General features: G+C 33.4%; 17 protein-coding genes, 3 long non-coding RNA genes and 1 other non-coding gene across 42 annotated transcripts; 13 read left to right on the top strand and 8 right to left on the bottom strand.

Annotated features, from left to right (window-relative positions):
- The first annotated feature begins 7,444 nt into the window (after window positions 1-7,444).
- LOC126851548 (neuronal acetylcholine receptor subunit alpha-7-like) lies at window positions 7,445-175,142 on the top strand. 2 transcript variants are annotated; one of them, XM_050595635.1, is made up of 12 exons: window positions 7,445-8,618; window positions 58,876-59,018; window positions 120,760-120,804; window positions 138,260-138,369; window positions 162,200-162,380; window positions 164,763-164,838; window positions 166,604-166,798; window positions 169,037-169,123; window positions 169,740-169,849; window positions 170,836-170,944; window positions 171,056-171,465; window positions 171,784-175,142. In XM_050595635.1, the coding sequence occupies exons 1-12, from the start codon at window positions 8,570-8,572 to the stop codon at window positions 171,949-171,951; spliced, it is 1,683 nt and encodes a 560-aa protein (XP_050451592.1). In that variant the 5' UTR covers window positions 7,445-8,569; the 3' UTR covers window positions 171,952-175,142. The 2 variants fall into 2 exon arrangements, with proteins under 2 accessions (XP_050451592.1, XP_050451593.1); XM_050595636.1 differs by lacking the exon at window positions 58,876-59,018.
- Window positions 175,143-182,057: 6,915 nt separating this feature from the next.
- On the bottom strand, window positions 182,058-189,057 carry LOC126851553 (acetylcholine receptor subunit beta-like 1). Of its 2 annotated transcripts, XM_050595643.1 has the most exons (7): window positions 188,933-189,057; window positions 188,542-188,678; window positions 187,730-187,884; window positions 187,073-187,411; window positions 186,534-186,911; window positions 186,013-186,343; window positions 182,058-185,859 (listed from the first exon to the last, which is right to left on the bottom strand). In XM_050595643.1, exons 1-7 carry the CDS (start codon window positions 188,988-188,990, stop codon window positions 185,695-185,697), a joined length of 1,563 nt encoding a protein of 520 aa, XP_050451600.1. In that variant the 5' UTR covers window positions 188,991-189,057; the 3' UTR covers window positions 182,058-185,694. The 2 variants fall into 2 exon arrangements, with proteins under 2 accessions (XP_050451600.1, XP_050451601.1); XM_050595644.1 differs by lacking the exons at window positions 188,542-188,678; window positions 188,933-189,057 and adding an exon at window positions 187,993-188,058.
- LOC126851596 (uncharacterized) lies at window positions 188,198-198,920 on the top strand. 2 transcript variants are annotated; one of them, XR_007687719.1, is made up of 4 exons: window positions 188,198-188,292; window positions 188,483-188,684; window positions 197,768-197,978; window positions 198,625-198,920. It is a non-coding gene; the product is annotated as an uncharacterized LOC126851596 (long non-coding RNA). The 2 variants fall into 2 exon arrangements; XR_007687718.1 differs by lacking the exons at window positions 197,768-197,978; window positions 198,625-198,920 and adding an exon at window positions 188,905-189,020.
- A 5,020-nt stretch (window positions 198,921-203,940) lies between these two features.
- On the top strand, window positions 203,941-409,432 carry LOC126851536 (furin-like protease 1). Of its 4 annotated transcripts, none has more exons than XR_007687693.1 (13): window positions 203,941-204,263; window positions 210,008-211,919; window positions 360,635-360,853; window positions 361,336-361,464; window positions 362,510-362,675; window positions 363,511-363,683; window positions 368,954-369,371; window positions 369,731-369,848; window positions 370,765-370,846; window positions 371,483-371,693; window positions 378,542-378,823; window positions 395,655-396,789; window positions 409,418-409,432. XR_007687693.1 is itself a non-coding variant. In XM_050595619.1 (13 exons), exons 2-13 carry the CDS (start codon window positions 211,686-211,688, stop codon window positions 396,104-396,106), a joined length of 3,216 nt encoding a protein of 1,071 aa, XP_050451576.1. In that variant the 5' UTR covers window positions 203,941-204,263; window positions 210,008-211,685; the 3' UTR covers window positions 396,107-397,224. The 4 variants fall into 4 exon arrangements, 3 of the variants coding, with proteins under 3 accessions (XP_050451576.1, XP_050451575.1, XP_050451574.1); XM_050595619.1 differs by lacking the exon at window positions 409,418-409,432 and adding an exon at window positions 373,515-374,246 and having other exon boundaries at window positions 395,655-397,224; XM_050595618.1 differs by lacking the exon at window positions 409,418-409,432 and having other exon boundaries at window positions 395,655-397,224.
- Window positions 409,433-415,854: 6,422 nt separating this feature from the next.
- LOC126851567 (lachesin-like) lies at window positions 415,855-548,515 on the top strand. Of its 8 annotated transcripts, XR_007687704.1 has the most exons (13): window positions 415,956-416,274; window positions 500,161-500,252; window positions 508,731-508,837; window positions 511,433-511,618; window positions 519,575-519,658; window positions 523,263-523,386; window positions 525,808-525,945; window positions 526,049-526,171; window positions 528,320-528,490; window positions 530,535-530,960; window positions 531,370-531,494; window positions 538,827-538,892; window positions 548,081-548,515. XR_007687704.1 is itself a non-coding variant. In XM_050595664.1 (11 exons), exons 3-11 carry the CDS (start codon window positions 500,183-500,185, stop codon window positions 530,834-530,836), a joined length of 1,305 nt encoding a protein of 434 aa, XP_050451621.1. In that variant the 5' UTR covers window positions 415,855-415,882; window positions 416,166-416,274; window positions 500,161-500,182; the 3' UTR covers window positions 530,837-536,722. The 8 variants fall into 8 exon arrangements, 4 of the variants coding, with proteins under 4 accessions (XP_050451621.1, XP_050451622.1, XP_050451624.1 ...); XR_007687701.1 differs by having other exon boundaries at window positions 530,535-531,494; window positions 548,081-548,514; XM_050595664.1 differs by lacking the exons at window positions 538,827-538,892; window positions 548,081-548,515 and adding an exon at window positions 415,855-415,882 and having other exon boundaries at window positions 416,166-416,274; window positions 530,535-536,722.
- Window positions 433,198-716,081, bottom strand: LOC126851595 (uncharacterized). The gene is made up of 5 exons (XR_007687717.1): window positions 715,714-716,081; window positions 715,196-715,266; window positions 646,838-646,873; window positions 593,639-593,747; window positions 433,198-433,609 (listed from the first exon to the last, which is right to left on the bottom strand). It is a non-coding gene; the product is annotated as an uncharacterized LOC126851595 (long non-coding RNA).
- On the top strand, window positions 584,448-866,271 carry LOC126851581 (zwei Ig domain protein zig-8). Its single transcript, XM_050595691.1, has 6 exons — window positions 584,448-585,361; window positions 647,107-647,273; window positions 736,853-737,063; window positions 829,281-829,500; window positions 834,836-834,933; window positions 863,827-866,271. Exons 1-6 carry the CDS (start codon window positions 585,286-585,288, stop codon window positions 863,928-863,930), a joined length of 876 nt encoding a protein of 291 aa, XP_050451648.1. The 5' UTR covers window positions 584,448-585,285; the 3' UTR covers window positions 863,931-866,271.
- LOC126851593 (uncharacterized) lies at window positions 753,234-827,004 on the top strand. Its single transcript, XR_007687716.1, has 3 exons — window positions 753,234-753,354; window positions 753,869-754,346; window positions 826,872-827,004. It is a non-coding gene; the product is annotated as an uncharacterized LOC126851593 (long non-coding RNA).
- A 21,892-nt stretch (window positions 866,272-888,163) lies between the features above and the next one.
- LOC126851569 (maternal protein exuperantia) lies at window positions 888,164-895,352 on the top strand. Of its 2 annotated transcripts, none has more exons than XM_050595669.1 (6): window positions 888,164-888,329; window positions 891,915-892,213; window positions 892,531-892,809; window positions 893,145-893,337; window positions 893,699-893,841; window positions 894,081-895,352. In XM_050595669.1, exons 2-6 carry the CDS (start codon window positions 891,932-891,934, stop codon window positions 894,417-894,419), a joined length of 1,236 nt encoding a protein of 411 aa, XP_050451626.1. In that variant the 5' UTR covers window positions 888,164-888,329; window positions 891,915-891,931; the 3' UTR covers window positions 894,420-895,352. The 2 variants fall into 2 exon arrangements, with proteins under 2 accessions (XP_050451626.1, XP_050451627.1); XM_050595670.1 differs by lacking the exon at window positions 888,164-888,329 and adding an exon at window positions 890,006-890,244.
- Window positions 895,353-903,527: 8,175 nt separating this feature from the next.
- Window positions 903,528-915,077, top strand: LOC126851566 (uncharacterized). 2 transcript variants are annotated; one of them, XM_050595662.1, is made up of 6 exons: window positions 903,528-903,738; window positions 911,374-911,631; window positions 912,090-912,226; window positions 912,649-913,108; window positions 913,314-913,500; window positions 914,074-915,077. In XM_050595662.1, exons 1-6 carry the CDS (start codon window positions 903,706-903,708, stop codon window positions 914,313-914,315), a joined length of 1,317 nt encoding a protein of 438 aa, XP_050451619.1. In that variant the 5' UTR covers window positions 903,528-903,705; the 3' UTR covers window positions 914,316-915,077. The 2 variants fall into 2 exon arrangements, with proteins under 2 accessions (XP_050451619.1, XP_050451620.1); XM_050595663.1 differs by having other exon boundaries at window positions 903,529-903,738; window positions 912,664-913,108.
- Window positions 915,078-916,043: 966 nt separating this feature from the next.
- LOC126851576 (ethanolamine-phosphate cytidylyltransferase) lies at window positions 916,044-923,847 on the bottom strand. Of its 2 annotated transcripts, none has more exons than XM_050595684.1 (6): window positions 923,562-923,844; window positions 921,820-921,957; window positions 920,600-920,779; window positions 920,048-920,474; window positions 919,346-919,566; window positions 916,044-918,272 (listed from the first exon to the last, which is right to left on the bottom strand). In XM_050595684.1, the coding sequence occupies exons 1-6, from the start codon at window positions 923,606-923,608 to the stop codon at window positions 918,176-918,178; spliced, it is 1,110 nt and encodes a 369-aa protein (XP_050451641.1). In that variant the 5' UTR covers window positions 923,609-923,844; the 3' UTR covers window positions 916,044-918,175. The 2 variants fall into 2 exon arrangements, with proteins under 2 accessions (XP_050451641.1, XP_050451642.1); XM_050595685.1 differs by lacking the exon at window positions 916,044-918,272 and adding an exon at window positions 918,482-918,580 and having other exon boundaries at window positions 923,562-923,847.
- Window positions 923,848-925,675: 1,828 nt separating this feature from the next.
- LOC126851543 (uncharacterized) lies at window positions 925,676-931,075 on the bottom strand. The gene is made up of 8 exons (XM_050595629.1): window positions 930,980-931,075; window positions 930,697-930,812; window positions 929,289-930,493; window positions 928,949-929,008; window positions 926,761-926,991; window positions 926,441-926,617; window positions 926,152-926,320; window positions 925,676-926,006 (listed from the first exon to the last, which is right to left on the bottom strand). Coding segments are annotated over exons 2-7 (1,824 nt in total). The 5' UTR covers window positions 930,699-930,812; window positions 930,980-931,075; the 3' UTR covers window positions 925,676-926,006; window positions 926,152-926,171.
- A 489-nt stretch (window positions 931,076-931,564) lies between these two features.
- LOC126851676 (uncharacterized) lies at window positions 931,565-938,518 on the bottom strand. Its single transcript, XM_050595869.1, has 7 exons — window positions 938,153-938,518; window positions 937,099-937,356; window positions 936,787-937,024; window positions 936,271-936,551; window positions 935,682-936,175; window positions 933,874-934,116; window positions 931,565-933,606 (listed from the first exon to the last, which is right to left on the bottom strand). Coding segments are annotated over exons 1-7 (1,848 nt in total). The 5' UTR covers window positions 938,155-938,518; the 3' UTR covers window positions 931,565-933,274.
- Window positions 938,519-939,045: 527 nt separating this feature from the next.
- On the top strand, window positions 939,046-941,814 carry LOC126851681 (ubiquinone biosynthesis protein COQ4 homolog, mitochondrial). Its single transcript, XM_050595874.1, has 4 exons — window positions 939,046-939,194; window positions 940,804-941,141; window positions 941,227-941,450; window positions 941,542-941,814. Exons 1-4 carry the CDS (start codon window positions 939,164-939,166, stop codon window positions 941,690-941,692), a joined length of 744 nt encoding a protein of 247 aa, XP_050451831.1. The 5' UTR covers window positions 939,046-939,163; the 3' UTR covers window positions 941,693-941,814.
- On the top strand, window positions 939,187-940,763 carry LOC126851678 (UDP-sugar transporter UST74c). Its single transcript, XM_050595871.1, has one exon. It carries the CDS (start codon window positions 939,296-939,298, stop codon window positions 940,274-940,276), a length of 981 nt encoding a protein of 326 aa, XP_050451828.1. The 5' UTR covers window positions 939,187-939,295; the 3' UTR covers window positions 940,277-940,763.
- Window positions 941,815-941,877: 63 nt separating the features above from the next.
- On the bottom strand, window positions 941,878-949,191 carry LOC126851675 (uncharacterized). 3 transcript variants are annotated; one of them, XM_050595865.1, is made up of 15 exons: window positions 948,929-949,191; window positions 948,410-948,725; window positions 947,821-947,926; window positions 947,519-947,744; window positions 947,293-947,440; window positions 946,701-946,996; window positions 946,380-946,629; window positions 945,613-946,296; window positions 945,016-945,155; window positions 944,759-944,917; window positions 944,420-944,529; window positions 944,186-944,353; window positions 944,014-944,106; window positions 943,795-943,936; window positions 941,878-943,679 (listed from the first exon to the last, which is right to left on the bottom strand). In XM_050595865.1, the coding sequence occupies exons 2-15, from the start codon at window positions 948,486-948,488 to the stop codon at window positions 943,377-943,379; spliced, it is 2,904 nt and encodes a 967-aa protein (XP_050451822.1). In that variant the 5' UTR covers window positions 948,489-948,725; window positions 948,929-949,191; the 3' UTR covers window positions 941,878-943,376. The 3 variants fall into 3 exon arrangements, with proteins under 3 accessions (XP_050451822.1, XP_050451823.1, XP_050451824.1); XM_050595866.1 differs by lacking the exon at window positions 948,929-949,191 and having other exon boundaries at window positions 948,410-948,917; XM_050595867.1 differs by lacking the exons at window positions 941,878-943,679; window positions 943,795-943,936; window positions 944,014-944,106 and having other exon boundaries at window positions 944,127-944,353.
- Window positions 949,192-949,661: 470 nt separating this feature from the next.
- Window positions 949,662-951,427, bottom strand: LOC126851677 (exopolyphosphatase PRUNE1). The gene is made up of 6 exons (XM_050595870.1): window positions 951,191-951,427; window positions 950,868-951,109; window positions 950,530-950,801; window positions 950,231-950,472; window positions 949,991-950,149; window positions 949,662-949,906 (listed from the first exon to the last, which is right to left on the bottom strand). Exons 1-6 carry the CDS (start codon window positions 951,242-951,244, stop codon window positions 949,727-949,729), a joined length of 1,149 nt encoding a protein of 382 aa, XP_050451827.1. The 5' UTR covers window positions 951,245-951,427; the 3' UTR covers window positions 949,662-949,726.
- Window positions 951,428-951,787: 360 nt separating this feature from the next.
- Window positions 951,788-954,065, top strand: LOC126851679 (methionine aminopeptidase 1D, mitochondrial). Its single transcript, XM_050595872.1, has 6 exons — window positions 951,788-952,033; window positions 952,309-952,572; window positions 952,863-953,054; window positions 953,165-953,315; window positions 953,445-953,555; window positions 953,740-954,065. Exons 1-6 carry the CDS (start codon window positions 951,980-951,982, stop codon window positions 953,928-953,930), a joined length of 963 nt encoding a protein of 320 aa, XP_050451829.1. The 5' UTR covers window positions 951,788-951,979; the 3' UTR covers window positions 953,931-954,065.
- Window positions 954,066-954,202: 137 nt separating this feature from the next.
- Window positions 954,203-955,605, bottom strand: LOC126851680 (proteasome subunit beta type-4). Its single transcript, XM_050595873.1, has 5 exons — window positions 955,460-955,605; window positions 955,003-955,209; window positions 954,697-954,843; window positions 954,417-954,615; window positions 954,203-954,340 (listed from the first exon to the last, which is right to left on the bottom strand). Exons 1-5 carry the CDS (start codon window positions 955,573-955,575, stop codon window positions 954,254-954,256), a joined length of 756 nt encoding a protein of 251 aa, XP_050451830.1. The 5' UTR covers window positions 955,576-955,605; the 3' UTR covers window positions 954,203-954,253.
- Window positions 955,606-956,681: 1,076 nt separating this feature from the next.
- LOC126851820 (5S ribosomal RNA) lies at window positions 956,682-956,801 on the top strand. Its single transcript, XR_007687736.1, has one exon. It is a non-coding gene; the product is annotated as a 5S ribosomal RNA (ribosomal RNA).
- Window positions 956,802-957,398: 597 nt separating this feature from the next.
- Window positions 957,399-961,037, top strand: LOC126851704 (ester hydrolase C11orf54 homolog). 4 transcript variants are annotated; one of them, XM_050595937.1, is made up of 7 exons: window positions 957,399-957,545; window positions 958,072-958,451; window positions 958,525-958,623; window positions 958,699-958,871; window positions 959,101-959,365; window positions 959,464-959,666; window positions 960,634-961,037. In XM_050595937.1, exons 2-7 carry the CDS (start codon window positions 958,076-958,078, stop codon window positions 960,766-960,768), a joined length of 1,251 nt encoding a protein of 416 aa, XP_050451894.1. In that variant the 5' UTR covers window positions 957,399-957,545; window positions 958,072-958,075; the 3' UTR covers window positions 960,769-961,037. The 4 variants fall into 4 exon arrangements, with proteins under 4 accessions (XP_050451894.1, XP_050451895.1, XP_050451893.1 ...); XM_050595938.1 differs by having other exon boundaries at window positions 958,684-958,871; window positions 960,644-961,037; XM_050595936.1 differs by having other exon boundaries at window positions 958,684-958,871.
- The last annotated feature ends 20,281 nt before the right edge of the window (window positions 961,038-981,318 follow it).

The following is a 981,318-nucleotide window of genomic DNA, read 5'->3' as shown; positions in this document are numbered from 1 at the left end:
TTTCTATTTGTTGTGTGAAAATCAAAAAGATACGATAAATTAAGAAGTTCAAGCAAAAACATTAATAATCTTACATCTTATAATTTTGATTATAAATTTCACACATAGAGAAAGATTCTATAATTAATTTTAATTATTTTAGTCTTAACATGGTCTAAATAATTAAATATTAAAGTTATCACAGAAATAATTAATTATAAGTATGATATAAAAAAAAGCATCCGACAAAGAACTATGTCGGAAATATGTCAAAAACAAATTTTTAGACAAAGCCATCTGTGATTTGTCCAACAAAACTAAAAATTTCAGTATAATTATTCGATATAACAAAGTACGATCAAATTTCTCGCGCTAACGAACATCGCGAGTTTTCCAAGTTATTATGTCTCGTGCTTACTTACGGTGGAAGATGATATCGTTTTCGATACGGCTGGCACTTGCAAGAGGGTTGTTTATGTCAAAAATACGAGTACCCGCTCCATTACTTTGCTGATAAATGCTAACACGTATCGTATCGCATAATAAATGTTTCTGCTGGTGCCCATAAATTTTGGATAATTCTCCGACCCTCTTATTCAAACGATAAAGAATCGTTCCAAGTATTGCTCGCGATTAGTTTCTTCTTTCCCTTTAATCTTCTTTCGATCATAACAACCCTAGAAGTTACATGACATTAACTTTGATCTTATCGTGATGGCCGAAATTTCGCCAGAGATTATATATTTAAAAAAAGCTAAAAATTTTAATTCTTCCAAAAGTTAAATTAAAAAAAAACTGCATATTATAAAAATAGCATGATTATTGTAGTAAATAATTGTTATTATATGTAAATGTTACTCTCATTTGTTTTTAAATTTATCTTAAATTTTCTGAGATTTCGGCGCTTTCTAGATGCAATGTTGTTGCAATTATATGCGATGTTGCATCGTTGAAATGCTAAATAGTGACCATGTAAATGTACGCTAATTAAGCTCGAATATTGTTCAGCACGAACATTGTTCGATGAATTTAATATTCACCTTGTATCGTTATTCCGCTTGATGGATTAATTACTGACAGCTCGTTGAGTGCCTGATAATGCGTAAAATCTTACGCAATTCTTTCTAGTGTATTTACTGTCGCAGTACGGGGCGTAAAAATCTGCAACGCAATTATTAATTGATTATTAATGTGACAAATAATAATCAACTTATCTCATAATAATTTATTGCGCAATAATTAATGTTTATTGAATAGTAGGATAAGGGAGAGCAGAGAATATATATTGTATTAATAATGCTTTAAATGGTATGCAATTTTATGCATAGGTCATAAAAGCTTATAAACATGTACACTATTAAAATTTTGCTTTCATATAATAGCTTTAATTAAATTCAATATCAGAAACTGTCGATTGTGAAATTCGCATAATAAACACAATACTGAGATAAATTTTTAGATTTTTGCTGAGATATCGTAATTAATATATAATTATTGCTGATGTGCGCGTACCTAATGATAAATTTATGAATCTTGATTGCTTCATGATGTTAATAACCTTTAATGAAATTGGCATTGAGCATATCGCTCGGAATTTAACGTTGACGACAGCCATCAAAGCCGTTGCGAAACCTTTTAGGCCACGTTATTAAATTACGCCGACTTGACCCACATTCCACGTGCGCGTCTTTTCTTTTTTACTTAAAGCCTGCCTACAAAACGTCCCGACGATGTTCGGTAGTGACTTTTAAGTGCGGCACCTTGCCGCGACGTTCGGTCTCAAACTTCTGAAAAACGGGGGGAGAACCGACTTCGGTAAAGTCGATCGACGGGACGAAGTAAAAACCGACAGTGACCCGATTTCCGGCGTTTTCCAGCGCAAGTTGGAGGTGACTTGAGAGGAAATTGGGCACCGACTTCAATTTAAGATTTATTAATATGCAAACACGAAACTCACTCGCGGCGTCAAACAAGAAGCTGATTTCCAGAGAATAGCTTGACTTCAAAATAAGCCATTGTTTAGTCAACGTTGTTTACCGAAATTGCACCATCCAATCTTGTTTTGAGGGAAAGTTTTAAGCTCAAGGGCTCAATTTCATCGCGCATGGAAATACATGTTAATTATCGGCAAGTCCGAGATAAAGCTCGTCCTTTGATGGCTCTGTAACTTCTGTCTTGAGAAGGTCTACGTCTACGTTCGCGTCATCGAGCGAGCGTCTTTCTTGAAGAGAAAGATGCGATTAATTGAATCGCGCGCATCACGAAGTAATTGCGGAAATGGGAGTTCCTTCCGGCCAAGCTCCGGTGGCGAGCATAGTGCGACGGATTGTTAAAACAAATGCTTTGTAGTGGGCGCGAGATAATTCCATTAATTGGACTCGGAGGTAGAAAGAGAGTGCAGGTGCGCAAATAGAATCTCGGCGTCGAGGTGAACGCGAATCTCGGTCCTTCTGTTTGCACAATCGCGCGCGAATTCAATGCCTACAAAGAAAAGGACCGATTATTTATTTAGCATCGAAGAGTTCGTTGTCGATGCGATGACAAAAACTCAAAATAGCGACGGCAATGGAGAAGAAAGAAGCTGCGTTTGTGGTCGGGTAATGAGATTGTTGCGTCACATTCTCGCTTTATTCGGGGAAAATCTTCTTAGCAATATCGATTAAAATCACACCGAAATTTTCGGATAACACAACATCAAAATGATAGTTTATATTGGCAGTATATTATGCGAGAACGAGCTATCCCTGTGAAGTAACGCGATAAAGTTCATTGAAATTTAGAAAATCAGTGAGGTAACTTTGATAACTTTAATATTATAAAACATCAACTCTCTTACTACGTCAGCAAGCAATTATTAAATAGTCTTGATTGATTAAACTGGTGATTCTCAAAACTTTGCAATCCTCTCAAATGATAAATGACTCTTCTTCCGCGGTTTCATCTCTTTCGTCATTCTTTTCACCCTGCCTTAAATGTAATTATCAATTTTATCGAAATTGAGATTGTGTGGAAAATAGATAATCTATTACTTTTTTATAATAAAAAAAAATCTCTTTTTATTAAACTGGCTATACCACGAATCTCTAATTGCACAGTTAATTAATAGAATCGATTACATTCATGTTTAAAAATTTTAAACTTCTGAACAAAGAAAGGAATATTTCTAATTATCGAAAACTTAGAAATTTGAAATATTTAATACGTTTTTATTATCCGTTTCTCTCTTTCGCATTAATATTTTTAATACGGTATTTAGCTAAAAGGGACAAATGAGAAACCCTTTATCCGCTTACTGCAAATCCTTCAAACGTACACGCTTCGTAGTTCATGAGAAGTTGACTACGCGTAGTAATTTATCATCTGTCTGCAGGTGATCTTGTACTCTCGAATTCATCAAGCATGTAAAATGTCTTCTCATTTACGGAAATACTAATGTAATAATTCACGCAAATTCGATGCAATAATTCTCTCGAATTTACATGACATATCTTTTATGCGTTAAATATTATTATAATAAGTGCACACAAATATTCGACAATGCATGCAAAATGTTTTATTTATTCGAATTTTAATAGAGACAAGCTCTAAAAAGATCTCAATCGAATTTTTGTGGATTTATATAATCTAATTAAAAAAAATATCGAATATCATTTTACGATCGTTACTTTAATTTATCGATTCAGAAAAATAAATTTCTAGTCGCAACGCAAGAGGGATTATTAGTAATTAATGTGGTCGCTAGTTTCGCTGATCTTGTCCGTTAATTGATTTAAATGATTTCTGCGTCGATGCATAATTATTAAGGTTAAAAGTGTTTCAAATTTACCGAATATCATCTACGTCGCTAGTGAAGATGACAAATCGCCGGAGAACCAACATGATTCGTGAGATATGATACCTGCGTGCAGGTATCTCAATCCTTGATATCGTATTTGAGTTAATTAGCGTTTCATCGCGATGCAAATCCTGCGTGTCTCTCATGTCTCAAGTGAGACGGAATGAGTAATATTCAGGTAATAGCGACTGATCGATAATATTAATAATGTCGTGCCAATAATCGCCGATCGCTTACAGACGGGATAGCAAAGAAACAATGTCAGAATGTTGGTCGATGACGTTACCGAACCGTGTAACTTATCGGAATAACGTAGAATAGCCGCTGTAAATTACGCCGTTTTCTCGAATATTGTACAAATATTTCTATAATAAAAAAAAAATGTAAAATATTTATCACATCTATTTCCATCATTAAAATACTAATAGAGTTTGTATAAGTATTTTGTATAAAAAGATCTTCTCTGACTTTATTTAAAAATGCGCTAATTTGTCTGATTAAATATAATTTATTCTACTTTCAAAGCGAGATATTTTGATATTATATAAATCTCAAGTTTCTTTTTTTTGGATATCGATTAGTTTGTCTTACACTTACTAGCAAAATTAAGAAACAATGTAATTATTGGAAGAATATGTTTAATATATTTTCTATATTTATTCGTGTATATGCAATTAATTGCATCAGTTATAAGGAATATATAATTCTCTTATTAAAATACGTATCTCTCAGTAAAATACATATATATTACTTGCACTATCAATTGCATGTATAATCAATTACGTACAACACGTGAATAAATAGACATAAAATATATTTAATAATTGATAATTATTTTCTTATTTTGTTTCTTTATTATTACAGTAAGTATATGACAATCTATTATCTATATTTTTGATTGACGATAAATCCTATATATTTGTAAAATGTGTAAATGCTTGTTTCTAAATTTTTTAAAGCCCGACACCACACACACACACATCGTAAATACCGAGGAACGTCGATGAACAATTATGACTCTAAGCACGTAGTTGAATCGCATGAAATATTCCATTCGACTCGGCGCCAAATAGGAGTGGAAACAAGAAGACTGCGAGAAAAGCGGAAAAGTTATGTTGTTTTTTGCAGTCGATTGCAAACTAGGAGACGTCAAGCTCACATTGGTTATTCTTCGCGATTGGACGGCGTCAAATAACTTGGATCGAGAAGTGTAAAGGACCGTTGAGGCGGAAACGCAACAGACAATCAGAAGCGGAAACGCGAGGAGATGTCGAAGAACGTTGCAGCATCGTGGCAGAAACTGCTCGAGAAACGTTGTAACTTTGACGCAAGCAGAGTGTATAAACTTGCGACTATTATCAACGAGCGTAGAAATCGCAAAGGCAAAACTCTGGATGCCAGTAATGTAAAGTGTAAATACGATGCGCTCAACGTGTTTACGAGTTATCAACGTCAAAATATTATAGAATTGGATTTCTACGAAAGAATTCTATGTAGACAACGTTTTATCATCTGACAGTTACATAATACTTAGATCGATAATAGTTAGTAATGGCATTTATATGAAGATTTTTTTATTATTATTTTTTTATTGCATTAAATTTCAATCGTAGCTTCTTTAATCATACATTTAAATATCGAATAATTTTTGAGTTGTAAATGATAAGAAAAGATTTCCTTTGCAAATTAACATCTTTTTGATACAATTACTAGCAAAAGTTCTTATTGTCCAATTTCGAAAATAATTTTTTTGAAATGTTAATTTAATGTTAAACATCTTTAAAAGTTGTATTATATAATAATTTTCCTTGAGATGTTCTCTAAGAAAAAAATCTGCATAAAATTTCGCTATTTAAATTAAAAATTGTTGTACGATAATCTTTATCAAAAGCGAAGGCGCACGATCGTATCAAACGTAGATTGACTTATCGGGAATGCGGTCGTGTATGACCATGCGATTCGATGCATCGGGATATCGTCGCAGTACGACCATCGTCATCATTGTCGCGTAATACGCGAGTATGTGAGGGACGCAACGCGGAAAAGCGGAGCGTAACATCGAGACGGAGAAAAGGCAGCACAAAGGAGAATCGGGCCATCGGAGCGTTAACCCTCGTCCGAGCAACCCCCTTTTCTAACTAGAAGAAAAAACGAGAGCTTCTCTCTCTCTTTGTCGCTGGGATATTTTTTTACTTGTTTCATAAAAATCACCAGAGCAAACGAAGATTGAAATATTTCGCGGAGATCAATATGTAAACTATTTTTTTTTTAAATGTAGAGAGTAGACGACATCTACATAACAGTTACGCTGTTTTTTTTAAATCTAGGGAGAAAAACAATTTAAAAATAAAAATAAAATCTGTCTTACATTCTTATTATATTCTTATATTATTATAGTACCGTGTTATGTATATTGTCCAGATAAAAAACTTAATCAAATTTTTTTTTAATACGATACTAATTTTCTTTCTGTTATTTACGACAGCATTTTGGCGCGCTTCGTGACATAGACATATTGCATCATGCGGTCGGTTGCATATCGCATAACTTGGCACGCGCGTGACGCGTCATCTTCCCAGCGGCCAATTTTATTTTTCCTCTGCATCTGAAAATACCAATCTAGTCATTTTCTTTACAAACACCATCTATGAATGAAATACAGTCCGAATCACTCTACTTCGTTTCGCTCTGATATCAAAATATTGATGATCGCGGTTCTGAACATATCTGACGGCAGCTTAGTTGTTTCATTTCGACGTTACTTTTGTTTCATTCAAAGGAGAAAAAGAGAACATTCCGGGGGTCGATCCGGACAGGAGAGGCCGGACGGTATCCTCCCGCATACGGCCCTCTGTTGACTGAACTGACTTAAGTCAACGCCGCCCACAGTCTGGCACGCGGCCTCCAGTACGCGCCAAGACGAAGAGGGATATATGCGCGAGAAAACGGGAAATATGGGGGACGTCATCGGGGGACGTGGATCCCCGAGCGACGAAGACGGGAGAGACGGTGAGATGAAGTGCGAGATGACGAGACTGGATAATAATGTGCGACGATGACGGAACGAGCGGAACTGCGAGAGAGAGACACGCGGCGGAGCGAATGGTGGCGAGGGGTTCAAGTGTAAGGATACCGAGGCATGCGCCGTTCTATCATATTGATCTCGCCATAGTAACGATTCTCTTCTCCAACGATGTTGGGATGCACTATAGCCCCGGGAGGAAGAGGGATGTCGGAGAGCGAGGAGTCATGCGGGAGGAGATCGGCAGGAGAGGGAACAAGAGAGGGGAAAAAGGGGAGGCAGGTCGTACCGCATGGTGTACCACGCCACCCCACGATGCGCGGATGTGGGCCGCTGAGGGTTGAACGCGAGCGAGAACGCGAGGCGAGGCGAGGCACCGGTGGGACGAAGAGAAGTCGTTGAGGGTGCCGTGGGGGAAGAAGGTAATATATGACAAGAACAAGAACGAGTTGGAGAGGTGAAGAGAAAGAGGTGGAGAAACAGAGGGAGAGAGGAGAGAGAGGAAGGAATGAGAGACGAGATGAGAGGATCGAAGATGAAGAGCAGGATCGAGATAGAAGACGATGGAAGGACAGAGAGAGAGAGAGAGAGAGAGAGAGAGAGAGAGAGAGAGAGAGTGACAAAGATATCACGAGCAACGAAGAGAACCGAAGGTGGTGAACGGTGGCGGTTAGCTACTACAGAGCTAGCGCCAAAGCGGGTTGAAGCGGCGGTACTGCGCGGCGTTGCAGCCAAATGAATCTTAGTCCAGCGTTGGTCGCCGGCGAGGGCGCATCTGGCAAAGCACCCCTGCCGGGAGAGAGTGATAGAGTAGCCCCACGATTGAGATTTAAAAGGGCAGCTCGCGTTACACGCGCCTCTCCGTAACGGACGAGAAAGCTCGAAGGGATGTTCTCGCAATTTTGGCGATCGCACGCGTTCCGGGAACCACATTATCAAAGGTGAACCCCCGTCGTTCACCCTGACCCGATGCTGCGCCAGTTGTTATACCGAATGAACGCGGGAAGCTCGACGAGCGGAACGAATCCATGATCGGACTGCGGATGCGTCCCTGAGCCTGTTTTGTACGTACACGCATACATACGCATACGCACCCATACACATAGTAATCATATATGCGAGATCCGCGAGATCAGCCTCCCCCGTAATACCAGTTGCGATCGCGACGACCAGCTGGTGCCGTTGACGTGACTGAAACTCAACCGAGTCGCTCGTGTGACCGATATCGTATGTTGTCGGGAGACTAAAGGAAAACTCGGCAATATAAACGGGATCCGCGCGGACGAAGCCAAGAGATGTCCGCGCTGCCCGACGATGCCGCGTTGTGGTGCGGATTGTCTGAACCATAGTGCGCACGGATTTTATCCTCCGGTACGGGATAGCAGCGGACTACTACCGCACCGGGACATCTCTGCGTGGAGGCGATCACGTGCCCTCGACGGAGCATCTAGGATAATGCACCTGGCGAGCCCGGTGCAGATGCAACCGGGCGAGCCTTGAGGATTCAGAACGATCGCTCGGTTTTTATCGTGCCGAGCGAACCGCCGGTGACAGCTGATCATCCAAGGGATTCAGATTGAGGTTCGTTCTCGCTCGACGCAATTCGGCAGCCACGTGCGAGGGCGAACGACGGTGGCGGAAAAGAAGGTGGAGAAAATCGTCAACGTGGAGGTGGTGTTCCAAGTGATCCTCGAGAAAGGTGCAGCCTCGCTCCGGATACTCCGCGAGTAAACATGAGACGCTCGTGGACGCTCGTCGCGGCGATAGCCCTGGCAGCATCCGGTGAGTGATTTTCAATTTCAGGAGAATATCTCAACCGTTGGTCCGACGACGTCCCTCACATAAATCTTAGTCGCGACGCGAACATCGTCCACCGGTTCTCTCGTTATCTGATCCTTTTTTTTCTAGCCAAAAAAGGGAGAAATTACTCTTCGAATTTCACAGTGTGTGTTTTACTCCCATCCACGTCCCTTCCACAAGTGTCCGTCGACGTCATTACGCATCCCGTTGCTCCGGGCTTCTGTCTCTCTTTCTTTCAGATACTGCAAACACATGATAAAATCATGAAATAATGTTTCCGTTATATCCAAGATGTTTCTTAATTATAATTGCAATCTCTTCTTTCTCAGCATCGTGTAATTAAAATCGAATAGTTGATTATTTCGAACAGTAACCAGTGGCGCCGACACTCCTCTTACGTGGCTGATGATGTCATAGTGACGATTTCGTTTCTCTCTCTTTCTCTTTCTCTGTTACGAATTCTCGTATCATAATATGTAATAATATTGATGTATGATGACATGCGATCGAGAATGTCACATCGATATTCAAACTCGTATCGAAGAATTTCAGTTTCTAACGTACAACAACTTTGCTTAGCAATTTTGTTATGCTGCTTTTCTAAAACTTTATGAATCTTTATTATATATATAAATATATGAAAAATTGGCCAACTTGTCGAGAAATGTGAAACTCTTTAAATTTGCAAACTACGAGTTGGATCTCGCAGGAACGTTTGTTGCTATTAATCATATCTCCTCGACATTGCAAACGTCAAATTTTGTTTCCGGAATTCGCACGAGGCTTCTTGTCGTAAACAAATAAATTTCTTCGAGTTTGTTTGAAGATATTGCAACCAGTAAGTTTCGCTCAGACAGGTATGCTTGTCAATTCTTCATCTCTCTTTTGAGACATCTCTTGAGAAATCTCTTTAGCATTGTTGTTCGGATTACGAGTGCGATTCCCTCTAGCTAGGTAAACTTCCCACAAAACTTCCTCGTTTGCTGTTCAGGTTGCGTGGGAGTTTCTATTTCGCAAAAATTTTCGTCGAATTTATATCCGAGCGTCGTCCGCAAAAAGCGCTGCCTGGCGCTAAAATTTCTTCAAGGTTGCCGTTCGGATTATAAGGAGGAGGTCGAATTTCGCTTTCGCGAGCGTGAGGATGCTCGTCACACGCGATCCTTCATCTCTTCAACGTCGCTCTCTTGCTTCCGAGATCGGTGCGAGCTCGTTTCGAGCTTTGAATGGAGCAGGCAGATGTAGAGCGCCGCAATCCCGGGAGGAGGTTTAGGGCGGAAGGGTGGCAGAGATGGAGAGGAAGAGAAGAGGGAAGGACGCGGCATTTCAATATTGACGTCAACCCGCGCGACGCTTCCAGAGCGTCGCGATGTCTCGTACCTCGTTAGCGGCACGTTGATGCCACCAGCTGGGAATCGAAAATGTGCGCGTATGCCGCCAAATCAGCGTTGCGTAAATATTTGCGCGCTGCACAGATAGCATTTTTTTATTGTCGGCTTATTTTGCGTCGACCCCAATTGACGCGTAATCGCATGTCGTCTTGTCCCTTTACGTCGTCTTCCTTTCCGCATTTCCGAGAAAAGCGATGGAAAAATAAAGATCGTTATCCGTTGCAAGAGGTTCATCCATTGATTGGTAGAGATATAAAAATTGTTATTTCTTAGAATGCGTTTATCTCCTCATTGATTACCACGAATGTAAAGTTTGCAGAATTAAGAAAACAGATTTTTTTTTAATCTGTCGTAACGATTGATATAACCCAGATATTATAAAAAATTCTCCTAAAAGTAATGAAAAGTTTATTTTTTATCTCTCTTTTCTTTATACAATCTTAATATATAATTTTTTTAGGATACTTCTAGGATGTATTTCTAAATGAAAATGACTCAAAATTAAATTATCGTGTGTATTTATGTGTGTGAATTTCTCTTTAAACACATTATAAAACGGTGATCGTATTCCGAGCTGGCGGCTTTAAAAATATTATTGTGGAAACTAAGCATTTAGTTCAGCAACTGTCCATTTAAAAACGGCTTTGAATTCCTTTCAGTTTTAAATGTATTATGACCGCTCATCAGAAGCGTTTGTAATAAATTTAAGCAAATTCCATTTGATGCTAACGCATCAGGAATGCCTCTTGCATGTTAATTAATTAAAATGTCCCCGTTAAAAATAATGTCTCAATTCAATTATGTCTCGATTGCGTTGCATTTCCATGAATATTTCCACGCTCGCAAACAACACGAAAATTCCATTATGAACGTCTGATCTGTATTGACTGAAATCGAATGGAAACATTACGCTGCAGTCGCGGCATGTCAAAAGCTATTTCGATTCGCGCTACCAAATTGTGCATGTTAGTCCCGTGTAAAATGTAAATTAGTAAGTTACCTATCTCGTCCATGCGTGTAGGGAGATGCTTTCTGCCATGACGTATCGTGTTGATTAATTAGCATTCCACCGCAGTTGTCGGCCGCGGTGCATCCGGTGCCGTTGCAGACGTCGCCAATCGGAATGGAAAATGATTGCAAAAATCGTAGTCATCCCACGCTGCAAGAAAGCACGGCGAGTGTTCTTCTCCAAATGATTAATGCGAGTTTTCGTCTAGTCGAATCCAATCGATCGTTCCTCGAGAGAAATCTCTGGCTATAAAATGACACATCCGTATACGTGACATGAAAAGTTTTCTAGAGAAAATAAATAGAAACTTTGTCGATTAATAATAAAATATCAATTAGATAATTAATAATCTTCCTTCTCGTCGTTTTTCATCTGTTTTCTATAGAATATATATATTTATATTTTTTGAAGAAAATTATACTAATTTCTCTCAATATTTCTTTTTGAAGAATAAATATTTTAATGTATTTTTATTTTTATTTTATTTGGTATCGTATAATCCATCAAAAATGCGGATTAGGAGATTCCACGTTTGATTAATTACAATCCTACGTGTTATCCTATGTGCTCGTTTATTTTTGTCCTTTCGGCGAATAGTTACACCTACTGAAACTTGAGAAAATTGCTGACGTGTCCACCTACGCAGCATCAAATCGTGCGTTCGTAGTAATCGGCTATAGTGAACGAAGAAAGAGAGAGAGATAGCATAAAAGACTTTGATCAAAATTTTTCTTCGAGCTTTCTTATAAATCTTTTGACGAGACAATATTTTTACAACTGTCACTAATCATCTCCATAATATTCTCATTTAGCGAGATTATTACCATTTCGCTCAAAGCAGGACTTTGAAAAGATGGTTTCTTAATGAAAAACTACTGGCTACCAAAGGATTAATTTCATACAAAGTATTTGTGGATCAATGTAGTTCCTTTTAAACTGAATGCTGCGCAAGCAATTAAAGAAGATCGCATTTAAAGAAAATGTTGCGGACACGATACATTATGCAATTTTTGGATGGTCAAAGAGTCAACATTAATCATTCGCGAATTCAATATACGCAAGACAGTGTTATGTCTTTGTTAGTATTCCATTTATGTCATATCCGAATTGCGAGTCTGTCTTTAAAGAAAAATGAGAAAAATTAATTAAAACTACTCTATCTTTTTACTAGCAATAATATTTTCACTTTGTCATAATCTGTTATTATTATACCGATCACGTCACGTCACTAAGATAGGGATTATTAAGTAAAGACAGAGTGATATCCTAAAAGTTCGGTTAACTCTGTTATTTTTAACTTTAAAAAAGTTTACCGGTAATTCTCCAAGATTTTTGTGTAATCCGCTTTAAGAACCTCTGTGGGAGAAACCATGCTGTTGCTTGAAAATTTCAGACATTTTCAAAAGTCCGTTCAAGGAAAATCCCTGCGGAGAGATTCACTTCGCTTGACGAATCTCAACATTTTCTTGAAGAAGTTTCTCTTAAAAAGTTGCGTATCTCAAAACGATGTTGCTCGTAACATTCTTTCATCTCATTCGAAGCATAGTCGCATTTCACGAGTATATCTCGGATATACTTGAAGAATACTTTCAAAGGAGATAAAGATTTCTTCAAATAAAATTAAATGTAAAAGATATTCGGAGAACTATTTTTATATTGTAGTATTTTACATATTTTCTCAATAAAAAAAAAAAAAAATGAAATTTTATTACTTCTTTGTGCATGTGCGTAGGTGAAACATGTGCGACTACTGTAAAAAATAACGAAGACAACTGACATTTGTCATACACATCATACACATACTAAATTTTTCTAAAACTGATAAAGTTATTCTCAAAATAACCGGTGGACATACGTTCGCGTCGCAAATTATTTTACCCTTATTCCTTTTTCTCTTATCTATATCCCTTTCTCTGTTCCTTCCTATCTTACTCTTATAAGACTTACGTATATATCTTAAATGCTCTCTATAAAAGAGAGATATTTACACTATATCTCATATGTCTTATAAAATTATGCTAATCATAGAAAATATTCTTTTCAATTGGTTTAACCTATTTTGTGCCATACTTCCGGTATATTGGAGATAACAGGATTATAATATTTCTCAAGAGAATAAATAAGATTATGGTATTTCAAAAGTAGAATATATTGTAGTATCGAATATGCATTAATAGAAAAAAATGTGATAAAGATACTTCCTATCTCCTCACCGTTATAATATTTATCAAATGAATTTCTACAATATATTTCTAGAAAGTTAAGTAAGATTGAAAAAATTTCTATAAGCAGATATATGTTGACTGAAAAAAATGCTTTATTAAAAATTAAAAATTAAGAATTGAAACTGCATGATAGGTTTATGTAATTTCTTCTTCATAAATACAAGTTTTTCATGTTTATCAAATTAATAATTGTTAAATTTGTTTAGTGAACTTCTAAAATGCTAGAAGTTACTATGAATGAGTTTTGAATACAATTTCAGCAACACATATTTTAATAAAGCATTTCCAACAAATGTTTATTGGACACTTTTTCCACTTACTCGATATTCTCTTTCAATACAAACTCTTAACCGTATATTTCATAAACGCATTGTATATTTAAATGATATCATCTATATCGTTCTTCAGAAAAATTTGTCAAAAATCTCTCTTTACCACGAAAATGAAAAGAGTGCGACTCACTGCGCTTTGCGCGACGTCTGATCGCAGATTTACGTGTCGTTCGCCACATCGCCTCGCGTCATGCTGCGCCTCCAGACGAATCTAGAGATGCTTGAGATTGACAAAAGTTTTATATTTTTTACTTACTCAATATCAATTATATCGATACTAATCAATATCTCATAATCCTATTTTTGATAAATATATCAATATCACTAGATTCACTGCTTGATATTCTATTTCTAATATCAAGGGAAATATTTAAATATTACGATTAAATAAATACAAAATAATCAGAATTATCTGCTAAGTATCGATATTACCATACCGTTTAGGTAGCGTAAAGCATCCCTAGACGTCCCATGCTGTAAGGTGCACGCAAATACGGGGGCATGCGAACATGTGGGCGTACAGTGCTGGAGAGTATCGACCATGCGTAGCGTGGAAGCCGCGAGGAAGAGGACACTGCACGCTCGCACGCACTCGTACATCCATGCATTCGCACGTCCGCGTCGCAGAGGCGTCCGCTAACAAAAAAAACAAAAACAAAAAAATAACTGGTCATCTCCCTCCAAAATCCTCAATTATACAGAATAGCGAGACTATATAAACGCGTGAAACAATGTAACATCGGTACTTGGAATCTCATAGAATTTCGTCTTTTCGAGATATTTGGCAGATTAAGAAAATAATTGCGTCCCGATGAGGAATCCGATACGTTTAGTTTGCCTCATAAAATATTGCAAGTAAAAGATATCTTTTGTTAGAAAAAATAATTGATGTAAACTAAATATGTGCAAATTAAATTTTCGATTTATTTATTAAAGCGCGTTTATAGGTTCAATCCCTATTTGTAGTATTATAATATAATGTCGGATGATAATTACTTACATTATTTATATTAATTGTTTATAGGCTGTTAATCATGATAATAACATCGGCTAAATTATAATGCGCTACTATTTAGTTTCGATAAATATGAAAATCAACAATTCCAAGTATTATATATATATATATATATATATATATATATATATATATATATACACTAATATTTATTAAATAAAATTACACTTTAAATGATTATTAAATATAAGCATAATTTCTACAAATCGCATTGTGAAATTTTTCATATTGATGAGATATAAAAATGTTCTACATATTATTTAATGACAAAATAGTATATGTGCTTTATGGCGATATCGAAAATAAGTTTCGAGAGATTAGGATACACAAATTTAACTGGCGCAAATCGGCAACTGCAGTTTTGGTTGTCTCTCGAATATTGAACCGGAAAAGAGAGTCTCCGACGAAATCAGTCGCTTAAATATTACATACCCCGTTTTACTCCCATATAAAAAGTCGTCGAGTCCGAGTGAGAGAACCTGCAATGACGAGACGCAAAAAGTTTGCGCAAAGTTTCGCGATGGAGATGGCCAGTTCCCAAACACAGAGCGGACAATTCCTTTCTCCCCCTCTGTCTCCTTCATCTTTCCGCTCCGTGATATACCTTCGAGTGTGTTTCTGTCTCTCTATTCCTCTCTTCCCCTTTGTCTCTTTGTCTCTCTACATCTGTCTTTCTCTTTCTCTCTTTCTCCCCCTCCCCCTTTCTCTCTTGATGAACTGCATGAGCGGACGCGCGATCGTGTACGTCTAAAACGAAAACTGTGCCAAACGCTACCCCGACGAAATTAGCCCCTAGCTACTTGAGACGCTTTACGAGCCTGCCCGTCGCAGTTTGCGACGAAAACGCGTGTGCCTGGTTGTCAATAATGCACACGCCTAAACTTCGCTTCTTTTCTCGTTTTCTCTTTCTTTCTGTCTCACTTTGTCTCTCGGGTTAGATGATGCCTGCGAGCGAGAGAAAGGCACAAATTTCATTAGGGGGTCGAACCAAGTGTAGTAATTACTTTTGGCCCCCCGCACTGGAATCACGATGAAACGTTTATTGCTGATAAAGAATATGAAAATGTATGGTCGAGGGTCAAATGGCCAAGGATCTTTGAATGAATAAACAAAAGGGTCAAAGGTCTAAGGGCTACAAGGAATGAACTATAATGAAATGGAATCCAATAATAATTAAGTTGTAGTTCTAAGAAATTCTTGATGCACAATAAATATTAAGGCAATTAATTTAAAAATTACGAAAAATTGAAAATATTAAATGAGAGCGTTTTATCATTGCGAAATGTGTTCACGTATCTCTGCTTGCTGTAAAGTTTCATATAGTAAACTTTAAGTAATTTCAAATGTCTGCTATACGTGCGCTTTTACTACTAGTTTCTCGGGTCTGACACGGAGTTTATGCTACTCGCAATGATGTAAAATAAAATATTACATGTAATAAACCTTTCGAGATGAAATAAAATTGCAACGTGGCAAGAGGGAATTTTGCGCGACACAAGAGATGATAAGTTTTTAGGAGTTATTTTTAACAATAATTCATATGTTTTTAGTTGATAGAAGTGCTCGGCATTTTTACCGCAGGTTGAAACATTTTCGTAATTTCCTCTATTTGAAATTAAAATTTAATGTTAAATATTTAAATATAAATAATGTAAAAAATTTTTAACTCTTTTATTTTTATACTTAAAAAAACACTTATACTAGATTCAATCTATTTTGAAGGAAGATATCAAAAATTGACCAAGCTACTGACTAAACTATATTAAGATAGACACTGGCTAAGTTTTACATATAATAAAATCTCTATAATAAATGACGTATTATCCAAATTCAATTAGTGGTCAATAATATCTCTATTCTTAAAAAATATTTAAATTTTTACGCCCTTTGTCTACTCTTCTGAAAAATGAAATATTACTACTTTCTCCCCTTATATACGATGATATATTCACTAGAAGTCACGACTTCGCGGCAAGTAACACTGAGAAACTTGGCTCACCTTAACTGCGAATCTCATTTGCTGTGCAATGGGACCATATAGACCGTCATTATCATATTATACGAGCACATCCCGCGCTCGTTCTGCAATACATAACCAACCCCCAACGGAAGACACGCCGCCGCTAAATTCGAGAAAACAAGTCGTTCGATGATAGTTGCTGCCATCTTCGCGCCTCGATGTCGTTTAATTCTCAAGTTCAAGCAATGCATTGTTAGTTCTTGTGTGTATACGCACTTTCGATTTGTGTCATCATTTTCTGCTTTTTAACTTTTTTATCCGGAATGCCCTACATTAGCGCGCATCGAGCGTTGTTCAGATAAAATTACTCTAAATAAATGTTCAGATATTTTACCTTTCATATATTTAAAGACAGCGATTATTTTTAAATAAAATTATTGATTTATTCTTACAATGCGATTTATTTTTATAATCCAGAAGAAAAGGTTATCATTTATTATTTTAGTAGGAACAATTAAATAAAGAATTATTTTGAAAATTGTTAATGCTTTTTTTTTATACGGCATATACAATTCCTTCTTTTCAAATTATTTATGAAACATATACGTTGTAGAAATAATTAATTATCTTAAATAATAAATATCCGAATCTACCGTGTGAATTTGCAATTTTTATTTCTCTCTTATCTCCCTCGCTCTTTCTCACTTTCTGTCTTTCCAAGTATTGGCATTGTCGCAGAGAATGTCTCGCGGCTTTTATCGGCTTTGGATTAACAATGTTCTAAACTATTTCAAGCGACGCAACATAGCGGCTTGCTATTGTGTCTCACCGCGTACTGCGACCTCGATCCTCATCTGCCAGTAGAATCGTTAGAACTTCGCCGCTAATAACGATACTCTTGCCGTTGTTGCCGTCTCGCAGAAACGATATAGTCATCTCGATATCAAGGAGATCACGGATCGCTTGGACGAACGAGCGAAACTCTCGAAAGATATATAAAGTTACATTTGTTAAGTTTCTACTGCGCGAAAAATTTACTTGTTAGAAGAATAATGTAGTAACTATATTAACATATATATTTCAATAAAAGATAAATTTTTACTTGTTTTCTTAGAAAAATTCTAAGAAAAATAATGCTGTCGAAATTAATACAAGCCGTTAGATAGTGTGTATAAAGTACTTATAATACATCTCTCGTAGTATTTATATTATTCTCCGCAGCGATATTAACTTCTCTCTTGGTTTTCATTCCGGTCCTCGTCAGTTTAAAGTTTGCCAACTGGTTGTATAAAACTTCGGTCTCTCTCATTTATTGTACGGTACACAATTCTCACTTCACTGTTTTCAATGATCACGTATCAAGTTATTGTTTATCGGGTTTGTTATATGAAGAGCGACATAAATACTACGTGAGATGTGCCATAAATATTGTACTATAGCATCTATGTCTAATGACTCGTATCAGCCTTGACATCTGACTTCTTGGATACTATATATATTTTGAATTTATTTATAAAATAAAAATCTCTCTCTAATAATAATACAATATATAATAAATTGACATGTAAGTTTATCCTAATTAGGAACTATATGTAGTATCGCACCCATAATTAATAGACAGCAATCAATTGGTTACATTTCCTCTCGGTATTCATATGCCAGATAGAATAATTATGATCACACAACAAAGCTTCAATGTTCAGTGTTAACCGAATATTTCAATGAAAATTGATTTTCACCGCAAATTTGGAGGTTCTTTTTGAAATTGGTCGTAATAGAAACCACACATTATTCCACAACTTCCATTAATCCATTACTTCCAGTAATCAGCCCAGTAATCAGACATTGTTATACGACGTTGTCGTATGACGGTTACCGTAATAACCGCTTGATTGGACTTGCCTCGAGACGGCAACGGTCGAGGCTTTCACTTTAAATCGCGTGCCAACGACTTTGACTAGATAATTGTGTACGTCGTGCTTCCTAAATGGTATGTATCGCGAGTTACAGTAAACACGATGGGAGGGCTTAGCGTAGAAACGACTTCAGTGTTTGCGGCAAGCAATCTTGGTGGGCAAATTAGTGCCCGAGTTAATTATCTCTCGCGATCAAACTGTTAGAGAGGACCAAAGGGCGCTGCTCCTTTTGCGCGATTATTTATGCCACCGGCAGAGATTAAATGGCATTGCAGATTAGATTACTTGTAGTGAAGATACAGTATGTTACTTGTTCTAAAATGATTTCCACACATTTGTTCAAAGTGATATATAAAACAATATAATTACAATATATATAAAATTTTATATTTTGAAATCATATATTTAAAAATCAACAAATGTAAACATTTATATGCAGTAACTTCGAAAAACATTTACTAATAACTTTAAAATATTATTTTTTTTTTTTTTATAAACAGAAAATGTATTATATTTGTAATCATATATATTCATTGTTTAAGATTAATATTTTTTCATAATAAATATATATTATAACTTCATTGTAATATAAAATTTATCTTAAGTTGTCCGAGAACAAGAATATGTAATTGACCGATATATATTTTTCTTAAAGTTATTATTAAAGTTAGAATATTTGTACTTTAAAACAATGAAATAATACATGTTTTTCTTTTTCTCTTTTTTTGAAGTATGCTATTACAAGAGAATTAATTGATCAAGTCAGACCACTGTCTTAATAAAGCTATCTTAATCTTTCATATTCCAACGATCCGATGATAAGAATACTTCAATACTAATAGTATAATAATTTTATAAGAACTTTTAAACATTATAAGTCCATATAAAGCTGCAATCAATCCTTTGATTGTCTAACAACGCGAACAAAAATAAGTATCAGACAATTCTGTTAAACAATTCTAGGTCGAACGTCTCTTAATAATCTACATCACCTTGTGTCTTCATTTACTGCAAGAAAAGTGCTTCTCGACAATGCAAGATCTGTATTATTCATATGAATGGCCATGATTTGCTGATAATAGCAATATCATGAATTATCTCTTAATTTGTACTTGAAGTCTCGACGTTCTCGTCCTTTCAAAAATTTTAAAGAATATTTCTTTGTCATGTTAGTTTACTACAGTTCGTTAAAATTTTTTGAATTATGATATAAAAATTTTTTTAACATTTCTATTGGAGAGTATTTTTTTAATAATTGCATGAAAATTGTCATTATATATATATAACTTACAACCTAAGATTTTACTAGTGAAATGTATTCGGTTACTCATTTTACTCTAAACGGGATCGCCAAATTATCCGTCGTTCGGACGACAGGTCTTCCCGTTTCCGAAGCATTCGCCGAAGTTTCACGTGGTAACCGGTAATGGGAAGCAATATAAGCAAACAGTTAGTTTCGGCGAGTTTTGGAAGAGGCTTTATCGTTGTTCAGGTGCAACAGCTTGCAATCTAACGTCATTCGGTTTGAAGTAGTCGTTCTGTAAATGGGTGTGAGACATGGATACGATTAGATAGACATACATATAGCTACGTATAATTTTCTCTTTTTTTCTCTCTCTCTCATTTTCACCATCCTTTTGTTACACACGTAAAAGTGACGATATGCTGGCGTTGCGGTATTTATCCATCGATTGTCACACACCATCATTTCACTCCTCGCTTCCCTCGTTATTATTGACATTTTTGCGCCTTCCCGCTAGTACGAATTAAATACTTAATATAACGGTTAAATATTTTATAGAAAAAGTAAAGAAGCTCGAATAATGTATAACTGATTTACGATGAATTTAGAATTTTGACAAAATTTTGAAAGATATTTTTATCGCTCTTCCAACATCCAAATTTGATTTTTCATCACAATTTGTATGATTTACATATCGCGTATTGGAGTCAAGCTCAAAAATCGACCATTTAACTCTTTAAATGTTACAAGGAAATCCCTGAGCGATCCAAGGTAACTCAACTCTTTTTCTCAAATATCTTCTTTTGTATTACTAATGAAGCGCATAATGAGACACAAGACGCTATTCTCGGTGACTCTCATTTTATTACAATAAGCGAAGCAAATTGTCATTAATCTCCTGAAAGTATTAAGTAAAAGAAGATAAAAAAAAGAACAAGTGATATATACACGTTATCTAGATATCTTTTATAGCGCCATAGATCGATGAACGATCACTGCTCTTCCCAAACACTAAATAATAAGTAATTTATTTAAGATTAATGAGTCTATACTTGATTCTTATCAGCCGTATCTTTCGCTTACTATTGATAAACGGCGTGAGATAAGTGAATGGATGCATGCGGGGATTGGAGAGGTAGTTGGAAACAGGGGGATGAAACGAGAACGGCGAGAGTGGACAACCATGGGACGCCGTTCATCGACCGCCGAGCTCATACGAGAATTTAATTGTCAGCCATACGAAAGCGAACCGGTTATCGATTCTACGCTAATGTCTCTCTCTATCAAGTGAAACCGCCGAGTGGTTTGCACGTGTTGCGCCTGCATCCCTCCAGCTGCCGCCCTCTGCAATGCTTTCTCTCTCTCTCTCTCTCTCTCTGTCTCTTTTTTCCTCTCTCTTTCTCCTACCTGCTTTGCACTCTCTCGCTTTCCCTCGCGTGCGCACTTCTTCCCCTTGCTTCTCTTTTTATCGGTTCTTCAAATTAAAATGCATCCTGGCATATTTAAGTTAATGCATTTATCCCGATTCTCATGTGCAGTCGGCGTACGAAGCGATAAATTTATCTATACCAATTATTTCGTGCATGTGGAATTTTTCTATATAATGCCATTTCTACCAGATCAAATATTAATGGCATAAATGGCAGTAGAATTAATGATGAATTTCGAGTTGATTTTGTTTGTAACGAATATGACGGGAAAGATTATTTGTCATTAAATTCAATTTTAGTTTTAAGATATTTCTAAAATAAACAATTAAACTTTCGTTACACAAATGATTATACTTGAAATTAAATATAGAATAATGTTGTAATTTTTATTTATTATTTCTAATTTATTATTATTATGGCAAAAAGATTTTATATGCGCCGTCTTATTATTATGGCAATGTCAATTTTATTTGGAATAATCAAAATATAAATTAGTATAACAACATTCATATATATATCTTGTGATGTTCTCTTTAATAATAAAATATAAATTTTTGTTCTTCAATTTCATATAAATTAGCCATATTGTTTATTCGTATCTTATCGTGTGTATCGCGTTGACGGTAATTTCACGCTGTTTATATAACCAAGGTGTAGTGGGTAGCTTAGTGCTCTTAAGGGATCTGTCTCTCCCCGAGTACACAATAACGTTCTCTCTATATTTATCTATATATATCTCCATTTCTCCATTTATCTCTCTTCTTTCCTGCTCTTGATATTATAATTTTTTAAACGATCATAAAAGAAGATACTTAAGTTTTTTGGATAAATATTTATCATTTGTAATTAAACAAAACGCTTATGTAATATATTATTAAAAGACAACCGTCATTTCTTTTCTAAATATCTAAATTATTAGATCTCGATATCTGAAAATAGATTCTTATACAAATTTAACTTCGAATTATTCGATTTTTTAATTCTAATTCTTTAATTCTTATTGTTAGTTTCTCTTTTAATCCGTGTATCTTTCGTTGAATATTACAGACTTAGAGTTATGAATATTCAGATAATCTTCGATTTCAATACAAACTGTATACTTATTCATAAACTTTTATTAATGATGTATATATATATATATATATATATATATATATATATATATATATATATATTTTCGCCAATTTTCGCCAATTTTCGAAACATTTCGGAACTGGAAGCGCAGATTGATTATCGATTTTATATTACGAATTATCGCTCGTTACACAATATGTATATTTTTCGACAGAGACGGGGAGAGATTATAAAGATTATTATAAAATTTTTTTTTAAAACCTAATAACTCGACGAACGATATTATGTAAAGTGATTTTAATCTTCGTTTTTTTCGTACCATCTACCCGCTGAATATATATCTCTCTTTCATCGTTAGTAGGAAAAAAAGTAATGCGCGAAGAATGAGGTCATCGCGGAATTCGAAAAAAGCTTACTACAGCACTGTACCGATAAAATGCAACCATTTCTCCCGCCTCTCATTTAGCGCTGTCCGATAACTTCTATATCGAAGAAACGCATTATATAAGACCCACGACAATGAATATAATGATATGCGTGATATAAAGGGCGATTTGCAGTGGAATTTGGTTAATAGAACTAGAAGTTCCAGTTAAGTTTGTTGTACTGAAACCTTTTGCCATTCGAATTATTTATGTCAATTTAAAGTATCTCTACTTTGGACGATCAGAAGAGAACTGTAAAATTTTTTCTGCACCTTTTGTAAGATAAGCAATTCTTTCTGACAGAGTTTGAAGCTCTGCTTGTTAGATAACTTTCTATGAGTTAAGGAATTATTATCTCTAGAATCGATTTATTTTAACTTTTCTATAAGTTAAAACAAAATTAAAGATGTTAAAAAATACATAAAAGAGATAATAATCATTATTTGTCAGTTAACATGTCAGAAAAAATTAAATAGATCAATTCTGATGCGATGACAAAAAATGGCGAAAATATAAAATAAATTAAAAATATATATAAAGAGATTTATCTCACACATCACTTTGTAATCATCAATAGCGTAGACCGACTCTAATTCCGGCGTTCCTGGAGTCGCCTTGACGAGGTCGTGCGGCGAGAGTCACAGCTGCATTCGCAGCCGCAACGGAGGCAGGAGCATTCCGCTTTGCCCGGGCGTGAATGCGACTGCAATCCGCGTGTCTGTCTATCTGTTTGAGCGCACGATGCCCGCGGTGCCGCGAACGATCGATTCGCGTGACGGCAGCGGAGTCCGTCTTCGGGAACGAGAGCGCGCGACTCGCCGGCTGCAGCGGCAGCAGCCGGGGAGTCAGCGACCCTTGACACTCTTGGAGACAGAAGCGACGAGGCAAGTTTTATACGCCCTCGCGCGCTGCCCTTTTCCTTCTCATTGCCCGTCGTTTCAGCGCGGTGCGCGAAGGCCGCGCATCATCGATCTATCCGCATCTGCGAGACCGCGAAAACAGTTTGTCTTCTCTTCCTTTCTCTTTCTCTCCCTTTTCCTATAAAATGCAATTTTACGAATTGTCGAAACTTCATCTATTTCTATACCTATTTCTATTCCGCGTTAAAAGGCATGAAAAAGATTTCGCATTTTTACTAATACTTGTTTTGTTTGTAGAAAATATTCTATATCACTTCTCGATGCACTACAACTCTATATTGCTTGAATTAGTTGTAAATTTGCAATCTGCGGCCATCCATGCTTTACTTTTATTGCTTTTCTAACAAGTCTATTGTGAATTCTTACTCTACTTCAAAAATTCTAACTTTATTTAATTCTTAATTTTGTTATATCTTTAATAAATCATTATATCTTTCAATTTGAAAATAATCTAAGATAAATCTCTTAGACATTTTTATATTCGACATTTTTAACATTTTTAGCTTTGATACATGTAGATTAAGATGTATATATCAGATACAACTTGTTAATATTATTTTTATGTATATTTCATTTTGTAAAAGCAATGGAAAAGCAATTTTTAAACGGCGGATTTTGCGGCGGAAATTAATCTTTCTTCTTGATAATATTCTTCTTCGACAAAGTTTCTCCAATCTTAAATTTTTTAAATCTATTTTTTAACTTTCTCAATTTATTTTTCAAATAACTCTAGTTGAGATTTATCATTATTTAATTCACGATATCAGAATTTCATACTTAAATTTTTGATGATACGAAATAACGCGTTTCAATCTATAAAATTTATTGTTAGATACAACAATTGGCTAGACTAATAGTAAAAACATTTTGATCTTTACATTTTTAAAAACATTTTTAAAAAAGCTTTAATTTCATAATTATTTCTCATTACAAAATTGATGGTGAAAAAATATTATGATTAAAACCTCGATGTCAGGAAAAATAAATTGGTGTTTTATTGATGCCCGTGAAATCTATTGTACTGAAAGATAAAAATTGGCTGGACTAACGTAAAAACGTTTTGATCTTAGCCATTACATCGCGTTGTGATTGAAATGGAAAAATCACATTCTTCGTCCATCTCGAGATATATGAAAAGCAAACTCAATTGATCGTAATAATCGGACAGAAAAGAAAATTGGTTTGTCACATTCGAAAAGATGTAAATAAATAAAAGCAAATTTGAATGCCATTGCTTTTTTAAATTAGATTTATGATAACATTTTATATAAATACTGAATGTTAAAATTTCATGTTTGATAACCAAGAAGTAATGAATCGTCAATGATTAATCGTTTCGATATGTGATAAATATGTATTTATGTAGAATCCATATAATTCGCTACAACATTTTATAAGTTGCTATCGCACGCGATTTATTTTACAAAATATTTCAAATAAATATACAAAACAAATGAGAAATAATTGTTAACAGAAAGCAATATGCAATGAAATGTTGCTCGATTATATCTCAATGATCATATCATCTCAACAATCATATCACATGTGATATGATGCGATTAACCGTGTGATTAAATGTTCATTCAAAATATCCATCGTAGATATAACAAGAATATGTTTGTAAAGCTTACAGTAAAAATTAAATTTTACGTCACAAAAAATTTGGCGTATTAAAGCGAAAAAAGAACTTATATTCTCGAAAGCTGTAATAGAAAAATTTTTGCTGTAGTTTAATTAATCATATAAGCGCTGTATTATTATATTATATTATCGCATAATCTCTCTATATATGATACTTCAACATCAGAGAGTTTTTCCTACACTTCTTATCAAGTTAAACGTAGCCAAATTGCAATTTCATAATGCACTTCGCGTAAACATCGGACAACATTTTGCTTAGTAATTTCGATAAAAGCCGAGTAATTTTCTGATGCATGAGACGCCGAGAAGGTCGTTGACCGAATGGAGCTGTTTTTCCGGCGGAGTCTTTTAAAGACGTCATATGAATCGATCCGTTGCATTTTGATGCATTTGAAACTACAAACGTTGTCAGTCAGTAGAAATAATAAACGCATGACTCAAGAACTGAATACGAAAAATATAGAAACAAATCTTATAGTTTTCAATTTTATTCGATATCATTAGGAATGCTTATTTTGTATCTTACTGTGCGTGTGCATTTGCAGTAGCAGGTTGCAGTATTTTTATTTTGAAATAAAAAAAGCCCAAAAAATTTATTTAAATCTATACATGCAAAGAATTTTTTTAATATTACCACGAAATAAAATAAATAGATAATATAAATTCGAAAAATTTAAGATTCTTCTTCTTAACATGCCGTTTTTATATATTGCATAATATTATATTTAGAATGATTCATACATATATATATACATAAAAAAATTATTGATTTATAACAATGATTTTTCTTACAACATAGAGAAATCCCTGAAGAAATATAACCCACTAAAAAAATTCATGTTTTAGAATTTTTATTTAAATATTTTACATACTGAAGCGTTTATATTTTATATACTACATCCGCCCTGACTTTAGAGCGGAGTTCTTCCCTTAGACCCATATTTCCTTTCAAAATCCGAAACCGATTCACGGGTCGTCAGGATAGAAACTTGTTCAGTGGCCCTTTTAAAGGAGCTTTGTATTCACGGCTGAACACCGGCCAGCACTAAAGGGCCGACGCGATGTCCATCGCGTTACGAGTGGACGACATTACGTTCGTTCACACAATTTATTGCTATCATGTAGAGAGGATACGTGATTGGAAAGGTCGCAAGAGCGAAAGGTCTATATAGACTAGCTTCTTTAAAGGCGAACGACTCTCAAGCTCCTTGCGAGCCGTTCGATGAGAAAATAAACCTCCCGTAACGAGGTCGGATTAAACATCGAACGTAAATCTAGATTTCAAACCGTGTTCCTCTGGAAAATTCACGTTAATCTCACATCTTACAATGGAGACAAATTTTTCTTCCATTTCTCATGGTATATCAGTAAATCCCAAAACTATTACTCTTGATTAAAGTTGAAGTTTAATTATAAGGATCAATCAACGATTTAATACGCATTTAATACGCACAAGCTTTCATTTGCAAACTTATTCTGTAAAATGTGTGTCACATCTTTGTAAATCACTGACAGATATATGACAGATATTTTGTTTTTATTTGCTTATTACATGTTAATTATATATAAACAAATTTTATAATTTTTGTTATAGAAAAAATGTATCGCGTACAAAATTAAAAAAAATATGATCAAAATAAATATTAAAAATGTATAAAATTACGGAAAAAAGGCAATATTTAATTAAATTTTTATTACAGTATTGATGCTTTGTTAAATTAATGTTCACACACTATGCATAATATTATTAGAACGACGAAACAATCATCAGTCTAATTTGCCACATTTAGTCAACGCACGTTTCTCGCGCAGGTATTTGTCTTACGAGATAATTTACCTTCCTAAAAACTCGTTACAAGATACATCTCAACTTGTCATTACCGGCACTGCACTAATTGAATTCAAATTAAAGCAGCAGCGTTCTCGTGTTATTTTAACGCTCTAAAGACTCAAGAAGACGTTGTCGTTTCTCCTAGACCGCATCGATCCGCTCGTCTTTTAGGAACTTGAATGACAGCCTTTAAAAATTAAGGACTCGATGTGGGCTTAGCGCAAATATATTTCTTTTCTCACGTCAACCCTCTTCGCGGCTCCAATTCGACCCCTCGACAAAGTGAACGAGACCCGATGGCTAAGATAATTTATACCAATAGGGGCGCTATTTATCGCGAGAGCCAAATTGTAAAAGCACAATAGTCGCTGAACGCACACTTGACGTAAAATATGGCTGGAAACGTGGAATGAGAGAGGCAAACAGCTGCGCTAAATAAGCACGCGCGTGCGTCATCAACTCATAATGAATTTAAATATGATATTTAATTTAAAATTCAAATAATATATAGTTTCAAAGAATCTTAATAAATTTTAATAAATTAATAAATATATTTATACATTTTTTGATGAAATGTGTTTGACTGTGAATTTGAATTGTTAGTATAATAAAATTTATAATATATCGTGTAAAGTATATATAAATATATATATCTTTCTCTCTCTCTCTCTCTCTCTCTCTCTCTCTAGTTTCCCGCATTTCTCTTTATCTGCACCACTTTCCCCCTCTTCCTTATCATAATTTAATGTTACCTAGCAATACATTTTTGTTAATAATTTAAATCTAAGAAATGCATCTTCTTCAAGGTATGTATATTAATTGGAGAATGATGTGCATGTTTCAGTATTTTCGAAACATTATTCATATAAAAGCCGTTTTTAAGATAACGGATTCAATTAACTTATCAAGCATATGACATCTTTAAGCGTATCTCTCCAGTATCTTATGCAGCTAAGGTTGTGTCTTCTAACGACCACAGAATGTCGTGATGTATTAACTTAATGTGCTTCCGGTTATGACGTGGTCTCTACGTTAATGTCTTATATACCAAGTGTCCTGTCTGACGCATGATTCCAACGCAAGTTGCGGGTTACTTTGAGTGACAGGTGTTATGTTGCCGTACGTAAGTCGGCTTTAACTAATTATACTGAATTAAAGCGGTAAGTTAGTTCGGAGTTTGGATATCTACAACTATGTGGCGCGTCAAAACTACTTCTATACTACTGATAGTAGAGAAAGATACGTTTGGGAGTGCGTTCTAATTTTGTGCGTAAAAGAAAATTCTTGCAAAAAATAAAGAATGGAGATGGAGCTATAGCTTTGCAGCTAAACGACATATGTTCCTAAAGTGACTTTACTAAGCTACTAGTTAAAGGGCCAATATTTTCCGAGCGAGAGCCCTCATCGCGCGAAGCGCGAGCGCTCCGTGTTCTTATTCTTAAATTTAGTCCTAGTCCCTAGCCGCTGAATGACGGCGACAAAAGAACCTGCCATCCTTGAAGGTGGTCGATCGAGCGTGAGACGCGAAGAGACTGAACCCTTTCCCTGCCGGGAAAGCTATCCCTCCTCTCGGCGCTTATCGGATAACTATAAGTTTCAGCCAGATCAAAGCACTTAACTCCCCTCGACGCGGTTTTCACCTTTCCGATAGCCATACGTGAGCATAATAGCAATTCGCCGTGAAAGCAAGACTGTTTGAAGGAAAAGTTTGGCATATAATGCACGCAGGCACAGATTTACGTACGCAACCGATGCATTACGCAGCTACACGCCATTACATCTCGCCTTTTTGTCGCGGCGATGCGTTAACGTAGTGACATGTGCTTCATTTGACATATATAGTGCACATGATATACAGTGCATGATCAAATAATAAAAGTTTGAATATTAGAAGAAAGAATTTATTAGGTTTTTAATGTAAAATTTTGATATCCATGTTTTATACAATATCTTTTGTTTCGAATTTATCCGCTGCTTTTTGATTACAAATTACAATGTCAGTATCAATGGAGCAAATAAATATGGAGCAATAAATTATATACAATGTTCGGTAATATTGGGGTGCTTTTCATGGATATTTTTATAGTTTATGACTACAATATCTGTTGCCAGAAAACGTTTGTGGGATAAGATATCTGGAAGAATTCTTGTGGAAATACTTCGTTGTATAAATCATTTTTATCTGTCATATATAAAAAGGCGGCCTAGACATTTCTTGATTCATCTTGGGATCCTTTCATTAGATCGGAGCACATTTGGAGTGAATGTCAGGACAACAAACCCGCGATAACACGATACATTCTGTATAAGCGTTACGTACATTATATGCCGGCGGATAGACGAATTTTCGCGATGTTTCTCATAAGAGTCGACAGCATGTATATTTTTCGGACACACAAATGTCCTATTCTTTTCACAGCGAGTTTATTCTCGGAATGGCAACTATTTTTCGTAAACACATTCCTCGAGAGATCACAAAATACGAATACATCTTGCGAGAAAGCATAACGGACTCTTCTTTTCAAATGGATATCGTTTTCCTTCTTTCGTTTCGAAACCTATGATGACAAGTCTTCCTCAAAATTGGATTTGTCCAAGACATTATTAAACATCAATAACAATGTGACAATAATATTTTCAGAGACAAAGCAAAAATTTCGATACGATATTTTATAGAAGAATTATTTCTCGCATTTGCTTTTAAAAAATAGAATATCTCATTAAGATTTATATTAATATTGGAAAATATTGTGTTATAAAAAATTTCATTATTTTTCATTAATATAATAATATATATTTATCATTAATATAATTTATTTAATAATTTATAATTTAATTAATAATATAATAACATAAAACAAGATAACGCTCGGTTTTACGATATACAATCCATAAGGAAGCTGAAACATTTATATGTATCTTTAACTTTATTTTTCTTATTCGTAAAAAAAATATATTATTTACGCGTTAACATGTTAAGATTAATGTATACATGTATAACATGTATAGATTGCGTGTTTTAAGATCAGAACTCAAGGGAAAAATGGCAAACCATTTCTATCGTAAATGCTCATAAATCTCCATATATTGTAAAGTGCCGTTCGTGGTAGGCAATGATACCTCATTGATACCTTTGGGAATCTACGAAATTTAATTCTCTTGACAAACTGTTTAGATTATCCCTTCTACGATTTGAGCGTTGATAGACGATGCTATAGATTTTTCCAATTGCTTCGATGATAGCTACCACTTTCGGATTTCGAATCGAGAGATTGCAAATCGAGAGATTGCATACATCAAACAATATCTATAGACTAATTATCTTTTCAACTGTTGACTCAACTTTCTTTCGATAAATTATATCGTCGGTCTTATGAAAAAGTTTGCTAACATTTTGTAAATAATAAGAAAGAAAGAGAGAGAGAGAGAGAGAAAAACTGACTTGGAATTTAACTGTTTTACATATAATGACATTTTCTTTAAGACTATATATAATGTATAACTTTTTATTCTATTTCTAATTTATTTTATTTTTATATATTTTGTAATTTCATTTATATATATGTTATTAAATCTTGTTATTTTGTTGTTTAATTGATGATTAATGTCTTGTAGTGCAAATGATATCTTTGATGTTTGGTTTGTAGAATAGATCACTATTGTCGGATTAATTATCTCAGGAGTTTCTCATAGTGAATTTCGGGTTTCATATATCGAGCTCAGTAAGCTCAGTAAGAGGAAGCTAAATAAACTATCTAATGAAATATCTGATGCATTCTGCTGATATTGGCATTAAAATTATCGCGAGATTAAACCAAACTCTTTCCCCTGCAAACTTTCTTATTCGTTCTTATTCGTCGTCGCATTAGGCCTATATTTCTTCTATTGCCGAAATGGCGAAATGTCGCAGTGTCTTTTTTTTTTGCGCGATCAGCGATCGACGATCACTCGCGCCCTTTTGGTCGCATAATGTCGGCAATTTATAGGGTTCAACGGTGGTCGCGCGTTCAGAAAGCTATTCTAAGGGACAAGACAAGGGTGGAATAAGCGAAAGCGACACTCATGTGCTACGTGACAGGAGTTTGCAATCAATTCCACTAATATGGCAGATAGCAGCGTCGAGAGGTGACATTAGTCGTTGCTTTAGTTTGCCCATTATAACTTCTTTGTCACTCATCAATTTACTGATTTGCACATATTGTATTTTAAATCTTTTAAGATCATTTGTAAATCTAAATCAAGAAAAAAATTTTGTATTTTGACCTTTCGCTATTTACTTCATTAAGTAATTTTTAATTTATTATGTTATATTTAAACTATTTTTCTATTGCATATATATAATCTTATGTAGTTAATTAATTTATTATAGTAGTTAAATAAATTTAAAACATAAGGCATTCCATCGCTGAGAAATTATCGAATCAATAATTAAGAATCAATACTAAAAATATTCAACATTTTGGAAGAACAAATTATCGAGATGACTTGATTATATAAAAGACATTAATATTATCTCTATATTGCACATCTCTGTATTATCAATATTTTGTAGGCGAATCGATAATACTGACACTTTTTTATTCTATATATCGAGACGTTTCAACACATACTCGACTACGTTTCACTCGACTCGTTCTGTATGTCTGGCCTTCGGCTACTAAAAACAGGCACGCCGTGCACCAGCGAGAAACGGGGATGGCGCGATGTTGATATCTGCATTTCTCCGTTCGACAGTGCCGGCCACGAAGTCCGTCTTTGTCAGAGAGAGGCATTGATGTGTCTGTTACCGCCGTGATGAGGTAACTGAGAGAGTTTGCGCGCAACTTTGCAACCCCGTTACATCGCGCACACCGAATGGCCTCGTTTGCGACAGCGTTATAAATCGCTACGATTTTCAAGTCGGTCAATTCGCAGCGAAAAAGAATACCTGTATTCATATCGCGTTTCGACTATCCTTTTTAGGTTTTTCTTCTTTTTTTTTGTATTTTATTATTGTCTAATTCTCGAAAATGTGTGTATATATATATATATATATATATATATATAGATTGATTGATTAAACTTTATTATTAAATATTATTATTAATAAATGAAAATTAAGGGATATTTTTTTTACTTATTATATAATAATTTTGAAATAATTAACCAATTTTTATTCTTTTTCTAATAACCTGCTTGCCTCGAAACTATCAATGTTCTCACGTTTTCTTCTTCATATTAAGCTCTTCTTCATTGCGTACGAAAAGATATTCCCTTTTATATCCTTACATTGAGCTCTTTCTCGCTCCCTCTTTTACCGTGAAGAAAGATTCTTACGCTTTTATCCTTGCGCCGTACTTTTTCCATAGGGAAGAGGGAAGATTTTCATGCTTTTATCCTTATGACGTATCCTTCTTTCTCGAGCGAGAAGTAAGGATCCTCACGCTTTTACCTGAACGTCAAAGCCTTCTTTAGCGCGAAGGTAATGTTCGCGTTGGTGTGTGCATGGGGAAACGCAGGAGGAAGGAGAGAGAAACCGGAAGAGCGGGAAAGAAAAGACTTTGGCACAGTTTTCCATGCCGACGTGACCTACTGGACTATCGATTTGTCGCGTGGCGGTTTTTGGCGACTGGCAATGATGTGCTTGATTTTGAAACCGAACGTCTCTTCCCGTTATGGTGTTTCTGTCTCATATTGAAAAAAAAAAGGAGCAGAAACCTGTCGGGGAATAAACGTGGAAGAGGATAGAAAAGGATGATTGAAGGCCGATATTTTTCCGCCCGTTCGTCTTATATTGTTTGCGATACTTTCACGCTCTTTCTCTCTTTTTCTCTCGCTCTGTTTCTCTTTGCCTCTGTGTTGTCGTTCTTCTCGTGTGTTTCTTCCGTCTTCCTGTCTCGTCTCTCTTTCTCGCTCGGCTGTCATCACTTCTTTTTATCTCCTATCTTCCCGCCACTTGTTAGCGCCTTATAGTTATATCTGATCTCTCGACGATTCTTCTATGATTTATTTGATCGCGATGACTGTCATTGATGGATTCCGACTGATTTCTGATCTATTCCGATTCGATGACTTTGATCGATTCCTGATATTCTTCTGATGATTTCTGATGATCCTGATTTTCTACGTGTCACTTTCTGCGATATTTTTGTGCCTATTTTTCATCCTCTCTAGCTGGTCTATCTTTTTTTCCAAGAGCACGATCCTTTTCTCGACATTGCTCGAGGCTCGCGCATTGTTTCGCGATATTCGCGTCCCATGGTTGCGCGAAACAAAGGGCTGATAATGCTGCTACAGCAGCAACAGCCGCGTCCTACCCTTCTTACCTTCGACCTGACGCGTCCTCCGACGTTCCAAAGTTTCTTCCACATATGAATATCCGAAATCGGGTATTGATTTTATTTTATGGCTAGATTGATAATTTTCTTTCCTTTTATCTAATAACTAAAAAAAACATTCTCGTATAGCTACAAATCTCTCTATCCTCTGTCGTGTATTCAACTTTTTGTATTTATAAATCTCTCGTTTGATTTATATTTTATATAATTCGAATTGATTAAATTCCAACAGCTTTCACATAGCTTTATTTTTCATACAGATGCAATTAACAGATATGTAAATCTGGAATGCAGACAGTTATATTTACGTTACCTTTCTTTCTCGGTATTCTTACAAATAAACGATAGCTGACATGCTGTTGGATATAAATATATAGGAGTTAGAAGACGCGAAACGGAAAATACAAATTCAATTTCCCGAGCCAACGCACATACGAAGAATTTCTGAAAATTACCGGACGGAAAACTCACTTTATATGGAAGTGCGGTTTCTTACATGATGTTCCGGTTATGTTGTACAAGCCCGAAAGTGGAGCAGGCAAAAGTCTCGAAAATGATTTGATCTAATGCAACAATGCGGAAGACGCAACGACGTGAGACGCATCGGATCTGTCGACGTCGACGAGAGTTGAGAAATGGAGGCACGAGAAAGGGGACTTGTATTTTCCGCGTTACCTCTCGCATTCTTGTACGTGCTTTGCTTTAAATCAAACGATATCTAGGCACGGAAAAAATTGTTTGACCTAGTGCCAGAATTTTTTCATAACATATAACGTATCCGAGGAAAAAGATGTTTGCAAGAAAAAAAAAAAAAAACATCTAGCTTAACATAGTAATTTCAGGTAGAATTTTCGACATTGACGTGCTAGATACATATCCTACTTTTATTCATGTTGTGAACATCGATATGTTATATACAAATATAAAATGAGTAAAATATTTTGCTTTATAAAAGTGAATATTAGAGATAATTTTTTTTTATGTTACACATCACTCGCTGCTTCCAATGCTAAATAAAATTTAGAAACATTTAATCAGTTTTTTTTTTTTTGCATTTTTTGTGCTCGGCAATATAGGATAAATGTCGCTTTAAAAAATCGTTGAAAAATTAAAAAGATTTATATATTTTTAAACTTTGCTTCTATATATCTGTTATGAAATAGTGTTTTGCGTGAAAAGTAAAAAATCTACGCGAAACTTATATCTTGTTTTGTGTCCAAAATACCGGGTTATGATTAACTTTATTATAATTAACATTGAAATCTAAATCGTCCCTAATTCAATTTTATTTTTTACTTTATTTGTATAAATAAAAAAAAATAAGTGCAAAAATTGTGTTTTGCATCATTTTAAATAAAAAATATTTTTTGAAGAATACTTGCATTCAAAAATAATTTACAGATTTAATGCGTGAAAGGTGTAATCGCTCGGTTTCTTTTAATGGGAGATCAAGGTTCGTTAGACCCAAAATCAAATTATTTTTAATTAGTAACATCATTTACCAGAGACTGTCTGAAAGGATCTTTAATTAAGTGCCTGAAAGCTGCGGTTAAAAGTACTTTTAATAAAAAGATTTGAATTTTCGCATGAATCATCGTTTGAGGTAACTCAAGAATTATACTAATTTTAGAGTCACGTAGCCCGAAATAATTGCAAAATTCATTTACGTTCTTTCTTCCCCGTCGATTTAAAAATCATATTTTATGTATATTAGTAATGTAAATATGAATTCTAAAATATAAATACAAAATCTCTCAAGTGAATAAAACAATTTGTTAATTATTTGTTTTCGTTGAATGCAATAATTTTCTTTTATTCTCAATTTTTCAATATTTTAGAATGATTTTGTTGATAGAGATAATTAAAAAGACTAGTAGAAATATTAATATAATTTTATCCTTGAATTTTCCTGTATGTATTGAAATATTTTAATTATGATTTTTTATGCTCTTTTAAATAAACCATCAAAATAATCTTTGGATCAATAAAAGGAAACTATTCATTGTTGAATTATTTTAAGCTTTGGTTTAAATCTCGTGTTTAATACAATATGGATTTGCTAAATTTTTTTTTATTAAGCATGCGCATTTGCACGTCTATTTTTTAAATATAATATGTAAATTTCTATATGTGTCGAAATATATGTTTTTAAAATAAATAAACAATTTAAAAAAATATAGATTCCAAATTGCACGAAAAATACGTTTCTTCAACTTATGTTTATTTATTTTAGAAATAGTTTACATATGAGACAGAATCTTTTCAAAGATCAACTTGGAATGCTATTTGCTTTTACCGTAATTTCCTGGCGAATGTATCCTGCCGAGAGTATGAGAGACACTGTATTTATATTTGGTTATATATTTGGTTGTGCGAGGGTGCGAGGGTTAAGAAGAAGATGGAGAAAAAGCAAAACGTACAAAAAGAAAAAAGCCATCGTGGCTTTTCGAGATTGTTGCGGTCATTGAGACGGGGTCGCGAGTTGAAATCGACAAGAGAAAATCGATTTGTGCGGATGCAACGACGCGAAAGAAACGACGAAGTGAAACGTACCGTACTCGCTCCTTTCCGCCCCTCCCGGCACCCTTTCCTCTGGAGCTTTACAACTCCAGGAGGCAAGACTGACTGCAATGCTACATTTCTGAAATTGAAGCCGATACAATTATGCGTTCGATTCGATGGCGTGGTTTGTCCTCTTCGTGCATAAACCCGACAAATAATATTGTTTAATATCCGAGAATATGCACGTGCTTTATAATAACCATTGTTTTTCATGTTTTATTCACGTTATATAAATCTTTTTCATTAAAAATGCGTAATAGAAATATGAAACACAAACAGCATTTTACAATTTTGTAATAAATAACTGAGAATATATACGCAATTTTTTGAATATTTATAAATATATAATTTATATATCTCTCAGCTGCTAAGAAAACTCTCATTTCATTCATTTTGTAAATTTTAAATTAAATAGATACTTATAATATTAAAAAAATGATAACTATACTTGTAATAATGACTGTATTTTTTTCATAATACAAAACATTATCAACGCATTTAATTTTGTTTAAGATTAATTAATTAATTTAAAAATTCAAAGATAATCGTCAAAATCAAGCAAAACAATTTTTTTTTTGTTATGAAATCTAGATCATTTAGATATTGAAACAAAACACATTACAAATATATATCTATATTATTTTTATCGGAAATTCATACTCGGATTAATAGCATAAACAGCTTTTTCCCTCGACCGTTTATCCTGTTTTTGAAGGACTTGAGCCAAAATCTTTACCGCGAAACCTTTACTATGTGGTTGCGAAGTCTCGCAACCGCTGCAATGGATGTGCTGCAGAAAAACGTAACATTATATTCCTTTGTATTCGCGTGTTTATCTCGTCATGCATCGCTGAGAGATTTGTCTGGGACCGACCCAGATTCGCTCGCGAACTTTGAGCTTCCCTTCGTCGGATCTCCGGACTACTCTAACGTGATGATAGAACACAGATCGATAGAGCAGCCTGCATTCTTGAAGAGATTGTGGTAGTTAAATGTATATTTTTAGCTAAAGATGTATAATGTACCAATAGAGATACAAATGACCAAATTAATTAACATTTCCTCTAACGCAGCAGACTCTCTTGATATCTTGTAAAAAATCAAAGATTTAATAAATTATAACACGAGCCTCTTCACTTAAATATTTAATATTTTTAATCATCTTAAGGAGATTATTAATTCTATCTTACGAAGTTAATTAATATGCTGCTATTATTAAAAATAAAAACGTTTTTATAACAATATTTTAATAAAAATATTTTCAATACCTTTTTAAAGGTAATTATCTATTTTTGAAATATACATAATTACTTCAGGCAAAGAAGAGAAAGTATGCAATTAAGAATCATCAATATTCTTTTTATAGCTAAAAGAATTTTCTGTGCGGCAGTAATAAAGGCGACAGTTAATTTCCTCTCCTTAAGGCGAAAGATAACTTCCTTTTCTTTTTGCATCGCGACGCAAAAGTGACACAACGCTTACATGAAGCTTATCGAGAGACTGATTTCACAGCCCGAGAAAGTATGGTGACTGTCTCGAAACCTCTTTCCCCCTGAGAGAATAAGAAAAAAACGCGTTTCTGTATCTTTTATCTCGTCACAGATCTGCGAAAGATTTGTCTCTTCGGGCGACCTAAATCCGCGCATACGACGAGATTCCCGGTTATTTCTATTCGTTTTATTTCTTTGCATTTTTTATCTGCTTGTCCAATCAGAGGAGAATGATCTGACCCATGATAAAGAACGCAATCTAATCGATGGTATTAAACTTAATCTTGGAGAATTGCACGATTAAGGATTATAAGATTAAGGATTATAAAAATTATAGATACCATCGTATAAATAAAAATAATCAATGCAATAAAATCCTATTAATTGTGTGTGACGTATATAATTATGTAAACTTCAGTACGTGAATCTTTGATTCATTTGAAAAAAAGTTTTTCCTTTCAAATCAAAGATAAAGCTTTTAAATCAAGTATTTGTGATAATATTAATTTTTAATTATTGTAGATTTAAACGTTAACTGTTAATTGTTAATCGTGTTTTTCAAATTTTATTTTATAAAGAAAAGAAATCTCCAATCAAATATGTATATATATTTTTAAAAAACTTTAAACTAAATATTTTTCAAAAACTAGCAAAAACTAGAGATTACACGCCTGATTAGAAGCTTCAACATAACTTCATATTTTTTGATAAGAGCTGATGGAGGTCTGTCTTAAATTCGAAACAATCAGGTGATCGTCGCAAAGTTTACCGAGAATATCTGCGAGCGATGTGAGTAAACTTTGAATTATCGTAACGGTGAATCTCTTGAAATTGATAGAAATATGAAGGACAAATATCATGTTCATGAAAGAACATCTTTCTCTTGATTTTTACTTCAAAGCGAAGATCATTCAAGAATATCTTTGTCTCAAACCTAAATTTCGAACGACCAAGCCGAGAGCTAAATCTTTTCGATTTCTTTATCGTTTCCGTTTAATTTAGACACGCATACGGCGTTGTAAGTTAGCGAAAATTGGTGGCGGTTGGCTTACCCAGTAATAGCGTGTAACAGCGGGGATTAAAGTTACCCGCAATTTCGGGAAACCGGATTTCAATTTACGTACAATAAAACAAACCCGGATTATCCTGAAATAATGCTAATTTCTAACCGAGCAAATCGGCAAGAACTTTTCCCCTCTCCAATTATTCCCTCCCAATTTTGAAAGTAATCTTTTGTACAATTAAGAATTTACGTCAATTAAAAAGTTAATTTTTTTCCGTCCTCTTTGATCCATATGATTCCATCTGATTTAATCACGCATACGATAGAAACAGATAATTATATTTACAATATACGATAATCTAATCAATTAATTTGAGTTAGTTATATCTTTTGTAAATACTAGTATATCTTTACTAAAATTATTTCCGTGAAGTGATGAAAAAAATTGTCATTTCGCGTGTTGGCGCATCAATCTATATTTTAGAAGCGGGGTCATCGCTTTACGCGTGCGTTAATGGATTACAGCCACATAATGTGATTCTCGTTAAATTCATTAGCAATTATTACATTGTATCAATATGTATAATAATAAAATAGAGTATCCGTAATCGCACGTGTGTACAGCTATTATGCTAATGATTATAATCGGAATTGTAGGTGCGCTTGTTTACAAGAGTATATATAATCATGATTTGATATCTAAAAAAAATTTCATTTTCATCAAATTCTAAAATATGAGTAAGACGAGAGTATCACTTCTTATGTGATAATATTAATGTTTTAATAATAAGTAAATTTAATTACATAAAAACGCGCTAATGAAAAAGCATTTTATTTTTAAAATTTGCGTGAAGCTTCAGCGTTAAATATTTTTGTTGCATATAATGGAGATAAAGTTGAATCGGAAAATATTTTTAAAAACGTTTTAATATCTGGAAAAATAATTCACATGTTTTACTTTGATTGTATTTGCTTATTAATTATTGTTCTTCGATGTTATTTAATAATTCTAAAATTCTTTAATGGTTCAATGACTCATATAATGGCTTACTTGATGAAGTTTAATAAAGTTTAATTGATATAAAATTCACAATAAATTTCAAAAATAAATTTAATTATAACCAATATTAAAGGAAACAGGAAGAAACGAATATACTATATGTAGGTATATGTAGGTATATTCGATATCGTTATATGAATACCAATTGCAGATGTAATCATGTAATTGATTGCAGTCTCACTGATCAACCAACCGACTAAATTAACGACAAATCACATAAACTCTCTCTGCTGGCATCTCTTAGGGAAATCTAAGATGTAATGACTATCTATATCATGATGTAAGGATCATATTAATTTAAATTTGTTTACAGTTCATTGATTTATGTAAAATTTAAATATTAACTATTTTTCGAATATTTTAAAAGCAATAAATCTTAAAATTAGTAGAATATTGCTTAAAATATGTGTACATAAAGGTGTTTAGTTTGCGTGATTTACGATCGTTTTATGACGACATGTATACGTTTGCATATCACAAATGAAGAAAAAGTACGTCGCGATTGGGGACACAAAAGGGTTAAATCCATGCGAACAACATGTTCTGCAACATACTGGGAACATGGAGAGCCTGCTATATATCACAGTCTGAGTCGCGGCGCACCGGAAGTAGCGAGAGAGCCCACTGTGCAACTTTGGGCATTAATGTCGGGCGCAGTCCGGGCAATCCGTTTACATTTCGCACGCCACCCGGCCACTTCGCCGGTACTTTTTCACAAGAAAACGACGAACACGACAGAAAACTGCGGAAGGATAACGGATCTTGTCCGAACTACCATCCGTTCGTGCCACTTCGACGTTGGCGGAGAGTAAACGTCGCGACGGCACTCCGAAGTCCAAATGAAAAAGTACTTCGCAGGACTGTGCGGACCACAGATTTATGAATATTAAACGATCCAAGATGAGACAAATTATTATTTCGATAAAAATTAATATATAATTAATCTTGTCTCTAAAAAAGCAAAGTATAAACAAATGCATATTTATAAAAATCAAATGTGTCGTTAGTATTTTTTGAACTCCAAGAAAAATATTAACAATTATTTAGAATAACGATCAATCTGACGTTAAAAAATTTTTTTTGTTTTAAATTTTATGAAATTAAAAGAAAAGGGAATATTCTTGATTTCGAAAACTATGGGTTGCAAATACTTGAAACCATTGTTTTCAGCATTAATTTAGACTTTGGAGAAAAAATATTTTCCAGGCCAAAATTATCAAACGTCCCTCCCATCATCAACCAATGTCAATCGCGCTATTAATCATCTGCGTTCGGCCGGCCGACACGGCGTCTCGTCGGTCCTGCTTTGTTTCAACGATAAAAAACGATATTTTTCTCGGACAGCTTAATAATCTCACTGCGCCAAAAGCCGCAAATGTTTGCCGACGAAACGTTAGCGACAAGCGATATTGCTGCGCCTGTGAATTTAGCGAAACGTCGGATCGACTATTTTTTCTCCCGAACGTACAACAATCGTCATAAATGTTTATATAAAAGATTTACTTAAATTTTACAGAGAATTTTTTTTTTGTATTGAATGTTTTTAAACGTATCGTTTTTTACGGAAAAAAAAAAAGAAAAAAACATTTGGACAGTTCGAATATTTCGGGTTCGTTATTTTCGTATTCACTATTGTGAGCCCGTGACAGGAGAAGCCTCTATCTGTTAAAGTGAAGACATTTATAACGTTCTGTTATACATATGAAGCGTGAAGATCGCCGAATCGATTTACCACGACGCGACGGTCGGTGACTGTTTCGGAGCGCGCAGTAAAATATGATATTAACGTCTACGTTATATCCTCAGAGCTGTTTCTTACAGCAGCACACGTGTCGAGGCTCTTGCCGTGACATGTTAAGCCGCACGGAGCGAGCGATCGGGAAAGATCATAAATCATTAACCAATCCGATTAGCACCAGAATTGCTGTAACGGTGGGACTAGAAAATATTACGTTGCCTTAAAATATTATCGTCCTTTCACTAAATTGACCGTGTCCGGAAGGTGTAATTTTCCCAGGAAATAGGAAAACCCGTTAATATTTTAATTGAAAACACGCTTTTGTCGCAGAATTGGATTGGAGCAAGATAATTATTATTAGGAAGTAGTTAACGCATTTACAAAGTTGAGAAAAGAGATATATATTATTTAGATACCCATTTTATGGTATTATTAATATAATGTAAACAATTAAAAATATATATATAGAGAATTCTCTTTTTTTTATTTTTTAAATAAATTTTGAAAATTCTCGATTTGATGAAAATCAAAGCATTTAATCGCATCGGAGTGAGGAGGGATATAAAATGTTTTATTCCAAATCTATAACTGCGTATTTTTGGATTTTTCTTAAAAAATAAATTTTTACAAAAGAAAAATTTATTCTTCGCATGAAAATGAAAAAGTGACCATTAATATAATAAATAGGTTTTGTAACTTTTGGAGCATTGAAAATTTAATTCCTACTTGTGATATTTAGCATACGCCAAGAGATATGATTTCGAAACACTGATAAATCGTAGATAAGGTAAGCGAAAAATCCGACGCATTAAACGAATTCTGTAGCTGCACGAAGGACATAAACTTTTTACGATATAAACAGCAAGGGAACACGAAGACCGAAGAACGCGGAGAATGCAGGTCGGTGGAAGATGCCATATAAGCATATATTCCTGTTTCGGAGAGATACTTCCGCCATTTTGCCGGAATATTCCGCTTTCCAGGATGTAACCTTAACGTGCATCTACTTTTGCATACTTGTAAAACTAACGTAATATCGCTGTAGATAATGTATTTTGAAGAAATAATGGATTTTTATGATCTTGAAGGAATAATGGACTTTTATGATAATCGAAAGACGAGAAGTGGTGTACAGGATCATATAAGAGATCAAACTTATTTTAAGCAAGGCTTTCTTGACGAGTTTTGAGACAATTTTTTCTTTATCAAGAGTTTTTTTTTGTCTTGAATTATGCAGCATTAAATTATACATTCAAATAATTTAAATATAAATGTCGATAAAAAGTTGAATTGAACGACGGAGAAGTGTACTGATAACAAGATGCAAACGATATAGAACAACTATTGAGAAATTATTGACAAGAATGGGAAATAGATTTAGTAATATAAATAAATTTGATCGCTGGTGAAATTTCCTTGGAGAAAAATTTAAATTTGAATTGCACTTTGATTTGAGACGTGAATAAATTACATTTAAAATAAGATCCTTCTATGATAATATCGCAAATCGGAATCCTAATAATTTATCATTTTACAATTGTATGGAAGAGCTTAAAATAAATAAAAGATATTTTTGTCATAAAAATCCACCATTCCTTTAAGTCTCTCGTCAAGTTACAGCGCCAAAATATGTTATCTATTTCTTTATTAAGTTTCGGACATTAAAAGTATTTATAGGATCGTCATTTACGATATCAGTTCTATCTTGATATTGAATTGAGGTTAAGATACCGCCGGGAATAATGGTCCTGCGGATTATAAATTGTAAACGGACACCGAATTCGAAAATAAAATACCGAAGCGAAAGGAGTAGTGTCGCTCGATGATAGGTGCAGATATGGTTAATCTCTTCAAGTACAATTCTTTTTTCACAAATGCAAATTAAATAAGATAAATTATCTCTCATTTTTAAATTAATTAATTTTATATTAGATGAATATCAGATTTTACAGCAATAGATTGTCGAAAAAAATTATTTTGTAAAAAGAATTTCATTTTTGTTGTATGCAATTTTTTGAAGATACTAAATATATTTATATGAATATATATGGTCATTGTTCTTGAAGAAATTAATAAAATTATAGTATTATTTGTACTCTATCTATATTTATGGCATGCGGCAAACCTAGAGAAAATAGTTTTAAATATCACAATCTCGATTTAAAGCCACAAATTTATTTTCCTTATATTTCAATTAAAGAGAGATTCAAGTGGTACTTATGTAGTCTATTACGGCAAAGAAATAAGTGGAATTAAAGTATAGGATCAAGTGTAACTACCTATTATCGCAGGGAAAAAATCGAAGAAAATATTCGAGATCTTTTATTTCGCTCTTGCGAGTAACTTCTTATTTTTTCAGTGATGTTATTACTATTTTTTTATCAAGAGCTTGCTGGTTACTCATAAAACATAAATTATTTCAGTAATATATTTAAAAAATTATATATATATATATATATATATATATATATATATATAATCTAGAGGCATTTTAAAAAAATTTTGAAATATATTAAATTTTTATAAATATGTAAATTATAATTTTCTCTTGAAGCAAAAGACAAAATTATCTTTCATAAGATATATCGTCAAGCTTAAGATAATAAATTTACAGAATTAAATTAGCAAAACATAGAAAGTACAAATGTTTAAATATATTAAAATGTTAAAATTTATAACTGTTTATATAAAAATTTAGATATTCAAGTTTAGTTACTCACTACGTCTTAACATAGAGATACATGTTTGCGAAGAGTGTTTCTTGCAGATGGTACACAACTTAAAGAAAGTAACTTCGCCAGATGGCTGTTAAGTTGGTGGTCACATATTTCAAGTTTTCTCTTTAGAAATCACAAGTTTGTCCTGTATCTATGTATTGTTGCCGGACAGCAGGAAACACTCCCTGTATCACTTAGATGTAAGTGATACAGAACTCATTTATATTGTGAAAATACAATTTTAGTTAATCTCCAAAACTAAGTAAAAGAGACAATTATAGGAAATGCATCGTCTATTTCTGACAATTGTAGGCACAAAAACAGATTGAATACGACGTAGAAGGAATAATCTTTTGAAATAATCCAACAAAATTTTGAGCAGTATATTATGGAGCCTCTATAGATACCGCATAAAATATTTATTAACAAATTAACACGGTCTATCAAGACGATCAACTATAGAGGATTATAATCTAAGATATTGCATATAGTAAGTCCTGTAACTTTACTGTGAAAGTATTAATATTATTAACCAAAATCTTCTTATCGATCAAAATTTAAAGATTCTCCTTCATCGAATGCAGTAAACAATTTATGGTTTCCTATCAACCACAATGTAGTGACGGTTATTGATTTAGTATGCCGCGTAATCAATATCTCGGATTATGGCGGTAATTATAGTGCAAGTTTATGTCCCGGCGAAGGTTCACGTAGGAAATCACGTCTATGCAGCAGCTGTTACGCTTCGGATGTGATTACTTTAATAAGAAAGCAAAACAATATTCAGCAAGCACAAGATGCTTTAAAAAAAAAGAAAAAGAAACAAAATAAAAATAGATCGATCGCTTGTGCGAATCAACGTGTTTGTTGAAGGATAGAATAGAGAGACTTCTGTCTCTCTGTTTTTAAAAAAGAAATTTTAAGGAATGATATTTAATGTCGCGATATTTTTGAAACGCAAAAAATTAATACGTTATATAAATATTTCTACTGTAAGAGAGTGTCGTATTGTATCGTTGTCTTTACACGTGGCGTCACCGTGTGACATAATTAACAGCTTTCTGTAACGTTACGATGGAGAAGCGATGGGAAAAAAAATTTATCAACCTTTGATGGGTTTATTTTTACTTGTAATGCGCAGCAGCTTTCTCCGCGATATTCTTTTTCCTCAAAGCAATATTACCGTCTAATCGAGCGTGCATACGCCAAGTCTTCCGTAATGTACATGTGTACTACTCGCGAAGGCGGCACGTGATATAATCTCGGAAGTCTCAGACAAATAATATTTTTCTAGCGTTTGTTTAGAATCCTTAATCATTGTTCGTAGCGTTAGATATTGCGTTGTTTATGTTTCAAAGTATCGATCACAACGATAAATTGTACATTAATTAATTCCGTTATTACTGAAAATTTATTTCTCATGCACGAATGTTTATATCGACACGAGTAATCGAATTTGTTTGATGGATTAATCATTATATAGAATATATTTTCTAATTCTATTCTCAAATTACGTTGTATCGAGATCATATTACATTGCAAAATTTGAAAAACAGTAAATGTGATAAATTTTGAAACTTTTTTTTAACTTGCAAAACACACGTGTTATAAAATTCTTCGCATTTATATCTTGTAATGTAGGAAAATAACTAGCTGATGTGTGTATATCCTTAAAATATACATTTTTTGGTTAAAGTGAGTTTAACATTTTTTCGAATATTTGGCATCTCTTAGTTAAAACGAGTTTAAAATTTTTTCGAAGATTTGGCACATTTCCATGAAATTTCTGGATGCTCATCGGCAATGAATAGAATAGCGACTTTCTCTGCGTTTTTACACGGCGATCTTCTCTCTCGCTGCGAAGTACTGCGCAACCCCTCGCTTCTTATTTGCAAAAAATATCTAGTGCAACTATTTATAGAGCTACGTGCTATTACTCGTGGTTACGTAGGGCGATATCGCAGCCACGTTTACGGTATCGCAGCGGGATGTAACCGTGCATGTAATGGAACGTAACATAGAAGCAGGATACATACGTTGCATGATTCAATCTTGTTTCCGGAATTAAACTGCGCGTCCCCGTTTTACGCCCGTACCGTCTTCTCGTGCGAAAAGTTTCCATTTTTGACCGGCCATGTGTTGATCGTTGTGGCAAATTGTCTCTTGTAATATGCTAAAAAGTTTTTTTTTGCAAGAGAACGCACGTTGGAAAATTAGCGGGTCTTGCTAACTATCTATACGCTTCTGTTTTTATAATCATCCCATATTTTTTAATAAAGGTATCGAGCTGTAATACAATAATTTTATTTATCATGTAATATTTATCACGTAATATATATTAATATTATTAATAAAATTAATGTATCATTAATTTCTACATATTATACTCTGAACCTTCGAGGAGAGAAATTCGGAGAAATATCTTTTGTCAAAATTTACAGAAGCTTGTCACTTGCAAATTATTAACTATAATATCGATACGCAATCATATTGGATCGAGCACATTATTGTTTTTCGCGTAGTTGCAATTCCATTGCATCCGCCACGCTAGTAATTGGAGCATTAAATTTTTTTAGGACATATATACAACAACGTACAGAGTGCGGCACGTGCCGTTAGTTTTTTTTTTATTATAGCTCATTACAGCTCATTACAGCGTTTTTCTCTCGAGTATTATCGATATAAGAAACACTTTTCTGTACTGTTCGTGGGATGTAAACGTAAATAGAATGAAGGGACCCGAATACAGCCTTCTTTTTATAAAAGTTGAGCGTATAAACAGTACAAACCTGTTAGAAATAAATAAAATTAAAATATTGATTTTTTCTTATATTAAATCATTAAAAATTAATTCGTTAAACTTTGCAGTCATACAGTTCGATTAATCTAGGATCGATTTAAAAATCTTATTTAAAACTTATTTAAAAATCATTACTTTATATGTATGTTACTAGTGATAAATAGAACATTAACTGTGTGCCAATTAAACGTGCTTTGCTTTCCTGATTTATTAACGACACTTTAAATATTCAAAAATGTTTTTGAATTAAGCCGCGAACAAAGTTTTGTCAACCTATCGTTAACTATGATCAATGCTTGCTATAGTGCCGCTGAAAGGATAAACTTATCATTAATGGCAGAATTCTAAAGTAATATTCGTGCCCCCGCAGCTGAAGCCCGAGCTACTGAAAAGCAGATGATTTATTGCCAAAGATAGACATATATCCGGAAATCATTATGAAGTGAAATTTTAGGGTTACTTAAAATCGGTCGATAAAATATTTGATCGTTTTTTTATTACGTACCGAGACGTCGATTAAATGAATATAACTTACGCTGATTGAAACGTCACGTCAGTCCAGAATTCACAATGTATTCATAAAACGCACAGAAAAATAAAGCTAATGCTTGATATAAATAGAATTTCATTTTTCAAGAATAATTCAAATATTGTGATACGACAAAATAAAGCTGTATGGAATGGTAAATTGTATTACATTAAATGATATCAATATTCATGCACTCGCAAATAAATTAAGTTGCGGAGAATCCCAGAAGATCCCAGAATCCTTTTGGTAGATCTGGAAATTGTTTTTGCGTGGAATGTTCTAAGAACATAAGTGAGCTTTGTCGTAAAAATTTAGGAATCCTTTATGGTCTTCAAGAGCCATGTAGATGCAGATACAATGCTGCTATTACTATTATACTATCGCGCGTGATAAAACGCACGCGTATTGTAATAAAATCGAATCCCTCGATTGTATCTTCCGCCGTTGATTCAATTCGATTCCTTTCAAGTGTCGTGAGAAGATTGTCTTCTCCATTCGAGTCAAATACAACGCGAATATTACCCCGTAGTCGCTGCAAATGGATACCTTTTCGATTACATCGAAACTGGCGAAAATGCAATGGTTTTCCGCAATATGCGAAATTTCATTCACAGTCGTGGCATTAAATTAGATAATTATAATTCTTCCTTTACGGCAAAATTAAATAAATATCTGTGTAAAAGCTATTTCTATTATAAAATATGATCAGTCGTAATTTGCGTGGAATTCGATTTCCACGAATGTAAAATAGTATGATATTATATAGAAGCAAAACTGTGACATTCACTAATAAATTGAATTATGAGTGCAATCTTATTTTATATTTCATTGCGTATTATATTTTTTTGTTAGATAATGTATTTTGCAAAATTAATATTTTTAATTAAATTTGGCAATAAAATAATTCAGACAATTTATCAAAAAGTGTACATACAAAAATTGTTCTCATTTTGCGCATATCTTATTGTTAAAAAAGCAGAGAACGTGAGTTTTATTTATTTTAATGCTCAATTTTAATTCTCATCTTAAATATTAGCATTTGCTCTCGAAATTAGTTAGCACACGTTCGTCCAGGGAAAATAATTCACGTGCGCTTTACCAGAATTCCCGGAAGCCTGGAATTCTCGATGGAATCGCTGAACTCGTTAAAAATCAATTACCGGTGGACGGCAACCGGAAACTGATCAAGTACGACCAGCGCTCATAATTGCAGATGGTAATTTTGTCAAGTATGGCATATAATACCCGTAGCGATGAATAAACGGCCGTTTCGGCCGGTTTATTTAACGGCTAGATACCTATCGCAAACGGTGGCGCGCCGCTGGTCTATTTAATGTATAAATCCTGCGGGATTTTCAGGACGAAGGTCTCCGGAGTCGCTCTTCAGATCGTCACGTGTCACTGAAGACGTAAATTGCGTTTATGCTCTGGACAAGATAAGCTCGAGTTATTGAATTATTAACGGCATGACCTGTACTTTCCTCACTGGACACTGTGATGATTTTATTAAAGCAGACGCGTCAAAAAAAAAAATTAATTAATTAATTAATTAATTAAAAAAAAAACGAGTTAATGTCTGATTAATTAATTATTGTATAATATTTACATAATGACCAGAAGCAAATAAAAAAAAGAGTAAAAAATTCAAAGACAGAATAATACAAAATTATTTTTGAATTTTTGTGTTTACGTAAAATTAATGATGCAGAGCTAAGAATTATTGTGTATATTTCTTTTTGTCATATTTCTTTTTGTCACATTTCTCTGTCTTTTAGTGTTTTTTTTCTTTTTTTTTTTTAAATTTATTTCTTTCGCGGACCTGACACAATAAACGCAAAATATACGACTCGCCATTATGTTAAGAATAATGCGCCATCCTCTGCCTGTTTCATTAGCTGCTACCTGCAGAGTCGCGCCCCATGCACGACAATCGAAACTATCAGCCCGGAAGTAATTAAACGGCAATGAAGCCGATTGGTTTCTGATCGCAAACCACTCTTGCAAACACTACGTTAACGAGAACGGAATTAATTTAGTATAAACGTATACTTTTCTAGCTCAGAAAAATGGACAAAGTAATAAAAAATTAATTTTAAAAAATTCAAATATATTTTTATCAATTACGTAATTAATAATAGACACTTTTTTTATACATTAATGAAAATTGAATTTAGAGCTAACGTGTGACATTCTTTGTAACAAAGACAAATTTGAATGTGAAATAATGAGACGCAATAAAAAAAAAAATAATAATATGCATATCTTATATTTGTGTGGCGTGATAGAAAATTGTAACGTTTCTTGTCGCGATTGTATTGCGCGGTCGTAGTTTTATGATTATATTCATCACGCTTTACGTCTTTTGCTGCGCAATGAACAACGTTACAATTATGAGTTGTTGAACTCGTGTGGATAATCGCACAAAAGCAAACCGCGAAGAAGAATTTGCATATCATAAAATTTGCAAAATTCATAACAAATGTCGCTTTCTCATTATTTTATCTTTGTTTATCTTTTCCCGCTTGATTCATTACAAACAGTTTATCATGCAAGAGGAAATAAAATTATTCGCATAAATTAATATAGGTGAAAGAGAATAGATTTACATACCTTTCAACGTTAAGCTTATTTAAAGTTTATTTAAAATGTTTTGCAATTTTTGCAAAGCTGAAAATGAATTATTTAAAATGCAATATATCTCCTCAAGTTAATTCAAATTAAATCACACCGTTTTCGTATATGAATGAAACTCGTTAATTAAAAAGCTCGAGTTTGATTAGATGGAACTGCCTGATGAATCTTGCTATACATAATATTTAATTCGATGATGGGAATATTTGTAATGAATGTTTCCATTGATTAATTTGAAATTACTAGAACTCGATTTGCTAGAATAAAAGTTCAAAAGAGATATCGAATGGTTCATAAAGATTCGATAGATAGATAGATAGAGCGTATTAATTAAAATCAAAAGAGCATGTGCGAGTGAGCGTCAAGTTGTAATTATAATTGGCCTCATCGATAGGTGACGCGTCGCTTGTAATTAAAACAAGGTACTGTCTGCTTGGATTTGTTTAATTGCAGAGCTCTCTTTCTACACGATTGAAATCAAATTAGTCATTAATTGCTCCATCAAATTCGAAATCTCGCGGAAGTCGCACGATGAATCAAATGTTTATCTAGCGTTTATGATTCCGATGAAATAATCATGAATTTTTGTGAATAAAACGCAAAACAAAAATTGGGAGTATATGATTTATACTCCCTTATATATATATTTTCAACATTATTTCTTTTCTTAAAGTAAAGAAAAGAAATAATGTTAAAAAATATTTATGTTTTATTATTAATAAAAATTTTCATATTTCGTATTATAATCCAATTAAATTAAATTAATAAAAAAAGATAATACAATCAATTTATTCCAAACAAAATAAATTAAATTATTTAAATAAGATAATTTTTCACAAATCAAATATTCCAAAATGCTACCAAAAAATTAAATTAAATTACTCATTGTTGACCAGAATAATTTTTCACGAAAAAGTATATATAATTTTAAGTATTTTTATACATATTATATACATTTATTGTTTATTGCAAATAAAGATCTTTAATATTTTCCTAAAATTGCATTTAATTAAATGTTAAATATATTTTTCCAATACATTTTTTTATTTAAAAAATTGTAAAATATTAACACAATTGTTAGCGTACAAGAATATATTAGCCTAGCTGTTTCTCTCCTTCTTTCACCTTTTTACCATTCTCTTTCTCAGATTTCTAATTAAATCCTATGTCAGAACATCATTATTGTCACATTTTCTTAGACGTAATGAGCTTAGGAATCTCAGCAAATTTGCGTCTTAGTTTCTAAGTGAACTACTTCTCCACTTACTTATTCACATCTTGGCGTAAGTCACCTGATTCTAGCCACCTGAGGCCGATAGCTAGAAATCTACTTTGGAGAACATTCACGTTCTTTAGACGCGGTCTCGTCGTCGAGAAGTGAACTCGATCGTAACACACGATCGATGTAAAGATTCCAGCTAGCTGGCAAGAATTCCGTACACGAACCACGAACTTAGTTGAAAAAGTATCCTGAAGTGCCTATGCTTACTCTCTATAGGAAGTTAATCTACGGAGGGTTTCAACTATCATGAAAAAGACTCTCGAGTCAAATCTATCTGTGTCATCTCTCCCACAAATACTTTCAGCTTGAATATCGAGATCTTGTAAAAAAAAAAAAATTAAAATCTTGAGAAGCTTATGATTAAGCTTAAGCTTAATGATTTTAACCATGATAATTGCAATAAGACGCTTTTGCGAACAGTAAACAATTCATTATTTCCGTCAAGTCTTCAAATTACTAGTCCAGTCGGTTCTTTTTTGATTGTATATATAATATTACAATTCGCGTTCAAGAATGCAAATCTCGAAATGCAACTCTCGAAAGACAACTCTCGGAATACGGAGTCAACAACGCGCAGAGTGTGAAAAGTTTTTAATCGATTTTGGTCGCGCGGACGTGACTTCCGCTCGGCAACGGAGCTTGCGGATTCACAACCAGTTTAAGTGCACTGGAAAGAGAAATTGACAGTTCGTGCGGAGGCTTTGCGAGCGATTGCATTATGGGAGATTTCTTTTAAGTCCATAGCTCTTGTCTAAAAAAATTACATTATTATTTCGTAAAATATAAATAATTCTGTCTTAATATTGTTTCCGCAGGAAAAACTGTAATTATTTTTTTTTTCTATTTGCGTTAATTAATCTTACAAAAATGAAAGAAAAATCTGTAAAAATTTTGTCAAAGTTTAATCAATTTAATTTAACATAAAAAATTTAAGAACATCATTTACCGGGTAAAAATGTAAAGATTTAAATACTCTCGCAATTAGAGAAATTTTATTATTTTATTTCCGTGTTTAATCAACCAAGGAGAGAGCATCACTTAATGCACTTAATCAGTTAACAATACGTTAACAATACGGGCATTAAACTAGTAGATAAATTCGCCATGCGTACTATCACGATTAAAAAGAAATAATCAAGTCAATTAGTAATCGGTAACAAAATACGCGGCGTTGTGTCACGTAACAAGCCTTCATTACAAGTATATGACACGTTCGTTCGATGACGACACGTGTTGATCTGTGATTAAGCAGACGCGTCGAAAACATAGGTTTCGCGAGGGGAAATACACTGGTCGAAATTCAATTATTATAGGCTCATTATAGACGTTCGCGAGAGAGTAATGAGATGCTAATGCAATTGCGCCAGCTCGTCCGGCGAATTCGAATCGGTGATTGTGATTTATTAAACGAATCGACCGCAATCGCGACAATTAAGTGTACAACTGGACGATGCGATTAATCGAGATCTAGCTGACGCATCCGAAAAACCAAGCTATTATAATTGTTATCGAATCTTTCCGGTATTAACTCTCGATAAGCGATGTTCAGTCGCCGGATTTAAAGCTGTGATGTCGTCGCAAGCTTATTATTCGAATACTAAACTTTGTTTTATTCAACAAATAAATTTTGAAAATATATATTTATTTCTTTTATAAACAAAAATAAATTATACAAATTACTTTTTTGAAAATATCGTGAAATCCTTCTAAATGCGGGGCTTATGTTACAATTTATTTAATTAATAGATGAACTTACGGTATTGGCGACGCAATGTTTGTTGATGTCTCTAGTCAAAATTATACATTGTTGAGCATCATAGCGCTTATTTAAAACGTTAGTGAAATATCAAACAAACTTTAGAAATAAGTTCTCCAGAGCAAAAAGACTTATCAAGACTTGTTATATCAATATATGTTAGCAAACTTTTAGTTTTCCAAGTGCAATTCAATAACAGATCGCCCTATTCACTTAACATTATTTACGCAAGATTCGATGTAGGACAACCGTTCACGGCAATATCGGTTATCTCTTTTAATCCTGTAAAACCATTCGCAATTGCATTGTATTCTTTTGGTACGATAAATCCATACTTGTAGTTTGTTCAAGAATTTCAACATTTTATACTTCTTTTTAGCGCTTTCGACCAGGTAGAAAATTAAATATTAGAATAATGATTATATTTCTAATTATTATATAAAACAGTAAAAGAAATATTCTTTTAATATTGAAAATAGTATCAAAAACTTTTTTATTAGATTGGAAATTGAAAGATATTTTAGATCGCTCATTATAATCAAACCGAAGAGGACCTCTCTCATCTTGTAATTCTGTTTATAACGGAATAGTTATTCGCATAAACGCAACATCTGCCTCGCTGTATAACCGTTTGTGACGTTTACTATAACGACCATAATCTATGTCGGTCGACGCAGCTGGACGCCCAACGTCGAGTACGTTCTCGATGGCAAATTTGCGTGTGAATTAACCGCAAAATCAGGCCCAAATGTCGAGGTAAACTCTACCAGACACGAGCACTCGTGTTGTACGAGATCACCAACAGTCGTCATAAGATCGATTTGCATTGACCATTATCTGCCGCGATCGTAATGCACGATCAGCCACCGTGATATTTCAATTATTCGGCGTATTCTCGGCAATATTTGTCGAGATCGCATTCACGAAGTCCCATATTCCGCAGTTCGTGTAAATATCGCATATGCATCCTACATACACGGTATATATAATATCAAAAGATATCAAGAAATTAGATTTATTAAAAAATTAATTATATTTTTTTATAGCCAAATCATCTTTATTTAGAATTCATATCTTTTCATATTTTTTAAAAAATGTTTCTTATTAAATATCTCGATGCGCGTTTATGACAGCGCATCACTTACTATGCAGTTATGCAACATTAACAAAAATATCACACAACATACTCGTGTTCAATAAAAGTATCATATAATACATCTATCGCAAAATGCGACGAGAGTCTAACGAGGAAAAAATTCTTTGGCAATTTCATGATATTTTACTGCTCGCCGTCTTATCAGAAGATTTTATGGCAATATAGATTTATGGCAAAAATCCGGCATGAATAAAGTATAGACATAGATGTTTTATAGCTTCAGATTTATCTCATGTACCATGACGATGTCTCCTCTTATCGACAAGAATAAAAGTCAATATTTCAAAAATTCGTCAAACTGTCAATCGCGTTTAACTACGTAAAATAACAAAAAAAGGCAATTTGTTTTGCAAAACGTTAAAAATTGATACGTGTTCGACTTTCGATTGGTATTGGCTGATAATTTGCAGCAGCACGCAAACAATGCAATGTACGTTATAAACTCGTAATATTTAGCTTAAAATGTGACGCTTTTCAAAATTTTTGAAAATTCATTACTGTTGTTCGATTGTGTTGTCATTTTGTCAATAATATATTGTAAAGATTTTTGCATGAGCTTTCATTTCTATCATTCGTATCATTCATATCTATCAATTATACGGCATAATATATAATATGTCATGTACAATGAAGCGCTCGATGAGCAAATGTAAAATTTTTACTTATAAATGATGCCGCGTGCGTCCGGTGAAGAAATATTCCCGAATCTATTTTTCAAATCTTCCATCTGGTCTAATCCTGGCAAGATTTGCGACGTAATCTTTATTTATACCTCGAAGAATACTGAGCCCTGCGCACTTACCACAATTCAAATCTCAATAAGAATTACATGAAAGTCGGCCATAAGAACTTTCAGTTCCCATACACGCAGGGATGTTATTAATGTCCTTTGTGTGAATTCCCGCGAACTTTTGCGTAGGATTTCATCGGCGAAAGCGTCCGCATAAATCTCTTTCAAATGAAAATAATACATAATCATTTGTTCAACTGTTTGCACGCATATATAATCTCGTTTATAATCTCGTTTCTTATAATTAATAAATATTTTGTTTAATTATATATTAATATATTAATTCTATCATACTTGTTAAAATTTGTTGTAAAAATTTTCTGTTGTAAAATAATAAAAAGTCTTTGGAATATAAATCATATTAAAATTATTGAAAAAAATAAATTTATAAATATTTGTTATAATTTTACTTTTATAAAAAGATATCAAAATCTTTGATATTAATGATAGACAGACGGAAAGTTTTACTTTCTCTTCTTTCATCTGCAGTCAAATAGAAAATGAGAATGTTTAATTTATTAAATTCTTTCTTTGTCGATTCATTCGCGCATTATACATATTTATCGATAAAAAAATCCTTAAGGATTATCTTTGCTGGTTAAAATTAATTTTCCTTGGAATAAAAAAAATATCATACGATGTTCAGGCGCGTCAGCGATTCTTTTCTTCGTTTCGTGCACGGTCGGCGTTATAAAACCGCCTGATCTTCCGCGAAGAAAGGGGAATAAAATGCACTGCAGAACCGTAATCGCGGAATTCCGTGTGAATGGCCGTGTATATGAAACTTAAAACTCCTACTCTACCGGAAGATAAAATGTTATCGTTAAGCCACAGCTTCAACGCGAAACTCGGAATGTCCGGATGTTTTTATACCGGCGATTAGAGTATGCTAGAATGTCTCCTATTTAAAACTTTCAAGATTTAATGTTTCGTATTTTTAAGAATAAGCCCTAAACCAGTTTAGTGATTGAGCATCTTACCATACTTTGTATGGAAATTTTTCCTTTAATAGACAAGCTAGGAAATTGCGTTTATATGTAAAGAATTTGAAGAAAATTCTAAGATATATTTATATAAAAATTATTCTCTGTACGCTTTTCTCATTATATTGCGAATTAGATAATTAATATAATACCTAAATGCAAATAATTAACGAAAAATATTATTTTCTAACTCGATTGATACAAAATAATCGCGACGTGTCCATGAAGTCTTAAAATCGCATTTATCCCGCTTTTCTCTTTCTTTAACATTCATGGATTCAATTACCCATCGGGTATTTCCCAAGGATGCTGTATGTCTAAGAATTTTACAATTTGGCTTACGTTGTGGCGTGGTTTTCTTTACATATACGATAGAAATGGATGCCGCGTGGATAACGAGAATTTCTTGAATGCGTCAGAAAGAAACTGGCACGTGCATTTTTTATCATTCTGCGCAAAGATGCCGCGACGAGATGCCGCTAGTCACGAGGAAATGTACTCGTATCTAATACTTTGTAAAATTTAAATGTACTAGTAAAAATAGCTTGCCAAACAGATTGTTATTTACTAAAATATATTGAATTTTAGTTTGATCGTTTATTACACAATTTTTTTAGTTTTCAAAATATTATATTATCTTATCCTTTATCAAATTATAAAATAAATTTTATAAAGTCACTGTACAATAAGAGGGAAAAAGAGAAAAAGGGAGAGAGGAAGAGAGAGCAAAATTATTAATTGGCAAAATATTATAGTCTAATATGACACACACTATATTATATAATTATGACGCGAAAAGTTAGTTTTCTTTTATTATTACTGCGATATTTCACAGATTATATTAATATTGTAAGAGAAGTGCTTGAAACGCGATTATTATCACAGCATTATTGCGCTCTTTGTAAAAGAATTTATGCAGCAGGGATGTTCTTGCTTTAATTACACATATTTTTTCTTTACTCCGTAGATTCGCCACACGCCGCGTAAATCCGTATTGTTGCACCTTTGTTTCGACTTTCGTGGGCGGGCGACAATGTAAATGCGTATACGTAATGCAAATTTCGCTCGTCCTCTAACGGAAACGCAAATGCTAACGACACAAAGTGCAACAAGCCCGAATTTTACAGTTGTCGATGGGATTTTAGCGACAAAAACAAGACTTTGCATTAACTACATTACTTCTCGTTATTCGTACGAAGAGCATTGCGAGTATTATGTTCTACCTTTTTGTCTATATCAGAAGTCGAATAAGAAAAAATTCTTTCTTTTTTTTTAATCAAGATGTTAGTAGTTATCAATTAAAAAAAAAATAAAATAAAAATATTTGATTCAATTTGAAGTCGTTATTGTTTAATAATTTTATTTTATCTCGAGATAAAATTTTATTATATCTCGAGATGTGTTTAAAAATTGGTTATTGAATTAAGTTATTAATAATTACAAACTTGACAAAAAAAAAAAGATTAAATAAAATCAGGAAAATATATATAACGTACGTTCAACGTGTATGTGTTCTCTACTAATAAAAATAAATAAATAAATAAATAAATAAATTTTATATTGCAAACAATTATGTAATATCATTAAAGATTTAAATGTAAATATTTTGATATTCCAGTCTCCGGCTTGGATTGTGATTGATGAAAGATACTTGTTCGGCTTTAAGCTAGTTAAACTTTACGGTATCTTTACTTCTTGAGATGTCGATAAGTGTCGATAAACTCTCGGTCGCGATATGAAACTTTAGTCCAAGTAGCAGATCTTCGATGTACATCGATGTAGCTATTTACAAGGCCAAATACTTCGATAATCTGTGCTTAATCCATTGAATACGCTCGGTCTGATATGTATTATTTATTAGAGCGCGAATTCCTAGCGTCGCATCTAAATTGCTAAAACTTATATTTTTATATCGCCTCTTTGGCATACGTGTATTTTTGAGACGACAATAATAAAAAGATTTTATTTCTCCTCTGAATATAAATTTAAATATAAATATTTCACCAATGTATTAATAAAAAGATTAAATAAAAATATATAAATAAAAAGATTGTATATAAATAAAAATTTTGTAAATGCTCTCTATAAAGATAATTATGTATTAAGAATGTCAAGTTTATTTAAGTATGTAATAAACACGTTAAGCTGTAAAAACTTTAAATTTATTAGTACTACAATTATTTGAAACTTACTAAACTTTATGAATCATAAATTTTCGCGTACTTTAACTGAACAAAGCGTTTCGTTATTCGTAACCTAATGGGATACATAAGAGAGGAAAGAAGAGAAGCAGACAGAAAAGAAGAAAGAGAGAGAAAATGTTAAAATTAAAGGTAAACAAAAAAGACAGAGAAAAGGAAAAGAATAGACAGACAAAGAAGAAAAGCCTCTAATAAAAAAAAAGCGATAGGGTAGTGTAAAGGAAGAAAGACAAAGGAGTGATTTATTCAAGAAAGATAAACTGCAGGTCGTAATGGTAGGAAACAAGCGAGAAAGGGGGAAGAAGACAGAGATTTACAGAGGAAAAGAGATAGACAGTAAGTGAGAAAAAAATAACGAAAGAGGAGGAGGAATAAAAAAAATAGAGACGAGAATTGGGAGGCAGAAAGAGAGAGAGAGAGAGAGAGAGAGAGAGAGAGAGAGAGAGTATTCGCGAAGTTGTGTATTCGCGAAAAGTAGTCCAGAACTTTCGGGGTGGTTACAGTAGCGACGGGGATGGGTAGATACTAAATAGCTAGGGGGTAGATCTGCGCTCGCAATCCTAAGAAGAACTCTGCTCGGACACTGGCAGAAAAATAGAGAAAAAAAAGAGAAAGAGAGAGAGAGAGAGAAAGAGAGACAAAAAGATAGAGAGAGAGAGAGAGACGATTATTAATCATTCCTACATTTTCCCGTTCCCATTTCTTGCGTTTTTTTATCCCGAAGCGAGGCGATGCGACGTCGGCGACAAGGACGAGGTGATCGTTGCGATTGATTACGCGCAACTTCTCACTGACTACTGATTGTGATTGGGCAGGGCTGGTAAGTGGCGGTTTACACGAGAAGCGGCTGCTGAACGATCTGCTGGACTCGTACAACGTGCTGGAGCGGCCGGTGGGCAACGAGTCCGAACCCCTAGTGCTGAGCTTTGGCCTCACGCTCATGCAAATAATCGACGTCGTAAGTGTCCAACATTTTCTTCAACATTATTCATTCGGCATCAGATCGATTTTCCGTCGAATCGTTCGACGCGTTCAATTTTCCGCGTCATCATACATCATTATTCATAATATATTATAAAATCTTTATATTTTTGTTTTATTATTTATATACGCAACTTACTACACTTCTATGCTTCATTTTAATCATATGAGAATGTATAAAATAATATCTTGTATATTCTTTAAATATCTGTTGTATTTTTATATTATCTGGAATTTTTTTCCTTCTCTTTCCTTCCGGAAAAATCATTCCAGGTTTTTTCGAGCACAATTAGATTGTAATGGTCATTTTCACTAATCGGGTAATAATCAGCCTTTGTCTGATTATTAACAGCGATTAATCCGATTAGTTAAATACTTTCGTGTGATGATCAATATCAGTCTTCGAAATTTTAAAAAGTGTCAAATATAATCAGAATTAATGACTAATAACGAATTATTTTAACGAGCATATTTTATCATATTATACTACGCAAATTGCGTGATTTATTAATATTAATCACAAAAATTTATCGTGTTTAGATAGATATATTAACATATATGTATAACATATAAATATGTTTTGTCAACGTAATATGAATATAAGTATATTAGAAATCTTGAATAATTGTGTGATAATAATATTTCCAGCATGTTAAAATAATAAAGCGCGGTTAGTTAACGATTTTAACAATACAGTTCATGATTTTTGTTATAAAAATAATTATATAATAAAATTTTATTACTTTTTACAATTCATTATACTCGCTCTAGATTAAAAGTTACTAAATTTATTCATCACATTGCTTTACATATGTGAAGAACTTTATTAATATCACTCTATGCTTTATTAATATCACTTTCGCTTTATTAATATCAATTGAAGAATTTAAAAGGAGATAGAAAAGGAATTTATTTCTTTACTTATTTGCGCGATACTTTATCTACGATTTCGTACATTCTACTGTACATTTTTTATAAGCAATGCATGTTTATGACAAAATTGACGTTAAAGCAAATCAAGCACTCACCGCATTGCTGCGATTTGTAGACGAGCATAATAAATAGCGTACAGACCGGCGAATTCCAAAGTTTCGGCCTCTTCGGTCGTACATGAATCGCGTGCACCGATCAAAGTCACAGATCGACACTCAAGTTTCGCTTAGTTTCGCCGACACGTTATAAATCAGGATAATAGTCGAGATCGTCTTCAGAAAATTGCTAATCTCAATTGCTGCACGCGAGCTTTTCATTACTTTTATTAAAGCACATTTCTATAATCAATTAAAAAAAAATGTAATTTCTTACGTACATTAAATGACGTGCAAAGTGATAAACTATTTTAATTGTATATATGTATAAAAAAAATTTGCAGAAGAGCATATTTTAAAATTGAAAAATCAGAAAATCAACTACAAATTAATTTAAAGATTCAGGTCAGAGTATATACACATATATGTAATAAAAGTGTTGAGATATTTTTTTACTGATTCTTGCCATTAAAAATATAATTTAAAAAATTAAATAAATATATATATATATAAATTTTCTTGATATTTATAAAATTATTTTTTAATGACAAGAACCATCATCTGAACGCTTTTATTAATTATATTAATATTTTTAATATTATGTTATGTTAATTTTTTTTTAATGAAATTTAGATTTATTGCAATTGTTAGTTTTCAGGTAGTTATAGGAGAGCTATTTTTAACACTCGTAAATCCTTATCATTTTTCTCTCTATTTCCGCGGTTCGCGTCGATTCGGTGGCAGGGGTCAAACGGCGGTGGTGAAGCACGACTTCCCCAAAGAAACAACGACCGAATCCTCTTCTCGTATGCGCGAAACAGGAAGCTTTTAATTTCCGAAATCCGTATAGTCGGCTGGCGCCACGGCGGCTAGCCTCGCTGCATCCCCGGCTACCCCGTTTCAATCGAGAAAGGCAATATCGCCAGCTTCGCGATACACGCATGCACCCCGAATATAAATAGCGTGCTAACGTACACGAGCGTATACGTTGTATGCACTATACGCGTCTCTTGCGCCGCCGTTTATCTTCGACGTTGCACGCTGCAATTTTCGACGCAACGCCGGGGGATGCGCGATAAACTACCGAGAAGGATATCGAGTGGCAAGGGATGCGGCATTGTGATCGTATTAGAATCTAATAATAATGTTTCGGCGCGAACATATTGAGAGAGACGATATCGCTAATTTATTTCTGAAAAATTCTAAACGTTATTTTCACGACGGGAAAAGATATACTTTTGAAGAAAATTTTTTTTTATATTTATCTAATATATTATGCGATTATTTTTCGATAAAATAATTATAGTGTACTATCCACTTTCTTATCAACTTATCTATGTATGTTTTTCCTCTACATTATAAATTATAAATATAAAATTTCACAGTAACAAGAAATTTTATTTGAAATTGTCGCACGTTTGTACAGGCGCAGAGTGCATGACGCAGTGATTATTAAAATATGTTATATCTCTATATGGTTTAAAAGATATTCACATCGTGGAATACAAATCAGCTTATGTACGCATACTTGTGTATACATATCTCTATATGTATATGTACTGTATCTAGATCGCGTATCGTTGCAACTACGTTACTGCATCTGCACTCACCTATGTGTCATTACCTTATCGCTTCTGCGTATTTCGGATATATTTCGCGTATTATTGCACGTTTGTCGCGAGTATCTGTAAAGCCCAGTTAAATAAAAAGTGCATGAGTACCAATTTATTTCGTTGCTACTTATTTGCAAAGTCACTTTACACGCTGAAGGAGATAAATATTCGTATTCGTATGTAATAAATTATTTTACATTTGTTTGTAAAATATAAAACTATCTTAAGATTACCGTAATTATCACAAATAGCAGAAGAAAGCAGCAGAAAGCATTTTTTATTTTTTGACTATTTTTGACTATTTTTTAAGTATTTTAATAATCAAGCCTTAAATTAAAATTCTGTTAAAAAATACGATTGGCCGATTGCAATTCCGTAGCTAAACTTATGAAGACTTGTAGAAGTATTTATTTTGTACGAGACACGTGTGTTTAATGTGTAAAAAATATATGTGTTTAAAATTGTCTGGTCATTTATTTAGATTAGTGTATCTAAAAAAGAAACTTATTATTTTTTTTTTTATAAAAATCCTTTAGATCCTGCATGCACTGTGATAATGTATATACTTTATCTTTATTTTCAAACAATCAATAAGAAATTTTTAATGTCATCGCACACTGAATTAATTGGCGGAAATTTACTATAATTGTAGAGAGTTGACGTGGCATGCAATATTGTATCTCATTTTTTTTTTCTAATACGACAAGTAAGAAAAAGCGCTACAATCTATTTTTTTTTTTCATAAAGATTCAGACATATCTTATACGCACATTACTGGATATAAAAGCATCATCGATAAATAAGTAAATGCCAAAATCGTACGTTACAATTCCATATGTAATTCTCGTTATTGAGATATCGTTCATTGAAATTATCTTCAGACGAATATCGATAAAATCGGTTTTATGCAAAAATATTAATAATAATATTTCTCTTTTATACCCAATTTAAATTTACGCTAAATATATATTCTATATTTTATATTTTGAGTAAATTTTGATAAATGGACGATTTTCACATGCAAAATTGTTTTATTTAAAAAAATAAAATTTATCTTATTTTAATCAAGAAACTATTTTTGTAAATTAATTTAGTAAATTTAGTTTTTTGTAGATTATTTATCACTTTATGTCAAATTTTTTAAACCTACTTTACACAACTTTATGCGATAAATTATTATAATTAAAGAGAGAAAATTATTTATAAATTTATTACAGAAATACATTTTGCCTTGTATGAAGTAATTCTTTTCAACAAAATTAAGGGAAATTAATTACTCATTCGGAGTACTCCTTTTCATGGTGCTCGCACAGCCATGGCGCACAAAATCGTGAACAATTTCGCTCCCAGAACCGATACGCCTGCTCAGAACTAAGTTTCAATAGTGTTCTGCAGTGGAATAGTACTTAGTCTGGAGATTAGCCGAGTTTCAGTGCTCACTTGCAATGGCAATCGACTATCTCGTTTCTTCGACCGTGAGTGTGCATGTGCGTCGGTTCCAGTGCACCGACCGACCGACCGACCGACCGACCGACCGACGTTTCTCCACCGACGAAGGGGAAGGAAATTCGTAGCGTTATCGTCAATGTGCGCAATATATTTCGACACACATTCCCTTAGGGCTGCTAAGCCTTATCTTGCGATGAGTTTGTCTTGTAGATAAGTGTAGCTTAACAAATCGGCTCTGAGGGAATGTATACTACCTTAGCTGTGAAAATAACTAGCTTTCGCAGATTCGTGTCGAGAGTCACGCAAGCATCGTAATTTATTGTTAGGCCATATTGCAAATTTTATCACTCCTGGTGTTTGGCTTTAGTTACGTGTTTATGGGATAATAATGCTTATGAAATTGCGAACGACATACTAAGATAAATACGGATTGATTTGCATCTTTTTTTTTTTACTGAAAACTATATTTCTTATTTAAAATTAACAATGAGACAAAAAACCTTATGGAATATCAAAAGAAGCCATTTCCTATTTTTTAATTGACGACATTAAATCTTTTCGTAACTAAAACTCGAATTTGAAAATTGTATCAAAGTTCATTTGAAATTTAATAAAGCATAAAGTCTTATCCTGTTATATCCATTTCTCTGCTCTAATTTTTGCAATCATTTCAATCTCGAAAACTATTGATATCTCGATATTTATTTATCTAAATTTATCTATATTTTTATTTTACTTTATTTAAATTTATTTATATTTTTATTTTGCTTTTAAAACTAAATAACAAATTTGCATTTAACAAAGCTTGCATTTACATTTTACAGATATAGTTATGTTATAATTGTGAATATAATGGTAAAATTATATAAAAATTCCTATACTGTTATAAGAGAATTTGCTTTTCTGTATGCAAATATATATTTGGTGTAACTCGCGTTTAATAAAAAAAAATAATGAAAAAAAATTGTTTTCTAGATTATATTTTCCATAAATATAAAATTAAGCAATCAATCTTTTCCACTTTTTTTTTCTTCCAAGTTTTGCCAATAATGAATCGCGTTCTTTTTTCATCACGAGCTGTTCTTTACATTCTAAGCCGGAGCTTAAATAACCAATTGCAATTGCGGAATCGATAATAACTCAAAGTCTTAGTGGAATCGAATTGGAAATAAAGGTGAAATAAGAATGACTTTCGCAACATATATAGGCGCATTTCTGAAACGATACAATTGATTTCTTTTTTTTTTTTATCCCTTCCATTATTGCGAATTTTACTTTAGTATAATGACACGGAAATCTCATATCTTTTTTATTGAATTGGCGAAGAGATTCATTTCTAATAATAGACTCAGAATTATACACAGCATTTTCTTTTGCAAACAAACGATAAATGTGCAATTTTGCGGGAATTTATTAACATAACTAGAAGTAATATATTGATATTAAGAAAATAACATCTTGAATGCAAAATACATGACAGGATTAAATTGCTTTGCATATTTCAATCTTGTACGAAATAATATACGTATTTCGATTATTCCGCGAACTTTGTCAGCTGTAAATCGCATATTTTTTTTTCAGAGAAAAAATTATATCTTGTAACTACTAAAATTAATATGTAGGTTATTTTTCTCGAAGATATAATCTTTTCTTATCCGTCATAATTACATTTGTTGAATAACGAAAGCATCTCACGTAAAATTACGCGCATACGTTAAACATACATGATTCACGATGCATCGTTACGACAGATCCAGATTCCGTGCCACGTCCTCGCATTAATACCCCGTGCATTTACGTCATCCACACTCGGTAACCGACAATTTCTTCACTTTCCGGAAAGCTTCTGAAATACTGCCGCATCGGTTATACTTTGCGAAGCGATTCTCGAAACGGCGGTGATCTAAATTATAGCTTTTCTCGTGCGCGGAACACATCGAAGAAATTACACAAATTACGCTCCATTGGTTCGTGCGTTCTCAAGAAATTTTATTCTGGCCATGTATCCAGTTTCCCATAGTTCCTTTTAGCATCTCCTTTTCGTCGTTTGATTAAAATTTTTAATTAAACAGATATGTATCAATGATTATATAGCAAAGGATTGCGATATTAAAACTTTTAAGATTTGTTTTATTTCTAATCAGATTGTGATACTTTCGTCATTTATGGCTTTATTTTTCAATGCAAAATACATATTATTATTCAATTTTATATCAAGCTGCAAAATGTTTTATTTAGTTTGTTATTTGTGATTGGAAAGCTTAACACAATACTGTGTGCAAGTGTAATCGTCTAAAAATTCAGAACACCGTATCATGTATCCTGCGTTTTATTATGCAGTATTATTTATGGGCGCGCGATTTATCGATTCCTCCCCCTCTCAAAGCGTATGCGATAAATTTTTGGCAAACGCAAAAATTGTTTCGCCCGATAATCTAGATTGATTTTCGCGTGACCTTTAACCCGCTTCCATCTGTGGTCCTACATTATGAATGCTTTGCAATTTCGCATCACACATGCTAAACAAACATAAAATAATATATCAACGAGTATATTTACTCTTTCTGAATTCAGTAGAAAATCAAAGCAAAATATATATATATATATATATATATATATATAACATCTTTATTTTAATGAGAAAGATAAATAATTGCAATTTTATGATTTCAGATTCTAAGTTAACATGTCAAATTTACTGTCTCCATTTATATGTTGAATTTTTATCTATATAAAAGAAATATCTTTAAATAACAAAATTCTATCTATATTTTGTTCGCTGTTACACTTATTAAAGGTTATAGGTACAATTAGATCGTAATTTTAGATGCATTAAAATTATTATTTGCATTTCTATTTAACATGTTTAATAGTTCTAAAAACACCATTATAGAATTATATTATTTTCAAAACAAGAATAACGTAAAATAAATTACAAAAATTTGTAATCTATAAGGTGTTTTCAACCATTAAATGGCCATATTTGAAATATAAATTTAGGATCTGAAAACAAAAATAATTTTTCTCTGGAAAAGATAATTTTTTTTGACCATTTAATCCGGGAGCACAATTGTATAACAATTTCGAAAATATCGTAATAAAATAGCATAAAATACGTGCTAGGAATAATAATTTATTTGAAGATTTAAGCATAAAAAGCGCAAGTTTTGTTGTTTCTGATGCGCGCACTGGTTCTCAAATAGATAGGTATTAGATTCTCATGAATTATTCACGAAGTAAGACAAAAATAATAACGCAGAGAGGGAAAAAAAGAAACACAACTCCAATTCACGGAGACATAAATCATCTCCCTTCTATTTGAATAATTAAAAAAATATCATCATAGCTTAATCATAGCTCGAGCGTATTAAATTAATAAACTTATATGATTGCTCTTACAAAGCAAAGTTTAATGTAATTTTGTGCGTGGCATAAAACTTATACTCGGATTAATATAACAGTTCCTAAATATTGTTGCAATCGTTTTGTCTCCTGATATTTTAACATATCGATACAGTATTCAAAAATCGATATAAAGATTTCTTGTTAGTTGAATAAAGTTATTCATACTGATTTATCGAATTCCTTATCGTAATTCGAATGGTTGTTGAAACTGCTTAATTAAAATAATTTTCAAAGTCCATCACGAGATCCTGCGGCATAGTTTATCAAAGTTAAAGCATTTTCCAACATCCATTTTCTGTCAGAAAACTTCTTCTTGCTTCCGTGGAATTTCGAAGTTAGGGACAAAAATGAGATTCTGTAATTAATGTCAGAAATGGAGTGATAGTCTTTCAACTCTTGTGCCCTTTACACTTAGCGTATATGCTTTTTTAATGTGTAGAAAAAGTATTTTACTAATATAATATATATTATATATGTATATATATTTATTTCTACAGTTTTGAGAAAGTTTAATATGAAAAGAAACAGAAATTTAAAAAAATAGCATATTTTAAGCATGGTAAGTGGAAAATATTTAAATGAATTTATGTGTTCGATATTATAATTTCTTTATCGTTAAATTTCTAAAACAATTGTGTAATAAATGTGTGTAATAAATTTATTTCTAATTATGGCCACAGCTACGGAAAATATCAAGACAAATAAACCGATATTACGTTAATTATTCAAGCTAAATAACTTGGCACCCCAAGTAGAAAGCTTAAGTAGTTAAAGCCAGTCTGACCGGTCGGTTTAGAGAAATTCGAGGGATTTTAAGGAAGAAGGGTTATATTCCCAAAGGCAGCAGGGTTAAAACCTCGGTGAAATAGGCTGTGAAAGTGCCTGCCAAAAGAGGGTTTCGCGATCTGTAAATCCTTGGTTTAGCCGGAACGTGCTAAACGCGATTGGCCAAAAGTAAGAGCGAGTGGCTCGATGAAATTTGCATAGTGGATGCAGATTTGCATGCGCATTGTATAATCTTTTTACAAATAACGCAAGATATAACATAGATGATTTAAATATTCCGGATGATAAATATAAGGCGCGTAAAAGCTCTTGTAAAAATTTTCGATTAATTACAACTGTGTTGAGATAAATCTTACATGTAATTCTATTTTTATTTATAAAATATCCTTAAGATATTCTAAATTATCATTTCAAAAAATTATATTATTTTTACAAATTTCGTCAAAGAATTCTCGTACATTAAACGTTGAGTTGATTGTTTACTCTGAAAAATGTAAATTTTATAATTTACATTATCCATGAATATATTTTTTAAAGTAAGACGGTATCGTTTCGAATAAATTCGAATAAATTAGAATCGCTGCGTTCTAAATGCGATTCAAAATTTTTCTTACGGTTTTCGTTCATTTCCATCACTCTGCCATCGTCTGCCATAAAATCCGATGGAAGTGCGCTCTCTCTCTCTCTCGGCGAGTGCGCGTGCCGCAATTCAATTTCGCATACAGCGTGATGCAATTCGCAAGTGGAAGAAAGCTGGCTAATGGGACCGGGGTGACAACGACGACGACGATGACGACGACGGCATGGAAGGAAGCCGCGGGCTTTCCGCCGACTCCCGCATTCAATTCGCTTCGTCGTCGTATCCGTAGTAATGGCGAATGACGCATAGCGTCAAAGATGCGCCGGAGGCCGTAAACTGGATCTGTTATATTTGACGGGAAAATACGCGGCATTTGTACGAGTTCTGAACCATATTACAGTTCACTATAGCAGGTCACGTACCGCGAAAAGTTTCCCGTGCTCGTCGTTGTACGTTGAATTAACTGTCCGCGTGCCATAATTCATCACTATCACGCAACATCGTCAAACCATCGCAAACAAGATAAATGAATGGTTAATGTAGGGATACGCTATTATCGCATCACGACAGGTCGCGCGTGTGCGATTTATCATATTGTATTGTAAATAATAGCGACAAAATTAACGATTAGCAGCTCTTCTTCCCTCTTATTCATTAATATTTATTCTTTAATTGATTAATACGCACTTTGATTTTTTTTTATCGGGTGTTATATAAACGATCCGTTTACCAGCAGGTGGTGTAAAATTTCCCAAAAATGCGAATCGTTCCGGAAAAAACAGGCCGCGTGATATCATGTAAAGTGTAGAATATCACACATATCGATGATATACTCTTTTTGTAGAATGCATTATTTGAATCGGTGTTAAATGATTGTGAATGAACTCTGATTGCAAATATAAATTATTTTATATTATTTCTTCCTTATTTTTTTTTCTAAAAAAACGATTACAATAATGTTTACTCATTTATTAATACTTATAATATGACGTAACATGAAACGTGAGTTTGCGTGAGATAATAATGACGCGTTCTTATTTTTAGTCACGCGAAAGTAATAAATGAGTTTATTCATCAAGACCGTTACGCAGCTCTTATTTCCTTGATGATGATCTCGTTTCTTACTCGCCTTTAATATGTACATTTTGCGGCGAATAGAATAATGGAAAAGAAACTGAAAATCTCTAATAAAAAATACATATTTATAATGAGATATAATATCTATTAAATATATCTAAATTTTTATTATTTTTATAATAATTATTATCATATATTTTTTTTTAAATCCATTATTCTCCTAAATTTTCTTTTCTTTATATAATTAAAATATGTATTTAAAATAATAAATTATCATTAATAATTGCCGTCACGCACATTAAAATACTCCTATAATAAATAAAAATAATATTTTCAAAAATTTAATTTCTCATATTTGAATGGAAAAATAAATATGCGCAAATTGAACGAAATTATGCAAGAAGTCGTTTAATATGCCATGTCACGTACTGGAACAGATTTTCTTCAGCTGTCAGAAGTTCAGTTTAAATATTCCTGTGAATGGCAAATATATTCAACTTTTTAGGGGCATGAAAAATTATATAACGAGAGCTTAAATACTTCGAGACTTTAGAAGAAAAATGCATGTATTGTAAAATAGTAATCCGTTTAGTATTATTAAATATATGTATTATAAAATAATTACCTGGCAATTGTGTGTATATATGTGTGAGCATGTGTGTGTGCAACATTGCATTATATATAGAAAATTTATTACATAATAAAGTAAAATATTTGATGGCATCTGATTAATATGCATAATAATATTTTAATTATCTTAGCTTCACAATGAGAAATGTAATTACTACAAAATGTAAATTATTAACAATTTTAACAACTGATGACGCTAATTCAAATTAAATAAAGATTTTAATTATCTGAATATTTATATATACCAAAATAATTCTCTGTTTTTATGCTAATAAACATATCTGATTTCTAAATAAAGCTGCTCTAATAATAAGAAAAACAGATAGGAAGGGATACCAGACATATCGCTACATTAGAAAAAAAAAAAGATCATCTTTTGTGATTGGAAATTTCGAAAGTTGTAGTGTCGGAAATTGAAACGGTGCACAAATCATTGTCTGTTTGTACAGAGACGAATCGTCAACTATGTTAGAGTTATAACATATCCGTACGTGCGCTACTAGATGATATTGCTTTTACTAAAATGAAACTGCTGATCGCGTCACGATTTCTCCGTGGAAAATGATGAAACATCCACGAACACTTATTCAATCTTTTCGAGAGCTGTTCGATAACAGCTGTAGCGTACCTGTACTCAGTATTAAGTGAAGAATTTTCACAGCTATAATATCCATCTTTAATCAATTTTATCATTGCATTCGAGTGATACTTTTTCGATAAAAAAGAAAGGAATTAATAAAATTAAATTAAAGTAAGAAATAAAATTAAAATAAAACAATTTATGCATATAGCTTTAACGAGAAAACTGCCAATGCCTGACGCTAGCGGAATTAGCGTCTCAAGAATTAATCTAACAACTTGTAATCTAACTCCTGTACTGTTTTGCGAAATTGCGAAGTATTAAAGTGACAAATTGACGGCGCGACATTGTTCTCTCTTCGCATTCGGTAAAGTCGGTCTGTTCGCAACTCGTTTATATTATTCGTTATGATATAAATTAGCTCGCGAACGGAAAGAAATCCCAAAACTTCATTCGCCCGCTCCGAGGGTCGCGCACGTGCTCTGTATGTATCATGGCTTTTCCACTGCGACGGCAGCAGCTTATTCCGTTTCAGAAGGGGTCGTGAACGTGTGACCCGCAGCCGTCGCATGAAATCCATTCTTCGGCGGATATGAGAAAACGAGCCCTCTCCAAATGTCTGCCAATATGGCCTCATGTGCAGGAATAAAAAGCGAGGATTATTAATCGTCTGGCGTGCAGAGAAAAATGCGAGCAAAAATACGGAATCTTAGATTCCCTTTCAATCGTCACCTTTGAATCGTTTCACGTCATCTTTGAATAATAGTACAAATAGCTTGGTACTAACAAAAAATTAATATACAGAAAAGGAAATGTACAATTTGTTGCGCAATTTCTAGTTAAAAATTATAAAACTTATTTTCTGCAAATATTTCTTACCGAGTATCTTTTCTCTTTTGATGGTATACAAGAAGTGATTGAATGTCAAGGAAATTACATGTGGTTTCTATTTCTGACTCTGATCTTCGACAATTGCTCTCGATAAATTCTTCGGAGAAAGTTTCCGCATTTATAGGCAAGATAAAAAAAGAAAGACAGAGAGAGAGAAAGAGAATTTACTTCTGTAAATCACTTCTCCTCTTAGAAGATGAAGTTTACGTTCTTTTGTATAACAGCAGCTTTTGAAGCTGCACGTTTTGAACTCGCTGAGAAAAACGATTTTATAACTATATCTCTAAAAATCTTCCCTTTTGAATCCCGAGGGACTTTTATTCGAGAACATCCTTTCGATTATAAATAAACTTCAATTGATATAATAGATTTTAAGTGACAACATGCAAATATTTTTAAAAATTATTATCAAAAAATTATATTTATATAAAATCTATATTTAGCTATATTTAAAACGCTATGTTTATAAACTACATATTAAATAGAAAGCATTCTAAAAATTTACATGCAAACTTTAACTCAATAGTTATAAGTTTTATGCAAACATTTCCCATTTAATTTTCCTACAAAGAAAATTTGTGGGATTTAATCACTATGAATTTGCATAATATTAAATGTAAAAGGATTTTAGCGAATGTTATCTCAGAAGCTTAATGAATGCGAACTCTAAATTAATTTTTGGTAAACTTTCTGCGTAAAAATTTAAACAGGATATAATTATCAAGTTACTTACCAACGAATATTAGATGATAGTAGAGTAATACTGACTTTAATGATCTGAAAGTTTTTTCTGAGAAAACTTTATTTTAGCTTTTAACATCTTCAAAAATACTATTACACAGGAAGAAGCTGTATTTCCCAAGTCACAATATTATTGAGCAAGCTCAATAAAAATAAAATTTTTATTATTAATTTATTAAATTTAAAGTGAATTAATAATTAAAAGTTATATTATACAAATTTGATCATTAAGATTAAAGATATTATTAGAGGGAAATGCAAAAGAATCGACAGCATTTGATATCGATTGGATGAATATACTCGTCTCACAAATATTTATTCTAACACAATAAACGAATCTATCATGATTTCCGCGATCCAAGCTCGCGATCGTAGAGCCATTTGCGGTTTTATCGACTGACCGATGCACGTGATATGTTGCAACCTGTTGCTTTTGACGGACAATCTTGAGCCTCCGCTATTCGGTGTCTTCTCAATCATTTAAATTAATTATACAAGAGAAGAGAGAAAATTTTCAAATTTATATGTAAAATTTAATTAAAACGCTTTCCTTTTCTATAATAAATTATTTAGAATGAATAAATTTAAGAAAACTCAATAATTTAATTAATCTCACAAATCCGTCTTTAATGCAATAACATAATTATTCACAATTTCTATTCTTTTTATTTTCTCAAAAAGAGATTGCATATGCATTGTAAATATTTATACGTTTATTTAAACATATATTTAAACATCAATATATAATTTTATAAAAATTTTATGATAATATTACTTTTAATAGTGAAAATTATTAAACGTCCTATTAGACTAAAAACAAGTCATGCGGCAAGAAATATGTATATAAATTGATTATTGATTAGTGATTATGTGAAATGCACGTATTATTTCTTAGATAAACATTTCAATTTTTCAACGTTTTTCAATTAATTATTCAGCAATGGTAGTGCTAATTAGCGCAATCAGTGACGTAATACTACAGAAAGTGAATTCAATTTCATCCTTGTTAAGCCGAAGTTATATCGCTACGTGAAAAATCGGTCGTCCGTTTATCAATTTTGCGAGCTGAACAATGCACATTAGTTTCCGAGTTCGCCGAGTGTACTGTTTGTACGCGCGTGCATAATTATCGTGCCGCGAATCTTCTGGCTGCAGTAAAGTTACGCGTTTCACCCCGTTACGCCGCAGTTTCTGCATTGAAGTCCGCAGTACGCGTTGTACTGTGAGCCACGACAAAAGAATGCACGTCTCTCAAAAATTACTCTCATCTATCTCGAATAGAAAAAAATCTCGCAATTATTACATTACAATTTAATCTAAAAATTCTGAAAGTGTAATAATTTTGTAGGAAAGATAATTTTGTAAGAGAAAAAAAAAGGGAAAGGTGCGCGCACTACGTGAGAATTTATGCCACGTTACGTTCTGGGTTAGTACATATTTCGCGTACGCGAGATACATGCGAGTTTCTTTCTCCAAAGATATGTGCCGTCAGCGGGTATCGAGCAGAGATTTCCCCGCGGAGCCTCATACGTTGTTCTCGCGGCACACCCTTCTTCCCCATGCAAATTTCATCGCGTGCCCATGACACGCCGTGTACTTTATCACGCGCCAAAAAGACGCGCGATGATAAATTTCTAACTGCGCGAAATGGACAAACAATTTATATTGCTAGCAATACGTGTATTGCTCTAGCTAAGCGATCAAAGAATGTATGTGACATATGTCATAACATTGACAAAACCATGAAAATTTCGTAGAATGTTCTATTATTTCTTCTGGATATCTGCAAAACCTGAGTACAATTCTCTTAACAGTTTGGAAATTATTTAAGATTAAAGTTAGTATTGATTCTTATGAAAAATCGCCTATCGTAGTTTTTTTTTTATTTCTTGCAGTTGATTTCAGGAGATATTCAAAAATTGTCATCAATTAGAAAAAATATTAATTACAATTATTTCCTTTTACAGACATTAAAAGACATTAAAAACCATATTATTTTGTGACATTTTAATTCTTTTTATAATCCGGATTTACTTATTTGATTTTTTAAACAGTATAAGCATAATAATTTTTTTTTTTTAATTTTGACAGTTTTTTGCTATTGTACAGACAAAATATCCTTAATGGATTGAAGAGAAATTACTTTTTAAACTTGTCTACGATGTAAATATTATAGATTTCAAAACTGGCGCGATCGGAAGCGCTGCGCAAAAATGACTTATTTAAGAGAAAAGTATACTCGTCAAAAATTTATAGAACTTTTAAAGTTTCATCATTGGAAGAAGCGAAGATTGTTGTCAATAATTTATTACAAATTTCAAAGCTATTGGGTCAGATTGGAAAAGTATTCAAGTATTTTCCTTCAGATAGGATTACATTTTAATGAATCATATTTGACATACCATTTTTTATAAGAAATTTTGTGACAAATTTCTCTTTTTTGATTTCCGTTAAAATTATTTGTTCAAAATATTTGAAGAGATGTTATTATAATCAAAGAATCATTTACTATCCGCTATGAAAATATTCAAACCCTGCAATTATAATACTTTTCATATTATCAAAATATTTCTTCACTTTTATAGATTATTAAAATCATGCGTAATTACGAGGAATGCATACAGACGTACACATTTTAGAATTGATACTGAACTGTGATCAAGATCGCCAGTTCGTCGAATCGCCCTTACACACGAACAAGAGAACAGCTATCAATCAGTGCAATCATCGAAATGGCGGCGGCCAGTGAGATCAATCGCCACTGTCGATGAAACAACTCCGCACTACGTTACGACCCTCTCAATTCCACTTAGCCTTCACTATCGCGTTGCAATCGATTCGAGCGCAGCTTCCGTTCACATATAGAAGTGCATCCGCCATCGCCGTGCGAGCGTAAAATGCGTGTCGTTGAAGTCGACGATACACACAAAAATGTGAGCATCGGAAACATTTTTTGCGCCTTTTATTTTTTTCTATATACTTTCTCTCTTTATTGTTAAATAAAAGTGTTTGTAGAAAAATTGCACGTAACGTAAAAAATAAAATTGCCGGAAAAAATATTTTCTTAAAAGTAATAAATAAATATACTATATATTTTCTTTTTGCTATTCATTATTATACCACGTTTCGACGTAACTTGTTCAGTTTAGTGATCGCCGCGCATGCAATCAAATCACGCTTGACTTGCGCTTATACATATATTGGACAGCATCTACCATTCTCGTGCGAGAAATGTGTGTCATTAAAGTCGACAGCGATCGACGCGAAAACACGTTTTATCGAAAGCATTCCAGTGTAATCGAACCAAATTATGCAATGAGTGGGCTGATACGCATTTAACAGTTTTTTGGATATCAAATTATTTGGCGTATTTATCAAAAATAATACAATACTGCAACCCAATTTACACAAATAAGCATAATTTGAATAATAATGCTGCGCGTTAAAATAAACAGCCCAATCGTATCAAAATAATTGCTTTAATTTCTTTTTTTAATCGGTTAAAAATTAGAATTTAATATCGTGTCTTATTGACTATATTTTTTAATTATTACAAATTTTTTATAATTTGCAAATTGAAAATTACACATTTGGAGATATTTGGACAAAATTAATTTACGCGAAAATCAAACTAAAATGAGACTAAAAATAGAGATTTTTTAAAAGAGAAAAATGTATCTTCATAAAAAAAAAGCAGAAGTTGCGTCGTCCATATGACAGCGAGTTTATCTCGTATCCTCGTTAGTAAACTTAAAAACGGCGAGCGAAATAGGTTTCGAGTTACTGAATTTAAAGGGTTAAACGTTGACAGTTGTAATTTCAGCAACATTGATATTTTTACGGATTTTTTTTCCCGAAGCGATTTGCGGTGAAAATAACGGACGTCGCTGTTGTCGTCCTACTTTTGTTGTTGCATGCAGCGTTATTGCCGCAGCTTCGTCCGCTACGAATCGCTGTCATCCTATATTACATACCTTTCGATATCGCTGTAACCCAACGGTTCGACCAAATGTGGTCCACTCGTCCCGTTACGACACGTGACAATAGACGTTTTCCTCTCGTTTATATCCTTTTTTATTATTTCTAGAGTAACTTTTTCATTTCTGCGTCACACCGTTGCCAAGTGTGACCGACCATTATACGACCTTCTTACCGCAAAAAATTGTCGAAAGTTCTTTATACGTACTAACATCTTACGAAAACGTGACCGCAACAAACTGTACAAATCACAATTAGTCGCATTTTAGATTTTTAGTAGAAAATTAAAAAAAAAAAAAATTTGAAAAACGAGGTCGCACGTGCCGTGAAATCACGAGTAGGTGAAATTATTGCTTTCCGTTCACTGATAGACTTTCTATAATCTCGCGCAATTAATTGCAAAAGTCGATGCACGTTCAAGAAGATTACAAGGCGTTAGAAATGATGAAAAAGAGCTTCTGTAAGTTGCGATGACATAACAATCGTCTTCAGCACAAATATTTGGAACGTCGACGTGCAAATTATCCACACGTGCAATTAAAAGACGCCTATCTTAATCAATAAAACACGCGTAAAATTGAAAAGATGTTAGTGTAAAACAATCGGTCATCATCCATTAATGTGCATTGATCGTCGTTCGCGTATCAATGAATTTCGCAAAAGTTGTGACAGTTCTATTTTGTTGGCGGAAGATTAATAATTAGGCACAACGTATCGATCGGTGAATATGACATAGTTAAAGAGTTAAAGAGACAGGGCTCGACTGGCAATTAAGTGACACACAAAGGATCGAACTTTTTTATTTCTACAAAGTTTCGATCCTTTTTTTTCGCAATGACAGTGGATTATCTGATATTGTTTAAAAAAATTAAAAACAATTGTCGATAAACGGGGATTGAAAAATAGCATCCTGATCGATATATATAATGGCAGGAATGTTATAATAACAAATGCATATTGTTTCCAATCTTTTCCAATATTGAGTTGAAAGTATTATTCTATATCTTAATGTGCTCCATTTTAAGTAAAAATAAAATATGTAATAAAACAGATGTTTAATATTTCTAACTCTCGTTCTTGAGATAAAAGAAGAAGTTTTAATTTATTAAAATCTACAAAAATGTGATTTTTCCAATCTTACCAGAAATCATGTAAAAAAATTAAGTATGTAAAAAAATCCTATATTTTTAATTTTATAAGTACAATGAATATATGTACATGTACAACTCTCTGTTTTGCATATTATTGCATAACATTATATAATTAGACGCGAGTACCATTTATAAGTTGATTTAATATCGAAGAGTTATCTTCAAAATATTTTAGTGTCGCGATATCATCGAGATTTATTATTCCGCCGCTATCGTTACCGACTTTCATGCGCCAGTATTCTTGACTCTAACTTCAAAATTGCACTTGCAGTTGCGCTTCTCTGAAATTATACATTCGCTTGGCGCGATTGTTTGACTTCGCCCTACAGTCTGTTTATTCTTCTAAAACTCAACATCGTCCACGCTGTGTCCGCTATCAAATACAAATACTATGAACTCCCTCTTGAACAATGATGAATATCTGGTAAACACGTGTCAGCGGGAAGTACTTTGCGCACGGTCGTCTTTGTACCACGTGACCTTCGTGAAATACATTATTTCGCTTTTCCTTTGTACATGCTAAAATTAATGATACTATTAAAGTGTAGTAGCAAGCATGTAAATGCGCTCTACTGCCGCGCGTAATGAGCTGCAGCCGCAAAATACGCTTTTTGTGACTATATTTTTGCTTTCAACATACGCTCACACGACAATGGTAACATACTGTTTAATCGTTTAATAAATCAATTAAATCTCAATTCTTTACAGCAAAAAGGAACTCGCTAATCGGTTATATATCTGATTGAACAGATTTCCACTGCGTTTTGTAGTTGGTTTTTTTTTTGCTAATGACGCGAGTGATCGTTCGTAGCATCGAAAATCATTTCCAATACATGTGTTATTGGAGGAAATACACAATTACAATACATAATATATCTTCATTAATATAGTTTTTCTGTGTTAAGATATATGTATAAGAATATAATGTGTAACAAATATATAAAATATCTAAATATAAGAATCCATTGATCGTAAGATCTCTTAAATTCTATAAAAAATGTGAATAAATATACAAACAAAAATAAACTATATTAGAGATAAATTATAATTAAGAAGCATCGTTTATATTATTTTATTCCGGGCTGTATCCCCCCCACCTTTCCCGTGCGTTAAAGCATCCTACTGTAAAGGATCGATAGTATACACGTCGCAGCCATGATCAAACACGACCATTTAGGTGGCCATTAACCCGATTTTCGCGCTACGTTTCGCTACTCATTTCTGGTAGACAATGCCAGAATGTTTTCCGGATAATCATTGCAGGTGAAGAAAACCGGTCACAATTTACCTGCCATGTGTATGTGTGTGTGTGTGCGTTATCATGCACCGCAATGGCGCCATAAAAGCGATCTGGTTAACGTTTATCTAACAATCGGCTTATTTGTAGACGTAGAAAGAACAGTCTCTTCTGCTCGTAGAATTCTAGTCTTCTTCTACTCCTTCCAAATTTTTCCGAAAAAACTAATTTTCTACATACTCGAATAAGAATTAAAAGAGCATAGAATACTTAAAACAGGTAGCTGCAGCGTTATAATGCAACAATAAAATTACTAAATGTCTTGTAGACAAATTCAAATTATATATGCATTTTAATTTTCTGTGACAATAAATTATACGCATTGTAATAAAAAAAAAGAAAATAATTTATAAAAAATTTCAATATTTAGTATTGGCCATTATAACTTGTAAACATTTATAAATAATTAAAGTTTTAACAAAAAGAGAAAATTCTGTTGCAAGCAATAATTTTAAAATTTTAAATTATATTATATTATTTTAATAAATTTAATTTATTAAAATTAATGAAAAATTATTTTTGAATTATAATTTTTTTAAATTGAAAAACTTTTAATATGTAAAGAGAAAGACAAAACCTACGAGAACTGCCTTTCATTCAATATGTTTTTCGCAATTCTCTGTAAACGCTTACAAATTAATGACTGCTACTATAATTATCGTAAAAAGTTGTGTTTTGAGGTTGATATTTCGCGAATTTAACCGTGCTACACTATCCGACAATTTATCCAGGAAATTCAAAAGTTTCCTACCCAACATTTAATCCGGTTGTGCGAGTACGTTGCTCCCGTTAAATATCGGTTAAAAGTTGACAATAGTTTTGTCGTTTATTTGCTTTATCAATTTAAACAGAACTCAATGTTTTTGGCAACTACCCGAAAGAATTAAATTGTTCCTGGATATATATATATATATATATATATATATATATATATATATATATATATATGTTATTGATTATTGTATATTCTTCTTTTCTAATTCTTTCTAATTCTATTTAAAACTTGAACGAAGCACGTGGTTTCCGCAATTTTAAGTCCGTTTTCGATTTATATCAAATACTGCAGTTTGCAATAAACTGCAATACACAATAATAATATTTGCTAATTTTATAGTATTAATTGATAAATAAAAAGCAGAAATGTTTTAATTAGATAACTGGAATTAATGATCACGTACAAAGAAGTAAAATAATTTACATCTCTAAAAGTTAGACAACTTGCAATCTTCAGCGACATTCTTTTCTAAAAGTATTTTTTATGTATATCTATTTTGTAAAAGTTAATTTTGCAAAAATGTATTAATAACATACGATGCAAACTTTGAGCTAAATAAATTTTTTAATTGAATTTATTCCATTTGCTGTTCATTTTGATTAGTTGCAAATCTCTCATACATATTTTATAACGACAAACTTTGCCATAATTACAAGAATTTTTGCAGATTACTTAAGCATTGTTTAACCGCAATATCGCGGTTATCATCGACAAATTGCAGTGTACACTTTTTTTTATCTCACAATTATCATGTTCTACTATCTTATAAAGCCGGTGGAATATATAGGTATAAGAATAACCTGTGATTCTTGACGAAAGCATAAAAAAATCTTCGCGCTCGCGTACATAAACGAAACTATAAAATAGTTTATAACCCGTCAAAATTGCGTCGGGACGTGCATATACATATATATCTCCACCGGCTACCATAATCCATCCGGCCACGAGCGAGCGTGGGTTGTTCCTCGGAGATTAGGACCACCTCATCCAAACTAACTCCCTATGGATCGATACTTTCTTCATTTACTTTAATCCGCGAGAGAGAGCAAGAGTAGGACAGAAAAATTAAATTTCATCCTGTCATTCGTTTTTCTATATCAAGCTATTAACTCGATGGTAACTGCTTTATATTGATTCGCTTAATCAAACTGTCTAGAGCAAACTAAAAATGTGCAGAATAATAGACAAATACAGATCTAGCACTGTCATAAGAAATTCATCGCATTCATATTTATGTTTCAGTTATCAATCAGTTTTCCATAAACGATATATTATTGAAAGTAAAAAAAATAAAATTAAATATGTGATATTTAAAATATGTCAATATTATATGGAGAATAATACTTAAACTAAAAATTTTGTTGAAGTATATAAAAAGCCATTTTTTGAAATTAACAGTAAAAATTAAAATAATTTTGTTAAAAGTCTCTTATATAATTAATTGCTAATTACTCGAAAATGATAGATACTTCGACATTCCGTTAAGCGAAAATCAATTCCACGAATTGGCAAAAAATCTGTTATTATAATAATAAAATGTGCAGTAAAGATGGAATGTATATTAATTTTGTAAATAAGACATATGCGCAAAAAAAAAAAGAAAAAACAGAATCACGACAATCACGTAAAGAGCTAGGAGATTAACAGGCTGCGTAGATGCGTTATGGGAAATGCGATGTGGGGATACGTCGTAGTCAGAATTTAAAGTTAAAGTGGATTTACGCTTTTAGGACGCTAAAATGGAATTCTACATAATTCTATTTCCCCGGGAAGGGACGTCAAGTTTCATTTGTCACAATTCGTGCACTTTTTCTAACAAGCAAACTTTCGCTTTGCGAAAGTTTTTGGCGAGGAACACGGTCGTCGTGGGATTCTCGCAATTATGCGCGCCAAGCGGCAAAATCGTAATCGTCAAGTGCGATTTACTGAATAGACGAGTATTTGCGGAATCTAATTCATTGAGTTTAACATTTTTTAAAAACATTTATCGACCATTTAAGCGTGATGCAATAGCCTTTTTATTAATATAACGAATTACAGCAATGGACGTATCTACATCAATATTGATGCAACGCAAAAATAAAAGCGTTTTAATTAAATTTAATTAAATTTTTATACGTTCATAAATATTGCGTAACGTTAATTTATTAAAAGTCAAGAAAGATATCAACATTTCAATAAAAACTTCGAAGAAATTGAAAAAGTTACATTATCTGTTAAAATAACGAGCACAGTTTTTTTCTGTGTCAAGTTTAATTAATTAAATACATTTATTTAACGTGCCAACGATTGTTTTTTATCTTATTTGTTTGGAGAAACAATCGTGCGAGGCTTTATTGTGTCACGCTACACGATTCGTGTAACCATGTGGACTAGTACGCAACATTCTATGACCTACATAGACCGAGCTGTAAAACCTTTTTATGGACTCTTGAAACCCGTAGGTCTCTCACCTAGTCGTTGCTATAGCGCGCTCTGCGAAACATTTATGAACTTTCGGAATCGTACACAGTGTTCTTCAAGCGTTCCGCCCTTTCGCTTTTCGAGGAGCGAGATTATATTCCTACAAACGATAATAGTTATCTGTTAAATTGAAATCATATAATGCACGATATGTGATTTTATTGCTGCAATTAGTCAATTCTAGCGTGTAATCTAGGTTGAAAGGTGCTTAGTTGAGTGTTTTGCATGAATAATAATATATCTAAATTTGCATGTATTTATCTCATCTAGATTTTATCGAATTTAATGGCGATAATATTAAATATAAATCATTAAATCTTATCGCGTTTAATCAATCTGATAGAAAGTAACATATAATGCGTTTTTCCCTGATGTTTCCTACTTTCTATTTGTGCGAAACAATTTTATTCATATGTAGGCTATCAAAAATTTAACGGAATAAATGCGTTGATAATAAATTTGTTAAATTTATATCCTCATTAGAATGATGTTGGCAATTTAGGGATGAAAGGGTTAAACAAACAGAGCTCACCTACTCTACATGGACGTCTACAAAAACTTAATCTTGCTGCATGATTTATTTTAAACATTTTAAACGTTCTTCCGCAATGAAGGACATATATATATATACGCATGTCCAACAATTATTAAAAACTTTGTGACAGGAGCGGGCAAATTTGATAATTGTTTATTTTAGAGTAAAAAATTAGAGAATTTATTTTATAATAATTTTATTTTTATATATTAATCTCGTAAACTACACCAAGATCAAATAGCACAATATGATATTTTGTTTGTGATTATTTATAGATAAGCAGTTTATCTATAAATACAAAAATAATATATGTAATATAATATTATATAGAAAATAAATCAATAATAGATTGAAATACAAAACACGGAGTATTAATCATTTATTTATTAACTATCTAATTTTGAAGTATATAAGCGCATGTTACACGTGTAAGCATTTTGCCAGAAAGGGAAAATAAATTAAAAATCGTTTAGCATAATAATGAAAGGGAAAACGTAACAAACATATTTTGACATAAACTAATTTTGATGTATAAACGAAAGACTAAAAGCGTCTAGTCGGCGAAAAACAAGAGAGATTGCATATTGCAGAATACATTAGTAAGTTTACATATAGTTATAATGCGATGCACGCGTCGTAAACAGTTCATGGCTATGACGCGACGACGTCAAAGAATTAAGATTAAGCATTTTCTGTCCGACGAGGTGGAAAAAAGTGTAAAACCAGAACGAAGTTCTCGTGTTGGCGTAAGGCGCGACATGTGAGCCTATAAAAATCCACCCCCCGCGTGTCAACGAGAGTAACCGGCGATCTCTCACGTGCGCATTCACGACAATGCGGATTCCGCGAATCGCGATCGTACACGGTAACGTGTTCTCCGTGGCTTTGAATCACTTCTACGACTCGACAATGCGAGCAGAATTGGAAATGCCAAATCCGCCTGTTTCCCTCGACGATATATATATATATATATATATATATATATATATATATATGTATATGGCGCATATGTACGACCCCCGTTGTATGTTTACATGAACATGCCGTATAAGCATACTTATAGGGTGATCGACTTAATACCGTTAAAAGTGTTGTTTTGATAATATTTTCATTTGACGTGTGACCTCTTCGGAATGATTGAATTTTCATCACAATTTTAGCGTCGAGTGTTACATTGACTCGTGGTGTAGAAATTTTACCTCCAATTTATACATTCATGTATAGTTCTTTGCCATGTTCATTGCAAGCAAAAACTTACGATCAGAAACCGGAATTTTGAATCACATATGTGGCAAAAAGACTGATGAAAGTGTGAAATGGCGTGATGTTCAAGAGATCGAAATCAAACCGACCACCTTGTGTATTTGTTAATATACCCGTAATATACCAATGGATATCTCAATCGACGGGGCGGGTTTGACGTTTCGGATAGCGAGGTCGTGAGGTATATCTTGCTGCGAGATCTGGACCAAGCGAGGATCCGTTCTCGATGCGAGTAATTAGTAGGGAGTATCCATAATACACTCACACACACACACACACACGCGTTGATTTATTCGAAATAATCCAAATTATGGACTCAGGGTTGGCATTAATAACACGTAAGAATGCATTAAATCGAAGGCGTAAAAATCTGAGTACAAGAAGCGTTTTGTTATGACATAACGCAGATTATTTTATGGAGGTCTTAATTACGTTTCACGTTTTAAATTAAATAATTTTTGAGATTTGTCTTTATAGGAGAAAAACGGATATGCAGAGCTTTGCAAGTCAAGTGTACTTTTCCTTGAGATAGAAAAATGTGCATCTACAATTGATAACTCTCTCTTAATCCGATTGCACATTTTAAATTTAACAAAAAAAAAAAAATACAACTACGAAATATTTTGATGTATGATAATTAATCTAACATTAATAATTATCCACGAATGCGTATCCATATATGAATACTTTATATACATTTATGAGAATAGATGGTAGCTTAAAGCCGATAATGTGACAAAAGTATATTATATGCATATGTGGATTTCGGACATAGAATACTATTTAGAGAATTTGATGAAATCGATACTGCAGCACGAATAAGCGGTGAGATGAACAGACGTCATGTGCATGCATATTCACATGCACTTTCATTCACGCCGCAAAATATGTGCAGCTGCGTGCACGGGCGTGCGGAATATGCGATCTCAAATTGAATCTATTCAAGCTTTGATATAAAAAGTGACGCATTTATTCGGCGCTATCTTGAATCAGTAAATCGATTGCGCTTGCTATACTCTATATATTGCACGTTACGCGGATATACGAGATAGGAACAATTATACGATCATCCATCAGCGCGGATACGGCGAGAAAAATAGAGATTATCAATGAAATTACTCTATGAAGAATTGCCGGAAAAAGCTGAGAAAATGAACGTACACGTGAATGAGATAGAGACGTTCGGTTTGACGTTATTTTAACGATGTTGCAAGATTTGTGAAAACGTACAAAAGGAACCTTTTCGTCCGCAAAACGTTACGATTACGGGTGAGAAAATCGGACAATTCCTACATTTCTCACAGAAATGCGGGCGTGTAAACATACAAACACACGCGTACAAAAACATTCTTTTTACTGAGCGTTCTATTACACACGATTAATCCCAAAGATTCAACGGTGCTTCTTATCGTCATTTTTCTATAGTAATTTTTTCCTAATAACCGTAAAAAGAGCGATATTAATATCAACTCGATATTAATGTATTTTTTTTCCCACAGATATTTTCCATCATTTATTATATTCTACATATAATAAATGAAAAAAAATATCTGTCAAAATGATATTAACGTCGCTCTTTTGACGATTATTTGACGTAAAAATTGTAATTTCACGTGACATGTGATAATATGGTTATCCAATAAGTTTATGGACAAATTATTTTTGACAGTTATTTGAATATTTGCTTTTATTATAATTTTAATAATTCATAAAAAAACATATATATGATATATATCATTTCTTTTAAATTTTACTTTATAATTTATACTTATAAATTAATATAACTCTAAAATTCATAAATTAATAAATATAAATATTTTTTTTTTATTTGAATATAATGATTGAATAATTTTTTTCATTATCAGGCACAATAATTAATGTCGATTCAAATTTTGCACTGTATAATAAAAAATCGTATTCGCTTCAATAGGAAATCCGGTGCATATTTTACATCTTGCAAATGCACATAGGTGTACAATATTTTGCATTCACGAATTTCAACGCTCACTATTATTATAATTTTAGTGGACTCGTTGCGTTCTACGAGTGAGAACATTGTTGTACGGTAAAAGCTTTCAAGTTCTTGACTATGCTCGCCAGTAAAAATCGATTCCTACATTTACGCGATACTAACAATAAGTGATAAGTTTTTTTCCATTTGGATAGAAACGTATAGAATCGTATAAAATCATAGACGTTCCACAATATTTAAGTCAGTAAAATGCGTTGTAAAAATATTCACTGATTTATCTGAATATATTATAAATGTAAATTGTAGACAAATGTATATGTTATTGTTTGGAATTATATAATAAACCAAATCATTAGTAATTCTCGAAACATTGCAGGCATGAAAATATATGTTGTACTTTAAAGACGTGCCTATTTCAAAGATATCTGCACCATATATACATTTCTCTTTAGAAATTCTCTCTAGATTGTTTTCACCACTTTATTTGCATTCGATCATTAAACGGATTTAAATAAGATGGCAACGTTTAACGAGCGTGGATGGCTCAATGCCTTTGCTCGGAATTACTGAAGTTGCTGTCTCGGATCCTGACTGCTTTTCCCATTCAAGAAATATCGTTACTGTTTAATGATCCTTACTAAAATCTTATGTTCTATGTTTCTTCACATTGCAAGTTATCAACACTTCTTAAAGATTTAATAACATGACTTTGTTGACAGTTGGAATGTTCAATGGAATTCTTAGTAATCCAAATCAAAATTTTTCTCGTATTTTCGATCTTAATATTTTTACGTTTATGAATTTTGGAAAATTTTTATACCTCAATTTATATAATTAAGTATTTTAAGTATTTTAAATAAGCAATAAATAAACACTTTTTTAGATAGAGATTAAAAAAGAGAGAGCTTTTCATAAAATTATAAATTAAATAATTTTTCTTTCAAGAGAGAGCGATTTGACTCGAAGTATTTATTAAAGATATTAAATATTAGATTTAAAAGCAGAAATATTTCGATCCATGACGGGTAGCTTAGCAAATCAATTTTTTCATTAAAACAACAAGAATCTGCATATAAATTAGTCGCAGAGATTAATATGCCGGTTATATCAAAGTTCGGATATGCTAAAGCATTGTGCAAAAGTTTAAATGCGCCTGCGAACGCATGTTATTACAGGGAATTTCGCTGAGCAAACGTGCGTCTCAGAGGTCCCAGTTTATTCCGTTAACCTGCAGTTCAAATGTCACGATGACGCATGTGCACGGCAGTATGCACGATTAATTGATGTCCTCAAGCGATCACGAGCCGCCCGAAGGAGATATCCTCCGTCGTCGGCTTTCGTCCCCGAAATCCGAAGTAGGTCACGAGAAAATTGATGGCGGTGTGTGATAGACGATGAAAAATAGACCTTGTTCGAAATTAATCGTACCCCTCCAGCCGAGATGTAACTCGACGTTCTTACGAAAAATTTTCTCGAGACATTAATGGCGTTTTAATACTTCAGGCTATATCTTGATTTATGTTTATAATTAATATATGATATCTATATATGAGATCGCACCGGCGATACGATTCGATCTGAAGATAAGTGATAAATTCTCGCGCATTAATTAAAATGAACGATATCATTTGTCCCGAAAAAATTATACAAACCGCTGATACAATGAATTTTGCAATAAATGATGTGTCAATATATTAATTGCATACATTAATTACATATTATATTTCTGACATCTTCATTAAGGAATAAAATAGAAAATTGCGACATTTTCTCGGATACTCGTTCGATTAATTACAAAACTCATTGAAATGACGATGTAATGAAAAAATGCTGTATGCAATTGAAAATTCGCTACACTTTTAACGAGCTCTACATGTGGCTATCTCAACGAATCTCGCTACTCCAGGCTTCGCCCTTTTTTTTTTTTGCAGCATGTTTCGCTCCAGTTTATTAAAAAATGAAAAAGTTAAAAAAAAAAAAACATACCCGTGTGGAGTTTTCCCTCTAGGGAACACAGCGGAAGTCCGGTGCTTGCGAGAGATTTCAGATCGCTTTCCGATAACCCGCGCGCGCGCGCGCGACCAGGCCGGTCACGTCGGCAGATTTAAGACGCCGATAATCGCTCGCGTCCGACTGCCGGTCGGACGATAAATCGATCGCGGCTCGTAAATCCCGCGCGACAAGGGTAAGTTTCGCTGCCGCGATTTACTGCGCCGCGTCGGCGAATTCTACGTCCGTCGAAGTTTTCGTTTATACGCAGAATTAAATTCGCATCACGACATCCGCGCGACTTTTTCGTCGTATGCGCGCGCGCGGGCACGAATTCCTTTCGGTCTGTGAACATTTGCGAAGTCGTCTACTTCTATCGATCCTTTTTTTTTTTCGAGCGAACGACGCGCGCGATAACAGATGGTCATCGTTTCTTGTAGCTTGACGTTCCGCGAATCCGTAATTGCGGATATACATAACGCGAATAGGTAGATAGATACCGGAGTCCTATTCGATTCAAATTACCGCAAGGCGGGCGACGCGGTATTCGATATTTCTGCAGAAGCATCCGGTAACATACTGTTCGAATGCTTATCTTGCTTCGTTTCATTCTAGCAATTAAGCATTAATGATATCTTAGCCACGGCATCTGACGGTTTAATAGCGTTTTATTTAAACTTCTTTTTATAAAAATTGATTTGCATTAATTATGTACATATATTTGTTCTAATCAATTGAAAACAAAGAATTACAATAAATTATAAACTATAAATTATAAATTATATTATTGATTGTGTAAAAAAATATATGTATATAATTAATATAAGAAAATAAATGATACTTTTTAATCTTATATTAAAATTGCTGTAAAACATGCATAAAATTTATAAATTGATTTATTCCAATAAATTGCTTTTTAATGATTATGATCTATGAACATTTATTTAAAATTATTATTCACGAGAAATAACAATCATGAATAAAAAAATTAGTGATATAAATATTCTTTTTACAAATTTTCTTAAGACAGTATAGTAATATAAAAATATACATTATTTTAAGAAAAAAAATCTTTGACAGGTACTCAATGTAAGCCTGCCACGTAATGTTCTAAGGGAAGTTTTGAGGTTTCAGTGGTACTGTTATTTACGAGCCTCTTAGGGCAAAGTGGCTGCTATAGGGTACAAAAAGTCATTAAAGTTTTAGCGGAATTTCGCTGCAGTTTTGTTACAGTATATATATATATATATATATATATATATATATATATATATATATATATATAGCGTATGTATATAATATTATTATTAATATTATTTAATAAAAAGTAATATTTCTCTCCTCACATCAGGTGATTGTATGTTAACAATATTCATCTACGTGCTATTATTTTTATTCTACATTTTCGACTGTATTTAATTTAATTTATACATATACGATAGGATCGTATTGTTAGTTTTATCATTCAACGAAAAATGTCCAAATGCAAAATCTGTTTCTGTGGGATTAAAATTTGCATATCGCTTTAAAGCTCTATCCCGCCAAAATTGAGCGACCACTACGGGCCGAAGCAAAGATTAACGTTAAATTTCCCAGCTGAATAATGGCGGGCTCACCGCTTGCGGCCGTGATTTTCTGCCGTGTAAGCGTTGCTCGTGCGATATTTTCCGCGGGATTTTTCTACGGCAGCGGTTTTTCCCAATTTCAATAAAACGATAGATACAGATTCGAATATTTGTAAGTTAACGCAGCCAAGATGTTGCGGTAAAATATTCAACGAATTCCGCGTTACATGCGCGTTTCTAGATCTTTACACGGAGAAAATTCGAATTCTTCCTTATATTTTAATTCTAGTCAACAGTAGAATGCTAAAATATCTCGTGTCAAATATTTTGAGCTCAATAAGACGCCTTGCCTGAATTCAATTTAATCAACGATTTGTTGATTAAAAAGTCTTTGATGATCTTTGTTTCCATTATTGGATTCTTTATAATAATATTCAATTTTTGTCTATTTAAGATTATTATGAATTATTGACTTTCACTGATTTTATCTTATAAAAAAAATCTTATTATTAATTTCTGATTATTTTTTTTAACATTTGTACTATTATAGTACACAGTAATGTATTTTGAAAGAAAAATTACGTGAATAACATTTATATATAAATTTTAAATCAATTTCATTCAATTATAAGATTTATATGAATAAATATTACTAAATTTTTATAACTGCAAATAAAAGTAAAATATAGTTATATCTGCCATAAAAAAGATTTGATTGTTATTATAAATAAATTATTCTATCTTGTTCCGATGTATAAAATTTATATTCTACATTCATTGTAACAAACTTTAAATATTGTTAATAATTTAAATGTTGTTAATAAATCTAATATTCAAATTAAATTTTAGAAATTACATTAACTAATTGTCAAATCAAAAATGCATTAAACAACTTAATATAAGCAGCACATTGTGAAAATTGCCATTGACTGAAATAAAGTGGAATAATCAGTGTTAATCCATGCTGACAATGAGTGTGCGAAATATATTTTGTCTATTATGATCTTTAACCATACTAAACGTTGCATTTTGTGATAATTGTGCAAAACGAATGCATTATATACGCCATTATATACGCCAAGTTTCTACAAATATAAATCTAGATATTCCAGCAATTAACCTTTTATTTCTAGATATAAACGAAACAATTTGCAAAAGCGAAAATACACTATAAATGATCCTTTATCATTCTTTAAATCCACTTGTAGTAAATTATCTTTTTTAATCGTAATTAAAAAATATTTCATATACTGTATATTTCAATCGCGATAAAATTATTATAATTGTGACAAATACTTTGAGCAGTTGCATTCGACGAGTTTTTCTCTATTTTCAAGTCGTTTATCTACCTTGCAATATTTTAGAAAAAATGAAGATTATTTAAGCAAAATAGAAAAGGAAATATTATGGGAAGACTAAATATGAAAGACTGAGCTTATGTGTTAACAAAGCAAAAAATCCCAAGAATGGCAGAGTGGTGTTCTTAAATTCAAGTGAGCTTTATTGTTACTGAAAGAGCAGAATATAAATGTAGCTTTTACATACAAACTAATTCATGACATACGATTCTATATCGCATTTTTTTAAGTATCTCTACAAGACTGATTTGATTTAAAGATTATTATCCATTCTCTCATGAATAGCAGCTATAGAATTTATTATTTGCAATAATAAAAATAATTAAATATATTATTATCAACATTTATATGAAATTCATTGTCTTTGAAATTGAATTCAATAAAGGTTTTCTCGTTAGTTTTATCTGAATTGATCGGAGAATTCGTCGATTAGAAGTCTCGAACAACAAAATAAAAATGTTTGTTCCCATCCATTCTTTCATTCTTCTTCGAGGATGAAAGACGCGAGGGAAAACAGCAGCCGCGTGTCGAAAGAATGGAAAAACTCGAGGATTAGTTATACCTTCTCGACTCTAGCGCGTTTCTTAGCGCGATGCCTCGGACACCTGCTCGTTAACCCGGAGAGACTGGAAAAAGGTTACAAAAGGACTGTAAGAGGAGGGAACGAGGGGGTCGTCCTGGAAAAATCCCCGGCGTGTAATTACTCCCCCGACTTCTTATTACTCGCCGAGTCCTCCCCGCAGGGCTGTTCTCGCGTTCTCGTCTCGTCTCTCTCTCTCTCATCCTTCTCTTCTCCTCTTCGTTCATAGCCTCCTCCTCTCCTACCCCTCTCTTTTCTTCGTCTATGTGACGATCTATCGTCGACTGCAAGTGCAAGTCGCGATTCGCCAGGGATTCATTTAACGACGATAATGGTACGCGTCTGGCCTGTCACGGATTATAACTACTTGCGCGTCAAAATAAGTATTCAGAACGAAGCAAGCAGCGTGTAATGGTTTTAGCCTTCGAGCCGTTTATATTTAGATAGGTTATATTGGGAATAGCGGAATATTTTATGCTGGGATTCACAATAATTTTCTCATTAAAAATCTAAAGAATAAAATAAAGTGTTGCGGTTTCTATAGAAAAAAGAGATCAAATGTTGTATTTTTGATAGAGCTCATTTCAAAAGTCTTTATTCCGCAATAAACTCGAAATAATTCCAGGAATCATCCACTTCAACAGCTGTACTGTTTTCTGCTAATCTGTGTAATTTAGCTTGCGCTGAAACGCAATCCACTTTACCATAGATTTTAATTAATCCACCTAAAATTTGCAATGTGTAACATATTTTAAACGTGTAATTTTTTTCCAAAAATAAAATTATATACCTGATTATACTATTATTTGTCTATTATTTTTTATATAGCCATATATATATTAAAACGATTATTTAATAAAAATAATAAAAACAATTAAATAAATTTAAGTTTAATTGCTTTGCTTTTCCCTGTTATTATTAAAATAACATATGAACTAAACAGCATTTAAAAAATTAAATATATAATATTAAACTGCTGAAAAATACAATTATATGTCAATAATAATATTTCTATCAAAAAATTTAATTACCTACATTACTTAGCGGGATAATTTTTAATAAAATAATTGAATTATCAACAGTAAATCTTATGCTTTCACTTCGGCAAGCATGAATAGATGTAAGAGGTGAGATAAGATGACGGCAGAATTTCTGTTGTATAATTGATCTCGAACTCTTATTACTCAGCGCTCGCATTCTCCCAACGGATCTGTCAGCGCTTTTCCGTTTCGTTCTCAAGATAAGAACATATATCATAAAATGATAAGAACACATATCGCGGTAGATGTAGCAAGATTACTCGAGAAAAGCGTCCAATCTCGTCGCTTGTATTCTTTTACATTCTTACATTCTTTTCAATTTTCCTTAATACTTGCACACTTTTTACATGTTAATCTTTAACTTGAATCTTACGAAATACGACAGTCTGCGCAAAATCCATTCCGATTCAAAAATAATCTGTTTTGTGATATACAACGGTAATTGTTAAAGAAATACTTTGCGAGAGATGCAATTATCGAATCATATAATTAATAAGAATAAGAGAATTCTGGTAGCATTCAATTGTTGAAATTAATCCTTTCTTAGAAAACTGAGAATTCCTTTATTGTTTTATCCTCTTCCTCAACTTTAATAAGTAATAGAAGCTTATAAAAAGTTTTTTTAATTAAAGAAAGATTTTTGAATCTCATATGCAAAAATACGATTTTTCACACGTTGATTTAAGCGCAATCCTTCGCGGCCCCAGCTACCCAACAAAAGCTCCAATATCGTATTGTAATATAACATTTCAACGGAAGAAGAAGAAGAAAACAGCTTTTCCGGATATTCAAATCAGAACAATGGAAATTTTATTCGCGATCGGCAACCAACGGCAAGCCGCGTAATGTCGGCACATATTGCGTGCATCGTGAAATTAAATTTTTAATCGAGCTTTTGCACCGCGTTCGAGCTTATCTTTCCGATTCGCTGCCGAGATTACTTCCGCATTCGCTTCGAAACACTCGCAGATAGAAAAGCACTAAACAATTGTACCTTTACTTGTTTGCAACTTCAAGAATCTGTATCAATAATGGATGAATGATGTGATAGAGGGAAGGATTTCTTTCATAAAAAATATAAATGTAATACCATTATAAATTATTCTAGTGTAATATGCGACGGATTAAAATTTCCTTATCATTTCGATAGAATGCAGTTAAAAATCGTCACGATAACAGAATATATTGTTTCTTTGAATAATACATGTAATTCTTTTGCAAAGAAAAATAATTTTCTGCCTTGTAACCAGATACAGATGGATTGGATATACGAATTCGAATGAAACATTCGACTCGCAATCGTCTTACGTCACGTACAACAGTCCATCGCGGAAGACTAAACTGTCCTCACGAAATATATTTCCTCGCAAAAGGCGCCGCTCACACAACATATGTGCTCGTAAAAAAAAGTAGTCTCATGATCTAAAAACTTCGCATCGTGAAATATATCTCTGCCAACCTAACGCCCGCAAATATGGCGTAAGAGTTTCTCGGATGTAAATATTACATGTGGGTTCACATTTTGTGCTTAAGTATATTCCCCATATGTCCACTTTAAAGTTTGAGCAGTTCGGATAAATCAGAATTCCTGATATTACTGATTTGTAATCAAATTTTCCATAAATCTTTCTCTTTCTTTCGCGATTTAAAAAAAGAAATTCTATATTAAAATTTTACTAAAAATTAATTTTTTTAGTTATCTAAGAGAGAGAGAGAGAGAGAGAGAGAGAGAGAGAGATTCTCATTTCCTTTATTACTTTTTTTAAATTTTGTAAAATATTTTATAATATATAATATATCATATATTCCCGATAAGATAAAGTTTTAATTATCACTAAGCATAATTATCTATCATAATTTTTCAGTGTGCAGCATTAAATGACTTAATAGTCAAATTAAATTTACGTTAATTTTAAATTAAAGGAGAAAATCTCTTGGCGTTTATTTTGTCGTATAGTAAGACGATACTCTCTTTAACCTTGTACAATGTGCGAGAGAAATATCCTATCTAAATATTTTCTTAACAGCTACGGTTACACGGGCACGCAAATTCCTCTCTGCGGATTATTTTACCTGTAAGTTAGTCTATTTAACAATTTTAGTTGAACGTAACTTATACACTATAAATCACTATAGTTGTCTTGACCAGATAAATCACTTCGAAGACAAGAGGGCATCGAAGGAAGAGTTTCGCCGCAGTTCGGCTGAAAAAAGCCCAGCAATGCGATTCAACCTCATTTATTTCTTCTTCGCCGTCGACTTTTCAATTTTAACTCCATGCTTCTTTGTTCTTTGATTGTTCATGTATGATAGTACCTCTACTCCTTTGCTTTCCCTTATACGTCGACCTACTGCGCGAGACAGAAGGAGAAAAATGGTAAAAGGGCAAGCAACGAGCAAAGGAAAAGACGAACTTGACACGCCTTCCACGTTTTTCCGCTGATACTCTGTACAAAAGAAAAGCTATTTCGCGCACATTTTCCATTCCAAGAATTTCAATTACATACAAAATAATGTGCTTGTAAACTTTTTTTTTAGAGATTAAAAAAATAAGATTCCTCAATGTTGGAAATTCTATTCTTTTAAAACTTCCAAAAATTTATGTGCAAAAAATTAAATTTAGTTAAAATTAAATCTTGGTATCTAGTCTCATTTGTCAAGGTAAAAGTGTTCCTTTTTCCTTCTCTTTATAGTTATTCGTATTATATTTGATGATTCGTTTTTGCTGTGTCCATTATTGGAACAATGCTAGTTTCTTGCATCATGCTGTTCGCAGGACAAGTCTCGGCAAGGACGCTGGTAAATTGTGTTTGTTACGGCGGAAACCGGTAAAAACGTGTGACGAGACTGCGGTGAAATGAAATTTCGCTAGAGGATACCAGCTGTGCCAACCGGTGAGATAATGGCGGTTGGCAATGCAATACTCAACAGCTATTCGATTTACACTATACTTTTACTTATCTAATGGAATCGGGGACGATTTCTTTAGAATTGTAACAATGCAAGCAGCGCATTCACAGCGTATTGAATGTACTTGAAAAGATCCGCATATAAATGTATGCGTGTATGCATATAAAATAATATACGTGTCTTATACGTTTTTATATAAAAGTAAGAATGTTCATCTAATATATTTCAACAATTGATGGGTAATATTTCTTATAAAAAATTGTTTAAATTTTCTCTTTATCAAAATTTAATTGAATATTATACTTTTTATAGTTCAATGTTTAACTTTAAATATTTTAATGTGCTTCAAGTTAAAAATTGTAAAGAAAAATTTATTTAATATTAGTTAAAGAATAAAAATATATTATTTATATAAATTTACACATTCTGAAAATATTTAATTTTAAAGAATTTCTTTTCTTTTAAAGCTTGAGAAATTGCAAAATTTGACAACAAGTTTAAAAACTATTTTTCTATGTAACTCTCGATATTATTTTACGTATGCCAACTGCAGCTATTATTGCAAATATAACGCGATGAAAACATCTTTAATATTTTTGCCATAATACAATGAGAATTGCAAACCTTGACCAGTTCTAAATTCAATTTCATGTTCCGAGAGAACATCGTTCTCGAGAAAAACATGTATCACGTTTTTCCCTCGCAAATCTCATTCCCCAACTTGCCCGTGCGCTTTTCAGTCACTTCGCAATTAAAACAGCTTAAGTTAAGACAGCTACATTCCGCGGTTACACCGCGAAAGTGAGAGCGGAAGTGCAGCAACCCGCACGTTTGTGAAACATTCTTAATCATTCTTAGATCGCTTCTATCTACGAAATCTCGCGTGCACTGTAAACTTAATCACGATGCCGGTCGCGCAGTCCCCGAGTTATTTCGAGCGGCTCGAGTGAAAGTAATCGCGATGTGCTCCGGCGCGGCTGAGTAATTCGCGACTGTACTACTTGTATCGAATGCGCGCTCGGTTACTTTGATCTGTATTTTCACTGTGCACACATTTAACTCGAAACCGAACTGTGGCTGTGTGTAATTCTGACTTTTATTTAACCGTAATACACATCCCAAGATATTCTCGTATCTCTCACTATGGTGTTATTGCTTCGAACGACGCGCCAAGTGTGCCAACGCGCAGCAAATTTTGCTAAATGTGTCACGAAACTTTACAGTATCGTATAGTCAGAGACAAAGAAACATTTACACATAACTAAATTTTATTTAAAAGAAATTTTTCATTTACACGAGATGTGTAGAGAAAAAGAAGATTTAATTGTTTTGGACAGAGTATATTCTTTTTTTATTGTATTTATATTTCAAATTTCCATATATAAATCTATATCCAATATCTGTAATAACTTGATTGGAAATTTAAATGGGGATTTGATTTATGCATTTCATCGCATCAAAACTTGCGTATACCAAACGTATTTCAAATCTCTTCTTAATTGTACCGCTCGAATCAACTATACAAGTTTGTTAACTATAATATAGACATACCCAACCAAAGTTGCTCAAACAGCAAAGTCTTGACAGCGCATTACATATCTCGAAATTTCGGATTGCTTCCGAGTAGTGACAGCTGGTTCATAGTTGCTTCTTCCAGTACACTGAAGCCGATGTTTTACGTTGTTTACAAAAAGTAACTAATCAAAAGGCCGCAAATTTTATCGTCGCACTCGCCGTGTTCCCGACTACGTCCGTTTGCATGTTTCATTAAGCTATTAATTGGCCTGTAACAATGGACTATTAAGTTTATCCAACCACGATCGTATCGATTCTGTCGATACTATCCGATATTCTGTTATGTTGCACGTTGCAAATCTACGGATTTACATCAAAGAAATTAATTATGCACGCTAAGTCGTTCTACATGTATGAGGCACATTACGTGGAAACACAATTATACAAACACATCTTGATTTAATACTTTACTTGAACAAATCGGCAATATAATCTCTTTTCGAGTGTCCTAAAATTCAACGGTGATTATTATTCCGATGCTGCTACAATCGCGGTCGAAAATAAATTGCAAGTGAAAGTAGGTATCAATTAAGGATTCAAGTGCATCATTTCTCCCTTTCTGTTTCATGATATTTGTTATGAGGTCACGTCAATCCATGAGGGACAAAATTTGTACATGTACCCCTTTAATGTTGACATAACACCCACGATGTGCCAAGCTATCTTCCTGACGCCCACTCAGTGAGCGCTCTCTCTTTCTTTTCTCGCCGCAAATTTTCAATCGCGCCGCCGTAAATATCGAGATGCACGGCCTCTAACACATTTATTATTGCTGATCTAAACGAGAACCAATGCGTCGTGTTAACTGATGCACGTGTTGCGCGACCGATATTGATTTTCCGCGAGATTCGAAATCGGTGCGGTTTTAATCGCGAAATTGCAAATATCACATCGCTCCTCGATAAAACTCTGCTGTTCGAAAGATCGATTAATTATATCATAAATTGGCTTTTATTCAAAAAAATATTTTGTCCGACGTTTCAGCTTTCTATGTATTTTACTTTATAAACCTCCATTGACGAAAGATTTCTGCAGAATTCTTCAGTTTATGTATTAAAATTAATCAACAACATAATATTTAAATTTTCAAAATATTAAATGTGTTTTTAATACATCGTTTATGTATTAATATGTAAATAAGATAAATGTTATTTTAATTAATAATTCTAACATCAGAGGGAACTTATTGTTTATAATATAAATAATAAAATATTATAGAAATTCTTAAATTAAATTTGGTCTAAAATATTTAAAATATTGCAATATTATAATCTATATATAAATTCTTTAGGAAATAAATGGAACGTCGCAAACTGGCGCTTCTCGAACTAATCTAATTTTCAGGGACTTTGTACTCAAAGTACAGCGCTCATCCTGGTTCAATCTCTTTTTCCTCTAATTTCATCGACACGCGATTTCCTTTCCACGATGATACTAATGCAATTTGCACGTTTTATAGCCACGAGACAGATAAAATGTTTATGGACACCCCGTAGTTATTGAATTATCCTACACGCCAATGTGGAATCGAGATGTTGCAAAGAGAGATGCAGTATTGAAATATTATCGATCGTCGTATCTCTCGTTGCTCGTAATTGAATTCGAGTATCGAGCTTGTAGTTGAGAAACCAGTTTTGCGAGAACGTAATTGTGAATGAGCATAGATAATAAACGGACATTTCTCGCATCGGCGATCGCGCAGCGCGGATGAAGAATTCGTGTGTTTCATTGCCTTATTTTAATGACGGGTTGATACGATTCTTCGCTATCTCTACAAATTAAACTGTTGTATTGGCTCGTATAAATCAAGCACACGCGTTACACGCGCATGAAAAATGAACCACGATTTGTCAATCCATTTCACACGCATTTATATTGCATGCGATATTTTGCCAGATTTTTTTCAGGGCTCTTTTTTGTCTGTCAATTTCTTGAATTCTTTATTAGATATGTTGTTAAAAAAAGTCGTTAGATATCATAATCAATCGAAAAATTATTAGAAAAGTTGGAAAAGTGATAATCAAATTGATATGTTACACTCTATTATAATCCATTCGATGCGTTATCAACACTATTTCTACTATTGGGATTGAAATTTCTAACTCACCGCTTAAGATCTTCCGTTACTTTCCGTCTTCAATGATACATTAGCACGCCGTTATACAGGGTACTTCAAGCGTATCAGAGATCAACAACGCGGACGTGTTTCCTTTCGGCTTGGATGTAGACGCAACCCTCATATACCACATTGCACAGCCACCCTCGCCTTTCCCCTTCTATCCTCCAAACTCCCGTTGGTTCACGCGATCGAATCGGAATTGAAACCCTACCCCTTTTATACTACGATAGAGAGAACCGCCATCACTTGGCGAACCAATCGGCGTGTGGCTCTTTTCAACTCCAAAGCAAATAAAAAGCATGCGGACAGAGGACGGATAAGGTAAGGCGAGGGAGAGAAAAAAGGAAATAAAAAAATTAAATAAAATATTCGGAAAGGAGCTTTCCTCAGCAATTTACTCCGCTAAGAATTTTTCGCGAATGCGTCATGGCAGTTGTAATGTAAATATTAAGCACAGACAAGCTTTTCGGGGCTGAATGTTTGAGAGATGAAAAATAGGATAAGTCTAAATATTTGACAAAGCCTTAAATAATCGTCAAAATTATATTGAAGCTGTGATTCATAAATTTTATGTAAATATCAATAGTGAAGATCAAACGATTATTAAATGAAAAAATTGGCAAATAAGAGCCAAGGCGCGGAAATTACAAAGTGTGCAAACACTTTTTTTTAAATTAATTACAAAATATTAAATTTCAATAGCAAATATATATTAAATACGTAATATATATTAATAAATACATAAAATATTTAATTAAAGAAAAATTCAAATCTCTAATTATCTCACCTCGACTCTTATCTGCTAATTTTTTCACTTAGTAATCGTGATTATAATTTTGAGTCTATTTCTTTTATTATAGAACAAACTACATATAATACTCGATAGGACAGTATAGATGATTGTATATTATAAATTGAGAAAGAATCTAACAATAAGTGCCGAGAGAAGGAAGGGAGAGAGAGAGAGAGAAAGAGAGAAAGAGAGAGAGATAAAAAAGATAAGGAAAAGGAGGAGAGAATTATATTTAAATAAAGTAACTAGAGAATCTTTTTTCCGTGATGCTTCTCGACATTGTAATTGTAACGCTTTTCTCACGGATTAGAAGCCCATTAAGCTAAGTAATAAAATTGTGTAGAGGATCATGGAACGTGCGGTAGAATGAGATTCTTGTTTAAGTTGCTCGTCATACTTACAGCACATGCCATACTCATCGAGTAAAGTAAAGAATATTTACATAGCGGCGTATTTACAAATTCCTATAAGTCTCATGTAATTTTAAAAATTTCTATGCAGGTAAGAGAGAAAACTAGGAAAAAAAAACCTCGACTATTAATGGCCTAATAAGTATAAAATGATAATCATGTTCAATATCACATAGAGTATGATAAACTATATTTATCGTTAACGTTTTTAACGATAGTAAAAAAAATATATATAAAAAAAGTTCGAGTTTATTTTTGGTTTTTTTCTATTACGTTTTTTACTTTGAGTGTAAAGCGCTTTTATAAATATATACTTATGGTTTACCGTAAAATAAATTACACGAGCATCTTTGCGAAAAACCATTTGAATTTGCTGACACAATCTCAAAATATTCTAAATATTATTCTTATTATTAATAATATTCTTATTAATAATTATTTCTTGTTAATAATTTTCTATAAAATATACAGAAAAAGAACTAAAGATACAGATTCTGAAAATATATATATATCAGTTTATATTTTATTAATATTTAATTGTGTGTGCAATTTCTATGCATTTTTTTTCAGATTGCTATTATAAACAAAGTTCTAAGATTTCTCTATTGTCTAACACTTGCAAATGTTTCAGTTATACAATACATACGTACTAATTATAAGATCTTAATGCTTGAAGTGATTTTACAAGAATAATCGCTTCTATCGTGCTTTGTGATGCGCAAAGCGCCTAAAATACGTTTTACATACTTTAGCAAGTCACTAGTTATGTTTGATTGTACTCAGCAGTTAGATATTATCTTTATTATTTATTTTCTCGAACGTGATGCTACCGTCAGTATATACAATTAGCAGTTATACCGGGCAACTCATTTTGGGGAACAGGATCTGTATCAAGCTAAGCTTACACGGTCTGACTATACGGCTTATTTCACTACTTGTTATGCAAGCAAAACGCATTCTCAAATCCGACGAAAATTAGATCAGCTCTAAAGGCGCAGAATTAAGGAGCTGGAAAGTTAACGCTTTGCATCTTCCGCCTTCTTCCTTGTAAACACAAGCTAACTTTGGATTAAACAAACTTGAATTAGACATAATGAGTCAAGTGGAATGTTTTCCAAAATGATAATGCTCACAAAACTGGAAAGGGTATATAGAAAATTTATTATATAATTTGTGTAAGCACATAAAGTAGCTTATTAAAACACCGGTAGAGGAAACATGATATGACACAAGCATTTTAATCGAATTTCCACAACTTGTTACATGCAACTTTCGTGATAATTAACGTTAGTAAAGTAAAATCCTTCACGGGTGAAACCTCTGCATAAATTCGCCAAGCCTGGAAATTTATATGTACGATAATTGTACAAAACGTAAAAAACAACGTATTTTTCTAACAAGCCAGGAAGGAACATTCAGGATTACGTCGCGTTTTAGAAGATAAAGGCGCCATTTTTATGAGTTTGCTGTTCCCTTATATATAGATGCAAATAGTGGGCGTGATCTAATACTTGGCTATTTATACTCCTTTACGAGAATATTGTAAAAAAAATAAAATATATTATTTTTTCATCAAATCCTTGATGATAAAAAAGAAAATTTATGACGCTTATATAATTTTCATTGTACTTATTATTCTATATTCTATATTCTATATTGTGTAAATTTATCGTCAAATCACAATTTTTTTAATTTTTATTTTTTTATCATATTAATCTATTCAATCTTTGTAAGTTGTGTTCTGCATGTTAAATTTCTTTATAATTTATACAAGCAATCTTATAAAAAAAAATTACAGATTTGTCATTTCAAATATTATTAATTCTGGAATTATTTCACGTAATGCTCGACTATAAAAACACGTCATTTTTTCTGTCATTTCAAGTATCAGAAGGTCTTGGCCTATCTCTGTGTGACACGTACGAGTACTCAGAATTGCGAACTTTTAATTAGCATCCCGAAACGAGCCAAAGAACAAGGAATACGAAGAAAGGCAGAAAGATTGCAAATAGAAAAACTTGTTCGTTTAACAGAAATCACGTTCACGGCTCGTTTACGGTGAGAAATGCGTCTTCTTTTCTTCTATTATCCGACTTTTTTTCGTGAGCGACCATATCATAATGTGACGCGTCCAACTGCATCTTCGCGAACGATATTTCCGCATCGCCTCACTTTGCAAGAGTTGACGCAAAATCGCAAAAACACTCTGTCTAACATGCAAAAATAATTTCGCGGTTCGCGTGGTTTATGATAGAATTTACGCCGCTCGTTGTTTGCAGGGAAATACATCGAGGAGAGAGAGAGAGAGAAAGAGACTGCACATTCAAAAAGATTTCAAAATTAAATCGTATAAATGAGGATAAGAAGTTAAAATAAAAATATTTGCTTATTCAAGAAAATGAAAAATATAGAAAATGTAGAATAGGATAAAATATAATGTTTCCCAAATTGTAATAAAATCTAATTCTCAAGATTTATCATGTTTATGTGGAAGAAAAATTTATATCGCAGAGAACAAGAGTCGATAACTTTACTGCTTATGCAAGCGAAATACTTGTCTGATTGTTCGATGAAGAACAACTCACTGATAGATATTTCGGCTTCACCGTAATAAACGGGTTGCCAAAGTTATCCGACTTAGCAGCTGCACCTATCTGAATTTGCGGACGTCGCGGAGGCGATGACATTGATTGACATATAGTTCTCGCTTCCGCTAAGTTAGGAAGTCTATCTGCGCAGAAACCTAGGACATGATGTGCATGACGTAGTCTAAATCAATCTCAAATTGATTTTTTTTTTTTAACGGAGAGTTAAGGATTTCTATAGTTTTATTACAAATTTTATAAAATTTAAATATCCGTGTAAATAATGATTAAATTTGAATTTCAAAAAAATATTTGAAAATAATTCTATGATATTTTTAATTTTCATATCTTTTAAATAATTATATAAAATAATTATATAAAATATATATTAAATAATGGAAAATCTCAAATTCTTTTAGATGCACTATATATGAAATATAATTTCTAAAATAGATAAAAACTGATATTTTTTTCACTATTTAATTTAGCAAAAAAAATGAGTTTATAAAAATTTTAAAATCTTTAGTCATATATAATTTCGCATATCATTATTTTATCACCATTATTATCATACTTTTACGATTTAAAAGAGATCATATATCTCCATTAGAAAGTTGAGAAAGAAAGTTGCCGTTATATTTTTTCATCTTCTTACGATAAATTTATATTGTCGCGTTTATTCAACCTTATTAAACTATACTATGCGAGTTTGAGCAGTATGATTTATATTAATAGCAGTTGCGCGGTTGCACAAGCGTCTTAAAGTCTTCTTTAGGAGAGGCCCTTGGGTCCCTCTACGCGATGGCATTGCGAAGATGTAAACGGAATTTATTTCGCCGCCAAGCCTGAACTCAAGTGGCGAAACCACCAATCGGATTCTCGTGTCTAACCGGAAGTTACACTTGTTCTCGACCGTGGGTCGCGTTCGCTCTCGTTCTCCTATCTCTCCACCCTTTTGCGTTCTTACCTCTGTTTGCCATCCCTTTATTCCGCGCGATTTTGCCTAGCACCTGTGGAATTTTAATTGTTCTCAATGACCCCAAGTTGGCATATTCAATCTGATATTCTAATTTTATTAGACCGCGTAAAAAAAGAAATTTTCAATTAAAGACTATAAAAAAATATATTATTTATATTACAGGAAATAAAGTTTATCTTTTATCTCAAAAAATAAATTTTTAAATTTGAAAATTACATTTGATATTAACATATGAAAATAACAAAATTTGAAAATAACATTTGAATTTCTCGGTAAAAGAAAATTGTTAAAATTTATCATAGCTCCTTAATGCTTTCAAATATAAATTAAATTTCGCTGTTCTATAGGCAAGATAACTTGTTCCAATTTTATCGGATCCCTCTCGTATAGATTAAATTTATTTTCGTGGCTTCTTACGGTACTCTTGTTGTTATATCAAGTAACCTGTATAATATAAAATATATATTATACACAGTCACGAAACTTCTACGATATTTTGTAGGTATACAAATGCACTGCCATTATTATTCCTACCATGGTCGACAACAGAAATTTCCATTCTCGCTACTTAAATATGGCTGACTGGTCCGTATTTTCAGTAAATAAATTTCTCTTGCGATAAGGCAATTTAATAATCACGACAATAATTTCAGTGATAGCAAATTGATCATTTCCAATATAGTATTCGCGACACGAATGTTTACGAAGTTTTTCAAATATCCAAAAGCCAATTTTTAACAAGTCTTTTCATTTTGCGGGTCTTAGACAAGAGATGAATGTTAATTTTTGGTCGAAGCTTTTCGGCGCGAGATAAACGAAATTGCCGTAGCAATTTCCTTGGAGCAACGTAAAAGCTTTGTAACAGAGCCAGGAGTTCGGAACATTCTTTTCTATTGGAGCTGCGGAATGTTAAATGTCGAATTCCGAATGGCGCAATAATGTCGCGCCACGTGGCATATCACACTTTGGTATCATCGAAGAGATTCTCTTGATACTTGATTTAAATATAATTACCATTTCCAATGTAGTTCGGTTTCCTGATATTTTTCTGGAAATTTTATTCCACGTTTGTAACTTTATTTTGAAACGTGGTTGAAATATTTTCACTGAAATATTTGAATTAATATTGATTTATTATAGATATTCGATTATTTTCTTATTACGTTTACTTTTATAATATAATATCAAATGATATACATACAAATCATTTCACAGAGATTACTGTGAATTTTACTTATTATTCTTTAAGCAATGTGTGTCTAAAATTCTAAATTTATGATAATTCTAAATTTAATTCATTTCTTTCGCTTCAAACGGCTATATTTTACGTAGATAGCGTTTTCAAGTATTCCACAAGATTTAACCTCGCGAGCTTAAATCAGAATCAGTTGCCGACGACGCGCTTGAGTTACATCTTCGGCAAAGCGAATTTCCAGACCGCCGAATAATTTTGTTTTTCCGACGAATAATCGGGAGGATTGCCGGCAATTCTCATAACCAAATAAAATCGAAGTGAGCAACGCAAAATATTTTGTTGCTCGTAGAACAACTCATAAATTATTTAACTGCAATTATACATATCATTCATGTTAAATCAATACAAAAGTTTATTCCAACGAATTAGATGTTTGAATAATAATAATACCCTCTCGAAGTATACAGAGAATATATCAAAGTTGCATTTGTTGATTTTTAAACTTGAATTAAACAACTTTAAATTTTAAGGTTAAATATTTCGTGGTTAAAAAAACACATGAGTGCCATTTTATAATTAATCTAAATAATGAAGAAAATACTATTGATGATTCTGTCCTTTGTTTGCACACGTACGCATGCAAACGTGAGACCAATGCTGAGTTAAGTTGAGATGTGCACGTAGAGGCCACGTGTGTAAACGCTAAGGATTTAATAAATGACGTGAGCATTATTCGAGCGATATTATAGCTATTTACGATATCGCGTTTCAATAGCGCGAGGAGCTAATACTCATCGCTACGTTTTCTAGAAGAGATACGTAGCAAAAAATTAAAAGGGGTATCGAGAAGTCGACCTCTTTCATCCGTTAAATCCCACAGCTCTCGAGTCGCGTAACGCAATATTAAAAAGTATCCGAGTCGAAGATATTTCTCTATACCTTCTCGGGCGTTGAAAGGCGCATAATCCTGGGATTTACATGAAAATCGTCAGATCTCGAGATCTCTATATCCGCTGGTTCCATCGCCGCGATAAATAACACGTGCGAAAAACGAAAGGAGAACTACGCGCGACGAGACTAACTTTGGTTTATTTCGCTTGGAAATCGCGTCACTTTTATGCCGAACGAGAGGAAAAAACGCACGCGTGTGATACTCGGTGAACGAAATACGCTTACTTCCTCTCCCTCCCTGCCGAGCGAAATTGCTGGATTTGCTGAGTCTTAATTAAAGCAGACTGATGAAAAGACACAATGTGGATGAGCTTTTGTCATTGCTGTCCTTTCGTGCGTTGCTTTAATTATTCTAACTACATAAAAGCATCTTTAAAACATTAAATGTTATGTAGGGACTTTGGAGTTAAAATCAAGTTAACGTAAATAAAGTTGAACATTGCTAAAAGTAATATCGGATTAATTAAAAATCCTCTAAAATAAAACTATATATATATGTTATAATCTTGGAATATAACAATTGTGGTTTTAATTTTGATGGATCTCGACGGATAAAGGCTACAGTACAACATTTAAAAAATAATCTTTATCTTAAATCCATTAAATGTTTCCAGTTAACGATTGTTGATATTGAGTTTGTATCCGTATTGAAGCGCGACCAATCACAAAACCACAATACAATGTTTGTAACTGCCGTTTATTGACGGTCGTTAATATACGCAACTGACGTAACACTTGCATATACCAGCGATATCCCGTTCCGATACCGCGTGGGACCGCCGGAATTAATCCATCTGTCGGATGTCGCGCTAATTCTCACCGGGGGTACTTTGACAGTCTGCTCTAAAACGTCTGCCAATCTGATTGAATTAGAAATTAGCGTTGCTTACTTACGACATAATTAAGAGTGCGTCCCTTCCATTCGAAAGTTTACTATCGGCACGCGTCAATTTAATGTCGCACCTTGATCACGTTACAATTCAAATGATTTATAATTGCAATCTCGTATAATGTTAATATTATACAACTAAATATCTACAATAATAAATTTTTAAATCATTATTCAAATAAATTTTAAATAAGACTATTAGATTTTTTTAGTTTAAAAAAATAGTAGAGCATTCCACATGTATATTATATTATATCTAGAGTAGGGAAAATCGGCTAGTAAAATGCAGTAATTGACTTTAAGGTAAAAGTCTTCAAGTTACAGTACTTCACATTTGAACCCGCCAATTAATTAGGGCGACTTGCGTTCTTTTCGTGTTTCTCAAGTTTCCTTCGCGGCAATGGTTTGAATAATTGAGTGGCTAACTTTGGCCAATGCTAATCTAGATCCCATCGATAGTGACCCGTGTGTCGGAACCCTCGGCATTATTCCATTCGGTGATAGAGTCTCTCATCGACAAAGTTACAACAAAGTTTACCAAGTCAATGCCAATTAAAAAGCGTACTCTACCGAGAATACAATGGAGACCTGCCGATTGGTTCGACGATGGAAAATAAGATTAATTGGTGAGCCAGGGAAGGAACAAAATATCGGAACCGATTAATTACTGAAAAAGTTCGCACCCCGATACTTGGTGACTCGAATATAAACCCGCCGCTGTAATAGATTGTGTACACACGCGAAAGGAGTTCATGCCGATATTCCGATCTACTGAAATCTCTCGTTTGCCCCTTTTTTTCGATCGACTTGCCTTAATTGAGCCAGACAGTGCTTACTCGCTCCGTGCGAATTTGCTTCCAGAATTTACATTCGATACGTTCCGCAGTAAATTGAATTTACCCTCGAAATGAATAAAATTCAGAAATCTGGGAAAGTGAAAATTTTCACTTCCATCGTTCCATTTAATGAAAAAGGTTACAGAAGCGTAGCCTAAATTATATGTCAGACAATGTAAGATTTTTTACGATTGTTAATTTCAACATCAGTTTCAAACTAGCAGTAAACAAGAAAAAAACTAGAATCCGGAATATATAGAATAATCCATGCGTATCTCGAATTAAAATAATGTAAACTGTCGTTGTCTTGAATATTTTCATATGGACATGACATTGTAAAACATTTTTTAATGTTTAAGATGTCGAAAGAAACTAACAGACTGGAAATATAAATTCGTTATTACGATACGCCGCTCGAAAAAAAAGTTGTTTCTTTAAAAAAAAAAAAAATCTGAAAAACTATAAACGCGTTATGTGTCTTGAAAATTGATTAAAGAGACAATGTTATTTAAAGTTATCCAATCCCTAATTATTAATAAAATAATATTAAAATTGTGAAATAATTAGAAGCAAAAGATAAATTTTTTAATTTTATATTTTTTGTAAGAGAAAAAAAATATAATTTTTGAAGAATATCTATTATTATCAAATCAACAAATGTTGGTTTTTATTCATTTCTCGACATTACTATTGTACTAATGTTACATATGATAATATCCTATATTTAATTATACATTTTATGATATTAATATCGCGATATCACATCCTGTCAATGCTGTGCAATTATATTCAGTATCTAATTACCTTGCAACGCCATCGACACACGACACGTATATCAGATTGTACAACACGAGGATTTATTTCATACAAATATTGAATTCTATATTGCGGCGGCATCAATTTGTATTGCTTTAATGAACGATTCAAGCATGATCTTACAGTATTAATTAGCGACTGCGCTTTCAGACAGAGTAGTTTACAGGCGATCTAATTTAGGCGATAGCCAAACTCTTTTTTTATATCTCAGTCAAACTAAACCATCGAAAGCTTTCGTCGAAAGTTGGATGTGGATAAGAAACCTTTTCCCGATAGACATGATAAATTGCAAGAGCGATGTTGCTAAGTTTCCACCGTGATAGGATTAAATAAAAAAAGGCAACATCGTTAAGCCGTAAAGTATCGTTCTACAAGCAAGAAGAAATGAATATTGGAAAGCGAAAGTGGGATAAGTCGGTATTTTTACTATTCTAACTTATGACTCTCATAACATAGTAAAATGTATCATCCATCATATGCGACATACTATTTCTTACATCTAAATACAATAGCAATGTACTGAAACAAGAATTCTTCGTAATATTTCACTCGTTTCTCAATATTCGAGGTGGAAATATATGATAACATTTCAAAAATTAATAAATGAATAAACCCCTGACTTCCTGACAATCATTATTAATAACAAAATTCTTTCATAGAAATTAAGCGATTATTTAAAATATTTTTTTTACTCTTTGAGAAAATTTTTACTTTCGATAATAGTTTTGATAAGAGCTATGATAATCACACGATTAATATTGACTCTTTGATCTTGCAGCTTTAAATAAAACAACTTTAAATCGTAAATTGTAAAATGTCAATAACATGTTACAAAATAATTTTTATAGACAAGCTCTCTACTCTTGATGTTTTTGACAGGAATTTTTTCGTGGCAATTATTTTGGACAACTTTTCTAAGCGGATTTGAGAGTGATCTCTTCAATGCATGCATGTTCACTTGATATCAAATTAAAATTATTGGAAAGAGGGAACACTCGTATCTCTTGTCGGTTACCTGACCGTCTGTTCTATTTGACGTTTTAGCAATCAACGAATGACCTTTCGGATGTAATGAAAGCCGGTTTCCCCTGCAAATTCTCCAATAAAACGTTTTACTCTTGTGCGCAAGTATCGTTTATCGAAAAAATAGTATGTTTCATGCATATCTCGCCCACTTACACAGGATGCCAAAAAAACATATGTACAGTAATAGCAGCATTTCCTTCACAAGGGTGCTTGGAACATACTTCTTTTACGTTGATCTATCGTTATATTTCATCCCGTTAATTCATCCCTTATATTCAATATATCAATATTTAGATTTTCCATTTACATTTTATAAAGTAAAAGCTTTGTTAATTATTCAGATAAAATTTTAGCGATTAATTAATTTCTTGGTAATATAAATAGATGATTTTAATTATCAAAAAGTATGTAATTAAATATAATTTCAATAGAAAATTTAAATAAATGTTAAAAGATTGCCATTGATTTATATCTTAGCTTGAAATTGATTGGCAACTATCGATTAAATATAGAATCAAAGACTAAAATTGCTAAAAATAACAGTCGAACCATTATGATTTATTTGGTCGAAGCAATGTGCGTTATTTCAACACATTACAGCCCACTCAGCATTTAATTGCGCGTTTGTGTGTGACGTATAACGAGCTCCGATTGCGTATTCGTAATCAGACTATAGAATTTTGCCCTTTTTAATTAATGTACCATTTTGATTGTTTCCATTAAGTGTGTGTGTGTGTGTGTGCGTGATCTTTTCCTCATTACTGTTGATAAATATATGTGCTCAAAAAGATTCCAATATTTTTACTATTTTAATAAAAGTGTTTAATAACATCACTATAATGTAGCAATTTTTCAAATTAATAAAAATGTAATACAATGTATAGAAAGTTCGATATGCCTAATCTATCTTTTACTCCAGTTTTCTCTAATCTTTCTGTTCAGCATGTATCCATTTGCAATATCGTTATCGACGCTCTCTTGGACATTTCCGATCAGTCCGTTTAACTTCGACGCATCCGTTCGATTACATTGTTACAACAATCGACAGGTGACCTTTTCATTGCAATAGAGGTCATTCGAGGGTTCGTGATTCCACGAAACATAGCCGAGATGCAAATTGGCCACGTGACATTATGGCATTCCCCAAATGTCTGTAACACGTTATGGCATTGCTCCGTCACATACATGCACATAACATCCTACGTCCCTCTCCTCTTCCCATCTCGATCTGCCGAACAATGCGCTCAGTCCAATGATGAGCTTTCGGAGAACGCTTTCCATGCATCATACTCAGGGATGTGAATTCGCCAGCATGCTTTCGTGCAAGTTTTCCATCCATACGATACATACATGCTATACATGTGTGCGTATTCTGTAATCTAGGAAATGCAAATGTCAACCGTATCAATGCCACATGATAGCCTCTCCCGACGGTGATTAAGATAACTAAATGTTTGAGTAGAAAATAATAGTGATGTATAACGATGATATATGACCACTTTCATTTATACTAATCCATTCAGTAACAAGTTTATATTTGAATTATACACATATTGTATTAAAACAATTATATTTCACAACACACACAACAAAATAAATTTTGAGATTTTTTATCAATTACAAACAAAAGGATTAAAGAAATTAATTTTTAAAATTCAATTTTATTAAATGAGCAATATATATAAAAAATAGAATTAAATTAAAAAATTCAAAACTTACATAATTAAATATATCTGTAATAGAAATACTATTTTTTGTATGAAAATATTATTTTCAAAGTTTCCAACATTAATATTTAAATAATTGAAACATCCTATCTTTTTGTTTAAATAATTTTTCATATTGATTTCTACATAATTTTTCTTTTTTTTTTTTTTTTGAAAATAACTATTTTTATTAAGATATTAAATATGTTAAATCTATTGATGTATACGTCAAAGGAGAGTAATACATTAAATTTTATTATCTAAATAAGTCATTATCAAAAATAAGTCTTTTGAGATTTTATTTATACGGATTATTTAAAACACAAAATATCTATCATTCTCTAAGTCTGACAAACAAATATTTGTGCATCATATTATTGCGTATCTATATCTCCCAGAATTACGAAATTCTAACTAACTATTCGTCTTCCGTCGAATACAAATGAGTCACGGGACTCGCATATAAATTCCCAGAAACAATTTATTTAATGGGAAATTTAATGCGCTTTATGCTGCTGCTCGATTTGTTTAAACTTTCTGAAGAATATGTATCTCTCGGTAAGAGATTGCGTGCGAGCGCGATTCAGTGGATAGTTTGAAATGCTGTAAGGATGTACAGCAAAATAATATCCCCGGAGACGATTTCGTTACACCGTATCTACATCTGCATGTAGTATAACTCGTCGGTAATGCATCATCGCGCGAAGGACGAATTTGCGATTCATGTTTCCGCTGGGATAGTCGAGAATTCGAACACGCAATTCCTTGCCAAGTTGTTTGAAAGGCTTCGCCATCGGAAGACCTACCTTGATTTGGAAATTACTTGGATTCTGATCGCGCGTCTGTGTATTTTTAAATAAATCTAGCGTTCTGAGAGTGCACCATTAATATCTAACATCGAGCCGATTATTGTGTTCCATTCTAGAATACAGCAGTGACAGTATGAATGTAAACATTATAATATGTAAACAAGTATATGAAATATATAATATATATATTATATTTTTTTTTAATTTTAATTAAAAATATAAAATAATACAATTATTCATATTTTATACATATTTTTTCATATTATACATATTTATAAGTTACACAAATTTTTATAACATTTTTTAACATAAAATATATATTACAACATATTAAAATATTTTATTATTATATTTTATTATAATATTTAATGTTATTGTAATTTATTTTTTTTTAATTTTTCTGAGAATAAATTTAAGTTGGATATTATTTTTCTTTAATGTCCAAACAATCCCTATAGCCCTAACAAACAATCCTACTTGCTGACTGAACCAGTAGAAATCCGAGATTTTAAGAACGTATCCCTAATCGAGTGCCCTAACCGCGTGCTCTAATCGCGTTCCGTAATCGTACCTCTTGCTACGCATTTTGATCAGTATGATCGTTATATCCATTCTTGGGGCCAGTTGAACCTACCTTTCGTTGTTCCTGACCACTTTCTGGATCGATCTCAAATAATCTCCATAAATCGAAAAAGGAGATATGTACTCTTTTTATCGCCGGTTATTTATTATTGTTGACAAAGAAGCGCAAGACTTTTCTTGCTCATAAGAAGATAAACACTTTCTTTTGCCGAGTAATTATTGTCATCGGCAGATGAGCGTGAATATTTCACGCTCGATGATGATCGTTCGTTAGATGTTCATTTTAACATAACTTTATTTTAACTGAGACAAAACCAAATTATCAATCGAAATTTTGATTAAAAAATTATGATAAATTGTGATAAATATGTAAAGTTAATTAAAATTTATATATTAGTACATAATTACTTAATAATATAATAATGCATATATATAATATATAATATTAATTTATATAATAAGATATAATAATATATAATTTATAATAAAATAAGATTAATTTACACACTAGTTATGCCATTTGTATCATATAATAATTAATTTAATTGATTAATCATTTGGTCTCTCAGTTAAACTAAAGTTTAAGAACAAAGTCTATAAACAAATTCTACAATATGGATGAGCTGTAAGAAATTAGGGTAAAATCGCCGCGCATTATAAAAATAAATTACCATGACATTAATTGATAAAATTATTATCATTCTTTATTTAGCAAATCAGATAAAATCTACAAATTAAAAAAAAAAAATGTTTTCTACAATCTTCCTTCTTTAATTCAGACTTTAATTTATTTATGCAATAGATGCAATGCATATTAAAAAAACTTATTAAAAGTTATTCAACTTAATCTGTGTAAGCTCATCCATTTAAAAGTAACGGATTTATTACAATCTATAATCTATAATCTCTACATCTACAAACTCTACGAATCCGTTACTTTAAAATTAAATAAAAGTTTGTCACTCACCGGCACTGATGCGCAACAGCGGAGATTTGGTCTTGAGGCTACGTTGTCTGCAACGCACAAATATAAAATCCAAATTATAGCAACTCTTTAAATAATTAATATTTCAAAAAATTATTATTGTACTCATCGATTTTCATATTCGATGCGTATAATAATAAAAAGGTATATAAATATGGAATAATTTTATAAATTCTAAAAAAAGAAAACTATTTTTTTTTAATAAAAACTTTTATAGTTTGAGTTTTAAACTATTCAAATAATGATCGAATCGAATTAATGCATGTACAGAATTTCTAATAATTTATATAAAAATAATAATACTCACCCTTGGGTTGCTCCGCCGGTGTAGGATGCCTCTCCTAGGCCTCCTCCTCCTCTCAGGTTGTTAGAATCGCTGCGTTGATCTGTAACATATAAATAGGAGATGCAAATTGTAGTAAAATTATTAATTAAAAATTAAAATAATTAATATGTCAAAAAATTTATTGTAAGTATTGAATTTTATATGCAATGCATATAATATTAAACAGATTAATAAAACAATTTTATAAATTTTGAAAAAAGACACTAATAATTTCATATAAAGACTATAATTTAAAAATGGAAACTTTTACAAGATTGTGCTTTTATATAAAAATCTTTTCCGTTTCTAATTCTCTCTTGTTTCAATTATATAAAAAAAATCAAATTATGTAATTAGGTAGTCAATTTAAATTGTATGTAATTAATATACAAATAATAATTTACTTACTACAGAATTGCTCCACTGATGTCCGATGCCTCTCCTAGGCCTCCTCCTCCTCTCAGGTAGATTCACACGCGCGATACTTTAAACGGCACACCCGCACTTTTATTAAAAAATACTTCCGCACTCTTGTACGCGCGATACTATGAGCGGCACTTCCGCACTTTCGAATTTCGGTACGATCGAACCCCGTTTCGCGACGCGACGCGAAAACCGTCCGCGACACGTTGACGGAACCGACGCCGCGATAAGCCGTCCGCGGCACGTTGACAGCACTAACGATACGACGAGCCGTCCGCGGCACGATGACAGCGACGACGGCGTTGGGTGCTTGGTTTCCCCTTCTCAGTAAACCTTTAGAGACCTTAAGGCCCTTAAGGCACCGTCCAGGTACTATGCCCTCCCACCACGCCAAGGTTACACCCTAGGAGGGTATTATACGTATATAATTTTGTAATATATATATATATATATATATATATATATATATCATATTACAAAATTATATATGTATAACGTGAGATTATTTGAGAATAAGAAATGTAGATAAAAATTATTAAACAAATTTTGTTAACAATTTTCAACTTTTATCGTTTTGATTTCGAATAAATAAATTGCGTGAAATATTTATTTCGGTATATGTTGTTAAAGAAATAATTATTGCCCGTATAGATCGCAACAACATAAAAATTTATTTTTTTAAAGATTCCTGTGTGTCATTACGATTAAAATAAAACTTGGAATATATAAAATATATTTGGAATTAATTGTTAATTGTAATAATAATAACGATTTTTATTCCGATACTCTTCGCGACCGCGTTTAGGAATAGAATCTAAGAATATACGAAGCGTTTTGTACCACTACATTACTGTTCAAGTGTCGCCGTACGAATGATAAAAAGACTATAACATGTAAACAATAGAGAAACTATGTTATTATTGTTATAGAAAAGTCGTTGCCGAAATATTTTACGTATTATCATATTATACGCGAATATTAAAGTATATAAAAAGTATGTTTTAAATTATAATTAATTTTATTTAAATGATTTAAATGATTGATATATCACTTTTCATTATGTTATTTGCTCGATTTTGTGATTTGATTGTTTCACAATCTTAATCCAAATCATATTTACATGCCGTTCAAAGTCGAATGATAAAGAATCGCAAATATACCTGAATTTAAATATTTAAAAAAAATAATTATTGCTTATAAGAATCGCAACAAAACAATAATTTATAATTTTGATTCATGTTACTTTGATTCTTGATTAAATGTGTATATATACACCACGCGAAATATGCGCGTCGAGACTTATCATAGCGATATAATTACATTTAATTATAATATTAAGTCATAATTATTACTTAAGACATGTAAAAGATAACTAATTATTAATCTTATCAAATTATTTCCCGATACTTGTCGCGATCGCGTTTAGGAATGATATTTAACGGAGCGTCTCGCACGACTACTTTCCTGCTCGAGTGTCGTCGCTTGAATGATAACAAAGTCGAGGTACGTAAATAAAGAGCGCCAATGTTTACGTCGCCAAGGCCGAACATATATTTCATATATATATATATATGTTAACAATACCATGTTATTGATAATTCGCTGGCAAAATATTTTACGTATCATGACATATACATATATTGTACATATACATACGAAAAATATTAAATTTTAAATTAATTTTAAATATTTTATTTAGAGTTCTGGGTAGCATTTCACGAGATATAAAAAAAATTTTTAACATTTTTATCGCAAAAGATATCGCAATTTTTTTATTATTTTCGTCTATTATTATTTATAAAACCTAAATTTTGTAATGTTTTATATAATATTAACATACATACACACACGAGTATAACATTCTTATAATGCGCTGTGCAGCTCTCATTAAGATATCTACTTTTAAAAAGGCATATTAAATCGATACTAACAATATTGTTATCTCTTTTTCGTAATGCTGATTATCTCGACGATGCACTGAACATTACTTTATATCAATAAAAGCTTATCATAATTGAACATTTGATAGTTTAAATATTAAGTGTAGGTGTGTAATTTTTAATAGTGCGCGTTTATAGTATTCTATTGATACAAAAATGGAGCAAAATATTTCTTGTCTGCATTAATTTAATTTTATACAAGAGAGAAAGTTCGTGTAAAATTTTCATAAACTAGAGAACTCAACTTTGTTTGCATAAAGCTACATAAATATCCCATTGCGAAACTTTATCCGGCGCAATATTGCGCTATATTCCATGCCATATAATGCTGTTCGTCATAACTTATTTGCTTCTATACTTCTTTTCTCTCTCTCTTTCTATTTTTCTTTTCTCTCTCTCTCTCTCTTTCTTTGTCTTCTTTGTCTCTTTTTTGGTAAAAAGATTTTAAAATTGTTCATTTTGCTTTTCTCATCCATGCAAAGAGTTCGAATTTATAGTTGTAACTTTTATGAATTCTTTAGCACTTCAACGTATTTAAAAATAACATGAAATTGTCCTACGTGAGTGTGTTGGCTTAGCAGCTTTTTAATATTTTACTGCAGTTAGAGTGATCGTTAATATTTCTAGTACACTTGGCTTAAAACCACTGACCCGAAAAGAATATCCACCATATTCTTTGATCTATGCATACACAGATTCGCGTGATAATTTTATTTATTTCGTCATAAAGGTTTCTGCGCTTTTTCGTCGATGAAGCTGTCGAATGTTCTCCATGTACGAGTAAAAAATCATCGAGATAGCATTTGGGTCTGATCTGTCAAGATAATAACATTTTTTAAATTATTTTGATGCATTCCTAAAATGCATTCCTTTAAAATGTCAATTCAATTTCATCATCGATCCGCGATTAATGGCTACGTTAATTTTTCATCTAGATATAATAATCGAGGTCAAGACGGTTTTAGTGCAAGTATCATCGGATAAGATAGATGCACGTGTCGAGTGGAGATACTGAGAGATACCTTGCTTGTAGATACAATCGAGCTTGTGGACGGTTGATTGAAGACCGCAATAGTCTGCGGCGGTGTTCAGTTTGTCGGAACAGCCTCTGAACATTCTCTTTGGTCACATAAAATCTGTACAATCGCGGTTAAGCCGCGATATCGCAAGCGAGCCTTCAAACGACCCTCGGAATAGTTTCCTAATCAGTATCCGGAATGTCTGCAATGGTTTTGATTAGCGGATTATAAACGCTATCGAATTAAATGTTTTATAAAATTATTAAAATCTGAAAGTATCATATTATTATTATGAGATACATACACTATGATCGGAAAATTGAACAAAAAGTTAATGGTTTATTAGAGTGATCAGTCATTAATTAAATGTCATTCATTTATTCGACTTTCTTTGAAATAATCTGCGTTAAAAAGCAAAATAAAATGATAAAAGATAAATACGGCGCGCGAGTTTTTTGGCTGTTTTGTTCCTAACATTCCGACCTATCCTAGTGAGCGTTACATTGCGGTAGAGTACTTTTTCCTTGTGCTCTTTTCTCTCTCTTTCTCGTTTAACTGCATGGTGGACGACAGCTTGTTAAATCTCCAAATATTTGCCCCAGGCTGCTCGAAAATTCTGGCTGAGGATTCGAGGCCCAGAAAAACAGAGTATGTTGGAACAGATCCAGGCGATAGCATGCTGCGAGATTCGACAGTCGAGAGAAACGAAGTACCATTACTTTTGGCACTTCAAAGAATAAAAATTTCGCTGAATCGAAAATTTGATTACTGTTACACTTCATAAATCAGAAATAGAACTCTTATTTAGTTTCTTGTTCTATGTATTTATGTTTTTCTTATTTTAAATTTATTTAAACTCTCATTTTTTTATATTAAAATTTTTTATATTAAATTTTTATAATTTAAGATATTTTATTATAAATATATATATATTTAAAATTAAAAATTAAGATTCAAAATTATAATATAATTAATTAAAAAATAACTTGAAGTTTACGCTAATGAAAAAAATTGACTGCAAGTGTAATAAGAGAAATGTTAGTTTAAAAATTGTTTATACATTCTGTAAAATCTCTTAATTCTATACTGCAGTTAAATTAGCAAAACAGAATTGTCTGATGACGCGCAGCTATGGTCCCATTAACCTACAAGATCGACGGATCTTTAGAGAACTCGGCTGGCAATGAAAAGTTTCAACGAGACGTTAAATTATGCAAGAGAATGCGGCAAAATAATGACCGTGTGGATTAACCTCGACCTTAGATGGGGATTTTGAGCGGTAATTTTTGAAAGGGGCGAGGTTAAACGATAAGATCCAATTATCGAGAAACAGTTTATCTCGCGGACACGAGCGAAAGGATAAGCCGACGGAAAATTCAGAGCTCACTTTTCTCTGTGGAATGGACCGGGACTCCGAAAACATCCGATATACGTCGCGAGAGAAGAAAAGCTGATTGTTAACTTCGTTGATGTACGACCGGTTTGGAAAATCGAGCTATCGAGATGGGAGTAATTATAGGATTGTCGGTGATAAGCGTGTGAATAGAATAATGTCTATATTTCTCTTGTATTTTACTTTCGAAAAGTCAGATAAGATTCTTTATCGTATTATTACGCAGATGTTGTGTAATTATTATATTAAGATACTTTTTAATTCTTTGTGTATAATACAAAGTGAAGGAAATTACCCTATATATATTTTAGTTTCTACAGTTACAAAATACTTATTGATTAATTTTTCCAATACTGAATTGGTTTGAAAATCGTTTTTTCTTTAACGTGATGTAAAATTCATATTATAGTACAACATGATATATTATTTCCTTGTTCCTACCGGCACTTCTCCCTTGCGTACTTTCCGGATACAAAGATCGATATCCATGTCGCGTATTGCTGTACGTTTCGAAGATATATCGAAGCTCATCTTCGTGGATGCGAGCCTCTCTTGGGACACCGGAATGCAGCTTCTCGGGGGGTGAGCATTCCTCCTGTAAGACGCGCTTGTAATCAGGATAAGAATGCGGTTTGAACACGAAACCCGAAAGCTAATGCCTTACGTGACGGGACTGACAATGCGCAAAACGAACGAACGAAACCGGAAAATTCCTATTGCGACAGTAGTAAAAATGGCAACAATATTGTTAACTAAGCGTTACATCAGAGACAGTTTCATCTTGTATGTCAAGAAGTCGCGAGGATCGTTGCATACATTCACTCATCGCACATTTGTCTTGGAATATTCCTCTTGACATACCAATACGATATAAAACAATGCGGCTTCTGCCACCCCTATGAAGCATTATATCTTGTTTTCGATACTTTCTCAAAGTTTTTATATTCCTTATTTTTCATAAACTCGTGTGTTATTTTTGTGAAGGACTAAAATGCAAACATGACAAATTCTAGATAATGTTTCTTAAATATTTTATTAGAAAAAATCAATTTGCCATTATATATTGCAATGGAATTTTAGATATAGATTTTTTAATAACTTTCTACAGTAATTTACTACATAATTAGTAATCGATTTTTTAAAAAATTTCATATAATATACAAAATAAAAAAAGATCATTCAATATTTATATGATAGGACACACCGAGAAGAAGATACTCTGTCTAAATCTTTATCTCGATATTTATATATCTACATACCGGTTTTTTTACAACACTGTATATATCATGATTTTTATAATATAAATTATAAGAACTTTTATTTTTTTTTATATTTGATACACTTTGTTATTTTCAATGTTCGATAAAATAAGCTTATATAGAAATTATTTCTGTTTACATGTTTGTATTTTAAAAGACGTATTGAATTTTTGAATTCACTAATTGAGCATGTTTGTAATTGGTTATGATGTAATCAAATTTTTAGTTTCCAGTAATGAACGTTGGTTGAAAAAAATCTACGTTTTCATAAAAGTTGACCGCTTTAATTGGTATACAAAAATTGATAAAAGCCAACAGAATAGAATTATCCCAATTTTGACTGTAGTATTAATTAAAGCTTAAAATCATCACACTTGTGTAATGCATCTGAAGAGATTTTCCAAAAAATATTGCAAGTATTATTTCCGTGGTGACGAAATTTTGGTGAAAATAAATTTTTTTAATTTGTAAATAGCATTATCTTTACATAAAAGTAAATAAGTTTAACATAATAATAATAATTATAAATTAAATTGCAATATAAAATATTATACTTAACATAAAATAATCATATTAAAAATATATTGTAAAGATGTAAATTGTTTGTAACATTTAAAAATACCGTCTTATTGCAATATTTTTTCAAGGATTCTTTCCCTTGTTTCTTTTAAAATAATACAAATTTTTAAGTAAAAAAATTCCAACGAGAAAAACAAGATATATTTATCATGTGCATGTGCAACATTGCATAATTTATAATGTTGCTCGGCCATCTTTTGCCATCCGTTCTCTAACACCTAAAAAAGCTCGCAAGCTCTCGAAAATTTATTTTACTAAATTTGTAATTGTTGAAAAATGCGCAAATAATTTACTTCGTCAACAGCAATTAATTAAAAAACTTGTACTTACAATGGCGCTTTGTGCGCATTTTATTATGCAAACCTGCAGACACTCTGCAATGACAATCGTTCTTAAGCTTTGTTAAATGCGTATACGCTTTTTTAATTACGATTTAAAACTGCAAAATGAGTTACATTTCTAACACGTTAATTCGTCTTGCGTCGCACGAATGTCAAACACGTTTGTGTCTATTTTTACAAATACTGTTAACTGCAATTTAAAATGTTAAATGCAATATTACAAATTTACTTTTCAAAGTGTATACGATATTTCTGCAGAATAATCTAGATTTACTTTTATTTATCTTTCATTCATTATTCCATCTAGTTTCTAAATTGTAGAAGTTTAAAACTTTGTTTATTAAATATTAAATATTAAATGTATTTTACTATATTTTATAAATATTGAACAATTATGTAGTATCGTTAAATGCTATCCTTTGACAAATTATAAATAATTTTCATTCAAACATTAAAAACATGTTTTACATGCGAAAACAATTATATAATGTATTTTTAAATTGATTAATATTTGATCATTCTTACAGGACGAGAAGAATCAGTTGCTCATCACGAATCTTTGGCTTAAACTGGTAAGTCTCTCTTGATCTACTCAAAGTTTCCAATTCGTGAAAAATAAAATAAATCACAACTTGTTTCAAATTGATTGTTGCCAATTACACGAACGGCATGATACTCTTTGAAACTATTTGAGTTATTTTTTAACAAATCTTCACTGTTCTATTAATTGGATGTCAATCTTGATTGATCTAAAGTTGTTTCGAGTGTATTTGAGAGTGATCCAATTACCACGTTACACATCGTCCAGTTTTATCCGACGTTTCAGATCGTTCTCGCGAAATATTTGCGTCACGTAAAGCAGATAGTTATCGGTGCAAAAAGATGGAGAACAAAAAAATATGATATACTGATGTACTCTATTTACATATTATGATCGCATTTTACTTGTGCAATGCTTATCAGATTTTATCATTTTATCAGTTTTAAAAGTCGATATGTACATAGATATACCACTGTTATTGTTTTATCAATATAAAAGTATTAATCTTTTATAATTTAAAACCCATTATACAAAAAAATTTTGTTTTGTCGTTTCTAAATTGATTATATCATGCATTTGCAACTTTATCATCGGTACATTTCGAAATGTATGAAAAGCGCAGCGACATCAGATCGGATTTTCATCGGCACTATTAATAGGGTAGCCGCAACAGGTTACTTTTTCAAGAAGCGACGATGCGCCCTTATTAAGACTGCGACAGTATTTTCTTCTAGCGGGTTTCGATACGCTTACAGGGGTTTAAAAGCGATTGTCGTTGCTTTTTTTCGAGGTTTATTTAACGGCTTGGATAAATTCTGCGTGAGTTCATGCGCATAGCAATGACCTAAATTCAAACATTGTCGAATTATACGGATGACCATTTTTTTGACTGCTGATTGACGAATCGCACCGCGTTCGACGCGTGACGTTCTTCGGCGCAATTGACAGTACAAACGATAATATCAAGGGTGAAAATCGTTATTATTGGCAGCTAATTTTGCCTAGATTTTAAATTTTTGCAACTACAAGTTAATATTCCAGATTCGTTCGACGAAAGAAATTTTATTATGTGTATCTTGCTGCAATCGCGTTGTCATTTTTAATACTTTATTAGATTCTATACTATATTTTTCTTAGTAACTAACTTGTTTGAATTGTGAAACTATTTCGCATTGTGACATTTGATAAGTTAATTCGATAACATTTGCAATTTCGAAAGTACTATCATACCGAAGATATAGAAACGTCAGCTTTCATCTCTCGCTATTTAATCTTTCCTCTGTGTCTCATGACGGCCAATGCATACGGAAGTAACACGCAGCTGCATTTGACTCATAAAACCGATACGTTTCGCAAATATAAATCATGTATGTAGATATCCAAGAAGCATTCGCGACATCCGCGAGTATCGATATGATGTTATATGTAACGTCGCTATCAAATGCACTTGTGTCGAATGGAAGAAAAGAAATTAAACCCGTGTTTCACGAAGAAGGGCATACATGTTCAAAATGGAAAAATGTATCTTCCTTTAAGATACAGTTAAACATATTTTATCTGCCATAGAAATAACAGAGATCAATGAGAAATATATTTATTTCTTAAAAAATATGATAATTTGTGAAATAATAACTTTTGGATAACCAATGTGTTATATGCATATAATATCAAAATTTAACTTGCAATTAAGTTAATTCAATGTCAATAACTAATGCATGATATTAGCATAGCCTGCGTCAATATTGTAAATACATTTGATATTTGTAATTATAACCGCTAGAAATCAATTTAACCCTTGCGGATTGATCATTAAATCACATTCAGCAAGTAATATTCCATTTCCAGATCTATGTCACAAGTAATGTAACTGATTTATCTTACGCAATTTATACTTAACCATTATCTTTTGTCCTGTATAAATTAAAAAAATATAAGGTTAAAAAGTGTCTTTTATATACGCTAGAAACTCTTCAATATTATTCTCAATATTCGCGTTTGATCATAAAGCAATTCTGTTTCAATTCTCATCGTATCGGTATTGAATATACCGACGCGTTTTACTAATATTTGGTTTGCAAACTGAACAATGAATTAATTTGAAAGAAATAATCGATTTTTGCGAGTGGGAAGTTGTAAATAAAAATCACGATACGTTCATAAAAAATCAAGAGAGAAAGAGAGTATGATATATTCAATTTATCCTTTCATATTAATCCTTTCATTTTTATAAATTGATATCGGTATTGATTTACAATTCCGGCAAATAGCTACCTAATACTCGTATATTACTGAATTGATATAAATTATTACCGACCAGCTGTTTATAATACGCCGACTATAACTGTCGATGTATTTTTATATCGAGCGCATCTCACTTCCTCTTAAATTAAATACACCGAAATGATTGATGCTAAAATTTATGTAAAAAGTGGAGCGAAATTTGCTCGCGCCGGAGAAACACAACGCGATTCGACGAAACTGGCGTGACGACGAAACGAGACGAGGCGGCGCTGCATAAAGTTTCGTTACTTCGGTTCCATCGTCTCTATGCACCGGGATGAAAGAAGGGAATGCATTTACATAATTTTCGCTGATGGAACAGGGAATGCAACTAGCGCGATGATACCGCAAGCCGTCGACGATAGCACGTGCGAAGTACATGTGCGAGCGAGCGCAAAACGTATACCGGGTGTCTCGTAATCTGCACGTACGCGCGCGACTGTCTCTAGATGTTTGGCAATTTCTTTCAATGGATGGGCGATGGTTGCGCGGAACCGGTGAAATGGCTGCCCAGGGATTCTGTAGACTATCGGGTAATGGAGATACCGTGTTCGGATCATTTAGGTGTCTTCCTCTGAACGATATAGTGTATTTCGGAAGGCGAGCCCGCTATATGTAACCGTTGAATTATACGCGGGATCTTTTCCGGATTCGAGAGATCTTTTCTTTTATTTTCGTGTGTGTTTCTCTCTCTACCGAGTTATTTTAAAATTACTTCAATAATAGTTTATGAATTTGTTCATGTTGTTAGAAGATGTTTCCTTGATCGCGCCTTTTAAAAACTTATCGGGCGGTTTTTACATTACGGATATATAAAAAAATTCCTTGTACATGTTTCTTGTCAGACAGGTTTCGCGAGTTTCATTACCGCAGAGGCGATAAATTTCATAGAGCAAAAATAACATATAGATACGTGTATGGGAAAGTTTCCGAACAGTGGTGTGCTTCACTACGTGCTAAGGGTGGAAACCAGCGCAACTCTTGTGCGACATAAAATATAAAACTACACGCCAAGGACGATGTATTACGTATAAGTGCATCAGTATGTGAATTACGCCTGAGACGTGACTAAAACGATTTTTCATAGACGTTAGGACGCTTGTAAAAAATGATCAGCTTTTGAAACAATCTTAATTAAAAAACTTGGTAATATTTTAAAATAAACAGTCTCAACATAGATTTGTATCTAAACTTTTTAAATATATTTTAATTCGTTACTGATGAAGATTTAAAAAAAATCATTTTCCTATAATTTCAAAAGATTTCTGAGCCTTATTAATGTTATGTACATTTTTCTCAAGACGTTTGTTATTCATTTTCAATTTATTCGTATTATTGACGAAATGATATCGGCAAATCTTCTAACGCTTTTTCAAGTTGAACCTCCTGATGCTAAGATGTGTCACAACAATCGGCAATATTTTACATTTTGCGCGATTTGCAATTGATTTTTTTTTAAGTCGGAAAAAGAAACAAATAAGTTTTCGATTAAAGTGCGATTTAACTATATCTAAATTATAAATAATTTAACCTGTACATTTATCAGATAAAGTATCTTAATTAAGTGCATTAAATTACAATACTTTCTTGCGTGCGTTAATTATTCAAATAGAGAATTCTTAATTTAAAACACCACTATTTCTCCGTTAAATTTAATTGCTCAATTAACTGTGTAATAAAAAATAAAGCAATCTTATCTGATATTAATTTCATGCCAATTTAATTTTCAACGTTTCCTCGATACCGTACTCCTTATCTTTTTTTCCTTGCCGCAGGCAAGGATCCATTTATGAGGGAGTTCAATATCGTTATGAAAACCTAGAAAGAAAGCAGTAATATATGTAAAAGCGTCGATACACCGATCTCTTTCAATATAACTCTCGCATACTGATTAGGAATAATTTTTTTGTTACCATGTAAATACAGCTGTCAAGCCAACAATCACGGAAAATTACCATATTTCTATTGAAATACTGAATCGCTAAGCATCTCCTGCATGCGGAGAAAGTTCTGCATATCTAAAAAAATGCCAATACCATTTAAATTGTTTCAATTGGCATTTTATGAACAACCGTCACGTATCGACATACTTTCAATTCCGCCACTATCTTAATCAATATCATGCCATATCCCCACAGAATTAATTGCAGCGCTCGCAGCATCAGGGGCGCCGCTTTAATTGCGCTTTTTCTCCGCGTTCCTTCATATCGGCAGGAAAAGATAGCTTGATATTAAAAGGTACGCGTCTATTATTGAATCATTAATTAGGTCACTGCAAAATTCATAAATGCCGAATATTTTCATTCGTCATTCAGAGCTTAAAAATTCACAGAAACCTAATCGTATCTTAATTTGAGAATTTAAGAATTATGATTAAATTGAATTAAATGAAATTAATTTAATTAAATTTATCAAAATAATTATATTAATTTTTTTCTGTTTATACATTTTCTCTTAAAAATTAAAAAAAAAAATTTGACAATTTTCGATTTTCTAACAAGGCCGAAAATAATATTAATGTTTAACTTATGATAATGTATTTGAAAAGCGCTATCCACTTATATAAAATAAGTAGGCAGTGATATTTGTTTTCTAATGTTTTATTAATATTTATCCAAAACTTTCCAAATTTTAAATTTTGAGTTGGTTTGGTACACAAATTTCCCGAGAGATGTATAAATCTCCGCTAAATGTGAAAATCTTAAACTCGGCTTTATGTATTCCTTTTGCTTTGTACTACGGAGAATAACTATAACAGAATTTTCGCCTAAGGGAATTAAGACTAAATAAAGAGATCAGAGATATAAACCCCGGAAAGTTTAATGGTTAAACTGTCTTTTAAATGAAAGATTAAAGCTTCTTTATCAATTTTGTACTTTTCGCGGCTCTTTAGAATTCTAAAACATTCAAGTTTATTTGCTAAAAAATCCATTTTGAAAAAATCTCTAATTTGCGACAGAACTTAGGATATAAAAAATAATTTCCTTTATAATTTTATATAACGTATAAAATACAAAAAAAAAAAAAAAAATTAAAAATTTAGAAGGTGCAATAATTCTATCAGAATAATACATTGTTCCCATATATTCAACAACTTTCGGTAATTTGATGTATTTTTTATTTGATATTGGCCAAAATAATCTAATAAAAATGCTGAATTATTTAACAAAACATTTAAAAATTATTTATTCATTAACGTATCTACATACAATTAAGCACATGTTTCTCAATTTTCTCCAAAATATCTATTCTTTGCTTTATCTTCTCAAAACACAAAAGTATATAAATTACAGGATAAACGTCATTTCTCTCGTCATTCAGCAGCAATTAGCTATTCTTTCGTCGACGAGATCGCGCTTTTGACGGAGACATTTCTATGTTTGGACAATGGACGTGCATACGTTTCCTCAAATTCCTGTACAAAACCAGGAAATGACGCTTCTCCGTCATAAGCTCTGAGCACACTGAAACGAGCGGAATATTTGCCGAAGTCGGCGAGTATACGCCCAGCTATAATGTTTCGGCTATCCTATATCCCACGCGAACAATTTCAATTATCTTTTGTGCGGAATTTGCGAGTAACAATCTGAGGAAGTCTCTCGAAAAAAGCGTTTTAAACAGAAATATACTCTCTAAAAAGAGCTAACAATTTTGAAATTAAAACGTTAAAAATAGCGATCTTGCTCTTTTTATGATAACGCATTGCATTCAATTAAAATATTTTTCGATACTGCTATTTTAATCTTGTACTTTTAGATATAAAAACGATCATTATATGTTATCGTGACAAAAATTGTGAAAATACGCAATAAATCTTTCCGGTTGATTTTTTGAGAGAATGTATCTCGAAAATATTCTCTCTCGTAAATATTTTTCTGAAAGATGTACGCGCGATTAAGGATAAATTAGCCAACTTTTTCAAGAGTTATGTTACTTCTTCGAAAGATTCTTGTTAAAAGCTCGCAAGCAACGGTACACTTTATGTGTTATGAATTATTTAGATTCTACGTGGTTGAATAAATTAGATCTGCAGCGATGTAGTCGCTCGTACATATTTTCTGAATCTATTTAAAAGTGCCTAAGTATTTAAATGTACAAAAAAAAAAAAAAATATTTAAAGCAAAATTTATAAATTATTATCTATTTTATAAATCAAGCATAAACGATATCATAGAAGATAATATTATAAACGGTGATCCCAATTTATAAAATATTGATATTTTTGTAAGACTGAATAAGAATATCTTATTTGAACTAGATTTCAACTACTATTAATAACGAAATCTTGTAATTAACAATTTTTTTGAAGCAATAATTAATTACAATTATGTTTCTATCTTTATTTACTCTTCTCATTATTTTCTACATTACTTCATAACGAGATAGATCGATGAAATAAAGAAACTGCGTTTTACGCAATATCAAAAGCAATTCATTAAAGATAGCAAGAAAAATAAAATTCTTTCTTATCCCTGAAAGCTTTCTTATACCGTGCTAATGAACTGAAAGGATTAAAAAAAAAAAGATGCGAGCGATTCAAAATACGAATCTGCTAATAAAATATAATTAGTCTTGAAAATATGTTTTCGAGAAAGATGAAAATGCAAGTCCGGAAAGCCGCTTTTAGCCAAGCTGCTATATTTTTCTCTAAATTAATGGAATGAAATTAATAGCTTTTTAATTTCCGCCAACGTAAGTTTTCATTTATTATGTTTTGTAGAGTTGAATTGAGATAAAATTTCGATTTGTTCGCAATATCGGAAAAATTCGTGGTCTAAATTCGAGAAATCGGAATCGATTAATATTATTGCGTTAGAGTGTCGCGAATATACGCGAAATCAATTTTGTTATACGCCCATCCAATAATTATTGAAACGAAAATCGTCACACTAACTCGTTGAATGTTGACACGGACACAAATCTAAACTTTACAATGTCAAAATATATGCATGCAAAATTGACACGTACACGTCATGTAGATGACACGGGACAGAAACGTTGATTATAACGTTATCGCCGTGGTCACAATTACATGCCGGGTTACTATCACGGATTCAACTCGCATGTCCGCTGGGACAAGAAAAGGCTCCTTACACGAGGGGTACATTTTCCGATAAATCCAGATCGTTTGAGTAATCGAGGGTGCATTAACTCGCCCTCGCCGAAAATTGAGTTACTGCATTAGCTGCTGGTACCTCTCTGATCAAAGGACATCAATGTGTTATAAACTGTGGGTGTAAAATCTCCATAGCTTTGGCGCAAACTCAACATTGTCACGCCGCGTGACGAATATCCGAGGTTCATAGGGCATCTTTTGATTATCCTGACGTACCGAAATCAGCGATATCTCGTGTATTTGTATACTTCACTTGTATGCGCCAACAGATAAATAAGAAGGGAGTCTTCATACGAGCGGAAATGTTGGAGAGGCCGAGAAAGAATGGCATTTAGGTGTCGTTCTAGAATTACAGGAAAGAGGAATTCAGGTGGTCCTCAAACCTCACTTGATTTCCAAGGCCGGAGGCCAAATAGGACAGTCGATCCACTCGATTCGAGCAAATTCCGCAGCCATTCGTCAAGGTCTAGCTCTTGACAGGCTGTAAACTCGGAGCGCGAAGTGCTCCATCTTCACGTGCCAAGCTCGATTTCACTTTGGCGTACTTTATATTGGCCTCGAGTTATTCAGCACTTTTATGAGTCTCCATTTCTTTTCTCTCGTTTGCGTCTTTCGCTTTTTACTTGCGCGCGCGCGCTTCTGTATGTGAAATTCGTGAATGTACAATGTTATAAGTCTTTTCCTCGACGCGCATCTACAAGACGAGTCGTTCATCTTAATTGCTCTGAATACCTGCCTCGTTGTTTGCATGCGATCGAAGCTTTTTTGCAGGCATACTCGATGCGGGCCCGCGCACGTAAAAAGGATCTAATAAAGTTTCTTCTTTGTTAGTGCTCTGATGGTAGGAGTTATGCGAGAGACGCAGGTACTTTGACGAGTTTTACAGCTTAGTTATGTAAAAACGATGAGTGTGTGTGTTATGAAACTTCAAAGGATATTAATTCCAGTTTGTCGTAATTAAAATTTAATAATATAACAATTAGAAAAAATCACTTTAAATTCGATAAATAAATAATATTATATAATTTATGTTAACAATTTTTATTTTTATACAAGTTGAATAAATAATTATATATATAAATGAAAGAAATAAAACAATACGTTAAAAATACTTTCCTAACATTTGTGAATGATTATTTTTTCCTACTTTACATGATTTTCTAAAAATTTATACACGTATTCAAAAATATGTATTTATTCTGTCCAACATAAAAAATGACAGATCTCTTTAAAGAAAAATATGGCCTAATCATTTTTATATTAAATTATAATAAAAATTTTTAGAATAACAAATAACGCATTCTTATCATCATTTTCTTATTATATTAACTCAAGTTATTAAATATTTAATTTTTACAAATCAATCACACTGTACGTTCAAGAAAGAAAAATAAAAAAATTTGACGACTGTCATGACACGCTATTATAAGATAAAAATCCTGCAGGAAACTGCGCGACCCAATTTCATTCGTTTCTCTGATCGCGATTAATGAGTATATCCTATTCACTCTGTGCATCAATACACGTTATACGCTAAGGCGAATGGAGTATTTACTATTGAGGTAAATATACGATACGTGCGCTGCGAATGTGATTAAGACGCTGCCGCGATAGCGCAATTTTCGAGCCCTGCACGTTACCTTCGTAAATACACTTTTCTGTTTGCTGGCCTAATCTACCGCAGAGTTGCACGATTCGCAACTGCGAATGCGGCGAGTTTGCTGACGCTGCGAATTTCGAGGAAATGACGAAAAGGATTAACGCTGAAGAGAGTCCGCATGCAGAAGGGAAAAAATCGCATACGTGAGATCCTTACAATAGGTTACTTGGGGAAATTTTAATTTGAATTACTGTGTCTCTATCTTTTTATTTTTTTTTTGAAAGGGATTTTCCTGTAGCTTTTATCTCGTCATCACTTCTTTTCGTCGCGCAGCTTTGCTTCCCATTTTTCACCCCGCGTTCTTCATGTTCTTAACAACAATAAAACGACTTTTCCGTACGAGTTTAATTAAGCCGCAATGAAAGGCGCGAACGCAACGGTCGACATTCCGAGTATTAAAATTAAAGTAGAGCCTCGATGCCTCTTAATTATCTGCGACTTTTTAGCTCGTCGAATTACAGAAATTGCCGCGCGCCATAATAACGGCGGCAACAATTAAAAGCTGTCCAGCCTTAAACGGAGATAAACGCGATCGGACGCACGTTCCTTAAACGTAAATAATAGCTGACTAACAATTTCTTCGCGTAATTAATTAGCGACGTTTAATGAAACTTTGTAACTTCAGCTCCTGTAACGCGAAGCGTTTTATTAACGCTGCATAAGATATTATACTGTTACTATATTATTTATCGAACAAGCTTGATGATCATGTGATAAATGAGTAGCATTAACGTCATTGTTGTAAATACTATTGAAAAATGTCTGTCCAAGTTATAGGCTAATGAAAAAAGAAAATGAAGGTTCTCCCTTATGCGTTTGTCATATATACAGTTTCACTATTTTTTACTGTTTTATGTGCCTTACCTCACCCTTATTTGCATCTCATTGCATATTTTTAAAACATATATTATCTGCTTATTATATTTTTCTCATCTCAAAATCAATACTCTACTATATTGCTTTCAATAATATTTTTATTAAACATAAATTTTTGTGTTTTTAAATTTAATTTATTTATCTTTAGTGTTGATTTTAGTATTAATCTTTAGTGTTATTGATTTTTTTTCTAAATATATTTTCATTTATAATTATATATTGATAAAAAAACTGAGTAAAATTATGAAATTTAACTATTTTAATTACATGTTTATGAAAAGATATCAAAATGCAGAACACAGAAAATATATTTATATTATTTTTGTGAATAAATACCATTAAGTAAAACATTAAAAACAATAAATATACATATAAATGTGAATATGACTACATTATATATCTACGAATCTATATAATAAAATATAAAAATAATGAAAAGAGGAAATATATAAATTTTCTAAATTAATATAACTTGTAAAAGTAATTTAATTTATTACTATGTAATATTTGACACACAATTTTTTAACTTTCTATGACTTGAAAAATATATGTTAAATTTTCTTCGTCAGACCTTATAATGATAATACACTTGTACTTTTTTATAGACTCGCTATTCTACTTTTGGTATATAATCTAATCTGTGAAGTATCTTGAGCATTGTCAGATCTCGTAATACACTCTATTCTTCCGGTTTTTTTTTTTTTTTTTCGAAGATAGAATTGAGGTAACATTAGAAAGATAATTGAGGTCGAACTATGGTACGGCGAGAGATTATGTGCTCGAGGGAGTGAACTTGGCGTTTCGTTTGTCAAGCGCGGCTTGAATTTCAGCGTCTCGTTAAATTAAATCCACATCCGAGGGGCTCTCGATAGGCATCAGATAAAAGAGTCTCCATCTTCCTGGGGGCAACTTATGCCGAAATAGTCGTATCGTGATAAATTGTCATTGGCTACAACAACTATCAACCGGTGGCGAAAATATGACACTAAAACGACCCTCTTATTCTTCCCGTCCTCGGGGCACAACTTCGTCTTGATCTAACAATTATAATTTCGAGCATCAAGCTATTTATGTGTGTGTGTGTGTTCAATCATGATTAAATATATAAATATATCTTCCACGCGAAAGGTATATTTAAATATATTATATACACAATTTCTAATTTATTAGAAATGTGTTGGATATAGCGTCAACAGTATGTTTGTTATGTTCTCTATATGCTAGTTTATAATGTACATGACATCTATAATGTATATGTACATCTCTGCCGGATGTATGTAGAGTATATAGCTGAGTGCAAAACAAGCAAATTAAAAAAAAGTATATATAAAGAGCTGAAATGGAAGTTCCGCAAAGAATAAGCCGGCACTGCATTTCTTCAAAGAGCTCTTCTTCTTCTCAAGCTCTTACTACTAATGCATCTTCTCGAGATACGTTGTATTGCCTTATTCGCTAGCGATCTAAAACGCTGTCAGCTACAACGCAACAAGAGCTTGTTACAATCTTTTTGATAAAAGTGTCACGATGCGTGAATACCATATATAGTGCAGTTTACGCATCGCGACAACTTCGTATCGTAAACTAACGCTCTCTTCCATCATCCTTTGCTGTTCACTTTTTTTTATAAGCTTCAGAAGGCGCTGTAATTGCGTCTTTCATGAAAAGAATGAAGACTTACTATTAGTTGCAAACCCAACAATCCGTTTTCCTTTTAAAAACATAACAAAGCGAGATTAATTTAATTTAATGAAATAAAATTCGCTAAATTGCATTTTATATTTATTTTGTCATTGTAAATAATTTAATTAAAATTTTGTCAATAATGTTAGATATTCTTCAAAATTGTATTAATAATATTAAAATAGTTCGTCTCAATTTTGATTGTATCAAAAACCGATTATTTTTTGCTGAATTTGAAGTCAATTATAAAAAAATCTTTTTGCTGCAATTGTTTAATATTAAATATTTTTTTTTATATGGCACTAATTTATTTTAATTTCTAACACATGGGACATATAATATATACATTTTTTTTTATTTATCTACACTAACTTTCGTATTAAATATATTTTTTATAGCAATTTTGTGATATTTATTGAGAATTATTTCGTTATCTTTCAGAAATCTATTTCTGCAGTATAAATCGCGTTAGTAACATTAAAAGACAGATTGTCGTGATTTGATTTACAATGCACGTAGACACTTTAAGAGGTTTCTAATCGGATAGCAATGCGGTCATTAACTTTATTAACATCTTGCGAAAGTGATGTAATTCGGAACGATTGCGGTTTCGAGCACTACTAGAATTGTATTTTCCCAATAATCTACACAAAGTTTTAATATTTCTCATTAATAAAAGCAGTACCATAATATAGTACCATAATTCCTTATAATATCATTAATAAAATATTAAATTTATTCTTTCTTTCTTATATATTTTTATAAAATATTTTTATAAGATTGTTTTTTAAACTGAAAAAAACAAAAATAAACTTTGTGTATACACTATGAGTTGGTTTTTGTTTGCGAAAAATGATGTTAATATTTTTGAAGCAATAAAGCAATTAAAACAAATGTTTATTTAAAGTTTTACAAAGATGCAAATTTTAATCAGTTAGATTAAAATCAGAACACGATAGTTTTACTAAATATTTGTTATAAAAAGAAGTGACTGCAAATTTCAGAATGTATAGTGATTGTAAAAAGAGACTGATATTCAATGCAGCTTCTTCTACTTCCTCTTAATCTTAATTCGCGGCGGTTTCATTGAATAATCTCGTCTCACGAAAAAGTTTATTACTTTTTCAGTCGGTCGTTCGTTACTTTAATCGACAACTTTACCGAAGGGAAAGTGGCAGCGGAAAGAGAGATCGCCGACGAGCGGCGCCATAGATCGGCTTTCTCGTGACAACCACCAAAGTACCCCATCCCCTTATCTAGTTCCTGATTTTATGCGATAAAATGGCGATCGAGATTCCGGGAATCTGAGCAGCGACGGTAATCAAAATTATTCGAATTCCCGATTTGCGAGTTTAAAACATGAATGCCTCGTCCCCTAATTCTTCGTTTCGTGAAAATCGTTCGGCTGAAAAAAAAAGTGGATTCCTAGAGAAAGGAATTCACGATTGGCTGGTGATTCGATTAAGCTTCCTCATTTGTCTCGATTTTCCGGCGAAATGTCTCGCGCGATAATGTCTCGCTGTGTTTCATTTCGTGGGTGGCGGCATATATCCTCCAAATACGTAATTGTCGTTATAGAAAGTATGGCCGTTAGTATTTTATACTTGATTTTTACAGCATCGCCTGCTGGAACGTTCCTTCTAAGACAGAGCGTGGTTGTCTCGAGCAAATGGACTGGTAATGGATGTGAACTCATAAAAGGCATTTTCTTTAAACTCATAAAACGTATTTATATGTTTGCGTTTCCTGAGTAAGGACAGAAGTCGCTCCGATATAAAATAATCCGTGAGAAAGAAAATAAATTTTTGTACGAGTGAAATATGTTATGACATACAGAGCAGCCTGTATATAAACATACAATCTCCATATTTTAATATTGTTTTCTGATAAATAAATTATTTACACACATATAATAAATAAGGCATTCTCTAAATTATTGGCAAAACAAAATTGGCAAACATAATTTCTATGTTGCTCTAAGAGTATAGTATTATTTATAATTATGTGGGAAACAAAATGTATTAATAATTAATTTTGTTTTTATTTTTTTTTAAATTTCTTTTAAATTTGCAATAATAATAAAAGCAATGTTAAAAACGTTTAATAAAATTTAAAATATAAAAATTTATAATAAAATATAAGTAGTTGCGGGAAAATAAATAATGAATTCTCCAATCGCAACATAGGAATTAATAATGCCAAAGATAATATGGATATATATTTCAAATTTATGAATATCCCACATCATACAGTTGCAAGAATTATAGTACATGCAGGAATATTGGCCACGTTTTCTCAATGAAGTTATGCTAACTAAGACCGGATTAGACATGCAAATCATTGAACTACATGAGAGTTTCCACTTTTCGCTCGATGCATAATTATCGTGTAGAGAAACGCACGCTTGATAGATATATTCTCTCTCTTGACTTTAATGAAATATAAATTGTGTTTTACATAGAGCGCTATATATTTTATCTCATTCTTTCAAATATTAATATTATTTAATTATTAAATAAAAATTAACTAAGAAAAGTTTTCTAATCCTTAACAAGTTTGGAAAAAAGATATTTTATGAAAATTATTGCGTTCCTTGTATTTCTCTGCCCTTTTGCCTCATTTTTTAAACTTGATATATAACAATTTTATCCGCTCTACTGCTTCCTCTATACTTGCCGGTCGCCGTAATAGGATAAACAGCGGAATAGTAAGATGAAAACGCTGCTTGCAATGCCGTTAAGTTTTATGATTTTCCGTCGTTACCATCGTCGCGTTTTATAGTCATCTTTTACTGAGCCACTTCTATTTCAGAAAGCGCGGTTTAACGGATCAGCCACAAATCGGCCACAAATCAGTTCTTTTACGAAAGCTAAACAATTAGATCTACTTAAACATTATTACGTACAATTATTCTCCTAGAATCCTTTCTCTTATATCGCAAGAATCAAGAGATTAAAACATAATACAATAAAATTTCAAAAATAATAAAAATATATAGCAAGCAAATAAATTACGGATACGTAGCAATAGTATGAATATTTTTATCTAAAAAAAAACAATAAATCAAAGAATTCTCTTTTCCCGGTAAAAAATACCGTCTTAGAAAATAGGTCGCGTTTCTAAAGGCGCGACTTGTAAATGGCATTCATCTCGAAAGCCGTTCTGCTCGGAATCCACGTGACTCGCAAAATTGCACTTCGCAATGGAATTCCATTCCATTCCGATCCTGTGACTTTTATCCTATATATCCGGTTACTTTTGCATCCGGCTCATCGGCTTGTGCATCACCGGAGAGATTTTTCAGTAGCGTTCGTAAAGCGAGCGTGCGAAACGAGATTGTCGGTATTTGTCTCCTCCGTGGAAGGCGGATCATTGCTCGCGTTCGAGAATCTCGCTTTTCATAGAATGGAACGATAAGGAAGCGATATCGCGTGTAAAAAGGCGCAACCGAGGCGGGGTCGGATTGCTCTTGGCCCCGAGAAAACGCCAACAAAGCTTTGTCCTGCGATCAACAAGATGGCTTTTTGCAAACGAAGGATTTACCTTCGATAGCTACCGCCGATGACTCAATTAGTTTTTTCTTTCCGCAAAAAATAAGAGCATACTGAGATAAGAAAATAATAGAGGCATGCTTTTCATGGATATGATATGAACAGAATTTTCACTGAACATCAATTAGAACTCTAAAGAGTTTTTGGACAAACAAATCAAGATTTAACATACTAAATAATTTTTCTCATCGAAAGGTTTTTGAAGAATATATAATGTACATATATATTTAATTTATTTTAAACATCAGTTGTTAAAGCAATATAAAACTGACAAATCGCAATATGAATATTAAGAAAAAAAGTTTCTTGTATATGAAAGTAATCTAAGAGATTTCTTGTATTAATGGTTGGATTATGGCGGCAATTAATAGCGTCAGCTTTCTGCTTACGTGCAAGATGATTATACAACAATAATTACCTACGCATGGCGGCTCCACAAACCACCGCGCGGCGCTGAATAACGCGCGCCATTGTTAATTATCTCGCAGCGCACTCCATCAGCAGCTAATCAATCAGGTTCAGTGACTAATCGGCACGAATACGACAGTCGGAACAACGGAATTTAAAGTTGCTAGATATTCAAGTTTAAGCTTGTTATCAAAAACGTCTTAACAATTTTGTTAGAAAATCTTTTAGGAAATCATAAAAAAAAAACTTTTTCTTATATTTTTCTTAATGTGACATTATGGTTATAATTATCAAGTCAGTCCGTAAAATCTTATTTATTTGATATGAGAAGAGAGAGACAGTATATTTAATATAATTTGAACCACTAATATATGTATATAACTTTCGACATAGACGTAAAAAATAAAAGATTGCCAAAAAGATTAATAGCAATAATATTAATATAATAAAAAAATATAAATAAGTATATTATATATAAGCATATTTATAATCATATGAATTGATTTAATATGAGTGAAAAGCCTAATGAGTTTGGATAAGAAAAATATATAACTTCGACCTTGTCATGTTCTTTTTCATGACTTTGTTACACGACCGGAATAATTTTCTTCACAAAATCCGCTTAAAAATATATGCGCAGCGATCTGCTATTACTATTACATTGGATCGATTCTTGTCTATTTCATTTTTGTTCTGCCAAAGAAGGACTACAGATCCAACGCGAAGAGTTCCTGAACCACTGAAATATTTCCAAGTTTCTAAATCGCTTCGGAAGAGTCATGAAAACTTGCAAGGAAAGTTTGGAAAATGTTCTCAAAAAGTACGAGAAAAGTATTAGCGAGCACGTAGCAGCGTAATACTCAGTGTCCAAACTAAATGCACTATCTCTGCTACGATAGTCTTTTGCATAAAATTTCAGAAGCATACTTTGATAGACTAATATTGTATGTAGTATTAAACTGCTAAAATTCTAACTAAAATTTATGTCGCGTAAAATTATTGGCAGATATTAGACTTTACTATCATAAAAGATAATGATAAAAGATTGCGTTAGAAGCTTTCAACGTTAATTTTACTAATTCATTCTTTCTCTCTTCTGCAATAAAAGCTAACATTATTAAAAATTTACGTGCAAAATTACGGACTCAAAGAAATCAAACAAATGGTGAAAGATACTGAAAGTAATTTATTGAATTTGTTTGCCCAAAGGTGCGCTTTGTTTATTACAAAAGCAAAAGGACAGGACTTTCCTCGCAAAGTTGCACGTTTGTAAATTCCCCGAACGAGAATTAAATTGAAATGCTGTAGTGTTTACTTGACATATACGATGTAGTCTAAAATATTTGCGAGAAAAGCGAAGGTCAGCACTTGCTCGTTTTAAAAATCGATAACGTCAACATTACTTTAAAAAGAACGCAGTGAGTGAATTGAACGTGATTTCGATATATATATAAATCGGTGTTCTCTATTGCTTAAGTGAAACATTAATTTTGTTCAAAAATGCTTTAATCAAATTGTCAAATCCAATCAATAAAAAGATATTTCTTATAGAGAACTATAATATTTATTACACCCAATATATCTTAGATATATTTCTTGTTGGCATTTTCTAAAATTTTTTGCATCTTTTTATATAAAACCGAATCTAAAGCAAACAAACAAATACAAGCGTTCACAAATTATATTAATAAATCAGAATTATTAAATTAATAATTTTACAAAAAATTATTTTATATAAAAGTTTAAAAAAAAAGTTATTCTAAAAATATAAAAAAAATAATTAATGGATTTTTAAGCTCATGTTTATTTGCTTGATTTGGGAATTAAGATGCTTGCTCTTTTTTTTGTGTTTATCTTTTCACTAACCATCGCAATCTCTTATGTATAGTTGTGCATAACTTTCGTTCAATTACAGGAATGGAATGACGTGAATATGAGATGGAATGTCTCGGATTACGGAGGCGTGCGAGATCTTAGAATCCCGCCGCATCGGCTATGGAAACCCGATGTCCTTATGTATAACAGGTAATGTAAAAAACTATATTTTTCTATTCACACACGCGTATTCATATCTTCTGTCTCTCTGCATCTCAAATAATGTATTTTTGAAATAAGAACAGACATATTTTTAAAATAAAAATTTGCATTATTTGAATATATAACATCTTTCTACAAGTTTAGTCTACATTCTGAAAAATTCTTGTGTCAGAATATTACTTTAAAATATAAAAGATGACAGTTATTATATATTTGTTATATATTTGCAAAAATCAGAAATATGGGAAATCAAAAACTCAGAAATATTGCGCTATTATATTCATATAATTATCATGTACTTTGTATTCTCAATTAAATCTTACGTGAAACTGTAGTAATAATGTTCTCTACAAAATTATATATATATATATATATATGCTTTATACCGCTATATGCCGAAATCGCACGTATCGATTATATAGCATGTTTCACATAGTTGTCCTTGCACAGTTGTAACCACATAATATAATATTAAACTGCGCTCGGGCTCGACGTGGAATAGTAATATACGGCCCCGATTGCACGATGAGTTAATCGATTAATCAGTTTATGGTAATTTATTTAAAAAAGCAGACCTCTTTAAAACACACAATATGCAGTTTAAAACGTAACGCAATTATTGTGAAAAAAAAAAAAGAAAATAAAATATTATTATTCTTTTCAAACGTATATAATAACTTAAGCAATTTCATACAAAATCATAATTTAATTTTTGTTCTGTTAAACTTTAATATAAAATACATATTAATATTTACCTTGTATAATAGTATTACAATATAAGAAAGATGATACATTTATTTTTATGAGAGTTATAATGTTCTGCTAATTTTATGAGTATTTACTCGTTTTAACACAATTTTATCGCGATTTAAGAATTTTTGGTATAGTTATAGAATTTTTGTTCATAGTTAATGTAATCTCTAATAAATTAGAAGAATAAAAAAACTTACATGATACACGCAACCATAAAATAAAATTAAAAATTTTGTATTAATAGTAGTAATTTTTTTTTAACTAAAAACGTATTTATTTTTTTATGATAGAGACAGAAAGAAAGAAGAAGAGAGTGTGTATCACTATTCTGTATTTATTTTTCAATAAACATGTCGTCACGATGTACGTTAATTAGGTAAGCGTGAAGGGTTATAGTCACATGATAACACTATCATCGTTATACCGTTTTTCATTATTTTGTATGCAATCTATTCACGAGAGCGGCGTGCATTGTATGCGTGCATGCGTGAGAAAGTTTATAAACGCACCATCATATACAACGTATCACATAGTTGCGTTTATGTGCCTTACCAACGTCAACGTGCGGCCATAGAATGTACTGCAGGTCGTTGGGTCAGTTACAAAGACACGGCTTACGCTCGAAGTGAGTTGCAAATTGATCGATAAAACAATGTCGTTGAATTATTTTAGAGCGAGCCTCGGCATGTTTTCTCACAGTGCGAATTTGCTCGCTATGAATTATTTACACGCCGGATGAGGAGAATTTTCGCCATTTAATTTTCGCTCTTTGCCTTCACTGACAGAGAGATAATGAAAGCTTCCATTAAAAAACTTCACTCGACAAAAAGTAAATGGAGAAAATACAAAATATAATCATTTCACTATATGTATTTCACTGTTCTCTATTTTGTTTGTTTAAATTGCAATCGGCTCAACACTGTATACTACATATTTTTTATTCGTTATAAATTCGTTGATTGTGTCGCACTTTAAAAATATTATTAACGAAAATATTTTAGTATAACTATACTAAAAAATATTCTACAATTCATGTACACTTTCTTTCGATTTTAGATTCGGCGTAGTTGTTTGGTTGTATAGAAAAAAAATGCTGTTTTAATAAAAAATTCTTTTTTAATTGGTCACAGTTATTTTTCATAACTTTTTCATTGTCAATATCAGATATTTTGTACCAAATTTTAGTGACACGATACAATTTTCGTTAAAGTTTAAAATTAAAGTTTAAAAACTACAGAGTATATAAAATTTCATTATTTGCAGTGACCTAATTTTGATCAAAACCATATGAGTTTGATGTGAGATGAGCGCATGATGCATCCTCGGTTGCAATGAACGAAGTCGAGTATGTGAACTCTTTTTATATACACACCGCAGAGCGTGTGTTTTGTCGGGCATGCACCCGTAGTCATAATCGGTCTCCGTCGCATCGACGCCGCCTTTATGCGATGCATCCGACGTTATTATGTAGCACAGACACCACGTAATATACATATAACAGCGGCCTGAAAGAGGGGGGGCTTCGCGGGGGGTCAATCGCAAAGATGGTGCACACGCTTAAGGACTGATCGATCACTTAACTGCTTTGTCGCTCCGTCACGGCGCAATTCTCTCGTGTTCCACTTTTCATCCAGATTTCCACGTGCATACCGCCGAGGCAATTTTATCGTGCATATTCCGCATATAAGGTGTTTCCATACATAGGCAAATCATCATTTTTTTTATTTCGCTTCTAACATCTATGACTTCGAAAAAAACGTACGATAGGTTTAGAACATTATATATCATTCCGAATTAACTAAAGAACGGAGTTTAATTCAATGGAAAAAAAAAAATGTGTATAATAATCGTATATTCTTTTTTTGACAAAGCGACATTGATACCGTACGTCGCGCGTTGAGTAATTTAAATTTTATTTACAAAAGATGCAGTAAAATAATTTACTAAATAAATATTGAATTGTGACAAGATGTCAATATTAGATCATATGGTGCTTCGCATGATGTGAACTTGCCGTTATATTCGAACGAGTCTGAGATGTCGCTAATTAGTAAACAGCCCTCACCAGTAGCATTGTCGCACATCAAGTTTCGAAAGCGCGATGGTAAATTTCGAAGAATGATTTACGCGAAAGCTCTAATTGAATACTAAGTTTGTTTATATAATGAACGTTCGTTATATATTTCTCGCGTTTTCTCTTATTAACTTCTAGCCACGTCGCTAAATATAATGCGATAAGTTATTACCCGATACATAATATAAGAAAAACGAGACGCATTCCCTTCAAATGGATTCATCCAGGATGATCATCATGAATGCACCGCGTAAATTCGTTTTAAATTATTGGAGGTAAATGCAACGTGCAATGGATAAAGTAGAGCGCTGGACCAACTGGGTCACGCGCATTAAAAACAAAGCCACCGCCACCATTTAAAGAGAATCAGGGAAAGTATCTCCGCCCCAACGGGATAATACATTGTCGGAAAACGCTTGCGGCCACACCATTGTCTTTAAGTAGGTAATGCATCGGGTGTCCGTTGCCATCGTCGTCGTATTTGTCGAATTAAAACTTCGCCTTGCGATGCATTAGTAGAAACGAATGGCTGGCAAACTTGCCGGCGAAGTAAAACGTTTAATGGTAAAATCTTTACGCGGTCGTCGAGCAAAAACTTTGTCCGTCGATTTGCGACTTTGATTGCCCGACTCTGACTTTCGTTTTTATCGAATTAATCGCACAATGTAAGACTGATTCAATGATAAAGATATCTATTAGTTCTTCGTGATAGCTGACACGTGAATCAATTTAACGCGACTTAAGAATCTATTAACGCGCGTAAAATAAGTCACAGTTACGATAAAGCGAATTTAATAAATTAAATTTTCAAAATTCCTAAATTTTTATCCGGCTATATCAATTATTGTTTTTTATTTGATCTTTTTGAAAACTATAGCCTTTATACTCATGACGGATGACATGAAAAGACATGAAAAAGAAAAGAAAGGCAATCTAAATTTCTTATTTAAATATTTTAAAGCGTTTGAATATCTTCGCATGGCAGTCGGAATTTCAACAAAAAATCTCTTGATTTTTATCCGCGGGACATCAAGTATATCCCACAGGCGGTGCATCAAAAATTGTGCACATTCACATTTTTCCGCATTCAGTTCACGCTCCACGCGTTCGATTATTCATTCAAACCATTCGATGCTTTTGGACTATTTTGCTTTCCTGATCCTATATTTCGTTTATCTTGTTGACGATGACCCCAATGAATGCCGTGTCACACGTTATCTTTTCATCAAGTATCGTCCACAAAAAAGACCAGCAACTATCGCAAAATGAAATTTTGCCTTTCTTTAAGCTTACCTCGACTTTACTTTACTAAACCTTTAAATTTATTTGCAAGAACTTGATACGTAATAATGTCGCTGTTAGTGCGGAAACTTGCAAAATCTAAATTACGCAGTAGTGTAATTACATTGTACAAATTTTAATGTTATAGTCATATACAATAAAATTTCTGTTTTAGAACATTATTATTATAATATTTTACCGTCCAAAAATATGTGTAAATCAGAAAATTAAACAACAACTTTGAGAATTACTTTTCTTTACATTGTTGAAAAAGATATCTCTACACTATACAAGAAAATAGCCCTAATTCTTGTGTCATTTTAACCGTCAGTTATCTCGATATTACTTAAAGCAAAAACAATTTGTCTGCAGTGACAGCTTTCGATGCTTTTGCAGTTCCTTTTACAAGCTGTCGCCAAGAAGAAGAGTAGACCGTTGTTTGATATTACGCTTACTTACTCGTCCGTCAATCCATCAAACCGGCAATTTTTCATGAATCACTCGGTGCACGGTGAAGGATGGCGGCAAAAATTCATTTCGCGGCGAATGGCCCGAGCGAAAACGCGCGTGCGGCTGATGATTTTTTTTTTCAGAAAACTGCCATAAACGAAAACAACGAACCAGGTGAATTTCCAACAAAACAGGCAAGGTTTTGTATAGAAAAATATAACGAATCTCTCGGTTGCATATCAATTGTGATAAATGCGCGCGTTTATTTTCCGGGAATATCTGTCGAGATGTCAAAAGTATATTCCTTCGACGACGCGAAATATGATATTGGTGACGCGTTTATTGCTATGTTTAAAATTTAAAGCGATAAAATTATAAAGAATCTTAGCTAATAATAAATATGTAAACCGACAATTTTTTTATAAATGATGAGAATTTATATGATTTTCTTTTAATTTTATCCTATTTGCAAATCAAAACTAGTATAAGTAAAATATTTATAAGCAAAATTTATAAAAATCAATTATAAAAGAATAAGACAATTAATAATATATAAATATATAATGTGACTAAAATATTGGCATGATAAGCAAATGAAAAATAAGAAAATGAAAAGAAACATTGTCAATAACAATGCCATATCATGATGTCACATTAATCCACAATCCACAAACTAAAAAGAACGCGAATGTGCATGAAACAATAAATCATAAAACATTGTACGACAATGAGTTAATCCTTTGAATAACGGGAACGTGGATTTTGCAGTGGTGCATAAACGCGAATGAAAGCGTATCGGTTTGCACGCTGCAAGGTACGCTTCAACAACTTACAAAAATTAAGTTGTTTTTGCAAACAATGTTTTGCTAGAGTTGACATTTTTAAATAAACGCAGCACTTAAGTGTTGCGCTGGCAACGCAAAAGAATCTGACGCGATTCGCTCCAGAAAAGCTGCCATGTCAGTGTAAATATTTCACGCATTCAACATTAAAAAAATGAGATTAATTTTTCCTACTATTTAGATTATAATACTGTTACATATATATAGTTTACATTATAATTTTATTAAGAGAAAGAAACATGAATATAATTATAAAAAGTGGTAAACCATATAAATAAAAAATTTTTGTAATTCATATATTCCGAATAAATCCGATTCTCTTACAGTTTCAGAAATGAAAAATTTATTAGATTCGTATTTCTATAATTTTTGCGACAATCAAAGCTAAAAAAAGCCTATATTTTCAAAAATAAATTTAAATATGTTACAGCAATTGCGAAATCAGCAAAAAAAGTCATTTTTTCTAAGATATTATTTTTGCGCGAATATTCGTGCGTTACATTAACATCAAATATATTCGCGAAAGATTTTACAGCTCATAACGACCGACGTCATTCAAATAATTTTATGGGCCGAATGCTCACGGGATAATGCGTTTCGCTTTTTAAAAGCGATGATTTACAATCGCTTTATATTCATTAATCGTGATCCCTAGCATCTGGAGTATATCTAACGTTTTGCGCGAATACAACCATACTTTATGCTTCCACCCGGGATCAAAGGAAAGACGAATAGTTTAGTAGACATATTACTTCCCGATGCGATCGTCGTGAATTAATATTTCAGGCAAACGCATACTCTCTCGTTTCCGTACGACGTCGATAACTTCGGGGCAAACTCATACGCATCATTCGCGTATCGTATAAGTTCACGTGCAAGTGTAAATCATTCGTGTTATCCGCGAGAGAGAACGCAATGCTCGCAACGACACTTCTCTTAAGGAAAAATTGCATGATAATGATATGGCATGATATTACGAGCGAATTGGAAACATTTTAGACGATGTTGTAGCATTGAAAAGAGATTGAAGACGCGCGTATTCATTGTCAAACAATATCGAGAAATTATCTTGAAATAATTTTTTCGACATGTTTCACATTTGCTACATTAAATTCACCCGCGATAATCTTAAAGTTCTGAAGTAATGCAGTAATATACTGCATTCTGGAAGTGAAAGTCGTCAAAGGACGATCTGAGGGACTGAATGTTGACCGCGATGGAACGTCTGTTTCTTAGTGCACTTACCAGAACCTCGTCGACTATGAGTGGGAACAGACTATTCTGCTGGCTGAGGATAAAAAAGAGTCTGCCTCGCTGTTCAAAAACACCAAGAAAAATGTTTATTTCTTTCAGCCTTGAGATTATGATATATCATAGAATACGCAAAGACGGAAGAGAGAAAACAGGATTCCTTTATAAAAATTTTATGACCCTCGTGCAACCGACTATCCATTCCTGTCATAACCGACTGTTCGCATATATATATATATATGTGTGTGGATATATATATATATAATATACAAAATATTCCTTTCAAATATGCATATGATATATATATATATATATATATATATATATATATATATATATTACAAAAATATTCCTTTCCAAATATACATATATATATATATATATATATATATATATATATATATATATATATATAGTGTATGTATGTATGTATGTATATATATTTGAAAAATAAAAAAAAGGAATATTTTTGTAATATTCTTAGACAATTTAATCGATTTTGAATAAATTTATTTACAATATTTCAATTAAATTATACAATATTTTTTAAATTTATTTTTTAGTAAATTAGTTTAAATTATTAACGTAAATTCATGCAACTCATACACAGAACGCATAATTTTGAAAGCATGACTGTAAAAATATAATTTCTCATATAATTCTTTATTACGATAAGCATAAGCTCAATTAATTGTGTGTAATGTTTCACATAAATTGATAAAAAAAAAAACTTTTTTCACATACTTGAAAATAAAAGCGAAATAACGGAACACCGGCTGACGTTTGTCGGATGAATGTGCATGCGAAAAAGCAATTTTCGACCATTTTCCGGACGGGAATAAGCCGTGATGAGACTGATTCGGATCGCTAGTCGGAGCAGTGGAACAAACGATCCTAAGTATATTAAACGCATTTCGTTCGTTTCGATACGATACTAGGATCGCCGATAATCGAATCTCTTCTCGTTTGCGCAATTTTCTGCTTTCCGCCAATTCGCATCCTTTCAATTAGATGTTAATGGCCAAGTTATCGAAATTATCCTTCCCTAAATTGCGATAATATCATGCAGAGAGGTGTGTACGCATGCAAATGTTCACAAGAAATATTGACTCGCCGTTATTGTTATGTAGTGTTGCATTACATTGTTAAAAAAAAATAATAGTATATAAGTATCATAAATAAATGATTCTTTTTATTATAAATATAAATCTTTCTGTTTAATGTATATAAATTTTATTTATCCGTTATATTTATAATAAGAAATAAATATGAAATTTGCAATTGGATGTATGATTCTGTAAAAATAATTTAGCTTTCTTTTCCAAAAGACTATTTTTGTTCATTTCTTTTATTATTTTCGAGACCCAGATTCATTTTAATAACGTAATGGCATGAAGACACTAATAGAAACTCAATATTGCAGTTAATTGCATTAAATTTAATAAACCACCGCATCGATGCATATACACGTATATAAGTCGATCATCAATGACCCGCGCCAAGATTCACTGCCACACAAGCAACCGCCAGGATTGGTAGGCAAACGCGAGGTCGTCCGCAATTTCAGACCACCGTCACAGGACACGGCAACGAGAGAAGTGTGTAGAGGAATAGTTGCTCAGAGAAGGATAGGAGGATGCATGCGCATATAAAGGAGATATCTGATTAATATGGCATAAATATCGTTTGAGGCGAGGAAACGAGAGATGATGGAGAATAAAGGGATGCAGATATAGGCATATCGATAGATAGTGAGAAATTGTATAAGAGGAGAAGGAGAGGGCGACATTTCGCGGCGCTTAATGCATGACAAAATGAGTTTACCGGCCGCGAAGGGATGGCAACGGGATTAGTATAGTAGAGCACACATATAATGAAGAGTTTGGTAGAATGGATGTGCACGAGGGGTCAGAAGGGTGGTTGCGAACGAGGCCGAGAGAGGGGTGAAGGGGGTTCGACTGCATAGGGGACTTGGAGTGGCGCCAAAGGCAATATGTATTAGCTATCGCGTATTTTGAAATTCAAGCCAAAGCAGATTAAACGCTATAGCGATCCCGTAACCAGTCCGTCAATCGTCCCTCACCCGCTAGTCTTTTACCCCGCCAAGCTTTCCTCTCTGTGCACCCTTTGTATCCTAAATCGCTCATGTCATGTTCTTCCATACAGAATGAATGTCAATTCGATATGCCTAAGCTTTTATGGCATTTCGGTCCATGAATACGCTCCGGAATGCGGTCGCATTTCAGTTGCGGATAATGTGCGCGTAAATTCGTCGAATTGGCCTGATTGAATGGGCCGTATTAGAGATTAATTATCGAAGCAATTGAAATTATTGTCTCTTATAACATTCGTAGAAGGTTGCCGAAAATGCGGATTACAAATTCCACAACTCAATATGTGTAGTTTGAGTGGCAAAATTATGAAGCAATGATGGTACACAATGGTGGATATATTTTGTAAAATTTTTTTAGCTTTTTATAAAATAAATTATGAAAATAAAATTAATTGATCATAAATATTTCTGGATTTTATAAAAGTGTTGTTATTAAAGCTTAATTAAAGTATTGTTATTTAATTTTTTTTAATCTAGTCTTTTTTTATATCTAGTTTTTATAACAGCTTATCATTATAAACTTTAGCACAATCGTATCAATATTCATTATATACATTTTAAGAAAAATCAATTTTATATCCCTCGAAAAATCTAATTCATAAGAGTAATAGCACAATTTTAATAATGATCTTAAAATATTTTTAATGTATCTAATATTTTGATATCTTTAATATATATCTTGATAATTAAAGCATGTGTAATTCAAAAAAATGTATGTACTATTTAAATATTTATACGAAAAAGCAAGGTGTAGATACTTTTTATCAGTTCGTAGAACTAGAAAATTAATGGACTTCATTATACATGGATTCCATGGATTTGCAGAATTAACGCTTTCCCCTATTCTGTTCTTTAATGAATATCACACAATTATTCAATCTCGAAGTTTCTTAATTAAGTTGAAAGTCCATCTAAGACTTTAGAATTAAGTGGGTTATAGAAATTCGTAAAATTTTACTACTTTGACAAATAAAAAAAAAAAAAGATAATAATGTAAAAATGCAAAAAAAAAAATTGTTTGAATTTCCTACAAACAAAATATTTTATAAATTTATTTTTCCATATTTGTGATAATTGCAATTCTAAATCCATAAAAAACAAAAAAGTTACTCTTCGAGAAACAAAAATAAATTAAATATTATACAATTAATGTTTGAAAATTTTGCATTACAAAATTTCTTTGTTTATATCGATATTATTTAATTTTAGTTACTTTTATTTATATAATCGATTATTAAAAAAATAATTAATTTAATATCATAAAATTATTAATTAAAAAGTTAATAAAGTTAGAATAAATTTGATGCTAATAGTAATCAGTTTCTTTCAATTTCAATTATTCATTTATGCTCTGCCAAGCAAATATCTTTGTTCAGCGTCAATGAGAATGCTTCAACGAGACTGTCCACAATGCTGCATTACCAAGACTCGCGATTAAACCAACGAGCATACCGACGTCTTTCATGATATTTCAATTATCTAACCCGCCCAAGTGCGGTTATCTATTCGCATAAAGGAAGGGTGAGGTTACAGTTGTTCTATCACAGTCGACTATTATAACCAGATCAATTTGCTCAAACGTAATAGTTGCATTTCAAGCAATTAACGCGACTCTAGTTTCTCTCTTCTACAAAGCTTGATTTGGCTAAGAAACAATATAACAGAAATATCGCTAATAGCATTCACCACATTTAATCTTTATAATATCTTTTTAATATCCCTTTAAAATTTTTAAATATAAATAAATCCAAAATTTAACTACTAGTTACCTACGAAATTAAATTAAAAAATGATAAATTAATCATGATCTTGAGTAACAAGGTATTAATAAAAATATGCTTCTATGCATATGATGCTGGATTAACACATTTGCTTTCTATTCCAAAAGCATATTTGTTAAAGCATATTGTTGAAGCATATTTTCTGTTTATTCTTTACACTAATTTGCAATGTTGGCAGAAGTCCTTTTGATATTTATAATATATCAAAATATTTAAAAAATCACGCGGTAATATATCGTAGTACAATATATTACATTAGCATATCTACTAACAGCAAACGCTTTAAAACAAGCTTCTGTAACGAACAATCGATCAATTATATAAAAAGATTTTCACGATTCTACTATCATCAAAAAACGCATCTTTTGTCAAACAGAATGCGACCGACTATCTGTGCCGATTTTCGTCATTTTGGTCACTAGTTATTGGGTTCTAAATCAATTTAGTCGAACCGTTTGATTTACTAGTAATTACATATTGGGAGAACAGATCGCGCTTCCAGAACGGTCGACAATATATTGGCGGCAACTCGTACCCGAAAGTCCGATTCGCCAATATGCAATTTCGAGTGCAACTGCTACCTCTCATTCCCTCCATTCTGTCTCCCCTCCTTTGTGTTTCTCACAAAATCCACCCGCCTATCTCGCTTTCCCTCATTCTATTTGACGAATATTAAGTGGTTTTCGGGTCTCGCAAGCGCGAACAGTATCGGAGATACCATGGATACAATCGAGTAGCTAGAATTTATTCTGCATGCAAGATGAATGCGATAGATATATGATTCGCGATAAATTATAGCGCAAGAATGACAACGAGGTTGATGCAGGATAGATGTATTCAACACGATTTCGCTTTCGCCGCCAGTATTTTTGTCATACGTGACGAGTAGTTCAATTTTTTTAATTCAATTTTGTACATGAGATGTTCGAAAAGAATAATAACAATATAAGTACAGAGATCAGAAGATATTAGTCTTTTAATAATCATGTGCATCTACTTATCTACACATACATTTCATCATCTTAGAGTCTTTTAACATTTAAACATTGATAATAAATTTTAAATTATAATAGTAGAATAGAATGTAATTAAAAATTTTTAACCACATCTTTTTTTAATATTTGTTTTTCTTAAATGTATTAATAAAAACCCTGCAATTTAAGTCATGAATAATATATCTCCTAACAATAATTAATTTTTTATGGTTAATTGCATATGAAATTTATATATGTATCAATTTTTTTCAAAGATAATATAAAACATTTTTATATTATAAAAATTATATTATAAAAATTGTACTTACGTAAACATTTCTGGAGAATCGTTCTGTCATTTTTATCACATCTCTATTGCTTCATTCATATAATCAATTTTTATATCAATTTTTTCCATTTTCTTTTTATATACATTTTTGTGGCTATATAATTTTGTACATTTAATATTAATTAATATATTAAAATGTTTTTTATAAATGTTGAATTTTGAATAATACTTATATGAAAGATTATATTTAAAAAAAGAAAAGTATGAAGAAGAATCATTTTTTAATAAATTTAAAATGTTCTTTGATCAATATTAAATATTTTATAAGTCAAATACTTTTCATGTTTTAAAATAAATTTTAAAATTTCTAATTTGTGAATAAAATTAATTAATTATTTTCAATCAATATTAATTTGAAACCGCAATTAATATTTCTTTAAGATATATTGAATGATAACAATAAGATGTAACAAAATGATGATGTATCGAATCATAAATCAATTTTATCACTGATGCCTAAAAAAAATGACGTGAGATCCAAAATCAAAAACTTTCCGTGCGATTAATATTGTTGTCAACATGAATTTTTCATGTTATTGATATGTTTTTACAAATTATTTATCTCTATAAATATCTAGTTATAATATTTTATCAAAATTATCTTTAATGTAATATTTATATTAGACATTATTTCAATAAATTTTCAATATCTGACATGTAACTGATAAATAAACTTTGACTAATCTATAAACTTAAACTAATAAAAAATATTTTTTTATTTTGCTAAATGTTTTCTAGATCTCGCGTCAATTAATTTTGCTTCAAATATATAAAGTCAAGTTGATAATAAATATGGATAAGCTATGAAAAATTAGGGTAAAATTGTTGCACATTGTAAGAATAAATTTATTATAATTAATAATAATTAACAATTTTTTAAAAAACAAATTAATTTTTAATGAAATAAGTAAAAATATATTATGCAAATTGAAATATTTTTTCTTTTATAAATATTTTGACATATTTGTATGTATACTGACAACCATATTTAAATATATTATTTTGTATGTAATAATTTATAAAATTTAACCCTGAAAACAATTTTATATAGGGAGTTAAGGGAATATAACTTTTTAGTTTAATTTTATTATTTTTAATTTAAAAGGAAAAAAAATACTTAATTATTAACTATTTTTTTTTGTATCACGTTTTTCATATTTATTAATTTTATTTTATTTCATTCATTATAATCATAAACTCTATTCTGATCTTTATTCTGATCTGCATTGTCCATAAATACTATAAAGAATTTATTATAAATTTATTATTATTCATTATAAAAAAAAATAAAAACTCTCTTGAGATATATTCTATAAAAGTGTTTTATTGCTTATAATCACATGTATTGATACTCTTTTTTTTTATATTTTATTATTTATCTAAGCATTAAGCAATAATTTCAAAAATTTAATTGATTATAAATTTTATATTTTCAATAAAATAATTAAACAATGTAATTAATTAAAAATTTTCAATTAAAATTGTTTAAATAATATTAATATAGTCTTATAGTATATGTTCCTGAAATTCTTGCGCCATATCTTGATAAAAAATATATGTAGACAAATATATATATATATATAGACATGTAATTCTGCAGATATATATTCCAGGGTTAAATTTTAGCGCTAATCTGTCTTAGCTTATCCATTTTAAGACAATAGATCTGTATGATATGATATTATAGTTCTCTCTTATTATGTTATTATGTTATTCATTCTGATATATTTTATAATATATGTATAAATATTTCATATGTAAATTTGATATATATATATAATTTTCTCAGAGATCCATTATCTTAGATTAATAAATATAATTAGGTACTCACCAATATGATGCGCAGCAGCTTATATAGTTGTGGTGGGAAAGTTGATCTGTAAAATATAAATATATTCAATTATAACAACATCAAAAATAATTAATATTTCAGAAGATCATTGCACGTATCGAATTTTCTACTTGTTATGTATGTGTGCACTATATATATATATATATATTTAGAAAAAAATTATAATTTAAAAATATTTCATATATATATATTATTGTATTACTCAATAATGTGTAAAAAATTACGCATGGATTGTGTTATGCGACCATCACGGAGGCAAACAATTATAGTTCAGCAAGAAATACATAAATAATAAATTACCATTAATTATATTTTTTCTCCGCCACAGCTCGATGCTTTTCTGGCCTCCTCTTTTCCTCCTGCCCCTTTATTGCTCTGCTCCTTCGTAGCACTCGTAAAAGCACGTTAATTATTGTCACGACGAACGCGCGATACTTTAATCGGCACTCCCGATATTATTTACATACGCGACGCGCATTTTATTATACTGCGACGAAAGAATAACGCGAAATACATTCGCACGATTCGTGAAAACGTACGTTACGTCTCGCGAATTAGCGGGAAATGATAAATCTCGAGCGGAAGGAACGCGCGGCCAACTTCACACGCGCACGTCATCACCCCGCGGCGCCGCTACACCTGTTGCTACTACGTACACTTTCTCGATTTTGACTAATAAATAATATATGCCCACTACCTATTATTGCATTCAAAACTATAAAGATATATTTAAATTTAATAATTGAAGAAACATCCATCCCTAATATGATAAAAATATAGTCTTGCCTATTATCGCGCGATAGACATTGCCCGACAAAATCTCTTTCCACCTAATCGCTGACATACAAATATTAGATTTATGTATCGCGCAATTAATATTATATACGCGACTGTACATATACTAATCATACGATGCTGTTCGCCTCGAAATCCATTCTTTTCGTACGCGAGTTATACTGCTATTGACCATAAATGAATGTCGGCAATTACGTGCGATATGATATATCATTATTGAACGCAGGAGTTCATAATTACGCATCTTAAGACGCTTATTGTAAGAAACGATCGTATCTCGCATCTCGTGATACTTCTCGCGAGCACGTCTCGAAAGGTTATGACGACACACGGAGCGCGGCTCGCGTCTCTGTCTATTGTCTACGTTTGTCTACTCTACCTTCGCCGCACGAATGACGTCACAGTGATGGAATGTAAACAGTAGCGCGCAACACGTCGCAAAAAAACGCGCGCTCGGTGGCACTAACATAAACTTCGTCACCACAAAATATTTTGCGTGCTATCATTATTAATGTATTGCGAATATACAGAGTGTAAAAATTAAACAGTTAAAACTTCTATTTTCTATCATGTAGTATTATAAAACGAAACGTCATAGAGAAAAATAATATTAACAAAAGATGTTTATTTTTAAGTCCTCTATTTTCTTTCATAGTTTATCGGTCTATTTTTTTATACCTTGTATGTAAAAGAATAGACTCCCCCGAGACAAACGGCGTCATCTAATAAGTACATATAGTTGCAATTACACATAAATTTATACTTTAATTTATTGTGTTATACACAAGTAACTTGTGTCGCGCCGCGAATATTTGCTTACTTTTAAATTTAAATTAATTTTTATAAGGGGCTACTTTCATACGTGTGCTTATTTTATCTCGTTAACGTCTAAGATAACGATTAATTCCATTCGATTAAGAGCGTTATCAATGCCTAATGAAAGTTGCTTGAATTACTTGAATTATTTCAATGAGTCTGTTGCAATAGATATAAATGAATAAATAAATAAATAAATAAATAAAAATATATATATATATATATGTGTGTGTGTGTGTGTGTGTGTGTGTGTGTGTGTGTGTGTGTGTGTGTGTAACTCTGTGTGTGTGTGTGTGTGTGTGTGTGTAATGTGTGTGGGTGTGTATGTGTGTATATAGGTATCTTTTGCCTCTATATTTAAACTGATTTATGTGTCATCCAGATTTTTTTTTAGTTCTATAACTAAATTTATGCATTCAAAAATGGGTCATAATAAGAAGCTCGGTAAAAATCGATAAATTTTTCGCAAGTGGGTTAAATACTTTATGCTTTATTAGAGCACTCTTGTGGTTTTCGTCATTGCGCCCTTCTCGACGGTACGCATTATGCGCAATATGCAATTATATGCCTTTGCTGCGAACGTAACTGCATAACTACCACCGAGATTAAAGTGCTCATCAAGAGATATATCTTGTCACAATTGCAGTACGTGCTATGTATGTAGGTTGATGAGATCTTTACGTAATAAAATTTTTTTTTAAATGCAGAGTATTATCATGAAACATCAACATTTTTAAGAATTTTACATACATTATATTTAAGAAAGAGAATTGTTAATTCGAATTAGCGTTACATGAAAAACTAAAATTTACAAATAGTCAATATAAATTATTGAGATTTTATTATTTCGCGTTCTACACAAAGTAGTTCTTTTTAACATAGATCAAATCTTTGATATAAAAATCGAGCAAATAATTAAAAATTGACGTTTCTATCGATGCCAATAATAATCGTGGAAAACCATAATATCATTCACAATGTACAATTCGGTTTACGATACAAAACAGAAACTGGGGATTGTGGTAATTGCGATATTGAAAATAGGTTGTTTCCGATAGTCTGACAAGAGTTATTCTATATTAATCTGTCGGGAAATGCAATTGGCAATCCATTGGTTTGGCTTTGATTAAGTTTAATGGCATAGAATAAGCCGTGGTCTTGTTCATATCAAGAGAAAATAAACACTTCTCGAATATATATAATATAAAATTATTCTTCAAGATTATATATACATATTTATATAAAAAAGGTATATATATATATATATATATATATATATATATGTATATATTAATAAAATATAATATTATAAAATATATAATGTTAAATAAGAGTAAAATTATTAAAAGTTAATTTTTACAAAAGAGTAACATGAGCTAGTATGGTATCTCAGGAAATTTCTCGCTGAAATGTAAAAAAAACGCTGCTGCTATATTACTGATTATTTAAACTTTATAACACGCTACTGAAAGCCTGAATGTAGATCTCATTAAACATTAAACGATAACTATATTTCTTTTACATTTAATTATGCATTAAATACGCAAAGACATATTATATAGGTCTTGTCCACGCTATTTTTACATTTATTCTTTTATATTTTCATGAAAGACATCATTTTTCGAGAGGAAGTAATTTGAATATATGTATAATCCGAAGTCATTTCTTACCTTGAAACGTCGTCGGAATCTCGGTCACGAAATGATCCTGTGAATATCTTTGCAAACTATCTTGATAAGAAAGACTCTGCCAAATGTCAGGCAATAACGGGATAACGCGATTATATCCGCGAAGGTAATATCGTACGAGTGAGTCTCGAATCGACAATGGCTTCATCGTCACCAGACGAAACGACGGTTTAATTCAGAATGCCGCATCGCGGGATGATAATTGCTGCAATTATGGAAGATTTTTAATTATTATCGCCGGAACGCCAATAAATATATCAAGTAAAACTACGAGAATGATAAAGCGCAGCAAAAGCATAATGAAACGTTTGTTGAATACAAAAATCGGGAATTTTTTAGAATCTCTGGCGACAGAGTTGTCATCATGCAGAACATATGTTCGAGCAACCATAAATTTTCCCTATTAATTTCTCGTAATTGATGATTGCAAATACATCGACAATGATAATCAACGGTTGGTTCTTGTTTGACTATTAGTATGATTTGTCTCGTTAGTGAATATTACTATAATTCACGAATTATGTCGATATTTCGAATTATTTAGATTTGGGCAAAACGTGATTTTTACATAAGTCATTAATAGTGTATTAATAACATGTCGGCACATTTTGATCACAAACATCCATCAAATTGCGATGTGTTGGTAACAAAACCATATGATAATCAACTGTTCGTCTGCTTTTTGCAAAACGTTTTTAATAATTGAAAATTAATTTAATAATACAATATACATTCTAGAGATAATTTGCAATCATTAATTTTATTTTGTAATAATTGAAAAATTATTTTCAATAGTCATTCTTCACTTTATTCTATTTTTATCAGATCTCTTCATGTAATTTACACACATTGATAAAGAATATTAAAAAATATATGTGTACGAATAATAAAGTGCAGAAAATAATGGTGTGTATAAATAATGATAAATGAGATCTAAAATTAAATTTGTATGGTTTAAGTCTTTCTGTTCTAAAAACTTTTAATCAACTCATAGAACAAAAAAATTTGCAAATTCTATCGAAATATAAATTCCGTAACACTGTAATACACATGAGGTATTAAATGTAGAATCGGGAAGATTGAGCGTATGAGTGAGCGGAACGAGGATAACGCTTGCATTGCAAAATCAATATGCCCGCGTGGTCTTTTACCTCACACACTCATTTATTACTCTCTTGTTTGCCGCATCTCGTGAGCGCGCACGTTAAACGAACGTTCGCACAAAGTAACGTAAATGGCCGATCAATTTTTCTGTTTCTCAACATTTTTCTGCACGTATATTTTTCATGCAGAAATAAAAATAATAAAACTGTATGATAACGCGATGCAAAAAAAAAGCCGGAAGATAATAACCGTGGCTGTTTACGTAAGCTTTATAATGAATCTTCTTATAGGCTGATGATATTCGGCTAAAATAATTATATTGTTTCTCAATTTAATGCACGTGATAAATCTTTATTATTTTGTTTTTATAATATAAAAAAATGTAAATATAAATAAGAATTTTTTATAGTACTAGAGAGATTACATATTTAAATTATAAGTAGTAATTGATTCGATAAGATTTGTGACAATAAATTGCAATATGTTACATCATAAGTAGTTATCGATCCGTTATCGATAATGAAAATTTAAGCAAAAATTCATATGCGCGTCCAGTGCGTTCTTTAATTAATGCGATTTATTTAGCGGCAAAAACGAAACGAAAGACGAAACATCCTTCGTTATCGATGACGATGGCAGTGGTGATGGGTGTGGCACTGGATACTGCGCTGGATGCACTCGAGATGATTTTGCGGGGTAGTGAGTACGAGACGAGTGGTATAGAGGATGGATTCGAAAAGAATGAAATAACGGATTGGGTTGCGGCCAACTGGCCGTGTTCCAACCAATCCTTCGTCGCTCGGACGCGACTGAGACTATATTATGTATACCATTCAACCGCCTTATATTCGTAGAATTGCCCCGTTGCATCCCATTCAAAATCATATTTCTCCGTGAGATTGCGAGCAACTAGGGGGAGCGAAAAGGGAATAAGGTGTGTATGAATGAGCATGAGTCGATCCGAACGAGAGCCTCGTGACGTATTACATCGAGCGTTTGTAGATGAGAAATTATGTTCGCTCCAATTGGATACAATTACGCGCACGAGAAAGCTTTGATGGCATATTTTGTAACTTCAATGCTAGAATTGAGTATCTCTTAAACCGTGAATTTGCTTTTGCCGCAGCGATTCAAGTCAAGAATCATGTCTCAAGATGTATAGAATGCACGATGAAACTTTTTCTCAATAATGTATAGGTGCGTAGACTTCTCTTACAACCTTTACAATTCACAAATAATATTCCCGAAGTTATATACTCTTGCATCTCGGGATATTCGCGAACTTTCAAATGTTAAAAATACAATAATATTCCTCGAACTTTAACGCCATTCAACAGTTAGTACAACTTTTGCACTGATTCAATACTTTATTGCCGCATTCTCGAATACATATATTCATAATCGCACGTCTAAGCGATTTTCATTTATGATTATGCTTTCTCTTCAGGCGGTGTCTCCCAAAGGAGCGATTAAGAAACAAAAAGAATAAGGGATGATGGTATATATATTTCAGTGTGGGTGTGAATCGATTCGTAGGAACTTTCATTTCGGACCATTTCATTAAGAATTCCAGAATGGTACTCGGGACATTGCTATCGCGATAATGGGTTCATCCTTACGATAAGTAATATGGCGCACGTGAGAGTAATGAGTGAACTCGATGTAAACGAAGGGAATTCGATAAGTTGATATTGTTGTGAAAAATTATATCAATTATATAATTTGAGGGAATTTACATTGTATATATACATTTCTATAAATTTATGTACATTTCTATAATTAGATATAAACGGCAGCTTTTTTTATTTATCTTTTATTGTGATTTATAAGATTATTGTATAAAACAATTGCACAAATATATAAATCAACAATTAATTATCAAACAAAATATTTACAATTGCAATTTTTAATGTGTGATTGTCATATTAATTAATTGTATGTGTGTGCTTCTTTTGTGACATTTAATTGTCATTATTATTTAATTAATTTTGTTAAAATTAAAAAAAAAAGAAATTTGAGAGTTTCAGTGGCAACAGAATTATATAATTCTATACAAAACATACATACAAATATTAACATTGTTAAATAAATGGATTAGATAAATAGTCACTCGCCGGGAATAAAATTATCAAATAATTAATATTAAATTGCAAACTCTAAAAAATTAGGGATTAATTGGTAGTGAGTGTAATAATAAAATGTAAATAAATGTAATAATAAAAAAATAGAAAATAAAAATAATTAATATAAAAGTTGTTACAAAGAGATGAAAGTTTTTAGAATTATAATTAAATATGCTTTCTCGTTGAAAGTCATATTACTCATTGATTCTATTCCCGCGGGAGAGACTGGGATGGGATATAGTAACTCTTCGAGAATGAACGACTCACCTCGATTCGTGGAAATCTCGTGACGATTTCATTAAGTATTCGAGAGGGAGAACCTGAGGTTACCTCTTCTCATTATTAAGTGGAGCACATCCGGAATTGTCAGAGAATATAATCAAAGCGCTTATAAAATCTTTCCTGTAATATTATAGAAAACAGCGTTGTCATTTTATTTTTAAATTACGGTATATATAACAATTATTCCGTGTGTTGTAGTTATAAAATTCTTTACTAAACACAAATCAGTTTTGTATGTGTGCCTCTTCAAAACTTTTAGATAGATAAAAAACTTTTTGGTAGATATGAAATCTAGTATTTAATAGTACTTTTAAATTAAATATGGCAATTACATTTGCTATTTTTCCAGATAAAAGATGACAACCAGGTGAAATTTCACCAAGTGAAAATGTAATCTAGTTTAGAAGAATCTTAAATTAAAATCTCACAGTGTGCTTATTCTCACAATATTTGCACTGTCACGCGAAATAAATAATAAACTCACGAAGAATTTGCGACGCACACGATTTTAATAACTCAAAGGCGAAATAGTTGTTTTATTTTTATTATTATTCTCTTGGGCTCTTTAAGCTTCGGTTCATTCTAAGATTACATAAAAATAATGCAATGCCAACAAAATGCGATAATGCTAAAAGGCGCAATATACCCTCAGAAATTCCGCAAGCGAACTTTCCTTAGATCTTTCTCGTTATCACACAAGGCACGCACTCAAGGTAAAATACTCTATTTTGTAGAACGTAACGCGGTTTGAGTGCACGACCTATCCTACAAGTATTTTCTCGCCAATGCGAGCTCGTATACGTCTGATTAAATAAAGAAAACCGAATATACCTCGAGTATTATTAAAAAAACTAGGTCTACAGTATAATAGAATTTTTCTGTTTTGAAGAGGGAGGGGAGAGAGGATCGGTATTCTATGATTTTATTATTACATTTTTTAATATCAAACTAATTGTCTAAGATGAATTTTGTGGTCAACGATTTTAAGAGCAAAAATAACCTTATACTCGTTGATAAGATTTAATTAAAAGTCAATAAATCAAAGTAAATTAATTTGGAATTTTATTATTAATTGTTATATTAATTTAAATATTTGCTTGAATAAACAGCTACTACATTATTCTAATTAACACTTTGTATGCAGTAAAATCTCATTTGCTCGCATTATTAAATGTGCAAAAAGTCAGCCATATATGAAGTTGTTAAGAAATTTAAAATTTTTGGATGACTCCAAATTTACGAAGTAATAACAATAAGAATAAAGCGGCATATGATGAAAACAAAATGTAATTAAACTATTTAATCTCATGTATTCTTTGCGATTTGCTCTAGTAATGAAGACGATTAAATATTTTTTTTTATAGTGTAAACATAAAAAAAAATCAATTCTTCGAGGAAAGCTGCAAATATAAATATCGCGTCAATTGGCGTCCGAGTGTATAGGAAAAGTTGGCGTTTGTCTTGTTAGTTAAGGCAAATGGAACGTAATCGAAAGGGGTGTAGAACAAGTAAAGTGGGACGTCAAAGGCCTAGGGTACATTCGTCCATAATTAGCTTCTGCTAGTCTATTCGAGTCTACTTTAACGTGACGCCCGCTTGGAAGTTTAATCGTTCTAAGTTGCGGTAAATTCGAGGAGAGAAAGTACGAGAATTTATTTTTAATAAACATCTTAAGTAAGTATACAATAATGGAATCGAAGAAAAAATACTTTCCTTTGATAAGAAGATTTCTGTGATATATTCTTCCCTGTATTTTCCTGTGATTAGCTAAGAGAATTTATATATATATCTTGTTTATAAACAAATAACATGTATAAATTAATCTAATTACTTTTATAAAGAAAATATTAAGTATTTTTACATCAGCAACGTATAAAATATTTAAAATGTACATTATCATAATTTATTCAAAACTATATTTGCATATTCAATCTTGCAATTGTGGGATAACATGAAAACTCATCCCTAAGTTTTTGTACGAGATACTGAATTTTCTGTAAGAATTCTCTTCCACAATCTAAATTTTGAAGGATATTCTACAAAAGTAATGTTTGCTCCTTCGCAGTAATTTATTTTACGGCACGAGATGTCAGAATATATTGCACACTTAAACGCCACTCCACAGTTACGATGGCTCATTTTTACAGCGATTATTTATTATCAACATATTTTCTGAGTCGTGAATGTCGTGAAATTCCAGAGCAATTAATCATCGATAGCACAACATTTAATGAACCTAGATTGATATGTCAACATTTATAAATACAATTTTATATTAATAAATGTTATAAATTTATCTTCATTGAGAAAGTTTATTTGAATTTTTTGCAATTTGCAAAGTTATATTCATAGTTAAGATAATCATTATTTCTTTACAATAATTTTTATTTACTATTTTATTTATTATGATATTTGTAAAATTATACTTTTTGTATTTTAATAAACTAAAATTGATTATATAAATTTAGAAATATATTGTTATTTTTACACACATTAATTTTGTGAATAGACGTTAAAACATGCAAGAATAAATTCATTGCATTATATATTAATTATAAAAGAGTAGATAGTCGTTGCTTCCCTCCGTAAGGGTGAGCAGCATTAGGGACAACTGAATTATCTCTAAATTATTGCAGAGAAGGGATAAACCGACGGGTTCACTTCAGGGACATCAGTGCTCTGATATTAGGTTTTATGTTTACATGTTCTGTAATATTGTTTAGTCTCTTGGGTAAGGAAAGACAAATGTTTCACACGTGTCTAGGAATTATCTTAATCACGAAAAATGCGTTTGACATAACAAAATTAAATAAAGCACTATTGTAGATAGTGCCATTGCAATGTAACAAGATCACTTTAATAATAAAAGGGGAGAGGACTTTTCTATAAAATAAATAATAAAGGTAACAGAAAAAAATATTAAACAAGAAAGAGAATTTATATTCAAAAAATATAATAATTATAACAAAAAACATATTTTTTTTGTGATAGTCTGTTTTAGTGAGTTACATTTTTTAATATAAAAGAGTTATAATAAAATAATTATATTGTATACTTTTTATAAAACTTTTTATAAAACTTTTTATAAAACTTTTTATAAAATTTATATGTATCAATAATTAAATATCACATTCAGTTTTTTTTTCCTTAATAAAGCGAACATTTAAGCTTTTTGAAAATTTATAAATTGATTTAATTAGTTTTTATCTTTGCCGTATCGGATCTGTCGATTAAATTAATCTACTACATTTTATCATAAAAAAATTAACGTGAATCATTGTTCCTTACAGCGCCGACGAGGGCTTCGACGGCACTTATCCCACGAACGTCGTCGTAAAGAACAATGGAACCTGCTCATACATACCGCCCGGTATATTCAAGAGCACTTGCAAGATAGACATTACCTGGTTTCCTTTTGATGATCAGCGCTGCGAGATGAAATTCGGCTCCTGGACGTACGACGGCTTTCAGGTGAGCATAAGGGATAGACATTACCGGAATTGGGTCAGCCAATCGTCGTTTCCTGATACGTTCGCTCGACATTGACATCGAACTTACGAATTTTCCAATCTGTCGAAAGCACGTCGGCACTTCTCTCGTCGAAACGTCTCGGGACGCGGAAATAATTTAAAGCAACGGCATCGAAGAGTTTGATTAGCGTCTGAGAGCGGGCGAAAGAGGGAAAGAGAAGGAGAAGAGAGAATCTTCGCTGTTTGCCAATACGAGATTCGCTCGCGAAAATTCCATGAAATTCCTGAAGAACGGAGCGGACTTTGAGTAGAGTACTCCAATCGCGTAACGACGGCAAATTTTCCGACGCAAGTCGAGTTAGCGTTTAGCGTTCTTGAAATTGCGTCCGTTTATCTCAACTGCATTGGTTGATTATTTATTTGGATCGAAAGTATGATATACTTCTCTCTACATAGAGTGATAAATTTATAAAGAAAGATAGAAAGAAAGAGAGAGTGTTTAATAATAAATAATTTTTTCTACAATATAATTAAACGATGAAGCCAACTCATATCTTTTGCTTGATATTTTTGTTTTAGAAAAATAATTATCTCAATTTTATCTTATCTTAGTATCGATAAAAAAATATTGATATGATAAAAATTTTTCCACTTTTATATTCCATTAATTTCTTTTATCGTAACTTTTTGTGGGAACACCAAAATGCACGCATGTTTTGAAACATTTTCTGGAAAATGCTGAAAAAACATAGTATTCTTGATTCCTATATGCGTTCTAGAAATGCCGAGATGGGCATAAAATGCACTCTGCATTTCGTCGAAACATCACCAACGGCGTAGGCAGCCATTTCAGGGAATTGCAGGAAATTTGTGAATCGTGGAGGATGCGTTTAGATGACAATGAATGTGAGAATAATATTCAAAATTTTCACAACTTTTATTCTTATAATTCAATACTTTAAAGAAGAATCTCTTTTAATGTTTCTAAATTTTAAATAAATATTATATTATAACATTGCAAATAAATTTTATAAAAAATGGAAAAATTTATATTATATTTTAAATATTTAAATCATTTCTATATAAAAAATATAAAATTAAAACAAATTAATAAATAAAATGTAAATAATTTAATAACCAATTAACAATAAATATTTAAGCATTAATAATTTATAACATTACCTTTTGTATAAAAATAAAAAATGTATAAAATATTTTGATATGTCGATACTATATTTTTCATAAAGGAAATAAATATTATATCAAAATTGGTAATAAAATCTCTCTTATTCTCTTTCTTTTTCTTTTTTTGTCTTCTTTGTATTAAAAAATATCAATACAATTGCTGCATGATGATATTATCTTATTATGATAATTATATAATAGCCTTATAATGACAAAGATATAAGACCGATTTCTTGTGATAACATGCGTTTCTACCATACGACTAATGCACGCGGCGAGTTTAATTGTCGAGCGTGCGCGCAACTTCGGAATAATTACAATTCAAGATGCGAATTACACCGGTGCCGGGCAATTCGAAAACGGTCGGAGGTTCATTAAGAAAGACAATAAGCGGAACGTAATTGAAGCACGACGCAAAAGCAAAAGGGAGACAGCAAAATGCGCCACGATTTTCCCGACTTTGGTTCAATCAATTGAATACGAAATGCAAAGCACACTTTTCGATTTAATCGTCCATTCTTACTTAACAATTCGCACCCAGATATTAATTTGCCGTGGATTGTGCGCCGAAACGTCAAACGAAAAAAAAAAAACTTCGCATCGATATTCAAAAGGGCAAAAATTGTGAGAAGCTGCGAGAGCCATATTGGCCATATTGGCCTATGTAAATATGCATGAATTCATATGAGTTACATCAACAAAACTGTACAAAGTCGACTATATGAAGTCTCAAAAATCTGATAGAGCGTTTATCATAGAAAATAATAATATTAGTTAAATATATTATATATATTTTTATTCTGCATCTCTCTTTCTCTTTCTCTCTTAATATATTAATTTTTTTAATATATTGATTATATGCACTTGATGCAAATAAATAAGAATATTTTCAAATATTTTTAGAAATAAGTTGTAATGTTTAATTAAAAAATATTTCAGGATGGTTCAATCATGGTTAATATTTATAATATGAATTAATTTTAAAGTTCTCTGCAAATATTCGCAGAGCACAATTCTTGTTTGTTTTAAAAAATTTCAAGATGTTTCGCTTAAAAGTTTCTCTAAAAAGTAAGTTGCCGTATCTCAGTATCATTCTACAAAAGAGATTTTTCCGTCGCTCTACAAACAAAACAGTCATCTTACATGCGATGCGGTTGCAATAAGTTTTCTCTAATCGACCGTCATAAATTGTCGCCAGTTGGATCTGCAGCTGCAGGACGAGACCGGGGGTGACATCAGCAGTTTCATCACTAACGGCGAGTGGGATTTGTTAGGTGAGTTTTTACAGTCCTTATCGAAGGGGACCGTTGCCACGCCCGGATAGTTTGCACCGAAAGTGATTCCCGGCCGATTAGCAATTCTAAAGTCTTGCACGGCCACGGGCGGATGATCAATCGTTTCGCAAATCGGAAACGGTATTGATCCTCGCTTTGTCCCTGTCAAAATTGCCTGTATCTGGGTCAAACAGGAGGGAAGGGGGAGAAGAGAAGACACGGCACGGCTCCCTTCGCGCGCGCCCTGAGTTTAGTGTTTTCGTTAGCAAACACACATCGGGCGATCGGTAAAGTGTCGGAATGATGACGAAGTCTCACTTGAAAAGCGAATACTAGCTTGTCACAATTGTTGAATAATGATTTGAGAATTTATTAAAAGCCAAGATTTAAATTATGGTTTTTCACTCGCAGATATTTTTTATAGCATTTTCCATTATGAACATTTATTTATTTTATAATAATATATATTAGGTACATAAATAGATATGCATACACACAATTATTAGCATAAATCTATTTACGCGAAATTGCTGCCTAAATCCGCAAATTACGTAATTAATAAAATATTCTTTTGTATTAAATTTTATTCTAAATTTTATTAATAAAATTTGTAAAATTAATTTCTGCATATATAAAAAATCAACTTGCGCTTAAATCGATAGCCCACATGTAGTAGTTCGATCACAATTATACAATCTGAAAAATAAATTTAATTTTTGGAATCCGCTTTCAATGGACATCTGATATCTCTGCAAAATTTAAAACTTGCGAGGCTATATTTTCTAGTGCAATTTCATAAAATAACACAATGATTAATTTTGATTAATAGCGTGGAATGTACATAATAAAGCTTCATGTTGGAATTGCAGCACGAAAGTAGAAACATCTGGCTTATATTTTTCAAGAAGAAAACAATATAATTATGATGCATTGTTCAAAATTGCTATCGATAATTTCGTTGTGGATAAATTCAAGAAACGCGCGTAGCATCTTCATCATTTAATATAAGAGCAAGAACCTTTACTTCCCGTATCTTGTGTATTTTTCGAAAAATTGTACGATGCATTACGCGTGGGAATAGCGTAGGTCGACGTACACGTGTAATGTATGTGCCCAAGTTAAGAGACTCGCGGTAGAAATGTATCTTAAATAACTGCGGCTGCAGGAGAGCGTACTGTTTTGTACCCGGAGGAATAGCTGAGATAGAATCGTCCGTTTTTCTCTGCCCTGTTGCACAGGATAATTCAAGGGAATAGAGTACAGAGGCATTTTTCGCTTCCGGCAATCTTTTGTTACGCTCGATAGCGCATTTCGTTTTATTGACAGTATCGATTATTTCTACATGTGTGCGCGACGTCATAAGTAAGCGCTAGTAGATTGAATATATATTCGAAAATTTTAATTTTGAATAAAAAAATTTCAAGTGTATATATTCGCTATCGAGAGCTATTCACGAAACGGTGAAAAAATCACTCGCTCGAAACGTCAATTGAATATTGATATGTATTAATTTCTCAATTTTGAAGTGATATCCATTTCTCAATTCTGAAGTGCAAACTTTTCTTTCAATGTTTGATAATATATAAAATTTAATATGTATGATGTTTATACATTTTTATATAAAAAAAAAAAGCATAGAAAAAAGATTATTGCATTTCTCGATAGCTTTAATTTTTGGCTTGCGCTTTTTCACGATTAAAAGTTATATTAAGACAAAAAAATAATATGCTGATATAATATTAATTGCCATTTCTATTTTGCTTAGGGGTACCTGGTAAGAGAAATGAAATCTATTACAATTGCTGCCCGGAACCGTACATAGACATCACTTTCGTCGTCATCATCAGAAGACGCACACTATACTACTTTTTCAACCTGATCGTGCCGTGCGTTCTAATTGCCAGCATGGCCGTCCTCGGGTTCACCCTGCCGCCCGATTCCGGCGAGAAACTCTCCCTCGGCAAGTTTCAACTCGATGCAAAACTCCAACTGCTCCCTTCCCAATAGTTCGTAAATTCGAGCTCTCGCGATTAGGCACGTCCCTGTTTGTTAAGAACATCAGACATTTACGCGATTAGGTCCGACCTACTTCCGGCGGATTCATCCGAAAGTCGCGCCGGGAAGAAACTATTTTGCAACGCGTCGTCGCGAATTTCTTCCGCAATCAAATACCGCGGGGACTTTATCGAGTTTCGACGTGGAAATGAGAACTGATAAAAATTCTGTATATACTAGACGAAAACTTGGTTCGTTCTGTCCAAGCTTTACGAATACAATTTCACATCATTGCGCAATTCAATAAAGAACGATCGAAGGTATGAATTCCATCTCAAATTGAGATAAATATTTGTATGAGATTCACATTCCTGTAATATTAATATTATTTATACGTGCAATTTTATATCTTTTATGGCATGTTTGCAGAAAAGAATATTAATTCTCTCCGGACAAGTTTTTTCACACATAAAAAATTTATCAAATTTTCTGTTTCTTATTAAATATAAAAATTAGTTAATTTTTATGTAAATAATTTATAAATTTACATTTATATTTGTATGTTTTTCTTCAGTATGTTTGATTGAATTTTTGAACAATTTTCTCTTTTCTTGAAAAGTAACTGTTTAAATCAAAATGAAAAATTTGTAGTGACAAGTAAGCAATTGATGATGATTAATTTGACAGGGAATTTTTTCCCAGAAAAATATAATAACGTAGCTTTCATTGCTGACTTGCACAAGACATTTAATAAAGTGATTGCAGACTTTCTCTTGCACGCGTAATCGTTATGTTCTTATAGCTGTAGGAGCACAGAAAACGATTACGTTAGCGCTATCCATGACACAATTTATTTCATTGTTATCTCGTAAGCGTGGTAGTCCTGGAATTCACCGAGAAGCCGGATGCTCGGTAGAAATTTTGCCTCCTACAGCTCGAATCCGCTCAGCTGCATAATTTCGATTCCTTGCCCGCCTCGCCTCGCACTACCGTGTAAACGCTCCCGTGATTAGAGTCATGCGCCGGAGTTTGCTAAGCGCATCGGGCGTTTACGCGATTAGATTTCGCTTCGATCCCGATTGAAACGGCGTCCCGGCGCGTCAACTTCAGCGTGCCTTCTATTCAGAACGTCGAGCTTCTTCGAGCGTGCAAGCGCGTTACCGTGAATCTTCGACGAATTCGGAAGCGATCGCGACAATCGCCGTCGTCGACGCGGAGATACGGCGATAATAGAATGACAATGTCGAGCAATTGCAATCGTCTCCGTCGCGAGTTCCTCCGAAGCTCATAGCTATTCATAGATCGAGATATGATAATAACGTTTCTCCACAACAATATCGCTCCATAGTGATCGCCTTAACATTTATAAGTATAACGACACATGAGCCAACTTTATTTCAATAAATTTTTTCTTAGAATTGATTATTAATTAATTTAAAAATTAAATTAAAAATTAAATATATATACATATATAATTTTGCATTAGTCTACACATTATCTTAACGGTCTCAATGTAATGCAAATCATTGGGTATAATAAAAGGAATGAAAACATTTTATTCTAAAAGAAAGAAGCAAGAAAAGAAAACAATATTCTTTAATCGTAATTGATCTTTGCGTCTCTGAGGGATTTGAGAACACCTTTCAACGAGTTACATCGCGAGCTTCGAAAAAACTCGAGTAACATCTGATATTTAAATGAAGCACCTGCCGCGACGTTTTGAAAGTCTAAATAATTTGAAAGCGCCTCTTAACGCTGTGGCGGCTCGCGAATAAGTGCCGAGTTCAAAGCTCGAACACAGTGACGGATTAAGATAGACTGTAGATCCTTTCCTATGCAAATTATCTGCAAAGGTTTTTATTTAAAATGTTAATTAAAATTAAAAAAACCATCAAAATATTACACTATTTATTTTTAATTTACATTATTTTTTACGTCACAAAATTTCTATTAATTATATTAATTCCTCAAGGAATTAAATAGAAATATAAGAAATATTTTTGCGACTGTCTGTCACTACGTTCGAGACGACGGGATTCGGAGACACCATATATCGCCTTAAGATGTGAATCGAAGCGCCTTCAACATGGGGTTGTTACGCATTGAAGGCTCTTCGAGCATTCAAGGGCCGAGGGTTAATCTCGCTTGGCCACCTCTTCGAAGCACTCGATAATTAATCGAAGCCAACGAACCTCTTTTGTAGGAGTAACCATCCTCTTGTCCCTCACTGTGTTCCTGAATATGGTTGCCGAGACAATGCCGGCGACGTCTGACGCTGTGCCACTTTTAGGTGAGCTCGATTTAATTGATTTTCAATATGATTAATTTTTCAATATGAGAAAGCAGAGCATGATTGATCACCTATATCACGAACCATTCGAGTGGAAAATGATAGGGGAAAAAAAAAACGAAGGGTTTTATCTTTTGCACTCTTCTGAGATATATTCTCCCATTATGAAACACTTGAGGCAAGAAGACATGCAACTGAGTTTTATTAACATATTATTGAAATAAATATTATATGCTTTTCTAATTATTATATATGTACACTTCATAATTTATAATTATAAAATAATTTAATAATTGTATAATTACTCTTTCTATAAAATGATATTATTATTATCTATAATATTCATATACATAGTATTTATATCTCATAAATCATAATTATTTTTGAGTGAGAATGTAATTTATATTTATTTGATATGCAGAGAAAAATCTGAACTTAACGCTTACATTTAGTTAAGGCTTAAAAAAAGATATAAATCATGTTAAAATATATCAACTAACAAATTTTCAAATTTTAATTGGATGATATTTTATATTATATTTATTTCTCGCTTGTTAATTTAGATCATTTTCAAATCATATTCTTATACTTTATTATTACTTTTTATATTTTTTAGGAACGTACTTCAATTGCATCATGTTTATGGTAGCCAGCAGCGTGGTCAGCACGATTCTCATCTTAAACTATCATCATCGGAATGCTGACTCTCATGAAATGTCTGAATGGGTAATTTACTTTGATCGATATCAAAGCACATAACACGTAATACTGCTGCCGTTACGACTTAATTTGTTTGTATTGAAAATATGAGAAGTATCGCGAGCTTAATTAACAACAAATTAATCTATAATTTTCCGTTATTATTTAAAAAAAAATATAGGTAGAGTTTGTTTAAAATATTCTAAGTTTACAAGTACACAGTTAATCAAGGATCACATAAATTAGAGGCAACAAAATTAATAATTGAATGAAGATAATGGGACGAAACAAATAACAGACTTTATTGTTATAAAATTAATCGGATAAATTAATTTATATCAATATAACTTGTCAATATAAAATCGATAGCCAACAATAACTTACATGAAATATTATTAAAGGTCTCTGCTTTACTCGTTTGTTTAAATTATTTGATTTATCTGTGTAGGGTTTTTAATTATTGCTAGATTTAATTAATATTATTTATTCCCTGGACTTATGTCTCTGAAATGTATTTACCAAACAATTTGTTAATGTTATTTTCATTCGGCACACAACAAAAATAATTTTGTTAAAGCTCAATATTTTAATTCGTTACCAATACTATATAACTTTCGCATATATCGGCAGATAATTATGATTTAATTAAAATACAACGAATGCCGCCACCGAGACCAGAGCATCGCTCTCTTTTCATTGCGGATAAATTGGGAATTTTATAGGCGAATAATTAAGGACCATTCCGCCGAATGCGCGCCGCAATATAAATCACGTTGCAAAATTATCGAATTTCTCATCGGACGTCATTTTAATTAAGATGTAAATTTTGAAGATTGATTATTTGCGCGATTATATTTCCGCAAGCAGAAAGTATACGGGCACGCAAGTTATTTTAAATTAGTCAACGCAGCTTTCTTAGCGAATTTATGCGATTTTGAAAATTTGATCACATTATAATAATCAATAAACAATTACGCATATTGGATTATATCGTTAATTGAAATTCATTACAGATTAGAGTAGTCTTCTTATACTGGCTGCCTTGTATACTCCGTATGTCGAGGCCAGGGCAAGACGAAGAGAAGGAAATACAAAAATCTCAGAAGCCATCTCCGGTTACGGGTAAGATCATCTTAAAAATAGAAATATATATATATATATATATATTTTTTTAAATAAAAACTTGTTAATTAAATTTAAACAATTTTAACGATTTTTCTCTGAATGTGACAGGTGCGAGCAAGTCATATGGCGATCTGGAGCTCCACCAGAGGAGTAGTAAGTCTCTGTTAGCGAACGTCCTGGACCTGGACGACAATGCGTTGGCGTCTCACAATAATCTGCTGAACAACGTGTATAGCACGCCCGGGCCGCACCACGCGCACGCGATGGGCCACGGTCACAGTCACATACACACGACGCCCCATCATCATCACAGCCACGCACCCACGACACCGCACCATCAGCACGCGGCGCCGCTGCCGCACTCATCGTATCCCATGACACCAGGTCACCAGATCTCGCATACACCGCACCATCACCCACATCCGCAAGACGCGTCAGGGCCGCAGGTCGAAACGATCCTTCAGAATGCGTGCTTTTGCGCTCGTTACGAGCTTGTGTTAATCCTGAAGGAGATTAAGGTAACAAATATAATTTCTTTGGTTCTAAAAATTTTTTTGAAATTATTTAATTATTTTATTCTACGGTCCAAAGATTGTAAATTTATAGTCACAAGATGGATAAAATTCAATGTTTTTAAAACCAGAACCAAACATCTCAATCTCTCTAAACTCTTCAAAAAAATTCAAAATTCTGAAAATATCAATAAGTTTATAGATCCAAGCCCAAAAACTCTAAGCAACTCGACCCAAATATCTAAAGTTTGAAACAGCCAAGAATTAAAAAGATCAATGCTAGACGATGACATTTTCAAGAAAACAAGAAATCTCTTGTTTCAGATAATAACGAATCAGCTAAAGACCGAGGATGAGAACACGAAGATCACGAACGATTGGAAGTTTGCGGCGATGGTGATCGATAGGATGTGCCTAATCATTTTTACTCTGTTCACCATCATCGCTACCATCACCGTCCTACTATCGGCGCCGCACATTATCGTCACGTGATTCAGATGTGTCAGTCTGCCGCCGGTGGTTCCGGGGCTGACGAGGATCTCGCCGACGGACATCTTCGCGCCAGCGAAGCACCCGCCCTTCCCGTTAACCGGGTTCTGCCGGATCGGCCACGAGGGTGCTCGCCTCCGGGTTCGCATGCCGCTTCGTTTCGGAGACCTGCGCGTTAGGAAGAAAGCAATACGGGGAGTAACTTCGTTTCTTTATGATATATATACTAATACCAGTAAAAATGAAAATAATAACGCTATCGATAATGAGAATAACGATAATAGTATTAATAATAATTACGTAATAGTAACGGTAAAAAACTTTATCGTATATAATTATCCCACGAGGACGCCTTAGCGAAACACGTTGACACACCGTTTTCAAGACAGCGCGAGCTCGCGCGCGCGCAAGAGCAAAGGGACATGTACACGGGGACACGCGGAGAGTACGAGACACACGTACGCGAAGACATGTACATTGGTTTGTTACACGCATCCCTGAGAGCAGTCGAACAAAGTAGCCGAGAATACGCCTTGAATAGCTGAAATGGTACATTTTTTTCTCGAACGAGAAATTAAAACGATTAGTTCTATACGGAATTAATAAACTACGTTTTCACCGGGATAAAAACGTAATCGGTTGAATCGAGACGAGTCTGTCCTCCGCGACTACTACTTAGGGATGTACCACACATACACATACATAAATATGTACGTAACATCATACGAGCGACGATACGCACGGAAGCGTGATTTGCCAATGAGTTAAAAATACTTTGACGCGGCCCAAGGTTAATACGATGTAGAAATCTCCGAATGTATACAAACATCAGTATTGTTAGCATTAGGAGGCTCTTGTAGCGGAGATGACAATTGAAATGAATTTGTGAAGACTTAAATTTGAGTTTCTCGAAAAACTTTGGATAAAGTAATAAATCCTGAATAATATATACAATTATTTAAAATAAATAAGAAGTATATATAAATTGGTGTATGTTCGAAAATGGTAATATGCTAAAAGAAAGATTTGATATAAAATCAAAGTTTTAAAATATTTAATTTTGAAATTCTTGAAAATATGTAAGCAACAGAAAATTGATTCGGATATTACTATATGCAAATTGACATTGGTTCTCGTTTAGGATGAGATGCGAAGAGAGGCGCTTGAAAATACAGGTGACGATCACCAATTCTTTTGAGCTGTATAAAACTAAATGAAACAAAAAAGAAAACAATAATAAAAAAAAAAGGGAAACGGAACGAAGGAGAAAAAGGGATGGGCTTTAGAGATAAAACGCACACGCATACACTCTCAGAATACACATGATGAACTGCCAAGGTGATTCAAATAATGCCAGTGAATTTTCTTATCCGTATCATTAGTATGTAAAAATCGACGACGACTTAATAAACGGGGGATTTGTACTACGATTTAAAAGCGGCGGTCATATAACATAAATACTCTCTCAGGGAGGAAGGAGAGAGAAGAGAGAAAAAAAATTCGAAGGACACTGTGGAAGGATGTAGAAAGCGGGCGCGGGAGAAAAAAAGCGAAGGACGATTGTGTGGTTGTTCGATAATTTTTGCTTGAATTGATTCAGTGTTTCGAGCGCAACGCACTTTCTTTCCCTAGTGTCCGCAAAACGCGTGCGAATTGTTTGTATCATCGATCTGCATTCTCGTCGCACATTTAATGCTGATATCTTGGATCAAGAATTTCATGTGCACCTAAATGTTAAATAGCCGTATTTAATGTTTAACATGCTTTTATATCTAGTCCTACGTTTCGAGAATTAAACAACCGTCGAGTTGTTTGACAAAATATTCTCGAGTTTTAAATTTGAAAAAACAAGACGAGTACATTTACCGTTGAATGTGCATTGAGAAAGTGGATCATTATCTCTCGCATTATACGTAGATAAAACGCAGACTTAACGCGGACACGCTTACACTTTCTGATATACAGTAAATAGAAACAGTAATGTATCTTTTTGTCTGACGTGCATCAATCTTTCTCTTCCCTATAAGAATTCCATTACAAGGATCATTATCGTGGAAGTAATGTACCTTCTTTCTGACATCGAAAAACCGTTTAAGAACGCAAAAGTTAAAAATAGAAATTTTATTTCTCTTATGTTAGAGAAGAAATGTGATTTCAACGTCCCTCATTTTGTCACCGCATCTTTAAAAAGATTGCAGCGCATTTTCGCTGATAAACATTAAGTATCGCGCGAATGCAAAAATTGAAAAACTATTCTCATAAAACATATATCAATATCGCAATGTTAAATATTACGATGGAGGTGTTGGTTTGCGACAAATATTTCTTTCATCCGCAAGAAACAATAGAGAAGCATGACTTTACTTTCAAGTGCATTTAAAAAGTTAACACGCGTCGCGTTCTCTATTAATTTACAAGCCGCTCGAGAGTTGTGGTAGAAAATCGCGGAAGTGACGAAGTCGATTAGTCACGATAGGAAAAGGAAAAAGCAACGTGAGATGGCGACCGATAAAGAAAGGAAGTTGCTCTTGCTCACGGACAGACACGTAGGCGGACGCCGTCTCGACGAGACATCGGGGAGACGAACTCAAGTCGTATTGTACATTTTTCAGCTATCGGCACTGGATACGCGACAACCAATCACGTTATCTTTTAAATATGTACTATTAAAGGTTATTAAAATAACGAACTGTTGTTGATCATGTTGCGTTGCGGGCAGGATTACGCGTAGAAGTACGATAAAAATTATAAAACGGTGTGTTTTGATCTTTAGCGCGCGAACGATTAAAAAATAAAAAAATATAAACAGAATAACGTCGAATTGTATTGTATTAAACTCATAAAAGAGGTAGAGAGTACATTACATTACATAGACAAGAGAAACGCGGTTAATCACTATAAGTTTATCACTGTAATCACTAAGTTTATCACTATAATCACTAACAAGAAATCAAAGAAATAATTCGCCAAAAAAAGATGCATAATTCGAGACATCGACATTTTAATGCCGGAAGAGTCATCCTATATGCGATGAAAATTAACATGCGGTTTAATATCAGCCTTTCATTAATTTGACAACATAACAAAAATTAAAATAATCTAATCAAATATTACAATTTAAATAAAAAACATTTATTTTTAATCTACGGAATGTCTTTGTGTGTTCTTTTTAAAGAAGGATGTAAAATGGAGGATTTTGGACGCCCTGATAATTTTTGTCGCTGCAGGAATACGTCCGGCCCCATCGTTCCTTTTTACGTGCGTTTGCTGTAGTTCAAGTTGGTGGAAAGATGATTAACATTGCCGATTTATTGCAATTAAAGGCACGTAGAAAAATGTGCCAGTCAGTTTTTTTTTTTCTTTTTTTTACAAAGTAGAAAGATGTGGCTAAAAACTTCATATGCCGTTCTGTCTAATTACTTCTTTTTTTTAAATGACGATTATCTTTAAGATCGCAACGTAAAGGCTGTTTCTTATTAATAAATTTTTTCATATTTATTATTAGTAAGATGCGTGTGCGTTCTTAAAATATTGCCACACATTATTTCAAGTCACTCAGTACACTCAGTTAAAGAGGAGTAATTTTATTGCTATCGCGTCGAAAGTAGGACTTTCTAATTAAGCCTTCGCTTGTTCGCTGTAAATCTGCGAATTTAACCGCAATTGTTATACGCAAAAAAATAATACGCGTATCAGACCGATATTAATTACACTGGCACTGCGATTAATTACATCGCAAGTGCAAAATTAATCTAGAAGCAGCGATATACATGGATTACGAGTCCTAGAATATTACGGGTATCAAAAAGTCGTGTTAGCGAAGCAAACGCGTGATTTTAATGTATAATCAAGATTTAACGATTAGATAGTAAAAAAAAAAGAATAATACGTTTTACCACAATACGCGATATTGTACGACGATACTTGTTCTACAATTATACTTGTAAATGTGTATTATCACATATCGTAATGAGATTTACGTCGAAGACAGAAAATTGCTCACTGTAATTCGTCGCTAACGACTGCTGATTTATTTTCCTATAAATTAATAAGCGCACCGCGAGCGACGGTAGAAACAACCGGTTTTTCCCTTTACGCGGAAGTAGTTAGAAGACTTTGACGATAAAAAATATAGGTAAAAACGAAACAACGCAAGATTTCCGGTATCGTGGAATGGTGCAACTTTGTATCAAGAAAGAATAAGATTTCGAATCTATTACACAATAACGAATAAATAACAGAGATTAAAACTGAAGCTTGTGGCTAAGTTGTATAAATCTGATATAATATGCCAGATTCTCTGAAACCTTTCTTCATGATGCCGTGATGCATTGTTGTTCAGTTTTATGGCATACAAAATTCAGACCGCGAAACGATTACATTGTTATATAATATAATGGGCTTCTTTCCGCGATTTCCGCGACGAGGAATCGAAGGAAGAACTATTGCCATCGATGATCTTTCTTGGTGAAAGAGATTCTCAGGAATCAGCAAATTCTCGAACTTCACAAATTCGTGTAAAAGTATAAAAGTGGATTTTAAAATTCAGGCGAAACGTGACACACTTTGCGCGAAAAGTTTCCACCTCCTTGAACTCGATATAGACAGTTTTCCGAAGATAATGCAGCAAACGTACTCAGGCATGGTGTGAGCCGCCTATGCTTTAGTAGGCGGGAATAATGGATGGTTATAAGTCTGAAAAATTTACTATTTATTCGATGAGATAGATTAAATTAAAGGAATATTATTTGTACAATTTACTATTACCTTTTTTTAACTTTTACAAAGTAGAATTTTTCAATTTTAAAAATTTTAATTAGCCTTCATTATTTCATGTCATAATTGATAAGTTAATATATACAAATGTATGTAAATGTATGTTTTTATATAAATAATTGCGTGACGCAATTAATTCTTGCACGCAAATTTAATATTTCTTTAATAACTTTAAGTTTTTTTTTTATTCTAAATTTGGAGTTACAAGGAATAACTAGAAAAATATTTCTCTTTTTCTTGAAGAAAGATAAAAAATTCTATAAAATGTATCAATTATTTTTAGACTTGTACACAACTATTTTTCCTCAAATTAATTTATAAAACTCAACGAGAGCAGCAGTAAATAAGGAAATTTCCGTACAAATTGACCATTTTAAGTAAACGACTGAATAAGAGACGACTGAATAAAAGAAAAGACGGTAGAGTATGAGAAAAAAAATGAATAAGATAAGCGGCATTAACGTGACTTGCGCCTTTAAAATCGACAACTTAATACGCGCGGGGCTGTTATATATAAATTGTAATCTTGTAAAAAAAAAAAGAATATTAATAATGATAACGAGTTAACGTTAACGATAAACGATAACGATAAATGATAATATTACTATTATTCATAATAACAATAATAATATTAAAACGTATTAGCTATGAGACTCTTTGCCTGTACGAAATGTTGAAATCTCCTTTCTACACAATTAATATACGATTAAGTCGATTTCCGCGAGTCGAATCGTTCTCGATTAATGTAGTTGCGGCGGACAGAAAGATAAAAAAAAAAAGAAATTGAATAAATATGTGAGTTAACTAAACAAAGATTAATAGACTCATAGGATATTGTAGTAATGCAGATGTACAGGGTGATGCGACAAAAAAGAAAATCCGACAGTGCGACGTGAGCGATTTTCTGAACGTCTCGTCCATCAATTAATGTGAAAGACAAGGAATAATCGCAATAAAATCGAAAACAAATCGGAAAAAGTATCAAAAATATATGTTAGAGATTTTAAAATTACTAATCCAATCCGGAAATTACAAATAGTGAGTTTTGTTTCATCGAACCGACGTGACACTCCCGTCGTGACGTGAAAATTAACCCGTTATACCCAAACGTAAATTTTTCTTCAATTTAGAATAAAGAGCCATACACAATAATCTATATAATTTTTTTTTCTTACATACGGGTTATAACGAGTTAAATCATATGCGAGTTTCGTAGCACTTCTTCTTCACTTGACACCTATATTAATTACTCGAGCGTTTTAAAGACTTACCTAAGGACTTACTACGATAGAGATAATTACGATTGCTCATCGATTATGCCTGTCGTTTAAGTGTCAAGACAATCCCCTGATGACTCCAAGCGGCTGACGACGAAAACTATACTTCTCGATATATTGTATATAATACTACCTCTAATTAACACGAGAGATTAATTCGACGGAGGCATATATATGTATGTATGTATGTATATATATATATATATATATATATATATATATATATATTATCTGTCGTGTGTAATTTATTGTAAGGTCTATTATACTATAGCATGCCAAAGTCTTCCGCCATTAGTCGCCTAGTATAGCTGAGGAGTTTTCTCGGTTGCGAAACTCTCGCGAGATCATCATCGTAAATTGCGCTCGCGTGAATTGATCCAGTTTGCGCTAATATCGTTCAAGGGGATATAATTAACGTTCTGGAGAATGCTCGCGAAAGTCGTTGCAACTGCTCATTCAGCTGTTCAGCGTTAGTAGCTCGCTGTGATGTAAGTAGACGAAGCTCTAGCGACAAATTTTACGCTCGTAGATCTGACACTGAAACTAGCCGCACGACGGGAAGTGAAAGGCGACGAAATGAGACGAAACCACCACACAGGATTTTCCTTGTCCGTATATTCCGAGAAATCGATCGTATAATGTTATTCTACAAGTAAATGCATGTATTTGCATTTTACATAAACATGTCACAATCGCGATCCTGTAACTTTTTCAAAGTGAAACACTAAACTTGCGTGTAATTAAAAGGAAAAATTTAAAATAAAATTATATATTGGCTTACGATCACATAATCAATATTTTAAATTTTAAACCTTAACGTATTTCATGATTCACTTGATCTTGAGCGATAATGATCGGATCAATCATAATGTTTTTCAAATGTGCAAAGTTTTGGGCTGACTTTGACAGTGTGAATTTTTCATAATAAATGATTCACACGCATGCTTTTGATGAAGAGAGAAGGAAAAGTGATAATAGCAAACATTATTTTTATTAATCTACATCACAGAGAATGAAGTGTCAAAGTTGTCAAAGAAAACAAAAACATAATTACGCTTCTTGTTTTTTAAAGAAGCCACACACTTTGGATTGGTGGAGACGTTCAAAAAATCGATGATCCCTTGCCTGTTTTATTAGACCGCTCTTTATATATACACATGTATTATATATATACGCGATAGAGATTTAATTATATCGACGACACATAGCGTGTAAATCGTTGCTCGCGCTCAGCCCCGTTGTTAAATTAAGCGAAACGAGATATCGTCCGCGTAGGATTTCGCTGCTCGTTACATTGCGTCGTTCTGCTCATCGTCGATCATCGCGTGAAATCCTTGCAGGAAATCTCTCTGCAAAAAAAAAAAATTGACAGGTCATGAAAGCAACGGTTGCCGTAAAAACCAAAAATTAAATGTTACATAATAATTATAATTATAAATAATGTAAATATTTTGCAAAAGTCTTACGAAAATAATACAAATATCAAAGCGCGAGAGATTTTTGAATTGGGTGAAATACACAACGATCGACTACAAAAAGAATTATTCCGATACTCTTTCGAGTGTCAAAAAAGGTTCACGCGTCCAATCACCAGTTAATGGAAATATTGTTGATGGAAAACGATTGTACGGAGAGATGTAGAGGATATTTCCGCTATGAAACTACACGATCTACGTATTACGTTTGATGGCTTGTGGAACCATCACGATAGTATTGAAAAAGCAAAACGATGCTTCTCGTGCAATCATACGCAGCAACGCAGATTTCGAGTGTCACGTTATCATCGTCGTATCGTTTTGCCGGCGGGATTCGGGGCAAGGTTTTGTGTGTAAATTCCACTGTGCCATTGTTTGTACAGATGATCAATTGCCCAGTTTGATCGATCGATTAGCGCGAGCGAGCGAAAGCGCGGAAACAAGGGAAAAAAAAAAGACAAGTATTTAAGATAGGCTCGTGCTCGTATCTTTTTTCACGACGATGGCGAGTTAATAAAATAGATTAGGTGAAGCGTAAGTTCAAGTGCCAAATTTGTAGCTAATCCTTAAAGCGTAAACGAGCGCACTGCGAAGCGAACGTGCTACGCGATAGGGTTGAATAGGAATGTAATTAACGAGAAAGATCATAAGGCGGCGCGGAAATCGCGTGTAATTGAATCGATTATGAATTAATCCGTTACGAGGGGATCGGGGAGAGTCTGCGAAATTACTCCGCCATTTGTTATAAATTTGTTATAGTTAAATGTCCTGTCGATTTAATTTCGCTATTGCATTAAGTTTAATAATTTATATTTCTCAGAACAAAATTAAATAATTGTATTAATGACATTATTAATTATTCTCTATGTCAAAATTAAATTTTATTTAAGCAAAAAGAATGATATAACGTCGATTACATCTTTACATGTTAAAATAAAGTATACATGACATTCCTCCCTTCGGTCAGATCGACATTAAAACATATAATGTACTAACAAAGGTATTCATCTTGTCTATCTTAAATTTCTTATATGCTTTATTCAAAACGCAGAATGTTAGTGCCAAGTAATTATAAAATTTATTGCACGAGACAATAGAGAGAGAGAGAGAGAGAGAGAGAACAAATTCTTGAGTTCGATTCGAGCGAATATACATATTTTGCGTCAGAATTCCGCAGTAAAAGAAAGACGCACATAAGAATGTATTTATAAAAAAACAGATAAGAGGTAAACACGTCACAGCCAAATGAATTTAAAAATGAATTTTTACACAAGTAAAGCTCAGTTATTTCCAGGCAATACTCGTTTCCTTCCGTACTGGATCCTCGTTCGGCTAATTTACCACGCGCGACTCCATAAGAAGCTACATTGTCTTATCAAAAAAAGAAAAAAAAAAAAAAGAAAAAAAAAGTTAAAAATATTCGCGCTGGATGATTAGCGAAATAGCGAGGAAGAAAAATAATCATCAAAAATTACCGCAAAAGAAATAATGATAATGATAACAAACAAATAAATAAATAAAAGCGAAACTATTAAAAAAAAAATCACATGTACCACTAAACATAAACTATATATATTTAAACTATTGATTGCTAAAGTCGTATTCGTAATAATGAATAAAAAGAAATGATTAATAATCGATTAACTGAATATTAAAAGCTAGCCTGTAATCAATAGCGACGTAGTTATACTCTGACAGTAATTATAGGGGTGATTCAGAGGTAGTCTATTAGCAGTTAGGGTCGAACTTTATCGAGATCACTTTCTCTCTAAACTAACGATGAAGAAAGAAGGAGTTATACCTAATTATCTCTGAATGCTAACCTATTGAATTTAACAGAACGTAAAAAGCGTGCTGATGCGATTTCAGAAAACCGATTATATATAGAACGCGATCTAACTCTCTTCGTTATCTACCTACACCTATATCTTTATTCCCTATGTACTTAAAAAAAAAAAAAAAATGCCACGTATTGTCCACCGTTACAATCAATCATTAAGATCGACAATGGTGTGCGTTATCAATTGAGAATACGAAGGAAAGTGTAAAAAAGACGCGAGAATGTATGAAATGAGTTACCATGTTTTCGTAGACCCTGGTGGGACGATGCAATTGAACTGAACTCACCCGATCTCACTTGACTTTTAATTATGCCTCTGAACAACAGCCTGGTCCGATAATAGTAAATCTATATACCACGGAGGAGATATAAGAGAGCGTGAATAAAAATTTGTTATATTTCTACGCTGGGCTCCTTTTCGAGGCAACGTTGATCGATATGAGAATCCCTGTTAACTGGTGAGCACTGTAATCGCCGCATTGTAATATTATTAACATTATTACGTTATTATGAAATTGTTGAAATAAATGAAATGAAAATAAACGTCTTCCATTCTCTCTTCTTTTCAGTTTCTTTCGGCCATGCACAAACATCTCATTTATCGGAACATCTCATTATAAAGGACTCTCATTGGCAACTCAAGAAAGCAATATTACTTTTTATATTTTATTTATGTAGAATATATGAAGAGTTGAGGTTGAGAATGAAATAATATTTTTATAATATATTAGTCAAGGCACATGAAGGTATGAAATTCGATGATTTTATTGATGTGTTATTTCATTATAAAAAGGACTACTTAATTATTACGTTAAAATTCTTTTTTACCTACCAATATAGAGTAATGAATGAATATATAGTCACTATTATTTATCATGCATAATAAAGTACAAACTTGGTAGATTCAACAATAACGGTTTCTCGTTTGATGCGCAGAAGTAAACTATAATATATATTTGCTGATGCGGTGATCATCCATTTTGCAGATAAGAAACGCATATACTCTGGCTAAAATGTACATTTTTTTTACTGTTATTGTTTATATTAAATTACGTTCAATAAATTAGATAAAACTCATCAGAAAACGTGAAAAAGCTGAAATAAATACACAGGGCGTGGTCTCTAAAAATTTTAATTATTGTATTTCTTTTGAGGAAGACACGTCATGCGCTATCAGTAATCAACGCATTGCAACACAGAGACAAATTATTCTCGTTACATCAATTATGGATCTACAGTAATTTTTCTTTAATGAATTATACCACAAAGAAAATTTGCTTATAGAAATGAAATTTGTAAATAAAATAAAATTCGTGACTGTTAATAACTTATCAAAATTAAACAAAAAATTTATATTATAAATTTTGAAAATTACATAAGGTTGTATATATTCCTCTCTTTCCTTTTCTTCTACAATTCGCTATAACCGACCTAAAGAATTATAATTAAGAATGATTTCTTTTTTGTTCTACATCAACTATTGCTATTATTATCAAGCATCTTTGAGCAAATAAACTCATTTTACTTGAACAAATATAACAATCAATTTAGACAGACATAAATACTTTTGAAAACTATCACAACTACAACATTAAATTTCATCAAATAGGATAAAATATTTATATAAATACAATAACTACTTATCATACATATAAAAAAAAATTTGTGAAACTGATTAATTAACAATTGAAAATCTTGACATAATCGAATGAATCGTCATGTATGAGTTTTGCAAGGAAAATTGATAAAACTTATAAATTTGCAAATATCTATACGTTGAGAGATGTGATAAAAAATTACAATTACACAAAATTATAAATGAATATAAAGAGAACTACATTTTTTTCGGTCGTTTCACTACTTACATATAAATCCTCATTATTCGACAATGCAACTTTTCTCTCAACTAAATGTTCTATTAAAGAACACGACCGTTTGACAGTCTCTCTGTACAATATACGCAATACAATACGATATAAGTATGAGTATAATGTTCTATTAACGCACGATAATTTTACATTCTTATGTTGAACGTAGAATTTGCGTTTCTTCTAATGCGCATTTATATTATAGCGCAAATACATTGGCTCATCCCGCATTTAACTAAACATATCTGTCTAGATAACTAAACGTTATCTATTTTTGCTTTATTTATTTATTTCATATATTACGACAAAACTTTTTATTAAATTCTATTACATAGCATATAAGTTAGTTATGATCATAAAAACTATCCATTTTACTTTTATGTTTGTAAAGTAACAACAATAAAATTGATAAAAATATTTGGGCATGAAAAGAAACTTAAACAATAAAAAACATGTATATATTATGTTTATATATTCTACACAATGTATTCAATAATAACTATTGAAATAACTCCATAACAATAAATATGTTTGAATTATTTTAGTTTTAATTTCAGGAAGGCCAATTTTTCAGTCATAACACATTCTGAAAATGTAATTTCTATTTAAAATGAACAAAAATGCAAACAATTTCATTATGAATAGATTTGTTTTATCATTCCAGTCAAAAAAATTCTGCTTAATTATACCTTGACTTGTATTGGTCTTCCATTGCGCTCTAAACTCATCGCGTGTAGACACGAAAAAAAATCCCTTCATAATTTATATCAGTCTAATGAACAAACTTTCATGCTCGCATGAAATTTGTCATTAGAAACTCGTCAGTGCAAATATTTGACGAGCATGTTGAAGTCGTCGCAATTCTATCAATACAACACGACGACGAGTATCAAATGTGAGCTCAGCTAAATTACAATGTGGCAACGATGATTTGCATTATTATCAAAATTATTTCAAATCTATATCTAAGCCATTGTCGCAACATTGATTCCGCATATTTATTCGCACATGAATGCGCATTGTTTCGACCTTATTTTACAAGGAGATTTTTAACTTTGACATTTGAGACTTTTTTGATCGATACTGGTCGAAATTGATCGCCAAAATTGCGATCAAGAAATCAAATAAAGGACCGTTTTCTCATCGCACATTTAATACTAAATTTGTTAATGTTACATATTACGTACATATATTAAACATGCATACTTTCGACAACTCAGATTAAAAAACAAAAAAAAAATGTACATTTAATAGATAGATCCATTAATAATTTATGATAAAACTACAACCATAAAAAAATACGCAAAAATTTTACATAATTTTTAATGTTAAACGTGAATTCCTTATAAATTTGAATTATTTTATAATATAAATAATATTTTTTGTTATATGTATATTTGCTACCTATTGAATTATTTGTATTCTAATTAAGAGATATGGATATAGTTGCCTAAACATGTATTTGTGCGTATCATTGTTATATTAATATTATAATAATCTTGCCAAAAATTCATTAATTAATTTTGCATTTTTCTAGTTATGGATATTATATAATACTACATAAGCGGATTTCATCGTTTAACATTAAGTGTGTTACGTGGTAGTTGGTACTGAAGGCGCAAACATGATATTTCCAATGAGATATTTATATTATATTATTAATTTCATAATCAACAGGTAGAACTATATATCTGTTACAAACTAATAAAATATTATCCTTAAATAATTAAAAGTCAAATTCTTTTTAACCAAAATTTATCCAATATAAAATACATCATTATTAAGATAATTTACGCCATATATATCTCTCTTTCCTTGAAACAAAATTTCTAAATTATTTTAAGAAATAGAATTACTAATTTAAAGACCAATTGAATATTAAATAGAAATATCTCTTTAGTTAAATATACGATGTCATCTCATAAAAATTAAAAAATCAGCAAATAATTTTTATATGTAATATATAACGTCCTCAAGAATTTTGGAAATATTATTTCCTCCGATAAAATAAGAGACGAAAACCATTCGGTTTGGTTGCTTCGCAAATCTTTCGTCTAAGCACGTCGCGTTAGAGCTATCGGAAGTTAATGGCATTGGGGGAAGACAACAATCGCAGAGGCAGCCTGGATTAACGCTAATGGAATTATTATTTACGTAATGTATGCCATTTCGATTGCCCGCACAAACTTTGCAACTGAGAACGTTTGCAAGTAAAAAATTTCATTAATTTTAAACAACAAAAAAATATACACACATGCAATGGCAGCAGATTGAGTTGAAACTTTCATTAAATAAATTTGTACTTTGCATAAGATTTGATAGAAATCTGTATAAAAAATAATTACTTGTGTGTTGAATAACTGCTTGAGTTGTAAACGTTATATGTTTACAACTGTCATGGCAAACTTATTCACATGACGTTGAAATCGATTTTGAAAAGGACGAAATGAGAACGGCCATTAACGATGGCACATTATTTATAATTGCGATTCATTAAGATAAATCAGATTTTATTTTCCGCGATAAATTTCTATAATACGATCCTGGTCTACGTACTCGAAAATGTGAGGAGCGTCCATTAGGATTCCGACGGTACCTGCGGTCGTCACTATAAAGAAGATATAAAGTTGCAGTCGATCGATCACCATTGCAACGTATTTCCAATCTTCCCTTGTCTACAAAAAAGAGATGTCGCAGAAAAGAAAGTTTTAACTACGTAAATCTAAAATTTCTTTCATTTTATGCACATAGCTTGAATACATAAAATGTATAGCCAAGTTTCTTATTTAATGTTTATTGAAAGAGATGAAAAATTGAGAGATCCTCACCTGTATATACAAGTCCTCGTTCCTGAGATGCTCCGCTATAAATTCCACGGCCTCGGTGGCCTTGCTGGCTTCCGGGCTGAGCAACACGGAGTCCGAGCTTTCGGATCCTCTTCTGTCCCCCATGCCCTCCCCTCCTCCAGCACCGCTGGAGCTGCTCGTGGTGTGGTGTACCTTACGATTAATCTTACAATTCGGATGATGCAGATCGGATAGCTCCATCACCTCCATCTTCGATTTGGCCAAAGAAGCTGGCAGGTGTTTCGGCACCTCGGTCGGGCTTCCGGAATATGTGGAAGCTGGCAGTGTTACATTCGGTATTTCCATCATCCATCTGATAAAATAATATTCGTTTGTTCGAGTAAATTAATTATGTTTATATCACATATATTTTTATTGCACTTCTATGTCCAATTAATTTTATCTCATTAATAATCATTAATTTTATACTTTTAATTGACATACAATTTTTAAATATAGTTATATTCTTTGTAAATAATATATTTTTTTAAATGATCTCTCACCTCAATCGTGTTTTCTTTGGCCGCCTCATGAACAGAATTGTTGGCAGATATTTAAGGAAGATCTTGCGTATGAGCTGAGGCATTCTGTGGGTCCTCGGTCCGCGAAAGTTCCAGTTGATAATGATAACAGTTACAAGGATACTGACGGTATTCATAATAAATGTGAAGAGCAAATATTTGGCTATTAGCGGCAGTACAAGAGAAGTAGGCGGTAGAATTTTGCTGACTAATAGAAGAAACACAACCAGAGATAAAAGAATGCTGATACCCAAAGTGACCTTCTCGCCAGCTTCCGCAGGAAGATAGAAGACGAGTACGCAAAGGAAAGAGATTAGAACTGTTGGCAGTATCAAGTTTACTGTGTAAAAGAGAGTCTTCCTGCAAAAATAATATAAACATTTTATGATTTCAGATATGTGTGGCTAATTTTCTTTTTTTAAATTAAAATCTTGAAATATAATTATAATAATGCGAGCGTGTCAAAATATTTATTATATATAGAAATTAAAGCAATATTGAAGAGAAAAAATCGAGAATACCTGCGGATAATTATGTAAAAAGTGATGTCCGTCTCCGTGGGAAAATCACCTTGATAAGTATTAAGATACGCCGGGACGCTGATGATGTCCCATGTGCCGCTTTTCCAATAATCGGACAGATCGACGAAATTCTTATCATTGTAAAGCGCGAGAGAGACTTGATCGCCGTTGAAGGTCCACGAACCAAATTTCATAATGCATGTCTGTTGATCGAAGGGAAAATATGTGACATCGATCGTGCACGAGCTTTGGTAAATCGCTGGCGGCACCCAGAGCACCTCGCCGTTCGGATATATTAACACGTTACTCTTGTAACGAACCTCATAGTTGCCATCAGCACTATAAACAAAATAAATATAATTAAATGAAAAACAAATTTTATTTAGTAAATAACATTTGATTATTTCATTGTCAAGATATCTTTTGATAAAACAAATGCAAATATTTAATTGTTTATATATATATATATATATATATATATATATATATATATAATTTTCATCTCATTTAAAAAATAATTTATTTCTCTACAATTTTTGTTTCCGATTACTTTTTGTTCAAAATTAAATTTTCTATAAAATCTCAAAGTCTGGCCGGAGTTTGGGCCCACCTTATATTTTTCTTTTAATAAAGCATGCAAATAAATTTCTTGCATACTTATTGAATAACACTATATCCGGTTTCCACACTTTGTCGGGTGGTAATCTCAGGACGCCGATTCCGCCGTAATCTGCTTCATCCCATTGCAATTGATAATCCATCCATACAAATCTTAACCATACGTTCGATTTCATGATCTGGTTCTTTTCGTTCTAAAAAATTTAAAAAATTTATGTAAAAATATTTAAAGTATTTTTTAAGAACAATAATTTTATATAATTATTTATATAATTTAACATTTTAATAATATAAAAATGCACCCAAGTAATCTTTCCGTAATCAGCAAACACAAATTAGAATTTGATCATGACTTCGATTGGTCGCGCCTGATATTCTATATATTGAAAAACATGTAAGAAAGAGAGAAATAGCTGAAATGTTTTTTATTAAAAAATTTGACAACACTATTAACTCTCAAAAAGACACAGAGAATTTAAACAACATATACGACAGATTAATAAAGGTCGTTTAGTCGTTCTCAGTATCCCAAACATAGTGGTTGACACAATTTCAGTTTGACATTTCGATTTTTCTCTTTCTACTTTTTAACTATAACGCAGGTAAATAACTCTATTTATTTTATTTGTAACGTGACTATCATTATTTATAATATTGTTATTTTAATTCACTTGATAAGGACCTAAACTATATGGTCGAAACGTCGTGATAGAACAATCAAACAATAAATTGCCAGTTTGGTCGTATAAACACTCGTCTATTATATAATTTAATTTTTTTTTTTTTTTGTAGAACATGCAATTAATATTATTTTTCAATCGCGTGAAGAAGAAACAACAATATAATCTCACCACATTGATCAGCTGCACAAAGGCGAGGCCGAACCTCACGTGTACCTTCTCCGTCATATTTTGCACTGGTCGGATGAGTTTATTGTACCCTCTGAATAAATCTCGCACCAATCTCTCCTCATCTTCGGAGCACAGACCTGCAAGTAAAACAATTAACGTAATTAACGAAAATGATCGTGATTTGATGAACGAGGCTCTGAATCGCGTGAAAAAAATCGTATAAAATTAAAAACCCGCACGCCGCTTTATTTCGCTATTATCGCACACTTCACTTCTTTCGTTCTCTTATCATGTCAGGAAGTTTACACATCCAAGCATTCCTGCACTTCTCTTAATGCGCGCAAGCTTTCCCTCAAATTTCAGTTCGTCACCCCGGAAACGGCACACTTACCGACGCACAAAATCGCCGAGATCAGGAATAACCGCGCGAGACGCAAGCAGAAATACATTTTGGGCGGGTTCGTTGTGGGGTTGATTGTGGTCCCACCCGAACGCGCCGCGAGCACAACCGCCGCCACCACCGTCGACACGGATCGATATAGAAGCGCAGACGCTGGCCAATAATTGCATTTCCTTCCTTGCAACCCGACACACCGAACCTACCCTCGACAAGCGATTGCGACTCTCGTCATCGCGCACCCTCTCACAATCTCTGAAGATTCATTGTCGAAGATACCGTCGAAATTACCGTAACTTTATTCGGCAAAAAGGGATGTTACCAGGGGAACGTGAAGAAACGCCACCGACTATAGCAAAATTTTCAACACCGAAATAAATTGTGCTACCTGAGGGGTTGGCAACTAAGGGTGGTTGGCCGCTCTCGATGTAGATACGCTGCTTTACCGAGGGATTCTGGACAAGCCGTGGAAGATAGAGTTGCATAGAGGGGAATAAGCGAATCCCGTATGAATTTTTTGAGTAGCTACTAAATAGAGTTCACAAAAAAATAAAAATTTAAATCAAATAAAAATTTTTAGAAAAGGAAAAAATATCCTTTGAATTTATTATATACAATTATATAAGCAGTATAATTGAGTATATATACAATTGTAATATATATACAATTTGAGAATTTATTTGGAAAGTAGTCATTGAACTCATTTTATTTATGTGTAAGAATTATTATTATGCGATAATTACATTCTCTAATATTTATTTTAATATTTTTCTTGTCATCCGGGATTTGTATCAAGAATAAATTTAATTAAAGCATTATCAGCAATTTGCGTATTTCGAATTAAAAAATTGGTAAAAAATTAATTTACATATCAAATAACCAAACGCATTATACGCAGACGTCTCTTATGATTCAATGAAGTAATTATTGAAATCTCTTACATTCTACATTGCATATAAACCTTCGACCCGTATAGTTCGAAACTCGCTGTGTGTAGGGAAAGCTATGCCAAAGTTGTATATAATTATAGATTATTTTGAAACGCTTCCCAACTTTCCGGTGACATATAGGCCGCGTTGCAGCGAAATGGCAATATATTACGCACAAGTTGCAAATTGTTTGGAAAACACCCACACATTCAAAATTTTCCTTACATATTATTCCTCATTATTATGTCACCGCAAATTCAACGCGATAACTATCGTATAACAGACGAGTGTGCATAATTACGTATTATCGCGAAATATAATATTGTCAGTATTTTCTGCGAGAAATTTAAACGCCCTGCGCCGCAGAGTTTTCCAAATTGAATTTTAAATTTATCATCATTTACATTTCTATTAACTCGTTATCCATGCATTACATTTTCATAAAACACTATAATAGGATAGCACCTGATGCATTTAAAAAGTGTAATAATTTTATAATAGCAGTAAAAAAAATATTAAACAAAATCTAAAATAATTTATTAATATTTTGTCAAGCTTATCAAAAATTTCGTACAATTTTTTATATTTATTTTTATGGAAATCTTTACCTTTATTTTTATATATTTGTTTTATATATATTATTTTAAAAATATTATGATAAACAATAATTAATTATAATACGTTGCAATTTCTCATCTAAAAATTTATAAACTGTTAGTAGTAAATAAGCGTTTTGCAAATCATTTCAGTATTGGTTGTCAGCATTGTGCCAATTAAGTTTGACCGGAATGTAATATCATTCTGTGGTAATGTTGCTATTAACACAACATTGCTAAGATGTGACAATGCTGTACACAATTGAGTAGTGTTTCGAAGGTAATACTACTGGTCCAGTATGTTAGCATTGGCCGATATTAGCTCGCAATAGTTTAGTTGTAGACGCAGTAATAAGATTATATACATTTCTCTCAAGATTCTGCTATTTGCAACGTGTCGAGTTATAAAATATTACAAAATTCTTATGTAAAATTTTAGTGCAATGTACATTAATATATTATCGTTATCAAATATTTTTAGTATTTCACTACAATAATATTTTAGCTTAGACTTAGCCGTAATTTATTCTAAAATGCAATTTCAAATTTCAATTAAAATTGCAATTTTAATTATTAGAAAGAAATGAATTATTATCAGATCGGTACTTAAAGAGTCTTGAATTCATTTAACAATATTGACAATTTCTCGGCGAGTTTTTATAGCGCAAAAATATTATAAAAAATTTCAACAACTGCAGGCGGATCTAAGTCACATCAGAAGCAATCAACGGCTTGGTTGATCAGGAAACAATAAACTCGGGAAACTCCGAATGGTCGAGATCGGATAATAATCGGCGCGCTTTGTAAAATAACAACGAGCTAGATTCGCAGTGTGCATCGCGCCTTGCACACAGGAAACAAAGCCGTCGTGCCGTCGCTTGTATGCACGGACTGGTCCAGCTCTGCGAAGCTGCATACGCGCATCAACCACCCATGTATGCATTGATACGCGTTATTGTTTGATTAAGCGCCATCCGTGTGTGAGGCAACTGCATCGAAGCAAGGCGGTTCATGTATGATGAAGCGCAAAACTTGCTCCGTACTGCAACGAAACTGCAATCCTCGTCTGCTTTTCATCGACAACTTTTTCGCGAAAAATATTTGCAGTCGCGGATACAATCCGCTTTCTGCGGTTGTGCATGCGTTTGTCGCCTTCGGAGAGAACTCTTCGAAGACTATAGTGTTTCGAACAAGCGTCTGCGACAAAACGAATTTTCAAACTCCACTCAATTATTTGCGTTTCATTTTATTTAACTGGTCGAATATATAAATTGCTAGCCCTCAATTTAAGAAATTACTCTTTGATCAAAATAAAAAACACTAGAAAAAAAAATATTTAATACAAAGTATATTTGTGTATATAACTTAAATTATATATTTTAATAAGAATTATTAATTAATATATATTTTTTATAATTGTCACATATTAACAAGAGTAATACGATGTTAATTTAAAGAAATTATAAACATCTATCATTTTTAATTGCACGTTTGAAAAATAAAATAGAAAATAATTGTTAGTGTAAATAATCCGTTAGCCGCGAGAAAATTACATCTACTTTAATTCTTTAATTAAACTGCTGGAAACACAAAGCGAGATACCCAAGCATTTATCTATATTTAAAAAAACTTAATCTTCTTTAAAGGATCATTACCGTACATTATCAAAGAGCCACTTTTCGGTATTAGCAACTTGGTTTTTTAACGAACACACATAATCACGCGCGGACGAATATTCTTTTCGGTCATGCATTTAAAACGACCACAGTCGCCGGCTGAAAGCCATTTGCTCGTCCACAGAAATAAAGTAAAAATTTTTTTCCACTGTATGTTTGTGTAATCCATTCGCATAAAGGCACGAGTTTTTCAGTGCGTGCGATTTTACAAAATCCCTTGCTTGCCGCTCATTGCGCAACCATGAAAATTTAGTGGCAATAAAACGTGTCGGGTTTTATCACTCATAATACAGAAAAATGCATAACTTACAGACGCGTCGAGATAGCCGTAAAAAACAAGTTACTTTTATATTAAGGCGCCGCGGATAAAGCAAGGCGTTTTTATGCGATGGAATCGATGAAATTACGATAAAATCATTTGGGTGGGTATGTAAATCGATAAATTCAAATTCTATTATAAAAAATTATGGAAATTTTTTAATGCTGTATTTTTTATGTAAACTTGTAAATATTCTAATTAAATATTATCAAGCAAATTGATATATATATATATATGTAAGGCTCTTTCATTGAAAAATTGATTTTAATTTAAGTGATCGAATATAATATATAAATATTATATTTGATCACTATTATTATAAGTGTCAATAATGTGCCTTTTTAGAGAAAGATAATATATCATACAAATTTATAATTAACATTCAAAATTATAGAAAAAAAATTAATATAAATACTTTTCTATAATTTAAAAAAAAATATATTTTAAACTTATAAATATTTTGTAATTTTTAAATCTTAAAAATTAAAAAAATAAAACACGATTAATTTTAATTGATAATACAAAAAAGATAGATAAAATCAATTATACATTTATATTATATATATGTTATTATATATATATCATACAAAAAATTTTGATATATGTAGGTCAACCTTTACATCCTGGAAATCAATTTCCATATTCAAGAAAGTGTACATAATAATGAAAACTAGAATTTTGTGAAAAATCGTACTCATTTTGAAGAGACAAAAAAGACTTCAATGAAACTAATTAACGCTTCTTTTATCAAGTTTGCATTCGTCCATTACCATTGTAGTATTCTTAAGTACTTAAATATGCTCTTCTATAAAACTAATTACATTTGACAATTCATGTGTAATTGATTTTTTATCACAATTCGCGAAGAAGGTCGCATTGTTACAAATTGCAATCAGCGTCGCGTAAAACCTTTGCTTTGTTTGATAAAATATGTTCAGATGAGGCTGACAAAATCAAAATTACGCCGCTATGCGAATCTTTGTTTAATCACTTTTCTAAAATATAAGACTCGTATATATTTTAAAGCTCTTTCTTCTATTTACACAAAGAGAAAAAATAAATTCAAAGAAATTTTAAAAGTTTATTTATATGCAAAATGTGACAAATTTTGCAATTGAAGAAGTAAGTCATCGTAAATTACTTTTAAAATTCTGAAATTCTGGAACAATATTAAAAATGATGACAATATCTTTTTTTTAATATTCAATATAGATATGTCATCTTTCGGGCAAATCTATTTTTCTGAACTGCATTTTTGAAATTATTGAAAATATTAGAAAATTTACGAAAATTATAATTTTTAAAAAATGTAACTTCATGCACCATTTTTTTTTTTTTTTTTCTAACTGTGGAGTTATAGTTTAACGGGTATTCTACGCTTAAAGATCGAAATTTCATCAAAATTTTATCCTGTAATGCAGAAAGAATCTTGATAGCGGCGTTAAATTTACGAAATTCGAGAGAATTACAAGTATCAAACGAGCAACGAGGTTATCAGGTTAGCGTCAATCTCCACGTAAATCGCAGACAAATGACCACTTCAGCATATGTCCGGACGACCTCTTTGTCTTCCTGGATATCGTTCGCCTATCGATCCTATGCCGGTCAATATCTGGACGTTCTCAATTAACCGCCAAGCAACCGATCCAGTGTTCCCGTGGCAAACGCCTTAATCCTTCCTCATCCAGCTAGACAAGTACATTGGCTTGTCGGTTGATCAAACCGATTCTATTAATCGGCTCTAATAAACTCAGATGCGGATTAAAACTTTCAACAAAGCAGCACAAGTCTCGGCCGCTGTTGGACGCATCAGTGATCTGTTAAATCTTATTTATATTAACAATCTAATCTTTTCTAAACAAAAATATCTCTTTTATCATTTACTTATCTCTTAAAAATCAAATAAGATTTACATTTTTTTATTTTGCTAATTTAATTACAATAAAAAATTACAATAAAAAAACAAATCTTATTTGCCATATATTTAAAACATATATAATTTTATACGAACTATAATTTCCTTATTGAGCAAAAAAATAAAATTATCTAGCAATATTGTTTAATTGATCATTTAATTGATCGTTTATTTATTCTCTATTCATAATTAAGAAGAATATATTAAAATGTCGGAAACTATTTAATGCATTAATGTCAAATACACATGAATAGCTTGTAATCGTGTAATCTATAAAGCTAAAACCTGCACTCTATTATAATTCAATAGTGTATACGAATGTAAAATAACCACTATCGAAACAACTGACAAAGCATTCCATTGATCTCGACGGTAATGTCGATCCGATAATTCGAATTGGTGGCGTGTCATTCGCAATCATTAATCAATTGCAGCGAACGATCGCAAGCTTTGCGCTGCGGACAACGATCGATTTGGCGATGGCGTAACTTGCTACACCATTAGATAAATCGTCTATTGGACAAATAATACTGCAAAAGAACAAACTAATTCAATTTCAGTATTTGACGCACCTCTCAGCATTCCTTCATATTTGTTCGAGTTGAAATCGAACTTTAAACATGCGCAATATGCCACATTGATATGACATAGTTAAGTATTTACATATATGTAGTAATAGTCAACAGATCGTCGAGAATATACAAAAATCTCGCGGTTTGCCACAAAATTTCAACACCGTATGTGAAGAATTGCGTCAAATTTCCGTGAGCGCGACATGACGATACCAAATCGAGATTGACAATACACTAGTGCAGACACACGATGCTGCTCTTTGAGATCGATTCTATGTCATGCGAGCTGTCTAGTTAAAGTGAATACATTGCATCTGTCTACATGTGTTTGCTAGTCTATCAATATTCGCCTTAAAATAAGAATGACACATTCATCTTTTTATCAAATCACTTGTAACGATATTTATTGATTACTCTTGTTCTATATTCTTTTCTCCGAATATATATATATATATATATATATATATATATATATATATATTATTTAAGAAATATATTTATATACGATACTTGTAGTATATACCTGAAATTCAAAAGTTCAAACAATTTTTATATAAAGTTAAAATAACTAATAAATGCTCTAACTTTTATATAAATGACATTTTCTAAAAGAAAAGATATTATATCAAGAGAAATATCTCTCCAACGTTAAGGTAAAAACGTTTGTTTACGGAAAAAATGTGGCATGAATAGATGTGGGGTCGCAGAAATGACAATGGGGTCACTAACAACCCCTATTAAGGGTTGCCCACATAGAAAGCGAATGCTTATTTATGTATTGCTCATTTAGCATAAATTTAAACAGGCGCGGTCTGAACACATTGAAATATCCTAACTCGAGTCTTTCATTTTTTGCAGCAAACTCCATTATTAAATCGAGTATCTGCTTTTTACGTTGCTTAATCAGAAACAAAGAAGCTTTTATGCGCAAAATTTAAGCAACTTAACTTTTATCTCGTCAGCGAGAATTCTATTTCAAGTTTTCTTTGTTGTTACTTTACAACAATTACATAATTGCATTATGTAACATTGATAGGTAATTGATAAATGATAAATTAATTAATTATTAATCACGGCGACGAGGTGAAATATCAAGAATATATGTACTGATATCGAGTCAAATTTATATTATATAAAAACGCACACTAGATCGATCATAAAAATTTCTCACGGTCTCTACGAAACAGTTGTCACTACTTCCCCTGCAAATCGATCGCCTTTAAAAGAGAGTCACCCCTGTTTGTGTTTGCCTACGGCAGTCGACAGTAAGTCGCGTTTTCCACTTTGTTGTCGATAATTCGCCGTTTCGTTTAGCGCAGTTAATACCGGCGCATTCGTTAATGCCTCTTCCGCGACGACTTACGAATCTGCGCAGCTGCGCTAATTGTTGCGGTACTAATCAGCTTAACTAGTCGAGTAGGCAGGTGGACGGCCACACACATGCTTCCTAAATGCATTAACGTAACACACAGGAAGGCCCACCAACTGAGCGATTTCCTATCGATTTTCGGAATATCTCGCTGTCGCACTATTGTGATACGAAACCGCATCTCTCCGACAGAGTAATAGAATTTTGTCTAATAATCAAATAATTGGACTTTTGATATAAGAGTATTTAAATAGAATAATCTTTAATCTTTCTCGCCGCATGAAACGTTTCTCTATAATCTTTTTAATAATATTTCTTTTTCTTTGTTTAATTTAAATTAATTTTTTTTCCTAATAAAAACATTTATGTTTTTTCATTCAGTTCACGCTAGTATAAGCATTTATAGTTTATGCAAATAACTATTGATTGAAAATGAGAAATTTTTTTTAATAATATAAAATCAAAGAGCAAAATGACTAATATAATATAATACTAATATATATCATATTTTTATTAGTGGTTTATGAGAATACTGAAATTTTTTTAGAAGAGTTTATGAGAATCACATTTTATATATCACATTGCATAAACATAGATAAGATTAATATGCATTTTATAATCAAAAATATTATGTGCTATTAGAATATTAATATTACAATAAATAATCAAATATTTGATGTCTATATTAATATCAATATTTTGTTTATATTAACACACAATGCCGTTGGTTTGCGCGGTTAGTTTATCAGCTAGAGGAGATGACTGATTGTCGATTTATAATCTTGCTTTAGTTATTTGATATTATTTGTGGTTATAATTTTAGTCAATCCATTTAGTCGATCCACATATAATAATTATTTTATATTCATTTCTACATATGTATATGTTGTCAGCAAATCTCTCCATATTCATTAACAATAATTATTTTATACAGAATATAATGGATGTAAAATAATTAAATACTGAAAATTACTTATATACATACTTATATAATATTATTTATAAAATAAATAAATACATTTGTTTAGAAAGCTATCTTTTTATATAAATAATTCTATCATATATATATAGATAAATGTGTAATAATTTGGTCAGTTTTTGCTCTAACTTAGAATTTCATGATGCATTATCATTTCAGTATTTGTTCAAGTGACATCACCAACTGGCTGTAACAATGGAATGAATAGCAACATAAGTTAGCAACAAAGAAAGATTAAACAAGAGTAAAGATAAGACCTGAAAAATAAAATTCATTTGCTCGCTTATTTTGTTTTTGTCATTTAAATTATTGAGACAAATTTTTATAACTTTTGTAATAACTTGTGTGATATTTTTATGCAATTATACTCTTTAGCGACAAGCAAATTTCATTGGCAAAATCCAATTATTATTATAACGATCTATCGATTTGATCATTCATTCGTAATAGCCGCATTAATTTGGTATGTTTCAGGGCACCGCGTAATTATCGAATTTCTGGATTAGCTGCTCAGCGAGATATAATCGTCAAAGGGCGTTCAAATGACAGCGGCAGTATCGGTGAAAATGACAGAGACGTGTCACGACAACGACGATCTACGGAAGGGCGAAAGAGGGTGCACGTGTAAGAACTGTAATTGATGGCGTCCTGTTTTGACAGGAACTACGTTACACGGAGGATTTAGGTACGATCTTGTTCTGCTCTGAAATCCCATCTTCCTTCCCCGATTGTCTGAGTAGCTGATGAACAATACCTGTGAACATATACGCGTCGTCTTTAATATTCTCATTGTTGATTGTGTTTGATATAATTTAATTCTAACTTAATGTATTATTTATTTAGATTTGCATTAATTAATATAATACTCAAATATTAAATAAAAAATATTATTTACATATTATTACATATTACATATTATATAATAACAGATTCTGTCATTATTCGTTTAGAGATAAAATCGAGCGTCTGTGGAGTGAGTCCGACTTATGCAGAAATTTTTTTAATCAATTTTTAACCAGTTGGTAATCTAAATATTTTTAAAAAAACTTCTGTTTATAACATGTTAACACATGTTTTGTAAGGCAAGCTTTAACCAACGCAAATTAATAGGCAAATAAGTATATATCTGGCTTGTTTAGTTAAATTTTTTGCGAATTAAGTTTTCGTCTCATTTCCCAATAAATTCGCCTTATCATTTTTCACTCGGCCATCAGAAATGACTGACAGAGATTAATGAAATCGTGTGAAATGCTGAGGGAGATAAGACTGGTGAAGACGAATCTCCATTCTGCAACTTCTGTTTCATCTCACAATCAATCTTTTTTTTTTAGTTGCTAATAAATCGGTCGTACTTATCATCAACTCATCCACGAGAATCACGAGTATTTAAGTATGTTTAGGACAGTACAAATAAATGATCGAACACATGTTACGTTAGAGCTCAGATCGTATAAATCAAAATCACGTTCATGTAAAAATTTTGTGGCTTCGCGAAAACACAGTTTTTTTCAAACTTGTATACTATCTAATCAAGTATTGCATGTGCACATGATCGATAAAATTTGAAAGCTGCATGTGTACTTCTCGCAATAAAGATTACAAAATAAAGGTTACAAAAATAAGAGAAAACGAGATTTATTTAAAACTAAGGCACATTGTTTAAATAAGTAATAGTAAAAGTTTCAGCATTATTTGCGTTTCTCGTGCATCCTGGAATGTCGTTTTAATTAAAAGTGCTGAAAACTTTCTGTCTACAATATGTCTACATTGTTTAAATTTACTTCATCGTTCAAGTATTACGATTTCAACAATGAAAAAATACATTAATAATAGTCATTTCCGTTATAATAAATCGTTACAATAAATCAAACATATAAGAACAATCTAAAAATTGTATTTTAAGATAGCTAAGAGAGAAAGTTTATTATGACAACAAATTATTGATAAAAAGCCCTCGCAACATTTTGACGGTAATGAAATCTCTGGAAACTTGAGCATCGGATAAAAGAAAAAATCAAATTGTAATTACGAAATACGGATCGGCACAGCTGCGTTTACAATAACGACGGGAAATATCGAATTAATCGAGACTTCTGTCAGATGTAATTGGAGCGCGTTTAGCTGCGAGCAGACGCTCCGTGGATTTCCCTTGCAATGCTTTATTTTATACGCGATTCATTATGCAACATTTTCTCGGTACCAGGCTTTGAAGAAAGGATAGAAAAAAATAGAGATCGAATGAGATATCCAGTTGATTAAGCTGGAACTAGCGCATGGATCTTCTATTGATAAAATAGATGCATTGTTCATATGAATTTCTTCATTCGCGACATTGATAGATTTATTAAATATAATTGTTAAATATACGCATAATCTATAGTATGTGTTTAAGTTTGCATAAAAAGTATTACGTATCTTGCGTATTATTTTATTCATGAAGAATGTCACTCAAGAATAATAATTGAATCGTCTGTGGAATAGAAAAAAAAAAAAAAATACGGCACGTACAAGATTTCGCACTTTAGGTATCAATTATTCATGTAAATGGCTACAAATATTAAAGGTTTAACCGGTGATTTTGGCAAAATGTAAATTATACGTCCATTATCATTTTCTATATAAATTCTCTCGTCTATTAATTGCCAAATGACAGTTTGATAATTATTTCGTAATTTAACTTTAATGATGTCATAAAAAATGTAAATGCTATTATGCATTATACTATATATCGCATTTAGATTGACATATTTAAATATCTGCGTTATTTTGAATAAAAAAAATTAACACTATAATTTATTTATACAATATTGTTCTAACAATAAATGTCTGTTTTATATCAAAAATATTATATACATAAATTTTTTTCATTATTTAATATTTTTAAAATCTTCATAATTATTATTAAAGTTTTTTTTTGTCAGAAACCTTAGTGATGAAGAAAAAAATTTTCTTCTACACGTTCCTATACGGTAACAAGACCATAAAGAGCTGAAATATGTCGGAGGATCGGCGTCGTTTGATTTGCGGAGCGCAGGATGCGCGCTTAGAAAAGGGCCGATAACGAGAATCCGTATAATATCCGATCTATCGGATATCCGTGTGTTCGCCGATAACGACGATGCTAGTGGTACTCTTTTACGTGACGGCGTTTTTGTCAGTGGCATTGTGAAACGAATTTAAGGACTGAACTACCCAATCGAAGATGACCCCAAAAGAAATCGCATAGTTAGCCGTGAAAAAATGATAAAGAGGAAAGATAAGGTGGATTTTCGGTCGAACAGAAATAAGCATCGAAAAGAGAATGAAATCTTGGGGGGAATAAGATCCCTGTCGTACATTTTAGGAAAATTGTTCTATCTCAAGCATTTGATAGATTTGTTTTCGAAGCTCCCCTTACCATACATATACAACTGATTTTGAGGAATGAAAGTTTCCTTATTGGCAAAAGTATAAAGTGGAACAAATATAAATATACAGTAAGATGCAATTTTAGTCGTAAACCTCGTAATAATTCATTGTAGTTTAAAAATATCTGATCTAGATTGACATCTTATTTTATACGATACTTATATAATATGAATATACATATGATACACACTGCAATCATGTTTTTTTTCTGACAATGTAATAAATAGTGCAAATTTATTTAAAAGGTTGTCAGGGTATATATATATAAAATATTTAAATAAAATTAATTTATAATTTGTATGAATTTTTTATGTTTTTTGTCCAAATAATCTTTAATTTTATGATAGACTAAATATTTATAAATAACATATAAATTTGTATTAAAAAACAAATACTTATTTATTACAAATTCGGTGAACAATCGCAAAGACGTAAGATTACTTTTTCTATTTCTTATTTTCATCGATTAAATTGAACTGGATGATGTGCGAGACACACCTACAGCAAGCGTATATATATATATATATATATATGTAGATACAGATCCAGAAGGAGCTATCTGCAGCTTAGAAGAAAAGAGAAAGAAAGAACGAAGGGTGTAACTTCCCATTCCTTCCATCGGAATGCACGCTTTGTGGTGTTCAGCATTCGCATTCGTTGCCTCCTTGTCGCACGATTACCTTTGCGGAGAAGGAAAACGATATGAATCAGGGTCGCAAAAGTACCGAAGAGGAAGGCATACTAGACGCGTGACTGGAAAAATGCGGAGAGGAAGAGAAAGAGATAAATGATTTGTTAGATGATCAACGGAAGAGGAAGTTATGTCATTAAATTTTTTCTTCTATCATTTTTTCTATTGTCAACGGTTATTCTCAAAAAAATCACGTCACTTTGGACCACCCTATACATATATACATGTGCGTGGAGAGGGAACAAGTAGAAGAAGAAGGAAAAGAGCGAGATGAAACGTGGAAGGGATATCGTACCGCAACTATCAGGGCCGATCAAAAGCCTGTCGGTGCCCTTGTATTTCAGTAATGGAATTCGATACACTTTCCTTCGCACGTGAATATAAATGTAAAATAGTGTCTGATTTTGTGACGATGATTAGATAGCTATTTATCTCAGCCTGATTGAAGGGGAATAGATTCGCTGGAATAGATTAAACATATGGAAGTTTATGTACTTGAAAGGAAAGCTAAAGAAAAGAAAAAATAAATTCGTATTAAAATTCGCAAGAATGTCCAAAAATTCTATTAAAAACTTTGTATGATTAAAAAAGAGATTAAATAAAGTCAAATATATCAAGATTAAAATAAAAAAAAATCTTTTTAAATGAATTTGTTGCACTGACATATAAATAATAAAATCAATATCTATTTCAATATAAATAAACTTTATTTTGCATTTTAATACAATATTCTCGAATATATTGAAAAATCATTTAGATATTCAAATTAGTAAATTGTTTTTGCAACTGCATGTGATGCGCTTAATCTTCGCATTATCGACATCATCATGGACATTTGAGTTAGCTATTAGATATAGACTTTGACTAAAAACAATGAAGCCAGCGCATGTCAAACAAAACATAATGGCATAATCGAGATATTTGCATAATCTCGCTTCCAGGTGTCGAGTAAATGTTTTCGTCATTGAATTAGGTAACATTAATACTTAGTAGGTTAATGATAGTAACGTCAACTTTGACCCTGTTCCAAAATTCACCGTGAAAGTTTCCAACTCTTGCATACCCTTCCTTATTCAATTATTCATGAAATTAATATCATCGCGAATAATAAATATCAGAGATTATAGTTGAGTACATTAAGTACGGATTTATGGATTTACACGTACGAGAATTGAAATAAATTATTTCTTAAAAAAAAAATGTAAATTTTGATTGTCTCTATTATTCAAAGTATATAATTCCGCATTAGTAGATACATTTTTAATAACATAACTAAATATTAATTTCTAAAATTCACCTCAAATTAAGATAATTGAATCCGCTGACAAATTTCAAGATAACATATATGTATATATAAATATATATTTATATAAATATATATTTTTTCACTTAGATTGTTCATAATGTGAGACGTTAAAATATTTATATTCTGTTATAATAATAATAATTTTTTTTGTAAGTGGACATTCAATGAGAGACATATTTCAAGGTTTGACGATATCAAGATATATTTTATAGACAAATAAATTTAACTGACCGCTCCAATATATCTTGTAACGTGATCTGTTACACATATATCTTTATTTGCATTTTGCCGGAGAATTTGCGTGACATTACAGTGGTATAATTATTCCAATAAAGAAATCGCGCTTTTCGATAAAAGATATGGACACGATGGAAAATAAAAAGGGAAATATATTGAATAAAAACATTCGGTCGCATATCCCGATATTAAAACTCGCCATTTACTCGCCGGAGCTCTGACCTACATATCTTCATTTGTATTTTTGCATCGGTCGGTCAGTGAAATTATATTTTTTGCAGCTTTAAAGTCGTTTTGGAAAAACGCGCGCGAGAAAAACTTTAAGTGTCGAGAAAACCATGCGCGTAATAAAAAATAGAAAAAAGTTAAAAGACAGTTGTAAAGTATAAAAAATAAATAAAAAAATACTAGAGATCAAGTCTGCAAAGAAAATCAACGTGTGAGGAAAATTGGAGCCATGGGTCTGATGTTGCCGTTATTCCGACACTGGCATCCGCCACGTTCACTCGCTCATTCTCTCACTCGCTTTCTCGCTCGTGCTTTTACCTGACGAACGAGAGAAAGAAAGACTGTACGCGGTATACGTTGAAGGGAGAGATCCATATAAAATGGAGAGAGATAGAAGATAGAGACAGAGAGAAAGAGATAGAAGCCGAGGTAGACGAAAGAGAGATCAGAGGAGATCGCGACTAGATTCAGAGGAAACCCGAGAGAAAGAGAGAGAGAGTTTGACAGAGACCAAAGCTATCCCGCATAACGCCAGAGACGGGGAAAGATACAGCGGGGGTGTTTCGAACTATCGTGATAGTGGATGGTGGGGATGGACCACGGCGGATCGAGTTGTCGGCGCGAGATGGTCCACGGGAAGGGAGAGCAAGAGAGGGGAGAAGCGCGAACGCGAGTGAGAGCGAGAGAGAGGGTGGAACGGAGTGGGGGAAGCGGCGCGGAACAGTCGGACCGATCCAACCGTCTACCGTCTACCGTTCAGTCATCCGTGCTCCGTCGTCGAGGTGACGTTGCGGCCGGACGTTCGCTCGGTGTGGTTATTCGCGCGCGACGACGAGGACGACGCCGACGACGTCGACAATATCGTCGCGTCTTACAGCGTCTACACGCAGTGAGTGACGGAACGAGACGAAACAAAACGCGACGAACCGCGATATTCGCGCGAACTTTCGGCCGCGGGTTTAGACAGCTAAGGTGTAGCGGTCGCGCGTACATTTCTCTTTTCGCTGCACATCCTCTCTTCTTCCGCGTTCCTTGCCGACGAGACGTCAACCACAACAAGGAATCTTTGGCCGGAGGCGATTTCTACGGGGACGCGAACGGTAAGTAAACATTTATTTAGTTATAACACAAAGGGCGAGCGAGTCTTGTTGCGTCGATCGGCCGGGAGCTATCACGTGATTCTTCCATTGCTAACTTTGTGAGGCGCGCGACGCGCGATACCGTTAGGCAGCCTCTCTTCGTGGCCGTGACGCTGATTTCAAAGACGATCGCGAAGGTTTCTCGTTATGCTTTATAATCCCAGCTTCATGTAGAAAATCAGTTATTTCTCCGAGAAAGGAAGTGTTTATATATGAGTTGCTATGTATGTATGTATTGTTATGTGTCCATTTCGGAATGTGAAGGTCAAATGCTCGCGTTATCGCGTGGGAATCGATCCATATAAGGATTGTTTACGTCGTCTCGCGCTCGTCTCGTACAGCGTCACGTGATGTTTCGGAATCACGGGACGCAACGTCACGTGTGCGTCGACCGTCGTGCGAAAGATAAGGCATCTATTTCGTGTGGGTGGATACATATGTACTGTCCCGCATGTACGCATACATATTCTTTATTTCGCCTCTTTAAAGTTGATCGTTCACGATATATGTTCCCCCTTTCTTTCGTTTGTGCTTCAGCTTGTGCAAGTTTATATAAGTTTTAAAGAAATAATTCTGTTCTATTAATTTTCTATAACATGTTCGAGTTAAAATTTGGAACATTAAAATTGCTCGTGATTTTTAAAGAAAATAATAAATAATAAGATAAAATAGAATATTTTTTTCTTTTTAAGAAAAAGAGAACATTTCCTCTCTTACTCTTTTATTTATTTTTGATATTATTTTTAAAATGTTATACTTTTTATCTTATTTTTATATTTAAATCTTTTTGAAAAAATTTAGAGATTTTTGTAATCAGCGATTACAAATAACAGAAACAAAAAAATGCGAAAGTAAGCAAGGTAGAAATAAAGAACAGTTACAAATATTTCAGTGCATAGTATATTTTATTATGTGCTGTGTCAATATTAATATATTATAAACAACAATATACTCTTTTTACTACAGAAAGCAAAAATACGAATCGCAAGAATAATGAATATGTAAATACGGAAAGAGAAAAAAAAAATGATTTTTAAGAAAATAATTAAAACTTACAATTGTAATGTTAATATTTTCAATAATGTCGGCATTTTCAATAGTACCGATATTCTGACACATGTATATGTATAAGCGACGCTTTATTTTTACATTTCTAATTTTTCAAATATTGCTTTAAAATTTTTTATTTTTTTTTTCAATCAACTTATTATTTTTCTGCAGATTTTTTATTTTTCTCTGAATGTGCGAGAGCACACTACACAAAAGTTTAACAGCTTAAATCTCATATTTCCCGAGCATTGGCGTATCAACCATGTTCCAATTAAACGTTCGTTTATTCAAAAAAAAAATATCCATTTCTCCTGAGGGAGAAGCGCAACCATCCTCGAATTTCATGGAGCGATGTTTATTTGCAACGCGATGTTTACTGATCGCGGAAGCGCCGGTACACGCTGTACGGGAGAATAAATAAATTTGCCCGCAAAAAGCGGGCACATGTCAATCTCTTTATTGCGGTCGCGTGTGTATTTTTCGGGATTCACGATATGCACGATCGAGAAAGTAAGTTTCGTTCGATTGCATTTGCCGAGGTTGAACGTTTCCGATCACCCCCGCACAGATCGCGACCCTTCCCCTTGCGATTGTCCACGTCCATGGACATCGCGCTAATAATACCGAATGTTTCATAAATCAATCACGTAGCAAAATGAATTTAAAGATGATACTTTTTCAAAGGAACAAGTGCCTTTGATATTAAATATCTCATAATTAAATTGTAAATTTAATTTTTCTCAAAATAAAACTCAAAATTATTGAAAAAAAAATTTATCGGTTTTTTTTTAAATCGTATATTAAAACTTTATTCGAAAATTAAATTAAATTTAATTTAATTCAAAACATTCAAATTAACTCTATAATTTTTTGATTTAAATTTTTTTTACGTGAAAGTTTGTTCCCGAAAAAACTTTTAAAGTTTCTGTTTTACGCGGACATCGCGGAACATGCCGTAAATTCGGCTTTCTATCCTAACAAGGGAATTGAATCAGGTTTTTGCTTACTCTTGGCTCTTACATTTTTCGTTACTATGAGCACTACGCTCTCGTACGAAAGTATCGCAGTCTCTGACCCCTGTCGCTTCCTGTTAGAAGAACGGCCTTGGCATCGGTCGCTTTCAACAGGATTGTTCCACCTATCGCGTTTTATTTTCATCAGATTTTATACTGAATCTAATAATAAATTTCAAATTAATGTGTCTGTTCTGTGTATTTTTCGAGATGATTCGCTTCGATTATAGATAATAATAATTAATCGAGACAATAGTGCGAGCAATATTCTATTGACACAAGTATATTCCTGACTGTTTTAAAGTGTACAAATGAGAATACAAGACAGCATTCGTCTCATACTATCCAATGACGTTGCATTTTTATAATCGAGATACATTATTGATGTACGAAGTTACGCACTGGGAACAATATCGTTTGTGATAGAACGGCCGTTTCACTTTACGATACGAAACTGTTTCGTGTAATATTGCATTGAGATGCATGTCAGCGATATCGCCTTGTTTCGAGAACTAAAATCTGTAACGAGATATGGCAGTTTCCTCCTACAACGAAGGCGGATTCATCTCGATGCTTTTCTGTTAACAAAGCATAACAAATATATATTCATGAAAAATAGATACATTTGTATTTGTCTCTCCATATTGTAGAAATTTTCTCAAAAGTATTCGTATATTATTTGTTTCACACGATGGAGTATCTTTTTTACGGCTCATATAATTCGTATAATCAGCATATCATTTTTCGAATTATCCCATTTGTCGACATTATTTTTGACACGCATCCATCCGATTTTCGTTTTTATTAACGTAGCAGCTCGTAACATGTATTTATTACTATGTCACGCCGAGCGTGGAATATAAAATAATGTTATTACAATTTTCATAAAAAGTAAAATAAAGGCGGAGAGATATTAGTATTATCGAATTTCGAAATAATGTAAAAAAGTGAATTTTGTATATTTTATTTCTGCTAAAAATTTATCAGAATCATTGCGATAATTATTTCCCGTTATTTATCCTTTTATATAATATGCGAGATAAATTGGATTGTAATTTCCACGGATTGAATTTTTAATACGGTAGATCCAATCGAAATTAACAAAGTGAGAGAACAAAGCATTAAGAGCGCAGGATATACAAACATATCGCTTTTCCTAAATACATATTTATAACTTTAAACTGGGAAATTCATGAGATGTATCGCTCCGGTTTTTCTTTGAAACCAGACATTCACTTTTTGAATCGCATACTCTATTTCTTTATAATTTTCTATTACTTTACATAACTAAATAATAAATAGATCTCTAACGTTCTATTAAATCCACATATACGTATATGTACATTTAATTAAAATATTAAACACAATCAAAAATTACAGGCATAAATAATTTACTGTAAATTTGTATGTCTCATTGTGAATATAAAATCATCATTTTCATAAAATAATAATATATACATAATAATAAATTATTAAATGAAAATAATATTTTATTTATAGTTATAAATGATATCTATCTGATTTAACAGATTATTGTTAATAACATTTTTATGTAATTGAGAAATTAATTATATTTACAAATAAATTTTTAACTAAAATATATGATTAATGCATTAATTAAAAAAAAATATATATTTTGTTTAGGAGATAACCAGTAATTCCTATGAATTTATCGATTAACTTTGTCAACATTATTTGTCACTCAAAATTTTATCGAAATTAAATTTTTAATATTTAATGAGTAAACTTCAAATAAAATCTCGTTAAAGTAAAGTTCTCATCCATTCGTCCTTATCGATTTTTTTGATTGCTTCGTTGAAATAAAAGCACCGTGAGTCATTAGCTTCCGAGACCGAGCCGACAGGTAGAATTGATGTATCTTGCGGTATTTAAGATAGATTCTTGGAGATCGTTTTCTAGCGTGAAGGTGATTATTATGTACCTAATACCGAAAGACCCGGCAGCTTCTCGTCCGCCACACTAAAGTCACAAGATCGAATCTGTTCTTGTCGGAGATAATATTCTTTCTTTCCATAACGGGGCTTATATCTAAGCGACTTGATTGACCCTCCGTTGTCTCCTCCGTCCAGCTTTTCTCGAATGGCAGTTTTGCCCTCTTTTATCTCAAAATTAAAAAGAGGGCCATTGCTGTCGTCTCGTCTGGTTGGTCGGTCGCACCGGCTATAAAGAGGATGAAATGACAAAGAGAAGCCCGACACAAAGTGCGAGAGGATTGTGAAAGAAGGGATGGTGTCAGGGACGAGGAAAGAGGAGACGGAGAGGGGATAGTTGGATATAGAATGCGAGTTGGCTTAAATTTAATTCACTTCTCTAGCAACCCTTTTCTATTCTCTTTATCACGCGAGCGACTGCCATGGCGGGGACGAAGGGGAAAGAGGAAATGAGGTTGGTGGAAGACCAACTCGCGAATGCAATTTCCTCGGGGCACGAGCTGGATATTCCTGCGGGTTGCGCGACCGACCGTCCGTTCGGATCGACTAATGTCGAGACCTTTTTCCGGAAACTGACTCGCCCGGAAAGTCCTTTGAACGTGACGATAATACGGACCTGCGAATATCTCATTTTACTACTGGAGATTTATCGCGAACGCGCTAATAGTGTAGTAGACTTTAGATATTGAGTATAAATTATACATTTATAATTATAAATAAATTATAAATTTTCGAGTGACAGTTTTTAATTATGTGTTGAAAAAAAATGAATTTATATTATTCGATTGAATCTGCATTCATAAGTGGGAGATGATCAAATTCAAAAATTATAACGAGTTACATAAGAACTTTGTATACGAATTCATGATGGATTAAGTCGATGATACGTGACATTAATAATTAATCTCATTAAGAATCACGTAATAACGATGCACTTGTTTGCGACCGCGATATCGTTCTTCTCGACCTAACTAAGATTGTTGAGATTGTTGCTATGTAAAAAGTTAACTCTCAATGATTTATAACGGAAAATCGGGTCACGTTATTTAGGGCGAATGCAATTTTAATCATGTATGAGGTAAAATTATTCCGCGAAGCAGTAATTGCTGTAAATCGATGTGGATTTGTCAGGCCATCTCTTTTTTTTCCACGAGAATGCTGACTAGGCCGAATATTTCTTAGACGTGACAATAATGCAAAGTGCTTGATAATGTGACGCATCGTTAAAAACGAAGGATGGATATTACGAAACGCAGAGAGATGCATACGATAACGATTTTTTATTTTTTTTTTTTTATTTTTAGTTTTCATGTAGAAAATTGTGTATCCATATACATGTGTCAGATTTTTAAACTGTGGATTTTAAACTGTGCCTTGAAACTAATTTTCCCTCGATCGATCATAAAAGTTTTCCTTTGACAGTTAGAATTAATATAAAAATTCATAAATCAAAAACTGACCAACTCAGGCTTTTGGCAAACACGGAGTATACTATATAGTGTATCAAAACTTACTTCGAAATTAATTATCGTGATTATGGTCAGATACTTTTCGGATACATTAGATACTAGTTTAATCTTCGATTACTCAATTTCGTAAGTCGCATAAGATATAAAACAAAAAAAAAATCAATCGAAAAAGTTTTATCGGAAACTTCTAACTAATCAATTTTCGTCGACATTGTTTGCAGCTCGAGATCGATTCTAAAACAGATATCTCAGTCAGACCTTGGCGGGATACCTCATCATTCGTCTCCTGCGGTGTGCCCAAGAGAGCGATGCGGCGCTCGATGACGTGATCGACCTCTCGGTCAGCTACGCGCCGTGACCTCTTTCGTGGCTGGCCATTCACTTGGTTCTTCGTGGTCGAAACGTCGTCGGATTCAAGTCGAAAAGCGGAAAAAAAGCGTTAAAGGAATAAAATTGAAGACCTCGTTTTTTTTTTAATTAAAGGGTGAAGAAAAAAAGTTATTCAAAAAAAAGATATATCTCACGAAGTATCGACTCATTAATGTTCAAAATTCAAGAAGATGTGCGAGAAAATATCGAGAACATGAAGACATTTTTGCAACGACGAATCGTACATTTGACGAAAAGAAGGACGAGCGATTGAGATGCGCGGGAAAAGAATCATTCGACCAAATGTCTTGCTGACATCCGACGAAAAAGAGATGGGAGAAGAAATTTTGAAGGCATGATAGACACGAGAAGAACGAAACGCTGACGACGGGAAGAATCGGACGACGTCGGCGAAAAATTTTACGTCCGCACGATTTTTTTGTTCCTCGAGTACTCGAGAAAAAACGAGCGAAGAGACGATCGAGAAATACAAAGTACCTAGATGCACGTTCCAAATTGAAGATACCGAAATACGGAGATGAAAGTCTTTATCGGACGCATGGGACTATGAAAGTCGTCGGACAAAAATCGAAACGCGAACTTTGCGAGATCTTATCAAGCGCAAGAATCAGGAAGAGCAACCTGAGATCTGACTTAAACCAAGTAAGTGATATCGAAACATCTTGCAAGAGAAGGCGATGATAAATCTCTGCGGCTCACCTTGAAACGGCCGCGCGTGCATTTCAACGCGCAGTTGTCGCTGAACAAGGTCACGTTGGATGTCCGCGTGGCGTGGATATCCGATAATCAGGAAGGTCGTTCGTGATCGTCACCGCAGTGACCGTGCGCGACGGCGGATATCTCTGCTCGCGCTCGCGACGTTATCATCGTCTCGTCGTTTTCCTCATCCCCGCCGCGGCCACATGACTTGACGATCGCCCCCTTCTCCTCCCGCTGCTGCTCCCCGTTGATCGAAGGCGGTGGCGGCGGTGGCGGCGACGAAGACGACGACGAAGACGTCACAACGACGTCGACGTAGACGATAGCGCGACTAAAAGTCAACGGCTTGCAACGCAACGCGACGACGGCGACGGTTCTTAAAACGAGTGACACGCATTGCCGGCGATTCAGTCAGTCGCCGGCATTCGGTCCGCAAGTGTGAGACGTTCGCGAGTGTGTGTGTGTGTGTGTGTGTATGCGGGCGCCTGTGTGTGCGTGGTCGCGTCTTCCTGGATCGCACGTGTATGCGGGGATTCCTTTACTCAGAAAAAACGGCCGAGAGAAATCAAGAAGGAAAAAGGAAAAGGGGGGCACACGTTAGTCTCGTGTTAGGGCTGTAAATTCTTCTTTACTTTCGTTTTGAGGTAATAGTGGTGCGTCGTAACGACCGTAGTGTTATTTGTGGTGGTGGCGCGTTGTTACCGTTGTGTCGCTGTTACTTCGGTAATCCGTGGAAGCGGTGGCGACGGTGGCGGTGGTGTTGGCGGTGGAGATATATATATATATATATATATACATATATAGTGGTGGATGATAGTGGCGGCCCGCGGAGCCGGCGAAACTGGAGCAGCCGGTGGCGATCGTCGGTGTAGCGGAGGTGCTATCATGTGCACGCGGCGGATTCTCGGACTGGCGGTCGTGGCCCTGTTGACTTTCGGCGGTCCAGCACGCGCATATACCAACCAGTGGGCCGCTCACGTCAACGGAGGAGAAGAGGTGGCCAGGCGGGTCGCCGAGGACTACGGCTTTCGCTATTTGGGCAAGGTCAGTGTCGCGAATCCAGTGTCCCGCTGACAGGATTCTGGATTTGTCTTTTTTTTTTTTTTAGTAATTTTCGCAATCGTACGTTTCTAGCGAAGCGCACGGTTGCGAAAAAAAAATCTTGTTTCGCATGCATCAAGCGAGCATGATCGCATCTTTGTTTGCCTGTTCCACAACTGTCTCTAATAATAAAATCGAATAATATCGTTTAATTAATCTATCGTGACGAAACGATAAAATCATGAGGTTGAATTATTGGTAAATAATTGATTATTAAACGAGATAAATTGATTCAAAAACATTTTGATTTACACAAGAGTCCTTTTTTTTAAGTTGAATAAAAATTAATTTTGAATAAAATAATTTACGAACTAAATTAATATACTACAATTAAGTATACTATATAATCATATAGTACAATGAGTATTTATTAATTGATTCGTTGAAAGTCAAAATGTTGCGAGACCGTGAAATGCACACGGATAATATCATTGAGAAGGTGAATTATACAACGCACTCTCGAAATGAGACAGAAGATTTAATGGCACGTTCTTCCGGCAACAATCAAATAAACGATCTACGCCATTTAGTTTCTTACTCGATTAATATACAACATTGATGTTAAAATGGAGATTTATTTACTTAACATTATCACTTACAGTAAATTTGAATGCAAATTCAAATTAGAGAATTCAATTCTCTAGAGAAGGTACAATAATTCGATATCGTGATGAGAGAAATGCTTTTATAATTTAATTAAATTATATTTCAATCATTCGCGAGAGTTGAGAAGTGTGAAGATTAATAGAAGTATCAAAAATTGATACTTTCTCATAAATTGGATATGCAAATTAATATTTAAAGAAGAAGTGCTGTACGGTAAAGCGATTAGATATCCAATTAACGATTGGCCCGAAGACATTTCAGCTAATTGTTTGTCAATATTAATTTCATTTTTAATAATCTGATATCTGATAAAATAATATCTGATAAAAAAATGTAATCTTTGTCGGAAATTATTTTTGCACGATCTTTATATTTTGATAATTTTATTTGAAAATTATTTGCAATATTTCGAGAAATTTTTCCGCTTCTCCGCTTTCGTAACATACAACTCAAAGAAAACTTCCGTACCGCGCGATTACATTTGAAATTGGCAAAGAGTTAAATTCAATACCTTTTCAACCAATCTCGTATGAGATTTATCTGTATTCTGTGCACGCTGGATTAAATAGTATAAACCTGATAAAACTCTGTTTTAAATAGTATAAACCTGATAAAACTGAAATTCTCATGGAACTCTATCTCATTCGGTTACGCTCATCGATACGGTTCTCGTTCCAAATGAATGCGACAGGCATCGAGTCCCATCAGTTTTGCGATCAACAATTGAATTCATTAATATCTATTTTTTTTTTGAGAAAATTTTTAATGGCATTAAAATTTTTGAATCGAAAAAAAGCGCGATTGATTTCGAAATAAACATTGACATACATCGTTGTCATATTTTTCGTGTCTTTTGCAATCACAATGGAAATATTTCCTGTTGCTTACTCATGCTGTTTCGTCATATTTTTTTACCACAAACATGCTATCATATATGTATTCATACAAAGTATTATCTTGATTCGCTATATAGTAATTCTCGGAGATTGTAATTTGTTTGAAAAATATATATATATATATATATATATATATATATATATATATATATATATTATGTAGAGAGATTCGTAGAGAGATTCGCGATATTTTTAGATTTTTATTACATCTTCATCATAAAGCAGGCTCGACCTCGTTTTATTACTCAATCAAAAGTCAGCACGAAATGCACAAAAAGCATATGATTCGCTTGGTTCATTTTCAAATAATCTTTTTTTTTTAATATGTTTTAAATATTAAAAAATCTACAAATATGTAATATGAAATTTTTTGTTACATTTCGAGTTTTTAAAATGTGTTTTTAGAATGAAATTACAATATTAGATCCATAGAGTCTGTTATAAAATTCTTGTTACACTCGGAATCAAAACAAACTATAATAATATTCAGAAATTTTCCATAGACAATACAATAGACGTTAGAATCACGCTGTTTATCAGATAACAGTTAAAGATAACAATTAAATCTTGGTTATAACTGACTCTCCACTAGAGAAAAACAGCTGATTGCATACGCTGACGTAAGCAGCGGTGACGTGCACCTCTGTCTCGGTGACCGTGAAGGAAGGCCGTGATGTAGATTCCGCTGTCGAAGCCGGAAATTGTAATCTCCGCGACAATCTCCTTTCTGCCTAAATAGCTTCGCGATAGAGAATCGAACTCGCTATCTCTTCAGTTTCCACATCGGTTCTTCTTCAACCAAGTCCAATCGATGGACTTCAATTTAGAAAGTCGCGTACAACCCTCTGCCGAAATATCGTCGATGAAATATCGTGCTGGCGATAAGACAAACCAGAATATCGAAAGGCAGAAAGTTTTCGTACGGAAGTTTTTCGATTCCTTTAATACACGCTTTAAATCACGTTTATGTAATTTTATTTTGATTTTTATTAACCTCGGCATTCAATGATTTTATCTTGGGGATGAAACCGGTTATGCCATTCTCTGCAGCTTGGAGAAGTAGAATAAACACATATATCTCTTCGTTCTCTCTATAATCTATATAATAGTATATGCGAAGAATATATTTTGAATTAATTATTTGAATCAACAAGTTATTTAAGACGTGAACAAAATTAATAGATTGTCGAGTATCAGATTAAAATAATACAATGCGATATTATTAAAATGTGAATTTATTTTATATACGTTAATTAAGCAACACTTGTCTCATCTTAATATAATTAATTTTAATTATTATTAATACTTAAAAATTTGGATCTGAAATTACTTAATAATTATTTTTAATTGTTGCATAGTTTTTCTAAAAATTAACATTGTATCCGCAGATACATTGTAGATTCTGCGTTTATTTGTTATGGCATTTGTTGTGGAAGCACGATAAAGCTCGGCTTGTAATTAATACATATTGATATTGATGATTTTTAAGATGAATAATAGCAGGATGTAGCAAATAAGGGGAGATAAGCGCACGCCGTCGACAAAGATGCATTTCCGTTCACGTTATGGTCTGCGGAAAATCCACATTATTTGAATAGCTCGTTCGCAGAACTGTTTTCTTCTATTCTTTTTTTCCATTACGCTAACATATGTACGAGGTGGATGACGCGATACTGCATCGACGGACACTCATCACACGTAAATCATATTCGCGCAGAGCTTTGCTATAACATAAAATCACGTTCGCGGTCGCGAACGCGATAAATAGTTTTATAACAAGGGTGGGGGAACAACTTCACGAATATGCAATACGTTAGTCGCATTAATCTCTTTTGCGTAATGAACGCACGGGTTTTTCGTGTGTCAGCTGTTCCGTTACGTTATGTGTCTCGAGCAATCTCGAATGTTTGCCGATTTTATTTTGCAAACGGTTAAAATCACTTACGAAACGACCGACGATCGCGAATGCGTTTATGAATGTCACGATAATAGGAAGAGTATACATATTGGATATTCCGGTACTGTATATTATATCGACTTCTCGTTGCGTTTCGTGAACTTTGCAATTTTCCTCGAAAAAATTACACATTTAACATTTGCTAAATGTTTTTCAAGATAAAAGCAGTAACACGTGTCGCTGATTATGCAAGATATACGTTAAGTATCTGTAAACAGAATGATTGTGAAAACATAATAATATTGAAAAATGTTACTTAATTGCGTATATTTTGTTTTATGTATACAGATTATCATGTGTATGATTGACTTTTATCTACTTTTTGTTTAATTAATCTATTAAATTGAATTTTTTTATAAACATATATATATTTTAATTTGATATAATCACAATAATTATGTTGTCATTCGTGTTTTAGAATTCTATTGATTTATTAATGTAAAAACATGACGCATAAGGAAATTTATATTGAACTGTGCTTCTAAGAAAATTTAATCTATAGATAATATTATTTTAAATACACATTTTTTTTTTAATGCAGTTTGTTAAAATTTTTTATAATTGCAGTTCCTTATAACAGCAAGGTCAGTCCTTGAAAATATTGCAATATTCATTATCGTGCAAGTTTGCATAAATGTATATTGCATTTATCATCAAATATATGACACATATTACGTATGCGGTTAACGGATGTTAAAGTCGATAACAAATTGTTATTGGGAATACCGTGTTTCCATTTGAGTTTGAGAAATTATTAAAAAGATAATTGTGTATACGGGTAATACCCGTAGATATTTATTCATGCATGATCTTGCTATCTGATTTCAAAAAAAAAAAAAATTCTTATTTACGCTTTTTACTTCATTAGTTCAATGCTATTACTGTGCTATTTTAATTAATTCAAACTTTCAAAAATTTATGTATATGAGTATCAACCACGATGAATGTCAAGAATTTGATGTAATTTAGATTATTTATTATCAGTCAAGATTAATCATTTAAAATTTGACGTTCGATGTTTGCACAAATGTGACCAACTTCTTGAACGACCAAACCGTGCGATCACAATCCGGCTTGACGATGTATAATATCAGAGTTAAATCGAAATAGAAAATCGGCGGTAGATAAGATCGATGGAATGATAAGAGATAGACTACGGGAATGAGTCGGTCGCGAAGAGATTCGTTTCGATGATAAGAATAATTGAGCGACCATACAAAGATTCGCCTTCGATTCGCTTCGCTTTTCAGATTTCTCCTGGATTTATCTTCGTTTACTGTCGTATGAGGTCAAGGACCTCTCGCGAAATGAATCTCTTTTCCGAGCGAAGTCGGATAATAAAATAAAAGTGACTTTTTTATATTACGGAACTGCTTTTTTTTTATCTTGGGAGAACTCGCCAATTTTTTTTTTTTTTTGCGGGTGAAACTTTTAATCGGCTGTTTTTGGGCGAGAGCTTATTTCGTCGGACTTTCGCTGAATTTTACTTAGCGACGGCAAGATTTTATTCTTCAAGTTTGCCGAACAAGCCGTTTTTTTTTAAAGGGCATCGTCGTTCTTGGCACTTTGAGCATACGTGAAGTCTTGAGAATATCCGAAACAATTACTCGGATCTCTTTGTCGACTTTCTTACTTTTCTTTTGCGTCTATACGCGCGGAAGCATTCCATTTTCATTCGGCTTTGTTGGAAATCCAATCAAAGCAAAATATATGACACAAAGCGAATTATATAGAACAAAGCAAAGTATAATTGCGAGAGAAAACTAATAATTATTTCTGATGAAAAGTAATTTTATTGAATTAGTGATTCAGCTTAATTCAGGATTTCTTATTACTCGTGACATCTAGTATATAAGAATAAAGCATGATATCAATATAATTAGATATTGAATTGATATCTGACAGGCGAAATCTCGAATAGGAAAGTTTGTGATATTTTTCTAATCTATATATTTTTACAAAGCATCAATTATGTATATATATTTTTTAATTAATTATATTATTTTTGGAAATGTTTTCTTTTCTTATTATAAGCAATAATCGGAAAAAGAAAAATTTATTTACATCTCATTAAATTTAAACATATCCATGTTAAGCGGCGTAGCGATAACTCGTAAATGCTATTGAAAAAGTCTCGTATGGCATATATCATGGTTAGTTGAACCCCATTTTACGCAGACTGCATTTAGCCTGATAGACGAGCTGTACTCATCGGTTTTCGTATAAGCGTGATACGTGATACCCGAAATTCCGGCGGACAGTAACTGTCCGGGACTTTAAAAGTAGTTAAAACTTGTCCGACAAGAAAATACGAGCCGTTAAACAGATCCGCTCGTTGAAATCGCTGCGGCGTATCTATATACGGTTATGTATGCTCATTTTATCCGCGATGAATGCATTATTACGCCGTCATTTAATTTATTGCTGTCACAATGACCTCGAGTCGCGCAGAATCGTCATCACGGCGGCTTTATCACCTCGGATTTTAAATACAAATCGATGTTGTACACTTTAATGGCGATATCGGTTGGCGTTTCTCAAATGTCCATGTGAGTGGAGTTTATCTTCGTGCATCGAGGCCAAAGAAACTGCAGACAATGTAACATTTAGTAAAACCGGTTCTAACGAAACGCGAAAATCGCCGATGATTTCGTGTTTCGTCATTATCGATCGACCGCGACGAGAGGATTATGGATTTTTTTGTAGCGATTTGGCGCAATTACTAAACTTGAAACGGGTATATTCTACAGCCTTCTATGTGATGAGATTTTATTAGATTTTATTTTTATATTTTAAAAGACTTGTAAAATTGCTCGGAAAAATTTGATGTATGTATCTAATTATATGTATTTCAAATGCTGCTATAGAGGAGTAGAAAAAATATAGAAATATGCTATACTTTTCGAGATATGGGTTACGATAGGGTTATTACCCTATAGATGGGTTACCTTAAAAGAATCATTTTAAAAAAGAGAGAGGTATAATGCTGCGCACTTACGGTCATAATGGAAGAATGCATTTCCTATTAAATGAATGCTCCAGACGTATATGGTTTTAGAATATTCTGCGAATCGGTGAAAATGCGCAAGCGCAAAAGAGCATCGGGTTCTCGTATTTGCAAGTCGCCTGCACCCTTGCCATTTGGAGAGTAAAGGGGTGACTATACCGCATTAAGTGAACGAACACTCGAGCGAAGATAAACGCGGCCTTTGTCTCTTACGAGTTCTCATGCTACCTCAAGATCAAACGATAGAATGAATGTGCAAAAAATCGTAATAGGTTTTTATCATTGTGCGATAAAGAAAAAGAGGTACGTTTGAAATTTGCGGTTGTGCACAAATTTCTAATTCAACTCTAATTTTTGCACTGATATGTTTTGAGAAATGTCATTTTTTACTGTATTCTCTTAATATTCTCTTAATATCGAAAAAAAGGAATTTAATTATTTTGCTCGCTTAATACAAGTTAACCAAGGAAAAAGATTTTTTGAAATTCATATTGCAAAGTAAGTTAATAACTCGAATTAATGATACACAGAATCTTGTTTCCGATTTTTTGTTTTTTATCGAGTTTATATAACTGACACTACATATATGTATATTATAAAATACAATAACAGTATCATATGATTTCTTTATTTGACAACTGCTGCGTTTACTTATTAGAATCAATAGAATGTGTGTGCGTGAATTGATTCTATTGGTTTTTCTTAACTAATGTTTGAATAATGATTAGAAAAAAGACGAGTCGACAAATAGATAGACCCGATTCGTTGTTTTTCTCTTTGTGTAATGTCTGGACGATATATCTGCTTATTAGAGACTCGTTTCATAGCTATCAACCAAATTTTTCATTACATATTGAACGCTTTGTTATATTTTTATTCATTAATTATATATTATTTTGATTGCTAATAATCTATTTCTTGAAACGCGTGCGAATAATCTATTTCTATAAAATTTTTGCAAAATAGATTTTGAAAATAAATCAGTTCTAAATTTGTGATGTAATTTGCAATTGAAAAAAATATATGATGATTTTCAATACGATGTATAATAACTTTTTTGCCGTAATTAAAATTTCTTGAAATAGAAAGGAAGCAAAATAATTTCAGAACACTCACGCAACATCATGTACTTTTCATAAAATATGACACTCGATAAACAGTTCTAAATTTATCCAATCTACTTTTCTCTTATATCTGAAGTATGAAGCACGAGAATTTTATCTTATCACTGATTTTGCCCTATATATGTCTCATCGAGCTGAAATTACTCAATTCATCAGGAAAAAATTGTATCCGCGCGCTTCTAAAAATCGATTTTTCCTTTAACGCAAAATCAAGTTTTATTATCGCTTGACACTCTGGCTATAAGTAATTTTCTCTTTCATCGATCTCTCTTTTGTTTAATAACAATATTCGGCCAATAAGATGATCAGGAGCAATAATTTTTGACGCGTTAATTAGCTGCGTGGAGTAATTGCATCGCATTTTTTCGACATTTCTGGTACTTTACGATATATAAAATAGAAAATGTCGTGTTTTACAGATTTTTTTTTTTTTTTATATGGACATGCCATAAATAAATCAATAAACCGAGAGAGTAAATTTTTTATAAGGTTTGTGCGCTTAATCTTATTTTGCGCTGCGTGTCGAGAGATGATCGTAAATTTCGCCGCCATCGGAAGTGAAACTTTGATGATAAAATTTTGTTTTAGCGATCTGTCATACTGTTTAACATAACGTGTTTAGCGTTTCGTTAATCTATCACGACTTTATCATTTTTGATTCTTATAATTTATGAATCTTTATGAAATGTCTCATCGATTAAAATAGATAGCGAAAGTGAAACAGTTTTGTATAAATTAATTTAAAAAATTCTGCGCCACATGATTTTTCTTTTAGTTTGTTGAAATTCGTCAAGTAAAGGGGAATGTCAGATGTCTTTTAAAAAATATAAAAAAAGAGGAAAAAGGTACAATTTTGTTGTCGTTTATTGAAATCGAAGATTGATATATTTAATGAACGTGTCGCTTGACGGCGTTCGACGCCTTTTTTCTCGAGTGTCTGTCGATGTCGAGATGTCAATGGCCACGCACCCCACCGAGATCGTCCACCCATCGCAGACATTGAGAAGCAACGAATCGTTAAAGCATGTCTGCCGGTAGAAATGGCGGGGTTCTAGCTCGTGGAAGATCTTTCAGTCTAGACATTATCGAAGAGAGAACAACGCGTGAGAAATTCAAGTAGCTAGAAAGGGACGGCATGATGGAAGAGAAGATGTGAACGAAAGAGAAAGGAAAAGAGAAAGAAGAGCGCGAACGAGAGGAAAAGATAGCGGATTGACCAGTTAAAATTTTCCAACTTTTTCGAATTCTTTTGCTCTTTCTCTCTCTTCTTCTGCATTTCTTGATCTTTTTACGACTTTTTACGCGACTTTGAAGTGTGCCTCTGGAAATGCAAGAGTTTTCATTAGATTCAAAAATCGAGTCTTTCATACCTCTAATGACAATGGGAAATTTCTTTTCTATGGATATTTTTTAGCTTCTGTAAAAGCATTTAAATCAGAAAAATAATTTTTTTTTTTCAAGATAAGATCTTACCATGGCAAGACTTAAAAGCACACTAAATAAAATATATCCAGAAGCAAGTGCGCAAATGTATAATTTTTAGATCAAAGAAATAGAAGAAAAATTTACATTTTCTTAAGATTTTGTAAAAATAATAACAACGTGCAATACTTCTCACTATACACGTCGTGAAGAATCTTTCCGAGATGACAAACTCCTCAAGTTTGAGCACGTCGTTCATTTTCCGTCGGCTTTTCTTTTCAAACAATGTCATCTCTCGCCATTATTATATTCTCGCGTGGAATCTCGATCGGTCGGCCAATCGCACGCCCTTTATCGATCACCGTCGATGGAACGTAAAGCGGTCCTCAACACCAGGCACCACGACACAATGGCCATCGCCTTTGGAAGTGCGCGAGTTACCGCACTTAAAGGCTAGATGCATTTCCGACCGACATGTCGAAGTGCGCTGATCGTTGAATCGAGTGTGTGTCAAAGTGTGTTAGAGCCGGGTGCGTCCAGATGCCAATTTAGAACCTGGTTTAAATTGAGTCTAATAGATGTAGAGTAAAGTAAAATACTTTTTATGATTTTTTATCAATAATCTGGATTTTTTTGATATAAATGATAGGTAGGATTTATCAAAAAGTTTGGGGCGCTAAGCATTTTTTAATAAGCAAGAATAATTTATAACGCAATGTGCACTGTAAATTTTTTAAATTTATTAAAATTATATGGACATGTTTTATTTTTATTATTACTTTAAATTAGCTCTAACTTTTTTAGTATATTTTGGTATATTTTTTTATGTAAGTGTGTGCGCACATACAGAGAGAAACGAATATACATATATAAAAAATTTTAATTGATAGCTTTGCGAAAATCTTAAATGAAGTATTTAGGTTCGTTATAATAGATGCAATATCGAGTACAGACGTAAACTAATGTAGATTGTGGTTTAGATAAATTCCACAAACTTGCGCAAAATTGTTCAGTGACGATTATATCTTGTCTCATATTGTATATATTATAATGGTTGACATTGATACATCGCATTGGGGCAAAGCATCATTGTGGTTAGCATTGCGGATCAGCCTTGCACTTGCGAGTAATTTTGCAATTGAGAATCATGCAGAGAACCGCACGAGGATGTGCGTCACTTGAATTGCGCCCGACGTACTTGCGGATGCAGATTTTGCTGGGGTATATTATGTAGATTCCAAGATATATATATATATATATATCGAGGTACTTTTCGATGTTTCGATTTCGATATTGACTGTCAGTGTTGTGGCATCAATTTTGCTACGAGTACGAGCTCACGTAAATTGCATCCTTCGTATACGAGCGCGGTGTAGAGTTTTCCTCTTCATCCAATATCGTAAATATATACATCTCGACGTTAGCGTCACTCTTTGAAATGGATTCTAAGCGCGTCATCAATATTGCATACTGTGTTTCTAGGAAAAATGACATTAGTAGAACTCGAAATTTTTGTTTTTTTATATTCAAATATTAATAATGCTGGTTAAATTTGCTTTGAATTAATGAAAAGACATTAAGAGTTAGTTATAACATTCTTTTCAACTTTTCCGCGTTTGTCTGTAGAAAATATTTTGTAATTAATAATGAGCAAAAGAATTTATATGATTAGAGATGTTTTCGTTGATAGAGTGTGCTTGTATTTACATAATTAGTTGCTTTATCAGAAGTGTTATTGTCATCATTATTTTATTGAATGCATTTGCAGCTATATTTCTACTTGATTTTACACTGTATTTAATTTCACATATTGTAAACTTACAATACTTATTGTACAATTTTATTATATTATCTTATTGCATAGGAAATTATGATTTTACAATATTATTAGAAAAAACATTAACTATATAATATTATTATTATTGAGTTTAATCTTGTGTGTATTTTAATAAAATTATTTTTTTAGTGATCGCGTCTTAATAATAAATTAAATATTATTATTTTGATATGCTCGATATTACACCATTCGAAAGTACATTAGCATCGATTATATTACTGGAACGATATAAATAATTAATAATTCATTTTTACAGAAGTACGTTGATATGTATACAAATACAAATCATATTACGAATTATTTTTGTTGAATCTAGAAAAAGAAGGCAAAAGAAAGAGATATCGAATTTATATTTTTTTTATTTGAATGGTGTGAATATTCTGAAGTTATTCAGCGCTTGTGATTCAGTCGTAAAACAAGATACGAGTTGCGCATTACAATTTATGGTACAATGAACTCTTATTCATTCGCGCCGTTTAATTTTCTCTGCGTAATGCGACCATGCTCGATCTTTCATCAAAATTTAAAGCTCGCGAGTTCTTCCGAGAAAGCTGCGTTCAGTTGTCTTGCCTTAATTGGGAGCCTTTTCAATTCTGCTCAATCTCTCCCTTAATCTCTCCCCTGATGTCTCCTTGACGACAATTTTCGTGGAAAATAAGCGCGCTCAAGCCGGACCAGTCCGTCTCGCGTCTGCGAGAGGAGAATTGAGTAATCGGCCTCATTGATCCGGCTCTCCTCGGTGCAATGACTCTTTGTGGTTGCGACATGCGCGCGCGCTAAATAGTATGCGTGTATACCTATATTTGTGTGCCGAGCACACACGGCACGATTCGCAAAAACTCGGGTCGAAATAAATTTTGTAGAAACTTCAGTAAGAGAGTGTGCGTCATATAGACGAGGATAGAAGCAAAACTTTTTCTTTTTTTCCTTATTCTTAATAAAATTAAGAAAATATCATATATATATATATATATATATATATATATATATATATATATGCACATAAATTAAAATTTTGTTCATTTTTTAAAATTGAGTTAGAAATAGGAACTGCTATTTTTTGCTACATGCTTTTATTAGGATGCTGCTAGGATGCTAGAGAATATAACAGAAATTTTTATATTTTTCAAATTATATTACTAAAAATAACACGAAATTATTTTATTATTATAATACAGCTGGATTTGAATTAGAAAGGATAAAATTTGAAAAAAAGAGATAAAAAAGTGTTGGGCTTATGAAAAGGTGGAGATGGAATGAAATTCACAGAGCTTATAAGAAATATTCTTGAGGGATTTTGCTGTCACTTCGTGCCTGTTTTAAGATTATGTACATAAACACAGTAGGTATGTATGCGCACACACACGCCTATGTATGTGATTTGTTGCAAAATTATATTTATTTAATTATCTTCTTTATTAGAGATCATTATTGCATTGATCTGTGTTTTGAGTGTTTGTAAAATGCAATTATAGTTGTCCAAAGAATATCATTCTGAATTTTGATTTATGTAGAATCATACATAATATGGAAAGGAACCATTTCAATCTTCCATCGGTTAATATTTCACGGCCACAGTGAATGAATTTTACTGTATTAATGAATTATCCGGGAAAGAGACAGAGAAAAAGGGCGCCATTAATCATTTAAATTGCCGCTCCCTTTAATCCGCCCGCAGACGTTCGCCCGCGACAAAAATATAATCGGTCTGAGTTACGAGCATAATGCATTCCATCGCGAGTAATCGTTTGACCTTCCTCTTATAATTCATTACGTCATATTTCAGACCTCACATATGTATATACCTTATACATAAGACAATCTCCGCTCTTACGTAGAATAATCTTACTTTTTTATCAAATTTCGAGCAAGTCCCTTGCTCGTTATATTCTTCGTATTTTATTAACGATCTGAAAAAAATAATCATGTGAGGTAAACAATATTCGATTCAATTGTGATGCATTCGAGCTGTAAAATGAGTTATGAATTGCACATGTTTTTTTATTTCTTACTAATAAACTTTTAAAACATTATTAATTATATTATTGATGGCTGTAATATTATTATATAAAAACGTGAATAAATTATATACAAAATGTGTGGAGATATGATTTCTGCATTAAAACAGCATAATTATATAAAATATTAAATGTTTAAATTTAATACGTATAATTTTAAATATTAAAAAGTCCATTATTATATATTTATTTATTATTATATACTAATATTGAATTTCAAAAATTGATTAATAAAATACACGTTAAATGAATTTTTGTTAAAAATTTAATTTGTAAGTTCATAAAGCTCATAAATATTTTGTACTTTTTTTTTAAAAGAACAATGGTAATTCCAAGGCAGCCTTTAGAAGCTATTAAAGAATTAAAAATTTGGTGCAATTTCTTCAACGAATAAACGGAATTTTGTCGTTACAATGACAGTACGATTAAGACATTTTTGAGTGACAAGGTGTCGAGCGTTTTTTTCCCACGACTTTAATGTCTCGCTGATCTACATAATGCAGGCGGCCGGCCGCGCCATAATTCAGAGAGGTTGGAGAGCGCGTTTATCGACGAAACTGAGGGAGATTCAGGGATGGACGCCTTCAATTACTCAATGCGGTACTCTCGACGCAACGGATCTTCACGGCGGTCTGAAAAGAGCTATCTTTTATCCTTCTCTCTAAGCTACATTATGTTCCTCTACCATTCTCCATCGTCATCGCACGATATCCCTCTTTCCTTTATCCTGACCCTATACGGCGATTATGTCGAAATATGCGGCTTAAGCTGCACGTAGGGCAAACCTCGTAATTACTGGATAACGAAAATAATCGGAGAACGAAATTTTTTTATATTCTCTTTCTTTTGAAAGATTAGAATCTTTTTTGGATTTTCTCCGAATTATATCTTCTTATAATAAATTTTGGTCAAAGATCATATATATATATGTATATATATAGAATTTTTCTTTCTGTTATGCAATATTTGAGTCATAATTATTCTCTTATTCTCTAATTTGCAAAATTTTGACGGACAACACATTTATAAATATTTTTAAATGCAAGATGAGCAAGTTACTCTTGCAAAGTTACTATATGTATAAGTGATAAATAATAACAATAAAAAATTAACAATATACAGTTGCATAGATTATGAATTTTCGTCGGTTTTCTCAAGAAAAGATATTTAATCTTATAATCAGAGAAGATAAAATCGAATTAAGATTAAATTCTATGTAATGTAGAAAATCACGCTAACTTCACATAAACACACTTATTTTCATTCTAAATTTCCATTACTTTGTTCAATATTAACGATGAACGTCCGCACAACAATTTGAAATTTTCTATGCTAGGATTGCGGTGTATTTTTTTATTTTTCTTCTCTTTGTGCATTTATGTCCGCATTCACGCGGCATCGACGCGGCGACGATGAAAATCCTCTTCTAGTTATCAATCTGCGAAATCTTCTTTTCGAATATTTCGTTGGGATAGACGACACCTGTTCGGAATAAATTTCGAGTGCACGCAGTGCAGTCAATGTCGCGATTTTACTTGCGCGAAGCGGTCGAGCGTGTCTTCATTAATCACGCAATGCTAGATTATAATTATCATGCCGTAGACTTTGGCGGAGATATTTCGAGTTGTTGCAATAATTGTACATGTCATGTTTCTATCTATATACCATTTTCTTAGAGTACGTGAATCGTAATAAGATTATTCTGACATTCTATGAAAAAATTGATATTATAATTGAAATATTTCTATTTTTAATTCTAATATTACTTTTTTACTATAACAAACAATAACGATGTTATAACAGATTAAAAGGATACGTTAGAATTACATTGGAGAACGTGAGCATACATATGTGCACGATGCGAATTACGTCGGATTATCTCTTCTCGAGGGGAAATAATTGCTCTTCGCGAGCCTTCTCTTGCCGGCAGATTAGAACGAATGATTAGCCTTTCCATGAGGCACCTGCTACAACCGATTATGCGTACTATAGAGCATGCACCGCTGTTATCTTTGATCGCGAGGATTTAAATTCATATCGATCTAATTGTGCAACTAAAATTTAGTTAAACTCATCGGGCTAATGGTTGAAAGGATATAATGAATCTTGATTGACATAATTTATGATGTAGCTTAACGAATCTATAACAGAAAATTAAATGCTTGTAAAATATCATTTGAATGTTTTTTTAGTTAATTATATAGGAAGTATTTTAATTAATAGTTTTTTATTTTTTTAAAAACGAATAAATTATATATCGAATGTTAAATAGGAACATTAAACACTATTAATAACTTAATTAACAACTTAATATTAAAACAGACAAATCGGCTACGCAAATTAATCTGAATTATTCTCGTTTTGCGTGCATCACAGCGCTTGATATTGATGTTATATTATCTTGATTTTATGATATATTATTAGAACTTTCTCTTACTATGACTTTCAAGGGGCCTTTTAAAAATCATAGTATTTCTGTCTTTCTTATCTTATTGTCTCTAATTATTAACTGGCACGATAATGGTACGAGTGATTTTCTCTCAGCTATGATAATGAAACGTACTTTCTCAAATACGCGAGGCGTCGTCGGTTTAGGACTTTATACCGTGCATACTCGTTGTTACAGCACTTGGTGCAGCAGCAGCAGCACCGGCGCGGTCGCGTAATTATCCGGGCTCAGCCGTTCGCTCGCCACGGTTACGTGCATTCGAGAGACCCTAGTGCTACGGCGAGCCCGCGGTAGAAATAACAGCACCGGTTTCCGTAACCGGCACATAGTTACGTAGCTACGAGAAACAAGTCCGGAGGACCCTTCCTCGTTACGGTCGTCGAAACGAAACGCTCACGAACGATCCATGGTGGGGCGACGAACGAACGAGATTAAAGTGTCATCGCGAATCTTATAATTACATAAATCTTTTTTTTTTTCTCTCCACCAAACTCACGCGGAATGTATGCGAAATTGCGAGAAACCGATGTGGAGAGATGACAGATATATCGCGTTCCTCTGTAATTCATGATTTTCCGCGATGAAGTTTTTGAGCTTCGGAAGCTACGAAGACGCACGAATATTTTATTTGATGCCGCGATTGTGTCTGCGCTGATAAAATACATCGACTTTTCTACATTTAATCATGTCAGAATTATTTTTTGAAACGTATCAGAAACTCGAACTTTTTTTAAAAAAAAGTTAAAATTCTCTCTATTATTTATATCGAAATTCTAAAAGTGGGATACTATCGCAGAGATGATATCTTGATATCGATACATTTTTTTTGCTTTTTTTGTATTCTATTCCCGAATTCGCGATGTACTTTAATAAAAAATAAAAGATTCGAGAAGAGAAATTGGCAGGGCGCTTTATTATTGCTTTCCGCCGTGATTTCCGCACGCTGAGCGTGCATAATCCAATGGGCACACTCGACACGATGTATTTATAAATGGTACACAAACCTAGAATGAGAGATAGAGTAGGTCGAAAGAGAGAAAGAGCGAATGGGAAAGAGTGGGAGAAAAAAGCGAGAAGAGAAAGAAAGGATCGGCGGAGGGCTTTTACGGAGGGATCAGAGCAGGCAAGCGACGACGGAATAATAGCGAAACCATGATGTAAGAATACACCAGGTGTAGCAAAGCGCATAATAGCGGCATGATAAAGGGATCTGTCGCAAATGCACGCGCGACACATTCTTCTCAAGCTTTGAAAAATGTTACGTTGCATTCGCACGACGAATGGTAACGTTGCAAAATTTATTTTACTTCCTTTGTATACATGTTTCCTTTCCGGAAGTATTTAACGTCGCACGTTTTTACGCTGTTATTACCGCTGTTACGAAAAAACGTAAATAAATTGAAAAAAGTCTCTTTGCAACACTTAATTCAGACAGTATATATTACCTGATTATATATATATATATATATATATATATATATATATATATATATATATTGCTGCATATGATGAGGGAAACGTGATCATTAGAACCGCCCTAGAACATAATAAATGTCCTCTCTTTATCTTTCAGGTAGAATTAAATTTCCAAAGTTTGCAGCGTGGAGCGCAGGTGAGACAGTATTGAACTTGACTTATGTTAAGCGACTTTCGGTAGTCGATTGAAGTACTTTGACGTAAATGTATAATCGGGATTAATTACATAGTCGCTGCTGCGTAGCGTTGAGAAATGCGTTTAAGACAACAAGAAAAATTTGAATAAATATGAAAAAATGCTAAAAAATTGATCTTTATAACAAACATTAAATATATTATTTTTGTTAATACATATTATTATAGCGAATTAATAAGTAAGTTAATATCCTATGAAAAGAAAATATTTAATAATAATGTCTCTAACTTCTTAAGCAAATATTCCTTAATTACCATGAATATGAAAACATGATTGAAGATGCTAAAGTTTTTAATTTCGAGTACCAAGTATCCTCACTATAATCTTTCGTTCTAGAAACGTAATGTAGATTCAGTGATCGATAGTATTTCACGTTTGACGTACCAAGAGGGACGCATAGAAATCCGTTAAAGTGGATAGTAGAGAAATCAAGCGAGAGGATAATTCATGTTAAAGCGACGTGAATTCTATCGTAACGAGGGGCCCCAATTTCATAATTATACCGTGCTTAGTTTTATCGTCGTGTCGTTCCACTTTAATATCATAAACTATTATGCCCGGCCCTCGTTAATCTACTCGACTTCGCTATCTTTGCCTTCAATCTTCGCGACACGCCGTCGTCTGATACATAAACTAGCGTTTAAAAGGCCAATTTTTATTTGACGAATTATTAATACAGCCGAATGAATAATAACAATGTTTGCTAATAAATAATAACAAATGAAAAGATTTGCGTTTATTTAATAAAAATTTTAGCATCACACAAAAAAAAAATTTCCGCGCATGATGAATAAAACTGACAGTTTTTCCGGCTTTGATATATGAAAAATTTCAATTTAAATTGTGATGTGTATTGTTAACATTTTCGTGTCGTAACACGTTTTTTTCGCCTATTTATGCAGTTGCGGAATTGTGCATGCGGTAATCTTCAGCGGCGCGTTTACTACGCAAATGTAAATATCAGCGTAAAAAAAATTCGTTCCGCTGAATGTGTTTTTTTATTTATGTACACCCCTTGTTCCAAATTCTAACGCATTTAAATATATCAGAGAAAAAAATTTATCCGCATTTAATCTTTTTCTCTCGTTGAATGTTGATTATGACCACTAGGTATGCCACAGCTGTATCACAGAATATTTATAATAAAAGATACATTTATGTGATGCTTGTAGCAATAATTTTTATCGTAAAGAATAATTTTTTTCTTTGATAAAAATGACGATATATGAATTTTTTAACAGTTGACGAAGATAAAAATTGCTTCAAACGCGCACATATCATGAATAGAAAAATATTATATCTTATTTATCGACTATCTTTAGATGGACTTTACAGTAAATATCACACACAATAGTATTCTGAAAGATTTGTGGGAGTGAAGTATAGTTGCCTAAGATATTTAATGTAAAAATTTGAAAAAACACAGAAGAATATAACATTAAAGTAAATTTTGATAAAGAGAAGATTTTATTTTTTATTATTTAATGGGAAATATTGTTCGTCGGATGTGATTATTTCAAACACCTTGTAATCAAAGGTCATGCCGCGGGCACCGAGGTGTTCGTATTTATGCTGAACTTTCCAGACACTCTAGACACATTCGTGACGAGATCGGCTGGCGAGAGGAGCGATCGTTGGAGCGAAAGAGGTAGCGAACGCGCGGTTGAGCACGACAGAAATAGTAGAGTCGGAACGTGAATAGGCAACGAGGACGGAGCGAAAGCGATACGTAGACACGACGAGAATGTAGGAACGACGGTGAAAAGGAGAGATGAAAAGAGAGGGAAAGATATGTAGTCAAGTGCAGGTGTCGAGCTTTTGATGAGACGTGTCCGAGATACGCGCGACGTCTATAAAAACTGAGTTGATTTGGATTGAATTTGATGCATTTCTCTCTACCATTTACCAACTCCCTCCGCTGTCTCTTTCATTTTCTTTCATTCTCTATCTTTCATCTCGAAATAAACTTGCTCATATATATATATATATATATATATATATATATATATATATATATATATATATATATATATATATCTTTCTTCGTGTCTGTCTTCCCTTTGTTCTTGTCATTACGTCGTTATACACGTGTGTCTATCAAGCGTGACATCACGTGTGTCATCAATTTTGTAATTTCATGAGCAAACACAAGAGAATTTTTAGACTCGCATACACTGAACTTTATCACAAAATTGTTATAGATCGAATTGATAAGATTTACGTTTTTTTAAAAAATAATCGTGGAAAAAACCTGTTCTTAACACTGAAAAAGTGGTAGCGGTGGTTTCCATTAGCGAATAAATTTGTTTTGTAGCTCGAAGGGATTTCGCACTGTTTTGACTTGCCTTTTACTGGCTTTTACGACTTCCACTTTTAACAGGAACCGCGGATGGTCTACGTCGCAGTATAAACACACGGATGTGTTTTCGTGTGAAATTTAGTGTGAAGTTTCAATTTTGCCGCACCTTTTTTTCGAACTTTATCGTTTTTTCTTGATTTATTAACAGAAAATTTTTTGCATTGAACAAATTATTGATTTGCATAACGAGTATATTAATTATCTCAATTTTCATTTATTTAAATTTCTACCTCATTGTCGTTTGAAATTTGTCACTCAGAGTGTTGATCTTTGATGTTACTCGTCGTTTTATCACATTCGAAGGATCGTTAATTAGTTTATCCATCATATCCAAGAAGTTTCCTAATAATTTGTATAGACAAGGTGACAGATGTCAAGAGTTAATTCACCTCTTTTCAAGATAATGAGATCTCGTGCTCTTCTTCGTTCCCAATGTTTATTCAACCCTTATCACTCCATCCCTCACTCACCACATGGAACTCATCGAGTAAACATGTTAATCGGATCTTCCTCCAGCCGAGTAACTTCCTGGTTCAATCTCTCTTCAAATTCCCCAGATACACACTAGTTCGGCTTAATTCGGTCCTTTCCATTATTGTCCCGTCCAATCGAAAATAATACGAAACCAAGCTCTAATAAAAATTATTTCAATTTTTGATATGTGTTGAAAATGAGGCACACAATTTACATATATTGTTAGGTCTATTGTCAAATAGAGAGTTTTATTTAATTTTCATAAAATATAATTATTTAATATTTTTAATAAGTTAAAACCTTTAAAAACTAAATAAATATAGATTCTTTTTCTAGGTTAATTTGTGAATTATTATCATGCAATTTTTCTATCTCTGAATTAATCAAACTTATGTCGATAAATGATATCGTTTTGTTTTTGAATGTAAAATAATTTGTAATGATTCTAAACGAACGCGTCGGGAAGAGAAGTTCAGAAATTAAAAAAAATCTACTCTAGTTTCTTCCATATCTTTATGAATAAAAATAGTCATATGGCAGCAATGTAAAGATACATGGACGGTTATAAATTTCAACGAATTTTTTTAGTCTGCCTTTCTGTGTTCATAATTCCAACTTTATACGCGTATCTTCTCGCGATCTATGACGCAGATTCGCTTTGAATCCGGAAAATGGCTTTGGTCAAATCGCCAATCCTATTTTGAGTATGCACGATAACTCTGTCGCGAAAAATCTGAGACTATAGTACGAACTAAAATTATGGCGATCTTACTTGGTGATGTAGCACGAGTTTAATGTGTTCGGAAAGAATTATCTTACGAGCCGCGAGCAAATCGCATAGGAATACGAAGTGCTCATACGTGCGCCGGCAAGATTCTTGGGCATTATCTCACGAAAACGAATTCGTTCTTGGATGTTTGTTCACCGGGATTCGACGTCCTTACAATCATTACTTTTGTCTTGTTTTACTAATTTACTGCTAGATAAAAATATCGAAGGATAATAGAATTACGTAAAAACGATTGAATATAAAAAACTTAAAATTCGGGCATATATATATATATAACAAGATCTTATTCTCTAAACAATTAATTTTCACTTGTTTTAGTTAATTTTCAGTAAATTGTACATCAATAGAATTTTAATTTGAAATTTAGAAAATAGGATTTAACAGCGATATTTAAAAAGAGATTATACATATTTTATCAAGCTTTTATTTTAAGAGAATATTATTTTTGAATTTACTAATAATTATTCTTAAAATTATTTTTTAATACTCTTAAAATTCTAGTGAAATATATTATTTTCGAAATATTTTGTGCAAACGTAGCGTGCTTCTGATTTTTTTCGATTTTAATCGAAGCTTTAATTCGATGCGTTTGCCAACAGCTTTATTTAGGAATGAAATGTCGCGGTTACACAATGGAACGCGAAATATCTGCGAAAATTACAGCGGTGACTGGTGACTTGCACACACGTGCACTGGTATTCGATGAGTCGCAGAATGATATTTTTCGTGCGCGAATACAGAAGAATCCTATTTCTCGCGCGCTTGCCACTGAGGCGTGACTTGTTTGTAGAAAAGTTGGAAATATAACGACAAAGTTATCACACGATACGGTAGAAGTTCTAATGAATCTAGGGGAAGAACCACTCGTACTCGGACGAAATTGCCTTCCTCTTAACAATCCGACCACTGGATAACAAGACGGCATATTAGAATGTAAATTTACTCGGAAGTTTTTATGATTGTAATTTATGAGCGAGTAATTTTCGGCGGAATCCGAAAGAAAATAAGTTGCTGCTAAGGATACCTCAAGGATGCTTAATCAAGAGCGATTTGATCTTCGGGACTGAAGAGAAATAAAGAGATAATAAAAAGTATAGTACAATTTATTAAAGATTAAAATTTATCAATATATATATTATTATTAATTGTTGCAAACATTACTTATATTTGTCTTTTTATTTTTGTTAATATAAATTATAGTAAATATTATCGTAGAAAATTTTCTCTAAAATCAATAGAATTTATTATTTTATTACACTTAATTTTTGTTCTCTTAGGAATTCATAAATTAAAAGTTTGAAACTTTGTCTTTCTTATAGAAAGAGAATCGTGATATTTTTTATTTAAAAATTGAGATATTAAATCTTTTGCTACATAGACTTGGAAATGATGCACATAGTGAAAAAGTGCGTAATAAGATTGCTCTTGATTTGATATCGAAAAAGATGAGAGAAAAATTTGATGGCTAGCTTTTAATGGTATTTTTTATGACTTTTATTCTGGCCAAATAACGCGTGACCATTACGCCAAGTGGTTTCGTGTAGCAAGAGTTATGGTACAATGTTCGACAATTAGATTGGGCTTGCCAGGGTACTCGTTCGGTGTGCCCGAGGGGAACGATCGAAGGGATCTATGTTCGTGACTGAGGATGCGTGATCTGTGTTAGAACGCATCGATGCTGTTTCTCCGTTCGCCTGCTCACTATTTTATGCTCCTGTTAGAAAATCCTGGGACAGTCGTTAATAATGAAATATCTGCTCTTATTCGATTGCCCTCTCAATGCTACCGTAATTCGAGTACTTTCTATAAATTACTGTGCTCTCTTGCTGGGTACATCTGAGTTGGCAAATCCGATAATGCTTGCTTAATTTTTTCCTTTTGCGTTTTTTCTTGTAAGAATGATACTATTCTAACGTAAAATTGAATACGGACTTCTTTTTATTGTAATGAATATAAAATTACGAAAGAAACGCTATAAGCTTTTGCTTAATCCTCTCTTTTTATTAATCTTTAAGCGCATTTTGTTCTGTATATTTTATAAATTGCATATGAAGATTTTCTTTTAATAAATAATTAATTTTTTTTACAGAAAAAAAGGACAAATTAATATACGCTTAGATATTTTTAAAAATCTATCTAGATCTATTAAAAATGTAGCGATTTTGGCATTTTTACTTAAATAAATAATAAATTAGTTTTTAATAAAAAAAAATGAGGGATAATATTTTGTAGTTGTTTATAATAATAATTTCATTTGTAATTAAAGAACCATAAAGAATATATTTTGAAAGATGGTAAAAATACTTAATCGTAGGAAACATAAACTAAGTAGTGCCATAATATTGTGTAATATCATTAAATCTTTATGATTTTCGAAAAATCGCGAACAATATTATAAAAATACTTCTTATCCCGAAAAGAGGATTCTTTGAATAGTCGCAGATTGATTCGCTCTACAAATCTTTAGTTCGGTCTGAAAATTCTTCGTAATGCGCGTGTAATCTGGCGAGAGAAATCGATTTCTCGGCCGTCAAAACAATTATTTTCGTGGACGGGCGTGGCGTGCGAAAGATCTTCCTTGTCATGGTATACCGAGGAATAGTTTTCCTTGACGCAAGGAAAAGAATAGATAAAAAAATTTGAAAGCTTCAACGAAAATATGCCTTAAGAGGAGTCGGCTTCGAGAAAAATTTCCGTCCATCTCCGGGATGCGCGTGAAATTCTGTGGATACATGGACATAAGGATGGAGATGTACGTTCGTGAATACGGTTATGTAGGCAAAATAATGCTTTCCGTATCGCGCAAAGAATTACGAGTTACATTTTATGGCAGGGATCTGAGTTGAATGAGAAATAGACAGAGCGGAGACCGCAAAGTAAGTTCTCTCCGAAAAATGACAAGCTAAAGAGTTTATACTGCGTAACATATTATAATTATGTATTTTTATTGTATAGTTTTTATAAAATTAAAAAGAAAATCCATGTTTTATTTTATTTTGCAAATATATCATGTAATTGTCATTATAACGCTTTATTTTATTTATTCATATACATGTTCAAAGTTACAAAAATGAATGATTTTAGAATATGTAATGCAAATATATATATATATATATATTTTTATCCATTTTTATTTCTGTTTATAAACGAAAATTTCTTTAGAAAAGAATTTGGCATCGTGGATTAAGCGAATCTGCATATTTCTTGTACGAAATTTTTTATTTATTATTTCGCCAAATATCGAATAATCCGACTCGGTGCCAAGTGGTTTTCGGGAAACAGGAGTGTGGAAAAAATTAAAATTATACGTGTTTGGTTCATGCGTCGTGACATTCAATTCAATCTATTTATTCACGCGCCGCAAGCCTGGGAGACATTACATTCGCGAGCAAGACGTCTCGCATTTCGATACATGCTTTACGAGGATCCCGGAGCGCACGAACGAAATGCATTCGGATGCGACACGTTGGGATGCACGCGGGATATACGGGCGCGTCTCTAGAGATGGGTGGAAAGACGCGCCAGTTTCGCGAAATAATATTCGCGGTCTGTGTCTAAAACGTAACTTGCGTTCTACAGTGTGATTTATGGTGCGGTGGACTTTATGGTATTATGTAATAAACACGCTGTCAAAATAAGCAACGGCGATCGTATGACAATGAGTACAGACAAAGATACCGACTCATACAGAGGATCGACCTACCGCGATTACTTCTAACTATAGACGTGTTGTGTGCGGCCGCGTCTGAAAATAAATGGTGAATGACACATTTTTGAGGACACAGTTAAGTCGTCTGTTACGAAGTTGAAACAGCTGACGTTATCCGTCATCTTTTCGCAAAGACATATGATCTATTCGCATTATTATCTATATCTATAATACGTGTCCATACATATATTATGGAACATTAAATATTAGCACTCGCACAGTTTATCAATTTTATGCAGTCAATAATACAATATACATATACAGATAAATAAAATATTATTTCTTTTAGAAGAGATAATCGATATAGTTTTTTTATATTCTAATTTTTCGCATTTTATATTTTTTAATGTTCATTCATCTTATCTTAATAACGGGATAAGATATATGCGCATTTAAAAAAATAAGTGAATGTTACGTTAGAATGACGTAAAAGTTTGGGATATAATTTTTATGGTCTTATAAAAATTTTTCTCCGAGATAATTTAATCGTTAAAAGACGCGTTAAAAGTCGAGGGAATATGAAGATATGCGGCGGGGTCTTCTCTCTCTTCGATTCGCGCGAATGCCAGGAGAGTTTACGACGTTAACGATGCAATGAGAGAAGAAGAGAAAGAAAGAGAGAACCATTCGTGGATGAGGCGGCGTGTGATTTGTGCTGGAATGCGTCGATGGGTTCCCGAATGTTGGCGAGGGAAAGAATGATATTTTCTGCCGGTCGGAGAATCGTACAATATTTCGTTGGAAAATTGTCGGAAAATGTCGAGAGCGTGCTAAACGATCATTCCGCCGTGATTTATACACTGAAAATAACACACTCGAAGGGATCGTATATTTTTCTCAAATATTTAGTTGCCGTTACTGAATGAAATAGCACAGTGCGGCTTTCTCAATTTTCTGCGTGCATACGACTTTGGATCGTTAAAGCCGATAAATTTAAAAATTAAGCAAAAGATTAAATTTTAAATCAGCGAACTCTTTACGTATACTTTTATGTAAAAGTGTACAAATGTTTAGATATGAAATTGTGCAAAACGAAGACAGATAATAGAATACGAGGTGAGCTAAAACTTATTCCAATAATATCGATTTTAAGACAAAACTGTGTATTACAGTGAATAAACGTCGAAAGTAACAGAGGAAAAGCGACTTTAGATTGTTAAATCTATATTTTATCCTTACTAAAAATAATATTATATTGGATTTGGTTTTTTTCATTTCTGAAGAGGGTAAATTTATCGGTATTTTTCGTGCTGGAGATTCTGAACGACGGAAAGTATATTTACGTTTCCGTTTCGATTGCGGTAATGCATTACCATGATTTAATTCTAGAGAAAGAGACAATTTTTTCAACGAGGCGAAAAACTCGGTATTTTTTGCAAGAGGCAAGATACCTTGCAACGATACGAATATTATCATCGCAATACAATGACAAATTGGATTTGTATCAACGACGACTTTGGTCTTTAGGATTTACTCGCGATCGCAGTATCTGGGTGTTCTCTCGTGAATAAATGATGACGAGTCTCATACGCCTCAAAGGGTCGACGTACTCTGTGCTACTATTTATCTGATTGTATGCAACATGTAACGAGGTCACCAAGCTTTGGTATAATAGCAGACTTATGACTCGCAGCATGGAATAACGATATAGTTCAGTTTTATTGACCATATCATACAAATACGGGAGAATGAAACATAACAGTTTGAATATTGAATACACAATCTTTTCATATTTATTAATCGATAAAAAACCAAATCATACAATAAATTTTTTATTTTTGGAAAATATACGGCAAAACTTTTACATATTTTTTTACGATGAATTATTTTCGATGTATTATTGTGTTATCATATTTTACATTTCAATTTATATGTTTTGTCAAATTATATTTAAAAATCATACGAAAATTATACTAAAAATCAAACGTAATACATAATTAATTTTAGAAACTTTTTATTATTATATTAAGCGCAAATAAAAAAAAGCATATAATGAGGATATGAATATAGCAAATGTATTGATTCTGAAATAAATTTATCGATGATTCGATAAGAATTAATAAACTACCATTTATCAGTGCCTTGCATCCATCAATTCAGCCCCGTTCCATTTTGCCAATACCGTGCGAACGGAATCAGCGGAAAGAAATAGTCCATCGTGCTTCGTCGGATTTCCACTCGGAGAAAATAGCATCTGCGGTCCTTCTGGACGTGACACGCTTAATAGAATTTAGTTCGTTCGTCTCTGTGAAACGGAACCTGTAGGAATCTTGTCGTCGACTTCACCATCCGCGGCGATGTAGCCGTTTATCGAACATCATTCTCACGACGCCCTTGAGAGTGGATTTTTTCGCAAATGGACCCTGTGTCATCGGTCGCACTTTGTCCAATTCCGGCGAATTTCGATAAATTGATTCGGTTTTATACGAGCGGCACGCGAGAGAAATTGAACTGACTGATAGGCCTAATACATACGAGATCATCGCGATTATCTCTGTTCCCATTATTCCTTTAATGTCATGTATATCGAATATTTTCTCAAATAGAGATACTTGATGACAAATTACAACAAATAATGATTTTAATGGCGAGGCACGAATAACCGTCGTATTCAAATAGAGAAAATTAGAAGAATCGCGAGAAATTAGAGTAATTTAGTAAAAAGACATTGCATGTTTTAATTAATTTAAAAAAAAATTTATTTTGAATAAGATTTAATATCGTCGAAATATTTAATATTGGAGTTTAACAAAAGTTGCAGCAAATAATGCTTTCCCACAAAGTTTTAGCCAAATTCAAATTTAAATCAAATTTAAATATCATGAGAATTGGTTTTATCAGATCTAGTTATTTTGAGTAATGTTAAAAGATCGTGACCATATGCAACGCGGCGCGTATGCTTTCGTCATCATTGATGTATTAATAGCGTCGTTTGTCAAGTTTAGCCCAGTCGCGGGATTCCCGTTTCTAGTCCGTTGGTCAGCAAATGGCAAACTAAACCGAGTTACTAAATATACTTTTGACGGAGGACAAGAGAATAAATAGACAATTCGAATTGTTATTAAGACTGCGACTAATATTATTTAGAAACATATAATCTACGCACAATTATTATAATGAATAAAAACTTTCTTCATGTCAGAGAGAATTTTTAAATATATTTTAAAAATATTATTTTTAAAATGCAGTGGAGAAACATTTTCTGTTAAATATGCTTCAACTATATATATATATATATATATATATATATATATATATATATATATATATATATAGGTCGCGCGGTTGATTAAAATATGTGGCATAAAAGGTATATACTTTTGATACTCTTTTTTTTTTTTTAATTTGATGTTAACATGCACTGAGAAAAAGAAGTTGTTGATTTGACTAAATGTGTTCAACCGATTATGATTTTTTTAATTGAAATATTTAAGTATTCAAGTCAAATACGTCATGTTAAATTTAATATCGTCGTTTTTAATTTAAATACTTAAATATTTCAATTAAAGAAATAATAATCAGTTGGACGCATTTAGTCAAATCAATAACTTTTTTTTCTCAATGTGGCAGTAGACTAATTTAAGCACATGGAACGTCTGCAAACTAGAATTGTGTCAAACAGTGCCGCTACTTCTTGGCATCTTCGTACAGTCTCGCATGTGGTCAGCTGTTTGCTAACTTTGGCTACCACTCACCCTATACTAATTTGTGGGTCTGCGGTACGCCGCATTGTGGAGTGTTTTGCCTCATTCCGATAGACAAATACGCACATTGCGCGACGCTCAAGTAGGTTGATTCGATTGCCGGTCAGATTAATTATATATCTTAACATTCGAAAAAGTCGACGGCTATTATTTTTTTAAGAACAAAAAGAGAGCATGAAAGAGTATTTAAAGTAAGTAACTTTTTTATTATATTTTTACCGTTTTATGAAAAATAAGGCAATAATATTGTAGAGCTGGTATATTATAATATTTGTTTCTGACTTCAACTATCTTTATGGTCTATCTGCAATGTATTTGTCTATCTTGCAATAAAACGTATAGAAACAGAAATAATATCAGATATTATATACAATATAAGAAATATAATATTCCATTATATTACATGCATATTTATTCAGTTTTAAATAGATTATCATTAAATTTATACTCTCAAATGTAATTATTGATTAATGATTCTTACAAAATCCGCTCTTATTCAATTGCGATATTGTATGGATATTTATTTTATTATATAAATTAAATTTTATATTTTTATATTGCATTTCAAAATAAATGTTTTATTCTTTATGGAAATTATATACAATACCATAGAATAAACTTGGAATGAAACACCGCATTCAAAATCCACGCAATATCAACGCTAATTAAATTATTGCGCAAATAAAATTTTTATTTATAAACACTATAGTAACTTGTCTTTAATCTATCTTTAATTACCATGTTACTTATACAATTGAAAAATAATCTTATTTTTTACTTTTCTAGTACATCGTAAATAAAATTTATAGAAATAAAAATAGCATTATTAAGTTGCCAATCCGATCAAATAAAATATTGAAAATAGATTATATAAATACTTCTTTCTTTGGAACTCGCATTAAGAAGATTTAAGATAGAAAAGCAGAAAGATCGTTAAAAGAAATGATGTTTATTTAATATCGCATATGCGGAAGAATCGCAATTATTTAAAATTATGCAAATTGACTAGCGGATCCTTAGTTGTCACACGAGTCGGATACATTTTGTATACAAGCGACCCTGTGTCAACCACGCGCGTCTAGTGAGAATGAAAAAGCCATCTCCAACACGGATTAAATATCATATCTCTGCTTTCACAGCTTTTTCGCGTCTCTTGCGCGAACGCGACGTCTCGCGGGCGTCACGAGTTCCCATTTTAAACGGGGAACAGAGCGAATGACAGCGGAAATATCGTGTTTTATACAGACGCCGTTGTCGGAGCTTTACAATCGCGCAAAGTGCCTAGGGGATGTAAAAGACAAATTGCGTAACGAGAAAGCCGGATGGGGATTGCGAAATGCGACGATCCGCTTTCTCGCCGGTCTAAATTCGCTCGCGCAAATATATTCTGTATTACGGAGCAAGAGAAGTACACGACGATTAGCAAGAAGGAGCAGCAGAATGTATAGCATTTTTTCGACAATGCAAAGGGCAAAAACTCTTTTAATTAAATGGATTTTATATGAATAGAATTGCGAATGTGTTTTTTATGAAAAATCGTTAATTATTTTAAAATATTTATTTCTTTTAAGCTGCATGCAAATTAAAAATGTAAAGTAAAAAAGGCGAAGAGAAAATTTATTTCTGCTTAAAATAGTTTAAGTAATTGCTAAATTCTTTTGCATCGTAGAAATCGCACTTGACGCGCAATTAAAATAATTACATCCATAACGATCTAATATCTTGAACAATAGTTAAAAATAATAATAATGTTTGAATAGATTCATTAAGCCTAAATTAATTGCGATTTTTTTTCAGTATGAAGAATAAAATATCCACATTTATTGTTTTGCATGTATTGAATTTGTTTTATTAAACTTTCAAACTTTCATAATATAGATATGTATATTATTTTTCATGTAAGTTTATAATCTTGTTATATATATACAACTATATATTTTAAACATATTTAAATATATTTATATCTAGAATATTTTTAAATTTTTTATATGCTTGTAATATAAAGTATAAAAAGATATCGGCAATTAGATAAATATTCAATGATTCCATGAGCTCAAACGCCTAATTTTCTTTCAAGTTTAAATTAGAAGATTTTTAGATAGTTGTTGAACTTTCAAAGTTTTATATTAGTTTACTTCCCTATATATGGGATGCAGGCAGACTAACAATAAGAGATTCTTGATTTGTCACGTTTCTCGTAAAAGTTCGCGTTTCTTTTCAAAGCGACACAGTTTTGGAAGACCTGATTTAGTTACCAATAACTTGAATCGATCGGTTGAAAGGCGAAATCTATCCCCTATCTCACAATCAAGTGGATCTATTCTACGATCGATGTTTGCCGCCGGTCGAAGCATAACTGGACCGAAAGTACCGCATGTGCCTCGCTGATTTGATCTTGCTTACATATATTCATAAAGGACACAAAGGCGCAAATACATTTATTCATAAAGCTGCGAAGTGCATTTGTATATCTTCTTTCTTGATAAGCAGGATCGGATCAAGTTGTTTTATCGCGTTCAGATAATTTTATAAAAAGATATGAGCAAGTTTATCATAATTCTTATAAAAATATTTATCTTTTTTATATAATTAATACATAATATATATGCTTTAGTATTTAAATATTTAATATGACTGTAGATGAAAAACATTCTAAAATGGTGCAAAGTGTATACGTATTCTGAAAAAAAAGAAAATCTTAATTTAATTAGAAATATTTAAAAATAATATGTAATTAATATCGATTTTCAATATTGTTTTATAAATGTATAAATTGATGTATAATTTCAATTTTTATAATTTTATGAATACATTGGAAAATAAGTAAGAATAGTTTATTATAATAAGTGTAAAAATAATAAAAGAATATAACGAAAGATTTTATAACAAAAGAATGCCACGAAAGATGTAGAGTTGCAATATATTATTATATTATGAAAAAGTTAGAGAAACGGAAAACAAATATAATTTTTTATATTTTTTTTACATTAAAATCAATTACATTTTGCTATTATTAATCCAATCTTATGTCAGAAAATCTCGAAGCGCTCGGCTATGGAACAAACAAGGAAATTCTCGGTCCGTTGAATACGATGACAGTTGCAAAAAAATAAAAAAAGAAAAGAAAAAATAGGGAAGCAGAGAAATAAGTACGCAAACATACGTGTTTTGTATGCAAACGACATGGTCGGTTTCGCGTCATGCGTTTCGCGAATGCGAGCAGAGTGCTTGAAAAATGTTTTTTCTTCTTTTGAGGGGAAGCGATGTTTTGACGAACCAACCAAATGAGAGAATCCGACAATTTTAATTGGCACGAAATTTATATCATTCTTCACATTTTTAACGAAAGCGAAATTCAATTTTCTATACGAGACAATTCTAATGTACCTTCGTAATCCGAAATCTGAATCACTGTATAATATATATATAAACATTTCAAAGTTCTTCCACAATACGCTATAGATTCAAAATATAAATTCATGTTTTATATGTAATTTAATGCCTCTGTATATATCACATTTTTACGGATCTATAATTTTCTTTTCGATCTGTATAGCTCGATATTTCTTTAGCTCATAAAATATCGAATGCAAATAATAGGAAATTGGATTTCGGATCGTGAAAGCTTGCGAGCGCGTAGAAGTGTATGAGTCAGGAGTCGCCATAAAACCAGAATGACTCGCGTCAGCCGGCGGGGAGACGGTTCTCTCTTACTCATGCATTATGTAACCTGCTGGATTTCGACATCCAATCACAGGGTCGTGTCACGGTCCATACGCTTATATGATTATAAGTTAATCTTTGAATTGTAGATTTTTTTCATTGTGCACCGTAGAGATAACTTGCTTCTTCATTTTTTCGTTAGTAAATAATTTAGAGAAAGATAGAGAAAGCGAAAAAGGAAGTTGAAAGGTGCAACTTGATTTTCATACTATTTTTAATAATACTTGATTTACTTATAGTAAATAACAAATATATAACAAATTCTTGAGACAAAGCTTATTTGAAATTTAAAAATTAATTAAATAAAATTATATTAAACATAACTTTATTGTGTTATAATATATGCAATATTTAACTATAAAATATTTTTAAGTTAAATAATATATTTTACAATGAGTTTCCAATTAAAAATACTATAAAAGCATTGCAAGGATATAATTGATTTATGTCACGTGACGCGATTATGCGCTTCGTAATTTCATAAGCCACGTTTGTCTCCGAACAATGTTTCTTTTAATCGAATGCTGCTGCAAGGAAATAATGTGCAATCAGCTGTTCACGACACGTCGGTCGGCGTAATAAACGATTTGCTCTTCCGTTTCAATTTGATACGGAATTGAGCGTGTCTCACAATACAACGGGAATTACGCGAGAAACAAGAAAAAAAATAACGCGCAAACAAAGATATTGCCACGGACGTCATTTTGAGAATTGCTTATTATTTTGTTCTGTGCACATTCAGATGCAAATATATCAAAAATGCTTGTAAAAAAAAGGAATTTTTTCAAGATTGCTTTGATCTCCATTGTCATCTAGAGTTCCTCGAAATTTGCATAAAAGTATAAATTTTTTGGAGATTATTTATACAAAATAGTTTATAAATATAACTTTATAAAAATTAATTAATCAAGAAAAGAAACTGAAGAATATTATATATATTATCTACAAATTTATATAACTATTGTATAAATATCGCGTATGCTTAGATGAGAAAAAAAATAAATATCAAAAGAGAAGGAATAATTAGATGAATTTTTAGATGAACATTTGCAATTTGACGTGTAAACTATTTGGTGTACAAAGCAATAGCATATAAGTTATATAATAATTTATGATATAAAATAAATTTATAAGCATCTCAGAATAAATCGCGAGTAAATAATCGAAATAATAACAATTTTTAACTTTTATAGATTAAATGTCTTTAATGTTGAAGTCTTTATTCATATTATTTGCAAGTTTTTTTAAAAACACTCTGTTCAAGCGCAAATTATATTTTTGTTATTAAATTGAGTAGCAATTTTTTTTCGCATTTTCGTTTCAATTGCAAGTTACTTTTTCGACTGCCTCGCTTACTTTGTTTCAGACTCGTACTGTTGAACTAGGTACTTTATATAGCAGTGTTATTTTAGTTTTCTCATTTACCAGACTGCAAAAGGATCCACCGTTGGAAATTGACTTCACCGCGAAAGTAAAGAACTTTAGTGTATCCGCTAATTTATTTTTGTTAGCGGATAAGCTGTGATTAAATTTAGGATAGTTACTTGGAAAACGATGCGCGTTTTATGTCTTTCAACTACTCTCTTTTCGCGTAAACATTGCGTAAAATACCATAACAGTTATTAGAAAGAATAAATATACGTATTGTAATTAATTACTTTTTTTGTTTAGATTAATGATATTAATACTCTTTTTGCGCTAATATTTTTCTTATCGTGAACACATACTCTTTGTTATGTTATATTAATGTTAACTCTTAAAGACACATTATAACTTCCACGGGCTTAGTTGTTTATTTTATATGATGCTGCAAACGTTATCAATTTTGTGCCGCGTAAAGTACGTTTTGCAAGAGATACAATAAGTAGATGCAATAAGAAAAGCTAACGTTACATTTAGCGTATAAACGAGATACTTATGTGAGAGATAGTAAAGAGCCATGAGAAAGGAAAGACGTATTTGCATGGATCGTCGCATAATGTTGCACACACATTCGCATAATCCGAAACGACGCAAAAAAGCTCGTAATACGCGACGTGTAGATGCATTTCCATGTTCGATGAACTTTTTGCTAGACGCGCTCGAGAAATGGCCAGCCAGAGACGGTCAGACACAAGCTTCGCTTTTTATGCACGATTCATGTTGCCGATCGCCTCTTATCAAGCACGATATCCCGCCAGTAGAACAAATTGCCATCTTGTACCGCACTTGGTATTTGCTAAACGTGAGCAAAGCCGTATAATCACCGCTAGTCTTTCCTACAATTATGGGACGAGTCTTTCCTACGAGTCAATCCTCCACTGCAAGCCGCGGCAAGATTGATAAATCTGGGTGACGTAATTATTATCTCTTGAGATTACTTCGTTTCTAATAAATAAATGGTGTGGCAATTTGCGTTAATTAATTGTACAAAAAAAAAAATTAATTGTATATGTCTTTTTAATGAATTTATTATATCGATATATATATTTAGATAGAGTGATTGCGAATGCGAGAACTTTTTTTTTGAAATCCCGCAAAGACGGTTCGAACTGTCCCGATGCATTGTAATTTTCTCATAATGTGCCGCGAACACATTATAATTTCTCTTTTTGGCGAGCGAGGCCGGGTGCGCGAGTTGAATTATGCAATGTTTGCTCTCGTGTTTACGCGTCGCGCAATGCGCTTTGCTCTACGACGCTAACTAACATGTTAAGCTATCGGGAATCGACTAAAGCGCACACGCGTTGCAGCCCAGCGCAAAGCGTCCATTTATTACGCTGATCGATCCGATAAATACAGTTTACACTTTCGCAGACCTATACCGCGATGTAACTGCTTGGAAAGAGAGGTATCCAATCGGATCGCTCCCGTTTTTCAACCGTTATCCTATCAAGGTCGTCCAGATCTCGAAACGATCCTGCGCTTCCGACATGTTGCGAGCGCGAGCGGAAAGTCAGTTACAATCGTGATAATGTCATGATAGTTCGCTCGAACAAGTATCGACAAATTTCATCGACGATTTCAGTATATGAATTTTTGATTCGAAAGTGAATTTTCAAAGCGAAGTTTGGTACAGCGCAGTTTTAAAACGCGCATTCCATGATTAATTTTTCGTGCGAATGTGAAAATGCGACGCGGAGTTTTAGGGACAATGCTTTTTATGCACGTTGATTCCCGGATGCGAAAACAACGCGAAAATTATTCCGTTGGGACTAATTTTACGGTCACCGCGCGTAAAACATTCGCGTGTGAAGGAAGTACAATTTAAACATTGCCTGTGTGCGGGAATGTGCATCACGACGTGCACCGTGCGTGAGGAAAAATATCGCCGGCTCTTTGCGCTCTTTTCGTCTGCGAATTTTTCGGTTAACTCTTTCCCGCCATCAACTGGAAATATTGTAATTGGAAAGACCGTAAAATGACGTAAACATCACAATTAGTACGCGAATGACTTTTACACGCCGAATTCGATTTTACATTCACGCGATTATCACAGATTCTCTCCTCGCGACCTACCATCATATCATTTTTTGATTAACTTTTTGCAGTCCATTAAAAGACTCGTGGTATGAAAGTTTACGGTCCTATCGGCCATTAAAGCCAAATTTTATCGTACCGCTATAAATTCTCGTTTACGGGCGTGAAAAGAACGATTTTCTTTGGGAAGGTGACCTGATATCCCTGCCTGCGCGGAGCATTGTGCTTATTTCATTAGGCGGAAGTATCGATCGATTGGGTTCGAATATATCGGTGTGATGTGTCTCGTGATGGAAACGATGGGCTTTTGGTTTAGTTCTGAACGACAGTGGAATACCTATCGGATTATCTGTGCAGCTATTAAAAAAGGGAAACTGCTGCACATGGCAGTTAGTCGTGCAATATGACGAAATGAAAAAAAAGCTTTTCATTTTCTCTATACTTTATCGAATTTATATGAAAGTTGGATATAAAAGTTAAAATTTCTACAAAAATGAATTTTTTCCAGAAGTAAAAATTAAAAAGATATTAAATAAAACGTAAAAATGATAAGAAGAAAACGGATAATTTATATATGTATTTCTGTAAGAACCTTGATTAATTTTTTTTAAATAACTTTGAGAAACCATGACAAATATTATAAATTTCGTGAAAATTAATAATTTTGATTCGCAAGAATAACAAACTGAAAAAGATCGATAAGACCTATTTGATATCATAACACATTATTGGGCTGATAATGCATGTTACGATTAGAAATTTTCCAGACGTATTGCATTATCCAGGGAGAAATGATTGCTTTTCACCTTCGGAGAAAATCAGGAAAGAGGAGCAACTATGCTCATGTTCGAGGCTGAAAGCCGTATTTAAGCGTATTTAAGTAGAGGCCTCTCACTCTTTCTTTCTCTCTTCGGTTTCCCTTCTTTCTTTCTCTCGACTTAAACAATGAATGGGTCGATTGATCAAATGAATAGTTTTCGGCGTCAAGCAATATCGTCGTCCAACACTGCTTGAGCACGTATCGCCGAATATTTACCCGATTTGATCTGCGGAAGAACTGTAATCACGTTGATATCGAGTTGTCGGGCATTCTATTTCGCGCACGCTTCTTCATTGTCGTGAGAAGTATCGAAGTCACTTCCGCGCTTCTTCAATTGCACTTTTGCAGCGCGAACTTTTGCAATCGTTCCTTTTCTAGTTAAAACGACGAGGATATAAAAAAGATGCTGTCATGTATATAGCGTAGTATTTTCTTTTTATACTCGCGAAGTAATACTTGCGATTCTAAAATCTACTAAAATAGTATAATCTACTTTTACGTAAAGAATAAATTTTGAAAATTAAGCGTACTTCAAATAAAAATTCAAATTATTTTTACATAATAAAGTAATATGCGCGATATAAATTGCAATCGTTTATATTTTTAATATTGAGTACATATATTTCATTATTAGTCTCATACATATTAAGATTACATCTTTCTATCGCGAAATTCTGTTTCTCTCTTTTTTTTTTCAACATTATATATAAATTTATAATAAATAATTTGCTATTATCTAATATTAAAAATATTACGTTTTTTTTTTTTTTTCAAGAAATATTCTAATGTACGCTCGATAATTAATTTAAGATCATTCATGCATATTATTCACTCTTGAAATAAATTTGAATATTTAAATGTACGCTGCAAACGTTGAACCATTAGAATGCGAAATTGATTGTGAAATAAATATATTGCGTATTTATCAACTCTTTTATTCAATCAACAAGTTTGAAAAGACGATTAATTATTGCATTTTACGCAGTAAATTCCCCTGAAATCGCTGACATGCATGAATCTCTTGATGCTGACTTCACTGATTTCACAACACACAATAACGTACATAATGGAATTGAAAAACGCGCAGAAAATATGTTTTGCTGTATTTTGCATTTTGTCACACCAATAATGGCCGGAGGGAGAGTTCATTTTCGATTGGCGATAATCGTGACTCAACTGTCGATGCATTCGCCGTGATCGCGCCGGTATCCGCCCTCGATTTTGGATTTCACCGGCGTGAAATTTATGGCGCATCCGGTACTTCGATGCATTTTCCACGAATGTCGGAGATAAATTGCGCGCGAGTTTGCCGCTCGTAGAGGAAGGAAGGATTTAGGGGGAAGGGGGGTGAGAATTATGAGGCGAAAGGGTTAGAAGACGACGTGTGCGCGCAACTAGAAAGGGTTGCATCGTATGAAATAACAAACAGACGCGTCTCTAAGTCTAGCGGCAACGGATGGACGAGATTAATCGGTTCGCGTGCAAATTTATGGTGGTGCAGCTTTTTAATGCACGAGAAAAATGAGTTTGATGAGGGGCGTGCGTGAGAGGGACGATTAACGGAGAGAAAGGACGGAAATATGAAGGTACAAATTGCTAGAAATGAAGATTTATTGCACGATTTGTTATTATTTGTAAGATGTTCAAAAAAATGCGGAGAAAAACAATTTATAAAAGTTGTTGTACGATTTAGCTATAATTTTTTGAGTGAGAGACACGTTGTTGCAACATACAACTGTAATAAAATAATTTAAGTAATTTAATTGCTTTTTAATTTTTTTTTTTTTTTTTGTAAAAGAATATAATAAGAGATTAGATTTGTATTTTAATAACGATATGATTAGCATCGAAGTTATCATTATCACTAGGACATGTAAATGAAGGTGGAAGAAGCAGGCTCGCGTGTTTTTGAAAGAGCACACAATTTTTCGACGATGTGCTTCGCATATGAACATGTCGGCGAAAATATTTGTCGAAGACCGGCTGTCTGAATATTTCCGCAAGAAATATGTAGACGAGCCGCGTAGGCGGAAAGGGGGGGGAGGTTTGAAAGGAGGAGGATCGCATTAGATGAGGTTTTTCGCGGCGGCAAGTCAAAGCTTGAATGCACATATTGGCGCGCCAGCTTTAAGCAGCTCGCAAATATTTTTCGTAGTCAGACGAATTCATATTCGGACATTACTACGAGCTGATCGGTCAACTTTTCATCACACTGCGCTGCAGCGTGCTTCATACACTTGATGTAGAATACCAAATTCATAACTTTGGAATAGTTAGTATGATTCAGAATTAAAGTTGTTGCATGCATTATTAATTAACGTTCACGTTATCACGAACACTGACGAATGTTTTTATGGCTTTTCTTATGTAATGTTTCCTTCCGTTTTTCTTTTCGACATTATCAGTATAAAAGCGAAGTTCGAGGTTACTTTCAACCTCGACTACTTCATCTTGAGAACTCTGAGAAAAGCAAACAGGTATTTTTCGCGCTCCAATATTTTCTACAGAAATTTTTCCTTTACTGATTTTATCAAAATAAACACTTACACTTTCTCTAATGACAATTGCGCGAATGCAGAAGATTTTATACCGCAAAGAGTTCACAAAGATTTTAATGAATAGATAATCTATTTGAGTTATATTAAAGAGAAGAAAATAGGAAATGTCGAATTATAATGACATCGAAATAATTTATGGAATCAGTATGGACAAGTAGTTTTACAGCTTCGTAACATGCTAATGGCATGATCATTTATTATAGCATGGCATTATTTCGCAAATAAGGTCATCAAATAGATTCCATTTTGCCGTGATTTTACCATGACAGCTAATATATATGAGTAATGAATATTCAAATTTCGATAATTCCCATAATACGTCAAGATAATGTTGTCTGCTGCTATACAATATTGACAATATACAAATAGCAGCTCTATAGTTTTTTATATCCATAACTTTAACTTTTAATAAGAAAATAAACAATATTTTGCTTGTGTATATAAAGCTATTTCTTTAAAATTGCATTTTAGAACGTATCTTTTTTTCGGCGCTATGCGATCGGTAGACAATTATTGATGTTATCTAACTTTGAAAATCAAAAAAATTTTGCCGCGAGCAGAGTTAAAACGTGAACGATCCAATTTCACAAAATCTCTCTTGAATAAGTTAAGACCAATATTTTCCGCGCTCACTGTGCAAAATTCAACATTTGCGGAGAATTTTTTGAAAAATCTAATTCGGCAACAGTCCAAACAAGCTATCGTCGTGATGGTATTTCGCTGCGTTGTATTTGATGTATATGTATATTCGTAAATGCGTAAACGCAATATTTGCAGACTATGGGAAAAAAACGCGACGCTTTCGCAGCGCACAGCAGCTAATTGCGAAAAAAGCGCGAGGATCGAAAGTCGGAGGGGGGGTTGCGTTCTCGTATTTTCCGCGTTATCCGGTTTTCGCGTGTTTTCTCCTGTCGCGTGACGCACACATGGAAATTCGAATGCACGCTCTGCGGATGAGAATTGTTGGAAAAGCCATTTACATGTGCGAATTTTATCGCACCTCGTAACCCTTCTCTGCACTTGGCTTTGACGTCGTGTTTTTTTCTTTTTTTTGCCCCCCCCCCCCACCACCTTTTTTTTTATTTGCCCCGATTTCACCTCGGAGAAGAACGTTTGGCGACAAACGTAGCCGATGGATTATTAATAAAAATATTTTGCTTCAATGTTTTTTGATGTAAATATTAGTTGCAAGTAAACAAATATTAATCTTTGCGTTTTTACATTTGTTTATTTTTATTTTGTTGTTATATTATTTTATATTGTTGTATTATATTATTCGCGAATCTTAAATTTTGTAAATTGTTTTATTTTGAAAAGTGATTCTTTGCGGATCAATCGAGTAAATGGGGTAAATGAGGAAATACAATATTTTTCAGCAATAAGGGATAATATTATTCATTAATTATCATAAACAATGGTTATACAATAATGTATATAATTAATAAGTAGGAATAATTATTATATTGATTATTTTAAAATATTGCGTAATCACGTTTAATTATTTCACGATTGAGAGATACTGTATTTTGTACATTTCCTTAATAAAATATGTGAAAATTGATAATTAATGCAAAATATTTTTATTAATGGCAGTCAATTAAACCTATTGAATGATTTAATTTCTTGCATGCATTATTTAATTGTGCAAGAAACAAAACGGAAAAGATTAATTCATATGATGCAATTTATTTTTAATTATTTATATTATATCAAACTTTGAATATATATTGTTTGCATTTTTTTGTTTTGAAAAAATTTTATATTAAACATCATCTTTATTCATAATTTTTACATTTGTAATCTTAAAATTATTTCTTCTCATATAAGTATATATCTATTTACAATTTATTTAGATTTAAGTTTGTTGAAAAAATTATATATAACTGTAGAATAGATTTTTTTAAATTGTCGAATATATTCTTTTTTGTGCATTTTCAAAAGTTAACTTATTACAGTTTTTTTAACTTTATATTAAATAACTATGTAATCACAGTCGACAAATTTCTAGTTGATATATTTAATCAGTACTTTATTAAATTAGAATTATGGTATAATTAGCAGGCAATCCCTGCTTCAACTTTCAATTAACTTATTATTATGGACGCTCTCAGGCGCATGATTAAAACGAGCATAAATCTACAAAAGCCGAAAGGTGCTTTTATTAAAAGCCTCGTATCCGTTGAAATTAAGTGTTAAGTGCAGAAAGAAGTTCACCGGGGTTGACGAGTTAAACGAATGGAAATTAGCTCTTTAGACGAAGTAATTAATTAAGCTTTGTATATATCGGCCGTAGAAGCCGCTTAATGACGCCTTTCAATCGGAAGAGCCGATTAAATAAAATGCTGCTTTGGGAACGTCAAAGACCGTGCTTGTTAAACTCGTATCGAGCCAGCAATCACATTAAATATTAGGTGCAAAGCGCTTGTAGATCATTTAAAAGTATTTAAAGTGGATTTACCGCATATTAAATTAATTTCCCAAACATTTTGAAGCATAGAAATAATACTCATTGTATTATAAATTTACATAATAACTAAAATACATCTATAAGAAAGAGATAATATTAAAATTAATCAATTCTTTTTTCACTTTTATTACTTATGAATTAAAGATGCAATCATGACAATAGCATCTCTTAGATTATTATTTAAAAGTTTTTTATTTGTTGATGTGTATGCATAATTTTGTATGGTCTTATCGTATCAAGATCTTCAACTGGGCGCGGTTATTAGTTGCACGTGTCTTCGACAACAAACGTATGTGTGCGCGAATAATCGAGCCGGGATAATGCAATTATCGCGATGCTACGCGAGAATATATACATTCTAGTGGCATCGTGCCGTTAATGATGGTTCATCGTTTCGCAAATGTGCTGCAATATTTTTAAAGGGCGCGCGTAGGAGGTCGATTGTACGATACAACGTAGTCCGCGCTGAATGCATACTGCATTATGTCGACATGCACAAACAGACTGATGTCACGGCGACTAAACCTCCAGTGCTTTGCAGCGTATTACATTTATACACGCAGAGAGTTGAGATAATTTCCCCCAAGAATTTAGGAAACTCTTCCGGGGTTCCTTGATTTCCGTGCATTCTTCCGATAATATCGTATAACTATGTAGAGATTTTACGATATTGTAGAGGAAAATATTTCGTGCAACTAGTGATCGGAGAACACGTTCCGAAAATTGATTGATGAGATTCTAGAAACTTGCAAGATTCTTGCGGAAAAAAAAAAATCTGTTTTGTCGAATCATTATTCTGAAAATATATAAACTGAAAAAAAATTTACATAATTATGTATCAGAATTGTTTGAGGATTAAGGATTATCGTCGCATTATCGGATATTGCGGGGATATAAATGGAAATTGTATTCCGCGATATTATATCCTCGCGATAAGCAATTTATCTTTCGTTGCTTGGTTCAAGGATTATCATCGTATTATCGTTGAGTCGGGATTTGTCGCGCGTTGACTACCTCAATTTTCGACGCTTCTTTCAAACATAATTCTCCCCTCCCTCCCTCCCTCCCTTTCCTGTAACATAAATCAATATAGCATAATGAATATTTCGCGTCGGATGCGTGTCCACGGTATTATAACTTTCAATTGACGTCAGGCCGCGTTACCGTAAACGTGCGCGTCGTCATTTCAGCAGTAAATCCTACGTGTCGTGTGTCCTAAAAGCCAAATCACATTACGGCGGTGGATCGTGATGACATCGACCCAGGCTCTGATTACTCGGCAAAAATTTCCGCGTTCTACAACAAATATAAATATGAGTTATATTAGTAAAATAAATCCATTATTACGTTGACAATTTCAGCGCCATTTGGTTCGCGTCATATTAAATAATCGGATTATTATCGTTTACATTTTTACATTTAGTCCATTTAATTCGTACAGAATATACGCGTATATCCTTTCGATATCGATATTGATATTACCATATTACGTTATATAATACTTCTCCATTTTTTAAAAGAAAGAAATCAATTTCTCAATATCGTTTACTGTTATTGAAAATAACACAATCTTATCCTTTTTATGTATTTTTAATAATTCTAAATGTGCCAATTATTTAAAAATTAAAATTAATTAAAAATAAATCTTTAGTTTAATAGTTATTCTTTCTTTTTATCTGTCATATTTTTTCTTTTTGGCAGTGGTACTTTTTTAAATATTCACGTCGATGTTGCGTAGGATTTTTATAAATTTAGCTTTTTTTTAAATAAAAAACTGCGAAATCTTTATTAGCTTGCAAAGATTTAGCGCTTTATGAAAAGACTACAACATTGATAACAATATACATATTTATGTATCTCAATGTAATAGTTGTACAGTTTATGTTAGTGTACACTTGAGGATACAACTTCATTTTCATCACGAGTCTATATATATATATATATATATATTTGTACAGAGTGTAGGCTCGAACGTACATACGTACATCTATGGAAAGGCCATCTACGTAGCGACGCGAATTCCTGTCGTAAAGCCTGGCTAAATTACGTGGCCTTGCGATTAATGGCCGATAACGATATCCGAATTCCACGGCAGTTCCGACAACTCGACGCGTACGTATCACCGTTAGATAACTCGCGTGACCGCCTTCTGTCATGCTCAGCACGAGCACATAACATGGGGGGAGACTGATGTCTCTTTAAAGACCGAGGATGCCGTAATTACGACATGCCAATGTCTATAGTTTGTCGTCACAATAGAACGTACATGCTTGCCGCATTTGTTTGCGGGATAACCATTGAAAAGTTAAAGTTTCGGATGAATGAAGATTCATTAAAACGTATCATTAAAGATAAATGTAATTGGCAATTGGCAATTTGTACTTGCTTTCAACAAAACTTATAACCAATTTTTAATATAAATGATAGAAAATAAAGATTTTTTTGAAAGAAAGAAGTTTGATGTGCGAAAAGCGATAATAATATATCATTTTATATTTAATTAAAATTTGAAACAGATTTAAGGATTGAATAATGGCTTTTTATATTTTTATTAAAAAAAAAAAGATTGAAGAGTTTATAAATAAAAGATTATTTTTGGATTATGTTACATATTTATTGACAATTTTATGATGATAAATATAAAATTATAAAATTTCTTTCGAAAGTTATTACGAATAAAAGTGGGATTTTTTAATCATTCCAATATTCTTTTTGCGATCAATGTGCCATCATCACTATTACAAATGAAGATTATGTATTGACTGCATTTACAATGTGCAGTCCGGATTATGGGGATAAAGACTTATATTAAATGTATCGGTGTATACCCAATGTCATTATGGATCCATCACGGTTCACGTATGCACTGGCCCGTATATTACACCATTACAAAACTGGCCGTGCAATCGGAGATAAATCCGAGATAATGGCGTAACGTGCATGGTGGCGAATATTCGTGCTATATCAGCAGTTGTTGCCAGGTTCTCCATACCTACCCTCTTGATATCCGTCGACGGTTAACGAAACTTCATGTCTGATACGTGCATCGTAAACATGAATTTCTGATATGTATTTTTTTACCAATTATGATGCCACACAAATATTACAATTTAATATTATCATAATGTGTTTACATTTTTAATAATTTTTTATAGCAAATTTAATTTAATTCTTTATTAATTTTGTGATAATGTGTGAAAATATAATAAAATTAAAATTTCGATAAACATTAGTGTTTTTGTTAATTAAGATTTTCATATATATAGTTAAACATTTATAATTTTCATGACATTTTGATTAATTGAGTAATATTGATTTTGGACATAAATAGTAAAAGAAAATTATTTTTTGTTAAAATAAAACTTTGACATAATTTAGATTTATAATACAAGATATACTACTTAATCTCATCTTGAGTAATGGAATACAGTTGTCGAAGATCAAGGTAATAATTAAATTAAAGAATAATATAATTGAATTATATATGGATATCTATTATACTATATAATATATAGATATTTGTATCGCTAGCGGCTTCATATGCGTATATCAATCTTCTCTTATCAACTAATATTGTTCGACGATGTAATTTAATGTCATTATGAAGTTATCTCGCGCGATGAAAATTTAATCAAAGACTAAGACATACATGCTATATTGAACGAAGCCACCCCTTTGTTAGTAATATGATTATGTCATGTGCTTAAGCATGTGAGTAACTCTAACTCGATTCTACAATAAATATATTTCCTTTAATAATAAAATTGCACGCATGTAGAATAATGCATGCTATAGAAATAATTTAATCTTGATTTCAGATATATGTTGTAACGAGTGCAGTTAATGCTTATGTGCGACATTAATTCAAGCTGTTGCTTTAAATGTATTATACGATTTTAACTCGGTTTTCATATATAATAATTAGAGATTTGAAAGATAGAGGCGATCACGCATTTAAAAAATGATTAAGAGTTAAAAGGATAGTCTTATAAAAATATGAAAAAAGATTCTTCTTGGAGAATTGATGAAAATAATCTTTAGGGAAAATTTTTTATTGAACAATAATTATTAAATCTTGTAGTGTTGTAAACAGCTGGCTTTTTCATCCTTACACGATTAATACGTCGACGTTAATCGACTTCATCAAGCGCGCAACAAGGTTAAATTTAATGCTACTTTAACAGCTATTGTTACGTTTTGGCCGCTAATGGAATATTTTACACTGGAAACAAGGAATATTACAGATTATCGCATATTAATCTCGTTAAATCACGTTCGTTACACAAGGTAAATAATCTCGCCGCAGAATTCTGGTTACGGTTAATTCAAACTAAACATTAATTTGAATTAGTCGGTAAATTGTGGCGCAAATTGTTCTTGCACCTCGAGAAATTGAACAAAAATATCTTCCGTTATTTTCTTTTTTTTACCTATCCGTAATGCATGTTTTTATGCAGCCTTTTAAACGTTATTAGTTGCAATTAGATGTTTTTTTCCTTGTATCTTAATTCGAGTTTTATGTGTATAATAGTCACGTCATGTGCAGCATCTTATAGTGTTTATTGCACTTTATATCAACGTCAGCTGATATTGTTCATCCTATCAGTTCGCGGAATAACGAAGTCATCAACAAGTGATTGTAGTGTCAGAAAGACAGCAAAATAGAAAAGCAGAGAGGAGGATTTAATTTTTTTATTAATGTTTATTAAACAACGGACATTTTGCAAAAAAAAAAAAAAAGTTTTAGTTTTTCAATTTTAAAACATATGCCTTATTAAAAAATGTTAAAATGTTTCGATTTTTATGCAAAAATCCACTATATGATCTAGGATTTACTAAATTCTAAAAATATTTACGTGCATTAAAAGTTTTGAAATTTTTGAAGTTTAGCATCCATCTATCCGTCAATAAGCTTTAGTTAATTGATCAATCCAGGAATATAATTGCGAAAATGGAGAAATCTAATTATAACTTCCGCGCTTCAATCATCGTTATATTCATTGTTATATTCTAGTCGAGGCTTCGACTGCTTTTTGACGAGATTCGATTATTCGCGAAGAATCGATTGCAATTAGCATAAATAGAGTTACGTGATCTTTGGTTAGAGAGTGGAATATTTTGGATGTGCATATTTTCTCTATATCGTACTAAACGGACATTTAAGCGTTGTGTAATAACACTCTGACAAGAGAGCGGGGTGCGTGAAAGTACTGGAAACAAGTTTATTTATCATTCGCATAAACCGGTTCGCCTATCATCCGCCCTTCCCCAAAAAATCCATCAGAAACTCGCCGACGCGATGTAATCGTGCCAATTAGCATCTCGTTATCCTCACGTCCACCGGCTTCATTTCGTCGAGTAAAAAAATGACCGGTCCATAAAGAAAAAGGCGGCGACCATGTTTTTGCTTATCCGACGCTTTTCGATGCTCTCGTGTGATTAAAAGAGAAAGCCGCCTATAATGCGAAATAGTGCATTGCGTGCTCAAATGTCAGTACAATGCTGCTACTTTTTTTTTCTTTTCATCGAGCTTTATGATGGCGATGCTGGTTCTAAACAGAATTTCGCAATAATTATTGCATTAACAAAACATATAGTACATACAATAATTAGTTGTATTATATTATTATTGCATCTATAATAAAAACGAAAAGAGAATAAATTATAAACGAGGTCATATATAATTAGATGAGTTATTACTATAAATTGATGGATGTTATTTAAATATATTTATCTGACATGAGTGTATTTATTTAAGCAAAATCAATCTCTATCAATCTCTCTTTGTCGATTTAATTTTTTTTTTAATTTTTAAATTAATTATGTGTAAATTAATTAATAGCATGAAACTATAATATCTTTTTGCTTATTATATATGCATATTATAGTTTACTTTCAATGGCAATTCACAAAGTTTGTATATTTATATCATGTAAACTGAAGAAATTCGTGAAAGAGGCGAATGATGTGTGTGCATACCGTCGCTGCTTCTTGATTACATCGAGCGATTATGCTTTTAGAATAGCTCGTTAATTAAAAATTCGCCGCGAGCTGTCGGATGATCGCAAAAGTCTCGCTAAGATAAACTTATATTAATTAAATAGTTCAATGTAGAAAGATTCGTAAATGTACGTATAGAGCTGTTTTTCTGTTAAATATATTTTTAGATATTTTGTAATATATTTAATAAATGGAAAACATTATTATATTGTGTGATCGTATCTTTTGAGAAATAAAAAATTACTATAATTGGTCACATTCAATCAAATTAATTTAAATAATGTCGAGTTGACAATAATTTATCATTTTCCTAATTAATGGATTTGTCTGATTTTATATATTTATGCTGTAGTAACTTTATTATTAAATTATTTTTTGTCTCCAAAAATTAATTGTTTAAAAAGTTAAAATAAAATTTTTAATATTTTTTTTTGTAAAACTATTAAATTTGAATTAAGAAAATGCAGATGTGAAATAATAAGTTTTAAGAGTATTAGCAAACTATAGCAAAAAATTTTATTATGAATTAAAGCAGTAACTTATTCTTATATTGAGAAAACATAAAACAGATTCAGATTTTTAAAGATTTATATTTAACATAATTTCGAGGTTATTATATTTTAATTTATTGTTTTAGATTCGATTTTTTTATAAAAATGCGGAATGTGTGTGTGTCTATATACATGTATGTAAATATATATTAATTAATTTATAAAAATATTGTTTTCTCTTCTTGAGCAAAATTTTAATGAAAAAATTAATTGCGATTAATTCTGTTTATGCAATTGGCGATTGTCGACAATATTTGACGAACTTGATTCGATGCGCGATGTTTTAATGAATTCTGTAATGTCATACCACTGGAAATTCACGAGATTGAATTTTCGAGGTGAGTGGCTTCGCGTAAAATGTAGGCGGAATACCATCGCATTAATATACACGGAGTACTCCACTTACACATATAACAACACGGGACACCTAAATATCTTCGTCGGTTGCGAAGAAATCCTTTAATTAAAATTTGTTTGCAGACAAAAACACGTAATATAAGGACATGTATATGTAAATGAAACAGTGACTTGGAAAATATCAGCAATTTCATTGTTGTTATTTTAAACGAACCCGTTATTATTATTTTTTTTTTAACCTCAAGATTTTATTTATATATTCAACACACGCGCAATTATCATTCGATACACGTGCATACTTGCTATACATTACATGTACAGGCTGCTTGAATTGAATCGATCGTCAATATCTTCTAGTAACTGAATTATGCAGCCGATTTTTTTGACAGTCAAATGAGACGTATCAGTGAGAGAAGAATGTGGATAATTAATTATAAAGCTGCCTGATCGTTTATTAACGTAATTACCATTTCATTGTTAATTTCCTATGTAAAATATCGGTCGTCGCATAAGAAAGTACAGCAACCGTCGTTAATCACACCTTATCTTGCTGTTCCTGATGCAGACGGTTTCATCAGGGTTAATGCATTCGTACTGATAAACTGCTAAGGCACGCCCTACCGTACGTTATCGACTGCGGTGCAAATATAGGAGTGTAGTGGCGAAGGTGCATACCGCGGACGCAGTTTCTTGCTCGACGGTATTAATTTCGGTCGCTTTTACAATTCACACTAACGCATATTAAGATAACAAATTTAATTTTATTAAATTTAATTTAATAAAAAGAAAATTGATGAAATTCAAAAAACAGGGATAGATATCGCGATCAATTTTGAAAGCAGAAACTGTAAATAGACTTTTTTATCACTCTCACGTATTTCAGCGAATTAAATTTTTTATTATATATAAGCTTTCAACATAAAGTATTGATTACAAACATATTTCATGCATATGAAAACTTTATTCGGCGATGAACTAATTTATTGAAAAATAAATTTTGCAAAAAAAAAACATGTTTTTATTAAATGCATATGGCCAACATTTAATATATACACGTTAAAAGCTTATATTAAAAACTTTGAACGCCACGGACTGCTGCCGAGTCGGATTTAATTTTTTATTTCAAATATTGTGTCTAACATTTCTATTCATAAATTCTACAGTACGTCTCTCTACACGTATGTATATTAATATGAAAAATAAATTACAATATTAAGTTCTCTAAAATTTTTTTAATATCATCATAGCCGTTCGTTGATGCAATTAATTAATTATTTGCAGTATGAAAATATTGTGGGATGCAATATTTATTTTCATTATGAAACATTCGTTTCTACGGAAAAATATTCGTATAAATCTTTTGCAGCCGTGAAGATGAACGCGCAAATAGTTGCCATCGATATATTGCATACATGTAATGTAGGAATAAAGAAAAGCTTTATATCAATATGTTCATGATAACGCTATACCTTCACCGTTAGCACAAATATCTGTAGCTTACGAAATGCTCTTAAAAGTAGTACTGGATATTTGCTTGCTCTGCCATATTGCTCTCGTTGAACGTGTTCGCCTTTAGTCCCGGATACTACTGACGTCTTTCGTATCCTGATAACACAAGCGCCGTTATCAGAATTATTATATTGTGGATATACTTGCACAAAAATACGCAAAAATTTCTTTCCCGCGACGATGCTGCGCGTCAAAGGCAAAAGAATAAATTATAATTTTTTTAAATATTAAATGTTAATATTAATAGAAATTGAATTTTTTTTTAAATTTTTATTCTCTTTAAACTTTTGTCGATAATAATAATATCTATCCGAGAATGATGTGTGTGTTATTTTTGTTGTATGTTGTGTATATTGTATATTGTAAGTTTAATCTAGGCAATACGAGATCATTATATGTAAATTATTGCGTAAATTCAGCACGTGTGCTTCCTGTTTAAGCAGAATTTCCAAAATTATTGTTTCCTGCTGCACATGCATGGTCGCGACTATATTACTCGAATATCAAACGTGGCCGCTTTCAGTAGCAAGGATATTACGAGCACCTTCGTCGTTGCATCGGATTGCTTGGCACTGTTCTTGCGTATAATATAATCGCGAATATACGAGACATGTGGAACGAAACTATCATGCTTTCGCATAAACAATTACTCTTAATCAAGAGTATGTGCGCAAATGACAAACACGCGGAAGAAATTTCGTAACGAAAGCTATGTCAATTATTAATGACTATTAAATCAACACTAAATATATGCGCAGATTATCCTTGATAAGGGACTATAAAGACAAATGAATCAATTTTTTCATCTTTTTATATTGTAAGATCTGCCTTGTGTAAAATTTTATGATTAGCAACTTACACGAGCGAATAATTTTTTATATGCCGATAATTTCTGATTATTATTTTAACATTAGCTTGTAAAATAGCCGACAACGTATTGGCTTAGACTGACTTTTTATCATATGACTATCGATTATTCACACTGTCCAAGTATAATTTCGATTCTCCCTTTACGCGAAACTTGAGTATATCGTAAGTTAGGCGGACTACCGCAAGATCACCGTGCACTCGACTTAACAAAGACAATGTACTACTTAGCTATCTCCGCGTCGTTTAATTCTAGTTAGGCAACAGACTCATACCCGCGTGTTCCTTCTGGATTAGGGAGGTTCCCCGTAATTGCAATACATCGTTATAGTTGTCGCACGAAATGGGCTATATCCCTGTTTCCGTAAGCCCGCCGAAGATTCGCGAAATTGAAATTCTTGCGAGCGAGCGAGAGGAGCTTCGTGGAAATTAAGAACGTCCATTAATTTCTTCTTAAGGTTATTACCCTTCGAATAGGAGAGCTTAAATCAGTGGATTTAGTCACTAAATCGAGCGTTTATATTTCCGTTCTATATTTTCACAATTAGATATGATAATTATTTAATGTCGTTTTTGCTTGATTTGAAACAAACATATTACGAATAAAATCACATTCACATCAGACGACATTTAATTCTAAATATGACTTTTTGATAGAATGGAGAATATAAATTAATATAAAGGAATTAATAGTAATTACGATAATAGTTATGATATATATATATATATATATATATATATATATATATATTGATTATTATATCATAATATTAAATTTTAACTTAAATAATACAATAATTAACTGCAATTAATAGTAAATTAAACCACATTTAAATTAATTATGCATTGTAATATAATATATATTGTTTTCAACAGGCTAATTTATATATAATATATAATATAATTTATATATAATAATAATTTATAATAATAATAATTTATATATAATATATTTATATATTATATATAATATTTATATTATATATAATATATTTATATATTATATATAATATATACACACACACACACACTCACGACATAATCTTTTTGTGATCCTACATTGGAATCGTAATCACATAATCCATCATTCATAATCTTTTTCATAATATCGTAGTCATGCATGTGCATAGAAATCGCGTTTTATTCGATAGATATTGACATCGCTATCGCAGAGATATTGTAATTTGTTTGTAATATTGCGAGTGACACGGAATAGAAATGTCGAGGCGAACGAGAGAGACGGTCGTTGACAGGCCGTCGACACGTCAAGAAATTGTTCTGAAGACTTTGTAGAAGGCAAATGAGAAAAGCTGATCTCTCCTTCCAGTCAGTCAAGTTGAATTCTCATTCTCCATACGTAATACGATATTTAATCGGATCGGATAACATAAGCAAACGGAAATACAAGATGTGAAGTTTCCGCTATTACGTCGCTCTGAATCATGCTGACGTAAAATTTACAATGAAATCGAATTCGAAACGTGATGCGAGGAAGCAAATGAAAGAAGTTTCTTGTGACTCCTATTACATATAACTATACATATATATGTAATTTTATATGTGCGGGTTTTAAATCTTTTACGTCTCCTGTTATCATCCTGTGATCATCGCGTTTCTGATCCTTCCTTCAACAATATATTTTCTCGTATACTTTTGAATATATTTGGCATGGAAATTAATTTAGCTGCGGCATATTAAAATCACCATTTATCACTATGAGTTAAATTACGACGTATCTAGTAAATATTAGAGAGAAATGAGGAGGAAGAGATATGTTTTTGTCGATGTGGAATGTTTGCGGTGTGTTTTACGAGGCGTGCGTTGTTTTCGACGCGCGTAATACTCTTTCCGCTACGGCAACATATTGTCGACGATAAGTTTCAATATGCGAACGTAGAAACGCATATCGGTGATAGGACGAGTTTCAATAGTGATAAACCGTGGAGGAGTGAAGAAGCTGCGATCGAGTAGAAAACCAATAATCGTCCCGAATCTCGCGCCATAAATATTTTCATCCGCTACGCGTATCCGTTGCCACACGCGCGTCTTGCGTACGCACAATGCGCGATTCCGCATCTGCATAATAATGCGTCTTCGCAACATGTCGGAATACGCATTTCGCACGTATATGCATAATGCACACTTGACATCTAAAATAATACAAGGTGTCTTTAATTTTGATCGAAAAATATTGTGTTGATTCCTAGATTAATTAATTTTTTCTTGAAATCTTTTCTATTTATTTAATATTAATATACTTAATAACTGTCAAACTACTGATTTTTTATAGGACTTTAAATAAGGATTGTTTTTAAAAATATATTATCTTTTATGCGCTTATTTTACGAAAATTTAGTCTAATTTTATTTGTGATGTGTATGAAAAATGGTCTAATAAACGCTCGACGAGATGATATAAACTACGCGACACAAAATACGCGAAATTTCATCCCGGAAGACATACGCTTTTAAATGTATCTTGGATAGTCGCGAATTGTTCCACTGGCGGTCTGTATGAAAAATTTACTAAATTCCGCAGTTCGCCGGACGAGAGCTCCTACAAACAGCAGCACTGGCAGTGTATGAGTTTCTGAAAAGAGAAGGATTCTCCGTTTTCATTAAAGTGTCGTGTACACAGTTGGTCTTTTTCGGTCGACATCTCCGCGTTATGGATAATTATCCACCAAGTGAGAGAAATATAAAATGTTTAAAAGTATTTATTTTCTTTATAAATAAAAACTTGTATCGTAAATTTTTTGAGTACAATTTTTAAAATAATTTTTTTTTTCTTGTGTCAATATAAAAGATAGATTTTCTTTTTTAACATTTTTTGCGGATGAAAATTACAAAGGGGGAATGTAATAAAAATATCTTAATTTAAATATTAATAGAAAAAAAATTCTATTATATCAATTCGCTCGTTGCGTGAATGTTTGCACATTAGTTATTCCGATTTCAATATACGGCGATGAAGATCAGGGAAATAGCTATCCGCCGGTAGTGCAACAATACAAATTTCAATTACTCGCGTCATGCTGTTCCGGTTGTGATTAAGTGAGATGTACAAGTAACTGGAAGGACGGCTGGCTCGCACGTCGAGCACTGCGGAGTCTGAGCTTTGTTCCCGAGTGCATAGCCGAGCTCGTTCCATGAACCAATTACAGTCTCGCAACTATATCATAATAATTGAGACAGACACCCGCGATGAGATCGCGATCGAGCACTTGATTTCTGGGTCAAGTTGAACCGCGGTTTAGTTCGCGCGATGCGAAAATGCGTGAAGGAGGTTTGTGCTTGTAATCAGTATTATTAAAGTAATTACAGAATAGACGTAACAATACAAATTACTATAAGTAGAAATTTTCCGATCGAGAAATAAACCATTCATATATTTTCTCGGATATTTTTTCGCATTTTTGAATGGAAATATAAGCGCACATAACAATGAGAAACGATTGCACACTCGTTGATAATAACATTTCAGGAAAGTTTCACCTTGATTTCAATTTACAAAATGCAAGTACGACGTGTCATTGCACTCTCGAAATTATCGCTATCGCCATGCAACGCGTTGCAAATGCAAGACAGCAAAGTCTGATATCGTCGCAGCGACGAGTGTCGCGTTCTCGAGTGCCAGGTGAAAATTGCATAGATAATATAAGTATCGCATGAATGGCGGCGGTAAATTTGTTCCCTTCTCTCGTATGATACGCGCGGAGAGAAAGGCGGCAACCCGTCCATCTCCGGCTGCGAAGCGTCGCACGAAACTCGCGCTCTATCGCGTTCAATATATTTGCTACGCCGACAATGAAAATTTCTTTTACTACGAAACATTTTTATCCTTTTTGAGTTATGGCTTGAACAAGCTGCTCCGAATTCATGCGTTACGTTGAAGAAAGAAAAGTGATAAAAGAAAGCTTAGTTTTTGTAAATTAATATTTATAATTGTTATCGTTTCCAATGCGATTTTTATAAAGGAAAAGATTTTCTAGGAGTATCTTATTTTCCATGTGGTTATTTTATTTTCTTGATTTTTAATTTTCGTCTTAATTTTTTATGTGAAAATATTTGAAATAATGCATTGTAAAGAGAAATAAATGTTAAAAGTTATAAAAAACAATAAGATAGAAAAATGTTTATATTGTAACGTAGAAACTATGATAAAATAGCAAAATGAAAAAACATTTTTTATTTCTCTTGGATTATAGGTTTAATTACTATTCTAACTATATATGTACCCGGTGCATGAAGCGTTTAACATAAATTCGAAAAAACACGCACCACAAAGCGAATTGTCGTGGGAAACGAGACGTGACCTAGTTTCCTGTTGTGTTGTCGCACGGCTAACATCGCGAGCATGTCGAACGGGACCGCATGTATTTCTCCATGTGTAGTCGTATGCTTGTCGTTGCTTTTGCTTTCCCAAAATTTCTTCTCTGTTGACATGATCATTGTATCACGATCATAATCTCAAACTTGATTGCTGTGATTCAAACATAGGATAGGAAGAATTTCATGTACGTATTAAACGTCATGGAAAAAGGAATATTTCTTTTAATTTTCGATGCTTGACACGTAAAACAAGTTGCAAGAAAATTTTGTTCCCAAATCGTCGGGATTACTGGATAAGAAAATTCTTCTCCCCCTTATCCATACTTTACCTCGCAACACGCTGCACTATGTCGTGCAGGTCGGGCTCGAGAAATTTGCCATTGTACCACTTTCTCTTCTTTTTTATTTATTTTTTTTTTTTTTTTCTTTTTGTGTCGGGTTCATTGCGGCGGAAGTTTAAAATAAATGTCCGACTATACGGATGTGCCGGCAATTAAGGGAACATTCTGCTGCAGGAGCGTGGAAATTACGGTAGATGTCTTTTTTTCCCTCCTTTCTTTTTATGCGAGCAAGCCTGCTGGCGACGTTTATCGACGCAGTCGCAGTCGGAAAATGAATCCTTAGCATTGTTTATGAGTTTCTCACCTTAATGGAAAATTAATGCGTGATAGAAATAATGTTGAAAAATGTGTATTGTGTTGCGAGCAATTTCGTCGTTTAACAACAGATTAATACGTCAATTACAGAACAGACTTTTTAAATTACTACAAAAGATTTTTTTCCTTATTTTACAATAATTTCGTAATTATATTTTCTCCTTTACTTACATAAAGATTAAGCAGGAAAATGATGTTTTACTTCTCTTTCTCTCACAGTCTTCTTTATGCCACATCTTCAATTACTATCTCGTTCCTGTGTAATAACGGTAGGAAACGGCTACATCTCCAACAATGTGGAATTACGTGGTAGTGCATTTTTCAGTATATGGTACGCGATTACGAATATCTCGCAGGCGCAATGACCTTAATGCACCTCCCATGCAAACGATCGTCGATCTTATTTTTTGCATTCTTAATATCGACATTCTTCGGGTTTATTATTACTTTCCTGAGCAGGAGTTTAAAAATTATTGTCTTAAAAATTATGAAACATTACGAGTATCTTTAAATTCTCTGTAATATGGGGAGTTTAATCGAAATTTAATTTAAATATATCTGGAAAAAAGATTATTTCTTTTTTAAACTGTCTGCTCAATATCATATTATACTTTTATATTCATATTATACTTTTTACTAGTAATAATAGCAGTCAGGATCTAATTAATTACTTGAATTATTAAGAAGTTAATATCTTGTAAAATTGGTCATTTTAAAACTAAATTAAAATAGAATAGATAAATTAAAATAGAATGATAATTAATAACAATATAGTAATTTTTTTGAGAAATAAATGTTATTATATTTTAATTTTTTATATATCGGAGAGAAACCATAATCTTTATTTTTTTTTTATTTTCGGACAATTTTCAAATTTTTTTTATGTACGTCATAGATATTTTTTATTTTATTCTACACGCTCAATTTCCAGAGTTTTTAGTCTGTTTGAGAGACGTATTGACTGTTCGTATTGATACATTCGTCGAATAGAATTGTGCACAATAAAGTATATACAACATGTGTAAATAAAATAAAAATTCGATCAGCAGTACACGCACATGTGTTACGTAAATCGCCCCGCAAATGTTATAATTGCACAAACCCGGATACAATACCGGTTAGAATCGAAGCAATTAAACATGCTCTATCACGATAACCAGGCCTCATGTAAATGCATAAATGCATTCAATCAGATTCAATGGCAGAATTTGCACTTAGAGTCTAATGCGTCAAAGAAAATTCGATATAATACATCATTTAACATAAAACATGCTAGATATATAATATTTATATATGATCGATATATAATATATTTATATATTGTGATCAATATAATAATATCAAAATAATATGTATTTTAAATGTAAAAAATATTTAATTTGAAAATATTGAAAAGATTATCTTATCAATTTATTCGATATATATGAGCAATTATTCAGCTAACTTTTCAAATTTATTTTTTTTTATATGCGCATATTTTCCTATTTTTACTCTTTTATTATTATATAAAGTACTTGTATCTCATATTTTGAGACAAGCAAATGGATAACAAGTTATATTTGTTTTTTAAACTGAAAAATGATCATTAAATTCGAAGAATGATTGACGTCAATTTGCATTAAACAAATATAATATATAGAGAATATACAGAGAATATAAGCATGGAAAATTTACTCTGGCGCAATCGTATTCATTATTGGGTGCCAAATTTCAAATTGATTGTCCGTTTCAGTGCATTCTATGAATGTGGTAGCGTTCGAACGAGTCGGATCATATTACAAGCGCCGGATAATGTTTGCAGTAATCATAATCCGGATAATTGTAGTATGGCAGATTTAACGATCTACAGCTTCCGCATGATTCGTTCCGCACCCACAGTGCAGTTGACAAGTCAGAATCTAGTATCTCTCTTTCTCTCTTCAGTTTCCATCTTACTTATAATAAAATGACCTTCGTGTCTATCTTGAGCGATCAGCTGTCTGTTGCGTTTCCTTTTCACTAACCGGTTTTTCTGCGATTAAGTTCAAGAAAGATATCGATTTGTTACATAAGAAAAAAAAAAAACCGACAATCACAACTGCGAAACTGACATATTTTAATCGAAAATATCATGAGTATTTTTTCAGAAATTGATTTTTCAATTGAAAAATGATTTAAATATAATGTTGTTATATTTTATTAAGCAGAAAAGGAGTAATTTTTTTTATATAAATATATTATAATTTCTTTTATTTAATTGTGGTTTCTAGAAAATTAATTATTTACCTTGCTATATTTCACAAGTTTTACGCTTGTAATATTTCTGAGAAAATTTCTTTATATATTCTAGAATCTTTTTACTCAATTTACGATATTGACATTCAAAGCGGTAATGGAATAACCAATATTATTTTGTGACTTAAAAATATAAAAATCGAACAATGCTTGTTCGATTCTAAATATATAACAATTTCTTTTTTTGGTTTTAAACAGAAGATGACAATTTTAATTTTGAATTTTTCAAATTGTTATTTTTATTTTATTTCATATATCATATTTTTTACAAGCTATGTAAGTACATAAAATGTCCTCCCTTTTCCTCTTCCCAAATAGCTCAAATAATTTGTTAAACTATTATTACACGATATAAATGTGCCAATAAAAATTACTTTGAATTAAACAATTAAATTAAATATAATTAACAAAAAAAAAATTAATTTAAATTTATCAAGCAATACACATATAATCCCGACAGGAAAGGCGATGAAACATAAAGTAGCCTATTTTTACTTACATATTTATAGACTTTCTTATTCGCTGGCTTATATAATTCGCTCCATTGACATATCATCACAAGAAATAGTCTACTTTCATCCATTAAAGAACTGAATAACATACAATAAATCAATTCGTTCGCGGAGCATAACCGTGACTTATTTGTGTTTCAGGTAAGAATATATTCGTCGAGAGGAAATATGTTCACTGTTCCGTTAGATAATCGAAATGCAGCCACGTAGTTGAAGACGGGTAAGTTAACTGAAATTAATGATCGAAGTTTAAAGTGTTCCATATGATAGTTATATTGCTTATGTCTCGCGGTAATGTAACATACCAGCCTGCCAAGGCGAATACCATTATCTTGTTGACTTAAGTTAACCTTAAGTCGCGTACATGCCTAGTACACATCGCGTGATATCTTTTTATCTGTAATAATTATAACGAGTTTTTTCTTCAAAAAAATTTTCCATTAAAGCACAGTCTCTCTTTTCATCAATCTGAAATATCTTGATAACGCTTTCAATTTCGACATGACATTATCAATGAGATCCATAAAATTATTAATAAAATGATTAATGGAAAAAGATTTTAATGTACATTCTACATTATATTTTAATTTATTTTACGGCATATAATTGGTCTGGATATATGCATCGTTTACTTTAATTCGGTATTTTTCATGTATGTGTGTGTATGAAGCTGGCGTATCATATCATGGAATCTCATAAATAATTATTATTTCTAGTTTTATTTTCGCAATAATTTTATAGTTCTTGATAGTTTAAATAAATAATTTTGGCCGTTAAATTAAAGTAAATGTTTCAAGACGAACTAAGACGTTAACTTTATGTAACATTTCATTTTGTCCTACGAGATCTTCCTTTAATCATATTTTTCGTCAGATTGTCAAAGAGTTATAATTTAAAAGTTTTCAGGAAATGATAGCCCCCAGCTTCATACACATCTATTTTTAAATCTGAACTGAAATGACGATTTACTTTTGCGAATATCGATGCTTGTTAGCAGAAATTGAATCTTAGAAAGTTAACAATGTAGGGCGCGCTTGTTCGATTTTTCTCATTTTGAATACAGTACATTTCCGTGCGTTAGTTCGATGAAAAAGCAGGTGTATGTCCAATGAAGTGAATGCCGTCCAATGACATGAATGTTGGAAACCACTCTGGCAAGCGACGATAAATAAACTTGTTTACTTATGTACCTCCGGGATAAGTATCGAGAAATCATAGACCTGTCGATATCGACGTGCGACACGCAGCAACACGATAGAATGCGGTAACACCAAATGAAATCGATAGACTGGAAATGGGGCAGATATACGCATCTGCGTCCGTAAATACGCCGCAGACGCAAATGCAAGAATAAAATGTGCGAAATCATTCTCGATTCGATCTACTGCAGTTATTCCCTCGCGATATAATCAGGGAAATCAGTATCACGCTCGCAGTGCGTAGAAAATTAATTGCTATTCACATAAGTATACATAGCGTTAAGTGCTGTGTAATTATACAGGGAAGAGTCATGAATGATCCTTCACGCTCTCGTACTTTCACACCTTTCATATTTTCATGATATGAAAATGGACTCTGTATGAATTATTCTTATTCTCAGTTAGCAGAAAGATTGAGTAACATTACACAATTCTCTCGTTTTTAGAATATTTTGAAATTTTTTTCTACTTGCACTTTTTTTTTTTTTATATATATATATATAAGAATGGCTGATAAATTTTGAAGAAAATATCTTTGATACATGATTGATATCTTAGAGTAGCATTATCTTTCCTTCTTAAATTCTGAAATGTAGTGTCCATTTGAGGAACGCGTTGTATTCCACCTGCCGTGAAATATATACATTTGTTCATCGTTTTACCGGAAAATGTCATGTTTTTCCAACGTTTGCCCGGCGATAACTCGACCGCATGATTAGTCGATCAAATGCATTTCCGATTTCGAATGTTATTCGTATCATTCTGCGTTCTCCGGATTTATAAATCTGTGCTCGCGGTATTGTATCGCGAACGTTGAATCAGTCATACATAAGAGAATTTTTCGTAACGGACAATGTCAGATCGTTTTCGTCGTGCACTTTGAAAAGTCATTTCGATGCACTCTCTATCGCGTCTTTCAAATTTCGATCAGGATAAGAACTTTTCCAGCATTTCCCGCGCTTCTTGCCGAAGAGACTTCAAAGAAAGTCTTTAATTATTTTCCGACTGTTTAATCTTGCGAAAAATTGATTTTTAAAATCTTATTTAAATTTAAAAAAATTTTTTTAATAATAATTAAAATATAATATAATAGTATTATAAAAATATACTCGCGTATTTATTTATTTATTTTTTATTCTTACGTACTTTACACATACTCCTTTTTTTATTATATTAATAAATCTCAAAATTTACTACAGACATATCAGATATTATTCATTGCGCTAACAATAACATTCATGAATAAAAATCACGACTACAAATCGAGGCATCTTTATTCAATAAACGATATGAATAAAGTCGCATATCGATCGCGTAGCAAATCCTTTGAGCTTTAGGCGAGAGCGGATTCGCCTGCTTATCAGAACATTGCATAATTACCGCGGATAATCGTAATCCAGAGATAAAAGCTTAAGTACGACAAACACGTAGTAGAAAATATTGAGGGCGCCGGTATAGCAGGGATTTCAAGGCTAATTAGCGAAAATCATTATCCCACACGGATTGAGCCAAACGCAAACATGATGGTTATTCAACCGTTTAATCACCTCCCTCAATGAGGGCAGCTTTTCACCTGTGAGATTCGCTTAACCGCTTTGCATAGACATAAACACGTTTTTTCGTACATGAAGTGATTCGAAAATATTGTTTTCCAACATTTTTAAATAATATCTTTTTTAAATATAAATTATAATAAAACGTGCTTGTCTGATTTATTCTGACATAAAAAAAACAGCACGAATAATTCTTGTTAAACTATTTTTAACATATATATACAACGATTTTATCGCGGTTATGAAATTAACATAAAACTCAGATATTTGCTTCGCGTATGCATTACGTAATATTTTTTTCAAACAGCTTAAAATGCAAATTGATGCATCTTCTTTGTTACGCAAATGTTTTAATTAGTAAACACTTAGCTATTTTAATTGATGGGGAGGTGTGAAAAAATTATTGCAGAAAAATATTTCCTCGAAACAATTGACGTAAGAGGCTCGGGATCGATGGCGAAAGGATACGGAAACACCAACGCACGTCTCGCTGCACACGTGCTTGACTGCGCAGCCGGATATATCCTTGACCGTTAACCGTGACGAGATATCCTGTCATTATTAATTCAATCAACTATCTAATTTAATCTGACATTTGCGGTTGTCACGCTGATTTATATAACAATAACAATTAATATAATTTTAATTAACAAAACTTGGCAGTTTTATCTGATCTTTTGGTTTTATCGGAAGGAGTTCGCAAAATTTCCACAAAATAATAATTATTATTGATAATTATCATTATGTAGAGAAAGAGAAAAAGACGAATATTGATGCTAAACATTAATTCGTCTTATATCGTTATCAAGATTAAACTGATTAAAAGGAAAACTTTTATTATAAAAAGAGAACAATGAGGAAAAGAGTCAAAGAAAATATAGTGAAAGGAACTTTCTAAATGTGAGTGTAAGGAACGCGGGAACAATAATTAATCACGGTCGGTGTGATTACGTGTTGAAGCAACGAAGGAACAAAACGAAAACTATTTCGGGAAATGCACGATCAACGTTGGTATCTTGAGAAGATGTATAAAATTAATTACAATGTAGTAACGTAAAAAATTTCAACGCGCGAGAGACGTTATTATATTAAAAGCATGTGATACAGGTGACAGTGTGTGTGTAGTGGCATATTCTATATTAAAGGTAATATGTTTTACAAAATTACGTCAGAATAACGTCACTTTTGTTTCATGATTGAAAAATGAGGTTTCTATATACAAGACATCATACATGCGGATATGTGTGTGTGTTGTGTGTGTGTGAGGATGCGGTGAACGTTCGATTTTTCCACGTTAATGGCTCTTTATACCTTCACAATAGTGTATATATTGTATAAGCCTATGTATTGTAACATGGCCCAACATGTTGTATCGCAATTTTTGAAAATTTTATTTGATATATTATTTTGCGTAAAGCTGTCATTTATTCTTAAAAATAAAAAAATATTTCTGAAAATTATAAATGCAATTATGAAGCATTATAAATGAAAACGAAAGAGGTAATAAAATGTTGACATATTAATGAGGAGGAAAAATAGTATTTAGATTAATTATTCTTCATATGTCGGAAATTAGAGAAAGTGATAAATATATATTATAATGAGAGAACGAAGATAATAATATCCTTCAAAACCGTCTAGCGATTAATATTGGATGTGGCGTGCATATGACATGTATTGGACGTCTGTGCGAGAAAGTTCAATGCGGAAACGCAACGGATGTAATGTTTATATGGATCAGAGATATGGCACAAATAGATAAACAAGATTGTCTCTTCATCACTTGTAAACCCAGCGTTGTTGAATTATCGACAACGCGCCGGGAAGGAAAGGAAGACGAGTAGGCGAGAGATATTCGCTCTCACAGAGGCAGATTTATTTTCTCGCGAGCGGCGGGCAGGAAGTGGCATACATTTCATGAATATTAAATCTTATACCTTCGGTCTCGGCAAAGCGCCGCGGCAAATTTTGAAGCCTTCATTAAAATTTCAGATTCTCTCGTGTACATTTAAACGTAATGACAAACAGTCGCGGTTTATTACTAATACGCGACTCTTTGTTTTTCGCAAAAATTTGCAGTTGAAACCCGCGGCGATTTTATTGCATGAGTACATGTGACTCGCGAATCTGTTTTGAATTATAAAAACTAACAAAACATTAAGAATATTTAAATTATAAGAAAGATCCACGATATTCCGAAAAAAAAAAAACACACTTAGAAATTATTAAACGAGGAATGATTTATAGAACGCGCATCACTTTGATTAGAGAAAGCTAACTCGCTAGCTAGCTGGCGCAAATTTTATTGCGAATTTATTGTTGATAGCATAATTATTTATGATATTAAAAATAAATTCATGACATCAATTTATAATCATAATTACTCATGACATTATATCGAATTAACTTTCTCTAATCAAAGTAATATACCTTCTATAAATCGTTCCTCATTTAATTGTGTCAAAGTGTGTGTTTTTGAAATATCTCGTGACTTCTTCCAATATCTTTAGTTTTTTTTTATTTCAATGAGAGAAGACTTCGATATATACGACAGAGTGTTCTGTTATCTCTAATCTTAATCTTTTTGTTAGTTCAGTACTTTAATTAAATGAGAAAAGAGATTGATGTATAAACGTGAAATTCAGTCATGTGTGAAGGTGATATAAAAACATGAAATTCTTTGCAATGAAACGATGAACAACTGGTTAACTTATGCCTCGTGCTTGGGCGATACATCATTTGGACGTTTATTGAACACAGTGATGGATCGCCAGTCTTTGAATTGTATATTTACACGCGATAAATAATATAAATAAATTAACGGTTACAAGAAGATTGCGACTCTTACTTCATTTATTCTTTACGAATTCGAGAGAAAAAATCATAGTCTATGAGACTGATTTTTTCTATAAATTTTAATATTGCAAAAAAATTGCTTTTTTCAACTAGAATCCATTATCAATTGCAATATATAATATTGTTTTTAAAGAATTTTTTGATCTTTCTTTATTATAAAGGACAATGCAATTTTATCTGTATATCAGTAAAATGAAGTAAATTTAAATATAACGTTCATTTTGAATACAAGTTTATATACAATGCATTTTAAACAATATATAAATTTTAATAATACAATAAACGAATTATTTTTGTACATTGGTTCTTTCACATTGCTTTAAAGTGAACGGATCGCTTTAAAATGGTTTTCTGCGACGAATATTTTCCACCGATCAAATTTTATAACGGCATTGTAAAGAAAACGCTTCGTGGAAAAATAGCTTGAACGAGCTTACTGGTTTTCTACAAGATTTTCTCTCGCATAAAATCGCTGAATTAGTCAAAGAATATTTGCGCGAAATAAATTTCTCTCCGGAGCTTGCCATGCAAAATCATTGCAGCGAATAATCTCAATGATCTTCAAATTTGCTATCGACCGTATTCACATGCGAATGGTATTCGGTGTTGTTGCATTTATTCAATCAATTGGAACATATCTCCCTCAATTACGACTCTAGCCGATGCCGTCGTTTTGTCCAGCACGTTTCCATAACGCATCCATCAAATAGCGCAAAGCAAATTCAACGAAATTGAGTTTCTCTCTAATTACGCCTGACCGCCTCCGATGCCTCCGATTTCGTCAAAAGGTACGATGGGTAATTGATTTATAGAATAAATAAAAATATACTTGTACTCTCTTTTTTTTTTATGCAGGAATTTATATATTAATCTCTATACAATGCGCTAAAAGATACTGATATGCGAATAAAAACTCTGTTTGCATCGTTCTTTAAAAGAAGATCGAAAAATTCCTCGAAAACACCTTTCCCTATCTAATATCTTCTACAACCATAACTACGTCCGCGCTCAAACGTGTGCTATTTGCTTTGCATTCTGGCGCACTCGTCTATAACTGCAAATACGCTTCCTCCTGACGTCACGGTGTTTATTCGGGTCGTCAGGACGTCGCGTCCAAGCACTAATTGCGATCGCACTGATGGATCGTGCTCGCAACTGCGGATCTGTGTGAAGGAATATACGCTGATTTTAATTCCCGATAAATCCGTGTGTTGACCAGGTTGACCGCGTTTACCGGCAACGATTTTAATCTTTGCAAATTACTGCAGAATAGATGAATGCTTTGTTTAATTCACGAATGTTTGTGAGATAAGAGAATGTGCTTTATATTAAAAATTTATATTTTTTCCTAGCGATTTTTATTAATGTGTAGAAATTACTACCTTCTTCTGTTAGCTTTGTATTTTTATAAGAAAGTTTGTATTTATATAAGAAAGAAAACCTTATATATATTTAATCCTTCTATATATTATCTATTTAATAATTGGAAAAAAAAATAATTTTTACATTAGTCTTTATCGCGGGTCATTTATTTAAGGAATACAAATTACGTGTGTTGGGATTATTCGCGTACACAAATTTCAAGAGCTCTCCGTTTTTACATATATTTATATGTAAAAAAGTTTTTTTTAAAAATAAGCAATGTAATTAAAATGTGATGAGCGAAAATACGCACGGTTCGGTGAACTAAAAAGAATGTTGAAATGCGACAAATTACGGGGAACATTTGCAACAGCCAGGAAAATATATATGCGAGCTCGATGAAGGTTGAAGAAAATTGCCATTTCACAGCACGCGTAAGTCGGAGGGCTTTAAAGGAATATTTTGAAAACTAAATGATACGTACCATGTGTGTTGACGATGTACGCTATTACGGCATATTCTTTGCTACTTCACGTTTCCTCAACGTGGACGTGCTTCTTATTTTACACGCGAAGTGTAACCACAAAGAAAAATATAAATATCTTTGTATATAATAAGTCTTATATACAATAGTGTCAGTGGATACTTTGACATCGCGACACTTTTCCGACAAGCTTATGCTGTCGCAAGTTCTCTCGTCTCCTCGACTTAATTATACGCGAAATCTAGACCCTTTGTGCTTGATACTGTAATGATAATGCCGCCGTCCATGCCACTAGGGAGTTCGTCACGACGCTAACTAAGAATTATGTAAATCGTTCCACAGTACTCCATCGCTGCCGCCTCTCTTGCTAGATTGCTCAATCTCGAAACGCAAAATCGGTCGCAGTTAACGATTGACAATCACGCTTCACGAGCTATCTCGCGTTTACGAGCGTCTCTGTCCCTCGAGATCCAGGCTCTATCCGTGTCGGGCCCGTCTCCTTTCACAATCGTGATGTATAATGCCTGATCGATAAAGGCAATCGAAAGGACGAAACGGTTAGACGACTCAAATTACGGATATATATCATCGAGAATTACGACTTTGAATATAAAGATAAAATATTCGTGCAAATAAATGCCAAGGAAAACAGACTTTTTCTGTGTTCATGATTATTTAAAATGCCAGTCGATTTTAATTATCGCAATTATAAACATAATTAGATGAGAATGGATGCGTAGAATTAGAGCTGTATGGCATAATCTGTGATATTAAGGATCTCGTCGCTGAGAATGTATAAAGCAAAGAATGGTGAGAATATACATGTGTCTAAAATTAATATATGCGAAAGAAATCGGTGATTTTCTGGCTTATTTATTATTGGCTGATTAATTAGTCGTTGTTTATTCATGTTGCATTCTCTTTAAATATAAGGAAAGAATCGAGAAAATACTTGACACTTTAATAACAATTACAGAATTGCTCGATTTCTCTTTCTCTTCGGCAAACTAGGCTGCCAGTCTTTAATATTACACAACGTAGCTTTCAACTCGCCACGTTCCCATTGTTATGCCTGATTATCGATCATTGGAGCAATTGAAAATTTTAGACGGCTGCGACTCGACAACCAATATAATCGATCGCCAATCGAATAATATGACAAAATGGAGTTTCGCAAACTACTTTGCCGTTCATGTTAATGAGATTGTCGTAGAAACAATTTAGTTATCGTTTATTGTGATCTAGCAATGCTTTCGAAGATATTTGGTTGACAAATATAATTTAAAACTGCATTATTTTATTAATAAATGAACATTAAATGATTATAAGCGCAATATCACACAATAAACAATGTATGTAATTGTCCACAACACAAGGTATAAATTTTCATATTTAAATGATTAATCTGGAATTAATGTTATCTTTCTTCAACGACATCGACAGCGTTGATGCCACGGCGCTAATTATACTCTAATTGATTTCCGATAAAAGATCCATTCGCGGGTGCTATAGTTCGTAACAAATGATGTCTAATGCAGCGGATAAATTCGGAAATCACGGGAGGATTCGGCAAATCATCAATCACAGCTCGTCCGTCTCTTTCCTCAAAATGATGCGATTCTTCGCGATTCCGGTCGGATTCCTGGAGTGGCGCGAAAGAATTCGCTCAGGAAGATCGTCGATTCGATATCCGAAATTCGTCGCGTGCCTCAGTGTCCTCGATGCCGTCGATCAACTCGAAAGCAGAGCAGCCATGATATCGAGGCACGAAGGAATCTCGAGGAATCGATAAACGTTCGCGCGACAGGCGGGGCCGCTTTGTCGCCCGGACGCAAAAATAAATATTTCAACGCGTTGCAAAGCAGACACAATTTTCTCGCTGCGCACTTACGTTAACATTTATTGGACGCTCGGCACAATCGTGGGGCTGTACCCCGTGAACGATGGTGGATTTTGTGTTGAAGATATTTCATTCACTATCGGCGGCATTCGCGCTGTGTAACCGATTCCGATTGTGATAAAAATTTCTCTTTCTCAACAGACAAAAATAAATTCTTGATTTTCCGGATTGACGACCTAAGATAGCCTTTCAAATCGAGGATTCCGCAGACGTCTTCATGGATTTTCGAAATTCTACAAGAATTTCCAAATCCATGGAATCTTAGCACCATAAGTCATATTATTCGACGTGGATGTCTTTCGTTCTCTGCTTATTCGCTATCACATATATTCTTAGTGTTTCACTTACAGATTACAGATTCTTAATTTTGAAGAATTCCTTTGTGTTCGCACACACACCCACACACACACACACACACACACACACACACACGCGCGCGCCCGCGCGCACATATACAACTTCGGATTTGATATTACAAATATTATTTTTGGTTGATGATTCTATAGAATTTAATCAGTTTTATGTGCTTTTATAAATCGAATTGCTGTCGTGTTATTGCCGTTGTATCAATCTGCATATTTATTGTTATTTTGTGGATTGATGGAATAATTTGTCGTACATTGTTACAAGATAATGAGCGACATAATCGATAATTTTCTTTTTATTATTATCCGGAAATTTGCCTAAGTTTCGTAGCTTTAATAGAGTGTTTGTTAGCTAAAAATGTGTTCGTTTATCTAAAAATTCTTTTTTCATCAAATAAATATATTTTTTTTTTTTGCGTAATATACTTGTCGGCTATCTTTCTATATGTAGTTTTTTATTTAATTTATTGCGCTAAACGTCTTTAGTGAATTTTATTTTGAGTATAAATGTATATATCAAATTTAATCTATGATATGTTCGATTTAAATACCGCTGTACATAGTCATGATCCTATTTTCTCACAAAGTTGCGAAAGGATTTGTGAGATGAAAATTCATTTTTTACATTTAAAACAGAGAGTTCTGCAGAAAAACAAAGAATTTATATTTACTAAACTGAAAACCGTTGAAAAAACGTACAGCTTTCAGCAAAATTAAAAATGAGCAATGCACATAAAGAATTTAAAAAACAGAACAGAGTAAAGAGTAAAAAAAATATTATTCACTCGTAAATTATTATTTGAGAACTTGAAATATCAAGTATATTTTTATCACGATTTTTCTAATGAATAAAGATCGAAAACTCAACGGAATACTCTCTCGTAATCTCGTAAAGCGGACCGCTAATTTCGGCAGTGACTTTACGGCGGACTTTTATACATCAGTTGTGAGATATCATTCCGCGTAAGAGCCAATTTATGTCGTCTTCTTTGCCAAGAACGCAAAACGACGAAACGAGATGAGATACGAATGCGCAGTAAAATAACCGATCTCAGCATAATGACACAGAATCTAAAAGATCTCTAGTGTTTCGCGATGTTTTCCGAGCAAGGAAAGTAGTTATTATAGGAGCACTGCTTTTTATCAGAACGTAACATATTACCAGAAACTGGGTCCGCAATGATTGTTAATGCCGCTAAATGAGAATAATTAATGACTCCTTCGCGTTTCACCGCGAGTTTGCTCGTTAAACGCTGACGCGCGTATTACATTTTGTATAACGACTCGCGCGCGTGCGAGAGAAATGCTTGAGCATATTTGCGGAATTTACGAATTAAAAACAGCTATCGTGATTATATGTTATTAATGTACTTTTCTGACGGTGCAAAATTTATTATGTCTGATAAAATTACATTTGAAATTTTAATTGCTTGTCGATAATTTATTTATTATGTGTCGAGTAATTACTACCGCGATATAATATTCGTGCCTCATATATATTATGTGCAAAGTTAAAAAAATTATATAACCGCACTCGTGCAAGCATAATTTAACATAAGATTTTTTGATTTTTATAAAAAAAAATTGTAAGAAAAAATTAATAACATTTTTACTAAATTTACATAATACAGATTTAATTTACGAGTAAGAAAAAGTGTTAAATTATCAGAGTACAAGATTCAATGCTGTTAATTCAGCTTTGCCAAATCGTAATTAATCCGTTTAATTCGATAAAAGAACCGAGTTCAAGTAATTTGCATTAATGAAACGTCTTGCCTCTATCTCCATTATTTCGTATCCGATTTAATTGAATTGAAAGTAATTATATTAATTGATGCGATAGTCGCGTTCCGAAAAACTGGTCGTTGTCTGAGAAATTTTTTGACACGAGGTTTGCATATTTTCTGGTGGTTTTATATCGCGTTCTAGGAGAGAATACGTCGGACAATCGAGCGATTATCATTCCGCTTCCGGGTTTTCGGACGTAGATGATTAAGTCGAATGGTTAAATTGGGCGAATCATAATGTTGGGAGTTGCCGCATCTGATTGCGCCGGTTAATTATCTGTACTATACGCTATTAGACAAGGATTTGAAGCTACTCGACGTCGCTTACGACGAGAATTTCAAACAAAGAGGGAGAAGCTCAGTTCAATATTGTGTTTGATATAATTCTTTTTTTTAATAAATATGATTTTGTTGCCTTTTAATGTAATCAATATTTTTTTTGTATTTAATTGATATATGGGTCTAAATATATTTTTATATTTTTAAAAAATTTGCATAAGATGATCGATTATATTCGGAATGCATTGCATTGCGAAATCTATGCTGGTGCATCGCAATCGCCTCTCTCTTATTTCGCGTTTTTCTACACCACCGTCATTATTTATGCATTCTCGCGAGAGGATCGACGATCTCCGGCAATTCGCACGGACGGCCCCATCGACGAACGTCGTGTCACGAATTCCTGGATATCGCGATGTTGGTCAACAGCAGTAACGCGACGCTGTCGACATATCTCAACCCGAAATAGGAATGTCGAGGGAATCGATAAACTCGCTCTCCCGCGATATGTAGGCTGCTGCACCGCGTCTCCTCTCCCTTTCGCATTCTTTCTGCAAGTCCACGCAATTTTGCGACGTTCGTATATATAGAAGACGTGAAAGGGTGAATGCGTTTGTTCCATCGCGAGAAATGTAGATTGCAAATGCAAAACAATATACGTATTAAAACACGGAGAATTTTTTAATGGAAAAATGTTCTGCCATTTCACATACACACGTTGTGTGAGTTAAAACACAGAAGAACTAATATTCGAAAAAAAATTGATAACGACTATATAATTCAGAAGAAATAGATAATTTATTTTTTAAATGATAAAATAAATATTATAAAGCGAAATATTTCTTTATTGCATTCGAATTATTCGAGTATGTGTCTCTGTTCACAAATACACATATTGCAAATTTCGTGTTTCGTCATCATTGGCGTAATCTATTGAATGCTTAATAAGAATCGCCTCTTACTTGAGCCTCGTGGCCATTATACGCCAATATGAATATGCTATATCTTTGTATGCAAACACGACTGGTTAATAGGAATCAAACAGCCAGAGGCTTCGTCCTGACCTGGCCTGGACTTCTCATCGCATTCGTGACAGTAACATTCCGGATGCGATATTTAAAATGCGTCCTGCGAATCACGGAAAACTGTTATGCGTGGCAAAGGAAGCGGTGGGCGAGATCAATCGGCCGTTCTTCGCACAAAAGAATGCACAAGTATCCACCTTTATTATTCTGTCGTCACTGTCGTCGCTGTATCTCGCGTTGTTGAACATCTCGAAACACATTTTTATATCCGCCGAATGGAACTAGCTTACATCTATCATCCGTTATATTGTAACACAAAATTTATTATATCCCCGACATATTTTCGGTTTCCGGCAGTCGCGTAATAAAATCTTGGAGAATAATTTATACGGCCTTACGTATTTATTTCAACTACGCGAATATTATCTTTTGAAATTCTTTTTACTCTTATTTATAGCAAAGCATAAATCACAAAGAGCATCAGAAAGTAATTTTTTGTAGCAAGCTCTTTCGTTTTTCAGATTAATTAACTTTGCTTTGAGAAATGAAAATGAACATTATATCATATCATATTTAAATAACAGTACGAGAAAGTATAATGATGTTTTTGATTAAAGAATAGATTGGCACTCGTGATTTCTAGCTAATTAAATATCGTAAAAAATTGGTCTTAACAAACAATATAGGAGACGACAAGTTTAGAGACGACATTAAAATTCAGATAAAAAGAGAGGTTCATATCCCCGAGGGATGCAAAGAGAACTACGAAATTGATCCTTCTCACGACACAAAAGAATGCAAAATTCGACGATGGCTATTCACTAGTTTAATATTACAGAGACCGCTTGAAGAGAGAGGAAAAAATCGCACGTGGAACATGGCCTACTTACTTTATTTTCGATTCTTTTTTTTTTTTTTTTAATCTTTTCAAACTATAATTATACACATACAAAAAAAAAAAATAATGTCAATATACATTTTAATTTTTTTAGCGTTATATTTTGCAATATCAAAGTCAGTGAAAATATATTTCGAAATTTATATTTTATTCAATAAATATATTAATATTCAAGAAATAAAAATTTTATGATACATGGAAACACGGTAAGAGGAATTTGATCGAAGTTGGAGCTAAGTATATGTATATTACTTGCGAAATATACTTACGTTAGTAGAGGATGATAAAGAATAATAAGTTTGTGATCTTAATCCCTATTGCAGTTATTATCTTGCCTTCGCTGCCTTTTCGTGCGTTGATAATATTCTCGTAACAGTATTAGCGACATCCGATTCTTGATAAAATAATTATTAATCAGAGATTGTTTGCTGCTTATGTTGTTACCTTTATGATTATATTAGTCGCGCGCTCGCAGCAATTCACATGAGAATTTCGACCTACTTTACAAACTACGACGGGTTATTGAATCTTTAATAGAATCGGTAACTTCGAAAACGCAATGTTGTATATAGCATGCTTGCAATGTGTAAGCATTTGTGTAAGCATTTGTTCAATGATAAATGCATTGATGACCAACGATTGTGTTGCGAATTCATATTTACGAATTCATTGTTAAACGCGAATTATATTGCAAAATAATAAAATTAAATAATGTTTATTGATTCTTTCTCGGACACACATAACATTTGTTTTACATAAAACAAACATTTTTGTTGAAAATATATTTTTGTTTTGGTGAAATCTCAAGTATCAAAGTTAGTAGAGGAAAGCCAAAAATAGCGCCGAGAGGGTACAGGAAACACTCGAAAATTCGATGGCCGTTTACAGCACGAAAATACGATAAACCGTTCGGGAGAAACGATACACGTGGAATTGCTTCTCGATACGAACGATTGCCTTTCGTGTACCTTCATGTTATTGAAGACGATGAAACAGTCTCAAAACACTCTATATTACGACGCTTATCATATCATAATTTTGTTAGATACATCTTGATTTTTTTTTAAGCGTGATTCTTTTTTGCTTTTTTTCCTAAATTATTTTCTCACAGCGAAAAGAATTATTGGCGAGAAGTACTTTTTACGAATCTTTTGTGAAAATTTTACTTTTAAAAAAGATTAATTGCCTTTATTGTAATACTCGATTTTTATAAGGAATTATTATTACGTTTTATAGAATTCTGAGAAGCTTATAATTTTTCCTTTCTGAAACATATTTGAGTCAATAGTAAACATAAATCAGGCAGAAAAATTTTATTGTATTTTTGAGACACGAAACCGCGATAAACTTAACTTAAAAGTGGTTGAGTTTCAAGAAGTTGTACCTCCACACGGGACACCCATCTCGCTTTCGTCTCGCTAATCTTGTATGCCAAGTGTAACGAGTTTCGCGTCCTATCGCGAGCTTGCGAGCTTACGGAGCTTACCATAGCTTTCTTGCGCAATGTACAACGCTTTCTCGTGCTTGCGCCTTTTCCACCTATTTCTTCGTTTTTTTTTTTTTTCCGTTTACACTTTCATGTTTACTTCCGTTGTGTCGACGGTATCGTACATGGAAACAATAAAATTTCGAGCCTCGTGCCGTTCAATATTTGATAACGCGGCATGACGTGAATATTTTATCGTGCTTTCTTTGATGAGTGAAAATTGAGCGAATGCGATGCATAAAACAACTTTAGTCTGTCCATTATGCCTTTAAATGCTGTACGAATATACATAACTTATGTTCTGATACTTTTTTTTTGCGTTTTGCACGTGTAATGTAACAATATCTTTAATTAAATAGGCGAGATACAAGGTTCTCTCTCTTTCCTCCCCCCCCCTCTCTCTCTCTCTTGTCTTGTCTTGTTTATATTTGTAATTTTGCTATCATCGGCATTTTAATATCCTTGCTCTTCTCGCATCTTGCTCTTATCAATATCGCTTATAAATTTTGTTTAGATTTTATGATGACAGTTTTATGTATCATATGATATCAACGAGAGAAGAAGCAATATTGCGCGCGCAAACAAATAACTGGGAATCACAGAGATCACCGAAGGATTAATAAAACCTGATTGAAGAGAAAGAGGAATGGTGATACTTTATGATAGAGATCTTTTTGAATCGCATCTAAACATTTGGCTGCCTCGTGCCTTAATAAGACTCGTTTAGAGCAACGAGGATGGTATAGTGACTCGTATCGTGATAAAGTATTCGCTGTATGTCACACTATGTATACAGATTGATCAGTGGGCGTGCTGCTCGTAAAGATCTTCCGTTTAGTGTCACATGACGTTTAGCAACAGTGTAAATTAATTGCGTTGATAAGCACGTAATTATATATGTGTAACATACATCTCGCGTTAACGCGCTGCATTACTCTGCTGGATGTAGAGTTCATGTTAAGTGTGCTTCATTACTGTATTACTGTCGTTAAAAGTTTTTTCTTATTGAATATTTTTTTATTTCTCTTAATAAAATCTTGATTTTTCCCCCTTACATTGCATCCAAATAGGATAGAAATTTTCTGCTCTTTTTTACATTCGTGCGTTTCATTATACATATAATTAAATTTTGCAGATTTATTTTGAATAAATTCTAGTACTGATTAAACTGCTATTTTATTTTAACAAATTTCCAAGACTATTTCCGAACGAATTATTGAATTATGATCTTAATTTATAACTGTTTAACGCGTGCAATATCCTCGGTCGTACTTTATCAGACAAATATATTTGCAAATTCATCATTCTTTAAAAGCCCTTGTTATTTGAAATTAGATATCTTCGACACGTAGATGATTGACGTCTATTTGGGGTGTGTCGAGACAACAATATATTGCTTTATATATTAGGCCTAGCACACGAGATAGATTGAGGAGATTCATCATTTGAGATACGTCACTGATCATGTCTCGTCTAGAATCGCTAATGGATCCGCGATTTATTCACGACATACCTTCACAACGGTCTTCTTTCGGTCGAGACAAATCACCGTGATTTGTAAGTGGCACTGTTACATGGTGTTCTTAATGGATCGTACGATTGCTTCGTAAAGTAGACGGTGATAGATCTCGAATTGACGAAGTATATTCGAACGGCATGATACACAGACACATTTAATGCAACAGCGATAAGAAAGACGATCAATTTTCTCTTGAAAGAAGTAGCACAAATTCAAAATTTTATCTAAGACAATTTTATTAGAATTATTATTTATGAGAGTTAAAATACAATAGATAAATTTTTGAGATTTGTTTAATGTTATATATATATATATATATATATATATATATATATATATATATATATATATACACCATTAAACGCAATTTTGCTTTCATCATTGCATTACGTAATACATTGCGAATTTTTATTAGTATTTTTAAATTAAATATAAATTGTGCGAGCTTGCATCAAGTGAAGCTTAACGTTTTAATTGGTCGCAACGATTCTCTATAACGAGGCGCGCTTTTTATTATACGTCGACACGGCGTGGATCTAGCAATTCGTGTACGAGTTGTCTGATAACGGATATTTAAATGCAGTGCGGTGATACACGGGCGTCACGTGTATTCGCCACCATCGCCGTAATTACAGGGTGAGCTTCAACAACGCTTCCCTCAGACCGGCAATCTTGTAATTTTCACAACAGCGTGACAATATCCTGTTACGTCGCCCGTGCAATAAACGCCGTCTATCCCGAGTTACTCGTTAGTAGTCGATGCGAAATTACGTCCGTGATAATAGATCGATGAAAGTTTCTCAAAACCAATCACGAATACTTCTCCGTTTTCTCTTTTCGTCAGTTGTTGATTGATGTTTCACTTAATTTGCGATCGCTTTATTAGTTGCACTAAATGAAAAATTTTTATCGATTAATGGATATTACACGGAGATAATTTCTTTATTAAATTTTTAACTTATAATATATGTAGTCTTTCTCTTTGACATTTCATCTTTTCCAAAATCTTGTCACAAAATATACTAAAATTTGTTTTAATCTTTTTTCTGCAAAGTGATTCAGAATAATGTCAATATGTTTATTCCATCACACAAAACGAACGTTCTGTTATTAGTATACTTTGCGATACAAATCTCACATCATATATTTTTTGCGTTAAATGTGAGCAGTTATTGTTTACGAGGTAACAGTTCTCCAAGCAGCTCGGCTACTTATGAGACACCAAACACTTGCAAAGTGCTTAAGGTAATTTGCCCGGGTACTCGTCGTGAAATATCGTTCAACTCAGTGTGGAAGTCTACCGCAGTTTAGGACAAATGATTTCCTCCATTCTCTCTGGAAGATAGGAATATGTCCGGACATCGAATTAAGATTACTTTATTTAATGTTTTAATTAATGTTATTAATATAAATAACAAGAGTGTGTTGTATTATGAGAACATCAGACGCCCAAATTCTGGAAATGATTAATTACATATTTTTTTTTATCTTATTAAAGTGATCATAAAAATTCAATAAATAAGATACATAGCGTATCTTGGCAACTAATTGCAACATAAGTAGCAAGTGTTAGAATTGCAAAGACGATATTAGAAAACGAGGCAGATATCGAGATTTCTACTTCCGATAAATTTCATCGAAAAATCGCGACCGGGATTTTCCTCATCGAGTCGATCCACTTCACTCTTATCTAGTTGAAATTTTCGTGAAGCGGGTCGCGATGTTTCGCGGCAATACGAGCCGGATCGAACGTTGTTCCCCGGGAGTATGCTGGCACACCGCCCAGAAACATATTATGTCCCCGTTCGTCGAGGGGTTGCGACCGAAACTGGCGGGGATGCTCCAGAACTGAGGCTGGAGCTGCGAAATCTTTCGTAATTCTAAGGTCGACTGCTTTTTGACCGGCTAGACGCGTCAGTGCAGCGGTAGCTTCTTCGAAACTATTTTTGCAGAGCGAATAATCGGACAATTTCGCAAATATTGTGTGAACATTACATTGCCAAAGATCGTGATCATACTTTCATACATTTTCGACCCTTCAATTGACTTTTTTAACGCGCGAAAATTTTTGGAAAAAATAAATTTATATAAATCTACATCTAAATCTTGATGAGATTTTATAATTTTGAAATGGAATATTTTTAATGTGAATTTCTTTGTGAGGATAGCTACTAAAATAATTATTTACATAAAAATAATATTGACTTGATGGACAATAATTTCTATTCTCAAATCTGACAATATTGAATTTTCCGCCGTTTAAACGCTACGCTATTGCGCGCTATTTGGAAGGATTGACCATCTACTTCGTAGAGAAACCGAAATCAATACTGTGGTTGGTGGTGGAACCGTGCTCAATCCGCCGGATACCCAAAATCTTGGACGAGATGACGATAGTTTCGCTTAGCTAAGTCGTGTATCGATTCAATCTTTAGTAGACAAACTTATCTAGTTATTCGCCAATCGTCGCATAGTTCCTTAAAAGTATCGTAAATTTCATCTAGAAATATATCAATTGCATATCAATATTAATGTTAAAATGTCGGAATATTAATGTTAAAATGTCATCCCTCATTACTTTTTATTACCAAAGATTTACAGATAATGATAAAATTAATTTTTCTTGAGAAACGACGAGTGTCTAATTACAATGATCCGTTATGATAACGTTGAATTTCTTGTCGCAACGAGAATAACAGGACATAATTACGTACAAAACTTTTGTCTCTCTTTTATTTGATGAGAATAAATGAGAATTGTAGCGGGACAACCAAATTCTTGAATTAAACAATTTGCATTAATTATATGACTTTGACGAGCACAATGAGAAATTAAGCTTTCGTAAATTAATATATGAGATTAATTATCATTCATGTTATCCAACGAGCGAATTAAAATAACTCGAGTCTTATTACCTTTTATTTTATATCTGTTTTTAGAAAATTCTCTAATATTGTGATTTCCGACAAATCCATAAATACGTATATCTTTAGTAAGAACGGAAATTTTTTGGAGTGATTGTGATATGATATTTCGTACACTTTCGTATACAATCTTTCAATGACAAACACTGAAGGAATAGCACAGCTGATGCTATAAATATATATGTATATCTATCAATATGCCATATTGCTATATAAATCAATCCCGTGAGTGTCTCATAAATAAATCGAGAAATCCAAGCTGCGCGCATCACGATAATGCGGTTGGATGTCTCTTTCGCGATGCATTCGACACTTGAAAGCAACTCGGCGCGCACGTGTATCGCAGCATCCGCGTCAGGTATCTACGTGAGCAATCGATACCGGGTGTTCGTAAAAAAATGGCCATCATGACAATGCGAGCGAATATATTTTATATTTCACAATATATCAAACATTGCGGCTTGATTATAGCTAACTTATACGATGTACTTTTAATTAAATTATTTTGATCATGTCATGCCATCTCGGATGAATCATCTAAAGCGATAAAACTATACTATAGATATAGATGATGTTTTTACATAAATGATTTTATGAATTAAAAAAGATAGTTATTCTTCTATTTATTTTAGGCGATTATAAATTGAAATAAATTAAATTAAAATGTGCATATGATATTATGAGTTGTTATATATTAATTTTACATAATATTGACTTACAATTAATTGCGTAAATTAATTTTGCAAGTATGAATTTAATAATTTTGAAACAAGATCAGTTTCTTATTCATATCTACGTGCGCTTCTCCCAGTTTGAAATTTTCATAAAGTTACGAAAAGCCGTATTTGCGTCTAATTTTCTTCATTAACGATCAATTTTCTCTAAAAGTTAAGAAACCTACAAGAGTTTATATTATTTATCTCATATATCTACCCTTATTCCCTTACTTAATTCGCTTCTCTGATAGTACATTTGAACATAAAACGCTTTATCCAGTGCATTTACCCTCAGATGACTCATTCGAGATGACGGCGGTCATCTCGAGTGAACTGTATAAATTCGTCTTTAATCACACAGAAGCGAAATACGCGCGTTCGTGCTCTCATCAATTCACGTCGAAGCAGCGTCATATCGCCGTTCCGATTTGCGGCTTGCCTCTCAATGCCGAGTACTCATCGGGATCGACGTGGCGCAAAAAGGACCTCGGCGTCGAATCGCGCCATATCGACGTGACAGCCCGGCATGACGCCTATCGAAGAGTTTCGGAGCTGGACGACTTTCGAAAAATTACCGGTTGACACGCGAACGTGGAGTGTTATGTTCGTGTGTAAAATTGTGTAAATAATCGATTAGTCAAATCCGTGATATGTATAGCATGTTAATCGTTGATCAAATACATCGGTTTTTCCTCGGCGAAAGATTGACGGAGAGCTTGAAAAATTTCTGCAATTTAAATCTCTTGGTAATTGCATCGAATTAAGTTTCCATTAAAATGCAGTGTACCTTAAATTCATTTATAAGCGAAATTCTCAATTTAAAAATTTTACGTTGTATATTTTTAAAAATTATACAAGATTCTTAAATTTTTTTTTTAAACGAAGGGATGTTATGCGCAGGATATTAATCTTTTGCTATCTTGTATATTTATAATCATACAAATATTATATATTGATAAAAATAATTTATTAACCTGGAAAAATTCTGTGAATTTTCGCAAATATTTGTTTCCTTTGCGTGACGACTCATCTCAACGATGACGATTTTTATTTCGGGCCGGATTCGCATTGCTATTTCAATTTTGCAGACTGCCACTCAGCGCTGCCCTCGTTAGGTTTCGGCGAGAGTAATGGGACGTGGAGTAAATTGCACGTCTGACGTGAGTCGTCGCATTAGGCCAGCTGCATCCAGACTGCATCCAAGCAGCAGCGACAGCGAAAGAGAAACTCCTCACTGATAGTTTCGCGCTTGCACGTTTAGATGTACGTCAGCTGAAATTCGTTACTAAGACCGATATTTCAGTCTTGTAGAGATTAAAGCAGTTGAATGTACTTGATCGTGGATAGATTTCTTTGCTCATAATATTTCAATTAAATTATTAAAACGTTAATTATAAAATTCTATTTATATACATATGTATAAGGAATTATTTTCATCTACTAAAGGGCTATTTTTGTTTAGTGCGAGTAATTTTTATTACGTATACTGCGTAAAACTCGCGTGAATTTTTAATAGATTAGTCTAATAGATTTTATTTTTCATTTTTCTTACGTTTCTAAGAAAATATTTCATGATTGATTCGACATTAACACTTTTCCAGGATGTAAGTTTTCGTTCGACGTTTACAGCGGTGTCATTTGAACTTGCCGAATGTAGTTACGCGGCCTAGAAGAGGCGGCTAACTTTTTCCGGGATTATCTTTGAAATTGCAATAAGTACTCCGAACGCCGTGGCGATAAAAACTTGCGATTTCTTACCTGCCGTACAGGGGAAGATAACATTATAGGAGTTGGAGAGTCAATGGAGGAAGCTTAGTTCGCAAACGCGTTATCCTTCCGCAAATGGTTCCTTGTTAGGATCGAAGGGCGGCGGGGAAGGGAGGGAGGAGAGAGGAGGAGGAGGAGGAAGGAAAGTATAATAGGAGACACTATTTCCTATTAAAGTTATACAGAATGCTAGCGTGGCACGCCGGAAAGTTCGCCGGCCGTAATTGTAACGACTTGCCGCTGTAATAACCCGCTTCTGCTCAACGCAATTTACGCCTTAACTGCGACCCCGCGCATTATTATGCGGCTAGATATATTCGCTTGAGAGATTAGTTTCCGTTAGCCTGGTCGCTATCAGTGGTTACGAGCGACGCGCTTGGTCGCGTTATCGGAGAACCGCAGATAAGGGCGACATAAAAGTTTCAATTTTCCCACGACTCTGATTTCTCGTCGTTTCGCGCACATCATCGCGATCATTTTACCGCCTTACATTGCTGCAGCGTCGAGAATGAAATTGGCAATTTGCATGCGGATGCTAGATCTGTCTTATTATATTTCTCCCTAGATGCTCTGCTATTACAAACATCCATGTGCTGTTTAAATATGAAGATTCTCGATTTTTCCGTTCATCTAAGTTTACTTTCAAGATACAAGAATTTTTGAATCATAAAGTCTGTAAGAATAAAAATCTTGATAATGCAATATTTATTTTAGAATATATCTTGAAGCACTATATTTTCTTAAATTTTTCTTGAAAATAGATTGATTTGAATGTATTTTTCTTCTGCAAGAATTTTAACGGTAAAATCTAGATACACGGTCAAACATTCTAGGAATATTCTATGAAGATATATACATGTATGTATATATGTAGATATATCTTCCCGCTCGCGAAGAAGATATATATGCATAAGAACATACGCATATATACACACGAAAAAGAAAGAGACTGAGATGCATGGTTAAATTATTGTAACATTCGTTTTTTTTTTCTTGTTTTTCTTTAACCTTTTTTTTACAAAAATTCGCTCATATACGCTCATTCGGCATAATAACTATTCGAATAAGCAGATAAACGAGAAGATTTCGCACTAAGTTCGAAAATTCCACATCAAACGCAGGGTTTGTATTCTCCTACAATCGTATTCGTAAATATTTTTTTCTAATACAAATACTTCGATAACATAAGCCGATTTTGTCAGAGAAACGAGAGGAGCTTTACCGTAAAATCAGATACTCGCGGAAATAATTGGAAAATGTAAAGTGATTATCGAAAAATGCAAAACGCGCTTCCATGTATTAACGTCATTTAGATTCCGTGTTTTTTCGATTCCTTTGATTTTTATTATGCCACATGATAACAAATAAAGATTCTTATAGAGCTGATTATGCATTTTACGTGATCGGAATTAATTTTCAAGAAGACTTGTAGAATTTAATATATTCAATATATATATGCACGAATTGATGTGATAAAATTCAGTGAAAATTATGACGATAATTCCTCCTTCCTCTTACACCTAGTTATATAAATAAAAATTAGAGAAAAGCGAAAATAAATTGATTTTATTATGCATTATGCATTATGCAAAACGAAGTCTTGTAAACGCGAGAAACGCGTTTATAGATTGCCAATGCTATCGTCGATGTAAATGAACTGGACCGAGAGCATGTTATGATCGTTAATCCTTTGAAGGCTCCTTTTGTGCGCCTCAAACGCGCAGTTCTGCACATAAATAAACCCAGTATTGAATATGCCAAAGCCGACCTGAATGATGCCTGACGCGCCACAAGCGAGTGGAGCTGCAGTCGGAGAGGCGACCAGCTGAGAGAATCATGTGTTACAGTTTAAATGCCCTGCAGATATGTGCCGGCAAATAATACTGGAAACGAGAGAGGGATACTTTCTGTTACGAGCGAACATCGACCATGGTGAAAAGTTGAAGAATAATATTTCGGGAAATTTGATATTCGCATAAATAAATCGTGCTCTTTCTTGCGCGAATACATGTTTCCCAGAAGCTTTCGGCGACATATGTTTGCGGTGTATATTATGAAAAACAATCGCTTCGCATGCTGCACTTCTTCGTTCGACATGATGTTTTGTAGATATTCAGTCAATATTGTAAGCAAAATGTATCCATGTTAAAAGTATTCAGAGCCGAAAGCGTACCGCGAAACGTATAAATACGTCGCTATGAAAAGTATTGCAGTTTTTAATACCAATGCACGCTCTGCTTAAATATCGACGATAGTTGAAAAAATAATTAAATATGAGAGTTTTTCTGAACTAAACTTCTACAATATATAATTAAATAATAAAAACCTTATTCTCGTATGAATCATATTTTACTTTTTTCAGTATTATAATTTGAGATTCTATTATCCAGATATTTAAGTTTGATTATTAAAAAGTTGGAAATAAATAATTTTTCCTTTACGTGAAAGGAAAAAGTCCAATGATGCAGATGTAAACAAAGCATAGTTTTTATAATTAATATCGGTGTTCTGGAGCACGCAATTACGGCGAAATCGAAGTTATGCCGCGTTCTTTTCGAAAGCATAGCCCGATACCTTTCATCAAACAATGCCAGCTGAAGGAAATTATGCAGGAACGGAAAACCACTCTCGAGGTCGACCATGCGCGACCTCGTAGTTAATTCGTCGTTTTTATCGATGTCGTAAAACGCGATCGGCTGTATAGCGATTTCCGCGAGCTCAAGCTCTTGCACTATTTCTTCTTTCTCTTCCGGCCGATAATTCGTCGGCGTCATAAAGGAAACGCGAAGTTAAGGATCGCCAGTTTTTCGGGTTTTTCGTGAAGGGTGCAAGTTTATTTTTATTTATTATCTTTTTTCTTTTACGTAACGAATATTTTAAAGTATTTTCGTGAATTTCTATTTTCATATAATACATTTTTAAAATACAATAGTCTATTTTTAACACAATTTGCACAATAAATATAAACGTGACACATTTATATTTACGTGAGTTGTACGGCAAAGAACATCTATGTCGCGGAAACCAAAAACGACGTCAGAAAAGAAAGGCAATGGTGGTGATGAAACGATACGAGCTCGAAAAGGAGGGTGGATGACGACGGATCTTTTACAGTTCACAGCAGACGAGCACGCGTCGTTGTAAAAGACCGCGAACCGAAAAGGCGGAACGGTGTCAAGTGATAGCGAAGTTTGCCGCGACTTAATACGTAGTGCAATTGCGCGTTTGCGATTTATGGATTCTAAACTCATATTTGGAAGTCGTAAATCAAAGAGAGATTGCGATTAGAACGAGCTAAATTGTAATTCTACGAGTCAGCGTTTAAACAAAGAAATTCTCGTGCAAGAACTCTCCGCATTTCGTACGGTTTTTAAGATCATATTAAATGATTCTTTAACACATTATTATTTTTTATTTTTATACTATAATATATTATATTTTTCTCTTCTGTATTACTGGTTGTAATATTTTATTATCTTATAGAAACAGAGAGAAACAGTGAGACACGTTACAATTATAAATAGTAAAATTATTAATAGTAAAGCATAGATCGTGCGTAATTATTTGGCATTTTTCTTTTTTTTATAAACTATTTTTTTATTGATATAATAATTATTAGTATCGATCTGATCATTTTCACAAAAAGATGTAACATACGCATACACGCTCTTTATCTTTCTTTTTTTACCGGAGAATATAAAATGCTTGAGATGAAAGAAAAATAAGTAGCTGAGAGTAGGATTTATGTACCAGGTTTCAGGTTAACCTCTGGATCAATTGGACACCACGCTCTTTATAGCGCGAGTATTATTTGATGCATTGTACGACGAGAAATTCGCCTCGAAATCCATAAATCTGGAACGTGTGTGCTTCGCACGAACACCATTAGACATTCCGCACAAATGCGCGCTCGCTATAGTCTTCCTCTTTTCAAGTTACGATACTTAACCTTTGGAAGAAGCTTTTTCAAATATAAAAAAAAAGTTTTTTTAACTCAGTACATTTTATTTGATAAAAAACTTGTTTTTACACTTGCGTTTACAATAGAATAAAAGAGGAGTAGTGAAAGGGAATAAAAATTTTGATATTTTTTTATAGTAGAATAATTAATTTGTGAAAGTATAAAATTGATTTATGTTTCAAAATATTTTTTATAGTCCATTTTGGACAAAATTTAAATGTCGCATTCACATTTATTATTCTCTTTGCGCGCAAAAATATCGAGAATGTTATTTGAATAATTTAATACAGAATCAAATAAATGTACGTTTTCAAGTTAATTGATAAGACTGGATAGAGCTTTAATTTGCAACGCACCGTAATTACCATCTCTAATCGTGGATTTGACCCTAATTTGTTCACGAGCGCTCATCCAGAGGAGATTTGGACGGGAAGTCGGTAGTAACTTTCAGCTCGCACATTCGAAATCGGTTCTCTGCGTCGTATTTTCCTCTGCGAGATATAACTCGGGCCCTTCGGATCTCGCTGCCGCGCATAAAATCCACTTTGAATAGGGTGCTACGGTAGGATGGCCTTCTGGGGGAAACTGGAGAGAAATATTTCCGAAATGGTAAACGAAGGTACAATTCGGCGAGAGGGAAACGAGATGGATGAGAACGAGAGAAAAATAATGGAGAGAAACGCGCGTGAACCTGGCGGCTGCGATAGTTGTTCGTGACAGACCATAGGATCTGTCAGATGAACGATGTTTCTGTTTGTTTTTAATTTTATTTCTGAGATATCGAGTTTTGTTTTTCAAATTTTTTAAAAATCATTTTAAGATGTCTTCTGACAAGTGATGAAGATTGATTTTGTCTTATTCAACGCTTGTCTTATTAATCGCAAAAAAAAAGAACAAAAAAAAGGATAAAATTTTGAATTATTACGATTAAAAGATTGATTATTGTGGCTATTGTTTATAATATTTCAATAACAAAGATATATATCAAAATAAAAATAAAAATAATTTTTATCTTCCCAATTTTAAGTTCTTAAAACTGACCAATTTCTTTTATCACATAGAGCTGGCTTAGTACATTATTATCACAAATTAGAAAATTTATATAAACGTAAAAAAATGACAAAAGATGAAATCTTTTTAAGAAGAATTATGTGCAAACGAACAGAGAATATGAGATAAAATAAATCTGCAATGAGAAAAAGCAAGAAGACCCGGAAAGGAAGCCGAGGAAAATGGTACTCATTCTTTTGCGGGTTCGTGCCAATCCGCGATCATTTTCCAGTTGATCGACATCTTTTCCACCGTTTTCCTTCCGACCTTTCTTCGAGAAGAGAGGCATGGACCGAAAGATTCTCTTTTCATGACTTTCCATTAAGTGCCTTTTACATTTGTTGTTACTCCCGCAATCTTTTATGGGAAATGTATCGGATAAAAACTTCTCGTTTAATTTGATTTTCAGTGATTTTTATTTTGGCAACAATTTATTTTTAATCATCACGATGTCTCATTGATAAGTCTCGAGAAAAAATAAGATAGCTTTTAATTATATGATATTATGCGAAAGAAGACCCCAAATTTTGCGTAATTAGAATTCATATAGAATCTGTATATTTGTATCATTAAAATATAAATATATATATGGGAAAGAAATATTGTGTGTGTGCAGATAGAAAAACAATTGGTATGATTGTATAATATTCTCGTAAATATTATTGTTTTTCTTTATTCTAATTTATTTTGTTTTTGATAGATTTTAAGATGTACAATCATGGAATTTTGCATATGAATTACTTGGTATGTGATAGTATTGTGATAGTTTCCCAGTTTTATAGTTTGTTCCAATTCCTAGATTTCTTCTATTTTTGTGAAACGTGGGATGAAATTTGAAGGAAAGCCATAATATATGACATTTTACTTTCTCATCGTGACACCGTGAGTTATTGATAACATAACTCGTATTTCTGCACAAATCTGCCAAAGTTTAATCGAATATAAAAGATATTAAAAATTATTAAATTATTGATCTAAGTGATTTGTAAAATTTTTAAACGATTGACTTGCTACTATTAATCAAATTATTATGATAAATCAACCTTGTACATTCTTGAATTTTATATAAATTATTCGCAAGTCATAGATCTTGCGGCGAACAAATCAAGCCCTTTCTAAATTCATTTTCTTCTGAAATTGAATTTGCTTTTGAAAGCGATGTATTTCCAAGACGTTTTATCGAACGGGAATGCTCGCAACGGCAGAGTGGTTTCCGTAGTTCCTTCTTGCGAGAAATATCCCAGCGGCGAGTCGCAAAGTATCCATTCGATTTGAATAGGGATTGGCAAGTAGCGATAAAAAAATATCAGTAATATAAAATAAAAATCTGATACCTCGATAGTATTTCGTTTGGGCCGTAATTTTCCACTAGCTGAAGAATAAAAATTTTTATCGCGGTAATAGGGAGGACTGGAGAGAGACAAGTAAAGAGGGAAAAAGAGATATGAATGTGTGATCAAGCTGGTTTTATAAATCTGCCGCGAATATTTCGCGTAATATAGTACGATATCCAACTGCAACTCTTGCGATTTGGGAAAAATTCGAATAGCAAGTCCTGAGAGAATTTTCTTTAGAGACGAGCGAAGTAATGATGTTGAAAACGTCCGTGAAACGATTTTTCATTTGCATTTTGATTTTTTTCTGGTTGTACGATTTGTAAAACTTATCTTTTATCACATGTCATTATATATTAAAGAATATAAATTAATTTAGTAATTATGGGTCGAGAAAACTTATGTCAAATTTGATAGATATCTGAACGCAACCACTGAAATGAATACAAATTGATGTCGCATGCCAGCAATCGCGGAAAATAAAAGTCGCTATCGCGAAACGCTGAATTCATTAAATTTCCGCATGAGCGATTAGAGACTACTTGGATATTGGCAAACGAGAACACCGGTAACGTATAATCTAAAGCGATTTACGATAAAGCTGTATTTCGAGTGGAGTAGAAAATAATGCTGTTACATGCTAGATGGATGAAATTAGTTGGTAAAACTTTATCGCAGATCATTGATTGCACAATATATTATGTAGTTTAATCAATAGAAATATTCAGAGAGTCTCCATTTTTTCGTTTGCAATATTATCTATCTCTGATGTATCTCGAGATATTTCAAATTAAATTCTAAGTGCGGTTTATAATTTTAATTTGGAGCTAATGATAATAAAATATTTAAACTTAACAATTACAAAGAGATTATTGAAAAATTATTTTGATTTTACATTTATTAAATAACTTTTTTTACACTCTGAGTAGTTTGATCATATTTAACTTCTTACATTATTGATGAAAAAATCGAGATTTTTTGATACGAAATTTAACATTAAAAAAAATGTAATACATATATGGATTACATAAGCATACACACCTGAGTGAATTAATTCTCTTGCGAATCTGTAATATCGTGCGAAATGGCATTTGATATCGAAGTGTTTCGCAAAAGAAATTACGAGAGAAGAGAGTACGCGAGCTGTTTAAAGGTTACTAGAAATATTATGTAGACATTACTTAGATAATTTATGCGAAAAAACACAAAGCGAAGCAGTAAGTCTGTAAATCTGCTATTTACTCTGTAATATCACCCTGTATTTTATTCAAAAAATTATCGCATATTTTTTTAATCATGAAATATTAGATATGTATACAATTTCTAGATTATAAAATTCTCCATAAATTAATCTTTAGGCATTACGAACATATCTGAGAAATTTATTTTATCTTTAATTTTATGGATTTTAATAAAATTTTCAAGAGGCAATACATCGTAAGCGTATAACAGAGAATGGAAAAAAAGTACAAAAGAAATTTTTCACCTGAGCATTTTGCTCATAGTGCGAACATTCGCGGATAGAAATTGCAATTTCACCGTGCGAATGTGATCGATAGACTTGCACTAGTGCAACAGCACCGATGCACGAAAACGACGGTGAATAAAAGGATACAGGCTGCTCGCGAGTTATATCTCGTAAGGTAACTGAAGTTACCTGCCCGTCCAAGCTGGATCAACAGGTAGCTCTTATCAGGAGCGTATTACCAAGAGGAGAATAGCGTGACGTATCTTATAGGTTTAAAGTAGCAGATTTGATCGGTGTAGAAACGCTCGTTAAATTTATGTTTTACTTATTCTTAGATCGCTTCATCTGTATATTTTTACAATAATATCGTTCTTAAATATTATGAGAAGCTATAATTATGAGGCATTAAAATGTTAGGTATCTTTATAGAAGTTTTTAACAGATCATTATAAAGTCAGATTATATTTATTTAGGCGATATAAAAAAATGATGATTTCGATTTTTTCAAAATATTAAATTTATATAACATATTTAATATTTCTTAATATTATTATAAAATATATTTATTACGTTGTAGAAAAAATAATAATTTAATTTTTCTGCTGCATTGTAATCCAATTTTGATAAAATTTTTTCTCTGGCACATGAATTGAGGCTGACAAGCCTTTCTAACAATCTATACTGGATGTTCTGGTGTTTGTGTGCTGAGTGGCTTTTAGCGGCGTCCGGCGCGAAATGACCACTAAATCGACTTGTAGCTTGTAGCCGAAAATAGGAAAGGTGAGGTGCTTTACCAATTTTCTCCGGCGTTTGTCCGGAGCTCAATATCGCAGCCATGCAGCTTCGCGAAAGTAATCCCAAGAGCAGCTGGCGTTCAACAGCTGCTCTTTATGAACACGGATATCAAATTGGAGTCCCCCTGTATCGAAAGATACGGTTTTATATGACGCTTCATTCATGAACCGTATCGCGAGATATTCTTGCTTTTCGATATTCGTGTCGGTGGAAACTTTTCTCTCGCCGGAAAGGAAATTTCAATTCAAATCGTTGTATCGAACACACATCCGGTGAAAAGACTATCCTGCCGCGGATGCGTTGTCGCACCTGTGCGTAAGTTTGCTATATTTCTCTATATTTTTTTTTTTAAAGTGCAGCTAATCAAATGCAATACTGTCCGAAATATTTAAAAATACTGTTTCAAGACATTTTAAATAAATTTTTCCGATGAATCATATTATGTATAAACACAAACAATTAGAGATTTCTTAATAAAAGCTTTAATTGTTGCGTCTACCGATTGGAACATCATGTATCGTCACTCGTTGGAATGCATTAAATTGCATTCTGTTCTCTCTGTTATCTTGGACAGCTACGTCATGAATTAGAGGTTTCGATACGTCATGTCTGGCGATATTACGTACCGCGTAATAGCGGTGGATGCTGCAAATCAATCTCGCGTGATTTGTACATTTAACCAATGCCACTGACTTTTCTATCCATTTCGGCGTATCATAACGCGCGAATCTCGGCCCGCATTATCTCGCGGACTAGTAGAAGGGATTGTCAAAAAAATATTTGGATAAAAATGCAATATCAATTTAATATTTCATGACGTTTCATGATAACATAATAACAAAAGAGATCTTTTTCAAAATTTGAAATATTGTGTAGCGAATTGGAAAAACAATCTGCGGTAACAATTTTATATGCAGTTGTGTTTAAAAATTGTTCCCTTCCATGCATTTTGTGTGATTACTGACTTTTCAATATTAAATCTCGATAACATATTTTGTTTTTTTCGCGTATAAAATTTTATTAAACATTTAAAAGACTTTGGAAAATCATTGATACAAATATTTACACAGATAGAATTTTTGATAAATATTTCAGAAAGTCGACATATTTTTATAATAAAATGTCGTGCATGAATTAATGTTGAGTATCGTTATTTAAACATTATATATATTTTGATGATGAAACAGCGATCAAATCATTTCTCTGAGGCGGTATGTTTATCGTTAAAAAATATCATATTCGAGATATTAATTTTTGTCAGGAAATAGTCTGCTCTCTAATACTTCGTCTCTCTCTTTCTCTCTCTCTCTCTGTCTCTCATGCAACCGACCTGTACAGAACTCGGCCTTAAACGGACGATTCATCATTCTGATATTCCCGCGCTCCTTCGACCTGTGATTTATCGTTCCGCAAAGCGCGGGATGTTCACCGCTGCGAAGTTCTGAATTATTGTTGCCATGTCGGCGCATCGCGATGTATCGCCCTTTTTCTAAGATGCACTTGCGACGGAAAACTCGTGCATCTGCAAAGCGAATGATAGTATCCAACGAGAATTTTTAATACCTTTCCGATATATGTTTCCGCGTTGTCGTATCCAAAATAGATTAAAGATTCAGTTTCTTTTCGTTTTATCAATGTGTTATACATGCATATATGTATATATATTAAAAAAAAAAAAAAAATTGTATAACTGGATATCTGTAAATATGTTTTCCAGCGCCATTTAACATTACGAGAGATATATTAAAAATAAAAAAGAAATAAAAATATATGTACATATATTAAAAACTGAACAGTGATGCACGCAATCATTTTCCAATGCTTTTGACTGTGATTCATCTAACGAGGCAAATATTTGCAGCACACGAACGTGCAATTTGCGACAATTATCTCTGGCAGCGAGGCGTTCAATATTCGCGAATTACACCGCTTTTAAGCCGTTTTATTTATATAAAAGTTACTTCGACCGTCGATCTGACCGTCGAGATTTTACTATATAATGTTTATAAGAAAAAAAGAAAGAGAGAGAGAGAGAGAGAGAGAGAGAGAGAGAGAGAGAGAAAGAGGAACACACAGAACAAAGTATAGCCGGCGGGTATATCTTCGTATGCTTTTAAGTGTCGAGACGAACGCGTTTAATGAGCGTTAACTCGCATCGCCGGTTTCTCACTGCCCCGTGATAATTTTCGAGCTTCGCCCTAGCGAACTGCCAGCTATCCATTAGCGTTCCGACTTAATTAATAATCTTGCCGTAGCACTTGCGCATTTCTGTCGTCATTCGTTATCGTTTTGTTGTCACGCGAGAAACGGCATCAGGATATATATTCGCAGAAGAAGGAAATTATTTTGCGACGAAACTCTCGTCGTTTCGTGAACAATGCGGATATAATATAATAATTGATCCGCGTTTGAATCGCAAAAAAAATTGTATCATCGTTATTCGTATCCAATCAAAGCGCCGCGATGCTTTTGGAAAAGCAATTAAGCAGAAAGTGGTTAATAATTGTTATTACAGCCGTTGCATGAAGTGTGCATTGATCCTACATTATAATAATTGCTTTGTACGGTGTCGCATTTGCAGTAACATTGCATTATATTATGCTGTTATTGCGATGTTTATGATACAGACCGCTCAACGGATTTAACGATCACAAACTCGAGTTGCATGTTGCATTCGGCGCGATGCGATCTGACAATTTTCGAATCGCATCATGCCTAACTACTCTCGCGGTTAAGTTTCACTGTCCCTCTGTAGCTTAAGTTAATTAATTATCTCGTTGTTTGGCGCGTTTCTCTCGCACGACGCCATCTCGTTTCGTGGCTTTAAATAATGTATGCAACTGGACTTTGCGCCGTCTTGCATAATCGCGAGATAACGATACATCGGGCGCGGTTAATTAAGCATTTCGGCTTACCGTGGAATTAAGCGTTTACGGGTTGAGCATCGCTGCTTAACTCGATTTCGTGCGACGAATTATGCGTCACCGTGGTTACCGTATCCTTTTAAGCCCTCCAGTCTTAGCAATATACACACTATGTCATTTTCCGTCTTGCAATTTATCTCCTTATTCGGACACATAATTTTGTTAATGGCTTTAAATCTTAAGATAAACTTGCCATATTCTTTTGTCATTTTTTAAATTTTATTACATTTAATTTAAACTTTTGCTATTTAGAAATTCATTTATTTGATTTTTTATATGATCAGAGGAACTTAGAAAGCTATAGTTATTTTCTCGCTTCTTTAAGAACGCAAACTTGCATTTATTATTTTTCTTCTCGAGAGCAAGCCAAAAGAGCGATCGCGTGATCGTATGGCTTCGATGGAATTTACTAGGTGCAGCTTTGAGATGGCTCGCGGTCGTTTCTCTTTTCATTTCTCTCTCTCTCCTAGATCGGTATAAAATGATTTTCAATGCGCTACGTCAGATATACACCATGATGCTTTAGATCTATCACATTGGAACATCGCTCGAATTTAGATTCCATTATCTAAGTAAAAAAAAAAAAATAAACGAAACGTATATTTCATAGTTGTAGAAAAATACGGTATGTGAACGGACCTAGTATTTCTTCGCAACGCGTAACGAATTGCACGTACCGAAGAAAAGGCGAGGATTTAACCGCGAATGTAGTATTTATCGTTTAATTAAATCTCCCGGCTTAAACTAGTTTCCGTATCGCTTCATCTGCATCCAGAAGTTACATCCGAGACAAATTACGAACGAGAAAAGCGACAGAAGGCTCTTTTTTATCAATCTCGTTTCAGTCATCTTATCTTTATGCATGAATTTCTTTCATATTTTTTTCTGCAACATTTTGTAGATAGATTTATATCTTTTATAAATTTTATTTATAAGCATGTGACAGAAAGAAACTAATTTTCATATATATTTTAATAATTAATTAAATTTTTAAAAGAGAGATTAAACACTTATATTTATTTTTGCAGAACATGAAATTTTTATAAAAATACATATTATCTAGATTTAAATGAACTATTAAATTGACATATTTCTTTATTTTATGTGAATGCTATAATCATTACGTAAACATGACTAGTATGTAATTTAGATAGGTTAGCATTCACTAATGCAATCATTCTCGGTGAAATGAATTCTAATCTAGTTTGCTCAGAAAATTAACTCTAACTCAGTTTTCAAGTTTTGACAATTAAATTTGACAGCAGTAAGTTTAGGCATCATCGATTAGTAACGTCTTGCTATCATGGGCGTACAATTACGTAATCAGTTGATTGGTGCAAAGTGTAGAACATGCAATCCACTTTAATTTGTTTAACGATCGATTGATTATTGATTTGTTTGTCGAAATAATAGAATAGTAAACTTAATGATAAAATTTATCAAAACTGCAATATACAATATTGTCTAATCGAGAATTATAATTATGAACTATTTGACAGCAACAATTTGAATTGATTTTTTTGACGAAGATAAGACAAGATCAGCAATTAGAAGAATATTAATGGTGAAAATATTTAGAAATATTAAAACATAAAAATACTTTTAATATAAAAAGAATGTAATTAAAATATAATTTTAAGTTTTATGATATTTTTATACGATCCGCAAATATTATATCGAGATACTAAGTCAAGATTATTTAGAGAAAATCATGTAAACTGCAATTCAGCGTATTAAGAAGAATGAACTCAATCGTACTTCTGCTTTCTTCTTACGGTCATGATTTATCATACAACTCGATCGAGTTCTTAGAGAGAACCTACAACGCAAAACATTCGAGGAACAGCGAATGCTTGGAGTTGATATCGACAAAGCGATGTCTTTCATTGGAGCAATAAAAACTTCCAAACGAACGTACATGTGGCTTTCGATTTATCGGATTTCGATGGACACAATCTTTCCTTTGTAACAATTGACATTTCTTTTCAAACGGCTCACTTACCTGCTCAGATTTCTTTACGCTTTAAGATAAAATTTGTTCTGTCTTCAAAAGAAACTGCTCATAACATATACAATAATAACGTGTATGCCTATATTAAAGTTTTTGTAAACTGTACGTCACTTTTCATTCAAGTTTTACAAATATCAACATGAACATTTTGAAATATTTTCTCGCAATACGCTTTTCAACCTTGTACCTTTTCCGAGGGGGCTTTTGACATAAAAAAAAATTAAGTGTAAAAGGGTGGAAGGGTCGGGGATCACGAAAGAAGGCAAGGTTCATACGATGCTGTCCGATCGCGTCACCCTTTTGAGAAAGGTAGGATGCGTCTAAAGGATCGGGAAAATCTAAGATTGGCTGGTCCAGACACCATCATTCGCGTAGAGTTCCTCAACCCCAGGTTTCGGTCAATATTTTTCCGTCTGACGAATCAACGCCTATTACTTAAATTGCAGATATATTTTAACTCAAAAATAAAAAAAAAATTGTGTTCTTACTGCTTTAATACTAACATAAGAATTATCTCAACTTTTTTATTTTTTGTATTTTATTTTTTATTTATTTTATTGTATTTTATTTTATTTTTTAATATATAAAAACTACGTTGTTTGTTTCTTTAATTAAAAATAACTACAAATGGCGAAAATCAATCAGAAACCGTAAAATATTAAAAAGTATATATTGTGAGCGAATGAATTAATATCAAATATAGAATTTTACAGTAATGTATGAAACCTAATATAATTAATAAGATTTCTTTAAACAATTAAGGAGACGTACACAAGCATGAAAATATTGGAAAAAGCTGTCACGTGGTATTTGTCGTAGAGATGTCCGACATGTTTGCCATGAACATCTGTAACGTTTCGAGATTGGGGAAGTCGTTCCCTCCTGAAATCGTTATAGGGAATTCTTTGTGTCTTTGTGTGTTTCCGCCGATCGATATTCGCATCTCGCGTGAGACGACGCCTACGCTTCTCACTTTTACAACACACATATACTTGTAAAAAGATAATTTTCCCTGTTCGTTAAAATATTCATTTGATTTTACCGCGCGTGCGGTATATTATCTTTAATAAAATATAACAAGTATAAATCAAAAATATAAAATTAGAAAATTAATTGTTCTCGCCGATATTACCAATCGAATAATGTCACTTTAATCGCACATTTTTTTCGCGAAGCCGAGCACGTAATGCTCGCACATAGTGTGAAAATAATCTTTGTGTTAATTTAATTCGCTGAGATATTCCTTCAAGCGTAAACCTAACTGCGCGAGACACTGATATTCGGAGCGTTTTGATATTAGGGGAAACCCAAAATTTCTGCTTATTTGCGCAGGCATAATACAGTGCGGAAGGGAGAACGTACCCTCGATGGGAACATGTAAGCTACGTGCGTGGTACGTACGCGTGACCAGAATCATATTAATTAAATTCATTATGATCCGTTCTGTACCGTGTACTGCCCATGTAAATTGAGGTACGCATTGTTTACTTTAAAAGTGCTGTAAATTGCATTTCGAAATATCACGGTTAATTAATAGCTAGTAATAATTATAAGAAAATTGGGAGAAGAAAATTAATGTACGAAGATTAATATATTAATTAATTTAATATTAAAAATATAATAAGAATTTTTTATATACATTTCTCTCAGAAGTTAGAAAGGAGAAAATATCTAAAAGATCTTATATATTATTTAAAGACTAGATTTTATAAATTGTAAATCTTTTATTATGTGCTGTAGAAGATCACTTAAGTTGATGAAAGCTAAATTCGAAAAGTAGAGGAAAAATTTACTACAAGAGTAAAGTTAACACTTTTAACATCTATTTAACATCTATTAAAATATTAAAATAGATGGTAGGACAAATTTTTTTTTAAAGATTTTTATCTTTGTAGTACAGATGAATATTTTCTCTCTCTTTCTCTCTCTCTCTCTCTCTCTCTCTCTCTTTGTTTTCTGTGACACTCTAATTAATGTAACATTAAAATTCCCGATCTTATCGCACTAAATGCACTTATGCTATACTTACAGCCATAGGCAAAGAGATGTTCTCCATTGTTTTTCGATCGATACATAATGTTGCTTAAGCGCGCAATATTATTTAAGGAACGCTGTCACGTGAGATGTTCTTCCTAAAGCGCTGTCTAAGTCTTTGCTATATAAAGGCCGCTTTCATATACCTGTTATTTAAGATTACTCCCAGAGGCCTGCCTCACAATTTATGAAACTCATAATGGGCTCCCCTAGGCGTTACCTGCCAACGTATAATGATTACGCTAGTGCCCGTGACGGCGAAATAGGAACTCGGCGTTACATTTAATGACTTCCCTGCCTTATTAAATCCGACTGATGCGGTCGAACTTGTAAAACGAGCCGCGATTCGTATGACTTGGATCATTTATAATAGAGGATGTTGTATACAAGACGAACTGAGAGATAGATCTATTACATATATTTTAATATTAAAAAAAAAAAATTTATTATTTTAAATTTTCATGCGAAATTAATTTTTTCGCACAATCATTGCATTAAAGTCGACGCTAAGATCAATTTCGAGTCAGACAGAAATTGGTCGAAGCCATTCCTTAGTCATTCCTTTACGCGATGATTAAGAACATTTCGTATCTTATAAGGAATCTCATAAAGCATTTTCCATTTTATCCGGATACTTCTCTTGTACTTGCCTTTGCTGCTGTATTTCTTGCACAAAGGAAAGCGCGTTTCGGATGAAAAGAAGTCTCGCAATCCTCATCGCTCGCCCTTGACGTATCGCCCCGACATTACCACTTTATTGTTCAATAATTCGCGAACGAAAGGCCATTGTTTCGCCCGCGAATTACCATCGAAATCGCGGCTGTTCCGCCCGATGCCCATTGTGTGTGCTCGAAAGAAAAACAAAAAATTGCGACAGACGCGCATTATATATGTATCGACGCGGACAAAGGGGTGGCGAAATATTTCGCCGAAATTCGCGCATTTACTTTGCGATGAAAAGCTCGGGCGAATCGAACGCGGCTTTCGACTTTTTATTCTCTCGACGTTCGATCCTCGACCTACACTCTAACTTTTGCTCGCAACCTTGCTCCAGGTCCGAAATAAATCGGCTTTGCAACAATCGATATAGGTACACATCTCACTTGCGCATTGCTTAGTATCGGCGCGCGCGGTAATTTACGGTCACAATGGTTACCGCCCGGCAGGCGAATCGAACCACAACGCCACAACGCACCGCAAATTTACGCGTTACAAGTGCTCTCTATGTTCATACACCGGCTATTACTAGAAGTATCAATAGAGCGAATCGTTCTATCACATAGAATATTAGCTTAACTACGTGCTTTTCGAAATGTTTTTGGGAGGAAGAAAATTATTATATGTTTGATCAGAAATTCTCATGAAGTTTAACTTTATATAACAATCCGTAAAACATATTAAATAATTAATACATATAAAATAGATAAGAAGATTTTATTTAATTAAAAGTAATTTTTTTTCTATTACGTTTGAATTTAAAATATTTTAATCAAGACAATTAAAAATAAAGCAATTATGAAAAATGACGGCGTATATAAATCATGGAGAATTTTTTAAAATTATTTAAACATCATTGTAGAATCGAAGAAGACTCTAAGAAGACGCGTGGTTTAAAAGCCGTTGATATTTTGATAGAGAATCCGATAATCTACATTGGACGCATTAAACGAAGCTAAACTAAATCGAAGCGTTTTAGGATGTCTTTGACAAAAACGTTACAAGAAGTTGGTCATTTGAATTTTTTGCCGTATGTCATTTAGGGATCGCGGAAGGAGGCAATCGGTTTGGTGTTCTGCGACGCATTAATTGATATATTACGATTTTATTGCGCAATAATTTGCGGACAAAAGGCGTTCCTTTAGTTCTCGACAAGAAAATGTCGAGAGAGAAAGGAAGAACATCACTTCCTTTTCATGAAATCTATTTTCATGGAGCACTCTTGGCTCAATTCATTAATGATCGCGTATATCGTCCAAGCGGAGAGCAATGTACGAGGCAATCCCGTAAATCGAGAATAGTGAAGTGTTGCCTTTGGCCAGCCTCGGGGACGCCATTATCTCTCCTACGATAATCCCTTGTCACGCTGTTAAACGTGCGGCGCAGTTTTGCCGCTTTTCCCATCATTTGTCTTGTTTCTTATTCTTCTTTGGCAAAACTGGTTTTGATATGAAAGTGCATTGCTTGAAAACATTTAATTCTATATATATATATATATATATATATATATATATATATATATATATATATTGCTATATGCTGTTAATGTGCCAAACAATATATATGTGGCAGGGAAATATAATAGTAAAATGTAGAATAATTAATTTTTTAATGTTATGATGAAATATAATATTATAATTATTTTCTCTCTATTTATAATTATTTATACTATAATTAATTAATTATTATATGTACATATAGGAGAATTTATGGAATATGTAGTATATTTAGTACATAGGTGGATCGATTATTCCTTTGATGAATCATGTATACATCCGAACAACAGAGTAGTAACAATCGCGCCACTATACTGATCATTAATTTATAATAAATGTAATAATTGCTAATAAACAAAATCAATTACAATATTGATTCTAGCAAAGTAAAGGAGTGACATAATTAATGATCGCACAATAGCATTGCACACAATTGAATTATGGAACAAATGACAATAAAATAATTTTTATTAATAAACATGCATTCCGCTCATTCGATGATCTCATGGAATAATAGTACTTACGAATATATTGCCGTTGATACTAGAGTAATAACGTGTCGCTTTTTGCGAAATTTTTTTTAAATTTCTTTCCTTTCTTTTCCTAAATGATGCTATAATTATGTTACATTTTTAATGAAAAAAAAAAACTGCGAGATAATCTCTCACTAATTGCTTAAAAATCTTCGATAGTAAGATTATTTAAAAAAAAAAAAAAATTGGTTATTAAATTATGGAAACACTAATGATAATATCTAACTCGGTAATATTTATATTATTTGTCTATTATTATCATATATTTTCATTATTTTATTTAAAAATTGTGTACATTACAAATACAATCGGGAACCTAAATTGTAATTCAGTGCATGTCTACGAATTGCAACAATATGGAAGGATTTTAAAATTCTATGCATGTCGCAAGTGAAGAAATAGTGTGTTCATGATTGAAGTACACTTGGAGTGCAAGGGTTAAAGGAGGAGAGATTCATCGGACCTTTCGTAGTTCTTTTCCAATATAAGGTGTTTCTTTGGAAAGAAAGAAAAGCGAAAGCTCGAGGGCACTCCATTCACGTGCCGTACGTGTCATTAATACTGAGAGGCACGAAAAATCTCACTAGACTCTCTGACGGCCAGACGAACACATTTCGTGCAGCGAATTTTGCGGCGAAGAAAGTGTCGGGAAGCGATGCATTTAGCGCGGAAACTTAATTTGCGGAAACTTGGGACGCGTCCCAGCGAGATACGACCTTTAATTCTCTTTTACCTTTCTGCGGTACTCGCCGCTTCGTCGGAGCAAGCCAGTTGAACGCCAGAACCGTGATGAGAGTCGAAACAAAAACGGAACACAGTTGTCTTTATTTCAAGTGCAGCTGCACAGCGCTCGCGCTGAGAGCCGCAAATCTCTTAAGGGAGTAGAATTATTAATTGCGAATAGTTAGCTAGTTAAACTCTAGTTGCTAGCCGCTGTGGTTGCGCGGACAGGCAAATAATACACAATATATGATTTTTACACCTCGAATTTACTGCGCAAATTAATTAATAAATTTAAATCGATCAATTTACTTGATGATTTACCTGATTATACAAAGCACAATTTTCACTATTTATTAAATTTTTTTTTTTTTTTTTACGAAAAATTATATTTTATTTATTTTTATATTATAATAATTTTTCAAGTTATCTATTTTATAGTATCTTTTTGTACTTGCATTACTATGTACACGACGTTACAATTTATTACTTTTACAATTTATTTGTACAATGAACGGATGCTTGGAATTAATACTAATTATCCTTCTTTCAAAGAAACCTCTGACATGAGTAAAAACAATAGAAATGTAATTTGTAGTTTCGTAAAACTTCAACAAGGAGAATTCTTACGGAATACCGCGGTTACATCGAAGTTCTGGTTGTCGAGTTGCGTCGAAGTGCGACTTTGTCAACTTTCGATGTAGTCGCGTGTGACAGTTCACACAGAAACGGTACAGAGAATCAAGTTTGCGAGAAGAGCACATCTATACACATCTCACATCCACGGAAGCTAACTTTGCGCACAAAATGCGAATGCCGACAGCGAGCTGGAAATGGATATGCGTTCCACGTAGAAAATGCAAGTACTTGGATAGATAGGTAAAGTCTGGCAAGTTTGCAACACGAGGTAGCCGATTTCCGCTGTTCCGGAAGTCACTGCCGCGATCATATATCGAGCGAGAGCGTGTATACATCGCCAATAACAAGCCTCGAGCTAGGATAGAGATAGAGTAAAGATTCGCGATTCTCGTCTTTCGCAAATGAAGTATCACGACGTTATTTCTAAACATTTTGTATATTTCCTCAGAAATTAATATATATTTCTCCCCTTGTATATTATCGGATTTATAAATGCGGATTTTTTTTTTTATGAGAGAAATTCAATTTATATATAAATATAAAGTAACAGTAAAAAATTTCAACATGTACAAGCAGGGGATAAATCCAAAAGTACGGGATAAAAAAAAAAGATGAACTAATTGTAAGAGATTTTGTCGAGATTCTAAGCGAATAATCGATTTTGTTTTGTGCAATATAAATTTACTTTGAGATTCAAAAAAATATCAATGATATACATATAGCCATAATCACTTGAAAAATAATTGTTTTTACTTGAGAACAGATGATTAAATCTGTTATTGCGACAACTGAAAAATGCACTATTTTTAGATGTGATAAAATGATTTTTGCTTTAAAAAACGCAAAATATATTTGATAATATTAATAATAAAATTTGATTTTATTTATGTATTTATTTATTTATTTAAGTGCACTCTTTTCTATAATGTTTTCTGCAGATTTCAACAGAGCTATTGCACTGCGACGGATTAATTGCCTTTTCAACCCCAATAATACGTATAACGCGATATTAAAGACGTCATTCAAACTGAGGGATCGCCAACATTCATTGTTCTTTCGAGGAGCTCATTGGGAGCACGTACTTGAACCAAATTAATGTCGGCTCTTCCACTATTTCATGTCGGCTTGTACTGATTAATTCCTACAAACTTCAGTATTTCTCAAATTAATTCAGAATATCTCACACAGATATTATTAAATCTAATTCTTTGAAACAAAGTTAATTATTTGAGGCAATAAATTATTTTATAAATTAAACGCATTTTGCTTTGAAAAAAGCTCTAAAAATTAAATCTGATAAATAAAAGTAAACTTTTCTTATAAAATATATATTTATATATTTAGTTATTTGATTTTTCAAGGCAATTATAAAATGTACAAGAAATATTGTGCGCACATAAAATTAGTAACATGTGCGTCCTTCACCATAACACGGGAGTGTTGTTGTTTTTACTATCCTAGAAGTACATGTTTTTGCAAACATAAAATCAAAGATCATTCGCCACATTTGTCGCGAAACCTTTAATCGAACAAACCAACAGGTTATCGCGAATAGAGATACTCTCGGCAATTATCAACCGATAGCCTGAACTCCCGCGCGTAATTGCGTCTGACACTCGGTACACTTGCTCTACTTACTACCGAAGTTTCAACGGCACAGACGTTCAGTGCAGCGTATCGTTGTCACGTACAAACAAATTAAAATGCGTACAATAATCAAAATGAAAAGTCGCCCATACACAAATCCAGATACTTTAATATCGCTGTTTATTAACGCAATTTGTTCATTTAAATGTATTTCTTTATATAAAGTTGGACGAATCTTTTTATTTTTCTTATATTTATCTAATTTATCTATTCATAATGGCGACTATAATTAACACAATACATATATACACATTATTATATATATTATTTATTTTTATAAATATCAAAGAAAATTTGATTTATAATATTAAAAAACACGAATTTTGTATATCTTTTTATCAACTCTCTTATAAGAAAATTTTATAGAATTTTAACTAATGCGTTCTATTTTCATGATACTATATGTCAAAATGTTTGGTATATTGATCAGGCTGTAATCAAATTGTTTGAACAAATCATTATTTTTATGATACCGTTATAACGAGAAAAAAGCTGGAATTAAATTAATATATCTGCAATAACTCGATTCGTTAACTGCATCAAATGCTATTAAAATCAAAAGCCATACGTAGACAGCTGAAGGAAAAAAACGCGATAGAAATTGAATCGAGAATCATAATTAAACTAATTAAAAAGTACAAAAATGCGTTGAATTTAAAAGAATTGACTTATTGATTTATATTAAAATTTCATATATTTTTAGTAGCTTCATTAATGCAGATGAGGAAAAACTTTTAGAGAATTTTTCATATAGCAAGCTGAGATGCGCGCGATTAAATTTCGTTAACATTAATTATATTCTGTCAATATATATATATATATATATATATATATATATATATATATAGAAGCTTTTAGTATTATTGAACGTGTTCATATTATCGAGATATCGACCGCGCCATTATATAGCGCGTTCATTAAATATCAGACTTTAGCAGCGAAATCATCCTCCTGATCTAATTCGGAACGGACTCTTTCTTCATCTAGTACTTATCGAGTGCTCGTTACGGAGATAATGCGATATTAAAAACCGGGTCTTATGAGACACCCCGTATACAATGTCTTCAATGCGCTTATAACGCGATCGATATTAAAGCGTCGCGCAGTAAAGTTAACGAGCTATCGTAGCAATTTGCCTACATTATTTAAAATTAACAAGATATCGTGCAAATCACAGGAAGAATTTTATTTTATTTTAGAAAACATTGTTGGTAACTTGGCGAGATATAAAGCTATGATACAAAATCTTTTTCTATTATATTATCCCTTATTATGTATTGAAATTGAATATCGAATTTTATCCAAATTTTAATTAATCATATATTTGTCGTACCAATATTCTCTGCATCTTGGACACGCGTTATACGAACATCTTTCAAGTTTATTTTGTCCACTCTACGCAAAGACAAGCAAACAAGTGACAAAATATGACATATCGCGCAGACCACAAGATGTAACGCTATTCGAATGAAAAATTGCTCGTCGTCGTCATAAATCATCAGACGTCAAAGTTTAATTTGTTATAGAAACGCTCTATTTGATATCTTAGCATCCCGTCAATATGATTAAATATGGATAACGGTATATAATTGTATCTGTGCTAAGCACAATAAAATGACATATGATTTAACAGATATTACATAGCATTTTTGATTCTGTCAGAAATTTCATAAAATGTTTTGATATTATTTTAAAATACAGCCATGAATAAAATTAGAGAAAAATAAGTGAAAACTTATACTTTTTCTGCTACATAAAACTTCTGCTCCGAGAATTTATACATTAAAAAATATTTGTCCTAACATAAGCTGCTGCTTCTCGAAGAGAATTAAAATTAAATATTCCAGCACACATCCGATATCATCAACAAGCTTCAAGATACTATTAATTTGATAGAGAAGAGTCTCGTATAATAAAATGGAAAAAGTTGCGGCCGTGATAAAGTTTTGAACTATCAAAGTAAATTTTTCCAAGGACTTCTTGGGTGATCTTACAAATTAGCACACTAATATATGTTGTGCGAGGATTTTTTTAATAATTATGAACAATTTTTCATTGTTTTAATACCTCTTCTTTTCTTGCTTTTTTAAAAATTTATTTTAATTTAATATTTTTGTTTCGCATTTTGAACAATATAAGAAAGCATTATATAAAAAAAATATATACATTTTTTATTATTTATTGATACTTATATATGCTAATAATAAATATAACATAAAAGTGTAACAAAAAAACTACTTCTTTGTTAGAGAAAATTTGGTAAAAAAATTATGGGAAAAAGAAGTAGCTATTCCCACTACTAAATCATTTCGCTTAGACAAATTTTTGGGATAAAAGTAACCTTCTCAAACGCCATTACGATGATTTCCTTGCTCACTTCCGTAATCCCAATATTTTATATTACGGCTGTGAGTTGAAGAAGGATGATTGATGTTATGATTAACCTAGCGGAATTTATTAGATTTGTCCTTAATTTAGACCGCACATAAAGGGAGAAAAGATCCCTAAAGAAATATATTTCTGGTAGAGAAAAAACGTAAAATATATATATATATATATATATATATATATATATATATATATATATATATATACACATACATACATACATACGTAAAATACATAGATATATATGTGCGAAAATACTTGTTAAAGTATGAAACGTCATAATTTTTACAGATAAATAACAACAATAATTAATAATAAGCTCGAGACGTTTAGAACGTTAAAGCTACAGAAATGTTCAATTGTGTAAATTTAAATTATAAGACAGTGCTGCAGCTTTTGCTAATATATTCAGGAAAAATAAAAAACGGGAAAAATATCGAAGTATTTATTAGAGCAATAAAGTTGACAAAAATGTAATAAAATGTTAGAAAAATTCTTAAACGTGAGTTGTAACTTTCGAGTGGCATTCCCTCAAAGGGGTAATTTTAACGTTGTCCAGGGAGTCCAAATTATTCAAAAAGTAGAAAATGATAGAAAGTTCTACAATTAAGAGTTATAATTAAAGAGGTGAGTTTGTAATTTTCATTCATAGAAATCAGGTGAAATATTTGGAGAGGATTTTATACTTTGCCATCATTTATTTTAATTATCGTGATGTTATAAATTCGAATTGAACTATATCATACTCGAGAATAATTATCGATGGTTCAATTATCGGCTTAGTTACGGTAATTAAAAATTGAGCACTTTGTCGATCGCTCTTGACTTGCAATAAATGAATCGCTTGAGAAAAGAACAAATTGTAATCGAAGACTTGGAAGAGGAACTAAATGCTAGAAATAGAAAAATGAATAATTAATAGCTAAGTTTAATAGAAATACATAATTAATATCTGAAAAAATATATTCAAAAAAGATTTTATTTCTCTCAATATTACTATGTTGACATACAATTTGAACTTTATCAAATCTCGTCTGAATTATCTTACAAGAAAATACAAGTTTTATCAAATAAATGAACAAACATATATCCATTCACACAAATAGCACAAGCGATTCTGTTTTCTGGCCTTCTTTCCCATTTGGTGAAATTAACGAAAAGGCGGAATAAGGAAGCATAGAGATGGAAGAAGGTCGGAAGGGCACCCTTCGTATTTTTATTACTGTCAGACCCCTGCTAACGTTACGAGTTGGGATATCCACACCCTAGCATTCATTCCACTGCAAATTTGCCCTGTGACGTATCGTAACGGGCGGTATACGAACAATGGAGATACGCCAAATGGAAGCAAGCATCCGACGAAGATGGTGTTGACGGGTTCGGCTTTTACTTCTGCATGGCTTGTAACACAACCGCGCGGCGATTGTTGCACGTGTGTATCCGCCATGTGGCACCTCTCCCTTTGTCAGAGAGATCGCGTTTAATTTTCGCGCAATTTGATACGCCGCTTCGTAAACGTAATGCGACACAGTGTGATAGCAATACGATTTAATGCACGGTATAACGCTATCGATTAATCGAAATATAAAGAAATATAAAGAGTTTTTCTTTATTTAATAATTTTTTGAATTGTTAAAATTTATATAATAGTTTTGATTTATTTCTAACTTGCGAAATTAATTAAATTTGTAAATAATGTGCATTGTAAATATTTATTATATTTTGCAATTTCGTACATTTAGAAAATACGGAATAAAATTGAAATCTCTGCAAATTAGTATATATTTACAGATATATCACATATTTATATCGTCGCGTACAGAGAAATTGCACGTTCTTTGACATATAAAGTGCATTAATGCAGCATATGTTCTTCAAACAAAATATTAAATTATTGGTTGCGCAAATATTAATTTCGCATTATATTAAATTATACCGTTAAGAGATTGCGAAAGAAATTTGTAAATAATTAGTAATTCAGGGAAGAATCAATATGAGTTATATATTTATAGAGACTGGTTGATGCTATTGAATAACGCGGTCTCTGCGATGCGTTGCAGTAACAAAATTTCGACGTTGGCGTTATTGCTTTCGGATAGGCGGGTAATATAGCGTCATGACTGTGCGCGAAATGGGAGTCCCGTGTCAAAGTTTGTTTGAGTTGGAATCCTGTGAAATTTCGTGGGGCAAAATTAACGGAACGTATCCTGTGGTGTGGTATCATTTTGTGAAAGATCAATCTACAATTTTGTCAACGAGACCTTCCATGATTACGCCCTCCATGATTATTAATAATAAAATCATATATGTATATAAATATAATAAATATGATATATTCGAATATATTGAACGTAGATTTTTTTATAAATAAATGATGAATTACGTCTCAATATTGTAAAGAGAAAATTATAATAAAAAATATTTTATAACAAAATAATATATTTTTAATATTTAATAAAAAAAAGAACATTAGGATGATTTATTCGTTTATATCAACGAAACATGATCTTATATACTGTTATTTCGATTAATACAGTTTTTAATTAATATTGTCTACAAGGATATAAATAAAATGAAATTATTGCGATAAAAATCTCTTATAGTAGATTTACGTAAAGATTGAAAGGAGTGAGAAAAATATTGTCGACATTATGTTTAATTATTAATTTAATACGCAAATAATTTTGTTAATTTTAATCTTGTCATTTGGTTACCTAACACAATTGTTCTGATCTATTCATAGAAATTTTGCGGTCATCGCACGTTATTTGTGGTCATTGCAAATAGCAGACGTTCTGTTTAACAAATAAACTGACAATCTGATTATCTCGGTTTGATTAAATCAACGAACTACATCTGCGTCCGCGTAAATTCACGGCGACGCATCTGGCGTTTTCAATTCACCTCATTTCGCGAGGGACGATTATCGCCTACGCCTGTTCTGAATCGGAGATTTCGTTTACCTTTGAACGATATTATTTGTTTAGCCAGGATTGTGCGGCTAATTACTCGCGCGTGCATTACATTATCGCGCTCGGATGCTAATCGAAGGACAGCGGAGCACAAAGATCGGTTCGACTCGTCCGTACACGTGCATCAGCGTCGTTATGGAAATGAGTCGCGCGACTAATCACAATCATTGCCAATGGCTGCGACATCGACGACTGTTAATCAGTCAAACGCGGACACCGAACAGTTTGCGCGGGACGCTAATGAGAACGTAATAACTCGTACGCAAATCCCGAAATTATCTATTCCATAAATTGTGGCATGTGAGTTTCTACTTAGCTGCCATGCTGCTTCGCTCATTATTATTTATTAATTCGAGCGTAATCGCTTGATATCATTTCGAAGTCAATCTGTCCGCGAAACATAATCATATTCTTCCAAATCGACGTGTATGCTTACTTAATACCGGTTTGTATGCGGAGCAAATTTATTTGGACTTTACCATATTGCTTTTGAGCAAAATGTTATATTATGAATTACATTATGAATTAAATGGCAAACAAGTTTGTTTGTGCGATTGATTGATATTGCAACTTCTAACTAGAAATGTGCGTGATAATTTTGCATAATACATAATCAGCATAATAATGAAAACAGCATAAACTACATTCAGTATTTCATAACAGCATATATTAATTATTTGATTTTATTTTATCATAACTTTTCACTTTTCTTCGTGATATGCAATTAAAATTTATTCTAGAGTAAAATACGCGTTAATAAAAGTCTTTTAATGTCGCGAATATATTATTGAATTGAAAAATAACCAAAAGCATAAAAATAATTTTTCATATTTTGCATTGACGAATATAAATAGAGGACTAAATATATAGTATTATAAAATATACGCGCAAAATATTCCATGGGGACGACGCCCTTTTCAAACGCGATGCGAATAAAATCGGTGGAGGTCTTTTCGTCCCCATAAATATTCAAAGCAGGATAATATTTGCCCGAGCACGTTTAATGTAAAGTGCAGGTAAACATGCAGCTTTTGTAAAACAATAACGTTTGATCATGAATCGTCAGTGCACCATCGCTGCGAGGGGAAATTCAGGCCTCCTTTAAAAAAATGTAAAATTGGAAGTAGAGAAAAAATATGTCAGCGTATTTAAAAAACCGGCGTATTTTAAAAAGATATTTATCTTGAGGATCGAAGCGCAGAGTGCTCTGGCTTTTGCAGTCATTAAAAGGCGCTTGTTGAATATTGAATGAACATATATTACGCATCGCCGCATCACAGCATTGATGATTTAATTGATGCAACAACTGATTGCATACTGAAAGCTCAAGAATTAAAAAAGAATGCAAAAAGAATATTAGTGTGTTTAATTCAAATTTATTTTTTTTTTTTGTCGCGGACAAATATATGCCGCGGCAAGTTAATTGTAACCAAAAATACATCGTGATGAAGTCTAGTATGTAAAATAAATTGTTTTTCGCGCAAAAGGAGAAAATTCTAGAAATATCAATTTATCGCAATAGATTTTCGGTAATATTGAAATACTGACATTTAACCGATAACAGACAAGATATTACGACTGAATCGATCAATTTTATAAAAATTTGATATTTTATTTCAGAATTTTTTTTTTATAAATGTCATTTAAAATAACATGCAATAATAATGCACTAGTTAGAGTCTTCATCATTGTATTTGAAATACATGATTATAAAAGAATAATATTTTTTTTTAATTTAACCATACTTTAACAAATATCCAAAATCATTATCGAACATTTATCTTTTATTTGATACAGCACTCGACGTATTTTCTAAGATTCTATTTTCTTTTATGTTGCAGGTGGGTTTTGAATCTTATAGGTAATGTGAAGAATATGTTACCCGAATCGTCAAGAAGTAAGTGGGATAAAAAACTTCTGGCAGTCAAACTTGTCTTTTATGTTGCAAGTATTCGATTTACGTAACTGGAATTCGCAGATGAAATCTTTGCAACGATCTCCGAATTTTCAACTAGAAAAAAAAACGATGCAATTAAAAAAGTGGAATGATTTATTTATTAATTCCATCGAAAAACATCCTAATACGAAACGGCTCCTATTTTTCAAGAACGTTATATAATTTATCGAAAAGAGAGATAATTTAAAATAATTTTTAAGCAAAAAACAAGAAAAACGACTAAATTATTTATAGAGATCGTTTAAGGCTTATTATCGGTACATTTAATGAAAAATTAATTGTCGATTATGCGCGTAATAAACGATCCTTTTTTTATCTTGTATGAAAATTTTGGCTGTTACGCGCAGAGTTGAATTTTTACATGCATTTTTATTTTAGTTTAAGTGGACTTTGTGTAATGTCACCAATTCTGCGCACGTGCTTAAAATTGTAAACTGCAATTTGCTATCCAAAATGTAAGCCACACCAAGTGTGACTAACCGAGCTTATCAAAAACACGTATCCATTTTATGTAAACACGTATCACTATTTTATTTTATGCTCCCATAAATAATAATTTAGGAAATTTTTAAATAATGAGATATAATTAATGCATTTGTTACGAACAATTTTATAATAAAATTAATATTTTTTATGTATACAAAAATCTTTTTAAATATTTAAATATTATGTAAATATTAAATATTATGTTATTTACGATTACTTTATGAAAAATTGTCGTTGCAACAGTATCGTTAAATATTTGTGCCAAATAAAAGAAGATGCATTGAAAAAGCTAAAGCTTTCTAGAAAGTCAGTTTTCACAGTTATCAGAAATATACTTTTGCATCCATTTGTTTTAAAAAACTATTTGTTTTCCCTGAAGTAGACGTAACGCGCAATATACTCTTGCTCGGCACCATTTATGAAATTATATTAAGACAGTTATATAGTAGCATCGCGCAAATAAATGGCGATTTCTAACAATACCGCGGTCGTTCTCAGGGTGTAAATGAAACCGCATGAGGGTGGTTATTTCGACCTGCTACTAGAAACTCTGTCTCCTCTCTCGCGGCAATACGTTTAGTTGCAAATTGCAATGAAGCTTGTTATCATGAAAATACATGGCTAAATACATTACGCAATACACTCTTTCGTAAAATATATGCTTTATGTTATATTTATATTGTTTTTATTTAATTTAGAATTCTCTCAAGACACATTTTAATGGAATGAGAGATATAAAGTCTTATTATCTAATTTGCAATTTTAAAAGCACAATTTTTCAGCACATGCAAATTTTTATAATTATATAAGATTTTATAATTCAGAAATATCGATAGCTCAGTAGTTGTTCAGATAATTCTTGATCCGTTTTTTTCTTCGAAAAAAGGAATTGCACCCTATGATAAAAAAACCCGTAAATAGGAGCAATCACTGGGTATGTCTTTTCGCATTATTCAAAGTGAAGACTGTACTTTATCAAGGGCATTGAAAAATCTCGCGTTTCGTATCGCTATCTTAGCGATACCGTGTTTAGAGTGTAAATAGATCATTGGGGTGCGAGAACGAAAGTAAATGCCGACGTTGAGCAATATCGGGAGGAAACGACGATTGCCGGCTCGCGCTCTCCGACATACACCCTCGCTCTCGTAAATTCTAGGCTGGTTTTACGGCCGCGTGTTTACGGTGTTCGGCACGAACAAAGAACCCGGCGACGACGACGGCGCGATGGCAGCAGCGTTGCGCTTTGCACGGCTCCATAAAGCATTGTCAGCGGCAAGATCCCGGTCTTGACTAAAGTGAATATGTCGCTGACAAGGATGTACGGTCGTTTTATAGTCGATGAAGGCGACGAACGGGATCCACCACATGCTAGTCACGGACTTTACGCTCGATTTTTCATCGCGGCCTGCACTTGAATTATAGTTGCTTACCGACATGTCGTAGTCAGCTTGTTTACCTTGCTAGTCGAGCGCGGAGATGCAAATTAAAAAGTGGATGCGAACCTTAACTGAAATAAAGCTTGACGAAGAAATATTAGCGTAGTTTTTTTTTAATATATTCTCACACACAATGGAGCTGCACGCTAGCCCTCTGTTGATTTCAACAATTTCTATTTTTTATCTTTCTCGCTTCTTTTATTCATATCCATGAATTAACAGCGCGTACTGTTCCACGAAGGTACGTTCCTTGTAAATTTTCGATGAACCGCGTCTAAGCTCAGGCAGTTTCTGAGGGATTTCGATGCTGTACACCAGATTGCATTTTTCATGCGCTCTAGAATACATGTAGGTGCGGGAGCCGTGCGTCAGGGTTGACAAGTGGTTCTTGCGCACTGTCTGTCACGTGGAGGTGTGTCCGGGACGTCGTTCTAAGAGAAAGGGCGACACTTTACATGGAACGGCCACCGTACTCGGAAAGGAAAGACACTTTGCTCGTCTTGTCTCGCAAGTGTGACAAGAGCCGTGTCAAACGCCCTTCTCAATTCCGTCTACGTCGAAGCGAAAACGTTGTTCCTCGGTTAAAACTCGACGGAAAGTTTATTCAATTTACCGTTCCGTGTTCGACACATCTTCGCTCTTAGTTCGTCAACGTATATTTTTTTTTTTTTTTTTTTAACAATTCCCCTAATGTGCGTTATTAGACGAGCGAGACGATGACAAACTTTTATTTCTTGGCCGTTCGATGTTTTATAAAGTCAAGATTCTCTATTGTATTGTTTATTGTAGGAACGAGAACGTAATAATACGAGAACTTATGAGGATACCCAACAGCCCGATGCGGAACAAAAGGTGAATTTTTCAGTTAGTTTCAACTTTAATACAGACTTGGACATTATTTCTGGAGAAGTTTAATTTCAGACCCCGAGTTGCCAAGCTCTTTAATTTTGTAAGAATAATCGATTGCGAAAATTCCTTCGTACTTACGAAAGACAATCTATATGTCACTACGGAGAGGCAGATCTTTATTCCCTGTAGGATTAATGTATACTCCGTTTATAAAAGTTGCGACCGCAGCATTGAATCTCAGCGGAATATTAATACTTTGCAAGTCCAAAACATGTCGAAATAGATTTTTGTATAATTCAACATCGTTATTTTCAACTGTTTACAAAACATTAAACTTTGACGCGCGTATATTATATCATGTATCAATTATTAGGAATAATCGCATCATGCGGAACATCTACAATCTGTTAAAAGTAAATGGATTAAAGAACTAATTTCATTATAAACCGACGTGACCAGCATTCGCGTTAAATTCGATTCGCGTCGCTGCAATTATCGCAAATTTCATAATCTGGATAATCGCGTATCGATAACTTGAACTCTGTTGCACGGTTCTGCAAGCGTTGTGTCCGCTTCGTTTCAACATACATAGTTGACCGGTGTTTTAACGCAGGTGAAGCGATATCGAAACATGCATGTATCACCCGAGCGATGTTGCAACGACTACGATCTCCGAAATCGCTTACCTTGTGAATTCGCTTGTCGCTCGGTACATACAGTTATGTAGTTGCTCAACATATTTTCAAAAAAAAAAGTTATAGGAGGGAAGAAAAAAATGATCAGTCGATTTGTTACCATTCGCGCGAGTCGAAATCCCGTTTCATTCAATTGGCACTGCGAGCGAGCTGAATCTGATGGAACGTTCGCGGGAATGAAATCTGATTCTACGTGAGCGACATTTTTGCAGACCAGGCAAATGACGTCCCACGAATATCTACACAATCTCGTTCCGGAAGATTTAAGATTGATTTTGAATGCGTCAATGAATCTCTCATTGATAGAACATGCACGACTCTTGGGATATTCAGCGTAACAACTTTAAGTTCCGATTTGCCGCCCGTATAATTGCGGATCTAGAATTTGCAATTTAAATGCACATATCTTGCTGCATCTCTCGTTCTACTACTTGTTCGTCACATAAATCATTTATTATGTCAATCATAAATAATTGAAATTTGTCGCTTATGTCTCTGACAAATCAACTTCTTCGTTTTAAATGCTTAAAAGATGAGTGTAATTATTTTTAACTTTTAAGAGAAAGGGAGAGGAATATTTTTAAATCATAATTTCTAACTTATAAATGACAAAAATATCAACTTCCATTTATTTTTTCTTTTAAGAGAGAAAAAAAGGAAATGTTCTGTTTTCCATTTTATTCGTATCCTATCGTTCTCTCGGTCTCTTCTTTTGTGTCAGTTTCTTTCGAGGACGGTGGCATCCCTTATCAACTTTTCCACAGCGTTGGCGAGAATGATAACCGAGATCGACTTTTTAATTACCTATCTTTGCGCTCCAGTTTCGTACTTTTCGTGAAATTTCCTTCTCACGGTGCCACCGGGAACATTGTCAGATTCTTATTGTCACCAACAATAAATCTCACGACTGTCATGGCATAGAATTTTTCGGGAAATCCTCAAAATCTCATTACTCCATCTCTTTTGTTCCGATCCGCGTGTTCGATCGGATCTCATTCTCGATTCTGAAGAACGGCTGCAGAGATATTCGACAAACACATTTCGTATAGAAAGAGATTTTTGTCTCGTTTCTTTCGATAATCGTGTGATATCATAAAAAATAATCTAATAAAGTGTGACTAATATTCTTTTAAATGACATATAAAATTATAATAAAACAATTGTTCGTATGTCTTTATATCTTAGTTACATTTATTACAACAAAAGCCAGAAATTTGCTTATAAATGTAATCAAGAAATAAAAAAATTGAGAAAAATTGTTTTGCCACTAATTTCCATTGTGAAAATGACAGTAATAGAAGCTGAAACAAAAAAAGGTAAGTGTTGATACAAATGATAAGAAAATTATCCTTCGCAGTGAAATTTATTCACGTATCAAAACCTATCTCGCGCGATGATAATTGCGATTTACCGCGAATACGAGCGATAATATTGAATGCCATTAGTTTCAGTGCAAAATGTATTCGCGTTAATCGATGAAAAAGGTCGGCGGCGAGACCGTTGCACGATAGTTGCTAATGCTATCACTTTACTGGATAAACGATAGATTGTTAACAAGCGTGCTAGTCCAATATTATTGCAGCATTTTCTCAAAATTCTGCACTCGTCGGTACTTCATTTGCATGTTACATAAATTTCTCGTCAAATTAATTCCTCGCATAAAAAGCGACTCTCGTACATTTTTCTTTAACATGAGATTAACTCTGATTTTTAAATTACGGCTTATACATAAGGCTCTATATGATTTATTTGTAATATTATAATCGAGAGGGAATTATAAATACATGCACAATTAATTTTTATTAATTTTTGCATGTTGCAAAAAAATATAGGTAGAAAGATATTTATTGATTCATCTAATCGCGCATCGGCGAAGAAAACAATGTGGCATATGCATGAAACTATGGGAACTTGCATACCGCGGAAATGATATGCGGACGCCACTTTTTTTCACCTGTGACACTTTCTACGATATCACCAGCAATACCGGGCAAACCATAATCGATTTTATATTAACGCCATGCGTCGCGTTCTAGATCTTAACGATTACCATGCCTCTCTGTGCACAATTTACATAATTTTCGAAATATAACAGCTTTTGCGCGAAACGAGCACATGCCTTTTATGCAAATTATTAAAGACGCATCAACTTTTGGATCTTATTTAAAGAAATATGCATAATTTAGTAGTAATATCAAATTATAATCACGTCCCATAAATAAATTGCTAGCTAACATAAATTATTATGTAATAAGCACACACAATTATAGAATTAGCATTTTAATACTATTATTAAATTAAATTAATTACATTTCTCTCTCAATGTGAGTTTAACTAGTTAAAATTTTACGAACTTATTATTTGCGTCGATACGCAAAATGTAGTCTGTGAAGGCAGTTATAGTATCCCATATTACGATATGATATCTTAATGGCAAGCTTATTTTATAATTTTTTTATAATTATAACGTATTTTTTTACATAATTATGACTAAAATAATGCATGCGTTGTTTTATAACATATAGAAAATTAGAAAATAAGCCTGCAGATGGCTCGTCTGCCACGTAAAACAAGCTTTTGCGAAAAAGATCATTTTGCTAGTATGCTGATCTTTTAGCGACGTGATCGTGCAAGAAGGACATTACGCGGCGCATTTATCCCATCTCCGTTCTTTCCCATACCTGCCGCGGGGGAAATTATTCTAAGTGCTGACCTAAGTGTTTTGCTTAAGTGAATCACTTGGACCTACAAACATGCCGTGAACGATGAAAAATTCCGTACAGGATATTATGCAAATTGTGTGTCTACGTGGAAGAGGCGTTGTGTCGTTAAGTTCAAGTATGACGCTCGACATCGATTTGGCACGAAAATCGATTATGGCACTCGTTGGAGCTTTTGTACACGATGCCACGAAAAGGAAACTATCTGCATATCATTCTTCATGAAACATTTTTCTGTGAAATGTTGAATTAAATATGAAAACTAAAATTGCAGTTTTGTATTTATTTAGGAATTCTTGGCAAATATTTTCAAGTTAGTTTCTCATAGTTTTTTTGTTCCTCTCATTAAAAAAATTTTGCAAAATATTATTTTTAAATAAATTATACTAAATGTTGATGGAAAATAATTTCGATTAATCTGTTATTTGTGATTGTAAATTGATAGAACGCGAATAATACTTACTGAATTCTTCTGAATAATTCCTCTCAATGCAATTATATTCATGTCTTACTATCATCGGGATGCTCGTATCTCTTTGTGTAATCAATTTTCACTGTTTTAAGTTAGCCAGCAAAAGCAGTGGCTAAATCGGGTTAAATGCTGAGTGACATTGACGAATTAAAGGCTATTGCCGCTGGCAATCAGATAATCCTAACAAAGCTGGTTCCGACTTTTACTTAATGCTACATACTCCCCACGTTTCGCTTTAATGAAACTAAGCGGAAATAAAATAGTCAAGATAATATCAGATAACATATAATAATAAGATTAAAGTATTTAAAATTATAATGCTTAGAGTTTTTGAGTTTTAATTATTATATTATAATTAATTATATATTTGATATTTTGCTCGAGAATTCAAATTTTTATGATTCAAATTCTTAGACTTAAAAAAAATTATAAAAATTTTTGGAATTGCAACTTTTAGAATATCTGAAATTGCGATTAAAATATTATTTTATTTCATTTTTTATCGTTAATTAGGTTCTCGTGATTCGTCTATTTTTCGAAAGCACTTTTTTTTCTCTCTCTTATTAGTTTTGAGATTTTTTAATTTCCCGATTTGATTTCTCAAGAGGGAATCACAGATTGATCGCGCGAAAGATAATTATATACTGTCAGAATATGAGTGTGTGTATACTTGTTCAAAAAAACAAGTTTTTTTTTTTTATCACTTTTTAATAGATTTTATTAAGATCTTATTACAGATTATATTTTATTTCTTTAGATTAATTTATTATTTCATTTGCACATACATTGATTTTAATTTGTTATTTTAATCTATCCCAATGTAAACATTTTCATTCTTCAAAATACATCTACTTGCTTGTTTGTTCGCTCTTGCGCTCGTCGGTTCACCCATACGCCCAGTTACAATGCAATTGTTTTAAATCCCGACGGAGTTAGTAATACATACAGTGCTGCTATATTAAAATAATCGATTGTTTCGTTCTATCCTGCATTGGCAGTCCAAAACGATACCCACGAGTTACATCGGCCGATTTCCCAATTAATCCTAGAAGCTGATTTAACGGGTGTACATTTGTTACTGGCATTAGGCGCGCTCATTATTTATTGCGGTTCGATAAATTCTACCACGGTAGCGGGTGTTTAATTTTACACGCGTCCGAGAGCAATAATTAGAGGATGAAAAAGCCCCTATAGACGATCATTCGTGCATATTATCGGAAACTGATAAGCCACCGAAGAATTCCAAAATACGAGCAATATTTTATTGAGTTGCAATAATGCCATTATCGAGAAATTAATTCTGCAAGCTAGCAGTTTTATAGTTACAATTTAAATCGCACTTGTGGGACTCGCACTTAATCTACAATTTTACCTATATTTTTAAAGATATTTTAAATTTGTGCATTATTTTTATTTGATCTGCTAAGAATATATTAAAGCGAATTAAAATTTAACGATAACCATAAAGTTATACGTCTTCAAATTTGAACGTTATTTTGCTTTTACTGTTTACGTGTTAGTCACATTGATAATAAAATTATCAGAATAATGAAATCGATTTATTCATTCTGTCAGTTCAAATATAATTTATGATCTTATGCCCGATATAAATTATGCTGCGAAAGCAACTCGATTATCTCGATAATTAGAATGTAATAGTATCGTAATGCATCGGAAATGTACCTCACGATTAATTAATGTGTTATTAAATCGCAATGTTCAATAATTTACGATCATGCCACGTGATGATACGTAAAATGTAATGTATGTATGCATTGGGTGTAAAAGTATCATACATATTAATAATTGCATTTGTTATTAACAATCTTCAGATTTGAAAGTTTGAAAGTAGTAATAATAATATACCAATTAATTTTTTTTAAAAACGATTTCGGAGAGAAACGACTCACTATTTTTTAAAATTACTAATAAAATATTATTTTTATTGTTTTTTTCACGAAAATGCCAATAATTATATTTTTCTGCTTCTATTTTAGAACTTCTTCTATCTTAAATTTCTTAATCGTTGATGCGTAACATTGATGTAACTGAATATATATTTATAATATTGTATAATCGTGTATTGTGACATTGTCGTCATGAGACTACGACGCAGGAATAGACTGAATCCATCCATGCGAGACGCGACTTGGAATTTCGCCAGCTTTCGCTAGGGATTTCGCAGCTCCAAATTCACACATTTACCGATTCTTATTCGCGACTTCCCTATGCGACATCCTTTGCGGAATTTCTACTCCTTCGACGACAAATAGGGACGTCCGATGTCGGGCATTGCTTATATGCCACAGGGATTTCCCTTGGAAATTGCAACGTGAATAATTCGTCGCAATATGCGGCGTTCGCCGCGCTAGCAGCTTCTGAAATATTTCTATCAAGCGGCATCTTATTCGTGCCGCTCTTAAGGTTCCCGAAGATCCTTGATTTGTAAACTCCTGTGCGTAAGTTGCGATGATATCAAGCATCAATTATTTGCGCGAAGAAATTTTCGAGAGAAAATTATTTCCGTTTTATGCGAGTTTAATTTATACGATGTATAATATGATGCAATGTATTTATTGAATTATCTAAATATATATGAGGATTTTATTATACACAATATAGAGATCGTGGAAATATTTGTAAAATGTAAACTTTCTTTCTCTTTCTCTCTGGAAGATTATTTATAATAGAAAATTGAGTTAAATAAGAACTTTTAATCGATATTAATTAATTTATATTTTACAATTGAATGGCTACTTTATAATTTTAATTAATATGAAATATAATAATATATATAGCGATTATCATAATATTTGTGATGGTTATTAAATGATATCGCATAGTAATAATTAAACGCTTGGAAATATTCAGAAATGATTCGGATTACAACCGCGTTCAGCACCTCGTTATGCACCATCGGTCACAGAAAAATACGTGAAAACTTGCCAAATAGAAATAATTATTTTTCTGTGAATACCAAAGAATGCTGAGCTTTTGTCCGACTGTTAACTGATAAATTTTTTTTCCACACAGTTATTTCTCGAGTTGCAGTCTTTATTTCTATGAACATGATAGTATCATAAGAAATCGTAAAAAGACCCGTTATATAATAAAGAAGTTTCAAGAAAGAGAGGCAATGTTATCTATATAAACTTTTGCTAAGAAAGAGTGCGCTTTTGAATGTGTCAAAGAACTCGTGGATTAACGAAAAGCACACAGCTTGTTTATACAAGCATCTCCTTTCGAATCGCCGCTTTCGTTTCTCTTTGACGGGATTAAAATCGCGCGCGGGAGAAAACTTTCATTTTAACTTATGTTAAAGCGCACCAAAGTTCCGCAATAAGAACCTTATCGGTTGAAGGAGGCGCGATTCGCTAACTTTTCGCCGTGCGAAAAATGCCTTTGCATATATCGTTCTCGTTGTGCGTGCGTATATATGTATGAGAACAGGATCTTTGGGATGGCGGAAGTCATGCTGGACATTGTGTCCTACCGGAAATGTCGTCTTGCTCTGCTATCCGGTCTGCGGACCGGAATCGAGCTTCGAATGTTAGCTCTTCCTGTCGCGAATTTATCATCCCGGATTCCTAAATACCCAGAAGGATTTCCCGTCGTTCCCTTTCGATTCACGATAATACGAGTCACCGTGTAGCCTTGGATGAATGGGATTAAGTCGGTTCTCACGTAAATTCACGGAAGATCGAGGCATTCTATCGACGACGTGATTTATTTAAAAGAAGACAATGCGAAGTTCAATCCGGATGATACAAACACGACGATAAAATATTGTATAATATTATCGGCGTGTAAATATTTATCGTTGAAATTAGTATAACGGTAAATCCGTATCGTTATTATATATTTAACAATAAATATTATTTGATATTAAATATTTGTATTATATCATATATATAATTTAGATTGAATATTTACAATTTTTATCCAGAGTACATTTATTATAAAATAAATAAATGAAAAGTGTAATAAAGGCAAAAAAGCGAACACATTATTACGCAATAACATTAGTTTTTTTTTTATATATTAAAGAAAAAGAAAAAGTCAAGGTTTTGCAAGGAAACCTTGCGACGTTGATATTAAATATGTAGATAAAAATGCTATATGGGGATAACGCAACATCACTCGGCAGAATGGAAGTCGGAAATCCGTGGATAGAGTCCACTGCGAGCAATCTCCATTTCCTCCGACTCAGCTATGACCAGTTTCTCCTTCTTCTCGGTCAATTCCGGCAGAGGACCTATGAGGGACATTTGCAGATCCTTCGCAAGCGAGGGTGGTTCCCAAGGAGCGCAAGGATCTACTGTGACGGGACGTACTTTTCTCGCTTTTTCCGCCGCGAGAAAACTCTTCGGCATGCTCGTGACCTCCTTGTCCCTCACATCTTTTTCCGTTTCCCTTGACGTGTCTCGAGATTTTTTCGCAACCGTAGCGCTGTGCGAAATATTGTGATTAAATTATCGGAAAAATTTGGATCTACGGATATTCTTGAAATGATGAGGAAATCACGCGATATATACTATAAAAACTTTTGAAATCTCGAGTTGTTTTATTCTCATTCAAATATATTGACTTGAGTCTACTATGATCCGAAATTGTCATCAAATCAATATAATAATAATAGATAATGATAGATAATAGAATAATAATAGATAATAGAAATGAATTTTGTATAAACTTTTCCTACACTTGAAATCTCATTAGGTTTATACGAAAGGTTATACGAAATAAAAAAATAATATTTTTTAAAATAAAATGAGATAAGAAAAAACTCTCGGGACATTCAACGAAGAAATGGAATTCTGTAAATGAAATTATGTAGTCAAATCGATCGAAGCTCAATTCCGAAAAATTTAGCATTGGAACTAACTGGCAAGTTTTCTTGGTGGGTTTTCTTATTTTTATTCTTGCTCTACTAATTTCTTGAATTTCTCTTTTAGCTTTCTTCATGTCTTCCATCATGATAGCTAGTTCTTCAGGCGTCTCCTTCATCATCTCTTGAGAAATTCTTTCTTTGTCGTATTTTTTAATTAACTCCTTGCACTTATGAATGCGCATCAGTTGTGTCCAGGACTTTCTGCTCTTCTGTCTTCTGATTTTTTCCTTACGTTCTATCGACGTCCTTGATTCAACATCGGCTTCATCCCATTTTTCATCTTCGATTGCTCGATCTGTGGACCTAACATAAGCGATTCAATATGTGCTTTTTTGGATTTTAGAGTTGAAAGAGACTCGATAGTAGGATCGAAATTTAAGTTGAAATTATCGGATTTTTGATGACGTCAAGAAATTTCAAAAGCCATTAACATTCTGTCGACATTAAATATATGAAGCGTTAATGTTAATTTTTTTGTCAAAAATAAAATATAATTAAAAAATATTTTTTTATATTATTATTAAATAAATATGAAATTAATAAAGGATCCTTAATATAATATTTATCAGAAAATTATTAAGATTTTGACATCATATGTATTAAACGCAATTCAGTTGTAGATAAAAATAAAAGAATCTACTAATTGTAAGAAAAAATTGAGATATTTTGTATATGAATCGATTATAGTGGAATTTTAGCACACGTTAAAGATTTTTTTCAATACTTTTTAAAAATACGCTTATACCTAATTCTTCTTAATTTTCTCAACCTAGTCTTGCGACAACAAATGTCGGGTTTGCAAATGCCCATTTTGCATGGCCTTGGCAATCTGAAGACGGCAAGCTTCGGTCGTTTCTTTAACTTCTTTCTACGTTTTCGCTTGCTAATTTTCTTTACAGGAGATTCCATGATCGCTAACGCAGACAAGGCTTCTTCCGCTATTACCTCCTTTTGTTCAATGTCTGGCACTATTTCCGTCGCGGAAATCTCGGCGATCTCAATCTTTCTTAGGGTTTTCTCCCGATCTTCCTTAGATATTTTCTTAGTCGTTTTTGTCTCGATCTCTTTTGCTTCACGTACCGCATGCGCATTTTTATTCATTTTTCGAGTGGTAATTTTCTTTACCGATCGTGCTTTTATGACTGCGAATTCTGAATCTTCATCCTCTATATATTTCTGTTTTTCCTACGGATTGCGAACAAATGATGAAATAATAAAGCAATAAATAGAAATTTGATTATTTGTTAATAATAATTTTTTAATAAAAGGCCGTAAGGAAAATGTTTATAAATAACAATTGATTTAATAGATATTGAATTAATTACTTGAGAAGAGGGAATAATATTATTATAATATATATAATTTTTAGTGTAAAAAATTAATAATAGATTTCACAGAATAAAATTTTTACAAAAAGCAAAATTTTTGAACAATCAATATTATACCTTCTTGACAATTTCGAAAAATTTGTCTTCAACTTCCTGAAGTTCGGGGAATTCATCCTTAAGTTTTCTTTTTGATATAATTCTACTCTTCTCTCGAGCATTTTTTTTATTCTGCATCTTTCGTTTATTGTGATCGTTTGGTCGTTTATACTTCTTTCTATTTTTTAGATCCGTCAACATGACATCTGATGCTTCTTCTAAGGCAACCCTCGCTAATTTTATTTCTTTTAACCGCGTCTCTATTGCCTTCACGAAATGAGAACATCTCTCCAGGTACTGGCATCAAATTCGGAAAAGTCTGATGAACATTGCGTTTATGCCTTTCGTAGCTAATGTATTTTATAGAATTTTGATTATAATACCTATTTTAATAATTATATATATATATATATATATATATATATATATATATATATATATTAATCTCGTTATATTTTTGTTTTACAAATAATATCGTCATGTGACAACATTATATTTCATAATATCATTACTGATTTTGTCTTTGATTCAATATCTATCTAGCATGTATTGCTTGTTTCATTTCTCGCAAATTGATATTACATATTTTCGAAGAGACAAACTGTCCATCACTCACCGACGCGAGATCGTTCCTTTCGTTTTTATCGAACGAATATAATGCTTCCGTCGACTCAACAAGGTAAACATTGCCAGCGGAATTTCCGACGGCCAGTAAAGCTCCTGTTTCGTGTGCTGCGACTGCAGTTAATTTTTCTTCGCAAAGTTTCACTGTCAAGATTGGCTCGCGCAGACCTATCAGAAGATCCCATACAGTCAGCACACCGATACGTGTCGCCACATAAAATAATGAATGTCTTGTTTTGTTCCAGCAACCACAGACGGGATCCTCTATTATGAATCTAAGAATTAATAATTGTGTAATAAGAATTTCAGGTTCCTCGGTTATCGATTGATTAATTTACCATACTAATTGACATATAATTCTAATACACGTTGATTTTATTTATTTAAACTCTCCAAGGAATCAATTAGAGAAATAAACATAATAATGCATAAAAAAATTTAGAAAGATAATTTTAGTCTAGAACGATTATTTTCAACACATTATATTCTTCAAGATGCAGCATTAATTTATAGAACAGAAATATATTGGCATATATCGTAGCGTCTTTTTCATGAAAGTTCTTGTATCAAAGTTCTGAAGACGCTATTTTTGTAATTTAGATATTTTTTCCGATCGTTTTGTCTCAAATAAAATAAAAATACCTCGTCGATACAAGACTGCCATCTTTGGTATCCTCCGCCCAGATGTTAGCCGTGCAGTCGCCGACTGTCAAAAAGATCTTCGGATTGAAAGTACTACGATCGACGGAAAGAACTGGACCATAATGGGCGTTGAACCTGAGAGCTAGTTTTTCGGCTGGAGTTTTCGCCTTTTTCGAACCGCTGATCACGATACCGTTCTCTAGCCCAAACATGAATTTCGTAGCCACACTGGGTTCGTAGTCAGCTGACGCGACACCGATCGCCCGATCTATATTCGGCTCGTTTGGCATTTGAAGATCGAACAAAAGAATTTCGGTTGGTTTTCGCAACTGTCTGGTGTCCCACCACATGGCACTGCCGTCCGAAGAGCCTGAGAAGAACTCCGTATTGCTCTTAGTGGCGATCCACTTTACTACTGTCGCGAAATCCCTTTGAAAAGAAAGAATTATGCACCGAGCATGTATGTCTCATAAATTAATAATACGATTATGTGAACAGGAAGCTTTAAATTATTCTTTGTGCCCTTTAAGGACAATTAAATTATTTTATTTTAGTATTAAAAGAAAAATTACGCGCGACATGATGAACGTTGCGTAAAAATGAAATGAAACTTAATTGAGGTCGGAAACTCGCGACAGAGACAACATTTTATTCATTCATCATCTTGTCGCGCATGACCGCAAACTCGAAACGTATTTTCGGCCAGACGAAGGACAGAGCCCTCCGAGTACTGAATTATGAAATACAAAGTTCCCACATTGCGCACGGCCAGGCATGTTCGTGTTGAGATTACCTATGACTGAATTGACGATGAGACATTTGGACCGGAGAAGTACCCGTTCTGATGTCCCAGCTACAAACTTGACCTGACATTAGGCCGCTAACAAGTACGGAAGGATCCCGAGGATTAAACTCGTTGACTACAGTGGCGGACGAAGCCTCCAGTGCCATCCAGGGCTTATTAGGATTGACTGTAGAATGTTTTTTATAAAATTAATTTCGTAACGTCATCGATCATTGACATGATGTTTCGTGCAAATATGTAAAAAAATACATCGTGTTATTTTGGAAACGTTAAAGTATTATACTTGCGTAATATTTCAAAATGTTTAAAATAAAAATGTCATTTCGAGCCATTAGAGACGTAACGTTGAATATAATACAATTGCACTCCATTTTTAATATACTATAGGCATATAACATTGTTCGATTTATTTTTGAATCCTGTTTGCTTAGTATTTTATTAATTATAAACATAAAAAAGATAATCCTATAAAATTCTTAACATATGGAAAAAACATTGCATTTTTTTTTATATATTTTAATAGATCAGTAACAATGCCTTGCTGTTTGATCGATCAACTTCTATTGAGAGTTGTGGTAGTTGTATAGAGAGAATTGACTAGGACGGCGTCGCGCATTTAATTGGATAAAATCGAATTTCACGTGGCATTTTCCACTCTAAAACCTTAGTATCGGAATGCATCTGTTTTTCGTACAAAAGGCATGTTATAAAACGTATCCAGCAACTTATTTCTACTGAATAATAATATTATACTGTACTTTAATTTATCTCATATTGTATCGACAAGATATATATTTCTCTGTTAAAAAATTTGTCATTTTTTAATAAAATAATTTTCGAAATTCTATAAATTATATTACAAAAATAATTAGACAAATGACCGAAAAAAGTATTTCTATAAATTCGAAAAAAAGTGTTTTTTTTTTTTTTTAAAGACAAGATCATTTATTACGAAAACTTTCTTGCTCGCTATAAAAATTACTAAAAACGTTAATACGGATTTAGAGCGGAAACTTATCGCGGACGTTGTGGAACCCTGATTAAACGCGGCGTTTAAATGTAATCAGGATTTTTCCGCGCTTTTTCCACTTACCAATCTGCCAGATATACGCAATGTTACTGAAATCTGGCTCGGTTCCAAAAGAGCAATACGAGACTACCATTTTACTACCAGTGTCTGGCGACCAAGAAATATTGTTGACTGCTCGTATCGGCGTTTGCGGATCCTCGTATACGTTCACTGTTCTGAAATAAAATCCTGAGCTGCCATTTATCTTTAATATAATTTAAAAATGTCAAACTCTTGCATATTATCGTTATGATAATATGAAACAAAAATATGAGATTGTAGTATATCGAAAATAGTATGTATTGTCTATAAGGTGTGTGTGCGGTGATAAACTTTATAATATATTATATTAATTCTGCAATATTAATATAGTATTCGATGAATATATTATTATGGAATAATCCAATTTATATTGGGTGTTAAATTTTCTGTATTATATTTCCATTTCTGTTTTTAATTCATGCTTCAACTCTGAACTATTAAAAATCTTGTATTAAATTTAAATACTATATTATATTTTATATATGCCTGTGCGTGTATTTAAATGTACTTTTTTCTAGCTTTTAAAATCTTATTCACTGCTTCTATTCGCGTAAATAACTAAATAGTTCAGAGTTCGCAATTTTCACGCGCAGAAAATGGTCAGTTTAAAAGGGAGGAAAGTAAATTTAGCGGCAGGATGCATAATTCACGTTCGCTACGACTCCGGAATTCGGACATATGTTCAGATACCTTCGGACTCAAGCCGGGTTTAAATTTTAAATCTTTTGATGGGCGAACCAACGTAGTCGTTCTTGTCCTCCCCGAATATATACATTTTAAAATTGTCCATCTGGGATCACAAGGGCGCGCGAGCATGCTGCTGATATCGTATGATAATAAAAACGATTCTCTCCCCTTTAACTAAAGACGATTGAATTCTCTGATATTCATCGTTTCACAACCACGATATTTCGCCAAAAATTTTTCAACATGAATATTTCAGATTTCTCACTGCATAATTCACTTTTGTACTAATAGTTTTGATTCGTATTTGCCCCGAGTACATACATAATCTCTATATAAAGTTCACTTATGATAGATAATATACGGCGAAATTATAGATTTTTACTTAAGACTACGGGGTTTCACTAATTCTGTAGGAATCATATCGTCAAAGTAGTGCTGGTATATGTTAAGTGCGCCATTCTGAAGGACATTGTGTTCCATTTCCTGCGGCAAAGAAAACGTGATGACAGAAAAGAAAATGTGATTATCGTATTTTCTTGAAAGGAAGATGACATTGTATCAATCGCGTATTTAATTGATCGAGAAAATTATTCCTCCATCCACGATTTTGATTAAATCAATTTTTCAAGATATTTTTATCGGTGGAGAATAAAAATTTACGATAATTCAGTCAATATACTTGGAATAATTTGCGCAATCTCGGTGCCCATTCTTCGTCCTTCTCGACTCGTCTACGGAATCTCGCCGTAGCTTCCTCGTCCTTCGGATTGATTTCCTTCGGCCAACCACCCTCGAAGTGAAACATTCCGCTGCTCTTTGTCTGGGCTCCGACAGTCTGAGCCTGGAATTCCAGAGGAATGATTGCTGAAACGTTAGCATAGAATTCCATGGCGTTGATCGCCGGATCCTAAGCTTAGAGTTTAGATAGTTTTTATCTCAATTTTATCTACGTTTTATATGTAATTGTATACGATATAATAGAACAATATAATATTAAATTCAGATATTTGTTGAATGTGATTTGTTGGCGGTGATTACATTTCCATCGTTTCTATACGCCCTCATTTCGATGATAAAAATAAAAATAAATAAAAATATGAAACGTAAATTAATTTGTAAACCGCTACCACCGAGAGATGTATAGAGATGATTGTTTTGCAAAAAAAAGACTCGATTTATCCGATACGAGAAAATAAAAAATAAATAAAAGTGTACCACTCCCATTGATAAATATAAATATTAAATTAAATTATACTAAATTATATTAAATTAAATATAATTAAATTAAAGTATTTACGATTTTAATATAATTATTACTATTTATACTTTTTTCTTTATATTATAGAATATATTAAATAAGTCTCATAGAGGCCGCTCTACCGTTAATAAATTTATTTTAAATTTACGAGATGGAGAGTTTTAGAATGTCACACAAACGTTTTGATACATAAAATATGAGATGTAAAATTGTTATTGCTTTTCAAGTGATGTTGAATGACTGCCTTCGACATGTGCTGTCTCGTTATAAAACAAGTAAAAAAAAAAAATGGCTACGCACGTGAAATTCACGTGAGGTATCATCTTTTCACGTTGAAATTTCGTAGAAAGTTGCACGCATCAGACAGCGGACTCTGTGAGATGCGCAGATGCTGCGCCGTCAGGCGCGTCAGCCTGACGCCAGTTTTACCGCAAGTTGCGTCTAGTTCCGTTAAAGTAAAACGCAGCTGATTTTTGAATACATTAGTGGAGTTCTCGAACTATGGCTGCGGCAAGCTGCAGTTCGTTCCTCCTTTACATCGAATCTGACATTATAATACTAGAACCGTTGTTGCCTAACTTAAACTTATATAATCTTGTAAAGATAAGCGAATAATTGTAGTCCTGAAATCTTTTTCATCTGTATATTTGATGTAAGAGTCTATTATATTTATAATATACATATTTTTCCAAAAATATATTAATATATTTTATTATCTAGTCCATTTGTATTTTATATTATACGTATTTTTCAAAAAAATTATATTTATACGTATTTTTCAAAAAATTATATTTATATATATTTTTCAAAAAATACAGACTTTACCATCAGACAATGCCGAGTTATGATTTATCATAAATGGGGTGCATTTTTTATTATCTATACTAATTGCATATTTCATAATTTTAACCTCGTGCAACGCAAACTGTTTGGTGTGTTGCATGCCGACGTGGCAGTGAGTTCTCGTAATGTAATTGGCCATAGCAGTGAGATCTGGCTTAACGTCCACGTCCACGTTTGGGCCGTATATATCGAAGATGCACTGCTTGCCAAACTCGGCGCGTGTTTTCAGGAAAACCTGCTTGATCTCCATTATGTTGTATTCAACTGCTGGAACGAACTAAACCGACGACTTTGACTCGTGCTCGCGAAGCTTTCGAAAAGAATAAATCGACGTTTAAAATGCGAAGAATCGACGGATCTTCCGAAAGAGTCTCACACATGTATATTCTATTCTTGCATTTATTTCACACGTGAAGTTGCACACGATCGCTTTTTTTTTTTGATCGCGATACAATTGATATTTATTGTTTCCTTTCTCAACATTAGTTTGTATCTTGGGAAGCAGTTAAAAAAAAATAAAATTCTGTTATATATAAAATTTTTAAATGTGAGTTTTATTTTATTTTGATAACTCGGATTCACATTGTAACTTGACATCTTATTCGCTAATTTTAATTTCATAAATTTTATTTAATTTTGAAATTCTGTTGTTCAAAAATTATCTTTCTAAATTATAATATTTTTTTAATGTAAAGATACAATACGTTATGTAAAAATGTTTTTTTTTTCCTAAATTATAACTTAATTATAATTATCTTTATTATTAAACATTGAGAAAAATTGTTTCTTTCAAATAAAACACGAAGCAATCTAGAAGCGAAAGAAACATTGAAATTTTTACATCTTCATCCATCACGCTTTCGTTCAGCTGTAAAACTTGCTTAATTCGATTTATATGAATCTCTCGTTTCGACCAAGATTGGACGAACGGTAAGGATTGCAATCAAGATTTCTGCTTTCTTTTTTAATACTTGGTACGTCGGGAATGCTGATATAACCATTTCATCTTAACGATTCGATCGTTCCGTACTTTAACTAAGTTGTGCATCCAACATCATGCTTGTCACGTCTTTTTATCTGACTCGTGGAATCAAAACAATTTAATAATTTCACATAAAAATAATCATCTTAGAATTTTTATCATCTCTGGGAGTTGTTTTAATTCTAATAATTTTATTCAATTATTTTTCTTATGAAATCTGTTTGATGAAAAAGATTTCTATTTTCTTTCGTCAGTTTCTTTTTTTTTTCCCTAGAATACTCTGAAAAATTGATTTATCTATTTCATATATCGGTTTTCAAACATTGGAAAAAAATATGAGTTGGCGAAATTGAACATTGATCGGTTCGCTGAAAAAGAATTCCGAAACCAAACTAGAAAATCATAAAAAAAATGTTTACCGCGTGATGCGACCAAAAGCAATAATCTCTTTTTTTTATATTGGGTAATAAACATAAATACTATGGGGAGATTTATGTACATATATAATAATTTATTTCTATATATTTTTTTATTTTCTATATAGTAACATGAAATTTATATATTATACAGATAATATTACATGTATGTATATTTATAATAATGCGTAATAACTGATTAAAAATTAGTAAATATTTTATTAAGAAATAAATTAAAGAATTATAAGATTAATGAGTAGAGAATTTTTTTTTGTTATCCAAGGAAAATAAATTATTTGGATCAATCGAATCCTCAATATCGTCGACTGCGTAGAAATTTTGTTAGACATAATAGTCACGCTATCATTTAACATTTGAAAGAGCCTTGTTTTCCCGATATTCTTCAGCATTTCTTTTCATTCCAGTATTCTCTCTCTGCACATTGTAATCTCCGATCTCGGTTCGAAGAATTCAATGAACTACGGTGCTCTCATCAGCTAATAGCCGCGGCATCGATTTGTTAGATTCCACAGACCACGTTCGGCCAACAATCGTCAGCGTAGGCGAAGATTCGTGTTGTTTTTGGTTTCATGCACCGTATCACTGACATCGATACAATCTACAAACTAGCATACGTGAATCCGGCCGACTGTTTAAAAATTGTACATCTTCCGGCATAGTTACTTCAAATAATGGAATAGCATGATATCGCAACATAGAACACTCATAAAATTTTCTAATGTTTTTTCTTGCAAATCATATTTATTATAAAAGATCTCTAACATATATTGTAAAGAGCGAAATGTGTTTTATTAACTGAGAGAATTATATAAAAATATTATTTCAGTATCACATATCGATACGAAGCTCACGTTTATCCCTTTTAGAAGATTTCCTCAATTTGTTTTATTACTACGATAATTTCACAAATGGAGTATAGTTTCAACACGGACTATAGATCGACGAATTGCAATACGAAAGACTCGATAGTTACGATACATTTCTCGGATGTTTTATCGATTTGCTAATCCGCGCTACACCTGTAGTTTTTCAGCGGGATTTGCCGAGCAAATAAAGAATCCAAACGAGACCCGGCTAACCGATTGCGAAACTAGGCCAGTTGCAGAATTCTTCGCCGTCGACGCTTTTAATCTCTTAAAGCCTGCACATGCATAATGAGACATGAAACTTGGTTTATTGCCAAAAAGTCATTTTCTTGTTGGTGAAAGAAGCAAGGATTTAAAAGCGGCAAATAAATTAAAATATATGTATATTATATTTGACACGAAAAGTCGAAACATTTAGCTATTTTTAGCTAAAAAAATATTCTCGGCGATCAACAAGTTTTTTTTTTGGATACAATTGAATATTTGATAAATTCACTTATTGGATTCCTCTCCGCAAAGTATTGTCGTCATGGACGATGTTTTCCGGTTGAAATGTTCTTTTGCGAGCCGAGCTTGCTCCGTGCGAACCTTTTCAATCAGGTCGTGCGGATTTTCCATACGAATGCAAGTTTTCCCGTAATACACACATGATTGACGGAAAAGTATAGGGAACGTCTCTCATGACTCTTCCATGAGCGCGGTACGCCATCCATTTGCTCTTCGCTCAACTTTCCATCTTTACCTCTTCACTCCGAACTTTCTTTTCCTATAGTCGAACCGGAGGATCGAATCTTGCGAATTTGCCGAATTCGCACGGAATGCATATTCGAGATTTCTGTCCTGTTTCTCACGCTTAAACGTCTCATGCTTTCCGCGATCTTGGCATTGATTAATATCTTTGTTAATTTTGTATCGTCACGTAAGAGAATGTTTTATTGCATGTAACTTTCTTTTTCATCTTGATTAAAGCTTTTTTGATTTTGTGCTTAAAAATTAATTAAAGGAGTTAATGCTTACAAATAGATTTATTTCAAGTAAAATACATAAAGAGTATTTAAGTATATATCTGTCGGATAAATGCGCGGAGAATGAAGATTTAACATTTCAAACCGTTTGCGAGAGAGAAATGGAGATTATAAAACAACTCGTTTTCTTGTCGTCCGTTTTCCACTCACGTATCGTAAAGTGAGAATGCGCCTCTAGGAACGTGGTCGGCGACCCGGGACGATTTCCATAGTTTAATTTATATTGGCTTAATCCGCCGGCGTTTCAGATGCGCCGCAAACTTTGCCCCGGGACGCTTCTCGCGAATTAAGCGGCGAGAGCGCGGAGCTTGAATTTTTAAATCCCGTTCCCCTGCTTCAGCCTTTTTTTTTTTCTTCGCGCGAAGGAGAGAAAGCGTCGGGTCTTATTTCCAATTCCACGAGATTTATCCCAAAGTCTCTGGGACGCGCGAATTACACGCCCGAGGCCCCGCGATCCCCTATTCTACACATCTGCCTCTCTCGTGCTAACGCTTCGCGCGAGATCGATTAATCGGACGGCAACTTTAATGGCATGCCCTTTGATCCTCGCGGTAATTTCGGCAATTTACCGTCTTAAGTTGCGATCCCTCTGTGCTTCTACAAAATCGATTCTATCGAACTGCCGGAGGAGAATTTCAACGGAAGGAGCAATCTTCTCGCATAATATTCTTCCGCTTCGCGCGATCGCACCATTAGAGATATTTCGCTTTCACAATTTGTTCTTTAAAAACTTTTAACTCCTCGCTGAGACTTTGATCTTTCGATTTTCTTAACAGCCGTACGTATATACGCGAGTACTCTTTGTTTCGTTTAATAATATTCAGTTTATTTAATTCGTTCCTTTTAAACGCGAAGTAGTACCGCATCAAAAGTCTTGCAATTCTATTCAAATATGAAGTGGCTTTTTTCAGAAACTTCTTAAAGATCATTCTATGTTTTTCCGCAGAGTTTTAACGAAATGCACAATTTCATAATTTTTCTTTATCAAGATCTTGATAAAGATATACTTTATGGAATACTTAAACTAAATTATTGCTTCGAGAAAATATTGAGTACATTTTTTGAACTTTTAAGGACGTATATTAAGACATGTATATATTTACTAGAAATTAATTAATCAATTATAGATTTTGATTGGCATAATCGAATATTAAATTATTAATTACCAACTTGCGTTACAACAATATCATTACTATACATTATCGTTACGCTCTTCATTGATTTATATCGTTGAATGCATTTCTCTCTCTCTCTCTCGGGTGCACTTTTCGAGATAGGAATCGAGCTTTCGATTCGTCTTTCTTTTTCTTCGCGTTTACGATATCTTGTCCTCACTCTCGCTTCCAGGCTTCCATTTCGAGCTCGTTTTAGCGAGCTGCCGAAAATCCGATCTTTCCTCTCGTGCTTTTCGTAGAGGCGACTCGACGTCGCTGCTTCGGAATTTCTCCTTTTTCCCTTTTGGCTTCGCGTGCACGACTGCGGTCACTCGGGAATGCCAGAAGTCACGTTTCCCAGACGCAATTCTCTCCTCTCTGCTAAACACGCACTTTCCCTCTGGCTTCCTCTACTTCGTTCGTGAGTACGTCCGCCAGCAATTCGTCCTTCTTCGGCAGAAAATCTTCTCTTCTAAACTGTGCCGGCAACTTCCGTTCAAGATCAACTTATGCTACCATGGGATGATGTATTGCGAAAATTTCTTCTTCTTTGAGGCGAATTTGATTAGTAATTTCGCCTTTTGCATTTTTGAAATGTAGAAAGCAGACGTTGAAAATGACGGTGCGTGCGAGTAAGTAAAAATGAAAAATTTATACAATGGGAATGATTTTTCCAAAGATACGTTCTACAAACTTTCCCACATAAATTACTAATTTATATTTTACGTATATTATTAATTCATATTTAACATGCTTACGTATACATATCGATGTAATAAGAGTTTTATAATCTTTATTTTAATTAAAATACAATCTCTCACATAATCTTTATTTCACAGATTAATCCAGTTATATCTAATAATGAAAATGAAATTGCATGTATAAATTAATAATTGCGCGTATCAATTTCGCGCTCAATTTTCTCAACTTGCACGGTTTCAATTTCATTGTAATGTAAATTAATACAGCAATATGTATTATAAAGATAATTGCGAACAAACAACCCTAGAAAGAAGCAATGACATTTCTCTCACAATTTCCAACGAAATATATTAAATGGCTTTAATTTACGAAATAGCAATTGCAACGGACGCAGTGACACGTTTTATTTTCTTCAGTTAGATGAAACATTACATTATTCCCTGTGAGGCCAATTACGTTATATGCTTCAATGCACCCTCGATGAGTCTAAAACGTCCGGTGGGACGACAACGAACGGTCCCTGCTTTAATACTCCAATCTAACGCCAGGCTGATTTCATCCTCTCCAATTTTGTTTTATCACCATCGTTGATCTTACCCTTATCTCGTTTATATATTCGATCTGAACTTAATCCTTTCGACTCTCTCTCTCTCTCTCTCTCTCTCTCTCTCTCTCTCTCTCTCGATAGAAACAGTCGCTTTCAACTTGTAGTTGAAACCCATTTCTGTTATTGTATCAGAAAAATCGTATCTATTCGTGAATTATATTATTCTTTTTTTATAAAGAAAATCGAATTTGGATCTATAAATATTTATCAGAAATTTAAATGAATTAAAGAAATAAGAGAATTATTGCTCACTATGTTTAAACGAATAGATTCCAAATTAAAAACATCAATTTGAAAATTTGTTAAATAAATTTATTAAATAAAAGTTATATTATATGATATTGTCATATTTGTGCCGGAAAAAACGAAATATATTTGGTCAATGACGGTAAGCAAATGTGATTTTTCAAGAAAAATACATTTTTATTGCAGCTAGCGAGATATTGCGCGTCATAGTTGCAAGACGACAGGATCATAATGTATCTTTAATAGTACATAACAAATGATAGTTTAATGGTGCATGGCTGGTCTCACAGTTGCACAGCATCCGATTTAAGAAATGAATTCTATAGTGACACAGAGATGTGACAGATGCACGAGTTGTTGTTTGATAAAATCTTCTTGTCGACAATCTTTGCATAAAGGGATTCGTGAGAAATTGAGGGGAAAATATTATTAAAACGAGCCACTTATTTATTTATTTGTCATATTTGTCACGTTTTTTTCATCAATCTTTCGCCAATCCATACAGCGAAATATATGACAGCTTGTACAATAAATTCTCCTGTGATCGATTCATGCGCGAGCTTTCTTTCGTTACACATTTCATTAAGAAATGCTGTGCGCGTCGAACCGCAATATATGGCGTATCCAATTAAATGCCAACGCGTCGATAACAGCTAAAAGGGAACAGCAACGAGATAGAGAGATTGACGAGTTTAGCACATTAATTTAACGCAGTTTCGGCATACGCAGACATATGTAACACGCTTTGAAGCCGCAATCGCGACAGCGACGCTCTTAATTAAGCTGTCCGATTATGTCGCGCCATGGAGACCGTTTCTCCTGCGTCGTCGGGTCGGAGCGAGACGCGATGTCGATGAGGGACAAGCGGGAAGGCGGACGAGTCAGAACAATGAACGTTTATCAATGTTTCCAGCCGACGTGACGCTTTCACGTGGTTATGACCATGGTTTTCCACTGAAATGTTTTTTTGCGAAATTATCTTCTTTCTTTCGCGTTTTTCCGCTCCGCGACGCTATCAATCTGTGCGACTATGATATCTCTCGCACCAACATTGTCATTGTCGGTGCTCAAACGTGAACAAAATTACTGTAATGCTGCCGTTGCAGTTCGAGTAAAATTGCGCGACCTAGGAAGCACAGTGCTATCGAATCACACTCAACTTCGACGAACGAACATCTCTCGCTTCACGTGATGTTCCGAGTGCGTCGCACCGAAGATGGAAAACTATATTTATGGACTTTTTACGTTTTATGGACTTCACGGGATATTTTTCATTTTGTAGTCAAAAACCGAAGCTTACGTTTTCTATGTCCGAGCAACAAATTTTTCGGTTGCAGATAACGCAAACCTTACTCAAAATCTTATGCTACGATGTTTCTTTGCCGAACTTTTCAATTTCACGATTGCCGCTTTTACTTTTGTAATTGTTCTCTCTTTTTTGTTAATTTCCATTTTTGCAATCAAGAGTCTCATCGGAGATTTGAGCTTTTATCTCTCGATCTTTTTGTTCCAATAGGTCTGTTCTTGCGCGATTTCTTCCCCTGTCTTTGCCAATTCACGTGAAAGCCTTCTTTGTACGACGTTTTGTAAATGAGACTGACCAGGTCCTTTTTTATAACTTACATTAAAAAAAAAATATCGAACGCGAATTTCTCATAAGAATTTCGACAGCATAATACATTTACGGATATCATTATTAATATTTTTTTTTAAAGAGACTTTATAAATACTATTTATAAATAAAACAAATAATAACGATTACTTATATGTATATAAATTTATGCTCTAATGCTGTTTCAGTAGAATAATAAAAGATTAAACAAAAGCAGAATACGTTATTCTTTCAGCCCATCAAATGAAAGTGCTATAACAACAATCATTAATTTTTCAGTGACATAAAAATACGCGTTTTAAACGGCACAAAAGAGGATCTTGCACTGATACTTGTACTGAAAAGTACTCTTTTCTTTTTTTTTCGAATACTTGGATTTTTCTTTACCCTCTTTTCTGCTTGAAAAAACGCCGTCTCTGATTCCACCAGATTTTCGAAGAATGCACCATTTTTCCCGATTTTTCTCCGAGATCTTTTTCTGAGTTGCTTGCCCTTTTTCTTAACTTGCTTTATCTTTGTTTTTGTTTTTTTTCCTCTATTGCCTCCCTTTTTATATCTATTCTTTGACACGAATGTATTTGCTGCAAAATTTTCAGGAACTCTCGCTTGTATCAGGCGTATTTCCTTCAATCATAGTCTTCTTAAAACGATTTGGAATACTACAATAAAGGACGAAGTTGCCTTTCAGCTTCGCTCAGCGTAAAGCGACAAAATTGAAATACACGATCGGATTCAAATAGGATGAAAAGGCGGAAAATTCAGTCATTTGACTCATGTCAAAGAAAATATATAAGTAAAAAGAATCTGTATTAATACGCTTTTTAGATCAATGCGAAAGTTAAATTTAAATCGTTCTTGAAAGATGCTATATTTTACCATGTTGTTGCGGCTTTCAATAGCACTGTTAAATGCATTCACGACAATAAACAAGGTTTGTCTTATCGGTTTTCGTATTTGACGGTGTGTACTCTTAAGAGTATTCTATTAAATATATAAATATTATCATTGCGACTGGCCAATCTCGTGAGACACAATAGCCGTGAGACACTCATTGCAAACGCGAAACGTGACAAGTCCATGTCGGTCAGAATATCATATCCCTTTAGCAAACCCGTCATATTTGTGTAACGAACACCACCGAATACCTGGATCTGCTCCAACAGGGACCGCTTAGATCAGCACGTTTGCTGCGCGAACAAAATTTCATCCCTTATTTCCTCGATCTTTATTGGCTTCGCGAAATGATAACAACATTAATCGTGAAACTACATGCTCGGCAAAAATGACAAAGGAAAGCTTTCACATCGATAAGCAAGACATTAGTCGGGAAAATCCATGAGATATATCTCTCTGTTCGAATGCGAACGATCGATTCGCTTTGTTTCGTGTAAAATATAACTACTCTACTCTATCATTTGTGCGCGTTTACTATTTATCAGCTGATTTACATGATACATAGTAACATAATGTTAATATATGTATGTATTGTTCATAGCAAATTTTTATTACAGATCAAAATCGTTGCATGTTGAAATAAAAAAACTTTACAATCATGTAATCTGAATGACTTTAAAAAAATTTATTATCTCGTGAAATTAATCGGTTTAATTCGATTTATTCAACGAATCTAACTATATGGCGATCAAACTCTACTTCCTCTATCATCGATTTTCGCTTCATCATTATCCATGTCCGCCAGAAATCTGTAGCCTATGGTCGGCTATCGACGCCGATTGCTTCGACGTTTGCTCAGAGTGGATCGTCCACATCAATCACCAGCTCTTCAGTCGGTTGCCTCTTGATATCCCATCACTTGATCGCACTGTCTGTAGACGCCGAGAAGAACTCCGTATTGGTCTTGGAAGTTATCCAGAGCGTCTGGTTCGCTGAAATTTTTTTTGCGCGTCGTCGGAGGAAATGGGGAAAAGAAGCGTTAGTGTGACGGAGATTACAATTTGGCAGCGAAACGGGAGGTTCTTTGGGAAACGTTTTACCGCGACGACGACAGCATAAATTGCGACCGCGTTTACAAAACGCAAGATTGGTGGCGATCCGAATCCCACAATTATTTCTCCATGGAAAGCCTGCGTCGTTTAATTGGCATGTTTCGGATAATTAATGCAGCGGCGGAGTGAATAACCCGCGTAACTTCTCGATTTAAATAAAGCGCAGCTGTTTTGTTGTTCATATTTCTTTTATTTTATCTTAGTCACAACAAAAAGTAGAGATAATGAGGCAATTAACAATCGCGCGTAATAATTGTCAATGTGTAGTAAATTTAGTGATATAATTATTAAATAATTATGATTACTAATTTAATAATAAAATATAAATTCAATCAAAATTATTATTAATGCGCGGCGCGAAGAAAAGTATAAAAGAAGAAGAGTTATTAAAATTATTCAAACATGAAATTATTCGAGCAATAACATTAAATTCTAATTATACGTAAACTTGAGCAAGAAAAATACGCGTAATAGCTTCTAGCTTCACGCTAAAGTGTTCGAGTGTCGCTAATCGGTATTAACACGTTCTCGTCGATACGTCATATACACCACAGACTGTATTAATCCGGGTATTAGAAACTACCGTTTGCGCGGCTTTGCGGCATTTCGCTCGGAGGATATTTGCGAGTCCGGAAGCCATACATCAAAGTCAAGCACGTCCAAGTTCTGGTCAATAATCTCGGCGGATGGGTGCAAGTCCCGCGGAACTTCCCGTTCGCAGATATACCTATAGATACCTGTGGCTAAACCGACGATGGGACATTTGCACTGGCCTATTCCCAATCCGGATGTCCCAGTTGCACGCTTGGCCAGACATCAGGTCGCTAATCAGCATCGGTGGATCGCGCGGATTAAAATCGGTTATCATTAAAGGCAACGTTGATCTCAGACACATAGCGATGAGTTTGAATTCTCGGCAAAAAGATAAGATTATTTTATTGAGTACAATTTTTGCCCGGAAATATGATGCACGATATCGTAAATAATTGATCACACAAATTAATTATTTTTATCCAAGTTTTAGAGTGTTTGAAATATGTGTTTAAAAGTATAGAAAAATTAAACTTTACTTATACTTTTTTCTCTTTACGATAGAGTTAAAATTGGCTTAGAATTATTTAAAAGTTGACGGCAGTCAAACGTTTCTTTCTTTACTTCTAAATGTTTTGATAATGTTATCTTTTTTTATTCGAAAAAATTATGTGCGTTGTAAAAGAGCTTATTTAAAACTGTTATGCTTTAAATATATATATATATATATATATATATATATATATATATATATATATATATATATATATTTAAAAGCATAACAGTTTTAAATAAGCTCTTCTATAACGCACATAATTCACTCGAATAAAAATATGATAACATCATCAAAACATTTAGAAATATATGAAATATTATCATAATAATATTTCCAAGAGTTATATATATATATATATATAATATATATATATATATATATATATTATATATATATATATATATATTTATATAACTCTTGGAAATATTTTTGGCGATGGTTTTTCATATTTTTTTTTTTTTTTCAATATTTGAGATTTTCGCTAGCCATGAAAAATTTTACGGCTTCCCCATATTACGCTACCAGAAATCACGTTACCAGAAATGCGTTCGGCTTTATGGACGGTTGTTTTTGTCATGTGATATGTTTCTGTCAATAACAAATACACGGCATAAACAACACGTGTGCGAACCGACGTCTGGTTTTAGATATAAAGATTCATGTCAGTGAGACACATTTCAAATATTATGAAGGATTTTGAAACGACCAATCGATTTCCGCGATCAGAACCAGGACGGGCGAGTGACAGGTCGCGTTTGACGACGACACGATGAAACATGCTTCCGATACATTGTAAAAACGTGTCATATTCGACATCCTAAAAAAATTCTTTTTCGCGCTAAATATTGCATTAGTGTGCATAAAAAAATTCAATAAAATTCAGAAAAACAAGATTAAAAAATATTACAGTAAAATACAGCAAAAAAGAAATAGAATTAATTTGATAATTAATTGTAAGATAATTAAAAAAAATAATAATTTAAAAATTTTTCTTTCTTAGATTATAAAACGGATTCACGGATTTTTCCAGTTCCATTAATTCGTCGATATATCATTAAATTTCTATATACTGAGAAGTATTAAATAATATAAAGAAGTATTTTGTTATATTTTTTTATAAAAAAACTAAATTTTTAGATAAATCTCTATTTCGTAATTGCTAAAGTTTTATCAGTTATAATATTTTATTGATGGTAAAACAATTATTGCTTGTATTGATGTGACATGCAGTAATAAGAATTCACATTGAATAGTTTCATCTCGAATTCCATGAAACAGTAGCAGGTGGTCAATCGATTCTGTGCACCGGACGACCGTATGACAGATGATTGACTGGTCTTACGATGAGCTGCGGATCGACGTACATCCGTTTGAAGTTCTGAAAAAAATAAAAATTCGTTAAAATTCATATCTCTTCTCTTTTTATTCCCAGAAACACAAGGATGAAAGTAATTTGCTCAATTTTACATTTCGATGTCTCTTTTTTGCCACAAGACTCTCCGCGAAGCGATTAATCGTAACGATCTGCATGTTCTTTGTTAGATTTGTTTGATACGAAAGTAAGATAATATTCCAACATTGTTTCGTAGAGTAAAGTTGAAAAACTTTTTTTCTGTTACGTTAAATAACGACATTAAAACACAAGTTTTCGATTTTTATCCGATTTCTTTTTTATTTCTCTTATTTTTCTATTTTTCAAATGTTTTTCTAACCAATTTCAATTAGAAAAAAAAATTTTTTTACTGTCACTATTTCTTAAAAAAAATTTCAATATTTTTATTTACGTGCATTCACGTTAAGCTAAGAAATCAACTAATACTTCTCTCCATAGACTCGAATGCTAAGGTATTGAACATGGCGATATTTAGAAACTTCCTTAATATGCACGTAGAAGAAAAGCGGATCAATTCGCTCTCGCGAGAATCGATATATAAGCCTTTATATAAGCGCCAGGCACCTGCAAGACGCGCAACACGTGTTTGAACGCTTGAAGAAAAAGGCGGAGAAAACTCGCGTTAAACAAGCGTTGAAAGACGAAAAGCCGACGAGATAAGAGCTTTTCCGTGAGCTTTCCCGACAGCATCGTCGTCTAGCGAGACAACGCATCGATTTATGGATGCGCCGTCCCGTAAATAAGTTACCAGGTCTCATGCAAAATACGCGGCAATGTGGAATAGTGAAGCGACAAAGCTCACTTAGATGGATTCTAAGTATTACAAAATTGCAGATAAATTTTTTATCACAGAAGCTTTTGCGTATGAAAGGGAGAGATTATCGGGATATTTTTTTCTTTTTCACGTTTTGAGAGATGCGCAGAAATGGCATCTTCGAATTTATGAGAGACTTATCCTTTATCAGTCTCTACATACAAGAACATGTTACGAGCAGCACCCGTTTCAGCAAAGATACCTACGCGTCCTATGATAATTTCGTACGTGACCGCGATTTGCCAAGAGAGATTTAACTCGTCCGAATAAGCGCGCGTCCGAACACGTTAAAGCGAGACTTTGAATATTCCTGAGATATCGGCGATAGAGAGATTTGCAGTTTAATGCACGACGGCCGGTTAGAAAAACGAACGATCGAGCTTGCGTTTTATAAACATAAATTTTGAACTTTAAGTATACATACAAAGAAGAGTCAAAAATCGAAAAATCGTTAATATTATTCTCGTCTGTGCGTATTTAATTCTAATATCTCCATCTCTCACATTAAACATACAATTAATTAAATATTCTTATAAATTTTTATATTCTTAGAAAATTCTACATAGTTAAGAAATCCTGTTATTTGACAAATAAATAATGTTATATATATATATATTATTCGATATATAGAGATGCACCTTAACAAAAGGAGATTAGGATCAGATATATTTCATAATAGATATTTCAAAGCGACTCACGTCGGTGAGTTTCTTCATCCTCAACGCCCAATTCTCATCCTTCTCAACGCGTCGACAAAATCTCAGCACGGCTTTCTCGTCCTTCATGTTTATCTTCTTAGGTCACCCTCCGAATGTAATATGCCTTTCTCCTTTTTTTCTTTGTCGGTGATTTGCATCTGACGCGGGAGGAAGGAGAAAAAAATTCGTATCACGAACGATGCGCAAATGATGAAGTTATAAAAGCAAACTTATCTATATGTCTTTCTCTCAAGAGTCTTTTTATTACGGATGTAAAATCTAATGACTTGTTCAACGCATTCTCGAGACGCCCATAAGAATCGTGTCGCGACGTTAAAGCGGTCTACTTAAAGAAGAGATACGTGCACTTGCGTTGTTAATTCATATTTTCATCATGGCACCGGCGACTTACATGTTATGTAAACGTGCAAATCCCTATTTGTTACGGAGTTGTCTCATAAACAATTTACGTGTTTCAACATAAACCGGATTTATGTCGCGGCACGTGTTATCAAAAGCGTGCTCATAAATATCGATCGTTATATAATATTTATGCGAGATTAAATCTGTTAGATTTAATTTTTCTTTTCTTTTTGTAACAAAAGACACGTGGATCCGCGACAAATGTAATACAGCGTGGAACAATATTATATTCGAATTAAACTTTATAATTTTTTTAAATATAAAAGATATATTAGAAAGGCTCAAATGTAACTCGTGTCGCATTTCTATACACCTGTTAATACTTATTAAATACTGCACATTTAAAACCGCTGCAGAATTAATTCGATGCAACTATTTCCATAATCTCATTGTCAGTTTTCTTCCAAATTCTTCGATACAGAAACTCATTAGCGTTTTTCCATGTTTAATTCACGATCAATAATCAATGATGATGCGTTTTAGAAGCACGTAGCATGATATTACGAATTAACAATATTAGCAAACAGGATGACACGAAAAAATTCTACAATTTTCACTTAAAGATTAATAAACTAATAAATTAATAATTCTTAAAAATTTTAATATCTTTCAACTTTTTGATCATAAAGAAAAAGATTTATTTTTTTTTAATTATACTTGGGGCAAACTATTTCTCCGTTGATTATAAAAAAAAGTTACACGTATTAAGACAAAAGATTGAGGCTGCATTGTTTTGGACTTGTAATGATTTTTTTACTTTGTAAAATCCCCCGACTTATATCCCCCTACGTCACAATAGCAATGACTCAGGTGGATGCAGAATTCCGACTCCGGAGGGATATTCTCCTGCATAGGATCGATCTCCTCGAAGAAGAATTGCTTACCGAACTGCGACCTTGGCTTGATATATGCGTACTGAATCAGCATTATTGGAAACCGTTCTCCGAGCTATGTAAAACGGCAAAACGATGGCAAGCACGAGGCATTTCCGTTCAATTATTTAGGGGATGGGCGAAAGAAATTGGCGCACGTGCACGTCTCACCTAACCGCCGATACTTTTCACGCACGAGCGCCTCGACATCGATCGAGATACGCGATACGCTCGATATAGCATGAAGGGCCATTAAGGCAATGTTCAGCTTGTGAAACACGCGAACGAATCATGGCGTGATACAAGAATATCGGATGTAACAGCTTAATAGTCATATCAAGCGATCATGATTGTGTCCATTAGATTGCAATTTGATAGGAAAGATCAGATCAGATGTCACACGCGTTTTCTTATTAAATTTGGATGCTATACAAATTTTATTAATAAAAAAATATCTTTAAAAAATCAAATTACAACACTTAAACACAGTGAAAATAAGAACATTTAAATGAAGTTCATAACTTTATTCTTTGATAACGGATATAACTAAAATTCTTATAAAAAGATGACTCAGTACCAAACTTGCACAAGCGAATAGAAAATGTCTCTTATTTTTCAAAATAAAAAAGTAGGTCACTCGAGTTCGTAAAGCTGCTCGGTGTACACTTTACATGAGAAGAATGTAATAGAACTCGAAGAAAAAAATTGACGTAATTTATAGCAAAACGCTCTGTTTCCATGATGCATTCCCTTTGTACATCGGATATTCGATTGCCCGTCAATTTGCCGCGCTGGATGCACTCTGTGGAATTGTTAGATGGAATCGCGCGAGCGCGCGCTCTCGCTATCGCGCCGCGCCGGGCCATCGCGATGACATTATCCCTTCGCCGAGGGCACTCACAATTCCTGCGGTCCGCAATCCGGTGTTCGCCAATCAACGCTTTCGCGCCACTCAATAAATCGGATGATGGGCCGTCGCCGCCGCCAAGCGCGCAGCGCTTCTAATGAATCAGATTCGATGTGGAGCCAGCGGCATTGTGTGATCGATTATTACGACACGAATCTGGAACTTGGCGCGCGATATCACAATGCCGGATTCAATTTGCGAATCGCTAATGGCCGGACGAGTTCGGTTCGTCGAAGTTTTAAGAAATTGGAGCTGCGTTCGATATACATTGAAGTAGCACGTTCAGCTATTAGCGTCGAATCTAAATGTGAATTTAATTGCGTGGAAAACGATGACGATGTTCTGAAATAATAATTCTTTGCCGATTAAATTATTAATAATTTTATAAGGTTTTTAATTTTGCGCAGATTTTATCTTTTCACTGCGAAATTTTTCAATCCTACTGCAATTTACATCATAGAAAAAGAGCATCAAATAATCTGTTCATTGTTTGATGGTTATCATCTAGATAAAATATTATTATTTATTATTTACAAATATATTTCCTAGGTGTGTAAAAATTTGTAAAAAATGTCTTCTATTCAACTGACATTTCTCTCTTTCTTTTTCTATACAAAATCTATTCGGTGCTTCTCACAAGCGACTTAATTAAAAGCTACGCCCTATATACGCAATAATATATTGTCAAATCTGACAATATCACTACTATTCAGGAATGCTGAATACAAATTCAAGATTCACGAGATTGGCGCAACCGCGGCAGTTTGCGCGCGAACACAAACTAATGACAATATTATTCAGCTGTGAGTTACCGAACGGAATTCGCCAATCAATGCCCTCGTATGAGTTCTCAAATCGGATAATCCCGGAGACTGAGCCACTCGTAATGAATCTGATCGATTGAATCGGGTGGAGGAGGGAGAGAGGGGGGGAGGGGGTGTGGAGGACAGAGGGGGGGGGGGAAGGGGCATCCGCATACGAGGACACATATCGAAGATGAACCCGAAGCGCGCAGCTAAAGCAATTTAGCCGCGGATTCCAAACCGCATGGCAGCGGCATCGCGAATGGAAAGTTTGGAATGGGATTCGCAGGACCTCACAGTTCTCTGAATTTTGGCGGCAATTAAGACCGATGTTCAATGAACGATCCCCAGACGGCGGAGAGAGAAGTTGCGAGAGAGATTGGAAATTAGTTTGGCCAGATGGGATGAGATGATAGGAACGATGTATTGTCACACTTACGTTGTAATGCGCGGCAATTTCACAAATCGGACACATTTGAAGCAGGCACGTAACGTAGCATACACTCACATAAATTGCAATATCGATAAAATTCCTCCCGTTGCGTACTTCAGTCGCTCAGATAGAATTGCACGCATTATATCTAAATTTCCAATATATTTATAACATTACCAAAATTATTTTAATAAATCCAAATGAATTATTTTTAGATTGTGAATAAATCATTCTTGCTTGTTTTTTATTAATTTCATCAATGGGTTCATTGATCTATATCTAGCGATCTATATCTACATTGTATTTGATAACATTTTAATGACACCTCTGGAATATAACCTCGAACTTAATAAGTACAAAAAATCGACGATTGAAAAGCATTGGCGAAAATAACATCAAAATACAATTCTGCGAAGTCCACTCTGAAATTTTCAATGAGAAATGTGGGCAACTTTCTGGCGCAAGGTAAACTCTTATTGATGACGTTAACTTATTCCGAGGAAAATACTTATAAATTTACTATTAAGCTTATAAACTATTCAAAGAGCGTAGAAATTTAACTTGGGTAGTTTATATAAAAAAGAGAGTACAGAGTGCTTTCCGATTCGCACGATACTCGTATTTATTAAGAAATCTAACAAATTTGCCGGGGCGGGCAAACTTTTGGCGAAAGCAAATTTAAATATTGCGAATGCGCTGGAAATTTTATATCTCTTTCCGTAAATAATACGGTCTTCTCATCCAGGTGTCCACAAAGACGATCTCGGCGCCGCATTCGTTTAAAAGGGCGAGAGTACTGCCGAGAGTACGAGAGGAGTACGAGAATTCTATCAAAGAAGAATCTCGTTCGTTTCAATGCAGGAGTGAGATTTGCGAGATGAATAGCTTGCTTCCGACATTTTTATCAAATGAAAAATTACGAATAATTCGCATATTAAATCAGCCTCTGAAGATTACGGCAAGATCGTTACATATCGCTTCAAATTCTATCATTTTCCTTAAAGATTCTACTTTTGGAAGGAGCGATTCCGTAACACGTGATTCGCTATTTTTGCAATATAATATTGACCGGGAGAAAATTAGGCCACTTAAACGACGGCTAAGTACACAGTCCAGCTGTGAAAAAGATAATGTTTCGAAAAAATCTCGAGGATGCATCGAGGATCATCGACAATCCGCAGAAATTTGCGCGAAAAAGACGCGCGAAAAGTGTGAAAACAACAATTGTCATCAAATATCTGCGAAAACTCACCGAAAGTCTTGCAGCGATTTATTGGCTTATCAAGAATACTATCGATCGATTGAATCCAGCTGTCCAATCTACTCCGACAAACCTCTACCATATAACGATTGGCGAGCATGCGTTCCGGCGAAATGTGATTCCCCTAAACGAACTATAATATCGTGTGAGAGCTGGATATGCGGAAAATTGGCAACGGAAAGAAAGATTTTTCACAAATGCAAACCAAAGTCGTGCACTTATCCAAATACTCGCAACAAAGTAATAAAGTTAGATATACCACGAGATTATAATGATGGATCGGAAGAAATGACAACAGACGAGCTGAAACGAATCAGGGCATTTCATTCTGTACGACAATGTTCTGAAACAGAACCTTCATTTTCCGAAAGAACATGTACATGTGAGAAAAAAACATCTCCCATGAAAAGTAAAATGTTAAAACCATGTTGTTCTGTGTCAGATACTGACGAGCAGATGAAATCCGATCCTCCGCCATCGAGATATCAACATTGCAGCGAGAATCCGCCATCTTGCAATAATTGCTCAAGCAAGACAATTTGTGCATCCACTGCCACGCCATCTCTTCAAGATAAGGACTGCAATAAAAATGAATGCGACAAGACAGACGCCAGGGAAATAACGCCGAAGAGTGAATCGGAAAAGCATATATCGCGTTGTGTGACCTCCTTTGAAGATAAATGCGCCGCTTCTTTGACACTTCCTGTGTTAGTTAGCAGAAAGAAGCCAAGAGCCGTCCAGCAATTTCCGCTGACGAAGAGCGGTCATTGTTACGTCGAGAAACAGGAAAAAGATTTCACTACGTTAGACGTCAGCGATTGCACTCCCAGCATAGCGAGCTTCAAGTATCAGTTGAGCAAGTGTCCTGCCGTCAAGGAGATACAGAGTATCGACGTCAATCACGAGTCGTCCGATACTGACGTAGTTGAGCAACCGAAGCAAGAAGCTGCTTTGTTCGACTGTGAGAAAATCAAAAGACAGGAATCGCGGCCACAGGTTAAAGAGGAAGAAAAGAGAAAGAGATTCAAGTCGTCTAACGGATGGTCCCGACAGAGATACAAAATTCGCTTAAAAATATTCCAGAAGGGAAATGGACATCTCGATCCTTGTCTTCCGCGGATCGTCGAGCTGATACAACCGCGCGACGGCAAAACGCCATCGATCCTGTTCGAACTCGATGCCGAAGACGGACTTTCTCCGCGATTGAAGAGTTCGTGCTGTTCGCCCGATTATTGTCCATCTAAGTGGCCAGTTTCCGAGAGCAAAAATTATTTGACAAAGATGAATGAGAGCAAAACGGTTTGCGGCCACTACCCCAAAAAGCATCTTTACAAAAAGCAACACTGAGCATCTTTAGAAGATCACTTTACTGTTTCGAATTTAACATAAATGGATTCAGACGACATTGACTTTATGCATGTCTAAAACTTGCATTATTCACACACATTTTATATTTCATCTACAAATAAAAATTATAATATGATACATATTTGCAAAGCATCGGGAAAATAATTTTAGATTTAAATATATAATCTTAATAAATATTATTTTTGTAAATATTTTTTTCAATTTATACAATTTTCAGTAAATATAATATCGAAAAAATAATACATTGATTAATACTTACTTTGATAGTTTTCTCTGGACAAGCATTTAATTCCGCTAAAAGGACGAGAATGTTGAGATTCTCTGCAACATTTCCAGAGTACCCGTTCAATTTATTCTGCCTTATTTATATTAATAAGAAACAGCATAACAGCTTCTTCGTAAGTGAAATGTATAGTCGACATCCAAAAGCGCAGGAAGGGAGGCGTGGAAATGAAAAAATGCAACTCGGGTAGCCCGAGACGGCTGCAAAAGAGGTCCGCTCGTAACAGCTGGCCTCCAACTTTTCACGTTTATCATTATCTCACCCTCTCGTCGTACACCCTTATTTTTGTACCCGGTGGAACAAACTTGCGCATCAAACGCTGTTGTTTTATGACCGGTATACATTTTCATTTCTGTCGGAGGATGATATATCTCGCAGCCCTAATAAACGCGACTCAGGATTTAGCAAGCATTTATCTTGTCTGTATCGGAAATAATAAGGAAAAAAATAAAAAAGGTAAAGTGGCGTTAATCCAATTTTGATAATTAATACAGAATCTGTCCAAACGAAAATTTGATTTATATATTTTTAATAATTTTTTTTCTCCTATGTTCATCTAAGTGAGCTTGTAATATACACAAGAAAATCGATACATTGCCCTAATGATTCCAAAATTGCTACCTATTTAGCTATTCGCGTTCGTTTTTCTTCTCGTCATTGAAATTGCGCACAATTAAGGAACAATTAAGGTAAAATAGCGAACAAACGATTGCTACCGGTAATATTCACGATCATTAACTTCTAAGTGAATGCCAATGAACAATCGGCTCCTGTCCGGTCGCTTTGTCTAACTGATTCGAAATAATGAAAATCGCAATGATGTTTTCACGGTATTCATACAGAACAATTCGCATTGTTACAGATAAACGATGATTGGTTCCACATGGAGCATCGATCCGTGCCAAAGAGATCGATAGGGCCGCATCTCGAAGTGCATCAGAGGCTAATGAAAGACAACAGAGTACATCGAGCGGAGCAGCAGCGGGTGAAAAAGCGTGAGAAAAGAGATCTTATAATCAAACGTCCGTCCAATATATTATCCATGCTAAATGACGAAAGGTGGCCTCAAATGTGGTATCTGGTAAGCGATTTTACAATCACAAGAGCACGTTATTCTATATATGTTATTCTATAAGATGTTCTGTTGCATAGATAAATAAATATACATAGATATAATTTTACATAATTATTAAAAATATAATTTGAAAAATTTAGGAAGTAATGTATATTTTTGTAACATTTAATTTTATAATTTATGTATGGCAAAAAATGCGTATGAATAATATTTTCAAATTGAAAGGCTTACGTTTAACTTACGATTAGCCATAATGGCATTCTATTACTATTATCGATAAATATAAAAGAATCTATATTTACATGCATTTTATTATATATTTTTTTTCAAAAGAATTATATAAGGCGATCAACGGAAATAATCCAAAATAATCCAACTCGATCAATATCGGTTCAGAAAAAGTGTTGACATTTGTATCGTAGATGGAGATCCACGCTGTCGGCCGAAAGTGATATGTCGAAAATATTGGATAATTTTTTTTTTTTTAGAATAGAGGGAAGGGACTGGACATGAACGTGCAGGGTGCTTGGGCCGAGGGAATTACTGGAAATGGAGTTGTAGTCACAATTCTCGATGATGGATTAGAGAAAGATCATCCAGATCTTTTTAAAAATTATGTGAGTATTTTAGCGTATCTATTAATATTTTTTTATTAAAAATTTCTTCTTGATTTGGGTAAAACCTATTACCAGAACAAAATAGATGACCCGAGCACTTATTAAAAGGTGATGTGTTTGTTATATGTAGTTGCATTTTATACTCAGCATTTATTTGTACAATAATGCAAAGTGAAAATAATTTATATTTGAATGAATCGCATTTCGTAATTTTTTATGGATGTTATAGTAATTTTTTTATATTGGGGCTTTCTCTTTGATTGATTAAATTAACACGAATATGCAAAAATGCAAGCGCTTAATACTTGTCTAATATCACGGAATGTACGTCAGTCCAATGCATTTTATATTTGCCGAGGCAAGAAAGAGAAATATGAAAAAGATTCCGGTGAAGGCTACACAATAGAGTGTGGCAGATGAAGGCGTATCGCGGATGCACAGCAAACATCGGTTACATCAGAGTACAAACATGGGATATGCATGTTATATGACGAGTAATTATTGATTCGCGGATGATTACATTGAATGAGAGATATCTGCACACGCAATAGAAAATGAATCGCATTAATCAACCAGTAGCTGCTGCTTTGATTACGCGGATTTGCGTATATATTCCTTCGCACTTATATTTCTCATTACGCAGTACACAGATATATACACACAGGCAAACGTGTTTGTATTAAAAAAAATTTTTGAAAATATTTACAATTAAATATATCTGAAATGTCTTACATAAAGAGTCTTACATAAAATAAAAATAATTTTTTATTTTCTTATTATAAATATTTTTTTTTCCTACAAATCTAATTTTTTAATATAAATTTCTTCTAAAATTTTTCTGTGCAAGCAACTTGCTATACATATATTACATGTATTTTTATCGTTACTTGTTCTCGTTATGATCGTTTCATCTCAGGTAAATCTTTTATCTGTCCGCGAGTCTTGTTTTTTTAAGTCAAAGTGTAAACGCAATAATACAAACGAGATTCATCATGAAATGCATGAATTTTAATTAACGTCGCTGTCGTCGTCGCTTTTGTTGCAGGATCCGCAAGCGAGTTACGACGTCAACAGTCACGACGAGGACCCGATGCCAAGGTACGACCTGGTAGATAGCAATCGACACGGCACCAGATGCGCCGGAGAGGTCGCAGCCACTGCCAACAATTCTCTTTGTGCCGTAGGTGTTGCTTTTGGAGCTGGCGTAGGCGGTGAGTATCCTAAAAGCATTACTTAACATTCATAATCATGTGTACTGAGAATTAAAAGGACTTTTTGTCATTACATAGAATTTCTTACATATGTGTAGCTTAAGATGTGTTGAATGGAGTTTTTTATTTTAACAACTACAATGTTTAGGATTGCATTGCACGAATAAACTATAAAAGTTTAATTGTTATTTTATATAAATTTCATTATAATATCATATTTTGAGATTAGAGAATACAATATCGACAAATTTAGAGAGAGAGAGAGAGGGAGAGAGAGAGAGAAAGCGATAAAAAAAGCAAATATTTAAATGTTGATTCATCAGAAAAATAACATATTATTTCAACAGAGCAATTATTGTATTTAAATCTCGCATTTTTATTTCCAATTAGCAATAGCGAAGTTGGTGTTGAAATTCGCGCTACTGCGAGCGACGTGTGTCTGTAATATGCGAAATTGATATTGCGAGACGGCATCATTTTCGAATTAGGATCGGGATTGGCAATAGTCTGTTATGTATTACGTCTGTTACATTCAGGACTGATCTAAATCGATACGCGATACCCAATTCCGATCTTGTAAATTGGAGCCTCCGTTCCACGAGCCGCGGGAATTGTACGAGATAATTAACACAAACATGAAATGCATGCAGTTTAATCATGTGATGGAAGACTCTTGATACATATATATATATATATATATATATATATATATATATATATATTGAATATTACATATAATAGATAATATACATAAAATCCGTTCTTTATGTAAAAGAGCCAATATGTCATTGAATTGTCATATAATGTTGACTTTTCATTCTACTTTTGTGTACAGGTGTTCGAATGTTAGACGGCGACGTGACGGATGCCGTTGAAGCAAGATCCTTGAGCCTAAATCCTCAACACATCGATATTTATAGCGCGTCATGGGGACCGGATGACGACGGCAAAACTGTGGATGGTCCCGGTGAACTTGCCACCAGAGCTTTCATCGAGGGAATTACTAAAGTGAGTTTTCGCCATTGGAAATTCTATTATTTTTTTATAGATTTATTTTAGCTGCCAATAAATTAAATCCAAGAGTTTTTTCTAAATTAATTATTTTTGAATACAGCTCTATTGTAGCTTTAATGTTTTGAAATTTGAAATCTTGAAATTAAAATACGAAATAAAATTCGAACAAAATGGATTGTGTATCTGGTATTAACTTTTGACATCCGAGTAAACGATATTTCTTGTAAGAAAAATAATTTTATTCGCGAAAAATTCATTCAAAATATATGGGAGTATCTTGTAAATTATTCCAATATTATTTAAACTCTATTTGCCTAATCGAAAAATCAAGATTACTTTTAATAACAATCTTAATTAACGTATCTTCTTCGTTATTAATTGCCACATCTTTTACGTCTTTGACGACCTGAAAATAAGTATGCCGTGTACGTTTCTCTCGGAGCTTCAAACTTCGATGTAATAGCGTAATCCACTTAGGACTGCAATTTTCTTCGCTATAATTTCCCACGTTATGACAAGGTAAATGCAATTAGCTGCAAGATATCCCTGTACGAAACGGAAGCTTCTAGGCTGCTTCAAGACGCTTCCTTGACTCTCAAACGTCAGGCTGCAGGGAATTTTCCAGCTTGCTATTACAACGCTTGTGTTCTGTTAATGCGTTGCATACAAAAACATCGATTATAAAACTCAAATCAAATATTTGAACTCTTGAAACCTCTCTTCTATCAATTATTAACATAAAGATAAAAATTTGAGAATTTTTAATTGAAAATTTTAATCGAAGATTCTTAAAAAGAAGAAAAAGAAATAAAAAATTTGGGAGATAAATGTAAATGCGAAAATAATAAATACCGATCAAAATTGTCTAATACGACATTGCGGTACTGAAATGCCGAAGCGAGAAACTATTCGCACGTAACTGGAGATCATTACGTTCCAATCTTCCATGATTTTTCTACGAATCGAAATTCCTCTACAATTACTCTCATCGGTTGAAATCTTTGTTCGAAAGTAAAAAAAAGAAATTTAACAGCTCTCGTGATTGGAGTTAACCAACTGCCGAGTTCAATTATCGTCCTTCTAATTTCTTATATCTCGCGCCAAAGGAATACGTTTAACTTGTTAATGGTTTTCTTTGTAAAACTGAACAAGCGGGAGAAGAAGTTACTTTAAGTACTGTAAGCTCCGCTATTATTTCTTCAAAATTCGTTCAATGAACGTAAATATTTGTTTTGCAATTGTAAGATAATTATAAGCATTCATTTACAATAACTTTACTACATCTCCTCGATATATATTTCTCATCTATATTTTTTCTTAAATATATTATCAATAAATATATTTTATCAATAAAATGTCAAACTTTTTTTATAAATAATCAAACTAGGTAATTAATATTATAAATAAGTTACATAGAGAGAGAAATGTAACATATTTTAAAAACAAAAATTCTCGTCCAACTTTTTAATATCGATTATCATAGCGTTGTAAAAATGTAGATAATATTATTGCACATACAGAGATACACAGGCAAATATTTAATTACTCTTCTTCGCATCTCGTTACGAGAAGGAAAAATTCATTTGTTCGTTATTAACGCGATTCGTATGTTTGTATCCGAATAACCGCATCGCAGAAATGAAATTCGCACAAATGTATCACGCGCAGAAGCATTCTCCGACATCTTCCGAGTTTCAGTGGCGACAATGGCCATTGTCATCTCGATGTATACGCCTCGTGTAGAAGCGGCGGCTCTTCGATCGCGGCATCTCTTTATCGCGATCCTAAAACGGTGAACTTTAGCATTGAGAGAAGCTCTACTTCAAGTAACGATCATTAAAGTGCAGACATCTAGCATTAAAGACGAGCCATCAAGAACTGTTGAGAAACTTTGGTAAAGATCCTCGGTACTGTTCATTTCTGTTATCCGTGTGAACCGAGTGACCTATTTTGCGATAGCCGGCGTAGTTGCCAGTAATTCGAAATACGGAAGGTTCTAATTAGCTTTTTTATAATTAAATGCTATTTCACACTGCAAAACTTTTTTTTTAAATAACTTTGTACAGTAATTGCTTTAAAATGTCATTAATCTTACTTATTCAGTCATTAACTTGTTCAAATCACATGAATAGTCAGTGCTGGCTCATTAGAGTTTCTAATAAATTGGTAACTTGATAACTACATGCAATAAGAGAAAGAAGATAAAAGAAAAGAAAAAAATAAATATAATGTTATGTTAATAATATCCTCTGCATTATCACTTGATCGATCACACGTTGTCTTCCGCAAACGATTGACTTCTTTCGACGACGGCGTCGCAAGCGTCGACAGAATCGTCGACGGAACGATGACAGACGTAATTCAATTAGCAACGACGACGAACTCCTCCAGCTAGACCCGGTTTAATAGACTCGCTCTCGGCGAGAGGTCAGCCTTCAGAAAGTTTCTAATTGGGTGCTTTTAAGCGACTGGCCGACTCGAGCCGCGTTAGAACGTATTACCATTTTAAACTTACTGTCGGCAACGGCGACGGCGACGGCGATGGCGACGTAGCCGTAAAATATATGCAAATGTCAATATGGTCAATGCAAAACTAGTTGAAATATATGGCAGCTGGCGAAGCATATCGAGGAAATGGTCACATAGATGCTCTCACCAGAATTTATAAAAGAACGTAATAGTAAAGTGACAAGCGGTGAATTGCTAATGCATAAATTTGCGTTTGTTTACTGTAAAAGATGACGAAAATTGTGGCAGAAAAAGCAAACAAAAAGATATAAAATATATAAATAGGAAATTATATTAACGGAAAAAAAAATATATATATATATATTTAAAATTATATTTATTATATATATTAATTAAAAACTATTAAAAAAAAATTTTCCTGAATAACAGTTTAAAATTTTTTTTAAAAACTGATGCATATAAAAAACAAACTTAAAATAACATTATAAAACTTTTATGAAACCATAAAACTTTAAAGCAAATCAGTGAAATAATTATAGCTTTTCCATATATTATAATAACCCATGAATGTTTCTACATGTTATAAAAGTTCCTATAACCGATGAGCATTCATAAAATGGGATCAACGAGTAATGAAATGAGCAATGCTTCAGATTCTTTCCCGGCAGCAATATTAAACATCTGTGATATTAAATAGCTGTCATTCCGTCAAGATTGCTTTCGTGATTTTTTTTTAGATATTCCATGCAATAAGATACAATGTCGATATTTGTATTTTCAAGAATCGATTTTTATTATGCACGAGCTAAACTTTTTGAAGTTAGAACCGAGATTATAACAAAGAATTGATGTTACGCTGATCTTCACATAAAATGTTTTCTTTATATTTTTTTTAAATAAAATTTTTGTTATTAAATTAGGGAGATCGAAATTTAAAAAATATGTTTTTTAATCTAATAATTTAATATTGAATGTAGCGCTTAGAATTGAAATTATTAAAACAATTAATAAATTTGCGGGATATTATCCTATTAATATAATTTTTTAATTTAGCTGCTTCTTTTATAATAAATATTTTAATATTTAATGAATATTTATTCTCTAAGGATTATACAATAATATGTCTTTTCTATATTTTAAAGAAAGTGATAAGTTTACGTTATATTATTTAATATTATATATTATGATTCAAGCAGCTAAAATACAAATCGTACTGATTATGTCAAGTTACATTATCCTAGCAGCAGTTTGATTTCGCGCACAGTAGCTATTTAGTACAGCTATAATTTCCTTTGTAACTGTACCAGATTATATACGATCTTATATTCGACACACAGATGATTGCATTCTCTCTAGGGCTTGTTAACAGGTTCGATAATATCACCCTTGGGGGCCAATGTAACTACCACCGTAACTAACTATAGGATTCATACGCAGCCGATAGATGTTCAGACAAAAACATGTGTGCGATATAGTTCACATCAAGTTGAATTAATTCTTATACATTTTAATTTCTTATATATATATATATATATATATATATATATATATATATTATTATACAATTATTAATGGTATATAATAATATTTATATTTAAAGAAAGAAATTTTTTTGAATGAAAGAAAAAATATTCTTAAAAAATATAAATTTATTGTAAAATATAAGATATAATGTAATATTACAGTTAATTAATACTGATTATATAAATTGCGTCTAAGATGTCCGATGCAGCCAAGTCAATGCCTTATCACTTTTCGATTAAATAGCTTTTCTGATCAAAGGCTCAAGCACTATATTACTGAATTAGTTAACCTAGGGTCTCAAAGAGAGTTCAGAGTTCGTGGTCACGCCTACACGTTACCTAAGCATACAGTGTCTGGTCTTATCACGAGATAGCCGGACCAGCGGCACCTCCAGTCTCAATATCCAGAGAGCACCTGTAATCTTAGAGTAAAATTGGACGATATATATTCCAAAATATTTGTAAGGGAAAAATTTGCAGTTTAATAACAAAATTTACATACGATGTGATAACGTCAGTTAATTTTTATTTAATTAAAGAATATTTATCGAGAAAGAGTTTGTGTGTGCCTATCATTATTAATATTTTTTATACAATTATTGTCTTTGTATCAGTGATTAATTCATTCGCTAACTTCTCGAAAAAATTCTTTTCAAAGTGCTATACAAATTGTCCTTAATATTTTGATGAAGATCAGAAATTTAATTTTCAAAATTCCCGTTTTAATCTTTGAACAAGAGCACATATATGTATATAGTGTTAGAAAATTCCTCGTTAGTTTCGAGCTTGAGACAATTTCGTCTCAAGAAAATTTCTTGTTACGAGCTTGAGACAATTTTGTCTTGACCTTATGAAGACTATTAGCGCTAAACATCCAATCTCATCGACTTCTTAATAACGATTTCGTTCCGAATCATACACTGTATGGCTACAGGCGCAGAGAAAACGACTTTAACATGCAAAGTGTCTTAAACTTCTAAAGCACCTTAAGCGTTCCGAGCATCTCAGATTCAAATACTAGTAAAAAAAATTCGATCACATCTAAAGTACTCAAAGTGGTAAACTTGTCAGATTCACTTTAGCTCGCAGCATTGAATACATCCGTTAAATACTGCTTTTTCAATTCCGCGGTTTGAAATTACCTGACTGTTTTTTTTAAACATTTTCATAAAGATCTAAATATTACGCAAAAATCAAGTTATTAAGTTTGATATTATATTATAGTACATAGTTTATTTTGCACTGATTAAAAAGCCTTTGATCAATCGTTAGGGACGCAGTGGTAAGGGGTCAATCTTCGTGTGGGCATCCGGAAACGGTGGTCGAGATCATGATAATTGCAACTGTGACGGCTACACCAACAGCATTTGGACTCTGTCCATCAGTAGCGCGACTGAGAACGGTCTTGTACCCTGGTACAGCGAGGCGTGCTCATCCACTCTCGCTACCACTTACAGTTCGGGCTCTACTGGCGAGAAACAGGTCGTCACTACAGATTTGCATCATCATTGTACGAGCAGCCACACGGGCACGTCCGCATCGGCACCATTGGCGGCCGGTATTTGCGCCCTCGCTTTAGAAGCGAACAGAGATCTCACCTGGAGGGATATGCAACACATCGTAGTCAGAACTGCCAAACCTGCGAATCTGCAGGCACCTGATTGGGTGGTTAATGGTGTCGGTAGAAACGGTGAGTACTCGCTGATTTCTCGACGAAGAAAGAATTTTTCAAGACTTTAAAGAATTGACATGAAAAAACAAAAAAACTTTTTAAATTATTAGTAAAGTTGATGTGATAACACATTAAGTGAATTAAATCATCATATCAATTTTTTTTTTTTTAAGAAATAAGTTTTAAATAATAATTTAAAGAAATTTAGAAATATTGTAATTGATAAACATTTCCTATTCAAATACTTTTTAATATATTTATAATCAACCTATTTAATAAATCGATAATTAAATGCAGTGATTCAGATATATTTACTTAATACAATTAATTGAAATAAAAAATTGTTTAACAATGTCGGGGCATTTTATGTCTGACAGTGAGCCATAGCTTCGGTTACGGGCTGATGGACGCCACTGCCATGGTACGCTTAGCGAGAAGATGGAGAACCGTTCCGGAGCAACACAAATGCGAAGTTTCAGCGCCACACACAGGCAGGTAAGTGCTCTTAAATTGGGTTGTTAAATAAATGAAAGCAATTTCAAAATCAGTGTATCTTATTCCAAGTATCGATTACGTTAATAAAGAAGAAAAAAGATATATGACAAGTACAGAGAATCGTCGACCTTGAGAAAAATATTCAAAAATGTTGAGAATCGAAATTTGATTCGACTGTACAGATAATTATCTATCCTAAATGAGCAAACATGCTTCTCGTAGATTACAAATTTGTTCGAGCATGTTGGCTATTGTCAAATGGGTTTTATCCGCCTGAAATAGCACGTCTGAATCACGTGTAATACACCACTTGTACTGTTGAGGGTTATAACAAGTGAGGACAGATAGCATTTTGCTTTAAATGTATACAATCTATATAATTTATAACTTGGAGTTAAGCTTCTCTAAAACAATTAAGCATGAAAATCTCTTGTATTCAATTATATGTAAAATAATTTGTTTCATAGTAATTAATTATAAGTAATTAATTATTCTAACACTATCTAATATTCATTTATATTTTAAAATAATGTTAAAATAAAAGTCGTTGTTTGAAAAACAAATATTATACTATTTATGATTATCTTAGAATTTTTTAATTATTTAATTTATATACAATTATGTACAATTTTTTATTTGTAAAATAATGTAAATAATATAATTTTAATATAAATTTAATTTTGACATATCAAGAATAAAAACGGTTTTTTTCTATTTAATTTACTGTTTTGATTGAAATAATTTCGCGTTATTGCTAAAAAGGGCATTCGGAAAGAGACATAAATAACACTTGACCAAATTAATCGATGATTTAAAATCAGCAATAGTGTATCTATAAAAATGTATTCATGTAAAAATATACTTGCAAAGAATTTTGTGCGCGAGCTACTTGACCCAAATTTTGTCTACTTTCTAGGACAATACCGCCAAAGAGCCAATTGGTTCTCGACTTACATGTCAAGGAGTGCAGCGGTGTTAATTTTCTCGAGCATGTGCAGGTAAGTTGAGCGTCATTCACAGGTGACATCACTAATTAGCGAATTTCGTGTCGGCCATGAAGCACAACCACGAATAATAATTTTAAGAACAATGTTTTTTCAATTGACGTTGAATTGATAGAATTTTTTATTTTTCTTTCGAAAAATCGGGTTTTTTTTTTCATCACTGAATGTATACTATTATTTTACACCATCTATAGAAGAGATAAACTGTAATATGTCTAATAATCATTTCATTACACAATAGTTACTTTGTTGCACAAATTAATTTATGATATTATTAATTACTGTATCTACCGGTGAAGCGTAATTATTGGACCGTGCTTAAATCCGTTATTAAAGAAACTAAAATGTGATATTAAAGAGATTAAATTAATTAAGTTAATTGCTATTATAAAATTATTAGTTACACAGTGCAAAATCATCTCTCTAAACTCTACATTTTTTTTTTTTTGCTTAATTAGCAGAATTAGATATATACTTTAAATTAATAATGAAATATTGTAACACCAATTTGAAAATTTATCAATTTTAGTTTATGTCTAGCAATATATGCGTAACGAATTATAAGTGCTAGTAATACATACGAAAATATACTTCAGTTATAATAATGGCACAATGAAACGCTTATTACAGGCGAAAGTATCGCTGATGGCAGCGAGACGAGGAGATCTTCAGATACAGCTAACATCTCCTCAGGGCACGAAGAGCACTCTTCTCGCCAAGAGACCGCACGACGTTTCGAAGGCCGGCTTTAGCCAATGGCCATTCATGTCGGTGCACACATGGGGAGAGAGACCTCATGGAACTTGGAAATTAGAAATTCACAATGAGGGTCGATATCTCGGTAAGTTAATCACACCATATTTTATTTTATTGAAAGATGTTTGATTAACGATGACGAGTGATTTAATACGCGATATTAGTTAATATAATGATTTGAAGTTATCTATGTCTTTAATGTATTGGTTTTTATTGCTATTAATTAAGATTAATTAATCAAACACTAAGCATATTAAAATTAGTTAATTAAACTATTTATTGTGAGAACTAATACTTTGAAAAATTATTTATTTGATAAAGTTGAAAAAATAAGTAAATAATTACAGTTATTTTTAGCATTAAAAGAGTTACTCTATAAAATCAAAATCTTTTTATCTCACCTCCACAGTTTCTCTAATTTGTATAAAAGTCTTGAAATTTGATTGCTTTTAATTAATTAGATTTATGCAATTTTCCAATACATGAAAATGTCGTTTACAATATTCATCAAAATATCAAGTTACAGTTTTTCTAGATATATAGAAAAAGACTCTTTTTATTAAATGAATTAAAGAGCATTAATATAGATTCCACTGATTTGTATCAATTGTAAAAAAATCTTTCAATTATTATTTAAAATATATGGGTTATCGCCAGATTTATATGAAAAATTATACATTCGCGCGAAGCATAATCTTAGATTAGAATGTCAAAGACGAGTATCTTGGAGATTACATCGGCATTAGACTCAGCCACCAGAGATGCCATTCGCTGATCTAAATTTCAAATAGAATTTCACCTTGTTCGCCGTAACAATAGTTTCCAAGTGTCCAAGCAGTGCCGTCATAAGGTCACGGTTACCGAGTTCTCTGTCAGTTGCAGTCTGCCGGTCGGAAGTGCCGACAAGAAATCAGCTGATATTGACGCTGATGTAGCAACTCTCACATCCAAACGAATAAAATGCGCGTAAAAGAAATCTATTTTTTTAACGCACAATCGTGAAATCTTTTTTCCCACAATTATAGAGATAAATCGCGTCACAAAGGATTAATCCATTCATACGCGTGATATCAGGTTGAAATAGCTTCTACATACCTAGCATTGCATGCACATTCTGCAATGCAATGCCGAGTCGGTCGGCGGGATCCACGGTATTCTCGTAGTTCGTGTCTAGGACGCCACGGGGAGGGCTCTTACGTAAGCCCTATACGCGCACGCGATTACCTAAGAAGGTGCATTATCCTCGGAGGGAGATAATTGCCGGTTTCGAGCACACAGCAGAACCCTACTGCGAAAGCACTTCTGCTTCACCCTTAACGGCAGATAGCAGAGAGGAGCTTCGCCGCAGCCGATCTCGAGTAAGGTACAAGCGTTAAAACCACTTCGAACTGCTTTCTCGTTGGCTAATCAAGGCCGATGGCTACATAAATTTCCTTATGCGGCCCTGAAGCTATATAGCATAGAGCTATGAAGCGCATCCATTATTGTGTAACGACGTGAATTGTGTTTCGAGGAATTAGAGGACCGCGGGATATTTCCGTCGCTCTTAAACCATTTCATTGTTTATTTTACTATCAAGCAAATACTCCGTGGACGTATCTCGCCATCGCTCGTAAATGCGACGTGCTTATGGACGAAAAAGATCTCCACAGAATCCCTGGTGATACTACCTTAGCTTTCTCTTTAAGACGCTGAGGAACGCGTAATCTCGTTTCGAGTTATTATTCGTTTGACGATGGATGTTTGACTAATGTGTAATTTATTAATTTTTTTGATGGTTTTGTCCGATACCTTCGCCTATAATTATTTAACGCCAGCGAGCATCGCATTACTTACATTTTTATCTCCCTTTTAATCGTTACGTCCGCTTTCTTTCCGCTGCATTCTCGGACGCATTCCGGATCAGGACGCGCTACTCTGCACGAATGGGCGCTGATCTTCTACGGTACTGCGACGCTGCCCGATCGGACCGAGTACGCTCTTTACAATCCGGCTGGCATGAGCATGCCTAGACGGCCGTTGGTGAAACCGCGCGAGACCGCTTTCTCCAAGAACCAGAACGTTCCGACGAAGGGCAAGCAGGCGCAGCACAAGTCTGATAAATCCGGCAGTCTGAGCCCGCCTTTCGTGGTGAACGCGCAGATTCAGTCTCAAAGGAAGGGCAAAGCTCGTGGTCAGCATAAGAACGGCAAGTCAGCCAACCGACCAAGCCCCAAGCCCACGGCTCAGACCTTGCGAGGCCTCACCGGACTCAACAGAGGGCCTAATAACGTGATCGGGGACGTGCGTTTGATCACATCGAGACCGCGCGGTAGAAGTACACCGAGCCCGATTACCAGCACGATGACTCAAGCCGTCGCGACGACAAAAATGCAGACCACGACAACGAATAGGCATAAGATAGTCGATCTGGCGACTGCTTCGCCCCTTCAGAGAGGTCTGATCTTGTTGGAGCCGCCAGCGAAAGCGGCCACTAACAAGGTCCCGGCGGTATTTCAGCAGTATCCCAAGATCCAACAACTATATCCAGTTTATGGCGGAGCTCGAGGAGTTGGTCAACAACATGCTACCAGGGCCAAAGGACTCGATTTGTTACAGGATGAGCAGTTCGATCCGAGGAATCTACAGCTGGACAAGGGTACTTAAATGTCTTCAAAGAAGAGCCGGCGAGATGCGCCGGTTGTTTAACGATGACGGTCGGAAGCTAGATTTATTATATTTACGCATAAATCGCTTGTAATGATTTAGTAGATTTTACGTTTAAATGACGTAAGTTTTGAATTCAAAAAATTAGACATGAATATGTTACATAATTACAATGTGATAATTTGTATCGAGAAACGCAAAGTTGATGAAACATTTTTATAAAGAAAAAAAAAATATATATATATATATATAACGTCGTGTACACAGATAATCGCAAACATGCACAGTGAGTAATGATGGCAATCTATATACGCTATTGTTACCCAGGGCGATATTTCGTAGGACAACAAAGAGAATCGTTTCACAGCTTCCGATCGTTTCGCATTCGCTTCCACGTGTCCGCCCGCACTACTATACCAAGTGCAGAAAGTAGAGATGCAGTATCGCGCAAAAGCCGAAGATTAAACGGATCCGTTGAAATTTGGTTTTCATATTCTACCTTTTGTTGGAGTTCTCTTTCACTGATTGCGATTGTTTCATGTGATCACCGTTATTTTTGTCTGTACACGAGCATATTATCTATTGTTATTAATATGTTGCACTTTAGACAAGCTTATTTCGTGTTATCCACGTTATTCTATCTTGAGTTCAGAATGTTCCACGTGGAGTAATGCCTCTGCATGTTTTACAAAGTATGACGAGAATTCTATTTCTTATGTAATTTATTCCTCTTTATCTGAAAATAAAAGAATTCTCGATGTTTTTTACAATATTCAATATTTAATTTGATGAAACGCGCGGATTACTTTACGCGGAATATTTTGTATGTGTGCTCAAATTTTTTTTCTGTAGCTCGCTTAGATATATTATAGATAATTATAAGTTGAAATTTTATTGTTGTTATTTAATTTTCATTATATATTAGATAATTTAAAATAATATTGTTTGTGCTGTGGAAATTATTAAATATTTTATTTATTGTTTGATCAACAACATTTGAAGATGTATTGATTTATGATTTAAAAAAAACACATTGCACTTTGAGACATTTTATTTCTAATTATTATGAATGAAAATCTGTATATTGTACATTTGCATGATTTTGATGTGCACGAATAAAAAATAAATCTCAATACTCTTTCATTAAAATTTATCTTATCTGCGTTTATATTTTGTTTTACGTATTTGATAATACGTATTTAATGTTCACGTGTCAATAAAAAAATTGTCAATTTTCTGTGTAATTACTATAAAAATTATTAATCATTTGATATATTGTTTTTTTCTTTAATGTAAGTTATTTGTCATTGAATTTGTCATTCGTTAAATTTCTGGAAAGCCTCTTCTCTTGTCAGCAGGGTATGTATAAAGAGAGATTTTGCATAGTTTTACACTATTTTTTGTGTTAAACATTTTCTTTTCGTGTTGCCTTTTCCTGCTATAATTAAAGTTTCTTACTAAAGTGATAGGTCGATAATAGGAAAACTTATCGAGTACGGTAACACGCGCTATGTCCTTCAATCAAAACTTCCAATGATTTGATTATCGATGAGTTGCCTTGAGCGTATCCATGTGCGTTGATTATCTAATGCATTGCTCGCATATATCGTCGTATATCTATTATCTTTGTAGTATAAATCTCATTGTCTTTCGGAGAATATTGCGGCTTTTGCATGTTTATCTTCCATAAAATAATAAGCGGATATTTTTAGATACACTGTTTAGAATTTTATTTATTTATATTTAATTCTCATGTGTCATATCTAGTTTTTATGTCATCAAAAAAGTAGAATATTCAAGAAAAATTACATTATACGGCTAATATTTTTTTTCTTTATTAGATGTGTTTTAGCGTTTAATCCATCTTATTTTTTAATATAATTTATTTCAAAAAATACTTATCTACATAGATGATAGTAATAATTTACTTGAAAATCGTCTTTTCCGCAAAGAGCAGCGATTTAGCGAAAATTACTCTCACAATAATGTTCGTCATTAAGCATCGCGCTCATTATCTCCTTTCAAAATTCTCAAATTTTAGATCATCGTGTAACCGCAAATCGTTCAAAATTCAGTGCAATGCGACGAATGGTAGTGGAAATCGCTAATGCTATGAAATGGAAAAGCCGACGCGATTGGACGAAATCATTGGAGATCGAGCAGCTTTCTCGTTCATCATTATTGCTAAATAATTTTTGTCGTGATTGGAAATTTTTTTACTCGCTTAATGTAATAATTTTCGCTCTCAAGACATTATTATCATTTCTCTCTAATATGCGCACGTTAACGACTCTTTGAGCACGATGCTCTTACGTCCTATTATTTTACGGGTAGCCGGTTACGCTGTCACGACTTTAGACATTATTCTTCCCCTTGCACGTCTTTCCTCAGTCTTAGCTCAGTTCTCTCAACTTGATCATAAGTTTTTTTTTCTCGATATTTCCTTTAAAATGACAACCTTCCAATCATCGCGACGCTTGACACTTTACAACCGTCTTGCGCCCCGTGTAGTAGGGGTACTTTAACGACGACTTTATAACAGCCGGTAGTTTACGTCCGGTCGGCGAATAAAAAATAGCACACACGAGAGTAGTCTCGTCACGAGTCAACGACAAATTGAATTTGTTTTTTTGCCGCTTTGATTCCTGCTCGCTCATACGCAATCGTCGCTCGTCTCTACTTGCGAAATTCAATTTCTCCCATGAAGTGATTTTATTTGAAACCGTATATACGTTTTTAGTTCTTTTTTTTTTCTATATTGTTAATAAGATAAATAAGATAATAATGTTAACACAGTTTATACAAAAATTAATCTATTCAAAAGAGTTATATTTTATTTAGTCTTTGAATAAAATGATAAATAATGGATATAAGAATAATTAATTTTTGCTGTCTGAAAAAAATGTTTTTATTTTATAATAAATTCCTCGAATTTATTTTCTGATTGATATGCAAATTGATGCGGCTTATTACAAACTAACTGACTGACATGAGTAATTTTATATCAACTTTTAATGACTAGTCGAGAAGACAGGAGATTTAAAATTAGCTTTCATTTAGTTATGTCTTGCCCGCAGCGCGCGATGAAAACGTACAGGTGTATCTTAGCTGACGTAAAAATGATAATCGTCCACGAGTTCTTACCGTCTTCTCATTGCAAAGCTCTTTGCATTTTAATTTCGACGTATATATTTCATTGCGTAAATATGCACGGACAGTCATCCCTGATTACTCGGTTATTTTTAACTCTTATTTAATCAAGACTCGCAACTTCTCTTCTCTCTCTTTTTCTTTCTCTCTCTTTGTTCCCACGAGCAAACTTAGGACAAAATTTTCCCCACGGCATCATAACGTTTTATTAATTTCCCGATGGCATCGTCGATGTTCTCTTTCGCTATCTTGCTAGTGTTTTGTCTATCTAATGAAACCTTCAATTTTACTGCGCCTTCACCTGTGCGAGACTCGATACCTTACGTTCTATTTGCAGACAAGGTCGCGAAAAAAATTGGCGAGAAAGTGAAAAACACATCTTTCGAGTGATATACAGATATATGGATAAAGAATTGATGTAAAATGAAAATCATTTACCGAATGGAATAATAATTGTGTTCCCTGATTATTTATGAATGAATTTAGTTTCGTGAAATTCGTACTCGTTACTTGAAAAATTAGGCGTGTGATCTTTGTTGAATATTTTTTATTTTATTGTACGAAAATAATACGTTTAAATCCTACTCTTCAGAATGTCGTCTATGGAAATGGTTATGAGATTTAAATGCGTAAAGCTTGCATTTCCATTCTCTGAAACCGCAGTACGTATCATGTGAAATCCATTACGGTTGATTGCAATCGTGTCTGCATGTGTGTATTTAACGTAAAAATAATAGAAGGTAGTTATTATTTCAGCATTGCTACATGATAAATGCTATTTTTAGTCAAAGAAAAGACTTTCAGTTTAGTATCTTTAAAGCTTGCATTTTTTTTACTTCTTACCGTCTTTCTAGCCGCACATATATGTATATACACTTATGTTTTTCGTTGAACACTATGATTGCTTTAAGAATACTATAAACAAAAGATAATGTTCATATATTATTTTACAGAAAGAAGAATGTTGTAGATGAAGCAATAAATTAATTTCTTGTAAATACACATATATTTTTTTTTTTGTTTCTGATTTGAGCTGTGTAATTGGATCACTTTACGCACAATCTTTTGAACGTGATTCGTACTCATTAATAATTATCATCTTTAATATTGCCAATGTAGCCACCGATGTTGTTTCAGATACACTAGAGGAGTGGAAGATGGTGTTCTTCGGCACGGAGACCTCGGTGGAGTTAGACGACGAGCTGGACAAGGACAAGCCGTTGCCGGCGGTGGTTCACCAGGACGTGATCCAGAACAATGCAGCCCCGAACAATGTCCGGCACAACGCCGTGGACACTGAGGGCGATCCGTGGACAGGCAGCCAGCAGGTGGACCGGGTCTCTCATCCGGAGGTGCAGAAGCCGACGACGGAGAACCAGACGAGCGGCTGCGCTGCTCTCGAGGGCAGCAGGTGCCTAGGTGGGTGCCTCATACTACTTCTTCTAGCCTACCTGACCGGCGTGCCCGACTGGCGGGAGCTGATCACCAGCTGGCCAGCCTCGACGGACAGTCGGAGCGAGTCGGGCGCGGAACCGGACCGGCTGCTGATCGCGGCGACGAATAGCGTTGTTTCGACGACGATGACGTCGTGGACCAGCGGCGTGCCAATGCAGCGCGTCTCGACGGCGATAAATCGATTGCCGGGAGCATGCCGATGTTCATGATAATAACGGGTCGTATTCGGTCCTCGCGATCCGATCCTGTGACTCGAGTCGAGTCACCGAGGAGACTCGCGATAGCAACCGTCGATGACGTGTGCCTGATGCGTTCTTGTGATCCGTGTGACTTTAATGTACTTGTGATGCGTGTACGTGCGAGGGAAAGGTGTCGCGCGAAGGTGGAAGGCAAGGGGGAACAAAGGGAAAAACTCTCTCATTCCTCCTTTCCCGGTGCTATTATCTTGAGGAGAGATCCGGGAGATTCTCAATATTGGATTGTCGTCCGTCCTCTATTGTCCTGCGTTAAAAGCGAGGGATGCATGTTAGATGGACATTGAGTTCGATGATCCTATTGACACCCCATTGTAGCATTCCTCTCGTCGGCAGCATGATTTCTTCGCTGACGCGCATCACTAGGTTTGGCTTTCCGAATTCATTTATGTCATGCGAAAAAGTGTATGAGTCTTTTCTGGTTGACACGATACATCCCGGAGGCTTGTGCCGTGACAACACTTTATTAGAGAGAAACATCGATGCAGCGGCTTCGATTGAGCGAAATTTGTCGCGGGAGGAGGGGGGGGAGGGACTCTCAATAAAGTTATAAAACAGAAAATGCGCGATTCTATTTTCAGGTATATGATAAACTCTCGATTTTCCGTCGAACGAATTTGTTTCTAAGTTTTGAATTTTGATATTTCTTCCAAATTAGACTTTATTAAAGGGATTATATTTTTTATTTTTCATCGTATATATGTTTCATCATATTTTTAGGCAAAGTACGTAATAATCGTGTCTCAGAAAAATTTCAACAAAACTATTGGACAAAAGAAATCTGCAGGAAACTTTATGCAAGACGAAATTGTTGACATAAAATCTCACGGGAAATTCAATGTTACAAGTTTGCTCGATGGACGCGAGGTAATATGATTTTTTGCATGTTATTCGACTTGTTAACGTCGTTTCTTATGCTATCTTTCGTGGCGAACTTTTCCTTAAAATAATGCAATATTTCTTTGGTTGCGAGACAAGCAAGATAAATGCAGCAGATTCTACAAAAAGCAGCTAAAAATAAATAAACAATATTTAATATTGCAATAATGATATGAAAATCGAGAATTCATCATTTTTTTCAAACACCTTTCTGGCTCTGTAACAGTCACAGCAGTTGCAGCCGTAACTCTATGGATGCGCTTGTAAATATATGCAAAACGTATTTATTATACTTCGCGGAGTTACGCGCAATCTTCCGAAAAGTTTTGAGAGCATTGGCACTTTCGTGGCATTTTCTTCTTCCACGTTGAACGGAGCAGAAATGGGTAAACGAGACCAATGCTCTGATAAATACCTTGTGAAACTGCTTGATTTTTCACATGATAATTTGGCAGTAGCTGCAAGACCATTATATCTGATTCTTCAACCGTGTTCGCATTTCTATTCGACATGTTCAGACAAATGACATTGTCATTTTACTTTTAATCACATTAATGTTTATCACATTGATGTTAAAGATTAATTTGAATGAAACTATTTTTATTCTCGTCTCATACTAATTGTATTTATTAAGTTTAATTAAGCATTAAGTTTTTTGAAAGAATGAGAATTATTTTTTAATTTTTTCGAAGGCTATCGAAGAATATCGAGAAAAAGAAATAAACTTGCGCGAAACTTGATATATATAATGCGACATGTATGAATGTGATATGTATTATATGCCCAATTCTGCTCGGTATTTCGGTCAAAGCCGACTATACGTGACAATGTTTCCGTTTCGCATATGTGACTCTCCACATGAAGCTTTTGTACGAGACAAAAAAAGTGACAGGGAATCATCGCGCAACTGCCATTAGCGAGACCTGGCGCGTCCGGCCTCGCATTCTGTCTCTCCTGGAAAAATCGCCTCGCGTAACTTGTAGTACACCCGATATAGCTGCAATTCACATCGTCGAGTTTGATCGACGAAATGCCTCTAACGTGTTCCAGGGAGGCGGAGGGAGACATTTTTCTCTCGCCTCTCTCTTCTTCCACTTCTTTTTTTTATCTTTCCCTCTCTCTCTCTCTCTCTCTCTCTCTCTCTCTCTCTCTCTCTCTCCATCTCTCTCTCTCTCTCTCTCTCTCTCTCTCTCTCTCTCTCTCTCTCTTCTACACACGTTTATATACATGATAATACACAATCTTTCTCCTCTCTTTCTCTCTCTTTCTTTCTCGTTTAACTTTTCTGTCTTCATTTCCTCGTGTGTCAATCCATGTTCCTTTTCCAACAACATCTTCAACATCCGACTACCAGCTTTATCACACATTCTGTTCTGAACCTTCCTCCATGCTTCATAAGCACTCCGCGTCCCTCCAAGAGAGTATTCGGTAAGTAAGCTATCAGCACTGCCGAAACTAGAAGCTACAGGGAGGTTCTCCGGCTACCTATGTAAACAGTTGGGAACGGAGTACAAGAGGCCGCGTGTGGATTTTGGGCGCACCCGGTTAAACCCCGAGTTTTATTAAGACAACCGTGTCTCTAGAAATTTTTACATTGAAGAGTAATACGGTTTCTTCCTAATTACGAAATAATATTTATGCACATGGCAGACAGTTTTTTTTTATCATTTTTAATATAAAATGTAAATTTCGAGAAAAAAATATAAAATTTTGCAAACATTTTCGACAGTAAACAATGAAAAGCAATCAATGAAACATTCTAGTTTATTACTCTCTCTCTTTCTCTCTCTCCCTCTCTCTCTCTCTCTCTCTCTTTCTCTCTTTTTCTCTTTCTCTGTTGGAACATGTAAAACTTTTTTTACATATATAAAAATTATACTACATACGCGCGCAAAAAAAAATATCTAACTTTTCATGCTTCCTTTTTTTTTTGGAAAAAGTTGGGTCATCGGCACAGTGTCGCTCATTCGTAATTCACATTCGGCCTCGAAGATTACAATTATATCAAATTTTCGACACAAACTTGCTCAAAACGTTGTTAACTATAATAATGAAAAACCACGTGCGTGTTGATCCGCAAGCGTTTGTAGGTAATTAATCGATACGCTCATAGTGCTTAGCTAACTCGACGGCGATAAGAATACCGCGACGTTAAACGACCGATATTTTCTGAACAATTTTTAGACACCATCGTTTTGCTCAGAAGAATGTCGATAGACATCGGCAGATACGCTCTATTGCGAGCTTAAAGCTGATCGCACGCGCTTTGTAGGAATTTCGATTGCGAGGATAAACGGGAAACTCGATGAGAAAGCTGAAGCTTCGCGGCGAATTGACGGAGCGATTTTTCTTTATCGTGAAACGATCGTCAACGAGTTATCGAGTCGGAAAGAAGTTTTCACCAGTGAGAATGCGAGGATTTATTTCTAGTATTTACGATTTATATCGTTGCACAGAAATCCAATCATGTTTCCTCTCGAAAGTCGCAGGCCACAAATCAGAAGTTGCAAAATCTGCGCACGACAGGAGAATCGAATCACAATCAATATAATGTTACTTATACTACGATATATCAGATGGTGACTTAAAAAAATATAAACGCGATTGAAACATGCGCTGATTTTAATCAACGTCGATATAAAGTTTCAAAGAAAACATTGATTAATGACAAAATTATATATAAGTTCTCTCTTACCTTGCTATTTCTTCATCGAGAAAGCATATTAAAATATATCAATTAAATCAATAAATTAGATTCTCTCTACTAATATTTTTAAAGTTTACATACGATCTCAATTTGATTAACATTTTGCAAAAATTGCATATGACGATTCGATCGATATCGTTCCATATGAAACTTTCGTGACGCATCGAAATTATGAAAGCCGAACAACCGTCCGAAAAAGAGAATATCGAATGGTTGCGAAATTAAATTGACGTTACAGTCGCAATACTAAATGTCTCTTTCGGAGTGGCGTTCTGCAAATGAAACATTTGTGATTTTTCGAGATGCACTGGTACTCTAACGGATGGCTTTCGAATGCAATCGCGCGCGCAAAAAAAAAGAAATAGCGAAAATACTCTCGAATGTATTAATTCCAGGAGATTCGATAATATTATCTCGGACGAGAGATGTAAAAATCGGTCAAATGCTTTTATATCGTGTAAACTCAATTTCGAAATTGATGCCTATCACACAGATTTATTTTATTTATATATGATTATATGACTATATGTATAAGAGAATTAAAATTTTCGTTTAGTAATAATTCGAAACTGTAGCATAATCAGTAATGAAACAATTTCCTGTTTTAAAATTTAATAATATATAATTATTATTCAACTTTTCACCTATATAAACCAAAAAACATTGTTACTTTGAGCTTAAAAGAAGAATGTTATTTTTCTCTGTTTTATAGTATATGTGTTTCTATAGTGTTTCAGAAATAATTATGGCGCTTTCTAATTTTTACATTTTATACTTAAATCGATGCATTATTAGAGTGTACTTTCCTATACATTACACATTATATCAATATCAACACATGTTAAAATTTTTCAGCCTATCTTTAACGCTATTCTATAGCCCTCACATGTTAGCAATTTTTGATCGAACTTTATTATTTATTGTGGAAAAGTTAGGCGAAAATTAATCACTGCCAAAAAGAATATTACGATTCCAATTGATGGATGAAATTAGTGAGGAATATCGGATCGTTTCGAAATCATGTTACATTACGACGACGACTGAATCTTCGTTCCTTAGAAAGTAGAACGTGCCAAGTGCGATTCTAGTACAATATTTCTCAGTGGAGGGAAATATAAAGAAAAGATATTTAATATTTTCCAGTTTCTCTTTTTCTACTCGTATCGAGAGAAACAGAGTTGCGACTACACAGTCAGTTTTTTTTTTCTTTTTTATAGAAATTGTACGGTGTACATTTTTATATGAATGGATAAGATCTTTTTGCTGGTGATCGATATAAGGGAGAGAATCCAAATTTTATAGTGGGAGAACGGGAAATCGTGTTTACCGCCGATACGATTTTCAGGGGTCTCTTTTATACTTTATGCAAGCTCTTTCGATTCTTTGCATGCCCGCGGGTGCAGGAAAGATCCAAAATTTGCACAGAGAATCGGATATATACATATTTTATTCCTCGATATCGCGCTTTCTATATTTTTTTAGGCTTTTTATATGGCATCCAAATTTTATATGGCATCCCTGATAGTATTTCGAATCAAAGATTTACGTATAAATGAGACAAATTTCTATAATTTAAATACTAAAATTTTAAATATTAAAATACCATTTATCATTTTTCATTACATTATTTTAATTTTATCAAATTGATATAAAGCTTTTTTTTATGTCTAAAAAATGTCTCGTGTTTCTTTTAAGCGGTCAATGCTGTTTAAAACTAGTTTCACTAGATCTTCATTCGTGAAGATTCCCTTTAATCAAAGATTCGTTTCTTGCGAAGTAAGATGGAGGAAAAACGTATCATGGGAAATATTGAGAGAGAATTCTCTGATGTCGTTTGAAGCGGCGCAAGGCAGACTGAGGTAGGATGAAAATTCAAAGGTGGGTTGATTCGTAGACGAAGATTCTCTGAATTTCATTTCTGATCAAAAGAGCAGCTCGGTCAGCATTTTATGAAACGTCCCGTTCGCGAGAAAATAATTTTAATGACCGCACGAAGGAAATAGAAAATCTGACAGGAGAAATATCTACTGTAATCTTCATTTTACGCTCGCGGACTGATAACGAGATATAATTTGACAAATCCATAACATTAGCTGACTTTATCATTGAAATTATCTTCATAATTATAAGAATTTAATTTTTGCGGCCTTAAACGATAAGTAAGAATCCGCAAAATTAAGTTTTTACATCAAGTTTGAAATTGAATTTTTACACGAGTTAAATCCTTTTAATTACAAAATAAAACAATATATATATATACGATGTGTTTTGAATTAAATATTAAGTAAAAATATTTAATTTTCAAAGCAATGAATTAGAATTTTTATAATTTGTTTTAGGATAAATGCGTTTATCTTTTTTATAGATCTTAATCTTTTGAGATATATTTTGTTTTAATATTTTTAATATTGGAGAAAATCGATAAGCAAATAAGTTTTTCGATTGAGGCCAACAGAGGATTTCCGCGTATTTTAAATTGTATGTATATATGCGTGAGATTGTGATTCGATTTCCGAATATTCGGTACGTCAATCATCCTATATGTTCATTCACATCCGCTTCTGCTATTTTTTTCATACTATTTTTGTTTTTATTTTCAATTTTATTACAAATAATATTGTACATCAAGTGTGATAAATAATAAGCACATACATTATCTCTTTCTACTAATTTCCTTTGTATTATTTTGCATTGTTCACTAATTTTTTAATTACTTACATTATTTTCAATCTCTCTATGTTTTTTACTTCAAAAATGGTTCCTTCATAATCATAAGAATCCGCTCTTAATTCTTTCATTAGTCACGATCGTTTTGTATAAATTGTATATTATTAGAAAATATATTAGCATACAAGCTTAAATATGAACATACATTGAATATGCTATCGAAAAAAACTTATATCGATAACATATTTATATATTCGTTCATATGGATAATATGACATGTATTGCAGTTGTATTAGTTTGTTACACGTTGTGATTCTATTATTACATTTCATATCATTATAAGCGGATGTTGCGTATTTGTCACCGATGCTGTAATTATTATCATCCTCAAACAGAATGTCAAACTGTTCACGCACATATCATTTTAATCCAATTGCTGGATACTGTTCTGTGAAATTAGCGTACGCTTATGAAGTTTGTTTCTCATAATCATCATATTTCGATATTTAATTTAGGAAACGTTATACGCAGGATGGTCTATGAAAAACTTATTTTTGATTTTTAAATAAAGTAACAAAACTTTTAATTTTTTTTTTTTGAGTTATTAAATATTGGCTCATACATAAATACATGAAAAAGGAATATTTTTAAAATATATTAAATATATTAAATATATAAAATGACATAATATGTATATATAAATCTGCACCAGAAAAAAAAAGATAATAATTTTAAAGATACATAATAGTTGTCAAATATATAAAATTATATAATTATTTTAATTTAAACTTTAAACACATTTTTCCATGGACCAACCTGTATTTCTATAAATAATCAAAAATAAGTTGATAAGGGAAATGCCGTTATCATTGGGGCGTCTCAATAATCTTTTTAATTAGTGAATTTAAGGTGCAAATTAATTAGTCAATATATTTATACGTATTGTGACTTATAAATGTACTTAGATAGATAATCTTTGTTCTCTCATAAAAAGCAAAAAAATAAATTATATTTTTTTCAGCTGGTACACAATTAGCCAGCAAAATTCGAGGTATATATATATATATAATATTAAGTTATCAAAGATCAGGTTTATACTTTTTTCAATTAATATAATTAATCCTCTCCACAGCGATGCAAAATTTGCATAGCATTTGTCGATATCTGTGAGAAATTTGTGGCAGTCTTTAATTAAATTGTACTTATGCATCCTGATAGATTAAGCGAAACATTCGCGGGTATCTATAATTAAAAGCGAATATGTTTTCATAGATGCATTTTTCGCGCTGTATATGCATCTAATACGCATCTAATTCTAATATGTCATTTGGTACTTAAACCAAAATGAGTTGCATTGTTCGCATAATTTGCACAATTCATTCAGATTAATCATTAATAATTTACGTTGTTTTTTTCTTTGTCACCCTCTTTTCTTTATCATACAAAAAATAAATGCAGCAATAGAAAGAGGTGAGAATATTAATCCTAATGTATTGACTCTTCGAGGATCGCGTCGAGCTTCGTAAGGTTCTTTGCGAGCGAAAAAAAATCGCGGAACGCTGCGTGATTCTTATTATTATCTCGCGGAACTTGCACCGTAACTTGAGAATACATTAACCGCGATTTTTCGATTAATCCGCGAAGTGATACCTGTCAAAAAACCCGGATGGCGTAATGAAGTTTCTCCCACGTTGGGAATAAAATAATAAAAAAAGGAACGAGCAAGTCGATTAAAAAGTGACTCTTCATGACAAATCTTCGCCGTGTAAAATCTCGTTTCTATTTAAGAAGTAAAGATGAAAGTTCTATCGAGAGTCGACGAACAGTTCTAGATTACAAGAAAAAAATGGAAAGAGAGAGAGAGAGAGAGAGAGAGAGAGAGAGAGAGAGAGAGAGAGAGAGAGAGAGAGAGAGAGAGAGAGAGAGAGAGATAATTTTATTATATGCTTTAAAATGAGATCCCCTAAGAGAACAAGAAAGAAATATAAAGATCGAGAATGCAAAATGAAATGAAAGGGAGAAAGAGAGAGAGAGAGAGAGAGAGAGAGAGAGAGAGAGAGAGAGAGAGAGAGCGAGAATATGTGTGTGTGAGTGTATGTGTGAAAGAGAATGAAATAGAATACGAGAGAAAAAATGAAATTACGAAAAACGAAAGTACAGACCGATTATCTATATGTATAGCGAATTTCAGTTTTAAGAATAAGAGTCAATTATATTAATCAATGTGAAGGGGTGTCGGTTTTCGAGAAAAAAAAAAAAAAAAAAAAACATTGATATAAACGTGGATACTACAGGTAGTACAAGGAACTTTGGATGTGTATTTCGATTCAGGTGTGACGTATCTTCCAAAATGTACAATACCCGCGACATCGCGTCGGGACAGCACCAGTTTTCCGGTAATAACGAGAATATTGAATTTTCGTTGAAATTTTATATGAGAGTTTTGGTGATATTTATTACGCGAGTGCTGATGATATTATTATTGGATTCTGTTTTGTTGTAGCGTTTATTTTAATAGATCGATACCAAATAAATTGGCAAGAAAATTCTCGTGTTTTCTATCATCTATATATCTTTCTTATTATCTATATATTATCACACATAAAACGTAATATAATGATTTAATATATATTTGATGTTTCTCGCACACAATCTTACCAAAAGAAGATACTAGAGTTATTTCTGTATATCTGTACTTCTGTACTTTCTTTTCGACGTTCTATGAATTTTGCATGGAAGCATTTCGTACTTAATTTAATTTAGCTTGCGCAAAAAATGTGTCCGTGCAAGCTTGAAATTCGTATTGCGAGAAAATTAACTTTTCAAAATGAAATTCGGTCAAATCGTTTAGATGAGCAATTACGGACGAGTCGACGTTTAACATTCGATGCTGTGCGCCATCGATTTCACGTGGTACAATCGCGACAATAATTCACATTATACGACACAACGTGCTTCTCTCACAGAATCATTGTGTGAACGTCGATTAAGAAAATGTCTAAATCGAATTTTTATTATTGAAAGAATTTGGGAAACTTTTAATGAATTTTCTGCAATTATTTTCATATTTTATTTTTAATTCAAATATTATATCAGTCGAAACTCTAATTTCCGAAAAGACGTTTCATAAATCACAGTGATGATTTTACTCATTTTTTTAAATCCATTTTAAAAATTTATTTCCGTCTTAGGAAAAGGATTCTTTTCTTCATTAATCTTAATCCGAAATGTCAAAGAACTTTTCAGCTGCCCTTCTTCGTACTTAACACAAATTAGATTATTTTATAAATAATATATAGAATAAGAATTGTGCAAGTGGTGAAGACAAAATGCTTTCTCTAAAAATTTACATTCATTACTCATCTAAATAAAATTTCGTAAGATACTCTTTATTCTTCTCTTTATATTCATACTTGTATGTGTAATATTCGTATGTGATAAGTCAATACGACATGCAATGCACAAAATGCAATATGCATATTTATTATTTAAATGTATATATATATCTAAACTATCGTTATTTAAATTATATCTAAATTACCACAATCACAAATGCAAGATCTCAGATCTATTTAATCGAAAATATTCAGTCAAACCGGATGCCTGGCGCTATCTCGCCGTAATTGTCTGCCATATTGTTAATATATCTATTGTAAATGTTTGTATGTATTGTAAAATGTATCTTGCTTGGAGAGGTGACATATCTTAAGTTATAGAGTTTCCGAGAGGAGAGAAAAAATGTGCGAGTTGCGATTGCGCATTTCGCGCCACGTTCACGTTCGCGTACTCGTCCCTTTCCATTCGTTTCCGACTTTCGGCTTTTACTCTTTCCTTTGCCACTATGATTTACCGTTGAAAAAAATGTAATCCCAGATTTCATGTCGAAGAAACCCGATATCGCGAGGAAAGGACGAGGCGGGAGGAGGCGCGATCCGTATGGGGCGCGAATGCCTCTGCTATATACATTTATGTACACATATACATAATATATTGTATAAGCAATGGCAAAACTACTACGAGTCATTATATGCGACATTAAAATTTGTATATCATGAACGAATTAAAAGAGGAGAAGCTCCTGAAATTATCTTGTGGACGTTATTAATCCACGGCTGATATCCGACGATCTGATATACCAGAGGCGGATGAATCGGAAAATGAATTGCGTCTGGATTAGAAATTTGAATTCACCAGAAAATGAAAATTAATCATAGTAATGCGCTTTGAATTTACACACAATTGAAGATTATACCGATAAATCCGCTAAATACGGTCGTGCTATTTAATCGTCGCGTAATGAAAAATGATCACTTATTTAATAAATTTATGTACGAATGTGACGTGACTCCTTTATCCGCTTATCCTTAATTTTAAATACGATTCATACTCTTTGATCCTACCCGTCCGCCATTAATCTACTAATCTGCAATTCATAATCTAATTAATGCTCTAACATAATTGACGCTGTAATCTCGAGGGTGAAGGTATGTGTCAACTAAAGCATGCTTCTTAAATAACGTGATATAATAAGTAAAAGTTTGATTGCATGGCTTATCTTAATTCCGTGATTATCATCTAATAGAATTCTTAGCTCTTATATTTCTACAGTTATATTGTGAAAAATTACGAGTAAATATTTATATGAATGTTCTAAAAACATAGTTCATTAAAACCGAAATAATTTGTCTTTTAACAAATCAGAATTATTATAAAACTATCTATGTTAAAATTATTTATGGATAAAAATAAGAAATGCATAAAAAATAGTTTTTGGCTCGTTATCTCAGAACAAATCCGAGCGACGATAGTAAGATTAATACGAGCCTTTAGGCATTAATTGAAGATTGAATTGAAATTAGTATCTACAGAAATTGTTATGGAAAGTGAGAGATATACTACGAAAAGTGTACAAGTATTTTATAACTCGTACACCAATGCCCAAAAACTCACGTTATTTTTGCCATCGTTGCCGAGATTTATAGATCTTTTGCAATTTGTCTTACAAATCATACATCATAATTATTTTTCATTTTAATGTTGCGAATGTAATATACATATAACATAATGTGAAGAAAATATAATTGGATTATTTTTTTTTTTTTACTTTTAATGCATAATTTTCTTTATTAACAAAATGAAAATTTAAGCGGAATCTATATTTATCACGTTATATATACCTAAATTATCGATTTTAGTTCGTATTTTATAGTGCGATGTGGGATATTAATTTCTCTTTGATGAATTTTTCTTTAAAAATCGTGAGATTAAAAATTTAATAAATATGTTGATTAAAGTTGGTATTTTATTAATGCTTCTAAATTGCGTCTATCAAAGATAAATTACATGAATATTATTTAAAGCTGCTGATTATTTATAAAGACATTTATTTCTTATTAATTTCTATCTGATTAAATGTTAATTCATTACTGAATATTTAAGCAAATATTTGATCTTTCAAAAATAACAATGCATGACAAATGAACTCTTCTGAATGTGCATTAAATTTGAAATGCATGCAATTGTATACAATCTAGCCGTAATTGGCCTGTTCTTTCACACGAAAGAAAAAGTCACAACAAAAAAAAAAAGGAAAAAAGAGAACTTGCAATAATAAACGAGAAACGTCACGTTGAATAAGTAAAAATATGTTAGAAATGTTATATAAGAGCCAACACCGGTGAAGTTTAATTTAATTTTGCTACATACACAAGTACTATCGCTCTCTCACTTCTTATGAATAATTCAATAAACCTTTAACTAGTCAACTCCGAAAATTACTATACGACTTCAATTTATGTTATTTTAGCACGTATGTATGAATTCCTGTAATTAAATCATGAATATTTTGATTTCGATCGGTGTATAGATGCATTCCAGAAATTGTTAATGAAATGTCACACGGTTAACAATCGCGCATAAGATGTTATATGAATTATTAAATAACAATAAATGGAAATCGCATAGAAAAATATATTTAAACAATTAAATCCTAAAAATACTAATTAAGCGTTTCAAAATTGTGTTTACTTTATTTAGACATTCTCGAGATAAATGATTTCTATTGAACGCTTTTGAAATGTTGCATCACGATGTTTCATTCAAAACATGACTGTTGTTTGTACAGCATATGCATGCACTCTGCAAGTGTATTTGTATTGCACTTACCAGCGATCTCAAAGCGTCTTCTAATTCACTTTCGACTGTTCCACATTCAAGTATATTTGCACCATGAAAACAGAGTTTTTCGACTCTTCACTCTTTCTTGTTAAAATAAATAATAAAAATATGTGTGTATATTTGCTGACTTTTGTAATTCACAGTTTATCCGCTGAAACTAATTTTCTCGCTACGACCTTTTCCAGTTCAACAAATCTTTATATTCTGATGTTGGGAAGATATAACACAAAAATTACTAAGAATGCATATTATTTGTTTTATAGAAAGAATATAGTCTTTTTATTTTTATTTATGTACATCTTTTGTTATATATATTCAGATCATATGATCTTTATCAAAATATTATTTGTCAAAAACGCAGTTTAATGTTATATTTTTCATCTTTTCCTTTAATTGAATTATTATTTTGTCTTGAGGTTGAAACAAATATGGAGAACATTGAAATAACATTAGAACAGATATTAGCTGTTATCGCGATCATATTGGGGACAGTGATTAATCCACCACGCATTAATAACTTTTAGGGATTTGATGATTAATCAATGCAAACACCTCCTAGTCGAATATTACTGATTTCTAGTATATTATGGAGAACTCATTAACACTATGAATCAGTTTGATCGGGTTATTCGAGCATTAAGTCGATTATTACTGATCTACTCTCTCCATTTCAATATTCTTGTTTACGTGCCACTAACAATTCTATTTCGATAATTCCGTTAAAGTCTCATGCGAGAGACGAATATGTAATTTTTTTTGCAAGTTCCATCTGTATCAGTACTATTGAGAAGGAGATAGAATTGATATTTATTAAATATAATAAACTTAACTATTTAAATAATTTGTTATTAATTATAACTTAATTTTTTCTTAATTCGAAGCAAATTTTTTAATTTTTTTTTTTTGCTTTAATGAAAGAAAAAATTATATGTCGATGTGTCAATTGGATGTTCTTTAAAATCGCGTTTTCTAAAATATCCTGTGTGGACAACATAATTGAAAAAAGCGAGGAAAGCTTCCTTGATCCAAAGACGTCAGACGGAAATCGAGTTATTTGTGAAATATGAACGGAGAGATACAAATCGTTTCGACCTTGTCACGCGTATGTCGCTTCATCCCTTTATATCCCATAGCAGGTTCAGAAAACGTATCTAGGTACTTGGGCTCTCCGTGGGGGCGAGAGTGCCGGACGCGGACTTTCTCAGACCAGCCATCAACCATCACCAACTACACATCCACATATCCACAATTGCACACAAAAACAAAAATAAACAGCCCTATCCCTGATCGCTTCACCAGCACGGTGAGTCTTACTTCTTCTTCATTCTATATTACATCCTCTATTTTAATCCTTTGCTACGATTCACTACTCTCGAAAGTACTGAATGCTTGAGCAATCAAAATTTGTTTCCTTAATTGCACATTCTAATTTATCCGTGATTTCTACATTGAATGTCTCGATGAGGATTTATGCTCTTTTGGATTTTTTTTCTTTACTTGATAATTTCTTGACGCAAGAGTTTAATCCGAAGCGTCATTAATGAATTGTTAATGCTGATAAGGAATTTGGACAAGTTAAAATTAATAATTGGATATTAAATTTTTAATGAGTTTTTGCTTCCAAAAATTTAATTTAAGAGTTAATATTACAAAAAACTAATTGATATTAATAATTAGATTGAGAAAATTATATTGATAATAAATATTGCTACTTACTATGTCTATATTTTTCACATTTTACATTATATAAATTATCAATGGATGAATAAGCTTTTTGAGTAATATTTATGATATTTAACATTGCTAATGAATTTAATTAAGTGAAGCTTTACTATTTAACGACAACAATTAATTATCGGAAAGTTATTAAGCAAAATGTAATTCGGAATTTGCCGCAAAATTCTCGAGAAATAGATATTCTCTCAGGTTTCATGTACTTTGACGAGAGGTAGTCTCTGCTTTCTTATTTGCTAACGCTGCTTTCTCTACTCTTATCTCTGCATGCTTCGCCTTTGCTTTCGTTGCATTCTCACACTTATTATTCTGCTATCAGTTATTAATAGCTAAATTATGCTTATTATAAGTAATATTGTACTGATGCAATCATTGTTGTCCAATAAGAAACGATTTTGTTCCATCGGTATTTCTTATATGATCGATAGTATAATCATTCAAAATATTGACGGTAATATTAATCATACGAGGATTTTTATACACGTCGTGCTCTACTTTCGTCTTACAAATATAAAATGATAAATATGTAGTGATGGCGCATGATTAAATCGTCGATATTATAAATATTTGTCGTATATTAAAGAAGATAAGTCGCTATTTTATTTTTAAAAATAATTATCAATAATTTTAATTTTAATTTTAATTCTCAAGACAGAATAATATAAAAAAAAAATATTTTTTTTTATTCATTACATTTTTTTTATATGAGCAAGCAATTAATGTATAATGCACAATTTGATAAAAATTGAAAAAAATGGTGTTCTCCTTTTTTATTTAGTTATTTTTTATTACGCATATTTTATAGAAAAAATTATGAAATTATAAAGGTAGCCACACAGAGAGAAAAAGAAATTTTATGAATTGATATAAAATATAACGCGCGCGTGTTTACCGGATCTTTCGGATTTATCGTTATTTTTCATGTTTTATTTTGTACAGAGTAATGAGTATTATTTCATTACAAACAAAACTCTGTATATAATGCATGAGTAAACATTGACAAATGACGGTATAAAATTGATTTATTAATATATTATTTATTGTAATTTATTATATATATATATATATATATATATATATATATATATATAATATTATATATATAATACATATCTATATATTATATTATATGTATGTAGATAAAACGGAAATTTCATAGACTTGTCATATTGTCACATAAAAACTGCACATGCAAATGTAACGTAATAGCGTTTTATTTGTTTGATATATTGTGCGTTCAGATAAATATTATTTTATGTTATGTTTAGTATAATTATATTTAAGTACAGCATGGCTCACATGTGCTTTTGCATGCTTTGCAAGTTTTGAAAATTGTAATGTTATAGGCTTCGCTAAATCGACATTTTGCATTATCAATTTGAAGATTAACTTGTTTTCTTAAATTTTTGTTTCAATTGTAAAACGAACTAATGTTATTTTTTAAACACTTATGTTTTTTAAGCTATAGATGCGAGCATATTATAGGCCTGGGTGAATTAGTGGCAAATTTATTATTTCAAATAAATGAATTTTTTAATCAATAGATATTTATATTCAATTAATCAGTTATAGAAAAAAAATATCCGAGAATCATGATTGATGAATTTTTCATGTAATAATGGTTTTGGGTATTTTATCCGCAAATAGAAAATATATTATTAGCGTAAAACAAATTCTGTATAAAAAGCAGAGTCAATTTTTGTAACGAATAATTTCATTTTTATATTCATGTGAATTCATTTTTATGTGAATTCAGTATTAAAATAACATTGAATTTATATTTTAATACGAATTTGATATGAGTTGGACAAGCAATAATTACTTTACACATTAATAAATTTCATAAAATAATCGACATTTGCCAAGGCCTAATCCGCATATACTATAATTAATCTTATCATCTTAAATCGATATATCGTTTACCTTATTTTAAGATATTTTATTATATACATATTTATATATTTTTACGTTATACGAACTCACACTGAAATACACATAATTATGCGTTATGTGATTATGTATTTATTCACATCTGAACGGTTTAACGGTACTCATTAAATTTATTAAAGTAAAACTATTTGTTTAACAATCGAAAAAAATTAATTACTGTCATAATTTTAATCTATTTTAATTAATAAAAGAAGCAATGATTATTTTTGATGAGAAAGATGGCTTTCCACTTATCTGAATTACATAAATATGATTTCTTTTTATACAATGCCATGCACATTTATCACGATGACATGTAATCGACTCGCAAGCACAACACAGTATAATGCATCACACCGCAATAACAACAACAGCAACTACACAACAACACAATACAAGCTCGACTGGACAAAGACGAAGAGCGTCAATGGTATATCTAATTTTTCAGTGTGCAAACCGGGTTGGTACCACAGCGACGGCAGCTGCTTGCGACAGTGTCCGTCCGGGACTTTCGCGATCCGGGATGACGACGAATCCGATGTATTCTGCACCGCATGCCATTATTCGTGCCTGTCGTGCAAAGGGCCTAGCGACGCTGATTGCGTCACTTGCCATGTGGACTCGGTACTCACATGGAGCAACGGAAGGGCACTGTGCGTGCTGAGCGGCCTTACCTGGAAGATGCAATCCACGGAATGGTTCTACAGGATGACCATAGTGTTCCTGATCAACTTGGCTCTCATGATTGTCATTATCATTTATCTCGTGCTCGCCTGGTGCATCCGCAAACGCAAATCCGTCCACATGTATAGCAAGGTGTCTTATTCCGGTAACGGCAAGGTTCATGCAGACACAGAGCGATTGCAAAGCGAAAACACTTATATCTCTGACAGCGAATAAGTCTCAATGATAATGAAAAGTATGTTCGAAAGGAAGCTGTAATATGCCTGTAAATATTCTGAAGATATTTTAGAAATACATTGAGAATCTTTTGAAAATAGAAATATTTTTTGTTTGAGAATATTATTGAAAATATATATATTTTACAAATTTTTTTAAATATCTTCTGCGAACAAAAAAATTTGAAAATGATTTGAAAATATTTTCTAAAAATATGTCTTGTGAGAATGTATTGTGAGATTGCCTTTGAAAAGGCGTCTGATAATTTCATAAGGCTGTCAAAACATAAATGTTCTATAGAACATGCGGCTGCGATAAAAGGTCCACAATAAATTATGCAATTTATATATGTATGCTAAATATAACTAATTTTATCCGATTAAAAATCCAAATATAAAATTAAAAGGAATATTTAAAAAATTTTTCCCGGAAAATGCTTTTATTTAATTAAAAATGTGTTTTTGTAGTTGTATTTTGTGTTTTTTATAATTGTATGTACAAATTGAGTCTCAATTCATCATCAACTTTAGAAGTTATACTACGCTTTTTCAAGTGTAGGAATGCTCCTTTGTAGTAACACTTTGTAAGAGACGTCTGGAACGTAAAGCATTAATGGTGCCGATAGTTTCCTTTGAAGCAATCGCTTCGTTGCGATGCCAGTATTGTAGCAGTGGTTCGCGATGGTGGACCGTTTATCGATCGCTATTGGACTAATGCGAAGTAATGTCTCTTGGAACCAGTGAGTGATTTTATGCGATCTCGTAAGTCTTAAATACCCGTGCAGACATTTATTGTACGATTAAGAGTGAGAAGTGACTATTTTGGATCGTGGTATATCCATCACGATTACGAGTAATTTTATTATTAGATACTGAATTAATCGCGAATATTATAAGTTAGTTTATGTATTAAAAGATTATATAACTAAAAAAATTTTAATAAATTGGAAGCTTACATAAAATAAAATAAGAAGAAACATATACAACATTCCTAAATATTCAAATGCATAGAAAAACAGAATAACATTTTATTTATTATCTACAAATTTGCAAATGATCGAGTTTCTAAGTTGATGAATAATGCAACACGATTTAATCAACAAAGCTATATATATATATATATATATATATATATATATATATATATATATAAATGTAATGCATATCATATACTAATCCGGAAGAGAAATCAATAAGATTTATTAATCAAAAGCCACAATAATAACATAATACTTTCATTACTTAAATAAAACTAGATAAAGAGTATTTTTTTTGTAAGCAATTTACCTCAGTAAATGTGATACGTATTAATATGAATTATGTATACATAAATCATAACTACTATCGCCTGCAATAATTATCCATAATTGTTACCAATAATCACGATGTACATTGTTCTTGTTAACGTTGACCACTTAATAAAGAAAAATGAAAAGTAATAATGAGACTGCACATCGTCATTGTTTTCATTATCAATCCCAAAAAGATTATTAAAATCTTTATAAAGAGAGAAATATCAAATCGTAAAAATTTATTTTCATATTTTCAAAGCTCTTTTTCTACTTTTATTTCCTTTATTTTTTATATTTATAAAGCTGTAATCTCATTGACAGTAATGTAATGTATTTATGTGATATAACATTTTTAATTTAAAGCATTTATAATGATAAATAATGTGAAGCATGAAGAATTAATGATATACTTTTTTTCTTCTAATTTACAGTTTAACGTTGGGCTGTCAGTGAATATCCACGAGGCCAGTATCCAATGCCAAAGTATAGAAATTAGGGGTGACGGATTCGGTGACAAATATAGTACGAGAATATATATAGACATATAAAAATAATAAAAATAAACGATCAACCAAAATCAAATAATTTAATTTTTCTTTGGAATTTTTTTCTTGAATTTAATTTTAAGCATATTTATATGTCACACGCACCATGGAGCACAAAAGCAAAATTATCATTGCGGACTGAGTTGCGAAAATAATGAATCCGCACTGCGACTAAAAGTCGATCGTAACGAGAGCATTCTCGTCGCAATCAGCAACTGGCTGCTTATTTGAATCAGTGGATTTATCTGGTACAATTGATAGATGGGCTTTCTACATATATAGACAAAATAGCATGCTGATTGTTTCCAATTAATATTCGCACTTTGAGCTTGTATCCTTGTTATTGAATTATGAAATGGGGATTTGTTGCCATCGGGTAAGTATATACATTTATGCCGACATATATAGATCGATATCAATATAAAGCGAGATAGAATCGCAGTGAATTATTAAATAATTTATTTCTATTTGTTATTAATTCTTTGTTTACAAAGAATGTATCTTTTTTTCAAAAATTGTAATGGTGATATATTAAATGTATAGATTAAAAACTAAAAATATATTATTATTTTATTTTATATTATATTATTATTTTATATTGATATAAATTTAAAATATATTGATATATATTATAAAATATATTGGCTATTATAAAGTATAAAACGATATACCATATTAATATATTTGTCTACAATATATAAGAAAATCAAATGCAATGCGACAAATGGCGCGCGTAGTTTATATGTATGCCTGTGAAAAGTTGTGCCTCGATCAATATTCAATAACGTAACAAATATCATGCTTCGCTATTGGATTTCAAACGACGTGTCAAATGTACATGATTTTAATATGAAATGTGTAAAAGTTTATTACGAATAGAAGATACACATATCAGGTATAAATTTCACAAAATGTGAAATTTGCTATGCCGCTTTATAATATATTCAGTTATAAATTTAATTGTTCATAATTCAAGTTACATTAAAAAAAAAAAATCAGTTCTCACTCAATTTATTTTTATATAATATTGTCTATCGCGGGATTTCGACGATGGAGATCAGCGCATCGCGAACGGATTCTGGCTGTCGTGAGCTTGAAATTTAAAAAAGAGCTGTCGAAATAACAAATACAATCTCTGTGTGATGACAGCCTTTCCACATATTTTTGCAAACTTTAAAAAAAAAGTGTGTTACAATTTTTTCATTCTTCAAAAGCAGTAATATTAAGCTTACATTGAACATAATAAAATGTACAATTATTAAATAGTGATAATGTCTTATTAATCACAAAACTTTTTTTTTTTTAACAATTTTAATGCGCTTCATGATACTTTATCGCGTTTTAAGCAATTTAATTCGGATGGAAATTGTCAGAAATTAATCATTAATTTTTTGCTATGTCTGATAATTAAAACTTATTAAGAGCGCGCCTGTCGTAAAAATGACATCTCGCGATATTATGATACCTTCGCGATATTCCATTCGCCACCGAGTGGACATAATTCATGAATCATAATTTTACGTGTACTCAAACCACACATTTACAACATGGGAAAACCGACATTGCAGCCGCTGCTCTCACGGCTAATAAAATTCTTCGCTACGCTACCTAAAGCACGCAAAGAGCGAACTGCTGTTGCATCTAGACGAACACCGCTGTTCTTACCAGATGAGGGCATAAAACAAACGGGTTTATGTGGCGCGGCGTCAAAGTCCGTGTTATCTTGGAAACGCGAATATCCAGCATCCCACAACATCTTTCCCCGATGATCCTACTTGCATCACGATGATCCTTCTAACTAATACAAGACAGAATTGCGGCGAGAACATCACCGAAGAAAATCCAGAGATCAACAGCGACCTTCTTCTCAGTCATTATAGTATGTATATTGCATAAGATTATTTGAATTATAATCAAGTTACTTATTTTTAATTTGTATTAATTAAATATAAGCTTTCTCTTCCTTTTATTGCTTAACAATTATAACGCAATTAGAATTTATATAATTTATAGTATTTGTATATAAAATTTATATCGTTAACGCGAGAACATTAAATTTTTTCACAAAAGAAATATTTGTTTATAAATAAATCTTTCTTTAATTAAGAATTCTTTTCTGTTTACTAATTTATTTTGGGAAAATTAATTACCCGCGGACAGAAAGAACCGTAGTGCTTCCAAGCAATTGCAACTGTCACGTAACGGTGTGATGTAACTTATTTCTCTCTTTCTCTCTCCTTCTTTCTTCCTCTTTTCGTGAAAAGATTTGCCACCGATAACTCCTTTTTATTCCATCCTCCTCGACGTGAAATAAAAAGGAAGCAATCGTCTAAGGATACATAGGCGGTTGGCAAAGGACCAAATTCTTGCCATCGTTCCGAGACGCCAGGAAGCATGCACGCGTGCATGTGCACGCGACAGCGATGGTATATAATTCTTGGCGAAACCGTAAGAAACGAAAATGTTCCGTATTTCATTTTCTATTAGTTATGAAAAAAGGATTTTTGCTCAATTTAATGATATTCTACGTGATCTCTTAAATTTTTTCTTTCTATTTTTAGACTCAAACTAAGAGCTATTCCTTGTATTTAAAGAAAAGTGGCAGAGTAAATGCGAGACTTTATTGAATCGTGATTAAAAAAGTAGTACACATCTTACACTTATAATTAGTTATTGTAAAATTATAAAATTATAAAAATATTTATTGATTTTATATAATTATCTAAGTATATTGTATAGCAGAGAGATACTTTACAATAATTAATCAATTGTAATAATGCTTTATCAAATGTAATAGTACTCCGACAATTTAACCCATACAGCGTTTTCTCGCGGATCATACTTAACTTATGGCAAAAAGAAAACTCACTCTTCTTCTTTTTATTCGCCAACGTCTTTACTTCCTGAGTTAACAAATACGTGTACGTTGTACGTTATAATAGCTGTCCAAAAGAACTATAACCATCGATTGAACATTAATCATTGATAAGATTTCTTAAATGTCGCTACCGGTAATAAATGTCGTTCCGTTTATCTACTTTCCTTCCTTTCATACCGTCTGGTCCATAAAACTTATCCGTTATGGTTAACAGCATCGTATTTCATCCTTGATACATGCAAACACAGACAGTTTCGTGCAAAGGACCGCACGATAAATTGCAGAATTATTTATGACACGTAAGCGGAAATTTGAAGGCAAATCGATCTGCATGAAATTAAGTCGGATTGAGATATTAAAAAGAATGTCCACTATAATATAAATAAGATTGAATAACAAAAGATCTTGTTTATTGCAAAATCTATGTTTATCAAATTTTTACCGATAAATTAATAATTATTTTCCATTTGCTTTAAATTAATCAATGATAAAATTAATAATAAAATGATCTGTCTAATTTCAATATTTTATTATTTAATTTACGAAATAATTTCTCTACAAGTAATAAATCTTATTTAAATATAATTTAGCAATATGATAAAATCTCATCTGACCTTATTGTGTCTTTTTTTTCTAAGACAGATCGTATATAAGCGAATAAAAAATCTGATTAAAATAAACAAATAAATTTCCCTACCACTTTAGACCCAGATTTTTTATTCGCTGATATTGATAAAAAAATAAAAAAAACTAATAGTAGCTATTAAATTGTACTACATTTTACATCTCGAAAATTGCCTCTGTATACGATCTGTTCAATCAACACATTTGCAATATATGACAAGATTGAAAATGAACAATTTCGAGATATGAAACTTTAATGTAAAAAAATTGTTTAAAATTACATATCTCCCGCGAATTCAAAAATTATTTCTTTAATTGTGTTTTTTAAACATAAATGATTTTATTGACAAACTATATGATATAGTGAATTTCATATAAAATTTTTTCTAAAATATTCATGTTAACAAGATCCTAACAAGTCGGATTTTAAGCATAGTCTTTTACACGTACATAATCTCTTATAATATATGCAAAACGCGACAGATTAATCCTTTCTTTCGGAAAATAAAATAATGTAATTCAAAAAGTAATGTTATAATTTAAAAAGCAACGCGTTTATAAAAAATTGCCGAAATTAAAAAAAAAACGGCATTTATTTTAAGAATGAAAAATTTTACATGGATCCGTTTATTTTACCCCTTTATCTTATATAGATTTTTTTTTAGGTGCCCTTTGCGTAAAAACGCGAAAACATATAAATTGTTTATGTCTTTATTATTTAGATCTTTTGATCACCAATGGTCACTTAGCGTAGATAATCCATTCTTCAGACCAGATTGGACCTACCTTTCGTTGATCTTGGTCACTTCAAGCTGGCTACTTTTAGCCAGAAATAAAACAGTTTCGATCTCTGTCAAAGGTCAATAAAGGAGAAAAACTCCTTTCATTGCCGGCTAATTAATTTTGCATTTTACACTCATTGACGGTTAGGACCGTTCGTTGAACGTTGCCTTCATATAACTTTGCTTTAACTGATACACAATGTCAAGTCAAATTAAAAAAAGGCAAGTCAATTAAAAATTATGATTGACTGAAATTTTCATAATATATAATATTACTAATAATAAAATTTATAATAAAATAAAATAAATTAAATATTCACTTATACATTTTTTATATTTTTATTTTATAATATCATTTATTTATCTCTTTAAACATAATTTGATCAATTAATAATTTAAATTTGTATCAGTCAAAACAAAGTTTTATAATATGCTATACTACATAGATGAATGGACTATGAAATATTAAAATAAAAGTAACGTGCGTTACAAAAATGAATTATTATATACAATATTAATAAAATTAGGCATATTCTTCATTAAATAAAATATTTAATACATAATTGATTATGGAATGATAAAAAATGAATTGATAAAGAATTAAAACCTTTTTCTATATTTCTTTATTTATTATTTCTATATTTCTTTCTTTCTTTTAACTTTCATTTGCAACATGCTTTAATGCAAATTGTTTGTATTAAAAAAAAAAAGTCAAATGTTATGATCTCATTTATTCTAGTCCATCCATTTTAAGGTAATGGATTTATCTACAATCTACAAACTATGATCTACATCTACAATCTATAAATCCGTTACCTTAAAATTAAATAAAATTTTGTCACTCACCGACACTGATGCGCAACAGCGGAGATTTGGTCTTGAGGCTACGTTGTCTGCAACACGCAAATATAAAATCCAAATTATAGCAACGCTTAAAATAATTAATATTTCAAGAAATTATTATTGTACGCACCAAATTTTATATTCGATACATATAATAATAATAAGAAAGTATATAAATATGAAATAATTTTATAAATTCTAAAAAAGAAAACTATTATTTTTAAATAAAAACTTTTATAGTATGAGTCTTGTTTAAACTATTCAAATATCAATGCATGTACAGGGTTATTTATAATAATTAATATATAATATAAATTAATATATAATATAATTAATATACAAATAATAATACTCACTCTTGGGTTGCTCCGCCGGTGCAGGATGCCTCTCCTAGGCCTCCTCCTCCTCTCAGATTGGTTCACACGCGCGATACTTTAAACGGCACCACTACTTTATTACTCGAGCGTCGCTATATGAATGATAATAAAACTGTAAATCGTAACACTTTGACAATAGCGCGCTAATGTTTACACCGTCAAGACCGAACACCATGTTATTGACATTTCGCTACCGAATATTTTGTGTACTATGACGTACATATAAGTGGAATAATAAATTATGCAAATATTTTAAATTATAAATCAATTATTTATTAAACGCATAATGTATTATGAAGCTTATCGTTATGTTAATTACTTTGACCTGTTATCCGACTATTTTATTATGTGTTCTCAATCCGAATCATATTTAAATTAAAAAGCCAAAACAAAAAAGCCGCACAAAATATAATTAAACTTTAAATATTTTTAAAGAAATAATCATTGCTTATAAAAAAGAAGAAAATCGCGATAAACCAATAATTTATATTTATCTGATTCCTGTGTCTTCTTGATTATATGTGTTTATATTACGCACGAAATACGCGCCTCAAGATTTATCATTGCGATATAATAATATATTATTTAAGATGTTATGTAAAAGATAATTAATATTTATTATATCAAATTGTTTTTCGAGATTTGTCACAATCGTATTTAGAAAAGAAATTTGACGAAGAACTCGCGCACTACTACTTTACTGCTCGAGTGTCGCCGTGCGAATGATAACACATAAAGAAAGGAATTTGAGCCCAAAATCTCACCCCACTATAGTTCTATTCAAGTATCTCCGAATGAATAATAACAAGGCCATGATACGTAAACAATAGCGCGCCAATGTTTACATCGCCAAGGCCGAATACAATGCTATTGATAATTCATTGCCGAAATATTTTCCGTACTATGACGTATATACAAACGGAATATTAAATTATACATGTACTTTCAATTATAAGTCAATTATTAAATTAACAATTGATATATCACGCAGCTTATCGTTAATTACTCGAACCTGCGATTCGACTATTTTATTGCGCGTTCTCAATTCGAATCATGTTTAAACCATAGCGTAGCGCGCGTTTATAATATTTCAGAATAAGCTAAAAATGTATATAATCATGTGTTTATATTAGTAAGATAAAATATCTGTACGCGTACTTTCATTTCTGACTATTTCTCGAATATCGAATAAAATCAGATTTACAAAATGGGCCGATTGAAATAATATTAAAAATTTTTAATTTTGTTTTGAGCACTTGTGTATCATTGACCGCGAATGAAAAACAATTTGTTCACATTGAAAGCGGATTCCATTCAGTCGATCATCAATGAGAATTTTAAATCGATTTACAGAGTAGGAAGTATTCTTCATAATGCAAACTCATCAGGTAAGCATGAATGAATTTCGAACATTATTATATAACCCGATTTGGATTTTGCTTTGTGCATTTTTAACATGATCACTCGTCTCGATTTACATTTGTAGAATCTGTCGATTGGATTGAAATAATCCTTTAGCGTATAAAAGAGCACGGAAATCCTTTTAATGCAACATTACATATAAAACACATATCGAATAATGATTATATTAATTTATAATTTATAGATATATAATAGCACATTTTGTTCTGTTATTATGTGTATATATATATATATAATTTTATAGGTGTTGCAAGTGAATTATTTTAATTCTGTTTAATTCAATCAATTCACTCAACCATTGTATATTGTTCAATACATAGTTTATAATTGTTCAAAATTATAATTAATTATTATAATTATATATAATTTATTTAAATATTTATTTTAATATCTTTTTAGTAATAAATATTTATATAAGAAATCATATAAAATTTTATAATACGTGTGTGAATAGTATCTTCGTTATATTGAATCATAGAATTTTAATGTTCTTTTTAACATTGCGAAGTAATAATATTATATTGCGCCAATTTGATAAATAATTTAATATATATTAAGATATATTTATATGTTTAAAAATAAAGGTAGATGTGATGCTGGTATTTGCAGAATTTCTGTCCTGAAAGACAATTTGCAGAGCTTTATTAAAACTCGGAATTAAAATCAATTAAATTTATTAAATTTATTTAATTAAATTTTTATACTGTTATGTAAAAAGATTGATGTGCTGCATTCTTTTTGCAATGTCTAGTGTTACATGAATTTCAATATTATTTCGCAAATGATGCAGTCAGATAAAAAATATAAAGCCGTGTGTTCACTGCTGAGAGTAATAGGATGCTTTTAATATTTACTGGATGAGCTCGTAAGCGGTGAGCAAACTCTACTCGTTCAACATTCTGTTATGTGAAAGAGCAATTTGATGTCACGTGTGAGATCAAAGAGCACAAGCGTGTCCATAATGTTGCGGTTAAATGTGGGATTATCAAACTTCAAGATTTTATAGATATTTGAAACTCTCTCGGCTTTGAAATCATTTTACAATTATGCGAAAAACAACATAATATTGTAAAACAATTAAGTGCAATTAAGTACAAAAAAGACGACTACAGTATAGAATTTTTAAAAATAAATCTTAATCTAATTCTTTAACATAATAAATAATATTGTAATTATATGAATGTAAAGCCAAAAATTATGTAGTAATAAGAAGTCTTTCACTCTCTCTTTCTCTTTCTACTTTAAAATTTATATTTTATGTATGTTTATTATCGAGCATGATATGAGCTGTTTGCGTATCTCTTGATCATTGTGCATCATATGAAGTAATGTAAATAACCGCTTCACAAGAGCTGAAAGACCTAGATTATATCTACGATTAATCTCGACACAGTTGACTTCGTTGGCAGATGAAAAGCGTGTAATAAGTAAACAGGACGCGCATATCTCTTTAAATTAGTTCTCTACGGATACAGAACGGTGGATCTCTACGTTAGTCGACAGGAATTTAGATATTGCCGTGACTAGTGGAAGTCCAGTTACGAGGATGGGATGGACAGGCGGTAATGGAACAATAGGAGATGCGCAAGGGCATGGAATGGATTATTCGGGTATTTGCATTTGAGGTATTCGTTGAATACGACCGAATAATCGTGCACTTTCGCGCACTTGACCGCGTAAGAGAGCACTCAATGATACACTTCTCTTCTATTGCAATCTTTTCATTGAAATACTACTGCGTTTAGACTCGAAACAATTTAAAGATATCGATTGCGATACGAGATGTTTTAATATTAAGGATGACTTCAAATTTGTATTAATCTAAAAAAAGCAATTAATTCAATTAATTGGCACAATTTTTATAGCCAATTTGTTGTTTATAAATTTTTTTTTATGTATCAAAAAGAACAGAAGCTTAATAATTCTATTTCTGTTAACAAAATATTGTAGATATTATTTAAGATCAATTGCCGAGTAAATTAATCGGAGTTTGATAGAAGTGTTCTTAAAAAAAGTGCATCGTTATCAGTATTATTATTTCGTGTAACAATCGATATTTCTAAATCATTTTAATAGCAACAATGATACAAGCCATGCGAAAAAAAGCTATAGTAAAGAAATTGATAAATAAAAAACTTAATAATAAAAATCGACAAAGAGAGAGAAATAGAGTTATAATACAGATAATAATCTCGTCTAATTCGAAAAATTGCCAGATTTGGTTTACGATAATTATACTCATATTATTTCAATTATATCTTGTAAACAATAGCAGCACTTTTTCATAATCGTTGAAAAGATGCTGCAACGATACATATTCCAGACATATGCGCAACATATATGTAGAAATAGAATCCAGTAGAAGCTGGGCGGAAACTAATACTTTATCCTTGTCGTTTATGTACCATCCTTGTTGTCGGGCTATGGTAAAGGTTTTTCATATCGATCTGGCGTTTTCCCCAATATTCTCGAAACAGTAGAGGGTGAGAATCATGGGGGATGTCGGAACGGACGTCGGGATCGACGTATGGTAACGCTGAGTTATTCAATAGGACGTAGCTCGTTTCGAGACGGTTCCCGCGAGACTCGTATCGTTTCATCTCGATCCCGTGGGCACGAACCACTATATGCCATTGTGACCCTAGAACGTATTTTGCGAATTTCATGCGTATGTACGTACTTGACGAAAGACCGACCGATCCCCGTCGTTACTTTTTCAAGAAGAATAATAGAGCGCGTATTTTCTCATCTGTATAAAAATCTTTGTCCAAAAAAAACGAACAAATTAAAAAAAAATATATCTAAATCATAAAACTCTTAAATATTATGTTTAATTAGATTTATTTTGTTATGGAGAATATTACATACAAAATTTTTCGCAAAATAATTGAAAATTTTAAATTGTAAAAATATGAAAATATTTTTCTTAAGAACAAAAAGATATGAAATATTTTTTTAAAATAATAACATTTTGTATATAAGTGTGTTTTAAAAGAGATATATTGATATAAAAGTAGAATACTGTAGGATTAAATTGGAAAAATTATTGTTTTTTATTACGGTAAAATAAAAGTGATACTTCAATATTCTTCGACGATAAATATTTTTAAATCGATAAAATTGATTTGTTTATTTCAAAATAATTTGATGACATGTCCCATCTATTATACATAGTATGCGATAAATAGTTAATTTATTACCTCAATTTTGACGAAAGCCTTCTATATCAATACGAAGCATCGCTCAACGCAAATGGCTTAGAAAGCCAGTCAATCAATCATTCGAGTTCTCGCATTACACTGCAAAAGCAAAATTCCTTCGCCAACCGCTTAACTCTCGGCTGTAACCCCAACGAGGAATGAGGAAATTTACGCCACCACGGCAATCACTCAATGTACAACAGTTTGACATTTCTAGTTTTACAGTTAAGCTCTTCTCTCTTCTCTGTTGCATATATTTCACATTTCGCATGAAATTCTTTAAAACTCGAATAGGAAATATTAATATTAGTGACAGCATCACTTCAAGAATAAAAATCTCTTACTATGCAAAATCGGTTAGCGTGGAAGGACTTTTTTGACTGTATCTCGTTCCACTTCCGAAAGCGAACAAGCGAACAAACATTCCACACGAATGCCGATGTTGAATTTTCGTCGGCCACGGAATCCCTCTTTCTTCTCAGTGACCATTTCTTTTGAAAGATAACGACTTTGTCGAAGGAACAACAAAAGAGGAAAGCAGCCGATGCAAAATCCACTATTCTTAAATCGAAATTTTGATCGCACACAATGAATAAGAATATAAGAGATCGCTCGATAAAATTCTTTCATTATTCTTCGTATGTAACTATTATCGAAAATAACTAGTAGATAATTTATTTTTTCTTTTTTGATATAACAATGCAAGAAAAAATTCTGAAAAAACTTTTTTATTATTTTTCATTCTCCTTATTCTTGTTTTATAAGGAACTTCCCACATAATATAATTCTCTTCATTTTAAGCCGCAATTTCCGCAAATTACTAATATTCTTCATTTTTCACATTAAATGTGAATTATGTGAATCTTTGAAATAAATTTACAGATCTCATTTACAAATATCTCTCTCTCTCTCTCTCTCCCTCTCTCTTGCTCTTCCCCATTTTTTCTTGTTAAGATAAAAGCTTGTAAACAATTAGACTTTACTATCCTGGATACTTAAAAACATCTGTTAAGTTGAAATTAAGCTCAAGAAATATCTTTAAGAAGATATTAGTAACAAGTATTCTCCAGTAATAATTACAAAAGATATAATGATGAGATTGAAAAGTTACGAACAATAAATGTATTATTATCACTTCTCTTAATCGGATAATCAGCTTGAAAATGTTTTCAAGCTGGCAACAATTAATAGCGCTTAAACTTTTACGCCACTGTTTCCACGGAAACATCTGTGACGTAATTAGTCTGAACGATACCGCGATAACTTTTGCAGCTTTTGATAGCGAGTAAATGGCAGACGATGTTCTCGAAAGTTACCTATAATTGCATCGATATTTCTCGGGTTGACAGATTTAAAGATCGCTAGTGAAAAGTAAAACACTGGTACTTTTTTATTTTTTTTTTCCCCTGGTTTATTTATTTATTTTTTTCATTGCAATCAGTTAAATGTTTCAACTCATCATGGTCAAGCCAATTGCATGGTATTGTGGAAAACATTTTTGTTGAAAATACATAACAGTTCTTCGCGCTATCGTATTTTTTATCGATTTGTCTATCAACTTTTATCACGTGTTCTTATCTGACATGCCATTAGAAAAATTAAAAAAACATTATTGCTATTTAAAATTATTCGAAAAAACATTAATAGCAAATTCGATTCGATGCAACACTAGGCGCACATTAAAAACTGTCGTATACAAATTTGCAATAGCATAAGTAACTAAAACAGTAAGATAAATAATTAATATTATGAATTATTATTATCGTTATTTTTTTTGTATACCAATAATAATTTTTCGTATAATATTAATTATCTTATATACTGTTTTAATTACATATGCTATTAATTATGTATGCTATACTGTGTAGCTAAATTCGCTATAAGTAATGCGATTAAAAAAAAAATAATTTTGGTTAAATTAAATGTATTATTGAATATACATCATCGCGAATATTATACACTAAATCCGATTGTCACTTTTTGCACGATTATATAATGCATTTCTCGGAGAATAACAGTGGAGAATATATGGTGAACGCCGCAAATAGCATGAGATGTTCCTCGTTTAAGCATTATCAATAATTTGATCACACGCGCGATATTTTGACCAAACATATAACAAGATAAAGAAGATTCCGGTCGTTTATCAGCGCAAGAATATCATTCGCGGGCAATTCGCACGGACTTGGCTATCGTCGCACGAGCCATTTGATAATTTTCCACCTCGTTAGTTAACGTAACCGGTTAGTTACCGTTCTCCACTTGCTCGGACGTGAAATACGATTCGCGCGCGCGGCAGTAGTCGCTGTCAGCCTTGTCGTATGCATTAATGAATTTAAGCGGTCAACAGAGTGCATCGCATATGTTTTAATAATTCTGAAGGTTTTTAAACTCGACTCTCCTAAAGAGAAAGCGCGGATTCGCTAATTAGCAATTTCAGTAATGGCAACGCAGTTCAAAGTTTAGCGTAAAAAAAAGCAAGTTGTCAGCCAGTCTGATGCCCGATGACGCTTCTTTTATATCGCAAATAATCCGATTTTTTACTGTAATTTTGTAAAATAAAACATTTTCTTTAATATTTAATGTATAAATTGATACGATAAATTAATCAATTACTTATTTATTAAGAGGAATACATTTTTGAGATGTTTTATCTTATATCTTAATATTCATTATGACAGAAGTTTATTTCAATATGTGAATAAATTGCAAATTTTAATTTATTAATGTTGACGAATTTAACTAATTATTTTATTTTAAAAAAACAAAAATGAAATATAGAAATTTCCTGTAAAAATTTAATATTTGAGAAAAATTATTTTTCTTCGAGAAAATTTATTGTTGCGTGTGTCGACGAAGAGTTTCAATGTACATCGCATGCCTGGACTCACTGTCAGTCTTCCAGGTTCGCGTTTTGAATCCTGATAAGATCAAATTGTGTCTCCCTTCCATATATACTAACCGTCGTCCCGCAAATAAATGTTATCTGCGGCTGTAAAATTTAGTTGAGTGGAATATAAAGCATAAAACGAAGTTGCGATAAGCCAATATCTCTCCTCACGACCCGTTACATTTACGAGTGCTTTACGAAGTTATCCGCTCCGGCATTTCTTTCGCGAGAACGCCTAAACAAAATCCGCCGAGACGCGTGACTGGAATCGTTCGCGATAATATTCGAGAAAAAGTGCGCGACTGCATTGATGTATGCAACTGCATTTCTTCCGAGCGTACTATGTCTGTTCGCAGGTAAAATTTCTTTCACAAGTTAAGCGTCACTTTACCGTTCCAAACGCGAATCATTCTTCCTGATATAATCACATACAAACATTTATTCATAAATTTGCATCATTTGATATGCTATCAGTTTTTCTTATTAGGTATTTTCGAATTTTGTATCTTAAATATTATTGATCGTTTTTTCTTCTCTGGATATTTTTAAATTACTTCTTTATCACAAGGCTTCCTTTATTATAAGATCAACTCCGTAACTACAGGAATTTTCCTAACGAACACTGTTATTTGCTTTTATCAATTATCTCGGTGTGAATAGCTGACTACTATATATCCACTGACTAATTATCAAGTTTACTAAAGCAAAGTCATTGCCCTCAGTATGCTTATAATCCTCAAAGTGCTGATTACTACGATCCACTTCGTATAATACAAAGTTAGCCGTGGATGCAAAATTAGGTCCATTATATCACCCTTGTAAGAAGTGATGTATAAAACAAGACTACAAGTATGTAAATTTGCTAAAGATTACGAAATTATCTCCATAATATAAAATAAACCCGATATTCAATCTCATACTTGATTATCTATTACTATAATTAAAATTACTCAATTATATTATTTAAAATTATTTTAAAATTAATTTATTTAGAAATTAAGCTTTGCAAATGTATAATAAATATATAAAAATTATCTTTATAATTAATTCAAATAATCTTAATTGTTAAAATAATCTTAATACTGAAACACATATATTGAAAAAACGCGATCAATGATATACTCAACTCGACAGACGAAACGTCGTGGAGATACCCGTCGTAGGTGATATCGACAAACTATCGTATATCGCTTTACATTGCATAGTGCATTGGCGATACAATATTATATCGGCATCGCGTAAAGACCAGACTGAAAGTGCGATCGACCAGCTGCGTGCAATAAAACTTATCACCGTGGAATTGTAGTTTGGATTTAAGCGATTACTTGGCAAATAAAGTCAGAAAAGCTCCAACGGGGTGTGCGTATTCGTGTATGTGTGCACGCACACGCTACGCCTTGGAGAGAGATTCTTATTCATCCCTGATCCTGGTATCCGTTACTTTATTACTTTCATCTAGGTGTGCAGTGGCCCTGCTTTTAAACTCCATTAAATTCTACCATTCCGGGATAATAGCGTTTCGTTTTGAGAAAAATATTTACGCCGATACTTTACCGGACTAATACAAAACGCGCTGGTTTCATTCGTGAATCGATACTTGCATTCATTGTGAAGATAACGAAACGATATTACGAGCCGCTTAATGTTTAATCGTCGCCAAGGCGTTGGACATTTATTTTCATTATATTTTCCCGTAAATATATTTTACGCATATATCTGTGAAAAATTTATTCACTCTTTTGGTGAGATATAAGTATACCCGCAAACTTCGCATACGCTTCATTCAGAGACGATCCGCCCAGTCCCAATTTACAGTCACAACATGATTTACTGCTTTTATATTCAATTCGAACTTTAGCGATTTATTTTTTGCAATATATAATCGATAAAACATTAATGAAAACACAAAATGGGCGACTCTAAGGAAGACTATTGACCAAGCAAACCTATATTTAACAAATTTTTATATTTTACAATTTACAAAGTTTATTTCCTAATTATAATAACATGAATATTTAAATATTGACAGCTTTTTACCTTATTTATTTCCTGTGTTATTAACGGCATGGTAAAGAAATAAATTTTTATTAAATCTAAATAAGTAAGATTTTTTGATACTTACCATGTAGTGAAAACATATAAATAATAATTATTAATAAAAGCATTTAAATGAAAAAATAGAGATATTACAAAATTATACATTTTATTATGCATGAAAAGATATTTACTGCAAAATTTTAAATAATATTAAAATATACGTCTGGAAAGATATATGAGCGACAACAGATTCTGAGAGATCGTATTCTGCCGCGCATTTTAACATGCAAGAAATAGCCCTACTTTTGTTATAGCAAAGAGAAAGTTGGAAAGCTCCAGCAATTTATTTGAAGCATTCTGGAGATTGGTCGATTGATTTCCAGCGAGTGATTTACATCTGAGAGGAACTTACCTCGGCTGCGAATGAAAAAGTCTGAACCTTTCAATTCACCGAGTCGAGAAATCTTTCGAAAGGCAATCAGCGCCGCACAAACATTATCGCGCAGCTCAAGCTACAGGGCTCAAAGCGTTGGCGCAAGAGGAGATATTCTGGATGAATGAGACGCTCGACCGAACCCCGCGGAAATTACTTTACTGTCTACGGAAAAAAAGAGGAAAAGGCGAAGATTGCAGCAGAAGATGCCGCAATAAAATATTCGAAAATATAGCGAGTTAAATTAAATCTGATGTTATTGAAAGAAACGGATATCAAAGTTGTAAAAATGTGAAATGCGTAAACTATTTGCTATATTTAGAAAATAGAATTTATTATTATTCAATGAAAAAAATATCCTGCAAATATCGTAGCGGGTTATTGTAGAGAAATATGAAGATATTGTAGATTTGACAAGCGAACAAGGAGATAATTTCCCGATAGATTTTACCTAAAGACGTTCTATAACGCGGCTTATCCAACTAGTCGAAGACATGTCTACCTATGTAATTAACAGTTTGACACAATCTCACGCATATCGATCGGCATAAATCAGAGCGACTGAGAGAATCTCACTGTCAAGAATACGTCTGATAATTAGGAGAGTATATATATTTAGGTAAGTGACTATTCATCGTTAGCTACTTTCGAAGTGAAGTACTGTCAAGCTCGTCGTAGAAATAATATGTTAATACGCAGACGTTTAAAAACTGAATCCCATTTGTTTGCAAAAACATCGATAGAAGAAGTGAGTCACGATTATTTTAATGCTGAGAGAGAGAGAGAGAGAGAGAGAGAGAGAGAGAGAGAGAAGCAAGTCTGTAGATAGATATATTAGTTCTTGGCTAACTCTTGGAATTGCAGATTTTTCTACTCTTCGATCATAAATTTCTTTTATGTAAAAATAAAAAACTGTGGAACACATTTAATATCTTTATCTAAAAGGTAAAAAGAAATAAGTCCAAAAGCTGTCAATTTTAAAATATTTATATCACTGTATATATGTGTATATATAATTAGAAAAGTTTTTTAAATTATAGAATATAAAAATTCAGTAAAATAAAAGTTTGATTAGATAATTAAGTTCGATAAATTTATGCATCAAGATATGAATATATTAATATTTTCAAAATATCCCGCACACAGAGATAAAATTCGTTAATAGAATAATTTAATCGAATATATTATTAATGTAATATTTCATGTCGATAAAACAATAATCCTAACGTGCAATGGACCCGCGATCATACGTAGCGGCTTGCCGATGGCAACATGAATGTAACACGTCGAGTTGATAAAGTTGTTATTTCTACCTAGTATAACCAGTTTGTTGGGCGTTGTGATTCTGGTGTAACCAACTATCGCACCGCAATTATACGAATCAATAATTTCAACGTGAGCGACCGCATGAACCGTATAACTTTGACATCCTACCGGAAATTGTATAGCAAGTCTGTAACTGAAGTAATGCTAAACTGTCCGTATGGACTCTCCTCTTCTTTCGCTATACAATTAAATTGAAAAAGTTTCCGATAAATTTAATCGTGATATGACGATTACTTTTAATTTCTAACATTAAAAGTGATGGATAAAAAAGAAAATTACTATAAATTGTTACTAATAATTGATTCTGTATTTATTTCTATTTTCGAGATATTTCAATTTCGTATTAGATTTTCAATATATTTTGGCTACTTTTTTTTCCATTCTTTAAGAATTAAAAATGAAAAATCTCAAAATTTGATATAGGTGACATGACTAAATTTTTTAATTGAGACGTTAATAGAAAATTGATATTTAGTTCCTTTTATTTAAATTTAATCACACAAAAAATGCATTTATTGCGTCATCTATAGAGTATTCAAGTGTGCTTTTCAAAAATATCTGTTTTCACTATTGCTACTGTGTTGAAACTTTGCAGAATAACGGTATACAGGCATGAGTAATGCAATATCGCTGTGGCAACGTTCGCTTTTATTAAACATGACGCGTATTAAATAAAAATCCGATAAAATTTCACAAAAATTCTGGTCACAAGATCGAATATCATGCACTATAGTAATTTATATTTAAAATTTGTGCAAAAGTACTTTATACAAAGAGCTGCAAACATGCTACAAACTTTGATAATCATTTATGTATATTTATAAGTTATTAATGTATATCGGAATATAATTGCGCTTCAATATTAAGCTTGCTTCATAGCGCGTTGAGTAATTTTCTATTTCTAAATTTTTATAATATACATCTAAATTATACATACAATACTTCACGTATTATAGTATATCTTCGTAACGAATTTTCAATAACATGATAAGCCTTGGCAATGTCACAGATATAATAAATATTATACATCTACGGATGACGTATGGCGCGCTGTTGTTTACATATCACGATCTTGTTATCATTTGTATGGTGACACTCGAGCAGTGAAGTAGTGATGTGAAACGCTTCGTACATTGTCGAATTCTTTTCTAAACGCGATCGCAATCATTTTATATAGATATATATTATATATATGTATATATACATAACAATGCTAGATATATTACATTAAAGCATTAAAAAGATACAATAAATTAATGTATTGCAGAAATAATTACTGCTCTAATATTGTAATAACACACGATAATTTATAATTCTTATTACATATTTCGGTTTTTCGAAGGATCAAATTGCGTAATATATCTATTTTGTTATAAATTTAGTTTTGTTATAAAGCGTCAAATCTTTGTAGATCGAAGTTAAAAGTTCTAGATTTGTTATTTAATTTTTTTAAACCGTAATTGGTTTTTCATTTTTAAACAAAAGAGTAGGAGTAAATCACCAGATCGAGATTTTTGGAGGTAAGTGTTTACAATATTATTAAAAATTTGCAATTTAGATATAACTGATTTATATTAATATATTGAATGATTAATTGTTATTAAAAAATTGGATCGATGATGGGTCCATGCATGGCAGATAATAGATGGATAACATAATGTAAGCGTATATAGTTATTTGAATATAGTTTTTGTTGTACAAAAATTATCTAATATTTAAATATCAGAAATAGATATTTCTGTTTATATCAGAGAGTTGTTTATTCGTAGCATTAAATGTTACAAAAGTCATATAATCTAACGAGGAAATATTACGAGAAGATAAATATTAATTAGTAACACGCTCCATGATGTTTGTTTTGCGCCTTTTCGTGGCGCGTTTAACAACCGGACGTCTCAAAGGAAAATAATAACAACGTGAAAATCGAAACGGAAGTTTCTATGGAACACCTCACACAAATTAAATTTTGGATCATTCTCGTTCGTGATTTTTTAAGATTTTCGTGCAACCGACTAACAAGCGTATTACGCTTCTGAATGAAATTTTTAATAACTATATACATTGAACAACAGAAAATATTTTGAACGTCTGATGCCACAGCACGGGTTTAAAATATTATATATAAATCAAGACGAATATTTGTATGTGTGTGTATAAATTATAAAATTATGTAGAAATATTATTTAACTTACCGATAAAATTATGTATGCGATAAAATTATACTCGCCTAACTTATTATACGATCTCATTATATTTAGGCTCAATTATTAATTCTCAACGCATCATTTACCGAGCAATTGAACCAATTCAGTCTTCCACGTAATTACGTTAATTCGCAATTCATAAAAGACTCTGAATTAGTTAGATCTACTATTCTCTTTTCTATATTTTTGCTGTCGGAATTAGAGAATTAGTATATTATTGACTTAACTGTATGTTTTTATAATGAGAAGAAATAAGCTTTAAATATATTAATTATGGATTTTCTGTAAAATTTCCTAACAATTATTATTATTATTAACAATGTTTCGCGAATTGTTTTGCTCATTTTTACAAATGCAATTTTTAAAAGGGAAAGGCTAATGATTGTTGCAGAATACATTTGAAAAATATAAAATTTAGAGATATAAATACGCGACGATACCGAGCAGTTAACAACTTGTTCTAATTGACACAAATTTCATGACTTCAAATTGAAGTTTCAAACAAGCGAATTGTACTAACACTTACCTATTTACTCTGAAATTCGGAAATCTACAATTACAAACTTCTGAAATCCTTCGTTGAATTTCAGCGACATTCTTAGCATTCAATAAAGTTAGAAGACATTCATTCATTCATTCAACATTAATAATACTTATCTTTTTTTCATCATCATTTTAACAAAATTTTAATTCTTTTCATCTTCAATAATATAAAAATATTTGTTAACCGTCTATCTTGGGTTTTTTTTATACCTTTATATAAAAAAGGAATAAATCAATAGATTAATCGCTAACCGTCCACTTTTGCCGAGCATTCCATCCATATAGAAGAAAATTTTCAAAATTATATACGTACGCGTACATACATTTATGTGTTCGTAGAAATATTATATTATCACGCTCTATATTGAGAATACAATTTGCATACATTTTATTAATAATATTACTTGGACAATTCAGTAATATATGCTATATATATATGTATTTGGCTTTATATTTGGGTACAATTTTCAAATTGCACAAAAAATTGCCTGAAATTAGAAACATTCATATACATTCGCCAACTTGTCGAGATAATTATCTCCCTATTTCTCATAGATTATTGTTCTCTTGTATATGAAAGAGGATTACCTCTCAATAGCTCGATGACAGAATCAGCACGAGGTTCGGTCCTTATCTGTCTCTTGTAATTGAAGCTATAATGTAGGTCAGAGACTCTAATAATATTAGCTACGTACATACATAAGCAACACAAATACACACATCGCGCACATAAATGCGTGGAGTATGTGCAGTATGTAAAACGTGACAATACGTGAGATTTCTATGCGCGCATAAATGAATATATGTACGTGCACTCTTTTGTGTACAGGTGGTAAGGGACATATATACATATCCATACACATGCAAAATTTTATAAAAGCATGCCCTCAAGGGTTCATTGCGAGTGTACTGGCATAACCAATTCTCTTGCATTCTTTGCAATTCTCGTCACGCTTGTCGCCGAGCATTTTCATGTTGCGCCGTTAAAAAAAAGAAGAATTATTCAATTTTTTGAACGTCGCACTTTTCTTTCTCGTCCTTGCAAAATGTTAAGTGTGCGCAAGAGGATTATTTAATTTCTCAAACAAAAACGAAAAAGACTTCATTTACGGTGACATTATATATCTTGGTAACTAAGCTTCAAATTAAAACATTCTGTTAAATCCAAGATAATTTAAATTTATTTGATAAACAAAATTATATGTTATCTATTTTCACTTTTAAGTTGTCGAAACTTTTTGCGTCCATGATAAATATATATAACATTTTTATATGACACTTTATTAATCTTAGAAATTACGATGTGTATGTTAATCGTTTTAAAAAAATTTTAATTAAAAAAAAATATGAGCATCTAATATATTATATTATATAAAGTCCAGCATTAATAATAAAACAATGTTTTACATTTTGATGATTACGTATATGCGAAAAGTTTTGACACTTTATTTTCACCCATATCATACTGCAATTGATTAAATATATAATGTTTAAAGAATGATGTTTTGTATCACCAACAAATTGGCAACGAAAAGCACGCTATTAGAGCTAGTGCCTTTAATTAATTGCATACTAGGAGAGATGAAGGCGTACGTATTAATTGGAGAAATACGGCGAGGCAATGAATCGAGACTCTATCGAGCCTAACCTGATGAAACAAGGATAATTATCTGGCTCGATAATGGCAAGCAGAATATACGCCTGCATTCACTGTAACAGTGTCACGTCAAAAGCCTCTGTAATTCGACTTGAATAATGACGCTACATGCCATTGTACGTTGCTTTGTCATATGTAATTGCAACCGCTAATATCGATGATTACAACATCGCGCTTTATAAATTCCTGTATTTAGTAGCAAAAGGACATTACAAGTATAATTATCCTCATATATACAATCTACTTTACTTGCTCGAGAATTTGAATAATCCTTTCCACTTAAATATCGCAAGAGAGAGAAATAAAGATAGATGATATGCTTGAAAAAGATATTCTTATTGATAAAAATAATATAAAATATTAAATAATATGAAATTTGTATGTGTATATATGCGTGTGATATAAAATATTAAATTTTTTTATATGTAAAACGTATTAAACATTAAACTTTAATGTTCAAAGATATTAATAATAAATATTCTTTTTCTATTTAAAGCATTATAATCATATCTATTAATTAAAAATTATATTTCGTAATAAAATATTGCGCCATTACGATCGAAGATTACAAGCACGAAAATATTCAAATGCATTTATGCATTATCAGTTTGATTTAAAAGGATTACCAGTCTATTTCTGTGTTCATGTAACGCGTACGTTTACAAGAAAGAAACGTTTTCTTGCGGAATATCGCAGAAAATGCCCTTAAATGGCGCTATAGAAAACTAATTATTATAATTATATTTTATATATGAGCATCTCTCCCGATTTACAAAATGCAAGTCCAATAAGGTACTATAACGTTAAAAATATTGTGTAGCAAATGGCCAATTTTGTTCTTGTATCATTGGAAATTTCCTATATTAATATACAATGTGTCTCGTCCCCCATATTATGCGCCACGCGTCGATAAATGGACCCCCGCGTTCGAATTTAGGGGTGTCGAATTTAGGGTTTGTCCCGACATTAAATAGGGGTTGAAGCAACGCAACTAGAACTGATCTTTGTAAGCGCGGCCAATGATCGCGTTGCGGGAATACATATATTCCATTACGAGGGTGACAATACACAACGTAACGAATTGTGAATATTAATCTTGTCGACGGCTCGAATATGGACATATTGCATTTACATGTAAGTGACACGCAAAGTATTGTAAATGCAATAACCGTGCAGTCATTGTGAATATTATTAATTGGATACTCGTGAATATATTCGCTTATATTCGTTTTTTGCTTTGTGAATTTATATGTCTCAATAAAGCTGCAAGCTTGATAGGAAATCCCGTAGTAATAGGACATCCTGTATACATAGTTTGAGGCGCAAATAACTCGCGGCAACGTTTATAGACTAAGTCTGTACCTGCCAGTTACAATTTCAGGAAATGTTCGGCAACCAATCACGCTTTATGCCCTTCGGTCTACCCGTATAACGTTAGTACTTACCTCTCGTTTACAAGAAATTTCCTCCGAAATTTCCTCCGTAGTACCTTTCTCCAAGGCATGTCGTGATTCGTACTCTGCGACGGAGTTGAATTAGTGCCACTTATATACACGTCTAATTAATGAAAATTAAACACGCCTGTGGTACATGGTCAGTCACTACAGTACTCGCGTACATCATAAATAATCGTGATTATATCTCAAAAGATCTATATCAGATAATTTCGTATGAATCGCAAAAAATATATACGACAAGCTAATATCCATTATATAAAATGTATTTGATGAATATATTTAGTTTGAAAGAATTATTACAAGTTTTAATTTAAAATAATATAATTGTTCGCAAAATTTATTTAATGACATAAGAAAAAATTGCTTTTAATTTTAATTTTGAAAACTAAATCAATACTATAACGATTAATTTAAAAATAATTAGGATATAAATTGTATTTAGGAATATAAATAAATCTATAAAAATTAAAAAAATGTTATAAGGGCATGCTAAAAATGTGAGAATGAATAATCGAGGAAATTAAATCTGAGATTAGAATTGAAACTTGCACTATATATGTTTAGTGGCACGCGACATCAATTCCTGATCTTGGTCATCCCCGGCAGAATCGAATTATCGTTTAGTCGTAATCGAAACACAGAAATGGGGGAAGTAGAGAAGGGTGTCCATGGCGATAATTAATTCCGTGTCGTTGACATATGGTACTCGCGAGGGCAGTATTTCAAATTACCATACCGTGCGAGCTATATCGTTCGGAACGGCGTATGGCTGTGACCTGTCGCTGCCAGACAAGGCGTTTAATTGACTGAGTTAATCCGGACTAAACAGTAATTAAAACTGCAGACCCCATCTTCACCGTCCTCGTTACTGCGCGATTAGCGTCGCTCCTTGTCTTCATAACGGCTAATGAAGAATGTTTCTCTATTCTTAATCATGAATAATAGGCTGGAGATAATCTCTTTATCATAGAAATTATTTTCCCAAGATATTATTTTTCAAAGGCCGCTTCAAATGATCTATAATTCAAGATAGTATTCTATTTATATTTTATGTATTGCATATTCTCCCTCCTATCTCTTATTGTATATACATTCTAATATGTATTTCATATATATTTATTTTGTCTTTTGTGTATGTATATATATATATATATATATGTATATATATATATATATATATGTATATATATTATCTGATATATAGAATTATAAATAAAATTCAGTTTCAATTTTTATCGCGAATTATAGATCGTCCAAAATGAATTTAAAGACTATTTTTGACAGATATTTATTTCGATATATCATACAAATGACGTAACAATGGAATTGAGACGTATACCGTGTGTGTATGTATGTGTGTGTGTGAGTGTATATATATGTATATATGAACTAGCAATACATTTGATCAATTACAAATGTAACTATCTTTATAATAACAAACTTAATAATGAATATAATGAAAAATATAATATTTAATAATTATTCTATTTGTTTTTACAAGGTTATATCAAAATATTTTTGCGTTGAATATGTTTAATTCATCGTATTGGATAGTAATTTTGTAACTCGTTCTTAATAATAAATGATGTTTAAAAATATATTATTTAATATTTAATATTTATAAATCAAGCTTGATATACTCATGAAATGATATATAAAAATGATCCATATAGAGTTAGAATGTATCTAAAAAATATAGACAAATATTTCAAAAATGTCAATAGTGAACGTTTAGCAAGGTAGTATGATTTATGAAATTATCTATCTCTTTATTGGAAAACAATTAGAGATAAATCGAGGTAAATAAAACATAATATAATACAAATGCATCTCAATAGCCTCAATTTGCGGGCGCGCACGTGTGAATAGTTACATTATGATCAAATACCCAGAAAAGTCATTTATATTAACATTATATTCTCATCATATAATGGAGAGCTGTATATCGATCACGCGATTTATCTCGTAGAATATCTTTACACGCTTACGATTTGCATATTGCGCAATATAACAGATGTCCGCAATTAACGCCTATTTGTAATCGACTCGATAAGAGATTCTATAAATAAGCTAATTTTTTTCCTCATTGTTTTATTACGCGGAAACATTTTTGAAAAAACATTGTAAATCAGGCGAACCGCAATGGTTATCGTCGATATTATTTTACGTGCTGCGTTTCCTTTTCTCCCATATAAGAAAATTGTAATAATATTCTATCGTATCCGCGCTATTTTGATAATAAAGCAAGTAACAAAGCGAAAAAAACATGTGATCTAAAAATAATTTACTCATCTACAAATCTATTTTGTAAAAAACTTTATCATTAAGAACATTTAATTACTAATTATGTGATTCAATTTTTAATTTCTTCATATGCAAAATTAGAATCTTTTATGATAGTTACCTTTACCTTAGAATCGCCTCTGCATTAAATGAAATGCTAAAAGATAGAGATATGTATTTTTTTTTTAAATTAATGAATCAAATAATGTGTTTTTATAAAATTATAAAATTAATCTTTTGCTTACAACTCTTTCTTATTCTCTAATTATGTAATTAGATTATTGTTGAATGGAAATTAATACATCAAAGTGCAACAACGGTGTTAAAGATGTATATTTCTTTTCCGGATTAGTTAGATACGCTGCTCCTGAAGTCGCAAAAAACAAGTGCGCCTTCATGCTTAAAGGGAATGCAATTTCGCCGTCACGTTCGTCCGCGATTGTTTCGCGAAGGAAACTTCGTGCTTGAAAGAGCGGATAATTGGCTTGAACCATCGCCGAAGCAGACTGCGCGCGGTCGGAATTTCTCGTCGAATCCCTCTCCTAAAGTTGCAGATGCTCGATTACATAGGTCTATCGTACAAGGAATTTTAATCAAGCAGAGAAAGATCGCGTTACATGTACTAATATTTTATTTTTAATGCGATTTCGCGTCGATAAATAAAATCGCAAGTTTCGATGGATCAAATCCTTTAACTTATTTTTCTTGTAAAAAATTGGAAAGTTTATTTGAATAAAAAAAAAAAAAAAAAATTATTAAATTGTTAGGCACACACAGAACATTATGAAAATAATATAATAAAAAGTTTTCAACACTTTTTTTTTTCTGCTAATAATGTCTACATCAATACTTGCATATTACTAAAAATAAAATAAAATATCAATTTTATTTTACATTGAAAATATTCCGTTATTGTTATATTGAAATAACTTGCTAAGTGTATTGACGAGAAATATTCGCGATATCAATTCTTTCGCCCGTATTCAAATAAATGATGCAATTCCACACGGATATTTCGATCGAAAATCGAATCGCACGTTCATACAAGCGGTGTAATCATCGCACTAACGATGTAAAAGCGAAATATCGTGGAAAGAAGCGCGTTCGGTGAAATAGGATTCCGAGCCTCGATTAACGCTTGTGCCGTACTCATAAGTAACGTGCGTTGATTACGCTCTGTGCGTTAATTATATATGTACATGCGAGCACACGTGTCCTGCTCAAACTGCGCGTTCGTTGGAATGCAATATGTATTACTCGCCAATTTTCCACGTGCTCGAAATAAATCAGTGTCAATGAGCAAACTTATACTGTTTGACGATCGAATAAAAATACATTTTTTTAATATAAAGAACGTATAAAAATTACATCATACATTGGTTATTATAGAAAAGTTATGTAAAATATAGATTACATATAAAAATTATTTTTTAGATATATATATTTTTTAGTTGTCTCAAAAATTTTCGATTTTCTATAATCAATACAATAAAGAGAAAAAAAGAAATGAAAATGTTTTAAAAAAATTAAGATTAATAATGTCTCTAAAATAATAATGATTGTACTAAATATAATTATTGATATTATAATAAATTCATCATTTATTTGTACAAAATTATAATTCATCTAATTGTAAAAAAAAAAAAAAATAAAAGAAACATTTTTAATATAAAATGTAATGAAAAAGAGCTCTTGCTCTAGCTCACTTAATTTTATTTTATGTTTATGATAAAAGTAATATCCTGCACAAGAAAAGTCTGTCTTTACATATGCATATGTTTCAACACTGATTTTGATTTCTTGCGTAAAGTGCGCGTCAAAGAATTCAACTAAGGTTGCCACTTGGAAAAGCTTCCTGGCGCAACGATGCGTTGCAGAGAGCACCGGAAAAGGTGTTGGAAAAGAGGGTATGACGTTCACGGGAAAATGACGAGGAGAAAGTAAGGCCAAAGAGGGGGATGAGAATCCGGAGATAAAAGAGACGCGGCGCGAGATGTTGAAAACTGAGTCGGCGAGATTGGATGCAGTTGCATATTAATCTCGCTGTAGGAGATTTGCGATAAAGTCAGAGAACCTCCGACTTATTTATTTGTATCTCTGCATGGGAGAGGGATTACTTGAGATGTACATTAGATAGTCCTGAGATTCAATTTGCGGACGATGGATTTTACGCGGATTAAACCGGGAGTATATATATTATTGTGCCTCGCGTAAAATTATTCTCGCTAAATATATTTTAATTCGGAAATCTTAGTTTGATTAAAGGTATACATCGATAGAAAATATTAATACAAAAATCTACATATGTATATTTAAAACCTCTATAATATAAATACACATTTGTGTAACTTAATACACATGTCAATTCTGTTTTATTTATTTCAATTTTTCTCTTGGAAATATGCCGTTGAATACGAGGCAACATAAAATGACAATATAACTGCGGCATAAAAAAAAAAAAAAACAAAAATTACATTTATACATACATTTATATTCAACAACCTTAGACAAATAATTTTATATACATTTGACAATATTATAAAATTAATATCGGGAAAATGTTATACAATAGAATTTGGATTTGCAATGTCTGAGCAACATATTACATTACAATTAGAAACGTCCGAGCGAGCTTCATGCGACCTCTTAACCCGAGGGAGTTAAGAGAAAGGTGCTGTGCCGGAGAATGACGCATGAATAACCGCGTAAAGTTGTACATCTCGCGCGATGGCGGAGACGTTACACTTCGTGTGAAAGTTTCACAGGGGAAATCCGTGTGGCATTAACGGCGGAAACGCGCTGTTTAATCTCTCGCCGTATCGGGGCGCAAAAGCGTGCAGTAGCGCGTTTTGGAATTGTCACCGGTTGACCGAATACGATTCTTCGTGGTCCAACGGCGCCAATTCAGTTATCCATATAACGGCAAACGCATCAGCTTGTATTTCCGCAAAATGCTCGTTGCGGTTTAACGTCGCATATTTAACACCGTAAAGATACATTTGCGGAGCATCTGCGGCTCGTGCAAGAGAATTATTAAAGAATGTTTCTCGCACTGTGTTTTTCGTGTTAAAACATTTTTTTTATTGACAGAAAACGATCGAGAATAAGATATTATTAAAAACACAAAGTATAGAAACTTCTTCGAAGATTAATTAATTAAAACGATCGCTCATTTTTACTCGTTTATGCCAAGTCAATCGATATCTCAATTCTCGTAAAAAAAGAGGGTCGTCAAAGAATACAAACGTCAGAATATTCTACAGATTAAAAGAGAGTCAATTTTTTTTTTTATTTATTTTTCGTTATTCTTTGCCGTTTTTACAATTGTCAATTGCGACGTATATTTTTTGCCCTTTCGTCCGAAAAGAACGTTATTGTAAGGTTGAAGAGGGAGTTCCGGCGCGTTGCCACGCTTGCGAAATCCTCGCGCGGATATCGTTGCGATGCAGCTTTCCGCGGTGCGAGGCCGCGGATTTGCGGATCGCGACAAATCCGGTATTTTCTCCGGGCCGTCTCCGTGTCCCCGTATATATCATTCACCGCGAGCAAAAATCCCCGCGCTTTATAGAATAACGTTTCAAGCGCGGCGCGCGATACTCGTGCGACGCGAATTTATACCACGATAAATAAGCTTGCGCGAGCGAGAATCCGCGATAGAGCTCCTCTTGGCAGATACTCTAATCGCGTATGCGACGCTCACTGTAAGCTCTTATCGTTATGCTGCAAACTGCGAGAGGGAGACCGTTGGTCGATGAATTGTGGAAGATGTTCTCCGGGACAGCTGTAAACGCGCACGATGCACACAAATGTGATTTTTATTATAAACTTGACAATACAATTCTTTTATATGATTCGTTAATTTTTATTGTAAGCTAAAATGTATAATTTAAGATTTGTAAAATGAAACAGGTGATTACTAATGAAGTACTTCAAATATGCATTCTTTATAAAATTATAATGTTGTGTTATTTAATTTATCATGATTCGCTCTATTTTTGCGGTCAAAACTACGCTAGTTAATAAATATCCAAATTCGAAAAAGTTTTAAAAATATTTGCAAAAATTAAAAATAGAAATTATGGCAAAATTTGATTAAAGATTTCTCAATCGTAAAATCGTAATTGGATCGTTTTGTAGCTTTTATTTTTTTACATCGCTTTTACTAAGACATCTTTGACAGATGATTTCATTATCACGATACTGAGAATCGCTTTCCAAAAAAGAACTTTTCACCGTTTATTTATAAATCTTCGAGTAAACAGCAATTCGGTGGTGAAGATGCTGCGGCATACAACGATATCCAACAATGGATCAAATTCAAATCGTTTTAGAGTCCTACTGTACATGTCACAACAGTCAGTATTTCGTTTCCGGAACGCGCAAAATCAATTTCCGACGCGTAAATAGAACTGCCGTCTGCCGGTGAACTCTATTGTAAAACGGATGCGTATGCGTGTGGCTTTAATGCATGACACTTTGATGTCAGCAGTAACTCGAATCGCCAAGTTCACCGAACGAATAATGATCATCATCGAAAACTCATAACAATAATCATCACCTACAAAAGTCTAATCTTTTTTTCACAAATGATATAAAAAACAGGATATAATAAATTATACATTAAAAATAATTTAGGACATACACCAGAAAATTATTAATGACCGAATAATATATATCGCTCATCCCGCAGCTAATTTTAAGATAAAATAAATGAATTTTATCATCATATGTGGTATGTTTATTTACACGGGGAATGCAAGAAATCTCGAAGATTTCGAAAAATAATTACGCCGTGCCAATATAAATCTCGCTAACAATTTATTAAGTGGAAGATCTATCGAATCGAGCGATGTGTCAAGAACGTAATTCCTTCTTTACTAAGATGATAAATGAAATCGAAAATCAAGACGGCAATCGCAAACATTTATCACTTCTAAGCCTGAAATTCAAACATTCATTTATCAGCGATATCTGATACTGTACTTTCAAGCAAGATTTGGTCAAAAGAATAATAATATCTATTATTTATTACGTGAATAATTGTTCACACACAATTCATTATTTTTACAAAACTTCCAAGCATTCCAATATTCATTTATACGACATTTATATTTTACAATATTTTATATGCGACAAATCGTGATAGATATACATCAATTAGCAATGTAAATAAATAGTCGGTGAGTTAACAGAATTTAAAAAAAGCTTACCTCTACATTCTATAAACGTAGAGACTTTATTTCAGTTTTATTTTAATACAAACGTCAATCGAACATCCTGAGAGATTCCAGAGCAATAATAAAATAAATTACAATCACGATAGAATATTTATTTATTTGAATAAATTGAAATATAAATATATATATTTAAGTTTCTACAAACGTAATCACATAGAACAATCTATCGTAAAAATTAAAACATTGAAAAACTTGATCATATTTTAGAGTATTGCTTTTAATATATCTTTCTTGTGTAGAGGAAAGAAACATACAAAACTAGATAATTTTTTTTTTATATTATTTTCTGTGTTCCTTAGTATACTTCTTCAATATTTTTCAAACATTGAAAATTCTAAGATACTTAGTATGTCCGATTGCGGCAATTTTCCCGATCAAAATATGAACGCTCAATCCTGCATGAACCCTCAGGTACATTTTTGCTACATCGCGCATTCCATAACCAGAGATATGCAGCCCCAGTGAATATATGGGCCGCAAGCTCGCTCGCTTTTTTGTGCATTTTGTTATCCGCGAGCATACGACAAAGGTACAGCATAACCGACTGACTACAAAGATTAGTTGCGGACTGTGTGCAATGTTCTCGCGATGGCGTTTGACGAGATCAAAGCCGTTCCACCGCGAAAACAATGTCCTCGGCATTTTCAGTTTGTCAAACTAACATATATATAAGGTATAAAAAAAAAAATATAAAAAATATCACTCGGAAAAATTTTCTGCAATTAGAATTAATTTTTCAAATGTATCGTATGTATTTAAAGACATAAAATAAGAACTCGGAGATTAATTATGAGGTCTATAAAATGATATATATTTTTTGCGCATATAACATAGGAACTAATATAATATAATAAATTCGTTATATTGAATTTCGTACGAAATCTAGAATCAAACGAATAAAGATGCAAATTATAAAATTCATCCATGTATTTCCGGCGAATTTTTTTATATATCCAATGCTCGCATTCACTGATATTGTCTATAATCGATTGCTTTTCGTTTCTATCTCGATAAAATTTATATAATAAATTTTCTGCTTACCGAATAACGGTCGTTGTCAAACACAGCATTATTGTGTTTCATCGGCGCGTCCTGTTTACCCCGACGAAAAAATGTCGATAGGCCTGTGTGACAATTAAAATCCTCAAATAGTCAATATACATATATGGGCGTATGCAAGAGAACCGCTCATGTCGGCGCCTTCGGTGCGTCGTTTTATACATGGGAAGGTTGGAGTTTTCTGACATTCATCGGAATCCTTATAGTTCTGACCTTTTTACTTCTATTCTACTATTATTATATATACGTATGTAAATTAATAACTGTGTAAAGCCGATTTATTGAATATTGTTTCCTGAAAATTCTATCGCGATTAATTAATAAACGATGCACAGATTGAAAATGCATCGGAGGTTATACGATTCATATTTGTGTGTTTGTAACGACATCATAATTATAGTTATCGCTTTATATTTGTGATGTAAATAAAACTAGATAAATTTTATACAGAAATAATATTTTATGATCTATAAATAAATGACGAATATATGCGTTGAAATATTATTTAATAATGTAGTTGTAATTTGAGAAAAATTATATTTTTTTTTTCAGATTTTTCTACTTTTTTAAAATAAATTGATTAGAAATTAATTATTTGTTTAAATTTCTCGTTGAAAAATGTTTAAATTGAATGAATCAACTGCTAAGAACATTTATATTAGATCCAACTTGTAAAACGTATGATAACTATAAAATAATACACTTTAAAAGCGTAATATTTTGCAAAAGCTTTACAAATTTACAAACATTTAATATGTTATAAGTAGTAGAAATTAAAAATCATTTATTTTTAAGTACATAGTGTGTGATAATAATAATCGCGTGAAACTTTTCAGCATCCCTCGTTATAATGGTATCGCAGAATTAAATCAAACTTATGAAGAAGTGCGAAAAGACTAAGTAAATCAGAGTTCTTAAAGCAATTGAGCAATTACCATAATGAAGAAATTATTCAAGAAAATCTTCAACTTCTCGTTAACGTAAGCAGCAATTGAATTATGATCAACATAATATTCTCAAACGCAAAACATACATTTACAAAAAAATTAATATACAATTAAAAAAATAAATGTAAAAGAGATGTATATTAAAAAATAATATATGGACATATATCTTAAATAATTTACTTAAATCGAGAAAAAATACCGACTTATTTTAATATAAGTTTATTAAAATCATAAAAAAAATTCTATATCATCATTTATTTACAATTAAAAAAAGATAAAAAAATAGATGCATCTCTTATTTACTTAAAAGCAAGAATTCTACTTTTCCAGAATTACACTTAAAAATTATTAACGGCAGAGTTATTTAAAAATTAATGAATCGGCGCGATTCGTTTTCATTATTTGTGCAATCATTACTATTCTTATTAAGTAGCAAGTAGACACATTTAAAAATTTCGGAAAAAAGACATTCGAAAAATAATGAAACAATACAATAGCTTGTAATAGAGAAGTTTCTTGGAAATAGGATCACTCTTTAGTAAACTAACAAGCGTGGAAGCGCGTAAAGTAAATCCAAGCTTCGAATGCAGACGTGGCAATGGGTTGATATAACTGCCGAGTAAACGAAACTTCAATTTACGTTAGGATTAAACATTAACCGCTTAAGGTGGCAGGAAATCTTATGCTTTCTCATACTGTGCACCCCGAGTATGCCGGCACCATTTCTCCGTGGCTTAAGACCGTCTCAGAGTCCGTTTCGTGTATTTTGGTCTCTAGGATTTCCGGATATGCACGAAGACATATAAATCCGGATCAAGGTTTCTATTTAAAAGGATAATGGAAAATATATATATATCTAAAATCTGTTATGGAAAATGCACATATGTGTATGGTGTGTGTATGAGAGATGAAATATTAATAAATTTAAAAGAAATATTATTTCGTTGACAAAAAATCAAATTGAACCTTTGAGTATATGAATGATACAAGAGTGTGATCACTTTTCATGTGACCAATTTGTGAATTAAAATAGACATCAATTAAAATTAACTTAATTAAATTGTTTATTAACTCATGTATAATTTCTTTTCAATTAAAATTATCAAAAATATGTATAAAAATATGTGTTATATTTATAGTATCATTTTTTATTAATTATGTGTAGTGAGTTTAAAAAATATAACAATTTTCATATAATTTGCTGCTATGAAATGTAAATTATTGTATTTCTCTCTCTATATCTCTCTCTATATCTATCTCAAATGCAACATCTGTACGTAACGAGCAATTTAATTTCATTTGTTCTATTATAATTGATTTAATTACATATTAATGTTTGCATGTCACATGCAAACAACACTATTCTATTTAGTTTTATTAATTGCTTGCATTCGTGATTACATGCAAAATTTAATTACGTCTATTTACAAACATTGCTAACTATTTTTATTAAAACTATTAAAATTATTAAAAACATTTGATATCAGATTATTGTAAAATTGAAACTAAATGACTGGCACGGTCATTCGTTGTTATCAATATTTTATGAAGACATGTCTAAAATATCAATCTCTTTAGTATAACATTTTTTTTAAAGATAAAATCATATAATATATTAATCATATAGTGCGTTAATAGAAATAATTTTTTTATTAATATTCCTTTTAAAGAAGGTACAGCTTAAAGCAAAATGAAAACTTAAAGCGATTCTAAAGCATCTTTCATCGTAAAAAGGAACAGGTTAACTATATAACTTTGTCTCCTTCTTTCAATTAAAAAGATTTAAAAGAAGTAACTGAAAATTTCTTGTTTTAGAGGAAAGGAAAATCCTTTTAATAATATCTCGAATTACATAAAGAGAGTTTCTTTTGAATATCAAAAAGTTACGGAAAAAGTTAGCATACACTCAAATTTATATTAAAAAAGAATCGGCCATCAGAGCTGGTCAAAGAATTTTATACTCAGGAAAAATTAGTGTGAGTTTTGCGCCGATATGAAACTATCATCAGATTTCCGCTAGAAAAATAATAATATTACTGAGTAATAAATATCCTGCAAAGAGTTACCACATACCTGGGATATATCGATCCTAATTTCTATTCACGCAGTTCGCAATATCTTCGCTAACCAGAAATTCATAACGAACGACCGTTAGATGATGGCGACCACGTACTTGATTACTCCAGGCGCGTATACATTTGCAGCGGCCGCGATTTATGGTTGCGCTTCCGGCGCGGCCGGAAACGGACGGGGAACGCGCCGTTGGGCGATGTTGCGCAGTGTGGAACGGAGACGTGGGGCTTCCGACGAGAATGAATTATTCGGTTGCCGGCTATCTTTCGTGGTCGACGCGAAACAGATACAATCCTTCAAGGAAGAAAACCGGTCGAGAATCGACGACAGACGCGAAAAGGCGAACGAAATGAAGAACCGCAAGCAACCACGCTCGTTTTATCGCGCTGTATAGCTTCTCCATCGAGGATTTATGGTACGATTCTACGCGTTGCTGCTGATTCATGCAATTTTTTTTTTTCCCCTTCAAAAACGATGTAGTCGCTGACACACACACACACACACACACATATATTGCAATCATTCTATATTATATTTTTGGACAGTAGCAGATACATTGTGTGCATTTTTCCATTGTTTACTCTTTATGGAAAATTAAAAATAATCTAAAAAAAGTGATTGACAGAAAATTTTATTATCAGAGGAATATAAAAATAATATAAAACCTAATTTTGCTATTAAATTAACAATTTTATTTTTTTGTTTTATTTTTTTCATACACGAGTTACACTAAAGATGGAATAATTGGTTACATTGGTTACACTAAAGATGAATTAATTATAATTTTATTATATTTTAACGCTGAAACATTTGCTATTTTATAATTATACAATTATATATTACAATTATATAATTATAAAATTTTACAAATATTATATATCTTCCTGATTTATTTATTCGTTTAAATATGTTCAATGCATATACCTTAATTATATAATAATTTTGTAAAATTTTGACAAACTATATTATTTTTCTTCACATGCACATACAAAGAGATATTTAATATTCTAAATAAAAATATATTCAATGTTACGCGTAAAATTAAATCATGAACAATAAAATTTCACGTTATTGTTACATTATTATTTTACTCAAAATTTATCAAATATTGTTAAAATACGCGAATGAAACAAATTCTGCAAGCCACTGCCCGATGTCGCAAGTATTCTAGCAGCTCTTCTCTTGTATTACCATCTGTTGGAACATTTTATATCGAAATATTCCAGCAACTGCATTTTGAACTTTCATCGATGGTAGATACTATTAAACTGTTGAGATTACACGTACCAACGATGATCGGTCATGTCAACTCTTCTGTTTTTGAATTTATAGAATGCGCATAATAAATACCAAAATTTGTCTGCAGCTGCAAGTCTTGTAATATCTCGTTGATATCTGAAACAGAAATATTTTATCGATTGTTAGCAAAAGCACAGATATCAACAGTCAATATTATGCAAATGGAGTATTTAATATCATTTTTGTGTTATCAATACCTAACTATATTATCTTATGATGAAAATTTTTGATATGTCTAAAGAAAATTTTAATGTTATTCAAATCATAAAGTCGAATATTTTAATTGAGATATGTGAGTGTCATGAATTTATGATATCATTTATGTATCAACAATCAATAGAAAATAATAGTCTAAGACGAATAAATTAATAATTAAATAAGTATAAATAGTAAATTATTATAAGTAATATTACTTGTTGATTTACATTTATATATTTACAATGGTACAACATCAAATATATAGATTGTTTCTGAATAAGTGAGAATAAATATTACCTAATATTATATAAGCGTTCATCTTTCACTTATTGTATTCTACATTATTGACAAGTGATAGAAGCTATCAAAAAAAATAAATTTTCGCTTTATAAAGTTTTATTTAAAGTCTCCCTTTTCTTTTTTAAATCATCGTCTATTTTTCATCGATTTAAAGCGATTTAAAGCAACTTTACGTCGGGGAGGATTAAGACGATCCCTAAAAATCTCTCTATTGAACTAAAATCATGATAAGGTTTAAAAGACGAAATATTCATCCTTTTTCATAAAGGATTTTAAATTCTTTCATCGACATCGCCAAAATTCGAGAGTGGCGTTAAGATGCAGAACAATTCATGACTTGCACCTTATAGGAACATCAGGGAACGTTTTGATGAATGACAGGAAGTCAAAGAGAACTGAAAGGGGAAAGAGAATTCTATTCAGCGATTAATTGTTACGCCATTACAGCTTGAGTCATCAAGCGGCCTCTCCGCGTGACTCTCTCAATAAGTTAAATTGAGTGTGAATAATATTCGGAGCTGTGGGTCCCTTCCCGTCGAGAATTCGCACCTTAATTCGTCTCTTTTCCTCGTTTAGACTACCGCATTCTCCAACACGATATCCCAGAGTCTCTGCTTTCTTTCCTGACGATTTTTAATTGATCGTTAAAAGAGCTTTAATTCATTTCGCCGATTATTTCGTGAATAAAGTCGATTTCTCTTAATTTTAGTTTTTCTCAATTTTATACGTTATTACAAGATATCGATCGATTTCATCCGCGAATCAAATGTGATAGCATCATGATACGATGATAACGTTCTTATTTATTTAGATAATATAAATATAAATTAAAAAAAAATATATATATATAAATTATAAGTATAAATATAAATACAATATAAATACAAAAAAATTTCTCTTGCATATTAAATATTGCAGTCGTAACTATTATTTTTTTGGATTAAAGTGCAATCTTAAGCATTCGTAAAAATGACGTTATGCCATGGGTTTTTAATGTAACGGCATACCAAGAATTCCGTATTCATTGCAAGCACGCTCATTTTAATTAATTGTTGAAAGAGAATTTTAATTTACTCGCGTGTTAAATATTTCAAGAATGAAATAGCTCCTCGTCTCCGATCTTATATAAGAAAGTTTTTCAAATTATTCTTACTCTCGTAAGATTATCATTTAATAAAGATGTCGCTGTATTCTCGAAAACTGTATAAATATTCCGTAATATAAAATAAATGATATCGCTTTATTTGTAAGATTCTCTCATCGACGTAATTAGCATCACTTAATGAAGGCTGCAAGATGATGTTATTTTAATTGCGAAGGTAAAGCAGACAGGTGATAACGGTTCCTGTCTTTCAATGAGAGTAATTAAGAAAATTGCATCAATTTCTCAAGAGTTCAAACACGCAACTATCTTAGAAAACGATGCTATGTCTCGAACGATGATATTTATTCGTCAAAAGCGAATTACTATTTTCATTTTCTTGGACTTGCTAATTAAGTGATTGTTATTTCTCGTTTTTACGCAATAAAATATATTATTACTGTAATTTTATTGCTCTGCAAGAATATATATCGCATACGCAGCAAAATACTCTGGGTAATTAATTATAATAGTGTAACGTAACAGAAATTTTCATAATGTACTATTTTCCATAATAATTGTTATTCGAGCTTTGTAAATTAAGAAAGAGATAAAAAGAGCTAATTAAATCGAAATATATTCAGGATGAATACAATTCGTAAGATGTTAACAATCCGTTACATCGGCGTTAATCTACAGTATAGGATTCGTCTTGGAATCAGGAACAGCAAGTTTCCCACATTAATTAATTAACCGGCGTTCTAATCGAACTTCGTTGTTTAGTAAACCGCGACTTCCAGCATCGTTTACGATTTCAGTGATCACGTTTTATTGTACATAGTCTATATATCTTTCTATGTCTGCTTTTGTAGAAGCAAAGATAGAGACGGATTACTCACGAGATTGTTCAAATATTTATTTATAGCGATTATTCTCGATGCAAGCAATTTCTTTTCGATAATCGATATCTTTGTACGAAGAATTTCTGCGCGAATAAAAAGAAATCGACGAATTGAATATCGAAGAATTGAAAAAAAAAAAAACAATGATTTAAATGACGTGTTCTTTTTTAACAAAAAAATTGTGGAATAAAAAATGTATACTACGAATAAAATTAATGGTGGACAATCGCGTCCATAATTCCCAGCACGGTCAATTAAAAATGCCGGGCTCGTTTATTATCTTACTTATTATTACGAGCACTGCTTTATTTCTCCGGCCGCGAAATTTCTATTGCTTTATCCGGCTCGTCTCTTGCCCCGGGGCAGATATTATTCTTATATCCTCATGGTTTCAATGTTACTCCTGGGGAACCATCTCTCTCACGAGGTATGCACGCTGTATGCAAACCTATGTATTATTTCAGTATTCCATACTGCGCGATATTGTGTCAAAAACGAGTGAATCTTTAATATGCCGCGTCGTAAATCTCGCATTCCGTTTCGTCTACATCTCATACCCCGCGAAGCCGTTTATACGTTATGCGTTATTTACACCTACAACATCATAGTGCTCTTTCAATAGTGCTCCTTAACAACGTTTCTTCAAATTATATAAGTCTATCGGCGTGCCGTCGCTAAACCAAGAAAAATAAAATTTATCTTTATTATATCTTTCTTCAAATCATCATTATATTTTTGATGTTAGATAAAATCTTGCAGTGTCAATATTATAATTATGTATTATTCTATATGTATCTTGTATATATATATATATATATATATATATATATATATATATATATATATATATATCTGTAATAAATCTTACTTTTTTTACTATCTAAAATTTTTGAATTTTTACAACGAAAATCACAATAAATTTAATATTCTGTAGTATTTATATGAAGCAACGTAAAGTAAAAGAATCAATATGGAAAATTCTATTTTCGAGAGTAAAAATCTTTAACGCAGTCTCATTATCAATTCTTTATTTACTCGATATTTTTGATACAAAAGTTCGTTATTGAAATTTAAAATTTCAAATGATAAATCTAAAGATTCGCTATAAAATTATAACTTGATTAAATAGATAAATAAAAAGTGTCACAGATCTCAATAATGTAATTAGAGCAAAACGTCATTTTTCGATTAGAAAGATCGTCGTTTATAAAACGTATCTCAATTAAAAAAAAAAAAAAATGCAAAATTTTCACGACGCCCTTCAAAATATATGCTGTAAAATTCGCAAATTAATCGCACGACTTGCATTCATATCGAATCAACTCCAATCGCGATGTCTCATGCATTATTTTATGTATATCCTCTTGTTGATGTCTCTTCTTTTTTTCGCGCAAGAACAACAACGTAAACAACGCGAGCATCATTCCGCGCGTGTACCGTGCGACTCATAAGTATCGCGTCGAAAATGACTGAATCCGTCGGGGATTTGTTTTCCATCGCATCGCGTGTAAAGGATACGGATGCTCGAAGGCAATACATGCCACGACAGAGGTATCCGTACACTGGTCCCATCCATCTGATCGAGATCCCGCAATCCTTTGATCCTATTCGGATTCAAAGTTCGTAGGCTAGGAGCACTACGAGCACGTGAGATCGACAAGTTGGGGAAAGTATTGAACTTGCTATCGGGATTTTTATCATTTCATCGACTATATGTATGCGCAAATATTGTCATGTGCACTGAGGTGTGTTTCATCTTGATATTGAATTATATATCAAAAGATATATAAAAAAATCTTTAATATATACTATATCTTCAAATTATGTTTGCAAATTTAGTATGCGTGTGTGTGTTAAACTATATAATTTTATCATTATAATATGCGAGTTACGATTGAAAAAATTAATAAAAATATTTAATAATATAAATTATTATTAATTTAATGTTATGTTATTATATATCTAGTAAAATGAGATAATTATTATTTAAGATCAGGTATACATACATTGTACATATATATATATATATATATATATATACACATACATTGTTTTTTATTCTTTAAATTCTCTTGCTTGCTTGGTGACGTCAATTCTCAGTCAATGCTTCAAGTAAAGAATTTTTCTGAGAAGTAAATATTAAAAATACGACGACATTCATTTCTATTCTTGCGGCAGCATAGACTCGTGGAATCTTGTCGAAACTTATCGCAATCTCGAGGAGCGAATACTATGGCCCGACAGCTACCACCTGCTACTCCCACAATATTATTCTCGTAAAATTTTTATCAGAAGTACGTCGAACACCGTGGCCCACTATCGCTTGAACGCGTGTTGCACTTAAAAGCTTTAGGAAATATATATAATATATAATGGCAATATCTGAAGTCTGTGATACGATATTAATCTTTTAGCAAGATCGCGGCTCGCTCTCGCGCGTGTTGATATATTTTGATATTAATATACAATAACTTGGTCAAGAACTTCGCAGAGTTGTGTGTGCAGATCTCGTTTGTCCGAGAATCTCAGTCGCCGTGTAATTCAGGAACGAAACTTTGTATCTTGAAAGTATTACAATATGATTATGGATTACACTGAAAGTATGTAAAACTAGGCTTTTCGCCATACTTTAATTAACAATAAATTTTTTTTAATACGTATACATATGTATGAAAATTATACACACTTATTTACATGATAAACACGCGAAACACGCTGTCAAGTTGTTTTCAGAAGATAAGTAATAACAAAGTTTCACATCAAATTTAATTATGTTACATTTTTGTAAAAGATTTCTAAAATATTATTATCTTATTATTTACTTTTATTTTACAACAAATTATTTCTATTTTAACCATCGCGTTACATTTAATATTTTAATATAAAATAATTATATAAGTAGTGGCATTTCGCGAATGCATTATGAATTAATAAATTTAAAGCTTTTTTAATCGCGAGATTTGTTGATCATGTGTGTCACACATCATTTGAAAAATGTCGAATTCACATGTGATAAATAAATATACAAGACCGGAACTCAAACGAGAACTTCTCCGAAATAGAATTTTCTAGCACGACGGCTCGGAGAGACGCGAATATTTCTGTACGTACGCAGAGTTCAAATTATCCTAAAATTACACCAGTCCTCGTCCGTATATTTTGCGTCGCTCTCCCTCTCACGCATCACGTTGATTACACTTTATGTGCATCTCTCGCGATCATAATGCATGTTGCATTACGAGGGCATTTAGTGTATCTCCAAATTGTCTGTGAAGTCAAAGATCGCGCAGTAATTATAATTGCAACTGCATTTTAAAAAAACCTCTCGCACGGGGCTCTGCTTTGTTAGACCTATTAGAGGTTGTACATTATTAAATTTATTTTATTTACAGCATATAACACAAAGCATTGCGTCTTGCAAATAATATCGCGACCAAAAATTTTAATTCTTTGTCAAAAACTTTGTGTGTAACAAAATGATAAGGTATATAGGCCGAGATATAATTTAAAGCCGGCAATTGTTGAAATAATATTCACAAGTTGAAGAAGCAACTGAAAAACTTGATATATAAATTAAAAGTTTTTTTTACTTTATCTCTTTGTCATTTATAATAAATATCGATACTTAGTAAACGTCATATATACACGTTGTTATATCCATTTTTTATTACTTTACTTTATAAAATATGTATATAAAATCATTTTAATAATAGGGTGGTGACAAGTCCCTACGTTATTATACTTACCGGAAGGTCTACTAAAAAAAGACTCGCATGTTATTATTTAGTTATATTGTCGCTATTGTACCAATTTTTTACGACATTAGTTAGTGCCGAAGCATGTTGGCTTGTCCGCAGGATAATATTAATGACCCTTCATAAAGACCGCGATAATGAATCACAGCGATGGAGGTGGTTCGTCGACGTTATACAAGGAGGGAGATGGCTAAGACTTTGAGCATAATTTGCGATATTTTTTGCATCACCATTCACAATCGCGCATCGATGTAAATTTTTCGTTTACGTTGTTTTCTTGTTCTACTATCAAATACCGGTCATTTTTTAACACAAATAACTAAGTAAAAAAATTGCATTCGCGGACAAGAGATAAACGCCTCGTATAGTAGATGTATGTTTTTGACATAAAAATCGCGTCTTCTAAATACATTTTGTCTTTCCTCAGATTGTCACGAGGAACGTCATTGAAGCTCCTATTAGTGTCCTCGTAATTTCTCACAAATATTTCCGAATCAACGATTTTCAGCTCCTATTGCTGGACGGGTACGTGCTTATTCCTCTTTTGAATCCATCTGTCGTCCGCAGTTTCCCCCATTTTTAATTGAATTTTTTCTCCCACGAGGGAAGTAATTTATCCTTTTTATCTCCGAGCAAAATCGCGGATTCCAATTGAAAGAAAGTTGAACTAGTGTCTTCCCCAGATGACCGGCCGGTCACCAGGGGTGCTCCGAAATACGATAAGGTTAATACCTCAAAATCATTATCGGGCTCGACTGTTTAATGGTGTGCAAAAAGCGGGCTCTCATATCTATGTGACATGCGCATAAAGCTGCTTTAATCATAGATTAATTTTCGATATAGTATCACTTTTCAATATATAATTGAATATTTAATGTTGTCTATATTAAATTAACATTACAATAATTCCAAATGTCATAAATATAATCAACAATCTATAAAAAGTCAAGTTAAATCTAATTCTCTCGATTATTGTCTTCAAAAATAAATTTTATTTTATTAATTTCTTTATTTCAAAATATTTTCTTCCGAGAACATTATCTGAAATGTAAATTTTTATTCCATTTTAATCTCCGGAGTTAAAAGTTCTATTGTTTTTCATTCAAAACTATTGTAAAAGCGCATATCGATTACTTATTCCAAAAATATGGTCATCTAAGGAAAGAAACATTTTTGTGGGTGAAGTGCACAAACGATTTTTTGCAATTCGGCACGAGTTTGCGGCAGTTCAGTTACTAAAAACGAAAAGGAAATCGCGAATGGACTCGCGCGTCGGATGAAAAATGAGCCGCTGAACAATACGAAATCGGCAAAATGAATTAAACGCGCGCGGGGGAGCTTTTTTTCACGGACAATGGCCGCGTTTCCACGACGACGTCCGCGAGGAATTAGGGCGAAAAAGAGTAAAAAGTAGTCACAGAGATGGTTATCTACTGCTAATAAACCATACGTATCATTATTGCGGATGATTTGACTTAATCATTGAAGATTTAAACACAAATTTCTTTCCTTATAGGATGAAACTTGCACATGTACATAATGTATAAAAAGAGATAAAATATATTATGCGCAAATATCGTATAAAATTATTCATGTACTCTTGTTACTTTAACTACCTAAATAGTTTATTTAATTTAAATAAAATATATATATATATATATATATATATATATATATATATATATATATATATATTTGATAAAATCTTTAATTTCTTAATAAATTTTTTGGCACGCGATATACTTAATAATCTTTAATCTTTTAATGAATCTTTTGGGTGACTCAACTTATTGTACTTTACCTAAGGCATTCAAGTCCTAAGCCCATCACATGTAAATATAACACATGGGGAAATCCATCTCGGCGCGTTAGTTACAGTGAGGAGATTGAAGGAGTTGAGAAAGTACAATGAAAATCGCGTGAGAAGGCAAAGAGGAAAAAATGATAACGGAGAATGAAATACGCGGAGACGAGATGCAATAAAGCGGTAAAACAAAACGGGGAAAGAAGAGCTGCAAAGAGGAGAGAAACAGAAAATAAAAACGAAAGGTAATGAGAATTAGATTGAGAGGGAAGTCACGAATGTGTGGTGGAGAGAACCGAGAGAGAGAGAGAGAGAGGGAGAGAGGGAGAGGTAATAACGATATGAGACCGGAATGAGATTTGACGAAATAAGAGAGGAAAATAACAAAGCGAAGGCGTGCGGCGAAAGCAGATAGGAATTAAGAAATATCATATTCACAAGAGAACAGTGGAAAGAACGATAAGGGGATAAAGCGAGAAAAATGAGTAGCGCGAATAAACGTATCCGCGCATATGTATGCAGGTGTCTCTAGAAAGGATAACAAAAGAGTCGAGGATATGTAATGAGAGTAAGAGAGCGACACGGCGAAGCCATTGCCTACGGGATACTATAAAAGCGACACAGCGACGGGAAGTAGAAGGAAAATCGGTAAAATTACGCAAGCAGAGATCGAGGGGAAAATGATAAAGGTGAAGCAAAGTTCGTAAAAGTGGAGGTGGAGGAAAGCGCGCGGAAGAGTTGTTTACTTTTGAGACACAAAGAAGCGACAATGTTAAGCGATGAAAGGAAATGAAGATATAAGAGGAAGCTAACAACTTTTCTCTTTTTATTTTTAGCTCTTACTATGCTAATGGCGTTTTTTAATCGCCTAAAGAGAATATGTTTCCCTACACATCTTGCACAATGTATGAATATTGATTTTATCACAATTATATATCCACCCATTACTAGTATACTTTCACGTACGGTAATTAAATATGTAATGAAATGGAAGAGCGTATTGCGCTACGATGTATAGAACAGAAAGGATTAATGAATATATCTTAGATTATACTGTCAACCATGGTTAACTAGCCGGAACACTCATTTTCCGTGATAAACAGAGAGAGAGAGAAATTAATTTAATTAAAAATGAATGATGATGTAATCATATCGTTGTAACCAGTTTTTAATAAAAGAATTTTTAATAAAAGAATATATATATATATATACACTAAATTTGTTCTAATGTTAAAATAATTTAATTTTAGAATAATAAAATATTGTTATACATTCATGATTTGTACATAAACGTTGTACACAAATATATATAAGGATTATTTTTTCTCGCTTGTGCCGAAACTTTAAAATTAAACTTTAATTAAAATATTTTTTTATCATTTATATGTGACAACATAATGAAATTCTCTGGTTTACAGAGAGATAAGCCTATTGTCAAATCAGTCTTTTCTTTCAAATCGTATTATCTTTTTGTTGAAAGTTATTCGCATTCTAACAACGTTCCATCCCGTGACTTGAAAATGACAACCATATTATCCGTATATTGCGAACATACGGGGCGGCGGGCAATGATAGAGCAAAATGACGAGGGAGATCGCTCCATTATGCGGACATGCTTGCGATGTGTTCGACAGAGACATTCCGTACGATAGAGGGAAGCGGCTGAGTCCTTGTAAAGATATTAGGTGGCGGGTTCGGGCGAGCACGGAAACCCCATCAGCCCGATGCTCGTAAATTTTCTCGGGGAGAACCGCCGAAACTCTACGCGGGTGAGGCCTACATAAGAATATACTGCAGCCCGAGTTGCTTTCAATCCGCGACAAGACTTCCTTCCCTTGACTGCTCAATCCCACGCTCTTACGCCCCTTCGCAGTCTTGTCTTCTTGCAAATAGAAGTAAATGCAGATGACACCCTCTCTAGGGAGGAGCGTATGTCAGTGATTTAACTCCCTCATACATTACTCAACTCTCTCATCTGTCGCGTAGATTATATGTAACATAATTCATCCAATATAATAAATAAAATATAAATAGAAAGAAAATTTTATACATTAAGATAATATGTCTAAATCAATATATGTACACAGTAAAATATTATATTATAAAAAAGAGGAGATATATGTATGTGTATGAATGTGCAGTGACTATAATAAATTAATGAATAAATCGCTACTGAAGATTTCTATCGTTTCTCAGATTTTTCTATATTAGATATTTTCTTAAACGCAACTTTTGCATTTTATATTATCTTTATCTTCAATTTTACTAAGGTATTCTGCATTAACGAGACATCCAATACTGATACAAAGTCTACAAGATATCCGGTTGCTCGATATTCAGTCGTATATACTTTCTTTGGCTCTGAGTACGTAAAAATTATACTTCCGCGAAGTTTCGTGTTAACGGTCCTTCAGATCGAAACTTTTCTCGCCGCTCGCGGCAATGTTCGATAAATCTTCTTCTGGTGGATTCGTAATTTTTCTCTAATGTATAGGGTGCGTAAAGTACATTGCAACTTTCTTTAATTCAAATCGGTTGATTAATTCAGAAGGAACAATCTCGTAATTTCAATGACATTTGCCAACATTGCCAATATTGTAATATGTACAACAGTAAAACTGTATTGAAAATGTAAAATTAAATTCTTACACTAAAATAAATTAAAGAATAGGTTTATAAAATTTATAAAAAAAAACTCTCTTCTTTAATTTCTTATCACTAAAAAGCCACTGCTGCCTTGGAAAAAAATCGATCTTGAATTGAATTGATCAAAGAATTTGTAGATGAAAGGGAATGTAGTGAACTTAGGTCACTCTATATACACAGACGAACATGCGCATACACTTAAACGTACGCATTCAGAGACCTTTAAGATTTTCTCCGGAAAAGTTAGCGACTCGTCGCAAAAAGATCGCCGCGAATACATGCTCTTGCACTTTTTCGCAAAAAGATTGCTGCGCGAGTGTTGAAACATTCACAGACGCATTGTATAGACGCAAGTATCTCTCGCTCGCGTTTTATTTTCATCGATAAATTGTCACATTATCATCCATATGAACAGATTAATGTAAAAGAATCGTTATCCATTTCGTTTCGCTATATATTTGTTTCTCGTTATAAAATTATAAATACATTGTACAATTTATTAAAAATATATTAAAAAATAATGCAGTGATATAAATAAGCAAATAAAAAAATTCATTCCTCTCTTTAAATCAACGATCGTGAGGCATATAATTTTATAGATAATTATGTTATTTTATTGATGAATTATGTCAATAAAGTACTATTTAGTGACTTTGAGCGTTGCCAATTTGTTCATGTATGTTATCATCAATACTATATATTCTAATGATAGCAGCTGGCCTAATGTAGCCAAATGCCTATGCATTTGCGAACTTAGTCACCATCAATATTGATGGTGGTAAATAAACCCGAGCAAAGTACTGATGTCCAATGCCAATAAGTATTTAAATATACATATGTGTGTATGTATTTAATTATATTAAATATTTAATGAGTTGTTTCTTTCTGTGCAATTTAACATATGTTGTATATGTTATATGTATCGATGTATATGTGATATATGTATATTATATATCTTACGAAATATTTTCGTCAGTCAAAAAGACTGTCGCATAAAGAGTTTCATTTCTTAATATCATATATCATATGATAAAACTGAGCCTTAAAAATCAAAAGGCCATATTGTTATTACGATTCGAATCAGTAGTGTACGCGCAGAAACGAAAAGAAGACAAAGCTACAGGAACAAATTCAAAGTCGATATCGAGTTCCTTCTGTCTTCCAGCCTGAATAACATGCATTAGCCTTTCGCGAGATTAGAGAGAAGTTCGAGAGAGCCTAGAGGATGAGAGGGAGGAAAAAAGGTAGAGGAAGAAGTAAAAGGAAGAAAAGGCAGACACGAGCTGCCGGGAGAAAAAGAATCCGGAGCGGAGGGGCTCCGCGCGGGACGGAAGGACAGTACGGATTAGCATATTATTTACGCGCGACATCCCTCAGTCACAGAGAGGCGAGGGTCCGAGAACAGAGTCGGCTAAACTTTAAATCTCCTGCCCGAATAATACCTCCTCCGTGCTCCGTGGCCACTCGGCGCGTCTCACCTCATTAAAGCGCGAGATGCCCGGGAATTCCCCGTCCGTTCGAACGCCCCGCCACCCACCCCTCTGTCCACCGTTTTCCCGAGGGGTACACTGGGACACGTATACGAACTCCTGGGCCACGCGACGTTACGCAAGAAAGTCGCGCGTTCATTCCGAGTCTAATTTATCGCGGCAATATCGTGGTGAATGCATTATAGCGCGACGGTGTACGTGGCAGTCGCGGTGTTACGTGTCCGATAGGTGAGCGGAGCACTTGATATGGGGAACAGGAAACTCGCGGGAATGAAGGGGAGAGAGGGAATAGGGACCAAGGAATTAACGTTTCGCCTATGCCTAACGAGGTAAATAGGATTATATCATGCGATATCGATTGCTCGATAGTTACACTACGGATGCTGCTGTGTGCAATGTGATCTCTAACATGGCGAGGTGGACAAATGCAATAGTGCAAAGGATTGCGATAACGAGCGCTAGTCATCTCTATCAAAAATAATTTTTTCTACGAAAGAATCTTTTCTTTTCACGATGTGTTCTTCGAGTAATTCAGAGTCAATTTTTTTTAAATATATTTTCATATAGTTTTACAGGCTTATAAATCGTGAATATGGAAATAGAATCTCTCTTCACAAATTAAGTTTAATTTATTAATTAAAAATTCATTAATTAAAAAATATAAATAGATAGTATATATATTGTTTTAACTGCTTTCACTTTGAAATCTTTATTTATACTCTTAAATATAATGACGACGTTTGAAATTCACAGTTATACATTCAAGAGGAATATATATGCGCACACTCGCAATCTCTTTGCTTAATTTAATTTAATTGAATTTAATTTATCTCTAAGTAATTTCGACCGAAATAGAATGTCTTTATAGAAACGTTTCATATTACTACGAAACTGCTGATTTAATTCTCAACAGAGAAAATTAGGTGAGAAATTGAAGAGCGTATGGTAGCTTTATTACTGTAAAATGCAAACGTATAAAGCGTATTAAGATAAAATAACACGCGCAAATAATTTCAAATCGTTCATTTCCATCTTCTATCTTCGTTACCCAGTACAAAAGTTGTATTAAACCAATTCTTTATTTAGTAATAAATAGACAATTAATGCATAACACTCTCAGCAAATTATATTTCCAGCGACACATTGTAGTTATTGAGAGCATAAACCCTATAAGGTATTTACAGCGTATCAATTTAAAATGACAAGGTTCAATACTTTTAACTGCGTTAAAGCATCGCTTGACAAAGACACTGCTCAGAAAGCTATCAAAATCAAGAGACGATCTAAAAAATTTTTAAATATTTCATCACAAAGAGAAAGAGACGCTATGCTTGAAGAGACAATTTATCGCTGTTCTGAAACTTCTTGCCAACAGGCCAACCCTAGTGGCCTGTAGCGAAAAAGCCTCTCCGCGATGCAAGCTTAACTCCCACATTAGGCGTCACCATGTCACGAATACACGTGCGCTCCTAATTAATCTGGAACAGATCCCTCGGCGAACTGCAATCATATTAATCGACATCGCCCTCCGCCCCGAAACTTGAGCATCGCGACGCACACACTTTATATTTAGCCGCTAAATTACGGTAAACAATTACGATCTAATACACGGCCGGTGATCAAGCAATTATTATAAAAGCTCAGTCGCTATCAATCACCACTGATAACGCCCGATATCTGACATCCCATTTCGAAAGGTCGAGCCACGCCTATATCGGACCGCTCGCTATTTATCTTGCAAAAAAGAAAATTATTGTAATTATCATCGGATGATAAGCTCTGATATATATTTTTGGAAGTGAGGAACGAACGACGAAGTTAGAGCTATAGCTTCACGTATTCGACGCATTTCTGGTTGCTTGGAATCTCGATTACAGCTTCCCACATTGAGGTCGATAATTAAATTACTTTGCAAGTTTTAATTTATAAAAACTTGGCAAAACTGTATGACGTGAGCAACATTTTTAATAAAATGTTGAATGAGTTGAATAATGATTAATTTGCTATAAATTGGAGCTAGTGAAGTTATTTAAGAATCTGAAATTATTTTAACGTTTTTTTTTATTCTTTAGTTTACTCTTGTATAATATTATTCTTTCTTCTACAGAGAGATATATTAGAAATTACTTAACAAAATATTCAAATATTATTATTATATATAATTAAAGAAAAATATGTGTATGGATATATGAAGATTATTGAGTAAAGGGAGAGACATACGCGTTATAAATGGTAAATGCAATTCAAATAGTTATTATTTCGCTGTATGTTTCACAAATCCTCTGTAAAATACATTTCCAATATTCATATTTTTCAGGATTTTGAATTTTTGCAAGGTATTTCGCGCAAGTCGCGCTTCTAAATGTGTGTTATAAATATCTTGAACAGTGTCATAAATATTCAGAAAGAGAATCTGAAAAATCAGCAGAATCCACGTTGACACTTTATCGGTATAACAATTTACGATTAAATCAATTAGATAAATAGGGTAATGCGCATTGACGAACGATATTTTTACATCTCCCAATCATTAATAGTTAATAGTTTTAAGTTCACGAGAAAAATTGGAATTATTAAAAGCACAACTTCGATCACGAGACCTGTTGATAGGTGACCTATATACGTACATATGTATACTCGTATATACTAGGCGTTTTTGATAAATTGCTTCACCTTTAGTAAATGTATTTTAGATGAGCATCTAAACTGATCATATCTAATAATAATAAGATCAGCATTGGAAAAGATTGTAATTAAATCTTCTTCTCTCTTTGGAGCATTTAAAATATCTTACATTTTGTGAAAATAAAAATATTCTCCAATTCTTCTATAAAAAAAAAATTTATTTTATTAAATTCGGGTTTCCAAATTTTCAAATATTAATTGAACCGCAAAGAGTTTAAAATTATTTTTATTCATTATGAAAAATATTCTTTAAAATTTCATTGTTTTATGAGTGTTTAAAGAGGGGATGTGTGATCGCGATACCCGCTTTGTAGCAATTTTGCGAAATTGAAAACCTGAACATGAACAAAAAGAGACGAAATGTAGACCGTTGCAAATTTGCCAAACTTTCGTCCTCGTTGCGACAGAGTCACATATGCTCGCTATTGTTTCATTACTGAAATTACACGTTGGCGATCACGTCACGATTGCTTCGCTTTAATATCGTGGCTTAATATTCAAAGCTCGCATCGCGATAAACTTGCGCAGGTCATCATCTCGCAGGCAGATAGGTCGAAATGGTATTTATGCCCCCGTGCTATCTCGTCGAGACAATATTTTCACCTTCTTCGCGTTTTATTCTGCCCCATTGGGTAATGGAACATATTTCGAAACGCGATGTCTCGCGGATAATTCCAGGTGGAAATGCTGAACCGAGCACTTTTTTTGAAACTGGTAGTTTTATTTACGCCATTTTTATGCTGTTTTGGAGGCAGCGCATCCCAATGCACCAGTTCCATCTTATTCGAAATATGTTGTTCCATCTTATTTCTCACGACTGCGAGGTCGATTACCTCAAGACAGACGACACTTTTAGAATCCGTAGAACTTTTATTATTTTTAATAATATTCATTTTATTTTTCATTTGTACATTATAATCTGAAATTAGTTTCATGTTTGCATTACGTAATTTCAACGCAGTTTTATTCCGTGAGAAATGTGTTTTTTGACTCACAATAATGTAATAAGTTGACAACTTGAAAGATTTAAAAAAGAAGTACGTAAAGAGAACAAGATACTTAGTTAAAAAAATTTAAAAATAATAATTTTATAATCGCTCTTGAAAGAAGTTAAATGATATAAATTGTGATAATAAATTTGTCGAGTTTATAACACAGTTGTTTCATCTATACATTAAATTATCAATTTATTATACGCTAATAAAAGCAAGACACGTAAAAATTAATCAGAAATTTTATCTGGTCTTCAACGCTATTTTATTGTTAATATCTCAAAGTTACGTATTAACTATTTATTTCGATATTGAACAAAATTCGAAATCCGGTATCGAAAATCCACCGAAAAGTTTTGGAAAGCAAGTGAATTTTGTCGAAATGCCGATCGCGTGAGTGGCCGGTTTAAGCGGGAATCGTGCCGATACAAGCGCATGTATATTCGAGCATCAAAGAGAGGATTCGGGAACGAATCGAGTCGACTTTATATAGTCGACATATCTCTATTGCATGAAACTTTTAACGGAAGCTGCGCGCGGTGACAATGAATTTTCGATGCCGGAAGAAATGCGGTATAAAAGTGATCCGTTTTAGCGTTTCCAGAAGATCCTCAACGAAGATATCGCCCGCGTTAAGAATAGCTCTGTAATTTATGTTATGCTGTGGTCGGCGCGGGTTCAACGTATCGAAATAATAAACAGAAAGTGATAAGATAGGAGAAGAGACGCATAAAAAGAAAACATGGATGAGAAAATTATAGTTAGCATTTTCAAACAAAAGTAATCAAATTAGTTTAGTTCTCGAGTTATATATTATTCCGGCGACTGAATACTAATTTATCATGGCGCGTGTCTTTCTTCTTATTTATTTATAATAGAAAATTTGATGCAAAATATAATTAAATACAAATTTTTTTCAATATACAATATGTCACAATTTAAAAAATTTTTTTAAAGAGCTATTTTATAATAATTTCGCTTAAAAAGTTTTGAATAAAAATAATTTATTGTGTTGAAAATATAGACACGTAGCTGAAGATTTTTCAACTTGCATGATTGTAAGTTAAAAATTGATTTTTGTAATACATGAGAATATATTAAATTAATCATTTAATTGCGTGCATTATTTTTGCGAAATTAGCTACATTCTAAAAAATATTTTTGCATTATTAAGAAGATCAATATTTTTTTATATCTTTTTGGAACAACGTGGTGTGTGTATGTGTGGTGACTTACATTACATTAGAATCATTAGATAATCCATCTTAGACCAGAATACGTTTAAAATCAATTATTAAAAATCTACCGTGTATGTTAACGATAATTCAAAGAATTTAACAAATAATAAAAAAAAATTGTAGTCGATATGTCAACTAGCTATGGTAACAAGAAAATCATTTTATCCCACCTCACGCGATGCATCGTAATTCGCGAGTAAATTGAAATCGAGACGGCCCTCCTTCGGTTACGGAGATACGTGAAAGTCGGACGCACCTGTAATTCCTAAAAGGACGAAAAGAAACGTACCTTCGCTTCCATTCTTCTCATCTGTCTAATACGCGAAATCATTCGATCGAAGAGTAAGAGTCGTTCGATTCAACGCTGGCCGTTATCGACCAGCATTGAATCATCTGGCGAAACCACTAGATCGCGATAATTCGCAGGTAACCACGGTGGATCGGGTCATCGGGATAGAGAGACAGCGGGAACGTCATCGTCGCGTCGTAAGAATGGAGGTGGATGGAGGATATGGCTCACTCCACTTTGGTCTCCTCTAGGAGAGCTCGTAAAGATAAGCCACCGCCCTAGTATCCGTCGAACACGATGGGAAACGTACACAGGTACGTGCGCACACAGAGACGAATACAGGAATACGTGCACGCACGAGAAGGACGCGGATCGCAGGTCCTTGTCCACCCCTTCGGTCCTCCATTGGGATTTTCTCTGAAGGTGTAAAATGTATCCTAATTCACAGAATATATAAGGTGCTTCGAAGTAACAGTCGGCTCGTGCGTGCAATTCGTACTCTACGAGTGAATAGGAAAACATGTGTTTTGGGATTCGCAAATTCTATCATTCGCGTTTTTAAAACAAATATTTAAATGTAAAACATTCCCCGCATTGTGTCTGATTCGCGTATAAAATTTTAAAATAAATTTTAATAAAAATCAAGACGACTATATGCGTATATTTTTTAAATATCGAAATTTAAGTCAAACAATTGTGCGAATCCATCTCTCCGAGAATTTGAATTAAAGAATAATTGCTCAAGTTTTTCAAATTATTTAGACGCGTCAATTAAAAAAAAAAAAAAAAATCCAAGTAACAATAGAAAAAAAAGTGTTATTTTCTAGTAACTATATAGTTGCCTGATAAAGGAAATATTTTGAACAAAGTTTGCCGATATCGCCTTTGAAGTTTTCATAATGATATGTATATCAATTCCCGTGCGATTCGGAATCCACCATAAACTGTAGATTCTAAGGCAATGACTATAGCACTCCCTCGTGGTTCGAAATGCATCTTACACAGCATGAGCCGGGTCGATGACTGTAGCGATCCGAGATACAAATACAATACAATACGAACCATCTCGGAGCGCTCAGGGACGTAGATATGTCGTACGATGTCGGTACAATATTCGTGTATGTACTGTAAAGAGTAAAGAGCCCTTCACTGTCCTTCTATTTTTGATGAAATCGGTTGAATAAAATTTCCTACGCTACTCAGACTCGATCGACGAATTGCATCATCTATGAAAATTTTCAACATTCGCAGCAAATTGGTTTAATAGAAAAGCACATGCATTTTCTATAAAAAGTGTAACCGCTTTTAGAAATGCACGCTTTATTAGACAAAGTATTGGTATTTACAATTATAATAAAAAATGACATGTCAAATATCAAGAAGTGACATGTTATTAACATTTAAATTTCATAACTTCTTATTCGAAGACAATAATATTTTTTCCAAATATAGCTATTAGCCAGCTGTTTATCGTGATAATTAAATGTGATCAATAAATGCATTCCAGAAAAATATAAGTTTACACAAGTCGTTTCTGACATATGTAGCTCGTATCGTGCGCGCGTCTCGTGCATTTATTTATTTAAGACTTTCTGACCAAGCAACACTAGATGTGGCAATTTGGAGGAACGATTTCCGACATAAAAGACGAACAGACAAATATGTGCACATGTACTTTCATACAGTATCATATAAATCAACGGATTTAATCCTCGTGTGTTTCTTTTCTCGTATTGAAATTTATATATATTGCATATCAGATTCTCAGTGTTTACTTATTTACGATAGAAGTAAATTTCCATTTTGAGAAAGAAGCGATAAACAAAACTACATTCATGTAGAATACATACTGTCCGTCTTCAAGTATGCGGGTGTATACTTTAGTTTGAGTTACTTTTATTTTCTCTAGAATCCGTGCAAAATCGTCTGACGCACGGATCTTTCTTTATTTAATATTTTAAATCCCACGTGTGTGACACGACGCGCCCAAACGTTTCGGGATACTGTTCTTATTTCGGCAGAATAATAAAGTAGAGTCCTACTTGATATTTATTTAATGATATTTAGAGGTAGGCTAAGAATACCGGTCTCTCACATATATATATAAATAGATATACATATAGATAGATATACAACTTCAAATAGATATTTCTTCTATCTCTCATATTCCTTTTCTTCAAATTATTCCAACGGCTTCTTTCGGTCATCCTTTAGAAGAATCTTGCTCAACCTTTACACGTAATACGAAGGCGAAAACAAGATGGTTTGATACGCCATCATGCCGACGACGTATATCCTTCTCGAGGGATCTCGAGGGTCTCGATACGCGCGTGTGATAAATAAATCTGCTTATTGACTCTTCCCGCGACACTCACTTACTTTCTTCCTCCTTCGTGTCTCACGCCTCCTCCGCAATCTCCGGCTTTAAGGCGGTTGCACGTTTTGTAAAATGTGGTAAAAATTTGTGAGACAACATTATCTTTAAACAGCATAAAACCCAAATTCAACACCATTAGACTATTTGGATCAGTTTAATTTTTATTTAATTATTCTTCATATGAAGAGAGAAATGGCTTACAATAATTAATTTTGATACAAACAATTGAAAAATTCTAGAAGAAATAATTTATATATTTCCTAATCTTTTATAAGTGAAGGCCTTTTTTCAATGAGAAATTAATAATTTATAACGTGTCAGTTTGTTGATTTATTAAAATTTTATCAGGCTATTTAAATTAATTATTATGAGCAAGAATGAATCTTGGAACGATAATATGTCAAAATTGCATTTTGTCAAAGCTTTGGGTATCCAAACTGACACAGTACATTTCATGAATAATTTTATTTATCAAACTTCTTAAAATATTTGTTGCGCGCGTCATATTTGCTTACAAGTTTAGCCTAGTCTAAAGTTTTACGACGACGAATCAAGACATTTTCGAGATACTTAAAATATTTCGAATTTGTAAAATTAAAAGCGGAGACACTTCAAACTTCCTTATCGATTACTTTCTCGAGATACATCCTTGTAATTCCGACCTAAACAATTTAATGCGGATGCGCGTGAAATATCCGATATTTTCTGTTGAAAGAAACAAAGTTGTAGTGCATTTATGTATTATTCTCTTTTCATCGGTTATAATTTAAATTAAAATTGAGAAAAAAATTTTATCTCTTTATTCTTCCGTCTCTTTTTCTCCTTATATTTCCATGCGACAACGACAAAAAAAAATTGCCTTTAAAAGATTAATTTTTACTTCCCATATTGTCGCATTGATCGAAGTATCGACGAAATATTATACGAAAATGACCGATATATCATAGTTTTTCCACTGGTTTTCAAGCCGAATATAATTACTGTTTTCACGATCCTTGTACAATTATTACTATCCATACGCGTTTCCTCTCTTTTAGTTGACTGGAGTTTTAGTTGAGAATAGATTTCCGTATTACCATTTCCATGAATGAAAATCGGCGTACGCCTCATATAATGTTACATTTAAAATTCTCAAAATCATGAGTTTTGTTGGATCAAATTTGGAAAAATGATTATGATAAAAAAATTCACAATGTAAAATTTTAGTTTTAGGAGATTACAAAGAGTTATCGATAACATGATGCTGACAGAATTCTCATAATATATAAATGCACATATCTAACTGCCTAATCAAGAATCGATGTAACTTTTCCACATAATTATGTTGAGTTATAATAGATAAGTCAATAAAAATGTAGAGACCGATATAGTAGAGACAGTATTTTCTCGTGCACATATGCGGAGGAAACGAGTTTCTCATTTGCACGTTATATCGGTATAAAATTCTTCTCATCGTTACAATATTAACACGAGCATTAACAGCAGCATGTCCTTTCAGAATGAATTGGACATTGACGACTTTTATTTTCTGTTTGCATATATACTGACACTTACATTTTAATTTCTATCATCTTTTATGGAAAACTCATCGTTACATATACGATGAGTTAATTTTTTCCCCCAAAGAATACTTTCGAATAGGAATCTTTGAATCTGGTTAAGAATGTATTATGAAATTAGAGATCATATTTGAATGAAAATTGAATGGAAATCACGTTTTCTTTTGTTAAAAAAAAGTCGATTTAACTAGTTAAAAATTCCGTAGATAATGAGAAAAGCGAGAAATACGATCCTGTCTATCTTATTTACATTTCGTTAAATTGTTAGTTTAAATCCTTCGTTCATTTACAACATTTCAACTTGCTTTTTGTACTTAGGAATATTTTTCCTGCAGCACAATAAATTTCTCGCTTCCTCCGTTTCTCTCTCTCTCTCTCTTTCTCTCGCTGTTTTTTCGCCAGATCGTTATACGAAACGCAGAAGACCGCGTTTATCTTTCGCGTCGGTGACGACCGCGTTAAACTCGCGTCCCTGAGAGCTTGTATAAACATGCGAGAGGAACAAGATATCAAGCAGGATATACGTCGCGCTTTTCCCACCCTCAAATAGCAGTCAACGAGTAAACTTCAAACGTATCGCCGGCCGTTAGAAGCGGATGAAATTGTCTTGCACGGTCGTGAGCCGATTAGGTCTCGCCTTCTCGCGATGGCAAATGTTATCTATTTAATTTCCTTTTCTCGAGCCAGAGACGAGTCATATCCCTGTCCCGGCGGCTTGTTCGTGCCTTCCTCTTTTCCTCAAAAAAAGGTCGCGACGGATATTTTCACACTTCCGTTCAATCACCGTCGTTCGCGATCTCGTGAGAAAATTGGACACCGTGGTTGGTATCGCGCAAAATTTGCAAAAAGCATGATTATTTTAAATATGCTCAATAATATCATGATCAAGTATATGTACAATTTTGGCAATGGCATTTTTTTACTTGAAATAAAGTGTTTCGGAAGAAAAGATTCTTAGATAATTGTTTAATATTTGTTTTCTGTACAGATGATTGAGTTTGCTGTAGTTAATAAAGACTGACAGGTTTCTCGATATTTGCTTATGAAAACGTATGATAAAATCGATTTAATCGGTCGGTTGATATTCCACGAGCATATGCGCGCTCCTCGACATGCACACATATATAGTAGTTTCCGATATTCATTTTGCAAAGATGCAGATCAGGCGCTATTGGCGCTCTGCCGGAACATTCAATTTTTGCAAGAGGATCGCTGAGCGGTTTTCTTTCTCCCTTGAATATATCCGTTCTTTACTTGAACAAAAATTTAGGAGACTTCCATACACTTGATTTATTTGAAAAACATAAATTTTTTTTTAGTTTTCTTTTAATAAATTGTCGTCGATCTCGATACAAACTTTTGAGTTTTTAATAATTTTCTGCAATATTTATTTTGCATGTTTCTATACGAAAATATTTATAATACCATCACGAATATTATGAACGTTCGTATCGATATATGTCAATCTTTATTTGAATATGACTGATAATTTTGGTAAAAAATAATATTAATCTCTTTTTGTATTTTTCCTATATTCAATTACATAATATATTAAAAATGTAGAAATATTATATTTTTTCTATATTCAAATTGATTAAATAGAAATTAAGTATACGATTTTTATATTTGGAAACGATAATTTGTTTCTTAGCAATCTAAAGTAAAGGAATCAAATAAAATATCAAATCAAATCGAGATACGAGGTTAATAATGTAATGTCATCATGTCCATCAAGTATTACGCTCATAAAAATATGATTTTGCAATAATCGAGAAAAGTCTCTTTTTTCATATATCAAGTATTTTATTTTATCCAAAAATAAAGAAAATAATTCAAATAAAAAATGTTAAAACTGAAATAAGAAATATTAAACTTTTATAATCTGGTATATAAAACTTCTTGTAAAACTAATCTACAAAACTTTTATATATAATCTTATAAAACTTTATAATCTTATAAAAAATAAAATAAAATTTTTTATATCACAAAAAAAAACCAAACACATATTAAAAAAAATGTCTGAATATCGGACTATAATTGGATTATATTATTAGTATTTCGAAATACATCTACTCTAAAATGATACTTTGTTGAATGTAATCGAATGTTTCGATATATGGCAGCATATTAATATAGGGCATTCGCAAAGAAGCACGCGGTAAATTGCGATTTACTTTACAGCTAGGAGGGTGATACCGAGCGGAATGTAATACGACGTCCGAGTCACTATTGTGATAAGTTAATCACGAGTCGGAGAGTGCGGAATTCCAAGGGTAAATTTTCCAGCAAGTATGAAAGTGCCGCTGAATGCGAGCACGGGTATGTTTACCCTCAGAGTTTGCGACTTGATAATACGCCATTGGCTTGTTATAACGGCGAGCCGACATGCGTCACGATGCTCCAAGAAGCGTCCCGTTGCAATAAGATAGCTGCAACTTTACGAGCTACGGATTTGCGAAGCTATTCTTAGCTGCAAACAATGGGCGGAGAATTCGGTCGAAAAGTAATTTCTAACTTTCAATTAAATTAAATGACAAATTTAATTGGTACCAATTTAATGTTGCAATAAATGTCAAAATTAAATGATTACATGAAGAAAGAAAAATAATGGTGTGAGTAGTATTTAATTCATAATACTTTATGGTTTTCATTGATAATAAAATCATATAAAAAGATTTTAGAACATCTTTTTTTAATTTACTGAAGCATTAAAATATATGTATTAATTAAATCTATTAAATTAAAAAAAAAAGGATTAAAAACTATCAAAAATTCTTCAAATGTAACCAAATAATAAAGTTTTGAAGTGCGAGTGACAGGTGTTTTTCGCAATGGTCAGAGAGTGAAGAGTTACCGGGCACGTTCAATCGATTGTTCTTTGACGTTCCCGAGAAGATCGCTAAGCTGAGCTATCTTTTGAAATTAGTTTCTTCCTTCGCGTTGGTTTCAACGTAATCGTGGATATTATTTTCCCGGGCAGTTCGGAATATTATTTAAATTGGAATTACTTTTCTCATTATAACCCAGTCAAGGAGAAAATCTTCTTTCCCGTGACTTTACTTTTACGATTCTCGCCTTGAGAGAAAAAGTTTATCCGCGACAAGTGACAACGCGATGGCGGTCTTTCCGTTCTTCAGCAGGTCTCCTATTTTGCTTGCCATCAATAAACATTGCTTTATCATTACTGCCGATAGATATTGTAATCCGGATGTACACTCAAGCTCTATGACATCAGTAATAATAATAAATGTACAAACACATCAACCTCTAAACATTAAAACATTAAAACAGCATTTGCAACAATTTCGGAATAAATAACATGAGGAACGAATTGGTATCTTTTTTAATTTTATTTTTGAGAAAAATTATGAGTAGAAGAGAAATTGTATTTAAAAATTTATTTATGGCCCTAATAAAAAAAAAAACTTTGACACACATACGTATCACGATTTATTTAAAATACTTAATTAAATTAAATGTAAATATCGACTGCATTTTGTAATTTTTTAAAATATTTAAACGCGAGTTATTTTGCTGCAAATATTGTAATGGAGATATTACATTTCAGTAATTTTTTTGCTTATTGTTAAAGTACAATGCATAAAAATATTAGCATCAGAATAGTCTGACTCTGAGAGTAATGCGTATATCATTGTAACTATTCTATATGTAGCTTATATTATAACTATATATTTTGCATAAATTTGAAAAGCATGACATATTGATGATCGAATTTTGACGTTGCGTTGATACATTTATGCGCGATATCAAGAGAAGCTTACTCGACAATAATATATACATAATACAATGAATAATTATAAGCGTACAAAGGATAAGAGGAAATAGGAAATAGAATTGCATATAACATAACGTCAGTAACAATTAAAAGACGGTTGACGCGTATCTATGTTATTGTTATCGATATCGGTCACCCTTCTTGGTTGATGACGATGCATTATTTACTCCGTACGTCAAATCGATGCGAGTTACGTCGCAACGCGAATACTGTTTTGCGGCCTTTCTTGACCAGCCTCTCTACTTTTTGCCGCAAGTTGATTTATGAAGCGACGTCAGCAGCGAAAACCAACGCGCCGCTTGTTACAAGCACGCGTGCATCGACGCATTAATGTACGCGGGGAGGGAGGGATGTGTAAATGTATGCACATATCACGATGTAACACGGTGCATTGCATTTCTTGAATGCTCGATCAAAGACAACACACGAGAAGTTAATGTAGCAAATTAACCCTCGACCACACAAAATAATATGACCTACTTTCCGATAAGAGATAGTACATGCGCGATTCCACTTATCAATATAAATTCAATTAAATATCTGACAGAGACGTTGTCAATTTTTAATTTATTCCTAAATTTTGACTTTCGAGAGAATTTTTTTTTTTATTTTAATAATACATTATTATAAATTAGTGAAGTGTTATGCCCTTTCGATAATTTCTCTACACCTGCAACATTCGCGGTAATCGCATTCTGATATTGATGAATGCGACACGTCGGCCATATGTGCGAGGATGATCATTATAATTCTGTTAAACGGCGATAAATGACAATCGTGTTAAGTGACGCTGACTCTATTTTAATAATTGTCATATATAGTACATATATCGAGCACTGAATACCATTATTTCCGATTGCTCGTTTGTCAGATAAAATGTCAAAAACGTACTAACCAAAAAAATCAATTATAACAGAATCAATTTAACAGTTATAACTAAATTATCGCGCATTACTATCGAAAATAATTATGTCATCGTTTCTCATTTTATTGGCATAAAACTTTCGTCTGTGTTTCGAGTTTGGAAAAAAACTGCGAAGAAAAACGTGCAATTCGCATCAGGATAGAATTACTGCATCAGGATAGAATTACTGCATTTTTTTTTTAATTTGTCCTTTTATCCAGAACTATTGAATATTGTAATAAAAAATTTTATGATTTGGCTATTCAGGGATTCAAATTTTCTTTAAAAAAAAATATAAAAGTTTTTGTATTAATAATTACGGTTTGAATATTATTATGCATTGAATATAACATTAATAAATATATTATTTTCCAGTTTATTCTTTTTAATTGCAAATAAATTTTTGCTTTTGTAGAGATAAAGAGAGAGAGAGAGAGAGAGAGAGGCAATTTGCTTTGAAATTATACTGGATGCAACAATCTCTCTCTTATATTGATCTGTTTTACTGTATAAATTTAATTGGCGATATACTTCAATTTCGTATGATTATGGTTGACGGGATTCTTCGTTTAATTAATATCGGGAAATTATTAATTAAACATAGCGAAGATATGGTGCCAAGGCAATGCGGAGAGTTAATCACGGATAACAAGGTCGACCTGAGAAGATGGAAGAAAGGAATAAGCCGGATTATACTGCCGTACCGAAGATGGCAGTTTCTTAATTATTGAATCTACGTATATATATATATATATATATATATATATATATATATATATATATATAAAGCATGTATAAAATGTATACAGAATTTCATAAAAGAGTTCGCACAAAGAAATATTCTTTATAAGTTTAAAAAATCTAGACTTTAATATTTCTGAAATTTAAATAGATAAAATATTCCCTAATTATTTAATTTTCGAAATTTAATATATTCTCAGTTCTAAGCAGGAATCTTTCTAATGTATTTCTAATGTAATTGAAATACTTCACATATTTATTCTCACTTTTCTCTATATATATAACAAATGTTTTAATATCTCAAAAGTAATATCCATAATAAAAAATTAAATTAATATGCTATTTAATTAGGGCTTGTTATTTTTTCAATAAACATTTTTTTTTTTCAATTAACAACTAAAGTAGTTAATATCTCAAAATTCAAAATTTTAATCTTTGTTCAAATTAGAGAGATCCTGGATTTTTTATTTAGAGCTAGCGATCAATCTTGATGTTACAAAAATATTATAGTTCTCGTATCCTAAAACGGAAGTAGTTTTCCTTTTGGAAATGGAGCGTGTCGTTCACGGTTTTACGACACCGTGAGGAATCGGGTTAACGTCTGACGCAATGCTCTCCGTGTTCCGATAGGATTTGTTTCGCATCAAGGGATGGAGCAAGCAACCGAAATTTATATTGTGATGTAAAAAAGACGTTTTATTTTGCCAGACGAGAATCAGCGGATCTTTAATAATTATTTCTTGCCCCTGTGATTAGTTAATGAAGGAAGAAGGATTCTCTAGGAAGGTATTAAGAAAGTAAAATATTTTCTCTATAAATTTTTGACTACATCACATTTGCATACTTCAGGGAATAACTGATCTGTTTATTATCGCTTTATCGCGTAACTTCCATATAAATTAGAATATATTTAAAGCGCTACAATAGAGAGAGAGAGAGAAAGAAAGAAAGGGAGCCAAATAGCGGCGATTACTTAATTTCTGCCAAGTAAAACAAAAAGTTTTGTAACGAAGCAGGTCTTGAAAATTTTTAACTATTACTGTAATGAAGTTACTGCAACGAAGCCGCGGGGTCGAGTGTATCGGATAGCTTACATGCTTCCAATAACAACGAACTTTCGTTTCTGTGAGGCGCGGTAAAGCAGAAGTAATGGGTCCCGGAGGACTTCTTAAGGTAGCTTAAGGTTTATCACAGTCAAGTGAATATTTAACAACTTCCCAGGGAAAAAGCTTCTCAAAGTGTACGGTGCGCAAGCTGCAACGAAGGATTCCGATTTGCTGCCGTTACCTAATGCATTTTTTAATGCACCGAATTACGTTATATCTATATGTGCTGTTCTTCAATAATTCCGCAAGATGTATTCTTCTCTTGATGGATCATATATTAGAAATGTTTCATAGAAAAATGAAATACGTATATATAATACATTGTTACTTACAGTACCAATAACTGTAAAATTATACAAGCAAGATAATACGAGTCCTTCGTTTTATTCTTTTTTTAGTTGTCTCATTTATCCCCATTTTTCTATTGATATACGTGTATATTTTTAAAAGAGAAAAAGAAACAATATAACACGTCAATATTATTAGTAATAATCATTATCTGATTCAATTTACATTACTGATCATATATTTAAAGACAATTATATGTGAATTTAAAAGACATCGAGACATTTATCCGTAAACGTAAGAAGGGAAGATGAGACACGGAGCCGTGCTTGGGCGAGAAATCATGGCGAGAGCCGGAATCAGTTCTTCCTCCCGAGCGGAGTCGAACCCGCTCCGATAACCGGTAATGTTTCCTCTAATTTTTTGAACGCAAGCGGAAGAACGGTCCCCAGAGATAACGCGGTCGGTCGGTCGGTCGGTCGGTCGAAATATGACATACGCGACACGTCCTACGGCTTCCACCAGCAACGCCAGCCGCCTCCCCGGTATAAGAACTCGCAAGATAGTTGGCCGCGCTCGCTCGCTCGGTCGCGGGCGCCGGCTCAATGTACCAGAGGAAATCGCTGACTTATGGCTGCGCCAGGGAGTCATACCTTTTTTCATAAACCCCCAGTCAACCCCAACCTCGCGACTCTTTTACATTGTACCCAGATTTCAGCGATTAATTTTCCCCATTGTGCCGTGGCGCGTCTCTCGGCAGCCAACCTTCCTCCTCCTCCTCCTCCTCCTCCTCCTTCTGCTTCTGCTATCTCATCCTCCCTCTCGCTTTTCCACCATCCTCTCGCTTCTCTTTCCTCTACTGCCTTCCTGCAACCGCAGCCCCATTCCATCCTTCACCGACATATCCCATCGCCTCTTCACAGTCGCTCCCAGACCGCGGTCCGCATTGTCATTGGCAAACAGATCTCAATGGCGGTATTAAAAGTATCCGCTCTAATGGAACCCGTTATATTCGGCCCAACGAAAATTCTGCGCTGAGAAAGAAATCGGTCGTGGAGCGACTCGACTCGACTCGGCTCGGCTCGGCTCGGCTTGACTCGACTCGACGGAATGCAGAAAGCGAAGATTTTTGCCTGCGCAAGAGTAATTGAACGTCATTGCGTTAAGCGCCTACTTTTCGGAGGCCGAAGAGAGAAGTTAAAATATTTAGCGACTACTTGACCGTAATGAGTCTTAGAAGAAGCGAGCTTTCCACCACTTGTAGTAGGGGCATTGTGTTATTTCGCAACAACTCATTCATTGATAGTCCTTCGCCACATCTTCAACATTACTCGCTTATTTTCGACAAAGAAAGAAGGTCTCATCCCCGCCTCTAGCAATTCTTCCTTCTCCTGAGGGATTTTCTCTACATCTTTTCTCTACAGTTCCTAACTTTTTCGAGGCATTAAAACGATCCAGATATATAAAACTAAACTAGAACAGAACGCGCTTGCTCCCTTTCTCATTCTCATTGTCAAAAAAAAAAAAGGCGAGCAACTTGAAAAGTGTGCCGCGTCTGGATGCTGCAACAGTCGGTCATATCTCAACGGGGAACATTTACAGTGTCTCGCGAAGTATTATTTCGATGCGCGCGACTGGCTAGTACACTACGCGTGACATTTATATTTTATATAAAACGCAAGCTATATTATTATACGTATACGTTTGTACATATACTAACATACACATGTACGTAGAATGCGCACAGGCAGAAAAACGCGTATATACATTATATACATATAGCGCGAAAACGGACACGGGCGATTATGGCGGCTTATCGCCGCGGGGTGCAATACCGAGGTGTTCCATGACCGTAACCATTGTTTCCGCCCTCTTCGTCCTAGAGAACGCCTGGGCTATTGTTTAGATTTTTTTGCGGTGATCGCGATGACCGCAATGCACGACGAGGACCCTCTCGACATGGTTTGTGACGCGCGACGAATAAAAAGTGTGGATCCAGTCAACCCGCTTCTATCAGATGAGATCAAAAGTCTCTGTGTATTTTCCAACAGCAAAAACCTCTCCCGAACAATTCAAGATATCTACCTTTACATTATTTTAAATTGGATTTTCCGCATATATTTTTTTAATACACGATTTTATAAAAAAAAAAAAAAACAGAAAAATTGAAAATGTTTGGACAAAGTAAAGTTGTGAAAGTTAAAATCCTCTTCTTCACAATAAATCAGAAATTTTTATTCAATTCTACAATTTTAAAAACATAAATATAAAATGATAAATAAAAGTTTTATTGTTATCTAAGTATTATTTTTAGGTACATCTCAAGTTAATTATAAATGAAATTTTTGATAAAATATAGCCCTCAATTTATAAGTGACGTTAATAATATGCGTTAATTATATAATAGCGTTATTTTTTTATCTTTCTGTGTTTATATCTCACGCTCACGTGTTAATGTTATTAAAACTAAATTAATGCTAAAACAAAATTTTGCTAAAAATAAGCATTATGGACAATCTTTTCAAATGACAGTAATTTGACGTATTGATGAAAAATAACCGCTATTGAAATGATATGCAAAGAGAAACTTGTAAACCAAACGATCCATCAGTAACCTTATCGTTATTCTTGCTTTTTCGATCTCTAGTTTTTCTGATGTAAAGATAATGTTCACATATATAGGAATATATAATAATACACTAATATAGTAATCCTTTATAAAAATGATAAATATTATATAATACAAATTTATCTGTAAAATATGTGAACATATTTTTATGGACAATAGATAAAAAAACCGTAGCCGCATAAAAATCCGCAGCGAATAAATTAACGGCGAGAATGGCGAACGCATTACGACATTATTAATTGATTGACACGCGATATTTCAATTAAGAGTACTAGACGTGGCCGTAGAAATCCGCGCCGAATAAAACGTGAAACGGCAACCCTGAAATATACATAAACGGACCATTTATGTAGATTTTTCGGCGTGACAGCTATTTAATGTCGATCTCTCATCAGAGATTTTGTAAAAAACACGATGATTGTTCCAAAGGCATTTTTGATCTTCTGCAATTCTCTCTGTGTCGACAACCTTTCCGATGTTCTAATTTATTTTCTGCCTTGCATCTCTCGCAGATTCTATTTAATTAGCGTATCGACAAAACGACATGCGCGGAAAACAATAATTTTGTTAAAAAAAAAAAATTTGCAAGATTTTTTTCTGCCATGGTTATTAGGTAATAATCGGACGAAACGATAAATAGTGTAATTGCTCTCGAAATTCCTCGTGTTCCTTGCTATGCACCATTACAATCGATATTCCGTCCGCGTGTAGATACGGGAGTAACGCGCTATAAAACCGGAAGATCTCGTCGAGATTGAGATCGTAATATTGCCGGCGGTTGCGCTGTGCTGTATAGTCGGTAACACGGGATTTACATACTCGCTAGCGGAGCGTGCTGCATGTAAACATTCGTCGTAATCCGATATTTTCGTCTGCCGTTAATCCGCGAATAAACCTTCTTAAGCGGTGCTTATGTTCGAATGTATACATAAATCTTGCTTAATAATTAAGTATCATACTATATACAAGAAGACACACTATAATTGTCAAATCTTAAAAAGTATATCAAATCTTAAATTGTGAAAAACAACATCATATTTTATTACGTTATCAATATTAGCTCATTTCTCATATCTTTCATAGAAAAATTTATACTTCGCAAAAGATTTGTAATTCTGTATCTTCTCGCAATATGCGGTAAGAGATGGATTTATCGCGAGCTTTACAATCAATCGCCTCCAGCTATCGCATCTTATCTCATTGTCAGTTAATAACAGTAGCAAACTACGTAATATATAATTCATACGGTTCTCTACAAGTAACATTGCGTATCAATTAGAGCATAACTCGGTTGGTCGCATGTACCGGTAGTTTGTTAATTAGACGAAACAATCCTTCTTACACATCGGCTCAAATCCTCGGAGCTCCGGGAATGTCCCTTAACTCACCCCGACGCAGCCGGAGGCTCTTATGCAAACCGCAGAGTCCGAGCTGCTTCGCAGGAGTCGACGGCAGCTTGTTATGGCCATTTGCCTCCCCATTTAAGAGGATGCACCGAAAATTGTCGTAAACCCCAAAATGACGGTGTTGCTATATCCCGGGGAACGACGACTCGAATCTCGCGTGTCCGTATACAACATGCTGCGTCCGCAATAAAACAAATCCTCGAAATTACGCGCGAGACGACAAAGAACCAGTACAGGTTTCCCCGGAGAATTGTACACGGTAGTAGTAATAGATGAGAGTGAGCAGACGTGAAACGCGCGAGATCTGGATACTAGCTACAATGTTTTATTAAAAAAACAAAAAAAATTTCTAATTTATTATAATCTGTGTGATGAGTTAATGTTCCGAAATGAACGATAAACAAAAAGTTAAAATAAGAAAAAAGTACATCAGACACATTGTTTCTAAAGTGTCATTCGCATTATCTCTTATTATTTCACTGATATTTATAAAAGTTGCATAAATAAAAATATTTATTTTTGCATTCCTTTGAAAGACAAGAAAAGATTCAATTAAAAAGTAATTACGCAGGGTTGTTGAACGCATCTTCAATTTCATATCTCCGTCAATGAAATGTGATGAAGGAGAAACGAAAAATTCCTTGGCCTGTGAATAAAATTTCCAAAATTCTCAACGTCGTTTATCCGCGAGAAAAATGTTATATCGCAAATAAATTATGAGAGCAGAAAGGGAAACTTGATTGCACAATCGGTCGCATCCGCCGTGTAATAAAGGTAAAGTTTCAAGGGAAAAAGTTGTGCCGGTAAGGTGAAGTTTTTATACCGTCCCGGTTGTGTAATATCGGCTGTTATAATTACGCGTTGCCGCTTTCAAAGGAGCCGTTTAACAATTAATTACGACTATTAAGTATTATTTCCTGAATCTTGTTATCTACATCTATACCGTGTTTAACGAGGAAAGTCTAAAGGGGAGACTATAATTTACGAGCATCGTTTCGTGAAACTTTGACGAACTCTATCAAGAGAATCAATATATTTTTGTCTTCTTCTTTCGAAATGTTAAAATAATAATAAAAACAATTTCAGCAATCTGTACAGATATTTTTCGTGCATTGTGAACAATATATTAAAATATCAAGAGCAAGATGACATATTCTTAAAGTTTTATAATACGAAGCGATAAAGAGAGAATCAAGTTTTTCATCAAAGAACAACACCTGGTGTTTTTTCCCCTTCGTGTTTATATACAAAGAAGCGTAATGCACTTTACAAACATTCATATACCATAATATATGCATAAATTCCATATACTGACTGTGTCAGACCTTATATTAAGTCGAAATTAAATTTTTAAAAATTTATATAAACATTATTTTTCTTCATAATTTTTATCACATTTTTCAATATATAATAAAAACATATAAAGCGGAAATTAATTTTTTAAATTAAAATTTTATTGAAAAAGTTTACTTAAAGTAAAAATATCATTTAAAAAATGCTATTCACAAAAATGCTTATCAAATGCTATTTTATTTGCATCAGATATAGTAATATTAGTCATATCAATATTTATTATTTGTATCTTTAAATAAAGAATCCGAAGCATTTATGAATCGAATCGAGACAATATTTAAAGTTATATTTAAATATGAGATCAATTTGTGAATGTATAAAATGGACTGTACAAATTCATCTATTTTCACCTGAGTATTTCAATTATTGAAAATTGTCACTTATAACAATGACAGCAACATAATAATGTAAGTCTGTTTCTTATTCGCATCTAAGACTTAATTAACTGAACTCATTGAAAAATATATAATTGAACATAATAGCTACTAAAGTAGACTATAGCTACTAAAATATAATCCAATAAAAATAAAAATAAAAATATGCATTTATAAAAATTTATAAAAATTTATAAAAATTTTCGCGAATAATTAAAAACAAATCTGCTATAATGATATTCCTGTACGGATATGTCGAAAAAGAAGAATAAATGATGGTTCAAAAAATAAAATGTCGAAAAGGTGGAGTGAGAAAAGAAAGAGAAGAATCTTTGGTGGGAACTTAAAATTCTCCGAGATAATATTTCGATGATATGCCGAACGGCGTCACAGCTGCGACGCACGAGTAAAGGTTCCCGCTCTCCCGACATCATACAAGATTGTTAAAGCTCAGACCGGCCGAAGGCGGAGGTGGCGACCGAGAATAGAAGACGACGCGGAGAAAGGAGTAAGGGAGGAAACGGCTAGTGAAACAGCTGGCACATACTGGCGACAGCCCGCCTGTCACTAACTCAACCTGGATACACACGCGCCACGTGCGCCAGATACAAACTTCATTGATGTTGGACGAAAAGAACGAGTGAGACTTCCGTTGTGTCGCGAGTTCCCTTGCCCAGAAGACGAGACTCCTTGATCCGCGGACAACTGAACGATTCGCCTGTCGAACTGAAAGCTCCAATTAACGATAATTGAATAAGATCTCTCCATTTCTAAGTCACTGACGAGACTGTCGTGACTAATTATAAGTGACTAATTACAGTGCTAACAGGATTAAAGCTGTTTTTACTTTTCTATCTGAATTATATATGCACAGCAAAGCAAATTTTTTTAAATGATTTTATCACTGCGCTAAGAGGCATCATTAATTATTCCTGCTAATAAAGCGCATACGCGATTAATAATTTCTTAAGCAAGATTAACATCGGTAAGGCTCTGTCACGTTTTTGCTCAGAAACGCAATCTTTCGTTGATAATATCTTGTTTGCAATGGGAAATAAAATAAGTTTGACAATCGATAGTGTTATCAGTGATATATTAACGAGATCTCAGATCAATACTACCAAAAATAAAACATCGAAACAACGAAGCAAAGGTACCGATACTATTGCATGACCCTTACTATCTCTGTCTTACTGGGATCTATCACGGTCGTCTTGTAATTTAATCTATTTCGCTATTATATAGAATAGTAGAAAGGACGTAGAAATCGATGGGTATCGTCCACAGTCGTCGTCGATCCACCGAAACTCGATTTCGCGGTTCGCAGCGAAATAAAGCTCTGGACATGTCCATCACGTGGGTCGTTCGCAAGTGGTAACACTCTTCCTTCAATTTCGCGCGTGTCTATCTTTTTTTTTTCCCTCGCAACCTCCGAGAGGAAGCGTCAACAACGGTTGCACATAGGTGCAAAGACATAGTCGGACGAATTATCGTCATTTTCCATCATTTATCGCGTTCGCCATTTGCCGCCCAAAGACTTGTAAAATACATTAAAAAAAAAAACAAAAAAAAAATAGAAAGGTTGGCTGTATAAATGCTGCGTATGTATACATCGACCACGTGGACTTACCATAGACTATGTATCAGCTGCGCGCTCTATGAAATCGCTGGCATCTGTGAAACACGCATCATTTGACGATGAAAGATTCGTAGTTTCGTTAATCAGATTGATAAAGATTTAAGTATATCAAAAAAAAAGAAAAAAAATAATACATATTAATAATAATGATAAATTTTCGTTTCTTGAAGAAATTTTTTTTGTGCATATTTGACCATCCTCCGTTTTAATATCAGGTTTGAGGCGACGAGAATTATGAGATGCATACCATACATATTTTAGTTCATAATTTAATATCTGCATTTTTGTCACTTTATTTCTATAGACTGTAGACGATGTTCGCGCTTATTAAAATAATGTACTCTTCAATAAGACTACACACAATAAGACTACTACTGTTGTGCATAGTTTTTATAATTCATTGAAATATATTATATTATTTATGTAAAATATATTGTATTTTCAAACCTCAAAATCGCATATCTTTAAAAATATTAACAAAAAAACAATATTATAGAAATAAGTTTTCATTTAAAAAAGTGAATTTTAAACAATGTTTCCATTTAATATTTTTTAAATGCAATTAATTATAAATTTATATATACATATATCAGTATATATAAACTCCACAATCGCAATTTTTAAAAAATGTAGTACTGTACAATTAAAAGAGATTTAATTATCTGTCGCGAGAATTCACAGTTACTCGTGACTATTTAATATCCCATTGTTATGTAAACTAATTAAAACCTTGTCACGTTAAGGAAGGAGCATGCGCAAAGTAGCGATATTAATTTCCTCAGCCTGCATGTTTTTGTAGCAAAATTAAAAGTCGCGAGGCATGACTTCATAATATTATACAAGAAGAAATTCAAAGGTCTAAAAGAGAGATTAATTCGATACTCTGGAATCTGAGAGCAATCTTAGAACTTGACGGATGAATCAAGTTTTACATTAAAAATTCGCTCGCTGAGTCAGTGTATTTTTAGTTATTCATCCACTTCATATAAATTTTTATCTCGGTGTAATATATTCTTCTAGATACAAAGAAGATTATTTCCACGTTCAATTGTTATACTCGCTTCGAATTTCGAGCGATTTTGTAACTTTAGTACGATTTTATTCTCCCAATTCCTATTCATCTATCTTTACTATAATATTTTCTTTCTCTGAGTATATCGCGACACTCAGACGAAAAGACAATGGTTGTTTTTGTTCCGAGTAGTGCCGAGCTCATCCACCATCCAATAATCGAACGTAACGGAACAAGTCTCTTCGTTCCCGATCTCTCGTCCATGGGATGCATTTTTCTTAGAACTTTCCCATCTCTCGTGCGGTCGTGCTTTGCGAATTTCCGTAGCCGCGCGGACAGCATACTTCCACACCGTTCCCTTGGAGAATCCACACATAGAACAACCATACGCGGACATGTACACAGAAGTTATTTAGGGTAACATCAAAGAAACTTTCTAGCGAGGTCAGTGTCGCTTAACTCGTTGCGACGAGGCTGCATAGAAGCGCTCTCGTTGCTGATAATTACTATAGTCCGCAGTTTTGAGGCATTGCATTGCATCACGTATTGCTATGCGCGAACTCGATTGGGAGCAAATGGAGTTTCGTCTCGAGGTGTGTCAAATCAACCGCCCGCGGTTTCCATTCTGTACCTCATTTTTTTTTTGCACCGTTTACTGCGCCGATTAATTCGTTCCGATGGATTTTGCCTCAAACATGAAAAAATTGATGGAATTTATCTGCGAACAGCTTACCGTTTATTTATGCTATATTATTTTTTATGAACGATTGAGAAGGAGAGAGACATTCCTCTCTTCATGCTTCTGTTTTAAAATTTATTCTGATCTGTGACCGTAATAATTTTCAATCGCTTTGAAAGCTTTTCTAGAAGAATAAATTTTGAATCAATTTTTTTTGCTCATGTCAATTTTATTAAAACCTAAATTTTAAGCATAAAAAAGTTTAGTAACTACGTCTTCAATTCAAGTTGTGGTATAATAAAAAATTCACTCTACGTTAAATAATAAAATTAATTTATGTAAATTTAACGGCGGTATGTAAATGTAGCAATAAGTAATGTGCGTCCGAACAAAATGTAAATTGCTAGGAAAATATTTCTGACGGAAAGAAGAAGCATATGGAGAATTTCGTCGCGTATTTTCCGATATCGCGCAGTACGTTTTGCATAATCACATAATCCAGTGCCGCGATCATAGTGTCGTAATTTATCCGTGGCCATTATTATCCACAGCGACCCGAGGTATCAAGAGAATGATAATTTAATTTACTGCCAATTCTCTGTTTCATACCTCTGCGTCGTTTGGAATCGAGAGACAAAATACTGGCGTCATGCTGAAAAGCGACGTTTACATTTGTGCGAATCCTTTGCAATATACATATATTGATTAAGATTATTTGTATTATATTAGATTAGATTAGATTATTAGGTAAAAATAAATCGCAACATATTCGTACAAACTTAAATTCGTACAAATAAACAAATAAATTGGAAAATAACAACGCAAATAAATTGGAAAATATCATCGCGTTGCATCATATTCTATTCTTGCAACTTACACTTTAACGATATTTCGGAATTAATTCGCGATCCAGCTCTCTATACACAGAATACGCGCTGCACATTCGGATAATTACACATACGAAACAATGGCGGCGAACGAAGCATGCCGCAGTATCGAGACAAGTTAATTAGGTTGCTGTTGGTACCTAACTCGTCTAATAACATGCAAACCGTCTCTCTCCCACGTCATCCATCAAAAACGTAATACTCACTACTATTTCGCGAAATATTATATTTATCGGAGGCTCGTTTATGGAGGCTTTAATGCGACGATTTTTGTTTATGTAGTGATTTACTATTTTTGAAATCTATGTGTGCACACATGTAAATTAATTTATGGTTCTCATATACAAAGATGGAAAATATTAATCTTTTCTTATTTTTATAATCTCTAAAAATCATGAAAAGAGAAAGAGAGTAATATACATTAAGGCAACCTAAATAAATATTTCCATACATCCTATAATATATTTGTGAAAAGTTTTAACAAACTGTTGAGACAAAGTAGTTTCATGAATAAAGTTTCAATCAAATTTTATCCCGCACACATTTAATCTTGTATAAGCTTTGATAGATTTTTAATTTTCTCTGTCTTATTCTTTTTTACAACGCTGTAAATTCAAGAGTTGCAAAAACTTTTCTCTGTTTCTTTTTATACTTATTTTTTTTTTGTTTTTATTTATATATTTCACTACAATTCTGTAAATACAAATATAGAAGATTGTTACATGCTTATTAAAAATACTAATATTAAAAATTTATTTATAGACTCCGACAAAGTGAAACTCATTCATTTAAATATCCCGTACATGAATGCGACTAAATTCTTGCAGCAGTCCATATAGGTAGATTTACTATAATAAATCTTTCATAGAGTAATGACGAATTACATTTGAGAACATCAATATTAATTAATTTCTTTGCATGCAAAAGCCATCATGGCCAAGCTTTGAAAATGTAGCATACAAATCCATAATGATATATAATTGATATGTTAAAGCACTTGTAATAGGATTTAGCCGATAGAATAGTAGGCATATAGTTAACTATATAGTTAACTATGCTTTTGTACAATTGATATATGTATAAACTTTTTAATCTCTTATAGCAAATGTTGAATATAATTAAGATAATTATTATAATTATTATAATAATATAATTATAATATAATAATTAATTTTCTTCTCTGTATGTTTATTCTATTGTATAATCCTTCATTATATTGAGATAAAATAGTAATTTTTGGTAATCTGAATTTAAAAAATTTTCAATACCCTATTTCCGTGTTTCATATTTAGAATTTAATAAATTTTATTCTATTTCTTGCCGCGTATATAATTTGTGTATATAATACAGACTTCAAGAGCTTCGAAAAATATCAGGCATTGCATTCAATAATTTAAAACGGATAGATATGATAATACGCGTAAGTATATTTCCGTAATAATAGTATGTGCATACCAATAGCGATTTGCAGAGATGTCGTTTCCTATAACAGATGAAACGGACAACACACTATAAATAGCTATTATTTATTAATTATAAAATACCGGAATAATCGCTCAATTTGACCATCATCGTACTCGAGAGAGATTATTAATATCAAATTCGTATAGTTTATTAGGAATTTATGATTGCGATGCGCGGTCATAATTTGCCGCCTATTTCGTAATTATCACCGCAAAGCAGTTATAATTTCCCGGAGTCTCCAATCGTGAAATATTGGCGAATAAAATTGAAAGCTATTTAATTCATTCCGATGGTAAATGTATTTATGTGCTCTCTCCTGAGATTTAGAAGATTTAATACACAAGCAAGAGTTACCAAAGTAAGAGAAAAAGTGATATTCTTTATCGAGATCGAATTTATTTTCATGATTATTTTTGAGACGCAGAAAAGTAATTGTATGAAACGAAACGACGGATAGCGTAATAATTTCAATAATCGAATCTATTCATTTGCATCAGCGTGACGAATAAGCGGACCAACACGTTTGCATATTTTCTTGAGATAAAAATCTCCTTGCGTTTTAAGGATAATCGTTAAGGAAAATCAAATTCTTTCAGTAGCAATTTTTTCCGGTCTTCATCAAGCCCATGGTAATGGTATGGGACACTTCATGAGTTTCTTCATGTAGCTGTTTCTTTATGAAATGTATCCTTAAAGAGTGGATCGACTTCTCCTCTCCGCCACTTTTCCTGCTTTCGAAGAAAATATATCCTTGATAGCACGACCGTCTATCTTAATTCTCAGACGACAATGACACAGTCCTTAACTATGCGCTAACGCGATTACAACTTTCTGTATAATCAGAGTTTCTCGAAAGAAGGGTACATATAACCGGGCCTGCGTCTACAACTAGTCCGGACAAGGACGAGATATCTTCAAGGCGCGTGGCTCTTTTAGATGAGCCTCTTTCTATTTTTTGCGCGTTTGTGGATTTTTGGGACGAGCCAATTTGGCTTTGTTTCATTTTTCATTTAGCCTTCCTCTTATCCCTTCGCCGCGAACTCATTTTTCACTTAACCCGTCTCCCGATCTATATCCGATCCACGAGCTAAGGGAAGGCGATTTTCACCAGCAAGCGCGGGTTCTCGTTTTTTTATAGATCACGTACGTTAACCTGTCGAACGCCCTTAAATAATAGTAGAGTTAATTTCGATTTCGCAAAAAAAATATGGTGAACGGGCGGTGTGTATATACGGGCCTCTCTCTCTCTTCCTCTATCAAAAAATTATAGGATTTTTTATATTTATTTCTTTCTCTTAGCAACTCATAGTCTTCACATTTTACGCGCGTTCACCGTGATTTTCTTTTAATATATTATACAAAACCTATATATATATATATATATATATATATATATATATATATATATATATATATGTTGTGTTTTTCGTGAAATCACAAATATATAATACTAATCGCAAATATATTAAAACATGTTTTAAAATACTAAGATACTATCCTATTCATCGGCACAATTCAAATGAGATAATGACTTGGAAGGTATAAGGCTTGTCTCGTAAAGTAGTGATAAATTCAACGGGTATCGCGAATGTGCGTGCGATGCTCGGGAGGAAATGTAACGCCGTTGCCGTCGCATCCTCGAATGAGAGGATGCCTTTGATACCTTTGCCCTACCATCACGGTAATCATGGAAACGTACCAAATCTCGCTATCCAATAGTAGAAGATACCGGAGAACAATGCTCTCAGCATCACAGCGATAAAGGTCGATTCAATTATCGTACTGGAGACCTTTGCTCGTTGCACTCCGCATCTACTTTTGTGCTAAGGATCCAGTTTATTTCTTAGATTGGTCACGGGCTATTGTCCTGATCGAATAAGCGGAAAATGTGGGCAACGATGTGATACTGATTAAATAAAATTAGTTGAGTTCCAGAATTGACCGATATATCGAAAATGAGTGCGCGATAATAATAATTTTGCGTTGTGAAATGCTGGCATTAATTGCATATTTCTAAAATAATGTTTCTATTAAATTAATTATTACGACAGAATTTAGAATCTAACACTTTCAATGTTTCATTGTGTTACTCCTAATAATAATAATAATAATAATATCTATATTCAGATAAAGTCGAATCTTTCTATTCTTCTTAATGACAGTATATTGAGGTGTCTAATCACAGGATAGTTTAACAACGAAAAACAGTAAAATTTCTGATGCATTAAAATTCTACGATACATGACAAAAACTAAATTACTAAATTTAGCAGACTTTAGTAGAAAATCAACATTTTGAATTCAAGTATGCGCTAAAATGATGACAAATGATGATCTATCATCAAACTATGACTAAGTGGAAATTAGCCTCAAATTCATCAATTATTCGTCAAAATCCGCCGCTCATTTAAATGACGAATAGACATCGTTTAATGTTCTAAAAATAATGCTATTTTTATAAGTTTAATGTATGTGAAAAAGAAGGAATTATAAATATATTCGATAAATAGAAATCTGCAAGCTATAAACAAATTACTTCACGTACAAATTGCTCGTCAACAAACTGCTGCTGAAGATAAAGTTAAGTCATTATTCGTAGACATCGAGAAGCAAAACGGTGCATTGAAGTAATTCCTCAATTGTCAGAGGCCGGGAAGCTTTCCAAACTTTTCGTTGTTGTTGACTCTTTAACCGGAAAAGTTTTCTTTTGTTGCTCTTAATCTTTATATATATATATATATATATATATATATATATATATATATAAGCAATAAATTCCTAAATTTTCCTCTTAATAAATTTTAAATTAAATTATTATGCAAATAAACATAAAATTTCTCCGCAATATATTTCCGAATGACAACATAAAGACGGGTTAAAAGATTAGATTTTGTTTTTTAATTCTTTATTCAGGATATATAAATATATTTCTCTCCATTGTTGCGTCGTATCGTGGCATCATTATTCACTTCATCCTTTATTCGCCTTTCAACAAACTGTACTGTAAAGCACAGTGATATCAATCGAACAAAAATTAAAAAGTTCCTCCAGAAAGTTAATATCAACGTCGCGTCTTTTGCCAACGAATAATAAAAGCCGCGCTCATCGATCAACAAAAACGCATACAAACTTTTTCGGAACCTCGAAAGATCTCGATAACAGCGCCGCACGAACGGCCAAGGGCGAAGTCGATAATGCATTCTGATCCAAAAGCCATGGCTTGAAATGCTAACGATACCGCAATAAAATGGGACTATCAATAGTCTCTTTTCGATACAAAGTATGGTATGGATATTTCGATCGTGATATTAAAATCGATTCAAGAGTTGGAATTGACTAACATTTCAATATCTGTATAATTTTAGGTGACGAAAATAATATTGTTAGTAAATTATATTTCTCAGTAAATTATCAATAAGCTTCGATATTTTTCTTCCGTTAAAAGTTAATTTTCTTATCAATAAATTTATCGCGCAAATTAATAAAATCCCTACAAAATTAAATAATAGATTCACTTTACAAATTACATTTGTATGAAAAATTGCCTTCTAATTTAGATTATCTGTCTAGAATAAAAATATATATAAAAATTACTTTATATATAAATATTTACGTATTATTGTTCTATGTTTTTTACGAATTGTTCATCGTGCGCATCGTGCGAGCGTTTGTGGATTGTGATGCGCAAGTTTCTGCCTGTCACGCGGAAATGCAGATTGCCTCCTTCGTTCGTCCTGGTTTGCGAGACCGGTGCAAATTACCAGAGCTTTTTATCCTTTGAAACAGCGCACATCCGCGCGGCGTGGCGCCTTTGCGATTAAATCAGAGGCTTGGCCGTGCCTCCTATAGCCTCTCCCTCTTGCTTTTCCCAAAGTCGCTTTCCCGCCCGTATCGCGCTCGCGCTTCGCGGCGAGCTTGCGCGGCGCCTCGTCCCGCACCGGGAGATCTCCTCCGCGGAGGAGGATCATCAGGGTTCCGATCAGTTTACCGGCGTCCCTCAATCCGTGCGGTCGCGTTCGGTATTCGAGTCCGGTCCGCTGAATCACGTGCATCCTCGACGAAGGGAATAGGCGATGTCGGCATTACCGTTCCTCGAGCGTGTCACTGCGGTGTCATCGTCGTTTTCCCGAGATGTGTGAAAGTCCTCCAGGATTACCGCTGCAGGTTTGCGAATCTATTTTCATTTATACCGATCGCACTCAAGCGAGTGTCGCGGGGGGAAAAGAATTAATTTTCATGGCAAACGTGCTTCGAAATTTTTCAAAATTGAAATAATAAACTCGCCTATCTTTATATAATAACGATATTAAAAAATCCACACCTTCTGGCATTGCACGTTTTCTTGAATTAATGTGTGTGTAGCAGAATTTTAAATCAATTAAAATCGTGTTTTTTATATTTAAACAATAAAGAAATTTCACATTTTTAAGCTAATCTTTAGTAATTGCGCTACAATTTGTTGAATTTTAATCCAGTTGTAATCGTAGTAATTTTTTTATCTTCTTGTAAGAAAAATAAATTGCTTTCTACGCAATGGTGATAAAAATTTTCGCATCTTTGAACAGTTCATGAAACGTGCAAAAGTTTTGAAAGGTTAGCATCAGAGTTACGTGAATTTTCATTCAGATCAGCTGCGGTGATGTTTGATCTCATCCCGTGAGAAAGGCACTTTTCATGCGAATGGCGTCAAGAATTTCGCTTCGTGGAACAACCCTTTGGGATCAACGCGTTGCGGGCTAGCGAATTTTAATTCCGAATAGTTACACCGAGGTCTGTGCTCTTGTAACGAGACAAAGTTACTTTTGAATATGTGTTGGAGAATTTGCATACTCGTGTTGAAGTTCTTCAGGATGAAATTCGAAAACATTATTTGAAATTAATAACACTAATATTGTTTTTATACATTAAAAAGTTCATTTTTTGTACAAATTTGTATATATAAAATAGATTTACAAAAGTTTTTTAAAATTTATCAATTTTTTATTTATAATTATAAAATTGTCAGTGTTTATCTTATTGCTAACGAGACGAAATATTTTTTAAGCAAATAGAATTCTCAAACAGTTTTTGACACATGCAAAAATTTTTTTATGAAATTGTTGTAATAAGTTTAATCATTTATATTAATAATATATATTTAATAATTTAAATTCGATTAAAATTTGTTTCTGTTATGCTGAAAGATAAAAGGTAAAGTTATATCGGAATTATAATAAAGTTTTGACTGGAGCTCTCGATATATCCAACAAAAAGGATGCTCGCCGCAGCTTGCAAAAGAAGTCGATATACTTAATTTATTGCCGGAAACGTATATTACTTCGCAATGATTAATGCAAATCAAATGCGGTTATCGATTCGTCGATATGAGAAAGGCCCCAGAGATCCGCAAACGCTTTTTATTAATCCACGTCTCGCGACTGCGGAACGACTTCGGTTCGCGCCAGTTCCCATAATATCGCTCACATTGCGGCAAGAAACAAATTAATTTCGCCGGCGCGAGGCGTGGAGAACCAGGCTAGTTGCTGTAAGTTTTTAATGAAAGTTTCGATTTTCGGGCGTTGAGCATCATCGAAAAGTTCCCGCACAGTTGAAACACGACAACTTTGTACATATATACATCTTGACATATCTTTCCCTCTATTTATTTGTTTCATTTCTTAGCGACCTTTCTTACGATTAAACTTGAGTCTCAGATTTTAGAAATCTTTTGTGACGAAGAAGCAATATCGATTATAAAATATGAAATCACTTTTTCTACTACTGTCACTTGCAAAGGCATCCAAATCGTGTCGCGATTCTTTAAAAGAAAAATTTAACCGAAGAGAGATTCATGCGATTGATTTAGTTCCTCGGTCACTAAAATGCATGAGTGATCTCTTATGAGCAAAAAATTTCTGCGAGAATAATTGGATTGATACTTGAGCGAGATATTCATCGTTATCTTTTTTAATTGAGACATTGGCAACATACACATGCAACCGTGGCACATGCTCGCCTTACGTTTTTTATGCAAAGCGCAGTTTGACAGCGCACTCGACCACGTGCGCTTACGATAAAAAGAAAAAGAAAGAGATACGCTATTTATTCTACAATTCATCGCATCACATATTTAGTTAATAACAAATGGCAACCGATCCGTCCTCTCCTTTCTCGTGTTATCGAATCGGCAATCGTATCCGATTTGCATAAATTGCTACAAATGGTGTGTGTATGTCATGGAGGAAACGTTAAGTTCGTCGCGATGGGTTGCCCGTATTAGCGACATTTAATCGCCGATGTCGAGCGGGGAAACAAACCAGGGCAATTACCGGCGATCTTTGTACCGACATGCAAGCAGCGAAGCGATATTCTCCAATGAATATTCCACAAGTGTTCCGAGTGTTCCACAATCGATTTCAAATTGCTTCGGTTATTGAAAGCAAGGCAAACCGATAACTCACCGAAATCACAGTCGAAAAAAAAAAAAATGAATATTAAAAAAGAAGAAACAGAACTATATTTTCATACTCGTGATAATAGAGAGAAAAATCTGAAAAATGAAATCTAGGTCAAAAATTACTGCATCGTGCCTATTGCATCTCTGAAAAATAATTTATTATTTGACGCGACGTTTCTCACGTACCAATGTCTCTGAACGACTTCCATCGCTTTCGATGGAACGCTTCGCATATTCTCGTGTGCATCGACCATTTTCTTTGACGGCGGAAAATCAATTTTCAATCGTTCGCGTTCGAGTCACTTGACATTTAATGGACTGCATATTCGCGGACTGATCCACGAGAGATTAACTCGTCGCCGGAAGTGCGTACGAATTAGCGACAAGCCGATCGTAGCCTTTCATATACATATACGCACACGTACATACACACAGAAGATTCGACGATAAAATCTACAAGCGCAAATTATGCGCCGTGCGAGTAATCTCCGATTTGTCTTATCGTAATTCCGTTCTTTTTCCTTACGGCTTAACACGTCCGCTTAATACTTTATTACCCGTTTAATAGGTGTAGATTATTGGCGGATATATATTTGAAACGCGCAATTTTATCAACTGCAAATTATTAGCCGCGCACATAAAAAAGCCGTCGCGATTTACGATCAATTTCGCTTATTCATTTTCAATGTGTGTCGAGAATTCGACACGAAATAATTTATTTCTCATGGAATTTATTTGTGAGAAGAAATAATGGAAACAGCGAGGCATGAAAATTACGTACTTTGTGCCTATTCGCGAGATCATTATTAACATAATAGCCGTGAAATGCAATGATGCGGGAAGTTTTAACAGATATTCTTTATCAGGATGATTGTCGGAACTGAAATGCGCAAATATTTGGATAGGTAGAAACTAAGTTCTTCTACATCTATTCTATTCGGGTACTTCATGTAACGTGGATAATGGTGTTTCTTCAGTATACATTGTTATCAGCTGACTATAAACTTTGTTAGAAAAATCTACGGTCAAGTTAACCCGGGTCAATTAACCTTCAACATTTAAATTTAACACTGGTAATTTAAAGCACTATAAATATTTACCCTGTTTCTCAAGATGAGAAAAAAAGAGATATGTCACATTATCGTCGTCCCGTTCCCTTCAACAACTTCATTAATCCTGAAATATTTAAATACGAATATAGCTAACAATAGTATTAAGACGCTTTCCGCATAATATAATCCGCGAAAACAGCATCCTACCATTTCCCGGATTACGGTAATGGAAAATATTTATTTTCTTACAACGCAGTTTCATTTTTAATCATATCTGAAATTGCCGGACAAAAATGCTCCGTGCGGTCGTTTTCTTCATATTTCCGGTAGCAACCGTGCACAGTCATAAGAAATTGTTTATGGAAAAGATTCTTTTGCACGACAGAATCTACAGAAAGAGAAAGAGAAACAGATAGAAAGAAAGAGGGTACATTTCCACAACGCTGCAATTTCTCGGTCTCGGTGTAATAGAGCATCTGATCTAACATAGAAAGATACACCTCTTAAATGATGCAAACGGCGAAAAAATCGTTCAAAGCGATCATTAGCGCGCATGTACTTATGCTGTATTACGAAGCTGTTAATAACTCTCTGCGAGTGCACGTTTGTAACGAGACGAGGAGCTTTCGCCTCTCGTAAAACGAAAATTGATTACCCTTGAAGCACTTCCGGTTCATCGGCGCCGGTGCGTTTCTGCGCGTCCGATGCCAGATACGCTTATTTTTCTCAAGATAGCGCTTTGAGAGTCGTTCATGCCGTCGTAGAAGGTATCTTTCATTTGAAAATTCTTTTTCGCGCCATCATTTATCGCGACTATTGTTTCTCCGTAGATGACGATCGGATCACGTCTTTCTTCTACTCCTTGTCAAGGATTCAAGACGCAGTCCTCCGTCCCTCTTTTTTTTTTTTACAGATATATATCAGATATATATCAAGCACTTCTTCGAGGTGCGACTCGAGTTTTTGAGCGACTCTGGAGCGCTGAGGGTGCACATTAAGCCGCTAATGATGCCAGTGGGTCAGTAATCAAATTTAACGATTTCGAATCGCTGAGGTTTCCGTCGCGAAACGAAAGTTCTGATTACACGGAAAAAAATAGTTTTATGTTTAATCTTGCAAAGATCACAGAAATTGAATCAATTGTTACTGATTTGCATAAATTGCGCTGATCAATTTCTCAAAGAAAAATAATTCTCTTCAATCTTACATCCATCCATATCATTATTATCATTATTAGATTTTTTCGATTAGGATGTGCTTCTAGAAATTAAGTTTATATAATATAATTTTTTAATTCTTGTGATTAATGTCTCTTCTATTTTCTTTTCATAACAAATTTTTTGTAAAAAGAATGATGTAGCCAATATTGCAATTGATATCTTTATTGCAATGCATATTGAAATGCAGGAAATTATCTAACAATATTAATTTAATTTTATTATAAACGTGATATCTGTTTTCGTAATAATTGATTCAATTATATGCTATACCAAAATCTTCTGAAAACAGATAGATAATTACGATAATTTTAAATGCTTGCTAGAATATTTATGATAAATATTTTTTTTTAAATTAAATTTTGAATTGTCTCTACTTCATCCAAGTTGTCTACAATTTGAAGCGGGAAATTGAGAGGATAAGAGTCGAACGAATACCGTCAAATTTTAACAATGTACGTGCTAATAATTACAAATTCTATATATTCTCGCAGTTCTATGTTGATTCTCGTTACGAAATATATGTAATAAATTTTTACATTCATGCGAATAAACCGTTTAAATGGAGTGCATCCACAATGTTAACATTCTATCTATGTATTTGTACTTATCGCAATCATGAAATGTGAAATCGTGTAATTAAGAGTTCGTGATGTCGATTAATTGGTTCAGCCAATCGAGTTAAACGTCGAGGCATCGTAATTTAAAATTACTCTCCGTTTTTATTGGCAACGTTGCTTTGCAAAAGACGAAAGCTAATTAATAACGCTTAATAAACTGATATAATTATTACGATGTATGATCTGCTGATTCTTTTCACTTTAAAATGCTTAAATTCTCGTTATTACATTGAATGGAACATTGCTGTTGAGATAATTTGTGAGCTAAATTTATTGTCAGCAAATCTTCAATGCATTACCTAACATTTTTGACATCTCTATAAAAATATAGAATATATCTGTAACAATAATTTTGACATAATTCGCGGAATAATCGCAGAAAAATTCATGGATCCTAGAAAATGCGCGTGCACGTGTTTGCGGTTTTTCCATCGTTTGTTTTCGATCTAGTAAATAAGGAATTGATCTCTTCCTTTTTGCCTGTGCGACCCATCACACCCGACAAAGTTAAATTGCGTTGCGGTTTTCGGCTTTCCCACGTGAGAACGAAAACATCGGTGTAACACATAGGCAAATATAGGAAACAATCAAACAGAAAGCGTACTGACAGAATTCTCATTTTTTCAAACCGCAAATGACACGTATCGTAATGTGTCCATATGACTGATTAAATTAATATATTTTAGTCACCGATACACATGTGTTATTTTCTAGTAAGATTAGATAATAACGGTTCGCCTTTAGAAAATAATCAAGTATGTGTATTTTTGTCGATTCTCTCTCGAATAATACGTGACGAGCTCAAGAAATGACCGAAGGTAGCAGAAGCGCATGTTCGTACGCTGAATAATGTATCTCGTTACCGATACACGTCGATAGAGCGCTCTGAAACAGATCGTCTCCATGTGGCACGCAAATGCATCTTCTTGCGTAATAACGCGTCGATAAAGGCATGTTCAATAGTGTGTTTCGCTCAGCTTGCACAATGCTTGTTTAGCATCATCGTTCACAAGATCTTCTCTTACTGTTTGCATAATAACTAGAACTGATTGTACATTACAGTCACACTATTTACAATCAATTAAAATTGCGATTTGGAAACAGTTCAATGATAGTTTCTAAAAATACGACACAAGGCTATTTGCGCAAATTTTGATTGTCAAATTATAAAATCTAATTTCCAAAAAAAAATATAATTTAAAATTTGATGGCAATGTCTTTTCTCTCTTTTAAAATTCGAATAGTAATATGATTTATGATGATTGATTAATTACGAACGTCATATCAATAATTTCAAATATAATTGAAAATCAATATGATAATATATCTAATTACAAAAGCCAATCGCGAGAATGCAAATGAGTTTCATAACTTTATAAAATACTTAATGTGTTCAATGTTATGTCTCGCTCTGTTGGCCATGTGAAAAAAAAAAAGATTCAAGAAGAAAAAATAACTTGACCAAAATATACGTAGCTTGTATTTTATTATCAAACCATCGCTCTTCAAATATTTTTTTTTTTTTTTTTCTGAAAATCCATCCAGGCAGTTTTACGCACTACAGTGACAAGCAAACAAATAAACAGGTCGGGACTTATTTTTGTTTTGGTAAATAACTACTAAAAAAAAGTATACTTTGAACTAACAATACAAACAAATCCTACGCAACGATAATATTTTGTAAATTCACAACAAGTTCAGTCAGCGAGTTTTTTTTACGGCCGCTGCGAATGTGCCGAAGGATGTTATTTCGTTTTTCAACGACGGCGCGGTGGATATATAGAGCCGCGCGGCAACTTCCGCGTGCCGAAAAACTTCGGGATTTATTCATTACACCTGCGTTGTTACCATCATACTCGCGTCACATACGTCTCCGTGAGATACGAACGCGCCTTGCCTCGTTCAAGCACTTTCGACCATGAAAACATTTTTCTACTACATTAAATGGTAGGAATGCGTACTAGTGCATGAAGGCGTATATCCCCCCGACGTATTTCTCGCTCCGTTATATATTTAAAAAAACAGTAGCATGAACTTTATTCTTTCTTCTTGTTACGCAACGGAATCTTTCACTTTTCCGTATAATTAACAATAGTCATCGTGTTTCAAGAATAACGATAAATTCGTAAAATTAAAGTATATGTATATGTATTTTGTCAAAATGCAGACGATAAAAAATCGTGCATTTTGTATAATTTATTTAGCGAATTTAATTACAAATACATATTGTCGTTTGAATAGTGGTGGAAATAGCGAATTGGTAAATTTTCCCGCGGAAAATCTCGCGCTATATTATAAGTATCGCTTCAAAGGGCAAAATATTCTCAGTCGTCGCCGAATATGTTAAATATTTCTTTGAGTCGACAGGGAAATAGATATCCGCAGCTTCAACTACAGCAAGTTGCACGTAAATGAAACGCATATCTCAGAACAAAGATTTTCCGCGGTCGCTTTTGTAATATAGATATTTGTTCCTTGATACATTGCAGCTTCTAGCATGTTATACATCGAAAATATACAGATGCGAGGAACGTATCAGATTTTCATCGTATATGTATATGTATATCCAGTTTAGAGAAATCATTACAAGAGAAGATGTGTATGTATGTTTTGTTCGTTAGGCTAAATTTAGCTTGAATTTTATTGTTTAATAATTTTCCTCAAAAAAAAAAAAAAATAATCACATTCTATATTTTGTGTAATAAACTAAAATAAAAATTATCTGATATTATTCTGACACGGAAAACAATTATTGAAATTATCAAGAAACTGTATGTCCGAATGCAAAAAAATATTAATTTGACAAATACATAACCATAATTAATGTAAGTGTATTTTTTACTGCAACATGGAGAACACAAATATACGCGCGTGTTATATCGGGAAAGAACTTTGTCAGTGATGTACGCTCAATAACAGAAAGCAAGGACGGCAATAACTTACAAAAATATACGCTCGCGTAGTACATTTGTACCGGGTGAGACGAGAATTAAAAGAGGCAACGCGCACGCGGCGTGACGAGCACCGGTGGGCGCTGCTGCACCTAAGAGCCTCGTCGTCATCCTCGTCCCTCCTCCGGTTTCGGGAGAATTGATAACATAAATATCGTGGCGGACAGTGGCCGCAATTTATGGGCATTGTAATGACCCTTAATGTGCATGAGTAGTTTGGCTACAAAGCCCTCATAACTCTTACGCGGAGCAAACGTTGCTAATTTTCTTGCGCCCGCCGTTTAGGCTGTGTCTTGTGCTAACTCAACCTCTCACCCTCATCCCCGACCGTCCTACCGCTCGCGAGCTCCGACTTCCGTAAAAACGTAAATTACAGCCGGGCTAGGCGAGATCATCGTATTCCATTCTTATCTCAGACTCCGAACGTCCCGCGCGAGATGATTCATGTGCGTTTTCCAAAGTCCCGATCTCTGTGATTTTAATCCGCCGTCGTATATTCCCACCAATGTCGCGACCGATGTTCCAAGTCACGAAGAGGGACGATCCGTTTTTAGATAATTTATAAACGATATTCAGCCGTAATAATTCTTAATAATCTTCTACTACTAAACAATTTTAATAAGTTAAAATTTTTGAAACGACAAGAAGATAAGATAAAGGTATAAAACTGAATAAAGTGTATCTTTTATCAAAGAAGCTTATGATTGTATTTTATCGGAATAAAGAAGCTCAGGTGAGAAATATTTTCTCCTTATTATTGCATTTAAATATATATAGACTACTATATATCATCGAGTCTATTATATTATTAGGTTAAAACTTAATAGTGATATTATTATGATAAGACATAATATGTCGCACATGTAAGATTAGTTGAAAATTACGTTAGTCGATAAAAAATTATTAATAAATCGCATAATGATTTTATAAAAAGCAGAGAGTTCTATTGCCTAAATGCACATTTTATCGCATTAAATAAATTTTTTAAAAACATTCATCTACAAAAATCATCTATAAATTTGTAGAGAAAATGAGAAAATATTTTATAACATTTGCGACTCAATTCAAACACCTTCATCTAAATTGATTAATTTTTGCTATTTTTTATATAATTAATAAATATTAATTTCCTTGAATTTTAATTACACGTCAATACGCAATATTTGTTTCAAATAAATATTTTAGCAATCTCAGAAGAATTGGCACAATAATTTAATTATCTTGATACTGTCTTCAATTATAATAAATTGTTATATGTATGTATATAATTATGCTTACCACAAAGTTACGTCCTTTTGCCGTAAAATATTATAACGTGTGTATTATCGACATCTCTCAGTTTGCAAAAATAAATAACATTTATATAAAATATAATTTAAATAATTCTTACGTTAAGTACTAAGATTGAGTAACTTCATGCTAACGTATTGACATTAAATATTCACGTTACAAATGTTTATATTTATCTCCTTTTCTTAAAAGACGTTTTTGTGTTATTGTTTAAATAATTATCCAAATTGTTGCTCAAATAATCATCGTAATAATTATTCGTAGTAATTATTATTAGCTATATAATGTCAGTCTCAAAACTTTCAACTTACATTTTAATGAAATTATCTATAATCTATTTTATTTTATCCAATTTTATCTTTGATATCGGAATTTGCATTACGACGAACTCAACTCAATTGCCGGTTATACGATTCACGATGAGGCACCGAAAGCAATAGAACTAATGCAAGAGCTGCTTTTTCGCGCAATTGTCTGTCTAATCCAGAATTAAATAACGGAGCGTTGAATTAGCCTGATCCTTTTAAAGTTAGATTGATGAAAGACACGAGCAGAATTAAACAGCCTCTCGCTCAAGTGCTCCTGAAACATACGATGGGAATAAAATACTGTGGACTCGCGGATTGAATGTTCAATGTTCAATTCTCCATTTCGCTTTGTCTTTAATTCTCAAAGATATGCTTACATTTAAACGTTTATGCCACGATAATGATAGTTATGTTTCTCTCTCTCCTCTCTCATTTGGCACCATTTTTTAAATATTTATTTTATTTTATAAAAAATGAAATTTATATTTGATCTCAGTAAATAAAATTTGCTTTAGTGTATTACTTGCTACCTAAATGAAATTATCAAATAAGAACAATTTTACATGCATTTTTGATGATAGCAAAATTATAGACATCACTAGCTTTAATATTTTCATATTTCCAAGTTATTACAGTCTTAACATTTTAGCATTCATCTTTAATCTTATAAATAATTATGTAATTAAATCAAAATCTGGTAATGCATGTATATATATACATGGTAGAATATCTTTTAATTGCATTGACAGATAGATATTATCCATTTTAATTTTTTTTTTCTATTCCACTCAATCGCAATTATATGCGCATCTATTACGCATATAATTACATAAGATAAAGTTACGTTCCATTCTCGTGCATTATTTTAGCAAAGGAAACTCTCTCTTGTAACTAAACAAACAGGATGGATGATGAAAACCCATGATGCTATAACACGAAACTTCACTCGACCGAGAATATCGGTCGAATATTTTAACAGCGATGAATGTTATTTGAATCGTTATATCCTTTAAAATATGCGGTTACAAAGATTTTTTCGCAGGTTGGCTACAATTATAAAATTTTCAAAAAATCGAATATAAAAATCAATTTTGATTCAACATTCGTCGGCCGGCAATAAAATTTGATGAGTCTCTGCCATCTCATAAATATTTTCGAAAGTATCTCCCTCTAAAAAAATACTCATATCTTATTAAAAAAATATCACGTAATGATTAGAAAATAGAAGTACTCTTGGAAGTCATCACAGATGTTTCTGGTTCTTTTCATAGATGTCCCTTTCCAAATTGCGTGTATCTAAATCGAGATTATCGACTTAATAATCGCAACTCTCGAAGTGAAATACAAAATATAATAAACAGCATGGCCTAGACGCGAACTTTGCAAGAAAAAGTTGTGAGACCTTAAGGCTCTTATCGGGCGCTAAGGAATATCAAGCTTTTTGCTAAGCTTCCCCCCGCTTTTATCGCGAGTTATAAACTTTCGCTCAAGAAGGCGACGCTATAGTGGAATCATTTCACCCCTGTGTGTAATAGATCGCTACAACTGTGTTAAAGAAATCTTGCGTATGAGAAATATATTTTTTTTCATCAATGCTGATGGCAAGGATAGAACTTGAATGTCTTGCTGCATGATTTTTGATAAATGATTCTTTTAACAATTAATATAAAAAGAAACAAGATTTGTTGAAAAAAATTACAAATTAAAATAAAATACAAAAGTACAACAACAATTATATTTTTATTTTTTATCAAGTCAGGCATAAGGTTTATATCAAATTAAAAAAATTATATTTTTATTCTGAAATTTTTATTATAATAGAAAATGCATAAATATAGAGTAAATAATGTACTTAATAGATTTATTGACCAAAATTTATTCATTTTAACAATATTATATTCTCTGTCTTATTGTTCTTGTTTCTTAAAATATTACGTTTAAAATATCATTTCTTGAAATATAAAAGCTTAAAAAAAAATAAAATGCGAAATTTAAATCGATAATCGAGTTTTACAAGAACCTTTCGATTTTTATCTTATGTGACATAATGATGAACGATGATGAGTAATATAAAAGTAGTCGAAGGAGATATTACCGGCTGTTACGATCCCTATTTATCTCTGCAAGTAATTTCAGAGAATCTCCACACGCGTAGCGCAAGACATGTATTTTCAGTTTATGTATCGAAGTCGGTAAAATATAACTTGCAGCTTTTATAAAGCATTCACCATAAATCTTTGAGAAATTTTTCACCACCTGCAATACTGCGTAATATTATGTGTACTTTATATAAACCATAATAATATGAGCGCATGCATAATTTGTATGCATATACACTTTTAAGATATCGAAAGATTATATTATCTTTTATTATCTAAGGAGTCTCAATAAATTTTAAGATTTTAAGATCTTAAAGATTCTAAGATATATTTATTATAATGGAAAATAAAAGTCCTTTAGGTCGTTATTGTTACACGATGTGTGATCATAAAAGCGCAGGCAAGATCGAGTGCGTCCCATAATGTAAAATTGTTAAATTCCCCATAATTTATAGTCGACGGAACTGTATTTGCATAATCTCTATAAACGCAAAATGATTGTTGGAATCACAATTCACACCATTTTATGGAGAGAAATGGTCGTAATATATTTTTTTCCGAGGATAGAGCAGTTCCACACGGTTGCAGCCTCGACCAGACTTGTTTTTACTAAGTTTTTGAAAACGCGCACTTCTTACTTGTTTAAGTACGATAAGTGGAATTATTCAGCTTCATATGCCAGAAAAATTTCAACGTAACTTATCACAGTGGTTCGCTCATATTTAAATACCTATTTAAATTAAATTTCTACGTGTAAACATTTAAATAGCAAAAATATAATAAGCGATATATAAAGAGATAATCAAACATTTTATTTAAAAAATTGATATAATAATTTAAATAAAAAATAAATTTATGTTCGAAATAATAGGATCGGAGGATTGCAATAAATATGAAAAACTGTTAAACTTTATCAAATAGAGATGACTTATTACTCAGTTTTTATAAAATATTTTGTTCACACATTAAAATATAAAATTTATTTGTTAAAAAAAGAAATCTTTTCATAAAAACTCATAAAATAATTTTTAAAAAATTTCCTTCAATTATCCATCGCACGATCATATTGACATATGATTGATAATTAAAAGACTTAACTTTCGCGTTTACTTCAAAGCTGGGAAATGGGAAAGTTGAATTGTGCGTATCGTTGCCGTAGGTAAGGAATTCTTTGGAGATTTATAGAGAGAAAGAGAGAGAGAGAGAGAGAGAGAGAGAGAGAAAGAGAGAGAAAGACAGGGGAACTCTTTTTTATCTCTCTCTTTCTCTGTGCTCTGACTTCGACGTGAGCCAAATCTATAGAGGCGCATCGGCGTCGGCGACGGTACGGGGGCAACGAGAACTTAAGGAAGGGAATATACCCGACGTGCCAGAATATATCGTCGGCTAGATCTCTCACCCTGTACTCTGATTTATTTTACGCCGGCGAGAGCGGCAGCACCCGCCTACAATTTCGAAAAGTCAGCAGAGTACCGCGTGTCGTGTGTACACCGCGTGTACGGGATTTCAGAAATTTAAGAGTCTTCAGGCTCGTCTGCTCGCTCCAGTTCTTCCATTGATCGTCGTCTTACAAATGAATGTGTCCTGTTCGGAAAGGTATCTAAGCCATCTTTTTTTATTAGATATGAGACGTAAAAAGAAGATTCAATACAATTGTACAATAAGGCCGAGTTTATGATTTTTGTTCTACGATATTAAAAACTTCCAATACAATCATGTGCTTTTCCATTAACAAAATGCTTTCTGCTCGAAATAATAGAAATTTGCATTTAAATCTTTTACAAAAGGATCGTCTGTAGTACAAGTCGCAAATCTGCGCAAAAATAAAACCTACGTTATAACAGCTAAAATTTGATAATGCGCTTCAGCGAAACGTTTTCGCTCGTGATTTTATCTCGTCTGTAATTGCAGCTCAGTTAGTGAGCGAATTTTTCATGCCAGCGCATATGAATTTTAATACGCATTGTACGACCATTAAATAACATCGAAATTTAATTAGAGTTCAGCATCGACGTTTCTATTGTTAAGTTAAAAGACAAAAAAATTATCTTCTAGATCCACCCGCAAACTCTGTGAAAAAATTATATAATTTCTTACGAGCTCTCGTGACGTGAAAGAGTCGTGAAAGATAGATTAGTCGTCCGTTGAAATATAACACGAGCTTAAATTTAGAAATAGGACAATTTGAAGGCGGTCAATCGACATAACGACTTACGGTTCGTGGAAAACGATTCCTGTCGTTCGTAACCCAACGAGGATCAATGATCCTCGAGGTTGAACGCGGCCTGTTTTAAACGAGAAGCTTAATTCGTGCTAATTTTCTGCTCGGCGAAATATTTCAATGACATTACCAAGCAACAAAGCAACACATTCAAATTTTTAGTAACTTTATGCTCTTTTCAATACTCATACAATTGTAGTAAATATTTTAAATTCGTTCTTCTTGAATTATAATTTAATATGAAACGTTTCTATTATCTCTAAATTTTAACTATATATTTCTTCATAAAAAAAAGATTATTTTCTCTTTCGCTTATATGGCGATTTTGTCATCTTTTTTTTATCATAATATATTCATAGCACGCAATTCGTTTTTAAATCTAAGCAATATCGTTCGAAATGTTTTCGGTATATTGTTCATGGAACAAAAAAGGAGATCCGGAAAAAAGAGATGGAGGTGCAATAGGATGCCTCTCTATAGCGACGATATATTTCTTGAATTATAAGGACGCGATAGCGGAAGCATGAAGAAGGTGGCGAGTCTACCACGAACAGCCGACACATGTGTGAAAGAAGAGGGCGGGAAGTCTTGAAAACTTTCCGAGATCGAACACGACTTCTTCGAGAAGCGAAGCCCTGCTCCATTATGGGACTACGAGCTTTTCTCCCTCTCCTCCTTTTCCCTCCCGTTTGTTTTTGCGATATATCCGTCGCGAATTTCGTCCTCCCCTCTACCCTTACACTTTCGACCCCAAAATTTCACTGAGAAAAAAATCGTCTTCAAATTTATCAGGAAATCGTGAGATCGCGGTGCGCTATTTTTTAAGCACCCCATTTGCTGCGTACGCGATTAGGCTTCTATTCAATCTACCAAAACGAAAAGCCATTACGAGTTTTTCTCGAACGAGTTTAAACCGGGTGAGGTCCAACCGGTTTCTGTAATTTTCTGTACTGCATCAATCAATCCATCATTATACTCGGAATATAATAATATTCCAAACTCCCGAGAGGAGAGGGTAAAGAGCGGAAAAGGGGACCGGGGATCATTAGTCAGAAACGTCAAAGACAAGGCGACTGTTTCATGGATAGAGCGCCGTACGGCCCTTTGTACGATTTATTTTCAACAGTGGGAGTTATTATCCCGCGAACATTAAAGCCACATTTTTCAGTCGCGCGCGATTTTACGCTTTTAAATGGCAAATTTGGACAGCGGACGTAGTGCGTCATATTACAAAGACGTAGCCGGAAATTAATTCTGGCCAATATAAAAGTTTCATTTTGATGCACTCTATTTATGCTATATATTTTTATTTATTTATTATTATGCAAAAGTATTTAAATAGAGTGCATCTAAATATATCTCAACTTTAACGTCACTTTTAATATAATTACTTGAACTATTTTAGAGTTTATTTTTCTGTAACTAAAACGTTGAAGAAACAATAGAATTATATATAGTTGAAAGTGGACATTTTTTTTTTAAATAATTATCTATAAACTTTGTAATCATCATAATAATTTTTAAACTGATCAGAGAGGTAATTTAGAAACGTTAAGATAATCGTCATGAATGCGGTCCTACATGAATCCGACATGTTAATGAAAGAGGAACATTATGGCAGGACGTTGTCGAGCACATTCACATTTGCATAGAACAATCGATAAAGTCTTTTTCTTACAGGCAGTGCAAGTACGCGATTGTTATTCAGGGATGTAAATGCAAAGTAATGAATCCTGGCAAAACGTACGTATGCGAACTGCGTGGATAAACATATTTAAAACTATAATATCAAGCTGCTTTGCATCGAGAAGAGTAATTTTGCATGCTATTTAATCACTTAATTATAAATTCCCGACGCACGATTCATCGTAAAATACAAGACTCTCTCTAAACATAAATTTTCCATATTTCTGTATCGCTCGTAGTTTCAATAAATGCGAATTCAAGAATGGAAGTTCCGGCAAACATAAAGGGCCACGTACAGACATCGTACAAAGTAATATCTGTTACCATCAAGATATCGAAGATTGCCAATATCAGGATAAGCGATATCAATATGGATTTAGACGGAGTTTCGCGAGTCATATTTTCCCGACATACGTTTCTTTTGCCCGGCCGACGAAGCTTTATAACTCTTTGCACTTTCGCGATGTACTAACCCCGACGACGACGATGCCATTAAGCGGGATGACCGCGCTTTACCACGCTAAAATTCTAGTGCGATGCTGTATACAAGTATACGTTTCATGCAAGCCGAGAGAATATTTATCGGCAACCGGACTCCGGTTTTTCTTCATATCTCCTCCATCTATTTTATTTATCTCGAAAAGAGATACGATCTCATATTTTCAGCAATGTATTTTCTTGTACGTCAATCTTTTTTTTAATTACGCTTACTTAGTATTAATCAAAAGTCTCAATCTTTAGAAGAAACATCGAATAGCAAAGAGAGCGTGATTCTTTGCTATTCAAAGAGCATTTGCTATTCGAGAACGCTCCATCTACATACATCTTGGACTTGCATACATATGCGCAGTTATATCTACCCGGACTTGACTCGAGGAAGGCTAATCTTCAGTTACAAGCGGGGGCGATTATCCGCAACGTGTTATCGCAGCGGCGCTGCCGGTCGTTACTACCGTCATAGAAAAGATAAAAACTGGGGAAAAGATAAAAATTGAGTCATCGGGATCGGAATCTCCGCATATTGTGCGTACCATCGAGTGCTGAAAAGTGCTGTTTTCCAGAGGAAGCGAGAAACGCGAGCGACAGAGAAGAGACAGAGGGTGGCGGAAAACATTGAGACCCATCGTCGCAACTGGGCGAACTTGAAGACACGAGGGGATTATATCCCGCCCATCCTTTATCAACGCCAAGAGCGTCTACTGCTATGATACTAGTCCTTTCGTTGTAATATCACGGACGATATTCGTTGCTCTTTTTATCATGGCTTTTCGCCACGGCAGCGGAGCGGAGGTCGAAACGAGCCGCTCGCCCTCTCTCGAAAGCAGTAACTGATAATAGGAGCGAAAGGAGGAGGGCTCCTACCATCGTCATATTCGTTACCCGAATCTTCATTCATCTTTCCCCGCGTCTCGCCTCGGGTAGAAGCAAGACACGTGGCGATGACCCGAACACAGGGGGATGCATAAGATAACGTTTAATTCTCTACCGAAAGATGGAGGGGGATAATACCTGCCTACTGTACAGAAATATAATATTATACCTGTCGGCATAAAACTTCTCCAAAATATTGAGAATTTATATAAAACGATATAAGATATGTAGAATATTATACGAGAAAAACACAAGAAATATATTTTTTTGGCCTGAAAAAAGTAAATGGATTATGAAACAAATAAATAACATTTTTTTTAATCACTTTCAAATAAATTTTGTTATACATATAAATATATATATATATATATATATATATATATATATATATATATGATATTAAAATTTTTATGTAATATTTAAAAAATAATATGTATATTCTTATAAATATACATATTTTTTATACTTTCTCAGAATAGAAACATTAAAGGCAACTTTTACATTTTTAATTAAAAAAGTAAAGCAAGAGTAGCAATTAATAGCGATTTCAAACAAACAACCATAGGTTCTCTCAGATTAATTCTTGGCATACAAACAGGTTAATTAATTACTTTTGACGAGGCTGAGTTTGATCGCTGTTTATTCACGGTCTGTTAAGTGAAATGGAAGGTTCGTATAGCTGTTCTCCATTCTCTCGCGAAAGAATCGAATTAGGAAACATTGTTGCTCCAATTTTTCGCATTATATATTGAATCGGGAGAGAGAGAGAGATGCACAGAAAATGAAAGATCTTTTCGGGGGAACTTTGCTAAAACGAATGCAGTTATTCGACGGGCTCTTTTCTTCATTAGAAAAAGAAAACTTTCTATCGAGCGAGAGAAACGGCAACAGAAACGATTTCCCTTCCCGCCGTTACGACGACGATGAAAGGCGCTTACGGACAAATTGCGATCACAGAGCTTCACGCGATACGCCGACGAGATGGCGATCAAATTAATCCATCACTCGGATTACTTAGTCACATGACAAAACGCGGTCAGGGCTTACAAAATTCCGATTAATCCTTTGCTGCAACGGAAAGTTTGAAATCCTGTGCTCATTCTATGAATAACATCATATTCCAGCTCTTTTCATTATCGTATTTTTTTATGCTATAATTTTACAAATATTTATACATTTTATTTACTTTTATTATTTTATATTTTCCGATAGTTACTAATAACTGCAGCAGCTGTAAAAAGTTGAGAAAGTAAAAGAGATAAAAATCACTCTTATTTTACTTAAGAGAAAGGATATTTTAAAATGATATAAAAAACTAGAATTGTTTAAATTTGATTGCATATCAAATTTAAGTCAGTTCTTTAGAGGCAATCATTTACGAATAGCCATGTATATGAATATTTAGCGCGAAACCAGACAAAGTGCTAATGAATTCTAAACGTATGGATGATCATTAATGAATGTGCGGAATCGGCCACGCAAATTTTTTCAAATGAACACACGTGGCTCGATAATATCAGCGTACTGGAAATTTCATTTTACATTCGACAAGAGAGAGGAGAGAGGATGAAATTTGAATGCAGATTAGTTTCTTGTACAAGTGCACGCTGCTCCAGCAACAGGCAAGAATTACAATCGCCATAATGCACGCGTTGTAAAAACCATTTGCTCATATCCGTATGTGGTTATATTCTATATGACGTCACTTTACATACGTAGATTGCATTAAAAGCGGCGGCGCGCGATACGCGCCAGCGATTTTTTTTTTATGTATACATTATGATGCATACAGCCGGCACTTGTCGGGAATAATTCAATTTCTGCGTAACAAGATTCCCGTGCGAAAGACCATTTTGCGGTGTTGCGTAGGGGCGTCAACAAGCCTCGCGCACCAGACGCTTACGGATAATTAGATGAAAAGATAATCAGGTAGAGCCCGAATATTTATCGCAACAAGATGTTCTTTACTACGAATTGCAACGGAGATGCTTTCGAATTATGGATGCATTTTATCATGCGACTGCGGCATGATTTAATTCCCAGCTATGTGCATCTAAAAGTTTCGCAATTAGGAAGATCTGAATTTTATGCGTTTAAATGAACTCATTAGAAGGAAACTTTCGTGAGAGCCGGAGAATTTTAGATTAAATTTGAAATTGTTATATCGTGAAATATTCATACTGTATATTAATCTTCGGTGCGTCATTTTCTTCGGTGACTTCTGTTTGTTTGCGAACATAATTTTATCGCAGACATAATTCAAATATTTCAAATAAACATATGCTTTTAAGAATATTCCAATTGCCATGGTATTAAACCATTGCGTTAAATCTGTTTTATGTATCTACGAATATACGGTTGTAATACGATAAAAATAATTTTTTATGTTTTGTTTGTTTCTTCGGTTACAAATATGATAATAATCGCGGAGTTTACTCGAAATTGTCACTTGCCCGATAAATGTTACAATAGCTTAACTGTAAATTATTGAACTCAGGTGTACACGATTCGGCTTAGCTCCGCGCTTCTGACTACTAATCACGGATTGTAACCACTGCGAGGTTACTCTAATACTTCCGAATAATTTGCGATTGGCCGAATGTATCGGTCTTCGTATCTTCGTTACATTATCCGCTACTATCAGCTGTTTCTCGCGAAATATTCTCCTTGTTTATAGATGATATGTAACGAGTATGCAAAAATATGACAAATATTATTTGTGATACAGCGCAATGACGATCGCAGCTTTTGTTCACATATTGCATATTTCAAATTCGATGTAAATAAAACAAGTATTTTGTTATCACAATACCGACCAAGTTGAAGAAAGGTGAGCTGAGGAAAGGAAGGAGGACGAAAGAGTTTCAATTGAAAATTTGCGCAAAATGCACAAAGACGTAACGTAAGACAAAGGGACGCGTCTTCGCGCATTCTTGGTTTTGAATTGTCGTCCTAAACCCCGTGTAAAACAATGCCCCTTGTCTGGGGCACGGGGCGCGACTGTCTATTCCGTCGGAGAAGAAGTGTCTTGTATACGTCTAATTACTCGATAGTATTGTTTACGCGGGGCTCGTCGTTTGCCAGTCGCCTTTTCGTTGCCGGTCTCTTGTTAGTCGAAATCCAAACTCGATATTACTCCGTCCTGTGTATCGAGTAAACGACGGAATCCGCTTTGAATAAAGTCACGTCGCCCGTGGTATATGAGCATGGCGTAGCGTTGGCTTCTCGCGACCTGTAACTGCCTGCTGTAACTGCATGGTATAAAATAGGGTAAGCCGCGGTTATTTCTATCGTCCGCAACGGAACGTAAGGACAGCACCAATAACAATATTTCAATGTAAATTATTATTCTGCAAAAGAACGTTCCCATTTAATTCTGCTTGTACATCACGAGTTGCAAAATTCCTTCCTTTTTCACTAATATATTTTATATTTCATAAATTTTGCATTTGCCAAATTTTTCTAAACGATTCCTTAAGAATTATGCACTTTTGCCACAATTGTTTGCGCTACCGAAACATTGAATACTTTCACGTGTATTTCATAACACGCCCGTGTGAGAGTTGCAAATTCCGCGAGAGGGAGAGAGAAAGACAGAAAGGAGTTTGGACATTTCGCCAACTTTGCACTGCGCCGAGTGTCAAGTTTTATCGCCTCGCCTTTTCGCTCATCACATTCGAAACTTATTTGGCCGCTGCACCGCTATTGCTCATTGCAGTCAAGCGGAAAAGCTTGCTCTGGTCGCAAACTTGATTCCGCTTCCTGTCGCGCGGGCACGCGCCCACATGATGGATATACTTTGCTGCGTGTGCGAGATGATGCAGTGGGGAGGGGGGCGATAAATGTACCTAACTTCCGCCATTTTCCGTCGTAGAGTTGTCACGGGCAAACTTTCGCCCGACGATTCCCGCTTTCGAGCGCAACAGCGTGGACACTCGATTTTGCATTAGGATCTTTGCTAGCGATCAAGCGCCTATATATAGCGCCTTATATGCTTGTATTTAAAAAATAGAATAGAAGGGAGTAAAGTTTAACGTTATAAATTTTTTTATTATTTCTATTAAGTTTTCTTTTCTTATTATTTTTATTAAGCTTAACATTATTAATTTTTATTATTTTATATCGTTAAATTAAGAACATAATATAAAATAATAAGTGTACGACACATATAAAAATCGCGCCGTAATTGTGCAATAATTATATGAAAATTATTTAAATAATACACAACATAATTGTTACATAATTTGTTCGGTCCTGAAAATGAAAGTAAATGGATGAGCGTCATCGTTGTTATTGTAAATGTAACGGCAAGAAGATCGATATGAATGTCACATCAGTTTAATATTATGATTCGAAGTGTCTAACAAGTCTGCTAGCTGCATTGCGCTTCGTAATGGAGTTATCAGTGTGCTGCTGCATAAGAGAAACTTGCCTGATTGGCATTTAACGCTCGCGCCAGGCTTGATCGTCAAAGGTGATGTTATTGCCACGTTAAATTTTCCTGTGCACATATTTAAATTTGCAATTTTTACTTCAATGCGATTTAATTCAAGTCGCGCCCCTTATTGCATAATCTCATTGCACGCGAAGCTGTTTCATGATAAATTTTATTACTTGATATCAAGTTAGATAATAAATATTTATATATTACAAAAGCTTCTCAAAACGTTTAGAATACTTTTCTAATAAGAATCTTTAGAGATTGAGAGAAGGATTTAAAGATATAATTTTTAAATATAAATTTAATCTCTCTCTCTCTCTCTCTCTCTCTCTCTCTTTCGTTAAATAAAAAAAGTTGGATACCAAAGATTATTTTGCTTCTTGCGCATGTTTGTAGCGTGTAGTTCCTACACGTTCTTCTGTGCGGTTCTCAGTTTTTCTTTCTTTATTTCTTACTTGATGCTTGATGTAATATCGCGGAAACGAATAAGTCCCCATTACTTCAATATAACCGGAAGTACGGCGGACGTGCGTTTTGATCTGTACGCAAAGTCTAGATGAAAGGATAAGGAATATCCCCGTGGAATATCGTCACAGAAGCTGACACGACTTTAATGTTTCCAGTATAATATATTCTCCTACGTTTCGTGTCTATTTTATTATTTTTATTTTTACCTCACAACCGCGCGCGCAAATGTTAGGAATCAACAACGTAAAAAATTACTAACACGCACGATTCCATGCTCAGAATCTGTCGATTGTTTATTATTGATAATCAAGCTGTTATTTGTCATTCGTAATACGTAATTTAAGTAAAATTGATCAATGATAGAGAGAAAGAGAAAGAAATGATAGTCCATTATTTCGTAAATGTAACCATGTTCGTTATTCAATAACTTTTGATCTTTCTTTGTAATTGCGTTTATTTGATTTTCAGCATTGAATACGCGGATACAATAGATTCGTTTAATTACACACACGCATTCATTAATAATTTATATGAATCATCAAAAGGATATGTGAAAATTATACCTGTAATTAACTGATATGACGCGTTCAATTACTCGCGATTCTCATTAAATAATATTTTTGCTCACGCTTTATGTATTTAATATTTTATTAATTATTCACGTGACAGAATTAGGTTACTTCTTCTATTAAAAATAATAATTTTTGCATAAATCAATTTTTGTGAATGAATGCACGATACACGTGCAAGAAGATTATAATTTAGAAATATAATATACATATGACAAATTAAAATATATGAATCGCGATGGTTATGTGTGAAAATAAAATTTAAAAAATATAAATTAAAGATTACTTGCTTCGAAATACATTATGCAATAATTATTTCATGTTCCAGCTGGGTCCATGATTGTGGCAAAATGGTGGATCGGCAAAAGGCACTTCTGATGGTGTTATTGGCGCTCCTGATTTATCCGAACGATATCTTTGGTAAGTACCATCTTTGTCATTTCATTGCAACCTGAACGAATACAAGGGCAAGCAAAAAAAAAAAGAAAAAAAAATTTCCACTAATTAAGTATATCCCCCAAAATTCACCAGAACAGATCGAAAAGCGATTTCGGGAAAACAAGATTAATCTAACGAAATCCCTTAACGGATTTCGTCTCTCCCCTCTCCCTACTCCCACCCTTTTCCCACTTTTCCAAGCTGATCCCGTGATATTAGAATCCCGACGAGAGTAGATGCCTATCGCATCACGCGAACGCGTTCGCAGATTTCGAGGGCCACCGAACCCGATGAATATGAGAGCCGTGAGATATATATCGCACTGTGTACGGGCAATTTTGCAACTAAGCCGCTCACTGTGTACACGACCACCTGTAAATACAATACCGGGACTAATCCGCTTTTGAAACGCACACTTGCATGGCGCGACATACGGCGATATTGGCCTTGCGACCTCTTCCACTACGATGAGATATTACTTTTCCTGAATACCAACGGATGTTCCGGGTAAAATGAACATTCGTAGAGTTTCGTTAAAACACGCACATTATTGCTCATTCCATTGTATTCATTTATTCGCGTAAAAATAAAAATAAATTATATTTTTACTTTATTTTTATATAAAAAAATACGCGTAATATAATATATCCAAATAAATAAATAAATAATATATATATATATATATATATATATATATATATATATATATATATGAGATAGGAATGATTTTCTTCTCTAGCATATATTTTATAAAAAAAACTCTACGCGACAATATTTAATACTGAAAATTAAAAATTTCCGCGGATTAAGCTTTAAGAGTGCAAATAGATTTTTAGATCATTTCAAGTGAAATTTATTTCAGGAACAAAAATAAAGCAATTATAAATGAAAATGCATCAGAGCAGGATTTTATTTAAGTTTGAATATCGATAATAGCAGCTAATTAATAAACCGATAAATATCGGGGGATTATTTCAGATATCATATTAATCATCTATTGTATTAATTCCTTCATATTATTATATGTATTAATTAATTATTGCGCAAACATATTTATACACATATGTATACTGTCACACAAACGTTAATAATTTTCGAATTAGTAATAACTAGAGAAAAAAATATTTTAACGCATTATAATAATAATAAAAGAAAAACAAAAACACAAAGAAAATAAAGTCAAACATAATTTATTTTTTATCTTAAAGAAACTAAATGATGAATGAATGGGTAATATAGAGCTAAATGGAATGTTCAGCCATATAAGCAGATTTCCGTGAGAGAAAAAAAAAATAAAAGATTATAATTTTAATAAAGATTACAGATATCGCTTAGGACAAGCGAATGACGATAGAAAGAGGAGAGAAGGAAAGTGGGTAGACTACAAAGAAAGATATTATATAGTCTGACGTAGACAAGAAAATTTTGCAAACTATCAAGGTTTCATCGCTTTCTTCAGTCGCGCATTCGCATGATAATTTCCACCCGAGCGAAACGTCTTCATAACAGATGAATGACATTTGATTACCGACGTCACTCAATTTCAGCCGATCTCTCTGCTCGCATTCTCTCAACGAGTAAATAAGATTTTCTAGAAGAAAACTCTAGCGCGCCTGGATATTCTGGACATTCTGCGAATTCATTTCTCGCAAACAAACAAGCACTATGATACCTGTATCCGATACGCATTCCCTTAACAACTCCGGCATTCTTCCGTTTTATCGCCAATTTGCACTGCGAAAGCAAAAATCTATTATTTAAAAAATTATTTTATTTTCGTATAGAAACATAATAAATAATACATATAGTATATCTTATAAATACATTTATTAAAAGCAAAATAGATAATTATATCTTGTTTTAACATTGATAATTTGATACAAAAATTTTATAAACGTCGCTGATATTCTGATACGTATAAAAAAGTAATTGTAGAACAACTATAAATATAAATAATTTAGAAGCAATAATAATTATGAACTAGACAAAGGGTCCATCGGCAAATGTGCATTGAATGATGGTAATGCTGAAAGGGATAAATAAAGAGCAAGATGTGTAGAAGCATAGAAAGATAGTATCTGGCTAATCGAGAATTTCCGTTTATCAGTCGCTTAATGAACGGCGAATGGAAAAAGGGTGGCCATTCAGAGGCAAGCAAACGAAAGAATAAATTGAGTTAAATTAAACGAGACCTTCTTTTGTGTGATTTTTCTCGAGGCAAACGACATCATTGATGAAGCGATACCGCGATGCAAATTCTTGGCTCTATTTAGAAATGTCTCATTTAATCTAAGATATGCTATTTTCATTAAATGCAGCATGTCTCCAATCAAATTTTCGACGTCTCTCTTCGCTTTCTTTGCAATAAAAATTTGCTCAAAAGAATCTCATTAAAATCATTATTTTAATGCACTTATCATATCGTTCTACAATCTTAAATTTAAATGAAGATATAATAAAATTAATTTTTCATACAAAATCTAAAAATGTAAAATTTGCGATATTTTTTAATGGAATATTTCACAAATCAATATTCGTTTATAAATTATTCCCAATGCAACAATTTCGGAGAGCAACAAACGGCAGAACTTTGCAAACACGCGTCAATGCAATTCTCTCATTCCTCGATTCTCGTATTTATGCAACTCGATGAATTTGTCGGCAGAAAATCATGCTCTTCCGCTTATGTGTTTACATTATCGGCATTGTCATCGAATTGTGACAAAATTTAAACATCTCGTTAAGATAGGCAAAATCATTTTTGCCAAGCAATTGTAAAACTAAGATTGAGAGAAAATGAAATTTGAAACCAAAAAAAAGCACGACAGAAAAAAAGCAGATCCAATAAGCAAATAGAAAAAGAATGTAATGATCTTAAAAATAAAGTGCAGTTTATATAACACAATTACGAGATTAGAACAACTCAGAAGAATGCAATTGAACAAAATAAGCAAAATGTTAGCTATAATTTTTTATTAAGCTATTAATTAGATTTTTTCTGAAAAGAACAATCGATTTTCTAAAATACCTGATAGTAAAATCGAAGGAGAGAAGAATAATTAAAGGCGAGTACATGTTAAATTGCGCGCAGTAACATGAATAGTAGAATAGAAAAAAAGAAAAAAATCGAATAAAACGGAGTTCAAAAAAGGGAAAGAGAGAGAGAGAGAGAGAGAGACAGAGAGAGAAAGTTAAGGGATACAAAACGAGAAAATGAAACGCTGAAACTCGGGAACGACTTTCCGTTAAGAGTCGCGACTTCGGGAATATTTCTTTAGCCGGGCAGAGTTACGTGTGGACGGTGGCTGTTGGGTGACGAGATTTGTAGAGTGTCTGTTTGCTTGTTTGGCCGTTTACTTTGACCACTAGCAAAGGAAGAAAGTGCGTTTGCAGGCGTGGAAACGGCACCAGAAGGGATACGACTTCTCTCCTATATGCAAAGTAAAGTTACGTCCCCCATTCGGTTTGTAAAAGATATAATAAAATATGTCTTAATATGTTGAAATAATTCCTTAAGAAATTCTACTACATTATTTTTTTTTTTTAATAAAAATAAAAAAAATACGCGGAAAATATTTTTCGGTTTGTTATCTCAGAATAATTCCAAGCAATGATAACCATACAAGTCTTTAAGCACAGCAGCAAGAGGAAAAAGAGTAGTTGGCTGCCTGCCTTTGGTTAGAGACTCCAAGTGAAAGTCAAAAGTAGTACTCAGTACGGAAATCCTGTTACAGAAAGTGAAAACTCTACTACGAAAAGTGTACTATAAGTACTTTCGAACACATGCACCAGTGCCCAAAGGCTCACGTATTTTCATCGTGTTGCTTGAGATTATCTCTACAATGTTTATTTTTATGGTTATATATATTTTAAGCGGTTTGACTTTCGTACAATAATTTTTTTAAACAGTTAAATAATGTATACTGCATGGTTCGCTTTTCATGCCTTCAAAAGGCAAAAAAAGATGATAGATATTTAAATTATTTTTAGTATTGTGACTTTAACTGCCATCGATATGACGTATATGAAATGCGGTCGTCATTATTAATACACTGGCTGAGCGTGCACGAAGTGCATTCTAGCGCGATGAGTTAAACATGTAGTTAATATTACCTCAGTTGATACATTGCAGCGATAGTTTAGTCGACGCTCCGGATGCTCGATTACACAAGCGATACACGTGGATCGAGTAAATTGTATGAAGTTCATTTGCAATGAATTTCCGGCACGTGGATAATCCCGGGGAAAATATAGATCTATCATATTTAAATATATTTATTATATATATATATATATATATATATATATATATATATATATTGTGATACATTTTTAAGAAAGAGAAAAATAAAGATTTTGCTTAACAATTAGTTATGTAAATGTTGTATGAAATTAAAAACTGTCATAAATTTTATTGATTAAACTGATAACCTAATTATATACATGTATTTTATCCGATTAAAAGGCCGATCTCTCTTTGCCGATTAATATTTCATAAGTCTTATCACATCGGTATCTCATAACAAAAAAATAATAAATTTTTTATGATTATTAATAAAATTAAATATAAAAATGATAAAAAAATGCTTTGTATATATATATTAAAAGAAATTGAAAACAGTTTTGATCAAAATATTACATTTGATAAGCATTAATCAATATAATAATCAGTAATGATAAATATTCTCTTCCAAGTGATTACTAGTGCTGCTTGAATTTTATTAAATACGCTTTTGCAATATTCGATGTGCGAATGCACGAAATGATGTGCAAAATTATTGTCAAATAACGCTTGACCAATAGGGAGTAAATAATTGGACGGTGTGCAATGCCATTTATGAAATAAATTGCTCAAATCATCATGATAATCGATAGTTTATCTTTCCTTCTATGCCATCAGTTGTTTATTTTCCAATATCCCGTCAATCTGTATTTCTCATTTTATAGTATTTATAGTAAACATTGCACATGCGTGGTTCGCTGTTATTTTATTTAACTGGGGAATGTTTTTTAACAAAAACATTAGCATATTGAAATATCCATGCAACTGAAATACATTTTATTTTTTTCCTGCGCAAATTTAATTTTAACAAAATAAAGCTCTCTCACTATTAATATCGAAAAATAAAGAATTGATTTACGAGAATGTGAATGGAAATGTGAGTAACAGCTTTGCACGCGATTTTACAAAGTGAAAGCTGTCACCATAATGGTGTTAAGGCGAAAAAGCGGATCTCAGATAATGAAAAGACTCGGTGCGAAAATTGCTCAAATTACCTCGAAGTAACGATAAAGAGTTTACGAGTAAACTGTTGTTATGAGGCAAGGATTGTATGTCGGGCAACGGAAGCTACTAATTCGATTATATTACGGCGCGGCGAAGAATTTTACGATATTTAATATCCATAACAACTTATTTCCCGGACAGAAGTTCAATAATAAACTATTCGCAATTTTCAACAAAAGTTTCCGAACTAAAAATCTCTCGTGTATCTATTTGCTGTTACAACATTGACGAGTACAGCGCGCGTAATTTATTCCAGTAAAACTTTTTAATATTGATAGAATGCGGATGAATTATTGTCAATTTTCCCGCGCCGACACCTTGGAATTAGCTCAAGAAAATGTCGCCGTTTGTGAAATAAAAATATAATATCTAAAGCTTAATTTTTTAAGTATTTTTTGAATTTTTTCTTTGTATTTTTTTTTTTCCTAAAATTTCTATTCACCAATTTGTAGAGATACATTAACTTTATTATTTTCTTAGCCTTTCAATTATGCCTTACAATTTTATGATATAATATACTTGACAAAAGTAATTATAAATTTGTAATGAAATCTATAAATGTAATATTATACATTCTATAGTTTTTTACGAAAACTTCTTTTAACAAAATAATTAAAACTGTATTTATCGCGTCTATATATAGTGCCTTAATTGCGGACATTATTTTCACGTAACAAATGGTTGGGGCACGGTTTATATATATCCCGGAGTTATATTTTAACTTTTAACATAATACTCTCTACTATCAACCCGCTGGCAGCAGAATGTTAGGCTATTCACGATTATCGTCGCTTTCAATAATTATAATAATTTTTATAATAATATCTATAATATTAAAAAAACTTTTGATTCTTTAGTTTGATTATTTAGTTTATGTTATAAAATAAATAGATCAAGTTTGCCTCCTAATGGATTTTCATTATTAATACAATTAAAGATCTTTTATCACAATTACAAATTTCATTCAAACATATCGTTGCGCGCGAGAAATGAGATAATAGAAAATTAATAACTCGAATTATATATATAAACGAAACGGTTTTAATTCATATATTTGTTTTATGAATTACTCTAATTAATTTTATATAATTCACCATGTAATTCATGTAAATAAATTTTGAAAACAATTTCAAAAACAATTTAATTTTCGAGAAATTTAACTTTAAAATATCACTTTTATCTAAATTCAGCGACCAATACGATCTTATATTCGTTTAAAATAGAAGAAATTTATTATAACAACCAATATGAACTAAATTGATTAACGTAATTTAATAGCGCAGATTTTTTTTTATCGCATATTAATTTGCCACGTTTCTTCTTTGCGGCGATAAAGTCATAAATGATAATTATTCTCTGATAATAAAAAATAAAAAGTATATGTTTATATATATATATTTTTTAAAACTAGAAATAATTAAGTAAAATCAATAAAAAATTTGATTAATTTTTTAAATGAACACAATAAATAAATGCCTGCTATGTACGCGTGTGCACAGAATATTACTTTTATTCAATTAGCAGGTAAATTTTGTTGCATTTTCATGATATCAAGCTATACAGGCAAATCTCGCATATTGCAGAATATAAAAACCTCTAAATCGAGTAGCTTATGCAGCAGCTGGGACAGAAATTTCTGCAGAAGTATCATTGTCCTGTTTACCCGCCGTACGTCGCGCTATTTTTAGCAAAAATTCATACGAAAATATCACGCATGCATGTATTTAGTTGGCTTTATTGAAAACCATCAAATGTGATGCGTATTTTCCATGATGTTTCTAGACACACAAATTCAAAAAACCAAAACAGCTTGTTATCTGAAGATCGCGAGATGTAAAAACAATAGCTTTATAAAGACAATTCTTATTTTGCTCTACGGGGGTCTACTTGCAGAGGAAAATGCATTGGAGAGCGTCTCCGCACCGCGCTGACTCACTTTCCTTCAAAGTGATCGATTCAATCAACGTCTACGTCATTATTCTGTAAACTACCGGATAATCATCTCGACGCGCACGATATTAAGCTCCGCCGATCACAAGATTAATTCAATTCGCCCGACGCGAGTCGTCGAACGGTGTTTGGTTCGTTGACAGGTCGTAAAAATCATCTGACGCTCGCGGTTTAAGCGACACGTTCATATGTTCGATAATAAATTATTCTAGGCGGAAAAACGCGCCTCGAGAAAATGAAACGCAGAAGTTGACGAACAAAAAGTATGATAGAACCGAGAGCGTTCATATGCATTTCGCATTATCGATCTCTCTAACGAAGCGATTTATATCTTACGTATCATACATATTTTTCGCTCGTTTTGTCTTATAACATGACTGCCGTGTCCATTATCGTATCGAATGTTACCTGCCATTGTTATATAGTCGTATATTACTTATATGCACCTACTAAACAAGCCGGAAATATATAAAAAATATAAAAAGCAAAGAGATATTTTATACACATATGTGGTGCGTTAATCGCTGTAATCATGTATGCGATATTTCTAGTAATTTACGTACGCTGCACGTATTATTTATGTTAGAGAAATAATAGAGAATGGCATATATTTTTCCATAATATAAATTATGCTTTCACAAACTAATTTAATTTAGAGTTGTGTAACGTGATTACTTTGAAAAACCGTATAAAATTTTTTCTTTTTTTTAGACAAGACAAAATGTATTGCAAACAAGCATTGTTACTTTAATGATTATTAAAATATTAAAAATTCTATCCAACTTTTTTGGTAATGGTTATTGAAGGATTATTATCTGCCTTAAAAAATGAAGCAGAGATATTTATTCTTAAAGTTTATGTAAATTTGTAAATATAATCATCGAAACACACATACATAAAAATAGAGACATCAAGAAAATGTCTTGCATTCAGCATCCATTAATATTACTTATGCATATAGATGTTCGCTTAGGTGCTATATACATTGCAACGATTCTTGCTAATTTGACGTCACACGTCTACGCATTTAATTTGCAGTCGCGAGACGCATCTCCACATTTTGCCAAGTCGCGTACGTTCCGCTTTCTGACGTTTATTCGCTTTCCATAAAGCGCATTCTGCACGACGGCGAATTGACGTCACTGTCGAAAAATTGCCCGTGGTGCGGTATGCAAATGGCGTATGTATTTTTCACGAACGTCGTACGTATTTTATCGTTTCAGGAGGCGCTTTTCAACCCGAATTCTTCGGTCCTATCACCAATCTAACCGTGCCACTCGGGAGAGACGCTATTTTCACGTGTCTGGTAAAACATCTAGGAGGTTACAGGGTAAGTTACGAAAAGCGACGGCGTGCCTGTGATGTTGTAACGCTCGCTTAACTTCTTGGAGTTTCACTTAACTTCTGAAAAGGACGCGTCTTTAAAAAATCATATCTATCTCACTAGGATAAACTTTTGCAATGTACAATGATATCGTCCGCGGCAACTATCAGAAAAATTTTACAAAAGTAATACAGAATAAAAAAATAACACAAAAAAAATAACTACACAAATCATTAAAAAAGATTATTATATATATTACAAATTACATATTATTTATTGATACCCATCATTATACAAAAAATAATTGATATATAAATTTCTATAATCCGAAAATTAGTTTGTCTTTTGCAGTCAAATGAAAAAGAGCAGGTAAGATTTGTAATGAGAAAAGTACACTCGATAAGAGATACGTACTCGGAAAATACATTTAACGCGTTGAATAATCTATCTACGATTTTCACGGGCGCAAAAGTCTTGAAATCTGTAAAATTCTCACTTAAAAACTCGAGAGGTATTTTTCCGCTCACTTTGCCCGACTTCTACTTTCGGACCGAGAACTTTTATCGATACACGCGCCATGTAAGAAGCTACGAACGACCCGACGTTCTGGTAAAAGCGTCGAGTATTAGTACGTATTAACGAAATCTTTCTATATAGAACTAATCTCGTATTACACATCATACTATCGATCTCGCCCGCGCGCATTTTACGGCAGAATAACTTGATTTATATCATTCATCATTACCAGTCGAAAAATTCGTATATTTACACGACAGCGGAACTTAATAACACTTTTTAGCCACATCGTGAAATTATTTTTTTCACGCATTATTATTTTTCTTCGCGCATTTGTTTGTACAAATTTTATTAAGCTACGGCGGAAACTATCCGAGAAAAATAGTATAATACGGTGAGATGTAAATATAATTAGTTATGAAAAGATTTGATATGACAATATAAATATATGGTTTTATATGATAATACATGTATGTGTAATATTATATGTTCATATATAATTACATATGTTATCAGATCTGTTCATAATTAATTATATCCGATCACGTTATCATTTTTTTGATCTCGAATAGTATAATCCCAGTAGCCGATTATACTGTTGTTATGTATCGGTGATATAATCAGTTGCTTCGAACTGTCATAATATTTACTCGTAGCCTATCAGACATATTGAGATCAATTGAGGCTCGCTATCCATATCTGACGTTTTACGAAACTGTAACTATAGGAAATTATAGATTAGAAGACTCCATTACATTTCACATCGAATCGAATCTCTAGCAACTCAGTGAAGTAAAAGGAAAATATAAATATCTGAATAATGTAGAAGCTATTCTGTTTTTTTAATTAATGTTCTACTTCTTTCTCTCTCTCTCTCTCTCTCTCTCCCTCACTCTGTTTCCATCTTCATTGCATGTCACAGATTGTATAATTATTATTATACCGTTAATTTAATCACGCGGTACACAACGAGCACATCGATTATATGCAAATAAATGTCAACGCCTCGCGTCGGTCAAATTAAAGCAATTCCAAGCGGAGAATTATAATAATTAAATTTATGAGAAGTACACAACTGCGATGTGCTAGAGATCCGTCGTTATCAGACAGTCAAAAGATAGTCTTCTCCATTTATATAGTCTACTTCCTGGAGGAAATTTAAAAGTCAAATCGAAAGAGTGACTGATTTAAAAGCGATTCTCTTTACCGATGTTTTTTTAAACGATTCCATGTTGAGCAATTGCAATATCTATTGAATAAAAGCTTTGATAGCCATGATTAAAGCCGACGTCTCTTGTAAGCGAAAAATGTCAACTTTACCGTTATTTCTTTTGTATATAAATGAAATTGAGATCAGTTTCTTTACGAAAGAATATATAATATATAGATATATATTTTTATATTCAAAAAACTAGAAGATTATGAAGATGTTGTTTCTGTCATGTCGAAGACACGGAGATCATTGGATCTTTCTTGTTCCAGAGACACGAAGACCATATCGATATTCTCTTCGTCGGTAGAATGTTTGTGTTGTAGCCGCTATCGCGAGAATATACATGCAGAATAATGAGAAGGAGAGAGAAAGAGAGAGAAAAAGTCGCGGCATGATGGTATCCGGTTTTCCATTACTAGTTCGGAAATGCGCGCGTACACGATGATGTAACCATGGCTATGTATGCGTGTGCGTATGTGCGTTCGCTTGGTCGTGTGAAATCGCGAGAGCTCCTCACTTCGGGATTCGGAATATTCTAAGGAAAATGCAAATATCGCTGAAAGTTTGGCCAAGGGGAATCGCGCGTGTCAATCCATATGTATGTGTGTTTGTGTGTGTGTGTGTGTGTATGTATGTATGTATATGCGTCTGCATGCTTGCACACCTCAGGATAGGCATCCCCCACATCTGTTTGTATTCCGCAGTCGGATGCCTGTGAGGAAATTGCGGCGTCTTCGACGAAATCCACGACGCCGTCATCGCGATTTCCGGCAGCGACACGTCTCTATCTATTTATCTATCTATCTATCAGTCTCTCTTTCTCGCTCTCCGTCGCCCCTATTAATGCCTTGATCCGGCGATTGATGTTCCAGGTCGGTTGGGTAAAGGCGGACACGAAGGCGATTCAGGCGATACACGATCACGTGATCACGCACAACCAGAGGATATCCGTGTCCCATAGCGATCATAGTACGTGGAACCTTCACATCAAGGGAGTTCAGAAAGAGGACGGCGGTCTTTACATGTGTCAGATCAATACGGATCCCATGAAGAGTCAGGTATGTACCTCACTAATCTCCTACAAACGATACGGGTCGATATGTACGAGGTGATGGCTGCCGATTCGCCCTCTCACCATGGCATTCTAATTAATCTCGAGCCGATTCAAATTATTTATCTATTTTAATTTTATACAGATACATAATTAAAAATATGTCCTCTGTTAAAATTATTTGACGAATACTGTGATACCGATTTATTTACGATTTATGAGCTGTCGAGGCACTGCGTGAATCAGCCGGCTCCGACACAAGTTTTTCCGTGCTTCAATTATAAAGTTTGCGCCGTTCATTCGAATCTCGGGAGCAATGCTCGTTTCGGACATACCACGCCTTTACTCTCATCGCCGTTAATATTGGCCAGCGGGTAAATCTAACGAGGCGCAAGTTTCGCGAAGGATCTTTCGCGACGACACTGCGGTAACGGAAGTATCGTTAGGAAGTTCCCGAGAGAGAGAGAGAGAGAGAGAGAGGGAGAGAGAGATTCTAATAGCAGTTTGCTACTATTTTAGAAACGCGCGGAATTTACCTAGGCGCGGAAACGGTGATATTCGCCGCTTTAAGCATATTTTCCTTAATTACGTTTCTACTACGCTTATCAAACCAGAATGATACCGCAAACTTCTTAAAAGTTTTTAAAAGAAATGACATTTTCATTACATTTACCTATCCGCATAATTTTTTTAAAGTATATCAAATTTAAATCATAATAAATATTGATTATATATATTTATTTTTCTATAAAATCTTAAAATATTATAGAGAGCGCTCTCTCTAATTATGAGAAATAAAATTAATAGAATAGCGAGTTTCGATACCTTTCAATGCTTATCTATATTTTCTGTTATTATTAATATCGATATTTCATCTCGATATAGCAAACTCGGAAACATATAGCTCTTGTTTGAAATTAGCCGTGGCAAACCGACAAACTCAGTGAAATAACTAATTGGGACGAGCCTATCGACAACTGTATTTAGGTCGATAAAGCATGCAGACACGTTCGTCAGTGGTCAAAAGGTCATACAATTCCGATGAGGCGTACAAATTTCTCTCTCATATTATATCTCTCATTCTATTTTATTGCATATTTTATCTAATGATTATATGTGTATTATATGTACATTACATAAAATTCTTACAAACATTTCATGTGGCACATAATGAATTTAATCTGTATTACACATGAACTGAAAAACGATTTTATTACAATTATAAATTGTATTATATTAATTTTATTTAATTTGAATTATAAATCAAATTTATTTCTTAATTTTATTTCCACAAAATAGAATATATTAATATCATGAGGTATCAAAAATAAATTTCATATATTTTTCCTTTTAATCCTTATTTTTATTCTCCAAAACTACATTCCAAACTAGTGAATGTTAACTGTAATACAAATGAGATCACGACGCACGTGAGAGGAATCTTTGTATAATAAAAAATTTTTTAATGTTTTGCATTACATTTTTATTTTTTCTCTACCTCTCTCTCTCTCTCTCTCTCTCTCTCTCTCACTCTTTCATTTCCTAATATTATATACATAAAAAAATTTATATTCTTTCATCATCATAACTTTGTCATATATTTGATATAAGTTTGATACAAATCGATCAACTTTTATTTGATAAAGAAGTCGTAGAATAGAATAAAAGTGACTTATCATAATGTTACTACGTATATTACCAATAAAATACGTCGTAAGAAACGATAATAATGTGTTCTCGTGCGTAAATATTCTACGCTATTCCGCGACAATCGGCTTTAAAAGGAATAGGGCTTCTTGTGCTCCAGCCTGAGCTTCACGAAAGACGATGGTTTTTCGATAGAGACTTATAAAAGAGTTACTGAATGTGATATCTTTAACACTTTCCGTGTATTTTTCGGAATAACTTGTACAAGAAAATATGCTCCGCATATCATTAATAATCGATAAGCAAACAAAACTCATATAATCTATGTCAAAATTTTGATTAAAGATATAAGTATATTGAAAATCTTCCTTTCATTTATACAAATATTTACATTTTAAATCAGTTATTTTTTAGCTTAAATTTAAGTATAATATCTCCACATCTCTTTAACTTAATGTAATTTTACATATGTTTATAATTAATTGTAAGATAATAAAATAAGAGATATTTTCAACGAATGATACGCTTTATATTGCATCGCGGCGAATATCGCGGAAATCGATTGCGATAAGTTGCCGTACAAAACAATTAATCGAGCGATTCGCTGCCAATAATACCCGCATCGACAAAGTGCCAAGATGCGCATGAGTTAATCGATAGTTGCTCAGTTACAGTCGGACCACGTCTCACTTGATTCGCGCAATTAATCATCCCGATCCTCAGTTTGCTAACTATCATTAACATAATCCCACGGGTGTAATACGCGCAATCGTATTCGCATTAGAAACCCGGAAGACCTTTCAGAAATCCTTATTAAGTCTTTATCCGTAATATGAAATGTCTCATTTTTACTAAATATTTTTCCTTCCAAATCGCTATATATACTGCAAAATATTATTCTCAAGAAAAAAAAAAGAGATTCAAAATTCAGAAATTTAAGATGGAATTTATTACAAAAATATTGATTAAGAGAATACAAAAATATATCAATCAACTAACAATTTCATAAATTACATAAGCTATCACAAACATGGGTAATATAACAATTAATGATAAATGTAATCATTGTTTAATAATATTATTAGTTTATTCATATTTATAATAAATATCGTATTTATACCATCATATTCATTACGTTCCCTTAGGATATCTTTGGGCGATGTGAAGGAGAAAGCGAGGGAATAATAATGGAGAGAGAGAGAGAGATAGAGATTCCTAAAGTGCTCGATTAGAGACAGCAACAGTCGCTGCAACCTCGTTTGCACATCTCCATACTTTCCGTCGCCTAATCGTCGTTGGTGATGCGCGATAGCACAAACCGCACTGGTATTAATCACCGAGCTCCGCGAGAGTATTAGCTCTGTTGCCGACATAACACAATCTGTATGTACAAGTATCGAAAGCATTTTGCCCTCCGCGTGTGCGCGGCTGGTAGACCCGCGGCATACTTAACGAATCCGAAAACTTAACGAGCCGTCTTCGCCAGTTCGCCGATACCCGTTTATGAATAGCACCCCGAATATCGCTTAAATCCTCCACGCCCCTCCGTGTATTATTATAATATATACATACGACTGCGTGTATATAATCTTATCACGAAAGGATCGGAATATTAAGTCGCGTTTAACGAATATTACACGCGGCCAACATAATAATTCCCGATAAGAAAGCGCGATGAAACAGCCGTCTCGCGTAAAATCGACTTTGAAGTTGTGAAAAATCGCAAACGAGGTTCGGACAGATAATCGATTGATGAAGATTATATACGTATATTTTTATACGCTCGCGCGCGCGCGGAAATTCTGTCGGGTCGAGTAACTAGAAACAATGAAGCAAGCAAGTTCTCAAAATTCGTGCGTTCATCTCTTTAAATGCATGGCGCTTAAATAGTTAGACGGCAATTAGGCGTACAAAAGTGTCGCTTTACGAGCGTGAGAAATTTTTCTCGCGGTACGAAAGACACTTAACGAGCCAATTTAGTTAAGCGCGTCAGAGAGTCCTCCGTTCGTCCTTTCTACCTCCAGATAACATTTGCCTTGTCGTTCTTGAGATCGGGGTCTAGACCGCGGTTGTCTGGTTGCCTTAAAGTAACAGTTGGCTCTCGTCCGCCTCTTGCCGGCAAAGTGATACGGCAAGGTGGGACGCCGAGCTGGAAGTCGAGCCGAGATCTAATTTTCCGACATTTCGGATTGAATTCGCGCGAGTTCTTCCCTGCTAGTCGTAGTTTCCCTCTTTTTGCTAAGAAAAAAGCTGTAATCTTAAGTAGTGCACGGAGCGTAACACGCGACGGTTTTGCGGCACGATGGCAAGTGTCCTATTTGAACGTCAGTCTCTTGTCACTTCTGCTTTACGAAATAGACACTCGAAAAAAATGGTAAAGTGGTCAGATGTAAATGTATATAATTAATTTTAATGAATATATATTTTTATATATACAATTTTATAATTAATTAATTTCAATATTATCGCATTACTTCTTGATTACTGCATATTAATTATTATTATTATAATATCATAATATTAAAATTTGATAGAATTTAACAAGACATTTCAAAAATTTATAATATCAACATTTTTACTTTTATTAAATCGCTAAAATTCAGTCGCCAATCAAAGAAATTGCCTCCTATATGAATAAATTTTTCCTTCATAAATATGACTTCCTCTCATCACACTTCGTTTCTTGCCCTTTTCTTTCTCATTCACATGTATATATATATATATATATATATATATATATATATATATATATATCAAGTTAAAACACGATCGTCACAGGATGCAGAGTCTCGCCTTTCGTAACTATATTTCCTCGCTCGTTGCCGAATACGGCGGCGTCCTTCGCGCGTCGCTTATAATTCCGACTGCGTGTCTGATAAAATTTACGTGTACGTACGTAGAGACGTCGGCTTGCGCGTCGACTTGTGCATCGTCTTTCTTGAAATTTCGCGTCACTTCTTCGGGGTTATCTGCATAATTCTGACGCGACGCGAAACGCACTGATTTAATCGAGTAATTGAATCGAATCTCACGAAACTACCGTATATCCCTTGTAAATGTCTTGTACAGTCCTTTCTTAACGATTCAAAATGACTCGCAAATCTTGTCCATATCATGTGAAACTAACTCTACTTTAATTAAAAATTATCACGATTAACTAGTGTTTCCTTTTTCACCATGATTATAATAATTTTCTAATTAAATATATCATCATATTACAGTTTTATGATCGTTCATATAATCTTCATTCATCACCAATTTTTAATTTATTCATAATGAATCAAGATATTATAGATTGCGATAAAAACAATATAGATATGCAAAAATATTTCGTATCAAATGATATTAATTCAATTTATAAAATAAACGCGATATATATGTATAATTTTTTGTCTTATAATACTTAGCGTATACACAGCATTTTTCAAATACTAAGGAGAGCATAATTATTTATTTATTTTCCATTCAATGATATTGTTAATGATTAAAAAACAATATATCATTTCTCTCCGTTATATGTATTATATGTTCTCTCCATTATATGTATATTCGCGATTACGTTGAGAGAAATGGTGCGCATATTTACGGATTAATAGTGATTCTGTAGTGCAAATCTGGCTAACGAGCGATAATGGGTCTCAACGGGTATATTGTTTGCGCGAATGCGTTTACCCTCTGATACAGTTTGTAAGACTGAAATGATCTTGCACATTAATCATAATTGATACACGTTTACAATATTGATTTATTAAATTCCTCTTATATTTACCATCATATTTTGTTGTATTTTAATGACGCGCTTCCACATATATTCCGAATATATTAATTACAATTGTCGCAAATATAAAGATTTATTATGCTTTAAGAAAAAAGTTTCTTACTTTTGTTTTTGTTAAAATAATGCAATTTGAAAAAAAAAAATAAGTTGCGGCAAATTGTCTTTACACACAAATGGATTATATATTTACAGTAATTATAGATTATTTATAGTAATATTAAAAGAAATGTAAATAAATTATTTAATTATTGCTGACTTTAAAAAGGGAGACGGGAGACTCGTATTCATCTCTCGAGCTCGGCGAGGACTGATACAATTATATCGCAGGCGCGTAACAATTAATTTGCGATGTGTGCGTGTGTGAAGGACAGTAGTTTCACAATTCAGTGATGACACGTATGAGTTTACGCGCTAGGGCACGTGTCTCGTCATCGCTGTTGCCGTGATAGGATAGGTATGTAGGTAGGTGGTAGGTAGCAGGTACGACGCAGTTTGCATTCGTTGAGGCTGTTTCTGCAGTGGCGGCTTGCCAGACAACTCGGTTATAACGATTGAAGTTTCGTGGCGTGGATTACATCCTCGTAATTGCGCGTACACTTCGTGCCTCCGCGTCTTGCAAAGACAAGAGAGAAGGAGAGAAAGAGAGAAAAAGAGAAAGAGAGAGAGAGAGAAAGAGAGAGAGAGAGAGGAGAGAGAGAAAAGGAGCGACGTGTGGAGTTTCCTTTAAATCGCAGGTGAAACGAGGAGAATCGAGGGGGAGGAGTGAGCACAGCGGGAAAGATATGGAGAAGTGAAGGAGGAACAGGGAAGAGGTCCTTGCACTGACGTCTCGTGAGTTGATGTACGACCGCCAACAAAAGTCCCCGACGCAGAGAAGCTTGGATCCTCTTCCTCTTCCTCGATTCTCCATCGCATTCTACTGTCTTCTCGCTTGGGAATTATAACGTGATAACGCTTCCGTGCGCGCGCTGATAAGTGTCGAATGCGTAGTTAGCGCGCAACGCTTTGTCCTGAAGGATTATTTTGCACCTTGCAAGAAAATGTGCTGCGCATCCAGCACTTCAATGGCATCGAGTATTATTCCGAGTATTGTCCCTGAACAATGAGCCGTAAAATCCTCGTAATATATAGCATAATTTAAATTTCACCATCTTAAAATCAACATTCACCTTTCGAATCATCAAATTATCGATAAAATCTATTGTGTAATAAATTATGAAATTTTACTCGAAACTTTATTATTATCAATAATAATAAGTATTTAATTATTTTTCTTTTCGTCTTGAAATAATACATTTACATTAAAAACGAATAAAAAAATATTACAATTGTTAAAAAATAATCTTTCTAAATTTAATTAAATTATTAGCAAAACGGATGGATTATAGAAGCTATTTCTGCGCACGTGACTCACGTGTAACTAATGTGCGTGATTATTGAATGTCGAGCAGGCAATAATGATCTGATTGATAGTTGATGTTTAATATTATAGTATATACGCCGTTATTAACGAATAATCCACAATACACATTGGGGTATCCGCACTGGTAACATCAGCAGGTTCTGCGGCCGCAATACCCTATATAAAGTATATCAAACTAAAGTATATCAAGGGAACAAGACACTCGAGATTTAGAGGCGCTCGCGCGTTATCCAACTGCCTTACTACCGTACTTCGTAATCTACTAACGCAACAAAAAACGGGAATAAAAAATTGATGTAAAACAAATAAACTTTTGTGATTCGTTCTTTTATTACATTCAGAATTTAAGTTGATATCATCAAGCTTTTATTTAATTAGTCTTAAGAAATTAAGTATGCAGAATAGAAATACGCCTGTTTTTTTCATTATTTCCGCATTTTTATTCAAATCCGTTTTTCTACTTTTGCAGCAAATCCGGTTATTTTAAACACTATTTCCATAGCAGCGTCATATGCTGCGACGAGGGAAATAAAGCGAGCTATATGTCATCATCTCTGATTCGCTTGTTGTTATCAACGCTGTACGTTGGATGAGCCACATTTACGCGCAATGCCGTATATAATAGGAAAAAATATGCGCCTCTCGCTCGCAATGAACCGCGTATTAAATTTTTACAGAGTATGATTGAAGTTAGAGACATAATTATAGCTCTGGCTATGCGCTCTGTAGAAACATCCATCCCTCTCAAGTCATCACGTTGAAACTCGTATATACGCGTTAATTAAATTTTTTCTATCACCAAAAATCTAGACAGACCGCGCAAAAAAACAATGTTCTCATATTTGAAAAGTTTTATTTGACAGATTAGATCGTGAACGATCTAATGATAAAACATTATTATGCATTTCTGTTAAGTAATTTAAATGCGAATTTATAATAATAGTTTATAATAGAAATAAAGTATCAGAGAAAGAGAAAATATATATAAAGTTATAATTTAATTTATTATTAAAAAATTAAAATAAAATAGCTTTATTAATACAACGAACTCAAGTTCACTATCGTTCTCTTTGAATTTATATTAATACTAACTATAAATCATTTGTTTCTTTCAGACAGGTATGCTGTCAATTGTCGTGCCACCTGATTTCGATTCTGAAGGTACATCAAGCGACATGATGGTAGGCGAGGGCGGCCAGGTGAATATATCTTTTTTTATTTTATATTATAATCTCAATTTTAATTATTAAAACAAATCTTTAATTATTAAAACAAATTAATAACAATTAAAAATTAACGCATACAACTTCCTTCTCGTAATAAGAAATATATTTTTCTTTACATTACACGTTCTGTTGAATTGAAATACAACGTCAATATTGAATGTTGCTTTCGATCAACAATTAACTTCCGACTCAATTCCGAAGAATTCATCCGCATGCGGAAATAAATTTGCGGATAAATATGCCAGGAAGAAAGATGCGCTATAGCGCGACTAGGCCGGAGGTCGTTAAATAATTTATCCCGTGCAGAAGCCGTCATGAATAAACGATGGTTTATTACTTACAAATGTGGGCTGATTTACGTCTGTAGTAAATTATCAGGGCAACGTTATTCCGCTTGATTCATGCCGGAGAAATCTATATCGGAGAAGGGCAATACGCGCCATGAGTGCGCAACGGCTCGCGGCTCAGTCTACAAATAACTTGCAACTTCCGCTATTCGTCGTCATTAACGTCTTGAACACGAGATTGGTGTTACTGCTAAGATGCTTAAATCGTCAGCAAGTCCATAATGATAGCGAGTTAAAAGTATTAACTTTGAAACTTGTATATACTGGCGCGTTATTATTAAATCCACAAATTGTCATATTTAAAAAGATGTCAACTGCAATTTAAACATAAAAAGCGAATATAATGCGTTATATTGCATTTCATGATATAATTCATAGTAAGTGATTCTGTACACCTGTTGCAAATAGTATTTTAGCGTTACAGCAAATTAATAATTATTATTAAATATCTTTGTATTATTAATTTAATATTTTAATTATAATTTTATTATTTTACGCGTATTTTTTTTTAAATAGAAGAAATCGCAAATATTTTGATGATTACAGCTTATTACTCTGAAAAAAAAAAAGATATAGTCATGTCCTCGCGACTCATAATTGTTTATAAGAAATTTATTTGATTTGATAAGTTTCTTTGCGCGTAATTACAAATATCGTAGACGTGTTACAGGCAATTTTGACGTTCCGCGCGAATGCAAGTAAGTCATCGGTGGAAATAAGTGACCTGTTGCTCACAATTCATATTCCATGGCAGCCGCGCAATTTTAACGAATTTCTCATCTCATCCTCGCGTTTTTCCGCGTGCATGGCCGACGGTGTCGCTTGGGTAAAGAATATTGCGCTTCTCTCAGAATGTCTGACAGACGCTTTTACGAAGACGCGACAGCAGCACTATGGAGGGAGCCCCTCTTCTACATCGCGAACCATTTTAAACTTTGAAATTATACCGACGCATAGCGAGTCTTCCTATTATTATTATCTTCCGCGGTTGGTTATATACTGAAAATTGTACTACTGTCAGTTTGTATAAGTTACTATCTACTTCTTTTGAGATTATCGGGACACGTCTAATATCGTATTCTTTTGGTTACAACAGAATTGTAGAAACTAATTTAATATTTATTTGGAAAAGTTTAAAATTACATTGCAAATTTCGATTGTTCCACTGTGATAAAATAAAATTCCTCTCTCGTTTGCGAACAAAATTTTTTCTGTACACAAGCTATATTAGCTTTAGTTAGAACTTTCTAAAATATCCCATTTATACAGTGCGTATTAAAACTATATATGTGTATAAAATATATTAAAAAATATTTTATAAAAATAATTTTAATATTAAAATCTTAAACAATTTTACTTCTGATAAGTAATTTCTACACATACTATACATATCTATTCTTAATTTGGCATCTTTAACAAATACGATATCAATCAGCAATAAATCTAAAAACCGTGGATGTCAATTGTTGCGATAGCGTTCAGTCAAAAAAAGTTGGAATTTTCGTTGACCCGGCGCGCTAGATAAAGTTCATAAAAAATTGAAATTTCAATCGAGACTCGGGTTTGTGAATTCGTTTCCTGACGGCACAGTCCGGGTCCATCAAGATAAATAAGTAATTTTGCCAGACTATAACTGTTATTATTATCTCTCTTTTTTCTGTCTCTTTCTCTGCTATATTTATCAAATTCTCACATAAAAAACCAAACAAATCTAAATCTCGCAGATTTTTCACGGCATGTCGCTTTTCACTATGCGAACACGTTTTTACACATGCCGTATCTAAAGTAATTTTACAACAGATTACAACTCTCTCTCTTTTTTTTTTTTAATTCAAAATTGATTCCTGGCGAAACTCTTTTCATGTAAGTTTCTCCAAAATCTTCTGGAATGGGAAATACTTTTTAAAAAAACGTTTAATTGCTGTTGGAATGGTTTCGAATTATAATGCTTCCTATAGATATATTTCTAACTCATATAATCATCTATTTCAAAAATTCAACGTAAGTTTAACTTAAAAAAAATCTGCAATGAAATCGATCAATTTTTATCCACATCTTGATGAAATTGATGTATATATTTCCAAGATCTTATTTCAGGCACAAAATGAATAACAAAATAATATTGTGATGTAAATAATAAAAATATTAATAATATATTAAGTTATGTATATTATCTCCTTGTCTTTTTTTAAACCTTTAAAAAGTATTTTCGATAAATCAGATTTACATAATCAAAAGTTTAAAGTCATGTATCACGCTATATTTAATTATTTTATGTGCGTTTTTTTATATAAATTTTAAATAATACTAATTTTGATTCTTCAAATGTTTTTTTGAAAAAATCGAGTAAATAATACTCAGTTTACGTTTTTATGAAGGTTACTATGCAAACTGTATGTAATAACTTACATTACACCTCGGAACCGTGCTAACACGATATTCATCTAAAAACGTCACCGATATTGCAAACTAGCAGGCAAGCATGTCAGTAGAATGCAGGCCAACAAACAGCGCAGTATGCTGCGACACGTGTCGTATCGTTAATTGTCAACACGCCGTTTATATTTTCCATTGTAGAACACACAGATATTCATTTCGCGTACGTGTTTTGCAACTCGTAACCCATCCTACCTTTTGCATTCATTTCGAATATCCGTAACTCGGTAATTGACGAGAATCAAATTGATATATTCATAATGGATGGATCTGCGAATGTAATATGCCGATGACAAATTTTAAAAATTAAGCCGATTTCATGGTTGCCTGATTTTTCATTCATTCAAAAATAGTAGCTTCGTATCGCTCCATCATTCAAGCCACCCCCAGAAGCAAATATATCGTCAAACTGAGCATCCGTTAACGAGAATTCGAGAAGGTTCGATAAAATTGGCCGTGCAAGCGCGCGGTAGAACTAATAACCGTCCAAAAAAAAAAAAAAAAAATCTCAACGCCGGATATTTCATGCCCCTCGCGACCATAGATTCGTTTTCCGCTCGAATATCCGCGGCAGCCGCCATTGTTTCGGACAAACGTCCTCGCGCGTACGTGTTTTACATAAAGAGACGGGCGTCTGGTGCCAGTTCGCACGCGCGCGCGTGCGCGCATTTTTCTCTCCCTCTCCCCCTCTCATTTATATTTCCAAATATATATTTGGATGAAGCACGGTATTAGAGTGGAGTGCAATAACGAACTCGCTTCTCTTTATAATTCCGGTTTCATAACACGTACAGGTGAAGTTAACGTGCCGGGCGAGAGGCGTACCCGAGCCGCGCGTATCCTGGCGCCGAGAAGACGGCAAGAACATTATAATTCGGGAGCCATTTGCAGGAAGCGCCCCGAACCAGAAGTCTCACGGTAAGATTTAATATAGATGGCACGCCCTCGCCGCCGCCGCACCGCGCCGTTCCGCCGATATATAGAGCGCGGAATATACAATTATGTTTTCCTTAGGCGCGCGTACCGCGCTCCGCGATCCCGTTAGTATTCAAATTCCCTCATTACGAACCGCCGTTTCCCGTACTTTAAGACGAATTTCGCCCGGAAACCGATTCCGCTGATGCTCCGAAATAATGCCATCGCCGACGACTTCTGGCTCAATAGCCGGCCGCGCCGCGGATTCATTCCACGGATCATTAAGTAGTAATGTTGAATTTAATAATGGGCCAATTATGAAACACGCGCGATCTACTTTCCTTGTTTTTTTTTTTTTTGTCATAATTTATATCCGTATTAAAAGAGAAGAATCGCAATTTATCGAAAATTAGCTTTTTTTCAGCTTTAATTTTTACGATTAATTTTATTTTAATTAATTATCAACTTCTATTTCTATTAAATAAAAATTTGTTCAGTATTAATTCTCTATTCAATCAGTTGAAAAAAAAAAAAATATGTTTTTTTTTTTTTTACTTCAAACAGATGCAAAGTACATAAAAAAAAAAAAAACGCAAACATCCGGCTGAATAAAATTACTGCGTCTTCCTTAAAGTAGACGTTCGTAAAGTGATCAGAACGTTGATCTCGCAAAGTATCCCGCTTCGCTCTCAGCCGTCTCGCAAGTCCCGGCTAAACGATGTATTTAGTATTCACTTCAGCGTGGTGTTATTAATAGCAGGCAAATTTCACCGTACTGTCGACGCGGGCCACAGCAAGGATGCATGCCGCTGCAACCGATGGATGCAGCGTATGCCGGGCGCGATCTTGCACCTCCGGGCGACCCGACCGACGGCTTATTGTCGGCATTACAATCGCAGTGATTAGCAAAGTCATGCCGGAAGAGACTAGTGGTTTCGCGATCGCCAGCTAATGCGGTTACGCGAACATTTTGTATTAAAATGTTTAAAAAATTAATGAACGAAAAAGCGAAAATATATAACGATGTAAAAATTTTTAGATTTGCTCATCCTATAAATAATATTTTTTTAAATTTGTCATTTAAAACTTCATCATTATAATTTTTTTTATTAAGCATTTAGAAGATACCGTCTATCAAATAAAACGTTCTCTAAAAAAAAAAAAATATATATATATAGTCTCTTTTTTCATCTGCGCTTAATTAACAGAACGCAAAACACTTGTATTGTTTCACATAATTGTTAGGCCAGGTAGAAAGAGCGGAGAGATTCGGAATCTTTGGGAAAGTTAATGCTTTTACAAGCTAAATTGCGACGTAGTGTAACGAGACCGCAGGTGAGGAAGCTTCCTACGTTTGTTTACGATATTTCGCGACAAGGAATAGCTGCAGGTGCAACAAATTGCGCTCGTCTTATCCGCATGCGCTACTTTGTTGTTTGCATCTGAAAACACTCATCGGTATTTAATATCGAGTCATTTAATCAAATTGTTTATTTTCATTAATTTAGACCGTATTACGTTGTTTTCATTAATTTACAGCCGCGTTTATGCCAGTACCAATATACGCTCCAAATTTCACGAAAAGTAAATATACATTTCTTTAGCATTATTTTGAAAGTATGAATAAATTTGCAAATCGTGAATACGAATCCGCATTGAAAATGTAGCATGTAAAATATAATATGTATTATATGTTCTACAATAAAATATTGGAGAAGCGTAATTAACACGAATATAATATCATTAAGCGCATTTGTTATTTTATTGATCGCTTTTGTAATAAGTTGTTTGTTTTATATTCTTTTTTCATTGCCGTGCGGCTATATTTAATGATTGTCTTTCATTAAATAACAATAATCAAAAACAATAAGTTGTTAACTAATGTTTCTGTTATAAAAACATGCAATTAAATTAATATAATTATGCAATCGTCAGACAAAAAGTAACTTTAATAAAGCAAGAAAACGTATTCTCTTTCTTTCAATTATTAGCTTCATTCTCTATAATTACTTTCTCGATAAACTTAAATAATTCCAATCGTATTTTATCTTCGTATTTTATCTCCAGTATTTTTGCTCCGTTATACACATATTTAATATATCTAATAAAATTATGTTCATATAATAATCATTTGTTTTAAAAGAAGAAAGATATTAAATTTTAATATGTACATATGAATTCATAATCCATGGCTCGAGATTTGCAGAAACTATAAAACTATAAAATATCTTAAATTTATTTATGGTGTTCAATGTAAATTAAGTCGACTAAATCTCGTTATTTGAAAAGAGAAATCTTGAAATTTACATTAGTGGGAAAAAAATCTTACCGCTTAAAGCATAGACGAGAATGTTGCGGTGCGCGCGCGCGCAATCTATCGAATGTATTCGGTCTTATTCGACTTTAACCATACACCGTTCTCAGCGTATGCTGTGCCTGAGTTTTTGGGCGAAGAGCTGAAGCTGACGAAGATCTCGAGGAACGAGATGGGGGTTTATCTGTGCATCGCCAGCAATGGGGTCCCGCCCGCGGTCAGCAAACGTATTAATATCAACGTTCATTGTGAGTAATAGTGATTACAATCCGAATCGTTGAACCCCGGACATCTCGATTCCTCTATGCCAAGAGACTCGAGAAATGCCGTATCTTCCAATTCGATTTACAGTTCCGCCAGTAATTCACGTACCCAATCAGCTGGTCGGTGCACCCTTGGGGACCGACGTGGTCCTAGAATGTTTCGTCGAGGCGTCCCCAATGTCGATTAACTATTGGGTCAAGGATCCGAAGGGTAAGATAACATTCGCTAAAAAACATTTCTCTACTGCGTTTAATACTGTCTTTAATTTTGTTGTCGAGAATTCTCTTACCGCGATATTGTAACGCAATATATGTATTATGTAATTATCGTCTTTTAAAGATTTCATAATATTTATCAATTGTATCGTTCAAAATATTGCCTGTAGGTATATTCTTTATTATTTATTATATATTGGAAATATTTTTTTAATTTTGTTATGTTTATCAGATTGTTGTAATTATTCGCACAGATTGATTTCAAATTGTATAAATTGCATTCTGATTATCTATCAATATCTCAGTAATTTAATTAGATTGATTAATTTTAGATAAAGACTTAATGGACAGGAAAAATTTTATAAACAAATTTAAAGAAATAAAAGAGAGAAAGAGAGAGAGAGAAAGATTTATTGTGCCGATAATTAGATTCTTTCGATTATATTTTTTTGAATTACATGATAAATAAAATTACTAAGATATTAAGAGCACTCAAAATGCAATTTATAAAATAAATCAACTTATGCAACTTATTAAATTATTAATTCTCATCAAACGATCACGTATATATAATTTCAAAATCTATAACTAAATCTTATAAATCTATAAATAAATCGTCTGTAAGACTTTTTAACTTTTAATATTGACTGATACATGATGTATGTATTATGTTATTTATCGATATATGCTAATGTGTATTTCAAATTATATTAATAACTTAGTTCTCTTTTCTTTTCTTCTATCCAGAAAATATATTAATTGTAATAATAATTAATTTATGCAACAATTTTCACTTTCACGCGAAACGAAATTATCGTTTAATGTAAGTAGGTAATTTATGGAATATCTGTCAACTCGTATGTATATATGCGAATGTAATCTATATATCTGCATTTGGCCAGCACAATGCTACCACAAGTACTATAGTCCGTTACAATGATTGGCTTGTTAACTAATTACTATTGAAACTAACGGAGAAATGCTCGAACGTTAATTACACTCGCACGACAAATCCGATTATAGACCGTACTTTAGTTTAGGCGATTCCGATATTAGACATGTCGCGTTGTATTTTAGTATCGTCAGCTTTGAGAAACTTATTCGCGTAATTGGGAACATGTTCTAAACTTATATGAATAAACAAAATCCGAGATAATTTCATCGTATCTTTTTTTCTCTTTGATACAAAATAAAGTATAAAGTATAAAATATGAAAATTTTCAACAAACATTTATAGATTTATCGATGAAGAGCCAACTCAGATATCGGATATCTCACATATCATTTCAACGAATAATAGTAGCGCTATATTGCAATGACGTATAATAATATATTTGGATTCAGAATTCCTCAAGAAAACTTTAGATAGACATAAGAGAGAATACTACTTATATCTCCTGACTCGCGGAAATATTCCCGCGGTGGATTTCGCCTCACAAGAATCAGACGTCCTCTCGGTTTAACACACGCTCAGCTATCCAGAGTTCCTCCTCGCTCCAATGCATTCGTATGCAATTTCGTCTCGCGTGGAAGATACCTTTCACTTGTTTCCCATTATATGCAACTGTTTCAACGTGTAATAAGAAAGCATAGCGGCAAACGGGCGAGATGTCTTATTTATAGCAAGAGACGTAACCTCTTACCTCTTCAACTGCTTGCTATGCATAAAATGAAAATATTTCAGAATTTAATTTAAATAATTTTACAAATGGATATAATTGATATTATATAAATGATCTATGATATAGATTCTTAAAATATATTTTTATCAAAACAAGTAAATAGAATGATATTCAAATCAACAAAACCTACGGAATTCGTTGAGTCAAATTAAAAAATTTGAAATAATCTTAATTACGTCAAAAAATATATATAAGTTATTATCTCAATTTTTTTTCTCGTGTATGTATTTATACGAGAGAAATTTGTACAACATCTATTTCTAGTTTGAGTCTCTCTTCCTCCGTTGAATAAAACACTAAATCTCCAAAATTTTTCTGTGAAATTCATAATGCATTTTTTTGCCGCATATAAATCGAGAAAAATGCTGGATGCGCAAACTCGAAGAGAAATAACGTTCAGATTTCTATCCATCGGACGCAGAATAATTAAGTGCGCTCTACGCTTTTTTTTTTCCCCCAAGGTGCGATGATAATAACTAGCATCAGGTACGACGTACAAGCGGTGTCGAAGTCACCGTTCGAGGTCCGGATGATCCTCACCATCCGGAATCTGCAGAAACAAGATGTGGGAACGTACCGGTGCGCGGCCAAAAATTCCCTCGGCGAGGTCGAGAGCAGTATTCGATTATACGGTGAGTACACAGCGCGTTTTCGACCGCGTTATCAAACGAAGTTTCCCGGGGAGCCCATAAAGAATACCTAATTCGATTACTCGACGGAACGCAGTCAAAACGGGGAGAATTGCGTTATCCGCGCTGCATTTCGTTTCAGTGCACGTGTACATTTGCGGATAATTCCACTTCTTTTTCTACTTCGTTTTTTTTTTCCTCTTTTTTTTTCCTCTTCCTTCTTTTTGTTCCTTTAGATGGTCGTAGCGCTAAGGATTAAGATTCGTACCGTGAAATAAAACCTGCAAATAGATCCGTAGATAATTGCATGGGAGAAGTCGAGAGGGCGAGAGGTTTTTGCCTTGTAAACTGTGAATGAATTATTGTACTTATATAAGTAGTCCGCCGGGATTAATTTTCTGCACGTTACAGCTGATACTTTGGAAATAACATTGCTTTTCGGAATCTGCATGAATATAATTGTAAAAATCAAATTTACATGACAAATTCTATTAACAAATAAACAAGATTTTCATCAAATTCTTAGTAATTATAAAATCGCTTACTGAGATCTTGTGAAAGTAAAATTTATATAATATTAAATAAAGAATAAAATTTTGTTGTACATTTTTCAAATATGATAATATCCCTTAAATATTTGGCTATGGACGGATTTCAGTTTTGTGGAGAAAGGACACGACGCCGGAAGCTTGCAGAAATACGCTTTCGAATTACATTACATACCATGCAAAGCATTCCGGACGTCTCTGCGTAGCTGCGAATGAAACGATCTTAAATGCGTCCGGGTAACAAGGCTCTCGACTATTCGCAGCGAACGAATTATGGCACGGAAACGGCTTTTTGCCGCGCGTTGCAGCTCGGTTAGACCCGCGAGTATCTCGCAAGGGGCGCGGCGAAGGGTGGGCGGAATTTGCTTTCGCGCACGACCTGTTATTCCTTACATTAATGCGGCGGGTCGCGAGGTTAACGAGTCCTCTGCACCAACAACTCGATGTGAAAATTGTTGCTCGGGTTTCAGTCGAGCCGAGTGTAAACTCGCGCTCCCTTGACTGATTGCGAGATGATAGGAATAAGAGAGGGTTTCCTTCTTCTCCTTCTCCTCTTACGGCAAACACGCCACGCGTTTACAAGCATTGTCACTTTACGAACGGAAACTCCCCCGAGGATCTGCTCCTACGTCAGATACCTTTCGGTCAATCCTCATCTTTCCGCGCGCGCGCGTAACGTCGAATTCTCGGCTAGCAGCTCTCCAGGAGCCGTATAAGAGGCGGAAGGGCGAAAAGATAAGGTTGGCGAATGCAGTACACCCTTCACGTTCGTAAATCGTCGCGTGTTATCGACCCATCGATTTCGAGGGCGAGGTCTCCATCCGGTGCAGCGCACGTAAAGACGACATATTTGCGTACATGAATTTAAAAGTGATGATACAGGAAATAGCGTTACATGTATTCCTATCTGTTAATAAAATTTTCGTTCGATATCTGAAAATTTTCTATTTGTTAAAAATATTTTTAAACATGCGGTCGATTTTTATCGGATATTTATAGGAACAATGTTCTCCTCGAATCATTTCACCGCGGAATACTTTTTTTCTGAACTTCAACGAAAACTTTGTAGAAAACATGCCGTATATACGAGTATACGCACGTATCCACTTTTGGTATTAAATTCTTTCCATGAAAACGACACGCGTGCGAGTCGAGTTATCTTATCTCCAAGTGCCCCGCAGGTTTGAACTTCTTTCCTTTATTCAAGAGACTCTCGAGAAAGTTTGTAACGTAAGCGTCAGAATTCTCAGATAAGCGCCGATAAATTCGCTATCTTGCTACTTTTTGAAACAGTACAATAAGAAAAGCCATTGAATCGTTGCCAGAATATCATTATAAATCTATGTAAACATATTGATTATAAATAATAGATACATGTCGATTATTATAATGGTTTCTACATCAAAAATCTCTTTAATCATAATCAAAGATAAATATTTTTTTAATAACATATATTCTGTTTTGCATTTTAAAAATCGCGTTTTATTTCGCTGTTTCAGAAATCTCCGGACCGACGAGGACGCAGACGGCGTGGCCGACGTTCTACGACGAGGAGGACGAAATAGTATACGGCTCGGCGGAGATGGACAGGACGGAGAACAGGCCACTGGCGGTGGACAACACGGTCCACGGCCACGTGGGCTATCCGTCACTCGCCACGCCGTCCTCGACGATCCGCGTCGGAAAAAAACGGCCCACGATTAACATCAATTCGGGAGCCGATTCTCATCGACGATGGCTGTCCATCATCGATGTCCTATCACCGCTGGTATCGCTAACGATCGTTTGTCGCAGATGGTGATGGTGGTGGTGATGACGTGAAACGAGAAGCGGCCGGAAAAAGTCAAAGGAACGGATCGAGGCACACGCCGTTGGTGCTCACGTTCGCACGTCGGTCTCGTCGTGACACGATTTCGGCGACAAACGTAATTCTCTTTCGAAAAAGTTGTGCGATCAACGCTGGATGCCCACGAATCCGAAGTTGTTTCTATTGCGGGACGCTGCAGCGAGTTTTGCGAGAAAGAAAAATATGCCCGCAACGCGCTTTATCATTGGCTGAGCGATCGGATTTTCAAGAGAAATTCAATGCTATTTTCAAAGCAAACTGCGATTGATCTTACCTGATCAGTGAGATAAAGTCGCGCGAAGTGAATCATATGTTACGTTACAAATTTCATGCCCGGCTTCACACGAAACGAAAGCTTTAATCTTCATTGACTATTCAGCTGTTTGCTCGGCTCTACGCAGCAAAAACAACTTCGAACGGGCTTAAATCGCCGCTGCTACTGCCGACGACGTATCGTCTTCCCTGAGTGGCTTATTCGTAATTCATAGACTTAATCAATGGATCGGAAGCTCGCGAAAGGGATGAACCACGTGGGTCACAAGACAGAGATTTACATCGCGGGACTTATGTATCTTGATCGTTGTACTTGGTGATTGGATCGAAGAATCGATCGGTGAGTGTTAAATTAATTAAATTCAGGGGTCAAATTCGATATAATAAGGTCAGTTCTATTTTCGATACTATTATTATAATTATTGAAACAATGACCTAGATTATTTTTATTCTTATGCAATGTTAAGCAATGTAATCTTATCTTATGGTATAGAAAGTCTCGTTTTATTTCATCTCAGCAAGATAGTTTGAGAAACCAAAATTAATTAAATTAATAATTAGCGTTACCGTTGAATTATATATTTTACGTAATTGTATTATATATATATAATTGTATTATAAATTTTACGTAAAATTGATTTCTTTATTATTGTTACGTAGAAAAGCATGAAGTTAATTAAAACGAATCGTAAATGATCGGTTAAGATAATCGCTGCAAATACAGACAATGTCTAGACATTTGCGCGATGACGATTCATAATTATCACAATAAAAAAAAAATAAAAAATAAAAAAAAACGACGAACACAGGAGAAAAAAAAACGATAAAGCGGTGGTAGAGGCCAAAGAGATAGATAGACGAAGAAAAATAAGGACATATATTTATTTCGAAGTGAAGATAATATCCACGCGAATCGAAGATGCGTAATTCCTCAGCTTCATTGCAATAAGCTGCGTGATATGTGTATATATGTACGTGTATATCATATACGGAGACGCTCGCATGTGTATATGTGTGCATACTTGACACGTCAGGGTAACTAACACGTTCGTGCCATCTTACCTCTCCTCTCCCTCTCCTCTCCCCCTTCTCTATCACTCTCTCACCGCTGTATTTTTCAATCGCGTGCGAGCGACATGACGTAGCGTTTCTTAAATAGTTCTCACGATCACGCCAATGTAATAGAATACATATCGCGATGTAAACGAGTATCGAAAGCTTCGAACGAGTTTCGACCCGAAAGTAGCAAGGCACCGTATGTAACATTCAACCTTGACGGATGCTCCCGATCGCTCCCGATGCTCTCGGATCGCGCGATCATCCATACCTGTCTTCTTTCGCAAAGATTCTTTTCTCTCTCTTTCTCTCTCTTTAATATTATTGCCCCTTTCGAATGAGATTTTACGGTGCTCTGATTATAACAGAGCTTTCGATAGCAAAACTCTTCAATCAACATGGAATCAAGTATGACTTTTGAGAAATGTTTATTTCAAGAGAGCTCTACTTATCTGAATGTGATTCTCGATATCAAAACGCTACGATAGGGAATGAAGGCTTTTCAATGACTGTTCAATCGAGAGTTTTGCTTTCGAGATCGCGGGTTTTCGATGCTAGAACTTTCATTCGGTCAAAATAAATTTCAAGAGATATTTATACTCGAGAACTTTAACAGCAACACACTGTCGATTATAAAGATTTAATCTAAACTTGGAAGAGACGTTACATAACACTTTCGTGCTTACGAAATGTATATTCTAAAATCGCAAAATAAAAAAAAAGTATATTTTTAAGAAAAAAAAGAAATCGGCGATTTTGGCAGTAATGTTTAAAATTTTTTTTTTTTACGTAAATAAAATAACATTAAAAAAAAAAGTTCTCATTTTTTTTTATAATCAGCTTATAACTCTAATAACAAGACAATAAACTTGATATTTTTTGCATTCAAACTAATATATATATATAACATCTAAGATAACGAAACTTTTATAATCTGTATATTGTTCGTGAGCTTATAGTTTTTAGATAAAAATGTTGTTAAATTCATTTTATTTATAAATTATAAACAATATGATGCTAAAATAAAATTCTGGATAAAAAATTAAAGTTGATAAGTAAAAAATAAGGACGACAAACTTATCCAATAGTTTATGTCGTGTATAAATTTTACAAACAACATTAACTTGGGAGCAATTTAATCAAAAAAAAACATGATAAATAAAGTAATCAATAAAAAAATTCATCGATCACAAGTATCACAATCAGATATCTAACGATTCGTTTTCCATGTGAGCGAAATAATCAATATAAATGTCTGATGGATCAAATTGAAAATCCTTGTCTGATGCGAGTTTCTTCGAATTGGTACGAGAGAGAGAAAATATAAAAGAGAAACAGAAAGTATAAAAGAGAGAGAAAGAACGATATCAATCATATATATATTTTCATATTTCCGTAGCGCGTATGTTTCGTAGCGACAGATTTTTTCAATTATTATGAAAACTTTACTTATTATTATTTCAGTTATTGCTATCATAGCATTTGCTTTTGCAATAATTTCTTTAATTATATTTAATGTTGTAATAATAAATATCATAACGGTGAATGGTACAAACTAGCCATTCTAATGCCATCTTCTTTCGAATTTTTATTCCGTTTTCAAACGAAGTTTCACAAAATGGAATCCAAAACGGCCGCGAAGAATGATAAAATCGATCGCATCGATCGCCACGCACCGCTCGCGCAATGTTACTGTTGTATTCACTTGCTAAATAAATCGAGCATTCCCATGGGCGTTTTGGAGTTTTATGGCAATCGAAATTGCGTCTCGTTACGCGTCGCGGTTCTCTCGTTTTCGGTACTCGCTGACAGTTCTCTCGCAGGGATAACCGTACGCGTCTAAATCCTCTTTAAAATCCATTTTCGATCTCGCGTTTTTCAATCGATTTGTCCTGATCGCTCCGATTATAATTAATTACTCTCAAAGATGCCGAGCAAACTTTTTTCACGTGAAGAAAACACAAGAAGAAAGTTAATTCTTTCACTATCCTACAGAATTTTAAAATACAAACCGTAATGTTAAAAATATGTTTGGCTGAAATGGTTCTAAAATATCCGCTCTTTCTAGCATTACTCCGAAATGTAAAGCAACAAAAAAATGGATATGACAAATGCTACTTTTGAAGATCTATTATAAATTTTTTTATCATTGAATATTTATGTTCCTGCACTAAAATATCGTGTCTGAATTTGTCACCTGCAATCATTTTTTTTTCTTTCTTTTTTTTTAAAGCCCTTCAATTAACCAATGGCCCATTGCGCGCGTTCGATATAATACGCGACGTGCCACATTCGTCACTGCAACCTACGAACCTCGAAATGGGCAAAAAAGTCCAGTACGCGAAGCATCCTCAAGCGTCCTCACGAGAGCCAATGAATGGTCGCTCTCTCAGTGTGAGCGGAAAAAAAAGCCCGAGGGAAAAAAAAAATCGCGACCTTTTTTTCCCTCGCCGGGCCAAATCGCGCTCGTTTGCGACACGCCGCCGTGGCATGCCATACTGTGGATGAGAGCGTGTCCCCTCTTATTTCGTCGGAGGGAATACTCGTTCTAGAACAATTATCGTCTCTCTTATCCTCTCTTTTTCCCTCTTCGGCGACGCGAGGCAGGCGGGGCCCGCCTTTCTCTCTCGGTCACCGTGAGAAATTATAAGGGCGAATCCGCCTTTAAGGACTAGGAGAGAAGAAGATCTTAGTTCCTCCATAAATAAACACAACTGCCCGCGCAGCTGGCGCGGACGTAATTCATCGTGAATTAATTTAAGGGCCACCGCCGCCTCCTCCCTTTGCCCCCCTCCCATCGTTCCCCCTCCGTCGACGCTTTCATTAGAAGGCCCCGGCGTACCGAGACCGCGCCATTTGGCGGCTCTCCTTTTATGCTGATTTTATTTCCCTTCTTTCGCGAACTCGGGCATCCGCGGAGTAATTGCGCGGTATTATTATCCGCCGCGAGACGGCCCATCGAAAACTAACGGCGAGAGCCGAAGTGAAGAGGATTTTACGGTTCGCCGACAAGATCCTTCTAGCCCTCCACTATCGTCCCTATACCCTTTACCTCCATCGCTTACATTCTAGTCGACATCGCGATGCCCGACGTCGTCGACGACTCCTTCGTATGACTTCCAAACGGGCTTACCGTTCCGTTTGAGCTACGGCGCGAAGTCGTTTCTGTAAAGTTACCGTTGCAGCTGCAGCACCGGCTCTCCTCGTGCCAGCCTCTCTCAAGCCGTCTCTCCGTACGACCTCTCGTAGATTTTACCTCCCCTTCCTCCCCCACAATCCTCCCCGCCTCATACCCTCGGCCGTTTGCTTAATCCCCACCGGTTACGCTTATTAAAGTCCTGAGAGGTACGACGTGTTAGCCCGTCGAGACGATATATATACAAGGGACGCGGATAGTTAGGTACGCGAGCTGGTTGCACGGCGGTCGATTTATCGCATGCTCGTAGTCGGTTCGTTTCGACAATGCCAGCCGAAGGGTGCAGTTTCAAAAGTTCACGCTTCGACGCAACAAACTACCAATGTCATTCCGCGATTCGCCGCGAATATGTCCTATACATGTGATTTTCTCTCCGTTTTATTTTTGATTCGTGAAATAATATAAAGTCGCAACAATTGTCTTACGTGTAAAAATAAATACTCTCAAAATTATTGTAAAATTTATTATTTTTATATATAAGATTAATTTAACGATTTCGGGACTCGATATACATTGAAACGATCTACATTTCTTTACCTTTTATTAATTTGTTGTAATGAAAATGTTTTTTAATAGTTTTCCAACTTGATACTTTAACGTTGATATATCTTGGCGCTTTAAACTGCCAGACGATTTTCGGATTTTTCTACGACACGATCAAACAGCTTCGAAAAGTTTGTTTTATGAGACTTAAGTGGGTCGATTGAACCTAGTGTAAAGTTTTAAGTCTCAGAAAGAAGGAGAATTAGCCAACTTCCTTTTATCTGCGTGAATTATCACTTCTTTGGATCATCGATTAGCGTTTACATTGGCATTGCGAAATGCTTTGTTTTAAGCTTCTAACATTTTTACGATATTCGATTTACTATATATTTCGATATTATATACTTTGCGCGATACAAATTTTATTTACTTTTCTTTCTTCCACATACGGTGCAGTCTTGTCTCCATTAATATTTTTTCACGTATAAATCGATATACTGTACAATTTCTGAATTATCTTTATTTTTTTTTGTTTTTGTTTTATTGTATCCTTACTTATCTTTTCCACTGCTCTTCTTTTATTAACTTTAGTTTCAGCAACGTGGCTTGTTACAGTCGTTAGTTTCTTTTCGCTTATTGAGTCGTAAATAATATGATATCTTCGTTCGTAAATAACATGTTATCGTACGCGAAAACTGTTACAAAAACAAAATCTAAAAATCCAAATAATCATTTCAAAACTTTTCGTTCTTGCGATAAATTTTCACAATTTATGAGCATCTAAAAATGTGTTGTATTAAATATATTAAAAAAAAAAAAAAAAACAGCAAAAATCATTTATACATATCATATATCTATCTGTAATTTCATTCTTAGGAGAAGTGATATTTTATCATGCATAAGTTTATAAATATTAATTCCTGCGAAACCGGAAAAATAAGAACAGTCGTATTTAAAAAAATCGCGACAAATTTTTTTGTTAACCTGACCATATTATTGCTCTCACTGTCACGAGAACATTAGGATATGGATATCCGCTATTTCGATCCTTGGTCATGCGGATAATCGGATTCCTCGCGCGTTATTCCCCGACTTTTATCTTTAAGTTCAGTGACGGGCAGAGGTTCTTGGAAAGTAAAATGTATTATGGATGTAGCCCAGGAAAAACATCCCTGCACGAGAGCTGTATGCCGATGAATTTTGTACACGTAAAGGGATATGGCCGCGCGAGTCTTTCCCTCGAAATCCCTAACAATAAGTCGCGCCCGTCGTGGAAGTTATCACTGACGGTTATCTTGTACGTCACTGCCGTTCGGCGAGTCCTACGGCGGCTCATTCCTCCTTTCGCGCTTCCAGATATTCCTCTAGACTGCAATATCAGACAATACAAGAAACACGGAACTTCGAATAAAACTGTTAGCGGTGTGCATGACGCGAAGGATGACTTCCCACTCCTTTAAGGAGTATCTAACCCGCTTTCTCCTTTTTTCCTAGCGCCGTTAAGCTGTAGGATCAGTACCGTAAACTCGCGTTTTATTAACATCAGAAGAGCCGTGATAAAATTCCTCTTAGCCGACAAATTAAGTTTCTTCAAAAAGTGGAATATGAGTATTAAAAATGGCTATCGAAAAGATTTTCTAAGTACTTAATTTAAATGAGAATAGAAAAGAGCTTTTTATTCATGAATTATACATATATCGTAAAAGTTATTAATGTTTTATTTATCTGTAAATTCTCCAATTTTTCAGCTTATAGAGAATTTACATTACGCTTTTTTTATTATCATAATTTAAGAAATAAGAAAAAAATTCTATTTAATTTAACTCAAGAGAGAGAGAGAGAGAGAGAGAGAGAGAGAGAGGGAGAGGTGTTTTTTTTATAAAATTTTTTTAAGAATAACCATATATGTATAGCTATATCGGTTCTTTTGATGTTAAGACACAAAGTAAATTTTTTATTACGTTTGTATCAAAATTATATATTGTATATTTTTTGTATGATAATGTAAAAGTTAAATAGACAAAAGATGAAGAACATTGTTTGATTTGGTTTATGTAAATTCGAGATATCCAGGAACATATCGATCCTAGCGAGGCGGAAATGTGCTTTAACAGAAAATATGCTTCATCGCGATGAGTGTTCTCAAAAAACTAGCTAAATGAACTGCATTGTTTTTATTCATTAGCAAAATCAATTTGACTTGTATATTGAGAAAAGAAGTTGCATCCTTGCGTTATTATAAATGGGACAATTGTTTCGCATCCGAACGAGATCATGCGAGTACCATCTCGAGCATGGAGATACTTGCTCGTATGAAAGAACGTTCGACCGTTGATACAATGTGTATAACTATCTACGTACATATCTATCAAACGTAAAAGCTATCTTTCTCTGTATAAATGATAATTGCGAAGTTGTAGTGGCGTCCGATATGATTTTTCAACGGCATTTTTCTTTTTCCGAAAATGCGCGATGTATAGTGCTCGCTAGTAATTTTGTATCAACTATACGTACGCGCAATTGAACACCTCAGTAAATTAAAGTTAATTAAAGACAAGATGAGTGACGCGAATTGTATAAATATAGTCGTGTAAGAAGGTAGCGAAAAGTAAAATTCTGTAAATAATTGTGAACATACTGTAACCAAATATCAAGACGGAATAAAGAGGAAGCTTCGTGTCGCATATGAAGCTGCAAATAAAATCTTGTATGATTATATTATTGCGCAGAAACCTATTTGTGTTTTTGATATCACATTATGTTCTCTCGAAGTTAATCTCTTATGTTATAAAACTAATTATATTTTCTCATAATAATATTAAAATATATATTTTCTCATATAATACCGCGAAAAAATAATCTATTAATGATAATATTATTTTATCATCATTACATTACACATTAATAGCTTTTTTATATATTATATTTCTATTTTAGATATCTGCAAATTTTAACTCTTTCGTGCAGTTTTGCATACCGGAGAAAATTCCAGCACGGAGAGAGGTAAGTTTTTGCATAAAATGTTTAATATAAGTAGACATGCCGGAATTTTGATATCCTTCTGTCAAAATTCTGTCAATACTTTAAATTTTTTGAAATGAATGTTATGTGAAAAAAACCAACATGGAAGATTTTTAGCGACGATAGTAAATGATGAAATTCGGTATCGTTTCCACCATTATGCGAAAAAAATCATAAATGATTAGCCAAAGCGAGAGAGAAGAGATCATTTCTGAAATATTTAGATACTACATTGTACTCTGCCTCGAACTCACGTGTATTAATAATGCAATATTCTGGAATTTAATATTGGATATACTCGTACTCGTAAATTCAAGCAGAAAAAGAGCTGCAGAATCTTTGCAAATCGACAAAGCGCACTAGATACAAACTTTCAAATCGCAAAAGCCGAGGAAAACTTGAACCTTTCTTTGTTAATCCTGAAAAACTTTGTCTTATCAAAATAAACAATACGTTTTATGTTATTTCTCTCAGGATAAAATAAAAGTCTCATATCAAAATCAGCAAACTATTAATTTGTGTATCAATGATGTTATAAATTTCGATAAAAATTATTATTAAATTAGATCTTTGAGTAAAAACAATAAATAAAATCGTTTTCACAAAATATGTTTCTGAATATAATATTCAAATTTGCTTTTATATATACATATTTTGTTATGTCATAAAAAAAAATAAAGGAATATCAAATATTATAATTAAAAAAATATATATATATATATTTTTTTATATATATATATATATATATATATATATATATATATATATATATATATAGTGTAGTCATAAATATTAGTGTATTGTACATATTTTTGTATTGTATGTTATTCAAACTAATTATTATCGATTTTTAAATATGCAAAATGTGATAAATATATGAGCAAAAATATATTTTCCGAGTAAATTGTTTTCATATCTATTTGCGTATCATTTATTTATCCTTTGTTAATATATTGGAGTTTGTATTTTAATAGACTGAATATATTATCTCACATAATAGGAATATTCTTCTTCTTATGTTATACAAAAATAATCTCATTATATAAAATAGCTCATTATATTGATTATCCTCTGACGTCAATTACGATTTTTATCACTACGGTCCAAGCGAAACGGTAACAATATTTCCGATAAAGCATATTTTTATATAAATATCTCTGCATCAAAATATTAGCAATTCTTACGGAAAATTGACATACTTTAGATGATATTTTGTGAACTATATTGATATGCGTCGATTTACTTACGTTCTATATATTTTATCTTTGTAAAATATTGTATAAGGTATCATTAGATATCTTTTTCATCAGCTTTTTTTACCACGTTGAATATAAATATTTGAAATCATTAAGTATTCAAACTAGATGCCTTGATATTTTTGCGAAAAAAATTTATTTTCAAAATCTATAATAAACATTTAGTTAATAATTTCCGAACATCGCGTGCATAGTGCAATATAAAACAAAAATATATAACAAATTCGAAAAAATAGAACATTATTTTAACAAACTATAAAAAAATATTATTAGCAACTATATTACGATGCAATCGCGAGATTATGATCGCCAATAATAACATGTCAAACGCGTGTCGGAGAGCGTTTTACATTTTGGCTTCAAAAAGAAAAAAACTTTAAAAAGGAAAAGATGTTACTTTGAAATATTCGTGTATCAAATATACGAGTCTTTTCTCGAATATACTTTGAAAATATATCCAGCGAGTGGACGAAGCGGCGAAGTATATACATGCGCTGCGGTTAGTTATATGGATTTCCACGGAGGATTACAGACGGACGCCAAGAGTTCAACGAGGCAAATGGAAAAATTCGCTCGATATTATTTCAAAGTTCTTTGAAACACGGGGTAGATATGCCAGACTCGCCCGGTCTCTCACGCACGTGCGGCGTAGGGTAACAGTCAAACACTTGGCACCAGCCGGTGCCGGGTATGTGACATGAATATTTGTTTCTAATAAGATATGCCGCTTCGCTAGCGCCATTTGACGTACCTCTCGCTGTGCTTACGTTACAACTATCGTTCGCGCGAAACGGTATCGATCAATTCCTTAATAGAGGTAAAATGAACGTAATCGGATATCGAAGGTATATTTGAACGATTTGTTACTCAATGAACCACTTATACAATTAACAAATTTATGCTGCAAAGATAACTTCACATACATATAAATATTCATATACATATAAAGCTTACAGATGCTCTCGTAATATGAAAATATAAAATAATTTAAGAAAATGTAAATTGTAGAAAATGTCGAAATTAAAAAATATTATTGAAAAGAAAGAAAATTGCACAAAAATACGTAAGAAAATAAAGATCAAATTTATTTGTCAATTAATGATTTTCATTTAGATATATATAGTGGAGAACTTTTTAAGCTGATGAAGAAAGCTATAAAAAAAACAAGTTCAATATTGCTTCGATGCAAATTTTATTTTAATACTGAATTTTCTATCTTTACTGCAGAGTAATATTCATTATACCATTTATCATATCAATCTTCATTAAATAATGTTTATTGCAATGATTTCAATTTCTTACTGCATTCAATAAACATTTGAAACAAGATACGCAATTGTAAGACACAGCTCTAATGCGGTTCTGAGAGCAAAGCATGTAAATTTCGCCGCGCTTGCATTACATCAACTAGGTATGGGATCTAGTTTCCTCACTGGATTTCGATTACGCAACCATTGCTGCATGAGGTTTATCTTGCAATATTACATTAATTGTTTATTTTTCCATTAAACGAGCTTTTTATATACAGCCTTTCTTCAAGATTTTACATATATTATATAAGAGTTTTAATTCTTAATATAATCTAATATTATATGTATACATATATGTAAATCCCCCCTCCCCCCTCCCGATGAAGAAATTAATCTCTCAAAAGATATATTGACTCGCGTGCACGCGACTGCGCGAAGGGAAATTTCGAAAACTTGCGTTTAACAAGTAGTATCCAATTATTGGATACTAATATTGTTTCGCGTGTATCGATTCTTTAAGGCAACTCATAAGATGATTATCCTGAAGACCTGGAAATACGCGAAATTCTACGCACATAGTTTCCCTTATACCGTACACTTCCCGTGGAATTTCCCTTCAAGGCATCGACTGGAAATGCTAACAATTGGCATGCTAGCAACAACGAGAACTAATAATCTCGAGAGAGTCTTCTGACTGATATCCGGAATGTTTAATTAAGATTTGGGAATAAAATTATATATATATATATATATATATATATATATATATATATAATGAACAAGAATTTTACGATGCATGAATATAAGCTATAAATATAACAGAAATAAATAAAATTTTAAAATTATCTCTCTTCATTCTGTCTCACTCAACATTGTCTAACAGCGGAATCGTCAACAAATGAGCACGTAGGCAAGGCAGGTAATTCTTTCTCTTTCGCCTTGGAAATTCGCGCAGCATTTATCTGTGACATCGCGGCTTTGCGACGTCGTCGTCGAACCTCTTCCACCTAGGATTAGCTAGACGCGCTCTGCTCAGGTGGCGAAAGGAGAGATCACGAGCCTTTTATGGGGATGCTTCGCATCGCATTAACGACGAGATGGATCACGTCCCTCCACGCTCGTAAAGTAATGCGCGCCGGACTTTGTTTAGCTTCTTCCCCGTGAAAGTGCACGTAAGCCGTTTCGTATCTCTGCCTCTCTGCTTTTTCATCCCCTGTTTCCTCTCTATCTATTTATCTATCTATCTTTCTTTTCCTCCCCTTTCAACTCCGATCAACCTTCTCTCCTCGGACGACTTTTCACGTTTCCCTTTCTCTCTTTTTTTATTTATACGTCTCCCTTTATGTGGTAGAACACTCCTCCCGCGTCCGACTATCGTCGTTCGGCACGGTCGTCACAGTCGACGGAAGCAAATTGCATCCAGATCCTTTTCTTTCCCTCGGTATTACGCATGTGATGAGTTCGGCGATCCTCGAGCGCGACACGTACGCGAATCCTTGTCTCACTTCCCCAATTTATTTAATCCGCAAAAATAACAAAGAACTTTAAATAGTAATTATTATGACAATGTATATGCAATATTTAATTCTACATGGAATGTTTTCTTAAATTAGATTAGTCTTCCGGTACTTGATCAATTATTGCACATCGTGTTAAACTGGTTTTTTCTAAGTTGCATTTAATCTCATAAAAAACAGCTAAAGAAATTTAATATATATATATATATATATATATATATATATATATATATAACAAAATTTAATTATAGCTATTAATAAAATATTTATAGAATCTTTATCATTTAATATATAAAAACTAATTTTATTTTTATAATTACAAAATAAGTAATTGATCCCATGGCATGCTTTTCTTATAACTTGTTAATTAATCTAATTCTTTTATCAATAAATCAACATGCATCAATTTTTTTTCATCGACATTTTTTCAACAGAAAAAAACATATTGATTAATAAAAGAATGATTACCCTCTTCTTTCATATTAGATGGAATTAAATAATCTGTCGCGTTTTCAAAAAAAGCAAAATTCCAACATTATTAATCTATTTTTTCGTCTCTTGTAGTTTTACCTGCTTTATGTCACTTTTTTATTATCGCATGCAACGAATCTTTTCCTCTGCTCTCGATCTTATTTTGCTCACCTAAAATACGCCAAGAACACAATTCGACCTGGTTAGTAATTACCGGGAATATCTCTCGACTTGGCCACTTGGGCCAATGTTGCCTCTCAGTTTACTCTCATTCTAATGCGAGATGCGCGCGCGTAAATAAATACAGAAATTTTATTTTCCGTTTAATTCCAAGAAGCTTCAATTTATTGGGGAATTTTTAACTTGAAACTCTTTTACCTTTTTAAGATGTTCCATATCAAAATTAAAAAATTGTATAAATAATAATTCGTAATCTTTTTTCTTATTTTTCTTGGAAAACCATACCCCCATAAAGACAAATCAGTTTTTAAAGTTAAAAAAATGAGTTATGTTCTGTACTATATATATATTAATAAGCATGACATCTGTGACTCTATTTGTCTTCATTTTAAAGAAGTAGTTTCTTTTTAAAAAAGGGTTAATGCGTTTTTGTGTAAAAAATCCTTTAATTAAAATTCGACTGTTTTTAAATCCAAATATCTGTAACGTCGCACGACGATGATCCATTTCGATCTAATTTATCGATCGACTTCGGTGTTTTGAATAAAACCGCTAGATAAATCGCCGATCATATGATCATCACAATATTTCAACAATATCGAACCATATATCGCACGCATTGATTCGCAATCGCAAATTTATTCTTGAAGTTTGATCAATTCGATAATCAGAACATATTGTAATGATTATTACCAAAAAAAAAGTTTTATATTTCAATTTATCTTTTAAATACTCATTCCGTCGTTGTTTGTCAGTTAAAACTTGTTTATATTATATATAAAAAAGTTTATTAAAAATTATATATAAATTCCATGCAATTGTTAAATTAACAAATATACTATATGATTTAATAGTTCTTATATTTCTTACATTTCTTAAGAATACTTATATTAACGTAATATTAATATATCATAATTATAAACAAAACGTTGCAATCACCAAAATTTATTTATTAGACTGTAATTTTTTAAAGCTTATTTTTAAAAATTGACCCTAACTAAATTCTAACTGCAAAAATGTGATTATAAATATAGACGTAAGAATTTTTCATAAGAAGAACGCAATGGTATAAGATCCATTTCTGTGCATTGATGCGCTAATAATTGATTATCGATTGACTGTCACGATTGACACGATAAATTGCATCTCGACCTTCTTTTCTTTCCCATTGGTATGCTGACCGCTTGTGATATGTCCACTTGTCAAACGAATATGACTTTCGGTATCTGGACATAGCATTTTAATTAATAAAATCGATCGTAATGAATAATCCAGTTGTCAATAACGACATTTAATATTTACTGAAAAAAGTAGAATTCAAGAAAAGAACGGATAGAATTGCAGATGCACGCGTAATTTATACAAATATTATATACGTTGAACAATACTTGACATATTACTTTGGAATTTTTATAGCTATAAATATATAATATTATCTTAAGACTCTGTTTCTAACCGACAAAATGACGTAAATTCAACCGCGTATATGGACGTATTCAACGTCTTTCTTGCTAGTAAAAGTGAACCAGCGCGTGCTGATAAGACGATTTCGTTTGTGCGCGGAGGAAAATAATCCTGAGTTATGCGATACCTCGCCATCCTCGAAATACTTTTTGAGGACGACCCATTTCGATACGGTTAGTGAAAAATGACACGTCGACTATGGGGCAAGCATTTTATAACCGGTGAATAAAACTACAATTTTTAATATGGAAAAATATTAATTTTTGATGACGGTATACATATATTAACAAAAGTTTTAAAATCAAAATCAAAATAATTTAAAGAAACTCGTAGCTGTTAGTTGATGACAATAAATATATTCTTTTATATGACACACAAAAATTTCTTTTAAACTCATTTTTTCTACGTTCATTAATTTCTGCATTATGTTATAAATTTCACTAATTTCTATGTTCGGTTTTGGTAAATTAAAAAATTATTTCATTGCAAAGAATCTCAATTACGTTAAAACAATTCAGATTTCCATTTGCTGCATATACCGATTAAACTATCAGACTTCTTTCCCAGGCAGCTTTACAATCCGTTGAGAGCAATCCTCGTGACTTAAGTTTGCGGTCGCGATGCCGAGAGGCGAGAGAACCCTGCCTAGAGCTAACTATTATTGGCGGATTTTGAAGAGAAAAGGACGGCATATATCTTCTAAACGAGGCAATTAGAAACTATGGATGCCGAATTTATCTTATTAGAATGCTCGTCTCATAATTCTCTTGATATAAAAAAACAGTAACAAATTTATCAGAATCGTACACTATATATATGTATATACAACTTCAAATACATTGCGATAACAAAAAAGTAAAAAATGTGATCTCGTAAAAAATAAATATCTAAATCAATTTGTATTAATACTTTGAAATTTTGCAAAAAAATTACAGAAGAAATTATTTTTTAACTGTTTGTTAAAACGCCAAGCTATTAACAATAACAGCTGTTTTCAAAGTCTTAGTCGTCCGTATTCATTACATCTTGCCACTCGTAAAAGAGCGCACTAAATAAAACCAAAGAAATAAATAAGATTCATGGCGGCTGCGCGGAATTACGATTAATCGACAATGACAACCAAGAAGGAGAATCAGCGTAAAAGAGGAAAATGAAAAAAAAGGAAGAAGACGCAGCATCGTCATTATTATAAATGAGATTTACATTGCCTGACAGACGGCCGAATATTTCAGTAGGTAAACCAATATATCCTCGCTTGCGCGCATACGCCCTCCCTCCTCCATCTGCACATGCAAATAAAGCAGGTTGGCCAGTACGTGGCAAATATTTATTTAGACTTTTCGTCGACGTGCCGGCTCTCAGGATTGCATCGACGGCAAAGACGGTACGCCCCGTCAGAAAATCTTACCAATTTTAATATCATCCTATATTTGCATGACATATATTATAATGCGAGACTATACGTGAAAATGTGCGACATCGCGACAAAAAAAGAGTACCGTTTTCGATCGAGAAAAAAATGATTTTAATTCGTCGCGATATTTCGGGACGTCCGCATATTATAGTTAAAATTTGTTCGGAATAATATTGCTGTACAATAATAGAAATTGCAGAGATTAAATTAAAGATCAGAAGCAAATAAAAAAATTAATTATTCTGTTAATATATGCAATCGCAGGACAAAACTATATTTACGCGATGCAAGTCAATATACTCTTTCACACACACACACACACACACACACATACTTTTTTTATACATATTCTTCTAAAATATTAAAATGAAAAATTAAAATAGAAATCAAACTGAAAAGTTACTTAAGCACACTAAAATAATCTGTTAAATTAATTTGTTAATTATCCGCCAATATCCATTAATTTAATAGAATTGCCTTTACACAAAACTGCTTTTAATAATAACTATTATAAATATTATAAAATTGTTATAATGCGTTCGCAATTCACATATTTTTATAACAATGAAAATTCTTGACTGTGCTATTAAAATTATAATTAAAATCAATAACGTTGCATATTTTGTGTATGTATATTTTGCATCAGCATAGCACTCGTATTCAAAAAAGATTTGCACCACCACACAGTGTAAGTAAAACAACAGACAAGTTTTCATACATCGTGAAGGCAATGTAATTTCTTTTTTGTCCAAATAAAAATTAAAAGCAAAAATGTATTAAAAATATACGCTAAATTAAATAAAATTTTATTTTTACGTCAATCTAAATGTCATTGTTAAGAAAAATTGCTTCTCCTTTATGTCGTTCTAAAGTGGATTTTACTTGCAAATTTCTTCTCGCGACAGCAGGTGAAGCATGTACAGACGATTTTATTTTTCTTGTCTACTCGTTATCATGTGATGCATTGAGCTATCATCGTCTTTTTATTTCATAGCAATCATGCGGACAGAACGAACAATTATTAAACTCACAGCGCCGACAAGAGTCGCTTCGTGCTCAGCAATTTCAGTGTGTCGCGTTCTTTCATTACGCTGAACATTATCGACGAGTAACACCGACGAGCTTGTTAAATTTTAGCTGATGTACATTCGAAATATTGTCAATAATGCTCCACGACGAGCGCACATTATTTCAGTTAAAAATAAAATCGATTAAGTAATAATCACGTTACATCGTTTCGGATATTTATATAAATTTGGCGATTTTTTATGTTACATATAAGATCTAGCATATGCATTATCTCTTCTTCAATTACGAAAGAGGTTGCTATATTTACTCTCTATGTTATTGCGTTTATTCTATGTGATATTATCAATGTACGCTATATTAGCAATATAATTACTTTACTTGTTGTATCAAGTCACAGTATCATTATTTTAAAAATCATTGTTCGCCGTATCAATAAATCTCGATAGCTTTTTGCTATAAATTTTTCACATTTTTAAAATGTTTCAATATTTTAAATATTTAAGAAATACTTGAATAAGCCCGTTTTTTATTGAATCAAACAAACGGCAAAATAATAGCAGAAAAGACTTTCTTCTTTTTTTTTTTGTAGATTGGGGAATAATCGGAAGTTATCGATTGACGCGAATATCGGAATCGGAATATCCGGGAGACGAATGCACAGTTGGAATTGAGAGTCCTGTGAGCAAAGTGAGAACGGCAAGCGCAAACCCAAAGAAGAGGGCTCGAAGACTGAAAGAAAATGATCGAGGAGGGCTCATTGATGCCGCGGCACAATGGACGGAGTTCACTTTCTTCGACGAGCCTCGTTAATCAGCAGCGCGATTACCGATTACCGATTTTCTAAAGAAGAGAGGGAAGTGCTGCAATTTCTTATGTATCACCTATTAACATGTATAATAGTTGTCGGCATGGCAAATAATATAAAATAACATTAAAGCATCCAACTAATTAACTTCGCAGTGATAAACGCATAATTTTGTAAGACTAATGTCAAATAATTTTTTCTAGATTTTCACCAATCTAAAATTAATATTTTGCTATAATAAAAAAATTGAGACAAATTCTTTGTATATGCAAAATGTAATTTATATCTATGTATAGAACATATGACATATACATTACATATGTAGAAGCTATGAATTGTATTTTGTCGCAGTATGCATTTAATTATATTATTCATATTTCTTATAGAGTTAAGAGATTTTTTAATGTTTAAGTTTCACTATCATTTTGTTAAGACTTTTTCATTCGCATACATATCTTGCAAGTAGTTAACGCATATTATAATCAATATTCCAACTCTGCACTTTTATACGTATGCTTACATGAATCTTTCGAGATACAGGATCGATGCGAACATTACCGGAGCATAAACGCATTTCAAATTGATCGACAGAAGCGCGAAGGAGCGGAGGCAGAGAAGGGAAAAAGATTGATGATTTCGCGGTGAAAATAAAAAAGAGCCGCGGGCTTGCTTACTTTTGTCTCGAGCCTAGGAAATTTTCCAAGTTATATCATTAATTATATCGCGATACGGTTGATTTACATCGGCAGCGGAGCGCAGGTACGGTCGATAGTTTCGCGACGTCGATGTCGGCTTACAGTAATGATTCACTGTTCGCTCGTTCGCTCGTTTCGCGAACGGGCGGCGCGCGAAATTATTTAAAAATCACCTCTTCACTCGCGTCGCGCTCTTATTTAAGTCGTGTACACGCTTCGGGGAGACTTGTTCGGACGCGGTCCCAGGTGGATTGCAGTATTCTCCTGTCAGGCCGCGGCCTATTAATTTTGTCGCGCTAATCTCCAATCTGCGTCTCCTTACTTCGCAAAGTATTACGTAGGATCCGTGACTCCAGCCGCGACAAGCAATACTCGTTATAATAAATCGTTTTGCGTCCTAATCCCCGGGCCGCGAGATTTCCTAAACGCAACTTGTGTTCTGTCAGATCTCGGAGACGTACCGGATCTCCTGCACGAATTCTGATAAATGTACAATTTGACATCTTCTTCGATTGTATACACGATCAAAATATACATTTCAGTTTGCAGCTTCTTAGAAAAATAACATTTTCTCTAAGGGACAAAATTTTTGTGCAATATCCAGCAGCAATTATGACTTTTTAATCAACAAGATATCGTCAAAATAAAATTTATTTCAAAATTAAAAGATAATTTTTGGCATCTAGGTCAAATATTCAGATATGGTTCACAATTTTTGTTTCAATTTGTAGCGTGAAATCTTCGAAGTAAAATTAAAAAAAAAACTATGTAAATAATCATAATCAAATAAAATTAATTGTATAATAAAGCTAAAAAAACATATAACAAGTTTCTTTTATAAATTTGATCTTTTCTGTACAAGTAGCAGTTTGATTCTTCGGCTTGCTTATTACTTAAATAATGCATCCAAGAGTTACAAGTTTTATTTCACTGTATCTCCAAGCTAATCGCATTGGAATGATAAACATGCTCCGCAATTGTAGAGTTGTTGTTCGAAAAAAAAAAAAAAAAGAAGAAATATATCATAATCCTCTCGTCGAGCAGGAAGAATGTAAGAAACACTTTACGCAGCGTAGCGAGCGTCATTAAAGACTGCTTTAACATTTAAGAACGTCGAGAATTCTCTCCTTTAAAGTTTCTCCTTTGCGACCGTTAACAAAAGTGTCGCTTACCTCTTGTTACATTTATAAAACGGCCCGTGATATTTTGAAACGCGATGCATACCGTCGACAAAGAATACGGCAATTGTCTGTTACATATATATTTCTCAAACGAGCATGCAGTAAGATAAACAGCGTTTTTAATGCATACGACTGAATCGCTCTGAATACAGTTAAGATTACAATACAGTTAAATTTCATAAACTCTTATATTTTACTTGTATTTTGATCCAAGTTAAAAAAGTATAAATTAATATTTAAAAATTAAATAAAGGGTAGGCTGGAAGATACAAGCACAAATTATCAATAAATACTCACACATGTGCATATAAATAAATAATTTTGACATGTATATACATAAGTTCATTGATTTTTAAGCTTAATCTTAATTGATGTCCCATATATTTGATCAGGCAAGTATTGCATGCTAAATATAAATCTCACAATGAAATCTATATATAAACTTCAATAAAAGAAGATTAATGTTCTATAATTTATTTAAGAAATCGGAAGAAAATTATTTTAAGAAAAGCTGGAATTGTATAACTGCTCTTATATTCTGTTGGGGAAAATCAATTCCGTATTGATCGACGAATCCACAATGAATTTATAGAAAGAAATTATTAATTTACAATCACGGAGATCGGAAACGCGACTTTATTCATAGCGTTCTAATTATTTCGCGTCCACCACGGCGGAAGTGTCTTGACTGGTCGTCAATGTGCTCGGCTCGTCCCGCTAACAACCGTGCTACAATTTATGATTGGTTTCGCGGCGTACCGCGAGGTGGAAAAAAGAATGACGATAGAACGAAACAAATTATTTCATTGAATATTCAACAGTTGCCAGAAACAGATCCGTTATTCAATGGTTACACCGGCCGTGTGCCGATCGCGCGCGCCAACATGCTCGGTCGCCACTCAAAATATGTATTTTCCGTTTGTATGGGAAAATAAATAATATTTGTCGCCGACGCAATTCTCGCGCGCGATTGCGCGTCGCGACGGCCGCGAAATATTTATCGGGGGAAATATTGGCCGAAAAATATCTATAGGATTCTCTCTCACCCCTACATACGCTTGTGTTATGTATATATATATATATATATATATATATATATATATATATATATATATATATCGGTAGTATGTAATTATGGTAGATAAACGCACGATTTAATCGGATGTGACATGTTTTGAACAAAATCACAAGGCAACGTGAGCGGCAAATTGTATTTTTCTCGAGTGATCGGCATCCACGCGCGTGTCACTTATCGAGTATATTATATTTTGAAATATCTGCCGATGAGAAGCATCTGTTTTTCGAATGCATTCGAGAGCAACATGTTGTTCTACTGAACCGTATCGGATGTCCAAAACGCATATAATAGTTTTTATTCCGTACATCATGTTTAAAACACATTTACTTCAATGCACAACGACATTATGTATTCTACTGGCAGTAGTACATTACAGAGTTATTTAATATCGAGCTTGAAATTAGTTTCAGTTTCGCACGATTCGTCGGCAAGTCAATTGCAAACTAAACTCATATGATTGAAATTAAAAACAACAATTTTTCCAGAAACAAATAAACCAATATTAAATTATTTTAGACTAAACAATATATATAACTCTGCTAATATATAAAATATGATAATCTTTGAGCCTCTATCTCTCTCTGTTTAACAATTATTTATTTAAAATATCATTTTATTAATTGAAATAATTATTTAATCAAGAAATAGTCTAAAATATTTTGCAAATAAGGCAATAATCTTATCAACAATTCGATCGACGTGATCGCAGTTTTCATTGTTAAGGGCCGCTCTAATCAGAGATCAGGGATGAAGCCCGAAGAGTCGCGGACGCATCAAACGGAACATCTCTCTCGCGTCGCTTTTTGCCCCTAAACCGTGAAATTTTCGCTTTACAAACTCCCAAGCAGTTTATTGAATTATTCACCAGATAACGAGCCCGTGCTGGGCCGCCTAAGAGAGAAGACAATTACCAGGAAACAGCTCGAGATAACAACAACAACAACAACAACGACATCCTCGACAGTCAGCCGGTGTCGCGGGACTTTGTCGGATACGGCGCCGCGACATCGCACCACGACTACGACGACGATGATGATGATGACGTCGAGGGAACGGGGTTGCGACGCCCACCAGGCAGCCATTTACCGGAGAACATCCGACGCGCGCCGTTATCTTTATAGTTCGACGGTAGTATCGCGATCGGCCGCGACTGTTAATTAACGCGGCTTCTTTCGCGGGAGATTGAGACTGGAGAATCTTGCGCACGCATTCGTCCGTTTTCTCGCGTATGCGGATGTACGCGAGCGCGTTCGCATATATGTGTGCACGTATTACATGCGTGTGTGTTATAGACTGCAACTTGTGGCGAAATAGGAAAATCTCGGATTGGTATGGACGGGGTCGTCTTCCGCAATCTCGCGAACCGCGTTATTCGCCGCACGCTCAGAAAATCGCGAGTTCCTCCTTGTAAATTCCTACATTTCTTATCGAAGAATTAGAATCGAATTGAATACGCTATTACATTGTTACGTAAGGTATTAATGTTGATTTAACATTGATAAGCATTTGAAAAGCATTCTGTTCCTTCTTACAATTTTCAGTGCCCGATTTTCAACCGAGATAGAAGCGGTCGCAAATGTTATCCTTCCAAGCTAGACTCATCAAAGTCCAAGCGCAACCTCGGAGCGTCTCTCCTCGCAATTTTCATTCTTATACAATTCTCTCTCATTGCCTTCTTTAACTCGCAACGCGACCGGGGCACGACGCTTCCGGCTTCAGGAATGCTGTTACGCGGAAACTTGTCGCAAAGTCGGTACGTGCAATACTTTGAGGTCTGATTAAGCCTTGTGTGTGGTCGCCGCTGAGAACCCGGAGTGATGCTAATTAGTTTCGCCAGAAGAGGCGACCCAGTATATCACAAAATTTGCGAGAGACCACGTGCGTCCCGGCAAAAACAGGAGGAGGAGGAGAGATGAGCCTGTTAGTTCGCGCTTTGCGGTGGCATCATTATTTTTACCGAGGATTCGCGTAATTCCATTATCATTCCGGGACTGAAATCGGCACCCGAATTGTCGTACGTACGGTGCGCTCTTTTTGAAATTGGCCGGACGCGAAACGCGGAGAGACCTGCTACCGTAGCGAGCCGTTGAAAATTACGAGCAACAAGATACGATAGTTACCGCGCACAGTCATCGTCGCGGTAAAGCGAGGCAACGAAACTTGCGGCACTTGACAATAAACCTCCAACAATTCCACGTTTATCGCGGCTTTTATGCTCGCGGTCTTTACGAAACTTTACGGTATTCATCGCGCGCGGTTATCGGAACCGAGGAAATAACGATGCGTATTTGCGTGGCCCATCCCGTGGTCGTGATGTTTGTCGAGTTACGGTCAAAGAGATTCTCCGGACACTGTTGTTTCGTGCAACTTGTATACACACAAATCGACGACTGGATACATATGGTACTTATCGCGCAGTGTACGATGTAGATATTTGATTTTCACGGTAACATTCTCAGAGACAACTCAAAACGATAACAAACAAAAGCGTAAAATTTCATAAACAAACATTAACGCGAGAGACGCGACGACAATAAATGCGGCGAATCCTCTCGCAGATATTTCTATACCAATACATTGAAAGGCGAAAAGCGCCACGAGAAAGATCTTAACCGTATGCATCTCGAAATGCGTTTGCACAAGAAGCCTTTCCTTTTTTGTTCACAAACGTCGCTCGCAGCGACGGTTCGATATCACAAGGATCTGAATGCGGAAAGCTCCGTGCATGCGTCATTCTATTGCAGGAACTGCGGCTCAGAAAGCGGTTGACGTTAGGTGTCCCGGATAATCGTGCTGTTCCGGCAGCAGAAACTGTTGCTGCTGCAGCAACCCGGCCGTAACAGTAGCACGCAGATGTCATCGATGCACTTCGTGTTTCGAGCAAATGGGATTAACGTCGCAACAACGTCTGCATCCGATATTACTGCTTGTATTTGTCGATTATTATATCTTGAGAACGAGAAACTATTTATACCTCTGTTAAATTCTTTTGTCTCATTTTTTTAATCTTATATCACGTAATTATAAAACATTTCTCTCTGGAAAATCTCGATTACAAGCGAAAATTTTAATATTTATGTAGTACAAAAAATATATTTCATTGTAATATAAATATAAATGTATATGATAATAAGTAATAAAATAATAAATAACCACACTGTATCCATTTTGAAAAATACCAAAATTCAGTTATCATTTCAAACATAAAATAATCAAAGTAAAACTTTCAAATTTGCATTTGTTTTGCATATTATGTTATCGTAGTCACAAGCATATAAACAGAAAATAAATTAAAATCATCAAAGAAGTACAAAACATTCGCGTAATTACACCAAATGGTAACCGTAATTGCGAGCCGATTCTTCCTTATCTCTCGTATTCGCGCGTTGGGAAACACATAATTATAGCGTAGCCGAAATCGATTGACCCAAGCGCAGTGTCGCGTAAATCCGGTTTAATGCGTATCGCGAGAAGCAGATTTTTTCGGATTTCCGCTGACGGATTCTCGCGAGGTGCCTGGACTTTTAAAGCCCGACGAAGACTTAGGGCAAATTAGAAAACGTTATCAAGACGACGATTCACCGCAAATGAAAATTCCTCTCGTTAAACAGTTTCTTCCAGCTTCGCTACACGATATAGGTAAGTATATATCCGTTAAGTATCTCTGGAAAGTTTTGTCTATAGATTTTAATTTTTCCCAGTCCTTTATCATTCCCTTTTCTTTATTTCCCTAGAAACATTCATCCTTTAATCTTGGCAATCCTCGGACACTCTTTTCAATCCATTTTCTCTTTCTACTTTTGCTTCTCGAGATTTTCCCCACAAAGTATTATTTATCAAAATACGTTCTCCAATGTTACATCCTATTATTTCCGAGTCGCTGCAATTCACTGTCCAATTAAATCGCTGACCTAATTCACTAAACATTCACAGAAGACGATTAATATCGGTGAAAAATTCCTTATTCTCAAATTAATTATACACGATATATATAATTGTCAAATATAAAAAATTTTTAATGTATTTCATTATTCGCATACCTATTCACATGATTGTCTGTTATTTATGAATAACTGTATTTACAACACAGACTCCTCTGAAGGAGAGAGAGAGCGTATTCGTAGCAATAGCATCAACGTACGTGTCCTCATTTTCTCGCTACTGGGTATAGAATACGAGCGCGCGAAAACTCGATCCGTCCGTATCTTTGGTTCCATTCCCTTTTCACCCTTTCGCCGTTTTGTCCCGCCACGTCTATTTCGCACGCTTCCTTTAGCTTCCTACGAATCGTCGCGTCCATCCATTTTCATTCTACGTCGCTATTCGCATTTCCGTTCCCGCGCCTCCCTCGCCGCCAGCTTCTTTGTCCTTGGTGCCGGCCGGTGGATATCGCAATGTGTTTAGCCGAATCCTTTCGACACGCGCCTGTCAAAGTGAGCGCGAAGCGTCGGAGCGCCGCGGGCTCCTGTGATTAAAGAAAATTACGGGGCAGTGGATAATTACAGAGGGTGAGTGCGCGGACAGAGCTGACTGAAAGAGGGCATGTGGCAACCCCGTTCCGCCCACACCTCACTCACCGCCGCGAAATTCCGTCGCCTCTCGCGGCTAGCCGCAGCAGCATCCTCCAGTACTGTACTGAAGGAACAAGGATACTGGACACCGGCGGTCTCGGTGTTCGTTTTCCGCCGGAAAATGCTTCCCTCTTTCCCCTCCCTTCTCTCTCTCTCTCTCTCTCGTTTTCTTTTTTGTTAGATCGAATTTTGCGGCTAAACGGCCGCGATACGCATATAACTTGGAACGTTGTAATCGTTCATCGGGAAAATTGTTATCGGTAATTTCAGAGAGTAATAATCGAGAATATAATCGATTCCGAAAATTATGAATTTTGTTGGTAAATGCATGCACTGAAGGTGCGATATTTATATACATCGCAGCGTCTTTTACAGACGTACATAAAGGAGAGAAGGATACGCGATGTTTATTAATGTCATTCGATACATCTCATTCTATTTGTAATCCATTTATTGAAAAAATATTTGATTTATTTAGTGAAAATATATGTAAAATCTGTTAAAATATGAGCGCCGTAAATTACGTTATGTTGAAAATTTTCAATCTATACAAAGGATGAAATGTAATAAAAATCACAATCATAAAATCGTATGACAGTCAAATATGGATTATTGCAGAAAATATAGCTGCACCATTTGTTTCCATTAATAGTGCCAGAATCTCTACAAATCTCCCTTCAGGATTATGAAAGTTAAAACTGAAAAAAACAGGATGCTTTGGTATCTACTCATATCCTGCATAGCGGACGACCACAAAATTCTCTTGCTTCCTAGCTAACCGCAACATCATTTTGTCATCCATAGGAAAAAGAACGATAAACGAAAGAGGCGATTTCGCTGTTTTTCTCTCGATAATATAACAATTTAATCTCACATGCCTTCGTACTTTTCCGCGATATCAAGCATAATAAAAATTTCTAAAAGAATCTGACTTGTCATATGACAATCATTTTTAAATAAAAATTGTTCTAATATACATTTTAGACAAGAACAACGAACATCTTGAATAATAAAAATTTTTATGCACGTCTAAAATAATCTATTAAAATAATATATTAATAAACTCACGCGATATTGATCAATGATAATATTGTGATAGTACTAGAAACAACAATATCTTTTTACATACATCAATTATTTATTTTTTTCGCGCATCTGATTTGTCTCTCCCATTCTTTACGATCCATTAAAATGTTTTGCAACTGAAAATATCAAAGAAAGGAATTTGATGCGATATAGAATAATAATCTTTCAGCGTTCATTTTCTATCAAATTTGCCTGTGCCATAGTAAATCGAATTTCATGGCTAAATGGCTCTTTTTGACGCCGAAATAATAACCCAGATTTAACCGTTATATGTCCATGGAGTGCAAAAATAGTTAATACGCTCTCGCGAAAAATCTGCGCATCCTCGTACTATATTGATGGCCGAATTTTTTTTTTTCTTTGATAATGCAACAGAAAGCGAAAGATAATTGGCAATTTTCAATTTGAGTAATTGTATCGCGAATCTATAAATACACGACGATTACCAGGAACGCTTTTCACACAAACAGCATTGTGAATCTAATTTAAATAAATTCAAGACTTCTCTTCAATCTATCGATCGATTTTATTATATTATTATGATAATATAGATTGTGATGCGACATAAATGCGCGAGTAATTTAAATTGAAAATATTCCTTTTAAAAGAAAAAAGAGGACATTTAATATCCTTTAAAAAGTAGCGTGTCCTTGCCTATATGTGTGGAGTCATGCCATTCAAATTTCATCGCAGGGGAAAACCTGCTCCGCGCGGTATGGCCATTAAAAAATTGTACAAATTCTGAAGATTCTTATATTGCATCAAGTTCTGTGGCGCGGCCGGTCGACATTCTGGGTGACGGAAAAGTGTATTACATATCCGGATTGAGGAGATTGAAAAATTCCCTCCGATGTTACTTGAAAACGTCGCGCGAGGTGATTTTCGAAACTCTCTTTGAACGTAAAAATGCGATAAGCAATACTGCGAGTAAAATTTTCAATTTCTAATCTGCTTAAGTATTATACAGATGCTGCAAACTCTTTGGAAATTCAGTTTTTTTTTTCTACAAGAAGCCTACAACATAAATAAAATATGATTTTATTTTCTATAATTTGCTATCTTGTATAAATCTCCATGAAAAATACATAAGAATAGAAATAAAAAAAAACTAATATTGCACAAAATATATTTAATTTATTATCGCGTAAAATTTAACTTTCTAAGGACACTCGTAGTTTTTGTACATAATTTCCGAGCATAATTTCTATGCTTTCGCTAATTAAAGAGTACACGTTGACGCGACACGTGAAGAAAAACGCGACATCATGGCTTAGGCAACGATGTGACTGAAAGTCAACCGGTGACATATTTGTAAAATAATTGGGCCGCGATGCGCATCCAACACGCGGATGAAAATTTCCACGTTGCTTTCCATTATCGCCTCGTTCTTTAATCACCGGTTGGTAACGCGAATTTTTCGAGATTTACGGTGCCCGAAGAATGAAGAGAGAAAGAGAGAGAGAGAGAGAGAGAATGAGAGAGAGAGAGAGAGAGAGAACCGAGCATTATGGAATTACCCCTGTCGGGACACGTATCACGAAATTATCCCGGCAAATCGGGCGCTGACAGTAATTATGTCAGCGCGTCCTCCTCGTGTCTGTCTCAATTATCCGGCTACATTTCCGAAATTTTCATCCGCTATAACAGCGCACTGTTCGAATCCTTCTACCCTAGCCAATGTGCGGATAACATTGAGAAGATTCGATTTGCGGATTTCTCGATCGATTTTACCCTTTAGTGTCATTTTTTCTTTTTGTCGGAAAAAAAGAATGGCTGTTGCAAAATTCAATCAAAGATAGCTATAATCTTTAAATTTGCAATTTTTTTTTATATTGCTCAAATTGCGTTTAGTAATTAAATTATGTTTATATTTTGTGTAAAAGTAAAAAAAAAATCTTAATGTTAATAATTTTTTTACATAAATATTTTCAATAATAGTATTTATTATTATAATAAATGAATAAAGTAAAACTTTTTTTATTATGATTAATTTTTATATAAGCTACTCTGGAATGTAATTTTGTATAAAAATTAATGAATTTTCTATTTTCAACATTTTAAGAAATATTATGTGTTTATATAAATGTATCTTATTAAATTTTCGTAGTTACGCTAGCTTAAAACAAAACGTGTGAGTTTTTCATCTTTAACTATTTATCCGTGCACGATTCTCTTTCGAAGCAGTGTCGACGTCGACACTGTCAGTTAATTCGTCTGTCAATCTATCAGCGGCGCTATAAAAATTCAAATGCGTCGCCCGACAAAACGCGGAAAAAAACTTTCTGGCCAAAAGAGCAAAAACGCGCGCATCGTCCTTTCGACCATCCTTTATGCAACGATTTAACATTTAATTCACCCTGATACTTCCGGATGTGACGTTCGATCGTTGCTTAAATTTGATTTAACGTACCCGCAAATAGCTTTATCTCCGCAAATATGATTGACGGAATGTGAGGACAGAATAATTCAAAAAATCTAATAAGAATGAGTAGAATTTATTGATGAATTAAAAATAAAGGATTAAACTAAAAAAGAAGCTACATTTTAAGAATAAGATTAAATAAAAAATTATATTTAACAATAAAATAAACTTTATAAATTAAAGAGACTTGCCCTACATACTTGCTCTGAATTTACCATTTATTAATCAGTAGAATCGAGATTCTGTCAATAAAGATCACTGATAAATGGATCACAGTTTAATAAATATAGATAGTGAATAGATAAATATTCCATAGTATTCGAAAATGGATTCTGAAATATTTAGAAAAAAAAATTGTATTTTTATTAATCATTATATTGTATCAATAAAATCATCTAATAGTTATCCCGTTATAATTTATATAGCTTATAATAAATATGTAAAAATACATTACTGAACAATATTAGTAGTTATAATAATTTTTCTATTTTAGCCACAACAAGAGTTCATATCAAATTATTCTCTAAATTGCTTATCGACTTTTATTTTCAAGGACAAAATTGTATATAATTATTGTTTTATTTATTAAATTAATTTTGACGCGTTTATTTATAGTGAATAATAAAACAATTTCAAATTTTACAAACACTAATGCGTAGTCTCCTATCGAGATGCCAATAAACAATAAATTAGAGCAGCTGGTCAATGAAAATGGTCGACTAATGCCAAACGTAACTCCGCAGTTTCATATCGAGAGTTGTGTACTATGCTAACTGCACCGTGGGGGACGTTCGCAATTTACAACACGGCGTGTAACGTCCGTCACTCCTTGCTGACATGGGATGCGATACGTGGCAAAGGATGTTTTGCACGATTCACTTTGCTGCCATCGTGTCTGACCGCATTGAACTAGTGAAATAATTTCTTCTGCGGATCAAGAAAGCCGCATTTTGCAAAATGCAGAGAAAAAGAGAGAGAAAGAGTAAGTCATATGTATATGTATATTAAATTAATCATTGCTTTTATAATATTTCAAAGCAAAAAATGATATACATAGCAAATGCTATATGATTTTGGAATTCGATAACTAAGCCGATTTTTTTTAAATTAGTAACAGAAAGATAAATATTTTTACAATATATCACTTTGATCCCGAAATTGCTCTTATCCAGGTTCGGATTATTATTTTAATATAAATTTATTTTAAAATTTTATATGTCTCTCACTTCCTCGACAGCATTGTAAGAAGATATAAGTATGCCAAGTAGTATGTCGCATTTTTTTGTAAATTCTACAGACACCATCGGGTTATTTCTGCGACAGGGCACAGGGCATAGGGCACAGGGCACGCGAAATTCGTGGAGTTGCAGCAAAACTTTGTGAATGCACCCTTAAGCCGGGAAATCGCACTACTTTGTCCATAATTTAGTTAAGAGCGTCATGCGTGTGACGTGCACGGTATAGAATAGATCGGAACAACCGAAGCGCGAATAGAACTGGCGTGCGGCCAACCCCCTGGTCCAGGATCCGTGTAAGTGACTTATTATCCGCCGTTTATATGTGCGGGGCTACCTATTAGAATGCTCTGTATATATACGTAGGCTCGTCCTGCAGAGGCGCACGCCTAATTCTTCCTCGTAATGGCGCTAATCATTAAAGGCTGCGTGTAATTATGCGCACTTGTGATTCTCTATAATACATCTCTGTCGCTCTCTTTTTCTCTTCCTCTCACTCTTCCTTATATCTGTCTATCTCTGATTGATTTCTTTTATCGACACTGATATTTCTCGGACATGTGATATGGTGACAAGTATGTCATTTCATCAGCTGATCCATATTTGATCGTATTAATTTTAAGATATTTAAAAAAATAGCAAATATAAAAATAAATAAATGTACATTATCTAAAAATATTTATATTATTCCGAATTTTCCAAAAAATATTAAACGCATCTCTCTTGATATCTTTCGCTCTCTCTTCCTCTATAAACGTAATATATATATATCTTCTATCTCGGTCTTGTTCGGAGGTAATTACGACGCAGTCACGCAAAATCAAATTGAAGAAATGTGCGAAACGAGTTTAATGTTCACTGGGTTCCCCAAGCTAGTGCGAATGGAAGCAAAGTTTATCTCACGTGTAAAATTAGGGGTTTAAGGAAGCATTTAAGTGCATCTTCGTTACCGTGTTACGTGTAATGCACGCTCATTTAATTGCCCTGTTGTAATCATCGAACAGCGAATGTGTTTCACGGAATAAAATTATATTTCACATTATAATTAGAATTTTAACTTATCTGCAGAAAATTTATAACCGCGCATTTTTCATTTATAAATTTCAATATAATTTACGCTTTTATCAAATTATAATAGAATAATAAATATATGTATATACGCCATCCAATAAAATCATTTAAATGGATTAGAATGCCAAAGATTTTGATCGCAGACGATTAACGTAGCAATTGAATATAATTCTAAAATATTTGCAGAATGTAAAGCCGTGAACATGTACGGAATTTATCAATTTGATTAAACTTATAATTGAACGAATATGTTACATAAAATAATCGATAATAATTTAATCCGCTTAATTCGCAATAGTATAAGCACGAAATATGGAAACATGGAAAACACTATTATTCAAAATACAACATATCCTCCTTTCACTTTCCTCCATCATTTTCGCGCGCGCGCGCATTTTCGACTTTCTGAAAGCGTGAATATTTGCCATCCTCCCACCCGGTAAAAATGCGAAAAATGTATTTCACGAAGAAATACGTGCGGAAATATACGACGCTTCCGGAGAGAGAAAGAAAGAGAGAGAGAAAAGCCTTAATCCTTGTTTATAACGACTTCTCAGGTAGAAGATTCTCGCGTAAAAAGAGATTCGGCAGCGGAGGAGTAAGAAGAGGTCCGTCCCGCGAACGAATGGCAAGTAGGCGTGTTGAAACTTTCCCAGGCTGCGTACACGGTATAGCGTTAAAAGTTCGCCGCGGGACTCCCACGGCAAAGTTTCCCTATCCAGGCAACGAGAAGCTTTCGACGCACGACGCCTGATGCAATGTCGCTCCAGATAACTGAGAGAGCTCCCTTTTCACTCGCGAGAGAAGCAAGATTTATTAAGTCTCAAATGCAAGAAATGCCGCAATAATTATATCGGGATTTTTCCAAGCTACCGCACGAATTTTCAGTCACAAAGTACGCAAGTATCAACGAATTATCTAGAACAATTTATCGTTTACCGCGCGTGTAAAAGCAGAAACAAATTGCATAAATATAAAAAAAAAAAAAATAATTATATGCAGAAACGAAAATATGTAAAAAATGCGATCTTAACCAAAACAGCGCGCAAATTGATTAAAGAGATCACCATGGGGAATGGCCGCAAAATTTCACGGAATTCACAATCCACCGAGAATACGGGCATCGCCGTCCGACTATCTGTCTCCCGAATACTCGTCCGCGATCTTCGTCGACATTTATCCTGGGAATATCGCAGCCAGGTTGAAGTATCGGCCGTCACATTTCTCGCATTGAACATCAATCGAACAAAGAAATCGCAGGAACTCCCAGCACGTTTCTCGCCGAAGAGAAAGCTCCTTGTACCTCCTTGCCAAAAAATTGTTCGTCAAATAGAAAATACCGTGCGGATCATGGCACTGAGATCGAGCAAAAGAATGATTTATCGGCTTTTAATTCTTCACGGGGCGAAATATAAAGTATTTTTAGTACAAAAAGAATTAATAGTACATATAGCTATCTATGCCTCTTTGTTAAAGCATCAGCAATAAAATTATCTTATTTACAGAAATAAAATCAGGAATAATATTAATCATCGGTATATACTTGCTTCTATATTCGCAACATCTACTTTAAATAAAAGCGTAGAATTAAAATAGAAAATACGATAAATATACGGTAAAAAAAAAAAAATTAATTAATCTGGCGTAAACCAAATTTTGCTCATTATCAGTCCGCAGTCCGGTGCTATTTAAATGTTGGGAAATTTGCCAGATCTCGCGCGCATACATCGGGTATTTTCATGCGCGTGCATACGCGGATATTTATTCGCAGCAATACGATGAAACGACCGCACGCACGATTATACACATAACTCATTCGGTGCAAGGTAATAAAGAATTCTGCCTCACAAAGCGGCCATGTAATTAGCAGCGTTTCGAATAAAAGTAATATTTCATAAACAGTACATTTATCTAATACATGTGACAGTTTCACGTATGTTTAAAGTTTCCATAATATTTCTTTAATCTGTCTTATTTTAATTTGTCCTCGTAGCAAAGTATATATTAAAATATATTTGCAACACACAATTATTTCTTGATATCCTCAAAAGAGAAAATATACTTTTTAACGTACCTTTCAATAGTGATTTATTGGTTTCTATTAATTAAATAAAAAATGGATATTATATTTTTGCACTTCATTCAATCAATTTCATTGTATTATCTCATTTGTACTCTTTCTAACGGTTCTAGTGTAGAAAAAAATTCTAAAAATAATGCTAGCTTCGGTAAGGCAACGCTCTTTTACCTAGGTCCCTTCGACTCGGGGATAAATCTCGTTCTCCGAAGCGTTTAACAGAATAATGGGCGATTTAGTCTCCCCCGGGTAGCTGTAATAATTTACAAAGCAGACGTTGGCAAATGATTTTGCTGTCTGCCGCTCAGACTGGCGCATCACTCGCCCCGGCTTCGTTTGCGAGATGAACACTCCTCCGGTACATGTACATCGACCTTCGCTTTTCTCCACTCGCTCGTAGCCACGCAAGTTCGACGTAACGAACGAAGGCGGGCGGAGCGGATGGTCGTGCTGCAAATTCACGGGACGCTCGTGAGGAACGAGGACGGCTCGCGCTTCGTTAAAACGCCTCGCGCGGACGGCGCGGAAATACGTACGTATTCACCAATGAAATTTTCACCGCTCGAAAATTACGCGAGATTCTCCGCTCCGGTGGGTAATTATGCGCGCTCAGCCGACGAGTTAACTCTATGACCACAGTAAGTGCTTGATATTGTTGGACGGTGTCACGCGATTTCTTCGCGATGTTCTAAATTATCGAGAGTTTCATTTGCCTGGATAACTTTCGATATCCGCGCGATATAATTTATCATCTTGTGCCGATCAAATAAAGATCTTCTCGGATATATTAAATAATTATATACAATCCGTTATCCGATACAATCTATATATAAGCTGTACGATTTTAGATAACTCTCCAATTCGTCTCAATTTCATCATTTTACGTCAATCTGATATTTTTGAATTCTATCATATATTTCGCGTATATATCTACTTAAAACTTACTTTTGCCTTTAATCGCTCAAAATGTTGAAATGTTGGCTACATAATCTGTAACCGGTCAAAGTTCAGCAACAAGTTCAATGGGACACTATTGTAAAAGAAAAGTACGAGGCAGTACGAACTTTCAACGCATAAATATTGAGCGAGCATATCCCTCACCATCTGGCCTCGGTCTCTGTACATTTCTTTAGATCCGAAAACTTTCTTAGACGCGCGAGTTTTGCATAAAGGGGGAGAAAGTTTCTTTATTTAGACATTGACGGCGGTGTGGATTAAAAATTTACCGGAACGCGGTCTATTTTTCTTACAGTCGCAGGAAATCGATACTGGAACCACTACTGTAAAAATGAACGGACTGACCGAAGTGAACACAGACGCCGGGAATTATTTATTAAACGAGCTCCATGCTACCTCCGGCTCGGTTACGATTATGGGACGGCATGTAAAGGATCGACGTAACGTTCCATAACGTGCGCCAACCATGAAACTAATCTATCGCGAAATTCTCTTATACTAATCCAACACGCGACGATATTTTTTATAAAACTTTTATTTATATAACTTTTTATCTTTATTTTAAAGAAACGCTTTTGAAAAAATATTAGAATATGACAATTTGCAGAGATATCACGTCAAATTTTATTTAAATAAGCAAAAAACAGTTTCTTCTATTTTTTTAAAAATAACACAAGTCAAATTTTAACGAGAAAAGACAATGTGTTTAAATAGAATGTACAAATATTAATCAAAAGTATATATTGACTAATTGAAGCAAAGAGATATAGAAGGACAGAAATATATCTATTCCATTTTCCAAAGATAACTAGGTATGTGTCAAAACTTGAAATGTCTATCTATATACCAAATTTTGTCATAATCGTTAACATAAAAAAGTGAATATTTCATTTATTTTTCCGCAATTAAATATTAGCATTATGATTATCATCAACGATGTTAAGCATTGAAATAAAAGAATTGAAATATCTTTGATATGTTTTCCATATGAAAGAGACACGACATAGTATATTCGATTATACAATTTACATATATTTATTCAGTGAATTATATCTATTATGAGACGTGGGGCGCATTCGTGACGGCAGAGATATGAAAAGCGGCTGTCACGAGATGTAACATGGTAACCTAATGTAGTCGTTAGCCTCTGCGCAAGCCAGTAGCCCAAATAATAATGTTTCGTACGAAGATCTTCCTTTATTATGCTGAGCGTCGAGATTTTCAGAGCATCAGCAAATTTCGAAAGATGAACTAAAATAAATACGCTCCCTATTATGGAGCGGAGGCACAAAGATATATTTCAAAATTTAACATTTAAAACATCATATCTGCGAGAGATGTAAAACGAATCTCTTAAAAGTATTTAATAAATAGAGGAGCGCAAAGCGCGTCGCTTATATAAGTGAAAATTTCCTGTAAATGCTATTAAAACGAATGTATAGAGAAAGGTAAGTAAAAATAATATTATTGCCGTGGAAAATTCTCGTTCTTGATTGTTTTTAAGAGTATAAAATTGGAACACGCGAGGTGAATCTTGCCGGCTTGGTTTTGCATCGAATTATGAGACTCTCCCGCTGGATTTTCATAACGATCATACGCAGGACTTGAGCTTTATATTCGCATTAAACGGAGGCAGAAAGACGCGCTCGCGAAACTCTTGATAGAAACTACGTAGCCACGACGAAGCTCAGCGAAGAAACAGCCGCGCGTAAAGTTAATAATGCAACAATCGCTGTCGACTACACGCTTCCTCCCCTCTTCCTTCCCCCGCATCACAAGATCGTTCCTTTATATAATTTAATTATCTTCATACGCATATTATGCAGTGTTTAAAAAAAAAAAACATGAAAAATTCGAATGCGTATTAGAGATACTATTGGAAGAAAAAACGTAGGTCAAAAAATTTTTTTTATAAACAGAAAAAAATATAAACATAAAATTCCATCATTTTTGGTGATTCGAACGAATTAATTTGTTCCACTAGATAAACATTTCTTGTTTCTTTCATTCAGTGCAAAGTTAAAAAATTAAATTTTTGGTAATGTTAAAAAGATTTTATCAGAACAGAATGTTAGTAACGAGACTCAGTTAGTAAGAGTCTTTGAGAGATATTCTGATTTTTTCGGAATTTTGCTCGCTTGGACGTTGGTGAGTGTTACGTGAATACCGTCATGGTCAAACGGGATGCGATATATTTCGACGTCAAAGTCAGCTTTGTCGAAAGCTGTGAAAATATGAAAGAAGATAAAAAGAGGGAAAAAAAGGAAAAAAGATATGCAAAATGAACGCAGGCTTTTCTCAACGATCACGCACAAACAACATTGTTATCTTCTTTCATTAAATAAATAAATAAAAAGACCTTCCTAAAAAAAGTAAAAAAATAAAACGCCACGCAAAAAGGTACCCAAACTTTTCGATAGAATAAATAGAAATGTAAAAAAAAAAAAATAAGAAATTTATATGTACTTATATGTACTTATATATTGACGTTTATGATCATAAAATCAAAGTATCTCACCCGATCGATGCGGAATTAACTGCACTAAAGTAATGTTGATCTGTAACATACAAATTGTAGTCTCCAAATAATTAATACTTCAAAAAATTATTATTGTACGCGTAAAATTTTATATTTAATGTGTACCATAATAAATAAATATTTTATGAAAAAATTTTATAAATTTAAAAAAATATTTTCTATTTTTTAAGAAGAAAAATATATATATAAATCGTAAGGAAATAATGATCATTTATAGATATGTCGTAACTAAATGATAATTAACATGTCATTTTAATTTTTGCTTCAAATAAATAAATTACGTTAAATATTTTAGTAAATAACTCCGTTTCTTTGATACAATTATAAATGTTTAATTGTGAAGTTTATTAATCACATAAATTGCTTATCGTTAATTATTTGCAGAGAATGATCGCATTTCAAGCGGCGGCACACAGAGCAGAGTCTTGTTGCGCGAATGACAATATATAACAGCTTTGTTTACATAATAACAGAGTATCGTGTGTCAGCCGAATTGTTGTCATTCTGAACCATTACTTTATACTAAATATTTAACGTCTTATAATATATTTATAATTTCATGGATAATCGCTTTTTATATTTTTGGCATTGCTACTACATTGCTTCATTCGATATAAAGATTGAAGGTAATTTATCCATAACGTGTTACATATAATTTAAAAAATAATTTATCCATAAATTTTATAAAGTAAACGAAAAAAGGGGTTTACAGCTACACTTTTTTTTCTAATCCGATCCACTGCGGTAGCGCTACTCGATCGCCGATTCTTCTTCGGCGTGATATCCGGTCGGATATATTTCGCCAGCGCGTACGAAGCGCACGAATTCCATCAGGACGGTGGGATGATCGGGAATATTCGCATAGTTTTGCACGGAAACTCCAATAGCCGAATAACGTGGTTAAGGAGAGGAGAACGGAGTGGTAGCTATCCGCAACATGTCTCTGCTTTCAAGCAGCAAGACCGTTTCTGAACTTTTCGGAGATGTACATGTAATGATCGCGCGTAATATGTAATGATTTTGCCCGATGCAACGCAATAGATCCTTGGCCAGCAGGTTCTTTACAATGAAATGATACGAAACAAAAGAATCGTTGTCTTAATCGTTGTCTTACTAAAAAAAAAAAAAACTAAACTGATTCAAATAAAAAAATTAATACATAAATAATCAATATGAGTTTTTATGTGTGACCACAAAATTATATATGAATATTAATCGTCAGATTAATATATAAGTAGATTAGTATAAGATTAATATAATTAATAAGTTGTATTCATTATTAATTACGTAACTTTAGGTTTTTACAAAACAATAATCAATGTTGAATTTATCCAAAGGACGCGCTGAATATTGATTGTGAGAGATTAACGACATGTCTTTCGAAGAAAATCTTTTCCTTCAATTCGCTCTCGCGTTCTCGCGCTATTTTTCCTTCATATTTAATATCCATGCCCCATTGTTATCCCTCCCTTTTCGAGCAGCTTTCCTCTCCGTGTGCGATTCGGAAACGGAAGTTCGAACTGCGACCTGCGACGTTGGGGAACGAGACATCGTCACGGCGCCGGATAATCGAGAATATTCCTACAGTTTTGCAGGCAAGGTAGCAGCGATAGGTGAATAAGGTGGGATAGGCGGGGAGAGAAACGGCGAGGATAGCTGTCCGCAACACGTCTCTGCTCTCAAGCAGCGAGGTCGCCTCGAGGCATCCAAGTTTACTCGCAACTTTACCACCAACTTCTCAATATTCATCCCAATTATATACCGAAGCTCATGCACAATTGCCACAGGATTCATGTTGACGCCTTCATACACACCCGTGAACGAATGCAAATTATGTTACATTCACGTCCAGCACACACAAAAACGATCGACTGGCTTACTTTACACAAAATGTGAAAACAATTTCAAGCGCTTACTCTTTTTAGAATTACATATTTCATATAATTGATGAATGAGTCTCAAAGTTCTTTGATAAAAAAATAAAATTCAATTAAAATTAAATAAAATATAGAAAGTGTCGTATTATTCAGATTTACACTTCTAAGACTTAAGACTCATTACTGCATATTTCTTTTGTTGAGAAAAAAATTTTTATTTATGTATTTGTCGATGAAAAAAAATATACGCCCTATATTATCGAATACCGTAAAGATTCCAAACTAATAATAGCTTAACCTTTCTTCACTTTAAAATCATAAGTTCATCTATTTTTATCATAGCGTCCTATATTCTGCGATATAAAAATGCATCCAAAGTGAAACAAATCGACAGGCGACATGTGACAATAACTGTCATCGGAGAACTTTACCTTTTCCATAGACTTCTGTTTCACACAAGAAATTTAATGTTATTGAATAACTCCCTACAATATCTGGTATATTTTAAAAATAAATTACGATATCATTATGACAACAAGTTTGACATGCCAAAAAAATATCTAAATAAACATATTAATGTCTCTCTGCAACGCTATTTATTCACTTCTAATTTTGTACGATTTAGTTACATTAATTAATTTATGATTTCTTGAAAATGTACCTTATAACATATATATATATATACAGATTTCTATTAAAAAATTTGAAACACTATTATCTAATCAAGCATTAAAAATTAAATTCTAAATTCTTGAAAAGTTTGTGGAACTTTTCTTTGTGCACGTGCATTGGTATACATTTTAATTATATTAATAATTAAACGATATCTTCTATTATATATCCCTTAATTTTACTTCTTTATGTAAAATTACTTTCAGCCGTTTCATTTGATAAATTTAAAATTAACTATGTTATCAATAATATTGTTTAACAATCAACTAATAATTGACAATTGTTATTAAAACAAAAAAAATATTAACAGTTTTAAATTTTCATGAAAGAAGTACTATTAAAATAAGATTATGTAAATATAACATTAATCTTACATAATATGAAAAGCGATATAGGTTGAGAGATATCGATGTGTGACAAGACTAACAGTCTGCTGGTTGTATTATATCGACAAAATTAATTGCATCGTGCGATAAAATTGTGCACAGCAGATAAAGTTTCACGCGAAACCATAGCGCTATATTGACACATGTATGCATCGCGACATTTCCCGGCGGACTATATACATAAATCTCTCTCTCTCTCTCTCTCTCTCTCTCTCTCTCTCTCTCTCTCTCTATCTTTCTCTTTTTCACGCTGTTTTATTTTTTATTTACTCATAATATGACTTTGATGGCATTGCGCATAGATTATCGCATCATACGGCAAATTGTGCTACTCGCGTAACATTAATTTGCATCCGCGCGTATGTCATATGTAACGTTTGAGCAGTATATATCCAACGAGAAAAAAATATATATGACAGCGGAAAGTTAAATTCGTTCTACTTGTTCAATTGAGATTAGTAAAGCATTTTCATTCATACTGTGTGCATAATAATTTCTCAACTATCTGACATATTTTCGAATTATCTTTATATTATATTCGGCGTTTCAGCTAATCCGATTTCAGAAGCAAATTACAACTTGTGAGTCGTGCAGATTTTTTTAAAATAAATTTAACAATTTTTGCATTTTCTTTGCCGCGACTAGAGCTCAACCTGGTCGCTTTCTGTAACTACACATTAGAATAATACTTTGAAATGCATTAAGAATCTCTCTCTTTCCTACGCCTTTCTTGGCTGGTACATTTTAATTATGCCTCTGCTTTTCTTGGTGGCTCTCTTGTATTTTCTCTCGCGGGCATCACGGCTTCGGGTGCCATCAAAACGAGGACAACGAAGTCTCCTTCACGTGCCTCTTATTACGCGCAGTCGACTAAGAATCTCGCGCGTATATATACCGGAAACCGTGTACTCTCTGTCTTCCTCTTGCGGCCGGTAAAGCCGCATTGATAATATAAAAGATCGTTTGAAAAGCCGCGCACGTCTCGCGTAATATATGCGGAGAAACCGAGTAAAACAAAACAGTCCCGCTGAAATTGAATACAAATTTCTGGCTCGTTCTCTTTCTCTCTATCTCCGTCTCCCTCTTTTTCTTTCTCTCTAACCTTCTCTCTCGCTTCCTTTATAGTCGCCGCCGTGGTCGATGCCAGAAATACGGAAGCGTCTTACTGCTTCCGTCGTGGATATACGAAAAATTATGTTAGCCGTAATGACGATAAAAACGAGTGCGCTAGCATGAGTTTCATTTCAAGCGGACCACTAGGATTGTATCGAGACAAAGTACTGAGATACCTGATATCGACATTGGTGTCAACAAAAACTGTCGATGATATTCTTGATATTGAAAGAAATGTATCGATACCTGATAAATATATTGATGTCCTCTTTCTTTTGCCCGCGCGTATCTATTTAGAAATGAATATTTTTAATGAGAAATCTTGCAGCTTTCGTTTTTTTAAACTTCAATTCTTAAAGGATTTAATATCCTGCAAGATTTTCATACAAATATTCATAATTGAAAAGAACCAATTTTTATTAAATAACACGAAAGTATTTAATTAAAAAGAAAATATTTTAATCTTATAATTTTTTACAAATACTTAATCATAATCAATATGTTCTTCATAATCGCAAAATGCCAATACTTTAAGAGTACATGATTAATAAAAAATTTATGTGTATTATATATGATATGATAACAAAATATAAATAATAAATTTCAAATCGATGCATATAAGAATAAATTATGGTATCTGATTTGCATTTATAATCCTGGCACTTCATCGTAGCTAATCGTGTAAATTACTCTCGAATGCGCAATCGATCGCTTCGAAAGAGAATCGCGCATCGACTTGGATCAAGAATTACGAAACTAAATAATGATAATGACGGTATATCGATTCCAGTGAGTTATCACTTTCGGAGTCGGAACGAAGAGAACGCGTGCGGCCGCGTTTCCAACTTTATTCTATCTTCGAAATTAGTTCAGCCGTCTTGGCACGTCTTTGTCGAGCTGTTGGTGATAAAGTTTAGTATGCTAATTCGCGGAACAGCTGTGCGGCTCCGCCAGCCCGAGCAAAATACCAAAATTATTGAATTTAAATTGCCGTAATTAAAATGTCTTACGGACGCCGACAAATTTCTAGATTTCTTGAATGATTCCGGATTTATCATTAATGTCAGACGCCTGCTATGTTGCGTACATTGCATGCACATGCATTATGTAGCTCACATATGGAATCTATTATTACGTTTCCGAGCTTTTACAGATTCTTTAATAAAATTCGAAAAGTTGCTCTTTGTCGAAAGAGAGAAAGAAAGGATAATTCTATTTTATACGAACAAAACCCGACGAAATTTGTCATTCATTAAAATGAAAAAAATCTAGGTGCACAAAGTATAAATGATAGAAAAAAGATTAAATAAAATTCGAAAATGGTTTTAATTAATATCTGTGATTTTGCAAATTTATTATAAATTTTTTTCTATCGTTCTATTATTGCAAATAAATTATACATATATAGATCGTATATATATTGACAAACACTACACGATCCTCTTATTTAACTGACCGTAACGAACAATACTTGAAATTTCGCAAATTCTCGTTATCAGTATCCAACTACTTAATCATAAGCGAAACTATGCAACAGCAGCAAATCGATATTCATTCTATTAATTAATATTCGCACAATGCAGCAATAACTGCGGTTTTATCGCAAATCACGATTAGATTTCCGCGTGTTCCGTCGCGCTCTCTCTCTATCGAATCGTTTAACTTCGCCATCGAGAGACTTCCGGAACACATTTAGGGTACAATCACGCAGAAAACGCATCGCCGCGCATTTAGCTGGTTTCGCGAATCCGCGTCCGCGTTTCTCACGCGTGCGCGTTTGCACGCGTGAAAATCGGTGCGCATTAGCACCCCCCGCTGGGGCGCACCAGATCCATCGTTCGATTTAATCGTTTCCCATGCACTCCGCCATGCCCATTGTCGGTCGCGGCTCTATAATAATTTAATGCCAGATATAATAAGTTACTTGCTGTCTGGCCGACTGCCAGCCTTGCCCTATTCATTTCCTTCCATGAAAGCCGAAAAGCGACCGAGCAGATGGAGCGTTAACTTATGGACTGTCTCTTGATAGTGCCCGCCATCGTCGCTGGCGGCGGACGCGCTCGAGTGAATTTAAACGTCGTCTGATCTTAATTGGTCAACCCCTAATTGAGAGGCTCGTTAAAGACCATTAATGCGCTATTAGCCGAGATCATTCTTCTCCTTTTTCCTTCTGACGTGAACAATATATTCGAAATCTTCCAAGGGTTAATATCTTAAGCGCTCAACGAAAGAAAAAGATCCATATCTCTGACATGATAAGATTATTAAACATATTACAATCTCTTAATATTACTAAAATTTCTGAAAATTGGAGAAATGGAAAAAATGATCTCAAGTTTAGTTTCCGAAAATTTCCAGATTTTTTATCCAATATAAAAAAATATATCCTCCTAACGGAGGATACAAGAAAGAAAGAAGAAAAAATTCTAAAACACATTTCTGATTTTCAATTTTTTTGCCTCATTGGGGATCTAAAGACTTTTATCATGACAAGATGAAACACTCGAGCCGTCAGCGTTCGGGAAACGCGAGCGATCGCGCTAGACATTTAATTTCAATTAATGTCGCTGTCGAAATTATGCCGGGCGCAATTCACAGCATCAGAATATAGCGCGTCATGGCCGCGCGACTCAAGCAAGTGTCTGTCGGAATTAATCGCTGGTTAAAATGTGCTCGGCCGATGCGACGCGGCAAATTAATTCCCAGGGCGCTCTGTAAATACAGCGTATTATTGTACCGCCACCTGCGATCTGTCTGCTATTAGTGTCAGCTTGGGGATGGATTTAATCAAAGGTGATAACGCTGCCCACGCGAACGCGCTTCATCGCGCCGCGACCGTGTTGACTTTCGTTCGCGATCGATGAAACTCTAAAAGTGCATATCAAAAGCGGTGCATAACAAAATGCATTCCTCGCGTAATCGAGCGCAAAAAAAATATTTCACACGAGTTACGCCGCCGAACATTCCATACAAATTATCGTACAAATCGACTCGATAATTAACAAAATGCGATATCTCAAAACGGCGAAACGAGCCAATTTTTTCGACTCTAATCGTGAATATACATAGAGAGTTTAACAATTGTTTAAATTTTAAATTTTAATATTTATAAAAACAGAGACATACAATGTTGTGTATATAAAAAAGTATTTATTAAATTTTAATGCAAGATCTTAACGTAATCTTTTTGCTATTCATTTCATAAACCAGTACATTTATTAAAAAGTGTAATTGTGTAGATACATACATTAAAGATTTTTAAAGTTTAAGATCTACTATAAATTTTATATCTTTCAATATATATTCCATTTATTAAGAAATTAAATCAACGAGAAACTATCTTTAAGATTTAGATAATTTGAATTATATATATATATATATATATATATATATATATATATATATATATATATTGACAAAGAAAAAGAGACAAAAAGTAATAATAGAAAAAAAATCAAATATCAAATCTTGCGGATGTTTAGCTTTACTGCCAAAATTTTTTCAAAAAATGGTTTAGCCAATATTGATGAAAGTTTCATTAATAGTTACGGCCGGAAAATAGAATTAAGCTCTCGCAAACCAACATTTAGATTGGTTTACCCCGAAGCGATAATATAAAATATGATGGTAAGCGCAAAGTTTGCATGTTGGCTGAAATTCTTGCAAACTTTGAAAACTATCTACCGAGATTAAATAAAACTTCTACAAAATATTAATGATGTCGCTATATATCCTGAAACGTGATCACTATAATAAAGTAAAATGTTCAGATAATAAATAACATGGCAATATTATGGAATTATAGCGAATAAAAATTAATGTTTGTTGTAAAGCCAATATATCAATGGATATCTATTGTACAAATAAAGAATTTTGCATGAAAATAATACAAAATAATATATTTTATTTTAAAAACTTTGTTAAATTTTAATAATCAACAATTTAGTATTTCTAATATATACTATATGATTTTTGAAATATAATTGCTTATTTCTGACTATGATTCTTTTTCTACAATATTTTGCGTAAGAAGCATTTATATAAAGACAATATAATTCTATTTGTAAAAGACGAGAAGAAATTTTATTTATCTATTATGTGCATAACTACGTTATCTAAAGTAGGAATGATAGTTTCTCGCAGATTCGTCTGCTTGTTTTTCCTGATTCGATGATAAAAGGCATAATTTCGACAAATAAGTATATACCTACATTCGATATATCGTTATCAATTAAAAGTAAAGTCAATTATCTATCATTTTCTAAAGAAAATTATTGTATCGCTTTCCAATATGCACATGACACAACTCAGATTACAGAGTTCTGAATTTGCAACAACTTTTACATTTCAAAATAATTATCGATAATAAATAAATTAAATATCTTTCAACAAATATATTTCTCTCCATTTTAATAAATAAAAAATTCTTTTTCGAAATCTTTAAAATGAATTTTCAAGAAATTTTGAGACGCGATTCATAGATTCCTAGCGCCATCCGTCTGTGTTGGCACAAAGCAATGAGCAATGGAATATCAACAAAAGCGGAATTGCTTGCAAAAGGAGAGGTAGAAATGGATCTCAAAATTTATTAGTGACTGATGTTAACAAATTAATAGTTAACTAACGTTGATAAGTACAACAATACTAACAATCAATATGTTAAATAATAAATACAAGAATCTAAAATTATTTAATTATTTAATTAAAACTATTTAATTTTTTTTTACTAAAATTATTAAATATTTAATAAAACAGCTGTTAAATTAATTCAAATCAATATAAAATAAAAATCGATAAAATAAAAAAATATTGAAAGATTATGAAATGTCTACCGAAATGTCACATTTTTCGCAATCTTCTTGATATCTCTAACAAATATAATTCTCAAGACACATGTGTGTGCATTATTTGATTGCACACGCATGCAATTAATTCCTGTATTTAATAGCCGTCGTTATTATCATATGAATAGCAAGTGCTCTATCATTTAAGACCGCAAACCGGTGCGAGCCAGCAATTACCCTAGCATTGTTCCGAAAATCCTCGTCATTCCGTCCCGTAACAGAGCCGCGGGATATCCAATATTAAGACGTTGATCCCACAATTTCTTCTTCGGTAGAAAAGTAGCCTCAAGGCGAGAGAAAGAAGGAAAGACCGAATCGCCGTTTATATCGGATTTTACAGTGGCACGAGTTTCTCTGATTAGATTCGGACCGGAGCTGCTAAGAGTACACTTCTCGCCGTTCTCCAGGGACGGTACAAAACCCGGGGGAGTTCGTTGATCAATGTTCACATTGTTCACAAAGTTCACAATACTCGGAATCCCATATCGTCGCTCACGGATGTCACGTGAGCGACCGTGTAAGAAAGTTGAATCGCGTACGTAATTTGAATAAGGACGCGATGAGGTGATATACATGCAGATTTCCCGTTTGCGCGATTGCCATAAGTGACTACATTCTCCTGTTCGTCGTTGTCTGCTGTAGAAACTTATAGCCGGCGGAAAGTTTAATTCGATGAAAGTTCGGCTTGTGCGCGACAGGCACAGCGTCGGCTGCTGTGCCTGTCTCTAAATTGCGCTCGGGGCTTATCTCTGCGCGGCGCGTGAAAAATTAAACCCGCAGATTCTATTCTATGCACATCGTGCTGACAAACATTTTCGAAATTCGTCCGGTACCGGCGTTCCGAATGAAGCGATTTTTATCGCGCCCTTTTGTTAGCCCCGAAAACGGCCCCGTTGTTCTACGCGAAGATTTATTTCCGCTACGAGAACCAGAATGTGCAGTAAAATTACTTTTTCTATAGAGGATATCTGTTTTTATATTTTATTTCTCATATAGAATTTTACTTGCAATTTTTAAACACGCAATAACGATGTTTATTATTTAAAATGCGCAGTAAGTTTTTTTACAGCCTCTTAAACTCTTAAAAACAAGATAAAAAAAAAAAATAATCATCTTATCTTTTTCACATATTTACAATTTTAATTAATTGCCAAGTGTTATAGGGCCATGTTTTTATCTTATTCTCGTTGCATATACAATTGCGACATTTATAGACTCGCGGTTCAAGATGTTTATTCTGCCGCAAGATACGCGCTTATAAAAGCCTCGTATGGCTAACGGTAAGATAGAACATATTCCCTCGTTTTTACGAAATACCGAAGCCAATTTTTTCGGACTGTTCGCGAGAGAAGTTTCGAAAGATCGGAATTAGCGACACGGTTGCCCTGGAACGACGAGGCTGTAATTTACCGGCTTCCACGTCAACGATTGTATTGCGAGTTCGGACTAAACGATGAGGAATATTACGTGTCTGATTTAAAACATACGCGACTACTGCGAATTCATTACGCCCAGCTTGTTTCGCGCATCGAATGCAATTCCGCTCGCCTCGCTTCTCGTATTTTCAGCGATATTTAGCCCTGAGAATATCGAACTTTTTTCTTCGATCGTATTTGTTGTCGAGAGGGAATTTTCCGCTCGCAAATAATATAAAAAAAAAAAAACTTGTATCGAAATAAATCGAAAATTGTTGCTATTTTGTACTATAAACTATATTCTAAAAAATCAAAATTAAAAATTTCAAACGCATCATGCAAAAGATATAATTTGTTGTAATATTGAATAGATATATCTCTGCTATTAAAAATGTCCAGTCATTTATTAGAATTGATTGTTCTTTATGAACTCTGGAATCAATATCTTTTAGGTTGAAATTCAGGAGCTTTAACATTATGTTTATTTAACATGTTATTAGCATCACATATTTCCACCGTTTTTATTATATTTTTTTGTGGCATAATTAAAATGTGATATAATTAAAATTCCCTTCCATTATAATATAATCAAATAATATTAATTAAATATAAAAAATCAAAATATAAAACCGCAAAAAAAAAAAACGTAACTGTATCTGATAAAATGCATTAAAAATAAAAGTTTTAAACATAGTGCTAATTTGAAATACCAGCAACAAAAAATAATAATAAAAATTAGTTGCATATAAATTACGTTTTAATCAACATTCGTTGATTTAAATTTTTATTAAAACTTTCCATAATGAAGAAAGCATGTATTTCTCACTTTTGTTTAATATTTTTAATCCAACAAAAAAAAAATACAGTAAAGTTTAAAAGATAATTTAATCAATAATATTCTAAATAATTGATAAATCACTGGCACACATATTTATATCTCCGCAAACTGATAATTATTAATATCGAAATAGATCGATAAATTTTTAATAATTTAAAGATATATTTTAAATAATAAAAAATATGTCTAATATGTAAAAATATCAATAATGTGTAAAATAAGATAAAAAGATGCAATGTTTCATTTCAATCATTCAATTTTCACGATGTATCGTTGTTATCGACTATTATTTGATTACACAATGTAATTGACGGGAAAGAACTTCAAAGCGATCTTGCTTCAAGCTTATGCGTCTTTAGTTATTGCGCGTTCGGCTTTTACATACACACCATCGCAGGTAGCTTTTACGCCCTGAGCCCGTTCGGCCATGACGCGCACGACATCAAAGCGGACGAACATGTAAGTCAACAACGCAACGCGCGAGGTGGGTCGCGACGAGCTTTGAATCCATAATTATGCAGCAGCTATGTATACCTTTCGTTAAAACATACGTTACGCCGATATTACTCCGTACACTATACATTTAATCATACCACTCTTCTAGATTTAATATTTACAAATCTCTCAATGCGAAAATGTTTTACTAAACCATTATAATTGGAGATGCGTTTACACAAATTCGATTGTGTGTGTAGCTTTCAGATCAAGCAATGGATATTCAAGGCAAGAGAGCCCCTCTGATTTCGACGCTGATACGTTAGCTTTATTTATGCAAGGCAAAAAACAAACAGTTATTCCGCTAAACATGAGATGGCATGACAAGCTTCGCTTATGTTGACAATATTTCGAATTTCCGATTAAATATAATAATAATTTGCGCGCCATTAATTTCTGATTTTCTATCTATTATCGCAAAGATGACATCTATAGTTGAGCGTGAACGATCACCGCATTTTATCGAACGACTTTACATCATTTGCCGAAAGCATAAACGATCTCCCCCCTTTCGAGTCGCGATCCTACATCGGTTTTCAAGAGTAATCGATCAAACTTTTCAATACACTTACACGAGAGGGGATGGAGAAGACCTTTCCGATTTAATATACCATTAAGCTTAAATGCGCTGCATTCGGGGGGCACTTCGTTTTACCATCACCTTGCCCCGACTCTATGTCGTGCTTCCGCATTGAAAACTTAAATTGTGCGCATTCACTTCGTCCCTGATTTTTACTTTCCAACTCCCGACGAATTAATCTTATTTCAATATTGATAAAGTCGGTCGTAAGTCATGGCGTCGATCGCGATTCCAATGCGCCCCGATAAATCACTTCTCGATTGTCGACTGGTTGAAAGTTGCCCCATAAACTCGCCGCGCACTTTGACACCTTATTACCGCGACTACTTCTCATTAGAGATGACATTTATAGAAAAGAATGACATAAATCGGATGAGATCTCTCTATAAAACGGGAGATTACAAAGAAAAATAATTCTTAGATTATAATCATTGGATCATCAATCTTTCATCGTTGAAAAGTATCCAGACAAATTGGGTCGAAGAAAATTCTTTTTTTTTTTTTGGCTTCAATAAAAAGAGAGAATTAACGGTATAATTATTATAAAAACTATACACAACCATAAAAAAGCAATACCATCCGCCATTATGGAAGGTTAAAGAAGATGTACTGAAGGTAATAGCTCGTTTACACCGCGGAAACGGCACGCCAAGAAAATCGATATCACTTACAGCATTGAGGCTGCGGAATGCGGTGGGAACCTGCGGGTTGGTTCTTAAGCCGCGATTTCTTAGCTGTCGGCGAAATAGCGGTGTTTAGCATGAGAAGACGTCTCACAAAAGGGTAGCTCGTTACGGCACTAAATCAACCGCTGTAAAAACTCGGGAAATTCTGATAACGGCAAAATGAGATGGCATAATATGAAGAATACCCCCTAGCCTTGGACTCTTAACGAGCCGTTGCATGTTTTAAAGCACGCTGACAGCAAAGCGACAAGCGCGAAAATATCGATATATATATATATATATATATATATATATATATATATATATATATGTGTGTGATTTCCAGAGCAATCTAAAAAATGTAAGAAAGAAGAACGGCGATGTGTAATTATAGCAGAATATAAATTTCTTTTACGCTCGTTATAAGTATCAATCTTTGTTTTCATTTTTATATATGTTCATTTTAAGATATAAATAAAAATTGCTCCGACGGATAAACATCGTTTTATGCGCAACAAAATTAAAAAAAACCAGTTATGTTATCCCGATATCATCATGAATTTTCCCGTGTAAATAAGATAAAAATTGTGATGTCGAAAACATTGCTAATCTTCAAATACAATATTTTGCAACGTACTAAAATCAATAATCGATATGATACGCAAAATGTCTGCACACGCATCCGTGTTTATAGAAGATATCAACGAGCTGCAAATTTTTGTGTAGCCATTAGGGTTAAGTTTCTTGTAAAATTCAATGCATCGAAATACATCGGAAAACGCGTTATCCAGTTCAATACACGCGTGTGCGATCAGCGGTTGTTTTTTTTTTCGCTGGCACAAAGGATTATTTAATCATTAATACAATTTAGAGCACTCTCGGAGCAATACCGGTAATAATGTGACTGTTTGTTCACCAAGTGGTCGCAGCAACTCAATTTAAATAACAAATGCTAAAATCGGACTTAATTCCACGCCTTCCCGCGCGATAAAACTCTGTGCGCGTTAAATTCCCAACGATTATGTAAATAAAAATTGAATTTATATTTACATAAAACATATACAGGCGATTCGGAAACGACATAATGTATTCTCGGCTTGATATTGCGCAAATATGTTCGACGATTCTTTCGCAATTTATGTCAATATAATCTCAGAGTATTGTAACTATGTTATAATTTCGTTGAAATAAAGAATCGAATTACTTGCGGATATATGTACGCGCATATATGTGCATAAAAGCAAATGAATAAATATGATAGTTTTTAAGATAACGTAGATTGAGTGCAATTAATCTCTTGCAATATTCTAACGCAAATATATATTTTCTACAAAATTTCAGCATGATATATATACCATATATTTAATGAAAATTATATAATATGTAATAAATTTCAAAAGATACACGAAGCAATTAATATGTTTGAAAATACATATTATTTCATCATTTCAGAGAAATGTGTTCTACTTGTATGTATTTTATTAAATTAGTTATAGTTTAATTTTTTATGGCAATCATTTAAATTAATAATATTATTATATTAATTATATTAATTATATGTATAATTATATTAATTATACATATACATATAATAATATTTCTACAAATTTATACAACAACTGTAAATTGTAACAATTTCATCACGATAAATTACTCCAAAATATAAAGCACTCATTTCTGTTATAACTCCAATTGACTTTAAATGACGAGAAATTGAGCTCATCAAATCTTGATCTGCGCTGTAATGGAAATTCCAACAAATCAAGCTTAACACGCTCCGCAATTTCACGACAACATGCTAGACTCCCTCCCGTGTTCGCAACACGTGTTTAACGCTAAATATGGTCGTACGGTTTTGAGTTCTGCGGATATAACCGGTTGCTTATGTACGCGATGCCAGCAAGGGATTAGACCGAGGCATCCTTACATTCAGCGTTACACGCATGCTGGGAATTCGGCTCTTGCGGTTTCAGGGTGGATCTTTGAGCATTATGCAAACGGATGTATGTCGAGTAAATATTTAGCAAACGTTGGTAAAGTTGCAGTACTGCACGCGAAATGTCACTAGCTCGAAATTTCGACTTCGTGACACAACTTTATATACAAAATATCTACACAATAATTATTAACATGAGCAAACAAAGTGAATAAATCCCTGCAGCGTAGTAATATTGTACTATAGACACAAAGGGGGAACGGCTTTAATTCCGCTATATATCTTATGACGGAAAAAACCTTACGCTTAAATATTAAACATTTTGCAAAATTATCATTTTTATTTTAAATATATTGTTTCTTTATGTATAATTTATCTATTAATTTAATTTTTATAATTTACTAAGTCTGATTAAATATTTAATCAAAACCACACTCCGACAACACATTCGCGCATTGCAATTAAGAAAGAGCGATGAAAAAATAGATTGTCGTTTATAAAAATTATTTTTATCGATATTAATAACGATCACAATCATTAGCGCGCATTCGCATTACGAAAAAAAATTGAATACAAGAATCTGTCTCAATGTATGCTGCTAAATTACAAAATATATTGATATAACGTTGTTTCAATTCATCAGAGAGAACCATACGATTCAATAGATCCCTCATATATTATTCTGCTCATAAGATCAACCGTGCAGAATTCTCGTTAATGCTGAACGTTCGGTGTACCGATCGTGGACTTGAACAAATAGCATCCGACATCGAAGACCGACACACTATGGGTATGCCGCACCATACGGGACTGTATATACACGTGTAACAGGCGGAACATTTTGCTCTAGATCCATCCGATCGATCCGGTTTCATCTGAAAGCACGCGCTGGCACGTATTCCTTTTACGTGGAATCGCTAAAGCTTCCCTACATGTTTCGATGAATCCCATGAAGCCGCCCGGCAAAGCCTGTTCTATGAACTAAATAGCGACAATCCGTTTGAAGGAAAATAAAAATTCTGTCTGATCCGGCATTTCAAAACGTCGTTGCGAAAATTTGTTAACCTTTTTACAAACGCAATAAATACTCTTATCGCGATCAATGTATCTTGGTTATATGAAAATATGAAAGCAACTACAATTTATAATCATCATTAACTCTCATCGGATAAACAAAGAAGGTAGATAAAATTAGAGTTTCGTGAAAAAAAAAAAAACAAAAAAACAAAAAATTATACTTGAGCGTATACATTAATAAATTCCCAATGCGAATAAACCGTGAAACGTAAATAAATTGCAATTGGAGCAATGAAAATGTTGTTGTTAGCTTTAGGAAAGTTTGGTTCGTAACGTCACAAATCTGCAATTTGAAAACACTTTCAATAGAGAAACTATTAGTCCGTGATTCCGCAGATTCACTGATCCGCAGATTGCCAAGCTTTTGAATAAAGCACTCATAGATCATTCGGCTTCTGTAAGCCCTTACACTGATATAGCGCTTGCAATCGAGGCTTTCTACCTCACACACTAACATTAACAGTAGTTATTGTCGATCGAGGCGAGCCTCGGCGATGCATACTTGGCAACGATATTCACGTCGATAAGTTTCTGTAAACAGGAATACGTTACGCGTCGCTACCAATGTGCTGCAGTTTGGCAAGTACTTGCCGAGTCTTGCCAGAGTTCAATGACCGTCGACACGGTCATGACGCGAACAATTATCAATTTTAACGTTCTGTCAAATCTTCGCTGATTAACTTTTAATTAGATTTGACAAGCAAGAGAAGAATGTCTTCGGTAGTCTATTCAATTTGAAAACTTTATTCACGTACTTTACGTAGAATATAAAGATCGCATTTGCATTTGTGAACGATCATAAGCGCAGCGATTATAAAATTTTATCTTGCATTTTCATCTTCATCTATTGTTTGCGACTCTCGGATTTCAAAATATTGATGATGGAATTATCAAATCGCGCGTTTGAGATACGTGTATTTCATATATGACGAAGAGCTGCGCGAGAGTCGGCGATAACCGACGTTTAATATGGGCAAAGTTCGCCGATCCGTCAGCAGCGACAACATCATAATTCCCGCCCGAGGGTAGCCACGGAATCGACAACAAGACGGAATCCTCGACGAGCGTCGGGGGTGTGTGTGTGTGTGTGTCGGTGCTCCGAGCTCCGATGCACTCCCGATCTCGCAGCGGTCATCCCCCGGCGGCCGCGTCGTCGAAGAGGAGGTCGGGAAAGAAAGAGGGTGAGATAGTGCGGAGGGACGGAGGGAAGAGTGGAGAAAGCGATCTGCGCGTAACCGGTCCGCGCTTTATCCGCGGCGAACGCAGCAAAGTCATCGCGCAGGCGCGCCGCGGCAGAGTATCCCCCGCAGGATCATTTCGCGCCGCGACGCCGTGCGGCAGGCCTCATCCGCGCCGGCGGCTGGTCCATGCGGGTTCAACGTCGTCGTGCGGGACGACGACGACGACGACGACGGCGACGAGGGGCGACGACGCGACGCGGTCCGACAACGACGACTCAAAAGGAGCGTACGATGACGTTCGTCCGGCAGAGTTACGCGAGTTAATCGACAACCGATCTCGATCGCGATCGATACGGCCGACGCGCGCGTCTCGGCCGAACGACGATGCTGCGACTGAAACAAGGCATTCGCGGGCCCAGCGTCGCGATGCTCGTCCTAGCGAAGACTCCACGTGAGCGTGGCTGTCATCGGAGACGCGCGAAACCGGAGTATCATCTGTGAGCGCCTGGACCTTATTATCGTGGATTTTACCGTCGTGGATTTACGATCGATTGTGTAAGAATTTATTCGTGGCTGCGAAATCTTTCGCACGGAAAGTTTTCACCAAGTTGAAAGGCTCGGCAAAATCTTGCTAACAGCTGCTAACAGTCATTAATGATTAAACCACCCAAGTGTTGATCGTGGTGCAGTGAATATCGAGACATATTAATGTGCACATGTACGAATTTTAAATTACTCGCATAACCAAGTATTAAACGTGTATTATTTTCCAAAGAAAAAGTTAAGTGTGTATGCTGTTTCGAGAAGAGGCATTATTCTCGAGATTTGACAGAAAACTGAATGTTCGCTGTAGAGAATAGAGTGAAGACATTGCATTGTGCTGACGCAGCAATAGACGGATAAATTGATGAGTACATATCGTACTCACGAGAGTGATTATTGGAGTAAGGATTAACAAGCAAGGATTGGTAGTGCAGCGAGCGATCGAGGTGTTAAAAATGCTGTGTCGCTGGCTCACCGTCCTGGTACTCGTTGGTTTTCTGCTGGTTATCGAAGCGATCGCGGTTAGCCAAGGTACGTTAAAATATCATCTAGAATTTTCAGAATGTTGGCGAACGTTTAAGTCGTTCAACATCGCCCTGGATCGTCGAGGAGAAACTTATCGCATTCTTGCGGGAATGTTCAAGATAAAGTGGTGCTCTTGCGAGACTAATCTGCGTAATTGAATGTCACTGATGAAATCTGATACAGTCTCTTCATTTTCGCGCTCATTCGAGAAACTTATTGCATCGCTGAAATTAACAGCATTGTAAAGATAATCCTAGTCGTTGATAAAATTCCGCACTTTAGTTCCTTGCCTTTTTCGCAATTAGTGCACTTACGATGTTATTAACGTTTGTAAAGGAGTATATAATCACTGACAAAATAAATATTAGCGTTCTATAAAAACAAATGTGCGGTATCGCAAGAAATTCCTGCTCCATTACGCTTGTGTTGATTCTTAAGAACCTTCGCGAAGCAAGCAGCTTTTTCATAGTCGTCTACCTCTAATCAGCGCGCGCAGTCTTGCATTACTAATCGCGAATTAATGAGAAACATGTACTGAAAAATGTTAAAATACTAATTGGGACCAATACAACGTACTTAAGAGCTGATTTCAATCTACATCAAAGATCTAGATTTTTCTCTTTTCAATTACAAAAATATATATAATCACTATAAAACTTTATAAAATATCTATTATTTGTGTTTAAATATAAAATTAAAAATTTAATTGCACGTGTTGTGTAAGATATATATAAAATTTGAAATAATTGTATTTTAAGAAAAGAACAAATCATATCGCGAATATTTTTTTTTTTTTTTTTCATAATCCCGGATAAATTCAGAATTTTCGTATCAGCGTGAAATTGTACAAAGTTACGTAACGTTCGCCCGCGCACAGCTCCGGTTATCGCTCATAGCGATTCGAAGTAATTACGCAGGTAGGGACTATGTCAGATCTACCGAATCGCATCCAGCATCGCATGAAACTTGCGGAAGTACCTTGGTGCGACTGTGTCGGCGAGTTCGGTAACGTCGCGTGGGATCGCGTTTAAGTCTCGCGTCGCTAATTGTCGGTTCATAGTCAGTGATCCGGGATAATCGTGCGGATGGTACGGTGGCTGCTCGAATGTGCGAGTGCACTGTGCGGAACCGAATGATGGCGTACGTGTTAATACGCGGGAACACATGCGAGGGTTTTACCCCGGTTAATTCGACAACGACAACGATGACGAGAACCGCGGCGATAATGAGGATCGCGTGACCATCACCGGCGGCGTTTTACCACGCGGATGAATAATTAAAAACTGGCTCGCATTCGCATTCTTACACGCCGTTTGCCGGTCAGCGAACCGAGGATCGAGAGCAGCCAAATAATATAACGGCCATCGTCGATGCGGTCTCGTCATTACGCACTCGGCGGAATCCTTACAATCAGAGCGCGGCAGGATGCGACGTGCATCATAGAGATGCACGGCGCACAAAGCTGCACGGAACAAAAGCGCTCACTCGCTTCGCGTCGTTTGCGCCATTGGCTCGAGAACGTAATTGAATGCGATGTGCGCATACCCGCGGTGATTGTTTGCCGGCTGCAAGAGGAGAGAAGTGATCCCACTACTTTATAAAACTAAGCAGAATCACGGTATTTCGAGAAAGATGCGCTTCGCCTTTTCTTCCAAGGCATCTTTTCTACTAAATGAAGAAATAAATGGAGATTTTATAAAAAATGTAATATAATAGTGACATATCAAAAAATTGAAATGTTTTAAAAATATTTAATTTCAAATTATATAAATTTAAGAATAGCGCGAAAATAAAAAATGTGATTTATAAATTAAGCATTAATGTGTTTTAGTATATAAAAGAATTCATTAACTACGAATATATATTCTAATTAGTAATTGTTATAAAATGACATTTTCAAAGTTCATATGTACAATATTAAAATAATTAAAAAGTAAATGTGACTTAAAATGCTCTTTGTCCCGCAAATGTCATTTTCTTCGTCCAATTAATCAGATTCGTTCATTAACTTTTCCATCTCAAATACTTGCGCGCAGATTTTATTGTTCTCGCCTAGTTAGTCGTTAATAGGCGCGGGAATACTTGCATGATCGGCGCTGATGTACAGATACAGGCGCGTATTCGCGTGATGCGTGCACGTTTAACGCTAATGTGAATTCAGCGCCAACTTGATTGACGTATATATGCGAACGATTCGCGAGCACGCGGTTCTCTCGTGAGAGCATAACCAATGAGCGGCGATTCGGTGCCGCTCATTAGAAACTGCTCGTAACCGGTGACGCAGGGTTTAACAAGCGCTTCCGATTAGCGATGGGACTGATATTCTCGAGGTATTCAATACTTGACACGTATCGGATACGTCAATCTAAAATAGCACGTTTATATTCGTAACACGCAGAGCAGCACGATAACGATTTTTTTTTTTCGCCAAAATATAAGTCCGTTTCTTTTGCAAATTTTATGAGGCAAGCAACAAACGATGAAACCGCGTGTAACGTGCATTGTAGTTGGCGTCGAAAAGGCGAGCGGTGGCGGTCTAACCGGAAATTATGGCAGATCGCGTGCTGTTACAGCCCAGCGTGAAAAACGCGAGAGAACTCGACTGAACTTAATTCACGATAACGTTCCAAACGCGAATTAATTAACACATGCGATTCTTTGACGTACGTATTTTTAATATAATCCGCTTCCGGACACAGTACGTTGCGTGCAGTAAATGCAATCGGGCAATTAACCGAGATCGCGATTTAGCCATGAGGGTTTTTAATTATCTTGAAAATCGCATCTTAAGTCGAGTGAGAAAATAAGCGAGAGAGAGAGAGAGAGCGAAAGAGAAGAGAAGATGGTTATCCGCTTTACTTATTAAAGATACTCCCTTTGAACAGTTTGTTATGCAGGTCGTTCGCCATTTTTTTGTCGTCGTTTATGAGCTCCCTTTTGAGAAAGAACGTTACACATCTCCTGCCTCGAGATCAAATGACCGGAAGGAAATCAGGCTTTTAATAAAGAGGACGGACTTCAAAAAGCTCCTCTCTCCCCGCGTTTCCTTCCTAAACCATCCTCTCTTCTAATACATGTTAAACGGCCCCAAGGGACATTGCTGATCAACCAGATGTAAATAAGAAGATTGCAATCTTTTCGGGTAATATCAAGGCTTTCGGAAATCCTTTAAGATATGCAAGACGTCGACGTGACAAGAAATACGCAGCATAGTCAGTAAAAAGCAGTCCGTTTCAACGGAAACTCGTTAAGGTTGTCCTTTAATTGCAGAAAATCAATCTCACGAAGTTGTGCGAAAATCGGGAAAATCGCTTTTCACCGACACGCACAAAATCGCATCGTTAGTCTCTGTAATTATAGAGACAGTCCAGGACGGGGAAGCCCGTTTCGACTCGATCCAACGCGCAGTTTTATACAAGTTGCTCGACAATCTTACGAAGCTTCATCAACGAAGTCTTTGATCAATACAGAATAGACTTTCTTTAGCAGAAATTCAATTATATACCACATTTTTAGCATCCTTTTTAGTATGCAAATATCTTGACAAATAAGATTGAATTATAATCCATATTATAATTTTGTTAAAATAAAATTCAAGTTATATAACAAAGAGATATTGTTAAATTGATTCCTAAAAAAATACAATACTTTTTAATATATTAATATTTAATATTTTCAGACTTTTCAATTTTTAAATTTTTTTAAAAAATCAAGTGCTCGAATGAGTCAGATAATCCGTCTGAGTAATTTCTAATGCGCTTAATCCAATACATTGATCTACATTTAAATAAATTTTTTTGCATGCATATTTAAAAACTACGAAATGCGTAAACTGAAAAATCAGAATGAGCATTTTTAAATATTTTTCAACACGATCTCTATCCGTATTTAAATCCAGAATAAAGCCGAAAAATCCCAAGTAATCGAAAGGCGGGTAAGCGCTTACTTTCCCAATCGCGTTTCTCCAAGTGCTAATCCATTTACCTGGGCTTAGTCGATAGCTTTGCTCTCGAATTCGTCGAAACTCTAGTTTCGCAACAAGCTGTGGAGAGTGTGTAATTGAAAGTAGCTGACAGGCGGTCAAATTCAGCAACAGTAGCAGTTCAAACAGCGGTTACACGTAATTTTCGTTGCCAATACGGTTATATAAGATTCTAATGTTACAAATCCGCGGTAAATGTATACAGAAAACAGTGTAGACGCATGTTTACATAGTACGTACAATTTCTATTTTCATTTTCATTTTCGCACGTAACTCACGCGTCGCATGAAAAAAGCAATTTTGCAAAAGAAAATTGCACGAGCCAGAAAAAGTTTCGGTATCGACGGGAATGTAAAAAATGTAACAATCACGTGACAGAAAAATCAATAAATTTTTTTCTTTTTTTTTTTGGAAACTATATAATAAACTACATAACGAAAAAAAAATAAAAGAAAAAAATAAGTTATTTTGTTTTACTTGCATCAATAATATGTGTTGGCAGAATGCAAATCAATAAAAAACTTGGTCTTATGTAGACAGTAATAAGCAAGCTACAGACGATCATTATTGCACAATTTCGTGCGCATCAAATGTGAATTGTGTATTCTATTTTGTGCGCGTGCCTCAAAATCCGTTTTAATAAAGTTTAATTAGCCATAACGAAATTGTCAAGTGTCGTCACGCTTCGTCTAGAAATTACAAACTAACATCTCACGAGGTCTTTATTCCTTGCTACACTATCCTGATTAATTCAATTATATCGCAGGAGTGCTTTAATTACATTCAACAATTAGAAATCTATTCATATATAAAATAGCTAAAAAATAACAATAAATATTTCTGTCAAAAGAATGTCGCGCAGTGAATATAATTAAAATTAATCCAATGCCTTGCATCGGATATTTTTTTAAAATTCAAATAATTAATTACTGTTTATTATTTCATAAAAAGATCTTTCGCATCCCGCTTTTATTAAGTATGGAATTAAGAATGTATAACGATCGTAATGCGCCTCTCTTATACGTGAGAACAAACTGCAATCGATTCTTATTCGGAGAGGCAGGCGTTAGTCGTAATTAATAATGTTCGCGGAAGCAAGTAATCCCGAACCATGAATCGTCGAGCACTTAGAACGCTTAATAAGAGTACGGCGCTGTCTCAAAAAAAAGAAAAAAAAAAGAAAAAAAAAAAAGATTGCTAAGGGAATCAATATTCTCGCAAAGCTATCATCGTTAGATAAATACACGTATGCCTCGGCGAGAAGATCTCCATAATCATGCGCGCTCGTCGCCATAAATTACTCTGAATCCAGGCCGGTTTCACGAATGCCTCGACGCGCGCGATTCCTGGCTTCATATCGCGAACTCATGTCGTGCTTTATGTATTACATAAGCCGGACCCAACCAGAGCAGTTGTAAGTCGATGACACGTTCTACCGCCGTGTACGTGAGCGCGACAACTCGCATGCCACTACGAGAAAGCCACCCGAGGATACATCCTATTTTCCTCTTCCTGTCTTCTACAACCGTTAGCGTGAAAGAGTTCGCAAGGCAAGTCATACTTTTCGTATTTTTATAAAATGTGACCATGTTTAAAAATTGCAGAGATAGAAAGATAGGACCACGTTCTCGCTAGGTATACATTTATCGCTATATAATTGACTTCCATTTCATATTTGAATCAATAAAAAATGATAAAAAATTTTAATAAAAAGAAAAGATTTCCTTATGGATTTCCTTAATGGATTTTTATTCCGCTTTGAAATGAGTTGACACTATAATTTCAGAATGAGATCTTTGATATTATTCGTTATCTGATAACTAATATTTGTAGCAATCAATGTAGAATGACTTGCAGAAAGGTAGTAAAAAGATTGTTCAAGATAATAAAGAAGAATGACATGCTTAAACGTTCTCATGAAAAATCAAAGAGCACTAGTCGTAAATCTTGTCTTATTAACAAACATTTATTTGTCATTTATGTATATGTATGTATGCAAATTCGATTTAAAAATTATTGTAACTGTAGTAATTACTAAGATTATTATTCAAAACATACACACCTAACATGTTACGGTGTGACATAATTATGCAATCGTATATTCATGTACATTGAACTACAGTAAATGATGAACTATCTCGCGTCGCTTTAGGCATTTACAGGAAACTTCCGAGTACCTAGATATATGTGTTATATCATCTTGGTTTACAATGTTATCTCATATTAGCGAAGGGTTTCCGAGTCCCCCCCCCCTCTCTCACTGTCACTAAAACGCTATACCGGATATTAAAGATAAATATATAATTGCAAGCTAATTATATGTAAAATTTACACGTACAAAATGGATATTTATCAGATTCTTGCGCGAGATCTTTTAATTATGCTTCTTACAAAGATATCCTTATCTTAAAAAGTGTGCTTAATAAATACACATTAGCGTTATCGTCAAGCGGTAGAGCGCGTTTGCCGTGGAAAAATTAGACGACCCCGGTCCATTAAATTTAAACACGGTATTAAAACACTTGGGATAAAGCAAGATTAAATTAGCGCGAGGGATCGCCTCGCTCTCGCTTATCTGCCGTATCCGCGAAATCCCCGGCTATTATTTACGAGCAGCTTAGCGCGCGGCATACATACATTTCCCGCTGGGATACATTTTCCCCGTCTTGCATTTTTATTATCGACCGAAAGAGCTCCCTGAAGAACGGACGCGCATTGCTTTTCGCGCCACTCAGACTCCACGTGCAATATCGCGCGTGCATTTACGATCGCCCGCATGTGATCGCGCGCCATTTACAGTGCCACATATATCCAGAGACACATATCTGTTTCCTTCTACTTTTTCTAAAGTACTGTTAGCGGTTAATAAGCTTTTTGCGCGAGCGTTTCGACAAATGCTCACCGCGAGCGTGACTTTCCTTTGAAATGGAAAAATAAATATCCAGGCACACGATACATGCGAAAGTGTGTCTCGTAATTCGCTCTTTCACCGAGCGGATCACAGAATATAAAAAGAGTTTTACATCAACCGCGGATGTTCAGTACTTTCGTAATTTTGCCATGTACGCGCCTTTCAAACGAAAAGGCCTTTATTAGACGAATGCTTTTGCATCCGTGAATACCAGATGTGCAATAATTATGTCTTCAGTCTGTAAACTTTGCGAATGGTTTCAAAGCCACCTTATATTTGCTTTTAAATTTATTTCAAAACAATAACTTTAAAGCTAATTAAATTATTTAATTAATATTAATCAAATTTTTTTTCTCTTCAGATAAAATACAGCAAAAAAAAATAATAATAAAATAAAATTTATATTTTAAAATATAATTTTTGTAATTAAAAAAATAAAATTATTACTATATATTATAAATATTATCATATTTATATAATTTTGTAAATTAAATATAATTATAAAGCATTAACTGTGTATTTAAGAATTATTTTCGATGTTAAATTATCCGCTATATAACACAGTTGCACGAAGCGTTCGATTTTATCTCTAATATTATCGACATTTGCGTGCGATATGATAACCCATTATAGAAGAGGAATTCTGTTGAAAGGTTTGTGGATGAATGGAAAAATATAAGCGGATCCCATAAACATGAATAATTGAGAAATATGTGATTCAACTGTCTAATAATATAACTGATTCCAATCGTCACGAATGCAGCAGATAGAATTTGCTAATTGAAACGTAATAACGAAGCATTCATCTCCATGTATCGCGGATATAATTAACGGTAATTCAGCAGCGAGAAAAAAAATACAAGAGTCATCGTACGGTATTGTGGAAGATTATCCGGATTGGTGGGTACGCTAAAGTGAGGGAGATGCAGCTCTTTGCCGTCCATTAAAACGATGAAAAAAGCACATTGTATTCTATCATATGTGTTAGTGGGAACGAAAAATAAATACCACGCTCTCTAAAATATTCAAAGATATAAAAACTAAATATGTAAATAAATTAAACAATGTTAACGTAACATCGTTTTTCTAAAAATTAGTTTAGCTAAAAAGACTATCATAATGTAGTAGTTATCCGTCTCTGTATTTATCTGTCTCTTGCTACGCGAATTTCAAGTTGTTCAATTAATTTCTGCAATCCCTTTACGAATTTGCGCAATGAAGATCGGACGCACTACTAAATTGCCTACTGTAATTAATAGTTAACGAGTAGACGTTACAGTTGCTCGCAGCACAAAGCCCGCTAAAGGTTATCTATCAAGGAGAATCCTCTCGCAGGGAATCGACGTACTTTATAACATAACTATATGTATAACGGCATTATATTACTCACCATGTCTGGAACTGTTGGCAGCATATCTCGCTTGCAAACCACAACGATACTGGAGTGTGCGGAATTTTTTGATCGCAGCGATATCAAGTAGATGGCAATCAAATTGCATCTGAAACAAATTTTAAATAAAAATATTATTTTAAGTAAAATTAAATAAAGACAAAAATAGAAAAATCGTTAACTATATATATATATATATATATATATATATATATATATATATATATGTACATATATAAAAAAGCTCAACGTTTATACGATTTGATAATTTTACATTGATCTTATTATAGCAAGATTCTATTTTTTTATATTCGATATTTTAATCTTGAAACCTGAAATCTGTATATTAAGTAAAAATATTTTTTAGTTCGTCGAAATCAACTCGATTTTTTTAACCTCGATATTATAAAACAAAAATTTTATTTATTTTTGTATTGTAATGGAAAAACCTGAACGAAACTGAAACTCTATTTATATTTTTCTAAACAAAAAGCCTGGGTAACTGATGCTAGATAAAATATTTTTTCATGTACGTGAAACTGAACAATTATTTTTTTAATCGCAATAACAAACACTTGATATTCGTTCATTTGATACAACGAATATCACGTGCTGTCAAATATACAATAAATCTGCGTTACGAATTTGTAGATTAAAGCGCGCATATCGACGAAAAATTTATGCAAGCGATTCATAAGTAATGCGGCGGTAATCGTCCCAATAAAATGTTATCAAAAAAGATTATTAATCGAGTCGCAAAATGTTCATATTACGAGGTCGGACGACGATGCGCAAAAAGATCCAATCCGTATTTAAACTCTGGTATGGCCGCTGCTACCATCCCATATAATCCGCTTAAACTCGTTTTATTCGGCCAGAATTTGTATTATTACAGTCATTACTCTGACCCACGTACGTGCTTAATGGGCAGGTCTGCAATTGCACAGGGGTTGCAAACAAATAAATCGAGAGATACTTAAAAAGATATTGCGTGTATCGACTTTTTTTCCTTGACATTATTTGGATTAGCTTGTGTGTGTGTGTAGTACAATGAAGATAATTTTAAAAATAAAGAGAAAAAAATATATTATTATTCGTTATCAAAAATCATTAAAATATAAAATACGCATTCTTTATTCATCGCGATTTTATTTAATTACAAATTATATAATTTATAATTTACTAAAATCGATGAATACATATTTTAGTAATTTTTAATAATGAATATTATATATATTATACATATTATTAAGTATTAAATAGTATTTATAATATTTATAATATTTATAATATTTATATTTATAATATTGAAAATGTTATTCAATATTATTTATTTATACTCTATATAATATGACAATATGCTAATACTATTAATTGTATACATGTAATAATTTAAATTTTTTCACGTACGATATTGTCATTTGCATTTATCGAATATTTGGCAAATATTTTCTTCGTTTAAAATAGCGCTTAGAATACTGTTTAGAATTGAAGAAAACATCGACGCGAATACGTTTCGTTATCGTACATGCACGTCACCCTTTAAGTTATACTTTCTTAGTAGATGTAGAAGATAATCTATTATCTTCTCTTGCACGATATCATCTGCTTTACCGCGCGGTATCAAGAATCTCGGTCGCAGTCTCAAACTTCTTCAAGTTTCTCAGGGCGTGGATGATGCCTCGGTGGCATGCGTGCACTCGTCCGAGCGTCGAGGAAATTGCCAAAGTACATGAAACTTTTGCTGTTGCCTTTGAGCCTGACAAATCTTCCGCCGCCGCGTCTACTACTACCCCGACCCGACCACATAAAGGCAAACACACATTCTCCCCTGTGGCGGTGCTCGCATTCGCGTTCGCAATTTTCTCGAAAGCCTTCGAATTTCGAGCAACTCGCCGACGTCTGCGAGTGCTGCGAGTGCTCTCTCGACCGCAGAGTCCGATAAATAAATAAATCGCCCCCGTTGCGCTACGCTACACGCGAATCGCGTTTTCACTGCGCGCCTCGCTAAGAAAAATGTTTCATGCGAAATGTTCGGACTTATTGATGAGGTAATTACACGAAGAGCGCGCATTTTTCACTCTTTAATTTCGTGCTAAGGTGATAAAGACTCTGGAAAATTGAAAAGTAAACTGATATATCTTTTCTTTGTTTCCATCCATCTGTTGTCTAATCTCGATAATATATTTCTCGCAATGGAATATTTTATACATATCATCTTGAGTTAATGAAATATGTATGTAATGAATAAAATGATACAAGAGAGAGAGAGAGAGAGAGAGAAATCTAAATTATTATAAATGAAAAATTACCAAGTTCGCAGCAAAATACTTTGTTGATGTTTCCTGCTCGAAGATAGGTGACTATGTGATCGCTCGGTGCGCGATCAAAACAATGTTTACACATCATATATATATATATATATATGTATACATTTTTATACATCGACATTTTACGATACTTTCGACATTCCCAAACAAACCGCTATATTCAATTGAAATTCAAGACCGTATATATTATACGCGTTACATGCGGTTCTTTGTTAAGGCTCGTAATTTCATAACACTGTATGTTGTACATAATTTCAAGTCAAGATACGTCGCGCATCCGTGTAAATTATGTTACAACTTTGAAGACAAATTTAGGGTAAAATTTGCAAACATCACCGTTGTGAAGACAACAACATTAGCGGTCTCAGTGAAACTCTTGTTGCCAGAAAATCTGATATTTGAATTGCTATCTAACACTGCAAATTTAACGTATTAAAATATATGACTGTCTAATCTTGATTTTCACTTTATATATTCGGAAATTTAATTCCAAATACCGATAAGCATCTCTTTTTATTCAAGCAATTATATCGTAAAATAATTATGTCATTTACATGACATGCAGCTTGAAGAAAAATCTGACGGGAAAATCTTGCGTCGACAAACTTACGCAATTTCCAAATAAGAGCTTTTCTTTTTCTATCGAGAGAATCTCTCGGCAGCGTCATATATTTTTTCCCCTCGGGTAGATTTCGCATCCCTCGTACAGACGAATGTAATGAGTGTTTGTATCTCGTACATCATAAAGATAAGCCCGATCACATTTCAACGTCACGGTGCGGCTGTACGGGCTCTGAGAAATCGACTGCTCTCGCATATCACTTTCTCTCGAGACGTACCGCAATATCCTTACCAATAAATAAATGGTTTATAAGCGCGGATCTCTCAAATATATAGGAATGCGTCTCTAGAAGGTTTCACCTTTTGATCGTAGTTTCTTTAAAGCAATTCATGGCTTTTCTCTAGAATAGTCGCAATAATGGTTCGTATAAAAAAAAAAAAAAAAGATCAATACATGAATGAACCTGCGAAGAGTGAAATAGTATTACTGTGTAAAAAAAAGTCTTTTAATAGTGTCCGAAAGAAATACAAGCCTTGTCCTTGTTTAATTGGTAGAGGCTTGTGTAACAAGGTATAACGTGACAGATCCAATTACCCAATCACCTGGCGACTGTCTTCTCTGTTGTGCAATGTTCCAATCTAGCTAGAGACAAGATCTGACCGTTCTGAACTGCTTCAATTAAAAGTCTCGTACGTATTAATTCATCTTACACATTCATAAGTATAATTATTTCGATCTAAAAGATATTAATATCCATAGATTTTACAATCTTTTTCATATTCATTTACTTTCACGCGCACTAAAAATTTTCTTAGTAAAATATTCAAAACAGAGCTTTCTGCGGATCTCTCTTAAGATCTTATCTACTTTACGAATTTAAGTAGAAAAGTATTGCATATGCAAGAGGATCGAGCGCTTAAGCTGCCTTTGAAATAATATCTCGTACAATAACGACGTTGCTTTTATTCATTTTAAAATATGAAATTATTTTGTCTTTGTGGATTTTTAACGTTCCGGAGTTAATAATTGACATTTTCATTCGAATCCGTCGTATCGGTGAGAGACAATGCAACGTATTCTCAAAGTCCGAATCCCCGGTCGTGCCGTCCATAACCGTGCGCCACTACGAGATGCGATAAATAAAAGAACGTCGTAATCTCAGTGGTCGGCCGCATCTTACGTATGTATGAAGGGGTAACCGTGCCCCGAACATGCGCCGCGCGCGAGGGGTGCAGGGGTTGTAGGAGTTAGGCTGTCCGAGAAGTTGATATAGAGCCTCGAGAGACGGCCCCCGCCGGCCTCCGACATTGAATTATTGCGACGGTTCTTGGCGAAACCGGGAACTTGTTATCCGAGGTTATGACAGTATAAAAATACTCGTCGTTAAGAGGCCCGAAGTTCTCGAAAGTATCGACGCGCGTCGCGACGACTTCTCAAGTGAGTTAGGAACATGTCAACGCAGTGCAACTACAACGCTCTTTAAATCTCTATATTGTAGATCTTTTAACAAAATAAGTGATTTTTTTGCAAACTGTTTAAGCATCTCCTTCTATTAATAAAATTCACGTAAACATGTGTGCGAAAATGTTTCCAAATCATAAATAATCATTTTCTTAAATTTGAGAAACATATCATTAGAAAAAAAAACCACTGTATAAATTAATTATAAGTAACTGTTTGCAGTCTGTTAAATTAAGATTCTATTATACATATATGTAGTTTTATTTTTACGTTTGTATACTATTTTGTTTTCTTATAATGTAATTTTCATATTCGATAAAAATTATAATTGAATAAACTTTTAATGTTTGACGTTAAATAAAGATGAGAATAAAAATCAAAACGTTAGATTGCGTTTTATTAGCTCCTTTCGATTTTAATATCTTATATTAATATTTAATTTTCCTGAAAATCTTATATATCTTATTTATTACTCGATACATTTTTCAATATACTAAGTTTTAATTTAAAGAAATTTTTAAATGTTTCTTAGCACAAGTGATCAAAGATTCAAATGCTGCATCGTCGTTGGTAAAGTATCAAGCTTTAAAGTAAAAAAAAAAAAAAACATTTTTAAAGTTTATTAAAAATTAATTAAACGTGAAAAATCTGATTTATATCTTCTTTTACAGTTGTATATTTATTAAAGGATGTAAACCTTAGAAATATCTATTTTACTTTTTTTTTTTTTATTTGTTATAAGAGTCAGAATAAGGCAATTAGCTGAAATTTTTACGTAAAAATGTAAATGTGATAATGCAATAAATGGATCAATAACAAAATAATAATTCATATTTTATAATATTTTTAGGTGATTAGAAAAATATTCGTCTTTTTCATATGTAACTTTATGATAAATATTAATATTACATTATTTGAACAAATTATTACATTCTTTCAATTTTTTCAACTACATATATATATATATATATATATATATATATATATATATATATATTTTAACAATATCTTACTCAATTTTATAATTTACACTGCCTCGTATACAATGAGAGTTAAGATTCCAATTTGATTTCTTTATATTCTGAAAGAATTACTATAAAATTTTTCAGCATATAAACTTTAATATAAGCATCATGAACTACTAGCTCAAGCTTATTAAATTCATCTTAAGAAAAATATTCCAACAAAGGAGAATACGACAGAGACTCATAAAGCGCATTGAAAATCGCTGCGCTCGAAAATCGAATTTTCCACATTGGCGTGGATTGCACTGCTGTAAACACTCATGAATATAAAATTCACGATTGTCAAAAGTATAATTCAATGAGAACACTCCAGCGCTCTTAAACTTTAAGTTTGGCTCGACTAAAAGGCACAAAGTTTATTAAAGTTTATTAAATAACAAAGTTTATAAACTCCCAAATTAATTTCTCGTATAATTGCAGGTTTTCTTAAAAATTAGTTATACTAGCAAAAAAAAAAAATTGTATGCATTTTATGTTTTTCACTATATTTATCATTTTATTTGGAATTCATTAATTGAACATTGATCAATAAAAAAATGTTAAAAAAATGATAAACTTTAATAGATGAAATAAGAAAGATAGAGCATTTATAATTTATCGCTTTATTAATTTTTCTCTCATTTTCTCTTTACACCTATTTATGTTACCATATTTAAATTACTATACTTATGCACCGCATTATATAAAAAAATATCTAAGTTAAGTAAATATGTATACATTAAAAGCTAGATCGTGAAAGCAACCTTCTGGCGGCAATCAACAATCTTTTCTGCGAACTAAATGCGAGGTGCAATTAGGCGTTTGCCGACTCGATTCGCGCTCGACGATGCAAAAATGGAAAAAGGTAAAAAAGAAGGAAAAAAATTTAGAAAAAAATTCAGTCTCGAGACTAAAGACGAAGGATGTGAATTTATTTCAGAGATTCCGTTTGATTTCCCAGGGCGAAAAATCCTTTTGAAGAATCGCACGATCCCCGTATCCGCCCCCTCTCCTCCCTTTCCATCCGTTTCCCGCTTAAGAGTAAGCATGAATAGGTTTTGACACTGCGACTGAGTCTACCGCGTGTAAAATCGACATTTGAAATTCCATACTTCCTCGTCGTATCGGGCGCGTGAATGACGATGCACTTCGATTAAACGCGAAACTTCGAGTATGAGCGACAGTGACGAAGTGTCACGCAGGAAGTGGCGTTTAACGGGCACGCAAATTAATCGCGTTAATTGACTTGCGAATTGCTTCGATGATTAACTCGTGAATATCGAACGAAGATGCGTACAGACCGAACAAGCAAATGTTCACAAACCAGACAAATACATAATATCGAAATCGTTTGCAATATACTTGATAACGCGTCATCACTAATTATGTTTTCGACTTCATATTTTTTTAATCATCCTCTCCAGACGATCTAATTTCACGTCTTTACATCTATGTCAATATATTATATTTTAAAATATATATCAAATATACATAAATATCTATAAAAATAAAACTTCCCTATTCTTACAACCTCTCCTCAACTTTTACACAATTATGCAAATTAGAAAAAAAATTATCCAGTTTATTTAATTTGTTAATGTTAATTCAGTCGACTTGCCAAACTGTAAACGCGTGTTGCATAATTGCATCGAATCGCCAAGATGCGCAACAGTCGTGCGCGTTTAAGAAAAAAAGGCATTCGCTCGGAAGGGAAAAAACGCAAAACGAATACGATGCAAGAATTGACCGGGAAAACTGGATGGCTGCATCGAATTAGCCTAGAAAACGACTGCACTCCGCTGCAGAGGGCAGCGAGAAGAAGAGCGGCGGTTGATCCGAGGGCCAATAATTGTGCAGCTTACCATACATTATGTCACAAACTAGCACGACATTAGCGAAATGGAGCCGCGCAAATATAAAATGATTGCATGCGCCTTTAGGCCGATAGGAATATTGAGCAAGTCTACGTCCGTACTTGCATAAGCTTTATGTAAATCTTTAATTTAAGAGCTAAATCGATCAACAATTTTAATTCATGTTTCTGCAAAGTAACGAACCATTAGATAAATTTATGCATTTTTTTTTTTATACGAAAATTTTAACGTTGTAACTTAAATCTGTTCTTAACAAATGTGATAATAAGAATTCTTTTGCGTTATGTTCTACATCAAGTGAGAATGATCACAATAATGATCACACAATTTTTTAATATAATATGATTAATGTTATTTCACTAAAATACGGCGGTATACAGATATAGAAAAAAAAATATCTTTTGAATCATTTTTTATTTAGTTTTTTTTTTTTTTTTTTCAAGGAAAATCTTTATCGCGATCATGTTCGCTTTTTAAAAAGCGCTACATGTATAACATTCTCAGCAATCTGCATAAATGTGAAAATAGCATTATTAAGCAGACGTTCGCGTTTTTTCATTCGCGCTTGTCAAGCTAACCGGAAGTTTCGTCGCAACGAAACGTATCGCGTAGGTCGAGAGTATCTCTCGAGGCGGTGCGCACGCTACGTGGAGCAACTCCATTACGGACCGCTTGTTTCAGTCAAAAGAAGCCGGCGGAATTTCCCTTCATAGCTGGCGTTGAAATGCTCGACGAGAGTCGAGTAGTGCTGTATGTATATGAGGCCGATTCATCCACTGCTACCCCTCCGACATGGAGATGCCAAAGAATTCCCTCTCCATTTCTTGAATGTACCAACCCTTGAAAACTACTCAATCTCTCTCTCTCTCTCTCTCTCTCTCTCTCTCTCTCTCTCTCTCTCTCTCTCTCCTTCTCTCTTTCTCTCACCTCCTTTTCTCTCTTTATTTATCTTGCGCGCCACCACATTACCATTACTCAGTCACTATGCAGACTGTGCGAGACTTTTGTTAGCTCTACGTGCAATGAATGAAAAATTTAGAGAGACAGCTCGCTGACTAATCGCCATGTATTAAAAACTTGTAATAATCACTTTAATTATTCATCAAAAAATTATAAAATTATTAATTAAAAAATTATAATAAAAAAAAAATTTTGTATTTAATGTGGTCAATTCTAAATTTTACAAACGATGATTTTGTTATAGAATCTATTCGGATACATAGCCCTAATTCTGGCGGACGGTGCAGTTATCCGTCAAAAATGCAAGACGTTAAGCATCGTCCCAGTACATTATTTCGCGTTTCCGCTGCGCTCTATTTCATAACCGACCGCAACATTCGATTTGCACACCGAGAGACGCGTTTCTCATGATACTTTATCGGCGTCGCGCGCGGGAGGCTTCCGAGGCCACGCTTTAAGCTCCGACGCTCCTCTAAAGCGTATCCAATTTTCGAGGAGATGCAAATAGACCCGCGAGTTGCGTCCGTGTATCTGCGAAGGATGCACCGACTCACACACACACACACACACACACACACACACACACACACACAACACGCATACAGGACAGCTACCATGTTTCCTTTAACTCACAGCAGCGGTTGCATTCAATCACGACTAAAATGTAGGTTTCTTATCGCATGAAAACCTGTATGCACGGCGCATCGTGGCCGCTACATATCCTGCCGCACGCCGCGCTATATCGCCGCTGCATTGCTTCATCCTTCACAGCTGCCGCATCGTTGTACGCTCATGCTGTATGCATGCATCCGCTCGCTCCTATTTCCATAGGATTCGCAAGTGAGAAGAAACGACATCAAAACGTATAACGCCGGTCAAAATTGCATCATACATATTTTTGTCGATAATGTAGATGATAATGTAATCCAAATGGATTATGCGCGATAAAAATGTAAGAGAAATTGCAAGGAAGAAGTGAGATATACATTTGTAAATATTGCTGATTAAAAAACGAAACAAAGAAATTATTTACATATTATAATTTAAATATTTGACTATCCATATTTACATATTGTATACCATAACATTGGTAAATACTAGCAATTTCCTGTTTCGTTATGCATTAATATCCCAATCGTTTACATGATAATTATTATATGCTTTTCCAGAAAAAACATTAGAAATTAATAGCATATTAATTAACGTTTCCTCTCCCTCTCTGCCTCATTTTGCGAGTATAACGTTTTATGTCTAAATTCGATGCGATGACCGGCGGAAAAAAAAAAAAACAAAAAAGAGGAAGCACGACACGAACGAACGATATATTAAATTTAATGGTATCTCTCCCGCTGCTTGTGTATAAAAAGATATTCAGGGCAATAATACCGCGCTGTGACGCCCACATTGTCGAGCCATATTATCTCTTTAAAAAGCCTCAAAACTTTTCCCTCACCCTAGATTCGTTAGCAACTTCTCGCGCGCATTGTTTATATTTTTCACCACGATCTGATAAGCCGCGCAGCTGCGTTTTCGATAGAGTTGCGCGATGCAAAAATTATTTCATTGCTGTTCACGCCGTATTGTTCCTCGATCAAAGCTATATCGAATATCCCTGCTGCCCTACCAATCTTCCTGCTTCGTCACCGGAAGTACGTTTTTCCGATCGGCTTGTGCCGGTGCTGGTCCGATTTTCCAGCGCATTATCCGCATTCCGCTATCGCGGGGACCGAATATGCCACGCGATGCGTTTCAGCCTTTTCCTTCCGGATTGAGCGGCTGAATATCGTTGCAGAGGGTAAGTCGTCACCTAAATAACGCTGTTAAATTTCTATTTGAACGACGCGGCATAAGCAATCCCAAAACCAACCACATATTTTTAGGAAAACTTCGTTTTTCAATAGAATTTGAATTAAGAGCATCACTTTTTATAATATTATTTGTTTAGGATTAGAAAAAAATTATAACATCGTATGTATTTGCCTTGTCTCTCGCTTATTGCTGACTAAAAAACAACAATACATTTATTAACACTATTTATGTCATTATTATACTCAAATTAAGGTTTTCAATAAAAAAACTTATTAATTATTATTGTAAAATATTGTCAATAATTATACCCCAATATCCCATTAGAATTATTCATAAAAACTCTCAGATTTCCAAATTTTATTAATTACATTTAAAAGAAAGAGAAAATAGATAATGAATTTAGACGAATTTATTTTTCTTGCAGTAGTATATCGATTCGAAAATTTTTCCAATCAAAATATCGCGTTTTTCCGCGCGAGTCGACTCGCAACAAGAGTATAACCGAAATTGGAGATCACATTGGAATCGTGGAACACACGCGCGGTGCATCGTCGCGATAAGAAACCTTCTCCGGTCCCAGTGGAGGAAGGATCGCGCAAGGAAAATGGACCGTCGCTAACGGCGTGCATAAAACCGTCAAGGACGATACGTAGCACCCATAGCGAGCTCGACGTATCGGACGGCCGCCTTCCGAGTATAATCGTGATATACAGCCAATATCACGGGACGCACAACGGATACTGCAACGACGCTCACGGACGCGACGGGGTGCATCGAGGGAATCCTACCCCGTTCGAGGAAGCGCGACGGGGCGCGGAGAAAAGTGGGATTAAGCTCGGCAGGATGTATCGCGCCGAGTCCTAGGACGTAGCACATGCCGCGAACGTCGCGAAATTGGAAAGTTTCCTGAGAGAAAGCCGCATTGGTTGGCTGTGTAAACTTTTGCTCTACCATGGTCCGCCGATTATAGAACTGCCGGCTCGAAATTAACGCCTGCTTCTCTCCATGGTGCATCCTATTATTTTTAGTATCACGCGAGTGCACGATTTGTCTTCCAAGTAACAGAGTATCGCGTTTATAGTAAAATTCAGGGAAAATTACAGAGTTCCATCGATTTAAATAGTTGATTAAATATTCACACAAACATTAATTCACACAATCAATAATTAAAAAGTTTTCTATGTATACATAAATTTTTCTTATGTGTGTATATGTACTTGAATTCTTAAATACATATAAAGTGAGAATAAAAAAAAAAACAATTTCTCGACAATGCCTTCAGCGCAAAGATTCATTCGAAATTCGTCTGGGTTTTATCTTGAATTTTGCATTACCGTATGGGAGAAAGAACTTAAATCAACATATCCTGCGAAAGTGTCTGCGCATGCACGTCTGCACAATCGTTTGCACATAGTAGTCTGAAGTGGTAAAAATTTACCGTTTTACACTGCTATTGACGTTAAAAAGCGAAAAATCCGTATGTACTTTTATGAAATGTTGAACTTCACACGTCTTTTTCATATCTTTGCATTTTATAATCGTCTGCCACTTTCGAAAAGTAAATTTATAATATATATATATATATAGTATTTTATGTAAATGTATAAATGTGAATTATATTGTTTTATTTATATCAATTTAAATCATTTCATAAAATTTTGGCCTTATTAGCATTTTTATTTTCTTTCATAATTTGCATTCATAAATATAATCTTATTTATATATTTTTTATACTTTGTTCTATTTAGGACGTGTAATTTCTATGAGACAATCTAACATATCATTTTAATCTGTAATTTCCCTTCGACTAATATAATTCATAGCATTTTTAGAAGATCCGTAATATCATTAGATATAAAATGCATTCAATATGAAAAATGTAAAATATTCATAACTAATTATTAATTATTCGTCTTATAAATATTATATGTATACATATATGCATCATTAATACCGAGTAAATACTAAATAAGAGAATTCGATCAATGACTTTTAATGCACACGTTTTGTCTCCATGGATACCGTCGATTGTTTCAAATCATTTCAATCTATTCAATCAAACACTGATTGAAAACATTTTAAAGTAATTAAGAATTTATTTTGCATCGAGTACATTGCTCGCTTCAACTGTATTCTTCAAGCCTTTTACTACAATTATCTACTAATGCCTCAATATTATATTATATTATTTATTTACATTTATTCTTTTGCATCATTTTCCATCATAGCTTAATTCGCACAAAAAAGTTCATTTATTTGCGTAAATAATTTAGTACTATAGAACTGCTGTCTCTCTCCTCTCTCTCTCTTTCTCTTTCACTTAAAAATTATTTAATATAATCATAATTTCATTCATTTTTTTTGTTATACATTTTGAAACGAGACATTTAAGTAACGATAAATTTTCAGTGTGATTCTTTCTGCTTCATAAAGATTAACAAGAGATATAATAATGAAGTATGCGATCCGATCATGGCATTATGCGAGTTTGGTAATCTAAAACGTTTTAACGATACAAAGGGAGCATAATTAATCCGCCATTGCTGAAATATGATGTCGTATGCGTACTAGCGCGGCCGCGTTGACGCATTCAACGGGATCATCGGGATCATCATTCGACATATGGACTACAGTGGCTTGTTCGGTAATTCAATTACGGAGGCGAGCGCGCACACGCGAGAACGTGTTTGCCATACTTGTACGATCTGCGTTTGACGCGCCGCTTGATTCATCCAACCGTGTTAACAGCGGCGCGGACTTTCCGGCGGGTTAATGGCGACCTGAAAATCGCTGACAGAACATTGTAATCGGCCGGCAATGTCATCAGGATCGCACAATGGTTCGTTGGACTTTCAATACGTTTCGCGAGTCCTGTCAAGCATAATCGAACATCGCGAATAATCCGCGAGGCCGAAAGAGGCGAGTTGCTATGCCACGTCACACATTGTCATACGCAATCGTCGCGTTATATTCATAACGTGAATGTTAATCGCTTTCGCGCCTCATTTAGATTGTTTCACGAAGCTACAGATACAACGATCAAATTTTCACAGATTTACAGTTAAATATGCTATTCCGCCCTCAAAGTCTTTCATTTTCCTCTAATCCTATGATCTGTAATTTTTTTCCAAATCTAAGAATCTATTATACTTAAAATTTCTCAAAATTCTTCTTAAATGCGTACATAACGAACGATGATATGTCATTCTAACATTAGATTTATGTCATTTGTTTTTGATTTATAATTATGAGCTGATGGCTAAATAAGCAATATGTGTGTATACATATCTTGTCATTTACAAAATATAATAAAAAGAAATAAAAATTACTTTTCTAAGAAGAAATATTTTTATTTTAATATTTTTCCAATAATTAATTTATTTATTTTACATAATTTTACATCCAATATTACTATAATTTTCAACTCAGCCGTCTAAGCTATAAAAAATTAAACTACGTAAAATTAATAGAGTTGACACGAGCAAAAGAGTTAAATAATACGTTACAGCTTGATCTCTTCATTCTTACAACGCGCGATGCTTCTTGAGTAGAAGCTGCAACAACCCAAAGGCAAAGTTTGCGCGCTCCCTTTTTACGGCCCGACTTTTAATGGATTCTCCGACGCGTCGAAGGCGCCACCGCGTACACGCATGCAGCCCGCCATTTACATTTTCCGCTGTCGACTAATGTATTATAATGTAGCAGGTTAGAGCTACGCTCTAACGCGTCGCTAAACTTTTAATGCGGGATTGCAGGCGAGCATCGAACTTCGCCGCATCGGCATCGAAAACTTCGTCAGCAGCGAAGAACGATCCGAGAAAGTTTTCTTCGCGCGTGCGTTTTCACTCATTAGGCGAATGATTCTACCTATCGTACGATTTTCTATCGAACTCTCTCGCCATCGTTAGCTCTCCTTTGACATAGTGGCGCTCACCTTGAATCACTATGAAAATTAAATGTTGTAATCAAAATTTAATGTTAAAAAGAAAACTCTCGAGATAAACATTCTCTCATGTGTAACCATTTAAAATTTCAAGCCTACTACTTTCTTTTTTTTTTATTAATTCGTAATAAATGTTGCGTAATTATGTATTTCTCGCGATTCACGAAATAGCGTAAGCGATAATAATAAAATGAATGAGAAGGCTAGACGCACACAGATATATAGGCGAATTATACTATAATGTAATGTACTATGTAAACGAGTTCGAGAGCGAGTTGAAAACTCGTTTTGCAGACATGGCACGCCTACGATAGACCATTGTATCCGATCTGAAAGTGCCGTTTTTACGGTTCGTGCCGCGGGTTATAATGGACAAAATGTATTCGTTAAAATCGGTGAGCCGTTATCATGAAAAATTCACTTAAATCGATAACTTTCGAAAATAAGGAAATTTCCATAGTGGTAGTAATAGTCTTCTCTTAGTATTACTAAAGGTTTTTAATTGTAATACGAGATTTTTTCATTTTACTTAAAGATAAATGCAAATTTATAATAAAAAATTTAATAATATATATATAAAAAAAAACTGCAAATTATTTCTATTTTATTATTATTATTTTTACTTTTATTATTGTTTTTTATTATCACTTATGAAATATGTTTTAAAAGTTTGTACAATAAAGAGCCATGTTAATCATTCTTTTCTCAACGACAATTATAATATTTATATATATATACATCATTCTTATTGTCATATTTTTTTTTAATATTTCTTGTTGATCATGCAAATTACAAAAAGTATTATGTGAAATTTTAATAATCCAATTAGAAAAAGGTATTTTTTACGCGTTATATTACATATAAAGTATTTTTCGACTGAAAAATTTACATATATCATTTTGTCTCTTACTTTTATTCATAATATACGTTCCAAAAATTTAATTATTATTTTAGATATTTTCTGTACGATGTTAGACATTACAAACAATATCAAATTTCGATTTTGCATTAAATATATGTTGAACGTGTATTTTTTGAACAAGTTTTAGATCATGTTTTCCTCTTTCATTATATATATTATAACAACACATTTCATAGCCAAAAATTTTTACAATTCGTCATATGTAAAAAATATTTTACGAATAAAATAATTGTTTCCGACCATTTGTAGAATTTCATTCAAAAATATGTTCAAATAATTTTAATGAATTATGCGCACTGCAAGATTATTAATGTTTAATTTTGATTATAAAAAAGAAAAAAAAAACAGCGCATCGTTTGAATTCTAATACTTTTGACCTAAGTAACAGAATAAATTTTTATCAAGACTACAGAATATATATAAATATTTTTCCTTATCAGAAATTGCTATTAAAATTAATATTTCGTAATCGCGCAACTTTATTTTATTCTTAAATATTTATAGATACCGCATCAAAAAAATTTACATCCTTAAACGTCGTTATTTATCATCGGTCTAAAAACGTTTCTTAAACATCAGCTAAAAAACTCTTACTTTAAATGTCACTTTATGCCAAACAAAAGGCCGACTTCTCTAAAGAATAACCGAACAGTCGAAGAAAAGGCTCGTCTCTATTCCGTTTTTCGCGAGAAAAGACAACGAGATCCCTTTCTCCGGAATAAAGATGCGCAAGAAATGTTGCGCGAGAAACCTACCCTCCACTATTCTCCCTCATAATCGTTAATGGGAGATAAGGACGACCGGGAAGGAGAATCATTGTCATTCCGCTTCGGCGAAAAACCAAAAACGCGATCGATGCGCGACACCATGAGTGGATTGCAAATCGCAACGATAACAACAACGGTTATTTACCAACCCGGATCAATATCGCGGGGGAAAGGGGAGAGTGTAATCTGAGACCGTTCGATCATCCGGGAACCCCGCAAGTTCTGATAAGATCCCGGGTCGGTGTGTACTTCGCCGGCGAAGCCTTATTAGCAAAATCACGGACTGAATTCTGTCGTTCCTCTCTTCCTCTCACAATGTCTTTTGACCGCCCGTCGACAGGCTCTTTAATTTCCGGCATCGGGGGGCGGCCCTTTGTCGTCGAGTACGGATGACTCGAGATAATGGGTTCGTGAAACGGCGCATCCTCCCCTCCCCTCCCCACCCCCTTCTTCGCTCGCTTCAAGAGAGTTAATCGCGCAGATTCCAACTCAAATTGCGTGTGTGTATAAAGCAACCGCCGGACCATACAGTACAGCTTTTCCCTGTTATCTCGCGAAATTATTCTCTCGCCCAGTGTTCGATCTTGTTTTACTCAACAAGAAAAAAGTACATCACTTGTTTTTTTTTATTTATTTATTTTTTTTAATTATTCGCGTGAATTTGTGTAAAAATTTCAATGAAAGTATTGATATTTTTCTATCGTGAAAAATTTTCAATCCGAAGCCGATCGCGAGTAACTTACTGCAATCGACAAACGAATCAATATTCTTATCTCTTAATTTTTCCATAATATTGTTAATTATTTTATCTTGAAATTATCATATGTGTATTTCACTCTATTTTGTAAAATCTTTTGAGAATTTGCATCTTTCCAAAAATATTAATATCGTTTTATAAAAAAATGTATCTTGAGTAGATATCATATAATATGTAATAAACACATTTAAAAGATATTTATATATGCACGAGCAACAATATATAGAACTAAGTGAAGAACTAGAATAGTCTGAAATTGTTTAAAGGTATACTATCATAATGTTTCTGAAATAGAGAAAGAGAGAGAACGTGTTACAATTGAAAAATTCTCTCGTATCTGGAAAAGATATCTGGAAAATTTTAATTGGAGTCGAGTTTATTTCATCTTTTCTGTGTTTCAGATCCGTTGTACCCTTGATAACATTCATGAAAAATATTATTTTTCAAAAGTGCGTTTCTCTCTCAAGTTGAACAGATATGTACCTTAGCCCGTATAATGCGGGAAATATATTCCATCATTTCCCGTTATACGATACTCACTATCGCATTATACTGGATTGTCTAAAATTTAAAAATAATGTTTATTATAAAAGAAACACAAAAATTTGCATAAAGTTTGAAATTTATTTACGCGTTACATAGGAATACTTTACCACGTTATACGAGGCCTGTAGCAATTTTTTTTTACCGCGTTATATATGATCGCGAAAATAATGGGGAGACTTATTGTTAGTCGAAATGCTTTCGGAAGCTGCGAGTTTCCGGCTCCGCAATCACACAGACGAAGGCTGAATTCGCGTCAAAAATTCAACTACAACTCGATCAAGACAAGTTTAAAGCACGAGGCACCTTTCGAGCAGTCACGTGTAGCGTGAGTTACGTGTTGCTTTGCTATATACTCTGCGCCGGATAAAACGCAGTGTTGGCAGATCTCTACCAGATGTAGATAAATCTTGCAGCAAAGCGCCGCTCTGCCTCGAAATTTCAGCAGCGCGAATGTACGTAGGGAGATTTTTCGATGCCTTTTGTGCGCACCATGTTACACATCGCTAGTATGTTTCCATATCGACAACAAATACGAGGTGAAATATGGCCCCCGCCCTTTTTCTCTTCCATATTCTTTCCGTGTCACTGACTCGCGGAGAAACCGCTCTACGACGACGTCGCGATATCGTATATTAATATTGTCCCAGCTGCCTTACAAGAAAGAACGCGAAGTCGATGGAGTGCGAAGTAAAAATCTTTTGTTCTGCAAAAATATTCCGTTGGCCCGCAAGCACATTATCGATTTGACGGTATAATAACTCGATTCCTTTCTAAGAAAACATCGTTTAGATGATTTATCGTTTTCTTTTTTCTTTTTTTTTTTTTCGTCTGTAGTACGTGTTGTTTGAAATAATAATGAAGAGAGAATCCCTGGTCCCCATAGATTGCGAAGCATTAGATAAACCCGTCTCGATTTTCTTGGCGATCCCGACGACGACAAACGCGAGTGAACTCATTTTACGCCTCGGGAAAACTAAGACCAGAGCTTGATTTACGATCCTTCCGACGCGTGTTAATCGAGACGTCGCCACTGTTTACAACTCGATTCCACGGAGGGACGATGCCATTGCGTGAAAGAGTCGTAAAATCGCGGCGTAAATTACGGGACAATGGAAGACGGCCTGATACAACACGCTGAGAACTATTGTATCACCGTGGGCCAGGTAACAATGGACCAGCGCGGACAATAATACGACAGAGAGGGATGTAATTATCTTCGGGACGGGAGATATTCCGCATTGTCAAGCATCAGTGCGAATGTCTGTCGGTTCTCTCTATTCGAAAGCATTTCACGGGTGGAAAGAAAGAGAGAGATAGACAGATAGATAGATAGAGAGAGAGAAAGAGAGAAGACACCCGTCAAACGACGAAAGATTCGCGGCCAGCCAAAGTTGCTCAACGGAAACCGCTACACGCTTCGTGGAGCCGTTGTCACGAGATCAACGCCGAGCTACTGAGCGGCCGATATTAATCACGCTGCTTTGTCTTCGTTACGCTGCGATTCTACCGACTATTAATTACGATAAACGCGACGTAACATGTTACTTTATTATCTAACTCTTTCCGAAAACAAAGGAGTTTCTTTTGCTAAAACGATGCATGATAAAAATTGAAAATGATTCAGCGGTGGAACAGTTTCAACTTTTTCCGACAGAGATTACTCCATGTCCCCAATATTACGTTATAATGCATTATTAAAAGCACGAGATAAAAAAATACATTCTATAATTCATTAATAATTTTTTTCAAACTTTATTGAATGCAATTTTTATTAAATGCGGATTATATAAAAGGAAGAGAACAAATATATGTAGAAATAAATTTTTCACGAAAAAGTATTTTTTTTTTCTTAAAACACAGCATATTGAAACATACTATAGGTATTCTTAATTATTGTATGAATATCATACACCTTTTTTATTTATCTTTAAATTTCTCTGTGTTGGAATTCTACGTTTAAGAAATTAGGGACCGAGACATTCTAAATTGGCAAAGTCATGTGAAGATGGTAACTGCACCCAAAGACGCGCGCCACGTCAGCGTCTCTATCCTCCGGTCTTTCATTAAACCGGATTCGATTCCTCGTGATCGAATGTAACCGCCGACCAACCAGATTCGGTGTTTCATTCGCTGTGACTCGAATTAAAGTGCGTTCCCGCTTTTCCCCGTTCGTTTTTCTCATTCTTTTTCAACGGCAAAATTAATGGATGAGCAACTAATCACGAATTCCCCGGTATCGATATTTTCAATCTTTTTCACTTATGTTTACAAATTTTTTAATTTATTACTCTGAATATTACGAAAAATTCTTACTAAATTTAATTTTTAAACATAAATATATAAATAACACTAAAAAGCAGACTCCTTTTTAATATAGAAAACACATTCTATAAATATAAATTGCAAAATAACTAAACTTTAAGGGACTCTATAATTAATATATGTATATAAAGAGAGTGTCATCCATACATTACATTAATGTTTGTACTTTACATTAATAGTGACAGCAAATATTAATTGGTTTTTCTCGTATGATAAATAGCTCTTTAAACACATCGTAAGCGTGCTTTTATTGAAATACATTATTATCAAAAATATTGTCCCGATATATTTATCGCTGATGTACAGTGTAATCGGTACTAGTATCGTCGTGTTCCTGCATCAAAATACACTCATAATGTGCCCAGTCACGTAGTCAATACTTGCGTTAGGATTCGATGCATCATAGGATGTACCAAACGAGACCGTTTCTCCAATGTACGTGATCTACGCAAGCAGAATTTTCTAAGAATCTCGTTTGACAAGACTTTAACGATGTTTTTGAAAATTCTTTTACATTAATTCTTTTTAAATTCTTTTACATTCTTTCGCAACCTAAAATAATCTTCTAAAAAATTATATAAATCGATCAACTAAAATTATTTTTTGCATTAAAAAATTTTGTAACCACGTCAAAATATTTTTATTTCAAAATCAATTTGATTTTAACATTTTTAATCCCACATATGCAAAATATGCAAATCCCCAGTTTTGCGTCGATCTTATGGAATATCGTTAATATTATGAAACATGTATTTCTTATAATTTCGTGTAAAATTATTTCGCCCATTCGAACGGAATTTGAACAAATACATTCTTGCCGTAAGCTATTCATAGCAAAAAATTCCTATGATTTTGTTCGCGACGTATTTTTTATTGGCTCGGCGATTTTAATTATCAATTGTAGCTCGTTTGGTCGTTGCCTTATATCGGGAAATATTCAGAAAAGTACATGAAATAAAAGTACGTCGGAAAGAAAACAGCATGTTCAGCACATATTCTACAAAATTGATAATCTCTTTACATAAAGATAAAAAAATGTTCGAAATATGTAGACCGAGATAATTATATTTGCTAAACTGCCTCGAACTAATTTTTTTATCCGCCAAATTATTACTAACATAAATTAAGTTTAAAATCCATTTTTTTTTGCAATAATTAATAATAATATTGGTATATATTGATCAGAAGATTTTCCAGTCAAATTTGCTGATGCGTTCATAATCTGGAAATTTTATTATGAATATAATAAAAATGATAATTCAACAATTTTTCAAGCGGAAAGTCTTTCCACACTATCCTACGATAGATCACTTCGCGTTTATCACATTCATCTTTTTCTTATCCGTTGTTTCTGCTCAATATTCGCTTCATCGAATTTCCCTGTGAGTTTTGTCAGTTTTACGTCTAGCATGCCAATAATTCCATCCCGTTGAATCCGCCAGTGGTTACGTGTGCGTAACATACATATATGCTTTTCAAACTCGTTGCCGGCTCCCTTATATACGTATTCGCTTTTACGTAAACGGAAATTTTTGCCCGAGGGAAAACAACCGTGCGCCTCGTTCGCAAAGCCAATTAGGCTGGCATGCTTGGCGATTATGTAAAGATGTGCGCAAAATTTTATAAGGACTGTAACAAATTTTTTTTAATTGAAGCCGCGTAATTAATCAGTATATCATTATCAGCCGATCTAAATTTATGAGATTATGTCAATTTTTCAAATTAAAAAAAAAATATATATATATTAATTTCTCTTTTTAAAACAAAAATCATGTATTTAAACTTGATATGCGTTGATATTATGTATAAAAAAGCTTTCATCGAAAAAGCGATGTACATTTTCCAAACAAAATGATGAATATGCTAAGCTTCTTACTGTTCAAATCTCTAAGTCCACTTTGGATAATCTGTAATCTTCGACAAAATTCAGAACAGAATACTGTTTATAATTTTATCATGTATATAAAATATATTAAGATACACAATACATAAAATTACATAAGTATTATAGATTATTTAAAGCGGATTTATATATCATATATTTTTACTGTAATGTGTAATATATGATGATTTAATGCACCAGCACGTACAATTTAAATTTGCTAACAAATTTTTCGGTGCAATAGATTTGTAGAGACAGCTATATTCATTAACAGTTATATACATTTTATATGTTTTTACCGGAATATATAAATATAAATGCGTTTTATTTCTTTCTTCTCGGTATTCGCTTCATGTTCGCTTTATTTTTCACATTTCTCCGCGGTGCACATACGCTGGCACGTAAAGTACGCAATGCATGTGATCGTTACACTCATATCAGTGCGCCCGACCTTGTTGAGGTCGCGGCACTTGTCGTTGTCTTTACGAACTTGTTGCGGTACTTAACCGCGATGTGTTACGCACACCGTTGCACACCGTGAACTTTTGTCCCCGGGGGGTTACGCGCTCGCTAGACGATTCAATTAGGGTCGTTCCCCTGCTTTTGACACTTTACTCGGCGAAGGAAAAGCGCGGCGCCATACGCGCGACTCACCGCGTCTCTGCGAAACGTCACGCGACATGTCGTCGGCACAGGCAAACGATATGTTGCCATCGTAATCATGAATCCGGCATACATCGAGAAAAGTTTCGTACCACCTGGGGCACTATAATTAATCTCGGCATCTCGAATCGCTGACTACGATATACGATAAAGTAAAACGAGAGAAATGTCAAACGAATATTCTAACGACGAATATGTATCTCAGATCGTGTGAGTTACAACTTTATACGCTTATATATGTTATATAAAAGTATATCAATTAAATTTAGAAATATAATAATGTTAAGACGTAATTATTTATGCTACTTGACAGTAAATAAGAAAATTGTATATATAAATACCTCTTGTAGTATTGTATTATCGTAGCAGAGTATTAATTTCACTTTTAGTCCGCGATCTTCCTCAGTCAAACGTTGACAAGTAACTGAATTGAACTATAGACCTTTAGTGTTATGTATCTGTATCCCTTCCCACTTTATTATGTTCCGCGATATTGACTCGAGGTCGTTGAGCGAATTATAAACAATATACATATATATATGTACGTACGTTTTATATGTTTACGTTTATGTTTGTATTGTGTGTGTGTGTGTGTGTATATACGTTTTTCGGTTCTATTAATTTATAAAATCTTGCTAAAATAATAAAATTTATTTTACTGAGCAGTATTTTCAAGAAAGAGTGGGATATATATATATATATATATATATGATTTAATATCTCTATATCTTGAATCGGACTAAACTTTGCTTTCGTGGTTTAAGGGAAGAAAGAAATATATTCTACATATTTTGTGGACAAAATTTTCTTTTCATATCTTATTTTGCTGATTGATTAAAGAAAAATAAATTTATCAAATAATAACATCAACACAAAAATTTTATATGCATAAATTTTGTATAGCAGACAACTTTCTATATTAGTTGAAAAAGAAATGCGAATTGTTTTCCTTAAAATATACATAGTATTTAGTAAAATCGATTTCGTGGAGATATGAGAGCAATTTAATTCTAATTTGTCATCAACGGTATTGCTTACACAGAAACATCTAAGATACATAACGCGTTTGCTCAATCGAAGGTACTATAGAGAATTACATCTATATTGTGTATGTGTATATAGTATATGTATATGTGTGTGTGTGTGTGTGTGTGTGTGTGTGTGTGTGTGTGTGTATGTCGTGAGTAAGAAAGATAATATATATTGAATGAATAATTTAAAATGCACTCGAATCACAAATATCAGCAATTCGCTATATAAAGTTGCAATTGGCTCTTATTAAATTGCATGTTCTATTCACTGAACCAGTGTTAATATTAGCATTTCCTGGATGCTTGGATGAAACTGTGTCTATATAGAGTACATTCTATATACCGACGTCGTCTGCGCCGGAGAAAATGGATAATACAAACATTGAATATAATGCGGAAGTATCTATTCGGCACATGTCTTTTATCTGTAAAATTGGTCTTAATCATCATTTATTATTAGCCATTATTTCATTTCTAAAATTACATTTTCGAGATATATGCTAAATATAATACAAGAAATTATTTCGGGATAAAAATTAATAAAACTTTATTAAAATGTGATAAGTAAAAAGAATTTTCTATACAGAATGAGATTTGAACAACAGTCCAAACGAGAAGAAAAATCAACAAATTTGCTTGTTAAAGTTCGATAGTATGCAAGATGTACTGACAAGTATAGTAATGTTATCGCACTTTTGTAGCTTCCCGTGTTACCAAATCCGTCGAATCTTTTATCACGCGTACTCTCAAATTTCCGTTCGAGAGACAGAGCGTGCTGATCAAACACAAAAGTGCGCGACTGTAGATGTAAATGCTTTTACGCGTCCGCTCGGGGAAATACGACCGTCGCCGCCACTCATTCGCATTTTCTCTTGGCGCTGCGTCGGAAACGCGATTTTTTTCCTTTGTCTTTCTTTTTTTCTTTTTTTAATTTTACTCGACCGCGACGCGAAGCGGCTGTACGTTTTTCGAGCCGCGAGCATCGCGTCGCGTCGCGTCGCCGAAAATACGTGGCGGCGCGATTTGCGGTGGTGAAGCATGGCATCCGCGTCGACGCGCATAGCCCGGCCTTTGCCTTTTTTCGCCGGACGCGCGATACGGGCCAGTCGAACGAAAATGTCGAACGGTATGCCGCGGCTTGAAAAACTGGCGCCGATAATAAACGGAATGCAGCAACGGGGTCGAGAGATAAAAGCGGGCGAGAGTGCGGCCGGTCCGGCCGCGCATATTCCCGGCACCGCATCGATTTTTGGCTCTTCCCTCGTGCCGTCATCAATTTCGAAACAAATGATTCGATCTCGCACGCGGATCGGAGCTTAGCGAGTCAAAGTTAAACTTTTGCGACTCGATCGTTTCTGCGACGGATAAATTTTCTTATCAGAATCTCTCTACGTATATATACTCGTGGTATTCTGGAAGAAGTTTGAAAAAGCGACTCTTTGTCGAAATAACGAGGATGAAAAGTTCGAGGATTTTTACATCGCGCACCTCTCATGGTAAAAAAAGATTTTCTCACAAAGAACTTCTACTGGAATTGTATGCTAAACTTGTTCTTTGAAGATGTTTGAAAAATCCAGTATTTCATAATAATATACATACACAATAAAAATAAATTATAAATATTTGGAATATATTCAAGTAGCTAAAGTTGCAAAAATATACTAAAAATTAATATTTAATCCCAAATATTGAAAATAAAATTAGGGAAGTAAATTTTTAGTTATAAGAAAAAAATAAAGAAACTAAAGAAAAAAAGACAATGAATTTCATAAAGATAAAAGATTTGGCACTAGATTTTTTAATTATTCTTTGAATGTGAGTTTTATGCCTCGATAAATGCATTCCTGATATTTCAGCATTCAATTCTCGCAAGCGAATTGCGTGATATCACAGAAAAAAACGTCGCGATACATGCCGGTGATAATGTACCTTTACATTCGTTGTTTGGATCAGCACGATCACGAATTCGTGTCGATTGCGAGCGACTGATTGCCTCCACTCTTTTCCTATTCCTATTCACCCTTTCGAAAGTCGCATTGTTTCCTCGCAATTGCACGCAATCCTTCAATCCCGATACACATACAGCGACCCGTGTCGTCAGGTGACGTTTATACACATTCAGCAATGACTATTCGAAGTTAGTGAGGCATTCTGGCGGCACAACAGTGATCAATAAGCGATCTGACGTAGCACGTATCGAAATCAGAGTAATTACATGGCTGCGATATAAGGCAACATTAATCCTGAGGAGCTTGCAACGCAGCTTGAGGTTCTATTAATAATTAATTAATATATGTAAGATATGGTTACAGAAGAGAGAGAGAGAGAGAGAGAGAGAGAGAAAAGTTCCGTATATAATGAATTGCAAATTATAACAGAGTGACGGAGAAGATGAGTTACGTCCGCTTTGCTTTATTCATCTATCATCTTGTTAAATTTCTTATGCTTATCCTATATTATATAGCATTCTTTTTTGTTGAAAATATTAAAATATATTCATTGTATTTTTAATTCTGCGTGTTTAATTTTCAACTTTTATAGTGAAATTGTGATTCAAGTCCAGATATAAGACAGCATGAAAAAGAATTCACAAATTCTTTTCTCATATTTTTTTCCCTACAATTTTCAGTTCAAGTTGTTATGTTTGGCTAATTTTCTACTTATTATAAAGATGAGTATTAAAAATAGAATTATCATTATTAAAAATACAAATACGATTATAAAATGCATTTAATGCATTTATTGGAATTAATTATTAACTCTCCCTGTCCATATTTAATCCTAGATAATATATTCATACTGTCTACACTTATTATTAGACATACATGTCACAGCTTAAACAAAAGAAAAATGGTCTCGCAACTGCTCGCCTCCATAAATAAAAAACGAATCCTAAAGTAGACTAAGCGATCATTTTAGCGACGATAAATGTCGAGAGAGAAATTCGCGTGGCAAAGATGACAAAATTGTAATCTGCTTTGCGCGCAACGGCGCGGAAAGCCCGAAGAAAGATTCGATCCAAATGATTGATCGAGAAACAATTTCCACACGTGCGATATTACGTGCGCGTCCATCCCTTCGCTTTAGTTGCATCGCGTCGCGCATTTATCCTGAAATAGCCACTTAAGATGGGCTGACGCCACAACGGGGGTGCTTCTCGTGCAGGGCTGCTTTTTTACGCGGTCACTGTTGTGACGTAATCGGCTTATGCTACCTCTCTATCGAGATACAAGGTGATTCAAAAAGAAATAGTATTTCAATAGCGATTTTTATAAAATAATAATTTCTATTATTGGAGATCAGATGGAAAGGAAGAAAAGGATGCTGATCGAAATGGAAAAGTTATTACAATTTTTGTATTATAAAGTTATAATCCTGTATCTCTCTTCATTTATAATCGTCATAAAATCCTTATCAAAACATAATGTTGAAAAATTATTACTAAAGCTAAGACTCTTTAAAGAAAAATCGAGATTCTTTAAACAATATGGAAATTCTGAAATTGGGTTGTTAACTGCGCAGAGATTCCAGCGTTTCCCTCTTTTTTTCTCCTTTTCCTTGTTCTTCATGTTTTTCCGATATACGAAGGTGCATGAATGAAACAAGACGCTCGCTTACTCCCATCATAGATACTGACATTCGCATACAGGAATGTCAAGAATGTCAGAGAAATATTATATTCGCATAAAAATTAAAAAATGTACCAACATTGGCATTTCGCGAGCATTTCTAAACCGAAATAAATTTATAATTTTTGTATTTCATAAAATTCAAGATGCCAATGTTAAGAAACTTTAAATATTAGCAATAATATGTGTGCATATTTTTCTATTCACCCAATTGTGCATTTATATATACAAATAGCTTCATTTTTATAATCCTTCAGAACTAGGCATAATAACAATAGCAAATTTTATTTCTCACAATAATCGAAACTCTTCCTTCATTGACTTGTTCTTATGAATCATGCTGTATACGTCGCTCGCCAATTTAATGCATTTCAAAGCTTCTGCCGTAGCTTCAAAGCGAGCACGCGATAACGTCTGTTCGCAAAGCGGGCTTCGTCTCAGCCAATTTTAAGAGACATTTGATATTCGAGCACTACATGCTCTGTAATTGAATCATTAGCTTTACTTGCGTTTAAAATAGAGAAAAATTATAATCAAGTTATATTTTATCACATTGCATTATATTATCAAACGAATGCGTAATAATTATATACTGAATTAGTTAGTACCTAAATAATATATGAATAAAAAAATTGTGAACACATATATAGTTTGCAATTATTTTTATTATTCAAAAGAGATATAATAATGCATTTAAATCTCCGAAAAATATTATTACGTGATATTATTACGAGATATTATTACGCGATATTCAATTTGTTACATCCACGTTCGTTTCTCCACACAATATCAATCGTTTTAATGTCCACAAATATTATCTATCAAACGCTATGCACGTTATAGTCGCACTGACAGTTGAACGTGTATAAATCTTCTGGAATCATCCGCAGCTGGAAACTTTCGTTCGATAAACGTTATCATGAATAATAGACGTAGGAAACTTATCCAAACTGCATTACCACGGAATGCTATTAAACGAAGTTTGATAGTTACTTCTTCATGGTAGATTACTGATTATTGAAGTCATTATAAAGAAGAATCCAGAGGAAAAAATCGTCCATCACGCAAAAATAAATACTTAAACTTACGATGATAGATACGATGATTAGAAACCTTTTTGATGAGAGATCGCGAAAAAACGAGGCTTTTATATACTTATTTATGTACCAAAAATTATATTTCATATTTTTATAAATCCGAGAACGCGCGTAATAAATATCTCACTCAAAAAACGAGTTCCAGATCGCAGAGGAAGACATCACGCGTGACTTTATTGTTAGCAGCACAAACATTGCGCTAAGATGTCATCCATATGTCTTCGCACACGAATACCCGTATACACATATGTATACAACACACACTCACACACACACACACACACACACACACACACACACACACGTAGGCTGAGCAGAGCTTAACGAGCAAATAGGCACGATAAGGATGCGGAAACGACTCGTACACTTGCTGCAGTCACGAAAATCTTGACAGATCCTTTTATGGGCTTGTACATCACGTATCCCAGTGGGAGCATGCATCCAGCAACAGTGGCGGAAGGCTGCTGAGACTCGGGTATGTCGCGCGTACCATAAAATATGGTGTCGATCGTATACGTGTTGCCGCACACGGTGATACGTGACTAGTTGTCGTCGCGTCGTTTCCGGCCACGGCGGAATCGATACAACAATTCCGCCGCGATCGGCGCGCGGAGGGAGAGGGACTTCTCGAAATCCGGCAAACGGCTCAATAATTCCGCAGATGCATGTAAGCGTCACGCGATGCAAACTCAATGGGTCCAGACGCGAGAACGATAATCATCAAGGAAGTGTAATCTAATCGTGCGCGGATCACAAGACAGATGCTTGTCCCTTGTCCGATCTGCGAGGCAATCAGATTTGCAAAACCGATTGATGAGCTACGCTGTTAATAGAAATACTGGCGGTATCACCGTTACTGACATCGATATCGATTGTACCAGTGAAACGCGCCTTGTCAGTAAAGTAAGATGATGCGCTTTCAAAATAGACACACTGTAACTGGGTCAGGATCCAGCTCGATTTCCTATTCTGCGTAACAATATGAACTCTTGGACGTTTAATGAATATGCAAGAAACTTATGAATCGTAACATAAGTCTGTGCTTATATAATACAGCGTACAAGATTAATATTATATACTAAAATTGACGTACGCTCTTAATAAAAAATACTTATTAAATAACTTTTGCTTTACTTGTTCTAGAACCATTTATTTTCTTCAATAAAAAACAAAAAATAACTTTAAATGTATAAATGCGCTTTTAAATTAATAATTAAACATAAATTATATTATAGTGTAGCTGAATTATTTTAGATAAAAATTTAGAATATTAATACAGTATAGTATTTAACAATTTAAATATTTAAATATTAGAAAAATAATATTTATAATAAATAAAGTATACAAAAAAAATGGGTATTGACATCGAAGATTTATAGAGAGAGATTCTTCCTCGCATATTTCGAAACACATAAAATTTAGACTATATTTTGTGTATGCATATGCATGTAACGTGTGTTGATATATCCATTTCATCTGTATCAAAAACAGAAAACGCCGATAGCGGCGTTTTCGCCGAAAGAACTTTCAGCTTTTTTCATTTTATATCAATATACATATCTTCTATGTATATCTATGCTTCGTTCATTATATAACATAAATTAAAACTATCTAAATATTATAAGAAATTCAAAAGATAAAATTGGCAAGCAGAAGAGAGAGTTTTGATGCATTTTGATATATCCTATTTACGAAAATATCCATTACCTAATAATGATTTAACAAAATTTCATCGTTTGAAATAAGGAACGCGATTACGAGTATAAACCGCAAGATATTGAGTGATCAAAAGACTTTACTGCACTTTATTACTAGATACATCGATTAAAGTACTTCTTTACGATGAACATTTATTTAATGCCCTTAAAACACCGAATTATTCATGATTTATTTACGTTATTTACGTTATGTTCGCAAGACACGAAATAAGCTCGCCATTTTAAGCGTCGAAGTCACGATTGCGCCACAGACTCCCGCTTTCTCAGTTCCTTCCTTGTCATTTACCCACTCCTTTGGAATACTTCATTAAGTACTTCGGTGCTGGGTAATTACCTGACCATACTGACTAACGTTGAACTTTCTCGCTCTCTCGTCTCTCTCCAATCTCACTCTACCCCCTCCTCTTTCGCGCATCGCGACCCACTTTCTCGGAAACGTTAGAACTAGCCGTGAAATTAGCATATTCAGAAGTTTCACAGTTTAACGGATGAGTCCCACACCGCCGACCTGAGCAACCTATTATCAAGCCGAACAGACGTCTTAAAGCAGCTCGTACAAACAATGTAGCCACGTCGTCGTCGTCCCTCTCGAGCAAAAATCTCGACCGATCTCACCGACCTCGGTTGATGTTGATTGGACGAGCCCGAGTTCGTGGAAAGTTTGCGAGCAAGAGAGCACGAAAGTGCCCATTACAGTTGGATACTAATGCCACGAAGATTATCGAGCTCATAGTCGAGTAGGATAGATGCAGTAGTAGAGCTCGAGATTAGGGAGACGCCTCGGTGCAGCAATACTGCGAGCGTGAGTTATCCAGAAATGGCTGTAGCGATATTTCAATTATAATTTTCGTCCCATCTTTCTTCATTTAAACTTTTATTCCAAAGTTAATTACGTTTTACATTAAGCGAACTTTATCCAATCTTGAAAGTTTGAGGGTGACAAAATTTAATATCTTGTTGGAAGTATAAATTCATAAGTTATAATTTATCAAAACTGTATTGATAAATAACATAATATCATTACGTAATAATATCGCGCGTTATATTAAAATGATATATTACCAAATAATAAATAAAGCAATCAGTTGATTACATATTACGTTTTTGAAATCTTATATAATAATTATGATATTCGTAATTACTAGTAACTGGAAAATATAAAAAAAAATTAATAAAAAGCTAATCAATATTTTAATAAATACTTCATTTTTTCGTGTTTTTTTTTTTGCACCTTTATGCGAACGAGAATATATTAAATATTTTACTATATCAATATTTCCACAAAAGCTTTTTATGAGTTTTTAAAATAATAGATAATTTAAAAAATCGTGAAAAAATTTATAGAGAAGAAAAGAGAGAGAGAGAGAAAAAAGTTTTTCATCATTCTAAAAAAAATAAAATAGATATCTTTTTTATGTGTGTTGGGCGATTCTTCGGATATCGTGATTTAGATTTCCCTTTGTCAATAATTAAACATTGGTACTGTCGATGGCAATTTTTTCCTCCGACAAGAGAAAAGTGTTCAAGTATTATTTGCTCGATCCTACTCTTCGATAGAAACATTTGTACGGCTCGAGTGTCAATTAAGTTGAAATACATTAAATCACTTGATTCCGTCAAAGATTACAAATATATTTGAGCGACATCCATAGCGACGATTCAAAAATTCTTTTTAATGAATACTTCTTTTAGCGCTATTATATAAGATTATCATCTTTTTACTTTCGAAAAATTTTAAAAATTATTTATAAAATTAGAAATATTTAAAAAAGTAGTATATATATTCTATTAAATAATAATATTTCATTTTTTTCATAAAATATCTTCGTTGAGATCAAGTTTTTGATCGTGATAGAAGCAATCGAGAAAAAAGAATTTTTTGCACATAATTGAAGGTGAGCAACCACGAGAGGATCCATCTTCTTGAGGCTGCTGATCCGCAGCTGATTCGAGTTCGAGCTCTTTTGGCGTCAGCTGGACGTCCGGCTGACAATGAAAGACCGATCGTCAGAATTGCAATCCACCCTCGGTGCTATGATCGAGCGGCTGAAATCGCTGCTTCTTCGCCAAGTACAATTAGCGGTAACTGTCGGCAAGTTAAACTTGTAATTAAACTTCTTCTTTAATCGCCCCATGTGATTGTGGGCTGTCAGTCGAAAGCAGATTTTGCCACTCACGAGAATTGCACTTCCGCTGCGATGGGAATTAGTGTTCATTCGTTCAACTTTGAATTTGGCATCTCATTTTGGAAGATACTAACATTTCGAAGTTGAAACTGCATTGATAGAACAGTAAGAGATAATGAAGTACGAAATGAAGACACTTTAAAGACACGTGAGAGAAAGAAAGAAATATACTTAATAAACGTAATTATGATTAATATAAAAACGCTTCAAGGTGATGAAAGATTTTTTTTTTTTAATATCGCAAAACGTAAAAATTATTTATAAAACAAAATTAATTTAAATAAACACAAAATATGTAGTAAAAATCAATAAAAATTAAAAGATTATTATATGCCTGAATGAATGCTGGAGATTATATGTATATAAAGCTTCCTTTTGTATAAGCTGAAAACTAAAATCTTTTTCATTACTGCGATTGAAGAACTCTAAGCTCAATTTGAATAGATATTAATTAAGAGAATTATTCGCAAATCCATTTCACAAAATGTCATCTGAACTTTGGATACGAAGCGCTATAGAATTAGGATCAGCTCGCAGATTTTATGTGATGACATTAAAAGTAACAAAATATAATTGTAATAATCAATTTTGAATCTTTTCATTTTGTTTCTATAGTATATCGACATTAAATAAATTTAATTTAGTCGAATATACGTCAATCAACCAACGTTACTGACACAATTTTATTTACGTTTTCTTTTCCCGAGTTCTAATGGACTTTTCCAGTAACGATACCCGGGAGCAATCGTCTGTGATTATTCGTAATTGAAAAACGAACGCGCGCATTTGTCTATCGTTGTAAAAGAGTGCCCCCTGAAGTGATCGGATTAACTTCCATTTTTACTTTGTGAGTATCTCGATTCTCGATGACAGCTCTCTGCCGCTGCTTCAAATCGTCGCTTGTTTTCCGGGAAAAATCCAGATTTCATGGAAATTCGTGTCACTCCTGTTATGCCGCGGAGATTTCGCGCACATGCCAACTTCGAATGAACTATGGAAGTCCAAATTTTTTCGACTTCGTCCTCCGCGCTCTGGGTTTTATTGCATGCATTCTGCACTCACACCCGAATTTGTCGCTGCATTTTTCTTCATTCCGCATGTTTTTGCACGTTTCTATTACATTTCATATTTTACGTACCTCTTTCTGGCACGTTTTACATTTTCATATGTTTCTAACAATGCTGAATATATGTATGTATACGCTGATTACTGTTTTAATACCGTGTCAGCTTTTCATAAACATTTATCGAGAACAGGCCGAGTAAAGTCAATAGGTTCAGGCGTGAAGGAGCAATTGACGATATTGGATCAAGTAGTGAATTAGTTTGTCGAGTTCGAGCGCGGTACATAATTGAGTCTAACTTTGCGGTGGAGTCTGTCAGGAGGCCGAAACTCCGCCTAATGGCAGTATAGACGGCCTTCGTAGTGAGTAATGACTAAATCTATTGCGCCTATATATAATCTTCGACAGCTTGTACCGAAAAGTTGATGTGTTTTAAGAAACTTCAAATTTAAAGAACACATATATAAATTAAAATACCAATATCCCGCTAACATATTCATTTAATGTTTATAAATAAATGTTTATTAAATTTGAAATTTCGATCGATTCAATAAACCAAATATGTCGCAGAGAATTAAAGAACGTCAACAGATTAATTATCCAGCGCGCGCAATTTTATTCTCGTAAAAATAGAATTATTTTCCAAGATTATAACAGAAATTAAAACATATTGAAGTAAAGAGAAATATATACTATAATACATTAATAAATGTATTGTACACAATATATTTCTATTCCATTAAAAAATCACAAATTTTTTACTTTAGTAATCATTTATCTCTATATATTATTTAATTATATAATAACAAAAAAAAAAAAGGACTTTTGCCACGTTAGTCACTGACATTACAAAAAGCGCTCATTCTCCATATTTTACGTTGTCTAATTCATGCTATCCGATTCGTGCCCAAAGAATCTACTTTCTTGCAGATAAACTTTCAACCGTGCCACGTCATAGCATACAGAATGACGCTCGAATGGCATTATCCTTTCAAAAACTACGACGTTCTCGTTACCTTCCCATCAGTCCCATCGTAAAATGAGATCCGCTTCGACACCATTTTTCCGAGAAACGCCGCCGTTCGACTGCCCATTGTGCCAAGACCGCGGACACGAGCGAGGATCTCCCAGACGTCATCTCGAATCCCGAAACGCGTGACAGCCCGAGACCTGAATTTTCTCACGTACGTGACGACTGGAACATTTCGTGATAATTTCATTGGCCGAAGATGGGATCGAACTGCCGTTGTTTTTGTTGCCAAGTTCGCGAGCAATCCGTCGTCTTCTTGGCAAATGGTTTATTCAATTCCATTCTTGTTATCTCTTTATTTTTTATTAATTACACCTTTTATTATCGAGATTCGCAACTTTTCATCTTCTTTATAATTCTTTTACGATATATGTAAATATTCAGAAAATTTGATGAAATCAATAAAAAATTAAGAGTGATAATTTATATAGAATAAAACAGATAACTCTAAGCCACTCTAAGGAATCATTCTTTGAAAATAATTACATTTGTAATTATCTCTCTCTCTCTCTCTCTCTCTCTCTCTCTCTCTCTGTTTATTGTGCGAAAAATGTCAAATATCATATTATAATGTATTATTTTTAATTTTTTCTCTTTAAATAATCCTTTACATTAAGAAATATTGTTCTATATTATATGTATTAAGTCATATATATAATGGGATATCGATTCAGGCTTGGACGCGTCACTACCTGTATCTAAACCGGCACTTTTTCTCACTAGCCACAGCCGCAACAGCTCCCACAAAATTCGGAAGTCGATATATATCGAAGTAGTAACAGGCAACTCCCTCGCGACACAAGCCGGCGTCTCTAGGGATACCTTCCCCTATCTCCGTTTTTCTTTTTCCTTCTTCTCTTTTTTCCCAATTTTTGCAGTCCCGTGCAACTCACCAGGGATACTTCCCAGCAATAAAAGTGCGCCGTACTAACTTCTCTCCGTCTTAAAAGTACGGTCGCCGTCGCAGGACTTTACGGGGTGACGACGTTCAGAGCGGGATGGGTGACGAGGGTTGGCGGTTTCGTCGAGGGCGGTGTCCCTTTAAACACGACGGGAAATCTTGTTTCGCACGATGCCGGATGTATCCGCAAAGATTTGCGGTTGTGAAAGGCGGTCTTCATAGAGGAGAGAGAGAGAGAGAGAGGCCGTGTTCCGGAAAATTATGGTGGTAAACGAACACGCGCGATTTATGTTGAACATTCGCGCGCCGTGCATTTCTGTTGCTCGCTGATTACTCGGGAAAGAAACCAGACGGAAAATACTCGACACGAATTGGAAGAGAAATTATCGTGATGCGGGATACATGCTCTTCACGCGATGTCGTTATATGAAGCATCTCGTTAAATGTGAAACTCATTAGTCAGAAGATATGTTTCATAAGAGAGCAAAAGGCTCGTTCTTATAATTTGAATTTAGTTTTTTTTTTTTTTTAAATTACATACTTAATACTTCTCTTTCTCTATCACAAATCGTAAATTAATTTAAACTGTACACCGATTTTATTTTCAAAGATCTCAAACTCATATATAAATTTTCACTCACAAGTTCACAAGTAAGAAAAGCTGTAAATACTGAAGCTTATCCGTACTTCAAAATATATTCAATTATTAATAGCACACAGACAAAAGATCACGTCCCGTGTTTTCTTATCGTGATACCATAGAGATTCACTTAGACCTTGTTCTCTGTGAACTGACAGTTGTAATGTGTGTTATCGATATATCCATAAAAAATTCAATCCACCTGTCACTTCAAGGTGGGTTTATGATCGTACGACGAGAAATCACTTCAGGGAGAGAAAAGAGCATGCCAGCAACCATGGGAAAAAGTCCATCGATGTTTGCTTTCACTCGCAACAGAAATCTTGTTTACTCCGTGTCGCGCGATACACGTGCAGCCGGTGACTTGTTTTGTCTGGATGTAACAATTTTCTTTACTCAAACAAATGCAAGAGTCGCGCAGTTGTGTCATATCACTCTCGCGCGTCCATGACGTTTCTGTTATTAAATATACTCGCGAGTTACGTGATCGACGTTTTACACATTCGCTTTGATATTCAATATTATGGTAGAAAATAAAATAAAAATCGAAAAAAGAATAAAAATTCTATTAATTATTTGTAACGTTATCGCATTTATATTGTTGCAATAATAGAATTAATCACATACACAAGTTATTAATAATAATATTATATATATATAAATCACTAAATAATAATTTATAAAATGTAAAATAATTATTACAAGAAAAAATCGGATATTTTAACATAATTGATATAAATATAATTTAAAAAACAGTCTTTAATATACCATAAAGATTTGTTCACTCAACCTATCTCATAAAAATCGCATTAAACTTGCTTTTTCATAAATATATTATATTAATCTCCCGAAAAATAATACTTTTCCTATCAATACTTTAATCAGTTTAATTTAAATAAATCTTAAATTAAAATAAAGAACATAGAGATATTTTTACAAAAACCTACCAAATCCTAACAAATATGAAGCTTTTAATTCAACGGGTATAGTTAGAGCACAAGACTGATAGTATCCATTGGGACTTAAAAGTAATTCAATCGCGGACAACCTATCTCGTAATGTTGTTTCTGCAGCTTTCTTCTTTGAACTATCCGCACGGAGGACTTTCAGAAACTAATTAGTAAACGGTGAGTCAAAACGATCGTTTAACTTTGTAACAACGCGAAACCGGCAAATCTTGTAATTAACCGCCCCCGCTTCTCACTGTTTCTTGAATAAAATTTGCTGCGACAGAGAATTTCGTAACTCGGCCAGTAACTTTAAATCCTTTCGCATTGTTCTATGGAATATTCGTATTAAATTACATTCCTATTATAAATGATTAAAAATGATATAAAGCCTTTCTGTCTCGTTTACCAAGTGTCCAATTTTTCTATTTCATTTTCTCTCCCTTCCTCTCTTTCTCTTTTTCCATTTTAATTTCATAAAATATTTAACGTCCGGTGTTATATTAATAATATAATTACTCTCCATTGTTATATCCTAAAATATAATTTATGTAATTATATAAAACAATATTCAATTTCTTAAAATTTCAGCTAATATATTTTTATAATTATTACTGTATCATGTATTTAAAAGGATATTAAATATTTAAGGCAATTTTATAATTGTCGCAGTTTCTAATATATAACAGATTTAAAATTATATGAAGCATAAAATATAGATAAAAATACTGATTAACATGATCAATATTTAATATTAATAATTGTCAGAGATAATTGTTCATCTGATGTTGCAATTAAAAACAATGTTTATAATAAACAGTTAATATTTAAAACCACGGATAATGAGCGGTAAATGAAGCGTTAAATGTAGATGAGAATACTAATAAATATGTTTAATATTATCGTCCAATTAAATTAATCATAATCGCTGACACAACATTCTTATATACATACATTTTCATTCTATCATATTTCAATGCACTATAGCAAGTCTTGGAATTATTTTACTGATCTTAAAGTTATCAAAATCATTTCGCAAGTTGAAAGTTAAAACTAGATTCAGGACAAGATGAAAGCGAATGTGACTTTAAAAAAGGGCTTGACAATTGAGAGGCATATACCGAAATAATCTCTGCCAAGGTTTAGGTTAATAATGAGAAAGTATTTGCATGCTAATGACGATGTGATTGCATTTGGCGGATATGATTTATGCAGCTTAACGGATATATATATATATATATATATATATATATATATATATATATATTATTACGCGGAATAGGCTCAAATTTAAGCTTTTGCCGGGACGTGAAATCATTTCCATATAAAAATGCATAAATCCGATGAGAGATATTAATCAATGACGATAATATATGAACGCACAACCTGTGAAGCATTAATTAAACGTGTAATTGAAAGTATTACATTAATGCGACTTATTATTACTCGCACTTGATTTCACTGAAATTTATATTTTGCGAAAAAGCTCCAATCTGAATAATATGATTGTGTAATACTTTTTAATTTAACATTTCACTGATTTTTAATAACATCATATTTTATATTCAATTAGAGTCGCAATATAAATCAATAGTCATTTATATAGAATGTAATAGCAAAATAAACAAAAAATATGATCGTTTGTATCTCGCATCAAATATAAAATATGAAAAATTACTCTGATTTTTTTTATTCCTAGATTCTATTTCTTTTTATTCCTAGATTCTATTTCTAGAGTATGGAATAACCAAATAAAATGCCAAACATTGTTATAAAACACGGTAAAAATTGAGAAAAAAATACCTTCTTTTAGCAAACAATATATACGCATGTCTGCGCATAGAAAAAACTCTTACACGAATTGAACAGCTGAATGCTTTAACACAGTTGGCTGAATAAGCAACAACCTTCGAATGAGACTGTTGAATCAAACAGGTACCTGGCTTCTGTGCACCCGTTTTCTCCTTCTTTTATATATTCTGACTAAACCCTTGTTCTTATTGATTCGTCTTTGGATTCTTTCACGTTATCGATTAGACACTATATATTGCATCACAATTTTGTTACATAGAAAAAAATATCTCTCACGTGTTTATTACAATCGTTATGTTTTTTGTTTTATTAATTAAACAAATTTTATTGTATCATATAATGTTCCTTCCCTGCTAAATTTTAAAAAAGTAAAAAATTATAATTGTCTTTTTTAAAAAAAAAAACATGGATCATGAGAAAGATATAATATTCATATATAATTGCCATATCATAACATTTTGCTTGTTCGCAGAATTATATTGAATTAATATCTCCCTCTTTCTCTTTTCATCTCTCTCTCTCTCTCTCTCTTGCTCTCTCTCAGTTTAATTTTGTTTTATTAAACATTAAACTGTGTTAATATATCCTGGATATACTAACTAGGAATGATGACCTAAATTTGTTATACAACTCCGCGAATGTGCATTGTGCCTAGATCAATTTTGCGTTTCATTAAAATCATAACATATTCTCTAAAAACAATTAAATCTTTTATGAACAAATAATGGATATTTAAGCGTACGTATAATTCATCAAAACGAAAAAAATATTGTTTTATTATACAAAGTATTGAACTGTTAATCGTTAATCATTCTTTTTCCTATATCAGAAAACATTGAATATTGCATAATTTTTAATTAATTTCTAATTAATAAAATCGCGAATAGATATCGCGTTCTCACTGCTTGATGAAATGGAAGTAGACTCCATATAAATATAAATTTTTTTCGATTTAATTAGCTATCGAAAAGATTTACATTAAATTTGAAAAGCTTCAACGTATGTTATGTACGCATACACGCACATATACATACATTTACACAGAGATCGAAGGAAACATCTGCATTTTTCAGGATTCGAATATATTGCATCATTTGTGCATTTTTCAGCGTTCGCGAATCGTATTACGGATATATGTACTCAAACCCCAAGATAGTGGCCGAACTTTCTTGCAACATTACTTACGGTTAGAGAATCGAAATCCTGTACGAAAGAATTATTCTTTCCATTGATCTTCTACCTTGTCTAGTATAAGAAGAATTCAGTGTACATATACGCACATAGATCTCACATACAATACTTCTCATCTTCGCATAAAATCAAAAAAATTAATTTAAAAAACCATATCTCAAAATAAAAAAAAAAAATAAATAAATAAAAATAAAATTATCTATTAATAATTTAACCCATATGCAATAATTATATTACACTCTAGTCAAAATAAATATATAAAACTTTCTTCGTTAATTATTTTTATGTGTGGCAACAATCATTCTATAAATAGAAAAAATATATATTCTAGATATTTTATTCTAAAATGATAAATCTGTTACACACATACATATATATTGTATTTATACGTGTATATATAAATATATAAAGTATATTTAACACATTTTAATTTTTTTACCTGTTATACTGTTTATTTAAATTTATTTTATCAGTACTTTTCTTTTAATTAGCAGTATTTTAATTTTACAAAATGAGATCCTAAAAGCGATCGCTCAAAGACATATTTCACAGTTAAAAGCTCCGGAAAAGAATCGAGTTCAACTCGATCTGCCTGAGGCTAATACAAGTGCACGATGTATCCATCTACATGCGGAAGTGCCACATGACATTATATTGTCACTGCACTCGCTCACGTTTCGCAAATTTTCCATTGACTTTTAAACATCCCTCCGATCCCGAAAAACGTCGAAACGCGGGGATCAAAGTTCATACGTTTTTTGTTTTTTGTTTTTATAGAAGATAAATTTAAAGAGAAAACAAGAGAACAATACTATAGATAAAATTACGCGTCGTATTTAGTGGCATTATGATTGAGTTATTATTTAAAACATAGAATTCCGAATTATCGATAAAATTAAATTTTGAACAAAAAATAAATTAGTCGCTATTAAAAATTCAGCAAAAAAATATAATCAGTCAAATAAATTCTAATCATAATTTTCCCGTGATCAAATACGTCCAACTATTTTTTATGACATGAAAATAAAAAAAAACTGCCAATCCGGTGGCAAAAATGCTTAGTGGAAACTATTGAGAAAAATAACTTAATGCTTTGGAAATATTTTGATTAAATAAAAAAAAATAAAAAAAAAATTTAGAAAAGTTCGGTTTATATTTGACTTGTCGATGTTTGGTCAATGGCCAAATATATAATGGTCAAATAATGGCCAAATACATAAAATAAAAAAGTGAGAAATCTCAAAAAGAATTTTACTTATTTTGTAATAATGCTTGCAACATTCTTAATTATTCAAATTAAACGAATGCAGCACATAATATTGCAGCAAACAAGTTTTTCATTTGATCGAGAAATAACATCTATCATTATCAATCATCTAAATTAATTAATGCATGCGTTATTTTATGCGCAAAAACTGTTTTTCGTTTTTCCCGTAATTTCTCAAATTTTTTGATATAGTGCTTTTATATTATGCTTTATATTATACATTTTTTTTTTGCATTATATATTATACTTAACACATAAATGAATAGAAATAAGCCTGATTAATTTATAGCTTTAAAATACAATGTTTCTCAACAAAATTTTTATGATATATTTTTATGATATGTACGTTTATTTTCATAAAATATGCAATGACATGAAATACTGATATAAAAAGATTATCATTTTACTCTTTTATATACATATATAAAAAGTAGAAAACTGCAACGAGTTTGCAAAGAGAGTTTTAATGCTGGATGGCCGTCCACTTTTATGTTCAAACGCAACCATAATCTCAGAAGCATTCGAGGTTTCTCTTTGCTCTCGTAAGAATCTCTATTAGATTTCCCCGGAACGGCATCGTTCTTACGCTCGTTCCGATCGCCGTGCAATGCGTTATCACGAGAATTCTCTGCTCTGTGACCGCGCAAAATTGCAAGAAAAAGAGGTGAACGGGGCAAAAGGCTCATTTCGTTAAAAGGCTACGTTCGCATCCTGAGCTCTTGTTCTTAATGGATCAGTCGATCCGTTTAGTGAAACGGAGCACTGGGATAAGAACCGCTTTGCAGGCCGGCCTGCAACAAAGTGTCGTTCTCATCTGGATCGCGACGTGCATCCCGATTTCATGTCATCCGCGATGCATCCTCGTGCTTCTCAAGATAAGTCGACTCTGCTCGCTCAGTAGTACCTGAATGAGATGAGTGCTTTCTACAAAAGCTAGTGTGCAAAGGCAGATATTTGTGTCAGAGAACAATCAAGACTATATATATCCGGATTGTATAATATTTATATAAAGATATAATATTTATAAAATTCAGAATTAGAATTTATATAAATTTCTATAATAAATTTTTTGCTCTCTAAAAAAGAAATAATTATTATTCGATTCGAAATAATTATTATTTCGATTAATTAACGCGTTCAAACACCAATGATAGATAGTGTTTTTGAAGAAAAATAAATTTGAAATAAATAGTAAAATATAAGTGAAATAAAAGAGAATTTATATAGCTAAAACATCACTCTACTATTTTATTTAAGAACAATATTTTGTTAAAAAAAAATTTCGATTTGCAAACATAAATCATAAATTCTCCGTCATAATATCGATTGTATACTTTCTTTTCTTCGCTCACGATCGTTCGGATGATGTATAGGTGAAGTGGTAGTGGACAAAACTTTTCTCGGCACGTTAAGATCTCGAAACGTGGAATACAAAGCCTGTTCTCGCGCGAGTAATTAAAAAACTTGCCGCGCACGTTGCAGCGAGAGGAAGTTTGGCCGAGCGAGTCGTCTAAATCATCGTCAATGTTCCGTAAAGATGAACGAGAAGAATAAGCTTTCAGAAAGGCGGTATTGTCCTTTCTTTCGACAGTATCCTAATATTCGGTGGCCCTAACAATTTTCTCTCTTTCTATTATCATGTCATTTTTTTACAACTCTTAAAAAATGCCCCGCAAGTCTTCACGATCCGCGTGGAGATGAATGGGTTAACCCATCTTTCGAAGAGTAACTCCAAAACTTTCGTTCAATGAAGATTACTAAAGTTTTATTATTAACATCGTGCAGTTCGGGGTATCACAATAGCGTCGTTTTACGGCCGTTATACCGTTGCACGCGTCTTTGACGGAACAAAAGATGTTTTTCGCGCGCTCATTACGAAGTTGGAAATGACTTTCCGGATTTATGAACCCGTTTCTGCTCCTCTTATATGACTCGCATGCCAGCACATTCTTCGTAGAGTATCGAATTCTTCTATCTGATGCTTTTATATTAAAAAGAAACACGTAAAATATCTCAGTTTTATTACTTTCCAATTTTTAAATAAATTAATGTCTAATAATTTTCCAAATTACCTTAAATAAAATTAATTTTTCTAAAAAAAAATTCCATCGAAATAAAAGCACAAAATTATAAGAATGCATAACTCTTATAAAAATCTCTGCCAAGTAACAATTGTACGTACATTTTCGAATTCTCGCTAAGGGCAGGGAAGCCGCGAAGGGATAACAATGAATAAAAAATCAAGCTAAGTACTCCGATTACCAAGTCGTTCCCCAGAGGGCTTCTCTCAAGTTTCAAGACAAAAGTTAAGCTGAGGAGAGGAAGATCGAAGATCCAGGTCGCTGGATTGGCAGATCGATGGCGAGCCTGCGAGAGCATCGTGTTTGCTTTTCGATCTACCAATCCCACCGAATTGTGCAGATAAAAGAGAGGGAAAGAGAAAGAGAGAGAATTTTCCTCTTCCCGCGCATGAGAACGCAAAGCGCTTCTCCGAAAGGTGTCGTAGCTCAGCTTCCGAAGCCACCAGAGATGGATAGCTCAACGAATGGTTCTCGAGCGTCTTTCCGGAGCGGTCAGGTGATAAGTGCCGCGTATAGGTATCCGATTAATCCCGCCGATATATCCGCGGCAGCGTTTTCTCCCCGAGACGCCTTCGTTCGTTCGAAGACGCGGACAAAGCTCAGCGACTCGCCGAGGTGCCGGCCCCGCGATTTGTCAGGCCCGGAACCGCCAAGATCGTTTCGCTCTCCCGACGATGCGAGGCGAAGCAAAAGAAACGACGGGGCTCGCGATGTCGTCCATAACGGTGGACGCGTCCTTTCGGGTTCTGCTTCGGGTTTCCTCAAGAGAAAGGTCGTAGAAAAGAACGAGCGCGCTTTGTTACGAAGAACGTAACATTTTGCAGATTCGCGTTGTCGTTGCATTCCGTGTATTTCTTTTATAGACAATCACGTTTACTGTATAGCATCTGCGCATTGAATTATTAACTGTAACTCGCTGAATCTTTTACGATTAAATGTATAAATCGCATGTCGCGCACATCAGATATTTATAAACATTTAATTTTCAAAAGAATATATGTTATATTTTACATGAGATGTACTTTTTTAATTAACGACAGAGCTCAAATCATTACATTTCCCCCAAAATTTGTAAATTAAGAAAAATAAAAACAAAAAAAAGGGAGAGATATCTTTTATATTCCAAATGTGCTATAATCCTCTTTTATTATTTCCGTATCCAAAATGGCACTATTCCAAGTTCAAAATAATTATTTCCTTTTTCAATCAATTATGGCAATTATGAGATCTATTGTGGGCTACGAGAAGCAAATATGAATGTATTCCCCCACAATTCGGAAGTCACGCTATATCACAAGAATACAATTTCCTATGATACAACATGGTGATGATTTATCTGCCAGCACACGGACGGATTTCCTCCGTTTTTCGCTGCGTACGCCCAAGCGTCCAAAATTAATTTGGTTCGCGGCTGTGGCGCTTTTCTCCGCCGTTGTTACGCTAGGGAGCAGTTTGTAGTACCGGATAAAAAGGGTTAGCCAGCGAGATTACCGCTAATCTTTATTTATAGGCAACGTAGTAGAGAATCGTGAACGCGCTAATTTCTTTAATTATAACGACTGTTGGCCACAGTCGAACCGAGAAACCGATGCTGTCTAATTTATATCGATTATTAATAACATTGTGCTTGAGTTGCGAAGAATACCCGTTAGTCAACATATTATAAATAATTAGACAATACAAATCAAATGATAAACTGCAATATTGTACATGAATATTGGGAGGAAAAATGAATTCGGATCAAATCAGGGACGGCGATGTATGATTCACGTTGTTTTTTTCTCCATTTAAGATGACTGACATAGGATTTCTACCGTAATAAAGTTTTCCGTTATTAGCCGCAAGCGACATTATAGAAAATCGATGCGCAATGCATCTCGACGCATTCGAACCCATTTATTGGAAACAGACAACGCCACGTTCATACGTGTTAACATCAAATCACCGGCCTCGTTCCCAGAGGTTCTATTTCCTGCTCGGAAACAATCACGTCGCGCCGTCGTCGTCGTTACCTCTTTCCTCCAATTTCCAGCCACGTGTATCGATACCGCCAGTCCTCTTTTCCGTTTTCCATCTCGTAATAGGGGAGAATCATGTGTCACCGGTCTTTACACACGCTCCATCTGTGCGCGCAGCCTCCGAGCCCGCACGCCTGGAACGGTTCACGTCAAAACCAGGGACTTACCCGCGTACATATTCCATTATACAATGGAAAAACAAGCGATGGGTTGCTGCACGCGACATGGGAAAATAGGATTTATTATCTTTCACGTAATCTTCTTCTGAAAGCGTGTATCAATATGTATGAAACACCGGCCGACCAGCCGGACGATCGAGAAACAAGTCAAGTTATTATATCGCGACAATTTTCATTTTCATATTAAAGAAACGAATATTGCCAGGATTATTAAAATCAATAACTTAAGAAAATGTAGTAATCGAAAAAAAATATCAAAAATCATTAAAACTAACATCCGTAATAAAAAATAAATTAATAATAGAATATGAAAAACAAGCGTAATTTCTTATATTTTCTTATATTTTGCATATAATATTAAGATAAAGATAAAAAAATTATAGATATTATATTAGAAATAATATAATATCGATATTAAATATTATTGTAAAAATTATTATTATAACTGATATTTTTAATATAAAATATCGAGATAATGACAGACAGAAAATAACGATGTTTTACAATCCTATAGTATCCGATATATTATTGACACACTTAGATACGCGAGAGAACGCTTTCTGTCTTTAAACGCTTCATTTAATTTTGACGGGTGATTTTCTTTTTTTTTTTCGTGCCTAGTTGGTTTCATCACAGGGAAAACAACCCGGGATTATATGCCATCATCATCCATCATTTCCGACAGCTTTCTGCTCTGACTTTATTTCGCTGGTCGAATACGACATTTCGATTCCGCACGAGCATGCCGAACATTTTGACGTGATATATATAGCTTCTCTTTCTCTACTACATTTTTAAAAATTCCATCCGTGCTAAAATTGCGACCGAAGGGATCACATGAATTAATTACGCGCTGGACGATATCGCAGCCACGTTGTCCCAGAAATGAAATGCAACCAAGATCAAATTTAATGAAATTATACTGTATGGTTCGATCGATTGTTTCAATTTTGATTTTATCTACAATTTTGTCCCAGATATAGACCGTTTATATTGAACTTCGAAAACGTGTCTTTTGATAAATTTGAAAATCATCTTTGTCCAAAATTCATGGAAAATTTTATTTGGAATGTTTTGGAGCACAATATTATATTAAAAATTTTCAACTCTAGATATTTTGACAAGCTATTCAATTAAAATTGTATTATATTATGAAATTAATTGAACAATATTTTATGTGACAGTCCAATTATTTTTTCTATAAGTTAAATTTTCTATAATTCTAAATGTTTAAAAAAAAAATCGCTTTTTATGAAAATGTATCAAAAATTTACGAGAAGTCACAAATAATATAATAATACAAGATATAAAACTTTGAAAAATGCAAGAAAAAATTTTGTTTCAGTGATGAAAGCGTCTTTCAGATATTATCAAAATAATCAATCACAAATATAATATATTGACTTTTTGTCAGAAATTATCAATAGTAATGTCCGCCAATACATTCCGATGATGAATCGGCGAGATAGCGGCAGTTCGCGTGAAGGAAATCGGTGTAGAACGTGGGAAAAGCCGCATGTTCACATAATCATCCCAACTAACCATCGTGGATGGCCAAGCTAATCGCGCGCTGCAAATGAGCTGTTTAGTTTTGCTACGTCCGATTACGTGTCAGTTCCGGTGAGATAACGTTTGTATAGATTCTCAGTTCGTATATCCCATCCGCGAATGCGCAAAGCGGCTGTGGATTCCAGGGATTTTCTGCGCGTGTCGTCGTTAAATTCAGCTGTGAAATTGCGGCGCAACCTTTAGTCTCGTTACCAAGCTGTCAGAGACAAATCTCGCAATTTGGGTCAACGTGGTCAAAATCGGGCTAACCCCCGCTTAAAGCTGACCTCGCCACGTCGCAATCGTGAGATATTTTACGGCAAATTATTCTCGCGATATTGCGCCAGATTCGAGTTTGCGGCTGTTCCTTCGGTCTATATCGCTCTCTTTCGTGTTTCCAAGTTTAATCGCAAACGTGAATTCGAGATCAATGTGACACATGAATTCAAAAATTTTAGTTGTATCAAAAAATAAATTTTTTTAACGAAATATATTTATCTCAAATATAAACTATTAAATTCTCAATGCCAAACTTAATACTATGTTTTTATTATGCTAGGATAAAAACAAAAATAAAAATTACAAATTTAAATATCATTATTTTACTTTCAACTTTTCTAATACATTTAATATTTTTTATTTTGATATCGTTTATGCACCATTAAAATGCAATAAAAAAAAATTAATTTTACAGACTGTTTAAAAAAAAAATTATATTAATAATGTTTGTGTGTGAAAGATTCGATTTCTTAAAATCGAAGAAAGCAATATTGAAGAAAAAGAAGAAATCGAATAATAAATATATACAAGTATATATATATATATATATATATATATATGTCCTAATATATGTTTCAATACATGCTGCTTTCGTATCAATCACATTTGAAACCGAGTTTGTACACGTAACTGCACTTTCCGTGCAAGGACCGTTCGCCATTTTAACGGGTACTTCAATCAGATTTACAAATATCAACGTGACAACATCCCCCAAAGCTCTAATAAACACTTTCGCATTTGTGATATTGCCGATGAAAATCCCAGCTTGATTTGTTCGTCTCTCTTTTCGCTCGTATTGGTCCGCCGACGATTCTCGAATTGCGCGGGACGTAATGAAAATCCGATTAACTCTAGCGCAATTATTCTCCTCGATGCAATTATAAGCGATTCTCGTTTTATCTGTTATATATATATATATATATATATATATATATACAAAATGAGATATATTTTTTAAATTCACAATATTTACATGTCCGTTTAGTCCAGAAATTCCGCCGCGTAATTTTATAGCGTAATTATACACAAAATCAATAATAACGCGCTGGCATAATGATACTGGCTAATGAAGAAAATCGTAATTATCATTAACGTATATAAAAACACTCTAATTATTATATCTCGAATACAAACGCAACGTAAAGAAACACAGAATAGCGATATATATGTATTAAATGCAGAAAGCGTAAAATAACATAGCGTAAAATAACGTAACGCAAAGTATAAAATAAGTATGAGTTCAAAGCTAGGTGAGATTACAATGGAAAAGTAACTCGGCAGTGAAAACTATATAATGCTACAAACTGAAATCTTTCTTTCACGGCACAAAATCACGGCAAAGAGAAAGAGTGAGTGACTAGAGGAGAAAAAGAGAGAGAGATGAGATTGAAAATATAATGTCGGTGGATTTTTAAATCTTCCTCGCGCGAGAACGCTGCTGCATTTAAAGCATTAGGTCGTTCACGACCATCGCCGAGATTGAACCGCGCTCGATCAGCCGGAGAAATCCCTTGTAGCCCTGCTCCGAAATCAGCGGAGCCTGATTTATGCGTCTTCCCACGTGTCTCACAAATTTCCCGGCAACCTTCGAATTTCCTGCTGCGGCCGCGTAATCCAACGAAACCCGAGTTCGTCCATGCCGAACATACATACATTGGTGGTGGATCGTTTCGACCAACGTCATCGCGGTTAAGATCAAATTGGCAGTTTCGAATCTGCCGTGTTTTATGAGGAGAAAAGAGCGAAAAGGGAAGAGAGGGCCGATCTCAAAACGTGCGTTGAGAATTTATGATTTCAGTAAAAATACATCGCCGACATTTTCCGAGCCGGGTCAGTTCCGGATTAAAAAACTTTCCGTGACCATACGAAGCGCTAAGCGTTAACTCAAATTGAAATTAATTGCAAAATTAAAAAGAAGTTTCAGAAAAATTGCCTGCAATTATGTAACCATGTCGTTACATAATGTTAGAAAGAGAATAATCAGTATTCTTTTGTGACGTGGACGAATAATGCCTTAAAATCTGTAACTCTTGTGATCTTTTCTCTTGCCTCAAAGTTACATATTATACATCAAATTTCCTTATCTTTCAGAATATCAATATTCTTTTAAAAAGCTTCAAGTAAAGAAAGGTTCTTTCGCTGTATAATAACTTGATACAACTTAATACAACACATTTATGCCAAAATTTATATTTTGATAAATTTGATAAATATTTTCATAATTAAAATTTGCTAAAGGGGAGCCTTTCTCTTGCTCGATGAAATATGTATAAGCTTCAAATACATTGTATAACAATATATGCAATATATTTAAGATTAAATCTAAATTAAAAGATTAAAAAGAGATAATTCTCTCTAAAAACATCTTTTGTAAAAAAAAAAGAATAAAATAAAATTTAAATAATATTATCATCTAAATTGTATGATTGTAATCATTAGAGAAATTTTTCAAAAAATACATTCCGCCAATAAAAGATACCTAAGCGCAAGGTACATCTACCACCAGTGATTATCAAATTACAGCATCTAACAGACACAATGCCTGAAGCGCGTTCGTGATCGGACATCCATCAAATCATCGATTCACTGAGATTTCAACAGTAACTGTAGCCACGATCCTTTCAACCTGCCATACGTCACGTACATCGAACGCCTCGCTTCGGCGCTTTCGAAGCGTAATCCCCGGGGTATAGCTCGCCCGCGCGAGTCAATTTTTGCGACAAAAGTCCGGTCGAACAACACGCGGCCGCACCCAGTGAAATGTAACCCTTACACCGGCCCAAATTACTCTTTCCGGGAACAAAAACTATATATTTTCGCAATTCGTAGCACGTTGTACTCGACCCGATCCCATCAAAAGGAAAATAAAAAAAGGAAAATTGAATATACCCGAGACAACACTCGGTGGAGTAATTTAGACGCACACCCTTTATCATATATATAGTAGACTATATATATATATATAGTATATAATATCATGTAATTAAGATCTCAAATATATTACAATATACATTTATCATACAGTTTATCACTATCCAATGCTGTACTTCATGCCCATAAATAGGAGCCACTTCCAATAGATACATGATATTCTAAACTATATATATGCTTACAGTGGCTTTATAATTGAATAAAGCTATATATACCGTATAAAACATCATTCAACTAAGAAAAGTGATTACATGGGAGAAACGTCGGCTATCAAAAGTTTGAAACATATGTAATTAAAATAAATATTCAAAGTTTGCAACATACGTAATTGAAATAAATATTCAAAGTTTGCAACATATGTAATTAAAATAAATATTCTCTATCGTTTTTACATAAACATTCTTCATCGAGCTACATAAAGAAGACAGTAAGAGTACAGTTGGAACGATTTTTCCTTTTTTGCGTGCGTCATCTTGCCGAAATGTATCGACATTCACTGCACCGATGGCAGCTGCTCCTACACATACATCGTGTAACTATAAGATCGCTGCATGTACGCCGGCTTCTCTTCCATCTAATCCTCTTCGAACGGCACTATACGAAACGAGACAAAAACCTTGCTTCTTTGTTCTGGCACGTTGTCCTCGTGCAACGAGCGCGAGTTACAACGTTGTAACCGCACGACACGCCAGGTGCACCCACACCTACGCGACAGTGCCGTGTATCCGCTTTACGGACCACGCGGGGTCATAACTTTGCGGGCGAGGTATCGCGTCTACTACAACATCGCATAGTGTTGGTGTGACGGCGATTTTTAGTCCCGTTGCTTTATCGACAAGTCTGCCCGTTATTTATTATTCCCCCGTTATTGATCAGTGCGAATCACCGTCGCACCCTTGTAAAACTCGGTCGCGGAATATGGACGCGCTCGTCGCGAACAATGATAAATTATTTCACTATGAAACGCCCGCGTTTTAACTTAAGCGCGGATATTTGTGCCGGGTTAATCAGAATGTACAACAAACGATATATAACGTGATTTGTGAAAAAGCTTTCCGAAAAACCAACACAAGTTATTTTATGATTCATAAGTGATCTCCGATCACATGTTTACATTAGCGGAATCCAACATCTATTTTTAGTATATTATTCTAACCGAAAATAGCTCATTGAAACGAGCAAAATTTTACGATTTAGAAATTCCTAATACATCGAATATGATATATTTAAAAAGATTATCATGACTATCATGCGATCGATAATACAAAATGTGATATTTTAAAAATTGACTATTATCAGATAATGTCCCGTCACGTGATATATTAAATAACGTCATGCTGTTTTTTTTTTTTTTTCATCGCAATACCATTCGGCGGCTTTCATTAGTAATTCGAGGTGATGTGCGATATTCGCGAGCACTCTGTTTCTGTTATAAAAAAGTTCTCATTTCCCGTCGATCCGCATCCGGAACTGTTTCCTGATCGTGACCTTTCGCATCCGACTATGTCGGAAGTTCGATACGAATTCCAATATGCGCAATGCGAGGTACGATGCCCTTATCATTGCATGGCGCAAACGTAAACGCCAGTCGATCGATTTCCGATGAAATACAATTCATTAACTTGATATGAATTTTCAAACCGATCTACAGACCTGAAGAGAAATCGCGTTGATGCTCGCACGCGCATCTTCACGAGCGCTGCGAACCCATTGCTCATATCGATTGTACATGCCGGTGTTATTAAATGAATCGGGACCGTACCATCAAATTGATTAATTTACCGTAGAGAAGAAAAAAAAATAGTGCATCACAACTGATGTCGATTCTCTTTCTGATCTTTTTTTCTTCTATAACGTATGAACGTATGCAAAAGTATTATCATTGTGTTTAAATGACATATTCTGATTGAATATTAAGAATTGATCAAAATTGATTATTGCAGATAAGTGACGTAAAAAATGTGTGTCAACTAAAGCAGATTTCAATTTAATTTTTCAAATTAAGATTTAAGAAAATAAGAAACATAAATTCTCGTAATAAGATTTGCAAGATCCGTTCGTACGCTTACTAATTCGACATTAACCTTCTTTAAGACCTTAAAATCTTTCTGAATCCATATTTCCCAAAGAGATGTATTCAATTATAAAATCGTGCTCTAAATTTTAATATCAAAAAATAATATTCTCTTATAGAACGAGGAATAAATTTATATTACAAAAAATATAATAATATTCTTAAAATATAGAAAATTAATTTATATTGTGATTTATCAATGCGCACACACTACAATTGATATTTTATGACTGTGTAATTCATAAAACTTTATCTTAGGCACACATAATTAAAGGAAGAATATGAGGAGCATTCTCAGCAAGAGAATTTATATTAATTCTCAGCAAGAGAGTCGACATGTTTCAAAAAAGGATAAACTTTTTCTTACAAAATTCAAATCTTATTCAAATGTTTAATCGCCGTGAGTTAATTACTAAAGTTCACGTAGTTCTGTAAAAAAAACGACATTTCTGAATATATTTCTTGGTTTCTACGTGTACCAATTAATGAAACGAAAAACTATACGTAAAAAGATATAAAATACTTTTAATATCTCCAAAGATCTTTGAGATTTATACATTTTCATATTTATATCGACGTAGCCAAAGTAGAATGCTGTAGTATCATTTTTTTCATATTCAATTTAAATTTACTTCGCTGTATGAAAATGTTTTTGCATAAAAAAAATTCTTTTCTAAAATCCGGTAAAAAATACTATAACATAAAGGTGCATTTTCCATTGCATAATAATAATATTAAGAGAATAATAATAATAATAATAATAATATAAGGAGAGAAAAAAAAATATATATATATATTATATAATATATAAAAACATAAATAAAAATAATTTCTTAAACGGATGTCTTCGCGAAAACTTTCAACATTATTATTATGACTGCCGAAAATATCGTCGGCAATTAGCGAGGAAGCTAGCACTAATATCAGTGAAATGACCGTCATCAGCGTGCGCAAACACGCTGTACGTAACATTTCATCCGCAAAACATATTCTAGTCTAAACTGAGCCATGCGCAAAACATCATCAACGGATAAAGGGCCAGGTCATGCAAGCTCGTCCAACCCTCCTCTATCCGTAAGCTGCAGATTAATCTGCGATCTGTGTCTTACCTGCAGGCCAAATACAAACTTGCAAGCTTATCTGATTCCGTCGCTTCTGTACCTAACAATCAATACTCAAGCAAATGCTAGCGACATAGGTCGACGACGAGAATCCACTATTTATTTGGATAACATCAACAATGATCATGCACGCAATTACAATGTATACTCGATTCATCAGTGAGTTGTCGGTGCGTATCTATCGTGGTTTTGACAATAAAATCAACACTAATAAATTTCACGAGACCGAAAAAAAAATGCTAAAAGTAAGTTAAAATTTTCTGCATGAAAATTTCAAAAAACAGTTTTAATCATGTTTTTAAAATAATGCAGTGCAGTTCCTATATGTATATATTTACATTGTTTTGGATGCTAATAAAAGTAGCTTAGCTTACATTTCGCTAAATAATATACTATTATACGAAATAATATAATATTATACGAAATGCATTATGGAAAAGAGAGCACTATTTCCACATAATATAACATGGCTTATGGATTTAATAATGTTGGTATAGATTTATATAAAGGCAGTGTACATATTTAGTTTAGTCTCACACACACAATTCGCAGAGATAGAATGTTATACAACGTAAACAAAAGATATTGAACAATCACATTCAACACTAAATATGAAAACACAAATCTTTAATTTTATAAATTGTTATGACTCACCAAACTGCATTCTCCTTGCCGTGAATAGCTTGCAGTCTGAAAGTAGAAATAATCTGTTAGTTACTCTTCGAAATGTCCGACTTAAATGAGTTGAGATCTTAGAAATATGAATATACGAGGAAGGCCAAATTACGCGATTATTTCCATTTCATTGCGACTGACAGAGCTGGTAAAATACTTAAAGCTTTATGCAACCGCTTAACGAGTTTCGCGACTTAGTGGACATGCTAATTTCCGATGCTGACATTTCTATGTTGTGTGTCACGCAGGTACGTTCACTCGCGATCAGAGAGTCTTGAGTGGAAGTCTTGTACAAGGGAATCGCAACGTCAGCGGCGTACCGGCTTTCGAGACGAACGTGCCACGGAATGTCACTACTGCGGTCGGTCAGACCGCTTTTCTTCACTGCAGAGTTCATCAGTTAGGCGACAAGGAGGTGAGTGACAACATAATTCCTACATTTCGCAGCTCTTCCCGTTCAGACAACTCGCTAATTACGCTCGGAAATACCGACGGTATTTCAACGAAAGCTTTGCTCGAGCATCAGTTACGCTTTAAATAAGTAGCCAAAAGATTCGCGTAATATCAGTTTTTCTTACTGCAATAAATCTTTAAAATGGATAATTAAGAGAAAATGATTTCCCTCAAGTAAAAAAGACATTAAACGTCGTTAATTATTCTGGATGAGAGCAACTTTGGGAAGACAGATATCAAGCCTAATAAATTATTTTATTCAGAAGATAAAGATTTTATTAAATCATAAAAAATACTACTACTTTATGCGTTGATTAAATTCGACAACAACAAGTTTATGAAGTTCGTTTATGGCGCAGAGACGCAAAATAAAATATTTAAAAAAAAAAAATTTGTTTGAACCCTCGAGAGAAAAAGTTCACACAATCTTTTTAGTCGTGATTCTTAAATGTGACATAGTTATTAGGAAGAAAAAAAAAAAAAAAACTGCAATATTCTCGTTGCGTCAAAGGTAGAGCGGAGGTTGCTGTTGAGGTTATTGCTTCACCGTTTTTCAAAATCCTCAATCCCAGGCATGCCTCTCTGTCAGGCTATACAGATCAGAGTTGCTGGGTTAACATCACCACAAGGCTGGCCTGCGGTTTCCTGGTTAGATCGTTGATAGAATATGCATGACGCCTGTTTGAAGGGTTAAACCTGCTCAAAGGCGAATGCAGATATGCCGGCTATTATCTTTCCAGATTTTTGACTAAGAATCGTGATTAACTAGTAATTGAATTCGTCATGCTTTTCACAGAGCTTTCTTGGTTTTTTTTTTTGCTATTAGTCGAGCCGTATGTATCGAATTTATAAGCTTTTAATAGAAATATATAACTGCATAATTATTCAAAAAGGAAAAAAAAATGATAATATAATAAATATTTTTATATAATAAATAATAATAAATTATATAATGCCTATTGATCACAGGAATTTTAATATAATTTTCTTGCGTACGTTCTGTTAAAGCTTAATATTTAATCAAGCCGCGCAATCTTCCGGTTATCATGCTGGAGATCCCGCAGCATGCGAAGATTCCCTATTTCGTGAAGTTCCAGCCTAGTTCACGGAATATACGTCAGAGAAATGTATCGACGTTACCTGCATAACACGACTCGATATTACGTAATTCGATAAATACCGATACCGTAAACAGGGTTTCTCAAAGTTTTAGAAAATATTGAATTTATTGCATTAAATACCGCAAATTTAAGATATCAGAAACATTCTGAAAAATACTGAACTAAAATCGCGTAATCATAATTATGAAAATTTAAACGGCGTTTGCATAATTAATACGTACCTCGCGTGTAACTTTGCTTTTACACGGGAATACTCGCTCTTTTACAGTTGAATTGTTGTAAAATATCTTAGTACGTGGGAAGAGGCAGTTGGACTGATTACTCGTTAACGACCCAATTATTCACAAGCGGGTCAATAACGTGAGTTTCAGCTATTTCCGGGAGGAAGAACGGAGATGGTGTATGTTCGATCACGCATCACCGATAACTTGCAAACGTCACGATCGCATTTTCACTCCGATAATTACAGGTTAACCGCGATGGATTTACGATGAGATTCGTGCGAATCACGCACGGAATTGCGTCAAAGTTTTTAAAATAAATTTTTCGTGATATATGTTCCTCCATATTTACGTAGCTGCTCGCGATATAAAAATGTGTTAATATACGAGCTTTCGCGAACTCTAATAATGTCGAAGAAACGCTCTTTTCTAAACAAAGCACGAGCATGAGAGATATATGAAAGTGCCATTATTACGCTATGTCGCATCGAAATCATAACTGCTACATTTTCGAGCAAAACTACGCTCCACGAATGTCACGCATCGGACACACACACACACACAATAATACGTTTCTCATTTTACGAGAGACATACGGCGCCACATATACTCTTATTATTAGAGAAGAACAATTGCACGTCGAAATATAATGAGGTTGCTCGTGCGCCAAACCAATTACGAAAATTTTCGCCCGTTTTCTCGACTATACCAAATCGAGCCCACATCTCAAAAGAAGGAAAGACATAGGAGAGCTCAATCATTGAGGAAAAACGTGCTGATATTGTTCCCGCAGCGATGGTACCCGGTGGAGCTGAGGTGGCGATAACCGACAGGTCGAATCGTAATAAATTACACGTGAAAATCGCAGGTCGTTTCTTGTGACTGGACGCCTTATCACGTCTTGACACGCTCCCGAATGATTGGCTTAAGATTGGGATTGCCGATAGACTATCTTGGAACTTACGATAGAGTTGCGGAGTATAAAAAAAAGATCATTTGTGCAATGTAAGAATGGATAGTTGAAAATAAAATGAGAGGCGCAGTTCTCATGTATTATAATAGAATGGCAACTATCGTAAATTTTTGTGCATAATTATATACATATATATAATTAATATATATTTTCTTCTCTAATAATATATACATAACACTATCACATATAATACAATATTATATATAATATTTCATAAAAATTAATGCAAGCTAGCAAAACTTAATGAGACATATAATAATATATTTGCTTGGTATACTAGAATAGATTTGACGAATATAGTTTGCGAGATTTTTTCGTCGAAAATATTGAATGACAAAATAAAAAAAAAAAAATATATGGAGTTACTTTAATATTCAAGCATTGCAAAAATTTTCGAATTTTATTAATTTATATCTTATAACATTGAAATTCGCTATTGAAATTCAAAAATTCTGCGCATAATAGCGTAGGTAACTGTGTATTGCTCTGTGTTCCGCGGTTATACACGTTAACTTGAGAAAGTCGGTGGTTTGACTTACAGAAAGTTGGCAGCGTATATGAAGTTATTGCGGGGCAAATGTTTGGAGCTAACTGAGACATTTGCGCGTCACTCCTTTTCCGACTTAGCAAAGCTGTTTACAACATATCCTCGACTTTTGTGAACTCTCGATATAAACATATTGTTTATGTTGTTATATGTATACTTGGGAGGGACGTATTTATATTTATTAAACTCGATCGATTTTCCTCTTTCGATATGAACATATTGTTTATACTGTTGTTAAAATATACATACTTAAAACGTATTTAAAATATTTTTTAAGTACACTATTTTTTTGGCAAAAATGCTCGCTTTTATTCGGAATATTTCTATTTCACCCTTGAATCAAAATCAATAGAATGAAATATATTTAAAAAAAAAAGAAAACCAATATAATTACGATATGTAATATACCATATGTGTATAAAGAGAGATCTTGTAACAAAAAAGTTGAAATTAAAATAAAAATTTTAAGCTACTATTACTGTGTAGAAATGCAGAAAATAAATATTTTATTCTGCATTTTTATTCTGTACTTTTCTCTGTTTTCTTATCATCATTCAATTTACATGTACAAAAATTGCAAAATCTGCAGAGAAAATTATTCACACACATACACACACATTTTTCTCTAATTATATTTTATTTTTGTTCGCAAATTAATTTCGTAATTTAATGTTATTCGACTACGAGATAATATAGGAAGACTAAGTACTCATATGTACTTCCGGCGTTAATCGAAGTTGTAATCGTTCTGCGTTTAGTGACGTACTCGTTGTATCTCGAAAGTTTGTGAGTGGTATTTACGTTGACACATTGTATCAGAGAGCTTCAGCAACTCGAAATCAGGACATTAACTACGTTCGCACGTGCAACTTGGTACCGCCATATGCAGCTTATACAGAGTGCTCATCCGTAAAATGGAAAGGCAACATTTGCATTGCTAATTCTATGCGTTGCATTACGCGCTTGTTGACCCGAAATAATATTCCAAAGGAAAAGTCATCAACTTCCTCTCTGTTATATAATGTATAATGTATTTGTATATTTCGAATTATACAAAAAAAAGTTGAATAAACACACAAGGAAATAACTATTTCTCTAACTGAATTTAGTTAGTCTGCGAAACGCTAAATTTGTCCTTCTCTTTAAGAAATTTGTATTCAGTATTATAAAAATTATTAATATTTTTTAACAAAAATAATTCTCAGTCTTATTCTTTCCAATTTATAATATCCGCCATCAAAATATCTTTCGATAATATTTTAACTTTATATTATAATGAATGACATATCTGTTCAAAAACTATTTTATTTTAGTTCAGAACTATTTTATTTTAGTTCAGAATCTTCATCCCTTAACTTCTACCTCTCGTCAAGAGGTTTCTGAGAGTCTCCGGCATTTATACCATATAATCCGGTCGTGTAAACGATCCTTTCACCCAGGTCGATTTACTTGAGGGAAAATAAATTTGGACGAATCTGCCGGATTCCCGCTTCGGAATTCCGCGCGATAAAGTTATATCGGCGAGACGTCGCTGTATATATTCAAAGTGACGGAAAGAAAACAGCTCGGTAATTCGATCGTTTCAGCGAAGCCCACAGCTCTTTTCCCGGTTTGAATAAATATCGCGCCGGGGAGCGGAAATGTCGTTCATCTCGAGGTTTTCTCTAACTCGAGTCCCGACCCAAGATTTACGCGCGCGACCTTGCGAACAAGGAGGGTAGAGCGGATTTTCGATGTAGATGATCAGTGCCGTTACGGGTTTGTTTGAATAGCGAAGCAAGCGTAACTGCGGAATGCCACATTGTAGATCCACGTTGAGAAATGCGAAATGTTGCGAAAACGGACGCGGATGCCTTATCTTCTTGCAATTTAATACATAAACGCGATGACTCAAAGATTTCATTATTTTTAATCTCGCAATAACTTTTGCTGGCTTCCTAGTGACTTTAATATATGATGTATCGAGGTTGTTCATTTTTATTCCACCAACGTATCGTTAATATCAGTATATTAAAATGTATCAAAATAAAGTATTACGTGATGTATCTTAAATATTAGTGACGAGCTACGAACTATACTGTAATGAAGTATACGAGCTAGCTTATTAAAACTTTATTTTTCTTCATCCTCTAATTGCGAAATTTTTCATATTTTTTACATTGTCAATTTTAAAATGAAAAATAAAGTTTTCATTTTATATAAAATATGTACGCATTTGAATATTATTAAAGAAGCAAGAAAAAAACTAATTTTCATTAACTTAATACAGTCTAATAATGCATTTTAAAAATCGTGCTCAGTGTTGTCGCTTATAAAATTTGCATTGTCTGGAATGAAAACATTTGCAAAATTCGATTTTTAAAGGTTATTATAATTTAAGTATGAGAGAAAGAATATTATCATATTAACGGCACAAGTATTTCGATTAATCTTCTTTAGAATACTGTTACATATGTTTTTGAAGAAGGTTGAATTCGTAATAATCTTATTGTGTTTCTATTTAATAACGCCGCTACACTCAGCAAATCCATTTAAACCTCTCTGCTGGACTATTACTGAACAAACTAATTTTGTAACGAGCACAATACAACTAGTTATTTGTATTGTCGTGCAAGTGTGCATGAAGCAAATGTATACTTTTATGCACATTGTAATTGTAAAGAAGAGAGAAAAAATAAACAACAAAATCAATAACAAAATATTCACGATTGTATTATTTTAATCTTTTATTTTATTTGTTATTTCATACAAGCAATCATAATCTAAAACGTATAAAATTAAAAAATTACTAAAAATGAGATATTTTATATTTTGAGATATATATATTTTTTTATAAAAATATATTTAAATATTTTAATATATTTTATTTTATAATTTTATAATTATTTTATAATTTTAATATATTTAATAAATTAATACTTTTAAAAGTATGTATAGATATGCATATTTGTATAATAAAAAAATTATCAATATGAATATATTTTAAAAACTGAAAAATGTAATAATTTATAAGCAATACCTTTATGCCAATTAGAAATACGATCTTTTTGCGACATACCGTTATATTTATACATTAATGAGTTATTGGCTAATACGAAAATTTATAGAATAACAAACTACATTCGCGCCGTGCACTGAACTAAGTAATGATGATTTTGCACGAAGCTCCTTCGAGTTTAGTAAACACGAGGTTGGTGTATCCTGCTTAAGGCATAGACTCTACTAATAGCCTGCAATTTGAAATCGATCCCTGGGGCAGATCGACGAAATTAATTGAATATTCGAAATTCCCGAATCGTGTAGCGATAATCGCGATTCGATCGCGCGCGCCAGTTATGGGGGGGGGGGGTTAAAGAGAATAAATTAAATCCCGATACATATATGAAAAAAGGATCCACGCGAAAACCGCTGCGTTTAATCCGAACAATTGCTTTTCCGATACCAAATATTTCGTTTGCTACCGCCCGTACTCCGAATTCGTTTCTTTTTCTCTGCTCGCGACGCTATACTCTCTGCTCCTCTCTCTCTCTCTCTCTCTCTCTCTCTCTCTCTCTTTCTTTCTCACTCTCTTTTATTTATTTATTTCCACCCCGTTTATGGCGTAACGATTGCCGAAGCACGGCGGTCCGATAAAATTGCAAAATAACTTTGGGCGATTACGTACATTTCGCAGTCCGCCACAAAGTTATATATGCGTAAAGATTGTACTAAAATCGAGCAACACTTTAATTGCCACTGGATCGAATATGAGAAATTTAAGTATTTCTATTTCACGTATTCATGTTTTTTAGCGTAATTATCACGCGGCTGCAATTTCATTATATTATATCATCATTTATTCAAATAATTATTTATTAACGCTACATGTTCGCGTTACTAAATGATCGATTGCATTGGAAAAACAGAATCATTACGAATATGTAAACATTACAAATAATGTAAATGAATAACTGCGATCATTCAAAAAGAAAATAATCCTGTCATCTACGGCTGCTTTATCAATTATGCACATGCGTGCGTAAAATATTTTCTAAAAGAAATGATCTACATATTTCACTCAAGCAGAATAAAATCGAATCATATTTATCCGTTTCGTTCTGACATTCCCTGTCATACTTCTTTATTCCTACAAGACATTCTCGGGAACCTCTTCTGTAGTGATACATATAAATCTTGTTACTCGAGGAGAATTGGATGTTACAAATCGTCTCGTCTTTCAACTACAATAAGCATTGCGAAAGTGTATGCCCTCGTTTCAAACGTAAGGCGGACATTAAATACAAGTGCATTGAGTGGAACAAGATAACGGCAAAGAATTATATTTAAATATGATAGACGAAGCGATGTAAGTCACGAAGATTTGTCGTCATATTTTACCGATCGCTTGCGATCTATCTCGCGCGCTTGTCCGATCAAATAAAAAAATCAAAGTATTTCTTTCGTGAAATCTGCTGAAAAATAAAATTTTTCAGTATAAATTATTTACGAATATCTTATTAATATTTATTAACATTGATATATTAATATTAAAATCGCATTTAATATTAAAATTTTTAATTATTTCGATAAAAATTTATCTTGTTTTTCAATACATTTCAAAAAAACTTTTCCGCAGAACTTCAATTCAAAACTTGCTGATCAAAATAATCTATAATGAAAACTTAAAAGTAGAAAAAAAATGAATAATAATAAATCCTCTGCAAAAAGAATTTCACTAAACTTTAATGTACAAACATTATAATGCAGTCTGTATAATATAAAGGCCATCCACTGCGAAAATGTTTGTTACGAATCGCATAATTTTCTTTCTCTCTCTCTCTCTCTCTCTCTCTCTCTCTCTCTCTGTCGCCTTACATAGAAATAATTCATCTTGGGACAACTTGGTACAGCATTGTTAATACACATCTCTCTACATTACGCTACTTTCTATACGCGCATTCAAATATAAGATAATATGCAGATGAAATTTATACAATATGCATGCTGCACATATAAGGAAGAAATTAGAAAAGATAAGAGAGAAAGATAAAGATGAAAATGAGAAAAGATTATTAACGTTGCGCGAATGTAAAAATAAAAGATGTCTTATAAATGCTAATTATGTAATATGATATGCAAGACACTTTGTTTAAATTACGTTTTAAATAAATTTTTAAACCACGTGTCTATTACGGAGGAGACTAAAAAATGCGATATAATCTTAATTGCATTTTGTATATGTCTTGAATATGTGATCAACTCTTTGCAATTCAAGCTAATTTTTCATGTCATTACATAATTTTTTTAATTACATTTATTGATTGGCAAAAAACTACGTGAGGAGAAAACTTGTTTCTTAATAATAATATGACATATTATATTGATGATGCAGTAAATAATCTAAAAATTAATTATATTCAAAATACATATTAATACTGTATTAGGCAGCAGTTTTCAAATGTTAAGTAAAAAATTAAATTTTGATGAAGTAGACCTGATATTATTATGTAAGCAAATAAAAAAATTAAAAATTGAGCATTTATATTGCAAATGTAAAACATATGTTACAAATGTCACCACAAAATATCAATTTTGCCTGATTAGATTCCGAAATTAATTAACCGCGCATATTATCTGCTCGAGATAGAGACACCGTATTAGAGACGCAAGAGCACCGAGAGATGACATCGAGAGTTACGACGAGGTACTGTTTGCCAGATTTATCTGACATCGCGCCGACCTTCTGCCTTCCTGGAACTGGTAAACTTGGTTCCGCCTCGACAAATTTACGGGATATGGAACAACGTGAATTTGTTTATCGCATCATCGTGGATTCTCGCCGACACAAAGCGATTCATGAAGTGTCTCAACTAACGCCAATCTACACTTGCCTCAAGCGAATATCTATCGCGATGTGTATATCCTATGAAACAAACAAGGGATCAATTCATCACCGAATAGTGGCAAGAGCTACTTTACTCACAAGTTAACCATATTGATAACGATATATTTTTATAAAAAAATATTGATACTTTTTTTCCACAGAATATTAGACAAGAGATGTTTATGTCTAAAATATGACTTATCAGTAGCTAAAGTAACAAAATTATTCATCGAGCTCTCTATCTAATCGACGCAAATTTTCTTTTCATTTTCATTAAAAAATATACTTATATAAAATAATATGTTATAAAAGATAACATAAATTATTAAAAAAGGTGATAGTTATAGAAACATCTAATCTTTTAATCGTTCAATTTGTATTTTAAATATCTTTGCGATATTAATCCTTTTTCCAATTCCTTTATCTCTCAAGTCTTTCTTCATTTTTTTATCAAACTTTTTGACGAAGAAAAAAATATATATTTCTCACCATAAAAATATTTTTTAATGGCAAGATCTACCCACTCATCATTTCTATTTTATTCTCTATCTCTATCTAAACAAAACATATAGTATTGCCATTATACAAAAAGCAAATAATCCAGCAAAAGCACGATCGTGCAAAAGCATAGGACAATTCAGAGAAATCACACATATTTCTCTCTAATTTTTTCATGTACATATACATATGTAAAAATAAAACAACTATTTTACTGCAGATTTCGCTCTTATCGCTTCCAGCACGAGACTCTTTTTGCTTCCTAATGAAAAGAACAAGTATAATAGTAAAACCGTCGTCGCGATCAGCCGTACGCGACGTTACACGCGACAATTTCGTTTATAATTATATTTCTAGATGAAACTCGAGCAAGATGGAAGTTGCGTGCTTTCCAATCATATACATGCACAATGTACAATTAATTGCTATTAGAATATTAATCGTTATAAAGATAATTAAAATGCAATAAAATGGCATTTTCTATTATCACTATCACGTTGATCTGAAAAATATCTATAAATCTGTTTAATTTTGTAAAATGAATAAAATTTAACTGTCTTGGAACTTTTTATCCGGCTGTACGATAAATAAAATTAAATGCGATTTTTTTATAAACAAATTCAACATAGAAACACAAATTGTCGCAGATATTAACTGACATTCTATTGTCTATTTTGAAGAAGATAAGAGAAGTAATGCGTTTTTGTAACCGACAGAAACAGTAATAAAATCGTCGCCAATCCCTTCAGAGTAACTTCAACTAACATATGTTTACAGACGGGACTTTTTTGTGGGAGCCATTAATCCGATACGAAAGTTGGCCTCTTGTTATCGGCAGCGTACACTTTATATAGACCGGTGCAGATTGTGACCGCGGTTTAATCGACGATAATGCCCCGCTTGCTCCGATATGTAATGTCGGCGATATTTCGCGCCACTCGATCGCGGTGCTCTTGTACAATTCTCTCCAGCAAGTATTAACGCTATCCCGACGGAATCTTCAATCGGTTTGCGAAGGTTGTGCCGGTTGATAAAATGTGTGTGCAGTACCGAGTGTCACTTACATTGAAAATTAACTCTCAGCAATAATAGAGCAGTAAAATTTCTTGTCAATTCTTTTTTATTTTTGTGAGCATGTATTTCTACTATTTGAAAATTTATATATATATATATATATATATATATATGTATATATTGATAAATTTTATTGACAAATATTTTTCTCAATCATCGCGCATAACAAAAAATTGCAAATTTACATAAATATCCCTCTCATAAATCTTCTCACAAAAATATATAAATAAATTCGCACAGTTCTAAAATCTTGCAACTGCAAATATATTTTGTTTTTTTTATAGCATATATGCAATCGACATTACCATCTTTGATCATCGATGCGAGTTAATACCAGTCTTTTAACAGACGCACTAAATCAGAGCGTATGTTTGTCGCTTTGAGCGACATGCATGAATTTATACTTAAGCGAGATAACCAGCTTCGATCGGCGATGTCACTGTCACTCTTCAAAGTGATAGTAACCATTATCTGGTCAGACGACAATCCAATTCTCGATCCTTCAAATAAAATAAGACTATTGGCTTTCTAATTGTTCATCCATTATTTTTTATGTAAACAAAAAAGTCTCTTGTATGTATTACAATAAAATCATCCTTTATCGTATTATAAATTTTCTACATATAGTCGCAATTTATTGAAATAAAAAAAAAAAAAATTTCGCCAAACAATGTCGCCCTAGATTTTTCAGTATTATCAAACATAAAGGGTTCAGAGATATTTGAAACGTTATTACACTTGACCTATTTCGCGTTCCCTCCCTTTGAACTTCTGCTATATAATCCACACTAGGCACGAAAGGGTTAAATCAACGCACTCGACGTTTAGCCCTACTTTTGCACGAGGTCTTCAGGGTGCCATTGACGGATACGTTAGACGTGTAGACGACGTGCGCTCGTTTGAAGGACGATCGTCAACGAGAAAGGTGACTTTGGCGAACGGGATAAAGAGGAAACGTCTGAATGGCCGTGCCGATGAAAGGCTTTGTAAGATTGATAGAGCGAATCGGAGGCGAAGCGTGACTGAACAAAGCGTAGGATAAAGGCCGCGTCAGGAATGCCGGCGTACGTTGCGAAAAGCTTGAGGCGAATTTACACGATTTGCACTTTATTACAATTGAAAATGATTGACGCCGGATAAACTAGTTCTCGCTAGCATGTATTCATTGAGATTGTCAGAATCAAACTAGGCAATGCGATTCGATGAAACATTTGTCTAAATGCGAGATTTTCTTGCTCACTGCGCTCAATTGTTTTTTCTCAATTGAAAAAATCCTTAAATAAAAAATAAATGATACAATATACAAATGGATAATAATTTATCCAAAATTATTATCAACCAAAAAATAGCCAAATACAACGTGTTAATGTCTCTCTTATCGTTCAATTCACAATTTTGTGAAAATGTTTGTTTGCTAAATTTGCAAAATTTAATCCTCTTTCAAATTAAATAATTTATTCCAAATGATTATCAAAAAGCATAAATTAATTTTAAAAGATGTTTCTCATGCTTTCTACTCAGCGGGGATAAAAGTCACAGCTCACCAATGTTCCCTTGTAATGGTAAATAAAGCGTTGTAACGCGTGCTAGAGAAGAAATTGAATGAATTACAATGTGTTTCCATCCGTCTCTTGTTTTTCGCAATGTGACTTTAATTGTACGATCCGTGAGGATTCACGTAGTATTGTCGGTGTTTCCTTGTTTCACGCCGCACGCGAGTGACATTCTCTGTAATTCTCAAGAATGTGAGTGCACTTTTTTTATTTAGCACAGTCGTACTCTTGTTACCTCGTAAAAAGAAAATTAAGTTCGACGTATAGAATCTCAACGATTACGTAAGAAATCTTTTTCTGTACAAAAATATTACGATATAATGCTCTTTAAAATTAATTATCAAACTAATTAAAATGTCTTTTTCTCTCTCTCTAAAATCTCTCAAATTTAAATCGAATTTAAACGGACGACATTACAAATGACGTCTATTAAGATTCTTGCAAATTATATTTTGTGTGAAATAATTCTGATAAATCTAAATACATAGATTATAGCACATGATGCTATACAAATCACTGGCTAGTTATTAACAGTAATCCAGCATGACTGCTCCGAACAATTCGCAGTTTCGATGCGATCCATTCGACAATCGCACGCAAATGCACGGTTACGGGCGTCACTCGGCCTGTCGATGATTTATCTGGGAACTGCCGATAACCGAAACGATGGTCTTCGCGGTGATTAAATCGTCATACGGCCGCTGGCATGACGTTATCGGGGTCGTGCGCAAATCACAACGGAGAAAGGCAAAGGCGACTTTGAACGACATAACAATAGTGGCAGTTACAGAGGACGCGATACATAATACAATTGGCAGGCCTATATGTGGTTTCGACGGGATGATCCAAGGACGAACGGATAGAAACCAATGTTGCGATTGCGCTTTGATGCCGCGCGTGCCACGCAAACACGCCACAGCTGTTCGTCGCTCATTCCAAGCCAGACAAGGCTGCCGATGTTTCTCAATGTCGCAAGTCGATTCAAAGCCCGATGTCCGATTGTCCATCGATGGTTGTGATTTGTCAATAGACAAGTACCAACAGACAAGTTACTCTATGTATAAAAGACGACGAAAAGAAATTTTATATATCAATATATGAGTTAAGCGAAAAAGACGAAAACGATTCATGGAACATATTATGAACCTTTGATAAATCTTTGGTAAAGAGATAATGAATTTGGTCGCGCAAAGATCTCCGGCACTTGCTCTTGCATAAAAATTATTTATTGTCAAGTCAAAATTAATACAAGTTTGCTTTAAATCTGTGTTACTTGCCGCATACAAAAAGTATCGTAGCGAGTAAACATCGCGAAATAAATCAAGAAAATGTGCTATAAATTCGATTCCTGTCAGTGTATTCTTAGCAGAGCCGCATGCAAAATATTTTCAATGTTCCAAGAGCTGCGTTTATTTTGTTTGCTCACAACGATCAGATTAATAGCCGATCCGCCGCCATTAATCCGCAAGTTTGTCCGGGCTTTAATTTAATCGCCCTAGCGAAGGATAATATTTTGTTGTCGCAGCCGAACGCATCCGGACAGATTCGCCCGCGCGATCGATAAATTCACTTGACGTTATTATATTTTGGACGAGTTCCCGAGAGGATATTTTGAAGTTTCACAATCGCTGTTTGTGCCTGTCGCATGCATGTCGCATATATATACACGTACACACAGCCGGATTATTTGTCGCCGCGCCATTATTTAATTCCCAGCTTGTCCTAGCCAAAGATTAAATCGCCCTAACTCACTTTTTTCCTCCCCCGAAACAAGTTGAGTTAATAATTACGACGGAAGGTCAGTATTGTTCTATGTCTCGAAAATTTTTGATCCGATTCCCTTCAAAAAGTAATCCTCCTTTCAATCCTAAAATTCAATTTTTTTACGGCGATCAAAAGCATTCTTTTTATACTTAAGAAAAGACGAAGTATATATCTGCAGTTTAAGTTTCTTTTAGTTTGTTAGTTTCGATATGAAAAGTTTCCAAGTATGCTTATTCCATGCCCACAAGAACAGAAATTATGTAGCGAGCTCTGTAATAAGCTGTCGTGAAACTACAAAAAAAGAACCACTATCACAATATGTGAGTCCGGTAAAGCTACTTCGAAGCTGCGTTGGTACATGGAGAGTTAATGCCGGCCTGGACCAGAATGATATTTTATACATGCACAAAGCAGCTTGAGAACAATAAGTACGCGAGCTATTTGTCCGGCGCCACAATATCCATTCGTTCGCGACACATTGCATTATCGATGGATGCTTGTAAATGGCATTCGAATTCGTTGACCGACGATGCTTGCCGACTAGTTCGGGAGATGCATTGTGCATTCCGCGAGATCGTAACAAGGGAAAAAAAGGAGGAAGCTAGAAACAAAAATGTGCAACGATTCGTTCCTCTCTTTTTTTTTTTCTCTTTATTTTATCGAATTTCAGTACACGCGATACTACGGTTGAGAGGCATTATGATACGTGACCGACATAAATATAATCCTCCCCTTACTCTCGTCGTCGTGGTCGTCACTTTGCGGCTGCAACGCGAAACGTTATACGCATTCCGTTGTCTTGCAGCTGTGCGAACTACAATGTGATCGTGGCAGATACACCGTGACGATCGTTAATACTTTTCAAACCAGAATGGTCTCTGACATGTTACGTGACACAACCATTCCATCTTGCGACCACCGCGCGGATACGTGGGTAGTGAATGAAGACAGATCATTATTCTTGTACGTGTAATATTATAGAGTTAACTTTTTTCGTTTTACTTATAAAATGTATCTAAAATATGTAGCAGCATCAAGGAGAGTGTAAATATCGGTTTCACGTTGCTGTTTACGCAAGAATCAACAAACATTTAGATATTTTTATAAATAATATACGATAACATATCTTTTTCGTACATTATAACATTCCAACATTTCAGCGTTCTTAAATTGAAAGGCAAATTTTACATTCATGAGAAAAATGTCATTAAGGCGTGCGAAAAGAATCCGAGTCGTGTAATCAAACAAAACTCGCGAATATTTTATCGCAGACGTAATTCCAAAATTAATATCAAAAGTTGCGAGAAAAATATCGAACTCGAAAGATTTGATCATATTTTTCAAAAGCGACAAAAAATTTCTCCACAGCGACAGCGAAGAAAGAAGGAGTCGTCTGTGAAAGAGATTGAGAGAGAAAGAAAGAGCCTGAAAAACACAATTTATGACACGATACACTCACATATAAGTCATTAATCTTTGTAAACCACCGGCGAGCACGTTTCCACACGACTGCCACGAAATCTCGATATGAAAACTCGTCACTAACACATTCACTGCCCGAAGTTTTCCTCCGATGTATCGAGACTTTGTCCCGTGATTATCATTTCATTCCCGTGATAACGATACATCTATGCACGTCTATTCATTCCCCATCCTTTACATCTGTTTACGTCTATTAAAACAAATTTGACGTCTCCATACAAAGTTATAATTCCTACCATCGTATACTAGATAATAAATTAAGATAAATATAGATGCTATGTAGACAGCACATTATTAATATATATTAATTATTGTTAATTAGAAGAACAGAATAGAATAAAAAAAAGCCAGAAAGAAGAATAATTTTTTTCGAAGCCTTTATCTTATCGCAACAAATTTTACAGCGTCATTTAAAGGCAGCAGATGACGTGCACGGCTTTTCAATGCAATTTTCAAAATATCACTTTACAGCAAACCATCGACACGTCCGTCGTTGATTCGCGTATTGGCTCGAAAGGCCGAAGAAATTTGAGCCAAGTAATTTCCGACGCTGCACATGATCGCATGCTGACATTTTGGCGCGGATTAATTCAGCGCGTGTAATTAACCGTAATTCCATTGCGTTCTATAAATAACTTATCGCGACACGGTTGCGTCAGTGTCTAATAATAATTAATCCCGAAGCGGAGCGCGCGGCGATGACGGCCGCGCTCGCATAAATGTAAATGGATCCTCAACGTGAAATTTCGACACGACAGACGGAAATTTTAATCCGGCTATGTATTTATGCGGCAACGATAAGTCTTTGACTTGACGAGAATTGATCGTTAATCGCTTTTTCACATATTTTAAAACACATTCAACATAGCTAAAAAAATATAAATACATATATCTGTTTGAATAATACAAATATGTCCTAAAAATTTATTTTTAGAGCTTTATTATTTTCAAGTAATTGTGCAAAACATATAGAGACATATTTCACGTGTTAAAGCTGTGTTGCAACACGCTACAAGAATTATATTTCACGAAATAAATTCTTTCGATAAGGCTATGTTATCGCAACTCGTGAGAAGCATAGTTAATGTAGAATTCCCGATAAGAGAATTCTAGGAGAAATGTTCGGAATGATTTATCATATCTGATGAATATGAGCAATAAAATAAAATAACCTAACTATATAATGTATAATTGTGTCATTGCATATTAAAATCACGTACAAAACGTCTTCGTATTATCATCTTCCCATTTAATTGCAGATTTTCCCTCGACTCCTGTTTAAAGTTGATACTCTTTGTTAAGAAACATTTGAAAAAACATTATTATATTACGTGGAAAATAAAATAGTTTAACAAGTTAATTTTGACGAATAAAATTGTGTGTTTCACCCTTAATAATAAACTAAATTTATCTTAAAATTTAAATGGCAGTATCATAAATAAAAAAAAAAAAAAAATTACTGGAATTGCAATTGATTTGTATAAGCATAATTATTAATTATTTCTATTGAAATAATATATTTCAGCATACTCTCCTTCTCTCTCCTTCTCCTCTTATATGTAGATATACATTATAATACTATACTCGGTCTTGTCGTTACAGATCTCTTTATATACAACACATAGGCAAGGTAAAGCTACCGCCGCATCGTCCTAATGGTGAAGGACCCTTGCGAAACGGTCGAAGTTTCCTATTTTAGATTCGAAACATTTCGAGTGCGCTTGTCTCGCAGCTGCTGGGTGTATCTTATACGAACCGTATTTCCGTTATAAGTGAAGGCAAGTTGGACAGTCGAGACGAGAGCAGTGGATCCGAATAGTACACTCGGCAGATATAGTTACGATCCGTCCGAATGCGAGGCACAAAGCCTTTCATGCGCTTCATTGCCCGTAATCCCTGAGTACATATATGCGAGCGAGTGAACTAGTCGAATTAGATTAAATATAAGTCTCTACATTGCCCGCGTGCGCATTCTTTCTTGTCTATAAAATCCAACAGAGGTAAAGTTATATTTGTCGATTTCATTGAGTAATTTATTTCTTTAACAAATGTGACGGATTGAATTCTTGCGCCATTCGAAATGTCTTAATTAATAATAGTAATATCAATAAAAAAAAAAAATAAATAAAATTTTATTCTATTAATATTATATTATATATATTTAGTATAAATAATAGAATAAATATATCTTATAATTTGAGACTCTATTTTTAATAATTCCCACGTGAGTTTGTTACAGTTCAGATTCCACGATATATCGATTCTTAAATTTCCGAGAGAGAAAATCTTATATTTATATATATATATATATCTCTGCATTTAAATTATTTAACAACATACTCGCGCGTTATCGCTAGTGCTAGCTCATTCATTCCTGTATTTTACACGATGCTGATACAGTTGTTGGCATATGTAACTTATAACTCATACAGACGAGCCGTTATCTCAAAACTTGTTTGTCTCTCATCATCGACACAACTCTCAATGTAAATCGCGGAAATGTAGAATTCCTTTCATAAAGTGGCCACTGCGTTAAATAGAGGTCACACAAAGAGAAAGAGAGAAAACATTCAAAGAAAGTTTCTCGTTCCTCTCGAAAATCGAGAACGAATGAGGCCTTCGCGACTTGTGCAAATTAAATTCATTACGACGGCGTTGTTAAAATTTGTAGCAGCCACAATAAGATATTCCGACGCCGATGATTAACTTGTATCGCGAGCACAATATTATCTTTAGAATCCTCTCATTACTAACAGACGATAATCCTTTGAATTTGTATATCCGCTAGCAACTTTGATGGTCGATGGATTCCGCGATGACTCCGAGAAGCGCACAAACGCGCGTGAAAGTAATAATTATAACTTCGTCTCTCAGTTGCGCGTACGAACGCTCTCGTTAGACTCGTTAATTACAGAGAGGCAGAGCTCGCAACTTCGCGTTCGGCACAGTGTTTTTAGCCATAATCATCATTTTATCCTCTCATCCTAGTTGAGAAACTTCGTGACGTTTCGCTAGTAAATATTACTGATCGATTAGATGCATTTCTAGGTCAAATTGGGGTAACTTTTCCGAGATCATTTTCGGAAAGTGAAAGGCGTAATCGCTCTATCCCCGAATAAGATTTCATTTTAATAAGTGATACGTTTATATAAGGAAGAACATGTAAAACTTGTATCACTTATAATAAAATAAAATCGTGTTCGAGAATACAAACTTTTTTATAATTTAATTCTCAACGATAAACATCAACTTTTTTTTGTAGAAATAATTTGTTTCACAATATACGATATATAAACTATTACATCGCGTTAAGAAACGTTAATAATAATTGCTTTCCGGTACACTTTTAATTTGATATATCTCTGATAATATATTTTCTCGACTGTTCGTTTCTCGAGAAAGTCGTCATCAATGAATGAGGCTAACTAGTAAAGAAATAGATAGTAGAATCACATGAAAGGGGATTATTGAGCTAATTGAAACTCGACACTTAATTTAACTTATAATCTAGAATTTCGTTGAGACTCTTTTGTTCGCCGTTCGAAGTGAGACGATGCGACGAGGGATGCAAAATCTTCGTTCGACATGCAAGGCAGAAATGCAAACTCGAGGATTGGACAGCAAGGGAGATGGGTGGATGCACTGTGACGAGGGGCAAATTGCACTCTACTGGCCACGAGAATTCCCCTTTCAACCACGCGCCAGGCTTATCGCGCCCGTGCAGTGCTACACTTCCGGCGGTGGTTAAATGCCTGGTTCATCCCTTAGAGTCCGCCCTCCCCTCGTCATTACTCGACAACTTCGAAAATTTCGATGCGCCCGCTACCCTTCCCCGTTCATGCAACTGATACGTTTGACCACGTAATTCTAGAGAGAAAAGGTCATAATCCGTAGCTCAACTTACTCTCGGAAGACTGCAGTTTCGTTCCATATGCTTCCATCTATACGATTCGAGCGCTAGAATGTGCAGCGTAAGCTCTCTTGCATTGCTAGTGTGTCATGCTGAAATTCATTTTGAAACGACCTACTTTTCCCTATATTGTTAAGTGAACTTTACGTTTGAATTAAAAACTATAGGCTTATATTAACGTTATATAGCGTACCGTGCACTTGCTACCAGAATTTTGCATTTAATGCATGTTATGCGCGCAAGGCGGTATGTATAAGATCTTGATGGTCAAACATATTATCACTATAATCACTGTAATCGATTCTAAATTTGAATTGCTACTCACGGAATTTCTGCGCTGTACATACATTTCCATTAATCTTATTTGACTTATTCAATGCTCATATGCATTATTCAAGAATCAGATATTTGATAAAATACTCTGATCAACATAACAGATCAAAATACATTTATGTGTTACGATATAAAATAATAATTAATATTTCTCTTAAATTTTTTTTACTGTCACACTCTTGAAAAACCTTCATTATATATAGAGAGAAGTTGTATTATTTTAATTTATTAAAAAAAAATTATCTTGATATAATCCATTCCAATAATTGCAAATTTTTTCTTGTATTGAATATAATGATAGTATAAATATTAGTAAAATCGTTTAAAATTTTGCACAGTTTAGAAATGTCAATTAAATTCGTTCATATTTATAATATAAACTCGATATAATATAAATATAGAATTTATTCTCCATATTCTGTCTTTCGGATTTTAATTAGTGCAGATTTAATACAAATCTGTTATGATATCAATCCAAAATGTGTTTACATTTGTACGTTTGACAAAATGAAATACCTAATAATTTGCGAAAAACCGGTCCTTGTCAAACCGTATTTGGTTACTGAAGCCTGACTGAAATTTCATATTTCTGCTTTTCTGATCATCATAATTATTCCGATGACGCTGTAGAGCTCTCTCTCTCGTATTCATGAAGCATCGGTGGGGGAGGGTTATCGTCACCGCAGCGCACAAATCCACTATTATGACGCGATGAGTCGACGATAATCGTTATCGTCAAAGTTAAGCGCTCTACATTGAGATTGAACCCGGAATAGATGACATTTAACTGGCCGGGTGCAAGGTAATGGGGGTTTTTCAACGATACCAAATTGTGCAGCTTGAGCGAATAACGATAAAAACTCATCCCGCTTGACAATTAAATATTCAAATCAACTGCTACAAAAATTTTGATAAAAATGTATTCCCACTTCAAATGACATCACAATCTCGAATAGTCTTTAAGATAGATAATATTATTAACAACTAGCAATCATGCATTTACTTGAAATATTATACACACATATACAATATTTCAATTAATTTATTTTGTTTTTTTTTTTTTTTGGTAGACTGTTGATTACTCTTTCTGGTTCTAATTGATATACATATAAAATTATTTTTAAAAAATGTGTGACATACAGATTGTATTGATTGTATTTTATTGTTAGAGAAATGTAGAGAAATAAAGAAAGAAAATATCATTAAAAACATTATTAATTTCAATGAACAATTTTAAATATAACTGTTTCATTTTGCTAAAATTGATAAATGTAATTATTTGCTAAAAAGTCTTCTCCGCGTTGCAATATTAAATATCTTGAATAGATACACACACACACACACACATGTATATATATGTTATTTTTGCAATTCAATAATCGTTCAATATGCACCGCATGTTTAAATTGATATTAATAATGTTTTTCGAATATTTATAAAGCCGAATTTTCGAGAGTTCTCATATTTAATAATATCCTTATTGGTTTCTCGCTGCGGTGCTCATTACTTTAGAGATTAAAGAATTGCGCGTGTGTTCGCGCGGCCATAAAAGCGGTGAATGAGGTCCAGGTCTCTCGTATACAAGTGCTTACGAACGAGCCAATTTAAAAGTGCAATGGAATGGTATACAAAGAGGAAAAAGTATTTTCGCTTCGCGTTAGTCGTACCAAGTCGAACTATCCAACAGCCGCGGGATACCCGAAGCAAAGTGTGCCCTATTCGGAAATCCGCTTTACAGATCTCCCTGGGGTCCCCTTCGTCTCCGCTCCCTTTCTCGCAGTATCTCTTCTTCCTGCTCCCTCACGCTTGTGTCTCTTTATCGTCCGGCATGCGCAGTTCAGCTTTAGACACTTTCTCCGATAAACGAAATGCAATTTGTAGTTTATAACTACGAGCGATCGCGCGACCGAAAAATAACACGCAAAGCTACTATTAAACTAGCCCGAATAGCGTAAAACAAGTTTAGCACCTAGCGATGAAATTAGATCGCGGTGGAAATTTATGTCTATATTTCACGGAAATAAGATACTGCTATAATAATTAAAAAATTTGTGTATTACTATAATTAAAATAAATAAATTGCTTAAAAATAAAAAGGCATAAATCAAATTCTTTATCGCTTCCATTTTATCTCTTCTAAAATGGCAACGTGCAATATGTTAGTTTCAGCAATAAAGCACAACTTGCCAAATCGTGCGAAAATCTCACATTCTCGCTTTTCAAATCATCGCAATTATTCCAACCAGAACTGCGACGATATCTTTGTTACATTCGCCATCTATGAATCTCGTATTACGATCTCTCACCGACCATTATCGGTCATATGACACGGAGTCGAATCTCGCAACGACAACTAACTACCTATCTTGTGTCTCATTTGGCATAGAAGATCCAGTATGAAGCCATGATTGCCGTTTCTCTTTCCCGAATAACATATATGTCGAAAAGTGTAATGTGAAATAATAAATGTAATATGAAAATCGGAACAGAAATGGCAAGAGAAAAGAGCAGAGATTATTATTATGATAATCTTTTCTGAAATAAATAATAAACTTTATCTCAAAGTTTTGAAAAATATTTAATCTTGAAAATTAAGTTGTGGAAAAATATAATCTCAATTAACGTTTTACTAAGGACAAATTTAAACAAATTAATTAAACTATACATAATTGAAATATAATTACAAACATTCGGAAATATTTTGTATAGCACAATTGTGATAATGTAAAAATGTAGCATAATATAATAAGCACGGAAACATTATGTATTAATAAAATTAAAAGATTCTTAAGCAAATTAAAACAAATATGAATTGTGAAAAAGAAATTAAAATAAAAAAAAAATCCCGAAATAAGAGGGAAAAAATCAGTTTATTAGAAGTAGATAATGTCGCGCAAAAAGATGATATAAATAAGAAAAAAGGACGTAAAAATATAACTCTCGAAAAAAAATCAATTTAAAATCATTTAAAATGTAGACATAATAACGTTATAAGATTACAAACGCATCAATTATTGCAATGTGAAATAAGAAAGAATAATGAAGAAAAGAGAGAAAGAAAAAACGCGAGATACTTTGTGCCAAGCACAAAAACGACGACCTGAATTTTCAGCAGTGGCAATCAAATATAAACGACGATTGTCATAGAGCGACAATCCGATTTTCTTAAGGAATTCGTTGTCGAGCGACATTCGCCAGCGAGCAATTTCGCATCCGCCAAGAACTTGCAACGAGAAGCCAAGTAAACGATCACGTCTTGCGGCCGCTACGTGTATTATAATTGTTTTTCTATTTTTCCCATCTTTCCATCGGCATGAGAAAAGCAAATCGATCGTTCGATTGGCGTGCCACTTTAATTGCCCGATGGAAAGAGGACTTCTCTCCGAAATACGTATACTAAGAATCTCCGGAGACTTCTTTCCAAAACACGTATTCTAAGAATTCGCGGTAGGTAAACTGTTTATAGGCAATCACTGTTTATGTCGCGGTAGTTCATCTATCTTTAGACGATAGTAATTCGAATGTATCGAAGATCAATGTCGCTGATATCAATAGTATTTGGATGCAAGCCAAAACAATTCGAGTGCCGAAAATGCGTGCAACGAGCAACGATTTATTTAATCGTTCTACCTGATCGCCTCGATTGAATCTCGAACGTCGAGGAAAATAAAAGCAGATTAATCGATCGGAGTTTAAAAAATGGAAAAGTTTAGCCTTATATAAAGATATTTTCTTTATCAGTCGATTGAGTTGGAAATTTAGAACCTTCTTAATATGTAAATGTTATCAATTGCTGTAGACAATAATAAATTTTGCCGCATAGGAATAAGTAAACGTACTTTGAAAAGTATTCTCTCAATAATTGAATTCTCAATAATTGAATTGAATGCTTCGAAAGAGATATAAAAAAAATCTACAGAAACCAATGTAATTATTATCATTATAAATAATTAAAATATGCTAATTTATTCGAAAAATGTTTCTACACACTATACGTAAGAATGAATCATCTTATTCGTAACGATTGTTGAATATTTAAGTATAATAAAACATAGAGAGATCACTAGCTGCACGAAGAACCGACGAAATGAGTGCATTCATATTCCGTAAGAAGCGTAAGAATGATACGATGTACGTCGCAGTGATACCCACTGCGCATTAGTCAGTGGTATTGCGGACAGTATCGTTGCATATTCGCTTAAGAGGTTAATATTTCATCCTGGCGTGACTGCAAATTTCGCGAAGCCGGCACTGAAAAGCACTTGGCTAATGTCGCGCAACACGAGTACGAGAAAATGAACCGTACTGCACTAACACTCGCCTTATGAATGTTCATGTCGTTTTGATACGCGTAATTAAACAAACGGTCGGTAGAATTATTACGGCAAATCCTTCAAGATATAGTACACATAGTAATAATCCCAAAATTTATCGCTTAATTATTGTTAAGATATTTGCACATTTAGAGATAAATCACGATAACGCGAGAGTGTACAATCTCTTCTCGAAATGAACATTAAGTTGATGACACAATGATTCTAATACATAAAATTAATTTTCAAATAATTTTCAAATAATTTCAAAATACGTAAAATTATCGAATAAATTATCAAATAATAAATGTGAGATATATGTATATTGATATAATCTATTTAATTTAAAACAGTTTGTATTTTTGACTATGCATAGATTTGTACACAAAGCGTAAATGTGGAAACATTTAACAAATTTTAGCTTTGCTAAGATTTTAATTGACATTTTAATTTATTTGGAAAAAAAATGTGTAAAGTATGGTTTACAGATTCCATATGCTTAAAGCATTACGTGCGTCGGATTGAATTACAGCTTGCTGGCAATGTAGCGTTTAAGATATTAGCGACGGGAATAGCTTGGTATGTATATATATATACCGCAGATATTAATTGATGTCTGGGATATGTAAATTCCAGTGATGCGGTGATACAAGCATGCGTATCGGTGCAAATTACAAACCCGAGGCATGCTTGTCACCGTAACTTCATTGATGCAAGATGTATATCTGCGTATAAATCGGTCGAGAAATCTTATGAATTAATTATTACGACGCGCGCGACCAATAACGCGCGGATCAATTTTTTTTTAAATTATTGCACACATCCGACCTCGTCTGCATTTTTATTCCTATTTTCGTTCAAGGTTTCGCGCTGGATCGATCTGGCCGAGATCGCGCCGACAAAAGGCAACTTGTTTCGTTCCGAAGAGTACGAGTTTCTCGAGTGTAACAAATTTCGCAAACGGTGACTCGACAAACGACGGCGAATCCATTGGCCGGGCTATTGAACATCTATCCCCGCAAGCGAGCTTAAGTCAATCGTAAAATTCTGAAGGTTTGCAATATCGAGAGGCGCGATATATAGATACATGCACATGTCCACCCTCCTCACTTTTTATTCGTTTTTATTCGCGCGCACGCTAGTCGCACGAGACGAACGAGACTTTGTTTCCCTGTGAAATTCACGTAATAATACTAACGACACGCGAGTGTTTGTCACACTGTAACAAACACTTTTACGACTTTAACTGTTGTCCGCTCGACATGCTCAATTTTTTTTTTTGTCGTGCTCCCTAGATTAATAACGTGCTTGGTGCGAACGATACTTTGGCATACATTGTCGCTTAAAAGTATCGCAGATGCATCATCGACTACAAGCCGCGCAATTGACCCACTTTCCAACACGCAATAGTTCACTTGACGAGAGAGTGCAGATTGACTCTTATTCTCATCCCGCGCTTGACGGTAAAAACGCGACCAACCAGTTCTGAATTTTATCGATGTGATGTCTACGTAGGATGCGCGGATTCGATTCGCGACCGACTACATATATCTTGAAAATAGATAATGGTACGAGAATAGGGATCGTTATCCTGGCGGTAGAAATCAGTGCTCAACGAAAATATATTGCTTTCGAGGCAAAATTGCTTCGGAGGATATCGTCACGATCAGCCACTGAACTTCTTTCTCAAGCTCAGTGTGCCGACAATAGTTCTTGCATCTTCCATAGGGCGACGGATACTTTTTGCAGCGCTCCACTGATTACTCCTCCGTAGTTTAAATTGATTTTCCGTCCCGAAAGTTTCCACGAAATTCATCCCAAGTTTGGCCGACTGGCCGGACGACTTGGAAACGACGAAGAAGTGGACTCAAGATGCGCACAATTTATCGGTTTCGACCAATGAAATGAAATGTACGATTGACGTATTCAATTAATCACGCAAGTAAAAGTGCAAAAAGTCTGAATATTCGCAAACTATGTTAATTAATCTTAGTTTTAATAATTGATCTTAAAATACATTGATATAAATCTCATTATAAATATTAATATAAAATAAATAATATAGTTTAATTGCACAAGAAATAAAATTATTTTTGTTAATATTATACATAAAAAAACAAAAAATTATTCATGCATCTCATTGGAATAATTTTCTTTACTCTACAGTAAATAAAAAAGTACAAAAATTCTATATTTTTGTAATAATTCATTTAAATTGCTGTGGAAAATAAATAGAATTATTGCGATTAGTACTACTGGCAAATTCAATTTACTTCTTTCACGGTGCGCGGTTATACATGCTTGATTCATGCATCGATCGATGAGAGGGAGTTCTTTTTACCGAGGGTTAAAACGTTAAAATAACTCATTTATCGAGAAGACAGACTTTGCAGCGGTTTTTGTGCTCATCCGGACCTACGATCGCGCAAATGGGTACGTTCACAAGATCCACAGCATGGATCTTCAACGAGCGCGTAAATAAACGCAATTATCGTGGAATTAGATTACCGATTCGACTTTCCTCGGATTCTCGGGAGTTGACCCGCCATACATTCGCTCGTGAGTAATGAGAAGAGCGAGCGAGAGACAAGATGAGGACCGATATCGCGGCGGCTTAATCCCTCGAGCCACAATTTCCCCTTTAAGCCCCCTTTGCCGCTCCTCCGTTGGATAAAGCTCACGCAATTAACGGGCAGACGCAGTTAAGAGGTCCTCGGGGCGTGCGGACGCGCACTTTCAGATCGTCTTTCCGAGGCGAGAAGCGGCTCGACAGAGCGATCTCTCTTTCGAGATTGCGCGGTCGCTCAATCTCAATGTAATCGCGAGTCGACGAAAATGGAACTAACTATTGAACTAGCTTTAAGCGATCCTTGATCCATAATGCAGAGGTTAATTAAGCGTGTACGCATCCCACACCGTAAAAGGTGCGCTCGAAGAGAGTTCGATTATTCGAGAACTCGATATAAATTGCTACCGCTAAATGATATAAATATCATCTTGTATCATTATATCAAAATACATGGAGGTAATAAACATTCAATATTTTATATACAATATGGATAATTATTTTATAACGGCATTATTATAAATTTTCATGGCAAATATATTATACAAATTCTGTCTGATTCCACATATATATAATTAGGATTACTTTCAATATAATCTATTTGTATTATTTCCTTCGCATATGCACGTGCACGCATAAAATATTCTTTATTTGCATTCTGCCTTTTTAAAGATTAATCTCTTTGAGAACTCGAGAATTATCTCGAGAAATCATAGCATTCCCTCGGGTAAGATTACGATTCTATGTTTCCTGATATGCGCGCATGACTCCTGTTTGTCAGACGTAATCTGTTATCTCAGGCACGGATGTAATCGGTGAGATGGAATCAATTGCCATCTAGTATCTAGTCGATCGATTGACGAGTTATCTTAACTCGATTGGAATGTGCGTTATGATTTAACAGACACAATCGCAATTTCTCGAAAACTCTGCGAAAATTATTTAAATTCTCTTCGACGAGACACATTTCAATATTCCATATTTTATATCTAGATATTTAATACAATCTCACTGTATGAAAAATATATCATCTTTGATTGAAAAAGCTTTATTTCTCAAATTTTGTCGGAATAAATATGGCGTTATAATATTACGATTAGAAAATAAATGAAAGAAATTAAATTAAAACGATTGCATCCATTTATTTGATTTCAATATAATGTTTCCAATGCCATTTATCTTCACTGATTGAAATATTGCATGATAAATTTGTTGTCACTTTGTATATCCTCATAATTTTATATTCACGATTCATTGAAAAGTAAATTTACTGCGTCATGTGTGTGTGCGCGCACATGATAACGATAATTTATGTTACAAAAGACCTTCACACATATGTACACGCACACACGTCATCTCTTTCTCTCTCGCAGATATAATAAATACCTATATATCAAAATTAATCCTAAATAAAATTTGCTTCCTCTAATATATTCATCAGCCAAAACTCAAATCGAAAATCGGTAATCAGTTTATTTACAACAAAATTACGAAATTTGTAAGACGCGTAATAGTGGAATTATTATTGCAAATTTCATAGCTGTTTAAATTCCACGACAATTGAGAACTGCACTAGGCGAGCTTGAGGTGTTAACGGGATAAGCACGAGGTGGTTCTGTGGAATTTCCAGGTCAGTCGTTCTTAGATTCGCGGAGAGAAGAAGATCGAGAAGAAGTAGAGGAACGGAACGGACTCCCACGAGATGCAATCGATCGATTTCGACCATCGTCGATCGTTGCCGGCGACCACGTAACGGAGATCGGCTACCGGCTGACCGAACTCGACAACCAACGACTCACTCCGGGTTTCGAGGATGAATGTGTGTGGAACATTTTCGAACGGCACATGCCCTTGCAAGCCTGGTCGTCGAGGCGAAAGAGAGAGAGATTACGCGAGAGAACCGTAGCGCCATGTTTTCTGGCGACCGGCCAGACATCTTCGGGATCTCGTTCGACCGCACTCCGGTTGCCGCCTAATATCCCCTCACGAAAACATGGATGTCTTGTCCTCCCGATGCTTTCCGGCATTCTTTTTTGTCCTCTCTTTTTCTCTCTTTTCATACGTTGGCTTATCTACCTGTTCTCTCACCTTCACCTCTGGTTCCACTTTATTTCTATTCGTTATCGCCTACTACGGATCTCTCTACTCTGGCCTGTTTATCGGCCATTGCCTCTCTCTAAATTTCACACCGTACTTCCCTTATGCTCCAAATGGACTTACCCAATATCGATCTGCCCCGATCAGCAATGCTATATAACTGTCAATCGGCTGTTTTAAAGTCGATAACTCTAAAATATTTTAAAAATAATATATATATATATATATATTACATTTTATTTTTGATAATAAATAATCGGTAACATTCATATACGTATTTTTCAATGAAATATTTTTACATTCAGCACATTCATTTTTTTAAATCTTCCTTCATTAATTATAAATCATTATCATATCAAATCAGCCAATCTCTCATATCAGTGTCAGCATTAGAAACATAAATGCAAATTAAATTAGATTGTTTCGTGCATTGGCGCCTAGTAATTGCCGATCTACCGATCGTTTCTCTCAAAGGTGCCCGCAGATTGTCAGGCCTAAGGTGACAAAGATTGCAGAGTGGACAGGTTATTTGATCAGGGAATTAGATCTCAAATTCAAAGGCATATGACAGTCGGGTAATCTAATTACGACACTGCTATGTCTTTGTCATAATTATAACATCCACTGTGGCATCGTAGAGGAATATTTATCACAACACCTTAATTAAATAATATTAGCATGATTGATTAGCAACCAATTAGAGTACGAATACCTTGAAGAAGTCATTCCTAATAATTAAGACTGCAAATTTTAATAATACTTTTTATTATATCTCACCATATTTAACTTATTAATTTTATCTTAAAGTTATTGTTGTGAGTTATATAAATAATATGCAAAAATATAAATATGATAATAATTACAATCAGATTAAAGCTGTATTTTAACTCTCTACATTCAATAAAATATAGTAAAAATATAATTTTTTTATCATTTTTTTTTCTCATTGGATGTTTTTACAACAATTGAAAAAAATATTGTTAAAAGAATTATGTGTTTTACTTTAACAAAAAGTATTTTCAACGTACTAGTGAAAAAGTCGTATTGGAGACGCAAAAAACATTTATATATATATATATAAAAGATCCGATAGATTATTTTAGTAACAAAGGATTAACAAAACGTGACTTTGGACATGTTTAACGATGCAAATAATTTGTTCGCAACAAGAAAAGCCGCTTGTGTGCTTATTATTTGTATTTCTTGCAGACGTTTTATCAGTGGCTTTACATTAAATAACACACGGAATCTCAGAAGTTTAACTCGGAAACTTAAGGCATTCAACTTCGCGACCTCTTATCTCTCATGGCTTTCATCACTCTGTCGCCGTTAATGCGTAATCGGACGGCAGAAGTGCACTGGATAAAAAAAAAAGCGACGCACCCATTACCCCACTTTCGACCGTAATTAGTCCACCATCCTCTTAACCATGCGCGAATCGATAGCTGCCAGCGCGTATATTTGGATACCGCTTATGGTGACTCACAGTTAAGTGACATCGAGAACTATCGATGCCAATGAACGAGCCACTTTCCTTCCGAGATGACCAAGTTTCTTAAATTTGGAGATTCTAATGACTTTCCAAACTTTTTTTCACGTATCGATACAAAAGATCGCAAAGTCCATGACTTGGAGACGTTTTAGGCAAAATGATAGCAAAAACGAACATAATAATCGTCACGTATGCAACTTAAATTAATCTTTGTCACATTCTCACCCGCGTAACACACTAACTGAATTTAACTCGCTTGAGAAACCGTCTCGTTGCGGGATAAGCTTGAAAATTATTGGCCACTTTCATGAGCTCAAACTCTCTTTTACGTAAGACTTTGTGTAACTCTTTGAAATGCGTGCGGCTGCATTTGCCGTGTAAACAAAAATTACGTGCAAATGGTTCATAAAAGCTTGTTAGTTTTCTTAGTGTAAAACTTTTAATAGCTTTGCTATTTAACGTCCGCATAAATAGTCCTCTTCAACTTAAAATTTATAAAAAAAATTATATGACAAAATTAAACATACACAAAATATATGTAGTTTTTCTTTTACAAAATAATCTAAAATATATATAATTAACATATTTTTTTTTTCTGTGAAAATTACGAAAAACATGTTTGTTCGATCATAAAACAGCGTAGATATTGCCTTGCATATTAAAAAAAAAAAATGTATAGATTCACTTAATTTTAAAATGGGTTAAAAAACATAGAGATATTTATAAAATTGCAAAAGGTATTGAAAAATATTCGAGAACAATGCGTTATACGATACCCGGCGAACGCATACAACGATGCGAAAATTTTGCCACGAAATGTTTTCAACTTTTTACTCATCTGTTGTTTATCAGTAATATATCAAAATAATCCACTTCGTAACATAAAACTACAAGTAAAAATGTAATATGTGTGTGGATCAAATCTGTAATATTTGATTAAAACTTGCAAAACCAGAATAGAATATGTGTGTGTATGTGTATATAAGTTAAAAATTCTGTACATAAACATCATCATCATTGTTCGTTTATATTTTAGAAAAATATTGAAAATATACTACTAATTAATGATATTAAATTATTCACAGTTAAAATACATAGAATCTTAAATAATATATGCAATCATATAATTATTATAATTTCAATTAACAATAAATGCAGTATTTAATTATATAAATCCACAATACATACATTTATATTTTTGAGCAAATATTTGCGACGTATATATTCAACAATCAATGAAATTTGTAAAGCAAAATTATTCTAAATTTTTTTGAGATGTTTTTTTGTTAAATTATTTAGGTATGTAAGAAACTAAGCGACATAAATGAGTCAGCAAATAAATTACTATTTCTATCTGGTTCGACAACTCTTGATATTTCTTTTTTGAGCTGCAACTTGCTATTTTAAATCTTATCACGAATCAACCTATATTCAACTAGAAACTCCACATGATTTTGTAAACGCGCTTATGTATGTGTGTATTATCGTGTAACCAATGTGTAATGAATAAACGTATCACTCTTTCAGCGTAAAAGTTCATCGAACGGAAACGAGATGAACTCTCAGAGATGTGGTTGAACGAAATACTCGCGTATGCTGTTAAATTACAGTTTACCGAAATTAGATGGATAAATACATATACATGAATAAATGTGTAACACGGCGTCGTGCACCAACGCCACTTTAGTTTAATTACCGGAGTTTCTATAAGACAAACTTTCCTCGGTGTTACTTCCCGGAATTCTAGCTACAATTTCATTTGTTACGTAACAGCATAATGCAACAGCCCCGACAACGGACGTAACGCTAACGTGTATTCGTGGAGCTGCCAATTAATTATTATCATACTAAATTGCGCTCTCCTATCAAACTTCGCTTATCTTTCCATTCGAGCTAATATAACGATGTCACACATAACGTCGATTCACGTAAAATAAATATATTTTAATAAGTTAGGGTATATATATTGATTTACAAATGTGAATAAGAAATTTCTTTCATTAAAGAAAAATAATTTTTTCTTAATTCTTAAATAAAATTTCATACTAAAATTTATATAACATGTATCGTATAATAAATATATCGGAGATTTTAAACAATAAGATTTCTCAAATAGAAAGAAGTTGAAAGCAAAAAAATATAAGTTAATCTTTCTGTCATTGTTTTTAACTCACATATTTTTAAAACATTTTATAATAGAGCGAAATCTATATTTTTTTATCCTTTTATATATATATAATTATATTATTTATATATATGTATAATATATTATTTATATACGTAAATGTTATCTACATATTAGACTTTACATTTCAATTTATAATTTTATTTTGTATCACACATTTTTCAATTACACCATTTATGCTTTAAACGGCTAACATTAAATGACGTATATCAATGGCCGTACATCTGATCAAATGTTGACCCGTGATGCTTTAATTAGAGGCTAGTTTTTGAACGAAGAGTAAAACATGTCACGGACATAACGTTTAACAATGACGCCACGTGTCGGTACATTTAATTATACTCCGGAAAACCGCGCGGCCACGCCATTAAAAGATATCTGCAGTTATGCACACGCGCATTTCGCGAAAAATAATGAAAAGCTCTGGGAATTGGAAAACCGGGGCGTTCTAATTTATGGCAATCGATGTGCGATATGACGCACGAAACTGCGCCCGTGATGAATCTAATGGCGATCCGAGCCAGTGCTCGAAAACTGAAACCCTTTCAGCATTATAAAAAGCATTAACCATGCGTATATCGTCTGTAAAATTTGCGCCACGGTACTAAAATCATAGCGATAACGACGGAGCTGATATATTTGTAAAAACCACTGCAAAGTATATATAATATCAATAGACGCGATTCAATGTTACATTTTTGGCGATACAGCGATATTACAATGCGATTGCATGTTTATCGAATTAAACTTCTATGTAATATATAAAGGATTTAAAAAATATTTGTAAAATCTAGAAAAAATTTTATAAATTTATATACACACACACACACACAGATATAATTAATTTTTATAATCAATTATATTCAAAACTAAATTCTATTTTAATTTAAGAAATTGAAATTTTTATAGTAAATTCAAAAGAGAGCAGCTGCAAGATTATAAAATGCTTTCCTCCACGATCGTAAAACAATATTATCTTTTATAATCATATTTTAAAATTGCCATACATTAACATTAACATAAAAAAAAATATAAAGAGAAAATATTATTTATTCAAATATATCTTGTGAAAATAACGTAAAAATAACAAATAATATAAAAACTTATAAAATCCATTTGGAAAATGAATCTCCTTGCATGCGCAACGCGGTCAATACCGCAAGTTCTTGTCGAAAATTCGCGAAGTCACAAAAGTTTCAATAAAGTTCCGCAAGCAATCTTCAGTCTTGAATAATATACGAAATTGCCGTGGCAGCAAAAAAAAAAAAAGAGTGTCGGTTTCCTCGCAATGCACGTTTTCGAAATCCGAAAGATCTTAGAGACGCCACCGAAATAACATGCATTGAAAAGTTTCCAGCGGAGAAATTTCCTAGCCTGCGTTTCTCCTCCTCTTCCTTCTCCCCTTCCCCCATTGATTCTCCCCTCCATCGACCAAACAAACAGACGTTTAATTTATTTTGTACACAGCAAATATATAACACACGCGTTTGCGTTAAACCTTGCGAGGAAAAACAGCCTTCAACCTCGCCGATTTTGCGCGTATTGTACACATCGGTCACGTGGTAATTGAACAAACTAACGATGCTCTCGTTTTAGGATTGCTTTTTGCACTGAGGTTTAACGGAAAAAAAATTGTGCAACCAGCAAATTGCTTTCTTTCGCTAACGTTGCCGAATCGTCCGATGTTACAGTCCAAAGTTTTTTTACTATGATTTAGATGGGATTAGATTTCCGAGAGCACAACGAAAAGATAATATTTAAATTTTTCAATAAGCATTTAATATGAATGGAATATCTCTTATAAAAATTAGAAAAAATTCTTCTATGCTAGAATTTATTTTGGATATTAAATATGATAAATGTGCGTGCCTGTAAAGTCAGGATTTTTTATTAAATTAATATCTAGTTTTTAATGAAAAATAACGCGAGTTCAGTTTTTACCATAGAAATTCCTCCAAACGCAAACTCGTCTACGCGCTTCCTTCGTCTGAGAATAAAACGCTTAATGGTAGTTTTAAGCATGAAGACGGCGGATAAGGTGAGATTAATCGAAACGTGACCGGACCAAAGACTGATTTTTTTCCGCACGCGAGTTGGCTTGATTGGAAAAGTTCCGACTTTATTATCGGAGCGGCGGCGGCGCACAAACATCGACGTTTCACTAACGTTTTCGAGATATAAATGTCCGCAAACATGCCCTTTTCCCAGGATTTTTACTGTTGTCCCGCGCGTTAATAGTGATATATAAATAAAGTTAATAGCAATAATATAGATTCCTTTTTGACAAGACCATACGCGATCAGCGAAATAATCGAAAACGTGTGTTTTGTAAACATTTAGAGAATCACGCATGAATATTTAAGCTCTTTCACATAAGCGCGCCAATTTTCATGTAAATTAAATAGCAAACATATTTCGACGCGAGGTAAAAAAGGGTAACGCGATGGCAATGTATGCAATAGCAAATAATGTTTATTTTGTCCTTCTGTACAAAACCATTCCAGATTCTCAGCTAATTAATAATTTCATCTGACCTGTTTCAAATTGTTTTTGCTGCTATCTACTCCTGTTAACGTCATAACATTATTTAGTGAAAATGTATAGTATTATTTAGCGAGAATTACAATTTTCTTGCTCCTGGCTTAAGAAATTAATACGATCATGTCTTATCTTGTCTTTCCCTTGCATATCAAAAGTTGTTCTTTTTTTACGAGATCTATGCATTTATATGTAAGTAGAACATTGTTGTATTTCTGGAGATTAATTAAAAATGACGTATGAGCGATCATACTATTATAGTATCAAATAAAAATACTAACCATAATAATATATGAAACAATATTTACGTTATCAGTTTGTACGAATATATGTAGATTATTTCAATTTCAATTACAAATATATCTGTACATCTTTATTTTCTCCATTCAAAGTTTAATCTATAATATAGTATCTTAAGTTTGAATATAAATTATATTATTATATCGATTTATTATATTTTTAAGCTTTTTATTTATGCAACTTGTACTCATAATTATTCGGAAAGATCGCCATTTTCGCTTCCAGAAAGTCCGCTCTGAAAAAAAGGCACATAACGAGATATATCCAGTCTCATGAATATCGAATAATCTGAAATTATCCAGTAAGTACTTAATATCGGTCACGAAGGCAATATCGGACGCACGCGCACGCTACAACGAGATTCTCGAGAAACGAGATCTTGCGCGAAACGGCCGTTCGTGCGGACCTAGCACACGCGCATACGCGATCAGATTCCAATTTCCAATTGTTCGGAATAAGTCGTCTATATGAACGGTGGAAACGTTTCGCCGTGCTGCAGTCGTGCAATTTGCGATAGAGAGAGAGAGAGAGAGTATTAAATTATTATTCCTGGACACGGCGAACGGGAGTTACGATTTTCACGTAAAATGCAGGAAGCAGGAGAGGGAGATTGGAAAGAGACGGGGAATATAGAGCGCCGCTTTCTCCGAAGAATCCTTTAGTGCCGTAATGTATATATCGCGCAGACAAAGAAACGATTAAGGATAAAAATCTTTTCCGCATTACCAACCGACCTCGAATGCTAAACTTATGACGAACCGTGATTTGGTTGCGGGAGAAACGCGACGGAAAGGAGGGACGAAGCTGAACAGGAATATCCAGCAAAGGAGGAAATAATACGTTCCACCTTCCAACGAAGTCGATAAGCATCATTTCGTACCGGCGGATAGGTAATTGGATTGTCTCCCTTCATACATTTCACTTTTATTGCCATTGGGTACAGCTGGTAGTACGGGCCTGACACTCGCGATTAGAGCCATGAGAAACTCCGGCGAGGGATCCCCTTTATGCGCTCTCAAAAGGATAATGGGAGGTGCATTAACCGTTGCGTATTTGAAAAGCGCTGCTATATTTCTGTCTGACTTTATGCTCTCGCGTTTTCCTACATGAAATAATCATGTACAAAAATTTATTTATCAAAATATTTCAAAATAGTTTTACCATATTAAATAATTATAACTGATAATAATTTCTAATAATAAATATACAATATACACTCTTATATATAAGAATATATATTATAAAATAAATATAATAAATAAAAAAAGAACTATGTCACAATGAGCAGACGAACAAAAAAAAAATTTTTCACGTTTCGCGTTTAATTGATATGAATATTTAGAATGCATATAATAAAGAATGATAATTCCTCTTTAAAGATCCTAACAACGTGAAGAAATGTCGAAATGATGTATAAAAGGGAGTCATGAATCATTGAGATAAAACAAAAGCGTATAATCCACAGCTGTTTAACCGTCACGAGAATCACGTTTCACGGCAAAATAAGAAAATGTCCGGAATAAAGAGAATAAAACGGAGAAGTTTACACGGACTCGGCAAATGCATATACATACACACAATTGCCTTTCTCTGCGCGCTACTACAGGCCGCAAATTGTAAGACGCACTACGACGTAGTCACGAGTTACGAAGCTTGCATCCATACATTCATACGTTCGCAATCCGCGCCGCTTTCTTGTCTCGCAGCACGAAATAGGGAGTTTGGCGCGAGAGTTCGCAACTGTGTCCCTTCGGTTTCGGAACCGCGGCAATAGTTGTTGTGCCGGGAATTCGGTGTTCATTCCTGCTTCTTGCGCGCTTCTGCCGCGTCTCTCGCGCGCTCCAGAATTTCGAGCCTCGCGTTGGCACAACTTTGGCCAACGCAAGCGGAAACGAGACTCCTAGGATGCTCCATTTTGCGAGCGCTCCTATCGCAAAGCGCCATATCCGTACCGCTGCTTTACAAGGCAACCGAGAACGCTGTTACGGTATCACGAACGCGTGTGCCACAATACTGAAAAGAAAATACTCTGGTTGACGAGCAACGTTGCGTATCTCATAAAAATTCGATTTACTAAGCCAAACAATAAACATTTGCCAGAATGCTTTGTCAGAACTTTTTTTGTGTATTTTGAAACTCATTAGAATACTATAATCAAAAATAAAGTAACAATCTCTTTTATACTCTTTTCATATATACGTATAAAAATTTATAGTACTACATGTAATATTTACTTATTTTTTTTACATTTTCCTACATTTTTTTTTTCATAAATCTTTTAAAATTCGTCATATATGCATTCGTTGGCATATTAAAATCTCTCTCTCTCTTATAACATTTCTAATTTAAACTCGCTCAAAAAAAATCTCAAAATTATAGAATGTTTTATATGTTGCCTTTATAAAAACACAAAGTTCAAAAATTATCGCGTTGCATTTGCAATTCTACTTATTTGTGCATTGCCGCGGTCGCGACACGTTAAGTTGGACGATAATGAGTGAATTTACATGCAAAGGTTTCACATCCAACTTTTCCATCACACTTAATATCGCATTTCATATAAGTTACACTGCAAATGCATTAACTCAGCGATGAAATGAGAGGAGAGAATACTTTCGCTATTTTTTTTTTTTTCTGCGTTCCAAAAACTTTTCTGTGTGAAGAAAAGGAGTTTTCTTCCCTTTCGCTAAGCAAGTCGCCTGGGATAATCGGCGATCAAATACATGTGACCAATCCACTTCCACGACATTGCTCTCGACGGGAACAAACGATATCGTTCAAAATGATAGATGCGGTGGAGCGTCGTGTAAAGCAATATTGCCTCTATATATTTTAGGTAAAACATTTATGAACATCGTCACACACGTGCAATTTCTATGTTTGGTGAAGCAATCACGTCAGAAAGACTAGTGAATCTTCCAAGCTCTTTAATTGTATTTCAAAGTTTTTTTTCTTTACATACGTAAAGTTTACCACATCAACGAATAATAATAATACGATTAAAACATTAAATATCGCATATTTATGTCATATTCTTAATATATTATTGCAATTTGTATTATTTGTATTATTAAATGTATAGTCGGATTTCTAGAAAGAAAAATTAGTTTTATAATATTGATATATGTTTTTTTTAATGCTTCTGCATATGCAAGAAACTTGTTTTCAATTACATATAATAATTTATTATATGTATATATGAGAGTCGTCAGAAAAAATATTCTTTTCACTTGTGCCATGTATATATCAAGTATCTATGTTAATTTCTTTACATCTCGTAATAAACACGATAATGTAATCAAAATTATTGCAAATTATGCAAGCTGATTACTTTAATAATTTGCGCGTAATAAAATATTTCTCTAAAACTTACAGCAAATTAATATATATATATATTTTTTTTTTCATACAAAAGATAGTAATTCATAAGCCAGCATCGCGATCGAATGTAGCAAGGCAATCAACTGACTCCTGACGAGCCCATTGCACGTGACAAGTGCAGATGAAAGAGTGTGTAATCCAATCCGCAAAAATCCAACCGGACAAATCTCGGTTTCAAGTCATATCAAGCGAATTAATCCGCGAGCGTATGCGCACAGCTTCGATTTCGAATCCACCGCTGATGGTCTCGGCCGCGTTGCTAATTAATCGCCTTCGTGCTCACGGATGAGCAAAAAAATCCGCGATAAATCGAGCTGGGAGCAGTCAGGATTTCACACTTTTTTCTCTCCTTATACACGCCATACGTCACCATAAGCGTCGAGCATATTTCCCGATTCGCTCGAACCGGAGGTGAGAAAATTCATTTCGTCGGCTCAGCAGTCGAATCTCGTGATAAGTCAGTAGAGAGAAATTATGCAACATATTCGTGCGCCGGAACGAAGGTTCACATTAGAAATGCAAACTACATATATCGCACGCGGTTAGAAAATTAAGTTTTTTAATGAAGTCTTTTAAAAATTCAAAAAATCCGGCTAAAACTCGACACTTAAAATTATGATTAAAAAATATTTCTTTCTTATTCTGATTAATTATAATTAAAATAAAATCAAACCGCTATTATATTTCAATAAAAACAAATAAAAGAATAGGCTAAAATATCGTGTAATTTCTGTTATTAATCTGTAATTTTCATATATTATACAAATTTTCCAAGAAACAGAAAATTTTTGTAAACAAAATTTAATTATTTCAAAAACGAAAGATGTTTTACATTCGAAATAAAAACCTGATAAACTGGCAATTATATACATCATTTTTATAATAGTTACTGTCATCATTGACGTTGTGATTATTATCTTTAGGATGCACTATTTAATTTTGCATTTTTCATGTAAAAATTCTATAATATTTTATAGTTGTATCATTAACTTGCAATTTTTGCGCAAATAATGTATCGCAATATGTTATAAAAAACTACATGCTTTAATTTGTATCTTTCGCAAACGGGAATAAAAAATGAAATAAATGAACGTAATGTCAGAAAGAAATATACGATCGCAACGTGTCGCCGTGTATCTCTCGCGGTTGGAAATTTTAAGCTCTCACGTAAAAATTGCACAAGACGTTTCAACTTATCTCGAATTTTTAGATACATTTAATCGAAATTACAATCTTCACAATTTTCGATTGTTTCAGAAAAAAATGTAAATTTTCTCAAATTTTCTTTTACTTTCATCTAATTATGAATATTATCAATTTTAAATAGATAACTGAAAGTTTCGCATTTTATGTTTAGCCGTAATTTTTATGAAAAATTGTTTCGTATCGATTTTTCTCGTATGATTGCAAATACCATTCGCACATAGCGTTTTTTTTATGTATATTTTTTTATATATAATATTTAACCGATGTATGTGAATGTAATAAAATGTATATGGCATATGCAAAAATACGATAAAATAGTATATAAAGTATACTATAATATATGTTACACACACAAATGACAATATTACACACTCAAATACAGCAACAAAATTTTTTACATTACTTTAAGCATTAAAAACATTTATTCTGCTTAGCGACTAAAGTAATCTTGCACAAAAAAAAAAAAAAAAAATTCAAACCGCTACAAAGTAAAGTTGAACTCCGATCTCGTAACTTTGATTTATTGACTGCAATCTCGAATTCTTTTCATTCAAGTTTCCCATCGTTCAAGTCCGACATCACAAGCCGATGACAGATAAGGAAAATCGTGAAGAAGTAAGGCGCCATCATCCGTTCGCGATCAATCCGAACAAGTTCTCCAAGTGATCCGACCGAATATTCCTCGTACTTTGAAGTAATCGGCTATTTCGCCCTCTTACCCGTACAATCCAATTCTTCGCGTACATGCAAGGGCCTTTCAAAAATTTCATTGGTCAGCACGAAAGCGAGTATCGTGCTTTCCCTAATCCAGTCGCGTTTTATTTCGCAGTCAGCAGTACCGATAATTGCCCTTTCCGGATCTCTGGTTTCTTCCGCTAAATTACAAAGCATATAACTGCAATCCGCGGGCCTTCTACCGATTTGTACCGATACATGATTTTAATATCTAACTTACTAATACATGATTTAATACATGATAGTAATGAATGACGTAAAAGTCATATTCATAATTTCGGACGTATGTCCAAAAAATGTAAAAAACAAAAAATTATAATAGATCTTTTCAGAAAATTCTAAAATAAAATATTAAAATATATTTCAATTTTCGCATATTGATTATTATTGTACATGTTGCAAAAAAAGTCGCGCCTATCGATCATGTCCAGAAATTGAAACTATCAATGACATGTTTTATTCTTCCATGGTAACAGAAGCCACTCTGCAAAAATACATGCCGTACGTCAAAAGTTGACAGAAGGGAAAGAATATTTACGTTATATATATGCGAAAATGCAGTTGTGATGCGCCCACGCTCGCTCTATATTTACATATTCTATATTTTTATCTTCGCAGAGAGGGCAAATATTTAAGACAAACTTGTTTGTCTTTCCCGATCTACATCTGTACGTCTTCGTTGAAAAGACGCACGTTTCCTACACAATCACAACTAACTTATTTACTTCCAGGAATTGGTTTATTTCGCAATATTGCATGTCGATAGCTGCATATCGATAATGTCAACTATATGATATGATCTATATGCTTTGCATAAATCTTAAAATCAAAATCTGCTAATTTTATTTTAAAATAATTGTTTTCCGTAGCGGTTAATTTAAACATATTAAATCTGAAAAGCGTAAATATGAGTAGTGAGAATAAATTAATTTTTTTCGATGAATTTATGCTACGAGATTAATAAAGTTATAAATAAGGTTTAAATATCACATTATTTTCCATAACAAAATTAAAATCATAACTATTATACAATATTTGCTGAAATAGATTTAAAAAAAAAAAAAAAACTACATACCCTCTTATATTAATTTAAATCTTTTCTATATAATACTCTCCAACAAAGAACTATAGATTCATATTATATGTATATATAGTGTAATATTCTTCTATGAAAAAATTAATATGAAAATCATTACGTGGAAAGCACGTAAGAAAATGCGAAAATTTCTCCGTCTTTAATGTAAGCTTTCCATTTATGCAGGTGCCATCACTTCAAATTTAACGAGCTTAGAGCTTATGCAATAAAATTGCGCGTTCAAAATTATGTTACAGCTTCCCCGACCTCATAATGACTAACTTTACGAGAATATCTGGAGCTTCTTCTCGACTGAAATAATACTTACTCGCGATATCGAGCGAACAGGAGTAATGCGCGCTCTTAATACGAACGTAAAGCAACTCTCAGAGACCAAAGGAGAAAGAATTGAATTATCCAAACTTGTGCATGTGTCGCTCGCTGCCACCGCGTTTACGAGATACACGAAAGTCGCATGTGCAAGGCACATGCCCGAGCCCGAGCGAGGCAAGCAATCGCGTTAAATCTCCGCGAAAACTCCAACGAACATATATTCACGAACTCGCGTCTTTTCCGGAAAAAGGCGTCTAATCTTCATAAAGAACCTCAATTTATGGGGCGACCTATTTCTTAGATTCTAGACATTCTCGAACTTGCAACGACATCTTCCTACGCTTTATCTTTTACACATTTAATTTCGCGCATGAGTAAAAATGTTTTACGTATGTCTCCATTTTTTACTAGAAAAGAATAGATATTTTTTTAATTACAGGACGGCAAATCGCTTTAATGCGAAATTATCCGCTGGAAGGTTGCGATTTCTATTTATCTCGTTCGCAAATAGGCTAAATATAATGACATTTTACAAGATGAAGAGCATAATTGCAAAGAATACTATCTTAAATAGTATAAAATACGTTTTTCAAACAGCTTAATTTATGTTACGATATATTTTATTTGTTACGATATATTTAATTAGTTAGGATATATATTGTTGTTCTAGAATAAGATTTTTATTTTCTACGAATTTATCAAGCTCCAAATGCTTTAAGGCCAAATATGAATATTGAAATTCTCATTATTCGCATAGCCGCAAGCGATCCGCACGCGTGTTGGCGGACATAATTTAAAGTTTCTAAACTAGCATGTTAAATTATGAATACGTACGCGGTCACTAGGCATCCCGAGCTTGCCAGTTAAATAGATAGATTGCAAAAGTCGCGTTCCTCAAAGGACATTTCGACGCAAATATCTTTATTTTATCTTTAAACTGAGCACGCAGGAAGAACCGAAACATTCATTATTATTAAAAAGAATTTTTACATGTGCATTTATTTACTACGCTCTGCTCTTATATTAGCTCTATTTTTTCCCGATTTTTTTATATACAAAATATCAGAATCTTTTTCTTTGTATCTGAATTAAAGACATTATGCTTAAAAACAAAAATTCCGACAATTTTTTTTTTTTTTTTTTTTAATTGAAAAGTCCAATAGATGCTGTTTTCTATCACAATACGGAAAAGAGAATTTCAAAAGTTGTTTTGCTGGAAAAATGTTGAGACAGAATATGACGGATAATGACAAATATAAAGTACAAAAGTCATTAGTACTCACATTTGTTGCTCGCATCTGTTGAAATTCTCAGATTTGTTATAATAACTCGGATTGTAATATCAATATTGCAGCTTCTCTGCGCATTCAATTGAGAAATAAGTTGCTCGTGACTTTCGATTATCTGGAAAATGTTCTAGGTTGTTCGGCTTCGGACAGGATCGTTATAGATGTTAGTAACAAATGAGACTAAATGTAGGTCAGAGCCGAGCTGGATTCTTTATTTTTCAGCACAGTTGGGAGACGCTTAATGTCATGAATCTCTCTAGTGTCGGACAAACAGGGACAGACACGATTCTCAGCAATTAAACAAGCCGAAATGAATATGAAAAGGGTACAAAGTAGAGCAAAGAAAAGTTTTCACGGAATGGCCACGTTGGCATACTGGCCTCAATTTCCGAAAATTATCTTACTTTGTAAGCATTATGAAATTCATTTCTAATTAAATAAAGTATCTCAATCTTCGTTCATAATTAATAAATTCTAAAAAATATATAAAATCCCATAATTTCAACAAACTCGCTGCGATTTTTATACTCAGTGATATAAATATATTATCAATCAAAATTCTTTTTATGCAAAAATTAATTTTACAATATACATTTTCTTATTAAAAAAAGATTTTTTAATAATAAAAATTGATCTTTTGAAATATATTTTCTTAGCATATTGCAAGAATGTTTCGTAGCACATGATTTTGATGATAAAATCTCTAAAACCACATCGTATTATTTGCTAACAATTTGCATGTATCTTATATGCATTTATCCAAAATCAAAAAACTCTGTTTAATTTCTCATAAAATTAATAAAGCAAAATTACTGTATCTTCAACCCCGAGCACTTTCTGCTTCAAAATTGACCGAACGATAGTCAATACCTCTCCCCCTCATCCTCCCTTCCTTCCCCTCCCCGCTCACTACGGCAAAGCAGTGTAACTGGTTTGTCGCAGCTTAACTACAGGATAAAGTCACCGGCATTTACGGGGCTTACCGCTACGAGGTGAGACGAGATGTTTACTGCTAATTGCGTGCTTCGAATTTTCGATTTGCTTAGATTTATATCACATGGGAACATGGGAAAGAGCGCGTTAAAAAATTTTTTTTCAATTTTTCGAATTGCATACAATCCATTTAACTTTTTTGTGATTATTCACGAAAAGGAAGAATTTTTTTCATCTGTCAATAGAATGGAGATTCTTTGGCAAATATAAAATCAATTTTCTGGAAAAAATTTGCTTTTGTGTGTCTGTTTCATTTTCAATATTAAATATCTTGATACAATAAAGCTTTGAATTAGAATTTTGTGAAAATAAAATCAATCTTCAATTCAATTCGATAATATTTTACATATTGACATTATGTTACTTTCAAAATGTAACCGAGGGTGTATAACAATACTAAGTAATATTACAAATTATTTCTGCAAGTCAGCTAAAAGTTTTTTGTCGTTGTGGAGTCGTTAAATTTTCTCTTGCTTTAAATAAGGAGTAGAAACGCTAACTTTCAGTGATGGATTGGTGGGCAGCGGACAGATTGTCCGATAACGCTCTGTAATATAAATAGTTGGTATCATGCCAGATGAGTTAATTGCTAGATCAACGATACATCCGTTTGTTCGTCACGAGCTTGGCCGGCCAGCTAAATTTTTCTTGGCAGAAAGCGCGCGTACTTAAACTCGCAAGATATTCCCGTTTAATATACCCGGTATGCGCGCGTGCACTTTGTAATCTCATTTGCGTGATTAGATCTCGCGTATGGCACGCTACGAAAAACGTGGAAATTTCTTTTTTAAGAAGAACAAAATACGCGTGCAGGCGCACAGGCAATCCAGGCAAAAGAAACGGAAAATATTTCATCGCATCTACATTCGTCGACACGTTACGCGAATCACGCGAGCTTTTTTCACGCTAGAAAGACGGACAGGATCGAATTTCGCTGAATGCTGAAAGGTTTCGGAGAACCATGTAAATTTGCATGATGGAAATTGGGTCGACGCAATCGTAGAGAAACTGGGATTAGAATCTGACTATACAGAACAGTGACAAAATCACGAACGACGAATGAGTGAAAACTTAAATAATAACACGCGATAGATAATTCCGTTCGCGCAGTACATATATTTATTTCATCCATTCGTGGCTCATGTTTTTGCAGTTACTTTTGTCAGCCGTGTTTGCTTTTGATCAATGCGCATTTGTTGCTTCATAACGTATCGACCGCAGATGTCACCGTTATTTCCCTCGACCCGTCATGACTCTCGTGGTCCTGAGAGGACTCATCCGAGGGTCGACGGCGGAGCAATTGAGGGTCCACAACGAGCCTGACATTGACGGTGCTCTTCCACCACCTGTACCATGGCGACACCTGGTCCTGAAGAAGGAGAGACAAATGTGAGCGACTGGAGAGAGCCGTCGAGGTCACGGCTGCTCCTTTTCTCGCCGATTTAAATTATCCGGGCAGTTTCAGTTGTCAGGGGCAAAGGGCAGTCCACTCGATAAATCAGGCTCGAGTGACGCGCCTCGAGTGCCCTCCGACGTAACAAAGAGAAAAAGAGACAGATAAAGAGGGAAAAGAGAGGCGAAAGAGAGCGAGTGATCCGATCGCGAAAAAACGCGAGAGAGAACGCGATTCGGAAAGTGGTGCGTATTCGCGATTATTCTTAATTAAACATGACGTTCGATTCAACTGCAGCGATTTACGACGCGACACACGAGAACTCTCTTTTTATTTAAAACTCCACCGTCTCTTATCCGATCGCTTCGTACACTCTGAGCGCACTTTGCGCTTCAACTTGCGGGATTTTTCGCGAGGATTAATGAAAACGTTCGGTGACGCGCAATTTGTTGAATCGCGCTCTCGAATCACCAGGCGAAATATCGTGTGATAGACTCGAATTATCTCCCTCACTTAGTATACAGCCTCCGACGCTTCTATCTAGTTTCAATAGTACAGTAGTACAGCAGAGGCGTTAAGCGGTGTAAATAATTCTTTTCGGGATCGCACTTTGTTTCAAGAGAGGAATAATGTATTATAGATCTTAGTGGCTGATAAATCTTTAGATTTATCGGCGACATTGATCTGCACCGTAGGATGTACCGAGGATGTGTACGTGTACTACGTGACTAGATTGCCGCATATTCTTAAACTATTCCGGCAAAAGACGTATAGTAGTGTAAATAAAAATACTTTCATAATAAATATGGCAATCAACAAATCAATCAATCACAACAAATAATATAATTTTTAATCAAATTCATTCTTTTATATTTAATATAGAGGGGCTATAAATATAAATTAAATTTTATTTATATTAAATTTATTTTTAAGTAAAATTTATAATTGAATAAAATGAAAATATTGGGAAATTGGAAATGTTATATTATGAAAGTTAATAATAAGAATTATTTAAAGCTCATTACATGTGCAGGGGATAATTATCAGTATGATAATCTCATTCTATTAAGCATGTTTCGCACATATTTGTATGCAGAAACATAATGATTTCCATATTCATGTTTGAGATGCCAATAACGATAAATTTAGCTTTGGGTGAGATAATCAAACCTAACACTTGCTGATAGATTCCACGGTAATTAATTATATCTGAAAATTTAATGAAAATATTAATAAGCATTTTAGGATACTTAAACGATCGCCGTAAATATTCGCTATAATATCTCTAAACGAAATTCCCATTTAACTCACGCCGACGCCATAAAGATTACGATCTTTATCCCACCGGGGAGGATAATATAAACCAAAGTTAAGTAAACTGCACGGTAAATCAGTAAAATAAACGTACACACCTGCAAGTGTTTAATAATAGCATAGTACACAATAATAAAAAAGCAATAATATGGATGATCTTTGCATCACCAGTTATGTTTTTGAAATAAAAAGAAATAAATCCTAAATGAATAAAAGAATGAGGATATTTTCAAAATAAAAAGAAACGCTCTTTCGATTTTCTTGCTTATTCCCATATATTATTTTTTTATATCAGAGCACACAGAGTATGCATGGTTTCAAATAATCTGCGCATTCTGAGCATAGAGATGCAGATCACCTGGTTTCACCTGCGCATCGCATCTTAATACGTCCGTTCGATGCGAGCGTGTCGTCGCTATCTGGCTCCAGTAAGCTCGCGCCGCATAAACATAAACCGCGGCACAACGACGACGGCGTCGACGTCGACGTCACGTACGGTGTGACGTAAAGTCGACGACCCGGAGGGGATTCATGCTGATGCAAGAGTTATACCAGCGTCGGCGTACGTTGCTAGTCAAAAGTGCCCGAACACCAATATCCCTACCTTACAAAATGATTCGATATCCCTGCGTTACAAAATGTATCCCGGCCGGATGCATATATTCTTCGAAATATGTTATGCAGTAAAATAAATCATATTCTATCACGGGACATCCGTGGCTTTACCGTGCAACCTTTCAGCCAAAGATAGTGCGGTCTAAACTAAGAAAAACGGCCGTTGTTTCAAACTCGAAGCGTCAATATATATTAAGTCATAGCTATTATGCTACGTATTGATTTATGCGTTGAGTATCTAAAAACTTGCACATGTAAAAGTTTAAAAATTCGCGATTTCTAAAAATATATTTAAAAAGTCAATTTTTTAATGTCGTTTATATACAATAATATTTATATTTATTGAAAGAAACAGGCAAAACTAATTATCACATTTATCGTTCTCGAAACTAGTCTCTACTTACTAGCTCTTTAATTGCAAGGACACATTTTGGTCCTTTGGGGTGTAGAGAACGGCTGGTTAAATACGTTTCATTACAATGCTGACCTCGTTTCATAACATCGCACGACGGTTTCAAAATGGTTTTATCCATTTTATATATTTTGCATCGTTAACATTTATAATATAAAATAATAATTTTGCAAAATTAGTTTCTGATAAAATAATGTAAAAATAAGATATTCGTATTTGAAAATACTTTAAAAATGTTTTCGATATATTCAAATGATAATAGGGAAATATAATAGTATATTCGTATCACAGTGGAATATTATATTATAATTAATTACTTAAATGTTTAATTAAGTTATTTTAATATTATGCAAGTTATTTGATGTGACACCTACATGTTATAATTAACATATCTATTTATTAATTATATTTATTAATTATATTTCATTTATCATGTATTTCTATGAAGTATCAAGTGGTGAAAGAATTGCATTAATAAAAATATTTATCCAAATTATAAATTCATTTAAAGAAATCAATGTTGAACTCTGTTTTATCGCAACGTAATTTTTTAAAATTAAATTGTTTTTATTAAATGTAATATTCTTAGCATTAAAGAAATATCGAAGCTTAAACAACAAGTAAATCAATAATATAATTACCCTGCCAAGCAGGTAAACCGTGGTGACATAGCCTAATATCACGATGGTAAGAAAGAACCATATCGCTCCTCGAGTCCAAAGCTTGGAAATTCCGATCTTTTTTCCCTCAATAATAAAGTACCGCATACCTGCAAAGTTACGGCAGATAACAAGTACGTATATAGTTTCGATGCAACAACAGTTTCACAAAAGCGGCACGCTTATCGGACGGAACTGACAATGACATTCTCTAAAGCTTCATCTACATACGATTTTTACTTTCGCAATAACGTTACATCATAACAACTTAACGTTTATTATCTACTATCATAACACTCTTAAAAAAAAATTTGAAATACAAAAATACGCATTAAGTAAGTATATTGTTGCAGATACTTTTTATACAAAAAATTGCAAGTGATAATTAAATAATAAAATATTTTAAAAGCTTTTTGGCAATCAATAATTTATTCACTTTGCTATAGGGAGGTAACACTGTTCGTTACTCACCTAAAAGACACACCGCGGCTAATCCCACCGTAACAATAGTGAGTAACGTTAAGATGAGTAGGTCCGATTGTATATTTCTACGGTTCCGCGGATGGCTGATCCATATTCTCAGAGATTCTGGCCTGCAGGTATCCATAAAAATGATAACTACGCGTGGCCGAGTATGGCCATTAAGATAAAAGCTCAAAAAATTCATCCTTAGAGAGACGCGCGCTCACACTTGAACGATATACTTGCACAACGCGCTGTTGAATTCGTAAAATCTAATTTTTTATAAAAATCAAATATAAAGATAATCACTTTATTACGTAAAAAGTATATAAAAATTTGAAAAGAAAGAAATAGATACGAATAAAATTGATGCCATTTAGAATTGAACATCTCATGAAAAGCATGAATTTATTTATTGCTTTAATACTAAATCCTCTAACAACCAAATTTTAAATTTAAAGTGATAAATTGTACGTTATTTTAATATATAAATCAGAGTCGGTAATGCTGCACTTTGTTACGATTCTTCGAGCAATTTACTCGATACATCATGTTTTAGACTCAAATTAACTGCAACCTGATCGGTTCACAGTAAGAAAACAAATTGCGCGAAGAAAATAGAAAAAAAAAAAATGATCGAGCGATTCATCGCGGAAAGGAGACATAATGGGTGCGGTGGTGGAAGACGAAATAGGAAACGCGCCGGCTTGCGCGAAGAGATCGAAATGCATTTCAGATGCTTGAACTACATCTGGCGAAACCGCACCCTCATCTCCGTCTTCTTATCCGATAAATATAATGCTCACCATCGATAACGAGGTGTCTCCACGGCATTGAAGTAGTAACGGCACAATTCGCAGTAAGTTCGACACGACTGATTCAGCCATCGTTCCAGGCAAGACAAGTGCACGTAAGCCAGTGTGCCCTTGCACCTAGAAGATATATGCCGTGTATATCGCATTGTAATATTGCAACGTGTTATCGTGTAGGTATGTTTGTGCGCATTTGTAACATCGCTCGTGTGTGTAACGTCAAAATGTGACGCGATTTTATCAATGCGAGAGAACAAAAAAGTAACGTACGAAGATTACGCTTCTTTATCAAAGTTGAAATTTTATTTGGCTCGTTTGAAGACGCAAAAACCCGATGAATTGCGTCTAGACAGCAGTCCGAGATGAGATTGTAAGGGATAAAAGCTAAGTGGCTTCGTTGATTCTTTCGTTGTACCTTTCGAGTACGTTTGCTCGGCCGCTTTCAAGCAGCAGATGTAAAAGACTAAAATACGGACGCGACTACGGATTCGAGGATTTTAAGATCTTTACTAAAAAAAAAAAAACTCGATTCTGTCAGAAAATAGATTTATCATTTAAATTTTAATACAAAATTTATAAAATTATCTGAATATATACGATTAATAATTTAATCATAAAGATGCTATTACTAATTTAACATTTAATTAATATATCATATTCAAATTATGAAACTTTTTTCAACTATTTTTGTACGAATAAAGTTACATGACGCAAACATATTACTATATTACTATATTTAATACAATTTATTCTATAGAAGATATTAAATCTGTTCACTCGCAAACGCAAGTATATGTATGTCGTAAGCGTGGAATATATTTTCCCGCCAAGAATGTAAGAGATGAATTATACACGGTTCTGCATTATTCTCGCCGTTTCAAGCCGAGCGCCTATGGTCTCAAAGTAACAGCCGGATTAGAAAAGATTTCCGTAAGTTCGAGAATTATGACGATAAACGCTCGGGAGATTTGCAACCGGCCGCTCTCATTTCGCACTGCGTTTTCACGTAGTTCTTCGAGCACGAGTTGTGTGTCCTTAATCGCCGAGACACGTTCCACCAACTATTCATTCATTTGCGCCTTTCCACAATCTCTCGGTTACACCGGGTCGCGAATGAGAAAGAGAAAGAGAGAACAAAAGAGTAGTTTCCTTCTTATAACGTCTCGTCTCCCCCTTCCCGTCCCTTCTTAGCACGCAAGCCAACGCGAGAATTATGCGACTACGTGAGGTCGATTTGGGAGCCGAGCTAGTGTATACTTCATTCGACGATAAAGTCACGACGTTTCGCTTTGTCAGTCGTGCTAAATGATCACTGTTCGCCAGAGAGAGAGAGAGAGAGAGAGAGAGAGAGAGACAGACAGAAAGAGAGAGAGAGAGAGAGAGAGTTGCGGGGATGTAATCTCGTTATTATAAACAGCATCGGCAACTATCAGGAGGAGCTCTTGCGTCATCCTCGTTTCCTATGCATCTTTCGTCTGCAATGTGTGCAGCGGCGCGTAAATTAGTCTGAACGAGATACGGAAGTGAGCAAGTCTGAACTGTTACTGTCTGTTATGCAGTTCGGTGATCCCGAAGACAAGTTTATGCGTTAGAGTCTCGTCAAGTTAATATCAGACAGCTCAAACGTTTCAGATTTCGTTGTGAAATAAGGTAACAGTTACAATTCAAAATAAAATATTTTACATGAATGATAATTGTTAAAGTATTTAAATTTTCGTTAATGGAAAAAAAATTGTGTGAACAAAATATTAATAGTTTTTATTAAATGGATAACTTCGTATTCACGAGAGATACACAATTACTAGAGAATATTTTATAATCTAAATTTATAATACACAGACGTTTTAAATTTAATTTCTGATAAAAGAAAATTGAAACTTTCGCAAGAATAAGATGATCTTGCTGATTTCCTATCATCAATAAGTCTTAAAAATATTGCATATATGTAAGCGTGGAAAATGACAGAAAATTGTTTATCGAACGAAAATATGGGAGGCAACAAAAAATTAACGCGACGCGCAACAGCGAATAAAACAATTCTCTTTTATATGATTTGTTTGCTCCGCGGCTCGACGGCGTCATAAACTTTTCTCTTTGGCAGGGCATGACAGGATGTACATGGACGATGATTAGCCCGCATATCCGGAGGGATACAGTTATCGTGCAATGAAATTTATGCTGCTCTTCTTTCGCGGCGCGATTCGCGGAGTATGGCTGGCCCGCGTTATGACATCAGTTTTGCGATTGTTCCGGCGAACAATGCGCGGTATGCAGCAGAATCCGGAATACTCCGTCAGCGTCGAGTGTGCGATAATAAGGAGCGATATTAAATGAGAAATAATTCGAGCGGCCCCTGCGAAAGTTGCCGGCGCAGCGCTCGGAAAAATTTCACCCAACTTCCGATAATGAAACATTTTAAACAGTTCATCGCTCACACACCTACAGCATTCCTCTATACCCGCATTTTTAAATATTACCGTAGGTTAGTTCGCAATATTTAATTAATAATCGTTGCGTGATGATTTTTCGTGAAAAAATCTTTACGCAAATATATTAATGTAAAGCGTAATAAAAGATGTGTATAATAAACAAAGATGGATGAGACTAATATTTGCGTGAAGAGTGTCACCTTCCATTTTCCTCGACCAAAAATGAAGAGAAAATAGGAGTGAGAAAACAGATTTGTTTGTCGGAATAAGATCCGCACTCTCGAATGTGAGATCACGTGTGCATTTGACGATAATTTTCCTGAATTGTGAGTGATTTCACAACGAACAACCACTTCGTTTACCACCGTAAATAATCGGCCGCGTCAAAATTCATGTTGATTCATGCGTCTAATCCAGATTTCTTGTCAGATGCGACGACGGCGGCATTTACTACCGCGTGTCTAATGTTGCCGTGGTAACGCGAAAAGAAATAGGTCACAAGATATAAATGTAGCACGTAGTGTCGGAAATTCTCATAGGGTCTTCGTGAATTAAGCCTCTACGAACGAAAAGGTGCGACTTGGATCGTTAACTTGACAGGCCGGTTGCAGATGCCGTTCGCAAAAAATAAGGGCACGCGATCTACCGAAGAGTTAAATAATAATAAGAGCTGATGGAAATTAAAGATCTTAAAATTTTGAGACAATTTAATTGAATCACATCCTCGGTTTTTAAAAAACAAACCGTAAAAAAAAGTCTTTCGTGACTGAGAAGAAGCGGAATTATGGTTACTGAGAAATATTCACTAATATTAGTTTTTCTATACATTAAAATCTACAAAGCTAGAAAGAACGAGAAGGAAAGAGAGCTTTGCAACATGTAAATTCGAATGATAGATACCAGCAGGCTTTCAAGGTAATGAATCAACTCGAGACATTTTGAACGTCTTTAGCTTTCCAAGTATACTAACGGCTAATCTCCCGCGATATTTCATTGGCTGACACGAGATGATCATCATTTAATCGAGCTTTAACGCTAATTAATTAGTGTCTGTCTTCCATCTGATACTAACGCGAAATTAGCATTTGTCGCCGCGCGCAACATACATTGTGATAGATGGGGAAGAATAGGCTATTGGGAATCAAAGCAATTGAACGTTTTTGTCGCCGCTCGCCTTTATAGCGACTTGTGTAGCTTTGTTTTTTGCGTGATTAAATTTATCGCTAATCAACTTACAAACTTGGCTAAAGTTTCAATTTGTCAAACAATAGCTGGTAATTAAAACTCAAATTAAATCCTATTTAAAATAAAAGCTACCATTAAAATTAACCAAAAATAGTTGTTTCTAATTATACTATATTCTTGAAACTTTTTTCTCCCTGAGTAAAAATTTAAAATTAGTTATAAAATTATTAAACTATCAAAAGTAATTAATAATTCAACGCCAAAATTGTCATTCTAATTATGGTACATACACAATCATATATATATATACATACAGCTATATAATTATTATAATTATTACAATACCTTCAAGAATCATTGTTGTAAAATATTGAACAAAATAAAAAGCAATTGGTACATTCAATGCATTTTAAAAACTGAATTACTATTTTTAAAAAACATCGCGCATGCTTTCGTAGCGAAATTTTTCGCTATGTATATATAAGCGCGTCAACAGAAATATCTAAAGCTGAATCCGCAGGATTTAAATATCGCGTCGCTCCGCCATTAATACGTAAGCACTCCCATTTCAGTGAGCACTACATTTTTCCCGATCCTATTAAGTATGAAAAATGGGACGTTCGTAAGATGGCGAAATTCTATCCTAAATCCCGTAACTGCGCGAATGATGTACACCGTTCGTTTTTGCCATGGCGATAAAGTTTTCAAAATCGTAAATGCACAACATCTCTTCTGCTGCCTCTCGCATGCATGTTACCGTCGAGCTTTTTCTCAAACTCAAAAATTCTACGTGTGTATATAATTGTATGTTTATATACGAAAAAAAAAATACAATTATATATTTACTAGCAAATATTTTAGCGCCAAAAAGAGAAATGGTATATCGTATCCGTTTAATTCTGTTCTATATTAATATTTTAGAAATGGTTTTGTTAATTTATTTTAACATGTATTGTGACATATTAATATACATAGTTTGTGTGTCTCAAAATAAATGTTTCAAAATATTTTCAACTATTTTCATTTCGAGCATCATACTAATTTTATTATGCAACCTGACATGCTTTATATTTGCATAATTAATCGAGAAAGATTTTTGTTTTAATATTAAATATATCTTTATGTAAAATGTGAAAAAAATAGTAAATTCAAGATAAAATCTTATGTTGGAAAATCCATAGTATAACACTGAAACCTCAGCAAGCTGTTACATTAAGTAACTTAATCTAAGCTTATTCTGAAAATCCGTCCAATTACGCTTTTTAAATTGGCGCTCTACCTTGGGATATCTCCAAATACATCTACAATCTCTCGTCTAAATACCCGACTCAAGCATATTAATCCACATATATACGTCTTTACTCAAATGATTAATAAGATTGTATTCCACAAAGTAAAATAGATTTTTTCGTCCAATTTTTAAAGAATTTTCAAGATTGTGACAAATAAATTTCTTTTTTAACGCCGCTACTAAGAAGGAGAATATGTCAAAACTTATATCATTGTAATTAATATATATATAACAGTATTGTCGTGGACAAAACCAATATTCTTTTTTTGTATTGATCACTTTTTTCGTTTAATTTATTCATTCTATCGTTTGATCGAGTTATCGTCCAAATAGATTTCCCAAAATTGAGTTTCGCCATCCAAGCAACGCTGGTTGGCCCGTAATCGAGCGAGTATGCATTTACCTACAAGGGGAAATGAGCGGTTCCTTCGCCGTGTTCGTGTGACATATTCGGCAGACGCTGGAGCCGACCGAGATCAGGCTGCGGGTAAGCCGATGCTGTTGTCCAACGGCCCCCGGAGACACTTGCTGCGTGTCGTGGCCATTTAAATTGCAGGCGGAGCCCTCGGGAGCGGTAGCCGACGGCATCGGCATGCTGCACTCGTGCTCCAAGTTAACTGCGGAATCAGCCAGAGAGAAGGACACACACGGTGCGCGGTGCATATGCATGATCCACCACGTACTCGCGCTTATTTACACCCCATTCGCCATTGCCGCGCCAGGCTTTAAGCGTCTATTTTCTATAGTGGACCGATCGGAAATCTGATAATAGTTCGCGCCAGTGGTTACCAACCTGCATGCTCTCAGTGAAGCCTTTATCCAATTATTGTCTATCGCTCCTCTGAAAATTCCTCGCGAGACAAAAATTCGACAAAAATTCTAAGTATAGCGTTTTTGAGCTAAATTTTAGAGAAAAGATAAAACTTTAAAAGAATAATTTTTCTTCTAATAAAAAAAAAATATCTGTAATCAAAAATATTTTAATCTTTAAATCATTTTTTTTTTTTCTTTTTCAAAGGACACCAGATAATCTTGAACCTATTTAGTTGAACTAGTAGTAGATATATATTGAAAATTAATATTTCTTTCGAGATTATATCTGTTTTAAAAAATTTTCTTGTTTATTTTTTAAGTTTTCTTTTACTATTCTCTAATGTTTATTTTACAAATATTTTCCAAAATCTAAACGGAATCAATGCTATTTTGTATGCATTACTTGACCGGTTTGAAGAGAAAGTTGCACATAACGCAGTGCATATGCATGAGTGATCACGAGAGGAGTTTCTGCATTCATTTATTCACTATTCGGATCTAAATCGAATTTATTTGAAGTTTCGACGTGAAATCTGACGGCAGTTTATTGAATGACAAAGTTAGAACATGCCGATGTATTGGCTTTAAAAGTTCAAAAATTATATTAATAAAAAAAGTAATTGGATATTTTGTTTAATAAAAACTCTAATGCGATGCTCAACGCGAAATTAACATAAACGATAATAAACGAATAGAAATATTGAGTAGTGCATCAACTTTATAAATTAGTCAATCATATTTTAATAACTCTCTCAACTCATTTAAAGTTTCAATTAATTATATTCGCTATTATCTTTTATATATTTTATTTCTTACATCAGACGATTAACAATGACTTCATTACCGTCATTCGTTGTCAATTAGCCCATTCAAAAAAGCTGAACGTATCAGGTCGAAATTTCAAATTTATAATACAGACTTGGATCTTCATCCGCGAAATACGAGATTAATACTCGAGAATTTGAGGACTCCCCCGGAGATGCAGGTTGGATGGAAATTTATATCATGCTCGGGCGCTCCTAACGAGGCGCACTCGCTCAAGCTTCTTGATAGGGAGAGGAAAAGAGAAGTAGACGCTCTCAAGTTTTTCCGTGACAATGGGACCGAACTTTAAACGAAGTCTCGCCAGGGCTGCGGCAATATTCCGGATGAAGAATGCAAGCCATAGCGACAGACAAAACCTACCTACTTGCGTCTCCGACATGACGAAAGTTTCCGCCGCGATACATAACCAACAATTTCCTCGTGAATGGAAGTCGCGCGCGCGATACCAAGTTCTCCAAAGTCTTCCCGATCCCGTAATTTCCGTCGAGTTTATTTTTTATGCAACGCAATGCCACCGAATACAAATGAGAAACCGACCTGAAGAACCGATAAAGATAACTTAACCTAACCGATGGCGCTGACACTTCTAACGCGCGATAATAATTTTTAGCTGACTTTTCACCGTCATTTTTCTGTTTCCTCGGCGAAACGATCGCAACGAATGAAAATAGCGCTAGATCGAAAAGCGATAATTTTTCAACGTTCCATCTATGAATTGATAAAAAAACACGTAAATTTTTCTGAGACAGATCACAATAAATAAATTTCACTGTCCTATTCATCAAAATTAAATAAAACAATATTCGTACTAAATTAAATGTTATTTATGAAAAATTGAAATATTGTATAGATTGAAATCTTTACAGTTTTAATTCTAAAAAGCTTTCGCTTATTACTATAATTTCATATAATAAACTGCACTCTTATATGATAACTGATGACAAGATAGAAGAAGATACGCAAGGTAAGATGCTTTCTTCGTCTCACAATACTCTGAAAAAGGGCAATGTAAAGGAACGAGAAAAGTGAGACGACTGCTTCTTCTCTTTTCTTTTTTCTGCCAACTACGCAGTCGGACAAGAAAAGCATCTTTAGAAATAAGAAAAGTCTCTATTGTCCTTTCTTACTAATGTTATCTTCAAACCTCGAACAGAAACCTCCCTCTATTTAATGTAAGTTTATGCATATTATATGTAATGTTGACATGAGCTGCATTTTGTCTTTTAATAATAATTTATAATTTATATAAAAAGAATGCACATGTATACAGATTAACTATATCTTATACGAAAATAATTATATATATATATCAAGAATTAATTATTCATTTCCGCTAATTAATTTTCAATAATTAATATAAGCACGTTATATAGTTGCGCATGACATGCATAGATTGCAAAGTATAAAAAAAGATTTATAAATTATAATAAAAAATTAAATTTTATTAGATCGCAATCATATTTCATTCTCCTTTCCACATTATTTAGTGATTATAAAATATTTTCGATTTTTTGAAAATAAAATTTTAATGTGAAATTAAAATGATAATATGGAACGCGCGAGTAATATCTCTCGACGAATCCGTATATAACAATTAAAACGTAAAAACTTCATCAACTACCAAAGCATTCTATACACAATGCATCGACGAGAATATCTGTGAATTAATCTATTGGGTCACATTCTCCATGGATCTCGAAATTAATCCTTGTGAACCTTTGGGACACGGTGGGTCATGTATAAATCTATCTACATCGATCTATCTACTTGATAGAAGTAATTCTAGGCTGACCAAAAATAAAATAAAATTGAAAACAAGCTCGCGTTTAAAAAACAAAGCCGAATTCTTGCTATTGAATGAGTAAAAACACATTTCAATCGCAAATAAAAAATTTTTGCCGGGAAGCACTTCAATTTCGCCTTTCAAACGTAAACAGTCAGTTGGTGCAGTCTCTGCTCTAGCGGCTTTTTATTGGATTTCTCGAAACGAGATTCCTTTGAAAGAAAAAATACAGCTTTGAAATAGACATCGAATTACATTACAATTAATCAATTTAAAAGCATATAGTTATATTTAATAAAGTTAAGTACAACTTTTAAGGCACGTACTACTAATGTGAAAAAATATATTACTTTTGCTTAATTATAATTTATAAAAAGGTATTTATGTGTGCGTTGTATAAATAAAACTATGATAAAATTTATCAACCGCTTTCTCTCAATGACATGTACATTGTCAAAAAAAAATAAATAAATAAATAAAAGTGCATTATTCTTACGAGATTAAATCGAGCCACAATGAATGATAAACTACAAATTCATAAAATATATATAATGGATATATTAATACATTTAAATTTATTATTTAAGTTTTTTCATAATTTTTAACATATATATATATATATATATATATATATATATATATATAAAAGCTTCAAAAAATTTTAGATGTTTTATTATTTATCATTATATTTATTTATTGATCTTTTTTGACATCGTGCAAACTCATACATAGACTGATTCATATCACAAAAAATTTCTGTCACTTCGATTTCCAACTATTCACGTAATTAATCTATAGATAAAATTTTTATTTTTTCAACTTGGATAGTATTTTAAGAGGAATTGAATGGCGCATATTTTGCCCATTCCAAATTGAGATCTGCGGAAGAATGTCTCGAGACACTGGTGGCCTCCGTCATAAGATTATGAAGATTAATTAACTGCAGAAACTGTGCTGTGCGCTAACGTTTCTAAATTGAATCTCAGGCGGGTTCCTGATTTATGGTGCCATCGAAACTTTTTCCCGCGAAACGCCTGGATTTGCATCGCATTAAGATTCACGGTCTATCATTCACAGAGAAAAAGAACTCGCCATTTGTACTTAACTTCTTCCAACAGGCGCCCTTCGAGGATAATCACAATTTCATCCTTTTATTTTTGTCTTATTGCAAATTCTCGCGTCGAGAAACAATAAAATAAACATTTAATATTAAATATTACAATATATGTTTGTTCACATACGTATAGAAAACTTAAATGAATTTTTCAACACAAATTATATGTGCTTATCTCTGAAAATCAGGAAGAAAATATATGATACACGCTTTAATCCCATTATATCAAGGGAATCTATGTAGGAAATCTTTAATTAAAGATTATACGAAGAAAAAGCTCTAAAGCATCGATAAAGAGTAGAGGAAGTAACATTAATTGGGATTATAATGTTACAATATATCCAATTTCATTATCAATTACCGTAATATTATAATAATGTAATTAATTACTTTTTACATCCGGTATAAACTAACACGATATTCTAATTCGATTGATGTTTAATAAATCAAGCTTCGGCGAGAGAAATACGAATTGAATGATTAACAGAGGAAAGAGAGAGAGGAAATGTTATCAAATTAATTCATATACGTTAATAGAAAACAGATATAAAATCATTCTCTCAATTACGATAAATTTTGGACGTTTCGTGAGCAAAAATTGTTTGCAATATAATACCCGATAATGTTTAAGTGATCGAGTATTGTGTTATATTTAATTCCCGGATATTTCGAGTCAATATAAATCGATATAAATTTAACCTGTTGATTTATAGATGAATTTTTAAATTGTTTTTTTATTCCGATATAATACCGTATAACGATACATTAATGCCAATAATAGAGTTAAATTCATTGTGCATCAACCAATAGAGACAGAGATTTAATAAATAGTATACAATAAATAACTTGAGAATCACGACGTCAAAGCTTTCAAAATCGATAATCTTTTAATATCGATATCTATTTTATAATTTTAGCTATATCCATACGACAGAATATGACTGTTCTAATTTTATCCATAAACTGCAAAACTGGAGCAAAAAAATTATGACCTTATTATTCAGTCTCTCAGTCCGATAACATTGTATTTTAAGAAGACTTAAAATATAATATTAGACGGAGATAATATATATCATAATAGAAAATAGACGTTATTTATAAAAATAAAATACTTCAATAATCCATGCATTTCCGCGACATTAAGTTATACATATTTGTTAATTTTAAAAGAAATTTTTTTCAAATTTCTTGCACATATACATAGTGCGTTGTAAATGCTTTATATCATTAATTATATGTTATATATAACAAGCAAATAACATGAAATTTAATTAATCATTTACTAAGACACCTTCTTCTCGTTAGTTGTCTCAAAAAAACATATTATTAAAAAAATAATATATGATTTTTATTATTATAATTTAAGAAAGAAAGCACATTGTGTGTGTGTCAACATTTCCCTTCATTTCTCTGGAATCGAAAAAATACAGAAACGATCATATATCTCGATAAAGTTCAAGAACGCGAAACCAAAGATTCCCGCATTTGTAGTCACTTCTATCGATTCTGCCGCCTTTCTTCCACCGGCCCTCAACGACATGCCATCGTTCTGACTGCATCTACCCAACATCACCAGACATAACAGTTCGAACGAAGAACTTTAAATCCCTTTCGCAATCTGGATTTTGTTTTCGGCGCCGGCCGTGCAAGACGACACGCTGGGGAACCGCGAAAGTTTTCAGTCCACAAGACGCCACTCGCAAATTTTCTCTCTTGACGCAAATTTACCCTTTCCTTTAGTGATGTGTATAGACAGAAAAGCAAGACATTTATCGTCAGAGACTTTCCTATAACTTGACATTTTATACAAAACATGCTGTATTCTAAAAGAACATATTCAGTATTATTAGTCAGAAAGCAAAATATTCTAAAAAAGATATAAAAGAATAATGAGAAAGGGAAAAAAAATATAAAAAATTATAGCTGGTAATTGAATTTAAAAAATTTTAATGCAATATTGTGTGAGTTATAAAAACATTCTAGAATATTACATGCAACCTATTTATTTTTTTCTTTAAATTATATTTTTATTGATAATATATAATATATATTCTATAATTTGACTCCTGCCTCTTTTAATTTTCACAAAATTATATAGCAAATTGTATATATTGTTGATAAATAAATGATCATTTTATATGCTTATAATTGTCAAATTTTACACAATTCTGCAATTTTATTCGTCAAACATCTTTTGTTGATATTGAAAGATTCAATATAATCAAATATGATAAATAAATGAAATTAGAAATTTGTAATTCGTTATTCTTTGTGTCGGAATATAATTTCGGAAAGGATTACATTTGTTTCACACGAATACATTACGAACTACGAAACGAAAAGTGGAACTGACATTCCCCAACTACAGGAAACTACGAAACACTCTGTATACGCACGCCCTCAGCCAAACGATTTCTCTTAATTTCGCGAGGCGACGCCCGTAAATAGAAAGCAAACAAACGGATAACAGTCTCGTCGCGGCCCGTCGGGCGAATTTAACGATGGAGCGCAAGTGGATGTGTTAACTAGATTTTTTCGTTTTTTTCATCTCTTGTTTTTTGCATCAGCATGAAGTGTATGTCGTTTAACTAGATTCGTTGCAATTTGCAAAACTAAAATGGCACAGATAAAACATGATCGTAAAAGTAGATCGGAAAGATAAATGTTTGTCAAAAAAGTTAAAAATTTAAAAAAAATAATGAAAAATAAACATTCACAGAAATTTTAATTTTTTTCAAGTAATATAAAATAATACATTAAAAAGTATTTATGAGTTCAAAAAAGAAAAAGAAGGATTTTAATCATAATTTGAATAATAAATTTTTATCTAAATAATATTTTGTTTTTAACTTTTAATTTAAATGATAAAAAATAAATTTGTGTAGAATAAATGTATAGAAATTCCTGATTTGATTAAAAAATAAAACATCTTCAGCAAGTTATATATGTCCAGAAAATTTAAATGTTAAAATTTATGATGTCTACTTTTTATCATAGCATACACGCGCGCACATTTATAGCACCTATATGTAAACAATAATATTTATTGAAGCCGTAAAACGGTCAATATCCAAAGTAATAAGAAATATATCATACTTATGTGCGTTGACTCGTCTTTTTAATATAGCAATCTTATAAATAATTTTATATCTTTGATAAAATGATAAAATGATCTATATGCAAATTATACTATTTTTGCTGAAAAAAAAAGGAAGCGTATATATATTTTTTTATATATTGTTTTCAATGAGGAGCTCTAAATAAGTGTATTACAATAATCTCGATTTGAGTTAGAAATTTATTAACATTCGCAAATCGCAATTGGGTCTCGGATCCGTATTCTCTTTTATTTCGGAAAACGTTGGATGATAAAATGAAAAAAAGAATTAACGGTCGACCTATACCTCAACTTTAAATCAAATATGAAGCCGTGTGCGGAAAAGCAAGCATAAGAGGAGGAATTTATATTAGTGGCGCGAGGAATCCGGATGATACGTGGTACTCAATAGCAATCGTTTTCTCTATTTTGTGTGCTTTCTTTAACAAATGTGTAATAAGATTCACAAAGATAAAAATTTGAAACTATATCACGAAAATAATAATTTAATTTTAAAATTATTATACAATTATTTGTACATGTATATTTTTCATTTAAAAAATGAATAATCATAATTGAAAAAAACTGACTTTACTTACGTACATGTGTGTCTGATATAAACTTCTATCATTTTAGAAAAAATTTTAAGTAGCTAATAAATGTATTTATCATAAATCCAAAGTCGAGAAGAGATTATAAGTTTTAGGTACATATGATGATGCATCAGATATTCATTATTTTGCTTATTAATTTAACGATTATATAAAGAGCAAATGAGAGAATTGCAACTAAAGTAAATAGTGCAGTTATTCTGTTATCTTATGCGTTAAAAAAAGAACGATTCATACGCAGTAAAGTCCCTTTAATTAGTTATTTTACGCATTTGCATATCGCAGCGCAGATAATAAAAATTTGCTGGCTCGAGTAATCCGTAGTTCTCGCCGGCACGTTTTTAATTTCATAATAAAAAAAATTCAAAAAAATTCTACGATTAGACGCAATTTTACGCGGTAAACGCATGCGTTAAAGGCCAGCATAAACGTAAAGAATAGTCTCGCGAGAGCGATGAGAGCTACTGGCGCGCATGCCGCTACGAGATCATAATTCATTGCGGTTGTATGTAGGTTGTGCGTAGGACGTATTGTGAATACCTTAGATAGTTCACTTCATTTCACCTCCATCGCTTTATCATTAAATATTACCGGACCTACATCGCGAGAGCTGCTCGCTCGAGCAATCCACAGCGATTTCATTGTTCGCGTTCCGCAGTCTTTATCAACTTATCAACATTATTACGTAATGTGTATCTACATATACTGACAATCCCCGTCTGGCGTTTGCGTACCGTTTGCGCAGTGAATTCGCACAAAAGCGAGAAATAATACATAACTGTCAAGTATAAGTGTATATAAGATGTCTTGAATCTACCGACCGAAAACACACTGCGATATAAACTAGAAGAAACAATAGTTTCGTTTGTCAAAGTTTGCATATATTAATGATTATAAAATTATTTAATCTTGATTCACCGTCAATCGCGTGCTTGAATATCGATATAGCTGAAAAATTTTTATCACGCCGAAGATAATGTTAAAAATTAAAATTTGAGAAATGTAATTCTCACCAAATTTTCTTGTTAAGAACGGCAGGATTTCAAGTTTATTAAATGATTTATGTCTCAAAGAAGAAAGTTTATTATGATCAGTTAAGTAGGGTGAGAATCATTTATATGTATAAGTAGCAATATCCTATTATTGAAAATTGTGAGAAGCTAACTTTACTTTAGTAGTAGGTAACTTTAGTATAAGACTCCTATTTGCTTACCCTTTGTTCGACCATATTTGCTAACCCTAATGCTCAATATTAGATAATGTAATGATGTTAATGAAATATCGAGTTAAATTCGAGTTAAACATTTACAGAAAGCAAATACACTAGCAAAACACTAAATAAAAGTTTAAATTTATAATTTAAATTAAAATTTTGTACAGATATATATAAAATAATTAAAAGAACACATATAATTAAATAACACTGGCTCTTCACATCCGATATTATGTCGAGTAATTTTCAGAACAATCGTATCAATTTCGTAATATAGTTATATCAAGGGATCCGTCTCGTTGACATTAAAACATACGCACGTATGAATAAAGAGCGTCTATATCGCAAAGATCCTAGCGATACGTATTACGGGATCCTCGCCCAATTTCGCGAGCAGGCATAAGGAAGCGGGTTTTCGGGGTGTCGTGTTTAGTGGCGATAAATTTCGGGGTTTGTACCTTAAGACGACCGACTACACACATTCACACGTGTGCCTGTACACATGCGGTCGCGCGACAGTGTTGGTACGGCTGTTACGACGACATCGCGGGAGCAGCGCGACACAAATTTTCCGTCGTGGCAGCTACAAGGACATATTTAAGGTGTCCTCCGCGCGTCCTCATAATCTCCCCAATTTCCATTAGCGCCGGGTAATCCTTGCCGAGAAACACGTTTTTCACCCTTTTAACTGAGTCCGTATTACACTAATTCATTACGAATCGCGAATTTTCTTATAATACAAAGTACATTTCTGTCTCTCATTAAATGCAACGAAGAAATAGTTGAAAGAAGAGTAAAAAAAAAATAGCAATTTTTTGCATATATTAAATTATATGATTATTCTCTTATCTTATTGTTAGGATATCTTTTAATACATACGTCATCATGCCGTGCATGTGTATGTATAATTTGTTTCGATTTATTTATTTGCAACTGTTTACGCTTTTAAGAGTTTCACTAAAGCAAATCCCCAAAGATATTCTCATTCGCGAATACAACAACAAGAACGTTGCTCAATTTTGTACACGACAGCGCGCGAGTTAACATAGCCGATGTGAACTGCGAATGAGCAAGATCTTGTACATAACTGGAATAATTGCATTACGAGTTTAACTGTTCTAACGAGAATAGCGCTAACGATTTCTCGTCAGAGTTTGCACGGCACTCCTCATTACGCGCGGCAAACGCGTTGTGTCCTTTTAAACAGCTTCCCGAAACGTCTCGGTTCTGCTCTTGTTTCTCTCTCTCTTCCTATGAGAATCCGCATGAAAGCACGCAAAGCTCCTGCCGCACAAGACAAAGCGGAGTCAAGAAAGATGTCAGAATAGCGTTTCCGCGTTTTAATCCGCAACGCGCCGTGGGCTCGTTTCTTTGCGGCGTACGGATCAACAAAAGCGGCGTTTCACGCATTTACGGTGGCAAGCAAGAGAAAGAGAACGCGAGAAGAGCGGCTGCATCTCGTGAAGGTATTGCATCGCTCCGCAAGATAAACGAGAATAATATTCCGCCGCCTTTATCGCTCGCGCGATGAGTTTTGCGGTAAATTCATAAATGTTGCCTTTCATACATCCGTCGAATAAAGAAAAAAAGAGCAAAATCAAACGAACATTTTAATAAAATGGCCAAAGGCATTTTAATGGCTCTCTATAAATCAAAAATTCTATGTGCACTTAATACAATATAAAACCCGTGTTACAATTACAAGGACAAGAGTCATTAAATACTGTAATGCAATTATTGGAGAAAGAAATTGTAGAAAATAAATTGTGCAGAAAACGCAAGTAGGATAAAAGCAGAATATTCGGACTCTATATTTAAGATTCATGATAAAGAACCAATTAAAAATATCGTTAAATATAAAAAATCATTAGAATAAAATTATTATAATTATTCCCTTATAATTTATAAGTTTCAATCTTAAAATAATTTAGAGTCCGCGCTAATATAATATAATTATGACAATAATTTGTTTTTCCCCAAACTTTGTTAAAATGTACTTTTTATAAAATTGTGAATATTATTTTGTTTTATAACGTATCTATACTTTTATGAATATGCAAGTATTATTTTATTACATAAAATATTATAAGAATTAATTATCCTACTGTAATGTTTCCTAGATCGTTTGACTTCCAGTTTTACTTCTATGAAAATTTCGTCAATGCAAATTTGCGCGAAACGTTCAAAAAGTTTTCATTAGAAAAAAGGAATCACGTCGTTATAACTTTTCGGCCGGTGGCGCATAACGTTCGTTACCATCGGTGTTGTAGTTATATCGATGGAACCCTGAATATTTTTGGCTCACGTCCAAATTTGTGACGAATTTGCAGAGTTCCGATAGCAAATTGAAAGAACGCGGTCGCGTGTAAAGAGCGCGCGAAAAACTGCACGAGGAGAATCTCGATGAGGGCGTACCGCGTGGCGGATGAATTTCAGAGGACGAGTTTGATCGAGAGAGAAGGAGAGAGAAAGAGAGAGAAAAGTATAGCCCCCGATTCCTCTCAATTTAATATAACTGCTTTATGGAGACATTCAAAACGTATGACTTCATATAGCGGGGATACGCGCGAGCAATTACAATCGCAATCGCGCTGCTCCGGTACCGCCACAAATTATTTTCGCTCTGGCGTATGAATCACGCCGACAACGCCCACGCGATGCGCGCAATCACGTTAAAATAAAATTTCCGTCGCTGCCGCGTGTAATATACTGTGCGAGCTAATTAGCGATAACCATAATACGCCGTTATATGCGCCGAATCGTAACCGTAGCCGCTTTTGTCCCGAAGTTAATAAAGTTAACGTCGAAATATTGTGCAGGCGCGAAAACCAACAATTATCAGTAATTTATTGATTTCGAATTTCCAATAATGATGCTGAATCGTTGTATCGAATGAAGGGTACGCAATGCTTTTATATATAACTGCTATTATCATCGTGTCAGGCAATCAAAAAATGCCATTAGCAAGTATTTTCAATATTTGACAAGAGAATTATTTATATAATTTATATAAAAAAAATGGAAAACTTTCGTAAAAAATAAAATATTTCACGATTCGTATGCATGTAATACATAACGCTCAATAATATTGAAATATTGTGAAATAAAAATTGAGTTACAATTTAATTAAATAAATCACGTGCATAAATTTTTTAGTTATACAATTAATATATTTTTTATAATTTTTGCAATATCTGTGCATTAATAGAAGAATTAAAATATAATTTTTGCCACTAATCTTTGTGAAATCTCACAGGCAAATAATTTAAGGAAAAAACGCATACATTATACGAGAACGGTTCGATAATAAAAATACAGGCACTGATTATACATAATCTATATGTTGTGAATCTTGAATATTACGAGCATGTATGGTTATATGGGAAAGAGGGAGTTGTAGCCATGCAAACATTGTTGTCTTCCATCCACTTGTCAGAGTTTGACAAGAGAACAAAATAGCAGATGCAATGGAAAATTATTACAAGTTCTAAGTGAATGCAATTATCACATTTTTGCAAACAGAAGCCATGAATGAAAGTGAGATTCATCGTTAAATTAATGAACGTTTATGACCAGAATATAATTACCTTTAAATAATTTGTTACATCACATCCTTTTTTTTGGCTTAAAACATTGGGCTATAATCATTCACTAATTTAATGACTCTCATTCTCATTTACGCTTGCAAAAATATGATAATTGCACGCACCCCAAACTTGGAATAATTTTTAATCACACTATTTCATTTACTTGCAAAACTCTAATCAATGGATGGAAAACAACAATGTTTGCACAGCTACTCCTCTCCTCCATGTAACGATACATGCCCATAATTTCCAGATTATGCACAGATCATGTATAATCAATGCTTGTTTATTATTGGACCACCTATGTAAAATAAAAAAAAATTTATGATATAATTTATACTTTGCAACTATCTGTAACATGATTTAATGAAAAAATTATGTAAGTCACTCAATTATTATTGTAAAGAAATGATGAAATATTACTCACCAAGCCGTAGATCTGCTACAATATAAATCAGCTACAACATCCAAGAGTTTTTTCAAACAACCTCGTAGCATCTGTGACAAGACATTAAAATATTTGAAAAATCTGTCCTATGCAGTTAATACATACACATTATTATATGTTTCAGTAGCTTTAGCAAAATTAATTAGAAATTGCAATACAACATTGTATATATTATTTGCTTAGTTAGCTCCTCAGGATTGCTTTTACATACATGCAAATCTAATATTTATGTTCTTCTCATTCACTTAATATCATTTTTTTATTATCTGAATGTTCCAAAAAGAGAGCTAATAAAAAGCTAATAAAAAATATGAGAAAATGAGAATTCTATTGAAACATATACATTGTACATTATCAAAAATTATCTTATTGTTAATGCTATTATTAAAATAATATATATACACTATATCAATATAAAAATGATGATTAATAAGATACTAATGAATAAAACTATGTACCATTATATTAAAAATATATGAAACAAACATAATACTCACTAATTAAAATCATTTTGTGCTTATTATTACTTCCTTTGTTCAGTCACACATATACATATATATTAATCCGAAATTAATTTCGATCGCGCACGTTAAGTAATCGTCACTCTTCACGACACTCCCGGTACATTATTTATCTGCGACACATTCTAAAAATGTAAATACGCGATATCTTGCCCGTCAACACATTCGACGCTAGTTTACACGCAAATTTCGTTTTCGAGTAAAGCATCACGGAACCATCACCCGTGGCCACACGAGCGTTCTATCTTTGCTTATCTTTTAAAACACAACAAAGTTAAAAAAACGCTTATGTACACACGGATGATGTTTCCGAACGCAATCTAAAAAGTGCGAAAATGCGTAGAGACCGCGACTTCTATCTCGAGTAAAAAGCGCGAAAGTGCGTAGTAACTACGACTGTTGCCGCGAGAATAGGCGCGAAAATGCATAGCAACCGCGACCCCCTCTACTTCAGGACGATCAACAACGCATAGCAACGGCTTGTGACTTAAAGACTTAAAGAGTACGACCAGGATCATCCGATAACGCACAAGATTCTTCATTACAATGTACGTATATTATTGGTTTTCTTTAGTCTAGCATTACTAATATGAATAAATACAATATACATTTTATCGAGCTATATGAAAGAAATATAGAGGTGATCTTATAAACGTTATCTTATAAACGTTAGGCTTAACGACGCAATTATTTATGATGCGTACTATTTGCGTACCAATGCCTGTTATATTTTTCGACACTCCCGTATTCTTTCACACGCGGATTTCACTTTCAAATGAAATAAATGTAAATAAACGTTTCTTCTATCATCCGTTACGATTTTTTATCATTCTGTGATAGAGAGAGAGCAGAATAAAATAGAATGTAAGTTGTGAAAAAAGTCGTGTGTGTTTAAGATGGCTTTGATAGAAATAATAATTTACTTTATATTTTTTTCTATTCTACCTTTTTTTTGAATTTTTTTATGAACAACTACTTTATTCCACAGTCGATTAAAAAGCACATACATTTTATTTTAAAAGCTCATATTTCTATTGTTTTCTAAATGTGCTTTTTAAGAATGATTATTTATTTCATAAAAATATTGAAAAAGGAATAATTATAATACAAGAGCTTGCATTAAAGCCAAGAGTATTTGAAAAATGTTCATATTTAAATAAGTTTGGAAATAACAATATTTGATTATGAACCTTATATGAATGACAGATACAAAAATTTTATTTCTCATATGACATTGAAATCAAAACATGTGTTACGTGCAAAATAATGTTTATTTTTGTTATTCATGTTTATTTTTTTGAATTTAACATCGAGCTATGTATCGCGAAAGATAATACTGGACTTCTTAAATATCAATTTAATCTGCGAACTCTGCAGTAAATTAAAAAATAGATAACATGATCGCATTAACGAGTAAGCAATCGTTTTTGAAAAGCAAGAATCCCACGCGCTGCAAAATAAATTTATTAACCAATTACGAACAAGTAACATACGCGAGTTATTTAGTTTCGACGTATATCGAGAACGCTTCTCGATATTTCACTTCATTAATTAATCAATTAATTTGATTTCGAGCGCAGTGAAGCAAGCTCGCGGAAAAGCACACGTGCGCAATAAAACTCGGCGATTCTTTGCTATTTTTTAACAATCACTTTCAAATAAAATAGAATTTTTGCGGTAGGACTCGTCTGTCATTCAACAGTTGCATTGCACTATGATATTTGTACGATACGAAATTTGTTCTGTGAAAATAATATAGAATATACGAAAAAATTTTTATAAAAAGCAAGTGGAACGGTATTTCTATTATTTTCTATCTTTTGTGTGTGTGTGTTATTTCAGCTTTTGTTATTAAGTGCAAAAATCAGATTTAATTCATAGCTTCAAAAAAGTTTGTTTTCAAGTACAATCGTTCCATGTTATCCAAGTTCATTAATTGATCGCCATAAATGAAAATTTTATATATTTAAAAAATTAATTCAATTTGATGAGAATCAAAAAGATATTTAATTGCACAGCTAAAGAATTAAAATTAATTTATCTCGTTAATTTATTTATCTTTTATTTAAACAAATCAAAATTTAAAATCAAAATTTATTCTATATACAAAGTGATATATAAAGACAAAAATTATTTATGTATTTTCATAAAGAAAAAAGATGTGTACATACAAACACATAACACAAATATGTATATATATATATATATATATTGTCATTCCGGCAGTGGAAAAAGGCAAATACGTTTGCAAAATAATTCAAGCTGTATTCGTTCGCGAAATTATGTAATCTGCCTTCATTCGCAAAAGCAACCGCATCAAGTCTAAATAAATTATCACCCATATCAGGATGCGTGGACTTTTTACGCTAATTGGATCTAAGTTAATTGGGACGTCTTTCCCGTTCTCGAGCTTTGCAAGATTCTAGCGTGTATACAGATGAAAATACGTGTTTCTATGTGTATGGTAATTGGATAATTACGAGGATTGCTTGACAACGGTAACGCATCTTGTCATCTCGCGAAGATGTTACATATATGAATCTTAGTTATGTTCTAAAAAGAAATAATTATTTTTATGTCTCTAAATTGTAATGAATACAATATTGATATATTTGCAGATAACAATTTTCTTCAATTAATAATGCTACAATTTGTGGCAACTCGTATTTTTAATCTTATTATTTTAGTGTTGAACGAAATATCCATTTCTTATGGGCGAGTACACTTTTCAGATTGAAATCTGCAGAGTTTTTTTTACAAGATGAAATGGAATTTTGTCACTAGGTGCGATGACAAAAAGGGAATGTAATATCTCATTTAGCTCTTTTTATTAGATAGTAAATTCTTCTAAAAGAAGTTCTTTTCATTTCTATTCGTCCAACAATCTTCATAATTTTGTAATTAATAAATAAGATTTTTTTATTTAAATATATTTGAGAGATATAAATTTGATAAATCAGATTTACACGAAATAATAAAAAATTATTTTTAAGAATCAAGAGATTTTTTATAATTTTTTAAATTATGAAATAGCTTAAATAATGAATTTTGATAATTCCATAAATATCAGAAAAAAGGATAGGGATGTTATAAAGCAAAATTTTGGAAAATCATGGAACGTGCGAGATGAGATAAACAGCAGAATCAGTCGTATTTTCGATAAGAGAAATATTCACCGGATTCCATTGCGCGGCATCGCGGAGAAAGGGACGCGCGACCGAAAGCAAGTGAAATTTCTCCGGCTTTACAATACCGGGCCATTCATAACTGTCAACGCGATGGCGGGATATACCATCGCATTCACAAAAGCATTCTCTTTCGATGGGAATCCCGCCGAGATATCGTCTAATGTAAATATGTACGCTCCCTTTTCAACCCACTCCTTTCTTAAAGTATTTATGTATACCCTATTATTAAATGTTTACGCGTAGACTCTTTAACGTCAAAGCCAAATATTTTCATCGAAGAGTCATTACTTTTACCGGCACGTTGCCGAACGAAAAGTTGGAGAGCGTAAAGAATTAGCGCTTTATTGGAATTCAAATTAAATTCTTATCGATAACAACTTTATTGCATATTAATCCAATGAGGCGCCATGACCTATACTTTTACAATCCCTACGTTACAATTTAATTATTTTTTCTGTTAGTGTCTGATATTACTTAACTGTAACAAAAAGTTGAATAAAATGGCATTGCATGCTGAAATATATTGATAATAAATATATATTTTAGGAAAAATATGGGTGAAAAGCATTTTATTATTTAAAAATTTAAGAGTTAAATTTAATATCCGTACTTTTAGCATTAGTTTGCGACTGCATTTCATTAAACTTTACTTAAAAAATAAATAATTTATTTAATTTTTTTATTCAAAAATTAAATTATATATTTGTTCTAATTTCTGTGATATCACGCAACGCATTATCGCATTTGGAGGATTCGAGAGTTATGAAACTAACATGTAGGTCAAAGAACATCTCTTTTGATGAGAGTCTTATTGAGATTCATCGACTCGATGAAAATACGGTCTGAATCATTCCCTGTGATACGATATGTCGCAAGGCATCCTTCTCCCATAAGGGAACAGAATGTAATTAATTTTCAAGATCAAATAAAATAAATGTTTGTCATAAGCTACAAGTTTTATGACATTTAAGATCGATATTTATTTGCCATGATAACATGATAACATGTTACTCTACATTACTCACGTATCGACCTTAAATTGGAAATATTAATTAAGATGGCATGAGATGAATATGTCTGAGAAACAGAAGAACGAAAGAGTGACCTAATAATATATAAATGCATTTCGAAACATTTCTTAATAAATATTTGATATGGATTAACATATAGATAAATTTCTTGAGTGATTAATATATAAATAACTCTTTGCTACATATCTCGCTTGAAATTATGAAATGATTAATTAACAAAATGTGCTAACACAAAAAGATTTTAATTTATAACATAGTTTTTATATACTTTTTTAAATCTTTTTATATTTTTCCAATGATACATATTAAAAATTATATTTATTAATATGTTCCATTCATTTTTTTTCATTTTTTACTTATTTTTTACATTTTCACACATTTAATGCATTATTTTATTATAATTAGACAAATATCAACACGGATTGTAAATAATTATATATAATAAACCACCTCCAACAAGAATTATATTTCAAGTTTATAAGCACAAGTTTTATAATTATAAAATTCAAGACAGTATGCGCGCGTAATATCTTAGTTGAACAATATTTATTAAAAATACAATTTATTATTTGTAAAGTTGAAAATTTGAAACGTCAAAATAATTTGATTTTAAATGATAACATCTCTTTTTTCGAAGAGCTTCTGATATTTCAAAATTGCAATTAAAATTGCGATCATACTGAACCGTCATTTTGCAATACAATCATGGACCGTTTCTCACACGGCAACACAATTTATCGGGAAATTACAGAGTGTGACTATTTCTTGCACGAGACAATGAGAGAATTTAATCAGCCGAATACACAAAGCGCGCGTAAAACTTGTAACGCTTGGTCGAGTTTGCTTGCTTCGTGTAACTTTTAGGAAACGGAATTTCAGTGATTCTTTCGAACATTGCTGAGGCGCGAAGTAATTCCAATGTCAAATTTACTTACGGAACGTTAATATGTTTTAGGGAAAAATGAAAATAAATTAAAAGTGTATCTCGGCATTTGATTAAATTATCTCAAGAAATATTGCTACATTTAGATACAACTGACGAGCCATTTTATTCTCTTTATGTATATTAAACAGCATAATTTTATTTGACAGAATGATATAGTAATTTTTTAAAATTTTTGAATAATTATTTTAAAATGTGTAGGTTATTGAAAGCGATGAAAAAAATATGTATATATAAAATATTTTTACAAATTTAATTCCATTATTTTTATGGATAAATTATAATATTTCCCATGTTCCAAATTTTCTGATTGCAAATGAATAATAAATGAGTATTAATTAAATTAATTACGAATAGCGGTTATATAGCGATACCATCGTTGTACCATCTGTTTTAGATATAAATGCTGCTTTTTTATATTACGTGTAACACTTTGTGAGCCAATGACTATGAAAACAAGTGTAATTCACAGCGCTTTAAAATTCCGAGCACGAAGAACTATTCGTACTGATACGACGATCCTACAAACATTCACTGTTGATGATGTCGTAAAAGTGCATCGCACGTATACCGGCGCTTCTATTTGTTTCGTTTCATTTTCCAACCGGCCGGATTAGAGGTTTGCCTTTATTTTGTTCTGTTTGATGCGGAAGATATACCATCGGAAAAAATTGTTCCCCACTTTTGGGAGGGTGCGATTCAAAGGTCTGATTTGGCTCTTTAAACATGTAAATATTTGCAGAATTTTCTCTCTCTCTCTCTCTCTCTCTCTCTCTCTCTCCTTTTGATTGCAAGGTACAAAATATTATAAATACATTTTGTTTATTTTAAAGATAACATTGTTAATAAAAATAATATACGAAACAATATACTCGTTGCTCAAAAATTTATATGTTATTTAACTTTGACGTATATGTGTATAAAACTGGAAAATACGTATCAGAGAATATCTTTTATCTTGCGCTAACACTCACGATCTATATTTGTTTGGATTGGATTTTTCCATGCAATAATTATCGCATGTACAATGTTTTTTTATGTAGAAACGAATCGAATTGTGTATTGAGATATGACATCTATTATTTTCTTTTTTTAACTATTCGAAATAAAAGCTTTAGTTATAAATAATATAATAACAAATGTTGAATTGTTATCAATACCTTTTATGAAATTATTCTATTGAAAATTGTATTTAGATTAATAATGCAAAAACCGATATCAATTTTTAATTAAAAACTTACAATAGAAAGGCTAATCTTCTATACTAATAGAAAGATAACGGCATTTTAAGTGATAACGATATTAAATTATTTCTTTTTTAAATAATTTTTTAGAATTAATGGTCCAGACAAATTTAAGAAATCTTGTCTAAAACAAATCAATTATTTACAAAAAAAGTAAAAATACGAAAAATATTTATCCGATATTTTCTTGTTCGATTGTTCGCCATGTCGGACGATAGAGATAAGAGCTGCGTGAATATCGTAGAAGCCAGAAGTGAGATATGTATTTAGGCCGCGGTTAGCATAGAAACTACAGACATCTACTGACTGCGAGCTTAATCTATAATAATCCTTCCGTAATCTCACTATAAGCCTTCTATATAACATGTGTTGTGAAGTTCGTCTACCTGAAAATGTTTTATTTAATCGTGTTAAGGGATGTCGCTTTACAAATTTTAATATAATTTCATAATGCTCTAAACTCCATATAATGTTTATACACTCTGGTTTCTCCTGCTATTTTCCATTACATGATTAGCAATTTGTTACAAATTTATATTTTTTGGCTTAATTAAAATTAAATACAGAACATATGTTCATGTATATATATATTATATATAATGCTCGTATATAAAATAATTAATATAAAATGGCAATTACGTATAAATAAAAAAAATAAGAATTATTGTTTTTATAAAAACTACATATATTATTTGTTTGAAGAAATTATTAATTACGGAGAATTGATTTAAAGACAAAGTCTCTCTGATATATATAAATTATTATTACCGCAATTTTCATTTGGGAAAAGGAGGACTATCGCTTATTGTGTAAAGAGATGTAATATATTACTGATAGTCTACTTTCATTTACTTTCATGTTTATTATTACAGTACATTTAAAGCAATAAATAATAGCAACACTCTATTCTATCCAAAATTTTATTTAACTATTTTACAGCACAGTTATCCTTTTACTAAACGAGACATCTATTTCAGCACGAATCTTCGTCGATGATAAAAAAAAATGACAAGAAAATGTTTTATGTTCGATTTTTATTACCAACATCGCGCAATGTACACGTGGGAAAAATATAACGCTAGCTTCTCTTGGAATGTATCGACCTGCTTTCGGTTTGTCAGACGGAAGGCCATTGAAAAATATCGCAAGTGTTAAAAAATATCGATGGGATTCATATAACATCTCTGACTATTGACATGAAGTTTTTATACCGTTTTACGCAAAGCTATAAATCTTTAAGTTTATGTGATGCGTGCATGATGGTACTGTTCTCTATTCATGTTTATTATCAATCGTAAAATTATGGAATATTGGACAGACTGTTGTTAAGTTATTTCTCCTAACATACGTCTGTTTAAATGCACGATTTTAATGCTCAAAATTACATTATTATTGCTTTAGGTGAAGATGGCATCTTTATTGAAAAATTGCGTAATGAAATTTTATATATCAGTAAATAATTGTGTAATACATCACACATTTTTCCGTTGAATTAATTATAAACTGTATGTGCATGTTTGAAATGGTGTGTAACATGAGTCAATACTTTATATACTTGAAACAATTACGTTTGTTACGTTAATCTTTCGAATCGTGCGTTCACCGTTTTTTGTTTTTTTTTTTATTAGCTTCTCGAATCTGTGCTGGATTTTCTTTTGCGACAGTTTGGTCGACCGAAACACCGCAATGTCGCGGTGATAATACGCCAAATTTTTCGCACCGAACGTCACTTTTTATAGCCACGTTAAAGAGACAAATCCGGCTCGTAAAGGGGGATCCCTACGGCAACATATTTGCGCTCTCGTTCAAAGTGACAGCACGCCTTGCTTTTTCTCTTACTCTCTTTTTCTCTTTCTCTCTCTCTCTCTCTTTTTCTTTATCATTGAAGGGTGTTTTATCGAGATTCTGGCGTAATTCTCGAGGGGAACGAATCCGTAAGGATTCGATGCGACGATATTTGCATTTTACTTCATCGTTATCGAAAGAACAGCGACAACAAATTTGATTGCAAAGGGTCGAAAAATGCGACAGGGAATCGATCCGAGCGACGAGGCTGGGCGTGCTTTCTTTGGTGCGGGACGAGAGAACTCGGGCGCAGGTAGATGAAAGAAGAGACCTGGTTGGCAGATCGTAAAAGCGTGTAGGTAGCGGTATTTTCTGCGTAACTAAATTGGATTGGCAGTTTATTGACGATATTCGATTGCGAACGACATTTCATTGCCTCATGTATTTCGTGACCAAAAATCCACTTCTACCTTGTTCCGTTTCACTGTATCCCTTGTGTGCGTGTTCTTTTTTCGTGCCCTGTCGCGTGTATCACTCGAATCGATTAGTCTGAGCGAGGCATAACTGAGTGTTTCGTTGAAGAAGGTCAACATGTACACATATCGAACAAATATCAGCATGCACAAAATAGTTATAAACGTATAATAAAATAACAATATATAGACAGAGAAAGAGGGAGAGAAATTTTAGACAATTATTAATAATTTAATTTTTTTATAAAAATATATAAATAAAAAAAAATAATAAAAAAAATAATAAAATTGTCTAAAATTTTCTAGAGATATAAATAAATTTTGAGAAAAATTTGTCAAAAAAATTCATCATTTATGAATATATTTCTTGTAATCCTAATCAGTTTCTTTTAATATTTATATATATTTTTTTTTGTTCTGCATTTTTTTATTTGACGGCAGCTTTATTTATATATTTTTCAATATTATTCCACATCACTATGTCGCGTAAACAATAAATCCGTCCCGAACATTCTTTTTTTTATTCTATATGTATACATTCACTGTTCCGAGAAGCTCTTATCAGGAAGCATCATGAAAGTCAATATCGATATTGAGAGAGTAAAAGAGACTCCAATCGTAAGCATCCTTCTGCTCTCGAAAGTCTCGAGCATAAAACGAACGGCAATGTAAGAAGTCCATCCGTATTAACGGAATCTTTTATCTTAATGCGACTTGAAAAACACCGATAGAAAATATGGAAGTCATGTGCGCTTCCAGAGTTAATTTATCACGGCTTATCATTTTAAAGCAGTAATAGGGAGAGAGACAACATTTATATTAAATATTTATATTAAATATTTTTTACGAATATATTAAATATTTTATCAAATTACTCTCTGCTTTATAAAGAAATATCATGGCTCAAAGAAGATATAGAGCATTTCTCGTTTTATCTATCTTTCCCGTTCTAATGTACCTTCTCCATTTATAGGGCAAGTGGCGGCAGATAGTGAGAGAGAAGGAAAAAGACAGTATAGGAATAAGGACACTCGAAATGTATCCCTATTCTGTCTCTTTTTATCTCTCTTATTGTCTTTTGCCATTTACGTTACTCCGTATCCGTCCTTGCTGTCGCTTGTCTAGATTTTGTCGATCCTTGCAAGCCGAGAAACGTTTTCCGCTCTATCGGCAATTGGAAATCTCCTGCCAATACGACGTACTAACATACACAAATCATTGATAAATCGATCTGAGCACAAACAGAATTGTTTCCAAGGTCTTTGGCATTCAAAAATTAAGAGCATATAATGAGAATATATTAATTTTACTTTAAAAAAACCTATCAAAATTATACATGTCATACCGGTTGTTGAAAATTGTATAATTTAAAAGACGTGCCTGGTAGTAAAGATGTAATTAAGATCGAATAAAATAAATAGATAAATAAATAATTTTGAAAATTTAACCTATATTGCATTATGTCGAAAAAATAATTATTCACCTTTTGCAAGAAAATCTTTCACATTTCGCATAGAAACTTCGGACACGTAGTAATATTCCAGATATGATTCTGGGTGATAAATTGTTGAAACAAACGACTGCCTTCTATTTTAGTGAGCTTCAAATTTAATAAAATTCGAGTATACTTGATCTTGAAAGAATTTTATGAAAAAAGAAGAAAAGCGCTCCGGGCGCCATGTGTACAAATTTTTTTCTCATCTTGATAAAGATGAAAGAGTGTGACGCGTGGTCGCGATTTCGGAAAGGGAGTGCTTCAAATAAAGTGAATCGAAAGAAAAGAATTTCGGGCGAAAATGTTTCTTTTCTAGGTCGATTCGTGGTTCTAGGAAAACTGCGAATTGTGATAAGTAAAGAGAATTGGGCTCACAGAATATTTGTGCTTTTTCTTTCTTGATTCGCGCAATTCTTTCGCTTTGCGACAATGACTGGTAGATTATAAAATTTCATTTGTCGACTTATGGAGCTGAATATAAATTTTAGAAAATAAATTGATGAAATTATTCTATCATTATTGAAAAAATGTTACATTTTCAAATTTTATTGATATATTTTAATTGTAAGAACGAGTGAATTTTATTAACTTTTATATATAAAAATGAAACCAAATAAATCAATTTTCATTTTTTCTCGTGCCATTACATGAACAATAATTAGTTTTCCCATTTTTCCCACTGATCAAAATATAACTTACTAATTGAAAAATAATATATCAATAATTCGATTATTCTTTATAAAGCTAATTTATCTTGTCTTTTTTTGCAATCAATTTTTTAATCCTTTATCTATAGACATCTATAGATTTAAACTATATATTGTAAAGATTTATTGACATATTTCGATTGTAGACACGTATTTTACTTTTCGCTCTTTCGTTTTTGCAAACGTGACAGGAGGACGAGGGGAAAACACGAGAAGGGTTGCGCATTTATGACAACCTATGGCGAAATATTACGAAATGGTAGAGAGAAAAAGAACATACGTGTTGGTAGCGAGCAAAGAATACACGATGACGCAGATAGTGGTCTTTTGTTTCGACAGAATGAGCAGAAAACGAAAAGAAAAGAGATTTTTCCCATTCCTTTCTGACATTACTCATCGTGTACAGCTTGCTTATGTTTCCGTCACCATTCTCCACAAGACGCGAAAGCTGTACTGGAAGAGGCTGTCAGAGATTATCGGTTTGTCGCGGAATAATGTTTCTTTCTGAAAAATTTTTTGCACTGGAAGACAGTTAATTCGCCGTCCACCTTTCTTGCCGTTGACGCCGATAAAACTGCGCGGAGTTCGAGTGTAAACGGGATTTTGCACAACTTTCTTTATTTTTGCGATCTCACGCTGTAACTTTTTTTATTAATTTTTCTCTGTTCTTTTTTTTGGGGGCAAAATTTTTTGCGAGAACCGCAACTTTGAATAATTGATAGTCACGCCGATAAATCTTTTTAGGCCAAGTGATAAATCTTTTTAGCCACAACAATGAGGTATATAAGGAGGATTTACGATGAAAGTTGATGCTATTTAATAATTGTAGGATTGAGAAGATTGCTATAGAGATATATTCGACTTATGTTAAAATTAAAGCGTTAGAATATATATTTATTTTTTGTATCAAATTTTATATTTTATGCAATTTTTAAAAAAATGTTAACTTTATGCGGTTCTAAATATATTTGATAGTTTTTGCTGCACACATATATCGGATATTAGATTTTGATATTTAACATATTGCTAAAACTAAATTAAATTTTGAACAAAAATTCACCAACCGATAATATTTACACTCGCAAACGATGATTCGGCCGAAATAAAATATTCCAAACAATATCGTTCTTCCTACATTTTACATATTGCTATATGACAGATGGACGTAATAATTCACTAATATTTTTTCAGTGATGTGAGTGACATGTAACAAGTAGAACAGATAACTTTTGATTGAGATATCACTGATTGTCTACAATCTAGAAATTTTTCATGTGAAACACGTCGAAAATGATATACTATACCAAGATTGAAAAAGTAACTTTAGTTTCGAAAATATCATGTTACAAGTCTTTCAAAAACTAAACATGTAAATATAATTTTTTTTACAATTTTATGTACGTTTTGTGTGGATAAACATTTTGTAATTATATTATTAGCCTTCTATATGTATAAGTAAAAGAAAAAGATAGATATAAAGCAAATTATTTTTTGGTAAAATATATTTTTTCTTTGTATATTGTGTCTTCGCGCTCGCATTTTCAAGCTTATTTCGCTTATATTTTTAGTCATTGTTTTTATTTTTAGCAAGATATACAAGCAAGTACAATTTATTTGCGGATAGCGCTATAGAGAGTTTTATCTTATACTTTTTAAGTTAACATTATGTAAGAACAATTTGCAATATAACATAAAAATAGAAGAAATAAGTTCTTAAAATACAATGATTAACGGTACTTAATTTTTTATTTTTTTAAAATCATTAATTTTTACCATCTAATATCGATATCTCTGAATTTTTTCAATTTCCAAAAAGATCAGACCAGCGTACTAGTATTGGTATAAAGTTTGATTTCCAGCAACTGTATTTGGAAAAGTGGATTTTCTGGGAAATTTCTCTGGTCGTGACCGCATTTTTATATATTTCGCCAATATATATCGCGATTGATCCACGAAACATATCGCAGCAGGAAATCATCCGCGAACGTAAAATTTCTTCATTCTCTTATTTGTGTATCTTTCTTTCTCTCTAGCGCTGATCTTTTTCGGTAATATAACATGAACATGATCCGAAAGAATCTATCAACCAAATTTCCAACATCTCACTCACGCAGCAAGTGATAGAATTCTGAAAAGATTTTTCTTTTTACATAGTACTAACAAAGATACAAAAATTATATGAAAGAAATTTAAAAGAAAAATATTAATCTCTTTTATAAGAGGTTGAAATTTAATATCTTGCATGTATGATTTTTAAATTTATAGTTAGATACGTGAAGAATTTGCGAAAATTTTAAAAATTTTGCTAATCTTTTACAACTAACTGGAAAATACTAAAATAAAAGATTATTACACATAATAATCTACGAAATGTCATTGTTTTGAAATATTTACTATATATATTGTCAAATATTTAATTAACGAAGCAAGCATTTTGCTCTTTTTTCAAACACGCACAAAATCATTCTTAATAATATTATTTTACTAAATTACATTTTCTATCTATGCAATTTTTATCATTGCAAAACTCGCGTTCCAACTAAAGAAAGATTCACATTGATGATACTCTTGGTGCATTTGCAAATTGCGGCGTAGCTGCATCGATATAAATTTCAGCGGTACATAAAGCGATTCCCGCGAGTAGAACGTCGCGGTGGCCTAATTTAGAAGTATCGTATGCCCGAAATGATGCGCGTAGATTCTCCTTTTTCTCTATTTTTCTCTCTTTCTCTCTCTCTCTCTCTCTCTCTCTCTCTTATCAAACTATAAGAAACGAAATTTTTCGAGCAAACTTGGCCTGCATCACATCGCACTTTGAGAACCGCCGCGAGACGAGGGTATGCATTTCTATTTTTCTATTGGTGCTCGCAAAATGTAATTTCCGTTTGTTTATCGCGTTCCGTGTTTCACGAAGAAGAGGAATGGAAATTCCGAAACCCGCGCGACGTCCCAGGCACGTCTGCCATGCCGTTACCGCAAATTGGCCCCGATGCGATCACGTATCATCGCGAGTTGCAAATTATTTTTCGCTCTTTGCCATAAAAAAATATTATATGGCTAGAAAAAAGTTACCTATTTGTTTTCCTCGCGGGAATATAATCGACGAAATCTATATAAATAAAATGCAGATATATATACCTATAATTTGTGTTGTACAAGAGAAAAAAAATAAATCTTGTGTTTAAAAATTAATTATTCTTCTTTTCTCTTATTAAGAGAAAAATATTTGTTATTTATTTGTTAAATAAATAATTGAAAGATTAAATAAATAATTGTTAACTCTAAATATTAGACCGAGTTATTTAATTAAGAAAAATTTTTTCATCTCAATTATATAAAATGAAGATATAAGTATTGACATATGAATAACAGATATATTTGATTAGCACATCATGCAATCCGTAATAATCTCTGGCAATACGATTAATTAACGATATTCACAACGCGCAATATAAAGCCGATTTTCCTGACACGATTTTTTTTCCCTCACGATAGCGCGATTGATTGGATGATCTGTCATTTTCGGTCAGATTCGCGCGGTCGAGCTCGTAATGGATGTTGGTATTGATATCGATTAAATCCGAATAGCGGCGAATATTTCTACGCGGTTATGGCTTTTAAACTTGCACCTAATTGCATGACAAAAAATTGATGGGAGTCTGACATCGTATGATGTCACGTTTCTACTCTGCAGAAATGTTTATCACTTCATTCAATTGGAGTTGTCAAAATTATTTTACATTTATGTAGTGTATTATATTTAATCGCAATGCGACATATATATATATATATATAATCTATATTCAACAGCTAACATAAAACACAATGATTATTTACAATAGAATTAAAATTATTAGTAGAAGTAATTACTTCCGATAACAAAATTTTTTTTTAACATTTAACACAAAATGAAAAAAGAAGATTAGTTTTTAATCTGTAATAACTTGAAATTTTTATTTTATAAGTTTTGATACATACATTGAGAGATAATTTGCCATTCTCTGTAATTTGCTATCTTTAGTACCCGATATGTCTGCAGGGAGAGTGTATGACTTCTCGGACACTTTACATACGTGCACTCAGCGCAATAACGCCGTTAGTCTCATGTATCTATGGAAATCGACGTGCACTGGCATCCACGGGTTTATGAATCATAAATCAAGTCGCTGCAGATATAAACCCGCAAAACGTAAACAGATATTGCGATATGCGAGTTTTTGGACGCGGCGCGCTCGTGTTTCATTCTCTTGGTCCCTTAAAAAAAAAATTGCGAGCAAGAGAAAATGCAGTGGATAATTTTCCATCTCTAAAAATAAAAAATGAAAAAAACTAATTTTTGAATGCAAGCATATTTTATTGGCTGCCTTGTATATAAATCTGCAAAATGTGTTATGATTATTATTATCCAAGATTAGAAGTATTACCTAAAATTGATACTATTTTTATATTTATATCTTGTTGATACATCTTGTTGGATACTTACCAGTGTCTTTAATTAAATTTATTACTGTAACATTAAAAAAAATATAAGTCTCTATTGTGTATTTTTATTATATTTATAAATTATTATATTTATGTATTATGAATTTTTTTTTACTCTAGACTATGAAAGCAATTTGCGTAAACATAATTTTTTCATTAAATAAAAATTCATATATTTATATTCCTCATTTAACCCGGAATGTGATGCGTAAGATTCTTAGAATGCACAATAACACTGTGAGTGCGATTAGCGTAATAAAATTAGATAGGGTACATTTGGGTCAGATGGATACATTTAGCACTTTGCGAGGTACGAGAACGGAGACCTAAGAGTATCTCACGAAATTACACACATATAAAACCACGTATGTATATATATATATAGTGCCTCCCGTACTATCGATGGTAACCTTGGACCGCGATTAACGCGCGAAATATTGTGGAAGCAATCGTGCGGGAAATAGAATTATTTCGTTATGAGCGACCGAATAAACGCGCGAGAACAGCAGGGAAAAATTCCGGACATTAAATTGTTAGTCTGTTAAATTAAATCGTCCGCGCTACAACGGAACGCTATAAATTCTATTCCTGCGATGCTGGGACATGTATGTCAGCCGTAATTAAAATCCAACAACGGCACGCCGCCCGTCATGCACGGCATTTTCTATTTTAATCTACGCACCATTATTAATCGCGCGCCACCTTGTTGTTTAGCACAATTGCGAAATATCTCAGTTTTAATTAGTCATGGCTCTTTAAACTGCCGCTAAATTTTTCATCGACGGGACAAACGTGCATAAAAAAAAACCTAAGTCCATCAAAACGTGTCATTCTTCAAATCTTCAAAAAAATCTTGAAAATTTTGTGCTAGAATTTATTGTTTTAATTTAATCCTTTTTTTATATTAATAGCATTTATATACGTTATACGTTTTTTTTACGTTAAAATTTTCTAAATATATGTTATGATTTTGAAAGCTTATAATTACATGATATTTAACTTTTGTTAAATTTTTAACAATAATATTTAGCTTATTTTTAAAAAAAATTTTAACTTTAATATGTCTCAATATAATTGCCGTGCAATTTTAACAGGAAACTGACGAAATGTTAACCGTTACAATTGTCACTTTGTAAGGACAGTTTACGCACAATGCAAGCACTTATCTCAAAAGGCTGAAAGCTTTCGACGTTTTTCTATCGAGTGGATTCCATCTGCGAACGAAAGAGATTACCTGCGGAAATGTGGCTGCCGCACGGCCTGAAAAAAAGGCTCTACGAGATAGGTGCGTGCACGTGTACGCGACAATAGCGACATAAATTCTAGATAGACTGAAAAGAGTCGTGAAAAAAAGAAAAAAATATTTTTTATCTTTTCTGCTATCCAGAATGACTCGTTAGAGTATTAAAAAATTCTCATATTTAGTTTTTATATTTTTTCTCAATAACTTGATAATTTCATTTTTGTTTTTGGAAATTTTACGAGAAATGTCGCATACAAAAAAAAAGATGATATTCTCACAATTTATTAAAATTTTATCGAAATTTTATTCAAATTTTATCCAAATTAAACGAATTACAAATTTAAGAAATTTATCCAATTATATATTTATTAATTGATAGATTTAAAGGCCATCTTTTTTTCACGCAACAATAAAAATGAAACGTATATTCAAACGAAGTGTAAATCATCGCGAATCGTCCAAGTTTCTCGAAGCGTCTGCACGTGCATTTTGTGTTAAACAGCCAGCGTGCACCGATGCAAATCGAACACGTACGGAATTTGAGATTGGCGACCGGAGCATTAGTTTCCGGCGAACAATCCCCTTTCGGCAGAGCACCGTGACTATTGTTCACGCGCGAGATATTTGCGGAAAGCTACTACGTCCAAATATCGTCGTCCGCTGTTCCGACAACTGTCTAAGTAATTCGTGAGGGTCGCCTCGCAACGACTAGGGAGGATGAAAGCCGTTCTAGATCGCGATATCGAATAATCGTACAAAGAGCGGGGGATTTGTCGTAATTCCGACCCCGATTCGTAAATACAACACCGTTAAAGTCTATCTAAAAGTTTGAGAGATCGCGACGATTTCTAATTTATTAAACTTTAAAGACCGGTTGAATCGACATTGCTCTTAAAGCACTACCACTTAATTAAATATTACATTCGATCACTTATATAAAAATAACACAAAAACTTAATACTTCTTCTTTCTTATTTAAAATAATACGTGTTCATATGCTATGATATACATAACATTATCGATTCAAATGTATGGCATAATGTCGAATAAGGACTTCTCGCGACTTCTCGTCGAAAGTTTGCGGATCTTGTCTTCGATGTTCTCGTACCTCGTTTTTCATCTCGTCGCGTCGCTAGTGAAACGAACATCCATCATCCGGTTCGGCGCGTAACATCGCGTAGACTCGTGACGAACGAAATCGATATCCGTCAATTCCCAATGAGCGTCGATCAGGCCGTTTCAGCAATCTCATAAATAATGAAGCGCATGCAGATGCCGCCGTTGTGGTAAACTATATACGCTTCGTCGCGTTGTACGGCGAATTTGCCGGTTTTACGTAGTTAACGATGTGCGACATGGAGCGCCTTCATATCTCGTATCCTCTCGTTTTCCCATAATCGACTAAAATATTGCGCGATTATCTTGCGCGTTCAGGGTCGCGGTATGAAAAATTGATGAACGCGTCATGTAAAGGGTAAGCGATGCCGCTTAGCTTTCTAAGAGAGAGCTTAAGTCTATGTAAAATATTTTTGATAATAAAATATGAAACAAAAGAAAGTGTGTGTGATTATACGTACACTAGATATAATTATTGCAATATATAAAATACCAAATACAGTAATTATACAGTATGTTTTTTGTAGAACCATTCATAAAATTTTTATGTCTAAAAAAGGCATTGTTTTAAACTATTTTTAGCAGCATATGATTGAGAATTACATTTATATTGATATGCCAACAATGATACTAAGAATATATACACTATTTTAATTCGCACAAATGGAATGCAAATAATTTATCAAATTACAATAAAGACAAGAATTACCCGCGAAAAATTATACAAAAATGTAGTTGATTAACATTTGAGAGAAAAAAAACGCTATCATTTAAATTCAGAAAGAAACAACGGAAGAATAGGAAAAGAGGAAATATGTTAAAATAAAGTAAAAATTTATTCGATAAAAATAATTATGTATATATAAATAAATGCCATAAAGATTAATATCTAAAGTTTTTTTTGTATGTGTAATGTTTATATTTATCCAGAAAATGTTATAAATTTGCCAAATGTTATAATTTCAAGCAATTTTTTTTTTTTATTCATTTGCATTAGAGAGTTCGCTTTTGACGCAATATGGATTGTGTTGTGTTAACATGCCTAACGGGCATCACCAATAATCACTTTAGTGAATGTATTGTATTAATCGATACTACGTGACAATTAATGGATGATAATACTGTTACATAATAATGATTCACCATATGCGAACATCAGCCAAATTATATCATGATAAATATCTCACTGCTGTTCAGGTTGCAAAATCACAATACGCAATGCTATATATCTTTACATATTTGTATTTTCAACTTTTATAATTATAATATTAATTATTGTAAAATCTATTAATATAATTATAATAGTGATTATTGTAAAATCTATTATTATATTGTTACGCATACATATACATTTTGTAAATAATTGTATATAATTGTATATAATTATGCTTATTATCAATAACTATGTGTGTACCATTAAAAAAATAAAATGTTTAAATAGATTAAATTTATGAAAAAAAAAATTTTTTATACTCTCTCCTTTAAAGGAGAGATAAATATTAATAAATCATATTAAATCTATTATAAATTATAATATTTATTTTGTAAAACAATCATACATAAATTTATAATTTTTGTTATAATAAATACAGAATTCTGATCAAAAAAAATTTCGATGTTTTAACAGAAGAAGGTGAAGTATTCTATTAACGTATAATTTGACGTGCAATAGAGTTCAAACGATTAATACGCGGGAGTGCTTTCGGCATGTACTTGGAACATTATTGGCAACGTCAATGCAACATCGACCAGGACATAGCTAATCAATCTCCATCAATAGTTCATCAAAAATCAATTGTTTTTACAGCACTGACGATTGTTGTACATTAATGCTTTGAACGTTTAGTTCTGAACGTTCTGTTCTATAGTAGCGGCTACCTTGGGCAGGAAACTCAATTTGCAAAATGAAATTTATGGTTGACCGATGATGATCGTCGCGAGATAGGAGATAACCAATCCGCTTGATGCGGCACTACCTCGCGGCTTCGGATCGCTCTATTGCTGGTGGATGACCTCCGATTCAGTAGCACGTTGCGCGAATTAGTCCCTGGCGTTTGTTCGTAAAGGTATCATCTAATCATGCATGTGCATCGTGCAGTGTGATACGCGTGGCTAAGCCGCCTATCTAAATCAAGCCCTCTACCTTTTCACTCGCCGTTTAATAGATACATCAAATGTATTCCAGGCCACTTGGTCTTTTTGGTTACTGTGCGGCAATATTAACAACTATTATTCAACGGATAATCTTCTAAAAAATAAAATTAGGAGATTATAAAAATTTCCTGATCAGTTCAAATCACATATCTCATCCTCAGAATTGCACGTTTCGTTATCATACGTTTTATTTGTAACAAAAATGTATTAACAATATAAAAATGAGAATATTATCCTCATTTAGATTAATCTTATGAACTATCATATAATACTAATAAATATTAATATTAACAGAAGAAAATATTATAGATATTCTTTCTTTTAAATAACATGTAAATATTTTAAAAAAGGGAATTACATGCTTTTTTCAATGATACTGTATGCCCTTTTTGAAAAAAATCATGAATTTATATTTAAAACATTATATTAAGTTTCTCTACACGAGAACTTTAAGTTAGTTATATGAATTCAATGCAGCAGAGATAAAAAAATATTTAAACTACATGGGAAAGTCTTTGAAAAGGAGAAGAGAGACCTGATAATTGTGGTTGGCTGCCGTTTTCAACGGGTGCGCCGGGAAATTACGCTCCGGAACTCTGACGATGCATTAAATAGCCGGCAGACATGTTCGCGCGCAAAACAATGAGAGACTATAGAGATCGTTTGCGACACGCACGTCGACCGACCAGGGATTTACGGTACCTTGGGTGCTTTTCGTGGTCTTTGTTCTAACACAAGACCAAGACGTTGCAGGCTTCTCGAGCCTAGTATAGTAACATCACTGACGTTGACTCTCGACGACTTCCGACGCTAAACATTTACACATCTTTTTCTTATTTTGAATTTTTTTCTATTAAATATTACATAAATTAGCTAATGACAATCTTCAGCATCCTTTTTGACTATACATCACTTTGTAATTCCAAAAACAAACAGAGAAAACGATTATATTGCTTTTGCTGAAAAGTTTTTTTTTTTTTTTTTTTTTATTTCTCAAAGTATGTCAATAATATATACATAATAAAAATTGCCAATACACAAATATAGAAAACTTGCAAAAATCCAAACATTTTTATTGAAAAAATGATTTATAAAATATCGCCACATATTCAGTAATATTTAGGAATTATTAAAATTTTTTTTTCCATTAAAGGAAACATATTAAATTAATAATTTGGTAAAGTGGAAATGTGTGTGTCAACTCGCTGTCATATATGGTAACGTCTGATTATAGGCGTGCCGTTTATGTTTCAGGTGTCCTGGATGCGCAAACGCGATATGCATATTCTGAGCGCAGGCATCTTGATGTACACGTCGGACTTGAGATTCCAGGTGATCCATCCGGACAAGTCGGAGAACTGGACGCTGCAAATCAAGTCGCCGCAGGAGCGTGATTCCGGCGTGTACGAGTGCCAGGTCAGCACCGAGCCGAAAATGTCACTCAACTACAGTCTCAACGTGATCGGTGAGTGCTACTTGAATTATTCACGCATCTGGCCTGGTTTCGCAAATCGCGACCTCGTGTCGATCTACCTCGAAGTCTCCTTCCTCCTGCCCCTCCCCGCCGCCGCCCCCGCCCGATGGCGACGTTATGGCCGTCAATCGGCTGCTGTCTCATGGAAAAGATTGTTCGCGACATGAGCGGGATCGAACAGGTTAAAGTTTAAACGCTTAAGTGCTCCATCGCGGGATTATCCTCTCGGTATCGCGTCGCGTCGCGTTGCGAAATCCTCGTCGTTTAAGTATTATAGTAAACTACGACCGTCGACTTTGATATCCCTGACGAGAATGCAGAAGAAATATCTTATTGCTACTAGACGTTTACTTGAATTATAAATATAAATTTTTAATTTTATATAAAACTCGATTTTACCGATAATCTTTTGGCAGTACATATAATTTGATACAGTTTAAAAAAAGAAAATTAATTTATTCGGAAAACAGAGTTTAGAAAACAGCATAGTGCTCTTTCAAATTTCACTATCGGAGTGAATCGGGTTTTAAATCAACACAATTCTACACGAGCTCGTTCAAATGGTACAAATTCGAGAAATGGGTTCGGATTTATTTTGACAGGGGCAGGGAGCGAGACGCTTAACAAACGCATGGGTAGCAAAAAAATGCATTAGTGGTCAATTCGGATGTATTTACTATGCTGGTCGATTCGGCGAAAACACGTGATAGCTAAAAAAAAATGCTGAGTCAAGAATACATATATGGTGCAGCGCAGCGGTGAGATTCGATATTCCATCCTCCGGTAGAGCTTTATTATTCGTGCGAATTTCGGAACGTAAATTATTGTTTTTAGGATACGTTTTTATTCGAAAATTAGAAAGTGGGATTAGGAGAAATTTTATGCCTCTTTCGATTTTATATAAAAATTCGCGCTCATAATTTGCTACGAATCGTGTGTTTCACGATTAGCTGCAAAAATAAAGCGGATGAAATGCACGATTACATTTAAATATTATTATATTTATTATTATTTTATAACTAGTTTGCTGTCATAATTTTTGTAAACAATATTTTTTAGCTGTCGATATAAAATAATTTATCTCCTGTCAAGTGTGCGCAAGTTGAATATTTTGCTATATGTATAAAAGATGTCTTATTACGTTATTTTTCAATCAAATTTATCCTGTTTTTATCAAGTACCATTGAGAAGATCTTTAAGACAAACCTATCAAAACTATGCAGTCCTGTTCTTTTTTACCGATTCTCAAATTTACTTTCTACCCTATTCTTCGATCCGCAGCAAAAACTTTCGTGTACCCAGCTTTTTGTAAACCTGGATTTGTAAAATTGATCTCGCCGTCGACTTCGCGTTTTATGATTTTACGGACGAGAAAACGTGCGAAAGAAAGACGATTTATTTCGCGCCAAGTTTTCTTCCCTGTCTCCGGACATAAACGCTCCAGACGGAGTAGATGCACCTGCATCGATGCGCTCGTAGCGCATAAAAAGGGGAGAATAAGGGTGGGAAGAAGTTGAAAAGGACTCGGTTCGTCGACGTGTTTCCCCCAAGCCGCTTATCGAACACGCCGGAGCTCTTACGTTCTCTACCCTTGCGTTTCGTATCGTTCCTCTTTCTCTTTCGTTCAATCTCCTCTCATTTATTCTTCTTTCTAGACTTCTTCTAGTCTTTTAATGTAACACAGAGTTCAAAATCAACGATTGTTTCTAGGGTTTTACATTCATAAACGAAAGAGAATAATTTTTCTTGCTGGTATTTAATCTTACTTATCATAAGAGCGAGCAATGGAATGAAAGCAAAAGGAATATATTTTTTTGCTAATATTACTTCTTTTTCCGTGACTTTTATAAAATACAAAAAATTAAAAAATATGAAAGTTTTGCTAATGTAAAAATCTCATAAAAATTCTATTGATATAGTTTGTGTTAAATTCAGATATAGATAATACAGAATAATTTCAAATAATATAGAATAATTTTGTTCGCGATTATTTATTTATTGCTACGAAGTGTGTGAACGATAAAAACTGTTGCATGTCACGTTGCAATTAGCGCAATTAATTTTGCGTGGTGGGAGGCGGCAATTTTCGGCGGAGCTGGCAAATATTTATTACGACTGAAAGTTTACGGAGAAGGCGAGTTGCGCGAACTGTAGTAAGGAAAAGATTGAATTTTCGACGCAGCAATTATGCCAATATGAAATCTGTTCGGATTACAACGTAACTTTGTTATGTTGTTTATCTTAGCTCTAACTTCGATGGTAAAATAACTCGCTTTTCTTCTTCGTCCCGCTACTTTTTATTTAGTTGATGCTCGCAGAAACGGAAGTCGTGCGTTATCGTTGTCGTTTTCCTTAATGTTCTCAGAAACTGCTGAAAGATTCACGAAAAATGTAAAAAAAGAATGACGCAGAGACTTGGCCTAACTAAATTTTATGGTGTATGCTTGCTTTCAACTTTAAAAAAGACACAGAGACTGCTTTCAATGTATCTTGGCACAGCCAAGAAGATTTCGCTTTTATTTGTTCTTTTGTACGAAGACAAATCGCGTCATAAACACGAATGACATTTTTATCGCGCGCTTATTCATACATAAATTAATAAAGCATTTTAACTTTTTTTTTACGTATTATAAAAGTATAAAAGAATAGTTGTTTTTCCGCGAGAAAATGTGCATCTGCCTATTAACATTGTTGCGTAATGCACTGTTATTAAGCAGACAGATGGAAAATGATACTTGATAATACGCTCATATTTACATGAATATATTATTGTACATGTCATCGCCAACTGCAACGTGCAATCGGCATTCGTGATGGAACAAGATCAATTTTCACACTCTCAGTGCAATTGTAGAGAAATTTCCGCATTGTCATTCAATAATTTATTATTTATCATCATTATTACATTAATGATCCATGTCGGAAATAATATTAAATGTTACAAGCGCGTCAAACAAAATAATATTTACAAAATAATATTCTTTAAACAAATGCCAGCGTGACATGTATATCTATTAAATATGAAAATTAAAATTTATCAAAACAGCAGCTCCGATATATCTATAACATTTATGATAATGTTATACATGTAAATTATTTATCACAGCGTTAGTCTGTTTTGTTTTTTTTTTTTTTTTCATTTTTACTTTACAAATCATTATATGTTTATAGATATTATTACATTTTACGTAACTTATTATGCACACGCAAAAAGTAGTATAATATATATGCAAAAACATGCCGCGTCAACAAGTTTATCATGCTCGTAAATGCTGCTTAAAACAAAATTAAACTTTACTTAATCATTATTGAATGCGCGTTTTGCAAATATGCACTGAATTTAATCCAAGCGTCCTACATTCAAGCGTGACGTATAAACGCTCGCAAACTTGAAGCACAGCATTTTGATTTTTAAATTGTAATATTAAAACTTTAGTTAATCAATGTTAACAGCAAATCAATTTTTTAATTAAAAATATATCTTTTTCTCTCTCGAAATACTTGTACAAAATACATTAATTATAATTTAATCATTTAGCATTAAATATGGAACAACATTGCAAACAAAGCTATCCTAGCTTGCGATAATATAATGGATTCTACGCTGATAGCTTTAGGATGTTGCATTAATGAATACACTTCGATCGTGTAACGACATAATCGCGAGCTCGATGAGAGAGTGATAATTGGCCGGCAAGAATTTGCCAGGCAACGATATCGCGTAAATGATAAAGATATAACGGGATACGATAAATATTGATATATCCAGCCAATTATCGATGCTTCTGGCATATCCGTAATTTCATTAGAGTCACAGATGATAAAACGATGATAAAAATTGATATTTTTTTTTTAACAAAAAACACAAAGCAACATATTGAAATGTTGTAATAAAAATATATGGAAAAATTCAATATCTTAAACGAAAATTAATTATGTTGTAGAATTTATTTTATCGCGATATTTTTAATATATATATTTTTTTCTCTGCTATTGATAATAGGAGATAACATACATTTTTTATTGTTTATATTGTACACAGTTAAACATATATCATGAAGCGTGTTCCTTTTTATTTCCTCGCGCCACACATATAACGATTGACTTTTAATGAAATCCTATACTGCATTATGTATTATGTGTTATTCGACGTTAGCAATTCCGGAAGCCCTGTTGATGCAATGTTTCATTCAACGAAATGGTTATGTCAGCAGCGATATACTGGTGAATATCGGTGCAATGGAAGATATAAAGGAATATGAATAAAATAGTACAGTCATATACGGAGATGATCTTACTAGCACTATATATGTAAAAATATAAACGATACAGCTATCGATTATATATATTTTATAAGATGTTTTTAACTTGTATATATTACATATATGTTTTAAAAATCACATAATTCAAATATCGTCATTTTTTTCTCAAGACTTAAGATAAACAATCTCTTTATTCAAATTTTTAAAGACAATTTCTCTGTCTCTTTCTGTATTACACTCGCACGCATGCACATATAAACATATTAATGTATACAGATATAAAATCTTGAAAAATATTCATAGAAATATATTAATAGTTTGAGACAAAACTAAACTATTAAATTTAAATTTTCAGTTTTTAAAATATGCAACATATAAATGCAATATTTTTATTTATTATCTTTCGAACTGAATAGCAATAGCAATTAATTTGTATTCGTGCATATTATCATTACGTATTAGATAGCATAAAAAAAGATCCAAGAGAGAAAATGTATGAAAAGTTATATCCGTAATTTTGAACTCGTAGATTCCATCGCGGAGATTCGCTTTAATCGGCATTTAATTAAGAGGAATATAAGTCATTCTTCGTCGAGACGAAAATGCCAAGCACGGCGCGATCATAAATACCGCGAACAGTCGGCATTATGGTCGCTGGACAGTGATTTTAAATTACGCGAAACATGCAGAAGATGAAATTTAATTCAATCTTCATAAGTGCGCATGGAATTCTCTTCTCGCGAAGAGACACCGACTAATCTTTAATTTAACACTATACATATACATATTTTCTATCATTTTACTCAAGCAACATTATATTTAATTCAATTAATATATGGAAGCTATACAATGAAATATTTGAGTTGACAAAACAATCTCTTGCAATATTCACTTTAAACAAAATATGCAAATATTATAAGTTATGTTTTCATTATTCTAATTTCTCGTAACATAAAAAAACTTTGATCAAGGAAAGCTTGTATACAAAATATTATACATTTATCATATTATTTTTTAACAGAGAAAAGTTCTTTGGTTTTAATTTGCTAAAAAGATAGCATGTTTTTAAATATATTTTTAATACGTAAAAGAATAATTTAATTTATTTAGTTTATTTACGCAAATAAAATTTGTGTAGAAAATTTTCAACTCTCTTTGTGTAAAATTAGTTTTTTTATATTATATTTTTTTCTTAACACTTAATATTCCAAATTTTTTATATCATATTTTTTCTTAATACTTAATTTTCCTAAATATGTAAAACTTGTGCAGAATTTCGTGTCGTGTTTGCCAGCGAGAAACAACTGCAAATTTGACCAAGAGTCTACTAGAGAAATATTTTCCAGCGAAATATCTTATGTATCTAGTATATATACAGATAAGTATACAGGGTGTCTGGCGTCAATCGCATCATCCGTCGTATGCAGATAAAGCAGATAAAACTGAGGAGAAAAGTTCTGTACCATTTTTTTTATAACGCTTAATAAGAGAATTATTATTGAATAAAGTCTGGTGGCCAATCATCGCCGAGCTTTAGCCAGGCGCACGTAAACAGCTGAGCGCTCACGCACACATGCTAGGCGCGCGGCGTTGAATTGCCAGACTTTACTCAATAATAACTCTTTTATTATCGAAAAAAATGGTACAGGACTTTTCTTCTCAGTTTTGCCTGCTCTACCTGTTCACAACGGGTGATGCGATTGACGCCGGACACCCGGTATAGTTGCTGATACTCAGAAGACAGTATGATATGCTGAAATAATTACTCCCTGATGTTTTCATTATCGTTGCAATATTCGCACACCATTGCGTTCCTCGCTTTTCTCACTCTCGCATAATAATCGCGTGTTTCGGAGGCAAGCTTTCGCGTTTACGTAAGCCAAAATATTTCATCTTACGCGAGGCGAGGAAAGCCTTTATGTCAAGATGCAAGGGCGTCTGCGTTGTGAAAGGAGTTCACGGGAATCTACAGAATAATTCGTGTAAAACTTGAAGAGAGGTAACTTTGCTGAGAACTTCGCGGAAAGCTTTGCAGTAAGATATATAGAATGGATAAAGTTATATGTGTTGCGATTTTCTTTATTTATACAATATTTAATGATTATATTCCTTTTAGTTTGACGTAGACACAAAATTAGAATAATTATTATTACTATTGGTAGAATAATTAATTATAAAAGTTAACTAAATGTGTTAACTAAATATTTTTTACAAAGATTTTCATATAATGATTGGCTTATTAATTTAAATTCTACAATTGCATTTACATTCATAAATATCAAGCAATATGTTTTGAATTTTGATTTAATTGCATAATTTTCTAATTATTCATAATTCTCAGTTGCAGAAATTTTTTGTCAAATTTTCTTTTATAATGACGCTGTATAAACAATTTTCAAAGTTAATTAAATTGCAATGTCACGAAAATACGGTAATATTGCAACGAAATAATATTTGTTTATTCGACGTCACACTGCATTGGTAAAATTGTGCGGTCATTCTTCTCGTTTGTAATAATATATCTCGCATTCACAACGCGAAACGATGAGCGAAATGACAGAAGACAGAAAGTAATATTAAGCCGCGTCAGAACAATGATCGTTATTATCCGTGCAATTAAGTCTCATTGTTACGATTGGTCACACTTGGCTACAATATGGGAGCGAATGACACGCGTTAACGCACTGACGGCTTAATTGGTTCCTCCCTCCTTCCTGCTGCATCCGTCCGTCCCTGACGCAGTGCTGTACAGGCATCCACAAATCAATTGTGAAATTCGTGCCTATCGTGTGCAAGCAATATGATCCTTCAAAATTGGTATAGATATAATTATCTATGTCCGATCGAATCACTTTTACATGCCTTACTTTTTTTATTTTCTCATATAATTTTAAAACTCCAAAATTGCGTACTATCATCATCATCATCCGCGACAGAAGATTATATTTGAGAATCGAACGTTCATTATCCGGTTACACATAAATATTTTTTACAAAGATTCTCTTTCATAAATATATAAAATATATTAATATTATTTCATTAAAATTGCCTTATTATTACAATTTTTAATATTTTTTACAATAATTTTGCGAAAACCCGTATAGTTTTAATTCAAAAACTTAAAATAAAAGATTTAAAATTATATATATATAATATTTTTTATTATTTTGGCTCAAAATATTTATCAATATATTATATATATTTATATAAATATATATAATATATTTATATGTTTTTATATAAAATATATGTAGAATTGATTTTTTAACGCATATAATGTTTCTGTATGTATCGTGCTATTTTACTAGATTTTTAATAATAGACGCAAAAGTCTTCAAATATTCCAGACGCTATTGTGATCAGTTTACCTTGTTTCGGACCAATCAATTTCCGTCATACGTGATGTATGATCACAAAGCGATGCGGTTTCAGGGAAACAGGATGCGAGTATTTGTCACTCTTACAGCAATTATGGTCTCCCAGGCTCGTTTATCTCGTTATGATAGTTAGATTATCTCCAGTCACAAGATACATGTACAGATCTATAAACGGCGATCTCTTCGCATTCGAGGCAACCCATTCCCTTTCCTCGCAAATTCGTCTCGCTGGGATTCAGACAAAGCCGACATAGCCAGGATGGGCTTAACCGTTAAGCTAAATGGACCATATCATTTAGAAACGAGTCCTTTAGGACGACAAAACACCTTTTGTAATATATTCTATATTACATATTTTACTAAAGAGCTTGTTAAAAATATGACAATATTTTATTTAAAAATGTGATTTTTTTTAGAATTATTTATTAAATCCATATTTATTGTTTATATTGATCTTAGTTAAATAATCTTAGAAATTTGTCTGAAATTCATATAATTTATGTGACTTCAAATTATATTTTTGTTTGCAGTTATGTGTGTTTTAGAAATGACTCTTTATCGTTTTTTTTTTTTTTTTTCTAAATGTATCACAAGAGAATGTAAAATAGCTATTTATTAAAAAGGTACATAAAAAGTTAATAAAGACAAATCTTTTCCTCTTGGATTAATTGCATATAATTCCATGGATTGCACTTTGTAAGTCATCAATGATCACTAGTTTGCGAGTCATTGCGGATCTTTGACGTTCCTAGTCATCGTCGTACAATGCACCAAGATGATTTCCATCCAGTTCTGAATTGCTCAATTTAGTTGGTGGCCGCGACGCTTTAAGTTTCCCCGAAACTCTCTCTAATTTACGGCGTATTTATCTACCATTGCAATTAAGAGAGTTGCAGTTTGCCGATCCTGATCATGCGCGCCGGTGCCGGTGCAGCGAAATTAAATGCCGGCTTTTAAGTTATGTGCATGATATTTGTGTGCATCGCATTACAGTATTCTACTTTAAGCTTGCCTCTCAGATGACCCAACTTTTCGTGAGGTCGCTCCAGAATACCTGGCAATACGAGTCGCAAGAGAGGACTGGATAATGGCTAATTATTTCACGGGTAGCTTGTGACAGATGATATCACGGAAACGGGAGCTTCTGGTTAACCTCGTTCTTAAACACTCGTAATTAAAGCTGTCCCGATTGGACGCGGATCTATCGATATCTTATTAAGCGCTCGAGTTTAACAACACGGAAATTAATGAGTCTTTTTGCGATCTACCATGACAGATATTGATTAGAAATATTGGAGTCAATAAATCTACACGTTTTTTTAATAAGTTATGATATCAATTAGCTTCAAATTTACTTAAAATATATAAGCAATCTGTTGTAGTAATTTTATATCGATGTTGAATAATGGAAATACAATCGATTATCATTCAATATCTGCGTTACTGCTAATTACAAATTATTTAAACAAAAAATGTTATTTTTTGGGAAACTGCTTTTTTCAGATCAATTTATTCTTTAACAGAAATCAATTACTTTTCCGTTTACACATCGATGAATACCTAATATTCGTTTTAATTTGTTCTGTATATTATAAATGACGCTTTTCAAATTTACTTTTAAAATAATAAAAACTTTTACGTAGAATACATATAATTAACGTTATATTTCAAAGTAATATGAAGTTAGCAAACTGTGATCTTGTGGCGTGAATACACTTGCTCGTTTAATCACGCATATTGTACGACTATTATTACGCTAGATAAATTAAGTTCGTCTCATTGCAGTATCGTTAAATCTGTCATAAAATTACATACTCGAATAAACATTTGTCACCATGAGCTTCATAAAATCCATGTTAAACTTTGATTTCTCTACGGATTACATCATTGCGACGATTTCATAAAATGAACGTGAGAGATAGAGAGAATCTTATCGCGAGTACATGCCTACCAGTAAAAAAACAATTTTTTAAGATTTTAGTAGCGAATTGTTGTTTTGTTTTGTTGAATCATTCGCTAGTGGAAACAATCGCGATAACCAAGTACATGCGACAAATTCGACGAATAAATTTCATTTCGAAAAGTTACATTGAAAAACTGGCGGTTTGCTCTCTACGAGCATGATATCTAGCGAATATCAAGTTAGACTGCATGTCGTAGAAGGCATGTAAAGTATTTGAAAGTGACAAAGCACAAAGCAGCTTAAATGTAGCATAAACGAGTAGTGTCGCATCCTTCCTGAGGTACACAATATATTTTCCCTTTGCTGAGAATTTATCATTACTTTTATATAGCAAAATATTTAACATCGAATATCCAGAAACTTTTATTTGAATTACATTTATGATAATATATCAAATTTTTTTCAATTTTCTTAATTAATATCATTTTTAATTGACCTGAAAATTTGCACGTAAACTGTATACGATTCGAAACTATAAAATAAAAATAAAATCGAGACCTATTTTTTACTAGCATTCGAGTGGATTAAATACACTCGTCGAAACTCGAAGGAACAACGCGAACGATAGAGTACTGAGATACAAAGGAAACCCGTTTTCCATCAACTGACGACTTTCCAATTGAAATCGCGCTACACATGCATAAACTACACGATCTTGTCAAATTGTACAATCGACGCTATCCATTAGCGATTCATTAACACTCGACTGGATTGCCATTACAAATAAATCTCGGTACGTAATAATCTTACATGTTCCCCATCGAAAAGAAAAAAAAAAGAAAATAAGATTCTCGTTTGATGAAGCGCTAGCCTCCTTTCTCCCTGTCTGTATATAACGGTTCACTGCTTTCTCCAGTTTTCCAATAATTGGGAGGAATTTCTTCGGTGCCCGATTTACATTAATATCACGACCATCATATTTTTCTGTGATATTTTACTGCTATTACTGGCAGGTATATTGTCTCGGGAATTTATATCATCGCATTGACGAGTTTTGATGATGGAAATCAACTAGGAAGTGAGAAAGATGCGAGCATATGCGCACAGACATGTAAAATTTTGTTCGTAAGCAGCCTGTGCAAGTAAATTTTATTAATATTTTAAACATTGTAATTGTCGCATTTTTACGAATTGTGGGGAATTTTTGCAATCTTTATAATGTACGCTCGAAATTCCGTATGATTTGAGACACATCCAGGATTTATCTTTCAATTTCAAATTGATACTTTGCATTGATATGCACTTTTATAAGTATTTTTCATCTTTCATTCATTTAATATCAATGAATTCAACGACGTTCATTTTTGATTAGGAAATAAAAAAAAAAAAAAAAATACTTGAAGAAAATACAGTTACAGAAATCTAAATGTATATATTTCTGCCATTTTTGAAACTGCTTCAAAAATTTCAATTTTACTCGTTGCATTCAATTCCGTGAACTCGGGGCAACTTTGCGCATTATACTTTTTCGAATTTAAACGGAGTGGGTTTAGTGGGCCATTTGCCAGCTAAGAGCTGTTTGAAGAATCGCTAAAGGCACCGGGTGCTGCTTTTGAAAGAGAAAGTAAACTGACTATTATTTAAGCGCCCTTTGACCAAATTATTTTCTTTAAGCACGCAATAAAGAGAAACGACGTTTGGTGGTTGTAAAAGGTAAACTTATTTCGCGACAGATTATTTTTTTTCAAATGGCATATTTTTTCTCTGTGACCTATATCGAAAATCAAAGTGAAAGTATTTATTTAAACATTATCAGTAAAAGAGTATCAGTTTTGAATTATATATGATTAAATCTATATTTAAAAAAAAGAGAATAAAACTTATTAAATATTTATATAGAAGAAAATATTTTATTATATTTATATATAATTAAAAAAAAAATTAAATAAAACAATTCAATATATATATATATATATATATATATATATATATATATATATATTGTCAAACAAAAGTTTCACATACCATAGTAAAAAAATTAATGTTTCTATCAAACTGTAAATTGCATTTATTTGCAAGCCTTATAATCTATAACTTCTGGAAAAATGTAAACCTCTCATCCGCATCCCAATGTGCAGCCGAGCGCACGGCAACTAGATAGACGGAAATTTATATGCAACGTAAAGAGTGCATCGCGTATGCATCGAAAGTCAAACACTTTGAATCGCAGACGAATCTCGCGTCTAGCCGCGCAGTCAAATGCAGCTGCGATATATAATCGATGTAAGCAGTTGACCTGCTTTCTTTTTTAGAATACACAAATATTTCATATTCTTTTTCCCGAATAAATTCGCCGCAGTAATCAATTTTTCTTCAAGAAGCAAATTGTGCAGAAAATTTGATCTGCTTCATCAAAAATTATGTAGATGTATTTCAAGAATTTTTTATCTCCATTTTGTTTTCAGTTTCACATAATAATCGTTAACGATGAATCATTTCCAGTTACAGTTGACATTGCTGTAACGCATTCAAATTATTGTGTGATTATAAGATGCTGACATAATTAATGGAATTAATAAATCAATGGAAATATTAATTGCATTACACATACATACATATTTTTAACAGATACTATCACCAAAGGATTTAAATAATATATTTGGAACATTTCTTTTTTTTTTATGTTATTTGCATTGCGAAAATTGTGTGATATATCTTTTATCTCTTTTAATCTGTCAAATAAATTTTTGATGTAATGTACACCTTGCATACATCATGTATATTTATGTGAATAATAGTATAATGAAATACGTGTTTAACATATAATTGTGAGTTTATTCGAATCACGTTGCACTGCAGTTGCAAGCAACTGGCTCCACTGAAAAATTATGCGCGACAGAGTGACATCAAAATGATAATCGAACGCTTTAATGAACGGACATTTCGAATGTTTCAAATGCCACTGACATCACGCAAGAGTCGTTCATCATTCGTGCGCTTTAACGCATCCGCAGCAAAGTCAAATCTGTCTCATCAATGCGTCGCTTTTATAATACGTGACGTTTAATAATAATGAAGCATATGACACATCACGCGGTTTGCGTTGCACGATTTTCGCCGCATTTTACATTTTCTATAATCACTTTGATGCTTTCAACACATTGCTACATTATCAAAATATTTCAATCTAATTTTCTAAAATAAATTTTTTTTATGTAATTTTAGATAAAAAATGTAATTAAAATGCAATTAAAAATATAATTAAAAATGTAATTTTCCTGTAACAATTAATTATAAAATTAATTATTATATTAATATGTAATGATTAATCCTACATTCTGTATATAATGTATATGTAAAATATGTTTTTTTAAGAGTATATCGTAATGCAAATGTATATATTTTCCAAAACTATTTATACAAAATATGTTAATTTTTAATTTAAAGTTTTTTTTTTAATATTTGAATGTACATTGCTATAACAATCGATATAACTTTTGAATAGAATTTATTAAAACAATTTCAGAAACATGACATTAATAGATTGAGCTTTAACTTAAATTGAGTCTTTATGAAACTGTTAAACTTGAGAAAATGTTAAATGAAAATCGAATAGAACTGAAATAGGAACACGAATCACATGTAAATATAGTTAAAATGGGGAATTTGAGTAAAATTTAAATTCACATTGTTCCTAAACAGAAGTAATCGAGAGAATTCGAGTGAATTGGAAAGTAGATTTGAATGGAAAAGTCATATTTAAATTTGCCGAATATTTAAACTAATCTAAATTGATACAATCATATAAAAAAACAAAACATATAATACGATATTGTTTATCAGTTCTCTAAAAATATCAACTATAAATGAACATGAATAATTGTATAAAGTAAATTGTATAAAAATCATATTGACAATTTCCATACACAGTCCCTGCTATTCCGACGCGACACATCAAAGGCACAACTATAATGAATGGAATTTGGCTGAGCACGCGCTGTGACACGTGTTCGTTAGAAAGAAAAAGATTACAACGAATAGTCGGATGAATGCTATCGACGATAAAGAAGAAACGAAATAAATGAGAGAGAACGACCGTAAATGTAACGAACCGTCAGCTTGCGCTGCTCGCCGCCAGCGGTATGCCGATTAATCCGATTGCAACGGTCGCTGTCCGATTATTTTCCGGTAATCCCCAATACGCGCGTAATGAACCGCGTCGCTCGAGTTTGCACGCTCCAACGTTAACGCTCCGCGCGTGTCCCAGCTGCAGTCCGCGAACTTCGCCAATTTTCAAGGCTTACGCAAGTGCATTGTGGGCCACATGCGACACGAGTCACGCACAAAGCTAAAAGACAGACGAGGAATAGCTAATTAACTTCCTCTCCCCTTCTCTTTCCGATGAGTGTTCACGTAACAAACGCTATTCTCCAACTAAAATTTTCTATCTCGATTGCGACTATACGATCGAAGTATCGCTCGTCAAAATGCAACTTTGACGAGCAAGTCTTGATACAATAGCTAAGTGACATTTTTAAATCGCAACAGTATTATTATTTTTATATGGATGATAAAACTAGTTTCCGCGTTGCAATTCAATTATGTACAATGACCATTTTGAATGTTTGAAAGGAAATATAAATTGCTCGTCAGCAACGTCGCGGATAATTGCGTTATTATTATGGAATTATGTTCTTGTCGAGATGATTTTGCGCTCTATAGGCTAGTGATTTATTGGCGAAATATGGTTACAACATCAAGTCACGGCGATTCGTATGTGTGTCACAATATATCGCCGAATGAGCAGTGCCATAATGAATGCGGGCTAGTTGCATTATAATAAACGTCAAATTATATTTGTTTCAAAAGCAAACACTTCAGGATGCAATTATTACGCTAGAGTTACGGGCGAAACCGTTTGTGCGATCGTATAATATAGGAAACAACAAAAGTTATAAAGCAGTCATAATGATTTATTTGAGCCATATTGCCATATTAAAGCTATTATAATCAAAATTAATATTAAGTTGCTATTTGCAAACTTTTCATTAAGTGGAGTTTTATTTAATGTTGATATTTCAGATTTAAAAAAGAAAAAATTATATTCACGAATTTAAACAATAATTTAATTTTTAATTGACAATAATATATATAGTAATTAATTTTCTTTTTTTTTTATTTCGAAGTAATTTATTATATTTTTTTATTACAAAATAACATGTTTTTATACTGAACGCTGATTATTATATGTTATGGTTTACTAATATTATACATTTTACTCACATATTTCATTGATATACATATACATTGCAAAAACTAAAAAATGATACGACAGACAATTCAGGAGAGTGCATTCTGGGAAGGACAAAACATTCTGCTTTAGTAAATGGATGACGCGTATAATATAAGTGGATGATCGCTAGATATCTGCAATATCCTGCGCATAGAAATCGCGTAGATATTCGCGGAAAGGAGCACTATTTTGTGAATTTTACTGTGAAATACTAGGATCAATATTATATTTCTCCTATGGTAACGTTCGCATTTCCGATAAACCATCGGTCGAGAATCAATGTTTTAGAAATGCACAGTATGAAATATATTCAATTTAGGAAGATGAAAACGATTGCAAATAAATACGGACAGAGTGTATGGGAATTTTAGGATTATTACATAAATTTGAATTTTTTGAAGAAAAGTGTAAAAGCTTCACAGAACATATATACATGTATCATAGATTTTATTAGATCTCCAAATATATTAAATTGAGAGCAATCTTTCATGTACGTAAAAATACGTAAAAATATTCGTAAAAATGTACATAAAGATTTAAAATACGAAGATGATTATAAAAACTTGTCAGAAAATGTAAATATCAATTTCAAAATCAAAGTTTAATCTGAGGCGATTTTTGAGGAGATTTCTAACCAGAATATAAGTCTTAGAATTTATATAAACAACTAATTTTATATTTAATATCCAATTTCATTATTAAATTGAAAATAGTAAAACTTTATGTTTCTGTGTATGTGTTCATTTGATATTACATACATAATTGTAAAGTATATATTTGAGAAATTATGTTTCTATCCAATCTATTATTCTATTATAATTTTACAGTTTTATTCGGATTATCTTAATTACTTAAAAAAAACAAGTATCTATTACTTCTTTTTAATTCAATTTTTTATATTTATTTATTGAAAAGCAATAAATGTAAATATATTTTATTAAAATGACATTAAAACACAGAGATTTATATCTGAATCAATTATACTAAGTCTGCAGAGGAAACGAATAAATTAACATACAGAGTTAAATGCAATAAATCTGCCCACATACTTTAATAATAATTGCATTTTGTTCTATTCTTTTTTCTAAAAAGAATCCAAGTTAAAATCTGAATATTTTATTTTAACATATTTTATTTTAAATATAGACAAAATGCCATAAAGTATAGACAAGAAGTATAACAAAGTATAAACAATCTTAACAGTTTTGTTTTGATACATCTATTTCTCTCTCTCACTCTCTCATGTCAACATGGCCTGGTATGGTGGGAATATGGTGGGAGATCGGCCCGGCTTTCTTTGTGTAAGTCATCGTGACCTTAGTATGTGTCGGTGCGAGGAAGCAGCAAGTACTGTCGCGGTTCGTGCGTGCTTTTCGTTCGTGCTTTTGAAGTGAAAATAGTATGCAAACGATTTCGGGAGATGTCGAAGAGAGTGACGGCGATTATTGTAAAATATTATTTCGAATATATGATTGTTAATAATCATTTTTCGCCATTTATAACCGATATCTGTCGTGTTATCTTAAAAATCGGAAAATATTTATATTGTACGTACTTGGACGATACCTCGATATACGAATCGTGTCACGAAAATTCGCAATCGGAATAAGAATGAAACGCAAACATTAAAATCAACGTTCGAATCGCAAATTATTTAATCAATTCTTTAGATTTTGTCGCGCTGCCTTTATACGCCAAATTAGTTAATGAGAAAACAATGACGTAAACAATCACATGATTTAGTCGTAGCGGCCGATTTCGCACCGTATTGTGCGTCGTTTCGAAACACTGATCGAGATCACTTCGCGTTTTTTACTCAAAAGTTTATACTTGAAAATGAAAGCAGCGTGCGAACAAACGTCGGGTGTGTCGGAAAATACGACGGACGAACTTCGACGAATGGTACTAGTAATGCGCGTCGCAAATAATCGCGTTCTTTGCTAACTTTGTCTAACTTCTAGGTATTTCGAGAGCCGCTTTTTTTTGTATAATCTATTCGCTAAAGCAATTATATATTTTGCACATTTTTATATATATATATATATATACCCTCGCTTAAAGAATATCTCAAGCCGGAATAATGAAACGTCGGAGCATGATATTAAATCTTTCTCTACGTGATAGCGTAGATGAATATATGCTACTCGGTTAGAATTTACATAATGCTTGTTAGCGTGATGTTCTTTGATTTTTCACTGACACGGAATGAATCGGGTATAATGTATCGAGAATGTCGAGTAAATCAACAGACGAGTTTCGCGTTGATTATATGCGACGATACTTGTACATTCGAAGTACAGATACATAACATTGCCAGGAGTGCCGTGACAAGTGACAATTAACGCGCGCGATTGTAATTAGTCGCGTTTTTCGAGTGATCCGTATATGTGTGAGTGACTTCGTGGGGAAGGAGCAGGCAGGACAGGATGACATCAGCTGGTGAGTTTATATATATATATTTTTTTTATATTATTCAAGTTTAAATTTTTCAGATTAATATATAATTTTAGAAGACAAACACGTGAAAAATATTTGTATATATGTAATAAAAAAAAATTTTTGTTTTTTTTTTTTATACTCAATGCAAATTTTGCACTATGAGACATGTAAAAAATTCTCATTCCAACGAAAATATGCGCGCATCGATTGGTATTACGAATCAATATCGTGATAATATCGTTGAATATTCCAATAAAATGAGAATTTACGAATAGACTCTCATAGAAAGAGATGGTGGACGTTATTTATAAGGCTAAAGTTCTATTCATATTTTGAGAGAAATGCAGATTAATAACTGCACTAATTTTACGTTTTCCAAATAAAATACTAAAATAAAAATTTCTCATATTAAAAATGTAATTAATAATAATAATGAAATTAACAATTAGTTTGCGCCTATTTTCTTTGCGCCGTTAATCAAACATAACTATTTAATTTCAGAATTTATTATTATATCCACAATTAAATAAAATTCATAATTTTTAATATAACGTAAAAATTGAATATTAAATATTTTAATATGCATACGATGTTTGTATTACGATAAGCAAAACAGAAGTTAAAAGTAATAATTTCTAATATAAATTATAATTTCTATTACATGTACTCTCTGTCATCGTGTGTATCAAAGAGATTTAGTTTATCATTTTTAATTTTTTAGTTTTTTATTTATTTTCCGTACAATTATTTTAATAGTTATTGTTATCTTTAGAAAATTCAACATAACACGTGTTTTCCCTTAATTCTACTTTTGTTGTTTATAAGCCAAACGATAGCCATTTTATTTTACCTTTTTTCGTTATCACAATTCGGTTTGTTCCGCCAACCGCAAACTTCATTTACCCGTTCGACGAATCGCGAATCTTTTACGACTCTTTGGAGAGCGTCGTTGCGAAAGCTTGACGCATTCGGCGGAAAATCATGCTTACGAGCTCTTTCGGAAAAATCGCATCGCTGCGTAGTCGAGACGGAGCGATTTTATATGAAGAAATCGGCAATTCGAATCCCTGCCGCATTTTTCTCGAGAAAGACGAACCTTTCAACGAACGCGTGACTCGTGCTTTTTGCAAGTCGGAGAGGGAAGCAGAACGAGTCGGAAAGAGTTTTTCCTTGATCAAGAAGCGCTTTTACATTTGCGTGTTTTTCAACGAAAGATTGCGAAAAGCAGTAAAGGACGCAAGGAAATTTTTTTTTTTTTATCGAATCAGAAAAGAAAAAGGAAGGAGTTATGTTCCGGTTTATTCATTTTCCATCTAATTAAATATCTCTTTACTTTATAAAATAAAAAAATAGATTATAATTTAAGAAATAATTTATATAAATTTTATATTTTTACGCTTTTTATGGAAAATTGTTAGGATATAAAGAAATATTAATAAGAATGGGTATCAAATAGATTACTAAACACTTGAGTATATTTCACAAAATTCTAATAGTATTCTAATAGTCAGATTAAAAGACGAAAATATATATATAATATTAAACGGAAAAGATTGATACATAATATGACCAAATTCATCAAGGACCTAGAAATGAAGTATGTACAAAAAATTGTTCTAAACTTCAGAGAATCTGAAATGTTAATCAGGCATGAATTTGAATAAATTATTGTCTCGACGAAATTGTTTATTTTCATGTTTTTATATCTTTTGCTTGAAGCGAAAGTATATTGTTAATTCGAGTGTAAAAATTGTCTATGCTTTATCTCTTTTCAATTCTCTGACGGTTAACAATCTTGGCGTATATCTTGAGATGACTTGTCAACCATGTGATATTTGCGCAATCTTATCTCCAACAAATAAATAATAAAAGTTCCGCAATTTGATTTCATGGAGACGTCGAGACTTCGCTTCGCTTACACTTTATTTTAAACGCTCGACCTGTTTACGTTTTCTCCTTTCTTTATCGCTTCTTCTACTTTTTAGGTCAATGCTTTTTATAGCCCCGCGTTACTTTACAAAAGGGACGATGCTTAATCTGCGTTTATATGTTGAAAGAAAAATCCAAGTGACGCTTTGAACACAATTAACTACCAAACATTTTTAATCTCTTCAATCTATATTATATAGATTATATAAATTTTATTTATAATTATATATATAAATAGAACAAGGTCGTGTGATTTAACGGCAATCGAATGCCATCCATAATACGAATATTTAATCAATGTTATACAAAGTTTCTCTGAAAAAGATTCTAAAATTAAAAAATACATTCACAAATAAACTTTTCCATAAATATAAATTCAAAAATATCTTTATACTTGTTATTATGATCATGTCGTAAAATTGTCGTTTGTCATCAATGATTGAGCACTTCTAATCTCATCTAATATCGGTTTATCGATTTTATTTATTTGTGAAACATCTACATAATCACATCCATTTCTTATTCTGTTTAGCCAAACTGTGCACTTTAAAGAGAATATATTTCGCAATTTTCGTATGCACTTCTCGATGTATCGCACCGCGTCACTCTCGGACGAATCCAATACAAATTTGCATCGCATTGCAGTTTCCTCTTGAAAAGTTAATAGTGGCGAGTTTGTGTCACACACTTTGGGGAGGGTAACGTCTAATGCAGTTTCCTAAATGCAGGCCAGTTCGCCAGCTCGAACAGACATCTCATCGGTTCCCCATGTCAAACGAAACGTCGTCTTCGTTTTCGAATGAAGTTTCGCTTCTCGAGTTTGCAGTTTCGTCACTGCGCGTTACGCCGCGCTCCCCTCGATTTTCCGTAAAGAATGATAAAATCTCGCGAGAAAAACTTTTGCGGATCAACGTGTTACAGATATTTTCCGACCGTTTACAGGCGAAACATGGTCACATCGATTCGATTGGAAGAAAGCGTTGCGGTATTATGATTTGTATGTATTTCTTTTTTTTCAATATTTTTTCTAAGTATTTGCTTTTATCGTTTTTTTTTTTTTTTTCTAATTAACTTTTTATAACATTGTTATCTATTTGAGATACAGTCCAAAATTGATCCTGTAAAATTATTAAAAATTAAAAGTTAAAAATTACTTTTGCAAGCTGTTTTATAATGTACTGTATACAATTTTATAGAAAGTGATATTAAATAAAAAATATTTACTAAGAATAAAAATAAGGATGATATTCTTTCCAAATATATTTTCAAAAAATTCCAAATTTTTTGAAAATAATCTTAAAATAATGAAATTATTTTTTTATGTAGCACACAATATTATATTTGAAAATTGTATTATGTATTATAAAACAAGAGCATTGCATCAGTTATTTGTTTCTGACCTAAATTTTTATTAAATCTCACGTTTTGACTTACCTTTCAAAATAATCGGCTTACGTAAAAGTGCCACTGTGCACTCGACGCTGTAAAAAAGAGCGATGAGGTCAAGCTAAACTTTTTTCCTATCAGCTTTCGCCTCTGCGTTTTTCGTAAAAAGCTCTGAAAAAGCTGCTACGGTGCTGTCATGTTAAACTTAATTTAGTTATTTACATCACGTGAAAGGCGATCCCTACAAAATGATTAGATCACGCTTGAATGCATAAAAGTAGCATGGTCGGATACATGAGCGTTCATATGAATTAGAACGATGTATAAATTTTAACTCGGCAGATTATATAACGGTTTCAATGTTGCTTTTCCAGCGGTCTCGATTGATGTTGTTAAATCCCTTTATATCCCTTTTCGTTTTTTATTTGAACGTTACGTTTTGATCAAACGTGCATCGAAATAAGCTCAGCGTATGCTAAATTCATCGTTATGTTCGGTATTAGTTATTTTTAAATGGATTATATACTTTTATATCAAATATTCGTAGCTTTTTGAAACGCAATAGATGTAATTTTTTAATGCAATAATAAATCTGTGAATAAATAAACATGAAAGCTTGTTAAAAAAATCACATTAATACAAATTTATTTAAAATTGAATATTTTAATTGAAAAAATATGTATTTTATAAATGTTATCGCAAGCATTTTGATTTTTTTAACAGAAAAAAAATAGTCTGATACACGCAAGTTCAATAAAATATATATGTATACATATTAAAAGTAAAATAATTAAAACATTTTTTACATGAATAAATAATTTTATCTAATTTTTGTAAACAATTTATTTTAATAATACATTTACATAAATTTATTATTTTTGTTCAATTATTGATATTCCTAAAATAATGATTAATATAATTCAAGATGTATTATTTCTGGTGCAGTTAGTAATCATCGTTCTGTCTTAGAACCAGGTTCCTCTCTTTTAAAAATGCGTGTTTACATGGAATTCTCATAAGCTAACGGACATGACGTACAAAGTTAGTGCGTTTTCTGAAGTCTGTTGCACGCGATTCTTGGAGATGCTCGTCGCGGAATTCACGTGTGAATAATTCAACAGGAATGGAGAGATAAAGTATAGGCGCGCTGGCGCGCTCTCTATTGCATTAAGGAATCTCCTATATCTTTATCTTCCATTCTTTCTTTTTAAAATCAAGCGACTGCGACAGTGGGCGCGACGCTATTTCACGCTACAAACAAACCTCGCCGCGATAAAATTGCATTTTTCCGCGGAAGAAAGACTCGATGTCACCAGTGAAATTGACGTCATGCCGTAGTGGGCGTTAATACATCACAAAGCATTGTCGACTAAACTCATATGTTGAATGCATTTTGCATCAAATGGATTGCTCGCGATATCTGGAAAAAGTACTTTGATAAAGCAAAAATAAAATTGAGCGGCTTTATGAGCTTCTTTTAAAAAAATAATATATTAAAAAAAATAATATATATATATTTGAAAAGTAATATATTTGGAGATAATGGTGTGTTATGTGTGTGTATGTAATTGGTAAATAGACATTTCAAACTGAACAAAAATGCTATTCTATTTTTTTATTGACAAATAAACGTATACGTATTATATATTCCGCGAAATAAAAGCTAGAAATCTAGTATTATATGATGCAAATTTGCATAATGTTTAAAATAATAATCATAAATATCATTAACTATAACTACCAATAACGATATAAATTTTGGTCCTTTAATTAAATTAATGACAATCGCGAATACGAGATACTAGTGAACAAGTTAATTAATTTCTATACTGAACATGTAATAACGCTGTTATTATTTATTATGACTTCTACAGAACACAAGCGAATACAATAATGATTTCCACAATCGACGAATATTATTTTATCTCCATATTGTATAATGCTTCCCAGCTGATTCTTCCGTTCTTTCTTCATTCTAAGCGACCAATTTTTTGTTCATCGTGGCGCATTGCTCAAAGGTTCGAGAAAAAAGCGTCTTTTCACTGCGCCGCACATGGAGTCTCTCGTGCATGATAAACTGCATATTTAATGTACGTGGCATCGCGAATTTTCCGCTCCGCACGTGATTAGGATGCGTTTTCCTTTCGAATTGGCCCGAGGCAATGCACCTGATCCCAACTTGCGGGAACAAGCACAATAATATTCCGCCGCGAGCTCTCTCCCTCCTACCGTTTTCTCTTTTGACGATCGATTCCCAATGCGTCCGTTGCATACGCCGCAATTTTCTTTGCTCGCTGCTCGCTCGTGCGTCGAAATGCATAGTAACCTTTGCAATTATCCAGCGATTGTACGCACCGATGATATGCAATATGCAAATACGATCTTTTAACATATTCAAATTTTTTAATACGATAGCTTTAATATAATTGAATTTAGGTACGCAAAATCTTATAGAAATATTTATAAATTCAAAAATATCTTTTATTTAAAAAAAAAACATTTTTTTTGTTATTAATTATTGTTTCTTTTTTTTCGATTTAAAATTACACGTTTTGCCGATACTATAGAGATAAAAAAAACTCTTGTTGTTATTTTTTTTTTTTTTTCCTAATGAACGTCTTATAGAAATAATTGTAAAAAATTATGTCCATATTTTGAGATTTAACCAGAGAAGAGAGAATAGAAGATATAAAAGCAAGAATTTAACACATTTTTTCTGAACACATTTTGAACATTCTGGACGAAGTGTGCATTTGTCTAGGGGACAAATAATGACTGTCACAGCGACAGTTTAGATCATTTACGCGTGATTGGTTTCAACTTGCGCATAACGGCTGTTCTCTTAGTTTGCCCTGTCATAAATTAACATCTGTCTAACTTATTGCCAAGATAAAGTAACCTGCTTTAAATTTACCTTGGAACAAATCAATATTATATTCATCATTTTATTGAATCAAAAAGTTAAGTGTAGCTGTTTTTGCTAATCATTACACACAAAACATATATATTTTGTGTAGTAAAAAATTTTATATAATTTTTGAAAAAATATTTACTATAATTTACAATATATATATATATATATATATATATATATATATATATATATATATATGTATGCTAATATTTTTCGTTAAATATATTATTCACGTTTTTAAAACTAAACATTTTTTTTAGTTCAAATTAAATGTATATATTGTATATATATTTTTAATAAAACATTTGCGGTTTTTTTCTTCTCCATCGAGTTAAGAACTTATTTCTCGGCAAATCTCGAGTATAAACTTAAAATTTCTCGCTAAAACGAGGAAATTGCATTTCGAAATGCACTTTGCATCCATTTGTAATCCGAGCGTTTGGCGCACGAACATTCATTTGGTATACATCACGCGGCACGTAAGGGCTCTGTTTATTCAATGGGGTGCGATGCGTCTCTATAATTCGGCGGCATATGCAATTGGGCGCACGGGGAGTCGCCGCGGGGATGCATTTGAAGACCCGGTAATCTATACGACATTACGTAGTCAATACGGTGAATCCAGAACTATCGTTACAAATACGCAAGTGAAGCAGGATGCCCGAGGGAAGCCTCGTATCAGCTTATTGAGACACCTTTATGCGATGCATTTATGTAGCCACTCGATGAACGGAACTTTCTCATAAATTGTCAAAGGATGCCTCTTAAAACTTAAGTTCAAAAGAGGATGTGTAGATTAAATGAGATACATTAATGAGCTCTCTAATGTTTCCTTGGTGCTGGCAATGAATGTACATACAAATACATAATATTCAAATTAGCATATATAAAAATGTGCATCTCTTTATATGTATCATGGATATGTGTGAATTTATTTAATCTAAGTAACTAAGATTTTTATCTGGAATCAAGTTGCTAATGGCCGTGTGTTAAAGCATTTTGATTTTGTAATGAATAATAATTTTTTGTTGTTATAACGAAAGTTGGTTAAATGCATGTTGTGTGTGTGTTATTGTTAATTTTAGAATAACAATCTATGAGTGAAATTTCTCTCTGTATGTTTTTGCATATTACAAGCGTAAAAGTAATATAATCTTTATTTTACAGAATCAGAATTTTATATTATTTACTGCTTCTATCTGGATAATTTAATTATAAATATTTTTAAAAGCGAATTATTTCTCTTTTTGTTTTTCAATACGATTATCGCAAATATGTGACATTCGTGAATGTCGTGAATGATTCAATACAATCTCTTAGTCAACTTAGACTTTTAGGAACTTCAAGATTCAAGAGCATCTATTTATTAAAAAGTAGAGTTCCTCGTAAAGATGGATACGACTTTTAATCCGCAATGCTAGCTATATTCCTTGAATTATTGCTGTCGGCGAATACACGCATATAAATTGGCTAAAGAAAGTTTGCTTAAGTTAAATAAATTTGCAGAAAATTATGAAAGTTTTACTGTTAATAAGATACTGAAAAGAATTTTCTATTTTCTACGATTCTTCAATTTTTTTGTTTATCTACTTTCGTCTTACAAGCACTCAATAAATATCAATCATAGAAATTATAAATTTATATAGAAACAATTTTAGTTTTTCACTTTTATTTCATATAAAATATATTAAGATGGTATCTATCTTACGATTGCATCGCTTTTGCGTTTGTAAAAAAAAAATTTCTAAAGACATGTTGCAAAAGGAGAAATTCCATTTTAGAATTATTGTTATTTACACAATATGCATTAAACTTTTAATTTTTGTTAACAATAGTAAATCATTATTTATTATTTTACACTTGTATGTTGCTCTCAGTTACCTGGATTGACGTTAGGTTCAAATCATTACGAGTGCAAAAGACTAAGCTATTGATACTTGTTTTAATAGCGACTCTAAAAATCTAGAAAATTTATGGCTCTAATGAGAGTAAATCATGAATTAAGATTTCTTGTGAGGAAAACTATTGCTTTATCGTATAACCATTATTAACAACATTGAACCACCATTGTAATAAAATATCGACTTTTTTCTTCGACGTGATATAGCATCCTAGTCGGGATAGTTTACGGGTTAGAAGGTGATCAGATTCGCCCTTAATGGATAAACAGTGAAGTTACTCCATACGCGGACGATGAGAAATATTATCTCCCTAAGCTGCTAAAGTCGATCCGTAATCGACGGTGGAAGAGTAATGGTCTGGCCGAGACCCGATATACAAGAGCTCGAAAATAGTATTAGAGGGATAGAGAAATAGAGAAACCAGCTCGAAATTTCCCTTCAAAGACATAGCCACTTAATGAAATACGAATATTGCTGGATAAATAGAATACCTTTGGTCAGTTTACTTAGTAGTTGTACGAAACAATATTGCTTCGCTATTCAATACAACTATACAACAGAACAAACAAATTTTATTTTACACTTATGTTGTCTAATATTTTTTCGCTTTAGCAGTTTATCATATTTACTAATTATGCTTGCCAAAATTTTAGCGACATGTACGGTTAGTCGTAAAGTTTTTTTCCTAGAGATAACGAAGTGTATAAGAAGACACTTGAGTTGTAACATGTAATAAAAATCTTATTAGAAAATTAATTAAGAAAATTAGTTAAATTCATAAAAATTGATAATACTATAGAATATTTTCCGAATCTATTAGTATTTACATATTGATTTTAATAATAAGAAATCGCCACGTGCAGATAATTTACGCAAGCGTACAATGCCTTTATTTTTTTTGTTGAATTAAATTAGATAAATCCTATTATGACTTAAATCATATTAAAATGAAGTTTCACTCAGCGCTTCATTATATAGGAATAATTATGCGTTGCACACATATTTACGTTAATAATAATATATGCCAGTTATGCAAATGTTCTCAGCGTATACATATAAACAAGTTTATTTCATATTTGGTTAATATATTTTAGTGGTTTAAACAGAACACATTCAGCAACTCGGGAATGCCTTTGCTAATTAGGGCGCACTTTTAAAGCGTATAATGTCGCCGCGGTTTCAAGCCAAGTCCTCGTAATAAAGATAACTGATTGAATTAATTAAAACTTCAATGTCGGATGTCCAAGCGCGTTGTTTCGTGAATCCCATTTCCCTTTGTTCGTATGCTTTCCTTCAAAGAAACTTTTCACGTTCTTTTTTTCTTCTTTTGTATTAGCATCTAAAGCCACTTGAAAATTTGTTTGTGTGCTTCATCGTGATTATTTTGTGAGCCACAAATATCAGATTGATGTCAGTTTCTAAAGATTATAAAGGTTTTGTAAAATAGTTTACATAATATCGAAATAATTATTTTGTTATGAACTTTTCGACGCAAATTATCGAGTACGTTACATATTAATTTATAGATTACTGATTCGATTTCGCATTAAAACGATAACGATTATTTTTGCACATAGTCGTAATAATTGATGCTTAATGCACACATTTATAGAAAATCGTAATCGAAGTAGATACGGGCCGTTCTCTCTCTCTTTTCTTGTGAAATGAAAGCATTGCTCAAGATTGGATTTTTATAGGCGGTAGAAGGCGAGACTGCTGAAATAGCTATTGGTTACGTACTGTTTTACGAGCATGCCATTTGATATTTGCTTTTAAACAGCAAATGGAAATTTTCCAACGACTCGCTTATTTCAACCATAAGGGGCATTTGCACTATCAAATTAAATTTTTATTTTCGTACCTGACATGAAATCAGATGAATAAATACGTCAAAAAATTCGTTTTAATCTAGAAAAATGTTATATAATATTTATAATATTGAAACAAATATGCTGAAATTTAACTCATACATTTATCTCAAAACATTTGTATGCTGTATTTTTTTAGCAAAAATATCTCTCTATCCTGCAAAATATTTTTAAACCAAACTTATCAATAGCTGCTCAATCTTGCTGTTTATTTTTACTTAAAAGAAGATATTTATATTTTCTTTACAAGATTTGAATAATTATAATTTAATTTGCTATAATAAAGCATTAATATTTTTATTGTAATAATATCTTTAATCTTTATTGAATACATATCTATCTTATTGTATTAATATTAAAAATTTTTATTTTATTAATATCTTTAATGTTTTGATTGTGTCTGTCGGCGACTACATATATATATTTCATTTTGTTCGGAATTAAAAATCATTTACAAAGCGCTAGCAATATTTTACGCGTGTCAATATCAACTTCAGAAGCGCTCCTATCGTTTAATTAAAAACTGCCGACCGTGAATTCGTTCGGGCCGAATAACTTTTAACGAACCGTAAGGTACACACGCTCATAAATTTTTTACAACTTCATCCCTGAGTTATATCACCCGCGTTCTCCATTCGTTTGCGCGCTCCCGCGTCTCGGGTGTACAAGCTGCGTTGCAAAGTTGCCGTTGTCGGATTGAGTTACGTAGGTCGTACTTTCTTAGAATGCTTAAGAGAGGTGTTGGAGGAACTTTGATCACTAGACGAGGCGCCGCAACCGGCAATCGTGTAATGACGACGGGGCATGAAAAGAACAAAGTAGTGAGGGGACAAGACCATGTCTCCAGCGAACGGCTGTGTGTTTCGCCGCGAGCTTTAACCAGCGGGTAACTGTAAATGGGGAAAAGCGCCCTTTGACTTCTGCACGACTCTCTTCATCATTCAGAGGGAAGCTTATTTTCCTCACTTATTTACGTCGCGCGTTTCGCTTTCGTGGTTTTATCTATATTTCGAGTTGAAGAGCTGCTTGTCGAGACTTTGACTGGCGTCTACGATTCTTGCGCCACAAAAAACAAAAATTTTTCTTGATAAACGATGCAAACGCTAAAAAGTGAAATGCTCATAAATTGAAGGAAACATTCCAATAGTACATCAATATTGTTTTTTATATTTTCTAAGGATTGAAGAGAAATACCTAGAATATTAACAAAAATAATAATCTATTTTATTCATTATTACATTAGTATTTGCAGAAAAATATACATATTAAAATACTAGAAGAAAATTCCATTTTACAATTTTTGAGGTAAAAGAAACAATGTCCTGCATATAATTTCTCTCTCTCTCTCTTTTTTTTTTGAAGTCACAGATTGCACTTATTATAAGAGGAACAAGAAATATATATAATGAATATATTTACATCAAGTTTATTTAGAATTATTAACATATATATATTGCATTTAACTGAATGGAACAAATCAGCTATCACACGACAGGAATTTTTCATTTTCTATAATAACCACTTTGCAATTGCCGAAATTTCCATCATAAATATGACTACCGCACAGTAAAGCCAAATGAAAATCATAAATGAGCACGAATATATTAATATTCATAAAAGCAGAATTGAAGTGGTGATCGCAAAATATCTATGCGACACGGTGTAATATCGGATTTTTTCAATGCCGCATAAATATAGATTTCCCATTTTAGCTCAGCAATGAAAAGCGAAACTCATTTGGCGAATATTTTTTCCCAAAAGAGACGAGACTGATGGCGGAGTGTTTCGAATTTCGTTTGCAACACGGGGAAAGCGGGAAAGCGCGAGCGAACGGCCATAATAAATTCCATCGCGGAATATCAGAAAGGATCGCGAAACTTGTGCGAACGTCCGGCTTTCCGTACGAGAAACTCGCGTGGCACGTAATTTCCTTTATTGCAAGACACGTCCGTGCCGGCCCCTGTAAAATTTTCACAGCGATTTCCGGACGAAATTGATATTATGATTCTCCATTCGTCACTCTGCATATGTCCTCCATATAGCGTACGTGTTGTACGTGCGTTTTTCTTACGTCCCCATTCATGGCGCGGGCGTGCGAGAGATAAATTTTGCAAGGTAACGCCTGCAATTTTTATTCCGAGTAGTTGCACACTGTCTGCGCTTTACTGGCTCTCGTTTGTTAGAAATGAAACGTTGTTTAACCGACGAACGGTAGCGTGGACTTAAAAAATTTCTTTAATTTTATCAAAATTAGATTATTTACGGAAAAACAACTGTGTATTCGATTTTAATTCTCGAAGCACTTTACTTTTATTTCTGATAAATGTAGAAAAATGTAAAAAAATAGAATTCTGAGTTGCGCATATATTTATTCTTGAGTATATCTCAAAACTGCATATATAATTATGCTATGCAATTTATTTTTTCATTAGCCTGCAGTTTTCAACACCAAATGATTCGATAATCGAATCGATTATTATTCCTAATCGCTCCGCAATTAGAAATATTTGCGAGAACGGTCAAAGATATCGGAATTCGTGCTATAAATGTAAAACTGAGAACGATGCGAGAAATAATATAAGCTCTCAGAGCCGCTTAATAATTTCAATATTAATAAACCGCGTCGTCGCGTGTAATCTCGCAAGGAACTTCTTCGCATTTGAATGCAAATGACGGCGCGCGGAATCGAGAGGCGGCGGAGGGATTAGTTCGAAGCGAGTGTGGAAAATTCCCGCGCCAACAGGTGAAAGTTCGTAAAGTTGATTTCACGGTAGAATAAGGGAACATCGATCAAAGTTTTGCTTATGAAATCAATATGATGGACGTCTTAAGCGACCGATAAGCAGTCTTGCGAGGCCAACGGCTGGCAAATAGAGCGGCATGATGTGTGAAAAAACGATGGAAAAAATCGAAAGTACAATACGAATACACTAGAATCTATGGATAAATTTTTAAATCTGCATATGTAAAGGATGATCTGTTTTGATTTTAATCTCTCAAATAATAAAACTTTTTTTTTATAATATAAATTTTTTTTATAATATAAATTTTAATACTTTAATCATCGAATTGCTCTATTTCGAAGAATACGTAATTTATTAAAAAAAACAAATATATTATAGATATCTAATTTTATTAATCAGTATTTAAAAAAAATCTTTTTTTCTGTCAAAATTTAAGAATGTCGAGTTATTGAATTATATTGTTCTGCCTGGTCTTCTCCGGATCTTTGTTTACAAAACGGCTCTGTTTTAATCACTTGACGTTTATTTTAATATATGTCTCGCTTCTTATGCGTGTATAACGATTGGAACGAGGCAGCTAATATATACCCGATTTATACATATAAGCGGGAGAATAAGCACATTATATTAATATTGGAACAAATTTTAAAAGATAAAACTCGGGATGCAAATGTATAATCGCATGCGAAATGATTCACCCAATAATTGGAAAAACGCCAAACGCGGGAATTCGACGGGGTAAGATATTAATCTTTGGGGAAAAGAAAGATGACAGGCGGAAAGGAGGAAACAATAGTCGCTACATCATAGATAAGCAATGATGGTAGACAAACTTTAGACTCAATATTTCTTACGATTGTTAAGCCAATGAATCGGACGTTGTCAAAAATATACTATATCATATTCAGCTAGAAAATATATTTTTATCACCGTGACTATAAGTCTGTAAATTATATTTTCTCGATTTTGCCAAAAATCTCTAAATTTCATTCTTTCTTTTTTTTTAGACGCAAAAATTGTTTCTTTTTTTCTGTTCTCTTTTCATTCACAAAATCGAAATATAAAATTTTTGTACGACTGGCTTTCGTTTGTGATTATCTTAGTTGTTTTCTTTTTTTAGATTTTATAAATTTTGTCAAATTTTTTTTTTCTTTATCGCCCTTTAATTCTCTAGCAAAAAATGCTTTTCGAATATTTTATCGAGTCTTATTTTGGTACATCTCCAACATTTATCATAAAGCAATTACAATTCGGATCTAGGAAATCTCTTGACTTAATTGATAAAACCTGACCTGTCATTTTCGTGCGAAAGAATCGTCCGTGAATTCCCTCGATCGAATTATGCTGATCAAAGAACAGGAACAATCCCCGTCCTTGGTCCGTTTTTCTGCATCCGATGATGCCTTTGAACTTGTGTGTCGGCGACATCTAAATACGCTACCTACGAACCTTTTACGGGATCCATTAACGGACGGCGCATGCACAAAGAAATTTCAACCGGTTAATAGACTTTCTTAACGCGCCCGCGATAAAAGCGCGCCGGATATTCAAAGGCCACCCAAAGGTGATGCATGATTTTTAACACCCGCCGTACTTTGCACGCAAACTCGTTGTGCTGTGAATATTCGTTAACCCCCTCGTCGCGAACACGGCAGGCTATTTTACAAGGAAGCATGCACGTTGCACACTTGATTCTATTTCAGTAAATTTATTTTCACGCAAATTGCAATGGATTTTATATCCTGACGAGTATTTAATTAAAGTCATATAACAGTTTCACCGAGTTCCGGTCTCAGATAACATTTATTAAATCTTTGACGAAATCTTAAATGCAATTTATTTTGCTGACGCTCTTGCTTAAAATACTTATTGCTTAACATTGAGAATTAACACATACTCTGAGAATTTGACAAATATTTTTATAAAAGTGGTACAGTCTTTTAAATATTTTCAATAGTTGAGAAATATTGATAACTAAAAAATATTCTAACCGATAAATTTTTATAAAATAAACTATTTTTATAAAATAAAATTACACTTTAATCATACACTATTTAGAATATTTTAAAATACAGTAATATTTTTTAAAGTTATTTATTATGTAGCTAATTTCAACGACGTGAATTTCTTACATCATTCACTTAACCACATTTACATGAAATATTACAAACACGATGGTATCTTCAAAATACGAACTAGCTTAAATGCCTGCAAATCAATGTCAGAAGAATAGCTCCTTGAACACGTGTTGAGGCTTAAAAGGGATCAACGAGGCTTATGTAACTTTGCCATCGGCACAACGAAACCCTCGTACTTATGGTTACCGCAAAATCTAACTTAAAGGGGTCTTTACTCTCTTCTCATATGAAGATAGGACACAAAAAAAATGTCATAACACAATGAGCTTCTTATATACATATCATAACACGCTAGCTTCTTATTACATCAATAAAACTGTTCGCAATAAAGATCGAGACGTCGATCCTAAAGGTACGTTATATTTTCTTTTGCGGATTTCTTGAAGATTTGTTTCGAATGTTTCGAATCTGATTCTATTCCCGAACTTGCAAATTGGACTTGCCAATGCAAATTATTTCAAACATTTCTGTCTAAATTCGATTGGTTCTCTCACCAACAATATTGCTCAGCATTCTTGTGATCAACTTGAAAATGTAGTCTGATATTCGTGTGCTCTGTGAAAGTTTACTTTTAAAATCGATAAAATATATACGTGAATAGACGACCAAGACAAAGCATTTTCTCTTACTTTTCGCGATGTATTCCTGACACAGATTTAATCTCACATGGAAAAGAAATTCTTATAATTAACATTAAATATCTTAGCAACATTAATCTACAATAAAATAATTAATCTTTACATAATAATTATTAATTGTCACTTTATCAATATATTATGTATCATAGATAATTTCAACTTTTTACAATTATTTATAGAATCAAAATGAAAAATTTATGAAGATGATATTTGGAAAAAGAAAGAGAGAGAGAGAGAGAGAGAGAGAGACATCTCATATTATTGCAAATATTCGTTTCCTCGATAGGAACGATCCACGCGGAATATATCTATGTAAAATCCTTTTCACGGTTGCATAATATGTGCTATTCAGCCAAAATGCAGCGCCAGCGTTATCTGGATATTCCATAAACATCCTTCGGAAGCGGCGGGGAATGAAGATGCCTCCAGTAATGAGATCGCGCGTAAAATCCGAATAAAACGTACGCTCGAATCCCGCGGGGCGATGTAGAATCACTCCGATATCCTGTATTTGAAATTTTCGCGTGCATACGGTGTACTTTACTAAAAACATTGTACCGTTTTTCGATATCGATAAAATCTCATCGAAAACGTCACATTGCATCCGGTAAGAACCGGAGGGCGCAATTGGGTGCAATTTTTCAAAGATAACGCAAAATCTTGTCGGATAATAAAGAATGATATATTGTACAATATCATTAATATTTCCAATTTGCTTTGGGAAAGAGATATCCACTGGTGAATGATGGCGAGAAAAAAGCTCGAAAGTGCTGTTTAAATATATTTTTCCTCATTTTGATTTTAAACAATCTATCGGAAGCTATGAAAGGTTGTGATAGAGCAAGAAACTACATTATCGGAGATAATTTTGCCGCGCCCTCAATTCCGCATTAACGTTTATTAGCGATGCAATTTGGGCGCGATTTCGTAAGCTATTTACGGGTGTGTTTTGACGTCGCAACACAATACGCTGCGCAACATGTGCCGTGCGGCGATGATACGGCACAGATTCACCGCGAATTCGATTCGCGATTAAAGCCCACGCGCCCGCTCATCGTCGCGCTACCTCTCGCATTATCGACGGTGCGAAACACGTGCCCCTCGCCCCTGCTCGCTCGTATTTTCCTCGGACCGGCGGAAATGAAATCTGACGTCGCGTCCCTGCAAACGGCGCGCGCCAATAATATATCGCGCAAAATCTCGCGAAAAATGAGGTTTCATGCGAGATCGAGACGGATGAAGCGAAATGATTTTTCCGCTACTGCATACATATCGAGTGTCCGTAATCCTAATTCGCTATATTCCCCCGTGTAAGTATTATCTTCATTTTTGTCATACTATTCGAACGTAATGAGATTTTCAGCCAGTTCGATTAATATATTTTTAGCTTTTAGTCGCTTCTGCAAATGTAATATTATATGTGAGTTAATCAATTTACTTTAAAAAAGAAGAGAGACATAATATCTGACAATATTACTATCTTATTATAAAACTATGATGAGTCCAAGTGATCAATAATCATGCGGTAGCACTATTTACTGTGTAATGCTGATGTATGTATGTACAATCTGTCTGTAATTACTGCTTTCTATATATTGCAAATACAGCTGTTTCCCTAATTCAGCAGCGACAAGTAAATGGAGCATCGTTACCTGTAGAATTTGAAATCAATATTTTTCTTTAACAAAATTATTAAGGAAGATCACTTGCATCGCAATTGTTTAAACTTTAACATTTTACTTACCTTACTAGAATTTAATCTTAAAAATTTAATAAAACGCTTTAAATTTTGCGAGGAATAATGTTCATATTATTTACTGTAATTACTGCCTGCATTTTAAATGATTAGAAAATTTTCTAATTTTTACGCACGTATCCATTGAAAAGCATCTCTATATTTCAAACATATAACGTTTCGTCATGTCGATCCATTCCCGTCAAGAAATACGCAGATTTCATGTTTTAAAAAATTAAAAACCATGTCCATTCAATTTTTTTTTTTTATCTTTTATTATGCTGTTAGCTTCTGAGAATTTCCACTGAATAGATAACTATATTTCAATTTTCCGGCTTTCAATTTTTGAAACGAGTTTAGCGACGAGCTTGCTGATGACGATAATCCGCAAAGCATCGTACCGAATTCTGGTGGCGTACGCGACTCGCAGATGCCGCTGTGTTGAATTTTGCAATGAAAAATCAATTCCGCTCCATGCGCGCACTACAGGGAGAGAGATAGAGAGAGAGAGAGAGAGATAGAGAAAGAGGGAAAAGCCTCGAGTTCACGAGAGATATCGGTGACGCACTTGACATTACGTTCGAAAAATCGGCTTCAAAGGTCGCCAGAGGCTTCAGCATTCGCGCGTGGCGTGCGCTTTGTGACACGTGACACTTTCAATATTTTTGGTTACTAATGTTACAAAACACACACACAATACGCGCATTGTGAAGTCGTCAAACTTTTTCGAGCCTCTTCTCTTTCAACATTACTATAGAAAGAACGCGCTTATCTATCATTCTTTTTTTATATTTGAATTGCGCGTAACACAAATATTTCTCTTATGCGAATGCAATATTTAATAATCTTTTTTTTAATAACTACTTTTTTGCAAAAGATCTCCGAAAAGTACTTAAAACGAAATAAATCTTTATTATTATTATTATTATTATTATTATTATTACTATTATTATTATTATTATTGCGGAAATAAAGGATAAATGGGATTGAAGGATGAATAAGATTAAAGTTAAAAACTTGCACGCCATAAAAATAACTAGCTTCTGGCGATCAAGGAAGTTAGTATATAGGGCACGTTAAAGTGAGCGAAAACTGAGTTAGGTAGCAAGTTTTTAAATTAAAATCCAATTCAACTCCCTCCCCCCCTCTCCCTATGTACGTGTGTTTTTTTTTTGTCAATCGTCTTGTTACTAATTGTTAATACTTATTATCCAGATTTAATTATGACTGTTGGTGTCGCATATATATGTTTTTATTCATTGTAATCGCGGTGCATTTAATTTGATATAAACGCAATTAGAAAGCAGTTTCTATGTGATGATATCGCAGTTGGAAATATCAAAGAATATACGTGTTCCGTTGCAATCCACTATATATGCATTTAGCGTTTTCCTCTTGCCGTTTTTGACTTTATTAAGGCATCATTTACATATATCCGTTGGCGCAACCATTACCGTTGCATTTTGCACAGTAAGAATTTCCGATGAACGTGAGAGTCGGACGAGCTCGAGAATTTATGATGCGGTGTAATTCAAAGAATCTCTAAGAGTGCATGGGTAGCAATGCTAATCGTGTCATACTGATTGCATTTGAACTAAAGTTTCGTCGCAGCATACTGCGTGATTTATACGCGCATTATATCGTTCTTAAAATCTGCATTATAAGTTGCTTAATTGGAAATTTAAAAGATTATAATTTTCGTTTACATTATTTTTACATATTACGTTAATCTGTCATTAATCATCTATTCCTTAATATCACTATTTCTATATCTGATTTTTTCCGCATTGCTTTAATAAGGTATCGTAATAAGCGTGATTATTAATTTTTACTTTTAAAACATTATATCACAAAAAAAACGCATCTTTTAAATTACATCTTCATCAAATTTTTATTTATTATTCAATATTTCCTTTTGTTTATATTTTTTGTTTTTTTATTTATTTGATGTATTGCGATAAAAATTCAAAGATCTATAACTTTTCATTGTATTAGAATTCTATTTTAGAAAATTGGCAGAGTACTATCATTAAGATACCTTCGTCGTCCGGTTTCTATGAAAACGCGAGCTCGCAAGATTTATCGTAGGCATGGCTACATTGAATATTTATCCAATGTATCGACTCAGGCTAAGTTGCCGTGGGAATGGTCTTTAACGTCTCGAAATTCTGTATCGCTCCTCGCCAAAAAGTAGATCGCCATTGTTGCAATTTACAATATCGTGATCTCGAAATTACGATCTTCCCGCTCGCGATTTCCAGCAACGAGCGGCTCAATAAAATATTAAGCAGACACTATCGAACATCGTGCTTGCGAGCGCATTATGTTCATACGAGCACGTTTTGCGATCAGCTGCAACGTCGAAGTAGCAACACGAGGTAAAAATATAGTAGCTCCTATATGTGAATAGCGAAGGCGTGTACTGAAAGTCTAATAAACATATAATTATTACGAATATATAATTATCACGATAATTATCTGTCATCATTGCACAGTAATATAGCTGTATGAAATATATTGTTATTTACAACGAATATTAATATTAGCTATATGATATATTAATTTTATTGTTATTAATGAGATAAAAGGATTAAAGCAATTTTTATATGTTGCGGATCTTCTCTGGTCCTCTGTTTAAAGCCAATGTTGCTGATTCAATCGACCGCATCTGAAAATTCAATTATCTTGGAGAGATGCCAGCATTGAGAAATTTTTTTTAAATATTATGCAAAGAACCAATTTAAGTTTTTATATTTTATATTATATTGGAAAAATTGTATTATATTATATAAGAGCAAAAACATAAAAATAAAATTTTAAAGCTTGCTACTGAAATAGAAGTCATTTGATGCTTATACAGTTACATGTAATACATACATAGGGATTTTGTCAAATTTTTGTCAGAATTATTTAAAACTAAATTTTTGCATGCTATTCATATATCAGCTGTTATGTATCGCATGATTATAAAAAAAAGCGCAGATATATTTCCTAACCGAAGCGCGCGGTGGAATCCGCGTTAGAAACGATTGCGTGTATGAAGTTGCAAAAGAGATTCTGTGTTGCGTTTAAAAACGACATTCCAGTAATTAAAACGTCGGAATGTCTGACGGACAAGGAGAATTATAAAATGTAATTGCTATACAGGGAAAAAGGACAATGCATGCTCACATGCGCGCGGAATGAAAACTTTTATAGAACATGCAGATACACAACACACATACACATCTGCAGCAACACTCTTAACTGATTACATGAATTGCGCTTTATGTTCGTCATCTTTAAGCGAAAATTTAACTGTGATTTAGACATCACAGCAATCGCTCTCGAATAATAATTTTTTACGATATTAATAAAATGAAGGAAGAGGGATGCGGTATATGAAAATATGTCGGGATATTTCATTTTTTATATATTATTCAATCTCTCTTTTCTAGTATATTAAAATTATGATTATTATTTTTAAGATATTAGATGTATGAGAAATGCGCTCGTGAGATAGAGATTTTTGCAAAGCATTCTGTGTTTATTATTATTTATAATAATAAACACAGAATGCTGCACTACACTATCATAGGATCGATTTGTATTAGGCCGATCTTGCATGATATCGATAAAAGACGCGTGCATTTAATGAATCGGATGCACGCATCTTTGGTAATAAATTCTTGGTAAATATCGACAAAAAAGCGAGAATTCACAATGGGATCGTCACGATGCGACACAAAGGCAGCCAGGACGAGAGAGATTCTAAGCGAATCTGATATCGCATAGACGATTGGCAGCAACGTCACGCCATTCCGTTCTCTCTCCTCCGCCGTTGCTTCCCTTTTTATTTCCCTTCAAAGTTCCCCGAGTGCTCGCTTTTCCCATTCGCGCATATGTGTACCACCACAACCATTTTCTCTCCCATCGTCGCCGTTCTCTCGTCTCGTCTCTTTGCCTCTTTTTCGCGATTCTCGTAACCGAGTGCTTCCTGCGAGGAAGCTGCCGTCTTGTGGCTCTTGGTTCATCCTCTCGATTCTTCCTGTTATCTTAAGGCGCACGCTACACGTCCTGTTGTATCTTGCCCTCGGGATTACCAGCGACGGAAGAAAGGATTCTATCTTGCAAACAGGCGCATCGCTATTAGTGGCCGATGGACAAAATCCAGCAGCTATTATCGTAGAAAGAATCGAAAAAAGTTTAATTTAGCGACAAAGAGGAAAAAGACGGAATATAAAAGATGTAATAATAAATAAAAAATCTTCTTTTCTCTTTAAATAAATTGTAAATTTAAAGAAAAAAGAGATATTTATTTTTTTATTTTTCTCTTTTTCTCCTATAATTTTTTTTTTTTTTTTTTTTCCTATTGAAACTAAAATAAAACACAATAATTATGTATTTTTTGATGAAGTTATGCTAACTTTATTCTTACTAATAATTTGGTTTGGGATTCAATTGTCAATAAAAAATAGATATTTTCTATAAACATTTGCGTCAGCGACTATAAATATTGGAGACTATTATCAGTACACGGAAAATGCATTCTCTCTCGTATTTCAATTGAAGAAAAGCAAAGTAGCAGAGATAAAGAGAAGGATCTAAAGAGAAAGGAAACTAAAGCGATTGGTTTCTTGTTCCTCGAGTAATTTGCATACGGTTGCTCTTTCTCTTTCTCCAAATTTGATCTGACTCTTGATTAACTGGATATTTAAATTGTATCTTAAAAACATGCAATTAACGGTGTCTTATTTCACGATATAAAAGGGTGAGTTCTTTTTTAGTTCTGCAAACAGCATTTTATTAATGATAGTAAAGAAGGTTCTATTTCAACTAAATAAATCGGCTATATACAAATTGAAATTTCAGAATTACCAGTAAATTAGAAAAGCAAGCTTATATATTTTTTAAAATTCATAAAATAAAATTTTGTAAAATACATATATATATAATTGCGCTATTTATAGTTGGCCTCTGAAAATTAAAATATCATTAAAATAAAAGATTATATTTAATATTAAGATTGAATAAATTTTAACGAATTATTTTAAAAACGAATTGTTTTAAAATTCGAAACACAATTACTTATTTTTCGATAAAAGCAAGCTTTGTTCGATAAAGATTTTATTGGAGCCTCTTTTTTTACATTGGCAAGTTATAGGAAAATTAAGAAAGTTTATGGTAACTAAATGAACATTTTATCTAAGAGAATGTCTCTACGCCGGATATAGATTTAAAATTTTTTTTTTTAGTGAGCAGGCAATTTTTTTTCTTTTGAAAGTGCAACGTGAAATTTCCGGCACAGTAACTGGATTTTTTAGTAAACTTTATTTTTGCTTTGCCGAGAAATCGAGTGCACTCAAAGTAGAGAGTATCGAGAGCTAGCAAAGAGTGATAACGGCAACGCTTAAAAGAAAACTTATCATTTCGAAATAAAGTCAAACATGCGGGAACGTGATGTCGAATATAATAACGAATTTATCGCATGGCTGTTTTTGCCATCTCGATTGATTTTAATTGATCGTATAACGCGCCAAGATCAAATAATGAAATCTTTTTAAAGAATTGTTTTGTGCATCTTTTGTCCGAGCTCTCTTTTCTTGGTTTTCCTAATGAAAATCAAGAGTGCTCTTAGCGAAGTGACGCGTACATTTTCGTGCTACGATTTTTCTTGTCGGCTTGCAACCGAAATAATGAGAATTCTGCAAAAAAAAAAAAAGCATTTTTGATTATTTTGTTTACAAAAAATGATTATTTTTAACTTTTCTCTATCTAAAATTGTAATTTTTTTCTGTACTTAAATGTCTCTCTTTGAGATTCTATAAATAATATTTTTTTTAAATATCAATTACAATTTTTTGCGCGATGATCCAATCAACGAGAAATAACATTTTCACAGCATTCTCGAATATATTTCCGGAACAGCGTTTAAACGCGTTTCCGTTTCGCGTAAAGCGCATGTAACCTTTTACGTGCTTTTCCCATTCTTGTACGGTTGCTCGCCTGTTTCTCTCGCATCCTTGCATTTAGCTCCTTTCCGTCGTTCGTGACGAAGTGCTTCCCGCGAATAAATACGGCATTTGCGTTGCTTACATTATGTCATTATGACATATTTTCCATGCAACTTTTGTATTTCCGTTTGTTCAGTACGGCATTTCATAAACACGATCGCGCCAACTTCCTTCTCCTCATCCAATCCCGATACGTTAAAATTGCTTTTCTATGAGCGCGATTCGCAACAGCTGTCGCGCGTCATTGCAACCGGAATCGTTTTCGCGAAATTTTTTATTCTCGAATTTAAAAAGCGCTATTCGCGTCAACGACGATCGGGAACGTTCCAACTAAATTGGACACGATAATATTTCTCTGTCGGCCAAATACATAGGTACCACCACGAGCGTATACGTTTGCGTGAGAAAGAATATAAAATAGATTGCATTAAGTCACTCTATTCGAGAGAGTAAGAGTTTCGCATGCGACATAATTTATTATGAATATCGTTATATTGCGCGTTCACAATTTGAATTTTATTTTCTTAATTGCATCTATTATTATTTCATAACGCATATATATCTGAAAATTCAATACACACTCTTCGTCGAATATTCCGTTTTATGCTTAAAAAAAAACAATGCGCGACACAGAGCGTCAGCTGTATCAACATCACTCTTTGCGCGATCAATCGAAACTTTCAACCAACCGGGCGGAGCACAGACCACAATAAATCTCCGATCATTCAAACTGCGTATAAATTCAATCGTATACGCGCTGCATTTTATTTGCAGTGATAACAGTTAGCGCGTTCAATGCACTGAGAAGCTTTTCATTATAAGTGTTTCGCGATCGCGAAATAAGATGTTCAAACCGTGCAAACAAAGTTTACTCATTGATATTTTAGCTGACTCGCGCAACTTTATCTTTGCCGTAATGTTTTGCGGAAACACGATAAACCCAGGAGTTTACTTGTGGGATAAAATGGTAAACTACAGTACAACACGAAATGTTGCGGAAACCTTGAACGTCTTAGGCTTTCATAATATTGAACTATTCAGAAATGCTTAGAAATTTTAAGAAGAATGCTACAAAATATAAAATCCTTTGACAAAAGTATTACTATAATTCCAACATATATATATAAAAGGATATTAAAATTGATATAATTTTAATTGTCGTAATTATTTATTAGGATAGTTTTACATTTCTCATTACAATTTTTTTCGAATTAGCAGACGATATTGGAATCCACGCTAACATTGCTCGCGACTCGAATTTGAAGGTTTCTCGAAGGGCTCTCGACGATAGGTTTTACTTCTATGTTGGATCGTTCCGCGCTGTCGCTCAAAAAGCGACTGAGATTAACGACCTCGGAGACGAAACGTATTTCTATCGACAACCGTGTCGCCAGGAAAAGCTCAGATTAAGCTGTAAGTACCGTAGCTTAGCGCGTATCGGGTTTCGCGTCAACGTTGCATTAAATCGATCATTAACTTCCGCGCGCTGTCTGGAAGATCGCCGCGGAAAGTGCAGTCGAGTCTGATGACGCGCGGATTAACACGATAAGGTAATAACTGGGTAATAGTACGGCAATTGCTTTAAGTCCCCCCGTATAAAAAAGATAATCTCTTGCCGTCAGAAAATTTAAGCTTGTACGTGACTTCAATCGCTTCAACACAATTTCAACACAAATAAGGAAAATTGTGTCATTAATTTCCGAGCTTAATTTTTCTCTTAAAAGAAAAAAAAAAAGATATTTGTCTATTTTATTTCTATTAATTTAAATCAGTATAAGATTTATTCTACCTTGGCTTCAATCTAGTTCGTATATTCTGTTGCGCTTCCAATCAGATTCCGCGCGATCTTATACATTCTGCACTACAAGCGCACTTCCCACAAATCGCCCTCGAGCGTTTTATAGAGAAAGAGGATTTCCAACAGAATAATCAGTACTTAAACCATCGCAGAATTTAATGGGTCGAATTGAATATAGGGAGGTAACTTCATTGAATCAATCGCACGTATCGGGCCAAAGCGCGTTTGACTGATGTAGGTCAGAAGGATCATGTTTATCTAGTAAATCGAGCACCATTGTCGAGTAGTGCAATCAGTTAAGCGTATTTGTCGACGTGGCTATGATCATGTTTGTCTTCAAACTTTCTCAAATCTAACTACGATAACTACGTATTTTAATAGAGATATCTCACTTCGGTGAGCATTGCCTTTGACTACGATCTGCTTATATCATCAGATTAATATATTTGTGTGAGGTTCAGTCGGAAACTTTATAATAAAAACATATAATATTCATTTATGTATACAACATGTCACATGTTTATTGATAATTTTTTTTTTTTTTTATTAGAGATTAATTGAAAAATCCTTAAAAGAAAAACATTGCAAGCGAATTAGACTTTCAAATATGTGAGGTTTTGGTGGAAAATTATCGCTATGATTTATAAATAGTAATATAATCAGGCAATATTTATAATCAGAAATATGTGTAATCAGAGAGAATCGAATATATTTTTGGAATTTATTTATTTCACAAAAAAAATTACGCTCAAAAATAGTTGCAATATTCATGTCGGAAAAAAAAATACAAACAGCATTTTTATACTAAATAAAAATATGCGTACAAAATAAATCTATTTACGCTTTATTCTCCATATATGATAAAATTACGCGAAAAATTACTGGAAGTTGAAAGCTAGAGATCAATATACCGCGAGGACGACTGTTATATGTGGCGCAGAGTCCGATCGTATCGTTGACTTGATGGCGTTACGTTGAGAGCACCTTTTAGTAGAGACATCACGCGAGAGAAGCGCGAGGCGTGTAAATGTCGGAAGCTTTCGATGGGGATGCTGTTAAGATGTAATAAGGACGAAACGGCCGTCAAGGATTACGTTTCTCGTATGAGCCGAGAGATCACTTTTTTAATACTTGATAATATTTTGCAGATATGTGTCATATATGGATAGTTTTTTTACGTGCAAACTAGAATATACATCGATTTCTGGACGATTACATGGATTTTTGAATCGACTTTTTTTTTCTTATATTTGACTTTATTATATCCTATTATTTTATGCGTTGGCGAGAATTATATTGTCTCGTTAAAAAATTGTTATTTTTAATTATAATTGTTTTAAGAAACTTTAAAATTGTCGAGTCAATAAAGAGAAAGAATTTATTCTTTGAAATCTTTTGAAATCTTTATAATGTAACATTAATTTGAAGTCATCGACGATGAAATGGTAAATTTTTTGTTCATAAAGTGCGAGATTGAATCTATCTTAATATTATAAAGAATAAGAATGTAAAAGACTCGATTTCCAAGTAAATAGATACGAATAGCACCTCTATTCTTGGGCACCTTTATTACAAACACTCCTACTTTACTATCAATAGTAACCGACGATAATAACGCGACGTGAGAGACAGTAATAGCGGACAGTAGTTAGCGAACGACATCGTAATGACCAGAGTGGAGCACGTTGACGGCATTTGCGATGCGCAATCGCACGATGAGTTTTCACGATATCTTGGCAGCAGATATCTCGCGCGTCCCATCTGCGTTATTCGAGCCGGCTTTATCCCCTATGAGGAGAGGAACGCGCATAGCCGCCTCTACCTTCTATAGCACGGGTGTCGTCCATCGCGCGATATATTGTGCAACTCGGTGTGCGAATTTTCCCAGCAAAAAATAAATATTCACAGCGCCGTTCGCGTCGACAATGTTACGAGCAGCGAAACTTTTCGCGCACAAACTCGCCTAGTCTCTCGTCATGTCCCTATAGAAAAACGATCCGCAGTCGCGCTACTGTACTCCTCTAAACGACACAGCCGCTGCTGCAAAGTGTCGCATGCGCGTTGTGAAACTTTGAGAAACACGGTCCGCTGATGATAGTATCGTTTGTCGAACACGGTTTCGGAAATTACGCGAAATGTCCTGGGATACACGGATAGCGGATTGTCGATGATTACGTGTAGAATAAATATGTATCCGAAATATCCAATTATCCTTCTTTATATATATATTCGTTTAATATATATTTACTTGTATTTATATATATTTACTTTTATTAATTTCTTCTAGTTTATTATAACATGAAATATTGATGATGCGAAGAATCAATTTATCGCAAGATATAATATCTACGATGTTAAGCTACTACACTCATTATAGAATATAAATTACAAAGATATGTTCTTTCAATCAATATCATATTCATGGATCTATTAATAATTATTTCGATATAGATAGATTATGGGAACGTTTTACAACGTTTCCTGACGCTTCGCTTTAAAGCGATTATAATTCATAAACACGATCCAGCGGACCATCCTCTATTTAGAACCCCAGTACTACCATATTCGGAATCTAAATTTAACACTAATGCATCACTTCCCCTCGGATATAATCCGCACGAATATAAATTTACCCTCGGGAAAGCAGGTAGAGGGTCGTACACAGGGCATATACGTAAGCATACTTAAAGCATCAACTTATTTTGTTGCATCAATAATTTTTAGATAAAAAAGTTTACATGTACATAAAATCGCAAACATATATAAATTCTTATAAAAAATTCTTTATTTTTTTTTCAAAGACTCAATATGAAGATTTTATCAAGTCTTAGTTACTTGACATAATACAATTGATTCTTTCTCCATATTAATTTATTATCTTAAATAAAAATTTTATATTTATTATTTTAAATGAAATTTATTATTTTTAATAAAAAATTTTAATTAAAAATTGTGATAAATTAAAAGAATTCTTTACAATAGCTTTATCAAAATTTTTTAGCTTTATCGAAATTATTTTTTCAGTAACTATATCCAACGGCAATTTGCAGTAACAATAATAGTTTCATACATATATATGTGACTTCGAATAGCCTATGTTTGATCGAATACGAGAGACTAAACGTATGAAATAACTTTAGCAAACATTACGACTATATCGTTCTCTCTACAGCTATGAAACATCGGTTAATTATGCCTGTTATCTGCACGCCACTCCTATGAATAATTTCCTGCAGCGATGAACTTTGACATACACATCTACGTGTAATTAATCAGATTGCGCATGATCGCGAGTTAGTGAACTATTAAAACGCCGAGGTAAATTTTTCAACGCAAACTGCGCACGGTCGAAATGCATATAGATTACAAAATTTAAAAAAAAAATGCGCTTTTTATTGAGATCACCTTTAATTTGTGCTGTGTTTTGCTACATGAAGCTATGCGTAACATTTTAGATAGTTATATTTATATAAATGTATGCGCATCGTCTATTACTTCTTATTGTGAGATTTCGAAATATTAAAATTAATTCACAAAGCTTTCAAGAGAAATTAAATGCATAATATTAATATACACATGATATTAATATTAATTAAATATCGTTTGACAATCAGTTATTACATGTCAGACAAACACTATTGCACAAAGTTATAAACTTGAAATTTAATTGTAAAATTATGACAAATTAGTTAGAATAATTTAGTTATAAATTCCATGAAATAATTTAATGAACAATTGAAACATTGTGTTAAAGTCATATATAGTATATTTTGCAAATATTTGAATTTAAAGCAAATAATAATAGATCTATACGTTGTAGAATCACCGCGTAATGTATGTTTGTCGCTTTGAAAGTATTATATATGTATTGACATAACAAAAATAAATGTTATTTCACAAAATTTGACATCAAAGATATAATAAGGGAAAAGAATTTTTATTTTCGCTTTTATCTCTAAAATTCCTGGTGTTTATTGATCTATAAAAGGAAATTAATTTTCCCTACGGAGAAAAATGTTGAAATATTATTTAAATTAAATATACCGAATTTTTGCAATTTGTCTGAATTTATAAATGTAAAATTTGCAGCAATATGATGTATAGTAGTAGTCATATTTTGCCTGAAAAAGAGAATAAAAATTTATTATTAAATGATTAAGTAAAATATATCTTAATTATTTTTTTCAGAAAAGAAATGTGTTATTGAATGACACAAAGAGGAAAATACGCGTTGTATGTTTTCTGCTGGGCACGCATACTAAAGGAAAATGGTTATTTCATGCCCCGTGAGGAAGTAGTCGGGAAAGGATCGAACGTGATAAATTGTCTCGCGGGAAAGATAACTAAACACAATATTCGAAACACGTACACGATATCTTCGCGCAGCGGAAGACGTGATAAATGACGATACAATCATTACCTGCGTTTCTACAGGAACGTGACGACGCGCGAACCACGCGACTTTGATGAATCATGCATGGCGACTTATCTGAAAGCTTACGCATCATTAAAGACACCCGCGAACAATCCATCGAATAAACTACGCTCGCGAAACTAATGAAGCGTGCCATTTTATCTTGAAATGAGATAAAGTGTGTATCGCAAATTTGTCAGAAGTTTCCAATAAACCATTTAATTGGATCTTCGGAAAAGTCACGGGTGTATATTTATATATAGGATAATCTGAAAAAAAAATCTCTCGAATGCCTGACACGCGCGCGCTACGACAATTTGATCCAATTTATCTAGCTGAGCACAAATATTGGTGCAACCTTTTCAGTCGCCATCCTAATTACAGATCTCGATCACCGTTCGCGACCAATTATTGGCACAAAAGGGAAAGCGACGATTCACCGGCAAAATCAACGAAAAAAGAATATCAGACATTCCCTAGATTTAGTCAAGGGCAAAAAGGAAGGAAATCAAGCGCGTGAGACGTCATCAATCAAGAAGATATTAAAGGGTGCGAAACCGCGAGTCGTAAAGCGTTAATTACGAAACGTGATTATTGCGGCAAATATTGATTGAAATTTAATTGGGTCGCTCATCACATGTAAATAATGAAATTGGCTGGAAGCGTGGCTATGATATGTTCGGATCAATATTTATTGGCGAAATGAGTATTATTGATTTTTTAAAATAACATTTCGTAGTGAGCGTTTTTTTTACGAAAACGTAGATCAGACTTGGATAAAATGTGCGGCTCAACGACTCGTGATTTGCAAAAAAAAAAAACTCAGGCATTTACTTTATCCCGCGTTAATTTCATCCAAGGACGGATAGTTTAATACGAGTCTCTCATTTAATTTAATACGCGGTCGACTAAAGTACTCGTCAGATTATTTACGGTGCGCGAGGGTCCGGAAGGAGGAAGTTGGAGAGCAAATCACAGGGAAGGGGAACGAGAGACTCGTAAATATGAATAATGTATTTGCTTTGCCGGAGGGAGATCTCCGAACTGCGCGACCCGCGCAAAGAAACAGTCTCCACCGCAATTATAGTACACTGAGAAACTTTTTGTAGGATTATCGACTTTGATTATCAAGAACCAAGATTTCTTGCGTCTACATAATAATAAGCGAAGAAGGGTTACTCTGATTCTCTTCTTTCGTTTTCAAAGTAAGGTATACTCGCAAAAAAATGGTAGTAAAAATAGATTCTTATTATAGATACATTTTGATCTCTATTTTTGTCTAACATATAACAAAGTGAGAAATGAATGAAAAATGTATGTCCAAATTTATCAAAAAATGCGGAATTACGGTAGCTTTATTCTGGAAATAAAAGAAAATTTATATATCTAAACGCCTTGTTGCAGATAACTTCTTCGATATATTTATTCTTTTCAAAAATAAAAAGAGGAAAGATAAAAACATAAAATAACGAACAAAAGTGACAATCAGATTAGCACTGTGATCGAAGAAAATTTATCGCCGCGCGTGGCGGATCGATGAAAAGTTGCAGTTGGCATGCGGAAATACGAACCGAGAGTTGTCGACGGCAAAATATTTATTCTCTTCCTCATTTCCGTTTGGAATATTGAAAAACAAACTTACTATATCGCCAGAGCAGCGGGCGCTATTCGCGGTGTTATTGGCTTTCCAGCTTTCAAAGTGGTGGAATCTTTATTATGTGTTTTGCGACAGAAGTTGCTCCGCAATTTATTTGTATTTCAACAACGGAATAACGAAAGATGGGAGAGAATGAAAAACGAGAGCAGAGAAAATTTTGAAATATGCAAAATAAATATTTATTGATGTTTTGCTTGATATTTACTGATAAGCTTTATAATTTAATTTTAAAGAATTAAAGAAATTATAATACATGTATTTGTTGCGACAATTTACATGACAAATTTCCAATCCAATAAAATACAATATAAAAATATAAAATAGTAAATATTTGTAGATATACGATCAGCTTAAAAATGGAGGATCTTTTAATCTCATACTTTATCTCGCTCTCTTGATCTTGATTTTCTCATATTTTTTTCGTAATTAATATGCGATATTAATGCAACATTTTCTCTCCTACGTTTTAGAAGCCTGTTTATTTCACTTAACAAAGTAAAGTTATTAAAGTTGCAGAGAATATTATATTGACAACAGCGTTAGGTTGCTATTCTCGTTTTTAAAATGTAATTACGTATGATTATTGTCGTCGAACTTTCACGGTGTAATATTTCTACTCGTGTCACTGGCGTAAAAGTTTGTTCGCTCGACATACAAATGACTAAAGCACATTTTTCTTTTCGTCGTCAAATAGAGTACATGTGTTGAAATTGTATCCCTCTCTTCTCTCTTTTTCTTTCTCTCTTACACACACACAAAACTTATTCATCGATATCACGACTAAATCGCTATCCGAAGAAATCATCCGAAATAAAAACTACTGTCATGTTTCTTCATTTTCCGATATAAGATCAGAGAAAGCGAAAAGACGTTTCGAGTTGCGAAGACACTTCCTTTCCGTTCTTTCGCATTCTCGTTTACTTTACGGTAAAAACATAGAAATGTGCGCAGAAACGCGCCCATAAAGGGAGCGAGAGGGGAATAAATGGAAAAGAGGAGAAAGAGAGCGAACGCTCTTTGCAACATCTATCGATCTACTCTCTCGTTTTCTGTACCGTTCATGTCCATCTCTCGCACAGCTTGGATTTTCCTTTGTTAAAAAAATTTGCCTTTGCCATGTAGCCGGGAGTCTTTGTTGACACACGATTCTCGGTTGACAGTAACGTTCTCGAGTATTCTCTGGACGGAAAGAAAGGAATCCTCTCCTGCGGTATTTATTGGATCCTCCTCATGCAGGAAATCCCGATTAAAGCTTCTTCGCGCACCGGAAAAATTCCTGCCAGCCGATAGTTAACAGGAAGACCAATAACTAGACGATCCCGATAACGATCTTTCGCCCGTTCGCTTTTCCGGACATCGAGCTTTTTTTGTCGAATCGAAACGAGCAGGCACTTGGAGAGAAATGAACAGGAGAAGACCGTCAAGCTTGAAAAGTGCAGTTGAATAAAGGAATAAAGCGCTCTTTTCCTCATTGCCTTTGCCCGCTCGATTTTTAGTCGAACGTTTCGTTATTAATATGTATAGTAATTAATATAGTAATATTCAAGAGACATATATAGTAGATCTCGATTATTTCTCAATTTATATATCTCTTAATAGATAACTATTGGATATTAAATCCATAGCGAATAATTATATATTTCAAATCAATTGAAAAGCCATCATTTTTACAGAGAGAAATATTTATTTTTATCTTATATGAAGACTATATTTATTAAACTAACATTTCTTCATTACAACTCGTATCACAGAAAAATATATAAAAGTTTAAAGTGTATTTAAAAAAAAATCAGAAAAGGGGATTATCATAATTCAATGTTGCGCAGATAAAATAAGTACGCGCTATGATAAAACAACAACTACGATATGACAAACAACGTAGCAGTATTTATCTAGTGATATACCAGTTTCGATAAATAAACTGGATATAAATCAATACGTGACACACACACATAAATATATATATATATATAGTAAATATAATGCGAGTATTTATTCATTCGTCGGTAGCACACGTTCCTTCAGCCACCATCGCGGCAGGATACATAAATCGCATCTTATCGATAGCGACCTGCGTTCACGATTGTGTAACGACGTGGATGGGAGAGAATACACGCAACGAGCTCATGCTTGGACATACTTTATTGGAGCTTAGATCGCAGCGTATCGGCGGATACACGAAGAACATGTACGAGATAGCGCGATACGCGAGATAATTACACCGGAAAAATTCGATAAAACTTCCATATCGGGCGCAATACGTTCTCGTAAGTGGCGTGAAGATGAAGTAACTTGGCCCTAAAAGATACGCGTTTATAGAAATAATATGAAAGTTCTATGCATATCGTTTCCCTTAGTCTTCTACATAATTTCTACTTTTCGACTTTATTAAATTTAGAGCTTCTATATGAGGAGAGAGTAAAATATAGAAATGTATTCGACGAATCGTAAAGCAAGAAAATATCCGCCACTTTTTACGAACTATTACAAGAAATGCAGTGACGTAATTAACTTGCTCCTCTTTACTTCTTACATAATTTTTACGTGTCTCTCACGAAAGGCGCAGCAGACCAGAACGTTATAACTGGGTCAAAGGGTTACTGCGGATCGTATTATCCGACACTCTCATTAAATACTACCAAGTGTCACCGCGTGTTAACCAACGTATCTGAGTGCGAACTTTTTCCTTTCCTTAACAAGTTTATTTCCGACGCTGTCACTTCTTCACTCATCGTGGTAATTTTATCGAGTAAAAAGTAGAAAAAAAAATGAAAAAAAGCGTCGTTAATCGCGCACGCTGCATCGACTTATTCGGAAAATTGTTTGACGCCTGAGTGTGTAATTGCAACGAATAAAGGAAAGCGTATATATAATTATACATATATATATATATATATATATATATATATATATATATATATGTGTGTAGAGAGCGAGTCGTGTCAATGGCCGACTTGATCTACTGTCGTTCCGCCGCTCCAATCTCCTCCTGCAAGAGGATGCGAGCGAATGGAAATTAGCGACTCGACGAGGATGCACCGGTAATTAGAAAGCTTCTGTCCCTATTGCATCCTCTCTTGAAACCCCCGTGACGTCGTTCCTCTCGTCACATCCCTTCCGTCCTCCAATCGACACTTTCACGTTATAGCCATGACTGTGTCATAATGTGCAATAATCGAGATCCGTTACAACGCTTATGAAAATCGACACGGTCCGATGGAAAGCACTAACGTCGACGTGGAATTACAGAGAACACATTCATATAGAAAGGTATAACGAAAGAAAATCGATAGCAAATCGAAAAATTACAAAAACTGAAAATATCGTCGCTTTTTCCTTTTGATGTAAAAGCTAGAAAGAAAAATTTGAATTAATTTTCAATTACCTCGTGTTTTTTTATATCGTTTTCAACAATATATCGAAAATATTATTTATAAAGTTTACGCATTTTTTCATAAAAATGGGTTTTAATTGCAATGTAAAATCAACACACTAGAACTTCTCGAAGTTTCAAAGGCTTTTTTATGTTTGTATCTTTTTTTACACTTTTATTACGTTCGCTTTGATGTATTGAAATTATAAAATAATGTCGTTTAATATAAAAGCGTTATGCATTTTTTCAAATGCTATTAATTAACAAAAAATGCATCCAGGTCAACCAGTTTAGATTTTTTTTTGTATTTTTACATTCTATCAGTACGTTTAATCTTCGTAATAGGTTTAACACAATTAAAACATAAGCGGCAAGAGTGAACAAAAAAAAAACAGATTTGAATACTATGAACACATAGATGTTCTATAAAAAGTTTTTAACGGGATTAAATGTTTAAAAAAAAATTGCAGTCCGTTTCTCGTAGTCGTATCATTGCCGTGAGCTTTCCGTATGCATAAAAGCGCATAAATAATCGCAATGAGAATAAAAGCGAGAGGTCAGACTATACGAATCGCGTAGCATTGCAAAATTCAAAATATCTCGGATCTATCGCAAAGGTGCACATGACGAGATCCAATACGCGCCGTAATCTCAAACAATCCTACTGGTACGAGGCAACCAATGACATAATAGCATCGTACGAAGAGTTATGTGTCGTAAATCGACAATTGCATGCGCCGATAAGACAAACTGCCAATATAGTATTGAAGAGTGACTCGCTTAAATTGAACGCACAGTTCAATCCTTCTTTTGAGTATCAAATCGATTACGATTATTATGACGCATTAATCGCGCTTTCTACACTATAAACAGAGGCGCCAGCAATTGCATGTTGCGATCGAAACGATGATCATTCATTATTTTAATTATATTTTTTTTTCTCCAATTTTATAGAATATATATTTCAATTCTTTCAAAAACAGAGAATAATTTATCATTATTCATTTTTTATTTCAGTACAAACCGACTCGTAAACACTCATTTTATTCGTGCGCGAGAGATTACGATATAATCAATACAATTGTCAAAGAGCGGCGCGATTCTGGCCGCGTGGAAATTTGTATGCAGTTTCGGAAGAAATTCACTTACTGACAGCCGGCATTCGGTAGTCGAAGGAAAGTTGATCGATGCAATTCTTCGCGTCCGCGAATAAAATAAGACTGCTGATCCCACAGGGCATCTCCGCGCAATATCTCTCCTGTCGATTCTCATCCGAGATACGCGAACGGCGAACGCATCGCATCCCGAGTGATGCAAATACCGTCTGAATTAACCGTGCGAGCTGTGCACCTCAACCTCCTGATCAAATTTTCTATAGAGCACGCGATCAACTCCGCAGCTGCGAAAGCTTTCCCTCTTAGTTGCATAGAAGGGGAAAATGATGTATTATCCATCACCGTCACGATAGTACATACGTATTGTCGATTTCGGATGTTGTAGAAAATAAATTCTTCTCCAGGATAGTGTCATTTTAAATCCTTTAAATCATTGCTATAGCACAAAATAGATCAAGAGAAAAGATTGATAGATTGTCAAATTGAAGATATCTTCTTCCCTTACGATTTTTTAATGTCACAATAATACTATAATAAAAATTATATTCCGTCAGCTGTTTCATTTTTCGAAATATATTTATGATAATTTGATATGAAAAAGGGAGGAGATGCACGTATTATTAAAATTCATTTTTAAATGTATTGAAAAAAATATATATTGAAAAAAATATATGACTAGATATATTAATTAGAATATATTAACTAGAAAAATTTGTCTCTAGAATAATTTTGTGCATCAATATACTGCTCTTCAGATACACAGTGTAATTCGGTTGAAGCAAATGTGACATCGTAATCAAAAAAGTAGGACAACGTTGGAATTCAACGGCGCGCCCCGTTATAAACCGCTCGTCCACCGCCTTCGTTTCGTACGTTACGTAAGAGAACTCATTAAAAAGCGCATAAAGAGCTCGCATTACTTTGTGCTGCGACGCATGTGTTGTTGCATCTAAAAAATTGTGAACGGCGCATTGTGAAAAAGAAGCGCAATGCCGTCGCTGCGCGAACTTAATTTCTTTCATCGCATTTTCTCGAAAATTTCCACCGCTTAGAACGAAGTATTCCGTTATTTCCATAATAAATGGAAATTTACATTTAGGCAAATTCCTTACACAGGCACCTTCTTTCAGCTACATGACTACGACTTAATCAACAGAGAGAGAGAGAGAGAGAGAGAGAGAGAGAGAGAGAGAGCACTGAATGATCAATAGCACTTCCGAATTATGAGCTATTAAAAATCAAATCTTTAGACATCTTTAACTTTAAAGAAAAATTCTATATTTGCGTTTTTAAATCTAAATTCATAACATTCTTTCAAAATTGTGTGTCTATGTTAAAAATTTTATTACATAAAATTTTTATTACACATATTGACACAATATCAAATTTTTGTTAAAATATTAATTTTTATGCATATAAATTTTTGAAGATTAATTTGTTCGTCGATTTTATTACAGAAGTGCTTGAATTATGGTAAAGAGTATCAATAAAGAAATGTTACGATTATCAAAAACATGCTAATTAGGTCGAATTAGGAAAACATTTCTCGGTGAATTTAAAAATAATATTTAGGACATTTTAATTACGCGAAATTAATTGGCACGTACATTCGGCGATATCGCAATCGAACGGAAATTAACTAATATACGTTATCGAGAAGATTGAATAAAATGCATCATCGCCAATTGTCGTCAAAAAGCTGATAAAATTTTAACGTGGAGAAAAGTGCAAAAAAAAAAAAAAATTTGAATCGCAGACGCGTTAGAACAAAACATACGATTCAAATCGGCATTAATCGCACGGCGGAAACAATAATGGCCCTGCTTTTTTATAGAACGATCGAATGTTCATTAACGTATCAGCCGTCAATCAGAGCACCGCATTCGGCAACATCTGGAACTCTCATCCCCTACCTTCCTTCCATCTCTACCCATACCATCCTCATCTCATTTGTCCGCTATTATTCCGCCAACAAATGGGAATAATAATATTAATGGGCGGCAATATGTAATGATATTGCTGACGTTAATTTTGATGCTGATAATCATAAAACAATTCCGCGCGTAATAATGACTATAATTCCACTAAATCACTTATCATATATATATATATATATATATATATATATATATATATATATATATATATATAAAATGTACTTTTGACACGCGTTCGACATGACGCGAAAAATTTACATCCAATTTTCATCACTGATTTATTATCCACTCTCATCTCGGCTTATGAACTAATTCACCAATATACGTACGTAATTTCGTGGTGAATTTAAGCGAAAATATAATGATTTATTCTCAACAATGATTCCCACATTTATCAATAATTTCGCGTGTATTGACAAATTACCTCAGTAAATTTTTTTCATAATATCGGCAAAATAATATCTATAAATTGAGTCCATAAATTTATTTTCCGAACATTAATGCATAAAATTACAATAAATTATTTTATTTAGCACCATATCAATAATATAACAATAATTCTTAGAATGACTGAAAAGATAAACTTTTGTCAGTTAATTATTTATTGTTTCTTATTTTATAGAGAAAGAATTTAAAAAGCTGCAATAAAAATTATAAAAATAAAACGACAAGTTGAGAAAGTTCGTTAACATTTTCATTAATCTATTTTGGTTTAAAATGTTACTTGTCAAGTCGCGCTCGCCAAGGGATCGCAGCAAGTGCACTGAGGTTTCTAAGACGTACGGGAGAAGAAATCACACGGGTTAAAAATAAATTATCACAAAAAGAACATCACAAAGTTGCGAAGACGACATATTTCCCGTTGTTCTGTAATTTCATTGGACTTAATTAATTAATCAGGCCGCGGCAGAACTGCCGACGATGACGACGACGACGAGGGGAACGTTCTAAATTAAATAACGGTCTCTGTATTTACGCTCTACTTTCATCAAGCTTTACGCTCGCTTCGGCTTGAGATATTAAAATTGCAAGATTATGCACGTCGCAACTAATATCCCCCCGATTTCCCTCTCCTCTTTCCGCTTCTCGCGCTTTCTTAATCCTTCGAGTTTGATCGACGAAGAAATTAACTGCGCCGAGTATCGAAACCATCATTTTTTCCTCTTGCAGACTCGCGCCTCTCAAGTTTTTTTTTTTTTTTCCCCGTAATATTTCCGTTGATGTAGCACAAAATTTGAGATCGTGATACGACGGTATTTATTTATTTTATGGAAAATGGAGATTTTTTTCTCTCGCGGATACTCGTCTGTCGTTGAATGAAATTTTTGTGCTACATTAGATGTGTACTGGCTGACTAAAAAATGTGACCAGACTTCTCGTCATAAAACAATGATTTATCTGCGACGAAATATGCGCGCCAAGATATAAATGCGAAGAGGAACTATGAACTTTGAAATTATAACACACGAGTCATATATCACATGTATATCGTGGACGATATCAAATAACGACCAAAGATATGGAAGCCCGAAAATGCAAATGACGTAGTTCGTGTCAACGTCCAAAAGGAAGCTCGAGCAACTTTCTCGAGAGCCGCGTAATTGAATCTCCCCCAGCTAGAAAACCCGAGCATGATAAAAGGCCGAGGGGGATAGAAAAAGAGCTCTCGTGCGGAGAAGCTGAAGAACTCGGTACACGTATATTTACTTTTGTGTGTTGCGCGTTATAAATTTTTATATTAAAAGATACACAACTCTCTCCTATACGGCGGTGCTTCCACAGCCGCGTGACAGGCGTGTGTCAGCGCGACTCGTGTCGTTGCGCGCATCGTGTGTGCGCTTGGTTTCCCCTGTCAAGAGACGGAAACGACGAAGAGGCCTCGTCAGCGTCTCCGCTTTAATATTAATTGTCCCGGCCTGTAATTAATAGTCCCTTCATTAATGCAATTTATTACCTCCTTCGTACCGGCACCGAGGACGACGAGGCCGGTGAGATACGTCTAGTGCACGCTTTGTTCTTTTCCTAACCGCGGCTATTTTTCACCCTCACCGCTGCACACTCGGCAAAACACGTGGAACGACAGTATCGTCTCGCCGCTTGTCGCCGTGATGACGCGCACCTCGTCCATTATCGTCAATCCGCCAACACGTAAGCATTTGTTCGCCATTATCATCGCGATCAACTATTAGTCAATATACTTTCAGACTTAAAATCAGATAAATATTTTTTCCGTTTATCATGCATATTGTATATCATAAGAATTTTCCTTCTTGAAAATGGAAATTATTTTTTTCTTCCTAAAGATATTAAAACATAAAGAGATTATGCTGTGATTGATTAAAGGAAATGAAGTTTGGGCGAATTGTTTTAATAGAATTTCAAGTTAAGACCTAGTTATCAAGTTATGTCGAACAACTTATCGATTGATCGATAAATTCCCGACTCATCATTGTTTGTACACACGATAAAATCGTGTTGAGATCGCTTTTTCATCCCAACTATCATGTTCCATTACAGGGTCGAGTTAAGTAAGTTAGACGAATCCATTTCCAGCGTTGCACCGTATTTGAGCTGCATCGCGGCGCGGCTGTAACGTCGAAATATCGAGTTATTTTCTCGCCAAGCGAACTGATCGACTTTACGCGCCAGCGCGCTTTCTCGGCATTCTGCGAGGATCTCTCAGCAGGATGGATGGTGTTTTCTTTGAGTTTTCTACAATATCGGACTAGCGTGCAGCAAGAGAAAAATTCTCTAACCGCGGTATCAGAGAAACACGGGTCATCCGGGTTACTTCCATTCCCGATGAAAGTCGCCGATGTGAAAACGCGCGACGAATCAGGCGAGGGATGAGCTTTAGTATGTCGATAAATGCGATATAACGGTCTTCCAGAGAGAGAGAGAGAGAGAGAGAGAGAGAGAGAGAAAGAAATAGAGAATTATGCGGTGGCGAAAGGTAAATTGGAATACGTTCTGAAGCGCCTGCACAAGCAAAAGTGAATTTCCTTTCGTGGGAAAGTGCATTAAATTTCACGCACTGAAATCCTAAACACAGCTGAACGAATAAACAGCCATTTCTACCATCGGCCAAACATACCGACATTAAGAAAAATATTGAAAATTATTTTTGAATATGTATTTTGTATACGTTTCACGAATAGCGTGTATTATAAAGCGCTATTGTTACTTTTCGCCGAAAATGATTCATCTCGTGCTTCTCTGTATCCATAAGAAATAATGATTATTCTTAAAAAATAATTAATGCATAAAAATATTTTATTTTTATCTCTACGATATTATATAAGAGATGCAATTTTTTTCTCTAAAAGCATTTGTCCACTTTTAAGAAGCGATATACATATTTTTTATTTTTTTTTTATTTTTGCGAATTATTTCGCACTATTTTGAAAACTGAAACCGTAGTAGGATTTTTTATATCATTTCTTTTTTATTTTTTCGTCATAATCATAATGTAGAATTAGAATTATAGTTACTCTCGACTTATAGTTTATCTCGCATTTTATTCGCAAGCTACATATTGATCTACATAATGCATGATTCTATCTATCGAGATATTGCACACATGCAAGCATGCATTGCATATATAATTATTGCGGTTATTACTTATCAGAGAGGAGACCTATAAACGAATCGTCTCCATAAAGCATCGATATATATTTGAAGTGAAATTGATTCTCGGATATTACTGCGCGCAGTTTTTATAAATGCACGCTTTAATCGGGTTTTAAAATGTATCATGATTTTCTGGCAAAAATATAGCGAGATTAAGTGAATAATCTTTTTCATAAAAAGATGAAAACCATTGAATCTTTCTACGAGAAAGGAGGGGGAGGGGAGATGAATAAATGTCGTGACGAACTAGCGAAAAAATTTGCAATGTGACGAATATTTAATGCCAAACGAAATCTCGTTTGTAAATATTTGTATTCCGAGATTCGTTCGAATTCGTGTATCGCGCAAATTCGTATATCGTGTATAGGACATCCCTGATAAAACTAGCAAAACTTTCGACATTTGCGCTACGCATCCCTCTTGCCATTTTTACAACGTATAGTATTTTTTCAACGATTTTTTTTAAGCTAAACGACGATTTAAATAACTATGACGGTGCTTTAATTTTGTAGCGAAAATAACAAGCTTCCTATTAATTAGCGTATATTTTATTACTTCTAACTTAGGAAAACAGACTCGTTGATTTATAATCGTTGGAATAATTGGAAAATCTGATTAATAATACATGTTAATTTGCATCTGCCGAATCACATACATGATGAATAGTAATATTATTAGCCGTATCATTAATAATGCACCGAGAATGTACTTTCGCATTCCATATGCATTTATAACTGGAGCGAATCGTTTTTTTTTATATACATAGACGCAGCATCCATTGCATCGGCAAACACAGCGAAACAAAATATAGCGCGCGAATCATTATATTGTAGATTGCTCGTCGATATGGAGTGTAGGGATATTACGGTCGGCGCGGAATCACTGCGGGGCGGCAATCAACGAAATCAAATAAACCCGCACGCGAAGAAATCAATGTCGAATAATGATTGATCGATGCGGGCGCTTCGTGAAACGATTAAAACTAGCCGATGCTACGCGAGGTTCGCTCAACAAGTATATCGCGAATCCTATTTTCTCGACTGCTCTCTCGTATTGCTTCACTTTATGTTTCATCGATCAGCTTTGCCTACGAATATATCTAGTATATCGAAATTTTTTAATCCGATCAATGCTATAATTAAAGTAATCCTGTGCACACATGGAGAAGGATCATAAATACTAGAATAATCTCTAGCTTGCGAATCGCAATATTCCGTTGATTAATTATCCTTTTATATCCTTCGCACAGAGAGAGAGAGAGAGAGAGAGAGAGAGAGAGAGAGAGAGAGAGAGAGAGAGAGCGTAAGAACATCTGTAATACTATTAATCGATGAACGACATCGTAATTTGATGCTACGCTCATGAATAGCGCGTTTAATAACGCTAAAAATGAAAGGAAAATAATAGGAATTGTCCCACAGATATGGCGATTAATTCCGCTGGATTATTTCTCGCATTGTAGCTTTCTTTTTCTTTCACCGTGAAATTAAGCGCCGATATTTTCTCTGTGATATAACGCGTGAGAAGAAACTCGCGAGACCTTTCGACATTTATGTGAAAATGCTCACTCCTCCGCGAACGATTCGGTTTAACTCTTCTTCATCCCTGCGCGCCCAAGTTGATATGCAAAGTAGAACTCTCGCGTGCAAAGTGGAACAGCACTCGGTGAACTTCTATATCTGATGGCAAGAACGTTCGTACTGCGAGATAATATCTTTATATGCGGAGGAATTTCAATGAACTATACGTACTGAACACAAAACGAAAGTACCTCCTCTCTAATCAAAGGATTTCCTTTGTATCTTTTGATGTTTGTTCTTCTGAAATGTGTTCTAATAGAATTCACTAAAATACAATTGTATAAAACAAAGATCATAAATAATTTAAGCATTGTCTACAGCATTTATAAAACTCTGTTAACATTAAATTAATTGAAAGATTTTCAATAAAAAATTTTCAATAAAATTTTGATGAAATTAATTCCAATTTATGCATATTTAATTAAAAATTAAAATTACAAGTTTCGCCGAAAACAAGTTGCTTTTGTGCATATATTGTATAAATATTTAATAAAATTATAAAATCTTTTAAGGAGAAAAATAGAGAGAAAGATACAATGAATCTTTGAACGCGACATCACGGAAATATTATTATGTCGCGTGTAATGTTTATAAAATTTCTCGGGATGACGGGCGCATTGTATAATAGCTTCGGCATTACGTAGCTACATCGCCATCGTTGAAGAATGCGATAGTACCTTGCCGCTCGTTCATTTTCCAGCCTCAGCAGGATCAATGTCACTTATTAATGAGCACACTTTATACCTGTCAGTCGTGACCAAGTTTTGAAGCACTTTGAAGATCGCGATTTCTCCGACGGTCTCGCCTGAAAAATGCACGAAACTCGGGGAGAAAAAAATATCCCGTAAAGCTCGGCAATACCGACTGCATGACCGTAATATCTTATACCAGATAACTTGCCACGTCGAAAACTTTCGCGACGAACTTTTTCTCGGTCGCGGACTTCGCCGCGTATCCGCCTGTAACTCCTCCACTTCCTGAACCATCTCCCGAAACTGCATCAAAGGACCTTAATTCGTTGTCTGTTATTTTCCCGAACTCGTTTTGCTGAGTGAATTTAAGTTCCAACGCGACGTGTATTGTCACGCTTCGGCAATAATCGCGAGATAAGGATTATTAACGACCGAGTTGGCGTGTTAATAAGAAAACGAGGAAAGGCTTACGATATCACGGAAAAGACGGATCCTGGCGAATTTTTAATAACAAGTTTTACAAGGCTGCACGCCTCGCGGATGATGGCGCTGCTTAATATCTGGGACGAACTTGCAACCTGTTTAGCAAGAAGATGAGAATATTCTGCACAAGAACCACGATTATATTCGAGAATGCTAGTGACATCGAGCGATGGTTGCGCATATTATTATCAGTAGTAAAACGTAGCATTAGTCAGGCATACAATAGACGGATAATAAGATACATTAGTTGATGAAATATTTTCTTTTTTTATGTTTTATTACTCTTTTAATGGCATCAAAAATTATTTCTAATACATTATTAGTTAAAACTTATCATTAACAAAATCATGAATTAAATAAATATGTTTATATAAATTATGTTTTTAGAATCGTTATATAAAACAGGCATTAACGATTATCTGAATATATAAATTTTCTAAATTACAATTATCTATTAAATTGAGAGATAATACTTTGAGACAATTAACAATATAATAACAAATAATAATAAGTAAATAAACAATAGAGGAAAATTAAAATCAATCGTAAATCAATTTAATACAAATATCAAAGGTAAACAAAATGTTTCAATTGCGATTGTAATTATTCCAACGTACCATATTCAACGTACTGCTCGCAATATCGAGAACATTTATCATAGCGCATATACGGAATCGGTTAAAAGCATAAATGGCGAAGGCATTACGCTTAAGCCACGACACAGAAGTGAGAACGGTAGCCATTTCTCTACAAAGACGCTTCTACGAGGGCATATTGTCCGGCCATGACAATCAAGCTTCGATTTCCGACTCTGACCGCCATTTCAAGAGACATTTCGCTCTTAAACGCGGCTTTCGGAGCGAAATGGACTTTTCTCGGACCGTTGCATCCGCGACAAATCGCGCCGTCGATCGCCTTATCACATCGGCTACGCGAACTGATCAATTGCGAGGAAAATACGACAAGATGACGAGAATTCTTCGTCTGACATAAAACGAAACAAGCGTACATATAATTTTTGTTACCGCATTTCTGCGCGAGAGAACACGACAAAAATTCCACCAGTAGCTTTAATAATCTAGATTTAATTACGGAGATTATAATAAAAACCACGTGAATGTAAAAACATGTAAAATATTTAGATCTTTGAATTTATTAACATTCCGTTGCATATATAAACATTTCTTTAAAATTATTTTATACTTTATACATATATATTTTTTTCCAATAAAATACACTATTATATTTATATTGATATCACGCATACAACATATATATTTAAATCTTATTATAAGTACAATAAATAATTTATTCTTTTAGGGAAGTTATAACGCTGATTGTGATATACAAAACAAATATGTTTATTTCAATTATGTTAAAAAGAACCATTGTTACACTGACAACTTCAAAAGTTGTGATACAAATAAGACAGGAGAATTTGATGAGTCAGCAAACATTATATTGCTTTACTCCCGTGCATTTTCCATATCTTTTTTGTGCTTTCCATTTATATCAAATAACATTTCTCTTTTGCGGAGGACACGAGGAAACGTATTCTTTATTTTACGAGCACGGCTATTTTCGAAGCATACTTTTCACGAGAATAAAAATTGCGGATTTTGCAAAGCCGGAAGAGAAAAACGCATCGGCAAATATAGAATGCGCATAATAAAAAAAAAAAAATGCACAGGGCTCTTATTTGAATCGTGGATGTACTTTAAAATCTCGCGTTACACGCAAAATCATAGTAGCATAGATAATTTTTCAATATATTGATATAGAATATTGATGAAAGAATACTGAGAAGAGTATTAAATATGTACATATCTGTCAGTACTATTTATTAATGTTAATGAATTGCTTTGCATATTTGCGGCATTTGCAAAATATTTCGTTCTTACTAAAAGATTGAAATGAAATTTATCTGCGCGGAAAGTTGCTGCAATGAGAAAGAAATTCTAAATATCATTATTTATATGTCGCTAAAATATTGTAATCACGTCATACACAATTTATATTACATATTAAATAGATATTTTTAATATTCTGTTTTTTAAATATTATATATATGTGTGTGTGTGTGTGTGTGTGTGTGTGTGTGTGTGTGTGTGTGTGTGTGTGTGTGTGTGTGTGTGTGTGTGTGTGTGTGTGTGTGTGTGTGTGTGTGTGTGTGGCGTGTGCGTGCGTGCGTGTCGCGTTTTTATAGTTTTTTTTTTAAATTCCGGTGCTTTCTGTAATTATTCTGATTCTTTTACACGCGGAAGCTCGCGAATGACGAGACGTCGAGCAAACGGGACAAAACGACGACGGACAATCGACGAAACTTCCGGATACCATTGTGCCGCGAGACAATCGGCACACCCGAGCTTTCTCTTTAGAAAGCATTGGCACAGCTCGGTAGAATTCTTCTCCGAATTAGTTACGCTGGCGAAGATGGGGCGTACACGCCGGAAACTCGACGACGATACCGTGAAATTCCGACATTGGCCCGCGGGATAATGTCCGGAATTTCAAATCGGACAATGGCGCGCGTCGAATCTTGGCAAATGACTTTGCACCGCTACACTCGTAAACGGAATTCGCGACTGATCACTTTGAATTGGTATGCATCAGTGCGGAATTCGCGCCTGGTTCAGAACTTTCGAATTCGGCTGTTCAACGTTGAAAAGACAAAATCTTGACGGAGTTTCGATAAGGGCAAACTTATTAATAATACTCGCGCGTACGTTTATTATTAAACTATTTTCATTTATTGATTTAAGATTGATAGCAAGAACTGTTATCAATAGTATGCCGCAATCACTCTGCAAATAGTTTTTTTAATTAATATTAGAATAAACTTAATGACATTGCGATTTGCATACAAGATCACAGATACAATATGTTTTATGTTACTTGGACACGTCCAAGTAAAAATCATTTGTAATGAGATTTGCAATAATTTTGAAAGAGATGTTCCTTTGTGACAATTAAAGCGAAATATTGAAATTGTTACAGTCGAGTCATTGAATCTTCTCTACTTTTTTACTTCATGTTTGTTAATTGATCAAATCCTTTTGTTGGATGCAATGCATAAAGTATTTTATCATTGTTAAAAACAAGGAGCAAAAAACGGATATATACAAGACAGAGAAGTGTAATGAAATTGTCTACAGCGATAACCGGTGACTCTTCAGAATTAATCTGACATTTCTTTCTCTTATTATTAGAGTTTCTCTTTTGCATAAGGTCGGCACTGTAAATAGGGCTTAGGTTTTCCGCTCGGAGAATACTGCGAACACGGTAAACACAGGTCGCTCTATGGGCAAAAGCGGTTGAAAATCGCGTGTGCGTGAATTCGTTTGAGCGTGTATATCTAGTTCATATTGTTGTAGACTTCTTTTGGGAGCGTAATATGAAAGAATGGGTGAAATAAGATGGTTGAAGAAAGAGAGAGGAAGATGGTAGGAGAGTATCCGAAAATTCTTTCTTCCCTTCATAAGCCGTCTTATCGACTTACCGGTCGTTAATACGCCCTCGCGAACTTATCAGCGAGCAAGAAGTTTCGTCGACTTTGCCCGCCTTTGTTCCGCGTTGTATATCCGAGAGAGTTCTTGCAATTTCCTTCTTCGGGGGCTACGATTAAGTCCGTATAACGCTGCCGTGCCGAAATTCGGATACTTTCATGTACGCGAATTGAGCTTTTATTAACTCGCGAGAACATCTGCTGGGCAAGTTCGTGGTCTATTGGTTTCTGCACGCCACAAGCGTTCTCCTTCTCGCAAACATTCTCGCTCTCTATTTGTATATTACTTGGGGAGTCCACTATTCATCGTGGAATGGCATATGGATATACATATAGTTAAAACTTGGAACTTTACGCTTGATTAAATTTCGCATCCCAGCGATTCTATTTAGGAAAATTGATCATTTGATGCGAAACCCTCGTGGTTTCAAAGTACAAGAAAGTTGGAGATCTCATTTATTTGAAGTTTGGCGATTGCTTGATATCGAAAAGCGACCCAACACAATTACCGTTGATGCCCTGAACGATCCGATATCGATTACGTAACTCAAATTATTTGAAGATAGCGATTACTAATCGTCGATATAGATTCATTAGAAATTATGTATACTTTAAAATATATATTTTTAATGTAATATATTTTATGTATAATTTAAAATTTATGTCATATAAACAAGCTCGCACACACATGACCCGTATCGATAAACGGCGGGCGAGCTCAAACATTGCGATTGCATACGAAAAAAAAAAAGGGACGTTCGCGCCCTCGCGCCAAGGATTTTAATTGAACGGCGCACGCGCCGTTTTGACACGCGCAGCACGTGCCGGGATATCAGGCTCCAATATTTGCCGTCGACGGGTAGAAATTGGGATCGTCGCGGCGCGGGAACGGTTCTGTTTGCGCTGCTTTTATTCGCACCACATTCTCCGTAATCCGAAACGCGGGGGATGCGTTTAGCGATACTCGTATAATTCTCTCTAAAACACAGCAATCCGCAAAGCCCCGCTTCGTCTCCATCAACAACCACGGTGGCGTGTAGTGCTAAATACTTGGCCGAGTTGTTTTGTACGCGCGTACGCGAGTTTCGTTGCCAGTATTGTGACGCGAACATTTGATGAATCGGTGTGGTGCCATGTGAATTTAAAAAAAAGAGAAGAGGGAAAGAGAGACAGAGAGAGAGAGAGAGAGAGAGAGAGAGAGAGAGAGAGATGGAGAATAGGGTCAATGTATAAGAGAATTCGAGCATCCACACAAACGCCAGGCCGCGCGAGAGCAAATTTGTTCGACCGACCTCAACATGCACACAATAGGTCTGGTCGGTCAAACGCATGTACACACGGTATGCGGCTATCAGCTGATTGTATCGGTGGACGTTTACCGAAAATTTTTCCAGACCGCTTCGAAAGCGCAGCGAGTTGATTAAACGATTGCCATCATTGAAAGTACATGACGTGAAGTCCATTTAAAGAGAAGCAATAATGGTTGGCAATTGTTCAAAGAGAATTAGTCATAGAAGGAAAAACCATTCACACGACAATAATCTCTAAAATATCCTTGTTAATTTTCCTTATACTTTCTATTATGTAATTATGGAGGTAATAAGTACGGACATGTATATCATAAAACTAATAAAGTAAACTTAATACTAACAAAGTTGCGCATCATAAAAAAATAAATGGCTAATAAAATATAATAAAATACATTTTGATTGAAATTTCTTATATAAAATTATCGCTGTTTAGTTCTTAACTTTGGAAGCGCAGAATACAGTACCTACTTTTCAAGCAGAATAAGCTAAAGTTATTCTTCTATATTGTTGGCTTAGCGTAATACGCGCATATGTATATCGACAGAAGCTACATGTGGGTCAGGGATTATATTGTGTCGGGGACTTAGCCTCTTGCTAAAATCCTGTTCCACAATGCTGGACATGAAAGGGTGCGAAGGGGGCGAGTTAATTCGCCGTTCTCGTCTCGTACAAAGGTACCGCCGCAAACTAAGTTGTCGAAACTCGGTCTCGATGAAGAGAGTAGAAACGTGTCGCGAGGAGGCGAGTGACGTGCCGTCCGCAGGAACGCGCAGACAGGAATTAGCGTAGCTTCACGTAGCAGTTTCGTGACCGGCTGATTCTCGTCACCGCAGGAGTGTCGAAGGAGATACGTTTGCATGTAGAATAACACCTGTGCGCACGATGTTACTCTCCGACTCTCCTATAGCGTGCACCACGGGATGAATTAGTATTTATAAAGCGGCTGAGAAATTTCGCGGAGAACGCTGCACCGGGATTTTGACCCAGATAGAGAGACACGAGTTTCCGGCTTCGTATGTTATATAAATCTTAATCTTAGAATACTAAGCGCAATAATTTTGTCTGAGAAACCGTATATCTGTAACATCTATTCTTGAAATTCGTAAATTGACATAAATTTTTTTTAAACACAAAAGTAACGTCGATTATTAATTAATATTAAATTATAGTTTTTTTATATATTTTTTACAATCTTTGTATAACTAAACACGTTTCCATTTAGTATAATGATAAGAATCAATTTTTGCATAAAGAAATTATATTAAATATACATTAATATTTTAAACTCTTAACAAAAAACTTAAACGCAAAATTATTTTATTTCTAAAATTATTAGTCATCAATAATCAAACGCGTGAATCTTTTTCCTTGAATTAATCGCTGAATATTACACGTGATATTGAGAACAGATCGTTTGTCATCGCGTCGCGCTACAAAAATCTCAGACAAAAATTCTGAAGCTTCTCTGTGCACTTTGTTAGATCGATTTATTCTTCATACCATGAAATGAACGGCACTCCGACGTGACTCGTTGAAACTTTGATATTTTGAAATACTTGCGCTTTAAAATGGCAAGAAGAACGGAGAAGGAGCTGACGATAGTTTCGGTAAAACCGAGCTGTGTGCATAGCTATCCGCTACGTCGATAGCAGGTGACTGCATTCCGTACACTTGGTTGCGCAAAAATATACTACGTGCATATACTTTATATGTGCGAGCGCCGCGAGCGGGCATTGAATCGTCAAATTACGTTTACTCACGCCGATTTCTCCGCGATCGCGATTTATTTTCGTGACTAGCTCGTAAATTTGATCTTATGTTAGCAGTCAATCGCAAGAATTTATTGAAATTGAAGATATTTGTGTGACATCAAAATATAAAAGAATAAATAGTCCAATATATATCTATATATTAAACGATTGGAAAAAAATAATTAGAATAAAACAGCAATATACGCGAGTTTTTTCGGCACACATATTTCTTATAATAATATAATCCGCTACATAATATAATATATTATTATATATATATCTTATTATATATTTATAATATAATAAGAAAATTATTTGCATCACAAATTGATTGTCAACAAGTCGTTAACGAAGCCAACCAGCTAATATTTTACTTTAAAGAAAAAGTTCGCAAACAATATTGTGATATACAGATTTAAAACAGTAAAAGCAGTAATTGGAGCAAGCTCGTGAAAAATATACTAGTGCCAAAAGCAACTAGTTTTTAAGAAGTATATATTTCTACCTGTATATATATTTGCAGCAAACTTATTTATTGCACGGTAACTCGATCGCAGCATGCAACGTATTTCATCAGTGTTGTAATTTAACCCACGTCGTTTACCGCCATAAAATCCGGTCACGCCCCCAAATGCGCTTTATGATATAAGTACCGCATGAAAAGTTTATCTTCAGGATATAAATTCGGTTTTTCCGTTATTGCTCGTGTCGGTAACGGATCTTTAAAAAATATATCTTATTTTCTTTAATCAATTTCGTTATCTAAAAATACATATATATATATATATTTTTTTTTTCTCTAATCTCTCTAATCTTGATAATATTCTTCAATATATTTTATTGCAGCTTGTTAATAAGATTTTATACCAAACGCGTTATAAAATTTCTCTTAGAAATTTGATGTGCGAAATAACTGCGCGAAATTGAAATAACATAAAGTTTAAGTTAACTGGCACTCGTTTGTTTGTTACGAAACGCGATATTATTTTGCGGTGCTACATAACACGAAAGTTTAAATTGCCTGGTGTAAGTTGACCCGAGTCGTTCAACATCATAAAGTCCAGTCACGTCCTGGTGGCGGCGGCTTTAAGATATAAGCGCGACATGAAACCAATTTCTTTGTAATAAACAGGCTTTTTCGATATAGGGCAGATTAGGTAATGGAAACATTTATGTACATTTGTTATACGCTGTAGTATTTGCGATTTTCTTTGCTCTGCGAGGCGACAACTGATGATGACTGTCTTTTCAAACTTTCGCTAAGAAATGATCGGCTACAAATCGACTACATCGACTATAATTCGATGTGTCACGGTGGAGCGAGGTGACACGTCCACAAAAGTTTAAATTTCTGTCGAGTTCATCGGGTACGAGTTGTTGGAGACATTGTGAAATCGAGTCACGCCTCGCAGATGCCGCTTTATGCCGGTGCTGTAACATAAAGCCGGCCTCATCATAGTCAAGTGCGCCTTACTCACAGTTGGGAAACGCTAGGAGAGGAGAGGCTAAGGATAAGGGGGATGGATGGCAAGAAGAGATACCGCGTAAAACATGCAAAGCGACCGACGAGCCCCATCCATTGACGGATCAGCATAAAAATTGCGACAAAGGTGCACGAATTTCCCCTACGCGCGCTCCTCCCGCGTTCTTCTATCGCCCATCGACCACCGATCGCTTCGTCAGGTGTCGGAAATAGTACAAAGAGTAATCAGCGACAAAGACGAGCGGCATTTCGCAGAGCGGCGTTCAATGTCTCTTAGCCAAAGAAAATTGTACTCACTTCGAAGCTCGGAGGAAAACGCGAGGAATGTATCGGGAGAAACGCGAGAATATCCGTACATGAGTATTTGCAACAAGTCAGCTCTACGCTTGCTCTGGCACGGTTTTTGCTACTTCTTTGAACGCTTCCGAAGCATTAACGGTAAAATGTATAGTTACTATCACGGTACATTGTCGTTTATCCTTATTTATAACGTTTTTCAATGGCGGTTAAAAGAACTTACTGCGAGATACATTTTATGCCAGTTTCTCTCTTTTTTAAAAATAAAAAGTTTTGGTATCTGGAAACGTTCTTGTAAATGAAGAAATTTTCGAACATTTTTATTTATTTCATTATATTATATCTTTTGCGTCGAAGAATTTGAAGGAAAATTTTATTTAGAAAATTAATGGAAAATAAGTCGCGAAAATTATTCGTGAGATATCCGTGACATTTTCTTTTTTGCATTCTACGAGCTCCTACGCTGAATGCAACGCAAAGTTAAGATTGACGCAATAATAGAAGAAAGTCTTGTGAAGCTGCTGCGACAAGACAAGGCCTCTCTTTCTTTTTTTTATAATAATTGTGTCTCTTTCTCTCTCTTTCTCCGTCTTTCTTGTAAGAATATCAGACTCGCGCAATCTCTGACTTTCAAGGAAATTGAGAACATCGTCTTCTATCGGCGCATCGCTAAACACGTCTTCCGCAAGCTAAAAGCATTTCGTTGCATGCGAGGAAAAAAGAGCTCTGTTTTATCTGAAATCGATGTCTGAAAAGGCGCCGAAATAAAATATCATATCGGATAGCATATCACCACCCTCGCTCATTCTCTTAATCAGAAAATGTGCGCGCTTTCAGTTGGGAATTTGCTACAGCGGCGAAAGAGATACGCTATGAAATAAATAAAGTCGAGGAAAGTAAATAAACAAGTAACTTAAGTAAACGAATCGAATACGGGGCATTGTGTATGTTTCCACCAACGTAGAGTTTCCTGCTTTCGGATCGGGGAATGTACATTTCCGGTTTCGAAAAATATATATTATCTCAATAAAATGTAGTGCTCGTATACAGAGAATTTTTTATTAGTAAGAGAAAGATTTAATTTCATAACGTAGATTTTTAATCGAGAATGTTTCCGTGATATATATATATATATATATATATATATATATATATATATATATATATAATATATATATATAATGGGCTGACTTTAATATCGCGATAATAAAATAGAAATTATTTTAATAATGGAGATGAAATTTTAAGGCTTTCATCGAATATTTGAATAATCTTTTTTCCACGTATCAAGAATTTCACATTGATATTGACCCAGATTTTTTTGATCTAACGCGATGTGATAAATTCTCATTGGCAAAAAGTTTCAAAGTTTTATAGTGCATTATTCACATCAATTAAATCTTCAAAAATAACGTCGTAATAACGTGTTAAGTTACGAATGTGTAATTAATTAGGGATGATTTTAATTAAATGATCTTTGATCGACCTAAGTACAAAACTTTTATCTGAAATTTTTTTATTCAAAATAAATATATTTATATACCTTATATCATTATCACATTACGTCACAATTTAGTATCAACACAATATATATACATATGTGCATTGCCGATATAATACATATCATTACAAGTATTTATTTCGTAGAATGCTGATAAAAAGCTCCCTCTTATATTCGATTTTTCATTATTGACATTCTGTCAGCTTTCAACGGAATACCTAAAGTCTCTTTTGCGAAGAAAAAAAGAATACGAGTTCTCGTTTTAAGCGGGTCAAACACTTCGCCGCTTGCACATTCATGAGGCAAATTGCGCGAGACAGCGCAGAGTTTTAAGCGAATGGAGTCTCTGAATAGCACGATACGCCCGCGCGCAAATTCCCACATTCTCTTCTCTTTACCCTTCCAGTCAACGTAATAAAGCGCGCACACACCAAAATCTAGACTAAGATGTATAATATAATAATTATCATCCCTCTCACCCGTCGACTGTGCAGTGACCTAGGAAAAAATTCTTCGATTAATAATCCGAGGGCTCTCTCTTGACGACATTAAAGCACGCGCAATTCTTTTTTCACTGTACACGGTATCTATCTTTTGCATAACAATGCGACGTCTTTGTTGACAATGGCGACGCTCTACCTCGTGAGAGTTCTTAAACAAAGAATAAAGTCGACTTGATATGAAAATATGACGTAAATTTTGCTTCCTTCGCGACATCTCCATTATGCAACGCGAAGAAAAATTCTCTTATTTTTAAATATAAATACCCCTGCTAATATCAATTATGCGTAAATACTGTTGACGAATTCACAAAAAGAAATTCATGTGCACAATTAATGACAGTAACAAAAAAAGTGAGCTTGTAAAATTTATATTTTTTTTCTCATATAATTTATAAATATGTAAAAATTCCTTTTTCTTTATTATAGTCTGATTGTTTGTTTAGTCCTTAAGTCTTTAAGTTTCGAAATAGCATTTATGCAGAATTTTCTCTGAAAGATAAAGCGGATGCATTTTGTATGCATTTCGTGTCATTAAAATGACATTGATATATAATGATGGCACACGTTCTGTTATAACAATTTTATTAATGGACATGCTACAGTATAAAAACTACATTGTCGTTTCTTATAGTTTCTTACATAATGTATTATACACGTGCATTTACATAAGTCTGTTAATTTTCGGAGTTTTATTAAAAATATTGAAATAAAATAAAAAAGTGTGTGTGTGTGTGTGTGTATGCGTGTGTACGTACAAAGCATCAAGTTTGCATCAGAAATTAAAAAATAAAATGGAACATTTTAATTCATTCATTGCTTTTTCCTTTAATCGATATACATACACACTAACAATAAGTAGTTTTAATAAGTAGTTCTAATAAAATTTTAAGTATCGTCTGAAGTAGGTAATTATTTATTAAACGATCATTTCAGTGTACAATTTAAAATGCGCTCGACTACCACTCCAATTAATGTGTTCTTGTATTAAAATTTTATTTAAAAAGTCACCAAGAATTTCATTTTTAATTCTTATGCGCACTATAATTACAAAACATAAATTAATTTTAATTTCAAGAAAAGTAACGAAAAACTTAATTATGAAATATAAGAAATTAATTTAGCATAATCTTTTAAATTTTATTTTTTACGATGATATATATGGTATTAATTAAGAAATAAAAAGACATTCTACTTTTCTAAAATCCGTTTTTTAATTTACTTGTCTTTTATTACGTTGTAAGCATTTTTTATTCACCATAAATGAAAGCATAGCGGAAAATTTAATATATTTTAAATTTTATATTTTGTATAAATGCTTTTTTAAGCGCTTGAAAGCAATCTATCTCAAAGCGTAAATAAAAAATGATGAAATAAAAAGATATTAAATAAATATTTACATTTTATATATGAATATTAAACTATATGAAACTTATGCTTTTATATATATATATATAATTTTATTTGCAATACTTTTTTCAAACAGAGCATAATTGCTTTTTGTAGTAATTTTTTTTCCATAAAGATGTTTAATCGAATTAAAGATCTTTCCAAGACGGCATATATGCAATGATTCCTTTCTTTTTGTTCGTATCTTCGCAATATCCTTCCGCCATTAATTCTTACGGATCGGCAGTAATTGCCACTCGGTCATTGCGTAAATCTAACCAGAACTTAAACGAAAACTGAATCCGAAAAAGAATAAAAAAAAGTGAAAAGGGAAAGAACCCTCTTCTCGTATTCTACGCTCATGAACGCCTTGTCATCCGCCGGCGGAAATTTAAGAACTTACTAGGGAATATCGCCGCCGCGGAACGGACAGTCTTTATCTACCTTTCTTTTCTTCTCTCTCTCTCTCTCTCTCTCTCTCTCTCTCTCTCTCTCTCTCTCTTTATTGTTAGCAGCCACGGGGAACTCGTTTTCCACTGAGCCGCCATTTATTCTCGCTGCGTACATAACTGCCCTCGCTGAAAATCTCATCTCCTGACAAATTTCGTTACGTGCCCACGGCAATTTCCGTGTATAGGTTCGCCGTTTCCGCCCCTCGCACGCCTCATTCCCCAAAAATATTTTTTTTGGTACGGTTTTGGCAAAAAATTGCACAAAAGCTCGTTTCGAGTGTTAATCAACCAACACGGTTACGCTTTGACTGTGATTGACGTTTTACAGCGTGATCGAAGCTGTCGTGAATGAAACTTTAGAAAATTAGATGTTCTATGTAGTACAGATAAATGTATATATTTAATAGATTTACATTATTCAATATTATATTCTTTTAATTATTAGTAGAATATAGGAAGAACTTATTATTAAGAAATTTATTATTGTTTTATCAAAATATATTTTGTCAGATACATTACGCTAGAATTTTGCATTATTAATATAAATGCTGGATTGTCAGAAATATTATTACGTTATTAATATATACGCTGGATTGTTAGAATTAAAAACTCATATATAGTTAAACTCATCAAACAACAAAACTTGTTAAAATTTAAACAGTTGAAATTTCTATTATTAAAAACGAATAATTCCTATCACAAACTTCATCGGCGAATCAATTTAATTAAATTTTTCATGTTAACGTTCTGCTTAAATTTTTTTTCAAAAATGAATTAATGATATATACTAATTATTTTATTTGTTAATCTTTTACTGAATTCTTTTATTTATGAGAAATAATGTAACTCAATATCTAAAATAATTGAAGAATGCGAATTTCACTTTTCTACTTCTATACTCACAATTCTTTATGAACATTACTTAATTATTGTCGACGAAAAAATAAAATAGTCACGCAAGCGGCTTTTAAATAACGCCAACCATTATTTGCGCCAACTGTCGTGTTTGTAATGGCCGTCGCACCGATGATTACCAATGTGATTTAAACATTCGCATTATGTGGAGATTTACGCGGAAAACACGCGTTGGAAACCGCGAACGCGCCGGCGAAATCCTCGTTTCAAATCACTCATGTTTGAGTCAATGCGCCGCGAGATTTGTCGCACGCAATCACGCAGCGACGCAATTCACCGCAGAAACTATATAATGGCGCGCTATAAATAATATAAACGACGATTAAATCGGCGAGCACCTCAACGGTTCTCGCGAAACATTGTCGTAATTATGCGAGTAATTATTAATGCGCGCGCGTGCAGTTTTATACCCGGCGATAACAAGCAAGTTATTTCCGAATGTATCGTACCGCGATCCTAAATTGCGAAACCTATAAAATGACAATGACGTTTATTTTCTCATCATTATAAGCGGATAATCATTGTTACTCTATCATGAAAAATAAAAATACGTTTTGCCATAAATGTGTGGAAAGGATGCTCTCCTGTTTTACTCATTTTTTTTTTATTACTAATCGATGTAAATTGTTTATCAATTATTTCATAAAAGTTAATTTTATGTGTGTAGTTAAAAATCAAGAGAGACATTAGGCGCAAAAAAAAACAATACTTCTTTAGAGTATTAAATAAATTATGTATTCATGATATATTTATTTTTTCATTCATCAAATTTTTTATAGATTTCTACGTTTATAATTAAAATTTTCTAATTGATATTTATATACATAATATACATATATAAATATGAATTATTTTTCCATTTTAGACGATTTTATGTACCTGATTTAAGATAATGTATTTACATGTGCTTTACTGAAATACATGTACGGTGCATTCAGATAAAGCGATTTCTCGCTATTGCATCATTTAATAGAATCGTAGAAAGATAAATACGATTAGATAATTTACCCAACCCCGCGCACGCATAGGATTAGCAATAAGCTGTTGCCGTTTGTCATTATGCATGCGAAACTTCCGTATTCAGGTTTATTTACTTTACTAATAGTCAATGCAACGCACACGCGAGAGAGATTCATCCGCGAGTGAAATTAATTAGGCGCAATTATGTCAGCGTACATATTAGTTTTCAACCAGCGACGTGATTATCACATTACGATTTAGTATCAGGAGTTATTAAATGCATATGTATCGCATATTCCAGCTTTTATAACAAATAAATATTATAATTTTCAATGCTGAAAAAATTCACAACTGCAACTGCGACTATTTATTTGAATATTAAAATCTTTCTTAGGAAAATAATCGTCGCTTTTTGTTGTCCAATCGCTCGTTTTATTCGCGTAGACAGTATCGACGCAATTAATTATTACAAGTCGCAATATTCATGCGAATCGTAATCGTTGCAACATTCTACGATACAATAAATCATAACTCAGCAATTTGTTACTGCGTGACAAGCCGGTGATATGTCGCGAGTGATTGTCACGAGACGGTGCTGCGATGTAGCGTTTTGTGCGACGTAGCGGTTTCCGGTAGGGAAACTTCCGGGGGAGGGGGGAGGGGGGGGGAGGGATAAATGTGTGTACGTGAACTTTATTGTGCGACCACGAATCTTGGCAAGATGCTAGACTGAGTTTATAGACGCCACCGCGGCTCGCTAAATGACACTTTTTATCAACACCAACTCGCGCGCAAAATGGGTCCCGCTGGAGTCGACGAGATGAACTCAACATCTCTGTCACGATCTGGAGCGTTAAAAGCAAGATCTAGATTCGCGAAGAGAACTAATCGAAAAAGATTCTGTCATCTTTAATTTCATCTTAATGCTAATTTAAGAGATTAGAGATTTAAGAGAACGCTCGATTATGCAATTAAGTATAGACACGAAACTTTTTTACACAAGTTTTATAGCTAATATTCTAGAATTATTATCTGTTATTTCGTCAGAATAAATTCGTGAATATAAAAAATATTTAAAGATATATAAAAAATATTTAAAAATATTTAAAAATATATATATTTAAGAAAAATATTTGTTAATAAAACTTAATAAAGTATTTTTTAAATAGTTTATCTTCTTCCCATATATACTTGCGACTTTCGTTGCATAATCATCGCAATTGCAATTAGCGAAGGTGCAACACAGGTTGCACGCAGGCGAGCAAAGGATCATGAACCGGCTGAATGTAATTTCACTGAATTCCCTGAATAGGATATTCGCAGAGTGCATGACGCTGGATATAAATGTTAGGACGATGCACAAAGCGCGATTGCGAAGGCCCCGCAGAACTGCGAACCTTCTCTTTCTACGACTAGTCGTCAAAGAGCAACGTAATGCGAGCGCGAATTTCGCTCCCTTATTAATCGTGCGAATTTACTGTTAAAAGTTGCCGCAGGTACACACACACACACACACATAAATCAATTTATGAAGAAAAGCGAAGTTCCATCTATAATTGTTGACATGCGCACATATATTATGACGAATTTATTGATTTTCTTTAGTAATATACAAATAACTTACATGACACGAAGATAATTTTAATCATATATGTTTTTAATTGCCAGAGAAATTTGGAAACAAATATAATTAACGATCATACTTTAAGTTTGTCATGCATTGTGTAGTGTGAAAATTTCTTCATTTGCATAAATAGTTGCTTTTTTCAAATTTAAAAAGATTATATTGCAGAGATAAATTTTGTATCGTATGTATGTATTTTCTTCTCATTTATTATTTATACGCGTCCGTGAAAAGGATAAGACAAACTTTATAGTAATTCACGTCTCTGTTCGCCGTTCTCTAACATTCCCTCTAAATCGGCGTCATCCTTGTCTGCACGTACTGACCTAGTTAGCCTTTAAGCTCGTTGCACATCCAACTGAATTACACGGTGTAGCTCGTGTACGTGGCCGAGCCAGAGGGAATATGAGATTGATTAAAAAGGTATCAGTATCTACAGCTATGGATTGCAAGCGCCACAACATACATATACACACTTAAACAATATATAGAGATTAATTGAGAAGTAGCAATTAGTAATGAAGCGTATCGGTTCGCATTTCTGTCATAGAAATTTAAATTTATTTCAACTATTGCGATAACAATCTGACATAATGCTTATTCTGCCTGTAATACGATCTTATAATAAAACAAAACATTTGCAATATTACGTTTCGAGATTTTCGCATACAATTTCGCGAGCGAAGGACGTTAAATTCCGCAATCGCCTATCTCTCTGCTCTTACGTATGTTTGTTCAGCATATAATCGAGCAGGATGTCACAATCGCCATTTTGGCGTAGCCGTATCGCGAGGACTCGTGACGTTGGATTTGCGCCAATATGACTGCAATTAGAAACTCTAAGATAATTTTCACGAGAGCTAACCATTAACCCACTTCTATCTCGCTCAAAACATTACGAAGCAGCGCGTTTCTCGATATCTATCGCTCATTTTTCGCGATGTTTTTTTTGTTTGTTCTCTTCTCTGCTCTCTATTCTATTATATTAATCTATTATATTACTCTATTCTATTAACAATGCGAGATTTTTAACTCAATTCCTGATAGAAAATATTCTCTATGAATCAGATACCGCAAATAAATAAAATAGCTGGAAATTTTCAATAAATAAAATAGCTAGAAATTTTTTCCAAGTTTAAATTCAATTCAAGATTTTGAATGTGAAATCCGTACGAGGTTTTATCCAAGCTTGTTAATGCGAATCGTTCACCATCGCAACCATCATCGTTATTGAAACATGTCCCTTGCTTGATCCGCGCGTTTCGAGCATTATACATATATATTGCAAGTATAAACTTTTCTTCCTCGATATTTCCGTCCTATTCTCGCTATTGAATCTCGTTTTAGAATCGTGAGACACCGAGAAACGTTCTTTGTGAGACCGAGCGCGCATAAACGCGGCGTCCCCGCGAGATTTCACGAGGCACGAGACAGCGAGACGTTATTAAATTCGACGCTGTATCTTCTCAGATAAGAAATTTCACGTAAGGAATATTTTATTGCGCGTTACGGCGCGGTAAAAAAATTATGTCGCATCCACGCGCAGACCTGTGATGGATATCGCGCGAGGAAATTTCAGGATAGAGAAAGAGACCGCAGCTTTCCAAAGAACTGTGTTTGAATAAGAAATCTGGTACGACTTTCCGTCGGCGAGAATGTTTAACTTATCATCATGGAGATTAAGGAGCCGCAAAAATGTTCGGGAATACGATCTGCATTGACTGATCGTATCGGTTAATGGCGCGGAAGGAATATGTTTCTTAAGATAGACATAGAATTGAACGTGATAATCGCGGGAGAATATCGCAAACTTGCATGTTGTAATCTCTATGGATGGATATGTTAAAGTGATTTTGTAGAATCTTTATTTGCTCGTCTTGCGATAAATTAAATCAGCGGGTCTCTGATAATAAATAAATTTCTGTTAGATTAAAATGTAAATATTTAATTATTTAAAAAATGTGTGTTTTTATCTTTCTTACAATGATAATTCAGCAATTTATATTATTTCGAAAAAGAGCATTGCTACGCAGAAATTTTATAATTAATTGAGACAGAAGTGTATTGTGAAGACACAAGATTCCCGAGATAGTATAATTACACAATGTATTTTTAATTAATTTCTCCTCAGATTAAATAATAACAAAATAGTCTCTTAAAGATATTTTTATCTATTTTCATTACCTATGTTTTTATTATTTCTAGTAATACTGTTATAATTTTAATGAAATTTTCTTGATATTTAAAACTTTGTTCTTTCCCCGAAACTATTTCGGAAAACTTTTTAAATCTTGTTTTTAACGAAACGTTTGGCTCTACCCCATCTATTTTCGTATCGGTAAAACACTCGATTTTTCTTACTTGACTCAGCGTCGCTTTAACAGTGCCATGATAAAACATCGGCAAACTTTCGCACTTCTCGCTTTGAGAATTCATTCATCGGTAACTCCTGGGGATAGGAAGGGAGCATCTTTCATTTCGCAACGCGCGTATCCCACGGTCTTCCCTTCGACAGGATGTTTTGAACACTTTACCAAATTTATATATGACAGCGAAGCGCGAACCTCCGCTTATATATCATCCCAAACACATAATTCCTACCATCTAGCAATAAGTTATATTATCTCTACATCATACTCTTTTTCGACGATGAAACAAATATTAACTAACATTACATTATTTGCGTTTTTTTTTATTTTAAATAAATACGTGAAGGCACCTGTTTGAAATAAGATTAACAGAAATACGAAAAATTACATTACTTTAATCAAAACATTCGCTAGACGCAAAAATGTCAAAGTGTAATCGATAAAAATATTTATAAAAATAATTATTTGGCAGAATTAATTTATGACGAAACGACTATATCGAAAATGAAAACTTTCTTTGTAAAACTCCGTTGCTACCAAATTCACGGCAAAAAGTTTCTCTGCTGATAAATAAAGAGATAAGTAAAGAGATAAGCTTGGACAACATGCGGGAAGAGGAAGAGATATTTTCACGACGTTCCCTTCATAATACTATCTATTGCGAGCACAAATGCGGACAAAAACGTACGAATCTGAAAGTCATTGAATGTATACATATATCCGGGCTGAGTGCCGCAAAAACGTAGCGGTTGGTGTAAACGACCTGGATCGACCACTAGTCCGTGAACTCCCGCAAGAAAGTAGATACGGTCGACGGTAAGTACGGCCGTTCGTGGTTCGCCGTTACGTCTGACCGAACCGTAGACTATAACTACTCGCTTGCTGTGAAAAGTGAATCCCCCAGCCATCGAAATTTTTTGGTATATTTTATCGCGCCAGGCAATGTACGTAGCATGTATAGAAATTTTTTTCTAACGATCACATGTGTTTAGATATTAAAATTTGGACTACTTGAAAAGACTGAAGTTTTTTTTTTTTTTTCAATCGATAATGCTCCCCGAGAGCTTTTCTGCGAAAATCTTTTTATTATTTATGTTGGGCAGAAGAATGCTTTTACATAATATATTTTAAGATATTCAATAATTATATGAATTGATTTGTTATTATATTTTAATGTTTATGTTTACATTATTTTAGATATAAAAATTGAATTTGAAATGCTACTTGTTTAAAACGAAATATTTAGATTAATATATTCTATAAATGCAACATTACAATATAACAGCAATGATTAAAAGTAAAATAGCAGATTAAAAGCAATGCTGTGTGAACAATGGTAATAATGGATGAAATGCAAATCGATGTCGCAATTATCATATAATTTACCTGTTATTTCTCCTCGTCAGTCTATATTTATCGCGGAATAGATCATATAAACCTACATACATACACACACAAATGCGTCAACAAAAATATCACCCAGTATTCGCAAAATAAATCGCCTATTTTCGTATTACCGTGTCTCTTGTCTGCGTATCAATGTGCATACGCAACAGGTCGACAAATATGACTTTTCAAATGAATGCTGCATGTTATAAACATCAATGACACATTATAAAATCAATACGTCACACGCAAGAAGCGAATTGCATCAAAGACAATCGTGTAAAACAGATTGCATTTATAATAATTTCAACCATTTTAACAAAATATTACGCGATGCTTTATCATAAATTATCATTACTAGATTACGAGAGGACATTTGAATAATGCAGGCAACCATAAAATACAATGGAGAGTCAAGTTGACAGACATTCCTCGCGATTTTATCGCTCTTTTTATTGACATAATAGAAAACGTAAAAAAAAAGAAAAAAATAAAGCAAGTTAACCAAGATCTACGCCTGGAATCTTTTCAATATGTTCGACTTTGCTACACGGTATAACAATTTTATTGCTGCCCGCGCGAGCAGGGCGTCGCGCGTATTCCCATAAACGCCAGAACGCAATATCTCGAGTGTTCGAATAAAAGCGCGACGGGCGTGACTTAGATGCACCCGGCGGAAATTGTTTGGAAGTTCATTTTACAGCGCGCATTAAGATATGCTGGCGTTACCGCGCCCGTAAACTCCCCCGATGCGCATATTGCGTCCGGGCACATAATACTGTCATGAAAGTCAGCCTTGTTTCGTCGCAACTTCGGACAGACTGCAGCTGACGAATCATAAAATCTCTCGGTCTCCTCCATGCATTCTCAGTCTATTTCTCTTTCCTCTTTTCCTCATATACTTGATGTATAACTAACATTTGCGCTACTTGCATTTTTCTTAGAACTCCGACTTCTTTACAGTTTTTGTTCTTTTCTTTTATCATTCTTCTTTTTCCCTCCGTCTCTCTGCATAGGATATATCGATTTTAAATGTTCAATGGCATTTCTTATTGGTTTCTCAACAAATATTAATGTTGTTTCTATCAGAGATTTCTTGAAAAATTAGCTACTAATTGATGACAATACGCTTTTTTATACTTGATATTAAGATGCATTTCTCATTTTTCTCTATTTATTTTACTTTGCCTTCTTTTTCATTTTTCTCTTTGTCTCTTTGTTTCAATATATCATTCTACTTTTTTTACAAAAATTGATTATTTTTTTTTCTAGTCACGCCACTGTTTATTACTACAAATATTTAAGATATTTTATATATTCTGCCGTTGTAAGCGACAATATGTCGAAACTGATACATTCGTGTTCAACGTTCCAATCGATACGGGAAACGAGGGAGAAATATTACACTACGTGTAAACAAATATTTTCCGAATAAAAGTACCCGACGCACTCTATTCTCTCATTCTCTTTTTTTTCTTCTCCGTTTTTTTATTTAACGAACATGGCACACGATGAAACCGATTTGTTCCTCGCCGATACTTTCCATGCACAGGATATTGGAAAAACATATTGTCTGGTACGTAAGTAAATAACATCGTTTATGGTGACGAACTACCGGTTCAGACGAGAGACAAATAGTCGAAAATTGATTTCTGCAAAGTCATTCGGCGTTAGTACAACGACACTTTTGCCGGTGATAGATAATAAATATTGCTTCGTTATATCGATATCGTTAAAATTGTTTCTCATGTAAAACAGTTATATGAACATGGCTGTTACTTATAAAATTTATATTCTTTTCCTCATATTTACACACTAATTATTACATAATAATACATCTCGTTTATAAAAAGTCATATTAACGAAATATTGATTATTTGTCACGCAGATAACGCTCGAGTACTCACTATTATTTCTGTTTTTACAAAATGTGGAGAAATACATCTGGAAATATTGAAGTTTTACACGTCAATTCGCCGGCATATTTTTCGAGCGTGTCGATCTCATGACCTTAATCTCATCCGAAAGGTCTGTCTGACAAGCAGTAGGACTAAAAATTGAAGTGGAATTTTGATTGCCAAGCGGATCGGGCAATCGCTTTACTCAATTTTTCATCATCCATGTCGGTGAACGGCACGTAATTCTGTAGAGCGACGTGACCAAGCGTAATTTTATCGGGTTTCTCATTCTTCTTTACTTTACACCGTTATTTTCTATCCTATTCTTTACTGCGCGTGTATCCGGCGATTTTCTGAGAGGTAAAGTCGAAAGCTTAGAACTAATGGACAACGTAATAAGTTTAGCTATTGCATAATCGCCGCTAATGGCAGGGACGTACAATGGTACTTTGACAAAAGATTTGTTCAGGGGAAAGACAAATGCCTTTTAAAAGGCTCCTTTCACAAGCACATTGCATGTTACCGGAGAATATTCAGCGAATGAAAAGATCACACGGTTGATAATGATATCTTTGCGATATATGAATTATTTAAATTTAAATATTTTAGTTTAATAAATGATAATCAAGTATTCTCTTAGTTGAATTTTTTTAATAATTTTAATTGTAAAATGTCATATGCTTTTAGAAAATAATTTTTCAATTAGCTATAATTAGTACGTTTTCTCGATAAATATAATTTGCAATGTAAAGGCAATCGTTTTATATCCCGGGAAAAGTAAATCCACGTGATGAGATGAAGCGCCTTTAAAAGGACTTTTTTAGCAACGAGCATGCCACGAAGAGAATCGTGGAAATGGCGATGAAGATAAATGCAAAAAGGCGAAGGGAGAATGAGAGAGAGAAGAAGTTCAAACGATGAATTTCATCCGTGCACCATCGTACAGTTTTATTCAGCGGAGTTTGTTTGTGCAGCTGATTGCTTCGGCAGCAGCGACGTTAGGAGTAACGAGAGTGAACTTAAGCGATCAATTAAAAATGTAAACTCGTCTAATTGGGACGTTAAATAGCGTATCATCACCAGCGCGAACGGCCGATCTCGACTACCGCGATCCGACGAATCATTCGGTACTTTTTGATTACGCGCGAGGTAGAGACTAATCTCGACACTTTTACGGAGTTGAAAGTCGGAAGTTGATAGCGGATGAGAAAAAGGGGGAAAAAAACGGCAGGTCGTCCTACAAAAGTTGGAAATGAGCGAGGCGTGCGTGCTTAAGCGTCGGGTTTAATTGCTGATCTAACGCTAAACGAGCGCGAAAGGAATATTTAACGTTGCTCGAAAGGAAGCTTTCGCAATGAAACAGCAACGACAAAAGTTACGGGTAATTAAAATTATATTGGCTGTATAGGGGAATTTTTGAAGTGATTCCTATCTCGGATTATCTGAAATTGAATCGATCGTGTTGTTAAGCTAATCCAACGTTTTATAGCTCTCGTTTTTGAAAAATATATATATGAGATAGAAATTATGCTCTTTTTATTAGGTAATAGGATTAATTTTATTTGACGGTTATTGCTAACAAAAAAATGTAATTTGTAACTTTTTGTTTTTTTTTTTATATAGTTATACCAACGACTGAAAAAACTTAATAACAGTAAAATAATTTAACTCTTAATTTTTTTTTATTTATTTCCAATTATAAACGTTATTTTGAAAACAAAAAGCTTTTGGTGAAATACAAACATTATTTTTAATTACTTAATTATCGTTGAAGTACGATTATTATATAACTATTATTATAACTTTTACAGTCAAAAGAAAATGAATAATAACAGAGGATAGAAAACATGTAGCATTTGTTAAATTATAACACTGAAATTATGTCAAAATTTAAAGTAAAACTTTATGTTATTTTTTTATTCAATAATCATTTAAAAAGGTAATTTGTTTCGCCGCGATTGGCGTTAATCGATCGATTAATGCGATCGCGCGTTGCCAGGAATTTCGAAAAGGCTTGAAAAAAATTCGCGACGTAGGGGTAGATTATAGCCGCGCCGTAACACGATGAGTGTGAACACAAGCCGAATAGATCGCATAAATTACGGGGACCAGTCGTGGTACGCGCGGCGTAACGAGATAATTAATACACGGACGACTGTTCAAGCGAGAGAGAAGGAGAGCGCGATGAAAGGTTGACGAGGGAAAAGAGAGGAAAACGCGAAGGGTGAGTGAGAGAGAAAGGATGTATGCGCGCCCGCGTGAATGTGTTCATTGGTGTGGGGCGCCGCATGTGTCACCGGCCTTTCTATACCGGACAACACGTACCCGCACCAGAATGCATTTACCTACTGTTTCGTTGCTTCTAATGGCCGCTATTCGCCACCCCGTATATTGTCGGCGAGGGTCGGTCGACATATCTTTTGTTCCACGCGCGCCGTTGCATGCCGGATGAGGAACGATCCCCGATCGCGTCCGGCCGTTCGATCGCACTACCACCACGAGACTACCATCTGCGCTGATGCACGAGCGTGGATAAATTAACGGCGCGGAAGAAGAATTGCTGAGAAGTGAAGTTTGAGAAGAACTATTACCTGCCCCATGTAAATGCCCGAAGAATTGTGTAAAAATCGTGTCTCTCTTCTAAGAAGAGGTAAAAAAATTTCTCTTGCGGCAGTAATATCGATTACCACTCTATCAATGATAATTGCGGCTCGAAAGTCTTGCTAGCAGTCGGTATTGCGTTCAATTTTCTTTATCTCAAAAGAAGATTGATAAATAAATTTTTATCAATTTTTATGCGAAAATATACATTTCTTAAAAACGAATTATTATACGTTTACAAATTTAATGATTTAAAAAATTGCAGCTGCAAAACGCCAATAGTTTAGCGCGGTATCCGTGCGTTTATAACTTAGTAATTTGCGGTACGATAAATCTACATATCTAAGAATTTAATGGAATCCATGAAAGATTCACGAAGCTGTAAATCTCGCACAAAGCACTCCACCGCATATCAATATACTCCGTTTGAAGAATCTCTTCTTTTCAACGTAATAATCTTTCTTCTTGATACGAGACGAGGATGAACTGGCTGACTATTTAGACTTACAACGGGAGCGAGCAGCCTTTTGGTGGCGGCGACAGCGTTAAAAGCGCACTTGAAATTGTTTTTGCTCCTGCCGTTCCGGTCGCGTCGTCATCGTCGGAAATTCCCAAAAGTTCGCGCTCGATTGCGATTCGGTAACGTTTTACGTTACAGTTAGAGGCAAACTGTGGCCCGACGGCCCGTTAGCTCGCGAATTGCCCGAAACGTTGTCGAGTTTTTCGTTGCCGCCCCCGCGATTCTCCCCGAGTTTCTCGCCCCCATTGTCGAACTCGATCCGGCCCGGATGATTTTCATCAGCGACGATTGTTCGTATTCCTTCGTCGGGGGTTGCCGGCTCTCCCCGAGGTCGAATAATTCACTTCCCGCGATTCCGGTATTACGCCCACCCCGGACTTCCGCATAAATTCACCGCGCGCCGTTAAATCGTAACCGCGCGAACTTAGAAACATGGCCATGCGGCTTATTATCTTGAAGACAAACGCGCGCGTCTACCGAGCCGGCCGATAAATCGACGCGACAAAACTACCGCGCCCGCATCGTTCTCCGTAAAACGAAGATTTAACATAAGAAAGACCACGAATGCTGAAAATGTAAATTGCAGCAAAAAGTTCTGCCGCTCTAAATAATACCTTAAAAATCGTCCTAGGAAAAAAAAACTTGCATTTTATTAGCGTTTAAATATCGTAGCTAATTAAATACTCCTTTTCATTTTATTTCGACATTTACTTGGACGAAACAGACAATGGCATGATATGTATAACGAAAAAATAGACAATATAACATATGTAAAAGAAAATCAGAGAGATCGCTTTTTTGCATGTATCAATGAAATATTTCCAATAAAGGAAAATGTATACTGACACTGCAATTGAAATAGTACGACGGACAAAGGTTGCCGTCTCCTCGATCATCCAGACGCAATCTGGACTTCATACCTTTCTCGCTTTTATCGAGACTGTGTACATTCTATTGTCGGAAAGTATGCGACACACTTCAGCGGAAAAGAACGAAATCGATTAAAGCGCAGTCTCGTGCCGGACTCGGAATGCGATTTTGTCGTCGAGTAAATGATACTGCGTATCTTTCCGGCACAAAGTCCACTGAAAGTGGACTTAACCTTTAACCCAGATATCCGGGCAACATTCCAGATTTTACTATTTCGCGTGGAAATGTGTGCGATATATGGTAGCTCGCCGGTCTCTGTACCATATCGCTATAACGGAGCAATCGCGCCGCGAATCGATAGATAATTTATTGCCGTCGATACGGCAATAAATCGTAGCCGCTGACCAAAGTTAAAATATTCCTGTGATTTCTTACATCTTTCATGCGAGGAAAAAAAAATATTCCATCCACGATCCCGCGAGATGATATTGCGCGAAACTCGCCGAGCCAGCAATAATGTCGCGATTCAGACTAATGTCATTCTTTTAAGGTTTCAATAATGATTTTTGCTGATAACCGCTGACGCAAACGGACGAATAAAACGACGATAAATCATATTTGCTGAGCACGAAAATATAAAATCAGTCGGAAACGCGTTTGTATTTTTATCGGCAATAACTGGCACACATTGTACGACGAAATGTTGAACTCGTAATTCAAATTTATTGATGCGAAAATTAAATATACCACATGTATAAAAGCTAGTAGATTCATATTGACATTCCATAAGCGATACTTGCATGCTGAAAGAGAGTAGTTCTTGCATCACATCTGTATGTAACTTATTTTATGCAAATAGCCCCGCTTTTCCGCAAGTTGTATCCATTTAATAACATAAAAGAGCAAATATCTTTTGATAAAGAAACAAATAATTTTTTTTTTCAAAATTACATTAGTTCAACTTATTAAAGTTGTTTTTATGCTTGTCTATATATTAGTTTCTTATATCTATAAAGACGTATTGGTAAAAAGCGCGTATTATCTTATTAAGATATTATTTCTTAATTAATATTTTATTTTACATCAAATTGCGCTGGAGTAAATTCCAAATCTAATATAAAACAATCATTAAGAAATTGAAGATTGACTATTGAATTTATTTATAGCATAAAACGGAAAAAAAATTATCACCTTTATGAAAAAAAAAATAATAATAATAGAAAAAATTTCTCTTGAAATTATCGCATGATTTTAACTCATTAAACAATATAATAATTAATAGATTATTTTAAAAGTCTATGTAAATGTGTAAATTTTCTCTCGTTTTTGTCAATTGTTGGCAAAAACGATATCGCTGATTTTCGATAGCCGTGTATATCGGATCATTGAAAAAGCGGGGCGACCCACATCAGAGAGATCGACACGCTGGATTTATTACATTTCCAACTTTAACAGGGAACTTATCTATCGGCAGCGCGACTTTAACTGAGTTCAGGATGAGTTCGGGACACATATCAGAGCAGGACACATATACCTGAGAACTCAATCCAGTCCACGCGTTATTCAACTCGCCTGAACGGAACTTCGCCAATTTATTGACCGAGAATTCTATGAAAGATAAAATAAGTGTACGGAACGAATCGTCGCGAAGTAATAAGTCACACCATCAGATGTACGAACTTTCGACGAGAGGCTACGCCGCATTCGACTAGATCAGCTCTTTCTAAATGTAGCTCTCTCGTATCGTGATGTTATCGTCACATTTAATATATCGTGTTTTAAAAACAATGCTAAAAAAATATTAATGCATTAATAATATTATTGTTTTTGAAAGTTGGCGTCAATTTTTTACACTCCAATATTTTATAACAAATTTCTCAAATTTGACATAAATTTTTTGGCGCCACAACTTCCTTGTCTCCACACCAAACTTTAAACAATATTTCAACAAATTAAAGAAATTACAATATAATACTTATATTATTAATATTGTCGTTTTTGGTTTTATCAGTACTTCCAACAATGTATATTCAACGAGTAGTGAATATAATATTTGCAGCTGCCTGAATAACATGTGTTATGCGATAAAACAAGTTATACACACTTGAACCTTACTTGGAGGCATCTCGAGTCACTTTGACGTTAAGCAGCTTAAACAGCTGATACATCCGTGTTCGCCGTTCCGTACATCGGATTAGCTGCACCTAAAGGCTCCTTGTTCCTACGCGCTGTAAATTGGAATCTGTTCTCTATTACTGTACTGACTCTCAGTATCCGACACAATTTCTCCTTGGCTGTAGTGAGTGGCAAGCACAAGTGTGAGCAGTTGAGAGACAAAGCTATGTAATGTGTAATCTTAAACAGAGAAATGCAGAGTATTGTCTCTGTTTAGAGAATAGAGAACATTAATATGTTTGAAGTAATATTTTTATCAGGGATACCAATATCCCTGATAAAAATCCGTGAGATATAATATAAATTAAAATTAATCACAATCTGCAGTCAAGTTGAATTCAATTCGAGAAGATATTAATCCAATCATATTAGAGAAACATGTACAATTTTTAAATATAAATCTGAAAGTTATTTCCCTTTAAAATAATATATGTAATGAAAATTATATACATACATAAATTAAAATACGTACATATTTTATACATGTCAGATTTGCGTAGTAATAATATTAAATTTCTTAGTTTTATTATATACATATATATATATATATATATATATGTACACATAACTTGACAAATGTGTTAATTCAATATCATTACTATTGCAAATATAAGCGCAAGTTGAGCGAAGTAATTATGGCAAGTATGCCCCCCGACGTTGATACGCAACTGAACTGAGAATTATTCGTGTAATCTACATCATCGTAATATTCCGCAAACTGGAATCGATTATTTGCCACGTTGAACTTCCATTAACTCCAGCCGACTGTGTTTATGTATCTGACAGTTGTAACGTGAGTGCAATTAGATGCACATTGAACCAGTCGTAATTTTCTGAGTTTCTCCGTTTCGTTAAAATTATCTTACTTCGCGCGCTAAATGGAAAGTGGATCGAAAAATAATATAGATTATGCGATGTTTTACGTTACAAATTTTGTCGCGTTTATTGCATTTGCTCTCTTGGCTTAAACCGTTACACGTGACAAAAATATTTCAAAAGACAACAAATGAAAATAAAAAAACAAATTTACATTATTTCAATGTAACGAGTTAAAATTAAATTCTCATGCTAACTTTCAAAATCGTTTCTTACAGAATACCATCGTACACTATCGATCTAGAACAGCGTAAACACTATGTAAGAGACAGTAGGAAACGAGAGATAGATACCCCGCCCGGTCACAAAGAAACTAATCTCCAATACAGCGTAATGTAAAACTGATGGCCCCTTTTCCAAGTGAAGGAAAAAAATGACCTGTCGGAATACGGTCAGCGCATCTTTTGCATCGCAAACAAAGATCTCTCAGTGAACTTTGGCTGAACCTCATCTAAACCTCGTAAAAGATTTTCATGACATGAACGACAAAGAGATATCGCTTTAAGTATGACTTATATATGGCTCTAAGGTAAAATTTAAAATCTTGTTAAGATATTCTTCAAATTCTCTTCATGAAAAAAAAGATCTTTCTAACATTTTTTTAAATGCATTTAACTGTCACTTTTTGTGCATTTTTTGTTGCTTTTCGAGCAAATATTTCTTAATCAGATTCTAAATAAATACAAATAACAAGATAAAATATTTAATTTTAATATTTTTTATTTGCATTGTGATATTTTAGAAAAATGAAATTGCTTTATGATTAAAAATAGAAAGCAGTAAATAGATAGTGGAACGCAATTCTTCTTTTTGATTATGTCGATGTATCAAAAAAATGCCACGAAAATTTCTTAACCATCCCTAGAAATCGTACTCGAAACATCAACGACATCCGCGTGATATGATGCTAATAATACTCTTGTAATACGAATGGAACGGTGAGAATTTTTTTTGAAGCTGAACGCTCGAGATTATTTATAACTAAAAAATTTTTCATATTTGTGTCACAAATCATCAATTAATATATATATATATATATATATATATATATATATATATATATATAATCTTCTTTAATATATATCAATTATTAATATAATATTTTTCTCTTTTGATAATATAATATTTAATGAAATATAAATCTCTCTTTATATAGTACTAATTATATAGTAAAACTAGATATAAATGGTTTTAACGAACATCAAGTCAAGAATTGTTAAACTATTAAAGAAATTAATTAAATTTTCGAATCAATTCATAATCCTAAAATGCTGCAAATGCGACAACCATTTCCGCACACATCTGAATTTGCAATTATTATAAATAAACTCATCGTCAATCATAAACGGATATTATGCTTTAATTAATTGTACCATAACGTTGGATGTATATATAATTTACCGGTATTATAATATTATTCATATCGAGCTTTGTGTCATCCGACGTAATCCAATGTATGGCGCGCGTTTCAAAGTTAGTAATGTTGTAACGTGTCGATGCGAAAGTTGGTCGTTTCCCGTAAAATCGACGTTTTACCTTGAATGTCCCTTTTATCGCTCGGCAAAGCCGGGCTACGCATCTTCTTCAAATTCGACACATCCATTTTGCCGCTCGTGTGATAGAATCGAGACGCGGTTCTATGATTCGCGGAATGACAGCTCGGCAAGAATGCGCCCGGTCATCGTGATGTGATATAAAATCCGAACCGGCAACCATGACGAGGGGAATCCACTAGGTTGAGAAGTGAACAGTCGTGGTATGTGACTTATCGATCGAACATCGCCGAGGTGCAGCTTCGTCGTTTTTCACTGCGCCTCCTTTATGCAGATGATGCATCGATGCGTCTTGCAAATCGGGAAGGGATGCTCGCCGTTAAAAACTGCTATTTATCAAAAAACATAAAGAGAATGGTGCGAATGATCGAACGCTGTGCGAATTTAAAATATGAAAATGTTTTATAAAACATGTACCGCGAACGCTAAAATATTACAAAGCCCGGTTGTAAAAAATGAATAAATATTGTTCATCCTGCAATTATAAATGTATGAAATAGATTGTATTTTTGCATGAATATCCACAAATGGATACGAACGTTTCCAGTTCTCATCAGGCATGACTATTATAAAATCGCTCGTAAGTAATCGGTCGTATTTTATCAATTATCGATGCTTTTAATCGAACGCCGTTGCAACAGCAATAACGCCGTTATCGGTGGCTCACCATCAATTTTTTTCAACTTAATCACGCACCTTTTATTACATCGCGATATGGCTTTATCGAGCAGTTCGGCGCAACACGTGTAAACTCGCGTAAACGAGCACTCGACGATTAAAACTGTCTCTCACCGATTTATTTCTCCCTCACGTCGCTGTTTTATGTTTGTGTGTGTGTGTTTCGCCGCGTCCTATAAAATTTCCGTTCGCTCTTCGTGGCACAAAATCTCTTCAAATCGCCATGAATTTATACAAGCAAGAGCGTCATCACCATAGCATATTGTCATTCTTTCCAAGCTCTTTAAATTCTCTACAAGGTATCTTTAATGTTTACATTTTTTTATCTTATTTTTTATTTTTGAAAATTCTTCCCTGCATCATTATATTTATCGCAAAATAACTTTCTGTTTACAGAAGCGCGAGCCAGAATAAGCGGTCCATCAGATATCTACGTGAAAACCGGAAGCCTTTTGACATTGACATGTCTAATGTCGCAAGGTCCTCACGATCTGGGGACGGTAGCCTGGTTTCGGGGCAGTCAGGCGGTAGTGACGTCACCGCGATCAGAAAATGACATCGAGGCGGAACCACGCATAACCGTCGAGACGGAATGGAGTGACGCTCTCACATCGAGGTATGAATAAATCGCTTAATTATATCTAAAAATCAATTATATCTAAAAAACATTTTTTCTTTAATAAGTCATTCGTTGCTTTTATTATTAACCGATTTTAATGCGAGATATAATTTGCTAGTATAATTTAATCGGTATAATATTTTTTTCTATAATAGCTATGTAAGCATTAAATAAATGTTCATGTATATGATAATCACTCTCGCGAGATGTAGAGAGAAAAGCGAGGGTAGGTATACATTTTAAATAACTAATTTTTTAAATATCAAAAACTCAGTTTATGCGAAACTCTCGTTTGCGTGCTATGGAACGAAACGGAAAAAAAAACTTGTCACGCTTGTCGCACACCCAGAGTCATCATTTCCGCACGGAGCAAACTCTCATAAACGTGCACGCTCGCATGTGATATTGTTATACGAAGTGCTATTTAATTTTTTACACTGGCTCCAGTCGGGCACAAGAGTACGTCGAGTAAATAAAAAATGAAAATTGCGCGCGCGTGCCATATATTTGTGGCGCTTACATTTTAACGCAGTTTAAATATTTCAATTTTTGTCGCAACATTCCCGCAGCGCATTTTAAAAACTGGTTCCTATGTACAATACGACCGAGTGCGTGTCACTCTAAACGACATGCACCGCAATTTCGTAAAATTGTTCGTTCAAGGGCTTGGTGTGATAATAAGTTCATGCGACAGTGAAGTAAATTCGATCAACGAGCAGTTGGAGAATATCACATATACTGTTAAAGTATTAATCCTATTCCGTTATTATTTTTTTTTTTTCTTTTCGCGAGCTGATTACACGTGGCAAATATTCGGAATTAATTTCAGCCGTATTCTTCTTCTTTTCGTTCAAGTGCTCTTTCCCTTTTTCCCCTCGTAAGTTCCTTCGTTGAATCGTCCATCGCGTGTACAATATTTCATCGCACACGGTGTACCATATCTTTTTCGAGTCGCCGCCAGCGAAATAAATAAATGGCGCTCCGCTTATCCCCCCCCCCCTCCTCCCTTCGCGTCCAGAGGAAATAATGAGAAATAATGGCGCGCTGGGTGGTTGTCCCGCCGGTCCTACACGTCGTCCTGACTCTTTGAAAAACTGATCCTATGCTCAAATTAATTTATTTCGCGATACCTGCGGCTCTACGGAACCGCCTTAAAAATACACAATATGCATATTGTCAACGTATTCACAGGTAATAGCGGTGACAAAATATTTACTTCATCATAATTAACGCTTAACGATATGATAAATGATAATTTATTTTAGATATTTAGATACGGATATTGCTATTTCAAATCTATTTAAATATATATAAATTCATTTTTTTATAATTTCAGTATTTTTATAGATATCATTAAATATGAAAATTATTCAACATGCAAAATGTACTTTTCTCGAAACGTACTCTTCATAAGATACAAATATTTCCCCCCCCCCAAAAAAAAAATGTATAAAATTACATAATGACAGTAATAGGCTTGTATAAAATTATGTATTAATGATAATTAAGCGTAGACACAAATAATCAAATTGCGTATCGCTGGTGCGTTACACGCCCGTTTATTCGCCTCATCCTTATTTGGGATAAAAATTATTCGAATGAAGGATCAGCTAATTTGCAAGGGTCAGGACGCCGTGGCGTCGCACGCTTGTGACGTCTGATTATTCTAATTGTTCGGGGCAGCGTCGAGACAAACAAGGCCCTTTGTCACGTGGCCCGCACACCGTGAAGACGCATCGGACATGCCCCGCATTTCGGGCGAGCTGGCTGTTTAGTCGGGCCGCTTATACGTGTCGGGCCAAATATTGCGCCGTCGCCGCCGTTGTGTCCGTCGCGCGTCCCTTTTTGGACGTGATTGACGATTGTCACGACGACGACCGCGTTATATACATCGCGCCGACAAATTTACGAGGCCCGCGGCTCAAGAAGCGAATTAATTGCCGCGCAGCTGCCTGGCCCGCGACTTCCGTCGTGCACACGTCCGCTCTCTGTAAATCTGACAGAGCTGTCTGAAAGTAACGCGGTCACAGTCGAAATATTCCCACGGAGATGTCACACGGTTGTCAGTGAATTTTCATGTATGAGCATATATTCATTCACAATAGGCATAATCAGAGTCAAAGTAGTTGAGAAAATCTTCTTCGATCAGCACATTCTTGCGGTAATCACGCATGTGTCTAAATATTATATTATCTCGCGGAAAACATTCTTGTAATCATTGAAATTAATGTTTTGAAATTAATTTATTTTTTATGCAAATTAAAAAAAGGCTTAAAAATTTTAAAAGAATAAAACTTCGTAAATTTTTGTTCCAAAAATGATACAAAAGATTTATCTAAGCATTATATCATCCGCAGTAATTGCCACATAATATATATCAGGACGTAAATATAATACATTATTCTCTTTTATAAAGAGATCGAGATATTCAATTTTCGCGTTAAGCGCGAGAGCTAATCTACGAGGTCGATTTTCAAATCCGAGAGTCCCGCGCGTATAAATCGCCCGAGCCTTCGATAATGCGCAACCGGATATCGTTTTATTCCGTCACATTCCGAGATTACCTTCCCTTCCGTCCCTGAACCAACGTGGTATTTTCGATGTCGAGAAGCTTAGTCTCCGGCGTCGCTATACGTTTTCATTATCCCGGCACTCCATCGGATCTGTTATAAGCCGTCGCGCAATAATTATTTCGCGAAACATTTGGTTCACGCGAATGCGGTAACCGCATATGCGGGACAGCATTACGTAACCTTAAGCGGCTATTATTGGTCCCACGAGTGCGATGCATTACGACGTTACACGATGAAGCTAACTACTGAAATACGGGAAGTAAATGAGTAATCGATAATCTATTGGGAGCAGCGCAACTTCTTCGCGTGACGTTATACATCGTGTAATGGATGCCCTGTCGTGTGGCCACCGATCTATATACAGATCCGGCAAAACTATATACCTCTACTTATCTTAGCGCTTCTTATCTAGAAACGACAATTATTGCACGCAAACATAAAAGAGAGAGAGAGAGACCAGAGAAAATAATTATCGAAATGCAGTTGAAGTACATATTCTCTCCTAATCGATAAACTGTTGGAGATTAATTGAAACTTTTCATAAGAAACTTTTATCTCTTTCTCTTTGCTAGTAAAAGATACCGAGCAAGACGCGTTAAGGTAAACTTCTTCAACACTTTTTTTCGTAGTAATGTTTGGATTGAAAGTTTGGCAAAAATAACTATTGAATTCAAAACCGTAAAAATGGCAGAAAACTTTCAAATAACTTTTTTTATTCGTTTAACAGTATCGCGGAAAAATTCCCTCTTCATACGAATCATTCATAAGATGTTCAAACTACTTTTACAGTTAGTTTCCCGTTAAATTGACCCGACTGATTAACTTTTACGCGATCAACTTTATCTCCCTTGATTTATTAACGTGTTTTCATGTCGAATCGGAAACGTTTCTCTGTGTGTCGCATTTGAAACCAATTTAATGTCCATATTTGAGCACTTGTGCTTTTACCGCACCTGCAAAAACTTTCGGATACGCGATACGCCTCGAGAATTCGAACCCATGCTCCGATTTCTATACCTATCGGTCTGATCAAATCGATTTACTGCATAACGGTAACGAGTGTCGAGCAAATAGAATGGAAAACGGACAGAAAAAAAAGAAACATTCCGTTTCCTGTTCCTCGATTATTACAGTCGAATGAATTGGCTCGAAATTTGATCGGACGTGATGTAAACCGAACGAGAAAAAGAGACTGCTATTATATAATACGGCTGTAAAAATTCAGATCATTTAGACGTTTGCGACAAGCGAAATATCGTAAGATTTCAATGATAAAATTAAAAATTAATTAAATTATAAATTAAATTATAAATAATAAATTAAAAATTAAAAATTAATTTTATAATGATTCTATCGTAATCATTAAATTAATAATAACTATTTTATAATACAATGTCTCATAATAGTTAGTATATATATATATATATATATATATATATATATATATTGCGTTAAAAGTTGCTGACGATCATGTTTCATAATTTTTTTTTGCATCTGAAGATATTTTCAGATTTTATTCTGTTTGAGTTAATGTTCTATGTAATTTTATTTTTGGGATACGCAAATTTTATATGTATTTATTATTGCATACCTTCATCGTTTGTGTATGATCGCCAACTATAATAGAAATACCTACATTAGATTGCGTAACACAATGCAATTTGCATTTCACGAATATCTTCGACAAAAGTATGCACGATGCATTACGCAGAGAGCAGGTCGGGTAATTGGATCGCTGCCGTTAGTAACGTCGTTGGATAATTATCACTGAAATAACGATACTTTATTGTTAGTTGCATCATTAGTTATTTTATATGATCCTGTACTTTATATTGTCCTGACGAAACTATATCCCATTAACGTGTACGGCATAAGAACGATTTTGTGGAACGCATACACGGCGCGATAACGATCTCGTTGTAAATTATGAATGCATTTGAAAATTCCACAGAAGTATGAAATTTTTTCATGCTAATTATAAAATAAAAAAGCGTACTAATTTGAAACGTTATGTATGAAAGTTTTTCTGTCAGTTTGCATTTAATTCTAAATGTATTATATCGAATTCGTACTACATCAAAAATATTCATATCTGCGTTAATTTTACTCATCATACTTTACGTTTTTAATTTTTTAATAATCATGTTTTTATATTTTCATGAGTCTTCATGAAATTTTTTTTTTTCGATAACGTATGCGAGAAAAAGGAGATGCTCACAGAGCAAGCTTCAAAGGGCTTTCATATTTGGCTTCTTTAACAATCAAGTAGTAATTTTCTGGCTACGTAAACATTACTCGTCTCTTTATTATACTTTTTCTTGACATAGACTAATTTTTTCTTTATTTTAATATAAATTACATTTTTAAAATAAATCCACATGTGCATCATAAAAATAAACTTCATAAAAAAATGAAATTAAAAATTAAGTTATTTTACCTAGATACCTAAATATTTACTACTAAAACACACACAGAATTAATCTACAACGTCTATGAAAAGAATATATCGGAAAATACAAGTAGCCATTGTTCAAATATTTTTTCCTTTGAAAACATTTGTATTTAATTGAAGTAGCGCAATGTTTAGCCCGAAAAAAATTTCAAGTTTTGAAATATCTTTATATCGCATTTATCATGATTGACTTAAATATTTAACGCACACATTACGATTGCAAATATCAAATACGCACAAAGCGATTTACATGATACATGTACAATTTATGATAATGATAAATTATTACCTTTTGTGTGTGTGGCAGATTGAGGATCACGTATTTGAAACCCGGTGATTCCGGAAACTACAGTTGCGTTCCTACCGTGGCGGAGAGAGCGAGTGTCAACGTACACGTGATCAATGGTAAGTCTGTCAGAAATGCCATAACTGATCCACGCGATAAGATAATCCCTATACACGTCGATCACTTATCCCCCAGGGGGATTGCTACGTTACATATATACCCGGCCTTTATTTATCACAGTGCATTAACTCTTTCACGCATGGAATATTCCTTTGCTGACGATTTAATCTTCTCGCACGCGTGCTCGCAGAAAATTAAAATTAAAGCGATCCGGCTAGAAGGGCCGGAAAATCCAGTAAAGTAAATTTTAATTCACGATCGCTATTACATTCGTGTAACATCATCGCAATCTATCTATCAATTGGATTCAATAATAAATCGCGTTTTTTATTTCATAGATTTGAAAGCAAATTTTATTTTAGATTTTCTTTTTTTTTTTTTACTGTTCCCTTTTTGTATTAAAGCCACAGAAATTACGAAAAAGAATTGAAAAAAAATTAGTTAAAAAATTTATAGAATATTTAAATTATATCAGATGTCGATTATAATTTAACGTGAGTTTTACTTATTTTAATAAAAATATTTTATCATATATTTGTAAATTTATTAGCGATGAACATGTGCAATTATATCGCAAAAGAAATCGAAGATTTTTATTTTATTCTGGAAAAGCAGATAATTTAATAGATGCGTGAATCATACACGAGGCACATTATCGACTTTATTGTCTGGCATAGCTCTGTGTTTTTCGCTAGAATTTTTCCGCCTTACGACTGACTGATAACGTATAGAAATAGCTCGATATCGCCAACGGCGCTGCGTTTTCTGCTCGGATCCACGAAAAAGCGTAATATCCAGTGGAAGAAAGATTCGCAAAGATGAAAGGCAGAACGTGCAAGCCGCTTGAAAGGCGCAGGGTATATTGTGGTGATCTCGTAAGTGATCGAACTCGAATTACAGTCGACCACAAGAAAACCCCACCGGGTATTCGCAACTCTCGTTCAACTCCGTGGTTAAGAAAATAACAATCAATTATAATTATCAATAGCATGATATTTGGTCTTATTGGGAGACCATTGTTTGTTACCAATAATTTTGTATTCTTTCAATCTAAATTTTTAGACGCTTACGTAATTATTTGAAAATTTCCATAAATTTTACATAAAACAATGAATTAATAATTGTATAATTAAATATAAATACTGTGTTTTAGAGAATGTAAAACGTTGTAAAGAAAACTAAATTTTTTATATTTTTTTGTTATATTTATAATGCTATCATATCTGCTTTTTCATATTAACATAATTTCAAATTCATTTTCTTATAATTAGTTTTTGTCGAATAAGTAAGGTAATTAACTATTGAAAAGGATTTCTGAAAAATTATCATTTGACATATATATATCGGGATAAGAATTTTCATCAAATCGATGTATAGTTTAGCAATAAAAAATGTAAATAAAAAAATGAAGGAGAGATTGCGATAAAGTAGGCATATAATTCTTTTTAGGGAGTTAGACCAGTTATGCTTGATATATCATATTACCGCCGACTATTATCTTTCTTTTGTTATACTGGCTTTACTGAAACATAATTCAATTAACCCATCCAACTTTTACCCGTCTTTTCAACGATAGTACGATTTTGTTCAACTGTAGATATTTCCAAAGGAAACTGCTCTCGAGTCGCAGGGCACGTACCGTGTGTGCAGATATTTTTCCGTAATGAGCCACCAACGTGCTCGGTGATTATTTTGTCTTTTATTGTAAATTTCCAAAAGGTCGGAATTCTCTTTTTTAATGCTATGTGAAATGCGGTTTCGCCAGCTGCATTTAAAGCGGATAACGTTAAATAACGAAAACGCGATTAATTTTGCTAATATATATTTAAAATTGTATTGCGTCAAAAGACTTACGTTTCCTCTCAATGATAATTAATACGACAATTGAAATAAAATATTAACAAAGATATTAATCATAATAATCAAGCGATATGCATATATAATAAATCGTATTAATGAGATAGCATAATGAGATAGAGAATATGAAATATACAGTGCTATATGCATCAGAAATTTATTTGTCCTTTTCAAGAATTATTTTTAAAAAATTGCAAAATTGCAATCTAATTACTGAACGAGTCATAAAGATATTATACGGCAATCTCATATATTCTGTTTCGAATGCACCGCGCGGCTATGCACGGCAATCGGAAATTTACGGCATTGCCGACTCGTTAAACAAACGTATTTCAACGGGCACTACTCGAAATGACCAAAACCACGCGTGTTTTACATTAATGCGAGCGTAATTAATGCGCCGACATCTTTGTTGCGCGCGCTCGTAATCTCAGAGATGCAATATATAAATCGTTTTGCCTAGACCACTATAACATCTATGGTTTGCGAAAAAATTCAAAATATTCTTTTTATTTTTATTAATTCTATTTATAAATTTTATATTGTGTAACACAAAAAACATTTCAACTCGTAAAATGGAAAAATCAAAATCAAATCATACAAATCAAAATCAAATCATACAAATCAAAATCGAAGAATACAATATTAGTTTACCAATCTGTATGTAATTTATACTCGATTGCCAATGTTTAGTAGCAATGATGATTTTCTTTAGCAATTTTCAACTAATTTCAACTTGTAACAACACATACAATATACATATTTTTTCAAGCTGATAGAACTTTTAAATCTTATTCTATCTATTAAAAAGATAAGATATTTATATTGCTTACTTAGATGTATGTGAATTGAAAAATAGATATTTATAAAATATTTTGCAGCTGCATTTTAGCCCATTTTGCAAACGTCTAATTGAGGATCGCTGCTTTTCGCGATATAACGTGCGTACAATTTTCTACACATGTGTGGCACTAGATGAGCTCTTAGATGCACGTATGCGTTTTACCAGATTATTCATGCAAAAAAAAAAAGAGAATAATAACCCCCTTTTTGCATTTCACTTGTCTGTGCAGTTGAACGTGAATTATATGTACTCGTTAAATCTCTCGTATTTGCACCTTTATTCGCAGGATGAAAATTTTTATCGTGCGATTTTTATTGCGCATTGAATATTTTATGCGAGCATAATAGCATTCACTGGTTTCAATTGATTCCTGCTAAAATTTTACCACTTCATTTTTAATCTCAACTATGAATAAATTTTAAATATAGTTGAAGAGCTTATATAATTGGAATGAAATAAAATAATATTTCATTCTTTTGTTAATGTGTTATTTTAAATATTTTTATAAGCTTGATCAATATTATATATAAAAAGATTAACCATTTAGTATAAAAAAAAATTGTATTTGTCTTTACATGCAATTACATGCAACATTACATATTTTTTTTTACGTTTCTTTTAATGCTCCTTAGATTTACAAGAAAATGCTCTTATCAAATATCTATAATGGAAACTTTAATTTACAATTAAAATTTTGTCATCGTTACGAATGAGGTATGTAATTATTTGAGTCCTTAAAATTTTGGAATTTCCCGAAATATGAATATAACTGAGTTTTCCTGAAGATTATTTTTGTTTTCTAGTCATATATCGCGCGAATTTATGCGAAATGTGTTGCGCGTTTAATGATTTTTACGTAAAAACGACAGCTGCTGCTTCGAGATTAGCATGAAATGTATGTTCAATTATATGAAAATTTACGAATGTACCACGCCCGCACGGAATAATTCGCGAATTTATTCGAACATTATAAGATGCATTCAGGATGCAAACGCATCAAGTTTGTTGACATGATAAATAATTAGATGTGCAATGAGAGGAAAATTGCATTGTGGTTATTATTATCGCGGGCGGCTTTTTTTATTGGACATAATTGATTTTTTCGATAAAAGCGATAACCGTAAATATACTCGTCGCATTTGAAAACGCTAGTTCAGCGTCTTAGCAATATGCAAGTTCAAGATAGATAATATCGTTTAAATATACAAATATAGAATCGCAAATGATAATTTAATTAACTTTGTTATTCTGATATAGAGAATGATATAGAGAATCTCTCTTTTTAATATTTATTATATAAAAATCTTACATAAAATAATGCATTTATTTTTGTAACATTACATAAAAACAACATAAAAACGTGTAAATTTCGAGTCGGTCATAATAATAAATTATATACTTTGTTTTGTAAATTGGCAAACGATAATGGAACTTTCTGATATACGTGATGATACAGCGAAATAATGATATCCATTCTGCAATCGCTCGATTGTCCAATCGATTTTTGATGTGCTTGATAATTTTCATCGACACGAAAGTTAATTAGTTCAGGCAGAGTCGATTGAAGCGGCTCCCGTTACGGAGCAAAATTCTTTAATTACTCGCGCGAGCGACAGATTAGCGGATCAACAGATTCTCGATTTGATATACTCGTACGTTTTGTGATTACAAATATCGGCCGTCGATCGAAAATTGTCATCCAATGTCCATCCATCGAGTATGTCAATTCATCGAACGGACCTTTTATTGCTCGTTCTATTTCGTATAATTATCGATCATTTCGATCACGTCAAACGCATAATATTTTAACGATACGCACGCGGACGAAAAGTATGCAAATAAATTCGATTCACGTTAAAATGAAGAAATTTCGTTCTAGCCGATGTAAATTGCTTTTTTACGAAAACGATGCAATTGTAGACTGTCTGAGAAAATTATCTTTGAACAAATATATTATGTGTGGGATGGGTTATTAACAAGCGCGGGAACTTTACTTAATTATATTACATGCGTCTAGAGAAATTATTTATGCGTTTATGATTAACTCGAGCATTCGCGCTTGTTGGCAGAAAAGTGTTTTTGTGACGAATGACAAGTGAAGAAAAAAAGCAGGATAATCTCAATTTTTTGATGGAATTACTTTAGCTTGACGTAATTTCTTCACGGAATATACATGTGACATAATTGAATGGAGTTTCGTGTGCTACGTGCACAAACGCCATGTGAACGCCGTATCCGTCGCGTTAACTTCCGTAAATTTAGATTATCCGGATTATATGGCCTGACGCGTCCAACACACGCCCTCGGTTCCTCTTCGGTCGACAAACTTATCGCGAATACAGTGCGAGTGTCGTGCGCGATTGACTGTCGACTGCTTTTGAATTGGCGCACAATAGACGGTTAATTGCCTTCGTTAGCGTTAAGACGAAAATGGATATGGTAGAAGAATTCTCGATGAAAGATTTTCTTATCTAACTTTAAATTTTTTTTCTATAAAAATTTATAGAAAATTCGAGATAATGAAAAGGAAAATATGCATCAATAGCAGATAAAAGTGCGAAACTTTTATAAGAACAAATTAAAAGTTTTTCTGTCTTGCCAATTACAAGTTGAAAGTTGCGCGTAATTTGTATGTACTTTGAGCTGAGAGGAAGAGCTTGCAGCTTAAAAATGTGCAAAATTTGTATCCTTGTATCTTTTTGAAAAGATTTCACATTTTTATTTATGTAGTTTGTTCATATAGTCGCTTCGTCATTTTCTATCAATATTCTCAATTAGAATTACTTATTGCAAGCATTATAGCGTATTAAAATCGCATAATAGGTCCAAATGACTCCACCACTAATTGCAAATGTTGTTGGTATCTGTTACAGTTTGAGAACTCTTGGCTCACTACCGCCATTAAGTATATACATATACCATCGAATCGAGACGGTAATAGGTTTTCCACAATTCGCTCGCACCTCGTGTAACAAACGCCACAATGGGCCGTGTACGGGCATAATACAAGCCCACAGAGTTGCCGTATCTTGAATAATAATGACTTTTGTAATTGGAACTTGAAGTCCGACACTCACCAAACGAATAAATGCAACCACACCAATGATACCCGTTTCCAGTTCAATTTCATCGTATATCAAAGCACAGAAATTCGAATCGAGAATATAGATATGCGTTTCCTCGTTACACAATTGCGATCGTAAAAAAAAAATTATTATAAATGAGCAAGATAATTGAATCATTAATATCTCTTTTTTATGCGAATTTTTTTTATCAAAAATTGAAAATATATTCTGACAATTAAAATTTCAAAAGTAGAATCTCAATTTTATTATATCTTGATTTTTAAATGTCTATCAATTTCCTGCTTATTATTACTACTTTGAGTCGTTTGATAATTAAAGAATATAAAAAAATATCGCATAAGTGTGCGTTTGTGGATTTTTATTTAGAAAAAAGACCGCTTGATCGAAAAATTTGTGACTGAAAAGAATGTTAAGATCCTACACACATAGTCTGTCGACATGTGATTTGATGAATCAACGTTACGTGTGTTTACACGTTGCGGATACCACATTCGGATCTACTGTGACGTTTAAGCGACAGTACAATCTGTCGTGCATTATACATATCCGATAATCCGCCAGTGACGATAAACTGAAATCCGGACCGCAAACGACTGCGTCAAAGTCGCGCGACAACGCCAGACAGTTGTCACCCACGTGAGCCGCCAATGTTTGCATTTAACAGTGTGAAATCATTGATACAATCATTACATTCAGCCATTAGCACATGCGAACGATTATGCTGTGACAATGCGACAAGCGCATATTCTCTCGATAATATCGTGCAATTATCGCGTACAAACTTTGCAGATAACGGATTATCAAAGTTATAAATTAAAAATATAAATTGAAAATATATAAAGAAAATCAAAATAAAAAGAATAATAACAGAAAATATGTAAAAAAATTCTAAAGAATTTTTTTTAATTTTATGATATATTTATATAAAATGTGTTCACATTATATATAAGAAATAATGATTGATCAATTAGTTCGAAGAATGTTTCACCTCTCTTTCATGTTAAATTCTTTCTAAATAAAATAAAATTATATAACCGTTCTTTATGTTTACAATTTTCGTAATCAATAAAAAAACTTTTTATTAATTTTATTACATCATTAATTCCGATATGAAAAATATTGCTGCACTTAATCAACCATTTCGAATTATACATCTCAATTAACACACTAATTATTTTATTGCACTGTAAGAATAGACATTTTTTTCCACCACCTCGTATGAATAGATGTCCTCTTGCTATCATAGCTTGTTTCTAAACAAGCTTTTAATCTTTTAGAAACCCCTCACGGCGAAGCGACTCACCAAACAAGTCGATGAAGAGAGAGAGAATACTCGCTAATTTCTCCGGCTAATTAGTTTATCGTGCGGCTTTCCCGTTTTAGGTTTCGTCGTAATTTACTGCACGTCCGTATCGCTAGACGTCTTTCGCGCATCACGCTTCCTGCGCTGCATATGTAAATGCGAGAATCAACGCCACAGAACGCGCCCACGTGGGGGATCGGACCGGACGGCTAATGGGATTTCGCGTTACGCGAGGAAGCGGTCACTTGATGATGCACGGCGATCTACCGGCGAATATTATTTCTTTTTTTATTCTTTCCCTGGCTGTCCACTTCTGTTACAGAGCTCGTACCGAGTCTCCCAAGTCTCTCAATAATTAGATTGCGTAATAAACGAGCGTTGCTCGCGTAGCTCCCGCGAGGACAAATATAATTAACAATGGAGGCAATGGTGTTACCTTCTTCTTGAATCCATTTCCCGGTAATTTTATCTCGGGGCAAAGATTCTGGGATGTATGTGAGTAACGCGTTGCGGAAAATTAAAGGAAAATTAATTTGCGCAGACATCGTAATAAATCTACGTCTCCGAACAAAAGTTTATAATAATTTTAATTATTACTATTTTTTATTTCACTTTTGTTATGTCTTTCTCTTTTTTTTTTTCTCTCACTTTATACTCACTTAACATCTTTTCCATCTGAAAATCGAAACGGAAGCAGGATACATTCTAACCAGGAAATTAATTTTTGATATTAAAAGTTACAATTATTATGCGATGTGCAACGAGGTAATAGCAGTGCCTTAAACGCAATAATTATTTCCCACTCCAGTCAATACTATTATATCCTCCTTTCCCGGTCTCGCGAACTCATTTAAGGTCCGATAGTTTCATTGTGACAGTCGTACGCCAATCCGTGAGATTTCTATTTCAGAGGCGCACGAAATTTTCAGCCATTACGAAGGGAAATTATAGCTATTATAATAATGACGCGTTTAATGAGAGAACAAAGGATGAAAATCGCGCACTTGCAGCGGAAGAGCGAATCGAGAAAAATTATCGTCGACGAAAGGGCGAATTATTTTAATTATCTTGTACTGCCCCATCGAAGAGATATACAAAAACGATGATCTGTTTTTATTCGACACTGTGAATACTCTCTCTTTTCGCGAAAAAAGTTTTAATCGAGTCGCGCGTGAGAATCTGCATCTCTTTTTTTCTTCATCCGCGCTTCTCTTCCGCGTAATTTTTATTCCTTTCCCTCGGCCAGCGCGACACCCATTTATCTCGCCTTCTTGATTTATTTTTCTACGTTAAAGCAGATTAAAATCGTATACCGCGTAGACGGGTTGGCTTACTGCGAAAGGGAAAAAGCGTGGCCAGTACTCGCGCGTTTCGCCTCGCGGGATTAACCGTGAGGGCGTGCGCGAGATCGCGCAGGATAATCGCAGATAATAGTAGTATATTAGGCATGATATCGCGCCAAACACTACCAGCAATATTGCCAAGTCAAATCACCGACACCTTATAAAAGACACACACGCAACTTGAACGTACGAAATGAAAATAGATAAAAGTCAACGGAGCAGAGCGCGTTCTTTATACTCAAACTTCCTTCTTCTAAAAGACGAGCGTATTTCGCGAGACATGTACGCACCTACAAACACAGCCAAATGACGTAAGTCGTCGATTCAACTTGCAATTTTATGTATATATATATATATATATATATATATATATATATATATATTCGATTAGAATTTTATTCAACTTCGGTTGCTATTGTGTCGTCGTGTTCTTTCATTTACGTGCCGGAGAAAAGCACCTGACGCGACTACAGACTTTTCGAAGGGCGCTTAAATAGATAGCTTGAGGCGCGTCGATGGACATTTTCTCGTGATGACGAATCGCGCCGCGAAGATCGACAATGAATAATGACACGTCGAAATAAAAAAAAAAAATCGCTTGGTACGATTCGACGTACGATGTATCTATTTTCTTTCGACCATATCTTCAGCTTAAAGTCGAATATTAATTTTGGGCAGAAAGCATTTTTCTCATCCCTATCTTCGAATCGACGTGTCTAATCAGTCACTCAGACATTCACCGCGTGAGTGCCACCACAGCATCTCTACCGTGCATCACAATCACCGTCATCATCACCGCCACTTCCGTTCCCCCGATGTGGCAGCGTACTAGAGTCTCTCTAACTCATATCCGCGAGGCACTTCGCCAGGCGCCACTTCCTGCTGATTTTGCATACCGCATCTCGCTAGTGCATCAGTGCGCTATGTGTCATGACCGCCGCGAGCATAGCCAGCGTTTAACCCCCTCTTGTTAAGTATGTATTACACAAGAGCGTTATTACCAAGCCTCTTATAATGCTACCTATCTAGGGTTTAACTTGGGAATAGAGAAGAGTATCTCTCACATATCTTCTCTCTTCTTTTTTTACAAGATTTTTATGAGAATAAAAATTATCTAAAAATAGATGAAGCAATAGAGAAATATTTCAAAAACCTGTAGCGCTCCATAGCATATATATTAACTATTTGCGAAGGATCTCTAAAGTTTCTTAAATCTTTTATTTCTCATAAGAAAGTTATTTATCTCGATAATTTTATCTATTGACGGGCGAAAAATCTGCAAGCCTGCGATTTATGTTTATGGCCGTATTCAATAAAGTGTAATAGCTTATTGAGTAACTATCGTAACGCGCGGATGAGTTTCGCGATAAAAGAGGGAATCTAAAAGATAAAAGGCGAATATATTTACGATGGACGTGGACTTTTCGTGGTATTTCAATGGTAATGCATACAGAGTATCGGGATGCGTCTCGAAATCCCGCAGCTACTTGTAATTCGAGGCGTTGTATACATCTAGCTTTTGGGTATCCGATATTCTCCAAGTACTCGAAATACTTCCGATATCAGAAACGCCTTGAGGCTTTTGCATCAGTTGAAACTCACCGGTCTGACGTATCGTTGCGGTCAGTCAACAAAATATATTCATGCGGAATATATTGCTTACTTTCCCTCCGCCTGCGCTTTACGTAATACGTAAAATATTGCTTGCTGTCTTCTTTTCAGCGTTTGCTGACGGGGCTGATGGAAACTCGGGCAGCTTTAGCTTTACGATAAAAAAATATTTATGGATTATATAAATATATCATCGATAAAAATATCATCTCATATTTTTTTTTGCATATGTGTCAAGCGTGAAAGTAGAAAAAGAGGGAAGCTTGATTTATTTATTCATTAAATAACTTTCTCTTCCTTCGGGGCAATTAAAAATATATATGAAACGTAAATAAAATCATCAACATTTAAACGCTCAGAATATCTCACCACATGCTACAAGAAAAATGTGCGAACGATTAAAAGATCCATTTTCGCAGAATCGAATGAGACAAGCGTTCTAGTGCATTAAACTCTTATATATTTTTTAATCTCGGAGCCGCGAAGTGTAGATCTTTATGAATATTCGCTCGTAGGAACAATGGAGAGAACGCGGGTGAGGAGATAATGGAATGTGTAAATGGAATAAAATTTTCATTTTATTACCGAGCTGAGTTCTGCAACGCTCCGTCACAGCTACAAAGAAACCGCTCGGCGAAATTTGTCCTGGAATGTATGCGCGTCTCGAAAAGCGCGCGACACTCACTTAAGCAAATTATCTTTCGTTTAATTAAAGCCTTATCCCGCAACTAAGATATATAACGTCGCTGCCGGACATGCTAACATATCCCGCACGGAACGAGATGTTCTCGCGCAAACTTCAAGAAGCCAGGGCATAGCCAGGACGACGTTAATAACATTTTTCTGAAATCTCGTAAAATAATTCTCGGTTGAAATTAATTATACTTCTCTAACGTGTAATGCGACTAGATTGCGGCGTGGTACGTTCTTTCGTATCTGCTTCGCTTCCATCGCTTTTTCGCGAGAGAGAGAGAGTTAAAAAAAATTTTAATTCAAATCTTGCGAAATTACTTAATTCTTGATCTCTCCATTTATACAGCGCTAACTTTGAGATAAGTAATTATTGTATTGTCGCAATACCGTCTTCGTCAAAATGAATACGCTATTTTTTTTTAAGTATATTTAAAGTAAAAGATATTTTTATTTAAACTTTATCATTTTCTAGTAAAAGCACAGCTATCATGTGTATAATTATGGTCGCAATTAAAGTATCACTATTTTTAAATCACATAATGAAAGTCTGTTTTTATCAAAAGACATGTCTTTAAATAATATTAAAGAATTATTTATTTATCAGAATTCTATCTTTGTCTGTATGCACATGTAAATCTTCATCATTATTAGTAAATAGGGAAAACAATATTACACAATGCATTTTCATATTGATATTATTCACATTGTTTATAATTGATTGTTATTAATTAATATCATAAAATTGATAACACAAATATAGATATTGGATCAATATATCCATTTTTATTTAAATCAGATTAGAAATCAATATTGCATTAGTAAAACTTGTCGATATCTTAATTCCTAAAAAAAAAAATCAAGATAAGAATAACGATATTTTTCATGCACAATTTAAGATATTGATACATATCTTGCTGACAGAATATCATTATCGCATCAAATCGAATCAATTTCGCAACCGCAACATAAAATGTGATTATATATTACTTATTGTTTGCAAAATATGTATCCGCAATATTCGTCAGATGATACCAAAAAATGCAATTTCGCAGATCTTTTTTGAAAACTCGGTCACTCTATACGGTTTGCGCGCGCTGCGTAGTTGAATTTTAACGCATTTGGAAAAAAAAAAAAGAAGAAAGAACTCACACGTGATCGCTTGCAAATATATTCACTCGATGGTTTCGCAATCCTCGTGGACGAACGACCGCACTCTGGACGAGCTTTAGCATCTGTTCGGTTGTGACGCAACGCATCACCGAATGGAGAGAAAACCCGATGCTTCTCCCTCCTGTGAAAGATTCACTCGAAATGGACGAAATTGCGCCGTAGCGCACACGAAACGGAACGGTTCGCGACGATTTTATTACACGGCACTAAAGTCCGATAGATTACCTTTACAAAGTTACCGATCGAAACCGGTATCCTTTACAACGCGAATAGCGAACCACCCTAAAAGCATGACGGTCTAGTTGCGACATTAATTCCTTGCGATATTGAAAAAGCTAGTAACTAATCTTTTACAGACAAATTAAAAATCTTCTTATTTTTTTTTTTTTAAATTATACATGAAAAAGTTTATAATTTAGAAAGAATAACCACATATTTTTATTACTTGTGGAATAATGCAAACAATGTGGATAAATGTAAATGTGTAAAATTAGGTTTCGCGGGAGCGTACAGGATTATTTTAACTCTCAAAGTGCATCAAAGGATTAATTTTACAGTCGCTCTCGTGAACTCGTACATTTAGTTAATCCATGAAAAGTCTGTTCGCTTCACAAAAGGCGTTGATTCGCGCCGCAAAGGTAATTTTGAGATTTGTCTCAGAAATTACGCAGCGAAAGAGGAAGGATTCGACGATTCGCTAAAATGGTTGGGACAAATTTAGCGAAAAATTGCGACCGGCTGTTATGGCACAGCCGCGACGGAGAAAACTCGCTTCGGAAACTTTGACTTGCGCTAATTTCGCCGATGATCCTGACGAAGCTAAACTCGTCGCACGGTGGAAACTTTTTCCACCGAAAAGACAATCTTGCAGCTACCATTAATCGAACTGAGGGAAATGTGAGATCCTTCGATCCCTTAACTCGATTGAAATAGAGAAACATGTTAAGGTACATCCCGCGATGTCGCAATTTTAAAGATTAAAAAAAAATGAGAATATTAAATACGAAGAAATATTTTTAAAAAAATCGAATATATATACTCAAGCACAGGGATTTCAACAATGAGGAATAATTCACATCAAGATGGAGGAACTTCCAAGATATGTAAGATATTTCAATTATATAATACGATGCCCGAGGGCCACCTAAAAACATTCAAAAGATCGGACAGCGTTAATTTCGTAGCCGCTCGCATAATTGGTTCAGACGCGGAACAGACAGAACGGAAAGGAGGCGACGGCGGAGGAAAGTAAAGGACGAAATTCCACGTGGAAATGGCTCCCGTTAGAAGAACGCAGAACAAAAACGAATAAATTCTGTGTACGACTCGCAGGATTCTACCGTGCAGAATTTCTCTTCAAAAGACATCTTTCCTTCTCTTTCTCCCAATCTCTCTCTACGTGCTCGCCTCGTCTACTCTTGTCTACTGATTTGATTTCGATATCTCACTGTTGAGCCTCCTGTCCCCTCCCGGGAGTTCGCCCGCGTCTCCAGGTGTTTGTTTTCTACGAGAGGAAAAGAAATGATGGCAAAATCGCTGCACCCTTTGTGTCTCCTCCCGTAGATTATAGAAACGAAATTACGCGTCGACTTGCCCCACCCATATAATCTAATACTTCAATTTTGTCAAGTGTCTGTCGTAATACGCTTCCGTCGTTAAAGTACATTAGGCAATTAGTAGTTTGATGCAATAATATCTTATTTTTATTGACTTATTTCGCATTTATTGCATTCAAAAGAATTACTATTATCTGATCTTGTGTTTTATAAGAATTCTAAAGATCAATTGCTGGAACCATTATTTTACTTGTGCTCGTACAATGTATCAAAATAAATTGACAGATATCTTAATAAGCTTTAAAAAATTACACGAAAGAAGAGAAATATTTATGTTCTACAGATCTTATGCATTTTTAGAAGCTTTATTTTTTATACTTACTACGCGAAAAAGTTTCGCAAAAGCTGTAAGCTTCTCAGACCGCAATGAGCGCCTTGTGTGTGCTTGGATCTCTTTAATGTTATCGTGACTCTTTTCATTTCTTCTTCTTTTTCACTTTTCCATTAAGAAAGTTCCAAGATTTAATTCTTTGCTTTCCCGAAAAAAAAATCCAGCGGAAAAAGATCGACGCGAGAGAATGGGCTGGGAGGAAAGTTCACCCCTTCATTTTCTTTGCGGAAGCTTTATTTAAATCTCCAGTGTAACTTCGCTAATTTCTCCCAGCCGTCGCCCAATAGTAACCTGTTTACTTGCTCTTGCTTCTGATATCCAGCCGATTTCCCCCAAGCATCCGGCACTGACGTACGCGATCGCTCTCTAAAAACCACTGCCGTGTAAAGAAGAATCGATCGGAAACTTTTCCGTCGAATCACAGATCCGCTCTTAGGCGATCGGCATTGAAAACTCCTAGTTAAGCTGATTACGTATACAGGGTGATTCGTCACTATCGAAAACTACTTTAACAACGGATTTTCCGTTGAATTCGTAATCGATGTTTCGATTTCAATCTTTTTGTTCTCTTTTCCTCGATTTACATACATATATTTTCTCAATACGTAGGAGATATTATTGATGATGAAATAATTTGAGTAAAATATCGAGTTTTTCGATTTATTTCTCAACTATATGTATATAGAATGTTCAATATTATGTAATTTATTAAGTAAATTAGTATCATACTTGTTTCACACGAATCACTTTCCGCGACATTACAGCACGCACGTGATGGTTCATTGCCTGAAAGGTCTCATTTATCTTCAGGCATTTGGCGGCATAGACGCGCCACTAAAATGTCTTACCAAAGAGAAAACTGGATGTTACGTAACTCTTACAATTATCTCTCATACGTATATCTTTAAGTGAATTTTTAACACACATTATCAAATATCTACGACAACTACAGCTGAGAAACTTATTATTTCTTCGATAATAAAATAAAATAAAATAATTTACAATAATTTAAATTCAATCATTTACATTTATTTATTCCTCCATAATATTCGAAACGAAATTTTCTATAAAGCTAAGAATTCTCATCGTTTCCTCTTATAGACATTCTTATAAGAAATTCTTAAACTCTGCAGAATTACTCAACATGGAGAAACAAAGGGTTAATATCCCGCATTTATATATATAAGCATAATATTTGTATCATAGATCGAACGACGCTTCGAAAATTATGCAGCGTTGTTTCAGCGAAAAGATTTTGACAGGTTATCGATTGCCTTCGTAGAGTTTTACCGGCGGTGGAGTGTAGAGCTGCTAAGCAAAATAGAGCGCGAACGCTGATACGCAACAAAACTACATACGCCAACACTACGCTCGTTGCTACTCGTGACCAAGCCAAGATTCTCTTGATTTATGGGATACTTGCAGCAAGTCAAGATCACCTTGATTTATGGAACGTTTCAACAGTGGTCGCGCGCGTGCGCTACATTTACCCGCGTCTTGGATCTAAAGTCGGTTATCAAATAATAAAACACGTTTCAGTTATGAAACTTCGCAAAATAATAGATTGCGTCAGTGCGTTCAAAAATCATTTTTAAATGTGCAAGAAGGTGGATAGTATTAACAAATCAAAGAAACTAAAATAATATTGCACATGATATCAAGGAAAATTTATTTTTTTTACAAAAAAAAAAATAAAATAAATAATGAAACATAAGGCATACATTTTTAATATTATGCATAATAACGAAAAGTTTTCAGCACTTTTTACGTCCGTAAAATGAAAAATTTCTACATTTTCAAAAGATACGAAGAGAGCTGAAAAGTTTCTACTACAATAGGAGATAGTATGATACAATATTACGTAATAACTCACTAACAAATACTTTCTCACGAATCATCGTGTACAAAAGTTTGGAATAAAACTTACCTCGTAAAGAAAAAAACTTGTAAAGTCTCATGCAAACAATACAGATATTCCAAAAATGCTCAAGTACGTAAGAAAAGATACAAACACTTATCGCGATTGGCATATGATGATTTAATAATTACTTACAAACTCCTATATGAAAAGTATACTCTCTCCATTTTGTCAAACCACTCGACTGTTGACAATCGATTGAGACAACAGTCGAGAATAAACTCAAACAAAGTTTTCAATTTTATTTAACTAATTTGTAACATGATATGAGCGCGCAAAAAGGATGGTATTAACATATTAAATCTCGAGTTATATGAACGGCGGGGGATTTATTATATATGCCAAGTTTAAAGGATATCCCAGGAGAAATCTGCAAAATTTTTGATACGCGCCCTAAATAGCTTTCTTGAACAAAGGAGAAGTCACATAGACAGGAATGTGAAAAAGAATTTTTCAAGCGTTTGTTACTTTTTTTAAATACTTCTATTGTCCGATTGTCGATGATATAAATTTAAAAGTCGTTAAAAAACGACGTTCCTACATTGCAAATTGATCTGTTCTCAATTGTGAATAAAAGCCAAAATATGGTCGTTCCAGTCGCATCGATTAAAAGCAGAACGTTCTATTTCAATTTCAAATATAGCGGATCAGCAGCCGACGATGGTTGGCTTGTTCGAACGTGAAACGATAATACCGCATCGGCTTGCCCTGCCGATGATCCGCAATTTGCATAATTCCCTGCGCGACTTAATTTCCGTCATCTTACCGCTACGAAACGAAAATCCTCTCCCGCCAATATCGCGAGATTTCTCGCAAAGATTGTCGTTCTCGAAATTAATGCCGGATTAGAAAGCTATGCAATTATCGACCTGTATTGCTTCAAATTTCAATATAACAGTCAACAGCAAGTTTCAGGCTATTGCGGCTAAAATATCATTAACGGAATGGAATTTCTCAACAGGAATATTGTAATTCGGAAAACAAGAAAACTGTTTTATCGTAGCGAGAATTCGATTTACATAAATAATTATTTCAAGATTACATCTAGTTACTGTGATAACATCACCGTAACCATTACTCCGGCAAAATATTATCCGGAAATAAATAAATAAATTTGATGCGGATTTCAGAATTAGATTAGTTACGCAAATTATGTTACTGGCATTCATTATTATTATCATGAATCAACAATTGCAAAACGTCTATTAAGCAAGCGGATGCAAATTCACGATTAAATCACGGGTTATTTGACGTACAAATGCCCGAGTCGACATTATTCATCCATTATGCAGCGCAGATTTTCGCAAGTCTCAAAGTGCATTAACGGCGCTTATTGGGATGAATGAGCGCTATATAGTTAATATTAGCATAAATACGGAACTGCATGTCGTAATCCTGCGCTTATCATTTATATAACTCGTAATAACACACCGTTACGAGCATTACATATTATACATAGCTTTGAGAGACCGTTAATTTTTGCAACATTAATTCTTTTTGTCGTTTCCAATCTAATCAATCTTTAGACTTAGTACTCTTTTAAATAGAAATAGTGTATTATCACTGAAAAATAGTGAAGCACGTCATTTCGAGAAAATAAACATTTTTACTGTTTATGTGTATGCGTGTGTGTGTGTGTGTGTGTGTGTGTGTGTGTGTGTGTGTGTGTGTGTGTGTGTGTGTGTGTGTGTGTGTGTGTGTGTGTGTGTGTGTGTGTGTACATTTTATATATTTATTGTTGTTGATTATTTTATAGAGAGCGATACCAGTTTATCATGCGTGTTATTGATGAGATATTCCGTACACATGGGCTTTGGTACATGTGTGAAACATACACAACAAACATGCATGTGCATACACACACAAGGGGACACGATTATCGCTGTAAAGGCGTCTACGTGTATTTATGACCGAATTAACCCGCGGAAATACCAAGTGCAGTGGCATAAATGTGGTCTCATAAATACGAGCGAACGGCTACGTTTACGTATAAAATCGCGGCCTGCGATATCCCCGAAAGATCGGTCGTCGCCAATTTATGGACTTCTCATTTATATGACACTTGTAAAAACGCTGAGCCGATCTAAATTGTAGTAGCGAGCGCGAGAATGTCGGAGGGCGAAATAAAGCGGCACTGTATCCATTTTTTATTATAGGTATTTTTCCATTCTCCAAATGCCTTGGCCGATATAATATAAATTTTCTTTTTTTAAGAAACACGAAAATGCACTTTCCGATTTTTTCCGCAGATTCCAAAAATGTTTTCGGTTCCATCGTTTTTTTTTCTTGGTAGTTCTCATAATAGGCGTCACATTTCGCGGCACTAGTCGATACTAAAATTCGCACTTTTAGATGTTTAGAATATTTATAACACATGTATGCATATATATATATATATATATATATATATATATATATATATATATATATATAGACGAAGAAATGAGAAATTGCGTCTTCTAATTTTAATGAAATGCATATCGTAATCGCGTTACATTTACACATTTTAATTTATGCACGAATAGCGAACATTTTGTATCACTTTATTATGATGAAGATGAAAAATAAATGAAATTTCGCTTTATTATAATATTAATGCAATGTGGCTATATTTCATTATCTACGCCGCTTATTATCGCGAATATTTTTTAATCGAGGTTACAGTCCAAACTGGAAGAGAAGAGAGCGGAGATTGTTTCAAAATTAGATTATAGATAATTTTTCAGGAGCAAACAAGATTGCAAGATTTTGGAAAATTAACATTTAAATGTATAAGTAAATAATAAAATTCAGAATTTTTTTAGTTGACTTTAATAAAATTTTTAATTCCTATCTCTCTGTGTTTGTTTCTCTCTCTCTCTCTCTCTCTCTCTCTCTCTCTTAATTTTATTAGAATATACGATAATAAAAATTAAACGAAAAATCCATTCTTCATCAGGTTTTCCTTCGCCTCAGTTTAGTTAAAAAAAAGTATTGCAAAAAAGTATAAAATAAATTATTATATTTGAAATATTATGTAAACTGAAATGAAACATGATATTCATATTTCTATCTTGTCGATGAATACCAATCGGAGACAAAGAGAAAATTATTTCAAAAACACAAGATACAAGAAATCGAATTATATTATAATAATTGTAGCATGAAGGCGACATAAAGATCATCGTGTGAAACAAACGAGATATCGTACAATAGATGAAAAAATAAACATTACGATCATTAACAGAATTTTACAATGCATATTTAATACTAATTTATTATTTCAGAAATTTGATATAATATATTCCCAGATTCATGTTTTTATTTTTCTGCGCAGCTTAGGTTCGTTATACATTTAAATTTGCGCTTTACATTAAATATAATTAAAAAGGAGAGAGAGAGAGAGAGAGAGAGAGAGAGATAAGAAAAATTTGCCATCCAATCATATTGAGGTAATATAAAAATCTAGCACTGCACGTCGAATCTAAATTCGAATTAATAAAATATAATATTCGAACCACATTAAATTAATTTTGGCCAAAGTATTGTGTGCAAATTAACCTCCGTCATATAGTGCGCCTTGTCCAGTTATTGTTAATCATTATAATATATACGCACCTATGTAATGCACATAATTCATGCAAATACATGAATATCATGAATAATTAATTCTCTCTGAATTGTCGCGAAATTAACACGGATTATAGTACATTATATCTTGTGTATAATATTTTCTTTTTATCAGTCCTATGATGTAACTAATTCGCTATATTTAATATCCATTCGGTAAAATCCGCATAATTCGGCCGGATACATGAGAGATATAAATATTTGTTCTAATGAAAATACTGCCAAATTAAAATCTATCAATATAATATCCAGTATATCATTATTTTTTATTAATTCCTTGCAACGAAATGAAATCTATCGTAATTTATTAATTCCATCAACAGAAGGAAACAGCATGAATGATTATGCTATAATAAAAAGTTTAAGATCCTTACATGTATTTCATATCAATATTTCTTTAAAGAGACATAACTAAAATTTCTTCACACATCTTAGTTCAAAATACCATTTCGATGTACGTAAAATCTCATATTTCAATTAATAATTCAATTTAAATATCATTATTGTTTTACATGCCACGATAATTTCGATTATTATTCCTACGAGATACAATCTAAGATTCAATCTCAGTATACACTTCGAAAAGCTTCGTGGTGACGAGTTAATTCCGCAATATCAAGCATTCACCGTGATGGCAAGGTGAAAAGGCTAATTCCTGTCAATATTCCCTCTCCATTCAGGCGCGAATCCATTAAAAGCCGATCGAACAACGTAAGATGAAGAAGCTCCCGCCGATCGATTTTCTGTCGCGTCTTCCTTTCTTTTTTTTTCTTCTTCACTCTCCGGGACGCGATTTGAACCGGGTCAAGTGCACTTGCACAGCGGCAAACTGCCAAATCGCGATCGCGTTCGCAACTGAGAATGAATCGAAAGACCGTTCGCCTAGTTGGTCATTAGCATAGTTTATTACCGTTCACCCTTCCTTCCCCCGCCCCTCTCCCCTCCCCCCTCTCTCTCTCTCTCTCTCTTTCTCTCAAATAGACATCGTACTGCTTTTGATTGCAGTCGAAACTATAGTTTGACCGAGAACCGATATATCCCGACTCGAGCGACTCAGTGGGAGTCGTTTTTTTCTATTTATTCCATTTTTGAGATGAATGGAAGGGAGGAGGGCATCTGATTGCTTTTCCGATATTTATTTCAGCAGTTTCCATTAATCATAGATAAAGATCCCCCGCGTGTAAAAAGCGCGGTAAAAGGAACCCGATGTAGCCGCCGATTCGTACAAAGCGTCAGATTCTTTCGCAAGAATCTCACCTCTCTCTCTTTTAGCGCGGAAAAGAAAAAAAAAAAAACGGGATCGTGCTTAAAGATTGTGCGTGATATTTCGACAATAATTTTGTGCGTCGGATTTCCGCACAAAATTATTAACTAAAGCTTTCCGGGTGCGATCAATGAATTGTTTAAAACGCTTTACACGCCGCTTGTAACATAAAATTAAATTAACAACATTTATGTAGCATGTTGCGGAGCCAAAATTAAATGTAGAGTTAACAACAAGTTTTAATCAAACTTCAAATTGCAGTATCGACCGAAAATTGTTAAACATGACAATGAATAGGATGAAATAGCCTATGGAACAGAAGAAAAGCAAGCAAAATTGTAAATTTAGATTTTACATTTTATATCGAATCTAAATCTGACATTTTAATATTAAATTTTAAATACTTTTACAATTTATATTTTTATTACTTTTTTTTTAATTTTAATTTTTATTATTATTTTTAGTCATTCATGCATTTGGATTTTTATTTGGTCAAAGAAAGAATGAAGACTAAAATTAAAATTAAAATTTAAATTTAAATAAAATTTAAATAAAGTACATCCAAAAGTGACACTAATATTTCAATAATTTTTAAAAATTTAGATTCTCTTTTACAGAAATATAAAGTATTTTTTATTTTATTTTTAAAAAACTCATTCTCTCTGCATTGTCTTAAGCTTTCATCCGCGTGCACATAAATATAATTGCGAATTTATCATTCTTCTTTTCGATGACAATTCCGATATTTAAAGAACTCGTTGCACGATGCGAAAACACAATTGTAAATCTAAAGCGATTGTTTCGTATTCTATTTAAGCGATTATCGTATTGCGTGTTAAATCGCGTTGAGCTGTCACGTATTAATGCACGAGTTTTTCGCAGACGAGCCCGATGCGTTTCGACACTCCCTACTGCGTTTTTCGCTGCTGCGCTCAGGTGTAATGCACTTCATTTCGCGGTGTAATTATTGCTGGCTATAAATTGCGCGACCGCGTCGGGCGCGCGAATCAATCATCGGCTCGAAATAAAATCCGTCCGTGTTACATTCAACGAAACGAAATATAATCGACGAGATGATTTATTACACGACACGACGAAATATTGCGATTGCAGCAGTTCTTCGACGAAGCGTCGATTATCGCAAATAATATTGCTTCCGGTACAATTACTTTTGCAACGATTATTTGAAAACTTGGTAACGAATCACTATAGAAGTCATTTTGTAAAAGAGATTATCGAATATCGAGACATCTCCCGATATTATCTTTGAAGCATTTCTCTCTCTGGCATTGCTCACTCTGTCGTGATACGAATTCACAATGGAGTTGATATTTATAAAAATAATAATAATATTAATAAAACTGTCAGCATTTTAGGTAAAAAAAATGTGACGAAAAAAAAACCTCGACGTGTCGCTGTGAGTTGATTTAAACAAGTTTCGTTACTCCATTCTCTCTCTTTTTCGTGAATTGCAAGAGATTCGTGCGTGTAAACACGCGCCTTCGATATTTTCGCGAGTGAATGGCGCAACCGAACACGCGCTCAACCTCCACCGATCGTGTTTATTTATTTTTTCGAGTTAACCGATTTTCATAAAGCACGCTGTTTGCACTTGGACTCGAAGCGAGTCGCGCGAAAGCGATGCGCACGTTCGGCCAATATTTGCAAGAAGCGTGCCGCAGCGCATAATGTTTGATTGCGAATATTGTTCGAGTAGATTCGAGTGTGAAAGGAAGGAGAGGAAGGAAAGTATCGTCGTAGTTACACGGAATGATTTTAGCGATTCACAAGCCGGTTGACATTTAAAGACCGCACTACTTACTGCCTGTCACACAGTAGCTACTGCCACTGCGACGTGCTCGCGCAAACTCCTATGACGGATGTAAGTCATGTAGCCTAGTTTCAGGTGCTATGTCAAGTTGCTTTAAGTGTCTGGCTGCCGTTTTGGCCGCGTGGTCGTCATTTTCCCAGAATTCTCCTTCTTAGACCATTCATCATTACGTTTCCAGTTTAGGGAAGTGATTATAAAAATGCATAATCTATTTCTCATCAATTTTTTGAGACGAAATTTAGGCAAAATGTATAAACACTATGCTTGTATAATATTTAATATATTAATTTTAATATTAATATTAATATTAATTTTTATATTAATATTAATATTAATATTTTAAAAATTTTTTAAATTATTTATATTAATATTAATATTAATATTAATATTTTTATATTAATGTATCATAGTTTGCTCCATGTTATGTTATCGATATGCTATATTTTTTTTTCGGCAGAAATATAGAGGTAGAAAAATGTAGGTGAAAAATTTTTCATCTTTCTTTGACAGTAGACAGATACGTTCTATTATTTATCGCGCATAATAAATTCTCGACGGTTTTGAGGCTGTGTCTTGTTCATCGTCGACGCTAAGATATCTCCGTCTGGCAAATCATGAAAAATGCAGAGGCGTACATTCAAATACAGATCCAGCAGCCGCGACAATGCTGGATGATTTCCTTCGAGACGAGATTTCTTTAAACCCTTTGTTACCGAGCCACGTTTATTCTTCGTTTATTCCTTCTCGCTTTTACAGGCGCAACTGTACATCTTTTACGAGCACACCCGGTATATCCTTTCAAGACGTGAACGAAGTAATAACGCGTGCCACGAAGAATTTAGGCCGTTTTATCCCTCCGGAAATGCGTGCAAAAAATGCGAAGGGGCTCACGTTTCCTAGCACAAATGAAAGAGACTGCCGGAACCGTAAAGTTTTTCTTGGTTTACCGCTTCTGTTCGCGGTCAAAGCATTCTGTTTTTCTTCGTGCAAAGTATTCCGCAGGGTTAAAGATTTAATTTTGTTATGTAAAAATAAAAAGGAAAGTTCTTTTTTATTAAGATGAAAGAAAAAGCTGGTAAAAAAGTTTTTTAAATTTTTTCCACAAATATTTTTAACAAAGTATTGCAATGTCTTATTAAAATTCCATTATCGTATTATTTTACTTCAATATATATATATATATATATATATATATATATATATATATATATATATATACTTTAATGTTTTTAAAATTTACATTGCTAAGTAAATAACTTATAAATTTTAATAAAAACGTATTAAATCCTTAAAAAGAAAAAAGCAAATATTTTTTCTTCAATATTTTTTCTGACTAGAATTAAACATTTGTAGAAAGCCATATATACATATGTGACAAAAATTACAATATATTGTACAAAAATTTTCGTACTATTGTAAAAAATTCTTTATATTTTCTCAGCACGTCGTATCGGCAATTTTCCTAGCGAAAGGGCCGAAAGCGAGATTCCTGTGAATAATATAACTAAAGGGAACACGGCAGAGATATGCGCTTCTCTCGGTTCGCCCTGAATCGTAATCATGCCAAAATCAGGCACAACCCCGGAAATTTTTCGGTCGATCGAGCCATGCGCGTTAATTACGCCGCCGCTCCGTGAGCGGCGAAAGATTACAAGGGTTTTCGCTAACAGCGGTGGCGACTCGAGGTAGGGAAGTGAAGGGGAGAGGGAGGTGAAAATTTCGCGGTGTTTCGACAGGGATCTTTCCGGTTGTTTTGACTGAAACCACCCGGGTACCGTTACCCACCATAATTTTCGCGGCGCCGCGCCGACTGCCTCGGTGCAACCAATTTCGATGCCGCATTACCCTTTTGCGGTTATCCCGCCGTTTGCAACGGCTCCGCAACGAATCAGAAATCGGCAGCTTCCAAGCTTCGATGCCGGTCAATTCATCCAATTCGATAGCCGGCTGCAAACCCGTCATTCGATATATTTCGCGATCGAAACCGCGAGATAAAATTGAAATTCCTCGAATATCGAATAAATTATCAGGAAAATTTAATCAGATAAGAGGCATTAACTGACATTCCTAGAATTGTATTCTCAGTCTTATAAATGATTGCTTTAATTGTCCGCAACATAGCAATGCGAGGAGTTGAATTAAAGAAAATTCTTTTTTAATAAAAATTATTATATTTTTTTACGATACTTTATAATTTGATGATTTTAACAAGTTTCTTTTCATGTTTAGAAGCAAATTTTTTTATTATGCAGGGCCTAAATACGCTTATAATACGCAATATCATTGATCAGATAATGAAGTAATCTGTTGATCTCAATTAATGCAAATGCGAAATCTTGTGTCTTTAAGATTTTTTCCGTAATAATAAAAAAGTAGAAAATTATAATATAATATCTGCAAATATTTTAAAGTAGCTTTCAAGATTAAGATTCTTACAGAAGCTGACCCTTTCATCATTAAATTGCAATATCATTTGAAAAATGCAAAACATAATGTACTGTCTCCGTACAATCAGAATATAACATTAAAAGCGAGCTGAAGTAGTTTCTATTGTGTTGTCAATCAAATACTTCACTCAACGACATGTATATTAAAAAGTACCATATATTCAAAGATTTATATTTACTATAATTATAGTATCTAATAAATAAAATATTTTTAATTTATGCACATAATTTATATGCAATTTCATTTCAGAATAAAATATCATGATCAATTTCATTGATCAACATAAATGTCTTGAATTTATTAGAACATGTTTGATAAAGCATGTAAACATATTCACATAAAGATCTAGTGTTATTAATTTTTATAAAAGCTTATTGAAAGACAGAACACATATATTTAATTCATTTTATTTTCTTAGCTCGACAACGTGGAGATACTACATTTTAGAATCGTCCTATTATAAGAACAAAGACAAGTTTCATACTTGCAATTCAATTTTCGAAATCCGTTGGAAACTATAATACGCGACAAAAAGAAAATTGCCCTACCCTTCGTGAGTCCATCCGGAAATCTCATCGGGAATGAAATCGCCTTTCGAAGCATTTTCGTGGTATCGCGAACAATTCTAATCTTTACGAACAGGCCTTCGTGCCAAAAAACGCAAGCTTATCTGTTTATCTAATCTATTTAGGAAAAAATTCTGATAATACAAATTTTTTTTTAATTATTAAAAATATGAATTTTCCATTTCACAGATTGTGAAGTGAAATTTAATTTTCTCTTATTTTATAATATATTCACAATTTTAATATATTTTTACGACATAAATTTATGACATTTAAATACAATATTAATTATAAAAAAATAAGATATTTATTTTCTTAAATTATTATATTATTTAATTAAACATTGAAAAAAATTGCGTTAATAATTCAGTGCATTACTCTTACATCATAATTGTAAAATTACTGCAACTTCATTACATGTTGCTCTCTCGACTTTTCCATTTCGACGGCGACAGAGTTTTTAGCTCGGACAGCTTGCCGCCGAGGCTTTCGGAAGACGGAAATGGCATACGGCGGCAAGCGGAAGCTGATACAAATAACGAATAAAGTGCCGTCTTTCATCGTCGAAAAAAGCGCATTTCTTCCGGCAGTGCAAATGAGCTGCGGACCAGGCCCAAGTGTAATTATCTCGGGCGAAGTGCATGAATTTATCTCTTCTCCATGCTCGATGAATGCGCGCGCCGGCTACTCCGGAAAGATAAATATTCAGATATGCATAACAGGAAGAGGAGGCAAAGGCGAGCGCGCGGCCGCGATTTGTACGACTCGCCGACTCATTTCTTTCACAAGGGACTCCACGCCTGTCTCACCCGTTAGAAGAACATTAATTTCGCAAAATCGCATGTCCTCCAGCACCAAATGCACTTGCGGAAATGCAATTATGCGAGTATATACGCCAAGAGAGAGGGAATATGAACGAATAACACAGTGTTCTATTCAAAGAGTCACTGACGCGCACTAAACGTGAAAATTTAATATAGGAGAGCTATTTATTAAATGTTCCATTTCTCTAAAACGGCATATTTCATTGAACGGGAAAAATCTCCATTTTCGTGATAATATTTTTATGCAAAATTACAAAAAAAAAAAAATAAATTTATTCAATTTCCCCTTTTCCAATTTTTTTTCGAAATTTATGCCGAGTTACATCGAAATCGGCAATCTCATGTATATATCTATCTATCTATTGTACGTATTCACGTAATATGCCTGTAGTAATCACGACTCGCTTTCTCTGGAGCGCGCGCTAAACGTCAATGCAAAATTCATTTAGCTCGCATATTCGGCTAATTATACTTTGTCCCATTCTCTGCAACCACCACTGGGTTGCCGAATACACCTTTGCCGTGCGCGTTACGCGGATGTATTAATAACTCTCCATTATTCCGTCGTGGCACGAAATCGCCGAGTTCCGTCAAATTTCAATTCTCGATTAATTATACAGTTAATTACGCAGTTGCCCGCGGAGCATTTTCAATGTCCCTCATCACTCTTATCGTAGAGTTCGTTGCGAAACCACATGATTTCGCTTTCTCATTCGGTCGAATATATATAGCGCAAGGATATCTAAAAATGATATCTAAAAATATGAAAATTACACCTAACCATTCTTTTAGATCTGATTTTTTTATCTATTAAAACTTTGACTTTTTTTTCCTAAATTGATTTTACACAATTATAAATAATTCGTATATTTGGTATGAAAATTCTTTGCCATAAATAAGAATTAAAACGAAATAACAGCTGATAAAGTAGCGGTAAAGTTTATATCGACGCGGGATTGTGACAAATCAGTTCTCAAGATAATCCGTCGATTATCAATGTTAAACTATTTCTGGCAATACGCACGTATGTTATGGATGGAATAGATGCAAATGCGATTGTTATTTGGAGCGCTCGCATAAAACTAAATAACGAATGCGATCGTGCGGTGAAAGACAAATGAACGTATACAGTTAATAGGAACGTATACCGCGATTGTTTCAAAAATGCGCACGTAACAGCTCGTGAATTCGCATGATGCATATTAATGCGACAGTAATCGCGCGGACACACGGTGACATGGGGATTGGATAAGGCTAATGCCGGTTCATTCGGTTTCTCGCGTGATGCATCACTTTATGCATTTCTATGCAACGTTGCGAATGATCGCGATTTATGATCGTTTGCTGAGCACATACATAGTCATAGGAGGCTGTACCTATAAAGAACTACTTTTTATCGATTAAAATGATAAGAAGATGTGAAATAAAAATACAAAGTTATGCTCGCTTGAGAATGACAGCTATATAATCTCCGAAAACGCAAGCGATCAATTTTCCAAGCAATCTAACACGCTTGATCAGCGAATTTCAGGAATACGTCAGATCCAATATTGAATCTTACGCTAGGGGGATAATAAGAGAAGAGAGTGCGCGCTCGCGTGTATGCTGCTGGTCGAGCCAAGTGAAGGCGAGAAGTCGCCGTAAACCGCCCTCACGACGCTCGTTCCAGTTCCAGAAAACTGTTCGCCAAGAAATCAATCGAGGGTGCGAATGCCCCGACACACGAGAAACATGCTACCACTGTACTGTTGCTGTATTACGCTGACCCCAATTCTACAAATCCGTCGAGGCTCCCCGGCGCCGCCGACATATAAAATTACGTCAAACTTGGGACTATTCAGTCTCAAAATACCAGTCCCGTTCCTCGGAGACAAGTTTCTTGAACAATTTATCCTCAGAGGCCTCGTATCTAGTCATGCAAATGGCTAAGGAGCGAATTATGACATTGCCCTTTACTATCACGCTATGTAAAATCTGCAATTTTGTTACGTTTTACGTAAATAGAAATTGGAAAATGTTATGTGGAATCGTATATTAATGCTAGGATATAAATACAGCAACTCTAAATTATATATTTGATATTTCAAAAAAAAAAAAAACGGATGGAAAGATATAAAGGAAAATGAAAAATGAGAATTATGTATTTATATTGCAAATAAATCAGTTCTTCATAACAGATAAAAACGGATTTTTATATATATATATATAATAGTAAAATTTATATTTTTAAATATTAAAATCCCAAAACGTACATTATTACGAAAGCTTGAGCGAATAGAATTGTAGGCGATCGAAAAATAAATATTTTACAAATAAATTATTTTAGTGATTGAATCGAGTTGAGTAACGGATTATATAGTTTTGCATTTATAACAATTTCCGGTTTAAGATCCCACAATTGATATTTTGTTCCCAAGAAGAATCATGTACTCATCGGCACGAAAAATTTATGCCCCAGCGTCGTGATAATACATCACATCCTGCATCACATACTGCATCACATTCCGCCGCATTCCAAGATCCCCGGAACGCTGGTAATAAAGGCGAAGTATTCTACGAGTGCTCGTTTCTGTTTCAGGTGAACATCCGGCCGCGATGCAGCACGGAAACACGGCAGCCGGCTCGCCCAACTCTAAGACGGTACTAGTGATGCTCGCCTTCCTTCTGGGTCAGCTGAGATAATGTGCGCGTACACAAAGGTCTCGCTCGAGACATTTATAAAATCGATGGACACGCATAGCGAGGTGATTGCCCACACGTCCTTAACACGTTAAGTCTTTTGCACAGATTGCTCTGGATAATTATGTCATTTAGAGCGCGGGACGATAAGACTACATAATTTACATTTAATTGCGTAATGTCACGTCGTAGTCGGGCAATTAAAATGGAGGTTTAAATTACTGAGAGCGAAAAATGAAACTTATGGAATCTGCGAACTGATACCTTTCAAACTGCGATTTTTATCTTTTACGATTAATAGATTTTCGAAAGATGATATTTTAACATTATGCAACTTTTATTCTCGATATAATTTTTTATGGCATTTGTTATTTTTGTTAATCATATAAGTACAAAATAGAAATGTATCGATTATAAATTAGAATTTTTCTCCGCTTAAGTTATTCATTTTAAAGCGAAAACTTTTTTGAATTTGTCTCGTTATTACTTTAATTATGTCGTATTTTAAATTGCTCGCATTGTGCTCGCATTTATCTTGTCCTTTTTAATCTCTCATGAAAATACTCATCTCGTTTATCTTGAACTTAATTGTGAGGTTGGCCGCTAGAATGAGAAATATGAAGATAATCTCTGAGAGGCAGCTAGTTCTTACGTAATAAAGGGGAGACTCTGTGCCTAAGGGTTAAGGAGCGGAGTGTGGGGCAGCCGTATACGGTCTCAAAACCACGGATTCTGCGCGACGAACTTTTCAGTCGACTTTTCTCCGATTATCCGAAAACTCGGAAAGGAAACGAACTCGGAGCCGAAACTTTTCATACATTTGTCGTAGCGACAGCGGCAATATATTTACAGTTGAAAACTGTACGTACGGAACATTAAATAGCTGCGTAATGATAACGAGCGAACCGAGACGTTTTCACTTTGTTTCAGTAATTGGCGTACTGAAAGCGTTTTCAGTAATTGGCGTTACTGAATAAATAATATTTTCAACATCAATTGCGTTCAAAATTAATAATTATCACGTTGTGTTTAATGGCCGTTCGCCCAAATAACAAGCAGATTCTCTCGTTTACTTTTATTAATTGACGATGCACCTGATTTGCCAAACGCATCGTTTTTTAATTGTATATCGTATTTCAGATATCCTTTTTTTTTATTTTTAATTGCTTTCCTTTACAACACAGTTCGTAAACACATCAATAATCAAATAATAGGATAATACCAATCGCGATACAATATCGCGATTCAATTCCGATTTGTTTACAGCAGTTATAATAATTATAAAGAAAAGCGATCAATTGGCGCGATTAAGCATGTAGTTATTTTCGCGTGCTAAGCTTCTTTTGCATTCTGTATTCATACATAGATGATCAAATAATAATAAAATGTACCTATTTGCAAATACTTAATTAGCCAGGCATCTGTTTGGCTTAGCTCAAGAAATTAGTTTATGCTTCGCTATTTAGCATCGGTACGATTCAGTGTTGAGAGAGATAATACACGGCAAGCGTTGAAAAATGATTCGTATCATCACAGATAGAACAGCCGAAGGTTCTTATCATATCCACGAGTGTCAATATTATTCAAGAATTTCAGCGACGTCGAGATCAGGATTCTTACAGTTTATAATTAGAGATGATCCCTGCGCTTCGCGCGCCAGAGACCGGATTCAAGATTACATTGTCGTTGCTGAGATTTTAGAATAATTGCGTGGTAATGTCTAACAATGACGCGATGCAAACATAAGAATTAACGATAATGCTCAGCGCGAGTGTTGACACGAAGAGACATAATTGAGCGCGGGTGAAAGGGGATAGAGCGAGCAGATAAAACAGAATTATGTCTCGCGCTTTTTCCCGACCATAGAGAGAAAATTCGTGAGTGGAAGGAGTGTTAAGTGTAAAATAAATGTATCACGAGTAAGTTTAACCGAAGGGCGATGTAATAAAAAAGGGGTAGACCGATAGTCTCTCCACCCGCGGCAAAGTACTTTCTACTTACAGCATAAGTGTTAAATAAAACTTAAAAGAAACACACAGAGGACACATACACAAACACACACACACACACACACACACACACACACACATGCACACGCATACACACACCTTACAGATAATAGTAGAGAAATGTATGTAAACCACACACACACATACACGCGCGTGACTTTACGACTCGTATGATTTACACCCACGACTAGTCCGAAAAAAGAAAAAAAAAAAAAAAACTGTGTTCCCCACCCACTCGCATCCTTCTCACGATCTGAGTTTTCACACGATTCTCTTGCGAGAAAACGCATTCTTGTACATAATGTTTTACTCTTGTAAATAAATTATCCACACAACGCTTCTCGATTCATTCTCATCGCGCACGTCCCGTCAACCAGCGATCACCTCGTATAATATCGAAAAATATTCATATTTTGATAGAAAAAAAAAAAGATGATTCACTTATGTAAAGTAGAAAACTGTCTGCTTGTTTTAATCGTGTCGCAATTTTATTTCGTTATTATTAGAGACAGAGTATGTAACTGTGATACGCGAAATGTAGACTAAATCACGATGTAACTTTTCGTCTATTTCGTTAATAATGGTTGGTAATTCGGCGCTAATGGCTGCAAGAAGATAGCCCTCAAGAAGATCGATAGCCATGACCTCGATGCGTTTCCCCAAACTTTTCCCATCGGGGATATTTAAGAATCTCTGGCTTCAGCTCATGAACTCTCTCACTTGCAGACCTCGCAAAATAACGATGGCGTCCGATCAATTTCCTTTAGCCGTTCAGTCTTTGAAAAGGCGCTACAAGAGACGGGGTTCTTCTGGCCCCATCAATCGAGCCGTTTACTTTGAAAATGAGAGGTAAGTGAAATTTTCAACATTTTTTTAAATAACAATCGAAGTAGATTGATAGTGTTATCAATACTTTTGATATTTGATGCAAAAACAAAAATTATTAAATCAAAAGTTCGCATTTTAATGACAAATTGTTCGAGAAATATGAATTGGAATTTTATTCGCGATATTTATATCGGGGACGTCTATATCTAGATGTAAATAAAGTATTTATCATATATCACCGGGAAGTAATCTTGTAACATGTCTAAAGTTTGCCCCCAAGTTCAAAGTTCCGGCATTGGACCGTAAGAGATCGGATGCAGCGCGAAAGAATTGCAGTCGGCATGCATCGACAACGCGACCACGCAATCAGACTAGAGATAGTTCGATGAATATTTATGCGCATCCCACCTATCCGCGCCTTGTAAAGCCGCGACAATCCATTGATGATATATACGGTGAATTTTTTAAGAGACATGCGCCGCGCCGTTCGAATCCCCGAGAGACGTGACAGCCGCGTTGCATTCACGAGAGAGTAAACAGAACACAGGTGACACGCGCGAGAGAAAAGAGAAAATTAGAAACGTATTTGGACCAAAAAACTCTATCTCCTGTCACAGGAAAGAAAAAGAATACGTTAAAATCGCTAATTTTAATTGAAATTGAAATAATATTCCTCGCAAAATATAACACGAAAGTAGTTTCTCCTTTTTTTTATAAAAACAAATATTATTATTTTATTGAATATTCAATTATTTCGATTATTTGATATCGAAGCAACTTTTTCGAAGTTTTTCGCAGTCTGCTTTAGTATCTGTTATGGGTTTTTAGATCGATTTGTATAGCTTGTACAAAATCGCGCGTAAGTTCTCTGTTTTTAGTTCTAAAATTGTATAATATAGTTAACGCAATTTTGTACTTTAATTGAATTATTGCTGCGCCGTTTAACTTAATTAGAATCGTTCAGCCACACACTTGACTTTCTTTAACAAAATAACTACGCGTGCATATATATTCGTGTATACGCACAATTCACCGTTGACGTTTCTCTCGCGTACCAAAGAACCAACTGCTAACTATGTGCGAAACTTTGATTAGAAACGAGCGTAACTACTTGAAATTGCGCAAGCAAATCTGACGCCACGTTTACGAAATAAACAAAAATATACATTTTTGTGAAAGTAAAGATGAAATAAATTTAATTTACCTGTCGTAAAATTTAAATTTTCTAAAAATACTATAAATAAAAGAAAACAAGCGATATAGCGATTAAAAATTAAAAATTCTTTTATGTTTATTTCTCATTAAGAAAAACAATAGTTTTGTTTATCTTTACAATTTTCCAAAGTATTTTTCCAGATTTCTATGCACGATTTAAAATAATGAAAAAATAATAAAAAATCATTTAACTTATCAAAGCTTCCATATTTTATATAATTTATATATTTGTCTAATTGTACAAAAAAGTACAACGATGCGCTTTCTTACGTAGGACAATTTTCAAAAAATTCTCAACCGCATGCAGATTACATTGGCGCGCATGAAAAGCCATTATACGTTTAACGGTAAGTACATAAAACGAGAGTATTAACGCGCATTCGCTACGCTAGAATGCGAAATTGCTCTTACATGTCGTAGCCGCATATGTACGCATCATAATTAATGCACGCAGATTAGAGGATTAAACTAATTGCAGTAACGGCAACTAGTAACATTCTCAACCTAGATATGTAGCGCGGTCTGATGATGACACTCGGTCGGGCGTTTCGCGCGGATAATTTCTATTTATCACATAACACTAGCGGAGAGAAGTTTGTCCTTAGAATAATTCATTCTCGCGGATGTCACAACTATCCTATTCTATGCATGCATGAGCGCGGTTTACGTCAATGTAAATTTCATACCTTTGTAATGAATTCGCGGAAAATTGACACATTAATCAGATTAGAACAATTTCCTAATTTCCTGAAAATTGTGATGTTATTAGCTAAATTTTCGATTTAAAACTATTTTACCGATTAATGATCTTTATCTTTTAGCTTTTAATATTTTTCGCGAATAATTATACTAAATGCGCAATATTATACAAAATGATGCCTTTGCAAATAAAGGCATCAAAATTAAAATCGTGTATTGCTAAATTGGGTCACTATACATCAGGGTTTTAGTTCGCATGATGTTTATTTACAAAGTTTAAAAAGCTCATCGTAAAAGCAATTTGTGGTATACATTCACAGATATGAATAATCTGATTGCAAATAAATTTGAATTACAAATTGAAATAAGTAGAATTTAGTAGGTATACATATATACGTGGCGCATTCAACGCAACTTTATTATGTCTCGGAAGTATCTTCATATTTATCATCTTATTTTTACTCTCAATATTATTTTTGTAAAGTATTACAGTAACAAGAAACGCGATTAAAAATCGAAAAGGAGATATATGAGATAAACTTTTCTCTTGAAAAAGGGAATCGCTCGACGGAAAGAGAACAATCTCCCTCTGGTAATCCCTGTTCTCGTCAATCAAAAGGGAAACCGTATGCGAATTCTCTATTAGCGACGGATTAATCGCGATAGCCGTGACTGGAAATAAAGTGTCGCGTTTCCGAGTTCCTTTTGACGTTCGCCCTTTGTTGTTTGCTTTGCCGAAATTATCACGGGAAGCGGATGCAATACCGCATACCAACGTGGGGAACGGGAGCGCTTTGAGCGACGCGCAAAGGACGCTGGGTGCTTCAAATCTCTCCCTCGGTTTTCTCGTCGTTTACACGTATGTCCCACTTTCAGCCCGGACGAACGTTGCCCGATGAACTGAACAGAATTCTCGATGAAAGCGACAGAAATTCGCTTCATTAGAGAGAGAGAGAGAGAGAGAGAGAGAGAGAGATAAAAATAGAGAAAGAAAGCGGAATCTCGTCCGACTCAACTCGTTCTGTTATCATTGATACTACCGTATTCTTTTCACGCGAAGCACCCGAAGCGCGGGTCGTTCATTAATACACTTTCTTCCCATAAAGACGACAAGATATTTATTGCCCGGATTATAGATAATTTCAATAGCCAGCCAACCGTACGATCTCCGTAAAGGAAAGTAAACGGCGACTATTTTTACATTTTTTTCTCGAGGAAATATAAAAATTTGAAAATAACTATAGAAAATAGAAAATAATAATAACTTTAAATTTAGAAATAAATAAAACTTTTACCATAAATATATAGAATAGTTATTTTATAGCATAAGTAAAACATTATTTCGTACAAATTATGATTTTCTTAATCTAATTCGGATTAATAAATTTCTTTCTTTTGTTAGAGTTTCATTGATTAATTGAAATATTATTCATTATTATTTCCGATTACTTCCAAAATTAAACATTATTATTATTATTTAAATAAGCAAATTATTTGGAAAAACGAAATTAAAATTCTTGTTTAAGGAAGATTAAATAAAATACATTTTATTTGAAGATATTTTGATGATAAAAGATTAAATCGTGCCTAATCATAAAGCTCGAGCTTTAAATTGTTATGTCGCATATAATGGTCAGTACGTTGTTGCATGCAGACTGCATAAATCTGCATATAGTAAGTCGAGGTAGAAGCCGTGTAAGTTCGCTGCTTCTTTTCTAAATGGACCGAGGCAGGATACGCTAAGAAGATAACGCGACGGAGGCTGCGTGACATCGGGTAGGCGCGCTTAAAATTCAGCGGCGCAGCAGTAAGGCAACGTCATGAACAACGACGCCGATTTGCATATCAAAGGTGCGAACAAACTATTCAAGAGCGGCTCAGAAATCTTGAGCGCGACGCGCAGCGATGCGAGATGGCCGGAAAAATATTCACCTCCATGTACGTATTTACACGTGACACTTTATACGCGCACGTCCATCGCACGCCTCATCAAGCAATCCTAAACATTTCATTCTCTGACAGCAGCACCGCCGTCTCAGAAATTGTGGACTCGGAAATATTTGAACAACAGTTTCTTATCCGGGCACGAATATTTCACGAAAAGCGCAAAAGTTGCGAGAACAAACATTCCTTAAATAACTTTTCTTTATGTAGAAGTCGGAAACTTTTATATTTGTGTTTCGTATACAAGTAGCACACCAAACATACATTAAAAATAAATGATATTATAATAAAATATTATATTATAATACAAGAATTAATAATGTCTAAAGACAGATAGATTTTCATCTCACAAGAAAAGGAATATTTCTGAAATTCGTTATAATCTTCTGTGAAATTAATTGAATTTCCGCAAGATTAATTCTTCTAAGCCGAGACTTTTCTTTTGTCTTTTTAATAAAAAAAAAACGAAACGAGGAATCCAAGAAAGCCAGGAAAAATCTGGCACCGCGGCATGTATGGTCTGCTAAATGTAATTGTACCTTGAAAAATCTCTTATTTCATGAAAGGATTTTTACATTTTTTTATCCGGAAATGACAGAGAAATGGCGTATACGTTTAATATCTTAAAAACAAAATGAAAATTCTGGAAAAGCTTTATCTGTGAAAATCCCAAAATTTTATTATTGAAACGCGTGCCGTATGAAGAAACGAACGACGGTGCTCGATTATTTCCGCTTGCCTTGATATCAACGAGCGTTCGCTATCAGTATTCGACAAGGAACAACCATGGGTGAACACCGCTCGTTACGCGCCCCGGTGCGTGTCCGGAGGTGTTTAGTTAACCGTACGAAATGTGGAGAGAGGAGGATCCGTTCGCGGATGGCTTTGATCGCGCGAGCGGAAATTCACGCAGGTTTTCCGCGAGGCTTAAATCGTTGTCGTAATGAGCAAATTAATGATAGGGAATCGGATTATAACACTGGGCAACGACATCTAATTGAAGTCTCATTATTTAAGGCCTCCCTATCCTTGTTAAGACCATCTTTCCTCTCTCTCTTTCTCTCTCTCTCTCCCTCTCTCTCGTTCTGTCTTTCGCACATTCTACTTTACGAGATCAATGAATCGTACCTTGAAGCGAGCGCATAGATCCAACTAAGGTGAGTACGATAATTATAATATTAATAATTATTTTAATGTATAATAAAAAAAAATCAATTAATTGATGTTTATCTTTTCTGAAATTTAGTTTTTATAGCTTACTTGTTTTAGACAATTTATAATTCGTGACAGAAATTCATATATGTATAATTTTATGTATTGCATATGTATCTTAATAGAAGAGCGTGTACCCTAATATATATTTTTTGAGTATATATTTTAATTCTTTAAATATCTTTTACATTAGACAACATATGATATTATAAACATAATTTTCACGTTATAAATAATCTAACCAATTTATTTCTTCGAAAATTCTCTCAATTGAAACTTTATTCTAAAAAATTAAAAATTAATCTCCCTTGGGCCTTTTAAAAAGTAAATTTTTCTCGGTAAATTATATAATAATTATTTATATTATAATTATTACATTTTACATTGTAATTCTTTTTAATTACAACAATGATAACATGTGGAAGGAAACTCGTTCGCGCTGAGTAAGACTTTTAAAAGTAAGACTTTTAAGTTTCCAAGAATTTTTCTGCCCTTTCTGAGTCGTCGAAAGAAAAGAAAGGAAAAATCAAGAGTAGAAAGTTTCCTTCGTGGAAAAACAAGAAAGCTGACGAGGAGAAAAGCTTCCAATCAGAATGTCGAGTAATCTCGCCGAGGTTAACCCTGCTGCGAGGGTTAAGGGCACGATAAGGATGCGATCTTATCAGCTCGCTTCATCAAGAATCGAAAAAAAAAAAGAAAAAAGAGATATCTAACAAAGAGATCGATGAGTCGCCGAGTATTTGTTCGCGCCACTATGTATATTCGATTTCCTGCACGCGACTGCAGAGGAAATAGATTCGTACATCCCGAAAGGGCGGTGGGGGAGAAAGACAGCGAGAGAAATTAAAGCAACGATCTTTACACGCGAAAATTCGGGAATCTTTTATTATTCACAGAGAAATTCGCGAGAAATCGTTTCATGTCCTAACCGCGTGCCTTACTCGCGTACAGTAATTGTACCTTATGTATCTCTCGCTACGCATTTTCATCAGGCCCCCTATTTTGCGTAGCCTATATCTATTCTTTAGGCCAATTGGACCTACCTTTCGTTGCTCCTGGCCACTTTCTGGATCGATCTCTAATCGGAGATCAAGAAAGGAGATACACATTCCTTTCATAGCCGGCTATTTATTGTTGCCGATGAATAAGCGCAAAATTTTTCATGCGCTGATAAGGAGATAAACTCCTTTTGCCGGGCAATTATTGTCGCCGGCAGACGAGCGTAAATATTTCATACTCTTTGACGATCGTGTGATTTTACGACCGTTAGACGTTCATAACTTTATTTTGACTAAGACAAAGCCAAGTTATCAATCAAAATTTTGATTAGAAAGTTATTAATTATGATAAATATATAAATTTGATTAAAATTAAATATATATATATAAAATATTAATATATAATTTATATAATAATACATATAATAATAATATATAATATTATTAATTTATGTAATAATATATAATAATATATAATTTATAATAAAATAAGATTATTTTACACAACACATATGCCATTTATTTTTATATTATAGGTAATTTAATTGATTGATTATTTGGCTTTATATGAATTAAAACAAAGTTTAGGAACAATATCTAGAAACAGATTTTAGGATATGAATGAGCTATAAGAAATTAGAATAAGATTGATGATTGTAAGAATAAATTACCATCACGTATATAATTGATATTGAAATAATTGATGAAAATGAATAATTGATGAAATAAAAATTACTAGCGTTCTTAATTATTTAATAAAATAAAATCTACAAATTGGAAAAACTATTTTCTGTAACTTTCCTTCATTTAGATTTTAGTTTACTTTTGCAGTTGACGTAATGCATATCAAAAGAACTTATTAAAAATTATTCTGTTCTAGCTCATTCATTTAAAAGTAACGGATTTATCTACAATCTACAACTGACAATGCACATCTACAATCTATAAATCCGTTACCTTAAAATTAAATAAAATTTTGTCATTCACCAACACTGATGCGCAACAACGGAGATTTAGTCTTGAGGCTATGTTGTCTGCAACACACAAATAAAAAATACAAATTGGAGCAGCGCTTAAAATAATTAATATTTCAAAAAAATTATTGTACGCATTGAATTTTATATTCGATGCATATAATAATAAACAGATTGATAAAACAATATAAAATATTATAAATTTTAAAAAAGACACTAGTAATAAAGAAACTAATAATTTCATGTAAAAGCTATAATTTAAAAATGGAAACTTTTACAAGATTATAGCTTTTATATAAAAATCTTTTTCTCTTTAATTCTCTCTTGTTTCAATCATATAAATAAAAAATTAAATTACTTGTCAAATTACTTGAATAAATAATTAATTGCTCAATTTAAATTGCTCGCATGTAATTAAATTACAAATAACAATTTACTTACCATAAAGTTGCTCCACCGGTGCCCGATGCCTCTCCTAGGCCTCCTCCTCCTCTCAGATTGATTCACACGCGCGATACTTTAAACGACACTCCCGCACTTTTGAATTTCGATCGAAACACGATCGAACTCCGTTTTGATATATATATATATATATATATATATATATATATAATAATAATAATCGCTTTGTATTGTTTACCAAAAGTTAATAGATCGTTAATTTTGTAATAATCATAGCAAATTATGCTTCAATATTAGTCACGATCGCGTTTAGAGGAAGAATTCGATATACGAAGCGTTTCACACGACTTCTTCAGTGCTCGAGTATCGCTGTATGAATGATAACAAGACTATAATATGTAAACAATAGCACACTATACGTCAAAGCTGAACACTTTGTTATTAATAATATATTACTGAAATATTTTACGTCTTATATTATACGAGATATATTATATATGATGCGGAATGTTAAATTATATAAGTATCAAATTATATAAGTATTGTATTTGTATTTTATAGTATATTGCATTGTATTTTATTAATTAATTATTTAATAATCGATAGATGTGTATTACAAAGCCTTTCGTTAAGTTAATTACTCGATCTTGAGATTCGATTATTTAATTACGTTTCCAAAGTGAATTATAGATCATTGAAGAGTCGAACAATAAAGTATTAAAAAATAATAATTCAGCTTTTTAATATTTAATTTAAATCTAATTTAAATTTACATTTAAATTACATTTAAATAAATATTATTAATGAAATAATTATTGCTCACAAAGAGAGATAGCGACTTAATATTTTGGATTTCTGTTATTACGTTTTTCTTATTTAAATAAATAAAATAAAATTTAATTAAAATTAAAAATATAAATTATGAGAAATACGCGATTCGAATATTAATCGTTGCGGTATAATTAACGTATGTAAAGGATAATTAATTATTAATCATATTAATCCTAACAAATTATTCTCCAATAATTGACGCGATCGTGTTTGAAAAAAGAATTTAACACAGTGTCTCACTTTTGTGTTCGAGTGTCGTCGCGTGACTGATAATAATTATAAATATTATAAGAAAGGAATTTGTGACGTAACATCTCCCACTACTACAATTATTATTCAAGTCGCCGTGAGAATAACAAAGCTATAAAACGATAGCACGCTAATGTTTACGCCACCAAGGTCGCATACCATGTTATTGATAATTCACAGCCGAAATTATTTGCGTAATATGATGTATATGTACAAGCGGAATATTAAATCATACAAGTATTTTTAATTTACAAGTATTTATAGATCACTTATTTAATAAACGACTAATATCACGGAGCTTACTATTATGTTAATTACTCGGATCTGCGGATTCAGCTGTTTTATTGCGCTTAATTTGAATCATATTTAAATCGTCGAAAAAGAGACAATAAAGCATTGAATGAAATATAATTGGAATTTAAATATTTTTAAAGAAATAATTATTACTGATAAAGAAAGAAAAAATATCGCGACAAACTAATAATTTACAATTTTGATTTCTGTCATTTTAATTTTTGATTATATGTATATATATATATATATATATATATATATATATATATATATATATATATCACGCGTGAAATACTCGAAATTTATGATTGCGATATTATTTAAGATAAAATAATAATTAATTATTTATCATATTAAATTATTTCCCGATATTTGTCGCGATCGCGTTTAGAAATAGAATTTGATGGAGTGTCTCTACTTCCTTACTGTTCAAGAGACGCCATGCGAATGATAAGCCATAAAGTAATACGTTAACAATAGCGTGCCAATGTTTATGCCGCCAAGGCCGAATATCATGTTATTGTAATTTGTTGTTGAAATATTTTATGTACTATGACATACGCACATACCTATACGTATATAAATACAATGTCTATCTTGGGATGCTGTCAATGATAGGGATCAATTTATATTAAAAACGGGGATAGATACAGTTTTCTTCGCGGTATACATATACTTTCAGAAAGCAGTTACGGTCATCAACAAATCTCGCGTTATAACTTACGAGCCAGATGGCACAAATTCTGCTCGACATTTACACAGCGGTTCAAGAGTGTCTCCTATTTCGGCGTTTGTGTCTCTGTGTATGCGCGTATCCCGATATCGAACGCCGATACACCGGCGTTTCATCGATAGAGTCCGAAGCTCGAAGATTTATTCCGGGGAAACTGCGCTCGCGCCGTCGAGAAACGATAAATCTCAATCGCCGCAGCGAAGAAGTAAGGAGCAACCAATAATCCGCGCTTGTCATCCCCACAGAATTTATGAAATATAAAACGTGTATAGCTCTCAAACTTACATCGTACCTTCTATTATTTATTTAAAAATAATATATAGTATAAAATGAAAGATTGCAATTTTTCCACGAAAAGCACACACAAAGAAATATATATCAAGTCGCTCTGCAATACAGTTTTTATAGTCCAGCTAAATGTAATAATAAAATATGTCGCGTAGATAAAAAAAGATATATAACATATAAGATCTATAAAATTAACAGATCGGATTAAATTGATTTAGGATAAGTTTTTATTATATATCCAATTATATATATATATATATATATATATATATATATATATATACATAATATAATGTTTTCCCACAAAACAGTGGTATACGTAGTTAAACTCTCGTACTAGTAATCAAACACGACAATATAAGGAAATTTATACGTTGGCAACTAATCACTGAATACAAACATCTGCCTAGAATCCCGTGTTATATCGATAGGACTATTGCATTCTGTTACGTGACAGCCAATAGTTACGATCAACCATTACACCTAATCGTGATTATCGTGACGGGCAATTAAGTACAAATTGCGTCAAATATATGTGCGCATCGCGCATCTAACGATGCAGCCGTGTATACAAGATATATTTGCACAGGGGACTAATGCATAAGAAAGTTATATGTGTCATAGGTTCTTAACTTATATTCATTTGTAACTTTGATTACAGCCGCGTATACAATAAGTTCGCTCTACAATTTACAAAGTTTCACGTCAAAAGTAGACAGAGAGAAAACAATGGTAAGCTGTTTGATACGGAGGAGGAAGAAAAAGCAAAAGACGATTTATGAGGGCTCTTCACTCGATTTTCGCGATCGTCAAAATTAACAAAGCAATTTTGATTAGCGACGCAGTTTCCGATAATGTTGCGAAAGTATGTACGATCGATGTCAGAAATGGTCAAGTGGCACTGCTAAATATAACAAATGAACGAGCTTATCGGGATTCGCTTTTAATGAGTATCGATCGGTCGATGTTCTCGCGGCGAAGCTTCCTTCCAAGAAACGCTCCACTCGGGAAAATTGTAGTTTTCGATGAGAATACCACAAAGATAATAAAGAGCCCAACCCCTTTCCTTTCTGCGCGCAAATGTCCATTGGCAGTCATAAAGAAAATGAATGAATTCGTTTTGACGTTAATTAGCGCGCTCGCTCAAAGAGCTCGCGCGCACGACTTCATTTGACGTCCATTATAAACTGCATTATTTTCACAATCGATATAATTCTAGCGACCGGTAAAGCGATACTTGCGAACCGAATGAGATAGGTTTCCTTTCAGAAAAGTCGTTTTGACAGTTCTGTACTTCATTTGCATTGTCTATAAACTGATATAGATCTTACCGTACGATTATTCTATGTGATCTGTTGAAATTCTAAATTAAAATGTAACATTTTAATGAACAAACTCTTTCCGAGTTGTCTGCATGAGAGATTTAATGCACATGTGGAATCTCTATTATTTGCGCTACATACGTGCACGTTCATATAAATTTTTGTAGATTTATTTTTTATACCTTCCTAAATATATTTTATTTCATTTTTATACGACAAAAAATATTTTAAAAAGATATTCTAATAATTTTTTTTTTATAAAAAATTTCGCACGTTAAGCCTGTCTTTTCTGTTTGAAATATATCACAACGTATGTCCAAAAAAATTCTGATGAAAAAATGGCATTAAATAGAATGGAAATATTATTATTTCACAAACCATTTTTTAGCGTTAGCTGTCTTCATGTTACTAATAATCCTTAATAAAATTTTCCTTTCCTTTACAATGTTTAAAAAATCAAATGTCAAAGTTAAGAGACTACAGAGGACTTCGGCAACTCTGTCTTTTCGATTGCAAACGACGAGTATTCCGTGCAGGGTACCTATAATTAAGTAGTTTCGGCAGTGCGATCAGTCAATCAGTGCTGTTAAATATTATCTAAACGTACGAGAGGACACGGGCGCGCGTCGCCTTCCTTGCATCTAATGAATATTGATTTCGCGCTAACCGGCGCGGATCCGTTTCGGAGCAGGAAGGAGCCGGGAGAGGTGGCGGGTGCATCGTGCGCTAGATAGGAGAAATTTCGGTCCCCGGTGACCGCGTAATGGGTCAGGCTCATCGCCTATCGCGTAAGTAAGATAAATGATCCCCTAATGCCCCCGCCGTGGCCGTAGCGCGCGTAACGTGCAGATGAGCCGCCGATATAAAGCCGCGACTTCGGCTCTCGAATTTCACCTCTGGGACGCGATCCGTTTTCGGCGTTAGTTCAAAAGAGAGCGGAAGAGAGAGAGAGAGAGAGAGAGAGAGACCGTGAGATACATTGCGCGAGATAGACACGATGACAGATGAAAGCAGAGCCGAATATTTGCATATAAGGTTACTGTACTTTTCATGCAGTTCTGAAGGGACAATTTTTCTTGTTCGAAGGAATTTTGTATGCTTTCGTATAGCTTAAATATTTGAGGGACTATAAACACGCGGATGAGAATTAAAAAAATTGGAGATAACTCAGAGAGAATAAATTATGTATTATATATGTATTATATATATTGCTTCTATAATGTCATTTCTAAATTAAGAATTTAGAATCTTTAGCACTGATGTGTAATAGGAAATCCCTCCAAAGCACGAGGCAAACGCGCGTTTGCGATGAGAGGCAGCTGCGGAATAATGCGTTACAAACGATTCGGCGAATTCCGTGAATGAAACGAGCCTCGCGCTGCGTCCGTAAATCGTTCGTAACACGCGGATCTCTCGCAATCGCACAAAGAATCGCGTTAATTAAATCACACTCTCCGTTCCATCAGGATTCAGATAAAGTTCGACTCTCGATCAGGAATCTGTAATTAACGTGCCGGCCACTTTCGTGTGAACCGATCGTACCGCCTCTTTACTACGCACAATTCACGAATCGGTCATGCGATATCGATTGATAAATATCGATAGCATCTTGATGTGCTCCCAAAAGGAGAAAAAAAAAGACAAAAATATTTTTATATTTTTATATACTAACAAAAATATTATAAAATATATCGTGATATATTTTTTTAATAATTCAATAATTTCAGTTTATATTAACCAAATTAACCGACATATTTAAAAAGTAATATTTAATAATAATAATAATTTGATTTTAATTATTTAATTTTAATAATAATTTGATTTAATTATCCCATGAATGTTTAAAAGGGCATTGTTATGCAAGTAGGGTGATGATGAAGACGAAAACTTATAACGTATGACGTTTGACAATGGAATATCATCGCTGATATCGTAGAGATACGTCACACCTGCTCACCGTCTGTTCAAAGCAACAAAATGCCACTGAATATCGAATTTATATTTTTTTAAGAATTTCTTTTCTTGCGCTGAGAATAAAATACCTTTAACATCAAATCGCACTACACGTTCAAGGATTCAATTGGGAGAATACAATCAATTTGTTCAGTACTCTAACGATTGAATCAGCTTGTATATACTCACTTCGTAAATACACAAGATAATATTTTCTCATAACTTTTGTACATAAAACGTTAAGAGAGGCAAATTTCTTTTCCAAACCTGAGATAAAAATCATTATAAGAAAATATTAGAAAAACTTCATTTATTATAATTTCAGTCGTCAATTTTTGACATTAAATATCTTGCTAAACCTGGATAATTAAAGTGTGCGTGTATATGTATTTCAGAAAACTTTACAACTAAACGAAAAATAAAATAATATGACTTCTATTTGTTATCTATTTATATGCCTGCAGCGCTCTTGATTTGCGAAGAAATATTTATCCTCAATCGCTTGTAACCGGAAAATTCTTGATGCTCCAGCATTTCTCCGGAAACGTCAGATAAGCAAGGATAAGACAAAATAAATATTTATTATATTCATGAAATATAATCCCGTTTGAAAATATTTTGCAGAAGCACAAAATAAAAGAAACAGAGAAGAAATGTAACAGTCTAACGATTCGTACAATTCAAACAATTGTAACGATAAGAACAATTGAGATTATAACAATAAATCATTTTCGTTGCTTATGTTTCAAGATTATATCAATATCATAATTACAAGATGTATTACCGACCTCTTCTCTTCTATTTGTTTATAAAATTTATTTTTCTTTCGCTATCTTAATATTCACATCTTCGTCCAAACTAACAGCGTTCCGTCTCAGAAGGAATTTTGATCGCTTCGCGAGAATTCGAGGGAAAAATATCAAGATCAGAAAAAAGTTTAATAAGATATCGCGAGCTGTCAGCCAAGCTAAATTAACGGCAGGCATCGCCATCGAATTCTATCGAAGATCAGTCGACTGTTAACATCAAAGCAGAGAAACGAGGCGTTGTATATGCAAGAAGATGATGTATTTACATATCGACTCGTAAAGAGGTAGACGAGAGCCCGTAAATACGTCAAACTTTTCTACAGTTATAAATCTGAAACGCGTACATACATCCGCATGGGACGAGGGTTGGTTATGTTTCTGAGAGGCGAAGGGAAAATCTCCGGAACCCGACGTCACGTTTTCACGGGCGATTGGTGCCGTCAGTCTAAGGCGTCTTATTAGAAAGTTTAAATGGTAAATAAAACTTTAAATTAAAGGCAGTTCTCCCCGGCAATGTCGCGCCGAGCGAGTTCGGCGATGAATGAAATCGTATAATGCGAGAGATCGATTATTTCACTCGGCGAAAAAAAAGAGAGATAGGAGGCAATGCCGACGATTGCCATAGTCGAAGTCGGCGAATAGAAAATTGATCTGTGAATAATTGGTACTATTAACGTCGCGCTTAAATCGGGAAAATTTCTTCTTCTTTTTATACAATGATTTTGTATAAGACATTATTTTACAGACAAAATTTATCTTTTTTCTATAGTTTTCTATAAAATATATTTTAAAAAAATCTAAAATTATATAGATGAAAATATAAAAACGCGATTATGACAAAATAATATAAGCTAGAAGAACGCGTATTTCTTATAATACATTTGTGTATCTGAAAAAAATGTAAATTCGACATTTCATTTCTTTAGAAAAAAAATTTAAAAACCCCAAATACACTCTTTCATTAAAAATATATAAATTAAATATTTGTAAATATAAAAACTTAATATCAAATATAGAAGTGTAAAATTTCTAAATTCTTTAATTAACTCAAAATGTAAGGATCAAGAAAATCAACGGAGAAAGTATCGGATCACAAGATCAGGACAAACAAATGGAGAAAACGGCACGCTAATTACAAATCAAGCGCATCGACCGTAACCGCAAGCTCCTGTCCACGTGCTGCATGAAGAGACTTCTCCCCTGCAACAATTACTGCCAATTATTCTATTCGTCCCGTGTAGGCAGAAAATCGTGTCCGGAATCGCGTCGCTGCATCGAATACTGAGTTTTCCGCCTCGTTAGCGCGTGTCGTCTTGTCGTTGAAGTAACAAGGGACACGGAAGTCGCGCATCGCGGAAAAAGTCCAACTCGCTAGCGGAAATTAATGGGCCAAAAAAGCGACCGCTAATCCGCACGATCAAGCAGGCAGGCCGCAAAATTTTTGCGGCCGGGATAATCGCGCGGGACGACAAAAAGAATTGCGCGCGACGAGCGCATTCGTTCGAGAAACGAGTAATGCTACGATTCTGCAGAAAGTATGTGTGTACGTGCTGCATTTCGATGCAGAAAATATTAGATGTTAAACTTTAGTGTATATAAAACTTTTTTATTACATTTTGTGAAACGAGTAAAAAATTTATATTACTACAGAGTTTTGCAGTATTGAATCTAGGAAAATATTTTCTGTAGAAGCAATGCTATTGTTTTCTTTAAAACTGTATTCAACTTTTTGCTTGGCATCTCCTATTAAACTCCTTAAATCACAAGAATTCTAAAAATAGTTACTTCCAATTACCCTGAAAAGTCATCACCTATTTGTTAAAGAGATAAATGCTAATTACGAGAGCAAGTGCTGCGCATTCGGACTCACAGATTTCTGCGGTAATTGCGTGCATAAAATTGCATATAAAATGTGCTGTTCGTAGAATGAAATAACATGTGTATTTGCAGTTGTAATTTAGGAGGATAATCGAGCGATGTTAGATAGTTTGACCAAAGCTTTTGGAACCAGCCTACAAGCGAAGTTGAATACAACCTAAAATAACATTATCTATTAAGATTTGTTAAAACGTTACAGAGATAAGCGCTAACGAAACTGAAAATCTCCCATCTCGAGACAATTATTATCATAGGTATCCTGTTATCAAGACAATGAAACATTCATAATAATTTATCGGTCATTAAACAAATATTTTTAATTATATCGTTATATTTTTCTTGGATATTTGAGTTAGAAATACACAATTTTATTTTGTATTTTATTATGTATTATTTCTCTATATAAGAACATGATATAGAGAAAAAAAACAGTTTGGCAAATAAAATTGACAGCGGATATTAAAACAAATATCAAGTTGATTGAACAAATTATGTGTTTATCCAAGAGTAAATTTTATCAACGCAGTTGCATTAATAATTGCAATCATTGAATTGACTAAATATTGACTGTATATTAATTGTGTAATTTGTTTGAATAATAGATATTCATTTATGAATGAATACGTTTTGTTTTCCAAGCGTCAGTTTTTCCCCTGCAGGGAATCTTTCTCTTTAAAAAAGCAAAAATAATATTTATTTAATAAATTTAATTAATTTTAAAATTAATATTTCATATTAATTTTAAAATTAAACAAAAATTGATTTTTATAAAATAAATTTGTAAGAAGTTTTTCCAACCTTACTGCGGATCTTATAATTAAAAAACGAAAAGAAACGCATGAATTAATAAATGATAGAGTCGCTAATAGTTATATTTTTAATAATACGTATAATAATAAAAAATCTTTTTTTTTACCGCATGTGACTTGCAAAACGGTGGAAGAACCGTTATTTATTCTCAAATTTATGTATTTGTTCATCATTGAGAAAGACGATATATAAAAAGTTATGCGTCTATTTTAAGCTACAAGTTAAATGAATATGTTGTTATAAATCTGAGTTTATAATTAGTTCGCTTTCATTCGCTTTCACAATATCGTTCGTATTAGCGACTGCCGCGAAACTTCGCGCATGAACACAAATTTATATCCGTGTACCGTTACCATGCAAGTTGAAATACATTCTGTCAAAGTATATCAGGTATGTGATTAATGAAAGTGTTGTAATGTCATTAAAAGCCGATCGATCTGTTCCGAAGATTGGAATGTATTTTTGTCGAGAGACCCTGTTGGCATTCGTCGCGCAATCATGTTTAATATTACAATATCTTTTTCTGAAAGAAGAAATAATGGATATCATAACGATATAATAAACGATGAACAGATTACATTATATTTAATTTGATCGTACGAAATATATTTTGCTTTTTTTCTTTTTCCTCTAAAATTCAGAGATATAACTGCGGTATCTAAAATAGCGGTGTCGACAATACGACCCTATAAACAGACTCCCGAAACATGCCAGATAACGGATTATCGAATCTCGATAGTGCTTTTGTGTTGAGTGATAAATCGAGATTCGCGCGTCGCGCATTCCGGTGGAAAAGATAGCGAGGGAAGTGAGAAAAATCGTACATGGGATAGATTCACAGCCGATGCAACCGCATTGAGAGTCATCCCAGAACAGCCGATGAGCGGCAATATCGAGGAGAGGAACAATTGCAGAGTCACGGATTGCAGCAAACGCTGCACGCGTTTTCCGTAACCACCCGACGGAATTGAAACAACACGTCGCATACATAGTATGCCCATCCATTCTTTGCTATTTCCTCCGATGATCGTGCAAGTTTCGCTCTTTTTTGTCGATTGTGCGATTACCATTATAAAAGTGGTCTAAGCGACCTTCTTTATTTGGATAATAAATATGCTTTTTTGTTCAATTAACTCTTATTGCAAAGATTACAGGTTCATCAAAGTTAATTGATAAAGACAAAATTTGATTATCTCTCTATTTCATGATCTTCATATGTAATTATTTAAAATTCTTAAATTTTTTATATCAAATAATATTACAACATATTATTGATACGTCGATTGTGAAAAATATCTATCATATATCTTGATAGAAATCTGATTTATGGCTAAAAGAATATCTTACGACAGAGCTCGATTATGTTAGTCTTTCCGTTTTTGGGAAGATAAATAGCTCAGAATTAGGATTTATCATCTATCCATCCAACATCACGCAAATGAAAGAGTTGAACCATAGCTTAAGAAAAGAGCAAAAATAAAAATAAAAATTATTCACTCAATCACAAAAAATCAATCTATAGTGATGATTATTATTAAACGAATGCATGTTTGTTCAATGTTGCATGTGAAATTATTGTTACGTTCGAAAATTCATTTCCGCGTAAAAAAAAAATTCGCAAAGAATGCTAAAGATATCGCGAAAGTAACATATCACGTCGAACGATTTCTTCGTCGTGTGTTTGCGAAAGCCAGCTTGAATATTAACCAATGGAGCGAGGGATTTAAGGATAATCCTTGTTTTCATTTCCTGCATTGAATCTTGATCGGTCTTGATTACTACTAGCTAGTCGTCCAGAGGCGAAAGATATATTTTGCTTTTTATTTATTTTTCTCCATCGAAGAAAATTATGTTTTATCTTTTCGATTTTTCTTTCCGTTTGTTCTGCACATCTTACATTTGATTATATCTCCTTCTGTCTTTTATCTCATCGAATTATTAGCAGGAGTATTGTTAATTCATAAAGAAACATCTATGTGACTTCGTAACTTAATTAAGATTTTATTTCTACACTGAGAAAAAAAAGTTGTTGATTTCACTAAATGTGTTCAACTGATTATTATTTTTTTAATTGAAATATTTAAGTATTTAAGTCAAATACGTCATGTTAAATTTAATATGTCGTATTTAACTTAAATGCTTAAATATTTCAATTAAAGAAATAATAATCAGTTGGACACATTTAATCAAATCAACAACTTTTTTTTCTCAGTGTATCTAATGTATCTAAAAGTAAAACTGTTCCAATTTTCTCAAATCACAAAATGTTTAATATTGATCTTTGCTCTGCATGTAAAAATAAATCCATTTTTTATTTAACTCATTTTTAACTCATATATACTAAATTTAAATAATTTAATACAATCACTCTTTGCTCCTTGTAAATTCGTACTTTATCGATCGTAACGTTATTGATTATAAATGCAACAAGATTGTGCAGGATATTCGATAAAAATAGCCATGTTTTTTTGTCAAAAATTAATTTGATTTTTCCTTGACAAAAAAATATCAAAACGTAAATATAAATAACTTTTGACTTTGTAATTTTCTAGCGAACTGTGCAGTATGACAAAATATATGACAAAATTCCATTCTCCAACTAATTTTAGATGGATTTTAATGAAATACATTGCTTGCAAATATAATTTTAATAAGTTATTTAATAAAAATGTTAAGAACCTTAAAAAAATTTTATAAAAAATCTCGCTTCTCTCTCTCTCTAATCAAATTATGGTAAAGAGGAAAAACCTTTAGTTTTCAATAAAAAATATCACACTGATTACCAAACGCGCTTATTGTCGAAATATACCTTGTATGCATAACTAAAATTCGCAACTAAAAGTATAGTTTCGTAACTTTAGCATTGCAACGACAATATGCATGTACATGATATGTTCCTCGATAAGAATGCGCGCCGCTCGCGTCTCCTTCGCAAAAGATTGGCGACCAGACACGTTTCGCTGATCGATTTTTATCAGCTTCTCGTACTTCGCAAACTGGAATGTATGTTAATCGACTATCCCAGGCATGCAATGTAACACTTTCTCCGCAGTCTGGTGCGGCGGTTTTGGCGACGCCTGCTTAATGTGGTTTACACGTGCGATAATCATGTTATGGTTATCTGCGATAGATTATTCCAGCCACTGTAAAATCGAAAATCTGCCATGGAAAAATGAAAAATGATACGATGAAAATTTAAATAGAATAAAAATATAAAATTTCTTTAAACTGAAACAAAACTTGACATAATATAATAATAATAATGTGCGTGTATTACATCTATTTGCACACATGTAATAAAAAAGTTATAATGATAAGATATACATTCTGTGTACTTACTAAGTAGTTTAATTCATTTCTTAATCACATTGATAATATTTTATATATCATACTTTTGGGTATATTAATGGAAGACAGTAAGATGATGTTTTAATCTTACAATCAATAATATTTAATACCAAGATGATGTTTGAGTTTTAATGTGTTTTTATCGAATTTCTTTTACCAAAGAATGAACCATCTGGAGTATGTTATAAGATAATTACGAAGGATACTATGTAAAACGACTCAATTATCTAATTTCTTGGTCACATGTAGGAGAATTAGCTCTATGAAGAATAATTATCTCGCGTTAAGTTCCCATTAAAAAAATCCGATAATCATGTAACGTTTACCACAGCGAACATTTTTTTCGGTCAAAAAAATCTAATACGAACACCAGTGAGGTTATTCACAGAATTTATCGATATAATCTCATAATATAGTGATATAGTGTACGTGAAGAACTGAATAATATTAAAAAGCAATCGCCTGTGCTAAGAATGTTTGTTATGACTAAAATATGATATTTAATTGCACAGTTCTATCTTTAATTTAAATTAAAATTGTGTATTATTATGTCTCATACTTAAGCTATTTTGCATTTGCGGATTCTTCAATGAATTTGTAATCAATTTCATTTACTGTAAAATCATCGATCCGCAAATTCAAAGAAAACAAAATTTTCTTTGTTTAATTTTAAACTTGTTTTAATAGAATTTTAATTATGTATATATATACTAGTTCTGGAATTAAAATTTTATTAAAACAAGTTTAAAATTAAACAAAGAAAATTTTGTTTTCTTTTTTCATCAATAATATATAAAAAAACTCGTAAAACGTTTTCTGTAATTTAGACAAATTGTATAGCTTGAAATTTAGATAGTTTGTGAAATTTGAATCGTTCCTTCCTTTTTAGATAAACTATAGCTATCTCAACAAATTTTCTTTCAGAAAGCTAACTCCGAATGTAAGTCAAAGACAAGCATATTATATTACTTTTCCTTATATTTTTGATATCATGTTTCACATTTATTTTCAATACTTCAATGCCAATATAAAAATTATATACCTTGCTTCGAAACATCCATTCTTTCACATTTTACAACGAAAAAAAAAAAGGATATTTAGATACATAAAATTGTTTATATATATTTTTATAATCTTCAATATGTGCTCAATGTTAAAAGCATAATCTTTCTAAACAATATACATTCTCTTCTGCTGCTGCTACTATATTATACTTACTCATTTCTATTCCCGTTCGCATTTCCGCACTTCGAGAAATCTGATGGTCGCTCGCCGACAATTACCGCTAATAACGAGCGACCGCTAGAGAGAAACCTTCATTCATGAGACGGTAACTTGAGCCGACGTCCGCGGATAGCGTCGCGCGAATCGGTCAATTAGCCGCGATCGTGGCCAGGCCATGTGACCCGCGGGCCATGTGACTAGCGAGCACGCGCACTGCGACGCACGTGAGCGCGTTCTCAGCGGGCCGCTTCGGCACGTGCGCCTCTCCCTCAGTATCGTTCGCGCGACTGATAAGTGACCTGGGTTTACTCGCACCATAGATCGCAGAGACGAAAGCTCAAGAAGGAAGGCGAAAAGAACTTCTAGAAGAAGAGACAAATCGGTGAGTACTTTATAACGCGTGATTCGAGTACGTGGACGTTGAAGTCCGCCGTTGCACGTAGCAAAGCCGATACGTATGTGATATCTATCCGTTTCTCGCTCGCGCGATGACCACGTGTGCTTGGAATGCATGTCGCGTTCTATGAGTATGGCTAACGGTATTCCGCGAAACGATGCGAGAAACGCAGTTTGCGAGAAACGGATGCGTAAGCACGTATGAATAGCGATAAAGATTCTTTTTTCCCCGTTTTGTAGAAAAATGGCTCAACTAGCGGTCGGTGAAAGCGAATTTCAGAGCCGATCCCTTATCTCTTCTTAGTTTCAAACATTAAAAAAATACGCAGTCTCTCTCTCTCTCTCATTATAAATTAAGCTGATCTCTAATATTGAAATAATCTGATAAGCCATATCGTTAACTTTTGAATACACGGAGACATCAATACACGTATTGTTGTTCTTTAAGAAAGAAACCTACATTAATTATATAGATATTTAATCGCCTCGCGCATCGATGCACAATATTCTTTTAATTCAATTTTTATCTTTTACTTAAAAGATAAAGTCATATTAGAGAAAGAAAGAGAATACTTCTCTTCGGCTATGACAAATGTCGCATATCATTAAATTTACTGTTAATTGACAATATCTATACAATATCTATGCAATATTTAAATAGCCATTTTTACGCGATTTAAATAAACAACACGCTGCACAGAGAGCGATATGTTCTATCATCCGTGTAAAATCCGTGCATCTCTGGAGTGATTAGATATCTCACGACTAGATCACAGATCTTGTTTAATCGCAGAAAAATGTATGAAAATTACACGCAACGCCGTCGGCCGTCCTGATACGCAAATAAATATCTTGAAAAATTGTATTCAAATTATATAGATTTTAATTATGATTTAAAATAAATGTTCGCCGGAAATAGGAATATCTCGTATCTTGTTTATATAAATCTAACCTTCGGGTATTTGTCATGGATCAACATGGAATTATATATCGAAAGATCTCTCTCTATATAATGTGTAACAAACACTAAACATAATAAAACTGGCTTTGTTCGATATGTTTCTTCGACCTTCGATCGGTGACTTTGTGTATTGATGTTGGAGAGAAAGAGAACGAATTCTTTTATATTTTTCTTTAACGGAAATGTGAGACATCATCATTTATTATTTCTTTACATTTCAATAACTTAAATTTTAACATTTAAATATCTTAATAAATAAATAACAAATTAAAATCTTGGTCAAGCAAGATCTATCAACTGTAATAATGAATTCGAGTCCATAATTTATGTTCGCTTCTGAAATATAATTTGTAATTCAATAATTATTGACATCTTGATATTTTTTTTAAACAGAGAGAAGCGATTCAAAGTTTGTTAATTTAAATAAAATAAAATCCAAAGTCGAATATAATAACGCGAATTTCTGAATATAATTTATTTAATCGCATATTTATTTATTTAAACGTAATTAAAACAACTTTGAGAATTTAACGGACTGCAGTCTCGATAAAGCATCTAGGACGCGACACATTCTTATCGCATCTCGTTATCAGTTCGTTGCAGATCAGGTCTCTTAACGCGTTCGCATGCGCGTGTTATCTCGTCTTTTGTTGGCATAACGAGAGGACGTCCACATGGCCGCGGAAGATCGTCGATTGTCATTCGCGTCCCGCTTACGTGAAAAGACGATATACGTCTCTTCGGACTTTCTCGCGGTGTCTCTCTAACCATTTGTGTCTTGTTCGCGCGCGTCTCGCGCGATTTCTACGCCGTATATCTACATATCGCGAATCTCGGCGTCGCATTTTTTAATCGTACGCTCTTGCGTGCCGCGTTCCATCGACAGTATCGCAGTGCCGTGGTCGCTTCGGTGAAGCAGAAGCGGAGGACGTGAATCTGGGTAGGAAAACATCTCTCGTTTCTTTCCTTTTCTTTTTTTTTTCTTTTTTTTTCTTCTCGTTTACGTCGCTTCCGTAATGCATCGCGAACGTGCTCGATCGTGTGTACAGAATGTCCGGGAACTATCACCACTAGATCTACTCTTGTTAGCTACACACAGCTTCTTTCCTCTTCGCTTCGTAATCTGACGATTAGAATCTTTACTTTAAAAGCGCACAGGAAACATATCGGATCTTTTGGATGGAGAATTTTTTTGTTCAATTATAAGATAATTGTTTTATCGACGAGAGTATTATTCTATCATCTTTTATCAGCTTTGTAATTTGTAATATCGGCTAATGTGTTGGAAGTCTTATTACGAATTCAAAATCCATTTGGAATTATCTATGAAGTCAGGTTTTCTTATCAGTTTCCATCTGGTTATATAAAAACTGTCAATTCTTCTGAGTTTGTATTGAAAAATTGATTGATTGAATTGAAAGATGTAGATGAAAGCACTCGCGATAGTTTTGACATTTCCCTTAGCGTTATTCTTTATATCGACAACCGTATTATCACATGAAGTCGCATCTGTAATCTTTATATAATAGGAAATGAATAAATATCACGTAAAATCCGGTTTATACTAACAATGAGGTCATATCTATAAATTTCCAGAGAGATCATAACGCACACGTTAAGATATCTTTTGTTGAATATTAAAAATTACAACACGTGAATGCATTTATAAATATCTAGCTATAAATATCTCGCGCTATCGTACATATAATAAGCGACACAAAGACAATCCGAGAGGAAAATTTATTTTTTAACATTGTAAATTTTTAATTTTTCACAGCTGGATTTAGATGAGCTGTGTTTATTTTAATTCATTTATAAAAAACGAACGATTTTTATCAAATTTTATACACTTTTCTTCGCTGCGGTTCCAAGTTATACGGATTTCCAGATTTATCGAGTGATTTCATAAGTTCTTGTAACGGAGTACGCGTCGCGAAAACTTGCGGAGATGCGACATTTTAATGGACACGTGCCAGAACAGTTCGAAATATTTGTATCGTTATAACGTTCGGTGGCAAGAGAGATTCAAACGGTATTTCGATATAGTCTTCCTCTTCAATTAGACAATGTTTACATTCTCGCGAACATGTAGACCGGCCTCTCAAGGCCGGTCGTGACATAAAAACTGTTATCTATCGATCATATGTTCAGTTGGAATCCGACCTTGTAAGAAGCTTTCTTCGAGAATCTAAATTTCCAAAGTAACATCCGTGACTATCGTTAAGATTTATTGAAAGGAGAAATCACTGTGATTAAGAATTTCTACATTATAATATAACAATATTAATTGTATTAAATATTTCAATGAAAAGCTAGCTTCTAATATTTTCTTAGAATGCTTTTTATAGGATTTTTACGAATGCTTATTATAGAATTTTTTACGAAGCATTGATAATTTAAAATAAATATTATCTCTTTATATCTACATAGAAGATTATCTTTGTTTTTTTTTTTTACATTTATCTATTTCGTCAGATTAATTGATGAGAGAAGAGTAAGAGACTGGCACATATCTCCTTGCTCTTCGGGATCCCCCGGAGGCGTAAGATGACGTTGAGAAAAGAGGCAATCAGGGCGAGATAAGAATACGCAAACGTTTGCGCTTTTCAGGAAAATAACTCTGAACGATGGTATCCTCGACGATGACGGAAGTGGAGCCGATAAAAAAATCGTGTGTCACGATGGGCATCGCACCGGGCGATTATCGCCTAATCGGCTGGGACATGGACACCACCGGTAAGAAGGTCATCGACGAGATCTGTCAAATAGCTGCCTACACCCCCAGCTCCACTTACTCCCAGTACGTGATGCCGTATAAGGATCTCAATCCGACAGCCATAAAACGACACAGTATGAAGGTCGTGACCAACGGCAAATTCCGCGTACTCAGGAACAGTAAGACCAACGAGGTATGAACCAAGGTCGCGATACTAAATACGTATCGATACTCCTTTAAAAGGGAAAGAGAATTTATATTGAAGGCGCAAATCTTTTGAAATAATAATTCACGAATTAAAAAAAATACAAAAGTAAATTCTCTTTGCATTTTAATTAAGTATAATATTGCAATGAATAGCAAGTATAAGAGAAAAATAATTGCTAATCTTTTACGAGATCAAATTCTCTTGTTTTCAAAGAGATTTTTTTATTTTAACAAGTACCAAAAAATTGAAATACCGCATTTCCATATGTTCGTTCTAATATATAATTTTTTTTTTTCATATAGGTAATCAAATCCAAGAGCGAAGTGTCCGCGCTGACGGATTTCTTGAGCTGGATGGAGACTATGAAAGGAAACGCGGACGGTGTAATTTTGGTATACCACGAACCGCGCAAGATCATCCCCGCTATGTTACTCGAATCGTTGAAGAAGTACGATCTTCTCGATCGGTTTAAACAGACGGTCAAGGGATTTGCGAATGGGTTCAACATCGCTGAGGACAAATGTGCGAACATGGCACATATTTATTCTCTTCGCACTCTATCACGCACACTGTTGAAGAAGGTGAGAAAAACGATGTATCCTAATCGAGTATATAAACATTAGAATCTGATAGAAATATAATAAAATTTTTGATCGATTGGTTTTCGATGAATAGAGTAACATTTCTTATCGAAAATAATTGAAAAATCTTTTTTGACCTAAATCAGTATTTATTTCTTATTGAATAAATTATATGGTTGAATAATTTTTACCGATATAATTTCAATCCATAATAGTAGATGATGGCGAATTAACAGTTAGCATATTGTGTTTCGAAAAAATATAGTAGTGATAAAATCACTATAATAAATATTATCAAATCTAACTATAATAAATATTATTAAATGTATCCAAAGGAAATGAATCTGGGAAATGCACAAGATAGAGCATCGCTGGCGTTGCAAATAGCGCAGTACTTGTGTTCGATTGAAAACATTAAAGTTGAAGATGCGAGCGAAAATGCAGACAATGATGCAGCTATGAAAAAAGCGATCGAGTTAATTCGAGAATTCGCGCAGCCTGTTGACGTCGAGGAGCAGGAACACAACGGTACGTATCATTGAGTGTACAACTTGACTTTCGCGTATTTTCGAGAAAAAATTCGATATACTTTTCACTTTAAAATAAATTAAAATTGTTTTGTTATTAGTAATAAAAATATAATCTAATAATAATATGATATGTAATTATTGATCAATTACTTTCGCTACATTTTCTTAAAAAAACTTCTAATTTTGCTAGATACAAAATCGCTAGATAAAACGACATAATTTTATTTAAAATTATTCAAATTTTGAAAAATATAATTATAAATTTTTTTTTTTTAATTTCATCAAATTTGTAACCTATGAAAATTAAATTGACAATTGTTTGAAATGGAAAATCAGCGCATGTATAACTTTTGTTGTAGAACTAAAGATGGTATTTGAACGGCAGAACAACTTGCGGCCGATATTCAGCGCCCTGTTCCGTATGAACCGCCGCGAACGTCAACATGCTAGTCCCCTCCGGCGATTGCTTGCCGAAGCCGGGATCGTGTACTCTGAGTTACAGGTGAATGTGTCTGCATGATTAATTGCGTGCTAGCAATCAGAGTTTGTTTACGCCGACCAATATCGTACGGAAATGCATGTAATCCGATTTTTCTCGATTTTTCTTGTTAAACGTTTAGATTTGTAAAGAGATTGTACGATGCTATCTATCCTTATCAAAGATTTATAATCAAATAAACGGTTTCTTCATCAATCGCGTCGATGGTTATAATCGAACATTTGCGGGAATATACGTTTCAGGATGCTTGGACCAATGCAAAGAAGGATGGATTGGAGCATTTGATGAAGGAGAAGCTGCCGAAGGTTGATGAGAAAAAAATAGAAGATTTGATGATTATCCTCGAGCGTCACTTTGATCCGGAGAAGAAGCCGAAGAGTAGAACGCCGGAAAAGAAAGGCATCAGATCAAGGAATGAGAAGAAAATAAGCGAGGATAAGGAAAATAACAACAAGAGCGATTCAGGCCACGAAAGCCCCGATACTACCACGTCCGGTTCCCCCGTCAAAATGAACGGTGATAGCATCGAAATTAAAGCGGAGGAGTGCCCTTTAACGCAGGAGTGTACCGATCGCGTTTAACGATACTGACTTTTTTTACGCGCCGCAAAACAAAAGCAAAACATCGCGGCTATTATGTTTTTATTGCTCGTTGTAATTTTTCGGACAAACGAGCAAACGTGGATTCTTTTTTGTTGCCATATCAATGACGAAAAAAATTGATAATTAACGCAAAATGACGAACGTAGATTTAGCGTGCCAAGATGAAATGCAGCTCGCGTTCAATCGAATTTACTGCATTAAAACGTGCTGTGTTTTGTAAAATAGTCGCTAAATCTATGTTCCTTTTACATTGACAGAATTACAAAAAGATTTCTTTCTTTTTGCAGTAATTCTGAGATAAATGCGTTAACACATTACGATCGCCCCCTATCGGGTGATGTTGATGTGCGTGATTAAAGACAAGTGTTATTTGTTGCAGTATTGTATTTTTTATTTTTTTTATTTTTTTGTTTAGTTATTTCCCGACAGGCGTTATATTAAAAAGAGGACAGGTTTCCTATGAGACACGCCGTCAGATTTAATTCAAATGTACAAATAACACGTTAAACGACGTTTAGTTTATTTACGCGAAAAGATATATTTAATATCGTTTACATTTCGTAATTTTATACTAGTTTGTTTTCTCTTTCTCTTTTCTCTTATTTCATTCTCTTCTTTCCTACAGAATTTGTACGCTCGCTACATGGCGAAAGCGTCCATTTATAGACTGCTCCGTGTGAAAAGCATAGAAAATATCGCGGGCTTTGTTATCACATAGTTCACGACGTGTACGATAGTGTGCACGATATTTTCTACTTTTTACCATTTAAGCCGCGCGCAACGCGCATGTGGTAGTATTAGAGAGATATATATTTTTGTATTGTCGCGCGATTATATAATACGCCATTTCATTTCTGCTGCGAGAGCCCATTGTATTAGTATTGGATAATAAAGATTCGAGTTTAGTTATAATCTCTAATTTTATAATTCCATAAACACTTTTTCATATCTTTAATAAAATATGATATAAATTAAATTTATATCATATTAAATTAAATAATATTTTTAATTAATTAAACTTCCATGCTCGCATTCATATTTTAGCACTGAATGTGTCCGTCTGATATTTCAATCTTTATTTTGTACAAAAATCGTAATTTTATTATAAAAATTGCAATGTAGAGCTGAAGATCCAATCGTCACGTATAGCATTAAATATAATAAAATATATCGCGTTTAATTTTTGCTGATCAAAAATAGATTTTAAGTTTGTCGAAGGATTTACATGGCGAAAGATTATATGTAATAGTTCTGTGCTATACCTGCATAGTATCAGGGATGATTTATTTCTGTGCGGGATACATATGACGTTTATTAATTGCGACAAGCGCGCGCTGCTACGGTGCGTGAATTACGCGAGGGAGGCTCAATCTTATACAAAACGTGTAGCTCAGTAAAGTTCTTAATAAGCAAAAAAGTCAGCCAGTTAAAACGGAATTTTCCGCTTTTACCTCTCTCGGCGGATACTGCCCCTTTCCCCGATCCGGAGAGAAAACGGAAACGAATTAAATACGCGAGCGCACCGTTGTTCAACACATCTGCCGCGGCGGATTTTCATGCTGTGTGCCAAAACACCCTGAACGATGCGGAAAATGATAGTTTATACGAGGAAGATTAAAGAAACGCTCTTTCTTCCGATAAACGCATACAACATGCGCGCGATTCTTCCGCGAATCCTTTTTTGGACAGGTGCGATAAGTACGCAGGATCGCAGGATTGATCCGCGCGAACGCGACGCACTCGGCTAGAAAATTGAGTTTTTCCACACGCAACGGTTAGATGAAGGTACCGTCATGTTACTTCGCGTATGCACTTTTTTCTGATCCCGTAAAGTAAAATATAACTGCGTTAGCAGATATTGCATGCATGGGCTGTTTCGGAAAGCAGAATTTAATTTCACTATCCTATGATGTCAATTGAAAGCATATCGATACTTTTGAGATTTTCTTTAAAGAAATTCTGTTAGACAATGAAAATATGGAATGATTATTTCTATAGTCAATTATAAAACTTCTTCAGATTTTATCATATAGCTACTAATAAAATTAATTTAAAAAATGGATTCTTCTCTTATCCAAGCAACATGAATCTATTGTATATGGTATGTGTATATCATACACTTAGAATTTTAATTAAATTTATTGTCTAAAATATATAAAAATTTGTAATTTTATCTCTCCTTCGGGACAAAATATTCTATAAAAAACATATATTCACAAATGTATAATATTTTTTGTGAAAACGTGAGTCTTCTAGAAAGAAATAATATATGTTTCTCCGCGGAGAGAAAATAGGTCGCCTAAATAAGGGGTGAAAAAGAAGAAAAGCACTTACATATTTTATATTATGCAAATGCTTCTCTACTGAAAATTTAATGTTACCACTTGCATCCAACAATGACGATACATTTAAAGCAGTTTTTCACAAACGGAAGGTCTCGATAATTAGGCACATAATAAAAAAATAACAGTTTCACAATTATGATTGTTTTTCTTTTGCGATATATCATTTTTTTCACGAGAAAAGCAAGTTCTGAAATATGCTTTCCACGATTGCGTTAACTCTCTGTTACCAGAAGGTATCATCTCCATGAAAGTTCTCTTGAGCAGGAGCTTTGTATTCATCAGAAATCGATAGCAGATCTAGCGAAGCGTGAAATGCCGACTTTTAACAGCACACTTCAATGACCGCTCAATGATTGAACGGATCTGTTGTGATATAGAATAATAACATAACAGTAAGACACGGAACAATTCCAGGAACTGGGGATGAAGCGCAACGCTTCGGATAATATTTACAAAGAGAATCCCGTATTATAGCAGTTCCTGCATAAATCATATGTTATACATTGGATTTAGTCTTCGCATAAACTCTAATAAGTTCATTAAGATCAAGAATAAAATAAAGCATTTTTAAATGTTTTTCAGAAAAAAAGCTTTTTGCAAAACAGATAATGAAGTATATTTTGTAGCTCTCTTTGTGAATTTCTAATTTAAACGACGCGTGTGTGAGAGAGTATCTCTGTAAAAAGTTTTACTAAATTAATGCGTTGGAAATTAAAATTTCAATCAATTACGTAATTCGAAGAAGAACGCTCTTATGACTTTAATACTTTTCGAACCGTTAAATGGCATATTAAATGAAAATAAATGACACTTTTCCGACGAACAAAGTCGGTGCCCGCGGACGTGAATTTCGTGCGATTAATTTTGTATTACGATCGCGTAATTTTGCTATTACCGTGGTCGAAACGATTATCGACATAAATGTTAATATTAATTGCAGGATTTCAGAATTAACGCATTGATAATTGAACGCATGAGGATTTCACGACAATACCACGAATTAGCGAAAATCTGTAATTAACACGTGTTACATACGAATCATTATTAACGCAAAGTGTTTACGTACTATCTCACGTTGTCTCAATTAACGATAAATTTGGGAAATTATTAGCGCGCAAAAAAAAATTTAAAAAAAAAAAGAGCGAGATTCCTCTCTCCCGCGAAACGCGAGCACGATATAAATTGATAAATAATTAGCATACTATATTTTTTCTTACGCTCATTTGCTATGCGTCATTATTGCGCTTACGATTCGCCTTCCTTCATAATTTTGCACGCGCTCGTGTGCAATTGTGCAGTCTAGGATGCAAATTTGCTTTAAAGAAAATTATATCGCGCGCTGGCAATTATACACATGTACTGAATGTCTTCGATGAACGCCTAATCGACTTGTATAACCAACACATACATACATATTTTGTTTTTATATTTATGAAAATATAGTTCGTTAGAAATAAACGGACCGCCACACGCAACGGCATAATATTCTTCCGTTACTACATTAATTTAACAATAGAGAAACCGATAGCTGATGAAAGACAATATAAATAAAAAGATCTTACCTTATTAATATTCTAAAATTAATAATCTAGAATTTTTGTTATATCAATTTAAATTTTTTTTCGTTTAAGGCGATAATCGATATCTTTTGGGAGTAAATGAAAGAATATAATGAGCTCCTAAAAATGCGGAAACAAAATATTCAGGTCGATTACATTGTCGATACCTCGATAATGTCCCTATGAGCTTAACCCGCGTGAGAACGCTATTATCGGACAATCGCCCTTCGTACTGTTTAATTCCTTTTCGTAAATGGCCGAGCATGGCGTACAAAATAGCCCGCACGGCTTGATATCGCGATCGCCGCTGTAACAAGCGGCGCCGCGAAGGAAATTGCCGCGTCCGAGGGCTACCTTAATTGATAATAACGCGCGCGCAACGCAGAAGCTATCGGGATAATTAATGACACGCTGGCTAACCGCCGCGCCGTGGCTGCTTTCGTTGCCTCGCTCCAACAATGTATCTGCTTGATGAAAGAGAAGGAAGATGAGACGAAACAATTATGATCCATTGCGATGCAGCATCTTGCAAATAGGGTGATGATCTTATTGCGCTTCTCTTTCTGTGCGAATAGATCAAAAAGAAAAAAATCAGGACACTTGCAGCTTTTTGATGAAGAGGATTAAAAAATTATTGTTTGGTTTTTGCATTTTTCGTCGTTTAAATTATTTCGCCAATTATTTCACTTTATGAATCGATTTTTAAATCGTTTATTGAATCATGCGGTATCCGCTCAAATTTCAACGTTTTAATAAATAAAGAGATAATAAAATAAAATATAAACGCTTTTTAGTTGTATGCTGCAAAACCAGAATAAATTGATGTAAATTTTTAAAATTTACACCGATGCCCGAGGATATACTTTAGAAAAGAGGATTTTTTTTCTCACACTCATAGACAATGTTATGCAAAAAAAAAGTTAATTTGAATAGACGTTTTTTATTTTAAATTAAATGCCGAATTTTATGTTGCCAATTTATTTATAAAATTATCCATTGTAATCTGCTTTTTAATATTATGAGTTTTGATTGATGTAACACTGAATATTAATGAATTAAATATAATATAAATTCTCAAATATAATGTGTAATAATCCTGAGTATTCAATACATTTCTAAATATCACCCAATATGCAGATTTTGGATGTCTTACTTGGTTTCCTAAATATTGTAATTTTTTAATTAAAAACACTAAAAAAATTCTTTTCTTATATCCCCTCTATATTTTTAAGTTACTATAATTAAATGCAACATATAAAAACGCTATAACATCTTAAAAAGAAAGATTTACAATTGTATTTTACGAAAATAAAAATAAAAATTGAGTTCAAATTTAATGCATAATTCATTATTTTCAAAAACGGATTAAGGAAGATTTTTTTTACAGATGAAAATTGAATTAAAAGTGACGAGAATTTGCATTCAGTTTGGAGAGTTTATAATTAATATTTCTGTTATTTGTTCATTATTTTTCAACAATTATAGAGAATGAATTGTTTACTTAAACGAATAAACATGTACCGCACAGAATGTAGAAAGTAGAGTGGTCAATAAATGTATTTATTTACACTGCAAACTGAGATATCGAAGGCGATCCTTGCCTGTGCACATAATCGCAACCACTTGTACTGATTAATCTAAACGTTCATAAATACATACTAGATACTCGATATTGATTGTGCGTAGATAATAAAATAAAATAAATTAAATGTTTCCTCGAAAAGCAAACATAAAAAGTTTATTTTTTTTTAAATACATATCGCAATATTACAAAGAAATAAAATTAAAATATAAATATTTTTTGTTTGAAAATTAAAAAAATTAAATTAAAATTACTTTTAGAAAAATAAAATAAAATTTATTTAAAAAAAAAAATTAAATTGTAAAAATTAAGGAAAATTAAACTTAAAATTATGGAAATTGTAAAAAGTTAGAATTATTTATTTAATTTAAATTATTTTTAAGAGGAATAAACTTAAACTTTGTTTTTAGAGAAATTTCAAAAAATTAATAAGTTTATTTAAGTTAATTAAGTCCATAAGCGTATCTATAAGTGATAGATATTTATAAAAATAAATTTTTATTTTTAGAATAAAGAATAAAATTGATAGACATTAAAATTGTGATGACATTTGTAAATAAGAAAGAAATCAATGAGCATCACGGAATAAAAACAAGAATAAACTTTCAAACTTTCGAAAAGATTTTGGTACGTTCTAGTATTAATGTAATTTGTTTTTTTAAGAGTGAATAAAGAAAGATTAATTAAAACGAGAGTACGCATGCATATATACGTTATTGTGACTATAGATACCGCATATATTACTGTAATATGAATACGCTAATTTACGTAATAGCTATAATATGATATGCTTGAAAATGTCTTTCTCCTTTTTTTTTTAATTTTATAAAAAAAGCCATTACTAGATTATTTTTGTGCATATTCTTAATAAATATGTCGCATCTTTCTCACGCGTATCATAAATTGCAAACCGTTTACAAAATAGTCAAATATATTTAACTTTTATAAATTAATTTCTAACTTGTTTATGATTAGATAATTAAAATATGTATATTGTTCTGATAAAATGCAAAACTTGAGAAAGTCTATTAACTTTCGACATATGAATATTTCTGTATTTGTTTAACCAATAACTTTCTATGTGTAAAGAAAGCATTATCTTGATATTAGCAGCGCATTGATAAATTTATATTAAACCAATAAAAGAACTCAATTACAGAGTTCTCAGAGAACTTTTTATAATTAATGGATTACTGATGTTTCGCATTTGCGGTCTCAATCGTTAGACAGCAATATTAGGGGGGAAACTATCGCGCATGTTGTCGAAATCGCGGCAACGAATGAATCTTATCATAACTGCGGCAAGAAAAAGTGCGGATGCAACGGCGGCGAGGTCAGCGGCACGCGAGCGAGGTAGTTTTTGCAGACGCCTCGACGTCTTTTCCGCAAGCCTGATAGTTTCGCGCGCGTTCGCGGAATTCCGCGCGTCTCATTCCGCTTTCCTCCTCCTTCCTTCGTCGACTTCCGATCATCTTTCGTTCGCTCGCCTCACGAGCAAGTTCACGATTAACGACTAACGTAATTATTAGCGCCTCGCCGGCTGTTACGTCGACGTTGATGTAACAGCGCGTGCAACGCGCCTTCATAATGTCACGGACCATAACGAACATCGGCGAATTGCGAACAAGGAGGATAAGGACGTTGTGATAAATCTTCTTCGACTGTTGCTGATATTCAGAGAAATTTATATATAAATAAAATAATCTGCGATTAAATTAATTTTTATTTAGAATTAAAAAAAAAAGAATGAAGCTGCCGCTCGCTCGAGAGAGTCAAATGATAGGACAGACAGTGAAAATAACGGAAGAACAATTTCTTCCTTCTCGTACGAAGGAACGTAAACTGCTACTATTACCACTATTACTATACGCGTTTGGAGACTGCGTGACACCACATCCTGCTCTATCAGTCACTTAGTCAATGACAAGTACAGTAAAGTCCGTGCGAATTTGCGACGCCGAGACTGTCATTCTCACTTTTTACGGAAGCACATGACGCCGATAAGCACTTAATCCACTGTAGCAATATATCACACCTCGAAGAGAGTGTTACAGGAAAAAAAGTCAATTTTTGCAAAATAAAGGTTTAATTATAAAAAACACTATTTTTTTTTTTTAACAAGAGATAAAACTCTATTCTGTGCCTATATCATGACGCAAATTTTTTTACCGAAAGAGAAAACACATGTCTATAATTTTAATTTCTAATTGTTTTCTTTTCTGTTTTATTTTATAAATTTTTTTTGGAGAAAAAGACTTTAAATTTTTAAATACAAAATTAATTAAAAAGAAAAATATCTAAATTTTTTATTTTTTTTTTTCAAGAGGCAGCATAATAGAAGTTCTTAAATATTTTTAAGATATCTATTGTATATTTATGATTCTTATTAAATTTTATTTGAAACCTCAAACTATATATAAATATATATATATATATATATATATATATATATATATATATATATATATTTCAGAAAAAAATATATATATATTTCAAAAAATTTAGTGATTTTTTCAACTTCTCTTTAATACAATATTCTACAATTGATGATAAACATTGACCTAAAATTTATTCGTGGAAGAAGTCAATAACCAGTTAAATAATTCATCTATTATGCACGATCGCATAATATTTCGTGACTCGCTGGTCTCGCTAATCTTCTCAGATCAAAATGCAAGCAGAAATAATAAAGTGACCAAAATAAAATGATCAAATTCTTCTGTGGTTATAGATCAATCTCATAATTTGAAATGCCGTTGGCCGTTGAAAAGACTTTATAATGCATTAGACTATAACATATTTTATATAAAAGCACATCTCTTTTAGATATAATATCTATATTTTTTATTATAGATACACGCGTCTTTTTCTCATTCGCGCAATAAAAAATTCTTTTAATCATCTTTAATTAGAATTAATATCTCGATATACTTGCGACCACACATAATTAATAATAAAGCACTAATAATATCTCCATTTTTTGCAACATCAGAAATGTGGAAAATTAAATGTAAAAAAAATTGTGATATATTTTAAGAATAATAAAATTAAAGTCATGTTATGAACAATTATTTGTGTTTCTCCGTTGAGCAAAAAATTCACATTATAACATCACAGAATAAAATTTCTAGATATGTAATGAATACGAAAACTGGAGCAAGTATAGGAAGGAGAAAAAAAAACAATAGACACGGTCAAGCGTGAAAGGCAATCTTAGAAGCAAGATCGTCGAATCGGATTAAGATGATGATGTTTCTTGTACCCGAGGAAGGGTATCTGAAACATGACGAAAATTCCTCCGCAATTCTGGAACATCCGGTCACCCTCGGACAAATCAGATCCTCAGACCTGGTCCGAGGAAACCTGGACTCGCGACGCTCGTTCGAGGCCGTCACTGGACGAACGCGCGAGTTGGCACGAAGCGAGGATGGTTGTTAGTGGAGGCACCGAGCATGCATTTAACAGTACTCCGGACGGGCCGGTGCGGCGGCGGTGGTTCGCTGGTTCCCCAGGTTCCCCAGCCGCCGTGCGGCCCCTTCTTGCCGGGAAGATGATCTGCGCCCGGCGGAAAGGATGGACACCGGGGGAAAGGAATCCTCCGCGTGTCCCGACTTGATGCACGCGCTTCAGTCCATCGGGGGCCTTCGTCAAAATTGCATCCCTCTCTGGCCACCGGCGGTTAGTTCTCCAGTTCGAAAGAGTGTCTCGAGTGCCTTCGGTAAACACTTTACGAGTTAACGAGGGAAGTGAGAAAGAAAAATAAAAAATCTGACGAGATCATGTGGAGAGTCCTGATCGCGGGATTTTGCACGGTGAGTCCGTCCAGAGTTCGACGCGAGGAATTAAATGTCGCGAATATCCTCTTCTAAGGTATAGATGAGAGGAAATGATATTTCTTTCAAGCCATCTCTCTATCGGCGAACCGCGAAAAGAGATTTAATAATTCTGCCATTATGTTTGATACGTTAAATTTATTAAATTTTATTTAAAATCCATATCAATTTGTTCAATGTTTTTACTTTGAAAGTATGCATCCGCGATATTGAAGAACTGTAAAAGCTCTTCTTTTGAAATAATAAGTTATTCGTTACTTGATTCGCACTACTGTCTTCCGTTACTGTCTTTGCATAAATCTATGCATCTAAATGAGACAAAGGAAAAGCTCGGAGCAAATCCTCTTTTTTAAGAATTTGAGAAAGTTAATTTAAATATAATATTTTCTAAGTTTTTATAGATATATCTTGTCAAATTATCTGATTTCATTTTACTTATCAAACTCTGATGAATTCTTCAATAAACTTTTTATGAAATAAAAATATAAAACCTTGACTTTAGATTCACTGGACAGAATGTTCGTTCTCCTCGCGCTTTTACCATCTAATTTGCATGCCCCACAATTTTTATCAACGTGAAGAACGGATTTCGGACGATTCTCTTGCGGATAAATCAGTTCGATCGTGAATGATGGACGAGCACTAGATTTTCATGTTATCCACATTCCTGGTGACTTATGTTTGTCATACGGCGGCAGAAGTTTTGTTTGATACTGTGTGACAGTTTGTCAGGTGATTGTAATGCATATACACACGTGTATTTAGATATCATTTTTATCAAAAGACCATCAATCAAAATCATCTCTTCTATTGATTCCTGTTCAACTATGATACAATCTTTTAATATAAAATAATAATGTTGAAAAATATTAAAAACCCACGATTATAAATATATTTTATACTAAAATAAGATTTCGATATTGATGCATTTTTATCTTTCGGCATCATTTTATTCTTATGACATTTAATTATGCATCCTTTTTCGACTTATTTTCTATATATTTATTCGCCTCCGTCGAACTCATAGTTTGTTCACTTTGCGATGCGATTTCAAAATATCTGCCAATAATGACAATGTCAATTAATTTCCGTTAGCGAAAGAAGCTACCGCACGCGTATATAGGCGACTATCCAGAGATATCCTGCGACAAAGAAGAGGTGATCGGTTTTCATTTTAACTGCATCGCGCACAGGGCAATCTTTCCCTCTCACGATGCTTCTTTTGCGAAAAAAACTCGGGCATTTGATATATTTTTATATCACGTCATTAAATCACGCCGCACATCAAGAATAATGCCCCATCGAAGCATTTTTCGCGTTCGATTCATTTTAATTTTCCAGATTGTCAGGAAGAGTCGCAAACGTAAACGCGCAAATAGACGATATAACCAAGAATAATGTAAAATGCATCCCATTAATACATGTGACATTCGAAGTGATGAAATACGATAACGGGCAATTTAAAGCGAGTCGCACGATTCGCTACTGATACGCTTGAAATATTAATGGCTTCCCCAAATGACGAAATAATTGTATTGTGTCGGACATCCCCCTCGGTATTGGGTGCGCGGCGACTAATTTTGCCATGAAACGCGATATATCGGAATGCTTTAACACAGCCATGCACGCGAAAATATCGAGAGGATCATGTATAGCATGATAACGTCATAATTCCTTCGTGTAAATAGTTTACATGTGTGTACCTTGATTATTTTTTTTTTCTCTTTTCCAATACACTGTTACGTACAATATCGTGTAACAGATATGCGTAATAGCAGATATGATGAAAAAGATTTTAAATATAATAGCTCGCTAAAATATATATATCGGACGAACAATGTTTATTTTCGCCTCATCGATCGCCGTTGCATTCGCGCTTGTTATCGAAAAACAATTTCCCGTGTCATCAAATTTAATTAAAATTTAATTAAAATACGTTTGATTTAAAGTTTAAATTAGAAATTAAAATTAATCCAGTTGTATATAGGCGATCAAAATTCTAATTATGCATAATTCGATCGAATTTTGCAACTGTCCCATGATAACGTTTAAATGACGATTGAAAATATTTGATAAAGGACCAAAAATTATATAATTTCAAAATATATTCTATATTTTTAAATATTTCATTTTTTGTTAATAAAAATTATGGAAACAGTTTTTATATCTTTATTATAATTCATTCAGATGTTTTCACTGGAACCATAACATCTATTTACTATAACATTTTCTTACAAGTAAGAGATTTCTGTAAAATTGATACACAACTTCTTTATGGCATTCTTTGAATTAGTATTAAATTAACGTACGCTAAAAAGAGTTGCTAAAAAAATTTTTCAAAATTATATAAATTTTGTTTTAAATTACTAATTATTTTTTATTGGTTTTATTTAACTGCAGTGTATTATCACAACTTTAATATTTTTAAATACAGCTATTTCCTATCGGCTGTATCTCGTTCCTATGAATATATTTGTTTGTTCCTCGGCCATTGTAAAATTTTTCGATACGGTGACACATTTCGACGTTGTGTGCCGCGTATTATATCCAAATTAAAAGTGCTTTTATCTCGCCAAATTCCAAGCCATTCAATGAATACGACATATCTCGTGCGTCAACAAATTTAACTGTACTGAATTATACCAGCAATGAGAAGGACTACGATGTCGCGGATGAACGATACTAAAATGGCATTAAAAAAAAAACGGGTTTTATGAAGTCGTAAAGAGAAGGTTTGCGGTTCTTCTCGAATAAGACCGAAAAAAGGCCAGGGACTACCTGGCGGTCAATCGCGGTCGTTTCGTCTCGCGTGGCAGATTTCGAGCTGTGTGTCTTTTACCGTTACATTTGCTCAGTTCTTAATGAAAAAACAAAATTCTTCTCGCTGTATATAAACTAGACACGATTTATTAATCCGTTTCGTTATCTTTTCCTGATATATTATACAATTTGTTTCCGAAATCGCGATCTTAATTTTAACGATGGACTTTTTATAGCAATTTTGATTCGAGTAATCTAAGAAAGTCATTCAAAAAGCATTATATTAAAATATCCTTTCTCATATAAATTTCTTCTAATAATTAATGTTTATACTTTATTAGTTATATTTTCATTACACAATCTGCATTTGCAAACACTTTTAATTTATATATTTTTTCAATGTTTTCTTATCCGAAAATTTGTGTGCAATAAAGAATTCTTGTTAAAGTATTTGACTTATTTGTCTTAAATATTAAAAGTAAAATCTTATAGCATTTCAGAGGAAGTAGACATAGAATATTATTTAGAAAACAGTCCGAAATAGCGGACAATTAATGTTAACCCGCGGAAATTGTAATACACACGCGGTTACATTTTAATTTATAAAAATCAATTTCTCAACTTTCTCTCAATTTAATTTGAAATCAGTTTTTCTCTTCCTCCGATGTTTGTATGAATTTTTTGAACCATCATGTCAACACGCATAATCGCTCGATCAAAGTTTTGACGAGTTGCGTAATCTTTATCAACTCGGGATAAAGCTCATCGGGAAAACAGCACTTCGATGAAAGTTGTTCGATAAAAGCTGTAATGCACACACAATTGGATATTCAACTAAATACTTTGCTAAATACTTTGATTCGCTTGTCAAAGATTGCTATTAAGAATATTGCCTGCATTACAAATAGTTTCTGATATTAATAATCGCCCCCATCTTTCTTGAATATTCTGTTCACATTCACGTTCATCCACTTACAACAGAATAAATTTCGCGAATAAATTTTCGAGATATTCATGATAATAAATACGCCGTTATTTATTTTCTCATTTACAAAGATTGCGATAAGAAATAAGAGGCAACAGAGCAAAAAGTATGAAGAATATTTTAATAGATTTCATTGCTTTATTTCATTTAGGTTAAACCAGAATTTATGAATGTTTTGCTTTGAAGACAATTTTTAAATAAGAAAATTTTAAAAGAGAAAATATTTATAAAAAGAAAATATTAACAAAAAATATTAAATTTTCTTAAAATAAAGTTTGATTTAAACAGAATGCGCTAAGAAAGTTCTTTACCAGCACTTTCTCAGATTAATTATTAAATTTCATTATATAAAGCATAATACGAAAAATTAATATCTCTAATTCTCAATCAAAGTTAAAATTAAGCTAATCAAAGGAAAAATTAATCAGTTTGATTTTTTTCCAGCTGTTTCCACACATTTCATTTTACGGTAGATTTTTCCGCCATTTTAAAATAGAAGATTGCACATCACTCAGTGCCGTTTCCAACTGCTTACATAATTCGTACATTACATCTCGCATACTTTGATGAATTTTGTATCAAACGCGTTTTTGTTTTTTTTTTTTTTTGCTTTACAGAAATATCGCCTCAAACGGAATAATCACGAGTTTCTCGAGCGCGACAACTTAAACGAAAATTTGCAGTTCATATTTGTCTTTTTAATTCGGTCATGTTGATATTACATTAAGAAGAACATTGATCATCATTTATTCCGGTACTTCTTATTCTAAACAGATATATAAAAGATTTTTTAATAGATTCGGATTAAATTAACAATCAATTTTAAAGTTTTATTTTTTCAAATTTAGAGATACTTATGTATAAGAGAAACTTGAAAAATATTATAGTTGTTATGTAAAAATAAAGTATTTATCTTATTTAATACGAGGGAAGAAATTTATTCAATTATGTCTAGCTCAATTATTTCAAACATGAAATTGCACTGGGATTAGCTAGGCTGCTCTTCTCACAGGTTAATCTTCGTCCTGAAATAATGTCTGATATTACATCCTTTAGCTTATGACTTCGCATAATCGACAAAGATGGTAATTGCTTGCAATGCTTTTTTTTTAAGCAAAATGTGATGGATAATAGCTTAAAATTACACGAAAAATATAAATTGTAACAAAACAATAAATCAAAATTTCGTCTTTCAGAGTTAACAAAAATAATGTTACAAACAAAATAACTCTTCCAATGCTGTTGATATGGGATATAATGTATCATATTATATGGCATTCATATATATATATATATATATATATATATATATATATATAAAGATGAAGATAAATAATTATCATTAAATAGAACCTATGGATCCTAATTGTGAGTCTAGAAATCTAAGATTCTCGATCAAGAGATTTATGGTTTCAATGATCTATAGCCACAAAGATATTAACAACTCTGGACTTAGTGATATGTAAAGTAATTTGCACATTTATAGAGCACCCAGAAATCTCCAAAACTTAGCGATCTATATAGCTCGAGTCATCTATGTGTTTACAAATCTACAAATCTTACAATCTGTCCTAGCTATCTACGCAACCATGAATTTGTGAACCTGACTCTCTATGAACTTAGCGACGTAAATCTGTCTATCATTAGATTTAAAACATTTTTCATAAAAAAAATCGCAATTAATATTAGTTAATCCTAATAAAATAATTTAATCTAAATAATTTCATAATTATTCATTCTTAAGTCAGAGATGTTTTTTCATGAGCTCATTAAAAATTGTCATCTTTTTTGAAATTTATACATTACAATTTTTTTTTTTTTTCAATGATGATATTTATACTTCTCGTTTGCATCAACAATTTGTTGCCATCTAACTGGCAATATTTTTATTTCATGTACGTCATCGAAATTGATTCCGACGACCACGCCTGTGCAAATACCTAGCAAATACGCTTATCGATCGATCTGATATTCTGATACGGTATGATTACAAGTAAGCTACGTGCTCGAAAAATACTCTATTATGTTCTACTATGATCTGTACGATGAGCATGAGCAGTGCAACAGGGGCTCGCGCAATATATAACGTATATTGGTGCACATAACGAATATCTTACGCGGCCACCAGAGCGTTTCCTTACACCGTTACGTGTATCGAAGTGGGTTCTCGGTTCTGGTCGCGCGCTGGTCACCCTGTTCTTTACCAATGGTAACATAATGACTTTGTAAACGTCATCGACACTGAAATCGTCCACGCGTCACCGAGCAAGTACCTTTCGAATGATAATTAATGCGGATATTCGCGAAAATATCTCGGATATCTCGAATATCATAACGTAGATTAAACAGAAGCTTAATCGTTTTTATTGTAATGTATAAAACATTTTGTTTGCAAAGAAGGAAGTCAAGAATATAATATTCCATTTTATTTGATGTGTTTACGCGAAAAAAAAAAACAACATGAAAAGCTCTTACAGGCAAAATATCGATTAAAAATATTTGTATTATTTGTGTAGAAAAAAGTGCAAATTTACATAAAATGTAAACTGTATGTAGGTTGTATGTAAGTTGTCATTTATTTCAAATGGGCATTAAAAGCAAATTCTGATAATTTCGAGTTATTTTTCTTACATTAGAAAATCTTGCGTATATCATGATTTGCAATTGAATTTACAGTATGAAACATTAGTCCTTATTTAAGTTTAACAATAAGTTTAACAATAAATCACCCTATTGTTATTGAAAAAATAGCAAATTATCCTGCATTTTAATTTTCATAATTATATATTCCTCAATGGTGTGTGTATGTTAAAATCTGAGTTAATATTTTATTAAATTCTATTTGAAAAATTAAAGTGAAATACAATTTTATTATTTCTCTCTCTCTCTCTCTCTATTTGCATTCCTGAAATATAATTCACAAAAAGCCATTTCAAACTTATATGTAACTCCAAAATAATTGATAACTTGTTAATTAATAAAAATTATTCCCTTAAATAATATAAATTTTAATAAATAATCGTAACATTTCACATTTCAAATTATTCTATGTAACTCGACTCCAAATTTACTGTCCGAGAAAATAAATCCAGATCGACCAAAGTGTTTATTCAATTTTCGAAAAACTAGGACGATGCAGTTCTTTTAAGTAGAAAGTAAATCCGGTTAAAATTGAAAATAATGTACTATCCGCTATAGTACCGCGCGAACGCAACTGAACGGCAGTAAATTGCCGTGAAAAAAGATGTTGGCTGCATAACAGTTATAGAATAATACGGTTGTTAGATTTCAGCCGCTATTTATGTGAGTTTACTGTGTAATGTACAAGTCTATTTACGACCCGAATGTGCGCGTAAGTTATTTTTGTTATCATGTAGTATTCTATTTACGTTATATTATCTGCTATAATTTTAATAACACATAAAAATGTCATCAAAAGAAGCTAATTGTCTGAAAAATGTTTTTAATATTGTTTTAAACATTGCAAAAATTGCAAAAAAAAAAAAATAATACATTTCAATATAATACATTGATAAAATAAATCAATAAATTCAATTATCTTTCCGAGAAATAAAGAATTTGTAAACTTTTTAAAAATATTTTCCTTTTGCAAGAGATCGACTGTAAGCGTTACAAAGATAAAAGAAAACTCAAAAGAAGACAGCGAAAGATTAAGAAATGCTTCGATGTTATTCAAAAGCGATAAAGTGAAGGGCAAGTATTATGCCAAGAAAAAAAAATCGATGCAAAATAAACGCGGCGCAAGAGATAAGAAACGTAAAACTTGCTCCCTGAAATCTCTTTCGCCGCCGTCCTCTTCCACACCAGCCTCCGACAGTCAATATCCGCAATGTCGGTTCGTGTTTCAGGTTGCCGCCACCGTTGCCCAGGATTACGAGGTCTCGGACATTCAGTGCAGCGGCGCGGGATCGGCGGCTGATCTTCTGACAGCGAAGATCAAAAGACCAGTCGGCTTCAGAGGCGCGCCGCTCTTTGCCGACGACAGATCGGCAAATCCGCTCGCCGACATTCACTGCCAGATCAGACCCGACCCGAATGATCCGCAGGAGGATAACTACTTCCTGAAGGTGACTGACTTCTCCCGATGCGGCATCCTCAAGAGAAACGTGAGTCATCGATCGAGAGTTACGCGGAACTGATTCTTATGAGGGGTTACGATGATGCGTTCTCCTTGCGACTTATGGCTGACGTTGCACAAACGAACGGAACGGTCGATTCGTAGATTGCATACTCGATGGCAACTACTAATTCGCAATTGATTTCCTCCTGGAAGCTCTTATTACGGGAGGTATCAATAGAAAGCTTTACATCCAGTCAGCTCAGGCATTCAGGCATTATTATCAGTTATCATTGAATGCCGTTATAATATTTCGATGTAACTCGCTAGTAAATCATGATTAACTTTATTATTTAAGTTTCATTCTACAACAAATGCGTATTTAAATTGATTACGCATCATTTGATGTTCTTATAAAGATTCTGACAAAAGTGTCATTATGCATCAAATTGGCTGTATGACTGGTAAGATTGGCAATAATAGATTACGATTAATCGATGCCACCAGGGATTCATTCATCTACGAGTGTGGTTCCCCGCCTTTCCCGGCGTGGTGATGCTGGCCGACCAGGAACTGATCCTGATGTGCCGGCCGCCCGAGCCGACGCTCCTGAGGCACAAGGCTGCTGGCTTCGCCGGCACTTTGTAAGTCACACCGCGCCCATTCGCACGATATCTTCGCGAATCGCAAGTATAATAAACGAGCATTATTTCCGCCACACTACGCGCATCGCATTCGCCGGAGCGCGTTCCCGCGCGAGTTCCTGCGCCGAGGAAACAGTTATTCGCACATACGGGATACTAACAGTGATGTATAATAAAATATTTTGACTCTCAAGAGAGAGGACATATCGCGATTTATCGTTTATTCCCAAAATCCAAATAATTGCAACATGTTCAAAATTAGAATAAAACTTAATGAAATGCATTTTATGAAGTAAAAAAATTGTGACGATACATTGCAATATATATGCGAATTAAATGTAATTTATATAAATTTCACATTTTTATCTACGATAGCAAGAGAGTGCAACGTGCTGAAGCGATGACGCACGTCTGCTTTAAAGGGCTAATCGTTTCAGTCCGCACGGCGCCAGGGTATCCGGGGTTGTGGAGGAGACGCCGGGTCGGCTGGAATACGAAGTGGCCCTTTATCGCGAGGCAACCGGCAACATGTCCGATAGCTCGCAGACGGTCGATCAGGCGGTACCGATCGGCACCAAGCTGCAGCTGCGCGCCCGCATCAGCCCGGACAGCGCATGGGGCTATATTAAGTTACTGGAGGTGACTGTCAGCCCGGACCCGGATCAGCCTCACGCCCCCGGTAGCGTCGTACTTGTCAAGGACGGCTGCAGAAATCGCGATTTCGCGTCCATCATCCCGCATCAGCCGGCGAGGTACCGTGAGCGCAAAAACGAGGTCTTCCTCGACTTTGAGGCCTTCCTGCTGAGCTCGATGAGGGAGCGCTCCACCCTTTGGATTCATTCCCAGATAAAGGCGTGCATGGAGCCGCAGGACTGTCAACCGGTGCGTCATCGTGAATTTTAGAATTCTAGAATTCTTCATCTAGAATTCTATTCCCTAGAAAAACTTGTGTATATATAATGTTCATCTGACAATGATATAAATATAACGACAAATCGATTTCAAGCAGTTACAACATATAAAAATAATAGTATATTATACTAATGTTTATACCACATTTCTATTCAAGTCTTTTTTATCTTTACAGGACTTCTGTCTCGATCTCTTCGAACCTTCGGGACACGGAAGAAAGAAAAAAAGAGCGGTCGAGGCGAGCATAGAAGCATCGGGCGAGTTTCTTCCAAAAGTCGAGCGTTTGATCCAAAGATATAATGATTCCACGCCATATACAAAGTTCAAGGAGAACATTGAATATACCGTAATGATGCCAGATGGTAAGTTAAATACATTTTTAAATTTATTAAAAAATTATTTAAAAAATGAATTTTCTCGTCAATTGTACTTACAATTAATAATTCTTCGTATCTCTTCTCTAGAATTAATCTTTTGTCGAAAGGCTTATTTTCATTTCATCTTATTTTTCGAGGATAGTAATAATTTTCTTCAAACATTTTTCAATCAATATATCACACACGCGCGCGTTATAATTTATAATATGTAATATATACCGAATGAATTTTTAATGTCATCAATTCCCCTTCCCCTTTTGAAAAATAAAATTTTCGAGAAATTTATTCTGTGAAAATATATAATCTTTCTAAAAAACTAATCTAATCTAAAAAGACTAATCCAATTTACAATTCAGCGGTATAAACGGAGATTAATTTCTTCAACATAAATTTTCGCGGTATTATGTGACAAGATTCATGAGAGGCAGATTAACATATAACCGACATTCGACGAAAATGTATTAAGATAAAGAGCATTTCGCCTCTAGATAATGTTTGAACATGAGACATTACGCGCTCACTGGCAATTTTAATTAATATTCTCACTCATTATCATAGACTTGTACGACAAAGTAGCGGCCGGCCTCGAAGGTAGCTGCGGAAATTTCCTTTACGTGGCAACGGGATTGGGCGCCCTATTAGCGTTATCAGCTTTTATCATGTGCTACCTGGCCTCACGCCTTCACAATCTGTCTTCGACGATGCAGCAGAGCAAATCTATTGACGAATTGGTCAGAGATCGCACTAGAAAATATTGCGACACCACGCCTGGCTATACCGGTCGTTCGACGATGCAATAAGTGCACGATTCAGGGAGAAAAAAAATGCAAAAGTAGTATTTTGTCGCGCAATAAATATACTTTTCGCGAAATATATATTAAGTTACAATGTAACGTAATAATTAATACAACGTTACAACGATACTTGGAAATTAAAATGAGAGATATTTATTCGCGAGAGAGCAACGTTACTTGTAAGTCACGTTCGATTTTCTACGTTGAAAGGGCAAAAATATTTGTCCTACTTCAAAGGTACCGTGATGTATTTTAACATTTCTCATTACTAATAATTATGTTGCATTGCAACTTATCGTAATTATATTAATATTAAAAGTAATTCTTGCCGCGAGAGAAACTTTGAAAAGAATTCCGAATAACATTCGGACGAGTGAACGACACCGCCCACCGAGGAATAAAAATAATTCTCGTGACGTTAGAATGTTCGAGGACGCTCATAGTAGCGAACGAGTAAACTCTATGTAAAATAAAATCAATTCGAATGAAAACGAGACGGATTTCTCAAAGCGAAGATAAATTGAAAATTTATGAAGTATTTGTCGCCGAATTTAAAGTGCAATCTGATATGTCAGCGGAATATCATTTATTACTTTGCAATGTAGATATGATAGCCACGCGCTACACGTGTTTGTTTTAGGAAGCACCGCTTAACACAGTTCTTCTACATAAATACAAATGTAAGCAATTTCTTGCCCAATTTTTCATTTCTTGATTCTTTGACCCTAGTAAAAAAGGCATTTAAGTAAAAAAAAAAAAAAAAAAAAATTTATTTTTATCTATTACATAATTATTTATAATATAAATTATATATATACATATATAATATATAAATATATAATAATAATAATAATATGATACAACATTTAACTATTTAATCGAGGTTTAAGCACAATCAAACAAATAAAAAACTTAATTGAATTCTTTTACTTAAATGCTTTCTTTCTGAGTCAAAGAATTTCATATAATCTAATTTTTAATGCACGATTCTTTCTGAGTATCACATTATACGATTTCTGTTGAGTTTCATCGATACATCGATATTGCTCAAATACAGAAAATAGTCTCATTACGACGAGTCTCTCAAACGTGCAATGCTATCACGTGACCTGATCAAATGAGCCGATCAATATTGATCGCTCGTATAATATGTAGGATAAGAATCTCGCCGGATGAAGAAACTCGAGACTTTTGGATGGTTGCACGAATTCATCTCACCTTGTAAATAGACACATGTTGTGACAAAGTTTTCTGTATTTTACAGCAAACTTGTTAACAGCGCGAATATTTAATACATAATATTAAAAAAAAAAGTCTATATTTTAGTCGTACAAAACAATATTTTATAATAATAGAAATCTATGACAAATTTTGAATATTTGTTTTTAAAATAAAGAATATTAAAATCTTAATTTTTACAAACAAAAAATTTTTGTGACTTGTGTGTAATTATTGTATTAACTAAATAACTGGATGTTGTGATTAAAACAGTTTGTGATTATTAATAAAAATCATTTTATAAGTTCTGAGCTACATAAAATTTATCTAAAATAATATATATATTCTATTGTGTGGAGAAAAATTAAAGTGTTATGTATTTAATATAGTAATAATCGAAAGAAAGGAGTAAAAAGGTGCGAAATAGGACACTGCGATTCTGAGGACACGGTAATCGATTCTTAGCGATCCGTGAAGGCAATTGGGAAATGTAATACATTATAGAAACTGCGCGACTATTGTAGAGATATGACCGTGTACAATGATTATTTATTATATAAAATAAAAGAAAAGATTACAATAAAATAATTAAAATAAAATAAAAGAAAATATATTTTTACGCGTTACAATTTTTACTCGGCGTAGATTCTCTTGTAGAAAATCACAAACTATCATATTTTTTCTATATAATGTAATTTAATTATTGCCGAGAATTTATCGGCGCCAATATGTCATCATCGCGATATTGTATGTGAAGAAACTTGCCTATGTTTCATATATAAAAAAAAAATAATGGGAATTTATTGGATTACAATTGACTTTGTTACCAAGTCTTACTTAATGAAAGTTTGATGGTTATCGTATTTTAATTGTTTGGAGGTTCCCCGGCTGAATCAGTCGTAGCAATTTTTCAAATATTAAACAATTATCTAAAACATATTTTCTCTGTCTCTGTACACTATGATGAATTTTGCAAAGAAACCTGCCATGCATTTTTCTTATTTCCAAGATACAAACAGTTAAAATTCAACGCTAATTTAAATTTACGTTTAATTTATATTCGATATACATTCTAAACCTAATCTTCTTTGGCTCCGTTGATATTTTTGGATAAATTCTAATTTCGCGTTAGAAAACCTAGTACTTAAAGTTAGTCGATTTTTCTATCTCTAGCCAAATGTCTTATGAATCGCAAAATTCGGCACACCGCTATCGGAAACGTATCGTCGAGAAATATAGGCATCTATAAATTCTCAGGAACTTTCAATTAATTAGACTAAAATCGGATCTAACTCTTTGTCTCTTATTTCGATTGTATCGTAATTCCTAAATAAGAATTATAGAATACCGGCGTATGCATAGTCACATTCCAATATACTTTCGCTATTTAAAACAATATATTTCATAAAGGTAAGAAAATGTATACGACGTTCCACGACGAGAACGAATAAATGATTTTTGAAAACTAAACGTCACTATCCAGTAAAATTCAAACGAAATTCGCAATCTCTTAAAAATATCAAAACTTCGTGCGAACATAAATAATAAATGCTTTAATGTGTACACGAGAGACATAAGAAAGACGATATAGAATGACAAAATGATAAGATGTGAATGATAATAAGTTTGTGGTACAATAAAAGAAAATATTACCTAAAATTGCGAAATTCAACAACTCGACCTAAAAATACCTGATTTTAGTTTTTACAATGACCAGTCTCTTACGATAATTATTTATCTCTTACGATGATTATTTTCAATATATTTGAATTAAGCAACGATATCACGATATTCACATCATGTGACAATAATTATTAAGCATATCTACATTCAAAGGCGATTATAATCGTACAATATATCTTTAAGACCTTAAAAGTCTTTTTAAGTCTTTAAAGATATGTAGGGTGTTCCAGGACTATGTTCCAGATCTGTGACTAGAATAAAATCTGATGAAATTATTTAAGTTTCTACTAAAGAAATCTGCTGAGAAACTATTCTTAAGATATGATACAATAAATAAGTATATCTCCAAAGTCAATTTTATATTTATGTTATGTAAAAGTATAATTATGATATATAGTTAAAAGACTCAGCTAAAGTTTGTTTAAAGTTAAAGATATAGACTTGGACTCTATTCCTCGCAATTTAGTAACCGATTCATGAAAGAGGATATTGTGTCATGTTACGTTTGATTAACAAAATCTCAAATTAAAATTTTACTCAAAGCTTACATATATAAAATAATCAAAAAAAATAATATATTAAGCCCCTTACTCTCGCAATCCTTAATAGATATTAATAAGTTTAAAGACAAATAGACTCAAGAATTGGTTAAAAAATCCACAAAAGAGAAAGAAATGGCGATAGCTCTGGCACACCTTGCATATAAAATATTTGTCCGATTTCACAATTATCGTTGTGTACCACTTTTCATTGCAACAAATGAAAATCAACTTTGATCTCTCCACGTCACTAATCGATTTTTCTAGCGTGTTCGAACAATTATAAATGTCTATTTCAACTCTATGTAAGGCATTTTGAAACGATAAATTAAGTGTCAGTGTGACATCATATTTACATATTGACTTTATAAAATCTGATTATCACACATACACACTGCGAATGTTCGTGAACAACAAAACAAATAATTATTCAATCTTGTCATTTTTCTCAGACTTCGTGAAGGCTTCGTAAGCAGCAAGCTCTTTTTTCTCCTTTCTTAAATTCCTATCCTCGTATTCCAACCTGTAATTAGATGCTAGATCAACACGTGATAGGAATAGACGCAGTCGTTGGGATATGTAGATTTTGGATTATCATCGAAAAAGATTGCTAGTATATTACGACAAATAAGAATGAAGTAAAATAGAATTCAAGAAAATATTTTGCAAAATAAACGAAATTGCATATTCCATCAGAAGCGAAAATGAATGACAAGAAATTATAACGGGAAGTAATAAACATGCGTTTATTGCAAATTGAGTACAAAACAATCAGATTTGTCCCATCAACGATTGTTGAAATTCTTAATAGCTGTATAAAGCTCCTTCGGCCTAAGAGGATAAAAAAGCAAAATAAAAATTAATTTATAAAGCTTTCCATCTAATTAAAAACGTTTTAGTTTTGCAAATTTTATCTTATGAATGTAGATAGGAATGGAATTGTTACAAGAATATAAAATGTGTTCAATTTCATAAACAGAAACATATATGATAATCTCAGAAAAAACAATATATAATCACGATAGAGCAAATCACGATAGAACATATCACCGCTCGAGTATAATGTTATATTCTACATTCTCTACAACACTCCTTCAAATAATTATAATATATATGATAATAGAAGTAATTTAAACTTTTAATGTGAAAAATTCGAACCGCTCTAGTGAGCAAAAGTTTTTCGTGTAATTCTGCACACATTATCCTTTGCCAAATTATGTTTATCAAACGTGGTCACAACACTTCGTTTACGCGAACGTAAATGCATGGAAATGGATGTTGGTGGGTATAAAATGGTGGATTTTTATATTTTTATAAAAATATTAAGAATTTATACAAACACATATATGGTTAAACTCAATTTTCCTGTGTAATCAAACCAAAACAATACGTAAATAATTCATATAAGAATTTCATAGTTAACATAGTAATGTATCAATATGATGTATAAAAATTATATTATAAAAATATAATATATAAATTATAAATAAGGATATGCAGAATAATATAGAATATATGAAGCATACAAAGAAATTACTCTTAGAAAGTTAGATAAAAGACATACCAATATGTGCATAACATAAAAATAAAACATACCTGTGAAGAATGATTCTTTCAACTATTTTCTCCGTCGTCATGTCGTTACCGCTATCTAACAATTTAAATTTATTTTGCCTCTTGGGTTCCGTATATGGATCTGAACCATCCTCACAGGGCATTATGTGTGTTTGTCCATGACACACAACAGAAACATTGAAATGTTCCATTAAATCTCTTGTGACTGCATACGGTGCGCCGATTACAACTTCATTGACGTACTATAAATGCAAAAAAAAGAAAAGATGATGAAATTCTTGTAAACATAATGTAACTTGTTATTTCAAAATAGCGTGATTTATTAACCTTTTCTATTGAAAAAAAAATGTTATAATGTTATAAAAACTGCGGAAATCATGTCTTATATTAATATATCGACAAAATCCATATACTAGTTATACTAGTTTATATTTTTTCACATTGTGACTTATGTCATGAATAGAGTTTGAACGAGAATGGCAACGTTGTGCGCCGCTTGCTTGCTCGCATTGAGCGCCACTGGATACTGAATGAAAGACAGATAGGCCCTGCATTACAATTGCTTCTCTTTCTCTCTCTGTCTATCGTTGTTTCGTTCAATATTTAGTTGCGTTCAATGCGAACAGACATGCGCCACATGTTAGTGTCTTAAATTCTGAGTTCTATTTATGAATTTATTAAATAATGTATTAAATATTCTAAATGATAATAAACCAGGCTCACCTTACACGCCAACACACTGAGAACTCGTTCGTGAAGGTTCATAATGGGATGATTGCCGTACTTGTATCGGTTAACAGCTGGATCCGTGTGCAGTCCGACTATGAGATAGTCGCCCTCCTTTTTAGCGACTTCCAGAAAGTCCAAGTGCCCCACATGAAAAAGATCGAACGCGCCCGCCACGTACACAATTTTGTCGTCCGGCTGTGGACTTTTGCCGTCGCTGAATTGAATTATTTTCTGCGTGGTCGGTAAAAATTGCGAACAGCCGGTCCACGGACTCCGGGCAGTTCTATCCTGACCCATACGCTTGCTCGGTTCTCTATCAACGCTGTACTCGTTGTCGCCTTGTCGAAAATGTTGTCGTGTCATTAGCAGCATGCGTCCTACAAGATCAGTCGTTGAAACGCCAGCTGTCCGTTGAACTTCTCTGAAATATACATTGAAATATATATTACATCTTTTGTTAATAAAAAAATTGTATTATCTTTTAATGAAAATTTAATTGAACAACAAATTAATGTATTATTCTTAATAAAGTTTACGAAAGTTTACCTATAACGACCGGCTGCCTTGACTAAATGATAAGTATCTACACCATCAGCCGTCATAGTGATATCATCGCCATGAACACAAAAATCACAATTATACTTGTCTAATGTTTCTAATGTAGTAACGTAAGGCGCAGCTTCGACTACTTCGTCCACCCATTTAATGCCACGCACCATTTTGTACCTAAATAAAAAGAAATTTAATACATTCGTTAATATTCATTTTTATTTTAAGAATCGCATGTATAAAATTATTATACCATATGTTTGTACGATATATTCTTGTAATATCTAATCCTTAATTAACATCGAAGAAAGTAACTTATATAAACGCGGCTGACAAGACAAGGTTCTTTTTTTCTTTACAATAACATTACATTGTATTCTTCAGTTACACCGTTTTTTCTATGCAGACACTTAAAAAATGTCAAGGTTTCAATTAAATTTTCTTATTAGTTCTGACGAGATTATAGCTTTAAAACTCATTAATTTTTTATTGCCACACAATATGAAACTCACGTAAACATTTTTTTACAATGATTCAGATATTTTTCAATGTTGAAATCAGAACACAGATTATTATGTAATCATGTTTCCAATATATCAAAAAAAGTACATTGTTTTCTAATACAATATGTTGCGCATTTCTTTGCAAAAATATATACTGCAAAAGCAATGTAACGTAAAAAAAAAAATAAAAAATCAAATATTTATGAATTAAATTAAATGAAGACGTTACACAAATATAATTAATAATTAAAAAATGTCATGTTAAAATGTTTATATTATTCTTAATTTCCTTTTGTTCATATTTGAAATATATAAAAAATAAAGCCAGCATAAAATATCATACCTAAAAAAATATTTTAATATTTTCCATTAAGTTTAATAATTTAAAAAATACGATATAAATAATTATAATATATAATATACATAATATACAATAAAATGACAATTAAAAGTTGATATAGAATTATAAATATTAATTGTGAATTATAAATATGAATTATAAAAATAATTAATTATAGGATTTGTATAGGAAAATATCCAAAGTTATTAAGTGGAAATCACTATATTGGTGCTATGTATTTCAAGAAAGTAATTGTGAAACTTGAAAGATTGATGACCTAACACATAATTACTAACATCAGAATAATAATCAAGATCGTGACGAGTCATTTCGTCTTATGTAATTTCCTTTAAGAAAGCAATGGAATGATATACCTTTCTTGTTCGGTAAAGACAGGAGGGCCCTTATGTCTCGTAATCTCTTCATCATTGTGAACACCTACCACTAAATAATCTCCTAATGCTTTGGCCTGTCTCAAGGAATTTGCATGCCCGAAATGCACCATGTCGTAACTGCAACCACAAAATGACATTTTAATCATGATATGCAGTTAATAAAATTATTTCGCAATTTATCAGAAAAGATATATTAACAAAAAAAAAATCATTAAACATAATATAATGTAAAAATTTGAAATAGACGATAATCGCGGAATAAATTGAAGAAAAATTAAAGAAAAAATTTAAAAATTTAAAAAAAATTAAAGAAAAGCTGAATCTCTTCTGAATCATCGCAAAAAACTTCCAATTTAAAACAAATAAATATAAATTCTATTCCAGAAAAATTAAAAAAAGTATTCTATCATGGTATGGACCTTGAATGTAAAGCTTTCGTCATGATTAGGTCAGTCACATGATTGGTGATAACACAAAATATGAATTACTTATGACGTTGTGATAAAACATGATTAAACATAATATGTCGTTTTATCTTCAACGTATCTTTTCTATCGCTTTTAATTAAACATTTATTCGCGAATAAACTGATAAAGTTTCGAACGTTATACACAAAATTTTGAATTGACGAAAGACAAAAATTTATTATTTTATTTATTAATATATTTTAAAATTAATATATTCAAAGCTATAATTTTATAAATAGATTCAACTTTGAACATCACTATCCAATCATACGCATTTACATATAAATTATTTAAATATCACTTTACATATAAACGAAACGAGCTATAAACATGACCTCGCATTCCAAGGGCCTTGCGCCATTAAAAGAATAATAGTGTGGCAAAAAAAAGCCGAGAATTTATTATACGAATATATTATAGGCAACTGTGGTCACTTGATGTGTTTTTAATTATATTTCTTACTAATCGATTGCCTTAAACGGTTGCTGACATTTGATTGCTGACATTTGAATTGATGAAAACGTATGAGACTTTTTTTTATCTTTATTAGAAAAATATTTTAAGCATATTAAACAGAATAAAAAGTTTCGCTTGTATTATAATTTAGAATTAAACAAATAAGTTTCGGCGTTACTGATGAACACCGCTGTCTGTCATTCATTCGTCGCCATCCCATGGTGCATACCATTTTATCGAAACCGGAACACACACACATAAGAATACGTATTCTTTAAATAGTGTCATGGTGAGTAGCTGACTCTCCGAACGGATATCATTGATAATTTATCGTGCAAATCGAGCACAGAGTCTGATTTAAAGTATAAACTATCTTTTAGCTGTACACTTCATGAGAAAAAAACAAAGACCGGAAAATATTCTTCCCTTTCTTTCTCTTTTATTAAGATTCGCTCGCTCTTTAATTTTGATTGTATAGAACTATACGATTACATCGAGATATTAGCAAAGTTTAAAAAGTATAAATATTAACTCAGAAATTTATTTTACTCACGACATCGTCGGATGACGTCTCTCGAATGACGAACTAATATCGATTGTTCGTATTCTTACGAACGCTATATACGATGATAATACGAAATCTACGCGCGTCGCGACGCCGAGAGAGCGAGAATCGACACGTGTCAGTCACTTTTATTAGCCGCCGGCCGGGCGACAAAGCAAAGCGCCTTTGTTCTCACATCCTCCCGTTTATTCGAGCCTTGATGCCCGAAAAGAAATCAATTCATTGATACTCACCACCCATCACACCAAACGCGAACCTCCTTACGAGTCTCCTCTGTCATGATGACCAGGCGTCGCCGTTTCTTGATACACAAACTACCGCTTCTCTTCGTCGCGTTGTGGCGAGTGACGTCCGAGCTGGGACGTTGGGAGTTAACCTCGAACTTCTCGAAGAGAGGGGGAGAGAGGGAGAGAAAGAGAGAGACAGAGGGATAGAGAGCGCGATCGCCGTGGATGCCCTCGTGAAACTAACTGCGCGCGTCACGATTTCACACGTCCCCTTTAAAATCCGTACTTACATACCGCTGAGCGCGAGCCGAGATCGCAAAGTAAGGATTTCAATGTATTGAGAATTTTATGATATCCGCGACAAATGAGATTCTTACCAATCTATTATCTCGACGATAAAAAATAATCATTGCTGTATGACGCATATATTTTGCCCATAAAAGAGATTTCGTATCAAAATAACATCAATTCTCCTAACATTGATCAATAAATTTCTTTTCTTAGTGAATAAATTCGACAAAATTAATCGTGCAATCTCCTAATATCAATATATATATGCTAGGAATATATATATATATATATATATATATATATATATATATATAAAATTTATATCAAATGTCGAATATGCAACAGATACATCACTCCATATTCCTCAGATTAATTTTATCGCATTACATTGTAATTGGAATATAACCATGTTCACATACATAAATTACTAACTTTTTACCTGCAGAGACGCTAGAGCCTGTTTGTGTTTTTTATAATTTATTATTATTGTTTGTGTGGATTCTAATTTTAATTTCTAATGTATAGGATGAGTCTTTTTTTTTGTTCACATAGACATACATTTATGTATAAAAAAGCTACATTTCATTAGCATAAAGTAGGAATGATAAAATAAAATTATAGATCTTGATAATATTTATTAAATAGATCTTGACATAATTTTGAAGAAACTCTTCAAATCTACTCTTTCTAAAATAAACGATTCAAAATAACTTTACAAACTGATGACCAATTTTAATCTATTTAAATGCTTTAATAACATTATTCCGAAAATATCGATAAACGAAAAATTGCTTCCATTATCACGTTCTGAAACGTAAATGAAATTTGGTTTAAAACAGGATAATTAACATCATTTGAGAATCATCTAATTTTAAATTAAATTTAAAATAATCTATTAAAAAATGCATTACATCATTTACTTCTATAACTGTTATGAAATATGTTTTATTTTTGAATATGTATATGCATATTCTAAAATTTCATAACAGTAAGACCGCTGACATACATATATATTACGAGCTGCACGTATTGCGGAAAGTAACTGAAAAAAGATAACTAAGACTTTATTATCGTGGAAAAGTAGGCAACATAATTAGCAGACATAACAAATGTCTCATTCAGACATGATAAGGCATATACTTGGCTGAGTATGCATGGAGTTGAAAAATAAACTCTGACGGATCGTATGATTCTTGATAAATTAGATTAACCAATCAATGAAGACAGTCTTTTTTCAAACTCGATAACGATTAATTATTCTCGATAATGACATAGAATTATTAGCAATATATCATAAGTGTCAATTTAGGTAAAACGACTTCATAGTAGATCTACTATTACAATAGGTTTTATTAATTTTTGCATTCTTGTGTGACTCATCCATATCTTATATGTAAAGTAATTCAAAATGTCACTATATATACTTATGCATTGAGCAAAAATCGTTTTTACATACACTTTTAAACATCTCTAAAAAAATATACTGTGTGTAACAAGTTGATGCAATTTTAGTGCTCTATGTAAACAGATTGTAAAAAAAAACTGTTTCCAAAACATTATCATACATATATTATTTGTTTTTATGGCTTATATGGTTTTTCCCCAGAAAATTATATCTTCCTGAAACATCACCAATTTTAGATGCAACTTTCCTCTTTTTTTTTCCTTTACATCAATTTGAAAAAATATTATGTATGTTGTAATTGAAAATGCTGTAAAAATAGGAAAGAAGAACACAACAAAGTCAAAAGGCATAACAGAAAGAGAAAGAGAGAGGAAAGAGAAAAATCATTTACATGAAAAGTAATGCAAGTTTTAACACTTTCCAGTATCATTCTTATACTATTTTATTGAATGTACAGCAACAAGCTGATTGAATTGTTTTAATACTACATCATTCGGTAATAATTACAGAATGTAATTGATCACCTAAATATATTAAAGAGCTATCCTAAACATGACTTGTATAACTAATTGCGATGTTAATTAAATAAGCTAATGGAAATCTTACGTGTACTAGGAAAGGAAAAAGAACATGAATGCTTATGAGAATGTATGAGTGTAAATTTTGCGGAACGATTCTGGGTGACTCTGGGCTTGTCGGCTGACGTCACACTTACATCGCCGATTGCTATTATTCCCTGGAGCCTCTGGAACATTCTGTTACAAACAAAAAAGGCATATAAAAACAAGCAAACGACAAATCTAATTGTCTTCTCAGGACAATTAATTCTTTTTTAGATAATTCTTATTGCAAATAATGCTTTCTACATTCTCTTTTTTTCGCTATATTATAAATACCTACTTTTTATCGTTTATTTAGATTCAATAGCCATTTTGTTGCCTATAACTCCCTCCACCATATCCGCTATTATTTTGGCTGTAACTGCTGGAGCTACCGCCCGAGGTTCCACTGCCGAAATTATTTTGGGGAAACGATTTACTATTTCCATAGCTAGCTCCGCCCATGCCACCTATGTCAGATAAATACCAGACATTTATAAAATATTTTATAAATCTGTATTATCATACATAATTTAATTATGGATGTAGTGACAAACGATACACTGATCAAAGATTGTTTTAAAACTTACCACTGCTGCTTCCGGCCCATTTGTTAGCACGATCACTTGCGCCACCACCAGAAGAACGATCAAATCTTCCTCTATCTCCATCGCGACCTCCGCGAGAACCACCTCGCGAGCCACCACCGCGCCCCCCGGACCCTCGTCCGCCACCACCACCTCCACTGCGTCCACCATATCGTCCTCCTAATTATCAATTCATATTCAATTAGTATAATATTAGAAATTGTAAAGAGAGAAAAGGAGATAAAATTTATGTCTTTTTATAATTATTTCAAGATCTCTCTTTTTAAACATCTTAAATCTTAAAAAGAATGAGTAATACTTACTCTTATAAACACCAGGATTTCTGGCTAACTCGTACAATTTCGGATTGACAACTTGCTTAGCCTCTTCTAGAACTTGGATCAAGTCACTAGCCTTGTGCGCATTGCCGGGTGTGAAAAAGGCGTACGCGGTTCCTGTACGCTGCGAGCGACCCGTACGTCCGATACGGTGCACATAGTCCTCAGAGTTGGACGGATAGTCCAAGTTTATCACAAATTTGACATCCTCGACATCTGTGAGATGCGGTAAATTAAAATCGCGGCACGCAGAAGACGCTTGTTCCTTTGTGGTTCAATTAACTTATAAAGCGAATTGATTTAAGCATTTTACCAGAACATTGCCTTTTGCTAATGGAATTAAAGAATCTGTAATCTTAGATTATTGATTTTCTGCACCAAATCTTGAAACAAATGTTATTACAAGATATACAGGATAATAAAATATTCGTCACCTGCTTATTCTTGTCTTCTTCCGTAATCCTTCTACATGTTTGACATTAAAAAATGATATTCAAGTATCAACAATGAACAAACATAAAGATTACCTTAAAAAAATGATACTGTTCCACAAAGATGCAATAAAATAACTTTAGTTCCATTTGCAATTCGTACATAACACTCAAGTTGACCACAAAGAGCAAGTCTGCATGTTAATTACCTGTTTGTGACTAGAGCTGGAAATGTAAATACATTTTTTTGGAAATGTAGAGGAATCAGAGCTCAGATGGTTCTCATGGAATTCTCGCTTCACGTATTTAGCGAGCTCTATTTTTATTCTTAGAGGCAACATTACACCCTTCTCTCCTGCACCAAAGTATGGATCTGTGCTGGCTATTTCGAAATTTGGTCCTTGTACATTGCTTCGGTGAAGAGGTTGGAACACCAAGTGAGCATCTTGCGTTCTCCACTCAACCCCCACATGTACTACTCCCATCAAATAATTAAGCATCAAGAATTACGCACCGCAATATTGTGTCGACTCTCTTCCACTTCAATGTCGTAATACTATTAGTAATCATATATCATTATATTGCGCCTTTAATTATTTGTCGTAAGTTATAGAATTTCGCGCGCGACACGATCCAAATTAATAAATAATGTAAACATGTAAAAAACTTAGCAAAGAGAGCATAGTTATAAGAATTATATACGCTTATCAAATTCTTGTGATATGCTTGCGGAATAAGGCACGGCTATATATATTGATAACTATTTAGAATATCACAATTAATGCAGAGCGCGACTTGATGCAATTGTTGCAGTCTAACAAATGTAACCGGTAATAATATGTTCTTTTTTTCCCCGTGTTTTTGCGTACGCGCTAAACGTCCTAACATCATGACATCATTTTCCATACTTTGGACCATAGCAGGTACAGAGTGAGAGTGTTTTTCGAGTGGCAAGGTGGTCGAGGCACAGCGTTAGCTTGGCTGCGAGGGGGCGGCGACCAGCAGTCACGCCCCGTTCAATTACATTTTCCAAAGCTAGCTGCAGAGTTCTAAGACTCCAGACTCGCATGTGCCTCTGAAAACACATAGAACAGCACGTTAATACCAGACTGACAAGACTTGTTTCGATCTGAGAGTACAAATTGGAAGAGATAAACCTGGCTACACAAACCGCTTACCTGGCTCTCTTACTCTTAAAGCTGAAATATTTTGACGTTCTTTTTCTTTCTATATTCTATTTATACATGCGTGTGCATTATTTAAGATCTATTGTGTACTATCATTCGTACATATGCAATAATTTTAAAAGAACGTCAAAATCCGCTTATATATTAACCTATAATAGAAGTCAAGACTTAGAAAAAGTTAACAGAATAGTTAAAACTTATTCCTTCATTATTCATATTGCTGAAAAGACAATATTAATTACTTTGGTGCGCTCGAATATGCACTCACCGAAATTCTCGATTAATCAGTCGGCAAAAAGAAATAATTAGCTAATGAAATCAACGAAACAAAAAAGTGTCAATGATGAAATCAAAATGGAGCGTTAATTCCTAAAATTCCTTAAGAGTAATTGAATTATCTCCAACCATACTTGTATAAAAAAAAAATGTCAATCAGTCTGGCACATGCCGTTATCCGTTGCCACATACAATATCACGATTTTCACAAATGTGAAATAACCATCGCAGCCTGACCCTTACATCATACCCTTACATTATATATCTGCAAATTCTTACCTAAACCTCTCGCTGCCACATCTGTAGCCACTAGGATGGCAGATCTGCTATTCCGGAACTCTAAAACAATATCTCTTATATTACAAATCACATTATAGCTTTTAAAAGCAATGTAATTTAACATAAAGCAAATAAAAGAGACAACCATATTTTTCTTTTTTCTTTCAAGGAAAATATCAAATGCATTATATAATTAAAAAAAAAAAAAAATTCTTTTTGTATAATTTTTCATTAAAGTTCATTAATGACAGAAATAAATTTAAAATAAAATTTAAAATATTTACAACTAAAAACATTGTTTGCTTTTTATGTAATAAACCTGAATGATAATAGCACTTACGATTTAGTACATAATCTCTTTCTTGTTGGCTTTTGTCTCCATGAATGCCTATTGCTTGCCATCCATATCTATTAATAGCCCTTGTTATATCATCCACTTTCCTTTTAGTTTCCACAAATATTATAGTCTTATTTTCCGGTTCATTTGAAATCTCTTCCAAAAGTTTCATAAGTTTACTCTCCTTCTCATATTCCTCGCACACATCCACGATTTGCAAAATATTATGATTTGCAGCCAATTGTAGAGAGCCAATATTGATCTGTATGTAGTCTGTTAAAAACTCTTCCGCGAGATTACGCACTTCCTTCGGCCACGTCGCCGACCACATGAGAGTCTGACGATCGGGACGTATTTGTTCTACAATTTTTCTAATTTGTGGTTCAAAACCCATATCTAGCATCCTATCAGCCTCATCAAGCACTAGATAAGTACATCTACGCAGATTCGTGGTACCTCGTTCTAAAAAATCTATAAGACGACCTGGCGTGGCGATGCAAATTTCTACACCACGTTCTAGATCGCGTGCCTGTGGGCCTTTCGGAGCGCCACCAAAGATGCACGTGTTTCGCACTTGCGAAGATGTGCCAAAGTCTGACGCTACTTGTTGAATCTGCTGCGCTAATTCTCGGGTCGGTGCTAAGATTAGGGCAATTGGACCATCATTTCTGCTCAGTCTAGGCTGATTATTTATATGCACGATCGCCGGCAAAATATACGCTAGGGTTTTTCCCGAACCAGTTTGCGCTATACCGACCATATCGCGACCCGATAGAGCAATGGGCCAACCTTGCGCCTGAATAGCGGTCGGTTCGCCGAATCCCTGTCGTCGAATCTCGTTGAGAACATAGTCCGGGAAACCACCTTCCTCGAAATAAATATTGGGACACGGAACGTTGGCTCCCTTTACAGTGATCTCTTTACCGGAACGGTAAGACTCGACGGTATGAACATTTCGTCCTACTACGTTGGGATGCGGTTGATAAAAATCCTTTCTAAACTGTGGCAAGGTGTTCATATCCCATCTCGGTTTACGTAAACGCTCTCCGGGCTGTCGATTCTTAAAACTGTTATTTCCGAAATTGCTATCTCGATTACCACCGCTACTGAATCTACTGCCTCCTCCGCCACTATCGCGTCCACCAAATCGACCTCCACCACCTCGTGCACCACCTCGCCTATCGGAACGCTCACGCTCACCGTATGCCCTTTTAAACAAATTAAAACAATATTACTTTTAATAAACGTGAATTATAATTTCCTCAATCGTTTATGATCGCGAAAAAGCAACGAGAATTCGCTATTTGCAAAATGGCGTACAAAATTAATCGAGCACATGTTATGAAAAACCAAATAATCGAACAAAAATGAGAAATGACACTCTCGCATCGATTTTGCGATTAAAACTTACATTGTAGTGGGAAAATATGCCGCTATATTCCGTACAGATTCCTTAATGTTTTACTAAGAACAGTCTGAAATGTGGCCCAAGCTGATGATTGATCTACTTCGTACGGAGGCCCTTGACTGAAGAGAGCAAGAACGGTATGAACAGGATGTCGACGTCACAGCGTCATGCATCATGGCGCTTGACGAGAAATAATCCCTCCGCGAATTGCAATTATAGTTTATAAGTGCAATTCGTGGAGAAAAAAAATAGTATTTTGCGTGATAAACATTTTTTTTTACATTACCTAATTGGATAGTCAATTACTGTCTCAAGTTCCCTGGTGAATAATGAAATGGAAACAGAAAACTAGAAGCGGATTATATGTGCGTGCAACGGTCTGAAAATTAGAGGTATCGAGATATATATAGTAGAATCCCCTCTCTTCTAAAATCTGCAATCCTCTCATTTTAACATGCGCAGAATAAAAATATCGTTGTCGGCGCAGGTCTTTCACTTCTGCTTTTGTCACTCGCATTATCACGTGACCATTCACAGAATTTCAGTTTACACAAGTTTCAAAATAGAGAAAGATCCAAAAAACAGGGGTTCTATTGTATAAATTAAGGAATATGATTTTCAACGCTTTATAAAGTGATAAACTAAGTGCTAAACAGTAGAAAATTGTGCTTAATTAAAAAACCTATGTATGTATATTCCTATATTATTATTAATATTAAATTTAAAAGTATTTGTTCTTCATTATCGCTCGAGCTTTAACGAGTCCAGTTTATGAAAATTTAGTTAGTTAAGAGTATCAAAAGTATCAAACGTATATAAAAGACAATATGTATTTCATGATGCGAATGCAAGGGAAAATTCTGCAGATTTTTCAAGAAAGCGGGAATTAACTTTATTAATCCTGCAACATAGAATCATGTAACAAATGACATATCAATTTTTTTGATAAGCTCCAGAAAAATATCGTCAAACAATGTACTAATATCACAGTTATTAAAAAGTTATCAATCTCCAATATCACAAATAATTAAAAACAATCAATCATTTATTCATTCGATTATCAAATAGCAAATTTGATTGTATATGTATGCTGATACAGATTATAAAGTCTTTTGTGCATTAATTTAGTCAAAGCCCAATCTAGTCTCTTGTAAGAGCAATTATATATCTTAATCATGATAAAATACCCAACATATATTCTGTTAAACAATGTAATAATTTAAATTATGCATTTGATTCAATTAAATTATATACTATGCATATATATCTGTATTATTTTATGACAATTTGTAGCATTTATCATGCTTACTAATCATTCAATCAAATTTGCTATTATTAGACAGTCATAGAGCATTCACATTTCCATTAAAACAAAAGAAATCAATATTCATATACATAGTGTCAGTCGCATTTCTTTCCACAGATTCATTGACAAATTTTTATCACATTAGCCATTCTTTAATGGCATTTAACAACGGCAATTGTTTAATATCGATACTAAAAAATCTTGCTTTATTAAACATTACTTTTATTCAAGAATTTAAATAAGTAACTAAAATAAAATGTTAATGATAGCATTATTAAGCTGTAAAAATTAAATAAGATTAATAATCTTTAATTTTCGTTTTCTGAGACAGATTCTTTTAAGAACCACTATTATTGTTATTCACACAAAAATAATAACAGCAAAACTGTAATATTGTAACAGTTAAACATAAAAATAGTAAAATATAATAGTTAAACATACTTTACAATATTAAATTACTTTATAAACATCTTTGGTCAAATATTGCACACAATTATATGTGATGCAAACATTTCCAACTCACACAACTTTCTCTTTATTCTTTATATGTTGCATATAATAAAACGATTACTCATTAAAATCAATCAACAAAGTATAATATGCTAAAAATAAAGTAATTACACAATTAGTATATATATTAATATAATATATATATTAATATATAATATATATATATATGTACAATAATATATATATTATTTGTAATAATTTTCTGTGTAACGTTTCATAAAATTTATAAATAAAACTCTTATCTATTGCATATGTAAAATAGAATATAAAATAATTATTTAAACAAAGAAAGAAGAAACTTTGACTTTTGAGTGATTGCACTCCAATCTCATGTAGGAACTCATATTCTCTTCTATTCTTGTTAAATACTGATTTATAAAGTTAGTTGCGAATGCATTAAAATTGTGTCAAAGGCTTTCTTCAACTTTACTCATTGCGTTAAATATGCAAATGGATGGACACACTACATGTAACAAACACATTATCAAACAGATAGATCGACATTAATAATTGCCGACTTACAAACATTAATCGATTATTATTCACTTGATAGTATAGTGTGATAGTTACTATCATATAGATGTTTTCTTTATGCTGCATAATTCATTTTCCTTGTTTTCTATGATTTCTCATATTCATTAAAACTTTGCCAGACGACAGGCTTTAATCTGTTCATATCCAATCAAATTCACTATAACTAAACATGACACATTTCATACATCATTGAAAAGATTATTACATGCTATCGATCGTGTAAAAACGCGATTAATAAGTTGTGCCTCTGTATGGATAACCACTTCCATAGTTATCGCCGCCCCCGTAATTTTGAGGCATACTTCCCTGTCCATAACTTCTCTGCGTGCTATATCCATATGCCGTGCTTTGCTGACCCAAAGAAGAACTTTGTTTCATACTGCTATAATTATTGTAATCAGATCCTGAATACACACTCGAAGAAGATTGATAAGAACTTCCGCCGCGAGTGGGACCTCTTCCTCTTGTCGAAGCACCTCCTCTTCCTCTACTATCATTATTGCCTCTTCGACCATTACCCCTCTCAGTACTGTTACCACCAGAAGTGCCAAAACGTTTTGCACCTTATAATAATGCAGATATGAAATTTAATTTAAAATTTTTCTTTTAATTTTTTAATTTCTTCAACATCATATTGTAAGAGAATATTCTTGTAATATTCTAAGTACTTAGAAGAAAAGTAAATATGAGTGAGAAAGTAAAAAATAGAAAATCATGAATAATTTCATGACATGGTAGATGCAAATAGCAAAAATAATTGATAATAATTAATGTAAAATAGCTGTTCTTTTCTTAGGATAGAGAAATTCGTATTTATTATAGAAAGATACCTCTGCTGCTGAAATTTCCCGCTTTAGCCATTTCCGCCATTTCACTGAGACGTGGATTGACATTCTGTCCGGCTTCTCGTAATACTTCTATCAAGTCTCCGGCATGCTTCATATTATGGCTTGTGAAAAACGCGTACGCCGTTCCGGTCTGTCGTCTACGTCCGGTTCGACCGATTCTGTGTATGTAGTCCTCCGATGAGGATGGATAATCGAAATTTATCACGTATTTCACATCATCCACGTCTGTGAAAATGTCACGAAAAATTTCAGAATTGTTGATATTGATGAATAATGATTTTATAAATTTTTTTATAAATATATATGTATCCTTTTCAGATAAAAAATGTATTTTAATTTTTTATAGATTAGGGAATAAATTCACATATTCTTTGTTTAATAGTACATTTGAGAATAAAAATTTATCAATGCTTGTGGTATTCATACACATCTGAATACATATTACAAAATTGTTTGAAAGTGAAAAAAAAATGGAGAAAATATACTTTTGCATATGAAATAATTAAACTATATATTGAGATATAAAAAGTATAATATTATTTTGATAATATATTAGATAGTCATTTTTGCATAAGAATTTAATTAATAAAACAAATTTAAGCACCCACCTTGCGCTTGGACATTCCGACGTGAAATCAGCAAGAACCGACCCCGTTTGTTTTTAAAGTATGGGGCAATTCTGGTTGCTTTCTTATGGTAAAATACTGGCGGCCTAGAGATTAGACAGACACAGCGGTTGTGTCTGGTTTGGGATAGAGGCAGCAATTTAGGGTTTAAGCCTGAGTGCATTAGTTTTGATAGGCATTGTATAACTATTCTTTAAAGTTAGAGGCACTTGATAAAAAATTCAGTAATTGCACATTTCGAGTTATTACGAGCTACCATGATTATATACTTAAAATGATTTTATATGTGCTTTTAAAAGAAAGCATTTGGCTCTTTAAAATCACAAGTAATAATATTTAAACATAATACACATTTTTGTGATCCAGCTTTCATATTTCACTTAATGTGTATTGAATGTCATGTAATATATGTATTGAATGTTATTATAAAGTTTATTTCATTATTCTGTAATAATGAGAAAATAAAAACGGAAGTTAAATATATGAATCTATCCTTGGAAATTGTGATAAGACATAAGCAAAGGAAAATAAAATAATCACTGTGTCTGCCCAATACTGGCAGTACACCGCGTTGAGTTAGGGTACTCTGTGCCTCTGAAAAAGAAAAGCAGACAGACTTAGCGGTAGCTTGTGTGCATTTTTTTAGAACCCTGTTCTTATATACATTATTATCAAAATTAATAAAACTCTTTCAACATTGAAGTTGATCATATGTATCAATAAAAAAAATCACGAGTAGTTTAGCTATCGTAAAAATATGAATATAGAAAAAATGTTTCTTAATTTTTGTATAATAAGAAGTTTACTAAAAAATAATCAGATTACAATATTAAAAAATAAAAAGATATTTATAAAAACAACAAAAAGAAAATAATTTAGTAAGAAAGAAAAGATTTAAGCTTAATATACATATAATAGCAGAATAAAAAGTTACATAAACCATATAAAAATGTTGTAAACTTGATATGGTTCTATGATAAAATCGAGATCAGTAAAAAGTTCCAATGCATCACACACTGCTACATACACACAGCTGTCGGCTGGCCTTACTCTAATAACGCATCACTGGCTAATCCAATAAGTGTTGCCAATACCCAGTTTAACCGTAATTTTTCTAGTGTAACCTACACCAAAGCATAGCTGAATAAATAAAGTTTTACTTACCTAAACCTCTAGCAGCTACATCGGTCGCAACTAAAATTGGTGCTCTTCCACTGCGGAATTCTTGTAATACGTGGTCTCTTTCCTGCTGATTTTTATCACCGTGAATACTCACGGCTTGCCACCCATCGCGTCTAATATTTCTCGTGATATCATCCACTTTACGTTTAGTTTCCACAAATATAATGGTTTTATTCTCTTTTTCAGTACCGATCTCTTGAAGTAATCTATATAATTTCGAGTCTTTCTCGTACTCGTGACAAACATCAATGATCTGAGTTATATTGTGATTGGCCGATAGAGTCAGAGAGCCGATATTGAGATGAACATAGTCCGTTAGAAAATCCTCGGCGAGGGCGCGAACTTCTTTAGGCCATGTCGCTGACCACATTAAAACTTGTCTGTCGGGACGTATCTGCTCAATTATTTTTCGTATTTGTGGTTCAAATCCCATGTCTAGCATACGATCTGCTTCATCAAGTACTAGATATGTACATCTGACACAAATACAATAAAATATTTAAATAATTCAAAATTTTTTATAATTAGTTTTATCAGGATATAAAACATCGAAATTTATAATTATACATACCTACGTAAATTTGTAGTTCCTCTTTCTAAGAAATCTATAAGTCTACCTGGAGTAGCAATGCATATTTCAATGCCTCTTTCCAAATCATGTGCTTGCGGTCCTTTTGGTGCTCCACCAAAGATACATGTGTTTCTTACAGCTGCAGTTTCTCCAAAGCAATTAGCTACTTCTTGAATTTGTTGAGCTAATTCTCTAGTTGGAGCTAAGACCAAGACAATTGGACCATCTCCATTACTTAAGCGTGGTTGATGTATGATATGCACAATTGCAGGTAAAATGTACTGAAAAAGAAATTAAAAATATTCTGATATATATACACACATATATTATATTATATTTATTTATTCAAATTATATAAAAGCTATATTATAAAGCTATTTGCTTTGAAGATAAGATATTTACTATCAAATGAATAATAAATATAAGATAATATAATAAAATTGTTTTCATTTGTTAAGAAGCATTCAAATTTCAAATTGTTAAAATGTATATACATATATTTCTAATTCTACTCACTCCAAGTGTCTTTCCGGAACCAGTTTGAGCAATTGCAACAAGATCTCTACCACTAAGAGCAATAGGCCATCCTTGTGCTTGAATTGGAGTAGGCTGTGAATATCCTTGTCTACGAATACCCTCCATTACATAGGGCGGAAAATTTCCCTCTTCAAAATATTGTATAGGATTAGGAACATTCTCGCCCTTTACAGTTATTTCTGCATTCTCGCGAAATTGACTTACTTCTTCATTAGATCTAAATTCAAAATTAAATTCAATATGCAAACATTTTGTTGTTTTTATTACATTAATTATTTAAAATTAAAATACCTATTTCTGACTGCAGGATGTTCTATATAAAAATCTTTACGTAGTGGTTCCAAAGTACGAAGATCCCAGTTTACTTTCCTTAAACCACCACCAGGTTGCTTTCCCTTTAATCCACCTCGTATATTACTAGAGCTTCCCCTACCAAGTGTAGCAAATCTGCTAGCAATGTGCCCACGTCCATTATCACTGCCTCCTCTGCTAACTGTTCTGATAGTGCCACCACGGCGGCCCCTACCCTGATCTCGGTCACGACTAAACCTAAATAATTATGTATGCTTACAAAAAACTATAAATTTTGATAAAATTACAATCTCTATATATTATATGTAAATAATAAAATCTGTTCACACACACAATAAATCATAGGCTTTTTTAACTAAATTTGAATAAAGTTAACAAAAATTTCAAAAATTCTCCTTTATAGCTTAGACAATATACAATTAATTATATTATTAAAAATTATAAAAAATTTATAAAAATTATAAAAAATTATACATTATATATTAAAAAATGTGGCATAAAAATTACTCTATTATATACACTTTATTGAAAAGTAAATCAATTGATTCTTATAAAATTAAAAAAAAAAGATTTAAAAAGTACATATTTCTTACTCTCTCTCTCTCTAGCTCTGCTAGCGGATCATTTTATAGAATGATTCATTGTCATAGAGAGCAATGCAATTTTAATTCTTTTTTTTTTTATTAGAAAGAATAGTCCATTTTATACTTTCAGTGATAATCATTGATCTCTCAATAGATATAAACTCAAGCGTGCGATTTTGCGAGCGAATTATCGCACGGTAAAAGTTCATTGAGAGTAATTTGACTATTTGTCGCGGTCAGACAAGCAAAAAAAAAAATATCAATTTCCGAGCGGTCAATATTTCACACAGCTTCCGTTATCGATTAACATTCGTGACAAGAAGTTTCTTGTACAGCGATATGTATTCTTCTACGAAGAATTTCATAAACATCCCATATGTCTTAGAAGATGACTGATTGTCGAGAGCGATCATTTCGCATCGCGCGCGATATTGTCATTGCGTACTTACATCGAAAAAAGCGAATATCTTCCTGAGGGTTGCGGGTAACGGACGATCCTACCGTTGCGGACGGTTCCACGAGAACCAATGAATGGCTTACAAGTCTATATCTACGGCGGATCTCAAATCGCTCGTAAAATTGGATTCTCAGCAACGAATGGATGATTCGATAATTCGACCGAATTAAAAACTGGTCGATGTTACACTCGGAAATTCGAAAACGTTTGCCCGCCGTCGCCGGTAAATCGACGGATCGAAATTAACAGAACTTCCGCAAGTAGTTCCGTGTAAACCGTTTCCATGGCAACCACGGCGGAGTGATACGCGGACACGCGTTTCCTGCCCACCTATTTCCGGTTGAAATCCATATTCGCGATGATTCGCGACGACTTACGATGATACGCGAGCCACGAGTGTGTTGATTCGCCGGTTCGCTGTCAAATCGTAGCGCGCAAAAGATGACGCTAGTAGCGTCGCAGCATCTGTTCGAGCCGGTAAATCTGATAGTGTTATCAGATTTAATCGGAATAAAAAAAATGACAGTGAAATTTAAAAATTAAATGAGAATGTTTTTGAAACGCTCATTTTTCTTTCATATTCATATAAAATATATATGTATATACATAGGACGGCAGCAGGATACTTCAATTTCGCTGGTACGTGTATGTAAAAAAAAAAAGAATTTTTTTACTTATGTCGCAGATTTAATTCTCAATTTAGCGAAATTATACCGGATCCAAATATTGAATACGTCATGAAACCTATCATTATATTTATTGCTATCAAATTATTCGCGCATGCATACACACACATATATGTATATATTCTTAAGTTGCTCTTTATTTATTTTCTATCTTTGTCTATTACTTGATCGTCTGATTGCAGGGCAAAGTCCGCAATAAGCATGCCTAGTTGCATCCTGCTTAAAACTTGACGATTTGTTACACGCGGTCGGAAACCGCTGCTTCTCGAGCTTGATCCGATGCGAGCTTGCGAGCCCGTTAATCTTCGGCTGACGCTATGAACGGAAGAATGATAAGGTTATCTAAGTGTAGGTTCTTCCACGTATGCATCATTATTTATTGAAGTTACGATATTCTTGAGTAAAAAGAAATCGCGTGGAACAGATCGAACCAGAGCAAGGACTTGACAATGACGGAGCACGAGCAAAATGCGATGTTCGTGCGTCTTATGTCGGCATTTTTTTACGGACTGTCGTCGTTTATGATAACGGTCGTCAACAAAACCGTGCTCACGTCGTTTGCCTTCCCGTCCTTCCAAGTCTTGGGAATCGGCCAAATGCTGGCGACGATATTGGTGTTGTTCGTCGCCAAGAAACTACGTTACGTCGAGTATCCTAATTTGGAGGTGACGACATTTACCAAGATGTGGCCGTTACCGTTGATATACATCGGCAACATGATATTCGGATTAGGTGGCACGAAACAGCTGAGCTTACCGATGTTTACCGCCCTGAGGAGATTCAGTATCCTCATGACGATGATCGCCGAATACTATATCCTCGGCATTAAAGCACGCATGTCTGTGCAATTGAGCGTTTACACCATGATTCTGGGTGCAGTGGTGGCTGCGCTGAATGATCTTGCTTTCAATCTTGAAGGCTATATCTTTATCTTGTTAAACGATCTTTTTACTGCCGCTAATGGTGTTTACATGAAGAAAAAGTTAGACTCTAAGGAATTAGGAAAATATGGACTGATGTACTATAATTCTCTGTTCATGTTGGGTCCAACGATCCTGTTGGCCTGGTGGATGGGTGATATAACCTTAGCATTAGAATTTCCCGATTGGTCGAATCTGTTATTTATTTTGCAATTTATATTATCATGCATAATGGGCTTTGTATTGTTGTATAGCATGCTCCTCTGTACACTGTACAACTCTGCATTGACCACTACTATAATTGGATGCTTGAAGAATATATGTGTGACATATCTCGGTATGGTCATTGGTGGAGATTATATATTTTCATGGCTCAATTTTGTAGGTTTGAATTTAAGTGTGATAGGTAGTTTAGTATATACTTGGGTAACATTTCGTAAGAGAGAAACTCTGCAGCCAAAATATACTTTGTTGACTGAATCTCAGACTAGTAAAATACAAGCTGTATGATTGTAAATATTCATATTGTACATACTTAACATGTATCTTTTTGTATAATATAAAGAAATTATTATTATCTTCAAGAAGCATGTAACACAGCTGGTGATCTTTATTTAGATACAAGAAAAATGAGTAATATATGCATTTCTTCATTCTAAGCAAAGATCAAGATGATGACCAATATATTATTAGCCATAATTTTATAAATATCTCTGTTCCTTGTATGTGTGTGTTATGTATGTCACAAAGCGCTTTTTAACTTTGGGTAAAGTTACGGAGCGACATGAAATATCGTGTATATACGTGAAATCGCTAATCACCTGACTGTAATATGTACCAAAGTAAAAAAGTATTGTTACCAGATAAGTATTACGCTAACATTAGGAAAATGTTCAGGTCAATTGAGGTATAGCATCGCCATAAAGTTAGTTGTAATCTGTATAATCTGTACATATAACATTATTCTAATGGAAATAAATTTTACCTATTAACTAGAGCATACCATCAAACTTCACTTTCTCCTCACTCGGTTTCAGGCCGTTTCGCGACCGCCTCGGCACGCGAGACATTTCTGGAGGATTATGCCAAGCATCATGTATCCCTATCCCCTCTGCAGCGTGTACTTCTCACGGCAGGCTCGGCGGCAATATCGTTGGCGAATCCGTTTCGAGGAGACATGATAGCGTGTCTCGGGGAAACTACCGGTACAAATGCCCTCGAGCATTGTCACCGACAAATGAAGAGTACGGCTGAGGGTCAACGTATACTCGCGCAAAAGCCACGCATAAACACGTCCACTGTCGATCTCTCTTATCTTAGAGATCTGCCACCAGGAACCGTAGGCAGAACGTATCGCGATTTTTTGGACGATAACGTAAGATATAAATTTTATCGTATGGAAAAAAAAAACGGTATAACGGTTCTTTTCTCAACGGGCGACTGTGATGTATGCATTGTAGAATGTATCGCCCGACGACAGAACAATGGTGCAATTCGTCGATGATACTGAACTGGCTTATGTGATGCAACGGTATCGAGAGGTACACGATATCTTTCACGCTATGCTTTTAATGCCTACGACGATGTTAGGGGAGGTATCAGTTAAATGGGTAGAGGCTCTACAGACGCACCTGCCGATGTGTATAACTGGTGCGATATTCGGAGCTAGTCGGCTACGTTTTAGGTAAATTAATGCTTCAAAAACACTCTGTATGATGACTTATAATTATCGCTGAGTAACGCGTCATCATTTTATATATCATATAACATTTCAGACAAAGACAATTGTACTTAGATTATCACCTTCCATGGTCTATAAATACAGGATTGAACGCAAAGCTCTTGTTAGGGATATATTACGAAGAGCGTTGGGAACAGACTCTTGAAGATTTTCACAGAGAGATGAATATCACACGTCTCGTATAATAAAAATAGTTAATCGAGGGATGAAATTATAGTATTGTAGTAATTGTGGATAATGTAAATAAATTGTCAATCATCATTTAATTATTTGAGATAAAACGAAAAATAAAGTTGTGGCAAACGTTCGTCTCTTTAAAGTTTAATTCACCAAACCTTTCAATTTTTAATGTTATATAATTTTAAAGAAAGCTTCTATTTTTTCTAGATTTGTCAGATAAAATCATCGGATAAATTTGAAAGCAACACATTATTGATATTACAAATTTGATTTAATTAAACGTTACATCTGTTATAAACATATATAATCTAAAATTGTACGTTTACCATAATCGTTATTATCATCGTTGTTGTTCCAATTAGCATAATTGTGATCTTTTGCTCTCGTGCTCCTTTTTTCTTTCTTTTCTTAGTATTAATTGTGTTATCATACACAGGGTGTATCTTAAAATAGAAAACGGTCTTTAAAGACATCATTATATCTATCGAATAAAAAATATGCGATCTATTTTATGAAGCGCATGTTCTTTCTGAATTATAATTATTTTTGGCACGAATATTTTCGTTTAGATCCTTTTTTTAAATTGGAAAAATTAAGGACGCTATAACGCCCGATCTATAAAGAGCGCCTACGTTTTAAAATACATCCTGTGAATTATTATGTTTTCGAATAAAAACGGATAACTTAGCTTAAGATATATATATAGATATAAGAAAGGATATATTTATATATGAAGAGTATTTCTATTTAAAAATTTTGCGCCATTGCGAAATTTGATTAAAGATTAAACGATCTGCTTTCCTCTTAAGATAGGTAAGCTGAATCGATCAATACGAGTATATTATGATATTATTTCGTAAAATAAGTACATATAAATAGATGAGCAAAACTGATTGTCATTATTCGACGTAATTGAGTATTACGTTCGTTTTATGCCGATCTCATTAATATTATTTTGCTTCGACTACACGCAACGAATTCTATATGACGATATAAAGTATACCCAGATGTGACAAAATACGATTAAGCGTTGCGCAAAATCTGCACCAAAATTATGACAAACTTTGCTACAAATCTTGGCTACAATCGTGATTTTTCTACGATTGATTCTGGGTAATAGGATATAGAGAAAAAATGGAACAATTTTTCTTAAGAGTAAAAACGATAATGATTATCACATATATATAAGCGTAGGAAAGAGAGATATGTGTAAAGTAATAAATTAGTAAATAGATGAATATTCGCGCGCGAAATCACATATTTCTCTCGAATACTGATTGATTACGGAAATAATCAATGAAAGATACTATTTTCAGAGATTATTCCTTGAATATAATGCGAATATAATCGTACGAGAAACCTGCGATTATCCGCCGCATTTGAGATTTATCATTATGTTATTAACCTACACTTATTTATAATCAAAATTAGATAAATCTAGTTGAGCAGTAATATTTTAGTGGCCAGAGAGCATCCCATACCTTGATGTGTTTAGGCATTGACGACTCTTCGACTCGATGTATCGGGTTATCGGCAATTGAAAAGTTCGAGCCATACATGCAAAAGCGATCAAGAAAGCAATCAGGATGCTTCTCAGCTGATTGTAATCGATTTGGTCCGCGCTGCTGCTGCTGCTGATGAGCATGGATCGTTTTCCGTACGCTCTTGTAGAAATATGTTTGCACAAATTTAATCCGGAGTCAACTTCTTGAGGTAGCAGTGAATCTCTTGGAAACTCGGCCGGTCCTCCGCGCATTTGCACCAACATCGCAGCATCAATCGGTACAAGTCGTCCGAGCAAAATACTGGCTGCTCGAGGATCCGCGGACATTTCCTTTTACCGCCGCTGTCCAATGAATGATACCATAGGCCACAGTTTTCCAACACTTGTTCCGAAGTCAGATCGGCATAGGGTACATCTTCGCAGTGCGTCAAAACTTCCCAAATTGTCACACCGTACGACCAAACGTCAGATTGACAACTTCGTTTTCCCTTTGCATAGATAGGAAAAATTATTCTTTTGATTGATTTAAATGTTACGAAATTTGTGGATAAGTAGTTAAATATTTAAAAATAAGACTAGTTACTTTAATTATAAGACAATTACCGATAAGACCGCTTCCCACGCCATCCAACGTAATGGTATCTTTGCATAACACTCATCAACGTAATATTCATTCTCGTATTTACTGCAATACATGGCTTGGTCGGACACTTTAATCAGCAAATCTTTACAGACGATGCAATTCCTGCGACGCAAAGCACGAATACACATGCAACACATGTATGTTTATTATGAAATATTATATAATGAATATATTGTTACCTGGCTGCCAAATCACAATGCGGTACGTTCAAACTCTCGAGATACTTCATACCAGAAGCGATTTGCGTGATGAGATTTAATGAGCACTCGTAACTACAGAATTCGTTATCGTAAGAGTCTGACAGAAAAAAATAGATTCGAAATCTCCAATCAAGTTATCATGCAGTCTTACCTTGTCGGCACGTTGCGGTCATGATTTTTTAGAAAACTGGACAGATCCCCAAGTTCTCCGTATTCGAAAATGGCACTAAAAGGCTCTTCTTCAACGATCGCAATTATCCTGGCGATATTAATGTCGCGAATTTCAGCCAGAATGCGCATGTCGTTCATAAAATCCTCTCTAATTCAATTTTCGTTCAAATTAAAACTTTGTAGAAGTCCATTAAATAAAATAACATTGTTTTACCTTAAAGCGTCGACGACACCGCGCCATAAAGACCGGACTATCACTACTTGACGGTTTTGAAGGATACCTAAATCCGGATTTTGTATGCCTTTCGCTTCGCATAAGTGAACCTAAGCAAATTTATATATATATATATATATATATATATATATATATATATATATATATATTTGTTACAAATTTTTAAAAAGTTAATGACAAAAATTTAATAAAATATTTTTAAAAAATATTTTTAAAAATGCCCTCAAACGTTTCTTATATGTATATACAATGCTTTTGGAAATTTTGTGTGTGCATATTGCTCGTTGAAAAATAAATACATACACAGATAAAACTTACCAAACCAAAGTTTCCTTCGCCGAGTTTATCGAGGATTCTTAATCTATGTCGAGAGATACGTGGTACATCGTAAGTTCCGCGTTTGTACGATACGACCGAATCCCGAATGAGTAGCGGTGTGAAAAAACTCACGGTTGGATGCTGATCGCGTCTCTTTATCTACAACATACCGTAACACTGTATCGAGTATTGTATTAACAATCATAAAATTGTTTAAAACACCGTTATACTCGAACATGCCGTGAGCATATTCTTACCGTCAAAATGTCTGTAGCCGCGTAATAACTCTCGTATATCCTCTGATTGATTTTTCCCGTTTGCGAAGAATTCGGTTTTATTGTTGGAATTATGCATTCTATTCGCGTTTCATCGTTAAAATTTTCGTTGTTTTTAGTATCTAAAACACATATAGATTGATGATAATGTTACGTAGAAGGTAATATCTAAAACATGCATAAAAGAAATACGACTCGAGTAAATATGAACATTAATTATTCGATAATTATATATCTTGTAATTACAATTTGATTGATTTTACTAATTAATGTATTTATATTAACGGATATGAAATTAATCATGAATAAATTAAATTCTATTAAGAAAAACCCGAGAGGAAAATTAAAATAAATATAAATTATAGAGTGACAAAGACGCGAAAATCAAATAAATTATTAATATTCTGATAATTATAGGATAATCATTACGTCGCAATTATATATACATTTTGTTATCTTTTAGTTGAAATATAAAATATATATAGACTGTCTATTTCTCTCTCTCTTTTTCTCTATACACAATTGGATACGATCAATACTAGAGTTAATTATTAATATCATTATCATTAATATACATACCAAACTGTTCAGTTTTATAATTGGATTTTCCTTCACATTTCATATATTGCTCCGAAGGTATTTTATCAATTTTCTCGTAAGTGCTACGCTGTCCGTTCGTACCAACATCACTGAATTTATAATCATTGTTCGAGGCAATCTTGCTTTTCAATGATAATCTCGATTGCGATAGATTGTTGACCACGATCGGTGTGGGTAATTTGATATCCTTCGTATTGATCGTAATACCCGATGCCGGTGAACCGCATAATAACGCAGTATGTTTTTGCAGTAGAGCCACTTTGTTACGACCCCTTTGTTTCATCAAGAAGATCGTGCAACTCGAGAGAAAGACTATTACAGTTAACGCTGCGCTGATCAATCCAATGTACGTTGATGAATTGTTTACGGGAAAAGCGTCCGGCGTCAGATTTGACTCGTTTAACACTGATGTTGTTTCATTCGATTCAGTTATTTCTGTTACTGTATGTCCGTGCAGAATATTAATTCCTCTCTCATCGGCAGTTCTAATTTTATTCTCTATTTGAGTCTCGTCGTTTTCGTCCTTATTTTGTTTGTCTTCCATCTGCTTTATTTTCACGACCTGATCCTCATTGATCATTTGAGATATGCTCTCATTATTGTTCGAATATATCCATAATAACCGTTCTAATGCTTTGTCAGTGATGTTCTTTGCGTCTGGAACTAGATTACACACACAAGATGATATTTAGATAATTATTTTAAATTTTTACGAATATATCTAATAATGAAACTAGAAAGATTACCTGTCTCGAATGTGATCTCGCTCAGCAATAACCATTTCGATCTAAGTTTTAATTCTATTTTGACAAATTTGCCGATTCTTGATTGCAAGGGAATAGATATCGAGATTCCGTTTCTGCTTTTGCCATCTTTCTCATTGCTACTATTGGGAATAGTGCTCGTCTTAGAATCATTAAATGTTTGAAACATTTCCGGTGTCGCGTGATAATCCTTGCCATCCGATGAAAACCAAAAATTTGCCATCGAGAACATCTACAAATATTCTTGATTAAAATAAGTTATAATAAGTTTGTTAATAAAACTTATTTCTCGAGTAATCGCACCTCGATATTTAGATTAGGTAAATCGGCCACGTGAATCGTACAGTTTTTAAACTTCTGAAAAAGTCGGAACTCAAAAAACAATTCTACATTGTCGCGACCGTGCCATCCGACCCAGTTGGTTATTCTATCGGATTCGAGGATCTCAATTTCGCTGCCGACTATGCCATCTGTTAATTGTCCTAATCCGTTCAACATTAAATTCTCAATCTCGGTGCCATCGTACGACGTATCCTCGACATTACATCCATTAGGTCCAATTTTATCAGCTTTAGGCATAGCATAACTAGCGATGTTTTCTGCATAAACAATAAAGAGCATTCTTTCATTATATCTTCGCGTGTGTATCCTAAAGATTGGATTTTTCTCTCTTCGTTTTTAAACTACTAACTATATATCTTTTTAGATATATTATCTGTAACATCTTCAAATTTCATAACTTTATTATTTTTTTCACACAATTTTAATAAAATATAAAAGAGAGACAAAAAAATATACTAGATTTACATTAAAATATTATACACTCGCGAGGATAGATGCGTATGTAAATGCGAGTATAGAGATAAATGCAAGATTAAAATAATCGCATATTTACGGTTCCAGATGCAGCCGTAAATCTCGACGCGCATACACACAGTGCGCGGATGTTGACTGTAAGGAACAAATCTCACTCGACTCGCAACAAACGGTAGATCCAATTTCTGTTTCTCAACTAGATATGTATTGCTATTACCACGCAGGATCTGTGTAATATAATTCGAGATCTTAATTAAATCGATCCTTATCAATTATTTCGATAGAAGTTGGGCACTCACGCATACCTTGTTCCCTCTCAAATCTTTATACTGATGCCATCTTTCGTGTCGCCAATATTCCAGAAAAAACGCCTCAGCATATTCCTGACCCTGACCGTTACCAAATCTGCCTTGAGTCTCGGTCCATGTGATAAGATGATCTCTCGTCAAATCAATTTCCAGATATTCGCGTATAGCGCTACTGATTTGAGCTTTCGGACACCAAGCACCACCGTTTTTCTCTTGCCGTATTCTATAAGTATTTATAAATTATCAATTAATTTGCACATGTAATTAAAATTAAATCGATATTATCGTGTTTTCTATACCTTGCATTTTGGGGACCTACGGATTTCATCTCATAACTGGATGACGCCGTGATTGCTTCATCCGGGATTCTTCCTTCTTCCATGCCAAGGGGAAGAATGCATTTTTCTAAAATTATCATTGTTATTATATTTTTAATATTTTATATTCAAGAATATATGTGATTGTTTTCGTAAATACAAAATGTAAAAATAAAATAAATATAAATAAACAAGTAAATATAAAATATGTATATGTTTATTACTTATTTTTTCACTTAGAATTTTACATGTTTTATTATTTACCATTATTATTATTATTATTATATTATTATTATTATTGTAATTATTAATATTATTAATTATTTATTATTTGGCTTATATATTACAATTAATCTCAAATAAATAAGTAACAAAAGAGTAAAAATATTTTTATTACTTAATTCTTATAACATTTTTAAAAATTAATTGGAAAAAGTTAATTATTTTGTTAAAAGATATCATGTAGATCTCGCAAATGCAGCTTATAAAATATGTATTAAAAACAGGTCATTATACAAAAGAAATATTAATAATGGAACAATAAAATGATAAACTAACAAGCAATGCTTACCGAGAACATTTCCGAGAAATCCTTTTATACACCAGGTAAACAGCATTAAAATTTGTATCAAAAGACGTACTGGCTCCATGATATGTTACGATAGCGCAGCGCGTATCGACAGCCCGAACGCATTTACAAATCATAATATAACTCGAAGAAAACTCTCATCGCGTTCTCTTCCGCAAATATCACGCGGGAAAAAATACAAAAAAAAAGGAAAATATAATGATTAATGAAATGACAATGTTCACGAGGGTAATGCAGCTTTTCGTTCACACAGGGTGGGGATGTTGATATTCGGCGTAGCTTGGCCCGGCTGTTGTCTCTGCGCAACAAGTATGGAACGATCAATATGCGTTATTTCGCGGGTGGGCGAAATTCCGTGTATTTCGCTAATCTTCTTTTTTTTTCTCTCCTAAACAAGTGAGAGCGTTCGCTCTCGATTCTTCCAGGAGTAAGATTGAATTTCATGCACGCTCATCGAGATTTTTAAGACTCTAATCCCGCGCATATTTTCAATATTCTTACCGTTCGAAAGAGAAATCGGCGATCCTTGGAAGCTGGTCTCATAATTTAAATGAAACACGTGCGTCGCGTTAATAATAATTTTCCTTTCAATCTTCGAGTTTAATACTTTAACAGTTTTGCTCGTTTTTCATTTTTACGTTCCTCTATCATATATGCAAAACGATATTTTTACGATTCCAATGGCCATGCACACTTTCGCAATATCCGCGCAAACAAAAGGCAATTCGCGGCATTACTCGCTATAGCCACTACAATATCGCGGAAGGAAGGACCTTATATGGGGATGATGTGTGATAATGCCAAGGGGTGTGACGTTTCGATAGCCAATGGCGATAGCAGCGGCATTTCACTGCGCAAAATCATAAAACTCCTGATAATTAAGATACTTTTTCGCAATATGGATATCGAAAAAGCCTTTTAATGAACTTTAAATATAAATATTAATTTTTTTTCAAATATAAGATATTATTAATTTATATATATATATATATATATATATATATATATATATATATATATATATATATGTATAAAACTTCATTTATTCATTAATAGAATGTATATATGTATACATAATATATAGATAATTGATTGCCAAAAGTATGGAATATGAAATAAAATATATTTTCTTGCAAGATGTGGTATATGTTTAAATATATTAATTTCAATAATATGAGATTAAGTAGAAGTGGAAAAAATTGCAAATTAAAAAAGGTACCTTAAAAGAAGATCATTTAAATATTTAAGTATTTTTTATTAGTACATCTGTAATATTTCTCAGGACTCTACCCTGTTTACTTATATTCTCTTGCTTCTGTAAAATAACGCCGTTTTCTGTACAATTGGTAGTAGTTGTTTGCGGGTTACCTTTACATTTCCTTGCTTATACAAACAGAGCTTATATTTCTCATCTTGAATTTCTTTGATCAATTCTAGATCTAGGCATGGTTGAGTAGAAGAAATTAATGCTTCGATTATCTATAAATAAACACAATCAAATCAGATATAAAGGATATATGCTGAGGTAAAATTTCACAGAACAGCATTGCATCAAACACTCACGTTATTCGCTAATTGATTAGACAATGTCGAAAAAATTGCAATATCCCTGCATACATGTTCACTGCTCACATTTTGGCCTATGAGAATAATGACATCGCAATTTCTATCATTACCAAATTTGTCAATTGTTTCTTTTGCGTTTTCTCGCATGAGGAAGTTCTAAAATTGGTTATAAAATATATTCATAAAATTAATGTTATAATTTTTTCTAACTAGTAATAAAAATTCTAAATAACACACCTCTACTAAAAGAGAGAATCCTACAAGAGGTATACCATTGGTTATTTTTAGATCTTTAATCATAAGTTCTTCAAGACTTAATTCACTAATATCTGTTTTTGCATTCATAATTTTGTTAAATGTTTCAGTTCTAGTGAGTGTAAGTCCACCGAGTTGCTCAAGAGTATTTAATATATCAATATCAGTAGCAGTTGCCCGACCAGCTTCAACTGACATATTATAGGTGTCAATTAATATTGGACCTGGATAAGATTATAATATTATAATCATTAATAGCAATTTTGTAAAATAATGCTTACCTCGTAAAAGACTTGCAAGCTGTGCATCCAAAATCTCAGCATTCTTTTGTAGAATATTACGTGCAACAAGGGTGGCACAGCTTCCAGCAGTTTCTATGTTTAACAATACATTGGGCCATGACCAGGCTGGGTCCAATGGTCGATGATCAATAATTGCTATAACTGAAGATTTCAATGCAACATCTTCATTCGCAAGAGTATGATGGTCTACTAAAATCAACTCCAGTTTCTTGTCAGCATCATTCTGTACATTTTGCAAATTGATCTGATCTCTGTCGAGAGCATACTCGAGTAACACAAAGAGATATCACAATACTTTTTAGAATCCTAAGACTCACCTAAATGTTATCAAATTTAAAGGAATATTATGAGATTTTAAACTGTAAACTACTTCAGTCTTAATGCGAAATTCCTTTTCTGGGATATTCATGACTGGTATTACAGCAAGATTGCACTGTCCTTGCTTTTTGGCATCAACATATTCTAACAATCCTTGGACCAGAGCACATACAGCAGAATCCAAATCACATGTTTGATTTCCCAAGACGACTCGAATTGTATGGTATAACGATAATTGCGACTAAAAAACACAATAGATAAAGTAAGCTAGATAAAATGACCTGAAAATGCATGCATAGTATAATCAATATTAAAATTTTACCAAAGCAGTTTTTGACGCGTTAAGAAAAGATTCCATAGCTCCTTGCGATTGCATTGTATTAGATTTTTTTTTTCTTTTATAAATATCTTTATATTTGTGAACATACAAAACTACTTTTTATTATTTTAGTTTGAAGATTATAAGTTTTTTCTTTTATTATTATTACATTTTTATTATTCATCACACGCACATTGATGCACATATGCAATCAGTATTTAAGCATTGAGAGGGGGAGAGGGGATTTGGAGAGAAGATAAATCTTTTAGAATGCGTTCAAAAATCTTATCCATAAAATAAAATAACTTTAATTGACCAATCAAGGGCCAATTTCACCACCTTCGGTTAAGTTAACCGACGGTTAAAATCAGCAGGGTGGCAACTGAAAATAGAGGTGAAGGAAAACCAAGTATTCTTATCATTTCAGTTGTCACCCTGCTGATTTTAACCATCGGTTAACTTAACCGAAGGTGGTGAAATTGGCCCCAAGACAAAAGAAGGAAAGATTTCTTTGTTCTAATTGGTCAATTCAATGATATTCTACCCTACGAGTAAAATTTTGAACGTAGCACTACATTTTTCTTCTTTCTAACCTGGAATATATAGATTTATAGACAAATGTCATTTTGAATACAGAAAATGTAAGAAAGCGCAGCAAGTAAAAAGATTGAATAATTTTGCTTCTCTTTGATATTATTATAAACGCAAGATTATTATATAATTAATTAAACGAGATACATATAATTAAAGAAATACATATAGAAGAGGCGCCCGAGTAGCAGCGTCATTCAAATGGCACAATCTTTTAAAATCTATCTTTTGAACTTTTTCAAAACTGTATCAAAGGTATGTCTTTTTTATAGATTGAATGTCGCTTCATTATTTTAATTATTTTCATCATTAACGAAATGATTTAGATATCTTTTTGAAATTATATATGTGATTAGTATAATATAATCTGCACACATAATCATACATTATTATGTAATTTTTTATTATAACAATGTTAGAATGATTCGGATATATACTTTGAATTTGAGAAGCGCTTGTTTTCTTTTTGTATTTTTAAGTAATATAATAACAGGATTATTTAATTGCAAGGAGATATTTGTGTGTTTCAGATTGGAAATATACAAATATTCAGATCTGTTCATACCTATAATAATAATTATATGTTTGGCAAATATGCTATAGTCCGACCATGGTTGGTTTCTAAAAAGGTAATTGTACCTGCATATATACCTCAGCCATCCTATAGCAAATCAAAAATACCTGAAAATGGGCCAATAACGCCTGAGATAAAGGATGAATCTCAAATAGAATGTATGAGGCAAAGTTGTAAACTTGCCAGTCATATCCTACATCAAGTTGATACATTAATTAAGGTGAATTATCTCTTAAATAAATATATTACACATAAATCATAGTCCACAGATTCATATTATCACAAAAAATAAAAAAAATCATAAACTTCAAATTAGTCAAAGAAAAATTTCATTAGATGAAAAGAGATAATATATTTTACATAGAAAATATCTGAAAGATATACACACAAATAAATGTAAAAATAATTTAAAATAAGAATTATCTTTTTGTCAAATTCATTACTGTCATATATACATTCATATATTACATATAATAAGTATAAATGTAAGATGAAACTAATGTACATTAGCCAGGTATTACGACTGATTTTCTTGACAAACAAGTACATGATATGATCATTGGTAATGGAGCTTATCCCAGTCCACTCAATTATCATGGTTTTCCTAAATCTATATGTACAAGTGTCAACAATGTTGCTTGCCATGGTATTCCAGATAGTAGACCTTTACAAGATGGTGATATACTCAATGTTGATATAACAGTGAGTAGTTTCATCAATTATGTCAAAATGATCTATAAAATATTTCTTTAATAATCCAAAAATGTTAAAAGTAATTTTAAAAAAGTCTGTTTAAATTTTTGTTTAAATAGGTATATCTTAATGGTTATCATGGTGACTGCTCGGCCATGTTTCAAGTAGGTGAAGTCGATTCAGAAGGCAAACGATTGATAACAGTCACAGAATTATGCTTAAATTCAGCCATTGAAATATGCAAACCTAATCAACATTTCTGCACTATTGGTAATAATTTCATGTACATATATCTGATTAAAAATCTTTGTTCTTAAATTGCCGTTAATATTTAATATATATATATATATATATATATTATTATTAATTTTTAACACTGTATAATTTTTTCATTTCTAGGTAATGTAATAGAAGATATAGCAAATGAACATAATTTTAATGTGATACCTGCATTTGTTGGCCATGGTATTGGAACTTATTTTCATGGTGCCCCAGACATATTTCATTTTGGTACAAAAAAAATTTTGTCATTACTAATATTAATATGTGTTAACATATGATTGGACGATTGAAGAATTCTTATTTTTTTTTTTTACTCTTGGATATATTAATTTTAATTAAATCCATTAATGCTATTAATGCTACACATTGTAGAGACATATATTGAGATAAGACATCTATTATCAATTTACAGCAAATGATTATTCTGGAAAAATGAAAGCAGGGATGACATTTACTATTGAACCAGTTTTGAGTCAAGGAATGACGCAATTCGAGATTTTGGAAGATGGATGGACAGCTTGCACTGTTGACAATTCTAGAACAGCTCAAATCGAACATACAGTTTTGATAACAGATGATGGATGTGAAATATTAACACTCTAGTCCATAATTATAAATGTTACTGTTTCTATATATGTAATATATATTAAATTATTTTTTTATATATATTTTTTATGTAAATCATAATTGATTTACATTTAAAATAGCTTACTAGTATTATCCAGCTAAATGTTTTTCTATGCAGAAATAAAAACGATTGTATTTATTATCATAGTAATTATTAATATGATTTTTATTATAACTTTATTCAGATGTATATGTAACGAGAGTTATATATTCGCATATCAATGAAAAAACCAATTAAAAGAGGAGACTTTACCTTATAAGCTTTATTATAATTTATATAAAGAAAAAAAAAATTAGTTTTATAAGATTGCAGGTCCCCAATAGCTATCTAAAGTTATCGGTCCTTGTATTTCAACACCTTCTTTTGTGACAATACCAAGATGATACTATAAAAAAATGAATCAATTCATGAATGACAATCAAAGATTATTGATTACACGTATACAAATTTCTATACTTTACCTTTGGGAAAGATCTTGCATCTCTGTAAAAGAGAACTTGCATTACTTTGTACATAAGTTCAATAGCTTCCTCTTTGTTCATTTCACTGTTTTCCTCATAAGCTTTTCTTAGTATAGGCGATGCCATATAAGCACCATATCCAGTTGCAATCACTGGATCACTGTAAGCTGTCCCAAGCTTGTCGACAGTTCCCAAAAATCTGGAAGAATAAAACCGCGCGATTTGTAATTATTTGAATAACTTAAATATATTTGAAAAGTTAAGAAAACATGGAACTTACGGTTTTCCATCATCTAAGCCAGCAATCACAAAATTATTCCAAAATGGATCAAAATTCGATCGTCTATTGTACAAGACACGTGTTAGCCAACAATGCAGTGCTTTTGGTTTCAAACTAAACCCATCATCCAAACATTTTTCCTCAAGACTAAAACAAAAAATTAATATAAAAAAATGCTTCTTTAGAAGTCATTCAAGAAATTTTATATTTTTATATCATATAATGTTTTTAATTTATTCTTAATGTGAGCATACATATATCTAAAAATCTGCTATTTCAATCTTATATTGATTAAAAGAAACTCACACTTTTCTTTCCACATAGCTCTTGACACATTGGAAATCTGCATAATCTCCAGATGCACCGAGAATAATATTATCATTAACTTTCATAACACGTTGGAGATTTCTATAACGAGCAAGGGAACCATAAGATCCTAAGATGTCGGCCGCTATGATAACTCCGTCTTTAAATTTTATACCAATAACGGACGTGCCAGTCGTTATAGGAGATCTGCAAAAAAATTAAATGTAAGTTAAAAAATTTCCTGATCTTTCATTATATTGTGTTTTATAAATATATTGAGCTCAATGCAATTAATAATTTTAATTTAATTAATGCAATAATAATGCAATTAATTTAATTTTATTGATTTGCTTCCTATGCGAGACAAGATGACATGCGAGTTTCGTGAATAGGTTATGGTGTACAGATACATTTAAACAAACAAAATATTTATGAATTATAATCGCATAAAACGTACTGTGATTTTTGAAATCCACCAGTACCATATTGGTTGCCTGGAAAATGATAAAATGCGCCAGGCGATGGTCCATTGTGCCACAGAGGTATTATAACATCCTTACTGGTAAACGCCATTTTTGTTGCTGCTTACTGCTCATGCGTTTATGCGTCATGTTACGTCGATGATTTTGACACTTCGAGAATCGCATTTCGAGAATCGCATTTCGAGAATCGCATTTCGAGAAATCTCGAATCACAGTCAATAAAGAAATCGCGCGCCGCGATGGCAGATTCGGAATCACTATGCATTTTTCGCGATTGTTACCAAAAACTTCGTGAAAAATTATCGTGAATGTGTTCTAAAGTGTCAGAAATTATATGCTATCAAATTATTATATGCTATAAATTTCAATATCGATAATTTGCCTTTAAAGAAGTATCCGGAACTAGTTGAGGTTGAAAACGTTTTCTCACTCATATTTCAAATTGATATTTTCTCCTCGAAGTGCATCGAAAATGATTATCGATAGGTATGTTACATTGATATCTTTTTACAATTAGTTGTATCGAAATTATACATACACTCGTAATATTTGAATTGCGATATTTAAAGATTAAGATTTTTTGATTTTGCGGCAGTTTACGGCGTAACTCATTTTCTTTCTCAAAGCTTTCAGACTACAATTAATAGAATCATTAAAATAGACAGTTTATTAAAATCATTATTATAATCTTGCTTATATATTCTTTTGTTAACATTATATATTTAATGTATATATTATTTCAAGTATATCAATATATTTTACATCAAAAGGCAAGTACAATTTCTTTTTATTTGTGTATATTTGATTATTACATAATTTTATTCAATTTAAATATATTTTTAATTTAATTCTATTTTGACATGTTTTTGTTACTGAAAATTGGAAATATATGTGTATTTATGTGTGAACAAATATTATTATAAAAGTATTTTAAAGAAACAAACCACTATATTTTCAACAAGTGTGAAGAAGTTTGATAACAATTTATAAAAGGTCACACTTTATCAATTTTACCTCACCATTTAAGTATGTAAGGGAAATTGTTCTGACAACTAAATATGATATATTGTCGATATTTCTTTTTAATTATGTATCTAAATTATTATGATTATAAAATCTACTTTATCTACATAATTATCTTGAAATTTTTAAATTCTGTATATTTATATATCTATAACAATTGAGACTTACATTATCGCCAACAGTCATACCACGTTGTAAAGCACCAGTTCTCGTCCGATCACTGAAGTTAAGCAACGTTGGGCATGGTCAGTACTTAGATGGGTGACCGCTTGGGAACACCATGTACCGTTGGCACTATCTTTTTTTTTTATTAATTTAAATCCTTATCATTATCAATATTCTTTTAAAATATATGTTCAAACTGTTGTAATAATAAAAATCTATTTTTTATAATTGTTTTGAAATTCACAATACAAGCAATGCAATAGTATTGCAACGCTAAGTACATAAAAATATATTTCTAGCCTGACAAGAACTTTACTTATGTACAGGAGCCACGGTCTTATCGACACAAGATTCGGATTAGTATTTATAAAAAGAAATTTAAATTGTTTAGTAATATTGTTTAGTAATATTGTTTAGTAATATCATTAAAACATGTGCAAAAAAAAAATTTTTTTATTAAATGTGATATTTTCTTATTCTAATGTTTTAAAATTGTATTATAATATTATATAATTGTATTATAATAATATTGTATAATTAAATAATTTTTCTAAATTTATTTTTTTTAAATCATCTTTTTATTTAAAGAATAAACTGTAAGAATTAATCTAAATACGTTGGTGAATAAATAACTTATTTACATTCTTAATAATATATATTAGTTTGTTATCAGTCTCGTGACCGCTAATGTTATATTTTGTTTATCTTCTTTCCGTTTCTATTATATTTAAGAGGACAGTCCTCATCGAAACATTATGTGATTATTCATATTTGTAATCTATTAAAAAAACTTGTGCTTTTGACATTAATAATAGTTAATAATAATTATATATTATAATAATATATTATAATAATTATACGCCGTTTTGCGATGTAAGTTTGAATTACATATATATATATATATATATATATATATATATATATATATATATACATATTTATATTTATATTTTTAGAAATATGTTTGCGTTTGTTCGCTTTAGCATGTGCATTCAGTATCTTATATATTATTAATTATATTATTAACAATTTTATCTTAATACTGTACATACATAATATGTACACGAAATAATTCAAGAAATCGATTAATTTAGTAACATAATTTTTTAAACAAAAGATATTCCTAAAATTAAAATAAATAATAATCTATAAGTAATATTTCTTTTTATTATCAGATTTGCACGTTAAAATAATTCAATCTTGTTCTTAATATTTATTAGAGTATAAAATTAATATATATATATATATATATATATATATATATATATATATAATATTTTTTTATCTTTAAAAACTAGAAATATGTATTTTGTTAGATGTTTTACTTTGTATATAATTTGTTATCAATTTTTACGCATTTCATAATTATCTAATAACATGGCGTTTACTTTAAATCAAGCGTAATGGGACGAAACATTCCACTCGTCGTTAGAGAAAATAATCTTCTTCGATATGAAGATAATATTATAGCGAACGCTGAAGCAAATATTAATCTTGAAGATGAAGATGATATGGCGAATGATGATGTCTTCAGAGAAGATATTTATTTCGGATTTGAAGGTGATATTGCACTGACCGATTATGCTTTTAAAGGAAATATTTATATCGAAGAGAGAAAAGAAACTATAGCAAATGGTGATGCTAATTATAATTTCCAAGATGAAAATAATATACTGAACAGTAATGAAAAAGAGAAAGATTTCAGAAGAAATAATGGAAATGAAGATGATAGATCGTCTTACATGTTATTTACACCTACCCTCGAATATATAAAAAATGGTACGTAAATAAAATTCATTACTTGATTTACATATGTGATACTTTACGCATCTGTTATTACGTGACGGTGTAGTTCTGTACGACGCATTGCATCAATTATTTGACGAATTCGAAATTGAAATAGTTAGCTGTCCCTGTCTAACCAAACCGCCATACAATTTTGCCGCAGATGGTAAAAAATAAAAATCATTTTTCTTCCGCATTCAAAAGACAATACATTTACATAATATAGTTTACATTTTAACAGGACTATCTGGCAACACGGGGATTTTACAAATGGGTGATATAGATAATTTTTGCCCATTTCCGCGGAAAAATCTCATATTCGACATTCAACATATATTATCAAAGTATTACGATGATATCTTTGTTATTGGATCAGGTTTTGCCGCAAAACCATTTATGCCTTACAACGGACACGTAAGTACTATTAATATATTTTTACATACGAAAAACATATTGGCTTCACGAAAAGAAATAAAATGTCCAAGCAGATTATTCTTTTATTCTTACTATTTTTGTTAATATATTTGTTTTATTTTAATTATCTTAATTTATCATTAATTTTAATATAGATCTTCTATTTATTTTAATTTCACATTTGTCTCTTCTTCTATATTTATTTATATAAACGCGATTTCTGTTATAGCTTATTATAAATGCGATAGTTTCGGCAAATCCCATAAATGTTATTAATAATAGTTGTATAATCACTCATGAGGATGGTGGCTTGAGAAGATCGGAAATTATCGACGATCCCAATCAAATGAAATGCTCTATAATGGGCAACTTCTTTTTCAGTGAAGGTAAACGAGGAATGGTGATCAAAATGCGCCTTAAAGGAAATAAAACCGCTTATGATATTATATTGTTAATACAGAAATGTTTGAATGTTCGTTGTCGGTATCCAATTGGTGAGAAATTATCTATATAAGAATTTAATTAAATCTTTAAATAAATAAATTTTTAATAAGTCTTTAAATAAATAAATCTTTTATATTCAATATTTTAGGTTTAGGTGTCGTAATCGTGATAAACGGGGGTCAAACGATACAATTCATTACACCAGAAAATTATACAGATTATTGGTACGATACATATATGGATTTTTATAGATGGTTAAAGAATTATAAACAAGACTGCATAAATTTAATAGCTGTAGGAGCATTAACTAATTCCTCGTTCAATATTTTTGGACAGAACACTGAGGGAAATGTAAGTTAAATGCACAAACAGGCATTACTTTTTAGATCATTGCTTTTAAATTATCTCTTATTTTTAAATGGTCATCGTCACTAAATTACAAATTCTAGTTTCTGTTTTTGGTTTGCATTTATACATATATGTTAATTAAATTAATATACAGGGTGTTTATAAAATCCTCTTTACCCATATTTTGGAAACAGTTCCAAATTATGAAAAAATTGCGGAATACGTGTTGGATCATGTCATTCTTTTAAGGAAGTTGGAGAAGTCTTTTCAAAAAGATGTTTGAGGGGATCCCATCTCAAAAATTTCAATTGGAACTTTCCATATTATAGTATATGTTTGTTTTAAAGAACACGAAAAGAAAATTTTTGGCGCAAACATGAGGTTGATTCGTTTGCGAGTTATTTAGAATCAAATTTAAAAAAAAAACCAATTTTCAAAGTCATTACTGCTATTTGGAAAACTCTGAAAGAACATTCGAGATGTGAAAGTGTTCGTCTTTTTAAGTCCTTTCTGTAAAAAAGAAGTTCAGATTTGATCTTGATTTTATAAAAAAAAATTTGACATTATCTTGAATTTAAAAGTTTTTTGCGTACTTTTAAAAAAGAACCTTCAATCTCTGGTTTTTTTCTTTTTTAAGCTTTTTCAACAATATATTATAATATGGGTGATATTATTTAAAATTTTTTGAGTTGAAGTTCTCTTGGGGCACCCCCTTGAGGAGACAAATGCCCTCTCTTAAAAAAGTAGCTCCTCGAAATGATCGAATATGTATTCCGCAATTTTTCATAATTTTGAAGTATAGGGGATAGAGAGAGACTTTAGAGACATCCTGTATTACAATATATTTCAAAATTTCATGCTGATTATTTCAATCATTGTAACATTATCAATAATTTCATTTTCAACGCTATTACTCATAACAAAAAATCATATATATACATACATATATTATGAGCTTTATATTTTGCAGCGGCTCTTAGGAAGCCGTTACAGGTTTAACACTTTCTCCAATTATGAAGGAGCCGGAGAGTTTTGTACCGATGTCGCATCTAATGAGACGGAGTACACTGTTTACCTCAATATAGCGCAAGAAATATATTTTTAAATGTGACAAGTATATTTTTATTATTAATATAAAATGGGGTATTTTTTATTAAAGCGTTGTAAAAAATTTACGTGAAATATGTTTTTATAAAGTATTTGTAACGAAGATATTTCACACAAATCTCTGTACAAAGATAATCTCTTTTATCTTAGAACGCAACAAATTGTAACACAGATTAACATATTTTGATACTGACATATTTTGATATTGATTAAATAACGTAATTCAAATGTCTACGTTTCTGTTTTGATTCAATGAAAAATATTAGAGAAGGAAATTAAAAATTAAAAAGTTTGATGATATTTTTCTGTAAACTTTTCTTCTTACTTTTTTTGTAAATGAAACAATTTGTTTGATCTTTTTAACAACAATTATCATAAAAATATGCATACACAAAATATATATATATATATATATATATATATATATATATATATATATATATATTATATATATATATATATGTAGATAAATATGATTGTCTGAATTAGATAGCATAAATAATTATAAAATTATATCTATTAGCAGGACATTAAATTTTAATTTTGTGGAACTATTGTAAATTGTCGATATTATTGTTGTTTCATATTTCCAATTCAAAAAAATGCACACACAAATATTTTCAATTTTGTAATTCACATTTTTATCATAATTTATTATTGATAATGGATTATGACTTCAGGTTTCTCAGAATCAGTCAAGCATTCCAAAATAGTTGGATCAAAATTTTTTTTGTACTTGAATTCTTCAAAGATTTTATCAACGAGTTTATTCCTTGTATCAAAATCTGCTACTTTCAAACCATTACAGTATGTCCACTTCTTCGATCCAGGCAAAAATCTATATTCAGAAGGCAATCTAGAAAAAAATTAAGAACTATTTTTTACAAAATGGAGCGAAGAGTGCGTTCAGTGTTTGATAAATAATTTTTGATAAATTAAAAAAATGATTTATCATACATATGCACAATACAAAAAATATGCCTAAGTACTCTATTTTAAAAGAACTTAATTTGGATAACTTTTAACGTATAAAGATGCAATTTACGACGATATATATCTGATAGGCAGACTAAATATTTGAGCTAAATTTGTTTAGAACCTTAAAATTTTTATTTTGTGTGTTTTTTTCTATGGCATACATTTAAATGGTAGTCTTTCGATATATCCTTTGTTACTGTTTCTGCAGTACTTAGTAGCCTATTCTGTAATTTCCAAATTAAAGTGTCATTACGTAGCTAAAACGTATCGGAAAACAGCTGCACACCGACACTTAATAACATCGTTAAAAGTTACAAAATAGGCTCCTTAGTCTTAATTTAATTTATTAATAATAATGCAATTATTTAATTTTTGGAGACATGTAGGAACTTAAACTTTTTATTTTGATAACAAACGGATATTTCTTCTATATGATTTTTTACGTAAACTGCATAATTCTCACTAGCTTCGATATCGAATCGAAAATGCCAGAGATTTACTTATAATATACGTTGTTCAACGATATATTATATCTTGTTGAATCTCGCCGTTTTCCTTCCAACAAGTATATAGTCACTCGCATATCTCTCGGGCAAACGCAAAATGCGAAAAATGTGGGTTAATACGTCGTCTTCGGCGGCGCACGCTACTCCGGATACATCGAATTCCCTGTTTAAAAGCGCAAACTCCTACGGGAGACAAAGGTAAATTTATTTCCATCCGAACGACCGTGCGAATGTGCAAATCGCCAAATCGCGTGCGACTTACCCCTTGCACTCTCCCCCCCCTCCCCCACCCCTCGCGGATCAGCCACCCTTGATTTCCTGTGCTCAGCCACGCTATGCAGCCTCGACCTTCGTCGTCTGGGAATCGGTCCTCCTTTTCTTTCGTCCGATCAATATTTAAATATCAAATTATACTTATGTTAATAGTTGATTATTATATTTGTCTTAACTTTTAGCATCATCCCTCTTCAAAATAAAAGGGATAGACAGGTGGTCCGAAATATCCTGTACAATGACATGTTTATGAATATTCACTTCGTCACATCAACGATATGTCTTATGAATAGAAAATATTTAAGACGAAATTTTCAAGTTTCAAAAGAGACAATTGCTTCCTCTTTCTTCCTCTATTAGAATAGAGATAAAAAGTTAACTGAATACATTTTAACAGGTGCGATGACAATGTATGTCACGATTGCTCTGTATGTCATATGATTCTGTAAATACTCGACGAAAGAATACAGTATTATTTTTCTTCTAACACGGAATTAATTACAAGCGATTTTTGAGCTTTTAGCTCGAAAGCTACGCTCGAGCTTATTTGGCATCTGTTCAAGTCGCTTTCTACGCGATTGCGTTTTATCCAAGAAAACGTAGAGGATCATCAAGAGCTTTGTATTTGCATATCTCTGCATATCAATGTATGCAAAAAGAAAAAAGGTGCAATTAAAATGCCATATACATCCAAACTATTAAAATATAAAATAATCTCATTTAATAACTTTATAATTTAATTCACGATGTTTATATATTTTTGTATTTTAAGATAATTAAAATAAATCAATATTTCGTAATTGCATGGTGTTATATGTTTTCAAAAGGGTAAATAGATAAAATTGGGTATTTTAATTTTATCAAAAAATCCTGTTATTCGTGGTAACAACTTTTTTCTTTTTTTTAGCAACTGATCTTATTTTCTCATAATTCAAGATCCATTGAAAACTGCTAACGGTCAGTAGAAAGTTCCCAGTTTTACTCTACTTTCTCTCTTGTTGCGCAACAATTAATTTATCGCATATACGAGTGTGTCGGACACACATCTTCAATAAAATATATATTTAAAGAATCCCCGAAATATATATAAAAGTTTTTCGAAAATTCGACTTAGCAATATGATAATCGCGCGGGCCAACAGTCGGCCAAGTAGCTAGCAATATATATTGCTGTCTACCCCTCGTATAGGGATCGATGAAAATGTGGCATTTACATTTCAAATGAGCCTTCTGAAGGAGACCAAAGTTCCTCAGAGTTAGTATGTACGTGCGTGATATGCGGCCTATGGAGAGTTTCTGCGTGCGATTATGTGCAGCACGAATGATGGCTTATCTCGTTAACATGCTATTTTTTTCAAATATTTCTTTTGTAGATAGACAGTGATTAAACGAGAGTTTTTATCAGTGACAGCATGTGTGTATATAACTGCGAGGATAATGAACAAAAATTATGATAAAAACGATCAAAGAGGGATCTTATATTTGGTACTTTTTTCTTTTAAAACTTGCTTAATATTTAAAGTTTTTCTCTTACATCATAAAGAAGTAAAACAGTAGAATAAAATTTAATCCTCCCCTAAATTTAATTCTCCCTTTTATTATTTTATATAACGTGACATAAATTTTATGTGAATAATAAATTTGGAAAAGAGCTTACAGCACGAGGATATGATGTATATAAATAAATCGTTTAAAGTCTAGCCGCGTGGCGAGAGAGATTGTCGTAGAACAAGGACCAATTATTGATATTATTACTGATCATACGAACATACTCGTTGATCATCGTAATGTCAATTCTTTGCCATTGACAAAAGTTTCTCGCTCCATATTTCGCTCGCCAAGTTTCCATCATCCATTTGTCCTTTTACCACTTTCATCTACAGTTTGTTGGTGAATGTTAGATGATATCAATAGGGGTGGCATCTATCTTCGGCAAGAAGATAACCGTTGTCTCACTTTAAAGGATATAAAACTTTTAACCTTGTCGTTTGCGCCACCGGATCAACAATTTTGAAGAAAATATCAGTTTTTTTTTTTCACAAATTCCAAGTCTCACTTTAAATCCAGTAAGATATTAAAAATTACAAAAAGATATTTTATAAGAAAATTTCTAGATTGATTAGGATGATCAAAATTATCGACAAATTTTGCAATAGCAAAAAACTTATAATGAAGTCATTAATAGAAATGAGAAATATTTATTTAATATTTTTTATCATAAAATTATCGGGAAATTATAATTATTTAGGTAATTATGTATATTAGGGACAATCACCAATTTCAATGATCTTGATATATGTTGTCAAAGACACGCTCGTGAGTAACTATTTATTTTGTCATTGAAAATTCATAGATTATAGTCTTATTTTTCAGCAAAGATTCAATTGTCAATTAATTCCCTAATAATACATCGCGTGTTATCAATAAGACATTATCATGGCGCCAATCGTTATTGAACTAAAACCGAGTCTAGTGTCTAGTATTTTTGTTCGAAAATACCACAAGTAAGTGTTGGCATGAGAGCCATCGCTAGAAATCAGTTCGCGGCCTGAGAAGTCGATGGAAATGGGGTTGCCGGCGAGGTGGCGCCCTCCCTTTGACGCTTTCGATCGCAACCCTTCCACCCTCGTTGAATTGGCGATGCCTCTTTATCTAGCACGCGACTTCTTCGTGCCTCGAAGATATTATCACGGTGTTCATGGATTCCAACGGGCTATTTTGCCTTTTATTTTCGTACATTTTAGGACGAGTTTCTGGAAGAAATAAATATTTATTATATATATATGTGGTTACACATATAATTATTATATTGCTATTTATATAATTAAACATTTTTTATATTAAAAAATACTTGTACGTATGTGTTAAAATTTAATTGATAATTTTGGCAATTTTTTTTTTTTTTTTTTTTCATATTGTAGATATACTTAAATATGTAACTTGCATCACTCATGACACATTTCTATTTTGTTACGAATATATATATATTTAAGATTGTTTTTCTTCTTATCAATTTCTAGAATTTTAAGCTGAAAATTTACAGGTTCCAAATTTTGCACAATTTGCACGATATGACATTACATTAGAAAGTAAAGAATAGAGATTTCTAATAATTTTTTGAAAGCTTCTTTTTTAGAATCTAGAGAATCTCTTTTTATTTAAATTAACATCGTTACACGATCGATTTTTCAGAGAAAATCGCGATGTAACTTTGCTTTTCACTTGTTTTTTCATTTGTGTTATCCTTTGAATCCGTTCATAACATTGTTGACTTCGAAAACAATATTCGTTTTTCTTAGAAATACCTTCAATGCAAAAGCGAATACTTGAATTGTACAGTCTCTTGAAAGTTTTCTTCAGGTTTTATTAGCGATATTTTCACTTAAAACAATGTCTTCTTTATGATACAGCAGAATACAGGATTTTCAAATTATTATTTTGTACCAATAAAAAAAATAATGTTTCATTTTGCTCTATATTCTTGCTTCAAGTTTTATTTAAGAACCTTTAATAAAGATTTAACTCACGATATATTATTGCATCGTTCTGTCTTTAAAAGATAATAGCACTGACATGTTTTTATAGACATGAATAAATGCGAATTCTCCATTTTATGATACGATTAATATTTGTGCATGCTAATTTTATTTTTTATTTTTTATAAATATTATTATAATTATAAATACAAATATAATTATAAATATAATTATAATTATATATATAATTATAATTATAATTATGTTTATATAATCATAATTATAATTATATTACATAATTATAATTATAATTATATTACATAATTATAATTATATTATATAATTATATTATATAATTATATTTATAATTATATTATATAATTATATTATATAATTATATTTATAATTATGCTATAAAATATAGAATCTGTTCATCAAATATATTGACACTTTAATAAAATTTATAACTTCTGACGTGCATTAGATTTACAGGTTTGTAAATATTTAGCTCATATACAATAGATATTGAGTTGGCTTTTGTGTTAATAAACATGTGCATGCGCGAGTCCAAACTTTACTGATAAATAATTTACGCGACTAAACAATAAAGTTCGCCTAGCGTCCAGAAGCTATCCTTGTCGCTCGACATACGTTTCCATTAACCCAAACGATAGAGAAGCGCTTTTGCATTTCCTATTTGTCTTCCTTCTTGCATCGCTCCACCATCTCCCTTGCTCTGACGCAATTCCACGTACCATCTCTTCCTTTGTGCTTCATGTCGTGATGAGGCATTTGGTCCGCACAGTTCCTCCATTATCCTAATAAATACACAATGCCGAATGCATCGCGATCCTAATAACTTCTCTCTAATGACGATACACTCATTGAAATACTCATTGAGTATCGGCAATAATTTGTTGCCCTCAAGGGAGATATATCTGTATTTTACATTCTCTTAAGATTTTATATCTATATTTAATTACATATATTTAATAAAATTATATATAAATATTTAATAGAATTGTCTTATTATATAGAGTTTTAAAATTTAATCTAAAAAAGTTAATGATTAAATGCAAAAAGAAATAGAGATCTGAAGAGATGTAGAACGCCAGCTTCGTGTTTTATATAAAAATTGATAATAATGTTTTTGTATTTTACAATTAGATTTAATTTAAGTCATAATACTTTTTGATGAAGCATCAAGTATTATCTAAAACTTGTAAGAAAGTGCTAGATATTTCTAAAAAAAAAAAAAATAATTTTTTCAAAATTAGAATTCTTAAGAATTTTGAAATTTTAAGAATGGCATTCTTTGAACAGCCAAAACTTTATCAATTATAATAATATAAATATTTAAAGGTTCCAAAATGGTAAAAATAATTAAAGAAAAAAATAGGCTTTAAATTTATCAATTATATTGAGATATTAAAAACGGAGCACTAATTTTACAAAAATTAAAAATACATTATCAATCATAAATATATAAATCAAAATAGAAAAAATTTACTACCTTACATGTATATTTTATAAAATTATTCTCTCTTTTTATCCACATTGTTCTTTCGATATCATAATCAGGATATATGCGTAGTCGTATAAAACAGTTGTTAATGCAAATAACTTGGACGATCAAGCATGGTAAATCTTCGAACATTACAAAAGTTTTTGTCATCAAGATTTCTCGTTGGAATCACGCCAACTTTTGCTGGAATATTCACAGTGGAATGAGAGATCGTTAATAGCGTAATAGAATTGTAAAATTTATCAAAGCGCGGTCAAGATATTATTTCGCTCAAGAATGTAACTAGAGTTATCATCGATCTTGAAGATAACGAAAAAAATACAGCCTACATAAAGAAAAAAAAATATATATATTAATGTTCCTGTATCAAAATGCTTGCTCATAAAGATCGTTTTATCCGCGACTCGCAAACGCTCGTGCAAATCACCGCGTCTCGTGTCGCGCGTTTATGTGTCAGCGGGTCACGTGCGTCCCCTTGGCAGTGAAAGGGTTACATCAGGGCGTGCGGAAATTGCCAGCAGCTATCTGATATTCCTGATAGTGTTACACTGACCAACTCGGGGTCTCCGAGTCGGTCGGTGGTTGGTCCGTCATCGGATTACAAGAACAACTCCCGACTCGACCCCTACTGACCAGCGCTGATCGGGCCCGATCAGCCGAGGGGGAGACGGCGGGCCAGAGAGTTTTAGGGAAAAAGGGCGAGGGGTTGCGCGGCGCGACGCGACACGCCGCGCCGCTGTACCGAGTGGGGGAAGGGGGAGGGATGATATTTCTTCTTTCGGAGGGGTAGTCAGCGCCGCCACAGCGGCACCACGCAGGGTGAGTTTCAGTCGCTACTCGGTCACCCCGCCGATACGGGTGGATTCCGCGCGAGGAGTCTCGATCTATCTACCTACCACCCGCGCGTATCTCGTTCGCTCGTCGCTCGCAAATCGTGATCAATCTCAAGCGGACTTTTCCCATCGGCCATCGGAGAGGGGATCCTCGTCCCCTGGATACGCGACACCTTGTGCCCCCTATATATCCCGAGAGAGATATAATCGAGAGATCCCCGATCTGTGCGAATCCGTGTGTGCGGGAACGTGGTGCCGCAACCGGTCAGCGCGCGTGCACCAGGCGACGATCGATCGACTCGGGATACAATACGATCCAGAGAGGCAATGGACGGAACCATCCCCCTGCGGGACGACAGATAAGGGGGCTTCAGGATAAGGGAGAACGACTGCATTATTTATCGGTACGAGAGAAGATCGTGCGCGGACGAGGCGATCGCTCCAAGCATCTCCGATTGCACTTGATGCGCCGGTTTAGCGATATAAAGCTTATCACGACCTAGTCCTAGGAAAGATCTCGTTCAGTCCTTAACTGCTGCACGATATGCGAGAAATTTATCGCTCCGTTAAAATTCTCCAATCAACTTGAGCTTGAGGCTACTCGATCATCGTTTTTATAACAATACGTTTTTATTATATATATGGTAGTATTATATATAGAAAGAATTGGAGAAGCGCATAAAAGGGCAGATGAATTATTAATTGTGATCTCGAGAGATGAAGAGATATATATATATATATATATATATATATATATATATATATATATATATATATATATAGAATGTGTGTGTACACCGAGGATCTGCTTCCAACTTTCAGCGGTTTTTTTTTATTACAAGTGAATCTTGTCAAATTGTGGGGAGAGAAAAATCGTAGACAATGATATTAACGTATATCTTATTCTGATTTGCTCTTACAAGAAGTGAGGGTAGTGCCTAGTTAAAGTAATGTTAACCTATGTTGTCGTTAAGAATTGTATCCAAGAACTGTATCGATCAAAGTTTGATAAATTATTCATGATATTAATTTAAAATCTATCAAATAATCTAATCAACTACATGTAATCTAGAAGAAGTAGAGTTTACGTTGTGACAATTCACGGAAGGATCATTAACAGTTCGATGACTCCCTACTCGAGATAATGACTGTGCCGAGTGCCATGTGCTGCTCGATAAACTTTAGCATGACTGCGTTGAAGTAGAAATTTCATCAGGTGTGAGTTAAAACGACCGAGTGTAAAATAGCAAGCGATTAGCAATTCGATGAAGACAAAGAAAGCTTTTATCTCTTGATCGAAGATCATTTTTTATCACACATTTCTTTTCTCACACCAAATCGTACGACAACGATGATCGTATCTTAGGTATGGAGTGTTTTTCATGGACTTTCGCTACTTTGGCCTTTGAGTGTGCGATATATTTGGTGCGTTTAAACAGTCAAACGCGTCGGTTTTTATGACAACTTTCGTTCTAGTCGACAGGATTTTATAGCGATGATAAAAAGAGTAAGGAGCTATCGACTCTTGTCAACCGTAGGCTTCAACGACTAAATCATCTCGGCTTTATCTCGTGGAAACTTGACAGCATCATATGGATGCGACGGAGCTCGAGGATGGCAGTTCTTATAAAGTTTTGTGAGCCACGTTAATGTCCTATCTAACTATACGCCCATTTTGCAGCAATAAATATTTCATTTGGTTAAACGATTTTATATTCCTAAATAATTTCCCTGTGCTCGTCGAATTAATTAACGCCCTCAATTTCATTATGATAATGACGTTTCGTTTGTGCGCTCGTTAATTTTATCTTGGTGTGTTGATTTTATTTCGTGCTCGAAAATAATGAGAAAATTGCCGTTTCACGATGTAACTGACAATTGGTACAAACGCGACGCGTTTGTAATGTCAAGTGGATTTCGACACGGTAATTAAATCAAGATGTATGTAATGAAAATTATGGCGAAGTTATTGTCGCTAGCATGCTCTCGTGTGCTGATGTGGAAACGTGGAAAACCACGATGACATTCTGCCTTTGCTTATCGAGCACGACGGCTTAAGAGAGATCAGAACGCATCATAGTCGATTGCACCTGAATAGACTTTCAATCTCTTGCCCCCAAGAAGACTGACGCGGAAGTCGATGGTATCCGGCAAGTTTCATCAATTAAATCTACTAAGTTGAATCTTGATAGCTTAACATTCTAACCGATCAGTGGTTTGTGGTTCATTGAGGCTTACAAGTATGTGATGGTCCTTAATAGATCCCGGTAATTTACCGTGTGTCTTCGGTTTTGTCCATGAAGTTCTTGTTGATATTGAAAGCAAATGTCTGTTTTCGTCAAGAGAGCGGTTTCTCTCGCAAATGCGTCAAAGACGGATGATGAATGTTGAAGATACTTTTTATTTTGTACGTGAGAAAGAAATTGTACATAAAATTGCCGGTACGGAAATATTGACGGTACTGGACTTGTAAAGATTGATAAAAACAAATAGCTTAAATAAGAAATTATGACTTGAATCAGTGACGCTAAATTTATGTTGATCTGATGAAAAAATGTAAATTCTGTCTGACGTGATAAGTCTAACTGTGATAAACGAGTTATCAATCATAATAGATTGCTTTTGCAAACTTCCAACAGATTTAATCAGATTGTATACTTGAATTATAATCATTCAATACTGTCAATACTTTTGAAAAATAATAGTTCTAAAAAAATTATTCAAATATCGAACGCAAAAAAAAATTTTTTTAAATAAAGCAGGAAATTAAAGTTTATCGATTAATATTCATAAAAGACAGAATAGGCTAATCTTAAACCAACTTCTCATAAATAATGTTAGACAATAATGTTAGAAAAATTATTTTATGCTTTTTTTTTACTAAAACTTTTTCTCTCTCTTTCGTGAACTTTTTTTAATAAAATTATTTCTTGAATGGTAAAGCAAAAATGTTAAATTAATTTAACAAATATTTTTTTATAATTGTTTCTTATAATTAATTGTCACTATTTATATTTGATTTAATTCTTCCTTTTTTTCCTTTCATACAATTTTCATATAATTTTAAATATTATTATTCATCACAAATATTATTTATAATGCTGGATAAAAATATTTACGAAATAATATTTATGTATTTATACTTATATAAAGCTTGCAAGAGAAAACTGCGTTAAACAATCGACGATACAATTGCATCTGTTGGAAAATTTTCATCTTCAAATCGGGTGAAAGTAGAGCTGATTTAATCAGATTAATAAAAAAAGACGGAAAGGAAGAAAAATAGACGAACAGCCCGAACTTTTATTCAGTTCTCAATCGATCAAACGTGGAAAATCCTCACAAGCTTTTCCGCTCGACGTTTTCGTTTGCCCTTTACTGTCACGCCAGTTCTTTTTTTTTTATACAAAGAAATATTTCCAATTTTATCTTTTGCTTCGATCGTCTATTCGTTACACACTATCGATTCGATTTCAAAAAAGTTTATCAACACGTATTCACAATTGAAATTTAACAATTTTCTTTCTTTTCTCATCAAAATATATTTACAAATATAATTTTACATTGTTTTTTATCGAGAGATATTATAATTTAATTAATTTTTTTACGTAATGTCTTATGAATAATTTTTCTAGTTTCATTTGTATTTATATGTATATTGTTATCTTTTTTTTATATAAATATAAATTATATTGCAAATTTTACATGCGCGCGCGCGCGTTGAAATTTATAATATATTGCATTTTTTACTTGACGTAGGAATCTCAAAAATCCTTTCTCGAGAAGTATATCTTCCCTTGAGTTCTCACATAACATTTCGCCAATTCGTCCTGGCATATCGACCGGATGCCAAAAACTTCCTGCTGTGAGTTTCCTCTCTGACACACATTCTAAATATTCTCTTCGCAAGTATGGTCGTACAAAAACCTTATTTTAGCTGCTAGCGATTCAAGATAAAAATTTCAAAAAATATATATATAAATACATATACATTTTTTATATACTTTTTTAAATCGTATACCTAAATTTGATACACAACAACGATTCCTTGATCATCGGCCTTTTATTTGCTACGATTTTTTCGACGACTTTTTCTATTCTTCCTCAAATAAATCGCGTTATGAATTTGCTTGCTTCCCGAGGGAAATCGAGAATCGTGTATGTACACATACTACGGACTGACTACAATTTGCGTTCCATGTCATTGATCGCTACGATGCGATTTGTCTTTTGTCTTCGCGTATTGCGCTTTGCGCAGGACCATGCGTCTTTTAGTTTTATCGTCGAATTAATTCTGGCGCGCGCAACTTGTCATAATTTATATTACAGTCTTAAAGTGTGTCAAATGTGATCAAAAAATAAATTTTAGATACGATTTTAGTACTATTTCTTATTTTAACCCTCTATGGGCCGAATTTTTGTTTTAAATCCTGTCTTGATGTTAATTAAATTTAAATAAATTTTGTTTTAAATTAAAAAAAAATTTGTTTTAAATATTTAAATTGTTTTAAATATTCACTATGTGACTTTCAAGTCACGCGGCCTATAATGTTCGCATAATTATTTGGTAAAATATCGATAAATTGAAATGTGACCTGAAAGTTACACGGGCCCATAGAGGGTTAATTTTTATATTTTTGCTTAGTTTCAACAATAACAGAACTTATTTTATTTAGAAAGTCTTTGAAGAGTTTGTTACAATGTAAATATAATTGATAAAATATAATATGTGATTTGTGTATAATTTAAATTTTTAATATGATTCTATAATTAATTGCTATAACTTAGAGACTTATTTTTTTGTATCTGTTAGCTTAATCACATTTTTGTTTTAATTTTTAATTTTTTTAAACAATAGAACGATATCATGGAAAATAAAATTGATAAGAAATTGTTAAAACTGTATTTATAAAAGGATGAAAAAATGGAGGAATATATTTGTATAAATGCGAATGTTTTGGATCGGCGCGAAGTCGCTGCAATTTTTTGCACATCCATCACGTCATTCAAATATCGGATCGAGTCTGAAAATAGGTCAAGCATATTACAAAGGAGAAATGAAAAAATACGGGAATTTAGTGAGCAGTTAATTTTCAGATGTTTTTTTTTTCCCTTTCACATTCTCTTTTTTCGATTCGACTTTAAATCCTAACTCGATTCAGTGAGCTATCTGTTTCTACTGCGCGCGATGACTGTAATTTTACGCGAATATCCTGTGGATCAACCTTTACGACGACGAATGTAAACTGTTAGATTAATATTAACAGCGTTACATATGTATTACAATAAACATCGTGCTTTCCTCGTTTCATTACAGATCTATAATAATTCATTCCACTTTATTAAAGTACAGATTTTGTTCTCGCGTATTAAACTGGAGTAAACTTATTAATGATTTTTCACAGGATATCTAATATTGTAAAAACACAACTTTTTTTATTTTTTGCTCATTGATTTATTTTATATTATACGATAGTAAATGCACGCCTCGAAAAATTAATCTTTTGCACTTGACATTCTTTATATAATATTCTTTATGTCAGCATACTGTATACTTTTATTATTCTTTTCCCTTACTATTTAGATATGTAAATGCAACAGTTTATAAATCTACGGAAAGAGACAAAGGTTTCGAATCAAACAGCACATTATTTTTACTTACCTTTTCTCAGCTCTTGTCAGGAATAATTTTCGATGCGTGACATTTACGTATTGTCACGTCTTATATTTTTTTTTCTTCAAAAATGCGCGCTTTTGCGACGTTTGAAAATCGGTTGGAAATTCATCATTTATTTTTAAATTTCTTTTAAATCCCAAGCCAAGCTCGAGTTATTTCCTACAAGACACAGGGGCATAAGAAGCGTTCTCCTTTCATGTGGAAGGTGGGAGGTCAAGACGATGACAGTAGTCGTTGGCGATAATCCCGATGCATCCTTTCGAAGGACGTTGCAGGGAATTGTAATTTGGCTTTTTCTGATACTCTCTTCGCCACGCTCCACGCGCGACATTATTTCCCTCGCCGACGACGGTATTTACGAGTGACATCGTTCTCAAATGACATCGCGGGAAAGATCGCCTTCGTTCTCCGGGTCTCACGTTTATATACTCACGAAGACGTTAATCCCGACATCTTCTTGACACGCGAGGCGAGATCGTTCTCGTTGCATTCCGGAGCTAAAAGAACCTTTTACGACGTGTTTTACTCTCGACGCTCGGTGACACGTCGTACGTGACATAATCGGTATAAAGCGCGATATATATAGATATACACGTGTTGCGAATATGTTTTGAGTACTTTGGGCGATAAAATTTAATGTTTTGAGAGACAAGAAATAAGGATAATTGGATAATTATTGCTGGTCTTAGATACTTCATTTATTTTATATGAAATAAATTAATAAAATCTTGAGGAATTTATAGGAACACATAAGAATGATTTTTATTTATCTAATTTGTATTATATTGGATATTAAAATCGTTTAATTATAACGCATTTTTTATTCAAAATTTTAGAAGAATTTTTTAATTTTTTGATTTTAAGTCTAGAAAATCGCTTTCACGTTTATATTGATTCATGAAATTAGAAATAGTTTCGTGCAAATTGCATACCTTTGCTCGTTGAGATATTTCAAGCAACGAAATATCGAGGAAACCGTCTGGATTGAACTTTGAAGGACTTTGCGAATCATTCTTGTATAAATTACATTAACCGCGCTTTGATGCGAGAGATAAGAGGCTAGATTGGAAGTATCTAGAAAAAGAAGAAAATCATCTTCCGTTTTTATAATCTCTCAATGGCCTCGTCCAGTCCTGGGATAGTCTTGGGAGACGCTGATTTAGGCGATCGACCGAAATTGCTTTGTTGCAACTTTTTGCTCAAGCGTGGTCTTGGCGAGTTAGCTTATAAAGTATCGGCAAAAAGATAACTGTGGGAAAGTCTATATATATATCTATATATATATCAATCTATATATATATATATATATATATATATATATATATATATATATATTGAATTTTTTCGGGTGCAAAGGTTTCTCCCTACGTATTCAATAAATAATATTTTTCAAGACAAGACTCATAAATTCGTGTAGTTGAAAGCTGTCAACGAACTGAGCGAAATAGTTAACATATTATTGACAAAATATCCATGACTGCGTACCTAGCCCGTAAATGTAAACAAACACTTCTTCGTCTGCTTTACAACAAATATAATGTACACAAACTTCCCTTTTCCTAATATTATTTTATAATACCTGAGAAAGAGCATTAAAACTATAAAACTTTTATTTATTATATCTCCTAAACCAATTCCGTCCCTTACTTATTTTTTACGAGGGATTACTCGGAAGAACCTCCCAGCAACATATTTAAGTATCGATAAAATCGAAGATACCTTTTATCTTCTATACAATACGTTATTGGGAATTTTTGAAATCTTTGTTAAAAAATATGGATCGGATGGCGATTCATGATCGTCGAAATACATTCTTCGAGAATCCGGCATGATCCGGATAGATTCCTCGAATCCTTGCTTACGTCGAATTCAGGAGATCGTAGAATGTCAACAGGCGACTCGGCGAGCATTATCCGAGGACGGGACAAATTCCTTCTGGCAGTCGATGTAAGATGAACTGGCGCAGGAAGGGCGTACCTTTGTGTAGAAAGGTCGGATCGATATATGCCCCTTTTGAAATGAGAAGCCGCTTCCTCGAGTACATCAGCAAGATAGTCCGGTTAAAATAACGCTAATGGTGAATCGAAATCCCACTTACAAGGTGAATAAGGTATCGTATCTCTCTATGTGAAGGTTGGAAAAAGCGAGAAGGGCCGAAAGGCAAAAGGGACACGTCCAAAAGTCATGCTTAGATCGATCGATTCCTTCCGTGAATTTGCACACCGGAGCTGTTATTACCCATCTACTCGCTTCTATAGGTCGATGTAACTGTCCGATTATCGATCGCGGATATCTCGTTATAGAACGAAAGAGACAACTTTCGATATTTACGCGAGCTATTAATGGTGGAATTATTAGCCCCGCAAACACTCTTCTTCCTTTTATTTCATTGTTCGTTTTTTATGCAGGTCAATTGTACAGAGCTACACAAAGAAGATTTTTTCCTGACCTATTATTTGCTCTTAAATATTTTCGCAGAGCAGTTGAAACCGTGTATATTCTTCTCCGTACATTACATTATACTTTGTCGATCGCAGCATTGCACAAGCCGTGCAATTAAAGTAAATGAGTATAAGAGGAAAAGATATATTACAAATTAACCGAGCAATAAAATGTTGATGCGCTGGCATTTTGTATTTTGCATTCGCATTTTCATTTCACTTTAGAAGGTTGTAGGAAATTGTGTGGGACCTATCACAAGGCGTCCTTGAATTTAACAACTCCTGCACGTATATAAGGAGAGACGGGGAGTTTGCTCGCTGAATTTTCTTACATTGTACTTTGCCATGAGGCTTGGCGGAATTGCTCCCATTCAACGATCGCGACTTGTCTCAACGGGGTCATTCGGCGGTTACGTAGACGATGGCGTGGACCACCGACTGAGAAAAGTCGCGGATCGATCGATCTCCAGAGAAGATGAAAAAGGGTAGTAAAGCGTGTCGTGCCAAAAACGCACGCCTCGATATATGAGACGATGTTTTATATAGGAAAAAGTAGAGTAAAACCGGGTATTCTTTTGGATTTATCTTCCTACAAAGAATCAGAAGGCAAATAAAATTCTACTGACCGTTACTAGTCTTTACTGGATTTTGAACTATGAGGAAATGAAGCTGATTGCTGAAAAAAAGAATTTGGTTACCAAGGATAAGATTTTTTGAAGAAGTCAAAATAGTTTTGTCCCATAAGTAAAATCGGGTACTTATTGAATGTATGTAAAACACCGTACAATTACGAAATCTTGATTTATTTTAATCAAAATACAATAAAAATGTATTCTATAAACAAAAATCATCAAAACAAAGACATCTTCTTACTCTCCTCTTCCTGCTACAGGACTTTCTTACTTAATTTTTTAACTTTAGGGGTTACAAAATACTAGGGGTTGGGAGTTACAAAAAGCTTCTTTTTTAGTGGTTTTCTTTTTCTGTGTGGCAGTCTCTATTTTCAACTGCTTTTTGTAGGGAGACAAAATCAGAATGACAGTTTTTTTTCCCCTTTTTCATTATACGAAGTGAAATATTCGGTTTTGCTCCAACACGAGGAAAATAACAAACTTGGCGGCTGTACATTTCGGCATACGAAGTGATGAGCAAAACTAGTGCGATATAATCTCTAATACGTACAGAATGCAATGCTGCATTTACCGATACAGATGTCCTGTGTAGAAAAAGTTTACGGCAACTCGATTGTTGCCTCAATATTGATCTTTTTTGGCCCGAAATCTTTAGACTTCTCTCAAAAAGGAAATATTATATGCATAATTCATCTCTAAATAATGATGGTGTCAATCTACAACTAATAACTCAAGTTAGTCAAAGATAGTAATACTTATCAAAAAGAAACAGAAGTACCCAGATTGATTTGCCAACCCGGTTTTATCTTATTTTCTCCTATATATAAAAAAAAAATAACTTTTTCTCTGACGAGACAATTCGCACGTGATACACGCTTTAAAATCCCGAGGTTTTTTATTTGTTTATATTAATAATATTATAACGCAAAATATATTTTATAGACTTGTGAGCGGATAAAAATGATATAGGTGTTCAATCATCGAATAAATAAAAGATTCGTGCAAGATTAGAATTTGCGTACTATATAAGCAGCCCGATTTTAAAATTCAATGGGATTGTAGCGTACAATCTGGTAGTAGACAGATAGCAACGTATTTATTCTGGCGAAGATATCCATATGAAAGAAGGAATGTGAAAAGAAGACGTGATATTTCTTTTCTTTACAGTATTATTGCGATAGAGGTGATATCTTTCTTTTCCTTTTACTTCAGAATTTATTTCCTATTCTTAATATAAATAATAAAGAAATTTAAATACATCTTATTCTTTTAAACACACTAAAATTTCTGTAATATATTAAATATATATTTATTGCTATATTAAAATATTTTTTTCTTACAAGTGTATCATATTTTATATATTTTTGTTATGTCTAATTTTATTGCCAGAAAACCGAGCAATTTTAAATAACTATTATTTTTGCTACTAATCTTGACGTATGATAATAATATCTATTTAAGAGAAATTAAAAATATTTGATATGTAATTTTTACCAAAACTTTTTTCCACGAATATCATCGCGTATGCGAGCATGGGAGCTTGGAATTTTCTTAGCGATTTACATTGCGCTTGTCATAAAATCGACTTTTTATATGTATAATTATTATTTGAGCGTAATGCGATACAGACACCTCGATCGGCCGTTGCGTTCCTTAAGCGAGCTTTAAGTTTTTTTAGCGTGAAACTAAGCTAATCGATTGTGCGCGAACTACTTTTCCACTTTAGGCCGACCTTCAGGCGATATTAGAATTCTTGTAAATCCGGGCGAACTCGGCTTCTCTTTTCTAATATTGGTAACATTCGCCTGCACGCGAGGCATGAGTGCACCTATCCTGTAAACTGGGACAAATTGGAAATGTCACATAACGATGATGATATCGAGTCAACGGTGTCGAGGTTGCAAAGAGTCAACGTTTCCTTTCCGGTCGATTTTGCATCAACTTGTAAAAACAAGCTTAATCTTTAATGTGAAATACGTTCATATAGATTATTACAGATTCTAACATGCTCGAACGTCTGCGTTCATCCGCATTACATCTAAAATGCGCCCAATTTTTAATGCCTTTTGCTTCCTCAAAGAGGAAGCTCGTTTTCGTGACAAATTTTTTTTTTCAATTTTCTATGCCAATGTGTTCAAAAAATTATATTTTTTTTAAATGTCTATATGTGCGGAATTTACATTGTACAATCTCTAACTTCCGCAATTTTTGAGATATCAAGATAATTTCTTAAATGAATAAAGGATATATTAAAGGATGTTTGGTATTAAATTTGGTGAAGATCAATAAAATATCTTTTTTACAAAATTTTGAATTTTTTAAGAAATATTCGTGCACGCTCTAACTTTTGCAAATCTTTAGATGTCAAATTAGATTTTTTAACATAAATAGAATATCATTAAAGGATGATTGATATTGAATTTGGTGAGGATTGATGAAAGGATTAATTTTTTATAAAATTTTGAGAAATGCCTGTAACTTTCACAAATTTTGAGATATTTTCTTCTATGAGAAAGACAAAATTGAAAAACTTGCTTGTTTTAAGGAGCTTAAGTTTTGTTTTGAGCAAAATAAAATGATGAGAAAACAATATGTAAATTTCAATTTGCATAATTTTTATTTTGTCATACCTTTATTTCAAGATTATAATTAGAATTAAATATTTTTTATTGCGCATGATAACGAAAAGAGTTTAGAAGTACAATTGCACGTTTAAAATAATCACCCTTGATAATCGTTCTTCATTTTGTTATTCAATCTATAAGTTTATATATTTGCTATAGAGAGTCATGATAAGGTTCACGATAATAATCTCGAGGTTTTCGAAGGATTAACTTATTGATAGTACCGCTCGAACTTCTCCTTCGGGAACTACATCTCGACATCCATCTAACTCGTGTAACCAGCAAAATACTTGAATCTTTTTACTTTGATCCTCCAAGTAGTTTTTCCGCGGAAAAATAAACACGCGACGACTGTCTGAATCATGAAGAAACGAATATGAATATTTTCAGACGTCAACGATTCACGATTTGCAAATGTTTATCATGAAAAAGTTCGATTGTCTTGGATCGAAGCTTCCGATGACATATCGAGGAACGATTTGTCTCTCTTGGATAAATTATTTATTTGGATTGTTAACTTAGATTTCGTCAATGATTTATGATATTGACGCAAATAGAGCAACGAGCATGCGATACTCGTAGATAAAAGAATTATTTGAGAGAGAAAGAGAACGATTATCTTGCAGAAATAAAAAAGGAATTAATTTTTTTAATTTTTCTGAACTACACAAGCTCGCATTTTAACCGTTCACATTGCTTCGTTCTACATTTTTCGACAAGGTTATCCGTAAATTGCATTAGAAGTGAAGCAAGAGTCGATAAGTAATCGAAAATCATTGTTATTCCAATCCGAGCAAGCGGTAATATCGCTTTTCTGGTCGTTAAATGATTCGCCCGTCCCACCCGTACTCCTCATTTTATCTTAGCTATACTTTAAGTATCATCTAGATTGAAATGCGCTGCCTTAAGAGCTCCTCGTGGTGCATCGCTTTCAGATAGTATCATAAAATTTATTTTACGCTGCTATAAATTTTCTAAGTAAAATAGATCTGCGCATTAGGTAATTACCAACTAACTTCCATCCATTTATTCAAATATACACGACGCTTGCGCGAATATGATAACGCAACTCATAGATATCCATCATTTATCTCTTCGCATAAATAGAGAATTATATTATATTCAGAAATTTATTTTGATATAATTAAAAAGAGTATTTTTATTCAACAAATTTTTTTTATAACTCCCATAACGACGTTTTAGGAAAAACCATCGGATTATTACTTTCTTTCAATTCTCGTTATTTGACATAAAAGAGACAGTTATTCCTTTGAGATATCGAACTCTCGCAGATAACTCTCGAGACTTGCCTCTGTCGGTCTCCCGCAGCAGCTGTGCTCGTAAGTTAATGAACGTCGCGATACGTCGCCGCCACTCTCGTCTTATCGCAAATATCAAATTGTGAAAACTTTGTGTTTTGCATCAAGCAAAGTTTTACTCTTTGTGAACTTTGGACGCACAGCCACTCTCGGCTTTCACTTAAAAGCCGGTTTATCTCAAATATATATTTATGTAAATGATAAAGAAATAAATCGGCACTATACAATTGTAATAATTCGTAATAGTATTATTGATATAATAATT

The sequence above is a fragment of the Cataglyphis hispanica genome, chromosome 8, assembly GCF_021464435.1.
Source record: "Cataglyphis hispanica isolate Lineage 1 chromosome 8, ULB_Chis1_1.0, whole genome shotgun sequence".
NCBI lineage: Eukaryota > Metazoa > Arthropoda > Insecta > Hymenoptera > Formicidae > Cataglyphis > Cataglyphis hispanica.
The sequence above is the reverse complement of the archived record's forward strand: the minus strand, read 5'-3'. Positions and strand labels throughout refer to the sequence as shown.

Coding starts and splice junctions, on each gene's coding strand:
- LOC126851548 (XM_050595635.1), top strand. CDS start 8,570: ATGAGACGCTCGTGGACGCTCGTCGCGGCGATAGCCCTGGCAGCATCC. Junction 162,381..164,762: donor GGACGTACGACGGCTTTCAG/GTGAGCATAAGG, acceptor AATTGTCGCCAG/TTGGATCTGCAGCTGCAGGA. Junction 171,466..171,783: donor TAATCCTGAAGGAGATTAAG/GTAACAAATATA, acceptor CTCTTGTTTCAG/ATAATAACGAATCAGCTAAA.
- LOC126851553 (XM_050595643.1), bottom strand. CDS start 188,990: ATGTATTTCTGCTTGCGTCTCGCGCGGTTATTCCTGATCTCGGCGATT. Junction 186,912..187,072: donor TTTTACATAATTATCCGCAG/GTATTCTCGATT, acceptor TTATTTTTGCAG/GAAGACTCTCTTTTACACAG. Junction 185,860..186,012: donor ACGAGGACTTGTATATACAG/GTGAGGATCTCT, acceptor TCTTTTTTGTAG/ACAAGGGAAGATTGGAAATA.
- LOC126851536 (XM_050595619.1), top strand. CDS start 211,686: ATGATAGTGGCGGCCCGCGGAGCCGGCGAAACTGGAGCAGCCGGTGGC. Junction 211,920..360,634: donor GCTTTCGCTATTTGGGCAAG/GTCAGTGTCGCG, acceptor GCATTGTTACAG/ATAAACGATGATTGGTTCCA. Junction 360,854..361,335: donor GGCCTCAAATGTGGTATCTG/GTAAGCGATTTT, acceptor TTTTTTTTTTAG/AATAGAGGGAAGGGACTGGA.
- LOC126851567 (XM_050595664.1), top strand. CDS start 500,183: ATGGTGGATCGGCAAAAGGCACTTCTGATGGTGTTATTGGCGCTCCTG. Junction 525,946..526,048: donor TATTAATATCAACGTTCATT/GTGAGTAATAGT, acceptor TTCGATTTACAG/TTCCGCCAGTAATTCACGTA. Junction 526,172..528,319: donor TTGGGTCAAGGATCCGAAGG/GTAAGATAACAT, acceptor TTTTCCCCCAAG/GTGCGATGATAATAACTAGC.
- LOC126851581 (XM_050595691.1), top strand. CDS start 585,286: ATGCTGTGTCGCTGGCTCACCGTCCTGGTACTCGTTGGTTTTCTGCTG. Junction 737,064..829,280: donor CTACAGTCTCAACGTGATCG/GTGAGTGCTACT, acceptor TTCTGTTTACAG/AAGCGCGAGCCAGAATAAGC. Junction 834,934..863,826: donor CAACGTACACGTGATCAATG/GTAAGTCTGTCA, acceptor TTTCTGTTTCAG/GTGAACATCCGGCCGCGATG.
- LOC126851569 (XM_050595669.1), top strand. CDS start 891,932: ATGGTATCCTCGACGATGACGGAAGTGGAGCCGATAAAAAAATCGTGT. Junction 892,810..893,144: donor CACGCACACTGTTGAAGAAG/GTGAGAAAAACG, acceptor ATGTATCCAAAG/GAAATGAATCTGGGAAATGC. Junction 893,842..894,080: donor TCGTGTACTCTGAGTTACAG/GTGAATGTGTCT, acceptor TATACGTTTCAG/GATGCTTGGACCAATGCAAA.
- LOC126851566 (XM_050595662.1), top strand. CDS start 903,706: ATGTGGAGAGTCCTGATCGCGGGATTTTGCACG. Junction 913,109..913,313: donor AGCCGCAGGACTGTCAACCG/GTGCGTCATCGT, acceptor TTATCTTTACAG/GACTTCTGTCTCGATCTCTT. Junction 913,501..914,073: donor TACCGTAATGATGCCAGATG/GTAAGTTAAATA, acceptor TCATTATCATAG/ACTTGTACGACAAAGTAGCG.
- LOC126851576 (XM_050595684.1), bottom strand. CDS start 923,608: ATGACAGAGGAGACTCGTAAGGAGGTTCGCGTTTGGTGTGATGGGTG. Junction 920,780..921,819: donor GTCTTTACCGAACAAGAAAG/GTATATCATTCC, acceptor CTTTTTATTTAG/GTACAAAATGGTGCGTGGCA. Junction 919,567..920,047: donor TCAGTGTGTTGGCGTGTAAG/GTGAGCCTGGTT, acceptor TTGCATTTATAG/TACGTCAATGAAGTTGTAAT.
- LOC126851543 (XM_050595629.1), bottom strand. Junction 926,618..926,760: donor AAATCCTGGTGTTTATAAGA/GTAAGTATTACT, acceptor ATTGATAATTAG/GAGGACGATATGGTGGACGC. Junction 926,321..926,440: donor ATGGGCCGGAAGCAGCAGTG/GTAAGTTTTAAA, acceptor TATCTGACATAG/GTGGCATGGGCGGAGCTAGC.
- LOC126851676 (XM_050595869.1), bottom strand. Junction 937,025..937,098: donor CATCCTGCAGTCAGAAATAG/GTATTTTAATTT, acceptor TTTTGAATTTAG/ATCTAATGAAGAAGTAAGTC. Junction 934,117..935,681: donor TGTAGCTGCTAGAGGTTTAG/GTAAGTAAAACT, acceptor ACATTTTCACAG/ACGTGGATGATGTGAAATAC.
- LOC126851681 (XM_050595874.1), top strand. CDS start 939,164: ATGAACGGAAGAATGATAAGGTTATCTAAGT. Junction 939,195..940,803: donor AATGATAAGGTTATCTAAGT/GTAGGTTCTTCC, acceptor ACTCGGTTTCAG/GCCGTTTCGCGACCGCCTCG. Junction 941,451..941,541: donor GCTAGTCGGCTACGTTTTAG/GTAAATTAATGC, acceptor ATAACATTTCAG/ACAAAGACAATTGTACTTAG.
- LOC126851678 (XM_050595871.1), top strand. CDS start 939,296: ATGACGGAGCACGAGCAAAATGCGATGTTCGTGCGTCTTATGTCGGCA.
- LOC126851675 (XM_050595865.1), bottom strand. CDS start 948,488: ATGGAGCCAGTACGTCTTTTGATACAAATTTTAATGCTGTTTACCTGG. Junction 946,997..947,292: donor TTACGGCTGCATCTGGAACC/GTAAATATGCGA, acceptor TTGTTTATGCAG/AAAACATCGCTAGTTATGCT. Junction 944,918..945,015: donor CGGCTACAGACATTTTGACG/GTAAGAATATGC, acceptor GGTATGTTGTAG/ATAAAGAGACGCGATCAGCA.
- LOC126851677 (XM_050595870.1), bottom strand. CDS start 951,244: ATGCAATCGCAAGGAGCTATGGAATCTTTTCTTAACGCGTCAAAAACT. Junction 951,110..951,190: donor ACGCGTCAAAAACTGCTTTG/GTAAAATTTTAA, acceptor TGTGTTTTTTAG/TCGCAATTATCGTTATACCA. Junction 950,802..950,867: donor TTAAATTTGATAACATTTAG/GTGAGTCTTAGG, acceptor TGCTCTCGACAG/AGATCAGATCAATTTGCAAA.
- LOC126851679 (XM_050595872.1), top strand. CDS start 951,980: ATGGCACAATCTTTTAAAATCTATCTTTTGAACTTTTTCAAAACTGTA. Junction 952,034..952,308: donor TTTTCAAAACTGTATCAAAG/GTATGTCTTTTT, acceptor TGTGTGTTTCAG/ATTGGAAATATACAAATATT. Junction 953,055..953,164: donor TACTCAATGTTGATATAACA/GTGAGTAGTTTC, acceptor TTGTTTAAATAG/GTATATCTTAATGGTTATCA.
- LOC126851680 (XM_050595873.1), bottom strand. CDS start 955,575: ATGGCGTTTACCAGTAAGGATGTTATAATACCTCTGTGGCACAATGGA. Junction 955,210..955,459: donor GGTGGATTTCAAAAATCACA/GTACGTTTTATG, acceptor ATTTTTTTGCAG/ATCTCCTATAACGACTGGCA. Junction 954,616..954,696: donor GGCTTAGATGATGGAAAACC/GTAAGTTCCATG, acceptor TTATTCTTCCAG/ATTTTTGGGAACTGTCGACA.
- LOC126851704 (XM_050595936.1), top strand. CDS start 958,076: ATGGGACGAAACATTCCACTCGTCGTTAGAGAAAATAATCTTCTTCGA. Junction 958,872..959,100: donor TTATGCCTTACAACGGACAC/GTAAGTACTATT, acceptor TTTCTGTTATAG/CTTATTATAAATGCGATAGT. Junction 959,667..960,633: donor GACAGAACACTGAGGGAAAT/GTAAGTTAAATG, acceptor TATATTTTGCAG/CGGCTCTTAGGAAGCCGTTA.